The sequence below is a fragment of the Geotrypetes seraphini genome, chromosome 6 (assembly GCF_902459505.1).
Source record: "Geotrypetes seraphini chromosome 6, aGeoSer1.1, whole genome shotgun sequence".
Taxonomy (NCBI): domain Eukaryota; kingdom Metazoa; phylum Chordata; class Amphibia; order Gymnophiona; family Dermophiidae; genus Geotrypetes; species Geotrypetes seraphini.
The window spans coordinates 202,440,496-203,593,928 of record NC_047089.1 but is presented as its reverse complement, the minus strand read 5'-3'; the positions used below and the strand labels follow the sequence as shown (position 1 = coordinate 203,593,928).

Genomic DNA, 1,153,433 nt, shown 5'->3' with positions numbered 1-1,153,433 from the left:
ATATTTGTATATCCTGATGTTTCCAAATGGACACAATTAAGAAGAAAATAATTCTTATATTATCATGATAAAGTGATTTCATTGGGTGCCTCTTTTCAGTTAAGGTTTCCATGCAAGTGTTTTCTATTGTATCAGAATAATAAGTATATATTTTATGATCCTGATCAGCTGCGTTTCTTTTTAGAAGGGAAAGGGATTTCTTTTGCACCCCAGTGAATGATAAAGTAACTCAAGTCTGTAATTAAAGCCGAAGCTAATGCTCTAATTTCCTATAATAATATTGATAAGATGTTTTTCTTTCCTGGAAGAATTTCTTTCTTGCCTCCTTTCTCTTTAATTTGAGGACTATGTACTAAGGCATATTGTTTCATAGCCATTTTGGCTTAACTTTAATTTCTAAATCCATTAGTAAATTGGATGTATTAATTTCTGTTAATTTCCTGTTAAGCACATTTATGTACTTAAATGAAAATCAATAAATAAAAAAGTAAATTAGGTCAAGTAAACATTGGGACCTGGGTTGGCCACTGTTGGAAACAAGATGCTGGGTTTGATGGACCTTCAGTATGTCTCAGTATGACAAGTCTTATGTTCGGTTCATAGTCAGTGGCGCGCAAGATGCCAGCGCCCTGACAATCCAGCGCCGACAATTTGGCACTAGACAGAAGCGTGCGGGGGAAAAAGTAATTTTTAACGAGCTCCAATGGGGTGTTTGGGGTGGCAACCCCCCCCCCCACACACACACTTTATTGGTTAGTGTTCGCGCTGCTGTTGGAGGGGGGTTCGGGGGGGGGGTTGGAAACCTCCATTATAGCGAAAATGAAACTTTTTCTGATTTTTTGGGGGAAAAAGTTCCATTTTCTCTATAATGTGGGGGGTTTCACCCCCACACACACCCCGCAACGGCAGCGCAAACACTAACCAATAAAGTGTGTGGGGGGGGTTGCCACCCCAAACTCCCAGTCAGAGCTCTTTAAAAATTATTTTTTCCCCCGCGCGCTTCTGTCTTGTGCCGAATTGTTGGCGCGCTGGCATCTGGCACGTGATTATCCCGTCATCCTTATGTTCTTATGATCACTGGATGCGAGATGATCACCCACTGTAACATCAAAAGCACTATTCCCATTTGTAAGCACTAAATCCAATATGGCCCCCACCACACATGGGTTCCATTATCAACTGCGGGAACAGTTCTCCTTGCAGAGAATCTAGGATCTTTCTACTTCTAGAAGACCCCACAATAGGGATACCTCAGTCAACACCTGACATGTAATACTTCCCATTTTACAGCTATATTCTGAATATCTACTATTAAATCTCTGTCCACTTCTCCTATCTGTGAACTTGCTGCACTTCTTTGAGGGAGTAAACAGGCAGATAGACAAAGGCGACCCAGTAACATTGTCTATCTGGATTTGTCACAAAATTGCCAATGATCGGGATGGTGTGGAGCTAAAGTAGATGGGGGGACTTTTTTTCTTGATACAGCCTTCGAGCGAAACATGTTGGGATGACAGGTCCCTTCCCGATAATTACTGACGAAGGGAAAACGCAGAAAAAGAAAGAAAAAAGATAAGTTGAAAGATTAATTATTTATTTACTGAAGTATTGAAGCACTAAAGCACTTTATATAAAACACAACGGTCTGATGAGGAGGCTAGTGCCACATCGTATTTGGCCATTCAAATCAATTGGCTAATACTGGCACTTCTGAAAACCAATGAATAAGTAAAAAGCTATAAGTAAACATGCTGTGAAGTACTGTTTTTGGAGAACACGAGTGATAATATAACAGTACAAAGGATTGCTGCTCTTTTTAAACATGCATTGTTTATTTTGCTTGGATTTTTGTTATTGATTTCTAAGAGTTAAGATGATTTATTTAAAATTTTCCTTCCCCTCCCCTATGTCCCATATCCATACGGAGTCCCAGAGGTGAAATTGGTTGGCTGGGCTGGTCTGAGGGAGCTCCTTTCCCCCAAGGTTAATGCAAGTCCTCTCCTTCTCCTTGTATGGTTTTCTTGATGCAAAACGGCATGGTGGTAAGCCACTGATCAAGCCTGGAGACAGAATCATCAAATCGTGCACTCAGCACTTGTTGCTCTACCCCCGAGATCTGTCCTGAAAACAAAGACGATACACAAGCGTTTTCAACTAGTGTGGAATTTAATTTGGCCGCAGCCATAACAGCACTATTACATCACCACTGTCATCAACTGAGCAGAATAACCAATCATGAAATGTGATCAACTGTACATCGAAACTGAACATCTGAAGATGACATAACACTCCATGTATAACACTTATATATATGACTCTCCATCCTCTCCCAATTTGGGGTGCCGTACCAGCTTCCCTTGCTCGCTGGACCTATCCCGTTCAAGGATGTGTCCTCTCATCAGCAGTACGTTGCTATGAAGATCATGGCCTGGCCTCCCTGCCGTCCAAGCAAGGTGACATGCCCCATTTCATAAGCAATGTAAAGGTGTATGTCGTTGACTCATATGCTGTGCTTACCCTCTCCCTCCAGTCTGGCTGCGACAGTAGTAGAGGGTGGGCGGGAGAGAAGCCGCGTCTGCCTCATGTGATGCCGGATCGAGAGGAGCGACCTTCCCTCCGCTCACCCCTAATCTATCCTGCCCCCTCCCCCCTACTCCTAGCCGATTGGCCCCAAGGCTTCGGCCGATTTGTCTTCGCTCCTCCCTATGTGGCTCGGAGCTTGTTTTATTCCTTCACTGCATCTGTATAACTGTCAGATTCTGTTCTTCATGGGCTTCCAGCAGTTTTTTTCACCAACTTGCACTCTCTGGAAACCTAGAAAGCAAGGAACATTTCTTCATGCTTCTGTACCACCAACTTAGCATTCAGCATGTCTACAGAGAAATGACAGAGGGCAGTTTTGAAGAAATACTCTTTGGCACTGTATTTCAGCAGGGGGCTGTCCGTTGCATCGGTGTCCACCTGTTTATATATTTCCATAGTCTTCTGCAGCCTACTGCTCCAGTTGGGCTGCATAAGTGGCTACCTTCAGTAAACACTTGTTAGCTGCGCTGTTGGATTCCTCGCCCTTGTAGTAATCTGCAGCCTGATCATAATGAGCTATGGCTTTCTCGCTATCCACCAGCTCCGTCTCGTAGATCTCTGCTATCGTTATGTGATGCTTTGCTGCAATTGTGAACCAGCCCATGTCTGTGTAGATCTCAATGGCCCGACTCAAGCAGTTAATAGCTTCTTGTGGATCAGCTTTCTTGAAGGCGTTTCCCTCATCCACAAAATTGGTGGCAGCATCATGCTTACTTTGCATCTGCAAGTGGAGCTGGGCTGCTTGGCAGAAGGCATTCCATGCAGCATATTTTACCCTAAATAAAAGATACCGGATGAACAATAAGTGCAATCTTTTAAACAAATATTGATTTTAAAAGTTTTTGTTAGTTTATTTATACAAGTCTAATAAAACATATATATCCATACAGCTTTAGAATAAGTTTCCAAATAAAACCTTTCTCAAAGAATTTAATTCTTTGTAATAAATTTTTTCCTCACAGGGTCCAGGTGTTCTTCATTTTCTTTCTCTTCAGGGCTGTTTGGTACCAGCACTTCTTCTTTCCAGAAGATTCAGCTTCAATGAATGATGTATCTACTCCCTAACTAAAAAAGCCAAAGGAAGCAAAACCCTATATCCCTATTAGATAACAAAATAAATAAATAAACAATGTGATCACTAGCTCCCCCCCAAAAAAAAAAATCAAAAAATCAAAGGATAATAGAAATTTCCCTAAAATCTAACCCCACCTCTTTTTTTATTAAATCAAGGTTTTTCATTAAAAATCAATATAATTCATTTACAATATCCAATAAATATCCAATTTCTAATATCTTTAAAACCCAATTTTCCAGAGACAACATATAACAAACACCTATCTCTGCCACAAACCAACTCAACAGCCCTCAACTGCTTTCCTTGGCAGGTTTAGAACTCTCGAGCGCTGCTCACTTCCTGGAGAGAGCTGTGCTGACCAAAATTCTAAAAGTGACATGTACAGCTCAAAATTCTTAAACCTACAGGAATATCTTTTTAAAAAATTTTGTTTATAACCTTGGTTACAAATAGAAATAAGATAATGAAAAATAAATGCTCAATATACATGTCTATTATATCATCTTGCACACTGGATATATCAAAGAGGACGGAATTAGTTAGGTGCCATTGATTCATGTCCGAGTTCTAGCGATTTGATGAATTACAGGTCTAAAAATAAATTGATTTTGTGCTAGTCCAGTAAGGTCCTCCAGGGAATCCCCGTGTTTGTTTTCAACATGTCCATCCATCTGATTGCAGGTCGCCCTCTTTGCCTAGTTCCTTCAATCTTCCCAAACATAATGTCCTTCTCTAATGATCTTTCTCTACTGACAGTGTGACCAAAATAAGACAGTTGTAACTTCATCATTTGGGCTTTGAGTGACATAGCTGGTTTGATCTCTTCCAGAATTGATTTCTTAGTTTTTTTGGTGGTCCATGGCAAGCATAAAATCCTTCTCCAGCACCAAAGCTCAAATGAGTCATTCTTCTTTCTGTCTTGTTTCTGTAGTGTCCAACTTTCCCATCCATAATTGGCCACTGAGAAAATGACTGCATGGACAAGTATGATCTTCGCTTGGAGTGTTATTTATTTGCCTTTGAATATTTTGTCAAAAGCCTTCATTGAAGAGTGACTCAGTGTTATTCTGCAGAGTATTTCTTCCTTGCTAGTTGCTTGTTTATGAAAGAGCCCAGGAGATTGAAATCCTTTACAACTTCTATCGCCTTCAAGCTCAACATCATCATTTTCTGTGTTCATGATCTTTGTTTTGCTTATGTTCAGTTCTAATACCTTGTTATGACTTTCAGCTTTGACAGAATACAGTACTAAAAGGAAAAAATATATATATTTAGGAAAAGGATAAGTTTAGATGAGGGTTGATTGTTATATACTGGAGCTAAAGAATGACATGGGTACAAATTTATCCCTGTCCCTGCAGGATCTATCTTCATCTCCTTCCCCTCCCTGCAAGTTATGTCCCTTTCTCTGCCTCTCCCTCCAAGCTCTCTCCTCATCTGCACAAGCTTTGAAAACGTATGATTTTAAAGTGCTTGAGACTTATGCATATGAGAACAGAGCTTGCAGGGATGGAACAGGGACAGAACTCAGGGGGATGGGATGGTGATGGAGATAGATCCCATGGGGATGGGGACAAATTTGTCCCCATGTCATTCTCTAGCTGGAGCATCATTGACCTAGGTCAGGGGTAGGCAATTCCGGTCCTCAATAGCCAGAGCCAGGTCAGGTTTTCAGGATATCCACAATGAATATGTTTGAGATGGATTTACACGCACTGCCTCCTTGAGATGCAAATCTATCTCCTGCATGTTTATTGTGGATATCCTGAAAACCTGAACTGGCTCTGGCTCTCAAGGACCGGAATTGCCTACCCCTGACCTAGGTTATTCAGATGGTTGGTTTTAAGAAGGGTTTGGACAATTTCCTGGAGCAAAAGTTCATATTCTGTTATTGAGAAAGACATGGATGAAGCCACTGTTTGCCCTGGATCAGTAGCATGGAATGTTGCTAATCTTTGGGTTTTGTTCAGGTACTAGTGACCTGGATTGGCCACCATGAGAACGGGCTACTGGGCTTGATGGACCATTGGTCTGACCCAGTATGGCTGTTCTTATGTGTGCCAAGTATAGGACAATCAAGCCATTGTAACATCACTGATGAGGTGGGCTCTGAAGCACTGTGGAACGAGGCATTATGACATCACAATCTCAGCTCTGGAATGTTGCTGTCATTGGGATTCCAGAATCTTGCTGTTCTCTAAGATGCTGGAATGTTGCTACTCCTTGGGGTTTTGCCAGGCACTAGTGACCTGGATTGGCCACTGTGAGAATGGGCTACTGGACTTGATGGACCATTGGTCTGACCCAGTAAGGCTATTCTTACGTACTGTCAAACTTCTAAATCTGTAACTACTTTGTGCACTATCCATGCATTGTTAATCTCCTTGTTTAGTTTAAAACATTTATTACTTTGGCAGTTATACCACTTTATGAAAATCTAATTATGCATGTGTGGAGAATTCAATAGATGTAATTTTCAGGAAATGTGATTACATTTTTAACTAATAGGTAAGCACTCTTAACAGTACTATTTGACCTTTCTGATAGGCTGTGCAGGCTGGGTAATAGATGTTTATACCTTAATGGTCTTTGAAAAATGAGCAACACTGACCTTTCAGAGGTATTTCTGCTTAGATTTAAAATATATTTAGGAGAGCAAAATTTTAATTATCATTCAGAGGTCTTTGTTTTAGTGGTCAACTGGCCATTACACAGGTACTATGCACCAGAGATGTGGTGTGACTTAGATTTGTAGCTGACTGTCTGACATTACCTCCTCTCCAGCCTAATACTGTGGCATTTGCAGTACTCATTGGAAGTGGAGGAAATAGGATACAATTGACATTAACATTAAACAGAGCTGAAGTGGGTCAGATTATTATATTACCACAGGCCCCTATCATTATTGTGAGGAAGGTCTGAAATGGTTTGATGCTAGTCTTAAAGGTGTGAATGAAAAATATTAAAAAGGTACTATTTCTGTATACATTCTTAATCTGAAGATGTGTGCATTTTTTCATTTGATGTTTCTTGTAATTTTATTATCTTTTTGCTTATTTTGATTTATATCATTTCTTTTTTAGTAGCTCAAGTATAGTAAGTGTTTCCCTGCCCCTACAGGGCTTATGTTCTAAGCTTGCACCCGAGGCAATGGAGCGTAAAGTGACTCCCCCAAGATCATAAAGAACATCAATAGAATTTGAACCCAAACTTCCTTGGGGTCCTTTACTAAGCTGCAGCAAAACAGTGGTCTCACTGCACCCTAATGTGAGTCTTTCTTGCCTGCTAAGGCCATTTTCACCATAGCCATAAAATGACCAATTTTTATTTTTCATATTCATGGACCGGATTCTGTTAACAGTGCTTACAAAAACGGTGCCAACCGTGTGTCAGTCACGCTGATGTGCCTTTACCAGAATCACAGCTACTGGCACCTAAGAAAAAAAAAACTTAGGCACCGGTCTTGTAGGCCAGGATTTTAAAGGCATACATTATCAGCACCTACATTTTTTTTTTTTTGAGAATCGGCCTAGCAGCACCTAAAGTCATCTCTACCCTTAACCACGCTTACGTTGATCTTAGACATCACTAGCCAACATGCTGTAGCCGCGATTCAGGCGCCTACCCCAGGAGGCACCTAGCGGTACCTAATTTTCAAATGGGTTTTAATTAGTTTTAAATGATGCAGTCAATTACTGTACCAATTAAAGTAATTAAGTTAGGTGCCTACTACCACCTAACTTATGGCACGTTCATAGAATATGGCCATTAGGCTCTTATTCCATTAATGGCACCTAGGCTAGGTGCCGCAAGCCATCTCAAAGGCAAGTGTAAATTATCACCCTTAAAGTTGGCTGTTATATGCATATGTCACTCTTTCATACACAACTGCAAGACATGTCCCTGTCCTGCCATGTGCATGCCCTCTTTGTAGGGAGCTTTTAAATGCCAACTTCATAGACTAGCACGTAAATGGAAATATACGTGTAACCACAAATAAGTGACAATTAGCATAAATTAGTGACACTAAGTCTATAATTGGTACTTAAGACCAACTGGCACCTAATTTAACAATTAACCCCTCCTTTTACAAAACTTCAGAAGAGGTTTTTAGCGCCTAACAGCACGCTGAATGTTCTGCGTTACTCCGACGCTCATAGTGTTCCTATGAGCATCGGAGCAGCGCAGAGCATTCGGCATGCAAGCTGGCGCTAAAAACCTCGTGCGTAGTTTTGTAAAAAGGGAGCGGGTAAGCTGGTCACGCAATTGGCACTATTCTGTAACATGCATGCTCAAATTTGCGTGCTAGCCAGATATTTGGGCATAGAGCTTTATGGAATCTGGGAGATTGCACACAATTTTGAATGAGTGCACCCTCTTTTCAGATAGCACACACTCTTATGAGTGCACACTACAATCTTATTTTCTAAACTATCATTGTCCTATTCTTCAGGGGCTCTCCTCATCCCCTTAATAAGAGGCACTGAGCACATATATATGAAAATAAGGGATATTTAGGTCAGTAGCGTAGCGAGGGTGAGTGGCGCCAGGGGCAGTGGAGCTCCTCCCTCCTCCCTCTTTTCCACCCCCTGCTCCTTCCCACCCTCCTGCGGTGACCCCCCTTCTTTTTTAATTTTCCAGGCACGAGCAACAGCACAAGCTTCTGTCCCTCTGATGTCACTTCCTAGGCGCAAGGCACAGAAGTAATGTCAAAGAAAGGTGACACCGATGCAGGCAGCAAGTTCATAATGCTGCTTGTTTAGGGAAAATTGAAGAGGTATGAGGGAAGGGGCGCATGCATGTGGCAGGGGGGTCAGGAAGGAACAGGGGCAGAGAGGAGGATACCCCTTACAACAGGGATCTCAAAGTCCCTCCTCGAGGGCCACTAGCCAGTCGGGTTTTCAGAATTTCCCCAATGAATATGCATGAGATCTATGTGCATGCACTGCTTTCAATGCATATTCATTGGGGAAATCCTGAAAACCTGACTGGATTGCGGCCCTTGAGGAGGGACTTTGAGATCCCTGCCTTACAAAGACCGCGCCTGGGGCGAACTACCCCTCCCCTTCACCGCACAAACAGGAAGGATATTTCATTCCATTTCCAGGGAGAGTCACACTCCTTTGATATACCACCTTTCAGTTGTACAGCCAAGGCAGCTTACATATATTATACGCAGATATTGTCTCTATCCTTAGAGGGATCATAATCTGTGCTTTTGTGTCTGGGACATTGAAGGGTTAAGTGACTTGCCCAGGGTTAAAGGGAGCTACAGTGGGAAATGAATCCAGTTCCTCAGGTTATCAGCCTACCGTAATAACCATTCAGCTGCTCCCTCCCACAGGAAGATTGTCCTTTTAGATATCGGGGCTAGGGATGTCACCACAGAATGAAGCAGAAACATTGTGATCATAAATCTAATTGTAAATTCCTTTATCATATCCAAATGGATAATTAAAATAAAAATTATTCCTCCAAAGTTTCCAATTTACCCCCCTTTTACAAAACCGTAGCACGGTTTATGGCGTCGGCCATGGCGGTAAAAGCTCCAGTGCTCACGGGAATTCTATGAGCATCAGAGTTGCTACCACTGCGGCCAGCGCTAAAAACTATGCTGTAGTAATGTCAAGACGAAAAGAATTGGATCTCAGAACTTCTCACCTTTGTGAAAGATACTTTATTTATTTAAAATAGTTATAGCCCACATTATCCCATAGCTGTAAGAATTTATTTACCTTGCATACTGTAATTGTGTGTGCTATAGTTGACAAATGAATGGGTAAAATGCATGCACTGTGCATTCCCTCAAGGTTATTTTAAACTGAATTCTTGAAGAAAGTAAAATGTTTATCATTTCTGACACTAGAGCAGAGGCAACAACTAATTCAAGCACTAAATAGGAAAAGTCAAAGGTAGTCAAGAGAACAGGGTTTCATTTAATAATATCCATTAAAAATATGCCTCGTATGTGACCTAAAGAACGACAGGCTGACACATAGCATATGTTCACATTAATAGAACACCACTTTCAGAGTACTGCATTTTTAAATATGTTCACACCCTCCAAATTAAATCTGTGCTGTATGTTTGGGGTCATTCATTCTCCTGTTCAGATTCATATTTTAAGAGTCCTAAGCTGACACGAGAAATCTGTTAACAAGTAAACTGTTTTCCAAGAACAAGAACAGGAACACCAGCCCCCCCCAAGAAAAAGAATAAAGAAAGCTAGAAAGAAAGAAAAAAGTCAAGGGGGGAGTGACACGTCCCCCGCATCCAAGCTGGAACAGCCCCGCACCACCCGCTGCCACAAATCTGGCTGGTGTGGTATGTAGCGTGGGCTTGGGGTTGGCTGGTGTGTGTCTGTTTGGGGTGGGGTATCATCTCAAAATGACAATTGTGATGGGCATTCACCCATGGGGTCCTTGTATTGTATATCTCTTGTTGCCAATCTCTGTTCTGTTGTTACCGACTGTGGTCGATGACTTTGTTCTGGCTGTTTAGCCTGTGGATGTTTGTTCCTTTGCAATAAAGATATTGAAAAAAAAACAAAACAAGTAAACTGTTTTCCGTAAACATGGAGAATGGTATGCTTGACTTTTGAAATATAGGAACCCTTTCACCAAACTGCAGTGAAAAGTGCCCTTGACACGTCCTTACGTGGGTCATTCCATACACTAAGGCCATTTTTCCACAGGGTTAAAAGGTTCAATTTTTTTTTTTTTTTTCCATTTTCAGTATTAATGGCCACAGATTAATTTTCCCATTAGCCCATAGCCATAGACTTGTGAGCCCTTATCACCACCTGTTTTGTCAGTGGTAAGGGCTCACTCACTAACCAAGTGCTAATTGATTAGCACACAGAAATTTAGCTGTGCAGATTAGCAGAGAACACACCCACTCTCTGTCTTCCAATCTGCCCCCAAAGTTAAAAAAATAAATTTTATTTTTTAAAGCATGGGTAGTGCGTCAGCCCCCAAACTACCGCGGGATGCCTAAATGATTCCCAGGGTAAGGCTCTTTTGCTGCAGTAAATATGCGTTAGTGGTTACTGCAACTTAGGGCCTCTTTTACAAAGCTGCGCTAACGGCTGCCCTGCGCTAACGATCCCGAAGCCCATAGAGATTTAAAGGGCTTCGGGGCTGTTGCTGCGCGGCTTTGTAAAAGTGGCAGTTAGTAAAAAGACTCTACAACACTTTTCTATCCCAGCAACGAGCAATGCAAATTAACACCTCCAATTCACAATGGTAGGAACATACTTGAAGTTAAGCCCAGGAGTTTATCAATTTGAAATGATTTCTTCAGGTTTAAATAGGTTTCAGACAAAGCACACACTCATTTAATTTGCATTGTAATTACTTATCATACCTTAAGTCAGCAGAACTCAACCTGTCGTACCATAAGCTTGTTAAATAGGGCATCTAAGACCCAACATTCACCAGTTTATTGTGGCTTCCCTGTGAGAACTGGGGCTCTTCAAATGAAAAGGTGTATCACTCTTTTCATTAATACATTTTAAAGGCACTGTTATTTAGAAGCATCCAACGGCTACCGTTTGAGATATTTTTCTCTATCAAATGACTCTGGATTCCAGGCCTAAATATTGTCTTTGTGTTTCTGTGTTCACTGTTTATTAATTTCTTTCCACAACTGCAACTTCAGAAATATTCTAAACTTTTACCAGAACCGATCAATGTAGTACTACATCATGATGATCAGGTTCATCAGGAAGTGTCATTTCATGGTTCTTTACAGTGAAACACACTGTGTACATACCCAGTTATTGCACAGGCTTAGATTATGCCTCTTGATAATGTCAAGTTTGTACATGGTAAAATGAATAAAGCAGTACTGTAGTCCTTGGTGCCAGTGAGAAAAAACAGCACTTTCATAACCAGGGTTATATTTTTTGATGGTCTCTTGCCTGCCTTTGCAGTTGTCTTACTGTATTGTATGAAGAAAAATTCACCAAAAAAGCACTCACACAGTTAGATGCATTATTCACCATTGGTTCTGCTCTACATTTAAGTCAATGATGAGTGCTATATGCCATTACCAAAGACCTGGACACCGGACACCGGACTTGGGGCCTGGAGAGGGTGGGGGTTGAGGGAGGTGGTCAGTCTGCTCCTGCTGAAGCATCAGAGTATACAGTAACAAAAAAAAATTAGAAAACACACTCCAGCGGACCACAGCTGGGGTCCTCTGCGTGTTTTCTACTCTTGTACTGGGTACTGTACTGTAGAAGAAACCTCTTTCAGCTTATTTTGAATTGCATTTGTTGACACATTTAAGGACTCATCCTCCATGTCTGTCTTGGGTAATCTGGCAGCATTGGCCCAATACTGTATTATGCAATTACTTCAGTAGTGTACTATCCATATTAGTCCCAGCTTCTGGAATGCAGCTTCTTGGTCTTGCCTTCTCTTTCACTTTTGTTTGCAGTACTATACTGTACAAATCTACTGCTTTCACTGTTAGAGGGTTCTTTTTTCTGGGGTCCTATTGTGCAGAAGATTCACCTATAAGCGCACCAATAGTACATGGTTTTCAGGATTTATGCCTCCCTTCTACTGCGTAATATCTACTATGCATTCTGTGGACCGCCAGAAGAACTAACAAATTGATTCTGGAAGAGATTAAACTGGCTATGTCACTAGAAAACTGTCTTATTTTGATCATACTGTCAGAAGTGAAAGATCATTGGATCAGAAGCGTGGAATGCTGCTACTCTTTGGGTTTTGGCCTGGTATTAGTGACCTGGATTGGCCACCATGAGAACAGCCTATTGGGCTAGATGGACCTTTGGTCTGACCCAATAAAGCTATTCATATGTTCTTATGTTTGGAAAGATTGAAGGAACCAGGCAAAGAGGACTACCCGTAATCAGATGGCTGGACACGTTGAAAACAATCATGGGGATGACGCTGGAGGACCTTACTGGACTAGCACAAACCCGATTTCTTTTTAGATCTGTAATTCAACAAGTCGCTAGGACTCAAGCATGATTCGATGGCACCTAAATAACTAACTGTAGTATAAAAGTTTGGTGTAGTTGAGAATACAAAGGGGCCCTTTTATAAAACAACATTAAGCACTAACACATGCTTACCACAGTTTAAAATGGAATACCTAGGGTAAACTGAGGTGTCTCATGCTTACTGCATGCTACAATATTTTTACAACTTTCTCAATAAAGGGGGTGTATATGGATGCATCTGTGCAGATTGGTTAGTGTGTCAGCATTGCCATATGCCATATGCTAACTGACTAATTCAGTTTTAGTGTGTGAGTCTCTACCACATGCAAAGTAGGTAGCATTAGGGGCTCATGTACTGATGGGAAAATTAGTGTGTGGCCATTAATGGGAAAATAGAAAATTTGATCATTTTGCCAAATTTTGCCAAGACTCACCTAAGTGTTCACTAAGGTCACTTTTTACTGCAGTTGGTAAAAGGGTCTCTAAGTATCTGAACAATTAAGCAAAAGGAAAACATCAGGCAGAATAACTACAGTTTGTCATGCAAAAGAACAAACAAGCAAAAGATGCATATTGTAGTATTTCTCGAACAAGCATATTTATTTACAATGTTCCTATTACAGGCTAAACCATTATAAGGTCAGTTCTGATAAAAACGATTGCCTTTCTGTAGTGATAGTAGTAGGATCTGGTAACCCTGATTATTGTGATACATTAGTAATAGAAGGCCCTGGTGAAGCTGAGTCTTCTGGTGCAACACTATAGTGACAGACACTACTGAACTTGATCATTATGGGGGCAATTCTATTACCAGGTGTCAACAATTAGACTCTGAGAGGGCATGTGGTAAGGGCCTGTTCTATAAATGAACCTAGATGTCCAAGTGCCACTATAGAATATAGGTACACAATCCTTTATCCAAAATTCTGAAAAACAAACTTTTCAATGCTGGAAGTTCCCTGACGTGGCACATGCTGAAACCCCATGCAGGTAGGTATGTCTCTCCTTTTCTTTGTGCTCTTCAAGACAGATTTGTCTATGATTATTGAGGACTGGAACAATATCAAAGGTATAGATTCCCCTCAGGGTGGTGGTGAGAAGCTTAAAAGGAAGCGTTTATCACTGTCAATAGCACAGAAAGTTGAGATATTGTAGAAGCTTGATTAGGTGTAACTGTATATCAGCTAACTGAAGATTATGGTGTGGGAACTACAGCCATATAGCACTTAAAGAAACATAAAAATAAGTTCTTGAAGTTTTACAATGATAGTGATGACCAGAAATTAATGAAAAACAGGAATGCATTGCATAGGGGGAAAAATAAAGATTTGGACTGTGTGCTAATTGAGTGAAGAAGTGAACACATGCCATTAACTAGTTTGATGGTAATGAAGCAAGCTAAAAATACCATGAAGAACTGAACATTAAAGGTGAGTGTGAATATTCAGGAGGTTGGCTGCAGAAATTTAAAAAACATCATGGTGTTAAATATCTCAAAATCTGTGGTGAAAGAGCTTCTGCTGATTTTGTGAAGCACCTGAAAGTTATATTGACAAATTTGCCAAGATAATATCTGATGAAAACCTTAATCTTGAACAAATTTACAGCTCTCTACTGGTGCTATATTTCTAGAAAAACACTAACAGCAACTAATGAACAAACACTATCAGGTTTCAAGGACACAAAGGACAGGTCAACTGTTCTTACATGTACCAATGCTGCAGGTACATACAAATTAAAGTTAGTAGTGACTGGGAAAAGCCAGCATCCCAGATATTTCAAGGGTATACATCATATACAGGTAGACTATTATGCTAACAAGAGAGCATGGGTAACCAGAGAAATATTTACTGATTGGCTCAATAAACACTTTGTACCAACAGGAAGAACATACTGTTCAGAAGCTAGACTGGAAGAAAACTGTCATGTTATAGAAAATTGCCCTGCACACCCCCCTCAATAATCTCTTGTGAAAAAATAATGTTTTTGGCATCTATTTATCATCCAATGAGATGTCCTTAGTCTTGTGACCAAGGAATTTTATGTTCCATGAAGACCTAGTATAAAGACTTTCTGAATTGCATGATTGATGCAGTTAACAGAGGCATAAGAATCCAAGACTTCTTTAAAGAATTTAATCTTAAGGACACCATTTATATACTTGCTAATGCTTGTAAAGATGTAACTAAATCATTAAAAAATGCTTGCCATAGACTTTGGCTATCAATAATGTTTGATGAAAATAAACCTACAGACAAAAACTTTGAAGGTTTTCAAGTCAGTAATGAGAAACTGAGGATTTCAAACCTCATTGCTATGCCAAAATTCTATCATCTGAAAATATTAATAAGTTAGAGGCAGCTGGTATTAATGAAGTGCTGGATATTGACAATAATGCACCAATTGTGCATTCCTTGAGTGATGACAAGAATGCTGAAATGATTATAAATAAAGAAAAGCTTGAGGTTAATAGTAATGATCATGCCAACATTGTGAATATTACAGAAAAAAATCCCTATAAACGATATGGTGAAAATGTGTGATCGGTTAATTGCTGGCATGGAACACTGTGCATTTATCAATAAGCATGATATTATGGCTGCCTACTCAATCAAAGAGAGACTGCTTAAACAGAAACCTTTGTTAATTAGATAGATGACACTGGAAGAAGCCTTTAAAAAAGCTGCCTTTCTGTACCATCATCGGATAGCCAACTGCAGACTAAAGATGAGGCATGTTAAGCTTGATTTATGTTTGCAGTTATTGCTGCAGTCCCATCAGTATATGTTTGGCAGACCTGAGTTGACCAGCATTAAGCATTGTTTTGTGTGTGAAGTTTTATTGAATGGTTTACTTTGAAATATAAAAGTTTGGTGGCAATCTTATGACTTAATATACCCATTCCAAAATCTGAAAAAGTCAAAAATTCTGAACTATGCCTGGATTCAAGGATTTCAGATAAAGGATTGTGTACTAGCATAACTGGCTACCAAATTTAGGTGCTCCCACTTAACAAACATATACACAATTCCCACTGGGACTTATCAATGCCTTTGAATAGCTTTACTAATATTATTGATAAATACTTCAAAACACAAAAAGCTAATCACAAAATTTATACAATTTAATATATAATTTATTAATGAATTAAAGACTCTAAAACAATTAGCAGAAATCACTACAATCTTATTATATTACAAACATATATCACACAGACGGAGCCCACTAGTTCATCAAATTCATTTTTAATATATCATGTTGCAGTTCTATAAAATTTTCACCTGTCTAACCATATATTAGCAGCACCCAAATTCAATTGCACTTGATGTTTCTTATTGCAGCTATTCCTCAGTCGATTTGGTTTCCTTATTGCAAGTTGTTCTATATCATTCCATAATTCCACAGATCTTTCAAATATGCCCAATGATCACGCTCGACATGCTTCCGTGTTTCACCACAAGGGCATCTACAGGAGCTTAACTGGTTAAGCTCCCACTTCTTATTCTTCATTACACAAAAATGTCTAAAGGCAGCTCATACGGATAAGATATCCAAACCAGGATCCAACTGCAGTCACCCGCTGAAAAACTAATTGGGCTCTGTCTGTGTGATATATGTTTGTAATATGATGAGATTGTGGTGATTTATACTAATTGTTTTAGAGTCTTTAATTCATTAATATATGATATATTAAATTATATAAATTTTGTGATTAGCTTTTTGTGTTTTGAAGTACAGTACTCCCCCGATATTCGCGGGGGTTCCGTTCCAGGAACCCCGCGAATCTTGAAAAGCCACAAATACGGTTTTTCATGGGGGAGACTGCTTTGAAACGCTCCCTGTACTTTTTTTTTTTGGTCCGTTGGGTCCAGCGCTGTTGGTCGTTTGGCGATCTGCTCTCTGTGCCTGTTCTCTAGCTTCAGTGCTGCCTCGCGCTGCTAGCGGGACACCGTCAGATGCAAAGATACTCTGCTCTGCAGCAAAGTACAGCCGTCACGAGCCACTATCGCCGCCGGATGTAATTTTAAAATGCCCGCTCTTCATTCTTCCTTTTTCTGCCGCCATGGCTCTGCTTGCTCTGTTCTCTGGGACCAGCTCTGCCCGCTCTGCTCCCTGGGAACGAAGGCCGCAGCCGAAGTGAAGCACATACAGAGGCCACTTATTTAAAACTTCCGCCGCTCTTCCCCCACCTATCCCCGACTAGCTCCTTTATCTCCAGTCCTGCCCTGGTCCCCCAGAGTTGGTTTTAAAAGTACTGCTCTCTCCTTGTCAGTAGTTCATGGTCAGAAAATACCGCGAATGACCATGACCGCGAACCACCGACCGTGAACGACCGGGAGAACACTGTACTTAACAAACATAGAGATAGCGTAAGTACAATCACCTAACTAAAGCAGGAATGCATATAACTAACAGTAGTCTGTAAGTTATGTGCTTACTGTTAAGTGGGAGACACATCCATGTTCTGCCCATTCTCGTCTCCTTTGAAAACATATATTATCTTAAGCCAGTATTTGCAGAATAGCTCTCAGGTACTATATAAGCATTGAGGTGCATAATTGTGAACATACATAGGTAAATGTGTATGCTTAGATTACAGACTTGCCCATTATTTTTATGCCCTGGATTTCTAAGCGCAAGCTCATTTACATAGACAGGCAGCACCTTGTGGTTAAATGGCTTTCTCATGGTCATTAAAAGAGCTACAGTAATAAATCAAAGCAGGTATAGTTCTTTTTTTGTCCTGAATTTGCTACATCACAGCCTACAAGATTACAGCAACATCATAGAATGTAAGAAAACTGTGTTTCCGAATCAAAGACTCATGTTTTCATCATTAATCAACATCATTTTTGATCACAAAGGAGCTCATATCTCTTGCCTGAGGTCCTAATTTACACAAAACCCCATTTTGTATAACCAAAAAATTCACCTGCAAAGGTACAATTGTAATACAAAAGGCACATCAAAGACACAGTTGGTTTTGGAGATAAGGCATCAGCTATTATTTGAAATATTTAACCAAAGTGTTCAGGTTAAAAAATATTAAGTTCTCTCTGTACTTTCTCAGCAATAATATGCATAATTATGACCATCTGTATATTAAAAAAAGATTAGTGCAAACTGTTGGGTAAGTAGCTACAGTATATAGAAATACACAGTAAGGTCCAAATTCTATAAATGGCAATGCTAGTTAGGCGCCATTAGGTGTCCTAATGGCTCCATTTTTAATTGGTTTAAATGTCTTTAATTAACACGATAATTGATTGCATCATTTAAAAGCAATGGCACAGTAATCGTGACTATGGAAGCGCCTACTGACATCTAAGGGTAAAATAGGTCTGGTTAATGCCAAAGTACCCTTAGGCATCAGTAGGCGCCTTCTTAGGCGTGATTCTCATCACAGATAGGCACCGGAAATGTAAGTCTTGAAAACCCTGACCTATATTTCCAGCACCTTTCTGTGACATAGCTCTGATTCTATAAATGATGCCAATGTGTGATTGACACATGATTGGTGCCTCTTTTATGGGTGGCTGTCGATCATGTCACCATTTATAGAATCTGGGTCTAAGTGTGCTGATTATGAGGTAGCTGAAAGTTACATTGACAAATTTGCCAAGAGAATATCTGATGGCAATTGTGTTAACAGAAGAAAGTAGTGACATTGGAAATTCAATAGCCCCATGGCCCTGAAGAAGTGGTGGTTAAGCCATGAAACGCGGGTCTTCTTAGGGGGGATTGTTTATGCTTAACTTGTGCTCAGATGGTTGCTTTGAGTTTTTTGAGTGTAGCAGATTGAGCGTTTCAGAGGTTTTTTATGCTTATGATGTCTGCGAATTGAACTAAGTTTTCTGGCTCTCTCTGATCCTGAGGCTTCTTCCTCCATTTAAATTGCAAATTATTTAGCATTGGCGCGATTGAAAGTTTTGAATTATAGTGGAGCCATTTGGGGCAATTGACGATTTTTTTTTTTTTTGTTCCTCCACTCCACATTATTAATTATAGACCTTGTTGTTAAACATAAGTAGGTAGGAGCTATTGGTCACATTCTCTGAAATAATGTGTTCATTAGGAATGTTTTGTTTATAACATAAAATCATAAGGAAAGACATGCTAAGTCCATCATCCTCTTTCCTACATAGGCTAGTCTTTGTTGCAATCAAATTGTCAATGTTCTAGCACAAGTAATTTGGTCCCTTACTTGGTAGAGAGTTCCATAGGTACTAGCAACCATTGCAAGAACATCTGAACTGAATTTCTTCCAATGCAGTTGGTGCTGAGCAGTTGTAATAAAATCATGCATGTGAATATTCTACAGATCCCAAAATGTAAATGTTTCCTGTAGATCATTTTCAAAGGTGAACAGTAGCTCTCCAAAATTTACTCAGCTAATAATTTTTTATTGACGTTTCTTCTAGGAACTTATTCAGTCTTCTTTAATTCCCACTAAGCTGGTTGCCTTGATCATATCCTATAGCAACAGATTCCACAACTTAATTATACATTACTTAAAAAAAATAGTGTACAGGAGTGTATAGGAAGTTACTAGTTCCCTTTACCAACATTCTCTCACAGAGCCATAGGGCTGCAGGATGATTATTATTCAATTATAAAATACTTTTTATTTATTAAATCTGTTCTTTTCACAGGCTTGATAAACTTACTGTAACTTTCTTCTGAATATGTAAAGGGCATCTATAACAACTTTTGCAGAAATTGGTAGAGCTGAAACAGAGTTCTAGCCCAGATGTCCTGAACACTACAAAGACTAATGTCCAAAATGAATCTGCCTGTCCCTATGTTGCCTAAAATAATCATTGAGAATGACCCAGACTATTTATTAGTAATTTCAAGAGAACTGCTCTCATGGCTGGCTGGCCAGAAGCAATTTAGACTACCTATTTAGGAAATCTGTTAACCAAGCCAAGCTACATTCCAGATGCCAACCCAGATGGCTAGGCCACATATTTGCACTCTGGAAGTATGTCAGAAATGGTTCAGAGAAGGGGCCTTTCTACAACAGAAAATCCAAATTTCTTTTAGCTGAATTACAGAAGTTGCCTGAATATGGTTGCAGCTGGAAGTGAAACTACTACTAAAGGACAAGAGAAAAACACACAACACTAATCTAAGAGGCACAGAAACCCAAGATACCAAAAAACTATTCCAAATATTAAAATACCTAACAGACACCAAACCTTACACGAGCACGAACAATACTCCACCCCCCTTAACCACCCTCTTAGCAGAACACTTCAAGAACAAAATTACAAATGCCAGAGCCACCCTCAATTGTACCCCATCCCACCTAAATGAAATCACAGTTCATCCCACAGATAAAGAATCAACTGCAGCAGACAGAACATGGTCTCAATTCCCCAACATACAATGGTCTGAACTCAATAAACTCTACAAAAAGTATAGCCATGCATCCTGTGACCTCAACCACTGCCCACCATATCTCTTTACAACCTCCAGCACAAAATTCCGTACTCTACTTCTGCAATGGATACAAACCATGCTCACAGATGGCCTCTTCCCAACCTACCTCAGCGAAATCATCATCACCCCAATCCAAAAAGATCCAAAAGGACCAACAGACCTACCATCCAACTACAGACCCATTGCCTCAATACCTCTATATGTCAAACTGACAGAAGGACTAGTAGCCAAACTCCTCACCAACTATCTTGAAGACCACAATATACTTCACCCCACGCAATCTGGCTTCAGATCCAACTTCAGCACAGAGACATTTCTAGGCTCCCTCACTGACACTGCCAGACAACACCTCAGCACAGAAAAAAAAATGCTTCTCATACAACTGGACCTGACCACAACATTTGACCTGGTAGACCATAACATCCTACTGCAAATTTTGGATGCAATAGGTATCTCAGATAAAGTATACTCTTGGTTTGAAGGCTTCCTAAAATCCAGAACATACAGAGTAAAATCAGATAAAGAAAAAACTGAACCTTGGTCCAACCCCTGTGGCGTACCCCACTATCCCCTACTCTCTTCAACCTATACACTGCCTCTCTCGGAACTTACCTGGATAACCTAGGCATAACCACCTATAGTTATACAGATGACAAGACCGCCATGACAAACACGCTACACCAAACACTAGAAACAGTAGTGACCTGGATGAAAGATCACAAACTGAAACTCAACACAGACAAAACTAAATTCATACTCCTTGAAAAGTCCCAACCATAACCAACATAGAAATCAACTCAATCATATATCCCATTCAAACCACCATAAAATTACTAGGAATGACTATAGACAGATGCTGCACCATGCAACTGCAAATAAATAAAACAATACAGAAATCCTTCGCAGTAATGAGAAATCTAAGACAAGTCAGGAAATTCTTTGAAATAATACAATTCCAGCTTATAGTACAGTCTCTAATCCTAAATCTACTAGATTACTGCAACATCCTCTAATAAATGGCTCAAGAAAAGGAAAGCCGAAATCCAAACGGTCGATCAAGCATGGTCCCTACCAAAAAACACCATCACCGAAGCACTGAATCTTTACATTCCGCAGATACCCAAAGGAAGGAGAAACAAGAACAAAGGAGAACCACCTTGGCTATCTAAAGAGGTGAAGGTTGCAGTGAGGGAAAAGAGGAACTCATTTAAAAAATGGAAACGTGAAAAAACAACGGAGGCCTGGAATGGTCACAAGGTTGACCAGAAAAAGTGTCATAAGGCGGTAAGAGATGTCAAAAAGGTCTACGAGGAAAAGATAGCGCAAGAAGCCAAAAACTTCAAGCCCTTTTTTAGATATATAAAAGGGAAAAAACCAGCAAGAGAGGCAGTAGGCCCTCTCGACGACCAGGGAAGAAAAGGGTGTATCAAAGAAGACAAACAGATTGCAGATAGGCTAAATTCATTCTTTGCCTCTGTATTTACTAATGAGGACACCACAACAATACCAGAAACAAGGAGGGTATTCGAGGGAGACATAGAGGAAAGCCTTACCACAGTGAATGTGGATTTGGACAAAATATACTATCAGATTGACAAACTAAAAAGTGACAAATCCCCTGGACTGGATGGAATTCACCCAAGAGTATTAAAGGAGCTTAAGGTTGAAATTGGAGAACTATTACAAACCCTAGCTAACATGTCAATTAGAACTGGTCAAATACCGGACGACTGGAAGATAGCGAATGTCATCCCAATCTTCAAAAAAGGATGGAGAGGAGAACCTGGCAACTATAGACCTGTGAGTCTTACATCGGTTCCTAAGAAGATGGTTGAAGCACTAATCAAGGATAGCATAGTGCAAAACCTGGAAAATCATGACCTAATGAGAGCAAGTCAACACGGCTTCAGGAAGGGGAAATCATGCATGACAAATTTACTTCAATTTTTTGAGAAGGTGAACAAACAAATCGATAGCAGAGACCCAGTGGATATAATTTACTTGGACTTCCAGAAAGCGTTCGACAAGGTCCCGCATGCAAGGCTTATGAGGAAACTACAAAGCCACGGAATAGAAGGGGATGTACTCAGATGGATAGGCAAATGGCTAGAGAATAGATTGCAGAGGGTAAGCATTAATGGGAATTTCTCGGACTGGGAGAAGGTGATAAGCGGCGTACCCCAGGGCTCGGTTCTTGGGCCTATCTTATTCAATATCTTCATAAATGACCTGGAAGAGGGAACGACAAGTAATATAATCAAGTTTGCAGATGACACAAAACTATGTCGGGCAGTTGGGTCGCAAAAGGACAGCGAGGATCTCCAGAAAGATTTGAACCAGCTGGAGGATAGGGCGGAAAAGTGGCAGATGAAATTCAACATAGAAAAATGCAAAGTGATGCACCTGGGTAGGAAAAACAAGGAACATGAATATAAAATGTTAGGCGTAATATTGGGCAAAAGCGAACAAGAAAGGGACCTGGGGGTACTGATAGATAGGACCCTTAAGCCGTCGGCTCAATGCGCGGCGGCGGCAAAGAAGGCAAACAGGATGTTGGGCAAGATATAAAGAAGGGAATCACGAGTAGATCAGCAGACGTCATTTTGCCGCTTTACAGAGCAATGGTCAGACCACACTTGGAATACTGTATCCAACACTGGTCTCCATACCTAAAGAAGGATATAACCTTGCTAGAAAGGGTACAGAGGCGAGCCACGAGTAAAAGGAATGGATAATTTGAGCTACAAAGAACGCTTCGGAAAACTGGGACTGTTCTCCCTCGAAAAGAGGAGACTACGAGGGGATATGATAGAGACTTTCAAAATACTAAAAGAATTCGACAAAATAGAGCATGGAGCACCTTTATTCACATTGTCAAATGTGACACGAACAAGAGGTCATGGACTCAAACTGAGGGGCGGCAGGTCCAGGACAAATGTCAGGAAGTTCTGTTTCGCACAGCGAGTGGTGGACGCTTGGAATGCTCTCCCGGAGGAGGTTGTGACGGAGACTACCATTTTGGGATTCAAGGGCAAGTTGGATGCATACCTTCTGGAAAATCACATTGAGGGATACGGGTAATCAAGGTCTCCAACAGGAAGCACCTAGCTTGGCCTCCGCGTGTGCGGGTCGCCGGACTAGATGGACCTAGGGTCTGATCCGGTGAAGGCGTTTCTTATGTTCTATGTTCTTATGTTTATGTTCTTATGAGAAATCTAAGACAAGTCAGGAAATTCTTTGAAATAATACAATTCCAGATTATAGTAAAATCTCTAATCCTAAATCTACTAGATTACTGCAACATCCTCTACCTCCCCTGCCCTGCTACAATGACTAAGCAACGACAAACAATCCAAAATACAGCTCTAAGACTCATCTACTCATTGAGGAAACACAACCATATTACAGAAGCATACATTAACTCACATTGGCTACCAATCCAAAAAAGAATACTATTTAAATTCTAATGTATGTTATTTAAAACCTTAAACGGAGACAGCCCAACCTATCTGAACAACCGCCTCATCCAAACTACCTCAGTCAGACATAGAAAAACACACACCCCATTCACATACACCTCAATCAAAGAAGTAAAATGGAAAAAACTATACAACAGCCTCCTAGCCACTCAAGCAGCTAAACTAGATAACCAAATCTCCAATCTACTGATAACGACTCCAGACTACAAGATGTTCAGAAAAGAAATAAAAACTATACTCCAAGAAATTCCTGAAACACTCGTAACGTCATACTTACTGTCCTCCTCCCTCCATCTACTCTTCACCTCTTTAGAAATGACAAACGATCTTCCATTGTAACCACCTTTTTTAACTTTTTTGTAATCCACCTTCAACCGCAAGGTAATGGCGGAATAAAAATCTCTAATGTAATGTAATGTAATGTAATGTAATTCTCCTTGAAAGGTTTCTAAGATAATGGTTGAGATAACATCCCAGACTTACAATAGAGCAGTTTCTCTCAAACTTTTATAGCTCTGGCACACTAATGACCTTTTTTACAAAGCCACACGGCAATAGCCCCGAAGCCCTTTAAATCTCTATGGGCTTCAGGGCCTTTAGAGCAGCGCAACTGCTAGCACGGCTTTGTACAAGAGGCCATAAATGGAGCAAATGTGTTTTGTGGCACATTATGGCTGAAATTATAAAATTGCAAAACCAACAAAAAATTAAATTTGAGAGTTATTTATTTAAAGTTCTTTAAGCTATATATGGGCACATTGTAACAAAGAATGATGCGTGTCTGGGCAGTTGTATCCTTACACACACAGAAGCTCATAACATTAACAGACTCTATTCTATTCTAGTGCATACTTATGAAGGGAATTTTTAAAATTAAAATTCTGGAATCTCTCGTGGCACACACAGAATCTCTTTGGGGCACTCTACTGTGCCGTGGCACACAGTTTGAGAGACACTGCACTAGAGAGTGCTTTGGAGGTAGCAGAACTAAACTTCCTCACTTGTTTCAGAGGTGGAGAAAAGGGACCTTTTGCAAGAGAAGCTTGAGCTAATGTGTTAGTGGTAAATGGGACACTTATAGGTGACCAAATCTCCACTAAGATTGGTCTCCCCTATTTTAGAATGAAATGTGATTTATCATATTGGATAGACAAGTGTGTCCTAGAAGGTGAAGAGACAGATTAGTACCTCAACCCTATCATAGACAAGTAATTCAACTGGCCCACGGTCATTTGTTAGGGGGCCACTTGGGGGAAGAGAAAACCTGGGAGTGCATCATGGCCCAATTTTTTTTAGCCAAGGTTGTATAAACAGGTACTGCCAATTTTGCCTGACCTGCCAGTTGAACAGCTCTTCAATGGTTCCACCTGCTCCTCTTGTGCTTGTGTCCATTAACAGAGTAAAACTGGAGCAAACCACACAAGCAAAAAGTATATTATCATTGATCCTGGAGTAGTAGTTTTACAGTGTCCATATCAGATTCTTGAAGCCTGGTGACATGTAGTAACTAAGGAAGTTGAAGAGATGCTGAGAAATGGGTGTCAAAGAATCTACAAGCTATCACTCATTCCCCATGGTACTGGTTCCTTAGTCAGAAGGTTATAGTTCCTTCTGCACTGTCTTCCAAAAGATTAACACAGTTTCCAAACTTGAAGCATATCTAATTCCTAGAGTGGATGATTTAACTGAAAGGCTTAAAGGAGGCCTAGTTAATTTCAACACTTGACATGACCAATGGGTAATGACACATGCCCTTTATTCCAGCTACCAAGGAAAAGACTTTTCCTCAGGGGTTGTTCTAGTTTACAGTGCTGCCCTTCTGCCTTTATGAGGTGCCCTCTATGTTTTATTTATTTATTTATATACTACCTAACAACGGTGGTTGTCTAAGCGGTTTACATCCAGGTACTCAAACATTTTCCCTGTCTGTCCTGGCAGATTGGTTGACTACCTACAGTATTGACACCCATGGTGATTAGGCTGCCACATAACTGGATGACATTTGTCATCTACAAGATGACCCATTTGATTCTGAGAACATCAAAGATGACATCAGATCCACAGAAGTATGTCCTAGGAGGAAAGCAAGTGCATTGCCAGGGGTTCCATTGGAAACAGTCAAGAGAGACCCTTGCTCACATAACTTTAGGTGTCTATTCCTTACTCTGAGAAGCAAGTTCATACATTCCTGCACCTAGTGGATTTTTCCAGGTGATCATTCTACATATTGCTAAGAAGGTGGAGCTGTTGATTTGCTTTCTGCAGAAAGCAGCTTCAGATCAGTCTGCTGTTCTTCTGAGTTGGATTCCACCTTCCAAAGTTTCAAAAATGTCCTCTGCCATGAGCCAGTTCTGATCATCCCTGACATCAGTCAACCATTTGTGGAACAAACCGATGCATCTGATTGGATCCTTAGTGTTGCGCTGGTCCAAGACGTTGATGGGGAAGAACACCCGGTGACTCTCATGAGTTGAAAATTGTTTCCTTCTGAGAACTATGCTATAGTTGAGATGGAAGCCCTGGTTGTCAAGCGGACACTGGAAATGTTCTAATACTCTTTTCCAGGGTATCTCTTTACTCTGTTAACGGACTATGTGCCCTTCAAGTGGCTGACCTGCCATAAGGAATCCCAACAACTAATACATAAGATGGTTCCTGGGACTATAGCCCTTCAAGTTTGATATACAATATATCACCATGCTGACTTCCTCTCTCAAGAGATAGACCAGTTAATACAGGTGCTGAATAGGGCTTGGTTGAACTGTGAGGGAGGCTATGTGATGGAATATATATGAAGTTTCTTGCTCCCTTTAACAGTACTTTCTCACATCAAATCTTGTAGTATAGAGCAGACAGGGAATGGCTCAGTCAAGGCAGTTCAGGAAAGGTATGGTTCAGATAAAAACTCTGAGCACAGGCAAACCAGAGAAACCCACAGAAGACAAGAGTAGACCTCTAACATAGGACTCCGCCACAGATGTGCAAGCAGCAGAAGCTTAATATAGGTAGGCCAAATTTTACCTTGGAACCTTGTGAAATTCTAAGCTGGAGGTCAGGCAAGGACAAAGACTAGTGTGCACTAAGACTGAAAATCCTTTCAGGAGCATGGCTGCAGGGAAATTATTTATTGAATTCCAAGAGACTTATTCTTAAGTTTTTCAAGCCTATGAAGAGAACATGACATAACTTTCTTTTGAATACAAATAATGCTTTGTTTACTTTCACTTCTCTGAATAGCTGTGTCTGAAGCTTCCAAGCTCAAAGCCCCACCCTCACTCATGCTGCTACAATGGGTAATTAAATAAAAGTCATCTATATTTAGGCACCAAGAATTAGTCTGCAAAGTACAAAGTCTATAACAACATTTCAAGCCTCTGCTAAGGATGTGCAGACTATTAGCATCCCTGTTCCTTACAACACCATCCTCAACTGAGAAACTGTCATTCAACCAACTTCCTCTGATGCTCTGGCAGAGGGGAGCACTGGAACTCTGGCCCCTATGAAATGTTGTATGTATACATGATTTAGACAATGAGGTTTTGACTGTGTGCTATTGTTTCCTATCTACAGCTAATGCTACAACCTCAGATAGGGATTAGCCAGGGTGATACCAGTTCAGCCGATTACTGATAAGACCTACAAGAGCGATGGAACAAAGTGAGTTATTCAAGCAGCTTAGGAGGTGTTCCATTAGGAGCAAGCTGAATGCATTGTACTATATAGGGGGCTAATGAGAAACATGATGGCAGATAAAGGCCTAGAAGAGGAGCCCATCTCACCATCATCACCCTAGCTTGACCATCTGGCACAGCTGAAGATTACTCAAGAGCAGATACACAGGGTGGACATCAAGTAGATTGAAGCATAGACCAACTATCTCACTTCAGTTTCTGGCATAGAACAGAAGGCTTCTTGCTCAGTAGGATATGAAGCTGGCCCTAGAAGAATGGGAAATGGAACTGAAAGAAAGGTTGCTGACTCAGTTGGATTAACTGTTTTAAGTGGTAAAATGCCTGCAGAAAGGAGTAGGATCCTTACAACAAGTGGGTGGGCCATGGCGTGATCTAGGCCAACTACATACTAGCAATCCCATTACCATAGAATATCTGAGAACACTTGTGCTAAAACTATAACCAGCTTTGGTCATTTTACCAAGGCTCCCTCTGAGGTCACTACCATCCAGGACTGACTTAAAGTATGAGCCAGTGAGACACTCAAGTTGAAGGGAACTAAAAGCCTACTTATGCTGGGACTGAATCAAGAGGGCCTATGCTGAGGCTGGGGCAAAAAAGACTGATGCTGTGTCTGGACGTGAACAAGAGAGCTGCAACTTCCATTTGCTGCCTTCAGCCCCTGTATAAACCAGAAGTTATGTTGTGTGTGTGTATGTATGGGGGGGGGGGGAGGATGTAATAAAGGGATAGCTTCAGGGCCAGCACAAGCAGTGTTATGTGAATCATTATCACTGCCGTCACCTCTAAAGAAGAGAAACATATTTAAAAATAAACAAGGGAGCTGCCAGATCATCCTGTTGGAACTGCTGGAGAGTGAGGAAACTGCTTATGTCCCATCCAGTCTCGTCTGCAGAATTTCTTGTGTCATAGACACAAAGATGGTAGCAGTGCTTACTCACTGTGCCAGAAGATCTGTTGTGCCCATGGTGCTGAGCAAATCCATTGCTCCTAAGTTCTGTGCTCTCCCTTAAGCTCTAGTCAGAATTTCCCTACCACCAGTCTGAATATAGCCAGTTCGCATTGCCGGGGTCTACAATGGGTTATCAAAAGCCTGGTAGCCTCTCTTCCCTATAAGCTTAAGTAATATGAGTCCAAAACAGCAGAAAGCATAACTTGAGAGAGCTTCTCACAATATTATTTACTCAGCAACTATCTTGGATCTTAGATTTTTAATAGATCTCATATTAGCTGCTGCTAATCCAAGGAACCTGGACACATAGGCAAATCTGCTGCAATAAGCCCAGGTGCATTGCAGTTAATAATCTTGAAAATTAATAAAAGAATCATAACAACAGAAAAATGGAAATGAAATCCTGGAAGAGGACATAAAACAAAAATAAGAGGAACTGGTAAGGAATTACAAATCAATCAATATTCAGTCCATAGTGGTCAGTGCTTTTTAAACAAGAATTATGAAAAATGGAAATGATTTGGTTAAAATCAGGCTCTTAGCCTGCCTCAGGGGTCTTTTGAACAATCATACAAATTTTCTTTTTCTTTTGTCCCAAACTTTCATTGAACTATTTTCAGTACTTCACGGGAGCAAATCTTGTCCTCCTCTATTCAAACTTTCGGAAAGACTGTGCAAGCATCCCTCTGGCTAGACTACAAGAAAAAGGTACGGGGGGGGGGAGATCTGGGTGGGCTTGGGGGAGATCAGAGTGGGGGCATGTTTTCAGGGCGGTTTCCGGCAACACATAATGGACATTCCTTCTGATGATGATCTTAGGGGTAAGGGGATTCTGGCAGGAAGGATTGAGCATCCCTCCTGCTGTTGATCTTAGGAGGGAGTTCCAGCAGGAGGGACTGTGCATCTCTCTTGCTGTTGATCTTTAGGGGGTTACGGGAGAAGGGACTTTGCAGCAGGAAGAATTGGGCACTCCTCCTGCCGCAGACATTCGGGAAGGGTTTTTGGGGTTCCGGCAGGAGGGACTAGGCATCCCTTCTGCTGGCCGACTTCACAACTAGAGGGTTTCCTGCCACAGCCACTGAGCTGATCGCAGCAGGGAGATTTCCATGCTGCGATCAGCTCATCAGCAGTGCGATTCTCTAACCGGTACCTGTGACATGGACGCTGGTTAGAGAATTGGGGTGGTTAGACGGGATAGATGCCTGTCTGTCAGAACAGATGCAATTCTATATAGGATGCCTGTATGCGATTCTCAAAATCCATTTAGGCAGCTGCTGAGATCAGGCATCCTATACAGAATCCAGCCCTGAATCCCTCCAACAAACAACTAAAGTCTACACAACATAAAAAGACATGGTCAATGTATGACATTCTGCTGAACAATTAAATTCCAAGACCAGGGGCTCCTTTTACTAAGGTGCGCTAGCGGCTTTAGTGCGCGCTACAATGCCGTGCGCACGAAACGTTAACGCTTCCATAGAGCTTGCATTTTTTGTTTAGCACGTGGTTTGCAAGCGCTAATCTTAAGCGCGTGCTAAAAATGCTAGCGCACCTTAGTAAAATGAGCCCAAGAACATCAAAGCTCTGGTCTGCCTTTAGCCTGATATTTTTGGCCATAACTAATAACATTGACTCTGCGCTGTAATTTGGTCAATAACCAGACCATGCAGGAAGCAGAGGCTGAATTTAGATAAGTTGAAAATTGAATCAACATTAACTTTTCTAAAACCTCATTTGAATATGAAAGGTTGGAGATGGGTCTAAACTCAGTTAATTAGTGAACACATATGGTCCCTTTCATTAAAATGGATATGACAATTGCCTGCTTTAAGACCGCTGGTACAATATCATCAGACTCAGGCAAGCTTATCAAGGGAGCTGCATGCATAGATAATTGATCTACCACTGTCTCTAAACAGTATGCTGGGACAAAATCTAACAATGCAGCTAAAAGAATGAATCTCCTACATTGTATGTTACCTCTCTAAGTGATAAATTGTATAAAAGGAAGCCCGAGAGGACTTCCACATCCTTCCCACATCTTTCTCATTCTCCACTGGATACTGAACTTTGTTGGATTCACTACATCCATACAAAACTCTAAATCTACTTCCTTATTATCAACTAAAAACTCATCTGTGTTAATGTCAGCTTCCATGATTGTCATAACTATGCTATTTTCTGTCTTCGGGCAGAATACTACTAGGCTGCACTTCCACAACTCCCTGCAATGTTAGCCATAATTGATCAACTTGGCCCTGCGAGTATTGAGAAAAGCCATTTCTAAAAATATTCTGCTGTCATCAGAAGAATCGCTTTCACTCTTCCCAACTAAAGTTGAAAGTAGTGCAAAGATCTGCTGTGGCTTGCCAGAAACCTCTAATTTGCTGTCAATGTAACCCTTTTTACTTACTAAAATATGCTATCGCACTAATTAAGTTCTCTACAATATCTCTGTTCAAGGGCTCTTTCAATTTATACCATTTTATCTCTAGATGTCTAAGTTGTTGTCTCATCATTTAGCCCTGCAGGGAGCCCATATACTATTCTGCATGTGAGAAGTACACACTGATTTGTCCACTAAAAACAGCATTAGACAGGCCCTTCATAATTTCAATCCATAAAAATATACCCCTCTTGAAAGGACTCAAATTCAACAGGAGGCTACTTAATGCCAATCTACCAACTTCTTCAAACTTACTTATCCTTATCATTATTAAAAATTTCTATACCACATATTTTAACAAATGTCTTTTCAAGTGGTCTACTAAAATACATTCATAAATTCCAAAGCAATCAAATGTTTATTTTTCAATTTCTTTTCTTGATTGACTTTGTTAAGATATGTAACAATTCTTAAAGCACAATTCACAAAATAATAATCTGACCAGGATATACGGCCTCTTTTACAAAGCCGCGCTAGTGGCTGCGCTGCGCTAATGGCCCTGAAGCCCATAGAGATTTAAAGGGCTTCGGGGCTGTTGCCACGCGGCAGCCGCTAGCACGGCTTTGTAAAAGAGGCCGATAGTCTCTGGCTCCTGTGTCTCAAAAGACAATACAAATGTTTCATGTGAAGATCCTTGACTAAACTACCCTAAGGGAAATTCAAGTTTCCGATTAATTGCATAAAATGTAACTCATTACACTTTTGTAACTTATTAAGAGATATATTACAATCCCCCAGGATCAGTAGATATTCATATTGTAAAGGAAACTGCAAAACAAAATCAGTAAAAGATTCAAAACAGCCATCATTAAACCTAGCTGAATTACAGGCAAATTGAGCATTAATATAGAAGACAATCTGAAATTGAAAATATCATGCATTACTGGAAGCTAATTTTACTACAGGGGACAATTATACAGGGTGTCCACAAAAACACTCCTTGATTTTAAATGGTTACAAAACCAAAATTTATTGGAATATTATTTCACCTTTGAAGCTACAGTTTCATCAACTCATAAAGTTTCATATGGTATCTGTTGATTACTTATACTCGATATGCGCCCCACCTGTTACTCGGCAAACATCGATGCGATAATCGAGCTCGGACCAGACTCTCCAAAGCATATCCAGCGTGATTGTGTTTATAGCTTCAGTGATGCGTTCCTGCAGATCATCCATAGTTGCGGGTTGTGGAGGTACATACCCCCAAAAGAAAAAGTCACAAACAGTAATGTCCGGTGATCTCGGGGGCCACTTGAGGATCACCTGGTCATTTTGTAGTGTTTCATTGTCAGAAGGTTGTACTATGTGGTGTGGCAGTATACAAAAATAAAATAACAATTATTATTATTCTGCACCAGTTGCTGCTTATAAGGGTAAAAATGCAAATGATTGTGTAAGATCTTGCTAACCATGCTTTTTGGGACTTGTATTTGCTGTCATCTTATTTCTAAACATATTCTAATAAGTTTTGATTTTGTAACCATTTGAAATCAAGGAGTGTGTTTGTGGGCACCCTGTATAACTGTGCACCTCCATTTAGGTGCTCCAAGGCCAGATGATAGATCAAATCTAATCTAGTCTTCACAGTTATATTCTTTCAAATCTCTGATGAGTCCAAGGTGGATCACATACAATAACAAGCCAGCACAAGAACAGAGAGAACAAATATGATTCAAAAGTATTTAAAAGGACAAGGGAGGAGAGATGCTGGACCTGTGGAAGAGGGAAGGAAGATGTGTTCTATAATGGAACCTAGGCACCTAGTTTTCTTTGGAGCTCGGACTCAGGAGGACTGCGAAAAATTGCAAAGGGACTTGAACAAACTAGGGGAATGGGCGACGAGATGGCAGATGAAGTTCAACGTTGAGAAATGTAAATATTGCATGTGGGAAGCAGAAACCTGAGGTACAACTATGCGATGGGAGGGATGTTATTGAATGAGAGTACCCAAGAAAAGGACTTGGGGGTAATGGTGGACATGACAATGAAGCCAATGGCACAGTGCGCAGCGGCCGCTAAGAGAGCGAATAGAATGCTAGGTATAATCAAGAAGGGTATTACTACCAGAACGAATGAAGTTATCCTGCCATTGTATCGGGCGATGGTGCGTCCGCATCTGGAGTACTACGTCCAATATTGGTTGCCGTACCTTAAGAAGGATATGGTGATACTCGAGAGGGTTCAGAGGAGAACGACACGTCTGATAAAAGGGATGGAAAATCTTTCATACGCTGAGAGATTGGAGAAACTGGGTCTCTTTTCCCTGGAGAAGAGGAGATTTAGAGGGGATATGATAGAGACTTACAAGATCATGAAGGGCATAGAGAGAGAGTATAGAGGGACAGATTCTTCAAACTTTCAAAACATAAATGAACAAGAGGGCATTCGTAAAAGTTCAAAACATAAATGAACAAGAGGGCATTCGTAAAAGTTGAAAGGGGACAGATTCAAAACAAATGCTAGGAAGTTCTTTACTCAATGTGTGGTGGACACCTAGAATGCGCTTCCAGAGGATGTAACAGGGCAGAGTATGTTACTGGCGTTTAAGAAAGGATTGGACAATTTCCTGCTGGAAAAGGGGATAGAATGGTATAGATAGAGGATTACTGCACAAGTCGCTGCTGGGCGCGATGGACTTCAGGTCTGACCCAGCGGAGGCATTGCTTATGTTCTTATGTTGTAAAATACTAGTGAAATTTGATATCACAGGGCTGGTAACCTGCGACCAATGGGCCTGTGACCGGTAGCCATTGAATTTTGTGCATCCCTCGAGACCACGGGAAACATACTGTACATAGAAAACATCATTAGCCAGAGTTTGGGCTATTTTCAATTCTTTATTTTATAAAAATATTTAGAATAGCCACTCTAGATTTTTAGTTACATTTTTATTATGTTTTAGATATTTTCATTTTTTCGTTAAATTTTTAAAATTTATTTATCACAGGTGATCTATAGATCCCTGTGTATTTCAAGTTTCAAATCGCATGTTGCATGTTGCAATATTGACATTCATATGGCCTCTGTGTATAAACTACTATTACTACTACTATTAATTATTTCTAGAGCACTATGGGATGTATGCAGCACTGTACAGAGTCACAAAGGAGATAGTCCCAGCAGAAATGAACTCACAAGCTAGGCAATCAAAACAGACAAACAGGATGCTAGAGTAGGGGGTTACAGTTAGCAAGGGATGGTTAAACTGTTGGCTAGGGTGATAAGCAGAGGGAAGAGGGTTAGGATTTGAAGGGAATTTTGAAAAAGTGGGATTTCAGCTTACTTAGAACAAGGGAATGGGTGTTATGAACACAGAGGATCTAGAATTGGAAAATAATATTAAAAAATTGAACTAAGGCCAGTACTGGGCAGACTTGCACGGTCTGTGTCTGTATATGACCATTTGGTGGAGGATGAGCTGGGGAGGGCTTCAATGGCTGGGAGGGTGTAGATGGGCTGGAGTAGGTGTTAATGGCAGTAGGAACCCAAGCACAGTACCGAGTAGAGCTTTGGATTCTTGCCCAGAAATAGTTAAGAAGAAGGTTGGGCAGACTGGATGGACCATTCGGGTCTTTATCTGCCGTCATCTACTATGTTACTATGACTCAAGTAGTCTATTCCAGGCATATAAGGCAGTGAGGTGAGATAAAATGAAATCTAGAATTGACAGTGGAGGAGAAGAGTACAGATAAAAGTAACTTATCCGAGGAACATAGTTCTGAGAAAGACTTATGAGAGACAAGAGAAGAGAGATACTGACGGGCTGCAGAATGAACACACTTGTATGTTAATATTAGTTTGAACTGTATCTGAAGGCAAATAGGGAGCAAGGGAAGTGATTTGGGAGAGGGGTAATACGAGTGTAGCAAGGTTGGCAGAAGATAAGTCATGCAGCAGAGTTTTGCACAGATTGCAGGGGGGAAAGGTGGTTCAGTGGGAGACCAGTTAGAAGTAAATTGCAGTAGTCTAAGCATGAGTTTACAAGGGTGTGGATAAAGGTCCGGATAGTTCAGAGAGGAAGAAGCAAATTATGGTGATGTTGTAGAGATAGAAGTGAAAGGTTTTAGCAGCCTGTTGGATGTGCATAGAAAAGAAGAGGTAGGAGTCAAAGACGACTCCAAGATTATGAGTAGAAGAGAGAGAATGATAGTATTATTTACAGAAATGGAGAATGAATGAGTGGAGGGTTTAGGAGGAGAGAGAAGCAGCTCAGTCTTGGACATGTTTAGTTTCATGTGGTGGCAGGATATCCATTACATTACATTAGTGATTTCTATTCTGCCATTACCTTGCGGATTATATAAGAATTGTCATGATATTAAGAAATACATAAGGAATAGTTTGAACATTTTCTAATTTGCTAAGGAGTGTATAGTATTGCAGGTGAAGCTTGGGACAGATCTGGTTGTATTATATTGGTTTAATGTATTTTTTGAAGAGTAGGTTTTTTTGTTTCTTTTTTAAAGGTTTTGTAGTCTATGGTCGAAATCAGCAGATTGGTGAGTTGTCTGTCCAGTTTCGCTGCTCTGGTGGCCAGTAGGTTGTCATTTTTGGTTGGCGGGTGTGTGAATAGTATGTGGGTTCTCCTGTGTTTGGTTGAGGTGAATTGAATTAGTCGGTTGTTTCAGTAGGTTGGGCTTTCTCCGTTTATAGCTTTAAATAGTAGGCAGTAGAATTTGAAGTGTGGCAGCAATGTCAGACAAACAGGTGGAGATGTTTTCTTGGAATATTGGTGAAATCTTGGGTGTAGAGAGGTAGATCTGGGAATCATCAATTTTTAGTTGATACTGGAAGCCTTGAGAAGAAATCAGGGAAGAGGTGTAGAGAAAGAAGAGGTCCTAAGACAGAACCCTGGGATACACTAACTACTAGCTGGATAGCAGCAGAGGAGGATTCACCAATACATACACTAAAAGTGCAAAGTGAGAGGTAGGAGGCAAAAACCAGGAAAGGAGAGATTCATGAAATCAAAATGAGTACAGTGTATCAAGGAGTAGGCAGAGCTTAATATTATCAAAAGCAGCAGATGGGTCAAGAAGGATGGGGATTGAGTAAAGACCCTCGGATCATTGGGGCACCTCAGCCAATCAGCGACTTTCTTAGGGAGGAGTCAAAGGAAGTCCCTGATTGGCCAATGCATTGAACAAACACCATGCAATTTCAGATATTGAATGGCGAATAGTCAATGGGATACAGTGTGGGTGGGAGGGTGGTAATTTTGAAAAGAGATTGAATTACAAAGAACAACGCTGGATTTTTAAATTGGGTACGGTTTCCCAATGGGGCCTTAATGAAGAACTTGATTGGCTATCTTTGATTTGAATATTTCTTTTTTTATATATATTTATCTTTATTTATTTTCATTCTAAAAACAGTGCATACAAAAATTGCATAACATTTCTGATTGGCTATCTGGACTTTAAATAACTGTTGCTTGATGCCACCACCATTTTGAGAGATACAGCAGAGGATGCAGAGGATTAGATAAATGAATGTAGGAGTTTGAGAATGTGGATATAAGAAATATAATGCACATACAAGTTGATTTTGATATTTATGTTTTTAATTGCAGTGGGCTTTCCTAAACCAGCCACAGTGTTATGTCAGAATTATGCTACTGAATTTAAATGGACTCTGCAATATATGTAGATAAGTACACCATTTGATATTACAAAAAAGTATATACACAATAAATATATATATGTACTATAAATACATATATATTGCACCTATGAGGAGGTGTTGATTGAGATATGAATTGATTGGATAATCCATATTATCTGATGTTCCTAAAAAAAAAAATTCTGATTATATTTATATTTCTATATTTTCTATATTTATATTTATCAGACAGTGTGAAGCAATTAGTGGACTGGTGTAGAATTGGTGATAACTCCAATAGCTAGGTGGATCAAATTATTATTGCAGGATTTAAATACCTGAATGCGTATTAACCAATCACCACTCAGGCACTGACAGGAAGGGTGACATTAATCAATAACCTGGTTCTAATTTGCTTATTGATTATAGCATGCTGCAGATTTTTTTTTTGTGCAGTATTTTGTGGTAGAGCTGTAGTTCTACCATGAGGCTTACTGCATCTCCACCTGAGTGAGGACAATTTTCAGGCACTTGATTAACGTGGGTAGAACACATTTTGCTGTACTTAAATAAGTCACTCTGAAAATTGGTTTCTTTTGTTAGGGAACCCCTCCTTTCCTAGTCTTCCCTAGAGATGCACTGTCATTTGCAATGAAATGTCATTTGCTGACAACAGCATGCAGTATTCTTCGGGGATGTTTTACTGAAGATGGGGTCATTATCTGCAGCAGAGCCCATAGCAGTAAAATAGTTCCTGTGGTAGATAACATGAGATAATCTTTAGTAAAAGACCTGCTTAATGCTTCCTCATTCTATAATTTTAGTGCCTTACTGTAAGCACCATTTTTGTGATAAAATTATAGAATGCTAGCATTTTTGCAGGTACTACTACTATTCAGAAAATAATGGATATATATTGAAGGAACAAAGACCAGTACTGGGCAGACATGCACAGTCTGTGTTCAGCATATGACCATTCATTTGAGGATGGGCTGGGGAGGGCTTCGATGGCTGGGATGGTTAAGATGGGCTGGAGTGAGCTTTGATGGAGACTCCAGTAGATAGAACCTAAGCACGCTACCGGGCAGGGCTCTGGGTTTCTAGCCCAGAAATATCTAAGATAAAGGACCATTTAAATTAAATTGGCTAGTTTATGGAGCATGTATGGTTGGGCAGACTGGATGGACCATTCGGGTCTTTATCTGCCGTCATTTACTATGTTACTATATTTCACTATGTTACTACTATTTATTATTTCTATAGCACTACCAGATGCACACAACACTGTCATTCGCACTATTTTATCATAACTCACATCCCATAATAATGACATCAATAACTTAGTGGCAAAAATTGGGCTGCAGCTTTATGAACTTTCTCAACAGTTCCATAAATCCATTATTGATAACAAACATGAAAAAACAGTGTAGCATAACAACAATCACAACCCCTGGAGCTATTCGGTGACAAAATAGGTCCCTTCAATAAATTGTCCCACAATTCCAATTCCCCATCCCAGCAAGGCTCGCGGTGCCGCAGAGCCCTGCCACCACCCATTGCGGTGTCGCACATGAGCAGCTCGAAAAACAAATCCCCCTTCTTTCCATAGCTACACTGTTCCAAATTTGCCCCAAAAACATCATATTTCCACCCAAAAAACTGCAACCACTTGGACTACCCTCCAAACCCAAACCCCCCCCCCCAAAAGACCCCAACCCCAAAAAAGAACGGGAGGGAGGGGCAGGAAACAACTTTTCCCTCAACTCCTCACCCTTCCAACCTCCCTCCCAAACCAAAATTACCCTGATCCCGCCAAATCACCTCTATATCCCCAATCCTCAGAAAAACCTCCACCAATCCCCTCTCTTCTTACCACACACAAAGCCCACCTACCTCCTCACTAACCCACCAATTCCGCTAAGCCCACCACTTCCTTCCTATTCCAGACCTTGTCTCCTCCCTTCCCGACTCCATCACCCTTCCTCACAGAATTAAATTAACCCTTACCTTTCCTACCTTCAACTTACTGGCTCAGCCAGTGTTATGTGCCCCAGACGAAACTGGGAGCATAATTAAACTCGTACGATGGTCCTTGCTTGAAAGAGCTTACAATCTAATTATGACAGACACACAGCACACAGGGTAAATCAATATATGTTGCTTATGAAAGGAAATACCAAGGGATGAAGAGGGAGAGAGGGTAGGGGATACAGAGGGAATGAGAAACAGATATAGTGTATTACAAGTTGGAAGGGTTAGGACCTAAACACAGTGCATGCTTATGCGTGTGAGCTCTCTATGTAGCTCAGCTGTAGTCTATAACTGACACAGACAACTTACTTAGCATCTAAATGCAAGGGGGCATATATGGGGGCATATATAGGCAAGGCTGATTATGCACATAGTCTATATAATACTGTAAATTATGCATTAAAGTGACATGGTCTAACTAGGTACAATTGTACGTGCATAGATCCTGATTTACACTAACATTCCATAATAAAATCTCATTTCCCAGATGCTGTTATAGAATTTGTGCCCACTGTGCTGCATCTAGACAGCAAAATTTGGTGCCCAGTTATAAAATTATTGAAGGTAATTAACTCATTAACTAATTAATACACGTGCACATTTTAAAATAAGCCCAAATTTTGATGCACAAATCTAGGTGCAAAGAGATTGCATTCTTCTTAAAAAGTGTGCTTTCCTGCATGCATGAGAAAATAATGTGTATTTTCTAAGAAGAGTGCATACTTTTTAAGAAAAATGTGCTCTCACACACACACACACACACACAGAGTATATGCCAGTACTTCTATAGCCAGTACATTCATTGACAGTGCTATACATTTCCTGTGGTGGAATCAAATGTTGAAAAACTCCTGTATCAGCAGAGCTGGAAGCTGTCTTCAAAAGGAAATTGCATTCAGTCATTCCTAACTTGATAGCAGAGTGCATGACCGGCATGTCCATGCAGTCATCAGCAATAACCCTGAAAGGAGCACCTCTGGAAAAAAAAGAAATAGGAGGGGAGGCAGGGAATGGCTCAGCGTTAAATTCATGAATTCAGTCAATTCCCGAACAATAAAAGCTAGAATAGATTTCCGACTTATCATGTGTGCTCCTTCTACCACATGGTGTGAGCTACCGTCCTTCAAGCAAACACTGTGGACTCTTAGTCACTTGCTGTAAAAGGCATTGCTAGCCGATGATAAGTGAATCGGTTATGTTTTTACAGTTGCAAAGCTATTTTCCAAGACACCCAGAAAGATTTATTTATTTATATCTACTCATTTGTTATTCTACCTTTTCTTATGATAAGTCAGAAGGCGGATTCTAAGAAAATAATGTTGCAGGATACACAATAGATATGGAAGGCAATTTTCAATTGACATTTAGAAGTGTAAATAGCTATTTACCCCATAAAGGGGCTTTTTAAAAAAAAAAAAAAAAAAAAAAAAACATTGAAAGGCATGTACAGTACTTTTTTTTTTTTTTTTTTTTATATTTTCTTGGCGGCATCTCCTTGGTCAAGAATAGGCCAGAAAGGCAACAATGCACAGAGTTTCTTTTTCAAAAACACACATGCTGTGTTTGCTAGAAAAAGCACACAAAGCAAGCACAAAATCTTGATATTTTATCCATGTACCATTTTCAAAAAGAAAACAAGCTTATATTTTCCTTTTCAGAACTTGCATAAAAGCCATGGGGTTTGCATCTACTTGCACAGTTTTTGAAACTGCTTTCAATATGGCTAATTTTATTAAGCTTGTTCACTGTGCAAACTTATATTCACACATAAAAATAGATACGCTGAAAAATTATAACTGCTTTTAGGGAATCTGCCAACTGGCATTCCTGGGAATGTATATTGGATGAAGCAGAACTGCAGTGTTTATACATATTTTATAATATATGTGTGTCAATGCACACCCCTCCATTATATAACTTAAGTAAAGTTAGGCACCAGTTGGATATGTAAGTTATAGAATACTAACACAAACATGATTTATTATATGCTTAATCGCTAGCTGGCACTCAGTAGTATTCTATGAGGCAACATCCTTAGGGGCACCCAAAATATGGTCCCTAAATACCAATTATGTAATGGCAATTGTGCATGAAATTGTTGCCAAGCTGGTAGAAATACTGGCAGTTCATATAAATGATAGTATTCTGTAACTTAAGTATGCAAATGCAAACCATGAGCACGCCCATGAGCACGCCCATTTGTAGTTGCACTAATGGCCAGATTCTATAAATGGTGCCTAAGTTAAGCACCCGCACCTAGCAACGCCTAATTAAAATTGGTGCACAACCCAATTTGTCTTAATTAGCTTAAATGGCAGGTCGTTGTTTTAAAAAAAACAACGTAATGCCATGTTTTCCTTTGCTCAGAACCAGCAGGAGTATGTTTGCAGCCATAAAGAAGCGTTGCTAGAGATATTTTCCCTGACGCAGCAGGGAGGTACTGTATCCCGCGAAATGCAGGCTGCGTTGGATGTTTAAATGATACCAGCAACAGCCTTGGTTTTCTAGAGCAGGACTTATGCACTTTAAGCTTTATAAGCAGAAATGAATTAAAGAAGTTACAAGTTTACAGCACAAATGCACTTTTCAATACAGCACTTTAAAGCACAAGTGCACTTTTCCAAGATGAGTATTTTTCTGTCGGTTCTGTGTTCCAAAATGAATTGTTAGGTGATTGATTAGTGAATCCAGTATTAATTAGAAGATATATATTAAACGATATACATTAAATGAATTTTAAGAAATTTTTTTTTTAAATAAGAATTAATTAAATGAATGAATTAAAGTAGTATAGTTTAAAAGTAGGGAGGATGAGTTCAAGCCAGTGATGTAAGCAGAAGCAAGAGAACAATTTGGTTTGTCTCCTTGAGAAAACCCGAAATGAGTGTAGTTTCATGATCTGAGGCTTCTTCTCCTTTCAGTATCATTTTGGTTACTGGTGGTTTATATATTCTTGATTTAATTATTAGGTAACCACCTGGGTTTTTCCTGTATACTATGGTAATTGACTATACACAAGAGAAAACACCTCACAGGGAAAGTCAGAACAAACAAGCAGAACAGTGAAGATGATTAATTGTGCTAAAATTGTTTATTTCTTATAGTCGACCCAGCACATATGTGTTTTGGCCACAAGACCTGCATCAGGGGTCTAACAAATATAAAAACATATCATTAGTGTGTATAAGGTTAGCCATACATGAATATAAGCCATACATATAGTAAAAAAATGGAAAGTACATAGAAACATAAAATACTAAATAAAAACATCAAAAATAATTAAAACATGTGTACAAAAGTCATGTTACGGCATAATCACCAACTATTTTTTTATAAACAGCGACCACTTTTGTACAAACATTGATTAGTAGACATATGAAAGAGTTATATTTTAATAAAAAGGTTATGCTTAAATAAAAAGAAATGATCTCTGCACATAATCATATCTAAAATACAGAGTACATGCAGTCATATTCAAATTACATGAGCACATGAATAAAAGCCAACAAATGTGCCTTTATGATTACAGAATCAATATCTATCAAGTCAGGATGATGAATGTTGTATCAAATGAAAACCTTGATAAGCAATGTTCCTTTCTAAGAAATTTCCCTTCATCACACAAGAAAAATTGAAAGCTGGAATTTTTGTTGGTCCTCAAATAAAGAAACTGATGAAGGATGAAGATTTTTATAAAACAATGAATGAGAGAGAAAAAGACACATGGACCGCCTTCCGATCTGTTACTGAAAACTTTCTAAGGAATAACAAAGGGCCACTGTTGAAACATTGTTGGGAAATTTCAAGAAGTTGGATTGTAACAAGAGTGTAAAAGTTCACTTTCTACATTCCTATATCGATTACTTTCCGGAAAATCTGTTACATTATAGTGAAGAGCAAGGTGAACGTTTTCACCAAGATATTAACGAGATGGAGAGGAAGTACCAGGGAAGATGGAATTAAACTTTGATGGCTGACTACTGTTGGATATTGAAGAGGGACAGTCAAGATCTTCAAGGATCTACAAGGAAGTCAAAGAGGAGAAAGTTTGAAAATTAGTGAAACACTGCTTTTTGTTTTGTTACAGGGTAGTCAAGAAATAAATTAGGGCAGTTCTTTACAGTATTTTTGAAATGTGTTTGTAACAAAAATTGACCTCGTGTGAAATGGTGTTCGAATATATTTGTGCTTACAGTAGTTAAAATCGTGAAAACATATCTTCTTATTTTGTGTAAAAACCTGACGTGATAGGCAAAAATGGAAGTCACATCTAGAATCAGCATACCAAATTGATTCAAGAACAACTACTTTTAAGAAATCATCTGAGTACAAGTTTTAAAATGCAGACTGGTGTAATGAAAGCATGATTATAGTAAAGGAAGACCCAGAAAACTAAAAATTCCCCTCGCTTTACCGTGTGCACTTGTTTAACTAAATCTAATGCCATGTGATATCCAGTAATCACATTCAAACGACACTCTACCCAATTTATGAATGTTAGTAGAAGCTTGTGTTTCGATATATGTAAGAAGTTAAACAGATAGCTAAATAGGTATGTTTCTATGTATCTTCCGTTTTTACTACATGTATGGCTTATATTCACTAATGATATATTTTTATATTTCAAAGATCAATTTCACTTGGCTATAATTTTCTAGAAGATTCTAATTCTACATTACAACAATGTCGTCCCTCCTAAATAATTATCTTTTTATACATTCATTAAATATCTAATCAATCCTCAGCTGGCTCTTCAGCAGGTTTTCATGCGTACACCACATGAGCCGCTATCGTCACTGGATCATTCACATCTTTTGATGTTGTTTGTTTATTTATCTTTAAACAATGCCACTTATCTGTGGCATTATCTGTAAAATGATTTAAAACAGATAAGTGGCATTGTTTTAATATAGACTATAAAGTGCAAGATTAAAATATAAAACCATAAATAAAAATAAAAAAACATCATTTAAAAAAAAATTGTTATCCCGCATATTCAACAATTCTATGCAGATAACAAATAAACATACTTAATAAAGCACAAAAAAGTTAGAAAACATAACAAAAAAACAAAACCACCAAAACTTATACATTCTCTTATAACACTACAATAACTAACCAAATATAAAAACAGCAGCAAAACAACCTCTCTTACAAAAATTATAAAACATAAACCTAACCAGCATAAAAATATTCAAAAAGCACTGTTTTCAACATTTTCCTAAATTGCAGAATACTGGATGCTTGTCTCACTTCCAACGGCAATAAATTCCAACTGACCGGCCTCTAAACTGTCAGCACAGTACGATAGCCAAACCATACTAAGTGGTGGTACATGTAAACAAGACTTGTCCGTTGACCACAAGCTGCGTTAGGTGTGTATTAGCACCTAATACAGCTTAGTAAAAGGGCCTTTAAGTTCTCTGGGCATAGAGGGATACCTACACTATGGGCTCCTTTTACTAAGCTGCACTAGCGGTTTTAGCGCGTGCATAGCACGCGCTACAATGCCATGCATGCTATATGCTAACACCTCCATAGAGCTGGCGTTAGTTTTTCTGCATAGTGTGGGGGTTAGCGCACGCTAAAAACACTACCGCAGCTTAGTAAAAGGAGCCCTATGTAAATGTAATTTGTCTTGACCTACCAATGAAAAGATGTGAAGTAAATCAGAAAAAAAAAAGAAAAATCACTAAGGAACTTGCTTTGTTTTGTGTCAATTCTGATATGAAATAACCCAAAATAGCATAAGGGAAGATTAGGTACTTACTTCAATAATCTTTCTGGAATAAGGGCAAATGAATCCTGACAGTAGGTGATATTCCCATACTCATGAGTTGAATACAGAAAGATTGAATTTACATTCCTCAGCTCCTTCTCCTGTGCTGCAGAACCCCCTTCAGTTTGTACCAAATAAATCAAACAGCACTAAAACAGAGAAATAAGGAGGGGGAACGGGCATTTTAGTCATGTGGCTATCACAGGAAAACTTATGCCAGGTCTGGGGCAGTGTATTAGGGTTGGTTAGAGTATATCAGCATCCTTTCTCTCCTCCCATCTCAATACCCTGTCCCAGATATCTGCATCAGCCCCCTCAATCTTCACTATGATAGGGGAAGAAGGAGTTATTTATGCCTAATTGTACATACCCAATCCCCTCTCCCTAACTGCAGAAACCCCCCCATTTTCTGGTATCTAGTGGCATCCTTCCTACCCTGTCCCCAACTGCAGGAAAAAAAATATCTGGCGTCTAACCCCCTCATCTCTCCCAGGACCCCTTTTTCCGATTTAAAAACAAAAACCTCCTTCCCTGGTTTCTAGGTACTGGCACTGTGGTATATAAAAGAACTAATGGGGGGGGGGGGGGTCATGTGATGCCAAGCACCTGGACGTCAGCAGCTAAAACATAGCTGAAAATTATCCTTTCGGGGTAATTCTTCTCTGTATTGGGAGTGTCAGAGCCTCTGAAAAGTATGTGGACAGGAAATTTTGGACTCCTGTGATTTATGCCTGCAAAGATCCTGAAGCCTTCTTCTCCCCCACCAACCTCCATGGTACCTTTCCCGCCCCCTCCTGCCATACCTCCCTGGAACTCTGTAACATTCCTGGGTGGGCAGCAACCCCCAAGCTGCTGTCGCACCAGCTTGGACTCTTCCTCTGACATTACTTACTAGGCACAGGTCTAGGGGGGTGGGTAGGTAAGGAACAGGGGGGACAGAAAGGAGGATGGTGCCTATGCCCTCACCAAGATGGCACCCAGGGTGGACCACCCCCCTCCTTTAGTATGCCACTGGCTGTTGCCTGAATATTACTCCCAGAATCTTCTTAGTACAGTCTAAAAATAAACAAAAAAATAAACAGATGAAATGTAAATCAAAAGTCTGCAGCAAACTGACATGAAACAAATGCTACAAATACTGTATGCAAGCTCCATTTCTATTGTTCCAATTAATTCAGTCTTCTGTTTCTCCCCCCCCTACACACACACTGCCATTACAGATATGAATTGTGGTTATGTTTTCCATAAGAATCATATGTGTGTGGGGGTGGGAGGGGAGGGGTAAAATCAGGACCATATTGGTCTCACCAGCAGAAATCTAGGTTTTTTACATATTGAATAAACATTTGATAAGATTAAATTTGAACAAGTTCTTTTATTATTACCGTGGAAATCTGTGAAATTCCTACAAATGACTTAATACTCCTAGCTCCTTCCCACTTCTCAATACCACTTCCCAATACCTTCCCGATTCCCCAAAGCAACCTCATCTACTCTTTATCTCCTCTAGAAATTACCAGATATCTTTTGTAATCTGCCTTGAACTGCAAGGCAATGGCGGAATATAAATCTTTAATGTAACGTAATCCCAAGATTTTTATTTATCTTTCCATCCATATCTTACATCTACGAGGGGACACTGAAAAGTTCTCAGCCCAACCAAGAAGAGAATGATGTAGAGTCATGAATCTTACAAGGTATTCCACACTTTTCTTTTCATTTCATATAATTGAAACAAAAAGCGTCAAGAGAAATGTGGAACAACTTGTAAGATTCATGCTCTCTATCGTGCTCTTCTTGGGCTGAGAACTTTTCAGCTGTCCCTCGTATATCTATCTATATTTAGCTATTTACAAATCACATGTTTGAATGCCTTGAAACAGCTGAAAACGGAGTTTGAAAGCTAACAAATTAAGCATATTCGGCTCTGTGATTTAATGAAGATTTAAGTGAAAGATTTTGAAACAGGAGTCTGTTCAAACAACCCTCTTTGCCTCTTTGTAAATCTTTCATGAGGAATCTGCTGTTTAATTTATTTGGCATGCATTAGGATACAATTAGTACAAGGAACTTAAAGTGTGGCTAGGAAAAAAAAAACCCACCACTGAATGAATACTGATTCAAATTAGATACTCATCATAGATTTATGGTTACAGAATTAATCTCATTACCAAATGGCAACAGATGCAAATTAACAGTGCTTGTTCTCAGAATTATAGTAAGACCCACAAGGAGCCAAATGAATAGGACCTCAACCTGTTTGCCTTTCTAAAGATGAGACAATGAGTTCCTTAATCAGTAGTATGCCGTAGGAGCAAAGATGTCAGAAAATATGGACCATTTGGTCCATCCAGTCTATCATTTCTGCCTACCTAATGTGTTGCAAATGAATCCGCTGTTTCTGACGATATTCAGGCACCATGCATGGAAATGAAACCTGGCCTGCCAGAGTCTTCCAAAGTGGGCTAAGTAATAAGTATCGATCCTGCTCATGTTAAAGAAAAGAAAATAGATTGGGTTAGAAAATTAACCAGCTGTGAAGGAGAAGCATAGAGTTGACAGGACATGTTGCTCTTGTGGCAAATAAAGAAATCTAGAGAGATGCTAAGCACTGAGGTATATTTAAAAAGTGGGCCAGTCAGGTGTGTGAGGGTTGGAAAGATGTTTGGCTAACAGGAGTCACCAATCCAGTAGGAAGGTGAAGAGGAGGAACTTAGGCAGGTAGACTTAAAAACTGGTGGATAAGATGCAGGAAGGAAACAGTCCTTTATCCTCTGTGTTCTTTGTCCCTACACCAACCAGATCGTTTTCTTTCCTTTTATGGTTGTTGGGTTGTTTTTTTTTTTTAATCTTTTTTTGGCCCCTAGAGACAAATAATAAAACTGTATTCTCTGGGGTTAATATTAGAGAATGACACGGGGAAAAAAAATCTGTCCCCGTCACCAGACCACCATCCCCTTCACCGCCCAGTACCTGCTGTCCCCTACATCGCCCCATCCCCGTCCCGCAGCATCCACCCTTCCCTCTCACTACTTCACTGCCCTTCGACACCCCTCACGCGGTCCATGCATCTCCCTCCCTCCCCCTTACCTTCTCGGCATGTTTTAAGGTTTCAGACTTGTTAAAAGCCGCCCGAGTGTTCGTGCAGTTGCATGCATGTGTAGGCGGAAGCTTCTCCTCTGACACAACCAGAAGCTGCGTCAGAAGAGAAGCTTCTGCCCACACATGCACACGACTGCACGTACGCTCCAGTGGCTTTCAACAAGTCTGAAACCTTAAAACATGCCGTGAAGGTAAGGGGGAGGGAGGGAGATAGATAGATTTGGGTGGGTAGGTAGGAAGGAGAGAGGGGGCCGTGCGCCATCGGTGACCGTGCGTGTTCCCTCCTTTAACTACAGGGACAAGGCCATTCACCGCTCCACGGTGTGTAGACCAAACCATGTCACTATTATGACAGAAGCAAAAATAGTAGCAGCATTCCATGCTATCTATCAAGTACAAGCAGTGGCTTACCCCATGTCTGTCTCAACAGCAGAGCATGGACACCTCCCACTGGAACTCATCGAAACTCTTCTCAAACCCAGCAACGTCAACCGCTTTAACCACATCCCCCAGCATCAAGTTTCAGAGTCCAACTCTTCTTTGAGTAAAAAATATCTCCTCCTATTTGTTTCAAAAGTATTTCCATGTAATTTCATTGAGTGTCTCCTGTTTTTTTCTACTTTTCGAAAGCGTAAAAAAAATCGATTCACTCATACCCGTTCTACATTCCTGAGGATTCTGTAGACCTCAATAATGCATAATTATACCATTGCCTTTCACGCTAATAAAAGCATTAGTTTTTATCCTTGATGCATAAAAGTGAACAGAAACCTGGTAAACTAAGGGGTCCTTTTACTAAGCTGCACTAAGAAATGAGCTTAGCATGGCCTTACGTGAGACTTTCCCATGCACTAAGCCCATTCTTAGCATGGCCAGCATAAAGGACATTTTTGTATTAATTAAATTTCTGGGCATGCATTAATGCTTGTATTGGCACACAACCAGTTAAAAAAGAGCAACAACAAAAAAAAACCACACAGCCAGCAGTGCCTAGTGACGCTGAAGTCTGGCACCACCCCTAAACTTGCTCATTTCTGGACTTTGTCAAAACACAAACAGGGAAATGGAAAAAAAAAAGCTTCTTCAATGAAATGAAGAAGATCAAATCTCAATTGATGCAGTAACAAATAAATCTCTTCCTTAAATAGCAAACAATATAGCCATAGTACTGAAATTCAACTTTTAAATGAGAAAGGTTTATGCTCAGAGACCTGGAGTTAAAAAAGGAGGACTAGCCTCCAAAAACCCTCACCACCCAATCATAGCATTTTCTTCTGTACCCATCCTCCTCTATGCCCCCACTCCTTATACATCCCCCCCACTACTGCGCGCGCATGCCTCTTCCCTTCCCTTCTATCTCTTCAACCTGCTGCTCGCGCCAACGTCAGCTCTTCCTCTGACATCACTTCCTGGACCCGCGCCTAGGAAGTATAGTCAGAGGAAGAGCCAACACTGACGTAAGCAGGCGGTTGGGGTTGCTACTCATGGTGGGAACATTAAAGAGGTATGTGGGAAGGGAAGGGGACATGCGTGGTAGAAGGGGACGTGGAAGGAGCAGATGGGGGTGCAGGTGGAGAAGAGGGTGGGGGCCCCATCACCCCGGGCACCTCTCACTCTCGCTACGCCACTGTATTGGCATGGAATTATATCTATATATGTGTATGGTATAAATTAAATCACACTTCAGAGCCAGTATACAGTACATGTGGATGCCTACTTTTCACAAGATTGTTTTATAAAAGCTGATAATGATATGCTCATATACTACATTTATAAATTAAGTGTAAATTATTTATCATCTTGTTATAAAATTTTCCTCACAAGGTACGCTTCATATGTATCTATAAAAGGAATTTGAGCTTGAACATTATATAATTAAACAGAAAACTAGAAAGAATAACTGTTCATAGTTCCACAGTGACAGCGAAAATCAGTGAAGATGGAAACGTTAAGCTGATTTAATACTGTTTTCCACCATATTTGGCTATTCATCTTTAATGTCTTTGAAACACAGCTAGAAATGAATTTCAACCTCATTTTAGTAGAATTTTAATTATGATTGTATTTTACTGTGGTAAGTCATTTGATTGCTTCATGAAACCTGACATATTAGAAATTGCATTATGGAAAGAGGAGTAATGAGGTCACGTAGCTTCAGGCTACAATTATTGTCTCATAAATATTAAGGATGATAATCCCTGTGGTTAGTTTTTGAATTTGAAATGGATTTGATGTGGGCTAGTTTTACCTAGGAATTGCTGTCAAGAGAGCCAGAGATGCCAAACAAGAAGGATGTTTATACGGCATTCAAGGACAAACCTCCAGGGAACCTGCCACTGGTTCTACGTCCTGCCTATTGAAATAGAAAGCAATTGATATGAACTGAGCTCATTTGGACTGCAAGTCACCTCAGGGCAAGGAGGTAGGTCATTTTATAACTGTGCAATGTGTAAAATGTATACATTCTTTTCCCTGTAGACACGTTGGCAAATTTTCAAAGCAAAACTACATGTATCTTTCCAATTTTTTGAATTACCCCATGGAATTTATGTACTTGCTCTCACACACAGTTTTTCTGGGTTATTTTCAGGGTTAAATTTGTAGACATGGGGGGAAGTCACTGCTTGCCCTGTATTGATAGAATGGAATATTGCTATACCTTGGGTTTTGGCCAGGTACTAGTGACCTGGATTGGCCACCGTGAGAACGGGCTACTGGGCTTGATGGACCATTGGTCTGACCCAGTAAGGCTATTCTTATGGTCTTATAAAATAGAGCTGGGGGTGTGACCAGGACCAGAAGTGAACTTACCCTTACGCACACAATACTTCTTTTGCGGATAAAAGAAAAGCTGACATGTATATATAAAGGAAAAGCCACACTTGTATATTTAATTAAAAAAATTAAAGAAGGATGCCCTCTCCCTCCTGCTGGCACCTCTCCCCAAACACATGAGTTCAGTGCAGATTTCTTTTTGCACTGAATTTTGAGTGCCATTTATAGAATTTTCCTCTGTGTCTGTAAGTTCAATGCCTTTTCCATGATCTGTTCATGCACATGTTCCCTTGCAGCTATATGCTAAGGCATTTTCATGCTCCCTTATAGAATAGACAGTTACACAGTGCTATTGCTTCTAAGTGCCCTGGTGAAACGATGGCCGCCTTCGGCTATGGCAATGTGTAGATTCGTTGCAAGCACTGAGTCTATGGTGACAGCGAGAGAAGATAGATCTTTGGTTGAACCTCATTAAGGACCAGCATTAAGATAAGCATTTTTTATATTTTCTACATTTTTTTCAAATTTCAGTACGTGCAAAGCTTACGCTTAAAATTCTCATTTAAAATCTACACCTAATAAAAAAATGAGGTTTTTCCAGTGGCCAGTGAACAAAGTGTATAGGGGAATCTCTGTGTACACGTAGCTCCTTCCTTCATAGCTCTGGGGCAGTACTTCTCCCCGTGGCTTCTGAGACCTTTTTCCTCCTTTTAGATGAAGTGTTTCATTTAGGCAGAAAACAACAAGGCAGTACACTCAAAATAGACAACTGGGGTTTGAATTGTGTGACCTTATAGAATAGCACATAGTGCAATTCTATGAGTAAGAGACAAGTTTCTCAGCACTTACAGGTGCAAGTCCTGAACCACTGCAGGTGCCCAGTTATAAAACAGCCTGAAAGTTGTGTGCATAATGCAATGAAAAGTAAGATCATACAGGAAATATAACAGAGAAACATAGATGGCAGATACAGGCCAAATGGCCCATCCAGTCTGCCCGTCTGCAACATCAATTATCACCTCCTCTCCCTATTGGTTAAGGATCTTTATGCCTGCATTGTGATGTCATAGAGCTTTATGGTTATAGATACATAGATACCCAACAAAAATCTGGGAAAAGTGATAGTTACCACATGGGTGATATGTAAAATAGTACAAAATACAAAAAACACCCACTCTTTCAGTATATAAATCAATTATTTGACAATATACAAAGTGCTCAGAACCAATCAAATGGTAATAAAAGATCATGCCGGGGTTTTACCCCTGGAGAAAATCTTCACTTGTTCAATCATCGCACTTTAAATATTATATTGATTACTCATTTGGGTGTACTCATCTTGGGTGTCCAATTCTTCCAGATTCTGATGCATTTCGCCAGACCAGGCTTCCTCAGAGAACCCACACATAAGATGTCTCAAAACGATTGTGATCTAAAAAATATAAAACAGTAGTGACCCAACCTGTGTATATATACATAGAAACATGATGGCAGATAAAGGCCACATTGCCCATCCAGTCTGCCCATCTGCAGCATCTACTAACTCTTCCTCTCTCTATTGGTTAAGACTCTTTACGTCTGCATTGTGATATCATAGAGATTTATGGTAATAGATACATAAATAACTACTTTATATCACAATACAAAAAGTTATTATATAAATATATCAGATCCACAACCTTAAGGGACTCATAATCGAAAGAGAAAAACGTCCATAAACTGGCCTAAGTCGGCACTTGGACGAACATTTCTCAAAAACGTCCAAGTGCCGATGATAAAACCGGGTTTTGGACGTATTTCTAAACGACCTAGGCCTTCATAGTGCCGCTCAATGTCCAAAGCTAAACGGGGCATTTCGGGAGGCGTGTTGAGGGCGGGAGTTAGGCGGGACATGGGCCGACTTAGACTTAGTCATACAGCATTTATAACCGAAAGTTTTACAACAGAGCCTAGACGGAACTTGGATGTTGTGACTTAGACATGGTTTAAGTCACAAAAACTCACCTAAAGTCACCAGATAAGCACTGCAAACACATAAAACAGGGCCCCCCACACACTACCCCAGTGATCACCGACCCCCCCCACCCCTATAAAAATATTAATCACATCTTTAAAATTCAGCCTCCAGACCATCATCACCTGGCCGCCTGGCATAGGAAAGCCTAGTCATCCAACACAGAGGCGGCTTAAGTCATCTTGGGGGTGGGTTAGGGACCCATGGAGATGAGGACCCATGCCCATAAGCCCCTGTAATCACTGCATTGATACTTAAACAAGTGCACTCCCCTATACACCACTAAAACCCTTTTTTACTGGCATATAAGTGGCTCCTGCAGCCATAAGGGCTATTGGGGTGGTAGATAAGTGGGTCTAGGGGATTCTGGAGGTGGTTTGGGGGACTTACCATGATCTATAAGGGAGCTGTAGTGAGGAGAAGACATGGCACCCTTTTTGTGAAGTTCACAGCAGTGCCCTGTAAGGTACCCCACTATTTAGATGGCATGTCTGGGTGTGCAGTCCATCACTTTGCAGACCCCTCCCATGTCCAACAGGGCTTGTTCTAGGCATTTTGGACTTGGACGGAAAGTTGGACGGAAATGTGGTATAAAGATAGACGATTTAGTGGCTTGGACGATCAGATCGGCAGGACATATAATTAGACGATTTTCGAAATGAGACAAAAGTTGGATGTATCTTTTGAAAATGTGTCTTAAGCTGTTTTTTACTTTGGACGACTTGCGAGATGGACGTAAACGGACTTAGACGTCCCTTTCGATTATGCCCCTCCACGTGATTAAGTGTATAGAACAAAACACAGGCTGCCATCAGACCATCATAGCACCATCATTGTCTGTACCACCTGATATTTTTATAAATTCACTTGTTTAATAAAAACAAAATGGACTTATCTTTTATGGTGGTAAATTTGCTTTTGAAGGTCAAGTAACAGGCAGCTCCGTGTTATAAAGTTCTCATGCCAATTATAAAAGACTCCTGGAAGCCATAAAATACCCTACTACTTGAGTTTCGCGATGAGTGCTTCCTCAGGAAGGGATATCTTAGTCTAGCCACCAAGGAGGGACTAACCCATACTGCTCCAGCTACACAGGCAACTGACAAACAAGTATATCATCACAATTATAGATTCAGATCTATCCCTATTGGTAGTAATATAGATACATAAAAAACATGATAGCAGATAAAGGCCGAATGGCCCAACCGATCTGCCCATCTGCAGTAACCATTATCTCTTCCTCACTCTAAGAGATCCCTTGTGCTTATCCCATGCTTTCTTGAAGATAAAAGGAAACAGGGGAAATAATAGTACACAAGTTCTGCAGAATTTGTGCTAGTATTTTATAAAGACAGAGAGGCACGGGTGGTAGACACCTGGAACGCGCTTCCCGGAGAGGTGATAAGACAGAGTACAATTCTGGGGTTCAAAAAGGGACTGGATGACTTCCTGGAAGCGAAGGGGATAACAGGGTACAAATAAAGGTTTACCTTACAGGACATTGAGCAAACAGGGTATGGACATTTTAGGTTAGGTAGGGAACACTTACAGGTCATGGACCTGGGGGGCCGCCGCGGGAGCAGACTGCCGGGCACGATGGTCCCCTGGTCTGACCCGGCAGAGGCAGTGCTTATGTTCTTATGTTTTGTAAAATAGGCTACAACAAGGCACCTTTTTGTTCTTTCAATCCAAGAGACCAGTTATAAAATTACCCTCCATATGTCTTTCTAAGGTAGTGTACAAATAGGTGCCTTTTTGCTCTCTGAATCTAGATGACCTGTTATAAAATTACTCTCAAAGGTGTGTATTTTCATGCATATTCAATGTGGATATTCTGCATTTCAGACTGAACAGGCTAAGTTGAGAACTAGAGCAATTGCAGCTTATACATGCCTAGACAGCACAACTGCTGCTTGGCATTGGGCACTCATTCCCAATTAATTATAAAGTAATATGCCCTGGTAGCTTTACCGATTGATATTAGCAAGCATTGACCTGATCAGAGTTAGTAGTCCTACAGCTAATTTCCTCATGAGCAACTGTTCATATTATAGAAACTACTCATAAGAGGTGACAGCAGAGAGGCTAAGAACCGTAGTGGTCTTAAGAACTGGTGGGAAGGTGATTTAAGAGCAATGGTGGGATGGATAGGGATAGCAGATATGGGGTGATGGAATGGTTCATACTAACAATACTTAAATTAGATACCTGCACAGTATTACTATTCATTTTTTCCTAGAGTGCTTCCAGACATACGCAGTGCTGTACAGAATCACAAAGGAGAGAGTCCCTGTTCAAAAGAGCTTATAATCTAAACAGACAATGCCAGGGCGGGAATACAGTTGGATAATCTACTGGCCAGGGTGGTGAGCAGTGGGAAGAAGGGAGTAGGGTTATAGACTGAAGGCTAAATCAAAAAGGTGGGTTTTCAGTCTGCTTTTAAAGAAGGGGAGGAAAGGAACATGATGGACGAAGTCAGGTAGTTTATTCCAGGCATACGAGGCAACTAGATGAAAGAAACAAAGTCTGGAATTGGCAGTGGGGGAGAAGGATAAAGATAAAGGCAACTTATCTGAGGAACGTAGGTCTCAGGGAGCTGCATAATGAGAGATAAGAAAGGAGAGATACTGAGGGGCTGCGGCATGAACACACTTATAGGTCTGTAATAGGAGTTTGAACTGTATACAGAAGTAGGTCCTTGCGTACGATTGTTGCAAAACTTGTTTTGTTGGCATCTTTTTTCTAAATAGCAAAATGTATGTTTTTGTGTTTTGTTGGCTGTCTTGTTACAAAGAACAAAATTATTTTGCCTCCTCACCAGTGGTGTAGTAAGGAGTTTGGGAAGGGGTTTGAAGGGGGCGTTCCGCCCTGGGCGCCATTTTTCTGGAGGCACCGGCACCCCTCCTACTCTCTGACTCCCTTCCCACTCCTCCCCCCTGCCACACACATGCCCCTTCCCTCCCCCCATGCCCTTTAAACTTTGGCGTGAGCAGCCACCAACTTGCTGCCCACGTTGGCTTCAGTGCACTCTCTGATGTCACGTCCGGGACCCGCGCTTAGGAAGTGATGTCAGAGAGAGCCCTGAAGCCGATGCGGGCAGTGAGTTGGTGACTGCTCACGACGAACTTAAAAAGATATGGGGAAGGGTCACGTGCACATGGCAGGAGGGACGGGGAAGAGGTTGTGGGAAGGGCGCCACCGCCCCGGGTGCTGCTCACCCTCACTACGTGACTGCTCCTCACCTACTGAATTGAGTCAGCAAAAACAGAGCGCTCCTTTTATCAAGCCGCGCTAGCGTTTTAATGCACTTAATACCGTGTGCTAAACCGCCGGCCGCGCTAGCCGCTACCGCCTCCCTTGAGCAGGCGGTAGTTTTTAGGCTAGCGCAGGGGTTAACGCGTGATGAAACATCGCGCACGTTAACCCCGCTAGCGTGGCTTGATAAAAGGAGCCCAGAGTTTTTTTAAACCTATGTTTCTGTTCTTTCCTCTTCCTGCTTGTCATTCTTGGCAAGTTATTATTTCATTTATTTAAAGCTTTTTTTTTTTATTTAGTGTTTTCCCTCAAATTATTTCACAAAGAAGCTCCGGGGAAGATTCATACCTTCAGCAATCAATATTTATGGAGTAAACAGGCCCTAGAGCTATAACTATGCATTTGCTTCCCCATAATGGCATCATAAAATATGAGATGTGTATAAATATGGAGCGTATTAATAAAACTGCTTGGTGTTGTGAGAAAATTGGACCTTTTTTTCCATTCTAATGAGACTACACCTGCTGAGAATTAGACAGTTTACACATTTTGCTCAGACATATGACATTTACAGACCACGTGGACATAGCATGATATCTAAAACTCTTGTGAAGGGAAACAGAGTTACAAGCTATAAGCAAAATAAAAGCAACTACCCCTCAACCTAACCCAAAGTTGAAGATAATATTTAATCTAGTGGATGTGTACCTTGCCCTGGCTTAAAAATTCAGTGTAAACCAAAAGAACACTGTGGTATGGCGATGATCTTGAGATGGACTTTAATGAGAGAATCAAAAGTTCCAAATATACAATAAAAATCCAAGTTCCAGATATACAGTAAAATAATCAACATAAAAAATAATCCACATGAGAAGTAAAAATCCACATACAAATCATAAGGACCTAGTCCACTAATAGCGCTGGACCCAACACGGTCCGCGTTTCGACAAGATGTCTTCTTCAGCGGTCCTATGGAAAATGAATTACAATGGAGTGATATGTAAAATTTCAAAAGATTCTATGATAGTGAATGCCAAGGTATGTGTGATGAAACCTCAAAAAACTCAAAAAGGGAAGAAACACCAGCAATAGAAGAAACTAATCTTCCCTAACCCTAGAACACGGGTGAGGGGAAGAGACAACTATACCCATGGAAAAAACTCTCAAAACCAAAGTGAATAATAATAGTGAACGGAGAGCCCTCAGTCACACAGCTCGCCATGGGGTATATACGTAACCCCTAGTGCGCTAGCTGTCACAATATTGTGCCCATATGAGCATAACTGTGAAACATCCTCGGGCTCATCCGAAGTGTGATTCAACTTGTACTAGTGCACCAACAAACTTAGTGCTAAAAGTGCAAATGAAAATACCGAAGATATAATTAATCTCTGCTTCTCGTCCAAGGGTACAGGAGCAACCAAATCAACCATTCAAGCAGAGAGAGAAAAACAAAAGTAGGCGTCTGAATAAGCTACATTATATTGCAACATTCAGCGGTTGTTTTCCTGAGGAAGGGGGTTGTTATGCCTCCGAAACGGAGTTCTGTAGGCTATCCAGAGTTTCGACCCACGGAGAAGCTAAGTACTCTTTTCGGACTTTGCTTTTGTTTTTCTGTCCCTAGGGTTTCTAGGGTTAAGGTATGTGTGAGACATGCAAAAATCTAATATAGATAATCTAGTGTAAACAGAAAATAAATATATAAATAATAACAAGAATCAGTGAAATGAATGAATACAAAACATACAAAAAATGACTAGAAAAAAGAGAGGTCTTCTAAAAGGTCTCCACAACAAAGATAGATTCAAACCTCAGAATCTAGCTCCCTCAAATGCTATATTGATCCTCAGATGCACCACTCCACGTTCAAACTTTATCACGTTAAGCTTGATGTGCAGAATCTTCCCCTGGATCAATCTTAATTCTATTTTTAATATTTTTCTCCTTAATTTTTATACCATTTTTAATTTGTTATATATTAAATATTTTAAATACTTTAAGAAATCATTATAAGATCACTTATCTTTTAATTTGTGGTCAGTATAGGGGCTTCTTGTGCCGACATGTTTCGCAATGAAATGCTTTCTCAAGGCTGGGTCCCTACCAAGAAACACAACCTGTTATTCGGGCACACATCCTAAAATTTATAAAATACCAGCAAATAGAAACAATTATTACTTATCTGGCACAAGAATGTTGTGCAAACCAATGCAGTGCCAGATTTTGTGAGTACTTCTTGAGGAGTGGCATTCATGGTTGGCTCTCTGTCAAAAATGCACAATGGTGTTCACATTCCTAATTCTCAGCTGTGTTTTCCTCAGGGCAGAACTTCAAAGACATCAAAATTCCTGATGATTGGTCAAGTTGGTCGGATTTGGAGTGACTCCTTCTTGTAAGCTGAGGGTTTATAATTCAAGTTTGGATGGAATTTAAAATCTGCACCATAGTCTACATGATTCTGCATAGATTAGCACCTCTTATTTAAGCTCTGTTATACAATATACCTCTATAAAAGCTTCCTGTTGGTCATCTAGAAATTTGCTCACTCTTTTCCCTTCCAAACCAACAATGCTTGTTTTAATCAAAAGAGCCTTTCAGTCTTCTTGGACTTATCAAGCCATGCATATTTGGAATGTGATTTCTTTGGGGTTAAGAAGGATTAACCCTTACCAACTGGTTAGAAATATTTTAAAGGCATTTCTCTTTAAGAAGTATGGTTGGGATGCATAATTTGTAACTGTTAATTCAATTAATTGGCATGTAATTTACCATTGACTGTTTGGACTATCTTATTTTGTAATCCACATTGAACCTTGCAGTATATGTAATTATAAAATCATTTTGTACTGTATTGTATTAAATTGTACATTCCTCCATACAGGTTACAATGAAAGAGCAACCTTATGACATCGCAGTTAAGTCAACAGATTGTCTTCTCCAGATGAATATATGGAACACATGGCTAGAGAAGAATTGATGCCCCAGACTAAGATTGGTAATATGAGGCTGACATGCCATCTTCCTAACCCACAGATTATGGAGGAATTTTAACGAAAGGGAGGAGGTGATTGGTGGATGTAGGGATCCAATGGAAATTCAGGAGCAACTATGGGAAGACAGTTTCTGTTTCTGCTGGTATAGAGATGGTTTCTCACCCTCTTTCACTTAATTTTGGATAGTTTAAAGTTATTAGGATGTGGATTTTAAATATATTGCAATTTGGCAGGTTTGGAAAAGTGAGCCCATAGAGCTGCATCTGAAGGAGTATGGACACTGGAATTTGACCATGAGGAGTTATGTTATCTTGTACTACCACTGAGAATTGGTAAGTGATATGTAACTAAATCGTTGGGGGGTCTTAAATTTAAAAAAAAATACTTCAGGAGTTTCTCAATGACCAATAATGAGAACCTGGTTAGATTAGGAATTGATTTAGGTTGATTTGAATTGATTACTATTTATGACTGGATTAGGTAAGCCAAGTTTGTGCAATGGTATTTCTGATATTTTGTGTTATTATCAAGTAAGTTAATAAACTGTAACCCTGTTATGATATAAAGGGGTTCATTTTCAAAGCATAGGGACACACAAAGTGCCATAAGTTTTTATGTTACTTCTCCACCTGATTTTTGGACATTTTTCTCAAAACATCCAAAGTTAGACTTATGCATCCTATCAAAAATGCACCTCCACGTGTGTCTAAATGCTTTGAAAATGAGACTCAAAATGTTAGTGTATTTTAGCTGTGTTGGGGTGAATGGAAGGTGACTGTGAATTCCACACATTTAGTATTCTATTCAATGGAATTGATTAGGACCCCCCCCCCCCCCCCAGCCCGGTTCAGCCAATGAAAAAAAAATTCCTGAAATCCATGATGTTATTAGTGAATACCACTTAGACATCTTGGGAATAACTGAGACCTGGCTGGATGAAAGTGGAAGAACACCATTGGCTGAACCATGTCCCACAGGATTCATTTTCCTGCACCAACCAAAACAAGGGAAGTGGGGTGGAGGTTGCAGCAATCCTGATCCAAGAGAAAATGAAACAGTGCTGTCTTCATCCCCACCTGTCTCAGTTGGAATGCTTCCTAATCCAACTGGGAGTTAAAGAACCAATGTGGCTGCTCAAGATATATAGAATACAGTAAAATATTGGATTGTTTATAAAGTTCTTTTGTTGCTTTTTAAAGTGATACACTTTCTTATCCCCTGGTATCCGACTCAGAAAACCTGAAGAAGGTTGAATATTAAAAGTTAATGTCAAAGATGGATATAGGGTAGAAAGTGAAGAAGGAGATAAAAACAGCACATTGATAAGAAGGCCCTGGAAACAGAGTTAAGAGCACAGACAGAAGGATATGCAACCAGAGACTGGGAAAAGATGATTAGAAAAATAAAATCACCAGACAACAAAGGTAGGAAAAAATGATTTTATTTTCAATTTAGTGATTGAAATTTGTCAGTCTTGAGAATTTACATCTGCTTTCTATATTTTGCACTGATCAAGAAGAAATGCATTTGTTTCTATTTTTCTGGTATTGTATTGCATACAGAGTCTGGCATCTTAGGCTGTTATCTGAGTGTCTAATTTTGTTTACCTATATCCTAGGGCAATTTTATAAATGTCTACTTGAATATATAAAACACTGCTCTACACACATAAATTATTTATAATATTACACACACACACAATATGATGCCACTGAATTGGGTCATGAGAAAAATGATCTGTAAGCATCTATCCCAGCAATATGTACCAGCTGTTTCTCTGCCATTCACAGCAGACATTCAGAGAACACCAGTCAGTGGAGGTGTTATAAAAATTATTATTAAATGGATGGAACTCCACCAATAAGCTATATCACTCTCAAAGAGAGGAATATAACTTATAAAGAACTATTAATTTGGGGAAAGTTAGCTCGCTTGATTAAAACTTAGTTCATTAAATATCAAGAACTAAGGTGTGCTAGCAATTTTAGCGTGCGCTATAATACCGCACATGCTAAACGCTAACACCTCCATAGAGCTTGCATTAGTATTTTTCATTTAGCGCATGGTTAGCACACGCTAATCTTTAGTGCGTGCTAAAAATGCTATCGCACCTTAGTAAAAGGAGCCCTAAGACTCAGAACAGTCATAAACAAACTGAAAGTTTATTTTCTTTTAAGAGCAAGTATGAAATTACAATCAAGCCAGTAGAAGCAGTAGTTACAGATTGGATCTTTTTGAGCAGAGATAATAGAATTAAATTAGACAAAATTTCTCTAAGATTAAATGATTAAAGTTACTCACAATGCTGGCTGAAAAGTCCTTATAAGGCCGCATAGTAGGCCCGAAAGCACATGTTTGCAGAACAGCATGTGTTTGCATAGGGAGAGTGATGTGGCAGCATGGTGATCCAGCGAAAAAGAGCAAAGAGCCAGAAGCACTGGGATCTTCTGGCTTTATAGATGTGTGTGTGTGTGGTGGTGGGGGGGGGGAGGTCCAGGATGCATCAAAACTCAGGGCAGTCTCTTAGCATCATATCCAATCACAGAGCAGTGCATCACAGAGCAAGGCAGTCTTTATCTCGGTGATGTCATCTGATTAGATTGTCTTGCAGACTGGGGGCAGGGATACTGGTACATCCATGCTTTAGTATATTCGCCAGAGCTGCCTTTGTCTGGCCAGGTCTTTGTCCTTTAAAATGGCTCAGTCCTTTATTGGCACACCCAGTCATGCTTTTGTAATAGGTGCTTTTTAGCACAGCACCTGGATAAGATGGCTGGGGAATCCCAGTTTTTTTAATAATTGGGAATATAAGATAAAAGCACACATTCCACTAAGGATGCAATTACTATAACAAACTATATATAAAATACTTATTAAACCTTGAAAGAAAGGAAGAGAAAGAAAAAAGGGGGAAAAGGAAAAGAGAGACCATTTTGTGTACGGAGTGTGGTCATGCTACAGAGGTATCAGAAGAAACACTGGAAAGCATTCAGATTTGTCTTAGTTTTGACTTTCTCATATACAGCTATGTCAATAAAGCATTTATATCTTTTTGTACTCAGAAAACACTAGGGAACACTTCCATTACCAAAATGGTGGACTCTTGCATCATTTTAAGATGTTCTTCACTTTCCTTTTCCCAAGTGTCATGTCTGTAGCTAGTCAAAACATCTCAGACTAGGGTACTGATAAATCCTGTTCAGGCTTAAATTCATGGAGATTAGCAATACATTTTGAGACCTCCTTACTACAGAACACTAAACATAGCACATCTGTGACACAGAAACATATACTCAAATTTTTACTGGGGATCTAAGAATCTCTTCAGAGATATTGAATACATGAATCAACAAACACGCACAGAAGAAGCTGCAGGTTTGTCAAATGTGTTAGACCAAACTGTTTTATTTTCCTTTATTTTATTTCTTAGGAATTGGTAGTTCTCTCCTGTAATTCGAGCTTAAAGTGGAACTAGAGCTGTGATCTGGTGAAACAATGTTTTACTCACAGCTACCTATGAATAATTTTCCAAGCCTGATTATTGTAGTGAAAATCTTTATTCTTACAAGTGCACCTTCTAGAACCTTACAATCATGGGCCTTTTTCTTTACTAATGTATATAGTATGTTGTTCCTCAAAATTGGGACTCGGCACTTGTTGCCTCCCCCACCCAATTCTCGCTACCTCGCATGAATTGCATAGACTCGCTGCTTGTCGACAGAAATGTGGATTTTATTGGTGGCCGTAGCCGTAAATGCCCTGATACAAACATCTACAAACAGCAAATACCAACATACCAAAACGTTAACCACAAACATCATTCATCATTCATTCACCATGAACAGTTTATATACCATACACATCATAATTACTGTATCTCAGTTCTTATAATCATCAACTTATCCGTGTATTGTGGGCTGCCTTAGTTCTCCTGGGAGAGCCGTTCAAGCTGCCCATCTTCTCCCCATCCCATTCAAGGAAGGGCCATTCACCTGTTGGTTGTTGAAGTCATGCCACATGGCTTCTCCGTCGTCCAAGCAGGGAGATCACCGATGCTCCCATGAACTGAACTGAAAATTCCGCCTCAGCTTGGCTCACCTCCCCTCACTCGCCCTGCCTGCACTCCTGTCCCTAATTGGCCCTCTATTGCTGTCTATTCTCTGCCCCTGTTTTCCCCTTCACTCCCACCCTTTCCCTTCCCTCCCTGGGCAACGGCCTCGGCCATTTTGTCGCTGCTGCCCCCTTATAGGGTGGGGCGCTTATCCTTTCTCTGCTTTTTATTTGAGTAACCCACTTGAATGGACTTGGTGTCCCTAAGTGCTTAAGCAAATTCAATAAACCTGAATCTAAATGCAGCATTAGATATTGCTGTTGTGTAATGAATGTGATGCCCTTTACACCAAATGACCTGGATAATAATCATCTGAGATAGGAATTGAACCCAGGTCCATCAATTTACATAGAAACATGGGAAGATGAAGGCAGATAAAGATCATATGGCCTATCCAGTCTGCTCTTCCATGCAATGGCATAGCAAGGGTGAACGGTAGCGGGGGTGATGGTGCCCGCCCCCTCGCCTGCTCCCCTGCCACATGCGCACACTCTTTTCCCATACCTTTTTAACTTTGGTATGAGCAGCCACAAACTTACTGTCTACGTTGGCTTTGGTGTTCTTTATGACATCACTTCCTAGGTGCGGGTCCCAGAAGTGACATCAGAGAGATCCCTGAAGCCGATGCGGGCAGCACGTTGGGGGATGCTCGTTCCAAAGTTTAAAATGTATGTAGGGGGAAGGGAAGGGGCACACACACAGCTGGGGAGGAGTGGGAAGGGGGGACAAGAAGAGGAGGAGTGCCGGTGCCCAATGTGACCAGTCAGGCTCCATGCCTGCTGTGGTCCCTGTGGTTTACTTATTGTCCACCAGGGGAGCAAGAGAGAAGCAGGACCTGAAAGCCAGCCAAGGTCCTATTATCTAGGTAGATCAGGGCGTGTCCCTCCCCTAGAAAGGCCAACAGTCCTCAACAAACTGGGAGGCAAGATAGGGAGAAAGCTGAGGGCTCTCTCCCATGAGGACCTCTCTGGCTCAAGCAGGAGTAATGACTGTGCACCCATGGAGGTGGAGGAAGCTGGAACACCTCCAGAATTACCAGTAGCAGATGAAGAAACTCCCATGGAACTTCAAGGAGAGCTGCCTGCTGAGTTGCTGTGTGTGTTTCCAGAACCAATGGATGGGGGAGTGGTAATCACCTCAGACTGAGCACAGGACTGTGAGTGTTTGTTCTTATTTTTGTGGCTTGGTTCTTTTTACTGCTCCCAGTCATTTTACAAGGACTTTCAGATCTGTGCAGTTTGAGTAGAACTAAAAGTGAGTGGGGGGAGAAGTTTGCTTACTTCCAGGAGGGAGTTTTGAAAGCTGTTTTTGTGCTTTTGGAAAGGCAAACTTATAGCACTCTCTGTGCCCAGCCCAGATATATTTTAGGTTGGAGGCTTTATGTTTTGATTTTTTTCACTAAGAATGATGGAATAAAAAGGCATATTCTAAAGACACTGTTTTGATTACTGTGGACTGCATTTCCCTTAGCTCTGCTGTGGAGCAGACTTGGGGAGAAAGAAGTTTGGGATATAAGCTCTGTGAGTGGATAGATCACAGGCAGGACTGGATTATTGAGAGAGAAATCCTGAATGCTGTCAGAGTTTTCTTCTGGCCATTTTTTGTTTTGGACATTTGCTTGTTACGGTGAACTTTAAGTCATTCTGACTTTATTTTTGAATAGTAAATTTTCTTTATTGCCATTCTACAAATGTGTTGGTGGTTTCTGATTGAGTTCGTTAAAATCCTGCAGGGTGACTCCAGTCTGAGTCACAAGCCGGTGCACTTTTTGTTGGTGGCCACTGGAGGCACTGCTGAGTCCCGGCCTAGGGCTCTAGTGCTGGCTACACCAGAGAAAGATGGATCCCGTGATGGACCACCCCCCCCTCGTCCCCCTTACTATGTCACTGCTTCCATGCCATCTACTAGCCCTTCCTCTCCCTTATAGATTCTAGATACTTGTTCCAAAATTTCTTGAATTCAGATAGTCTTCATCTCTACTTTCTCCATTGGGAGGCCTGTCCAGGAATAAGCATTTCCTGAGGTTACTTCTGAGTCTATCCCCTCTCACCATCATCCTACACCCCTCATTCCAGAGTTTCCTTTCAATTGAGTCTACACACAGTGCTGCTTTCTTCTTCATAGCCCTAGCCCTTTGGAACAACTTACCACAATATTCCCCCCCTTTCATGAAGCCATGTGGTAAAAGCTCCAGCACTCATAGAATTCCTATGAGCATCAGAATTAGTACCGCCACAGACAGCAATAAAAAAGCCTAAAGTGGCTTCATAACAGAGGGCCTATATTTGTAACAATTATCTTTCTACAAATTCAGATCTTTACTGAAAACCTATTTTTTTCAGCTGGCTTATAATTTTCAACCTCAAATATGAATGCCTCTAATTCTGTGTGGAGCTATGTATGGGAAACCACATCAATAGCTAATTTAATTTATAATAATGACTCCCAACGCCCCTTCTATCTAACAACCCCTCTCCCCTCTACATCCTTCCCTCACCCCCCCTGGCAACTTTGATCAATTTGTTATTGAACCGCTTGTAACCCCGCTCAACTAATATAAACCACTTGTAACCTTGTTTAATTGATGTGAACCACCTAGAACTCTTCCGGGTATGGCGGTATACAAAAATAACGTTATTATTATTATTATTATTTTTTATGTATATTTTTTAAATTTTATCTCCTGGTTGTTAAATTAGGGCTCCTTTTACTAAGGCTCACTAGCATTTTTAGCATGCGCTGCATTGCCGCATGCGCTAACCCCGCGCTATGCGCCAAGAACTAATGCCATCTCGATGCTGATGTTAGCATCTAGCGTGCGTGGCAATGCAGCACGCGCTAAAACCACTAGCGCACCTTAGTAAAAGGAGCCCTAGATCTTTTCTATGACTCATTGTGTTCCTTTTCTTTTTTTTTTGTTTTAGTATTTCACAACTTTATGGCTTAAGTATCACAATCATATTGCCCTTTATCTGTAACTGTTCAGTTACAAACAGAACAATTCTAACCTGTGTTGTTTGTGTGTTTTTAATTTTGTAAGCCGCATTAACTATTGTATGTTGCAGGATATTAAGTTTTAACAAAACATAAACATGCAAAATAATTGAAAGAGCCTCACCCCCTATGCATATATACCATGGGAGTATTTAAATGTCTTTTATCATATCTCCCCCTCTCCTGCCTTTCTTCCAAAGCATACAAGCTGAGATCTTTAATTCTGCCCTTATACACTTTATGACAAAGATCACTGACCATTTTAGTAGCCCGCTCTTTGAACCATCTTGTTTATATTTTTTGAAGGAGGGGTCTCCAGAATTGTACACAGTATTCTAAATGAAATCCTACTGAGCATTTCTCTTCCTATGCACTCAATATAAATCGTGGCCACTGAGGCACCATCCGATCTTGAGACAGACTAGAGTAGCCGAGTACATATCAAAGTTAGATTGTGAGCCCGCTGGGACAGAGAGGGAAAATGCTTAAAGTCCCCGATTACTATTCAGTGCATTGTAATTTGCTTTGATATATGTGGAGGAAAGGTGGTTTATCAAATAAAAATTGCCATAACCATAAAAACAGAAGACTGAAAACCAGGGGAGACAAGTTCAAATCTCTCTGCAGCTCTGCGTGATCTTGGGCAACTCAAATAACTTTCTATTGCCAGGGTTTTAAAGGCCTACATTATAGGCGCCTTAGTCCTTTAGAGAATTAAGCCTAGCAGCGCCTAAGTTTTTCTCCAACCATAAGCACACCTACTTTGGTGTTAGGAACCACTAGGCGCCATGCAATAGGCGCATATCTCCCAATTAATTTTTTTTTTTTTTTCAATTATTCATTTCTTTATTTATTTTTTCTGTAAATCTTTATTGACATTTCAAACTTTTATAATGTATACAATTGAAGAATCAGAAAAACTATATGAAAATATATTCTTATCTTCACAATTATTATATTAAACAATTTTTCCTCCCCTTCTTATCCTAGTTATAAACAATAATATTACACTGCCTAAACCTAGGCCAGGGGTAGGCAATTCTGGTCCTCGAGAGCCGGAGCCAGGTCAGGTTTTCAGGATATCCACAATAAATATGTATGAGATGGATTTGCATGCACTGCCTCCTTGAGATACAAATCTATCTAATGCATATTTATTGTGGATATCCTGTAAACCTGACCTGGCTCCGGCTCTCGAGGACTGGAATTGCCTACCCCTGACCTAGGTGATTTACAAACAACATACATAATATTAAAATACAAGGACAAAACACATTAACTGCTCTTGCAATGTGTGCACAATCTATTAACAGTTCCAATTTAACTAGGGGGAGAATGTGGCACAGTGGTTGAAACTAAAGCCTCAGCACCCTGGGGTTGTTGGTTGAAACCCACGCTGCTCCTTGTGACCCTGGGCAAGTCACTTAATCCCCCCCATTGCCCCAGGTACATTAGATAGAGTGAGTACCTGAATAAATTCATGTAAACTGTTCTGAGCTCTCCTGGGAGAACAGTAAAGAAAATTGAATAAATAAATAGTTAAGTAATAAAAAAGCAGTTGCTCATGATTGAAGCCAACTTACTAGGCACCTAACCTTAGGCAGCTCTTATAGAATTTTCCCCCTATGAGTCCTTCAAGGACAGAAAATAATCTATTTTTTATTAGGATTTTTTTACATGAAGAAGGACACGGTACTACTCGAAAGGGTCCAGAGAAGAGCGATTAAGATAGTTAAAAGGTTGAAGGAGCTGCCATACAGCGAAAGATTAGAGAAATTGGGCCTCTTCTCCCTCGAACAGAGATTGAGAGGGGACATGAACTAAATATTCAAGGTACTGAAGGGGATAAACTTGGTAGATAAGGACAGGTTGTTCACCCTCTCCAAGGTAGGGAGAACGAGAGGGCACTCTCTAAAGTTGAAAGGGGATAGATTGTGTACAAACATAAGGAAGTTCTTCTTCAACCAGAGAGCGGTGGAAAACCGGAACACTCTTCCGGAGTCTGTCATAGGGGAAAACACCCTCCAGGGATTCAAGACAAAGTTAGACGAGTTCCTGCTGAACCGGAACGTGCTCAGGAAGGGCTAGTCTCAGTTAGAGTGCTGGTCTTTGACCAGAGGGCCCCCGTGTGAGCAGATTACTGGGTATGATGGACCACTGGTCTGACCCAGCAGTGGCAATTCTTATGTTCTTATGTTACCACCTTTTTGAAAGAACTCACTCAAGGCGGTGTGCAGCAAAATTAAGTCAGTTATAATATTACTCGTATAAGTTAGATGCATGTCACCGATATTGCTTCTACTAGGACCCAGTTGCAACATTACCCCCAAATGCAGGGATCATATTCCAGTTTTGTTCAGATTTATACAGAACTTAAAAAATCCCCATTGTGTGGTGCCTAAGCATGCATATGTTACACTTTTCAGAATATCTACACACATACCTCCCACCTATATTTGCTGCGCCGACTCTGCCATTCACAAATCTGGCAAACACCATTAGCAATTGAGTGACAGGAGAAAATCTTGGTGGCATCAAGGAGACCTTGCAAGGTAATCAAACAAAGTGCTCTAGCAGTCTCATTCATAAAAGGTGAATGGTTGGATAAGAGTTTTAAAAAAATCCTTTAAACCTGCACTTTAATTACTGGATTAAAAGTTCATTTTGGCTTCTGCTTAAAGAAAGGCCAAAGCCAATTGATTATTCTTGTCTTCAGAAAGAAAGTACCAGCCTTAATTTCTCTGTTTTGGGGGTTTGTGTTTTTTTTAGACTTTTTGGCTGATAATATAACAGAGTAAGTGGATGGTCAGGTGGCTCAGTATGTGTGAAAGATGTAGGTTTAAATGTGCTGGAGCTCTGACAGCATATTATTCCACAAATCTACTGTAAAGGCATCAAATCTACAGGCTTGCTATGGAGATTAATAAAGGTTTTCAATGTACTTTCTGGATATATATACAGAAATATATCCAAATCTTAGATGTGTTGTTTTTAGCCTTTTTGAGATTAGAATATTTACCTCCCCCCCCCCCCCACGACACACACACACACTTTTACTAAATTGTGATAGTGGTTATTAGTACGGGGAGCCGCGCTGAATGCTCCCAAAGCTCAAAGGCAGTGGTCCCCCAACCTTTTTGACACCAAGAACCGCTTTTATAGAAGCAAATTTTTCCAGAGACCGGTAAGGGGGGTTGGATTTGGGGCAGGTTCATAGGGCAGTTTTATACACAATACACATTACATTTCTATTATTATTAAGTTATAATATTGTAATAGAAATTATACAACTTACCATAATGCAGAATCAGTGGGAGCCCTGAGCTTACAGAACCCCGATGATCCCGCCAACCCATCCCCCTGCGCAGTAAATTTCCATCACTCATTCCCATCCCATCCCATCCCGCATAGCAGAACTCCTCCAACCCTCCCACCGCGAGGCTGGCATGCCTCCGTTCGAAACAGCAGTGGTGACAGCTTCACTGCCTTCCCTGCAGGGCCTTCCCTCTGCTACTGCATCACTTACAGTGGCATGTTGGCCTCGCGGTGGGAGGGTCGGCAGGGTTCTGCTGTGTTCGATGGAAAGATGTTGTGGCCCTGATGTCAGACGGCTGTGGCCCGCATGTGGGCCGTGGACTGGGGGCGGGGACTCCTGCTCCTCTATGAGCGTCAGGAGCAGCGCGGAGCATTCAGCACAGCTCCCTAACATAGTAGCATAGTAGATGACGGCAGATAAAGACCCGAATGGTCCATCCAGTCTGCCCAACCTGGTTCAATTTAAATTTTTTAAATTTTTCTTCTTAGCTATTTCTGGGCAAGAATCCAAAGCTTTACCTGGTACTGTGCTTGGGTTCCCTGCGCTAATAACCGCTATTGTGGTTTAGTAAAGGGGGGGGGGATAATTAACCTGCTTAACCCTAAGAGGTTTACATAATACATACATAGGCATTAAATAAGATACAAACATACAAAAAAAAGGCAGCATTCTAAAGATTTATAATAAATATTACTGCAAGGAACTGCTTACATTTTTATTTAGGCTCCTTTTACTAAGGTGCGCTAGGGCTTTAACACGCGGAATAGTGCACGCTACATTGCCACACGCACTAGACCTTAATGCCAGCATTGAGCTGGCGTTAGTACTAGAAGCGTAGCGTGCGGTGTAGCACACGGTAATTTCCTGCGTGCGCTAAAAACGCTAGCGCACCTTAGTAAAAGGAGCCCTTTGTGAAACCCATAACTTTAAATTGTAAATTTAATCTATGGTGTTTTACTTACCTCAGCCCACACAACTAGGTTTCCAATGTTACAGAATTTTGCATAATCCACTCTTTCTGCATATTGCTATTCAAGTCTTTGAGTGTGTTGGCACATCCTGAATAGTATGTATCTGTAGTAGTCAAGGGGCACTTGTATCGCTCTGTGGCTTATTGTCTGCTCATCCCCTCACTACTTGTAATTTGCTTTCATGAAAATTAATCACCAAGGTCATGCAGAATACCATTACTTTTACTATTATAATCATCATTTCTTAGCTAGTGCTCCTTAAAGTAGTTCAATAATTGTCAAAAGGATTGATGATCAATGAAGAATGTTAAAATTCTCTTAGGAAGAATGAAAAAAACTGTAGGGAATGTTGTAACCAAAAAGCATCTTTTTGTGCAAGGAGTCACGATTTTAAAGCTCATGATCGCAGGTTACACCCTGAGGCAGCATTATGTGAAACGCTGGCCACCGTTGGTGTCCCGACCGAGCTTTACAAATTGAAACATTGAAAAAGATAAGTCTGAGTCACTATACTACCTATTTTTTGACCATTCGCTATTTATTTGTATTGCATAACACAGAGCCCTATGAGGCCCCATGGGAGATTTTTTGCCAGAGGCCACCGCCTGAACACCTTATGGCACGGCTTTGGCGGTGGGAGGTCTTCGTCTGAGGCTTTTTCCTACTAGTGGTGGCACATTTGGCTTGTGTTGTAGCTATATTTTTCTTGCATGATCCATGTGAATGTGTTTTTGTATATTGATATTGGATTTTTCACTACTTCTGAGTTATTTATAATAGTAACCAAAAAGCATAACAAAAGGGCAGTTTATTTCCTACAACGATTGAAAGAATTGTATGTTAGTCTATCTTGGGTTTTGACCCAAATGATTCTCATTCAGTATTAGGATTTAATTCATAACTTGCGTTCTAAGGCCCAGGTTCTCAAACCGGCGGCAAAGTTGGTGGCCACCTTAAAAGCGGCCACTAATCGCTTGTTAATCACGCATCAGTGCCAGTTTTGGAATCACACCGATGTGCAGGATAGGTGCCAGAAATGTAGGTCAGGGTTTTCTTGGTCTACATTTCTGGCACCTATCTTTGCATGAATTGCATCTATGTAGGTGCTTTATGTCACTTAATGCCACTTCTGCCATTGGCCATGCCTACTTAGGCATTTGACGGCCTAAAACACCTAGGCCCTTTTTTACTAAGGCGCAATAAGTGTTTTAGCGTGCATTTAGCGCGTGCTAAATCGACACGTGCGCTAATTGCTAATGCATCCATAGGATGAGTACCTGATTGTAAAAACTGCTTAAATAACCTTGATAGGTGGTATATAAAATCCTAATAAAATTTGAAACTTGATAACATGCACGCATTAGCGTTTAGCATGTGTTTAGTATAATTATTAGCAGGTGCTAAAAAGCATAACACACCTTAGTAAAAGAGGGGGCTACTGTACATAGGCACAATTCCAGTGCTGATTTTCTAGGCACTGGTATGTGTCTCAAATCTCAGTTAAAAATGCCATTTGGATGGCATTTTTAATGGAGATATGGCTACTTACCAGTGCCTAGAAAATCATTGCCTCTTCAAGAATGTGGTAAGTACAGTTTGCCTTTCTTGTGTTTTCAAGTGGACTTTCTGGGACACCAGGCTGCTCAGTGGTACAAATTAATATCTGGATTTATGAATAAAAAAACAAAAACTGGTCTACGGGACATTTGGAGCATTGAGATTAAGCATCAAATTAATGCGTCTCAATGGCCACGAATTTGGTCTTGGAGAATGAGATGTACAGTGTCTGCATCTTTGAGGCAAACTTGGTTGTTTCTGTTGCATAAAGCATTTTGGACCCCGATACGTTTACAAAAAATTAGATAGCTCTAAGTTTAATAGATGTTGGCACTGTCATCTTGAAGCTGGTACATTGGATCATTTATTGGTTTTTTTGTCCTCTAATTTATAATTTTTGGAAATCTATTTGGAGTCAAATTAATAAATTACTTGAGAACCCAGTAGCACTTTCATATGATATGATATTTGGTACATTAATGAGGAAAAAGAGCCAAATTTCCTCCAAAAATAATAAACTTTTACTCATTATGACAGGAGTTGCCATTCAACAAATTACAAGAAATTGGAAAAATTATGATAGATTAAGTTATAGTGTTTGGTGGAATTCACTATGTCATATTTTTAAAATGGAGAGGATATTAGCTATTCAGCAGGGACGCTATAAAAAATTCATTGATGTTTGGGAGCCATTAACAAATTATTGTAAGGATTGTTTATAATTAATAATGTATTTCTTCCCCCTTTATTTATTGAAGCATAGGGTGGGGGAGGGTGGGATTAATTTTCAATTATCTGAAATTATAAGAGTATAATGGAGGGAGGGAGGGAGAAATAGTATTATGATTTCAATATATGTAAGATTAATAAATGATCTTAAAGTATATATGATGATATTATTATGTACTTGTTGAAAGTTTAAAAATGAATAAAGATTTTTTTTTTTTTTTTTTTAAGAATGTGGGCCAAAATGTCTTAGTTTAAGGCATCTTATATATTTTGTGTGTGTGTGTGATGGTGGTGGTGTAGCCTCTGCTTTCTTTGTGACTATGCTAAAAAACAAACAAACAACCTAAACATTAGCATTCAGTATTCAGAGGCATATGGGTATGTTTACCAAAGGGCACTAAGCCATCAACATGCACTAACAGGGCTGACAAGTTCTGTGATAATATACATGTTAGCACATGTTAGGGAATCTTTCGGGGAGAAGGCTTGATGTGGGCATGGCATGGGCACAGAACCATCACCCTGTTAGTGCATCCTCGTTAATGCATGCTAATGGGAAAACTGTTCAATTAACACTGGCTCACTCAGCTCCTCCTACATATGAGTTGCTAACTGCTCCCACATTAAATCCTTGCAGTTAATGTGCACTAACTGCATTAGAGCATGACCTGCATAAAACATTTCTCCTCAAATAATAGCTTTAGATTTGTACTGTAGCTAACATGCAGTTAACATACTCAAAAATCTATGTTAACTGTAATTCCTAATGCCCTTTAGTAAACATACCTCATAGTTTGGTCAGAATGTGGACAAAGTTACAAAGGACCAAGGCCTAAATCCACTAAGCTTACCAATCGTGTCCCAACCTTTTTGTGACCCCCCCAACCCAATTCACTAACATTCCTCCCAATCTGATCCGCACATACAAATGAGGGGAAATGGCATGCAAAGTAGGAAGGCAGCGATTCACTAAAGAGAAGAAGGAGCACCGACTGGGCTGGCCGATCAAAAAAAGAAGTCACTCACGTCCTTTCTGACTGTCCTGCTCTCTGCCACCCTGAAATCCCAGTCCTGCAGCCCTGAAATACCAGTATCAAAAATCGCCCTGCTCTCTGTTCTCTGCTGTCTGCAGCCCTGCCTCTGTGTCTCCCTGCCTCTCTGCAAGCCCATGCTTTGAACCCGTGGGTTCAAAGCAGGGCTACAATATGGCTTGTTCTGTTTTGTTCCAGTCTGGATTCTTGTGGGACCAGCGAGTGTAGCCATCCCCTCACTTTTTGATTTGACCTGAAGCGGAGAGCAAGTACTTGTGCAGATCACATCTCCAGGCAGAGAGGATGGTCTGCACATGCACCTAGAACACTCTGCAGTGATCTGTGGGGGGTCGGTAAGGGGCGTGTGTCTGATCACTACATTTGCATGAGTGAATCGGCTGCCCGCCTAGGCTCGGCCATAGATTGCCCAATGATCGCAAAGACAGGTGAGCTTTAATGAATCTTCACCCAAATTCTGCACAGGGTACCTTAAGTTGTGCAAGCAAATTGGTTTGAACAGCCAATTTGCGTGCCCAGCTTAATTGTTTAACAAGCCTAATTAGCATTGACATTTGTTAATTAACACCTGATAATTGATGCTACGTGGCATTAATTAGAAGTTACACACACTACTTGGTAGACACATGTCATTTCCGGTGTGAATGTGTGAATCTGAAAAGAGAGCATGGGTGATGAACATGGGTCGATCATGGGTGTTCCTAAAATTTATGCACACTGTTATAGAATACACCCAATTTGCACGCAACCTAGGTGCAGGTATTTAGGCCTGGTTTTCCTCAACCCAAATGTGTGCGCTTAAAGGCTACGATATGCACTGGCACTAAGCATGATTCTATAACAGTGTGCATGTAATTTTTATAGAATTGCGTTAAAGGCTGTCCTGAATGGCAGCAAGTTTTTAGGCACCATATATAGAACAAGGCCCAGACTGCATATACTGTACATCTTATAAAATATATACCAACAAACATACCGGTACTTCCCATATAGAAGCAGGTGCAAATGTACAAGGGAGCATTTTAGGCATGATTTTGTAGGATGCCGCAGACTATTTTATAAATATACAAGAAAAACATCTAGATGTCTTTATAAAATAGTCTCAAAAAGGTATCTACAGTGGAACCTTGGTTTACGAGCATAATTCTTTCCAGAAGCATAAACCAAATTGCTCGAATATCAAAGCGAGTTTTCCCATATGAAGTAAGGAAGCTCGCTTGATTCATTACCCCCTCCCCCTCGAGGCCACCAGTGCTGCTCCACATACCCCTCCCAGAGAACCGGCATCGCCTCCCCCTCGCCAGCGAACATCCCCCCCCAAAAAAAACCCAGCATTGCCCCCCTGAAACGGAATTGACCCCCCCACACTCGCATCATGCGTGCCCCCCTGTGATCTAGGATCCCCCCATTCACCCACCCACAATCCCTTACCCCGATCTGGCACCGTCACCAGCACCAACGCACAGGACATGTCGATGCCAGTGCCCAAAGATTCTCCCTCTTTCTTGGGCTGGGCCTTGGGCCTTGTTTAGAGTGAGAACTAGAAGGCCCTCAGCATACGCAGATGCTCAAGGCCCAGCCCAAACAAGAGGAAGGATCTTCGGGCACCGGCATGTCCTGTGCATTGGTGCTGGTACCGGTGCCAGATCGGGCTAAGGGATTGTGTTTGGGTGGGTGGGTGAATGGGGGATGCCTGATCGCGGTGGGCGGGATGCTGGATCACTGGGGGGGGGGGGCCTTGCAAATTGAGTCAATGCTCAGTTTGCGAGGCATGATTTGCAGGAATGTTTTGCTCATCTTGCAAAACACTCGCAAACCGCGTTACTCGCAAACCGCGTTACTCGCAAACCGAGGTTTGACTGTACTCGCACTTCTCACCAGGACGACCTCTTTTAAAATTTCAAGCTCGGGTTAAACTTAGTAACAAAATTCAAGCTTTAATGCTACATAAACAGAGTTTACACTTACACTGTTTACTTATAAGCCCATCTGGTGTCATCGGCTTTTATAAGGAAATCAGGAAAAACAACAGTAAAGAACTCCATTAATCACAGAGAAAAAACTGCTCTTCAAAGACACAATTATCCCATTTAGAATCCAAAACTAATGCAAACCAACATAAGCAACAAATTCAAAAGTCTTAACATTAATCTAATTCATTTTTTTTTAAAATCACAAAAAAATTCCCTTCAACCCCAGCAATACAAACTTAGTTCAAAGTCCTGAATCCCAATAGTCTTGACTAATATTTTAACAGGACTAATTGTTTCATGGACTCCTGCTGCTTCAGGAGGAAGAACCAATAAAACGACTACTGGTTTTTGGCTTCAAGATGGTGCATTGTTTTCAAACGCTTAGCATTCAGGTTTCATTTGCAGACAACCTGATCAGTTTTTAAAGATACACTGCTTAGATGCTCAATAGAAAGCATACCACTGTAGAGTTCAAACCAATTGTTTCAACAGTTTGATGCTCGAAAATCCATTGTTTGGGGATCAAGAGGGCGTCATAGAGAGCAGATGCCTAAGAAAAGACCAAGGAAACTTCTCCCTGGATCCCTATACTCAGTGGAAGATTGAGGAGTTTGCTGAACATTTACTAGCTACAAGGGTAGTCCCACTTGAGATGAGTCAGGGCACGTCAGGACCTTCCTCATCTCTGGGAAGCAGCATTTCACTGACCCCCAAAGAGAGGCAGCCTCAGATTAATCCTGCTTTGCAGCGGAGACCTGCTTGGAAGTGTGTATGGATCAGCTTACCGGTAACTTTGTGATTACCCTTCTTCCATTGAAATACATTAGTTTCTTCTGTAAAGTCATACATGGAACATTTGCCACATTTTCTATGTCCACATCCCTCTCCATGTCCTGTAGACCAGTGTTTCTCAACATGAAGTACATGTACTCTTGGGGGTATACGGACCACTTGTTGGGGGTACACGGCCTGGCTGCTGCCGGGGATCCGTCCATGCCTGCCTGTCTACTGGCCCGTTGTACCATTCCCCACCCTCAAATTTGACCCTGTCTCCCTTCTACCCCAGGAGCATTCCGTGAAGAGACGCATGCAGTGACTCACATGCCACGTAGCTGACGCACAACCTTCTCTCCAACATCAAAATAGCTGTCAGAGAGAAGGCTTGTTGGCCAGCCACATGCATCATGAACATTGGACATAGAAGGGAGGTAATAGAAAGGAGAATTCATGGGCATGAGTGTGAGTGAGAGATGTTGCATATGGGGAAAGGAAGAAAGGAAAATTGGGTATAGAGAGAGAGGAGTGAGGGAGAGATGCATGGGGAATAAAAGGATGAGAGGGAGAAATGTTGGATATGGTGATGGAGAGGGCAGATTGAAGGGGATGCAAGGGGGAGGAATGTTGAATATAGAGAGGCAGGAGAGGGCAGCTGGAGTGCCGGCGAGTGAAGGAAATCACTTGCTATATGCTCCGACCGCCTCTTCCTGTAGTAAAGTCGGGTCTCACTAATCAGGAGCTGTTTTGACATGCAGCTCCTGATTAGTAAGGCTCGACTTTAGTACAGGAAGAGGCGGTTGGAGAATACAACGAGTGATTTCCTTCACTCACCGGCACTCCAGCTGCCCTCTCCTGCCCGGTCATTCATATTCAGAAAATACCGCAAATGACCAGGACTGCAAACCGCCGACCGTGAATTTGCGGGGGAGCACTATACACCCCTAACTGCCCCTCTGCTTCAAAGCAGAACAAAGACTCAGCATTCCCGCAGGGAGATCCCTCCGAATGAATACGGCGTATAAACAATCCTACCTCAGCTATGGAACTACCCACACAAATCAGGTTGCTAGACTCACTAATAACCTTCCGCAGAGCAGTATAGACCTTCTTCTTCTGCCAATTGCTGTAGTCCAAACATCAGCTTTGCACAAACGGTCAGCCAAATTGCAATTTCCAGTAAAAGACACCATCCACTGTAAATCAGAAAACACAGGAAACCAGTCTCCAATGATGCTTAATGCTTAATTTATATGTTTGTATAAAAAGGTATAATATGAATAAATATATGATATATTTTATATAAGTATGTACATGTAGGTATATATAAGCAGGTAGACTGATTATAGGTACAAATAAGAAAGTGGATTGATTATGGTTTAAGAGGGCTATATTGAGAACCAACTCAGAAAACACAAACTCTGTATTGTAACATTGTTATAAAGCTCATATAAACCACTCTGAATTGACTTTCTTAGTCAACAGTGGTATAGAAGCTTTTAATAAACAATACCTTAAGCTGGTGTCTCACGAAGATCAAATGACAGATGGGAAAGATGCACAACAACCACCTGTTTCAGATGACTTTGATACACGCATTAGATTCCATCTTAGGTAGAAGGCTCAACTCAATTACAGATTTCAACAAACAGCAGGCAGAAAAAAAAAAAAGAAAATAAATATTCTCTTGTAACACAAAAATGAATGAACATCCTAGAAAGATTCAATATTTTACTGAATATTTTATGGGTACTGAACTCCCTTGAACGTTTTGGGTTCTTTTCGTGACAGTAATGAATGGATGGCACCAATGTGAAGTATATAAGCATGGTTGCACACACTGATGCACCATATGGCCAAATACAGTCTTTGCCAGTCAGGGAATATCAAGTGATTGGCTGTACTCTTTGCATGTCTGTTGAGGCTTTTTATTATGTGAATTAAGATAGAATGCATACTAAAGTTAAAATGTCTTTTTGAAAGAATTTTTAAAAAGCTGCTGTTCTGCAAAACAAACAGTTAAATTGTTCTCTAAAATACCAAAAACATTTTGATTGGCAGATGCCTGGAATGCCCTCCCGAGGGAAGTGGTGGAGAGGAAAACAGTGATGGAATGAAAAAAAGTGTGGAATAAACATAGAGGATCTCTAATTAGAAAATGAAGAATGTAAATTAAATAGCTAAGGCTGGTACTGGACAGACTTGCTCATATGAGATGATTTGGTCTAGGATTGGGCTAGGGAGGGCATCAATGGGGAACTCCACTAACTTGGAACATGAGGATGTTACTGGCCAAACTTTATGGTAGATATCCTGCAAACAGGATGGTTGGATAGGTTGGAGAGAGTTTGGATGGCAACTTCAGCATTTGGAACCTAGGACAATACCAGGTGGACTTTACAGTCTATTTTCCAGTAATAGCAAAGAAGGAACAAGTTAATTTAATTATGTATTTCTATAGGGTATAACTAAAGGGCAGACTGGATGGACCATTCAGGTCTTTATCTGCCATCATTTACTATGTTTCTATGTTACATCATCAGACACAATTACAATTGCTATTAGATTTGTGGTTGAAGGTGTGAAAAACAGTGGGGCCCTTATACAAAGTTGTGGTAAGCATTAATGTGTGCTTACATCAGCAAAAAAGGTATATCGTGGGGCATGCTGAGGCTTCCTTTGGTAATTTTGGGATGTGCACACGTTATCTATGCCCTAAAAATAACATTTATTTTTAGCATAGGGAATAAGTCTGGGGTGGAGAGTGGGAATGTTTTGCTCTAATCAGTTACTGCAACTACATTGCTATGCATTAACCAATTAACATGTGCTTAACGCATAAGCCCTTAGGCCCTGATTCTATAAAAGATACCTATAGTTAGTCATCTATATCGGTACTCCTAGATGATCTTGGCGCCTAACTTAATTTTTTAATTGGTTCAATAGGTGCTTTAATTGAAAAGTGCCATTACAAAACAATTTACAAAATTAATTTTCAGGTAGGCGTCAAACTCAGTAGATGCCATGTAGGCATGTACACCAAGGCGCCTACCCAAAATGTAGGTGTGGTTAGGGGTAGAGCTTGGGCATAGATTGAGTTAGACACTGGTAGTGACCTACCTTAGGTGCCAGTATTTTAGGCCAAGAAAAACCTGGCTTAATATACCAGCACCTAAGTTAGATATGCCTGTCAGCACCTAGCTCAATTTAGACATCTCTAGGTGTGATTCTAGGTGTGATTCTACCCATGGCCTTGCTGTCCTGAGTAGACCCACTCTTGCTGTGGGAAGGATGTGAAGTTTATCATGCAGAGAAATTTTTCAAACTGCTGGTTTCATATTGGGTTTTGGTCTGCTTCAGATCTTTACAAGATCCTCTGGAGAAAAGAAAATTGATTGCTGGGGAAAATTATAAATTTTCATTTATCTCTAAGTAGGCTGAAATCCTGTTCAACTTTCAACTGACATTCCTAATCTCATCTATTTTATTCTAATTGACCCTTTTATATTCTGCCAAATCCCCATAAAGGCTTAAAACAGATTACAAATCAAAAGAATTGGAACAACGTCCAGGGTCAACAGAATTAAAACATTGTTACATAAAAAGAACAAACAAACAAAAAAACACACAACACAGTTCAAGGGAAAAACCTATTAAATAAAAATGTCAATAGAATAAAAATGTCAACAGAATTAAAACATTGTTACATAAAAAGAACAAACAAAAAAAACTACAACAACACAGTTTAAGGAAAAAAACCTATTAAATAAAAATGTCTTCAGAGAATGGTGACAAATCAAATAAGAACTTTGAGTTCTTATTGTAACCAAGGTTATAAAAATATTTCTGTAGCTTTAAGAATTCTGAGCTGTGCATGTCACTTTTGGAATTCTGGACAGCACAGCTCTCTCTCCAGGAAGTCAGCAGTGGGGCTAGTATTCTAAACTGCCAAGGAGAACAGTTGAGTTTGGCTGGGTTTTTCTGTAGACAGCTACGTGTGCTGGAAGTTGTCTTTGTTTTTGAAGGTAAATTTTGAATTTATTGAAGACCGGTAATATTAGTTAATTGTGGGTGGGTATAGTTTAGGGCTATTCAATTATTTATTCTTTTATATAGCTAGTTTAAAGTGGAATCTTGGGGAATAATTAGGGTTTTCCCTTATTGATTTAGTAATAGATAGAGTAGTAGGAATCATCAAGAACTCCAATCAACAGCTAGCCCACGCATGAAAGAAAGAAGAGAAAAAGAAATACCTGTTATATGAAGTGATCTGGCGAGAAACCTTCATCTGTGCTGAAATATTTCTACTAGAAGACCAGGAACTTGGACTAGGCAATTAGAGAAACTCTTTCTGCGCTGCATGGTAACCATATCATATTGTTAATTTGAAATGCAAATTAAGGGCTCTTTTAACGAAGGTGCGCTAGCATTTTTAGTGCATGCACCGGATTAGCCAAAAAACTACTGTCTGCTCAAGAGGAGGCGGTTAGTGCGCTTGGCATTTTAGTGTGCGCTATTCCACGCATTAAGGCCCTTAAGAAGCCCTAAATTTATTTTCTTGGAAATATTTGAGTGAAAGAAATTCTTTATGCAGCTTTGGCTATTTCCTGAGTCACTGGAAATTGCCTGGGCTACATTATATCTATCAGTACTATATTCCAAACTGATACTGCCTGATGGTTAAAACACTTTTCCAGCAGCTTCTTATAATGTACTCCAGCCACAGAAAGGAAGTATAAACTGCTGCTGGTGGTGGTGGCGGTCAAAAATAATCTGGCCACTGGTATTGACCCCATAGTTTTCTAAGGCCTCTGGAAAACAACCAGTGCTTCAGTAATCTTCTAATGAATAAAGTAATCCAATATATTATTTGTGGAGGGGACTCAGCCAACAGAAATTAGGGACAGTTATTTAAAATGTGGAATGAAGACAAAAGTCTTTGTACCAAAAATGAGTAATATAGTAGATGACAGCAGATAAAAACCCGTACAGTCTATCCAGTCTTCCCAAAAAGATAAATTCATTAAGGGCTCCTTTTACAAAGGTGCGAAATGCCGTGCGCTCTAGCTGCTACCGCCTCCTTTTAAGCAGGCGGTAATTTTTCAGTGCATTATAGCGTGCACTAATCCTGTGCTTGCACTAAAAACGCTAGCGTACCTTTGTAAAAGGAGCCCTAAGTTCAATGTGATACTACATATGCACACTTGATTTGTCATTGCTATTTTCAGGACCTCACTTTTGGAGTTGCTAACTCCAGCCCATCCTGATCTGTCTTGCCATATACGGGACACAGACTGTGGAAGTTTGTTCAGTCACAATGAGGGCACTATACTGTAGAGGTCTGATCACTACTGGATTTGCTTCTCAATTACTAGCTTTTACCATCTAATCACTGCTAAGCTTGTTTGGTTCCAAGCCTTCCATATAGGATTTATTATGCTTTCCCCAGAGAAAATTTTCATTCCTTTTTCCGGATTAAGAGACAAATTTTCAATTGATGTTAAAGATCATTATAAATGGCTGCAACTTTATCACTGTTTACATCACAAAAATCTTTTACAAATTTTCCACACCCATTTCCCCTCTATTTCAACTCAAGCCACCATTTTATTACACAATGGACACAGCCTCAAATTTATACAAAATGCTAATGCCTGCAGATACCTCATCTGTTCAGAGTCTTCAACACATTTTAGGAAAAAGATTGTGATTTCTCTATAGGCAAACAGGATTGTTCTTTATTTTGGAAGAAATCTGCACGGCTGCTGGCCTCCGCCAACATGCCTCAGTCCATGTTTTTCCTTTATCATAAAGCTCTGTGGACACCCCACAAACTTTCACTGGCAGGCCTTCTCCAGACCAACAATTGTTGGAACTGCAGACAAGTTGCTGGTTCTTTACTTCATATGATATATGAGTGCACATATGTCCTACAATACTGGAAAGAAGTGTGGGAGATCATTTAGAAAATTTTTAATATTCAACTTGATATTTCTCTCTCCACAATAATATTCAAATCTCATGTTCCATGAGTAGTTATTAGTGAACATCATACTAAACTCCTTGATGCTCTTCTTTCCATAGCCCTCAAAAATATTCTTTCTAACTCTCTCTCCTTACATCATTGGTTGCAATTTGTTCTGCAGTATTATAAATATGAATTGACCCTTTCAACTAAAATCGCAAGCATGATTTCATTCAATAAACATTGGTCTCCATTACAAATATATCTGCAATCACTGCCAAGTGGTGTCTAAAGATATCTAAAGAAAACTTTTCTTTTAACTTATACTAATTCTTTCTGTCTCCTTTGTACAAAATATAAGCATGCATATAGATATTGTACTTATATGCTCTACAATGATATCTGTACTGATGTACTGTGAAGCTCATTGATGTTCTGATATAGTTCTTTGTTCTCATGTAACTTTTTGAAAACTCAATAAAATTTCATGGAAAAAAAGTCTTTTTACATTCTTGACAAATTATGGCTTCCAAAACTGAATCCCTTCCAAAAAAATAAGCTAATGCTAGACCCAAAAGCCCATATACTTAATTTAAATTAAATTGAATTGGTGACTTTGGATCTCAAGTGCCCGCAGAATAGATTGGCACTTCTAGCAAATCAACCCCGGAAGATACGAAAGACACCTTGAAAGAAGCTTTGGGCTAGGATCTCTTCATGATCCTTAGAAAAAGTTGAAATTCCTTACGGGGGCCTGAAATTCGTACTGGTATGGTTAATAAATTATAGTTAAAATCAACGAAAAAAGTTTTCTAGAATGAAAGGTAAGAGTAGTATTTAGAAATAACATGAGTGGTAGTTTATATATAAAATAAGTTCCAATAACATCGGGCAGTCTCATAAATGAATAAACTGGGAGTTAGTAGTCTGTAGTAATAATAAGTAATTTGATAAAATATTTAAATAATTAACATAGGTATAATCTCTAACGTTTGATAATTTTCTTTTTTTTTAAATCTTTATTCGTTTTCATATCTTACAACAAGTGTATAATATTCAATCAAGAATTTTACAAATCACTTGACATTCTTATTTATAATCACCAAAGCATAAAAATAACCCCTCCCCCACCCATCCCATCCATTAGGAATAAACCAATTAAAACAAATATCATATATAATAAAAAGGTGTTTTGATAATTTTAAAATAAAAGAAGTAATCAAACAATTTTAAAAATAGTTAAATTAATGTAAAGGTAAAGAATTTAGATGAATATAATTGTAAATAGCCAAAGAAGGTTCCCCAGTGTCTTCATTAATTGTAAGAGCCAGAAAAACTGAAAAGAATAATCTTATAAATAAAGTATTTATATATAAATGACCATTTTTGTCCCTTATTTTTATTTTGTAATGTTAATAAGCATTAATCACTCTGGTCCTGAAGAAGCTCTCTTACTTTAAATGAGAGCAAAATGGAGATCTTCCGTCATTGTGTTCAGAGGGCCGGGTAAAGAACGTACACCTGAGCTAAGTATTACTATGGTTACATTATAAAGTTAAAATAAGGATAAAAAATGGACTTAAGAAGATGAATTATAAATTAATGGTATATAAGAAATGGTATAAAAAGAAAATGGTACAAAAAGAAAATTTTCATATACATTAAATTGAATAACAGAAAAGAGACTGAAGGACCGATGATAGCTTGCAAGAGAGTAATCAGCCAAGACTAGTTCTACTGGCTAATAACTGCGGGCACTTGAGATTCAAAGTCACCAATTCAATTTAATTTAAATTAAGTATATGGGCTTTTGGGTCTAGCATTAGCCTATTTTTTGGAATGGAGTAGTGTGTTTCACAAGTCTTTTGAAGTGATCTTGTTCCAAAACTGAATGCAATATTCTAAATGAGGCCTCACCAATGATTTCTACAAGAGTATCTACACCTCCTTTCTTTTGTTGGTTATACCCCTCTCTATGCAGCCCTGCTTCTTTCTGGCAGTGGCAACTGCCTTGTTGCATTAAAACCTGATTGAAACTAAATGGTAGAAAATCTTCCCATAATCTATCAGATGCTATTTCTTTTCTAAGAGTCATCATATTGCTTAAGGCTCTGAATATTACCCTTTGTACTGGACAACACAGCCTGTCTGATTTCTCAACCTTATCAGAAAATATAACAGTCTAAATCCTTTGTCAAGGGATATAAAAACTGATTGGCAGAGGTCAAATGAGAAGATGACATCACATTAGAAACTAGACCAAAAAGTCTTTACTGATCCAGTATAGAATGTCCTACAAGACCTGAATAATAAGATTTGTTTTGCCTTAACGAAATAATCTATATATAATTTGATCAAACTTGTCCAAGTTGACTTCAAATCCAATTCACCTGAATATCTACTGGAGTGTTCACATTTTGACAAGCTTCTTTTAAAGTGTATAATTCTGTATTATACAATAGAACAGATTTACTTTTACTGCTGGCTTCAATAAAAGTGAGATAAATTGGTCAAGCGATGAAGACATAACACCTATCTAGTTGGATACCATTTGGGTCCATTCCTTAGGCCTGTAATGACCTTGCTAAATGAGGCTAATTGATTCACAACTTCTTGTCTCCTGAAGACTTCTAAAATCTTTTCTGTTCTACCACACCTCTCTAGCAGAAAAGAACAGTGTGCCTTGCTGACATGTCTAAATGGAACCTGAGTGGCACAGAAGACATAATCATGTTTGCCTATTCGTAAGCTGATCTAATAAAAGTTATCACAAACCAGTCAAAAATCAACTAACAAAACTGAGGGTTCTGTTCTACTATAGATAATAAATGCTGGGTTTTACTAAATGGAAGTAGAGGTTTCTACCAAGGGCCGGCGACTTAAATGCCCTGATGCTCAAATAATTCCTATGAGTGTCGGAGCATTTAACTCACCAGCCTGCAATAGAAACCTCTGTGTAGTTAAAGGAACCCAAAGTAATTTCTCTCTGTGTAGTTAAAGGAACCCAAAGTAATTTAAAAATTTTGAAATGAGAAATTTTAGGTATAAATTAGAATGACACGGGGACAAATTTTTCCCCATCCCAGTGGGAACTCATTTTCCCGTCCTGTCCCTGCCCCATTCCTGCAAGCTCTGTCCTCAACTGCACAAGCCTCAAACACTTTAAATCATAAGTTTTTGAGGCTTGTACGGTTAAGCCAGAACTTTAAAAAATTGGACAGAGACAGTGACAAAACTCACAGGGATGGTGAAAAATTTGTACCCGTGTCATTCTAATTTATACCTAAAAATTGAGTTCCTGTGGGGACAGGGAGAAATTTGACTCCATGTCATTCTCTAGTATAATTTTTTTGTTTAAATTATTTACAATGCATTTGACTTCAGATTAAAGATAGCAACACCAGTGTATGACTAGGATTCTGCTGGGGTGCCTGGAGTCATCAGGAAAAGAGATTCCTCATTCATCACTGAAACGCACTCAGAAAGGCACAACCTTACTCCCCCAAGCTGGAATGATTAGCCTCAGTAATACATTCTGAACTGTGCAGCGGGAGTGGAAGATGATCATAAACTGATGAAATGAAGGAGGTGATTTCAGAAGATATGCATAATAACAATAATAATAAAGCTTTTTTTAAATACTATCTCAAGCTTTAGCTCAGGATGCTTTACAACTTGAACAAATTTAAACACTTAATATTGGCATTAATCATAATATAAATTAAAAACCAAAATACTCTGAATTATATATATATATATATATATATATATATGTATATATATATATATATATATAAGATAATAAAAAGCCAGACTTTCAGTTGTTTATAAAATTTTAAGCAGTTCTCCTCATCTAGCATCAGAGGGAAGAAAATTTAAAAACTCAGAATTGAAGTTCTGAAAAGCTTCTTGAAAGATATGTGTAAATGTATTTGCATGGATCAAACAGCATGAAATGAAAAAGCCATTTACCATATTTCCCCATATATAGGTCACAGCCTTTATATGGGTTTTGTAAGCCTGCCCAATGGGTGCAGCTTGCATAACTGGGATGGCCTATACTGTATTTTAAAATCATCCCCCCCCCTTACCTCCCTCGTTGGATGGTGGACAGCGGACGGCTGCCTCCTGGAATCTGGCCCCACGCTGCTTCCTAAATGGCTTTGCTGTCAGTTCTTTCGGGACTCGAGTCCCGCGAGAACTGATAGTAAAGCCATGCAGGAAGCAGCGTGGGGCCGGGCTAGAGATTGAAAAGATCGCTCCTGCCCTGCATTGCTGGCTGCACGATTCCAGGAGGCAGCCGTCTGCCGTCCAGTGAAGGAGGTAAGGGGGGATAATTTTAAAATACAGTATAGGCCCTCAGTTACTGGTAGATAAGCCGCTGCTAATAAAATGGGGAGGCTTATCTACCAGTTTTAAAACTCGCATAGGCATTTTCTGTGGCCTATACAAGGGGGTGGCCTACATAAGGGGGCGTCCTATATGTTAGGAAATATGGTACATGTATAATTTGGTATATGTGTATAAGTAATGATTTTAGAATAGCTTCTACTTATGCATTTACGACCATGACTCTCAAAGATTTGGGTGGCATATTCTAGGCACAGTTTGAGTTGACATCACAATTTTCCTGAAAGTCCATTTGCTCATTCCCACTTTGTGGTTTCTTCAGCTTTGTAACCCCATCACCACATACATGTTTAAGTGCCAGCATTTCCATATGTAGGTAGCAAAATTTGCCACTTTCGAGTACAAATTCTTAATTAAAGCCATTCTTTTTAGTACATGTTTTTTTGTTACATTGCTGTGCCCTATATATATGCTACAAAATACATGTATTTTTCTGTGGCCTCATAAGTTTTAAAAAAAAATTTGCTCTGTGTTCAGTAAGTCTTTGGAAAATATGTTGCAAATTATGAATGTCTTGACTTAGACATTCCATTTATACCAAGATGACATACAAAATTGGGCTTCAAATATGCTAGGACTAAACACAAGATCCCTCATTCTATAATCTGGTGCCTGAAGTTAGGCTTCAAACCAAAAAGAAAACTAAAAGAGTTCCACAATCAGCAACCAATGCAGCAAAATGCAGCATGAAACGCCAGGCAAATGAAGATGAGATGTGAAGAACAGCTCTTTATTTTAAATTGCAAAGATGGGACCAAATAGAGGCCATGTTTCAGCAAGAGATTTTGTCAAGAGTCCACAAATGATCACAATCTCCCTCCAAAACGAGATTTTGTCATAGTAGTGATTATTTGTGAACTCCTGATGAAGGCTCTTGCTGAAACGTGACCTGTGTTAGGTCCCATCTTTATGATTTAAAATAAAGAGCCCTCATTCATACCCCATATTCTTTTGCCTAGTGTTTCCCACTGCATTTTTCTGCCTATAGTTAGGAACTAACCCTCAAATTCTATATATGGTACCCCTAAATTCACATGATGTTCCAATATACACATGCAACTTAATTAGCTAATGAGCCATTATGAGCTGCTTTCATGACCTTATTTGGCATCAATTAGGATTTGCACTGCACACTATTCTATAATGCATGATGCCCAAATCCTACCATGTGCAACTCAAAAAGGGGCATGGACATGGGCAGAGCACTCAAAAATGTATCATACACTGTTACAGAATATTGGGTCTCCTTGTCCAAATTGGGTACCAGCAATTACACCAGATTTCAGCAATCATAAGTCTGGTGCCCAAAGTTAAGTTATGGAAATTGGCAGCAGGCATGATTCTATATAGGGTAATACAAAATAACCAATTAATGAACTGAAACCTCAAAATTTCAAATTGAAAAATGGCAACCAGGTTTCATAACATAACTTACATTATCATGTCTATAAAGAGAGGAAAATATCTCAGATGCCTGCATAATTAATGTCAATAACAACAATTTATCAGCAGGTCAAGCTTTCTTTCATAGATCAAAAACCTCTCGTGGAGAAAATTCTTAGTGCTAATGTACAAACTTTAACTCATATGTGATTGACAAAATTTTTTAAAAGTGCATTTAAACACTCGCACTTACCTTAAGGTAGCCAGTAGCCCGATGGGGCCCGTGTCACTGAAATTTTTTGGCTTTTTCAGGGGAATTTGAATGCTACAAACCAATACAATTAAAATCTTACTACAAACCAATACAATAAAAATCTTACTTATATCAGACCAAAACTTGTTGAAACATATAGCCAAGACGTACTTACTGCGAGCAGCTTTTCTGCTAATGCTATTCAATTCAAAGATAGCACTGAATCAAAGCAGATGCCGTGCATGCACATTTTAACTCTGTCATTAAGTGATATCACTACTACAGACGTATTAAAAAAAACAAAACTTTTCAAAGCTAATACTTTGCATCAATTGAATGTTCAATCTCATTTACAGAAAAACAGTCCACTCAATGAAGCTATTTGGGTTTTACAGTTTTAAATTTGAAAATCCAGCGGACCTCCTGTTGTAATAACTTTCTCTTTCGATCCCCGCCACAGCAATGCTGTGTCTCCTTGTCAATGCAGATGCATCTAAGTTCTTTAAACGAATGCTGAGATTCTAAGAAATGTTCTACAAGCAGAGCATTTAATTTTTTCCTTTTCAAATTTGATTTATGCTCAATCATTCTGATTTTAAATGGTCGGGTGGACATTCCTACATATCATTTTGGACAGGGACAAGCAACTACATACACAATGTGATCAGATTTACAATTTAGAAAAATGACGAATTTCGTATGTCTTACCATCAACCAGATTAGTGAAATCTTTAGTCTGTAGAGTGACTTGACAGATACTGCATGACTTGCACTTGTAATGACCCAAAGGTAACACATTAACATTCTTTTTAGAATTCACTCTAACCATTGCTGGACTTAATATATCTTGCATGATGGTCCAGTTTTTCCTCAAAATATTTGCAACTGCATTATTATGTGCTGAATATCTCAAGATACATGTTTGAAGATCAGCATCTGTGCTTTGCCTTGGAGATTTAACATCCAGCAGCAAATCCCTGTTTGAATACTTCGCTCTTTTAAATGCCCTTTTAATCATCGATTCAGGATAACTACAAGCTACACTGATTCAGGATAATGTCAAGGTAAGAGAGTGACATTTTGATGTCAATCTCTTAGCTTGAAATTAAAATTTATTTAAGGTTGAACAATTCCTTCTCAGTCTTAAAAATTGAGAAAAAGGTAAATTGTTACAAAAACTGACAGGAAGGCTGCTTCAATAATTAAAAAATGTATTTTTGTCAGTAGGCTTATTATAAATATTGGTCTCAAAATGTTCATCCTTTGGAATGATGTTTAAATTGAAATCATTAATTATTTATTTGGAGTGATTCAGAGTGAATTTAATAGAATCATCATATGAATTTAGCCAATTGAAGAACTTATTTAAATCTGCTTCCACACCTTTCCACAAAACCAGAATATCGTCAATGAAATGAAACCATCTAAAAATGAGAACGCCAAAAGGTGAATGGTGAATCCAAATTTCCTCGAATGTCATATAAACATTGGCCACCGAAGGGGCAAAAGTAGCGCCTATTGTTACTCCTGTTTTTTTGTTTATAGAAGACTCCATCATACATGAAAAAAATTTCTCATTGTAGTGCGTGCCAAAAACATTAAAAAAAAAATCAGTGGGTATATCATGAAGTTGTTGTCTAGCTCTTAGAGTGGCTTCAATTACAGATAAAGAGTCATCTTGAGGGATAGATGTATACAATGAACAAACATCAAATGTAACTAAAATGAATGGAAAATCAGTAGGAGAAATGTCAACACGTTTATTGATCAAATTAGTTGAATCCCTAATATAAGAGCAAGCTTTAACTACTTCTTTTCTCAAGAAAAGATCAACAAAACAGGACAATGGTTCAAGAAGAGAACCTCTAGAGGACATAATAGGTCGTCCTGGAGGTTCATCAAGACATTTAGGCAGCGTGTACAATACTGGAACAATTGGATGTTTATTGTTCAAACATTTTAAATCTTTATATTGTGGTCACCACTTTAACCTAGCATAGGATAGGCAAAGATACAGGTGACTACAAACACAGTTCACTTTTCGTGTGACCCGACATGGAGTCATCCTGCAGGCTGGACTGGAGTTAATATTCCAAATAAAAAAAAAACCTTAACCAAACGGGTGAAACAACATTCAGCTTTACTATGGTTCAATATACAGGTAAGCAGTTCATCAGCAGTGATATCAATGTCAGCAGCCAAAAGAACAGTCCAGGAAAAAGGTCCAAAAAAAAATAAGACAAAATCAAGTTCAACATAAACTCAGGCTGAAAATTCAGCTTCTCTTGGTCAGTCTCAAAATTCACTCAAGTCATTTGGGTAGTAGACCAAAACACAGTCCAATGCACTGTTTAACAATACTACAGTGCTTCAAACAAAAATCAAGCCTCTGGCAGGTTTGTGACAACTGCCAGGAAATAGGGAGAAAGCACTAGGTTTTGCAATTTAAAGCCAAAAAAAACAGCTTTACAAATTTCCCTCCCAGCTGGAAGCAAAACCTCTCCCTGCTTCTCCAAGCTTTTCCACAATAATTCCAACTAGTGATTTAGAGAACAAAACCAAAACACTACCCAAACATTTCACTGGAAATCTCACTCACAGTTTGTGGCAACCGGCTAAGTCCACCTGCATTCTTTCAGGGTAATCAATTCCCAAATCAGCACAGACTTCTTCAAACTCCATAGGCTCTTCACTGAGCCTGGATAAGTCCTCGGCTGTGTCAGTCTCACTCCATTCCATAGGGACAGGACAATTGACCCTGTTTGGCTTGGGAAGAACCCTAGGGAGGCAAGGCTCAAACTTCCTCCCCAACCTGTTGCTTTGTTTGAAAGCCACTGTTGGCTTTTCTACTCTCGGGGAGTGGCCTGACCTAGCAGTGTCAGCTGACGACCAGGGACCTCTAGAGCTCCCCTGGTGGTGTTTCATATTATCTTCCTCACCTTCATCTTTCAAGATCCTGGACTTTCCCTGCCGGGTTTCTAGTTTAACCCTGGAGGTTTTTACTTTCTCTAGAGCTTTGGTCGGGCTTACATCTGCTGGGTCACAATATGTAAGGTAACCTTCTATTATTCCTTTTCTAGTCTTGTTTAATATTATTCTTTGTAATCTCTTAATTGGATTTAATGAGAGCTTCTCATATATCGTGTTATCATTGAGTTACCTACAAATTTCATTATATTTCAATTTGTCTAGTAAAACCATTGCACCCCCCTTTTCAGCCTTTTTGATAAGAATTGAATCATCGCCTGTTAGGTTTTTAAAACCTCAGTCTGTTCTTTGGATAAATCATGGTAATGTTTTAAACCTGAATCATTCCATTCAGCCACCTCCTTGATGACACACTGTTTGAAAACATTAATAATTGGGTCTAATGGACCTGTAGGCAACCATGTTGAAGAAGGATTAATCTTTGTATGATCTGATGTTAGTTCCTTATCTGCAAAAAATACTTTGATCTGAAGTTTCCTCAAAAACTTTCAAAATCAGTCATAAATTGAAAAAAAAAAATCAAACTTAGCGAATGGTACAAAATATAATCCAAGAGACAAAAGGGAAAACTCAGCATCATTTAAAGAATGATTGGATAAATTAATTAACACTAACTCTGTTGAGTTTGTGACTTTGTATTCGGTCTCGATAGTTGGTAACCTCTTCTCCCTCTTGTTATGCCTCTTCTTTGAGTTTGACCTGTCTTTAAAAAATGACCACTGGTGTCACTTTTTGATGTCGAAAAAGAACTGTAATCAAAATGGGAACTATCACCATTAGCCATATGGGATGCTATACTCTTGTTTTTTTGTTCATCTTTTTTATAAATCCATGGATATACTCGGTTGTTTAAATAATCTTGTTCATCGTATTGACATTGAAAATGAAGTTATTCTGAATCAGTGATTAAAAGGGAATTTAAAAGAGTGAAGTATTCAAACAGGGATTTGCTACTGGATGTTAAATCTCCAAGGCAAAGCACAGTTGCTGATCTTCAAACGTGTGTCTTGAGATATTCAGCACATGGTAATGTGATTGTAAATATATTGAGGAAAAACTGGACCTCTTGCAAGTTAATCCATTGTTTAATAAATCCTCTTTATGCATTGCCTTTTCAAGAGAAAGGAATTTAAAAGATATGTTAAGTCCAACAATGGTTAGAGTGAATTCTATAAAGAATGTTAATGTGAGCCTTAGATATCAGATTTGGCAAAGCTGTGCTCTTCCATACTACAATGGGCAGGGAGAGTTCACCCGTGAAGAATGATTAATTGTTGGTACTACCAAGTTTGAGCATGTAATGCCAATTTTATTCCAGTTGCATTGGTTGCTTGTTTTGGCCCAAATTGAATTTAAAGTGCTTTGTTTGATCTACAAGTTGATCCATATGCAATTACCAAAAGCAGTTAGCCTTCTTTTCAATATGTATCAACCAATTAGGGAGTTGTGCTCTGAGGAACAACATTGCTTGGAAGTGCCTTCATTAAGACAGGTGAGATTAGAGATTTGTTGTCATTCCATGACAGCAGTTCAAAGCACATTTTCATGGAATACTTTATCACTTGAAGTAAAGAAAGCATCTACTTTATTAAGAACATAAGCAATGCCTCCGCTGGGTCAGACCTGAGGTCCATTGTGCCCAGCAGTCCGCTCATGGGGCGGCCCAACAGGTCCAGGACTTGTGCTGTAATCCTCTATCTATACCCTTCTATCCCCTTTTCCAGCAGGAAATTGTCCAATCCTTTCTTAAACTCCAGTACCGTACTCTGCCCTATTACATCCTCTGGAAGCGCATTCCAGGTGTCCACCACACGTTGGGTAAAGAAGACCTTCCTAGCATTTGTTTTGAATCTGTCCCTTTTCAACTTTTCCGAATGCCCTCTTGTTCTTTTATTTTTTTGAAAGTTTGAGGTGTTCATTGCATGAGGTTTTTGGTCCAATGAAGTGGGGGGGAGGAGTTTCCTAAAGGGTCTTAACATTCTATACCTCATTATCATACTTCTCCATTGGCCCCCCTTTCACAGTGAATATAGGGGCTCATAATAATAATAATAAAAATCCAAAAAGGGGCCAAAATCGGTACTTGGACGATCAAAAAGACAAATCGTCCAAGTACCGATAATCAAATCTGGTTTTAGACATATCTAACACCAGCTTAGGCCTTTCCCCTGCCTCTAAATGCCTAGAGTGAAAAGAGGCGTTTTTAGAGGAGGGGAAAGGGCGGGAGGTGGGCTGACCTAGACTTAGTCGTACAGCAAGTATAACCAAAAACTTGAGCAGGTTGCCCAGTCAGAACTTATACATTTTGACTTAAACTAAGTCAAAACAGGTATAAGTTCCAAAAAGGGGCCACTGAGCTGATCGCGGCTGCCGCGATCAGCTCAGCAGCTCCGGCAACCTGCCCACCCCCCATCGTAACAATCATGGCAGGAGAGATGCCTCATCTCCTCTGCCACAATCACGATCTTCTCACCCCCGAACTGCCATGACCCGCGGCAGGAGAGATGCCCAATCTCTCCTGCCGCGGTTTGTGGCATTTCTGGGGGAGGGGTGATCATGATCGCAGCAGGAGAGATGCCCAATCTCTCCTGCCGCGATCCACCCCTCACCCCCAAACCAATACGGGCAGGAGGGAGCTCAACCCTTCCTGCCCACGGCGACCCCCTATCCCCCTTAAAATACAGGTTGCGGCAGTTCGGGGCTGACTTCTCCTTCACCTACAAGGTCTTGTTTTGGGCTTTTGGGACTTAGGCTATTTTTTGGTTGATAATGTGTTGTAAGTTTAGACGTAATGGTGGTCTGGGCGTTTAAACTGCTGAACGTTGAGGTAGGCCATTCTAAAAAAAAAAACAACACCTCATTTTGGAGGTTTTTTTTTTGAGAATGGACATTTTCCCTGTTGCTACTTTCAGCATTTAGGGCCTTAGGCCAAAAGGGAACTTAGATATTTTTTTTTATTATGCCCCTCATAGCGTATTGCCAAATATTCTCAGAAAATTTAGACATTTTCTATTCTCATTTCAGACAGTTGAAAACTACAATTTACTTTCTATAACTACAGAAAGGGGGAAATTGCCTGTAACCCTCTGGAGTCATCTGGGACAGCACTACATAGTAACATAGTAAATGACACAGATAAAGATCTGAATGGTCTATCCAGTCTGCCCAATAGTCAGACTCATTATAGTTTATGATTAAATTGGTTTTTTTCTTTAATATTTCTAAGCATATTCCATGGCCTAGCTTCCATTTCTCCACTCAACAGATTTTGGCTTTTTCACATCCTGCAGGATTCCCCCCCCCCCCACCCCCTCCCCTCCCACACACACACACTTGTTCTGGAAGTTCAGGAATTGTGCTTTTCTTTGGACTGATCCAGAAAGAACTTTGAATATTTGGCCAGGGCCACATCATCCCTGTCAATGACAGGTAGGCATAAGATGCCTGCAGCAGCAGATTCACTAGACTATTAACTGCAGCCTCGCTCTCCTATACATTCAGGATTAAATTGTCTTTTTTTCTTTAATATTTCTAGGTTCCTACTGCTGAAGTTGCTATTGAAGCTCAATCCAGCCTATCCTAGCCATCCTGTCACTGCAGCTTTCATCAAAGCCCTTCCCAGCTCATTCTAAACCAAATTACCATATGTGTGTGTGGGACACAGACCATGCAGGATTGCCCCGTACCATTCATTTTTAAGTTAGAAATCCTCTGTATTCATCTCATGCTTTTTTTTTAATTCCATTATCATTTTCACCACCATCTCCCTCAGGAGGGCAACCACCACCCTCTCATAGAAACATAGAAAAAAGCGGCATAAAAGGGCTATAGCCCACCAAGTCTGCCCATTCCAAGTATCCCTCCCCCTGAATTCACTCCCTTAAAGATCCCACGTGAGTATCCCATTTTCTCTTAAAATCCGTCATGCTGCTGGCCTCAATCACCTGCAGTGGGAGTCTGTTCCAATGATCCACCACTCTTTCGGTGAAGAAGTACTTCCTGGAGTCGCCATGAAACTTCCCTCCCCTGATTTTCAGCGGATGCCCTCTGGTGGTCGAGGGTCCCATGAGCCAGAAGATATCATCTGCCGACTCGATACGTCCCGTGATGTACTTATACGTTTCAACCATGTCTCCCCGTTCTCTTCTTTCCTCAAGTGAGTACAGCCGCATTTTTTTTAGTCTTTCTTCATACGTGAGATCCTTGAGCCCTAAGACCATCCTGGTGGCCATTCGCTGAACTGACTCGATCCTCAGCACGTCCTTTCGGTAGTGTGGTCTCCAAAACTGAACACTGTACTCCAAGTGAGGCCTCACCATGGATCTGTATAACGGCATCATGACTTCAGGTCTCCTGCTGATGAATCCTCTGTGGATACATCCCATCATTTGTCTTGCCCTGGAGGAAGCCTTCTCTACTTGATTGGCAGCCTTCATGTCCTCACTAATGATCACCCCTAGATCGCGTTCCGCCGTGGTCCTAACCAAGGTCTCACCATTTAGTACATAAGTTCTACGCGGGTTTCTCTTACCCAGGTGCATTATCTTGCATTTTTTAGCATTGAAGCCTAGCTGCCAAGTAGTTGACCATCGTTCCAGCAGCAGTAGGTCGTCTGTCATATTATCAGGTAATAAGCTTTTGCCTACTATGTTGCAAAGTTTGGCGTCGTCAGCAAACAGTGATACCCTTCCTTTAAGTCCTTGCGTCATATCTCTTATGAATAAGTTAAATAGAATCGGGCCCAGGACTGAGCCCTGCGGCACTCCACTGATCACGTCCGACGCTTCGGATGGGGTACCGTTCACCACCACCCTCTGAAGTCTACCGCTCAACCAATCCCCAACCCATGTAGTTAGAGTGTCTCCTAATCCTATCGATTTCAGCTTGTTCAATAACTTTCGAATGCTTTACTGAAGTCCAAATATTCCACGTCCAGTGACTCTCCGGCATCCAGTTGTCTAGTAACCCAATCAAAAAAGCTAATCAGATTAGATTGGCAGGATCTACCCTTGGTGAACCCGTGTTGGTGTGGATCACGTAGGTTTTCTTCATCTAGGATTGTGTCAAGATTCCATTTGATCAGTGTTTCCATGAGTTTACACACTATAGACGTGAGACTCACTGGTCTGTAGTTTTCTGTCTCTGTCTTGCAGCCCTTTTTGTGGAGTGGGATTACGTTGGCGGTTTTCCAGTCCAAGGGGACCCTTCCTGTGCGTAGGGAAAGATTGAAAAGAACAGATAATGGTTCTGCCAGGACTTCACTTAACTCCCTGAGTACTCTGGGGTGTAGGTTGTCCGGACCCATGGCTTTGTTTACTTTGAGTCTTGATAGTTTGTTGTAGACGCTACTGGGCGTAAATTCGAAATCTTGAAACGGGTCTTTCTGGTTATCTCCCATCTGTAGCTGTGGACCAGCTCCCAGCGCTTCACGGGTGAAGACTGAACAGAAGTATTCGTTTAGTAGTTCTGCCTTGGCCGAATCTGATTCTGCAAAGTTGCCGTCCGATTGCTTCAGGCGTTCTATCCCATCTTTGTTTCTTTTCCTGTCACTAATATAGCTAAAGAAAATGAATTTCCTAATGTTACTCCTAAGTCTGCCACCCCACAACCTCAATTCATGCCCTCTAGTTTTACCATTTTCTTTTCTCTGGAAAAGGTTTGTTTCTATATTAATACCTTTTAAGTAATTAAACGTCTGTATCAAATCTCCCCTGTTCCTCCTCTCCTCTAGAGTATACATAGTCAGGTCTTTCTATCTCTTTTTTTGTACATCTTTTGGCAAAAGCCCCATACCATTTTTGTTGCTTTTCACTGGACCACTTCATGTCTTTTTACATTCTTAGCCAGATACAACCTCCAAAACTGAACACCGTACTCCAGATGAGGCCTCACTAACAACCTGTACAGGGGCATCAATACCTCCTTTTTGCTGGTTACATCTCTCTATATACAGCCTCAGGAGTGTCTACTCTGTTCCAAATCTTGAAATCATCTCAGACATGCAAACCTTACCTTCTAACCCTTCTTCAATGTTGCTCACAAATATATTGAACAGAATCAGCCCCAACACTGATCCTTGTGGCACTCCACTATTCACTTTTCCTTCCTCTGAGTGAATTCCATTAACCACCACCTTCTGGCTTCTGTCTGTCAACCAGTTTCTAATCCAGTTCACCACTTTGGGTCCTAAATTCTGCCTGTCAAGTTTATTCAAAAGCTTCCTATGTATAACCGTGTTGAAGGCTTTGCTGAAATCTAAATAAATTACATCTAGGGCTCCTTTTACGAAGCCGTGTTAGCGTCTTTATCGCACACAACTTTTTAGCGCGCGCTAACCCCTGCGCTAGCCGAAAAACTACCGCCTGCACAAGAGGAGGCGGTAGTGGCTAGCGCGGCCGGCAAATTAGCACGTGCTATTACGCGCATTAAACCGCTAACGCGGCTTCGTAAAAGAAGCCCCTAGTGTATGACCTTGATCCAATTCTCTGGTCGCCCAGTCAGATAATTCAGTCAGATTCATTTGGCACGATTTACATTTACTAAAGCTATGTTGCCTTAGATCTTGTAACCCATTGGATTCTAGGAAGTTCATTATCCTTTCGTTCAGCAATGCTTCCATTATTTTTCCAATAATAAGTGAGGCTTACAGGCCTGGTGTTTCCTGCCTCAACAATGTGACCACTTTTGTGAAGAGGGACCACATCTGCTTTCCAATCCCATAGAACCTCTCCCGTCTCCAAGGAGTTACTGAACAAATCTTTAAGAGGACCTGCCAGAACCTCTCTAAGGGTTTTTTTTTTACTAAGGCACGCTAGCCGATTTAGTGCACGCTAATTGCTAACGCACCCATTATATTCTATGGAGGCGTTAGCATTTAGCACTTATCTTGTGTAGTATACACCACAATGAAACTCCAGCACTGCTTTTCTAGCCTACATGGCCTCTGTTTCACCAGGACAACCCAGGCTTCTTCAGGGAAAGTGCTGCTGTGCTTTGTACTGCTTTTCATTGAGAAAAATGGCCATTTTTCTCAATAAAAAGCAGTACAAAGCACAACAGCACCTGAAGAAGCTTGGGTTATCCTGGTGAAATTACACAAGATAAGTGCTGTTCTTAAAATTTTGCACTATCTTTTTGCATTTAAATTAACTTATAATTGAAAACTTATTCTGCATTATGCACTTCTCATATTAAGAATCACACAGGTAGGGACATTGGATCATTTATTGTTCTATTGACAATTGATACTGAAATTTTGGAGATCCATTTGGGTTCAACTGAATAAATTATTGGAAAATCCAGTGGCATTAACATATGATACCGTGCTATTTGGCACGTTAATGAGGGCCAAAAGCCAAATATCTTCCAATAATAATAAACTTCTATGTATTATGACAGGGGTTGCCATACAGCTTATTTTGAGGAATTGGAAAATCTGGGATCGGTTAAATTATACGTTCTGGTGGGAATCTCTATGCCACATTTTTAAAGTGGAGCGTATGATGGCCATACAACAGGGACATTATAAGAAATTTATGGATGTTTGGGATCCATTGACAGAATTCTGCAAAGAGTGATTGTTGATTTTTCCCTTTGATCATGCACGTCCAGGGCGGGTGCGTGGGAGGGGGTGGGGAGTTATTTTTATTTAGAGTGCAATTGTTGGGTATGTATAAAGGGGGAGGTTGATATATGTATTTGTCATAAATATAATTTGATAGAATTTAAGGGCTCCTTTTACAAAGGTGCATTAGGGCCTTAATGCACGGAATAGCGCGCAAACTGTCGCAAACTCTAGCTACTACCGCCTCCTCTTGAACAGGCGGTAGTTTTTCGGGTAGCACGTGCGCTAAAAACGCTAGCGCACCTTTGTAAAAGGAGCCCTAAGTGTTGTTAAGGTATAAAATGTTTGTAAAATATGTTGCACTTATTTTTGGCTTTAAAATTAATAAAGATATTTTTTTAAAAAAGAATCACACAGGCATACTGTCAAGGGAAAGTAAGAGGTAGCAAGTATTATGTTTTTGGAAACTTAATAAAACATTTTTGAACTAAAAAAAAAAAGAATCACACAGGGTTTTGGCCAGTGGCTGAGACATGACCTGCTTCACTTGCTAACTTAAAAGTAGCATTGTGGCTTTTTAAAGTTCTCTGAGGTCATTTCATCCCCTGTTAGATTGAAGTGGTTTGAATTATCTTATGGGTGTGTATACTTAGGCATCCCAAGGAGGTTTTTGGATATACACATGCTTCCATGTGCTAAGATATACTTTTTATTTTTAGCTCTGTGGGGGGGGGGGGTATTTTGTGGGCGGAGAGTGAGCATATCCAGCACTAAGAGCTGCTTTTACTAAGGTGCACTAGTGGTTTTGCTGCGCGCGCTAGACGCTAACGCTGGCATTGAGCTGGCGTTAGTTCTTGGCATGTAGCGCGGGATTAGCACGTGCGGCAATGCAGCGTACGCTAAAAACGCTAGCGCACCTTTGTAAAAGGAGCCCTAAGTTAATGCAGCTACATCACTGAATGCTAATTGATTAGCACTGGTTACTTACCAATGCTGGTTATCTCAGGATCCCTTACCGCCTAGAAAATAGGTATTGATAAGGGTTCCTGCATTAATAGCCATGTGCATGACCATTAACAGAGAAAATTTAATATGTGGCTATTTTATAATTGCATTAAAAGTGGTCTCAGTGCATGAGAAACCCACATACTAGTCATTGTATAGGCAATTTTTTTGTGCAGTTTAGTAAAAGAGCCTCTAAGTAAGTTAGTGTGCGTTAATTGCTATTCAATCCATGCCTATTCTCCGCCCATGACCTGCTTAGTTCCTGCCCCCTGACACAATCTGCTATTAATACGCAAACTAACTTACACCAACCATAATGCCATTGCGGTAGCTGTTAGCACGCTTCTGCAAAAGCAGTTAATGTGCCATAGTTTACGTATTACCAGCTTTGCACACTTTAATAAAAGGACTTCTAAATTAGGTATTATATATGCATGTTGAAAAAGATGACAATTTCAGCTTTTATTTTTAATCATTTACCTCTTAAATGTGAAATAAAAACTGTGGAGAAAATTTTCAAATCATAATATCTAAGTGGAAGCACAAAATGCATCAAAACTCTATTCAAAATGAATCAGTATTATCCAAAATACAAAATATAAATAACATTTATCTGAAGCAGCATGTTACATGCTACATTCCCGGTGTATAACTGCCTTTTTAAGGAGACTGTGGCTTGCTTAAAAACAAAAATACCTGGAGAGCAAATGTAAAATGTCACATTCAAAAACAGTCTAAATAAAACCAGCATTGCTTACCGGAGGATTCAACCCAGCGGGTTACTCGATGGGCAGCTGACTGCGAGGATCCACTGACTACGCAATTTTAATCAAGTATCAAGTTTATTTAAAATTTGATATACCACTTATCTAGTATCTAAGCGATCTATATTAAAAGTATAAATTATAATTGAAATCCAAAAGACAAAACAGACAAAGACATCTATCCCCTCCCCCCTTTTTTTTTTTTTACTAAACCAAAATAGCGGTTATTAGCGCAGGGAGCCATGCTGAATGCTATGCGCTGCTCCCGTTGCTCATAGAGGCCCCAATATTCACCATGGCTCCTTGGGTTAACGGCCAACAGAAGACTCGGTGGTGGTCATTAGGGGAGTGACCAAGGGAGTGAGTGATAGGACTGTCTTCACAGAGAAGAAGACTGAGGGGCTTGGCGAGCCCTCAGGGCGTGTGTGCAGGATAAGACAACTGAGCAATGGAGCAGCTAAGAATCCTAGGTGCATGTGTCTGTGACAAGATGGCAGAGGGGCTGGAAGAGCCCTCAGTGTATGTGTGCAGGATAAGAAGACTGAGCAACGGAGAAGCTGGGAGAGTCCAAGGACCCTGTGAGCATTGGCCAAAGCACTGAGGAACGGTCTGGTGGAGGGACCGATTGGGATGGTGGCAACCAGCGGAGAGACTGACAAGTGGCATTGGATTCTGCAGAAAACCTAGAGGGCTAATGGAGGGTCAGGAAGAACTCTTGAGAAGACCTGGAGGAGATGAAGTCCAAGGAGGACCCGGGGAATGACCAGAAGGGTTGGGAAGGCCCCTGGTCATGGATTTTAAGAGAATGAATAAATGCTGTGTATTTAACCCTGTTGTGTGTTGTTTTTCCAGTGAACTATGGTGCTGGGGTGTGTGACGGGTATACTGCTTAGCCCGGTCACATGACACAAGGATACAATGAAATAGCTGACTACTACAGATTAATTTCATGAAAGTCTTTAAAAAGAGAAGAGGATACTGCAGATGATTGAGCTGGAATTGATTTCTCTAATTTTAGTTCTCAGTCTTAAGCATTCAAAACCAGGAGTTGTGTCCTGGAGAACTCTAGAGTTTTACTGCTTTGTGAGAAGAGCCTATCATTGAACATTAGCCGAAGGAAGAACGTAGCCTGAGTCCCTCCGTCTCAAGAGTATAAAGGAAATGTTCTTTTAAACTTCTAGACCCAGTAAATTCACAATTTTTCTGCTGTCTACAGTACACTGATGAATTCAATGTTTGCTTCCCCTTTTAGGAACTTTGATATTTTGTGATTCTTTCTCGGATATGACTATTCTAGCACTTTCCTCAACACCATTGCATGACCTCATATGCTTGCACTTACTTTCGGGCTACTGGCATCAATTTATTTCATTTCAGAATTTTATATACCTTTGAGATTTCTCATTGCTTTTGTTTGCTTTGCAGTTGTTTTTTCATCACACAGGTCAACTAATCTTTCCCCATAATCCATGCCCCTGAAGCCCTCAATTATTTTGTAGGTCTGCTATACCATCTTTCAACCCCCAAAGTGTCCTTTCTTTAATACAGTGACCCAATTATCACATAGGTTTTCACATGTGACCTCACAAGAGCTTCTTTATACAGTACAGAATAAATTCAGCTGATTTATCCTTTACAGAGAGCCCACTCTCAAAACAGCTTCCGTTTGTACTGTTGCTATTCACCATGACTTAGAGCAGGTACTAATAAATTAGAAATACAGGATGGAAGTTTCAAAACTGTGGTGAAATATTGAATTTTACTGCAACAAAATGTACTGTGCGAGTCACTATCGTGGTACCTCAATACCACTGGTTAGTAACTCAAACGGTAACGTTCAATTTGCATTGCTGCAGCCAGGAACATCACATGCTCTAGACCAGGGGTGTCCAATGTCGGTCCTCGAGGGCCGCAATCCAGTCGGGTTTTCAGGATTTCCCCAATGAATATGCATGAGATCTATTAGCATACAATGAAAGCAGTGCATGCAAATAGACCTCATGTATATTCATTGGGGAAATCCTGAAAATCCGACTGGACTGCGGCCCTCGAGGACCGACATTGGACACCCCTGCTCTAGACCAATGGTTCTTAAACCTGTCCTGGGGGGACCCCCAGTTAGTCGAATTTTCAAGATATCCCTAATGAATATGCATGGTAAACCAATCACTATACAATTAGAACTTAATATCAATAAAGCTTCTAAAATATCTGAATTTTTAATACATACAAAAAAGAAGAGAAAATGACTCACTATAAATAATGACTTTATTCATTCCTTTCCTTATTTCACAATAAATGTACTTTACCTACTCCTACTACTAATACACATAAAACATTTCATAATAAAACATCACAGTATAACCGAGGCCTATACTCCAACTGTGTGGAAAACCTGGAACATCAGTCCCTTAATGTCCAATCTCTGAAATCCAACAATTCCTGTAGGCTATACTCCTGTGATATTTATAACATCGTGTCAATCTTAATTTGTCTCTGATGAATTCAGACAAAGTAGCACTCAACCAGCCCAACTCAATCTTGCGTTTCGCCACAAAAGCGTCCTCAGGAGCTAAAGCCGCTTCAGGTTTTCAATCCATATACATCTACAATATCAATACAATTTCACCACCTTAACAGTCATAAATTGTCTTTTATTGTGTTTGCAAACTAACTAATAATAATCATCAATAAAATTGTCTTTAATAATTTTGTTTTGTCATAGAGCAACTGCAGCAAAGGCCCAAAACCTCTCCTCCCGTTCTGATTCTGCATTTGACAATGGACAGTTCAGTTCTAACTGAAGTTTTCCAATTCTCATCTGAAACAATGACAAGAGCTTCTGTGCTCATTAGAGAATGACACGGTGACAAAATTCATCACCGTTCCCGTCCCCGCGGAAAACCGCGGGAAATAATCCCATGTCATTTTCTAGTGTCTATTTCAACTTCAGTCCTTCTACACCAGCATTCTTCAGAGCAAAGCATGCGGGTCAGTGGTTGTGGCCATTCATACTCTGATTCTTCCCTCTCTCCTTAAAGAATGACATGAAGATGGTTTCCCGCGGTTATCCGCGGGGACGGGGATGGTGATGAATTTTGTCACCGTGTCATTCTCTAGTGCTCATCTCTTTTAGGTTTCGTAGAAGAGGGGGGGGGGGTTAGTATCTAAATAGTTTTCATCAGCAAACATTCATAAAATTAACCGTACAACATATTAACATAAAAACAACAGTCTCTATTATCCCATTTTATATGGTGACGGTATATCAAGGCAATTGAAGAAGAAATTTCATTCTCATTTCATATAGGCATCAACAAACAATTGTGTCTTTAGTAACTTCTTAAAGTTAGCACAATCCGTACATAATCTTAGCTATCCAGGTAAGTTAATTCCACAAATGTACCCCAGCAATACAAAACATTTTTGCTTTTGAAAGTATATATCGTACACTTCTTTCCTTAAATCGCTGTTAATCTCATGGCTCCCTCGGATCTGAACGTCCTACCAGATCTATAAATCTCCCACAGTGTAGTTGGCAATTCAATCATTAGTAATGAAGACCTCTGGGTGGCTGGTGGGTGAGAGGATCACTTGAGAACTTACTTGCCTGCTGTGAAGGTCGTGAGACGGCAAACATTATCTATATAAGATTTTAGACTGTGCTGGGAGGAGCCAGGTTTCTTGGTACCTGTAATCATTTCACTATTATTATGTTAATAATAAAATTAAAAGTTTTTATGTCAAGTTGTACCCGCTGTACACCTTGGAAAATCCTTTTTATAAAGGCAGCTAATAAATCTCAATAATTAATTAATTATTTAATAGGAGATAGAATAGCTTTAAAATTAGAACCAGAGGGAAAACTGAAAGTTGTACATGAGTGCATGGTTAATAAGGTACTGTACCTTCATAATATACTCACAAAATGCAGAAATTAGAATATCCTAATAGAGATATTCAGTTAAAAGCTGACAAAAGCATGTTAGATCCCAATCTCTACCATGCTTCAACCTAATAGAGATCAGCACGGTAGCTCTTGTTATTGTTTCAGATGAGAATTGGAAAACTTCAGTTGTCCAATGACTCTTAATAGCTTGTGCTCTGGCAGCAGCTCTCCTGTGTATTGGAACATAATACAGATTGGAGGTAGGTGGAAATTCCTGGAACTGCTGCTTTAACTAATATTTTCATTTTTCACCTCTTAAGTCTGATGTATAGTATGTTTATAGTTTCATTTCAACTTTAGAGGTCTAGGTTGAATTTTTTATTTTGCACACAAAATACAAAAGAACAGAGTATTATTTCATCCATTTCCGTGGTGGGAGACAGGGGGGTCATATAGATTTCTCATATGAGAGAACATTTTATTATTTTGTGATTAGTGAAATCAAAGTCAGTGTGAAGGGATGAGCTGAAGATTAACGGACAATTTTAGCCAACTGTGCCACACAAAATTACTTCTAATCTTACTCTTATTTTCAACAACCTTCTAGACTTCAGAGCTTGGGAAGAGAAAAAAATTGGCTCACTGTGTGATTTAAAACATTTCAGTATAATAACAAAGCCAAACTCTAAAAATTGAAAGAAATCATCTATTCTTGCATTTTTTTTAAAGTTGTGGATGTAGCTATCATGTAAGTATAAAAAGCAACTTATTGTGCCGGTGGGAGACTGACATTGGTTCTCTGAGAAAGTCATTGCATTTCATTTACTTCTATTTATTCTTTCTTGTTTTATTTTTGCCTCTACCCACATAAATTTAACACAAGATCAGCACACCGATGGCCAGTGTTTCACAATTCTTGCTGCACTCTTTGAGAGAGACATCAGTTTGATGTTCCCGTACATAGGACTGATTGGCAGCTTAACACCCTGAAGTAGGGTTACCACATGGCTCCAGAAAAAGGAGGACGGATTGAGACATCCGGGTTTTGCTTCCATTGGTTTCAAGAGAAGTAAAGTCCAGATGTCTCTTTCTGTCCTCCTTACTTCCATTGCTTTCAGTAGAAGTAAAACCCGGATGTCTCAATCCATCCTCCTTTTTATGGAGTCATATGGTAACCCTACCCTGAAGCTGCAAGAATTGTGAAATGCTAGCCATTGTTTGTGTGCTGATCTTCTGTTTGAGATAAGTACATTTTGATTTGATCCTGTTGTGATTGTTTGCACTGCACAGAGCTACCATTAACAGTAGAAAAAGTTTTTTTTATGCCGATGAGGTCAGACATACCCTATAAAACAACAAAATCCAAATAGTACCAAAAGGTTCCACAAAGGAAATGAAGCAGCAAAACCACAAAATGATTGTGGAACAAAGGATTGGATGTACAAGTTTGTAGTTTAATAAATGTCCAAAAAACTTAAAAAAAATCATCTTAAAATCATCTTAAAATAAAAAAACTTAAAAATCCACAAAGGGTGTCTACAAGTGACCCACAGAATAGAACCCAAATAATTTATACAATACAAATGGCCCAACATGGGCCATGTTTCAGCAAAATAAAAATGCCTTCCTCAGGGGTCTTATAGGGGCCTCGGTTATCTTAAATATAAAAACATAAGTCACAAAAAAATCCAAGTAGTTAAGAGGCAGCACAGCTCACAAGACTACAATGTAGGCTGGTGTCATGTGACATAACCCACAACCTTTTGCCTGTTCTCTGGGAGGCAAAGGGAGGAGTCTGAGGCTTTTTCCGGCAAAGGAAGGGGTCTGAGGCTTTTTCTTCCTCACTAGTTCTTTTTATAGCATGTGCTGGTTTTAGCGCTGGCAGTGGCGGTAACTGCTCCGACACTCATAGGAATTCTATGAGTGGCACTGCTGGTGCTAAAACCCGTGCTATGTGTTAGTAAAGGAGGGGGGAATGATTGAAAAAAACCCAAAAACAACAGTTTAAAAATCTGTGAAAATTACATAGATACACATTTATTATTCACCGAGTAGAAGGAATTGTAAACATTACATTGCTTTATATAGCATCGTTGGTACCTGGCATGTTTATAGTAGATGAGTTTTTGCACAGTATGCTATAATTGAACATGTTGCTTGATAACAACACCCATGGTCTGCCCTTGCTTTGCTCTTGTGTGTACAATACCTCTTTGCAGTTATGTGAGAAGCAAATTTGATGCATAATTTGATGTGATCATGGAATCACACCTAGATGATTATTGGCACCTATGAAGCTCATATTTATTTATTTAATTCATTTTCTATCTAGTTCTCCCCAAAGAGCTCAGAATGGGTTACAGGTTAAACATGCATAATATGCAGTTAACAGGTTACAGTTTACCATAGTTACAATGCAAGGTTTATCAATATAAGTTTTTATCCTAACTCGACACATTCTAGGGATCCAATATCAATATACAGTATATATTATACAGTTTACAAGTTACAATTTGCCATAGTTGCAGTGCAAGATTTTTCAATACAAGTTTTTATCCTAACGCAACACTTAATTGGGATCTAGTACCAATATATGTTTCTTTGCAATTCATTGGTCATGGGTGGGGAGTTAGGTGAAGAGGTAAGTTTTTATTTCTTTCCATAATCTTTCTAAAAGAACCTGGTGATCCATGGTATCAAAGGCAGACATAACATCAAGGGAGACCAACAGGTAATGTTTACCCTTATTGAATCTGTTGCGAATCTCATCACAGAGGGACAAACAAAAGCAGCTCAGTACTATGATTCTTTCAAAATCCAAATTGAAATTCATCTAGGCACCCTTGATCTACCACATAATTCTCCAACTGTTGTAAAACAATTCTTTCTAAGACTTTTGACATAAATCTCAAATTTGAGATTGAATGAAAATTCTCCTTTTTTAGTAACATCCAAGGCAGAATTTTTCACAAGTGGTGAGATTACCACTTGTTTCAGCTGTTCCAGGACTTCGCCTAACTTCAATGACTGTGCCACTATGTATTGGAGTGAAGGAACAACCTCAGCATTCAGTGCCTTAAGCACCACAGAGGCACATGGGTTCAGGGGACAATTAGATGGACTAACATATTCTATAGCTTCGACTATTTGTTCAAGCTCTACTGACGATAAGTCAGTCCACACCTCTGTCACACCTCTGCAAGCAGAAACTCCCATTGAGTCACTGGGTTTATCACATTTTGTTTAGACAAAAAATCATTAGCAAACTCCTCGCATGTTGGAAATGTGCTCTTATCAACTACTGGTGATGTTAACATGTTCACAATATGAAATAAATCCTTTAGAACCTGAAGGAGCAAACTGTTTATCAAAAAATGCTTTCTTAGCGCTGAGCACTGCTGTCTTATTATTGACCATGGCAATGGTATAAGCTTCTCGATTATTGGGGTCAGGGAATTTCTTCCAACACTCTTCTAATTTGCGAAGCTATCATTTCGCCTGCCTTAAATCTGTTGAGTACCAAGGACAACACTTTCCATATTTACTCTGTACAGTTTTGAGAGGTGCCAACTCATCTAGCGTAGATGCTAAGTTCTAATTCCAAAGCTGTACCACACTCATTAGTGGCATATTTGCAACAATCTGCAATTTAGGTATCCATAATCTCTTTAAATCTGCAAGTTCGTAATGTGAACGTTTCTTAATCATATGTCTAGGCAAATACGTTCTGAAGTTTTTACAGCGAGCAATTGTCATAGAGACAAATTTATGATCTGACCAAGGCAAAGCTACTGCAATTGGTTCTAACAGAATAGTAAATGAATGATTTTCCTGCATGAAAATCAAATCAGGTATATGGCTCATCACATGTGTGAAAATGAAGCAGCAAGTAGATATAGCATTTTTTTTTTTAATTATGACTAATTAAACAACTTAGTCCTTACTTAGAAGAAGAACATTTGAAGCAGGTGGTTCAGGCTGTCATCATTTCTCAATTGGACTACTGCAAACTGGCATATCTGAGTCTGTCAAAATGGAAAAGTGCCAGATTGTGTGTGATACAGAATACAGCTGCTACAATGAGGAAATGGAATATAGCAGCATCATTATTGATTGAGCTCCATTGACTTCCAATAAAATTATATATTGCAGTGAATAAATGTTTTTTTGGGAATTAGAACCAGAACATGTTTGTAATTTGGTGTCAGTATACAGTATATACCAGCAAGACCACTGAGATCTAAAGGTGAAAGGGACAACGGATCTTGAATGGTTGAGCCACATATGAATCGAATGCTTTGCTAAGGGCATGATAGCAGCACAAAACCCTTATTATTTTTAGATGAACTTAGGATCTCTTCTACAAAGGTGCGCTAAGCGTTTTAGCGCAGGTTTAGCGCATGCTAAATCAACACGTGCATTAACCGCTAACTCATCCATAGGATAACATGCACACATTATCATTTAGCACGTGATTAATGTGCACTACAAAGCATAGCGCATCTTAGTAAAAGAGGGGGTTAGACATGGCTATTTGCACAGATCTGTCCTTGACGTTTTCTTGTGGTGATGGACTGGATAGTTCATTTTAAATGTTAGTATGGCAACTTTAATGCTTCTGTAATTTGTATGGGTTGCTTTATTTAATCCTCTTCAAAACATTTATTGCTAGAAGCAAGCTATAAGTTATAAATTAAATTAAAATGTTGACATAGACTCCTGAGGAAATTAAAAAGTCATGGAACAGGAGGCAATGTCCTATTGTGGATTGTTACGGTAACTGATTAAGAGACAAGAAACAGAGGGTAAGATTAAACGGTCAATTTTTAGACAAGTTTTGTTTGCAAAAGTGCCTATTGGGGGAAGCTTTAATAGTCTGTCCACTTGTCCATATACATTTTTTTTACACATACAAAAACAAAAATATATATGGTGTCTCCCCCCTTCACAGAGAAGTGGCTTGAAGAGCCAGTGAGAGTTCCCAGGTGCCACTGGAAGGAAGAGAGGAAAAGAAGTTTAAAAAGTGCTGGCAGGAGACTCCAATTCCCAAAGGCAGAGAAGGTAGAACTGTGCAATGAAGGGAAAGGTTGAGTGAGGCGGTTGGATCATAATGGAAGGGATGGAGGAGCTAGAAGAGGATAGGAGAAGAGGTGCAGAGATTAAATGAAGGGGCAGGCCTAGGAGGAAAGGAGATGAAAGGAGTAGAACACAATGGAAAAGGGGACATCAGTAAGGAGAAAAGTGAGAGATGAGTTATGAAAGAAGTAGGTTTCTGAGAAGCAGAGAAGTGAGGGCAGGAGCATAAGAGAAGAGAGTGTTAGAAAGAAGGAAAGAAGAAAAGGGTAGATAGAGAGCAGGGGAGGAAAGGGAAAAGCTCAGGGAGAAAGTTATAAAGGGGAGGAGAAAAATTGAAAGACTGACTGGAAGACAGATAAAGTAAGGAAAAGTAGATGGATGAGGGGAAGGGAGGGAGGAAGATCATGAAAGGGGCTAGACAAGAAAGTGCAAGGTTGGGTGGCATGGAAAAGAGAAGGACAGTACACCGGAGGATGGTGGGGAAGGATGGTAATTAGAGATAAATAGGGAGAAGGGAGTAATGGAAGAGGATGAGAGAGAGAGAGAGAGAAGGAGTGAGTGCAGAGAAAAGGTGGAAAATGCAAGGTGTGATGATCAGATAGGGGTTTACTCACTTGCAGAGTTAGGATTGTCCTGAAGCCTTGGTGAGGCTCCCATCCTCAACAAAAAACTGCATAAAATAGTTTGATGGCTGCTAAGAAGTACTATAATGCCCAGCAATAGCTGAGGTTAGATCCCTGACAAACAGTGGAAGGGCGGATACAATCCAGATAAATAATTAAAAACAACATTAACAGAGTAGAAGGAGGAAGAGATGACCAGAAGGAAGAGGCAGTCAAGGTAAGTCATTAAAAGCAACAGACCTTAGGAAACTGCAGGTAGTCCAAAATACAGCAGGAAAGCTTATCCTGTGCAAAACCAAATATAAGAGGGCAAGTCCACTACTTAAGGAATTATACTGGCTACCAGTCAAATGCAGAGCTTAGTTCAAAATTGTGTGTATGATTCTTAAAGCCATATATGGAGAAAACTCAGCTGGTCTCACTTCTGCTATCCCGGTCTTACAGTCTTTCAACGACTCGAGGATAATTCAACGCTGGAAACTGCCATTCCCCTCCCCACGCCAGGTCTGGAGAAAAGCTGTCTTCAAGACCACCTTTGAATTCCAAGGACCCAAAGTCTGGAATGAACTCCCAAGCAGCCTATGATGTCTTACCACATACTTCTAATTCAGGAAGGCAATGGAAACACATCTGTTCATTTCACTGCACTGACCTGCTATAACATATTCATGTGTATGAAGTCTATACCTCTGAATCATTTCTAATATTATGTAAGCTGCATTGATTCCTAGTCGACATTTGTGGGATACAAAAATCAGTATGGAATAAGAAACGGAGAAGGAGGTGGCATTTGGTAAGTAGAGGGCTCACCTAGCAGCCATCTCCCCATGATCCGGCTACTCTAACCTGTCATGGATGCCAAAATTGATCAGGATATACCTATCATGGCAGAAGCTTGGGATTCTTTACATGATATTTCTGAAGAGCTTTGTAGACTCACTTGCATGTTGAAGGAGTAAAAGGCCTTTCTGTTGGCGTAGACCTAATGTACTGGCCAGGTGGTAACATGTGTGCAATGAATGACACCCGGCAGAGATGGGAAATGTGTTTTTTTTTTTCCATAAAACTGGTTCATAGTGTAAGCAGAGATGTAGGTGAGAGAGGCCATCAGATATGTGTAATGCAATGATTTTGCAGACTGGTTAAAACCCTCAATGACTGCCAATGCAGACTGAAAGCTATATTGGTAAGAGACAGTAAGAAAGACAAGGGCTATGATGACCTTTGGGTAAACTGGTACGTGCTGTTCCCTCTGTATGGCAGAGAGGAGCAGAGCATAAGAATTGCCATACTGGGACAGACCGGAGCTCCATCAAGCCCAATGTCCTGTTTCCAACAGTGACTTATCCAAGTCAAAAGTACCTGGCAAGATCCCACAGAGTAAAACAGGTCTAGTTACTGTAGAGATAGTAGATGGCAGCCATATCAAAGAAGAATCCGCTGGGGTGCTGTTCATCTGTAAGATTCAGAAACTAGAGGCTCCTTTTACTGAGCTGTGCTAACATTTTTTGTGCGCGCTAAAGATTAGCGTGCGCTAACCCCGCGCTACACAAAAAATACTAACGCAAGCTCTATGGAGGCGTTAGCGTGTAGCATGTGCGTCAATGTAGCATGCAATAAAACCACTAGCACAGCTTAGTAAAAGGAGCCCTAGGTCTTGAGCCTATATATCCTCTAATTCGGGAATTAGGAATCAGTACATATATCTATGCAGATGATATTTTATTGGTCTATGATTTATCCCCTTCAGCATTGGATCTGAGCTCTTTTATGGATGGTTTGGATAGGATAGAAGAATGGTTAGGAGAACATGGACTAATATTGAATATGTCCAAAACAGTAGCATGTTGTATTTCCAGTGACACCACAACTAGATCTTACATTACACCATCAGCATATAGAGATAGTAGATTGTTTTACGTATTTGGGAATTATAATTGACTGTTATTTTAATTTTGAGAAGCAGGTTTCATCTACAGTTGCGAAAGGATTTGGGGCATTAAGACAACTTTGAGCTATTCAAGATTTCCTGGATGAGAAATCATTACATACTTTAATCCATGCTTTTGTTCTATACATCTCCCTTGTTATTTGCAGGGGATAGAGGCAGAGCCAGACCGCGAATAGGGAAATACCGCGAATATCCGGCTCTGACCCACCCTCGCCTCCCTCCCGCCTTTCCCCGGCATCCTGGCCTTACCTGGTGGTCTAGCGGGCTTTCGGGGCAGGAGCGATCTTCCTACGCTTCTGTCCTGTGCAGATCGCCAATAGGAAATGGCTGCTGTGAGTTCCCGTAGTCTTTCGAGACTACGACGGGAACTCCCCACAGCCATTTCCTATTGGCGATCTGCACGGGACAGGAGCGTAGGAAGATCGCTCCTGCCCCGAAAGCCCGCTAGACCACCAAGTAAGGCCAGGATGCCGGGGGGAAGGCAAAAATATGGGTTTGTTTTTTTTTCCCCCACCCCCCCAAAAAAATCACAATAATGTGAAATCGCGAGTGTGGAAACCGTGAATGGGGAAGGGGAAGTGTATCTAAGTTGGATTATGGCAACTTGGTATATGCGGGAATAACAGTTGGGCAACCGAAATGTTTATAAACAATACAAAATGTGGCAATTCAGCTGTTAGGTCACGCACACATCTATGATCATTTAACTCCATGATATTTGAAATTCCATTGAATACCAATGGAATTTAGAATTAAATTTAAAATCCTGATGCTGGCACATAGGGCATTATTTGAGTTAAAACGATTACATCTCTCTAATCTAGTGTTGTTTTACATACCTAGTCGCTCATTGAGTTCTTTAACTGACAATAGAGTTGCTGTTCCCCATATCTCAAAGGCTCACCTTGCCTCAACCAGAAATGGTGCATTTTTCTACTTGGTTCCAATACTGTGGAACAATTTACCAGTAGAGTTAAGGAAGGAAGAATCATTTCAAAATTTTAAGAGACATCTAAAAGCACATTTTTTTTTTTCAAATAGCTCTCTCAAATTGAATAATGGAATGGGGACCACAATCTGCATTAATTTGTACTGATTGTTGATTTGGATTTATTTATTTCATATAACAGTTTTAGTGGATATGTTTTAGAAATGTTAATTTCTTTCCTTTCTCTTCTTTCCTTTCCTATTTTCTAATGAAGTTCTTTTCTTAAATATGATTAAGTTGTGATGTAAACCACTTTGATCCTTTTAGCCTTTATAGGCGGTATAGAAAGATTTTAATAAACATAAAAATTATAAGGTTGTCACCTCTTGGCCCCTATCTGTTCCATACTTCTCCAGCAATACAGCCTGCTGGACACCCCCAGCTCTTGAAATCAGTAACATTAACTCTTCTGTTCTCCATTAGCATCTTGGTGTGCTTCACAATGGCAGCCCACATTCACTGATGCACTCGGTGACATTTTCTGTGAGACAAAGAGATAATCAGGGACACACACACACACACACACATTATAAACACTTGCTCACCAGAGATAGCCACAGACAGAGAAACAGATTGACAGGCAGATCCAGTGGAAAAGTAGCATACATTTGGAGGATGGGGGAAATGCAGGGAGTTTGGATGATGGAGCTGCAAGGCTAAGAAAGACCAGAAACAGGGGAATATGAAATGTTGCCAAAGACACACCTACATGGACACAGACAACAATCCAATATTCTGATTACTGTCAGGTTTCTTCCTGCAACCACCAACACAAGCACCAGGTGTAATAGATAAGTGAAGTCAATATTTGTGCATCATTTATAGTGGGTGTGGGTGCTGATTTTAGGTTTTCTCCGCTTGATGTACATTGACTTTGCAGAATGTGCCATTGAGCTGTATACTTCTGTACTACCTGTGGCATGTTCTCAGTATGCCTCTTTTCTAAACATAGATATCTTGGCATGCCCAACACATCCATGTGTAAATTGCAACCACATGTGGATGCCATTCATGTGTGTAAGTGCTGGCCTATTCAACTGGTAATCATGAATAAGATTTCTAAAATCATGGTGATAGTTATCTGTCTTTGTAAACATATCTTATCATACTTGTGTATCAGTAATTTTAGAACTGTTTTGCAAGGTCAGAGCCGGGACCAGCTAGCTATGAGGCCAAAAGGTATTATAAAATATACTCACTCATCACTCTCTTCTTTAATTAAATAAATCAGTCCCAACCAGAAAGTGTGGTTCTGAACAAAAAAGGTTTGCTCAAAAGAGAATGATAAAAACATGAGACAGTTTCAGGTTGAACAAAATACAGTCATAAGAACATAAGAAGTTGCCTCTGCTGAGTCAGAGCAGAGGTCCATCGTGCCCAGCAGTCCGCACCCGCGGTGGCCCATCAGGCCCATGACCTGTACGGTGATCATTGTCTGAACCCTTAAATCCCCTTGGTCTCTATCTATACTCTCTCTATATCCCATCTCTACCTCTATCTGTATCCCTCAATCCCCCTATCTTTCAGGAATTTATCTAATCCTTCTTTAAAACCCTGTAGTGTACTCTGTCCTATCACAACCTCCGGCAGTGCGTTCCATGTGTCCACCACCCTCTTAGTGAAAAAGAACTCCCTAGCATTGGTTCTAAACCTGTCCCCTTTCAGCTTCTCTGTGTGTCCCCTTGTACTTGTGGTCCCCATTAGTCTGAAGAATCTATCTCTGTCTACCTTCTCGATACCTCTCATGATCTTGAAAGTCACTATCATGTCTCCTCTGAGTCTCTGCTTTTCCAGGGAGAAGAGCCCCAGCCTTTCTAACCTGTCTGCATATGAAAGGTTTTCCATGCCTTTTATCATTTTCGTCGCTCTTCTCTGGACCCTCTCAAGCATCGCCATGTCCTTCTTGAGGTACGGCGACCAATACTGGACACAGTACTCCAGGTGCGGGTGCACCATCGCTCGATACAGCGGCATGATGACTTCCATCGTCCTGGTTGTGATACCCTTCTTAATAATACCCAACATTCTATTTGCTTTCTTTGAGGCTGCTGCACATTGTGCCGTTGATTTCATTGTTGTATCCTCTAGCACACCCAAGTCCTTTTCAAGGTTGCTTTCCCTTAGCACCGATCCCCCCATTTTGTAGCTGAACATCGGGTTCTTTTTCCCTATATGCATGATCTTGCATTTCTCTATATTAAATCGCATATGCCATTTGTTTGCCCACTCTTCCAGTTTGTTTAGGTCCCTTTGTAGGTCTTCGCATTCCTCCGCGGTCCTAACCCTGCTACAGAGTTTGGTGTCATCTGCAAATTTTATAACTTCACACTTCGTTCCCGTTTCCAGGTCGTTTATAAACACATTGAACAGCAGCGGTCCGAGCACTGACCCCTGTGGGTCAGTAGAATAAAGTAGTATCACCAGTAATAGACATTAGTAGTTTTCTTTATAAACTCTTAGCCTTAATAGATGTTCTAGAAATTGGTAGCTCTGTTCTCTTGTAACTCCTTTTACATTACTACTACTACAATTACTACTTATCACTTATATAGTGCTGAAAGGGGTACGTAGCACTGAACTTTTTGAAATTTATAGACGGTACCTGCTCAAAAGAGCTTACAATCTAACTTGGACTGACAGACATGACATATAGAATTAGGGATGCAGAACTCAAGGTGAAAGGTGTTAGGAGTTGAAAGCACGCTCAAAGAGGTGGGCTTTTAACTGGGCCTTGAACACTGCCAGAGACCGAGCCCGACATAAGGATCCAGGCAGCTTGTTCCAAGCATACCGCACAGCAAGGTAGAAAGGACGGAGTCTGGAGTTGGCAATTGAAGAGAAGGGCGCAGATAGAAGGAATTTACCAGCTGAGCGGAGCTCATGGGGGGGGGGGACACAGGAGGAGATAAGTGAAGAGAGATAGTGAGGGGCAGTTGAGTGAGTGCATTTGTAGGTCAGTAAGAGGAGTTTGAATTGTATTCAGAAATGGATGGGAAGCTAATGAAGTGACTTTAGGAGAGGAGTAACATGAGTATAGCAGCTCTCCCAGAATATGGGTCATGCAGACGAATTCTGGATGGATTGGAGGAGGAGTGAGATAGCTAAGTGGAAGGCCTGAGAGTAGCAAGTTCCAGTAGTCTTAAGTGCGAGGTGATAAGGGCGTGGATAAGTGTATTGGTAGTATGCTCAAAGAGGAAGGGTTGGATTTTGGTAATATTATAGAGGAAGAAGTAGCAGGTTTTAGCAATATGTTGTATCTGGGTGGTGAAGGAAAGAGAGGAGTCAAAGATGATCCCGAGATTACTAGCAGACACAACAGGAAGATGAGTGTTGTCCATAGAGAGTGAGAATGAAGGAAGATGAGAGGTGGGTTTTAGATGATGGTGAGACATCCAGGTGGCAATGTCGGACAAGCAGGCTGAGACTCTGGTATGGGTTTCAATACAGATACTTGGCACAGAGAGGTAGATATGGGAGTTGTCAGCAAAGAGGTGTTGCTGGAAGCCGTGAGCAAGTGTAGATTGAGATCTGATCTGTAACTCCTTTTTCTTCTTGTGTTAAGGCTCCAAGAGCTTGTCAGTACAAAGTCCTTGTAGGTGGTCTCTTCCCCAATGGACCTACTGTAAGCTCTTCTCCCATCACAGTCAATTAAAGGAAGGATTAGGCATCACTTGTTCTGAAAGCTGTGAGAACCTTCCAAGTCAGAAGGTTTCTGCTGAGCTTTCTTTTAGCAAGCATAATCTATGTATAAAGATTATAAATAGGCACCTTCTTACCCTCTCAATTTAGGCACCTTTTTATATAATTACCCATTTTGAGTATATGTTAACAGTATCTCAGCAGTCAACTGTCTTGTCAAGGACATAGTTTCAATTGAATTGTGTGTGCACATTTCTGTATGCATTTTCATTGACTGATAATTCTGAATATTTGAAACCTAACCAATGCTTCTTCCCATTTTTTTCTTTTTATTTATAGTGCTGTGTAAAAGTCTTCACAGCCTTGAATATTTTTCACATTCTGCTACCTTAAAACACAATTCAGGATACTTAACAGGTAGAATAAAAGCTAGAATAATTGGAATGTAAGGACAGTGTTGGATGGACCTCTATGATCCACATCTTATGAACATTTTAGAAAATTGTTGAAAACTTTTCTTTTTTCTAAATTTCTGATCAATTAGATTTCTATATATTATATTATTTCTGTATTTTTTTTCCATAGCATAATCTTTTGGTAACTGAATTGAATTTATGGCTATGAGGTCTAGAAATCTGCTATTATGTTATGAACCATAAGTGGCAAAGAAAGACAAGGATCAAACATTTTATACCATATTCATTGTCATGAGTGTGACTGTTGGGCAGACTGGATGGACTGTTCAGTTCTTTTTCTGCCAGCATCTATTGTATTACTATGTTATTTTCAATATGAAAGAGCAACTATAGAAATATTCTAAAAGTTACAATCAAAAAGTTCTGTTTGCTTAGATCTTCAAACTTCTTGACTCAGTATTTGGTGGAAAGGGAAACCCACTTTTGCAAGAATATCCATGAATCATTTAGTATAAGTGTAACTTTGAACAGTGGGCTTGTGCAGTTTGTGTTCATTTTTCTTGGCTTAAGAACATAAGAATTGCCGCTGCTGGGTCAGATCAGTGGTCCATCATGCCCAGCAGTCCGCTCATGTGGCGGCCCTCTGGTCTAAGACCAGCGCCATATCTGAGACTAGCCCTATTAGCATATGTCCTTGTTCAGCAGGAACTTTATCTAACTTTGTCTTGAATCCCTGGAGGGTATTTTCCCCCATGACAGACTCCGGAAGATTGTTCCAGTTTTCTACCACTTGCTGGGTGAAGAAGAACTTCCTTACGTTTGTATGGAATCTATTCCCTTTCAACTTTAGAGAGTGTCCTCTCGTTCTCCCTACCTTGGAGAGGGTGAACAACCTGTCCTTATTTACCAAGTCTATTCCCTTCAGTACTTTGAATGTTTCGATCATATCCCCTCTCAATCTTCTCTGTTCGAGGGAGAATAGGCCCAGTTTCTCTAATCTTTCGCTCTACGGCAGTTCCTCCAGCCCCTTAACCATCCTAGTCGCTCTTCTCTGGACCCTTTCGAGTAGTACCGTATCCTTTTTCATGTATGGCAACCAGTATTAGACTCAGTACTCCAGGTGAGGGCGCACCATGGCCCGGTAAGGTGGCATGATAACCTTCTTCGATCTATTTGTGATTCCCTTCTTTATCATTCCTAGCATTCTGTTCACCCTTCTTGCCACCGCAGCACATTGCGTGGACGGCTTCATCGATTTGTAAATCAGAACTCTCAAGTCCCTTTCCTGGGAGGTCTCTCCAAGTACTACCCCGGACATCCTGTATTCGTGCATGAGATTTTTGTTGCCGACCTTACACTTATCCACGTTAAACCTCATTTGCCATGTCGATGCCCATTCCTCGAGCCTGATTATGTCACGTTGTAGATCTTCGCAGTCCCCCTGCGTCTTCACTACTCTGAATAACTTCGTATTGTCCACAAATTTAATCACCTCGCTCGTCACTCCTATGTCCAGATCATTTATAAAGTTATTGAAGAGCACGGGTCCAAGCACTGAGCCCTGAGGCACTCTACTGGTGATGCTCTTCCAGTCCGAGTATTGTCCATTTACCCCCACTCTCTGTTTAGATGAGCTTCAAGTCTTGCCATATGTTTTCTGTTGGATCAGATCTGAGCTTTGACTGGGTCACTTGAGAATTATACGGTTGTTTTTCTTCTTTGCTTAAGACGATTGTCCTGGTGAAAAGTGGATTTATGCCCAGTTCCAAATCATTGCACCAAATCGTTGCACCATTCAACTTTCCATCAATCTTCAAAATCTTTCTTGTTGTAGCTGCCACAAAGCCTTCCTACAACATAATGCTACCGCTACATGGTTTACTGTACGGATGGTGTTAGCAGGGTGATTTACTATGTTTGTTTTGTAGTTTTCTTTGGGATAAAATCTTCAGTTTGGTCTCATCAGATAGCAAAACCATATATTGCACATGTGCTATGTTCTCAAAATTTCTCCTTACAAATGTTATGCTTTTTTCAGCATTGACTTCTGTCATGCCACCCTCCCATAGATGCTTTGTTGGTAAGTTAATCTTGAAATTATTGAAAAGTGACCATTTTCTTCTGTCTCAGCCAGAGGTATGTGTAGTTCTTTTAGAGCAATCTAGGGCATCATAGTGACTTTCTCAACAGTTTTCTTAATCCAGGGGTTCTCAATGCCGTCATCTGGACATACCTAATTGAGATATATATATAATGAACATGCATGAGATAGATTTGCATACAGTGGAGGTACTGCATGAAAATTTATCTCATGCATATTCACTGTGATTATTCTGAACAAATGACTGGCTAGTGTGTCCTGATGATTGAGCTGAGAACCATTGTGTTAATCCGTGGCTACTGACTTGGAGGAGGCATTGTGTTCATGGTGCCAAACTGTTTTCATTTAAGAATGATGGACTTTGTTTTAATAGCTCTTAGGGCACTAAATTGGCTTTTTCTAATACTGTCCCTCCCAGTCTGTTGTTAGGTGCGATCGACTTGTATTCAAGTCTTAGTGACTTGATGAATTATAAATCTAAAAAGAAAGCAGTGTGATAGTCCGGTAGGATCCTCCAGCATCATCCTTATGGTTGTTTTTAATGTGTCCAGCCATCTGATTGCAGGTCGCCCTCTTCGCCTGGTTCCTTTGATCTTCTCAAATATGATGTCCTTCTCTAGTGATCTTTCTCTTCTGATGGTGTGACCAAAATAAGAAAGTTGCAACTTCATCATTTGGGCTTCAAATGACATAGCCAGTTTGATTTCTTCCAGGATTGATTTGTTAGTTCTTTTGGCAGTCCACGGCACACATAAAATCCTTCTCCAGCAACAAAGCTCAAAGGAGTCAATCTTCTTTCTATCTTGTTTCTGTAGTGTCCAGTTTTTGCATCTGTAATTAACCACTTAGAAAATGAGTGTGTGTTCAAGTCTGATCTTCATGTGGAGTGTTATTTTCTTGCCTTAAAATACTTTGTTGAGAGCTTTCATTGAATAGCAACCAAGCACTATTCTGAAGAGTATTTCTTCCCTGCTAGTTGCTTCTTTGTTTACAAAAGAGCCCAGGAGGTTGAAATCCTTTACAACTATTATTCTATCACCTTCAAGCTCAAATTCTTCATCATTTTTCCATGTTCTGTACCTTTCCCAGTCCGTACCTTTGAATAAGTTTATCCTAGAGTTCTTTCAGTAGCTGTATGCTTTTTGACATGATTAGAGTTTAGCTTTAAACTCACTTCATACAATGGAAGTAGTTTGATCCTTATTTTAAAAGTATTTCAATCAACTCAGTTGCTATGAATGGATACTAATAAGAACATAAGAATTGCCACTGCTGGGTCAGACCAGTGGTCTATCGTGCCCAGCAGTCCGCTCACGCGGTGGCCCTCTGGCCAAAGACCAGCACCCTAACTGAGACTAGCCCTACCAGTGTTCAGCAGGAACTTGTCTAACTTTGTCTTGAATCTCTGGAGGGAGTTTTCCCCAATAACAGCCTTCGGAAGAGCGTTCCAGTTTTCCACCACTCTCTGGGTGAAGAAGAACTTCCTCACATTTGTACGGAATCTATCCCCTTTTAACTTTAGAGAGTGCCCTCTCGTTCTCCCTACCTTGGAGAGGGTGAACAACCTGTCTTTATCTACTAAGTGTATTCTCTTCAGTATCTTGAATGTTTCGATCATGTCCCCTCTCAGTCTCCTCTTTTCAAGGGAGAAGAGGCCCAGTTTCTCTAATTTCTCGCTGTACGGAAACTCCTCCAGCCCCTTAACCATTTTAGATGCTCTTCTCTGGACCCTTTCGAGTAGTACCGTGTCCTTCTTCATGTACGGCGACCAGTGCTGTACATGACGGCACACCATGGCCCGGTACAGTGGCATAATAACCTTCTCTGATATGTTTGTGATCCCCTTCTTTATCATTCCTAGCCTTCTGTTCGCCCTTTTCGCTGCCGCTGCTTCAACGACTTGTCGATCATAACTCCCGAATCTCTTTCCTGGGAGGTCTCTCCAAGTACTGCCCTGGACATCCTGTATTCATGCATGATATTTTTGTTACCTACATGCATCACTTTACACTTATCCACGTTGAACCTCATTTGCCATTTTGATGCCCATTCCTCGAGCCTGATTATGTCACTTTGCAGATCTTCACAATCCCCCTGTGTGTTCACTACTCTGAATAACTTTGCATCGTCCGCAGATTTAATCACCTCACTCGTCGTATCAATGTCCAGATCGTTTAGAAAGATGTTGATGAGCACGGGTCCAAGCACCAAGCCCTGCGGCACCCCACTGGTGACGCTCTTCCAGTCCGAGTATTGTCCATTTACCCTCACTCTTAACTTCTAGGTCTTATTAAAATAATGGAAACAGAGTCAATTTGAGTTTGCTTCAATAAATGGTATGAAAGCTTGTGGCTTAAGGATATAGGGTTCTACGTGTATATAATGCCTTTCTCAATATTTCAGGGGTTTGGGTTTCTTATATTTAAAAAGTAACAATAATTGTTCTTTCATACAAAACATGTGGAATAGCTTGTGTAGAACAATGAAACTCCTACTTCAATGCATTTGAAATTGTATTTTTGTAGCAAAATGTGAAAAATGTGGTATGAAGACATTTTCAAAGCACTACAGAATTTCCTCTCATCAGGTGAAATGCCCAGGTGATTCAACTACCCCTTCTTTCTTCCAACACTAGACCTTCATTATTACTTTTGCACTAGAGAGAATTACTGCAGTACTAGCCAGGTTCACCTACATTACTTTCCATTTAAGAGCCAGAACATAACACCTATGGGAGATGCTGTCTGAGGCCCTTCACAATGACTATAGACTTAGAGTTACAGCAGAGTCATAGGACCTGGTTTAAAGGAAGTATTTCTTACCAAGATTTTTCCTTCTCTATGCTTTTGTCCTTCTTTAGTAAAATGCCTGACTACCAGCTGTTAATTACTTTTCATTTGCCTTCGATCTAGTTTATTATGGTTGATTGTTTGCATTCCTATTTTGTTCATAAAGAACAGTTCTTTTAGAGGTTCATAAAGAACAGTTCTAATACCAGATGGATAGATTCCAAGAAATGTTCTCCTAGAAAGTCAACAACTTATGAAAAATGTATTTAGATTTTTTTTTTTTTTTACTTGCAATCAAATCAATTTGTTTCAGGCAGTTGCAATAGCAGAATATCCTCCTATGATCATCACTGTCATCTGCTATAGTATGGCAATAGTCTAAAGTTGGGTGCCAAGGAAAGGTCACCTTCATGGAGATTTGGAAGAGGGACCTATGGTAAAACATAGCTAAAGCATGGTGGAAAGGGATACCACTTTTGCAAGAATAGCCATGAATCATTTAGTATAAGTGTCTGCTAACTTTGAACAGTGGGATGGTGCAGTTTGTGTTCATTCTTCTTGGCTTAATAGCAAGGAATTTTAAATCCCTCGAATGCCCTGATGATACATTTACACAGTCAGTATTGGGGTACTTGAAATCACCAAGCTTCTCAATTTATGTCCTATTGGAAACACAACAAGGGAACCCACCGAGACACAACCAGGAATACCCACTGCACTCATGCACAAACACACTCACTCAAAAAGAAAAAAAAAAGTGTGAGATCCAGCAATCAGGACCAGGGCAGGAATACTCTCATCTGGGGGTATCTCCTGCGGGTCCCTCCATGACCACTCTCCTCTTGCTGTAACATAGATTCCACTGCTAACAGTACATTCAGTGCGACACATCCCCACATCAACTGAATAAGGAAACTGTGGAAATGTCCAATTGATCAATATATAATGCAAAATAGTGACGTCACAACCTGTATCAAGTGAATTTTTTGCTAGACCTCAAACACCCAAAGCATTACGTTTTAACTCTATTCGTGCCTTTACTGGGGTGGTGTTCTCATCATAAGTCTTAGGAAGTGGCATATGCAAAAAATTATTTTGTGAGAATTCATTTCAAACAGGCTTCTAATAGAAATTAGTGCATGAAGTGCTATGAAGGAAAGGCACTTATCTTTATGCCTCCACACATGTTCTAGACACATGCAGGTGACACAATCAGTACTCACTCTCCAGCATCTGGCACGCAGTGCAGACACACAGAGTCAGCGCAGCAATAGAAAGCATGGGGATTGACTGGGAGCAGAACTGTGGTTGAGACACAAGCAGATAGGAGGGATGGGGGAAGGATGTGGCTGGGGCCTGGCAGGTATGGGTCTGGGGGTGACGGGACTAAATTGCGCGAGACAACGGTGCGCCGACAACTGAGCGCCGACAACTGAGCGCAGACAACTGAGCGCAAGGTTGATGGTGCACCGAAGAAAAGCACTATTTTAAAGGGCTCCGATGGGGTGTGGGAGGGGGGAAACCCCCCCCCACTTTACTTAACAGACATTGTGCTGGCGTTGTGGGGGGGTTGGGGGGGTGGAACCCCCCACATTATACTTAAAACTGAACTTTTTCCCTAAAAAAACAGGCAAAAAGTTTGGTTTCAAGTATAATGAGGGGGGTTACAACCCCCCAAACCCCCCACAACGCCAGCGCGATGTCTGTTAAGTAAAATAGGCGGGTTCCTCACCAACACCCCCCATCGGAACCCTTTAAAATAGTGCTTTTCTTCGGCGCGCCGTCAACCTTGCGCTCAGTTGTCTGAGCGCCGTTGTCTCGCGCGATTTTGTCTATGAACCGGTCTGGGGTAGGAAAAGTGGCAGGCAGAGGAACAGATCTGTTTGTTTCTTGCTCTCCAATATCCAACACAACCAAATCTCAAGTGAGTCAAAAGACAATTTCTTCATTCCTCACCTTATTCGTTTTTAAAGCAGATATAAATTTGGGCATGGGTTGAGATGCCCAAACAAATCATTTTGCTATCCGTTATGGTGGCAGAATGTACAAGGGGGTGCTGAAAAGTTCTCAGCCCAGCCAACAAAGTTCCTAAATTCTGAGTGTTATTTTGCCACTGTAGTTGAAAAGAGTGTTATTCTGTTAAGTGCCAATTTGCAGAAACAACATTCTCTGTTTTGACAGTTTCAGATCATTGATTGAACCATACCAACGTCTTTTCAGCACCCTCCTCATAAATCCCTTAACGCCACCCATGTCATACCTATGGAACGCCCACTTTGCAGACATCTTTATTTCAGTGACAAGTGTTATGTGACGATGTCTTAATTTTTTTTTTTGATTATATGCTCTGGACGTTTTGCCATCTCCCCTTTATGTTGTTTTGGACATCTTTCTTTTTTCAAAATGAGCTCCTTGGTTACTAATTGCCCAGATTAACGGTAAAATAAGTCGACTTAATGGTAGCCCACTTTTGAGAACATTCCCCCTTAAGAAAGGTAGTTTTCAGTCAGGTCTTGAAAATTGATTTCCTTTTTTTAAGTATGAATATGTTTCTCACTGTAGCTCTATAGTATAATTTGCAATATTATATTTATTAGTTTCTCAGGGTGATAACAACTGGGGGAGAAAGGGACAGTCAAAATTGGTCCCACGCATGATCTGTGAGATTTAGAAATAATTAATTTTTTTTTTTCTCTCAGTCCTAAGCTGGGACATGATCAATGATGCAAAATTGCAGCTTTTGATCATGAATCAAGAAAATCGGATCTCACCATATCCAGTCATAATATATTTGATTTTGACTGTGAAGTTTGTGGATTTCTAGTGATATAGGGCTGAATGCAGTTCTGAAGAATATTCACAAAAAATAAGATAGGATTTTGAACCTGACCCAGTAAAACAAGGTTACTTGTAGCTTTAAGCTGCAGTGACCTTCACAATACTCTTAAAGCGATTATGGTGACCTTAGGTCACTAGACACATTTGGTAGATAAGTGTTGACCATTGTGGTTATTCACCAGCTGATCTTTTCTTTACTATCAGATTACAAGGCTTTATTTTCTGTCTCAGGGGGAAATGAGCAGTCTTTGAAAAATACATAAAACCATTCCAGCTCAAGAAATCGCTCTGACAACACGTAATCTCACACTTGATTTTCTGTTCTTAACTATTAGAGCTCTTCAAGATTTTGTCTGCTGTTTAGCAGAATGAGTCAAATTTAGCTACTGATATTAGCATGTAAATTATATCTTGCACCAGCTGTCAGACAAAAGGATATGTTTTTGGGGATCTGACAGAGTTCTGTCATTTGATGGGAGTCATCCTCAATGAAAAGGCTCTGTCATATTGTGGGGAGGGGGGGGAGACTTGAAACTACACAGGCAAAGCTAATGATGATTTCTGCTTGGACATGTCAGGTTACTGATATAGAACCTTTTGTGAAATACCTAGAAGAGTTTTGTACTTCCTTCCTTTTCTGTATTGCAACTGGAGAAGATAGAAGCCGCTGCCAACCCCAATCTGTTACCCTTTTTCCTAAAAAATATTTTTTAAAAGAAAGATCACCATTGGGCCTAGACATCTTCTGCTGCCTCCTCTCCCAGTACGAATCCTGAAGCAAGATGAAATGTTAACAGGGACCATGGGACTGAGCACGTGTAGCATTCCCTGTCCCAGATATCCATTCTTACTTTAAACATAACCTTTTGAAAAAGAAATTCTGAGAGTTTAAGAAATTCTGCACACTTAGCCGCAGTAAAATATTTTGCTATCATATTTAACCAATAATTATTTATCACTGAATATATTAAAGTGTGGTACCTGAGTACTACAGTTTAGTATATCCTACATTGTAAATCACTTTTTGGGTATGTTCTTCTAGCAGTATCAAATGGGACTAAATTATTAGCCCCCACTCTCAGCATTATCATTCCTTCCTCCCCAAAGTAAAAAAGATATAGAAACATAGAAACTTAGAAAGAAACATAGAAAGATGATGGCAGATAAGGGCTACAGCCCATCAAGTCTGCCCACACTATTGACCCACCCTTTTAAGTCTTCTGGCCCCCTTAAGTCTGATCATACTGCCACTCTACTGACCCGCTCTATTAAGTCTATACCCTAGTGACCCTATTCATTGGTATGACCCTCGCAGGGATTCCACATAGGTATCCCATTTATTCTTGAAGTCTGGGATGCTGTGGGCCTCGATCACCTGTACTGGAAGCTTGTTCCAATGCTCTATCACTCTTTCCGTGAAGAAGTACTTCCAGACGTCTCCACGAAACTTCCCTCCCCTGAGTTTGAGCGGATGTCCTCTTGTGTTTGAGGGTCCTTTGAGAAGAAAGATATCATCTTCCACCTCGACCCGTTCCGTGATGTACTTAAATGTCTCAATCATGTCTCCCCTCTCCCTACGCTCTTCGAGAGTGTAGAGCTGCAATTTGTTCAGTCTTTCTTCGTACGAGAGACCCTTTAGCCCAGAGACCATCCTGGTGGCCATCTGCTGAACCGATTCAATTCTGAGCACATCTTTACGGTAATGTGGCCTCCAGAATTGCACACAGTATTCCAGATGAGGTCTCACCATGGCTCTGTACAATGGCACCATGGCTCTGTACAATGGCATCATGACTTCAGGCTTCCTGTTGACGAAACTTCTCTTGATACAACCTATCATCTGCCGTGCCTTAGATGAAGCCTTCTCTACTTGAGTGGCAGTTTTCATGTCTGCACTGATGATTACTCCCAAGTCTCGTTCTGCCGTAGTCCTGGTTAAAGTTTCTCCATTCAAGGTGTAAGTTCTGCATGGATTTCCATTTCCGAGATGCATGACCTTACATTTCTTGGCGTTGAAGCCCAGCTGCCAGATAGAGGACCAACTTTCTAAAGTACGGAGGTCCTGTTCCATAGTATCCTGTAGATTGTAGCCGTTTACTATACTGTGGCCCTACAACCATATAGTATGCCCCTCTCTCATATCTGAATGTAAAACAAAACAAAGGCTGCTCCTCCAAGATTCAACATTGAAGCTGTCTAGCTTTCTCCTCTACTGGTCTTCCTCTAATCTCCTTAAACTACACTTATATGATAGACTTCATGGGGTCTTCTGGACAGAAGTGATACTCATTTGCTCTTACCCTGCTGGCTGACTTGAGGTTGTCTTTTATCCCTCATGTGAAGGACCAGCTAGGACCATTCTCAAACTTGGTGCTGGCAATTTAGGAGTTTGTTAGTATCACTTGTACCCCAGAAGAGTAGGAATCATGTTTAGGGAAAAAGAAGATTTAGGAGATTCTGGGAAATTCCAAGGAGCTCCTATTTTTGAACCTTGGATTGTGAGAAGGCATTATGTTTGCTCTCTGAGGTGTGACTGACTTTCACTAGAAATAAGGCTTTTAAGGGCTTTTTCAAAACACAAAAACATTTTTTAAAAAGCCATCTATAATCGGCACTTGGACATTTTTTTCGACAAAACATCCAAGTGCCAATTTGTGAAACAAAACTTATAGACATTTTGCAGGACATTCACCCTGTAGGATGTCCAACTCAGAAAGGAGCATATTAGAGGTGTGTTTGGGTGGGATTTGGGTGGGCTTTGGACCAGCTTAGACTTGGACGCCTTGTGACAATAATCAAACCTCTTGCCAGACTACCTAGACGGAACTTGGATGTTCTAAGCTAGACCTGTTTTAGAAGAGTCTAAATGCCAAACTGACCATCCCATACTCCCCCTAGTGGTTATTGATCCCCTCCCACCCCCCATATATCTGAATGAAATGGTACATACCTGTGTCTAGAACAGCAGCACCTGGTATAGGAAAGCCTACTAGAGCATCACATAGGTGTTTTAAGTATCCTGGTAGATGGCTACTGATTCATTGAGAAGAGGACCCAGACCCATAAGCCACTCTAACCATTACATTTATGATAGAAAGGTTGAGCCCACTCAAACCTTACTATATTGTTATATAGGTACCACCTGCAGTCATAGTTTATAGTTTATTTAAAATTTGATTACATGTCTATCAAAATTCTAGGCAATAGGTGGGCAGAGTAGATTTTGGAGGAGTTTTGGAAGGCTCACCATAAATTATTAGGTGGTTATAGTAAGTTATACATCTGGCACCCTTTATGTGAAGTTCAAAGCAGTGCCCCCTAAGGCGCCCCACTGCTCTGTTGGCATATCTATGTGGTCAGTCCATTCCAATGCTGGCTTCTCTCATGTCTAAATGGTGCTGATTTGGACATTTCTAACTTCAAAGTTTTTGTGGTCAAAAATGGTGAATAAAGTTAGATGTTGTGGCAGTCTAGACATTTTGGTAGTCAAGACATTCAAGTAGGTGATTTTCAAGATGAAAAATTATTTGAATGTCCCGTTCAAAAATGCTACTGAAAAAATTGGCTAAACTTCCTTAAACCTGAGAGTAAAAAGTCTGACGATATAATTATTCTCTGGAAAGACACCGGGGTTAGAATAAAGGACATCAGTATGAGCCCACCATGAATTATAGGAACCTCTGGCTCAGGCTAAATCCCAAAGGTGACTAGCACCAGACATGCATCTAAATGAGAAATGCCTCATACATCATATAGTCCATAGTCACCCCCCGTGAACCAAATAATTATATTTCCAAATGAACAGTTGCAGACTTAGCACTCAGGAGAAAGGGGGAATGAGGACATAACAAACACATAACCCTTGGAAGACTAAACCAACACAATAAATATAATAAATACAATAAATAATCATGAATGAGTGAAGTGTGTGAATAGCGATTATTAATTTGCACATACATAGATCTAATTTTTGGTAAATACATGCATTGACATTGACGAATTGGTGCAAAACATATGATAAACTTAATAAATAACATCTAAAAAAGATTCCTTACTGAATACATATGTTGGCAATATATAAAGAGAATATATAGAAAAAATGTGCAAATATACAAAAACCCTAAAATGCATAAATAGAATACTATAAATAAATTATGTATTTATAAAAAGTGCCAGTGCAAAAGATTCCTATCACTAAGAGCAGCAAAATCTAACTCAACAAATTCAGACATCAAATCAATATACCCGCACAGTAAAAAACAGATAAGGTAAAGTGCAACTGCTAAAGTGCAAATGCTAAGCTGTCCAAAATGCAAGCACTGAGATGCAAATAATGCCACTCATATAACAAAGCTGCTACAAATAATAAAGCACCAACACTGCAAAATGCTTCCGGGGTTCCAAAACATTACAAACCCCAAATGCATACACACACAACACCACTCAGACTAGTTACAATCACCACCACTCAAACCATATACATATACATATCACCACTCCACAGAGCTCCATTTCGCGTCTTCATCAGGAGCGGGATACAACTGAATAAATTGGTAACCCAGTGGGAAGACCGACACCGGGTTTCTAAGATATACAGTCAAAAGTCAAAAAGAGGAATATGCAGCTTGACAATCCATGCATAGCTTTCACCAGGGGAAAGAACCTCTCTGAACATTTAGTTTCTTCCGTTTTCCCGCCTAGACCTATGGCTGCCCAGGGCATGGGCCATCATGGTCCCTGTGGCAAATATTCTATCTGTGATACGTCTTTCTCTGGGACCCAATGGATTCACCCTATGACAAAGAAAACATACAATTTGAAATCTAGGACTACTTGTGAATCCAAGTTTGTAGTTTACGTCATCTCCTGCCCTTGTGGCCTAATCTATGTGGGCTGCACTACTCGGAGCATACGCACTCGGCTTATTGAACATCGTAGCTGTTTAAAAACTGGCAAGAATTTAGCCCCTATGGTGTCTCACAACATGTCCCTCCAACATAGTTTTTCTCAATTGCGTTGGTGCTTTCTTAAACAGATTTCCATCACATTTGAAGGGGACAGACACACTTACCTGTTAAATCGGGAGAATTTTTGGATATTTCACCTTCGATCATATTTCCCTACAGGCTTGAATGAAAATGTGGATAAATGTTTTACCAGTGAACCTTAGGACCTGGTGGTCAGTTCCTTACATGGTTCATGTGCTTTTACACTTTTTTCAGTTTTCTCAGTTTTTTCTCCTTTATATTTACATAATTACCTCTATTTTTTTTACAGATATCCTTTATTATTATACACAGATTTTTCCTTATTATGTTTGTCCTTTAGCGTGCTGCCATTGTTCTACGTCACCACGCAGCTTTAGGGCGTTGCTACGGTTGATCTCCTCAGGCGTTCTTAAACCCTGCAGACGCCATGTTGCTTTTCTTATTTTCAGCGTTGTTTGACTCGTACACGCTGCATATTCCTCTTTTTGACTTTTGACCGTACATCTTAGAAACCCGGTGTCGGTCTTCCCACTGGGTTACCAATTTATTCAGTTGTATCCCGCTCCTGATGAAGACGCGAAACGGAGCTCTGTGGAGTGGTGATATGTATATGTATATGGTTTGAGTGGTGGTGATTGTAACTGGTCTGAGTGGTGTTGTGTGTGTATGTATTTGGGGTTTGTAATGTTTTGGAACCCCAGAAGCATTTTGCAGTGTTGGTGCTTTATTATTTGTAGCAGCTTTGTTATATGAGTGGCATTATTTGCATCTCAGTGCTTGCATTTTGGACAGCTTAGCATTTGCACTTTAGCAGTTGCACTTTACCTTATCTGTTTTTTACTGTGCGGGTATATTGATTTGATGTCTAAATTTGTTGAGTTAGATTTTGCTGCTCTTAGTGATAGGAATATTTTGCACTGGCACTTTTTAAAAATACATAATTTATTTATAGTATTCTAGTTATGCATTTTAGGGTTTTTGTATATTTGCACATTTTTTCTATATATTCTCTTTATATATTGCCAACATATGTATTCAGTAAGGAATCTTTTTTAGATGTTATTTATTAAGTTTATCATATGTTTTGCACCAATTCGTCAATGTCAATGCATGTATTTACCAAAAATTAGATCTATGTATGTGTAAATTAATAATCGCTATTCACACACTTCACTCATTCATGATTATTTATTGTATTTATTATATTTATTGTGTTGGTTTAGTCTTCCAAGGGTTATGTGTTTGTTATGTCCTCATTCCCCCTTTCTCCTGAGTGCTAAGTCTGCAACTGTTCATTTGGAAATATAATTATTTGGTTCACGGGGGGTGACTATGGACTATATGATGTATGAGGCATTTCTCATTTAGACGCATGTCTGGTGCTAGTCACCTTTGGGATTTAGCCTGAACCAGAGGTTCCTATAATTCATGGTGGGCTCATACTGATGTCCTTTATTCTAACCCCGGTGTCTTTCCAGAGAATAATTATATCGTCAGACTTTTTACTCTCAGGTTTAAGGAGGTTTAGTCAATTTTTTCAGTAGTATTTTGATCAGGTCTATTGGCTAGGGTTTTCTTTGTTGCTGTACCGTTCAAAAATGGCCATTTCTCCACCTCTGATTTCGGACATCTTGCAGGAGACATCCAAAGTCAGACTTAGATGTCCTATCAAAAATGTCCCTCCATAGAACCAAGCTATGGAATGATGGTTTATCTAGAGGAAGAAATGAATTATAAGGTACAACTGTATGTTTAAGCATTTGATGAAAGATCTATTTACTTTTGATATTAATTATTTTGTAAGAGGCATCCTATATTATCCTTGTACCTCGTACATAAATAATTTATTGGTTTAGGACCAGGGCTGGGACTAACCAGTGCCAGGCGGTCATAAGAAGTTAGTTCATATACAATCCACATTCCACACAGTCAATAGCTCAGACTTCTCCTATACTGAAGCTCTGATCCAAGTTTACTTAAGTCTTCCTTAACCAGGGCAATATAAATAGCAGAAGGAAGTCACTTTGGCAGAGGCAGTAAGCAAGCAATATTTACAAAATCTCTTATAACCTTTCTTCCTTAAACCATTATGAAGGTAGACCTGGGGAAAGCAAGCTTAGGGATAAGCAGTGGGAAAAACATAGAATATTACTACTTTTGGGGATTCAGCCAGTTACTTGTAGCCTGAACTAGCCACTGCTGGAAACAAGATACGGGGCTATATGAACCCTTGGTCTGACCCAGTGGAGTAAGTCTTATGTTCTTATTGTCTAAGAATATGTGAATATCCTCTCCATAACTCTCCTAATGACAGTATAACAAAATTAATTATGTTTCAAAGAAGATTGCTACTAAGTCTTTGGTGTTTTAGATGCTGAGATATTCAGTACTCTGAGGCTCTTATACAATGGTAGACATAGCTTGGTCCAGGGCAGAAATGTGATGTTCTCCAGAGAACTTCATGCTGTATGTGGTTCTTGTTTCTTCAGCCCCAAGAACCCATGCAGATGATTGGTAATCCTGGTTGCTCTGCTGGAAATGCAGAACTGAGCCAAGCTTCTCCTTTATTCATTTGTCTTAAATGTGGTTACTGTATAGCACCCCAGTCACAGCATAGAGTTTAAGTGGCTCCAGTCACTGTTAATGCTTCTAAGATTGTCTTTATAAATTGTCCTAATTATAATAGTAGGCATAATTGGGCTTATATGGTTAGGACCTTCAAGGCTGGGTGACTTCCCCTTACATGCAGGTCATTTGCCCATGAGGCAAGGAGCCGAAGACAATAATTTTAACTGAACACAGGGTTTGTTTGTTATTGATTTTTTAACCTCTGGAATGTTTCCTCCAAAAAGTAATCTTCTCTCCCTCATAATACTGAACACTTCTCTCTAGCAACCAATGATGACATAGTTAAGTAAAAATATATGGGTCAATATTCAACTGGTGGAGGTCCACATTTTAAAAATACTGAATGTCTCTGGCTAAATTATCCCCAGATATTCAATGCCAGGCCATGTCTAGACACTGACTGCTGGAGCTTATGTGGGTCCCGGTCGATATTCAGCCAGGGTTGCATATTAGCCAGAACCCACATAACCTTTTATTTTATCCAGTTCTTCCAATCCCCCTTCTCCCATAAAGTTCCACCCTCTGATCTCTCTCTCATTCACCCACTCAAAACAGCCCCCTTCCTTATGTAGCTCTGGCCCTGCCATACGACCACCCCATGGGGACCCACAACCAGGGCTCAAAAAATAATGAATTCAATCACTGCTATGTACTCACAATCTCACTGTTCTTACTAAGCTTGGGCGTAGGCCGGGACTGGATAAATCTGGTAGGCTGGAGGAGATGAAAAATCTCAGGTCAGACTGGGAACTGCTTTCACGCTGAAGGAAATAGCCAAGTCCAAGGTGCAATTGAATAACCTGAACTCTTTATTCAGCATAAACTCAAGTTAAGTGCAAAAGTACTGTATTTATACTTCTTCAGATGTATCGGCAGTCAGTAGGTTCAAAAGGCATTTCATAACACGTCAAGCCACAAACTTGTATATCCTTTTCACCTTGTACGCTGGTTGGAGTAACTGTGTCTCTGTCCTTCCCCCAGGGACCAAAAGGGGGTCTCCCTGAGTGCACTGGGCCTTGGCAGGAGAAACAGGATCACCAAAAGCCTTCAGTTTCTCACTCACTCCCATTACATAATCTCCCCCTCCCCTTGGGAAAAGAGACCTACACCTACCACTATTTCTCTTCTAACCACTTTAAGCTTAATCTGTGACCCTTGAGAAATACCACACCACTTTTATGGCAGAAGCATTTTTTAGGGGATCAGACATGATTTTCTTCCCCTGATCTCAGCTGCCCCCAGGGATCACGCCTACCCCCTTCATCTTCCTAGGCCTGATTGGCCTTCATGGACTTATCTAGAATCCCTGGTAGTTCGGAGGGGGCAGAGGTGCACCTAGTAGTGCTGCTACAAATTAGCTCTTCTGTATAGCTCTGTGTTTAATATACTCTCAGTTTCTTTTAAGGATGAATTGTTTAGTCAGGTGTTAAAGCATTTTATTGTATTTGCATGTCTATTGCAAAAACATATATACATATTTTCTTTAATTGCAAAGCAGAACTACTACTACTACTTATCAGCGCTGTACATTTTGACATCCCTGCTTGGAAGAGCTTACAATCTAACTTGGACAGATTGAAAGAACAATGTTACAAAGCAAATCAATAACTCTAGCATAACGTATGATAGTACAAGTTGAAAAGTGAATGTCATTGGGTTGCAAAACTACTCTGACTTAAAAGAAAAGAATAACGTTTACAAGATGATAAAGGAGATGGAACTCCTCTTCTATGAGGAAAGCCTAAAAGGTTCAGATTGGAAAAGAGACATCTGAGGGGAGATATGATTGAAGTCTACAAAATCCTGAGTGGTGCAGAATGGGTATAAGTGGAATGATTTTTCACTCTGTCAAAAATTACAAAGACTCAATGAAGTTACAGGGAAATATTTTTAAAACCAATAGGAAATATTTTTTCACTCAGAGAATAGTTAAGTTCTGAAACGCGTCACCAGAGATTATGGTAAGAGTGGATAGCGTAGCTCTTTTTAAGAAAGGTTTGGACAATTTCCTGGAGGAAAAGTTCATAGTCTATTATTTAGAAAGACTATGGGGGAAGCCACTGCTTGCCCTGGATTGGTAGCATGGAAGGTTGCTACTCCTTGGGTTTTGGCCAGGTACTAGTGACCTGGATTGGCCGTGAGAACGGGCTACTGGGCTTGATGGATTGTTGGTCTGACCCAGTAACGTTATTCTTATTTTCTTATGCCTCTTTTAGTTCCTTTCAACAGTTCTAGAAAGCCAGACTACCAACTTTAAATCTAGATTATATTAAAGTAATCCTTGTATGGCATGGATCATGAACATTTCTGGGCCATAGAGATGTCACTGCAAAGAACAATCTGCCAGAGGGATTATCCTCAAGGAGAAATAATGATATCTGAGCCAGGGGTGAGAGAAGAAGTATCAATTTATTTGATGTTTGTTTTCATTTGTATAACATTGCATATTTATCTTTGTGAAAAGCAAAAAAAGACTGTGGATAAGATGTTCTGTAAATGATTTATTACTTTCCTCAATAAAAACAACAAAGTCCAAATACAAATGTAATAGTCAAATCGGACCCTACACGGTCCATGTTTCAGAAAACATGCCTTCCTCAGGGGTCCAAATGTTGTTAAAACACAATAAAACAGTTTATCTTGGCTTATTGCTCAAGACAAGTCTTTTGCCTTAAGTCCCTTTTATTATTATTATTATTTTTGTTTTATTGTGTTTTAACATTAATTGGATCCCCTGAGGAAGTCATGTTCACTGAAACACGGACCGTGTAGAGTCCGGTTGGACTATTACATTTGTATTTGAACTTTGTGTTTTTATTGAGCAAAGTAATAAATCAATTACAGAACTTCTTATCCACAGTCTTTTTTTTTTTTTTTTGCTTTTCTCGTTGGATTTAATTCACTATGGATTGCTGGGTCTCTCTTTTGTTTGTTTTTTTGTTATGCTATATTTATCTTTGTAAAATACTTTGATATTTTTGGATGTTTAGCGGTATGTCAAACTGACTAACACCTGACCTGAGGCACACTCCTTCTTGGCAGCCCCACCCCATCCCTACCATTTTATGCCAGTACTAACAACTCAAGAGACGCTTTGCAAGATAAGGGCATCCAACCTTGCAAGTTTTGAAACTCCTTTATATGTCGGCATACAAGAGATTTGCACACTGTGGGGAGTTGCCAACCCACATTGTAAGCCACACAACATTCTTTTTTTCTTTTATATTGTGGCTCTACCCAATATTTCAAAAGGGACTTTTCCCATGTCCTTTTCATTCTCTTCCTCTTAGGTTCAGTGGATAAGGCAGAGCAGATAGCAGGGGTTAATTGTTTCCAACAATGTCTGAAAGATGTATACAGAGGCAGGTGACCAGCTGAGACCTAGCCTTCTGCAGCCTTACATTAATCATTCATTCGAATGTTCTAAATCCTCGAAGTAAACCTTTAAATCGAGGACTGAAAAGAAACTTCACAAGAGCACATACTGTACATTTTCAGAATGTTTTTCAAGAGTCCTGTTACTAAGGAAACCAGTTCTATCCCCTTGGAATGGCTGCCAGACTTGGAACTTGTGTCTCATGCAATGCAGAGCATGTCCTGGTTTATAAGGAAGAATTTTCTTTAAAAAAAAAAACAAAAAACAACACCATAAAAATTTTTTTTGAAAAGGTCACAGTTGTTATCTCATGGAGTAAATCAGTTGACATTTGTAGTCCATTATTATAACACAGAGGTCTTCACAGTTCCTCAACTGAGCAAACAATAGATTATTGAGGGATAAGGAATTTTTCTCATATTAAAAAAAAAAAAGAAAAAAGACATCCTGACAGCCTCAGCATCATAGGAGTCATTGCCTTCTTCCAACAGTTTTAACCTCCATAGGTTCTCCTTCTACTGTGTGATTCTCCCTCTCCCTTTTACCATTTTCCACCCATGTTAAATAACCTCACTTAAGAGATGAGATTAAGGAAATGACCTTGGCGAACTGAAAAAGCACATGGCACTGAAATACAAAAGTCAGAGTCCTATTGTATCTTTGTTTTTTCTCCCTTAGTAATTCCTACGTTCCTCAAACCCAGATATCTCATTGCCACCATCATCCCAAAACATGTTTTTGATTTTATGATTGTGTTAGCTATTCACTATATTATCTGTAATTGGAAGGATAATTCTAAGCTTAATTTTCATGAATGGTGGAATCACCTTTGTGCCATCAGGAAATATGAAGAAATAATAGCGTTCAAACAAAATAATATTGCCAGTTTTACTGGGATTTGGGCACTTCTCAATGAGTTTTGTAAGGATTTAAATGTTAATCTCATATGACTCCATTATATATAACATGAGAATATGCAGCTTATTGCATTGTATTATTGTATTATTTTTGTATTTGAAAAATTTCAATAAAATGTTGATACAAAAAAAAAAAGTAATTCCTGCCCCTTGACATTGTCCTCCTACATAAACACTGTCCCCCTCTTCTATGAAACTGCACTAGCAGTTTCTGGTACGGGGAGCCGCACTGAATGTCCCGCGCTGCTCCCGACACTCATAGGAACTCTATGAGCATCAGGAGCAGCGTGGGACATTCAGCATGGCTCTCTGTGCGCTCTCTGCACAAAAACCCGCTAGTGCGGTTTTGTAGAAGAGGGGGTATGAACAGTGGTACCTCGGAATCCGAATGCCCCAGAACTCAAACAATTTGGAATCTGAACTTTTTTTTAAGTAAATTTTATCTTGGAATCCGAACGTTGCTTTGGAATCCAAACTTGTGAGAGAACCCATAATACAGCAGAGGAGCGAGAACCGGCAGATTTCGGTACTTTCGGCAGATTTCGGTACTTCCTTTCCGCGAAACTCCTCAGCAGCTTCCGATCGCCTGTACACATGGGGAAAAGCCGGCTCCTCTGTGCTGTTTTTCGGGCGGCGAAGGAGAAATTAGGAGTGGTAGATGCTGGTTCGCCAGTAATAGTTGCCCCCCTCCGATCTCCTGTGTAAGCCATGCTGCCGGAGAGGTGGGGACAGTAAAGGTTTTGTGGGGGGAGGGAGACTGGATCTGCTGGGGCCCTCCCTGCATCTGCCATTCGGGCTCCTCCAGCCCCTTCTCACCATGCCTCCTCCTCCTTCTTTCTCCAGAAACACCCCCCTCCCCCAGATGCCCCTGCGATCTCTAACACCCCCCCTCCATTCTCCCTGTTTGTTTTGAAGCACTTCGATGTCCGATCCTTATTTTTTTGGGCTGTACCTTTATTCCACCTCTCAGGCTGAAAATCTCTCAAATTGCTTGGAGGGGAGGGTTTCTTATTTTTCTTTTTCACATTGCAAGGTTTTCCTACTCCATTTCATTTCTGCCCTTCCCCCTTCTGAGAGAGCAAAACACAACAACAAAAAATAGAAGGCACTTGCCTTTAAAGGGCAGCTCTAGAAACTTGTAGCTTTGAGGGAAATGGCTTGCATGTAAAAGTAGCAAAATCTCATGGCTAGGCTGTAAAAAAATAAAAATAAAATAAAAGATCAAAGTGATTTTATTGTGCTGTCAATCTGAATTTATGGGACCAAGGAATGGATTAATCTAATTTCTATTATTTTCAATGGGAAAAATTGTCTTCGAACTGGAACATTTTGGAACTTGAACTGAGTTCGGGAACGGATTAAATTTGGATTCCAAGGTACTACTATACTTGTTCACTAAGCAATGAGAGGATGATTTTTACAAACAATTTAAATCACATTGTAAAATGTATGGAAATACTAAGGGCTCCTTTTATGAAGCTGCATTAGCGGCTTTAGCGTACGCATATTTTTAGCGCACTCTAACCCCTGCGCTAGCCAAAAAACTACCACCTGCTCAAGAGGAGGCGGTAGCAGCTTGTGCGGCCGGCAAATTAGCGCACGCTATTACGCACATTAAACCGCTAACGCGGCTTTGTAAAAGGAGCCCTAAAAGCGCAATTAAATCTAAACCTGTGTTCAGGAAGCATAGAGGGGCATAATAAAAAAAAATGTCTAAGTCCCCTTTTGGCCTAAAAGTCCGATGAGGCCAGGAGGGAGCCCAAGCCCTCCTGGCCTGGCGATCCCCAACCCCCTGCCCCCACTGATTCCAATGGGGCCAGGAGGGAGCTCAAGCCCTCCTAGCCCGGAGGCACCCTCTAACCCCCACCCCCCCACTAAAATACGGGCAGGAGGGATCCCAGGCCATTCTGCCCTCGATGCAACCCCCCCCATGAATGCCCCCCCCGAAGCCCCGATTGACCCCCCGCCGACCTCACGACCTCTCCACCCCTAATCCCCCCCCCCGTACCTTGAAATCATTGGTCGGATGGATGGGTGCCAAGCCCGCCCATCTGGCAGGCCAGCCATCCCAGCAATGGGGACGGATTGGCCCAGGCGGCTCAAACCCCGCCCACAGGTGGGGCCTGAGGCGCCAGGGACAACCAGAATAGGCCCAGGAGCCTTAGCCCCTCCTGTGGACTGGGCTTTAGGCACATGGACCCAACCCAGCCCTATTCTGGTTGGCCCAGGTACCTCAGGCCCCACCTGTGGGCGGGGTTTGAGCCACCTGGGCCAACCCAGCCCCATTGCTGAGATGGCTGGCCTGCCGGATGGGCAGGCTTGGCACCCGTCCATCCAGCCAATGATTTCAATGATTTCAAGGTACGGGGTGGGGGGTTGCGGGTCAGTGGGGGGGGGCGATTGAGGGTTCAGGGGGGCGGTCATGGGGGGGTTGCGTCAAGGGCAGGAGAGCCTGGGATCCCTCCTGCCTGATTTTAGTGGGGGGTAGGGGTTAGAGGGTGCCACCGGGCCAGGAAAGTATGTGATCCCCTCCTGGCCCCATCGGAATCAGCCAGTGGGGGGGTGTGAGGGTGCCGCTGGGCCAGGAGGGCTTGGGCTCCCTCCTGGCCCCATCGGATTTGGCCGGTTTGGGAGTGAGGGTGCTGCCAGGCAGGAAGGCTTGGGTTCCTTCTTGCCTGATTGTTGCAAGGGGGAGGGCTCATCGCTGCAGGAGAGATGGCTCATCTCTCCTGCCGTGATGATGATCGCCTACACCCCTCCGAACCCTGCCCCGATGCTCACCCCGAAGTGCCGTGGTTCGGAGGGGTGTAGGCGATCATCATCGTGGCAGGAGAGATGAGCCATCTCTCCTGCAGCGATAGGTAGGTTGCTGGGGCCGCTGAGCTGCAGCAATCAGCTCAGCGGCCCCTTTTTCGGCACTTATACCTGTTTTGACTTGGTCTAAGTCAAAACATATAGGTGCCGACTAGGCAACCTGTCAAAATATTTGGTTATACCTGTTGTACACCTAGGTGTAGGTCGGCTCACCTCCCGCCCACCCCCCGCCCTTTCCCCGCCTCTAAAAACACCTCTTTTCACTCTATGCGTTTAGAGGCAGGGGAAAGGCCTAAGCTGATTTTAGATATGTCTAAAACCAGCTTTGATTATGGGTACTTGGACGATCAGGCTTTTTGATCGTCCAAGTAGCCATTTAGGCCACTTTTTAGACGTTTTTTTTTTTTTTTAATTATGAGCCCCATAATGTCTGGCTATGTTATTTTTACAGTTATTGGGAGCAATGCAATCAAGCACAAAGACGACAGTGAACCACGGCAACACATTCCATATAAACATGAGAGGAAAGATGTTTGTTGGAAGTGCAGATGTTGCAGTTTTCTTGGCTAGTCTTTTTTTTTTTTTTAATGTTGCTTTTTTTTTTTTTTTTTCTCTCTCTCTCTATAGCCAGGGGTCTCAGGATATCATGGCAACCCATCATCCATTTCCAGCTTTTTTTTTTTTCACTCTCCTTTCAATAAAGCAAACTGTTATTAAAGTTTTTGTCTCTAGTCTCTCTAAAATCCCTGACAGCTCAGTGAAAGCAAATGTGCTGAAATTATGAAATTGGTGCATTTTGATGACCAAATGTGCATGAAGGGTACGTATAAAAGATGCTTGTGGAGGGGAAAATGTGTTGTTTTTTTTTCTGTTGGGTACTGTGTCTCCCTCTTACTCTTGAATGACCTAGCTAAGTTTCTTGACTAATCAACATAATAATTTGGTGTAGGACCTTTAAATAAAATAGGCTCTTGGCGTTGTCATTTCATAAAAGAAGAACTTTTGCAGTACAGCTGGAAACTTTATACTTGATTTATGTAGGTTTATGTGGTTAATAAATAAAAATGGTAAAATCAAAAGCAAAAGTAGAGAAGGATCCTGCCAGGACATACGGGGAAAGATGCTTGAGTACCTGAATAAATTAATGTAAACCATTCTGAATTCCCCTGGGTGAATGGTATATAAAACTGAATAAATAAGTAAATAAATCTACAAATCCTGCATAGAATAGTTCAAACACAGTCATTACAGGCTGTTCTAAAAATGCAGTGTTAGAGCTATGGCCTAGGCCAGTAATCTGGTACCCCACTCCTTGCTTAGGTTCTCTGTTTGTTAAGGCCAGAAATTTATGAACCCCAAAGAAGCAGAGTTTCAAGTTGACACAATTGAAAATATAAGAACAAAAAAAATCCACTAAAACAAGAATTATAGTAAATGGTTATCCAAAAATTAAATTATAGTCTGACACTCTTATTCAATTCAGGCATCTTAGAATAAATTGAAATGGTCCAATATAACAAGAGCATGGATAAAACCATGTTTCTGATTATTAACTTATTCCTGTATCATTAATGGAATCACTCTACCCAGTCCATCACAAATAGATACTTGTTTAACTTGCTTTTAAAACCACCCAATGCTGTACAATTTGCCACCGTCCAAGGTAACTCATCTAGGTGAACCATTCATAATATGTGATGAAAGATACAGACTGCCAGGTCAATCTAGTCTGCTCAGTTTATTTGACTACCCTTACAAAGTTAGAAAATTTTCTCTCATGTCTACAGGGCCCTTTTGCTAAGCTATATTAAGCCTCTACCTCTTCATTCTATAATTTTATATACAAATTTGTGTTCCTTGGATATACATTTGTTCATGCAGGTCTTAGAATAGCATGAGTTATTCACACAATTTAATTGTATAATTAGGTGCAAATTGCTATTAACAACCAATAATCAGCAACTATTGGAACTAATTTTCCCTAATCTGTAGTTACATAAATGGTTATCTTTATTTGATATACCACTTTTCATCTGCAGAATCACAGTGGTTTACAGTACTTTGAATAGTAAGCAGGTACTTTAAATAGTTTCCCTATCTATCTTGGCACCCAGTGTCACAAGGAGCAGCACTGCAACCTCAGGATTGAACCTGCAGCCTCAGGGATTGAACCTGCAACCTCAAGATGCTGAGACAGCAGCTCTAACCACTAGGCTACTCCTCCACATAACTTCACTTAGGAACTATATTATAATATTAGCACCTAAATTCAATAGTGTTTACCTGCGAGAGGGGTGTGGACGTGGGTGAGGCAGAGGACACTGAACACTTGCATACTAGCTCCTTAATTCTATAAAAAGCACAAAAAATTGATTGCACAATTTTGGTCACGTATCCAAATTGTGCGTGCACTTTAATTGAACTACAAGCTCTGCGGAATTGGAAAGAAGTAGGGAGATTGTGGATGCCTTGCTCAGACAAATGGTGACGGAACCCACGAGGGAAAAAGCGATATTGGATCTGGTCCTGACAAATGGAGATAGTATCTCTAATGTTCGAGTGGGTGCTCACCTGGGAAGTAGCGATCATCAAACAGTTTGGTTTGATATAATGGCTAAAGTGGAGAGCGGCCGCATGATACTTAAAGTCCTAGATTTTAAACGTACGGACTTTAATGAAATGGGAGAGTACCTGAAGAAAGAGCTGTTCGGATGAGAGGACATAAAAGAAGTGGAAAGATAGTGGTCTAAGCTGAAAGGAGCGATAAAAATGGCTACGGATCTTTATGTGAAGAAACTAAATAAAAACAAGAGAAAAAGGAAGCCGATATGGCTCTCCAAACTAGTGGCGGAGACAATAAAGGTGAAAGAGTTGGCATTCATGAAATATTAAAAAAACCAAGAAGAGGAGTGCAGAAAGCACTACAGTGTGAAACGGAAAAGCCAAGAAAGATATACGTATGGCGAAAGCACAGGCGGAAGAACAAATGGCTAAAAATGTAAAAAAATGGAGCCAAAAATTTTTTCTGATATATTAGTGAAAGGAGAAAGATGAAAAATGGAATTGCTAAACTAAAATATGCTGGGAATCGATATGTGGAGAGTAATGAGGAAAAAGCAAATATGCTAAACAAATACTTCTGTTCTGTGTTCACAGAAGAAAATCCTGGAGAAGGACCGAGATTGTCTGGCAAAGTTGCATGATAAAATGGAGTAGATTCTTCGCCATTCACGGAAGAGAGTGTTTATGAGCAACTTGAAAAACTGAAGGTGGACAAAGCAATGGGACCATACGGGATCCATCCCAGGATACTGAGGGAGCTCAGAGAGGTTCTGGAGAGTCCTATTAAAGACTTATTCCACAAATCTCTGGAGACAGGAGTACGGTAGTTCCTGGGGATTGGAGGAGAGCGGATGTGGTCCCTATTCACCAAAGTGGTCACAGGGATGAAGTGGGAAACTACAGGCCGGTGAGCCTCACTTTGGTTGTTGGAAAAATAATGAAAGTGCTGCTGAAAGAAAGGATAGTGTACTTCCTTGAATCTAATGGGTTACAGGATCTGAGGCAACATGGCTTTACAAAAGGTAAATCGTGCCAAACAAACCTGATTTAATTTTTTGATTGGGTAACCGGAGAGCTGAATCGAGGATATATGCTAGATGTAATTTACTTAGATTTCAGCAAAGCCTTTGATACGGTTCCTCATAGGAGGCTGTTGAACAAAATTGAAGGGCTGAAGTTAGGACCCAAAGTGGTGAACTGGGTTAGAAACTGGCTGTCGGACAGACGCCAGAGGGTAGTGGTTAATGAAAGTTGCTCAGAGGAAGGAAAGGTGAGTAGTGGAGTCCTTCAGGGTTCGGTGCTGGGGGCCGATCCTGATCAATATGTTTGTGAGTGACATTGCTGAAGGGTTAGAAGGAAAAGTTTGCCTTTTTGCAGACGATACCAAGATTTGTAACAGAATAGACACCGAAGAGGGAGTGGAAAATATGAAAAAGGATCTGCAAAAGTTAGAGGAATGGTCTAATGCCTGGCAATTAAAATTCAATGCAAAGAAATGCAGAGCAATGCATTTGGGGATTAATAATCGGAAGGAACCATATATGCTGGGAGGTGAGAAGCTGATATGCACAGACGGAGAGAGGGACCTTGAGGTGATAGTGTCTGAAGATCTAAAGGCAAAAAAACAGTGTGACAAGGCAGTGGCTGCTGCCAGAAGGATTCTGGGCTGTATAAAGAGAGGCGTAGTCAGTAGAAGGAAAATGCCCCTGTACAGGTCATTGGTGAGGCCCCCACATGGAGTACTGTGTTCAGTTTTGGAGACTGTATCTGGCGAAGGACATAAGAAGTCTTGAAGCGGTCCAGAGGAGGGTGATGAAAATGATAGGTGCCAGAAGATGTATGAGGAGAGACTGGGAGCCCTGAATATGTATACTCTAGAGCAAAGGAGGGACAGGGGAGATATGATTCAGATGTTCAAATACTTGAAGGGTATTAACATAGAACAAAATATTTTCCAGAGAAAGGAAAATGGTAAAACCAGAGGACATAATTTGAGGTTGAGGGGTGGTAGATTGAAGAGCAATGTTAGGATATTCTACTTTACGGAGAGGGTGGTGCCAGGAATGCACTCCCGAGAGAGGTGGTGGAGAGGAAAACGGTGACTGAGTTCAAAGAAGCATGGGATGAACACAGAGGATCTAGAATCAGAAAATAATATTAAATATGGAACTAAGGCCAGTACTGGACAGACATGCATGGTCTGTGTCTGTATATGACCATTTGGCGAAGGATGGGCTGGAGAGGGCTTCAGTGGTTGGGACGGTGTAGATGGGCTGGAGTAGGTTTTGACGGATTTTTCGGCAGTTGGAATCCAAGCACAGTACCAGGTAGAGCTTTGGATTCTTGCTCCGAAATAGCTAAGAAGAAAAAATAAAAAAAAAAATTAAATTGAATCAGGTTGGGCAGACTGGATGGACCATTCGGGTCTTTATCTGCCGTCATCTACTATGTTACTATGTTTAGTGCTAAAAATTTATATCCACATAGCACAACCTCAAGAGTATAGGATAACAAGTCCAAGTGTTACTCTTAAGGGAGAAAAGACCATGTAATAAATTATATGTGGGACAGACCTCGAGAGCCTTTAAGACTCGGCTCATAGAGCACCGGTCATGTCTTTTGAGAGAACGCACTGAAGCTCCGATGGTGCAACATTGCATGGATTATAAGCATTCATTTGAAGAATTATGCTGCTGGGTTTTGGAGTGTGTGTTTCCTTCCATTCGAGGTGGAGATTTTAAACAACTGTTACTTAAGAGAGAACAACGCTGGATATTTGTTCTTCAATCCTGTACTCCCATTGGTTTGAATTGGGGTGTGGAATGGAAATCCTTTTTCTAATGCTTTTGTTTTGAATTTTTTCACTCTGACTTTTGCTTTGGAGTGAATATTGTAACAGGGATCCGGCTAGGCCTAATAAAGCCAAGGGAAAAGCTCCTGTAAGTATCACTAAAGTTCCAGTGACTAAGTGGAAGAAACATCCTGGGTATAGTGGAAATCCTGTGCACAATGTCAAGAGTGAGCCTGCCCCTTTAAAAGTTCACAGAGCTCAGGCAGGAACTAGAAGGACAGGGCTCTTTAAGAGTTTAGCTGACTCTGCTGTTAGGGGGCGTGGTTGCTGGCCGAGTCTCCCTTTTTCTGAGCTTCCCTCGTCAGAAGGAGAGGAGAGGCAGCTGGGACTGGAAGCTGAGGAAAAGCTGAGAAGGAAGTCAGCTAGAGCAGCTAACTTATGGCCAGCACAGGAAGGTTCTCACAAGGATTGGGAAATGGAAAATACTGAAGCACAGTCTGAGGTTTGTGATATGGACTGGCTGGAGAACAATGTTATGCCTCAGGGGGAAGAGCACCCCATGGAATGGGAGTAGGTTTGGAAAGCCTGAATTTTCTTTTCCTTTGTGAAGGGGTTTTTCTTTTTGGAGTTTTGTGTTGTGAAAGTATTTTTATACACTGTTTTGAACCTGTGCTGGAAGCTGCAGAATTTGCCTTGAGTTTAGATGATTGGAAAGAGTGGCAACACCTGTAGGAGAACTGGCCTCTCTGCTCCTGCTATTAGGGGGAGCTGCTGTTCAAGGTTACTCCAAACCAGCTTTAGAGCTTGTACTGGTAAAAGCCTTATATCCTAAACTATTACCAGAGGCATGAACTGTTCTATCTTACCTTGAAGGTGGCATATAAGATGAACTGTATTTTGTGTTATTATTGTTGTTTGAACCTATCTCTGAAAGCACAGCCAGTGCTGGGATTAGAACTGGCGTGTATGAGAAAAGAAGCAGCAGAGAAAACTGGAATGTTTGGGTTTTTTTATTGATGCCAGATTTTGACCTTTTTGTTTGGAACTTTCATTGATGTTCAATAAAAGTGTAATATTTGAACAAACCAGGCCATTTTGGTGTGCAATTTATGGGAGACACCAGGCAAGCTGTGTTCCACCACCTTTACGCTCGCGCCAAGACTAGGATTCTGCAGAGCTACTAGGCCTCGCCAGGATCCCGGTCCCACAATATACATGATGCTGATGTCATCACGTGGGTGTGGTGCCAGGAGGAGTCCTATATCAGTTAGAATGCCGGGGGGCCATTTTCTTGACAGAAATTTAAGCGGGTGAATCGATGCTGTGAGTTGAGCTGCAATGGAATATATGTTTTCCTGTCCTTTTAGAGTTTTTTAAGCTCTGTTTTTGTGGGGGTTTTTCAGCAAATCCCTGAAGAAGCACACCAGCGAAACAGGGAACCCTGTTGGATTATGCTAGTGGTGATATTTAGTAGCTGCTATGCTCTGAGTTTGTCTCCTATGGAGTGATTTTCTCCTGTTTCTAAGCTCCAGGATCACGTTCTTGTGTTTACAATTTGATTGAGAAGACAACAATTTTCAGATAAGTGTTTTTTTGAAAACTTTTTGAGACTTAGAATTAAGAGTGTTGAAATTCACTGTGAAATTGTGTCCTCAACTTTTTGGGAGTTTTTGACCGAGGATGTGTCTGCTGTCTGCAAGTGATATTTGCAACTAGCCTGTCTATATGGGTTGCTTTGATTTTCCCTATTAGACACTGAGGTCTTTTCTCCCTTAAGAGTAACACTTGGACTTGTTATCCTATACTCTTGAGGTTGTGCTATGTGGATATAGATTTATTTAACAGCCTCCCTTGGTTCTATTTATTTTTTAGTGCTAAAAATTGCCATTTTAACAAGCAATTATTGGTGCTAATTAGAATCTGTTACATGCGTGTAAATTTATGCTCGAGTCAAAAAAGGAGGCACAGAAATGGGTGGATAGGAGGAGTTACTTTGTTACATGTGTAATTATAGAATAAGGGCATCCATGTCTAAATTTAGGTGCAGAGATTTACACCTTTTTGTTGCTGCAAATAGCCTGGCAGCACTATAGAAATGATAAGTAGTAGCAGTAGTAGCAGAACGTCCACAGAGAGCAAATAATTTGCTGCTCCTAGATATTAACCTCTTATCCACAACATAATATACATCTCTATAAACCCAGCCTTGGTTTGCAGCTCAAAAACAGTCTTTTTCAAGAAATTAATCAGGTTTTCTAGCAAATTTTATTGCAAAATAATCTTACACATATACCATATATTATTGTGATTAGATCATTAGATCAGTTTCAGCTATGCAGAACATTCTGTGATGATTTTTTTTTTTTTTTTTCACTTTGCCATATGGCAGCAGGCTTACCGTTTTCATTTCACGAAGAAAAGATTTTGCTACAGAAGTAGTTTATCCAACTATGCACTTTTTTTCTCCCAACAAACTGAAACATTTTGCCTGCTGCCTGCTTTAGAGGGGCAGTTAGCTGCGGTAACATTTACAATGTTACTAAAGATCTATTCATTGTGCAAGTCACTAACCTGTGGTTCTTCAGTAAACTGTATTTTCTGATACAGTAACGTGGAATATTTTGCATTCATGACTGTAGCAGCACAAAGATGGATGACCCACTATCTTTTAAAGAGTCTGCTTGTGTCAAGAACAACCTCTTTTCCTCCCTGATCAAATAACTAATTCCCAGATCCAGTCCACACCTCCTATTCCTTTGTACAACCTCACTGATCAGATCAGCAGCTTCTACAATCCAATGTCCAACCTGAATCTTCAATATCCAACTCTCCCCCTCCCCTCCCCACACACACACGCACACAACATGAATGCATCTGATTTACCCCCCCCCCCCCCCCAGCATCCTACTGGTGGTTTCTTTGATGACAAGTGGGGTGAGGAAAGATCAAAACCTGGTTATTCCTGCTCCATCAGTGCCTGGATACCTAAAGGTCCAAAATTTCCATAGCAAAATCCCCGTATTTGACAACTTGAATTTAATCCCAGCAGTACTTCAGTCAGTATTTTTGGGAGCAACCATCATAATGACCGATTGCTCACGTGTTCTGCTTAGAACAGCATCTCGCAAACCTCTGGAAGCCACGGCACACTAAACCCTGTGCCACAGTTGGAAGGCATCCAGAAATGTGTGGATGTCGACGTGATGACATCATGCGTATGTGTGACATCATCACGTCAATATCCGTGCACGAGCAAAGGCCCTCCAGACGGATCCCTGTGCTGCCAGTGGAGGGGCTGGTGGTTGGGTTACAAGAGGAGAGGCGCACAGAGAAGAAGCATTGGCGAGGAGGAGAGGTGCTGGTGCCAGCTGACTGTCTACAGAACGTGCCTCTTACTAGTCAGCAGGCACCGATGCCACTCCTCCTTGCTAGCATCTCGTGGCATGTGATGCACTGCCCTAGACAATCAGGATTCAGAGCCCAGCATAGCACAGAAACTTTGATAACCACCTTCCCGAGGTGTACTCCCATCTTGACAAACATCTTATTGTATTGGCAGTTTCACTCCTTCAATCCGATAGGCAATCATCCACTTCAACGTTTACAACTGTACAGACTGTCAGAAACAGTGTTAGCCTGGCTTGAATCTTTTGCCACTAAAAGGTCTTCAAGCTAAGCACCTTCCTTTCTCAGTCACCTAACCACTCATTAAACTGTGGATAATCATTCTCTCACCTCTCCTGTTAAATGTTTTCTTAAGTTTCCTCGCTTCACTAATCCAAAGAAAAGGAATTTCAGTCCATTTATACATAGACAACATTCTCCTGCTCTTCCCATTGAACCCTGCAACCTCATTGATGGCCCTCTTGCAAAACGGCTTTTGAGAATTGCACATGGGCGTCCTATATATTAAGAGTTTGTTTTTGTTTTTCAGCCTCCCCACTGCCTTGAGAAAGAGAGCGAAACGCGTTGGCTGAGGAGATTCACAGCAATGGCTGAAAAGCTAAGCTAAGCATTTAATTATTGAAAGAAATTATTTATTGAAAGAAAATATTTATGAAATTATTTCTATATAGATTAAAGATAAAAAGTAAGACTAAAGATAAAAAAGAAAAGACACAACAAAAATAGTAAGGAATGTGCCTCCGGGGAAATATGAGGAATTAACCCCTTAGAGCTATGCTGCTTGGAGGGTAATCTGATCCCCCATTGGAACTTTAAACGTTCTTCTGTGCGACTGGACTGTATGTGGTATTGAGTGTTGGAAGAATAAAAGACAACAGAGATAGTATAAAGGATGGCTCAAATGCATGTTAATAAGCATAACTAGGCATTTGAATTATTCACCTGTAAATTAGGCCAAGCAAAAACTAATATACCGCTGCTTGCCTCCAGGTTGCTAGGCAGGATTCTATAAATGACCGAGAGGTTTCATTCTTCTTTTGTTATACTGGAAATAAAATTGACTCCTGTGGTGTATGACAAGAATAAAGAGCAGACCCTTGGCAAGAAACTGGTAGCAGATCGCTGAATCATATTAATTAATTTGAATCTAATATTTATGGAGTTGTATTGAACAAAACAAATGGTGTCGTGACCTAGTAATTGTTTGTAAGCATGTACTGTATACCCATGAATTAATATGCATGCACAAAAAGTTTTAGAACCTATAGAAGACGTGTCGAATGAATGTTTTCAGTAGCATAAAACCATAAGAAAATCAGGAAAATTCAGAAAATATAAATAATTAACTATTTTTTTGGTCATGCATTTCTCAAGTATAGAAAATGCACATCCTCACAACAATCTCTTCCTAAAAACTGTTTACTAATCAGCAACTTAAGGGATCTTCTTTTAAAGTACGTGAAGTTTGGGGCTTAAGTAACACTGGGGTCCTTTTACTAGCCATTTTAGCACCCGCTAAACGCTAATGCATCAATTATAGTCTATGGATGCGCCTTAGTAAAACTGTTAGCGCGCCTTAGTAAAGAGGACCCTATTATGCAGGATTTTTAATATGTGGCGAGCCCAAAACTAACTCTGCATTAAGAAGGGGTGTTCCACTAAGTTTTATTGCAGATCATGTGTTAATCTGAATTATCCTGGGGCATCTGCTCCAGGATAACACGGAAGCATTTACCTCTTCCTATTTAGGAAGTGATAAGCAGTCCCATGTTAGATGCACATCTCCTTATGAGAGGTATAGAGGGATATGGGTGACTAAAATTACGCCGGGTGTACACCTGGCTGGGCGTCCGTGTGTGTGGATCGCTGGACTTGATGGACCGAAGGTCTGATCCGGAGATGGCAGTTCTTATGTTCTTATGTAACTCCGCTTTATCCGAGATCGGAAAAATCCCTCAAAGTCTTCAAGTCTCAGCTGAAAGCCTATTATTTTAGAAAGGCTTAGACTGTGATTCTCTATAGATGCTTCCTCTACTGGATCTTACCCTTTTACCCTTTGTATTTTCCCTGGTTTTTTTTTTTTTTTTTTCCTTTCCCTTTATAAATACTGTAACTTAACCTCTCCCTAAATATCCTTATGTTCCAGTTTATCTAAGGTCTTGGTCTTTTTTTCCCTGTTTGTTTTAGTTTTTATTTTAGTCCCACTGCTTTTCATTTTGTTAACCGCCTTGACTTGACAATAGTTGTAAAAAAAAAAAAGCGGTATATCAAATGAACCAACCGTAACTATAAAGGCAGTATATTTACTGCTAAACTCTTTCCATGCCTGTTCATTACCCATGCACACCCCCTTACAGAAAAATTCACAAAATTAAGTAACAAATGGTTTTATATCTGGTAACAGGCAAACTACTACAAAATTCCTTAATGAAACATGAAACTTTTGCATCTAATAACTGTGCAATTTGGGTGAGTTATTTAACACATATTTATTTATTTATACTTATAAACCACATCCATAAAATGTTCTCTAGGTCAGTGGTTCCCAACCCTGTCCTGGAGGAACACCAGGCCAATTGGGTTTTCAGGCTAGCCCTAATGAATATGCATGAAGCAAATTTGCATGCCTATCACTTCCATCATATGCAAATCTCTCTCATGCATATTCATTAGGGCTAGCCTGAAAACCCGATTGGCCTGGTGTTCCTCCAGGACAGGGTTGGGAATCACTGCTCTAGGTAGTGAACAACAAAACTAAAGCATAATACAATAACACCATAAACATCAAGCTATCATATAGGGGTCCTTTTATCAAGCCGCACTAGCGGGGTTAGCTCGGACATTTCATCGTGCGCTAACCCCCGCGGCCAGCTAAAAAACTAATGCCTGCTCAATGCAGGCGCTAGCGGCAAGTGCGGCAGGCGGTTTAATGCGCGTTAAACCCCTACCGCAGCTTGATAAAAGGACCCCATAGTTTTCTTTTCTTCTGCCCAAACCCCCATGCGATATAAAAAAATAACGAATATATAATTTAAATTCAACACCAATTCCCTATATATTTTTCTAGCCCAAAACATCTTCGGTCCCATCCCTCAAATCTCCCCCTCATACTCCCTTCAACTGTTTACCCTTCTCCAGCCAACCATGCCTGTTGATATGCAAATTTTTAATAAAAATAATAAAAATAGACCTCAAATCCTGCTGTACCTTCATCTGCAGAGGAATCACATTTTGAAGGAGAGGAACCTGAACTGAGAAAGCTTTGACCATGCAGTGAGACTAACCCCCTCTTTTACTAAGGTGTGCTAACCCATTTGCATGCGCTAAATGCTAATGCATTCATAAACTAACATGTACACGTTAACGTTTAGCGTATGCTAATCGGTTCGCGTACCTTAGTAAAAGAGGGCCTAAGTAAAATGCAGCGGTTAGGCTACTTTGTGGACTGAAGAAGTTTGATCACGTGACACCTCCCTACCGACTTCTGCACTGGCTGCCGATGGAGGCACGTGTGAAGTTCAAGTTTGGTTGTTTTTGCTTCAAGGTACTTTACGGCTTAGCCCCTAAATATATAACAGATCTTTTCTCCTTCACAACCAACAGATTCAGGAGAACCTCACATCCGAATTTTGTTTCTCCACCGGTTAGAGGTTGTAAATTTAAAAGTCATCACCAACATCTTCTCTCACATCTCAAGCAGCATGATGGGGTAAAGACCTGGAACAACTGCTCGTGCCTACTACTTATAGGGAATTCAGGAAATGCCTAAAATCACAACTGTTCCTGAAGTACTTAGGTAACTGATCTATACAATCTTAGTCCTCACGAAATGATCTCCGAACTGTTATTCACTAACTCTGAACTTTGTTTATTCCACTCAATCTGTAATACCTTTTAATCATTTAAACCGCATAGAATTTCACGGTCCTGCGGTATATAAACTGTTAATATTATTATTATTATTATTATTAAGTAAATCCTTTGCAATCGTGGTGAACTTGGAAGGTATAATAAGTCAAATCAACAAGTTAATTAATTAATTAATTAATTTAGTTAGTGAGTTAGTTTTATAGCCCACCCACCCAGGAGAGCTCAGAATGGGTTACAAGATTACATACATAATACCGAACGGGTTGCAAAATTACATACCGTATATACTCAAATTTAAGTCAAAATTTTTGGGCCCAAAAATCTTGGCTTATATTTGGGCAGTTGCCTACCCCTCCCAGTCCTATTGCAGGCCTCCCCATGCCTGCCTGCAAGATCCGGTGGGCAAGCGGTAGATTGAGCCATGAGAGATCCCCCCCTCCCCGTCTCCCATCTGAATCCAAAAACCCTGCCTCCGTCGTGCACCCACTGTCTCCTCAGCAGCCTCACGGTGGACGGGACAGGAGAAATCCCTTCTGTCTCTTGTGCCTGCCGAAATTGACCCAAGCCTATCTCCCACCTCCCCCATGTACTTTTAGGGTCCCTGGTAGCCAGCTTGTGCATGGAGAAGGAGCGATCTTCCTGCCCTCTCGATTACAGAAATATTGTTCCCTATTAAGAAAATAAAAAGGAAACTATCCAACTCATACATTGCAACAAATACTCATTACAGAGAACAATAAATCACAATAAAGAGGAATATAAGAAAATTAGAAAAATCCTAGGGGAGTGGAAAAAATGAAATTACATTCCATAAGCAGGAAAATTTGACTGGAGTAAAGAGGTAAATAAAGGCAAATTTCTTATAGAGGTAGTAGACCCAAATTTTTACAAGAGATCATATTGCCAAATTAAGAGATGGAGTAGAATTTGTCACAACTTTAGGAGGTTTCCTCGCCAATAGGAAATTCTTAAATTGTTCTGGATCCAGGAAAACATATGTCTTTGTCTCAATAGCCTGGGGGAGACCCATAAGCCACTCTAACCACTACATTTATAGTGAAACATGTGCACTTGTGGCCATAAGGGTTGTAGACAAGTGGGTATAGTGGTTTTGGGGATGTTTTGTGGGCTCACCATAACCTATAAGGGAGTTCTGGTGAGATGTTTATCACCCTTTTTGTGAAGTTCACAGCTGTGCCCTGTAAGGTGCCCCACTGCTCTGTTGCCCTGTCTGGGTGGATGCCAGTCCATTACAAGATTGGTCCCTCCCACGTCCAAATGGTCTTGTTCTGGGCATTTGGGACTTGACTGAAATTTTGGTCAAAAATGTGGTATATAGACATTTTGGCAGTCTAGATGAACAATAGTCTGGACGTTTAGATAGACAAAAAAAAAAAAAGATGTATTTTTCAGAAATGGGCATTTTTCCACTATCAACTGTGGATGTCTAACACCATATACCCAAATCGGACTTAAATGTTTGTTTTGATTATGCCCCTGTAAGCCGTCAGAGAACTGTGGGTTACAGCTATAAACTAGGTACAATTTTCTCTTCAGATATCTCAGAATTGCTCCAATTTCTATGTAAAACATTAAAAAAAAAAAATATCTGGGAGCAATATGGGATTTTTATGCCATGGTTTCTCATCTCTTATAAAATAAATAGAGGTAGGAAGCAGCAGATTGTTCTGTTGGTGTAAAAATTCCTCTCTTTTTTTGTATATTTGAGGTTAAATAGATTTTTCACTAACTTCTAACATCTGTCATCACTGCCGTTTTTTAATTTATTTACTGGGATTTATTTCACACCTTTGTAAAGAACTCATAAAGCATAGACAAATACAGTAATAAAAACATTCAAATACCAACACATATTGTGCCACATCCTCAAATGGTGCCCAAAGTTAAGCATTGTTAAGATCCATGCTAAACTAGTGTTCTGTAAAAGGTGTTCTGTGCAACTTTGGGTGCAAGGATTTAACCTGGCAAAAGCTTGCACCCAACTGATAGTTCAAATGATCTCATTTGAATATTTGTGCTGGACACACAGGGCCGGATTGTGTAGGACGCCCTGTCTCAGCAGTCACCTAAGCAGCTTTTGAGAATTGCACATGGACGTCCTATATAGAATTATGTCTATCCTGACGGACAGACGCCTAATCCTTATAACCATCCCGATTCTCTAACTGGCATCCATGTCACAGGTGCTGGTTAGAGAATCGTATTGCCGCTTAGCTGATCGCCACGAGGGAATTTCCTTGTGACAATCAGTTTAGCAGCTGTGGTTGGGAACCCAACCTCCCACGAAGATGGCCGGCAGGAAAGATACCCACTCCCTCCTGCCGCCACCCCCAAACCAACCCCCACCCCAAAAAAAACATACACTGTCTGCAGCAGGAGGGATATCCAATCCCTCCTACCGCAAATCCAAAAACAATCTGCGGCAAGAGGGATGCCAAATCCCTTCTGTCGCAAACTCCAAAATAATCCCTGGCATTGGATGCCCAGTCCCTCTTTCCAGAACCCCCACCCCCGAAGATTATCAGCAGCAAGGATACCAACTCCTGCCTGCCGGGAGCCCACAAAGATCCCCCGACCAGAAGGATCCTTCTGGCTCGCAGGCCAACCTCCACAGAATAGTGAGCCTTTCCCTTATTGGTGCATCTTAAGATGCACCAGGGAGGGTCTAAGTTACCGATTGGCCCAGGTGCCTAAGGCCCCTCCCATAGGAAGGGACTTAGGCACCTAGGCCAACTGGAATCTTAGGCCTCTCTCCCAGTCCATTCTGGGATGCACTGTGAGTGGTCCAAGACTCCGATTGGCCAAATCCCTTAGGCTGCCCTCCTTGAGAGTAGCCTAAGGGATATGACCAATTGGAGTCTTAGGGGAGAGAAAGAGACCTAAGATTCTAGTTGGCCCTGGCATCTAAGACCACCTCCTATGGGAGGGGCCTTAGGTGCCTGGGTCAATCAGTAACTTAAGCCCCTCCCCAGCACTGGGTTACATTTCAGGTGCCTATCGTAGCCCTAGAGAGATGCCTAGGGCCACCTAAGCCAACCTATGGCCACTTCTAGGTGAAACCTTGCCCATATCTAGCCTTGGGCGAGTTTAAGCAGCCTTACATGCCTCCTTATGCTACAATGTAAGCAGCTTGCCTCAGGTGTTTTTTTGTTGTTTTTTTTTTAAAGTAGGACGCCTACCTCCGCCTACACTCGGGACATCATTTATAGAATTTGCCCCTCAAGGCATATCATAATTTCAGGGTCATCTTTGACTCCTCTCTCTCCTTCACTGCACTCCTTCAACAGTAATATTACCAAAATCAGACTCTTCCTCTCTGAACACACTACCAAAACACTTATGCACACCCTCATCACCTCACACTTAGACTACTGCAACCTGCTACTTTTAGGTCTTCCGCTTAGTCATCTTGCTCCCCTCCAATCTGTCCAGAATTCAGCTGCACAACTCATATTCCAGGAAAGCCACTATACTCGTGTTACCCCTCTCCTAAAGTCACTTCATTGGCTTCCCATCCATTTCCTAAAAAAAGCTGCCCAAATCCTTACATCGGGCTCCATCTCTGGCAGTGTTCAAGGTCCATTTAAAAGCTCACCTCTTTTAGATCACTTTTGACTCCTAACTCCTCTCAATTTGGGTTCTATATCCCCAACCCTATATGTCATGTATGTCTGTTCAAGTTAAATTGTAAGCTCTTCCGAGCAGGGAAAGTCTATAAATGTCTATAAACAGTCTATAAACAGTTATATTATGATTACTATCATTATTAATGGTTCAAAAAGATAGACAGACTAAGGACAAACACTTGATTTTTAAATTGAATTTAGACATCATATTGATAATGCCCCTCCACATATTTGAACTTGTAACTAAGTTTTATTTATTGTACTACATTTGTTTATTTTCAGATATGAAATATTTTTTAAAAATCTTCTCTCCACCCCATTCTTTCATGGGGGATTTTTTTTTAATATGGTATATGCGTTATAAGATATTGAAGGGATGGGAGGGAAAGGGATAATTCTATCTAATATGAAGAATTGTAGAATTTCAAGTGATGTATTTAAGTCAAAATGATGTTACTTTTTGATGCACTTGATATAAGTTATAAAAATGAATAAAGAATTTAAAAAAAAATATCTTGAATTAGTGGTAGGTTATTGATCTGTGTACAATTTGGAAAGAATGGATTATCATATATAATTTTGCTAAAAGCAGAAATATAACACAAGGTGCAAATAGCATTAAAATAAATAAAGGAATGCTATTATAAGATAAACCTTGTATAAAAGTATGGTAATATTTTGCCTGTTCCTTATAACCTGATTTGGGTTTCACATAACTGCCATGCTGAAGAAAAGCTGGACTGATGTGTTTTGATGCTTTATTTTTCATGTCTTCTGTATTATTTGACATTCACTCTTGGCGATGATTGGATTGCTTTCATCAAATGTCTGTTGCCCACTCTAAATTTTAAAGACAGTGGTATAAATCTAGCTTTGATGCGATCAAACTCTTTTCTATGCCATATCAAAACAATTCAGGCATTGGGAAAACAATCACTTTCTACTCTTCAATCACAGGTTATGGCATAAGGGAAACTAGCTGGAATATTGATTGCTTTTATGTTGTGTTGACATGTTTTGTTCTGATTATAGCTTTTACAGAGGAAAAATACTCTTTCTCTTCCTTAGATTTGCTTCTATTCCAAGTGTCATCATCTTCCTTCTAAGCGTCAACCATCAAAAGACTTGTTTCTTTATCAAATTATAACATAGTAACATTGAAATCAAGCTTCTGTTCTTTAAACTTTCTGATTCCTTCCTGGATTCTGCTGCTTCTGTATTCTCTCCCTCCCTCGTCCACTGAGAATGCAATTTTCAAAGTATTTAATCGGTAAATTGAATGTCTGAAAATTCCCTTATTTGATAAGGGTGAAAGTTCATGCAGGATCCCACAACTTTTATACTTTTAAAGTAGATTTGAGGGGAATATTTTCAGAAATGCTTAAGGGGGAAGGGATATGTATTTATTATATAATTTGATGGAATTAAATGCTGTTTATTTTGTACATTGTTTGATAATGTTGCACTTGATGTTGGGTTTTAAAATGAATAAAGATATGGGAAAAAAAAGAAGAAATGCATAGATTATTTTAGAAGGGTTACATGTATAGTAAAGGTCATTTAAGAGCAAATTGGCATACATGTGTATTGATTTTAGGAGATGCTTCAAAATTGTTTCACTCTGAGTACAGTTCTTTTATTATAACTCATCAATTCTTTTTTATACTGTTTTCCATCTTATCTTCAACCAGAAACCTCAGAACCACCACTCCTCTGCCCCATACATTTAGTCTTTTTGCGTGGAGACTTATGTGTTAAATCCTCTTAGCAAAAAACAAATGGAATTGACCCCAAAATATCCACAAAGAAGAAAATCCAGAGAAAACCATTAAAAAAACTCTTTGGAGTGACGATGTTCCTAAATGGACTTTATTTGAAAGTGTCAAAATTCCAAAGGTACACTGAAATCATCCACATAAAATAATTCCATCCACATAAAAATAAATCATCCACATAAGAGCCTTAGAGGACCTAGTCCGCTAGGGATACAGGACCCAACACGGTCCGCGTTTCGACAAAAAGTCTTCTTCAGGGGTCCCTGGGGGTCCTATAAAGGTGAGTACGTGGAAAACAATTGTGTGGTGAGCCGGAAGTGAGACACTGCTCGCATTTGCAATAGAAAGACTTTTATGTGGATGATTTATTTTTATGTGGATGAAATTATTTTATGTGGATGTTTTCAGTGTACCTTTGGAACTTTGACACTTTCAAATAAAGTCCATTTAGGAACATCGTCACTCCAGAGTTTTTTTTTTATTTTCTCTGGATTAAATCCTCTTAGGTCAGGGTTGAGAATTCTATGAATGTATTCTAACTATTCCCAATTAGAAAAGTTTTTTTAAATTTATATTTCTATATTATTTACTTCTTATTCTTATTACTTATCTTTGTAGTAGTTAGTCTTTACTGTGTGTTGGTAGACTAAGCGGTTGGACCCAGCCGCTTAGGCCCTCTTTTACTAGACTGCGCTAACCGATTAGCGTGCGCTAAATGCTAACATGTGCATGTTAGTCTATGGACGAGTTAGCAGTTAGCGCACCTTAGTAAAAAAGGGGGTTAGTCTACCAACACGATATCCAAGTGACTAAAATACAGGGGATGTGGGGAGAGGAAGAAGCGATATGGATCGCTCTGGAAAGAGAAGATGAAACTTATCTACGTGGGTGTAGTCTACAGACCTCCGCCTCAATCACAGCAAATTGATAAAGATCTGATTGCAGATATCTAAAAGTTCGGAAAGAAAGAAAGAGGAGGTGATGCTGTTGGGTGACTGGATGCTGACTGGAAGGTTCCATCTACGGAATCAGAAAGAAGTAGGGAGATTACGGATGCCTTTCAAGAGGCTCTACTCAGACAAATGGAGACGGAACCCACGAGGGAAAAAGCGATACCAGATCTGGTCCTCACAAATGGGGAGAGTATCTTTAATGTTTGAGTGGGTGCCTACCTGGGAAACAGTGATCATCAAATGGTTTGGTTTGATATATCAGCTAAAGTGGAGGGTGGCCACACAAAACTCAAAGTCCTAGATTTCAAATATACAGTCTTTAGTAAAATGCGTGCATACCTGAAGAAAGAGCTGTTAGAATGGGAGGACATAAGGGAAGTGGAAAAACTGTGGTCTAAGCTGAAAGGAGCTATTGACCTTTATGTGAGGAAAATAGAGAAAAACAAGAGAAAAAGGAAACCAAAATGGTTCTCTAAACTTGTGGCAGAGAAAATAAAGGCAAAAGAGCTGGCATTGGTGAAATATAAAAATACCCAAGAAGGACAGAAAGGACTACAATGTGAAACTGGACAGAAAGGACTACAATGTGAAACTAAAGGACCACAATGCGGAACTACAATGTGAAACTGAAAGAAGCCAAGAGAGAATTACATCTGGCGAAAGCACACGCTGAAGAGCAAATGACTAGAAATATAAAAAAGGGAGACTAATTTTTTTTTCAGATATATTAGTGAAGGAAAGACGATGAAAAATGGAATTGCGAGACTAATCCCAATTGAATCCAAGCAGCCAGTAGATCATGATCCACTAGATCAAAAGCACTGCTTAGGTCCAACTGCAGGATCATAGCACTAGTACCAGTGCTAAACAAAATATTAAACTGATTTAGTAAAGATGTTATTACTGTTTCTGCGCTATATCCAGAGTGAAACATTTAGGGAGTCAAGTGAAATAATTAATTGTTGAGGTGGTGGTAGAGACTAGCACAATGGCTCTCTCAATCACTGGTAGAGACCCTTAACCCAAATGAGCACTTGAACACAGGCTCAAGGAGGGGGGGGGAGGTGCAGCAGGTACATCACTGCAGGGCCTCAAGGCCCAATGAAGCCCAAGAAACATCACGAAAACCAAAACATATCGTTGTCTTGAGAAGGAGATGTCCTTACAAACTAAGACAAAGAACAGCGCGAGACCTTTCACATACAAGATAGCGAAGCGTTGAGTGAGCGCGAAGCAATAGAAAGCCGTGACAATGACAAAATAATTTTGAGTGACATAATACGGAATCAATGTAACCTACGATTGTTAGAAATAAATAATAATATGCACACATACATATGTATAGAATTTTGTATAAGGTTCCACACACCTTTTTTGTACCGGGGCCCATTTTTTTTCTCGGCAGCCCTGCTTGCACATGGCTTGGAGCAGGTGTAAAATCCAGCATGGTCATTTCTTGACATACATATGCAGTGCATTTTTTCCTGCAAAAAAGCTGCCAGTACTCAAATACTAGGCCATTCCCAAGGAGCGGGGTGATCACTGAGGGTCCCACCCCACAGTAGCCCAAGCCCCCTGCAAACAGCCAGAGAATCTATGAAAAGGCAGCACTGAGTGTACAGAACCGTATTTCTTTTATTAATACTTGGGGACCATGGGGCATTTTTATAAAACAATAGAAAAGCTGCCAGTTTTCAGTACACCTGAGTACCCCCCTCAAAAAAACACTTTGGGCCTGATACTCAAAAACATGCATCCCAATGGCAGGTGGTGGTAGGCATCCTACCTCCGTCTGACAGCCAATCGGGATGCAGGTTAAAAAAACAACCCTCCAAAGCTGTCTATGTAGACGCATAGCGACACTCAAGCACATTGAAAAAGGTATGGGCGTGGCTTCCTCCAAAAGTTGATTTGGGTGGGTTTAAGCATCACTGCGTGCCTACAAAGACGCAAGACAGACACCTTAAATGCAGGTCTGCAAAATGCTGGCCTGCATTTCGGGCATCTGACTGGGACTGTAGAAGTGATTCTCTTTTGGACAACATCACGTTGCATGAATTCCTGTTGTAATATTTGGACTACAGTACTCCCCCGAAATTCGCGGGGGTTCCGTTCCAAGAAGAGGCGGTCGGAGCATACCACGAGTGATTTTCTGCTCCCACCAGCACCCCAGCTGCCCTCTCCTGCCTCTTGACAGGCGAAAAACTGTATTCGTGGTTTCTCAAAATTCACGGGGGTTCCTGGAACGGAACCCCCGCAAATTTTTGGGGAGTACTGTAGTCCAAATGTTACAAGAGGAATTCATGCACACAGGGCCTGATTCTATTTTGGATGCTGACTTTGGCGTCCGCCAATCACGTGTAAACCGCAAATTTGTGGTGTTTACTGTACATGCATAATATTCAGTTTGACCAAATCATACCCTTGAAATATCTGTGTTCCATAGCATCTAAACATGTAACTTTAGTTTTTGAAAAGCTGCTGTTTACATTTTCATGCTTTCTATATGTGCAAATAATGCTAAAATGACCTCCACTGAGATCTCCAAGGTCATCATCTTGAGTTGTCATTTATTAACCCCCCCCTCACAGTCTCTTTTACAAAACCGCAGAAGCAGTTTTTAGGGCAGGCCGACACGCTGAATACTCTGCGCTGCTCCCGACACTCATAGGAACTCTATGAGCGTCAGGAGCAGTACAAAGCATTCAGTGCACCAGCCAGCACTAAAAACGCTTTTACGGTTTTGTAAAGGGGGACATAACCGCAGTAATGATATTTTTCTTGAGCAAAATGAATACAAGGAGGAAAAAAAAACAAACAAACTATATGCTTTCAAATTTATACTTTTTTTTACAGAAAGATCTCTTCTGGAACTAGAGTGTTCATACTGTAGAGCACAGTGAACTATTTATATCTAATTATCCCCTTAGCAGATGGCAATACTTTTCTTTTGAATGAAAGAATGGAAAACACAATAGTGTCCAAATAATTGTATAATATAGCAGAAATCGATGGAACACTGATAATGTATATAACGTGATTTAAATCAAGGGAAAAAAGACCTCAAAATACCCCTGAAATGTGAACAATGAAGTCACAAATATCTTGGGGTTGGGTATCATCACTGGTCAAAAACCCTTGAAATATTTTCTAGTGTTTTTGCTTTTAATTAATATTTAATATTTTTAAGTGTTTTTTTTAAAATATTTTTTCTATTAATGTGAATATAGTGTATAACATTTTTATATTCGCATTTTCTTTCTCTGAACAAATGAGCATACAAATAGCTAGCGACTGTTAGTCCTAATCATCATGCTTATATTTGAATGATAATAAGCACTTATCTTTGATAACCCGACGGGGGCCCAGTCCGTTTCGCTCTGATGGGCTTCTTCAGGGGTAATGAAAAGGCTTATTGGATTGCCAGTTAGATTTCAACTTTGCTCAAAGATCGGTGGTGAAACTTTCATGAACTCGGTGAGGAGTTCATGAAAGTTTCACCACCGATCTTTGAGCAAAGTGTTCCATCGAATACTTTTCTTTCTCACATTTGATATTAAATATAATGCATGTATTTAGATACATGGAGTAGCTTCTTGCAGTCCAGTTATTTGAACTGTATTTTGGTAATTACACATGCTGGATAGATGCTTTTTTTGCAGATCTGCTAGTTAAGGACATATAACTATAATTCTAACTAATCCAGCACTATTATATTTATGCAACCCTTTCCTTGAACAAAATTAAACTCAAAGCAGTTTACAGCAAAAGTACTATGACAAATTTAAATCATAATAAAACAATATATTCGTCAGATCTTGAAGGTTTAGCATTGAGTGAAGATTCATTGTCTTTTTTTTTTTTTGACATGAGAAAGTATCTCGGTGAATCCCTTAAATTTTTTTTTTAACCTTTGGAACCGTTTTTACCATATTTGTTTGCTTAAGGGAATTTAATTCTACTTGAGTTGTTGCCAGCTTTCCATGGAAAAGGGGTTGAATTAGCAAGTGACTTTGGATATGTCTATAGTGTAATCAATATATTTGGCTTGCTCTTTTCAGCATCTATCGGTCAATTGTTCCTTACAACCCCTGTGCTGAACAGTTGGTGATTTTCATATGTTCAGAAAGTTCTGGTCAATGGTGTGAGGCGTTTTGAATATACCCTGTTCTACTGCAATAAAACCCCCTTAGGCCCTGTCACAGTTCTTCAAGCCTCCCTATATCTGCTTTCTTCAAAGGACAGTTTCTCCTGCCCTGCTGATGACACTGGCCAGTCCGAGAATGGTACCATTTTGAAATTCTCCTAAGCAGTTTGTAAGCTCTTTTTTTCACCCAGATGCTGGGAAGGAGCCACACAAAGTATATTTTATTTTAGTAGGAACATGATTTGGGACCAGTGCCAAGCTGGCAAGTTGTCGCTCTACACAGTCTCCCTCTCTTTGAAATAAAACAGGCCACTTCAGTAGTTATGAAAAACAAACTCTAACTTTTAATTCTTCTTACAAAGGGAACAAAAAGGCACACTTAAACAATACAGTTCCAACAGAAATAGGCACTATGTACATTCTTTCTCCTGACTCCTTTTCAAAGAAAACAATCTCCTAACAAAAGATCCTCCGTTTTGGCTGAATCATGAAGATATACCCAAAGATCATTCTCCCACCCAAAGCATGAGCTTAAAAGCCTTTCTGATGATGTCACTCATTTGTTTCTTTGAATCCACCATTCAGAGAGATCCAAGCACTCCCTAGATCTCATTCACTGCAGTGGCATACCAAGGGGGGGTTTAGGGTTAGGGTTAGGGTTGGGGGGGGGGCGGTCCACCCCGGGTGCACGCCTTAGGGGGGGTGCACAGCTGGCCAGGTCCGGGTCGTCCAGTGCCGGTCTGCGCAGGACTGGCAAGATCGCATTGGGGCCATTGGCAGCATCTGGGCTGCAACGGCGGCATCGGTGCCCTCTCCCTCCCCCCCCACACGATGCAATTCACGATCGGCAATGGGCCTCCTTCTGCCTCCGGCATCAACAGAACTTCAGATCTGCAACACGATGTCAGTCAAGAGCTTCCCTCTGACTCAGCTTCCTGTTTCCACCCAGGCAGTTCAGTCAGAGGGAAGCTTTTGACGGAGCACCGCATTGCAGATCTGAAGTTCTATTGATGCCGGGGGTAGAAGGAGGCCCATTGCTGATCTTAAGTGTTATTGCAGGGGGGGGGGGTGCTGATCTTGTTGCCAAAATCGGAAAGGTGAGAGGAAGGGAGAGAGATGGGCCTGTGGTGGATGGAGAGATTGAGAGAAGGGGACAGATGATGGAGAGATTGAGAGAAGGGGACAGATGATGGAGAGATTGAGAGAAGGAGAAGAGAGAAAAGGGCAGATGATGGAAGTGGAGAGTAGGAGGAGAGAGAAGAGGGCAGATGATGGAAGTGGGGAGAAGGGGCAGATGATGGAAGTGGGAAGAGAGAAGAGGGCAGATGATGGAAGTGGGGAGAAGGGGCAGATGATGGAAGTGGGGAGAAGGGAGAGCAAATGCTGAATGGAAGTGGAGAAAGAACACATATTGGATGGAAGGAGGGATAAAGAAAAGGACATATGCTGGATGGGGGAAAGAAGATAGAGTTAGTGAGATAGAGGATGGGTGAAGGAAAGGGGTGGCATACTGTGGATATACACAGTGAAAAGAGGGAAACTGAGGACTGCATAGTAAGAAAGAATTTAATTTAGATGGAAGCAGAAAATAAAGAAGGAAGACCAGAGAAGGAAAGGGAGGAGAGAGAGATGCCTGAGAACAGGGAAGGAGACAGAGATATCAGATCTGAGTGGAGGAAATGAGAAGAGAGAGATGCTAAAAATCACAGGGGGGAGGGAAAGAGAGATGAAAGGAGAAAGATGCCAGACCATGAGGGAACAGATGGAAGATGATAGATGCCAGACAAAAGGGGGGGGGGGGGGTCTAGAAGAGAGATGGCAGGGGGAGACAGACAGTTTCTGGAAGGGGCAGACAGTGGATGGAATGGATGGATGCTGGATTGAAGAGACAGGGCAGACACTGGAAGGAAAAGAGTGAAAAGAAGATAAAAGCAGAAACCAGAGATAACAAAAGGTAGAAAAAAATCATTTTATTTCTATTTTGTCATTAGTATATATCAGATTTGAAATATGTATCCTGCTAGAGACAACTGGGGACTGCAAAGCCCAGGCAGTGCTTTTTTAGCTAGATGGAAGGGGTAGAGAAAAAGGGCACATGATGGAAGGAGGAGATAAATAAAAGGAGAGCACATGATGGGGGGGAAAGGATTGAGTTAGGGAAATACTGGAGAGGGTGAGGGAAAGAGGTGGTGAGCTGTAAGTAGACAGTAAAAAAAGGAAATTAATGAGAGGGTAGTAAGAATATAATCTAGATGGATGCAGAAAATAAATTGAAAAGGAAAATGAGGGAAGAAAGGGATTGCCGAAGAGAGGTGTGGGAAAGGGAAGGAGAGGAGAGAAATGCCAGACCAATGGGGGTGAAAGGAGAGATGGAAGGGAGAGGCATACAGTTTCTGGAAGGGGCACAGAAGGAGAGAAGATGCCATATAGGGGCAAAGAGACGGCAGACAGTGGATGGAAGGAAGAGGGTAACAAGAAGATGAGGAAAGCAGAAACCAGAGAAGACAAAGGTAGAACAAAATTTTTCTATTTATTGATTGCTTTAGGCAACATGTGTCACTGTTTCTGTGGTGTTGCATTGCATGCAGAGTCCAGCTTCTTGCTGGTTCAATTTAACTTTTGTCTATGTATTTCTATTTTATCCCCCCTTTTACAAAACTGTGGAGCGTTTTTTAGCGCCAGCCATGGTGGTAGTAGTTCTGGTGCTCAGAATTCTATGAGCGTCAGAGCTGTTACCACCGTGGCTAAAATCCACACTACAGTTTTGTAAAAGGGGGAGCAGTTGGTTTGTGATGACATATTCTATACTAGGCGAAGGTGTTTCTGTGTTCTGTGTGTTCGAAAGACATGGTTTTCTGTTAGGATTGACAGTGTAGGATTGATCTGTACTATCTGGCTTGTTTAGTTTTACAATGGGTGTATTGCTGTTGTACTGCTCACTGCACTATGTAAGATGCTGCCTTTTCCTAGGTACTCATGTGTGAAGTGTGGCTTGTTACTAAAAATCATGTTTTTCGTACAGATGGTGGGGGGTTGTCAAAAAATGATGGGCTCCGGGTGTCACATATGCTAGGTACGCCACTGATTCACTGCATGTTTCCAGAAGTTGCTGGAACACAAAGGCTGGGTTTCCTAACTGCCTTCTGAACTTTGTTTATCCTGCATTAACAATGCAGATCCGATTTCACATACCAACCACTGTTGGCAGCCCTAAGCCTAGAGACTGCTATCAACCATTATAACTTCACAAATTATGGTCAGGGAAGACTCATGCACCAATACTCCTAGCTAATTTTATGATTAGCTTTCGAAGTTAACCCTTCTTCTTCAGATCAGAAATAAGCAAATGTTGATAAATCTCAATATATATAAGGAAAACGTGAAAGCATTTTAGAGATAGTTTCCTGGGAAGAGAGACGGGTGGGTGGGTGGGTGGGTGAGCAGAAGATAAAGAGACATCAAAGCAGTTTTAAATGTCTTTTTTAGTGGGAAAGGAAGCCCAGATCTCTGTTACGTTCTGTCTCATAAGTGTCAAAACATTTTATCATTTTGATTTCAAAGGTTTTACGTTCTTGGATTGTCTTAAAGTTTCCTGTTAGAATTCTTACCATAAAATACTTGGTGTAGTGGTCACTCTTTCCAAAGTGTTGTCAGAGAGAGGTGACATCCTGTTTGGCATTGCAATTTTTATCATGATATCTATGTAGGTTGATTCTGGTCTTTAGCATTTGGCTTGTTTCACCAATGTAACATCCCTCTTTGCACTTTTTGTACTGAATGATGTATACCACATTAGAAGATGAACATGTGAAGGATCCCTTTATGCTGAATGTTTTTCCCATATGAGTGACCGTGGGATCCTTTGAGATGTGCTTGTACAGTTTGCCACACCACAAGGATGTGTGCCATTCTCTTCTTCGTGGGTTTGTGTGGGGAGTTTGCTTTTTACCAATTTTTGTTTCTGATTAGATGTCTGATTGAAGGCCAGCAAAGGTGGAAATGGGAATATTAAAATAGAAATAGAAAGGGAAATCAAGTCCAAGACAGGAAAGATATATCACAAAGGAGACATAATCTAACTCCTGAATCCATCAACACCCTAACCCCCCCCCCCACCCTACCTCCACTATCAATAGTAGGCTCTCTCAGAAACATGTGACTTAATTGCTACTTTAAATCCTCAGACTTCTGGGGAGGTATTATTTCACAGAACTGAGGCAAAAAAGAAAGAAACCGAGTGCCTGATAAGACTTATAATGGACCTTAGAATGCATAGGATGACTGAGTTACAGAGTTGCCAAGAAGGCCAACCCACTCAGTGGAAGATTCACGATCAGCCCTCAACCTGGCCCTTGCCCCAACCAGACCTGCCCATTACTACATTTGTTGCTATGCTTCTTAGGGATGATTGTGTCCAATGATCTCAAGGTGGCACAACAGGTAGAAAAGGTGATGGTCAAAGCCAGGAATATGCCTGGGTGCATAAGGAGAGGGATGGCCAGTAGGAAAAGAGAGGTGATAATGCCATTGTATAAGTCTCTGGTGAGGCTCCATTTGGAATACTGTGTGCAATTTTGAAGACTGTACCTTCAAAAAGATATAAATAGGATGGAGTTGGTCTGGAGGGCTGCTACAAAATTGGTTTGTGGTCCTTGTCATAAAACATATGGGGGACAGACTTAGATAACTTAACATGTATATTCTGGAAGAAAGTTGGGCGAGGGGATATTCAAGTTTTCAAGTTTTATTAGGATTTTATATACCGCCTATCAAGGTTATCTAAGCGGTTTACAATCAGGTACTTTAAATATCTCTGTGGTGGTACTGCACAGGAGGAGAGTCTTTTTCAAATGAAAGAAAACTCTGGAAGGAGAGGGCATAGGATGAAGTTAAAAAAGGTGATAGGCTCAGGAGTAATGTAAGAAAATAATTCTTTACAGAAAGGGTGGTAGATGTGAGGAATAGTCTACCGATGGAGGTGGTAGAGATGAAGACTGCTTCTGAATTTAAGATAGCATGGGACAGGAATGTGGGATCTCTTAGGGAGATGAGGAGATAGTGGATGGTGTGGAAGAGCAGACTGGATAGGCCATTTTACCTTTATCTGCCATCATGTTTCTGTGTTTCCCTGGTGCTTGAAGTCTACCCATGGCTATACAATAAAATGGCATTAGCCGAGGTAAGGGAAAGGGGTAAGGCTTGGATTATATTTTGTTTAGAAAATAATGCATGGTATTTGTCTCTTAAGATATTTTACATAGCAATATTGTTATTTTATCATAACAAAGGTTGGCTTACTATAACATCTGTTACATAACAATAAGATGCAAAGCATGCAAATGCATAGAACACAAATCAAGTAATGAACCTTGCAGTGAACTTCTAAAGTTGTACTGTTCATTAGGCTGGCATTATTTTTAATCCCAGGAGCATTTTGTAACTAAAGAATGGCCTGATGCTCCTGACATTAAATTGGCTAATATATATTTTGTGACCAGCCAGGAATTCTTCCAGCGCAGGTCCCAGTCAAGATAAAGGGAAAAGAGGTGAAACAGAAATCCCGGGTAGGAATTGGTAAAGGACAGGTTGGATCTGAATTAAGTAATTTCATAGACCACCGGGGGAGCCCAAGAGGCCCTTGGAATACTGCCAGGGCTGATACAACAGGGCGTTTCCCCAGAGTATATAAGCCTGCCCCCGACAACAGGGAAGGAAGCCGGTTAAGGAGGAAGCTTAGGCTTTGCCTCCCTAGGGACCCTGACGAGCCAAGCAGGGACAGAGAGCCCCAACCTATGGAGCTGGATGAGGTCGAACAACCAGAGGGTTTGACTCAATCTGAGGAACTTATGGACTTCCAAGAGTCTTGTGCTGGTGAGGATGCTAACCTACCTGAACCAATGCAGGTGAACTGGACTCTGAGCCACAAACAGTGAGTGAGTTTTGGAAACTGTTTGTGTGCTGTTCTTTTGGTTTTTGAATGCTGATTTTTGCTGTGAAAGTTTAGAGAGAGTATTTGGGGGAGAGGTTTTGCTTCCACCTGGGAGGGAATGTGAAAGTCTGTTTGAAAGACTGTATTTTTGCAAAACCTACTACTCTCTCTTCTTCCTGGCAACCCTAATTATTAATTGCCAGAGGCTTTCTTATTTTTTTTTGTTATGGACTGCAATCTAACTAAAACTTGAAGGCTGAACTGTAGCTGTTTTGGAATAAAGAAAAGGACTGCTTGGTAACAGTCAGAGTGAGCTCCTTACTGAGCCCAAGGTCTCAACAATAGGAGAGACTTAAGAAGCAGTGAGAAAAAGGAAAGTTGGAGGTAATTAGTGCTGCTTCAATTACCCTGCCATTTTGACAGTATTGCATGTTTTTTTTTTAATATATTTTCTTTCTTGGACTTCTGTCTGGAATTCTGAATCAATGAAAGTATTACTTACCTGATTGAAAAGATTAAGTAAAGAGAACTATTTATATAAACTGTCCCTGTGTTGGAACTTTATTTGTGGTGTTTTTTTTTTACTTTTGAAAACCCGATCCTGCAGGGTGACTCCAGGCCGGGTCACACGCTTAGGTGCTGTTTAGTGTAGCCATCAGAATTGCAACAAAGCCCTGTTCAGGGTTAAGCTGGTGGCCACAATTTAAAAAACCATCCTATGAAGTTTCCCCTTGTTCCTTCTTAGTCATCCAAGTCATGGTTCACCTCTCCTGAAGCTTCCCCTGGATCTACTGTGGATTTTTCTTGTGTCCAGTGACTGAGGCAGGAGCAAACTCCAGTTGATCATCCCCGTTGGACTTCAGGTGCAAAATGGTACCGGCTCACCTCTAGCAGTAGTGTCAAATAAGGGGTCTGGAGAGGGACTTTGAAGTAGGGGAGTCTTTACTTGATGATGCAGGGGTCTTGACTTTTTGGTTTTTTTTACATATATCAGCCCATTTAAGATGTTCCTTGGAGCATCAGCCTCCATACTAAGGTCGAAACATTCAAGGTACTGAAGGGGATACGTAGTATGCGTAATACCGCGCATTAAACTGCCTGCTGTGCTAGCCACTAACACCTGCACTGAGCAGGCATTAGTTTTTTAGCCAGCCGCAGAGGATAGCGCTTGATGAAATGTCCGACGCGCTAACCCCGCTAGCGCGGCTTGATAAAAGGACCCCTTAGTAGATAAGGACAGGTTGTTCACCCTCTCCAAGATAGGGAGAACGAGAGGGCACTCTTTAAGGTTGAAAGGGGATAGATTCCATACAAACGTAAGGCAGTTCTTCTTCACCCAGAGAGTGGTGGAAAACTGGAACGCTCTCCCGGAGGCTGTCATAGGGGAAAACACCCTCCAGGGATTCAAGACAAAGTTAGACAAGTTCCTACTGAACAAAGACATACGCTGGTAGGGCTAGTCTCAGTTAGGGCACTGGTCTTTGACCAAAAGGGCCGCCGCATGAGCGGACTGCTAGGCATGATGAACCACTGGTATGACCCAGCAGCGGCACTTCTTATGTTCTAGGAGAATGGATTGAGACATCTGGGTTTTACTTCCATTGAAAGCAATGTAAGTAAAATCTGGATGTCTCAATTTGCCCTCCTTTTTCTGGATAGCAGGATAACACAGCTTGTGAGGTTGATTGCAAATTATATTATTGATATATCCTTGGCATTATTGACCCATGGTACTGAGATACCATAGGTTAGTATGTCTCAAATTAAGTTGTGGTAAAATGCAATATTTGCTGCACCTTAGTAACTACCCTCCAAATAATCAGAAATAAATTCAATGAAAATAATATGCCTGTGCCTACCTCTACGAAATAGCCTCTTATTAACCCTCTCTTTTATTAAGCCACAGTAGAGGTTTCTACTGTGGCCTGGTGCGCTAAATGCTCAGACACTGTTCCAACACTCATAGAATTCTATGAGCATCAGAGTAGCTTCAGTGCATTTGCCCCTCTTTTACTAAGGTGCGCTATGCTTTTTAGCGTGTGGTAAATATTAGCACGTGCTAATCACATGCTAAATGCTAATGTGTGTATGTTATCCTAAAGATGCATTAGCGATTAGCGCACATGTTGATTTAGCATGCGCTAAACGTGTACTGAAATGCTTAGCGTACCTTTGTAATAGAGGGCCTTAGTGTCCTGGGCTGTGGTAGAGACCCCTACTATGGCTTAGTAAAAGGGGGAGGGAGTTATATTATGATAACAAAGCATTTCTTGTTGAATGGATCTGAACAAGTGATAGTCCCATTGTTGAGACATTGGCATAACTTCACCCTTCATATCAGTATTATTAGCATGAGGTACACTAGGTACCATGAGAAATGGAATGGTTGCATATCTCACATTCTTCCTAACTTGGATCCTATGAACATCCTTTGCTAATTATACTGTTTGATACACAAAGAGAATAGTATCAAATTTTTTATTTACAAAAATTCATGTTCAAGTGTACGGTATAATGCAATAGCCATACCCTACTGTAAATGAAAAAAAAAAATCACTGAGCCTTTAACACTCAGCCTGTACCACTGCTTAAGATAAAATGAATGAAGTCTACTACTAGGGCATGTTTGGAAGGGGGTGCGTCTAATAACTCATCCCCCTTTCTCTTGATTATTTTGAATTATGCATACTCTCTTCCCTGTTTTCTTTCTGTGAATTCTTCACTTTCCTAAATTCCTCCTTCTCTATTTGGTCTTTGCTTTTCCCTGTTCCTCTCGGGACACAGTTGCTCAGAGTTACCGTATGTTCTTACCTGCCGAAATACCAAGCAGAGAAGAGGCTGGTTACATGGTATTTTCATTTCAATTGGAACAGGAAATTATCTGGTCCTTACCCTGGATTTGTGAATTGAATTTTCTTCAATTCTTTGCCCTAGAGTGTAGCCTAGAGGCATATACACAAATGATTTGTCCAGTTGCCAGCCTGCTAAATATCAGTCCCACAATGCTTAGTGCAGTAAGCTGATTACAGGGTTCAGCTTCTTCTTCATGGATATCAAGTCAATGTATTCTCTATTGCTTGAGGTACAAGGTTAGGCTGTAAGTTCTCTGAAGTACTAAGATACCTCTTGTATATGAAAATAACTTGCCATGTGTATAGCAAGGTAATTAAATACAGATCACGTTCATGACTATTATATTTAAATTATGATCTTAAACAGGAAATATCAACATACTCTGTTGTTGCATGTTATTAACAAAGACAAGCAGAAAAACAGTGTGTGTTCTCATTTGCTGCTAAGTGTGCAGTATTTACAAAGGGTGCACACTCTTTCCCAGTAGTGCATGTGCGCGCGTGCATGCATAGAATGCTTCCAAAAAAGGTATACCTTCTTTGCAAATAGTGCGCACTGTTGACAGTATCACAGGCGTGATCCCGGAGGATTGGAAGATAGCCAACGTTATGCCCATCTTTAAAAAGGGATCAAGAGGTGACCCGGGAAAGTACAGACCGGTAAGTCTGACCTCGGTTCCGGGGCAAATGGCGGAAGCACTAATTAAAGAAAACATCGATGAACATTTTGAAAAAAAACAAACTTCTGATAACCAGTCAACATGGTTTCTGCAGAGGAAGATTGTGCCTGACTAACTTATTACACTTCTTCGAGGGAATTCATAAACAGATGGACAGAGGAGACCCCATAGACATCATATACCTAGATTTCCAGAAAGCCTTTAACAAGGTGCCTCATGAACATCTACTCCAGAAACTGAACAACCATGGGGTGGACGGAGACGTGCTTAGATGGATCAGAAATTAGTTAGAGGGTAGGAAACAGAGGGTAGGGGTGAAGGGCCACTACTCGGACTGGAGGAAGGTCAAGAGTAGTGTTCCGCAGGGCTCAGTGCTCGGGCCGCTGCTATTTAATATATTCATAAATGATCTAGAAACAGGGATGAAGTGTGAGATAATAAAATTTGCAGACGACACCAAACTATTTAGTGGAGCTCGGACAAAGGAGGACTGCGAAGAATTGCAAAGGGACTTGGACAAACTAGGGAAATGGGCAATGAGATGGCAGATGAAGTTCAACGTTGAGAAGTGTAAAGTATTGCATGTGGGAAGCAGAAACCCGAGGTACAATTATATGATGGGAGGGATGTTATTGAATGAGAGTACCCAAGAAAGTGACTTGGAGGTAATGGTGGACATGACAATGAAGCCGACGGCACAGTGCACAGCGGCCGCTAAGAAAGCGAATAGAATGCTAGGTATAATCAAGAAGGGTATTACAACCAGAACAAAATAAGTTATCCTGCCGCTGTATCGGGCGATGGTGCGTCCGCATCTGGAGTACTGCATCCAATACTAGTCGCCGTACCTTAAGAAGGATATGGCGTTACTCGAGAGAGTTCAGAGGAGAGTGACACGTCTGATAAAAGGGATGGAAAACCTTTCATACGCTGAGAGATTGGAGAAACTGGGTCTCTTTACCCTGGAGAAGAGGAGACTTAGAGGGGATATGATAGAGACTTACAAGATCACGAAGGGCATAGAGAGAGTAGAGAGGGACAGACTCTTCAAACTTTCAAATAATAAAAGAACAAGAGGGCATTCGGAAAAGTTGAAAGGGGACAGATTCAAAACAAATGCTAGGAAGTTCTTCTTTACCCAATGTGTGGTGGACACCTGGAATGCGCTTCCAGAGGATGTAATAGGGCAGAGTACGGTACTGGGGTTTAAGAAAGGACTGGACAATTTTCTGCTGGAAAAGGGGATAGAAGGGTATAGATTGGTCCTGGACCTGTTGGGCCGCCGCGTGAGCGGGCTGCTGGGCACGATGGACCCCAGGTCTGACCCAGCGGAGGCAATGGTTATGTTCTTATGTTATGTTCTGAAATGAAACCAAAGACCAAACAAAAACAATCAACAACAAAAACACTTCAAATGACTCAGGGAAATGAAACGAGAGCAAAAATAAATAAATTTGAGGCTGCTCATCCCTAAAGTGGCTTGTAAATTGAAGAATTAAATCTCCTTCTGGCCTGAAAGTTTTTCAGATAAACAAACAAACAAGCTTTAAGCTCCTCTCTAGCTTTCAGTTTCGTGAATAAGCTTACCCCTTTAATTTCATGCCACAAACACTTGAAATGATATTGGAGAGAAAGCTATTAAGCGTGCCCAAAAATTTGGCAAAGCCCCGATTGCGCAATAACGACAGGGTTCATGATTCACAGAGCAGCCATTTCAAAATATGCTTAGAACTATGGACCAAGGGAGTGCAATATTGGTTAGAATAACTAATTGGACTGCAAATTAAGGAACACACAGGATTAAAATCCCACAGCTCCTACCTGGCACTCCTTCTAAGTTTAGGAAAGTCATTTATCTTTTCCTGTCTCGGGCAGCCAATTAGATTACAAGCCTGAATAAAAAGATGCACACTCTCTTGAACTAAAACGGAAACATATTCTATAAGTACAGAAAACTATTCTTGTAGGCTTTGGTGTTTGAGTGGCATTGGAGAGATTCAAATGCCGGCTGCATAAGCATGTTGCTTGACAGGTGTTTTTGATTTGAAAGCTATGTGAGCTGCTTATTAATAGTTAAGAAGAAGAATGACATTCAGATGAGATAAGCAAGCATGTAATGAAGGAAAGCACGGTGCGTGCACTCATGTGAATTCTGTGTGTGTGTGTATGTGTGTGGAGGGGGGAGGCGACGTGCTTAGCAATGTTTGTTGGATAAAGATCTATTTGAAATGGCATTGTTTTCTTTGTGTGGCTGCCATAAGCTGTTTGTGTCATGGTTGCTGTCTACCCCGACTGAGCTGAAAACTAAACAAAAAGGGCTTGGGTGAGGCTTTGCTAATGAGCCTGTGTTCTGTTATTGTGCTTAAAGATTTTAAAGAAACAAAACCTTCTGTGCATAATTCTGGGTTGTTGTTGTTTTTTACATTCTCTCACCAAGTAGTACATCTTCCCATACCAGTTGCATACAGTTCTTATTTGAATTCAGCAAAGAATATGTTTTAATGAGTTAATAAAGAACTCCCAATGGATGTCCTTTGAAGACCTTCACGCTCGTTACCACTTGCCCTCTCATCAACAATACCGTTGGATACAGCCGAGACACTGCTTGACCGCTCTTTATCCGGATGTGAGGAAATTGGGAACTACTCCGACATTGATCTCTCAATCATCATTAATTAATAAAAATAAAAAAGGAGTCGCCTCGAAATGGTATATCCTATTGAGAAAGTCTTCGATTTATTCCCTGTCAAAGGTGATGAATGCATGGCATGGAGACTAGTATTAGAGGATGAAACTTGGCAGGCTGTCTGGAAAAATTTGTTTAAATCCTCTCGATCTGCCAGCATTCTTCAATCTATGTTCTTTCTGTTGCATAGAACTCACTGGACCCCAATTAAGGTAGCGAAAATCTCAACCGGTCTTTCTCCCATGTGTTGGTCTTGTAATTTGCAAGAGGGCACCTTAACGCATATGATCTATGATTGTGCACACTTAGTAGGTCATTTGAATAAAGTATGGGAAACTATTTCTAAAATTTTAAACATGTCAGAACCTCTAAGTTTGCATATTATTGTACTAGGTCATCATGGCCTCCCGCATGCACTGCCTGATCACAATGCGCGACTGCTATTTCTAGCCCTTAAAAATATATTACATTACTGGAAAAACATGTCTAAGGTGAATTACAACACATGGTGGAATACGCTATGCCTTACAGTAAAATATGAAAGTGTTATTGCAGAAAAACATAAGGCCATGAGTTCCTACACTAAAATATGGAGTCCGGTTAACTCCTATTGCAACACAGGCTGACGACATTCAGTTCATGTGCTGAAACATGGATATCATCATCTAAACCTGGCTCTTACTTTATGGCTCACTCCCAGTGTTCCTATAGGTGTATGGCTCCGGTGTCTCTCTGTGCTCTGTGTTTTTGGATATTACATGTACTTTTGGCTGCATGTTGTGCTGCTACTTTCCTCCTTATAGATAGGCATAGGTCTGCCTGCTGTATTACATTATGTAGATAATATTTTGTGAATCTTTGCATTCGTACGGCATGCATGTTTTTTGCCTTGTTAACATTTATTCTACTTCATGTATTAAACTCAATAAAAAATTTTGAACTAAAAAAAAAAGAATATGTTTAAATTGTTGTTGTTTTTTTGTTTTTTTAAATATTTTACATGCATCTCTAGATCAGATAAGTGTGAGATCTGAACAAAGGAACAGGGAAGAAAAGCTTCACAATGCAAAGCAAGCAGAAACAACCGCAGAGATGAACAAAGATAACAGACTAAATGGATTGGGTGCAATAAACAATAATACATTTTTATAGTATAGCAATTCACATAAAAATTTGATTTAAAAGCAGGACTCAATGCAGGCTGTGTTTTGCTCTGTATACCTGCCTGCATCAGGAGTTCACAAATATTCTGAAACAAACATATGGCAATGAGCATAAAGCTATGAGGCATTTTCAATAATGAGTATGAAAGAAAGTAACAAGCGTGTTGAAACAAGTCTGTGCATGTTGTGGCATGTCTCAAGGTTACTCATGCATAGTTGTGGCTCAGTGCAAGTCTAACATTTCAAGAGACAGGATGTCAGGAGAGTCCTCATGCAAATCAAGATTTGGAGTACCATCCAGTAATAAAATTTCTCACAAAAGAAGGGAAAAAGCCAAAGGAGATCAATGAACATATGACTGCAGTTTATGGTGAGATCGCTCCATCATCCTACAAGGAAAAATTTTGGAGCAAGCAATTTAAGTGGAGTCGAGTACTTTGAAGATGACCCTCACCCTGAATGGTCTGTGGAAGCAGCTTTCACAGAAATGTACAAGAAAGTTTAGGATTTAATTTTGTCAGACAAATTAAGGTTTCCTGAATAGCTGAAGAAATGGGCATCGTGGCAGGTACAATTTGTAAAATATTCAAGAAACATTGGGCATGTCCAAGGTTAGTGCAAGATGGGTTCCAAGAATGCTGACACCATGTCAGAAGGCCACGAAGCTCCAGTGCTGTCAGGAGAACTTGGAGATGCTCTGTGAAGACTAAGGGCCTCTTATATTAAACTGCGCTAGCAGTTTCTAGCGCGGAGAGCTGCGTTGAATGGCCCGTGTTGCTCCCGATGCTCATAAAGTTCCTTTGAGCATTGAGAGCAGCATGCACCATTCAGCGTGGCTCTCTGTGCCAAGAACTGCTAGCGCAGTTAAATAGAAGAGGGGGTAAGTGAATTTTTTCATTTTTGGTGACTGGAGATGAAACTTTGGTCTGTCACAGAGATCCTGAGTCCAAAATGGAGTCAATGCAATGGAGAAGGCAAAAACATGGAACTGATGATCTTGTTATTCAATTTATTTGAAAATGGTGCAGAAGTATACACAATAAATTGTACAATAGCACAAAAGGCACAGTAAAATGTGGCATAGACCCAACACGGGCCATGTTTCGGTCGCGGCAACGACCTTCTTCTGGGGTCCTAAAATGAAAAATATATAAAAAAGAGAAATAATAGAGGAGAAAAGGAGAAAGAGAAAGAATATGCAGAGCCTCATGACTCATGAAAGGAGACAGCGACCATCCCCAAATGTGTGAACTGGAAAGGTAGCAACCTTAACATATGAGAAGGTGACCTTGACTCATAAAAAGACTTGAATTGAAATGGTGAATACCACAGGGAAGTGTAGTTATAAAAAAAGAGAGTTATGAAAAAGGGAGATAAGAAAAGGTTTGTATACATACCGGTCTTGCTATGAGCCACAAGCTTAAAAATGCAAAATAATGCAAAAAACTGTGTACTGCAAAGAAAATGAAAGATAAATGGAAAGTAAATAAAAATGATGAAAGGAAATGATGAATAAAAAAAAAAAAAAAAAGATGAATGGAGGGGCACCAAAATGATATTAATAGAAACCGGAACAGAATAAAGAAGACAAAATGTTTAAAAATAAAAAGCAAAAGATTTAAAATAAAAAGGCACTTTATTGCCAATTAAGATAATAATTAACATTTGCTGAAAAAGTACAAAAAATATAAAAACCAAATCATGCATTGAAAGTATGCATTAAAATACATTTGTATAACAACGGTAAGCATTACAGCAGACACTGATTTAAAGGCAAAATGTACTTAAAATGTGTTAGAGGACAAATGCAATGGAAACACAATGATCGCTTTGCGGGGGTCAATCAAGGAGAAAAGATGAGGAAAACACACAGCAGGTGTGCTGTTTGTTCACGACTATGTGCCAGTGCACATGTCACGACAATCAAAGGCTTCTATCTGAGAATGTGGGTTTCAGAAGCTGAACCATCCACCCTACAGTCCTGACCTGGCTTCCTCAGATTATTTCCTGAATTTTGAATAAATCTCTCCATGGACAGCGGTTTTCATGCGATGAAGATGCTAAGGAAGCTGTGACATCCTGGTATGAAGGTAAAACAGAATATTTTTTTTTCAAAGGGGTTAAAGTCATTGCAGGAAAAGTGGATGAAGGGGACTATATTGGGGGGGGGGGGAAATTGAAATTTTTTTTCTACTGAGGTAAATAGCTTATTAAATGCCCGTCATACATCTCTAATTGCAGTGTGACGCCATAGATATGCCATACAACAACAACAACAAACTCTGTGAAGAGCTAATTAGCCCTATACTATACTATGCTGGTTTCTCACCTGTGTTGAAACAGTAATCACAACAAAAATTAACCCTCATAATAATAAAAAAAATTAATACTGAGCACATGGAGGGGCATAATCTAAAGGAACGTCTAAGTCCGTTTTTGTCCAAGTCACAAGTCGTCCAAAGTAAAAAAACAGCTTAGACACATTTTCGAAAAATACGTACTAATTATTTTCCGTTTCGAAAATCGTCTAACTATACGTCCTGCCGATCTGATCGTCCAAGTTGCTAAATCGTCCATCTTTATACCACATTTTCGTCCAACTTTTTGTCTAAGGCAAAAACCGCCTAGAAACAGACCTTTTGAACATGGTAGGGGTCTATAAAGTGATGGACTGGACAACCAGACATGGCAGTTAAATAGTGGGGTACCTTAAAGGGCACTGCTGTGAACTTCACAAAAAGGATGCCATATCTTAATCTCACTACAGCTCCCTTATAGATAATGGCGAGCCCCCCAAACCACCTCCAAAATCCCCTAGACCCACCTATCTACTTCCCCAATAGCCCTTATAGCTGCAGAAGCCACTTATAGGTTTTGGGGTTTTTTTTTTAGGGGAGTGCAAAATGTTTAAATAGCAATGCAGTGATTACAGTGGCTTATGGGCACAGTGGCTTATGGGCTTATGGGTCCTCCTCTCTATGGGTCCCTAACCCACTCTCAAGATGACTTAAGCCACCTCTGTGAGGGTCGAATAGGCTTTCCTATGCCAGGCTGCCAGATGATGATGGTCTGTAGTCTGAATTATAAAAGGTGTGATTACGATTTTTATTGAGTTGGGGGGGTCAGTGATCACTGGGGTAGTGTGTGGGGATCTGTAGTTTGTGTCTGCAGTGCTTATCTGGTGACTTTAACTAGGTTTTTGTGACTTAGACCATGTTTTATATGGTCTAAGTCACAACGTCCAAGTTCCGTTTATGCTGTGCTGTATAAATTTTGGGTATACATGCAGTACGACTAAGTCTAAGCCTGCCCGCATCTCTCCCAAATCCTGCCCTCGACACTCCTCCTGAAATGCCCCGTTTAGCTATGGTCGTTCAGCGGCACTGTGAAGGCACCTTACAGGCACTGCTGTGAACTTCACAAAGAGGGTGCCAGATAAACATCTCACCAGAACTCCCTTATAGGTTATGGTGAGCCCCCCAAAACACCCCAAACCCTGCTATACCCACCTGCCTACAATTCCAATAGCCCTTATGCCCTATCAGATGTAGACTGCATGGTACGAGATGTATACTACTATACTCTTTAATTCATTGTAAGTAAAGTTTCTCTTTATTGTATTGAGATGTACACTGCTAAACTCCTTAATTCATTGTACGTAAAGCTTCTCTTTATTGTATTTACATTTTCTTTTATTGTATTCACAATCTCTTTTACTGTAAACCGCCTAGAAGTCGCAAGATAGCTGGCGGTATATAAAAATAAAGTTATTATTATTATTATTATTATGAAGGTAACACCTATATGGCAGTAGAGTAGGGTGTGGGTGGGCTCACATGTTCCACCATAAATGTAGTGATTAGACTGGCTTATGGGCCTGGATCCTCCTCGTTATGGTTCACTAGCCCACCCCCCAGGCTATTTAAGTCACCTGTGTGCAGCTCTACTAGGCTTTCTTATACCTGGTGCTGATGTTCTGGAGACAGGTATGTACTTATTAATTCTGATTTTGGGGAGGGGGGTGAAGGGGGTCAGTGAACACTGGGGGAATATATGGGAATCTTTACTTTGTCTCTGCAGTGGTTATCTGATTACTTTGGATAACTTTTTAGCACTTGTACTGACTCACAACATTTAAGTTTCATCCAGGATGTCTAGTAAAACATTTGATTATCCCTGTAGGATGACTAAGTCTACGCCATCCCGTCCTCCCCCCCCTCCCCCCATCCTGCCCTAACCACTCCTCCAGATATGCTCCTTTCAGCTCTGGGTGCACAGCGGCATTCAGAGGCATAAAAAGTCCAGAAAGTTGGTTTGATTATCGGCAGTTGGACGACCTGTCTTTTAGGTCATCCAACTTGAGCAGGTTTTTAGATGCGTTTTAGTTTTGATTATGAGCCCCTTAGACTCTGTTGAGGCCTTTCTCTCTGGTGAGCTGCATGAATAAATGTTGAGTACTTCAGGCCTGCTTCTTGGCCATAAATGTCACATAATCACCTACTTAGATATTATATTTTATTATGCTGAGATTTGGTATCTAGTGTTACAACATAAGCTTATTTCTTTTTGTATTTCTTTTTATATTTCTTTGTGTTGTATTGCAAAATTCAATAAAAATTTTGAACTGCAAAAGTGTTTGTCACCTAAGTCCCTCTGTATACTAACCTCATAAAATTCCTTTACATTTCATCTTTTCATTCTTCCCCAAGTGGGCTGCTAATCTTCTTTAATATGAGAATGGGGATGAGGCCAGGGAGACACAGACCCAACCTGTGTGGTTTCTTTTCCAACTGGTTAATCATTGGGTTATTAACAGGCAAAGCATGAAACAGAGATAGTAAGATAGATGCCAAGTAATTTACAGGATAATTGGCATACAGCTGTGACTCTTCTCAGCCTGCTCCCCAGGGGAATCTGTCACTGTATGTTGTGGCCTAACCCTTGATCGTCCTTTCAGAATATGATAAGCTGGGAGAGGGCTAGCTCTGGCTCCAACACAGCATCTTTCTCTATCCCCTGCTCTCTGCTGCCCCTGCTGATCCTTCTCTCTCTCTTTTACTAATTCTGGGTCTTGCTAGCAGCATCCCACTCATTGTCATGCATTTAACTTGCAGTTCCATAAATAGGAAATAAGCTCGAGCCTCTTCCCACTCTATATTGCCTATCTCTACCTACCTAGATTCCTTTGATTGATTGGTCTTTGTAAGAGGCTACCAGGGAAAGAACACACTAGATGACTAATATTCAGAAGACCACAATTAATCATTTATTGTGTGTGTGTGTGTGGGGGGGGGGTTGTATTTAATATACCACTTTTTTGAAAGACTCCAGATAAATTGACAAGTAGCTGCAAATATGACAAAGATGATTTTTCTCTGCTCGAGACAGCAGATTAGTAGAAATGTTAATGCTGAAATTGACATATATCTGACACTTTTGTTGATGCTAGAATATATACTGTGGGGCTCATAATAAAAAAAAAAGTCTAAAAAGTGGCCTAAGTGGTTACTTGGACAATCAAAAAGCCTGATCATCCAAGTACCCTTAATCAAAGCTGATTTTAGATGTATCTAAAACTAGCTTAGGCCTTTCCCCTGCCTCTAAATGCACAGAGAGAAAAGAGGCGTTTTTAGAGGAGGGGAAAGGGCGGGTGGTGGGCGGGAGGTGGGCCGACCTACACCTAGGCGTGCAGCAGGTATAACCAAAACTTTAAGTAGGTTGCCTAGTTGGCACTTATACGTTTTGACTTAGACCAAGTCAAAACAGGTATAAGTGCCGTAAAGGGGCCGCTGAGCTGATCGTGGCTGCTGCGATCAGCTCAGCGGCCCCAGCAACCTGCCTACCCCCTACAGCAATGATCGCGGCAGGAGAGATGGCCCATCTCCCCTGCCATGAACCACCCTTCCTCCCCCTACAACGATCAGGGCAGGAGGGAGCCCAAGTCCTCCTGCCCTTGACACAAATGCCCCCCCGAGCCCCCGATCACCCCCCCCCCGCCTACCTGTAACCCCCCCGCTGACCCCCACAACCCCCCATCCCCCCTCTCCGTACCTTCAAAAATGTTGGTCGGATGGACGGGTGCCAAGCCCGTCCGCCCGACAGACCAGCCATCCATTGAATGGCTGGCCTTAGGACCTGATTGGCCCAGGCGGCTCAAATCCCGCCCACAGATGGGGTTTGAGATGCCTGGGCCAACCGGAATAGGCCCAGTAGGCTTAGGCCCCTCCTGTGGGGGACTTTCAAAGATACAGTCCAAAATGGCCTCCCTTGGGCCATGTCCCTCCTGGTCAATTCAAACTTCTGACATCAGGGACTCCTTACTATTCCCAGTGCTATATTCAGCTGGTTTCAAAAAATGCTTTCATACAGTTTCTTATTCAATTTCTTATTCAAAATTATTACTAGCCGCGTCAGACTGGATCTTGCCTCTGAGCTCTTCGGACTGCAGAGCTCAGGGCTTAAGGGACCTCCTCCCGCAGTGACCGTTGGTTGTGGTCCCTCTCTATAGGGCCCACAATCCAGTATAAAAGAAAAAAAAAAACAAAAAGGAAAAATATCCCAAAAAGACTACTACCAGGGCTGTGCAGTGTAAACTGCCACAGCCTAGAAAAACTCAGGTTCTTTCAAATGAAGCTTGCAAGAACCTTCACAAGGCTTTAAACTTTACAATAAACTTTCCCCAAACTTGAGTTTACTGGGGCAGCCAGCCCCTTTACTTCCCCAACAAATTAGCAAACCATTTTAACTTTTAAGTATGCTATTTGGCAAAGTTCCAGCATGACCTCAATTTAAACACACTCAGTTTCCATGTCCCACAGGTCAGTTTCAGTATTTCCCTCATTAAAGTCCATGACTTCTTCAGGGTCTAAATACTTTTCATTCTCAAAAAGCTTCACTCACAAAATATTCTAACATTTCAGAATCAATATGGTTAGATCTGACCTGTGTATTCTGTTGAGGTATGCTGATTTGTTGAGGTATGCTGAACTGGTCTTCCTTCACTACCATGTTTCCTCTCTAATGTGGGTTGGTTCAGTAGCTGCCTCCCTTCTGACCACTGCTGCTGGCCCTTATAAGCCTCAGGATAATAAGCTGCAGGTGTTGCTTGTTCCTGGCTAAAGTGGAGACTAGAATGTTCTTGGTGTCGTCTTGAACTGTATCCCCCATGAATGTTGTGAGTTGCACTATTAGTTACACCTGTACCTTGTTCCCCCTTCCTTAATTCAGGTGAAAACAAATAGGTAGTTTCCTGCTCCAGACTAAATCTAGTTCTGGGTTGAGGTGCTGCCTGGTTCTAGTTCTGGGTTGAGGTGTTGGTAGGGTTCTTCTACTTTGGGACAGTACTTTCCCCTTGCCTAGCTCTAGTCACCTGCGTTTTTTCACTACCCTTCTCAGTCAAAGGGTCTATCCTGTGACAGTTTACAAACTAAGAACATAATATATTAATGTGCATTAATGTGAGCTATGGGGATCGTAATCATAAAATATAAAAGTCCAAAAAGTATCCTAAATCGGCACTTGGACATCCTAATCACCAGGATGTCCAAGTGCTGATAATCAAAACCACCTTTCTTGACATGTAGTAAGGTGTCACAACCTCTGTGTGTCCAGAGCTCGACATGGGCATGGTGGAGATGTGTCATGGGTAGGATTTGGGTGTGCATAAGGTCAAAATAGTCTTGGGCATCTTGCAACTGTAATTGAGCATTTTATAAGACATCCTGGATGGTACTTAGATGTTTGGAGCTACACCTGTTTTAGAAGGTTCTAAGTGCCACAAAGGTGCCCAAACAGACCAGATGACCACCCACACTCCACCCATTTCCTTGGCACTCTTTCCATCCTTTGTACCCTTTTAGGGCTTCACTCTCCCTTCCTTCAACCCTACTCCCCCATTGGTGCTTCTTTCTCTCTCTCTCTCCTGCCAACCCCCCTCTCCTGTGTTTGTTTCTTTTTCTCTTTCCAACCTCCTCTCCTGCTGCTTCTATCTCTTCCCTGCCATACAGCACTAACCTTCTCCATGCTCTTTTCTCTAGCTCTCTCTCCTTTCCATAATGCTTTGCCAGCCCTCCTCCCTCCTTCCAGGCTGTTTTTCCAACCCTTCCCTCTCTCTTTCCCTCCATTTATGCTGTTTCTCCAGGCCTCTCCCTCCCTTCTTCCCTTCGTGCTTTATCTCCTGCCCCCTCATGCCATTTCTCCAGTCCCCTTCCCCTTCCATGTTATTTCTCCAGCCCCCCTCATTGCTGTGTCTCCCTTCCCTCCCTCCCCTACCACTGCTCTCTAGCTCCCGTATCCCCATCAACCTCTTTCCCAGGCCAACCGCTGTAATTGAATGTTTGGGAAGCCAGTAGCAACAATGAAGTAAGTCTGCTGCTACCAGCTTATCCTGAAAGCTGCCTCTCTCCAATCCCACCTAAGTGAGAACAGGAAGAGGTAGAGAGGTGGCTTCTGGGACAGGCTGGTGGCAGCAGACTTACCTTGTTGCTGCTTCCAGTTGCCCAAAGATTCAATTACAGCAGCTGGCTGGGGAAGAGGTAGATGGGGGAGTCAGGAGAGCCAGATAAATCCGGACATACTTCTCCATTTTTGAAAAACTGTCTGGGCACTTGGGCAGTCCTCAAAAAAGAGGACGTTTCTGGTTTTTCCCAGACATCTGGCAATCCTAGCAATAGATTTACCCAAATGGAAATTTTCTAACTAAATAAGGTTCAGAAATAAATAACAATTCTCCTCAAAGATGACCAAATACTTAAAAGAAAACGTAAAGAAAAAGGTACCCAGAGGCCTCAGATCTAAAAGTGCCTTCCTTTGTAATTGACTTTTTTGAAACAAACACAGTAAAGGATAAAAGGTTCCTTGCAGGTGTGAAACAGCAAGCAAACAAGTGAGAAACAAACAGGTGTTCAAGGAGGACACATAACTCAAATGTCGTATATCATGCCGTTAGGGCCATATTCTCAAAGAATCTCGAAAGTTAGACACCGGCAGGCACCTAGATTTTGCCTACCGGTGATTATGTATTTTAATTGGTTCTAAGTGGCACAATAATTGATTGTACCATTAAAATACAATACAAATTTTTTTAAAAAATTAGTCATCTCCGGGACTGGTGCCTAAGTCCATAGTGCCTAGTGGTACCTAGTGATGCTGAAGACCAGAAGTGGGCATCTTTAGGGGCAGAACCGGACTTCGATGTCACTAGGTACCACTGACCGCGATTCTGCAAGGACCCTGGGTGCCGAAAATGTAGGCCAATAAAACTCTGGCCTACATTTCCAGCACCTAGGGTCCTTGCTCTCCACAATTTTGTAAATGGCACCTGTCCATGATTGACATGTGGGAAGCACTTATTGTGTTGGTGCCTCCCATGGCAGGTGCCACTTACAGAATCAGCCCCTTAGTGTTTGTGAAGAGCTAGCTAAATTAAAAAATAGACAAAGCGATCGGGCCTGATGGGATACAAGGGTACTCAAGGAACTCAGAAAGGTTCTGGTGGCTCCATTGTCCCATCTTTTCAATGCTTCTTTAGAGCATGGAGTAGTCCTGGAAGACTGCAGATATGATCCCTCTGCATAAGAACAGAAGTAAGGAGGAAGTTAGGAATTACAGGCCAGTTTGTATGACCTTGGTAAGAGTAAACTCATAGAAACGCTTCTGTAGCGGAGGATAATAAGATTTCTAGAATCAAATGAACTGCAAGACCAGAGACAGCATGATTTAACAAGAAGCAGGTCTTGTCAGACAAATCTGATTGATTTCTTTAACTGGGTAACCAAACAGTTGGATATTTATTTATTTAAAAGATTTCTCAATTGCCTATTCCTAGGTGGTTTTACAAATAGTAACATACATAAAACAGAACAAATAAGACTTGTACATACATCAAAGATTACAAATCAATGCAAACAGATAGTTTACAGCTCTCCAAAATAAATCCAAAAACCAGAATTAGTCAGAAACATCATTCATTGGAATGCTACTATAAAAAGTCGTGATCATTTTCTTAAACTTCTGAATATCAGACAGAGCTCTTTGCAGTCCAGTTAATTTGTTCCACAGAGTTATTCCTATGATGGAGATAGCCGAGGCTCTCATATTCTCATAATGCACTACGGGAGCTCACGCCAGCCATTTTCTATTGGCGATCTGCACGGGGCAGGAGCATAGGAAGATCGCTCCTGCCCCGAAAGCCTGCTAGACCACCAGGTAAGGCCGGCACAGGCTGCCCAGCCCAGAGAGGAACGATCTTTGCTCTGCCTAGACCGACACCGAAGCGGGGAAAGAGGAGACCGAAGCACCCACACTTGCCCCTGAAAAACAAGCAACACACACGGAAGGAGGCAATCGGAGGCGGAGACCACCAGGTAAGGTCTGGGGGTGGGTCAGAGCCGGCACAAAGTTATTCGCGATTTTTCACACTTCGTGGTGTGGCTCTGCCCCTAACCCCCATGAATACCGAGGGAGAAGTGTACTGCTAATCTGCACTGCTGAAGGACACAGGCATCTCATGATAGTTATGGGATTAGTGCATGCCTTCTACATGCTAAAAATAGATTTTATTTTCAGTGTGCAGGTGTGTTTAGTGGCAGAGAATAAGAGTACTCTGTGCTAATTGATCACAGCTACATTGCTGCACATTAACCATTTGCATGCAGTAATATAGCTATGCTAACCAATTAGCACAGAACACTCTTATTAAACTGCACCCCCAAATGCAATATGAGCTCAAGATCTAACAGCCACACTAACTTGGAAATTAGTGTAAGGCCATTAATTCAGAAAATAATAATGTGGCCATTTTACAATGCAGTAGAATATCCAACCCTCAGTACTACAGGGTAGAATGGAGTCCACATCCCTTACTGATTCATGGGTAGCTAGCCTTTCTATACTATAGACAAGATCTAACCGCTAAAAAAACTGCTCAGAGATAAGTTTGCACTATTAATTCAGTCAGCAGTAATCCCAATTCTTGTAACCTTTACATTCGAGTTTTATTTTATTTTTCTTTCCAGCTTATGATTTATCTTTAATCTTATCTATTGTTTTGCCTTTTGTCTTTGTTTTGTTCTATTTCTATCATTTAAATTTCTCCAGAATTCTACTGTTCAACGGCTCCCCCTTCTGCTTCTATTCCTTTCTCTCCTCTCTTCTACCTTCCAAAGTATTTAGATCAATGCTGTCTTGTTAAAATGTTTATTTTATTTTTATTTTTCCTCTAACTCTACTTTTCACTTCTCTATTACCCTCCAGGTACTTTAGTTAGATTGTGAGCCTTCGGGACAGTAAGGGAATTTTTCAAGTACCTTTCTTATTTCTAATCTTAATGTATATTTTCTGTAAACCGCTTAGAACCTAACGGATGTAGCGGTATATAAGAAATAAATTACATTACATTACATTACATTCGAGGTGAATTCCCAAGATACCTCATTTCTCATGGGATATTTTTGAATAATGTTCCAGCCATTAGTCCTAATTTAGAAAGGTAATCCTGGAGCCTCTTCTATTTTAAACAAACAACCTTAGTTAGAGTTCAGCACATATGCAAATTAGGCTCCTGCCATTAAGCTTTATGCCAGGGGTCTCAAAGTCCCTCCTTGAGGGCCGCAATCCAGTCGGGTTTTCAGGATTTCCCCAATGAATATGCATGAGATCTATGTGCATGCACTGCTTTCAATGCATATTCATTGGGGAAATCCTGAAAACCCGACTGGATTGCAGCCCTCAAGGAGGGACTTTGAGATCCCTGCTTTATGCTGAACTAGTTATGTGGGGGAAAGCTCCCTTCATAACATTTCTTCATAAAGTGACAAAAACCTTACCACTGAGCTCTTTGAAATGAGTATCAAAAAGTCAGTAGAATGACCACTATACTCTGGACAGGACATAACTCAACAAAACCTTTCAGTCCTGTCCTCTACCCTTAGCTGTTAGTCACAGTTCAAAACAAAACCAGCAAAGTCTTAATTTCAAAACAAGGTATTTTCCCACACAGTAACAACTCCAGACAAGTACCTTCACATTTATATAGGGGACCAAATCCCCAAATTCTCAGTCAATCTGTCCACCTGTGGCTCTCTTCTGGCAGGACTCAGAACCTTTCAAGTGGCCCTTCCCTTCCCTGGGGTCTGGAATCTCTTATGTCCTAGCAAGGGTATGTGGGAGTTGTAGTCACCTTCTTATTTAAAGAGAACCAATTTCTCTTACTCTGAGTCATGATCAGAGAAACTGAGCTCCCTCCTGTGTCCTCTGGGGACCAGGCAATCTCTTTTATAGTCTGACAAGACTGCAATCTTTCACAACAGCCACAGTAAAAGTGGCCTCTGTACACAGGAAACCCACACACTAATAAATTGTTTGGGCCACTTTTCAGCACAGCTTAATAAAAGGGCCCCGTATGTATTTATTCTCTTTTGAAAATGGAGCCTGATGACTTTGTGCTACAGATGACAAAGAGGCCGTAAAAAAAAAAAAAGGCAAGACGCATGAGGAGAGATGAAAGGAAGAAGTCAGAAAGCAGACTTAAAAAAAAACCAAACCTCTAAAGGTTTCTGATTTATAGAAAAAAAAAGCAAAGCAACAAATATCTGCCAATGGCAAAGGAATATATGGTACATGATGTGAACGTGTAGGTGTAGCAATAAAATATATTGAAAAACATCTGGTTTCTGGAGGGTTGACAAAATTGCATGTGATATTTATTTGGCAAGTCTAGAAAATGAATGCCAGTTTCTTAAACTGATCTTAATTGAATGCACAGTGCATTAGTATTCTAAACCCTCCCAAAAGTGAGCATAGACTGTTTGGCATGCTAATTACTGTCCCTGGAGGTTTCCTATTGCTATCCACTATGCCAATCCACTTTTATCTGTGATGTATGGGGCTTGTGTCTCCTTAGCTATTATGCTGATGACCCCAAGGGCAGCGCCTGCCACTTTCGATAAACTTTCAGTTTATTTTGAGAAAATCCACATATGCTTTTGTAGTGGTACAATTTAGCGCTATGATAATCTTCTAAATTGCTTTCATACCATGCCAACAGTGCTTTTGTGCTGATCTAAGGGTATTAAATAGGCAAATTACAAGTACGTCCAGTCCTTTCTGTGACTGAATTAACCAATTAACACGCCACTAAAATAAAGACATATGAGCATAGATCTATTTGCAGTATTCTATTTATGCTGTTGTATTTATTTATTTGGGTTTAGCGTGCACTTCTTTCTGTAGCAGATGAAAGTGAGTTACTTTCAGGCACACTAGGTATTTCCCTGTCCCCAGAGGTCTTACAGTCTATGCTTGTGCCTCAGGCAATGGAGGATAAATGATTTGCCCATGATCCAAAGGAGCAGCAGTGGGATTTGAACTGGGTTGCGCTGGTAGTCAGCGCTAAAATGTGTTTATGAAATTACCTTGTACATAAAAGTACGCACGGTAAGCAGAATGTGCCATTTTGCACTATTTTTATTTAATTTTTACTCACTTATTTAAAATCTTTATATACCCTCTTCCTTTTAGAATCCCAGTCATATAAAAGCAATGACAGGGGTGAAAACCATAGGTTAGTCATATAAGTCTTAAATATCACAACCCTGTTGTACTAGATTACACTAGACCAGGGGTAGGCAAATCCGGTCCTCGAGAGCCGGAGCCAGGTCAGGTTTTCAGGATCTCCACCATTTAAATGTATGAGATGGATTTGCATGCACTGCCTCCTTGAGATGTAAATCTATCTCATGCATATTTATTGTGGATATTCTGAAAACCTGACCTGGCTCTGGCATTCGAGGACCAGAATTGCTTACCCCTGCACTAAATTACTCCTCTACACCACTTTAACCCTTTATTTTGCACTGTTGCTCAGAAGCAACATGTGTTTTCTTATGGGAGATCTGCATTTCCAAATGCCTGTTACTTGGCGCTGATGCTCTCATTCAACATCAAGTAACATAAAACAACCATTTCGCCATCTGCCAATTAAAGGGTTAAAAAGAAAAAGAAAATAGAACCATTATTATTATTTTATTTTAGTGTAACATACAAGGTTTGATTTGCCCAGAATTAAAAAAATATTATTCCAATCAAGTATTTTTTAACTCATTGGTATAACTGAATGACAATAAAAACGAATTCTTGGTCGCTCTTCTGTGAATCTTTTCTAGCGCCACTATATCTTTCTTGAAATAAGGAGGCCAGAATTGAACGCAATACTCCAGATGAGGTCGCACCATGGAGCGATACAGGGGCATTATAACATTCTTAGTCTTGTTATCCATCCATTTTTTAATAATTCTTAGCATCCTATTTGCTTTTTGGCCACCGCCACACATTGGGCGGAAGGTTTCATCGTATTGGCTACGATGATACCCAGATCTTTTTCTCGGGCGCTAACCCCCAAGGTGGACCCTAGCATCCAGTAACTGTGCATCACTATGCATTTGTCACATTAAATTTCATCTGCCACTTGGACATCCAGTCTTCCAATTTCCTGTGGCCATTCCACTGTTTACTTTCCTCCATTGAGAAAAATGATCATTTAACCCTACCTTCTGTTTTCTATCTGATAACCAATTCATAATCTACAACTTAACTTTGCCACCTATCCCATGACTCTTTAATTTTTTCAAGACCCTCTCATGAAGAGCTTTATTAAAGATATTGCCTGTGGTTTGTTATCAAATGGGTATGATACTAGTTTTTTTTCAGGGGTCCTTTTATAAAAAATTAAATCGTATTCTTACAAAATTTAATTGGCTGGGTAAAATTCCTAGAATCGCTTTAGTATCTTTACAAAAGCCAATTACAGAGGGTGGGGTAAATTTCCCCAATTTTTATATGTATCATCAAGCCTATATTTTGCGCCAGGGTATGTATTGGGTCCTCCCAGAGCTCATTGACAATACCCCAGACTGGTTGTGATTGGAATGGCGACTCATGTTTCCTCTGCATTTATGTCATGTTCTCAGTATCAAAATGCCTAGATCGTATAAAGAAAACAGAATATTAATGGATACATGGAAAACCTTACAATATGTCAGTAATTTAACATCTATTCCAATATATAAATCGACAAATCAAACTATATAGCTAAACTCCAAGATTCAAATTGGCAGATATAAGGTCATTTAGAAGCATTGAATGACAGCAGGTATATGTGTTCTAGAAGATGTTATTTCTAATGGTAAACTACTTGATTTTTCACAGTTGCAACATAAATATGGTCTTAATAAATCACAAAGTTTCAGATGGTTGCAATTGAAGCAGGCAATTCAGGTAGGGTTCCCTGAATGGAAAAATCTTAACAGTCAGCATAGTTTGGAATTCTTATGCTTTCAGGTAGACTTCCTGGGACACCAGGACGCGCAGTGGTATAAATTGATAAACAGATTTGTAAACAAGAAGCCTAAAACTGGTCTAAGGGATATTTGGAGCATTGAGATTAAGCATCAAATTTCTGCATCTCAATGGCCACGAATTTGGTCTTGGAGGATGAGATGTACAGTGTCCATATCTATGAGACAAACTTGTTTTTTTCTTCTGCATAGAGCATTTTGGATCCCAGTTAGATTACAAAAGTTAAATAGCTCTAGGTCTAATAGATGCTGCCATTGTAATTTTGAAGCAGGGACTTTAGATCACTTATTATTTTATTGTCCATTTATCTTGGCCTTTTGGAAATCAATATGGGGCCAAATAAATTGTTTATTGGAAAATCCTGTGGCATTATCGTATGATACAGTTCTAAATGACATGTCAATGAGAGCAAAGAGCCAAATTTCATCTAAAACTAACAGGCTTCTTTTGATTATGACAGGGGTCGCCATACAACAAATCACAAGTAATTGGAAGAATTGGAGCAGATTCAAATACAGTTTTTGGTGGAATTCGTTGTGTCAAATTTATAAAATGGAAAGAACAATAGCCATACAAAAAGGAAATTATAATAAATTTAAAGAGATTTGGGGGCCATTGACAAATTATTGTAATGAATAGATACCATTTTTCCTTTATTAGTACAATTGCAAAAGAGGGGGTGAGGGTGGGGAAATTTTTGATCTTTTATTAAATGTTTAGATCAGTAGGAAAGGATATTTTGTATGTTATATGTGATTGCATATGATATGGTAGGGATGGGAGGGAGGGGGTTAAATTTTATTAATTAATGTTGAATATGATAGAAAATCAATTGATGTATACAATTTCAAATGTAAAGTATTGCTACACTTGTTGTAAGTTGTAAAAATGAATAAAGATTTATATTTAAAAAAAAAAGAATTCAGTACAAAGCAAAAAAAAAAAAAGCTTTCTGAAAATGTAGATACACTACATCAACCAGCCCACCTTTATCCACATGTTTATTCACACCTTCAAAGCTTTTCCTTTGTCTGTATTTAAAGTTAAAGAAGGAGCAGGACTCTTCCAAGTTGGAAACATATTCCATGTGACATGCCTCTTAAAGCTCCTATTCCACCCACAGCTAAGCAGGGAAGACAATGGATAGGACACAATTTTGGAGCTCCTACCTCCTTTGCGCCCTGTGTAACTGTACTGCCAACACGTTGCTCGCTATGGCCCTGAGAAGGAATAACCAGCTTAATGGGATAGACAATAGGCAACTGAAGGAGACTTCTCTGCTATGGCCTCTTCCTCTCATGACATTATCTCTTTCTTGATTCAGGATCTCAGGACAAGGCTCTTTCTTCCTATTTTTTTTGTCCAGCAACTGTTTCCACAGAGAGCAAGCAAATTGGCCTGTGACTCTGCTCCAAGTTACTACTACCAGAGAAATGACAGGCAACTTCTGGGGCTCACTCCTTCATAACGCTATACCTGAAGGACAGGAACTTATTTTGTTCCTTCTTTCTTTGCAATCTATAACTTCCTTTCTTTTCACATTGATTATATGCGATTAAATATGTTCTTACCTGATAATTTTCTTTCCTTGACTTCTCAATTTGTCTATTCCAAACTCTAGCCAAATCCACTAGAAGTCAAGAACTTTAGGAGCAACAAACTCTGCAATGCATGCCAGCCTCAGGACTGGATGCAGACCTATCTCTAACAGGGAACAAAACTATGGAATTTCACATAGTAAAGTCCCAGACTAATACCCAACAAGGCATCCCAAAAATGTTCACCAGCAAGATATCTATAGTTTATAACCTGGAAATAATCAGAAAATGTTTGTGCTTTGTCTTTACCAGGCTAAAACCTTCTTAAGAGGCACAGGACCTCCCTGAAGTATATAACAGTGCTACTGGGTTGGCCACTGTTTGAAACAGGATACTGGGCTTGATGGACCTTCAGTCTGTCCCAGTATGGCAATTCTTATGTTCTTATGAATTCCACATTGATAGAAAGTAAATACAGCTCAGTGCCCCTAAAGGAACAAAAACCTAAATGATCAACTCCTGCACTTACTTAGAATCCAAGCTGGGCCTTGGGTAATCTATTAGAACTATAAGAGATAAATCTGAAATTAGAAATACTATATATGAGGGAAGTCCCTGGAGGCTATGATGTTGGCCATGTGGGAAACTACCTCTCGCTCTCTTGCTCTCGTCAGCACCTGGATGGGAGACTGCCTGGGATTACCAGGCACTGCAGGCTGAGGGGCCCGATGTTGGGCAGCAGAAACATAGTAGAGGCACATAGGAGGAGGCAATGGCAAACCACTCCTGTACCCTGCCATGAAACATCACAGGGTGGATTCCTCACTGTGCATGTTGCCATGAGTCAGTGGCCAACTTAGTGGCATGATCCATCCATCCATTTCATTTTCAGAATATACTGTATTATTGGCAAATAGTGTACCCAATTTGCAAGTAGCAATACTTTGTTTGCAAGCTGCACATCCTATAGTTAGAATGAAAATAAATAATGCTGCCTTTTTTTGTGTTCCATTTTGAATCAAAATGAAAAAAACAAAATATATTTTGTTGCAGTTTCCATTTATTTTTGGAATGACTGTACTGTATATCCCTAGGGAGCTGGTGTAAATGTGCACATACAGAAAATGCATGACCACATGAGTTATTTATGGATGTTTTTAAAAAAATACATTTGTCACTGTAATACCTACTTGCAAACATGCCTACATCGGACTTGTGTGTAAGTAGGTGTGTGTTTTTCATCATGCATATTTGTCCAATGAGGCAATTTCTTAAAAGGCAATTTTCATGCATATACTGCCATATAAGCCCAGAAAAGCGTTTATAAAATTATGCCAAAGCACCGTTGAACATTGACAATGGACCAAGAAATACATAGATTATAGAGTACAGTGCTGTCTTTCACCTTATAATCATCTTTATATCATGCATTGAAATTTGTACTGTGCTGGCTAAATAATCACCTGTCAAATAAAGAACATTTTGAATTAGGACAACTTTAGAGGTTGAGAACAAGTTTAATAAATGAGGCAATAAAAGTGATTGCAGGCTCCTGCTTGAACTACAGCAACATAATCTTGTAGCAGTCCTAAAATGGACCTGCAGCAGTACATAACAATTAATTTTATGCCATGTGTCATTTTTGGGGTCTACTTTTATGAAAATGTACCACTTTACTGCATGCTCTATAGGCGATGACATATATCTAGACTAACTAGAATTGAGGCTTTGCAAGAGTTATTTTGTTGGAAGATCAGTAAATGGAAACCTTTGATTCTGTAATAAATTGCAGAAGATCACGTTACAGATATAACAACAACTAACTAGGCCAAGCACTGTAAACATACAATAGGATATGAGATGCTAAATAACCTACTAAATCATGTTTTCAATGCATAAAGCTCTTTATATTTACTATAGGAATACCAGAGCGAAAATGAGATATCTTTTCCTTATCTGGGCAGGGCTTAGGATGCTATAGAGAGAACATTCAGAGCCCTTAACCCCCATTCTTCAATAGGGAAGATAGCGTTGCCGTTGTGCAAGAATGACACCTATGGATTTATTCAGGGGTTGCTAAGTTCTGGGGGAAAAAAAGTAGTGTGGTTTCCATGTTACATGAAGGCAGATCAAAACCACAAGGTCTTTCTAATCTGCCTAACCATGCCATCTCCTATCTCTTCCTCTCTCATAGAGATGCAACACACTTGTCCCAAGCTTTCTTGATTTCAGAGGGGTAACTATTAAGGTGTGGTAAAAGTTGGTCTTTTATTACACCTTAATTTATTATGGATGTAACTAACCTGCAGTAAGTCAGTACTGTGCGTTAGTAGCTCCTATGGTTTAAGTATTACATGTGTTGGTGCCCTTTAATATGTATTCAGGGACAGATAACGCACCTTAGAGCAGTAATGTAACTTAATAACCAGCCCCCACCCACTTTTTATTGGACTAGCTTTTGATTGTTAAAATCATCCTGAAGTCAGTACAGTAAGAGAAAAAGATGATAATACTGAAATATATAAGTGAATCATAGAAGCATTCCATCGATTGTCCAAAGGTAAATGTGGGGAAGGGGGAGGGAGGAAGAACAGATGCGAAGATGGATAGGTGATAATTTTATGGAATATAATTTAAAGAAACTCAGATTTTTGTTGTCCTTTCTACTTCTTTTTTTTTTTTTTTTTAAAGCATCTTATCAATGGAACTTCATAAGTCCTTATGTTCCTGAATTGTTTTAACTGGATGACTATAGTGATGTCATCCGCATAAATATAAAACCTAAGATTTAAATTATGCAAAAGGTTTCTCAATGAAGCAAGGTAGATATTAAACAGAGTAGGAGATAGAGGCAAACCTTGCGGAACCCCACATAGATTTTTCCAACGGTATGAAAGACTTTCATCCTTGAACACCTGGTACAATCTGTTACCCAGAAATCATCGAAACCAGTTTAAAACATTTCCCAAAATACCAATAGATTCCAAGCAATCAATAAGAATAGTATGATCCACCAGGTCAAAAGCGCTGCTCAGATCTAACTGTAGAATCAAAGCACTTGTACCTTGGCTAAGCAACGTATGAAGATAATCCATCAGAGAGGCCATGGCAGTTTCAGTACATAAACCAGACCGAAACCCAAACTGGTTGTCCTGTAATATATTAAACTTATCCAAATAAGTAGTTAGTTCTGAGTTAACCAGACCCTCCAACAATTTAGTAAACAAAGGAATACTAGCAATGGGTCTAAAGTTGGATGCCAAGGTAGAAGATTCTTTAGGGTTTTCCATAATCGGTGTGAGCAAAATCTGACCCAATTTCTCTGGGAAGATTCCATTGGATAATAAAAAAATAACCCAATTAAAAAATTTAGTCTTAAAAGTGACAGGGGCAACTTTCATGACATTCGGGGGACAGCTATCAAGCCTACAGTATGAATTGACATATTTAGTATAAAATAGCAACGGCAACTGCCCGGGCTGACCAGAGAAAGGCTGGACTTCACAGGAATAATAAACTGAACTTAGAATAAAATGCTTATGGGTTCCGATAAACCAGGAACCTAGGAAGAGGCTAAAGTAACTGCGTTAAATACAAAGTTTGTTAAAATTAAGCATAACCGATTCCTTCATGGAAAACTAGTCTTTTAAAGATCAAGATTTTATATGTGCATATTTTGTTAGGCTATAACTAAGATACTATTACATACCCTAATAATCCCCCTGTTTCTCTTACTCACCAATATCAATATCAAAAGCTCTTTACTCCATCGGTCCGACAATCTAATGGTGGATCGAAAGGAAAGTGACGTGCTATATACTGCATCCAATGTTATTTCATTGGTTCAACTAAATGGGGCGGGAAATTTTGAATATGTTCAAAACCTGATATGGCTCAACCTCCTGATGACAATCAGAGCTACTTCTCTCACATGATTATACCCATTCTATATCTGTGTTTAAACCTTGTGGTTCTAAAGTGGTATATAGATAATGACATGGTGGCTGTTACCCATGGCTAGCCACAGGTAACCCGCCAAAATGGTGGGGGGGAAGTGCTCACTGTGGACACAGGGACAAGGCCATCTACTGCCCCGTGGAGCGGTGAATGGCCTTGTCCCCGCAGTTAAGGGAGGGAACGCGCGCGGTCATCGATCGCGCATGGCCCCATCCCTCCTTCCTACCTACCAAATCTATCTCCCTCCCTCCCCCTTACCTTTGCGGCGCGTTAGTAAAGTAAGTTGCTCAAGCCGGCCGACCTGCCTGCCTACAGTCACGTGTGTGTGGGCGGAAGCTTCTCGTCTGACGCAACTTCTGGTTGCATCAGAGGAGAAGTTTCCGCTCACACACACGTGACTGCAGGCAGGCAGGCTCGGCCGGCTTGAGCAACTTACTTTAATAATGCACCACGAACGTAAGGGGGATGGGGATTCTCGGGCCATGCGAGGGTTTGCTGAAGGGCGGTGAGGTGGCGAGAGGGAAGGGTGGTGGTGGGGAGAAGGCACTGAAAGGGAAATGGGGAAGACAAGAGTGGGCAGAAGACGCTGGAAGGGAAATGGGGAAGGCAGAGATGCCAGACTAAAGGGGTAGCGGAGGGAAGAAGATGGGTGCCAAACCAATGGGGGGAGGAAGGGAGAGGCATAGTAACAGAGCAAATGGAAGTCGTTTAGAGAGGACAGAGAGTGGATGGAAGGAATTGAATGAGAAGATGAGGAAGGTACAAAGGTAGAAAACATTTCTATTTATTTCCTTTTTTTTTTTTTTTTTTTGCTTTAAGATAAAGTAGTATATTAGTTGTGTTGATAAAAATTTATAAACAAAGCCCTGCCAGCTGAATATCTCTTTCTCTAGTTCAGCAGCCAGAACTTTGATTTATAAGGAAGGAATAAGCTAAATATTGCAGTACTGAGGCTTGTATGGATGCTGCGGGGACAGGGCGGTGAAGGGGACGGCAGAGACGGAGACGGGGTGGTGAAGGGGATGGCTGGGATGGGGCAGTGAAGGGGATGGTGGTCCGGGGACTGGGCAGTGTTGGGGACAGAATTTTTCCCCGTGTCATTCTGTACTGGTATATAAACCTTTGTTCTTTTTGCAACAGATGTTTACTAACATCTCCGCCCTGGGTAGACTGAATCTGCAATAATAGCACAAACTTTAGGTCATCTTCTGTATGTTTCTTTTCTATCCAATGATCCGTCAGTGGTGCCTGCTGTTTCTGGGTTCAAATGCAACTCAAATGTTCCACTATGTGAATTTTGATCTTTTGTTTGGTGTGACCTATATAATATAACCTGCAAAGGCAAATGATGCAGTATGCTACTGCCTCAGTGTTGCAATTTGTGTGGCCAAAATGCATAAACTTTTTACCAGTTTTAGATATGATAAGTTCCTGTGTTCGAAGTACGTTGTTGCAATATTTGCATTGACCACATGCAAAGTGGCCTCTTTCACCGATGTCAGTATCTTGTCTGTATGTATTTCTAGTCTTTAATATTTCTCCCAAGTTATTGCCCTGGTGTATCCAAATTTGGGATATTCATAGAATTGAGGAAATACCGTCAAAACTGGCCAATATTTTTGAATCGTCTTATTGATCTTTCGTGATTCTTTTGAATGAGGGAGTTCCTTGGTGTTTCCTGTAAACAGTCATTCTCGATGGCTGTTAGCTGCTCTTTTATATGCTGTTTTAATCACTTTAGCTGGATATCCTCTTTGAAGGAATCTGTCATTCAAAGCTCTTGCCTGATGTTTAAACTCTTCCTGGGTGGAGCACAACCTAAATCTCATAAATTGACCTATCGAAATACTGTTGTACAATGGTTTTGGATGGTTACTAGATTAATGTAATAATGTGTTACTGTCAGAGGTTTTCTGATGTACTGTTGTTTCAAAGGAGGTCTTATTTTTTATAATATTAATATCCAAAAATGAGATCTTATGAAACTCTATTTTGGTAGTAAATTGGATGTTCGAATCATAGTCATTCATCTCTGAGAGAAATATGTGTAAACCCTCCTCTGAGCCTCTCCAAAAAAAGATGACATCATCTATAAATTGTTTCCACAATACAATGTGATAGTGATGACTAGATTTATAAATGTGTTTTTCTTCAAATTGTGACATAAACAAACAGGCTATTGTTGGAGCTACTGTTGCACCCATGGCGACCCCTTTAGTTTTCAAAAATACTTTGCTATCATAAGTAAAATAATTATTGTAAATTACTTGTTCCGCCATGGAGCTCAGTAGATGTCTTTTGCCCTCATATATGTTCATATCTGTTTCTAAATATTGATTGACTACATCTAAAGCCCTCCTTTGGAGGATGTTGGTATATAAAGACATGATGTCCACTGTCACCATGATTAAATTCCTCAAATGTTCACAATTGGTCCCTTGTAAAAGTTGGATAAAATGCAGAGTCCCTCACGTAAGATTGAGCCTGAGTTACCCTAGATTTTAAATAAAAATATATGTACCGTGAAAGCGGTTCCAATAGTGAGTTTCTACCTGAGATGATAGGATGTCCTGGTGGTCTTTCCAGAGATTTATGTACCTTCAGAACAAAATATATGTGGGACATAACTGGATATTGTTGGTTCAAGTGCTTATATTCAGTATGAGTAATGACACCCTCATATTTTGCTTTAGATACTATTTCATGTTGTAAACTAGTTGTTGGGTCATAATTTATTTCTCTGTAAAATTCTCCATTGGATAATTGTGTCATCGCTTCCTGATGATAATCTGCTTGATTAAGGATCACTATCCCTCCACCTTTGTCAGCTCTTGTTATGACAATATTATGATCTTTTTTTATTTATTTATTTGTTTGTATTTTTCACAAATTGTTTAACAACAATCTAAAGAAATTAACAATTGAAAAAGAAAATAGTTACAATAAATTATATAATAATTCCACATATATGACTAATCAGAGTCCACATAATGAAGAGAGAGTCCATCACCTCCAAGGGATGTTGGATCTAAAAGAAAAAACTCATACGAATTACCATCTGCCTGGGTGAAGGACTCCATGGGAGAGTCTGGAGCTCTAGACGCCGTCTTACCCTCTAGAAAAAAATTTAATTGATCAGGGTCATAAAATATATATCTAACATTCTGATAGGTAAGACAGCATTTATAGGGGAAACGTAACTGAAAGGTTGCTCCCATACTCAGTTAACTGACGATAGGCCAGGAATTTCTTCCGTCTGGCTTGCGTCAATTTGGATACATCAGGAAATATTGATACTTTGGAACCATGAAATTCCGCATTCTCAGTCCTATAGAATAGACGAAGAACTGACAATATTATGATCTTGTCGTAGATTTTGCAGGATCTTACTCTGCCTGTGGGTAAGATTAGGATAAGTGTGAGTCATGTTCTTTTCCTGAATATTCAACTCTTTTAAGACTGCTCTTTCAAAAGCTGTCACCGAAGGATCTGGGGGGCCCAAGGGAATCCACATAGATTTATGTTTGTCATATTTGAACTGAGGTTGTGCATGCTCTGTTTGTTCCTGGAAATATGTTTTTAGTCTCAATGTTCAAAAAAATCAATACAATTTAACTCTAGTATCATAACCATATGGTTTAGTAGAGACAAATGAAAGTCCCAATTGCATAATTTCAATACTCAGGGTCCTATTAGATACATTGAAGATACCTTTCATTTGCGTGTTCCTTTCCTGGTCTGAGTGATTCTGGGTTCCTGCGGTTGTTGCTGCTCTCCCTGTATTAGAGGTAAAGGCAATCTTAAAAAAGAATCTGACAATGTGCTTGGGATATTTCCCATATTGGTATTCCCTATTGTCACTGAATTGCCAATGGAAGCTGCCATAACCTCATCAGCTGATGATTCAATGGATGTTAAATGAAAAGCTACTTTTTACTCTTCATTCTATTTGGTCTAAATTTTCAATTTTTGTCCATCCATGGATATATGTATCCACGTATGTAGTCATGTTCATCCCTCTTGTATTTTTTAATTTTTATACTTCTTTGTTCACTTCAATATGTCTATCTTTTTCTTATGTTCACTATAATTTTGATTATATTCCTCCATTTCCTGTGTTTGTTCAAGTGCTCCCAATTTATCCTGTAGCTTTTTGTTGTTCTTCTATAATTGGACATAAAACGTCTATTGTCAGAAGCAATAGATCAAGTGAACATTGGGATATGATGTCACTCCACTTGGTTACGTAATCCTTATTGTCCAAGAATCGGGGGGGCTCTTCTTACTCTTAACCCCCTGGGAATAATGTGGGTGGGGCCTTAGGCACCTGGCCTATTCAGGCCCTAAGGCCCACCATTTGGAGGATGGCGGGCATGCCGAGCGGACAGACTTGAGACTTGTCTGTCCGGCCAACTTAATGTAAGTGAAGTGGGGATGTCGAGGGTGAGGGGGGAGTCGGGGTGGAGTGGTGGCCGCGGGGTTAGGGTGGAGATCAGGGGGTTGGGGAGCATTCGCAGGGGTACACTGTGGGCAGGAGGGCCTGGGATCGCTCCTGCCCGTATTTTAAGTGGAGTAGGAGAGTCACGGATACATCTCGGCAGGAAGGGTTGGGCTCCCTCCTGCCCATATTTTAGGGGGGTGGGGGGGTCTTGGGTGTATCTTGGCAGGAAGGGTTGGACTCCCTCATGCCGGTATTGTGTCGGGGGGGGGGGGGTCGGGGGTGCATCTCAGCAGGAGGGGATGGGCTCCCTCCTGCCCATATTGTGTCGGGGTTCGGGGATGGGAGGTGGATTGTGATCATGGCAGGATAGATTAGGCATCTCTTCTGGTGCGATCGCAATCCCTCCCCCTCCCTCCCAAATTGCCACGAACCACGGCAGGAAAGATTGGGCATCTCTCCTGTTATGGGTCGCAGCAGTTCAAGGGCTGGGGATAGTGATCGCAACAGGGGAGATGAGACATCTCTCCTGCCGTGATCATTGCGGTTGGGGGTGGGCAGGTTGCCGGGGCTGCTGAGCTGATCACGGCAGCCGTGATCAGCTCAGCAGCCCCTATTCTGAACTTATACCTGTTTTGACTTGGTTTAAGTCAAAACGTATAAGTTTTGACTGGGCAACCTACTCCAGTTTTTGATTATGCTTGCCTTACGACTAAGTCTAGGTCAGCCCATCTCCCGCCCTTTCCCCTCCACTTAAAACACCTCTTTTCACTCCAGGCGTTTAGAGGCAGGAGAAAGGCCTAAGATGGTTTTAGATACATCTAAAACCAGCTTTGATTATCGGTACTTGGACGATCTGTCTTTTTGATTGTCCAAGTACTGATTTAGGCCATTTTTTTTAACATGTGTTTTTTTATTATGAGCCCCATAGGTTTTTGAGTAAATATATAATATTGCAATAATCCAGTCTAGTGACAAAATGAAAAGATCAAAAGAATGGAAAGTGTCATGATCAAAATATTGACAGATGGAGTTGTCAAAGTATGAAGAGCCCTGTTTTACAAATACCTGAAATATGAGGTGTACATGTGAGTTGTTAGAATGATGCCTAGAATGATGCCTAGGTAATGAAAGGAGGAAGCAGGATGGATAGGTGTATCAAAGAGGGTTGGAGGAATAGTTAGAGAAGACAGGCCTCTGGTCAACCAGAAAGCTACTGTCTTTTCTTTGCTAAGAATTAATTTATGGTCAGTTAACCATGTGGAAACTTTTCTCAAACATTCTTGTAAGAATTTGAAGGATGGATTAAAAGGATTAGCACAAAAAAGGAGAATATTGTCGCAATAGAAGTAAAAAAGAGATGCCAGTAGCTTGGATCAGTGTTGTCAGAGAACTGCTAAACAGATTAAACATTAAAGGGAATAGCACTGAGCCTTAGGGGACCCCACAAGTAAGGTAATGTGGTGGGGCTCTAGATGTTTAACTATTGTAAAAGGATGAATAGCAAGAAAGGAGGAAAACCAGGAAATGGCAGTGCCAGAATGACCTATTGCAAACAGATGAGATAATAGAGAATGGTCTACTATCTCAAAGGCAGTGCTGAGATCTAGAGAAACTGCAAGAATGATATTATGTCACCATGGAAGTAGGCCCCTGCGGAGGATCTGGACAGGCAGAGGAGGTGGAGACCCAATAGAACATGGAGGAAGGATTAGAGGCCCGCGCCACTGATACAGACCTGAGACCAGAGAGACAACTGAGGAAGGGGAAATCTGCAATCGTAGTGGGAGACTCAATCCTAAGAGAAATGGACAGTCACATAGCAGGAGGGAGAGAGGACCGACTAGTGACATGCCTCCCGGGGGTATGAACGAAGGACGTCACCGACAGAATTGAGAGAATCCTGGAAGGAGCTGAGACGGAGGAGACAGCAGTAATAATCCACATTGGAACCAACAACGTCAGCAGGAGGAACTACAGCAGGACTACACTAACTGAGCAGTTCAAGATCCTGGGAAGGAAATTGAAGCTGAGGACAAGGAAGATAGCCTTCTCAGAGATCCTGCCAGTACCGAGGGCAGATGCAAGGAGGCAGACCGAGCTGCAAGCAATAAACAGTTGGCTGAGGAGATGGTGCGAAGAGGAGGGCTTCCACTTTGTACAGAACTGGACAACTTTTTGGGGGAAGAACAAGCTCTACAGGAGGGATGGACTGCACCTGAGCACTGCTGGGATGAGGATGCTGGCACGCAACGTCCAGAGCGGCATAGACTTGGCTTTAAACTGAGGAGAAGGGGAAAGCCGATAGTCGATCTGACCTCGACACATCGGACCAAAGTATCAAACAAGGATACTGAACCAGGGAATTGTAAAAAAGGGCTCGGGACTGAGTGGACGCAATGCAGGGGCCCAAAGCACGAATGAACCTAGCAAGCAGGATTAAGATAGAACAACAGGAGCCAGAGGGGCATCCAAACATGGGGAAGCAAGCTGAGGATGACACAGACACACCGCAGGATGAGGATGAATGTAACAAGGCTCGGGGGCTGACAACCCATGAGGGGTTGGCAGGAGCATCAAACCACTTAAATTGCCTATACACTAATGCTAGGAGCCTAAGAGCCAAAATGGGAGAGCTGGAAGTCTTAGCCAGTAAAAAGGACCTGGACATAATTGGAGTCACAGAAACATGGTGGACTGATGACAACAAATGGGATGTGGTCATACCAGGGTACAAACTCTATAGGAGAGACAGGACACACAAGAAGGGTGGAGGAATAGCAATATATATAAAGGACTCCATTCCTTCAACCAGGATGGAAACAACAGTAGGGCGGACGGCTTGGAATCACTATGGGTTAAGCTACAAGGGGGAACTGGAGCAGACATCAAATTGGAACTGTACTATCGCCCACCTGGACAACCGGAAACTATTGACCAGAAACTGGAGGCTGAATTGAGGCAGGTATGCAAAAGCGGAAGTGTGGTGGTGATGGGGGACTTCAACTACCCCGGGATAGACTGGAGTATTGGACACTCAAACTGCATGAGGGAGACCAAATTCCTGGAGGCTACGAGGGACTGTTTCATGGAACAGCTGGTCACGGAACCAACACGGGGAGATGCCACTCTTGACCTAATCCTCAACGGGCTAGGGGGACCCACAAAAGAGGTGGCGGTACTAGCGCCACTAGGAAACAGCGATCACAACATGATACAATGCAAGTTAGAAAGTGGGTCATCAAAGGTGATAAGAACCACAACGACAGCACTCAATTTCAGAAAAGGGAATTACGATGCCATGAGGAAAATGGTGGGAAAGAAACTCAGCGGCAACTCAGGGAAGATGGAGACCGTAGAAAAAGCCTGGTCCCTATTCAAAGGCACGGTGCAAGAGGCACAGAACCTGTACGTCCCCAGGTTCAGGAAAGTGAATCGTGGCTCGTGGTGACTAGCGCTGTTTATGGGACGATATTGAGATGGATGTCAGAAGCATGATAGTGCAGTATTTTTGTAGCGCCAGTTTTTCGTATGATTCTGGGTAATTCTAGTTAGACAAACATCTGTGTTAGTTAAGGACTGCGCCCAAATAGAAGCGTACGGAAAAACAGGTGGATAAAACATTTAAATATAATGTAGCTAAGGCCAGAAGAAAAAACACACTAAAGATTAATATAAGGAAAAGAATGGTGTTTTCTTGTGTACTTTGCTGTTGAGCTAAATCATGGTGGAAATCATGATTACATGATTACATGGAGTCCAGTTTAGGTTCTTTTGTATGTACTATGACTGTCCTGTCTTAGGCCAGCATCTTGTGCCAGTGAATAGTTTCTGTTCTTTGTTCAGCTTCCCGCCTTTAGCCTCGTGGTTCTAATTGTTAACAGATGTGCTCAGGCTAGTTAGGAAAAGCATATTAGATTCCATATTCCAAACTGAGATATAAAATGTATGAAGTATGAATGGCTAAGATATGAATGAAATTATGAATGTTTGGGGCCCCTGAATGTAATATGTGGTGATATGATTGTGGAAATATAAATGGTTTATAAGCAGAAACATTAAGAAAAAATCTTGAGCACAACATCTGGAAGTGATTAGAGTCAGTCTCAAGAATAGGGAGAAGGGGGGCATTGGAAGCCCACGCTTCAGGAAGAGGAGAGGGGGATTTAACCCCCCCCTTTTTTCTCCTGAGTAAGATTTCTGTGTAAGGCTGTGCAATTTGAATCTGTCAGCTTAGGAGTTTTTTTTTTCCTTTAAGGCTCAGAACCTGTCAGTATGGAAGGGCCGAGAATTTATCAGCACCATGTTAATAATTATAGATTCTCTTGAATGTTATAATGTTAATTCAGAAATCAAAAGTAATTTTCTGAAAACTTTGTATAACTTTTAAACATGGAGGAATGTTTCTTTGTCTAAACTTTAAGACCACCCATAGAAATGTTATTGGTCGTCAAACTTGATGATGTCACTAAACCAAAAGTTATATATGGACATGTAACTGCTACAGAACTTTAGAATTGTTAGGAGCAAGGCCAGCGTTTTGGCTTCTGTAATAATTCTCTGATGCAAAAGATACTCAATTGATTTAATTGCGTACTCTTATGACCTAATATTGATATCTAATAAAAAATAAGATTTTGGATTTTATGAAAATATTTTGCATCATTATTTTTTTAATTTCATTTTACAATCCTAGAAAGCTATTAGTACGCATGTGTGCAATCATTCTGCTCAAAAGGGAGCAAAAAGAATCAAACAAAAAACCCAGTATGGATAACAAATGCAGTGAAAAAGGCGATAAGTGACAAGAAAGCATCTTTCAGAAAATGGAAAAAGGACCAAACAAAGGACAACCAGAAGGAACACAAAAGACACCAAAGAGAATGTCACCGAGTGGTTAGAAAAGCAAAAAGAGAATATGAGGAGAGACTGGCGGGGGAAGCAACAAACTTCAAATCGTTCTTCAAGTACATAAAGGGGAAGCAACTGGCAAGGGAAGAAGTGGGACCATTGGATGATGGAGACAAGAAGGGAGTGGTAAAGGAGGAAAAAGAGATAGCTGACAGGTTAAATAAGTTCTTCTCGTTGGTCTTCACATCCAATATTCCAGAACCCGAGGAGATCATAAATGGGGATCAGGATGAAAAGCTGATACAACTAGAGGTAAGACAAGAGGATGTCCTCCAACAGATAGACAGACTAAAGAGCGACAAATCACCGGGTCCAGACGGCATCCACCCAAGGGTACTCAAAGAGCTAAGGAATGAAATAGCGGAACCACTTCGCCAAATATGTAACCTATCCTTAAAAACTGGGGAGATACTGGAGGACTGGAAAATAGCAAATGTCACGCCAATCTTTAAAAAGGGTTCAAGGGGTGACCCAGTAAACTACAGGCCGGTGAGCTTGATCTCGGTTCCGGGAAATATGATGGAAGCACTGATTAAGGACAGCATCTGTGAACATATAGAAAACAATGGACAGCTGAAGGGGAGCCAGCACGGCTTCTGCAAGGGAAGGTCGTGCCTCACAAACTTACTGTACTTCTTTGAGGGAATAAACAGTCAGATGGATAAAGAGGAATCCATAGACATCATTTACCTTGACTTCCAAAAAGCCTTCGACAAGGTACCCCACGAACGGCTGCTTAAGAAGCTGTGGAACCATGGGGTGCAGGGGGATGTCCACCGATGGATCAAAAACTGGCTGGCAGGCAGGAAACAGAGGGTTGGAGTAAAGGGCCACGAGCGGACTGGCTATGGGTCACGAGCGGAGTCCCGCAGGGGTCGGTGCTGGGACCGCTCCTGTTCAATATATTTATTAACGACCTGGAGGCGGGAACAAAATGTGAGGTTATAAAATTTGCGGATGACACCAAACTCTGCAGCAGGGTTAGGATCGCGAATAACTGCGAGGACCTGCAAATGGACCTAACGATACTGGAGGAGTGGGCAAAAAAGTGGCAAATGAGCTTTAACATAGAGAAATGCAAGGTTATGCATGTAGGGAAAAAGAACCCGATGTTCAGCTACAAAATGGGGGGATCACTGCTAGGGGTAAGTAACCTTGAAAGAGACCTGGGGGTGATGGTAGACACAAATTTGAAGGCGTCAGCACAATGTGCGACGGCCTCAAGGAAAGCAAACCAAATGTTGGGTATCATTAAGAAGGGTATCACGGCCAGGACGAAGGAAGTCATCTTGCCACTGTATCATGCAATGGTGCGCCCGCATCTGGAGTACTGTGTCCAGTACTGGTCACCGTACCTCAAGAAAGACATGGCAGTACTTGAGGGAGTCCAGAGAAGAGCGACTAAACTGATAAAGGGTATGGAAAACTTCTCATATGCTGACAGGTTGAAAAAGCTGGGGCTATTCTCCCTGGAAAAGCGGAGACTTAGAGGAGACATGATAGAAACCTTCAAAATCCTGAAGGGCATAGAGAAGGTAGACAGGGACAGATTCTTCACACTGTGGGGAACCACAAGTACAAGGGGGCACTCGAAGAAATTAAAACAAGTTTAGAACAACGCTAGGAAGTTCTTTTTCACCCAGAGGGTGGTGGACACATGGAACGCGCTTCCGGAGGATGTGATAGGCCAGAGCACATTACAGGGCTTCAAAGCAGGTTTGGATAGGTTCCTAGAGGATAAGGGGATTGAGGGGTACAGATAGGAGTTGAGGTAGGATATAGGAATAGTCAGGGACCTTTGCACAGGTGATGGGCCTGGAGGGCCGCCGCAGGAGCGGACCGCTGGGCGGGATGGACCTCTGGTCTGACCCAGCGGAGGCTAATTCTTATGTTCTTATGTCTGTCCAGTTGGGAATAGTGTAGTGATGAGAACAGTTTTGATACTGAAATGTGATCTAAAGTCTGAATGCCTGGGGCGGAACATTAGTGTTTTGTCTGCAAAATAGGTCAATTGCTGAAATACTTTGGAAGGAAAACATAGATTTGAAATGGAGTGATAATGAGCAGGAAGCTGGGGGTCCAGGGTGGGGGTTTTGAGAATGGGTTAGACTATGGCTGATTTCCAAAGCTGTGGTTCCTGAGCAATTGCCAGACTATTGTCGAGCAATGTCAGAATCTGGGGCAAGAGATTTAATTCAGGAATTTTTAACCAGAACGATGGAAAAGGGTAAAAAATACAGAAGGTAGATCTTGTGGAAGAAAGCGTCTTTGTGAAGGAATGTAAAGTCAATAGCTGAAATGAGGACTAGGTAGATATACAGTAGCAGAGATGGATATATCCTCTATGGAGGTGGGTGATGGAGATGAGATGTTTGGGCAGAGTTAACCAGGAGTTGGACCTTATTGGAGACGTATTGAGTGAGATCAATAGCAGATGGCATTGGGGAATATGTTTGCTTATCTAGATTTGAGGTTAGCTCATGTTAGGTGCTAAAGGATTCCATAGTTATGTTTGGTGCTTTCCTCATTCGATTTGAAAAATATTGAGCCTTTGCTTACCACATATGGTAATTGTAATTTCTTAATTTAATTTTATTATGTTGGAGAGAAGAGTATGTTTAGTTGTTCGCCCCCCCCCCCCCCCGATTATTTCACATTTCTGTAACTGCTTCATCAAAAGTTGCAATCTGCTAGGGCTTCCTAGTTTGAGAGTTTAGATACTTAGATCACTTAAGCGGGACAATGTGATCAAGGGCCACGGTAAATATGAGGTTCCAACTTAAAGTACATGCAGTGCAAGTTAGACAAATTCATACTGAAGGCATGAGCAGGGGAGAAGTAGAGTCACTATTTATGAGTGTACAGTAAAACCTTGGATTGAAAGTAACTTGGTTTGCAAGTGTTTTGCAAGACAAGCAAAACATTTTATGACAATTTAACTTGATATACAAGCAATGTCTTGCAATACAAGTACATACAGTATACACACATTACAACTGAGCCGACAATTCTTCTCTCTCTGACACTGCAAGAGTGTAGTGACTGTTCTGAATGAGCAAAGTTTTGCAATACGAGTACATACAAGATATATCCGTCACGTCATCACAACTGAGCCGATGGTTCTTCTCTCTCTGATGCTGCGGGAGTATAGTGACTGTTCTGAATGAGCGAGGTCTTACAATTCAAGTATGTATAGTATTTTGTATTAAAGTTTTTGGGTTGTGGAATGACTTGTCTGAGTTTTCATTATTTCCTATGGGGAAATTTGCTTTGATATTTGAGTGTTTGGACTACAAGCATGCTTCTAGAACGAATTATGCTTGCAAATCAAGGTTTGACTGTATTTTATAATGTACAAGCATTCAAGGGTATATGGCCTGGATGTGTATTGGGCAGGACTAAAGAGAGGCCAAAATATAGACATACAACTCTAATTTCAAAAGGGAAAGAGACATCTATGTTCAAAAAGGCAGACATTGGCATTTATACCTGCTATCCAGCATATTCAGATTACAGAAAGTTGTTCCAATTAATCGGCTCTCCACTGAAGGGATTAAGGGAAGTCACCCCCTTCATACTCCAGAAGTTTCTCTCCTCCTCCCCATCCCCCAAATGTGAAACTGGCAAGAGATACTGGATTTTGTGAAAGCATCAGGAGCTATGGATGTTTATGGTACTTATTTTTTTTAAAATGAATTTCTTATGTATCACCTGCAAGCCTAAAGACTATTGAAGAGCTATACATTCAGATACAGTAGGCATATTTCTGTGAGTCCCTGGATGGCTCATATTAAAAAAAAAAAAAAATCACAAGAGCTCCAAGTGAGATATGAATGGGGTTCCCCCAGTTCCTTTGCCTGTTACTTTAACCATTAAGCTACTCTTTTACTCTACATGGACATTAATATGGCCATTTTATAACATGGACCTTCTTATGATGCTTCAATGATGTTAGCATCCCTTGTTTTACCCCATTCATAGTTTGGACATTTCAGTTTGTATGGGGACAGACTTAAAGATCTCAATCTGTATACCTTGAAGGAAAGGCAGGAGGAGGGAGATATGATAGAGACATTAAATATCTACATAATGTAAATGTATAATGCATGAGTCGAGTCTCTTTCATTTGAAAGGAAACTCTGCAATGAGAGGCCTCTTTCATTTGAAAGGAAACTGCAATGAGAGGCCTGGTTTATTAGCAGGGCATGATAGAGACCTTTATAGTCCTGATCAGAGGGTCTTATATACATGCAAACACATTTAAAACTTTGAGAAAGTTAGGATGATAAACAAAAGACCAGGAAAACGATATATAGCATAGGAAAAGGGGAATTCACTATTTGTGTAAGGTGTTAGGTGGGGCAAGACCATATGGAAATCAGAGAAAACTACATTAAAGCTAAGTAAAATGAAGCTTAATGACATAAAAAATTATAGAAAGTTATAAGCATTTAAATATCTAAAGCTCTTGTAAAAGTGAAAAACTAGAAAAATTAGACCCAGTGACGATTTGCCACGTAAAGCTCAGAACAGTGATATGCTTGAGTTCTGAGTGGTGACGCTGAGGGCCTAACAAGTGACTGAACAGGTTGTTAGCTGAAATAAGGAAGAAGCTCCTATTTCTACTGAACTGATATTAAGAACTCTGAGTGAGGAATCTTTTCTAAAATGCTGTTCCTCATGCATTTATAAAATAGATTTTTTTTTCCTGCCATTAACCCAGGTGTTCTGCTATAAAATTAGCTTTCACAAATCCATGTCTCTGTGCCCTTCAGATGGAGGACTGTGGCTGGGATAATTGCATTAGGTAGATATATTGAAAATAATTGGACTGGAAATGCCATTTGGATAGCTGTGAAGGAAAATCCATGGTATCATAAGCCATTTCTGAATGAACTAGAGGTTTAAACAAGAAGAAAGAGTAAGGGAAAGCTGCTATACATAAAATTGAAAGATTTATGGGTTTCCTTTTCTAAAAAAAAAAAAAAAAAGAAATCTAATGCAAGACAGATACTGTTAGAACTTTTTGAGAGCAGCCATACTTGACCAAGTACCTTGGGCCATCTCAACTCAGGGATTTTGTCAGTCATTGAATGAAGGCAACAATAACAACAAAAGAATAAACATTGACATAATTACAAATAGTTTACAAATTTAGTCCTTTTTTACTATGCCATGGCACCCGAGGTGGTGGCGTCTGGCATCGTCACACTGTGCACCCTCCAATCTTCCCTACTGCTTGGGCACTCCCTTGCCCCCACATACCTCTTGAAATGTTCACCGGCACGATCAGCATCTTCCACCTGTTGCTCGTGCCAGCATTGGTTCCCTTCTGACATCATGTCCTGGTCTGGCGACCAGGAAGTGATGTCATAAAGGAGCTGGTGCTGGCGAGAGCAGCAAGTAGAAGGTGCTGATTGAGCTGGAGAACTTTTAAACAAATGGGGGGGGGGGGGGCAGAGAGGAGGAGAGTTGCTGGTGAGCCGCAAATATGACGCCTCCTGTCCTCACCCCCTTACTACACCACTGCACAGCAGAAGTTTCTACTATGTCCCTGGATGCTAAATGCTCTGATGCTCATAGAATTTAGCACTCTGGACCATGATTTTAAAAAAACCCTCTACCATTGCTTAGCAAATGAGGGGGGGCTTGTTTCCCCAGGTATATTAGCATTCATCAACTTGTTTATAAAAATAAATAAATAAAGATGGCAAGGCTGTATATCTGCTGTATCACAGCTCATTGTAGCTTCTGTATGTTCTCTTTAAGTACCAAGATAGAAGAAATAAATGAGCCAAAAAGTAGCATCAACATTCCAGAGCACATAATGTTAGATCAGCTCATAAAGTCAAGGCTGTCTTTAGTTTTGTGCAAACTGCTTTTGCATGGTGTCTGCATTATCCCAGGCCCTGTGGACATACACCAGATGGACTCCTATTAATCTGTAATTTTCTGAACCAGACACGTGCATGAGCTTAAAGTCTCAAAATTGCACATATTTCCAATCAAAGTTAATACAGTAAATTACAGATATGCATGGCAATTTTTTTTTCCCAGTGTTGTTCATGTTTGATTCAATCGTGATCAGTTTATTTTTCAGATTCAGACATATTTGAATCATTATGATCAGTTGAGTCCTTTAAAGGCAAATGGGGTAAGCAACTTTGGATTCTATCACAGGGAACATCATTCATTTTTTATCAAACTTGCCAAGAACATGCTGGCAAGAATCTTCCACAGAGTCAACAACAGTCCAAAGCATCTAAAGTAGCAGAGCAGCAAAGCAAGGACATATGGCATTAACCACTTGAATTTTGACCTAGATGTTCATATCCCAGATTCAAAAACTTGATCAAGACTGGCTTTTCTAACAGAGTTATGGCTCTGATAATTCCATTCATTCTTCTGGCTTTCCTCTCCAGTCTTCATAACTATACAACCTGCCTTCCTCTCCTCCCCCTCATCTCTTCCCTTGCCTCTTTATTCCCTCTCTTTTCTTTGCTTGTATTATTATAATTCACTTAGCAGCATTAATATTATATTATATTATATGAGGTGGTAATCTGTGGACATTGTTGTCAACTAAACCTCCATTAGATAGGTATAAAAGCAGGCTCTTTATCATTATGACTGGGATAGCCATACAAATGATTACCAAGAACTGGAAAAATTGGGACAGACTTAATTTTCCCTTTTGGTGGGAATCTTTGGGCTCCTTTTACTAAGGTGCACTAGCATTTTTAGCGCACACAGGATTTTAGCGCACGCTAAACCCACGCTATGCTTGTAGAACTAACGCCAGCTCAATGCTAGCATTAAGGCCTAGCGCCTGGGGCAATTCCATGCGTTAAAGCCCTAACGCACCTTTGTAAAAGGAGCCCTTTATGTTTATGTTATAAATATGAAAAAATGAATTCAGAAATAATGTGTCATAATAAACTTTTTAAATTAACATGGGGTCCATTGACAAATTTTATTAACTCTGATTAGTTGGATTATGCATTTATTTCTTATTTGATTGCACATCCAGGGAGGGGGAGGTTAATATATTTTGATGTATTCATTGATTGCAAGTGCTGTTTATGATATTGATTGTATGCATAATTTTTTTTTTTTTTTTTTTTTTTCAAATTTTCTTTCCTCTAGTCTGGTGTTTTACTTTGTTCCTGGTTCTTTGTATTCGGATTGTGATTGTATGCATAATTTAAAGCACTTTGTTTTTGTTCTCAAATTATTGTGGGAGGGGGGGGAAATATTTTGTAGTATTCTTTGATTGGTTGCAAGTGCTGTCTATAAAGTTAATTGTATGTATATTTTAATGCACTGTTCTCGAATTGAAAATTAATAAAGATTTATAATAATATTATATTTTTGTGATTGGTGGTTTATCAAATTTTATTAAACAACAAACAAAATAAACATGAAGACACCAAGCTACGATGCAAAGAAGCACAAATTGTAGAATAAAGATGCTGAGGTATGGGGTAGGAGGGGTAAAGTAATGCCAACATTGACATAGAAATATCATTGTAACTGGAAATTAACAAAACAGCCCCAGCACTGCAGGAAACCCCCAAGGCGCAGGGAGGGGGGAGAAGCGTCAACAATATTCACACGGAGACCCCAAGGTAGGGGGAATGAAACCCAGCAGCATCAATACTAATAGGGATAAAGTGACACCAACATTGGCATGAAGACCCCATTGCACCAAAAGGGCAAAGGAGCATCAACATTGCCAAGAAAACACTGAAGCACTGAGAAAGACATATAGGAGTACCAACCTTAATTATGAAGACCAAAGGGAATGGGAGAGGGATTAAGTGGCACCATAAGTGGCATGAAGAACTCAAGGCACTGGGCAAGGATAAAACCTGCACTAGCACTAGCTCAATGACCCTATATCATGTCCTGAGGCAGATAATCAGAATTTTAAGGGAAAATGAGCTTATTTGGAGGGATATGAAGAGCTATCTGGGTATTTCCACAGATATGTTTGCCAAGGAGAATTTGATGCAGTTCAAAAATGTGTAGTCCCAAAATAGAAACACAGCTGAAATAATAAACACAAAATTTTCTATGTCCCCCAAAATTATATGAACATGGAGTGCTGCTCAAAATTATATACAGAAATGAAATTTATATATATAATATATAAAAGGAGGCTCTCCGTTAACAACAACCAACACTTAATAATAGGTAGACACATTAGGAGTTATTGAATGAATGTGCCTGTCTTCATGGGAACCAACATTTATCACTCATCCTGAGGTAGGGAGTGACATAGTGGCATGTATCCCTTGAAACACTTCCTCACTGATGCAGCAGTTAAGCTACCTTTCAGTAGGAGGTGCTAACTTGAAGAATCAGATGCTGAAACAGAGCCAACATAAGCATAGGAGTGTTAAGTAGTCTAGCCAGAAGGGTGGGACTCAACAGGTAGCAAGAAATAAAGAGAGGTCCTGGGAGGAGGGAAACTGTCCTGCAGTGTGGGTGTCGCCTGCTTATGTGTAAGACACCAGAAGTCAACTAAGATAAGCCAAGCTTTACCTTGTGTATGCAAGAATCCTGTTTAAGAGGTCTGGCTGATGCTAGGTCTAAGTGTGGACAACCCCACAAGTAGCTGTATGTATTGTGAGTCTGAGGGCTGTGCAAAGTTTGCCTCTGAACTTCACATTATTCTTTATTTACTGTGCCTGTGAGATAACACAATTCAGCATTTGTTTAATAAAGGGGCTTAATTTTACTTTTTATTCCTCTGACTTTGTTTTCTGAAGGCCTCACTCCCACACCACATACATTATCACATCCCAAGACCCCTTTGCCCTACCCTGACCCAGTGGCGTACCAAGGGTGGGTGTGGGGGGCGGTCCGCCCCAGGTGCCAAGCCCTGAGGGGGTGCTCCTGGTCCGGTCCGGTTACCCCCCCCCCCCTGCGCAGGGTGTCGCGTCTGGAAACAGCCTGCAGCAAGATCACGATGCCAGCGATCTTTGCCTGCTTCGGCTGTTTCCTCCGCCACGGTCCCGCCCCTCCTAGACGCCAGACATCTGGGGGAGGGAAGGGAAATGGAAGGGGAGGTCAGAGATGGCAGATGGATGGTTAGCACGGAGAAAGAAGAAAGAAGGAGACCCTGGCAAGCAAGTTATCAGAAGACAACCAGAGCCTTGGACCAACAAGATTTGAAAAATAACCAGACAACAAAAGGTAGAAAAACTAATTTTATTTTCTGTTTTGTTATTACAATATGTCAGATTTGAAATGTGTATCCTGCCAGAGCTGGTGTTAGACCGCAAACGTAAGCTAGGATTTAACAGAGAGAGGAAAAGTCCTTTTTGTTTCTTTATTTTATTTACACCACAGCGCCAGTGTGGTTAGGAGAAGCCAAAGGGGGGTGAAAAAGCTATAAAATAAACCCACCAGGCAGTGGCGTACCAAGGGGGGTGGAGTGGGGGGCGGTCCGCCCCGGGTGCCAAGCCCTGAGGGGGTGCTACTGGTCAAGTCCGGTTCCCCCCCCCCCTGCGCCGGGTGTCGCGTCTGGAAACAGCCTGCAGCAAGATCGCGATGCCAGCGATCTTTGCCTGCTTCGGCTGTTTCCTCCGCCATGGTCCCGCCCCTCCTCTGATGTCAGAGGAGGGGCGGAACCGTGGCGGAGGAAACAGCCGAAGCAAGCAAAGATCTCTGGGATCGCGCGATCTTGCTGCAGGCTGTTTCCCCAGGGAAATGAAGTGGGGAGGCCGGGGGAACGAGCAGTGCTTTGTGGTGGTGGTGGAGCCGAGCGGTCCTTCGAGGTAGTGGAGGGGGGGGGGGGCAGCAGGCCTTCAGGGTGGGGCGGGCAGTCAAACCTTGTAGAGGGGAGGGGAGGGGAGACAGGCCTTCCAGGGGGACAGGCAGGCCTTAGGGGGGGTGACAAGCTGTCAGGGGGGAGGTGCAGGCCTTAGGGGGGGACAGGCCTTCCAGGGAGGGCACAGGCCTTCAAGGGGGGGACAGGTAGACCTTCAAGGGGGGGACAGGCCTTTGGGGGGGTGCAGGCCTTCGGGGAGGGGACAGGCCTTCAAGGGGGACAGGCAGGCCTTCGGGGGGGGTGACAGGCCATCGGGAGGGTGCAGGCCTTCAAGGGGGGGACAGGCCTTCCAGGGGGGTGTAGGCCTTCAGGGGGGGGGGTGTAGGCCTTCGGAGGGGGTGCAGGCCTTTGGGGGGGGTGCAGCCCTTCAAGGGGGTGTAGACCTTTGAGGGGGGTGTAGGCCTTTGGGGGGGGCAGGCCTTCAAGGGGAACAGGCAGGCAGGCCTTCAAGGGGGGGACAGGCAGGCAAGCCTTTGAGGGGGGTGTAGGCCTTCGAGGGGGGTGTAGGCCTTCGGGGGGGTGTAGGCCTTCGAGGGGTGCAGGCCTTCAAGGGGGGGCAGGCCTTCAGGGGGGCAGGCCTTCAAAGGGAGCAGGCAGGCAGGCCTTCAAGGGGGGATAGGCCTTCAGGGGTGGGATGCAGACCTTTAAGGGGGGGACAGGCCTTCAGGGGAGGGGGGGTCCTGGTGTAGAAGTACACGGAGGGAAGGGGGAGGGGTTCAAAGAGACGTGCATATGCCGGACTTTGGGTGGGAAGAAATAATGGGTCTGAAAATAGAGGAGAGAGAGAGAGATGATGGACATGGGTTTTAGGGAGGGAAGGAACAGAAAGGGAGAGAAGTTGGACACAAGGGATGGTGTGGGGGGGATAGAGATACTGGTTAGGAGGGTAGTTGGGAAAAAAAAGGGAGAGATGGTGGACTCTGGGGTGGTGGGGAAGGAGGGAGAGCTGCTGGATGAAAGGGTAGTTAAGAAAAGGTGGATCTGTGGAGGGAGACAAAAAAAGGAAAGATGCCAGACATCCGGGGAAGGGAAGGGAAACGGAAGGGGAGGACAGAGATGGCAGATGGATGGTTAGCACGGAGAAAGAAGAAAGAAGGAGACCCTGGCAAGCAAGTTATCAGAAGACAACCAGAGCCTTGGACCAACAAGATTTGAAAAATAACCAGACAACAAAAAGGTAGAAAAACTAATTTTATTTTCTGTTTTGTGATTACAATATGTCAGATTTGAAATGTGTATCCTGCCAGAGCTAGTGTTAGACCGCAAACGTGAGCTAGGATTTAACAGAGAGAGGAAAAGTCCTTTTTGTTTCTTTATTTTATTTACACCACAGCGCTAGTGTGGTTAGGAGAAGCCAAAGGGCGGTGAAAAAGCTATAAAATAAACCCACCAGGATGTTTGAAAAAAAACACCCAATTGGGCAGGAAAATCGAATCGATAAACCAATTCAATAGGCTGAATCGAATCGAAATTTTTTTTCCTGAATCTGGCAGCACTAGTTTGCGCTACTGTCTTAGACTTTAGGACCTGGGATTGGGGAGAGATGGCATCCTCAGTACTTTCTAATGCAAATGAAATGAGGATTTGGTCAGATTTTTGAAGGGTCTGCACTCTGCAGAAGAAAAAAATTGTATAGGCTGGGGACATGAGACAGCAGGAAATGGGAACTTTTCTTCCTTCTATTTTTGTGAATGGAAAGGCTGAGGATGTCAGAGAGTTCAGTTAAAATATGTGCTTTATAAGAAAATGTAATAATGTGGTTTTATAAAGTTTATAGCATTGCTGGCCTACCCGGTGAGGTGTTCCTAGTGGTGGTGGCGGCAGCATGTCAATGTGTTGAGAGGAAGAGGTGATCTGGGAAATTCTGCTGAGCAAACTCTGGGCCCATTTCCACCCCCCAGTTAGTCCATTCCACTCAACTGGTTCACACACTGAGTGGGTCTTTGGGTGTTGTTCCTGGGTAGTTGTTTTGGGATCTCTTCCAGTGGTTTGTCAGTATCTCCTTCTGGTCCAAGGAAGGAAACTTTGTTAACCTTAGCATTGACCTACAGAATATGTTTGTAACAGCGTTGCTTGTGTGGCATTAGTCTATGTAGTGATCGAAAGAAAAAACCAGACCTTTGCACATTTTTGCACTATATGGTGGGTGTATGAGGAGATTCACATTTCCTGCACAGCTAAGTCCGTGTGAAGTTACCTTGTGCTGTATTTGACATCTAGCAAAGTCTCTGTTTGAAAGGAAATATCTCAGCTTAAAAATGAAGTGGCCAGAAGTTATGGTAAAAGCAGATAGCGTAGCTGGTTTTAAGAAAGGTTTGGACAAATTCCTGGAGGAAAACTCCATAGTCTGTTATTAAGACATGGGGGAAACATCTGCTTGCCCTGGATCAGTAGCATGAAATGTTGCTACTCTTTGGGTTTTGACCAGGTACTAGTGACTTGGATTGGCTTCCATGAGAATGAGTTACTGGGCATGATGGACCATTGGTCTGACCCAGTTAGGCTATTCTTATGTTATGTTCTCAACTGTAGGGGCCTTTGTTTTCACTTCTTATTTTAATGTATTTTTTTTCTGAGAACTTATCAGTGTTTTTTATAACGGGAACAAAAATGGAAGAGAATTAATGTGTGTGGAATGGGGAGGGGGCTGTAACTAATTTCTTCAGCTAAATAATTAAATCCACCTCAACCAGACATAGGAGAACTCACGCACCATTCACACACCCTCCAACCAAAAACGTCAAAAGAAAAAAACTGTTCGACAACCTCCTAGCCATTCGAGCTGCAACACTCGATCCCCAACTCTACAACCTATTGACCTCGACCACAAACTACAAAACCTTCAAAAAAGAAATAAAAACCCTTCTATTCAAAAAACACATAAAACCGAACTAACACAATCAGAACTGTCCCAAGCATCACCTGCAACTACTCCATATATACTTCTGATGTCATGACAATTCAGACATAATTTATGTTATGTTATGATATGTTTGGAATAATGGTTACATATATGAGGTTCAATAAAAGAAAATTTTCACTGCCTGTTTCTATTATGACCATTTATTCAGTTTCATGGTTATTACAAAAAATATTTTTTTACATGGGGGGTGTCAAAAAATTATGGGCCCCGGGTGCCACATACCCTAGGTACGCCACTGCCATGACCCCTTCTATCTCACCATATCCTTTACGCAGATTGTCTTGACCTTCTTCCCTGTACCATTTTTTTTGCCCTGCTTGTACCTATCTTCGCTGATTGTACCATTTTTCGCCAATTGTTCCTTTGTTCGCTGATTGTTCCTATTTTCTCTGTTTGTACCATTTTTTCCTGCCACCTATTTTCTCTGATTGTACCATTGTACCATTTTCGCTGATTGTCCATCCCTTCTTCGTTGTAAACCACCTCGAACTACTATGGCTTTGGCGGTATATAAGAAATAAAATTATTATTATTATTATTATTCCTCTTTGACATCTCAGAGCTCTACTTATGTAATAAATCAAAATAACTGGTGAAATGGGTGAACAGTCACTCAACTATACTAAACTCTAAAATATGGGTATCTAAATAACAGGTGCAGAAAAATACTATATGCTATATGAGGGGCTGCTGAAAAGTTCTCAGTCCAACCAACAAAGTTGGGGCAGTCTCCATTGAGGGCTATACTTAATTCAGTGATTTTCCACTTTTTTCGTTCTGTATTTTTCCAAAGGAATGAAAAAAAAGTGGAAAATCACTGGGCTAAGTTTATAATCCTAAATGGATTCTACCCCGGCTTTATTCGTTGGGCTGAGAACTTTTCAGCGGCCCCTCGTATGCACTCTGTTAAAGGTTGTGTGCATAAAAAGCAGCTTATGAAGAAGCATGTTTACAATCTGAATTACATCCTTTCATCAAAAGTTCTTCATCCTATTTACATTATAGAAAATTGTTAAAAGACTTTTTTATTCAAGAAATTTTAAGAGTTGATGTATTTTTGCATGAATTTTCGGTATGTTGTAATTGTGTTCTTATGATATGTTATATTGTAATATGTGCAGTGTTTATTTTCCTTTGTTAACCACAGCAAACTAAAGTTTTTGCGAGACAGAAATAAAATTGTATGTTATCATGTTTTATGTTTTGCTCCAAAACCTAGATCCAAGAACGTGAACGTTTGAAATTAAAGTCCATAAACTGTCCAGGATGACTTCAGATGTTTTAATGAAGAAACTCCTGCCCATTCATTCCTGGAAACACATGCTTCCCCCATGGAGTCAGTATCATTTATGGCCTCTACTGGGACTCTCAGGCCTTCTGAGTCCCTTGGTAAGCTGACTGATCTATAGCCTCACTTAGTGCAGGATCCGTCACTATTGCTGACAGTACTGCTACCAATGCTTGTTGGCTGTGGAGGATGAAGTAGCCATTTGGCAAAGCCAACCACAAGGAGTAGAAGCAAGGGGACTGTTTCTACCTTCAAATGCCCCAATGGACCATAGGAGAGCAAGTGTAGGCCTAGGGGAGTATAGCTAGACTGTAGGGGGAGGTTGAGGGGATGACAATCCATGGGGTTGGTGTTTAGTGTCTTCTCTATGGTGTTGGCTGGGAAATGGGGGAACGCATAACTGCCTCATGCAGGCCCTGGCTTAATATCAGCTGGGACCTGTATAAGCTCCAGGACAGCTAATCTAGCTGATGGATCAGTGCTTAAAAAAAAGACAAAAAAAAAGCTGACCACTGTGGCTAAATATCAGTTGCCCTGTTCTTAACCACCCACAAGGGCTATTATCTATTTACTTTCTTCAGGACAGTGCTGTCTACCTTCCCCATGGTGATTTGTTTAGATGTGCATCAGGGAGGGCCAAACCAAAATGTAGGCATAAACAATGCATACAGCTTCCTAGGGCACCAAATAGAAAGCTTACTTTGGGGCTAGGTGCATATGCTGCTTCATAGGCATGTCACTATGGAACAAAAAGTTTCCTCTTCTAGCTCTTTAATCTATGGGATTTCTGACAACCCTTGACCTCTGACATTTGGTGTTTGATCTTGCTTATTAGCGTCAAAATCTGAATTCTGACCATGGTCAGAGCTGCCTTACGGTGACCTCTATGAAGAAAGAGGTTGAAGACTCCATCTAAGGCAATTGATTTCCTCTTTTCTGTGAATTTCCTGCCACACCACTTGCAGTAGAAAATAAAATCCCCAGCTTAAGTTCAATAGCTTCCCTTGAACGTAACAAGAAAAAGTGGTTGTTGGTTTTTTGGTTGTTTTTTTTTTTTTCTGTAAATGATGTTTCATATACTGTTGTAAAGATGTCTATTAGCTTTTCTGTAGTAATGACCTTCTGACAGAGCATGAATTCTACTTAATGCCTCCACATCTTGGATGTTTTATGAAACTTCCTCTCTGATTCTTTGGAGGTAAGATCTGCTAATGCTGAAGCTGCTGTTGTTAGAGCCTGGGGATAAGTTCAGAGCAGAAGTTGCAAGGCCAGGGTTATCGTTCATACTTTCCAATTCCTGCTTTACCTGAGGGGGACTTCTGGTCCTAAGAGTACCCCTGCCTACCTCCTCTTCCATTAACAAACTACTAATACCATCTTCAAGATTGTCTTTAGAAAGAAAACATTCAATTTCTGAAGATTCTGTTAGAAATCTCTCACCTAAGCATTCATCAGATTTTTTTCCTCCAAAAAAATTACAAAGACTAGGGATACTTGATGTTACAGGGAAATACCTTTAAAACCAATAGGAGGAAATAATTTTTCACTCAAAGAATAGTTAAGCTCTGGAAAGTACTGCCAGAGGTTGTCGTAAGAGCGGTTAATGTAGCTGGTTTTTAAAAAGGTTTGCACAATTTCCTGGAGGAAAAGCTCATAGTCTTCGATGTGGACATCTCTAGTGTGATTGGCATATTTCTGAGTGCCCGAGTGTGTCTACCTCACACCTACATTGTAGGCGATTGAAAAGCAGGTCTACTTTTGAGTGTGACTTGGGCGGTATATAGACGTGAGTTAGGTGGACAGGACTTAGGTGGGCTTTAGATGGCTCCAATGCATTCTACTAAATACATTTTTGGGGCTTTTATTTTTGCTTTATTAAGCCCAAAATACATTTAATAATGCACCACATAAACAGGGCACATGAATACATATATATTGCATTCAAAATATTCTATTTTTGTGGGCAAACAGCTATGGTATTTGCTAATTATAGGAAAAGATCCATTAACAAGCACAGCTCATGAGAAAGATATCTTTATATTGCTTACTTAAAAAGCTTCTTTTTTTCTGAGTAGAGTACTGCAATGAAAAAGCTACATTAAGCAAGCAAGGCTCATGGAAAAAATATATATATTGCATAGATAACTTTATTTACAAAAGGTTAAAAACAGAGAAAAGAGTTACAGACCTCACCATGGCTTCTAGTTCAGAGCAAATGGATGTCTCCAGCTGCACAATGATGACCTCATTAGAATGCTGCTAATAAAATAACAATAAGTGCCGGGGGAGCTGACCATACTTGGGATTTGAACCCTTATCCTTTGCAAGATGCACAGAGAGCGTTTATCCATTGAGCCACAGCAGCTTCCGTTCAGGTGTTTCTTGCTGATATGTGATTATGATACCTTAGGGTAGTAAGTCCTATAAGCCACTCTAACCACTACATTTATTGTGGAACATGTGCGCCCACCAAAACCTCCCAAAACCCTACTCTACTGCCATATAGGTGCTGCCTGCAACCATAAGGGTTATTGGGGTTGTAAACAGGTGAGTATAGTGTTTTTTTTTAGGTATTTTGGGGGCTCACCATAACCTATAAGGGAGGTCTGGTGAGATGTTTATCTGGCACCCTTTTGGTAATGTTCACAGCAGGGCCCTGTAAGGTGCCCCACTGCTCTGTTGCCATGTCTAGGTGGCACCTCCTAAATCCAAATGGTCATGTTCTGGGTATTTGGGACTTGGATGAAATTTTGGTTGAAAATGTGGCATAAAGATAGACATCCTGGCAGTCCAGATGAACAATAGCCTAGACATTCTAATAGACGATTTTCGAAAAAAAAAAAAAAAAAAAAATATATATATATATACTAGCTGATGCCCCGGCGTTGCACGGGTATTTAATTATAGCAATAACACTGTAAATGGATTCAAATAAAGATACTTTATAGTGGTGAATGAAATTATTTTTTTACAGCTTAATAAAAAGTACAATATTCAAATTATAATGTGAAATATTTGACAAAATGAATACAATACAACTAACGCAAAACGTGATTATGAACAACAATTTTAGTTCCACCTCCTGGAGCAAGAACATATAAATTCTTGGGTGAACCCAGCCTTGAGCAAGCAACATAGAGTTGTGGGCCGCGAGACCCCTAGAACATATCACCCCAGGTAGTGAGGGATCTGCATACCAAGTTTTGTTCAAATCGGTCAAGCCGTTTTTGAATTACTGTGAGAATGGCAGCTTTTTACATTTTTTCCATTGACATGAATGGGTGAAATCTGATTTTCTGTTTGTAGCTCCGCCCACGTGTGCAGGTGGGCCACGAGACCCCCAGAACATATCACCCCAGGTAGTGAGGGATCTGCATACCAAGTTTCGTTCAAATCGGTCAAGCCGTTTTTGCGTGATCGCGGCACATACACACACACATACATACCTCTGATTTTATATATATAGATATATATTCTAGACGTATTTTTCAAAAATAGGTATTTTTCCACTGCCAACTTTGGGCATCTAGTACCATACGCCCAAATTGGACTTAGATGTATGTTTTGATTATGTCTCTCCATGTGTTTGCCAGATTAAACAAAACCAATCACCATTGTTCAATGACAAATCATATGAAATGGCTGTGGAAAAATATCATTGCAAGTTTTTAAAAAATACAGTCATTTGAAAAAATGTCAAATCTTTTTTTTTTTTTCATTTATCTCTGGAAAAGAAAATGATGTAATTGCAGGTAAACAACAAAATTTTCCTTGATTTATGCATGAAACAAAAGATATCCACAAAAAATGTGTACTGTATTCTGAGGAATACATTAGGACCCCCCCCCCCCCTCCATATATCCTCCTACTTACACCCGTATGTGATTTGAGCCACTTTAAGTAGGAGGATATTTTGGGGGGGTCCTAATGTATTCCTCAGAATACAGTACACATTTTTGTGGATATCTTTTGTTTCATAAGTAAATCAAGGAAAATTTTTGTTGTTTATCTGCAATTACATCACTTTCTTTTCCAGAGATTTAAAAAAAAAAAAAGATTTGGCATTGATATGTGAGCATTTCTTATGAAAGAACTGAACATTTCATGGGGTGTCCTAATTTTTTTTGCATTACAACCCTAAGGGAGATGAAAGGGTAGTAGTATCCTGACATAGGATTTTCAAATTTTTTTCATATTTATATAACAAAACTAAAAATCATCAAGGAGGGCATTATTTATCAGTTTGGAATAAGAGTTAAAAGTGTTACTCTGCAAACATTGGCATCATGGAGAGAGATAAGCAGGAAGGCGAATGCAGTCTGTTATGTAAAGGAGAACTGCATGAACATAACTGCGCTGGTGGCCTACAGGACCCTATAGTGTTAGCTTCAATATTTAAAAGAAAAACAAAACAGAATTGTCTGCCTGAGAATGCAATGGGCTATGAACTAGGGAAATAAGGGTTGAAATGTCTCATGGACGCTACTTGGGAGGGCACCTTAATTCTTCATTTCCTCAGATACAAAGCTTACAGACCTATTTAGTAAGCTATGGCAAAATAGTACATAAGTATGTGTCTCGTTACTGCACTGAGGTAAATGCGTGATTTCTGGAAGAACAACCTGGAGCATAGTTGCTCCATTTCTTTTTTGTGCTCGAGTCAAAGCAGCAGGTATGTTGTGCAGCAAAAGGGAGGGGATGGGATGAGCCTGGACCAGAGCAGAGAAGAACCACTCTGCTCCCTAATCTAGCCCTTCTTCTCCAGTTGCTCCAACTAGTAGCCTGCCTCCTACTTCCTTTAGGTCAGTGGTTCTCAACCCTGTCCTGGGGGACCTCCAGCCAGTCGGGTTTTCAAGATATCCCTAATGAATATGCATGAGAGAGATTTGCATGCCTGTCACTTCCATCATATGCAAATCTCTTTTGTGCATATTCATTAGAGATATCTTGAAAACCCGACTGGCTAGAGGTCCCCCAGGACAGGGTTGAGAACCAATGCTTTAGGTCTACAAATTAAGTCCTAATGATGAATTCCAAGTTGAACCCACAGTCTTATCCAGATAAGATAATTATAGCTTTTTGGTTTAATCTTTGAGTCTACTTTATCTTCTCATTCATAATATCAAACTGTTATTTCAATGTCTACTGACGATATAATATACATACATGTAATACTTTAGTATGGAATATTTTATATTATACCTTATCGCTCTCGACACTCTTTTACACTTTTGATATTTCTTGATCTCTCACTTTCTTATGATTTGCATACATGGATGATTATTGTAATGTTACTGCTCTGCTCTTCTTGTTACTGCCAATTTTCATTCTGTAAATGGATATACTTGATGGGTGTCATCACCCGGTTTATAACATATGCTTCCTTGGAAGCTCTTGTATTTGTCTTGGTGTTATTCTGTTTTCTAAAAACCAATAAAATTTTATTGAACTGAAAAAAAAAAAAGAGGCTGGTTCAGAAAGACAACAAATTTACCTCTCATACCTGTAATATCTTTTCAACACTTCTCACCTGCAGGACTCCCATCTATCTGATATCCTTTGAAAAACAACCCTTCAGATCCCTTTTCTAAAATAACTCCAACTCTCACCCCTGAGCTCTTATGAATATTACTATTGAACTCCAAACCTTGATCCCCTTTTCAAAGAAACCCTATACCCCTTACAAAATATAACCTTTATACTCTCACATCTACATTTTCTCTCAGTACCTATTGGGGGGGAGGGGTACTTTAGAAAGGGAATTAAAAGGAGTAGGGGGTCTGAGGTATAGATTGGGATTGGGGTATAGACAGGATGTTTTTCTAAAGCACTGGCCAATTTTTGCTACTTCTAAGAAAGTGTTCCAGGAGAGGAAAGATAATAGTGCCTCCTTTTATGGCTAACACAATGCATGAGGTTTAATACAAATGGTGCTATTCATTTTGCATAATGATTTACGCTGGCTTTTACAAAACTGCAGTAGGGGATTTTAGCGTGGGGCAGCGAGGTAAATGCTCTGACGCTCATAGAATTCCTATGAGCATCAGAGCACTTACTTTACCGACCAGGGGTAGAAACCTCTGCTGTGGCTTTGTAAAAGGATCCCTTAGTTTGCATGGATTTGCAAGCTTCATATTTCATTGTTATTTAATGTGCATTGCAGTAAAATGAAATTTAAAAAAGGTCTTGTATTAAGCTGTTTAACTGGCAGGTAATACACATAATTGCAAATTAATATATACTGTAATTAGTAAATAATGCATGTGGTAATACAGTGCAGTTTAGTAAATAAGGCCCTATGATTGTTGACCCTCATAAGCAGGGAGATACCTGTATCTGTATATACGAGGGGGTGCTGAAAAGTTCTCAGCCCATCCAAGAACTGAATGACATGGATATGGTTCAATCAATGATTTGAAACAATGCCAAAACATATAATTATGTTTCTGCAAAGTGGCACTTAAGAAATAAGATAACACTCGTTTCAGCTACAGTGGCAGTAATAAGGGTGAGCAGTGCCCGGGGCAATGGCACCCCTCCCTGCCCTCTTCCCTTCTCCCTTGCCGTGTGCATGTCCCCCCCCCCCCCCTTCCCTTTCCCTGTACCTTTACCTTTTTAACTCTCTGGCATGAGCAGCATGCCCACGTCGGTGTTGGCTCTCCTTTTGATGTCACTTCCTAGGTGCGGATCCCGGAAGTGACATCAGAGAGAGCACTGATGCTGATGTGGGCTGCAACCTCATGTGGGAAAGTAAAAAAGGTACAGGGAAGGCAAGGGTACTAAAAGGAGAGGAGTGGGGAGGGGGGGGATGGAGAGGAGGAGAGGTGCTGCCTCCCTCCCTCCCCCTCTGATTACACCACTGCTCAGAATTTAGGAAGTTGGTTGACCTGGCTGAGAACTTTTCATTACTCTCTTTGTACGGTAATTCCCCTTGTGCTTGAATTTGGAAAGATGAATAATGAAACCATACCTCTCTTATGTTTTGACTCAAAACTATTTACCTTCCAATGAGCATTTCATTTTTTAAAAATCCTACATAGAAACTGGTCTCTCTGTGCCTCTGTAATTGTGAATCTTTCTAATAACTTCTTGAATAGTCCAGATCCTTAAATTAGAGAATGACACAGGGAAAAATGTTTTCCCCATCCCCATGGGATCTCATTTCTCCATCCCAGCCCAGCAAGTTCTTTTTCTGTCCCTGCCCCATCCCTGCAAGCTCTATCCTTCTCTGCACAAGCCTCAAACACTTTAAAATCATAAACAGCAACATTCTAGAGCTCAGATTGTGATGTCATAATGCCTCATTCCACCAATGCCTAAGCTCCGTCCTCATCTGCACAAGCCTCAAACACTTTAAAATCATAAGTAGCAACATTCTAGAGCTCAGATTGTGATGTCATAATGCCTCATTCCACCAATGCCTAAGCTCTGTCCTCATCTGCACAAGCCCCAAATACTTTAAAATCATAAGTGTTTGAGGCTCGTGCAGTTAAAGCAGAGCTTACAGGAATGGGGCAAGGACAGTGACAGCGACAAAACTCGTGGGGAGGGGACGAGGAAATTGAGTTCTTGCGGGAACAGGGAAACAATTGTCCCCGTGTTATTCTCTACTTTGAATGCCAACAGTATCCAGTAGGAATGGCCAGCCAGAACATTTTTTTTTTTCATTTCAGCCCTAATATTCAGAAATCAGACAGCCCAACGTCAGCTGAATATCCCGGTATAACTTTAAATGGCATAGCCAACATATAAAGGAAACGTTAACCACAGAGTTTAAATATTGCCCCAGTCATTTCCACTCTATATAGAAATAAACCCCTAGGGTTATTCAAGTGGACTAATAGGGCAATTGCATTAGTCACTTCCAATTCACCAAATCTGAATCCAACCCTCCATTCTCTGAACCGGGCCATTCTTTCATATAGCATGTCAAGCACAATTTGATCTGCTCATCTTAGAAAAGCAACAGAAGCGAGGGGATCTACAGAATGTATTTCCAAGGATCGTGCTCATACTGGCATTTGCCTTGCTGGACAGATGCTGTACATTCATCAGAGCCCGAGGGGGTTTCATTTAAGTGCCAGAGCCAGCTGTAGTGGAATTAATATTGTTCTCATTATATTGGCTTTCAGAGCATGGCACTTTGCCTTTGCAATGCATACTGATGCAGCATGCAGCACTGAAGACGGGAGAGAGTGAGAAATCAACCTGGTTATATATAAAAGTCTATGTATTTTTTTTTAATGGGTTGAAGTGGAGTGTGTGTGAGGAGAGAGAAAATGATGTAGAAAAGAAACACTACTACTACTACTATTCTTAATTTCTATAGTGCCGAAAGGCATACGCAACGCTGTACATTTAACATACAGTACAATAGACAGTCCCTGCTAACAATCTAATTTGACAGACAGGACATCTCAGGATGGGGGAGATTATGGTAGAGGAAATGATACAGTGGGTAAAGGTATCTGACAGCAGTGAGTGGGAGTTAAAAGTTGAAAGCAGATCCCAAAAAGTGGGCCTTTAGCTTGGATTTGAATAGCACTAGGAATGGAGCATGGCGTAAACTATGGTTGTCCAATGTTGAAGACAAGTTGGAGAAAAAAAGCAACCTGAGAGAGTGTCAAGTGAGCTAGTGTGTACCAATCAAACTGGTATCTTAAAATGTTAGCAGAAGCAGCTGTGATGCAGCCTGCTGTCATTCTGATAATTGTGTATACTTCCCATCATGGTGGACTATTGTATTTAGAGCTTCTGATTTTAGACTTGAACCAATAAATATTGATAAAACACCCCCAATACAGAACATTGCAATTGGTGGTGATGCATCATTAAATAAAATTTTAGGAACTTTATAGGGTGGATTCCATTTTTTACTGGCATCATTACAATATTAAAATTGGTTTACTCCATCATGCCCTATCATCGTATCCAGTAGACACATTCCTCACTCTCTCACACATCTCTTCTCTCTCTCACACACATCCTCCTATACTGTGCTCACTCAGTCTCCGTCACTCTTACTCCCATCCATTACATTACATTAGTGACTTCTATTCCGCCAATACCTTGCAGTTCTAGGCAGATTACAAAAGAGGAGAACTGGTAATTTCCAGGAGAATTACAGGAAAGAGTACTAATTACATGATTGAGTCTTAGCTGGGAAATTTACAAGATTGGGAATAGTTAAGGTGAGGTATTTGTCTTGATAAATTTTCTGAATAGCAGGGTTTTAATTTCCCTTCGGAATGGTTTGTAATCAGTCGTTGTTATCAGTATGTTGTAGAGGTGGTGATCTAGTTTCGTTGCTTGCATTGCTAGTAGGCTGCCGTATATTTTCTTGCGCTGTGTGCCTTTGATTGGGGGGGGATGAATGAATAGGGTCCAAGTCCTCCTTGGTCTGGTTGATTTGTTCCGGTTTAGGCGATCATTCAGGTAGGTGGGGGCATTGCCGTTCATTGCTTTGAATAATAGGCAGTAAAATTTGAATAATATTTGTGCTTGTATAGGGAGCCAGTGTGTGCCTAGGTACTCGGCAGTGATGTGATCATGTTTTCTTAATGAGCAGACCAGTCTGAGGGCTCATCTTCTCTATTGGTAGAATGGAATGTTGCTACTATTTGGGTTTTTATCAGGTATTAGTGACCTAGTTTGGCCAGTAAGGCTATTTTTATGTTCTTACCCCAGTACTCAGTGCTGATTACTCATATGCAGTGTCACAGAGCCAGCAATTTCCTTCTTCATTTCTGTGTGATTGCAGTCAACTCCTATGTTGAAAGTTATGTTGGGATAGGGCTACAAAAAATGTTATTTCTGCCTCTCTCTGCCACCACAGAGATGGAACGAAGCTGGTCCCACTTTGCTGATGTCATCTGGCCATAATAGTAGCAGCATGATGTCATGATAAGGGGTTTATTGATTGCCTTCTTCAAATGCAGTAGGGTTTATGGTTATTATTAAGATCAGAAGCTCTGACTATATACACCATATTCATGCATATGCTATGGCATTTATTTGGAAAATTTTTATTTTTTAACTGTGTGAGTGGGTAAAAAGTTTGCACATTTTGTCTTTGAAAGTTGTCCAAGGAAAGAAGGCCTACTTTATCTGTGGGTACTTTATCTGCATCTACTTTATCTGTGGGTACTTTTACTGAAAATACAAAAATTATGAGAGTATTGCCCTGGGAATGTTTTCATATTATTTTCATAAAAACTTTTCAGCTGGGTAAATATCAATTTCTATGGATAAACATCTTTTCAATATTTCCCTCTATGTAATTGGGAAACAGACATTTGTGTTGAATTATATTGTTGTATTGTATTGTTCTGTTAATAGAGATTTAAGACAGAAGACAGAGAAAGGGAGTGTAAAAGTACAACGAAAAACAACAACACCCATAAAGGTGAAACTGCCTCAAGAACTGGAATAAAAATATACTTTATTACATAATATGTAAGACATATGACCCTGGGTAAACAAGATGTACAGGATGGCCGGGGTGGTACTTGGACAGACCTCCCAGGAAAGAGACTTGAGAGTTATAATCGACAAATCAATGAAGCCATCTGCGCAATGTGTTGTGGCGGCGAAAAGGGCAAACGGAATGGTAGGAATGATAAAGAAGGGGATGAGAAGGTTATCATGCCGATGCACCTGGCCATGGTGCACCCTCACCTGGAGTACTGCGTCCAGCACTGGTCGCCATACAAGAAGAAGGACACGGTACTACTCGAAAGGGTCCAGAGAAGAGCAACTAAGATGGTTAAGGGGCTGGAGGAGTTGCCGTACAGCAAAAGATTAAAGAAACTGGGCCTCTTCTCCCACGAACAGAGGAGATTGAGAGGGTGACATCATTGAAACATTCAAAGTACTGAAGGAAATAGACTTAGTAGGGAGAACGAGAGGGTTCTCTTTAAAATTGAAAGGGGATAGATTCCGTACAAACAGAAGGAAATTTTCCTTCACTCAGAGAGTGGTAGAAAACTGGAACGCTCTTCTGGAGTCTGTCATAGGGGGAAACACCCTCCAGGGATTCAAGACAAAGTTAAACAAGTTCTGCTGACTGGAACGTACGCAGGTAGGGCTAGTCTCAGTTAAGGCAATGGTCTTTAACCAGAGGGCTGCCGCGTGAGCGGAGTGCTGGGCACAATGGACCATTGGTCTGACTCAGCAGCGGCAATTCTTAGGTTCTTACATATTATGTAATAAAGTACATTTTTATTCCAGTTCTGGAGGCAGTTTCACCTTTGTGGGTGTTGTTGTTTTTCATAATAGAGATTTAAGAACATAGATGTCATGCTTTGTTTTAAAATAAGGTCCATTGACTCCAATATCATCTCTATGATAACACCAACCTATGATCCTCTTTTATCAAGCCGCGTAAGGGTTTTTTTTTTAAAAAAAATTATAGACCACTGTGGTAAAAGCTCCAATGCTCATAGGAATTCTATGAGTGTCAGAGCTTTTACCGCAGCAGTCTGCAATAAAAAGACCCTTATGCAGCTTGATAAAATGGGGCCTAGGTCATAAGTATCTGACAGAAGGGTAAATGACTTTTGAATATTGCCCTATAGGTAATTGGGAAACAGAAATTTGTATTGCTGCATTGTACAGTTCTGTTAATGGAAGTAGTGTCAGAGGAGAAGCTTCAGACAGCCGCGTGCAACTAGTGAGAACGGCTTCTGCATCAGGGCCCATCTGTGATAGAGAACTTTGGTTTTGGAAAGCGTCCACAATAGAAACATAGAAACATAGAGAGATGACGGCAGAAAAGGGCTATAGCTCATCAAGTCTGCCCACACTACTGACCCACCCCAATAAGTCTAGATGCTAGTGAATCGTCTTACGTAGGGATCCCACGTACATGTCCCATTTGCTCTTAAAGTCAAGCACGCCGGTGGCCTCGACCACCTGCACCGGAAGCTTATTCCAGTGATCTACCACCCTTTCCGTGAAAAAATACTTCCTGGTGTCACTACTAAATTTCCCCCCTCTGAGTTTAAGCGGATGCCCTCTTGTGGTCGAGGGTCCTTTGGGGAAGAGGATGTCATCTTCCACCTCGACACGTCCTGCATGAGCTTATCACATGCTTGTTATATGGAGTGGGCCAATGTCTAATTGGTGTTTCTACTGAACATATCCCACAGCTTAATTGTGGATCAAATGGGGAAAAAAAATATGTATTTCAATTTCTTTTGAATCTGTTATCCTACTCTTTTATGGAGTGTCCCCCTAGTCACAGTATTAGCTGTTGTACCCTGCTCAATATTTTATAGACCTTTACCATATCTCCTTTCAGTCACCTCAGGGTCAATATTGAGACTGTGGGAGGGAGGCCAGTTAACTCCTGTGGTCAGCGCAGAACCCGGATGAATGCTCAATGTTGAGCTGTGTCCAGTGACTGGCTCAAACTTAGGGCCCCTTTTATCAAGCTGCACTAGAGGTTTTTAGCACAAGCCAGCGTGGTAAATGCACTGACACTCATAGAATTCCTGTGAGCGTCAGAGCAATTACCTCACCAGTATGCTGTCAAAACCTCTAGCGCAGCTTAATAAAAGGGGGCAGGGGCGGTTAGCCAGCTAAGTCGATTTTAAGAGCTGACTAGTTACCCCCTTTTACAAAACTGTAGCATGATTTTTAGCGCTGGCTGTGGAGGTAACAGCTCAGACGCTCATAGGAATTCTATGAGCATTGGAGCTGTTATCGCCACAGCCGGCACTTAAAACCATGCTATAGTTTTGTAAATGGGGGCGGGAAAAGGGGGTAAATTATAAATTCACAATATCTTTTTTGAGATGAAAAGACTAGAGTCAACATGTAGTTGTACCATGGATCAGTACTGAAGCTTTATAATATATTCTTGCTTTTTCAAATTCCTAACTTTGTATTTGATGTTTTGACTGCTACTACTACTATTAATAACACTGTCATTTTCACATCTCTGCTAATGTTTCCCTCAACAATAATAATGACACCAGTCAATTAATGGCAAAATTTGAGCCACAGCTTTATTAGCTCCCAAAGTACAATAAATCCATCAGTGATAGCCATACATCAAAAAACAGTGTAGCATAAAAATCACAACCCCTGGAGCTAGTCGGTGATGAACTACCTCCATACACAAAAATGTCCCCACAATCCCAATGTCCCATCCCAGCAGGGCTTGCGGTGCCACAGAATCCTGCCCCCACCCATGGTGGTGTCGCATATGAGCAGCTCAAAAACAAATCCCCCATAATTTTCCTAGCCACACTGGTCCACATTTTTCCTCAAAACATCAATTTTTCCGCCAATAAAACTGCGACCAACCCAACCACCCACCCCGCCATGAACCCCAACCCCCCAGCCCAAAACCCCTAATGACAAACCAAAAGAGGGGGGAATGGGCAGGAAACTTTTCCCCTACAAAAACCCTCACCCTACCAACCTCCCTCCCAACCAAAAATACCGTGAACCTGCCAAAACTTTCCTGCTAAATCCCCACTCCTTACAGAACCTCCCACCAATCAAACCTCACCTTTCCACAACAGTTCCCTCCCACTTCTCTCCACCCCACCAATCCCGCTAATTCTATACATGAATATCTATCCCACTACCTCCCTATTCACCCCCTCCCGCCTCCTACAGCCCGCTAAAATTTAACCCTTAATTACCCTTTCCCTAACCATCTGGCTCAGCCAGTGTTACGTGCTCACAGTCAAAACTGTGAGCATACTAATTTCTATAGCACTGTCAATCATTGAGCTAAGGATTTCATATAAAAATTTATAGTAATAATTTACCCCCCTTTTTACAAAGTTGCTGGTGCGTGGCAATGGCACTGAAACTTATTAATTCCCTATGGGCTTCAGTATGATTACCATTGGATGCCACGCTAATCAGCTTAGTAAAAAAGGGACTAGTCTGTAATGTAAAAAAAAAAAAAATTCCTTTGGCTTAATTATAATGTCTATATATTTTTGCAACAGCCTTTATTTTTAAGGCTTCCTATTTTAGAATATTTATTCCCCCACCCCCTTTTACTAAGCCTTGGTAGAGGTTTCTACTGCAGCCCGAGGCACTAAATGATCCGATGCTGCTCCGACGCTCATAGGAATTCTATGAGCATTGGAGAATTTAGTGCTCTGGGCCATGGTGGAAACCTCTACAGCGGCTTATTAAAAGTGGGCCAGGGGTTAGTTGTTGAAAGATCTAGAGACCAATACAGTATTAAGCCAGTGTGCTGATGGCTAACCCTTTCAGGACCAAGGGACATATTTGTCCCATAACTTTAAAATCCTATAAATTTTGATTGGGATAGTCTACAGTTCTAAATTTGATATGTACGGATTCCATATGATACTGCCTTTATGTAAACAAACTGGTTCCGACATTCATTCATTAGCGTCGTTGCCAGATTGACGAGAAGATTCTCTTGCCACACTGTCCATAAGCCAGAAGTTTGATTTAAAAAAAAAAAAATAATGATATTTCACACAAAAAATCAATTTTTTGGCATCTGCAAGCCCTTTTTACCATAAAAATGTCGTCAAAACCACAAAAATTGGCCTACGATCCTTATGGTCCTGAAAGGGCTAAGCACAGCTCTGTATTAGGTTGTGATGGAACTGATAAGCATGAGATTGTGAGCCAATATTTGATCAGATTTTTAAAAAATAGAATCAAACAGCTTTTTTTTTTTTTTAAATAAACTGTCCATGAACATTTTTGGGATTGTTTGGCAGTATATTCCATTTTGTATATTTTGGTTTATTGGTTTAATTCATGCAGAGGTTTTTTTGGGTTGTTTTTTTTGCTACATCAATCAGGTTTAATTACATCACACTTACAGATAAAAATATCCCAGTGTCGGCGTTGCACCATCTTTAAAGCTGTTTGTGAACTGATCGTTTTTGTCAGTGAAGGTACCCTCTTTCTGCAGTCTTGAGTGACTTTTAAATTGCTGTGTATGAATTCAATTTGAATTTGGATAGTGTCTCATTACACAGCTTTTCACTCTGAGATCTTTTTATCTTTTTAGAAGCAACGTTTAAATACCTACAGGTCCTGCAGCATTTTCAAATTTTACTTTGGCTTACTTGTGCTCCGGGTTTCCTGAAGAAGCTTCAGCAAAACATGGCTATGTAGAAACCTGGCGATTTGATTTTGGAGCCACTCATGCTGTGGAGCCGGCAGCTATATAAAGAATTTGAAATAAGTACTGAAACTTAAATCAACAATTTTTGACAGTTTACTATAGTAAAAGGTTTATAAGTCACAAAAATTTTTCTCTGTGCTGTGCTATGATTATAATAGTTAAGAGGAACAACGGATGACATCACAGGAGGATCCATCTTGGTCTCATTATATGAGCATAATATACAGTCCAGCCCCTACTTATCTGGCTAATAGTTTTTCCATAGCTATGCACAAATGCAGTAGAAAAACTCATGCTTTGTTTAATTTCCCTTCTGTAAAAGGTTGTAAAAGCAAGAAATTCCTAAATCACTCTAGCATCTCAGGCAGCTTCTCATGTAAAAGAATTTCGATCAATGTTGCTCACAGCTGTTTCTTACAGACATTTTAGAAAACAGCTAAAAAAACTATCTTTTCTCCAAATACCTGACTAGCTGACTCATTCAAATATACAATTATGTTTAACGTTTATAATCTTTTGTAAACTGCGTATAACTGTCGGGTTTTTAAAAGACAAAAATGCCTTTATGTTTTTTTCCTAATAATTTGAGTACTTCATATGACTAGGTTTCTTTTTTAACCAAATATGAGTTTGATGTATATTAAATTTTGTTTGTACACTTATTGAAAATTAATATTAAAATTACATTAACATTTGGGTGGAGGTTTTTTCCAACCTATGATAGATTTCTGGACCAATGAACTATAAGCATTTTAGCTGGGTTCTCAAAGTTTCTGTTTATTTCCTGCATTTTAGAACTTTCTGGGAATCGGATTTTGTTTTGTGATGATAGTTGATTGTAGATCTGATTGCATCTCTTTTGAACAGAGTGTGTGGTACCAATGTGGATTGAATTTAAGGTCTTGTGCATAATTTTCTAATTATTACAGGACAACTGTCCATTGGTTTTATGTTCTGTTATGCAGTTGTACCATCCTATGCATGCGTTACGCTCGTCAGACAGGATGTGTTTGGAAGTGACTCTTTTGAGTTTCAAGCTCTCAGCGAGTCACAAGACTAAGCAATCAGTGCAGGGGCCGGTGTGTTGGAACGCCTTACTGTTAGAATTAAGAAAGGTTTCTACATTTCTGCAATTTAGAAAAGGTCTGAAAAAAGTGTTGTTTGAGCATTGCTTTGTCAAGAGACAAGGGGGATGTGGGGGGGAGGGTTATCATTCTTTCTTTATTCTTAGTCAATAGAGTCAGTGGGCATGATTTTAAAAGATTTTATTTTGATGATCTTATCAAATTTGTCTTTGTTTTCTATATTTAGAGTATGTTTTACTTATTGTTATTATGTATGTCATGTTGTTACCCGCCTAGAATTATTGAATAAGTGGGCTATAAAGATTTTAAATATATATATATATCTATATATATATAAAATCGGAGGTATGTATGTGTGTATGTATGTGTGTGTGTATGTGCCGCGATCACGCAAAAACGGCTTGACCGATTTGAACGAAACTTGGTATGCAGATCCCTCACTACTTGGGTTGATATGTTCTGGGGGTCTCACGGCCCTCCTGCACACGTGGGCGGAGCTACAAATAGAAAATCAGATTTCACCCATTCATGTCAATAGAAAAAATGTAAAAAGCTGCCATTCTCACTATGACCAATTTGGACGAAACTTGGTATGCAGATCCCTCACTACCTGGGTTGATATGTTCTGGGGGTCTCGCGGCCCTCCTGCACACGTGGGCGGAGCTACAAACAGAAAATCAGATTTCACCCATTCATGTCAATGGAAAATATGTAAAAAGCTGCCATTCTCACTGTAATTCAAAAACGGCTTGACCGATTTGGACGAAACTTGGTACGCAGATCCCTCACTACCTGGGGGTGATATGTTCTGGGGGTCTCGCGGCCCACAACTCTATGTTGCTTGCTTAAGGGTGGGTTCACCCAAGAATTTATATGTTCTTGCTCCAGGAGGTGAAACTAAAATTGTTGTTTATAATCACGTTTTGCGTTAGTTGTATTGTATTCATTTTGTCAAATATTTCACTTTATAATTTGAATATTGTACTTTTTATTAAGCTGTAAAAAAATACTTTCATTCACCACTATAAAGTATCTTTATTTGAATCCATTTACAGTGTTATTGCTATAATTAAATACCCGTGCAACGCCGGGGCATCAGCTAGTATATATATATAAAGTAGCAGATATTCAGTGTCAGATACTGATTGGTACTAAATATCTAGATATCAGCACTGACAAGCAGTGCCAAGATTCCTAAAAGAAAAGTCCATAGTCTGTTATTAAGACTTGGGGGAAGCCACTGCTTGCCCTGGATCAGTAGCATGGAATATTGCTACTCCATGAGTTTTGGCCAGGTATTAGTAATCTGGACTGGCCAACTGAGAACGAGCTACTTGACTTGATGAATCATTGGTCTGACCCAGTAAGGCTTTTCTTATGTTCTTAATTGTATCCAGTTAGCTGTCTGGTTAGCAGTCTGAATATTGCCACTAACCAATTAACCTCTGGTTCTACCCAAGCTCCACTCTCAGACCACCCTAGCACTTTCCAGATAGTGCTGAAGTAGTGAAAGGGAATATTCAGAAATGCCATTGTTAATCATCCACTAGGCACCATTTACAGAATCACACCTAGCGGTGCCTATGTGGTCTTAAGCGTACTTCCATTTATGTCAGGGTTTTCTTGGCCTAAATAAGTTTTCCTAAGTCATACCATGCCTCGAATCTTCCCAGAATCTACTGCTAACCACTCCTACTTTCTGGCAGGTGATTTGGAGTAGATGCCTACCAGCTAATTAATTTTTAAATTGTTTTGAATTGCTTTTTAATAGTGCTTTTTGTTTAATGATGCCAATTAAGTCTAATTGAATAATTAAGTTAGGCGCCTAGATCGGTTAGACACACTGAGCTAGGCGCGTAACTTCAGACACCATTTATAGAATTTGGGTCTAAGTGTGGCTGAAAATTCTACTGGCCTGCACTTATCCTGTTAGACACACCCTTGGATGCTGTTCATCTTGTAAAATCTGGATTAGAGAATGACACAGAGACAAATTTAAAACATTTATTTCTATGCATTCTCTGAATAGTTATTATACAGGTTTTGCACTTACTAAAAATTTAGAAAAGATGCCCAACTCAGAATAGATGTCCATGTCAGAACATCACAAATGGACCTCCATCACATATGTATCATAGAAGAAAATATGAGTAAAGTCAGTGTTGGAAACATTTATCACAAACATCCGTCATCCATTTTACAAACTGAAACATTCAAATTATGAATGTGATAAAAAGAGGGACATGATGGTCCCTACAGCAGCATAGGAATGACCATATTTTAATGACCAGCACAGAATCTATGTGAAACAGAAGTGTAGCCTAATGGTTCATACCGTGGTCTGAAAATCAGAAGCCCTAGGTTCAAATCCCACTTAAACTGTCTTTGATTTTTTTTTATTATTATGAGTCCTCCAGGAACAGAAAAATATCTACTGTATCTCAATGTACATCACTTCAATATCCTTATATATTCAGGTATAGTAATTTTTTTTACTATCTTGGAGTGCCCACAAATAAAAGCCGAAGTGGAATTTGAACCTGAATTCCTTGGTTTTCATGCTCCAGCACTAAATAGGCTATTCCTGGGATCTACATGCTGCTCTGATAAGAAAATTGTCATAGATGCTAGTATCCCTTGCTAGTTTCACATTCAGGGAAGAGGAAGGGAGACAACAATCACTGGGCAATTAAGGGAGGTATCATGGCTTAATCCCTTGAGTGAACAGCTGCTCAATCAGAGCACCTTTCTGTAATCTGGACGTGACAAATGCCAGGTCTAAATATGGATATCCATGTTTTTAGATATGGACGCTCCTTCTCTTTCTGTGATTGGAGTTGGACATCCATATTTTGGTCCCAGAACTTACTCCACCCATGCTAACACAATATTGTTCCTTTAACAGCACAGAGCAGGGGCGGGCTGACCATTGGGACAGAAGGACAGCACCTGAGGGAGAACAGCAGTAGGTGAACTACTCTCTCATCTTCAATTCAGTTGAATCATTTGTGACAGGTGGTTAGGTACCTATGATCCTTAGTGCCCTGGGGAACAGATCACTGTCAGGCTACTCTTGATTCAGAGAAATCCCTTCATTAGTTTCTCAGGGCAAATTCTATAAATAGCGTCCCAATTGTAGGCAGCGGTAGGTGTTCTACCTCTGTCTAACCAGCTAATAGGGATGCACGTTTTCTAAAAAAAACCAACGAGGCATACCACCTATACTAAAGGTGTCTGTCGTGGGTGCAGGGAGGTACCTAGGGACGCATAAGCTTGCTCAAAGCTGGGTGTGGGTGTTGTTTCACTCGGAAGTGGCCTTGGGTGAGCTTAAGCAGCCCTAGTCATCTCCCTAGGGCTGAAATGGGAGTGGCCTTTGGTGTCTGGCCAGAGTCTTAGGCCACTCCCAGTCTATCTCAGAATGCACTAAGAAGGAGGTCTAAGATTCCGGTTGGCTCAGATGCCTAAGGGAGGGCCTTAGGCATCTGGGCCAATCGCAGCCTTAGGTCCTCCCCAGTGCATCCCAGAATGCACCAGAAAGAGGAAGGCCTGACATTTTGGAAGAGGTGGGCCTGTTGGCAGGAGGGAATGGGCATCCCTCTTGCCTGTCATCTCTTAAAAGTACAGGGGTTTCAGGAAGTGTCAGGGGGGATGTTGGGGTGTGAGGGAGTATCAGTGGGTGTTGGGGAATGTAATGTAATTTATTTCTTATATACCGCTAAACTCCGTTAGGATTCTAAGCGGTTTACAGAAAATAGACAATAGGGTGCATTAAAATTATAAGTAATATAGGTTACAGAGAAATATACATTAAAGGATACAATAAAAATAAGATAAATAAATAAAAAATAGGTACTATGAAATTCCCTTACTGTCCCGAAGGCTCACAATCTAACTAAAGTACTTAAGAACAAACAAATTAGTAAAATAATAGAGAGGAAAAAAATGAGATATGAAGCATCCTAACAAGAATACATTGAACTCTCAATACCATACTGTTAAAAACAAAACGTACATTCCAAAATAATAATGTAATGGAAAGAAACTAATAATGTAATGGAATAATGTAATGTAATAATGTAATGGAAAGAAATTAAATAGAAAATAATTTTAAGAATTAAATCAAATATAGAAATGTAAAAAAGAAAAATAAACATTAGAAGTGAGGAAAAAAGAAAAGGTATAGGAAGGCATATGAATAGAATGGATAGAGAAACAGTTAAACAATAGAATTCTAAGAAATTTTAAATGAAAACTAAACAAATAGATAAAAAAGAAATAGATATAATATGCATAATAGAACAAAAGTCGGTGAGTGTCAGGTGGGTGTTGGGGAATGTCGGGTGGGTGTTGGGGAATATCAGAGAATGTCAGGTGGGTGTTGGGGAGTGATGGAGGTTTGGGGACAATGGAGCCAATGTCAGGAGGGAGTGGGCAATTGGATGTGTGTGTGTGTGGGGGGGTTGAGAGTGTTAGGGTTTCGGGGGCATCCCTCCTGTTGTGGACAGTGTCAGGTGGAGGTTTGGGGGTGGTGGTGAGAGGGAGTAGGCATCCCTCCTGCTGGCCGACTTCACAGGGAGTAGGTTCCCTGCCGCAGCCGCTCAGCTGATCGTGGCAGGGTGATTCAATTTCCATGATCAGCTAATGGGAAGGGATTGGGCGCGATTCTCTAACTGGTGCCTATGACATTGGTGCCAGTTAGAGAATCAGGTCAGTTAGACAGGGTTGGGCCTTTTTCCCTTAGGGCAGGTATGATTCTGCATAGGATGCAGATGTGCGATTCTCAGCCTCTTCTTAGGGAGCTGCAGAAACTTGCATCCTATACAGAATTTCCCCCTCAGTGTTATGATTCACAGTCAACACATCAGCAGTCAGCAGCAAGGAAGACAGGCATAACAAGGATGGACTGAAGGCAGGCTGAGAATATTCAATTAAGTGACTACCTTGACAGAGCCAGGCAACAGGCCGTGCTCATGTTGGTGGGCAGCCATAGCCTGATTTGCAAGAACCTTTTGCAGTAGCAATTCCATGGCCAGTGGGGAATATAGTGCAGTCTATAGAGAAAAAAAGGGCTTATTTTGCAGTAACTTTGCATGCATTAGGGACCACATACAAAGACTAGTTATGAAATAAGAGGACAGTTCAGTTCATCTTGTAAAGCTTCAGTTTAGGTTCCATCAAAACAGGTCTTCTATGAATAACATAGCAAACCAAACCAACAGGCTAGTTCTATATTAATACTTTCTTTTCCTAGGTAATTTTTCTGGACAAATACAATCTCCTAGGGAACTAATGTCCATACTAGGCAGTGCCTGAAACCTGAAACACTAGAGGCAAGAATGTAAATGGTGCACATCTGGAGACAACATCTGGAGTACTGACTGCTCTCCTCCTGGGGTATGCTTCTTTCAAATGTTCTCTATATTCCAGAGTTAGATGAATCAATTATATTATATATTCATTTCTCTATTCTTGCAAAACGCCTCATCCACTTCAAATCTCATTTCAGCATCTATTGTTCTCTCTTTACTCATTACTTTATTGCTTTAGGATGTATGCTTATAGATCAGAATCCATGTGACGTCAAGAGAAAATGAATGTACATGGAATTTGCACTGGGTAACCCCACATATTAATAGGGAAGAGGGAGAGCAGGACAGCACAAAAATCTTCATTTAGAGGCCTTTTAACTAAGCTGCAGTAAACAGTGACCTTAGCATGTCCTTACAGATGTCATTCCCACATGCTATGGCCATTTTTACTATGTGGGTAAAATAACTGATTTTTTTTATATTTCTAGAATTAATGGCCATGCCCTAATTTTCCCAATTTGTAAAGCCACAGTTTAGGTTCCATCAAAGCAGGTCTTCTACCTATAACAGGGATCTCAAAGTCCCTCCTTGAGGGCCATAATCCAGTCAGGTTTTCAGGATTTCCCCCAATGAATATGCATTGAAAGCAGTGCATGCACATAGATCTCATGCATATTGATTGTGGAAATCCTGAAAACTCGACTGGATTGCGGCCCTCAAGGAGGGACTTTGAGATCCCTGACCTATAACATAGTAAACCAAACTAATAGACCATGGGATAATTTTCCCATTAGCTCATGGCCATTAGCATGTGAGCACTTACTCACATTTATTTTATTTATTTATTTTAAAAATGTCTATTCCGCCTATCAACTAGGCAATTTACAAAGTAAAACATACATAAAATGAAAAACCTACCAAAAATATAAATTCAACTAAAAACAATCCAAAATACAGATTCAGCAAAAAATAAATTCAGCAAGTAACATTGATCCTAGAAAATAATTACATCAAAGCAGTAGTTTCTTATTCATAGAAAATGGGTTTTCAGCAGTTTTTTAAAAGATCCAAAGTTAGAACATAATCTTAATGGTCCATTCAATGCATTCCACAATTTTAGGTCAGCTCCTGAAATTGCTGGCATCCAGGCCTTTTTATAATGCACATCCTGGACACATTCAAGTGACAGTTTCATTGTTGTTTGTGAACGCAACCTGCAATTTGGAACATATTTCTTTCAAGACCTCAATCAAGTACTGTGGTGCCTCCCCGTAATGTACAAGATGTATAACTGTCAAGATTTTATACTCAATATGGTATTTAATAGGCAACTAATGTAGTTGCTTAAGTACTAGAGAAATGTACTCATAATGAAACACCCCTGTAATCATCCTTGCAGTTTTGTAGGCAGTAAAGGCCTGATTCTATAAATCGTGCCTAACTTGGTTGTTGTTGTTAGGTGCCATTGAGTCATGTTCGAGTCCTAGCGACTTGATGAATTGTGGATCTAAAAAGAAATTGGTTTTGTGCAAGTCTAGAAAGGTCCTCCAGCGTCATCTCCATGGTTGTACGGTAGGTGCCTAGAAAAGCAGCACCTTCCACATGTCAATCAAAATTGTTAGCCAAAACACAGCCTGTGTCGGGTCCATTAGTTTTTAATATGGTTAATATAGACATTTTCTTAACATTGATTGAAGAAATAAAGGAAAGTCAAGAACGTTGTGTTTTGTCCACAGTTTGTTTTGTTGTTGAATCAAAATTAGATGCCATTTGCACCTAAATTTACTTAAGTACCGGGAGGCATGTACACTTTAGATCTTGGTATATTAACCTAAGGTTTTCTTGGCTTAAAATACTGGCACCTAACTCAAACCACACATAAACTTTGCCCCAAATCTGCCTCTAACCATGCTTTTTTGCTAGTAAGTTAGGTACCTTGGAGTAGACACGTTATTGCAAAGAGGTAGACGACACCTACCGGCAAATTATTATTTTTAATCATTTTTAATTGTTTTTTTTTATGATGCTTTCAATTGGCAGCACCAATTAAGCCAATTAAAATAAAATTGTTAGGCGCCTAGATCATCTAGGTGCGCCAATCTATGCACCAAACTGTAGGCATCTTTTTTGGAATCAGGGCCTAAGGGTTTATTGGTTATTGGTTATTGAAAACTTCTATACTGCTACCAATGACTGGGTAGTTAATTCAGAGTGGTTTACATGAGCTTCTACAATGGTGTTACTATACATGAAATCTATGAGCTTCTATAATGCTACAATACATGAACTTCAGAGTTTCAATTATAGTGTTACAATACAAGCTACAATTTATGAGATTTTTATAATGATGTTACAATACACGAGCTTCAGTAATGGTGTTACAATACATAATGGTGTTACAATGCATGAGCAACAATATATGAGCTTTAGTACTCTCAGGATTTTTCTGTAATGGTTATCCATAGCTTTGTTTGTGGTGTTATAATACATGAGCTATGATACACAAGCTACAGTAATGGTGTTACAAAACATGAGCTACGATATATGAGCTTTAGTATAGAGTTAGATGTTTCTGTGATGGTTATCTATACATGAGTTTCAGAAGTGTTCTGTTGTTAGTTTTAGTGCTTTGGGTTATCCTTGTATGTTGCATTTACATATCCTTGATGAGTGTACAGTGTTTATATGCTATTTTCACCCTATATGTGCATTCTAGATTACTATATTTACCCTATATCTACATTTATCTTACATATTTGCACCATCCTAAATTCATTTTAAGTATATATGGTATATTATAATTCTATTATCTGTGTTTTTATCATATATTCTATTTTTTTTGTGAAATTTTCCTGTTTGTCCTGTCCTGTTCCAGATGAGGGTTGGATTGTTATTTTTTCCTTGTTGCTACTCCCGCCTGAATGTTTGTTAGTTAAAGTGGTCTGTGAAAAGCATGGTCTTTATTTCTTTCTTGAACTTTCTGGTGCCTTTTTCTAGTTTTAATTACTTTGAAATGGAGTTCCACCATATTGGAGTTATCATTGAGAACACTGTTGTCCTGATGCTTTTGTATTCTATGTCTATGAAGGTGGGTATTTCCAGTAAGTATTCCTGGCTCGATCACAAGGTGCATGTTGGTGTATGGTTGTGTAATCTGATTGCTAGGTATTGCAGTTCTGAAAGATGAATGATGTTGTATGTCAGCAACTTGATTTGGAATTTCACCCTGCTTTCAATCGGGAGTAGGTGTAACTTTTTGAGTAGTGGGGTGACACTCATCTGCTTTGATTTACCCAGCAAAAATCTTGTTGCTGCATTTTGTACTATTTAGACATGCCTGATCATGTACTTTGGAATGCCCAGCCAGATTGCATTGCAGTAGTCAAAGATTGAGAGTACTAGGGAAATTATTACTTTGGATATTGCTTGATTTGTCAGGTAAGATTTTAGTTCTCTAACCCAGCAGAGTTTGCATAGGTGTTTTTTATGATGCGTTGAATTTGTATTGTCATGTCTAGGTTTGGGTTCAGCTATACTTCAAGGTTTCTCACTCCCTCCATGGATGATTTTATGGTGTTGACATTCAGAGTTAGTTGGTATCTTGAGCTATTTTCTCCCCATTTTTTGATTAGAAGTAATTCTGTTTTTTTTCCTTGTTGGCTACTAGGCCATTTGGAACCATCTGAAGATTTTCTCCAGGCCTGTCTTGATTTTATGTTTAGTCTCAAGTCCTATTTCTTCAGTGGGATGATTAGTTGGACATTGTCTGCATAGATGTTGCATTCCTATCCTAATTTTCTGATGAATTTCCCCAGTAGTTAGAGGAAGATGTTGAACAGCATGGTTGACATTGCTGATCCCTGTGGTACTCTTATGTTTGTTTCCTTCCAGTTGTTTGTATTCTCCTGCCATTCTAATCTCATTAGAATTTTTGATAGAAAGGACTCTATCCATGCCAAGACTTTACCTTTGAGACCCAGTTCTTTGCATCTTGATATTAGCAGTGTGTGTTGGACTAGGTCGAAGGCAGCTGAGAGATCCAGGAACCCCAGCAGCACATCTTCTCTATTTGCATGGCATTTGAGGACTGAGTCCAGTACTGCTACTAGTACAGTTTCAGTGCTTAGGTGACATCGGAACCCTGATTGGGCCTGGTCTAGCTTTGATGAACTTTTTAGGAAGTCTGATATCTGTTGGCAGGCCAATTTGACTATTAGTTTAGATATCCATGGTTGGTCTGTAGTTGGAGAGATCTTCTAGGTTCTTTTCTTTATTTTTCAGAATGGACATTATGACTGAGAGTTTCCATTTAAGTGGAATTTCTCTGGTCTGTAGTGATTTGTTTACAAGGTTTGTGAGGTAGATATGCCCTGGGACTTTGAGCTCTCTCATCAGGTGTATCGGGCATGTTTCAATGTATGGTAGGCCAGGTTTTACTCTTTTCAGTATTTTTTTCATCTGGTTCTCTGTGATTGGCTCAAACTCTTCCATTGTGTCTCCTGTTTCCCTCATAAGTTTGTCTATATATATGTTGTTGTTTAGGCTGTTGTCTTTCTGTGTCCTCTTTATTTTCTCTGTGAAGAAGAGCATTTGGTGGTGATTTCTTTCTGTGTTTTTTTTCCAAAGCTTGGTATAGGATTCTTGTGGAGTTTCCAGCTTTGAGGATCTTTTTTGAGAGGAATTATTTCTTCTTTTTTTTTTTCCTTAGTTTCTTGATGTAGAGTCCGTTGACTCTGAGCCAGGTATTTCTAGCTTCCTCATTCTCGGCTGATTTCCTCCATTTCCTTTTGAGTTTTCTTCTCTCTTTTCAGGTTCATGATTTCTTCTGATGGGGTAAGCCCATCTTTCCTTTTGTTTGTTTTTTGTAATTTTAATGGGGTAACCTCTTCTAGACTATAGTTCAGTGCCTTACCTGTTCAGTGAGTTCTTAGTTTTCATTTCTCTGAGGTGTGTCTCCAGTCTGCTTTTGAATTGGGTGCTGTCTATGAATCCTCTTCCTATTTTTGGTTTTGTTCCATTGGTTTTTGAATGCTTCCTACTTTCTGGTTGTTTTATCCCAAATTAGGTGGTGGTATGACTATAACACTTTCATAGTTGTAGGGTTGCAGTCCCCAGTCTTCCTCTCTGCCAAACAGTATATCTAAAGTGTGTATTTTGCATTTTTTTCCTTCACTGTTTGTTGTAGTCCTAGGCCTTCCATTTGTTGGACTATCTGTTGGATTTTTGGGCATACTGGGTCATCTACATGTAGATTAAGGTCACCACATACCCAGAAAAAGGAGAATTTTAGATTGACTTCTGCAATGAGGATATATGTATCCTGTCTTGAACTACTGTGAATGTTTTACTGTTAACTGCTTAGGGATAGGCAGTCTAGAAATTTTAGAAATTAAGAAATAAATAATGACATTTGCCAATCTTCCATGTCTAGTTTGGGAATGACATATAATACCATTTTGCCTATTGTTTTTGAGTTTCCTACTCTAAAAAGTAAACATTCTGCTCCTATTGGTTTGGCTGTTTTCATTTGCTGGAATCCCAGGTTAGATTTGTGTACTACTCCCCTCTTCTATTACCCATTCTATTTTGAAGTATAATGTAATAGTCAGAAGGGCGCGTCTCACTTATGGTGACCCTACTGTTGGCTGTGAGCCAGGATTCTGTTATGGTGAGAACTGACTACAGCCATTCATGGAGCGGAGCGGGACCAGGCAGGAACACGATAAGCTCGCTCCTGCCGTACAGCGCTGGATGCAGGATTTATAAAAAGATACGGGGGTACTCGGGAGTCTGCGGATGGAAGGGCAGCTTTGGTGAAAGCTCCTGCCATACAGTGATGGACATCAGGATTTAAAAAATGGTACAGGGGTACTTGGGAGTCAGCGGATAGAAGGGCAGCTTCAGTGAAAGCTCCTGCCATACAGCGATGGACGGCAGGATTTTAAAAAAAGGTACGGGGGCCTGCCTGCTTGCCTGCCTGCCTCAGGGTGGGGGGCCCTGCCTGCCACTAGGCCTGCCTACCTGCCTGTCACTAGACCACTAGGCCTGCCTGCCTGTCACTAGGCTACTAGGCATGCCTGCCAGCCACTAGACCTGCCTGTCCTGTGCCCTGTCCTTGCCTGCCATGTGCCCTGTCCCTGCTCGCCCTGTGCCCTGTCCCTGCCTACCACTAGACCAGCAGATGGAGAACAGGGTATAGAGCTTGGCAGGGAAGGGAGACAGGGTGCAGAACCTGGCAAGGAGTATGGGGTTGGATGCAGAGCCTGGCAGGGAAAATTTGGTTCAGAATGTTTTTTTTCTTGTTTTCCTCCTCTAAATTTAGGGTGCATCTTATGGTCAGGTACGTCTTATGGAGCAAAAAATACGGTAATAAGAAACCAGGAAACATAGGAACTGATGATCATTCCTGTTTTTCTCTGTAGCTATTTTATTTCTCAAAGAAAAATGACATCCTTTTCTGACTGTGTTTAATAATGTAAATTGCCTTGCTATTTTGGTGTGAAGGGCGGTGCATTAAAATTCAATAAACCATAACCACTCAAGAGCTATGATTTACTACATCATAATATTTGTGTTGCAGTTAATGCACTGTATAAAATTTTTCTCTTCATTAACTGAATGGATACACATTATTAGATGACAAGACCCAGGGTGACCCTTCTTGAACTTGGCTCCTCCTTAAAGAGAATCAGAGAGCCCACCAAGAACTCCATCCCTAATCAGATAGCCCTCCTTAAGCCATTACTGTGAAACTTCTTCACTTGCAAGTTTTATTGTAACTTGCTTGGCTATTGCTTAAGGAAAGGAGGTTTATCAAATAAAGCAAATCATAAAATAAGGTATTAAGAAGGCTAAGAAGATAGGATCATTTAATTATAAGGACTATAAAATGCACATTTTTCCTGACTTAAGTCTAGAAAGCATCCTTAAAAGAAAAGAACTGTTTATGTGTTGTATAAATAAATACTGGAATGAAGGAGGTACAGGGTAGGAATATGGTTTCCAGCTAACCTGGCAGCTACAGTTAATGTAACAAGGAAATTATTACCCAACATAGAGGCAATAGAAAAAAAAAATGTCCTGAAAATAAATCCTCCCTCCCAGGACCAGGTCAAGCACCTAACAAGAACATAAGAAAAGCCCTCACCGGATCAGACCGAGGTCCATCCAGTCCGGTGATCCGCACACGCGGCAGCCCATTTAGGTACTCCTGATTGGAGACCCAGATATACCATAGCCCTCAATACAATTTGCAAGAAGGTGTGCATCCAACTTGCGCTTGAATCCCAGAACAGTAATCTCTGTCACAACATCCTCCGGGAGAGCATTCCAAATTCCCAGCACGCGCTGTGTAAAAAAGAACTTCCTGACATTCGTCCTGAACCTGCTGCCACTTAGTTTCAGTCTGTGACCTCTTGTCCATGTCACATCCAAAAAAGTTAGCAATGCTTCTTCTTGGTCGATTTTATCAAATCCCTTTATTATTTTAAAAGTCTCTATTAAATCCCCTCTCAGTCTTCTCTGCTCGAGGGTAAACAATCCCAATTTCCTAAGGCGCTCTTTGTAGCTCAAATTCTCCAATCCCTTGAAAAGTTTTGTGGCTCTCCTCTGTACCCTTTCCAGCAGAATTATATCTTTCTTGAGGTATGGAGACCAGTGTTGGACACAGTATTCCAATTGCGGTCTGACCATTGCTCTATAAAGTGGCATTATTACATCTTCCAATCTACTCGTGATCCCCTTCTTAATCATGCCCAACATCCTGTTTGCTTTATTCGCCGCCACCGTGCATTGTGCCGAAGGCTTTAGGGTTCTGTCAATCAGTACCCCCAAATCCCTTTCTTGTTCGCATTTTGCTAATGTCACCCCCAGCATCTTATACTTGTGTTCTTTGTTTTTTATTCTTAGATGCATCACCTTGCATTTGTTTATGTTAAAATTAATCTGCCACTTTGTTGCCCATGCTTCTAGCTTGTTCAGATCCTTCTGGAGTTCCTCGCAGTCCCTTTGAGAGTCAACAGCCCGACATAGTTTTGTATCGTCTGCAAACTTTATTATATTGCAAGTTGTTTCCTCCTCCAGGTCGTTTATAAAAATATTGAACAAGATAGGCCCAAGAACCGAGCCCTGGGGTACTCCGCTAGTCACCCTCTCCCAGTCCGAGAATTTCCCATTTATGCTAACCCTCTGCTTTCTGTTCTCCAACCACTTGCCGATCCATCTGTGCACTTCTCCTACTCCATGGCTTAGTAGTTTCTTCATAAGCCTTGCATGCGGAACATTTAAGTACCTCACGGGACGTGTCGAAGTGGAAGATGATATTTTCTTTCTCAAGGGACCTTCGGCCACAAGAGGGCACCCGCCCAAACTCAGGGGCGGAAATTTTCATGGCGACACCAGAAAGTATTTCTTCACAGAGAGAGTGGTTGATCATTGGAACAAGCTTCCAGTGCAGGTGATCGAGGCAGACAGCGTGCCAGACTTTAAGAATAAATGGGATACCCATGTGGGATCCCTACGAGGGTCAAGATAAGGAAATTGGGTCATTAGGGCATAGACAGGGAGTGGGTAAGCAGAGTGGGCAGACTTGATGGGCTGTAGCCCTTTTCTGCCGTCATCTTCTATGTTTCTATGTTTCTTGTCAAACGCTTTCTGGAAGTCCAAGTAAACTATGTCCACTGAATCTCCACTATCCACTTGTTTGTTCACTTTCTCAAAGAATTGTAGTAAATTTGTCAAACATGACTTCCCTTTCCTGAATCCATGTTGACTAGCCCTTATTAGGTTGTGATCCTCCAAATGTTGTACAATGTTGTCTTTAATCAGTGTTTCAATTATCTTCCCAGGAACCAAAGTGAGGCTCACAGGTCGATAGTTCCCTGGATCACCTCTTGATCCTTTTTTGAAAATTGGGATAACATTTGCTATCCTCCAGTCTTCTGGTATTTGCCTGGTTCTAATTGACATATTAGCCACAGATTGTAGCAATTCACCAATTTCGACCTTAAGTTCCTTTAATACCCTCGGGTGAATTCTATCCGGTCCAGGGGATTTGTCGCTTTTCAGTTTGTCAATCTGAAAGTATATCATGTCCAACGTCACATTTAATGTTGTGAGGCTTTCTTCTATGCCTCCGGTGAATATCTTTCCTGTGTCTGGCACTGTTGAAATGTCCTCATTTGTGAAGACAGAGGCAAAGAATGAATTTAACCTATCGGCAACTTGTTTATCCTCCTTAATTGACCCTTTCTTTCCTTGATCGTCGAGAGGGACCACTGCCTCTCTTGCTGGTTTCTTACCTTTTATATATCTAAAAAAGGGCTTGAAGTTTTTGGTTTCCTGTGCTATCTTTTCTTCATAGACATTTTTGGCGTCTCTTACCACTTTATGACACTTTTTCTGATCTCTTTTGTGACAGTTCCAGGCCTCTGGAGAAGGATAGATATGGTCCCTCTCCACAAAAGCAGAAGTAAGGAGGAGGTTGGGAACAAGAGGATGTTTAGTCTGACCTCTGTGGTAAATAAATATATACAAATAGCACAAGTGGCCTGAAGAATGGGGACCAAGATGACTGAAATGACTCGACATGGCACATGTTTTGGCAAAAAGCCTGCATCAGGAATCTGAATAAAATATATAATAAATGACAATATATCAACCTCAACAACAGAAATTAAAAACAAGATAGAAATAATTTATATTCTATTATAAAATACTAGTGTTTAAGCCCGTTACATTAACGGGTGCTAGAATATAAGCCTGTCTGTCTTTCTTTATTTATGTCTCTCTCCCTGTTCCTGTCTCTTTCTTCCTTCCTTTCTGTCTCTCTCCCTCCTGCTATTTTTTTTCTCTCTCCCTGGCACCCTTTGTCTGTCTGTCTGTCTTTATTTCTGTCTGTCTCTCCCTGGCCTCCTTTGTCTGTCTGTCTTTATTTCTGTCTGTCTCTCCCTGGCCTCCTTTGTCTGTCTGTCTTTATTTCTTTCTGTCTATCCCCCCCCCCCCACTTTTCTTTGCAGAAGCAGCAGCGGTATTTCCGTTCCCCTCCAGGTCCCTGTGAAGCCCCCCCCACTTTCCTTTGCAGAAGCAGCAGCGGTATTTCCGTTCACCTCCAGGTCCCTGTGAAGCACCCCCCCCACTTTCCTTTGCAGAAGCAGCAGCGGTATTTCCGTTCCCCTCCAGGTCCCTGTGAAGCCCCCCCCACACACACACACTTTCCTTTGCAGAAGCAGCAGCGGTATTTCCGTTCCCCTCCAGGTCCCTGTGAAGCCCCCCCCCACTTTCCTTTGCAGCAGCAGCAGCGTATTTCCCTTCCCCTCCAGGTCCCTGTGAAGCCCCCTCCCCACTTTCCTTTGCAGAAGCAGCAGCATATTTCCCTTCCCCTCCAGGTCCCTGTGAAGCAATTCCCTTCTCTTACGTGAGCTGTCCTGCTCCGTTCGGCCTCTCCCTTCTCTTAATGCGATTTGGCCTGCTCCGTTCGGCCCCTCCCCCTTCCCTTCCCATGGGCTAGCCTGCTGCGGCCGAAGGTTAGTTTTAAAAGTGCCGGTGGCGGCTCCTCTTACGCTGCTGATCCTCCTGAAGAGCAGCCTGCGATGGTGGCCGGCTTTAGGGAACCTCGCAGGCCGCTCTCCAGCCTCGGTAGCACGTTCCCTCTGACGCACGGGATCGCGTCAGAGGGAATGTGCTACCGAGTTGGAGAGCGGCCTGCGAGTTTCGCTAAAGCCGGCCACCATCGCAGGCTGCTCTTTACAGGAGGATCATCAGCAGCAGCAGTGGAGGCGGCGGTGAATGAGGGCCGAGGTATGTTCCCTGCCGAGGACGCGGGCAGGAAGAGAGCTTGCCTGGCTCCAGGGTGAGTGAGGGCGGGAGGAGGGGAGTGGCCAGAGTGATCATTGGCCGGGTTCTAAAATGGAACACGGCCACGGATCACACACCACGGCGGCAGTAATCACGCTTTTTTAAAAGCGCATGCGCCGCTAACCTTTATTATATAGGATAAAAATACTAAAATAATAAAATCACATGCTTCAAATATTTTGAAATCACGCGGCTTATTTTTTGTTAGCATACTAGCTGTATGTGATAAGATATATTTAAAACAGAATGTTTACCATCCAAACCAGCAATATGAACCAAAAACAATGTCAAATGGAATTATTACTACACAAGCTAGTCACTAGTTAGCTTCAGTTTTGATTTAGTATTTGAAATCTGGGCACCCCAATATTCAAATGTTTTAACAAATAATCTCCCTCTTTTACAAAGCCACGCTAGCCACAGGAAGGGCCTATTCTGATTGGCCCAGGCACCTTAGGCCCCACCTGTGGGCGGGGCTTTGGGACGGCTGGGCCAATCTGGCCCCATTCTGGAGTCGGCTGCCTGCTGGACGGGCGGATTTGGCACCCGGGGGGGTCGGCCGGGGGGTCACGGGTTGGCGGGGGGGCGATCGGGGGTTCTGGGGGGTGATCGTTGGGGGTAGGGGGGTTGTGTCGAGGGCAGGAGGGCCTGGGATCCCTCCTGCCCATATTGTAGTGGGGGGTGGGGGTAGGGGTCACCGGGGCCAGGGGGGCTTGGACTCCCTCCTGGCCCATTCCAGTAGCAGTGGGGGGGGGGGTCGCCGGGGACAGGTGGGTTTGGGCTCCCTCCTGGCCCATTCCAGTAGCGGCAGGGGGGTCACCGCAGGCCAGGAGAGCCTGGGTTCTCTCCTGGCCCACTCGAGTCGGGTGTCGCCGCGGGCCAGGAGAGCTTGGGCTCTCTCCTGGCCCGATGTTAATTGCGAGGGGGGGTGATGGATCGCGGCAGGAGAGATGCCTCATCTCCCCTACCGCGATGCCATCTCTCCTCTACCGGAACTGCCGTGACCTGCAGCAGGAGAGATAGGGTATCTCTCCTGCCACGGGTCGCAGCAGTTCTGGTAGAGGAATGATGGCATCGCGGTAGAGGAGATGAGGCATCTCTCCTGCAACGATGGTTGCGGTGGGTAGGTTGCTGGGCCGCTGAACTGATGGCACCAGCGGCCATCAACTCAGCGGCCCCTTTTTCGGCACTTAGACCTGGTTTGACTACGTCTAAGTCAAAAAGGTCTAAGTGCCAACTAGGCAACCTGTAAATGTTTTGATTATACCTGTTGTACGCCTAGGTGTAGGTCGGCCCACCTCCCGCCCACTGCCCGCCCTTTCCCCTCCTCTAAACACATCTCTTTTCTCTCTGTGTGTCTAGAGGCAGGGGAAAGGCCTAAGCTGTTTTTAGATACGTCTAAAAATCAGCTTTGGTTAAGGGTACTTGGACGATCAGGCTTTTTGATCGTCCAAGTAGCCATTTAGGACACTTTTTAGACGTTTTTTTAAATTATTACCCCCTTAGTGATTAACAGTTCTAGAGATCGTTTGTTGAGGACTAAGATTATATAGGTTGGTTTCCTAAGTATTTCAGGAACAGATGTGTTTTTAGGCGTTTCCTGAATTCCCTATAAGTAGTAGGCACGAGTAATTGTTCTAGATCTTTACCCCATAGTGCTGATGATGTGAGAAAAGATGTTGGTGATGACTTTTAAATTTACAACCACTAGTGGAGAAACAAAGTTCGGGTGTGAGCTTCGCCTATGTCTGTTGGTTGTGAAAGAGAAAAGGTCTGTTATATATTTAGGGGCTAAGCCATAAAGTACCTTGAAGCAAAAACAACCAGACTTGAATTTCACACGTGCCTCCATCGGCAGCCAGTGTAGAAGTCGATAGGAAGGTGTTACATGATCAAACTTCTTCAGTCCACAAAGTAGTCTAACCGCTGCATTTTGTACCAGTTGCAATTGCTGCATATTCTTCTGGGGGAGTGCCAAGTAAGCAATGTTACAATAATCGAGTTGATTCAGTATAAGGGATTGTACCAGAATTTGAAATGATGAGACATTGAAGTAAGCTCTGATGAACCGAAGCTTCCAGAGGGTGAGAAAGATTTTTCTAATCAAGGAGTCTACCTGGTCTTTCATAGTCAGGCTCTAGTCCAGTGTTACTCCCAATACCTTCATAGTGGGTTGAATGGTATTACTAAGGTTGCACAATTACACTCCCTTGAGCGCAAATGGAGACGTAACAAAATGCCCATTAATCTCAATAAGTTTAAGGAACACGCGGCATACTATAAAACTGAAATCAATAGAACTAAAAAAGAATATTACTCCAAACAAATTAAGAAATCTAAAAATACTTCTGCGTTATTCGCAATAGTCAAATCTCTAACTTTGAAGAAAAAAGAAACAAATAAAACTAATCAAGCACCATCAGCACAAGCCCTTGATACTTACTTTATAGACAAAGTACAAAGAATCAGGGAGACTTTTTCACAAACTCTTATCCCTAGCGGTGCTGAAGATTTCACTGAATCCACTACTTCTTCAAACCTATCCTTTTCTAAATGCTCTCGTTTCACCCTCCCAACTTTACAGGAATTACAAAGATGTCTCAACTCACTTAATACAAAAGGGACCAGCTCAGAAGTCATTCCTCCTTTCCTCTTAAAATGATTTTTTTCTATCTTTAGTCCATATATCAAAGACTTGGTCAACTCTAGCTTATCATCGGGTTCCTTCCCCAAAACTTGGAAACAATCAATCATTTATCCAATCATCAAGGATCAAAAATCCAGTATTCAAGACATGTTTAACTATCGTCCCATAGCTAATATACCATTTATAGCTAAACTTACTGGAAAAAATCGTTTTCCACCAAATTTCTGATTTTATTGAGAAAACAAAAGTTCTACATCCCAATCAAACTGGCTTTCGTCACCACCATTCCAATGAACTCTCTTTGCTAGGTTTAACCACAAAAATACTCTACCATCTCGACCATCACCAGTCAGTTCTGCTCTTCTCCTAAGATCTTTCTTCTGCTTTCGATACCATTGATCATAGCTTATTACTATCCCGTCTTCACGAAATTGGCATAACAGGTCAAGTCATTGACTGGTTCACCTCTTACTTCTCAGATAGATTATCCAAGGTTATTTTTAATGATACATCATCTGAGCCTTCTTCCACTAAACATGGAATTCCACAAGGCTCTATCCTGTCACCATTACTTTTAACATCTTTTGTCCCCCCTTTTGACTTTGTGTCAATCCATCGGCTTCACCACATTTGCTTACGCTGTTGATATGCAATTAATCCACCCTATCGACCTTAATAACATAGAGGATGTTGCTTCCATCAACCACAAACTTGAAAAAATCAAATTGTGGTTAGATTCAAATAGGCTGTCCCTCGATATCAATAAATCTAAACTAATGATTTTTCCCTTTAAAGAGGGAATAACTCTTTAGGCCCCCTTGAAATTTGAATCCATCCCCATTAAAGTCGTACTCACTTTAAAGTTACTAGGAGTCACTTTTGACTGTAAATTCTCCTATCACAATCATATTAGTACAGTGGTCCAGAAATGCTTCCACCGCCTTAGAATGATACGTTCCCTTTCCAAACTATTAGACCCAGCATCCCTGAATATACTAATCCATTCTTTGGTAATTTATTGTATAGATTATTGTAATGCCCTTTATAAAGGCATTACAAAAAAGGAAATAAGACGCCTTCAGATAGTGTAAAATACTGCTATCAAGATCATTTATGGCGCAAAGAAAGATGACCATGTTTCTACTCTTCTATTCAACGCACATTGGCTGCCCGTCGAACATAGAATTAGCTACAAAATTCTACTATTAACTTTTACAACTCGCAAAAATAATCAGCCAGAGTTCATTGATAGACTCCTAATTCCTTATTATCATCCCACTAAATCTCTTCGTTCTACATCACAAAATCTCCTCATTATACCGTCATTAAAACTAATTAACACGTTGAGCTCTAACAACTTCGCTGTCACTGCACCCTGTCTTTGGAATTCGCTGCCTAATCATTTACGAATCGAATCCATGATAAAGCAATTTAAAACAAAACTAAAAGCATTCTTATTTGAAGATGCTTTTAGATAAAACTGTCCTTTTCAGGACTAAAACAACCATAGCTTTTACCCTTACCTACTGTTTTATACCTTAAGTGTGCCTTTTTCAAATATTGTAGTTCTACCCTCCTTTCTTAACTGTGTGCAATTAGTATATGTTTTTGTATGTGTCTACAAACCTAACATGGTTTTGTTTAATATTTTAACTCCAACTGTTTTGTTCCTTTTAAGATATTTCTCTTTTTTTATTATTATTGTACACCGCCTAGAAATTTGAATAAGCGGTATAAAAAATATTTTAATAAACTTGAAACTTGACTTGGGTGTGATCATATCTGATGATCGTAACTAAACAGGTTGGAAAAGTGATAGCATAAGCTAGAAGGATGCTTGGATGCATAAAAAGATGAATGTCCAGCAGAAAAAAAAGAAGTTATAATAACTCTGCATAAGCCTCTGGTGAGACTTCATTAGAACACAGTATGCAATTTTTGGAGACCACACCACCAAAAAGATAGGATGGAGTCAGTCCAGAGGGCAACTACCAAAATGGTCAGTGTTCATCATCATTTAGGGCCAGATCCCATATATGTTGCCAAAAAAATTATCACAAGAAAAAATGTACTTTAGGCCCAGTTTGTAGAATATGCATAGCAACCTGTTCCATGACTAAAATTTATGCCTAGTGTTAATGCCCACACTTAAATTTAAAGGCCTTTATGCATAGAAATTACTTGTTTAAAGACAATCTAAGACCACTTTTTACCACAGTTTGGGAAAAGTACCCCTGGGTAAGGTAATTGTATTAAGCTAAAAAGGTAATGTTTAACTATACAACCAGAATGTGCTCTGGATATAGCAGAAATAATATATGAAAGATGCAGGAATAAATAAGATGTCTGAGGCCTTAATAGAAAGAACTATGAAAAAGGAATGTGGCATATATGATTAAAACTTTGTTGAAAAGAAGACCTTTGCAGGAGGTGATGGCTTTCCTGTAGAATATTATAAAGATCTTTGTGAATGTATTTCTCCAACATTAGCAAGTCTATTTAGTGGCAAGGGTAACCATTGTACATGGCAAATATGGCGGTACAATTTAAAAATTTATGAACAAGGAAATCCATTGCCTTCCTGCAAGAAATATAGACCTATAGCATTGCTTAATTGTGAAAAGGTTTGCTAAAATACTCTCTAACAGACTGCAGGGAGTTTTGCTGACAGTTATTCATCATGATCAAATAGGATTTGTTAAAGGAAGACAACTGGGGGATAACATTTAGAGAGCTTTAAATCTTATAGCTGAGATAAACATCAGGGAAGAAAACAATGTCTGTGAACCTTGATGCAGAAAAAAGCCTTTGACAGGGTGGAATGGGATTTTCATTTTACGGTCTTGAAATCAACTGGCTTTATAGCTAATTTATTTTAAAAAAAATGGGTTCAGTTCTTATCTGGCGCCCTTCCAGTGCTAAATTTGTAAGTGCAATATTTTCAGAGGAGTTTCATCTATATAGGGTACTAGACAGAGGTGCCCTCTCTCACCATTATTCTTATATATTTTTTTGTCATTGAATCTTTGGCAGTGTGCAGAAAATCTAATAGGGGGATTAAACCAATTTGTGTCAGGGTTGAAGAATAACAAATCCTTCTTTAGACATATGATATTTTGATTATTTTGAAAAACTTAATTTGTAAAAGATTCTCTTTATCTCTAATAGCAAGAAATTGGACTGTTTGCTAAGTTTTCAGGCGTTAAGATATAAAGGGACAAGAGTGAAGGCTTATTATTACTTGTTCAGTCCAAGAAATCCCAGGTTACTCTTTCAAACATGTTATAAGACTTGTTCAAGAGAAAAGGAAACAGAGAATCTATGCTGTGATAGCTTCCCCAAGACTCACCTAACAATTTAAGGGGGTTATGGTATGATATGTACCTGGGACCTTTATGTGAAATCAACTGTAGACCACCCTAGAATGCCCCACTGTTCTGCTGGGATATCTGTGTGGCCAGCCTACTAAGAAACCAGACCTCATGTGTTACCTTGATAAGATTTTAGACAGTGCTGGGGAGAATCCTGTTGTCTTGGTACATATGGGTACCAATGACATAGGGAAATATGGTAGGGAGGTCCCGGAATCCAATTTTAGGATCTTAGGTAGGAAGCTAAAACCAGAACCTCCAGTGTAGCATTTCAGAAGTCCTCCCCATTCCACATTCAGAACCCAAGAGACAGGCAGAACTCCGGAGACTAAATGCATGGATGAGGCTATGGTGCAGGAAGGAGGGCTTTAGATTTATTAGGATCTGGGCAACATTCTGGGGAATGGGGAAATATTCTGAAAAAGATGGGTTCTATTTTAACCAGCATGGAACCAGATTGCTGGCATCAACATTTAAATAGGAGATAGAACAACTTTTAAACTGTAAACTGGGGGAAGGCCAGCAGTTGCTCAAAAGAGCATGGTTTGGAACAAGGTATTTTTTAAAAAGATATCACCATAATAGGGAAGACAGGACATTCCAATAGCGAGGTTGTAATAAAGGCCACAGTAGACCAGGTTCCTTATATACAAAGCAGAATGATTTTAAAGATTGCCAAATATCCACACTAAATGCTGAACAAATTGTAAATAGGAATGACAAACATTGTTTGAAATATCTATATGCAAATACCAGAAGCCTAAGAAACAAGGTAGGAAAGTTAAAATATATTGCACTAAATGAAAAGATAGATATAATACGCATTTCTGGGACCTAGTGGAAGGAAGATAACCAATGGGACACTATCATACCAGGGTACAAATTATATTGCAGTGATAGAGTGGATCAAATTGGTGGAAGCATAGCATTATATGTTAAGGAGGGCCTTGAATTGAATTTGATAAAAATTCTACAGAAACCAAAGCACAACTTGGAATCCCTATGGATAGAAATTCCATGTGTAAAGAAGAAAAGGATAGTGATAAGAGTTTACTGCTGTCTTCCTGACCAGTACGAACAGACAGATTTGAAATGTTAAATTGGGTAACACAATAATAATGGGTAATTTCAACTACCAAAAACAAACTTAAGGACACAAGTTAGAGTTGAAAATAATTATACAAAAATACCACTACTAAACTCTCTTCCACTCAGGGAGAGGAAGGACAGCCTCACACTCACATCCAATAGTGGAGAAAAAAGTTCTCATACAGTAAAAGGAGCATTGCAAACAGCTACATATATGTTATAGTAGGCTCACTATCATAAAAGGTCACAGAAAAAATCTCCACAGAACACTCAAGGGCTAGACATTCCTCTCACAAGGCAGGTACATGCAGCAATTCTTAAAATAAATAAAGGGACTACAGTTATACAGTTCAACAGTTCAAATTCACTTATCTTAACATGCAGTCATTCTTCAAGCAAATAAATCACCAAAGTCCTAGACAGTCAACTTCCTTCTGACAGGATGTGATAGGGTAAAGTTCCCTGTCACTGGCATTCCACCAGAGTAAGTCTGAGCAGCTAAAAGAAGGAGCCTAGCTGATTTGCATAAGAGCTGCAAGTGCTGCTGGGAGCTGTCAACTAACCCTGAGTAAGCTGTGGTACTGAAAAGGACAGTTCCCAGGCAGTGAGCTAGAGAAAGTAGAAAGCCTGGTTGTAGGAGGGTCTGCAGGGATCTATTCACCAGCAGAGAGATCTGGTCCTGTGTTGCTGATCAGTCTTGACAAGAGGGACTGGTGCAGCAGCAGAATGCCTGGTGGTGGGAGGGCCTGCGGGGACCTGTATACTGGCAGGAAATAACTAACAGTAACCAGAGAGCCTTGTAGAGCCTGGAATCATGGAACTGGCTCAGGCTTGATGACTGGCAGTTGGATTGGTGAAGAAAGATCCAAGTGGTGGGGACCCAAGAGGCCAAGGAGTGAGGGACTGGTGGTGGCTCCATGAGAGGCATCTAAAGAGCTGGAAGAGTCCAAGGCTGATTGGTGTTAGGACCGGCAGGGCCGGTGGCAATCAGTGGAAAGACCGGTATGGCACCGAGAGTCATCAGAAAGGATCCCAGCTGAGGCAGCCTGAGAGACCCTGGGAGCATTGGCCAAGATCTAAGGAACATTAGATGGAGGGACTGGCTGGGACAGTACAACTAGCGGAGTGACCGGTAATGGCACTGGAAGCTGGAGAGGTCCAATGGAGGGTCAGACGAAGGATTCAGAAGATGCCTGGAGAAGACGGAGTCCAAGGAGGACCTGGAAGAACTAGGGAGTCCAGGGAGGACCTGGAGAATGACTAGGAGAGTTGAGAAGATCTCTGGTCATGGATTTTAGAAAGGAATGAATGTATGTGTATTTAAACCTGTATATATGTTGTTGTTTTAATAGAGAATAAAGGTGCCCGAGGGTGAATATGCAATGAAAATACCGCTTGGCCCAGTCACATGATGACACAGGGGAACCCTGTTTTGTAGACAACATCTTCAGGGGAGCAACATACAATTAAGAGATCAGCAAACTGCACACACAACTAGGCTCAAGATGGCTTCTGGACTGAATAAAGCAATGAGCTGACGTCAAACCATGGCATCAACCTACAGAATCATCTTCCATTCAATAGTGGAATTCAAACCTGAAGGCACCATTGATTGAAATTTAAAGATTCAACGCAGTTCTTTTTTCCTTAAATGTCAAGAGAATATTGCTGAGGCGAGGGCTCACTTTCAATTGTTCTAAAACCAGTTCTGCTAAGGGTTCTTTACAGTTGTTTTGCAGTCACACAATGCTGCTGACGTTGCTACTACTATTAATTATTTGTATAGTGCTTCCAGACACATGCAGTGCTGCACAGAGTCACAAAGAACAAGAAAACAGTCCCTGCTCAAAAGAGCTTCAAATCTAAACAGTGACGGGACAAAAGCACACAAGACTTTGGTGCGCTGACATTGCAGCGCAGACAATTTGGCGCAAGACCCCAGAGTGCCGCCTAAAAAGTACTTTTAAAGAGCTCTGATGGGGGTATGGAGGGGGACCCCCCACTTTACTTCATACTCTTTGCGCTTCCGTTGGGGGGGGGGTGGGGGATACAACCCCCCACATTATAGAGAAAACTTAACTTTTTCTAAAAAAATCAGGAAAAAGTTAAGTTTACTCTATAATGGAGAGTTCCAACCCCCCAACACCCCCCCAATGGCAGCACAAAGAGTATGAAGTAAAATGGGGTAGTTCCCCCCCACACCCCGTGTCAGAGTTCTTTAAAAATAACTTTTTAAGCATCGCACTGGGGTCTTGTGCCAAATTGTCTACGCTGCAATGTCGGCATGCCGAAGTCCCGTGCGCGAATGACTATGAACCATTTAAACAGCCAAGACAGACAAACAGGATGCCATGGATACAGTTAAGGGGAATATATAATCAGCAGGCTGGGTTGGAGGGCAGAGGAGTAGGGTTCTATACGATGAGTTTTCAATTGTTGTGATGTTTGCCTGAAGTTTAAAAGATTACAGGGACAAATTAATAGATAGATGACATTGCTAGAAGTACAGGAGGTGTCAATATATAATGAAAATTTATTATTAGATTTTGGGTTCAAAAAAGAAGAAACTTCAAGCATCATAAAGCAAACAGAGCAATGATCGCAATGACACTGATTTTGATACACAGGTCTAGGATTGGAGGTGTGAAACAATGAAGTTTAAAGGTGAACTTAAATTTCTGAAAATTAAAAAAATTAATTGAGATGAACAAAACTATAAAGAGGGTTATGTGTTCCCTTGGATGAAAAAGGGCATTAAGGGGCAGGTTTCCTCTAAACCTGTTCATTTCCCTTATACTTCAGAGAGCTCCAGTAGTGGTGAGGAGACTAAGAGAGATGAATCTGATGACCCTACATGGGAATCGAGGTCAAAGTTGACCAAGGGGAGGTTGGCATTCCTGCAACATGAACTATAGAGAACTTCTGCTCTCAGCAACAGCAGACTCAGCAATGGTGAATTTGTTTTCTAAACGTTTTAACTTCTATGGAAGAGTCTTTGTTATCTTAAGGTCTTTCATTATTTCCTCCTATACTCATGACTCCTTTCAATTTTATGTTGATTTGAACAAATGTATCCACTAGTTACAGTTGAAGATTTTTTTTGGGGGGAGGGGATTCTGTGGAATCTTTGGGGGTCCTCGCTGGATCATTCAGTGGTTAAAGATCCTTCTGCATGAACTCCTCCTGGGGCCCTTGACCTTGTTCTTTCTACCTTTAAAGCTCTTGTTTTATTGGATGTGGATGACTCAATCTAAATTGCCATGGAAGTGGTTTAATCTTTCCAATGGTGAATGTCAAGCTTTGCAGGATTTGCATGATGATACTTCTATTGTGATCCAATGTTCTGATAAGGGAGGTGCCATTGTACTTCAGAATTTTTGTGATTATACTTCAGAAATTTTTCATCAGTTGTCATTCAAATCTGTCTAAATTCATCTTGAAAAAGACCCCTATGATGCCATTTTTCAGAAGCTGTTGGAGACCTCCAAGTTGGGATTAAAATATGTTTGTTCATTTTTTTTAAAACTAAGGCTGAATATCTCAATATGTTTAATTGATAAGATGCATGTCCATTGTCCACATCTATGTGACTGAAGGGCGATCTGTATATCACGTATGTAACCAACATGTTAACTGCATAGTTCTATGTGGTATATAAATTTTAAATAAATAAATCTCACTTTTGCACACTTTAAAGTTCCTGTACTGTACATTTTGCCCAAGATTCATAAGAACTTGACTTATCCTCCTGGGTGTCCCAGCATCTCTACCTGAGATTCTTTATTGGAGTGGACATGCAAGTAGATCAATCAATTTTTGCAACCTTTAGTAAAAACTGTAAAAATCGTATGTGAAAGATAGCACTCATATATTTCAACTGTTGGACAATATCAAGATCACTCCGTGTTGTTGGTTTCATTAGACGTAATTTCTCTTTATACCAACATTTCTCAGGATGAGGCAATATCTGTTGTTAGGCATTTTTTTGTATTTTGCTCCTCAGCCCCATGTAGTACTTATTAATTTTTTGGTCTGTTTGACTACCTTAGCTATGACCCATAATTTCTTTGTTTAATGGCAAATTTTACATACAGGAAAAAGGTGTTGCAGTGGGTGCTTCTTTTGCCCCTTCAATCGCTATCTTATTTATGAATATGTTTGAAATGAAACGGGTTTATGCTTCTTCTTATTTTTAACTTATTTATATTGATGTACCAACAAAAATCACAGTTTAATTGTTATAAATGATTATGAAGTGCTCAGAGATATGAAACTCAAAAAAGGAAGGCTAAGGAGCCACCTTTGCAATAAGAGTTCACCTTCCAGTCATTGCGATATTTATATGTTATATTAGACACATTGTTCCATCAAGTCTCAGAGAGTGATCTAACATATAAATGTCGCAATGACTGGAAGGTGAACTCTTATTGCAAAGGTGGCTCCTCAGCCTTCCTTTTTTGAGTTTCATATCTCTGAGCAGAGTATACATGTATTGATCCTCTCTGAAGACAGAACTTTTCACTGAAGTCAGTCTGTTTACAGACATCCATATGTGACATACAGACTTGGACCTCTATATTCTGAACTGTATAAACTTTCTAAAACATTGCTTAAAAACATAAGAAAGATGGTCTCCCTCTTGCCGCTGTATCTCGTGGATAAATCCCCTAAAAAAAAGGCCCTCTTGTGGTGTACAACATTTAAAATTGTTTTAGTGACTGCAGATTCTGTGAAAAATCATGCATTCTGCATTCCTGGCTTATTTCTGTATTTATCTTTTAAAAATTTGGGCATAGAACCTACTCAGCAAGAACTCATTGCCAGTTCAGGCTTCAACAGCTTTGCCAAGTAGTAAAAATACACTCCCTCATTTTACTGAATCAGGAGAAAATAATAAATATTCATTTTATTTCATAAGCCTGAAAATTAGGAATCATGATTTCAAATCATTTTTGCTATTTTTTTTTTAAACATACATTATACAGTATGATTTAGATAGGAGAACTGGAAACAAAATGGAATTCACTTTGTTTATCCTACCCAAACATTGTAAGATGAATTATAGAAAATAAAAGGTTTGCCATAAAAAAACATGACTAGTTTAACACCCCCTTCCCTCTAATATTTAGCCTATAATGGTCAATGGTTTTAGAGATGCTTACCTCCACAGGGTGAATCTAACACAAATATTTAATGATGGTCCATGTCTCGTCACTGGCATTGAATATCATAGATGCAGAAGTTATGTGCCAATACTTGCTTAGCATACCAGGCAAAGTTAGGACTGCATTTTGTGCTATCCTACTACTCAGTCAACTACTTGGTCAACAGAACTGAATATCACTGGTGCATAACTCCCAAGGACCACCCTGGCACAACCACATAGTGCAACTGTACTGTAGTTGGAGGGGATATTTAGCATCACTGTGCCATTAAGTGCTGCTGAATAATCAAGGAGAGCCTGCTGGTCAGGATTTATCAGGATTTAAGTGGGCAGGGTCCTCTTCTGCCTGCTTAAATCCCTTCAACAATTTATCCCTTCATCTTTTGATAAAGAGATTCTAGGTCTTCAGTTTGGAATCAAACAAGTCAAGGGAGCTATCCAAATGCTGAATGAAAAAGAAAAAAAACCTAATATAATGAGATTCATGATCTGAGTTATCAATAAGCTGCATTTTATATGTAAACGATAACCAGAGCACACTGCACTCAAAATGTTCTGAGTGGTAAGGCTCACTTGGTAATATAAATTCACCGCAATTGTGGCATTAGATTGCATACGAATGGGAGAAGAGTGTGCTCTTATGCAAGATTTCTAAACCTCAGTCTTCTTGAGCAGGCCTGGGTTGTAAAGTAAATAAATGTGGTTGCTAGACCATGTATATACAAACATGTCTTATGGCTATTCAATCTACATGTCCTGAAATGAAGTTGCAAAACCCCAGTATAGGATAAGAAATAGTAAATTATAAAGAGAATCCAGAGGATTCATCAAATGAATCGCCCTATCTTCCTTGTACTAGTCATTTTAAATCTCTGTGGCTCAGGTTTATATAAATACATTTCGATAATCAGTATAGTTCTATGTCTCCCTTATGGCAGCTATTGTGCAGATGAAACACAACTTTCTATGCATGACTATATGCATATCTCTGAGTAATAATTGCAAAGCATCCTGGAATACTCAGAAAAAGAGCTTTACACTAAATGATTTTAAATAATAAAGTATAATGTTACAATTTCAAATTCACAATATGAATAATGAGCTCAGTCATACCTTTCTACATCCCAGCTGCTTAGTAGAACTTGTGTTGAACCTTCAAGCCTCCAATCCAATTCAGGAAAGGGAAATCGCATACTGTAGTGGGTAGCAGGTACAAAAGAACACACCCCAAATTCTTTATAGGTTGCCCAACATTTGGTATGCAAATTTGGGCATGGATCCCAGATCCATGAGTAAATTAATTGGGGTTAACAAGCCATTAACAACCAATAATTGGTGTTAATCAATAGTCAGTTTCCCTGTGCTGTATAAAATGTGAACCTAAATGTTCTTTTTTTAAAAATTCTTTATTCCTTTTCAAGCCAACATAAAGTGCTACAGATAATGAACAAATATTTCAATAAACAGCACTCATTACATTCAAATATAATAAGTCTATATTACCACCCCCTAAATGTTCTAATGTGCAACTAAAGGAGGGTAGGGGCACGGGTTGATCAGGGGTTTCCCAAGAAAATAGGCACAGTGTTATAGAATAAGAATATATATGCACCCAACTGCCATTAGTTTTTCAGTCAGCATTTACACCAGGTTTCAGTACATGCAAGTGCCACGTAAAGAGTTAGACATGAGAAATGGCTCAGCCTTCCCCCCGGAAGATTCCTCCTATTGGAAACAGCATGCAACAGTACTTCCTCCCCAGCATGCAACAGCACTTCCTCCCCAGACTATGAAATTTGTTGCCAACACAGATCAGGTCTCTGGATAACCTGGTGGACTTCAGGAAAGCAGTAAAAACAATCCTCTTCCAATGACCAACCATGGACCTGACATCCCTAATGTGGACTAGAGACCTCTATGCGATCTGACTCATTATGCATGTCTTCCACGTGATCATTTAATATATACTACCTGATTATCTTGCCTGTTTTACTCTGTTCCTATATATTGGCTTCTCCACTGTTCATAGAAACTATATAGGTCCCTGGCTTATAGTTAGGTTCCCCTCTGTTTTTCTTACCATGTATGTTCCCTCTGTTTATTAAAACTATGTAAGTCACTTTGGGTCGTAGATAAGTTCCCTACTGTCTTTGAAACTGTATGTTCTTCTGTAACCCATCTTGAGCTTTCTGGGAGGACGGGATGTAAATCTAAATAAATAAATAATATTCTTCCAAGGATGCTCTGTGCAGAGCACTCTATAGAATACTTTCTTAGTACGGATCTTACTGGCACCTACTACTACTACTACTACTACTACTACTACTACTACTACTACTACTACTACTACTACTACTATTTATTATTTCTACAGCACTGAAAGGCGTACACAGCACTGTACATTTTAACATACAATAGATGGTCTCTTCTCAGAAGAGCTAGTTACAATCTAATTTAGACAGGACATTTTGGGGTTGGGGAGATTATGGTAGAGGAAATGATACAGTGGGTGCCATTTACTAAATTCCACCCACAGAGTTTACAAGGAAGTATATACAAAATGTTAAAAATAAACTTTCCACATCTTCCTTCCAAGACTAGGTCTAGACCAGTGATCTCAAAGTCCCTCCTTGAGGGCCGCAATCCAGTCGGGTTTTCAGGATTTCCCCAATGAATATGCATTGAAAGCAGTGCATGCACACAGATCTCATGCATATTGTGAGCCTGCCGGTGCCGGGATTTGCAAACGGCTCCCGACCAGGGCTCAGCAAAGACCGAGTTCTGCCGTGCCTTCAAAAGAGGTTGAAGGTCCTGCTGGTTCTTATGAGTGAAACCAAAAACATGGCAGGAACAATAAAGCTTTTAACAAAACTGAGTCCAACTTTATTTCCCTCAAATAGCAAATTGTCCCAATTTGGGCTATGAATTCAAAAACAATCATAAACAGAAAATTTGGGCATACAAAAAAATACAGCCCCCACCTTTCGTGCAGGTAAGTTCAAAATTGGTTCTATTGTAGCCTTGCCCTAACAGCCTTAATTGGCCCCAGAAGTGGTTCATTAGCTGGCTCTGAGCCTGACTCTTAGTGGAGCATTTAGTTATTTTGATAGGAAAATGTGGTGTGCATAGGATCCCAAACACAAAGGCGGTCTCATAAATTGTTTGTTTGTTTTTTTTCCCCTTCTTGTAAAGTAGACACGTGGGCTCTGATTCTATAAAGGGTGCCTAAGTCATGCCTAAAGTTAGGCGAGCTTTAGGCATCCAATCTAGTTAATGAGCCAATTAAGGGTACATAGGCATCCAAAGGACATAGATGGCACTTTGTAGATGCAGCCACAATTTTATTGAATGGGCGCGGTTTGGGCAATGACTCAATTTGGGCATCCTTTGATTCATTTATATAACACTGCTGAACTCTGCTGAGCGCGATTCTACAAAGGACGCCTAACGTAGGCACCTAAATGGCGCTTAACTTTAGACACATTTTGCAGAATCAGGTCCAAAAGGTGCATCTATATATCTGAGAGGCATCACAATTCACTCAGCCACTTCAGTCCAACGGAATGATAAGATTAACACGCTTGCAAATGAGAACTTAACATTCCAGCATTCAGATTCACTTAAGCAATGGCTACATCCCTCCATCCTTGGGGAAGTCTATCAATATTCCACACATTAAAACTGCAGATCCATATAATAGAAAGCACTTTGAAAGCAACTTTACTACCTTAATTCATTCAGAATGCACAACCAAGGAAAAAGTGAAATGAAGAGTCAGTATGAAAGAGTGCTCCCATTGTTGTATAGTATGATATCCATTAGCTGGTTTTATGACATTTCTGTGATGTATCAAATTCAATGCTATCTTACTGACTTGCTGAGAAACAGAACAAAAGGGAAGGGGCTGAGCAACTGGAGTCAAAATAAATTGACTCAAAGGAGAATACCTTACTAAATCATTTCCCTTCTCCTAACACAGAATATAAGTAATGTAGTCATGTTTCAGCGCTGCCAGTTCCACATGCTGACAAGCTGAATCATACCTTTTTTTAAAAAAAAGATTCAGGATGTTTTATCCGGTGAGTAAAGCCACTAGCACATTGTCATCCATTATGTGAACGAGGTGTTGCAAACATTGGTCTAATTTCTCATTTTACTCTGGCTGCACAAAAACTGAGGCCCTGCCAGATTATGTTAATAAAGGGCTAGCTTGATGGCTTGGTGGATGTGAACTGCCATTTAGGAGGATTAGTTTTAGGGAGTGATTGGAAGTGTGGGAGGATCTGCTTACTCATAAGGTCTCCAGCGGGGACCCAGAAAGCAAGAGTCTGGCCAGATGTCCATAAAGCTGAAACTAGGCTAAAGTTTGAGAGGAAGGCAGAAGGCCAGAAAGGAGTCTAGGAGCAGGAACTGGGTATCAGGAGCAAGAGGCAGGTATGTCAAGAGTCTAGAAAGCCGGGACAATGTGGGAATCCAGGTGACAGGGACAATACAGGCATATAGGAAACTGAAACTATGCAGGAGCAAGATTCCTAAGGATTTAAGGATCTATTGTGCCAATGAGAGTTAATTTCTCCTCCTACTACTACTACTACTATTTATTATTTCTATAGTGTTACCAGATACATGCAGTGTTGTACATTAAACACATAAGAGACAGTCCCTGCTTAAAAGAGCTTACAATCTAATTATGACAGAGACACAAGACACAGAGTGAATCAATATATACTGTTCATACTAGTCTTTTACACCTGCTAACCAATCAGGGCATGTCTCTTGCTGAACCAATAGGAGCACCAGAGTTAGGTTTACCTTCTTAGCAACTGGAGAATAAAAGTTTTGGTGCCTTCTGTGGTGACTCGAAAGATTTTTAGCCTTTCTTTTCTAAGTACACCAGTGTAAACCTTTTTGACTTGGATTTATAGGTCTTCCATTACCTGGAGGCAGTATTCATAGCTTCAAAAGGGAGCAAGGTAAAGTCTTAGTTGTCACTCAGTGGTGACACTTTGTGGTCAGACTTAAGTTCTTGCTAGCCGTGCTCCAGAGTGAGCTGCACTGTTACTCCAATAGTTGGGCTAAATTGTCTAAAACTAGGGATACATATCTTAGGAAGTTAAAGATGAAGGTTCAAGGTGCTATAATCCAACAGAAGCAGGCTCTCATTGAGACTGAAACCAAAAGGAACAGAAGAAAGATGAAGGCCTAAACATATACCGTATTTTCTCGCATATAACGTGCGCGTTATACGTGGTTTTTACGTACCGCGCATACCCTTGCATGTTATACGAGTGAGCGCGTTGTACAAAAATTTTTTTATATAGTTCCCTCCCCCGACGTCCGATTCACCCCCCCCCCCCCCGCAGGACCGCTCACACCCCCACTCCGAAGGACCGCTCGCACGCACTCCCACCCGCACCCACACCCCCACCCTGAAGGACCGCTCGCACCCCCACAGCCTCCCGACCCCCCCATCATGTAGAAGCTCCTACTGGTGTCCTGCTGCTTCCTCTTGGCGGTCCCGACACCCGACACGATCGGGGCAAGAGGGAGCTTAAGCCCTCTTGCCCCAGCCACATGGGCCCAACCCGACCATGTGCCCAAGGCCCCGCCCCCAGGAGGGACCTAAGGCTCCCGGGCCTATTCTGATTGGCCCAGGCGCCTTAGGCCCCACCAGTAGGCGGAGCTTTGGGACGGATGGGCCAATCCGGCCTCATTCTGTCGTTGGCTGCCTGCCGGACAGGCGGGTTTGGCTCCCGTCTGTCCGGCCAACTACACAAAGGTACAGGGAAGGGGGGTGAGGGTGTCATGGGGGTCAGTCGGGGGGGTCGCGGGTCGGCTGGGGGGGCAGTCGGAGGATCTTGGGGGGGGCGGTCGTTGGGGAGATGGGGGTTTGCGTCGAGGGCAGGAGGGCCTGGGATCCCTCCTGCCCATAATGTAGTGCGGAGTGGGGGTAGGGGGTCGCCGAGGCCAGGAGAGTTTGGGCTCCCTCCTGGCCCGAACAACTAGTGGGGGGGGGGGGGGTCGCCAGGGCCAGGAGGACTTGGGCTCCCTCCTGGCCCAATATTGTCGGGGAGTTGGGGAGTCGGCAGGGCAAGAGGGCTTGGGCTCCCTTTTGCCCCGATCGTGTCGGGGAGTCAGGGGGGCAAGAGGGCTTGAGCTCCCTCTTGCCCCGATCATGTCGGGGAGTTGGGACCACCAAGAGGAAGCAACAGGACACCGGTAGGAACTTCTACATGATGGGGGGGTCGGGAGGCTGTGGGGGTGTGAGCGGTCCTTCAGGGTTGGGGTGCGTGTGGGAGTGTGTGGGAGTGGTCCTTTGGGGTGGGGGTGGGGGTGCGGGTGCGTGCGAGTGGTCCTACGGGGTGGGGGTGCGAGCGGTCCTGCGGGGGGGGTGAATCAGACGTCGAGGGGGGGCATCAGGCTTTCAGGGTGGGGACAGGACTTCAAGGGGGAGAGGAGAGTCAGGGCGGGCGAAAGGAGAGTCTGGATGGCCAGAGGAGAGTTGGGCAGCATGCGCGATATACGGGTGTGCGCGGTATATAAAAATTTCTGTACATAAATTTGTGTTTTTCGCGTGCTATACCCGTGTGCGCGTTTTACACGGGTGCGCGTTATCTACGTGAAAATACGGTAAATAAAATTCTAATTTAGTTATATTTCCCTTTGGGTGATATGAGTCATTTCCCATAGATGTCTGAAGAATAAACACTATTATTTTTAAAGTAGAGATTGAGAGTAAATTGGGACAGAAGTGGCAAGTGGCTTATCAATAAACATTCAACAGTTGCTCTGACAATTTTTAATATTTGTTTTTGTCATATGTCAGAAAATACTTTCCTAACAAATATAAACTGCAAACTACATAGGCACTGGAAACCCAAACTCTGTAGCTTAAAACTTTTTTATGCTGTACCATAACAGTTTTTGAGGGAAAAATATATTCTAAAATTTGAAAATTGCAGCTGAGAGAAACCTAATCATCCCCACCCCTAAAATCCCCCTAGAAGATTCCCCATACCTAATTCCCCTCTATTTCAAGCCCCCATTCAAGCTGCTACCTATTGTTCATGCCCCTTGGTTCAAAACCCCAGTTCAAGATCCCTCAGTATTTATCAGGCTATCCTTGTTGTCTAGACGATGGGTACATAAGATTGATCTCCTTTTGGCCTGCCCACTAGGCTGCCATCATAAAAAGGGTAACAAATGAGCCCTAGAAGCAAAACAATAACACTACCACTAGGAGTCAATTGGCACCATTTTGATGACAGAAACCTAGGTGGGAGAAGACACTGTGGATCACTTATGTGCTTCCTGCAGGACATCAGAGATAGTCCGGTAAGTTCCAGGGGTTTGGGGGGTGGGGGTTTGAATCATAGGAGACTTGAATTGTGGGTGTTCTTTAACCAGGAGAGCTTGAACCAGGAAGGTTGAACTGGGTGGACAGTATTTTGGTAGGGGGATTGGAAAGGGAAGAGGATCTGTCAACAGCTCTACCACTGGGCCACTCCTCGTCTTTAGTGAAATGTCCCCTTTATCACCAAATGCCTCAAATATCCAGTTAGATTGTAAACACTTTGGAATGGAGACTTGTTGCACCTGAATACATCGCTGCTTGTGACCAATAGCACTATAAAAATGGCTGGGTCAATATTCAGCATTTTTTAAACACTCTCTACACTGATAAAAAAATATTCCAATATTCAGAATGACTATTTGGATATTGGCTGGTACTAAATATATGCAGCCTTCTTGATGCCTCGACTCACATGAGTTTTCTTTATGCAACAGTCCTTTCTCATCTAGACTAGGCAAACGTGGTCTGTTTCAGTCTTCCAACTTATCTTCTTAAGCAGTATATTCAGTTATGTGACTTCCAGGTTCATACAAATATTAATCTCCTCAACTGGACATCCTACAATGGAAAGATCATTGCACCGTCAGCTATGCCATCACTCGATTAAGGATTGAGGATTTCTCTAAGAATTTCCACTTGCACTAGCATTGGGCACAGGATTGTTATGTGGACTTGGACTTTCTTATGGGTGTTTGATTGAGTTTTTGAATGAGGATTGGGACATGTTTGACTTTTTTTACTGTCTTTTTTATTTTTGGTAGTAGTTTTTGATTCATTTTTTGTTTTTCTGACTTGCAAGGTACTTTTTTCATTCCCTTATTCTTTTATTGTTTTCCCCTGGTCTTTTTACTTTGGATGGATGCTTGCACCTGATTTTTATCAGCCTAGTTATTAAATATTATGGCATTATGATGTACGGGGCAGAATTTATTGAGATGGTAGTCTTAGTGCTTGTCACTTCATGAATATCTGCCTGAGGCTATTGGTCATCACGAAGGGAGAACTTAGCCTGTACTGATTGCCTTTCTTTATTATTTCCTATTTTGAATGGTTCGTTTATTGGAACATAGATGACGGTGCAATGATCTTTCCATTGTTGGATGTCCAGTTGAGGAGATTAATATTTGTTTACCAATTTTTGTGATTTGGATTTATCGTATTATTGGTAACATATTTTTGGTTTTTTAAGGCCGTTCCAGGTTCATACACCATCATTAACTCAAAATCTCATATTGCATTCAGTTTAAAGTCTGTTAGTTCACAAAACTCTTTATCTTCATTGTCCCCCTCCTTCTCCTCAACTTGGCTACCTTTCTGTTTCTATTGGCTACTTCTAATTTTCTGTGTTCATCTAATGGGTGTTGACTGTTTTTTAGCTCATCTGGAATCTACCAGAAATCAACTGGGTGGGTTCTTTCTTTCTTTCTAGACCATCTTTTCTGGAACTTTTTGCTCCTGTATTATAACTTGAACCTAATTTTAAGTTTGCTCTTAACCTGGCACACAGCACACACTATCCAATCCCTATGTCCCTCTTTTCTGTTTAATCTCTTTTTTCTGTCCTGGCATTCCTTTCAGATTTAGTTATGTTTTTAATCCAAAGAAAGGTGATATATAAAATTTTAATAAACCATAAACTACGGTATTATGCAATAAGTACTGGAACTTATACAGATAGTGGCAATATTCACCAGATTCATTTCTTTAATGTTACAGGACGTACATAGGGCAGATAAGTATTCAGGTATACTATGTCCCCACCCTAAGGAGTTTATGACATTGAATAGCTAGACATAAAGCTGGTGGCAGCTAAAAGCCAATCCGGAGCTGATCTCGAACCATGCATCCCGATTATAGGTGACGGTAGGCATCCTACTGCCATCTGGCAGCCAATCAGGAGGCACATTTATAGAAAATATGTTGCCTTGGAAGGACGCCTGCAAGGAAGGCATCTATGGTGCATCTACATAGATGCACAGGTATGCTTAAGCACACCCAAGGTGGGCATGGATGTGTTTTCATCTGGAAATGGCCTTGGGTGGGCTTAAGTGTCGGTACATGTCTTTGTAGACAGGAGACAGATGCCTTAAATGTAGGCCTGCAAAATGCTGGCCCACATATAAGGCATCTGTCTGGGAGTGCAGATCCGATTCTGAATAGAATGCCGCTGCATGACTGATAGACAATTGGCAACCGCTTCTTAGGTGGCCGCCGATAACAGCATTCTATACAGAATCAGGCCCAATCACTGATTGCCACCAGCTAAATACTATATTTACCACTAGATTTTTCCATATACCTCTGGGGTTTTTTCATATGGTACTCAAAACTGTGCACTCAAATTAGGGCAAACACCCACTTTGCATGCACAATTTAATTGAGTAATGAGCCAATAATTGGGCACTAAAATATAATTATTGGTATTACTTGACAAAAATTTAGATTTACTCACAGATCTTGCTATGCGCAGATCTATAAAAAGGAGCACATACATCTTTAAACACACAATGGAGACGGGGATGTAGCCATGGAAGGAGCATGAGCAGGTCTGCCATCATGTTTCTAAGTTTCTATAATGATTTACACCAGTTTTCGGTGGGTGTAAATTTTTATGCCCAAAGTTGGGCACAAATCTCGGCATTGTGCATCCTCTATAATATAACCCTAAGCGCGCATGTGAACTTATGATGCCATGATCCCTGCTGACGTGATGTGTGCTTCCGTGCTGCATATGCACACTGCCTGACTTCTGTCCTGATCTCCGATGCTGGCTGACTTCTTGCGCTGCTGCTGCCTCTTCTCATCCCTGGACCAACAAATGCAGCAGCACGGTTTCATATTGCAGCCACGGGGCATTTGCTAGGCTGGCCCACTTTAATAATGCAAGGTGGGCCGGCCTAGCAAAAGCCCCAAGGCTGCCCGGGCTAGCAGATGCTAAACAGGGTGAGCAGGGAAAGGAGAAGGGGTACTACTGGACAGGGGGAGGTAAAAGGAAGAGAGAAGGCCTGCTGTTTGATAGGGGGGGAGGTAAAACAAAGGGAGAAGGGCTGCTGCTGGACAGGGGGAGCAGTGAAGGGGTGCTGCTGGACAGGGGGGAGATAAAAGGAAGGTAGAAGGGTTACTGCTGGACAGGGGGAGCAGAGAAGGGGTGCTGCTGGACACAGGGGAGGTGAAAGTAAGGGAGAAGGGCTACTGCTGGACAGGGGGCAGGCAAGGGGTGATGGACAGCCAAGGAAAGAGAGAGACAGAAAGAAAGAGAGAAAGAAAGAAAGACAGACAGCGGCCAAGGAGAGAGAGAAAGAAAGAAAGACAGACACACACCCCTATTCTAGCACCCGTTAATGTAACGGGCTTAAAGACTAGTTATTCTATAAATGGCATCCAACTCAGAGTCCATAACAAAAAAAAAAGCCAATAAAAATCCACAAAATACCAAGGAAAAACCCAAAACAAGGGTTATGGTCCAGATTCTAAATGGATACAAAGTGCATGATGTCAAAGTTTATTAAAACGATTCTTCACAGATGATTCAAATGGTGCAGAAAAAATAATTCCATACAACACATATCAATAAATTGTGGTGCAAAACCATCACAGAATACCTTGTATAGGATAGAGCTCAGTGCTCTTTTTTTTTTGGGGGGGGGGGCACACAAATTTGGGCTTCATTTAGAATCTGGTCCATAACCCTGTTTTGTTTGCTGTACTTTATCCCATTTATTTGCACGCTAGTTGAAGCTTAAGCCTAAAATCAGAAACAAATGTTTATTATATCCACTAGATAGGGCAGTCTGTACATGGTATTCCTGTCTATGAAGTAGGTTTTCCTTAATTGGCAAATGTCTGGTTCACGCAGAGTCATTCCAAGTATTAAACTCCTGATTGTCAGTTTTGTATTAGAAAGGAGTCGCACAATGAGAGACCTACCGAGTGAACAGGCACTGTTGCTCTGCTACAAGCTTCCTCTTTTTGTTTCATCCACCGATCTCATCAATCTTGGTTGTTGAAACAGGTTACACATAATAATTACCAGACAAGCATTAGGGATGGAGTCCTCTGTTTTACCTCAATATTTCTCGAATAATTGCTTCCCAAGAAGAAAATCTGAGATAATCACAAGTATTGATATGCCAGTGTCACTCAGTCTAAGACTTGGGAATTAGTTGTGGCTATTCTTGACCCTCCAGGTGGCCCACATACATCCAAAAATGTCCAAATGAGAGTGCCAGGAATTTTGTCTTGGTTAGATTCATGAAAGAGGTACAGATGACGTGTCATTGCACTATACAATTAAACCAGTCCAAACTTTTGTTATTTTATTTTTATATACTATCTGCAAAATATTGGAGCAGTGTGCATTCAGTTACAATAGGTACTCTTCAGCTCACAATTTGAGTTTGTACCTGAGGCACTGGAGGCTATAGAGACCCTTTTACTAAAATATGGGTTTAGCACATTTTAATGCAGGACTTTCTCATGCATTGAGGCCATATTTAAGGCGCCAGTACTTTAAGGATTTTCTTTTTCTTTTGTTGAAGGTCCCATGCTAATTTTTCCGTTAGCGCACTAGACTTGCAAAAAATTTAAGGAAGGAGCACTTAGGCCCAGATTCACAAAACCAAATGATCGTGTACCAATCGGTTTGCGACCCCTTTGTGACCAGATTTCCCTCCTTCATTATTCACTAACCTCCCCAGCGATCCAGTTCAAATCCATGCATGCAAATGAAGAAAAATGCATGCAAAGTGGACAGGGGCGAGATTCACAACATTTTTTTTGCGATCCAACTGGGCTCGCAAAACGTGACTGCTGGGGACCATTCAAAAACGTCTTTCTGACTCTCCAGCTCCATAAGCCCTGCTCTCTGCAGCCCCGAATTACATAGAAACATAGAAGATGACGGCAGAAAAGGGCTACAGCCTATCAAGTCTGCCCACTCTGCTTACCCACCCCCTGTCTATGCCCTAATGACCCAATTTCCTTATCTTGATCCTCATAGGGATCCCACTGGGTATCCCATTTATTCTTAAAGTCTGGCACGCTGTCTGCCTCGATCACCTGCACTGGAAGCTTGTTCCAATGATCAACCACTCTGTGAAGAAATACTTTCTGGTGTCGCCATGAAATTTTCCACCTCTGAGTTTGAGCGGGTGCCCTCTTGTGGCCGAGGATCCCTTGAGAAAGAAAATATCATCTTCCACTTTGACACGTCCCGTGAAGTACTTAAATGTTTTGTTCATGTCTCCCCTCTCCCTACATTCCTCGAGAGTGTAGAGCTGCAATTTGTTCAGTCTCTCTTCGTACGAGAGACCCTTGAGCCCCGAGATCATCCTGGTGGCCGTCTGCTGAACCGATTCAATTCTGCGCACATTTTTACTGTAATGTGGCCTCCAGAATTGCACACAGTACTCCAGATGAGGTCTCACCATGGCCCTGTACAACGGCATTATGACTTCAGGCTTTCGGTTGACGAAACTTCTATTGATACAACCCAATATCTGCCTTGCCTTAGATGAAGCCTTCTCCACTTGATTGGCAGTTTTCATGTCTGCACTAATGATTACTCCTAAATCTCGTTCTGCTGAAGTCCTAGTTAAAGTTTCTCCATTCAAGAAGTACGTCTTGCATGGATTTCCGCTTCCGAGGTGCATGACCTTACATTTCTTAGCATTGAAGCCTAGCTGCCAGGTTGAGGACCAACTTTCCAATGTAAGCAGGTCCTGCACCATATAATTCTGTAAAATGCATTCATATTACATAGTTTGGCGTCATCAGCGAATAGTGTTATTTTACCTTGAAGCCCTTGAGTCAGATCCCCTATGAATATGTTGAAAAGGAGTGGACCCAGGACCGAGCCCTGCGGCACTCCACTGGTCACCTCCGATGTTTTAGAGAGGGTACCATTAACCACCACCCTCTGAAGTCTGCCACTCAGCCAATCACTGACCCATGCAGTTAGTGTCTCTCCTAACCCCATCGATTCCATCTTGCTTAGCAGCCTGCGGTATGGGACACTGTCAAAAGCTTTACTGAAGTCCAGGTACACAACGTCCAAAAACTCTCCCAAGTCCAACTTTCTTGTTACCCAGTCAAAGAAGCTGATGAGATTGGATTGGCAGGACCTACCCTTGGTGAATCCATGCTGACTGGGATCCCGAAGATTCCCTTCATTCAAGATCGTGTCCAATTTGCTTTTAATTAGTGTTTCCATGAGTTTGCACACTATTGATATGAGACTCACCGGTCTATAATTCGCAGCCTCTGCCCTGCAACCCTTTTTATGCAGAAGAACAACATTAGCTAATTTCCAGTCCAGGGGAACTTTCCCCTTACTTAGGGAGAGATTGAATAGCTCAGCCAACGGTTTCGCCAGGACATCGCCCTACTCTGCCCCAATCTCTCCAGCCTGCTCACCCTGCCTCTATGGCCCCCTTCCCCGCAGTGCGAGCCCGTAGTTTAAAAGTGGGGCTGCACTGCGGGGAACAGTGGCAGAGACTAGAAGAGTCAGGGGAGCCAGAGAGAATAACCCACCCACCCACCCCCTGTCTGTACATACAATTTGGGAGCAGGAGGGGTGCTCAGTCCCTCCTGCTCCATTGGCCTCATCCCCGACCACCCCTCTGCCTCACCCCCGACCGGCCCCACCGCCTCACGACCGGCCCACCCCAGGTCGGGCCCATCCCACCAACCCCGCATACCTTTTAAATTGTTGGGAGCAGGAGGAGTGCCCGGTCCCTCCTGCTCCTAGGCCCCAATCTTCAGGAGCAGAAGGAAGCGCAAAGTCCTCCTGCTCCTGCACCCCCGCCAGCCACTGAGCAATAGCAGCCTTAGGCCATGCCTCAGCGCATCATCTGATGCATGGGGAGGGGATTGGCTGAGGCGCTTCAGGCTCCTCTCTTGGGAGGGGCCTGGGTTGCTTCAGCCAATCAGGGACTTCCTTAGGGAGCGTTCTAAGGAAGTCCCTGATTGGCCATAAACAAACATTCTGTGTCCATTCCCTACCTGTGACATACCACCTCCTGAAAAAAATTACATAAGAAATAAATAAAGCACACTAAGAGGCACATTTCGACAGAATGCTTTAATGTGTTTTGTGGCAAGCCTTTTGTTCCATGTTAAGTAAAAGGGCCTCTAAGGGTCAGATTCTGTATAGGATGCCAGTCTCAGCAGCTGCTTAAGAAGCAGCTGAGAATCACACACCAGCATCCTATATAGAGTCGTGTCTGCCCTAATGAACAGATGCCTAACCATGCCCCTCCCATAGGATGACTACCACTGCCTACAATCGGGATGTCTGTTTAGAGAATCAGCTCCTTAAGTCACTTGCTCAAAATCTAATCTTCTATTTGTGCGGCACTCATATCTATACAGGCTCAATGCAACTGTAAAGAGGGGTAAGAGGAGAGAGGAAGAGGAGGGAGAGAGAGGAGGTGGATAGGTAGAAGGAAAAAGAAGGAGAGAGGAAAAGAGGGGAGAGAGGAGGAAGGGAGGAAGGGGAAGGGAGAGAGGAGAGGGTAAAGGAGATTAAGTATCGAACAGATGGGTTTTCAGTTTTCTTCGAAAGATGATCTGGCAAGGTTCAGTTCTGGTCTTTTCTGTAAGGCCATTCCAAGTTTTGGCTCCTAGAAAGGTAAGCATGGAGTAGAAAACTAATTTATAGTGAAGAACTTTAGTGGATGGGAGATTTAGTAGCATCTGGTTGAGGGTTCTGCAGGAAGTAGACCATGCTATTGAGAAAAACTGGTTGAGTGGGGCCCAGAGTTTCCATAAAGTATGCAGTGAATGATGCAAGATATTTTGAATGTTATTCATGATGGAATGGGTAGCCAGTGCATTTGTTTGATGAAGGTTGTGACTGAGTCATATTTTCTTAGATTGAAGATAAGTCTTACGGAAGTGTTTTGGATGAGTTGCATTTTGTGAATTAGAGCAGTCTTGATTCCCATGTAGATACAATAGTCCAGTTGTGGTATGATCATCAGTAGTACGAATAAGGCAAAGTGATATTGATGAAAGTAAGGTCTGATTAGTCTTAATTGTCTCAGGGGTAGAGGAATTTATTTTGGAGACTAGATATATGGTGTTTCATGGTTAGAGTAGGGTCTAGTATGCAACCTAGGATTTTGGAGGACTCATCTATAGAGAGGGTTTCATCTGATTGAAGGTGATGCTTTTAGGTGCAGTTTGCTGGGCTGTGTGGAAGTGTAGAACTTTGGTTTTAGTTGTGTTTAGTTTCAGTTTGTTGGTTGTTGTAAGCAATGTATTCTAGATCTGGGTGGGCTGCTGAGTCTAGCTCAGTGATGATGTAGGAGCTTTTGTATATTATTGCTAGGCCGCCTCTTCACTTGAGCTTTCTAGGGAATTGCAGTATATTGTACCCTTGAGGGCAGAGGTGGGATAGTTCCGGGCTATCTAGGTCCTTTAGTCAAGTTTCCACTATGAATGAGAGGTCTAGGTTGTTGGATGAGATTAGGTCATTCAAGAGAAATAACTTATTTACTACCAAACTTGCATTGGAATACATACAGTGGATGTGGGTGAGGGTATTTCCGTTTTTTGATTTGGCTGATTGTTTTACTGGATGTGGATTGGTGGGTGGTTTGAAAGGGGGTTGTTTTTTTCTGTCTTTTGTTGTTGGTGTTTTTGTTCCAGAGTATTGGGATGGTTTTGTGGTGGGTTTGAAGGTTCTTTGAATAAATATTGGGGGGATCAAGGGGTTTGGAACTCTGTTGTTTGGGGTGCCATGAGGGGTGGGGTTTTTTGCTGGGGAATGCATTGTGCACAGCTGTCAGGCTGGAAAGGTAAAGAATTGGGAGAATTTGGGCGAATGAGAATTTCATTTTGATGGATTGAGGATCTTAAGTGGTGCTCGTAGGAGATAAGCTCTCTTCATTGGTTTTGTTTTTTATTGTTGTTGTTTTTTGTTTGTTCTTTTTCTGTGTGTGTGGAGAGTGGAGATAGGAAGGTAGGGTAGTGGGATGAAGAGTGTGCAGTTCAAAAGATCCGTGCTGTTAGGGAAGTCAGGAGGCGGAGCTCGTCTCCCACACCAGTCCAATCTGTTCCCTGCGACGATGGTTATGTCGGTGGGGCAACTCCTGTTGGCAATGGAGCTGCCCTGAAGAGGGAGCAGTTTGGAAGAGCCGCGTTGCCCTGAAGATGAAATATTTTAAACAAAGAAGTTGTAGTGGTGCCGTAAGGGCAGATGCAGAGCAGATGCAGTGGTATTTGAGCTGAGCTCCCCTGGTTCTCAGCCTTATGTTCTAACAATTAGGAGCTGGATTCAACACATACACCCAAAGGTAGATACTAGGATGATCCACACTGTTAGTATTCTGTAAAGGCACTCTGAACCATAATCTATATATGACGCCCCCAAAAATTGGTGCCAACTAGAACAGCACTTAGCACACTTCTATAAAAGTATGTGCACCTTATAGAATCACAGTAAGTACCAGTGCATGCCATAACTTTTATCAAATCAGTATCAATATTAAAGGCTATTTTCAGACCGAACTTCAATAGTGCTTACATTAAATCCAATACCAGTCTTCTTAAGTTAAACCATTCCTCAGAGGGCTAAAGAATCCCATTGGTTCATGTGAATATTATCACTGAACCCAATCGTCATAGGATCAGTAGTTTATGTATATTTATATATCTTTTTTATTATTTTTGTCTTTTAATTAATTTTTTTTAGTCATATTTTTCTTATATTTCAAAACTTTTTAAAACTTTTTCAATAATGTTTACTTAGCTTAATATTAGTAGCCACCAATTTGCATGCATAACTTAAGGCAACATATAGATAATTTGGGGGTCTAAGCATAGTACCCTTTAAAGAATATTGCTTAGCATGTATTTCGGAGCAAATTCTATAAACGGCATCCCAATTTTAGGTGGCCTATTGCTGTCTAACCACCAATTAGATGCACGTTTAAAAAAAAAAAATCTTGAGCAGGCCGCCTACATTGTAGATGCCTCTGTGAGCTTAGGGAATCACGTAGGACTGCCTAAGCTTGCCTAAGGCTAGGTGTGGGAGTGGTTTCACCCGGAAGTGGTCTTAGGTGAACTTAGGCAGCCCTAGGCAGCCTGAGGTGCATTCCTAAGCCCGCGATTGGCGCCTAAAATGTAGGCCAGCACAATGTTGGCCTATACTTCAAGCAGACATGGCCACTGAGCTTATCGTGGCAAGGGATCTCCCTGCTGCGATAAGTTTAGCGCCTGCGGCAAATTGTCCCTCCCTCCCCCCGTGAAGACTACCAGTAGGAGGGATGCCCAATCCCTCCTGCTAGAACTCCTCCACCCCCCCCACAAAGATCACTGGAGGAGAGATGCCCAGTCCTGCCTGTCGGAACCACCCATCCTGAAAAGTAGCACACCTAGACCCCCCAAGCCCATCCAGATCCCCCTAAGCCCCCCCCACCCGGATCCCCCCCAATCTTCCTGCCCCACACCTTATTGAGAATGGTGGGCTTGCCCCTTCCCGATGCATCATGGGATGCACTGGGGATGGGCCTAAAACCCTGATTGGCCCAGGTACTTAAGACCCCTCCCATAGGAGGGGTCTCTCACAGCTGTTGAGGCCTCTCTCACAGCTGTTGAGAAATGCACACTAGTGTCCTATAATGAATCGTGGACAGACACCTAACCCTGCCTAACTGGCCCAATTCTCTAATTGGCACCCATGTCATAGGTGTCAGTTAAAGAATCACATTGCCATCAGCTGGTAGTGGGAAGGGAATCTCCCTGCCATGATCAGCTGAGCAGCCGTGTCAGGGAATTCCCCCCATGATGTCGGCCTGCAGGAGGTATGTACACTCCTCCTGCTCCCGAACCCACCCCACAAGAAGTCACCTAGCAGGAGGAATGCCTACTTCCTCCTTCCGCCACCCCCCTGGAACTGCTGAACTCCCTTGGAACTGACAATTCCCTCCCAGAACCCCACGACACACCCCTTAAAGCTAAAACCTTCCTGATATACCTAAGTCTACCCTGACAATCATCCCCACAACCTCCACTCCCATATCTGTACAAAGAAGGCTGGAGGGATGCTCACACCCTCTACCCAGTAGGCCTGCCACTCCAAAATGGTTGCCTTCCCTTCACGGTACATTCTGTGATGGGCCTAAGACTCCAATTGGCTCAATTCTCTAGTCATTTAATCAAAGAAATTGATGAAATTTGTTTGACAAGACCTGACTTTATTGAATCCATGTTGCCTCGGATCCTGTAATCCATTTGATTCAAGAAACTTCACTATTCTCTGCTTTAAAAAACTTTTCCATTCATTTACATACCACAGAAGTAAGATTTATAGGCCTGTAGTTCCCGACCTCTTATTTACTTCCACTTTTGGGAAGAGGGACTATATGCTGTTGGCTTTTCGTGACATCATCATCATAATCAACCAATAACAATCCTAAGGGTGGTCTTAAAGTTGGACAAAGAAACATTCCTCCATGTTTAAAAGTTATACAAAGTTTTCAGAAAATTACTTTTGATTTCTGAATTAACATTATAACATTCAAAAGAATCTATAATTATTAACATGGTGCTATGAAATTCTCAGCCCTAAAGGAAAAAACTCTTCCTAAGCTGACAGGTTCAAACTGCACAGCCTTACACAGAAACCTTACTCTGGAGGAAGGGGGGTTAAGTCCCCCTCTCCTCTCCCTGAAGCGTGGACTTCCAATGCTTCCCTTCTTCCTATTCTTGAGGCTGACTCTAATTACTTCCAGATGCTGCCTTAGGATTTTCCTTAGTGTTTCTTCAGGTTTAAAATATATAAAATATGTTTTTCAAAGCAACACAGTCCTACACTTCAATCCAATCATATTTGTTTCATTCACTCTTTGCTTGGCCAAGCTTTCATTCATTCAATAAATCATAATTTTCATTCAAAACTACATCCAATTCAGTTTGGGGCACATTATCCTTCTTTACCAGTCTAAAGCAAGCACATCTGGTGTTACGAGGCTGGGAGCGGGAAAAACTCAGAGAGGACAAAGAAGGCAGAAAACTAATCACTGGCACAAGATGGTGTCCAAACAGAGAACCCAAACTGGATTCTATGTAATCATGTAATCATGATTTCCACCATGATTTGGCTCAACAGCAAAGTACATACACAGATATTATTATGCTTTCCCTTATATTAATCCTTAGTGTGTTTTTCTCTGGCCTTAGCTACATTATATTCAAATTTTTATTCACCTGTTTTTCCGTACGCTTCTATTTGGGCGTGGTCCTTAACTAACACAGAATTATCTAACTAGAATTACCCAGAATCATACGAAAAACTGGCCTTTTGTAGAAAAACGTCCACAAAAATACTGCACTATCATGCTCCTGATATCTATTCCAATATCGTCCCATAAACAGCACGCTGGCCACGAGCCACGACTCATTGTCCAATTTAGATAGGCGTCTATCTAGTTGGGTGCCTCTGAAATAGGTGCCTAACTTTAGGCACTGGTTACAGAATTTGGGCCTAAATCTTTAGGAAATATCACTTCCTTAGGCAATAATTTTGATACAGGAACAGTTGTCCCTTTTATAGAGTTTTGCTGATCCGGTGTCTCCGGATATAATCATTGAGGTTGAATGGGAGGAATTCTAAGAGGGGGAGACAGTGATATTCCATTTAGAGAAATAGTTATCTGGAAGAGGTTCCGTAAGAGGAGCAACCACTAAGTGTTTGTCCATAGGACCTACCACTTTGGGTGTTGATGTAACAGTCTCAGTTTTTTGGTTTCCTCTTGTGTCCTTCCATATCAAAAAATTAGTCTTAGCAGAAAGAGAACAAAAGTTACCTCTGACCCTTGCTCCACTCGGTATTGCTGGAAATAACATCCCTCAGAATAACACCTTACTCCTCTCAGCTCCAATTGACTCCCCATTGCTCCAAGGGGCTCCCAAGTGGCCTCCCTTTGACTATGCCCTGCGGCCGCGCTGAAGTGGCAGCTCAATTATATGGGAAGATGAGAGAGATGGCACCCAGATGATGTCAGATGCCAAAATCACAGGTTGCAGCCAATGGAGCCTTCAAGCGCTATTCCTGCTTCTCTGGTAGACCCAATCATTACTTTTTTTTTTTCAGCCAAAGGAGGGAGATTGAAAAGTAGCATTGGAAGAAGCTGGAGCATGAAAAGGAAACTGGAAGAAGGGGGAAAAGAAGAGAGGTACCACTAGAGAAAGGTAGTGAGACAAAGAGCACTGGATGAAGGGACTGAGAGAAGTGCCACTGTAGGAAAGAATAAACATTGTGTAAGTGTGAGAAACAGAGGGATAACTAGATCTGAAAGAGGTAATGGGGATGAGTGATTGAGAGGTAGACAGAAGAGAAGATGACGATGGAAATCTGTGAGGCATATTATTTAAGGGAGTGGTAATGGGAAGCCAAGGGTAAGGCATTAGAGAAGCAGGAGAAAATTAAAGGGGAGGTGAAAGAAGGGACAGACTGGAAAGACAAAATGATGGCATGAAGGATAATGGAAGAGGTAGGACAGGTGTCGGACAGATGGAGGGGAGAGAAGATGGAGAAAGCAAATGAGGCCCCCAAAAAAGAAACAAGTTAAAAGCAGAGAAGACAATGATAACAAGCTAAGAACAAAAGAAATCTAGAATAATATTTAAATTTAAACATCTGATTGAGTGATTGTTTCCACTAGTTTAAAGCTACACATTGTTGCGTACCGAAGTGCTTTTAAAAATATTTGATATAACTCATGACAGTTATTCTCATTATGTCTGACGACTGCTCTAGTTATTAAATGCTTCTTTTTTTCTTCTCTATTTCCTCAGTGGGGGGAGGAAAATGGGACACATGAATGCTAACTTTCCTTCTGTGCTCACCCCACTGCCTCGTTCCTCTGCCATCTGTCTATACCTATAATGAACTGGATCAATGCAGGATATCACATGTTTGAACAATCCGTATAAAATAAACTCCCTCTGCTATTAACTGTATGTGCATATAGAATATTGTTGTTGTTGTTATTATTATTACATATTTGATTTCATTTGACATAGGGATGAGAAGCTTGCTTGTTCATGCTTTTAATGTGCAATCTGTTTTCTCCAGTGGAGGGCACTCAGTGTATCACAAACTGGAGCATTAGCAGAGAATAGCTCCAAAGCATCAGCAGTCTCCAGGAAGCCTTCAGCATTAGACAAGGGCTGCCTTTCAGCACAGCTACAAAACATTTTAAACCTGACCAGCTAAACGGATAAAGCTGTCCTAGCTTTAAACTGGGAGCTTTGCAGATTGCTGTAGGCTGACTTCTTCAAGAGCTGGAGAGGCAGTGGACAGGCTGCCTTAGCCAGGGATGGCAAGAGGCAGCATAACAAGGAATGCCAGGTATTATATGACAGAGAAGTTGCCTACCTCTGCGATGTGCTGGAGCCTCCCTGTGCAGACTGCAGATTAAATCTTGATGCTTTTTCTGAGGAATTAAACAAAAGCAGCCCTACGAGCCACGGAAGAGGGGGGGTACCTCCCCTCCCCTGATCCATTCTCCCTTGTTACCCCCCTGCCCAAATTGTGTTGTTTCTCTCGAGGGTGGGGGGGGACAACTTTGTATGGGGTTACTGGCATGCATGCCGGATCAGGATGGCGTGACTGACATGTGCCCTGCCATGAAGGTTATAATATAGAAAAAAAGAAAAGGAATAAACAGGCTGCAAAGGGGGCCAGACTACTGGATTATAAAGAATGGGTAAGTGAACTTTTGATTCTTGCATTTTGCCGGACATAATATATTTTTAAGTCAGGTTAGCAGACAGCAGGCTAACGGCAACTGGGTACTAGTTTGATAAGTGACTCATTGAACTTGCTATTATAATTTGGGGATATTTTATTTTCTGTAGCACTTTTGCCATTAATTAAGGGTAAGAAACCGGAGAGCTGATGTGTTAACACAGACATAGGCACACAGGTGCATACGTTCAGTTCATGCCTTGGAAATAACAGGGGAGATTTCTTGCACATTAATATTGCTGGCATGTCTAGGTAATAGATGCATGATGTCAGGGTGGCAAAGACTTTTCTGCAGGCGAGGAGGGATTTACTGTGCCCTGTCTTTGCTTTCAAAATTTAAAACAAGGACTCATTTTTCACCTGCAATTGGATCCTAACACAGCCGCTCAGTTCCCATCCTTCACCTGCCAATCGTTCTAATTTATTTATTTATTTATTTTTATTGCTTTCAAGTGGCTCCCTTTTGTGCATGGTAACTGGGAAAACACTTCCTGCAGCCAGTCTTCTCCATAAGGAATGTTTGAAAATAATGAGATGCCTTATTAACCAAAATCATTGCAGAAAGGGACCCAGACAGTCTCTGGGCTCTAAGGCTTTTCTTTCTTTTTTTTTTTTTTTATGCTTATCCTATTGCTGCATCCTCCCCCTATTTCTAACATAGCAACTAGATTTGGAGGGCATCTGCCACTTATAATATCCAATTTAATGCCCAGGAAAAGACTGGCTACCAAATTATAAATCACCATGAAATGCAGCTTCTCTTCCAATAAGGTTAACTCTAGCTGTATGGAAATTATTGGATGCCAGAGAAAGTGTATGGGGAAGGGGAAAGAGAAAGATAGAGGCATGCAGAGGGTTAAGAGACACCCTGACCCTCCCTCCTTCTCCTCTTCAGTCCATTCATCCAGAATAACAAACATTCAGTACTGGGCACCTTTGCCAACAATTTCTTCCTGTGAAATCCAACATTGCAAAACTAGCAACAAGGGTTTTTTTTTTTTTTTTAATGTAAGCCTGACTTTTCAACTTTGTGATGGAGATGAGCTTTAACACACAAACACACACACAAACAGTACAGAGCTCGGACAACAAGATAGAAAACTAGCTCCTTATTTCCTGGGAAAACAAAAGTGAAATTAGAATCAAAACAAATTGGAAAAAAAAAAGAAAATAATGTAATTATTGATCTTTCCAAAACAGCATTTCATTTGTTAAACTGAAAACTAGTAGTCAACGCAATGACTCAATTAAAAGAAAAAAGTGATTATCTAAAACATTAGTCATTTTCTGGTGAGCAGGGCCATAAAATATTATTGTGCAAAATTTAATTGCAGAAGCTGCAAATGCTCAGTGTCCTTGAGGAGTGTAAATCACAAAGTCGTAATGAAAATATACTGCAAAACAGTACTCCAGGATTCCTAAAACCTATACTGGAGGACCTATAGCCAGTTGGGATTTAAGGATATTCACAAATAATATGCTTCATGTCAATTTCTATACACTGAAGACTTAAAATATGCAAATCTATCTCATGCATATTAATTATGGATTTCATGAAAACCCAACTGGTTGTGGGGTTGCTATGATAGTATTGGGAAGCCCTGCAGTACTTATGTATACAACAAATATTGCAATTAGAAAGAAGAAAAATGTCATATGAGTTACTTGGAAATGAAGTGCATCCATAATGCATTAAAAGAAGCACCTCTGGCACTCTTAATCTGCTGCTGATTCATTTCAATAGCTTTGCAATGCATATTTTATCTTCTTTTTTAATTTTGTAGGTTTCTATTTAGTTAAGCAGCTAAGGGGCGCGACTGTGGTGCTGGTGATACTTCTCAGTTTGCTGCTTATTTGGGTGGTAGATGCTCAGAGAGCCTGCCCAAAGAACTGCAGATGTGATGGCAAAATTGTGTACTGTGAGTCTCATGCCTTCAGAGACATCCCTCAGAATATTTCTGCTGGGTCTCAAGGTTTATCTTTGCGGTACAACAGCATCCAAAAGCTTAAGCTGAATCAGTTTGCTGGTCTGACCCAGCTCATATGGCTTTATCTTGACCATAATTACATCAGCTCCATAGATGAGGATGCATTCCAAGGGATCCGGAGGCTAAAGGAATTAATTCTGAGCTCCAACAAAATTACAAATCTGCACAATAAGACTTTTCATTCAGTCCCCAATCTCCGCAATCTGGATCTTTCTTACAATAAACTACAAATGTTGCAACACGAGCAGTTTAAAGGCCTTCGCAAACTCTTAATTTTACATCTTCGGTCAAACTCATTAAAAAGTGTGCCAATAAGAGTTTTTCAAGACTGTCGTAACCTTGACTTCTTGGATTTGGGTTACAACCGCCTACGCAGCTTATCACGTAATGCTTTTGCTGGTCTCTTGAAATTAACAGAGCTTCACTTGGAGCACAATCAGTTTTCAAAGGTCAACTTTGCTCATTTCCCACGCCTCTTCAATCTACGGTCACTTTACTTACAATGGAATAGGATTCGCTCTATCAACCAAGGTCTAACATGGACTTGGAGTTCATTACACAATTTGGATTTATCAGGGAATGATATTCAAGGGATTGAACCTCAGACATTTCAATGTCTGCCCAATTTGCAAAAACTCAACATGGATTCCAATAAGCTCACCAACATTTCCCAGGAAACAATCAATGCCTGGATTTCATTAACATCCATAACTTTGTCTGGAAATATGTGGGAATGCAGTCGAATTGTTTGTCCTCTGGTCTTTTGGCTAAAGAATTTCAAAGGAAATAAAGAAAGCACAATGATCTGTGCAGGCCCCAAGCAGATCCAGGGAGAAAAAGTCATTGATGCTGTGGAAACATATAATATCTGTGCTGAAATCCAAATTGTTGTTACTGAAAGAGCGCACTCAGCACCGAAAACTCCTCCAAAACCTCAGTTCATTCCTAAACCCACAGTTTTCAAGCTAGAAAGTAACCCACCAACTGCTTTTTCACAAAGTCCTTCCCCAGGCTTGCAGACCACTGCTTCAGAGCAAGAATATGAGCATGTTTCATTTCATAAAATCATTGCAGGGAGCGTGGCTCTCTTCCTTTCTGTTGCTATGATTTTGTTGGTCATTTATGTATCCTGGAAGCGTTATCCAGCAAGCATGAAACAACTCCAGCAACATTCGCTCATGAAGAAACGTAGGAAAAAGGTCAGAGAATCAGAGAGGCAAATGAACTCCCCTTTACAGGAGTATTATGTGGACTACAAGCCTACAAACTCTGAGACCATGGATGTATTGGTAAATGGATCAGGACCCTGCACGTACACCATCTCTGGCTCCAGGGAATGTGAGGTATGAACCATGATCCTCCTAAAACCATTTCAACTGCTGGGAAGCAGAGGTAAATGTTTGATGATCTTGAGGTATCTAATCACTAGAAAGATTCATAAGACTTGATTTTTGGTTTGGCTGAGTGTGTAAGGTGAAATTAAATTACAAAAAGTGGCCTTTTATTTATTTTTCTTTTTTGTTTACCACTAGTACTTGAAGGAAGCTCATTCAATGATAAAAAGTAAATATATAGCTGTTTTATTTCACTTCCTGTTTCAAGAATGTTGATAGGGTTGACAATTTAGCTTTATTTTAATTAGGAATTTTTGTTGAAAACATTTGTGTGTGTCGAGGGGGGGGGGGAGACCTTTAATGGGATAAAGGCAAATGTTGAATTAAGCATGTTAACAACATTATGGGACCCCCCATGATAGGACCAGCCAAAGATAAGTTTCAAAGTACTGATTTTCCTCTAGAGCAGTGTTCTTCAACCACCAGTCCACGGACCGATGCCGGTCCACAGAATAATTCTTTTATTTCTGCCGGTCCATAGGTGTAAAAAAGTTGAAAAACATTGCTCTAGAGTGCTACATTTTATGAGTGCAAACTTTCATACAAGAATGGATATCGCCCGTTGTTCTGTCATTAAATTTCCTGCTAAGACATAATAGAACAATTCAACTGTTCAAAACCAACATCTTGGATAAAAGAAAATACTTTTTTTTTTTTTAACTGTCTGGCAACTAGGTTTATGATTATTTAAAACTATGTGTGACACAGCAATTAGCAGGATTAGAAGATGATAAGGGTTTTTCATTATCCCTGCTGGTACTTTATTAGAATCAACTCAGTAGGCCAAACCATACATCAAATGTGAAAGATGATGATTTTAAGAGTCCTTCATTGCCTAGTCAGTGGGAAACCAGATTTTCTTTACTGGCTTATTTCCAACTCCAAATCGAATTCAAGCCAGCAATAAATTGGGCCTTGTTATCCAAAGGGATTTCTCCCACCTTCTGTTTCTTCTTTAAAAATTCTCGTTTACCTGCATTGATAAAATGTACAGGAAAGACTTTTGGAAGGGTCTATTTGATTTAGAGATCACACTGAAGTTAAGCCAAATGTAAAATTTAAAGGCAGTGCAACAGTAGCAGCCCTCTGGAATTTGGCCCAAAAACAGAAAATAAGACTCACTAATTAGATTTTGTAAGTATGTATGTACAGTCAATTGCTTAAAAAAAAATATTGTTAAAATGAGATTTTAAAACCAGGTGTTCTTGCTCTCTCATGTCACTTACCAACAAGGAGTTATATGACTTTTGACAGCCAGTTTTGTGTGAACTAAACCTTACCACAGACTTAGAGGTGTATCAAGCCTATCTGGGAATCTTAATGGAGAAGACTGTGAATGATTACTTGGTGGAAAAGCGCAACAAGGGAAAACATAATGAAAAAAAAAATGATAGTATGCCTACACATGCCAGTACCGTATTTTCACGTAGATAACGCGCACCCGTGTAAAACGCGCACACGGGTATAGCGCGTGGAAAACACAAATCTATGTACAGAAATTTTTATATACCGCACACACCCGTATACAGCGCATGCTGCCCGACTCTCCCGTCGCCGCCCGACTCTCCTATCGCCCGCCCCGACTCTCCTCTGGCCACCCAGACTCTCCTTTCGCCCGCCTGTTCCTGGGGGCGGGGCCTGAGGCACATGGGCCCAACCCGACCATGTGCCCAAGGCCCCGCCCCCAGGAGGGACCTAAGGCTCCCAGTCCTATTCTGATTGGCTCAGGCGCCTTAGGCCCCACCAGTAGGCGGAGCTTTGGGACGGATAGGCCAATCCGGCCTCATTCCGTCGTTGGCTGCCTGCCGGAGAGGCGGGTTTGGCTCCCGTCTGTCCGGCCAACTACATAAAGGTACGGGGAAGGGGGTGGGGGTGTCGTGGGGGTCGGCCAGGAGGGTCGTGGGTCGGCTGGGGGGGCGGTCGGAGGTTCTTGGTGGAGGGTGGTCGTTGGGGGGAGGGGGTATGCGTCGAGGGCAGGAGGGCCTGGGATCCCTCCTGCCCATAATGTAGTGCGGGGTGGGGGTAGGGGGTCGCCGTGGCCAGGAGGGTTTGGGCTCCCTCCTGGCCCGATATTGTCGGGGAGTTGGGGAGTCGGTGGGGCAAGAGGGCTTGGGCTCCCTTTTGCCCCGATCGTGTCGGGGGAGGCAAGAGGGCTTGAGCTCCCTCTTGCCCCGATCGTGTCGGGGGTGTCGCGGTTGGCTGGGGCAAGAGGGCTTGAGCTCCCTCTTGCCCCGATCGTGTCGGGGGTGCCGCGGTTGGCTGGGGCAAGAGGACGGGAGTGCGTGCGAGCGGTCCTTCAGGGTGGGGGTGCGGGTGCGGGTGGGAGTGCGTGCGAGCGGTCCTTCAGGGTGGGGATGCGGGTGCGGATGGGAGCGCGTGCGAGCGGTTCTTCGGGGTGGGGGTGCGGGTGCGTGCGAGCGGTCCTTCGGGGTGGGGGTGCGGGTGCGGGTGGGAGCGCGTGCGAGTGGTTCTTCGGGGTGGGGGTGCGGGTGCGTGCAAGCGGTCCTTTGGGGTGGGGGTGAATCGGACATCGGGGGGGAACTATGTAAAAAAAATTTTGTACAATGCGCTCACGCGTATACCGCACAAGGTTATGCACGGTTTGTAAAAACACGTATAACGCGCGCGTTATATGCGTGAAAATACGGTACATTTATAGAACAAAAGAGTGGCTGTCTGGTTAATATCTATAAATCATAGCATCTGTGAATACTAGTGGTTAGAACATCTGCCATGTATTTACTTTTAAATTGATTTTTATTTTTTAATACAAAAACAGAAAAACACCCTCCCACCCTTCTATAAGTGCACAACAACCAAAAAGTATTCAGTTATTTTTCAGCAGAAAAAAATATAAAAGTTGTACTTCCTTTTTTTTTTTTTTTTTTCTAAAAAGAGCACTTATCTCTTTCCTTATGGCCACAGGTAAAACATTCCAGAGGGTTGGAGAAACCTCACTAAAGGTTTGCTGCTTAGTTTAGGCTTCCTCACCTTCCTAAATAAATCAATCTCTGGCAGCCTAGCTTAACTTACCTTTGTTCTTTCTTTGGTACATACCACCACTATGGCACCCCCACACAATAGTCTATATAAGGGTAAGGATTTTACATTTTGACCAGGCTCAGGTAGGCCAGTGCTTCTCAACCCTATCCTGGAGGCACACCACAATGAATATACATCAAATAGATTTGCATGTACTGGAGACCTATTATATGCAAATCTATCTGATACTAGTCATTGTGATAATCCAGAAAATCTGACTGGCTAGATGTCCCTTCAGGATAAGGTTAAGAAGCATAGGAGGCCCACCTCAGAACTGTTGTTTCAGGGTTTCCGCAGCTGGCATTGTGCTTGTTCCAGGTTTCTGGGTCTCGCTGCATCTTGTCAGGTAGAAACTGACATTTCAGCCATTATGCTATGGTTATGTGTGAGGTCTGCAGTTTGTCTTTGTAAATAGTTAGTCCCCTGACCTGATTGGGAACAGGGCAGTCCATTGGTCACCAATTTGAATTTTGGTGGGAAAGTTAGTTGGTCACCAATTTGAATTTTAGTAGGAATATCAGTTGGTCTCTTTTTTTTCTACCTGACATCAAGACCCGGAAACACCCACCTCAGAACTCTTCAACCATCTGATAAGCAGGCGAGCTTCCAGATAGATTTTCCATAATTTTCAAGTATGTGCAATTCACCCTCAAACATACATGATCCAGTTAATTCTCCAAATCTTTTATTATATTATAGAATGGGTCAGCTTTTGGATCGAGAGTGATGTTTAAATGGTGAGCACTATTTGCACCCTGGCAGGAAAAAAAAAAAAGATTTTAAAATGGCCACTAGGATAAGCAGAAATACAAGCCCATGATTCCACATCACCATGTGCTATCATTTTACTTGCTGGAAACAGAGTTAATAAAGCTGAAAATATTTTATTTTTTTATGAGACAAGAGTATATACTGTAATCATTAGTCCATAATCAGAGACCTGGTAGTAGGTTCCTTTCTATTAAAGGCAATACTGTATTTATATTTTGCATTTGTAGGGTATATTGTTGCGTACCCATTTCTCTTCTCTCCATTCCTGGGTATTTAAGGTTTAGTAATTATGGTCTCACCACAATGCCTACGACTAGATAGCAGCCTATAGCACCTATAATACCCTGGTGACCCCTGTTCTGATATTGGCCAGGGCCAACCCTGCTCTATTTGTAAGATCTATTAAGTCAAGTCCTCTTAGGATATTGATTTGGTGGCAATGTAGATGATAAGTGGGGAATTCTTTAAATGGTGCTCAAAATTCAGTGTTTGAAAAAAAAAAAAACAGCACTAGGCACTAGTCTATTAAGCGTGCATGCTCTTTAAAGAATAGCACTTCGAACAATTTTCTGAGGCTAACTCTGAGCCCAGACTTATGCCAGCTGAAACATAGTGTAATTCCTGGTGCACAAGTTGGGTATAGATCCTTTGTTTTCTATAACATCACCCATGCCCCCCTCCCTTGCTCATGTCCCCTTTTTGGTTGCACACTATGGGATTTGGGCACCCAGCATTATACAATAGCCACCAGACAGATGTATGCACAAATCCTAATTAATTCCAATTAACTTCAATAATTGGTTATTGCTCATTAGCCAATTATGTTCTACACGCATCTTGGATCAGCACTCGAATTTGGGCACCATATATAGAATCCAGGGGTAAATGTATTTAACATCTTATCAGCTGTCATTTCACCTGGTTTTGACTCAACCGGTTTTCATTGCTTTCTAAAATTTTTCCCCATGTTTTCTGTGCTAGATGCTCAAGACATGACATTTACTCTCAGATGTCATTAAGATCCAGTCAATAAATCTCCAGAGTTGAAATAAATTCTTTTGTAAGATTTTTACGTTGGTTTCTGCCTAGTACCAAAAGAATTATGGTTGAGTTAATCATGATTTCAGGACAGAGACTATATGGAAAATGAATTTAAAGCCATAAGGGTTTTGGAGATTCTGATGGTTGCAGAAATTGTATTTTAAGCAATTCTCCATAATTTTTTCAATCAAATATATTAACCACTAATAACCCCACATGGCTTCTATGCAATACAAATATCAGTTCTGTTAGAGTCAATGCATTGATAGGATCTGTCTTCTACGGCTCATTGTGACCCACAGTGGATTACAGTGTGGGAAAATAACTGTATACCGTATTTTCGCGGATATAACGCGCACCATTGTAAAACGCGCACAGGGGTATAGCGCGCAGAAATCACGATGATATGTACAAAAACTTTTCTATACCGCGCTCAGGCATATAACGCGCATGCTGCCCGACTCTCCTCTGGCCACCCCGACTCTCCTTTCGCCCTCCCCGACTCTCATCTGGTTGCCCCGACTCACCCTGACTTTCGGTGCACTGCCCCGACTCTCCTCTGGTTGCCCCGACTCACCCTGACTTTCGGTGCACTGCCCCGACTCTCCTCTGGTTGCCCCGACTCACCGTTCACCCGCCCTGACTTTCGGTGCACTGCCCCGCCTCTCCGTGCCTGTCCCCCTTGAAGTCCTGTCCCCCCTTGAAGGTCTGCCTGTCCCCCCTTGAAGGTCTGCCTGTCCCCCTTGAAGATCTGCCTGTCCCCCCTTGAAGTCCTGTCCCCATCCTGAAAGCCTGATGCCCCCCCTCGACGTCCGATTCTTCTCCCCCCTCGGCAGGACCACTCGCACCCCCACCCGGAAGGACCGCCGACTCCCCGACAATATTGGGCCAGGAGGGAGCCCAAATCCTCCTGGCCACGGCGACCCCCTAACCCCACCCCGCACTACATTACGGGCAGGAGGGATCCCAGGCCCTCCTGCCCTCGACGCAAACCCCCTCCCCCCAACGACCGCCCCCCCCCAAGAACCTCCGCCCGTCCCCCAGCCGACCCGCGACCCCCCTGGCCGACCCCCACGACACCCCCACCCGCCTTCCCCGTACTTTGTGTAGTTGGGCCAGAAGGGAGCCCAAACCCTCCTGGCCACGGCGACCCCCTAACCCCACCCCGCACTACATTACGGGCAGGAGGGATCCCAGGCCCTCCTGCCCTCGACGCAAACCCCCCTCCCTCCAACGACCGCCCCCCCCCAAGAACCTCCGACCGACCCGCGACCCCCCTGGCCGACCCCCCACCCCCCTTCCCCGTACCTTTGGAAGTTGGCCGGACAGACGGGAGCCAAACCCGCCTGTCCGGCAGGCAGCCAACGAAGGAATGAGGCCGGATTGGCCCATCCGTCCTAAAGCTCCGCCTACTGGTGGGGCCTAAGGCGCGTGGGCCAATCAGAATAGGCCCTGGAGCCTTAGGTCCCACCTGGGGGCGCGGCCTGAGGCACATGGGCCAAACCCGACCATGTGTCTCAGGCCGCGCCCCAGGTGGGACCTAAGGCTCCAGGGCCTATTCTGATTGGCCCACGCGCCTTAGGCCCCACCAGTAGGCGGAGCTTTAGGACGGATGGGCCAATCCGGCCTCATTCCTTCGTTGGCTGCCTGCCGGACAGGCGGGTTTGGCTCCCGTCTGTCCGGCCAACTTCCAAAGGTACGGGGAAGGGGGGTGGGGGGATCGGCCAGGGGGGTCGCGGGTCGGTCGGAGGTTCTTGGGGGGGGCGGTCGTTGGAGGGAGGGGGTTTGCGTCGAGGGCAGGAGGGCCTGGGATCCCTCCTGCCCGTAATGTAGTGCGGGGTGGGGTTAGGGGGTCGCCGTGGCCAGGAGGGTTTGGGCTCCCTTCTGGCCCAACTACACAAAGTACGGGGAAGGCGGGTGGGGGTGTCGTGGGGGTCGGCCAGGGGGGTCGCGGGTCGGCTGGGGGACGGGCGGAGGTTCTTGGGGGGGGGGCGGTCGTTGGGGGGAGGGGGTTTGCGTCGAGGGCAGGAGGGCCTGGGATCCCTCCTGCCCGTAATGTAGTGCGGGGTGGGGTTAGGGGGTCGCCGTGGCCAGGAGGGTTTGAGCTCCCTCCTGGCCCGATATTGTTGGGGAGTCGGCGGTCCTTCGGGGTGAGGGTGCGAGTGGTCCTGCCGGGGGGGGGGGGGAGGTATCGGACGTCGGGGAGTCGGCCGGGCAAGAGGGCTTGGGCTCCCTCTTGCTCCGATCGTGGATGCGGGTGCGGGTGGGAGCGCGTGCGAGCGGTCGTTCGGGGTGGGGGTGCGAGCGGTCCTGCTGGGGGGGTGAATCGGGCGTCGGGCGGGGTGGGAACTATGTTTAAAAACTTTTGTATACCGCGCTCAGGCATATACCGCGCGAGGGGTATGCGCGGTACGTAAAATCACGTATAACGCGCGCGTTATATCCGCGAAAATACGGTACTTTCCAAAACCAAATTTATACAGTTTATAAGGGAATATGAAATGGTATGAAGAAAGCCTGCTTTGCGATGGCCACTGAAGGATCCAGCCTGTATTGATATCCTAGCAGAGTGGTATGGACAATGGGATCCAGGTCCTGTAAAATTATATATTTTTTAATAAAAGCAAATTTGTATCCATAATAAGAAACTCCAGAACAAGTTAAGTTTTTAAAGCTGTTCTTAAGCCAGATTTGTATGTAACTCAGAACCTGTAGATTTTAAGATTCTTGCTGCTTACCTCTGCTCCCAGCTGACAAAAGGGCCAGCTGTCCCTAGCAGTGTTCCCTCTAAGGTAACTACCCAAACCAAGTACTAATAAATCCACTGCATTCTTATTAAACTATCATACAGCTACATGTACCTGAAAACCATATAGCAGTACAAGAATAGGACATTTTTCAGAAGACATTTTTGTATTGACCTTCAGGTTGCAGGTGGGAATTAGATACTTCAAACTGGTCAAATCTTGGTCGGTCCAAATTTTATTGAAATCATTTATCAATTCATTGTTTCATTATTTCATTATTCATTATTTCATTTGTTTAAAGATTTTTTTTGTATAAATAACACAACTTCAAGTTCTGTTTTCTTTCATTAAATATGACCACCTCTCCCTCATATTTAATGAAAGAAAACAGAACTTGAAGTTAAGTGTTATTTATACAAAAAATCTTTAAACAAATGAAATAATGAATAATGAAACAATTAATTGATAAATGATTTCAATAAAATTTGGGCCAACGAAGATTTGAGCAGTTGAAAATATTTAATTCCCCCTTGCAACCTGAAGGTCCATACAAAAAATTATTCGGAAAAATTTCCTAGTCTTGTACTGCTATATGATTTTCAGGTACATGTAGCTGTATGATAGTTTAATAAAAATGCAGTGGATTTATTAGTACTTGGTTTGGGTAGATATATGATGAAGTACTGATTAAGAGGCACAACACTATAGCCCTCTAAGGTACAGCATGCACAACCACAAACTGTTCTTAATATGGCCATGCATCATTCCTGAATCTGCTCATGAGAAGTGTAGGAGTCTATGCCACTGGAAACAATGTTCAGTGAAATCAAATGAAGCTGCAACCACGTTCTTAATTACGAATCGTATTTAAGTCGGGCGTCTGTAACTCAGGGCCTGCCTGTATATGCAACTGTGAAAATCTGCATTTTTCTTAGGTAACATAAAGCAAAAATATAGATGTTGACTAAAAAGGATCATTTTCTCTTCCTAGTCTGTCTATTATGTTGCCTAAACAGTAGTCCCTTTGATTTTCTTTCTCCCTCTGTCACTAAGATCCCTTTTGGGAGTAATTTTTGAAAGACTTTTGGAGCATATATGTTAGTATATTGCAGTAATTTGTTTTTCAAAAAAATAACCCTATATGTACAAATAAACATAAGACAAGAACGTTCATACTTGTATACAGTTCTGGTATATACAGTATATGGTAGGGGAGAAATTTGGGTGGAGTGTGGGCAGTGTCACTTTTGATGTGCATTCTTAAAATAGGTGCAAATGTGTTTATTGTATACATGTACTATTACACAGCCATGTGATTTCTTCAGCTTTTGTAGGGTCATTTTTTAAAGAGACACGAAGGGACATTTTTGAATGGATGTCCAAGTCAAAATTGGGATGTCTATCTCACAGCAAATTTGAAACAGGAAAAATGTCCATATTTTTAGTTCAGCCCTGAGATGGATGTTTTATGCGAAGAATGTCCAAAATGAATAGCCATTTTCCAAAATGAAATATTAACAAAAAATCAGGGAGAGGGACATCTAACTGGCACCAGATGTCCAAGCAGAGCAAAAGGGTAGCCTAGTGGTTCAAATCCTATTTCAACCCTTTTAATTTGTAATTGTGAGCTCTACAGGAACAGAAAAATGCCTACTGTACCCAAATATACACTGCTTCAATAGCCTTTAGTCTTCCAGGTGGTTTACATATTTCTGTTACTGGATGCCACACATTAAAACAACAACAACAAAAAAGAGTTAAAGTGGGATTTGAACTGGGGACAATTTGTTTAAAGTTCACTGCACAACCTAGTCAATTAAACTACTTAAGTGAACAAAGTAAGAACATAGGCATAGCCTTACTGGGTCAGACCAATGGTCCATCAAGCCCAGTAACCCGTTCTCATGGTGGCCAATCCAGGTCACTAGTACCTGGCCCAAACCCAAGGAGTAGCAATATTCCATGCTACCGATACAGGGCAAGCAGTGGCTTCCCCCATGTCTTTCGCAATAACAGACTATGGACTTTTTCTCCAGGAACTTGGCCAAACCGTTCTTAAAACCAGTTATACTATCTGCTCTTACAGCTACGCTATCCGCTCTTACCACATCCTCTGGCAACACATTCCAGAGCTTAACTATTCCTCCTATTAGTTTTAAAAGTATTTCCCTAGTCTTTGTAATTTTTGATGGAGCGAAAAATTGATCCACTTGTACCCATTCTACTCCACTCAAGATTTTGTAGACTTCAATCAAATTTCCCCTCAGCCATCTCTTTTCCAAGCTGAAAAGCCCTGTTTAGTCTTTCCTCATACGAGATGAGTTACATCCCCTTTACCTTCTTACATATTTTTCTTACATGTCATTACTTGCTAAGATTCAAAAAGTAACTGAAGCATACAAATTATTTCAAGGCCATCTATACCAGTCTGACATACCTAGTACCTTAATAGGATTTAATTAAGTAGCTCAATAATAAGATGCAGTCAGTAGTCCAACAGCAAAAGGGGAGCTATCCAGTCTTTTGCACTGAGTGTCACATGTATGATTATCACCCAGTTGACAAGAAATTACTGTATATGTGTGTGCTCACTGCAAAGAGCTCCTAGCTCTCAGCGAATGAGTCTGTTCCCTTGAGGCTAGAGTTGCAGACTTGGAGGAGCTGAATGGAGACAGAGAGGTATATAGAGGAGACCTCCAGTCTGGCAGCTCCTGTGCTACCTTAGAGGAGGGAAGTCTCCTAAAAGGAGAACATCACCCTTATGATGCAGGGAATGATCCTGTAGCCAGGACCTGCCCTCCAGGAGATGCAAATGTAATATCCTTTTGCACCAAGGATCTATCTCCAGGGGCTTCAGCCCTGAAGGGAAGAGTTAACACAGCCATTGTAGTAGGAGATTCAATCATTAGACATCCAGATAGCTGGGTGGCTGGTAGGTGTGAAGATCACCTGATCACTTGCCTGCTGGTGCAAAGGTAGCAGACCACATGCATCACTTAGATAAGATATTAGATAGTGCTGGGGAGGAGCCAGCTGTTTTGGTACATATAGGTACTAATGACATAGGAAAATATTGGAGGTATGCTCTGGAGGCCAAATTTAGGCTCTTAGGTAGAAAGCTGAAATCCAGATCCTCCAGGGTAGCATTTTCAGAAATGCTCCCCATTCCACACGCAGGACCCAAGAGACAGGCAGAGCTCCAAAGTCTCAAAGTTTGGTAGAAACGATGGTGCAAGGATGAGGGATTTAGATTTGTTAGAAACTGGGCTACTTTCTAGGAAAAGGGGAGCCTTATTCCAAAAGGTTGGACTCTACCTTAACCGGAATGGAATCAGGTTGCTGGCTCTAACATTTAAAAAGGAGATAAAGCAAATTTTAAACTAAGATGGGGGTGGGACCCAACAATCACCTAGGAACAGATAGTTCAGTGTGGAGTATCCTAGAAGGATAATGTTGAAGCAGAACATTTAGGGAATCCCAATAGGTTTCAAAAATGGTAAAAGAAAGCCAAGAGTACTTAAGAAGGAAAACAGAGTAAATATGTCAAGTTATCCCTGTAATCTTCTCAGCAGCGTGTAGACACAAGGAAAAAACACAATTTGTAGTATCTGTATACAAATGCTAGAAGTCTAAAAATATAAAGTAGGAGACTAAGAGTATATAGCACTCAATGGTGTGGTGGATATAATAGGCATCTCAAAGACCTCGTGGAAGGAGGACAATCAATGGGATACTGTATTACCTGGGTACAAATTATATTGCAATAATAGAGTAGATCAAATTAGAAGGGGGTGGGGGGGGGTTGACCTATATGTTAAAGAAGGAATTAAATCAAACAAACAATCTGCACAACACAGATAACAGTGAGGAATCCATATGGATAGAAATTCCACGTATGAAGGGAAGGAATATACAGGTAGGGTTATACTACCACCCCCCAGGACAGAATGAGCAGATAGCTGAAAAAATGTTTTCAGAGATTGGGAAAGTTGGCAAATTGGGCAACAGCACATTAATGGGTGATTTCAACTACTCCAACATTGACTGGATCAATGTTACATCAGGGAATACTAGGGAAGAAAAATTCCTAGACGTCATAAATGACTTCTTCTTGGAGCAACTGGTCCAGGAACCGACAAGATGGGGAGTTATTTTATTATTATAAATTCTTTATTTATTTTTTAAATCAAATACATAGTGCAAAACAGATGAATAATCAAGTAACATAACATAATGCACTCTATTCCAACAAATAATAGGAAATTGGAAGACTGGGCGTCCAAATGGCAGATGGAATTTAATGTGGACAAATGCAAAGTGATTCACATTGGGAAGAATAATCCAAATCATATTTATAGGATGCTAGGGTCCTCAATGATCAAGAAAAATATCTAGGTGTCATCATGAACAATACTCTTAAATCTTCCACCCAATGGGTGGTGGTAGCCAATAAAGCAAGCAAGATGCTAGAAATGATTAGAAATGAACTGGTAAACACGACTAAGAATATCATAATACCTCTGTATTGCTCAATGGTGCAATCTCACCTTGAGTATGGCATTCAGTTCTGGTCTCCTTATCTCAAAAAAGATATAGCAGCACTAGAAAAGGTTCAAAGAAGAGTGACCAAGAAGATAAAAGGGATGGAATTCCTCTCATGAGGAAAGACTAAAAAGGTTAGGGCTCTTCAACTTGGAAAAGAGATGGCTGAGGTGAGATATGATTGAAGTGTACAAAATCCTGAATGGTGTAGAATGGGTGCAAGTGGATCGATATTTTACTGCATCAAGATTTACAAACATTAGGGGACACTCTACAGAGTAATATTTTTAAAACCAATAGGAGGAAATATTTTTTTTTCACTCAGAGAATAGTTAAGCTCTGGAATGCATTGCCAGAGAATGTGGTGAGAGTGGTTAATGTAGCTTGAGGAAAAGTAGCTTGAGGAAAAGTCCATAGTCTGCTGTTGAGACAGACATGGGGAAGCCACTGCTTGCCCTATATAAGTCTTCAAAATATGGCTTTAAGATTCAATGTTAAATTTCAGCCCTAGTCACTCAAGCATAAATAACAGTCCAATAGATTAGACCCAGGCTAAAGACACCTTCACCATTCATTTAAGGTTACTAAAAGGTAGCCTCAGCCCCACCACTCCACCGCTAAATCAATATTTCATTGCGGGAAGAATTATGTGAGAACTCATCATTGGCTGCCTCTAACATATTTTTAATACCAAAAGTTTGTTATATCAAAAAGTCTTCATGTACCTCAATAATAGTAATAAATATTCAATGCTTTAAAGCGTCATTGTACTTAGCTTGTTTTTATCAGCCAACGTCCGGGAGTAGAACCCGGGATAAAAACAAGCTAAGTACAATGACGCTTTAAAGCATTGAATATTTATTACTATTATTGAGGTACATGAAGACTTTTTGATATAACAAACTTTTGGTATTAAAAATATGTTAGAGGCAGCCAATGATGAGTTCTCGCATAATTCTTCCCGCAATGAAATATTGATTTAGCGGTGGAGTGGTGGGGCTGAGGCTACCTTTTAGTAACCTTAAATGAATGGTGAAGGTGTCTTTAGCCTGGGTCTAATCTATTGGACTGCCCTATATAAGTGGCATGGAATGCTGCTACAATTTGAGTTTTTATCAGGTACTTGTGACTTGGATTGGCCTCCATGAAGACGGGATACTGGGCTTGATGGACCATTGGTCTGACCCAGTAAGGCTATTCTTATGTTCATCGGTTAGATATGAAGAAGGACTGTTAAATTTCAGGAAAGCTGCAAAAATTTAACTTCTTAGATAAAAATATTTGTGACTATTTTTTAATCTTCTTAATATCTGAAATGATTCAACATACACTCAATCTGTAGAAGCTATGTCTAATTAGGTTTAAGAATGTCAGTTATATGATGTTGCTGTTGATTTATACTATGTATGTGAATTGTAAACTGTTCTGGGCTCTTTTGGGAGGATGGGGTAAAAAAATGAATAAATAAATAATAATCACTTGGCTACACTTTACACTTGTTTCTGGCTGTTATAGAGACTGGTGTACCTTTCCAGTTTCACTTTCAGGCAAGAGAGAGCGAAACAGTAACTACCGGTATTGGGAAATTACAAAGAGGTCATGCCTTAATCCCTGCAGTGGTCAGCTGCTCAATCAAAGCAACTTCTTTTTTTTTTTTTTTTTAAACTCTGGACATGATTGAAACAGGCTTAACTTAGGATATTTGAAATCTAAAACTTAGACATTTCTTCCTGTTCAATTATCGCTGCTGAATGCCCTTCCCTAGTCCTATCCAAAACATGCCTCCTACCCACGCCCAACACACTTTCTTACTATTTGGACAAACTGCAATGTGTTTTTTGGTTGTTTGTTTTTGTTGTTTTTTTTCAAGAATGCTATTTGGACCTTTTTGGCAGATAGCCTTTTTTGGGACTATTTTGAGACATCTATATGCTTTGAAAATGAGCACTGTAAATGCCAATTTATCTTCACAAAATAGCCTGAAGTACTGTAGGTGCCATCATGACCTTCATATTTAGATGATCTGTTATAAAACTACTCTTCATGGGGGAAATTCATGGAGGGTCTGCTTCAAGTTAGTTAACAGATGTGCGCATAAATGTCAGTATTCTAGTCATTTCTGCACTTATGTAAACTTACATGCATAAACCAAAATTATCTGCCTACGTGCTATTCTTTGCAGGTAAAAATTCACTTAAGTAAAATCTTGGTGGAGCATGGGTGGGGCACACACTTACATATGAGGCCTGACAATTAAGTTCATGAACTTGCCACCGAGCGATTACGTTGGCAGCACTGTGCAAACAGCTCAGTAAGGTTTCATAACCTTTGCATATCAGTGTCTCACAGCTGTGTTCATGTTGACATATGGCAGTGTCTTGATGAGTGGTTCATTATTGTTGTTGCATGTTTTTTGTGTGCCGTCGCGAGAATGTCAGAGCTTGAATTAGAACAACAAACAAAATTAAATTTCTTGTTAAACTTGGCAAGATTGGAAGTTAAATCAGGGACATGTTAGTCCAAGTTTATGGAGATAATGCCATGAAGAAAATGGCAGTGTACAAATGGATTATACGGGGGGGGGGGGGGGGGGGGTTCTGAAGAGAGGTCAGGGCAGCCAGTAATGAGCAGAACTGATGAAAGCATTGCAAAAATGTGCAGCAAAATTGTTAGCTGACTGTGAGAAGCATAGCAGAACAAGTAAACACTGAGAGAGAAATATGAAAATATTAGCCGAAAACCTAGGCATGAGAAAGGTGTGTTCATAAATGGTCCCTCATGGTTCTTGTATCACGACAATGCACCAGCTCACATGGCAATGTCTATGAGAGAGCTTTTAGCCAGTAAACAAATAACTGTATTGGAACACCCTCCCTACTCACCTGATCTGGCCCCCAAAACTTTTTTCATTACCCAAAGATAAAGGAATTATTGAAAGGAAGATATTTTGATGACATTCAGGACATCAAGGGTAATATGATGACAGCTCTGATGGGTATTCCAGAAAAAAGAGTTCCAAAATTGTTTTAAAGGGTGGACTAGGTGCTGGCATTGGTGCATAGCTTCCCAAGGGGAGGACTTTGAAGGTGATCATATTGATATTCAGCAATGAGGTATGTAGCACTTTTTCTAGGATAAGTTCATGAACTTAATTGTCAGTCTTCATACATAGCTTATGGAATAGTATAAGTTATGTGCATATCTTCCAAATCAAGGTATAAATATTTACATCAAGTGTATGGCTGGCATTAAGTGATTGTACCTAAACACTAAGGGCTTCTTTTACTAAGCCACGTTAGGGCTTTAACACGCAGAATAGCATGCACTACATTGCCGTGTGCGCTAGACATTAATGCTAGCATTGAGCTGGTGTTAGTTCTAGAAGCGTAGTGCGTGGTAATTTCCTACGTGCACTAAAAACACTAGCACACCTTAGTAAAAGGAGCCCTAAGATACATATATACGATCAGTTACACTAGTTACTCTTTAAAGGAAAGTAGGTGCCTACTTTTCTTTACAGCATAGGAGGTGCCTTCAATGTATTTAAATATAGGTGCCCCTTTAAGGAATTTTTCTCCATCTGTCTATCTTATAAATACTTGAATTCTGCCACCTATAGTCAAATTATTACACTCAGTGATAAGTGCATAAAGCTTTGTACATGAAATTTTCATTCTATAGAAATATTTTTTCCTAGTAGTTTTTCCAAGCTTAATATATCTTTGAATGGTTGTATATTAGCTTTCCTTTCCCTTATATCTTCTAGATGGTATATCATTAGTTCTTTAAGTACTAATTTTGGTAACATTCCTATAAATTGTCTCTACTTAGTCAAAGTCTTTTTTAGATGTAATCTCCAAAAACTGTACACAGTTCTCAAGGTGGTGTCTCATCAGAGATCTATATAGAGGTGACATTACTTTCTGCTGTCTACTAGGAATATCTCCCATTACCCTTAGAACAGAAGAATAGCTGTACTGAGCCCAATGGTCCATCTAGTCCAGTATCCTGTTTTTACAAATACCTGATAGAAATCCAAATAGTAGCAACATTCCGTGCTACCAATCCTAGTGGCTTCCTCCATGTCTGTCTCAATAGCAGACTATGGACTTTTCCTCCAGGAACTTGGCCATCATGCTTCATAAAAGCATGCTCACGTTTTAAAAATGATGGGGAAAACTAAGGGCTCCTTTTACGAAGGTGCATTAGGGCCTTAATGCGCGGAATAGCACGCGCTAAAATGCCACGTGCGCTAGCCGCTACCGCCTCCTCTTGAGCAGGCGGTAGTTTTTTTGGCTAGCGTGCGCTAATCCGATGCTAGCGCACCTTTGTAAAAGGAGCCCTAAAACACAATTTTATGTTTGAACAGTAAAATGCAATTGAGTTTTGCTCCTATGATTTTGTTCTGGCTATGATATTGATTCCCCCTGTTTCCACGAGGATTGACTGGATACCTGCCCCATTGGGATCCAAGGGGCATGAACATTTATTAGTGGGTTCAGAAGAAGCAGGGTAATTAGCAATGTTCCCTCTAAGCTAAGCAGTCCTCCACCAACAGTCCTGCCACTAGGGGTGCTGTTTCACAATCACATTTTCAATAGTAAGGGACAGACAAATTCTGCAGGACTCCAGGGAACCTGCCTATCCCTAGCAACTGAAAACACAATGTAGAAGCTCTCTGGCCACGCGCACGCACACACACAGGGAACAGTGATAATTGGTGGTATTATTGGCCAGGATATCCTTGGGAAGGGGATCTGATTATGATATGCCAGAGGAAAGAATAGGGGAGAAGGATCAAGGTGGTAAGGAATTTTGGAGGGAGGGGGGATGTCACAACCATGAAATTGCAATAAAATGAGATTTTAGACAAATGAAATGTAGAAAAAAACAAAATTCAGAATATGGTTTTCTGTCAGTTCCAGTTGTCCAAGGAATGTCATCTCATAGCAACATATACCTGGCTGTGCTTTACTTTTTACAAAGAAGCGTAGAAAATGTCAGCATAAAAGATTTATTTTCCCATTTGTGTTTGCCCGCTGTGTCACAGATATTGCTAGTTTTGTTGTCACTCCTCCGGCTCTTCCTCTAGGATGCCTAGTGGTTAGAGCTGCTGCCTCGTCACTCCGATGCTGTGAGTTCAATCCCAGCCTGCCCCCTGTGACTCTGGGAAGTCGCTTAACCCTCGATTGCTCCAGGTTCCAGAATTAGATTGTGAGCCTGCTGGGTCAGATAGGGAAACTACTTAAGGGTATCTGATTGCCATTCAATGCATTGTAAACTGCTTCTGGTGAATCTCTTCATGAAAAGGCAGTTAATAAATAAAATACAAAGTGCACTAAGCTTTTCTGAAAGTAATCCTGGGAATTTGCATGCTTACATTTGTATCTCCTCTCTAGAAAACACATATTTTCTGAGTTATAGCATGCACAAACAAACTTTTTTCTTTTTTTAATAATATGCACATGAATGCAAACCCATGCTAAGTCTATTTCTCAGAACACAACTTCAGGTACGAGGAACTGACCTTTAACAGTACAGTCCATACCCATTACCTGCCTAGTTCCTGCCTCCTAACACTACATACAGTTAATGCGTGAATAAACATGTGTTGTCATGTCACTGTGGGAACAGTTACCATGTTTGTACGGTAACAGCAGCTGCGTGTGCACTGCTTAACACACTTTAGAAAAAGGCCCCCTAAGTATTTGAAGGCATGCTAACAAGCAAAATATATGCTAACAAAAGCACAATCCTACTGCTCAGTCTGGGTAAAGTTACATATATGCAGGGAGTGTGCATATAACTTTATCCGAAGACAAAACAACAAAATCCAAATAGCACCAAAAGGTTCCACAGAGGAAATAAAGCAGCAAAACAACAAAAAGATTGTGGAACAGAAGATTAGATGTACCAGTTTGTAGTTTAATAAGCGCCCAAATAACTTTAAAACAATAATCTTAAAAACAATCCACAAAGGGTGTAACTGGTTACTGCGGATGGGCAGACTAGATGGGCCACTTGGCCTTTATCTGCCATCATGTTTCTATTGTGTTTGAATTCAAAAGGGCCTGGGCTAGGCACGTGGGATCTCTCGGAGAGAGAAAGAGATAATGGTTATTGTGGATGGGCAGACTAGAAGGGCCACTTGGCCTTTATCTGCCATCATGTTTCTATGTTAATTCCCTAGGGCAGTGATTCCCAACCCTGTCCTGGAGGAACACCAGGCCAATCGGGTTTTCAGGCTAGCCCTAATGAATATGCATGAGAGAGATTTGCATATGATGGAAGTGATAGGCATGCAAATTTGCTTCATGCATATTCATTAGGGCTAGCCTGAAAACCCAATTGGCCTGGTGTTCCTCCAGGACAGGGTTGGGAACCACTGCCCTAGGGTACAACTAGGGCACATAAAGAACAAATTTCAAAGGCATTAGTCCAAGTAACAATGAAATTGAGGGTAGCGGCATGGTGTTTTTTTAATGGACAGATAATTTCTGGTGAGACTCCCTATCTATAGTCAAGATCATTCAGTGAGGAGCCCCTTAAGCAGTGATTCCCAACCCTGTCCTGGAGGAACACCAGGCCAATCGGGTTTTCAGGCTAGCCCTAATGAATATGCATGAGAGAGATTTGCATATGATGGAAGTGATAGGCATGCAAATTTGCTTCATGCATATTCATTAGGGCTAGCCTGAAAACCCAATTGGCCTGGTGTTCCTCCAGGACAGGGTTGGGAACCACTGCCTTAGAGGTTGCTGCTATCTCTATTATTATTTAACATATTTATATAGCCCCTTGAGGCTCTTTTTTTTTGTTTGTTTTTTGTATCAGTCCTTTTCAGCAGTAATTCAAGGAAAGTTATTGTCAGTTACTGTAGTTTTTGCTCTTTGCACAGAGGGCTTACAATCTGTCAATATTGAAATTCAATTAGCTAGATAACAGTTGCTGTAATCCAGATCAATATAATCCTATAAATTATGCATGTATTTAGGTGCCCATTCATGCCAGCTATAGACTTGGCATAAATGTACTTACCTACCATGTTTCCCCCAAAATAGGACAGTGTCTTATATTAATTTTGTGTCCAATAAACACATTAGGGCTTATTTTCAGGGGATGTCTTATTTTTTTTCATGTACAACAATCATCTCTCCCTTCCTCTCCTCCATCCCAATTCTTCCTCTTTTCTTTCTGTCCTTCCCCCGCCATGTGCAGCATCTTTCCTCCCTCTCACCTATCCCCCTTGTGCTGCATCTTTCTATCCCTCCTTCCCATTCCCCTATGCAACAGAACCTCACACCATAAGACTGACTTACCTCTGCAAAGGAATCAGGCTGCCAAGTGGTACAAATTAATATCTGAATATTAAAAAAAAAAAAAACCAAAAACAAGCTTAAAAGATATTTGGAGCATTGAGATAAAGCAGCAGATTTCTGCTACTCAATGGCCACAGACTTGGACTTGGAGAATGAGATGTACAGCGTCAGCATCTATGAGACAAACTTGGTTTTTCCTGTTATATAGAATTTTTTGGACCCCAGTTCGTTTGCAAAAGTTGGACAGTTCAAAATCTAATAGATGCTGGCACTGTCATCTTGAAGTAGGGACACTGACCATTTGTTGTTTTATTGTCCCTTGATACTCAATTTTTGGAAATCAATATGGGGGAAAATTAATATGGTATTTGAGGCATCGATACCATTATCTTACACTGTGGTCCTATTTGGGACATTGTTGACTGCTAAGAATCCAATAAACATATACAAAACCAGTCTTCTGATCATAACAGGGGTGGCCATACAGATGATAACCAGAAACTGGAAAAACTGGGATAGGCTAAACTATTCTTTTGGTGGGAAACACTCTGTTTATATTACAGATACGAGATAATGTATGCAGAACAAATGGGAAATAATATTAATTTTTTAAAAATATGGGGTCCATTAGAGACATTTGTTAATTTAATGACTGATTAATTGATGAACATTTAATTCCTTGATGATCTTTATACACATCCAGGGAGGGAGGGAGGGAGGGAGGGAGGGGGGGAGTAAAGTATCTTATTTATTATCTGTTTGAAGATAAGTGCTGTTTATATGTTTTTCTTCTGATTGTATATTTTGTTTGCGCTTTGTATAAGTTTTGAAAATGAATAAAGATTTACAAAAAAAGAATAATATTCACACTGTGGTAGAAACAGCTTGAATGGAAGGGGGTGAGGCAACAAAAAGTTTGTCCCCAATAGCATGGCATATTTGCACACCCTTGAAAAAACTTAGATGAAACATTGCACATCCCCAAAACAAGTTTATTTAATGATCCCTGTGAAAATCCTATGTCTTCTTAAAGTCTGTTAACATTTTATCCTCTACCATTTGCTTCAGAAGGGTGCCCCAGGCATCCACCATCCCATGAGAAATATATATTGCCTGATATTGTTCCAAAGTTTGCCCCCCTTCATATCAAGATCTTTAGCTCATGAATTTTCTTTCTTAAAAAGAGGTTGACTTTTTGTGAATTATGTATGCCATTGATGTATTTAAATATCATTCACTTTTAAAACTTGATTTAAAATGTGAATTCTATGCAGACAAAGGAAGGCAGATTTTACCAGGTGCTCATGTATCCTCATTAGGCAGGCCTTGTAAAGCAAGACTATATCTGGGCACATGAATCATGTAATCAGAGGAATATAGAAAAAAGTCATTAATGATCAGAAGCATATTTTATCATTATATTAGGAACTGAAATGTTGACTGTAATGATTATAGTTTCTAGGTTTATGTCTGGAAATACTTTTTTGCTTTCTTTATACTGTACAGTGCACAAGAAAAATCGGCAGTTCTTTTTTAAGGGTACAGTGTTTATTTTCTTCTGTAGGTTTTTTTAAATTACCCATTTTTAGAACAAGGAGGCTAATTTTCTAACAGGATACCTAAGCAAGAAAGGCATAAAGCTATATGCTGTATGTTTTACCTATTTTTAAAACGCAACATCTTGGGACTAATTCACTAAAGGTCACCAAAATTTATATGCCAGGATGCTGCATAGTCAGTGTGGATTCTGTATCGGTAATTGCACGCTTAATTGCTGTTATAAAATAATAGTGTAAGTGTACAGTTGTGTGTTGAATCTTAGGTGTGAGCATTTAAATTAGCTCAAAGGTTGATGTAAAATTGCACCTTTAACAGGTGTGAACTAAGGCCATAACTGTTGGTATTCTATAAACTGTGCATGTAAGTGGTAGGCATGCCCCAGGTTTATGCCCAGTTGAAGTTTCATGCTATGAATTTTGGCCTGATTCTTTAAATGGCACCTACCGGTAGGCACCTAGATTAGGGTACCTACTGAGATAGGCGCCAAATTTTTTTATTTTTTTTGGTTCAATTGGCGCTGTTAATTGAACAGCACCATTAAAAACCAATTAAAAAATTTCAGGTAGGCATTTAAATTGGTAGGCATCTATATTGAGGCACTTACTTGTGCCTACCCAAAAGGTGGGCGTGGTTAGGGGTAGAGTTTGGCCATAGAATGAGTTAGGCATCGGTATTTTAGGTCAAGAAAATCCTGGCCTAATATACAGGTACCTAAGTTGCAGACATCTACGGCCTTTTTACAAAGCCGCACTAGCAACTGCCGCACTTCAACAGCCCCAAAGCCCTTTAAATCTCTATGGGCTTCGGGGCCGTGAGTGTAGCGCAGCCGCTAGCATGGCTTTGTAAAAGAGGCCGCTAGTGGCACCTAACTTGATTTATAAACAGCTCCTAACTTTGAACGACATGCAGTAGGTACCATTTTCCTATGCACCTATCAATTTAGGCACTGTTTATAGAATCAGGCCCTTTGTACGCTCAGTTTTTAGAATCCTGACTTAGGGCAGTTATTTGCATAGTTTATAGTCTACCTTTCACAAGGTGGATTACAACATCACATACCTAATAATTAAAACATTACAGAGATTGGGCTAAGATGGCGTTGAGAGCAGACATCTGAGGGAGGCTCTGAGCAGTTGGCGTTTCACTCGCACTTGCACCAGCGGCCTTTTCCATTGTAATGGGAAAGAGGAAGGGATCCCCGCGCTCTAACCCTCCAGCGGCAGTGGTGGACCCACAGCGTCTGAGGCAGATGACCTTACCGGCAGCTTTCTCCCTCTCCGGTGAGCCGGTGCGCACTACTTCAGGGGAAAGCCCATCAATTTCAGGCGATCCTGGCTTCCACTCTGATCGGGCATCTCTAAGCCCGGAACAGCAGCTGGTCCCGCCCCAACCAGGAAGCACACCAGTGCTTGCAGAGACTGAATTAGCTGAACCCAGAATGGAGGTTTCAGCTCTCAGCACTGGAGGCTTTCCTGTGTCAACTTCTTTGAGGAAAGGTACAGTAGAAGAATTATCAAGCACTGGAGTAGAGATGAGAGGTGCTTCTGGAGCCTCTTCCATTCATTTTGGGGTGCTTGAAAAGCCACAAAAAATTGACTTGGAAGCATTATGGTCGGCCATATCAGTAATGGATGCTAACCTTAAACTTTCTTTTTCAACTTTAAGTATTGATTGTGGAACTATTTTTTCCAAAGTTGAGCAACAAAGTTTAGCCCTTACAAAGGTAAATGAAAAGTTGGAGAAACAAGAAGAAAAGATTTGAGATATGAAGGTAGTAGAAAATGAATTGGTGAAGGAAATAAATTTTATGGCAAGGAAAATGGAATCTTTTGAAAATCAATTAAGAAAAAATAATTTGAGACTTTTGAGTTTTCCTAAGTGTCCTTTGATTTCTCCATTGGATATGGTAAGAAAGTATTTTACAGAAATTCTTGGTATTCCAACGGATAAATTACCTCCGATTGTGAGAGCTAATTACCTTCAAATGAAGAAACCTGTAAGTGTTTCCACTCCTAATGAGGCTCAAGTTGATAAGGTTGTGGACATGAACTTAACAGCTTTTTTGGAAAGTTCGCTTGAGGTCATAACGGAGAGGAAAACCTTACTGATAACTTTAGCTTTGAAAGTGATAAAGAATATGTATTGTGCCTTTATTTTAGACATATAAATGACCAGTTTTTGGGCTCTACAGTGCAAATATTTCCTGATATGTCTCAGAGATCCCAGAGGCGTAGAAAGGATCTCTTGGCATTAAAGCCAAGAGATCCTAGCCCTGGGGGCAACTTTTCTGTTAAAATTTCCTGCAAAATGTTTTATTACGTATCAGTTAAAGAATTACTTGTTTTTGGAGTCTAAACAACTGTTAGAATTTGTAGAATCTAGGGAGGGTGAAGCATCTGTAACTTAAGATATGTAACCTATCATAATTCGGCTGTTGTGCTAACTGAGTATTGCTGTTTTCCCATTTGATATTGTAATAATTTTTGGTTTATTTCCTGAAGTCTGTTCCCAAAGTATTGTGGTCGATATAATTGAACAGAAACTTTTCTTTCTTGTTTTTTGTTTGTTTTTTTGTGGAAATTACTGATCTAACTCAAGTAGTTATATATTATATTTGATTGTAAATAAGAAAGTGATAAATAATAAATTTTTAAAAAACATTATATAGCATATAAAAATATAAAACACTGCCCATCATAACTGTTAATTAGTGCCATTAGTTCCATCTCATACCTATTTTAATAAATAAGTAGTTGTTATTGGTAATTAAAGAAAAAACTTCAGGAATGGTGTACAAGACGCCAAGTCTTTAATTTAAGAAACCCATAAATATGAACATGAAACAGTTTGTATCCAAAAAGGTTGGAGAACCCGGACCTGACACGGTCCGTGTTTCAAAGAAACACTTCTTCCTCAGGGGTCCAAACAGGTATCATACACTGGGGAACCTTATGGAAACAGTTATCATAATGTGATCAAATTTGAGCTGACATCTAGAGTGACATCACTAAAGAAATCTACTGCAGCAGAACTTAATTTTCAAAAGGGTGACTACAATAAGATGATGAAAATGATTAACAAGAAGCTTAAAGGATCGGTAGCAAAGGTTAGGACTGTAAACCAGGCATGGAAATTATTTAAAAATACCATGGTGGAATCCCAGATTACATATACTGGCGAGTGAGTTAAGAGAAGACAAAAGAAACAGAGACCAACATGATTTGAAGAATAAAATGACGAGACAACAAAAGATAGAAAAAAATATTTCTATTTTGTGATTAGTAATATATCATATTTGAAATATGTATCCTGCTAGAGATGGTGTTAGATGTAACTGGGGATCACAAAACCCAGGCCATACTTTTTTAGCCTCCAGCTGGCTTAGGGCTCTCTATGGCCATGGGGAGAATTGACCTAGTTGCACTTCCCTAACACTATTCCTGCCATGTGTGACTGAAGTATTCTATTAGCTTAAATTTTCTATGTAGCATTCTGTAGTAATTTGACTTCAGTTTTCTCAATAGTGGAGAGGATATTTGTGAGGGAGAGGAGAGAGGAGGCAGGGATGTTGTTGCTCTGTATTATTTGTGATTTACAAAATGTTGTTTCTGGCTCAGTCAAGCCAATCAGGGCCTTAGACTCCTCCCCCTTGTATCCAGGATACAGAGGGAGGTGCCTAAGGAAGGCCCTGATTGGCTTAGATGCCTAACACCCCTCCCAAAGCATCTGAGCCAATCAGGGCCTTAGGCCCCTCCCTGTGTATCACATGATGCACCAGGGAGAGGAAGGCCTTCCATTTTATACTGGTGATCCTTGGAGCAGGAGGGACTGAGCACCCCTCTTGCTCCCAACTTAAAAGGTATGAGGGGATGGATTCAAGGCTGAATCCCTCCTGCCTTTTTTTCAGGGGGTAGAGGGTGGGAGGGGGCGATTGGCATTGGAGATCCTTCATGGCAGGAGGAAGTGGGCATACCTCCTGCCGTTTTGCTGTGGGGAGGTCAATTGGGATGGCAGGAGGGAGTGGGTATCCCTCTAACCATTTTTTTCTCTTGCAGGGGGGGGGGGGCGGAGGATTGACATGACAGGATGGATTAGACATCCTTTCTGCCATTTTCACTGCCACAGGGGGAGGGTTCGTTCTCAGTACCAGGTTTCCTGCTCCAAACAGCTGCTTCAGGGCTGCTTCAGGGCTTCCCCTGCCTCTCAGCTGTTCAGGCTTCCCATGCCTGCTCTGTGAGAGTTGCTCTCACAGTGATCAGTGGGACAGGAGAGACGGGGATTGTGACAAATCTCCAATTGAATCATTTGCATGCTAACTTTTCTTGTACATCACTGGCTCTTTTTGAATCGGCCAGAAATCGAATCAGAGTGGACCTACGTGGTCTTACCGATCCCGCTTAGTGCATCTAGCCCAGGGGTAGGCAACTCCGGTCCTCAAGGGCGGAATCCAGTCAGGTTTTCAGGATTTCCCCAATGAATATGCATTGAAATCAGTGCATGCAAATAGATCTCATTCATATTCATTGAGGAAATCCTGAAAACCCGACTGGATTCCGGTCCGCGAGGACCAGAGTTGCCCACCCCTGATCTAGCCCTAGGTCTTATATAATCAACAAGTGTTACTCTGCTTGCGCTGGTCCTGCCAAATAGCATCTTCGACAACGAGAGCAATTTCCTCTACCAGCACTCCGCAAGCCCGTGATGCAGGCAGAGGCTGTTTCTGCAATTCCCCAGCAGATCCTTTTCTAAAATGATAGCAGCATTTAAGACATCATAACCTAAATGTTTCAATTCCTGTATCAGCATTCTATCTAAAATCCATATTCGCATAAACAGGCTACTTTTTTTATAGCAAAAAGATTTTAAAATGTGTGTGTGCTGTACAAGTTAGGTGGCCTAACAAAAGTAGCTGTCTCTCCTCCTTTTAACTCAATTGCTTTAGCTATATATTGGTAAGTCACTTCCAATCTTCTGTAATAATAACATGTGCATTGGGATAGTTATTAGAATAATTTTGTATTCAGCATGAATTCTAAATGAACGGAATCATTCAATATTCTCATATCTCTGAAATTCATGTTGCATCTCTCGAGGGACATTTGAATGTTACACATTTCATTCCCAGGCAAATAATAATGAATGCCATTATTACAAAATACCAGGAAAAAACCCACTGCTACATGGAATAAATACAATATGTAGTTCAAAATGAATTTTCAGCTTGCTGAATGCTTTCTGACGAAAGGAAAACATGAATAATATCATCAATAAGAAGAAATGCATTTTACCTTTCCTAATACAAACTATAGCTTTTGTCAGTTTGTGTTTGCAAAATCATAATACAGTTGAAGCGTCTTTGAAAGAATACCCTATTGATGCTAAAATAATGTTTTTTCTGACAAGTTGTTTCATACCCAATGAATAATTTCATCCAGTTATCAAACAAAATCAATAGTTTAGTAAGTATACCAAAAATCCAAGTCATGTTGTCATTCCGGCATCTCACTGAAGCAATTTTCACTATAGGTTCATTGATTCTCATTTACTACATTGCATTAATTTCATAACATAACACACATTAATACTATTTAATACAAATCCATTTTTTTAAAGAGGCTCATTTATTAACCATGTATGTAAATTAAAGGTGGTTAATATGTATTTAATGTGTTTAAAACATATCACAAAGCCCTTGGTCTGCAGTACTTAAGGGGGCAGTTTGCTTAGGGGACACGTCTGGAAACTAGCCCTTCAGTGACAAGAAGAGAGTCTTGCTTTTACTAATTATTTTTAAAAAGGATTAGCAAAAACTAACAAATACAGCTTCTTCAGTAACAGTAGTCCTTATTCCTGGTAGCTTGTACTATCAAGGTGAATTCCTCTCCCTTCCTAACCCAGTTACTTCCAGCAGTTGAGTACTATTCCTTATTGAAGTAAAGACAGCAAGGTTATTCAATGGATCCTCCTGGCTATCTTGCATAGGAGAATTTAGAAATAACATTTTGTTAGACTTTAAGTTATACATACAACCTTACTCAGATCTTATGCAAATTAACTTTCAGCCTCTTTTCCTCTAAGTTCCATGGGGGGGGGGGGGGGTTCTTTATCCTAATTCTTCTTGATGTAAATCCCCCTAGTGGTGATGTGATGCAATTACAATTTAATTATTACAATTAAATGTATGAGGTGTTATAATCACAGTCAGATGTTTTAATAGGTTCCCCCCTTCAATTCACACCAACACAGAGGTTAAGCATTTAAATATTTGCATTTATTTGTTACAACTAAAAAGAAAAACAATAACAATTTTGGGTGAAAGAAAACCAAATAAGTATGTCTAACAATTGTTGTTATCAGATGTTGTTTAAACAAGGTAAATTAAATTTAAATATAAATGAATAGCAAAGCTAATTTACCATTCATGTGTGATCAGGTTTACATTGATGACACCATTATAGTTAGTGATAATATTCAAACCTCAAACAAACATGTCATGCCTAGAATATCCAGAACCATGGGTAAGTATTTCACAAGATGACTCTTTCAAAACTAAAGAGTGATACTCAGTCTCATAAACTTTAAATCTAACCTTAAAACATTTCTTTTCAAAGATGCTTATGAGATCTATTCCTAAGGCTTTTCGCTTATGAGATTCAGACAATTGGCTTAACATTAAAGACTCCCTTACCTCTTTTGTTCTTCACTTTCCCCTTTCTTTTAGTTTCATGCAACATATCCTCTTCACTTACCTTTACGTAGCATGTTATGTCTGTATTGTTTATGTAAGTCTGTTTGCTACCATTTTTATATTTTTAAAAATTTCTGTATAACCCTGTTTTTCACCGGTATTGCTCTGCTTTCTTCTGCTGGGTACTGAAGAGTTGTTATCCTGTCACCTGAATGGAACAAGCAGCTCCCCTGAAGATCCAGATGTTTGCTACTATCCTATCTGTAAACAAATGAAAGGAAGCAAAACATAACCTCCCTGGATGAATGTAGGCTAAAGTCAATGTCTTCTTAGGAAAAAGCCATGTATTTCTAACCATATGTGCAAAATAACAGGATAATTATTTTTTCCCTAAGATGATCCTCCTAGGAAACCCCCCTCCCCCTTCAAAAAAAAAATACTGCTGATATGAAATCAGCTCACAGAGTTTAAACACACACATTCACACAATATCTGAACAACCTCAGTTTTATCTGCCTATTCAAGTATTTTTGATTCAGAAATAATGAAACTCCTCAGTAATTATCTCATAGTTTTGTAGCTTACTCATATACAATAGAGCCTGATAGTGCTGTAAATCAAGAATACCGACTGGAAACAGCTCTGCACCACAGAACTTCCTAGAATCCCATGACAATAGATCACTCCCAAGGTTCCATACCTTCAATTTTCAAAAGAACATTCAACCCCTACAAATAGTTTCAGATTCTCCAAACTTCACACAATGGTCTATACTGGCCAATGTCTTAGCAGACCAGCAACCAGAAAAGGCAATCTAAGTTGAATAAGTGACCTTTACAGTGAATGGATTAAAACTCTCTATTTCCCAGTACTTAATACTTCTTTTTAGCAACTGGAGTCACAAAAATTGAGTTTGTTTATTCTAACCTTTTATCTTGCTTCTTGTTAGAACTCCAGCCTTTTCTGCTCCATTTGCTAGTCCTTGGTGCATATTCCCAAGCTGTGCCATTTATATACCTTGGCATATCTATTTACTAGTGATTCTGTGGCTCTTTTGCCTGATCTCTTTCCTCCAGTGTTAGAGGCAGTGCTAGAAGAGGCTGAATTAAATTTAGTGGTGATCAGAGAGACGTGATTTATGGAGAACCATGTCTGGGATATGGTTAATACAGGCTATAATCTGTTCAGGAAAGATAGGGTAGGAAGAAAAGGATGGGGAGTGGTTTTATATGTTAAAGATCATATTAAACAACAACAACTCCCTTATATACTAATGACACACTCTAGAACAGGGGTCTCAAAGTCTCTCCTTGAGGGCCGCAATCCAGTCGGGTTTTCAGGATTTCCCCAATGACTATGCATGAGATCTATGTGCATGCACTGCTTTCAATGCATATTCATTGGGGAAATCCTGAAAATCCGAATGGATTGAGGCCCTCAAGGAGGGACTTTGAGATCCCTGCTCTAGAAGGACAAAATCAACTAGAATGCATTGCTCAGAACATAGAGCAAATTTCAGTGTGTGGCAAATATAAGGCCCAGGTCTTTGTCAGTGCACAGTCATTAGAGAAAAAAAATGTACCAGTACTTGCATTTCCAACTAGAAGTTTATACATTTTACTCGTATATTAAACTTTTTTCATTTATTCTGGCAGCCCCAGCGTTCTTTCTAGAATCATTCAAGTAAGACTCTGTAAAAATACAAGACCATGTTTTCCCCTCTCTACCTTTTCACAACTGAGGACCATTCATGCATCTTGTCTATATATTAAAATACTAGTCAGTTTCTGCCAACAGTCAACAGAGACATGGGAAAAGTTGCTAAATATATAAAAAAAACTAAAACAATCCATCCAGCTCTCGATTGTCCTCTATCCTCACAGACCAGGCCGATCCGAAGCTACTCATTTTGAGAGAAGTGTAGCTTTACAAACCAGAGTGGTGCACCTACACCAGTGGTCTCAAACTCGTGGCCCAGGGGCCACATGCGGCCCGCTAAGTCCTATTTTGAGGCCCTCGGTATGTTTATCATAATCACAAAAGTAAAATAAAACACTTTCTTGATCCTATGTCTCTTTACCTATAAATTACAATATTATTCTTAAGACTTAGCCAAACAGAAAGATTTATAAACTATAAACAGCTTTACCTCATGCAAAATTGTCATTTCTTTAATAAGACATTAACTATTTTTTTCTGCGGCCCTCCAAGTACCTACAAATCCAAAATGCGGCCCTGCAAAGGGTTTGAGTTTGAGACCACTGACCTACACCCTCCCTCTATAATATGGTGTGGGCATATATATTTATTAGCACACATTCAGTCCATTAATACAACTTAAACTTCAGTATGCACAAAATTGATTTACCACAAGCTAACCTTTAAAGTAGTGTGCACACTATTGTTTTCTGCATGTATAAACATTATAGGCTCCTTTTACTAAGGTGCGCTAGCGTTTTTAGCGCACGCAGGATTTTAGCACGCGCTAAACCCACGCTATGCTTTTAGAACTAACACCAGCTCAATGCTGGCATTAAGGTATAGCGCACGTAGCAATTCAGCACGCATTATTCCGTGCGTTAAAGCCCTAACGCACCTTTGTAAAAGGAGCCCTATGTATTAAATATTTTATATTGAAACTGAATGTATAAAAAAAATATAAAAGCCTGAAAATCCAGAAAAAGGCATAGAAATCTGAAAACAGACTGATTTCATTTTTGCCTGTGCACATCCCTAACATGGATTATCATTTCAACTTCAGTTAGCAAAAGCTTAGAAAGTGGGACAGTAGCCCAAGACCAGGTGAGAAAATGAGAAGTGCTTTCTGAATAACACAGCCACTGCATTCATCTTTATTTTACCCCTTGCGTCTGTGACTACAATATCAATTTTGTAGATCTTCTTTTCTACAGAAATGTGTTTATTAACAAGAAAATACAATAGATGGTGCATGTAGGAATGGCATGGCACATTTATCCCTCGCATGAACCTTAAACTCATCACCCTCATTCCCAGTAGCATTTGCAATGTCATGTCTCTGCAAATCACAAATGCGTCATAGCTTCTCTCTTAAGGCCACATCAGGCAAGTTCAACAAAATCTACGAGGGTCTTCAGAGACTAAGCTGTGAGCACAGGTTGAATACTATTGACCCTCTGCCAAACCGAGTATGATTTTAGTTGAAGGGCTGTGCATTATTTTATATTTTTCTACAAATGTCATCATATATTAGACATGAAACCACTTCCTATAGCAGGATAGAATTTCAGAAATGCCTCTACTTTAAAAACCTTTGCCTCATTTATTTGCTGCTTAACCTTCATTTCTCTAAGTCCAAGCAGACTAACATTGTATGAATGGCCACGGATTTGGTCTTAGAAGATGAGATGTACAGCATCAGCATCCGAGACAAACCTGTGTTTTTTTTTGTTGTTGCATTGAAGTTTTTGGATCCCTGTTCATTTGCAGAAATTAGATAGTTTAAAATCTAATAGATGCTGGCACTGTCATCTTGATATAGGGACACTAGATCATTTATTATTCTATTGTCCTTTGATACTTCTGGAGATCTATTTGGGGACATATTAATCTGATTCTGGAGACTGTGATTCCTCTTTCATATGAAGTGATAATATGTGGGATGTTGTTATCTCCTACAACTCCAGTAGACAGACATAAAAATAGGTTATTGGGTATAATGACCGGGGTAGCCATCCAAATGATTTTAAAAAATTGGAAAAATTCTGACCGATTACTATATTTTTCGCTCCATAAGATGCACTTTTTTCCCCAAAAAAGTGGATGGATAAAAGGGTGCGTTCTATGGAGCGAATACCAAACCCCCCACACCCATTACCTTATTTAGAACAGCGCCCGCCCCTCACCCACTTCCACCGCTGCTGCTACTGGTGGTTTCTGCAAGTAGAGGAAGGGATGCTTTCTGCTCCTGCCGCTGCTCCTGGCCGCCATAAATAGATAAAGGTAAAGGCAAGGCGGGTGCAGCGATTTCACGCCGCCGGTCCAGAAGTCTTACCCCCCACATCAGTTCTGACGTCAGACTGAAGGTCTGGGCTGGCCAAGGGCTAGCTCAGACCTTCTCTCTGATGTCAGAATTGACATTGGGGGTAAGACTTCTGGGCCGGCGGCATGCAATCGCATCTGCCTGGCCCTTCCCAGCAATTTGTTTCTTCGTAGGGAGTAAAATTCTGCTGTAGGGAGTGAAGCGCCGCTAGGTCCCTGCTCATCTCTCGCTCTAGGTGCTTTAGACAGGAGTCCCCCCTGCCGCTGCTGCTTTGAGGACATGTTCTCACAGTGGCAGCAGCGGGAAGCAATTAAAACCAGCAGGCGGGCAAGCTTGGGGGGGCGGAAGAAGACAGGCTGGAAGGCAGTGAGGGGAACATAGGAGGGAAGGAAGGAGGAAGGGACAATTGTTGGGCCTGAGTTGGGGGGGGAGAGATGACCAAGGCAGTGAGGGGAACATAGGAGGGAGGGAGGAAGAGACAACTATTGGGCCTGAGGAAAGAAAGAAACAAAGTAGGAAAATGATTTTATTTTCAATTTAGTGATGAAAATGTGCCAGTTTGGAGAATTTATATCTTCTGTCTATATTTTACCCTATATTTGTCTATTTTTCTATAGTTGTTACTGAGGTCACATTGCATATTTTAAAAAGTCATCTGCCTTGACATCTGTGCCCTGTCCCTGCCCACCCTGTGCCCTGCACCAGCCTACTACTAGACCACCAGAGGGGGGGACAGGGTGCAGAACCTGACAGGGAGGGGGGACAGGGTACAGAACCTGGCAATGAATGTGGGGTTGGTTGCAGAGCCTGGCAGGGAAAATTTGGTTCAGAATGGGGTTTTTTCTTGTTTTCCTCCTCTAAATTTAAGGTGCGTCTTATGGTCAGTTGCGTCTTATGGAGCAAAAAATATGGTAAACATTGCATGAATGTGTTTAAAAGCATTTTGTTAGTAAGTGAAAATATGTTCTCTTAACCCCTTGTATGATATCTATGATTGAGCTGTGTATTGGCAAGAAAAAGTAGACAATACCAGACAACCCATAAGGAAATAAGAAAAAAGGATACAATAAATTTTCCCAGGCAAAAAACAAAAAATGTCAAGTAATTGTATATTCTAAAAATACATCCAAATCTTAGAATAGCCATATATTAGAACTTTTAAACCTTACATAGATTAGTGTAAAAGTTCATTGCTAGAGAAAGTGGTGTAATCAGTTAGCTTAGCAGGGTTTAAAATTTTTTTAGATAATATCCTAAAAGTAAAGTCCATAGGCCATTATTGAGAAGGCTTAGGGAAATCCACTGCTTATTCCTAGGACAAACAGCATAGAATCTGTTTTGCTACTTGGGATCTAGCTAGGGGCCTGGAATGGCTACTGTTGGAAGCAGAATACTGGGCTTGATGGACCTTTGATCTTTCCCAGTATGGCAATTCTTAAGTTCTTAACACACAGATTTATAATCACACATTCCTCTTCCCTTTTTGGGGGGAGGTAGGGGGAGGGGGATGTTGTGAGTGTCCTTTCTAAGAGTGCTGCTAGTGTTATTTTTCAAAGTAACAATGCCAAAAGGTAAACACAAGTGATTCAAAAACTGAGTATAATATAAATGTTATAGGCACTTCAGTTAGACATCAATGCAAGCAGTGGAGTAGCCAGACTTATCATTTTGGGTGGGCCCACAGTTAAGATGGGTGAGCCTTCCAACTCCATCCCTAAAGATCTGACATTTGCTCCCCACCTGAAGTTCAGCAACTTATCCACATGCCCCCGGTCTGCTTCAGCATCTTCATGAGTAGCATCAGACTCACAGGCTATCCTCCTGTGTTCCCTCTATGCTGAGCATATATGAACAATCGCTCCTAAATTCTAGGAGCATTGATTACAGATTTTACATGGTCACTCACAAAAATACTTGCAAATCTGGAAACTTGTTGGTTTTAAACTTTTAAACAAACAAAAAAAAAATTAGAAGTCTCTCACATGAGAAATAATTTGCACATACCTGGCCAATCCTTAGAGGGAGAATTGCTCTCCTCTGCTATGTCCTTCCAGAGAAGAAACAGGAAGTGACATCAGTGAGGGCAGGATGCTGCAGAGAATAGCCTGCTGGCTGGCATAGGCAGTGGACATGCATTGCTGCTGTCACCTGTAAATATGCTGAGGTAGATCAGGAAGGGGGAAGCTGCCGGGCCATGGGTGGATCTAGGAGTGGAAGAGAGTAAAGTGAGGTGGCTGCAGCTGAACTATGTTGAGGAGCTAGAGAGTGTGCACCTAAGTCAAGAACAGGTAGACCTCTGTCCACCCAGGTGCACCTATAGCTAAGCCACTGAAATGTAAGATATATATCTTAGGCAACAGAGACTCATAAGGTCAACATCAGGAAGTGCAAGCCTAGAGCACATATTTTGAACCTGCTCAAAGTGAGGAGAAGGTGGAACAGCATTGGTTCCAGGTACTCTGCATGGGAGGCTCTGTCATATGTTCAGTTGGAAGAATCTAGAGACTGTCACCAGTCATATTGCTGCATCCAGCAATTTCATTATCCACCTCTAGGTGGAACCCAAGTGCAGCATTTTTTTTCATCACTCCCTCTCTCAGCCCAAATTCTAGTACTCCAAAGACTTCCACCACTAAGAGGCAGAGGTGCCATTTTGAATTCAGGCACTAACCGAGTGGCAGTAAAAGGGGCTCACTTACACCCATTACTGATGACTCAAGTAAGTTCTGGGGGGCAGGATATGGGGGGGGGGCACCTTTGACTGTTTGGATGGATATGTTGGATGTATTATACAGCAAAGAGCAGATGGGAGTTCTCAGGGAGTCTGATCTTCCAGAGAGATGGACAACAGATGCTGAAGAAAAGATTGGGAAAGAGTGCTGATATTGAAGAATGGATCTAGAAGGTGAGCTGAAGTTTTGGAAAAGACTGGAAGGTCAAGGGGTACACCGCTGAGGCACTTTGTTTTATCAGCTCTAAAGGGCTGATAATGGCGCTGTTGCACTTACTGCCTAGGTTACAGTAAGTTTGGCTATGCTATCGGCAATCCTGGAAGCAGGTGCATGGTAATACCCCTTGTGCTAGCTGTTATAGCCAGCCATGTTATGCCCATGTCATGCCAATGTCATGCCCATATCCCACTTATTCCCATGTTAGGCAACTAACTCTGTTTTTAAAAAAAACAAAGGTTCCCTTTTTAGTGCAGTAGATAATAACGTGGGACTATTCTAACCTACCACATTGAAAACCCTGCATTAACTGCTTAATGTCTTTATGTATGCAAGTCTATTTGTGACACCAGCATACTAAGATGGTAAGAGAAAGGACTGCCCCAGATGCCACTTTGGCAGTGGCACTGACACCTCTCCTCTTCCCCCACCCCACCCCTCTTCAAATCTTTGCTGGCTGTGAGCAGCATCTCTTACCTGCTGCTCATGCCAGCCTCATACTTCCCTCTGTCATCACTTCCTGTTCACAGGGACCAGAAAATGATATCAGAGGAAAGGATGAGACCAGTAGGTAAGATATGCTAATTGAGAGAAAATTTGAAGAGGTATACGAGGAAGGACGACCGCGGGGAAGGGTGAATCGGGGGGGGCGCATAGGGTGGTAATGCCGGGTGCAAGCTATCCTTGCTACGTCACTGACTTGTGAGCAAAGCTAGAGGCATAAACAGCATTGATCAAGTTCACCAAATCCTTTTTCATGTGGGGCCTAAATGATGCCTTGGAGCCAGGATCTCGGAGTGCGTGAGAAATGAATGACCTGACCCAGTGTCCCAGATATTATCTCTCCCTTCCCCCACAGCTGCTATGTTTCAGTCACTGCATTGCTTAATGCAACTACCTCTGTTGTATTATACACAATGGTTAGATTTACAAAACTGAGATGAACCACCCATCTGCTGTCCTCAGTCAATAACATTTGCTATTGCTATAGATTATGCATTGGAGAAAACTTTATATATTTATTTGTTTGCCATTTGAGTCTCATTACCACCTGCAGCAGTTCCATGGTAATTAAATCATCGTTGCTTTAGTTACTTAAGACTGGCAGGTTATAAATAGCGTCTCCTGCGGTAATTGGGCCATAAATGACAAGCAAAACACTATTCTTACAGGAGAGAAGCCATTCACCTGACAGGCATTTCTTATTTCGGAAGCTGTCAGACTTTCTCTGCAGCAAAGCATAATCATCAGGGTACAGTCAATGTGGCTTTAAATGCTTTCACAGCTATCCCATGCATTTTGATGTTATGTGGGAATGAAGCAAATTATAGTTGAGTTTGTTTCATCATCTTTAACATGACAAGGGAAAGAGAGGGAGAGAGTCAAGGGGTCAGGCTTGCATGGCAGGGGAATAATTGACCATGTTTGCAACTTGCAGAAAACGAGCCAAAATATCTCATCCTTAAGTTGACAGAAAGGGTTTTGATCTACAATGTTATTTTCTTCAGAACAAAAATGCAGGCGTAGAAGGTGTGCTTGTTTGATGTTCGGAACGTGAATTAAATCTCATGATGACTCATGCACACACATCTAACTGGACCAGAGGAACTGTGATTTATCATTTATTTTAGCCTGGAGAAAATATTAAGCTTGAGAGGCATAGAGAGGGTGGATGATTGGGTGACCAGAGAGCTGGATCGAGGACATATGCTAGATGTAATTTATTTGGATTTCAGCAAAGCCTTTGATACAGTTCCTCATAGGAGGCTGTTGAACAAACTTGAAGGGCTGAAGTTAGGACCCAAAGTGGTGAACTGGGTCAGAAACTGGCTGTCGGACAGACGCCAGAGGGTGGTGGTTAATGGAAGTCGCTCGAAGGAAGGAAAGGTGACTAGTGGAGTCCCTCAGGGTTCGGTGCTGGGGCCAATCCTGTTCAATATGTATGTAAGTGACATTGCTGAAGGGTTAGAAGGAAAAGTGTGCCTTTTTGCAGATGATACCAAGATTTGTAACAGAGTAGACACCGAAGAGGGAGTGGAAAATATGAAAAAGGATCTGCAAAAGTTAGAGGAATGGTCTAATGCCTGGCAACTAAAATTCAATGCAAAGAAATGCAGAGTAATGCATTTGGGGATTAATAATAGGAAGGAACCGTATATGCTGGGAGGAGAGAAGCTGATATGCACGGACGGGGAGAGGGACCTTGGGGTGATAGTGTCCGAAGATCTAAAGGCGAAAAAAACAGTGTGACAAGGCAGTGGCTGCTGCCAGAAGGATTCTGGGCTGTATAAAGAGAGGCGTAGTCAGTAGAAGAAAGAAGGTGTTGATGCCCCTGTACAGGTCATTGGTGAGGCCCCACTTGGAGTATTGTGTTCAGTTTTGGAGACCGTATCTGGCGAAAGACGTAAGAAGACTTGAGGCGGTCCAGAGGAGGGCGACGAAAATGATAGGAGGCTTGCACCAGAAGACATATGAGGAGAGACTGGAAGCCCTGAATATGTATACCCTAGAGGAAAGGAGAGACAGGGGAGATATGATTCAGACGTTCAAATACTTAAAGGGTATTAACGTAGAACAAAATCTTTTCCAGAGAAAGGAAAATGGTAAAACCAGAGGACATAATTTGAGGTTGAGGGGTGGTAGATTCAGGGGCAATGTTAGGAAATTCTACTTTACGGAGAGGGTGGTGGATGCCTGGAATGCGCTCCCGAGAGAGGTGGTGGAGAGTAAAACTGTGACTGAGTTCAAAGAAGCGTGGGATGAACACAGAAGATTTAGAATCAGAAAATAATATTAAAGATTGAACTAGGCCAGTTACTGGGCAGACTTGTACGGTCTGTGTCTGTGTATGGCCGTTTGGAGGAGGATGGGCAGGGGAGGGCTTCAATGGCTGGGAGGGTGTAGATGGGCTGGAGTAAGTCTTAACAGAGATTTCGGCAGTTGGAACCCAAGCACAGTACCGGGTAAAGCTTTGGATTCTCGCCCAGAAATAGCTAAGAAGAAAAAAAAAAAAAAAAAAATTTTTTAAATTGAATCAGGTTGGGCAGACTGGATGGACCATTCGGGTCTTTATCTGCCGTCATCTACTATGTTACTATGTTAGGTTCTTCAGACTGAGAGGGACAACAGGTATGAGGGGGCACTCGGAGAAACTGAAGGGGGATAGGTTCAAGACAAATGCAAGGAAGTTTTTCTTCACCCAAAGGGTCGTGGACACATGGAATGCGCTCCCGGAGGAAGTGATCAGGCAGAATACAGTACAGGGATTCAAACAGAGATTGGACGGATTCCTGAGGGACAAAGGGATCGTAGGGTACTGAAATCAAGGGGTGATTCAGACAGGTCATGACCTGTTGGGCCGCCGCGGGAGCGGACTGCTGGGCGGGATGGACCTGTGGTCTGACCCAGCGGTGGCACTGCTTATGTTCTTATGTTCTTAAGTGTCATTTGACTTGATAACAAAGCAGGAAATCCTGCCCTTCCTTTTTCCCCGCAAACTGCAGCAATTTTTGGATAGAAACATGACGGCAGATAAAGGCCATATGGCCCATCTGGTCAGCCCATCCTCAGTAACCATTATTGCTTTCTCTCTCTGAGAGATCCCACTTGTCTATCCCAGGTCTTCTTGAATGAACAGATCACTCCATTTTACTATCACTATTAATTTCTAGGTCATTCTTTTTCAGCTGGGCCCGGTAATCCAGAGTTCATTATCACAGGGGAAATATGGTAGAATTTACGGTCACCCCACATTTGACACTTATCGCTCAAAGGACATCTTACCTTAGTGAAATATGCAGCCTTTTAAAAACTTTCACTTATGGAAAAGAGGAAGTTGTGTCAGTACCTGGCGAGTCGAGGCAAAAGAGTGACAGCTGGAGAAACCAGTAGAGCTTGATTGGATGCTCCAGTGCCTATTGCCATCAGGCACTATTGCAGACAGCCCTTTGACATCCTCTGGGCCCTTTCCCAGCACTATTTGGGATTTCTGCCTCTGCGGGAAGAACAAGGAGTATCGAGGTGCTTTGGAAATTTTGGGTGCTATAACAGGGAAGCATAGAGGTGTAGGGAAACTGAAAGTGTTGACTTCAGTTCAGGTCCAATGGAAAAGCATATGGTTCTAGCAACTGTAGTATCTATTAAGAAACTGTTGGATTACAGGGACTGTCATCATTTGAAGCTTCTCTTAGTTCACCAGATAGAACCACGCCCCCTCCACAAAATCTTCCAAGAGCAGGGGTATCCTAGAAGGTTCACCATTTCCACAGGGGCTTGGGATCTCCATGGCATACTCAGTAGTATGTGTGTGTAGGGGAGGGGCTACTTTTCTTATATTGCAGGACTTATTCCTTGTGACACACTGAGCAGAAATTTGGCACTACCAGCATTCAGTTCTTTACACTGCTGCCTACAATGATTTATACACAGGTTTATGTGCAAACCACAGATAAGACAGACACTTCCTAATAGATGCTGCCACTTCAGTGAAACATGCCTAGAAATGAGTCTTAGCAAATTGATTTCATGCATATCAACTTACAAACTAACATACAAGATCAATTTCTACATGTTTTAAAAGGTTGCAAGCCTACGGCCTCGCTACCCTGGTTAGGCCCACTGTTGCTATCAAAAACTAAGCAGCATCAGGCCTGGCTAGTACCTGGATGGAGTACCACTGGGGAATACCAGGTGCAGCAGGGCCCTATGTTGGGCAGCAGCCACATTCTGCACAAGAGAAGGCAACGGCAAACTACTCCTGTACTCTGCCGTGAAACATCACAGAGTGGATTCCTCACTGTGTTTTGCCATCCAAAAGGTTTCAAACTTCAGAAATGCACCCCAAACTGAGGAAAACTTGTAAAAATTAATCAAAATATTTTTCTATTTTCATCTATTTTCATCTATTTTCATAATGGACCCTCATCTGCCTCCATTTTCTAATTTTCTTTGTCTATCCAACGATCAGTTTAAATGGATAGAAATTCTGAAACATACTTCAAAGCACATTAATACTGTGCATTAGCTTTCTTGTTCCTGGCATGGCGTCCTCAAACTCAGCTCCTCTATTTCTAAGCGAGAGCAACATTCTTTTCCTTTTGCTCCCTTTTCATATTCTCCTCAACTTTGGTTTCTTTCTTCCCCTCAAGTTAACTTTTGAACCGTAATCAATTGCAGTGGCCGGTTCAAAAGGTCTTTTAATTCATTAAGTTCTGGAACACACCAACATGGTGCTGTGACATCAGTGCTGAACTGTAGCAGTGCTGCAATCTCTCCTTTATGGCACGGTTACAGCTTGCTCTCTGAAAAACCATCAGCGGCTCTGGCAGTGCATAGAAACAGAGAAAATTCTTCCCTTGCACCAACCTAAATTTCTAACCATGCCATGTTTTGTCAAATAATGTTTTGCCACGTTTTTTCATACTATCACCATTTCTCTCATACTTTATTATACTATACACCATATATTCCGCACTATCACCCACAGGGAGCTGCGCTGAATGCTCTGCATTGCTCCCAACACTCATAGGATAGTGTGTGGGGGGGTGTATATGTGTGTGGGGGGGTGTAGTAAAAGGGGGGTTATATTTGCCCTGACTCCCATGCTACAACTTCTCATGTTATGTCTGCTACACAATGTTTGCTGTTCCATGTCTACCATGCTAGGTTTTGCCATACTATTCTCACATGGTGGGGAAGATCATTCCATCGATCAATCACCCATTTGCTGAAGAAGTATTTCCTGGTGTCACCATGAAATCTTCCTCCCTTAAGTTTTAGTGGATGCCCTCTTGTCGCCGAGGGACCCTTTAGAAAAAAGATTTCCTCCTCCACTTTGATGTGGCCCATGATGTATTTAAATGTTTCTATCATGTCCCCTTTCTCTGTGTTCAAACTGCGCTTATATTCTCTTGAAGAACGCAGAGGAAAGGGGGACATGATAGAAACATTTAAATACATCATGGGCCACATCAAAGTGGAGGAGGAAATCTTTTTTCTAAAGGGTCCCATGGCGACAAGAGGGCATCCACTAAAACTTAAGGGAGGAAGATTTCATGGTGACACCAGGAAATACTTCTTCACCGAACGGGTGATTGATCGATGGAATGATCTTCCCCACCAGGTGGTCGAGGCCAGTAGCGTGCTCGACTTCAAGAGTCGATGGGACAAACAGGTGGGAGTACTACGGAGTTATGCTCAATCGATAGATACTCCAGGGAAGAAGGGTCCTTGAGTAGGCAGACTAGTTGGAGGGAGGGTTCTCGAGTGGGCAGACTTGTTGGGCCATTGGCCCTTTTCTGCCTTCATATTCTATGTTTTTATGTTTCTATGGTATCTCACCATACCATGTTTTGTCATATTATGTTTTACTATGCTTTGTTAATTGCTTTGCCATCTTTGTCAGACAATGTTCTGCCTTGCCATGTTTGCCATCACTTTGTATAAATACGCTTTATTATGTATGTAAACGTGTAACCCGATCTGAGCTCTTCTGGGAGCATGGGATATTTATTTATTTAAAAAATGTCTTACTAGCTTAAACCTAAGTGGTTTACAGGATTCAATCATAATAATAAAAGCATACATGCATACAACTTAAATCAGTCCCAATAAAATATTACTATTCATTCACTTAAAAGCCTCCATAAACAAAGTAGTTTTTAAAAATCTTCGTAAACATCTGGAGATCCAAAAGTACTCTTAATAATATAAAACCAGATATTAAGGGCTCCTTTTACAAAGGCGTGCTAGCGGTTTTAGCACGCACTTAGCGCATACTAAAATGCCCCGTGCGCTAGCCACTACCGCCTCCTTTTAAGCAGGTGGTAATTTTTCAGCTAGCACGTGCTAATCTTGTGCATGCGCTAAAAAAAGCTAGCGCACCTTAGTAAAAGGAACCCTAAATGAATGATTGAATGAATGAATGGATGAAAATGAGGGCAAATAAGGACCATATGGCCTATCCATTCCATTTACGATCCCTTTCTCTCCATTAGAAATCCAATGCAAATTATAATTAGAAGAATTGAGATAGATTGAATTATTGTTTTTGGTTGAACTCTGTTTGCCATATTTATGAAATGGAAAGGACATTAGCTGTCCAAAAAGGAAATTATAACAAATTTAAGGATGTGTGGAGGCCATTAATAGAATATTGTAATGATCCAAAATTATTCTTCCCTGAATAAAAAATTTTAAGATAATAGGGGGATGGGGGGGAGGGAATTCTGTTTTGATTATTTATAAAATAATTCATTTTCATAATTGAATAAGGGAGGGGGATATTATTTTTATTGTGAGGAATATTTGTAAGATTTCAAGTGTATTTGTAAGTTTAATTGATATGTGTTATTATTATACTTTATTTAAGTTTTGAAATGAATAAAGATTTAAAAAAAAAAAAAAAAGAAATCCAACGCACGTGTACTTGTCCCAAGCTTTCTTGAATTCGGATAGTCTTCATCTCCACCACTTCTACCTGAAAGTTGTTCCATGAATTCACCACCCTTTCCGTAAAGTATGTCCTTAGGTTACTCAGGAGTCTGTCCCCTTTCGTGTTTATCCTATCCCCCCTCATTCCAGAGCTTTATATAACAGTCTCTTCTTTCTTATTACAGTATAGTCATGTTTTTCTGTCAACTAATTAATAAGCAAAACAGCTTCTCTTGTGTCTTCTGTGTTTGCCATCTTCATGGTCTGTCATCCGCAGGATTAAAAGAAGGGAAGTGGCACATTTCATGGCTGACTAAAGCCAAATACCGTACTTACTGCTTTACAATACATCGATTAACAGAATATCAAATGTCCTATGATCATAAAAAGAAATGGGTGCTGAAAACTGCTGTATTTGCCAGTGTCAAACTGTGCCCTGGACATATTGCCAAATGTTTGATTATTGAGAGACTGACTGTAATAGTATTAAATACCAGTGGGGAGAGAGCAAATGCCTCCTAAAAACGCTCAGAAAAGTGAAACTCTGAAAGGGAGGTGGATACCTCCCCTTGAGGCAAGAGTTTACCGTCCAATCATTGCATTTGCTTTGTAGAACATCACTTTCTGACCACTGGTAAAAACTAGTATTATTTAAATAAACTTTGTTAAATTGACTAAAAAGTTCAAAACAATTATGCACAACTCTTGCTTGGAACGATGATACCATTCACTTATCTGTACCAACTTTAAAGTTTGTAGATGTAAGGGCTCTTGGGGGTCTCAACGTGGCCCCGTTTTGAAAATTCTGCTTCAGGAGACCCAATGCTACAATGCTACACACTGTTAAACGTATCTGTCCAAGAGATGATCGTTTGTAAAACTTCAAAAATTCCAGACGAATTTTAAAGTTGGTACAGATAAGTGAATGGTATCATCGTTCCAAGCAAGAGTTGTGCATAATTGTTTTGAACTTTTTAGTCAATTTAACAAAGTTTATTTAAACAATACTAGTTTTTACCAGTGGTCAGAAAGTGATGTTCTACAAAGCAAATGCAATGATTGGACGGTAAACTCTTGCCTCAAGGGGAGGTATCCACCTCCCTTTCAGAGTTTCACTTTTCTGAGCGTTTTTAGGAGGCATTTGCTCTCTCCCCACTGGTATTTAATACTATTACAGTCAGTCTCTCATTCATCAACATAACTCCTTTTCTGACTGGTATTTATATTGAGTCCCTGTATGCCTTTCTAACGGAAATGTTTGATTATGGCAGAAAAATGTCCAAGTCCTAAGCCTGTCCTAGTCCCACACACATCATGCCCCCTTGAGATTTAGATGAACTGCGGATGAGCAACATAGATATCCATCTAGAAAATAGATTTCAAAAATAGCAAATTGGAAGGGTTTAGCGAAGAAAAAGGTCCATCTGCCCCTTTTTGTCATTTTCTAGATGTTTTTCTTTTTTGAAAATGAGCCCCTTTACCTCTTCAAGATGTGACTCATTAACCCTCCCCCCTCCTTTTTACAAAACCGTAATGTATTTTATAGCGCCGGCCGCAGTGGTTATAGCTCTGACGCTCATATGGCCATCAGATCTGTTACCAATATGGCTGGCGCTATAAACCGCGCTATGGTTTTGTAAAAAAAAAAAAAAAAAAGGGGGGGGTTAGTTCAGTGCAAATACTCATAGCTCCAACTGCTAAACAATGGGACGTTTAAAAGAAACTGCAAAAGAAAAGTGGGGAGTGCCAAACTTATTGTATCTTGCATGATTTCCAATGATGAATGATAACCATTTTACTAAAACAGATTGCATTTCCTGATGATAAATGTAATATATTAACATTTCTACCATAAATCCACAATTATAGGGCAATAATATAGCAATAAGAATTTTGATATATTTTTAGATGTGAGACTCCAGCTAAGGGACACATAGATAATAATAAGCTTCTCACTTCATATTTGTATAAAAGCTATCTTGATTTATCGACTCAAACTGCACTATTTTCCCATCTAGTTAATGATAATACCTTAGCTGTTAGCAGCGACCATATTATTTCAGGAACATTAGTTTCTATTACTAAAATTGCAACTTGAGGTCTGTGTGAGCTTTTTCTCCCCCTTTTCTCTTTCTAATTTCTTCCCTTTAAAATATTTTTTTCTACTATTGCTATGAACTGTGTAGCATAGTGGTTAAAGCTACAACCTCAGCACCCTGAGGTTATGGGTTCAAATCCCATGCTGCTCCTTGTGACCCTGGGCAAGTCACTTAATCATCCACTAGCCCCAGGTACATTATATAGATTGTGAACCTACTGGAGCAGACGGAGAAAATGCTTGAAGTCTAGTACCTGTATGTAAACCACTTTAAGTGTGGTTGCAAAACTACAAAAAGGGGTATATAACTCCCGATCCCTATAACTATTAAGATTGTTTTTCAAAAACAAGTATCTAAATGATACATTTTACAGCATTTATATTTGAGAATTAGTAAAATATGTAGTGAAATATACATAACACTTTTTTATGTGTACAACAACTTTGTATATGGCTTCAAGATAGGAAAAAGAAGACCAGTGTTCTTCAACCGCCGGTCCACAGAAATTTTCAGCCACCGGTCCACGGTGCGATTGATGCGGTATTGTCTTCGGGCCGGCTCCTTCTTCCTCAGTGCTGCAGTGCACAAAGCTGTGGGCAGAGACTCCTATGCTTGTTCTGCACCTGAACCGGAAGCCTTCTCTCTGATGTCACAATGTCAGAGGAAAGGCTTCCAGATGAGGTGCGCGATGCTGCCCACGGCTTTGTGCACTGCAGCACTGAGGAAGAGGGAGCCGGCCCTAAGATAACACCGGAGGGAAGGCCAGAAGGCAAGTGAGAAGGAGGCTGTAGACTGACCTTGTAACAACCCAATTATTGTATACTAGTCTTATAGCCCGTTACATTAACGGGTTCTAGAATATATGTGTGTGTGTGTCTCTCTTTATTTTTTTCTCTCTCTCTCCTTAGCCGCTTTCTTTCTTTCTGTCTTTCTTTTTCCTTGGCTGTCCATCACCACCCCTTGCCTGCTCCCCCTGTCCATTCTCCCTTCTTTTTACCTCCCCTGTGTCCACCACCACCCCTTCACTGCTCTCCTTATGCAGCAGCAGCCGTTCTCCCTTTGTTTTACCTCCCCCCTGTCCATCAGCACCTCTTTCCTTCTCCCCCTGTCCAGCAGTAGGCGTCCCTTCCTTTTTCTCCCACCCTCCTCCTTCTTATCCCTATGATACACTTACCTTGCTCTGCCCCTGATCAGAGGTTCCCGACAGTTGCCCAGTTGCATCCATTGGAAAAGTTCCTTCTGCCGCATCCCGCACCCCTCCTGACACGACTCTCGCTGTGTTTCTTTCTGTATCTCTGTCCCTGGCCCCTTTTGTCTGTTTGTCTTTCTGTATATCTCCCTGCCCCTGTGTCTTTCTTCTTTTCTTTCTGCCTCCTTTCCTCCCTCTGTCTGTCTGTCTGAAGCAGCATTCCCTCCCCCTCCATTTCCCTTCCCCCACACCAGTTCCCTGTGCACCTGCCCCTGTGTCTTCTTTTCTTTCTCCCTTCCTCCCTCTGTCTGTCTGTCCGAAGCAGCATTCCCTCCCCCTCCATTTCCCTCCCCCCACACCAGTTCCCTGTGCACCTGCCCCTGTGTCTTTCTTCTTTTCTTTCTGTCTCCCTTCCTCCCTCTGTCTGTCCAAAGCAGCATTCCCTCCCCCCTCCATTTTTCTCCCCCACACCAGTTCCCTGTGCACCTGCCCCTGTGTCTTTCTTCTTTTCTTTCTGTCTCCCTTCTTCCTTCTGTCTGTCTGTCCAAAGCAGCATTCCCTCCCCCTTCCATTTCCCTCCCCCCACACCAGTTCCCTGTGCCTGCATTAGCGTTTCCTCTACCCCCTTTCCCTTCCCACAGTCGCGACTACAAACGCGGGCCCGAGTCCTTTGCCGCCCCCCCCTTCCCTTCCCAGTAGAAGGGCCCGAAGCAGCGTGTGAAGACTGCTGGACACGCTGCTTAAATCGCCAGTCGGGCCCGCGGTAAGGGAAGAGGGGGGGCGGCAAATGAGTCAGGTCCCGGGCAGCGGAAAGTTGCTGGGCTCCTCGGTGGGGGCACTGAGTGGCCGTGATCCCTCTCCTCCCAGACACCCCCCCCCTCCGCTGGAGGAATGGATATCGGCGGTTACAGCCGCTGGCTTCGGCGTCTTCTATCCACTGCGGCCAATCCTAGCGGAAAGAGGAAGTAATCAGAGAGGGCGGCCCGCAGTGAACAGAAGACAGCAAAGCCAGCGTTCTCTTCATTTAAAAGCGGGTGAGCCGGCGAGAAGGAGGAGGTGGTGGTTTTGGCAGTGAGTGAGGGCGGGAGGGGGGAGTCACCGGCTGTGCTGTGCTTTCCCGATCGCAGTGGCGCTGCTGTTGGTGTCAGAGCTCGCCGCCTTCTCCGACCTTCACCGGGCCCTTTGAAAGCAGCACTAGGTGGAGAGTAGGGAGGCTGTTGTGAGGTAATACGCGCGCATGCGCACTCGTGTGGCCACATCCCAACAGAAAAGGGATCAGGGAACATGCTTGTCGCGAGTGCGCATGCGCAGGCTAGCATTTTATTATTTAAGATAATTTAGATTTATTAGCAATAGACAAAAGTCAGCTTTTCATGGAACAACAAAGTATAGCACATTGAGCCAATGGATACATATAGAGTGGCCACCCCTGTTTATGGGTCCATCCTAAAATTAAACCAGCTGGTAGCCACTTATATACTTTTAGTCCAGTAGCCTAGCCTAGTTACAGATTACATACTCACTTTCTATTGGGTTGACACATTTATCATATCTATTAATTGTATAATCTGCATTTTTATCTTGGAGCCATATTGAAGCATGGCACCACCCAGTAACAAAATCTGACTCCTCTCTATTTCCCTGACAATGTATTCTTAATACCAAGGTCAATAATTTCTGAGAGCAGGCCCCCCTCCCCTCCTGAGCTTCATTGTCCTTCATTAGTAGTTTAAATAACTTTTGGTAGAACATCTTATCTTGCAAGTAATGCTGCCTGGGCTTATCTTCTTGTTTTTATTTTGGGTTCGTCATCTTCTGGAAAGTCCTAAAACATCCAAGGCTGTTAGTCAGCAGATAACCAATGTTGTAATAGTCAGCAAATGCTTGCCAGCCTTCTGGGGCAAAGATGAATACAGAGCATATTATTTCTTGCTGACAGGGAAATACATAATTGTCCAGAAACTAGAATTCAATAGCACAATGTCTCGCTTCAAAATATAACGTTTGGGGTCTCATAGAAGGCTTCCTATGAGCATTGGAGCAGATACCGATGCTGCCAGCGCTAAAACCCGTGCTATGCGTGTGTATGTGTAAACTCCCCTTTGCAGTTAGGTGTCATGGCACTTAGGGCTCCTTTTATGAAGGCGCGTTATTGGTTTTAGCGTGTGCTACACGCTAACGCCTCCATAGAGCTTGCGTTAGTATTTTTTGTGTAGCGCGGGGGTTAGCGCGTGCTAATCTTCAGCGCATGTTAAAAACACTAGCGCACCTTAGTAAAAGGAGCCCTTAGGCACTACCTTATACAATAGTCCCTAGAGCACATAGATGTTTAACTTTCAATTACTAGACAAAGAACTATAAGCAAAATTTATAGTCATGGAGATCTTCAGATACCGTAACTGTCTTTGGAGTCCACAAGCAGACAATTTTTGATCATCTATGTTATAAACTGACTGTGGGATTTTCTAGGCTGTGAAATGGTTGTTTGCTCAGAGTGAGTGAAGTTTGTAAATTTTAGATAGGAGTGAATGGAAGTTTATAAATTTTTAAGTTTTATGTCTATAATTATGCATGTTCATTTTATGGAAACCGCTTAGATCATAGGTGCTATATACATTTTTTAAATAAATAAATACTCCAGACTAAATTAATATTAGAACTCTGGACTATCAGCGGTGATACTCAGACAATGGTTTTCATCATGATTTATTCATTGGTCTTTCTTTGCAATTTTATTCCAAACTGAATTAGACAAATTTTTAATTTCTAAAATGTAACAATTTTTGAATTTTTCATTTTCAATTTGAAGGGGACACTCCTCGATAAAGCGACATGTGAAATATGATTTCATAATGGATCTGAGTCCTTATGAATAAAGAGGACGTGCACCTGTCTTAAACAGATGTAAATTCATTAGCATACTTTAATAATTTCAGTCCTTGCAAAATTGATTTAATATACTTCAACTTATGAATTAACCAGTGGCATAGCAATGGCGAGGTAGTTCGTGAGGTCTGCCTGGGGTGGATCGGATTCTCTTTAAGGCACTGATAATAGCAGCTGCCGATCATGTGTCAATCATACAAAGGCACCCTATAGAGAATTATGTCTCCACAAATGATAGGCGCCAGGGTTTTCTGGGCCTACATTTCTGGCACCTATCTAGGCCATGAATTGTGTCTACATAGATGCTTTAGGCTGCCTAACACCACTTACAGTGTTAGCCATGCATATAGTGGCATTCAGCGGCCTAAGGTGCCTATGTAGGCGTGATTCTGGTGTGTATTAACGGCGCTTTAACGGTGCTGTTTTTTGCCATTTTAAAAGACATTTGTTACTTACCAGTAAGGCACCATTTCTAGAATTTCCCCCTAAGCGGATACACTGGACAATTGCAAAGCGGACAGGGGTGCACATGCACTCTGTGGTTCTACAACTGCTTAATGCACCTCCCCTAACTGCCTGAAGGGGGTGATATGCCTGAAGGAGGGGGATGTTACCCCCAGATGGCAACCAAGCTAAATATGCCACCGGTATTAACATGCATGCGATCAATTTGCTTGTATGAAAAAAATATATATTCACATTAAAATTTATTAATTCAAATGTGAAGATAACCCCCCCAAAAGTGGAAATTTTCAAAAATTGCCTAAAAACAGACCACCTGATATTTAAAACCATTTAACTTGCCAGGAACGGCTCCTGGCTAGTTAAATAGCACTTAATGGGTTGTCTGGCAATATTCAACAGCAACTTTCCTGCTGAATATTGCCAGTTAGCACTTATCAGGTAGTTAGTTATATTGTGTGATTTAAACAGATATCCGCTGACATTCAGCGCATCGCCAGCTAGGTTTGACAGCCAAGTTAAGCTGCCAAAATAGGTACAGAATCTTTGGCTGTTTTAAACCTAACCAGCCAGTGTTGAATATTGGCTTGGCTGGTTAAATTTAAACGAGCTTTTACCTCAGTGGTCTGCGCTAAAAAACCCTTATGCAGCTTGATAAAAGGGATGGGGGGGGGGGGTCAGTTTGTACAATGATTATATAGGATGGGCATCTCCAGTGTAAGGACGTTCTTCTCACATATTTTCAGACAGGAAATCTGTACATTTTTCCTGTTTGAGAATAATTGTGAGATGGACTTCTTTGGAAATTATGGGCCCCTTTTACAAAGCTGTGGTAGTAATGCTGCCGCGGTAAATGCACTGAAGCCCATAAGAATTGAAAGCTGCATGGCAGCATCGCTATGGCGGTTTTGTAAAAGGGGCCTTATGGGTAGGACATGATAATTCTGACTTTTGAGAATGCCCCTCTGTATGTTTGTGGTTATAGGAAAGTTCTGAGGCAAACATTTGGCATTAATGCAAGTGCATGCACATACATGTCATTATTCTAATCATTCATGTGTGCGATATGCATCTAAATATTAGCATCTATTTTAGAGAATTAACCCACACACTTGCGGCATCAAGCAGCATGGCAGATCTGATTGGGATTCTGGTTTTGAGTGAGTTTTATATTCCACATGTCACTGTGCATAAAGCCCATTTATCTTGAGGGTGATATTTAAATGTCTGAAGTTATTTGATAGTGAATGCAGTCACCTAAAATAGCCTGTTTAAATGATTGAAAAGGCTTCTACTGAGGTTCGGGGAGGGGGGGAAATCATTCTGTGCAAATATGTAAGAGATCAGTATAAGGAACTGTCAGTGAGCTTGTTCAGATGTTGTCAAATGGTTCAGGAAAAGTCATCTGTCAAAACAAAGTAGGAAAAAAAGGTAAAAGTGCTTTTGGTTTCAGGGTATTAAGATGTAGAAATATACCTAAGCAGATGTGGAAAAACAACTACCGGTAGCTTTGGATGGTCAGTCCCTTGTTATTTCTTAAAAAAAAAAAAAAAAAAAAAGAGAGAGAAAGAACAAGATTGGGTCCATCGTTGCCAATGTTTTGAAAAAAAAAACCACAAAAATTAAATTTAAAAAAAGTCTAATTAAGGTCAAATCAATACTGCACCCTATGAAATAGGCTGTCCCTGACACCTGTTCCAGCATTTTAGATTAAGTAAAATTGGATAACGACACAGGCAGTGTCAGAGCTTGAAATAAGAATTGATGAATGCCTCCTAATAATACTAGGGGCCTGATCTTGCAAGGATTTAAGCTCCTAACTGCGGGACCCTTTTATAAAATCTGCAGCAAAAGTGGCCTCAGCATAACCCTTAGGCGGGTCTTTCCATGCACTAAGGCCACTTTTGCTGTGGCCAGAAAATGGCTGATTTTCCCATTTTCTGAATTAATGGCTGTGAACTAGTCATTAGTGTGCGGCCATTAAATAAACCAAACCCCAAATGACTTAACAGGTAAGCCCCTACTGCTACCTATTTTGTAGGTGGTAATGGCCCCTCACCCTTCTGGAACGAATTATGCTTGCAAACCAACGTTTTACTGTAGATATCAGATAGCACCATCTACAATACAATTGAAATAACTAGGCAGTAATAGATTAAAAAAAAAAAACAACAAAAGGAACTTAAGCGATGTACAAATCTGCAAAATACATAGTTAAAATATACATAAAATAAACATACATAACTAACAAGGGATTATGTTTTGCAAACTTAGTCCCTTGTTAGTTATGTATGTTTATTTTATGTATATTTTAACTATATATTTTGCTGATTTGTACATCGCTTAGAATTTGGAATAGGCGATTAATCAAATTGTAAATAAACTTGAAACTTGAAATAAATGCTAAATAATAATGCTGGAAACTACAAGAACAGAGGAATAGGAACCAAATAAGGAAGAACAAAACAGATATAAAAACTTAAAAGAAATAGACAACTTGAAGCAAAAATCAATAAGTCTTAGAAAAAACCGGGACCGCCCTAGTTTACTACATAACTTTCTAATCTGATCTTCATTGACATGTTCAAAATCACTCCATTTAACTACTGGTCTGTCATCTAAGCTACCCTGCAGGATATTAAATCATCATGACTCGTAGTAGTAAAAGGTGCCCTAATGATTTTGATTTTATCATCAAAGAACTTTGCAAGTTCATTTGCAGATGGTCCACTATTCTTGTGAGTGGACTTAGGGCTCCTTTTACAAAGGTGCGCTAGCGGTTTTAGCGTGCGCTTAGCACACACTAAAATGCCGCGTGCGTTAGCCGCTACCACCTCCTTGTAAGCAGGTGGTAATTTTTCAGCTAGCGCGTGCTAATCTTGTGCGTACGCTAAAAACTCTAGCGCACCTTAGTGAAAAGAGCCCTTAGTTGCGCTAGTAAGGGATTTCCAAAGTTAAATAAATCCGTACTCTGATCATTGGAACTATTTATTTTATTTCCATAATACATTTTCCAGGCTCTGTTTAGTTCCTGATTGTACTCTGTGATTTTTCTTCTCCAAATTAATTTATCAGCCTATAATTTGCTTTTTTCTTCCATTTATGTTCTAGTCTTCCACAATCTCGTTTAAGTTCACGGTGGTAGGTAGAATACCAGTGAGCTTTACGGGTGTAGGAAACTGTCTTCGAGGTTAGAGGTGCCATGAAGTCAAATGTTTTTGCTGAGTCCTCCCTCCATGTTTTCAATATCTTGTCAGTGTTATAACCATTGGGGGAGTTTGGGAGAGTTATTAATAATTGCAACCAAAACTCCTCCATATTTATCTTTTCTCCTTACATGTATCATTCTTTCCTGTACAGTTTTATTGATTTATGACATAAAAATAGGTATACAGAAACTTCTGAAGGTCAAAATGTCTAGACAGGTTAAAAAAAAAAACCATATCTTGCCATTTTGAAAATGGGCATGTTCTCTGCTGGATTTCTGGATGTCTTTCCCAAAACATCCAAAGACAGGCTTAGACGTCCAATCGAAAACGCCCCTCCATGGATCCAAGCAGACTAGTATGGTACTATATATGGGTACATTGTTTCACTAGAAAATCAATTTTTGACCTGGAAATTGGTACGACGAGCGAGGTGATTAAATTTGCAGATGATCCAAAGTTATTCAGAGTAGTGAAGACACAGAAGGATTGCGAAGACCTGCAACGTGACATAAACACACTTGCTAAATGGGCCGCAACATGGCAAATGAGGTTTAACGTGGATAAGTGTAAGGTGATGCATGTCGGAAACAAAAATCTTATACATGAATACGGTATGTCCGGTGCAGTACTCGGAGAGATCCCCCAGGAAAGATACTTGGGAGTACTGGTCGACAAGTCAGTGAAACCATCCACGCAATGCACAGTGGCAAAAAGGATGAATAGAATGCTAGGAATGATTAAGAAGGGGATCACAAACAGATTGGAGAAGGTTATCATGCTGCTGTACCAGGCCATGGTACGCCCCCACCTGGAATACTGCATCCAGCACTGGTTGCAATACATGAAAAAGGACACAGTACTACTTGAAAGGGTGCAGAGAAGAGTGACTAAAATGGTTAAGGGGCTGGAGGAATTGCCATATAGTGAGATATTAGAGAAAATGGGCCTCTTCTCCCTTGAAACGAGAGGACTGAGAGGAGACATGATCGAAACATTCAAGATAATGAAGGGAATAGATTTAGTAGATAAAGACAGGTTGTTCACCCTCTCCAAGGTAGGAAGAATGAGAGAGCACTCTCTAAAGTTGAAAGGGGATAGATTCCATACAAACATAAGGAAGCTCTTCTTCACCTAGAGAGTGGTAGAAAACTGGAACGCTCTCCGGAGGCTGTTATAGGGGAAAACACCCTCCAGGGATTCAAGACAAAGTTAGACAAGTTCCTGCTGAACCAGAACGTATGCAGGTAAGGCTAGACTCAGTTAGGGCACTGGTCTTTGACCTAAGGGCCGCCGCGGGAGCGGACTGCTGGGCACGATGGACCTCTGGTCTGACCCGGCAGTGGCAATTCTTATGTTCTTTCTATCAAAATGCCACATAGGGTTGCCTTTTCCCAAAAGAACACTGACAGTGCACACTATTAGGCCAGATCTTGTTTCTGACTAAGACGTTGACAGTGCATTCCACCAAGCACCATTGTTTAAATCGGTATTTTATGGTTACTTATTTGATCAGATGACTCCTGATGCAGGCACTGTATGCTGAAACACGGCTCATGTCAAGTCAATTTAATAAAGATTAGACCCAATTTTTGAAGCCCTTTGTGCTTTTTTTTTCTGTATTTATTTGGTGTGCTTTAACCCTCTCTGTGTTTTTTATTAAACAGGCGAATAAAACAATACATAAATAAAATCTCCGCTTCTCATCCGTCTTGATGACATTTTTTTATATCAAAGATTAAGGGCGCCTTTTACAAAGGCACGCTAGCGGTTTAACGCGCATAATAGCGCGCGCTAAACCACTGGACTTGGTAGCCACTATCACCTCCTCTTGACCAGGTGGTAATTTTTGGCCAGCGCGTGATGAAAAGTCGCGCACGTTAACCCAGCTAGTGCGGCTTTGTACAAGGAGCCCTAAAAGTTGATTTGCAGTCCCTGAATACCACAAATGGATGGATTGTAGGACATTCTAATTTCTGAGCTGGATACTAGAGAATGACACGGTGACAAAATTAATCACCGTTCCCGTCCCCGCGGATAACCGCGGGAAATAATCCCATGTCATTTTCTAGTGTCTATTTCAATCTCAGTCCTTCTACACCAGCATTCTTCAAAGCAAAGCTTGCGGGTCAGTGGCTGAGCCCATTCATACTCTGATTCTTATGTGAGCCAAGGATAATGAAGCCATTGTGACATCACTGATGTGATTGGCTCTTAGGCACTGGTGGAATGAGGCATTATGACATCACAATATCTGCTCTGGATACCAGAGACTGTCATTCTGTAGTGTCTGTTTCAACCTCAGTCCTTCTACACCAGCATTCTTCAAAGCAAAGCTTGTGGGTCGGTGGTTGTCGCCATTCATACTCTGATTCTTCCCTCTCTTTAAAGAATGACATGAAGATGGTTTCCCGCGGTTATCCGCGGGGACGGGAACGGTGATGAATTTTGTCACTGTGTCATTCTCTACTGGATGCAACTATAAAGTCTGAATCAGATTACAGCTAACATACACTGTTCCACCTCAATATCTGTTGCACCAGCATAACATTCATGCTCAAGGAATTTTAAAAATTAGCTAAGGGCTCCTTTTAAGAAGCCGCGTTAGCAGTTTAACGTGCGTAATAGCGCACGCTAATTTACCGGCCACGCTAGCCACTACCGCCTCCTCTTGAGCAGGCGGTGGTTTTTCAGCTAGCGCGGGGGTTAGCGTACGCTAAAACGTTGCGTGCGATAAAGCCGCTAACGCGGCTTCATAAAAGGAGCCCTAAGTAATAGGCTATTGGAAAAAAAAAAAAAAAGCCTTGAATTATGCTAGGTTAGCTTATTTTAAAGTTAGCAGAAGTGTGTTGCATTGTTGCTCACGATAATTCTGCAGGTAACCTACAAGGTGATATAAACAGGCCTCTAGGAGAAGCTAGTGCCAAAAAAAAAACAAAAAAAACCCTTCCAAGATACTTAGAGACTTGGCAACAAAGGTCTGTTTGACCCCTCTGCTCTCAAGTAATTAATTAGATATTTTTAATTAGAGTTCTGTAGTAGCTGTGCTATTTTTGACTCCATGCAATTAAACGTTTGAACCTCTGCTGTATCCATATGCTGCTTCCTGATAAGCTTTCTTCGGGATGCCAACACTGCGGAGAATTACACTAGATTTAATTCTTTTGTTTAGAAGTAATGTATCCTGCAGTTAAAGTCATGTTGCCTTTTTCAAACAATGGCCTTTTGTCATATGAAAAAAAAAAAAAAGATTCATAGCAGCTCAAAGCAAATATGCTAAGTTTTACATTGCATTTTTGGTCTCTATTACACAGAATTTCTCTGCCAAAAAGGTACATTGTATACCATACTTTGATGAAACTGAGAAAATGTCTTGGGGGAAACTGCCTTGCTCCCCAGCATACAATCCTAACCATCATATACGGGCTCTCTTACTAAACTACAGTAAGCACTTAATACTCACTTTATCTTGGAGAAACTGCTTTATGGTATTTTCACAGCACATGCCCTCGTGTCATTCTTTAAGGAGAGAGGGATGAATCAGAGTATGAATGGGCACAGCCACTGACCCTCAAGCCCTGCATTAAAGAATGCTGGTGTAGAAGGACTGAGGTTGAGAGAGATACTAAGGAATGACACAGGATGGTTAGAGCATAAGACCATAAGTGTTACCATACTTGGACAGACCGAAGGCAATTCAAGCCCAGTATCCTGTTTTGAACAGAGGCCAACCCAGGTCATAAGTACCTGGCAGAAACCCATAGAGTAGCAACATTCCAGAGCTGAGATTGTGATGTCATAATGCCTCATTCCATCAGTGCCTAAGAGCCAGTCACATCAGTGATGTCACAATGGCTTCATTATCCTATACTTGGCTTAAATAAGAATCAGAGTATGAATGGGCATAGCCACTGACCCTCGAGCCTTGAACTGAAGAATACTGGTGTCAAAGGACTGAGGTTGAGAAAGACACTAAAGAATGACAGAGGATTGTTTCCCGTGGAGACGGGGACAAATACTGTCCCCCTGTCATTCTCGAGGCAAACCACATGTTCAGGGCTGGATTCAATAATGGCACCCAAAGTTAGGCACCGGGATGATCTGTGCTAAGCTAGTATTCTCTAAATGGTGACCTGAGCAGAGCATCCTTTATAAAATACCGGCTTAGTGTGTACTTCGGGCCAGATTTTATATATAACATCTAAACAAATTGGCGCTGAAATGGATGGCACTTAGTGTGATTCTATAAAACAGCTCAGAAGTTATGCACAGTTTATAGAATCACACTTAGCACTGGTACGCATGACTAACATTTGGGTGCACCCATTTAAGCCAATGAAAATCAGGCCTAAATACCTGAGCCTAAGCTGTGCAAGGATCGGACAAATTCTATAACAGTACAACTAACTTTTAGGAATGCCCACAACCTGCCCATGCTTCTCCCCTAGCTATGCCCCCTTTAAAGTTTTGTGCACTAGATTTTATGCGCACCGCTTTATAGAATACGCTTAGAAAGTTCTACATATAATTTCCAATTAGTGCTAATTATTATTTATCAATTGCCAATTATTGGTGCTGATTAGCTTCTTACTTTTCATGCACGAATTGGCAATGTGCACAGATTTGTGTGCACAACTTTGGTTGCAGAATCTGTCCCTTTGGCCTGGATTCTCATTGGGATGCCGAATGTTAAGCAGCGGTAGGCATCCTACCACCACTTGACTTGTTTTAATTGATGCCAAATGACATGGCAATTGACCACATAATTTAAAACCAATTAAAAAGTAATTACTAAAAAAAAAGACGTCACTATGCGACCTCCAGGATTGGTGCCTAGGACCTGATGGCTAGTGGTGCATAGTGACACTGAAGCCCGGACGTGGGCATGGTGCCAGACTTCGATATTACTATGTGCCACTAGCCATGATTCTGACAAGACCCTAGGAACCAGAAATGTAGGCCTGTGAAATCCTGGTCTACATTTCCGCCGCCTAGGGTCCTGTCAATCCATGATTCTGAAAGCGATGCCTGTCTGTGAGTGACACATGGCAGGTGCCCATTTTGTAGGCACCTGCCACGGCAGGCACCTCTTGCAGAGTCATCCCTTTTGTGCCTAACTTTGGGCGCGAGTATTTATGCATACCAAAGGTTGATAGAAATCCTTGTGCCCAACTAACGCAGCTAGGCGTACAACTGCAGGTATTCTATAGCATTGCAACTAATTTCTGGGAATGCCCCTGATCTGCCCATGCACTTCCCATGGTCACGCCATGCATATTTTAGAACAGGGCATAGGGCAGATCCATGTGTAACTTTTAACTGGGAGATCCGTGCCAATTAAATGTTTGTTGTCTCCAGTAATAGATTAACAGTAAATTGACTAATTTATGTGCCAATCTGGGACCAACACCCAAATTTAGGCATCCAAATCTGGGTGTAAGTGTATATTTGTCTCAGAGGGCATGGCATGTGTGGAGAGTGGTATGTAATATGTTTGGAAGTTATCACGCTATGCTTACTGCACCCTCAAGTCCTGATACTATAAATGACACCTAAAGTTAGGTGATTAAATTGGCACCATTAGTTGAAAGTGCCATTAAAAACAATTTTTTTAAAAATACATTAAAAATTAATTTGGTGGTAGGTGCCTAACTCAGCAGGTAGGGTCTACTTCAAGGTGCCTACTAGCAAGTAGGCATGGTTATGGATGGATTTTGTGAGGATTTGGGGCATGGTTTGAATTAAGCACCAGTAGGTGCCTAACTTAGGCGCACTTGTTTAGGCCAAGAAAATCCTGGCCTAAATGAGACTGTTCCTAAGGTTTCAATGCCTTCCGGCACATAAGACTTCTTAGGCGCCGCTAGATATGATTCTATAAATGGTGTCTAGTGGATGACTGACAATCACGTTCAACGGCGTCTAGGAGTTAGGTGCCATTTATAGAATCAGGGCCTAAGTGCCTAATGCAGCGTTAACGTGGGACCACTTACTGCCTCCTAAACTGGAGGTGACAAGTGCTTCAACAATAACCAGGAGCAGGTGTCACATGTTGATCTGAATGTTAATGCACAACTTGCAATAGAAAAGAGTAGGAATGCCGCCAATGGGTGCTAGGTTAAAAAAGCTACCGCTTAGTAAATCCTCGGTAACTATAAAAGTTACCACAATGTAGTATAGGTCCCCTTAATTCGTTATAGTTTCAATTCAAATCTACACCAAACATTAATAACAATACAAAATGGCTTCCTTGTCTATGGAGAACAATTACTCCCTCTGTGTCCTTAGGAGAGAGAGACATGAGACCTGTTTTAAAAGATGCAATCAAAGTCATTTGTTCTCCCTGCTGGAGGGTTGCAGGAGGGTAATGTCTTTCTTAATCAGAGATCCAGGGGAGATGTGAAAAAGCCCTGGTCTATAAAAAGAAGGAAGATATAACTGTTGCTCAGTATTACATATGATACAGACTGACAGTGGTGAGTTCTTGTTACTTTATTGCAGAGCTTATCAAACTGTGGGTCTGGACCTCAAATGGGGGTCAGTAAACCTGTGTTTGGGAACACAAAACTAGGTATATCATTATTCTGCACCCCCAGGAGGTCATACCGTTTCATTTGGTCATAATTATGGGGGTCACAGTCACAAAAGATTGGGAAACACTGCCACCTTGCTTTGGGAAACATGTAATTCTTTCTAGGTCATGACTCTTTTTCTTGCACCAGTGTGTGAATAGTCCAAAGATTTTACAACGCCTGAGCTGTCTAGACCACAAAGATCTTAGGAGACAGTGTGATTTAGAGAGCTCAGGCACTATATCATACTTGGATTTTCTCACAGCCCAAGAATCAATATAATACGTATATAATGTGCATGCTTGCTTGTCCTGTTAGAGCAGGCATTAAGGGTATTTTCTTTGTTAAAGGAGCACTGCCATGGTCAGGGAAATGGGAATCTGAAAAGCAAGAGAGTTGGCCCTGTGTAGGCATATCCTAAAGGTCAGAGCACCATGCTAGCAATCAGAGAAACCCAGTTCAAACACCATTGCTGCTCCTTGCGATCTTGGTTATGTCACTTAACCTTCTATTGCCTCAGGTACAAAATTAGACTGTAAATCAGTGTGTTGCAAACTATGTGCCTCCTGAGATTTCAGGTATGCTGCAAGACGCTGGGGAGGAGGTGAAGCACCGGTGCCGGCTGACTGCCTATAGGACATGCTTCTCATGGAGAGAGGCACATCCCGTAGGCAATCAGCTGGCGTGAGCGCCTCTCCTCTCCGCACATCTTCCCTTCCGGCATCCCCACTGGCGGCTCAGTGCCCGTCTGGAGGGCCTTCGCACATGAGCGGATGTCGATGTGATGATGTCATGCATGCTTCTGACATCATCATGTTGATGTCCACGCACTTCCGGATGCGTCGAGCCGCGGCCACTATGTTTGGTGTGCCGCGGCTTGACAAAGTTTGCGAGACACTGCCGTAAATCCTTCAGGGACCAGGAAACTCCTAATATGCCTAAATGTAACTCATCTTGAGTTACTACTGAAAAAAAAATGCAGTGATCTAAATTCAAACAGATTAATTTTGATTAGCCGATACACCCCAGTTACAAACGTTGTAGGGTGTCTCATTGGCAAACCAAACAGCTTGAATGTCTGTTAAAAAAATAAAAGGGACAAGCTGAGACTGGACATGGGTGCACATTTACTATAAGAGGTGAGAAGTAACCAGCACTTAGGTACATACACCTATGCCAGATCTGTGGTTGACATAAGAGCACATGACTAATCATATTTGCATGTATACCCAGTTATGAGAATCTTCTAGAAAGCAAAGTTAAGCATAGAAAGAAACTTAGAAATTGACGTCAGATAAAGGTGTCTCCCTTCCATATAATCTACTATCCCTTAGACATCCTGTGTGCCTGTTCCATGGTTTCTTTCTTTTATTTTTATTAAATTTTATTGATTTTAAAATATTAACAGTGCAATAAACAAGTATGTGGACATATAGCACAACAAGATAAGCACTTTTTTAAAAAAAATCATTTTTATTAGGGAGTCAACAAGAGAAACAAGCAGGTTACATGGATGAAATGATCAAACAGAGACATCAATGAAAAAGAATATAATACAAACATATCTAAGCAATAATTTTAACCCACCCACCCATCCACTGATTGATCAATAAAAGCATGAATACATATATTCATTCAGTAACCTTTCTTTCTGTAAAATAATAATGCAATCCCACCCACCTCCCACCCACCCTTTTCCCCCTTCCCATGGTTTCTTGAATTCAGATACAGTCTTCAACTCCATGACCTCCACAAAAAGGTCATAAGGAAGTATTTCCTTAGGTTGCTCTTGTCTGTTCCCTTTCACCATCATATCATGCCCCCATCATTTCAAAGCTTCCTTTCAATAAAAGAGATTCAACTCCTGTGCATTTATGCCATGGAGGTATTTAAGCATCTCTATCATATCTCTCATTTTATGCCTTTCTTTCAAAGTATACATATTCCCACTCATTCTGTGAATGGTACTCAAAGTTTAGGCACACAACTGGGCATGTGGTTATAGAATAGCTTCAGTTATGCACACAAATTAATTGGTGCTATATTGGCATGCTAATTGGCACCAAGTAGCCATTATAGATTTTTTGCGTGGTGTCTAGTACCCACCACATTGGAGTCTTGTGAGCTATGATTCTTGTGCGTAACCTTTTTATGTTTTTATATTTAAGATAGCCAAAGACCCTATAAAACCCCAGAGGAAGGCATTTTTATTTTGCCAAAACACAGTCCGTGTTGGGTCATTTTTATTTTATGCATTATTTGATTTCTATCCTGTGGGTCACTTGTGACTGTATACACTCTTTGTGGATTTTTTTTTTTTTTTTTTAAGTTATTTAGACGCTTATTAAGCTGCAAACTGGTACATCCAATCTTCTGTTCCACAATCTTTTTGTTGTTTTGCTGTATTCAATAATGACATAGGTGTCTCAGTTTTCTTAACTTCCAAAAGGCACTGCAAACTTTTGCATTAATTTGTAAATCCAAATTCAATGAACAATACAGAATAATTCCCAGTATTGTCAAGGAAGCTTCAAGTGTTATAATAGAGTGGTATTGTAGCCTAATGGTTTGAGCAGTAGGCTGGGGAACTGGGTTAGATTCCCACTGCAGCTCTAGGCAAGTCAATTAACCCTCCATTGCCCTAGGTACAAAAATTTAGATTGTGAGCCCACTAGGGATGGAGAGAGTACCTACATATAATAAAATGTAAACCGCTTTGGTTGTACCACAGAAAGATGGCATATGAAGTCCATGTATTGTGCTGTCAATCCCTGAACCTCTACCTGGCCTAGATATTCCAACAGAAGAGCAGGGCTTCTCAAACCAAACCAGCCAGTCAGGTTTACAGGATACCCCCAATGAATATGCCCGAGAGAGATTTGCATACTAAGGGAGACATTGTATGCAAATCGATCTCATGCAAATTCATTGTGGATATCCAGAAAACCTGACTGGCCGGGTGTGCCTAGAGGACTGGTTTGAGAATCACTGATATTGTACGAGAGTATTGAAGGCAGCTATAAAATCAAGTTACCCTCCTAAGAGAAACAAGTAGCCCAGTATGTACAAGGTACATAAGGAAAGGTAGAAGGGATAGCATTAGTTTTTCTGAGACTCAGGAATAAAATAAATGTGATTTACTGTCAGACAGGCTTGCATGTTTCTGATCACCAATGCTAAATAACTTCAACATTGTACACAGGAAGTCGTTGTTGATGCCCTCTATAATGATTATTACTTACTGCAGATATGAAGCTGCCTGTTCCCGTTCAGATCTGTGCTTTCTTGAGGCTGTTCCATGATCAATAGAGCAAGCCGTGGCATGCATATCAAAGATATACTAGCTACATGATCTGTGGGTCTTTGTAGGGGGTACCACCTGTCTTGTTTTCCATCAGCCAGTCCAGATATTCCATCTTCTGAGCTGTAAATCTTTTGAAGAGCCTTACCGCACAGAGCAGACAGGGGCCTCGGCTGCCCACACCTGCTGAGCAGCAGACAGTGTCGTGAAGGAGGGATTCTATTTCTCTCAGAAGAGACCACTGCAGCATATCAAATAGTGCTTGCCTAACACATGTCTCAGCTTTGATGTTGTCAAAGATTTAGACTTAATGAGATTGATTGGCCTTTGATTTAATCCCTTAGGAGCAAGAATCAGAATCTGAGCTATTGATAGGAACTTGGATGTAAAGGTTTGCATTAGCTTTTATGCTGATGCATAGGAATTACAAAGTGATGTATGATGGAAAAAAAACAACAACATTATGATGTCATATCCTGCATATAATTACCATGTGAAAGCACTAGTGTGTAGTATCACAAAATTAATACATTGTCAATAACAAATATAAACAGAATAGTAACCTAATCAAGGACATCTACAACCACTGATTACCAGTATAATGATAAAGTACTGCGGTTGCTATATTGGTCCACTTCAAAGTATAGAAGCAGAGGTGAATAAATAAAAAACAAAATAAAACTAGTTACCTTTCTGACTGTCTTTCAGGGGCTAAAAATCCTCCTTTTTCAGGTCAGTACAGAATGGGCAAACTAGGGCAAAACCATACCCTCCAATATTTAAACACCATAGTCAGAGTTGCTTTAAAATGCCAGCTGAATTAAAAGCTGTACTCGGATATTCAGTTTAGGCTGTACCCAGATATCTATTTCTGACTATCACAAATATTCAGCGCCAGTAGCCAGATTATTATCTGGACAATTACATTCCATTAGTGACTTTTATTCTGCCATTACCTTGTGATTCAAGGCGGAATACATAAGAGGTTATCTGGACAATTTCAGAAGATATTGAAAATCTGGATATGATGCTGGTGAACAGCACTTCTCCAAGTAAGATCCAATTCTACCCATTTGCATGGCTATTCCGGTCATAATAAGAAATAGTCGACATTTATACCTATCCAATGAGGGTTTAAGATGTAATATCATCCCACTTGAAACTTGAAACATATATCAACCTCATGCGTCAATGGAATTGATGACTCCAATATGTTATTGATCTTTCCCATACTGACTTCCAAAAATTAAGTATCAAAGGACAATAGAACAGATGATCCAGTGTCCCAATGTCTAGATGACGGTGCCAGCATCTATTAGATTTGGAACTATCCAATTTCAGTAAACAGGGGTGCAGAAACATCTATGTAACATAGAATTCCGACTGTCAATTTTTATTCCATGATTAGTTGGTATTTATGGAGGATAAAAACAAAACTGAATTTAGTGAGTGGAGGCTGCTCTCTGTGGGTAAGAACCATAAATGCATCCCTTGGCTCTTCCAAATTTGCTGTGTACCCGAACCTGATTGCTAAGTAATGGGAACTGCATAGAACATCTAATTGCAATAATTTTGGACCGTTTGATGAAAGCAGATTCTTAAAATAGATTGTGATTAAGGAAAACTATTCTTCAGTATTTTACAATCTTTGTGATTAACTGTTAAAGGGTTTTTTTTTAACACTTATTTTGACTCACTCCCATTCTATCCTTCTTTTGCTATTGGTGACCAATGGGCAGATCTCTTGGGATGATGAACATGCATTTGGTGGTTCTTTTATTAAGCCTTATACACATGCCTCATGTAGCTTAAAATGACATTCTATGGAATGCACTCATGGCCTGCTGTAAGTGCCAATTTAGCGCATACTATTCTATGCACTTAAAAAAAAAATCTATTTGGGGGGCGAAAGGGGTATGTCAGGGAGCATTCCCGCACTAATCTGTTAGCACAGCTACATTACTGTATATTAACTGGTTAAGTTTTCTTCTGTGTTTTGAGTCATTTTGTGCAATCCCTTAGTGAGGATGAAGAATTTTATGTTTGACGAAGATTCCTCTTGGAGCATTAATGTCGCAGCCCTTGATAAAGCTGGAGGCAAAACAGGGTCACTGTTGGGTTAGGTTTTTTTGTTTTTATTATAACCCCCTTTTATAAATCTTTTGTAAGCCGCCTTAATCTTAACAACCCAAGAAATATCAAAAGATCTGCTCTTTACTACTCTAGTAAACCAATTTTTCTCCCATTGTAACCCCCATTTATAAATCTTTTGTAAGCCGCCTTGAACCGCAAGGTAATGGCGGAATAGAAATCCCTAATGTAATGTAATGTAATATTTTGTGAATGTGGACTTTGCTTTTTTTTCAACTGTTATAGTTGTGAGTTGTGAATGATATGGGATTGTGTCTATGAAAACTGTGCTTAAAGACCCATGTTTGTAATCTTTTTGAAGATTACAATAGAGTGATATACTTAAAATGGAGGGTTTTGACCAATGACTGGAGAAGCTCCAATATATTAAATATATTCAGTCTCATGAAGTTGGGACTTGTTGGAACAAAATATCTGAGGTCTTTTTCTCCACTATTTGAAACTTATGCAGTCTCTATTGATATAATTGCTAATGTGCTGAGCAATTTTCTGGTTATACTTTATATATTTGTTAGGCTTTACTACTAACTGGTTAGTACAGGATTATTATATGAGAATGTAGGGCCAGATTCTATAAATGGTACCTAGAAAAACAGCATCTACCACATGTCAAACAAAGTTAGGTAGAATCACACCTAGTGGCACCTAAATCGACTTAGGTACCATTAGGAGGGAATAACTTAGGGACCAGTATATTAAACTAGGGTTTTCTTGGTCTAATATACCAACGCATAACTCAATCCACACCAAAATAGCCTTAAATCTGCACCTATTTGCCAGTAGGCACTTCAGTGTAGATGCCTACATTGGAGTTGTAGGTGCCTACTGGCAAATTAATTTTTAATGTTTTTTAAATTGATTTTTAATGGTGCTTTCAATTATCAGCACCAATTTAAAAAAAAGTTAGGAACCTAGATCAGCTAGGCGCCCGATCTAGCTGCGTAACTGTAGGTGCCTTTTATATAATAAGGTCTTTACTGTCTACAAAATGGGTGGCAGTGAGTGCTCATGTGAAAATTTTATGTAATGGCCACAGCGTTAGCTGATGGACATTAATAAGAACATTGGAAATTCAGCCATTTTACGGTTGTGGAAAAATTAGCCTTAGCATGCAGAAAGAACCTGAACAAGGGTTACGGTGATGTGCAAAGCGCAGAGGGGAGTAGGGTTATGAGTTGAAGGCAGTCTCATAAAGGTGAGTTTTCAGTCTACTTTTGAATAAGGGAAGGGGCAAGGCGGACGGACTCAGATCATTTATTCCAGGCATAAGGGGTGGTGAGATGAATGGAACAGAGTCTGGAATTAGAAATGGAGGAGAAGGGTACAGATAAAAGCAATTTGTCTGACGAACGGAGTTCTCAGGGAGGTATATAAGAAGAGTGGAGTGTTACTGAGGGGGCTGCAGAATGAACACACTTGTCGGTTAGTTATAGGAGTTTGAACTGTATGCAAAGGTGGATAGGGAGCCAGTGAAGTGATTTGAGGTGAGGGGTGAGGTGAGTGTAGCGAGGTTGACAGAAGATAAGTCATGCGGCAGAGTTTTGTATATATTGCAGGGAGGAGAGGTGGTTTAGCGGGAGACCTGTTAGAAGTAGATTGCATAAGGCTAAGTTACACGCATAAATGTCAGCCATGCCTAAGCCCCTCCCCTGTGAGCACCTCTCTAACAGTTATGGGTTAAGGCAATTTAGCATATAACTATAGAATAGCAGTTAGGAATGCTACTTCCTTTTACACGCAATTGTATACGTAACCTGTGTGATCCATAAACGTAAGCATGCAAGAGGCATTTTAAGTTTAGACCACCTGTTATAAAATGAGGGGTTCATTTGCACAAAAATAATTAGATACACTTTAACCTATGAACTAATGTGTTCAGTTGATCGGGTCAATATTAAACTCTACGATCAATATTTCTTGTGCACAGCAGCCAGGATATTTTAAAATAGTTCTGGATATTCCGTGCTGGTCACTATCCATATACTGTAGTGGTACCGACCCCTCGGTATATCCAGATAATGGCGACAGCCAGCACCATTATCTGGATAATAATCTTCACAACTTAACACTGAATAATTTCCTGCTTCGGCTTCAAATCACGATGCCAATCACGCTGAATGGATCTGTTAGGATTTCCAGTCGCACTGGCCGGAAAATAAAGGCGTGGTTCCAGTCAACAGCAATTAACTGGGTAGCACGTGCTGCTTCTCAGAATAATTAGGCTGAACATCTGTTAAAAAATGAAGGAAGTGGCCTAGTAGTTAGAGTTGCTGCATTCGACGCCTAGCTGCCCTTGTAAGGGCTAAACACATGTTGACAGCAGATGGCAACATCCTTCCCCTCTCTGTCTTTTTTTCCTTAATTGTTCCTCCCCTTTTTCCATTTGTTTCTGTCTGTCATTGTCTGAATTTATTATGTAGATTCTTTTTTTTTTTTTAATCTTTATTGATTTTCAAACTTTGACAGTGCAATACAATTAATAGAACATACACACAGTTTAATTTCCATCCTATAAATTCACATAGAATTTTTCTTTTTTCAACCATCTTTATTTTCTCTTCTTTATTAATTTCCAGGTACTTTAGTTAGATTGTGAGCCTTCGGGACAGTAAGGGAATTTTTTAAGTACCTTCTTACTTCTCATTTATAATCTTAATGTATATTTTCTTCAAACCGCTTAGAACCTAACGGATGTAGCGGTATATAAGAAATAAATTACATTACATTACACTACATAAAACACACTATTAAAGACACAATTAATACCTAAAACAATCATTTCCTCCCCCTCCTCTCAATTATTAATACAAGAAGACATATTATGTGATTACAATATTATAATTAAGTAATTTATTAAAATTACTACCACCTCCCTGGATGTGCAAGGAAATCTAATAAAAAAGAGAGATACATGACATTTATTACGATGCAACAAATGCAAGTCAATGGGCTTCACACCTTATTAAATGTGTTACTAAACCCTAAACATTCTGCATTCATTCTCTCATACTTATATTATGTAGATTCTATTTGTCAAATGTTCACCCCTATTTTATATGATGAAAGCTTTAACCCTCCATTGCCCCAAGTACCACAGTTAGAATATGAGCCTACCAGGAAAGATATTCAATGTATTGTAAACCACTTTAGGTGAATCTCTTCATGAAAAGGCAGTTAATAAATCTAAAATAATAAAAAATGTAAAATAAATTATTAAAGCAAACTGAAAAATATCCAAAAATTGGACAAAAATTCTGAATATCACAAAAAATAATCAACATTTATTTTTTCCTCTATATTCCTATGGCAATAGAAACAAAACTCATCCATGTTATATTTGAAATAAAATAACAATTGCCACATCCTGAAGGTTAGTCATATAAAAAATATATATAGAGAGAGTAAAACCTTGGATTGCAAGTACGGTAACTTGGTTTGCTAGTGTTTTGCAAGATAAGCAAAACATTTAATTAAATTTTAACTTGATATACAAGCAATGTCTTGCAATACAAGTTCATACAGTATACACACATCACAACTGAGCCAATGGTTATTCTCTCTCTGACGCTGCGGGAGTGTAGTGACTGTTCTGAATGAGCGAGGTCTTGCAATACAAGTACATATAGTATTTTATATTAAAGTTTTTGGGTTGTGGAACGAATCGTCTAAGTTTCCATTATTTTTTATAGGGAAATTTGCTTTGATATACGAGTGCTTTGGATTACAAGCATGCTTCTGGAACAAATTATGCTTGCAAACCACTTTACTGTGTATCTGAATAGCAGGCCTCAACTAAATAGGCAGAGTCAATGCAGTCATTATACTATATATACATTGGGTGCTATTGCCTGAATATACACAGGGACCTTTTTTTTTTTTTTTACCAAACTGTGTTCTTATTCGGGTCATTCTCATACTATAAGGTAATTTTTCCAAATGGGTAGAATGTCCTCTACTTCTGGGTTTTTTTTAATTTAAATTAATGGTCATGAGCTAATTTTCCCATTAGTACATAAGTCCCTACCACCACTAGCTTTGTAGGCAGTAAGGACTCGCACGCTAACCATGTGCTAATCAGTTAGCACATGACAAATGTACTCTACATGTACCAACTGATTAGTGCAGAACACACCTGCCCTCCATCCTCTGACTTACGCCCAACATTAAAATTTAAAATCTATTTTTTTTTAGCATTTCAGAAGCGTGCACTGATGCCAAAATTATCACGGGATGTCCATGTTAAGAAACAATGTTTGACTAAGGGCTCCTTTTACTAAACCATGGAAGAGCTTCTTACCACGGGCCTGTGAGGTAAATGCTCCAATGCTCATTCAATTCCTATGAGCGTCAAAGCATTTACCTCACCAGCCTGTGGTAAGAAGCTCTTCTGTGGATTAGTAAAACCCAGCATAAATTTGTATAGCGTACAATGGAGGGTTAAAAGACTTACCCAAGATCACCAGGATTTGAACCAGGGTTCCCTACTATTCAACTGTTCTAACCATTAGGTGACTGTTCCACAGAAGAAAAAGTTGGCTAGTAGTTTCTCCTTTTGGCAGACTGGATGGACCATTTGACCTTTATCTGCCAACATATTTCTATTTCTAAAGGCTGAACTTGGTATTAAGATCCTCCATTCACAGCAACTGCAGGAAATTTCCCCCATTTTATTAGACTCTTCCTAAAACTGTTTCTAGTGCCATGATTTCAATAGCAGTCCTGAGCAGATTTGGGGATTAATTTGAAATGACATTTCCCATGGCATTTCATATCATTTTGAATCTAATATGATGGCAAAAATATCTGAAATTTTATAGTGCTCACTGTTCCTCAAATAGTGCACCCTATTACATAGTAACAATATATGATGGTAGATAAAGACTGCATGATCCATCTAGTCTGCTCAATAAGGTGGCCAGAGCCATATCTGCCACTCCATTATTTATTTATTTCAAACTTTTTTTATATACTGCTTTCAAAAAACTCCCCACTTTACTAAACCACGTTATGGTTTTGTAAAAAAAAAAAAAAAAAAAAAAAGGGGGGGAGGGTTAAATGGTTTACATCAATAAAAACACATAAAATAAGAGACAAACGAAAATCCTCATAATTAAACAATTTATTCTCTTCAAATATCAGCTAATAAATCTCGAGATCCATCCACACCATTTCTTCCATATTGAACATCCATGAACCCTTACGTAAAACATTTTTACTCATCCAAAATTGACTCATCTAATACTAGCTTGAAAGGAATCAATACAAAAGAACTGTTCAACTTGGTTACGAATTTATTTGACACCACACGCCACACTCAACTCATGCATAATATTATGATACATTCAGCAAATGATCTAGCACAGCATTTTGATTCAAAAATTAAAAACTTAAGAATTAACTGTTTGACGAATGACATATACGATCACCAAACAGTTAATACACAAGGAAATGAAATACCAGCAGATATGATCTGGAATTCCTTCCAAAATTTTGAATGGAACAGTTTTATCAAATTATACAACAAGCTAGTGTTTTAGCCCGTTACATTCGTTATAGTAACGGGTGCTAGAATAGCCCCACCTATACCCTGACTCTGACCCCACCCATGCCCCGCCTCTATATTTAAGCAGCATAAATTTATTCTACTCTTTGGGACCTGTGGTCTGTCTCAGTATGGTAACTCTTATGCTTCTCTGGCTTACTTCCTTTTGTTCTCTAGTCACCTCCTGCCTCATCCCATCCCTGTACATCATGTCCTCCCTATCTCTCCTCTTTCCCTCCATCCCTGTGTACTGTCTCCTCCCTCTCTTTACCCCTCCTATGGTGTGGTATCTTTATCCTCTTTCCCAGTCTGGCATCTCTGTCCCCTCTTTCTCTTCCCCCCCTTTTTGTTCTGGCATTTCTGTCTTTCCCTTCCCCTCCCCCTGCCTTAGTCTTGAACCTCTTCCCCCTCCTTCCTTTCCCTGGTCTGACATCTCTCTATTCTCTCTCTGTCCCCCACCCCCACCTCCTTTCCCATCCAGTAGTCTTAATATCCCCTTTCCTTCCTCTTCCTCCCATGGTCTGGCATCTCTATCTGCCCCTTCCCTTTCTTCCCTAGCAGGTCTGGTCCTTTACTTTACTTTTCTCCCCATCCCTGAGGTCCAGCATCTCTTATCCTCACCATGCTATTCCTCCACATCCCTCACTGCGTGATCCAGCCCCATCCCTCACTGCTTGCTCACCGATCTCCTTGCGGTGCTGCTCTAACTCTTTGGTCGTAGGCAGCATGAGTGAAGTAAACACACTGCCTCTGGTGACCTGGAAGCTTTCTCTCTGCTACTGTTTTCTGCCTATGTGGGGGCAGGAAGCAGTAGCAGAGGAAAAGCTCGGGGCAGTTGTAGTCACGCATGCGCACTTCTTCAGGCCACGGACATACTGAACATGCAAATAGAAGTGCGCATGCGCGGCTTAGGGTTTTATATATTAAGATACACTATATCACACTGCATTTTGGACTCCTGTCCTCCAGAAATTATGAAAGCAGTTCCTTTAGAATTTAAACTAACTTTGTTGAATTATTTGAACGATAAGTTAAAAACTAGAAAATTCCTTACTAATAATGGGCATATTATAATAACCTCAATTCCAAAAAATCATAAAGAATCATTAGCATCAGTAACCAACTACAGACCAGTAGCATCCATTCCATTTTTTATAAAAATCATGGAAGGATTGGTTCATACCCAATTGATAGAATATCTTGACCAGTTCTCTTTTTTACATGAAACTCAATCTGGATTTAGACCCATGTTTAGCATTGAGACAGTAATTGCAGCCATCTTGGATAACTTACGTTTCCTTAATGCCCTGATTATGCAAATTAATATGAGCTCTGCCTTTGACTTAGTGGACCATGGGAAATTGTTACAATGCTTAGATGCAATTGGTATCAGAGGAGAGGTGCTAGACTGGTTCCAAGGTTTCCTTATGTCCCGCACCTATCAAGCACGTTTTAATTACAATCTCTCCTATACCAGAAGTAACCCATCTGGTGTTCCGCAGGGCTCACCACTATCCCCATTGCTTTTCAATGTTTACATGTCATCATTAGGCGCGTAACTGTCCCAGCTGGGGATAAAAGTATTCAGCTACGCAGATGACTTTACGATCATCATCCCATTTGCTACCTCTCTCTCTGAAGTTACTCCTATGGCAACATAAATACTAGACTTGATGGAACAATAGATGACTGAATTTAGACTGAAGCTTTAGTCAGGAAAACAAAATTCTTTGTAGCTTTTTCTCACCCACTTGATACAAAAACATCACTGTGCATCAATAAACTTAGTTACCCTATTCAACTTACTATGACGGTTTTGGGTGTAATACTGGAGCAGAGCCTAGCCATGAAAGACCAGGTGGACTCTTTGATTAGAAAGGACTTCTTTACTCTCTGGAAGCTTCAGTCCATTTGAACATATTTTGATGCTTCATCATTCAGAATTTTAGTTCAATCCCTTATACTGAGCCAACTTGACTGTAATATAGCCTATCTGGTAATTTCCCAGAAGACTATGCAGTGATTACAACTGGTGCAAAAAGCAGCGGTAAGACTGATTTTGGGGTTGAAAAAGATTGACCATGTAACTCCTTCCTACCGACTCCTGCATTGGTTGCCGATGGAGGCACGTGTGAAGTTTGGATGTCTCTGCTTTAAGGTACTGTTCGGTTTAGCCCCTAAATATATAACTGACCTTTTCTCCTTCTCAACCAACAGACATAAGAGAAGCTCAACTTGAACTTTGTATCTCCACCGGTTAGAGGATGTAAATTCAAAAGTCATCATCAACATCTTCTCTCATATGAATCAGTATTATGGGGTAAAGACCCGGATCAATTACTTAAGCTTGCCAATACCTATGGGGAATTTAGGAGACACCTAAAAACATACCTGTTCCTGAAGTACTTAGGCAGCTGATTTGTACAATCTTTCCCACAATAACTGATCTCTAGAGCCACTATCCACTAGTTTTAACTTGGCAGTCCTACTCAATTTGTAGCATTTTTAATCATTGTAAATCGCATAGAACTTCATGTTCCTGCAATATATAAACTGTTATTATTATTATTATTATTATACCTCAAAATCATTATTCTAGGACTAAGAGGACTGAAACACTCCCTGAACATAACACACGCTTACTGAACATGTTACTATTCTTGGCCATTAGAAACACTTTGTACTGTTGGAAGGACCTATCAAAAGTGGAATATATGGTATGGTGGAACACAGTTTTCATAACCATCAAATTTGAAAGCGCCATAGCAGAAAAACATAATGCTACCAATTCATTTCTCAAAATATGGAGCCCTGTTCAAACTTACTATACTTTAGACCATTGACATACAGTATTTTTTGATTGCTTAATCTATGTTATGCTGTGATGCTCTCTGAGAATCTCTTCCATGCTTTGCATGCGCAATGTCAATAAAATATGTGTACTGTATTGTTATATTTGTTTGACATGAGATATCTGGTTGTACTGTATTGCCTTGTTTATGTTAATTTTTTTCATATACTTCGCTTGGCTTATACAGCTGGAATGTATCAGGTCCTAATCAATATTTGTATACTTGGTTCTTTCTTTATATGTTACTAGCTGATGCCCCGGCGTTGCACGGGTATTTAATTATAGCAATAACACTGTAAATGGATTCAAATAAAGATACTTTATAGTGGTGAATGAAATTATTTTTTTACAGCTTAATAAAAAGTACAATATTCAAATTATAAAGTGAAATATTTGACAAAATGAATACAATACAACTAACGCAAAACGTGATTATAAACAACAATTTTAGTTTCACCTCCTGGATCAAGAACATATAAATTCTTGGGTGAACCCACCCTTGAGCAAGCAACATAGAGTTGTGGGCCGCGAGACCCCCAGAACATATCACCCCAGGTAGTGAGGGATCTGCATACCAAGTTTCGTTCAAATCGGTCAAGCCGTTTTTGAATTACAGTGAGAATGGCAGCTTTTTACATATTTTCCATTGACATGAATGGGTGAAATCTGATTTTCTGTTTGTAGCTCCGACAAGTGTGCAGGAGGGCCACGAGACCCCCAGAACATATCAACCCAGGTAGTGAGGGATCTGCATACCAAGTTTCGTTCAAATCGGTCAAGCCGGTTTTGAATTACTGTGAGAATGGCAGCTTTTTACATTTTTTCCATTGACATGAATGGGTGAAATCTGATTTTCTGTTTGTAGCTCCGCCCACTTGTGCAGGTGGGCCGCGAGACCCACAGAACATATCACCCCAGGTAGTGAGGGTTCTGCATACCAAGTTTCGTCCAAATTGGTCACAGTGAGAATGGCAGCTTTTTACATTTTTTCCATTGACATGAATGGGTGAAATCTGATTTTCTGTTTGTAGCTCCGCCCACGTGTGCAGGGGGGCCGGGAGACACCCAGAACATATCAACCCAGGTAGTGAGGGATCTGCATACCAAGTTTCGTTCAAATCGGTCAAGCCGTTTTTGAATTACTGTGAGAATGGCAGCGTTTTACATTTTTTTCCATTGACATGAATGGGTGAAATCCAATTTTCTGTTTGTAGCTCCACCCACGTGTGCAGGTGGGCCGCGAGACCCCCAGAACATATCACCACAGGTAGTGAGGGATGTGCATACCAATTTTTGTTCAAATCGGTCAAGCCGTTTTTGAATTACTGTGAGAATGGCAGCTTTTTACATTTTTTCCATTGACATGAATGGGTGAAATATGATTTTATGTTTGTAGCTCCGCCCACGTGTGCAGGTGGGCCGCGAGACCCCCAGAACATATCATCCCAGGTAGTGAGGGATCTGCATACCAAGTTTCGTTCAAATCGGTCAAGCCGTTTTTGCGTGATCGCGGCACATACACACACACATACATACACACATACATACCTCCGATTTTATATATATAGATTATTATAAATTTAAGTTTAAAAAAAAAATTAATCTCAAGAATATAGTAACAGACATAGTTAAACAGTTTCTTTTCAAATGCTGACTAACAATTCACAGAAATGTAGTAACAAGCAACTGAGTTTTTAATTGTTTCTGAAATTGAAACTGGCTTACACATAGGAGCGCGCTTTGGCGCTGCTGTTCGGCACTCAGTGGCTTCCTGATTGGCTCCCAATTCTCGTGTTGAATAAATATGCATACTATGTGAGTAATAGAAAGACTTAGCTAAATTTGAGCACCCTCATTAGCTTACAAAAGCTGCCAAATTATTCCGTTCCAGGGTGATGACTTTTTGTAGTCCCTGATTCTATCAACTGAAATCGCTGTTGAAGGTTTCATAATGCACTGCAATGAAATTGTCAGAAATCTAGCACAGGCCTCAAATCTCCTTCCTGCAACTGGATAATTTGGAAGCTTTGGCTTAAGAGGGGGAAAATCCTAGGTTGTTTGGAGTTGTCTTTTTATTTTACCTCTCCATGTGTGCTTGCAGGGTATATACTAAATTTTCCCTTTCTGGTCTTGAGCTCTATGGGAAACCTTTTCTGGATTTTTTTTTTTTTTTTTTGCCTTTTGAATCTACTGAATCATGGTGCAACAAGACAATTTTGGATAACATTCCTCTTCTTTTGCTGTGAATTGCAGGTTTAAGTTCATTTTTGCAGCAATGTGCAGTAATTTTCACTGTTTGCCCGTGCGCTTGGAAATGTGCCAGAGGAGGCTCCATCATGTCCCAAAAGAATGAGGTCTGGAGAAGACAGATGTCTCCACTCCTTGCTTTGTCTTTTGCTATCTGGGTCGTAATGATGCACCCATGTTTCATCGTTGGTGATAATTCTCTCCAGAATACTCGGATCTTCTTCATACCGTCTCAGAAACAGGGTTGCATCCTTCGCATGCTGTTGCTTGTGCAGATCAATAAGCAGTTTTGGGAAACCATCATGCACAGATTTCCTTGTATCCCAAGTCATCATGCATTATGGAAAATGCAGATCCATACCTAATATCCAAATTTGCAGCCAATTGAGAAACCATTATTCATCGGTCTTCTCTAATCAAGGCATCCACCCTGTCAATGTGCTCTTGTGTGTGCAATGTTGATGGACGACTGAACAACCTTCGTCGGTTATATCTGTTCTTCCCACTGTAAACCTTTTTACCCACTCATAAACCGTTCATTGATTCATGGTGCTATGTCCATATCGAGTCAATATGTGACAATGAACTTCCATAGGTTCTATTCCCTCTGCCCAAAGAAAGCACACTACTGAACGTTCTTCTTTGATGGTGCAACTTTGCAATGGAGTATCTGACTTCTTGGCTGCCATATTACTAAAGGCCAAGCACTGCACTGCGGATGGACAAACTGTTCAACAGACAATGTACAGATACATATGTTGCATTTCGCTAGCTCTGTTCCAGGTATAACATAATTTAACAATCGCCATTAATTTTTGATTTGCCCTCATATTAAGACCAAATATATATATATTTTTTTATGTGTGTGTGTGTGTGTGCTATTTTTCTGGGTACTGTAAGTTCTGTGGAAGGTATTCTGAAAACCTCACTTTTTTTTTTCTTTCTTTAATTTTTAGACTTGTTATTCTAAATCCTTGTGTGAAACTTACAATTACTATTACAGAGAGGCCAAGTTATCCAATTTTGACCGGTCCTTACATCCAAAAGCAGTGTAGGATTTGCAATGCCTGATCCTACTCGTTGAAATCAGTGTTGCAAGTCCCATAATGCTCCAAGAAAGGGTGGTCAGAAATCCAGGGCTGTTACAGAATCTCCAGCCTGGACCTGGGCAACTTTGCATCTCTCTTCATGCTGGCCTCTTTAGCAACTCCCTACAAGTGTCACATAGTGGTATGATTCCCCCGATGAGGAAAAATAACACCAACTCAAATCTGGCATTATTTTTTCAGGAATAACAAGCTTGCAAAGTTAAACATAACCTGAATTATTCAGCTTGTATAATAACAAGGTGCTTTTTGTGCTTTTACATGTTTCTGATTGCATTATTATTTTGTTTTCATTGCACTGTCAAAATATATGTAAGTTAAGGGCAAATATCATATGCTTTTGCCATTTAACTTGCATTAAATGCTAAAATTCATGCATCGTTCCCTTAATGCATTTTAGCAACTACCATTCTCAATCACCTTTGTTTTCCATTGGCATTTTCTGATAATTCCAAGGTTAAAGCCTGAATAAATAATACAGTCCTTCACATTATGATTTTTGGTATTTTGCATATTACTTAAGCTAATGAAAGTGTTTAAATATGAATGCTCCAGAGCTATTTTCTTCTCTAATAAAAACAACTGCACACCATTTTCCCAAGCAACTTCTTTCACTTTATTGTCTATCATTCATGCCATTATCTACAATATGCCAAAGTGGCTCAAAACAAAACTGTTAACATCACTAGTGCTTTACTGCTAATTACACATAGGGGAATCAGCAAATAAAACTTTGTGCTGTTCTCTGAAAAATCTACAGCAGGCTTAGGTAGCCACTTGTTTTTTTATGCTAAAACCTATAATTAGATTCAGTTATCTGATTAGGCAGAATTTTCTTCTTGATTAACATTAAGGCCCCAATATGAGTAGTGCAGGCTGAGTAGGCTGGGAAGGGATATTCAGCAGTATTTAACCAGGCAGAGGCACTGATTATCTCCTCTGATTGTGACGGTAGTGTTCTGGTAGTACCAGGGCAGTCTGCAGGTGGATTCAGCACAGTTTTCTTGTTATGCAGGCACTGGCAATATTCAATACCAGTACCAGTATTACTAACCAGGCAAGTTCTAACTTTGGTTTTGCTCTGGGGGTATTGGCTGTGCCTATGTAACATTGCGGTATCACCGCTTACCTGTTTAGTCAGTGCTGGTGCCTTGACACTGTCTAGCATTGAATATTTGGGCTAAATTTAGTCAGCAGCAATGTTTTAAAAATTGTTCACTGCTGCCAGATAAATATTGACCAGTAAATGTTTATTTTGACAGGACAAAATATCTTAGCCGGATGAACAAGAATGAAAAATAGAAAAATCTATCAAGTGAATTTATGAATACGGGTACTTCAGACCATGCATCCATCTTCAACTACATTGCAAATTTTAAAAATAATCAATTTGCTCTGTCAGCTGCAGGGAAAACAATTATTTCAGAGCCCCAGCATCTCCTTTCTCATAGATATCTGGTAGGGAAGTTATCAATGTGGGCCACCACTCAGACAGGTTATTTCACCACATGTTTTGCTACAAAAGTGGAAGTAAGGAAGAAATAGGGAAATACAGGCCAGTAAGTCTGACTTCTGTGGTAATGGAAATGCTTTTAAAACAGAGAATGGTGAAGTTTCTGGAATCTGGTGGATTACAGGACCAGAGGCAACATGGAATCACAAGAGGTAGGTTTTGTCAGACAAATCTGATCAATTTCTCTGACTGGGTGACCAGAGAATTGGGTAGAGTGAGTGTGCTAAATGTGTTGTATTTAGATTTTAGCAAAGCCTTTGACATTGTTCCACACAGACATCTAATAAATAAACTGAGTGTCCTTGGGATGGGCCCCAAAGTGATGGGCTGAGTCAAGAACTAGTTGAGTGGAAGATGACAGAGGGTAGTGGTTAATGGAGATCGCTCTGAGAACAGGGATGTTACTTGCTGTGTGCCTCAAGTTTCTGTTCTTGGGCCTGTTCTTTCTAACATTTTTATAAGTGATATTGCTACTTGCTGTGTGCCTCAAGTTTCTGTTCTTGGGCCTGTTCTTTCTAACATTTTTATAAGTGATATTGCTGAAGAGCTGTCAGGTAAGATTTGCTCCTTTGCGGATGATACCAAAATCTGCAACAGAGTAGACACCCCGGATGGTGTGAATAACATGAAGAAAGACCTAGCGAAGCTTGATGAATGGTTTGAAATTTGGCAGCTAAACTTTAATGCTAAGAAATGCAAGGTCATGTGTTTGGCTGCAATAACCCAAAGGAACAGTGAATAACAGAAGGCTGGGACTTGGGTGTAATTGTATGTGATTATCTTAAGATGGCCGAACAGGTTGAAAAGGTGACGGTGAAAGCTAGAATGATGAATGGGTGCATAGGAACAGGTATGGCTAGTATGAAAAAGGAGGTATTGATGCCCCTGTATAAGATTCTGGTGAGATCTCTTTTAGAATATTGTGCACCTTCAAAAAGATATAAAAAGAATGGAGTCAGTCCAGAGGAAGGCTACTAAAAGGTGTGTGGTTTTCATCATAAGGTGTATGGGGACAGACTTAAAGATCTCATCATGTATACTTTAGAGGAAAGGTGGGAGAGGTGAGATATGATACAGATGTTTAAATACCTATGTGGCATAAATGTGCATGAGTCGAGTCTTACATTTGAAAGGAAACTCTGGAATGAGAGGGCATGGGATGATATTAAGAGGTGATAGGCTCAGAAGTAATATTTTTTTATTATTATTAAACTTTATTGATTTTCAAATCTAGAACAGTGCTTTCAAATTATACATACAATTATCATCAGAGATAGCACTTACAATCAATCAGAAATTAACACAAAATAATTATCCCCTCCCTCTCACCCTAATTTGAGAACAAAAATAAATGCTTTAAATTATACATGAAATTAAAATCCCAGACAACACTTGTTAAGTATATAAACCCCCCTCCCTCCCACCCATCCTGGATATGCAGTCTAAAAGGGAAAATAAAGGTATAATTCAACTAATCAGAATGAACAACATTTGTCAATGGACCCTATGTTAATTTAAACTGCTTATTATGACATGATGTTTCCAAATTAATTTTCTTTTATTTATAGTATAAACATAAAAATTCTCACCAAAAGGTAAAATGGAGTCTGTCACAATTTTTCCAATTTTTAGTGATCATTTGCTTGGCTATCCCAGTCATAATCATAAAGAGCCTAAGCCTATGCATATCTAATGAAGGTTTAGTCTGTAATGATGTCCCAAATGATGTCCCAAATGATGTCCATAGGTTAATGGAATTGAGGATTCCAGTATCAAGTTGTTTTGCCCCCATATAGATCTCCAAAAGTTGAGCATCAAAGGACAATAGAATAATAAATAATCCAGTGTCCCTACGTCACAATGACAGTGCCAGCATCTATTAGACTTGGAACAGTCCAACTTTTGTAAATGAACAGGGGTCCAAAAACTTCTATGTAACAAATAAAACCATGTTTGTCTCATAGATGCTGGCACCGTCCGTGGCCATTAAATAGCAGAAATCTGCTGCTTAATCTCAATGCTCCAAATGTCTCTCAAGCTTGTTTTTATTTTTTTATTCATATATAGTCAGATATTAATTTCTACAACTTAGCTGCCTGAAGCCCTAGCAAATCAGTCTGGAAACATAGGCCCGGCAAGCTATACGGAGTTTTTAAATTTCGCCATTCAGGGAACCCTTTCTGAATGGCCTGCTTCAACTGCAACCACTTATTTGCTTAAGACTTTGAGATACCAAATGATTGTTGCAGTTGTGAAAAATCAAGCATTATCCCATTTGATAACACATCATCTAAAGTACGTATACCTGCCTGCAGCCACTGCCTCCAGAGAATCTTAGACTCACCAATTTTAATCTTGGAGTTTAACCATAAGGCTCAGGAGTAATTTAAGGAAATACTTTTTTTTATAGAAAGGGTGGTAGATGCATAGAACAGTCTCCAAGAAGAAGTGGTGGAGACAGATACTGTGACATGTGATAGGCATGTGGGATCTCTTAGAGAGAGTAATATAGTAACATAGTAAATGACGGCAGATAAAGACCCAGATGGTCCATGGACAGACAAATGAGCCATTTTGCCTTTATCTACTATCATGTTTATATCTATCCCCCTCCTTTACAAAGCCATGTTAGCATTTTTATCAGCAGCTGTGGTGGTAAGAACTCCTAAGCTCATAGAATTCCTATGAATGTTGGAGCTTTTACCGCAGCAACCGGTGCTAAAAATGTTAGTGCAACTTTGAAAAGGCGGGGGTATCTATCTATCTATCTATCTATCTATCTAACTATCTATCTATCTATCTATCTATTGTCACAGGGAAGTCCCTGTGACATTAAAGGAAGCCCTGCAGTGCCCAGAAACAGTGGTGGAAAATAAAGGGGCAATACAAAAACCTTTACTTTGTCCACCTAAGCCAAGAGTTAGAGCATTGCAGGAAGATAAAACTCCTCTAACTGAACCACCATCAAAATCCTGTTCATCTTTCTCCAAGTAGGCAAGTATAATGAACTACACGTTCCAGCATGCCACAGACAGGAGAAAACAAAGTCCAGGGTGGGAACAGCTACTGCAGCCAGCCCAGCTGACAAAGGTTCTAATCAGCTGAGAAAGCACCAGAATGCTGCTGTGAGCAGGTTTGGAAGCTCAGCTGGAGTTAGAACTAATCATAGCAAGGTAGGAGAAAAGGGAGTGGTTTCCAAGCAGCAGAGGCACACACAAACTCTTCTTTGACTACTGCGGAAGGCAGAATTCTTCAGCTTAAAGCAGGAAAGCAGCAGACATCAGACTCTCTGGATAAACAGGTATAAACTTTCAATGTTGAAGATATTGATATGGATCAGTCTGAGTTGGGAGAGGAATTAAAACCCTTTGACATGGAGTACGAGGTGTCTGAGGTGCCCAGTATAGAATGTATGGAACTCAGCTAAAGGCTCTCCTAAGTTATTGTCTGTTGAAGAAAATGAAAATCCTGAAAGTACTGTTGTTTGCAATTAAGGAAGATGAAACACAGACCTGAAAGGATTGATGTTTTATGTCATGGCAACAGGACTGTAGGCAGCCATGCAGTAACTTATGGGCCAGGAGCCATTTTAGGTTTGAATACTGCTTTTAAGAAATTGTGTGTTTGTTTGTTTTTAAAGACAGTGTTTGCTGGTGCCATTGCCCTTCTGATACAAAGACTCTTTGGTGGTTGTCATCATGTTGGAATCTTTGGGATGGGATCTGAAAAGTGGATCTAAAAGGGTTTAGGAATGTATCCCATGCTCTGGGGAAGTTAAGTTGATATTTTCCCCAGAGAGTTGCCTCAAAAAACAAACTGCTAAACTCATGGAAAGTGACAGTTTTCTTTATCTATTCTGATTTTCTGTGAAGAGCTTAAGATAGCAGTACAAACTGTGATTGCAGGAGTGTATTACCAGTGATTGAATGTTTTAACAATGTCTCCAAATAAGTAAGTTTTGTACATACCTTGTCAGAAATTATCCTTACTTCTAGGCTAGGACATATGGAATATGATCTTAATTTCTTAAAGTCTCTCTATACGTAGTGTTACCGGACATCCGGATTTCCATGGACATTTCCTCCTTTTGAGGACGTCCAGGGATCCAGACGACTTTTCAAAACCCAACACTTTTCCCGGGTTTTGAAAAGCTTTCCTTCGGGCAAGAGGGACATCCGCGCATGTGCGGATGTTCTGCCCAATGAGAGCAGACACCGGGGAGCGGGATTGGAGATGGGTCTGGGGCGATATTGGGGGCATGATTGGGCAGAACCGGGACAGGGATGGGTGGGACTGGGTGTGTGTCTAGGGGTCTGGATTTTCCAGACGGAAAATCTTGTAACCCTATCTATACTGCAAGTTAATTTTCCTATACAATTATATATTTGTACCTTTTTTAAGAAAGGGTGATCAATCATTTAATTCATTGGACAGGTATTCTCTCCACCTCTTTCCTCAGCATCGATGAACAAATCCAATTACTATTCCCCACCTCATGCAGGCAGCTGAGAGTCTTTGATCTCGTTATTAGTAACATGTGGATGTCCTGTTCCCTCTGATTCATACACTGAACTGACTGTTTCTGGACAGCACTGAAAAACATCTCTGTACAGATTACCTCCTGCTGAAAGGTGGTTGTGCATAGAAATGCATTTATAGAGCCACCTGCAGAAAATAAATAACAAAATGCTTGATTTCCAAAAGCCTATTATAAGAACAGTCAAGAACTACCATAAAAAAACCCAAAAATAATCTGCCTTGCTAAGCAAGGCCATTTTACTAAAGGGTTTTAAGCCGTTAATGCAGAGGTTCTCGACTCAGTCCTTGGATCACACCAAGCCAGTCAGGTTTTCAGGATATACACGATGAATGTGTATGAGAGAAATTTTCATGCACTTCTTCCATTGCATGCAAATCTCTGTCATGCATATTCTTTCTGGGCATTCTGAAAGACTGACTGGCTAGGTAAGTCCAAAGGACTGGGTTGAGAACCCCTGCTTTAACACACGGTTAGTGCAAAGTAATAAACTACCACACAATCACATTGAAATATTTTGTAATATTTTGAAATATTTTGTGGTAGTTTGTCTGCTACTGCACATTAATCTATGCTTTTTTTCTTCAGAATTTTTGTCTGAGGGATGTGGCATTGGTAGAGAGGGTGTGTGAAAATTTTTACTCAACTAGCACGCACTAACTGGCTAATGAAGAGCTAATGTGGTAGCACTTAGCATCTCCTTAAATCAGCGGCACTAAGGCCCTGATTCTAAAAAAAAAAGTCCCTATTGTTAGTCACCTAGATTGGCACACCTAGCCGAACTAGGTGCCCAACTTAATTTTTTAATTGGTTCAATTGGTCATTGTTAATTGAATGCTGCCATTAAAAAGCAATTAAAAAATAATTTTTCGATAGGTGCCATGTAGTCGTCTGCACTGAGGCGTCTACCAGTGCTTACTTGCGCCTACCAGAAAAGTAGGCATGGTTAGGGGTGGAGTTTGGGCATGGATTGCCTTAGGCGCCAGTAGGTGTCCATGTTAGGCACTGGTAAATCAAACTCAGTAAAGCCTATTGCTGTCCGATTCAGGAAAAAAAAATTTGATTTGATTCAATTCAGCCTATTGAATCGATTTTTCAATTCAATTCGATTTTCCTGCCCAATTGGGTGGTTTTTTCCAAACATCATGGTGGGTTTATTTTATAGCCTCTTTAACCCCCTTTGCCCTCTCCTACCCACACTGGTTCTGTGGTGTCAACAAAATAAACAAAAAAATACTTTTCTTCTCTCTGTTAAATTCTAGATCACGTTCGTGGTCTAACACCAGCTCTGGAAGGATGCACATTTCAAATCTGACATATTGTAATCACAAAACAGAAAATAAAATTATTTTTCCTACCTTTAGTTGTTTGGTCATTTTTCAAATCATGTTGGTCCCATGTTGGTTTGGTTGTCTTCTGATCAGGCTCTCCTTTCTTCTTCCTCTGTGCTAACCATCCATCTTCCATCTCTGTCCTCCCCTTCTGTTTCCTTTTCCTCCCCCGGAGGTCTAGCATCTTTCCTTTTGTTCATCTCCATCTTCTCGCAGCTGCAGCAATGGATCCCACCATCTACAGACCCATCTCTCCTTTTCTCAACTACCCTTTCATCCAGCATCTCTCTTCTGTGTTCCTGTCCCTATTCTCCTCTCCAGTGCTGTCCCCCTTGTGTCCCTGTTCCTACGCTCCCTCCATGCTGAGCATCTTATCTCTCCCCATATCCAGCTTCTTGTTTCTCTCTTCCGTACCTGCTGTATCCCCTTCCCCAGGTACAGGCTTTCTCCTACGATCTCTCCTGCCATCCTGCACCCTGCCCAGCTACTTTGGAGCAGTGTCTATCCCTCTTGTACCCTTCCCCTTGTGGTCTTGCATTTCTCTCTCCCTCTCTCCATTAGTCCAGCATCTCTCCTCTGTTTTTCTCCCCCTCTTTTTGGTTTGGTCTCTCTCTTCCCTTCACTTCACCCCAGGTCTGGCATCTCCCCTCCCCTTTCTTACTCCTTCCTCCTCCTCCCTCTGCACAGACTCCCCACCATGAAGACCCGCTTCCCCTGCAAAGACCTGCCCCCTCCCATCGAGAAGGCATTCTTCCTCTTCCTCCTCCCCACCACGAAGGCCTCCCCCTCCCCCGCCGCAAAGGCACTCTTTCTCCTCCCTGCCACAAAGGCCTGCTCCCCCCACAAGCCTGCATGTTCCCCCAGCTTTCCCGCTCTTACTTTAAACAGCTATTACAGCAGCCTGTAGGATCACTAGTTCTATAGCAATCCCTGCAGCGGCACGTCCTCTCTGCCGCAATCCTGCCCCTGACGTCAGAGCAAGGGCAGGACCGTAGCAGAGACCAATGATCCTGTAGGCTGCCATATTAGCTGCTTAAGGTAAGAACGGGGAAGCTGGGGGAACATGCAGGCCTTTCTGACTGACCCCCCCCCCCCTCAAGCAGGAGCGGTAGCGGACGACCAGCAAGAGGAAGCGCTGCTGCTCCTGCTTTAGGAAGGCACGGGCGAAGGGTCGGTCATTGAATCAGGAGGCCGATTTTTTTTTTTTTTTTATTGAATCGATTCACCTGATTCGAATTGGTGAATCGATTCGAATCGTGCAGCACTGGTAAAGCCCTCTGCAACAGTGATCTGTAAAATTACATTGCACTTTTATTGAGAGCCAGTCTAAATCTTCTTTATGTGAGAGGCAACATTTTTTTCAAAACATACCTATACAACACAACCATTTTGGTTCTTAAACAACAAATTTCAAGACTCCTGCGGAAGGTACCCTGAGTACTGAATCACATGCAGCGTTGAGTCGCTGAATGCTTTTATGCTACTGACAATAAAGACCCCTACTGGAACATCTCGATCTTCACACCTTGTTTTGTTTATTTGATTACTTCCGTGGAGATTTCTTGCTGCTTCTAGTGGTGCTGAAACCAAAGCAAACTACCATAGCCTCCAGTGCTGATGGTTCCTTTCATTTGGTGGCTGTTGGGACCTATTGTTTACTTTGCTTGTAGCTGCTCTATGCCAGCCTCTGAAGCAATCACTTTAGATGACCACCTGACATAGGAAACAGCAATGAGGTATTGTATGTTGTTGCATGTTGGTAACGAACAAATACAAGCAGAAAAAACACAATTTCAGGTTTTTAGTTTGCCAATAATAGTGCACACTTTGAGCCGTATTCTACAAATTGCACCGTAAGTTAGGCAACAGGCACCTTGTTTGCACCTACCAGCACCTAAATTAGTTGCTTTTATTGGCTTAAATTGGCATGGTAATTGACCACATTGTTTAAAACCAATTAAAAACTCATTATTATAAAAAAAATAGTTACCTGAATCTTGCTTACAGCATGGTGGCTAGCAGCGTCTAAGAAGGGATAGTAAGAGTTGGAGATAGGCACACTAGGCTCGATTCTCAAAAAAAAAAATGTAGATGCCGGTAATGTAGGTCTTTAAAAATGTAGGCCTGCATTACGGGCACCTAAGTTTTTCTTAGGTGCTAGTAGCTGTGATTCTGGTAACGGCGCCTAAGCATGACTGAGATGCGGCCATTGCTGTTTTTGTAGGCGCTGACCAATTTAGACACCATTAAGAAAAGCTAGGCCTTTTTGCACAGACATTACTCTTTTCAATAAGAGACCCGTTTGAGCCTTTCTGCTTGAATGAACCATTTTGCATGTGCAAATAGCAACACACGTGTATGCTTTCTGGAAAAGAATGTGCACACTTTCTGAAAGAGTACACCCCCCCTCTTTGCAAACAGTGCATACTCTTTCAATAAAAAAAAAAACAGACACTCAACAACTCTGCTCTCATGTTGACAAAATAGCCAAACAAAAATGAATATACAAACATTCCCAGAAACATCATGGGAAATGCCACATAAGGCTCCTTTTATCAAGGTGCGGTAGGCGGTTAACGTGCAGAATACCGCGCGTTCAACTGCCTGCCACGCTAGTCTCTAATGCCTCCATTGACGAGGTGTTAGTTTTTTGGCTTGCCACGGGGGTTAGCTAACCCCCGTAGTGCACCTTGATAAAAGGAGCCCATAGTTTCATAGTTTATTTAAGTTTTGATTAAACGCTTATCCAAAAATACAAAGCGTTGTACAAAGTATTTAAAAATAGCTAGGGATAAACAATTTTAAATTATTAGGCATACACAAACTGATTATTAGACATACATGAACCAAACAAACATACTTATGACTTAAGAACAATGGGAAAGGAGGGAAGAACTACAATTTTATAGAAAGAATACATAAAAGTTATAGACATCTTTAAAGAGCAAGCACTTTAGGCTGCTTTTGAATTTCTGCATGTTTCGTTCAGCTCTAAGGTATAGAGCAGTGGTTCCCAAACCCTGTCCTGGGAGACCCCCAGCCAGTCGGGTTTTCAAGATATCCCTAATGAATATGCATGAGAGAGATTTGCATATAATGGAAGTGACAGGTATGCAAATCTCTCATGCATATTCATTAGGGATATTTTGAAAACCCGACTGGCTGGGGGTCCCCAGGACAGGGTTTGGGAACCACTGGTATAGAGGGAGAGAGTTCCAAATTGAATTTGCGGTGACTGAAAAAATAAGGGTATGACAAGTACCAATTATCTTTAAGGATGAGACATTAAGGGAATGCTGTGAGGTTGATCTTAAGATTCTGGGAGGGTCATAGGAGATCAGTAGTCTATCTATGAATGCCGGGGCATTAGTTTGCATAGTTTTAAAGGTCAAGAGGGCAATTTTATATGTAATCCTATGTAGAACAGGCAACCAGTGGGCTTTCTGTAACAAAGAGGTTACGTGATCAAATTTTTTTAAACCTGAAATAATTTTGATAGCTGTGTTTTGTATAAGTTGAAGACGTTTTATATCTTTTAAGCATATCCCTTTTAAAAATGAATTACAGTAATCTATTTTAGATATCCCTAATTAATGCCCCCCTTTTGCAAAGCCTTGCAGCCGAGCGCTGTGAGGCAAATGCTCTGATGCCTATTCAATTCCTATGGGCGTTGGAGCATTTACTGTGCTGGCCCACGCTGCCGGCTTTGGTAAAAGGGGGGGGGTAAAGCCATGTTTATTTATTCTTTATTTATTAGGATTTATTTACTGCCTTTTAAAATGAATTCACTCACGGCAGTGCATAGCAAGACTAAGTCAAACATTAGCAATAGTCTCTAAGATAAATAAGTCCTTTACATTGAAGCGCTTTAAAAATTAAGCAGTTAAACTTAAGCTGATCTAGTGGAATGGGAAGCCAACTTAACTTCTTCAGAAGGGGTATAATATGTTTCTTCTTGCTGCTACCTAAAATAATTCACGCTTCTGTTTTTCTGGAACAATTGCAATAGATTTAACAAGTTAATGTTCTAAAGAGCAAAGGAGAGAGAGAGAAAGAGAGAGAGGGAGGGTTCTTCCATTTTAAGTTCATTTTTGCTACCTTGGTTGTGTATAGCACACATGAGATTTACAAGTTCAAAGATCAATCTCACCTGTCATCCTTCTGAGGTAAATGAAATGATCATCAAAGTGAAACGTGTGGTAATCATATTACTGTAACTCATGTGTACTATACAAAGCTCTGAGAACTTAAGATATAAGGAACTGTGCAAACTCAGTGGAATAAATTTCAATCTAGTCTACATTATTGGCTTCGCTCTGCTAAGAATCCAAGGCAGGGGAGCTGAGCCACATCTGAGGCAACAGTGTGCTCAGAATCATTATTTCACTTCCAACTTGGTCTTTTGATATCTCCTCCCCTCCAGCCTGTAATCCATCTCAGACTGTCCCAAGAAAGATAATTGCTTAGACATAGGTTGTTCCAGATCACTAATCAGTACTGAACTTATAGATTGAGCTTAGCTTCAAAATGACAATCATTGGCCCCGTCTGGACAGCTATTAATTTCTGTTCTTTATTTGCCAGGGAGTTACACGGAAATTAGAAAACTGAAGTGCAGAATTGTTTGTGTTATAGGTGGAAAAGGCAATTTTAAGTGTCTTATGTAAATAGGACTCCTTAGTGCCTTAAAAAGGTAAAATTAGGCCCTGTATAAGTGTTATAGTGGTATCCTACATAAGCTTTTCAGCCTTGTGTCCCTACCCCTAAATATATTTAAGATCTCTATGACATCTCCTGAGGTTTTGTTAATTAAATCAGCAATCATAATTACCTTCAAATTCTCCCAGAATGATCCTATAAAAATGTATAACTGAATATCATCTACTTAGAGATATGTGTGTGTATATATATATATATATATATATATATATAAATATACAGTAAAACCTTGGATTGCAAGTAATTTGATATGCAAGATAAGCAAAATATTTTATTAAATTTTAACTTCATAAACAAGCAAGTTCTTGCAATACAAGTACGTACAGTATTTTATATTAAAGTTTTTGGGTTCTGGACCAAATCATCTGAGCATACATCATTTTTTTATGGGGAAAATTGCTTTGATATATGAGTTTTTGGATTACAAGCATATTTTTGTAACGAATCATGCTTGCAAACCAAGGTTTTACTGTATATACATGGATACACACACGATGAGGGTACGTTTCAAGTCATTTACCTTGAGTAAAGGTATACCCTATGGTTCTTTGAGTTTTTATGGCTGCTAAGAATTGTTGTTTTGTTTGACTACATCTGGTCTTTGCCACCCCTCCAAGAGCTGCAACCCTAGGTGTTCACCTAGGTTGTCCAGTGGTTAAGCTAGCTCCATATACAATAGTGCATATGTACTGTAAATGTGGGAAGGGCGACTCCCGGAGAGCACTGAGTCAAGACATTTTTCAAAATGACTTTTCAGCTTTATTTAAGCAGCAAGAATTCCAACAAGTATACATTTTGATCTCATGGCTCTATGGGGTGATGTTCCAAGCAGGTTGTGTGCAGAAATTGCCCCATAATTCTGTGGAGTTGATTGTTTTGTTTTATCAGCCCTACCTGGTACCTGGAAACAAACTACCACTAGCATTTACAGGTAGACGGCACAAACCTTGAGACTTAAAACAAAAAGAGCTACCGTATTTTCGCTCCATAAGATGCACCCGACCATAAGAAGCACCCTGGATTTAGAGGAAGAAAACAAGAAAAAAAAATTCTGAACCAAATTCTCCCTGCCAGGTTCTGCACCCAACCCCACACTCCTTGCCAGGCTCTGCACCCTGTCCCCCCTCCCTGACAGGCTCTATACCCTGTCCCCTCTGATGGTCTAATGGTACACAGGAACAGGGTACAGGGCAGGCACAGACAGGGCTCCTATGCTAAAAGGACATCAGAAATGGCACAAAACAAGGGTGCAAGTGGACAAAGCATATCTTGGAGCATATTATAGAGCAATTGTCAATAAAATAAATATTACAAGGCAAAGGATTAATCAAAATGCATATCAACAGAACCAAAGCAGAAAAATAAAAGGACAAATTAATAAAACATACCACAAAGCATATCATAGAGCAAAGGATCAATTACATAGTAACATATTAACATAGTAGATGACGGAAGATAAAGACCCGAATGGTCCATCCAGTCTACCCAACCTGATTCAATTTATTTTATTTTTTTTTAATTTTTCTTCTTAGCTATTTCTGGGCAAGAATCCAAAGCTTTACCCGGTACTGTGCTTGGGTTCCAACTTCCAAAATCTCTGTTAAGACTTACTCCAGCCCATCTACACTCTCCCAGCCATTGAAGCCCTCCCCTGCCCATCCTCCACCAAACGGCCATACACAGACACAGACCGTGCAAGTCTGCCCAATAACTGGCCTAGTTCAATATTTAATATTATTTTCTGATTCTAAATCTTCTGTGTTCATCCCACGCTTCTTTGAACTCAGTCACAGTTTTACTCTCCACCACCTCTCTCGGGAGCGCATTCCAGGCATCCACTACCCTCTCCGTAAAGTAGAATTTCCTAACATTGCCCCTGAATCTACCACTCCTCAACCTCAAATTATGTCCTCTGGTTTTACCATTTTCCTTTCTCTGGAAAAGATTTTGTTCTACGTTAATACCCTTCAAGTATTTGAATGTCTGAATCATATCTCCCCTGTCTCTCCTTTCCTCTAGGGTATACATATTCAGGGCTTCCAGTCTCTCCTCATACGTCTTCTAGCGCAAGCCTCCTATTATTTTCGTCGCCCTCCTCTGGACCGCCTCAAGTCTTCTTACGTATTTCTCCAGATACGGTCTCCAAAACTGAACACAATACTCCAAGTGGGGCCTCACCAAAGACCTGTACAGGGGCATCAACACCTTCTTCCTTCTACTGACTACGCCTCTCTTTATACAGCCCAGCATCCTTCTGGCAGCAGCCACTGCCTTGTCACAGTTTTTTCACCTTTAGATCTTCGGACACTATCACCCCAAGGTCCCTCTCCCCGTCCGTGCATATCAGCTTCTCTCCTCCCAGCATATACAGTTCCTTCCTATTATTAATCCCCAAATGCATTACTCTGCATTTCTTTGCATTGAATTTTAGTTGCCAGGCATCAGACCATTCCTCTAACTTTTGCAGATCCTTTTTCATATTTTTCACTCCCTCTTCGGTGTCTACTCTGTTACAAATCTTGGTATCATCTGCAAAAAGGCACACTTTTCCTTCTAACCCTTCAGCAATGTCACTCACAAACATATTGAACAGGATTGGCCCCAGCACCGAACCCTGAGGGACTCCACTAGTCACCTTTCCTTCCTTCGAGCGACTTCCATTAACCACCACCCTCTGGCGTCTGTCCGACAGCCAGTTTCTGACCCAGTTCACCACTTTGGGTCCTAACTTCAGCCCTTCAAGTTTGTTCAACAGCCTTCTATGAGGAACTGTATCAAAGGCTTTGCTGAAATCCAAGTAAATTACATCTAGCATATGTCCTCGATCCAGCTCTCTGGTCACCCAATCAAAAAATTCAATCAGGTTCGTTTGGCACGATTTACCTTTTGTAAAGCCATGTTGCCTCTGATCCTGTAACCCATTAGATTCAAGGAAGTACACTATCCTTTCTTTCAGCAACACTTCCATTATCTTTCCAACAACTGAAGTGAGGCTCACCGGCCTGTAGTTTCCTGCTTCATCCCTGTGACCACTTTTATGAATAGGGACCACATCCGCTCTCCTCCAATCCCCAGGAATCACTCCCGTCTCCAGAGATTTGTTGAACAAGTCTTTAATAGGACTCGCCAGAACCTCTCTGAGCTCCCTTAGTATCCTGGGATGGATCCCGTCTGGTCCCATCGCTTTGTCCACCTTCAGTTTTTCAAGTTGCTCATAAACACCCTCCTCTGTGAACGGCGCAGAATCTACTCCATTTTCTCGTGTAACTTTGCCAGACAATCTCGGTCCTTCTCCAGGATTTTCTTCTGTGAACATAGAACAGAAGTATTTGTTTAGCACATTTGCTTTCTCCTCATCACTCTCCACATATTTGTTCCCAGCATCTTTTAGCCTAGCAATTCCATTTTTTATCTTCCTCCTTTCACTAATATATCTGAAAAAATTTTTATCTCCCTTTTTTACATTTTTAGCCATTTGTTCTTCCGCCTGTGCCTTCGCCAAACGTATCTCTCTCTTGGCTTCTTTCAGTTTCACCCTGTAGTCCTTTCTGCTCTCCTCTTCTTGGGTTTTTTTATATTTCATGAACGCCAACTCTTTCGCCTTTATTTTCTCAGCCACTAGGTTGGAGAACCATATTGGCTTCCTTTTTCTCTTGTTTTTATTGATTTTCTTCACAAAAAGGTTCGTAGCCATTTTTATCGCTCCTTTCAGCTTAGACCACTGTCTTTCCACTTCTCTTATGTCCTCCCATCCTATCAGCTCTTTCTTCAGGTACTTTCCCATTGCATTAAAGTCCGTACGTTTGAAATCTAGGACTTTAAGTATCGTGCGGCCGCTCTCCACTTTAGCTGTTATATCAAACCAAACTGTTTGATGATCTCTACTACCCAGGTGAGCACCCACTCGAACATTAGAGATACTCTCTCCATTTGTGAGGAACAGATCCAATATCGCTTTTTCCCTTGTGGGTTCCGTCACCATTTGTCTGAGCAGAGCCTCTTGAAAGGCATCCACAATCTCCCTACTTCTTTCCGATTCCGCAGACGGAACATTCCAGTCCGCATCCGGCAGGTTGAAATCTCCCAACAGCAGAACCTCCTCTTTCCTTCCAAACTTTTGGATATCCACAATCAGATCCTTATCAATTTGCTGCGATTGAGTCGGAGGTCTGTAGACTACACCCACGTAGATAGAAGTTCCATCTTCTCTTTTCAGAGCAATCCATATCGCTTCTTCCTCTCCCCAGGTCCCTTGCATTTCGGTCGCTTGGATATTGATCTTTACATAGAGAGCTACTCCTCCACCTTTATGACCATCTCTGTCCTTCCTAAAAAGATTATATCCCGGTATGTTTGCATCCCATCCATGTGATTCACTGAACCATGTCTCTGTGATAGCAACAATATCTAGATCTGCCTCTAATATCAGGGCTTGCAGATCATGAACTTTGTTGCTTAGACTGCGAGCATTTGTGGTCATCGCTTTCCAGCTATTTTTCAGCGATAATCTCCTTTTTCGTATGGATTTTTGTGTCGTTTCACTTTCCGTTGCAATACTAAGAAATGAGTTGCTGATATTGCTTATGTTGCAGCCTTTACTACTATCACATCTTTTCTTTTGCCGGGGGTGGTCTGTATAATTGTCCTTCGTACATACACCACCCCCACCTTCTAGTTTAAATGCCTAGAAAAATATTGTCTAAATTTCTCTGCAAGGTTTCTTTTTCCTGCTGTAGAAATATGTAGCCCATCAGTGCAATATAGCTTCTTGTCCTTCCATGTATTTCCCCATCCTCCTATGTACCTGAAGCCTTCTTGATGACACCAGGTTCTGAGCCATCTATTAAAGTCCTCTGTGTTTTTCACTCTTTGCTCTCCCTTTCCATATGCAGGCAGTATTTCAGAAAAAGCTAAAGTCTTTACAAAAGGTTTCACGCCCTCACCAAGCTCCCGAAAAGCTTTCTGTGCTGCAAGTGTGGAGTTGTTGGCCAGGTCATTTGTTCCCAGATGGATAACAACATCAGTGTTAAAATCCTTAGTTTCTTCCTTAATTATAGTCAGTATTTGCCTGGAACTCCTGGTAGCTGAGGATCCTGGAAGACATTTCACTATTTTGGTCTCCTCGCCCTGTGTTCCAAGGTTAATGCCTCTGATGATGGAATCCCCCAACAGTAATAGTTTTCTGTTTTTGGCTTTTTTATTTGTACTTAGAGTGCGCTTGTTCTCTTGAGTTACCTTCATTGGTTCCAGTCCCACCTCCCTTCTGTTTTCCTGAGTATCGCAGTGCACTAGTGGAGCGAAGGAATTCTGTAGAGGTAATATTAGTGAAGGTGGATGTTTCTGTGTTACATGTCGCAGTCTTCATGAGCCTACTGTGACCCATTTATTCCTGGGCTGTTTTATTCTTTGAGGTAGAGGTGGTAAGTTGGTATGATTTTGTGGAGTGATGGAAGCTGCTTTAATTGTATTCAATTCCTGTTTAAGTTTGCAGAGCTCCTCCTTAATACTGGCAAGTTGAAGACAGATGGGGCAAGCCTTAAGCCTCCAAATAGTATGTCTTGGAATTAAAGCACCACAGTGATTGCATAGAATAAAGGTCATCTTGATTGGTTGTGAAGCGACTTGATTTGAGTAGTCCTGATTATATGGGTCTCTATATATGAATAGTGGTCCCTGGGGTTGATGGGACTATAAGTCTTACCCTTATTCCTATGAAGGGAAAGGGAAAGAGGAAATAAGATTTAACAGAGGAAAGAGAAGGGTTTATTTTTTTTTGTGTGTGTGTGTGTGTTTTTATATTTTTTTAGTAAGAAACAATTAGATTGCAATAGTGTAAAGTCAGATCACCAAACGTAGGATTAATGGAACAAACATATCTACTAAGCAATCATATGTGGACTGAAATATAAAATAAGATATATAAATGTATCAGAGTACAAGATAACAGATAAGTTAAAACAGAGTAGAGACCCAGTCAACCATAAGTGAAAAAATGGGCTGTCCCAGGCAGTAAGTTAATTAACAGATGCTGAACCCATCAGAATTCCAGTGAAACATAACATGAACACAGAAGAAAAACACATACAGGATCAAAGACCCGGAGCAATAAAGCAAACTACTACAGCATGGTGCCCAAAGCTAATGAAGAACTAGACGAGACCCGCGCAAGGCCAAAGAAATGCTGTCAACTGCAAATCAAATCGGATTTCTCCATGGTGTGACCCTGGCCCAAAATGCTTTGGTTTTCCTGCAGGGGGATGCCGACTCCAGCTATATCAGCAATCAGTCCCCCTTCAGCATCAACGAAGCCCTGGCCTCTCCCCTGCTCTCTTCCACGCTGGTGGCCTCTACACTCAGATGACAACAGTTATACGCTGCCTCCCTTCGGGTTGAGTTTGCCCTGGGATTGCCAGCGTTGATAAGCTTTCTCCCCTCTCTGTTGCCATCCCCGGTCTGCTGTGCTGTGCCTCCTAGAAGTCTGTGGCAGTCTCTGCTGTGTCAGCTGAGAGCGTCACCAATGCTGATCTCCCACTTCGCCTGATGAAGTGGTGCGGGCCCAGGCATTAGCGCGCTTGTTCTCCACTGGTCCCGAGGCAGCCATCCAGCGACCACCACAATTTTAAGGTACCACTGGGGGGGGGGGGGCGGTTTGTGTCTATTCGCTCCATAAGACACACCCTTATTTCCATCCACTTTTTTTTTTGGGGGGGGGAGGAAGTACGTCTTATGGAGCAAAAAATAGGGTAATCCTTATGCCCTGCATTGTGGTCAATATTTATTAATAATAACAGTTTATATACCGTAGGACCGTGAAGTTCTATGCGGTTTACAATGATTAAAAGATGGTACAAATTGAATGAACTTAACAGAGTTAAAAGCTAGTGATTAACAACTCTAGGGATCAGTTATTGTGGAGAAAGAATTGTACAGGTCACCTGCTTAGATACTTCAGGAACAGATATGTTTTTAGGCGTTTCCTAAATTCCCCATAAGTAGTAGGCATAAGCAATTGTTCTAGATCTTTACCCCATAATGCTGCCTGATGTGAGAAAAGGTATTGATGATGTCTTTTGAGTTTATATCCTCTAACTGGAGGGGAAATAAAGTTCAAATGTGAGCTTCTCTTATGTCTGTTGGCTGAGAAAGAGAAAAGGTCAGTTATATATTTAGGGGCTAGACCGAATAGTACCTAAACTGCATATGGAATCCCTGTTTCCTCTCTACCCTTTTGGTATTGTTTGTGGTGTGAACTGTGCAGGGCCTATAGATCAAACTACAGGAACACCAGAGTAACATCAGACAGGTAGGAGTCGGAGGTTTTAAATGGAGGTTGAAAGGAACATTGCCTCCTTTGTAAGCAAAGGGACCAATTTCCATCTTTCTTTTTTATGATCTGATAGGTTTCATCTGAACGAGTTTAATCAGAAATGGCCTCCCCATATGATAGTTTCCCATCCCCTCACCCCATTTTTAACCCTTTCTTTTAGTCTTTGCTGCATCAGTTTTTGGTCACAGGCTCCCTTTGGAACCCTACATGAGGATGATTCTATAAAGTAGACACTAGGGTTACCAGACACTTGGAAAAACCCAGACAAGTCCTCCTTATAGAGGACTGTCTGGGTGCCCAGATGGACTTTCCAAAACCCAGTAGTTTGTCTGGGTTTTAGAAAGCCTCGACCTCCAAACTGCGTCTTGATGGCCTCTGAGCATGTGCAGATGATGTTGTACGCATCCGAGCATGCTCAGATGCCCTCCAGACGCAGGTTGGAGGTCAGAAAAGAAAGACGAGGCTTGTGGGGGTGAGGATGATAGCAGAATGGGGTGGGGTTAGGGAAAGAATGAGGTGGGGCCATGTGTCCAGGTTTCTTTGTGGAAAAATCTGGTAATCCTAGTTTGCATATCACTTACATGTGAAAATGATTAGAATGCTAGCACAAATGATATGTGTGCATTTGTACAAGTATATGTCACTATTCCGCCTAAGCATTATTTTGTAACTATGCACATAATGTCCTTAGTGTTTAGTTTGTCAGTGTGTGTAAACATGAGCAATGTCTGGGTAGAGCGTGAGTGGGGTTTATAGCTACATATATAAAAGACTACAAACTCTACAAAATGTGGTCATTAGATTGTTTGTGAAGTTGATAAGCATAATAAAGTCTCCGGTCTTCTAAAATCTCACTGTTGGCTCCCAGTTAAACACAAGAACAAGTACGAGGTTCTTCTGCTGACGTTCAAAGCTTATTGGTTTGGAACCCCAGAGTACCTTGCTCGTCTCACCATCCCCCCCCCCCCCACTCCAGTCTGGTTCCTATGCTTCCTGAATGATTCCCGTCTAATCCTACCTGGCTCACAACAAGCACAACTGGAGTGCACATGTCATCAAGCTTTTTACTTTATCAGACCATCTGCCTGGAACACTCAACCCTTCACTATCCACAACATTCCCTCTCTCAAGGAATTTAAAATTGCCCTCAAGACATGACTATTCACTCAAGCCTTTCCACTCATGTAACATAGATATGTGGACACCCATCTAACATAGAAATACAGATTGTCACTGCTGCCAGGTCACCCATACAGAGCCATTGTCCTCTTAATGCTTGTCTCTTGCTCCATGTTATGTGTTGAACAAATTAATTCACTCATTTCCTAACGCCAAACTGGTACCTTTTTTTCTCCTCCAAATTTAATATCTTTCACTCCACTTTAGATACTCTACTTAGAGAATGACACGGGGAAAAAAATCTGTCCGTGTCACTGCCCCTTCACCGGATCACCGTCCCCTTCAGCTCCCCGTCCCTGAACCCGCCATCCCCTTCACCGCCCTGTCCCCGCAGCATCTACCCTTCCCTCTCGCCACCTCACCGCCCTTCAGTGGCCTTAGAATCTCCCACCCTCCCCCTTACCTTCACAGCGTAAAGAAACTTAAGGTAGGGAAGGTGCACGATCACCGACCACGTGCGCGGCCCCTTCCCTCCCTCCCTCCAGCCAAATCTATCTCTCCCTCCCCCTTACCTTTGCGGCGCTTTAGAAAAGAAACTGATGCCGGTGAAGCCTGCCTGTGCCACCCTGCAGTCGCATGTGTGTGGGCGGAAGCTTCTCCTCTGAAGCTTCTCCTCTGATGCGGCTCCTTCCCTCCCTCCCTCCAGCCAAATCTATCTATCTTCCTCCCCCTTACCTTCGCGGCGCTTTAGAAAAGAAACTGATGCCGGCGAAGCCGGAAGTTGCATCAGAGGAGAAGCTTCCGCCTACACACACGCAACTGCAGGGCGGCACCGGCAGGTTTTGCCGCCTTCAGTTTATTTTCTAAAGCACCGCCAAGGTAAAGGGGAGAGAGGGAGATAGATTTGGCTGGAGGTAGGGAGGGGGCCGCGCGCGATCGGTGACTGTGCGCATTCCCTCCCTCAACTGCGGTGACAAGGCCATTCACTGCTTTACAGGACAGTGTATGGCCTTGTCCCCGTGGCCGCAGTGAGCACTTCCCCCCACCACTGTTTCAGCCGGTTACCTACAGCTACCCGTGGCTAGCCGTGGGTAACTACAACCGTGTCATTCTCTAACTCTACTTTCTTATCTACATATTGACTTTCTTTCCCTATTTTATGAAAATAGTTTTTTCCATTAATATTTTATTGAAATTTTAAAGTAAAACAACACAAACAAGAGAAAATATTAACATAATATTAGAAAAAGAAAAATAAGCAATAGGATGTTGTAACATATAATCTGAACTAAATGTAATAACATTTAATCCTTGAAATTAAGTAAGCAATCCCATACTTTCCTATATTTTCTCAGTTTGCCACACTTAATTGTATAATTTTTTTCATATTTACTATACAAATATAACATGTTCTGCCACATATTATATTCCAATTAGATAAAATTGTTTTTATTGTTATCATTATTAAGGGCTAGGTTCACTAAGGACATCGATTGTGTCCCGACCACTTTGCTCCCCGACCCAATTCACTAACCTTGGTGCTGAACAACCTCCGATCCAATCCGCGCATGCAAATGTAGGCAGGCAGCGATTCACTGAACAAATCTGGAACACCGACTGGGCTGGCCAATCAACAAGTGACCGCTGGGGACCAGTCGCCTCACGTGCTTTCCAACTGCATCTCCTGCTCTCTGCCTGGATTCTCCTGCTCTCCTGCCCCGACTCTCCTCTCGCCGCCCTGCTCTCTGCCCCGACTCGCCGCCCTGCTCTCTGTCCCGAATCTCTCTTGCCGCCCCAACTTGCCGCCCTGCTTTTGCCCCGAATCTTCTCCTCTTGCCGCCCCGACTCGCCGCCTTGCTCTCGCCCCCAACTGTCCTCTCGCCGCCTCAACTCTTCTGCCCTTCCCCGCAGTGCGAGCCAGTGGTTTTAAAACCACAGGCTCGCAAAGTATTAAGTTTTTTTAAAAAAAGTTTCCAGCTCTGCTGGGCACGGAGGGTCAGCGCATGCGCAGACCATGTACAGGCAAAGATGGTGGTCTGCGCATGCGTCGGGATCGCTGGAGAGCGATCCGTGCGGTCGGTTGGGGGCATGATTCTGATTGCCCTCATTTGCATGAGGGTGTTTCGTGAATCAGTCCCCCGGTCATGGGTCGGATCAGATCCCTCACGGATCGGATCTGATCTGTGGCCATAGTGAATCTAGCCCTAAGTTCTTCAATAATTGTGTTTTATAAGAATTTAGGGGTCCTTTTACTAAGGTGCGCTAGCCATTTTAGCGCATGCTAAATGCTAACGCACCCATTATATTCTATGGATGAATTAGATTTAGCGTGCACTAAAACGGCTAGCATGCCTTAGTAAAAGGACCCCAAAATGTAGATTTTAACCTGAAGCCCCCCCAATATGAGTATCTGGTAAGTTAATGGTTCTGATATGGAAAGCAAGGTTGAAATTATTGATCAAACTTTACTCCAATAAGATAATAATAATAATAATTTATTTTCTTATATACCGCCCTACCAACAGTTCTAGGCGGTACACAACAGAAGAAAACTGAAACTTTACAGTGAAAAAATACAATTTCATAAAAACAATTCTTCATTTAGTAGTCGGATACAACATTAGTTAAAATACAATTCCCAATATTTCTAAAATAGAAAAAATTTAGAAGAATGAAAAATAGAAAACCACATCGTAAAATTAAAATCAGCATTCTTGTTTACCAAATAAATAAGTTTTTAATGATTTCCTAAATGTAAAGCAAGAGTAGGTTTGAGCAATCAGCAGATTTAACCAGGAGTTCATCTTCCCAGCCTGATACTCCCTCCAATGTCCTATCCAAAAAAACTTTATAACGGCAGGCCCTTGGGACAGGGAAGATGCCACATAAGGACCAGCTAGTTATTTTGTGGGTCATAAGAAAGAGAGAGAAAAAAAAAAAGCAACAGGCCAATAAAGAAGAGCTGGAATTAGTCTGAACGCTCTCAGTGCTTAGGTTGGTACCAACAGCAGAACCCACTTACAGACACCTTATAAAGCCCCCAACAGCAAGAGAAGGAACCAGCTCACCAGAATCTGGATGAACTGCTCTCCAATGTCAGGTGGTCTCTTACCCCCCCCTTTTTTTTTTTACTAAGGTTATTAGTGCAGAAAGCCATGCTGAATACTCCACGCTGCTCCCGATGCTCATAGGTTCCTATGAGCATTGGGAGCAGCGTGGAATATTCAGTGTGGCTCCCTATTTTGGAACTGGAAAAAAAAAGAGACATGAGAAAATCAGGAACTGTCTTTAGAGCATGTGAACACAGCTTGCCTCTCAATACACACCATTCCCTATTAAAGCAATCCCTTCTGTGAGATAAAGAAAAGAAAGTGCAGAATCTTGTACTGATAAGAGTTTAAAGGCAGAGGAATACCACTAACTCCTGTCTAGAGAGAACAGATGGATTCCTTTGAGTAAGCCTGCCAGAAGTGTATCATTAAATCATTGGCCTATGGCCTCATCAGATTCATCCCTTCTCTTTGTCATGATTAAAGCCCTTCAGTGAGAGTTTTGCTGACCACTCAGAGCAAAGGCAGAATACCTTTTGTAGCTGCCCCTGTCTCCAGCTGCTAATTCTTTTCCTCTTATCTTCCATAGCTCTGATGCTCTTTCTTTCTTTTCTCCTACTCCCTTCAAAGCTATTTGTGGATTACATCTCAATCTATTCTTGACCCACTTCAATCAGGCTTTCGCCCACTCCATTCCATGCCCATGCTAAAGTCTCTAATGACTTGTTCCTGGCCAGATCTAAAGGCCTCTACTCTACTCTATCCTCATCCTTATTGATCTCTCTGCTGCTTTCAATACTGTTGATCACCACCTACTCCTCGATACGCTGTCCTCGCTGGGATTCTAGGGTTCTCTCCTGGTTTTCTTTCTATCGCTCGCATGTCACTTTCAATGTATGCAATGGAGGATCCTCCTCCATTGCTATCCCACTGTCAATCAGTGTACCTCAGGGCTCTATCTTGGGATCTCTCCTTTTCTTCATATATGGCTAAGACTGAGCTCCTTATCTTTTCACCTCCCATTCTCTATTTCTGTGGAAAAACTTTTCTCCTCCCTGTCTCATCAGTTCACAATCTCTGTGTCATCTTTGATTCCTCTCTCTCTTTCTCTGCTCAGATCCAGCCTGCCACTCAGCCTGTCACTTCTTCCTCTATAATATTACCAAAATCTGACCTCCCTTTCCGAGTACACTACCAAAACCTTTATCCACATTCTTATCATGTCTCGCTTAGATTACTGCAACTTGCTTCTGTCAGGTATTCCACTCAACCATCTCTCTCCCCTCCAGTCTACGCAAAATGCTGCTGCTATACTCACATTACCCCTCTCCTCAACTCACTTCACTGGCTTCCCATTGATTTCGAAATACAATTAAAACTCCTTTTATTAACCTACAAGTGTACTCATTCTGCAGCCCTTCAATGTCACTTATCTCCCCCTATGCCTCCCCTTTGTGAACTCCGTTCATAGGGTGAGACCCTCCTATCCGTACCCTTTTCTTCCACTGCCAACTCCAGACTCCGTCCCTTCTATCTTGCTGTGCCATATGCATGGAACAGATTATGTCAGGCTCCGTCTCTTGCAGTATTCAAATGCAAGCTAAAAGATCCCATGGGGACGGAACAAATTTGTCCCTATTTCATCCTCAACTGAAATGTGCACTGCAATTTTGCTTGAAAGGAAAACCACTATAAATTATCATTCTTTTTTTTCAGGAACAGGTGCCTTTGTGCTCAATTTTTGTGCTTTCTCTTTGAGGTATTCTAGAAATGGCTTTTCTGAAGCGTTTTCTCTTGGGCATGTGTGGCAATGACTGATGACAAGATCATAAAGTATGAAATATTAACATAATAAATACAGTACCTAGTACATTTGCCTATATAAGCCAGGCAAGTGTAGCATAACATTAAGAAGCAGATAATAGAATGGAATATAATGTATGATGCATTAGAATTTAATTATAGTGCTGGCAAATACTTAGCAGAGTTATGAATTATATATTAAAAAAAAATAGTGCCACAGATATTATACCAATAACCCATAGTATTAGAAGTGTTATATTTACAAGGGCAAACAGTTAATTTCCATGCTTTTATTCTATCTAAGTTGGATTATGGCAACTTGGTATATGCGGGAATAATAGTTGGGCAACCAAAATGTTTATAAACAGTACAAAATGCGGCAATTCAGCTGTTAGGTCGCGCACACATCTATGATCATTTAACTCCATTATTTTTGAAATTCCATTGAATACCAATGGAATTTAGAATTAAATTTAAAATCCTGATGCTGGCACATAGGGCATTATTTGAGTTACAACCATTACATCTCTCTAATCTGGTGTTGTTTTACACACCTAGTCGCTCATTGACTTCTTTAACTGACAATAGAGTAGCTGTTCCCCATATCTCAAAGGCTCACCTTGCCTCAACCATAACATTAGCATTCGCATTCCCGTCACCTGCAACTGAAAACTAATCACCATCAATCAATAATCACACAACTCAATTTTATTGGAAGAAATATTTGGCCGCAGCTTTATTATGTGTCTGAATATTATCTCCACTTACAATACAATCTGTGTCCAAAAACCAACAAACCCCCAATGCATATTTCACACACCCCCAGGGAGCTATTCGGTGTCGAAACTAGCTCCTGTTAAGTCTTTAAATTTATAACATTCCCCCAAACATGACCCACGGTGACGCAAGGCCATGCTTCCCCTCCCCCCAAACATGATCCACAGTGACGCAAGGCCATGCTTCCCCTCGCAGCGGTATCGCCTACGAGTGTTACATTTATTTATTTATTTATTTATTAACAGCTCATCTCCCAGATACAACTGGGCCAAACCCCATTTTCTGCCCCACCCAAAGCTGCAACCACCTCCCCCCCAACCCCATAAGCTCCACCAAACCCACCCAAGTCGATATATAACATGTACACCCCCCACCCCACCCAACACTGACACAAAACATAACACCCTGCCCCCTTTCTTTCTTTCTTTCTCCCTGCCCTCCCCCATGCCACCGCCATTGGGAAACATGCTGCTGCCACCGCTGCCGGGGAAAGGCTGCCATTGCCACCATTGGGAACAGGCTGGCACCGAGTTCTCCCTCCCTGCTTTTTTTCCCCACGGGGCCGACCAACTCTCGCAGCCCAACGTCAATTCTAATGTCAGAGAGGACATTCCGGGCCAGCCAGGCAGTGATTGGCTGGCCCAGAACGTCCTCTCTAACGTCAGAATTGACGTCGGGTGGCGAGAGTTGGTCGGCCCCGTGGGGAAGAAAAGCAGGGAGAACTTGGTGCCGGCTTGTTCCCGATGGCAGCAGTGGCAGCCATTCCCCGGCGGCAGCCTATTCCCCGGTGGGTGGCCAGCTGTGCACCCCCTTGGGGCATGCACCCGGGGCGGACTGCCCCCCCCCCGTCCTCCCCTTGATACACCACTGTCGAATTGAATAATGAAATGGGGACCACATTCTGCCTTAATTTGTGTTAATTTGTAATGATTCGTGTTGATTTGGATTTATTTATTTCATATAAGTTTTAGTGGATATGTTATAGAAATGTTAATTTATTTGATGCTCTCAAGCTCTGCCAGTGGCAGATCTGTGAATTGTGCTGTGCCGGGAGTTGTATTAAGACCTACACTAAAATATGACTGTTTGCTATCAGGTCGCTTCAGAGACTTTTCTATCTCTTAAATTTGTTTTATTTTATTTTTAATTTTTTATCTTCTTTCATTATTTCTATTTCTTTGATTTTTGATCTTGGAAATGTATTATACAATATGGGGCTCATAATCGAAAGAGAAAAACATCCAAAAACCAGCCTAAGTTGGCACTTGGATGATCATAACCGAAAGACGTCCAAGTGCCTGTAATAAAAATGGGTTTGGGATGTATTTCTAAACGACCTAGGCCTTCATAGTGCCGCTGAACAACCATCACTAAATGGGGCATTTCAGGAGGAGTGTCAAGGGCGGGGGTTGGATGGGATGTAGGCCAGCTTAGACTTAGTCCTACTGCATGTATAACCAAAAGTTATACAGCACAGGATCGACGGAACTTGGACGTTGTGATTTAGACCATTTAAAACATGGTCTAAGTCACAAAAAACCACCTAAAGTGACCACACACTACCCCAGTGATCACTGACCCTCCCCCACCCCTATAAAAATATTAATCGCAACTTGAAAATTGCGCCTCCAGAACATCATCATAGGAAAGCCTAGTCGTGTTGCACAGAGGCGTCTTAAGCCATCTTGGGGGTGGGTTAGGTACCCATGGAGAGAATGACCCATGCTCATAAGCCCCTGTAATCACTGTATTGATATTGAAACATGTGCACTCCCCTATACACCCCAAAACCCTTTTTTTACTAGCATATAAGTGACTCCTGCAGCCATAAGGGCTATTGGGATGGTAGATTAGTGGGTATAGTGGATTATTGAGGTGGTTTGGGGGGGCTCACCATGACCTATAAGGGAGCTGTAGTGAGATGAAGACATGGCACCCTTTTAGTGAAGTTCACAGCAGTGCCCAGTAAAGTACCCCACTATTTAGGTACCATGTCTGGGTGTTCAGTCCAAAAGTTAGACAAGTTCCTTCTGAGACAGAACATACGCAGGTAAGGCTAGTCTCATTTAGAGCACTGGTCTTTGACCTAGAGGTCGCCACGTGAGCGGACTGCTGGGCACGATGGACCACTGGTCTGACCCAGCAGTAGCAATTCTTATGTTATATGTGCTAACGCATCCATTATATCCTATGGACGCATTGCCACTCGTTAGCATTTAGCACGCACTAAGACGCACTAGCTCACCTTTATAAAAGGACCACAAATGTTTATTGTACACAAAATTTCATATAATGACAACAAAACCGTATAAGGTAGAGAAAGTCCGTGTCAAAGATGTTATGGTGATTAAACCATGTGCTCAATGCTCACCGTAACATCTTTGACACAGACTTTCTCTATCTTATACGTTTATTGTTGTCATTATATGAAATTTTGTGCACAATAAACATTTAATTAGAAGCTCCCTATATCTGCAGAAATTGGTGTTCCACATTTTGTGTTTTCACTTTTGAGAATGGTGAACTAAAAAGCTATCGTCGGCTTGATTATTCACGTGCATGTGCTCACAAAAGTACAGTACAGCACCTTATAAAAAATCCACGTGTTGTAGAAACCAGCAAGCGGTAAAAAAAGGATATAACATGAATGAAATGAGCAAAATAGATGGAAAAGCCTAATAAAATCAAATAAATGGAAAGCCAAAGAAGATAAAATGAAATGTTGTTTCATGCACTTTCCTAGCAGGCTGTGATTTAGAATTATCTTCCTATAATGCCTGCAAGTGGGTTGTGTTGTCGGTGCATCCTTGCTGGCTAATAAAACAGGTTTTCCACATGGATTCATTTCTGTTAGAGGCTCCACTGTGTTTAATGCCACAGAAATATTGCTGGCCGTTTCTTCTTTTGCTTTTTAAGACATAAGCAAGAAAGAAGCAGGGAGAATTTGTTGGATCACACACAGTGCTGCTGTTTTGCCCTGGAGCTACAGTTACTGCAGAAGAGAAGTTAAAATTAGAATAATAGTAATAGAAATCAACTCAGTGAAGGAGATGTGGGTTGCTATAAACCAACAAGAAGGCATTAAATCTTTGTATAACATAATTATGCTGTTTATCAATGTAGAAGTACATGATGTGTTTATATGATAGGCAATAATATCCCCATCATTCAACCATTGTTTTTCTAGCATTCAAAAGTGATATGGAAGGACAAAATGTGATCAATGAACCTTTGGTAGCACGAGACAGGATCATACTGCCATCATTTCATATGAAGCTAGGCCTGATGAAACAATTTATAAAGGTTTTGAATAAAGATGGTTTATGCATTGAATACATAGAGGAGCATAATAATAATTTAAAAAAAATGTCTAAGTCCCCTTTTGGCCTAAGGCCCTAAACGTGAAAGTACAAGCAGGGAAAATGTCCATTCTCACAAAAATCATCCAAAATGAGGTTTTTTTTGAGAATGGCCAACCTCTACGTTCAGAAGTTTAAATGGCCATACCACCACTACGTCTACACTTGCAACACATTATCAAATTTATAAAGGTTTTGAATAAAGATGGTTTATGCATTGAATACATAGAGGGGCATAATAATAATTTTAAAAAAATGTCTAAGTCCCCTTTTGGCCTAAGGCCCTAAACGTGAAAGTAGAAGCTGGGAAAATGTCCATTCTCACAAAAATCATCCAAAATGAGGGTTTTTTTGAGAATGGCCAACCTCTACGTTCAGAAGTTTAAATGGCCATACCACCACTACGTCTACACTTGCAACACATTATCAAACAAAAAAAAGCCTAATACCCAAACGCCCAGAACCAGACCTTTTAGGCGAAGGAGGGGCCAGTCTTTCGTTTAAAAGCTGGATTCTGTAACCAGTGTCTGTCAAAAAGAACACCGGTTACAGAATCCACCCCTCCAGCAACGATCGCAGCAGGAAAGATGGCTCATTTCCCTGCCGCAATAACGATCCTGGGAAGTGCAGCACTTCCGATCACTTTCGCGGCAGGAGAGATAGCCAACCCCCTGATTGGCCCCTCTAACCCTCCACCCACTGACCCTGCAACCCCCCCTGTACCTTAAAAAAGTTGGCCGGATAGACGGATCCCAAGCCCGTCAGTCCGGTAGGCCCGGCATTGCCCGAATGGCAGGCTTTAGGGCCTGATTGGGCAAAGGACTCTAGATCAAAATACTTCTTAATGGTCCTCAATTTCCACAAAATTGCATAGCTTTTTTAAATTAATGAATCTGTATGCTTCTTAAAAGTTAAACTAAGATCCAGAATTATTCCTAAAATTTTTAAATTTGGCATTATCTCAAAACTTTGACCTTTCAATTGAATAGTTGTTTCCTGAATTTTATCGTTAGGGCTAGTCCAAAAAACACTTAGGGATCCTTTTACAAAGCCGCACTAGGGCCTTAATGCGCGGAATAGCGCGCGCTAAATTACCACATGCGCTAGCTGCTACCGCCTCCTTTTGAGCAGGCGGTAGATTTCCGGCTAGCGTGCACTAATCGCTAGCACAGCTTTGTAAAAGGAGCCCTTAGTTATTTCACAATTAAGCTTTAGTCTAAACTGTAGCATCTACAGTTCTAGCTTTTCCAAAATGTTAGAGATCTGAGTAATCAATTCATTTGAAACAGCCTTACAGGGGAACAAAATAGTAATGTCATCTGCGTGTATATAAAACATCACATTTAAACTTTGAAGTAAATATGCCAAGGAAACTAAATAGATATTAAATAGTGTTGGCGATAAAGGAGAACCCTGCGGAACTCCACATGAGTTCTTCCAGGAAAAAGAATATTTGTCTTCAGTGAAAACTTCATAATGTTCTATGTTTCAGGAACCCACTAAGCCATTTTTTTACTTTACCTCTGATCCCAATTGAGTCCAAGCAGCTTAAGAGTAGATCATGATCCACTAATTCAAAAGCGCTGCTCAGATCCAACTGCAGGATCAGGGCACTAGTGCCAGTGCTAAATAGAATAGTAAGCTGATTTATTAATGATGCTATTACTGTCTCTGTACTAAATCCTGAGCAGAACCTTGATTGATAATCATGTAAGATGTTAAATTTATCCAAGTATTTTACTAATTCAGCATTTACCAAACCCTCCATTATTTTTTCAAATAATGGAATACTAGCTACTGGTCTATAATTATTTTCACACATTAACGATTCCTTAGAATTTTTCACAATAGGCGTAATTATTATTCTTCCTAAATTTTGCTCAAATTGTCCCTTCTGCAACTGAAGAATAATCAATTTATACAGGTGAGCTTTAAAAGTAAACGATGCATTCCTCAAAACATTTCTTGGGCAAATATCTAATCGACAATATTTTTTTGCATACTTTGAATATAATTTACAGAAAAAATCCCAATCTGGGACAACAAATTGTTCCTAGATCATATCTGTCCTGAAGCCCTCTAATTGTCCTGAAAAGTCTATAAAATCATTAACTTGAACATTAAAAACTAGTTGCAGACTACTGATTTTATTTTTTTTTTAATTCTGTCAATTTATCGGCAGATGGGATGTACAAAATGTACAGTGCTTTGTACGCTTATCAGCACTATATAAGGGTGTCAGGTCAAAAGCGCGCCGGGACAAAGGCACGCGCAGACAATTGAGCGCAGCGCGGAGGCGCACACCGCAGAAAATTACAGTTTTTATGGCTCCGACGGGGGGGGTCATGGGGGGAACCCCCCCACTTTACCTAATAGAGATTGTGCCGCATTGTGGGGGCGTTGTGGGGGGTGTGGGGGGTTGTAACCCCCTACATTTTACTGAAAACTTCACTTTTTTCCTGTTTTTAGGGAAAAAGTTAAGTTTACAGTAAAATGTGGAGGGTTACAACCCCCCAAACCCCCACAATGCCGGCGCGATTTCTATTAAGTAAACTGGGGGGGCTCCCCAACAAAATCCCCCGTCGGAGCCCCTAAAAACTGTATTTTTCATCGGCGCGCACCTCCGTATTGCGCTCAGTTGTCGGCACGCGCCTTTGTCTTTCGTGGGGTTGTCTATGAACCCTATATAAGTGATTAGTAGTAGCAAGTGATTTACCAGAGTCACAAGGAGCTACAGTAGGAATCAAACTCCCAACCTCAGGGTGCTGAGACAGCTGTTCTAATCACTAGGCCACTTTTCCACTCTGAGAAGGCTGTGGGTTGCTGAGTGTATATATACGTTGACTGATAGGAAAAGTTTGTTACCAATCCCATATAGTTATTACCCATGATACAACCTGTGGATTAAACATGGACACATCAGGTGTCTGGTTTAATAAACCACACTTCTCTTCAAGATCGGTGATCTGCTTTGGAATTTATAGAAATTAAACAAAACACAAGTTAAATTAGGAGATACCATTTTATTGGATTAATGTAATGTTTTTTGTTTTTTTTTTACTAGCTTTGGGAAAAAAATCTGATCTAAGAAGAACTACTTTCAAAAGCTAATTTAAAAAAATGTATTGTTGGTAGGATTTACAAAAACCGACTGAGACTGAAATTCCCTAGCCCCCAGTGGCATCAAATACAGCACAATACACTCAACAGCCTTTCCATACCAAGCAAAAAAATGGTACTTGGAGAGACCTCCCAGGAAAGGGACTTGGGAGTTCTGATCAACAAGTCGATGAAGCCATCCGCGCAATGTGCGGTGGTGGCAAAAAGGGCAAACAGAATGCTAGGAATGATAAAGAATAGGATCATGAACAGATCAGAGAAGGTTATCATGTTGCTGTACCAGGCGATGGTATGCCCTCACCTGGAGTACTGTGTACAGCACTGGTCGCCGTACATGAAGAAGGACACGGTACTACTCGAAAGGGTCCAGAGAAGAGTGACAAAGATGGTTAAGGGGTTGGAGGAGCTGCCGTACAGCGAAAGATTAGAGAAACTGGGCCTCTTCTCCCTCGAACAGAGGAGATTGAGAGGGGACATGATCGAAACATTCAAGGTACTGAAGAGGATAGACTTATTAGATAAGGACAGGTTGTTCACCCTCTCCAAGGTAAAGAGAAAGAGAGGGCACTCTCTAAAGTTAAAAGGGGATAGATTCCGTTTATAGTTAATAGTTTATTATTTATAGTTCATCTTTAAAAAGGCAGATTACATATTCACATATACAATTAATATAACAATACAACAGAATATATAAAAATCATGAACCATCTTCCATTTGCTGCTCGCGCTGGCATTGTCTCCCTTCTGACATCACTTCCTGGTAATGGGCCCAGGAGGTGATGTCAGAAGGGAACTGATGCCAGCGCGAGCAGCAAATGGAAGATGCTGCTTTCACTGATGAACATTTCAAGAGGTACGCAGGGGGTGGGGGCACTCAAGTGGCAGGGAAGAGTGAGGGGGGTGCCCAAGCAGCGAGGAAGAATTGGAGGTGCACCATGTGGCAAAGGCAAACGCCAGCTTCCCTCACTATGCCACTGTGTAGCTGACTACTATTATGATGTGCCAAAAAACAAAATACGTAAATTTGCAACACAACCAAGAAAAAACAACTGCGATGAAAAATATTTTACTGAGCCAGCTATAACAGCAATGAGGCAGCACATTAATTTATGCTCTTGGTTACCTACTCTGCTCTAATTAAACCCATCTTTGATTATTTGCTAAAAGCAGTTACCTGTATTTTATGTGAAGAAGGGTCACTGTTGAATATGGCAAAATTGTTTTGCAATCAAAACATAAACAGCTCTTTAAAACACCTCTTTAGACCTCATTTTATACCTTCTGTGAAAGGCAAAGTTGAATCTCTTTATGCAATTATTTTCATTCTTAACTGTGAGTAGGATCAAGCACTTATTCAACACAAAATATTCCCTCTAGTATTACACATTTTACTCACTCTGTACAGTTTAGTGAAGGGTCAGCCTTTAATGGTATAGTCTAGATACTATTTATCTTTTTCTATAGACTTCTGAATAATACATCAGCCCTTCCATATCTTGCCTTTCTCCAACGGATTGCACAATTTTTTTAAATATTTTGTCAGGTTCTTGTCAGGTAATAGGCAGTGGAGGCCCTCAGTGAATGAGAAGGCATTGTTGAATAAATAAAGCAGGGTTTCAGCAGGAAACGGTCAGGACAAGGCTGACAATCAAAAAGAGAAGCTCAGGAGTATGCAGGAGCACACACGGAGGAGGGGCTGGAAGGTAGGAAATAGGTACAGGAACCAAGAGCTGGTCGAGACAGGCAGAGAAGTGGGAATAAGGTGAGGACTGTGATAGGTTCGCACAGATCTCGGCACCAGCAAGGAAACAGAATTTCAGGCAAGTTAGAATTATATTCGCTGTGACAAGGGATTAACAGAACCGCAAATACAGAAAAACTACAAATAACTTTTTCATGTGTTATTCGCTGTTTTCTATTAAAAACCATCGTAAATATGGTGAAACTGCGAATAACATGGTAGGAGACCTGACCTGTTCCTGAAGGAGAGGCAAAACACGGTGAAGAAAGTGCTGGGAATCAGCGATTTTCTCTGTAAATGCTTGGAATCAGCGATAAGAACATAAGAACTGCCATCTCCGGATCAAACCTTCGGTCCATCAAGGCCCAGCCAGGTGTACACCTGGTGTAATTTTAGTCACCCATATCCCTCTATGCCTCTCGTAAGGAGATGTGTATCTAGTTTGCTCTTAAATCCTATAAAGGTGGATTCCGCAATAACCTCCTCTGGGAGAGCATTCCAGGTGTCCACCACTCGTTGCGTGAAGCAGAACTTCCTGATATTTGTCCTGGACTTGTCCCCCCCTTAGCTTCAGTCCATGTCCTCTTGTCTGTGTCACATTGGACATTATAAATACATTTTTTTCCTGCTCTATTTTGTCGATTCCTTTCAGTATTTTGAAAGTCTCAATTTCTCTATGCAAGCTGATGTAATTAGGGGGGGAGGAGCCAGCAAGCTAAAAACCGTAAATAATCGAAACCGTGAATGCTGAAACCGTGAATACTGAGGGAGAGGTGTACACAGCTAATCAGAACTGGTATAATTTCTGTGTGTAACTTCAAGTATTCTATAACCTATGTTTGCTAAATCATGCACAGGATTATGGAATGAGGAGGTAGGAGGACATTTCTGTACAGAGGTGCCTAGAATGTGCCACCTAGAAGGTGCCTATTGGGAGTCTAAAGGAAAGTAGGTGTCTATTTTCTTTTATGGTAAACTAGCATAGCTGGGTGTACAAGTGCCTGTGTACTGAGGTACGAGATGTTATGCCAGCTACAGAGCTCATTTAAATATTCATGCTTAGACTGCAGAGATATGCACCTAAGTTAATATTCTATACTTTACCTGCATAAGCTCGTACTCTGTCCCGACTCTGTCAGTGTGAATGCCCACCTGCAAACGACACACTATGGGAGATTTGTATAGTCCAAACTAGATTGTAAGTTCTTCAGAGAAAGTCCTGTCAAATGTACAGAAGGATCCTTAGAGAATTCTAGTTTACTGTGGATCATCCCAGAGTCTAAATGTGTCAACATATACAAACTTCCCCTGAATGTCTTGGGAGCAGATTAGAGGCCTGAAAGTTAATTCAGTGTATTTGTGTTGTGGGTAGAAGGCTGAAAGTTCTCCCAGAGCACCTAATACCGTTGTGCCAGACAGGCAAGTACTCAGAAAGTGAGCATCAGATTGTTTGATCAGCCTGTATATAGCTGTCTCCCTTAAAGTACATCCTTATTTTAATGTCTTTATTCAATATTAATGATATTCTTGAGCATGAGAGAATGATTATGTGTAAGCTTCTATTTTGTAAACATCAACAGAGTAGGCAATAGCATCTTTAATAGAGACAAGATGAGGCTCAACCTGATTAGTCTTAGAATTAGATAATAGCTCTACCAATGAGTGCAGAATGTACCTGCTAACCCCTCAAAGTTGGATGTTAAATTATCTTACACAGTTTTATAAAAAATAAATCATTTACTCCCTCTTTTATGAACGCATAGCGCAGGTTTCAGCCCCGGCAGTGGCGGTAACTGCTCCAACGTTCATAGAATTCCTATAAGCGTCGGAGCAGTTACCGTCGCTGCTGGCGTTAAAACCCGCTCTACGCATTCATAAAAGAGGGGAGTTAATTTGATGAATGCCATTCCACAAGTAAACATCTTAGATCACACTGCAAAGAAAAAATGCTCGGGTTTTCTGTGATATATTCCCTCTGTTGGCGGTGGAATGTGTAATTACAATTAGATCACTATGAAAATACATTTCAAAACAATTTTTGCGGGTAAAATTTTGTTTTAACAGTCTGTCTGAAAATTGCTCTGTCTCATTGTGTCTAACATCTGTGCATTGTTCTTTAATCTGCTTATACGATGCTTTAGTTTGCGGAAGAAATGTATGCATGTTCAACGCCACATACAATGCATACTTTTACAATACATAGACTTCTATACTAGTGGTTTACAGTACAAGAGACCAAAACAGTTTATTGGGATTTACATCATTCAGTATAAAATAACAAGTGCAACCTCAAACATATTTCTTAAACAATATATCTCCTCCCCTTTTACAAAGCTGCGCTAGCAGCTACCGCTGTGGTAACCGCCCCGAAACCCATAGGGACTTAAAGGGCTTTGGGGCTTTGGCCACACTGCTTTGTAAAACAGGTGGGAGGATAGTTTTTCAATCCTTTCTAAAAGAATAGTTGAAAGGACCATCAAAACATAAAGCAAGATTCTTCCAGTTCTTTAGAGTTCTCTTCATACCTGAGTCTGCCCACTCATACTATCGGAAGCTAAGCAGGGTTAGGCCTGGTGATGGGAGACCTCCTGGGAACACCAGGTGCTGTAGGCAGAGGGGCCTATGTTGGGCAGCAGTGACAGAGTGGAGCCACACATTGTGCAGGAGAAGGCAATGGAAAACCACTTCTGTAGTCTGCCGTGAAACATCACAGGGTGGATTGCTCACTGTGCATGTTGCCATGAGGCGGTGACCGATTCAGTGGCATCATCCATCCATCTGTCATACCTTTTACCAATGGATGCATAAAAGAGTAGTTATTAACTACACAGCCTTATATTCTCGATAGAAGTGGTAAACTCCAAACTAGATATTTAGGGCTATTACCAGCTCTGACTTTATAGAGCATGCAAGAAAGTTTAAATACGATTTTTGCCTCCATATGTGACCAATGGAGTTTTACATAAAATTGAGAAATGTTATCATATTTACTTAAGGAAAAAAAAAATTAGTCTTATATATTTTTACAGCAAAAGCCTTCCTGCACAAGAAGGGCAAGTGATTGCATGCACTTTTTCTTGTCAAATTTATGTATTATGTTTTACATTATTGTAAACCGAGTTGAGCTCCTCATGGTTGATGACTCAGTCTATAAAGCTAAGGACTCCTTTTACTATGGTATGCTAGCGGTTTTAGCGCATGCTTAGCGCTTGCTACAATACCACATGCGCTAAACGCTAATGCCTCCATAGAGCTTGCATTAGTATTTTTCGTTTAGCATGTGGTTAGCGCGTGCTAAAAACGCTAACGCACCTTAGTAAAAGGAGACCCCCAAGTTTTAGTTTTAGTTTTTTTTTTTAACTTTACACTTTTCAAAGCAAATGAGCATGTGTACTTTCACTATGATAATTGGTGCAAAGTCTATGGTTTAAAAATACATGTGACCTTGGTCCTAACATGGAGTTTGAAAATCGCCCCTTATGTGAATTCTGATTTTATTCCAGGCACTTGGCAGTTATCCAAATATCTTTAAGGTCTTCTTTTACTAATCCGCAGTGTAGCCCAGAGCAGTTAGTGCTCCTGGCTGCGGTAGAAACCTCTACCACGGCTTAGTAAAAAAGGGGGTTAACGTTTTAGACCAGGGGGGGTCCTCAAAGTCCCTCCTTGAGGGCCAAATCCAGTCGGGTTTTCAGGATTTCCCCCAATGAATATGCATGAGATCTATGTGCATGCAGTGCTTTCAATGCATATTCTTTGGGGAAATCCTGAAAACCCGACTGGATTCGGCCCTCAAGGAGGGACTTTGGGGACCCCTGTTTTAGACCATCAAATCCAGAAGTCCCTGCTGGATGTGAATATGTATTACATACTGGCTACTCATCACTAATGCAGCCATGAGCTTGGAAACCCTCAAGATTTAGAGGAAACGAGGAAACATATTCTAGACAATAGCAAGAAGCAAGAAGCACTAGGGAGGCTCAGAGTTACTTTCTAAGAAAAGAATAAGAATCTCATTATACACAAAAGCTTTTATACAAAGACAAATAAACACTTTTCCAAGCATAAAAGAGCAATGGTAGGATTTAAGAACTAGGAATCTTACTGAACAAAATGAAATGCAATAATTTCCACAATTGGCACCCAATCCAGTTATTTCTGTCCTATTCAGTAACTGGTTTCTCCAGTTTGCATAGCTCTGTGCTTTAACCTACCCGAGTTATTCAAAGAAACATAACCTACATTTATGTCATTTCTTTTGCGATACAAAGCTAACTCTCCTTGAACCTCTGATCCTCTACTAGCTTTCAAGCTTCAACTCCAACGCATTTGAAGAGGTAACAGTAAAAAAAAAAGAAAATAACATCTCTGCACAGTCTACACACAAAAAACAAACAGACAAACAAAAACAGCAGAGGTGACAATCCACCAATGACTAGGAAGAATATATGAATAACCAATCATTGGGTTACCCAAAGTCTTGTTTGGACGTTAGGTCTATATCAGGAGTTAAAATACTTGTATAACTCATATACCGCAATGTGCAAACTAAGTGTAATGTAGATAACAAAGCAACTTCTAAAAATAGTAACACACAGCATTCTTGGAACATGTATGCTTCAATGAAATGGCAGCCAAAATCTTTAAAGTATTCTGACTCTTGGTGCAGGCCTAATGGCTAAAACACACTATCTGCAGGCTGCCCTTAGAGGAGATGGTAATGATTATGATATGGAAGGAGGACAATATAGTGGCCACAGGGGACTCTAGTACATTCCCATCCTGTGTGTATCATGTGTGGGTGGTCTTGGAAGAGATGTTAGACCAGAAGGGAGTGAATGATTACTATCTAAGTAGGGCTGAAATTTTTTAGATCTATATGAGGAGATCAGAGTTGATTTTGATCCACCATAAGTCGCTTATGTGTGCCTATGATAAACCGTTACCTAGAGCATGTGCACATTTATGCCTCCTTTCATGGACTGTTCTGCACATGTGCTAGTCACTTTCTTCAATAACTGATTGGATGGAATTTCTGTGGACCTCCACGGGGCTCATTTGCAAAAGAAGTTTTTGCAGCATCACTTCTTGCTTTTCAAACTGGAAAATTTACCAGCTCTACAATGACCCCCAAGACTTCAGTGATGACTTTAGAGCATCGGGGCCTAAGTTAGGCGCACAACTGGCACTATACTATAACTTGTGCCAGTCTGAAATGTGGGTGTGCAACTTTGTAGAATCTGGGAGGAGGCATGTGTGCATGTAGTTGTGTGCTGTGTCCAAACTCCAACTCTGGCAATGTATCCATCATCTTTTCAAAGCAGGTATGTTGGCACTGCTTGGCACTTTATCAGAGAGCGTATGCATCTAAATGACTAAAATACTATAAAGTGGGCAAATGCTTTACCACTTAACTCACCCCCTTATAAAATTACCTTCTACTTCGGCAGTTGTCTTCAGTGATACCACCCAAATTCCCTGTCTTCTGATTTATTTATTTATTCACTTTTAAGAACATAAAAATTGCCACTTCTGGGTCAGATAAGTGGTCCATCGTGTCCAACAGTCCACTTACGCGGTGGTCACCAGGTCAAAGACCAGTGCTCTAAATGAGTCCAGCCTAACCTGCGTACATTCCAGTTTAGTAGGAAGTTGTCCAACTTTGTCTTGAATCCCTGGAGGGTGTTTTCCCCTATAACGGACTCCGGAAGAGCTTTCCAGTTTTCTACCACTCTCTGGGTGAAGAAGAACTTCCTTACGTTTGTACGGAATCTATCCCCTTTCAACTTTAAAGAGTGCCCTCTCGTTCTCCCTACCTTGGAGAGGGTGAACAATCTGTCTTTATCTGCTAAGTCTATTCCCTTTCTATACTGTTCTCCCAGGGGAGCTCAGAATGGTTTTACATTAATTTATTCAGATATTTAAGCATATTCCCTTGTCTATCCTGGTGGGCTCACAATCTATCTAATGCACCTGAGCAATTGGGGGGTGGGAAGGGGAGATTGAAGGGCAAATTCTAGAAGAAGTGCCCAAAAGTTAGGAGCCGCATTAGGAACCGTTCAGCATGATTCAAGTAAAATTGGGTGCTTTTTACTGAATCACGCTGAGCGGCACCTATTTTGGAGGCGCCCAATAAATAGGCCAGCTCTAGGCACAACTAAAACTTAGGCGCCCATGCGAGCGCTTAGACACGCTTAAGAGCAGTGATTCTATAACAAGGCACCTAACATGAAGCCAAGCCTAACATATGTAGCGCCTATTTTTTGGAAGGTTGTCTAAATTTTTAGAGGCACCTTGTTACCAAATCGTTCTTTCTTGATAGCCGCCTAAGTTTCAATTAGTGCTGATTAAAAAGCTTACTTGAGCTTGTTATTCAATTTAGATAGGCGCCTATCTAGTTGGGCACCTCCAAAATAGGTGCCTAACATTAGACACTGGTTACAGAATTTGGGCCTAAGTGACTTTCCCAGGTTCACATAGAGCAGCATGGGTTTGAACCCACAACCTTAGGGTGGGGAGGCTAGAGCTTTAGCCACCGTGCCACACTCGCCTGTTTTTATGTCTTCCATTTTAATGTTATATCCCCTGTGAAGTGTTATAGAAAGTATAGGAGACCTGCATAAAACAAAACAGAAAAGACCAGGCAATGATATCAGGAGGGACCAAGTCCTGCTGGAAATATTCTATCAAAGAAACAATGACAACATATGTTGAATAATGAGTCTTTTTTGAACCTGCATGATAGCAAGAAGGGAATTGTTATTCACCTGATCTAATATTGACAGAAAGAGAATGAAGGGAAGGATCAAAAAATGTGATGGAATTTCAAATCAGAATTATTTGTTTCATGCCCCACTGCCAAGTAAAGGCTAACTTCATTATGAGCTTCAAAGTATCATATCTGCAGGGCAGATATGACCACCACCTTTTTTTCCCATCTCACACTGACAGGGGAGGAATGGTGGTCTATCTTATTTAAGGCTTTCTGCTGTTGCTTATCAAGATAATACACTCACAAGGGGGAATTCATCAAGGGATGCTAACCGATTTAGCATACGCTAAATTAGTTATTGCTCCTTGATGAATTCCCCTCTCATAGAACACTTATCAGTGTTAGAAAAGGGGAGATGGGAGTTGACACCAAAGAATTGTTCTACTTATTGGAAGTACCTTTGAATTTCCAGAAAGGAGTAATAATTCCTCCACAGAAAGACTATTCTGCTCTCTTTCAAAGATTATATTATTTATTCATTGATGGCCTGTGGCTAAATGTATATGTTTTTACTATTTTTGTGCAAAAAGATTAAATCAAAGAAGGGACTCATGACTTTGTCAAGCTTGAATCAAAACTGTTTTGTTTGCATTATAATAAGAAATCAGATACAATGCAGGGAGAAAGCACAAATGTGCCAGGAATAAATTAAGGGTAAAAAAAACCCACTAATACAAAACTATTGTGCCCATTCTAATCTGGCAATTCTTCTTTTAAGGAACACATACATTTTATCTCAGAACATGAATCAAATCTTTAGTAAACATACAGGAATGTATTGAAATTTATATGACTTTTATGATTAATAACAAACACAGAACAATTCCTGCAAACTAAATGATAATATTAATATTAGTCACAAAATGTGTTTAAAATGTTTTCCCTGAGCAGACACTAAAGCCCTGATTCTGCAAAGTGCTGTCCCGATTTTAGGCAGCTGTAGGCATCCTACAGCTGTCTAATCAACCAATTGGGATGCACGTTTTTTAAAAAAATGCTCCCCAGGCAGGCTGCCTATATTGAAAGTGCCTCCGGGAGCCTAGGGAGGCCCGCAAGACGCCTAAGCTCGCCTAAGGGCCTTAGGCGAACCTAGGCGGACCTAAGTTCGCCTAAGGGCCTTAGGCAGACCTATGTGTCTCCCTAGTAAAGGAAGAGACACTTAAAATGTAGGCCAGCAAAATGCTGGCCTACATTGTAAGTAGACGCGGCCGCTATACTTATCGCGGCAAGGGATCTCCCTGCCGCAATAAGTATAGCGGCCGCGGCCGCCTGTCTGATCACCGGCAGGAGGGTGCTGAACCCCTCCTGCCGGAACACTGGCCCCCAAAACTCCCAATCGCTGGCAGGAGGGTGCCAAACCCCTCCTGCCGGAACACCACCCCCCCCAAACTCACAATCGCTGGCAGGAGGTTGCCCAACCCCTCCTGCCGGAATGCCACCCCCCAAACTCACAATCGCCAGCAAAAGGGTGCACAACCCCTACTGCCGGAAATCCGGACCCCTTTCGGACCCCCCCATGCTAACAACCTCCCACATATGACTCCCCTAACCTCCCCCCAACTAACCTTTAAATGTTGGTTGGCTGGACGGGTCTTGCTGCCGTCCAGCCGACAGGCCCGCCCCTTCCCAGTCCATCCCCGCTGTTTAAGGCCTGATTGGCCCAGGCTCTAGAAGTCTGGACCAATCAGGCCTTAGGCACCATACGTCCAAATTGAACTTAGATGTATGTTTTGAAAATGCCTCTCCATGCATGTTGCAATGCTGATCACGCATAGATCAACTTCTTCTCATGCAGTCACTGCCCTTCTAATGTTCCCTTGTACCAGTTTTGTCAATCTTTTTCAGAAGTTATTTAAGCCCTCCCAGTGTCCAGTTTTTTGTCCGAAATCAGCAATAAATCATTTCCGTAATGTTCATTTTGTCACAAAAACTTGATAACTCAATCTTCTTCAGTAAAAACCATTTTCACAGTTAGTGTAAACAGTGACATCAAAATGATGTCACTTTTTGCATGATAGAAAAAGTAAGTAAACGGCAAGTTCTGGAGATCAATAATGCGAAGTGTTGCTTGATGTTTATCTTAGTACAAATCACTCAAATTTGCTTAAATTATGATATTTATTAGATGAGAAAATCTAGAGGTCCCCTTTTTTTCAAACCACTGTCTGTGTGTGTAAATAGATAGATAGATAGATATGCGTTTGATATCTACATTGGCTGTGAACATAAGGTACGTGGCCATACAATTAAAAATGTTTTCATGTATGGGTGTTTTACTTATGGAATAAACTTCAGGGTCAATTAAGATTATGTTTGGATCATTATAGCTTTAAGAGATTGCCTCTAAAAACTAAACTAAACCTTAAGTTTATCGCATCACCTCCATAAAGATAGAGCTTGGCACAGTTTATAGCTAATTCAACAAATGAGGGAAGGACATAATAAGAAATTAGAGGTTATGAAGAGGATAACTAGCTTTACATTTTAAATAGATAGCTTTACGTTTTGGAGAAAAGCCAGGTTTTCAGATGCTTTCGGAATAATTGGAATGAGCCTAGGTTCAGCGGGGCAGGGAGGTTATTCCAAATCTCAGTGAATTTGAAGAAAAGGGATTTCCCTAATTTACCTGCATACATGACACCTTTAAACGAGGTGAAAGATAGTTTGAGTTTGTGGGCAGATCTGGTAGTGTCAGTCTCGAAGAATTCCAGGATAGTGGAATTAGGGGAGGAAGAATGCCATGTAGGATCTTGAATATTAGGCAGGTACATTTAAAGTGAATCCTAGAAATCACCGGAAGCTAGTGAAGTTTTGACAAATGCAGGGAAACATGGTCAAATTTGCTTTTTGCGAAGATCAGCCTAGCCGCAGTGTTCTGGATCCGCTGAAGTCTTTGAATATTTTTATTGGTCAGACTTAGATAGATGGAATTATAATAGTCCAGTCTGGAAAGAATGATTGATTATACAAGGACAGCAAAATGTTGTTGGCGGAAGCAGGATCTCACTTCCCTCAACATGTGAAGACTAAAAAAACATTTTTTTACCAGAGAGTTGAAATGATCATTAAAGGAAAGTGTAGAGTCAATAATGATGCCCAAAACTTTGCTTGAGAATTCGATCTACAGTGTGGGACCAGAAGGAAGTGGAATGAGCGTGGGTAACTGATCTAATTTTGGGTCAAGCCAGAGTAGTTTTGTTTTGGACTCATTCAGCTTCATTTGTACAGAGAAGGCCCAGGATTGGAGTTTCGTTATGCAAGCTATTATATTTTCGGTGAGGTTAGTGAGGTTTGAATCTATTTCGAAAAGGACAAGGATGTCATCTGCATATGTAAATAGAGTTGTTGATGCTATTTGTTGATGCATATCTGTGAATTGCTCCCTTGGACTTTCATTCTTAGTTTTTCAAAATAAACTCCAAGTATGACACTTGTACAGAAGATAACTTAAATCAGGAAATTAGATGTTTTTTTTTTAATCTATCTCAAGTCTTCAATAAAATAGAGAGATCCAAGTTTCAATCTGAGTGAATTTAAACAAAAGAAAAGAGTAACTATAACTAAGAAATCTGCAGGCTGCTGTTGAATGGGAGACCTGTTCTTCTTTTACTATTGTTGTTGTGGCAGTAATTCTGCTCTCCCAAGGCGTTTAAGGGATGCAAAACTAGACAAATGAGAGGGTTCTAGGAAAACATATTTTAAAGATTGATATCTTATGGCACACTTACAAAGAAATCTTAAGTGGAAAACACCTCCAATTTTGGTTACTGCTGGCCTCAATATCAGGAACTGTTGCCTCCTTTTTTAAGAACATAAGAATAGCCTTACTAGGTTAGACCAATGTTCCATCAAGCCCAGTAGCCCATTCTCAGGAAACATCTGAATTTTATGTCCCCAAAATTATTTAGATCTGTTCTGGAAGTATATTCTCATAATCCACTCCTTATCCAGTAGGAAAGCTACCGTCAACAGGAGTGTAGCTGGAGACGAAAGAGAAGTATCGGAAGTTTCTAATAAATCTGAGATGTCTAGTGGACTTTCCTGTTGATTTTCACTTGCTAACTGTTGATCTTATTTCTTCTTGGGAAGATAGTAAGCTCAAATTAATGGGGAGGATAGACTGTTGCGGTACATTGAAAATCTTAGTGAAGTACCTCTTTATCATTTCTAGAGGAGCTATTATAGGAATTTTTGGGAAGTTCAACAATCGTATATTATTGGCTCTACTTTGGTTTTCCATTATTTCTAATTTCTTCCTCAGAAAAACATTATCCTTGACCAATGCTTCCTGTATTTTCTTTATAGATATAACCTCTGTTGAAGTTTTTTGTGATTCAATTTTAACTGTAGATAGATCTTCTTTCAAGGTAGAAAGTTACTTTGTTTGGTCTTTTAATTTTCCCCCCCAATTCGCTAACTTGAGGCACCAAGGATTTTCCTAGGTTAACAACAAGGTACCACAAGGTGCCTAAGGTAACTTCAGGAGGTTTAGTAATCTTTGAGAAGGTTATAGGTGACACAAGGAGCTTTTCAGGTTCCAGACGTACCTCTTGTCTGCCTTGGGCCGTTTCCTTTGATGCTCCTTCCTTAGGCTGTCTCTTCGGATTTAAATAAACCCCTTCCAAGCTCACCAACAAGCCCTCACTGGCCTCTCACAGTTCAATCTCTGCCACTTCTGACATGTTAAGCTCCCGAGCAGAACTTGTTCTCTGGGGTTGTGGAGGCAGAACTCTGGTGTCAGGGCTGAGATTGGCATCGAGTCCTAGGACATCCACCGAAGCATCACTCCTCGCTGGTGTCTCCAGTGAGAGGTTCCCCAGCATAATTGTCTCCCGTTGCAGGCGCCACATTATTTAATCAGTGGTGCCGATCGAGGGTACCACCGAGCGTCGGGAGGTTCCACTGACACTCTTTCCCCTCCTCTTCGGCATGGCTGCAGTAAATCCAAAAGGATAGAGTTAAATTTTAGCAGCGTCTTTTCAGCAGCAGACTGCTGTGGCCATCTTGCATCCCTGGTAGCATGTTTGCTCTCAAACACACTTTCTTCTTGGACATTTATTCTAAATCTATCTGTACAGACAGTGAAGGATGATACTGAGGTGTCCTCAGGTTGTACTTATTGAAATGTTTTGAATTATTGTAAAATGTTTTGTATGTGTTATTTTATGCATGTTATTTTGGAAACAACTGAGTCTCCAGGCAGTATATACATTTTTAAATAAATAGATAGGTGGGGCCAATATTCAGACTGGGAGTTAGCTCGGCTGACTCTCACGGTCAATGCTGAGCCTGGATATTCAATGCTGGGCCATTTCCAGTGACTGGCATTGGATATATATAGAGATTTTTTTTATTTTTTTTTTGAGGGGGGGTTACTTGGCAAGTTACATATTGGGTCTCCTGATGAAGAAAATGAAACATGGTCCGCATTGGGACCCAGGACCTTGTAATCTTCACAAGATAAGTGCTTTACACTTTGATACAATTAGGCATATAGTAATTTGAATGTGAAATTCATGTTATTTAAAATGTATTATTTTCAACAGTGACTGGGTGGTGGATTCCCCTATAGGGTTACTCCCTGGGGGAGCTACACAATTCTGAGCAAATGTAAGATATTGGAGAGTGTTTATTGTGTAATCTTTATCACACGGAAAAATTAGTGTGGACTTAAAAAATTGGTGCCAAAAGAATGGCACTTAGCACGGTCTTTATAGAATACGCTTAGAAAGTTGTTTGCAAAACTTCTAATTAGTGCTTAAGTGCCAATTATTACTTGTTAATTGCCAACTAACACTGATTAGCTTGTTAAACAATTAATTTCCATCTACAAATTGGCAAAGCCCATATATTTGCAAGCAAAACTTTGATCGCGCTATACAGCATCAGAACCATACTGTATATTATGTATATTGTCCGGATTATCTGCAATAATTAGATTGTATGCTCTTTCGAGCAAGGACTTCCATGGTTTGGTGTAAAGCACTGCGTATGCCTAGTAGTGCTATAAAAATGATAAGTAGCAGTAGTAGTAGGAAGGGCTAAGAAAGTTATCTGAAAGGTGTTCAAGGCTGAGTGCTCATCTATGGTCCCTGATATCTTCATTCCAGCGCCATTAATACATTGCCTTAACTGTTTGCCCTCAAGTTTTGCTTTAAAAGTGGTGTTTATGCAAAGGCAGTGAGGCAAACTGCAATAACCTGAGGTAATTTACGAAGGACAATGTTCGAAATCATTTCACAGAGAAAGCAGTTCTTCACACATGAAAATGTTCTGTCCTATAAGCTGATAAAAACATGAGCATTGTTGTAGTCACAAAATGTACCACATAAAAAGGAGGAAGATATTTTTCTTAGAATAAACATGGAGAGAAGAGTCAGTATCCATAGATGTCAAAGAATGGAGGTGACCAGGAGGTGTCAGGTCAAAAGCGCGCCGGGACAAAGGCGTGCCCAGACCCCCTCCACTTTACTTAATAGAGATCGCAACGCGTTGTGGGGGCATTGTGGGGGGTGTGGGGGGTTGTCACCCCCCACATTTTACTGAAAACTTCACTTTTTCCCTGTTTTTAGGGAAAAAGTTAAGTTTACAGTAAAATGTGGAGGGTTACAACCCTCCAAACCCCCCACAACGCCGGCACGATCTCTATTAAGTAAATTGGGGGGGCTCCCCAACAAAACCCCCCGTCAGAGCCCCTAAAAACTGTAATTTTCTTCGGCGCGCACCTCCATCTTGCGCTCAGTTGTCGGCGCGCGCCTTTGTCTTTCGCGGGGTTGTCTATGAACCGACCAGGAAGATGGGTACCATTTTTGTGTCCATCTCTGCTCTCTGGTATTTCTCTTAGGCAATTTTCAAAGTAAAGAATATGCCCTTTTTACTTGTTTACTTTGAAAATTAATGTAAAGGCTATTAAAAGAATACATTTGAGCATTGAAGCTATACATAATTTGAACATTACTTCCCCCCCAAAAAAAAAATTAGTTAATTGTTGGGGGGGGGGTTTCTTTCATTGAACTCATTTGAATATTTTTTTTTTAATAGGCTGTATTATGTATATTAATGCTAATGCATCAAAGTGCATTAATAGTTCCAAGCAGTAAGTCATGTTGTAGTGCATTTAACACATATTAATACTTACATTCCACTAATGCACTTCAAGGGATTGAATTGAGGGAATTTCACTCACGTGGTTTCATTCTGACTTGGTGAACTGAACCTTTTACATTTTCTGGAATAAAGGCTCTTTTGTTCTGTACCTTCTGCTTTGTGTTGCTTCAGAAAGCTCTATCCTCATCTCTCTCTCTTTAAACTATTCCTAGCAGCTCCAGCAACACTGAGATAGGGGCCATTCCATGTCAAGTAATCTACTAGAGAATGACATGGGGACCAATTTCCACAGGAGGAAGGGCTGTGGCTCACTGGTTGAACTGCTGCCACTGCACCCAGAGGTTGAAATCCCAGTACTACTCCTTGTGACCCTGGGCAAGTCACTTAATCTTTGAGTGCCCACCACTTTGAATGTAAGCTTTGAAATGCCAAACTCACAAAAAGGTGGTATACAAGAACCATCCCTGCAAGTTCTGTCCCTGTTCTGTTTCCATTCCTTCAAGCTCTGCCTTTAACACTTATGATTTTAAAATGTTCAAGACTTGTGCAGATGAGGACAGAGCTTGAAGGAATGGGGACAGGAACAGAGCTCAGAGGGACAGGACAGAGATAGAGATATCCCGTGAGGATGGGGAAAATTTGTCCCCATGTCATCCTCTAGGCCTCCCATTCCTCATCATCAGTGTTGCCTGATGAAGAGTAAATGCTAGACTGAGTGTGAAGTCAGGAGTATTTTAATAGCATAGATATTTACCTCAGTATCTTTAGTGGTGAAAACTGACCTGGATCCCTAAGGAAGGCTTGTTTAAGCCAAAACATGGACAGGGTCAGCAACCTTACACAGTGGATGTATCTATCTTGATATTTGTCATTGCTCTCAAAAACACTTCAAGAACATTGCATTCCATAGTCTTCTTTTTTTCCTTGGTGAGGAAAGAGTAACAATTTCAAAGACAAATCGTGCTTTGCATTCACTTCAAATGCTACTCATCATGCCGCTTGCCCGAGTACAATGCCTTGAATTTGCCTTCCTGTTGAGGTTGTCATTGGAGCTTCAAGAACCATATGTTCCTCTGAAACTCATACAGTATCTTTTTAATGGGCCAATGAAAGGATCAAACAAAGCCTTGTGGATGTTAATTTTGAATTATAAGATTGTTTTGACTATATTAACTTGTAAAGCAAAGCACAATGATATCTAATAAGTTATCCAGTTAGGTTTTAGGCCATGGGCTACTATGTCACTACATTTTATTAAAATTGGAGATGCTATGAACTTTTATTGAACTTTCAATGAATCACCAACAGCTAAATGTCCATTTTGATGGGCCATTTACAAGAGTATGTGAAAGCGGTGGATGTCATAACCTGAGTTATCATGGCAAGCCCAACAAGCTTAGCTGCCCCATACAATTTCACACTTGTAGCTTATTTGCATATCATATTACACAATAGGATGCCAAAGAAGCCCTTTTTTATCACTACATGTACTGTATATGCTTATGAATAATGTATGTATTTAAGATCTAAATTTTGTGCAAAGCAAGGCCGGGTCAAATATGAAACAGAATGACTTTTATAGCAAAAAAGATGCTCTTTCAAATGATATACAAAAATAAAAAATTTGGACAATATGCAGTTGAGATATTTGTGCCCCCAAAATGGGCAACATTTGTATAAAACACTAATATTATTTCTTTGTGTAATTATATCTTTGCGTCCAATTGGCTGCTAAGTTTCATAATGCAAATCCTATGTGCATGTCATGTGCTATGACTTCTGGAACGGTTAAGACGAATCAAAATACATGTCAGGAGTAATAAGGAGTCAAAGTAAGCATTAAATTTATTTTATAACATTTTTTGCCTTCTTTGCTGGCTCATAAAAGGGGAGGTAAATTAATGTTACATTCCAAACTTTGTTATCCCTTCTGCTAAAGCAAAGAGAAACTGGTGAAATGTATACTGTATATAATAATAATGTGTATACAATGAAATACTAAAGAGGTGTACAAGCATGTGTATATTCCTAGGTAGTGGATATTGGGTCCCAAGCAATTAACCAGCTAAACAGAGCAAAACAAACAAACAAAAAAAAAGAGTGAGGAAGGAAAAAGCCTCAGAACCCCACCTACACCTTCCTGAGACTCGATAGTAGTTCATTCATGGGAAAGGGAACCTCATAGTCATTTTAAAAAACCTCCTCAGTCAAGCTAGTACTAAAGCCTTGTGCAATGAAAACAACCCAAGTCCACTCATCTTTGTAGGAAAAAAACTGTACTTATCTTAACAGATAAACCACACTAACGGTGGCCAGAATTTCGCTATCTTAGCTGCTTCAGGGTATAGATATGTTGATCGATTTCTCAAAAGAAGTATGCCTCTCTGAGTGTGATTCATTGATTCTACATTCTTGAGTTTGGAATACATGCCATACTTTGCTCATAAAGTTAGGGCCAGGGGTTATATCAATCTTCAAAATTTCAATTCTCTTGGAGGCTTTGTTGGGCTGTAGTGGCTGGACAAAGTTGCCATTTTGTTTTATGCAGAGCATAGTTCTCTGAGAGTAACCTACATTTGAAAGCCTCAAATCAATAGAGATCCAGCTGAAAAATTTAACGTGGTTTCATTTGAGGCTATAAGGAATATCCACACAAATTTTTATTCAATTTGGAAGAGGATGAGCGAGGATGATTTTCAATATTGGATCACTTGACATGGAATGACCCAGTCTTTTGGCTCATATTCTTTATTTCTGCTTATATTTAACTTCTAATGGCTCTGGATTCAAATTACCCACATGATATGCAGTAAATTACCAGTAACATCAAACCAGTGGCCAAGTAGCTAGACATTGATAACCTTACACTCAGGGCTCCTTTTACTAAGGTGCGTTAGCGTTTTTACCGCGCGCACCATTGCCGTGCGTGCTAACCCTGCACTACATGCCAAGAACTAATGCCAGCTCAATGCTGGTGTTAGCGTCCAGCGCATGGGGCAATGCAGCGCTAAGCGCCCCCTAAAAACGCTAAAAACGCTAGCGCAGCTTAGTAAAAGGAGCCCTTAATATTTCTAAAACTGAAGCAATGCTCTTCCCTAGATGCACACTAGACATAAACTTCCATCACCTCATTTTGCAAGGCAAGGTCAGACCAGGAGGAAGGACTCTAGAATTTTTCCCCTTGTAAAAATAAGGGAAGATTTGAACACCCTGCTATTTCCAAATAGAAAAGATATGTTATACGGTTAATAAATGTATTAAGCACTGAGAACTAAGCACATATTTATTTGATTAATAACATTCTGTTTAACCATAAGCCCTTGCTTTGTAATATTCTCCAGAGAAGCAGGAGATGTTCAGTCAGCATGAAGTACGTTTCACAATAATTTAAGCAAAGCCTTTCATTCCATCTTTATTAATCTTAGTATGCCAGAATTCCCCTCCGTCTAAAGGTTTTACTTTCTAATTACAATCCACTCCTTGAATCAATTTCATAAGTACGTAGGATTATTCAGGATATTTTGCACGGTATTACCAGGACCCAACAGAATCACCTCTTGGGTTCTTCAGATCTTTATTGCACTGAGTTTCTATAATGCTCGCTGCTTTTTAACCAACATGCAAAAAGATAATAGAAATGGGGGTTGGCAAGTCCTAAACAATGCAATTCAGCTCATTAACTAGACAAACAAATTATGCTAAAGAAGGCAGGAAGAGAACCAAGGCATAAGTGAGATTTGAAGGGGAAGTGGGAGGGGAACACGGCACTTGCTCCAAATGAAATGCATAGGGATGGGTGATTGAGAATCAGAGAGCACATAAGACTAAGCAGCTAAGCAGCAAAACATTTTTTTCAGAGAATATAATGTTGTGGGTACTGCAATCCCCAAATTTCCCATTAAGCACAGGGAGGTTATGTTTAGAAATGGCTGCACCTCAGGTTTACAGTACAATTAGGGCTCCTTTTACTAAGCTGCATTAGGGCATTAACACGCGGAATGGCGTGCGCTGAATTGCCATGCATGCTAGACCTTAACGCCAGCATTGAGTTCTAGCCACGTAGCGTGCGGTATAGCATGCAGTAATACCCTGCGTGCGCTAAAAACGCTAGCGCACCTTAGTAAAAGGAGCCCTTAATAAAATATAGTAAAACACATAGGGACACCCTTGGAGAGCTCACGCGTTTTACCATAAGTGTACTAGTTAGAGTGGAATATGGTCCTGGGTCCCCTTTTTTACAGTCATAAATAAGAACATAAGAAGCGCCATCTCTGGATCAGACCTTTGGTCCATTTAGTCCGGCGATACGCACACGCGGAGGCCCTGCCAGGTGTACACCTGGCATAATTTTTAGTCACCCATATCCTTTTATGCCTCTCGTAAGGAGATGTGCATCTAATTTGCTTCTGAATCCTAGGACGGTCGATTCTGCAATAACCTCCTCTGGGAGAGCATTCCAGGTGTCAACCACTCTCTGAGTGAAGCAGAACTTCCTGATATTAGTCCTGAACTTGTCCCCCTTTAGCTTCATTCTGTGTCCGCTTGTCCGTATCAAATTGGACAATGTAAATAGTTTTTTCTGCTCTATTTTGTCGATTCCTTTCAGTATTTTGAAGGTCTCGATCATATCCCCTGGCAGTCTCCTTTTCTCAAGGGAGAACAATCCCAGTCTCTTAAGTCGATCCTCGTATTCCTGTTTCTCCATACCTTTTACTAGTTTTGTTGTTCATCTCTGCACCCTCTCCAGCAGTTTTATATCCTTCTTTAGGTTGGGAGACCAATGTTGGACGCAGTATTCCAAGTGGGGTCTGACCATTGCTCTATTCCAGGGACTTTCTTGTTACTCTAATCTGCAGGTTGGTATGTACTGTTTATTTCATATCTTTAAGGGGATAACATCCTGGGAGGGGGTCAGTGACCACTGGGGGGAGTAATGAGGGGTCATCAGGTCCATTAGTCATCAGGTCAATTTGGACACCTTTTTGGCATTTATTTCTTATTGAAGCAGGTCTATTTTTATTTGTTTGCCCTGGATGTTTTTACAATGTTTCATTATTGCAGAAAAATATCTTAATCATAAGCCCATCTACATTCGAGTTTAGATGTTTTGCGGAACACACACAAAAATACAGTACCAAATATACCTATTTTCAAAACAACAAAACATCTATCCTGCGGTTTTTTAATGGATGTGTTTCTGCTCAGTGTGTCTATCCTTTTCAACCATTTTGTAAAAAAAAAAAAAGTCCCCAAAAAAGATGCACAAAACAATTTATTGGGATATAGGAGGGCTCAGCATTTTTAGTAGATTGGCCATACAGACATCTCAGCAAAGCAGCAGGACACCTTAGGGGGCATTGCAGTAAACTTCACACAAAAAGGTCCAGGTACACATGCTAATGGTGTCTTATAGACTGTTATCTCCAACTGGATTCTAAGAGGTTTACAAAAAATTCCAAAAAGCTTACAAAGTGTACATTAAGAACAAAGAGTGAATAAGGATTAAAAAAACAACAACTAGAAATTAAAGGCAGCATTATAAGGCATCATGGCCCATATTCTCTAAATGGCGCCTTGAGTTACGCAACAGTAGGTGCCCTTCCAGTGCCTAACTTAAATGGCAAAAGCCATTTAAAAACAATTTTAAAATTGTTTAAAAAACAAAAAAAAACCAGGCGCCTCTGGAGGTGCCTTCAAAACCTACAGCTAGATCTCATTTACAGGGGTGCCTTAAAATACCTAAATTCAAATGAGACATGGCTAACACCCGAAACAACCTTTGGCACCTCCATAGGTGCGATTCACGTCAAACGTAGGCACCAGAAATATAGGCCTTGAAAGAAATCCCTGGCCCTACATTTCCGGCACCTATGTTTGAAGTAGCCGTGATTCTACAAACAGCGCTGCTGTATAATTGACATGCGCTCAGCAGCCATTTTTTTAGGCGCCGGTCGATACCAGAATCATTTGTAGAATTTGTCCCCATGGGTTGAACAAGGCCCATTTCTCAAAGAAGAAGGTTTTCAAGAATTTGTGAAAATAGCAGCAAGTAGGTTCAGATCTAATTTCAGCCAGCAGGTCATTTCAGATTTTAGCTCCCAGATAATCAAATATGCGCTCATAATGTCTTTTATATATGTCAATTTTTAAAGTTGGATACAATACGATCTTGCTCTTATTGAGCCTCATGGAGCCTGTGCTGTGAAGTAGATGACAGTGATCATTTATTGAAGACAGACATTGACCAGCCAGTGCCTTCAAATTAATGCAAGCAAATTTGAATCTGGTCCTGTATTGATCCGGAAGCCAACGCATACTTCTGGCGAAATTCTGCGAGAACAGAATTTGTGCAGAATTCTTCACCCCCCCTTTGGACGGTTCACAGTCTAAAGCGCGCGAGGACGAAGGCGCGCCGACAACCGAGCGCCGGCAACTGAGCGCAGGACTTCATTGCGCTGAAGAAAAACCGTATTTTAAAGGGCTCCAACGGGGGGTGTTGGTGGGGAACCCACCCCACTTTACTTAATAGAGATCGTGCTGGTGTTGTGGGGGGTTTGGGGGGTTGTAACCCCCCTCATTATACTGGAAACTTAACTTTTTCCCTGTTTTTTCCCCCCACTAGCGCGACTTGATAAAAGGAGCCCTAAATTTCTATCTAAAGCCACTTGTTATCGCCACTAGGTACGCGCTGAAACTGCTAGCGCAGCTTTGTAAAAGGAGCCCTTAGTTTCTGAAATATTCTCAAGCAAAGGCTTATCCTGAAGAAAAGTTTCCAATTGGAAACACAAACCTATTATTTCCATATGATATTAAACATTTACATGGGAATTTAAGAAAAAAAAAAGTAGCTCCCACAGCCTTTAATTGTGTTTGTTTGGCTACATCTAGAAACACTTTTAATTGCTTTCCACAAAGCAAAGCCTGTTTCTTAAGGAAATATAATTTAAGAATAGCTTGTTTTTCCAATTCTGACCTGAATGTAACTAACAATGTTGCTCTTTTAGCTGTACTGTATAATCCTTGGATGACTCTAAAAATTGAGAAACATTCAAACTAACTGATCTATCCCCCCTTCTTCAGCAATGCATTTGGAGCTCCTGGGGATATAATAGAGATTATCAGGAATAAAAGTAACCACCTGAGTATATTGAAGACTATCTCTCATAAGCTTTCAGGAGCTCCATTGGTGCTAAATAATGGGAGACAGGAAAGTTCAAGAACCGGAGATTCTTTGATCTGGTTATGTTTTCCATTTTCTCAATTTGAAAGTGCAAAAAAAAAAAAGTACTATCTTTAATATTGGATGTTGCTGACAATTGTAATTTAGACACAGAAGTGTCTAATTTATCCACTCTGTTTCCTATTAAAGCTAGTTGAGACTCATGTTCAGTTACTTTTGTAGTAATTTCTGATGAGAACTGACAATGCTTAGAAACAGTAACCTGTAGTGAAGTTTCAGTTTGATTTACCACCATCCAGACATCTTGTCTAGTAATGTCACTGCATGATGTCACTGCATTGCATCCGTGCATGCACAGATGACATCCCGATGTGGTCCCAAGGTGGAAACGTTTCAAAACCCAGACAAAGTACTAAGTTTTGAAAAGCCGTCCAGACGTGTCCTCTAAAAAGAGGACCTGTCTGGGTAAATCCGGAGGTCTGTTAACCCTAAGAAAAAGGAGGATGGATTGATACATCTGGGTTTCACTTCTGTTGCTTTCATTAGAAGTAAAACCTAAATGTCTCTATCTGTACTCTTTATTTCCATTGCTTTCAGTGGAAGTAAAGCCCAAATGTCTCCGTTTTCTGGAGCCATATGGCAGGTCTAACCATGGAGACTGTAAACAGCACAAATTGTTGCACATGTGTAGTGTGTGTGAAAGACACCTACACTGACACCTACACTCTGGCTGCCATAAGTGTGTGCTCCACGTCTTGTGGTAGGTTCATCCTCTCATCATCCATGCGGTCAGGGCTAAGGAACGCAGGTCGTGGTGGAGGGTAAGGTTCCCGCGTTGTGTAATGAAAACTGCACTGATCGGGAGGGAGGAGAGATGCGTGAACTGCTATCCCTTGCCGGAACGGGAAACCATGGTTGCAGGGGCCCGGACAGGGCATCTAAAAACCTGACATCTAAAAACCTGGCTCTTTTCTAACATGTAATTTTTTTCCCTTACTTTTCCACTAGAGAGTTGCGCGGGGACAGAAATCCCACCCGTCCCCACCCGTCCCCGCCAAAGTCCCACCCGTCCCCACCTGTCCCCGTGAGGAATCCCTCCGTCCCCACCCATCCCCGTGAGGAATCCCTCCATCCCCACCCGTCCCCGCGAGGAATCCCCTCCGTCCCCACCCGTCCCCGCGAGGAATCCCCTCTGTCCCCGCCCGTCCATATAAACTTCAGAAATAGTTATTTCATTTAATTATGCTACTGAATTAAAGGCTCTGGTAGAAACCCATTTACAAATAAGCAAAAAGACTTTATTAATTTGAAAATATTAATTGGGAAGAATACATACTTTGCAAATGGGTTTCTACCAGAGCCTCTAATGTTTATAAATTTTTATCAACACAACTAATATACTACTTTATCCTGAAGCAAAATAAAAAAAAAAGAAATATAATTCTTTTCCTACCTTTGTTGCCTGGTTTCTGCTTTCCTCATGTTCTCATTCAATTCCTTCCATCCACTGTCTCTCTTCCTTCTGCATCTTCCATTTGCTCTGTTACTGTGCCTCTCCCTTTCTTCCCCCTTCCAAATTGGTCTGGCACCCATCTTCTTCTCTCCGCTCCCCCATAGTCTGGCATCTGTCTTCTTCCCTGCCAGTGTCTTCTCCCTACTCTCTCTTCCCCATTTCCTTTCAGCGTCCTTCTCCCCCCCATCTTCTCCATGTCCTGTCAGCGTCCTTCTCCCCCCTCTGTCTTCCACATGTGCTTTCAGTGTTCTTCTCCCCCCTCTGCTTCCCCATGTCCTTTCAGCGTCCTTCTCCCTCTCTGTCTTCCCCATGGCCTTTCAGCGTCCTTCTCCACCCACCCCCCGTCTTCCCCATGTCCTTTCAGCGTCCTTCTCCACCCCTTTGTCTTCCCCATGTGCTTTCAGCATCCTTCTCCCCCCTCTGTCTTCCACAAGTGCTTTCAGAGTCCTTCCCCCCCCCCCGCCCTTCCCATGGCCTTTCAGCGTCCTTCTCCACCCCTTTGTCTTCCCCATGTGCTTTCAGCATCCTTCTCCCCCCTCTGTCTTCCACAAGTGCTTTCAGATTCCTTCACACCCCCCCGCCCTTCCCATGGCCTTTCAGCGTCCTTCTCCACCCCTTTGTATTCCCCATGTGCTTTCAGCGTCCTTCTCCCTCCTCTGTCTTCAAGTGCTTTCAGAGTCCTTCCCCCCCTCCTCCCGTCTTCCCCATGGCCTTTCAGCGTTCTTCTCCCCACTCCTTCTCTACCGCCCTGGGTGCAGTACAGCCGGCCAGGTCCCCTTACTTTTGTGGCACTTCCCCGACCGACTGACAACAGCCCCGGTCCGACAAACCTCCCTGCCCTTAACTGCGAATCTAAATTACCTTATTACAGCTGCTGTAAGAAGATAATTTAGATTCGCGGCTACAGGGCAGGGAGGATTGTCGGACCGGGGCTGTTGTCGGTCGGTCGGTCGGGGAAGTGCCACAAAAGTAAGGGGACCTGGCCGGCTGTGCTGCAACCGGGGCGGGGTGTGGCGGGGCGGACCGCCCCCTCCCTTGGTAGCCACTCGAACCGCGAGGCTACTCTCCTCCTTACCTGCACTGCCTGCAGCACAGAGCCAAACGGAAGTCTTCCCGACGTCAGCGCTGACGTCGGAGGGAGGGAGGGCTTTGTTTAAGCCCTCCCTCCCCTCCGACGTCAGCGCTGACGTCGGGAAGACTTCCGTTCGGCTCTGTGCTGCAAGCAGAGAAGGTAGGGAGAAGAGCCGCGCGACTGAGTACATCCAGCTTTGTTTAAGCCCTCCCTCCCCTCCGACGTCAGCGCTGACGTCGGGAAGACTTCCGTTCGGCTCTGTGCTGCAAGCAGAGAAGGTAGGGAGAAGAGCCGCGCGACTGAGTACATCCAGCCCCGCAGGAACCCCGCGACCCTCGGAGGCGTCCCCACGGGATCCCCGTGACCCTAGGGGGCGTCCCCACGGGATCCCCGCGACCCTAGGGGCGTCCCCACGGGATCCCCGTGACCCAAAGGGGGAACCCGCGGGATGCCCGCGGGTCCCGCGGGATTCCCGTCGTCCCCGTTCCCGTGCAGCTCTCTATTTTCCACTCGATTTATAAACTTATGTAAATCTTTTCCTACCCTTTCTCATTTTTAAGTTCTTGTAAACTGTGCCGAGCTCTACTTCCGTGGAGATGATGTGGTATATAAACTTAAGGTTTAGTTTAGTTTTCTAAAAAAAAAAGTTGTAATATCTTTCTTGAAGCTGCTAGAAATTTAAGCAGTCATTGTGTAGGGATGTTGTGAAGCTTCATTTGTGTGTTGTGACTTTAGTTGAGTCAATTTTATTTGCAATATGCTGAAAATTGCTAGTCTCCCATTTTGGGAGTCTAGAAAAATTGAATTTTTACATAATTCAGGTTAGCACAAGCCTGAGACATCATTTAAGAGGTTTAGGAGCAAAAATGGGGTTTAATATATTTATTTTAATTAAAAGTGTGTAATGGAATTTATGAGAGTTTAAATGAAGTTGTAAGCTGAGCTGTGATTGGCTGCTCTGTTCTGAAAAGGAGCCTGACAACAAAAACAGTTGGGGAGAGCAATGGACACAACTGAAGAGAGCAGAAGAGTTGTTGAAGTGCTGCGATGTAAATGTGTGTTTGGTTGGTCTAAGGAAAATATTTGTGTTTGAAGTGTTATAATAAATTCTGAAGTGTTTGAAATCTGTGTGAGAGATTTTTAAGGTCATTTAAAAAAAAATTGCCTGAGGTAGGGAAATTTCAGAGTTTCAAGTTTCAGGTTTTTTAAGATTTATTATTTACGCAATATCATATACTTCAATGAGTATAACAATTAAAAAAAAAATGGGTGGGTAGGGTTGAGCTTTTGGCTCTTTGCTAGTTTCCCCTTATAATATATGGCAAGCCCTCCAAAACTCTCCCAAAACTTACTATACACACCTGTCTACCACCCTAATAGCCCTTATGGCTGCAGGTGATGCCTATGTGGAAGTAGGGTAGGATTTTTGTGGGTTTTGTTGGATTCACACTTTCAACCATAAATGTAGTGGTTAGAGTGTCTTATGTGCCTGAGTCCTTCTCTCTATGGCTCATTAACTCATACACCAGGCTACTTAAGACATTTGTGTGATGTTCTACTAATCTTTTCCATACCAGATGCTGCTGTACTACAGACATATAAGTACTGTTTTATTTATTTATTTATTTTTTTTTTGGGGGGGGGGCAGTGTGAATAATCCAAAACCAACAAAAATCATACTATATTACCATATACAGTAAGTGCAACCTGCAGCCATAAAGTCTATTGAGGTGGGAAACAAGTGGGTATAGCAACTTTGGTGGAGTCTTGAGGGATCATCATAAATAAAAAGGGGGTTATGGTGAGATGCACATCTGGCACCCTTTATGTGAAATTCACAGCAGTGCCCTCTAAGGTGCCCCCACTGTTCTAGTGGGATGTGTATATAGCCCTCCTGTGTCTTAATGGTGCTCATTTGAACATTTCTAACTTGGACATTTTAGTGGTTGAAAATGGCAAATACTCCCCCTCCCCTTTTTAGAAAACCGTAGCATAGTTTTTAAATCCAAATACCTAAATATTTTATACCCTCTTCTTTCCATTATCTCCTTTGCTATTTGATATTGTTCTGGAACCCTTGCTATTGGCTATTCAACAGGCAGAGGAGATTCAGGGTATTTTTTATGCAGGTCGGGAATATAAGGCCTCTGCTTATACAGATGATATCTTGCTTCATTTGAGGCATCCTGAATCTACCATTCCGCATGTTCTGGATCTGATTGACCGATTTGGAAAATTTTCAGGATATAAAATAAACTGGAGTAAATCGGAGGTTCTTCCGCTAAATGTACACTGTCCAAAAGGATTATTCGTAGCATAGTTTTTAGCACTGGCCATGGCAGTAACAGTTTTGATGCTCATAGAATTCCTATGTCTGAGTGTCTGAGCTGTTACTGCCACGGCCAGTGCTAAAAGGGGGGAAGTTAGACCAGTTCCTGCTGAACCGGAATGTACACAGGTAAGGCTAGACTCAGGGCACTGGTCTTTGACCTAAGGGCCGCCGCGTGAACGGACTACTGGGCACGATAGACCACTGGTCTGACCCAGCAGCGGCAGTTCTTATGGTCTTATGTTCTTATACCTCTTTCCACTTTTACTAACAGTTCTTTGCAGAGCTCATTTAGCTTTTTCTGCACTCATTCTGCCTCACAGTTCTTAAATCCCTCCCCCCTTTTACAAAATCGCATTAGAGGTTTTTAGCACCAACCGGTGCGCTGATTGCTCTGTGCTGCTCTGACGCTTATAGAAACTCTATGACTGTCAGAATGGTGCAGAGCATTCAGCTCACCAGCTGGCGCTAAAAATCTCTTGCATGGTTTTATAAAAAGGGGGAGGGGGTTATTTGCTCATTTAACCGCTGCCATTTATTTATTTATTTTCTGTCTACAACCTAGGCAGGTTACAATATAAAACATAAATAAATGTCCACAAAAGCATAGACATCAATAAAATCACAAAAACAAAATAATTAAGTTACAAAAATATACAATGTTTCACTGAAGGGAAAGGAAAAAGAATTGAGGCATGGTAGTGCAGGAGAATCTCTTATATTGCAAACACCTGAGTACCACAGTGCATTTGACAGCACTTATCACCCTTAATCCAGTAATACAGGGCTCCCATCACTTATAACCATTATCCACTCACTCAGCTCCAAGGCACTCAAAACCTCTTATCTACTCATTCTCTCAGATCCTGTGCCATCCATACCCCCTTCCATTCATCACTCAATCACCCCACCACTTATAACCCTACATGAGTCAACTCCCCTGCCATGCAAAATCCCCATCCACTTAGTCACCAATTTATTTTTTCGCACAGTCCACCATACATTCATTACACTTTTCCCTCCGTATTCGTGGTTTCAGCAATCGAGGTTTTGATTATTCACGGTTTTTAGCTTGCTGGCTCCTCCCCCAAATGACATCAGCTTGCATAGAGAAATCGCTAATTCCCAGCACTTTCTTCACCGTGTTTTGCCTCTCCTTCAGGAACAAGCCAGGTCTCCCGCCAGGTTATTCGCGGTTTCACCCTATTCACGATGTTTTTTAATAGAAAACCGCAAATAACATATGAAAAAGTTATTTGCGTTTTTTCTGTATTTGCGGTTCTGTTAATCCCCTATCGCAGCAAATACAGAGGGAGAAGTGTACTCCCATCTATTCTCACTCAGCTCCCACTGCCACTCATAAGTTACTCGTGCACTCACTCATTCATGCCCCCGCTCCTCAAGCATGCACTCTGTCACTAAAGCACACCTTTAAGAGCATGTCCTTTTTTAGCATTTTTATTCTCTCTCTCTTTTTTATGCTTGTCTAATTTTATCTCTTTCCAGTGGCTTCTTTGTCCCTGGACTACATGGTTGTTTTTCTTTCTGGTTTCCTATTGCTCTTGGGTAAGGTGCCTCTTTCACATTGGCTCAGAAATAGTCATTAAATGAACAATCAACTGCAGATTTAATAAAACTCCAAAGTTAATTTAATCAACTCTTCCTTTCATTATTTCATATCCACTGCTACTAACGCTGGAAACTGAGAACATTTTGCCATGGACTGGATTCATTAAAGAAAAAAAGATACTATTTTCATCAGATACAATTACATTTCTGGATTCTTAAGTATCTTTATCATTTTTCCACATTCGTAATTATTTTAATTATCATTTTATACATGTTAATATGGTTTCTTCACACTATAAAAGTGGTCTTATAAGTTTAATGAGAAGAGTCATACATCAGAGGAGAGTGTCCTGAGATGAAAGGAGTTCATACAATAATATTTTCATATTTCTCATTGAATAAGGAGCAATGGAACACTTTTTAACAAATATACCAATCTTTGGACCTGCCCCAAAGATTTTTAGTTGCTGGTGTATAATATTGGTTAGGTCATGGCCCCTCATCCAATTCTACTGCCTCTGCTTTGAATACCATTAATGTGGTATTTATGGTGGGTGATAAAAATTGGCAGCTGCCTTCCTTTCTCAGTTGTTGGTAGAACAGAGTCTTGACTTCACACCCTCTTTTGAAAGCATGATTAAGGTTATAAAAGATCTAAGGGTCTGTTTCTGTATAGGACGCCCGGTCTCAGCAGCCACCTAAGTGGCTTTTGAGAACCGCACATGGGCATCCTATACAGAATCACATCTGTGCTAATGGACAGACGCCTAACCCCACATAACCACCCCGATAATTGTGTTGCCGCTGAACTGATGTTGGCAAAGGAATCTCCCTTCCGCGATTAGCTGGGCAACAGAGGCAGGGAACCTCCGAACCCCACAGCAAATTGGCCGGCAGGAGGGATGCCCACTCCCTCCTGCCACCACCCCAGAACCCTCCCCCCTCACACACACACACAATATCTGCGGCAAGAGGGATGCCTAATCCCTCCTGTCACAAATCCTGAAGCAATGCTGACAGCAGAGTATTGGGGGAGGTTTTTAAAGCTAGTGAAAATCTTGCAACTAAAATGCACTTGCAAGCTTAGTTACCTTTCTGATTTGTGTGCACTTGCAACTCATTGTGGCCTACAATAGTTTTTTCTTTATTTCTATCGTGTAATTTAAAATATTTCTGTAATTTGTTAATTTATCTGTATGTACTATTTAAAAAAAAAATTATGTGTGTTTATTCTGTTCTGTGCATTGGAATAAGGTGGATTATAAATAATAAATCATGAACCATATACAATTTCTCCGTTTTGACATTTCATCTAGCAGAACTTAAAATTTAGATCACATTACTGTAACAATTATATAATCTTATTTTGAGATTCTTATTATGAAAATGCTAGTTGAAAGGAAAGGGAAAGACAATAACATCTTGAACTGGAAAATTCTCACACCCATCTGATTCAGATCCCATCCAATGTCTTTCTTCCCCAACACAATTTGAATTAGATCTAGCTCTGCAACAATTGCTTAGTAAGGTGGAAAGTAAACATTGGACAAATTCTAATGCCTATTTGCAGTGTCCAGAAAACAATGTCAAAATGGAATGATGCTTAATAGCCATCCTGAAGTAAAGGGTAGAATGTCATTTAGTGGGACAGTAAAGAGAAGTAGTGTAGCGTTGAATCATTTTCAAAGAGAACCAGATAATTACCAATCTAGCAAAGAAGATGCAGCTGGAACTCCAGCCAGGTCTCAGCTTTTTAACTAATCTGACTCACTGTAATGAAATCACATGCAATCAGCAGCAAAAGAACAAAAAAATCAGTAGACTAACAGCTCCTGTAGTGGGAGTGATTAATACATTTTCAGAAAAGTCTTATTCTATATATATAAAATCGGAGGTATGTATGTGTGTGTGTATGTGCCGTGATCACGCAAAAACGGCTTGACCGATTTGAACGAAACTTGGTATGCAGATCCCTCACTACCTGGGATGATATGTTCTGGGGGTCTCGCGGCCCACCTGCACACGTGGGCGGAGCTACAAACAGAAAATCAGATTTCACCCATTCATGTCAATGGAAAAAATGTAAAAAGCTGCCATTCTCACAGTAATTCAAAAATGGCTTGACCGATTTGAACAAAACTTGGTATGCACATCCCTCACTACCTGGGGTGATATGTTCTGGGGGTCTCGCGGCCCACCTGCACACGTGGGCGGAGCTACAAACAGAAAATCAGATTTCACCCATTCATGTCAATGGAAAAAATGTAAAAAACTGCCATTCTCACAGTAATAATAATAATAATAACTTTATTCTTGTATCCCGCAATACCATGGAAGTTCAATGCGGTTAACAATAGAAGAGACTGTACATTTACAGCGATGATACATATTACAGTGTTATTACATTTACAAAGATGTTACATAAATAGCAGTAATAAAAAGGCATATACTAAAGAAGAGACTGTACGTATACAGCGATGTTCCATGTTAAAGCGGTGGTACATTTACAGTGATGTTAAATGTGAGGCAATGAAAAGGCAGGGCAATTAGATAAAACAGAGCTTGAGAAAGAGAGGCCATAGTGGCTTGGGAGGGGGGCGTAGTCAGAGGGAATGGAGGCATGTCGAGGTCAGGAGGGTGCAGGGAAGGGGGGAAGGCAGCGTTAGCGGAATTTGTCGAAGAGGTAGGTTTTTAGTGACTTCCTGAACAGGTGGTAGGGCGGGGAGTTGGAGATGAGGGCGGTAAGGCAATTGTTCCATTTGCCCGCTTGGAATGCTAGGGTTCTATCAGTGAATCTCTTGTAGAGGCAGCCTTTTAGGGAGGGAAAGATGAATAGTAATTCAAAAACGGCTTGACCGATTTGACCAAAACTTGGTATGCACATCCCTCACTACCTGGGGTGATATGTTCTGGGGGTCTCGCGGCCCACAACTCTATGTTGCTTGCTCAAGGCTGGGTTCACCCAAGAATTTATATGTTCTTGCTCCAGGAGGTGAAACTAAAAATGTTGTTTATAATCACGTTTTGCGTTAGTTGTATTGTATTCATTTTGTCAAATATTTCACATTATAATTTGAATATTGTACTTTTTATTAAGCTGTAAAAAAATAATTTCATTCACCACTATAAAGTATCTTTATTTGAATCCATTTACAGTGTTATTGCTATAATTAAATACCCGTGCAACGCCGGGGCATCAGCTAGTTGCTTATATAAGTAGCCTCTCCTTTGCTTCCCTACCACTTAATCAAACTGTACAGCTTTTTATTTTTTTTCTACTCCTGTAATCCAATTTTTTTAAAAAAATATACAGTATTGGTGATAAAAGAAGACTCCTTGCACCATCTTGGGAATAGGATGACCTTTAGAGCATCCTCGAAGTGCTTGCTTGAGCGAATGCTTAGATATGGAGGAGAATACAAATATCTATCAGCAAACAATAGATTTCCAGTGGTTTCAGGAAACAAACTAGCACTGTGCTGAATAGGACATGACATAAGTTCTTCAGATAAGAAATCAGTAAAAATGGTCTGTCATTTGCAATGTTGTTCACTAATAGGGAACTAGAAGTGAAGAAATGGCCAATTTTGAACTAGATGTCTAAATATATATATAATTTTTTTTTTTTTTTAGTGGGGTGATAGTCTCTTACTTGTGGACTTCTTGGGTGCCAAAAAGTCTAGGCCAAAACTTCTAGGAGAAATGGTAACAGCTCAGACACTCAGACATAGGAATTCTATGAGCATCAAAACTGTTACTGCCATGGCCAGTGCTAAAAACTATGCTACGAATAATCCTTTTGGACAGTGTACATTTAGCAGAAGAACCTCCGATTTACTCCAATTTATTTTATATCTTGAAAATTTTCCAAATCGGTCAATCAGATCCAGTACATGCAGAATGGTAGATTCAGGATTGCTCAAATGAAGCAAGATATCATCTGCATAAGCAAAGGCCTTATATTCCCGACCTGCATAAGGAATACCCTGAATCTCCTCTGCCTGTTGAATAGCCAATAGCAAGGGTTCCAGAACAATATCAAATAGCAAAGGAGATAATGGAAAGAAGAGGGTATAAAATATTTAGGTATTTGGATTTAAAAACTATGCTACGGTTCTAAAAAGGGGAGGGGAGGGAGGGGGAGTATTTACCATTTTCAACCACTAAAATGTCCAAGTTAGAAATGCTCAAATGAGCACCATTTAGACACAGGAGGGCTGTATATACATCCCACTAGAACAGTGGGGGCACCTTAGAGGGCACTGCTGTGAATTTCACATAAAGGGTGCCAGATGTGCATCTCACCATAACCTCCTTTTTATTTATGATGATCCCTCAAGACTCCCCCAAAGTTGCTATACCCACTTGTTTCCCACCTCAATAGACCTTATGGCTGCAGGTTGCACTTACTGTATATGATAATATAGTAGGACTAGTTGTTTAGCCCGTTACATTAACGGGTGCTAGCAGCCCTTCTCCCTTATTTTTACCTCCTCCCTGTCCAGCAACACCTCTCCCCCTTTCCCTGCTCCCCCCATATAGCAGTAGCCCTTCTCCTTTTATCTCCCCCTGTCCAGCAGCACCCCTCCCATTCCCTCCTCCCCCTGTCCAGCAGTAGCTCTTCTCCTTTATGTCCTGCTCCCCCTCTGTCCAGCAGTAGCCCCAGGAAAAGAGTGAGGATCACAGGACCAAAGCTTTTACTGACATCCAAGTAGGGGAAATCCACTCTCCCCACCTCCTTGCTCCTGCTGCACTTCCTCCTTGGCTATACACACGCGCGCGCACACACTTACATACAGCTCTCCGGCTCCTCGCGCCCCTCCTCCACATTCCACTTCTTCGGCGGGGGCCAACGTTTTCTTTATTTTGTTTTCTTTTCACGTGTTCCTCCTTCATGGAAAAACAGCACTACCGGCCAACTTAGTCCCTTGCCGCCCCCTTCCCGCGCCGCACAACCACCTTTCCTTCCCTCCCTCCATCAGGTGCAGTGAATCCACCAATGTTAAAAGGAGCCACGTCGAAATCGGAGGCCTGCCACTGCCGTAGCACTTTCCCCTCTGCCTTGGCAGAGAGGAACGTGTTACGGTGGCGGCAGGGCTCCAATTTCAAAGCAGCTCCTTTTAACATAGGCGGAGTTGAACTGACCTGATGGAGGAAGGGAAGGAACGGTGGGGCAAATTTCGGCAACAGCAGGAATTGTTTGGCGGGCCAAGCACCGTGAAACTTTGTTTCTTTAGGCAGCCCCGGGGGGGGGGGGGGGGGGGGTTGAATCGTCGATGTGCAGGCCGCTGAGACGGGAGTGAGCAGTTCGGCTTCCCCTATCTGGGGAAACCGGGGAAATCGCCGTGCCGAACTCAGCTGCGCGTCGGGAGTGAGTTTTTCGACTTCCCCTATCTGGGGAAACCGCCGTGCCGAACTGAGCTGCGCATGGGGCCGTAGTAAGCGCGGGGCATGCTGCAGTCTTGGCGGCCACGGACATACGGATCATGGAAGCACGCTGATAAGACTGCGCATGCGCCGCCTACGGTTTTATTATATAGATTTTTGTGGGTTTTGGATTATTCACACTGCCCCCCCCCAAAAAAAAAATAAACAAATAAAACAGTACATACATGTCTATAGTACAGCAGCATCTGATCGAAACATTTAAGTACCTCACGGGACGTGTCGAAGTGGAAGATGATATTTTCTTTCTCAAGGGACCCTCGGCCACAAGAGGGCACCCGCTCAAACTCAGGGGCGGAAAATTTCATGGCGACACCAGAAAGTATTCTTCACAGAGAGAGTGATTGATCATTGGAACAAGCTTCCAGTGCAGGTGATCAAGGCAGACAGCGTGCCAGACTTTAAGAATAAATGGGATACCCATGTGGGATCCCTACGAGGGTCAAGATAAGAAAATTGGGTCATTAAGGCATAGACAGGGGTTGGGTAAGCAGAGTGGGCAGACTTGATGGGCTGTAGCCCTTTTCTGCCATCATCTTCTATGTTTCTATGTAAATGTCTTAAGTAGCCTGGTGGATGAGTTAATGAGCCATAGAGAGGAGAACTCAGGCACATAAGACACTCTAACCACTACATTTATGGTTGAAAGTGTGAATCCACAAAAATCCACAAAACCCACAAAAATCCTACCCTATTTCCATATAGGCACCACCTGCAGCCATAAGGTCTATTAGGGTGGTAGACAGGTATGTATAGTAGGTTTTGGGAGAGTTTTGGAGGGCTTGCCATATATTATAAGGGGGCTATGGTGAGATTTATGGCTTCCTTTATGTGAAGTTCACAGTAGTGCCCTCTAAGGTGCCCCACTGCTCTTTTGGGATGTCTATGTATCCAGTCCATTATAATACTCTCACATCCAAAATATTCCATAACAGATTACTCCATCAGGCAGCCACTTAGGATTCTGTTTTTTGTTGATTATTTTCTACTTCCACTTCTTACGCGAATTTTAGAAAATTGCTCAAAGCTTATTTTAATGATGCATTTTTATAATTGGTAACTTATGAGCTGTCATATAATTCACTGTTTGATGTTCAGCTTATTGTAAAACGTAAGGATCCATATGGTTTTGCGGTATGCAAGTGACATGGCTTACTGGCAAATTCTATACTGTATAGCCCACTGTGCCTAACTTAGGGCTAGATTCATTAAGCAAACCGATCATGTATCGATCGGTTTGTGAGTCCTTTATGACCAGATTTCCCTCCTGCACTATTCACTAACGCCTGTAGCGATCCGATCCCGATCGTCCCATGCAAATTAGTAAAACCCCATGCAAAATAGCCAAGCAATTGATTCACTAACAATTGCTTGGCTATTTTGAGTCAGGTTTTACTACTGACAAACCCGACTGATGTAGACCTGTCGGTAACTGAGTTACCATTGTTTTGGCCAATCAGGGACTTCCTTAGACTCCCCAAAGGGAGGAGCCCGAGGCGCCTCAGCCAATCATGGCCTTAGGCCTCCTTGCATCATATGATGTGCCGGGGCGGGGCCTAAGGCCACTATTGGGTCGCAGCTGGCTGAAGAGTAGGAGCAGGAAGACTTTCCTCCTGCTCTCGAAGATGTTGGGGAGCCTTGTACAAGGAGCAGGAGGGACCGGGCACCCCTCTTGCTCCCAACTATTTTATAGGTACTGGGGTGGGTGGGCCGGGCCCAACCACCTGGGCGGACCAGGGGTGGGCCGGGGCATGGAAGGCCTAGGAGCAGGAGGGACTGAGCACCCCTCCTGCTCCCAACCTTTTGGTGCCGGGGAGTGTGGGCTATGCCGGGAGGAGGGCGAGGGAGGCCCGTGCTGCATGCATGCAGCATTTTTTTTTTTATCGCTGATGGCAGGAGGGAGTTGGTATCCCTCCTGCTTTTTTCTCTGGTGGGGGGGGGGGGGGTGGTGCGGCAGAGCAGAGTAGGCAGGAGAGATTGGGGCCTGGGGGGGTGTTGGGCAGATCTCTCTTGCCTGCTACCAGATTCTCCTGCTCTCTGCTGCCATTCTCCGCAGTGCAGGCCTGCTTTAAAATCACGGGTTTGCACTGCAGGGAACAGTTGTAGAGATCAGGAGAGTCCGGGAGCAGGCAGGAGAGATCGGGGCCTGCGGGGGGTGTCGTGCCAGAGCCCGATCTCTCTACCCTGCTCGCTGGACTCTCCTTCTCTCTGCCGCCGTTCGCCACAGTGGAGGCCCGCTTTAAAACCACGGGCTTGCACTGCAGGGAATGGTGGCAGAGAGCAGGAGAGTCCGGGAGCAGGCAAGAGAGATCTGGGCTGGGCTGAGCCCTGACAGCAGTGACAGGAGGCTGCTTCTCTTGTCACTGCTGTCAGGGTGTGTACATGAGCGGGGATTGCTCTGGCCGTGGATAGGGGGGGCGTGCTAACAATCATCCCCATTTGCATGCAGGCCTTTACTTAATCAGACGGCCAGTATGCAAATGGAAACGGATCGTGCACGTTTTGGAGGTTTAGTGAATCATGGCCTTAATTGGTTGATAGGCTTAGTTGGCACTTAACACTTCATAATTAGAACTCTTCCTTTTCTTTCAACTTTTAGGAAATTTCTAAAAATAGATCTTATCAAGGTTGTGGATCCTGTTAAAAATCATCTTTGTTTAGTTGTTCATTAGATCTGATCTAAATATGTTAAGTATCTTTACGTAAACTGAGTCGAGCTTCCATTTGGAAGAAGACTCGGTATAAAAATCTAAAGATTAGATTAGATTAGGTAATTGCTGTTAATTGGACTTAATTGAAAGTCATGTGCTTAAAAAATAGGTGCCTCATCCAAAGCACCTACCTAAAAGTGTGCATGGTTAGGGGGCAGATTGTGAGCATGTTTTTGAGTTTTTGAGTTAGGTGACATAAATACAGTGTGCTTAAAGATTAGGATGCCTAGTGATGCCTAAAACTGCTTAGGCAGCGCTAAACATGATTCTATACAGTGTGCATAACTTTTATAGAATTATACTTAGCGCCGCCCTAGTTGGTACCAATTCTTTTAGGTAACCTATATAGAATCAGGCCCTTAGGCCTGGATTCTCTAACCGGAGCCATTGTCAGCATCCACCGATTGCATGTCAATCCCGTGGTAGTAGCAGTTAGAGAATCATGTCTCTAGCAAAGGTAAGTGCCTTAAATGAAGACCAGAGTTTTCCAGGCCTCCATAGGTGCTTTACATAAAATAACATAAATCTTTATTTATATATCCTGAAAGCCTTTCAGTTCGAGGTGGTTTATAGGAAAAATGACTGAGGAGAATCAGCGAGCTATAGCAATGGAGAGAGGACTGAAAATTGTATAGATTGAATAGAAGGAGGTTAAGCAGGATTTTATAAGGAGGGAGATAAATAAATAGATAGGAATGTTCATAGTCTTAGAGCAACAACGTGGAATAGAGAGTCAATGGATCAGGAGTCTTTTCATGGAAAGTTTAAGGTGGGTCGTCCTGTTTGGGGAAGAGGAGCTTTTTCAGGAGCTTTCTGAAGTACATGTAAGAGGTTGATGTTCTGACCAGTTGGCTCCATTCGGGATCTTTGGAGGCTGCTTCGTAGGGTAGGAGTCTGTTGATGAATCTCTTATGGGTGCATCCTTTAATTGAGGGGAAGGCACCATAAAGCACCTTTGGAGATATGATTCTGGTGCCGATCTTTTAGACGCAGTAGGCTCCTCAAAAATCTGTGAAAAATGTAATTTAAATGGTGTTTTTCACTGAGCTTGGGTGCCTACTGGCACCTAAAATACTGGTGCCGTTTAGAGGATCTGGGCCTTAGTGGGGGGTATATGGTGCAGTGGTTAGTACAGAGGTGTCCAACCTGCAGCCCAAGGGCCGCATGCAGCCCCTTGAAGTATTTTCCTCTGCTGCACCCGGGTGTTTACTGTCTTGCCGGCTCCCTCCTCTGTCTTGCTGCAGCGTTTGAGCGGCCCCAGAAACATTGTTTATGGCCATTGCGGCCCAGGGAAGCCAAAAGGTTGGACACCCCTGGGTTAGAGCAACAGCCTCAGCCCATGTTGCTCCTTGTGTCCCTGGGCAAAAAGTCATTTACCTCCCTTTTTACAAAAAACACTTTTGCGGTTTTATAAAAAGGGGAAGGGGTTAATCCCCCATTGCCCCAGTACATTAGATAGAGTGTGAGCTCACTAGGACAGACAGAGAAAAATGCTTGAATACCTGAATGTAAACCACTTAGGCTATAAGTGGTATATAAATACTTAAATAAATTGTGGGCACCAAACTTTTTAGTTCCCTTTATAGAATTGCTCCCTTTATGCCAAAAGAACATACTCTTTTCCAATAGTTCATGCATTTGTGTGTTATTGGTAAAGTGTGACCCTCTTTGCACATAGTGCACACTTGTTAAAAAGAGTGCACATTTGTAACAACATTCATTCGAAAACAAAAATATAAAACCTGGAAAAACTGACTTGAACATTTCCTGTCTGTCCATCCCTAGCAACAGTACACAAGTACATTTCAAGTTATAGAGAACACAGCAGATATGCGTGATTGTAATTAAATTGTTGGAATATGATTGAATTGCAATAAAGCTTAAAATGAGAAATATAATTACAAGGAAATGGATCTTGCTATTGCATGATATCTTATACTTACAGACTACTCCTTTTTCAACATTGAAAAACCCTGTACATTTCATCTTAAAAGCCAAATTTAGATTCCCCCATTAATAGTCCACTTTCCAAAATTTGCAGTAACAGGCATTGCTCTCTATCACTCGCCAACCTTGCCCCCCCCCCCCCCCATCCTGCAATGACTGGATCCTTCTTCTTACCTTTCTCATGGGTCTGGCAGTGGGTCAGTGTGGGGCACAAAATGCTCAAGACCCCACACTTGTCAAGCGCTATAACTGTGAGGAGAGGTAATAAGAGAGATCCTGTCATTGTGTGTGTGTGTGGAAGGGGGGAGGGAGGAGGTGAGCAATGCCGGTTACCATGGGGAGCAGGGTGCCTAGACTTTTGAAAACCCATTGTAGGTAATAATAGTCCAGGCAATTATTAGAGAGAATATGGTATATCAATTTCTCTTGATATAGATATATCATTTGGACAACTAATGGAAAGAACAGTCTCTAGGGGCTAGATTCATCAACCTGCCCGATCGGGCCTGATCCGGGCAGGTCCGACAAATTCTGGAACCTAAATTATGCAGATGGGGGCAATTGGAAGAAAGCCCTCATCTGCCTGTTGTGCGATCTGCGTGCTTGCGCAGACCATCTGTAGATGGTCTGTGCATGCACTGGACCTCCAGGCTCAGCACATAATTTTTTCTTTTTTTTTACTTTTTTTCTTTTTTTTAGAGCCCGTGGTTTTAACCCGCTTAAGCCTGCAGGTTAAAACCACGGGCTTATGCCACAGGGAATAGTGGGAGAGTCGGGGCAGGCAGGCGATAGGGGCAGGCAGGAGAGTCGGGGCTGCAGGAGGCTGGGGAAGCAGCAGCCCCTGGAATTGACGCCGGTAACACTGGTGGGTGGAAAGAAAAGCCACAGTTATCTGCAGGGAGCAGGCTGCCAGGAAAGAGAATCTCTCCATTGCAGATCTTGGCTTCTAGGAGGCTGATCGGTCCAAAAAGTGTGTTTGAAGAAGCACAGGCTTCAGAGAGGGCCCCGAGCTCCGATGCCGCTCCCGGGCACTACTACACCTGCCACTTCCAGGGACAGAAGAGTCTTCCGTGTCTGAGGTTGCAGCGCTCATGCTACACAGCCGGGCACTTGGGTCTCTTCAGCAGATCAGGTCTTCTATAGAAATGAAGGGGATTATTGTTTTCTGAACGGCATGTCTCCAGGAGATCAGGGCTGACAGGGCTGAGAGCAGAAGGCAGTTGGAAAAGGCTTCAGCAAATGGTCCTCAGCAGTTGCTTTTTTTTGATTGGCCAGCCCAGTCGGTGTTGCAGGGCTTTGTTTAGTGAATTGCGTCCCTGCCTACTTTGCATGCCGTTGCCCTCATTTGCATGTGCAGATCAGAGGATGGTCGGCAGAGAGGTAAGTAAATCGGGCCGGGGTCGCTAAGGGGTCGCAAACCGATCGGTTTGCTTTGTGAATCTAGCCCTAGGTAAACTAATCTAGCCCTAGGTAAACTAATGTCAGTTATTTGAAGTGAATGGAAAATGAAGGACTAGAATGAAAGACTGGATGAGATAATGCAATCTTTCCAGAGGGCTGGTGTCTATAGTATATCTCTAATGTCTTGAAACTAGCCTCAGAGACACAATTGGCTAATTATCTTGCATTCTCTCTCTCTGTTGTGCAACTTAAATCAGATTGTATTGCAGCTATTTTTGTCTAAACTTCCTAACCACATTTAGATTTCCTCCATATGTTGCAGGAAGTCAAATGATTAGGTGTAATGTAGGTGTTGATGACTGTCTCGTGCTGTTGCTGTACAGAATGATACAGGAATATGCAAAGTGAAGAGCAAATTTTTAAGTATAATAGCATACCACTTAGAGCAGTAGTTCTTAATCCATTCCACGGGATGGATCCAGCCAGTTGTGTTTTCAGAATCTCTCCAGTCAATACACATGAGAAAGATTCACTTGCACTGCTTCCTTGATATACAAATCAGAATCAGCATTGGACATATGAGTTCAGGGCAGAAATAAAGGAGGGGAACCCTAAAGCTTACTAGCAGTCCGTGTCTTCTACAGCTTCAGACATGCTTAGTAGTCACTGCCGAATGGTATACCAGAGCAAATGCTCTCTTTGCAACCTCTTTATGCCAGCCTTATTCAAATTCATTTTGGATATCCTGAAAGCCAGAGCAGCTGAATGCGCCTTGAGGACTGAGTTAAGAATCACTTACTAAAAGATATAGAATACTATAGTCTTGATATACAACAGCCAGTGGTGTCCCTCCCCCACCGTCATCTCAACCCCACCCCTGCTCCTTCTCCAATCCCCCCTGCTGCGCCCGCACCACCTTCCCTTCCCCAGTGCCTTTTGTTTGCTGCGAGCAACAAGAACTTCAGCGTGCTTATCATGACCCCCGTCAGCTCTCCTTCTGATGTCACTTCCTGTGTGTAGCACCCGGAATTAATGTCAGCAGGAGAGACGATGCAGTTGTGAGGAGCACGTTGAAGTTCTTGCGGTTAAAAACTAGAGGTATGCGCATGGCGAGGGGAGGAGTGGGAAGAGACGGGGGCTTAGAGGAAGAGTGGTTCTGGCGCACCCACCAACATGGATCCCGGGGCGTACTGCCTCCTCCCCCTTCCCTTCCCCCTCCCACTTTACTGGGTAAAGAAGAACTTCCTGGCATTTGTTTTGAATCTGTCCCCTTTCAACTTTTCCGAATGCCCTCTTGTTCTTATATTTTTTGAAAGTTTGAAGAATCTGTCCCTTCATGATTTTGTAGGTCTCTATCATATCCCCTCCGAGTCTTCTCTTCTCCAGGGAAAAGAGACCCAGTTTCTCCAATCTCTCAGCATATGAAAGGTTTTCCATCCCTTTTATCAGACGTGTCGCTCTCCTCTGAACCCTCTCGAGTAGCGCCATATCCTTCTTAAGGTATGGCAACCAATATTGGACGCAGTACTCCAAATGTGGACGCTCCATTGCGCGATACAGTGGCAGGATAACTTCTTTCGTTCTGGTAGTAATACCCTTCTTGATTATACCTAGGATTCTATTCACTCTTTTAGCGGCCGCTGCACACTGTGCCGTCGGCTTCATTGTCGTGTCTACCATTACCCCCAAGTCCCTTTCTTGGGTACACTCATTCAATAACATCCCTCCCAGCGTATAGTTGTACCTCAGGTTTCTGCTTCCCACATGCAATACTTTACATTTCTCAACGTTGAACTTCATCTGCCATCTCATCGCCCATTCCCCTAGTTTGTTCGTCTCTTTGAAATTCTTCGCAGTCCTCCTTAGTCTGAGCTTCACTAAATAGTTTGGTGTCGTCCACAAATTTTATTATCTCGCACTTTGTCCCTGTTTCTAGATCATTTATGCATATATTAAATAGCAGCGGCCCGAGCACCGAGCCCTGCGGAATATCACTCATGATCCTCCTCCAGTCCAAGTAGTGGCCCTTCACCCCTACCCTCTGTTTCTTACCCGCCAACCAGTTTCTGATACATCTGTGTATGTCTCTGTACACCCCATGGTTCTTCAGTTTCCGGAGTAGACGTTCATGAGGCACCTTGTCAAAGGCTTTTTTGAAATCTAGGTATATGATGTCTATGGGGTCTCCTTGGTCCATCCGTTTGTTTAATTCCTTTGAAGAAGTGCAATAAGTTAGTTAGGCACGATCTCCCCCTGCAGAAACCATGTTGGCTGGTTATCAGAAGTTTGTTTCTTTCAAAATGTTCGTCGATGTTTTCTTTTATCAGTGCTTCCACCATTTTCCCCGGAACCGAGGTCAGACTTACCGGTCTGTAGTTTCCCGGGTCACCTCTTGATCCCTTTTTAAAGATGGGCGTAACATTGGCTATCTTCCAATCCTCCGGGATCATGCCTGTTTTCAGGGATAGGTTGCAAATTTGCTGCATGAGTTCCGCTATCTCCTTCATTAATTCCTTCAGAACCCTTAGATGAATTCCGTCCGAATCTGGGGATTTGTCAGTTTTTAGTTTTTCTATCTGCCTGCGTACATCTTCAAGGCTGCGTACATCTTCAAGGCTCACTTCCATGAATGTTAATTTTTCTGCTTGATTTCCATTGAAGAATTGTTCAGGTTCCGGTATGTTGGTTGTGTCTTCGTTTGTAAATGCAGATGAAAAGAACATGTTAAGTCTTTCCGCAAACTCTTTCTCCTCCTTCACCCCACTCCCTTACTGTCTCCGTAGTCCAGCGGTCCCACCTCCTCCCTAGCCGGCTGCTTACCAGATTTTCAGAAGTACTATCTGGATAATGCTGTAGAAAATCTTCTTTGACTACCCCGGATGGTACTGAGGCAATCCAGGAGCGGAGCCAAAATGGAGCCAGAAGTACCCGGGTACCACCAATATTCAGTACAAGTGCTCTGGATAACTATCCAGACAAGAAAGGACAGGAAAATAGCAGCCCTAACTCATTCAGATATCTATTCAGGGACCATTACTGAATATCAACAGTACCTGAAAGATTCTGGCAGCTACCTTATTGATGACCTTTCAGTGCTGGTATCTGGGTACCACTGGGTATAGCTTTAAATGCAATGATCATCATTTTTAAGCAACACTGACTACGGTGTTTAAATGTCATGGGGTATATTGTTGATCCAACAAAACACCACTGCAAAGGAAACCAAGTCAATAGGGTAAATTGGGGTGGGCAGCCACATTCCTTGAGGTCCTCAACCCAGTTGGGTTTTCTGGATTTTCCCAATACATATGTGTGAGATCTCTCTGCATGCACTGCTTCCAAGGTATGCCAATAGATCTCAGCTTCTTTGGAATGTTGACATTTAGCTGCCCATTTTGCTGCTTTGAAAATTTGGCCCTCTTTATTCTCAGTCTTGGATGTTCAATTTTGGTTCTCTATACCCTTAAGCAAGGAGTGGGCAACCTCAGCCCTCGAGGGCCACATTCCAGTCAGGAGTTCAGGATTGTCCCCCAATGAATATGCTGGGGATCTACATTATTTGCACACTATGGAGGCAGTACATGCAAATAGATCTCCTGCATATTCATTGGGGAAACCTGAAAATCCAACTACTTTGAATCTCTCAAGGACCGAAATTGCTCACCTCTGCCCAAAAACTGATCATATAGCTCTTCCAATAACAATACTCTGTGCTCCCAAGCAGACACATTCAGATTGGAGAAAGAGATATTGGGCTAGATGCACTAAAGATACCGACTCGATCGTTGTTGGTCGATTGCATGCAAATGATGTGCACGGAAGTGCAAATCATTTTCATCCAAACGTGACCGATCAATTTGCATGCAAACCGATCATTTGCATGCAAACATGACCGATCAATCACTCAGTGAGTAATTGACACATGTGCAGAGCCCTAACAGCAGTGTCAGGGAAAGCAGCTTCCTGTCACTGCTGTTAGGATTTATTTTTAATGGCACGGATGTTGAGTGCATTTCACATGCACAATCTGTCACATAAAAAAAAAGGAAAAAGTTCCCCAGCTGTGCCATTCCCCCTTGTCTTGCACCAACCACCCCCGAGACACTGCCCCAAAAATGGCAGGAGGAATGCCCATTCCCTTCTGCTATCCTGACTGAGCCCCTCCCCCCATGGCAAAACAGCACCACCGAAGGCCCCCCTCAAATACCCCCTCATACCTTTTAAGTTGGGAGCAGGAGGGGGGCTCAGTCCATGCTTAAGGGGGCTTAGTCCAAGCTTAAGGCCATAATTGGCTCAAATACCTCTGGCCCCTCCCCTTGGGAGGGGTCTTAGGCATCTGAGCCAATAAGGGGCTTCCTTAGGCTCCTTCCTCAGTATCCTGGCTACAAGGGGGAGGAGCCTAAGGCCTGATCGTCTCAGTCATTTCAGACACCTAGGTTTTTGGAGAATCATGCTTAGTTGTGCCTATGTCATGCTCTGCCCATAGAAACGCCCACATAGATGTTAGGTACTGCTATGAGCCATGGATAGGCGCCTATTGCCCAATTATGTATTTATTTAATTTTTTTTTTTAGCAATTATTGAGTCTGTTAAGGGTATTTTGCCAGTTAAGTTAGGCACCCTTTATGGAATCAGCCTCCAAATGTCCAAAATCCCTTAATACATCTGCTCATCTAATTCTTTCTAATTTCCTTGCAGAAACATGCAGCAGTCACTCACTTCCATTTCACATGGTCCAAGAAGTTAAAATGTTATATAAATCAATTTACATTGCTTTCCCATGGCACTCCATTTTGATATTTATATTGACTTCTCTGTGCTTACTTGTCTTACTCCTGTCTGCTTCTGCACTTGAATTTGTTCTTAGCTTCTAGAATCATCACTTGTTATTTTCATTATTGATCTTTTGTTGATGGGGGTAAAGCTGTAATTGAATTGTTCACATCTCCTCTTAGATGTCTAAGCCTTTAATAGTCTATATGTAGAATAGTGATTTTGCTTTCCTCTTTTGCTTCAGTCTTTGGTACTCCAGAGTCTCACCCACTACCATTAAAATAATGTTTTAGCATCCACTGGCAGTGTGCTGATTATTGCTCATTCCAGAAAGAATGAGTCTGAGAGAAATGTGCATCCTTAGCAACAGGATACATTATAAATAGGACAGTACTGTGTTCAAGAATATTAGATGTCTGTAGGGCCTGCTTATGAACATTTAGTATGAAATGGTTGTTAATAATGACTTTGAAAGCAAAGTTAGTTCCTCAGTACAGCATGCTAACATCCCTTTACTGATTACTCATCATTTCAGTATCCTAAAGTTATAAAATATCATGGGAGACCTGGAAAAAACAGAGGCCTCATTGCATAAAGCTCACAGAGTTATTAAAATGTATTTCATTGGCATGGATAGTTGTATTAAGTCCCAGATAGGTACACATAAATTTGCTAAGCATCATGAGTGGAGGAGTAGCTTAATGATTGCTGCAGTACCTTAAGAACCAGGGGAACTAGGTTTAATTCCCATTGCAGCTTCTTGTGTCTCTGGGACCATCATTAATCCTCCATTGCCCCAAGTATAAAATAAGCACCTGTGTATATTATATAAACGACTTTGATTGTAACTACAGAAAGGACGGTATATCAGATCCCTGATACAGTATGTCTGCATACATATGGCATATTTTAAATATCTTGAAAATCAGACCTGGTCATGACCACAAGACCAATAACAGGTTTATGACTATCAGATGGCTCTAGTGCAGGGGTAGGGAACTCCAGTCCTCGAGAGCCGTATTCCAGTCGGGTTTTCAGGATTTTCCCAATGAATATGCATGAGATCTATTTGCATGCACTGCTTTCAATGCATATTCATTGGGGAAATCCTGAAAACCTGACTGGAATACGGCTCTCGAAGACTGGAATTCCCTACCCCTGCTCTAGTGCATTGGAGGCAGGTCCAGTCTTTGTAGTATCAGATTAAGGAAGAATCATTTTGATTTCTCTGTGAAGTGTAACTATATATTATACACATGCAAGTGCACTTGTACAGTATGTAGTCAGAGGAAACTTTTGTAAGAGAACTGCATATGTTGTATATTACACGATATTTCACAAACCTACAAAATTAGAAGTAAAGCTCTTCTCCATTTGTACTCGACGACGTCTTTGTAATTTCTTTTCGCTGATTGTCCAGCTCTTCTTGTTGTAAACCGCCTCGAACTACCATGGCTTTGGCAATATATAAGAATAAAATTATTATTATTATACTGTCCAAATAAAAAATGTTACTATTAAATCATTATTGTAAGCTGCCTACAAGGTGCCTTCTTGTTAACTTCCTGCATTCCTGAGCGAAACCAACTTTGGAACAGACTTGGGAGACTGCATCATTACATAGCAACATCTAAAACTTCCTGAGGAGAAACTATGTTATTTTCAAGTAACATATTTAATTTTCTTTTTGATTTGTCAACCATGAAGAGATTCACCCAAAGTGGTATCTGATGCAGAAGCTGGTGTCACCTTGTAGAAGTATCCCAAACTTGTCTTGAGATCCCACAGCCAGTTGGATTTTCAGGATATCCACAATCAATACAAATGAGTTAGATCTATATACAATTAAGACAGTGCATGTAGATTTATTTCATAGAGTATATATTCATTAGGGATATTCTCAAAACCTGGCTGGCAGTGGTTCTTTATAAACTAACATTTTTAATAACTGTTAATATATAAAGTGTCAATAGTCTCAGTGTAGCATCTAATTGGTTACTGCAAATGTGCATGGCATCATGGATGATCCAGTCAAATCTTAGGTATGAACTCTGCTTTAGATTTCTTACTGACCAGGCCACACTCATTTCTAGGGTTAACTTCTAGGGTCCAGGTATAGAATGTACCACACTTCTTGTCCATCAAATAAAAAATGGACTGAATTATGAAGGAACTTAAAACATAATACAATTGGTGCAATAGCAATACAACACGGTATAGGTACAATCCTTTTTACATTTACAATGCCATTTTAGAAAAGACATGGAAGTCAGAACATGGATGTTTTTGCCAAGCCATTAAGCCAAGCCATTAATATGCCTGTGACATATTTTACAAAACAAAACTGAACATTTAAGCCTATTGTAAAATAAACATATCTCCACTCCCCAGAAATTTTGAAGGTCATCAAAAATATAGCACACATCAATGACGATGTCTTAAAATGTGTGAATGTGAAACATATAGAGAGGCATAATCGAAAGGAATGTCTAAGTCCGTTTTCATCCAAGTCGCAAGTCGTCCAAAGTAAAAAAGGGCTTAGGACACATTTTCGAAAAATACGTCCAATTTTTTTTTCGTTTCGAAAATCGTCTAACTATACGTCCTGCTGATCTGATCGTCCAGGCCACTAAATCGTCCATCTTTTTACCACATTTTCGTTCAACTTTTCGTTCAGGTCAAAAACGCCTAAAACAAGCCCTGTTGGACGTGGGAGGTGTCTCCAAAGTGATAGACTGAACATCCAGACATGGCACCTAAATAGTGGGGTACCTTACAGGGCACTGATGTGAACTTCACAAAAAGGGTGCCATGTCTTCATCTCACTACAGCTCCCTTATAGGTCATGGTGAGCCCCCCCAAAAAAACCTCCAGAATCCCCTAGATCCACCTATCTACCACCCTAATAGCCCTTATGGCTGCAGGAACCACTTATATGCCAGTACAAAAGGGTTTGGGGGATGTATAGGGGAGTGCACATGTTTTAGTATCAATACAGGGATTACAGGGGCTTATGGGCATGGGTTCTCCACTCCATGGGTCCCTAACCCACCCACAAGATGGCTTAAGACTCCTCTGTGCAGGACGACTTGGCTTTCCCATGCCAGGCTGCCAGGTGATGATGGTCTGGTGGCTGAATTTTAAAGGTGTGATTACAATTTTTATGGGGTTGGGGGGTCGGTGTTCACTGGGGTAGTGTGTGGGGGTCTGTATTATGTGTTTGCAGTGCTTATCTGGTGGTCTAAGTCACAATGTCCAAGTTCCGTCAATCTTGGGCTGTATAACGTTTGGTTATACATACAGTAGGACTAAGTCTAAGCTGGCCTACATCCCACCCAACCCCCGCCCTTGACACTCCTCCTGAAATGCCCCATTTAGTGATGGTTGTTCAGCGGCACTATGAAGGCCTAGGTCGTTTAGAAATATATCCAAAACCCATTTTTATTATCGGCACTTGAACGTATTTTGACAATGTTCGTCTAAGTGTTTGGACATTTTTCTCTTTCGATTATGAGCCCCCTCAAACACATCACCCGACACCTCTGTACCTTTCAATGCAAAATCATCAGGATGGAAGGCCACTCCCTGCTGCCTAAAGGGCTGCATTCTGCTAATGATGGGCCTTTCCCCTCTCAATGCATCTTGGGATGCAATGGGAGAGGCCTAAGGCCCTGATTGGCTCAAAATCTCCATTTTGAGCTAATCAGGGTGGTGTTGAGTGTCAGATATTGGGTGATGTGGGGGGATGTGACCTGATGTTGGGGGTATCAGGTGATGATTGGGGAATGTTGGGGAGGTCTGGAGATATCAGGGAGGTCTATGGAAATCAGGGGGATGTCGGGGGGGGGGGGGGGTGTATGGCTGCACAACTCAACTGTTCCTGACAGGGGGAATCCATCAGCTGAATCAGCAGGAATCCCTGAAACCAACTCAGCTGATGGAGATTCCTCTGCCATGATTAGCTGATGGCAAGCCCTCAAAGTGCTTTTTAATTCCCCTAATTATCTGGGTAGTGGGAGGGGGTTAGTGACCACTAGGGGAGTAAGGGGGGAATTATGTCTTAATTCCTTCAGTGGCTTTCAGGTCAGTTTGAGCAGCTTTGGGGCACTTAAAGCAAATAAAACAGGTCTAACTGCCGGCATGTAAGTTCCCTCTAGGACATCCTGGGAAAGCTTTGATTATCGCTGCAGGATGTCCAAGTTTAAGCCTGCTTGATTCCTGCCCATAACATACCTCCCAATATGCCCCTTTGATCTCTGGATGCACAGCAATTTAGAAGTGCTGCTGCACATCCAGAAAATTGGTTTTAATTATCGGCATTTGGACATCTTTGTTATTAGGATGTCTAAGGGCTCCTTTTACTAAGCTGCGCTAGCGGTTTTAACGCACACGCTAATGCCTCCATAGAGCTGGTGTTAGCATGGGGGTTAGCATGCGCTAATCTTCAGCGCACGCTAAAAACGCTAGCGCAGCTTAGTAAAAGGAGTCCTAAGTGTCGACTTAGACTGGTTTTTGGACATTACAAAGTTTTGATAATGAGCCTCATAGCATCCGCCTGCTGTGAAAAATTACTACAGATGACCTTGTGAGACTGGGAAACTGGGCATCAAAATGGCAAATGAAGTTTAATGTGAGCAAGTGCAAAGTGAGGCATGTGGGGAAGAGGAGCCCAGACTATAGCCCAGGAAAAGGACCTGGGTATCATCGTTGAGGATATGTTTAAACTATCAGTTCAGTGTGTAGCAGTTGTTAAGAACGCAAATAGAATTTTAGGAATAATCAGGAAAGGAATGGAAAACAAATAAGGAATACAATAAGGAATGCGAAAGAAAGATGAAAATGATGTCTTTGTATCACTTTATGGTGCAATCACACCTCAAATACTGTGCATTTCTGGTCAGTGCATCTGAAATAAGATATAGTGGAATCAGAAAAGGCATAGAGAAAGGTGATGAAAATTATTAAAGGGCCAGGATGACTTCCTACGAGAACAGGCTAAAGCAGCTAGGACTCTTCATCCTGGAGAAGAGAGGTTTCAGGGGAGATATGATAGAGGTCTATAAAATACTGAGTGGAGTACAATGAGTAGATGTGAATCGCTTGTTTACCTTTCCAAAAATATTAGGAGTAAGGGGCATGTGATGAAGCTACTAAACAAACCGGAGAAAATATATCTTCACTCAACATGTAATTAAACTCTGGAACTCATCGGAGAATGTGGTGAAATCAGTTAGCTTAACAGGGTTTAAAAAAGGTTTGGATAATTTCCTAAAACAAAAGTCCGTAAGTCATTATTAAAAAGGCTTGGGGAAATCCACTGCTTATTCCTAGGATAAGCAGCATCAAATCTGTTTTACTTCTTGGGATCTTGCCAGGTACTTGTGGCCTGGGTTGGCCACTGTTGGAAACAGGATACTGGGCTTGATGGACCTTTGGTCTGTCCCAGTACGGCAATTCTTGTGAGTGCTCCGTAAGATCACAGGTGTCTGTGAAGTGTGTGTTTGCTGCAAGTCTAAGGCAGGAATATGTTACATAAAGTCCACCTGATATTCAAAAGGTTTTAGCTGGGCAAGGGAAACTTCTGCCCAGTTAAACTCTGCTGAACAACCCAGGACAAGATAATCGGCAACATGTAACTGGTTAATATCACTGAATATCCCCCAAAACCAATTAAGTTGTGTGTGTATCTCAGAAGCATGCTCAAATCGATGTGACATATTTAGAATTTGAGGGATAGTAGCTGAACAACACCATTATCTGAATAGTTTTTCATTTGACTTTGCTCCACCCTTCCTTTGCCCCCTTATTATTTGAATAGCATATGGCCAATCAGATTGATTTTTGGCTAAACAATATCCATTTGAGGGCCGGATTTCCATGGGTAGCAACATTTATATGTTTACTGGATGCTATATCACACCTTTGAATATCTGGCACTTAGGAAATACAAACCAGAGTTTTTGATCCATAGAGTGTGATCCATGTGTCTCTTTGCTAGTGATCAGGGATTTGTTTTCTTTGCTGTGATCTCACCTTGTAATTTTTAGATTGCGTGCTGCAATTAGGAAAAACTAAGGTGGGGACTGACCCACTTCTAGTGTAAAATGTATTTGCATCAGTGGCAAAGATGCTATTTTTAAATTGTCTTAACAAACTGAGCTGGTTAATTATCTAAAACACATAGTTTGTTCCATTCTAGTTGCCTGCTACAGTAATCACACAGGAACAGACAAAAATATCAGTACGTACAGTGCAAAGCTGATACATCTTCTCGGGCTGAGAGCAAAATAGCAGTTATTATCGCCTGCATAATTGAACAAAGAGAAAAGAGTAGACAGCACCAGAAGCCCTGTTGTGCCTTGTTATCTGTACAGAAAGAACCAAGGGGTCAACTGCATGGCAGTATCATCAGTCAGAGGACCAAGGAATGAAACCTTTGCAGTGGCAGAAGTCATATGTCCTCAAAAATGAAAAACCTTCAGATTTTCCATGACTTACAGCAAAGAAACACAATGTAGGCACAGTACATCTACGGTTTCCAAACACAGCCTTCCACTGATACAGATCTAAGGAGGGAAATGATCAACATGGACTAGGGTTAATGTGTCATTTTCCTGTTAACCCTAGTTATTAGTAACTGGGGCTCATTTCATAAAATGGGACCTTTGCTAACATAGTAGGAAGGTGTCCTCACATGGCAATTATCCTGAGATCTCATAGCACAATAAAGAAAATATTTGTCCAAACTCAACCACTTACAGTGAATCCAATTTAAATCAACATTAATTGTTTACTGTCAAAACCTTTTGAACAAGTGTGTGTTTTTGAAACCCTAAACCCTTCATTGTCCTTATACTTGCCACAATTGTCTCTTTGTTATAAAATTGGAATCAGCTTAGGTCTGTAGGAGAAATATAAACAGAATAAATAAATAAAAGGAAATCCTTAAAAAAAAAACCGCCAAAAAATAACATATTCTGATGGTAGCTCACATTGATAACTACAGCCCTAAATTCTGTTGCAAATCCACTTCTTCCAGGGAAATGTTCACACACATGGAGGGGCATTTTTGATGTGACGTCCAAATCTGAATTTGGACATTTTGTGGACGATGCACAAAAATCCAGTAATGAACATGACCATTTTCAAAACAGCCAAATATATGTTTGTGTCAAAAAATGGCCATTTTTCTGAGTGATTGTCCTCTGCATCATTTTGAACCATTTAAAAAAAAAAAAAAGTCCAAGAGAAAAATAAAAGGTAGTGAAAGCAGTTAGCTTGGCAGGGTTTTAAAATTTTTTGATAATTTCCTAAAAGAGAAGTCCATAAGCCATTATTAAGATGGCTTGGGGAAATCCACTGCGTATTCCTAGCATAAGCAGCATAAAATCTATTTTTCTCCATGGGATCTTACCAGGTACTTCTGACATGGGTTGGCCACTGTTGAAAACAAGAGACTAGGCTTGATGGACCTTTGGTCTGTCCCGGTATGGCAACTCTTATGTTCTTATGGGATGTAGGAGGGGTTAGCATTTTTAGTAGACAGGCCACACAGATATCCCAGCAGAGCAGTAGGGCACCTTAAGAGATATTGCAGTGAACTTCACATAAAAAGGCCCAGGTACACATCTCTTCATAATTCTCTTAGAGTGCATGATGAGCCCTCCAAACCATATTGGACCCAACTGTACATTGCCCCAATAGCCCAAATGCCTGCAAGTATCACCTACATGTAGATACAGTAGGATTTGCTGCTACTATTATTTATTTAATTCATTTTCTATCACGTCCTCCCCAAAGAGCTCAGAATGGCTCATTGACTCCAGTCTATCGATTTCCAACCATATCTCTCAGGTCATATCTTCACTCCGAAAAATATGGAACTACTTTTTCTGAGCTTGACTTCATCCAACTACTCTATGACCTTAGTCCTCTCCAAGGCACTATTCAATGGTCTCATGGCAAAGTACATAAAATGGCTCCAGGATCTACAAAACGCGGCAACCAGACTTCTAAAAAAACCTCTGTGCCTATGACCCTGTTTCCCAGACTCTATCATCAGCTCACTGGCTGCCCATAGCCAAATATTGTATCTTCAAGGGCCTTTAGGGCTAGTGTTCAAATCCTTGCCCAACATGGCACTGGGCTAGGTGATGACCAAGCTTCCTCCATATGCGCCAAACAGGTCTCTCCACTCCTAGGACAAAATATACCTCAAAATGCCCCCTGGTCATGTTCTTCAACTGCAAACCACCAAACGACGTTCCTATACCCACTTTATACCGAGCCACTGGATTCGACTGTCACCACAGATAAGATCCCTCAAAGGACTCCGCAACCTTAGAAAAGCAAATCAAAACATACCTCTTCACTTAACTCCCACGACCAATGAATTACAAAGAAATGTATATTGGTACTAGATCATCGGTATGTATTGTGTTAGGATAAAAACTTGTATTGAAAAACCTTGCTCTATAGCTATGACAAATTGTAACCTGTAAACTGTATATCGTGTATGTTTAACCTGTAACCCATTCTGAGCTCTCTAGGGAGACTGGGATAGAAAATTAATTAAATAAATAAATATACAGTTAACAGGTTACAGTTTGCCATAGTTATAGTACAAGTTTCTTTGTTTTTTTTTCCTGGTACAAGTTTTTATTCTAACTCCAGCACTAAGAGACAATCCCTGTTCCATAGAGCTTACAATATATTAAAAACAGGCAATGGGATAAATAGGGGGTTAGGGAATTTCTCACAGATGGAATGATATAACAGACAAGAGTTGGGAGTTAAAAGCGGCCTCGCAAAAGTGGGTTTTGGAAGGCTCATATATTCTGCCATAAGTGTAGTAATTAGAGAGGAATATAGGCCTTGGTCCCCATCTCTATAGTCTACTGCACACATACGCGCGTGCACTAGGCTACTCCAGGAACCTGCTTGCTGCTCTACCAGGTCTGACCATAACATAACTGAAGCTATCATACAGGTAGGTATGTACTGTTTCATTCACATCTTTGGGGGTGGGTGGGAGGGGGCCAGTGATCATGTGGGGGGGGGGGTGTCAGGGAGTCATTCTTACATCCCTCCAGTGGTCATCTGGTTAGTTTGGTCACTTTTTTGGCACTTATTCATTATTAAAACAGGTCTAGTCCCAAACGTCCATATTGTGCCCTGGATGTATTCTTAAATGTTTGATTATGGCAGAAAAATGTGCAAAATTATAAAATATATTACCCACCACTCATTCAGAGAAGTACATCTAGCACCTTTCAGCTAGTTTTACAGGTATTCTTTTAAAGGCCTCGGAGTTGGAGCCTACACACAGTTGTAATATCACAAACTGGAGTGATCAGCGCAGTGTTGTTGCTCCTTGCTCCAATCATCGGCCAAAGGACCTGATGTTGTTACTCATTTTTTCATTTTTTCTTTATATAAGTTGTTAGGTTTTTAACTTCTCAAATAAAATTTTTTTTTATATTTTTTCAACAATATTTTCTCCACTAAATATCTTCACCAGGGTCCACCGTATTCATAGTTTCATCAATTTGTTAGCATGCACTTATCCAACATGTTGAAAAGAATTGACAAAAAAGCTACTTATCTTAAGCTAACAACTTATATAAAGAAAAAATGAGTAACATCAGGTCCTTTGGCCGATGATTGGAGCAAGGAGTAACAACACTGTACTGATCACTCCAGTTCTCTGAATGAGTGGTGGGTAATATATTTTGCAATTTTGGTTATTTAAACCACTCAGGTTAATTTATTTAGGTTGTATACTAGAAAAATGTCCAAGTCAGAAGCCCACCTTAATCCCATCATACCATGCCTCTAAAATATCCCCTTTAGAAAAAACTGCCAATCAACAGCGTTGAAATCCACCTACAAAAGAGTTTTTGAAACTAGCATAAGAACATAAGAATTGCCACTGCTGGGTCAGACCAGTGGTCCATCGTGCCCAGCAGTCCGCTCATGCGGTGGCCCCTAGGTCAAAGACCTGTGCCCTAACCAAGACCAGCCCCACCTGCATTCATTCTGGTTCAGCAGGAACTTGTCCAACCTAATCTTGAATCCCTGGAGGGTGTTTTCCCTTATAACAGCCTCCGGAAGAGCATTCCAGTTCTCTACCACTCTCTGGGTGAAGAAGAACTTCCTTATGTTTTACAGAATCTATCCCCTTTTAACTTCAGAGAGTGCCCTCTCGTTCTCTCTACCTTGGAGAGGGTGAACAACCTGTCTTTATCTACTAAGTTTATTCCCTTCATTGTCTTGAATGTTTTGATCATGTCTCCTCTCAGTCTCCTCTTTTCAAGGGAGAATAGGTTCAGCTTCCCTAATCTCTCACTGTATGGCAACTCTTCCAACCCCTTAACCATTTTAGTCGCTCTTCTCTGGACCCCTTCGAGTAGTACCCTTTCGAGTAGCGATTTGGAAATGCCTTTCTGCCTCTTTCTGCCACTTTTTGACGGTTTCCTTTTTTGAAATTGAGTCCCATAGGGTACTTGGAGTCTATGATAAAGGCAATTTGATTTCCAAATAAGCTGCTCAGCCTTCTGAATAGTATTTAGTTCCTTGTGATGCTACAGGCACAAAAAGCAACTCCTACAGATGTGTTTTTTTCCTTGCTTCCTTAGGCACAAATGATTCACAGTATTCTCTCAAATCAGTAGCACTGATAAAACATTTTGATACATCAATTGTCAGATAAAATAAACATGTTTATCACATCCCTCTTCTTTATTCCAAGTTACATTTCATTCCTGTGATGATATTACTATTATATGTTCAATAAATTTCCTGCTTAGTCACATAAGGAGGAGGAGTGTGTGGCGCAGTGGTTGGATCTACAGCCTCAGCACCCTGGGGTTGTGGGTTCAAACCCCGCGCTGCTCCTTGTGACCCTGGGCAAGTCATTTAATCCTCCATAGACCCAGGTACGTTAGATAGATTGTGAGCCCACCGGGACAGAGAGGGAAAATGCTTGAGTACCTGATTGTAAAAACCGCTTAGATAACCTTGATAGGCGGTATATAAAATCCTAATAAACTTGAAACTTAAACTACCTAGAAATTAACAGGCCAATATTCAAAGTGATGTAACATCCCAGAAATGGATCGTGACCAGTTACAATACTTGTTTGGGGCTAACTGGTCATTTTCAGTGGCACAACTGGTTAGCTATCAAATTCCAGATATTTTTCAAACTTTGATAGGTCCTTCCCCATATTATCCACACCATCAGGGGTATCTACTCTATTGCAGATTTTGGTACCACCCACAAAGATGCAAATCTTACCTGACAGCCCTTCAACAATATCACTTACAAGATATGTTACAAAGAACAGGCCTAAGAACCAAACCTTGCTGCGTACCACTGGTAACATCCCTTTCCCTAAAGTGGGCTCCATTTATCACTGTCCTCTGTCACCTTTCATTCAACCAGTTCCTGACCCAGGTTGTCACTTCTGAGCCCATATTGAGGGCACTCAGTTTATTTATTAGACCCATGTGTATCAGTGCCAAAGGCTTTGCTAAAATATAAATATGGTTTATGGTTTATAAACCACACTTCCTTATACAATGACAGAGCAGTTCACATGTTAAAAATGTAATAAAATTAAATATAAAATTATAACAGTAGAAAGGAACTATAACATAAGAAGTGAATAGCAACATGGAAAAGAATTGAATAGACAAAGAGAAAAAAAAATCTTCTGTACTCTGCTAGTGCTGCAAAAAAGATTACTAATAAACGTTCAAACCTCCAGAATTATCCAATTGAAAGGGAAAAACTCTCTCAAAAAGGTAGGACTTGAGTAAGGTTCTGAATTTCAAAATATGTACAGTATACACCACATCTAGTGACCTCTCTCCATCTAACCTTCTGGTCATCCAACTGATGTAAATCCTTACACTCCAAATTGGGATTGAATCTCAGCATCAAACATTCAATAAACAGTGTCCAAATGTAAGGGCTCCATATACTATGGTACGCTAGCGTTTTTAGCGCGCACTCAAGATTAGCGTGCGCAAACCACACGCTAAATGAGAAATACTAACGCAAGCTTTATGGAGGCATTAGCGTTTAGCACGCGCGGCATTGTAGCATGTGCTAAGCGTGCACTAAAACCGCTAGTGCACCTTAGTAAAAGGAGCTTTAAGTGATATTTATAGAATAGCGCTTAGAGCTAATTTTATCGACACCAATTATTTGGTACCATATACAGAATTGAGTCCCTACCCCCTTTTTTTTACAAAACTGTAATGCATTTTTTAGCACCAGTCACGGCGGTAACAACTCCGGTGCTCATAAGAGCATTGGAGTTGTTATCGCCATGGCTGGCGCTACAAACCACAATACAATTTTGTAAAAAAAAAAAAAGGGAGGGGGACTGGAGCAATATCTGTCATTTTTCTGAGAATCTTAACATTTGCCAATTTTGTAATGAAGTGCTTTGATAAGAAAACTGCTGAACTAAGAACAAAAGCATTTCTAACTCCTCGCCCTGCATGTTAAGTCAACGGTAAGCAAAAATCTCTGAAAATATACATTTTTAAGTGATAAAGAAGGAAGGGAAAGGAGATAGATCAATACTTTGGCTTCTGTGTAAAATTATCACCCAGAATAAATCAAAAGGTTAGAGAACCCTCAGATCCAAGAGGCACTTAATCAATGACAGATTAGGTGGCATCATTGATTTTTGTAGACATTGCTCATGTTAGACATTCTTTAGAATCTGTTAACATTCTCAAATAGATTGCTTGAAAAAAAATAAAAAAATAAAAAGAGCAGCCTGTTCCTTCAAGTAGACTAGCAACTTATGATTTCACAATCCATACATTTTCATTATCGTGATGGTCTAACCATTAGAAAATGAAACCGCACAGTTACATGGTCTCACATATGCCCAAAAGCCCTTTTGCTCACTAGAACATGGAATAGAGAATTGTTGGTAGCTGGGAGGTACTTGTTGAGTAACCAGCCCATCTTGAGCAATTCAGTGTATATTTTCCAATTCTCTAAATGAAATTTCATAGGAACCAACATTAAAAGTTTATAGTGATTGAAGGTTTGATTTATTGCTAACACGCGGATTTAATTTACTTAACCACAATATCAGCTTACTGCACCTTATTAGCACATTTTACAAGATAGGGCTCATTCGCTACAACCCATGTCATGTAAAAATTTGTTGTTAATAAATGATAATGGATGCCATGATAGTTTTGTTGTTTTTTTTCTTTGAATGACTTAGAAGTTGTTCTGCCACTTATTTCTGTCAAATGGGATGATCAGTGACACTCAGAAAAGCACACAGACAATATAAAGCATAATCAATAACACTTTATTATACATATATTAGAATTAAATATAAAATAGCATCACCTTGCCCCATACAACGACCATCTTCACAATTTGGAATCCTTGCAATTGATAGATGGGTGGGCCAAAGGACTGTCCCTTTAGACATCGTGGCTTCTCCCTCCAGACGTCATGGATTCTCAGGTTAGAGGCAAGTCCCGTGTTTTATATTGGGTGAAAAGCTAGAAAAGCTGCTGGGTTCTTAGTAAAGCATAAACAGCTGGTCTTGCTCTTTTGTTCTCTGTTTTGACAACACCCAGGTCAGGATGTCAGAAGGAGGTGTTGCAGAAAACCGGCTTCTCATCTGGTTTCACTCTTTCTTTGAAGTGATGTGGGCAACATTCAGGTCAAGGAGGTCAGAATGTCAGTTACCCCCCCTGGCCAGTCCCTTTGATGGTTACTGTCCTTTTGAGGTTATTAATGAGGTGTTTGCAGAGACTGGTTTACCATCTGTCTTTACTATTCCTTTGATGTTGTCAAGGTAACACTAAGGTTAAGGAGGTTAGATAAGCAGACTTGAGGAGACATGTATGCTGAGTTTATTTACCCCCGGGCCCTAGGCCTAACAGAAGTCATCCTCATGTTTTAGCTAAACAGTTTCCAGAAAACATTCTTTATGTGTGACCAAGATCATCAAACTGTGTGGCCTAATTTGGTGATAAACACATGAGCACTTGTACATTAGAGACTACATAGGTGCCCAAGTTACTTAACTTGGTCACTATTTTTACGAGTGGCATTAGTACTGGAAGACATTTTGAAAACAAAGTATTATCTTTGAGTTACAATGCATAATATTTATTTATTTATAAGTTTTCTACACCATTTAAAGAACTAAGGGCCTGTTTTACAAAGCCGCGCTAGCAGCTGCAGCGCGGTAACGGCCCCGAAGCCCATAGAGATTTAAAGGGCTTCGGGGCTGTTGCCGTGTGGCAACCGCTAGCGCAGCTTTGTAAAACAGGCCCTAAATGGTTCACATCAGTTAAGAACAAACATAAATAACAAACTAAAATCTTCATATTAATAACACTGGCCAACACTCATTTTGGTGCCTCAAATGTTAGACCTGTTTCTGTTGTATATTTGACCTACTAATTCCAAAAATGGCACCAATTTTCTCCTATCAGCTCTAGTATTCGAGATATAGAACATGTACAATATACCACTCTTCATTCTGCTCGCCCATTAAAAAATCAGAATATTTTAATGTAGTGTTTAAATTACTATATTTTAAGTATGAAGGGAACATATTAAATATTAAAAGAATAAGTGTACAACATGAAAATCTACTTATTTCATAACAAAAGCACAAGTTTATGAAGCTCCTTATGTAAGACTTCTGAGAGTGGGCTCTGCCAGGATAATCCCGCATAAGATTCCAATAATCTATCATCAAGTGTACATCCCATCTTCCTTGGTATCTGGCTTCCATTGTTTTTATGTCTTGGTGAAATCTTTCACCTTGCTCTTCGCTTAAGTCACCAAGGTTCTATGGAAAGCAATCTAAGACCTAGATTCACTAACCTCATTTTTTAGGGCAATCCGAGTGCTATCCGGGCCGAGTCTTGCTGAGCGACCGATCCACAACAGTTCCTGCATTCAAATTTTCTAGTCAGAAGCACGCCCACAAACACGCCCACAGATTGCTGTAGAGCGATCGCGATGCATGCATCTTCCTCTTCTAGTCTTCTCCCCTCACCCTGCATGTCAGCCTTCCCTCCTCTTGCCTCCAGTGTTTTAACCCGTGGGAAAGCGGGGGTGCACTGGACGTGTTGAGGCGGCACTTTTGTCTCTCTTCAGTTCAGCTGTTGTAAGCAACAGATACAACGTGGCTGTATTATTAACTGTGAATTTCAAATACTTAGCCATTTTCCAAGTTGAGCAGAGTTTCTCCTCTCAGTGTGAGAGAGCCCAGATGGCGTTTTAAAGTGTATTTTTCTCCTCCCCTTCCCTGTGCTGACCTCAATGCTGCCTGCTTCTTTCTTTAGACATTTTTCAAGCTGCTAGTGGAAAGCTCAGTTCCAGTAAGGTGAAATGGCCAATGATGGCCGGGCTGGGAGCTTGTACTACCTTACCACTGCTTTTTTTTTCCTCCTAACTGCTTTTGCAGACAAAAGCAGGAGGAGGAAGGGAGAAGCCGCACGCTGGGAGAATGAGGTGAACGGAAAGGCAGGCTTGCTGCTTGAACACAAATGCAGGCAGGGTGGTAGAGAGCAGTTTTTTCAGGGCTACAGGGCTGGGATTTCAGTGAGCGACTGGTCCTCAGCAGTCGCTTGGTTTTCGATCGGCCAGCCCAGTCAGTGTGCCTTAAATTGTTTAGTGAATCAAGGCCCTTCCTACTTTGCATGCCGTTTACCTTCATTTGCATGCGATAATCGGATCAGGTGCAGAGTGGATGGGGAATGAGGTTAGTGAATCGAGTCGGAGGGAAATCGGATGGCAAAGGGCTCGCAAACCGATCAGTGTCACATGATTAGTTTGCTTAGTGAATCTAGCCCTAAGTGACTGTGCAGATAATGGACTTTAACACTCATGTTACAGCCAAGTAACTCTCATGTTACAGCCAATGAAAGAGAATATCCTCTATTAATTGTGTGTAGTTGTCTGCCTTCTTGTTGCCAAGAAAGTTTTTTTCAGCAAGAACAAATGAAGACCAAGCACATGATTTGATTTCATTCATTGATGCTATGAAATGTGGATCATTTATGTCTGACCTGTGACCCATCAAAAATTCCTGCCTTCAGTTTTTCCATAGTAAGTCCAGGTAACATATGTGCTATGTATTCAATGCACAAACCGTCTTTATTCAAAGCCTTTACAAATTGTTTTATCAGGCCTTGCTTTATATGTAGTGGTGTCTCGTGCTACCAAAGGTTCATTGATTACATTTTGTCCTCCAACCACCACATATTCCCTCGGAGGCCAATCTTTTCTTGCCCAGTGTTCATGATTGGCTCTACTATCCCAAAGGCATAAAAAGCAAGGATTCTTTGTGTAGCCACCATATCTAGGCAACTAGAGCTGATGCTGTCTATCCAGTGCAATTTTCTGAATCAGTGTCCCAAAGAACCCCAGGAACAGGTCAAAATACCCAAGGCACCATGAAAAAAAAAAATTGTTGGCCTGTGTAATTGGTAGTAAAATCTGTAAGCATGAAAAGCTGTAACTTTCTGATTGCATGGATTATACTTCTGCAACACAACTGTGAAAAAACCTGCATATCAGACACAGCAAGACATATTATATAATTATTTTGGTTTCAAATTTTCTTCCAGACATGTTTCTAAGGTGGTGTACTGTACCTCTGCATTCAACTAGAAGTTGGAATTCCCGTGTTACTAGATGACAAAATGCCCCTACACTGACTCAGCAACCTAATTAATCTTGATTGTGGAAGTCAGCAGGAGCAAAGCTGATATGCAACAAGAAGAAAAGAAGAAAATTGTCCAGAAACAGACTTGCAGTTACAAACATTAAGTTATGAAGAAAATTTAAATACAAGTTGGTAGAGCTAAAGTATTTTTTTAAGTTTTGTTATAAAACTTGTTCAAATTAGTTGAAGCATGAAATAATCTGGACCAGTGATATCTGATAATGGTTGGTATCTCTTTTTTTTTTTTTTTTTTTAGCAATCATAGTGAGATTACATAAAAACAATCAAGCAAAAAATATAAAATCCTCCAAAATTAAGAACCAAACATAAAGGCTGAAAAACAAGTTATAAGTGGTTCCTTCTTACTGGATTGTGTAAACAGCAGTGTTATCCTACTGTACTTCCAAACATGGCGCCGTTCATATGTCAATCATGCAACAGCACTGCTTACAGAATCACGGCTATGTGAAACAGGCACCAGACATGTAGCCCAAGACTTTACAGGCCTACATTTCCGGCACCTACCTTTCACGAGAATTGTGTCGAAGGAGGTGCCTAATGGAACCTAAGGCCACTTCTGGCATTAACCATATCCATAGTGGCCTAAGGCACTGTAAGGTGCTTCCTTAGACATAAGAACATAAGAATTGCCGCTGCTGGGTCAGACCAGTGGTCCATCGTGCCCAGCAGTCCGCTCACGTGGCGGCCCTTAGGTCAAAGACCAGTGCTCTAACTGAGACTAGGCCTTACCTACGTACGTTCTGTCTCAGCAGGAACTTGTCTAACTTTGTCTTGAATCCTCGAACAGCCCTTAGGCGCCTCCAGTTTTTTACAGTATTTTTAATAGGTTTTTAATTGGTGCAGTCAATTACTATGCCGATTTAACCAATTTAAAAAATTAAGTTAGGCGGTATTAGGACACCTAACACTACCTAACTTACAGCACCATTATTAAAATCTGACCTTTAATGATTAGTTTCTGAGAGCTGCAGTTTTGCACTGACCTGATAAAGAAAGCATACTTCTCTCACAGGTGCTCACAGCTGGTTGACCTTTCTGGCAATGAGACAGTAACAACTGGAAATGTAGTTAATTCTGTATATTTCTAGATGGTATTTTCCACTAATGATAGCCCAAGAATGAGGAGACTGAGCAAGACAGTGTCACAGCTCAGCTTCTGTGAGCACTTGAAGTCTTTTTTCCTCCTTATACAAAAAAATTAAATTAAAAAAAAAAAATCTATAACCAGGCTGGGAATAATCTTTGATTAGGTTTGTAATGGCATCTTGTTTCTCAAGATATTAATATTGCTTAGTGTTCTTTTTTTTTTTTTTTTTTTTTTTAAATATGTTTATTGAATGAACAAAGCACATGAGAAACAGACAGTGGCCAAGCTGAAAACATCACCATAGTAGCAGCAATACAAATAAACAATGCAACTAGGCAATAATCAAACAAGCAAGCAAAGAACTCTCATGCAAAGTCCAATTTTTTGTTATATACAAAACACAGAAATCCCCTCCCACTCTACCCCCCCAAGGCCCGCCCCCCGCCCCCCCTTTGCATCCGAGAAAGCAAACCCAGTTCAGAAAGACCTCCAACACTCCAAATAAGCCACCAACTTCCAACTAGTGGCACCCTTCATTCGCTGCCTCTCCCATGTCACCATCTGAGACATATGGGCCCTCCAGTTCTGGAACGTAGGACGCGCCTCCCCTACCCAGTGTTGCAAAATAAGCTGTTTAGTAAGCCCCAATGCTACTAACACAAAGCGTCGCTGAAGCTATTGGTTAGTGTTCTGATATACAGTGATGGTACTCTCCACAAACTGTATGAGATCAATGGGATATACAGTACATAAGAACATAAGAATTGCCACTGCTGGGTCAGACTAGCGGTCCATCGTGCCCAGCAGTCCGCTCACGCGGCGGCCCTCTGGTCAAGGAATTGTTTGCTGGATGGGAACATGGGATAGAAAAACAGTGAAAGGAACTATTTTAAGGGCAACAAACCTTTTTGATAAAGTAAACAAAAGCAGCAAAATAGATCACTCTGGTTCTCAAAAGTAGTAGCTCAAAAAGGTAAGTTAAAAGATTAGCCTTTATAAACAAGAGATCGAAGAAAGGGGAAGATGGACAATAGTTATCTAGAAAAGTTAAGAGAAGCTGGTAAAGTATCTATTTTACATAGTTAGGTAACACTACCAAATTTTGATGAGTATTCCTATAAAAGCCACCCTAGGCTGATTGATCAAATGTACTGTACTTATTTTACTAACACTTCAAGTAAAAAAAATATATTCAAGAAGTTTACAATAATTGTTAAGAAGAAGGGAGCCAACGGCGCCCAGCCGTTCGGCGCACGGCGAAGGTGAGCAGCAAAGGCGCTCGCCTTAGCGAGAGCGCCTTTGCGAAGGAGCCTTGAGAAGGAGTCCAGACAGCAGCAGCAGCAGCAAAAATCTAACCTCTAAAAAAAAAAAGAGGGACTTTTCTTCTCTCTCATTACTCTCTTCTCTCTCTACCCTTTCAGCTAGCTGCACGCCGGACACCACTCATACACACCGAGGAACCATAGGAGCAGGGAAAAAGAAATGAAGGCTGCAGGAACCCAGCGGAGCTACCCAGTGTACTGCATCGAGTGTCATATGTATGACTACCTCCCCTCCGGGAGGCAGGCGTACATATGTGGTCGATGCCAGGAACTGGATAGCCTGAGGAAGGAGGTCGGGAGACTGCAGGCCAGGGTCCAGGAGCTGGAAGGACTGTGCACCTTAGAGGAACCGTGCTGGACAACGGAGGATACCACCGGAGAGAGTCACGTCACGGAGCAAGTAAGAGAGCTCGAGAAATTCATTGAGGAGGCCTGCAGGATGGTGGCGGCACAGGACAAACAGCACATCGGAAAGGAACCAACAATTGGACGACAGAATCCACCAGACGCCATGGGAGTAGGATCTTGCGGAGGAGCTGGACAGACAGAGGAGATAGTGACCCAACAGAACCCAGAGGAAAAACTAGCGGATCGCAACACGGACCTGAGACCAGAGAGACAACTAAGGAAGGGGAAGTCTGCAATTGTAGTGGGAGACTCAATCCTGAGAGAAGTGGACAGTCACATAGCAGGAGGGAGAGAGGACCGACTAGTGACATGTATTCCGGGGGCGAGAATGAAGGACGTCATTGACAGAATAGAGAGAATCCTGGACGGAACTGAGACAGAGGAGACAGCGGTGATAATCCACGTTGGAACCAACAACATCAGCAGGAGGAGCTACAACAGGACTACACTAACTGAGCAGTTCAGGATCCTGGGGAGGAAACTGAAGCTGAGGACAAGGAGGATAGCCTTCTCAGAGATCCTGCCAGTACCAAGGGCAGATGCTAAGAGACAGACCAAGCTGCAAGCAGTAAACGGTTGGCTGAGGAGATGGTGCGAAGAGGAGGGTTTCCACTTTGTACGGAACTGGACAACTTTTTGGGGGAAGAACAAGCTCTACAGGAGGGACGGACTGCACCTGAGCACGGCTGGGACGAGGTTGCTGGCACGCAACGTCCAGAGCGGCATAGACTTGGCTTTAAACTGAGGAGAAGGGGAAAGCCGACAGTCGACCTGACCTCGACACATCGGACCAAAGTATCGAACAAGGATACTGATCCAGAAATTTGTAAAAGAGGGCTCGGGACTGAGAGGGAACTTTTGGGAAAAGGACACAAGGACGCAATGCAGGGAGCCAATGCACAAACGAACCTAGCAAACAGGATTAAGAGAGAACAACAGGAGCCAGAGGGTCATCCAAACATGGGGAAGCAGGCTGAGGACAACACAGACACACTGCAGGATGGGGATGAACACAACAATGCTCAGGGGCTGGCGACCCATGAGGAGGTTGGCAGGGGCGCCAAACCACGAGGAGAAACAGCGGAAAAGGCAAACAACCAGGACTTAAATTGCCTATACACTAATGCTAGGAGCCTAAGAGCCAAAATGGGAGAACTAGAAGTCATAGCCAGTACAAAGGACCTGGACATAATAGGAGTCACAGAAACGTGGTGGACTGATAACAACAAATGGGATGTAGCCATACCAGGGTACAAACTCTACAGGAGGGACAGGACACACAAGAAAGGTGGAGGAATAGCGCTTTATATAAAGGACTCCATACCTTCAACCAGGATGGAAACAACAGTAAGGGCGGACGACTTGGAATCACTATGGATTAAGCTACCTGGAGGAACTGGAGCAGACATAAAATTGGGCCTGTACTATCGCCCACCTGGACAACCAGAAGCACTCGACAAGGACCTGGAGGCTGAGCTGAGGCAGATATGCAAAAGCGGAAGCGTAATGGTGATGGGAGACTTCAACTACCCTGGGATAGAATGGAGTATTGGACACTCAAACTGCATAAGGGAGACCAAATTCCTGGAAACCACGAGGGACTGTTTCATGGAACAGCTGGTCACGGAACCAACACAGGGGGATGCCACTCTCGACCTAATCCTCAACGGGCTAGGGGGACCTGCAAAGGAGGTGGTGGTGTTAGAACCCCTAGGAAACAGCGATCACAACATGATCCAGTGAAAGCTGGAAATTGGATCATCAAAGGTGAAAAGAACCACAGCAACAGCACTCAACTTCAAAAAAGGGAATTATGATGGCATGAGGAAAATGGTGGGAAAAAAACTCAACGGTAGCGCAAGGAAGATGGAGTCTGTAGAAAAAGCCTGGTCCCTACTCAAGGGCACGGTGCAAGAGGCACAGAACCTGTACATCCCCAGATTCAGGAAGGGGTGCAAAAAAAAACGAACAAAAAACCCAGCATGGATAACAACTGCAGTGAAAAAGGCGATAAGTAACAAGAAAGCATCGTTCAAAAAATAGAAAAAGGACCAAACAAAGGACAACCAAAAGGAGCACATAGAACACCAAAGGGAGTGTCACCGTGTGGTTAGGAAAGCTAAAAGAGAATATGAGGAGAGACTGGCGGGGGAAGCAACAAACTTCAAATCGTTCTTCAGATATGTGAAGGGGAAGCAACCGGCAAGGGAAGAAGTGGGGCCATTGGATGATGGAGACAAAAAAGGAGTGGTAAAAGAGGAAAAAGAGATAGCAGACAGGTTAAATAAGTTCTTCACGTCAGTCTTCACGAGGGAGGACACATCCAATATTCCGGAACATGAGGACATCGTAAATGGGGATCGGGATGAAAAGCTGGTCCAACTAGAGGTAAGCCAAGAGGATGTCCTCAGGCAGATAGACAGACTAAAGAGCGACAAATCGCCAGGTCCGGACGGCATTCAACCAAGGGTACTCAAGGAACTAAGGAACGAAATAGCAGAGCCACTTCGCCAAATATGTAACCTATCCTTAAAAACTGGAGAGATCCCGGAGGATTGGAAAATTGCAAATGTCACGCCCATCTTCAAGAAGGGTTCAAGGGGGACCCGGGAAACTACAGGCCGGTGAGCTTGACCTCGGTCCCAGGAAAGATGATGGAAGCGCTGATTAAGGACAGTATCTGTGAACACATAGAAAACAATGGACAGCTAAAGTCGAGCCAGCACGGCTTCTGCAAGGGTAGGTCATGCCTCACAAACTTATTGTACTTCTTTGAGGGGGTAAACAGACAGGTGGATAAAGGGGAATCCATTGACATCATTTACCTTGACTTTCAAAAAGCCTTTGACAAGGTACCGCACGAAAGACTGCTTAAAAAGCTGTGGAAACACGGGGTGCAAGGGGAGGTCCACCGATGGATCAAAAACTGGCTGGCAGACAGGAAACAGAGGGTTGGAGTAAAGGGCCATTACTCAGACTGGCATTGGGTCACGAGCGGAGTTCCACAGGGGTCGGTGCTGGGACCGCTCCTGTTCAATATATTTATTAATGACCTGGAGGCGGGAACAAATTACGAAGTTATTAAATTTGCGGATGACACCAAACTCTACCGCAGGGTTGAAACCATGGAAGACTGCGAAGATCTCCAAAGGGACCTAACGACGCTAGAAGAATGGGCCAAAAAATGGCAAATGAACTTTAACGTAGGGAAATGCAAGGTCATGCATGTAGGGAAAAAGAACCCGATGTTCAGCTACAAAATGGGAGGATCACTGCTAGGAGTAAGTAACCTTGAAAGAGACCTAGGAGTGATGGTAGACACATCTTTGAAGGCGTCGGCACAGTGCGCCACAGCCTCAAGAAAAGCAAACAAAATGTTGGGTATCATTAAGAAGGGTATCACGACCAGGACAAAGGAGGTCATCCTGCCACTTTATCGTGCAATGGTGCAACCGCATCTGGAGTACTGTGTCCAGTACTGGTCGCCTTACCTCAAGAAGGACATGGCGGTACTTGAGGGAGTCCAGAGAAGAGCAACTAAACTGATAAGGGGTATGGAAAACCTCTCATATACTGACAGACTGAAAAAGCTGGGGCTGTTCTCCCTGGAAAAGCGGAGACTTAGAGGAGACATGATAGAAACCTTCAAGATCCTGAAGGGTATAGAAAAAGTAGACAGGGACAGATTTTTCAGATTATGGGGAACCACAAGTACAAGGGGGCACTCGGAGAAATTAAAAGGGGACAGGTTTAAAACAATTGCCAGAAAGTTCTTTTTCACCCAGAGGGTGGTGGACACATGGAACGCGCTTCCGGAGGCTGTGATAGGCCGGAGCACGTTACAAGGCTTCAAAGAAGGTTTGGATAGGTTCCTAGAGGATAAAGGAATTGAGGGGTACAGATAGGAGTAGCGGTAGGTTATAGGGATAGTCTGGGACCATTGCTCAGGCAATGGGCCTGATGGGCCGCCGCGGAAGCGGACCGCTGGGCAAGATGGACCTCTGGTTTGCCTCAGTGGAGGCAACTTCTTATGTTCTTATGTTAAAATTCAATCAAATATAGTATATAATAACAAAAGCCAACTTAAAATCAGACGTCACCAAATGATAGAACAAAAGCCAGTCCTTATATTTTGATTGCAGATTGCTTCTCAAAAGCCCAATGGGAGCAAGTTCCCAGAGCTGCTTTAGCCATTTGAGAAATTAAGTGGTCAACTAGGGCAACATCATCTGGGTTGTGGCAAAGAGGTTCAACAACAGACAAAATGATCCTGACAGCTGCACAATCTCAGAGAACCACCATCCCTATTTTAAGTTGTTTAATTTTTAAAAGTGTACTTGTTGATATTAAAAATGATTTAACCAGCCAGGAATGGCTATTGTCTGATTAAATTGCTTGTTCGGGACTATCTGCTAATTTTCACCGATAATTAGTTACTTCCACTGAAAATTTCTGATTAGTTCCTAAGTGAAAACCAGCTATTTGGTAGGCATTCCAGGGGCGGAATCAGCACATGGAGTGTTAAGTGCCAATATTCAGCACTTAACTGGCCAGGGTAATCACAGAAATGGACCCACATAAAACAAAGCTCTTTCTTTACATGGTAGCCCATGGCTGGTTACGTTTTAAACATTGACTTAATCAGCTATGTGATAGCTGGCTTTACAAAAACTGAATATTCTATGTCAAAGTCCACCAGCTCACCAGCAACAACTGAATATTGACCCTACAATGGCCAATTATGTGTTTTTATAGGATATCTTTTTGGAGGAGTGATACTGAGGTAATCCTATCAAAATCGTGTGTGTATGTGCGTATGTGGGGTGGAGGGGGGAGGTAAATGCCTAGGAACCTTAAAGGTAATGTGGTGAGAGGTTACAAGACTGAAAGTTTGCCTAGGTTATCCAATATCCTTGTAGAAATGCTGCAGACGAAGTTGGACCTTTGGTTCTTTTGTTGTTTTGCTGATTCCAGAGGGACATATCTATTTAACTAACATTGCTATGCCGTGTATATGAGTATGCATGGGCTGTAACAGTGGTTTCTGCACATATCTCAAGCATTTAGATGGAGAGTAACAGGAAACCCTGCCTACCAGATGCTCTTTCCCACTATCGTCATGTTTCTATGTTTCTCTATGGTTACTGCGAATGGGTAGACTAGATGGGCCATTTGGCCTCTATCTGCTATCAAGTTTCTATGTTTCTATCAAGACCCTGTACATTATAAGTTGTAACTGTTTCATGCTGCCCTGAGTAAGGCCCATGAAACGGAATTACAGTAATCTAAACTATTAATTACAGTAGCTAGAGCTAACATAATCATATTACAGCTCACTAAATAGACTCTGAGCTCTAGAATCAGCCATAGTTGTTGGTAACAGGATCTAGCCACATAACTTGAGGATGCACAGATAACCCCAGTTAGGAGCTAAACCATACACCAAGAATGACCAGTGAAACCTACAGTTTAAGAGGAAAATTACCAAGCCTAGGGTAGAATAAAAATGGAACTCCTTTCTGGAAGTCCAAACAGAATTACACTTTTTCACATTTAAAACAGCACATTTGGGTGAAGCTATTGGTCAATACTCTTAAGAACTCATTCAGTACTTTCATTTGATCTTCCTGGTTATCATCATAAAATGCCAATAGCTAAATACAATGAATATATATGTAAGGTTCTGCACCATATATCTCAATCAGCTGGACCAGAAACCAAATATCAATTGATAGGGATGTGCATTTGGTTTAGTAGTACAAGTAGTGTCGATTTAACAGACACTACTTGTGCTACCAAACAAGGCAAAAACCAAACAACAAGGCAAAAACCTCAATGGAACCATACACATCAACCTGGGATAAAGTAGAGTTTATTAAATACAATCAACTGTTAAAATACCAAACATATCATAATGACAAAGAAATAGTATATTACAACCAATCTATCTTGCAGACCCTTGTAGACCTGACACTGTCTGTGTTTCGGCTTTGTAATGAAAGCCTGCCTCAGGGGTACAGATGGATAGATGGCACTCAAGCACTCCAAAACAGACGTCTTACAGTGCTATGTATCAAATTGTAAAAAAATGTCTTAAAGTAAATATATAATGCATCACTCAAAAGCTCTGTGAGATATTTACAATTTGATACATAGCAATGTAAGACATTGTTTTTGGAGTGCTTGAGCGCCATCTATCAGACTATCATATGTAATCCTGAGGCAGGCTTTCATTGCAAAGTCGAAACATGGACTGTTTAAGGTCTATAAGGGTCTGCCAGATAGATTGGTTGTAATATGCTGTTTCTTTCTCAGATATTACGTGTGGTATTTTAACATTTGATTGCATTTAATTAACTCTACTTTATCCCAGGTTGATTTGTACTGTTCCTTCCCCACTCTGTTGTTAAATCAGTTTAACACATAAACTACAAATTAACACATGAAGAAGACATTCTTGATGTGATGTCTAAGTCCGTATTTGGATGTTTTATGGAAAATGTAAAAAAAAAAAGTGCCCATTTTTAAAACTGCAAAATATCTATTTTTTTTTCTCCAAAAAATGGCCATTTCATTGGTGTGTTTTTGCATAGTGCATCAATCTTTTTGAGCCATTTTTGAAACTAAAACATCCAAAAGAAAACACACAAAACAAGCCATTGGGATGTAGAAGGGGGGTCAACATTTTAGTAGGCTGGCCACACAGACATCCCAGCAGAGAGTGGGGCAAGTTAAGGGGCACCTCAGTGATCTACACATAAAAAGTTCCAGGTACACATCTCACCATAACCCCCTTATATAGTATGGGGAGCCCTCCAAAACCTAGTGGACTCAACTGTATACCACAATAGCCCTTATGCCTGCAGGTGTCTTCTATATGTAGGTTTTGGAAGGCTCAAAACACAAACAAACAGAAATTGACCCTTGATACTCCACAGAATCAAAGAGCAACCAAAAACAAAAATGCTGTGGAGAAGATGTCCAAGATGCAGGCTTTATTGAAAATACAGTCATAAAATCCACATAATAAAATGTCTAGGACTCATAAGATGGGAAATATGGACCCAACACGGTCCTTGTTTTGATGACTCTGTCTTCCTCAGGGGTCCCTTAAGAGTCCTAAGTCAAAGAACGTGGATCAAAGGCCGAGAATAATCCTGCTCAAGAGCTCTATGTTTTGGTCCTTAGTACATCTATTAATTTTGGCCATTCTCAAATATAAAAACATCCACATGAAAAACGCACAAAAGCAAGCTTTTCAAATGTCTGAGCAGCCAGCATTTTTAGCAAACTGCTCACAGATAGTTGAGCACAGCAGAGGGGCACTCTTAAGAGGTACTGTAGTGAATGTCACATAAAAAGTCCACGGTACACATTACTATAACTGGCTTATATTGTATGGTGAGCCCTTCAAAACCCACCCAAAACTTACTGTACCTACCTGTACACCACAACAATAGTCCTTATGCCTGCAGGTATCATCTTTTTGTAGGTGCAATAGGTTGCTGACCCCTGACCTAACAGTATAAAGTATAACACAGTAAGTTACTTCCAATTTCAACACAACAGACACAGGGGGGTGAGTGAAAGTGGAACATATAGACAGATAAGATAGAGTAACAGGAGTTTAAGTGTGACTAACTTAAGGAAAAAAATTACACATGGATTTATAAAAGATGTATATGTCATAAGCAGGCCCTGCTATGCTAACTGTGTGTAACTATCTAGTAAGTTGTTTCTTCATCCAAGAGCTTGAGGAAGAACCAGATGGCTTTTCTGCATGTAAAACAGACTTTACATATGACCATACTACTTTCTGTGAATATTAATTAAAAAAACAACAACATAGTTTTGGAACAGGGTGTGGGCTAAATTGACAAAACCACTATTGGAAACAAAGGTGTACTTTTGTATAGAAAAGTGTCATTTTTTGGAGCTTTGGTCAGTGATTCTAGTATGAGCCTAAAGTCTAAGGCTCAAATGTTCTAAACCAGGGCTGCCCAAGTCCAGTCCTCGAGATCTACAGGATATCCACAATGAATATGCATGAGAGAGATTTGCCTGCACTGCCTTCTCGGTATGCAAATCTCTCTCATGCATGTTCATTGTGAATATCCTGGAAACCTGGCCTGCCAGTAGATCTCGAGGACCGGACTTGGGCAGCCCTGTTCTAAACCTACCATGCATTTAACAATTAACGCTAAACCTATTCTAACTTGTTTAGCGTCAAAGTATTTTCCTACCAATGCTCATAATGACTCATTGCGGTCTTTTCTGCACTTCTTAGTAGCCTCCACCTCTGCTATATAGATGTAGTACAATGGGGTCATTAATAATAAAACTAGCACTCTGAGCGATGCTCTGATATTGTCTGTTAATGCATAAAATGAAGCGCTGACTTTTAATGCTCCAAAATTACCGACTGGTCCGGAGGTGCTGGTAGTGTTAAAAATGCGGCTCAGGCGCGTGTGTTGAAGGCGCACATGAGGTAGAAGTTCATCATATTTGGAGGGGGGGGGGGCTGCTGATTGCATGAAGAGAGCACTTTTCCCGCCAAAACAGTGTAAAAAAAAAGTTTTCAAATTTTGCCCCTCCCCTTCCCTCCCTTTATGACATGCGCCTGTGATGCGCTCCTATAAGGTACGCCTATAATTAATGTACATGCACAAATTCCTGCCTCTTTCTGTGAACTATTCTGCGCATGCGTGAGTCGCTTTCTCCAAGGACTGATCAGTCGGGATTTCCCTGAACCTCTGTAAACCTCATTTGCTTGTGAAGCTGTTTTAGCATCAGTTGTCATTTTCAAACTGAGCAATTTACTGGCACCACGGCGACCCATGGGATTTTAACTGTGATTTTAGAGCATCTGGGCTTTAAAGATCTTGACAACAAATCCTGATCACTTAATTTTGGTTATCAATCAGTGTCCCTAAAACATTAATGTTTGATGTGCTCAGAGGTCCCAGCAGCCTGCAGCTCTGTAAAGTGCATTGTTCCCTGTGACTTTCAGTATTGTTTCCTCAATCAAGTGCAACCATCTACGATGCAGGAGAACAAACACCAGCTAATGGCCCCAATTAAGTACAGAGGATGTCATTTACACCTCTTTCGTGTCTTCCAGGTCAGGCTGAAAAAACAGACACAGCAGCCCAAGGACAAGGCAGATTAAACTGTACCCTGGGAATTTATCTTCTTAATAAATGAGAATACCGCTTACATTGAATTAAAAGATTATGTGACATTTTTACTGCAGGGGTTCAAAAAGGGATGTGGTTTGAGCTAGGGTTGTTTAAATGTCTTACATTATGGATGATCGAAATTTGTGATTAACAAGTTTCATCTGGGCTTTTGCTACACTCTCTCGCACTTTTGGGGATGGAGGAGTAGTGAAAGTTTGGGTCAGGGGCCTGAATTCTAAGGAAACCAGGTTGAGTTCAGACTGCTGCTTCTGATCTTGGGCAAGTCACTTAGTGCTCCATTGATTCAGATTCAAACATAGGGGCCCATGCCAAAAGCCACACCACAGAGCTAGCTCACCATGCAGCTTCTACCACAGAATTAACAAGAAAAAATGCTAGGGCTATGCAGCAATCAATGAGCATGCAAGCTACTATCACATTAAAAATGTGCCAGCTCACTAAAAAATATTACCCTTTTTGTCAGTGTTTTGAGGTGAAGTGACATTAAACAAAATCCAAGAAGCCACGGGCATAGCTTCTGCATTGCCCCTCCTCCACACAATAAAAAAAACAATAGCACCCCCCAACATAACTTCCCTTCCCCAGACTTTTGGCTAGATTCACTAAACAAACCGATTGTGTACCGATCGGTTTGCGACCCCTTTGTGACCCGATTTTATTCCGGCCTGATTCACTTACCTCTGTGCCGATCTGATTCCGATCAGTGCATGCAAATGAAGAGAACAACATGCAAAGTAGGCAGGGACGCGATTCACGAAAGAAATCTTTGAAACCAACTGGGCTGGCCGATCAACATAAGAAGCGACTGCTGGGGACCAGTCACAAACGTCCTTTCCAGCCCTGCAGCCCATCTATGCCGCTCTGCTCTCTGCTCCCTCCAGCTGAGCCCTGTTCTTGCCGCCCTGACTCTTCTGCTCTCTGCCGCCCTTCCCTGCAGTGCGAGCCCATGGTTTTAAAGCGTGGTTCCACTGCGGGGAAGGGCGGCAGAGAGCAGGAAAGTCAATGATTGCCTGCCTTTTGTTAGCTGTGGCTCTTCATGGCAGGGACTCGCCGGAGCAGTGAACTTGGGTCGATGAAGTTTCAAGTTTCAAGTTTATTGATTTTTAATATCCCGATCATAAAACAAATATCTGACCGGTTAACAATAAAAAATTTAAAATAGGAGAGTAAAAACTAGTTATTGGTGTATTAGCAAAATTAGAGAAAACATATTAGACATATACTGACAAACATGACCGTGAGGATGAATGGGAAGGAAGGAAAAAGTTACATAATATTAGAAGAAATGAGATAGAGGGAAGGGATAGGACATGAAGGGGACTCTCCTGGCTCGATCTCTGCTCTGAATCTCCTGCCCCAATCTCTGCCTTCACTCTCCACCGAATCTCCTGCCCCGATGTCTGTCCCAACTCTCCTGCGAATCTCCTGCCCCGATCTCTGCCTCAACTCTCATGCTTCGACTCGAGCCCGTGGTTTTAACCCACTCTAAACCCGCAGGTTAAAATCATGGGCTCCTGAGTAAAAAGTAAAAAAAAAAAAAAAACACGGATATCAAACGCATGCGCAGACCATCTACAGGCAAAGTAGATGGTCTGCGCATGCGTCTGGATTACTGGAGACCAATCCGTGAGCTCGGTGGGGAGCGTTTCTCCATTCGCCCCATTTGAAAACAGACCCGTTGGGAATCAGTTGGCCTGTGTCGGATCGGACATGGATCGGACTGACTCGGCCAGCTTAGTGAATCTAGCCCTAAGTTAAATAAAATCCCTTGCCTTTTTGGTGTTTAGTGCACCTCCCATCCCCAACCTGACATGGCCTCTCCTTCCCTCTGACTTATAAAATAAAATTTCCTTGGTGTCTAGTGAATCCCCTCCCCCAGACCCATTGATGCCCTCATTAGGGAGTATCTGCAAGAGGCAGGAACAACACCCACTCATTCCCGTCCCCTACTCTGACATTTTAGAAAATAGTGATACCTGACTCCATGTGATGCATCCTAGGATGCATTGTGTGGGGTCAGTCAGCCAAATAAGAGAATTGTCCCTTATTTAGTAATCTCCACCCAAGCTACCAAGAGAAAAAAAAAAATCCCTTGTTTGGCAGACTATTCGTGTACCAGCACTGAATATCTGGCCAGTTGAAGACATGCCAGGAGTTACCTGAGTACCACTGATATTCAATAGGCGGTACTTGGATAGCTAACTGATTAACTCCCTCCTTTACAAAGCTGTGCTAGCATTTTTAGTGCTGGCTGCCACGGTAACAGCTCTGACGCTCATAGAATTCCTATGAGTGTCCAAGCTGTTACCGCTGCAGCCGGTGCTAAAAAATGCTAGCACAGCTTTGTAAATCACCCGGTCAGGAGGAGGTATCATCTGATTTGTTGGCGCAATAAAACTTCACAAGATATAGAGATTCCAAAAGAGCCACTGAATAAAATCATAGTTTTTGTGCTATTCCACTTCAACCTGTAGAAGTAAAGTCAACAAAAATAACAGAAGGTGATTTTTTTTATTGGATTAATATAACACTTTTCGTGACTTGCTTTTGAGAGCGCTACTTCCTTCTTAAGGTCAAAATGAAATGTGCCAGTCGAGGCTAAAAGCGATGTTGTCTGAATATACAAGTGGTACATATAATACATTATAAAGATGGTAAGAAGAAAGAAGACATGGAAGGTGATGTGTCAGCTGAGTGATAAGTGTACTGACAGTATCTTTGGGGAAAATAGACAGAAGCCAAATTAAACTGCAAGATAAAAGAAAAAAAAATTGTTGATGTTTAATTGACATTAGAAGGGCAATGCACAAAAATAACATACTGCTAGCATTTCTCAATCCACATTTTAATTTACTCCTTTATATATGCAAAATGCATTCTGAAGTTGTTTTTTTTATTTATTTGTATATAAATTAGTAAAGAAGATTGATCAGATTGACTGGAGAATTGAAAACTAGGAAGTGTGATTCAAAAAGTCATAATAAAGTGTGTTTTTAAAAAAAGATTTATTAAAATTCTATTAAATATTTAAAAAAAAAAGAAAAACAACTTTGTGGGTAAAAATTATTTTAAGCCAGTTTCTCTTAAATCCAGTCTTTGTTAGGTTTAGTTTATATAGTATTCAACAAAAATATATTTGTCTACATTTAAGACAATGACTAGTAAATCCATAAAATGACAGACTTGGTTCTCAATATGCATTAAACATTTTATTGCACAATATCAGTAATGCTCATTTCCATATTTTCAAGTTAGAAGGAAAAATCAGGCATGAAGCATGCCAAAAATGTTTGAGCTTGTTTGCATGCAATATTCAAATGGACTATCAAAAGAAAAGCTGTGATCTATATTAAACACATCAATAATCATTGTATCAATTATTTATTTTTAGTTGTTAGGATTTATTGACCACATTTTCAGGAAGAGATTTACCCAAAGGGGCTTTCAGTACATTGAATAATAATCAAGTGCTCATAAGTATTTTCCCTGTCTGTCCTGGCAGGCTCACAATCTGGGGCAATGTACGGTTAAGGGACTTGCCCAGAGTCCTAAAGGCCGGCATTGGGATTTATTTATTCACTTATTCAATTTTCCATACCATTCTCCCAGGGGAGCTCAGAATGGTTTTACATGAATTTGTTCAAGTACTCAAGCATATTTCCCTGTCTGTCCTGGTGAGCTCACAATCTAATGTACCTAGGGCAATGGGGGGATTAAGGAACTTACACCCAGGGTCACAAGAAGCAGCATGGGTTTGAACCGACAACCTCAGGGGCTGAGGCAGCAGCTCTCACCACTATGTCACTGCTCTACCTTTTCAATAGTTGTTCAGAGTGAGTCACATTTAGGTATTTTCCTATTCCCAGAGGGATTAGCGTCTAAAGTTTGCAGCTGAGCAATGACAAATTATATCTCTAATTCTAGAAACTCGTATGCCCAAAATTAGGCTTAGCAAATAAATTTGTGTGCACAATTATGGAATAAAGGCCCCCTTTTATCAAGTTGTGGTAGAGCATTTTAACACGGGATGGCAAGGTAAATGTTTCACCTTGGCCGCCCGTGCTAAAACGTTCTACTGCAGCTTGATAAAAAGGGCCAGTCAATTGTGGGCACAGCTTTTTACCCCTTCCTCACCCCCCCCACCCCCATTCACAAAACCGCGGAAGCGAATTTTAGTGCAGGCCGGTGTGCTGAATGCTTTGCGCTGCTCCCACCACTCATAGGAACTCGGAAGCAGCACAGAGCAATGAGCACGCTGACCTACACTAAAAACCACTATTTTTAAAAAATTCTTTATTCATTTTTAATCTTACATCAAGTGTACAAATAATAAAACATTTGATATTTTAAATACATCACTTGAATTTCTTTCTAATATAACATCAAATATATAAATTTATTCCCTTCCCAGCCCCCCTTTCCTTTAACATTTAATCAAAAATATACAATATAAATATTCTTTTGATTAAACCCACAGTAAACTATAATCCACCCTCCTCCCCCCATTTGCAAATATACTTTCACCGGAAAATGGTGTCTATTCATTACAATAAGTTGTCAATGGCCCCCAGATCTTTTTAAATTTATTATAATACCCTTTTTGAGTAGCAATTATGCTTTCCATTTTATAAATGTGATACAACAAATTCCACCAGAAGGTATAATTTAATCTACTGCAGTTTTTCCAATTACTTGTGATATTTTACGGTTTGGTAAAAGGGAGGAGGGATTAATAATGTACTAGTAACTGGAGTTAACAGCCAATATTTGGTTTTATTGCTTTCCAATCAGGAACCTATTTTTGATATAAATGTCGATATAGTTGAAAAATGGTAACTATACATTGGTTAAAGTTAAATCTTGATAAAATCAAATTTTTTATATCTTACCCATCAAATCAGAGATTGTTCTTTACAAAAAATATCTTTATTAAATTTTCAAGGCTAATACAAAGTGCATAAAATTATACATACATTAATAATCAGAATCAGCACTTACAATCCATCAGTAACAACACAAAATGAATTACCCCCCACCCTCCCTTCCAGTACATTCAATCAAGGAATAAAACAAAGGAGATAACCCCCCCCCCCACCCCCCCACACACACACACCCTTCTCTGGATGTGTGTATAAATCTAAAGGAAATGAAAGGTAAAAGACAACTATACCAGACTATTCTTTATCAAACTCTCAATATTAATGCAACCAATTTTCTATTGGTTTGTGAGATGACAATCCTAGGCATAGTTTTAGATAGAATTTTGTCTTTAGATAAGCGTGTCACACAGTTTTGAAAGACAAATTTTCTATTTTTATGATGTTTAAGAAAAATTTGAAATTGTTTTGTAAGTATTCAATTTAAACTCTAATAGTTAAGTCAGTTAGATTACTGTAATCTATTGTATGCAGAAATGTTTTTAAATCTTCTTTCAATTATAGGATGGAATAATCTATCTAGGCCCAGATGCACTAATGTCATTGATCGTCGCTAAACCTGTTTTGACAGTATTAGCAATGGTCACATTTGCCGACCCAATGCACAAAATGGCTCACCTTGTGTTTTTCCCCTCACGCACCCATTTTCCGATCCAGCCTTGCAAACTAGCCAAGCGATTGATGCACTAACATCACTTGGCTAAGCACAATAAAAAACAAGAGTTTGAACGATCTGAAAAAACTGACAGGTCTGCCTGTTGTGTTTTTTTTCTTCATTTTTTTTTTTAATGGCACAGATATTTTGCATGTGTTACACACTCAAAATATCTGTTCCATTAAAAAAAAAAGAAGAAAAAAGCCCCCCCCCCCCCCGATGAAGGCCCTCCCTGATGACCGCTAATTAATGCAGCACCGGGAATCCCCCCCCTCCTCAGTGCTAGCAAAAATCAGCAAGAAGGTTGTCCATTCTATCCTGCCATGCTTCTTCCACCCCAGTGTAAGAAAAAAAAAATGCAGGAGGAATGTCCACTCCCTTCTACCATGCCAACTACAGCGGAAAAATGACAGAAGGGATGCCATCGAAAGCCCACCCCTGTGCCAGGCACCCCCCCAAAATTCCCCTATCCTCCACCTTCCCCCTCCCAAAATGAATGAGGGATGCCCACTCCCTCCTGCCACTGGAAATTCCCAAAACCCACATGTCCTACCCCCATACCCACCTCCTTACCTTTCAAGGAGGTTTGGAGCAGGAGGGATGCTTAGTCACTCTTGCTCTGAAGCCTGCCTGTCTAAAATGGCAGGCCATCCCCTCCCCTCCCTAATTGGCTTAGGCTCCTCCCATAGGGAGGGGCCTTAGGCATCTGAACCAATCAGGGCCTTAGGTTCCTCCTTCTATATCCTGGGTTACAAGAGGGAGGAGTCTAAGGCCTTGACTGGCACCAGAGAGGGAAAGGCCTACCATTTTTGACAGGTAGGCCTTGGAGCAGGAGTGATTGAGCATACCTCTTGCTCCCAGTTTGGTTTCCTTTTTGTTTGATGTCTAGGAGTTAGGCATTTAGGTTATAGAATACTAAGAGTTAGGTTAAAGTATTTAAACCAGGCTTTAAAATGGTTCTGCACAGAACTACGCACTGTCATAAAATTTGGGCTTAGCATGCATCATCCCGTCTCTTTAATCTACCTCTCAGTGATTTTCCCATGATCACAAGGAGTATCAGTGAGATTTGTTCCCAGACTTCTTTGTTCTTTGCCTGTTGCTCTAACAACTAGGATAGTCTTCCACTGTATCATTGCCATATGTGTGTTTTTAACATGTATTATTTAAGCATTGTAAATATCAGCGTGAACTCTAAACAAAATAGGCGATAAATTGCATAATTTTACAAATCGATTTTTAATGTGATAAATACATAATATAATATTGTGAAAACGTAGATTTTACCACTGAATGTTTTCAATAAGAAACCTGATTCTTGAGAAGGCATTGCAATTTTTTTGTTTTGTTTACATTAATGTCACTGTTAATACACTAACTTTAACATAAGGAATTCCCCTCAGATTGATTGCTTTTCAGGAGCCAGTTGTTCATGTGAGATAATTAAACTCCATTAGTAACTCAGATTATTTCACTTTAGTTCATTGTTCTCTAAGGGTTCTAGACTGAGTCCGCATACAAAATTAATTGAAGATATTACTGTCCTGTTTCCATCCAATGAATACTTTGCTTCTGTTTACAAATATTTTGCTTCAAAATATTTTTACATTTGAGCAGTGGCGTACCTAGGGTATGTGGCACCCGGGGCCCATCATTTTTTGACACACCCCCCCCCCATGTAAAAATTTTTTTTTTTTTTTTTTTTTTTGCAATAACCATGAAATGGAATAAATGGTCAGAATAGAAACAGGCAGTGAAAATTTTCTTTTATTGAACCTCATATATGTAACCATTATTCCAAACATAACATAACATAAATTATGTCTAAATTGTCATGACATTAGAAGTACATATGGAGTAGTTGCAGGTGATGCTTGGGACAGTTCTGATTGTGTTAGTTCGGTTTTATGTGTTTTTTGAATAGAAGGGTTTTTATTTCTTTTTGAAGGTTTTGCAGTCTGTGGTCGATGTCAATTGGTTGTAGAGTTGGGGGTCGAGTGTTGCAGCTCGAATGGCTAGTAGGTTGTCGAACAGTTTTTTTCTTTTGACGTTTTTGGTTGGAGGGTGTGTGAATGGTGCACAAGTTCTCCTATGTCTGTTTGAAGTGGATTGAATTATTTAGCTGAAGAAATTAGTTACCCCCCATTCCACACACATTAATTCTCTTCCATTTTTGTTCCCATTATAAAAAACACTGATAAGTTCCCAGAAAAAAAATACATTAAAATAAGAAGTGAAAACAAAGGCCCCTACAGATGAGAACATAACATAAGAATAGCCTAACTGGGTCAGACCAATGGTCCATCATGCCCAGTAGTCCATTCTCATGGTAGCCAATCCAGGACACTAATACCTGGTCAAAACCCAAAGAGTAGCAACATTCCATGCTACCGATCCAGGGCAAGCAGACACTTCCCCCATGTCTTAATAACAGATTATGGACTTTTCCTCCAGGAATTTGTCCAAATCTTTCTTAAAATCAGCTACACTATCTGCTTTTACCATAACTTCTGGCCACTTCATTTTTAAGTTTAGATCTTTCCTTTCAAACAGAGACCTTGCTAGATGTCAAATACAGCACAAGGTAACTTCACATGGACTTAGCTGTGCAGGAAATGTGAATCTCCTCATACACCCACCATATAGTGCAAAAATGTGCAAAGGTCTGTTTTTTTCTTTCGATCACTACATAGCCTAATGCCACACAAGCAGCGCTGTTACAAACATATTCTGTAGGTCAATGCTAAGGATAACAAAGTTTCCTTCCTTGGACCAGAAGGAGATAAACCACTGGAAGAGATCCCAAAACAACACCCAAAGACCCACTCAGTGTGTGAATCAGTTGAGTGGAGTGGACTAACTGGGGGGTGGAAATGGGCCCAGAGTTTGCTCAGCAGAATTTCCCAGACCACCTCTTCCTCTCAACACATTGACACGCTGCCACCATCACCACTAGGAACACCTCACTGGGTAGGCCAGCTATGCTATAAACTTTATAAAACACATTATTATATTTTCTTATAAAGCACATATTTTAACTGACCTCTCTGACATCCTCAGCCTTTCCATTCACAAAAATAGAAGGAAGAAAAGTTCCCATTTCCTGCTGTCTCATGTCCCCGGCCTATACAATATTTTTTTTCTGCAGACCCTTCAAAAGTCTGACCAAATCCTCGTTTCACTTGCATTATAAAGTACTGAGGATGCCATCTCTCCCCAATCCCAGGTCCTAAAGTCTAAGACAGTAGCGCAAACTAATGCTGCCAGATACAGGAAAAAAAAATTTTGATTCGATTCAGCCCTATTGAATTGGTTTTTCAATTCGATTTTCCTGCCCAGTTGGGTGATTTTTTTCAAAACTCCTGGTGGGTTTTATAGCTTTTTCACCCCCTTTGGCTTCTCCTAACCACACTGGCGCTGTGGTGTAAATAAAATAAAGAAACAAAAAGGACTTTTCCTCTTTCTGTTAAATCCTAGCTCACGTTTGCAGTCCAACGCCAGCTCTGGCAGGATACACATTTCAAATCTGACATGTTATAATCACAAAACAGAAAATAAAATTAATTTTTCTACCTTTTGTTGTCTGGTTATATTTCAAATCTTGTTAGTCCAAGGCTCTGGTTTTCTTCTGATAACTTGCTTGCCAGGGTCTCCTTCTTTCTGCATGCTAACCATCCATCTGCCAACTCTGTCCTCCCTTTCCATTTCCCTTCCCTTCCCAGGAAGTCTGGTATCTTTCCTTTTTTTTCATCTCCCTCCACAGATCCACCTTTTCTTAAATACCCTTTCATCCGGCATCTCTCCCTCCTTCCCCACCATCCCAGAGTCCACCATCTCTCCGTTTCTTTTCCTAATTACCCTCCTATCCAGTATCTCTATCCCTCCTCCACACCATCCCTTGTGTCCAATTTCTCTCCCTTTCTGTTCCTTCCCTCCCTAAATCCCATGGTCCATCATCTCTCTCCCTCTCCTCTATTTTCAGACCCATTATTTCTTCCCCCCCCCAAAGTTTGGCATATGCATGTCTCTTTGAACACCCCCTTCCCTCCGTGTACTTCTAAATCATGGTCCCCCCCCAAAGGCCTGTCCCCCCTTAAAGGTCTGCCTGTCCCACCTTGAAGGCCTGCACCCCCCTTGAAGGCCTGTCCCTTCCCCTTGTAGGCCTGTCCCCCCCTTGAAGGTCTGCACCCCCCGAAGGCCTGTCCCCCACTTGAAGGCCTGTCCCACCCCCTTGTAGCTTCTCCCCCCCCTTGTAGGCCTGTCCCCCCTTGAAGGCCTGCCTGCCTGCCTTTTCCCCCTTGAAGGCCTGTCCCCCCTTGAAGGTCTGCACCCCCCCCCGAAGGCCTGTCCCCCACTTGAAGGCTTGTACCACCCCCTTGTAGCTTCTCCCCCCCTTGTAGGCCTGTCCCCCCCTTGAAGGCCTGCCTGCCTGCCTTTCCCCCCCTTGAAGGCCTGCACCCCCTTGAAGGACTGCCCCCCCCCCGAAGGCCTGCACTCCCTTGAAGGTCTGCACCCCACCGAAGGCCTGTCCCCCCCTTGAAGGCCTGCCTGCCTGCCTTTCCCCCCCTTGAAGGCCTGCACCCCCTTGAAGGACTGCACCCCCCCCCCGAAAGCCTGCACTCCCTTGAAGGTCTGCACCCCCCCGAAGGCCTGTCCCCCCCTTGAAGGCCTGTCCCACCCCCTTGTAGGCCTGTCCCCCCCTTGTAGGCCTGCCCCCCCCCCTTGTAGGCCTGTCCCCCCCCCCTTGTAGGCCTGTCCCCCCCTTGAAGGCCTGCCTGCCTTTCCCCCCTTGAAGGCCTGTTCCCCCCCTTGAAGGCCTGCACCCCCCTTGAAGGTCTGCACCCCCCCAAAGGCCTACACCCCCCCCGAAGGCCTGCACCCCCCTGAAGGCCTGCCTGCCCCCCTTGAAGGCCTGCACCCCTTGAAGGTCTGCACCCCCCCCCGAAGGCCTGTCCCCCCTTGAAGGCCTGCCTGCCTGCCTGTCACCCCCCTCCCCCTTGAAAGCCTGCTTGCCTGCCCGCCCGCCCCACCCTGAAGGCCTGATGCCCCGACCCACCCCGAAGGACCGCTCGCCCCCCTGGCCTCCCCGCACCACCTATGAACAGCCGCAGCAGGATCGCGAAGTCAGCGTCAGCGATCCCTGCGCTGCTTCCTGCGCCACGGTCCCGCCCCTCCTCTGACGTCAGAGGAGGGGCGGGTTCGCGGCGAAGGAAGCAGCGCAGGGATGCTGACGCTGACTTCGCGATCCTGCTGCGGGCTGCTTCACAGGAGGTGCAGGAAGGTCAGTGGGGCGAGCGGTCCTTCGGGGGTGGCGGGGGACTGAACGGCAAGGCCGGGAACACCCCCTTAGGGCTGGTACCCGGGGCGGCCCGCCCCCCCCGCCCCCCCCTAGGTACGCCACTGCATTTGAGCAACTTCAGATAGAATAGGCTATGCAGATCTGCAATAAAGCAAGTGCAGTCAGGAGCAGATCCAAGTCTAAAATATAGAAGAATATAAGAATTGCTATACTAGGACAGACCGAAGGTCCATCAAGCATGGATAATCCTGTTTCCAACAGGCCAACCCAGGTCCCAAGTACCTAGCTAAATCCCAAGGAGTAAACAGATTTAATGCTACTTATCCTAGGAATAAGTAGTGAATTTCTTTTATTTTAACAATACCCAATGTGGACTATGTTTCATCCTCATAAGGACTGCATCAGGGGTTTCAAAACACCAAAAGGGGAGTATTAGACCTGGAGCTCCCTAATAGTCTTTGCCAAGCAAGTGTTCCTGTTGGAATGTACACTTAAACATGCTTATTTGGCTGTACAATTTTATAAGAGCTCCTTTCAGGGTATAAACCATGTTTTACATGTGGAAAATAGATTACAAAATGATCCCCATAGAGGTCATACTTCTGAGGATTTCTAAGCATTATGTAAGAACTGTCATGGAAGCTCTTGGATCCCCCAGTGGCACTTGCCCTAATGTGCCACCAGTGATTCACAGCATAGACCTTGGGACACACTTAGCCAGACAGACTTTCAGGATACATATGCATGAGATAAATCTGCATGCACACCATCCATTATTTGCAAATCTCACTCATGTAATATCCCAAAAACGTGATTGGCAGGGAATCAGGGAATGTTGCTACTATTTGGATTTTTGCCAGGTACTAATAACCTGGATTGACCACAGTGAAGATGGGCTACTTGGGTCGGTAGCATTGAAATGTTGCTACTTTTTGGGGTTTTGCCAGGTACTAGTGACCATGAGGACGGGCTACTGGGATAGATGGACCATTAGTCTGATTCAGCAAGGCTATTCTTTTTTTTTTTTTTTAACATATTTTTATTGAAAGTGAAAAAGGTCACAACCAAATACAATACAAAGTCTACATGAGAAATATAAAAACGTCCATATATAAGATATAGACATCAAGAACAACAACTTCAACCCCCCAACCAAACCCAGCCAGAGTCTCATATTCCCCAGTGTTGTTTCTTTTTATAACGTTATCCTTCTTGTTAAGAAACTGATCTTGACTTACTGGATGTCAGAAGATTCTCCTCCGGTGCCTCATTGGAGGAGTAGACTTCGGGAGTTGGCCCAGTTTGAGATTCGGTCATATACCGGGTCTTTACATCTGGCTAAGCAGAAGTACGTCAGCTTGTGGGAGTTGGTGTCATCCTGAATGGTTGTGAGGGAGTGGGGAGTGTACTTGCACCTCCGTCCTCTCTTCTCTCTTCTTTTTCTTTCCCTTCTCCTTTTTCTTCTTCTCTTTGGCCAGCCATTAGTTCTACGCTGAACCTCACTTTCATTGGTACCTTAGGGTTGGGGGTGGGGGGGTTGTGGTATGTCTGGGGGTCTGCATGTTCTTTTGCAGGGAGTGGATGTCACTGTGTGTGTGGTGTTGATTGCGGTGGTTGGTCCTTTTTGGAGATATTTAAGTTGAAAACGGTGGAAGGTTGTCGGCACTTGATGTATTGTTATATCGCACCTTCTTGTCCTATTGAGCTTCCCCTGGACGAGACAAGCTTTGCTCCGTTTTGCTCTCTTGTAAGGCTATTCTTATGTTCTTATGTCCTGAGCACTGGGTTGAGAACCCTTACCATAGCCTGTACTTGATCTCTGTCCAAGACCCTCTTTTGCCCTTTGAATCATTCTCACTGTTTTAATCCTGTCTCTGTTTCAATCAAGTCTTCTTTTACTATTAGTAGTCATGCATGTATTATTCTGCTTATTCATTTGTCCCATTTGTGACATCTGGAGTTAATAAATCTTTAACTGAAGGAATTTTTCCAGAACTATGTAAGGAAACTACAGTATCTCCTATATTGAAAAAGAATGGATTAGATATTGAACAGATGACTAGCTGTAGGCCTATTTTAATTGTCCTCTTTTTTGGGAAAGTGATTGAAAAGCTAGTTTTACAACAATTGAAAGAGTGTATGCAAAATTTTGGATGCTTAGATCCTTTCAAGTTGGGCTTTTGTAAAGCACATGGAGGGACATAATCGAAAGGGACGTCTAAGTCCGTTTACGTCCATCTCGCAAGTCGTCCAAAGTTAAAAAGAGCCTAAGACACATTTTCGAAAGAGACGTCCAACTTTTTTTTACTTTCGAAAATCGTCTAATTATACGTCCTGCCGATCTGATCATCCAAGTCGCTAAATCGTCCATCTTTATACCACATTTCCGTCTAACTTTCCATCCAAGTCCAAAACGCCTAAACAAGCCCTGTTGGATGTGGGAGGGGCCTGCAAAGTGATGGATTGAACACCCAGACATGCCACCTAAATAGTGGGGTACCTTACAGGGCACTGATGTAACTTCACAAAAAGGGTGCCATGGCTTCTCCTCCTTATAGGTCATGGTAAGCCCCCCAAACACCTCCAGAATCCCCTAGACCCACTTATCTACCACCCCAATAGCCCTTATGGCTGCAGGAGCCACTTATATGCCAGTAAAAAAGGGTTTGGGAGTGTATAGGGCAGTGCACATGTTTAAGTATCAATGCAGTGATTACAGGGGCTTATGGGCATGGGTCCTCTTCTCTATGGGTTCCTTAACCCACCCCCAAGACTACTTAAGCTGCCTCTGGGCTGGACGACTAGGCTTTCCTATGCCAGGCGGCCAGGTGATGATGGTCTGGAGGCTGAAATTTAAAGTTGTGAATAACATTTTTATGGGGATGGGGGATTGGTGATCACTGGGGTAGTGTGTGGGGGTCTGTGTTATGTGTTTGCAGTGCTTATCTGGTGACTTTAGGTGACTTAGACCATGTTTTACAAGGTCTAAGTCACAACGTCCAAGTTCCGTCGATCCTGGGCTGTATAGTTATACATGCTGTACGACTAAGTCTAAGCCAGCCCACGTCCCGCCCTTGACACGCCTCCCAAAACACCCCGTTTAGCTTTGGACGTTGAGCGGCACTATGAAAGCCTAGGTCGTTTAGAAATAGGTCCAAAACCCGTTTTTATTTTCGGCGCTTGGACGTTTTTGAGAAATGTTCATCCAAGTTCCGACTTAGGCTGGTTTTTGGATGTTTTTCTCTTTTGATTATGAGCCCCATATTGTCAAGTTATTGTTGCTATCAGTGCTAGACATGTTGAAGGAGGGTTTGGATGTTCATCATTTATATTCTATGATTTCCCTTGATGTATCTGGGGCTTTCAATACAGTTAGGGCTTCTTTACTAAGGTGAGCTAGCTGTTTCACCGCACGCTACAATACCACATGCGCTAAATGCTAACGCCTCTATAGTGCTTGCATTAGTATTTTTCATTTAGCACATGGTTAGTGTGTGATTAAAAAGCTAGCACACCTTAGTAAAAGGAGCCCTTAATCTGTCAGTGCAGTGCTGTCAAAATTGGGGATGGTACTTGATTGGTTTACCTCATATTTAATGGGAAGATAATTTTGTGTGAAAGGTGGAAAAAATATCTTGGAGAGAATGATGATTAAGAGAAGAGTACTATAAGTATAATTTCATTGAAACAAAACTAATATACTATATCATCCCCCCATATATAACTATCTAGACTAGGGGTGTCCAACCTGCGGCCCCGTGAAGTATTTTGTGCAGCCCCGGTCGAGGGTGATGCAGTGTTTTCCTCTGATGCCCCCATGTGTTTACCATCTTGCCGGCTCCCTCCTCTGTCTTGCTGCAGCATTTGCGCAGCCCTAGAAACATTTTTTTTGGCCAATGCGGCCCAGGGAAGCCAAAAGGTTGGACACCCCTGATCTAGATTATTCTATCTCTATTTTATACTACAGGTGGAGAAGTAGCCTCAGAATTAGTGTGACTGCATTATTGTGTGATTGAATAGCAGCTCACTCGCAGTTTCAATCATAGGCTATACCACCTCCCCCTCATTTAATACCATTATAAATTTATATATATATATATAGTGACCAGCCAGGCGCTGTGCCTCTCAAGGTCCCGGGGAAAGCTGGAAGAAAGGGTACCGAGAAGCCCAGAAAGGGAATTGCCAGGGCTAGCTCCTAGTACCAAACTGACCCGCTGGAGAATGCCACTGATCCAGAATGGGGGGAAGAGGAAGCCCCGCACATTCACTACCATGCACACAGCGGGGTTAGGGACAGGGGTTTTAAACCTCCTTCCAGGAATAGTCAGGAAGGCTGTTTCCCTAATGTCCACCAGGGGAGCCAGAGAGAAGCCCAAGGGAGAGCAAGCTCAGCTAGAGCAGGTTGTGGCTCCCTTTTTGAAAAGCCAATAGAGGTTAGCAAGCTACTGGGCAGGTTAGGAAGGAAGCTCAGGTCTCTCCCTAAAGAGGAGCTTCCCAGGACCAGCAGGGGTAATACCTGTGACCCCATGGAAGTGGAAGAGGCTGGATCCACTTCAGAGCTGTTGGAAGCAGATGAGGAAATGCAACTGGAGTTGCAAGGAGAGCTGGTCCCTGAGGGCTTGGAAATGGCTCCTGAGCCGATGGAAGTAGGCTTGGCAACCCTTTTCAAGGACTGAACTGCAAGCTGTGAGTTTTTTTTTCTGTTTGCTATTTTTGGGCTGAGTCTTTGATTTATTCAGCCAGTTACAGTGACTGAACTATGAGGTTTTGATACTGCACTGTTCTGATTCTCAGCACAGTTGGTTTAAGAAGCTGGGAGTGTTTTGTGGGGAGAGGTTTGCTAAAAACCGGGAGGGATTTTTGAAAGCTTGTTTAGTGCTTTTGGCAAGGCAAACCTGAGACACTCCCCTGAACCCAGCAGTGCTATAAAATAAGCTGGAGGCTTGTGCTGAGACTGAGCGTTTTGAGACATTAAAGCAGGAGAACTGCATTTTTGAGAAACCTGCTAACAGCAGGCTTTTGGAAGCCTTATTGTAAGGTGCTCTGTTGAGAGTAGATTCACAGAGCTCAATACTGACTTTGATGAGGAGAAAATCCTGAAAGCAACCAGGGTTTTCCTTTTGGATATTTTTGTATTGTGTTCTGCAAGTTGCAGTATTTGTGTTGCACTTTGCCATTCTGATAATTAAATTTTCCTTTGAAGAACCAACCTTGGAGCTATGTGCATTGGTTCTGATTTTTGTTTTTTTGTTTAAATTACTCATTAATACAGTGTCTGCAGGGTGACTCCCTACTGGGTCACATGCTGGTGCGAGTTTTGCTGTAACCACTAGGGGCAGTAAGGAGTCCCATGGCTAGGCTCTACTGCCGGTTACAATATATATAAAGTTAGAATTTTTCTTCTTTTAAAACCCCTTAATAAATATTTTAAAACTTATTAATCTATTTATAGGAGGGCTGATTTCATTACTCTTTGTAGCAGACTCATGGAATTAATGTCCATATTCTATATAAATACACTCGTAAATCTTCTTAATCCTTCTCAGTCTTTTATAAGGAAGCTGATGATGTAAATCTTATGGTAAACTCATAAATGGGTCATGAATATTTTTCTTCTATCATAATTTTCACATTATTAGAAGACATAGGGCTCCTTTTACTAAGCTGCATTATGGCTTTAACGTGCGGAATAGCACAAGCCACATTGTCGTATGTGCTAGACCTTAACGCCAGCATTGAGCTGGCTTTAGTTCTAGAAGCATAGCGCGTGGTGTAGCACGCGGTAATTTCCTACATGTGGTAAAAATGCTAGCGCACCTTAGTAAAAGGAGCCCATAGTATATAACCCTACAGAGAAGGGGCCAGCATTGTCCGCTATTGTTTAACATCTATATGTCGACTTTGGGACAGGCTTTTCAGAAACTGTATATTCAATAAAGAATATATGCTGATGATATTCTATTTTTTTTCCATATAAATGAACAAAAAAAAGGCATTGACATTAGATTGAACCTATGCTTTAGGGAGATGCATGGAAGGATGTTAAACCATGATTTACAATTAAATGTTAATAAGACCGAGATCATGATAATGCAGAGACCAATATGGTAAACTGTCTTGAGGTATTAGTCACTCAGATAGAAGTGAAAAAGGAGATGAACATTTTGGGGATCTGTTTAGATTCATTGGTTAAACTTAAGGGGAGGGTATGCAAGGAGTGTATAGAACACTGCCTCTTCACCTGATGGATACTTCCTCACAAGGTAACCTCTTCCATAGGAAGGAGGAGGAGGAGAAGAGAAGGAGATCAAAAACCAATTCTGAAGAAAATAAAAGGCAGAGCTAGAATTAGAACGAGGGAGGGAGAACATGGGGTTCTGAGGAGGCTGCAACCAGGTTCAGTATTAAGCCTGGCTAAGGTAAGACTTTAAATATTGGATTCATGGATTTTTATTTCTAAGTCTGACTAGAGACTGTCCCAGTTGTACATTGAATTTTACTAACCCTGTGGTTGAAGCGGAAGCAACTGCTAACCCAGGCTCTCTTCACTTGATTTGTAACAGAGAACTTACTTTATTATTTTGTAACAGAAAATTATTTTTTGTTCCTGAAAATTGTGCAGAAACAGATCCAGGCTGCTGTTTAAATAAACTTATTTTGTTATGTGGAAAGTGAGTCCTGGCTATCTTTCTGGACTCTCTCCTGGAAAGTCTGCTCTGCCTTTGCCACAGTCTGCTATTGACACAGACATAGTGAAGCCACTACACACTCTGGGATTGGTAGCATGAAATGTTGCTACTATTTAGGATTTTGGAATCTTATTACACTTTGAGATTGCTACCATTTGGGATTCTGCCAGGTACTTATGTCCTGGATTGGCTACTGTGGAAACAGGATTCTGGGCTAGATGGACCATTGATTTGACTCACTATTGCCATTCTTATTTTCTTATGCTACAATAGCATGACTTGTGATAATAAAATAACTCATCTTAATAGTAGCTCATGCTGATAACTTCCCCCTGAATATCCCAGTAGAGTTGTGGCTAAGTTAAATATCCAGATGACTGTAGCAGTTATCAGGGTATTTCCCTGTAAGTACAGTGTCCTGTGTTTTCACACGCAAACCAGACCTATAGAAATGGCTTTTAAAATTGTCCCCTTATTACTAATATTGAAGCTTTCATGTCATTTCAAAATGACAGCACATCCATATCATCCACTACCTTCCTACGTGAAAAGAGAAGTAATCAGCGAAGGCTATTTACATTTCATTCTGCATGCCAAGTAATTTTGATATGAGAACCAGAGTGTCTGGAGAACATCTGTGTGAGGAACAGATTCTCTGAATTGATACATTTTAGAGGAGGAACTGGAAGCTTTTTTTTCTGGAAATGATATACTGCTTGATATAAATTCTGATAAGGCTAAAGCCCCATCATTTGAGACCTACCAAGAGATGACTCAATCAAATGATTTAGGGGCCTCATTTTCAAAAGATAAAAATATCCAAAAAGTGGCATAAAGGGACAGATGGATGTTTTTCTTGCAAAACTTTTCCAATTCACTATTTTCAAGATCTATTTTCTAGATGGATAGAAACATAGAAATAGACGGCAGATAAGGGCCATGGCCCATCCAGTCTGCCCACCCCAATGACCCTCCCCTACCTATCACTGTGAATAGATCCCACATGTCTATCCCATTTGGCCTTAAAATCAGGCATGCTGCTGGCCTCAATGACCTGAAGTGGAAGAGTATTCCAGCGATCAACCACTCTTTCAGTGAAAAAGAACTTCCTGGTGTCACCGTGCAGTTTCCCGCCCCTGATTTTCCACGGATGCCCCCTTGTTGCTGTGGGACCCTTGAAAAAGAAGATATCTTCCTTGACCTCTATGCGGCCTGTGAGATACTTGAACGTCTCGATCATGTCTTCCCTCTCTCTGCGTTCCTCGAGCGAGTAGACCTGCAACTTCTCCAGCCGCTCCTCATACGTGAGGTCCTTGAGTCCTGAGACCATCCTGATGGCCATTCTCTGAACCGACTCTAGTCTCAGCACATCCTTACGGTAATGCAGCCTCCAGAATTGCATACAGTACTCCAGGTGAGGTCTCACCATGGATCCATGCAATGGCATAATGACTTTAGGTTTACGACTGACGAAACTCCTGCGTATACAACCTATGATTTGCCTTGCCTTGGAGGAAGCTTGCTCCACTTGATTGGCAGTCTTCATGTCTTCACTGACGATCATCCCTAAATCTCGTTCTGCTTCAGTTTTTGTTAGGATCTCGCATTTAGGATATAAGTCTTGCATGGATTTTGACTGCTCAGGTGCATGACTTTACATTTTTTGGCATTGAAGCTGAGTTGCCAGGACCTAGACCAGAATTGTAGGTCGTGCATCATGTTGTCGGGCATTGAATTTCTGTCTAATGTGCTTTTGCCCACTACATTGCTTAGTTTGGCGTCATCGGCGAATAATGTTATTTTACCTCGGAGCCCTTCTGCCAAGTCTCTTATATAGATGTTGAACAGGATCGGGCCCAGGACGGAGCCCTGAGGCACTCCACTGATTACCTCCGTCATTTCGGAGGGGGTGCCGTTTACCACTACCCTCTGAAGCCTACCTCCAAGCCAGTTTCCTATCCATTTCGTCAATGTGTCGCCCAATCCCATAGATCTCATCTTGCTCAGTAACCTGCGGTGTGGTACGCTATTGAATGCTAGTTATGCTGTTGATTAGTAGTTTGTCTAAATCTCAAGGGGGGACATGGTGTGGTGTGGGTGGGACTAGGACAGACTTATGTCCTGGACATTTTTCTTAGCAAGCATTTATGAATATTTCCAAGGCACAATTTGGATATTTGGAGTTAGACTTATTTTAATAATGAATAAGTGCCCAAAAGATAATTAAACTAACCAGATGACCACTGGAAGGATGCAAACATGGCCTACTCATACTCCCCCAGTAGTCACTGATCCCCTTCCACCCTTCAAAGATGTGAATGAAACAGTACATACCTGCTTATATGATAGCTTCAGATGTTATGACCAATCCTGGTACAGCAGGAAGCAGGTTCTTGGAGTAGCTTAATGATAGTATAATCAACCATAGAGATTGGATTCAGGCCCATATCCCATTCTAACTAGTACACTTATGGTGGAATATATAAACCTTCCAAAACCCACACAAATTCCACTGCACTTACAAATAGGTAACATCTGCAGGCATAAGGGATATTGGTGTTATACAGTTGAATCCAGTAGGATTTGGATGCATTTTGAAGGGCTTGCCATGCAGTATAAAGGGGTTATGGTTATGATGAGATATGTATCTGGACCTTTTTATGTGAAGTTCACTACAGTGCTCCTTTATGTGCCCCACTACTCTGCTGGGATGTCTCTGTGGACAATCTACTAAAATGCTGGCCCTTCCTACATTCCAGTGTCTCGTTTTGTATATTTTTCTTCTGAATGTTAATGTTTTGGGGGTTTTTTTGTCATAAAAATAGCCACACATCATGACCAGTTAGCATTTAAAGCAAAATCAGCTATTTGGGAGTTATTCCAGTGGTAGAGTCGGCAGTTACATGTCAATAGTCAGCATTTAACTGGTCAAGGTAGCCACATAAATAAGATCATATAAGTCAGTTCTACCATTATGCTGTGCTTCATAGCTGGTTAAGTGTTTTTACCAGTATCACCGCTTTCTTGCATTGTGTACTGCTGAGTTGTTTTCCTGCCACCTATCTAAACCAACAGCTAATCTGAAGATCCGAATGTTTGCTACTATCCTATCTGTAAACAAATGAAAGGAAACAAAACCATACACTCCCTGGATGAACGTAGGCTAAAGTCAGTGTCTTCTTAGGCTAAGGCCATGTATTTCTAACTACATTTCCAAAAGAACAGATAATTCTTTTATCCCTAAGCTGAGCCTCAAAGAAAACCCCCCCAAATGCTTCTGATATAAAATCAGCTCACAGAGTTTCAACACACACATTCACACAATATCTGAGCAACCTCTCCTTTATCAGCATATCCAAGTATTTTTGATTCAGAAATAATGAAACTCCTCAGTAATTATCTCACAGTCCCACAGAGGCTGCCAGTATATCTGGAATATTAACTGGAAATAGCTCTGCACCACAGAACCTCTCAGAATTCCAAGACAAGAGATTGTTCTTAAAGTTTTAGACCTTCAGTTCTCAGAACATTTAGCTTCCCAAAAATAGTTTCAGATTTTCCAAACTCCATACAATGGTATATATTGGTTAAGGGCTCAGCAGATTATTAATCAGAAAAGACTGCAGGAATGAACTCCAGCAGAAAAACAGCTGAACACCAAATTAAACACAAAACATTTGCCTCAAACACCAATAATATTAAGCAATCTGAGTTGAATCAGTGGTCTTACACCAGTGGTCTCAAACTCGCGGCCCGGGGGCCACATGTGGCCCGCAAGGTACTATTTTGAGGCCCTTGGTATGTTTATCATAATCACAAAAGTAAAATAAAAGTTTCTTGATCATATGTCTCTTTAGCTATAAATGACAATATTATTATTAAGACTTAGGCAAAAGGAAAGATTTATAAACTATAAAGAGATTTACCTCATACAAAATTCATAAGACATTAACTATTTTTTCTGCGGCCCTCCAAGTACCTACAAATCCAAAATGTGGCCCTGCAAAGGGTTTGAGTTTGAGACCACTGTCTTACATAGTGAAGGGATTAAAACTCTCTATGTCCCAGTACTTAATACTTCTTTATACCAGGGGTCATTTGCCAGGGGGGGGAGCATCAGCGGGGGGGGGGGGGGGGAGAAGGGGAGGGGGAAGACCATTATCTGTGGGGAGGGTTCTTTTTTATTTTTTAAAAGGGACAGATATTATGCTTGTGTAACACATGTACAACATCTGTTCCATTTTTTTTTAAAAAAGCCCCCAAAGCTGTGTGGCAGGAGGCAGCTTTGGGGCTTCTCCTGTCATTTAACCGTTCAGGCTTCCCCAAACTGGCTCTTATTATGTGTGGAAGTCACTCTCAGAGCGACTGGTAGGACGGAATTACAGCAAACTTCTATGCAAATTATTTGCATGGAAACTTGTTGGAACATCGATCGCTGCTTCACAATCACCAAAAAATCGGCCAACAGAGACTCGCACGGTCTTAGCGACTGTGTTTAGTGCATCTAGCCCTCTGTCCCTAAGTCCTTTAGAGAATCACACTTAGTGGAGCCTAAGGGGCTCATAATTAAAACAGAAAAAGTCTAAAAACTGGCCCCCCAAACCCTTTTGTACTGCTATATAAGTGACTCCTGCAGCCATAAGGGCTATTGGGGTGGTAGATAGGTGGGGGTAGATAGATTCTAGGGGTCTTTTGGGGGGCTTACCATGACCTATAAGGGAGCTGTTGTGAGATGTTTATGTGGCACCCTTTTTGTGAAGTTCACAGCAGTGCCCTGTAAGGTGCCCCACTACTCTGTTGCCATGTCTGGATGTCCAGTTCCTTACATTTCTGGCCCGTCCCACATCCAAAAGGTCTTTTTCTAGGCGTGTTTGACTTGGACAAATTGTTGGATGAAAATGGGGTATAAAGATGGACAACTTAGCGGTCTGGATGATCAGACGGCTGGACGTACAGTTGGACGATTTAGAAAAAAAAAATAATAATAATGAGCCTTTGGTGGACAGCAATTGCAGAGGTGGTCACAGGCTACGAATGACCCAAATATTCAATGCCAAATCTAATTCAAGCACCTACATTGAATATCCTGGTCTCCAGGAGCCGCTGGAAGTTAGCTGGAACTAGTGTCTGATAAATACTGGGTTAAAGTTAGTATAACTTTTCTGCTGACCTAACTTTATCTGGGTATTTAATCAAATATCAGACTGAAAATCACTGCTAACCAGAAGTTCCAGCTATGCTCTGACTCCGCCCCTGGACAACCTCAACACTAACCAAATAGCGCCACAGCAATCTGTGCTGATATTCAGCCAGCAGTTTCTGGTAAAGCACCATAGAATACCAGTGATAGAGCAAACTAGAGAGATTTAATTGGGCAGGAAGTTAGGAATCTTTCAACCTGGTTAAATCCTTTTAAATATCTACCCTATTATTTTCATATCGCAGAGATAGCTGATTTAATTAATAGAATACCTGTAAAAGCGCACATGAAAACATTCAGATACGTTCTAAAAAATGCAAGTTCCATAAATTCGAAATAGGGCTGGGAAATGGGTGGTGATGGAGTATACCGCCTGGAAATCAAAGAGGCATCTTGAAAAGGGTGACATTGAGGAAGCATCTTTCAAGTCACTAAAAAAGAAAGGTGTTTGCAGAACTAGCCTTCTGACAGGAAAGGAGGCCAAAGGTCACCATTGAATGATCCAGTCATTCCAGGCACCCCTTACATTGCTGATGAAGCAAGTATCAAAGCAATGAATGGTACCTGAAAGTGAATCTGTACTGATCCTGAAAGTTTAAGGTCAAAGGCCAATCCTATGTATTATGCAAAAGTCTTTTAAGTCTAGCTGAATTATAAAGTAAAAGGAAAACTACTTCTAACAGGGTGGGGTAGAGCATGGTGTTAACCTTCACTGCCAAAAACTTCAAGGCACTGTCATTTAATATTTACTTGTACAAAATGTCTCTGTCATGTCAGTGTATAGTACACATAGGCATTAAAAAAAAAAATAAATATATATATATATATATATATATATATATATATATATATATATAACATGCATTTGCATACACAGCTTCAGGATCAGATTTTCTTGCTTTGGCTACACTAAAACAAATATTGTTGATTGGTATTTTGTTCTTACAAGATATAGACTGATGTATCCTTAGAATTTGTTATTAAAAATCACTTGTTTTAATAGCTTGCAACTTAGTACTGAGTCACCCTAATATTAAGCAGAGATTTAACTCATAATGAGAGCTCATAATCATCATAGATAGCTACATAGATAGCTACATAATTGCATAATATATGCTACACATGTAATAATAGCTAGCGCTATTAGAACTGCCTAACAGGAGACATTCTGGCTACCTGAGGATACTCTCTAGAATGGAAGAATATGCAAAACAGAAGGATAAAGACATTTAAACAAAGAACTTCCTAACATTGGACACATATAAGAATACTAGCTGATGCCCCGGCGTTGCACGGGTATTTAATTATAGCAATAACACTGTAAATGGATTCAAATAAAGATACTTTATAGTGGTGAATGAAATTATTTTTTTACAGCTTTATAAAAAGTACAATATTCAAATTATAATGTGAAATATTTGACAAAATGAATACAATACAACTAACACAAAACTTGATTATAAACAACATTTTTAGTTTCACCTCCAGAAGCAAGAACATATAAATTCATGTCAATGGAAAAAATGTAAAAAGCTGCCATTCTCACAGTAATTCCAACTACCTGGGGTGATATGTCCTGGGGGTCTCGCGGCCCACCTGCACACGTGGGCGGAGCTACAAACAGAACATCAGATTTCATCCATTCATGTCAATGGAAAAAATGTAAACAGCTGCCATTCTCACAGTAAATCTAAAACGGCTTGACCGATTTGAACGAAACTTGGTATGCAGATCCCTCACTAACTGGGGTGATATGTTCTTGGGTGAAGAGACCCCCAGAACATATCACCCCAGTTAGTGAGGGATCTGCATACCAAGTTTCGTTCAAATCGGTCAAGCCGTTTTAGATTTACTGTGAGAATGGCAGCTGTTTACATTTTTTCCATTGACATGAATGGATGAAATCTGATGTTCTGTTTGTAGCTCCGCCCACGTGTGCAGGTGGGCCGCGAGACCCCCAGGACATATCACCCCAGGTAGTTGGAATTACTGTGAGAATGGCAGCTTTTTACATTTTTTCCATTGACATGAATGGGTGAAATCTGATTTTCTGTTTGTAGCTCCGCCCACGTGTGCAGGTGGGCTGCGAGACCCCCAGAACATATCACCCCAGGTAGTTGGAATTACTGTGAGAATGGCAGCTTTTTACATTTTTTCCATTGACATGAATGGGTGAAATCTGATTTTCTGTTTGTAGCTCCGCCCACATGTTCAGGTGGGCCGCGAGACCCCCAGAACATATCACCCCAGGTAGTGAGGGATCTGCATATCAAGTTTCGTTCAAATCGGTCCCACAGCTTTTTACATTTTTTCCATTGACTTGAATGGGTGAAATATGATTTTCTGTTTGTAGCTCCGCCCACGTGTGCAGGTGGACCGCGAGACCCCCAGAACATATCATCCCAGGTAGTGAGGGATCTGCATACCAAGTTTCGTTCAAATCGGTCAAGCCGTTTTTGCGTGATCACGGCACTTACACACATACACACACACATACACACATACATACCTCCGATTTTATATATATATAGATAAAGAATAGCCAATGGTCCATCTAGCCCTGTATTCATGGTAGCCAATTCAGATCTCTAGTAACTGTCAAAAACCCAGATAATAGCAATATTCCATGCTACCAATCCAGAACAAGCAGTGGCTTCCCCATGTCTATCTCAATGACTATGGACTATGGACTTTTCCTCCAGGAAATTGTCCAAACCTTTTTTTAAATCAACTATATTAACTGCTCTTACCACAACCTCTGCCAACACATTCCAGAGCTTAACTGTTCTCTGAGTGGAAAAATATTTCCTCTTATTGACTCTAAAAGTATTTCCCTGTAACTTCATTGGGTGTCCCCTAGTCTTTGTAAATTTTGACAGAGTAAAAATTTGATCCATTTGTACCCGTTCCAAACAACACAGGATTTTGTAGACTTCAATCATATCTCCTCTCAGCTATATCTTTTCCAAGTTAAAGAACCTTAACCTCTTTAGTCTTTCCTCATACGAGAGGAATCCCATCCCCTTTTTCATCCTGGCTGTTCATCTTTGAACCTTTTCTAGTTCTGCTATATCTTTTTTGAGATAAGGCAACAAGGATTGAATGCAATACTCAAGGTGAAGTCGTAACAAGGAGCAATACAAGGCATTATAACACTCAGTCTTGTTAACCATCCCTTTTTTAGTACTGCTAACACCTTGTATGCTTGTTTGGCTGTCACCACACATTGGGAGGAAGGTTTCAGTGTATTGTATATAATGACATCCAGATCTTTTTCTTGGGCACCGAACCCTAAGGTGGACCTTAGCATTGGTAACTATGATTTGGGTTATTCTTTCCAATGTGTATCATTTTGCATTTGTCCACATTAAATATCATCTCCAATTTGGACATCTAGTCTTCCAATTTCCTAAGGTCTGCATTTTTTTTACTGTCTGCATGCTTTTTAACAACTTTGAACAATTTAGTGTCATCTGCAAATTTAATCACCTGAGTTGTTGTTCCAATTTCCAGATTATTTATAAATAAATTGAACCAGTCCCAGTACAGATCCCTACAGCACTCTACTAGTTATCCTCCTCCATTGAGAAGCTTTCTGAAAATCTAGATATACTATATCAACCAGCTCACCTTTATCCACATATTTAGTCACACCTTGAAAGAAATCAAACAAATTGGTGACGCAAGATCTCCCTCGGTTGAACCCATGCTGACTCTGTCCCATTAAATCATGTTTGTCTACATGTTTCACAATTTTATTTTTTATCATTTTTTCCACTATTTTGCTGGCACTGAAATTAGACTTACCAGTCTGTAATTTTTCAGATCTCCCCCTAGAACCCTTTTTAAAAATTGGTGTAACATTGGTTACCTCCAATCTTCAGATACTACAGACAATTTTACTGACAGGTCACAGATCACTAACAGCAAGCCATCAATTTCATGTTTGAGTTATTTTAGTACCCTGGGATGTATATCATCCGTTCCAGGTGATTAATCACTTTTTATCTTGTCAGTTTGACTTAGTAAGTCTTCCAAATTCACCTAGATTTCTTTCAATTCCTCCGCATCATCACTTCTGAAAACCATTAATGGTTCAGGTAGATCTCTTACATCTTCTTCCATAAAAATTAAACCAAAGAATTGATTCAGTCTCTCTGCTAAGGCCTTATCCACCCTGAGTGCCCTTTTTGCTCCTTGATCCTCCAACAGTCCCACGGATTCCCTCTCAAGTTTTCTATTCTGATGTACCTAAAAAAAATTGTTACTAAAAGTTTTTGCCTCTTTGGCAAGTTTCTCTTCCAGGGGCTCCTTTTACGAAGGTGCGCTAGGGCCTTAACGCGCGGAATAGCGTGCGCTAAATTGAGCAGGTGGTAGATTTTTGGCCTGCATGCATTAAAATCGCTAGCATACCTTCGTAAAAGGATCCCATAGTCTTCTTAGCTTTCTTTATCAATGCTTTGCATCTAATTTACCAGTGCTTATGGCTCTTCTTATTTCCTTTATTTGGATCCTTTTTCCATTCTTCAAATGATTCTTTTTTTTTTTTTTGGCTCTAATAGACTCTTTTACTTCACTTTTTAACCATGCCAGCTCTCATTTTCTCTTCTTTCCACCTTTGTTAATACAAGGAATATGCACCAATTGAGACAGAATAAGTGTTATTGAGAGTCTTTGTTGTTGAAAAACAATCCTTATTGTATGAATTAATACTGCCTTAAAAATTTGACAGATAGAGCATGCCACCAAGCTAATTTAGAAAAGTGCTTCTTGAGATTTTGCTTTCCCATCACTTAGACACCATATTTAATTCTTACTGTTGTACTGGCTGCCATCTCTTCAATTGGTTTTTCTTGGAGTGCCAGGTTGGGAAAATTTTGCAGAAAATAAAGGAAGTCAGGAGCTCTAACTCTTAGTAGCAGAGTGTCTGATGGCATTGCTTAGTTTGTGAGAGGTTTTATGTTAATATTGTTTAAATAAGAGGCAAGTGTATTTTATACAGAGGTCTCTGGGCTAAACTACATCCATTTTATCTGCTTAGCTCTCAAGAGCTGCCATCTATTAACTTCATGGAATGGAGGAGCTAGACCCAGCTCAGATATTTCTGTAACAAGGCTCCCAGCTTCTACCCTCCATGATCAGCAATGGATTTGTTATCTGTGAGTGGATGCAATGCAATTTGACCTAATATTTAGAGTCCCCAGTGAGAGGTATCTTCTGGGATGCACAGAAGTATCCTCTGATGTCCACAGAGAAAACCTACAAGATAGGCTGGAGACAGAGGGAATGGAGGGGCATGGGCACCTTCACTTTTGGCTCAAACACCTTGCCTGGCAGGTGGTCCCCAAGCTCTGCCGGACAAAAGTATTTCTCTGAAACTGTGAACTTTCTGTAGCAATTCTCTCTTCTGTAGTCTGAGCCATAGCAGCAATTGGAGGAGCTCTCTGCTGCCTATAGCCGTACCATGCTAAAGCCTCTCAGACAGTAAGTTTTATATCTATGATTTGTTGTTTGGGGGTGTTGTGCCAGGTTATTGTAGGAATGGGGTAGTTTGTAGGATGATAACGCAGACACAGGGGGTTAGATTTAGGAAAATTTAAAAGTAATCTAAAAACATTTCTTTTTAACGATGCTTTTAATATTTAATTCAATAATTTTAAGGCCAGTGATTCTATTATTCTACGTTTTAGCGTTATATGTTTCCCTATTGTGCTTTTCCTTGTTTTGCTTTTCTTTAATCAATTGTATTTCACAACCCTATCTTACCTTATGTAATGAGAATATGTATTAATTAATTACCCGATGTTATTATTTAAGTTTGTATTGTTTGTCTCTCATTTAATGTATTTTAAAATGTTCATCGCCTAGAATTTGATTAAGCGATTAATCAAGAGAAATAATAAACTTGAAACTTGAGATAGGGCAGTTTGTTGGTGGCGGTATAGTTCATGGGGTAGATTTATGGACGGGGCTGTTTATGGGGTGATGGAGAGTTAGAGTAATTTATTTGAGTGAGGCAGTTTGGAGGTTGCAGTTTTAGGGTATTGGCCAGTTTGGTGGCAGTGTGGCAGTTGCAGGGAATAATTTAGGAGTGTGGAGGGAGTATGTGGGGTTATGTGGCAGTTGCAAAGGGTAGTTTTAGGGATAGGATAGTTTATGGGTTGTTGGGGCCATTACAAGGTAGTTTTTGTGCTGCAGAGGCAATTGCGAGGGAGGAATTTTTGGGGTGTTATGAGAGAAATGCTGTGCCAGGAATGTTAGTCCATGCTTAAAGATAATATGTAGAAATAAAACAGAACAAACAGAATCCAAGTGATACTTTTTTATTGGACTAAGTAGAGAAGGGGTGTCCAACCTGCGGCCCCGTGAAGGATTTTGTGTGGCCCCAGTCGAGGGCGATGCAGTGCTTTCCTCTGCTGCCCCTAGGTGTTTACCATCTTGTCAGCTCCCTCCTCTGTCTTGCTGCAGCGTTTGCGCGGCCCCAGAAACATTTTTTTTGGCCAATGCGGCCCAGGGAAGCCAAAAGGTTGGACACCCCTAAACTAGAGCATGGTTAGATTAGCTTTTAAAGGTAATCCTTCTTCTTCAGCTCAGCGATAAGTATGGGTAATTTAAGAATAGAAGAGTTGTCATACTGGGACAGAGAAAAAGGTCCATCAAACCCAGTATCCTATTTCAATAGTGGCAAATCTCAGCTCACAAATACCTGGCAAGAGCCCAAGAAGTAAAACAGATTTTATGATGCTTATCCTAGAAATAAGCAATGGATTCCCCCAAGCCATCTTAATAATGGCTTTTGGATTTTTGCTTTAAGAAATTATCCAAGCCTTTTATATACCCTGTTAAGCTAACTGCTTTTACCACATTCTCTGGCAATGAATTGCAAAGTGAAGAAATATGTTCTTCGGTTTGTTTTAAATCTACTATTTATTAGCTTCATCACATGCCCCTTGAGTGTCGGAGCACTTACCTTGATGGCCCGCGCTAAAAACCTATAGCACAGCTTGATAAAAGGGGAGGGGGATAAAGAATGATCTTTTTTCATGAACTATTGCCCCAGAAGTTATGCAGCATCTTTTTTTTTAATGCAATCTCTCCATATTGGAATTGTTACTGCACGGACTTGATATTATTTTTTTTCTCCCCTGAAGCAGCCTGTGATACTGGTGATATGAGGTACTTTTTGGGGATATGGAATTGGGCAATAGTTGTTTGTGAACTGCATCAATGGACGTTGATGGGCATATCTAGGAATTAAGCACTCAGCTATAGAATGCTAGGAATTATGGGCCAGATTCTATAAATGGTGCCTAAGTGTGCCTATATTGTCAATCAACCTCTAGGTGCCTCTTACAGAATCACATCTAGCAGTGCCTAAGCAGACCTAATCGACACTAGGCACTATAGAGGTATGTGCCAGTACATTAGACCAGGTTTTACTGGGCTTTATTTACTGCCACCTAACTCAAATACTTAGTCATGCCTAAGTCAACCATGCCTATTCACCTCTAACCATGACTACTTTTCAGGTAGGCACTGACAGGCATCGGAGGACCATCTCGACTTAGATGTCACTAGATGCCACTCTGAGTTCTGCATGGAACTCTTAATTGGTTATTTCTTTTATTCATTTATCAATTAACTTCAATGGTGCCGTCAATTACCACACCATATAAGCTAATTGAAACAATTTGGTTGTGTGTGTATTTTAGTTAGGTGTATCTAGGCATCTGCAATTAGGACGCCTAGCGGCACCTAACTAGGGCACAATTTATAGAAGCGCGAGCATTCATGCCAGCCTTTGACATGCAATAAGTGCTCACGTCGATGAAACTGCAGAGTGGGTATTCTATGGAATTTGCACTTACACTCGAATTCTATATATTTAGAGCTCAAAATTGCACCCACAGAAATGGGCGCCCCCCCCCTATCGATTGCTAAATGAGACAATTAATGCCAAAATCGGGCACTATAATCATTGGTGCTAATTGGCAATTTCAATTTCCTTACGCATCTTTAGGGGCCAGGATCCACCTGCAAAATTTACACGTGGATCCAAAAAGGGAATGTGGCCAGGTGAGGGGCATGGGTGAATCAAAGAGGTTCCTGGAATTTGCCCGCAGTTTTATTGAATAAGGGAAGTCTGTGCCTAATTTAGGTGTAAGGATTTATATCAGGTTGTAGTTGGTGTAGATCAGGGGTGTCCAACCTTTTAGCTTCCCTGAGCCGCATTGGCTGAAAAAAATGTTTCTGAGGCCGCACAAACGCGCAAACATTGCAGCAAGACAGAGGAGGGAGCCAGCAAGATGGTAAAACACCCAGGGGCAGCAGAGGAAAATACTGCATTGTCCTTGACCGGGGCCACACAAAATACTTCACGGGGCCGCATGCGGATTTTAGCGCCTGCAGTGGCGGCGACTGCTCCGACGTTCATTGGAATTCGATGAGCGTCGGAGCAGTTACCGCCGCTGCTGGCGCTACAACCCACGCTAAGCGTTCATAAAAGACGGGGTGGGTGGGTGGGTGGGGGATTAGTGGCAAAAGGGGGAGACACATGGCAAGTCAAGTGGCAGGCACAGCTCTTCTGTGCATGCCCAGTAGAGTTATGGCTGTAATCTTTGGAACTCTATAAAAGGCAAAAGCACGACAAGAGTAAAAAAATAAATAAAAATGCAGAGTTACAGCTGAAGCCCCTTGCTATGGTAATAATTTGGATTTTTTTTTTTTCTTTGGTTTCAAGACATCTTTTGATACAACTGTTAGGTGCAGGACACACATACATACAGAGCACGCACATGGCATATATTCCACAAACATACATATTTTAAAAAATGCAAGCAGACTGTTCCACCGAGATGTCATCCTCATGCAAGGACAGATCCAGACATGCTGGAAAATTACGAACATTAAGAGGTATGTGCTACTTTCTGTGCATTAAAAGGAAAACTCATTTTAATACTAATGAGCTCATTGCAATACTTTTCCATTGGATTTATCGTTAGTTACTACTGCAAATGATAAAAACTAAGCAGATCCCCTTTGTGCTTTAGATGGCTACAACCAGTCTAAATCAAAAGTTGCTGGTACGGTAAGCTTTAAGCATCGAGACCCGAGTCCTTAGCATGCCTCATCTTGGCACCTATGGGCTCCTTTTACGAAGCCGCGCTAGCGCCTTTATCACACCTGACTTTTTATCACGCGCTAACCCCCGCGCTAGCTGAAAAACTACCGGTAGCGGCTAGTGCGGCCGACAGTTTAGTGCGCGCTATTACGTGCGTTAAACCGCTAATGCGGCTTCATAAAAGGAGCCCTAAATGCTGGTACTCTTTCTTGACTATACTCCTTATTGGAAGCTGGAGGAATTAGGTGGAAATCTGATTAATCTGATTGGTCGAAGCAAAGAACATCAAATCCCAAGGGAAAAAACCCTCATTCCAACTGCTCAGTTACGGGGGAGTAGGACGTGTCTAATGCATTTTTAATGGAAGATATTGCAAATTAAAACCAAAATAAATAATTGAAAATTAAAAATAAAATAAATCAAGTACTTCTTAGAGAAATAAATGCTAGCTTCAGAATAACAATAATCCCTTCTTAAACCTCTGGTAGGATTCTTTAAGGAAAAGAGATTTGGCTGTAATTCACACCTTGGTGAGTTACCTTCAGGTACATTAGGTATTTTTCCATCCCCACAGGTCCTATAATTTAAAATTATACCTGAATCAAAGAAGAGTGAAATGACTTGCCCAAGCTCATAAGAAGATGTAATGTGCCCTGAACCTGGGATTGCAGCTTCTCAGTCCGCTGCACCAGTCGTTACCCCATTACAGCTCTGCAGTTAAGGATAGAGAACTGCAGAATTCAGCGAGGTACAATTTTTTTATTTCTTTGCAGAGCAAGTTAGAGAGGAAAATAACATTTGCTTCACGGTGCCATTTTCATTCAGCGCTTTCAACACAGTGTTTAATATATAGAGGGGGGTATGTGTGATGAAAAAGCAGGGGGAGGATTGAAAGTCAACATAAGAGGCAACATAATCACCTGGTTCAAGTCCTCCCAACATATAGCCATCAGAAATGTGTTGGCCTGCTGGTTGACTCCCTATAGCGAAGAAAAATGGATTAAGGGACACCATGAGGTGAGTAGGAATAGCTCCCAAATACACCTTCTCCAATTTAAGTGAAAATTGTACACAGGTAGGGCAAGACTCACAGGAGGTAAATCACGCAGTAATTGGGGATCTTTACCTCTCAGTTCACATGATTTCTTAGAGAATCTGTCCTAGGGCGTTTAAGGGCAAAGAAGAGACTTTGTCATTTGTGTTCTGTTTGCCAGCACTGTTCAATACAGTGTATAGAACCAAGTGAATCTCTCCAAGGACAGGTGATGTAGATTCTTGGTTTGCAGTAAAATAAAATACCCAATTTGAAATAAAAATAAAGTTTCAAGCTGCCCTTATAGTCTATGGATGCGTTAGCGTTTAACATGTACTAATATTTAGCGCGCTAAAATGGTTAGCACATCTTAGGAAAAGGACCCCCTAGTTACCAGTTGATTGACAGTAGGAATTGTTATCTTAGGCCCACTTTTATCAAGCTGTGTTAGGGTTTTTGTTGTTGTTTAAATATTTTTATTGAATATTTTGTAAGAAAAATTAGTACAAACTTACTATATCAGAATATAACATTCCCTCTCCCCCCCCCCCCAACAAAAAAGAAAATGTTGGACTTGCCAAACTGAAACTGGAACATTTAAACATGTTGTTTGATTGTTCCTTTGTACATCACTTCTGACAGTCACTCTGGAGGAAACTGGAGTCTGTTTTTCAACTTTGTATTTGTCATTTTACATTCAGCGATCCTCCCTAATATTTTGAATAAATATCAAACTAGATTATTTAACACTAGTATTTAAGCCCGTTACATTAACTGTCTGTCTTTCTTTATTTATGTCTCTCTCCCTGCTCCTGTCTCTTTCTTCCTTTCTTTCTGTCTCTCTCCCTCCTGCTATTTTTCTCTCTCTCTCTCCCTGGCACCCTTTGTCTGTCTGTCTTTCTTTCTTTTTTTTAAAGTCAAGCATTTTATTGAAAATAATAACAGAACAAAACAAATCAATGCAAAATACACATACAGGCAACAAAGGAATAACAAAAAAAAAAAAAAAAAAAAAAGACAATCATCAGATCAAAGTATCCAGAATACAATATCAAGGAACAGTAGCAATGCACTCAGTGTCATAAGGTGCCGGAACACAAAGAGAAAATAAAATGAAGTGGTAACGGGACCACAGTACAGTCAAGAAATAATATCACAAAAATGTTGTAATGGGTCCCAGATACTATGAAAGGCCCCCATGGAGCCTTTGCATTCAGCTAGTCTGTATTCATATTTATAACACTTAAGCACCAAATTCCACCACTGAGATGTAGGTATGGTATCCCGCTTCTTCCAATGATAAAGCACAGTTCTAATAGCCAGACCCATAAGTATGTCAAATAAGATTGCTTGATGTTTAGAAAGTGGTGGGTCTAGGCTAGCGGATCGCAGAATAACCAGACAATAAGTCAATGGTGATGAGAGTGGAATGACCTGGTTAATTATGTCTCTCACTTCAGTCCAGAAAGTATAAACAGAGGAACAGTCAAAGAGCATATGTTGGAAGGTACCCAGCTCGGATTCACATCTCCAGCAATTGTTAGAGGAAGACTTGGAAACACGGTGTTGTTTTATCGGAGTCCAGATCGATTTGTGTAGTATGAATAATAATGATTGTCTGAGAGAAGCGGAGTGTAAAGGTCGATTACTGTGGCACCACAACTGATACCATTGCTGATCAGTTATCTCGCAAGTAAGATCAAGAGCCCATGATCTTTGTACAGGGAGTAAATCATCCAGATCTGTAATTTGTAAAACATCATAAATTTTGGACATCACATGTGGTTTTGTGCTCCAAATAGTTAGCTTGTTGGTCAAAGATATAGGTGTTTTAGACAATTGTTCCAAAGTGGGGCCGAAAGCCGCATACAGGCTATGACACAATTGGAGGTAATAGTAAGCCTGATTGGAAGGCAGGTTATACTTTATACGTAGCTGGTCAAAGGTCAATAAAGCATGAGCAAACAAAATATCTTTAACATACCATATACCTCTTGTGATCCATACAGACCAATGTATCATGCGAGAGTCCACCTTAATATTGGGGTTCCCCCAGATGGAGGAGTGAATAGAAGTAAACACAGGATGTTGCAGAGTACGACCCAGTCGGAGTATCGCTCTTTGAGTGGTCTGCAATACCTCCCATTGTCGAAAGCAAGGGACAGTGGCAGAGCAACAGGCAATATCTAAATCATAGGGCAATGCTAATGCACGTTCCAATGAACACCAGTAGGGCAAACAAGGATCGGATAGAGGTAAAAACCATTTGCTTGCACCCCTTAAGGTGGCAGCATAAGAGTAGTAGGAGTACTGCGGAAAGTTAACCCCTCCAAGATGCCACGGTCTTTTGAGGGTAGATAAGGCAATACGAGGGGGCTTCCCCGACCATAGAAATTTAGTTAAGATCTTATCAATTCGTTTGAATAGTGTTTGTGGAAGAGGCAAGGGTAACATTTGGAGTACATAAAGAATCTGGGGTGTAATCATCATACGAATGGTCTCCAATCTGCCCCACCACGTCAGGTACATCGGGGACCATTGGTCACATAAGGATTGGATCTTGGATATGAGTAGTTTAACATTTATATCTACTGTATCTTGCCAGGTGCTGCAAAAATGTATGCCCAAATATTTAAGGGATGTGGAGCACCAAGTAAGACCATATGGAGCAACCATTGCCTGCGTACAATGCACATTTAGGGGTAAAACCTCAGTCTTATCCCAGTTGATGGAATAGCCAGACAGGCGACCAAATCTGGATAGTAGGTCGAGAATGTTCGGGAGGGTGTCCATCGGATCAGAAACATACAGAAGTACGTCATCAGCAAAAGCCGAGAGTCGTACCTCTGTGGGTCCCACCCGTATACCAGTAATGTTGGAATCAGAGTCAAGTTTGCGCAATAGAGGTTCAAGGGCAAGATTGAATAGGAGCGGCGACAGCGGGCACCCCTGTCTAGTACCACGAGAGAGGGAAAAGTAGGGGGACATATAGCCCTCCACATTCAATCTTGCCCTGGGACTCGCATATAAGAGACGAACCATGTCTTGAAAAACATCACCCAATTGGTACCATTGTAAAGTATGGAAAAGATATCTCCACTCCACAAAGTCAAAGGCTTTTTCTGCGTCTAAGGACATTACGCACGCCGGGGTGGAGATATCTCTTGCAGCCTGTAACACATGGCAAAACACTCTAGAGTTATCAGCAGTCAGACGTCCCTTCACAAATCCGCATTGAGTAGGATGAATAAGTAAAGGAAGAGCTTGAGCTAGTCTATCCGCAAGAACCTTTGCGTATATTTTGCAATCATAATTGAGTAAGGATATGGGTCTATAATTTTTAGGGAGCAACGGATCCCGCCCCGGTTTGGGGAAGACCACAATATCTGCCTCCACAAAGGTGCCATCACTAGTTCCTTGCTGTAAGAACGTTGTGTATAATGTATATAAATGAGGAATGAGTGTCTTTTGAAAAGTTTTATAGAAACCCAGAGGAAGTCCATCTCCTCCCGGCGCCTTTCCTGATTTCAAGCCCCCAATGGCCAGTCCTATCTCCAATTCAGAGAGGGGTTTATTGAGATTCTCTATCAAGTGAGGAGGAAGTGTAGGGGGAGACATGTCGATGAAAAATTTATCAAAATCTTCTTGCGAAGGATGAACTCCTGATGTATAGAGTTGTTCATAAAAGGATTTAAAGTGGGCAGCAATAGCATTCGGGTCCGTGATCAGGGAGTCCGCCGATTTAAGGGCTTTGATATGTCCTGCACGTTTCTTATGTTTAAGATAATTTGCCAGCATAGTTCCTGCTCTGTTGCGGTGTTCAAAGTACATCGCCCCTTCATGTATTAATTGGATGCCTGCGCGTTCTGAGAGAATGGAGTTGTATTGGAATTTAAGTTTACGGATCTGCATTAAAACAAGAGATGTGGGAGAAACATGATATGTCAGTTCAAGAGATTTAATTTGGGTTTCAAGGACAGTGAGCTCACGTTTGCGGGTTTTAGACAAATGGGCTGAATATGCTATGATTCTACCTCGTAAATATGCTTTATAAGCGTCCCATATTGTATGAAATTTCAACTCCTGGGTATTGTTGTGTAGGAAGTATTCCTCTGTCCATTCTTCAATCTGATGAAGAAATGTTTCGTCTGTTAATAAAGCCGTATTTAAGCGCCAGGAAGAGATGGAGGAAGATGAAGTAGGAAAAGTAAAGGAAAGCATAACTGCCGAGTGATCTGAGAGAGGACAAGCAATAATAGAAGTTGAGCCTACAAACTGCATGAGGGATTGTGATAGCAAGAAATAATCTAATCTCATAGCAGACGCATGGGGAGCAGACCAAAAAGTAAATTCAAGGTCCTTAGGGTGAAAAAGTCTCCAGGCATCAACCAGGCTGTAGGACTGAGAAATATGTTGTAGTATCGGGAGCGTAGGAGGAGTGCGATACGATGACTGTGATCTGCGATCGAGGTGGGCATCTAGAACCAGATTCCAATCTCCACCCATAATGTAATAATCAGTGGGTGTGGAGGCCAATTCCTTGGCTAGATCTTTGAAAAAATCAGTGGATGGGTTATTGGGTCCATAGACCGTGAAAAAAGTGTATCGGCGAGAATTAATGTCTAGAGTTATTGTTACCCAGCGGCCTTGAGAGTCATGGGATGAATGTAAAATAGTATATTTAAGGCGTTTGGAGAGTAAGATGGCCACCCCTCCCTTAGATGAGACTGCGGGAGAGAAAAAACAATGTGAGACCCAATCTCTCTTCAGTTTAGCTGATTCAGTGAAGTTCAATTTAGTTTCCTGCAAAAAGACAACCTGAGCTGAGTGATGTTTACAATACAGTAATGTCTTCTTTCTTTTAATGGGGTGATTTAAACCTCTAATGTTCAATGATAGCACTTTGCATGAAGCCATCTATGAGCTAATATCTGTGGAAGACATAATGAGAGACAACTGAAGCACATCGCATGGAAAGCACACTGACATGTCATGAATACCAAGATCTGAGTAGACAACCAAAAAGTAAAACACATGCATACACACATTCATACACCCCCCCTCCCTCCCCACATACAATCCAACTCCCTCCCACCCACAAGGCAAGTGCCTTGCAACCAACCCGCCAAAAAGGCGCCCCATGGGCCTATGGAGGGAGAAGAGGCACCACAACATGGAGGCTCGAGGCTCCACACCCCTCCACCGACCCCAAACAAGTCGATTGACTAAAACAGAAAATGTTGAGAAACTACTCCATAATAAGCCCTAAAAAGAGCTAAATCATATTGCGCAATTAACTATAATTAGTAAGTCTGTTCAAACTCAGTAGTAAACCGGTCTTGCAGGCATATACAAAATCAAGTGTCCATTCGCTGCTAACAAACACAGAAGCATATTGGTAAATTACTCCATCAGCAGCTCTGAGAAGAGCTAAATGATATGCATAGTTAGTAATAACTGATATGGCTATCCATACTAAACAAAAAACCATTCGCGCCAATTTGTAAAAAGTCAAGTATCCATCCGATGCAGTTCCTCTTGCTCTTTTAGGAAGCGATCCACGTCCGCTGGGTCAGAATACGTTTTGGTGCGATTATTGTGGGTGATCTTAAATCTCGCCGGCGAAAGGAGACCAAAACGTGCTTCAATGGCACGCAGACGGGGGCGCAAAGCCAGAAATTGGCGGCGCTTTTCAGCGGTAGCTTTGGTGTAGTCAGCTGAAATATATATTATTTGACCCTGCCATTCAATCTTCCGTATGGATCGCATTTTGTCAAGGATCTGGGCCACGTGCTGGAAGCGGAGCAATTTCATGAGCACTGGCCGCGCCTTCTGGGATCCCGTCGGTGATTTAGCTGGCACTCTGTGAGCCCTCTCCACTTCGAGCGGCCGATCAAATTTTAGTGAAAGAACTTTGGGAAGCCAGTCTTCAAAGAATGCACAGGCGGTAGATCCTTCGGCCCCTTCATGGAGACCAGTAATTCTTAGATTATTTCGACGACTGTGGTTACCCAGATCATTAATCTGATCCTCCAGGGCGTGCAGGGCCTTCCGGTCCATGGACTGGTTGGAGGCAAGTTCGTCTATAGCCAGGCATTTACGCTCCAGAATCGCCAGCTTGGAATCCATGGCCGACATTTTTTCAGTAAGTGATTGTATTTCATGTTTGATATCTTTTATATCGTCCTTACTTTCCGATAACATGTTAGAGATAAATTGTAGTTGGTCCGATATCGTGAGTTCCGGGTCTACACGTGGCCGCGGCGCTTCCCCCTTGACTGGAGATGGCGGGTCCGGTTTTTGTCGTTTAGTACCTGACGTGCCTGCAAATGCAGCCTCAATCTTGCCCTGCTTCGGGGCAGGCATCTCCGCTGTAGAAATCAGCGCGAACAAGTGAGCTGGTAGGCGAATGGAGTAGAAATAACGGAGCCGGTGACGGGAGCTCAAGCCCTAAGCCTCCATCTTGTTTGGGCACTCTAGCGCCCCCCCGTCTGTCTTTCTTTCTGTCTGTCTCTCTGGTCCCCTGTCTGTCTTTATTTCTGTCTGTCTCTCTCCCTGGCCTCCTTTGTCTATCTGTATTTCTTTCTGTCTCTCCCCCCCCACACACACACACTTTCCTTTGCAGAAGCAGCAGCGGTATTTCCCTTCCCCTCCAGGTCCCTGTGAAGTAGTAGCAGCATTTTCCCCAACCCCACCATTCCCTTCTCTCTCCCCCCCCCCACTTTCCTTTGCAGAAGCAGCAGTGATATTTCCCTTCCCCTCCAGAACCCTGTGAAGTAGTAGCAACATTTCCCCCCCCATTTTCCTTTGCAGAAGCAGCAGCGGTATTTCCCTTCCCCTCCAGGTCCCTGCTGAAGCAATTCCCTTCTCTTACCTGAGCTGTTCTGCTCCGTTTCGGCCCCTCCCTGCGATCTAGCCTGCTCCATTCGGCCCCTCCCCCTTCCCTTCCCGTGGGCTGGCCTGCTGCGGCCAAAGATTTTTGTTTTAAGTTTTAAAAGTGCCGGCGGCGGCTCCTCTCAGCTGCTGATCCTCCTGTAAAGAGCAGCCTGCGATGGTGGCCGGCTTTAGCGAACCTCTTAGGCCGCTCTCCAGCCTCGGTAGCACGTTCCCTCTGACGCACGGGATCGCGTCAGAGGGAATGTGCTACCGAGTTGGAGAGCGGCCTGCGAGGTTCGCTAAAGCTGGCCACCATCGCAGGCTGCTCTTTACAGGAGGATCAGCAGCAGCGGCGGCGGCAAGTGAGGGCCGAGGTGTGTTCCCTGCCAAGGACACGGGCAGGGAGAGAGCTTGCCTGGCTTCCAGGGTGAGTGAGGGCGGGAAGAGGGGAGTGGCCAGACTGTTCCCTGCCGCTGGATTGGCTGCCACGGAACACACACCACAGCGGCAGGCAACACGAAATCCTAAGTGCACATGTGCGCTTAGTCTTTTATTATATAGGATTTTAATGGGAATGACACGCCAACATGTATTGACCAATTGGAAAAATCGTTCTGAACTTTCAGAATGTACTTGGTGGAATGCTATATGTCTGGTAAGAAAGGTTGCAGCAGTAAAGCGAAGTCAGCTGCAAAATTTTCAAAAACTCTGGAATTTGTTAGACTCTCATTGCTCAGTACACAAATAACTCATAGGGAAACCTAGCTATACATGTTAGGGATTTTTTTCTCACTGACCGCTGCAGTTAAAGGTCCGACGTTCATAAGAATTCTATGAGCATCTGAGCTTCTACTACAGCAGCCGGTGATAAGAATTCCTAACACTGCTTGATAAAAGGGGGCTTTAGTGGTCCCAACAATGAGACATCTTTATTTATAAATGTGGAGAGACATAATAAAAAAACAAACAAACATCTAAGTCCTTCGCCTAAAAGCTAGATTCTGTAACCGGTATATGTCAAAAAGAACACCGGTTACAGAATCCCCCCCCCCCCCCCCCAGCAACGATTGCGGAAGGAGAGATAGCCAATCTCTCCTGCCGTAATCCACCCCCCCCCCGATCAGATTCACCCCGCCCCTGATCGGATCAGGCAGGAGGGAGCCCAGGCCCTCCTTCCCGGCAACTCCCCACCCCTACCGACATGATCGGGGCAGGAAGGAGCCCAAGCCCTCCTGCCCGATCAACCTCCACCCTCCCCGACACGATCAGGGAAGGAGGGAGCCCAAGCCTTCCTGCCTGAACAACCTCCTGCCTCTGCAACCCCCTACTCCCCACAACCACCCCCCTGGACCCCTGATCAGCCCCCTGAACCCCCATCCCACCTGCTGACCCCGTGATACCCCCTGCCAACCCCGCAACACTACCACCCTACCCCCGACACTCCCCTATACCTGAAAGAAGTTGGCCGGATGGATGGGTCCTAAGCCCATCCATCCAACAGGCCAGCCATCTGCAGAATGGCTGACCTTAGGGCCTGATTGGCCCAGGTGCCTCAAGCCCCACCCACAGGAGGGGCTTTAGGCACCTGGGCCAACCGGAATTGGCTTAGTTGCCTTAGGCCCCTCCTATGGGATTGTGGGGGTGTTCAGGGGGCTGATCTGGGGTGCTGCGTCTGGGCAGGAGGGTCTAGGATCCCTCCTGCCAGGTTTTTATTGGGGGTGGGGGTAAGGGGGTCGCAGGGGCAGGAGGGCTTGGGCTCCCTCCTGCTCCGATCATGTCAGGGGGTGAGGGTTGTTCGGATAGGAGGGCTTGGGCTCCCTCCTGCCCTGATCGTGTCAGGGGGTGGGGGTTGTTCAGGCAGGAGGGAGCCCTCCTGCCCTGATCATTGCTGGGGGGTGGATCGCGGCAGGAGAGATGGCTCATCTTTACTGCCACAATGGTGATCGCCCACTCCCCGAACAGCGGTACATCAGGGTGAGGATAGCGGCAGGATATCCTCACCCCGAAGTGCTGCGGTTCGGGGAGGTGGGTGATCGCAATCACGCCAGGAAAGATGAGTCATCTCTCCTGCTGAGATTGTTGCAGTAGGGGGTAGGTTGCTGGCCCCTTTTTTGGCACTTATACCTGTTTTGACTTGGTCTAAGTCAAAACATATAAGTGCCGACTAGGCAACCTGCCTAAACCTTGGTTATATCTGCTGTAGGGCTATATCTAGGTTGGCCCAGCTCCCGCCCTCCTCCCGCCCTTTCCCAGCTCTAAAAACGCCTCTTTTCGCTCTATCTGTTTGAGGTCAGGGAAAGGTCTATGCTGGTTTTAGATACATCTAAAACCAGCTTTGGTTATGGGTACTTGGACGATCAGGCTTTTTGATCGTCCAAGTACCAATTTAGGCCACTTTTTAGATGTTTTTTTGTTTTGATTATGAGCCCCATACTGTATACTTTCATAAGCAAAATAATTTAAGAACATAAGAATAGCCTTACTGGGTCATACCAATGGTCCATCAAGCCCAGTAGCCCATTCTCACGGTGGTCAATCCAGGTCCCTAGTACCTGGCTAAAACCCAAGATGTACAATTCCATGCTACCAATAAGCAGTGGCTTCCCCCGTGTCTTTCTCAAACTATGGATTTTTCCTCCAGGAACTTGTCCAAACCTTTCTTAAAACCAGTTATGCTATCTGCTCTTACCACATCCTCTGGAAACACGTTCCAGAGCTTAACTATTCTCTGAGTGAAAAAAATTTCCTCCTATTGGTTTTAAAAGTATTTCCCTAGTCTTTGTAACCATTCTACTCCACGCTGGATTTTGTAGACTCCAATCATATCTCCCCTCAGCCATCTATTTTCTAAGCTGAAGAGCCCTTTTTCCAAGCTGAATAGCTTATGAAGTATTTATGCCAAATGCCAGCAAGGTAAACCAGGTTTAAATCACACTGCTGCTTTATTGGGCAAGTCACCTACACCTCCATTGTTGCAGGTACAAACAGATTGTAAATCCTCCAGGGACAGAGAAATCCAAAATCCAAAACAATAACAACAACAAGAAAAAAAGAAGATAACATAAGTCTACATTTATATGGGACTTAGCACTATTAATTAATAGCTTCAGTTGTTAATCATATCATATTACGAAGAAGCTATTGTTTTTTTTATATTTCAAAAATGTTTTAATTCACTAGGGTTTTCTGGCCTACATTTCAACCGCCTATCTTTGCAATCAGGCACAATTCTCTAACTGGCACTGTCATGTGACTGACACGTGATCGGCGGCTGTTTTTAAGGCAGCCACCAACATGGGCGCCGGTTAGAGAATAGAGGGGTTAGGAAATTCTACAAACCTTTTTTTTAAAAAAAAATCCTGCTAAACTAACTGCTTTTACCACATTCTCTGGCAACAAATTCTAGAGTTTAATTACATATAGGGCTCCTTTTACTAAGCTGCGCTAGCGGTTTTAGCACGTGCTTAGCACGCACTACAATGTCGCGCGCGCTAGACGTTAACGCCTCCATAGAGCTGGCGTTAGTTTGTCTGCATAGCACGGGGGGTTAGCGTGCACTAATCTTTAGCGCGCGCTAAAAACGCTACCGCAGCTTAGTAAAAGGAGCCCATAGAATGAAGAAATAATAAAACGACAACAACACTCTGAATGAAATGAAAAAATCCTGTAAATAGCACAGTAAACCAAACAGAAAAAGTAAATTGTGCAGGGAATCACTTCTTTGCTGTAAATAAAGACAAGCCAGTTTTCCATGCTGATTTTAAGTCTGACCTTTCAGCTGGCACAACTGATAATGTGTTCAGGTAATAAACCAATTATGAAGTTAGGCATGCTGTGAAAACTGCAAACTATAATAAGGAAGGTAATAAGTGGAGACTTTATGAGGCCCTGGTCTAGTTCGTTCTTACCAACACATTTAGTTTTATAGAAGTGTTGCTTTGAAAAATTTTGCAAAACACCCATTTTAAGGGCTTTGTTTTATAATTCAATGGAATTATTTCATTAAGAATGATGATTTTTACTAGCATGTGTAAAGAATTTAGTGAACTTATAATTAAAGCAGTCTTCTTGTCACACAACTACAATCACTGACAAGGGTTAGAACACAAGTACCAAATTAAATTTGAAATGTTGCTCTTTGTAATAAATTTCCTAATCCAGGTAAACCGCTGTGAGCACAGATAAATCAATACATAGCAGCACTGTGACTCTAGTGCACCAGCTGTGTGCATAGCTGGTGAAGAGACTCAATTACCACCTAAGAAACATTGAAAAAAAATACATCTTTCCCTTACCAAGATTACATTTTTCATTACATTGCTTTAAATTCACTTGTTTTGGCTCATTAAATTCATTTAAATTAGGGGCAATTTTTGGCTCAGCTATTTACTTGCAAATGTAGGCAATTATTTTTGTAGTCATGTACCATTGTGCAATTTTTAAAGGAAAGAATTGTCCTTAAAAATTGTGAGAATGTATAGTACAAAAGTGAGAAAGTGCCTAAATGGGGAGAGTGTGGCACAGTGGTTAAAGCTACAGCCTCAGCACCCTGAGGTTGTGGGTTCAAACCCACGCTGCTCCTTGTGACCCTGGGCAAGTCACTTAATCCCCCCATTGCCCAAGGTACATTAGATAGATTGTGAGCCCACCGGGACAGAAAGGAAAAAAATGCTTGAGTACCTGAATAAGTTCACGTAAACCGTTCTGAGCTCGCCTGGGAGAAAGATATAGAAAATTGAATACATAAATAAATAAATATGCATTTGTTCCTGGTTTTTGTCAGAGTAAGGGATGTGAGATAAACTGTACACACACAATTTTAAAATGTAATTCAGTGCACAACCCCCCACCCCTTTTACAAAACCGTAGCGTGGTTTTTAGTGCCGGCCACAGGGGTAACAGCGCCAACGTTCATAGAATTCCTAGGGGCATCGGAGTTGTTACCGCCGTGACCAGCACTAAAAACCGTGCTACGTATCTGTAAAAGGGGAGGATAATTTGTACTCGCAACATAAGCTCACTTCCACTGAAGGACTTTTCTGATTCCTGCTAAGGTGGAACAGTAATTTAGATTCAGTGAGAGGTGGGCTTTTATTGCAACTAATTTTACCGCAGGACTCACTAACCTACGATTCCAGTAGCATAGATTAGTGACTCCCGTGGTACATGAATAATTCAGCTTGCAATCAGTCTTGCAAGATGCATTGTTCATATTGCCTGGGAGAATTGGAACACTAACCCAGGGACCATCTTAAAGGGGTCTGCCGTTACAAATAATCATTTTCACTTTTTCCCAAACCACTTCCGAACAAAGCTTCCCCTGAAGCTCCACAAACACATCCCTGCTTTAATCGGCATTAACTGCAAATTTTACTGCAGTTTAGTATATCCTAATTTTTGTAAGGCAAGCTTAAAGAATGCATATCCCTAGTGAGCACTGCATTACCACTGGTTGATATAACAGTTATTAACAGAGTTGTTTTGTCCTTTAAATACATAATTATTTTCTTTTGAATCCTTTAAGACAATGCTTTTCAACCCAGTCCTCAGGGCATATCCAGCCAGTCAAGTGTCCTAAATATCCATAATGAATATGCATGCAGTGGAGGGAATGCATGCCATAGGAGCCAACTTTTCAAAATGATTACGGTTAGGATTACCAGACATCTGGATTTCCTCGGACAAGTCCTCCTTTTGAGGACATGTCCGGGGGTTCGGACGGCTTTTCAAAACCCGACACTTTCTCCAGGTTTTGAAAAGCTGGATTGGGCAGAGAGGAAGTCCGTGCATGCAGTGGGGGGGGGATTGGGAAGGGGGGGCTTTACCACTCCAGACGCAACTCACCATCGCTACGCCACTGCTGGTTAGTACCAAAAAAATAAGCAGTGACATCGGAGGCATTCCTGAGGTGTGACTGCTTAAAGTTCCAATATTCAGAACTTAAGCGGAAAGTTTAACCGGGCATAAAAAGCAGGCCTATCTTGTTAAGTTGGCCATGTGCTAATTGGTGTTGAAAAACCCAGATATTCAATGCTGGCCACTGTAAATGGCCTGGCATCGAATATATAGATTTAATACTGGTAGTGAGCAATCAAAGCACTGCCTGCCACCAACTGAATATTGGTCATATAGTATACACTTTCCTTAAGCAGTGCACACACTTTGCATGTAGGGGGGAGTAGCTTAGTGATTAGAGCTCTGGGTTTGACATAAAGAGGTGTCTGGTTCAAATCCTGCTGCAGCTCCTTGTGATCATGTAAGCTTCCCTTGCCTCAGAAGCAAAATTAGATCGTGAGTCCTCCAGTGATAGGGAAGTACTTGAATATAACTCACCTTAAGCTAAGGGATCTAGGAGCTGGGTTCACAGGGCAGAGAGGCACAATTACTTCCACTGTAGCCACACTCCAAAGAGAAGAAAAGAGAAAAAAAAAATACCTCCAACAGAACTCCCCTCCAGGCAACAATCATCAGTGCACCATTTAAAAAAAAACCTGACAAGAATAGCCTTGTTTTGCGGGACATCAGGAGAACAAAAACCAGACCAGAAAATATAAACCCAAATGTCCATGTTCAAAGTATGGGGACCTAAGTTATGGAATGGCCTACCTCTTGCCTTTGAGATCTATGACATCACTGGATCTGTCTAAGCAGGAACCCATGAGTATTATGTTTGTGTTGCATATCACTTTTTTTTTGCAAGGTCCATTGCGCTTGTTTACTTTTGACAATAATGACACAATGGGAATTTTAACAAATATATATGGAAGTGATTTAAACAGTTGTTTTGGGAGAGAAGCCCTGACATAATGGAATAACAAGGTACTCAAACAAAGGAAAACCCGTTGCTCTCCTTAAAAATTAAATTCATTCCTTATGCTCACAGAAACGTTTCTAGCATAGATGTCATGCCATTGGTCCCTAGTCTTATCCTATTGACCCTACAGCCATTATGTTTTTCGTACATCCACAGGAGTATGCATAAGATAAATTTGCTTATATTAGGGGCCTATGCAATAAAACTTCCATGGGCTCATAAAATGTAATAGTCTCATTAAAAAGCCATTTAACAAACAATGTAAAATGATTAGCATGCTTGTGGTTAAAAATTGTCTGACATAGTATTCTCATGGCTGGGAGCCTGAAAATACATTGACTAATAGCTTGAGCATACCAGGGACAAACTAAAGAGTAATCATGCCAAACTAAGCATGGTCAGTTCTGTTTTGCCTTTGTTTCTTCTACTGGCTTCCAAGAGATGCACACTTAATTCTGCACCTGGTGGGTTTCTTCTCAGTATATAAAACACATTCACATGGATCGTGCCAAAATAGCTACGACACGAGTCAAGTGAACCACCACTGGGAGGAAAAGCCTCAGACAAGGCCCTCCCACCGCCACAGCTGTGGCATAAGGTGTTCAGGCGGAAAACCTCATTGGCAAAAAACCTCCCGTGGGGCCTGGTAAAGCTTGATGTTGTGCAATGCAAATAAATAACAAGTGGTCAAAAATGTAGGTACAAGAGTGGCTCAAACTTATCTTTTTCAATGTAATAGTTTGTAAAGCTCGGTCGGAACACCAACGGTGGCCAGCGATTCACATAATGCTGCTTCAGGGTGTAACCTCCGATCATGAGCTTTCCAGACGGGGCATGCTACATCGTGTCTCCTTACACATAAAAAATGACAGTGGCAAAGGCTGTAGAAGAGCTACTATAGTTAGGGGCCGGATTCTCGACGGGACACCCAAAGTTAGATGCGGTAGGCGTCCTACTGCCGCCTAACTTAAGAGTCCCATGTCCCTAGAAGCTCGCTTAAAAAGAAATTAAGAGAGGAAATTTGGCGTCTTACCTTTGCCCCCTGTGGCAGCATTGGAATCATGGCTACAGAGGTGCCTTCTGGCACCTAAGACCGCGGTAGGCATGGTCAACACTGGAAGTAGCCTTAAGCATTGGAACATGCCTCCTTAGTTGTGATTCACATGATAGGTAAGCACCGGAAATGAAGGCCAGTCAAACCCTGGCCTGCATTTCTGGTGCTTATTTTGACATTGACTAGTAGGAGAATCCCCCCTCCCCTTAGAGTCTACTGTAGAGTGGAGAGTCCCAGGAGAAAAACAAACAAACATATAACTGAATGCTTTAATTAATTAATTACAGTGGTACCTTAGTTTACGAGCATAATTTGTTCCAGAAACATGCTCGTAATCCAAAGGGTTTGCATATCAAAGCAACTTTCCTCATAGGAGAACAGTGAACTTTCTCCAGCCTCTAACAGTGATACCGAGGGAAGGAGAAAGAGAGGCAGGATTTACTCGCCACAGGACAGGGTGAAAAGAAAGAGCACAAGCAGTCCGTACTGTCCCGTATCCTCATCTTTTGCCGGCAAGCCTGCATATTCTCGCGGGTTGGCGCGCCTGGTCAGGCTTACTCCCGGGGCCCACAAGATGGCAACAACAGCAGGAAGCCAAGCGTAGTGCCGTAGAGGTGGCTGGCATGGACACCGAAGCAGCAGGAGAAAAATTGGCTCACGGACCCCGAGCCTCCTTGTCACCCACCGGCGCAGCTTATTTTCCCTGCATGCACTGTTTTGTAAATGGTCGCGTCACCCTCCCGCTTAACTTTGAGTGCCACTTGAGCCAACATCCGGGGATGGATGCCGGCTCTTGCTCTCTACTAATTGGAGGCCGCTGAAAAGAAGGGCATGATAATTTGGAAGCGGGCTTCGAAGGGAGGGTGATGGGAAAGCGCGCGTGTGGTTTTTCTTAGAATAGAAAGTCAAATTAAAGCTCAGACTATCCATTTGAACAGTCCTGAGGAAAATACCAAGCTGTTCCTGGTGGTTTGGAGGACTCGTTGATCGGGTTGGCGCTCATCTTGCAATTCAAAGTCTGCTGGAGTGTTTTGCTTGTCTTGCAAAACACTCGCAAACTGCGTTACTCACAAACTGAGGTTTGACTGTAATTTATTTTAAATATTTAAGACTCCACACAATCTGAATAGTTCTTGGTGGCTTACATTTTAAACATTCACAATAACATCTATACAAGACAAACAATACAATATACAAACAAATAAAAATCCTACAACTTATTCATTTTGTCTGCCTGTTATAAAAGATACATACCAAATCAGTCCACAAAGCCTTCAATTGAACATAAATCATTCTCTACATCAGTGTTTCTCAAACTTTTTTAGCTCCAGCACACTAAATAGAGCAAATGTTTCTTGAGGCACATCAAAATTATAAAATTTCAGAAACAACAAAAAATTTAATTTGAAAGTTATTTATTTAAAGTTCTTAAGCTAGGTATGGGTAATTGTAACAATGGTGAAACTAAAGTACATAAAATAGAATTGCTAATCAATGTGATAGATGAGCTTGTTTTTGTGTGCAAATTAAGTCAAAATGTAGCTGGACAGTTGACCAGCAAACACATATGTCATCACCTGCCATCTGCAGTCACTCCCTTTTTTTCCAATTTAATTTCTGTGAGAGCTCAAAATCCAAGTTTGCAAAGATAAGAAGATCCAAATGGTGACAAAGCTTTGATTGCTTTGTTACTCAAGCTAGGATAGTTTCTGTCAGTAAAACGTCTATTATTTGTTAAGTTTGTCTAATCTTAATTGTTTAATATTCCCTATTTATATGTACTTCACTTAGAAAAATTTTTTATAAGTGTTTTAATCAAATTTTAAAATAAACTTGAAACTTGTGCCATGCACAAATTGATGGACGTGACGGTAGATGTTTTCCATACTTAGTCCTGTAGTTCCGCTGAGTCCGCGTATTCAATTTTGTTTCAATAAACCACAATACACATTGTGCCTTTTCTTGAGGAGTAGCCATTTTTTTAGGGGTTTATTCAACAGCCTCTCTTTCATCAACAGGGTACCTGAAATGCCCAAATGCAATGTGATTACAAACTTTGATAACGGCTGTGTACATAGAACAAATTTGATTAACATCTCATCAATTGCCTTATTAGCAATTTTTTGAAATTGTAAAGAGACTTTATGGACAACCCTGTATATTAGCAATGTTTTGGTTGTCAAAGAAAAGTGTGATCATATGTATTCGCTCTTCAATAAATATCATGAAGAAATAACATGCCAGGCTATTCAGCATTAGCTCTGTAACCCTTCAATGGCCTATGATATTATTTGTTTTGCATGTATGGAATGCAAATGTTTGCATATTCACTCTAAAATATTTCTGTATACCTTTAACATTCATTATAAGGTTTTCCATAAAAGGATTTTAATGTGTACACTAAGGATGACTACAAAGGTTACTAGGTCTAAAAAGTATACAAATAAATCTCATGCATATTCAAAGTAGATATACTAGGAACCACTATGCTAAGTGTTATTTAGCTAATCATTCTCATACGAGTCATGGACTGTTGATGCCTATGCAATGTCTTCCAAGAAAGGAAATGCAAATTGAGCCAGGGATAGTTGAATTTCTTCTGATTCAGTCTGAATCCATTTGGATTCTCCAATATTCACATTGTCAAAGTAGATCTCAATTTGGCTCAGATCCTGCTTTAATTAAAAAAAATAAATAAATTTGTAATCCATATTTAATCAGACTGGTTCAGATTGATTTAAGTATTAATAGTTTCCAACTATTTTACTAAACTGAAAATCTACCACCGCTTCAAATATAAATGCAAATATATGCATCCTGGTGGGGTTAATTTTATAATTGCTTCCATTGATGAATAGATTTTTTTCAGGATAAAGGTACATGTGTATCTTTACTATGAAAATACCCCTCCCCCCAAAAAAAGTACCCCCGCACATCTATGCATACAATGTGTGAACATGCATTTTATTTATTTATTCATTCGATTTTCTATACCGTTCTCCCAAGGGAGCGTAGAACTGTTTACATGAATTTATTCAGGCACTCAAGCATTGATCCCTGTCTTTCCTGGTGGGCTTACGATCTGTTTTGGCCAGTTTTCTCCATATGTCACTTTAAAAAAAGGCATTGGCTAGTGTGGTGCTAAGCAAAATTCTATAAAAGTTAGGTGCACAGTATAGAGCAGGGGTGTCCAACCTTTTGGCTTCCCTGGGCCGCATTGGCCAAAAAAAATGTTTTGGGGACCGCACAAACTCGCAAACGCTGCAGCAAGACAGAGGAGGGAGCCAGTAAGACGGTAAACACCCGGGGCCAGCAGAGGAAAACACTGCATCACCCTCAACAGGGGCCGCAAAAAATACTTCACGGGGCCGCATGCGGCCCTTGGGCCGCAGGTTAGACACTCCTGTTATAGAGTCACACTTAGGGCTCCTTTTACTAAGCTGCGGTAGTGTTTTTAGCGCGTGCTGAAGATTTTCACGTGCTAACCCCCCCGTGTTACGTGGAAAAACTAACACCAGCTCTATGGAGGCGTTAGCGTCTAGCGTGCGCTAAAACCGCTAGCGCAGCTTAGTAAAAGGAGTTCTTAGTGCCACCTAAGTAGCATTAGGTGTCACAGCTTTTAGGTGCACCTTATTTATGCCAGGTTTTCTTGGCTTAAATGTCTGCACCTAACTTAGGTGTACAACAAAGCCTAACAGAAACTTGCCCACAATCTACCCGCTAACCATGCCCACTTTTAACTATGAGCTTTGGACCAGGCGCCTACATTTTATAGAATTGTGATTTCAAGTTAGGTGCCTCTCACTTAAGTCCAATTAGCATAAATTGTAACATAGTAACATAGTAGATGACGGCAGATAAAGACCCGAATGGTCCATTCAGTCTGCCCAACCTGATTCAATTTAAATTTTTTTTTTTTTTCTTCTTAGCTATTTCTGGGCAAGAATCCAAAGCTTTACCCGGTACTATGCTTGGGTTCCAACTGCCGAAATCTCTGTTAAGACTTACTCCAGCCCATCTACACCCTCCCAGCCATTGAAGCCCTCCCCTGCCCATTCTCCACCAAACGGCCATACACAGACACAGACCGTGCAAGTCTGCCCAGTAACTGGCCTAGTTCAATATTTAATATTATTTTCTGATTCTAAATCTTCTGTGTTCATCCCATGCTTCTTTGAACTCAGTCACAGTTTTACTCTCCACCACCTCTCTCGGGAGCACATTCCAGGCATCCACCACCCTCTCCGTAAAGTAGAATTTCCTAACATTGCCCCTGAATCTACCACCCCTCAACCTCAAATTATGTCCTCTGGTTTTACCATTTTCCTTTCTCTGGAAAAGATTTTGTTCTACGTTAATACCCTTCAAGTATTTGAACGTCTGAATCATATCTCCCCTGTCTCTCCTTTCCTCTAGGGCAGGGGTCTGCAACCTTTAAGACATAAAGAGCCACTTGGACCCGTTTTCGAAAAGAAAAAAAAACTTGGAGCCGCAAAACCATTATAAAACAAATCTAACACTGCATATATTGTTTCTTATCTTAATGCTATATACAGGATCACTAAATTGAAAATAAAATCATTTTTCCTACCTTTGCTATTTGGTGATTTCATGAGTCTCTGGTTGCACTTTCTTCTTCTGACTGTGCATCCAATCTTTCTTTCTTCCTTTCTTTCAGCCTCCTGTATGTTTCCTCTCCTCCAGACCTCATTCTCTCCCCCAACTTTTTCTTTCTGTCTCCCTGTTCCCCCTTCTTTCTGTCTCCGTGCCGTCCCCCAAGCCACTCGGTTTGCTGCCACCGCAATCGGGGAACAGCCCCCAAGCCACCGCCGTCCCAAGCTTTCCCTGCAGAAGTGTTGCGCTGACCAGCATTCCGCTCCCTGACGTCAATTCTGACGTAGGAGAAGAAGTTCCGGGCCAACAAGGCATTTCTCCTCATTCCATCCAGCCTGAGCCCCATCTCTCCTTGATCCAGCATTTCCCTTCTGTGTCTGTCAGAATTACCATTCCACCTATTTTCCAGCATCACCCTTCTTTGTGTCCATCTCACCTATATCCCTATCTCACCACTTTTTCAGAATCTTCATTTGTCTCTGTCCTTATCTTTACGCCATGTTCACCATTTGCCCTTTCAATGTCTTTATCTCCCCCCACACACTTTTTCAGCATTACTTCTATGTCTCTATTTCACCTCCTCTTCATGTCCCCTCTGTATCTCTATCCTTATTCAGTAGGTCCTGCTTACCCTTTCTCTTCTTTGTGTCACTATCTCCATTTTCAGCTTTCCCCCCTTTTCCTTTGTTACTGCACCCTGTAGCTAGAATCTTTCCACCCTCCCTCCACTCCGGCCCAGCCCAGTATGAAATATTTCCTTTTGTTTCCCTCCCCTCTCTCTTTCTCTCTCTCTTCTCCTCCCTCACCCACGAGTCCTGCATCTGGCCCTCTCCCTTCTACCTGCACCTGGCAACACCCCCCTGCTCCGCAGCTCTCTTCAGCAACTCGTCAGCAGCAGTGATCAAGACAAGCTGCCGACATCGAGGCCTTCCCTCTACGAGTCCCGCCTTTGTGGAAAAAGGAAGTTGAAACAAGCGGGACTCGCAGAGGGTAGGCCCCGACGTCAGAAGCTGCTGCTGAGTTGCCGAAGAGAGCCGCGGAGCAGGGGATGTGGCCGGAAGCAGGTAGAAGGGAGAGGGAGATAGGAAGGCTGTAGATCTCCGGAGCATGACACCGACCCCGGCCAGGATGACTTCTTTTTCAGGCACCTTACAAGTCCGGCGTCGCGGCGGGAAATAGCCATGCTGAGCAGTGAGCTCAGCACTACACAGATGAAAGCCTTGCTTGCTGATTGGTCCGGCGGGGCGGGGCCGCCGGACCAATCAGCAAGCAAGGCTTTCATCTGTGTATGTGCTGAGCTCACTGCTCAGCATGGCTATTTCCCGCCGCGACGCCGGACTTAAGCTGCATGCCTGCGTGACACACTACCGGAGCCGCAGCAAAGGTGGAAAAGAGCCGCATGCGGCTCTGGAGCCGCAGGTTGCCGACCCCCGCTCTAGGGTATACATATTCAGGGCTTCCAGTCTCTCCTCATACATGTTCTGGCGCAAGCCTCTTATCATTTTTGTCGCCTTCCTCTGGACCGCCTCAAGTCTTCTTACGTCTTTCGCCAGATACGGTCTCCAAAACTGAACACAATACTCCAAGTGGGGCCTCACCAATGATCTGTACAGGGGCATCAACACCTTCTTCCTTCTACTGACTACGCCTCTCTTTATACAGTCCAGAATCCTTCTGGCAGCAGCCACTGCCTTGTCACATTGTTTTTTCGCCTTTAGATCTTCGGACACTATCACCCCAAGGTCCCTCTCCCCGTCCGTGCATATCAGCTTCTCTCCTCCCAGCATATACGGTTCCTTCCTATTATTAATCCCCAAATACATTACTCTGCATTTCTTTGCATTGAATTTTAGTTGCCAGGCATTAGACCATTCCTCTAACTTTTGCAGATCCTTTTTCATATTTTCCACTCCCTCTTCGGTGTCTACTCTGTTACAAATCTTGGTATCATCTGCAAAAAGGCACACTTTTCCTTCTAACCCTTCAGCAATGTCACTTACATACATATTGAACAGGATTGGCCCCAGCACCGAACCCTGAGGGACTCCACTAATCACCTTTCCTTCCTTCGAGCCACCACCCTAACCACCACCCTCTGGCGTCTGTCCGACAGCCAGTTTCTGACCCAGTTCACCACTTTGGGTCCTAACTTCAGCCCTTCAAGTTTGTTCAACAGCCTCCTATGAGGAACTGTATCAAAGGCTTTGCTGAAATCCAAGTAAATTACATCTAGCATATGTCCTCGATCCAGCTCGCTGGTCACCCAATCAAAAAATTCAATCAGGTTCGTTTGGCACGATTTACCTTTTGTAAAGCCATGTTGCCTCGGATCCTGTAACCCATTAGATTCAAGGAAATACACTATCCTTTCTTTCAGCAACACTTCCATTATTTTTCCAACAACTGAAGTGAGGCTCACCGGCCTGTAGTTTCCTGCTTCATCCCTGTGACCACTTTTATGAATAGGGACCACATCCGCTCTCCTCCAATCCCCAGGAATCACTCCCGTCTCCAGAGATTTGTTGAACAAGTCTTTAATAGGACTCTCCAGAACCTCTCTGAGCTCCCTTAGTATCCTGGGATGGATCCCGTCTGGTCCCATCGCTTTGTCCACCTTCAGTTTTTCAAGTTGCTCATAAACACCCTCCTCCGTGAACGGCACAGAATCTCCTCCATTTTCTCGTGTAACTTTGCCAGACAATCTCGGTCCTTCTCCAAGATTTTCTTCTGTGAACACAGAACAGAAGTATTTGTTTAGCACATTTGCTTTCTCCTCATCACTCTCCACATATTTGTTCCCAGCATCTTTTAGCCTAGCAATTCCATTTTTTATCTTCCTCCTTTCACTAATATATCTGAAAAAATTTTTATCTCCCTTTTTTACATTTTTAACCATTTGTTCTTCCGCCTGTGCCTTCGCCAAACGTATCTCTCTCTTGGCTTCTTTCAGTTTCACCCTGTAGTCCTTTCTGCTCTCCTCTTCTTGGGTTTTTTTTATATTTCATGAACGCCAACTCTTTCGCCTTTATTTTCTCAGCCACTAGGTTGGAGAACCATATCGGCTTCCTTTTTCTCTTGTTTTTATTGATTTTCTTCACATAAAGGTCCGTAGCCATTTTTATCGCTCCTTTCAGCTTAGACCACTGTCTTTCCACTTCTCTTATGTCCTCCCATCCTAACAGCTCTTCAGGTACTTTCCCATTGCATTAAAGTCCGTACGTTTGAAATCTAGGACTTTAAGTATCGTGCGGCCGCTCTCCACTTTAGCCATTATATCAAACCAAACCGTTTGATGATCGCTACTACCCAGGTGAGCACCCACTCGAACATTAGAGATACTCTCTCCATTTGTGAGGACCAGATCCAATATCGCTTTTTCCCTTGTGGGTTCCGTCACCATTTGTCTGAGCAGAGCCTCTTGAAAGGCATCCACAATCTCCCTACTTCTTTCCGATTCCGCAGACGGAACATTCCAGTCCGCATCCGGCAGGTTGAAATCTCCCAACAGCAGAACCTCCTCTTTCCTTCCAAACTTTTGGATATCCACAATCAGATCCTTATCAATTTGCTGCGATTGAGTCGGAGGTCTGTAGACTACACCCACGTAGATAGAAGTTCCATCTTCTCTTTTCAGAGCAATCCATATCGCTTCTTCCTCTCCCCAGGTCCCTTGCATTTCGGTCGCTTGGATATTGATCTTTACATAGAGAGCTACTCCTCCACCTTTATGACCATCTCTGTCCTTCCTAAAAAGATTATATCCCGGTATGTTTGCATCCCATCCATGTGATTCACTGAACCATGTCTCTGTGATAGCAACAACATCTAGATCTGCCTCTAATATCAGGGCTTGCAGATCATGAACTTTGTTGCTTAGACTGCGAGCATTTGTGGTCATCGCTTTCCAGCTATTTTTCAGCGATAATCTCCTTTTTCGTATGGATTTTTGTGTCGTTTCACTTTCCGTTGCAATACTAAGAAATGAGTTGCTGATATTGCTTATGTTGCAGCCTTTACTACTATCACATCTTTTCTTTTGCCGGGGGTGGGCTCTATAATTGTCCTTCGTACATACACCACCCCCACCTTCTAGTTTAAATGCCTAGAAAAATATTGTCTAAATTTCTCTGCAAGGTTTCTTTTTCCTGCTGTAGTAATATGTAGCCCATCAGTGCTAAATGAGGTTCTAAATGCACTGTATGTATCAACTTTTCCTGTTGTGAACCGCTTTGAACCTTTTTGGTATGGTGGTATATAAAAATATATTATTATTAATCAATTAAGTTAGGTGCATACATCGGCTAGGCGTGTTGATGTCTCTGACTTTAAGGGCTAGTCATCAACCTGCCTGATCGGGCCCAATCTGGGCTGGTCTGACAAATTCTTCAAAGTAGAATATGCAGATGGGGGCGATCGGAGGAACGCCCCCATCTGCCTGCCCGGATTGCTCTACAGCGATCCCAGAGCATGTGTAGACCATCTATAGATGGTCTGCGCATGCGCTAGACCTCCGGGCCCGGCAGAGTGTTGTTTTTTTTTTCTTTTCTTTTTTAAACAGGCTGCTGAGCAGGGAGAGCAGCCAGCAATCTTCCACCTCCCAAATTTGTCACAACTACAGGAAGGAAGAGCAGGCAGGGCAAAAAACAAACAAACAAAAGAAGCTGAACTCACGAAGATCCAGGGGTGCCGGGCTGCGAGCAGTGGGGAGAGCCTTGCTGCAACCTAGAAGCAGGGAGGGGGGGGGCGCGGAAGGAACTGCCAGACTACGGAACCAGAAACCTGCCCCGACTCTCCTGCTCTCTGCTGCCCTTCCCCGCAGTGCGAGCCCGTGGTTTTAAAGCGGGGCTGTACTGCAGGGAAAGGCAGCAGAGAGCAGGAGAGTCGGGGCCGCAATTTTCCCCCACAGTGGAGTTTCGCGTATCCATGGCTGCAAGCAGGGAGTTTCAGGGCTACAGGGCTGGTATTTCAGTGGCGGAGAGAGCAGGAAAGGAGTGAGTGATTGGTCCTCACCAGTCTCTTGGTTTCTGATCGGCCAGCCCAGTCCGTGTGCCTGAAAAGTTAGATTTGCATGCCATTTTCCTAATTTGCATGTGTGGATCGGATCGGGTGCAGACAGAAGGTTAGTGAATCGGGTAGGGTCGTAAAGGGGTCGCAAACTGATCGGTACATGATCGGTTTGCTTAGTGAATCTAGGCCTATGTGGACTAATCTGCCCCTTTATGTATGCAATACTTTCAAAAATTAAAAGATGAGTATGTATGAGTATATATCTTGTGAACCGCTTAGATTTAAACGGGCTAGAAATTTTAAAAATAAATGCATACATACATCTGGTTCTAAACTGGTTGCTCAGGCTTTTCTTCAAAAATAGACATAAGAAATTTATGGGACTTAAAATATTGATTTTTCCAGCTCTGGCTCGAGATACGCAAAGAAGGAGACGTGAATTTCTTCTTTTAAAACCAGGGGTTCTAGCTTTGGGGACGACATCTTTTATCTTCGACATCCTTGTAAATGTGTGATACAATATCGTATGAAAAAATAGTCTTCTTTGATCCAAGCCAGTTGACAACATTCTTGTCTACAGCACCTCAGGTTTAAGGGGAAATAAGAGGATAATTGACTATTGTTAACCTGTCTCAGCCTAAAGGGCCTATTTTCTTTTATATAACAATTTAGCTTGTTAATATTACCTTAATTTTCCGCTATGTATACCTTGGATCCTTATTGTGGACTAGAGCTGAAGTTAAGCTATAATGATTTTCTTTGCAATAAGTTTGGGATGTAGAATGATCATATTAGTGCTTCATTGGCTTATCTTTATTTTTCTGTACAAGTGATACTTGAATTGTAAATTGAAAATTATAAATAAAAAATAAAATTAAATAAAATTAAAAAATTAAAAGATGAGTATGTACGAGTATATATCTTGTGAACTGCTTAAATTTACCGTATTTTCACACATACAACGCGCGCGTTATACACGGTTTTTACAAACCGTGCATAACCTTGCGTGTTATACGTGTGAGCGCGTTTTACACATTTTTTTTTTACATAGTTCCCCCCCGACGTCCGATTCACCCCCCGCAGGACCGCTCACACCCCTACCCCGAAAGGACCGCTCACCCGCACCCGCACCCCCACCCCGAAGGACGGCTCGCACGCACTCCCACCCGCACCCCCACCCTGAAGGACCGCTCGCACCCCCACAGCCTCCCGACCCCCCCCCCCTCATCATGTAGAAGCTCCTACCGGTGTCCTGCTGCTTCCTCTTGGCGGTCCCGGCCCTTCTGTGAGCCCTGCGTCTACGCTGCTTCGTCTTCCGGTGGTCCCGCCCTTTCTGGGTCGGGAGGCTGTGGGGGTGCGAGCGGTCCTTCAGGGTGGGGGTGCGGGTGCGGGTGGGAGTGCGTGCGAGCGGTCCTTCGGGGTGGGGGTGCGGGTGCATGCGAGACATCCTTCGGGGTGGGGGTGCGAGCGGTCCTGCGGGGGGGTGAATCGGACATTGGGAGGGGGCATCAGGCTTTCAGGGTGGGGACAGGATTTCAAGGGGGAGAGTCAGGGCGGGGGAAAGGAGAGTCGGGGTGGCCAGAGGAGAGTCGGGGCGGGCGAAAGGAGAGTCGGGCGGCGACGGGAGAGTCAGGGCAGCATGCGCGGTATACGGGTGTGCGCGGTATATAACATTTTTTTTACATATATGTCGGTTTCCCACGCGCTATACCAGTGTGCGCGTTTTACACGGGTGCGCGTTATCTACGTGAAAATACGGTAAACGGGCTAGAAATTTTAAAAATAAATACATACATACATCTGGTTCTAAACCCCATCCTTGCTCCCGGAAATGCCTTTCCTACAGCAGCAAAGAGCAAATAGAACATAGAACTACTCATCCTTTTACCATCAGACATGCCTGTTTCTATAGACAAAGCATTGTGTTATCCGTGGATATGGTTTGGAAACTTATCCTCACTATGAAGATTTTTCAATTGAACAGCAGAGAGTATTGATAGGATTATATTTAATGGTTTATATTTCCCTGCTCAAATGACAGTGCAAAGTAAATCTATTTTAAATTACATCATGTACCTATGCTCAGCTTCTATTCAATTGTATCTTATAATCCCAGTTGCCATAATTGTTGCTAGTGAACTGCATTTTTCTAAAAGATCTATGAACAGCGACTGTCATGTCTTTCAGTTCTTTGAGGGGGGGATATGGAAGCCAGAGGTTTTGTGCAGAACAGAACCTCAAATATTTGAAAGTGATTATGCTCAGACCACATCCTCACTGGTGTTTTGTACGTGCACTGTGGTTTACTAGAGGTTCTCAACTCAATCCTCAGGATACATCTAGCCAGCTAGGTTCTCAGGATTATCTGCAATGAATACGCTGTGATAGATTTACATAGAATGAAGGTAGTCATTTAAATTTATCCCATGTATATTCATTGTGGATATCCTGAAAATCTGATTGGTTAGGTGTATCCTCAGGAATGGGTTGAGAATCTCTGGTCCACATAACTAGCTCAGAAGGTACTGTAAATGTTAAGGCTAGAGGAATAATTTTATGGGTATTTTTGCATGAATGTGGCAATATATGGGCCCAAACAGCATTAAAATTGTACCAGTGTATAAGTAAGTGCAATGATGGAGAAGTGATGTCACCCAACTTGATGGTAAAAGGAACTGAAGATCTGATCTCACCATTCCAGTTTAAGTATTTCCCCATTGTATACCAATGCTGAGTTTGCGGCTTCCATTTGATGTGGACTGCCCTTTCACCAGAGACCTGTGAGGTGATGTCTCTGCAGAGGAAAACAGCTGGCATCTGTGAGTTTCCGTGAGCGGAATTAAAGATGGTGGAGACCTGAGACCATTTGACAGTGTTGGACAAAGTATTCCAAGTGAGGTCTGACAATTGCTCTATAAAGCGGCATTATGACCCTCTCCGATCTACTCATGATTCCCTTCTTTATCATGCCTAACATTCTATTTGCTTTCTTTGCCGCTGCCAAACATTGTGCTGACGGTTTCAAGGTCCTATCTATCAGTACCCCCAGGTCCTTTTCTTGTTCGCTCTTACCCAGGGTTGCACCTGAAATACTATACTCGTGCTCCTTGTTCTTTCTGCCCAAATGCATTACCTTGCATTTTTCCACATTAAACTTCATCTGCCATTTCTCTGCCCATCTCTCTAACTGACTCAAATCTCTCTGTAGTTCCTCGCTGTCCTTTTGTGATCTGATTGCCCGACATAACTTCATGTCATTTGCAAACTTGATGATTTCACTGGACGTTCCTTCTTCTAGGTCGTTGATAAAAATATTAAATAAGATGCGCCCAAGAACCGAGCCCTGGGGCACACCGCTAGTCACTTTCTCCCAGTCTGAGAGCTTCCCATTCCTGCAATTTAGCAAAAGGGTCCCTTATTTTCCACATATACTGATTTCCTGAAACATATTTAAGCAGGTTATGGAAAATTATTTTATAGCTGCACTGTACAGTCCTGACTACCAGAGCAGAATAATATTTGTGCCATGCATAAAATGTACAGACACTGTACTGTCTGACTGGGAAGGAATCTTCCTGCTATTTTTAAACCTAATTCGCAAAATGAGGAAAACACGAGCTGGATCCTATTTACGATCCTTAATGTGGACAGAATTCAGCAGGAATTCTCTTTCTGTTTTAACTGCAGTCTGCTATAAGACAAGAGGCTTGAAATAGACAAACTGGGGCTCAGTGCATCTGCTGGGTTTTGTCCTATCTATATTATTATTACCTTTTTTGAAAGAAGAAGTAGTGGAGGTTGAGGAGAGGAAGGTTAGGAGCTATTTACAAAACTGTGATCTGTTTCTTCCGTTGCCTTGCTGCCGTCGGCATCGCTTGAAAACGTTGATTGTTTTGTTATGAGTCTCACCAGCCCGCCTACATTCTCTTTCACTTATGGTACATTTAGGATGCATCTGGTACTTTTCTGCAGCAAGTCTGATGTGATCTAAACAGCTATTTCTGTCCAGAAGGTATTTATAACCCAGTTACAAATGCAAAACGGGAATTAAAGCATTGCATATGGATTATTTGTTAAGGATTGTTATGTAGCACAGGTGAATGTGAATATAACAATAAGTAGCTAATGTTTGAAAGCAGAAATCTAGATCTGCATAAGCACTGTGCATGGATATTGTATAAGCAAAGCCTACGTTTTCTGAAATAGAAGACAATTATGACATTTTTAGAAATGTTTTGAGAATTGCTTGTGTGTATAATATACAAGTTTTTATCATTTGCTGTTCATTATGGGCCCTTTTTTACAAAGTCACGGAAGTGATTCGCCCATGGCAAATGCACCCAAAGCCCATTCAGTTCCTAAGGGCTTCGGTGCATTTGCCGCAGGAGAATTGCTACTGCGGCTTTGTAAAACGGGCTTTATATTTTTACTGTATTTCTTCAACGTTCTGCCTTGGTTTTTATTGGGGTAATTTTCAGCCAGAAGAGGTTATTTAAAAAAAAAAAAAAATGCTAACCACTGCTATCAAAATTATGACTGAATGTTCATTGCTGGGTATATCCAGTTACCCAGCATTAACTATCTGGGTATGGGTAGCTGGCCAGTATTTAACCAGATAAGTGCCAGTATTCAGCTCTTAACTGGATAAGTACAAAGACAGGATTGCCCAGTTAAGTTAAACGGTCAAGGGTTGCATATTGGCAGGCACTTCTGAGATTAATTGGCAACTCCATCCTGACTCCGACCCTGGACTGCCCACATAAAAAAACGGGTTATTCAATGACACTGTCCTCCCTTCTGTTGGATGTTTGGTGGTGGCTAGGGAGTCTATTTGACTTTTATATCACTTGGGCGTGTTTAGATCCTGTGAGTAATTTGACTAATATTTTGTCTAAGCAGTGGCGTACCTAGGGTATGTGGCACCCGGGGCCCATCATTTTTTGACACCCCCCCCCCCCCATGGAAAAATTTTTTTTTTTTTTTTTTTGCAATAACCATGAAATGGAATAAATGGTCAGAATAGAAACAGGCAGTGAAAATTTTCTTTTATTGAACCTCATTTATGTAACCATTATTCCAAACATAACATAACATAAATTATGTCGGAATTGTCATGACATCAGAAGTACATATGGAGTAGTTGCAGGTGATGCTTGGGACAGTTCTGATTATGTTAGTTTGGTTTTATGTGTTTTTTGAATAGAAGGGTTTTTATTTCTTTTTTTAAGGTTTTGTAGTTTGTGGTCGAGGTCAATAGGTTGTAGAGTTGGGGGTCAAGTGTTGCAGCTCGAATGGCTAGGAGGTTGTCGAACAGTTTTTTTCTTTTGACATTTTTGGTTGGAGGGTGTGTGAATGGTGCGTGAGTTCTCCTATGTCTGTTTGAAGTGGATTGAATTATTTAGCTGAAGAAATTAGTTACCCCCCCATTCCACACACATTAATTCTCTTCCATTTTTGTTCCCATTATAAAAAAACACTGATAAGTTCCCAGGAAAAAAATACATTAAAATAAGAAGTGAAAACAAAGGCCCCTACAGATGAGAACATAACATAAGAATAGCCTAACTGGGTCACACCAATGGTCCATCATGCCCAGTAGCCCATTCTCATGGTAGCCAATAGTGCTGCCCGATTCAGAGAAAAATATTTCATTCGATTCGATTCACCCTGTTGAATCGATTTTTCGATTAGATTCACTGTTAATGACACCGCTTTTTAAGTTTAAACAAAGTATAACAATAAATTTCACAACAACAATAAATTTCACAAAGTACTTAAAAAAAAAAAAAATCACATTTTTCCATTAAAGCAGTTCTGGAGACATTTGCTTGAACAGTCTTTTTTCCCAGTCCATAAGCAAGCAATATGAAAAAGATTTCCTTAATTATCTACTCAAACATTTTTGCTATTTACTTTCATTGTACCTAGACTATTATTCAGTAGAAACAATTTAGTTTGTTCAATCAAGCAGAACATTCACTCATAGAAGTCCAATGTCCACACAGGATTTGATTGAACAAACCATATTTTTTCTACTGAATAATAGTTTAGGTATACTGAATAGCAAAAATGTTAAAGCCACACAGAAAAGCAGTAAAAGTCAATAGGTTCTCCAAGTGGGAACAACCTGATGTCTCAGCACTTGAGGAAAAGACCACGTAATAATGTTTATAAGATAAATCATATAAATGATTATACTGAAGCAGGGTGTCCTCAGCGTGAGAGGTAAGCGAGAGGAGAGAATTCTCCAGTGCTTTACACAATAAGGCTCCTCTGCCTGCAGTGCACACCATCATAGGACACCTCAGGTGTGCTCAAATTAATCAATGTGATAAATTAAACAGTGATAAACAATTGGTCAATCACAAGAGTGCAAGATCAAACAGGTTGTTCCCACTCAGAGAACCTATTGACTTTACTGCTTTTCTGTGTGAGTAGATAATTAAGCAAATTTCTGATAGCCTACAGAACTGATTCTCACCTTCCATCCCCAGCCCCCAAGACTTACCAGACCCCCCCTGCCGATGCATTTACTTACTGCCTGAACTGGATATTAAATCGTGGGGAAGAGAGGAGAAATGCGGGGAAAGAGCCAGCCAAAACTAGTATTTGTTGCTGCTGAGTGCACCAATCCAGGGCAAGCAGACGCTTCCCCCATGTCTTAATAACAGACAATGGACTTTTCCTCCAGGAATTTGTCCAAACCTTTCTTAAAACCAGCTACGCTATCTACTTTTAACATAACTTCTGGCCACTTCATTTTTAAGCTTAGATCTTTCCTTCCAAACAGAGACCTTGCTAGATGTCAAATACAGCACAAGGTAACTTCACACGGACTTAACTGTGCAGGAAATGAATCTCCTCATACACCCACCATATAGTGCAAAAATGTGCAAAGGTCTGTTTTTTTCTTTCGATCACTACATAGCCTAATGCCACACAAGCAGCGCTGTTACAAACATATTCTGAAGGTCAATGCTAAGGTTGACAAAGTTTCCTTCCTTGGACCAGAAGGAGATACTGACAAACCACTGGAAGAGATTCTAAAACAACTACCCAGAAATAACACCCAAAGACCCACTCAGTGTGTGAACCAGTTGAGTGGAGTGGACTAACTGGGGGTGGAAATGGGCCCAGAGTTTGCTCAGCAGAATTTCCCAGACTACCTCTTCCTCTCAACACACTGACATGCTACCACCACCACCAACAACACTAGGAACACCTCACCGAGTATGCCAGCAATGCTTATAAACTTTATAAAACACATTATTATATTTTCTTATAAAGCATATATTTTAACTGAACTCAGCCTTGCCATTCACAAAAATAGAAAAGTTCCCATTTCAAGCTGTCTCATGTACACTTTTCAAATCTAACATATTGTAATCACAAAACAGAAAATAAAATTATTTTTTCTACCTTTTGTTCTCTGATCAATATTCAAATCTTGTTGGTCCCAGGCTCTTGTTGTCTTGCTTGCCAGGGTCTCCTTTCTCCGTGCTAACCATCCGTCTGCCATCTCTGTTCTCCCCTTCCGTTTCCCTTCCCTCTCCCGGAGATCTGGCATCTTTCCTTTTTTTTGTCTCCATCCACAGATTCACCTTTTCTCAACTCCCCACCACCCCAGGATCCACCATCTCTCCCTTTCTGTTCCCAACTATCCTCCTATCCAGTATCTCTATCCCCCCTCCACACCATCCCCTGTTTCCAAGTTCTCTCCCTTTCTGTTCCTTCCCTCCCTAAATCCCATTATGCACCATCTCTCTCCCACTCCTCTGTTTTTAGACCCATTATTTCTAACCCCCAAAGTCTGGCATATGCACGTATCTTTGAACCCCCCCTTCCCTCTCTCCCTCTGTGTACTTTTACACCAGGACCCCCCTCCCCCGAAGGTCTGTCCCCCCTCAGAAGGGCTACACCCCACCCCTGAAGACCTGCACCCCCCGAAGGACTTTACCTCCCACCCGAAGGTCTGTCCCCCTCTGAACGCCTAAACCCCACCCCCGAAGGCCTGCACCCTCCCCGAAGGATTGTACCCCCCACCCGAAGGTCTGTCCCCCCCTGAAGGCCTGCACCCATCCCGAAGGCCTGCACCCACCCCGAAGGCCTGCACCCACCCCGAAGGCCTGCACCCACCCCGAAGGCCTGCACCCCCGAAGGCCTGTCCCCCCCCCTTGAAGGCCTGACCCCCCCTTGAAGGCCTGCTTGCTTGTCCCCCCTTGAAGGCCTGTCCCCCCTTAAAGGTCTGCCTGTCCCACCCCCTTGTAGGCCTGTCCCCCCCCTTGAAGGCCTGACCCCCCCTTGAAGGCCTGCCTGCTTGTCCCCCCTTGAAGGCCTGTCCCCCCTTGAAGGTTGGCACCCCCCCAAAGGCCTGCACCCCCTTGAAGGCCTGTCCCACCCCCTTGTAGGCCTGTCCCCCCCTTGAAGGCCTGCCTGCTTGTCCCCCCTTGAAGGCCTGTCCCCCCCCTTGAAGGCCTGCACCCCCCCTTGAAGGTTGGCCCCCCCCCAAAGGCCTGCACCCCCTTGAAGGCCTGTCCCACCCCCTTGTAGGCCTGTCCCCCCCTTGAAGGCCTGCCTGCCTGTCCCCCCCCCTTGAAGGCCTGCACCCCCTTGAAGGTCTGCACCCCCCCCGAAGGCCTGCACCCCCCCGAAGGCCTGTCCCCCCACTTGAAGGCCTGCCTGCCTGTCCCCCCCTTGAAGGCCTGCACCCCCTTGAAGGTCGGCACCCCCCCCTGAAGGCATGCACCCCCCCTGAAGGCCTGTCCCCCCTTGAAGGCCTGTCCCCCCCCCTTGTAGGCCTGCACCCCCTTGTAGGCCTGTCCCCCCCCCTTGTAGGCCTGTCCCCCCCTTGAAGGCCTGCACCCCCTTGAAGGTCTGCACCCCCCCCCGAAGACCTGCACCCCCCCCTTGAAGGCCTGCCTGCCTGCCTGTCACCCCCCTCCCCCTTGAAAGTCTGCCTGCCCGCCCGCCCGCCCCACCCTGAAGGCCTGATGCCCCGACCCACCCCGAAGGACCATTCGCCCCCCTGGCCTCCCCGCACTACCTATGAAGCAGCCGCAGCAGGATCGCGACGTCAGCTATCTTTGCGCTGCTTAGGAGCTGCTTCCTGCGCCGGGCTACCTTAAGCTACTGCCCCCCCCACGCCCGAAGGACCGCTCGCCCCACTGACCTTCCAGCACACCTATGAAGCAGCCCGCAGCAGGATCGCGACGTCAGCAATCCCTCAGCTGCTTGGGCGCTGCTTCCTGCGCCGCGGTCCCGCCCCCTCCTCTGACGTCAGAGGAGGGACGGGACCGCGGCGCAGGAAGCAGCGCCCAAGCAGCTGAGGGATTGCTGACGTCGCAATCCTGCTGCGGGCTGCTTCATAGGTGTGCTGGAAGGTCAGTGGGGCGAGCGGTCCTTCGGGCGTGGGGGGGGGACTGAGCGGCAAGGCCGGGAACACCCCCTCAGGGCTGGTACCCGGGGCGGCCCGCCCCCCCCGCCCCCCCCCTAGGTACGCCACTGTGTCTAAGTAGTAGCTCTTTCAAATCCAGCAAACAAAGATCCACCACAAGTCGCAAAGCAAGAGGCGAAAAAGAAAACATTCAACTAGATGTATTTATTAAAAGCATAGAAGGTGACTCAACACGATTGCAATCCTTTTGCTTTGGATCATTATCAACAGAGACAATTTGGTGTTTTCATAAGTTGTTGATGCTTTTGATTAATACTACGGTTTTCATCAACTCTTGATGACTCTTGAGGCTGAATCATGAACCGTGTTGAGTCACCTTCTATGCATTTAATACATCTAGTTGAATGCCATAGACTGCTTTGTTTTTTCGTCTCCTCCGCTGCTGTTTTGCTTTGCCCTTTTGTAAGCCCTTTTTCTTCTCAGCTGCTGGGTAGAAAAAGACCACACAAAGTATTTTTTCCTTATAGTCCGTGAGCTGGGACCAGCGCCAAGGTGGCAGGCCGTAGCAAACATTCTCCACACAGTTTCCCTCTCTTTGATGCAGACCATTCCAGTAGTTATGCAAAAGAAATTGTAACTTTTACTTTTTCTTCCAACAGGAACAAGAGACACTCTTAAACAATACAACAGAAACAGGCACCAGGTACATTCTTTCTCCTGACTACTTAAAAGAAAAAATAAATAAATCTCCTAACAAAAGATCTTCCGTTTTGGCTGGATCATGATCTGTTGGGGAGATCATAGAAACATAGAAAGTGACGGCAGAAAAAGGCCGAGGCCCATCGAGTCTGCCCACACCGCTGACCCACCCCCCCAAAGACCACTCTCCCACCCACAGCATGAGCTTAAGAGCCCCTATGATGATGTCACTCAGTCGTTTCTTTGAATCTACCATTCAGAAAGATCCAAGCATTGCTTGGGACTCATCCACGTCACATTTCCAGAAGTTGCTAGAACCCAAAGACTGGGTTTACAACTGCCTTCTGAAGGTTGTTTACCCTGCATTAACAGTGCAGATTGGATTTCACATATCAACCACTTTTAGCAGCCCTAGTCCTAGGGATAGCTATCAACCATTATAACTCCACAGTCATGGTCAGGGGAGACTTATGCACCAATACACCTTGCTCCCTGGAGCATGAAGTCTACCCCTGTTACACTTTCAAATCCACCAGGCTAAGATTTGACAATTTTACATTGCAACAATCGTGTTGACCTTGCACCAGAGAATGACATAATTTATATTAAGCATTAAGTTGTTAGCACCTGAATTAATGAATGGTAACTGCTAAAGTAGCTCACAGCCTAAATTAAATCATGTGGTCATTTGGGCACTTACCACATGGTAAGTGCAAAATTTTTAATTGTTACCTAGCAAGGCAGTGGAAGAAACCCACAGAACATCTAGCAGTCACAAATATGTGGAAAAAGCCTCAAACCTAAGTAGCAGTATAAACACAGAAACTTCTAGCTGCCTTAAATGTTATTACTGGCAAAATAAAACTCCACAGAGAACTTGTTCCATATCTCAAAAAGGTCCAAACCACTGTCTGTGCACAGAAAAGTTAGAAAAGCACTTATCTTTAATTGGAGAATCAAACACTCAGTTCATAGTCCCCAATTGTTTACAAAAATCTTCAATTCTTTAAATCTTCAAACATTCCAGTGGTTCTAGAAGTTTCACTGCTCCAGCAGAATTCATAATCCCAACAAGGATCCTTGTTTTGCCAGATCGCCTGGCTGCGTGGGGGGAAGTTCTTCAAATCTGTGCACTATTGGTTCTCAACATGGCAAGCCCTAAAAAGAACATCGGGGAAACTATTTCCAGAGCACCATCAAAAGTTCCATGTTTCCGGAGGAATTATTTACAAGGGACTCCCCACAGTCAAAAGTTCCTAAAAAGCATCACACCTTAAGGCAATCCCAAAATGCATTGTACCTTAGAAAAATGCAAACCATTTCACTTTTTAAAATTTAAACCCTGTGGCCATATTGTACTCAAAGAAAAAAAAAAAAAATTTTTGTTCTTTCTAGGTTATGTAATCTCCTCTTAATATTGCCTCGATGGTGAGATGGAACACAATAGTCCAACACAGTACAATAAAATTATTAGAAAGAATTATTTTTATTAACACAGTGTTGTGTAAGAGGATCCAGTGCCCTTCTGGATTTTATAGCGATGTTCAAAAAAGTGTGTTTTCAGCGGTTTCAAAGTATGTCCCACAAAACAAAGTTGACCTAGAGATCACGTGAATCATTTTGCAACAGCATGATGGGCTGGAGTGAGAGGGCATTGCTCCTGTCCATAGCACCTTTCTGGACCACCAGGTATTTATATGTAGGACTGGGGGGGGTCTTATAGAGGTAGGAAATGGATGGGGGCCCCAGTGGCATTTAACTATTTGCAAAATGGGAGGGAGGGGTATTGGGATGACAGGGGAAGGAAGGGCCGGCCAAGTGATTAGTTCTGCAACCTGAAAGCTAGTGAGGCACTTGCCAATATTCAGACCAGTATCCAGTTAGCCTTTTTGCTATTCTAACTTTAGTTGTTTACTTCACTGGTTAGTATTTTATTTATATGCATATTTATTTAAAAATTTATTACTCGCACCATCCTCTAGTTCTGTGCAAGTTATATAATTACATTCATAATTAAAATGCAAACAACATATTTCATATCCTATACAACAAAACTGCAAATCAACTGCTTGCTAATCACGCTTATCATAATATAGAAATCATGAAGAAAGGTAACATCTAAATAACTCTGTGAATATAGCCATTAACCAGGTAGGTCCTGGCTCTGCCCATACTCCACCTAAGCTCTACCCTTGGACTGCCCTGGCAGTATCCATACAATGCAGGAACGGTCTGTGGTGATATTCAGCAGAACTGTCTGGTTAAATGCTGCTGAATATCACCACTTAGGGAGTCAGAAGTGATTTAAATCACTTTGAATATCAGGCGGCATTAGTCTAAATGTGTGTCCCACCCACCACTTCACTGAAATTCCTCATGTGTATGTCCACTTACAAAGTACACATGATTAAACATTGGTGCATACTTAGGCATGGATTCTGTCGGGATGTGGCTCTCACTATTTGCTTGCTGTTTGCTGTTTGCTGACTCACTGCACTCTCCTGAACTACCTTCACAGACGTCTACAGACTGTTTACCAGGAAATAAGCTTTACATTCGATTTTAAGTCTAATTTTTTTTTTATATATTCACTTATTTTAATCAGTTAAGTATTGCTTTGATCTGTTTTTTATATGTTTTTACCTGTTTTATTTGTTAAACCTGTTTAATTCATTTTTTAACTTTCAAACTTATCACTCTTCACTTTTAAATTACAAATTATTGTGATAGATCTAATATCCTCTTAGCTCACCTCCTCGTTTCCAGTAACCTAAGTTTGTTTCTTGTCTTTCTTCATGTTTTTAATGTCTGTCTTCTTTAACTCTTATAGGCCTCTCTGCCTCTCCAAGGATCCGCCGCCGCAAAGCGGCGGCCCCGCCGACGACTCCGCCCACATAGCATTACCGGTAGTCCTCCCTATATATTTCCCTGCTTTGCGGCGCACGCCGCAAAGGCGCGCGCCTGCGGCGCGCGCCAAAGGAGCACACCTAAGGAGCAGGTCCTGCTCCTTTATGCGCTCCTTCATGCAGCTACTTCACTTCTTTACTTCTCTTTTTTCTAACACTTCTTTTACTACAACACTTGCTAACTCTTTCTCTCAGCTCAGACTCTTATTTCTTATACATTACTTCTTTATCTTCTCTCTTCTAATCTCTTCTACTCTTATTCTCAGTCTTTCTCCCCCCGCACTCACTAGTATAGATTCAATGTCTTCCATCCCCACCATTTGGGGCCGCCGACCCCCAAAATACATATCAAACTTTACCCATAACACAAGACAATCCAGACACTTCATCACTATCCCAACACATTCAACTCTTAATCCTCCTCTTAATTTACCTAATCCCCCTCTTAAACTTAACATAGGCCTACTAAATGTACGCTCCATAAAAAACAAATACCATTTAGTTTACGATCTTATTACCCAACATAATCTACAGATCATATGTCTTACGGAAATCTGGCTATCACAGGGCGAAGAAGCATACATTACTCAAGCCTGCCCTCTAAACTATACAGCATTTTTCCAACCTCGCCTGAACAAAAAAGGCGGCGGCACAGCTATTATCTATCATTCTTCTATTTCTCTACAACCTAATACTACTAATTCATTCTCTATTCACCCAATCGAAACTCTTCACTTCACCTTGAAATACTCTTCTTCTCTTAACTTTCTCCTAGTCTATCTTCCTCCGCCTGTATCTATAACTTCACTTTCAACACTTACTTCTATTATATCTGACTTCAATATAGCACATCCTGATTCTATAATTCTTGGAGATTTTAATATTCATTTTAATTCTCCTAATCATCCTATCACCTCTGAACTCCTTACCCTTACTTCTGATCTATCTTTATCACCTCTTATCTCTATGCCTACACACTCCGCTGGTAATACTCTTGACATGATCTTCTGTCCTATCTCAATTAATCACTTTTTTCTCAATATCCAACATCATTCAATTCCGTGGTCAGACCACACTCTCATCACTTGGTTACTTGATCTTCAAGTCCACTCTAGCCATATACCACAGTATAAAAACTCTCAAATCACTCATAATGTTAATAACATATCCCTCTCTACCATACAGTCCACATTTAATCTAAATCTCAAAGAATTCTCATCTCTCTCAATAACAGAACAAACTTCATTATGGGAAACATCCACAAAAACATTATCGGATTCTCTGGCATCCAAACCAGAACAAAAAATAAAAAATCCCACTCCCATCATATCCTCAAAGAGACACCAACCATGGTACAATGACAAACTAATTCTTCTCCGCCGACAACTTCGTTCATCTGAAAATAAATGGCGAAAAACACATCTTAATATTCATCTTATTCAATTCAAAGAAAAAGCTATCCACTACAAAACTACTATTCAACAAACAAAAAAAGAATATTATTCAAAACTTATCTCCTCTACTCGTAACTCTTCTACTCTTTTCAATATCGCCCATTCTCTTTCAAAATATTCCAAAAATAAAAAACAAAACTCTCATACTTTAACTTCTCCTTCTGCAAACGAACTATCTCTATTCTTTGATACAAAAATTAAAGACATTAGATCTCACCTCGGAACATCTATACTTACCCCCCCCCCACTCAAACTATCAACCCTTCTACCCAACTTTCTTTTAGCTCTCTCAGTCATTTCAAGATGCCCTCACTATCACAACTTTTTCTTACAATACAATCTTTAAACTCTCCTAATAATCTCTTAGAGAGCATTCCCCCATTCTTACTTAAAAAATTCTATTCCTTCTTCGGCCCTTTCATCTGGGAAATGATTTCAAAATCTCTCTCAGAAAGCACAGTACCCAACACTTGGAAATCCGCACTCATCTTCCCAAAACTCAAACAATACAACTCAGATCCTTCTCTCCCTACAAACTATCGCCCTATCGCTAATCTTCCCTTACTCTCCAAAATTACAGAAAAAATCATTCACTCCCAATTAACCGACTTTCTCGAAAAAACTCATGCATTACACCCTTGTCAAACAGGCTTTCGCTCTTCACATTCCACTGAACTATCTTTACTCGGCCTTATTTCAACCATACAATACTACCACGAACACCAAAAATCTGTCATTCTAATCTCTCTAGACCTCTCCTCAGCTTTTGACACTATCGATCATTCTCTTCTTATCTCAAGATTAAAAGACTGCCGCATTTCAGGTTCAGCACTTTCCTGGTTCTTATCTTACTTTCAGAAACGCAGCTCTAAAGTCTGGGTAAAAAACGAAATTTCATCAACTATATTTCAAACTTTCGGAGTGCCACAAGGTTCAATATTATCACCATTATTATTCAATGTATTCCTCTCCCCTCTCCTTACATTAGCCCAATCGATAGGATTCACCATTTTTGCCTATGCAGACGATATTCAACTTCTTCACCCTATTAATATCACTAACACCTCTGATATAAAAGACATAAATAATAAACTGGATAACATAAATGAATGGCTATACACAAATAAACTTTCACTTAACATTGACAAATCTTGTGGGCTACTACTCCCGATCAAAAAATCTGAATCACTACCAGGAACTATCTCTATCAAATCTGTCCCACTACACATGGAAACTAAAATTAAAATACTTGGCGTTATCATTGACAGAGATCTCTCTTTCCACGAACATATTAGCTCCGTAGTAAAAGTCTGCTTCTATAAACTTCGCATCATCAGATCATTAATATCCATTCTGAATACTGACTCTATTACTATATTAACTCACTCTTTAGTAATTTCTCACTTAGACTACTGCAACTCGCTCCTCAATGGTCTTCCACAAAAAGAATTACGACGCCTTCAACTCATACAAAATACCGCAATAAAACTTATCTACAAAAAAACCAAATATGATCATGTCACTCCTCTCTTAAAGGAAGCCCACTGGCTTCCAATTTCTTATCGTATCACTTACAAAATTATTCTACTCACTTTCAAAATCAAACTCTTACATCAACCTACATTCCTCGATAAACTTCTTATTCCTCAAAGTTCCACTCGTACATTAAGATCATCTGACCAAAAACTCCTTTATATTCCATCTCTTAAAGATTTTTATTATACACGCAAAACAAACTTCGCTATAACAGCCCCTACCTTATGGAACTCACTTCCACAATACCTCCGCGACGAACAACAACTAGTCAAATTCAAGATCAATCTAAAGACTTTCTTATTTCGAGATGCTTTTAATTAAATCTAAAAGCATCTTCTCTCTCTTCCTTCGGTCAGCAAACTTCCATTATCTTAAGGTTCCCCTCCCTTTTGTTCAATCCTCCCCCCCACTCTTTCCTTTTCATCTATACAATGTAACTTTTTCCCCTTCCGCTGTTACTGCCCTCACACTCCAGTCCGTCAAGTCTTTGTCATTTATGTTTAACTTAAGACATCTTTTTACACATACTGCTACTTTTAATACTTTTTTATTATAATTTTATTGTAAACCGGCCAGACAATTGTTTGATGGTCGGGATATTAAAAACCAATAAACTTGGAAACTTGGAAACAAGTGCGCATGCGCGCTTATTACGTCACTGACAGAGAGCAGCGAATGCAGGAAGCGGAGTGGCCAGGTAAACAAAAAAAAAAACAAACGAGCCAGCCGGGCCGCTGAGAAAGCGTGGGAGGCCTGACCCGGGCTGCGGACGGGTAAGGAGCTGGTGCAGTAAGCCTTCCCTGCGGCTGAAATGGAGCCTGGCCACCCTCTGCGACAAACCACAGCAGTCCGAGTCCTTTTCCGCTCACCCCCCTTCCCGCGGACCCGACACCTTGGCGATTCAAGCAGCGTGTGCACCAGTCTTCACACGCTGCTTCGGGCCCTTCTACTTCCCTGATTTGCTCTGCCGCGTCTCTGATGATGTCATCAGGGACGTGCCAGAGTAAATCGGGGCAGTAGAAGGACCCAAAGCAGCGTGTGAAGACTGCTGCACACGCTGCTTGAATCGCCGGTAGGTAGTAAGGTCCGTGGGAAGGGAAGGGGGGGCGCAAGGACTCTGGGGAGAATGGCAGACACTGGCCCTGTACTAACTCCTGTGGACAGGGGGAGCAGGAATGGGTGCTGATGGACAGGGGGGGGAATTAAGGGAGGCCTATTGCTGGACAGAGGGAGCAGGAAGAGGTGATGATGGACAGGGGGAGAAAAAAGGAAGGGAGGCTTATTGCTTGACAGGGGGAACAGGAAGAGGTGCAGATGGACAGGGGGGGGGAAATGAAGGGAGGCCTACTGCTGGACAGGGGGAGCAGGAAGAGGTGCTGATGGACAGGGGGGGAAATGAAGGGAGGCCTACTGCTGGACAGGGGGAGCAGGAAGAGGTGCTGATGGACAGGGGGGGGGGGAATGAAGGAAGGCCTACTGCTGGACAGAGGGAGCAGGAAGAGGTGATGATGGACGGGGGAAAGGAATGGAGGCCTATTGTTGGACAGGGGGAGCAGGAAGAGGTGCTGATGGACACGGGGAGGGAATGAAGGGAGGCCTACTGCTGGACATGGGGAGCAGGAAGAGGTGCTGATGGACAGGGGGGAAATTAAGGGAGGCCTACTGCTGCACAGAGGGAGCAGGAAGAGGTGATGATGGACATGGGGGAAAAATGAAGGGAGGCTTACTGCTGGACAGGGGGAGCAGGAAGTGGTGCTGATGACAGGGGGGGAGGTAAAACAAAGGGAGAAGGGCTGCTGCTGGATAAGGGGAGCAGTGAAGGGGTGGTGGTGGACACAGGGGAGGTAAAAATAAGGGAGAATGGACAGGAAAAAGCGGCTAAGGAGACAGAGAGAGAAAGAAATAAAGACAGACAGACAGACATATATTCTAGCACTCGTTAATGTAACGGGCTATAAAGCTAGTTACATTATATTGGTGTCTTCTATCCCGCCAATACCTTTCAGTTCTAGGCGGTTTACAACAAGAGCTGGCCTGGGCATTTCCAGGGAGAATACATAGTTAATAGATGTTGTATGTGTCAGGATCTGTGGAGGGTCGATCAGGTTTAGTTAGATCATTTGACAAATTTCTTGAATAGAAAAGTTTTAAGTTATTTCCTGAATGTTTTGTAGTTGGGCGTCGTAGTCAGTAGATTGGAGAGGTGGCAGTCTAGTTTTGCTGCTCTGTTGGCTAATAGTCTGTCGTATATTTTTTTGCTTTGTATACCTTTGATTGGGGGGTGGGTAAAGTGTGCATGAGTTCTCCTTGGTCTGGGTGTGTTTTTCCTGATTAGGCAGTTACTCAGATAGCTTGGTCCGTTTCCATTTAGGGCTTTGAATAGGGTGCAGTAGAATTTGTATTGTATGTGTGCTTGTACTGGGAGCCAGTGTGAATCTCAGAAAGCGGTGGTAATGTGGTCATATTTTTTCAGCGAGTAAATCAGTCTAAGAGCTGTTTGTAATTGTTTTAGCATATTGGTTGGGCATTTTTTTGATCCCCTGTCCCCACACATAGCTTTGGGATGACAAAATGCCCCGTTTTCAGGTTCAGCATCCCAAAGCTGTGTGCGGGGACAATGGGAAAGGCAATTGCTTCCTGTCTCTCCCTGCCGCACAAAAAAAAAGCCTCTTTTTCTGGCCTCATGCAGCGCTGGAGGGAGGAAGAGAAGGGCAGAGATAAGGGCTGAGTGACGCATGGTCTTCAATCCCTTTCAGTGCTGATTGGTCAGAACGGTTCCTGGGGTGGGGAGAGTCATAGAAGGTTCTGCTCTCTAGCTCTGATTGGGGGAGAAGAGAAAAGAAGGCGTCACTCTCAGCTCCTTCTGCTACTCATAGCTAGGGCGGGAGGAGGAGTCAGGGCTGGACATGCAGCTGGAAAGATGAGCGCCCGATTTAACCCCCCTCTCCCGTCCGCCGCCGCCGCTGTTCTCCTTCTTATCTCCCTGCTGCTACTGGTAATCGCGGCCCAGAAGCCTTCTTCCCGACGTTAGTTCTGACGTCGGAGAGGATGTTCCAGGCCAGCCAGGCAGCGATTGGCGTCAGAAAGAAGGCTTCTGGGCGGTGATTGCCAGCAGCAGCAGCAGCAGGGAGGTAAGAAGGAGAACAGCAGCGGGGCGATGGACGTTAAAAGTTAAAATTTGTTGTGCAGTGTAATAAGTCCTGAGAGCCATACAAGCTTAAAGAACCACCAGCACACTTTAACCTGCATTGTAATAGCACTTTTGTGTAATGATCATGATTACTAAGTTTAATTATGAAAATCTTGTTGGAAGAAAACAGGTTCAAGGCAGATTGCAAAACAACCAAATAAGACAGAAAAAGACTGAAATTAACCTAATAAAAATTCTTAAATAAACAAGTTTTCAGCTCCTTTTGAAAAGGTATGTAGGAAGTAACTTTTTCAATACTGGTGACAATGCACACCAAATTTGAACTGCCTGCCAGATAAAAGATTTTTCCCAAAATTTCTTATATTGTATACCGGAAGAAGAAGAATAAAAACTAGTAGTCTAGATAATCCTGCTGAAGAAGTACTAGGATGCAGAGGAAAAGAAAACAAACATCAAATAGCTTGAAAATCAGACAGGCTAATGTAAAAGAAATACACGCCTAAAAAGACAATCAAAGCAAAGAGGGCATCACCCTATCAAACTTCTTAAGGCAATTAATAGATGTCCCCGCCTACGCCTCCCAGAGTCAGGCTTACCATATGGGTTGTATTGATACTCAGTTATGTATCCGCTGTTCGGTGGAGGTGAATTCTTACTTTCATGGTTTCTGGAGTTGTGAGGGGATTCAGACCTTCTGGACGGAGATGGCCTCCTTTTTACAGGGCTTGTTGCGGACCCCTGTGCCAGTCTCCGTGCAGTCTATGCTGTTTGCCCAATTTTCCTTCTTGTATATGTACAATTCTTATGAAAAATTATTTCTTAGTAAATGTTTTATTTTGGGGAAGAAATGTATCTTGTGTTGCTGGCTGTCTTCCAATACCTTCATTCTGGTATTGGAGGAATCGCCTCCATGAACTTATGGGTTGGGAAGCCCGTTTGGCTCGTTCTTCCCGACGCCGGAGCAGAGACTTTGTTCACACTTGGACGCCCTATTTGAACATTTTGCCTCCTGAGAGTCGTAGCCGGGTCTTGAATAGACTCCATCTCTGACACTGTGCTTCTAGATGTCTCTGCTGTTCCCTGCATGATGGGGAGGGGTGGGTGGGGGGTAGGGTTGTTTTTGTTGGGGGGTGGGGGTATGGTGGGTCCGGGGAGGACATAAGAGTCCAGTCCTCCGCGGGTGTTTGATGAAAATGCATTCCATTGTTATTATTGCTGTTGTACTTACTGTTGCTTAATAAAATATATTTAAACATAATAGATGTCCCCTTTTGATGAAAAAAATAAACGGTGACCTTAGGTATAGGATGTTACAGTAGTCCAGGAGTCCTAGGATTAGCGCTTGTACCAAGAGTTTGAATTGTTCGTTGTTGAAGTATTTTTGTATTCTCTATAAGGCACTGATATTGGCGGCTGCTTAAAAAGTGGTCACTGATCAAATATCAATCATGCAATAACATTTCATAGAGAATTGCATCTCTGGGAAAGATAGGCACCAGAAATGTAGGCCAGGGTTTTGCAGGCCTACATCTCTGGCACCTATCTTTGCCATGAATCGTGCCTAAGTAGGCACTTTAGGATGCCTAATGCCACTTATGGTGTTAGCCATATCCACAGTGGCATTAGGTGGCCTAAAGCGCCTACTTAGGCATGATTCATGACATAGATTCCAGCACCAAATTTTTAGGTGTCAATAGGCGCCTTAAAGCTCAGTTTAAAACATTGTTTAAACAGCATTTTTTACTGAGCTTGGGTGCCTAAAAAAATCAGCCCTAGTTAATCTGGGTCTTAGTGAATAGCAGGTAGCCAGAAACTAATATCACTAATGCACTAATATCAATAACTTAATCTTTTTATTAAAAACTTATCTTAAGTATTTCCTTCTGACTGTTTCTCTTATCATGTCGGGAAGAGACCTGTCACATCGACATGTTTCGCTATTAGGCTGTTTCAAGAAAAGTCCCCCCCTTCCCCAACTTATCTGCACCAGTTATGTGGATCGGGATGGTGCAGATAAGTTGGAGAAGGGGGGACTTTTCTTGAAGCAGCCAAATAGCGAAACATGTCGATGTGACACGTCTCTTCCCGATATGATAAGAGAAACATTCAGAAGGAAATACTTAAGATAAGTTTTTAATAAAAAGATTAAGTTATTGATATTAGTGCATACCACTTCAAGGGTTGATGAAACTGCAGTTTCGGGGAGCCCTGCAGGCTCAGCTGATTGGGGATTCTTCTGCCATGATCAGCTGATGGCAAGCTGTGGACCATTGTCAAGATCCCCCAACAAAAATAACCGTCTGTCTTTGCATGAATCACATCTATGTAGGCGCTTGAGGTAGGATTCTCTAATCAATGCTGTCACGTGATTGACACGCGGTCGGTCGCTGATTTTTAAGGTGGCCGCCGACATGGGCGCCGGTTAGAGAATCCAGGCTATGCTGTTGGCCATGATATCTCCTGGATGGCACCAAACCATTTTGCGGTTGTAGAGATCAGTAAAGCTGCTCATTTACTCTAAAGTCTACCTGCATGATTTGCTGCAAATATGCTAGATGGAATAATAATATGCTGTTTTCCACTCTCTTATGTAAAACTACCAAGCAAAATATAAATATTTGAAATGAAAGTTATAATATTTACAGGCTGGCAGTCCAACAATATTTTATTTCTTCTCATTTGCTGAAGTCAAATATATTTAAAAATTTAGCATTCCTTCCAGTAAAGTTAACATTCCTGAAAGAACAGCAATAAATAAAAGCCACAAAATAACTTCTGGTGAGTCATTTGTTCTTCAGTTTACAGCCATTTAATATTCTTCCCAGTCCTCCCTGCTTCTCAGATGCATTTCTGCAATGCTAATAACTTTTTATTTTACTTTAGAGCAGGTGTGCTGATGAGGATCTAATGGCCTGTCATTGCAAAGAAGCTTTCACTAGCAGAGCAGCCGACTGCAGTAAAATGTCAATAATGATATCAAGAATAGATTTTTTTTTTTTTTTTTTTTAGCAAACCTGGTTTTGCATTTTTGTTCAGAAGGTTCAAAAAGTCATTTTACTATGTAAAACATGATGCAGGACCAGGTGTGCCAAATGCAGGATAATGTCAAAGGTAAGAAGTTTTCAACCTTTGAACCTCATAAGCACAACGGTACATACAAATTTCCATACAGCGACAGCTCAAAGGTCCATGAAGTCCAGTATCTTATTTCGAACAGTGGCCAACCTAGGTCACAAGTAAACTAGAGGGATTCCAAAAGAGGAAATAGATTCCATGCTGCTTAATCCAGGAATAAGCAGTCAATATTCCCTTAGTCCACCTTAATAACATTTTATGGACTTTACTTCCAGGAACGTGTCCAAACCTTTGTAAAATGGCTCCTTATTCATAACTACCCAAATGTTGCTGATAAAATAAAATACCTTTGTGCTAATATCTTCTATATTATGCAACTATTATTTTTTAACTAACAGAAGTATCTGGGACTGTCCCCACCTCCTCTACTGAGCTTTGGAATAATTTTCCTGTCCAGTTGCGTGATCTGGGCTCTCTTCAACTATTCTGTAAACATCTGAAAAATTGGCTTTTTTGTCAAATTATGATCTTAGTTTCCTTCTATATTATCTATATTCTTATTGTATTTTTTTTCTTTAATTTTCTGTAAACCATGTCAAGCTCTATTCTTATAGAGAAGATGCGGTATACAGTATAAGTTTAAGCTTAAGGTTTAGCTTAGTTTAAAAGAATGTAAAATTAACAGAACACATCTCCCCAATTGCCCAGAACAACATCAACACCTGTCAGGCTTCTAAATGAATAACTCTTCAATATCCCTCTTCCTCCCCTGGCAGAACCTTGGCAGAATTCCAAACCATGCTGCCCTTCCTTGTCTCCCACCATGTCACCAGCCAGGGACCCATCAAACAAGTCTGGTACCCTGCTATCATGAACAAACAAACCACAGTGGGAAATTAAGTGATGTTGATGTGCAACTTTATTCCTTAATGATTGACATCTGTACGATGGCTCGACGCGCATGTGTTTCGGTCAAAATGGCCTGCCTCAAGAGCCTTGTTATTAATGTAATATCTTTTGCATGGTGTAGCTAAAAATAAATTGGAAGCCTCATCTGAGCTCTAAGTTAGCGTATGAAGAATCCATATAGTACATTCTACACACACAAGGAGAAAAATCTGGAATTGTCCTCTCTAATTGCAAGAGTGAACAAAAGAAAGGTTTGAGCTAAATCCAAAAATAGCACCAAATTCTCTTCCTGTGCACATTATACTATTTATTATTTCTATAATGTAACCAGATGCATACAGTGCTGTACATTAAACACACAGGAAATGGTTCATGCTTAAAAGAGCTTACAATCTACTTTTGCATTAATATAAGTTAGAAAATAGGCACATCTATCTTTCAAGAAAATCCATGGTCCAAAATGTGGAAGAAAACAGTCTCCACGACTACTATAAAACCACTAAATTCAACTTCGAATAGGAACTCTTCATAGGGATTCCTGACAAGGGCCCCTGTTTCGCTCTTGCTGCTTCAGGGGAACCATAAAAAATGTGTCATCTGTACAAGCATTTAAATGTTATATAGATGGCACATTTTTATTTGAAGTTAGACTTAGGCCCTCTTTTACAAAGGTGCGCTAAGCGTTTTAGTGTGGATTTAGCACACGCTAAATCAACGCTTGCACTATCCGCTAACACATCCATAGGATAACATGCACCTGTTAGCACCTGTTTAGCACGCAGTAATATTTATTGTGCACTAAAAAGCATAGCGCACCATAGTAAAAGAGGGGGATTAGTGGCTGTATAGTAGCAGCGAAGACTGTTTTCTGCCACATTTTGGACCATGGATTTTCTTGAAAGATAAGTTCATGTATTTTCTACTGTCATTTTTGTATATTTAGAGATGACCTTTGAATGAAATTGAATTTTAAGTGCATGTGTGGAGTATTTCTTTTAACCTGTGATGTGTTCTCCTCTTGGACTTGGGTGCTAAGGAGGCTACTGAGTAGTGAAGGGTTTGTGAATCCTATCACTACATTTATGAGCAACACTGAGGAGGGGGGGGGGGGTTCTTTCTACTATCTTTGTGAAAATCCTATTTTCCTGTAGCTTTTTTCTTTGAATAATGTGAGTGGAGTGTTAGGCTGTTTTTTTAATATTTAGATCCTTGTTTGCTCTATAATTTTGGGGGATTATTCCATTTCAAGCCATGGTGGCTACTCACATCTTTCTGGAAGATATGAGTAGCCATCACTGGAAGATATATTGTTTCATATCTTGAAATGCATTGCAAACCTGTTTTTTTCTGTTATATCAAATATTTTGGACCCTTGTTCGTTTGCAAAAGTTAGACAGTTCAAAATCTAATAGATGCTGGCACTGTCATCTTGAAGTAGGGACACTGGATCACTTGTTGTTCTATTGTCCCTTGATATTCAACTTCTGGAAGTCTATCTGGGGAAAAATTAATAGAATACTGGAAACTTCTATCCCATTGTCATATGACACTGTTTTATTCGGGTCCTTGTTACAAACTAAGAGTCCAATTAGTGCAAGCCAGAACAAATTACTTCTAATTATGACAGGGATTGTGATGCAGTTAATTACAAAAAAATTGGAAAAACTGGGATAGACTGAATTTTAATTTCTGGTGGGAATCCCTGTGCCAATTTTATAGATTTGAGCGAATGAATTCGGAACAACTGGGACATTACAAAAAATTTAATGAGGCTTGGGGGCCATTGGCAACATTTGTAAAAACTGATCACTAGTATAAGCCTTTAATTTCTAAAAGGAAGTTCACACACATCCAGGGAAGGTGGGGGAAATATACTTATATCATTTTTTGTGAGATAAAAGTGCTGTTTTATTGTAACATTTGTTTGTATATTCTATTGCACTTTGTATTTATTTCAAAATTAATAAAGAATTACAAAAAAGAAATGCATTGCTCAACATTCATGACTTACAAAGATGTTTTGTATCTGCTGGCAAGTATGAATTTCAGATTCAAAGCTGATGCAGCACCAAACACCATTAGAATTTTTAAAACATGCATATTTATAATAATTCTCATGAATGTCAGTTCATATCTGCAGCATATCAGCCACTTTGAATGTTTGAATTGGTAGCAATGGTATGCAGCATGAATGCAAATTTTTCATTCCATTTTAGCATATGCTGTTTCATTTAGGGCATTTTAGAGCTCAATAACACAAAGTAGTGTTGAGCACTATAAACACATCAGATAACTGGAAGATTTTCATAACATATTTACCTGCTATGAATTATAGATATAAACAAATGTTCCAACTAAAAGCTAGGTGAGAAATGGAGAAGGATAAATCCGTCTCACTTGAGAAATCACAGGAACCGCAAGAGGCAAGGCAAAAAGCACAGCGATTGTAGAACCAAGGGTAATGTTTTGGTGCTTTGCGCTCTACTGTTCTGGTTGCCTCTGCCGCCTCAGAGATTGTAAAGGGTTATATTTAGACCCCTCCAATCATATTCATCTACGGTTATACATTTTGATGTCATTAGTTCTGTTATATTTTGATGATCATTAGTTCTGTTTGGGACTAATTGGGTCTGAGAGACTTAACCATGATGCAAGCATTTCTATGTTGAAACACAGCTGTGTTGGGCCCTCTTATTTGTGCCACTAGACACTGGGCATAACAAAACTTACCCTTGGTTCTACAACTACAGTGCTATTTACTTTGTTTCTCATAGTCCCCTAATCTTTGGAAATCTTGATGCAGTAAAAAATCAATACACTTGTACCCATTCTACACCACTCAGAATTTTATAGACCGATCATATCTCCCCTCAGTCACCTCTTTTCCAAGATGAAGAGCCTTAACCTCTTTAGTCTTTCCTCATACAACTGGAGTTCCATCCTCTTTATCATCATGGTTGAACTTTTTGAACCTTTTCTAGTGCCGCTATATCTTTTTTGAGATAAGTAAACCAGAACTGAATGCAATACTCAAAGTAAGGTCGCACCATTGAGCGATACAGAGGTATTATAACTTTCTTAGTTTTGTTTACCATCCCTTTCCTAATAATTTCTAGCATCTTGTTTGCTTTCTTGGCCACTGCCACACATTGGGCGAAAGGTTTCAGCGTATAGTCCACAATAACACCCAGATCTTTTTCCTGAGCGTTGACCCCCAAGGTGGACCCTAGCATCCAGTAACTATGATTTGGATTATTCTTTCCAGTGTGCATCATTTTACATTTATTCACATTAAATTTCATCTGCCACTTAGATACCAAGTCTTCCAATTTTCTAAGGTCTTCCTGCAGTTTTTCACAGCCCGCATGCATTTTAACAACGTTGAACAGTATAGTGTCATCTGCAAATTTAATCACCTCACTAGTGTTTCCAATTTCCAGATCATTTATAAATAAGTTAAATAGCACTGGTTCCAGGGGTTAAAGGGCCTGGGTGATACCACCTTGAGTAAATGCAAGGTCTTGGCATCACCGCAAGGCTCACAGTATTTCTATGTATGTATGGAATTGATGTGGACATAAAGTTTGGGAAGACAGGGGGGCTAGTTCGTAACCAACTAGCCATTTGAGTGTAAAAGATTGAGTTATTATAGCCATCTGGGTTGGGTTAAAGTTGTATTGTAAGTAGTAGTTGAAATTGTTAATAAATGGAGCTGCAGAAAATTTCTGTCAATTTGGAGTCTGGAATAGTTACTTAAGGTTGTTTGGTTAGGTGATGGTGTGCAAGTGCCAGGGTTAATAAGCATTTTATATAGCATTTACAAGGAAATCTAAGCATAAATGTAGCTCTGAGTGTCAAAGCTTGTTGCCACATTGCTAGAAACTTTTTTTTCTCCAATCTTGCATAGCTTTGGTCAAATCAGGATAGATCCAGATTTTTTGACCCATAAATAACTTTTGTCTAAATCTCAAAATATGTTCACGATCCTATGGACAAACAAAGGTCGCTAGCAAAGTCTCATGTTTCACAGTTTCTATATCTGATTTCTCCAGAAAAGCTGTAAGATCCAGACACTCTTGTGAAATATCTTCCATACCATCTCCTTCAACCACACCCTGAGATTTTCCAACTTCTGGGGCAGTTTTTAATTTAGAAGAGATATAAAAGGGGGGGGGGGAGCTTGATATGACAAAGGGGGCTGATAACCTTATCAGAGCTGCACTCAGGAGGGGATATGGGTGTGTCAGGAAACATTTCTAGGAGTGGGTATAAAGGGGTGAGCATGTATGAGTGGGTCAATAGGGAAGGAAAGGGTTAATTGGAGTGATGAGGTGGTTAAGTATCTGGGTAGAGTGGAAATGGGAGGTCATAGTTGGGAGGTGTTGATTGGTATATGGAAAAGGGGTGGGAAGTTCTGGAAGGGTCGGAGGTTTTGGCGGGCTGCGCTTATTGTAGGGTTTGGGAGAAGTGGGAAGCAGTTTGATGAGGAAGGGTGGGTAGTTTTAAAAATATTGTGTGCCCACCCATGGCCCACCTCTGTATGAGGTTGGGGTAAGGTTGGGGTGGGGGATATGGGGATTGGAGATGTGTTGGACAAGGGGGGTAGGTTCAGGCCACAGCTTGGTCGGGAATAGCAGGACATAGAGAAGGGAGGGATACTTGTTATGAAATAAAATGTAGTTGGATGTAATTGGTCTGGGAAGATTAAAAGCTCAGGTGTGACACTGCACTGACCTGAGGTAAGTGCTTGGCATCACTGCAAAGCTTACCTTAATTGAGGTTATGGATTAATTACATATTGATTGTGGTTTGGGGTAAAGAAAGGGGATGGGATGTAGATAGGTCGATACAAATAGTCTTCAACAATGAAGGGTTAGGGTATAAGTTAAGGATATTTTAAGAAGAGATGAGTTTGTATTCTGATGTGATTGTTATTAAATTGTTAAAAAACAAGCTTCAGCCAATTTCCACCAAAGCAGATAGTGTATTTTGTTAATGATGTTAAAGGTTGGATTACGAAGCGAGTGCCAAGGTTTAGAAATTGGTTGAACAGTATTGAAAATTGACAATTCCATATCTTTCACTTATGAAACTTTGATGCTGAGTTCTTCACATCCTAATATTATCATTCCTGCTCAAAATAAACTTTTTAACATCCTCCTCACTACTGCCACTCATCTTATAATTTGTAATTGGAAGGATACCACTAAACTCAACTTTAGTGAATGGTGGAGCTATGTGTATTCTATACGTAAATATGAAAGTATTATCACTGTAAAATCTTGTACAATAGCACACTTTTGTAAAACTTGGGCATCACTAGATAAATATTGTAACCATTTATGAGAACTTATATTTATGTATCAGCTTATATTTATGTATCAGTATACGTTATTATAGGTTTGTAATTGTGAAATATTGCTTTGTCTATTTTTTAAAAAAATGTATCTTTATGGGAGGATGGGAGGAGGGGTAGCACTATATACGAAAGAGGACATCAAAGTTACCAAAATCGCAGATGTCAAGTACACCGGGGAATCCCTCTGAGTGAATTTGGCTACGGGGAAGGACAAATGGCTGTATCTTGGTGTAGTATACAGACCTCCAAGACAACAGGAGGATATGGATATAGAATTAGTCGAAGACATTGATAATATCACTTTGTGCGGAGACACAGTATTGTTAGGAGACTTCAATATGCCTGATGTGGATTGGAACAATCTTTCCGCTACGACCAGTGGCAGCAGGAAGCTATTAACCTCTATAAAGGGAGTGAGACTCAGACAAATGGACTAGGGATCGGGTGATACTAGACCTAATACTCACCAACGGAGAAAGTGTCACAGAGGTCTCGGTAGGCGATATGTTGGCCTCCAGTGACCACAACATGATATGGTTCAACCTCAGGAAAGGTTTCACTAAGTCAAGCACATCAACCAAGGTCCTCAACTTTAAGGGCACAAACTTCGAAAGCATGGAAGATTTCGTCCATTGGGCACTGCAAAACCATGCCGAAACAGATAATGTAGAGGTAATGTGGTCAACTCTGAAATCAACTTTACATGAAGCAACCAACCGCTACGTCAAATCAGTAAGTAAACAGCGAAGAAACAATAGACCACAGTGGTTCTCTGTGGAGATCTCAGACCTCATAAAAAAGAAGAAAAGAGCGTTCATCCTCTACAAACAATCAGGGAAGTGAAAATCCAAGGAAGACTATCTGGCCAAGTCAAAAGCGGTCAAAACGGCAGTCAGGGAGGCCAAACTTCGAATGGAGGAGAACCTTGCGAAGAACATCAAGAAGGGCGATAAATCCTTCTTTTGGTATATTAGTGACAGAAAAAGAAACACAGATGGGATAGTACGCCTTAGGAAACCTGATGGGAACTATGTAGAATCGGACTCCGACAAAGCCAAACTTTTAAATGAATACTTCTGCTCGGTCTTCACTTGCGAGGCGCCGGGATCCGGCCCTCAGCTGCCAACGAAGGAAAACTCGGAAGACCCGTTTTGAAATTTTGAGTTTACGCCCAGCAGTGTCTATGAGGAGCTATCAAGACTCAAGGTGAACAAAGCTATGGGACCGGACAAACTACACCCCAGGGTGCTCAGGGAGTTGAGTGACATCCTGGCGGAACCATTATGCGCGCTCTTCAATCTTTCCCTAAGTACAGGAAGAGTTCCGTTGGATTGGAAAATGGCTAACGTCATTCCACTCCACAAAAAAGGGATGCAGGACCAGTGAGTCTCACATCGATAGTGAGTAAACTTATGGAAACACTAATCAAACGCCAATTGGATACGATCCTGAATGAGGAGAATCTACGAGATACCCATCAACATGGTTTTACGAAGGGAAGGTTCTGCCAATCAAATCTGATCAGCTTCTTTGACTGGGTAACAAGAAAGCTGGATATAGGGGAGTCCCTGGACATCGTGTACTTGGACTTCAGCAAAGCGTTTGATAGCGTCCCACACCGCAGGTTATTGAGCAAGATGGGTTCGATGGGACTGGATGAAACATTAACCGCATGGGTTAGGGACTGGCTTAGAGGTAGACTTCAGAGGGTAGTGGTAAACGGTACCCTCTCCGATACGACAGAGGTGATCAGCGGAGTGCCGCAGGGCTCGGTCTTGGGCCCGATCCTATTTAACATCTTCGTAAGAGACTTGGCTGAGGGGCTTCGAGGTAAAATTACATTATTCGCCGATGACGCCAAACTATGCAACATGGTAGGCAACTGCACAACAGATGAAAGCACAGTGCCCAACAAAAGCTCAATGCCCGACAGTATGACGCAGGACTTACTCCTGCTGGAGCATTGGTCTAAGACTTGGCAACTAAGTTTCAATGCCAAAAAATGCAAGGTCATGCACCTTGGCGGCAAAAATCCATGCAGGACTTACACCCTAAATGGTGAGATCCTAGCAAGGACTGTAGCAGAACGTGACTCGGGTGTGATCATTAGCGAAGACATGAAGACTGCCAATCAAGTGGAGAAAGCTTCATCCAGGGCTAGACAAATCATGGGTTGTATCCGTAGAAGTTTCATCAGCCGCAAGTCCGAGGTCATAATGCCGTTGTACAGATCAATGGTGAGACCCCATCTGGAATACTGTGTACAATTCTGGAGGCCGCATTATCAAAAAGATGTGTGGAGAGTTGAGTCAGTTCAGCGAATGGCCACCAGGATGGTCTCAGGACTCAAGGATCTCCCGTATGAGGAACGACTGGGTAAGTTGCAGCTGTACTCACTCGAGGAACGCAGAGAGAGGGGAGACATGATCGAGATGTTCAAATATGTCACAGGCCGTATCGAGGTGAAAGAGGATCTCTTTTTCCTTAAAGGACCCACGGCAACAAGAGGGCATCCGTTGAAAATCAGGGGTGGGAAATTTCATGGCGACACCAGAAAATATTTCTTCACTGAAAGGGTGGTTGATCGCTGGAATAATCTTCCACAACAGGTAATTGAGGCAAGCAGCGTGCCAGATTTTAAGAAGAGATGGGATTGGCATGTGGGATCTCTTCATGGAGGTAGTTAGTGGGGTGGGCCATTAGTGTGGGCAGACTAGATGGGTCGTGGCCCTTTTCTGCTGTCATGTTCTATGTTTCTATGTTTCTATTTTAAAGCCCAAAATAAGTGCAACATATATATACAGTCATTTTACACTATAAGAGCACTTACATTTTTTAATGTACTTTAGTTATTAACTTTTTAAATACAATAAAATTTATAAAAAAAAATAAATAAATGCATCCAGCATGTGGCAATACTGATGCGCTAACTGATCAGCACAGAAAGTTCAAGTTTATTATGCTTGATATACCACATTTCATATGACATTAATGTGTTTTACATTACAATATTTAGAAATAGCACTAGTAGAGGGAGGTAGAGTAGGGAAGAGAGAGAAAAAGGAACTGCAATCTTTGACAGGATAGGAATAGAGAAAGTAGACTAGATCACTCTGCAGATATGCAGGGCCCCCCTCCCAGATTCGGAACCTTTTGGGGGAAGAAAGTGATGAGTACGTGTGGGCTAAGTGAAAGCATTCTTGGAAAGAAATGTCTTCAGCATAGTCTTAAAGAGATCTGGGGTAAAGGTTCCTGTCTGAGTTCATTGGGAAGTGAGTTCCACAGGGTGGTCCAACCACTGAGAAGGTAGTTTTGCGAGCCAAGTCATGTTATTTGGCCCTCTTTTACAAAGGTGCGCTAAGCGTTTTAGCATGGATTTAGCGCACGCTAAATCAACGTGTGCGCTAACCGCTAATGCGTCCATAGGATAACATTAACGTGTTAGCATTTAGCGTATGTTTAGTGTGCACTAATATTTATCACATGCTAAAAAGCATAGCGCACCTTAGTAAAAGAGGGGGTTTGTTGTTGTGAGTAAGTGAGAAGATTTTGGTATGAGTGGAGGGTATAAAGGGGATTAAAAGGCAGTCAAAGTATGGAGGGACTCAAGCTTGGTGAGTTTTGTATACCAAGATAAATATTTTATGAGGATTCTTCAGTTTCCACGCTTTCATATTTTTGCACGAAATGATTGGGGCAGGAGAAGTGGTAAGAGGGCATGTTACTAGGACACTGGGAAAAATGAATCATACAACACAGCGATTCCAGTTTGTGGAAAAGTGATATACCCCCCTTTTACAAAACCATAGCATGGTTTTAGCACCAGCCGAGATAGTAACAGCTCCGACTCTCATAGAATTCCTATGAGCATCAGAGCTGTTACCGCCATGGCCAGTGCTAAAAACCATGCTATGGTTTTGTATAAGGTGGGGGGGGGGGGAGAATTTGCTTTTGAGATATTTAATAAATAGTGATTTAAAAAATAAAAGTGTGGAAACTTTGTGAAGATCCCTCGTACATGTAAGTCAGTGAAATGCCCACTCACTGCTGCCAGAAATGCCTCTTCAGACAAAAAAATTAAAATATTTTTTTAGCGTGTGTGTAGCACATGCATATTTGAAACTTACCATTGGATGCCTCAGTTTGACCCGAAGTAAGCCCTTTTAAGCTGCAGAGGGTATGTGTTAGAGCAGGGCTGCCCAAGTCTGGTCCTTGAGATCTACTGGCAGGCCAGGTTTTCAGGATATCCACAATGAACATGCATGAGAGAGATTTGCATACCAAGAAGGCAGTGCAGGCAAATCTCTCTTATGCATATTTATTGTGGATATCCTGAAAACCTGGCCTGCCAATAGATCTCGAGGACCGAACTTGGGCAGCCCTGTGTTAGAGCTTACTACAGCTTAGGAAAAAGATCCTTTAATATGCTTATAATACACAATATACAGTATCTAGGACGCCAACATAAAAAAAAATACAGCTGACAAGAAAGAGATTGCAGCATCCTAATGGTGTTAATTTTATTAGTGAAAGCAAGTGACCAAATTGAAATTGAAAGATATTGACCTGGGTTTAATTTATGTGATTTCCCCATTAATAACATTATCTATTTAAGGCATCCATTACATGTCCACTATGTTAATTTAAAGGGAAAATCTAATAAGTTCTGAAGGAAATCTTCCATTAAATTAAGTATGTTGACTTTAATGGATGTCTTAAATAGAGAGAGCTATTAGCAGAAAAGAATACAGAAAGTAAATGTGAGTCCATTATGAACAAAAGATAGAATATGAAGGGAAGGAATAGACCACTAGGGCCATGTTCAACTGCCCTTTCTGGTATCCACTGCAGTACTGTTTTAATCTGCGGTTTAACTTTAAATTTCCTATTGAAACTTTGTCTGAGGTGCTTTGGTTAGAGGCCCAATTAATAGTACCTTTAAAATATTCATGCTAGAATTTTCTCCAAGTATGGATTATGACAAAGTGGCTCAAGATTGGAATGCTGAATTGAAGATCAATTTACATGGTGCTCATCTCAAAAGATTTTTATCTTTATTACATGGACTTATACCTGACATTTCTTATTTTGAGATGGGTTATAAATTTCTTTGTCGTATGCATATGGCTCCTTGGAGAGCCTATAGAGCGACAATTGTCTCTGTAGGTTCATGCTTAAAATGTAATCATCCTAAAGCAACATTATCACATGTTTTGGGAATGCCCTTTGATTTGTAATTTTTGGACAGAGATTTTTGGACAGAGATTTAAGGTTAGTAATATGTGGCATGTCAATGGCATTATAATAGCTATAGCCTATTTTGGCTTTTTGATATACAACATCCAGTGTCTAAAGGGTTTAAAGATTTTTTGAAAAGGGTGATTTTATCGGGGTTGAAAGCAATTCTTTCTACATGGATAGGGTCTGCAGGACCAAATTATGGTCATTGGAGAGCACAAATGTTATTTTTAATGCTAATGGAGGCTATGTCTGTTTCTGACTGGGATACGAAGAAAGGTAGAATTTTGCTTGATATTTGGAAGCCATTTTTAGAAACATTGACTCCACCTGCTCGCAGTCATATTCTTTTAGGAAAGCCTTAATTTGTTTGTTTTTTTTATTATTATTATTATGCAGTTCTGGAAGGGGATAACCTTACCTGGAATAACCTTACCTCCCTGTTCCGATCCTCAAGCTCCCTCCAACTTTTCCGTAAACACCTAAAAACCTGGCTATTCTCAAAACTGTAGCATTTCCCCCCTCTCAGGCCTCTCCGCCTTCCCCACCCTTTTACATCTAACTCTTAAACTCACCACTGGAGTTCCTCCTTCATTCTAATTCCTGTAAACCGTGCCGAGCTCTGCATTTGTTGAGATGGTGCGGTATATAAACCCAAGGTTTAGTTTAGTTTAGTTTAGGATATAGATAGATATATTTATTTATTTACTTATTTGTGCATTTATTTTTCAGTTATTATATTTACATATTTATTACTTTGGAAATTGGTTGGGTAGGAATGTGACATGGGATGGTTGGATAGAGATTGGTAGTTGAAATTGCAATTGTTTAAATCTGATATTTTATGTTTGTATAAATGATTTTCTTTTATTTCTGCTTTTTATTGTATTTCCTTATATTCAATAAAAATAATTATAAATTAAATTTCCTATCACTAGGGATAAGGGTCTGTGAAAGTCCCATGCCTTATTGAAAAAACATACAAGTACATAAACTAGCATACAATTGTAAAATAAACTTTATAACTTCTGAAACATTACAGTCTCAATCTTATGGTTAATGAAATTATTGCTTTCAAAGGGGATAATTTTAAAAGGCACTTGAATGTGTAAAACAGTAGGTGCTTATAATATTACCCTAGCACAGGGTAGGTCCACAACCCAGCCTGGTTTTCAGGATTTCTACAATGGATATGTATGAGATCTATTTGCTCTCCTTATATGCCTCCCTGAGAACTCCGTTCCTCATATAAGCATTGGTTGCAGCATAGCAGCAATGGACTTATAGGAAAGATGCTGATGGAAGAACAACTTAAGATAAGTAGTTTGGCTAATATAGCCAGCTAAGAAAGTACTGTCGGATTGCTGGTTTTGAGAACAATTGTGATCTCTTGGGGCTACATAAAGAATATATTTTGAATCTATGAACACTGTTATAAGTATATGAAGCACGTAAAACTGAAGAGCATGAACTAAGGGATCCTTTTACAAAGCTGCGCTAGTGGTTTAAACGCACGCACCGGATTAGCACGCACTATAGCATGCACTAGCCGAAAATCTACCGCCTGCTCAAAAGGAGGCAGTAGCGGCTAGTGAGCGCGACAATTTAGCGCACGCTATTCTGCACATTAAGGCCCTAGTGCGGCTTTGTAAAAGGAGCCCTAAGTTTAGATAGTTATACAAAAAGAATAACTCATTATAAAAAGATAAACACAAGGACAAAAAGTAGGATAGGTTGTTGGGGTTTTTTTTGCCTATGATTTGATTGGTTCAAGTGAATCTATCACGTTTGAAACCCGGTTTGGGTTAATAGCTCCAAACTCTGAGGCTTTTTTTACCCCTTAAACAACTAAATTCTATCCTTTCTGATATAATAAAGAAATATCCTCCCCTTTTACAAAACCACGATAGCGGTTTTTAGCACAGGTCAGCATGCAGAGCATTCAGCATGCTGGCCTGTGCTAAAAAACCCTATTGTAGTTTTGTAAAAAGGAGGGGGGGTGTTATATGAGAGATGTAACAAAGTAACTGATGTAGACCCCAGGAGTCCATGATTCCATAGTGGGGTTCTCTATACTATGTTTATATATTTTTTTGGACCAGTTGGTCATATATATATATATTTTTGGCCATTTGGACCATATATATATATATATATATATTTGGACTATGTAATTATATATTTATTGGTTATACAAACATTAGTGCATGGCCATTAATTAAGAAAATTTAAAATTGACTATTTTCTAGCTTTTGGAAAATGGCCTTAGTATGTAAATTTTTGCAATAACACAAATCACACACTCCACAAGGGTCTTCAATCAATACCGTAACTCCAAAGGTAGTGCACACTCAACTACCCTGATATGCCCTCATGTGCTGATACTTTTTTCAGGATCCTCAGCGGCACCACTTGGAGCTCAATACCATCTCATTGCTCCAAGCTTTACGTGTCAACTCTTCATCGGGTTCTATCTTATACTTATAATATTCTATTCCTTTTTATTACTTTTGCATTTTAGTTCGTTTAAATTAACCTATTACTTAAAAAGCTGTACTTAGCTTTTATCATGTGGTCTCTGGCCAAGGGATTGTCATACCGACATGTTTCGCTATACAATAGCTTTATCAAGGATAACCCCTAGGAAAACAGCAAAAGTTAACATTAATATGCATGAATTATTATTACTCTCCAATTAACCCCTATCTGTTACTAGTAAGTCAAAAAGACAGCACTTCGTTTCTCACCCATACAGTGAACCGCCAGCACATACAACCACTCTGTCTTCAGAGATGGCGGCGGCGTCCTTTACTGAAATTAAATAGAGCCGAACCCGAGATCACTGTACTCACGTGATTAGGTGGTAACAGCCGGTTTTAAAGTGATAGCAGTACTTTACTTTTAACTGGAGCTCCCCACCCAGGATACAGCAAGGCTAAATAAGAGAACCCCACTCCAATTCGCCATTTAAACCAAAAGGTATTACTGTATTTAAAGAATAGATCCATCGCTGTTCCTTATAATTTAACAGTTCTTCACTATTACCCATCTCCCTTCCCACCTCAACACTCTCAATTATGCGCCATTGAGCCTGGTCAAAAAGGAATAGAATATTATAAGTATAAGATAGGACCCGATGAAGAGTTGACACGTAAAGCTTGGAGCAATGAAATGGTATTGAGCTCCAAGTGCAGTTTGATAAAAGGGCCCTTAAATTTGGCATTTAATAATTTATGGGCTCCTTTTACTAATCTGCGTTAGAGCATTAACACATGAGCTGGCGTTAGTTTTAGCCGCATAGCGTGGGGTTAGCGCACGCTAATCTGCTGTATGTGCTAAAAACGCTAGCACATTTTAGTAAAAGGAGCCCTATATGTCCAGTGTAAACCACTGCCAACCACAAAAATACTTTTCAATATCAACTTCATTGTTTCCAATTGGGAGACTAAAATAAGAGGAGAATAAGGAAGAGGAGTAATCTTCTATATTTCGTTTGCTTCAAAGACTGTACATAAGCAAGCTTTTTTTTTTTTTAATAAAACCAAATCACCATTTATTGATGTTTTTATTTCCTTTTTCAAGGATTTCATTCCTTTGGGCTTATTATTCCTGTCTTCTGATAGTTCAAAATCTACTCACATACAGTAAATAAATTCAAAAGGTCCTTCTCAGGCACTCCACTAAAACAAATTAGGTTTATTCTTGAGAGTTCAATAAACAACATTTCATAACGAGGGCCATAATGGGTTTTTTAATTAAGTGAAGATGGGCATTTCAGAGAAGCAATTCTCATCAGTAAAATGTCATTGCAGTGGCCAGCTCATCCTAATTGTTTTGTTTTCTTCTAAATTTTGAAGGGCAGTAAGTGATCCTAATTTACATTCAGTTTTGATTTGAATGCACAAGTATTTCTACATTTCACCTGAATCTTTTGTAGGTTGTGATATATTATATAGGTATAAAATGAGGGTTATTCATAGATACTGCTCTATGAGGGCCCACTGAAAAGTTTTCAGTCCCACCAACAAAGTTGGGGCAGTCTCCATCCAGGAGACTACACTTAGGCCCCTTTCTATCAAATTGCGGTAGTAGTTTATAGCGTGGGGAGCCGCAATGAATGGCCTGCGCTGCTCCTGACACACATTGAGTTCCTATGAGCGTTGGGAGCAGCACAGGCCATTCAGCGTGGCTCCCTGCGCTATAAACTGCTGTCACAGTTGCTAGAAGAGGGCCTTAGTCCAGAAATTTTATACTTTTTCATTCCGTTGGAAAAATATGGAACAAAAAATTGAATAATCGTTGGAATAAGTGTACAGCTTTCGATGGAGACTGCCCAACTTTGTTGGTTGGGCTGACAATTTTTCAGCGGCCCCTCATACCTAACCACTCAAAACAGTTTATTTTTAGGAATTGTTATGATTGTTTTATATCTACCTTTCATTTAGATTCTGATTGGCCAGATACCAAAGGCCTCTCCAATGGGTCAATTGAAATCTTAGGCCACTCCCAGTGCATCCCAGCCTGGGCCAATCTGAGTCTTAGGCACTTCCCTGGTGCATTCCAGAATGCACTGGGAAGGTGAAAGCTCACCATTTTGGAAGAGGCGGATCTGCCGGCAGGAGGGAGTGGGCCGGCCGGCTGTTCCCTCTAAGCTGAGCAGGTGTCCTCCAGCTGCATTGCTACCACTAGGGGGTGGAATATTTTCAGTCGCTAAGGACAGGTATGTTCCCTGGAGTCCTGCAGAACTTGCCTGTCCCTCACAATTGAAAAATGTGACAGTAAAACAGCACCCTCTATTGGTGAGACTGTGGGTGGAGGACTCCTGCTCAGCTTAGAGGGAACAGTGGTCACTGGGCACCCCTCTTACCGTCATCTCCTAAATGTACCAGGGAAGGGAATTTGTCAGGGGGATTGTTGGGGTGTGAGGGAGTATCAGGGTGTATTGGGGAATATCAGGTGAGTGTTGGGGGGTGTCATGGTGTATTTGGAAATGTTGGAGAATGTCAGGTGGGTGTTGGAGAGTGTCAAGGATTCAGAGGTGGATAGGGCCGGTAGCAGGATGGAATGGGCATCACTCCTGCCAATTGGATGGAGGGGGGTGTTGAGAGTGTCAGGGGTACAGGGGGATCGACAATGTCAGCGTCAGGAGGAAGTTGGAATCCCTCTTGCTATGGACAGTGTTGGGTGGGGATTCGTGGGTAGCAGCAGGAGGGAGTGGCATCCTTCCTGCCAGCAGACTTCATGGGGAGCAAGTTCCCTGCCACAGTTGCTCAGCTGATTGTGGCAGTATGATTTCTTTGCCACGACTAGCGTCTATTTGAAATGTAGACCAGCTTTTTGTTGGCCTACATTTCAGGTGCCTATCATGACCCTAGGGAGATGCCTAGGGCCACTTAAGATCACCCAAGGCCATTTCTGGGCAAAACCACACCCATGCCTATCCTTGGGTGAGCTTAAGCATCCCTACGCATCTCCCTCAATCGTGACAGATGATGATAGTGTAGGCTGCCTCCCTCGGGGTGATGCTTTTTTTTAAATTGTGCATCCCAATTGGCTAGTTAGACAGGAGTAGGATACCTACCACTGCCTACAATCGGGACTCCATTTATAGAATTTGGCCCTAAGGGTCTGTTTCTATAAACATATCCTAACCGCGGTATCAGGACTAAAGTGCGCAAGACAATCACACATGGACAAATGAGCTGATACAAATGCATGCAGGATGGTAGCACGTCAGATTAAAAGTTAAATTTAAAGTGCTCTGAGAGTGTGGGGGGGAATCCCTCTCCCACTATTTTACTTAGAAGTGTTGGTGCTGTAATGGGGTGGGAGTTCACCCCAAACCCCCTTCGGAGTACTTTAAATTTAACTTTTAATCTGGCGCGCTGACGTCCTGCGTGCATTTGTCTCAGCTCGTATGTCCACGCGCGATTGTGCTGTGCACTTTCATCTATGAATCCCTAACCGCACCTAACTTTTAGGTGCTGGTTCATGCAATTGTCAATCAACCACTAGGCGTCCTTTATACAATCACTCCTAGCAGCACCTAGGCATCCATAAGGGTCACTAGGCATCATTAAATTAGACACCGGTATATTAAGTCAGGTTTTACCTGCCTAATTTACCATTGCATATCTCGCACACCTAGCAATGCCTAAGTTTACCACTCCTGTTCTCCGCCATTAACTATGCCTACTTTATAGCAATGTGTACAGTTGGCAAAAGTAACTCAGGGTTCTTTAGTGTTTCCTACATTATACCATGTTTCCCTCATCAGGCAACTCTTAGTGCGTAACACAGCTTAATAAAAGAGAACTATTGAGGCTCTGTGTACCAACATTCCCAAAATGTCAGCTGTGAATATCCTGAGTGAAGTGTTACAACAATGTAGATACAATGCTATTTTATCTACAAGCTTGTTTGTGGCATTTGGCAACTTTGGCCTTAACCATAATTTGATTTTATGTTTTGAAAGATTGTTAGCTTCAAATAAAAGGGACTGCCATGGGTGCCACCATAAACCTTCCTGTGGTCAAGTTATGTACTGGAAACAAAAAGGGACTGCAGAACAGATGTACTTGATGCAGGCACTTTATTCAGTCAATAAAATGTTGTGCGGTAACAATCGACCATTCAAATCCACATTTGCTTTAGAAAATGGGGGCCCGACACGGTCCATTTCTCAATTAAAACATCTTCCTCAGGGGTCCTGAGTTTTCTGTATTCAAATAGAAAAAAAAACCAAAGTGGATACACAACAAGCGTACAGAAGAGTCTGGTGCCTGTGTTAAGGAAAGAAAAATGGGCAGCCGCCGTGGTGAGAGTCGTCTCGAGGCAGAGCTGTAGACGAAATGCAAGTTATATACAAGACATTTTCAGAAGTTGTTTTTGACTAACCTCGCAGAAGAGATTTATTGATGACATTTTCATTATTTGGGCAAGTACTGAACTTCAAATATAGCAATTCATTGTATGGTTTAATAACTGTGATCTAAATCTGAACTTTGTTTATATTTATCATCATCATCGGATTACTTTTTTGGCTCTTAAGTTAACAATACTGGAGAGTGGGTTTCAATTTTCCATTTTTCATAAGGAAACTGGCAGGAATTCTTTATTTTGTGTGGAGAAGTGCTTCCCAATCAGTGGTGTAGTAACGGGGTGGTGGCAAGGGGGGGGTAGTCTGCCCCGGGCGCCATCTTGCTCGGGGCACCGACACTCCTCCTCCTCTCCACCCCCTTCCCACTGCACCCCCTGCCACGTGTTTGCATGGTCCGTCCCTTCCCCCGTATTTTTTTCACTTTGGTGTAAGCAGCTACCAACTTGTTGCCTGCGTCGGCTTCTGTGATCTCTCTGACATCACTTCCTGGACCCGCACCTAGGAAGTGATGTCAGAGAACGCTAAAACCGACGCGGATAGTATGTTGGTGGCTCCTCATGCTGAAGTTAAAAAAGGTACGGAGATGGGGCACACACGTGTGGCAGGGGGGTGGTAAATGGGGCAGGGGAGGGGCACCATCTTCCCGGGTGCCGCTCACCCTCGCTACACCATTGTTTCTAATCTCTTTGTTCTTCACGATCACCACTATATAAAATTGTATGACCCCATTGGAGGTGCAGAATAATGAAGTAAATAAGGAGAGTCCACCTAGGTCATGACCCCAAAAGCATGATCTTATTTGGAGTTGTGACTTTCAGTTTGGGAAGCTCTTGAATACATAGTTGTTATCTGAGGAAGTTGAGAGAAAATATTCCACGAAGGCAATTCCTCGTTGTTGAGGATTTGGTCTACCATCTAAAAATTTTAACGATCACATTTTATGAATCAGTGATTTCAGGAAAGGGGTTATCCAAATGTCCTAATTAAGAAAGCCTAAACATAGCTAGATGGGCTGACTGGATTTGTTTATTGTTACTTGTTAGAAGACAGCATGTGAAGAGGATTGTTTGTGCATTTACCATACTCATCTGTGGTTCATCTAGTAAAGAAAAGCAATATATCTCACTGGCATGACTTCCAATGTTTTTGAAACATTTGCAGTATTTTCTTTGCTGTGAGTCAAGAACATTAGAGACCTCTTCAGGACCCTGTATCATTTTCACAGAGTGAGACTCATCAATTTGGACATTTCCCTTGTGGGCACTACTCAGTTTGTTTACCGTTATATCAGGGGATGAGTTTAATATTCCTTGGATATCCAACAATCACATTAAAACATTTGTCCTCCTGCCAGACTAAATCTGAAGTGTGTCTGATCTGGTATCCCTGCTGTTATTATTATATTCAAAACATTGCACGCCTTAACTGTATGTATGCCTTACAGAACCCTGGAGTCACCTGAACTGTCATGGCTAGGATTCATTAGCACCGCTAGAAGCTACAGGAGATCCCCCAAGGAAACAATCAAATACACAAAACAAAGTGGGAAGGTTGAGATGTTCCAGTCAGGGTCCTTATTGTCAGTAAAATAAGAAAAAATATATATATATACATTTAGCGACTTAACGCTGCATGCGTTTCAGTACTCAGGGTACCTTCCACAGGAGTCTTGAAATTTGTTATTTAAAAAAAATAAACGGTTGTGTTTTAAAGGTACGTTCTGAAAAAAAAATGTTGCCTCTCTTATAAAGAAGATTTAGATTGGCTCTCAATAAAACAGTGTACTGAAATTTTCTGGTTCACTGTTGCAGAAGGTATCCTGAGTACCGAAATGCATGCAGCGTTGAGTGGCTGAATGTTTCTATATTACTAACAATAAAGACCCCTACTGGAACAACTCAACCTTCCCACTTTGTTTCGTTTATAGGATTCATTAGCACTATTTTGTACCTGGTGCAGGAAGGGGCAGGACTGAATATAGATTGTTCCTGTTCCAGACACACTAGACACCAGGAATTATGAAAGGAGCTGGGGAGGGGGTGAGCCTTTGGGAGGGAGATAGACATGCTTTGGGGGTGTTTGAGGGGGTCTTGGGGGTGGGGCAATGTCATTCAAGAGGTCTTTGGGGTAGGGATATACATGATGGGCTTCAGGGGAGAAGGATGTAATTAGAGGGGTTTGTGAGCTGGTGGGTGATGACATTGCAGGGGAAGGAGGAGGGCTAAGCTCTTGATTATGAGCTTTTGGTCTGTTTAAGAAGCACCTGAGTACATCAGGCCATGGCTTTTTAGCCCAATATGCCCACGAAAAAAATACCAGCAAGCACAAAGAGCCACAAAAAGGACCAGTAGTCTACAACAAAATCGAGAATATCAAAAGCCACACAAAGTGGAACACAAGTTCCTGGACTTGCAGGTAGTTTAAAATGAAATATTTATATCTCAAAAGACTGTATAATAAAAGTTAAATATACATAAAGATATAAAGCCTGAGTCAAGGAATTACAGTCATAAGTCATGACAAATGCTACGACTACTCTGAAAGGTATTTTCCATTTGTGTCAACAAAAACAGGATTGTACAGCCATCGATGCCCATATTTCTCTCTTTTTTTGTCTCACAATTGAAGAAGGCAACATATTGCCGAAACACAGCCCATGTAGGGTCCGTATTCTTTTCATGAGCATCAAAGCTACGCTGTTATGACTATAATTCCTCAACACAGACTTTATGGGGCTCATAACAATTTTTTAAAAAAACTGTCAAAAAAGTGGCCTAAATTAGTACTTGGATGATCAAAAAGACATATTGTCCAAGTACCGATAATCAAAGCTGGTTTTAGATGTATCTAGAACCAGCTTAGGCCTTTCCCCTGCCTCTGAATGCCTAGAATGAAAAGAGGCATTTTTGGAAGAGGGGAAAGGGTGGGAGGTGGGATAACCTAGACTTAGTTGTACAGCAAGTATAACCAAAAACTTGGGCAGGTTACCCAGTCGGAACTTATACATTTTGACTTAGACCATGTCAAACAGGTATAAGTTCCAAATAGGTACCTGCAACCTGACCACCCTCTGCCGCGATCGTGATCCCCATGAACTGCTGTGAATATAGGCAGGAGAGATTCCCAATCTCTCCTTCCGAGGCACACCTCCGACACCCCCTCAAATACGAGAAGGAGGGATCCCAGGCCCTTCTGTCAAGGTGCACCCCCAGAACCTCCACCCCCTCGAATACTGGCTGGAAGGATCCTAGGCCCTCCTGCCGAGGCGCACCCCCAGAACCCCCCAACAACACTGTCAGGAGCGATCCCACGCCCTCCTGCTGAAGATGGCCCCCACACCCCCGCGAACAACCACCACCACCCCAGACCCATCTCCCCACCACCCTGGACTCCCCACACTAACTTTAATGTTGGCCGGATGAGCAGGTCCCCAGTCTGGCTGGCCAGTAGGCCTGCCATCCTCGGCCTGCCCCATCCTGCTGCATTGTGGGATGCACTGGGGAGGGGCCTAGGGCCTGATTGGCCCAGTAACCTAAGGCCTACCCAAAGGAGGGGCCATAGGCAACTGGGCCAACCGTAATTTGCCAAATTGCATTAGGCCCCACCTATGGGCAGGGCTTTAAGCACATAGGATGGGTTGGCCAATGTGCCTTAGGTCCGGCCCATAGATGGGAGCATAAGGCAACTGGGCCAATTCCGGTTTTCCCAGTTGCCTTAGGCCCCTCCTATGGGCCAGGCCTTAGGCACATGGGATGGCGGGCCTGCCGTCCGACCGGACCAGAGACCCGGCCAGACGGCCAATGTTAAAGGTTAGTGTGTGGGGGGCAGTGTTCAGCAGAAGGGCCTGGGATCCCTCCTGGCGGTGTTGTCGGGGGAGGGGGGTGTCAGAGGTGCACCTCAGCAGGAGAGATTGGGCATCTCTCCTGCCGGTATTCTCGGGGAGGGGGGGTGTCAGGTGGACCACTGGTCTGACTCAGCAGCGACAATTCTTATGTTCTTATGTGTTGTGACACACTTATCCCTTGCTCTAACCAGCAGAGGGATTAGGTGTGTTGAGTTCTGGTCTGTCAGGCGTGGCTTCCTCAGATAGGAGGAAGGCTTTCCAGGTTACCACAGACCTAGGCTCCAGCCTAGTCTGCCAGGCCACACTGAGAGTAGTTTGTAAAAGAGGAGACAACGCAGGTTAGTCTGTTCAAAAGAATGTTCTTAGACTTTATTAAACGCGGGGGTCTGAATATCATCAGCCACCCGCATGGAGTGAAAAAAACATAAACACAAAAATGGCTTGTAGTTGTCAGAATGGCTTGAGCTACAAATGTAACATACAGTCTCAATTCCCTGGACTTTGCTAGTCCAAATACAGTCCTCTTCACCAGGGTTTAAAGTAAATTAAATACCATGAAAATAAACTTTCAAAACTTTGCAAATATATTGTGGAAACAGGCAGAGCAATTGCAGTTACAAACTTGGCAATGGATTCCACAAACGTTTCAGCTCACCTAGCTGAGACATGGGTATGCTTTGCAGAGCAGGCTTCAAAACTTAATATCAGCTGGGCTTCCTAGCCGACAGAACACAGCAGGGCATTAGATAAGCTGTAAACTTTACTTAGTCTTTCACAGGGAGCTTTCACACCAGCATAGATAAAGTTCATTGAACAAACACTGCCCTCCGGGCAGTCCCACAGTGAAATGGAGAGATTCTCCTGCACTCTCTAATCAAGAGTAGCTGGTCTCAGGTTACAGAGAGCCAGCATGTAATCACAGCCTTGCTTTACTCTCCTTGGGAACTAACCTCCATGTCAATAGGAAAGTAGCCAGCTTCCAGCAGTGGTTCAGAGACATCCATCGCCTCTCCTTGCTCAGCAGTAACTGGGGTTAAGCTGAGGCAGTCCTCGGTCATCTCTACGTCCTCACTGCTATGGGTTGGAGGAGAGAGACTTCTCCCCTCATCTGCATCCAAGCATTGCTCTTCTCCTGCCGCTGCCTGAGCTCGTTAGCTCTAGCTCCGTCCCTACTCTCCTTATTGTGATCCCAAGCTCTGTTTTTATGTGAGTTAAAGCCCCACCCCTCTCTCCTAGGAACAGCTGCGGTGGACAGGAAATCCCTAGGGAAATAATTCAGGTTTCTCCTAGGCTGGTAATGAGCATACCTTCCAGCACTGGGACTCCACTTCTCAACAAAAGTCCCCCTAGGCTTTCTGATGTACCTGCCCTGAACTGGTGCTCTCTGCGGGGTACTTCTATGCTCATACCTCTCCTGACCTACCTCACTGTCTGAGGGGTAGTCAGCCAATTCTAAACCTTTACTTTTAACCTGGTCAGCCCTTCTGACCAGGGACCGTGTTCTGCTTTTATCCCTTACAGGGACAAAGCTGACCACAGGTTTGTCACAGTGTGCACCTCGGCAGGAGAGATTAGACATCTCTCCTGCTGCAATCGTTGCGAGGGATGGGGGGATTCCATAACCAGTGTTGTTTTTGACAGGTGCCGGTTACAGAATCCAGCTTTTAGGCGAAGGACTAGCCCCTTCTTCGCCTAAAAGGTCTTGTTTTGGGCCTTTGGGACTTGTGCGATTTTTTGGTTGGGAATGTGTTTTAATGTTAGACGTTGTGGTGGTCTGGGCGATTAAACTGCTGAATGTAGAGATAGGCCATTCTCAAAGAAAACTTCATTTTAGACGTTTTTTTTATTTTTGAGAATGGACATTTCCCTGCTGCTACTTTCAGCGTTTAGGCCAGGGCTTAGGCCAAAAGGGGACTTAGAAGGGTTTTTTTTTATTATGCCCCTCCACATCTTTATATATATTTGACTTTTATTATACAGTCTTTCAAGATATAAATATTTCACTTTAGACTACTTTCAAGTCCAGGAATTTGTGTTCCACTTTGTGTAGCTCAGGAAAAAAATACCACCAGCCTTTTGCTGGCAATATTTTTCCAGGCATAACACAACTTGTGGAATTCATGGCAAATTATGTTATTCAGTTTACATAGTAATGAGCTGTTTTGTATGCATTTGCATGTTTTATATTTCATTACTATGTAACCTGCAGAACCTCATATTAAATTGCATTACAGTAATATAATATGTTAGCTCTCTTTAACGTGCTAAAGGGCAAATAACCTACACTAGACTGTAAAGCACTTTAATAAATACACCTAAATGCACATTAAAAACTACCCCACTTAATGTCTGAACTTAAGATCCTTGGGCTGAAGGGAGAGCCAATGATTGACACTATAGTGGGTGGTGGAAACTTCTGAGGCCAGGCCCCAACTCGAAAGGAAACAGCTATGACAGGATGCCAAAAATTGAATATCAAACTTAAATAAACAGAAAAACAAATTGCTAGATCTACTCCTTTCACCACATAAGGTAAGTATGATGTCCATATTTCTTCAAGATCAACATGACTAGTAAAATGCTGTACCTTGATGGCTTTATCCCCTCTGTGTCTGAAAACAGCTCTCCAGCATTTCAAATCTCTGACAGTGACTCAAGAAGCATCTGAGAGAGGTATGAGGGAATTTCCAAAGAAAGGTGACATCAAATATATTCCTGTGGCCAGCAAATATCCAGAAATCAGATCCAGATCAATCACAGACCAAAATGTTGTCATGACTGAAAGGTTACCATTGATGAGACAGAGGATAAAAGCAGTAATAGGGAGTGACAAAAAAGACGAGGTCGGAGAAAATGGAAACTGGAGAGATTGCAAACATCGCTTGAGGATCACGAAAGACTGCTATTCCGAGCAGTGACAACTGTCCAAAGACCACACGTCTATCAAGCCAGCCACCTACAAGGTCATAAAATTACTTTGCTAAAAGACTGGAAATAACCTAGGGTGTAGGAACCTGGTTTTGTAGAAAGCGTGTTTGTGATCCAATTGAGATTGTGTTTATCTTTGTCAATTATTTTGTGAATAGGAACAGGAACAGGAATTTTCTTTTCTGCTTATCTTTTCTTCTGTTGCATTTCATATTTTGTTTGCCTTTGTAAATAAAATTTTCCATATTTTTTTTCCTTACGATGTTAAAGAGGTGCATTATTAACATACAAAGTGAATAATTTAGGGCTCCTTTTACGAAGCTGCGTTAGGGCATTAATGCATGGAATAGCGCGAGCTACATTGCCGCGCGCACTAGATGCTAACGCCAGCATTGAGCTGGCATTAGTTGCTAGCCATGTAGCATGTGGTAATATCCTGCGTGCGCTAGAAACGCTAGTGCACCTTAGTAAAAAGGAGCCTTTAGTTTTTACTCTTCTTCAATGTCCAGAGGTCAGTGTGATTACTGGCTCACTCCTGTAAAGTGCTAAGGCTATTTTTTTCCCCACAGCCATAACAATGGCCTTTTTCTATTTTCTGTATTAATGGCCATGAATTAATGGTACTATAAGGGCATGGCTATTAAAAATTTTACCACATGAGCACTTATTGTCACCTACTTTGTATGCAGCAAAGCCCTGATTCTATAAAATAATGCCCTTTAACAAAGCCGCGATAGCGGCTACCAAGTGGCAAATGCTTCAACACCCATTAAATCCCTATGGACATCAGAGCGATTACCGCAGCAGCAGCCACTACCATGGCTTCCAATACTGCTACTTATCACTTATCTAATACTGCTACTTATCACTTATATAGTGCTGAAGGGCATACGCAGCGCTGTACATTTTGACATTTACAGACGGTCCCTTCTCGGAAGGGCTTCGTAAAAATTGGCACTGATAATTGAAAGCACCATTAAAAACTAATTAAAAACGATTTCAAAAATTAATTTGCTGGTAGGCATCTAACATGGTTAGGGTCATTTTGGGGACAGACATTGGCCATGGATTGACGTAGGTACCAGTATTTTAGGTCAAGAAAAGCCTGACTTAATATAGCAGTGTCTAAAGTGTATGGTATATGCCTATTAGCACCTATGTCAATTTAGGCGCCACCGGACGGTGGTATAGTAAGGAGGGTGGGGGCGGTCCACCCCAGGCGCAAACACCCATCCTCCTTTCCGCCCTTTGCTCCTTCCCCCAACACCACTACCACGCACGCACTTAGGAAGTGACAGAGGAAGAGCCAACGCTGGCGCGATCAGCAGGTTGTGGTTGCTACTTGCACAGGGAGCGTTAAATAGGTACAGGAGATGGAAAGGGGTGCGTGTGTTTGCAGGTGGGGGCATGGAAGGAGCGGATGGGGTGGGGATGGAGAAAAGGGGGAGGGAAAGGGAAGGAAGGGTAGGGCGCCCCCCAGGCACCTTTCACCCTTGTACCAGTTAGCATGTGGTAATGTCGCTTTGCTGACTAGCACAGAATGTCCATTCTCCACCCCTTAGCTAAGAAAAAATGACACCCCCCTTCACACACACACACACACACACACACACACACACAAACAAACACAAGTTAAAAACCAACCACAAGAGTGGGGAAACAATCAATAACAAGAATGGTGCTGACTCCAAAAATCTATCCACAATCGCAAATTCAATAATACATGCCTATTGAGTAGGATGACAGTAATCACTGGACACAAAAAAAAAAAACCCAAAAAACCCTCCTTACAATCTTAAATATAAATAAAGAACAACACACACCCCATTCACACACCCCTCGATCAAAGAATAAAATGGAAAAAACTACAATGGCCTCCTAGCCACTCAAGCATCTAAACTAAATAACCAGATCTCCAATCTACTGATAACGACCCCAGACTACAAGATGTTCAGAAAAGAAATAAAAACTATACTCTTCAAGAAATTCCTGAGACAGTCCTAACATCAAACTTACCGTCCTTCCTCCCTCTCTCTTCCCGCCACACAGAAACTACATGACCTACTCTTTACCTCTGTAGAAATGACAAATGATCTTCCATTGTAACCCACCATTTAGAACTCTTTTGTAATCCACCTTGAACCGCAAAGTAATGGCGGAATAGAAATCTCTAATGTAATGTAACAACACATCTTAACTGAAAAATCTTGAAAGGAACATGAGAACATAAGTAATGCCTCTGCTGGGTCAGACCTGAGGTCCATGATGCCCAGCAGTCTGCTCACGCGGCAGCCCATCAGGTCCAGGACCTGTAAGGTAGCCCTCTATCTATATCCATCTATCCTCTTTTCCTTCAGAAAATTATCCAATCCCTTCTTGAACTCCAATACCGGACCCTGTCATATCACTCCCTCTGGAAGCGCATTCCAGGTGTCTACCACCCATTGGGTAAAGAAGAACTTCCTAGCATTGGTTCTGAATCTGTCCCCTTTTAATTTTTCCAAATGCCCTCTCGTTCTTGTAGTTGTCGAAAGTTTGAAGAATCTGTCCCTCTCCACTTTCTCTATGCCCTTCGTTATCTTGTAAGTCTCTATCATATCCCCTCTAAATCTCCGCTTCTCCAGCGAAAAAAGCCCCAGTCTCTCTAATCTTTCAGTATGAAAGGTTTTCCATACCTTTTACAAAACATGTCGCTCTCTTCTGAACCCTCTCGAGTATCACCATATCCTTCTTTAGGTATGGTGACCAATATTGGATGCAGTACTCCAGATGCGGGCGCACCATCGCCCGATACAATGGCAGGATAACTTTTTTTGTTCTGTTTGTAATACCCTTCTTGATTATTCCTAGCATTCTATTCGCTTTCTTAGCGGCTGCTGCACACTGTGCCGACGGCTTCATTGTCATGTCCACTATTACCCCCAAGTCCCTTTCTTGGGAACTCTCATTCAATAACAGCCCTCCCATCACGTTGCTATACTTCAGGTTTCTGTTTCCTACATGTAAGACTTTACATTTCTACATTGAACTTCATCTGCCATCTCGTCGCCCACTCCCCTAGTTTGTTCAGGTCCCTTTGTAAATCTTTGCAGTCTTCTTTAGTCCTAGCCACATTAAATAGCTTGGTGTCATCTGCGAATTTTATTACTTCGCTTCATCCCTGTTTCTAGATCATTTATAAATACATTGAATAGTAACGGTCCAAGCACCGATCCCTGCGGAACACCACTCATGACCTTCCTCCAGATTTTTTTTTCCCTGTATGTCACTGTAATGTAACTACAGTGGTACCTTGGTTTACGAGTGCACCGGTTTGCGAGTGTTTTGCAAGACGAGCAAAACATTCACAAAATCGGCGCTTCGGAAACCGAGCGCGCCTCGATTTGCGAGAGCTCCCCCCGATAACCAGCACCCTCCCCCCCCCCGCAATCCGGCACCCCCCCGCCACCGCCATCGGGCACCCCCCTGATGCAACCTGAGGTCCCCCAACCCACCCGAACCCTCTTCTTACTTCAGTGTAGCCTCCGCACCGGCACCAGCACCAGCATGTCCTGCCGGTGCCCGAAGATCTGCCTCCTTTGCTGGGCCTTGAGCATGTGCACATGCTCAAGGCCCAGCACAGGGAGCAGATCTTCGGGCACCGGCAGGACATGCTGGTGCTGGTGCCGGTGCGGAGGCTACACTGAAGTAAGAAGAGGGTTCCGGTGGGTTGGGGGACTTCAGGTCGTGGTAGGGGGGTGCCCGATGGCGGCGGGGGGTGCCGGATCGCGGGGGGGGGGGGTGCCGGTTTGCGGGGGGGCCTTCGGGGGGAGCAATGCCGGTTCTCGTGGAGGGGGAGCAGTGCTGCTGGCCTCGGGGGGTGGAGGGTGAGAACCTATCAAAGCGAGTTTCCATTATTTTGGATTACGAGAATGCTCCTGGAACGGATTATACTCGTAATCCAAGGTACCACTGTATACTACAAAGCAGGGTACAATTAACCAAATTACCTATCTGAAAAAATATTTAATACATATAATATAACTAGACAGGTTTTTTTATTTAAATATACTGTATTTTTATTAAATAACACAAATCCATATTGCACTTCCAGTTACTAAAATCTGTATTATCCCACAATACAGTGGAAGAAAACCTGGAGCGTGTACTCAGTCCATTCACAAGCCTTGTCTGTGTGCATTATTTCATTTCTTCAGTATTCCCCAATGTTCCAACAAGTATATATTGATTCTTAGACAAAACTGTTATAATGCCTTCTCACTCCAATTCAGACTGTAGCACCACATTTTGCTATTACAGTGTCTTTAGGGCATGTTTTCAACTTGTCTCCCGGTAGTGGTGATGGAGACAAACACTGTGTTTGATTTCAAGAAAACCTGGGATAGTCACGTAGGATCTCTTAGAGGAAGAGATAATGGTTACTGCGGATGGGCAGACTGGATGGGCCATTTGGTTTTTATCTGCCGTCATGTTTCTATGTTTCAGACTCCTCCTTGTCTTTTAGGACTCAGATTCATCAAGTGATTAAGAATACCTACTTTAAAATATATCTATCGAGTACATTGATTATTTTGATACTTAAGCATGATTTTCAGAAACATTTGCAAGCCAGAGTATTGAGTAATTTAGACTACCATACCATGCAATTTCTTATGTCCCACATATTTCAGCTAGGATTCATTGTGGTTTACAAGATTGTGTACATAGTCCATTTAGGTTACAGTAAGATTTATAGGATGAGAGATGAATAGACATCAAGTGAATTATAAAGAATTGCAACATGGTATACTTGGGCCTGCCAGCCTCATGTTTGCAAGCATTGCAAGTACAGTGCTCCCCCAAGAATTTGTGGTCGGCGGTTCACGGTCCCAGTCATTCACGGTATTTTCCGACTGCGAACCGCCGACCAGGAGAGGACAGCTGGAGAGGCAGGAGAGGGCAGCCAGAGTGCCGGCGAGTGAAGGAAATCACTCGCTGTATGCTCCGACCGCCTCTTCCTGTACTAAAGTCGGGCCTCACCAATCAGGAGCTGCTCTGACACACTGCTCCTGATTGGTAAGGCCTGACTTTAGTACGGGAAGAGGCGATCGGAACATACAGCGAGTGATTTCCTTCACTCGCCGGCGCTCCGGCTGCCCTCTCCTGCCTCTCCCGCTGCCCCCCCCCCAGTCTCCCCCACGGAAAACCGTATTTGTGGTTTTTCAAGATTCGCGGGGGGTTCCTGGAACGGAACCCCCGCAAATATTGGGGGCGTACTGTACTGCAAAACTCAGCGGTTCAAGCTGTTATGCAAACTACCTACTTTAGAATAGGTTACTCTGTTTTTGAAGAAGTTGCGTTGGCTACCTGTTGTGCAGCAAGTTAAATTTAAACTGCTTTTGTTTTGTTATCACAGCTCATCTTTTGATCTGCACCATATAACTCCAGGCTCCTCCTTAACATCACCTCCAGTACTTTTTTGGTAGCGGTCAGAGGCAATATTCAGCAGCATTGTCCAATTTAGTACCACTGAATATCAGGGGGGGAGGAGGGTTGGCAGTGACATGTGATTTAGGCTTAAGGGCTTTAACGCGCAGAATAGTTCTAGAAGCGTAGCATAAGAACATAACATAAGAACTGCCATCTCCGGATCAGACCCTGGGTCCATCAAGTCCGGTGATCCACTCCCGCGGAGGCCCGGCCAGGTGTAACCTGGTGAAAACTTAGTCACCCGTATCCCTCTATGTGCCTTTCTAGCATAGCGTGGGATAATTTCCTGCGTGCGCTAAAAACCCTAGCGCACCTTAGAAAAAGGAGCCCTAAATCACTTGGAATATGGGTTGATTTCAGAGTCCTAGAGTTGACTGAACCCTCCCCTGTCCTACACAAGCCTAAAGGTAAGAAGAGAGTCCACTAGACACAAATTAAAGTTGGTACCAGAAGGTGCTAAGCACCCCATCACTAAATAAGCTTCTTCACTGTGTACAGAGAAGGGTAATTTGTATTATGTTTGGACTCCCAATTATTTTGAAATGTTGGATCCTGTACTTTCATCCCCAGCCAAATACTGTATACTTATAGCAATGCTACCTCCAAATGTTTTTCTTCTTTATTTCAATTATTGCCACTAACATAGATTAGAATTTTTTTTTTCCCAGCTGTCATCCCTCTGACTCCATAATAACACAGCTTTTTTTTTTTTTTTTTTTTTTTTTACAAAGCCACAACTTAATATGCGCTTGCTTGGCTCTCTTTTAAAGAAGGCAAGCACTAACAAGACTTGAACGGGTGCACGCAAGCTTTCAAGCTGTCAGATGAATTATCGTAAGCAATTTTGGGGAACATTGTGCTAGGTAAAAATAGTGTGTCATTTGACAAGCTTCTATTATTTGTCTAATCATAAATTTATTTGTAAAGGTATGAAGGATTGAGAATGAATCCTTTACACCAATTATCTCAACCATTTTAATAAAAAAAAAAAAACTAGAAAGTTTTAAAAAATGTTGTAGCAGTCCTTTTAGGAAGGGGTGACGTTAGCCCCAGAGGATATATGTAAGGACAAACAGGAAGCAGGATGCTGCAAGGACTTCATTGATTAATTCAGAAAACTTCCAAAGAATTTCTACAAAAACTCACTCCACATAAGAGCTACAATAAGCTTACTACTGGGTAAAAGGCACTACCACAGATCACACCCAGGTGTCCTGTGGTAGTTTTGTATTACGTATGCACGTCTCAAGTGCTAAAAAATAGAAAATATATTTTAGCACTGAGGGCAGAGGGTAGGCATGCCCAGCACAAATCACAGCTATATTGCCATGCACTAACCTAGTGTTCTTCAACCTTTTTACACCTCTGGACCGGCAGAAATAAAAGAATTATTTTGTGGACCGGCATTGGTCCGCAGACCGGCGGTTGAAGAACACTGGGCTAAGTTGTGGGCCACACCCTGCCCAGCTCTACCCAATCTCCACCCCAGACCCCGCCCCCAATAATAGTACTAATTGTAACACTATTTTTTTCCATTCATTATTCATAGATACACACAATATAATCTTATTAACAATACATAATGGTTAACCACAAAATTAAACTACACAAAGCACACTGACAGCAGATGTAAATTCTCAAAATTGACATAATTCAATCACAAAATTCTAAAATAAAATCATTCCCCTTACCTTTGTTGTCTCCCTCCCTCCATGCTATGCCTTACCTTCCAGCCTGCTCCTGCCTGGCCATTTTATGCCGCTCCCGGTGTTATATTCAGGCCAGCTCCCTCTTCCTCACTGATGCAGTGCTTAAAGCTGTGGACAGTAGATCCTTGTGCATCCCGCGCCTCATCTGGAAGTCTTCCCTCTAATGTTGCAACGTCAAAAAGAAGGCTTCCGGTTCAGGCGCAGGACGCGTGTAGGAGCCACTGCCCGTTGCTTTGTGCACTGAATCAGTGAGGAAGAGGGAGCTGGCTCAAAGATAATGCCACATCGATCGCACCATGGACCAGCGGTTGAAGAACACTGTTTTGGGCCTGATGCATGTGCCGGCTCTATGGACTGGCAGGAAATTTCTGTGGACCGGCACCGGTCATTGGACCGGTGGTTGAAGAACACTGCACTAACCGATTATCATGTGGTTAGTATGGGAGTCCTTATGGCTTAGAACAGGAGTAGGCAATTCCGGTCCTCGAGAGCCGGAACCAGGTCAGGTTTTCAGGATACCCACAATAAATATGCATGAGATAGATTTGCATCTCAAGGAGGTAGTCCATACAAATTTATCTCATACTTATTCATTGTGGATATCCTGAAAACCTGACCTGGCTCCGGCTCTCGAGGACCGGAATTGCCAACCCATGGCTTAGAAAATAGGTGTCAGCACCTGCTTATGTGATAAATAAGAGGCCCGGGACAACTAGCGAGGGCCACCACAAGATGGGGGGGCTCCGGGGGACCCAGAGCAGGTCGGGAGATAAGTAGGGCCAATAAGGGGAGGAGGGGAGGAGCCTCGGTAATTTTTAAGTTAGTAGCCTCTCTCGGCGCAGCCATTTTAATTGGCGCACCGGGGAGTTAAACATAAGTGTTAATTGGCAAGTTATTGTTAGATGAACATTGTTATTCATAGTCATAATTATTGTATATCAAATTTAAAGTATATTAAAATCTTATACTGCCAAATCAGACTTCAAGGCGGTGTACATATATTAAAATACAAGTATTTAAAAATACAGGATACAACAAAGGGTTATCATACAAAGACTTAACAATACAAGACTGACAGACAAATTGGTAGAGAAGGGAGGCAGTAGAGAAGGTGGTTGATAATTTGGATTGTGTTGTAACCATGCTGCGTCCAAATAAAACTTCCTTAGCGGAATTCAACCATGATGTCAGACTCTATTTATGGAGTAGGGGTTGTGGTTGGGTGGAGGTGGGGGGGAAGAAAAGTAGGTAGCGGGAACCTCAGTGAGGCCTCCCCATTCTTGTGGCCATGCGCTAATGGGGGAAATTAGCACATGACCATTAATAGAGTAAATGGAAAATTGGCCATTTTAGAGTTGTGCTAAAAATGGCCTCAGTGTGTGGGAAAGTTCTGCGGTAGTGAAAGTACTGGTCACTTTTTGCCACAGCTTAGTAAAAGGGCCCACATTTTTCTTTAATAATCACCCCTGAATAAAGAAAATATATACCAAAAAAGACTCAATAAAAAGATAAGTCACTCAAAATCCTAAATCCTTACTGGTCAGGTCTCACTATCCTATATACAGTATTAATCTTCTTTGAGATAAGTAGACAGGGGTTCCAAGGTAGAACACTTTATGGGCTAGGATAAAGATGTTATGCTTAGTATGGAATGCTATTGGGAGCCAATTATGTTATGCAAGAAAAAGAGTGGCATGGTCTTGGCAGGGAAACAGACACGTAATGGCAGATAAAGGCTAATGGCCCATCCAGTCTGCCCATCTACTATCTCCTCCTCTCCCTAAGAGATCCCAAGTGCCTGTCCTATGCTTTCTTGAATTCAGACATAATCTTTATCTACTGGGAGACTATTCCATACATCTACCACCCTTTCTATAAAAAGTATTTCCTTAGTTTACTCCTGAGCCTATCCCCTCTTAATTTCATCCTATGCCCTCTCATTCTGAAGGCATCCAGGTGTGTAGGCTGCATTAAGGAATCACCAATGGCAGCTTTGAGAAGACCAGTGGATTGTGTGCAGAAGCCATCGCTCTTGGCTTTGCCAATAGAAGTGCGGCTGGGAGGAGGGAGCCGGCCAGAGGAGGCATGAATTTAGGACGTGGAATGGAGGGGCGAATTAGAACACAGAAGGGAGGAGGAGGGTCATATTAGGACAGGAAGGGAGGAAGATGGACTGCATTGGCATAGGAAGGGAAAAGCTGGGTCGCACTGGGACACAGAAAGAAGGGAGGGGCAAAAACTTTGAATAAAGGATGGAAGAAAGGAGGGAGGAGCATGAACATGGGACATAGAATGGAGTGAGGAAGGGGAGCATGAACTTGAGTTAATCAGGGATACTATCAAATCTAAAATTCCCAACTCATTCACAACTGGTAAATCCAATCTCAGATTTTCTAAAGTAGATAACAGTTACTCTCTTACTGCTACTTATTCCAATTTCTTCCTACCATCTTTAAAGGACATTCAACATCTTATTAATTCCATAAATATCAAAGGATCCACTTTAGAACCTATTCCTCCATTCATCTTAAAACAGCACTTTCCATCTTCGGCCCCTACATTCTACAAATTATACATAATAGTCTTACTACGGCCAGTTTACCTACATACTGGAAACATTCCATCCTTCATCCGGTTATCAAAAACCCAAAACAAAATACTAAAGATTGTGCAAACTACCGCCCAATTGATCATTTACCATTCTTAGTGAAATTAACAGAGAAAATTGTTTTCAATCAATTTTCTGACTTTGTTGACAGAACCCAAGTTCTACATCCTAATCAAATTGGTTTTCGCAGAAATCATTCCACTGAATACTCCCTCTTAGGACTAACCACTACTATTCACTACTACTTAGATCATCACAAATCTGTACTTCTCATTTCCTTGGATCTTGTAGCGGCATTCGACACTATTGATCATCAGCTTCTACTTCAAAGATTAGCTTCTATCAGCATTACCAACCAGGTTCTAGACTGGTTTGAATCATATTTTTTGAACAGATTCAATGGCTCTAATTCTAAATAATTTCATACTGAACATGGAATTCCTCAAGGCTCAATACTATCCCCTCTGCTTTTCAACATTTATCTTGCTCCACTACTAGCGCTCTGCCAATCCATTAGATTTACAGTATATGCCTATGCTGATGATCTTCAACTTCTTCACAGTATCGACCCCTCTGACTCCACTGATATCATTTCTATCAACCATAAATTAACTAAAGTACACGACTGGATAACTTGAAACATGCTATCTCTAAGTATCACAAAAACTAGTACCATTCTTTTTCCTTGGAAAGAAAGCCAGCATTTAGTTCACCAATTTCTATTGATCAAATCCCACTACGATCCATTTTGACAGTAAAAATCTTACTTATCATTCTCAAATTAGTGCTCTGGTTAAAACCTGTTTCTGTAAGTTAAGGATGATAAGATCCTTAGCTCCTCTCCTTGACCTTAATTCCCTCGATATTCTAATTCATTCTCTTATAATATCCAAAAATGACTACTGTAATTCGTTATATAAAGGTTTATACCAAAAGGACATCAGACGTCTTCAACTTATACAAAACACAGCAATAAAAATTATCACTAACTAAAAACAAATTTGATCATGTTACTCCCCTGCTGAAAAACGCTCATTGGTTACCCATTCATCATCAGATCATTTATAAAATCGCCCTTCTTACTTTTAAGACCCAACAGACCAATGCCCAACAGACCAATTCATCGACAGAATTCTTATCCCATGTGATCCTCCCAGAACTTTAAGGTCCTCATCCCAATATACTCTTAATATTCCGTCACTAAAAATAATTGGCACTCGTGCATACATTTTTTTCAGTAATGGCACCCTCTATTTGGAACTCGCTTCCATTACATTTAAGAGCAGAACAAAATTTGGCAAAATTCAAGAGCAGTTTGAAATGCCTTCTTTTTAAAGATGCATATGATTGATGTATTCCTTGCTCTTTTAACTTATCTTTATCTTTTATCAACTTTTAAAACATTTCCCAACCATTCCCTTTGGTTTTTTTCCTTTGTTCTTATTTTTTTAAGAATTGTAATTTTTTCCCCTTCTATCCTTTTCTTCTACCCTCCCCCTAAGTAAGTCTGTTTTTGTACTATTTTTGTCTTCTGTTTATTTTGATTTTAACTGTACAATGCTTTGAAATGTTATGTTAAGCGTTTTATCAAATTTTTAATAAACTATGAAACTATGAGACATAGGATGGAAGAATGAAAGAAGTGAGGGAAAGAAATGCTGAAGTGGGTGAGGAAAAAAGGAGAATTGTTGGGCATGGGTGTCTGAGTGAGAGGAAAAGAGAGATGGTGCACATGGAGAAAAGAAGAAAGAGGAGAATTGCTGGGCTTAGGGAGGGAGAAAAAAATATTGGACATGGTGGTGAGAGAGGCATGAGGTACAGATGCATGGGGAAGAGAGAAATGGGAGGGAGAAATGATGGATATTTAAACTATAGGACTTTATTTAATTTTTAATGTTTTTATAGACTGTGTACTATACAGGATCATAGTTACATACAAATTCAACTTAAGAACGATATGAAAAATGGAACTCATTTTTAACCCAGTGACCGCCTATATATATATATATATATATATATATAATTTATTTATTTATTTATTTATTGAGGTTGTAGCTCTGACTACTAGACCAAATTCTCCTCTCCAAGGGAGGTATATGGGCAGACTAGGGGTGCTCCTTTAAAATGCATGCAACTTTATAGAATTCAGAAAATCCACGCCCAACTAGCATGCCAGGATTTACACCTGGTTTCGGTTGGTATAAACTTTCATTCCCAATGTTGAGCATGACTTCCAGCATGTTATTCTATAAAGGGCGCTGATCTCAGAACACCCATTACAGAATACTATTTGGTGTCAATTTTCTCAGCATCAAATTTTGAGGCTCCCCCCTCTTTACTGATTTTTCCTCATAACTTATAGAATACTATGTTAAGCATGCATCACTGGAACTTAGGCACATATGCACCAGCTCCATGGCTTCTATAAGTCATGCCTAAACACATTTGAGTTAGTTGTAAGAAAGGTTTAGACAAGTTCCTGGAGGAAAAATCCATAGTCTGTTATTGAGAAAGACAAGGGTGAAGCCACTGCTTGCCCTGTATTGGTAGCATGGAATATTGCTACACCTTGGGTTTTGTCCAGGTACATGTGACCTGGATTGGTCACCGTGACAACGGGCTTGATGGACCATTGGTCTGACCCAGTAAGGCTAATCATATGTTCTTATATATACAAAGCTATTCTTTTATTCTATAAAGTAGGTACGTGCCTTCCTATCAGGTGCTTTCTGAGTACCAATACTATTACAGAATTACTCCCTCATGTGTTAAAGGTCCTCTGAACATGCACAATCTAATTTACACTTATAAAGGGCACTTTTATAATTTTATAAAGTCATTTTCATGCATATGCAGCCTCTTATAAAATACTGACCAGCATAAAAGTGTGCACCATGACATGATGACAAGTAGGCATAAACATGAAGTTTGGTGAAGTGAAGGCAGCTGCAAGCTCACACATAGATTATAAAATAAACTTCTCTACAAGGATACTTGAATAATCTTGGCATGTAAATCTGCACATTTAAATCTACTCAAAAACAGGTACAAGTGTCTGCACCTGCAAGATAAATGTGATTTCTGCCACTTTTGTAGCATGTTTGGCACTTACCACACATTTAAAGGTGCCGTAAGTGCAAAGCCATTGTGTTAAATGCAAGGGGTGTGCCAAGCATCCGCCCTGCAATTACCACACTGGGCACTGAGTTGCCACATAGGCATCGTGGTTATAAGCAGTGCCAGATAGTACAGAAGCAACCACACTATCAAACACTACATGTAATATGGTGCAGGTACCACAGCTCCATTCCCCTCTCTTGCATATCAATCCCTCCAAATGTCAAGGCCCTCCAACCCCAAGTAGAGGCCCTCTAATTTTTCTCCCATCCCCCAACAGTCAAAGTCCTCCTATTCTTCTAACTGCCAAGGCCCTATGACTCCCTCCCCCCAAAAAACAGAGTCAAGACCTCCAATCCCTCCTTCCTGCTTTCAAAGTCTTCTGATCCCCTCTCCATTACAAATTTCCTGCACTGAAAAAAAACCCTCTCTATGATTACATCCTGTCCATCAGATTCTGAGCCTTTCCCATTTCCAGTCCCATGTAGGACTTACTAGAGTGCTTTTGTGGTGGTGGGGGCAACTAGGTCCTCTGTTGCAATCCAGTACTGCCCCCCCTGCACCGCCTTACTACGCCACTGGGGTTCACTAAGACCATGTTTTACCACTGCTAGATAAGTTTAAAAGTTTTTTTTTAACATTTCTTTTTAAAGATACCTTCAGAAATTAGAATTTGTCAATCAAACTTATTTTATAGTTTTGTTTTTGGTTTTTTTTAACAAATATGCTTCTGCTTTTATCCCCTCCACATTGTTTGACCCTTCAATGTTATCTTTCTCAAAAATTTTGGAGTTCCAGCCCCTTTTCCCATTGTTTTCTATGTCTGTCTATTTTTTTGTTAATATATGTGTGAAATGTTCTTCTTGCCCCTTTTTATATTTGTAATTCGCTTTGAAACTATGTTATAAGTGTTTGCATCAAATTTTAATAAACATACAACATAAAAACATGACATGATGTTGCATACTTTGCCAATAGGCATGTACAAGGGAAGAGTCTGGGCAAGGACTGAGTGGAACATGCATGCACACATATGAATTACAAAATCCACTAATCTACAAGCATCTTTGAAAATTATAGGCATCATCATTTATACCTGCGGTATGGATGATTTCTGCCTCTTAATGCTAGTATTTTATAAAGACAAGTAGGCACCTACTTGTCTTTACAAAATTGTTTTAAAATAGGTGCCTGGATAAACACTTACACCAGGTGCCCCTTTAATAAAACTGTTCCCTAATTGCATCAGCATGAACTTACATGGTGGCACATTTTGGTAAATCTACTCCTAAATAACCCCTCCCCCCCTTTAAAAAAGTCATGGTAGGCTTTTTTATTGCCGGCCATGGTGGTATTAGCTCTGCCGCTCACCGGTGATAAAAAAAGCCTAAAGCGGCTTTGTAAAAGGTGGGAGAGGTAAAAGAAAAAGGAAATTAAAAAATGAAATGATATCCACAGCATAAATATTAAATACAATTAAATAAATAATAAATAAAAAGGAGCTTTTATCCATGCACACAGGAAGTGTAGGAAAAGTAGTTGGGATCTTATAGTCATACTAGCTGATGCCCCGGCGTTGCACGGGTATTTAATTATAGCAATAACACTGTAAATGGATTCAAATAAAGATACTTTATAGTGGTGAATGAAATTATTTTTTTACAGCTTAATAAAAAGTACAATATTCAAATTATAATGCGAAATATTTGACAAAATGAATACAATACAACTAACGCAAAACGTTATAAACAACATTTTTAGTTTCACCTCCTGGAGCAAGAACATATAAATTCTTGGGTGAACCCACCCTTGAGCAAGCAACATAGAGTTGTGGGCCGCGAGACCCCCAGAACATATCACCCCAGGTAGTGAGGGATCTGCATACCAAGTTTCGTTCAAATCAGTCAAGCCGTTTTTGAATTACAGTGAGAATGGCAGCTTTTTACATTTTTTCCATTGACATGAATGGGTGAAATCTGATTTTCTGTTTGTAGCTCTGCCCACGTGTGCAGGTGGGCCGCGAGACCCCCAGAACATATCACCCCAGGTAGTGAGGGATCTGCATACCAAGTTTCGTTCAAATCGGTCAAGCCGTTTTTGCGTGATCGCGGCACATACACACACACATACATACATACACACGTACATACCTCCGATTTTATATATATAGATGGAGGTCCTGTCAAAATTTAATTGAATATCATTTTGCTGAAAAGTTGTGAAATTGGTATTGGTAGCATGGAATATTGCTACACCTTGGGTTCTGGCTAGGTACTAGTGACATGGATTGGTCACCTTGAGAACGGGCTACTGGGCTTGATGGACCATTGGTCTGACCCAGTATGGCTGTTCTTATGCTCTTATGTGTGCCAAGTATAGAACAATCAAGCCATTGTAACATCACTGATGAGGTGGGCTCTGAAGCACTGTGGAATGAGGCATTATGACATCACAATCTCAGCTCTGGAATGTTGCTCTCATTGGGGTTCCGGAATCTTGCTGTTCTCTAAGATGCTGGAATGTTGCTACTCCTTGGGGTTTTGCCAGGTACTAGTGACCTGGATTGGCCACTGTGAGAACGGGCTACTGGGCTTCATGGATCATTGTTCTGACCCAGTAAGTCTATCCTTATGTTCTTATGACATTTCTAGAACATTTTGGCTGGATAAAGTATGAGAACAAGTTTACTTTCTCACTGGTTTTTTCCAGGAGTTTCTTAATATAATGCTTCAACACTGCTAGCTTACCTTCCTCCATGCATCTCAGATCCAAAAGCATTTGTTAGAAAACTGTTCTGATTTTATAGCTTCATCACTGTAATTAACTTCAATTTTAAAATAAGCACTGCAATTTATTATAATTTATACCACTTACTGTATATTAATTGCATACCTTCTACATGACACTGGGATAATTTTGTGTATGTTCTTTATTTAGCATTCTCCATTGACTTACAACCCAATGAACAATATCTATACTTGCATTCTTCATTAACTTCTAAAATGTATTTTTCTTTGCAAACATTTTTTTGAAGATTCCCCTTTCTTTATGCTATATGGTTTATAAGGCACCCAAAAGTTATTTTCCCCACAAGTTTCTGACAAGTTTGAATTCCACAGCAAGTACCTGATGGCAGTGAAGGGTTCATAAAATCTGACTATGAGAAGTACTGTACATTACCAACATAAAGAGAAAGCTACTTAAAGCTTTTTTCTATTATTTGAAATGATATACTATTCAAGATTTCAGCATTTTAAATTCCCTTCTACTTAATAACAATAAAGTCAATTGCCATAGCAACCAATCCATAAATGAAACTCACATTCTTAAGGAACCACGACTGGCAAATATAATTTAGATCTACAATACTTCCTCATAATAATATTCTCAGGTTCCTGTACTAATGCAGTCCCTGTTTTGAGAAGTCTGGAAATTTTAAAACCTTATTTTCATTTGAAAATAAATGACATTTTCGTGGTGGTACCCAGCTATGGAATCATCCGTCTCACAAAATTCTTTATGCATTTTCATCTTTTTATAATTTTTCTGAGAAATAGTTGATGTGGAGGGGCATTTTCAATTCGACATCCATATCTGATTTTGGACATTTTCTGGAAGACGTACAAAAATCCAGTAGCAGTCATGAATTCTCAAAACTGCAAATGCCTATTTGGGGTTTTTTAATGGCCATTTTCAGAAGCGTGTCTATCTTTTTGAACTATTTTTGGAAAAAAAACCCCAACAAAAACTGCAACCAAAAGAAAAAAAAAAAAGCATAAAATAAGCAATTAGGATATAGGAAGGGCCAGCATTTCTAGTAGACTGGCCACACAGACATCCTAGCATAGCAGTGGGACAATTTAGAGGGGAGGTGCACTGTAGTGAACTTCACATAAAATGCCCAGGTACAAATCTCACTGTAATCCCCTTATAGTATATGGTGAGCTCTCCAAAACTCACCCAAAACCTACTCGACCCAACTGTACATCACACTAATAGTCTTTATGCCTGCAGGTGTCACCTATTCCTAATCTAATCTAGTATTTCTGAATCATACTATGCTTAAAAAGGTTCATGATGACTTACGATATAAGGAACTACTGTTTAAGCCTGTTACATTAACGGGTGCTAGAATATATGTCTGTCTTTCTTTCTGTCTCTCTCCCTGCCCCTGGCTCCTTCTTTCTTCCTGTCTCTCTCCCTCCCGCAGTCTATCTTTCTTTCTTTTTTTTTCTTTTTTTCTTTCTTTCCCTGCCCCCTCTATCTTTTTTCTTTATTTTTCTCTCTCTCCCTTCCCCGTCTATCTTTTTTCTTTCTTTTTTTCTGTCTCTCTCCCTGCCCCTGTCTTTCTGTGTCTGTCTTTCTTTTTTTCTGTCTTTCTCCCTGCCCCCTGTTTTTCTGTGTGTCTGTCTTTCTTTCTCATGCGCTGAGATGCTTCAGCTCCAGCCTCCTTCTCCCACCTACCCTTAAATCATTCCTTTTGACTCCTGCTAGTCGTTTCCACTGTCCCCAGCCTGAACAACCACCAACCACAGTCTGGATGCTGACATTTGTATACCTGCTTCCCTGTTATTTTTGTGCTCTCCTTGGTCCTGTTAGACGGGAGTGAGGGCGGGAGGGGGAGAGTCGCCGCTGTGGTGGCTGACTCCGTGCGTCCGTGCTTCCTTATGTACAATAGAAGAAGCCACCGTTGCTGAGGGAGGGCAATGGGGAAACCGCTGCTGGCTCCTTCTACTGCGCATGTGCAGGCACGGAAGCACGGAGATATGAAGTGTGCATGCGCACTAAGGGTTTATTATAGCGGATTACAGAATATATATGCTACATTATAGCAGTTTGAGGATGGCAGAGTTATGAACAGAGTAATAGGGAAAAAAGAATAAAGGTTTCTATCGCTGGACTGGTATAATACTTGAGTAGAGTGTGGGATTTAGTGACATTAGGTATTTCAAGTTAGTTGTCTTTTCAAGTTAGATCTCTTAGAGAGAGGAAGAGATAATGATTGCTATGGATGGCCTTTATCTGCCATCATGTTTCTATCTGATCAGTTAGGGCACTTTTTGGCTTGTATTTTAGTCCCCAAACATCTAAATTGTGCCCTGGACATTTTCTAAAATGTTTGATTATTACAGAACTAAATAACACTTTCACATAGACAGTGCACTGTAGATGCCATCTTTATGTGCAGGGAGACGCGTTTTACGAGTCCCACTTTAAAACTCACGATCGGATTGGTTACACCCTGAGGCAGCAGAATTGTGACATGCTGGCCACCATCGTCATTTCAGATGTCCAAAAGATTACTCTACTTTGACCATTAATTTGGAACATGAGGATGTTACTGGCCAGACTTTATGGTAGATATCCTGCAAACAGGATGTTTGGATAGGCTGGAGTGAGCTTTGACGGCAAATTCAGCATTTGGAACCTAGAACAATACCAGGTGGACTTTACTGTCTATGACCCAGAAATATCAAAGAAGAGACAAGTTAATTTAATCACGTCTTTTTAATTGGTATAACTAATAGGCAGACTGGATGGACCGTTCAGGTCTTTATCTGCTCTCATTTACTATGTTACCATGTCATTTACTATGAAGAGCATTTCAGTCTTATTACCCCTTTATATATTTGTAATTCGCTTTGAAACTATGTTATAAGTGTTTGCATCAAATTTTAATAAACATACAACATAAAAACATGACATGATGTGCATACTTTGCCAATAGGCATGCACAAGGGAAGAGGCTGGGCAAGGCCTGAGTGGAACATGCACGCACGCATATGAATTACAAAATCCACTAATCTACAAGCATCTTTGAAAATGATAGTCATCATCATTTATACCTGCGGTATGGATGATTTCTGCCACATAATGCTAGTATTTTATAAAGACAAGTAGGCACCTACTTGTCTTTACAAAATTGTTTTAAAATAGGTGCCTGGATAAACACTTACACCAGGTGCCCCTTTAATAAAACTGTTCCCTAATTGCATCAGCATGAACTTACATGGTGGCACATTTTGGTAAATGTAGTCCTAAATAACCCCTCCCCCCCTTTAAAAAAGTCATGTTAGGTTTTTTTATTGCCGGCCATGGTGGTATTAGCTCTGCCGCTCACCGGTGATAAAAAAGCCTTTGGGGGCTGCACGTTGGAGACCACTGACTTAACCCTTTCAGGACCATAAGGATCGTAGGCCAATTTTTGTGGTTTTGACAACATTTTTATGGTAAAAAGGGCTTGCAGATGCCAAAAAATTGATTTTTTTTGTGAAATATCATTATTTTTTTTTTTTTAAATCAAACTTCTGGCTTATGGACAGTGTGGCAAGTGAATCTTCTCGTCAATCTGGCAACGACGCTAATGAATGAATGTGGGAACCAGTTTGTTTACATAAAGGCAGTATCATATGGAATCCGTACATATCAAATTTAAGAACTGTAGACTATCCCAATCAAAATGTATAGGATTTTAAAGTTATGGGACAAATATGTCCCTTGGTCCTGAAAGGGTTAAACCATGTATTTGTTTACAGCTGCAAAGAGCAGAAGCATTCATAGCGAAACAACAGATCCTGAATGCCAATCGACTCAAAGAAGCATCAGTGCTTTTAGGAGGTAATTCTATAAATGGTGCTTAAAGTTAAGTTGCCAGGAAGATCTGTTCTAAACTAGTTTTATAACAAAGGGTACTCTGCGCAGAATGCCCTTTACAGAATACTAGCTTAATGCAAATCTTGCACCTTACTTTGGACATTGCATTTATATCTGCTGAAACCCTGGGGTAAATGCTCCTTCAGTGGTCATGGAAAGGAATGGAAAACAAAGATGCAAATGTTATCATGCCTTTGTATCACTTTATGGTGCAGCTGCACCTCAAATACTGTGTGTATTTCTGGTCACCACATCTCAAAAAAAAACCAACAACAACCGAGAATTAGAAAAGGTACAGGAAAGGGTTACAGAAATGACAAAAGGGATGGGATGATTTCCCTATGAAGAAAAGCTTAAGTGGCTAGTGCTCTTCAGCTTGTAGAAGAGACAACTCTTGGGAGATACAGTAGAATACTAAGTGGAGTGGAATGAACAGATGTGAATCACTTGTTTTGCTCCTTTCAAAAATACTAGGACTAGAGGGCATGCGATAAAGCTATTAAGTAGCAGATTTAAAACAAACTGGATAAAATATTTCTTCACTCAATATGTAATTAAATTGTGGAATTTGTTGTCGGAGAATGTGGTAAAAGTGATTAGCTTAGCAGAGTTTTAAAAAAAGGTTTTAATAATTTCCTAAAACAAAAAATCCATAAGACAGACTTAGGGAAATTCACTGCTTATTCCTAGGATAAACAGCATAAAATCTATTTTTCTCCTTGGGATCTTGCCAGGTACTTGTGATCTGGGTTGGCCACTGTTGGAAACAGGATACTGGGCCTGAAGGACCTTCTTTCTGTCCCAGTATGGTAACTCTTATGTTCATATGTTGGTGCACCTGATTTCTGGGAATGCCACTGATCTGCCCATACCCTTTCAATGCCCACTTTTGAGTTGCACTCTATAAAATGTAGCCATGCATTTATAGAATAGGGTGCAAGAGATTCTGAAATACCACCGATTATTGACTGTTAATGGCTCATTAACTAATTAGTTTACATGTGGATCCAGGATCCATGTCTGTCTTTCAATGACCTAAGTATAATCCGGGGGGAGGTTAATTACTTTGTTGTTGCGTATCTGCAGTAAATAATTCTTTTCACAATGGCTTGTTTATGTTTGTATTTTAGTCTTTATGCTTTGTTTGTTGTAGGCTTCTTAAATAGTTTAAATGCTTTCTGTATTAGATTTTCTAGCTTCCTACATTATTCCGATTTAGGTTATATTCCACTAGAAAAGAAAAGTAAAGAAAAATTACAGCTGCTTATTCATGTCTTCTCCTTTGTCGTCTCCCTTTTTGTTACTCGCAGTCATTGAAGAGGGAAGTGTATAACTATCTGTAGCACCTCTCATAATAGATATCTTCTTTTTCCTTAAATACTCTCAAAACCTTTTTAGTTGCATTGTTCTGTAACTGCAAGATTTTTAGAGGCTTTCTAGAAGACCTAGTATACTATGTTAGAAAATCCTTGAAAAACACCCAAAATAGTATTTGCTGCTGTTGACAAATTTGGCAAACCGGGAGAGAGAGAGAAAGAATGTTATATATGGGGGGGAAGGGAGAGAATGGAAGTTATAAGCAAAAAGGAGAAAGGAATGAACCTCCACGGTAGCATTTTCAGAAATGTTCCCTGTTCCACGTGCAAGACCCAAGCGACTGACAGAGCTCTGGAGCTTCAATGCCTGCATGAAGAGATGGTGCAGGGAAGAGGGTTTTAGATTTGTTGGGGACTGAGTAATATTCTGGGGGAAGGGGTAGCCTATTCTGCAAAGATGGGCTCCACCTTAACCAGAGTGGAACTGGGCTGCTGGGGTCAACATTTAAAAAAGGAGATACAGCAGCTTTTAAACTAGAAACTGGGGGGAAGGCTGACAGTCTCTCAAAATAGCATGGTTTAGAGCGGTGGTTCCCAAACCCTGTCCTGGGGGACCCCCAGCCAGTCGGGTTTTCAAGATATCCCTAATGAATATGCATGAGAGAGATTTGCATATAATGGAAGCGACAGGTATGCAAATCTCTCTCATGCATATTCATTAGGGATATCTTGAAAACCCGACTGGCTGGGGGTCCTCCAGGACAGGGTTTGGAATCACTAGTTTAGAGCAAGGTATCTTTAAAAGATATCACCACAATAGAGAAGATGGGGCATTCCTATAGCAAGGTTGGAAAAGAGACCATAGTAGACCAGGTGTCCTTAGATACAGAGTAGGCTGATTTGAGAAGCCCACTGAGGTAACCAGTGGATGGACAACTTTGACCGAGCCACTGTACGAGTAAAGTTATTGAGGGTAGCAGGATAGGGGGAATATGTGGGTATTGTCTGGGTAGGTAGGGTTAGGGAGTGTGTGTACTGGTTTGTGACTGGGAATGAGGTTGCTGGGGATGGATATGCAAGAAAGCTGGATTAGATGGTTCGGGAGGAGCTCTGATTGGTGGATTTGGGTGGGATTTTTGTGAGGAGGTTTGAGTTTGTGTTGGCTGAGAGATGGGAGGGTAAGAGCTGAGTTGAGAGTTGGGATTTCTGACTGTATGAGGGTATGTATTTGTCAGGTTTTAATTTGTCCTCCCTTAACACTCTTTGTTTTGCTTTTGTGTGGGATGGTACTTTGGATTAGTGTTGAGGTTTGTTGCTTTCTGGGGTTTGGTGGTGGTGCAGCGGTGTAGAAAATGGGGGTCCTTCCAGGTGGCCACTAGTTATGGAAGGGGTGGAAGAAGTTTTCTGAAGTGGTATACTGTGTGGTACACAGTTAACTCGCAACACCGCAGGTCTTGCAAATGGGTTACTGTAACGTGAACATGATTTACTGGAATTTGGTGGTAGAATAGCTAAGTCATGACTGACTAGCTGATGGGGAAAAGAGAGTTGTGGGGGGGGGGGGCGGAACACCTAGGAAGAAGGTGATATTGAAGTATATTGTTATTGAATTTTTATTGAAATAAAATAAAGCTACGGCGAAGTTATTACCAATAATTTTGTTGGCTGATTATTTAATCCATGGATTTGGTTGTTTGATTTGTAGCTGGAGTGCAGTGGTGCGAGTGTCAAAAGTTACGAAGATTGCAACTTATCCATGTCAACTGCTGAGTTAGTTGTAAATAGGAATGACAAAAATACAGTATATTTTTTTAAAAAATGTCTGTATGCAAATGATTGAAGCCTAAGAAATAAGATGAGAAAGAAAATATTAGCTTCGGAAAACTTACCTCACCGGCCTGCGTAAAACACCTCTAGCGCAGCTTGATAAAAGAAGGGGGAATACTTGCCTATGTTTACCTAGAAAATTATATTTTTACATTCATTAAGTAACCAGATAGAGTGGACATAGACACTTTTGAGGAGTGCAGACACATAGAAGTGATGGACATGGGAACCCTGGCTTGAATGTCCACTGACATAAGCCTTTGAAGAGAAATCTCCTCACCTTTCAGTACGCAGTAATAATTGAATTGCCTGATATCCTACTCTACCAAGGGACCTATTACATGAGACCATCATCTCTAGAGATTATTACAGCCTATTCTCTACTGAGGGATGTGCACTTTCCCCCAAATTCTATATATGGCACCATAAATTGTGGGCTCAAATCAGTGTGCACAACTTAATTGTTTGACAGACCAATTGGTGCTGATAATTGACTATTAACACCTCATAATAGTTGCTAATTGTCACTAAAATTAGAAGTCACGCACTGATAGAAGAGATTCTATAAAAAGGTATGCACCAGTTCTAGTGTGCAAATCTGAAAAGGGATGTGACCAGTAGAGGAGCATGGTTGGATCAAGGGCATTTGTAAAAGGCAGACGCATTGTCACGGAATATACCCAAGTTAGGTGCAGGTAGTTAGGCCTGGCACTTAGGGCTAGACTCAGAAAGCCCACGGATCTGATCTGATCCATGGCCGGGGGACCGATTCACGATGCGTCTTCATGCAAATTATTGCAATCAGAGGCACGCCCCAAACCGACCACACGGATCACTGAAGAGCGATCCTGACGCATGCGCAGATCATCTTCTTTGCCTGTAGATAGTCTGCGCATGCTCTCCGCACAAGGAACAGCTGGAAGAAACTTTTTATTTTTCTGAAATTGAAGTCGAACAAATGATACAGTGGCTGTCTGTTCTCTGTTTCTGTAGCTGGGTACTGGTAAAACACCTGGCATTAAAAGTTTGAAGAAACCTGTTCCAGTGGATATTTGTAATAATAATAATAACTTTATTCTTCTATACCGCCACAATCGTGTGACTTCTAGGCGGTTTACAACTGAAAAGAGCTGGACAATCAGCGAGTTACAATATGCAGATAATTAATGAAATTACAGTATACAGAATCATGGAAAAGCAGCAATTACAATATACAGCTTGTTTAGAAATTCAGAGGGGTCCTTTTAGATAAAGTGGTGAAATACATAGTACAGTTTGTTTAGAATTTTTTTTCAGGGGGGACATATTAGGAAAAAGAAAAGGAAATAGTGATTGGTGTAGTTGAAGTTTAGGTGATATTTAGGTGATATTAGTATTATTCTCACCGATTTTCTGACTAGCAGCGCAAGTTAAGGTGAAGAGTAAAACTTGTGCTGAAGCCATTAATCAGAGCCTGCACATTTAGGATATGCAGGGTTTTTTTTTTTTCTTTCATTTTATTTTATATCTCGCTCCCTAAAGTGAGAACCAGTATCGTATTTGAGACATGTCGAAAACACACCGGCTTCTTGGCAAACAAATGTTATAAATGAAATTATGCAAAGAATACAAAACTGTCTGTGGTTCGTCGGGGAGACCGAAATGAAGAAGTCCATGCCACCCCTACTCTCCTGCTCTCTGCCGCCCTTCCCTGCAGTACTGCCCCGCTTTAACCCCTAATGTTAAAACCACGGGCTCGCACTGCGGGGAAGGGCGGCAGAGAGCAGGAGAGTCGGGGCGCTGATTCCTTTCGGGGCAGAGCAGGAGAGTCGGTTGCTGATTCCTTGCAGGCCAGAGAGCAGGGCGGCAGAGAGCAGGGTTTTTGCTGCAAGGATTTTAAGGCGGCAGAGAGCAGAAAAAGACGTGAGCGTCAGGCCCTCAGCAGTCGCTTCTTTTTTGATCGGCCAGCCCAGTCGTTGTTCCTTAAATTGTTTAGTGAATCGCTGTATTCCTACATTTGCATGAATTTCCCTCATTTGCATGTGCAGATCGGCTCGGGAGGAAGGTTAGTGAAGCGGGTCGGGATCGCAAGTGGTCGCAAACTGGACGGGACACAGTCGATGTCCTTAGTGAATCTAGCCCTTTGTGTGATTCTATAAAATGTGTACACAACTTTTATAGAATTGAGCTAAGTGTCGTTCTAGTTGGAGCTGATTTTTTTTTATACAATATATAGAATATAGCTCTATTGTATGTACATATAAATATTGACCAAATTATCTGATAAAAATGTTAATAAGGGTACACAGTAGATTGTTTTTGTTAACTGAATTTTGATTGCTACTTGATTGTTTCATCTTCTACATGATTTAGCAATCTGCAGCTTCCCGACCTGTGTGTATTGTTTTAACCCAGGCGTTTGTTTTTTTTACTGCTTTATCAATGGTGTGAAATTTTGTTGTTCTGTGTGCCGAGGTTTTGAGTATAATAGAACTGTATTTATATAATTTGTCTCCTGGGTATGATTTGGATCTGTAGAGTACCCATTTATATGAAATCTTGTGGATAGGTTACATTTCCCTTAAGTACTTTTAGCCAAAGAAATGTGTCCTTTTTTGAGAAATGTATCATTAAGGTACTATCACTGCATGTTGGAATTTGTGTTTTCCTAATGTACCCAGTGGCAGAGAAGGAGACGTGATTTAAAGTGCATCAGAATTGAGTGTCTTTGTCTTTCTGAGCCTGCTATGGATTTGATAAATAATGCATGGTGTTGAAATCAGGTTCCTGAAGAAAAAGCCAATAAATATGAAATTAAAGTGCTGCTATGGAGCAGTTCAATGATCATAGTTAACAACTAGAAAACAGAAAGAATTTATAGTATCTCATACGGAAATGACAGAGAACAAGTGAAAGATGCAGTTTGCAGCTTTGAAGAAAGCAGTGGCTAAGGTCTATTATGATTATTCTTAATATCTGGGGAATGCTATTTGGCCTTTCTACTGTCGTATCTATGCTGATTATATGTTGTATCTATTACATATGTTTACAGTATATCTAGACCCCCCCCCCTTTGAAATGGATACTCAAGATGGGTTTGATAAATACTCTTGATAGTTGTATCTGTCAAGAATATCAATCAATATGTCACAACCTAGAGCAGGGGTAGGGAACTCCGGTCCTCGAGAGCCATATTCCAGTCGGGTTTTCAGGATTTCCCCAATGAATATGCATGAGATCTATTTGCATGCACTGCTTTAAATGCATATTCATTGGGGAAATCCTGAAAACCCGACTGGAATACGGCTCTCGAGGACCGGAGTTCCCTACCCCTGACCTAGAGTATTTATCACAAGAGTATTCATCTATGATGGCCAACTCTGGCCCTTACAGGTTATGTGTAGAACTAGTTTTCATGATATCTGTAGTGCAACATTATTCATTTTTTGTGTAATTTGTTTTAGTTGTTTGTATGTTAAACATGTATAAATAAAATAAATATGTGAACTAAAAAGATAGCTACAATGACCATTTATCATACATATTTGTATGTGTGTGAGGAGGGGAAGGTGTAATTTAATAACTGGCAACCTATAAAAGATTTCAATATGTGTGTGAGGCAATGAGTGGTTTAGCAGCAGGAGGTGGTGTAGTATGGGGGGACGGGGCAGTCTGCCCCGGGCACCATCATGGTGTGGGCGCCAACACCCCTCCACCTCTCTACCCCCTGCCTCTTCCCACTCTTCCCCCCACTGCGTGCATGCCCCCTTCCCTTTCCTCGTACTGCCATGAGAAACAACATGCTCCTCGCAACCACGTCGGCTCCCACTGACGTCACTTCCGGGTGCTTGCATGGGTGTGGCCTTAGGGATCTGGCCAATCAGAGTCTTAGGCCACTTCCTAATTGCACTGGGAAGGAGGCCTAAGACTCCGGTTGGCCCAGGTGCCTAAAGCCCCTCCTATGTGGTCAACATTTGAGTCCTACTGGCCTTAATATAAGTCACCTCTAAATTAATTCTCAGCAATAACAGAGCTGATATAAAACCTGACTGGGGGAAAGTCTCTTCATGAGTAGGCAAAAGTTGTAGGTCCTGATCAGCCAAGATGAGCAGGCACATGGGAAGGCTCTGATGTCCAGGCAGTGTAGAGAGCTCATTTTCAAAAAAAGAAAAATGTTCAACAGTGGCATAAAGGGGCTTAGAGACATTTCTCTTGGCCAATCTTTCCAGTTTGCTAGTTTTGAAAACTATTTTCTAGATGGATATCTATGCTGTTCATATGCAGTTTGTCTAAATCTCAAGGGGGTGCGTTTGAGGTGTGATGTGGGCAGTACTGGGGTAGGCTTATGACTTAAACATATTTCTACCAGAATTGAATATTTAAGAATACATCCAGAGCACAATTTGGGTATCTAGGGCTAGACCTGTTTTAACATTGAATAATAATAACTTTATTTTTATATACCGCAATACCACAAACAGTTCAGAGCAGTTTACAGAGGAAGAGACTGTATACAGAGAGTGATATTACAAAAAACTTTCAAAATTACATTAACATAGTAAGATTAATCAATTTTTCCTGGAAGTGTTTTAGAACATAAGAACTGCCATCTCCGGATCAGAACCATGGTCCATCGAGTCCGGCGATCCGCACACGCGGAGGCCCAGTCAGGTATACACCTGATGTAGTTTTAGTCACCCATATCCCTCTATGCCTCTCGTAAGGAGATGTGCATCTAATTTGCCTTTGAATCCTAGCACAGTGGATTCCTTAATAACCTCCTTTGGGAGAGCATTCCAGGTGTCTACCACTTGCTGCGTGAAGCAGAACTTCCTGACATTTGTCCTGGACTTGTCCCCCCCTTAGCTTTAAACCATGTCCTCTTGTCCGTGTCGCGTTGGACAATGTAAATAATTTATTTTCCTGCTCTGTTTTATCGATGCCTTCCAGCATTCTGAACGTCTCGATCATGTCCCCTCGCAGCCTCCTCTTCTCAAGGGAGAACAGTCCCAGTTTCTTGAGTCGTTCCTCATATTCCAAGTTCTCCATACCTCTTATTAGCTTCGTTGCTCGTCTCTGCACCCTCTCCAGCAGTTTTATATCCTTCTTTAGGTTGGGAAACCAATGTTGGACACAGTATTCCAAGTGTGGTCTGACCATTGCTCTATAAAGTGGCATTATGACTTTCTCCGATCTACTCGTGATTTCTTTCTTTATCATGCCTAACATTCTGTTTGCTTTCTTTGCCGCTGCCGCACATTGTGCCGATGGCTTCAGGGTCCTATCTATCAGTACACCCAGGTCCTTTTCTTGTTCGCTCTTACCCAGAGTTGCGCCTGACATTCTATACTCGTGTTCCTTATTCTTACTACCTAAATGCATTACTTTGCATTTCTCCACATTGAACTTCATCTGCCATTGCTCTGCCCATTTCTCTAACTGATACAAGTCGCTCTGGAGTTCCTCGCTATCCTCCAGCGATCTGATTGCCCGGCATAGCTTTGTGTCATCTGCAAACTTAATGATCTCACTGGATATTCCGTCTTCCAGGTCATTGATATAAATATTAAATAGGATCGGCCCAAGTACTGAGCCCTGGGGCACACCACTAATCACTTTCTCCCAGTCTGAGAACTTCCCATTTATGCCCACTCTCTGCTTTCTGTTTTCCAGCCATTTGCCTATCCACCTTTGTATATCTCCCTCTATTCCATGGCTTTGTAGTTTCCTGAGAAGTCTTTCATGTGGAACTTTGTTGAATGCTTTCTGGAAGTCCAAATATATTATGTCCACCGGCATTCCACTATCAATTTGATTGTTCACGGTCTCAAAAAATTGAAGTAAATTTGTTAAACATGATTTCCCTTTCCTGAACCCATGTTGATTGGGTTTCAGCAAGTCGTGTGTATCTAGGTGCCGGACTATGCTATCCTTGATCAGTGGTTCAACCATCTTTCCAGGGACAGATGTAAGGCTCACAGGTCTGTAGTTGCCCGGTTCCCCTCTCGATCCTTTTTTGAAAATTGGCATGACATTCGCTATCTTCCAGTCATCTGGTATCTGTCCAGTTCTGATTGTCAGATTGGCAAGTTTTTGCAATAGCTCTCCGATTTCAGCCTTCAATTCCTTTAAAACTCTCGAGTGTACATCATGGTAGAAATGGAGTCAGAAAAAGTTGTCAAAGAGATAAGTTTTGATTGACTTCCTAAAAGTTTGGTAAGACAGATCATTTGAGATAAAGTTGGTTCAACATTTATTCCATTTGACCACTGTATGGATGAAGGCATGACCCCACTCAAACTCTTCCAGTGGTCACTGACCCCTCCCCATACCCCGAGTATTTGAATGAAATGGTACATACCTGCCTGTATGACAACTTAAGATGTTATGGCCAGTCCTAGTACAGTAGCAAACAGGTTCCTGGAGTAGCCTGGTTGGTGGGTCGTGAACCACAGAAATGGAGACTCAGGCTATTACTCCACTGTAACCATTACACTTATGGTGGAATTTATGAACCTTCCAAACCCCATCCTAATCCCACTATACTCATACGTAGATGTCACCTATAGGCATAAGGGCTATTGGTGTGGTATAGCTGGGTACTGTGGGTTTTGGGTCAGTTTTGAAGGGCTCACCATGTAAAATCTCTGAGCATCGCTCCTAGAATATATGAACAATTGCTCCAATGCTCAGCTTAGAGGGAACAAAAAATATTTGGTAGTGTTTCTGGATATCTTGGCAGCATTCGATACCGTCAACCATGTGATGTTGTTAACAAGATTGAAGGGATGTCAGATTTGTGGGTCGGCATTGGCTTGGCTTTTCTGAGTAGGAGGCAGCAAGAAGTTTTGATAGGAGGAAATCTGTCACGGTGTAGAGAGGTTAAGATAGGGCTTCCCCAGGGGTCTGCACAGTCTGCTGCATTATTTAATCTGTACCTCGCACCACTCTGTAAACTGCTTTTAGATCTCAGTGTATCTTACCATCTTTACGCCAATAATATCCAATTCTTTTTCCCAATAGAAGGAGATTTTAATGTGGCATCATCACACTTGCAGTCAGTTGTAGCAGCTATAAAAAAAACCTGCATGGACCGCAATTGGCTTAGATTAAGCATTCAGAAGATGAAGGTGTTGTGTGTCACGAGGTCACTAGATCCTGATGTCCCAGAAGCATTTGAGTTACTGGGAGAAATTGTGCCGGTTGTGCGTGAGGTGAAATATTTAGGTGTTCTTGTAGATTCAGGGCTTACATTTAAAAGGCAGGTGCTGGCAGTAGTTTGGAAGGCGTACTTTTTTATCTCCGTTTGGTGAATGGACTCAGGCCCTATTTGGCAGGGCATCTGTTTAAGACAGTGTTTCAGACAATTGTTCTCTCAGTCCTCGATTGTTGTAGTTTGGTGCTTCTGGGAGTGCCGGGGTCGGCTTTGTGTGTGCTCCAGGTTGCTTAAAATTTGGTGGTCAGATCTGTTTAGATTGGGAAGATGAGAAACGTGATAGAATATTATGCAAGTTTGTATTGGTTGAAGTTGAAGGTTAGGATACGTTATAAGTTATTGTTAATCGTTTACATGTGCCTGCACAATTTGGCTCCCAAACCTCTCCTCCAGAGTATCCTGCCATGTGCTCCGTCTCGCTTGCTTCAGTCCGCAGAACACTTAGATCTGCAAATTCTATCTGTAAGAGATCTGAGGTTAGCATCATCCAGAGATAGTATTTTCCATTGCATTGGGCCCAGGAAATGGAATAACCTCCCCAAGATTACTCAAAAGGCATCTGTTTTGTCAGGTGAAATACAGGGTCTGAGACTGAATGAATGAGGAAGAGTAGAGATTGATGATAGTAGGGTGCTGGTCACTTATGTATTTTATTTTCTGGAATGTTTTTCCTGTTTGTAGATATGTTTGTCATTGATTCAACTTGTCTGTTATATGTAATTTTACATTTTTGTATGTGAGTGTGTAACTCGCCCTGGATAAGGGTGGGATATAAATAAATATAAAGGGCTATAGTTTGATGTGTACCCGGGACCTTTTATGTTAGGTTCACTGCAGTGTTCCATAGGGTTTCCCACTGCTCTCCTGGAATGTCTGTGTGATCACTCTACTAAAAATGTTGGCCCCTTCTACATCTCAATGGATTGTTCTGTGTGTTTTTCTTTTGGATGTGGTTTTTTTTTTTTCAAAAAATGGCTCAAAAAGATAAATGCACTGAGCACAAAAACATCCATTTTTGAGAAAAACTAGATAGATGTTTTGTAGTTTTTAAAATGAGCATTTTTGGTACTGGATATTTTGTGTGTGCTCGACAAAACATCTAAATTCAGATTTAGATGTCATATTAAAAATGCCCCTCCATGTAATATATTACTGGTAAAAAAAAATTTTAATATTTATTTAAAAATTTCTTACTCGCTACCACCTATAGTTCTGTGTGAGTTACACAATTACATTCACAAATAAAATTTCAACATTAAAAACAAGACTTATAATACAAAAAATACATAGACATCAAATCAGCTTCCTTATTACATAGTTGCAATGCAAAAAACCAAATAATTCTGAGAAATATCACAAAAAACAATGAGCAACCGTAATGATTACTTTCATGACAAATATATGAGAATCTCGTATTAAACAATTGTGGATTCACATCCATAATTGATGCAACATTTTTAGATTTGTGATTTACCTGTAATAATACCAGTATTTACAAATGTAGAAACCCCACTTTTAGAAAGCCAATATTAATGTTTAAATGTGTACTGCATACTTATAACAATGGGACATGGTTTAGGCAGGGCTTGGGCTGATCCAAAATCTATATAGGTATTCCTTGTTTCCAAAAGGGAATGCACATATACATTGAAATATATCAACGTTAGGATTTACAGCTGCTCTCAGGCCCTTATAGGTTTTTAAAATGCGCTAGTTTTGGGTGGCTCTTTAAAGGACAGGTTGAGGTCTCCTCCTTACTCCTCCATTGTTTCTCACCCACAAACATGCAAAATTGAAAGTACAGAATAATCATGGCCTTTGTCCTTAATGAGGAGTATGTACACATGTAGATTTCTAAAAATGGTAGACATACCCATGACAATGTTGTCGTTACGCATATAGGTTCTTCATTGAGGTTTTCTATATTCACAATTGTAAAATAGATGTTCCCACAGTACGTTGCTGTCATGTACACATGTATTTCTGAACGTATTTTGGAAGATCCTTTTCTAAAATACAACCAGAGCTGAGAACATCCCCATCTGAATGTATCAATTCCGATAAAGTTCCATCTAAAATGGGCTTTCATGTCTCTAAACGTGGAAAAAACATGAATTTTCTTCACTATGGCAACCCCCCCTTAAATATTAAACTTGATTGACTCCTTAGATTGTCTTATTGAGAAATGTCTGCAAGGTGTGACATTTTACTATAGTTAACACGATTCACGTACTGTATATGCCTCTGCTGAGAAAACATTGCTGAATGACTGGTGGCATCAACAAGAGTCTCCTATAAGAGTCGTGGCATTAATATTTGCCTAAAAGTCTGTCATTAGAAGAAGGGAAGGAAATGTAGACATTTATAGCTTTCTTCTAGTGGCAGTTGTAATAGGAAATGACAGCGAATAGGGCAATGCATATTAAATAAAAGGTTCATCATGTCAGTTTAAGTGGAAGGGACTGGCAGGTGGCCTTTTAAGAAGAATGAAGATGAGTTTGAGAATGATACCTTTATTGTCTCAGCTGCCATGTAGTCTTTAGTCTTTCTGCCAGAGTTCCTTCAGGCTACTACAAGGGTACGGTCTTTCATTCAGACAATAAAAGGTGGATTTTCAAACCTACATAGACTAGGTCTATCTGAAAAAATGAGACATGATAGACAGAGATATGGCACAAACAAATAAAACATGTATGGCCCCTATATGCCACTAAAACTAATGTTAATAATACTGTACATTACTATGTGCGAGGAAAAATAACATAGATGCTTATTGTAAATAGATGTATGATGAGATACAATATAGTTCATAAACACCTCTTATTCCAAGTGATAAATATCCGTTGTGATATATGATTTAACCACTCAATAGCTATAAATTTCATAACTTTACTGAAGCTTTGGACCTGAGAAACACCACTCATCGTTTAAATGTTTATCATAGTGATAAGCTTGACGTGTTGTCTCCTCACTGGCTCACTTTTTTTTATCCTAATTAGAGTTCAATATTTAAAGTGCAGTTTTTAAAGTGCAACAGTTTCAAAGTGCTTAAAAAGTGCCTTAAAATGCTACTAGTCAAATGCTTTTACATATGTATTAAAGGTTTATGACTTATCTCAGTTTTTATGATCGGGGAAGCTTGGATCCGACATGTTTCATGTATTCAACGCTTTATCAAGGATTGTTTCCCTAGAAAAGTAAAAATCATATTTGATTAAATGTTTAAATCTATAGATATATGTTAAAAAATTATTTTATTATCCTAGCACTTACCACAATTACTCCGTCGTCACCCGACCATTCATTTTCAATGTGTCAAGATGGCGGTGGCTTTCTTCTCTGCCTCTTTATACTCCCTTCAGATTAGCTGACCCTTGATATCATCATTACCAGACATCCAGATCAAAATAGAGAATCCCATTCTAAAGCTAAATTTAAACCCCCGGGCACTACAGAATTAATTTTATAAATCCATTTTTGCTCAAGATAATTTAAAAAACGTTCATCATTACCACCTTCCCTCCCTTCAATTTGATCTATAATATCCCACTGTAAGTCCCCCAATGTATGATTCTTACTTGTTCAATGCTGGACCAACGAAGCTTGTAAAGACTCTGTAGCAATCCGAGACTTGTGCTCTGTCAGCCTAAGTTTCATGGATCTATGTGTCCTGCCAATATATATTAAGGCACAGGGGCAAACAATAGTGTAGATGACATTCTTGCTATTACAATCTGTGCATTTGTTAGAGAAGAGAGTAAAATCTCTACCAAGGACTTTCCATGATTCAGCCTCTATAGTGAGAGAGCACCATTGGCATCTATAACACCAAACTTAGTCTTATTCTTTCTGGTTTTTATTTGATAACTTAACTATTGTAAACCGAGTTGAGCTTTCCTTGAATGATGACTCGGTATATAAAGTCAAGCATAGCATTAGATTAGATTAGGTTTATGAGAACCTTTACCATGGGTTTGTCTCCTTACCCCAAATTTTTGAAAATCAAACATTTGGCCTTTCGTTCTCCCTCTAGTATAAGCTATTCTAGGGAAACTCCCCAGAGTCTGGTGAAGTTGTAAGACTGGCCAGTGGGTTTGCATCATTTGCATCATTGGTCGGGTTGGGCCCATGTGCCTCAGGCCCCGCCCCCAGGTGGGCCCAACCTGACAATGTGCCCAAGGCCCCGCCCCCAGGAGGGACCTAAGGCTCCCGGGCTTATTCTGATTGGCCCAGGCGCCTTAGGCCCCACCAGTAGGCGGAGCTTTGGGACGGATGGGCCAATCCGGCCTCATTCTGTCATTGGCTGCCTGCCGGACAGGAGGGTTTGGCTCCCGTCTGTCCGGCCAACTACACGAAGGTACGGGGAAGGGGGTGGGGGTGTCGTGGGAGTCGGCAGGGGGGTCGCGGGTCGGCTGGGGGGGCGGTCGGAGGTTCTTGGGGGGGCGGTCGTTGGGGGGAGGCGGGTTTGCGTCGAGGGCAGGAGGGCCTGGGATCCCTCCTGCCCATAATGTAGTGCGGGGTGGGGGTAGGGGGTCGCCGTGGCCAGGAGGGTTTGGGCTCCCTCCTGGCCCGAACAACTAGCGGGGGGGTGGTCGCCATCACAAGCTGCCATATTCAGACCTGGATAGTAGCATAAGCATGTCCTGAGGGCGATAATATCTTGAGAGAAATGGTGTGGCAGCCATATTAGTCCATTTTTAAAGATAATATGTAGAAATAAAACCAAACAAAAAGAATCTAAGTTCAAGTTCAAGTTTCATTAAGATTTGTTATCTACGCAATGTCATATTTCAATGCGTATAACATTTTTTAAAAAGGGGAGGACAAAACTAAACATTGAATACAAATTAAATACGTTCTAATACAAATTATATATGTTCTAATACATAACTGGTACAGAAGGCAAGGGGGATGAACTACAATCTTTAGAGAAAGAAAAGAAACATTTTGGGAAGAACACATTTGGTGGGAACACATAAGAAAAAAAAAAGAAAAGAAATAAAAAGGATAATTTTGCGACCTACTTGTAGGATTGATTAAAGTCTAAAAGATTTAGTGATTGATAAATTATGCTGTCTATGTTTCAAATGCATCCTTATAAAGAAAACTTTTAAGGAACGCTTGAATTTTTCTAAGGAAGGTTCATTACGTAAGTATAATGGTAAATTATTCCAAAGCTGGGGTGCTATAACTGAGAAAATGGTAGATCTCCTGGTCCCTATTATTTTTAAAGAAGGAATAGTTAATAAATGCTGTTCTGTTGATCTAAGTGCCCTGAATGGAGAATACGGTATCAAGAGGCGATCCAGAAATGTCGGAGCATGTGATTGTTGAATTTTAAAAGTTAACAGTATAATTTTAAAAGTTATTCTATGTGTGATTGGCAACCAATGTGCAGCCTGCAGAAGTGGTGTAACATATTTTTTTGAATTAGTAATAATTTTTATTGCTGTATTTTGTATTATTTGTAGCCTTCTTACTGATACTTTTTTAAATAGTTGTTGCTTGTGCTTAAGATTACCAGATTTCCTCTGCCCTGCCACGTTCTGCCCCAGCCCTGCCCTGCTCGCCCCAGCCCCACCCTATTTTGCTTCCAGCCCCACATGGACCTAATATCTCCTTCCCTAAGCTCCAGGATGCATCTAGATGGCCTCTGGGCTTGTGTGGATGTCAATGCAATGACATCATGCTCATTCATGTGATGTTCTCACATCAACATCTACGCATTCGCAGAGGGCTTCTAGACACAACCCCAAGCTCGGGGCCTTCCAAAATCCAAACTGCCAATAAATATCTTCCTACTTAGAGCCATGATACCAATGACGCTTTACAACATTCATTCCTACCAGAACACCTGGTCTTGGTCACACGTGCAGAGCACAGATAAACTTTGTGCAAATACAGGACCACAAACTAAATGCACAAACAAAATCCTAAGATACCAGGCTCTGCATGCAACACAATACCAAATAAATATATTTCTCCCTGAACAGTGCAGAATGTAGACAGCAGATATAAATTCTGAAAACTGACACATTTGAATCACTAAATTGAAAATAAAATCACTTTTCCTACCTTTGTTGTCTAGTGATTTTATTTTTCTACTCATCTTTTCCCAGTCTTCTTTCTGTCTGAGTTCTTAATTCTATTTCTAGAGCCTTCTTATCCATTTGCTATTTTTCTTTCCTTCACTTTCTGCCCTACATCCATCTTTGGCATTAACTTTTAACATTCAACTTTCTTCCATTTTTCTGCTTCTTCAGATCTAGTTTCCCATCTATCCATGCCATAATCTCTGCTTCCTCTCTCTGCCCTTCCCCGCCATCCATGTATATCATCTTCTCCATTTTTCTTCTCCCCTATTCCCATCTATCCATAAACAGAATTTCTTCCATCTTTTTTCCCTTCCCCATCCCTCCCATCCCTGTGCACCATATCCTCCCTCTCTATCCCCTTCCCCTCCATTCCTGTGTACTATCTCCTTCCTCTCTTTCCCTCTCCTGTAGTCTGACATCTGTCTTCCCCCTTTCCTCTTCCTATGGTCTGGGATCTTCCCCTTCCCATCCCTGTGGTCCAGCATCTCTCTTACCCTCCCTATGCTATCCTCCCACCCCCACACAGGATCCGACACTTGCTCACCCGGCGTTGCTGTAACTTTTGGCCATCGGCAGCATGAGTGAAGTAAACACATTGCCTTCGGTGACATAGAAGCTTTCTCTCTGCTACTGCTTCCCACCTATGCAAGAACAGGAAGCAATAGCAGAAAGAAAGCTTCCGGGTCGCCAAAAGCAGCGTGTTTCCTTCTCTTATGCCACCAATGGCCATAAGTTACAGTAGCACTGGGTGAGCAAGCACTAGATCCCATGAGGGGGTGGGGAGGGAGCACTCCGGATAGGTGGGAGGAGGGGAGAGAAGATGATTCTGGATACGAGCAGGGAGCGGGAGAGGAGGAGTTCGGATAGGTATGCGAGATGCTACAGCAGATAGTTACTAGATGTCTGGTTCCCCGGACAAAAGTTGCAAAATAAAAAAAACTGCCTGGACTCCCAGCACAGTCCTCAAAAAGACTACTTATGCTAGTCTCCTCCTTATTGCACAACACTTTGAATCTTATGTCTTAGTTACAGGGCAATGTAAACCATAGGGCCATTGGATTTCTAGACAAACTCAGGTTAAATATGAATGTTGATGTTCAGTGCATGAAATCATTTTTTAAATTATAGGTAGTAGATATCTATACCAAACATTAGGTAACTAATATGTCTCGGAAAGTGTATTCTGCTGGATGTCTCCACTAGATACTTCAAGCCTACTCTAACATTCCCCGTCCTGTCCCCAAACCTTCCTTCATATTTACCCTATGTCAGACATTTTAGATCAGTTTCCTCATATTTTTGGCCACCCTTGACAGTAGAATTAAATAATTTATACCTTCCCATTTCATTTTAATGACGTCTGCCGTTATAAAAATTGCAAGCTCTAGTCTGACAGCTTTCTCACAGTCTGATGACTTTAAACTTATAATGGGCTTTGAGAAAACTCAGAGTTTGCAGTACAAGCTGTCAACTATATGCAATGAAGTTCCATCACATGTTCCTGGTGGAATAAGGGCAGACTTGATGATTATATCTGACAGATCTGAAATGAAACCATTGATACCTTCTGACAATGATACCTCTGGAAAAATCTGCAATGAAAATAATTTTTCTAAAAGGAGAAATATGGTAAGCATGTGACACATTAGGAGAGGCGGAAAGCTGGTAGTTCACTATAATTCATATCAATCAGTGTGAATCAAATAGACAACCAAGATCAGTAATGTAGCATTGTCAAAGGCAGTCAGCCATATGTCTTTGAAGGAGCTTTCTCACACGCTCCCTATACTTTATAGCAAAAGTTTTCCATTAGTTCACACTGCCCACTTTGTGTCAAAGAACGTCTAGTAATGCTATCTAGCTAGCTGCTCATAGTTTGAGAAAAGTCTGAAGATCAGGAATAACTTTTAGATTAAAAAAAACAAAACAAAAAACAGAAGGTTCCCCTATTGACAGGGAAAATATATGGAATGGAGCAGAAAAGCACTCACCTGAAATCTGCATACTCTTGCTCCTGGGATGTGCCAAATAACATGAGCTGAATGAAAAGGAAACTGACTTTATGAAGCAAAAGCAAATGACTCAAGAGAAGTGACCTAAGTCCAAAAAATCGCTCAGAGAGCTGAAACTCTGAAGAGGGGGAGGTAACCCCCTCTTGGGGCAAGAGTTTACCATCCAGTCATAGCGTGTTTGATGTAAAAATAGGTCACTCTCCGAGACTCGCTTGTAAGTTTGTATTTTGTATCTTAAATATAATATAATAAAATCTTTCAATTACACCACTTGAATTTGTATATAAATATAACTGTATATTGTAGCATTCAGTTGTCACTGGAATATAACTTATACCTCACTTAGCTTTTAAAAGGAGTTCAATAGGGTCTCAACGTGGCCCCGTTTCGGTGTCTGCTTCAGGAGACCCCACCGGGATATATGCAATGCTTGTTTAACAATTAGAATCCATTGTAGCTTTAAATATCCGTGAACATTGATCGTTTGAAGAAGTAACACTGTAATGCCGCGTTGAGACCCTATTGAACTCCTTTTAAAAGCTAAGTGAGGTTTAACTTATATTCCAGTGACAACTGAATGCTACAATATACAGTTATATTTATATACAAATTCAAGTGGTGTAATTGAAGGATTTTATTATATTATATTTAAGAAGATACAAAATACAAACTTACAAGCGAGTCTCGGAGAGTGACCTATTTTTACATCAAACACGCTATGACTGGATGGTAAACTCTTGCCCCAAGAGGGGGTTATCTCCCCCTCTGAGCTATTTTTTGGACTTAGGTCACTTCTCTTGAGTCATTTGCTTTTGCTTCATAAAGTCAGTTTCCTTTTCATTCAGCAAAACTTTACTGACTTTCAATATAGGAAACATTGTCCCTGTTCTGTGTTAGTAACAAAATAAGATGAGCTGGCAGAAGTAAGGGGAGGACAAGTGGAATCAGAACACAAAAGGCTGGGCAGCCCACAGGAACTTTGGGAAGTGTAGTGTAACTGCCTGGTTTAACACAGGTGGCTGGCAGAGTAAATTGTAGTATCCAGCCATTGCAGGAAAGGGGCTGAATGCCTTCCTAAGCAATGTTGCCTGTACCTGAATATCAGAAGGCTGTTGACAGAGAGAGAGAGATCAAGGGAGAGAAAAGACACCATCAGTGAGAGGAATGTAAAAGGCAGGTGCAAATCCTTGGGCTAAGGTCACAGAAGTTAAAGGAAGCACTTCAAAGAAAGGCTTGCAGGGATAGAGCTGAGCTGCTCCTACACTAGTTGGGGTTGAGAGGAGAAACCTAGTGAATCAGCTGAGAGGGAGTATGCTGAGGGGCTTCCTAAATAAGAGCCAGGTTGTTAGATTTTCTTTCTTAAAGAAACAGAAGCTGAGTCTCTTGGTGAGGTGGGCCAGTTACAGGGAGGAAGAGAGACCTAGAGGTAGGGTTATCAGATGTCTGGATTTTCCTGGCCATGCCCTCTTTTTAGAGGACTGTCTGGTTTCTGAACTGCTTTCTGCATTGTTCGGGGTATTCTCCCCTGTCCCCCACCTACCTCCTCTGGCTCCACTGAAATTTAATCTTCAAGCCAGCTAACAGCATCAGCGAGGTGAACCTGCTGCCATCGGCCTGCTCTAGAAGTCTATCTGGAGCGACTTCCTGTTCCTGCATAGTTGGGACACTCTAGAAAGAAAGCTTCTGGGTCAGGCTGATGGCAGCAGGTTCACATTGCTGCTGATGCCGGCTGGCCCAAAGATTAGGTGAGGAGGTAGGTGAGAGACAGGAGAGAGCCATAGGGAGAGAGAGAAGCACTGTCCTGCAAGGGAGGGGGGGGGGAAAGGAGAGAGAAGGAGAGAGAGAGAGAAAAAAGTACCCATGGGAGGGATATTAGAGGATCCGGTAGAAAGAAGCACTGTGGGGGAGGGGTGTTGTAGAGAGAGAGACAGACATAGAGCTTTGTATACTACTACTACTACTACTATTTATAATTTCCATAGCACTGAAATGTGTACACAGTGCTGTACGTATAATAAATGGTCCCTTCTAAGAAGAGCTTACAATCTAATTTGGACAAACAGACAGGACATATAGGGTTGGGGAGTTTCATGCATAGGGAGGAGGAAATATGCTGAGATAAAAAGACTTCCATCACAGAATATTTAGAACTAAATGATAATGGAGACGTGAGGATAGACATGCTATAGGATGTTCTCAAAGTTGTGGTCAGGTGGAGGTTTATTAAATGGAAGCGCAATAGAAGAAAACTTGATCAAATCAAATATTTGTTTGTCAGGATACCACAGCAAAACAGGAGATTAAAAAAAAATATCTCCTTTAATTTTTTTAAAAGCTTTTTTAAATAAAATAAAAAAAATATTCTTCTATGACAGTAATGGCAGAACTTGATCAAGCTAGGCCTCGGTTGTGGGAACAAATTCTAGACATTAATTTTAAATTATTAAGATTGAAATAGAGATGTGGGAACAAATTCTAGACAACATTAATTTCAAATTATTGAGACTGAAATAGAGATGCTTTGAATCTGGCAACAAACCTAATATATTTCTGTAAATAGCATAAAATTGACCTTTCATGGCTAGCTTAAAATATGGAAAGTGTTCATGGTATGCGCACTTTTAGCCATATTAAAAAAAAAAAAAAAATCCTGTGTTAATGTATTTAGGTTATAAAATGTAACCTGTGCAGGTATTTGGTCCTTTCAAAGGTACATGTTTCATTTTACCCTCATACTTAAGTTCCTCAGAAAAACTACCCAAAGCTTCCAATCACTGATACAGATCGCTTTCATTCATCTTGGCAATTAGATGCACATAAAATGTGTCCAACTTTATATATGTGTTAATGAGTGGAAACCTTATTCTGAGCAATGAAGTGTCTTCTAGTGCTATATTTAGTCTTGCAGTGATATGATAGGATGAATCATAAATGCAATTTGAACACATGATATACCTTGGATATAAAAATAACACTGAAAACGGTCCTAATTTTTTTCCCCCGTAGGAAACAACATTTAAGTAGTGAAGTTGAAGCTCTGAGATGGAAAAAGTGAACTACGGTTGCCTTTGGTCATGTGGGAGGGATCTGGCTCGGATTCCTGGCTCAGATCTAGAGATGTGCATTTATTTGAAATGACATTAGAAATGTCAGTGGCGTTTCTTATGTCGTTGGCAAATGAAAACGACCAGAAAAACATGACCTTTTGACCTGGATTCTATTTACAATGCCTACATTGGCTGGCTTCTCCAGAAACGGCACTGGCCGTGTGTCAATCATGCGTGGGCACCATTAATAGGTGTTGCTAATGATGCCAGGGTTTTGCAGGCCTACATTACTGGAGCCTATGCTTGACAGGAATCAGATGCGCCTAGCGATGTCTAAGGTCATTTCCAGCATAAGCCACCCTACTTTGACCTTAGGCGCAGTTAGGTGCCTCTGTAGACGTGATTACAGCATCCTTTTTTGGAGGCTACTACACCTTTTTAAAGACATTTTAATTGGTTTTAAATGACATGGTCAATTACCGCGTCAATTAACACCAATCACAGCACCGTTTAGAGCAAGGATGTCAAAGTCCCTCCTCGAGGGCCGCAATCCAGTCGGGTTTTCAGGATTTCCCCAATGAATATGCATGAGATCTATTTGCAAGCACTGCTTTCATTGTATGCTAATAGATCTCATGCATATTCATTGGGGAAATCCTGAAAACCCGACTGGATTGCGGCCCTCGAGGACCGACTTTGACACCTGTGGTTTAGAGAATTTGGCCCTTTATGTTTTTGTTGTTAACCTGAATAATGCCCACTGTACCAAAAGTGTATATATTCTTTGCAAAGAGTGCACTATTCACAACGGAGGTGTATTATTCATGCGCACACCATCAGGAATGAGTATACATTTTGGGATTCTTTTACAAACGTGCGCTAATAGATTTAGCACGCACTAATGGAAGATGACGGGTAGAGGTGGAAGATGATATCTTTCTTCTCAGGGGACCCTCGACCACAAGAGGACATCCGCTCAAGCTCAGGGGAGGGAAGTTTCGTGGAGACACCAGGAAATACTTCTTCACGGAGAGAGTGATTGAGCATTGGAACGAGCTTCCAGTGCAGGTGGTCGAGGCACGCCCATGTGCCTCAGGCCGCGCCCCCAGGTGGGACCTAAGGCTCCAGGGCCTATTCTGATTGGCCCACGCGCCTTAGGCCCCACCAGTAGGCGGAGCTTTAGGATGGATGGGCCAATCCGGCCTCATTCCTTCGTTGGCTGCCTGCCGGACAGGCGGGTTTGGCTCCCGTCTGTCCGGCCAACTACCAAAGGTACGGGGAAGGGGGGTGGGGGGGGTCGTGGGGGTCGCCAGGGGGATCGCGGGTCGGCTGGGGGGGCGGTCGGAGGTTCTTGGGGGGGGCGGTCGTTGGGGGGGAGGGGGGTTTGCGTCGAGGGCAGGAGGGCCTGGGATCCCTCCTGCCCGTAATGTAGTGCGGGGTGGGGTTAGGGGGTCGCCGTGGCCAGGAGGGTTTGGGCTCCCTTCTGGCCCGATATTGTCGGGAAGTCGGCGGTCCTTCGGGGTGGGGGTGTGAGTGGTCCTGCCGGGGGGGGGGGATGTATCGGACGTCGGGGAGTCGGCCGGGCAAGAGGGCTTGGGCTCCCTCTTGCTCCGATCGTGGATGCGGGTGCGGGTGGGAGCGCGTGCGAGCGGTCGTTCGGGGTGGGGATGCGAGCGGTCCTGCTGGGGGGGGTGAATCGGGCGTCGGGCGGGGTGGGAACTATGTTTTAAAACTTTTGTATACCGCGCTCACGCATATAACGCGCGAGGGGTATGCGCGGTAGGTAAAAACGCGTATAACGCGCGCGTTATATGCGTGAAAATACGGTAAGTGGTTTGCAGACAGAGGCCACGGAGATCAACTTGTGCACTGCCGGCAAGTAGCCATTTGTGGCATGTTTTTTTATTTCTATCCAAAAGCCCTGCAGTGTTTAGGAATTGCTTATGCTGTGCCATCCGGGTGGGATATTTTTTGAGGGACTCTTTTTCTCTTATATTATATAAAGAAAAAGTGATTAAAGCTACACAGCAGCCTTAACCCCCCACAATCAGCTCTGAGGAGCTAAACACCTGCCAAAGCTGGTAATAGGCAGGCTTTGAGAACATGAACTGTTTACTTGGTTAAGAATTGGTTTGGTTAAGAATTGAATGCAAGGGCCTGGTGAAGAGGACTTTGTTTGGACTACTGAAGTCTAGGCACCTTGCTGGGCTGTGGTCTTTTGGCCAGCCCTAAACAATCCTAGTGTTTGTATTTTTTTTTTTTCTCTTCCTCTTGTGCATTAGTTTGCTTTACTGATAGCTTTTGTTGCTGGGCCTGTTTGGGACTGTGAATGTAGCCCAGAATGAACAAGCCAGAGTTTTGAGGGTTTTTTTTTTTTTTTCATTTTATTGGCTCTTTTGGCAGAATAATAAGGCCTGCTTGATAAACTTACCTTTCAAAGCTCTCCTGTTTGAGAATTGTTTTCTTTTACTGTTTGAATTTTGGATTGAAACTAACTTGGGCAGTTTTCACCCTGAAGGGTCATTCTCTCTATAGAGTAGCGCACAGAAATCAGCCTGGTCACCCTTTCCTGCACTTGCGCTACCCAGCGGAGGCCAGGTGGGTGACACCCTGCAGGAACTCAATTTCCCCATCTCGTCTCCGTGAGTTTTGTCACTGTCCTTGTCCCATTCCTGTAAGCTCTGCCTTAACCACACAAGCCTCAAACACTTATGATTTTAAAGTGTTTGAGGCATGTGCAGATGAGGACGGAGCTTAGGCATTGGTGGAATGAGGCATTATGACATTACAGTGTGAGCTCTAGAATGTTGCTACTTGTGATTTTAAAGTATTTGAGGCATGTGCAGATGAGGACGGAGCTTAGGCATTGGTGGAATGAGGCATTATGACATCACAGTGTGAGCTCTAGAATGTTGCTACTTGTGATTTTAAAGTGTTTGAGGCTTGTGCAGATGAGGACAGAGATTAGGCATTGGTGGAATGAGGCATTATGACATCATAGTCTGAGCTCTACAATGTTGCTACTTATGACTAAAGTGTTTGAGGCTTGTGCAGATGAGGACAGAGCTTGCAGGAATGGGGCAGGGACAGGAAAATGTGTTCCCACGGGGACGGGGAACAATTTGTCCTCGTGTCATTCTCTAGTAACCATATGCCTTAGAACGGTGCCGCCTTCAGTTTTGTTTTGTTTTTTAAATGTGGCCTCCAATTGGTCAATTAGGCGACAGTAGGGCGCCTACCGCTGCCTAACTGCAGCATGTTGTTTATAGATTTTGGGCCAAAATAAAATTTTTCTAGCTACATATCCCCAGTCAGGTATTTCACTGCCTCCATCCCCAAGGTCAAGCGAGATTCTGTGGAGGCAGCATTCACAGCCCCTGAGGGGAGTGATTCAGAGTTTATAGTCATTATTCAATGGTGACATCAACCACCAATATTGAGCTCTATTTAACCAGCTAGGGATGACCCCTGGCCAGTTAAATCACATTAAATGTTAATATTCAGGGTGAGATGGCCGCTGAATATTAGCATTTAACAGCCAGTGGATAATTGGCTAGGTTGCGTGACTTAGATGACTATCCATGAAATTTAAAGCACTAGCCAGCTATGTTTAGTGTCCGTATTGGACTACTTAAATAACTAGTCTGTCTTCAATCACTATAAACTTAGCTAGTTACATTTTTAATGGTAAAAAAATTAACTGGATATTCAATGCCAGTCACTGGAAACAGCCTTTAGGCTCAACGCCAACCTTGAAAGTCAGCCTGGATAACTCCTGCTTTCTGAACATTGACCATGAGTGACCAGATTTATGGCCTGTTATTGTAGAGGTCTGGAGGGAACACTGGTGTGTGGCTTCCAGTTGAGGTCTATCGGTAAATGAGATATATTTAATGTAAAAAGAGAGCAAAGAAAATAAAATTTGACTATGAAAATAAATTGATAAATTAAAAAATAAATTTTGAATCTCTTCTTGTGAAAATTTGAGACCAATGAAGAGGCTGGCTACTATGATCTCAGCATTATTAGGAAGTTGTGGATAGTCTGAGGGTAGCCCCTGAGGTCTTTTAAGAAGATAAGGTGAAGGATTTTGATACAATGTTCAGTTATACTTGCTATACATGCCTTAGGTGAATTTCTTCAAAACAGTGCTAATTAAACCCTAATAAATAAACATAATGATATACATATTAATTTAAACAGAAACCAAGAGCAATGAAAAACTTCCTGAACAAACTTTAAGGAAGAAAAAAAAAAACCCCCACTGCTCCCAAAATATTAATTGGGGAAATCCTGAAAACCCAACTGGATTGCAGCCCAATGGTTACAACTGCCATTGACTTGGCATAATTGTTGGTTCCTAAATTTAGGCACACCAATGCCAATATGCTAGTGTTCTATAATGGAATTGTGAGGGAATATATAGAGCATTGCCCCTCGTCCTTAAGAATAGTCCCTCAGGTAGTCCAGCTCACTTTAAAACTCCTAGTCCGGCCTAGAGAGGAAGTGAGATAGGAAGGGTGGAGCCCAAAAGACAGAAACTAGAAACTGTATAAGTGAGTGTCAGAGTGGGGTTAAGGAGGTCTAGGGAAGGAAAAAGTGATCCTTGGTATGCCTTGACTATGTGTGTCTCGCTACTCTGTTTGGCTAAGTTAGGTCAATATTTTCTGTTGAATACCTGTGAACCCTGTCCTGAGGTTTGGCTGGAGTCAGACCTTGCAACCTAGAGAGAGACTTTACAGACTGTGTTTGGAGCATAGCAGTTATAGAACACAGACTGTGTCTTGGGACTCTTTTAGCCAGTGGATCATCTCAAGACTTTTTTTGTCTGAATTAAGAGACTGTCGCCTTTTGTTCCTGACCCTGTGAAATAACAGGCCTCAGGTTTTTGAGTTAATACAGTGTTTAGTTTAACCTTTTACAACCTTGTCTGGCTGGGTCATTGAAGGCCTACCCTCAACCCTTGTGCATGGTGCCACAGGAATTTTGGCACCAAGAAGCTGATATAGAAGTGGCACTAAGTATATGGCATTGGGGCCCTTAACTCTGCAGCTCCTCAGTATCCCTCTATTATCGCTCCCTATACTTCTCCCCAGGAACTCCATTCATTGGATACGTGTCTCTTACTTGTACCCTTCTCCTCTACTGCCAGCTCCAGACTCTGTCCTTTCTATCTTGTTGCACCATGTGCCTGGAACAGACTACCTGAGTCAGTACATCAAGCTCCATCTCTGGCAGTGTTCAAATCTAGGCTAAAAGCCCACTTTTTCATGGCTGCTTTTAACTCCTAACTCTTACCAATGTTTTTTTTTTATCATTCCATCTGTGAGAAATTCCCTAACTCCTATTTGTCCCGTTTGTCTGTTGTGATTGGATTCTAAGCTCTATTGAGCAGGGATTGTCTCTTACATGTTTAATGTATAGTACTGTGTACATCTGGACATGCTATAGAAATGATAACTAGTTGTAGTAACTCTTGGTGCCTATTTATAGAATTGCTGCCATGGATTTTAGGGGACAGGTTCTAGAGACGGTTTGAGTAGTAGAAAAAAAGTAAGGAGTACACATTCATTTTCCAAATGTTTCCCTATTTGCTTTTTTCTTCTTCCTCCAAATGTCAGCAAATTGCTTATTACTGCCAGAGATTTTTAGGACTGATTGAGGTGGCAATAATGCTTAGCCCTGTTGTCTTTAAAAGTACCCAAAATTAAGATAAAAAAGATTACTTTCGGAGCTTGGCTCCTTAATTGGGACCTGCTATATATGCAGTTTTGTGAAACATGGCATGTAACTCGAGTAGACTGCTGAACTGGCACTTTCATGGACAAGAAACAAAAAATGGAAGACCCAATATTCCATAGTGAAAACAATCCAAACGATAAAAATAGATGATTTATTTATAACTTCTTCCAAAAAAACACAAATAAATACATGTGTAGTCCTTCCGGACCCTACACGGTCTGTGTTTTGGCAAACACGCCTTCCTCAGGAGTCCAGTTGGATGCTATGTTCTCAGAAAACAATTGTGGCCTAAAAACAATGAACGACTCTTCAAAAGACTGAGTATGAGCAGATTGACCTTTTTTGGTGGAAAATGTGAGGTCACCAAAACCTTACTATACTGCTATGTAGATGCCACCTGCAGCCATAATTACTTTTGGGGTGGTAGACAGGTGGATATAGTAGGTTAGGGGGGAGTTTTGGAGGACTCACCATAAATTATAAGAGTATTATGGTGAGATGCACTTCTGGCATCCTTTATGTGAAGTTCACAGCAGTGCCATATAATGTATCCCACTGCTCTGTTGGCATCTCTGTGTGACCAGTTCATCGCAATGATGGCCATTCCCACATCCAAATGGTCAGCTTTGACTTTTCAATGGTTGAAAATGGGCTATAAAGTTAGGCTTCCTAAGGGTTGGATGTTCTGTTGGCCTAGACATCCAAGTAGGTGATTTTTTATTTTTTATTTTTTTTGGGGGGAGGGGGGTTGGCTTTCAAAAATGTACATTTCTGTGCTTCCAGCTTTTGATGTTTAGCAGGAAGTGTCCAAGTTGGACTTAGATGTCCTTTCGAAAATGGCCCTCTCTGTTCGGCAGCCATTCTGTAAAATAGTCACAACTTGGATATTTCATTTCTGACCTAGTCATCCTATGCAAAATTGAGCTTTAAATCTATAACTTCATACTCTGCATTTGAAGTCCTTTAATCAATCTTGGAGTGATATGACCTATCATTCTGTTTTGATCTGCACCTTTCTTATGCCAGTGTCTTCTTTCACTAACATAAGTCAATAATATTGCCAAAAGGTAGGAGGAGTGACAGAGACCAAAAGAGAAAGAGAACAAGAATGACCGACTGTGGCATTTTCAGAAGGAATTGTAGTTGGGGTTTTTTTCATGCAAGCATATCTGTATCAAAGACATACTGTGAGATATAACCTGACTTTCATCCATCAATGTAATAGATAAATAATGTCAGCATAAAATGAGAATAGCAACTTTTAAGCTCTGTTTTACAACAGGTGATAGCACCCATTATCAAGGGTTCATCCATCTATCTGTCCAACTATCCTTATGCATAAGTTTTCTTTCATATGCCGAAACCAACATATCATACATAGGGCAGTTCTTTAAACTAGGTGCTAATAATTACATGCACATTATGCATTCCACCTAAAGCATTATTCCTGTCCATTTTGCAAAGTATGTATTTGTAAAGGGGCATACGCATTGGCAGGTTATGGGAGAGACATAGGTAGAGCTCCCATTTATGTGCATAACTAACATAATATTGTAAGTTATATGGGTATTGCCACATTTAGGTGTACATAAGAACATAAGAATTGCCGCTGCTGGGTCAGACCAGTGGTCCATCGTGCCCAGAAGTCTGCTCACCCGGCAGCCCCCAGGTCAAAGACCAGTGCTCTAAATGAGTCAAGCCTCACCTGCGTATGTTCCAGTTTAGCAGGAACTTGTCCAACTTTGGCTGGAGCAAGTGCAAAAATCCAGTTTTGTTTTTTTTTAATTTAAAAATATTATATTTCACTCTATCAATATTTCTAGGCAGATTCCAACAAACATACATAATTCATACAGACATGACATAATAAACTTTAAAACACTTAAGAAAAAAAAAGAAAAGGAAAAATCTGGAAAATCAGCATTGATATACCTCCCTAAACAAAAATGTTTTCAACAGAATCTTGAAACAGTCAACACCGCCAAGCACTCGCAATTGATCAGGCAATTGGATCCATAACTGTGGCCCATGCATGTAGAATATAGATTTCCTGCTTGTAACTCTGATAAATTTCTGCTAAAATGTTCCAACATTTCCTTCCTCGTTGCTTGTAACTCCGACAAAATATTGTAAATCCGTGTTCAGATCGGATCTTAATTAATTGACGTGAACCGCCTAGAACTCATTGGGTATGGCGGTATACAAGAACATAATAATAATAATATATTCCTCATGGTGAATTTCACAAACAGATGGGACCACCGGGGCATTACGCTTCAAGGAATGCAAGTTTCATGTTGATCAATAAATATAAAGGGAGTCTAACAAAACTGGAGATTTCCAGCCAGCCAATGTTTTAAAATCAAGTAGCAACAATTCATAACGAATATGATACTCAATTAGCAACCAGTGCAATTCTTTAAGAACAGGGGTGATGTGTTCAAATCTAGAAGTTCCAGAAATTAACTTTGCCACAGAGTTCTGAGCAACCTGTAAAGATCTCAGATATTTTTTTAGGAAAACCCATTAGCTAGGAATTAGTCAAGATGTTAAGTACTATATTCCTTTGTTCTGTTATAGAACAGGATCCTACCATGTAGTCTCAGGAAACTTAAATAGAAGGGATACAGTTACAGAATACAGTCAACACCGCCATAAGTTATATATACATACACACATTCCTATTCTTTCACCACATGTATACACAACATATAACTCACCTATACCACCACTAGGCACAAATACATTTCATGTACATCTCCCCCTCCCACCCATGTGCCCCCTGCAACCTTACTGAGGTGTACTTCACAACGCCCATTCCTTACAAGTCTACCACAGGTATGCTTGAGTCTGCCAAGAGAGGAAAAGGACACATGTTATAATATCACAGTAGATGTGTGCTTTCCCAACTTGTTGAAAAATGTTATTCATTGTCTTTTAAGAATCTTTACTGTGCTTACAGCAGTACGACTCTTTAGAACGATTGAGTCAAGTTAGGTGCATTTCATTTGAAGCCATGTGCACACAAGATAGTTGCAAGCTGGTCTGTCTTTCAGGACTTGAACAATCTTTTCAGTACCGCACATCAGGAAGTATAAGTCACCTCTATCAACTCAAACAGTGTAAATGGAGTTCATTATTCCATACCAAGTGAGTTACTGTGAAGTCCTGAGTGATCTTGAAAGAAGCACAGCATCCAGCGACTTTTGCTCCAGATCTCCATTTTGGCTCTTTTTAACCACACTGTGCAATAGATTTCACTGAGCAGCAGGTGCACGGCAACGTGTATAAGCATCCAGCCGGTTCCGTTTAGAAACAAGAGCTCATTGCAAGGCTCAAATTCCGGCCTTCCTTTGAGGTGTGAAGACTCACACCAGCATCCTGGCGTGGAGAGGACTCAATCAATCAAGCCGTGTTAAAGAGCTGCAATTTCTCCGTGGGCACACTACTTTCCTTGTACCACTGCAGTGTCTTAGGTATGATGTCCTGTGGTAGCAACAGGCTAGTTGAAACAAACAACAAAATGTTGTGGATTTATAAAGACATGTTATCAGGTGGAATAGCAGCACGCATTAATTGCAAGCCATTGCAGATACTATAAAGCAGTGGGTTTCAACTCAGTCTTCGGGGCATACCCAGCCATAGGGCTTCAGGATATCTACCATGAATATGAATGCGACAGACTGTATACCAAGGAAGCAGTGTATGAAAATCTTACTCATGCATATTCATTGTGGATATCCTGAAAATCTGACTAGATGAGTATAGCCCATGAACTGGGTTGAAAACTACCATTACAGATAGTCTCATTTTAAAATCTGTTAATTATATAGTAATTTTCTACTATAGATTTTGCTGTTCACTCTTTCTCTGTATATAATGTGCTGTGTTTGTGCATGTGTTCCTGCGCCTTGCTTGGAAAACCATATTTGCACCACATTCGCAGAGATTTTACTATTAATTTATTTGGTATCCCAACTGAAATTGCCCTTTAGGAATCAAAGTAAAAGCCTAAGATGTATTTCATTTTCTATGCAAATGTCTGTATGGAAATGAATTGTTCTGTGGAGCATTACATGGTCTTTATCTGAGTAAAAGTATGCATATATTCCATCTATGTCTTAGATACAGTGGATTCTTGGTGATAGAGGGTAGCTGGTGAATTCAATTGACACACATAGATGCAATGCAGGAGACTATGCGCAGTTGTTAGAGCCGCAGTCTCAGCACCCTGAGGTTATGGATTCAAACCCTGTGCTGCTTCTTGTGACCCTGGGCAAGTCACGTAGGGGTCCTTTTATTAAGATCTGCTAACCGATTTAGCGTGCGTTAAAGATTAGCAAGCGCTAAATGCTTGGGCGCCCATAGAATATAATGCCTTAGTATTTAGTGCACGCTAATCTTTAGTGCGTGTTAAATCGGTTAGCGTACCTTAATATAAGGACCCCTTAATTTTCCATTGCCCCAGGTACATTACATAGGGTATGAATCTGCTGGGACAGATAGGGAAAATGCTTGAGTACTTGATTTTTAACCTGTTCTGTGAAACTCTCTACCTCAGTGGTTCAGTTAGCTGCACCCCCCACCCCAATTAAAAAGTGATGCACACCTGACTACCTTAACCTGTGAGTAAAGCTAATCCCTCTCAATCCCCCTAACCCAACAGTGAAACAGTCCCATCCTGATCCTCTTAACTTGAGAGTAAATTACACCCCTCCTGCTCTCCCTTAATCCAACATTGAAGTGGTTTCCTCCTGTTCCTCTTAAACTGACAGTGAAGTAGACCCCTCCTAATCCCTACCTGACTCTACCTCCACCCCTCATCCCAAGTTCTCCCAAGTCTTACTCAGTGGTCATTCATGGTGGGCTAGTGGGAGCAGTTCTCTTCTGCTCTCCCCTGGTCTGGCTCCAGGTTCAAAGTGGCAGCCACTGACTTGTAATAGTAGTTTTTCAGTGCTACCATTAGAAGCCAACCTTCCAAAAAAAGCATTAGTACCGTGAGACCTCTGTTAGAAGTCAGCAGCTGCCATTTTGAGCCAGGAACCAGACCAAGTGGGAACAAAAAGGGACTGTTCCCGCCTTGGCACAGTAGCCCACTATGAATGTCAATTGAGTGACTCATGGAGGTAGTTAGAGGGAGTCTCAGGGGGAGAATCTGGTAGGGATTGGGAAGGGTTTACTTCACTGTTGGGTTGGGTAGGGACTGGGAGAGGAATGCTTCACTGTCAAGTTCAGGACATGAGGAGGAGGAATCTTGACTGGGGTTCAAATCTCAGTGGGAGGAATGATCGGGACTGACAGAAAGAAAGTGTTAATGGACTGCTTATAGCTCTCTGCACCCATCACCTCCTCTTGAGGTGGCAGTATTTGCAACAGCACTGTGGGCAGTTATGACAGCTGGTGCACAGTCATGACCAGTACGTTGTCATTGATAACCCCTCCTCTACTTTACCCCATCATGCTTACTCTCCATCCATGTAGGTGTTTAAAAAAAAAAACTAGAGTGGGATTTTTAATGCATAGACTGTTTTAATATGAGTTAGCCATTTGCGCAGGTTTGTGCTAACATTAACATGTGGTAAAACTCATGCTAGCTGCATAACATTGCTTGATAAACATGCCCCTTAGATAGTAAACTATCCAAGCACAAGGAAATACCTATTATTCGCACCTTGAGCTACAGCTAAAGAAAAGCATGACCTAAATCCAGAATAGTTCAATCACCATCTTCTGTTAAAGAAATGCATTTTAATAAACATTCAAGGTTTATTGATCAGTCTTGTGTTTTTTTTTTTATTTACTATATTTAGCCACTAACCTGTTGATTAACTCTTCAGGTCTAATATTAGGATTTTAAAAGAATAAAACATACATACACACACAAAATAGACCCCAATGTATTTCTCTGTTCCTGAGTGCTAGCATATGAAGCTTTCCCTTAAGCATCCAGCAGTTTAAATACGGCTTTTACTAAAGATTAATCTCCTTTACGATCTTTCCTAATGGCTATGCTACTGAGTTACTGATGATCTTGGCCCCTTTAGGATTTCAGGGGACGGATCAATCATTCCAAAGTGTTCCCATCCAAATGAGTTTTCAGTTACTTTAGCTTTCTTTGGATTAATTTTGAAGTGGCAGAATTGATTGACTTGGACTTTGAGAAAATGACTTTTTTTTACAGTCAACAATTTACATTTTTTTTAAGCTTAACTGTCAACTCCTGTGTGGGAACCATCCTGCTTCATAATGGCAACCACTGACCTCTAGCTGCTAGAGGTCTGCAGCTGCCATTATGAACCTGGAGTCAAACTGGGAAAAGCAAAGGGGAAACACTCCCATCAAGACCCACTAGGATACCATGGATAGCTCTTGGGTAAGTCCCTGGGGCACCTGGGTGCATCTAGGGCAGGGGTATCAAATTCCCTCCTCGAGGGCCGCAATCCAGTTGGGTTTTCAGTATTTCCCCAATGAATATGCATGAGATCTATTTGCATGCACTGCTTTCATTGTATGCTAATAGATCTCATGCATATTCATTGGGGAAATCCTGAAAACTCGACTGGATTGTGGCCCTGGATTGTGGACAGCCAATAGCTCTGCTCCATCCATTGCCTGCTTTTGAGATAGCAGTATTTGTAGCAGTGTTATAGGCAGTCATGACAGTTAGCGTACAACTATGGCCCATGCAATAATTGTTACTTAGGGCCTATCCTCTGTCCAATCCCTAACATGCCTATTCTCTTTCTATTTAGGAAATTACTCTGGAATTCTGTAAAAGGCCAAACCAAGCACTAATTACCTGTCATTAGTAATTATGCACATATCTGACCCATGCTCTATTCTATAATCAACATGCCCAATTTGTATAGCACACAGTTCCAAAGGGGGTGCGGCTAAGGGAAGGGCATGGATGCATCAGGAGCATGCCCAGCATTTTAGGTGTTATAGGTGTTATAGAATACTTGCATTTCCATGCCTATCAATATTTAGGTATGAATAATTATACCAGCCTTTGGCTGGCATAAATGCTTGCACCATCAATTAGGTGTGAAAATATGGTCTTAACAGTAATACAGTATTTCAAATGCAGTGAATACCTTAAAAAAAAAACAAGACAAAACTGCAGGGGAATGTACAGGGTGCCGGAATTTATTCAATAAAATCAACAGAAATCATAAAAACATATATGACTACGATGGAAGCTCACAGGTAGCCATTTCCTATTGGCGATCTACACGGGGTAGGAGGTTAGGAAGATCGCTCCTTCCCCAAAAGCCTGCTAGACCACCAGGTAAGGAGTAATCTATAGTCTATTAGACATTTTAAGTTCTGTAGGGAGGCGGGAAGGCCCTAAACTATGCTTTCCCCCCCCAAAAAAAAAAAAATTGCAGATAATCATAACCATAAACCCCAAAACCGCGAATAGGGAGGGAGAAGTGTACTGTCTTTTTGTAGTTTTACAACCACATTCAAAGTGGTTTATTTACAGGTACTTCAAGCATTTTCCCTCTCTGTCCCAGTGGGCTCACAGTCTATCTAATGTACCTGGGGCAGTGGAGGATTAAGTGACTTGCCCAGGGTCAGAAAGAGCAGCACAGAGTTTGAACCCACAATCTCAAGGTGCTGAGGTTGTAGCTCTAACCAATGCGCCATGCTCTCCTCCATTTAAGATGAAGCCTGGGAGTTTTGGGCCATACTTTGAAGCCTTATGCTCCCGAGCTATTAAAAATTCCCCAGCTTTTGACTGCAATTATTTTTCCAGCTATAACATGACTGACATGTTAGAGAATTACATAGTAATGAGCTGGTTTATATGCATTTGCATGTTTTGCAACTTATTACTTTGTACCCCTCGGTGACTTACCCCCCTCTTCTATAAAGCCGCGCGGCAACAGCCCTGAAGCCCTTTAAATCTCTATGGGCTTCAGGGCCATTACCGTGCCGCTTTGTAGAAGAGGGGGTTAGTTATCACTGTACACTTCCCCCTCCCCATTTGTGGTTTCGGCAATCATGATTTCACATATTTGCGATTTTGGAGGGAGGGGGAAAAAAAAGGAAAAAAACCCATAGTTTAGCCTTCCCCCCGGCGTCCCAGCCTTATCTGGTGATCTAGCAGGCTTTCGGGGCAGGAGTGATCTTCCTACACTCCTGCCCCTTGTAGATTGCCAATAGGAAATGGCTGTGGGGAGTTCCCGTCGTAGTCTCGGGAACTCATGGCAGCCATTCCCTATTGGTGATCTGCACGGGGCAGGAGTGTAGGAAGATCACTCCTGCCCCGAAAGCCCGCTAGACCACCAGGTAAGGCCGGGATGCCGGGGGGAAAGCGGGAGGGAGGCGGGGCTGGGTCAGAGGCGGACCAGAAGATATTTGCGGTATTTCACCATTCGTGCTCCAGCTCTGCCCCTATCCCCTGCGAATCCAGAGGGAGAAGTGTATTAGGTAATTTAGGTCACGTTAGACCCCTGAGAACGAAAGTTAGAGCTATACCTTCAGCACCCTGAGGTTGTGGGTTCAAGCCCTGTGCTGTGCCATCTTGTGACCGTGGGCAAGTCATTTAATCCTCCACTGCCCCAGGTACATTAGATAGATTGTGAGGCCACCAGGACAGACAAGGAAAATGTTTGAAATACCTGTATGTAAACTGCTTTGAGCGCGGTTGTAAAAAACTGCAAAAGGGCAGTATAGAAGTTCCAAACCCTAAATGATACTGGATCCATATTTACCTAAAGAGCACACATGCACACACACACGGCAGCAATTTAAGCTCCACCATATACTATGCTGCCTTGTCTTGAAAGAATTACCTCTAAAAGTACAGTATCCCCCCAAATTTGCAGGCCCGCGAATTTCAAAAAAACCCGCAACTATGGGTTTTCAGCTGATCAAAGGCAAGAGAGGGCAGCTCAGGCGCCAGCGGGTGCTTGAATGGTACTTACGAAGCTGAGCACACTTTCCAACCGCCTCTTCCTGGTGCTAAAGTCATGGTTACACCAATCAGGAGTTGCTTTGACATGATATCTGGCGTTATCAAAGCAACTCCTGATTGGTGTAACCATGACTTTAGTACTAGGAAGAGGCGGTGGGAAAATGCCGCAAATTATTGAGTCCATGATTTGCGAACCATGATTTGTGAATTATTTATTTAATTCATTTTCTATCCCGTCCTCCCCAAAGAGCTCAGAACAGGTTACAGGTTAACGTACATAATATACAGTTAACAGGTTACAATTTGCCACAGTTACAGTACACGTTTTTTTTCAATACAAGTGTTATCCTAATTCAATACATACTATAGGTCCATGCCTCCACAGTTCTTACTTTATCTTTTTTTTTTTTTTAATTCTTTATTCATTTTCAAACTTACAATAAGTGTGACATATGTTTAAACAAATTAACAATAAAAACATCACTTAATAATCATCATTGGTACAAAACATAAACTCTTATAGAAACATAGAAAGATGACGGCAGAAAAGGGCTACAGCCCATCAAGTCTGCCCACTCTTCTGACCCACCCCATCAAGTCTGAGTGCTAATGACCCAGATCCTTAGCTCGACCCCCATAGGGATCCCACGTGGATGTCCCATTTATTCTTAAAGTCGAGCACGCTGGTGGCCTTGACCACCTGCACCGGAAGTTTGTTCCAGTGATCTACAACCCTTTCTGTGAAGAAATACTTCCTGGTGTCACCATTAAATTTCCCTCCTCTGAGTTTGAGCGGGTGCCCCCTTGTGACCGAGGGTCCCCTGGGGAAGAATATATCACTTTCCGCCTCGACACGACCTGTGATGTACTTAAATGTCTCAATCATGTCTCCCCTTTCTCTACGCTCCTCAAGAGTGTATAGCTGTAGTTTGCCCACCCTTTCCTACCATATAATCAAATATCTTATAGAATATGTAATAGTAAAATAACCCCCCCTCTCCCTCACTATTGAACTTGTAAATTTAAGGGAAACAATTTCATCTAAACAGTACAATATTTTGTTAATGGCTCCCACACATCTTGAAATTTCCTGAAACATCCCCGCTGTATTGCAAGAAATCTCTCCATTTTATAAACATGGCATAAAGAATTCTACCAGAAATTATAATTTAACCTACTCCAATCTTTCCAATTATACGTAATTTGTTCAATGGCTCTTACTTTATCTATTGAGTCTGATAATGCTGGTGCCAAATTGTGAATTTTGGGTGACATTAAATAACTTTTCAACAATTATCAATGGTAAACCATTGCAGCATCCAATTGACAGGAAATCCTATTATAAAATAAAGCTTGTGCTATATCAGAGCTGCAGTCTTTGCAGGCTGTGAGACCTAATGTGTGGTTGCAGTGCCTGAGCTTTCAAAATCTCATGGACTTCCTCTTAAGAGGTGAGATCTCAAAAGCTCTTGTACTACAACCATTTTGAGTAAGTGCTTTAAAAAGTACAAAGATGTTGTGACAGGGATCTGGCTAGTCCTAACAAAGCCCAGGGAAAAGCCCAGGGAAAAGCTCAGGGAAGCATTAATAATGTTCCAGGGACTAAGGAGAAGAAATATCCTGAGTATAGGGAAAATCCTGAGCACAAGGTTAAGAGAGAGCCTGTCCCTTTAAAAGCTCACAGAGCTCAGGCTGGAACGGGAAGGACAGGGCTCTTTAAGGAATTAGCTAAAGCTGCTGTAAGGGGGCGTGGTTATGGGCCGAGTCTCCCTTTTTTTGAGGTTCCCTCCTCAGAGAGAGGAGAGGGACAGCTGGGACTGGAAGCTCAGGGGAAGCTGAGAAGGAAACCAGCTACAGCAGCTAACTTTTGGCCAGCCTTCAGAAGTTCTCACCAGGATAGGGAAATGCAAAACCTTGAAACACAATCTGAGGTTTGTGACATGGACTGGTTAGAGAGTAATGCTATGTCTTCTGGGGAAGAACACCCTATGGAATGGGAATAGGTTTAGGAAAGCCTGAATGTCCTTTTTCCTTGGTGAAAGGGTTTTGTTTTTGTTTCTTCCTTTTTGAGTTTTATGTTTTGTGAAGGATTTTGTATCCTGTTTTCAACCTGGGCTGGAAGCTGCTGAATTTACTTTTGTGTTAGATGAGTGGAACAGTGGCCACACCTGTGGGAGCACAAGTCCCTCTGCTCCTAGTAAAAGGGAACTGCCACTCAAATCTACCGGAAGCCTAATTAGTGCCTAGAACCAGGTAGCCTAACTATTACCAAGGCAGGTACGGTTCTAGCACTGCTTGAGGAAATAACACCTAACATGAACTGTATTTTATGTTCTTAATATTGTGAACTTGAATTGGCCAGCACTGAGGGTGCAGTGAAAAGAACTGGCACATGAAAGAAAGAAAGCAGAACAAGAGAAAATTGGAATGTTTTTGGGTTTTTACTTTGAATGCCAAATTTTGACCTTTTTTGTTTGAAACTTCCCTTGTGAATAAATAAAAGTAATATATTTGGACAAAACCCGGCCAGTGTGGTGTGCAGTTTATGGGAGGCACCAGGCCGCTGTGGTCCACCACGGTTACGCTCGCGCCAAGACTGGGATTCTGGGAAGTTACTAGGCCTCGCCAGGATCCCGGTCCCACAATGTATGAAGACTTTAGTTTTGTCCAAGCTCAAGAAGAGAACTTGAACTCTGCACAGCTATAGTGTAATTTAAAAAAAAAAGCAACTGCAATTATTTAAAAAGGGAAAAATATATTCTTTTTCAGGTACAACACTGTTAGCAAAAATATAGGAAGTTATTTGAGGAACACTGTGAATGATTTGCTTTTGGTCCATGGACAGAAAAAAGACATAGAGGGTCTATTAATGAAGAATGTTATATGGTAACGCTTAAGGAATTTTAAAATGTATCCCAAAGGGCTGTACCTTCAAGCCTAGCCAACAGTATGGGTTGAGTTGAATATCAAGTGCTGGCCACTATGTACAGCTCTTAATAATTAAATGCTGTCTTTGTCACTGGGGACAAGAGGCACTCTTTGAATCAAGAGGGTAATTAATTTTCCTGACAAGCCTTCAAAGTGCTCAGTTGAGATTTCAGACCTCATATATATGCCTTGACAGTTTGCATTTGCTATATTTCCCCCCGGTGAAGCTGGAAAGTCTTCCCAAGTCATAGCTAATATATTACATATCCCATTAATTCAAAAACAAGGCTTATGTTAAGCAACATTCCTTTCAGTCACTGAGATATTGCTTCTGCCTTGAGGATGGTCTATTTATAGAAACAAAAACAACACAAAAGACTGTACCATCTGCTTGGTCCCAACCATTATGTTTCAGTTCCCATTCCAGGAATCTAAACTCTGATATATAAAATCATCCTTTTTTTGGTATATGATGTGGATCCCTGTCCAAGAGACATAAATGGAGGCTACCAGTTGAGGTCAAAGGATCACAAAGCACCTTTTAGTAAGTGACAATTTGAATAGGATGTGAACCAGTGTCTGGTGATATGATCATTTCAGCCTCCTGTTAATGAGAGTATTTGTGAAGTCATCATTGCCATCATCTAGAAGAAACCCAGACAGAAAAGTGAGTGAAGCTGCCTTAGCTGAAAGTCCTGTTATAAGAGGGCAATATTATTAAAAGCCATCTAAAAGGACACATGAGTAGGCTTTTCTTTTAAAGTTTATCAAGCAGTTAAAAAAGTGAATTAGTGTGCATTTTTATTGCATGAGTATAGTAATTTGCCTGTTAACAGCATGCTGCATCAGTGGGCAGAAACCTGGCAGGTTAGGAGTAGCCAGTGTAATACTGAGTTTTAAAAAAATTCCAGGAGTGATCCAGGAAACTACAAAAGGGTTAGCCTAACTTCAGTTCCGGGCAAGTTAATGGAAAATATTATAAAGAATAAAATTACAGAAAACATAGACAAACACGATTTAATGGGACAGGTTCAGCCAAGGGAAGTCTTGTCTCACCAAATTGGTTCATTTTTTTTAAAGGTATAAATAAACATTGGATAAAGATAAGCCAGTTGACGTAGTATATCCAGATTGTCACAAAGCTTTCAACAAAGGTCCTCATGAAAGACTCCTATGAAAATTAAAGCGTCATGGAATAGGAGGCAATGTTCTGCTGTGGATTAAGAATTGGTTATTTGACCCTCCCAAACATAATGTCCTCCAATGATCTTTTCCTTCTGACAGTGTGATCAAAATACGACAGTCGTAACTTCATCATGTGGGCTGTGCCACTTGAAGCTCAAATGATGAAGTTATGACTGTCTTATTTTGGTCACACTGTCAGAAGAGAAGGATCATTGGAGAAGAACATTATGTTTGGGGAAGATCAAAGAAACCAGGCGAAGAGGGCAACCTGCAATCAGATGGCTGGACATGTTGAAAACAACCATGGGGATGACCCTGGAGGATCTTAACAGACTATCACAAAACTGATCTCAAACACGAGTCGATGGCACCTAAATATAGGACAGAAAATTGAAGGTAGGGTTAAACAGCCACTTTTCTCAATGGAGGAGGGTGAATAGTGTAGTGTCGTAGGGATTTGTACTGGGACCAGTGCTATTTAACTTATTTATAAATGATCTGGAAATTGGAATGACAAGTGATGTGATTAAATTTGCAGATGACACTATGTCTTCTCTCATATGAGGAAAGGCTAAAGTAGTTAGGGCTCTTCAGCTTGGAAAAGAGATGGCTGAGGGGAGATATTATTGAGGTCTACAAAATCCTGAGTAGTGTAAAATGGTAAATGTGAATCAATTTTTTTTTACTTTTTCAAAGTTACAAAGACTAAGAGACACTCAATGAAATTACATGGAAATATCTTTAAAACAAATAGAAGAAATATACTTTTTCACTCAAAGAATAGTTAAGCTCTGGAGCTCATTGCCGGAGGATGTGGCAACAGTGGTTCGTGCAGCTGAGTATAACAAAAGATTTGGACAAGTTCCTGGAGGAAAAGTCCATAGTCTACTATTGAGACAGATATTTAGGGCTAGATTCACTAAGGGCATGGATCGGATCTGAACCGTGAGGGATCTGATCTGATCCGTGTCCGGGGGGGCTGATTCACGAATCGCTCCCGTGCAAATGAGGGTGATTGGAATCACGCCCCCAACTGCCTGCTCGGATTGCTCTGTAGATGATCTGTGCATGCGCTGGACCTCCAAGCCCAGCAGATAATTTTTTTTTTTTTTTAAGTTTTTTGGAGCCCGTGGTTTTAACCCGCTTTAAGCCTGTGGGTTAAAACCACGGGCTTGCACTGCGGATAATGGTGGGAGAGTCGGGTGAGGCAGGCGATTGGGGCAGATTGGAGATCAGGGCAGCAGGAGAGTCGGGGCTGCAAGAGTTCGGGTCAGGCAGGAGATCAGGGCAGCAGGAGATTGGGGCAGGTGGGAGAGTCTGAAAGCAGGAAGCAGGGCTGAAAGCAGGAGTTCGGGGCAGAGAGCAGAAGAGCAGGGCGGCAGAAGGCGGGGCAGTCAGAAAGGGCTTGAACGACTGGTCCTCAGCAGTCGCTTGTTTGTCATTGGCCAGCCCAGTCGGTGTTTCAGGGTTTTAGTTAATGAATCGCATCCCTGCATAGCTTGCATGCCATTCCCCTCATTTGCATGCGCGGATCGGAGGATGGTTGGCAGAGAGGTAAGTGAATCGGGCCGGGGTAAAATCAGGTCACAAATCGATCTGAACACGATCGGTTTGCTTAGTGAATCTAGTCCTTAATTCTGTATGTAACACCATTACCAAGCTCTTTTGTCATAACTCCAGCAGTGCAGTGTTACTCTTTGCCTATAGTTCACATATTGCAACTCATGTACTGTACTATCATTACTGAAGTTAATGTTCATATATCCATCAAATGTGCTCGTGTAAACCGCTCTGAATTGACTTCATAGTCATTAGATAGCAGTATAAATGCTTTAAATAAATAATATTGGGGAAGCCACTTCTTGTCATGGGATCGCCAGCTTGGAATGTTACTACTATTTGGTTTTCTGCCAGGACCTGGCTAGATGGACCGTTGGTTTGACCCAGTATGGCTATTCTTATGAAAACTGGTGGTATAGGCTGCACATTGCAATTAATGTGCTTACTGCAGATTGTCACTTACGGATTTTGTGTGGATGCACTTAATGCTGTTTAAGAGGTTAACAGAATGTCTTTGGCAGCTGCCAAGTGCGTGATAGCGGCTTCCTGGAAACAATCCACTAGACCTCATATGTCTGACTGGGTTTTGCAACTAAAAGAGATTCGGGCTATGGAACAGTTGACGGATCGCAATCGAGAATGTTTTGATCTGGCACAAGAAGAATGGATCAGCTGAAGATAAGTTGAATAGTTTTTCATCTATCTTTTTGAGTTTTTTCACAGCACAGCGCAGAGCTTTTTCAGCTTTGATGAAGGTTTTTTGCCGATGAGGTGACTGCTCAACCACCTTTAGTAAAACCACTCTTGTGGAGGTGGGAGGGCCGTTTTCTGAGGCTTTTTCCTTCTATTTAACTTGTTGTGGAGCCTGTGTTGTTCTGGTATTACACAATCTGACGTCGTGCATTAATCCATGTGAAAGTGTCACTATTTATTATCATTGATTTTTCACTATATCTGAGTCATTTTGACAAGAAGAATGGATACAGTTATCTATTAGGATGTCCAAAGTTTGACTGAAAGGCATTATTTCAGATCCAGTGGCATAGCAAGGGTGAGTGGCACCCCCCCCCCCCAGCCACATGCGCACCCCCTTCACTTTCCCCGTACCTTTTTTAATTTCTCCAGCATGAGCAGCATTCCCATGTTGGTGTCAGCTCACCCTTTGTTGTCACTTCCTAGGCGTGGGTCCTGGAAGTGACATCAGAGGGAGTGCCAATGCTGCAACCTCACACTGGGGAAATAAAAAAAGGTACAGGGAAAGGCAAGGGGCGTGCGCGCACAGCAAGGAGGTGGGCAGAGAGGAGGAGGGGTAACACACCCTTAGCAAGATGGTGCCCGGAATGGACCGCCCACCCCCTGACTACACCACTGTTCAGATCCACTTTTTATCTCTAGGCCAGGTTGGGGGGGGGGGGTTGTATGCCTTTATTTGGGGAGCTGCATGTTGAAGGACTTATAATGGGTAATAGTTCTGTATTGGAAGAGAAGCTTTCTGAGAGGAAGGAGGGGAGGGGATGAAAGGGGGAGAGGAGACTTGGGGATTATTTATTCTACAATATTATTGTCCAGTATATCACTATTGCCGTTCTTTTGTTGTGGTGCTTTAAAAATAAATAAAGTAAAATAAAAGGCATTATAGGCCTGATTCTATAAATGGCACCTAGACACTGCTAGGTGCTCTTATTACAGGCGCCTAGCGTTGTTTAACTTCAATCTACATGCAACTTAATTGTTTGCTAATGGGTTAAATGGCATTGGAAATTAAGTTGCTACTTAAATCATTAGTGGAGATTTTCAGTCCACTAATCAGCTAAATAACCACATACAGTTTGTACAGCAAAAAGTGGTGTCAACTTTATGTGCTAAAGGTAACTGGGCACCAGTCTGAATATCGATCAATGCCTGAATAACTTCCAGATGACCACCGACACCCAGACATTCCATGCCATGTGTTGTGCATGCCTTGGCATGGAATATCTGGGGTTATTTCAGCCCATGGCTCTGAGCAGCTCAGACCCTGCTTACCACCAAAGGCTGAATATCGGACGGTAAGGCCCAGATTCTCTAAACGGCGCTGGTAGGTTCCTAAGCTGGGTGAAAAACACTGTTCAAGTTTTCAAGTTTATTAAAAGTTTGTTACACCGCCAAATCAGGTTTCAAGACAGAGTACATCTAATAAATACGTAACATCATTCATAGTATAACAAAAAAAACCTTAAAAATCCAAGCATTAATTTATACATATTAATACAGAGACAAACAACAAGGAAGGAAAACATGGAAAACAAAAGGAACAGGGGGGAGAACTACAATGTATTAAAGTACAGAAAGGAGAAGGGAAGTTACGAGAGGGAGATTGAAGGGAGAAAAAAAAACCTTAAGAGGACGGTTATGGCCCAAAGGCATCTTGAAACAGAAAGGTTTTCAACTTTGATTTGAAGTGATTAAGGGTTGTTTCCTCTCTTAAGTGGGCTGGGGCAGCATTCCAAAGCGAAGGAGCAATAACTGAAAAGTTATTATTGCGCATGGTGTTGATGTATCTTAAGGAGGGTATGGAAAGTAGGTTTTGTGAAACAGAACGGAGACATTTTTCACAGATTTTCAAGGTGCCTATTGGCGCCTAAAAATTGGTGCCAGAATTGCACCTTTGTAGGCGCTTTACAGTGCATAATACTACTATCGGCAACGCTAACACTGGAAGAGGCTTTAGGCGCATTAAAGAACCTATGGAGATGCAATTCACATCAAAGGTAGGTGACAGAAACGTAGGCCTGGAAAACCCTAGCCTACATTTCCAGGGCCTACCTTTGCCAGAGACATGATTTTCTAACTGGTGCTGTCTCGTGATTGACATGCAATCGGTGGCCGCTTTTAAAAAAGCCGCAGACTGTGATGGTTAGAAAATCTGGACCTAAATGTTTAAAAAGGACATGCTTAAAAGAAAAGTAACTGGCAACAAGCAATTTAGGAACTGATTTGTCCAGGTTGTTTCTCTCCCAACACAAAATCGGAGAAAAGCTTTAGTGAATCAGAGCCTTAGTAAGTCAATGTCTTCATTAAATTTATGTGCAACTTGTAGACAGGATTGAAGTTTCCTTGAAAATTAACAGAGACTTGAGGTTGTGTCTAATTATATTGTTACTCTCAAGAGCCATGAGTTGATTCCAAATGATGTACTGAGGTGGAAATTAAAACAGATGGTGTTGTTTTAATAAGTTGGAACATTATAGTTGTGAGTCAAGGTATAGTATTAGCCATACTATACAAAACAGTCTAATAAAAGTGAGTTATTATAAGGGTAAATAGTAATTAGGTCATGCAAATTAAAGGAAAAACCCTCTTTCTGTTGAACAAATTGCAGTTTTTATGTTTCATTATTCATTAAATAGGTTACAACTATTTTTCATGGTGCAGAAACAGAACGCACAACATAGGGTTTTTGTACATGAAGCAAGCAAGCACTTCAGGGCTGAAATAACATTCTAGTTGCATGAAAAATCAAAGACACATGATCATTTGAGTACATCTGACTTACATACATGATTCATTTTAAAGCCATCTGGTCTTTCACCTATTAAACTAGAGGCATTCTGACTTGAAATTCAGTAACGCAATATTCAGAGAGGTTTCATATACACAACTGGTGTGGAAAAAGGAGAGGAAAAGGACCTCAGATGCCTGTGCTATTGAAATACAAATACAAAATAGCATATGCAGGAACAAGTTCTCTTTCATAGGTCCAAAAACTTCTCAAGCTGATCGACAACAAAATATATATTTTTTATTATTTTTCTTTTTTTTTTCTTTGTAATTCTTTGATTTTCAAACAAGAACAATCATTATAAACGATCTAATCCTGTGCTAGGCAGGATTAGATTCGGTCCGATGGGACCCGTTTCACTAATTGTCTTGGCTTCTTCAGGGGTCTGAATTAAGTACTGCAAAAAGATAAAGGGCTCCTTTTACGAAGCCGCATTAGCAACTTTATCGCACGTATATTTTTAGTGCGCGCTAACCCCTACGCTAGCCGAAAAACTACCGTCTGCTCAAGAGGAGGCGGTAGTGGCTAGCGCGGCCGGCAAATTAGCGCGTGCTATTACATAGAACATAGAATATGATGGCAGAAAAGGGCCATCGGCCCAAGTCTGCCCACTCAAAGAACCCTCCCTCTAAAAGAACCCTCCCCCTAAGCATTTCCCCGGAGCAAACCCACAGGTTTATCCCATCGTCCCTTGAAGTTGAGCACGTTACTGGCCTCAACTACCTGACGTAGAAGACCATTCCAACGATCAACCACCCTTTCGGTGAAGAAGTATTTCCTGATGTCACCATGAAGTCTCCCACCCTTGAGTTTGAACGGATGCCCTCTTGTTGCCCTGGGATCCGTAGGGAAAAAGATATCTTCTTCAACCTAAGTACGGCCTGTAAGATATTTGAATGTCTCTATCATGTCTCCCCTCTCTCTGCGTTCTTCAAGAGAATATAACTGCAGCCTGCTTAGACGTTCTTTATATGGGAGATCCTTGAGTCCTGAGACTATCTTAGTGGCCGTTCGCTGAACCGATTCCATTCTCTTCACATCCTTTTGATAATGTGGCCTCCAAAACTGAACACAGTACTCCAGATGAGGTCTCACCATGGACCTGTACAACGGCATTATAACAGCATTACTCGTGTTAAACCGCTGACATGGCTTCGTAAAAGGAGCCCAAAGTGCATACATATCAATATCTACACTAGTTGTTAAAAGTAGATTCAAACGAAATAGTACTTACTGCATTAAGCTTGACCAGATCGCATATCAAAAAATGGCGCCGGTGAACAACAGCGCCAAAGCATGCACAGTTATACTCATAGATTGTGATGTCATGAACAGCTGATGGCCACCTCACTAAATATTAGTGCACTCTAAATGCTAACGCGTTCATAGACTATAATGGACGTGTTAGCGTTTAGCGTGCGCTATAACGGCTAGCTCTCCTTAGTAAAAGGACCCCATACTCATAGATAGATAATGTGACGTGCACAGACCCAAAACAATGCCTGTATAAGAACCACAGGAATTACATCATTAATGTTCCCTCAAGACCACCACAAGCAAATTGAAATCACAAACTTAGCAAAAACAAATAAAATAAGTAACGCTTATCTTGAGTGTAAAGTATAATCTTAGCGGTTGATGGGCCCAGTTAATTCAGTGGCTCTAATGTGCGCTTCCATGATGGTGGATTAAAATGCTCCAGATCATCCAACGCTTTCCATTCCTCAATTCAAGCTGAATTTTGCCAACGCTTTTTCAGGACGAGTGACAGCCGATCGGGTGTTGCTATATTCTCCAGACCAGCCTGCTAAAATAGTGCACCAATATACTATTTTGCTACAGATTAGTATGCAGGCACCTTAATTTGCACGCAAATTGTATGAGGACTTTCAGTAAAACTGTCATAAAGAGAAGAAAGAATATGATTTCGATACTAGAATGCATAATACCCAGTGTCATTCGCATGCAGGACTGCAGACAGCAAAAAATATGGAGATCAAAAATATTGAACTAATGTAACTTCTTACTTCATAGGAAAATGCTTCTATAAAAGACTTTCCTTCATCTGCATCCAACAGATCAAGGAAATGGCAGCATAATTTTATTCACAGACCCTAGGTGTTATGAAGGATCAAAGAACACGGGCTGGTTTTATATCTTTTCTACACAAAAATGCAAATCTCTTAGTTTTGCTCTTTGCAGAAAGGATTTCTGCTGTTTATTGCTTTGCAACAAAGGCCCTCAAAGTTTTCTTCACATAAATGCCCTTTAAAAGTAAACACAGATAAATTACAAACTTCTCAAGTCCAAGATCATTTTTCAACTGCCAGGCTTTAGGTCTGCCATATCCATGACCTGAAGTCGATTACGAGTTTGCATTAATATAAGCATTTGCACTTTTTCCTTCCCCTCCAAAACCTTCTTATAGTCCCATTTCAGCCTTAAATTAAATTCATCACAAAACAAGGTAGAGTCGAACAGGCAGCAGCTTTATTCACTCCATCAGTAACATTAATACAATTTCAGAACTTAAACCTTTCTTTTAGCTTGCTTCAAATCAGGACTAGATGGTGACATCCTGGCCCAATTTCTCCAAACAGCCTAACCTGAGATGTGTTAAGGTGGTCACAAATTTGGGGAGGCAAAATTCTCATGCTTTTATTCCCAGCTAGAGAATGACACGGGGACAAATTTTTCGCCCTCCTCACAGGAACTCAATTTCCCCATCCCGTCCCTGTAAGTTTTGTCGCTCTCCCTGTCCCATTCCTGTAAGCTCTGCCTTAACTGCAAAAGCCTTGAACACTTATGGTTTTAAAGTGTTTGAGGCTTGTGCAGATGAGGCCAGAGCTTAGGCATTGGTGGAATGAGGCATTATGACATCACAGTCTGAGCTCTAGAATGTTGCTACTTATGATTTTAAAGTGTTTGAGGCTTGTGCAGTTGAGAACAGAGCTTAGGCATTGGTGGAATGAGGCATTATGACATCACAGTCTGAGCTCTAGAATGTTGCTACTTATGATTTTAAAGTGTTTGAGGCTTGTGCAGATGAGGACAGAGCTTAGGCATTGGTGGAATGAGGCATTATGACATCACAGTCTGAGCTCTAGAATGCTGCTACTTATGATTTTAAAGTGTTTGAGGCTTGTGCAGTTGAGAACAGAGCTTAGGCATTGGTGGAATGAGGCATTATGACATCACAGTCTGAGCTCTAGAATGCTGCTACTTATGATTTTAAAGTGTTTGAGGCTTGTGCAGATGAGGACGGAGCTTAGGCATTGGTGGAATGAGGCATTATGACATCACAGTCTGAGCTCTAGAATGCTGCTACTTATGATTTTAAAGTGTTTGAGGCTTGTGCAGATGAGGACGGAGCTTGCAGGAATGGGCCAGGGCCAGGAAAAGAACTCATGGGGGGTGGGACGGGAAAATGAGTTCCTGCAGGGAAGGGAAAAAATTTGTCCCCGGGTCATTCTCTATTCCCAGGAGCTACACGCATCAGTTTCAACTGCGCTTGCCTTTCACACTCAGGCCTGCCAATCTGGAAGCCAGAAAGATACAATGAAGGGCCTGATTCTATAAACGGTGCCTAAATTGGCCAGCACCTAAAAAAATAGGTGCCAGCCGCGTATCAATCACACTTTTGTGCTATTCATAGAATTGCGGCTAGCAGCGCCTATGTATAAACTTAGGCACCTGAAATGTAGTTGAGGATTTTAAAGGCCTACATTTCAGGTGCCTAAATTTTTGGAGAATCATGCTTAGCGCCGCCTGTCATGTGCCACCCATAAAAACACCACCTATCTTTTATAGAATTGGATAGGTGCCTCTCGCGCAATTATTTTTTTTTCCAATTATTGAGCCTATTAAGGGTATTTTGCCAACTAACCCTCCTCCCCCCTCTTTACAAAGACACGCTAGTAGCTACCGCATGTCAAAAGTCCCAAAGCTCTATAAATCCATATGGGCTTCGAGGCAGTTACCACAGCGGCAGTGGGTAGTGCAGCTTTGTAAAAGGGGGTTTAATTTAGGCCCTAAAAGGTGCCTAAATTAGGCGCCCTTTATAGAATCAGCCCCTGGCATAGTAAGAGGGTGGAGGGGGCAGTCTGCCCTGGGTGCCATGTCGGTGAGATTGCTGGCACCTCTCCTCCTCTCTGCCCTCCCAGCTCTTCCCATTCTTCCCCTCCATGCATGCGCCCCCTTCCGTTTCTCCATACCTCTAGTTGAAGTTGTTGTTCATGGCAGTCAACAACATGCTCTTCATGACCACATTGTTTCTCCCGCTGACATCACTTATAGGTGCCGCACATAGGAAGTGACATCAGAGGGAGAGCTGATAGGGTTGCGAGGATCACATTGACCGAGCAACAACTTCAACTAGAGGTACAAGGGAAGGGGGACACATGGCAGGTGGAATAAGGGAAGGAGCTGGGGGGGGCAGAGACGAGGTTGATCTTGGGTGCCTCTCGCTATGCTACTGCTGCCAGCTGTGACAAACCATTCTCTACTTACAAAACATCTGCCTACTCATTAACCGAATAGGAAAATGGAGTAAAATTTATCCAAAATGGGGAGAGAAAAGAGTGGTTGCTGTGGGTACCCGTGCAGCAGTGAATGGCCTTGTCTCCGCATTGAAGTGAATCAACATGCGCAGTCACCAATTGCAAGGTCCAACAGCTACCCTCCCTCCTTCCTCCCCATCACCACTCCCGGGCATCCTTCGTGGTTCAGCAGCCCCATTACTCTCTCCCGATCGCCACCGTCCGGGCATTCCACTCCCTTCCTTCCCCTCACCTTCATGGCGATTTTCATTTTTATTCTCTCCCAGCAGTGTGAACCTTTCAACAAGCTGCACGCAGCTGCTTGAATCGTCTCCTCTGATGCAACTTCCTATTTCCGGTTGCATCAGAGGAGAAGATTCAAGTAGCCACACGCAACTTGTTGAAAGGCTTGTGCTGCTGAAAGAGAATAAAAATGAAAATTGCCATGAAGGTGAGGGGAAGGGAGGGAGTGGGATACCCGGACGGTGGCGATCGGGAGGGAGGGATGGGACTGCTGGACCACGAAGGATGCTGAAGGAAAGTGGAGAGAGAGGGGGAGGGGAGAGAGGAACAGATGCTGCATGGAAATGGGTAGAGGAGATAGAGGGGAACACACTGGAAGAAAGTGGAGAGAGAGGGGGAGGGGAGGGAGGCGCAGACACTGCATGTTAGTGAGTAGGTGAGAGAGGGGAGAAGACTCTGAAGGAGATGAGTGCCATACCAATGGGAGGTGGAGGGAGAGATGGAAGGGAGAGTCACAGTAACAGAGCAGATGCCATATGGAAGAGGGAAAGAGAAGGCAGACAGTGGATGGAAGGAATAGAATGAGAAGATGAGGAAAGCAGAATCCAGAAAACAAAGATAGAAAAAAAAAATTATATTTCTTTTCTTACTTTTTTTTTTTTGCTTTATATTATTTATGTATATTAGTTATGTGAATAAACATTTATAAAAAAGCCCTGCCAGCTGAATTTATAAAATAAAAAGTGTACAAAATATTGTTTCTTTTTATACTTTAATAAAATAAGTTCAGTATAAAACTATTTAAGGCTTGTGCGGATGGGATCAGATGGTTTGCGAGGATGAGGCGGGGATGGGGACCGAGTTCGTGGGGTTGGGACAAATTTTTTTCCCCATGTCATTCTCTACTTCAGGCCCTATGGAGGGCCAGAGCAGATATAGATTTTTGAACAGCCACAATAAATACTGATGAATGTTTAATTTGCTGACTCAATAGAAAACCTCTTATGAGCATAGACAGAATATACTTTTAGAGGACAATGATAGCTCTCACTTTGGAAAATATTATGCTTTGTGAATTTTAACTAGCATCCCACCCACTCTTTCACTATTCATAGGTATTTGAACTTTTGTCTCTTTCGGAGTGACTTGATGTCAAGGTAGATAGATGGCATGCCTGTATAGATGTGCATTCAACCTTCTCCTGTGAATACCTATTTTAGCATTGCACATCAATTTTTTTTTTTTTTTTTTTACAAATGTTGACATACCATTAAATGTCACCCTGACTCTTTTGACAGGTCCTTGAAGAAAGTGTGCTTGATGCTTTAAGCTAAACAGCCTACTGAAATGCTTCCGGACTAAAATACTGTGCACTTTCTATTTCAGCAAAAAAATCTGTGCTTATTTAAATATACTGAAAAAAGATTAATTTATAGCTGATAAATATTGCTTGGAGCTCCTAGTTTACCCTATGTTCTGAAGAACAATTCTTGCATTTTGACTTCATCCTTAAATCTGTATGGAATTTTTTTCATTGTACACCGCCTATAAATTTGATTAAGCGGTATAAAAAATTCTAATAAACTTGAAACTTGAAAAATTTAGCAATTTCCATACACTCTTTCTTTTTTCTCTCTCTCTCTCTTTTTTCGCTTAGTGCCTAAATCCATCCTCTTTACCTTTATTTATTTTCTGGCTATCTCCTCTCTTTTGACCTCGTGACCCCTTTTACTAAAACATCACTTCCATTAAAAAAAACAAAACACTTGAGTGCTATGTATCCAATGAACTATCTGAAAATATTTGCATTTTCCTCCAGATTCTGTATGAAAAGCCCATTAATTTAAGCAGTAGGCCTTGGGCTGAGCTGCATTACAGGTTGGAGTAGGGGGGGAGGGGGGTATTTCCTTGCAAAGAGGGTAAAGGGGGGAGAAGAAGAAATGCTGGAGGGCAATTAATAATGTAGGCTGAAGTAAAGGTGGAGGTTGGGTTAAGATAATTTGCTGGGATTGTATAGAGATAATTTGAATTATCGGGCTTGGTGGAAAACCCTGGCCTACATTTCTGGCACCTATCTTTTGTGGAGGCACAATTCTCTATAGGGCGCTTTTTAGGAAACTGCCAATATCGGTGCCCTATAGAGAATCCAGGCCAAAAATGCTCACTTAGTATTCTCTAATGGCCATTCTGCGCTGACTGCACTTTAGAGAATACTAGCTAAGTGCTGATCATCTCAGTGCCTAACTTTGTGAGCCTTTTATTGAATGTCCTCATGTATTCAAGGTATACATATTTAGGTCCTTCAGTTTTACTTTCTGGACCTTAGGGACACAATCTACATAATTTAATATCAACAACTAGCTGATCACCCGGCGTTGCCCGGATATAAATTCCCTTCAGGAACATTCACTTGAGGAATAACATCACACAAATTTTCAGTTTCGGCTTCACCACACCACACCACAGCGGCACTTCCTTATATACTGTTGACTGTGACATCATTCTGACTGTGTGACATCATTCCCCAAGCTTCACACCATTGGTCAAAGCAATATCTGTCTTTTTCGATGAGTCTTTACATGTCATCCCCTTCCCACCCCCACAGTATTTTTTTCCCAGATAGCAATTGATATGTATACCAAGTTTGGTTGAAATCTGTCCATGCGTTTCGGAGTTATGCTGGAACATACATACATACATCCGATTTTATATATATATAGCTGATGCCCCGGCGTTGCACGGGTATTTAATTATAGCAATAACACTGTAAATGGATTCAAATAAAGATACTTTATAGTGGTGAATGAAATTATTTTTTTACAGCTTAATAAAAAGTACAATATTCAAATTATAATGTGAAATATTTGACAAAATGAATACAATACAACTAACACAAAACGTGATTATAAACAACATTTTTAGTTTCACCTCCTGGAGCAAGAACATATAAATTATTGGGTGAACCCATCCTTGAGCAAGCAACATAGAGTTGTGGGCCGCGAGACCCCCAGAACATATCACCCCAGGTAGTGAGGGATCTGCATACCAAGTTTTGTTCAAATCGGTCAAGCCGTTTTTGAATTACTGTGAGAATGGCAGCTTTTTACATTTTTTCCATTGACATGAATGGGTGAAATCTAATTTTATGTTTGTAGCTCCGCCCACATGTGCAGGTGGGCCGTGAGACCCCCAGAACATATCATCCCAGGTAGTGAGGGATCTGCATACCAAGTTTCGTTCAAATCGGTCAAGCCGTTTTTGCGTGATCGCGGCACATACACACATACATACACACATACATACCTCCGATTTTATATATATAGATTGGACAGGTTCCTGGAGGAAAAGTCTATAAGTGAGGAGTGGCCTAGCGGTAGAGCTGCTGACTCTACACCCAGAGATTGTGGGATCAAATCCTAGTTGATTAATTCTCCATTGCCCCAGGTACAAAATAAGTACCTGAATGTGGTTGTATATCCACTGGAATAGCCCAATTCTCCTTGCCGTATCCCATTACTTAAACTATACTACACCATTCTTCTTGTATCTCCTCTGGAAATGTTCTTCTTCTCGTAGAAGTCTCTTTGTAATCATCCTGGAAATGTCCAGATGTCTCTTTTGTAATCCGCCCAGAACTGCAAGGTTGAGGCGGAATAGAAATCAGTAATGTAATGTAACTACAAAAAGGTGGTATTCAAATCCCTTTTCCTTGAGATAGACATTGAGGAAGCCACTGCTTGCTCTTGGATTGGTAGCATGGAATGTTGCTATTTGGGTTTATGTCAGGTATTTGTAACCTGGATTGACTACTGTTGGAAACATGCTTTTGAGCTGACTTAGTATAGCTGTCATTATGTAACAATTATATTATTAAGATTGAATTCCTTTAGAATTGTTGTTAGGTGTCATCGACTCGTGTTAAGTCCTAGTGACTTGATGAATTGCTGATCTAAGGAGAAATCAGTTTTTGTGCTAGTTCAGAAATGTCCTCCAGCGTCATCCCCGTGGTTGTTTTCAACGTGTCCAGCCATCTGATTGCAGGTTGACCTCCTCGCTTGGTTCCTTTGATCTTCTCAAACATGATGTCCTTCTCCAGTGATCTCTCTCTTCTGAAGGTGTGACCAAAATAAGACAGTCGTAGCTTCATTATTTGGGCTTCAAGTGACATAGCCGGTTTGATCTCTTCCAGTTCTTCTGGCGGTACACAGCACACCTAAAATACTTCTCCAGCACCAAAGCTCAAATGAGTCAATCTTCTTTCTGTCTTGTTTCTGTAGTGCCCAGCTTTCACATCTTTAACTGACCATTGAGAAAATGAGTGTGTGCACAAGTCGGATCTTCCTTTAGAATGCTCACCAGTTATATAGGAGACAAGTAACTTTCAAAGATATTTACCCAGTGAAGTTGGCCTGATTGAAAATTGCCCTACTTAAATTTATTTAAAAGTATGCATATATTATGAAGTCACAAGATGAAAATTTATCCTCATGTACATTCAACTTTCATCCTACATGTACATTCCCCACACCCCCATCAATACACATACAGTACTTCCCCAAAATTCAGGGGGGTTCCGTTCCCATAACCCCCTCGAATTTTGAAAAACCGCAAATGCAGTTTTTCACCTGTCAAAAGGCAGGAGAAGCAAGAGAGGGCAGCTGGAGAGGCAGGAGAGGGCAGCTGGAGCCTAGGGTATGTGGCACCTGGGGCCCATCATTTTTTGACACCCCCCCCCATGTAAAAAAATATTTTTTGTAATAATCATGAAATGGAATAAATGGTCAGAACAGAAACATGCAGTGAAAATTTTCTTTTATTGAACCTCATATATGTAACCATTATTCCAAACATAACATAAATTATGTCTGAATTGTCATGACATCAGAAGTACATATGGAGTAGTTGCAGGTGATGCTTGGGACAGTTCTGTGTTTCCAAGTTTCCAAGTTTATTAATATATTTGATAAATCGCTTATTAGAATTACTAAGCGGTGTAAAAAGTCAAAATATAATATAGTAAAAAGAAACAAAGAATTTAACAATACATTTTCATATAAAACAAACATGAGGGTTCCAGCTACTCTCTTGTTGTCTGTGGCTTTGGCTCCAGACAAGGATTGGATATTGAAACTTTTCTTTAAAAATAGGTCTAAAGACTTCCTGGGGCAACATATTCAGATTTTCCCTGATGTCTCCAGAGAGACTCAAAAAAGAAGGAAAGAATTTTTAATTTTAAAACCTGGAGTGACTCAAATAGGGGGTAGTTTTTTCTTGAGATATCCATGTAAATGTGTAGTGAGATATTTATCATTGAAATATATATTTACAGAGCCATCTCAATTGATTAGTTTTCTCTCAATGAAACGTCTTGAAAAAGGAATAACAACGTAATAACGCCTATGTGAAATTAGCTCCCTGCACTTCAGTTAGACAAGGATTTTTCTTGCTTAATTAATTTGAAGTATATAAGTTCTGCTCTTAATAATGGATTCAATAATATTGAGGACTAGTGTGAGAACAGCTAGTTTGGTATTTCCTTGTAGCAATATTAAGTTTGGAATTATAGTTTAATATGTAGTTTGATCTCACTTTTCTGTACAAGATGTATATGCTTGGTAATATTGTAAAATGTTATAAATAAAATAATAAAAAATAAAAAATAAAACAAACATGAGTCGGGAGGGAAAGAGTAAAAGTTACAATTTTCAATTTATGGTAGAAAGTGGAAAAAACAAGAGGGTAGGGGTAGTTAAACCACAGCATGATTTAAAATCTCACTGGAAATTAAATGTTAAAAGCATCTTTAAATAGGTAAGATTTTAAAAGTTTTTTAAAAAATTATGACGTTTTTTTCCGTTTCTAATATATTGCGGTAGGGCATTCCACCTTTGTGGTCCCATCACGGAGAATATGTCAGATCTTCTTGTTCCAATAATTTTTAGAGAGGGGACTGTAAGGAGATTATGGCCAGTTGAACGGAGTGAGCGTTGAGTATTGTAAGGTATTAATAGTCTAGATATAAATTGAGGTTCGTTAAAGGCTAAAGTTTTAAAGATAAGCAGCATTACTTTGAAGGTGATTCTGTGACCAATTGGAAGCCAGTGGGCGTCTATTAACAATGGTGAAACATGATCGTATTTCCTAGCATTATATATTAATTTAATAGCAGTGTTTTGTATCAGCTGAAGTCGCCTTTTTTCTTTCTGTGTAATGTTAAGGAAAAGTGCGTTACAATAGTCGAGTCTTGCTATGATTAAAGAATGAATTAGTATCTTGATAGAGTTTGGAGTCAGAAATTTGGCAATTGACCGGATCAAACGTAGTTTAAAAAAACAATTTTTGACAGTGAGCGAAATATGTTCGTGGTAAAGCAGTTTATTGTCAATTATTACACCAAGAATTTTAATAGAGGAAACTAGATTGAGTGGAGTATTGTTGAGAATGAATGAATTTATCAAGGTTATATCTTTTTTCCAGGTAAATAACATTGATTGAGTTTTATTTATATTAAGTGCCAATTTGTTTGTATTAAGCCAGTTTTGTATTATATTCAGTTTGTGATTGATGGATGTAATATCGTTATTATTTTCTGGGTCCAAGGGGTGAATGAGCTGAATATCATCGGCATAAGAGAAAGGAGTGAAGCCTATAGACTGGCAGATACTTAAAAGTGGAGAGAGAAATATATTAAACAGAAGAGGGGACAAAATAGATCCTTGAGGGATTCCAAAGGTAGAAGAGTGAGTTGTGGACATTTCGTTATTAAACCTAACAGAAGAAGTGCGATTAGCGAGATATGAAGTAAACCAAGAAAGAACTTTCTCAGTTAGTTCGGTTTTATGTGTTTTTTGAATAGAAGGGTTTTTATTTCTTTTTTGAAGGTTTTGTAGTCTGTGGTCGAGGTCAATAGGTTGTAGAGTTGGGGGGGGGTCGAGTGTTGCAGCTCGAATGGCTAGGAGGTTGTCGAACAGTTTTGTTCTTTTGCCGTTTTTGGTTGGAGGGTGTGTGAATGGTGCGTGAGTTCTCCTATGTCTGGTTGAGGTGGATTGAATTATTTAGCTGAAGAAATTAGTTACCCCCCCACCCATTCCACACACATTAATTATCTTCCATTTTTGTTCCCATTATAAAAAACACTGATAAGTTCCCAGAAAAAAATACATTAAAATAAGAAGTGAAAACAAAGGCCTCTACAGATGAGAACATAACATAAGAATAGCCAAACTGGGTCAGACCAATGGTCCATCATGCCCAGTAGCCCATTCTCATGGTAACCAATCCAGGTCACTAGTACCTGGTCAAAACCCAAATAGTAGCAACATTCCATGCTACCGATCCAAGTCAAGCAGACACTTTCCCCATGTCTTAATAACAGACTATGGACTTTTCCTCCAGGAATTTGTCCAAACCTTCCTTAAAATCAGCAATGCTATCTGCTTTTACCATAATTTCTGGCCACTTCATTTTTAAGCTTAGATCTTTCCTTCCAAACAGAGACCTTGCTAGATGTCAAATACAGAAAGAACAAGGTAACTTCACAAGGACTTAGCTGTGCAGGAAATGTGAATCCCCTAACACACCTACCATGTAGTGCAAAAATGTGTAAAGGTCTGTTTTTTTCTTTCGATCACTACATAGCCCAATGCCACATAAGCAGCGCTGTTACAAACATATTCTGAAGGTCAATGCTAAGGTTAACAAAGTTTCCTTCCTTGGACCACAAGGAGATACTGACAAACCACTGGAAGAGATTCCAAAACAATTATCCAGGCTCAACACCCAAAGAACCACTGGTGTGAACCAATTGAGTGGAGTGGACTAACTGGGGGGTAGAAATGGGCCCGGAATTTGCTCAGCAGAATTTCCCAGACCAGCTCTTCCTTTCAACACATTGACACGCTGCCACCACCACCACCATTAGGAACACTTCACCGGGTAGGCCAGCAATACTTATAAACTTTATAAAACACATTATTATATTTTCTTATAAAGCACATATTTTAACTGAACTCTCTGATATCCTCAGCCTTGCCATTCACAAAAATAGAAGGAAGAAAAGTTCCCGTTTCCTGCTGTCTCATGTCCCCGGCCTATACAATATTTTTCTTCTGCAAACCCTTCAAAAGTCTGACCAAATCCTCATTTCACTTGCATTATAAAGTACTGAGGATGCCATCTCTCCCCAATCCCAGGTCCTAAAGTCTAAGTCAGTAGCGCAAACTAGTGCTGCCCGATTCAGGAAAAAAAAATAAAAAATTTCGATTCGATTCAGCCTATTGAATTGGGTTTTCGATTCAATTTTCCTGCCCAATTGGGTGTTTGTTTTTTTTTCAAACATCCTGGTGGGTTTATTTTATAGCTTTTTCACCCCCCTTTGGCTTCTCATAACCACACTGGCGCTGTGGTGTAAAAAAAATAAAGAAACAAAAAGGACTTTTCCTCTGTTAAATCCTAGCTCACGTTTGCGGTCTAACACCAGCTCTGGCAGGATACACATTTCAAATCTGACATATTGTAATCACAAAACTGAAAATAAAATTAGTTTTTCTACCTTTTGTTGTCTGGTTATTTTTCAAATCTTGTTGGTCCAAGGCTCTGGTTGTCTTCTGATAACTTGCTTGCCAGGGTCTCCTTTCTTCTTTCTCCATGCTAACCATCCATCTGCCATCTCTGTCCTCCCCTTCCGTTTCCCTTCCCTCCCCCAGATGTCTGGCATCTTTCCTTTTTTCGTCTCCCTCCACAGATCCACCTTTTCTTAACTACCCTTTCATCCAGCATCTCTCCCTCCTTCCACACCACCCCAGGGTCCACCATTTCTCCCTTTCTTTTCCCAACTACCCTCCTATCCATTATCTCTATCCCCCCTCCACACCATCCCTTGTGTCCAACTTCTCTCCCTTTCTGTTCCTTCCCTTCCTAAAAACCATGGTCCATCATCTCTCTCCCTCTCCTCTATTTCAGACCCATTATTTCTTCCCACCCAAAGTCCGGCATATGCGCATCTCTTTGAAACCCCCTTTCCCTCCGTTTACTTCTACGCCAGGGCCCCCCTGAAGGCCTGTCCCCCCCCTTGAAAGCCTGCCTATCTGTCCCCCTTAAAGACCTGCCCCCCTTTGAAGGCCTGCCTGCCTGCCTGTCTCCCCCTTGAAGGCCTGCCTGCCTGTCTCCCTGGCCTGCCTGCCTGTCCCCCCCCTTGAAGGCCTGACTGCCTGTCCTCCCCCCTTGAAGGCCGGCCTGCCTGCCTGTCCCCCCCCTTGAAGGCCTGCCTGCCTGTCCCCCCCTTGAAGGCCTGCCTGCCTGTCCTCCCCCCTTGAAGGCGTGCTTGCCTGTCCCCCTGGCCTGCCTGCCCGTCCCCCCCCCTTTGAAGGCCTGCCTGCCTGACCCCCTGGCCTGCCTTCCTGTCCACCCCCCCTTGAAGGCCTGCCTGCCTGTCCCCTTGGCCTGCCTGCCTGCCTGGCCCCCTTGAAGGCCTGCCTGCCTGTCCCGTCCCCCCCTTGAAGGCCTGCCTGCCTGTCCCCCCCTTGAAGGCCTGCCTGCCTGTCCTCCCCCCTTGAAGGCGTGCTTGCCTGTCCCCCTGGCCTGCCTGCCCGTCCCCCCCCCCTTTGAAGGCCTGCCTGCCTGACCCCCTGGCCTGCCTTCCTGTCCACCCCCCCTTGAAGGCCTGCCTGCCTGTCCCCTTGGCCTGCCTGCCTGCCTGGCCCCCTTGAAGGCCTGCCTGCCTGTCCCGTCCCCCCCTTGAAGGCCTGCCTGCCTGACCCCCTGGCCTGCCTGCCTGTCCACCCCCCTTGAATGCCTGCCTGTCCCCCCCCTTGAAGGCCTGCCTGCTTGCCTGTCCCCCCCCCCTGAAGGCCGGCCTGCCTGTCCCCCTGGCCTGCTTGCCAGCCTGCCTGCCTGTTCCCCCCCTTGAAGGCCTGCCTGCCCGACCCACCCCAAAGGACCGCTCGCCCCCCTGACCTCCCCGTACCACCTATGGTATTGAAGCAGTCCGCAGCAGGATCGCGATGCCAGCGATCCCTGCGCTGCTTCAGCGCTGCTTCCTCTGCGTGGTCCCGCCCGCCTCCTCTGACGTCAGAGGAGGGGTGGGACTGTGGCGGAGGAAGCAGCGCCGAAGCAGCGCAGGGATCGCTGGCATCGCGATCCCACTGTGGGCTGCTTCTCTGCCTCAAACGGTTGGGGGGGCCGGGGGAAAATCCGGACATCGGGGGGGGGGGCGGAATTGGACGCCAAGGCTGGAAGCACCCCCTCAGGGTTTGCACCCGGGGCAGACTTCCCCCCACCCCCCTATTGGTACGCCACTGGTTGGTATGATCCCAAAAAGTCATAGCTCAGTAACAATGAGGCAGGAAAACCTCCAACCTTTTACTTTGCTGCATGCTGGAGTTGTGGAAAACTGATGAATTCATTATGCTCCAAATATGGAATCACAAAAATAGTTTTGAGGCATTTCTATGTGTGAAACAGATTATAATATGCAGAAAAGGCCATATGAAAAAGTGTCCACAATATAGGTGGCTGAACTTATATGCTTCTTCTTTGTGTATGAATGAATGTCTACCCCAGTCAGAGGTATTTCTGGGAGCGAGGATGGGTCAGGATGCATATTTTATAAATATGCATGTTTGCATGTAAAATAAATTGAAACATTTATATGTGCTTCAGAGCAGGTGTAAATGTGTTGCGTATTTTCCCTCTTAGAAATTGGTATATCTTATATGCATGCTTGTCTCAGAAATTATAAAAATTACCATCCTGTTTAAAAATTGCCCACCCTGCATACTGGTAAAAATACATACTGTATGGTGCCAACAATAGGTTCACTTTAACATATGGGAGAAGTAGAACACTCAGATAAGGTTAGGATGTAGCTTGTTTTTGTTTTGATTTTTTCCAAAACTACAAATATGTATTGGACTTAATTCTATAAATGGCACCCAAAAAAAATCTGTTCAATTCTATTCTATAAACAGTTTATAGAATAGGGCTTATACCAAGTGTATGGAATACCAGTTTATACCAGTTATACCAGCTTATAGAATAAGCACAGGTACTGGGTATAAGCCCTAGCTTTAGGCATAGCCATTTGCACCAACTGAAGTGTGATATAAATCCCTGTGTTTAAATAAGGCAGAGATCGCCCCTTATACTATAACTGCACACATACATTGCATGAACACCCCTGATCCACCAAGACCCTCTTATTGCCGTGCCCCCTTTTTGGACTGCACATAAAATTTAGGCACAAACCTCCACATCTAAATTTACATGCAAACATTTTAATTAAATCCAATTAGCACATATGATTGCTTATTAAGGTCCTAATCAGTGCTAATGGGCTTGTTATTCAAATAAAGTGTGAGTGCAAATTGGGCAAAATCCAAAACTTGTGCATGAAATTTTTAGTACTTTATTATAGAATTCAGACAATTGTTTTTCAAGAATAAAGTATCCACAGAAAAAAAAAATCAAGTGCAAATCAATGTGTGTGTGGGGGAGAGAGAGATCCCCACCCCCTAGGCAATTTTCAAAGACAGAGTACTCGAGCATTTTTCCTCTGCGAACAAGTACAAAGGGTTAGATTCACTAAGCCCACCGATCAAGTTCTGACCACTTAGCAAACCCTTTGCGACCCGATTTCCCTCTGACCTGCTTCACTATTTATTTTATTTTTATTTATTCAATTTTCTATACCGTTCTCCCAGGGGAGCTCAGTATTCAGGTACTCAAGTAGATTTCCCTCTCGGTCCCGGCGGGCTCACAATCTATCTAATGTACCTGGGGCAATGAGGGGATTAAGTGACTTGCCCAGGGTCACAAGGAGCAGCATGGTTTTGAACCCACAACCTCAGGGTGCTGAGGCTGTAGCTTTAACCACTGCGCCACACTCTGTCCAGATCATCCTCCCATCCACGCATGCAAATAATAAGGAACAGCATTCAAATGTAGGCAGGCAGCAATTCACTAAAATAAAATTGCAACACTAACTGGGCTGGCTGATCAACAAACAAGCGACTGCTAGGGACCTGTCGCTCACGTCGTTTCCGACTGCATCTCCTGCTCTCTGCCACGATTCTCCAGCTCACTTGCCGCCCTGCTCTCTTCTGCCCCAACTCTCTGCTGCGATTCTCCTGCCGCCCTGCTCTGCCCCGAATCTCCTGCTCTCTGCCCCGACTCTCTGCTGTGATTCGCCTGCCACCCTGCTCTGCCCCGAATCTCCTGCACTCTCTGCCCCCGACTCTCCTGCTGTCTGCCCCAAGCGCTGCCCTGCTTCTGCTCCAGACTTTCTCTGTAGTGCAAGCCCGTGGTTTTAACCTGCAGGTTTAAAGTGGGTTAAAACCACGGGCTCGCTGGGCTAAAGCTAAAAGTAAAAAAATAAAAATAAAAAAGTTGCTGCTCTTTAAGTATGCGCAGACCTGCACAAATGTCAGGATCACTACAGAGTGATCCAGGCGGTCTGTTGGGGGCGTGATTCTGATTGTCCTCATTTGCATGAGGGCGATTTGTGAATCAGCCCGCCGGACACGGATCGGAACGGATCCCTCACGGATCGGATCCGATCTGTGCCCTTAGTGAATCTGGGCCAAAGCAGGGCCAGACACCTATGGACACTGCATTGTACTCTTAGGAGGCAATCCTATCACTGGGTGATGCTATTTGATGCCTTAAGAATAAGTTGTATTAACTTTATAACCTGGGCACTCAAGCTCAGTTATACAGAATAATAGCATAACCCAGTTACACTGACTACTGGTCTAGTATAATTCTAGGTGCCTAAATGCAGCAGGGATGCATGGAACTCATAATATTCTGTAAATTGCAAGCATTACATTACATTACATTAGTGATTTCTATTCCGCCTGTGCCTTACGGTTCTAAGCGGATTACAAATTAGAAGAGATCTGGACATTACCGAGAGAATTACGTAACAATGATTATCGAGAGAATTACATAACAGTGGTTCATGTACTTTACATGGTATGGTAGAGAATTACAAATTATAAGGTATCTGGATTTTTTTCGAAAGAATTACATAGCAAAGAATCAAGTGATTACAGAATATCAGTATAAACGGGTTACAGAAGAAAAGTTACCTAACAATGAAGGAAGAAGTTTATTGGATACTGAAGGTAGATGCTTATTTAGGAATCAGAATATTTTTGGAAGGTATGGTTCTAGGAGTTGACTAATGTGTTATTCACGGGGGGAGAGCATGTGCGAAAGGGGAGGAGATTAGTAAGTAGGGACGTGTTTTTTGAATAGAAATGTTTTGATTTCTTTTCGAAACACTTTGATGTCTGTTGTTTTGATCATCAGTTTGGTGATGGTGGGGGTCAATTTTCGCTGCCTGTGTCGCTAGAAGGCTGTCGTAAAGTTTCTTACGTTGGGTACCATTATGAGGGGGGAAGGTGAATAGGTTCTGAGTTCTCCTTGATCTGGGTGAGTGGTAGCGGTATAGGCGGTTGTTTAGGTAACAGGGGGCAGTACCATGGGTTACTTTAAATAGTAGACAATAGAACTTGAATTGAGTTCTTGCTTTTATCGGAAGCCAGTAAGAGTCTACATAGGCGGGGGTGATGTGGTCAAATTTGCTAAGAGAGTAGATGAGTCTGATGTCTGTGTTCTGAACGGTCTGTAGTTGTTTTATCATGTTGTTTGGGCATGGTAGGTAGAGGCTGTTGCAGTAATCTAAGGTACTAAGTGTGAGGGATACAATGATCTTGTAGTGTTCTTTGGTAAAGAATTTTCTTATTTTTCTTAGGTTTCGCATGGTGAAGAAAGCTTTTTGTATGATTTTGTGTATTTGTGTCTGCATTGTGCAGCGTCTGTCTAATTGTATTCCCAGAATTTTGAGAGTGCTTTGTATTGGATATTTGATTGCGTTTACTTCCAGTTCTGTTAGTGATGGTTTTTGTTCCTTCTCTAATAGTAGGAATTTGGTTTTCTCCGCATAACTGGGAGTTACACCCATGCACCATGTAAGTATATGCCGCTCTCATGCAAATACACACATGAAAGTGCTAGAAGGATACAAAGCTGAATATGTCTAGTAGCACTATAGAAATGTTCAGTAGTAGTACTAAGGATACATTAAGTGCCAGATTCTATAAACGGCGCCTCTGCATCTCTTATGTTGTAGGCACCACTTGGCACAGTTGTCAATCAACTGCTAGGCACCATTGATAGAATCCCGCCTAGTGGCTTCAAGGCGTGCTTAGACATTGCTAGCATTCTGGAGGTAGGCGTCAATATCTGGATCTTTTACTAAGGTGCGGTAGTCAACTTAGCGTGCACTAAATCGGTTACCGCACCTTAGTAAAAGACCCCTAATATTAGGCTAGGTTTAACTTGGCCTAATTTACTGGCACCTAACTATAATGCCTAGTGACGCCTAAGTCAATAACACTTATTCTCCACTCCTAGCCACGTCTACTTTTCAGGTAGGCATCAAATGTGTCCTAAGAGTTTGGTGCCAAACTCTTAATTGCTCATTAGAAGTTTTTTTGTTTTTTTTTTAATTATTGGCTGAAAACTGGTATGGTCAGTAACCACACAATTTTTAAAAAAGTTGATCACGGATTCTGAAATTAGGCATCAGTAGGCATTCTTGATTAGGTTGCCTAGTGGTCTCTAATATAGGCGCCCTAAACAGAATCTGGCCCTAAGCCCATATTTACTCATTGTAAATATTTACACTGCCTCCATTCCACTCTCCCTATTATCTTCTAAGTCGAGCGATAATGCCACCACCTAGGCTCCCTTTTATCAAGCCACGTTGGGGTTTTTGTTTTTTTTATCACCAGCCGCAGGAGTAAAAGCTCCAATGCTCATAGGAATTCTGTGAGCGTTGGAGCTTTTACTGCAGTGGCCAGTGATTAAAAAAACCCTAAGGCGGCTTGATAAAAGGGGGCCATAGTTAGGTTTAGTCTCCCACAGCAATCAGGGAGTCCTTTTACTAGACTGCCTTTTTTTGAGGGGAAGGACTGAATTCTGTAGGACATTTTCCTATTTAGATAAATCGTTATCAGCAGAGGGCTATGTTAAGATGTGTTATTTTACCACTAATTTGTGCTGTTTTATGACAGGCCCCATTTTATGCAATGAGGGGATTAACAGTAAAATAACATATCTTAATTGATAACGCCTCCCTTTGTTTTATTTTTTCCCCCTCCTTTTTTCCCCTTATTGAATACAGGAATTATGTGGCCTTGATTTCCGTGCAGATTTATTCTTGAAACTTGTAATTGAAATGGTATATAAGCAATTGTTTGGTATAACATTGCTTTTTACTGTTTATATTGCTTCATTGCATCCGGTCTTCCGTATCTGCAGAGATAATCCTCTTGGGTGCCACAGGAAAATGCAGTGGACCATTGATAGAGGGTTGCACTTACCAGGCTTCTCGGTACGCTTCTACAATAGAATTTTCTAAGTCTAAAGAAAGAAGACAGAAAAGCAAAAACTTAACACTGAATTCTTTATTAATGTGTCTAATTTTTTCAGAAAATGTGCCTTATATTGGTCAGTTAGGCAGCAGTAATGCACGAACTGCCGCCTAACTTTAGCATGCCCTATACAGAATCAGGGCCTTTATGTTTCTTGATTGGAAGATAAATATGTAGGGGGTCAGTATTCAAAAGGGTTTATTCAGGCAGGAAAGGCTCCTGCCCAATAAAACCCTACTGAGCTGGCTGATCACTGATCTTTAGCAATACATAACCTGTTAATGTTGTTGAATAACACCGCTAGCCAATCATCCCCTAACAGGTAGGTTAGAGGTGGGCCTGGGGCAAACACAGGGCGGAGTAGCAACTTAGGACTAGATTCACTAAAGCCCCCTTACCTGTCCGATCCGGTTCCGGTCCGTGGCTGAGTCTTGCTGGGCGAACCATTCACTAAAGGCTCCCCATGCAAATGACCTAATCGGAAACACGCCCACAAGCGATCTCACGGATTGCTGAAGACTGATCGCAACGCATGCGCAGACTATCATTGATGGCTGTACATGCAAACAGCACGTGCGCTGCTCTCCTGCTCCAGCAAGGTCAAAACAAAGGAGTAGGGGTGGCAAAGTAATGGCAGGCAAAGGCAGACATGGTCGAGGGCTGAGCTGGGCCCAATCTCGTCTCCCGACGGGACTCACTGCAGCCTCTTTTAAAAAAAGCTAAGGGGGGGAACTGTCCAGCTTACCTGTGGGGCAGTTAGACTACAGAACAGAACATGAAAACCGCCCCAACTCTCCTGCTCTCTTCTGCCCTTCCCCGCAGTGCGAGCCCATGGTTTTAACCCATGGGTTTAAAGCGGGGCTGCACTGCAGGGAAGGGCGGCAGAGAGCAGGAGAGTCAGGGTGGCACTTTTCCCCACAGATGCAAAGGTTTAGCGGACAGAGAGGCAGGCTTGCTGCAGGCAGGGCGGCAGAGAGCAGGGTTTTTTTCAGGGCTGGTATTTCAAGGCGGGAGAGAGCAGGAAAGGAGTGAGCAACTGGTCCTCATCAGTCGCTTGGTTTTGGATCGGCCAGCCCAATCGGTGTGCCTGAAAAATGTTAGTGAATCGCTGCCTTCCTTGATTTGCATGCCATTTCCCTCATTTGCATGCGCGGAACGGATCGGGTGCGGACAGGATTGGCCAGAAGGTTAGTGAATTGGGTCGCAAACCGATTGGTACACAATCGGTTTGCTTAGTGAATCTAGCCCTTACACCTTAGCTGTAATATTCATTGCACTAACTGGCTTAGTAAGCACGCCAAGTTAACTAGGCTCCAGTCTGAATATTGGTTGGTGCTTGGCTAACATGGGTTGGCAGACATACAGTACTTGGATATTCAGTGCTATAAGTTGCACATGCCCCAACATTGAATATCTGGGGTCAGTTCAGCTATTTGCAAAGAGGGAGCACGCTTTTCTAATAAGGTATGCATGAATGAGCCATCACTTATGCATGAACCATTGTGCATGTATGAATTAGGGCATTCATGACAAAATATCAGGGTAGAGCACACACTCTTTCAGAAATATTGTGCTGTTTTTGCAGAGTATGTCATCTTTGCAAAGAAAAACAAGGAGAACTGCAGAGACACGTATAATGATGCAGGCTAAGTTTATTTATATAAAATAGTTGAGTCCGGTTGATAATACCACCTTAAAAACAAACCCAGGGACCCGACACGGTCTGTGTTTTGGTTAACACGCCTTCATCAGGGGTCCCAAGTCAAAAAAGGTCAAATAAAACCGCAAACAAAAAAGCTGTAAAAATAACCCATAGCCTGTAGAGTAGCAAAAAACGGAGAGCAATCCGTGGAGATTAGAAAACAAGACCATAGACGATAAACTAGCGAACATCAGGAAACTATCCAAATGGAGACTCCTACGTAGCTGCGTAGCTCCTTGCTACGTAGGAGTCTCCATTTGGATCATTTCCTGGTGTTTGCTAATATGGTTTTTCTGCGAATACCGCGAATACGGTTTTTCAATGGGGGAGACTGAAGAGGGCAGCGGGAGAGGCAGGAGAGAGCAGCCGGAGCACCGGCGAGTGCAGGAAATCACTAGCTGTATGCTCCGACCGACTCTTCCTGCACTAAGTCTGGCCTTACCAATCAGGAGCTGCGTGTCAAAGCAGCTCCTGATTGGATAATGCCCGACTTAGTGCAGGAAGAGGCAGTTGGAACATACAGTGAGTGATTTCCTGCACTCGCCGGCACTCCGGCTGCTCTCTCCTGCCTCTCCCACTGCCCTCTCCTTGTCGGCGGTTTGTGGTTGGAAAATACCGCAAATGACTGGGACCGCGAACCGCCGATCGCGAACGACCGGGGGAACACTGTACAGAGGTAGCATTTTGCTGCAACTCAGACAATGCAAAAGGCATTTGTATGCTGTTATAGATCTATTAAATTATATTTGCCAATAAAGCCAAAGTCTGCATACTTCTAAGGAATGGTGGAGCCAAGTGTGTGTTTGGGGAAAAAAAAGGGAGGTGTCCAGCCCCGATCATGATATAGGAGACTTCATTTGTGTGTGCTATAGTTGATGAATTACAACTGCTTTTCATAACTCCCTCTGCAATTTATCTTCAGTTCTCAAATGGCAGGTGGAAATGAAATGTTCTGATTTTTAGATGCTCAAGTGGTATTTAATAAATTACCGACTCTAATTTAATTAGCAATAGTCTATTAATTGAGTTCTATTTACCAATCTATTGCTATTCCATTAGCCTGAAATGGCCACAATTAAGCAACTCAAATAGGTTTTTACTGATTATTTGTTGTTAGCTATTTGCAGTTAATTGAACAACAATAGATTGTTAATATACAGCTCAGTCATATTGATCTATTGGCTTCTACATTGTCCAGAAGTGACTAAATAGTGGTGCCGGGGTTAATGACATTCTCTGAATATGCAGGAGATGATAGCCAACCATGGACTGAATTTGTTCATCCAAGGCTTTGGAATTTGCTTTGAAATTAAAAATTCAAGTCAAGAAATAAATCATGCTGGCATCTGAATTATCATTTGTTTAGGCTTACTTTTCTTGACAAAGACATGACTTTAAACATTTTTCAAACATCCTGGTGCAATCACTAGAAACAAAAAAACAAACAAATCCCAAACAGCATGTATATGTGGTAGAACTATCAAACCTTTAACAGCAAAATTCAGAAACATTATTGAATCTGGCAAAAATATACTAACAATCAGAAATAAATTAAGGGCCTCAAACTAGTTCTTGGCATCACAAATTATTTGTATGATGGTGCTTTGAAAAATATGGTTAAAGGTCAAGTTAAACAACGCAATCTTCATCGGTGCTATACACTTAGGCCCAACTTCTATAAACAGCACCAGTTTTAATTAGTTTAATTGCCACGGTCAAATATTTGACTCGGTTACTACGATGTAGGATTCCTTTGTCGGCAGAGGGTTTGCTGCTGGTTAGATATGAGGCTTTCCAACTAGCTAACACAGGACACTGCCTTTTGTTGCGTAGATGCACCTTAGTGGACAAAAAAAGTTATTTTGACAGTTTGATTGAGTAGTGATGCCCCCTCTTTTTGGGCATGGAGATAACGGCTTCATGCCTTGACGTTATTGAAACTCAAATATGCTAAATTCACTTTGAAACATAAGAACCATTTCTTCAGATTTGGGAGGTCTTCTCAGCCAACAAACACAAGAGAAGCTCACATTCCAACTTCATTTCCCCCCCAGTGAGAGGTTGTAAACTGAAAAAAACACCATGAACATCTTCTCTCGCACCAAGCATCATCACGGGGAAAGACCTAGAACAATTGCTTTCGCCCACTACTTATGAGGAATTTAGGAAACGTCTGAAAACACACCTGTTCCTAAAGTATCTAGACAACTGATCCTCTCCTCTCTCCCCTCTATAGTGATTAACTTGTTCTATTGATCACTCTCTCCTCAAAAATGGATTTCCTGTCCTATTAACCCTCTTTCTTCCTCCCCTCTTAAAGTCAATCAATTTGTACCTTTGCTTAATCTTTGTAAACCGCATAGAACTTCACGGTATTGCGGTATATAAGCTGTTATTATTATTATTATTATTATATTTGGGAGGTCTATATTTTTTCCCTTTCTCCTAAAGATTGCAGTGTAGTCATGAACTCCCTTTCCCCTTGAGGGGTGGGGGAGAGTAGAGGGCTCCAGCATCTCAGGTATGGGGAGGGGGTAGATGGGAGGGGGGGTCCAGGGGGACAGGACTTGAGGGCAGTATTTCACTAGCTGGGCAGTCTGTAAGAGTTGGATCCTAGTTAGTTAAGTTTCTGTTGTAGGTCTTTGTTCTTGAGCACGTAGTGTAACTGGTTTATTTCGAGTTGGTCTTGTCGAGACTGACTACTTGTTTAATCACGATGGTTTGGGGGAGGACGGGGAATTAGGGTTGAAGTTCTGAACTGGTGAACTGGATATACTTGTTATGATATTCTGACATTACACTGGTTGAGGTCTGTTCTTTTGCATTTGTCAGGTATGTCTTTGTTTACCAATAAAAACTGTTTTGAAAGTTAATTGGTTTAATTACTTTTAATTAATGTTACAATTGTGTCATTTAAAAGCAATTAAAATGTCATTATAAAAAAACCAAGATAGTGCCTCCACAAATGGCGCCAGAACTGCAACTATGGAGGTGCCTACCAGCGCCTATGGATAAAATAGGCATGGATGATGCCAGAAGTACCCTTAGGCGTTGGTATGCACTTCTGTAGTCACAATTCTCATCACAGATAGGTGTCAGAAATGTAGGCCTTGAAAATCTGGGTCTACCTTTCCGGTTCATATCTATGATGTAGCCACAATTCTATAAACGGTATATCACATGATTGACACACAACTGGCACCGCTTTTGTGAGTGGTTGCCATTCACGGTACCATTACTAGAATATGAGCCTTAGTCTAGTGAGTTTCCAGGTTTTTTTGTATCACAGGAAAAATAGGTTACAAAAAAACTGGAAACTCGCTGGATGAAGTGTATAGCCCTCAATGGAGACTACTTTGTTTAACTTGCTTTTTTACCAAACTTTACAACCCACCTCCATAGACGCTGACAGTTAAGTCAATAATGGAAAATACTAAACTAGAATATGTATGTTTTATAGATATGTTTATTAAAAAATATATATAACCCAACTATCTAACATTCAGGTGCTATTACAAATCAATAAATATAAGAAAGAAAGCATAAATCATATACAAAAAACCCACACACACTTTCTTTTTTTTTAAATACTTTATTCATTTTCAAAATTACATTAAGTGTTACATATATTCAATCACATTAACAATAAAAATATCACTTACAGGCTATCATTTGTACATTACATAAATTCTTATCCCTCCCCTTCCCACCCCTCCCTACCATATAATCCATTATAATATAAATATGTATTAATAAAATATCCCCACCCTACCCAATTTAACTGATAAATTTAAGGGAAACAATTTCACTAATCTGTACGATATTTCATTAATGGTTTCTACACATCCTGAAATTTCTTGAAATATCCCTTTTGTAATGCAATAAATCTTTCCATTTTATAGATATGGCATAGAGAGTTCCATCAAAAGTTGTAATTTAATCTCCTCCAATCCTTCCAATTATATGTGATTTGCTGAATGGCAACACCAGTCATTATAAGTAATAATTTATTGTTATTTGCAGAAATCTGACTTTTTGCTCTCATTTCGATACCAAAAACCCACACACACTTTCCATCCATAAAACCACAAATAAACATGTCAGGCACAGTAAAGTTCTTACAGTAAATCCTATAAAATATACATTTTGAGGCCCTTTTACTAACATGCAATAAGCCGGTAACACATGAATTAGCTCGTTAACTGCTTCCACACAAATACACCAACTGTTATTGCAATGGCATGGTGATTTGCACATTGTGGCAGGGACCCTGCGCTGTGCCCCCCTGACAGTGAAATGTTTGACCCAGATTTCCCTAGTCCTACCCCTGTGTCCAGATTTAGAGCCAGAACAGTGCAGTACAGAAAACAAAAACAAAAAAAAAACTTGTGCTGTGCCTTTTAAGTCTGGCCCTATAAGAGATCTGGGGAGAGATCCCTGGCTAGAAAGTGAGGAACCCTTTAAGAGAACACCTGCTCTAATCAAGAGGGAGGAGTGTGCACATTCAGAGCCCTTTTGCTCACACAGAAAGCTCAGAGAGAGGAGGGAGGAGCCGAGAGAGAACACAGCCAGTTTGAACAGCTGTGAGGATGTGGAGCCATTGGAGGAGGTTCCCATGGAGGAGGAAAGTTATGAAGAAAGCCTTGAGAGTCAGTAATGGAATGGGAGGATACAAGTTCCTCAGAGCTGTGCACAGAGGACATTATGAATTTAAGCTGAAAGCCACCTGCCGGTCAGAACTTTCACTTTGAACAATTTTTGCTACAGTGTTTTGTTTTGTTTTTTTTCTCTCTGCTGTAAGGTGAGCCTGAGGAACAGTTTGCTTGTCTGTTTGGAAGGGATTCTTAAGACTGAGGGCAAAATTCTCAGAAGTTTAATGCCATCACTAAGCTGTTTTCCAGCGGTTTAGCCTGTACGCAGTTTAGCAGCGGTTTATCAAAAGGGATTATCTCTGTCTTTAGCGAGGTTTCTAGCAGTCTTCAACACTGACATGCAAATAGGCTCTTCAACTTTGAAACGAGCCCTACGGTGGAAATCAAACGTGGCCACGGAGGCACAAATCACGGAGGCAGGGATCATACCGTTGTAAGTGCGCATGCGTGCTTAGGGTTTTATTATAGAGGATGTATGCTATGTTTACACAAGATTACAGTTAACCATTCTAGGTATGCTAAATTTATAACCTCCTAAATAGGTTAACCTTTACAACTAAGTAATCCATATTTACATGCATCCTAAACAGTTCTAGCAAGGTGTACTATATTCATCCTATTTACTCTCATCCTAGATAATTCTAGTTACACTCATTCTAATTAATTTTAGTTCTGTGTACTATAATCATCATATCTTAAACATTTCTGGAAAGATCTACTATATGCATACATGTCATGTCCTGCCCTGTTGTTTTAGGGGGATAATGTGAGTTTTCACATAACACCCTTCTGATCTAGACTCAGCCCTACCATGATAAGCCTCACACAAAGAAACTTTGAATATAAGATGTTCTGCTGTACTGCCTTCTAGATTATTGTCTTTTAAGAGAATAAATCCTCATTTACTATTGCAAGAATGACAGGTCATATTTACTTTTTAATAACTTTCATACAGGCACAGGGAAAGAAGAATCTGAAGATATGAATTATTTTTTTTAGAAATGGAAAATTAAAGTAGGAGTCTGACACCAACTGGTGCCTTCTTTGACAATCTCAAAAGTGATGACAAAGAAAGTATGGATATGTAGACAGGTTAAGCTTTAGAGGCAGGCACGTCCAGGTTTGGAAGAGCGCACATCTGTACACCTAGATGCCTCTGACACTGCCATGATGCAGTTGCTACAATGGCTAACTAAAAAATCCCTGTTTCCATTGCAGTCAAATTAGCACTTTCCAGAACTCGGTGGAAAAAAAAAATCAGGCTTGTAACATAGCTTAAAGATGAGGTTAAGATGGAAGTTAGCTAGAGGTCCATCCTACTGCCTTCAGAGTGCATTTATTAACTCTTTCTAAATGCTTGCCCTAGGAAAAGAAGGAGCAAAATCAATGCAGCAAATTCTGTAGCAAGTATAATTTCCTTTCCCATTTTTCCTAGTGCAGTAATACGAGTGTACAATTACTCTAACTAGTAATTTTGCAATCTGATTATTTCTGCAAATTATAGATTTTAGTAGCATGACATTCTGAAATGCAATCTAAACAAGTGATATGATTATTTTTAAGGGGTATAGGTACTGTGCATTGCCTCAAATAAACTCTAGAACTTATTACAATTCAATCACAGCCTTTAATTTGATGCTTTAAGATGTTTAAAATATACCTGCGGTCACTGTCACAATTTAATTTCTGCTCTTCTGTGATTTGCTTAAATTTAAGTACTACATTGTCACACAAATAGGAACTCTTCAGGGATGCAGCCTCTCAGCTAGAGAGACAATGTATAGGATATAAATGTTGTAATCAGCAAGGGGCTACCATTAAAAATAGCTTTCATAGATGGTAACTATGAAAAACCACAGAAAAATAACAGCAATTCAAGCAAACAAGTGGTGTATGTGCGCACACGCGAGCATACACACACACACACACTATCCCCTCTTCTACAAAGCCGCGCTATCGGCTGCCTCGTGGTAACGACCCCGAAGCCCATAGAGATTTAAAGGGCTTCGGGGCTGTGGCTGTGCGGCTTTGTAGAAGGGGGGTATACAGTATATATATATATATATATATATATATAGGCTCTTTAGAAATGTTATTTGCAAAATGGAAATTAATATACCAGCATATTCATCTTCTTAACACATCCACATTGAAAATGCTACAGTATTTTAGAAATAATAGGCTGTGAAAAGGACAATATCTAGGAAAGAGATGTGTTTGGGGCAAGGCTTGGGCAGGTCCGCATTATGCTTATCTAAGGAAAAGAATCTAGGTGACATTATTGAGGATACATTGAAACCTTGAGCTCAATGTGCGGTGGCGGTGGCTAAGTAAGCAAATAGAATGTTAGGAATTATCAGGAAAGGAATGGAAAACAATGAAACTATTTGCTGATTGTCCAGCCCTTCTTTTTTGTGAACCGCCTCGAACTTCTACGGCTTTGGCGGTATATAAGAAATAAAATAATAATAATAATAATAATAATGCCTTTGTATTGCTCTATAGTACAATCACAACTTGAATACGTTCTGCGGTTCTGGTCACAATATCTCAAAAAAAGATATAGCAGAATTAGAAAAGGTATAGAAAAGGGCAACAAAAATGATAAAAGGCTTGGGACGACTTCCCTATGAGGAAAGGCTAAAGCGGCTAGGGTTGTTCAACTTGGAGAAGAGACGGCTCGGGGTGATATGATAGACGTCTCTAAAATACTGAGTGGAGTAGAAAGGGTAAATATGAATCTGTTGCTCACTCTTTCCAGAAATACTAGGACTAAGGGTATACAATGAAGCTACTAAGTAGTTGATTTAAAACAAACTGGAGAAAATATTTCTTCACACAATGTGCAATTAAACTCTGGAATTTGTTGCTGGAGAATGTGGTAAAATCAATTAGCTTAGCGGGGTTTATAAAAGGCTTGGATAATTTTCTAAAAGAGATAGCTTGGACATATCCAGTACATATTCCTAGGATAAGCAACATGAAATCTCTTTTACTACTTGGAACCTAGGTTGGCCACTTTTGGAAACAGGATACTAGGCTTGATGGACCTTCATTCTGTCCCAGGGTGGCAATTCTTATGTTCTTAATTATGTTTGTTGACTTGTACAAATCGAGAGATGTGAAGCTCACAATACCCCCTGAGAAGCCCCACTGCTCTGCAGGGATGTTTGTGTGGCCAGTCTACTACAAATGCTGGCCTTCTAGTTCCTACACCCCAATGGCTTATTTCATGTGTTGTTCTTTTGGAACTTTTTTTTTCCAAAATTACAGATGCACGTCTGAAAAATGACCATTTTTGAAAAAAATAAAAACCAAGATAGACTTTTTGCAGTTTTGAAAATGGTCATGTTTGGCACTGGATTTTTGTGTGTCTTCCACAACATGTCCAAACTCGTATTTGCACATATATATATATATATATATATATATCACACTAACTATCTCCTATAGTCTTCTCATATCACTGTTATAAAGCCATACAATGTCCGTTCACATATTGCGGCATCATATACAAAGATAAGAGAATACTTCTGTATATGTAATTATGCATTGCCTTTCTCTTTAATTATATTCAATTTCATTGCATTTTTTTTTACTTCATTTCAATTTTTAGTCCATATTTAATTAGCTACTTTGCTTTGAAGTTAGCTCTCAAAATTAATCAATGCCACCTCTCCCGACATGCATGTTTCAAACATAAATTTTCTTCAGGTTCGAGGGGAACAATTGAGGGAGCGGTTGTCAGTTTCAAACATATGTGAGCGGACATTGTATGGCTTTATAACAACAGTGATATGAGAAGACTATAGGAGATAGTTAGTGTGAGATATATATATATATATATATATATATATATATATATATATATATATATGCTGAGAGCATCAACACTAACAGTTGGGTAATATTTTTAAGCGACTGCAAACTTGTATTTGGACGTAATATCGAAAATGGCCCTCCACGTGTACATTCAAGGATTTAAAATTAAATATAAAGCCTTTATTTGCCATCATGTTTCTGAATGAAGTCAGCATGAAATGAAGTCAGCATTTAGGCAGCATGCTGGAACTGGTCCAGTTCATGATATCTGTGGGATCAATTTGTGGTGGATATTACCATAGGTTATTGAAAGGACCCCATAATGAATAGGTTGGTTTCTCAAAATAGTGGCATCAGGTTAGGAAATCCTTCCAGTATATTTCAAACATAGGGATTATCATGTGATTGCAGATTTTCCTCCCTATAGGTAATCATTAAAGGTTCTGTGTTTTTTAAATGCTCTTTGGTTTTTGTACTGCTGGTATGATGTTGGCATTAGAGTGAAGTCTTGTGACATTTATGGAATATTCACAATGACAAAACAAAATTATGATATTCTGATTTGAAGTTCACAAGGTAGAATCACTATACAATATCTCATTCTGGCCACAACACATTCATAGATAACTGAAAACATACTAACCACGTCTCCATTCCCAAACCTGAAAAGAACAAAAGCAAGTTAATATATTAGTACTGTTTTTTTTTCAAAATGTAATTCATATTAGAACATTAGAATAGCCATTCTAGGTCAGACGAATGGTCCATCTAGCCCAGTCTCCTGATTCCACAGTGGCAAATCCAGGTTACTGATTCCAGGGCAAGCAGTGGCTTCCCCTATGTCTGTCTCAATAGCAGACGATGGACTTTTCCTTCTGTAACTTGTCCAAACCTTTTGTTTTAAACCCAGCTATGCTAATCACTGTTACCACATCCTCTGGCAACAAGTTCCAGAGCTTAACTGTTCTTTGAGTGAAAAATTATTTCCTCCTATTGGTTTTAAAGATATTTCCATGTATCTTCATTGTGTGTCCCCTAGTCTTTGTAATTTTTGATGGAGTAAAAAAATCAATATCACTTTTACCTGTTCTATACCACGTAGGATTTTAGACTTCAGAACATACCTCATATCTTCCCTCAACGGTCTCTTTTTTAACCCGAAGAGCCCTAACCTCTTTAGCCTTTCCTCATAGGACATGAGTTCATCCCCTTTATTATTTAGGTTGCTCTTCTTTGAACTTTTTCTTATTCTGTTATATCTTTTTTGAGATACAGAGACCAGAATTGAATGGAGCAATAGAGGCATTATAATATTCTTGGTCTTATTTACCATCCATTTCCTAATAACTCCTAACATCCTTTTTAACCTTTTTGGCCACTGCCATACATTGGGTGGCAGGTTTCAGCATATTGTCTATGATGCCACCTAGATCTTTTTGTGGATATAGACCCTTAAGATGGATCCCAGTATCTGGTTGCTACGATTTGAATATTAGGTAACAGCTTAAATAATCTTTAGCTTTAACTATGATTTCTTAACTGTTATAGCATTACATCACATTAGCCATTATGAAGGTAATTAAGATCCACCCAAAATGTGAGCATATGCCAGTATTTTATGAGGTATTTATGCATATTTATGAAGACATAGTCATGTAAATGACAATAATCTAACTACATGATGGTTTGCAAGTACACATATATCTTGGAAAGTGTGCACTTTGCAGGTGGGCATTCACACAAGTGGAGTCTGGGACGAGCATAGGCATGGCACACATACACATAGGGCCAAATATTCATCTGGCAGTGGTCAGCGTTTTGCTGACTTCCTCAAGCTTTATTCCTGCAATATCCAATGCCAGGCCATGTCTGGGCATCGGCATTAAATATCTGGGCATACACGACCAGCAAAAACACAGCTGGTTAAGTTCAATATTTGACACTTAACTGGTTATGATGAACCACTGGCCTTCCGCTATACCATCTCTCTCCCCTTCTAGATTTTAAGAACTCTTCTGCACCCCTCATATTCCGACAATGTTGCTATGCCCACATTATCCCTCTACTCAAGTCACTTCATTGGCTCCCTCTCTGTTTCCGCATACAGTTCAAACTCCTCTTAATGACCAACAAGTGTATTCGCTCCACAGCTCCTCAGTATCTCTCCTCTCTCATCGTTTCCAACTCTCCCCCCCCCCCCGATCCCCGGCACTCCGCTCATCGGGTAAGTCTCTCTTATCTATACTCTTCTTCTCCGTGGCCAACTCCAGACTCTGTCCCTTCTACTTTGCTGCACCATATAACTGGAAGAAACTGCCTGACTCAGTATTTCAAGCTCTGTCTCTGGCAGTATTCAAATCCAGAAACAAAGCCCACTTCTATGAAGCTGCTTTCAATTCCAATCACCAACCCATCTTCTAAGCAGCAATGTATGTCTTATCAATCCCTCTGTAATTCCTCCACCTGAGCACCTGAGCATCTTCATGTCCAGTTTGTCTGTCTGTTTTTGACTAGATTATAAGCTCTTTTGATTAACCATATAGAAATGATATATAGTAGTAGCAGTAGTAGATAAAGTTAGAGCTGCGTTTTATGTGGTCCATCATAGCTAAGTAAATAAAATTAGCTGGTGAAGGCCTGAATATTGGCACTTAACGAGCTAAGTGCCAACTCTGTTGCATAAGGCCAACCAAGCAGATGGCATCTACTTAGGTGTTAACTGGACATTTTTAGCAGCACTGTCTGGTTAAGTGCAAATGAATATATTCAATTAGACCCCAGAAGCCATCTCCTGAATCTAGGCAAGGTTTAAGTGATCCTCATACCAATATAAACACTGGCATTCTGTACAATAATGTTGATGCCTACTTTCCTTTATGCAATAGGCTCCAAATAGGCAACTCTTTCTAGAATCACCTTGTACCTGTCCAAAGAAAAGTAGGAGATGATAGGACAGAGAAAGTATGAGTTAATATTTTTTGTACTACTTTATTCTATAAAATTTAATGTTTGTAACTTGTTTTGCCATAGTTGATTCATGACCATTCTGAAATGAAATAACGGTAGAGTACATAAGAATTTGTCCCTGCTGGTTCTGCATTATCCTAATCAGCTTCATGGGGATAGTAATATTCACAATAGCAGGAAATCTTTAAATGATTTAAGAAGCCAACCCATTCTAAATTCAGCTCTGCCCTGTATATTTCACATCAGCTAATCAGTTTGTTATAGAAAGCAATATTTTAACTAACAGAAAATCATTAACTGGTTTATAAAATGCTGAAAACACACAAGAAGAATATGAATGTCCACTTGAAATAGAGAATGATTTAATTGTTTATAAGGTGGCTAGCATTTGTCTAAAAGGTATTGTGTCAGAGGCAAAATAGTCTTTTAGGTTAATAATTGCTGAGAATGAGTGGACGACAAATTGCCGATTGGTTTTCTTCTGGAATGGAGGAGGATAAAAATAATTTAGTTTTACATACTTTTTGGAAAAGGAGGAGAAACTCATTAAAGACATTCTAATCAATGAGGAAGACCAATACAATTTTCAGTGTGATTTTATTTTTGTGCACAGTATGTTATTTCTAGCAATTGCAATTAAATCCCACACATCATGGGGGAAATGTTCTTCACAATATTTTTCCACTTGACATAAATCCACATTGTGCATGTCCTGTTGAGGTAGGAATTAGAGTATCCTTGTCAGTACGTTCACACCCGGACTAGGTGCCCAAATTTCCAAGTACCGTAGTGTGCAAATTTGAGTGAGCAAGTAATAGAATAGTGCTACTTACAAGCTTAAATTAATTGTTTAATTAGGTGCCGAGTGGCATGAGGTACCAATAATATCCCTTGAATGTTGTTAATTGGTGCTTATTGGAAGAAATGTGTGTTTATGCGCATAACTGCACTTACATGTTATTCTAGAAACAGGGCCCTATATTCAGCTGGCAACAATCAGAGTTTTGCTGACGACCACCAGTGTTAAACTCAGACATTCAATGCTTAGTCATGTCTAGGTATTGGCACTGAATTTTCAAGTTTCCGGAGCTGGCTAACATATAGACAGTTAAGTACAATATTTATTATTTATTCAGTTTTCTATACCATTTTCCCATGGGAGTTCAGAACAGTTTACATGAATTTATTCAGGTTCTCAAGCATTTTTCCCAGTGAGCTCATAATCTATCTAATGTACCTGTGTCAATGGGGGACCAAGTGGCCTACTCAGGGTCACAGGGAACAACATGGGCATGAACCCACAACAACAGGGTACCGAGGTTGTAGTTATAACCCCCGCTTCATACTTTCAGACATGGTAGAAAATAGTAAGACAACAATTGTCTAATAGAGATGCAAAACATAGTTAACAAAGCATGGCAAAACAAGATGACAAAATATGGTATGGTGAGACATGGCATGGAATGGAAGAACATAGAATGACAGACAGTGTTACAAGCATGGCTGACAAAGTGAGACATGACTTGCAAGGAAGACATGGTACAGTCAACATTGAGTGGCAAACTTGGTTTGAGAGATTGTAGCATGGTATACATAGTATGGCAAATTTAATATGGTAAATATGGTGGGACATTTTTTTTTTAAAAATGTCTAAGTCCAACTTAGATGTTTCCAGCTGGATGTTCAAAGTTGGAGGCACACAATTGTCCATATTCGAATGGCAAACTGCTGACTGTCCAAATATATATATATTTTTGAAAATTTAGACATTTTGGCTACCAGCATGTCTAGGCCACCAGAATGTCTAACTTTAAACCCCATTTTTGATCAGAAAAGCATCCATGGGAGGGGCCAACATAGTAATGGACTAGCCACATAGACATTCCAACAGAGCAATGGAACATCTTAGAGGGCACTGCTGTGAACTTCACATAATGTATATCTCACCATAGCCCCCTAATAATTTATGGTGAGCCCTCCAAAACCCCACCAAAACCTACTATACACACCTGTATACCAACCCAATAGCACTTATGGCTACAGGTGGCACCTATATGGCAGTATAGTAGGGTTTGGGTGGGCTCACACATTCTACCATAAATGTAGTAGGAGTGGTTTATGGGTCTAGGGCCTAGGTCCTCCTCTCTATGGTTCACTAGCCCACCCACCAGGCTACTTAGGACACTTGTGTGCAGCTCTACTAGGCTTCCCCATACTAGATGCTTCTGTTTTAGAGACAGGTATGTACCTTTTTGTTCTAATTTTTGTGTAGTTGAAGGGGGTCAGTGAGCACTGGGGGAGTGTAGGGGTGGGCAAAATATTGCAAAATAAGCACCAATTAACACCATTCAAGGGATATTACTTTGAAGCATGCAGTGATCATCTGGTCCGTCCAGGATGTCTTGCAAAATGTTTATTGCTGCAAAACATCCAAGTCTAGCCTACCCTTGGGCATGCCCAAAGCCCACCGATAACATGCTTCCATCATGCCCATCTTGTGCACTGGATGCATAGAGGCTGGGGCACCTCACTAGATTCCAGAAAGGTGCTTTTGATTATCGTCACTTGGACATCCTGGCGATTAGGACATCCAAGTGCCAATATAGGATGCTTTTTGGATGTCTATGTTTCTTGATTATGAGCCCAATGGTGTATAGTCTAGTGCAGTGGTTCCCAACCCTGTCCTGGAGGACCACCAGGCCAGTCGGGTTTTCAGGATAACCCTAATGAATATGCATGGAGCAGATTTGCATGCCTGGCACCTCCATTATATGCAGATCTCTCTCGTGCATATTCATTAGGGCTATCTTGAAAACCCGACTGGCCTGGTGGTCCTTCAGGACAGGGTTGGGAACCACTGGTCTAGTGTATTAGGACAAAGATGGTGAACAAAATGACACGGTGTGGAAGAACATTGTATGAGAAAATATGGGAAAAGCACATAGCGTTTAAGCCTCGAGGGTCAAGGTACTTCGTCAGAAAGGGGAATTTGGATCGTCACAATCTCATGAGTTGGGGGAGAGGTGAGTTTTTATTGCCTTCCTGAAGCTCAGTGGACCTTCTAATAATCTAATGATCATTCTAACGATTTTCTAATGATAAATAGTTTATTCCAGAGGTGCAGTAGGTAGTGTGAGTAAGATCTTTTCTGGGCATTCTCAAGATGAAGGGCGTAACCTGAGGGCATGTGTAATTGCTTTTCATCATTTAATCTTATCTGGATTACTGCTTAAAGACTCGTAGGACTCTTAGGAGTTTTATGTGGACCCATTTATGTTGTTAACCTGGTCAGTTAAGTGATAAATATTGGGATTTAACTGGCCAAGTGTTGATATATTCCCTGGAATTCACTAAAAAATAGCTGGTTTTCAGTTTGCTGCTAATCGGTTAGCCTTAAACAGGCAATTTAACTGGCCAGGAGCCATTAATGTGATGTCATTAACAGTAAGCTGATACCCTTTTTTTTTTTTTCAAAACATGATAGTTTTACAGTGCAAACATTTTTGAACATGCAGAAATTACTGGATTGTCACACTAACTTCACCATGTTTAAAAATATTCTCATTCCACTCAGCATATAAACATAGATAGTAATAGCAAAGCTGTACAATTTCACATTGAAATTCCAAGCGGTTGCTTATTCATGAGACAGATTTGCATGCATATTCATTCAGGCTATCCTGAAAACCTGATTGGCTGGAAGCCCCCTAGACCAGGTTAGGTAAGCACTGCATTGCTGGGTTGAGGAATTCACCTCCACTTGACTCTATAAAGGGAGGGCAATTTTCAGTCAGATAATCTAAAAGGATTTTTCTATTTACTGCATAAATGGTTCTAATAAATATCTATCACATCATTCTAGTTTGAGGAATAATATTGATATATAAAATGTTAAAATACATAATCTACAACTAGACAGTTTACATACAGTAAATACAAACATAAAAACAAAAATAAACATCACAAAGCAATTCTGCAGTTCATTACACTTAAAACAAACCCACCTCTATGTTATATGTGATAATCGGAGGGAAACAAGATTCTATGTATGTGATATGGAAACCGCATAGTTGTATACGGTATATAAATTTTTAAATAAATAAATAAAATACCTGACAAATATGCTGTACAAACAGCTGTGTCTTTAATAATTAAAAAAAAAAATGAATTCTAATCTGAACAAATGGGTAATAAGTTGTTTAAATTGACGTGGGGTCCATTGACCAGTTTTATCAATTGTAATTAAATGGTTTATTTCCCTATTTCTGGTTTGAATTGCACATTCAGGGGAGGGAGAGGGATATTAAATTAGGATTTGCTTATTAATTACATGTATGTATGTATGTATTGTTGTAGGGTTTTATTGAATACATTGGAATCAGGGTAGGTGGGAGGGGGTGAAAATGGTTTCTCATGTATTTATGGATGGATGTAAGTGATGTTTTTCAAATTATTTGAATGCACTGTTTTTAGATTGAAAAATTAATAAAGATACAGTACTCCCCCGATATTCATGGAGGTTGCATTCCAGGAACCCCCGCAAATCTTGAAAAACCGCGAATACGTTTTTTAGCAGGGGAGACATGCAGCTCCTGATTGGTGAGGCCCGACTTTAGCGCAGGAAGAGGCGGTCAGAGCATACCGTGAGTGATTTCCTTCACTCGCCGGCGCTCCGTCTGCCCACTCCTGCCTCTCCAGCTGCCCTCTCCTGCCCTGTCATTCACGGTCGGAAAATACCATGAATGACTGGGACTGCATATCGCTGACCGCGAATGACCGGTGGAGTACTGTATATATAAAAAAATAATAATAATTTTTTAAAATCTTAACCGGTCATAACATAACCCACACAAACACATGAGAGTCAGCATTCTATAAAAATGTGATGAACCCACACACATGCATAAGAAGACAGGATAATGCACAGATGCGATGACTCATGAACAAGGAAAGAAGAAAGCAGACGAACTAAACAACTAAAACTTGAAAAACATTACTGTATGTGATTTTTAAACATAAATGCAACCTCTGCTGCTTAGCTATGTAGTTGGAAGAAGCTCTGTGTTTTCAAGACAGAACACCGGGTGGCAGCGTCTGGATTCAGTCTAACAACAGTACTGAAGGAACTGAACAAATCGATCATGTTATTAAATTGTATTGTTCACACGTACTTTTTTGTTGTTCGTTTGCTTGCCTCTGTCCACTTCATGCTTTAAAACATATGACAAGACTTTTTCCAGACCCATAGTTCAGCTCAGCAGTAGATTCAATGTTTCTTTCTGGAGTCAATATGCATTAATTTTGGCTGATGTAAAAAAAAAAAATGTTTTAAATCTACAACCACCACAGCCTTGTTTGGTATTGCACTCCTGGCCACTAATGTGTGTCGCTGCATTGCTACCTCGACGGACTGATCTATTGACTTTCCTTTAATTTGTCTCTGTGGGATGTTAAAATGATGGTGCTGAAGCTATTTTGTCAAACATTTTTGTTATACTACACGGATAAGCATTGGTATGCTTTTTAAAATCTTTGGGCTCCTTTCACTAAGGTGCGCTAGCGTTTTTAGCGCATGCAGGAAATTACCGCGCGCTACGCTTCTAGAACTAATGCCAGCTCAATGCTGGCGTTAAGTTCTAGCGCGCGCAGCAATGTAGCGCGTGTGATTCTGCGCATTAAAGCCCTAACGCGGCGTAGTAAAGGGAGCCCTTTGTGCTTGATAGCTTCTTCCTGCTTCTGTACATTTTCCAGCTCAATCAGAGCTACTGTGCTATGGCACCTCTCCTCCCCCTAAATCTAACCTTACTCTAACTTTCCTATCGAGAAGCGATGTCAGAGGGCGAGCTGAGGCCAGTGCGAGCAGCGGCAGGTAAGAGATGCTGAGTGCTGCTGGTGATCAATTGAAGAGGTAGACGGGTGAGCGGAAAGGAGGAGATGTGCCAGCACCCCCGTCGAGATGATGCCCAGGGTGGCCTGCCCCTCCCCCCTCGCAACACCACTGCCTGCTGGTGTTTCTATGCCCAACATTCAGATGTAAATAGGCCTAACATTCGGCACTCGCGCTACTGCACTCCTGCTAAAACTTAGCACTCATTAAACTTTACGCTCAAATAATTAATCGTCCTACAAATGTGTGTTGGTAAAAAACTTGGCTTTTATTAACTTATGTAATTCTTTTTTATCACCCCTCTTCCTAGGCGATCCTCCCCCAAATCTCCTTTTCCCAACAGCTAGTCGGTCATGACCTAGCTGCTCTGCCACCACATCCCAGTACATCATATTCAGTTCCAAGTATCCCATTTGCAAGATCTGGCCTCACAGCTATCTGTGGCGGTGTCACACACAGTATACCACAGCATAATACCTCTTGTACCTTTCACAAAACAAGTGGCCACCTGGAAGGAACCCCCTCCCATTTACACAAAGCTGTGACCTCTCCCCATCCCCATAACCCCCCCCCCCTTCACCCTCCCTGGGAACAAACAATCACAAATACAAATATGCCAAATGCCCTCACTTCCCCCTCCCCCCCCCCCCCGCCACCGAACACCACCAGGGTGGGAAGGGAAGGCAAATTAAAAATAACCCGAAAACACCCTCTCATCCCCATCTTTCCCTGCTCTCCCTCCTGATCTCTTACCCTCCCCAAACTGGAACCTACTACCAGTTTTGGTAAGAGACGAAAGAACCCTCAAAAAGTTTAAATCAAAATTAAAAAGTTACCTATATAGGGACGCCTTTAATTAATTTGCCTTTGAAGGTCGGTTAACATTCCACTCGAAGCAGGCATGTGCTGATCTAATAAATCTCCTATTGTTTCACCCCTTCTCTGTTCTTTTTCCTATACCAAATTGTAATTCTTCCCTCTTATCAAATGTACATCTGTGATTCCCCAAAAATTGTTTGTCTCCCCTATTTTAATTTTTATTGTTCATTGCTTTGTAATCTGTGAAAATAGCAATTTTATCAAATATTAATTAAACTTGAAACTCCCATATACCACTCAACTCTCAAACACGTTCCGCACAAACTCCAGCCCAAATCCTCCAATCATTGCCTCTTCTACTCTGTACAATCACTGACCTCCTATCCCATCCTATCCATCTAGTACTCACTCTTCCAACCAATTGCATACCTCACAACTTGCACACACTACCCAACCCCACCTAGCCTTATTTCCATCCCCCCACCCCAATAGTCTCACACAGTGGGCTCAGCCCATGTTATTAGCCCACTGATTACCTCAGTGGGCTTTCCTATACCTATAATGCTGTTACATATACAGGTATGTATATGCCAGTGGCATGCAGTAATTTCAAGGACATATATTGTGGGTATGGTTTCTATAGATTATCCAAGATTATCCAAAGAGAGGATTATCGACCAGTGAACAATGAGCAATGCAAACAACACAAAGGCCTGAAGAACATTTAAGTCCCAGTTCTTCAGGCCTTTATGCTGTTTGTTTTGTCATTGCATAAATTATCAAAATATATGTCTATTTTGAATTTTAGAATGGTAATACCAGTATATCCTGGAGAACTTCTCCATCTTAATTTGTACCCTGCTTCCAATCACGTGCAACTGTGGGATAACTTCTCTTTTGAACATGTCTACTCTTTGCCTCCACCCAGCCCCCAGCAATTAATAATAATAATAATAATATATATACTTTTAAACAAATATGAAGAGCACTGACCATATAATTACTGCAGGATGCCTGAGCATGCCCTGCTGTAAGGCCCTTTATGCTGCGATAAGCACACATTAGTGCCTACCTCAGCTTAGAAAAAGGGCCCCACAATAAATGATGCTAGGTAAGTCCAAAATCAGCAATCTGATCTATCTGACTGAGATCTATACACATTAGGTAGATGCACCTGAGTTTCTTAACACAACCAATCAGTTCCCTAGTCTTTCATAGTTTATCTGATAAACAGTAGTGTACCAAGGTGGGGGGGAGGGGGTGGTCCGCCCCGGGTGCATGCTTCAAGGGGTGCACAGCCGGCTGGGTCCGGAACCTCCCGCGCTGCTCAAAATGGCACCTCAGCACAGCTGCCGACTCTGCTTTGGAATAAGTGCAGCAGCCGCACTGAAGTGCAGGAAGGTCCCGCGATGACTACTTCTGTTACCTCTGCTCCGGAAGAGGTAAGTGACATCGGGGGGGAGGGGGGGGTGGACCGGCAGCCACAGTCATCGCGGGACCTTGCCGCAACTCCCTGCGTCTGCCGGCCCAGCCCCCCTCCAATGTCACTTACCTCTTCCGGAGCAGAGGCAGAAGAAGTAGTCATCGCGAGACCTTGCTGATTTGGATGGAGAGAGAAAGGAGCATAGCAGGGTGGTGGAAGGAGAAAAAAGGGGTCAGGATGGTATGGAAGGGTGTGGAGGGTGAGAAAGGTGGTCAGGGTGGTATGGAAGTGTGGTGAAGGGTGAGAAAGGGGGTCAGAGTGGTATGGAAGGGTGTGGAGGGTGAGAAAGGGGGTCAGGATGGTATGGAAGCATGGTGAAGGGTGAGAAAGGGGGTCAGGGTGGTAAAGAAGGGTGTGGAGGGTGAGAAATGGAGTTAGGGTGATATGGAAGGGTGTTGAGGGTGAGAAAGGGGGTCAGGGTGGTATGGAAGCACAGTGAAGGGTGAGAAAGGGGGTCAGGGGGTTATGGAAGGGTGGTGGAGGGAAAGAAAGGGTGCAGATGCTGATGGAAGTGGGGAGAAGGGAGAGGAGAGAGTGAAATGCCAGACTATGGGGGTGTGGGAGAGATGGAAGGGGGAGGCATAAAATTTCTGGAAGGGGAATAGAAGGAAAGAAGATGCCATATAGAAAGGGCAGAGAGAGGGTAGACAATGGATGAAAGGAAGAGAGTGACAAGAAGATGAGGAAAGCAGAAACCAGAGAAGACAAGGTAGAAAAAAATTATATTTATTTATTTATTTAGCCTTAGGGGAGATGCATCGCTGTTTCTTTGGTGTTGCATTGTATGCAGAGTCCAGCTTCTTGGTGCTCCAGTTTAACCTTTGTCTATGTATTTTTATTCTATCTCCCCATTTACAAAACTGTAGAGCATTTTTTAGCGTTGGCATCTGAGCTGTTACCACCATGGCTAAAAACCACACTACAGTTTTGTAAAACGGGGAGGAGTTAGTTTGTGATTACATACTAGGCGAAGGTGTTTTTCTGTGTTCTGTGTGTTCGAAAAGACATGGTTTTCTGTTAGGATTGACTGTGTAGGATTGATCTGTACTAGTCTGGCTTGTCTAGTTTTACAATGGGTGTATTGATGTTGTACTGCTCACTGCAGTAAATAAGATGCTGCCTTTTCCTAGGTACACTCTTGTGTGACGTGTGGATTGTTACTAAAAATCATGTTTTTCATATAGATGGGGGGGGTGTCAAAAAATGATGAGCCCCGGGTATCACATATGCTAGGTACGCCACTGCTGATAAATCAACCTTTTTCTTACTACTGCCCTCAGTGTTCATCACCAGCATACCCAAAATCTGTTACAGTAATGGTCTTCACCTCTACTGATAGAACATTTCATCTTGTGCCATCTTTAACTCTCATTTTTCACAAGATTGGTGCCTATTTAAACAGCTGGGCCCCCTATCATGTTAAAATTTTGCTTGCCTGTGCTCAATGATTTTTACCATAGTTCCTCCATGTAGATCCTCCAGTTTATATGGAGGCCTAATACATTTTCATCAATTCTGTTTAGGACTGTAATCATCTTTAATTTAAAAAAAAAAATCATAATAATCAGGTTATTTATCAATTTGATTTTGTCCCTAGGAATACAATCCCAGACTGGCTATCCATGTGTCAAATATACTCCCTCATAGTAATGCAAATTTAAATATTTTATTTATTTACCACTTATATCCTAAGTAGTTTATATTCAGGTACTTTATCATTCAGGTACATTATCTTATTTCGCTATCTGTCCTGGTGGGCTCAAACTCTATCTAGTGTACTTAGGGAAATGGGGAGGGGGAATAAGTGACTTGCCCAGGGTCACAAGGAGCAATGAGGGATTTGAGCCTACAACCTCAGGGTGCTGAGGCTATAGCTCTAACCACTGCACCACACACTCCCTGTGATTATTAAATGCAAAACTCGCTCCAAAAGTGTCTCAGCAAGTAGCAAGAATTTTTAAAGTATGCTCTACTGGCATATGCGTCTGCAATGAATTTGACAAATCTGAATTTAATGTGATGTGCTACAGCCTATGTAGCTGTAAAGTTAGAATTCATTGCCTCCATAGCACAGTAGAATGGCAGAGTGGATTCCTGCCCACATATTTAGCACATTTAATTGCATATGCAACCATTTTAATCCTTTTTACTGGCCTATCCACAGTCATGACTATTGAAGTCCATTAGCTATCGTTAATTAATACCTCTGGTATTAAGAGTATGAAAGTTATTTAATGGCCCATGTAATGACTTTGTTTTCTCATTAACTCCAATTTTTTGTCTGATTTAGATTGTCAATTAATGGAAAAAAAAGTGTGTGTGGGGAGGGGCAACAACAAGTTACATTAATGTCATGAATATGGTCAAATAGGGCTAAGTAATACCTTTTGAGATGCACTCTTCTGATTGGTCAACAAGCTTTCCAACTGCCAATAGATACTTCATATCCCCCATATACAGCCTAATGCATAATAATGTAGCAGATGAAACAGAGGGAGCCCACCCAATATGGCCAATGCCCCTGTCCACTTTGTCACAACCAGTGTCTCTCAAACTTTCTCAAGCCAGGGCACACTAAAGGAAGTGACCATGACTCGAGGCACCCGGAAGTGCGTGTACATCGTCATGATGATATCATGCGCATGTGTGACATCATAGAAACATAGAGTATGATGGCAGAAAAGGGCCGTTGGCCCAACAAGTCTGCCCACTTGAAGAACCCTCCCTCAACAAGAACCCTCCCTCTAAGAATTTCTTGGAGCGAACCCACTTCAAGAACCCTTCCTCAACAAGAACCCTCTTTTTAAGCATTTCCCCGGAGCGAACCTACATGTTTATCCCATCATCCCTTCAAGTTGAGTGCGTTACTGGCCTCAACTACCTGATGTGGAAGACCATTCCATCGATCAATCACTCTTTCGGTGAAGAAGTATTTCCTAATGTCACCATGAAATCTCCCACCCTTGAGTTTGAGTGTCTAGTCCATCACTTTTCTGGCTCCTCTCATGCCCAAAAGGTCTTTTTCTAGGCGTTTGTGACTTGGATGAATTTTTGGATGAAAATGGAGTATAAAGATGGATGACTTAGCAGTCTGGGCGATCAGATGGCTGGACGTATAGTTGGGACAATTTTTTTGGGAAAAAAATATGTTGGACGTATTTTTCGAAAATAGACCTTTTCCCGAGTCCGACTTTAGGCGACTTGTGACTTAGCCCCAAAATGGACTTAGACGTTTCTTTTGATTATGTCCCAACCCTTGATTAGCGCAAGGGCCCTTAGGGCCTGATTCTAGTAACAGTGCCTACATCGGCTGGCACTTCTAAAAACAGCACTGGCCATATTGTCAGTCACACATAGGCACCAGTAATGTAGGCCAGAGTTTCGCAGGCCGACATTACTGGTGGCTATGTTTAATGAGAATCATGTCTACAGAGGCGCCTAGTGACACCTAAGGTCATTTCTGGTGTAAACCACGCCTACCTTGACCTTAGGCGCCATTAGGTGCCTCTGTAGATGCGATTACGGCATCCTTTATTGAGGAGAGGAAAATCTGTTGTTCAAAGCTCTTAAGTATATGGAAATTTTTTTTTTTTAAATAAATCTTTATTGATTTTTCAAAACTTAGACAATGCAATACAATTATCTGAACATAAATAAATAAATATTTCATAAAACGCATTATTAAACATACAATTTATACTTATAACAATCATTTTCTCCCCCCCTCTTCCCAGATTTTATACAAGAAGTCAAATTATGTAATTATAATATTATAATCAAGTAATTTTAATAATCAAAATACCTTTCCCACCCCCCACCCTCCCCTGGATGTGTAAGGAAGTCCACCAACCACAAAAAAATAAATAGATAAATACATTACAATTATTATGATGTTACAAATATAGTCAATGGGCTCCACACTTTATTAAATGTACTGCTAAACCCCAAACACTCTGTATTCATTTTCTCATATTTATATGTGGTACAAACATTTGTCCACTAAAACGTATAATTTAGCCTGTCATACCTTTTCCAATTGTGTGTAATCAATTGGATAGCTATTCCCATCATTATCATAAAAAGATGACATGTAAAAGCGTACCCCAAATTATGGCTTCATATGTTAGGGGAATTACTGAATCAAGAATAAGATTAATTTGTCTCCAAATTGATTTCCAGAAATTAAGTATATGTTAAACAATTGATAGCAGAGAGCCCTGTGGTATGCCACAGAAAGCGTTCCAAGTTTGGGACTTTTTGTTCCCCTTTCTTACTTCGTATGTTCTGCTTCCTAGTAATTCCAGGGATCAATTTAATACCACACCATGTATATCTAATTCACTCAATTTTAGTAATAATAGAGAGTGATCAACTGTGTTGAATGCAGCGGATATATCAAACTGCAGCAGGACAGTCTGTTTACCTTTGCTTAGGTAGGTTTTAACTTTTGAGGTTAGTTCTTATATTAAGGATTCCGTGCTATGCACCACTCTGAAACGTATGGTGAACTGTCAAATCTATTTGTCAGGTTTAAAAAGTCTGATCATTGCATATTAACACAGAATTCTAACAGTTTGGCTGGCTAGGGTATTCCAAGGTATAGTTTTCGATGATAGTTAAATCCAGACCCAGTGCTTTAGGTATAGGAGTTAAAATGGTTGATATTGGTTTTGGATATATATTTTTGTCTAAGCATATGTTAACAAAGGATGTCAACCATAACATAAACCCAACTCCCAATAATAGGTTCTTTGTACAATTGGTTTTACATGTGTCTCGAGGGAAAGACCTCAGAAACCTGCATCCAACACAGAACAGTCAATTCTTGTGGTGGTATAACTTAGCAGGACAGATTTTCTATCATTGGTCGCAAAACCCTCCACACACCAATACCAAGTGCTTTCTGCTATAACAGTCAACATTAATTTCAATAGCACTAGGTGTGTGAAAATATGATGCACTTATCTGGTTGCAGAATAAGGCCCGACGGGACCCGTTTCGCCAGCTTATGGCTTCGTCAGGGATCCTATTTTTGTGACAGCTGCAAGACAACAATAAGACAAGTGCTAAGCCATCACTACGATAGCAAAACATCCAATTGTCTCTGCAAGTTTATACGAAATCGTACTCACTGTGTTCAGTCCTGAAAACACTTTGAAAAATGGCGCCGGAGGCGAACAGACGCCGCGCATGCGTATTTAAGAACATGCGATCATGACGTCATCAAAAGGATAGTAAAACGTCAGAGAAAAGAAACATTAGAAAAAAGAGTGCCAGCCGATGTTCCCATTCAAACCGGTAGGTTTTAAAGCACTGAGTTGGAAAGTCCATCTGGCTTCTCTTTGTAGTAATCTAGTGTGTCGATCACCCCCCCCGATCGTTATAAGGTTCATGGTCAATACACATACAGGATAAGTGATGAAAATCATGCTTGAATTCCAGACAGTGTTCTACGATGGGGGCACTGATTCTTTTGAGCTTAAGGTTAGAACGATGCTCATACATCCTGGTTTTAAACGGACGTATAGTTTTCCCTATGTACACTTTCTTGCAAGGGCAAAAAATAGCGTACACTACGAAAGCGGAGTTACAGGTCATATGATGTTTCAAATAGTACATTCTTTTATCGACAGGGTTTATGAAGCTGGATCCCTGTATCGTCATCTGGCATATACTACAAGTGCCACACTTCACAAAGTGAAGTGAAGTGAAGTGAAGTGAAGTGTGGCACTTGTAGTATATGCCAGATGACGATACAGGGATCCAGCTTCATAAACCCTGTCGATAAAAGAATGTACTATTTGAAACATCATATGACCTGTAACTCCGCTTTCGTAGTGTACGCTATTTTTTGCCCTTGCAAGAAAGTGTACATAGGGAAAACTATACGTCCGTTTAAAACCAGGATGTATGAGCATCGTTCTAACCTTAAGCTCAAAAGAATCAGTGCCCCCATCGTAGAACACTGTCTGGAATTCAAGCATGATTTTCATCACTTATCCTGTATGTGTATTGACCATGAACCTTATAACGATCGGGGGGGTGATCGACACACTAGATTACTACAAAGAGAAGCCAGATGGACTTTCCAACTCAGTGCTTTAAAACCTACCGGTTTGAATGGGAACATCGGCTGGCACTCTTTTTTCTAATGTTTCTTTTCTCTGACGTTTTACTATCCTTTTGATGACGTCATGATCGCATGTTCTTAAATACGCATGCGCGGCGTCTGTTCGCCTCCGGCGCCATTTTTCAAAGTGTTTTCAGGACTGAACACAGTGAGTACGATTTCGTATAAACTTGCAGAGACAATTGGATGTTTTGCTATCGTAGTGATGGCTTAGCACTTGTCTTATTGTTGTCTTGCAGCTGTCACAAAAATAGGATCCCTGACGAAGCCATAAGCTGGCGAAACGGGTCCCGTCGGGCCTTATTCTGCAACCAGATAAGTGCATCATATTTTCACACACCTAGTGCTATTGAAATTAATGTTGACTGTTATAGCAGAAAGCACTTGGTATTGGTGTGTGGAGGGTTTTGCGACCAATGATAGAAAATCTGTCCTGCTAAGTTATACCACCACAAGAATTGACTGTTCTGTGTTGGATGCAGGTTTCTGAGGTCTTTCCCTCGAGACACATGTAAAACCAATTGTACAAAGAACCTATTATTGGGAGTTGTGTATCACATACAAGAGGTTCTTTACCATTGTTTGTTGAAGTAGTGAGTAACCATAACATAAAATCAGGAGGAATGTGCTCTAGCATATTAGCTGGATAGATCTGTAAGCTACAAACTTTTTGGGAGAGATTTATTGTAGGTGTAATATCAGAGAACTCCATCCTGCATCTGTCAGCTGGTATTTCTCCCTTCTTACTGTCATTTACAAAATCTATTTCACTGCAGTCTTCCAAGATATGTGTGAAGGACTCCTTCACCCTCTTTATCTTCATTTCAAAAATAACTTGCCATGCTAGTTTCATCAGGTTGTTGTAAGATGGAGTTGGCTGTTATATCTTTGGTGGACATTAATGAATTAAAGATCTTAGACCCTTGGAGGAGTTTCTTGACTGATTCATCAAGTTGTCATAGTATAGCTTCTTAGCTTCTGTCACAGCCAATTTATATTGTGTTATTTTTCTTCTTCAACTAATATACTACTCCTGTTTCTGATGTTTTCTCCGAATTCTTTTCAGCCTTCTTATTTTTGTTCTTTAGGTTAATAATGCATTTCGGAACCATGGGTTATTCTTCTGTTTATGATTTTAGTTGGAGCAATCTTATCTAGGGTTGATGCTGCAAGTTTCTGCCAGGAGATTAAAGCAGTATCTACATCTTCATTTATAGGTTCTAACTTATCCATAATTCCATTCCAAAGATCCTCTGTTGGTATCTTACTATGCCTTTCCATAGATGCTTCTCCTATGATTGTTGATATATATGTTATTGGTAATTTTAGGTAAATGTTTAGGAGGTAGTGATCGGACCAGATAACTGGTTCCTATTTAACATGATTATCAAGGGAAAATTCAGTCCTTTAGATATGCCAGAAATGAAGTCTAGACAATGTCTGCCTTTATGAGTTAGCTCTTATGGAATGGCAACAAAATTTAATTGTTCCATTTGGGCCTCCTTTTATTAAACTGTGCTAGCAGTTTTTAGCGCCGGGAGCCACGCTGGTTGCCTCTCGCTGCTCCTGATGCTCATAGGAACTCTATGAGCGTCAATAGCAGTGTGGAGCATTCGGTGTGTCTCCTGGCGCTAAAAACTGCTATCACTTAATGGTGGATAATGAAGAGGTAGCACCTCAAAGTCTCTGGAAGCTGATTCCAGAGAGGTCCAACAACTGGTCACAAAGTTTCCCAAAACGTTATAATGGGGACCTGGGGAAAAGACAGGACTAGCAAAAGATGCTGCTGTAAGGAATAAAGTTTTAGGAGGGAGTGGGTATCTCTCCTGCCATTTTGGGGGGATTCAGGGGGGCAGTGGCTCCAGGGTACCTGGTTTAGGGGGGCATGGCATGGGGGTGCTATGCATAGCAAAAGGGTTTGGGCATCCCTCCTGTCATTTGTTTTGGGTTTGGGCCGGGCTGCATTTGTCGGGGGTCATTGGGGAGGGCCGTCATCGGCAATGGGAAACTATTTTTTCATTTGTTTTAATGGGACATATATTTTGCATGTATTGTATGTATGGGACATATATTTTACATGCAAGATATCTGTGCCATTGAAAAAAAAATGAAAAAACAGGCTAAAACCCCATATGGAATAGCCAAGCGATGTTAGTGCATCAATCGCTTGGCTATTTTGCATGGGGTTTTAACTAATTTGCATGGCCGGATTGGAAAATGGGTGAGCGAGGGGAAAAACATGTGGTTGGCTGTTTTGTGCATCAGATCAGCAACAATGATCATCGTTAAAGCTGTGAAAACAGGTTTAGCGACAATCACTGACTTTAGTGCATCTAGCCCTATATACATAGAGAAGACAATTTTACATTTCCTGGTGAATGATGTTGGTCTATTGACTGGGAGCTCATTTTGGTAGGAAAACTCTGTAGGATATCGTGGCTATAAAAGTTGCCGTTTGCGCTCTGGGTGGGGGTTGGATGGAACCCTACTACACTGAGAAATATTCGTGCTCATGTTGAGGGGGGGTGTATGGGGGGGGTTCCCCCTTCACCGCCTCTCAGATCGGAAGAGCCTGTGTTCGGGAGGCGAGTGGGACTTTTTGATGTATTGAGGGGGTTCACCCCCCATATCCCCCCTCAACATGAGCACAAGGATTTGTCAGTGTAGTGGGGAGATTCCCACCCCCATCCCTCAGAGCGCAAACGGGAACAGTCAGAGCAGTTTCAGGCAGTGCGCATTCATCCCTGTGTGCAATTGTCGGTGCGTGTTTGTCAGAGTGCCAATGGCCTGTGCGCTTTTGACAGGTCACCTTTATGACAGTAACTAAGCATAACTGCAACTATATTTAGATGCATAAATATGGACTTACACTAGTATTCTATAATGACAGTAGGCTGCACAATTGCTGTTATATAATTTGAGCTTAGCATGCATCATCCCAGTGTATATATAAGGCTTGGATTGAAGGCTCTGCATTTGGAAGATCAAGGGCCAGGAGATGTAAAATCCAAGACATAGCTTTACCACTTCACTTTACCACTTCACTCTTCCTGGAGTATGATGCAGGCGATCAGCTTCTCGAACGTGTGGCAGGCTTACCAATTTCCTAAAACTATTCTTACTAACGCTCTTGCCCCAATATTCTAGAAACTTGTGCACCCAAATTTAGGTTTAGCACCCAAATTTGCAGACACAATTTATAGAATAAGATCAGTTGTGTGTACAACTGAATTTATTAATTTGCTTTTAATTAACAGCCATTATTGGTGTAACTCTTTGTTAATTGGTGCAAAATAGCAATTAACAGTTGCATGCAAAAATGCCCTTATTCACTATTCTAGAAGCTGTGTGCATAAATTCTATCATGCACAACTTCTAGGTGTTAGGCATGCAGATTATAGAATACTAAGGATTTCACACCTAATTACGGCCAGGATTCACTACCGATCCAGGCCCGATCCAGGCAGGTCCAACAAATTCAGCAAACGCCAACATGCAGATGAGGGCGATCAGAAGAAAGCCCCCATCTGCAGGCACGGATCGCTCTACAGGGATCCCCGCGCATGCGCAGACCATCTGTAGATGGTCTGAGCATGCGCTGGACCTCTGGGCCATCGGAGGGGTTGTTGTTTTTTTTTTTTTTCCTTCTATTTTTTTAATGAATGAGGATCTGTTTTTTAAACCACTGAGTGCAGCCAGGGAACCTGAAAAGTGCTGGACCTCAGGACCGGCATAGATTTTTTAAAATAGGCGATCGAGGAACTTTTTGGAGCCCGTGGTTTTAACCCGCTTAAGCCTGTGGGTTAAAACCATGGGCTTGCAGTACAGGGAAGGGTGGGAGAGTTGGGGCAGGCAGGCAGGGTGTTCGGGTTCGGGGCTGGAAGGCACGTGTGTTCGGGGCAGGTAGGCAGGCATGTTTGGGGCTGCAGGAGGCATTCGGGGCAGCAGGAGATTGGGGTTGACAGGGCAGAGAGCAGGGCTGCAGAAGGCAGGGCAGTCGCAAAGGGCTTCAGCGACTGGTCCTCAGAAGTCGCTTTTTTTTGATCGGCCAGCCCAGCCGGTGTTGCAGGGTTTTGTTTAGTGAATCGCTTCCCTGCCTACTTTACATGCTGTTGCATTCATTTACATGTGCGGATCGGAGGATGGTCGGAAGACAGGTAAGTGAATCGGGCCGGGGTCGCTAAGGGGTCGTAAACCGATCGGTACATGATCAGTTTGCTTAGTGAATTTGGGCCTACCAGCAGTTAGGTACAAGCACTTATATTAGGCTTTGATATGGTGTAAGTGCTCATACCTAAACTTAGGAGCAAAAGTGTGGTCAGGGGTGAGGGGTTCAGGGTGGCTGATGCAGGAGGGAGTGGGCTTTCCTTCTCCTGATTTTTTTTTTTTTTTTAAGATCGGGGGCCATCATTGGGAGGGGAGGCCATTGTCGGGGAAGGAGCTGGCACAACTTTAAAAAAAAAATTAATGGGAACAGATATTTTGCATGTGTAACACATGCACAACATCTATGTCAGTGGTCTCAAACTCAAAGCCTTTGCAGGGCCACATTTTGGATTTGTAGGTACTTGGAGGGCCTCAGAAAAAATAGTTAATGTTTTATTAAAGAAATAACAATTTTGCATAAGGTAAAACTCTTTATAGTTTATAAATCTTTCCTTTTGGCTAAGTCTTAATAATAATATTGTCATTTATAGCTAAAGAGACATATGATCAAGAAACTGTTTTATTTTACTTTTGTGATTATGATAAACATACTGAGGGCCTCAAAATAGAGCCCGACGGGCCGCACGTGGCCCCTGGGCCGCCAGTTTGAGACCACTGATCTATGTCTATTAAAAAAAAAAAAGCTGATGATCAGTGCTTTGTTAACACGACCAGAACCTCCAGACCTGTCGGAGATTTTGGAGCATTAAAAACCGGCGCTTCATTTTGTGCATCATGTGGGCATTGATCAGGGGTGCTCATTTTAATATTGATGAGATCTTTGTAATGCATTTACAGACAATTATTGGAGGCTGCTAGAAACCATGGACAAGACCGTGATTTACTGTTTTGGGCATCGCTAGATGCAATACTTTGTCACTAAACTGGTTAAAACTGGTTTAGCGATGATCGTTAAACACACAGTGAGTTTTGTGCATATGGATCTTAGTCTTTTCCAAAGGTTATTTATAATTGCAACAGAGGCAAAAACAAGTAGAATATATCAAAAATAACTTTAAATGTAGCAAAAAAAAAATTAAAAAAAAGCCATTCCAGTAATCCAGTCTTGTTTCTCAGTAGTGCTACGCTACATTAACACCTTGTCCTATTTACCAAGAATGGCTGTGGTTGAATTTAGTTCTCCTTGATCTTTCTCCTACTGCAATTCTCTTTACCACAATTGTTCAGTTCTCTTAACAGTTGTTATACTTGCAGTTAGCTGACAACCATGCTGAAACTCGGAGAGTTGGGATCCAATTAGCTCTACTGGGACCCACTAATAATCCTTTAGAGGTGATAAATACTCTACCTAGGCTCAAAACCAAACGTGACCGCATGCAAATTATGTGTGCTTTTAAGTCCTAGAGCATTGGGAAGTTAAGGGGAGGACTGTGCCTGGAGCATGTGCAGAAGAGTTTTGTGATAAGCACAGTTCTTGTGTGCATACCCAGGCAAATCAGGAAGTAAGACACACAAAGGTACCATTCTTCTATCTTAAATATATAAGCTTTTCAATGTTTTTTTTTCACTTGAAAGGCTTATATTTAAGCAGCAATAATAGGCCAAAGTATGCTTTCACTTTCAGATTTGATCTGACACACACATTTGTCTCTCATTGCAAGCACTTAAGGGTTTACCCAGGCTTCCACATAAAATAAAAACTGGCAGATTTTAAAGGAAGAAATCCTCTCTTCACACTCCCTAACACCAGCTCCAAGCTGGTGGTATTTTTTTAGTGGTAAGGTGGTCTTGTTTTCTGCATTGTTTTCTAAGCAATAGGAAATTACCTCATTAACATCTGTTTGACTGTATTTGCAGATTATTTGCATTAAGCTTTAACGTGCACACTGTCTCCTATGTTAGAACTAGGGTTACCAGATGTCCTGGAAAACCCCGCTACATCCTCTAAAAAACTGGTCTGGGTGCCCGAAGGGATTTCGAAAACCCGGCAGTTTGTCCGGGTTTTGGAAGTCCTTAGCTTGGAGGTCGCATCTGGAAGCCTTTGCGCATGTGCAACCATCACCGTGATGACATCTTATGCACGTGCACATTTGTGTGATGTCATTGTGTCAGTGCTCAAAGGCTTCCAAATGCAGCCTTCGAGCTCGGGGAGGTTCGTGCAGGGGTGGTGCTGGGGGAGAAACGGAGCGGAGCTGGAGGTGGACCGGCAACCCTAGAGTGCTCCTGAGCATTTTATGTTCACTAATGCGAGTGCTAGTATAGTGCTAATGGCTTCTAGTATCTGCATTTGGATTTGAGCTTCAGCCCATTCAGCCTTGAATTCCTGAACCACAAGGGTCATGACCAGGGTGCCTTGATAGTACTGCATTCAAAAAGTACTTCAGATTCCCTTCTTCTTGTGATTAGAAGTGCCAAAGAAGAGCCCCTACCTTCTATCAATATGGACAAGCCAGTGGATATAACACTTGCCTTCTTCTGTCTCACTCCTATAGCCAAATAGTCTCTGTCTCATTTCTACAGGCAAATAGTTTACTTGTCTGAACCCAACAAATGGCTGTGCAGTTCTGAGCTCCATCCCCCTAATTCTAGAAAATTGTGTGCCCAAATTTCTGACTAGTGTGCAAATTTGCATGCACAACTTATAGAATAAGATGAATTGTGCATGAACTTGTAAGTCAATTAAGTTAGTTGATATTTGGCCTTAACAAACAATTATCAGCTATAATTGGCAGTTACATGCATAGCTGCCTTTGGTCGGTATTTTGCTGTATAAGTTGTGCACTCGAGTTCCAGAATGCAAAACTCCAAGGAGGGTGTGGACCTAGGTGGAGCATGGGTGGGTCAGGGGCATGTCAGGCAGACACATGTGCAGGTTATAGAAGGTATGAGCATTTATGACAGTACACCGACGTTGGAGCGCAGGATAAAAGCGCTCTGACAAAGTTGCGCCGACAATTGCGCTCAGGGATGAATGAGTGCCGCTGCCTGAAGCCCATCTGACCGTTACCATTTGCACTCTGGGAGGGGGGAACCCCCACCCCTACACTGAGAAATCTTTGTGCTGATGTTGAGGGTGTGTGTGTGGGGGGGGGGGGTTCCCCCTTCACCGCCTACTCAGAGCGGAAGAGCCGGTGTTCGGGAGGAGAGTGGGACTTTTAGATGTATGGGGGGGTTTCACCCCCCACACACACCCTCAACGTGAGCGGAAAGATTTGGGATTCCCACCCCACCCCCACCCCTCAGAGCGCAAATGGGAACAGTCAGAGCAGCTTCAGGCAGTGCGCATTCATCCCTGTGCGCAATTGCCGGTGCGTGTTTGTCAGAGCGCCAATGGCCTGCACACTTTTGACAGGTCACCTTTATGACAGTAACTAAGCATAACTGTATTTAGATGCATAAATACAGACTAGTATTCTATAATGACAGTTGGCTGCACAATTGCTGTTATATAATTTGTGCTTAGCACACATCATCCCAGTGTTTAACTCCCTATACAGTATATGTAAGGCTTGGATTGAAGGCTCTGCATTTGGAAGATCAAGGGCCAGGAGATGTAAAACCCAAGACATAACTTCAAGGAGTCGTCTCTAGTTTATAGTCAGGACTCTGCTGCCACCATAGGCTCCTCCCACTTATTACATTGGACAACCCTTTTGTTCTGGCACTTATTTGCATTTTCCAGCTTCTTCTGGAAAATGAAAAGGTTCACCTGAAACCAGATTTCAAGAAGTAAAAACCCGGATATGTGGCCCTGCCCCCAGGAACTCCCCATTCTGCCCCACCCCCACACAGACCTCCTCTTAAGCTTGCGGCTGGGTTTGGGAAGGCCTTTGAATAGAATATCGTGTAAAATTCTGGAGACCGCACCTTCAAAAAGATATAAACAGGATGGAGTCTGTTCAGAAGAAGGCTATTAAAATGGTCGGCATAGAGAGAGTAGAGAGGGACAGATTCTTCAAACTTTCAAAAAATAAAAGAACAAGAGGGCATTCAGAAAAGCTGAAAGGGGACAGATTCAAAACAAATGCTAGGAAGTTCTTCTTTACCCAGCGTGTGTGGTGGACACCTGGAATGCGCTTCCAGAGGACGTAATAGGGCAGAGTTCGGTATTGGGGTTTAAGAAAGGATTGGACAATTTCCTGCTGGAAAGGGGGATAGAAGGGTATAAATAGAGGATCACTGCACAGGTCCTGGACCTGTTGGGCCGCCACGTGAGCGGGCTGCTGGGCAAGATGGACCTCAGGCCTGACCCAGCAGAGGCATTGCTTATGTTCTTATAAGGTGTATGGAGACAGACTTAAAGATCTCAATATGCATACTTTGGAGGAAAGGCAGGAGTGAGAAGTTACGATAGAAACATTTAAATACCTGAGTGGCATAAATGTGGAGTTTTATGAGCATCGGAGCTGTTACTGCCGCGGTAGGTGCTAAAAACTTTGCTATGGTTTTGTTACAAAAAAAGGGGGGGGGGGGAAGACTTTCAGCATGCACTAATTTTGAAAGGTTACTCATTCTACCCTTTCAGATTTATATAATTTACAACATTAGCTCCAAAGGCAATTAACAACAGGGACTTTGGTTTCTTCACTCATTACCAGACAGCATCATCCTGCAGCTATAAATTCTACGGTTTTTCTCCCTCTCCTTGCAAACACATCTCTGACCTCTGCCTGTTTACTTTTTCAAGTTTGGACAACAAAATGCCACCGTGGTAATTAAACCTGTAAATGATTTTGTCTATTCATGCAATATAATCCTTACCTCATTCCTCAAAGAACAGATGAAGGGAGAGTAATTCTCCAAAAGTCATCACCAGTGTATTGATTCCACTGAAAAAGGTATCACTTGTAACTCATTTGTTGACCTTTATTTCTACATATCGATCAACATTATTATAAATCATGAAGTCATGTCTAAGCGGAGAGCAAACAATCCAGAGTATAGCTGTGCAAGCGCCATTTTTTGATGTCTTTCATTTTCATATAATGAAAAAGCAGGAGCTTTTCTGAATTAGAAATAAATTGCATGAAATAAACTGGCCCAAATAGGGAATATTTTAGAGAAACTGTGGAAACGGGCCATAAATGATTTAGATTACATGACATGAAACAGTATGTTGGCAATTCACAGTCATCCATTTGTACCATTTCTTGAGAAGTGGCCCATTTCGTTATCATCCCTTGTTACTGATTTGAAATGTTAAATTGGGATTGGTATTTACTGTATGCTTCCATTAAATTTGAATAAATAAAATTAATAGGTTTTAGTGATCACTAAACTTATTTAGATCAATATTCAAAATCCACATTAAGCATAAAAAAAAAAAAAATAGCCACAGCATTAAAATCTACTCTGTATATTCAGCTCTATTCTCTGGATAGCAAGCAGTGCTGAATATACATGGAAAAATGTTACCACCACTGTCTCTGTGTAATGCTGATATTCAGCCTCTGTCCGTAGAGCTATGCAGTTTAAGACAGCCCATTTGTGGCCTAAATTAATCCAAGTATGCAGATAAACTGATAAAGGACAATTCTATAACTGATACTAACTGATGCTGTTCCCTCTAAGTCGTGCAGAAGAACACAAACAGCATTTGTTAAGGGAAGGGGGGGGGGGTAGTTAAGGTTAAAAAAAAAAAAAAAAAAAAAAAAATTCCTGCATTGGATTTTGGGTTCCACTGATTTGGTGTGTTGGACGGTGATTTAGAAGGGAATTCATCAATATGTGATACTGTTAAGATGGATTATTTTACCATAAGTATCATTGGATAAAATGGGACCCTATGCTAAAATAGCATGGCATGTGGTAAAATAACCCGTCTGAACAATAGCACACATTGATGAATTCCCCCTCTTAGCCTTTCTTTCCCCACAAAATCAAAACAAAACACATATAAGTGTAGGCAGTTAATTCTGAATACTTAAATCATTAGAACCTCTGTAATGCAAACAATAGCTAACGTCCTTCTGTCGCACACGGGGATGTGGTGGGGATGTCAGGCATATGTTTATGTTTATTCAGAATTTGATATTCCGCTCCAGCATTTTCATGTAACAGTTAAAAACAGAAAGGAACTCCATTGAACATATTCAGATAGAAAAGGTAGAGATAGAGAAAGATACCAGTTCTATACGTATCCTAACAAGATATGTACAGATGAAAACAAAATCCAAAATTACTTTAAAAATAAAGTACATCGAAGCAAATTTGAAATTTTTAAATAGAGAGAATTAAACTAAAGTGAAATAAAGGCCCAATTAAATAAAGGCAGGAAGGTCCCACAAATTCAGTATAAAAATTCAGTATAAATTAGCAAGATAATAAAATAAAAAAAAACCTCAGAAAAAAAAAATCAAAATAAAATATAATTCTAGTGAGTAAAAAATGATATGCTGATCTAAAACATTAAATAAGTGCTAGTTATATATGGACCCATGGGTGGACCTTCTGCTCATTATTTTCTCTTCTTTGTCAAGATTCTCTGACATAAGTTACCATGAAAAATGATCATATAGCCTGTTCAACAAATCCAACTGCATCAAGCAAAAAGTGAACCAAAACAAGCAGAGTTGTAGAGCTGGGGATTCACTGAATCCCTTGAAAGCCCTGACCGCACACCATTGCTTTCCTATCGCATCTCTCCCTATACTTTGCCCCTGGAACTACATTTGTCAGGTAAGTCTTTCTTGTCGGTAACCTTCTATTGCCAACTCTATCCCTTCTGCCTTGCTGTGCCATATGCCTGGAACAATCTGCCTGACTAAGTATATTGCTCTCCATCTTTGCCGGTATTCAAAGCAAGGCTGAAAGCCCACTTTTTTGAAGGTACATTTAAGTCATAACCCTATCAAATTGTAAAATATCCATATCTGTTTGCCATTCCCTCTATAGACCCCTACTCTATCTGCCTCATCAGTCCCTACCTGAGCAGCATGAATAGATTTGCATTTTCTGTCCTGTGTGTCTACCATAATTAGATTGTAAGCTCTTTTGAGCAGGGGCTATCTCTTCAGTGTTTAATATACAGTGCTACGTGCATCTGGTAACACTATAAAAATAATAAATAGTAGCAGTAATAATAACAACTGTTAAATACAGCTTGGGGATGGTGATGGGAAACAAAACTATGGGGATGGTATGGGGACAGCAGCAATATGACGTGGCCAGAGTTTAGACAGAAAATAATTGACTAGGGACTGGTGGGGATGGGAACCAGAATATATTAACTAATCAAAGAAACCACTCTCTTCCAGATAGGTTCAAAGAGCTGCTGCCAACATATACCCCTAGGACCAGAATATCTCCCCATTCACACCTCTAGTTCCAAGTCAATCATGGCCGACCTGACTGTAGTGGTGCAGTTCCTACCTAGGTAGAGGAGGCATATGCAGTGGGGCATCTCAGCTTCCCTCTTGGCCTCCTTAATATAGCTGTGCTCTGGATTTTTATACTTCCTGGACCATGCTCGCCTGACTGCACTCCTTCTATGTTACTCCCCCCTTGGACAGGACTATGGGTTTTAAGGTGGCCCTGTGAGAGTATCCTTAACAGAAAGTGACAGTGCCCTATGGACTCCCTCATAGTTATATTTGTGGCTTTCAGAGTATGTTACTTGTATTTTTAAATTTTGTATGTATGTATGGGTGTATTTTGGTTAAAGTGAGGGTTGTGTTGATGTGATTTGTATGTTAAATGTAATGTATTATTTTGTATGTAAAATTGTTACTCGCCCTGGATAAGGGTGGGAGATAAACAAACAAACAAACTATAGATAGAAATTATGTAGCTCGTGGGCAGCTTGGACCCCAGTAGACTTTTGCAGGGAACATTTCTTCTTTATTTGATATACTGCAAATAGTTAAAAAAAATCTAAGTGGTTTACAATATTAAAACATAATAAATTAAAATTAAAAATGAATAAATAAGACAAAAGATAAATTTAATGATATGAATTATTATAAGTAAGGTAGGAGGCTAATTAAACATAAGTTTACTTCAGAACATATGTGAGAAATGAAGAGACAAAAGTGAAAGCCTGTGAAGCCACAATGAGAGACCTTCCTAGGACCAGCCTGAAAAAACAAACTAATTTTTTAAAATTAGATTGTCTTAATCCCTCCTATGGGCACCTTTTCGATCCTTGTTCATTTTAAAAACAGGTCTAGCCCCAAATGTCTAAATGGTACCCTGGACATTTCGTTAAAAGTTTGATTATCCCTGCAGAACGTCCAAGTCCTAAGTCTGCCGAAAACACACCTCTAATACACCTTTTTAAGATTTAGACTCACTAGAGATAGTGACCAGAAAAATGCTTAGAAAGTCTGTTTTGAGAATGCCCACATGGATATTTTGACTAGTAAGACATCCAAGTGCTGGTTTATGCTGTCATTTGGACATCCATCTTTTTAAAAAAATGAGCTTCAGTGTATAGTGGGTAAATAGGGAAGTGTTGGAAGTCTGCAATAAGGAAAAAAGACTGCAGTAATCTTTGAGTCCATTGTCAGAAAGCCAAGAGGCAATATGGTTGAGTTAGAGATAAATATCTCCAATAGATTGTACAGAACGTATTTGTAAAGGAAAAGAAGTTGGATATCATCCATGTAAATGAAAAAGATGACTCCTAGTATTTGAATCAATAATGCTAGAGGCACTAGAAAAGTATTAAAAAGGATAGATTAGAGCACTGAACCCTGTGAGACTCCACATGCCAGGGCATATTTCTTGGAGTAGAATTTTCACCATTGTACTTGAATTGATCTATCCCTCAAGTTAGACTGAAACCAAGCCAGCACTGAGCCCCAGACTCCCAAATTAACCAGGCTACTCAGAAGAATAGAATGATTAACAAGATCAAGGGTGCAGTAAGAGCTAAAGATACAAACAGGGCCTTGTCGCTACAATCTAATGTTGTACATACATAATTTACTAGAGCTAAGAGGGAATGTTCTGTAGAATAGCCTTGCCTAAAGCCAGTTTGATGTGGTTGTAAGGCATTTGTTCAGTCTCGGAATGATTGTAGCTGTTGACCCATACTGTATGTAAATTGTACTTTTTTTTTTTTTAATAATCTTTATTTATTTTAAAATAATTTCAATAAATGAAGAATAATAAATAACACATTTACACTATAGACATCACTTAAACTATTACAAGATTCTTACAGACCAATAACCCAAATTCAATTGTACTGTTGTATTTTGTATGTAAATGTGTAACTCGCCCTGGATAAGGGCGGGGGATAAACAAACAAACTTAGCTGAATGTGTGACTGATGATGCCACAAACTCTATGAGCAAGGCTTTCCATAGCACAGGGCCCAGCGATGTCAGTCTTCATCCACCGCTCCTGGATAATCCTCCCTGCAGGACTGGAAATTGCAACTGGTTCCAGTAGCACTACAGCCAAGCCTCTGCTAATTCATTATTTTTATATATATATTTATTCCACTGTTCTGTTTAATTTTCATATTATAGGGCAGACAGCTGAATCGCTAGGCGTCAATAGTAATAGATTCACCAAAAGAAAGCAGAAGGAAAATAACTACTGTAGTCAAATTGTTTCTGTTACATTCATAAATAGGATGCTTTATGAAGAAAGACAAGTGGACCCTGTAGAGCTAATATTTCACAACATACAAAATAAAATGCATGCCTCTTGCAATAAGTCATGCAGGAATGAGGAACAAAAGGTATTTCCCCCTAGAACTCTCATGCTTTCTTCCTTAAAATATACGCCTGGCTGGCTGCATCTTTAATATCCGATTTGATCATTGAAAACCAGTGGGCTTCGTTTCACATCCAATTCCAGAGTTTGGCATCTTAATGACATTGAATATACCAAGAAAGAAAAATGAATACTGTCAGAACTTATACTGTATGACAGAAGTGCAGTCGTCAGGCATTAACTTGTCCTACTATTTTTCTTATTTTCAGCTGCATATGTAAGTGTCGAGAAGAATTGGATGATTGGGTCCTGGTGTTAGATTATGGAATGTATACTGTTGTGGCTTTGATTTTCATAAGGAAAGCAAAAGCCTTGACCAGAAAGACTATTCCTTTTAACTAAGATCTATTAAGACAATTCTATACATCTCTATTACCTTTAAGTGCACTAGCAGCTATTCTATAACATAACACATAAATTCTACAGTGCATAAGGGGGCTTATATTTTGGCAGAGCATGGTAGAGGCATGGTGTGTCTCCAACTTATGTGCACGACTTGTAGAAAAATGTTATGTGCGTTACATGGTGCACTTAACCAGCTCAATATACTCTTGCCATTCACCTGGTGTAAAAAATTGCACTTAAATTTGAGCTCGCCAATGCAGGTTTTTGCTAGTATTCTACAATGTATTGGGGGCATCCAGATGCCATTATAAGATAGGTGCTCCATGAGCAGCATTGGGATGCCTATATGGAAGTGCCCTGTCATAGTATTGTCCCCTACTATTTATTTATTTATTTGAATTTCTATCCCATTCTCCCAGAAGCTCAGAATGGGTTACAAGTAGACATTCACAACCGTTTGACAACAAATTGTTGACAACAAATCGTTTGACAACAAATAGGTTACAGTAGACAATAACAGAGCTTATTCTAGAGACCAGACTGGTCATAGCGAAGAGTACTAGGAGAAGTGTATTGAGGAGGCAGTTTTTAATGGCCCGATTGGCGGAAGAGGAAGGTCTTTACTGCTCTGCAGAAGGTCATTAGTGAGTCTAGTGACCTGATCTGTGTGGGTAGTCGGTTCCATAGCTGAGGTAGGAAATGGCTGTAGGATCTTTTGTACACCGTACTCATTTGGAGGGATCTCCCTGTGGGAATGCTGAGTCTTTGTTCTGCTTTGGAGCGGAGGGGGCAGTTAAGGGTGTATAGGCGTAGCTTGGATGCTATGTAGGCTGTGGTTTTTTGGTGGAATTTCTTGTGTGTCATGACCAGGGCTTTGAAGATGCATCGCTTTTTGACTGGTAACCAGTGAGCTGCATGGAGTAATGGGGTCATGGTAGCTGAGATTGTATAGGAGTCGAATTGCTGAGTTCTGGACTTTTGTACATGCATATGCCAGCAATCTTGTCGCTCATAGTTCAGCAGTCTGAATCTTTATTGGTCAAACCGGCTAAAATTCCACAGTGGACCACTGAACAGAAACCCAAGCCTGGAGAGGACAACAGCAATAGAATTCAGGAAACTTGGGATAAGCATAGACAATCCTTAATTAGGAAGTAGAGCAGAAAACAAAAATTGAGGGCAGATGGAGTCTGTGATAAATAAAGTCTGCTGTATTGTTGCAGGAAAGAAAATTGGGATTATAGAATGCATTATTTTACAGTCTTTTTTATAGATACTATGCATTGAACTTAGCCCAACTGAAGTATCTTTTGGTTTACATCATTGTTTTGCTTCTTTAGATATTATGAACATTGGCCAACAAATCCACTAAAATGAGCATTACCTATACCCATTGTTTATTCTATGTAGGGGTTACCCCATTTTGGGGCAGTCTAGCTGGTGGCTTCTATACCAAAGGGCAATCAGAATATTTATTTATATCTGGTTAAATAGGGCTGACATTAACCAGACAACTATCCAGTTAATTTTAGGACAGTTATTCACGCAGCCCAACTTAACCCGATAAGTGGTAGCACTGAGTATTGACATTATCTGGTTAAATATAACCATGCTCCTTGGTACACCCCGGCACACACACACCCCAGCACACACACACCCCGGCACACACACACCCCGGCAGTGTGAGAGGTGCCCACACCATTCTGCTGCCACACAACCCCCACCCCATGATACCCCACCAGCAGTCGGAGAGATGCCCACTCCCTTCTGCCACCAAGCAATGCCTCCCATGATGCCCCCCCCCCATCAACAAGAGAGATATCCACTCCCTCTTGCCACCACACGGATTTTAGTTTTGAGAATCTGACCCTAAGCCAGTGAAATAACAGAACTACAATCCCTTTTATGTACATGAAGTACTTTTGAGTTTTACCTGCAACCCATGTGTGAGTCTGCCCTTTTTGTGAAAGGTCCTACAGGCAGCCGTTAGCCACACTGCCACAGCATCTTAACAATATATATTTTGACAGGATATACTCGGTCACACTGAGGTGCAATCTGTGATTCTATATTTCATGTTGTGTAGCCATAACAGTAGAATTAGAGGTTAATCGGGTTGGAAGGCACCAATGTGTTGGTTGCATTCTAACATGTCTTCAGCATAAATGATTTTATTTAACATTTAATATCCCACTGTCAAACAGATATATGCTTTATCTTTTTCAATAAAGAAGATTTGGTCTAAAGAAGCTCTGGCAGGCTGCAAGATCCTTGGGCTGCCAACACTTTGTCACTGTTAAATAATGTTTTACTGTAATCTGGCACTTGTAGCCTGCTCAGCTCTATTTTAGTTATGCTCGAGATGCCCCAAACAGGATTCCCAAAATATCATAGGATCATATAGAGGCACTGCACATTCAGCACTTTTTTCCCTCAAAGAGCCAATATGTGTTTTATCTCCATTTTAGAAATATATGCTTCATTTATGCCAAACTGTAAATTAAGTAAAATGCATAACCAGGTTTTGTTGTATGCTCAATAAAGCAAAGTTGGCAAACGAAGAAGGAGTAGATATTCTTTTAAAAGATGTTCACAAACGTTGATCTAAAACATGGAAACCACGAGGGTTTTTCAAACTTTGATGTTTTTTTTTATCATGCCCAAAGGCACACAACAAGTATTAGCATGATCTGTGAAAACTGGTCAAAGGGGATCTACAGTAACACAATGACAATTTCCTTAAACTTACATAATATTTGTCTACGAGTTAAATACCGTACTTCATAGATATTTCCCTTGAAATAAAAAAAAAAAAGACATTAACCAGACTGTAATATATCTGGCTCAAGTATGAACCCAGATGTTTCACACATCCCTAACCAGAGCATTATAACTCTTTCAAAAGTATACTCAACCCTAGATGATAAACAACCTACTGACATTATACTCTGCAGCAGGACTGAAGAGATTCTTTCTACTCTGATTTACACTATCATCTGTTCTAATTACTTGTTTCCCAGAAACAGTTTTGCTGCAGTATATTTTCTTTTGCTCGTTACAGCTTTCACTGTCAATTAGCCTCTCAGTATTTCATACAAGATGCTTTAATATAGAATGCAGCCCCTGATACAACTATAGTATGCTACCAAAGCAGTGGCAACTTTTAAGAATGTGAGCTTAGGCTGTTCTTCATTGTGAAAATGCTTCTACGGTATACTTATAGATCAGTGGTCTCAAACTCATGGCCAGGGCCACTTGTGGTCCGCAAGGTGCTATTTTGAGGCCCTCGGTATGTTTATCATAATCACAAAAGTAAAATAAAACAGTTTCTTGATCATATTAATTACAATATTATTATTAAGACTTAGCCAAAAGGAAAGATTTATAAACTATAAAGAGTTTTACCTCATGCAGAATTGTCATTTCTTTAATAAGACATTACCTATTTTTTTCTGAGGCCCTCCAAGTACCTACAAATCCAAAATGTGGCCCTGCAAAGGGTTTGAGTTTGAGACCACTGTTATAGATGCATAAAACCAACTATATTTTATGAGATTAGTGAGAAAAATTTCTACTGTTGTCACAGAGGTGCTGCGTGAAGAATCTAGATACCAACCATCAACATGGATTTACAAAGGGAAGGTCCTGCCAATCCAATCTAATCAGCTTCTTTGACTGGGTAACAAGAAAGCTGGACGTCATGTACTTGTACTTCAGTAAAGCTTTTGATAGCGTCCCACACCGCAGGTTATTGAGCAAGATGAGTTCGATGGGATTAGGAGAAACATTAATTGCATGGGTCAAAGACTGGCTAAGTGGTCGACTTCAGATGGTGATGGTTAATGGTACCCTCTCCGAAATGTCGGAGGTGATCAGTGGAGTGCCGCAGGGCTCGGTCTTGGGCCCGATCCTATTTAACATATTCGTTAGAGACTTGACTCAGGGGCTTCAAGGTAAAATAACATTATTCGCCGATGATGCCAAACTATGCAACATAGTAGGCAAAAGCACATTGCCCAACAGTATGACGCGGGACCTACTCTTACTGGAACATTGGTCCTCGACTTTGCAACTAAGCTTCAATGCCAAAAAGTGTAAGGTCATGCACCTTGGCAGCAGAAATCCGTGCAGAACTTACATCCTAAATGGTGAGACCTTAGCTAGGACTTCAGCAGAACGTAACTTAGGAGTGATCATTAGTGAAGACATGTAAACTGCCAATCAAGTGGAGAAAGCTTCATCCAAGGCTAGACAAATGATGGGTTGTATCCGTAGAAATTTTGTCAGCCGGTAACCCGAAGTCATAATGCCGTTATACAAATCCATGGAGAGACCTCATCTGGAATATTGTGTACAATTCTGGAGGCCACATTACCAAAAAGATATGCTGAGAGCTGAATAGGTTCAGCGAATGGCCATCAGGATGGTCTCAGGACTCAAGGTATGAGGAAAGGCTGAGTAAATTGCAGCTATACTCACTCGAGGAACGTAGAGAGGGAAGAAATGATTGAGATGTTCAAATATATCATGGGCCGTATCAAAATGGAAGATGATAACTTTTTTCTTAAAGGACCCACGGCCACAAGAGGGCATCCGCTGAAAATCAGGGGCAGGAAATTTCATGGCGACACCAGGAAGTATTTCTTCACCAAAAGGGTGGTTGATCATTGGAATGAACTTCCACTGCAAGTAATTGAGGCCAGCAGCGTGCCAGATTTTAAGAAAAAATGGGATAGGCATGTGGGATCTCTTAGGGGAAGAAGTTAGGGGGGTGGGTGATTAGAGTGGGCAGACTTGATGGGCCGTGGCCCTTTTCTGCCATCATTTTCTATGTTTCTATGTTTCTACTCTGTTAAAAGAGTCTCTTGGCCTAGCCTGTCTATCCAGTTGCACCTGCTTACTGGGTCATCACCATCTTCCTCACTTGCCCCATCTTCACCCTCCCTTCTATCTCTGGCCGGTACAAACTGTCACTTAAGAATGGGCATCCAGAAAATGTTTGTGTTTTTGTTTGGACTCTATTTTGTGTTTGGTTTAGAATCTATCGTCAGTAGTGCATGCTCTGCTTAACAAATGTGATTATCCCCCAGATTCAATATATTTACTTTGGTCCCATTTTATCAAGCCACATTAGGGTTTTTTATCACCATCTGCTAACTTGCAAAATACTTCAAAATGCTTTAATTCATTTCTGAGAGAGCCTATTGATACTCATTAACTACACAATAAGGGCTTAAGAACATAAGAATAGCCTTACTGGATCAGACTAATGGTCCATCAAGCCCAGTAGCCCGTTCGCATGGTGGCAAATCCAGGTCCCTGGTACCTGGCCAAAACACAAGGAGTAGCAACATTCCATGCTACCGATCTAGGGCAAGCAGTGGCTTCCCCCATGTCTTTCTCAATAACAGACTATGGACTTTTCTTCCAGGAAATTGCTCAAACCTTTCTTAAAACAAGCTACACTATCCACTCTTATCACAACCTCTGGCAATGCGTTCCAGAGCTTAACTATTCTCTGAGTGAAAAAATATTTCCTCCTATTGGTTTTAAAAGTATTTCTCTGTAACTTCATCGAGTGTTCCCTAGTCTTTGTAATTTTTGATGGAGTGAAAAATCAGTACACTTGTACTCATTCTACTCCACTCAGGATTTTGTAGACTTCAGTCATATCTCCACTCAGCCATCTCTTTTCCAAGCTGAAGAGCCCTAACCTTTTTAGTCTTTCCTAGAGGAGTTCTATCCCCTTTATCATCTTGGTCATTCTTCTTTGAACCTTTTCTAGCACCATTATATCTTTCTTGAAATAAGGAGACTGGAATTGAACACAATATTCCCGATGTGATTGCACCATGGAGCGATACAGGGGCATTAAAACATTCTTAGTCTTGTTAACTATCCCTTTTAAAATAATTGCTAGCATCCTGTTTGCTTTTTTGGCCGCACATTGGGTGGAAGGTTTCATCGTATCATCTACGATGACACCCAGATCCTTTTTGTGGGCGCTAACACCCAAGGTGGACCCTAGCATCCAGTAACTGTGATTTCGGTTATTCTTCCTAATGTGCATCACTTTGCATTTGCTTAAGCATCCCTAGGCACCTCCCTGCACCCGCAACAAACGCCTGCTGTGTAGGCGGCCTGCCTCGGATTGTTTTTTTTTTAAGAAAATTGTCTGGTTAGACAGTAGTAGGATGCCTGCCACTGCCTACAATCGGGACGCCGTTTATAGAATTTGGTCCTCCAGGCCTAAATGCATGCATTAGGGTTTATTTTTACATATTTTTTTACTAAGCTATGGAAACCAATTTGCAAAGTGCACACTTTTCTCTCTGCCCCTAAACACACCCTCATCACTAAAAAAAATAAAATGTATTTTTAGTGCATGTGCGCCACTTGCTAAGCCTGCAGTTAGCTAATGGCTTCTGAGTGTGGACCTCTGGTGCCTTTTTTAAGCAGCGGTAAGAACCACCACTTAGTAAAAGGGCGCCTTAATTTGTTATAATGGCTAGAAATTCAACAATTAGATAAAGAGCTCTTCTATAGTCATGGTAGAAATTGGCATGGTGGAAAGACCCACATAAGGACGTACTAAGCCTGTTTACTAGTATTACTGACCTACAAGTGTGTTCATTCTGGTGCCCCTCAATTATCTCTCCTCGCTTCTCTTCCAGAGAACTCTGTTCCTCAGATAAGTCACTCTTAGCGTTACCCTTCTCCTCCACTGCCAATTCCAGACTTCGTTCCTTTCATCTAGTCGCCTCCTATGCTTGGAATAAATTACCCAAGTTTGTCTGTCAAGCCCCTTCCCTTCCCCTGTTTAAAAGCAGACTGAAAAACCACCCTTTTTATATAGCTTTCAATCCTTAACCCTACTCCTCTGCCCTCCAACCCAGCCTCTGATTAACCGTTTCCCTTAACTATATCCATGGCATCCTGTTTGTCTGTCTTGCCTGTTTAGATTGTAAGCTCTTTCGAGCAGGGACTGTTTTCTTACTTTTTGTGACTCTGTGCAGCGCTGCGTGCGTATGGTAGCACTATAGAAATAATTAATAGTAGTAGCACAGTGTTAGTAAAGAGCTGCTAGCATAGACTTAGAAAATAACAATGTTAATTTCCAGTAGACATTTGGTATATGATGCTGTCAGAGCCTGATAAATATAAAATTCAGAAATAGGGGAAAACACCCTCCAGTGTTTCAAGACAAAGTTACAAGCAAAAAAACAAAAGGAATTGACATCAAAATATCCACAAAGGAGAAAGCCAAAAAAACTCTGTGGAGTGACAATGTTCCTAAATGGACTTTATTTGAAAGTGTCAAAGTTCCAAAGGTACACTGAAATCATCCACATAAAATAATTTCATCCACATAAAAATAAATCATATACATAAAAGCCTTAAAGCCACTTCCGGCTCACCACATAATTGTTTCCCACGTATTCACTTTTATAGGACCCCCAGAGACCCCTGAAGAAGACTTTTTGTCGAAACGCGGACTGTGTTGGGTCCTGTATCCCTAGCGGACTAGGTCCTTTAAGGCTTTTATGTAGATGATTTATTTTTATGTGGATGAAATTATTTTATGTGGATGATTTCAGTGTACCTTTGGAACTTTGACACTTTCAAATAAAGTCCATTTAGGAACATGGTCACTCCACAGAGTTTTTTTGGTTTTCTCAAGACAAAGTTAGACAAGTTCCTGCTGAACCAGAACGTACGCAGGTAAGGCTAGTCTCAGTTAGGGCACTGATCTTTGACCTAAGGGCTGCCACGTGAGCGGCCTGCTGGGCACGATGGACCACTAGTCTGACCCAGCAGCAGCAATTCTTATGTTATTATGTTCTGCATTGTTGTAAGATTAAACTGTCTTTATGATACAATAAGAAAATTATTTTTTAATCAATGAGTCATTGTTGCTTTTGAGAGAGATCATGAAGAATCTACTAAAGGAAGAAGTAAATGTGTTGATTTTTTTCTGCACGAAGTGTATAATTAAGTAGGACTGGATAATTTCCTGGCACCAGGTCACTCATGTACCTTAAAGTTTGCATCTGGTGCCTGTTGCTGGCTTAAAGCAAAAACTGGCAATCACTATTGTTACACCAAACCATGTGGCACTTGCTCTAATTGAAATATGGCTAACATTACTAGTTTTATTGATCATAACACAAGGTTCCGTAACTAAAGCATGCCAAACATTGGCGCGCCGACAAAAACACACTGGCAATTGAGCACAAGACGTATGCACGCCGCCTATCCCGCCACTTTAAACCTATAATGTTAGCACTGTAAACGGGGGTATTGGAAGAATCCTTCCAGTACATGTCGAAGTCCTTGCGTTCCCGTTGGGGGGGGGGGTTTGGAGGGGGGAACCCCCAAGTACTCTTAAAACTTCTGTTTTCCATTCAGTTTTCGGTGGTCGGGAGCACGAGGACTTGTACATGTACAGTAGTGGGGGTTTCCCCATATACCCCCTTACAGCGTTAACATTACGGTTTTAAAGCAGCAGGACCGTTGGCGCACATATGTCCTATGTGCAATTGTCAGCCCATTTTTGGCGGAGCGCATTTGTCCTGTGCTCAATTGATGGGTCACCTAACACAGGCATAGAGTATATATTGAGATATAACATGTCTTGTCAATCTAAAAAGGTGCTATATATTTTTAAATGTATCTGTACCTTATAGTGTGTGGGGTAGACATCTAGGCCCTGATTCTACAAAGTGCGTCCCGATTTTAGGCAGCTGTAGGCGTCCTACAGCTGTCTAATCAGCCAATCAAGATGCACGTTTTTTAAAAAAATGCTCCCCAGGCAGGCCACCTATATTGAAGGCGCCTCCGGGAGCCTAGGGAGGCCCGCAAGATGCCTAAGCTCGCCTAAGGGCCTTAGGCGAACCTAGGCAGCCCTACGCATCTCCCTAGTAGAGGAAGAGACGCTTACAATGTAGGCCAGCAAAATGCTGGTCTACATTGTAAGTAGACGCGGCCGCTATACTTATTGCGGCAGGATCTCTCTGCCGCTATAAGTATAGCGGCCACGGCCGCCTATCCGATTGCCGGCAGGAAGGTGCCCAAACCCTCCTGCCGGAAGATGCCCCCCCCCCCGACACTACCGATCACCGGCAGGAGGGTGCCCAATCCCTCCTGCCGGAAGATGCCCCCCCCCGCGCTAACAGCCCCCAAACCTCCCCCCCACCAAACTAACCTTTAATTGTTGGCCAGACGGGTCTTGCCCGTCCAGCCGGCAGGCCCGCCTCCTCGAAATGAGGCAGGCTCGCCCCTTCCCGGCCCATCCCACCAAGTCTAAGGCCTGATTGGCCCAGGCTTTAGAAGCTGGACCAATCAGGTCTTAGGCATAGCGGGTCTGCCCATCCCCACTAAGCCTAAGGCCTGATTGGCCCAGGCGCCTAGAGCCTGGGCCAATCAGGCCTTAGGCTTAGTGGGGATGGGCGGACCCGCTATGCCTAAGGCCTGATTGGTCCAGGCTTCTAGAGCCTGGGCCAATCAGGCCTTAAGCTTCGTGGGATGTGCCAGGAACGGGCGGACCCGCCTCATTTCGACGAGGCAGGCCTGCCGGCTGGACGGGCAAGACCCGTCTGGCCAACAATTAAAGGTTAGTTTGGTGGGGGGGAGGTTTGGGGGCTGTTAGCGCGGGGAGGGGTATGGAGGGGGGGCATCTTCCGGCAGGAGGGTTTGGGCACCCTCCTGCCGGCAATCGGACAGGTGGCCACGGCCGCTATACTTATAGCGGCAGAGAGATCCCTTGCCGTGAAAAGTATAGCGGCCGCGTCTACTCTAACCCGATTCTGTAACCGGCGTCTGTAACATGGACGCCGGTTACAGAATCGGGGTTTAGTGTAGGCCTGATTCTGTATAGGACGCTTCTCCTGGGCCGTCCTATACAGAATCCAGCCCTAGAGCCTTTACCACTTAAGACTTATGGAAAATAAAAGCTGCCTAAACACCAAGAAAATGACCACACGGTATTGAGAAACAACACCAGTTTATACAACTGGAATGTTGGGTCATTGACAGAATTATTGAATCATTGTGACGGGGTTATGTGAAGAAGAAATTATGGCAAACAGAGCAGAGAACTTTTGAAACGGGGCAATACTTTCATAAAGGCATCTTTCAAAAGCAAACAGAATTCAGAAGCACTTCACAATGAGCAGAAGCTTTGCCAAGATATTTTATGAGAACCCAGTTTGCTCAGTATATATCTTGTTCTGTGAATTTCCCCCCCATCTTTTTAATCGTTGCTTTCACAAATCTGACAAGTAATTTTCCCATATAGCTATTACCGTTTTTATACATTTATTCGTCATGTTCTTCTCTATTGTTCTCTGTAACTACGTGAAATGTAATCTAATAGGCCTCACCTTTGCCAGAGTCTGACTTAACACAAGAGGTTCTCTTTGCCAAGTTGTATTAAATTATAAAGCATCTATGCATTTTAAACTTTCTGATGGTTCATAAAATGCCAATTATTTTATACGTAATATATCAAATGTTGTAAATATGAAGTTAAACTCAAAACTACTGTATATGGAGTGTGGCCATCTTTGGTGTCCCAGCTGACCACTTAACTTGCCTGATGATTGTGCTGAACCTATGTGCTTTGGACTAAGTTCTTGATATTTTTTCATTTGATTCATGCATTCAGTTTAATTAAAAATTGATGTACATTAGAACTTTTTAATGTACAGATATTACACATTAATTTATAGGATAGTGTACATTAAATTGATTTTACTAAGGTACGTTAGGGCCTTAACGTGCGTAATAGCACACGCTAGACCTTAATGCCAGCATTGAGCTGGCATTATTCTAGAAGCGTACCGCGTGGTGTAGTGCACAGTAATTTTGTGTGTGCACTAAAAACGCTAGCACACCTTAGTAAAAGGAGCCCTAAGGGCCTTTTTTTTTACGAAGCCTGATAGTATTGACAGATGTGGTGAATGCTCCAACGCCCATAGGGATTGAATGGGCCTCGGAGCATTTGCTGCATGACACTCACTAGCACTGCTTTGTAAAAGAGGACCTAAATTTTGCAAAACGAGCAAACATACTGAATGCATGCTAATGAATATGCAACCCATCTAGAGACTGTGGGGCTCATAATAAAAAAAAAAAAGTCTAAAAAATGGCCTAAATGGCTACTTGGACGATCAAAAAGCCTGATCGTCCAAGTACCCATAATCAAAGCTGGTTTTAGACGTATCTAAAACCAGCTTAGGCCTTTCCCCTGCCTCTAAACGCACAGAGAGAAAAGAGGCGTTTTTAGAGGAGGGGAAAGGGAGGGCAGTAGACGGGAGGTGGGCCGACCTACACCTAGGCGTACAATACGTATAAGCTCAGTGGCCCGGCAAACTACCCATCCCCCACTGCAACCATTGGGGCAGGAGAGATAGGTCATCTCCCCTGCCACAATAGCAATACCACCAATTGCCACCAAATTAGTAATCCCTTCTTTGAAAATTATAGGCACCCGTAGATTGGAAATGTTTTCGGTCGTTGGCCCCCAATGGTGGAACTCTTTGCCCGAATATATAAAAAATGAAAAAGATGTTCCTTCTTTTAAGAAATCTCTTAAAACTTATCTTTTTAAAAAAATTTTTAATACATAAATAATAAAATACAAATTCGCCTATTTTTTTTTAATTTTTCGTTTCAAGTATTTTAATACCTCCCTGATGTTCTTTCCTTAAATGTATTTCTTTTTTTACGATATGTAACTTTAACCTCCCTTTCCTCCCAATTGATGTTGGTCCTGTCTAAAATCTATCGTTTTTATTGTATGTTATTATTATTATTTTATTGAACTGTATGTTTTTATTATCTTATCTGATTGTATTTTAATGTACATCGCTTTGTATAACGATATAGCGATCCATCAAATATTTAATAAACCTTGAAACCTTGAAATGCGGCACTTGAGCTCGCTAAAGCGGCAGGAGAGATGACCCATCTCTCCTGCAGCGATCCACCCCTCCAGTCGGGCCAGGAGAGAGCCCAAGCCCTCCTGGCCCCGCCGAGTACAATTGGGGCAAGAGGGAGCCCAAGCCCTCTTGTCCTGAGAACCCTAAACTCCCCCCCGGGCCAAATCCGTTGGGGCCAAGAGGGAGCCCAAGCCCTCCTGGCCCGCAACCTCCTCTAACCCCCACCCCCCACTAAAATACAGGCAGGAGGGATCCCAGGCTCTCCTGTCCTCGATGCAACCCCCCCAATGACCGCCCCCAAAATCTTGACCCCCCTGCCAACCCCATGACCCCCCAACTCCCCAACCCCCACCCCCCTTCCCCATACCTCAAAAAATGTTGGCCAGATGGATGGGTGCCAAGCCCGCCTGTCCGGCAGGCCACCCAGCGCAGGAATGGGGCCGGATTGGCCCAGGTGGCTCAAACCCCGCCCACAGGTTGGGCCTGAGGTGCCTGGGCCAACCAGAATAGGCCAGGGAGCCTTAGGCTCCTCCTGTGGGTGGGGCCAGGCAGGGGTTTGGGGGGCAATCGTTGGGGGGTGTTGCGTCAAGGGCAGGAAGGCCTGCCCGTATTTTAGTTGGGGGTGGGGGTTAGAGGGGGTCGCGGGCCAGGAGGGCTTGGGCTCCCTCCTGGCCGGATCATGTGGTGGGGGGAGGGGGGAGATCGTCGGGCCAGGAGGGCTTGGGCTCCTTCCTGGCCCCAACGGATTCGGCCTGAGGGGGGTTTGGGGATCGTGGGGCAAGAGGGCTTGGGCTCCCTCTTGCCCCGATGTCATGGGGGGAGGGGTGGATTCTGTAACCGGTGTTGTTTTTGACAGACACCGGTTACAGAATCTAGCTTTTAGGTGAAGGACTGGCTCCTCCTTCGCCTAAAAGCCCTTGTTTTGGATGTTTGGGGCTTAGGCTTTTTTTAGGTTGATTATATGGTATAAGTTTAGACGTAGTGATGGTCTGGGCATTTAAACAGCTGAACGTAGAGGCAGGCCATTATAAAAAAAAAACATCCCTTTGAATGTTTTTTTTGATAATGGACATTTTCCCTGCTTCTACTTTCAAAGTTTAAGGCCTTAGGCCAAAAGGGGACTTTTTTTTAATTATGCCCCTCCACATGTATGCTCTTACTTTTCCCATCTTTCAAAGCCCTCCATCCTTCACTACTGAATCCCATTCTCCTGTATAGCTCTTTCTCCAGGCCTGCTGCATTGGCTTTTTTTACCTCATAGATAAAATATAAGGTTCTGTCTTTTTTTTCTCTTTTTTTTCTATATCCCATATGGACAAAGTAATATGGTTGCTGTGTTTGGTCAAATAAATGTGCAGAAACAAAGGTCAATAAATAATAAGGTGATATTTTTTTTTTGCTGTTGAAAAGAAGAAATGGATTGAATACCGGCAGATGCCTCCTAGCAGAGTTCTCTGGCGCCAGAGCTAAGTAGTTTGCTTCTGCTTTTTCAGCTTTTTATAGTTTGAAGCTTGCTAATGTATAAACTATTTATAAAAACGATTAAAAAGTATTAAAACGTTTTGAAAACTTTAAAAAAATTATTACTGTGCACAGTAGTCGGTTGTTCCCTCTTTAGATCTTTCAACATTGTCTGACGGGTGTGCGTTTTTTGCCAATGACAATAAGAACGTCAGTTGAAAATCATCAAAGATTGCTGTGTGATATAAGCTTTTGAGGCTTTTTCTCCGCCTGTTTTATATCTTAATGTTAGATCTTATTGTGGTAACCCACTGCTGGTGAGTAACATTTAATTGTCTCTACGATAGTGTTCTTGAGAGATGTTTAAATATCTACGTGGAGTAACATAGAAACATAGAAATAGACGGCAGATAAGGGCCAAGGCCCATCCAGTCTGCCCACCTTAATGACCCTCCCCTACCTTTACCCTGTGAATAGATCCCACGTGTCGATCCCATTTGGCCTTAAGTGGAAGACCATTCCAGCGATCAACCACCCTTTCAGTGAAAAATAATTTCCTGGTGTCACCGCGCAGTTTCCCGCCTGATTTTCTACAGATGCCCTCTTGCTGCCGTGGGACCCTTGAAAAAGAAGATATCCTCCTCCGCCACGATGCGGCCCGTGAGATACTTGAACGTCTCGATCATGTCTCCCCTCTCTCTGCGCTCCTCGAGCGAGTATAGCTGTAATTTATCTAACTGTTCTTCGTACGGGAGATCATTGAGTCCCGAGACATAAATACGCATGAGTTGAGTCTCTTTCATTTGAAAGGAAGCTCTGGAATGAGAGGGCATAGGATGAAGTTAGGTGATAAGCTCAGGAGTAATCTAAGGAAATACATTTTTTTTACAGAATGGGTGGTAGAGAATGGGCAATTTGGCCTTTATCTGCCATCATGTTTCTATGTTTTTATTATACAGAGGCATCATTACCTCCTTTTTTCCTACTGGCCATTTCTCTCCCTATGCACCCAAGCATCCTTATAGCTTTTGCTGTTGCCTTTTCAACCAATTTGGCCACTTTAAGGTCATCTTTGAAGGAATGCATTAAAATGTGATTAGAAAGTAAATTCAAATTCAGTCTCAGACTATTAAATTAAGACTGAATTGTACAATGCTATTATTTATGAGTTCTGTTATTCGATGGCTACTTAATGCTTTTTGTCCTAAGGTCTTTGAACCCTTGGGGGGTCCATTAAATCATTATGGGTGTGATAGTCATCCCACTGCATTAAGTGGCTTTAAGCCATTTCCAACCATAGTCTGACCTAACTCTAGACAGGGCAGGATTAACCAATAGGCCAAGTAGGCACGTGCCTAGGGCCCGAAATGGTCAGGGGGCCCGATGAAGGAGGGCATCAACATTGTTTTTTTCCAAACGGTGATGGACCCCTCCAGCATCGATTGGCAACGCAGGCCCCCCCAATCAGCAATGCGGGCCACACCCTGATCGGCAACACAGCCCCCCCCCCCCCATCAACAGAAAGTAAGACAAGCAAGCAATGTGGGTAAGAAAGGCAACGGGAACTGTAATTGTGCAAGCGGTGCTGCTTGCCCAAAGCTTCCCTCTGATGCAGCTTCCTGTTTCCACCTGGGTGCATGGTGGGGCGGAACGGGGCAGGGGGGCCCAGTGTACTTGTGTGCCTAGGGGCCCTCGATGAATTAATCCTGCTCTGACTCTAGATCAGTGGTTTTCGACCTTGTCCTGGAGGACCACCAGCCAATCAAGTTTTTGGGATAGCCCTAATGAATATACATGAGAGAGATTTGCATATAATGGAGGTGACAAGCATACAAATCTGATCCAAGCATATTCATTATCATATTCTGAAAACCTGACTTGCTAATGGTCCTCCAGGACAGGGTTAAGAACCACTACTCTAGATATTCAATGCCAGGTTATGTGGGTCTCCTGGCACTGAATATCTGGGTATGTTTGCTTACCTGGAAGTTAACCAGGCATCATCAACATTCAGATTAATGTCTGGATAACGCAGCATAAAGCTGTTTTGTCATAACTTTATGCACTTACTTAGCTGGTTATTGCTACTAATCATTTTTTATGGTGCTACTAGACATTGTATGCAGGAACCTTTCCCTATTAGGCTCACAATCAATGCTTTGTACTTAGGGTAATGAAGGGTTAAGTGGCTTACCCAAGGTCACTAGGAGCTGCAGTGGGAACCAAACCCAGTTGACTAGGATCAAAGCCCACTGCACTAACCATTAGGCTACTGCTCTGGACTGAAAATCGCTGCTAACTGGCTAAGGTGCTGATCTGTCATAATTCCATCCACACCTTGCCCCTAACCTAGTCAGTTAGGGAATGACTAGTTAGCAATGATGTTCAGCAGCATTAACTGGCAGAATATATCTTAATTGCAACAGGTAGGGATCCCTATTCGCCAGCTAAAGGCATTCTCTGCCACATGTCCTGGGTCTTGTCAACAGTAGAGAACTCAACAGCTCGCTTCCATTTGCCAACAAGTAAGTCCCCCCAACCCCCATGCACATGAACTGAGCATTTATTAGAGTGCAGGTGTCGGTGAATGGAAACGTACCATCTACTTCCCTAGTGTTCAAATGAACTGGCAGGTTCTGTTGAAGGATGTCTTTGGCTGATGGGACTTTGGGATTACCACTAACCAAGGCATTTTTAATGCTGTGGGTGAGAGGTTAAGAGGGGTTGAGGGAATGCATAGGCTCACCGAGTCTACTCCTGGGCATATAATGCTACTAGTGGTATCTATGCACTAGCAACATTTTTGAACAATGAGTATATAGAGGGTTTTGGGTTGTTGTTTTTTTAAATTGCTGTGGCTGGCATTTAAAAAAAAAAACACATGACACTATAGCTAAATATTGGCTCAAATTTTTATTGATAGATGATTCATAATGAAGATGATGAAACAAAAGAAATACTGCAACTTAAATATATATATATATATTTTTTTTTTCAGCAAAGCAGGAAATCGTTTGATATTGCTAGTATGCTATTACATATATCGTATCCCATAGAAGGAGTGAAAAAAGCAATGACAGAAGTCAGATAGAGCAATAAAATAGCATACACAGTGAATGGATAACATATAATCTGATTAATGTAGACAACATGTTCAACCCTCACGTGGAATAGTCTGGAAGAATGTGCAGATTGTTAATACAAAATGTTTACCAACTGGATCTTGGGTTAAACAGCTCTGTTTACCATGCTGAAAACCTGCCAGGATTGGTAAGTCGGAACAAGGATGCTTTTGCTCAGCACAGAGCTTGCTAAGGGGCAAGTTGTAAGCAAAATGGAATAAATCGAGAGGGAGCCAAACAAACATTGTAAATAATTAAGCAGAGTCCAACTCTGCAAATTAACCTGCCAGCAAATTTTGATCTTGGTTTTCTTTTTGTTCTAAATCTTAAATAAATAAAACATGGCAAAAAGTCAAATGATCCTGTTAGGAGAGGAACAAAAGGATGTAAAGCTGTGTTAGTGGGGAAATGATAATAAAGATTCAAAAAGAGAGAGAGAGAAAAAGAGAGCAAGGGAAAACAAACAAACAAAAAATCGGAGAAAATAAGAATAAGCAAATAGAATTGGTGACCTGTCACTTAAAGGATCCACACACAAAAAAGTCAAAATTGACCTAAAAATATACCCCAAAACAAGGCAAACTTGATAGGTGTGACTATCATCAAATTTTCAAAAGATCAGCGAATGGGGATAGAGAACGGACCTTAAGTGCCCACAGGTGTCAGATATAGACAAATCTTGTCTGATCACCAAAAACGTAGGCTATCATTGGACCCTTATCCTCAACTGGGCATCGCTAAACTTATATCAGCTAGAAAACAATAAAAGTTACTTAGCTTTTATTTACTGGTGGGTGAACAGCCGGGATCATAAAGATACTTAAAGGAACATTTTACCGTTTTCTTTACTATATTTTAGCTTCCTTGTATCTTATTTTCATTTATTTAAATAATAAATATCCTAACTCAGTTCAACAAAGAGTGAAAATTGATTTCACACTTTCAGTTTGTTTTCCTTTAAATAAGATGAATGTCTACTGATTACAAATGTGTAAATAATTATTCATTTCCACTCATTCGGACTTAGGGCTCCTTTTACTAAGCTGCGATAGCGGTTTTAGCGCGCGCGCTAGATGCTAACGCCAGCATTGAGCTGGTGTTAGTTCTAGCTGCGTAGTGTGGGTTTAGCACATGCTAAAATTCTGTGCACGCTAAAAATGTTATCTCAGCTTAGTAAAAGGAGCCCTTAGTAGATAAAGACAGGTTGTTCACCCTCTCCAAGGTAGGGAGAACGAGAGGGCACTCTTTAAAGTTGAAAGGGGATAGATTCCGTACAAACGTAAAGAAGTTCTTCTTCACCCAGAGAGTGGTAGAAAACTGGAACGCTCTTCCGGAGTCTGTTATAGGGGAAAACACCCTCCAGGGTTTCAAGACAAAGTTAGACAAGTTCCTGCTGAACCAGAACGTATGCAGGTAAGTCTAGACTCAGGGCACTGGTATTTGACCTAAGAGCCACTGCAGGAGTGTCCTACTGGGAACGATGGACCACTGGTCTGACCCCTATGACAGTGGGCTTTTTTTAAAAGAGGGGTAACGTGTTCATATTTTCCAATGTCTGTAATCACTTTGATGGCAGTATTTTGTATTAACTGAAGGTGCTTTCATGGTTCCGATGTAACACATGGAGGGTAGGTCTATACACATTAACAGTTACACATATAATCAGTGTATAACACATTACAACAATAGAACATATTCATATAATTGCTATTCTGTAAAAATGCAGATATTTTACAGATAGACTGGGTAGAATACAAATGGGAATCAAGCACATAACTTGCAGAATACAGTAATAGAGTTTGTCACCATTTAGCAAGGCTAATTTAAAAGCACAACTTATATGTTCATTATAGAGATCTCAATGTGTATATTTTGGAGGAAAGGTGAGGGAGAACCTAAGAACATAAGAAATGCTGCTGCTGGGTCACGCGGCAGCCCTTTGGTCTCAGACCAGCGCCCTAACTGAGACTAGCCCTATTAGTGTAAGTCCTTGTTCAGCAGGAACTTGTCTAACTTTGTCTTGAATCCCTGGAGGGTGTTTTCCCCTATGACAGACTCCGGGAGAGCGTTACAGTTTTCCACCATTCTCTCGGTGAAGAAGAACTTCCTTACGTTTGTACAGAATCTATCCCCTTTCAACTTTAAAGAGTGCCCTCTCGTTCTCCCTACCTTGGAGAGGGTGAAAAACCTGTCCTTATCTACTAAGTCTATCTCCTTCAGTACCTTGAATGTTTCGTTCATGTCCCCTCTCAATCTCCTCTGTTCAAGGGAGAAGAGGCCCAGTTTCTCCGATCTTTCGCTGTACGGCAGCTCCTCCAACCCCTTAACCATCTTAGTCATTCTTCTCTGGACCCTTTCAAGTAGTACCGTGTCCTTCTTCATGTACGACGACCAGTGCTGTACGCAGTACTCCAGGTGAGGGCACACTATGGCCCAGTACAGCGGCATGATAACCTTCTCCGATCTGTTCATGATCCCCTTCTTTATCATGATTGAGATGTTTCAATATCTATGTGGCATAAATACAGATGAGGTGAGTTTCTCATTTGAAAGGAAGCTCTGCAATGAGAGGGCATAGGATGAAGTTAAGAAGTGATAGGCTCAGGAGTAATTTAAGGAAATACTTTTTTACAGAAAGCTTGGTAGAGGTAGTGAAGACAAACACTATCTGAATTCAAGAAAGTGTGGGGCAGACACATGGTGCCTCTTAGGGAAAGGAGGAGGATGTTGCGGATTGGCAGACTGCATGAGACATTTGGCCTTTATCTGCCATCATGTTTCTATGGGGGTCTTTTACTAAATCGGCTAGTGCGCCTTAGTAAAAGACCCCCTATGTTTCTACCTGCTTTTAAACACAAAACTCGCTTTAAATACCTGCCTCCAAACCTTATAAACAATTAAACTTGATAAATGCAAGTTAGTACAGGTTTTCATCACAATGAAACTTGTCCATTTCTTGAGTGTACAACCAAAGGAAATGTATTTTCATAGTATATTTGAATCTTATTTGCTCTCATAGTATTATCTCCATTGTGATACTGGCCTATATTTTTCCTAAATAATGTTCAGTGAGGCTCAAATGCAGCATTGTGTTTTGATATAATTAACCTTTTTTTTTTTTTAACATTGTTTTTTTTATATCTTAACTCTCCAGTTATTTGTATATCATAAGGCATGCTGGGCAGTGTGCCATCCACAGGCTGAAATTTCTATTAATATTAAATAAACGGTAGTGCTTGTTCTAATCACATTGGTGTAACTAAAATACATGGATGCATTAAAATCACTCGTTATAAATATTCGGCATTTACAGTTTACATTTTTTCTAACACTGAGGTTTCAAAAATTGAGGTTTCTTAAGTGAACAGATATGAACATAATTTTCCTATGCAGATTTTGACACCAAACTTAATTTCATTCATCTGCGGTATCTGTAAAACACTTAGGGGTCCTTTTTCAAAGCTGCAGTAAAAAAAACGTAGCCTTGGTGTTCTCTTATGTGAGTCTTTCCCGCATACTTAAGCCATTTTTACCACTGCCAGGCAATGGTCAATTTTCCATTTTTTTAATTAATTGCTACATGCTAATGTTGCCATTAGTACATGACCATTACCACCACCTATTTTGTATTAAGTAAGGGGCTGATTCTACAAACTGGCGCCCTGATTGTAGGTGGCAGCAGGCATCCTACTGTCATCTAGCAGCCAATTGGGTCTCACATTTTTTTGAAAAAGCTCCACGAGGCAGTACACCTACATTGTAGGCATTTGTCACAGGTCTAGGGAAATGCGTAAGGACACCTAAGCTTGCCCAAGGCTAGATGTACGTGTGGTTTTGCCAGGAAGTGGCCTTGAACAAGTTTAAGCGGCCCTAGGCATCTCACTAGAGCCTTGACAGATGCCTGAAATATAAGCCCTCAAAATGCTGGTCTACATTTAAGACCTTTAAAACTAGACGTGGTCGGCTGAGCTGATCGTGGCAAGAGATCCCCGATCAGCTAAGCTGGCAAGACTCCCTGAAGTTGCAGCTTCAGAGAGTCCTGCTGGCAGAGTTGATTGGGGAGAAAATACCCCTGCCACCATCTGCTAAACCGACTGCGGAAAGGACCATTCGACACCTCCCCCCCTCTGAAATCAGTAGGAGGAATGTCCACTCCTTCCTCTGCTGACCCCTCTCCCCCAAGCACCGATAACCCCCCTCAGAGGGATGTCCACTCCATCCTGCCACCAGCCATCCAGAATTCCCAACAACCCCCCAATTGTAGACCAGCGTTAGAGATGCCCACCCTCCTGCCGCTGGCCCTACATAACCCCAAACAACCTCTCCTACCTCTGACACCTCATGAACCCCAACATCCCACCTCAACAACCCAAAGCTCACCCAGACACCCCCATCCTCTCCCCGTACCTTGTTGAAGTAAGGCCAGATGGTGGGATGCCTACTCCCTCAAAATAGTGGCCTTCTCCTTCTCAGTACATCCTGGGATTCACTGGGAAGGTCCCTAAGGCCCTGGTTGGCCAAGATGCTTAAGGTCCCTGCCATAGGAGGGGCCTTAGGCACCTAAGCCATTCAGGTTCTTCTTCCCGAGGCATCCTGGGATTCACTGGGGAGGGGCCTAAGGTCCTGATTGGCCCAGATGCTTAAGGCCCTTGCCATAGTATCTGGCCAATCGGGGTTTTGGGCTACTCTCAGTGCATCCCAGGATGCACCGGGAAGTAGGCCTAAGACCCTGATTGCTTCAGGTGCCTAAGGGCCCTCCTAGTGGCGTGTAACTCCTTGGCACTGCTCAGTGCAGTTTTTAATCAACCAGTAGGTGCCATTTACAGAATTGTACCTACTAGCACCTAACTTGACTTAGGCACTGGTAGGTGTCATAATGTTAGTCACTGGTGTATTAGGTCAGGGTTTTTCTGGCCTAATTTACCAGTGCCTAAGTCATACTATGCCTATTCTCCGTCCCTAACCATGCCCGCTTATCAGGTAGGTGTCGATAGGCGTTGGAAGGCACCAGTGGCGTAGCAAGGGTGAGTGGCTCCAGGGGCAGTAGTGCCCCTCCCCTGCTCTCTTCTCCACTCCATTGTGTCGGCTTTCCCTCTGATGTTACTTCCTAGGCGTGAGAGCTGGAAGTTACATCAGAGAGAGAGCCAACACGGGCAGCAAGTTCATGATCCTGCTCATGCCAGGAAAATTAAAGAGGTACGAGGAAAATGAAGGGGCACATGGCAGGGGTGTCAAGAAGGAGCAGGGGGCGGAGAGGACAGATGCTGATGCCCCCACCAAGACAGCACCTGGGGCAGACTGCCCCCCCACCCCACCCCCCTTGCTATGCCACTGGAAGGCACCTCAATTTAGACGTCAGTGAGCGCAACTCCGAGTTCTGCATGGAACTCTTAATTGTTTTCAATTTTTTAATGAGCTTTTAATAGTGTCAGTTGCAATGCCAATTAACTCATTAATCAATTTTAAGTTCTGTATGGGACTCGACTAGGTGTTCTCAATTTAGGTGCCACTTATACAGCAGAATCGGGGCCCTTCTGTATTGCATATGCAGGATCATAACTGCTAGGGACTGTTATGGAATGAGAATTTTCTTTACTCTCAGTTCTTACCTTATTAATTCTCACAATAGTCATAACTAACCTTCCCATGGGTATTTTGAATATACTGCTTCCCTATGCAAAAGCTATTGATCTGTATAATATATCGCTTGATATATGATCCTATAGCAAACACTGTGACGTGCATTTTAAATATGAAATGCAGGAACAATAATAAGACTGTGGAAGGCATGACAGGAGCTAGCATAATTACATCATTTGGTCTGAGAGCTGCGGATCTCATTACACTCCCCAAACAGTTATACTAGAACAGTTAAAAGTAATGGGGAGTTTCCATTTGATACCCTTCTGATCATTTAACGGGTGTGTTCCTTACAAAATAAAGCATGGGGCTTTTAGTACATAATCCTGTGCCTAAGAATGCTACTGTACACTGTTCCCTCTAAACTGAACAGGCGTCTTCCACCTACAGTCCTGCCAGTGGGGGGTGCTGTTTAACGATCACATCTTCAATAGAAAGGGACAGATAAGTTCTGCAGGATTCCTGGGTATCTGCCTGTCCCCAGATATTGTAAACACGATATTGACACATCACTCTCCATTGTAGATGGAGTATTCCTGCTCAGCTTAGAGGGAAAGGGGTCTGTGCTGGGACCGCTGCTTTTTTAACATATTTATCAATGATCTAGAGATGGGAATAACTAGTGTTATAATTAAATTTGCTGATGACACAAAGTTGTTCAAAGTTGTTAAATCACAAGAGGATTGTGAAAAATTGCAAGAGGACCTTGGGAGACTGGAAGATTGGGCATCAAAATAGCAGATGATGTTTAATGTGAGCAAGTGTAAAGTGATGCATATGGGAAAGAGGAACCCAAACTATAACTATGCTGGGTTCTGTGTTAGGAGTCGCTGCGCAGGAAAAGGATCTAGGTGTCATTGTTGAGGATACGTTGAAATCCTCAGCTCAATGTGCGGCAATTACTAAGAAAGCAAATAGAATGTTAGGAATTATCAGGAAAGGAATGGAAAACAAAGATGAAAATGTTATAATGCCCTTGTATCACTTTATGGTATGATTGCATCTCGAATACTGTGTGCAATTCTGGTCACTATATCTAAAAAAAAACGGAATAAGAAAAGGTATACAGAAGAGCAACAAAAACGATAAAATGTATGGGACGACTTCCCTTTGAGGAAAGGCTAAAGCAGTTAGGGCTCTTCATCTTGGAAAAGAGATGGCTCAGGGGTGATATGATAGAGGTCTATAAAATAATGAGTGGAGTGGAAAGGGTAGATATGAATCGCTTGTTCACTCCAAAAATATTAGTACTAGGGGACATGCGATGAAGCTTCTAAGTAGTAGAATTTAAACAAACTGGAGAAAATATTTCTTCACTTGTAATTAAACTCTGGAATTTGTTGCTGGAGAATATGGTGAAATCAGTTAGCTTAGCAGGGTTTAAAAAATGTTTGGATAATTTCCTAAAAGAGAAATCCATTGGCCATTATTGAATTGGCTTGGGGAAATCCACTGCTTATTCCTAGGATAAGCAACACAGAATCTGTTTTGCTACTTGGGATCTAGCTAGGTGATTGGGACCTGGGTTGGCCACTGTTGGGCTTGATAGACCTTCGCACTGTCCCAGTATGGCAATTCTTATGTTCTTATGTTATGAATTAATTTATTTATTTATGTAATTTTCTAGTCTGTCCTCCCAAGAGAGCTCAGAACATGCATAAAGCTTGATATTCATATAAGGGATAGCGGAAAACTTTTGGTTACAGATAGATTTGGATACAGATACTTACCCCCTCTTCTACGAAACTGTGCTAGCAGTTTTTAGCGCGGTGAGCCATGCTGAATGACCCACACTGCTCTCGATGCTCTTAGAGTTCCTATGAGCATCGGGAGCAGCGCGGGCCATTCAGCGCGGCTCTTTGCACTACAAACTGCTAGCGTAGATTAATAGAAGAGAAGGTTAGTCATATGATAGGGATAGGGTAGTTTGTGTGTTGTTGTTTTTTGTTTTGTTATAAACATCCTTTGTAGTCTTTTATAAGAGCAAGTAATTTATCTCTATACATTTCTTTTTTTTCACATGTGCTACAACTCCAGTATCTAGTACTATAAAGCCAAAACATCATATGTCTTAGCTCTATAACATTACTGGGTATTATCTTATTATTTAGGATTTTATGGATTGTAATCTGATGTTCTGGTTGGCTGTATTCATTAGAGTTCAATAGTAATGCTAACACATTTAGATAAGGTCTGATCCTATTACTGCTAAGAGATTCTGCTGTGGGTTTCTTGTAAGACAGAGATCAAATCATAAATGTATCTTCCTCCAAAATGAATTTTACTGCCCATTTCTTTACAAATGATGGCTGAGGGTTATCCTGGGACATATCACATTTAATGTCAATGAATGGAATAAAAAATGACTTTGGGGAGACAAAACCTTGCAATGAGAAAGATATACTGCTTTGCATTTTTTTTAAGTAAAGAGTGACTGTTATTAATTTAGACTTTTGTAATGTAATGTAATGTAATTTATTTCTTATATACCGCTACATCCGTTAGGTTCTAAGCGGTTTGAAGAAAATATACATTAAGATTATAAATGAGAAGTAAGAAGGTACTTAAAAAATTCCCTTACTGTCCCGAAGGCTCACAATCTAACTAAAGTACCTGGAAATTAATAAAGAAGAGAAAATAAAGATGGTTGAAAAAAGAAAAATTCTATGTGAACTTATAGGATGGAAATTAAACTGACAGTGAAGAACTGTATGAAAAATACATATGGAATGCAGTTAGAGAGGGTAGGTTACCATCTATTTATGGTATTTGTTTAATTGGAAGGTGTTAAGGTGGGTAATTTGGGGGAAGGTTATCTGAAGGTAGGTGAATCTTCTGGAGGTAAAAGAGGAGGGGTTAAGATATTTGGATGAATTTTTTGAAAAGCAGGGTTTTGATTTCTTTTCTGAATGTTTTGAAGTTGTCTGATATTGTCATAAGATTGGAGATGGAATGGTTGATTTTTGCTGCTTGTGTTGCCAGAAGGTTGTCAAACATTTTCTTGCGTTGTGTGCCTTTGAGTGGGGGGAAGGCGAAAGGGTTCGAGGTTCTTCTGTGTCTTGAGGTGGAGATTTGGTTTAAGCGGTTGTTTAGATAGGAGGGGGAAGAGCCGTGTAATGCTTTGAATATCAGGCAGTGGAATTTGAATTGGATTCGTGCTTGTATGGGTAGCCAGTGAGAGTCTAAGAAGGCAGTTGTTATGTGATCATATTTTTTGAGTGAGTAGATCAATCTGAGGGCAGTGTTTTGTATGGTCTGGAGTTGTTTTATCATAGTGGCTGGACAAGGAAGATATAGGGAGTTGCAATAATCCAGCAGACCTAAGACTAGGGATTGGACGATTAGTCTAAATTGTGCTTGGTCAAAGAATTTTCTGATTTTACGGAGATTTCTCATGGTTAGAAAAGCTTTCTGGGTTGTTTTGTTGATCTGGGGCTGCATTGTGCAACATCTGTCTATCGTAACTCCTAGGAGTTTTAGTTCGGGTTGTATTGGGTATTTGGTATTTTTGATTTTCAGTTCAGTGATGGTAGGAGTTTGGGCTTTTTCGAGCAAAAGGAATTTTGTTTTTTCAGAATTTAGTTTTAGTTTGTAATCCATCATCCATTTTTCTACTGTGTCTAAGGTTGTTTCTAGCTTTGTTGTGGTGGTGGTCTCTGATGGGTCGAAGGGGAGGATTATGGTGATGTCATCAGCATAGCTGAAAGATGTGACATCTAGGGTATCTAAAGTGGCTCCTAGGGAGGAGATAAAGAGGTTGAAGAGCGTAGGTGAGAGAGGTGATCTTTGTGGAACTCCGCAGGGATTTGTCCATGGTTCTGATTTGATATCATTGTATTTTACCCTGTAGGTTCTAGATTTGAGGAAACCCTGAAACCATTTGTAGACCTTGCCTGAGATTCCTATGGCGTCGAGAATTTGTAGTAATAAGGTGTGGTCAACTAGGTCAAATGCTGCGGAGAGGTCTAATTGTATTAATATCATTTTTTTTCCTTTACTGATGTGTTGTCGGGCTGTATCTAGTAATGTGACAAGTAGTGTTTCTGTACCATGGTTAGTTCGGAATCCTGATTGTGAGGGGTGGAGTAGGTTATGTTTTTCCAGATATTCGGTGAGGTATTGTGCCACTAGGCCTTCTATTATTTTAACGTACAATGGTATTGAAGCGATAGGTCTGTAGTTGGAGGGGCTATCTATTGGGCCTTTGTGATCCTTTATGATTGGAGTGATTAAGATCTCTCCTAGGTCCTGTGGGAATTGGCCTTCTGTCAATGTGGTTTGAATCCATAGCATGAAGTTGGTTTTGAATGTGGTGGAGGCGTTTGATAATATGTAGGTGGGGCAATTATTTAGGTCACTGGAAGCATAGCTGTATTTATTGTAGTCGGTTCATATCCGACCAGACTAGAATTGGAAAATCGGACCAGCTTCTGTCTGCTACGATGGCTTCGCTAGTTGATGGGTTTGTTGTTATCTTTTCTAGATGGGTGTGTGTGTTGATGAATGTAGATCTGATATTGGTGATCTTGTTTTTGAAATGGTCTGCTAGGTGGATGGCTGTTGGTGGTTGGATACTTTGGGTGGAGAGGTAAGGTTTGGTATCTGTGAGGTTCTTTACTAGATTAAATAGCTTTTTTGTGTCTGGGGTTTTTTTGCCTATCATATTGGAGTAGTAGGCTTTTCGTTTTTCCTTGAGTTTGGTTTTGTATTGATTTTGGGGCCTGATTCTATAAATGGCACTTAGGATAGATGCCACTAGGCACCCTAAACACAGATGCCTAGTGATGCCTTAGTTCTGTACGCAACTTAATTGTTTCTAATTGGCTTAAATGGCATGATAATTGACCACGGTGAAAAAAATAAGAGAAACCACCTTCTCAAGATGAAATACCGTCAAAAAGAAAACAGTGAAGGCAACCAAATGTGTAGAAATGCTTTATTCTTCAATTCAAAGACTCAACACAAACGTGTTTTGGCCCTATGGTCTGCATCAGGAGTCTCCTTCCCTTTTGATAGCAATGTATCTGGAAAAAACAAACAAACCAGTTATCAAGAGAGAACAGATTTGTCTTTTTTTCAGATCTTGATACTATTGACTGCATTTCAGTTTTAAGATACCATTGATATCTCTCGATGTAGGCCATTGGGCCGAAACACATTTGTGTTGAATCTCTGAATTGAAGAGTAAAGTATTTCTACACATTTGGTCACCTTCATTGTTTTCTTTACATGGTAATTGACCACACTACTAAAAACCGATTAAAAATGAAACATTATTTAAATTACCAATTTAGGTTGCAAGCGGTTATCTGCGCAACACCCAACAACTCTTAAGTCAAGGTGTCCTCTGATGCTTATTGACACCTTCCTGAAAAGTAGATTTGGTTAGGAGCGGAGAATAGGCATGGTTGGCTTAGGTATTGTAGTTAGGCGTCAGTAAATTAAGCCAGGAAAACCCTGGCTTAATATACTGATACCTGCCACAAAGATGGCTAGTGATGCCTAAGCATGCCTAGAAACTGCTAGGCATGATTCCTTAAAGGACTCCTAGCCTCTAAGTGCTGTGTATAGAATCTGGCCTTCTATGAATAAATTATATCATTTTTTTGTCCTTTTTAGAAGGTAGTAAGTACACTCGCACTAGCTGCACAACTGTAAAGTACCACACAGTAACTGCAATGCCCGATCTTTACCTCTATGCTGCCCATTTCCTACATGGCATACATTTAGCATGTAATTTAGCACACACTATCATGCACTTAAGTGCTACAGAATATTGGTGGCCGGCCCACTCAGCATGGTTTAAGCAGGCAGAAGATTTTCCTTAACCAGCTATAGTGAACTGCATGAAGATAGGACTACATTTTTATGTGGTTCTATTTATGCAGTTACCTTGGCTGGTTAAGTACTGAATATTGGCATTTAATCAGCTCAGTGCTAACTCCACCCTGGAATGCCCCCCAAATAGCCAGTTGTTTTTTTTTATATATATATATAACTTTATTGATTTTCCAAACTATCCACAGTGCATTAACAATTAGATGTACAAAGTCGGCGGTGTCCAAAGTCCATTCTCTAAAAATGCATCCAAAATATATATTTTTTTGAGAATCATCTACTTCTACTCCAGCCATTTGATCATCCAGACAGCTACGTTGTCTATCTTTATAACCCATTCTCATCCAAAAAAAATCCTCCAAGCCCAAAACACCTAGAATAAGACCTTTTGGATGATAAACTGGCCACCCAGAAATGGCAACAGAGCAGTGGGGCACCTTACAGGGCACTGCTGTCAACTTCACAAAAGGGGTGCCACATAGACATCTCACCACAACTCCCTTTTAGGTCATGGTGAGCCCCCCCAATCACCCCCCAAAACCTACTATACCCACCTGTCTAACACCCCAATAGCCCTTATGGCTGTAGGTGGCACCTATATGACAGTATAGTAGGGTTTTAGGTGGGTTTGGTGGGTGCACATTTATCACCATGAATGCAGTAGTTAGAGTGGCTTATGGGCCTGGGTCCTACTCTCTATGGTTCATTAGCACCTCCCCCCCAACTACTTAAAGCCACCTCTGTGCATCTCTACTAGACTTTCCTATGCTAAGTGCTGATGTTCTGGAGGCAGGTCTATACTTTTTTATTCCAAATTTTATGGAGGTGGGGGGTGGGTCTGTACTTTGTCCCTACAGTGGTTATCTGGTCATTCTGGATACCTTCTGGGCACTTAGACCTGTTTTTAGATCACCTAAGTCACAACATTTAAGTTCCATCTAGGCAGTCTTGTTAAACTTTTGATTATCCCTTCAGGATGACTACCGTATTTTCACGCATATAACGCGCGCGTTATACACAATTTTACAAACCGAGTATAACCATGTGCGTTATATGTGTGAGCGCGTTATACAAATTTTTTTTTCAGTGCGATCCGGCATTCCCCCTGCGAACCGGCATCCTCTCCCTCGCTGGCATCACCCCCCCTCCCCCGCGATCCTACATCCCACCCAGCACCGCAAAGACATCGGTCGCTTACCCGATTGGGCACCGGCACCAGCACCAATGCACAGGACGTGCCAGTGCCCGAAGATCCTCCCTCGTTCTCGGAGAGAGCGAGACCAGAAGGCTTTGAGCATGCGCAAATGTTCAAAGCCCAGTCCAGCCCGGCACAGGGAAGAGGGAGGATCTCCCTCGCACCGCCCAGCCCAGCCCAGCCCAGCCCAACGAGGGAGGATCTTCAGGCACTGGCACTGGCACTTCCTGTGCATTGGTGCTGGTGCCGGTGCCCAATCGGGTAAGCGACCGATGTCTTTGCGGTGCTGGGGGGGATGTAGGATCGCGGGGGAGGGGGGTGACGCGAGAGGGGGGAGGATGCCGGTTTGCAGGCCAGAAGAGGGAGTAAGCGGGAGTGGCGGGAGGAGGTTATAGCAGCATGCGCGGTATACGCGTGTGCGTGCTATATAAAATTTTTTTTACACAAATGGTTTGGACCCGCGAGCTATACACGTATGCGTGTTATACATGTATGCGCGTTATATGCGTGAAAATACGGTAACCCCCTCTTTTACTAAGGTGCACTAATCGATTAATGCATGCTAATCAAATTAGCTTGCACTAAACGCTAACGCATCCATAGACTAACGCGCACATGTTAGTGTTTAGTGCACGCTAATTGGTTAGCGCACCTTAGTAAAAGAGAGCCTAAGTCCAGGTTGGCCCACATCCCGCCTATCTCCCGACTTACCCACTCCTTCAAAAATGCCTCTTTTCACTCTGGGCATATAGTGGCAGTGAAAAGGCCTAAGCTGCTTTTAGATACGTCTAAAACCCGTTTTGATTATCGGCACTTGGATGACCTGTCTTTTTGATCCACCAAGTGCCGATTTAGGTGGGTTTTTTAGACGTATTTCTGTTTTGATTATGAACCTCCTGGGATCTTTCTCATAAGTTTCCATTTCAATATGTGCAGATGCCATTTAATTATTTCATTGTCATATCATTTTAGCATTTTATTTCTTCATTTGAATTGACGCATCTTATGAGTTATGATTTAGATTTTTTTTTTTTTTTCCAATTCTTCAATTGATTATCACTATTTTCCAACATAATATTTTTTGGTCATAGATTCTAAGACTTCTGAGGCAGGCTTTTCAGCTGAAACACGGCCCGAGTCAAGTCATGTCTTTGCCTTGTATGATTGTCAATAAAATCCCATTGGTTTGAAGACCTGGACTGCTCTGCTTCTTTCAGATTGTCCGCTATATGCAGAAAAACATAGAAATCATAAATCTACCCTAAACCCACCCAGAATACCCCCTCCCAACAAGCCTCCTCAATATTTAGATGCACTGCAGATAAACAGCAAAGAAAATCATCTAAAACATGTGCTTTGAAAATGGCAATTTGGAACATTTTAGCAAATAAAATATCCAAATGCCACTTTATACCATTTTTTGGATGTTTTTCTTTTTTGAAAATTAGCCCCTTGGTGCACAGGTTAACTAACATCATAACGTACACTGCACATGCCTTGTATTATAAGTCCACCAGTTCATTTAAATACAATATTATCCAATATATTTAGTACTATCCAAACACTAGGGAGACATAAGAAACTATTTGCTCTTCCTGTAATGTATGTCATGTCCCCAGTGTTCCTTGATGAATTTGCTGTTGGAATTTACAATTATGAAACAAGCCTGAAAGCAGAAGAAGCCTCTGTAGGTAAGTTAACATTACTTTGCTGAGAAATGTGGTGACTTAAAGCTTGGAAGAGAAGCAAAAATTAAAAAGGAAAAATTAGTAATGAGCTTGTTTAGAGTCTAAAATTTGTTACAACCCTAGAATGAAAAAAGATATTTATAAAATTAGTAAAAGCATATAAAATGCATTTGCCCTTAATTAACATAGAATCATAGAAACATGATGGCAGATAAAGGCCGAATGACCCATCCAGTCTGTCCATCCACAGCATCCACTATCTCCTCCTCTCCACAAAAGATCCTTTGTACCTGTCCCAAATTTTCTTGAATTCAGACACAGTCTTTGTCTCTACCACCTCTGCCAGGAGACTATTCTATACATCTACCACCCTTTCTGTAAAAAAAGGTATTTCCTTAGATTACATCTGAGTCTATCACCTCTTAACTTCACCCAATGCCCTCTTACCCTGAAGTTTCTAGCAAAGAGCTGTTTTCATTGCCAGGTCTAGGTATCATAAAGTTGTCTCTCACAAGAAACAGATGTTTTTCTTATGTAGGTCCTCCGTTATGGAATTCTTTGTTTGACAGATTCTTTGATGGTTTTGTCATATTTGTCATTTTGTAAACTGTTGAAAACAGAGAATTATTTCAGCAATTTTATGGAAGTAATCTGTTACTATAGGATTTAGTAATGATTGACTTGATTCTGCTAATTTGAACTACTGTTTGTATTTTATTGTATTTTATAGATTTTGTGAAGGGATTGTATTGTATACTTATGTCAATAGCTGTAAATCAGATAAATAATCCAATCCAATCAATTGAAAGAGACCTTCCTCATGCCTATCTATGCCACAAAGGTATTTAAACATCTTTATCATATCTCCCCTCTCCCGTCTTCTAAGGTTACCATATGGCTCCAGAAAAAAAGAGGATGGATTGAGACATTTGGGGGTTTGCTTCCAATGCTTTCAAAAGTATACTGTACATATTGAGATCTTTGTCTGTCCCTATGCACCTTTTGATGAAGACCACCAACAATTTTAGTAGCCTTCTTCTGTTCCAACTCCATCTTCATATCTTTTTGAAGGTGCAATTTCCAGAATTGGACACAATATTCTAAATGAGGATATTTAACAGGGAAGCTACTAAGGTGTAGTAAAATTTGGCCTTTTACAACACCAAAGTTTATCGCCGGAGTCGCTAACCTCTCAAAACCCAGTTTAGTGGCTTTCATAGTACAAACATAATGGAGCTAGTAATCGGCCTCACAAACTTCATATTGCCCAGAAACATCGTCCTGTTATCTTATGCTTGATATACTTGGCAATATCTTAAAAAGGTTGAATATACACTGTTTCCCCCTCCACTCAAAGACATCTCACCAAGATACCCCCAAATCATAAAGCACACTGATGATATCCCATGGAAGTATACCTCTTCCTGAAGTACCCCTTTCCCTCAATGACTCCTTTCAAAGACCCTCATGCTCCTATATGCATCCCTTGGTCTACCTTTTCTAATCCCAGGTAACCAGTGGGTTTCAGGACAGGACAGATCTCCAGTCACTGTTACCTCTGTCAGCACCAGCTTCAAAATGGCCTTAGCAAACCCTGGAGCACTAGTAACCACTAAAGCTCAATCTGCCATAACAGAACTTTTTGCTACTGCTTGGAGTAGTCAGTATCATTTTGAATCTGTGCTGGCATGGCTGGCAGGAGCAGGAGTGACTAAGGAGTACTGCTGCCAGGAACCCACTAGGCACCTGGGATTAGGAAAGGTAGGCCCACAGAGGTTATAGGAGGGTGTGGGCCTTGGTGAAGGTGGTCTCTTCAGGAAGGGGTTGTGTTTGGGAGATATCTTCAGGGGTATGTTCAGGAGGTAACTTCATGGGGGAAGAAACTTTTCTCCTGCTCCTTTAAGATGGCTCCCAGGAAATAAATATAAAGTCATCTTTGAGCTGGTACTGTTTTTCTTGCGATAATGCAGCTTGCAGTGTTCACAGCACGCTGTGTTATTCAATTTACATAATCATGAGGTGTTTTACATGCATTTTAATATTTTGCAACTCATTATTACTTATCCTGCAGTAAATTAAATATACATTGTGATAATATAAGGACGCTATTGCTCTTTAATATATATTAAGGGGTAAATAACATGGATGATTGTCTAACACATCTTAAGAACCAGGTTTGTTAGAGATCAAGAGAAAATAAAGTAGGATTTAAATTTGAGAAATAATCTAAAATCCATTTTCCACAGCTATATTTATTTTTTACAGAATAAATAAGGTAATAATTAAATTGCTAAACCCTCTAAAGTGCTTTTGGCCTAGCTTTATTTAGGAGCCCTTTTACGGCATTGCAGTAAAATCTAGGTTTAATATGTTTTTAACATCAGAATTTCCTGCTCAGTAAGGGGGAAATTCTAGAACTGGCGCTGAAACTTAGGTGTCGGTTGCTGCTCTACCAGTGCCTAAGTTAATTAACAAATGCCATTAGAAACAGCAAAAAAAAAAAAACCCCTATGTTCAAGCGTCTACTGGTACCTAGATGAAAGGCACTGGAATTGCACCTACATAGACACTTTCCTAATACCACTTTGGACATGGCTAACATCAGGAAGTGGCATAAGGTGCCGAAAAATGCCTATGTAGGTGTGATTCACAGCAAAGATAGGTGCCATCAATGTATTATTATTATTTTTATTTATATGCCGCCATACCAGGGAGGTTCTAAGCAGCTCAAAGCATAAGAAAAACAATTATTATTATATGTTCTTATGATTATGGAATTATATGGGTGGGAGGGATGGGAAGGGGAAGGGATAAGAATTTAGGAAATGTACCAAATGATTGTTTGTAAGTGATGTATTTATTGTGAATGTGAATGAATATATTTAACACTTATTGTAATTTTGAAAATGAATAAAGAATTAAAAAAAAAGAAAAACAATGCATACATACATTTCCAGTAGAAATCTCAGTACAATACAATAAAAGGCAGTGCATACTTTATAATAAAATTGATCAGAATAAAAGGTACAGCCATTCCAATAAAACTGATCAAGATAAAAAATGTAAGCCATGTGGATAAGAAACATAAAGAATAAATGAACGTGGTTAAAATGAGAGCAAATATAAACATTACGATGTCAGCCTATTAAATAATTGAGTCTTTAATAGTTTCCTAAAATCTAAAGAAGAAGCTTCTAACATCATTTTTCCAAGCCATGTATTCATTTTTGCGGCCTGAAAGGAGAAAATTTTCTCCAGGAACCTCTTAGTGGCAAGATTTTATGGAAGGATAAGTAAATAGCTGCACTTTCCATGTATTCTTATTAAAATGGCTCCAAGAAAAAAATGAGAAAGGAAATAACCTGGTGACAGACCAAATGTAGGCCCAGAAATCACCCGTTACGGATTACTTCCATATTCATTTTTCCATCAGTAAGAGGATGCATTTAGAAGAAGTTTTTACAACGATTGATCTCTTTTCAGGCCGCTAGTTTAGACGTTGAGTTTTGTAAGTTGCTATCGTTGTCATCTTCATATTTGCAATTTAGAAAACTATCGAAATCATCTTTGTTTGCTAAATTTATTGTTAATTGAAAATCTAGTAATTTTTACTTATTATAACTTATTATTATTACTTATTATAACTTATTATAACTCTTACTATTTTAACTAAGGGCTTCTTTTACTAAGCCACGTTAGGGCTTTAATGCGCCGAATAGCTCGCGCTATATTGCCGCGTGTGCTAGACCTTAATGCCAGCATTGAGCTGGTGCAGCGCGCAGTAATTTCCTGCGTGTACTAAAAACGTTAGCGCACCTTAGTAAAAGGAGCCCTAAAAATTGTTTTCTGTAAATTTTGTAAGTCACTGTTGTACAATCTCTTCATCTCTTTGTACACCGCAATGAACTGAAAGGTATTTGCAGTCTAGAAATGCAAATGGAAATGGAAATACATTAGATGCATTCACTACATTAACTGTAACGGTCGTAGTTCAGCCAGCAACCGACATGGATCCACATTTCGATACAGTGGGTCAGGGTTAAATAGCCACCTGAAACAAAAAGCAAAATATCTGCAACACAAATGAAGAAAAAAAAAAAAATTCACAATTGGTCCTGAAACAAAAATATCTTAATAAACCCATCTCTACTTTTACATCACTCTTGTTCTTATCAGTTTGTGTGGATAAACCTGGCAGTGTCATTTACAACAGTTCAAAATGATCATGTGACATCCAAGCCACCAATAGCTATCCTCAGACCAGGATCATCCATTTTACTTCTGCATTCATCTCCGAAGGAGCTGAGGAATTTGAAGTGTGGATCCAATATTGTTCTTTGAAATTGCAATAATAATCAAATTACCACCTTCTCACCCTTTCTTAAAAACTTCAAGGACTCTTCACCATTGACAGTATGATTATTTTCTATCTAATGTTGTACTAATGGAGCCATCTAATATAATAAAACGCTAGGCTGCGCATGCGCACTTCCTCTGTGTGCGCCGGTTTTCCGTGAGCTGTAGCGACCCGCAGATAGGAGTGCGCATGCGCTGCTTAGGGTTCCGTTTTTCCGTCTGGCCGCCGCGTCTTTCAACTAAAAAAAAAAAATACGGCAAGGCGAGCAGGAAGCAGACAAGACCAGACCGAAGCTCCCAATTGAACTGCCAGTTGGCTGGCTCCCTTGCCAGAGTTATTTTTTCAGTTTAAAGGTGCCGCCGCGGCTCTTGTCACTAGCCGCACCTGCTTCAGAAAACACTTCTAATGCAGGCGGGGATCGTTAGAGGAGCTGCCGTGGCACCTTTAAACTGAAAAATAACTCCGGCAAGGGAGTCGGCAAGATCACCATGACAGCCGCTCCCCCCCCCCCGCCCTCTCGGGCTACTCTCCGGGAGCAGGTGAGTGAAGCCCGGTACTTCCGGGTAGCTAAGGGGCGGAGTGCGGTGCGTGCCCAGGGTCCGGGTGGAGCAGCCGGTGCTGGAGCCGCTCACCCACATTACTGCAGGTTAAAGCGCCCCGGGAAAGGCCTGAAAGCGACAGGGAGCAGCCACCCCCAACACAAAGATGCCAGCAGAAATGGAACAGGGCTGGATTTTCAAGGTCTGCTTGACTTGAAGCATTTATTTCTCATTAACAATGTTCCCAGCTTTTTTGAAGTTCACAAATGTAACTATTGCAGACTGCTTGGTGGGGGGGGGAAGGAAGGGAGGCCTACTGCTGGACAGGGGGAACAGGAAAATGTGCTGATGGACAGGGGAGAGGTAAAACAAAGGGATAAGGGGAGCAGTGAAGGGGTGGTGGTGGACACAGGGGAGATAAAAGGAAGGGAGAATGGACAGGGGGGAGCATGCAAGGGGTGGTGGTGGACAGCTAAAAAAAGACAAAAAGAAAGAAAGACAGAAATACAGAAAGCGGCTAAGGAGACAGAGAGAGAAATAAATAAAGACAGACACACATATATATTCTAGCACCCGTTAATGTAACAGCCTATTCAGTGAGGGTCTGGGCAGGAAGAGCGACAGAAAGAAAAAAAGATAGAAAGAAAGAAATAAAGCGGGAGGGAGAAAGAAAGATAGAAGGAGAGAGATAGAAAGAAAAAAGATAAACGAGGCAGGGAGAGAGACAGAAAGAAAGGAAGAAAGAGACAGGGGGGCAGGAGAAAGACAGACAGACATCTATTCTAGCACCCGTTAATGTAACGGGCTTAAACACTAGTAAGTATATAAAATATGCACAATAGTGCTTATTGTATGTTTGTTCTTTATGCAAGCTCCTCGGCTAGTGTAAATGTATGTAAGTTTATTTTTTCCACAATTTCTGCAACTTTTGTGGGGCAGTATTATAAAACCACATAAGTGCCTATGTATCTCTTTAAAATATGTCCCAAATTGATGCTCATACTTAGGTGACCTGTTATAAAATTACTCTCCGCACATACAAATAGCACCTTTTCTAAATGGTTCCTAAGGCTTATAAAATTCACTACTAAATCTTAATAAGTTTACTGTCATGGAACCAACTTATAATATTAAAATAAATTTAGCTGAATTGTCATTGTCATTATTATTACACTGAAAATCACTTGCTCTTCTGTGTTATCGTCCCTCTTTCCTCACTCTGGGCATTATTTAAAGTCTGAGCTGGATATAGAGTAAGAAGAGATTAATATCAGTTTTATAAATCAAGGTCATGATTACTAGATGAGATTCTGAAATATAGAGAGCTATTATTTTTCAAGACACTTTGGCAGTATATGGCTGGCATTAAATCTATGTGCTTACAGGGCCTTTCCCCAAAGAACCAATATTTTCAGAGACAAAGAATGAAGGAACTTCCTATAACCATACATGTAAATACAGAAATGCAGTTTAGGAGTATCAGTGGCCTACATATAATAATAATTTCCGGGGCCAAATAGAGCAGCCTCTCCACAAGGGACTTGCCCTTTTGAGCTCATAACCTCACACTGAGGATTCACAAAATAATAATTTATAATTGTACCAAGTCCTAAGAGTCAGTCTTCTGGTTTTTATTTTTATTATATGTATTTTTTTGGTTTTAGGGCATTTTTCCGACTAAATATAATAGCATAGGGGTCTTTTTACTAAGACGCACTAACCGATTTAGCGAGCACTAACGCATCCATAGAATATAATGGGTGCATTAGCATTGAGTGTGCGCTAATCATTAGCGTGCGCTAAATCAGCTAGCGCGAGGAGGATATTGATTTATCAGCTGCCATTTTGTAAGAAGGTCATACTGCAGTAATGCAAATAAGACAGCGCTTTTCAATTCAGTCCTCAAGAAACATCCTGCCATCCGGAGTTTCATGATATCCACAATGAATAAGTATGAATATAGACTTTGCATACAAAGGAGGCAGTGTGTGCAAATCTATCTCTTCTTTGAGGATAACCTGAAAACCTGACTGGGACTGGGTTGAGAACTAGTGCAATAAAGGGGCAATTCTATAAGTGGGGCACCTCCATTTAGGCACCTCGTGAATGTGTGGTGATGGTCTATTCTATAACAGCATCTGGGTGCCCAGATCATTATAGAATGATAGTGTAACCCAGTATCGGTATTCCTTATTTTTACACACCTGCAATGTGTGTAATTTAAAGTATTTTGTAGGTTGCATGCGTATCTGGGAGCTTGGCCCATTGTTTGCCCATATATACACCCCTCTTGCATTTACAGTGTGGTACAATGTTTAAAGCTACCCATGTTGCTCCTTGTGACCCTAGGCATGTCACTTAATCCTCCACTGCACTACATTAGATAGATTGTGAGACCACCAGGACAGACAGGAAAAATGCTTGAGTACCTGAATGAATTCATATAAACCATTCTGAGTTTCCTTGGGAGAACAGTATAGCAAATTGAATGAATAAATAAATACATTCTATTTCTGCCCACCCTTATGGAATAGTCCTCAGCACCCTGGTAGCACTTAGTAAAGTGTATTTACATATTAGAAGGTGCTAGTATTCTGTAAATTTACATATCCAAAAGACACATAAATAAATGCAGATGCCCAGTTAGACATGCCCTTTGTATATTAAAATATCAATACCAACATTTGAAGTGGCCCTTTTACCATACTGTGGTAAAAACTGGCCTTAGCGCATCATTACATGAGGCTTCTCCACATACTGAGGTCATCTGGATGTTTTTCTGCAAGACTGGAATATTATAGAAAATGTCCAGGGCAAAAATTGGACATTTGATTCTAGAAAACTGTTTCAATAATGAATAAGTGTCTATTTCCCACAAAAATATAAAAGTGTGTAAACGTTTTGAAGAGCCCTTGTATATACTGGGTTTTTTCCCCCACATCTTTGGGGGGTGGGAGTCTTTGAAAACAGGGAGAGTATGGTAGGGTCAGGCCTTAATCCCTCCAGTGGAGATGACCACTGGAGGGATTAAGGCCTGACCCTACCATACTCTCCCTGTTTTCAAAGACTCCCACCCCCCAAAGATGTGGGGAAAAAAACCCAGTATATACAAGGGTTCTTCAAAACATTTACACACTTTCATATTTTTGTGGCAAATGGTTGGGCAGGAGAAGTGTTAAGAGGCACAAAATATATTTCGGTGCTAATATCGCAGATTCTGACAAAGTCCGCTCATGGCAAGAAATGCTAGCTGCAATATCAGCATTGAAAGGTATTTTCTGCCTTGGAATTGTGTCATTCATCTATAGCTATTTCACCTTATCTCAGGTCATGAATAATCATCAGGACCCCTGAGGAAGGCAAAATTCTGCCTAAATATGGCCCATGTAGGGTCCGGTTTACCTGTGAGCATTGAGCATATGGTGAAATTATTATAACAATCTTGACACAAACTTGATGTACCCAAGTTGTTTTGATTTTTTTGTTGTTAAATGACATTTTGAGAACAATAAACATTTGTACCAGACATTTCCTAAACATCCATGAACTTTTTGAGATGTGTACCTGGAACATTTTATGTGAAGTTCACTGCCGTGCCCTCTAGGGCACCCCACTGCTCTGCTGGAATGTCTGGTGACCTGGATTGGCTACCATGAGGATGGCCTAATGGACTTGATGGACCATTGGTCTGACCCAGTAAGACTATTCTTATGTTCTTATATGTAACCAGTATACTAAAAATGGTGCCCCCCCCCCCCCCCCCCTATGTCCTATGGTCAATTTTTGTAGGTTTTTCATTTGGACAGGCTTTTTTTTTTCCAGAAATGGTTCAAAAAGATAGATGCGCTGAGAACAAACACATCTAAGAAATGACCATTTTCAAAACCAAAATAAAGACATTTTCCTGTTTTGAAAATATTAATTTTCGCTACTAGACTTTTGGACATTTTCTGTAAAATATCTAAACTCTGATTTAGACGTCCTATCAAAAATGCCCCTCCACATATTTTTTTGAGATGGGGTGATCAGGACTGAATACAATATTCAAAGTGCCATCACAGCATGGATCAATACAGAGGAATCATTATTTTCTGTTTTATTTTCATTTTCTTTTGTAATGGTACATACAGTATTTGCTTTTTTAACCACCACAGCACATTGAATCAAGGATTTCAACATATTGTCCAAAAAGGACACCAAGATTCTTCTCCTGACTTGGGATTCCAAACAAAGAATCCAGCATTGTGTGCCTATAGTTTTGATTATGAGGTCCTTTTATTAAGGCATGCTAACCAATTTAGCGCGTGCTAAAAGCTAACGTGCCCATTATATTCTATGGGTGCGTTAGCATTTAGCATATGCTGATTTTTACTAAAAAGACCCCTATATATACCATTGACTACATTAAATTGCATTGGCAACTTAAGACAGCCTGTCTCCCAGTCTTGTAAGATCTTCCTGCAATTCCTCAAATTCCAATAGTGATCGAAATACTTTGAATAATTTGGTGTCATCTAGAAATTTGATTTAATATATGATAATGTATTCACTTGATATAATGCTCCTCGCTAAGCATTAAGCCTGTCATTTCTTTTCCAGATAATTTTTGAAAATGCAAAAATGAAGCAGTCCCAGTGCAGGTCCCCGGGGCACTCCATTATCTACATTTCTCTTCCAAGAAACATAACCATTTATTTCTGCAGATTTTTTTTCCTATCTTTTAACCAGTTTAGAATCCAGATTAAGACATTAATGGGGGAATTCATGAAAGGGTGTAAAGTGCATTAGCGCGTGCTAATGCATTAGCATTGTCACAACCCCAGTCTTAAGGCTAAGCTTGTGCCAGGTAAATCTCCTCAAAACCCAGGCCTTACCCTTAATAGGGCTGATCAGTGTAACAGGTTCTACTCAGACAAACAAGGAGGTTCTGAGTTCAAATTGATCCAGCATGATCCAGAACCCTAGGGAGGGGAGGAATATTGGGACAACAGCCAGGAGCAACAGGAGGTGCCTTACAAAAAGGGACAGCCTAGGAGGCAGGCTCCTAGCTCAGAGAATTCACAGCTGTTGAGCCTAATTAAGGCTAAACAGAAAACTCAGCAGAAACAGCAGGTTGCCCTTCCCCCGCACAGGTTAGGGCGTGGCCAGCTCAGTGCTTTAGAGGCTGAGCTGAGAAAGACCAAATCAGTCTACCCTGGGTCAGCCCAGGAAGGAGACTCGAGGGACTGGGCTCCTGAACCCAACAGAACCAGGACATTGAAATGGCAGATGTAACTACTGTCCCTGAGGCAAACCAGACAGCCAGCCAGCCAGGATGCCATAGAACTTATGAATACTTCCATGGAACCGGAAGAAATATACATGGATGAGAGCTAAGTGAATTTCCTGACTGTTTGTGTGCTTTTGAATTTTTGAAGTTTTCTTTTGGACTGTCTGGAAGCACAAGTGTGAGCAGTGCTAGGCTCACGGCTGGATTTGGAGTCGAGAATGACACGGGGAGCGATCCCCGCGGGGAACCACGGCGTGGCTGCAGTTTGGCTGCAGGCTATGGAGACTCCATAGCCAAATCACTGCAGACACGGGGACAAAAGTTTTCACCGCCCGCAAAAACGGTGAAAAGATTTGTCCCCGCAGGCAAATGTATCCTCTTCTACATACCGCGATTTACCGGGTCTTCACCGTGTGTTTGGTTCACTTCGGGACAGGTGTCTGATTTTTTTCCTGCGGCCATGCTTGTCGGCCATGTGGTCTCCTCCAACTCGTCTCTCTCCACCCGACTTGCACGTTGCCTGACTCCACCCCCTTCAATATTCTGGCTCCTCATTAGTCAGTTCTTTCCTGCTCAAGAAGGGGACCAATCGCTACTGCCATACATGATATTTAATGGATTGCAGTAGCGATTGGAAATCAGGGGATTTTGGAGCTGAGAGGCAAGCTCAGGATTTTTTTTGGAGTCACTGCTTCAGACTTGGAGGAGCTGAAATTTCATTGAAAACTTTGGCGCTACAAGTAGAGGTAAGGTGCACACTTTCCTACTACTTGCCTGCCCAGGGTTGGCGGCGGCAGCAGGGGTGGGGGGGGATTCTTTGACCGGTTGGAGACGGGAGTCTGGCTGAGCTGGGAGCTGGTTCTTTTTTTTTTTTAATCTGAGTACTAGTGTAGTAGTGTGCTGTGTCCATTCCCATGGGTTATTGAATCCTATTCCTGAACATGTGCTGCAAGAATGGAGGAATCCAGCACATGTTCAGTATGTAACCCATGGGAATACGTTAATAAAGATAAGTACCTGTATATAAAATCATATTTGTTTGAGGCTTTTATGCATGCTGCGGTGACGGTGACGGGGCGGTGAATGGGATGGCGGTGACGGGGCGGTGAAGGGAACGGCGGTGACGGGGCGGTGCAGAGGATGGTGGGATGGGGACGGGGCGGGGACGGGGACAGATTTTTTTCCCCGTGTCATTCTCTAATTTGGAGCCTTATTTGTGGGACATTGAAGGAAGTGTGTTTTGTGCCTTTTTGCTGCTTGTTTGGGACTGGATTGCTGATTGCGTGAAGGGGTAGTAGCGGGGAGAATCCACACAAGATCCTTGGGTGGGATTGTGGGGCCAATTTTTGGCAAGTTAAAAAGTATAGTGGATTCAGCTGCTCCCCTCCCCCACCAGCTGCTTGTTAAGTTGGCTGGGGAAGGCCTGTTAAAAACCAGGCCTGAGCAACACGTTCCAAAAGTGTGTAAAAACAGAATGAAGAACCAGTATAAAGGCTGGGTAGTTTCTGTAGCCTTATTTTGCCCTTTTGACTGTGGGACTGTCAGGGCAAGGCTACACTAGAACCATTTGGACTCTTACCTGCAAGAAAGGTGTGGGCTGTGTTTTTGTAAGCCCGAATTTTATGTTCATGTTTTGAGGGTGAAGCCTAAACTGTAGCAGCTTGCTACCTAGGAAATAAAGTTGGACTCAAGTTGGAGAAAACACTTTATTGTCCCTGACATTTTTCTTTATTTTATTTATAAGTACCAGCAGGACCTTCAACATCTTTTGAAGGCATGTCAAGATCGGTCGTTGCTGAGCCCTGGTCGGTGGCCATTTGCAAAACCCGGCACCGGCAGGCTCACAGCATTGACAATTGTGTTATTGCATGCTAACCGCTAAAGACACACATAAGAATGTTAACGTGCTTAACATCCTTTCATTAATTCCTCCTTAGGGGAATTCTACAACAAAGCACCTTCCAAACTTTGAATGCATACTTTAAAAAGATAAACCAGTCCAAAAAGGCTTACTGAGAGGGGCCTTGAGAGCCTGGGTCAATCAGCGCCATAGGCCTCTCCCCAGTACATCCCACGATGCATCAGGAAGATGAAGGCCTGCAGTTTTTAGAGAGGCAGGCCTGCTAGCCAGAGGGAGTAGGCATCCCTCTGGTTGGCCATCATCTGAAAGGTACGGGGAGTGTCGGGGGGGGGGGTGGGGTGGAAGACTTTGCAGTAGGAGGCAGAGGGCATCCCTCCTGCTGGGAGTGTCATGGGGGCTGTTGGGGCCCAGTGGCAGTGGTAGGAAGGAATGAGCATCTCTACAGCTGGGGGTGCTGGAGGGGGTTGGGGATCACTGATGGGAGGGAATGAGAATCCCTCCTGTCTTTCAATTTGGGGGCCTTTTTTAATAAAATAAATTACAGGGGGGATGGTCCTTAGCTGTCAAACCTTACTTTCCTGTCAGTACTTGAGCCAATCAATGCTCAGTCACTGACCGGAAAGTAAGCCTATAACAGCTCAGACCCTGTCAGAAACTTCTGGCCACAAATGTGGCCCAACGAGTTTAGGAATCATCCAGCAATGATAGAGAATCGGCCAGAGTGCTCCTTTTATTATCATTTTAATATTAATGACCTCATTGTACTGCATTTACATGGCAGAGTCAGAGACTGTTAGGAAGCTCGGAAAAGGCCATTCTGTTAATCAGCCAGTATAATTGCTGGCATGCTAAACCGGCTGAAATTGGTTCAGTGACTATGTTAAGGTTACGGTAATTTTTGAGAATCCTCCCCTGGGACAGCAGAATGGCATGGCTTGCTTTAAAGGATCAGTAGTAAGCCATGGGAGCCACTATACGTTTATACAACACAACTTATGACTCACAGTACAGAAGTATTCAGATAACTTTCATTACCATTCTGTGGACTTGAGCAGCTAGATTCAGATCGCAGTAAGCAAAACTGAAAATTCTTTAGCCAAATATCTTCAGTCCTTTTAAATTCTTATTTTAAACTTTTAAAACTTTTTTGTTTAAACATATACTTTTAATTTAATAACTCATATTAAATAGCTGCTTCACAAGGGAACTCCTGACATGACATGTTTCGCCGGAAGGCTGTTTCCAGCTTCATTCCTTGATACAAGTGCAAAGATAGTACGTTAGTTTAATATATGTACTAATGTGCTTCTTACAGGAAACAAACCTTGAAACAGCCTTCGGTGAAACATGATGTCATGTTGGAAGTTCCCTTTAGAAGCAGCTATTTAAGATGGCAATTTTGAGTCAATCATGGCCTTAGATCCCTCCCATTGCATCCCAAGATGCATTGGAAGGGGAAGGCCCATCATTCTCAGCATGCGGCCCTGTAGGCAGGAGGGAGTGGGATTCCCTCCTGCCGATTTTGCATCGGAAAGTACATGGGTGTCGGGTGATGGTGGTGGGGATGTTGCCTCATGTCGTATGGTGTATGTTGATGTGGGGGATGTTGCCTGATGTTGGGTATTGTTGGGTGATGGGGGTGTTGCCTGATGTCGGGGTGTCAGGTGATGTGGGGGTCCAAGTATGTTGGGGAATATGTATGGATTGTTGGGGGGAGTCCGGGGATGTCAAGGGAGGTCAGGGGATGTCGAAGGAGGCTCAGCTGATCCTGGCAGGGGGAATCCCCATCAGCTGAGCTGTCAGGAATCCCCGAAACTGGCTCACCTGATGGGGATTCCTCTGCCGCGATCAGCTAATGGCAAGCCGTCAATGTGCTGTATTTTTCCCCATCTCTGGGTGGTGGGAAGGGATCAGTAACCACTGGGTGGGTAAGGGAGGGGGATCATACTTTAATCCCTCCAGTGATCATCTGGTTTGGGCAGCTTTGGGGTACTTAGACGCAAACAGGTCTAACTGCCAGCGTCTAAGTTCCCTCTACGACATCCTGAGAAAGCTTTGATTATCGTTGCAGGACGCCCAATTCCCACCCATAACACACCTCCCAACACGTACCTTTGACCTCTGGACGCACAACAGCTTAGAAGTGCTGCTGCATGTCCAGAAAGTTGTTTTTGATTATCGACATTTGGACGTTCCTGCTATTAGGATGTCCAAGTGCCGACTTAGGCTGGTTTTTGGATATTTCAGAGTTTTGATTTTGAGCCTCTATGCTCTCGTCTCACAGCATCAAGGTGCCTAAAAGAAGGTACAGATTTAGGGATTTATTTTCTAAAGGGCATTAAACCCTAACCCATTAACATGATTTGTGATTTTTAACAAACTCTAAATACTGACACATTAACACCCTCTTTTATAAAGGTGCGCTAAGCTTTTTAGCGCATGCTAAACACACGCTAAACGCTAACGCCTGCATGATATCCTATGGATGCATTGGCAGTTAGCACACGCGTTGATTTAGCGTGCACTAAATCCACGCTAAAACGCTTAGCACACCTTTGTAAAAGAGGGTTTAAATGTGGGCTTAACATGGAAAACTCCTATTTAAAATATGTTAAGCCGAGATTTTAATGTGATTTAGAGAAAATGCCTCCTTAAAGAACTATTCCCATGAGCGTATAAGGGGCCGCTGAAAAGTTCTCAGCCCATCCAAGAAGAGAATGATGTGGAGTTGTTCCACTCTTTTCTTGACACTTTTTGTTTTATTTCCTAGCACTGAAATGAAAAGTGTCAAGAAAAATGCGGAATAACTTTTAAGTTTTATGGCTCCACGTCATTCTCTTTTCGGTTGGGTTGAGAACTTTTCAGCAGCCCCTCGTATATGCATATTTTAAACAGTGAATTGAATGTAGGATGCTTGAGCCAGATATCATTATACTAAACAGAAAGGTCTTTCATACTTATTGCACATTAACTGGTTCACTGCTTTGTAGACCCTAACTCCTCTGATCTTTACAGGGATTTATTTTATATATATGTGGCTCACACATTTTCATTGATAGCTCAAGGCATATTACATTCAGTAAAGAGTTCAAGTTCTATATAATAAAGAATACATTTTGCATTAACAGCTTTTATGTTTTAAAGAATATAAGAACATAAAAACTGCAAATACTGGAGCAGGACAAAGGTCCATCAAGCCCAATTTCCAAAAACCGGCCGATCCAGTTCACAAATATCAAACTTTTTTTTAAACCTAGCTATGCTAACTGCTTATACCACATCCTCTAGCAATGAATTTCAATGCTTAATTAAGCATTACCCCCCCCCCATTTTACAAAAGTGTAGTGCGGTTTTTAGCGCCGGCTGTGGCAGTAACAGTTCCAATGCTAAAACATGTACTACACTTTTGTAAAAAAAGGGGGGGGGGGGTTACATGACAACATATGCTATCTGATGGACTTCATTCTGTATCCCATAGTTTTTATGTTTATGAAAAAGTAAATAGCCAATTTCCATCTGTTCCACTCCACTCATAGGCCCACGGTAATCGCACCGAAGCCCACTGGGAATTCATGGGCTTCAGTGCTGTCGCCAAGCAGCAACCACTAGTGTGGCTTTGTAAAAGTGGGGGATAATTTTATAGACCTCTCTAAACTGCCCTCAACATTTTTTTTCTCAGAATTATAGATCCCATTTCATAGAGGAGTTGTTAGGGCTCTTCAGCTTGGAAAAGAGACGGCTGAGGGGAGATACGATCGAAGACTAAAAAAAAATCCCTGAGTGGAGTAGAACAGGTACAAGTGGATCGATTTTTCACTTGATCAAAAATTATAAAGACTAGAGGGACACTCGATGAAGTTACAGGGAAATGCTTTTAGGCCCTCTTGCTTATCATGTCTTTAGTGTGGCCCTGGACAACATATCATTGTTTTTTCTCGTAGAATAGAATAGAATAGAATAGACACGAAAGAATAGAAAGATGACGGCAGAAAAAGGGCCAAGGCCCATCAAGTCTGCCCACTCTATAGACCCTCCCTTTAAGATTAGCCAATGTTTTGCCCTGACCCACGTAGGGATCCCACATGGGCGTCCCATTTATTCTTAAAATCTGGCACGCTGCTGGCCTCGATCACCTGCACTGGAAGCTTGTTCCATTGATCAATCACTCGCTCCGTGAAGAAATACTTCCTGGTGTCGCCGTGAAATTTCCCGCCCTTGAGTTTGAGCGGGTGCCCCCTTGTGGTTGAGGGGCCTCTGAGAAGGAAAATGTTATCTTCCACTTCTGTACGTCCGGTGACGTATTTAAACGTCTCAATCATGTCTCCCCTCTCCCTGCTTTCCTCGAGAGTGTAGAGCTGCAAATTGTTTAGTCTTGCTTCGTATGAGAGACCTTTAAGCCCTGAGACCATTCTGGTGGCCATCCTTTGGACCAACTCGACCCTCTGCACATCTTTGCGGTAATGTGGCTTCCAGAATTGCACGCAGTATTCCAGATGAGGTCTCACCATGGTCCTGTACAATGGCATTATGACAGCAGGCTTTCTGCTGACGAAACTTCTACGGATGCAACCCAGCATCTGCCTTGCCCTTGAGGAAGCCTTCTCCACCTGATTGGCAGATTTCATGTCTGCACTAATGATTACTCCTAAATCTCGTTCCGCTGAAGTCCTGGTCAAGGTCTCCCCGTTCAAGGTATAAGTTCTGCACAGGTTTCTGCTACCTAGGTGCATGACCTTACACTTTCCAGCATTGAAGCCCAGCTGCCAGGTTGAGGACCAGCATTCCAATGTACGCAGGTCCTGGCCATACTATCTTGTAAATTGCCCTCGCTTACCATATTACATAGTTTGGCGTCGTCGGCGAATAATGTTACTTTACCTTGAAGCCCTTGAGTCAGATCTCCTATGAATATGTTGAAGAGGAGCGGACCCAAGACCGAGCCCTGCGGCACCCCGCTGGTCACCTCCGATGTCTCAGAGAAAGTACCGTTAACCATCACCCTCTGAAGTCTGCCACTCAGCCAATCATTGACCCATGCCGTCAGAGTTTCTCCTAACCCCATCGATTTCATCTTGTTTAACAGTCTGCGGTGTGGGACGCTGTCAAAAGCTTTACTGAAGTCTAGGTACACTATGTCCAGTGAATCTCCTTCGTCCAGTCTTTTTGTTACCCAGTCAAAGAAGCTGATGAGGTTTGATTGGCAGGACCTACCCTTGGTGAATCCATGTTGATTGGGATCCCGTAGATTCCCTTCATCCAAGACCGTGTCCAATTGGCATTTGATCAGTGTTTCCATGAGTTTGCATACTATCGATGTCAGACTCACCGGTCTGTAATTTGCAGCCTCTGTCCTGCAACCCTTTTTGTGTAGAGGAACGACGTTAGCTGTTTTCCAGTCCAAGGGGACTGTCCCTGTACTCAGTGAGAGATTGAAGAGCACGGCTAACGGTTCTGCCAGGACATCACCTAACTCCCTGAGCACTCTGGGGTGCAGATTGTCCGGTCCCATGGCTTTGTCCACCTTGAGTTTTGTTAGCTCAAAATAAACCTCGCTGGGTGTGAATTTCAAATTTTGTGTTTGACTGTGGCTTCAATTGAGGGCCGGACCCTGGCGCCTCGCAGGTGAAGACCGAGCAGAAGTATTCATTTAGTAGTTCGGCCTTTTCGGGATCCGATTCTGCGTAATTCCCGTCCGTTTTTTTCAGGCATACTATCCCATCTGTGTTTTTTTTCCTGTCACTGATATACCAGAAGAAGGATTTGTCCCCTTTCTTAATGTTGTTTGCTAGAGTTTCTTCCACTCGAAGTTTGGCCTCCCTGACTGCCGTTTTGACCTCTGTGGACTTGATCCTGTGTAGCAGTTGATCTTCGCTTTTCCCCGTACGTTTGAAGGAAGCAAATGCGTTTTTCTTCTCCTTAACGAGACGTGAGATCTCTGCGGTGAACCACTGGGGTTTGTCTTTTCTTCGCCGTTTATGTGATGATTTTATGTAACGGCCGGTTACCTCGTGTATGACAGATTTCAGGGATGAGCACATATCCTCCACATTTCCTGTCTCAGTTTGGTCCTGGAGCGCCTGATGGACGAAAACTCCCATGCGTGCAAAGTCTGTTCCTCGGAAGTTGAGTACCTTTGTTTTAGTGTTTGATCTATGGAAACCTTTTCTCAGGTGGAACCATACCATGTTATGATCGCTGGAGGCTAGCTTATCTCCCACGAAGACTTCTGAGACGCTTCCCCCATTGGTGAGTACTAGGTCAAGGATCGTTTGGGCCCTAGTGGGCTCCATTACCATTTGATTGAGGCGTGCTCCTCTTATGGAGGCTAATAGCCTCTTGCTGCCTCTGGTTGTTGCTGAAGGTGTGCTCCAGTCTACATCCGGCATATTGAAGTCTCCTATTAGTACAACGTCCCCCCGTAGATCGATATTTTCTATGTCTTCGATTAGTTCCGTGTCCTTGTCTTCCGGTTGTCTTGGAGGTCTATATACCACACCAATATACAGGCATTTTTCTCTCCCTCTGGCCAGGTTCACCCAGAGGGATTCCCCGGTGTACTTAACGTCCGTGATTCTGGTGGTTTTGATGCCTTCTTTAATGTATAGCGCTACCCCTCCGCCTAACCTGCCCTCTCTGTCTCGACGAAGTAAACTGTAACCCGGTATAGCCATATCCCACCCATGAGAGTCCATGAACCAGGTCTCGGATATCGCCACCACATCTAGGTCGGCATTCACTATCTCGGTCTCCAATTGCAGAATTTTATTACCTAAACTGTGTGCATTGACATATATGGCCCTCCATCCCTTGTGTTTGCTAGGGCTGTCATGCGTATTATGGGTGCTTACCTTGGGCTCAGAAGGGCGGTTGTGTCTCGCCTCCACAAGATGATTCCTTACTGCTCTGGAATGTGAGTGAATACTCTCCCCCAACTTACCTAGTTTAAAGCCCTGCGAAGTAGGCAGGCTAGACGGTGTCCAAGTACGTTTTTACCTCTTCTGGTCAGGTGAAGTCCGTCCGGTTCCTGCATTCCCTGGAGTGCCTTTCCATGGTCCAGGAATCCAAAGTTCATCTCTATGCACCAGTTGCGAAGCCACTTGTTGGTACGTTGGATGCGTTCTTCCCTGGCTCTTCCTCTGTCTCTAATTGGGAGGATGGATGAGAAGACCACCTGTGCACCTGTTTGCTTCAGCTTCCTACCCAGGGCTCTGAAGTCATCGGGTATGTTCTCTGAGGTGTTCCTTGCAGTGTCGTTTGTACCTACATGGATAAGAAGCATAGGGAAATGGTCATTAGGTTTTAGTAGTTTATCGAGACAGGTGGTGACGTCACGAATCCTGGCTCCAGGGAGACAGCAGACCTCCCTTGACTGCAAATCTGGTCTGCAAATTGGACCCTCGGTTCCTCGCAGCATGGAGTCCCCAATGACTACCACTCTGCGCTCCTTCCGGGGGGGCTGATCAGCGTGCTTTGGAGTCCAAGTTGTGCGCTGGGTGTCTTCCCGAGCCTCTTCCGCTACCTCCTCGGTAGTAATATCCTGCAAGACGTGGTATCTGTTTTTCAGGCTGAGTTGTGGTGAAGAAGTATAGCTACCCTGTTTGGGACAAAAAGAAGAAAAAGGAAGTGAGAAAGGGGGGGGGGGGGGTTCCTGCGTTTTCCCGTGGAGGAGGTTACCAGCTGCCAGGGACCGGCATCCCCTATCATTTCTTGCATCCCGATCGTGGAATTTATAACTGGAGACTTGGGTGTCTCGAGGATGGATCTGTCATGGGTCAGCTCTGCCAAATGGGAAACCTCCTTGATGGCTCCGTCGATGAAGGCCTCGTCCTCCCTGATGCTCCTTAAGCGCTGCACCTCCTCCCTAAGGCTCCATAGTTCCTGTAGGATGTCCTTGTTCAGCTGCTCCATCTCCTCTGTCTGAGTAGAAACTGTAGCGTGGTTTGGGGGGGCGGTCTCGGTCTGCACAGCAACCTCTGCCCTCCGTCCAGTGCCACCCTCTTCCTTCTGCACCATCCCCTGGATCCCGCCGGACATTGGCGTGATGAACTGGATGGTAGTCTTGGTACTCCGCGTCCTCCCTGCCATATCCAAAGGTAGAGAGATTAGGTGTAAAATAGAAAAGTAATGAGAATAGGGAGTTGGAGAGAGAATAGAGAGTGTCAGGAGAAGACTATCTGCCTGGATGAGAGTGTGTAAGAAAAGCGTATGTGGAGAGAGTGAGTGTGTATAAGAGTTTAGAGTGTGGAGGAAATGTGTTTAAAAAATTTTTTTTTTTTTTTATAAAGAGTTTAGAGTATGGATTCGGCCTATTAGAGGCCCTTCTCAAGGCCCTTCGCAAAGGCGCTCTCTCGCCTTCGCCGCGCGCAAAACGGCTGCGTGCCGTTGGCTCGCCTCCTTTTAAGGAGGGGGGCCCGGGCGCCTACTGCTGACGCGGTGGGGGTGGGCGGAGCTACTCTCGCCTACCCCGACTCGATGTAAAGTTTGCCGTTCGCCATCGCTGGTTCCCTGAGTCTCAGCACGCTGCTACTGAGACTCCCAGCGCCTCCTCTCTGTCTCCTGCTCTGCCCTCACTGCCTGTAAGGGCTTAATTATTTTCCCATCCCTCTAGCTCCTCTCTTTATTATGTGAACATTTGTAATTTAGCTCTTTTATGTGGTTTTCCTTTTCCTTCTTTACTAATTTTACATTATTTGAACTACTTAGTTATCACTGATTTGCAGTATATTAAATAAAGTTGAAACTGAACATTCCCCAGGGGTATCTGATGTAGATAAGGGCAGGCAGACCCTTTGCAGCCATCCTAGAAGGGGGGTGTTATAACCAAAAGGTATATGCTTCCCCTCTACTCTAACTTGGTATGGTCCTGAAACTTGACTCTTACGTTAAAAATTATTACTAGACAGTTTGATTGATTGATCTCAGCTTTAAAGACCATATAGCTTCCTTACTCAGTTTTTTTTTTTTTAAATGTTAAATCCTCATGGTTTTCACTGGCCATTTGGTCTGAAAACTAAAACTGTTAATCTATAATACAATGTGCATTCTGTACAGTTATTTTACTGCAAGGTCATCTCAGGAAGATTGGTCATGCCTCGTAAAGATTCCAATTAATCATGTCACCACAGTTCAGAAAGCCAAACATCAATATGATTCTCATTATTTCATGATTAAATTAGAGTATCACAGTTATAAAACTTGTGTAGCTGACACTCCAGATTTTATGCTTGTAGCCCAGTAGAGTTTTCTTCCCCATGATTTTGAAGATATGGCAAAATTTGGGAGGAATTTATTGACAGACCAAGTATTTCTACTTCTCTACGTATTTTCAATCTGTCTGACTTCCTTGCATTTTTCTTATCCCACATGTGAAATGTTTGACTATGGCACAGGCACAGTAACTTGTATCATTTGTTTTATTTATAACCCGCTTTTCCCAAAGCGGCTCACAATGTAAACATACATAATAAAAATACATAAAATACATGTAAAAACACTCACAAAATATGCGACCAGCGCTTACATCAAAACAGATGCCTTAATGCCCATATTTCATATTGCAAAATAAATGTCTCTTCTTTTTTTTTTTTTTAAATTCTTTATTCATTTTAAATTTCTTACATCAAGTGATAAATATATAATACATATAATTTTCAATATACACTTGAATATCCAACAATATATATTTTAATACAAACATATATAAAGACCCCTTTTGCAATAAATTATAAATCATCTGTTCTTATAATATTGTACCCACCCTAACCCCTATTATATGTTCTATCCTTGTGCTATGATATCTGATCTTTAGAAAAAATAGCCAATGGTCCCCAGATTTTATTAAATTTTTTAATATACCCATGTTGTAACGCTATTGCTTTTTCCATCTTATATATATGGCAAATAGAATTCCACCAAAAAGTGAAATTTAATTTTGTATGATCTTTCCAGTTTTGAGTACCGTAATTTGTTGTATGGCGACCCCTGTTAATATCAATAAAAGTTTATTATTGTTTGCTGATATTGGACTCTGTGTTCTCATTGCTGTTCCAAATAAAATTGTGTCATATGTAAGTCCAACATGATTTTCTAATAATATATTAATTTGGGGCCAAATTTTTTTCCAAAAGGCATTTATACAGGGACATTTATAAATGTCTCTTCAATAACTTCTTAAACCTATTGTTTTTTTGATATACAAGGGTCGAAGATTCCATTCCTGGGGTCTCCTACAGGAAAAGAGTCGCACGTGAAGAATTCAGTCTCAATTCCCTTACAGATGGCACTGACAAATCGCCCTGATGGACAGAGCACAATTTTGATAAAGGGACATGAGCCTGAATAGTACCTACCAAACTTGCAGGAGCCAAACCATTCAAACACAAATATACCATCACAAGCAGCCTGAAATATATAAGATCTAACTTCAACCAGTATAACTTCACATAGTATTCTGTGATTTGCTCAGTCCTCTCCAATCGGAAGAGAGCTCTAACTATCAAATTTTGGGCAATCTGTAATGCACTCAACAGGGTTATTGGTAAACCCAAGAACACAAGATTACAATAGTCCAGACATGATAAAGCCATTGACTGCAAAATGACCCTAAATATGGAAGGAGACAAATTTGGTTGAAGTCTATTGCAAAGGCGCAAATGAAAAAAAATTTTTTTTTATCAATTCCTAAACATGACTTTTAAAAGTCAAATTCAAATCCACCACAACACCTTTTATCTCTAATGGCATCAAAATATAATAGGTGGTTGCAGATAAAGAAGATCTGTCCATTTGGTCTGCTCAGTTATCTCTGTCCATGTTGACTGATTAAGAAGTGGGTTAATTAAAAAAACACTTAAGGGTATAGTTATCAATGTGAGCTACTGGTAAGATTCATCAGCAGACTTTCTTACCATGCAGCCACCTAAGACCCAGAACCGAGTCAACTGGTCAATGCATCAACCTCCTACATGCACTTTACGAAGCTCCCAAAAACACACCTTTTCCCGAAATTCAGCAGTCCATCGTAGATACTCTCGGAAGCTACCTCAAATGCTAACCTCGTTCATTACTTATGACATAGCTCACTGATACTGGTCTACTATGCCTCCTTTGTAAACCTCAACTGCCTACTTCTAAATCTTACAGTTTACCACTTTTTCTACCACTTTGTAAATATACTGTATTCTCTTAAGTACCTTTGTAATTCCACTGCTAACCCCCTTCTCGAGTCTTATTGTAGCTCGCTGACACTGGTCAGATTTGCCTCTTTTGTAAACTGCCTAGACCGCAAGGCTTATTTGATATATAAATAAAAACTTATGTTAAGATGCTAAATTACCACTAACTCATGTTAGTTTAGCACAGGTCCCATTTTATGCCATGAAACCTAATTATAAGAACTTTGGTTAACAGTAAAAGAATATGCCTTAATGGTTGTCCACACTGATAAGTTCCCCCTCCCCCCAGCCATTTTGTCCAGAGTTTTTATTTCAAAACTCAACTACAGATTTACCATGTAATCTTGTCAGAAAATTATAGTTTGTTCAAATGTGGTCACTTATCTTTTTATTGGGGTAAAATATGGGAAATATGTTATGCCAATATTACAAGAGGGTGCTGAAAAGTTCTCAGCCCAGCCAACCGACTTCCTAAATTCTGAGCAGAGGCGTACCTAGGGTATGTGACACCCGTGGCCCATTGTTTTTTTTGACACCCCCTGCCATCATTTTTGACACCCCAAAATATTTTTAGTAATGTTTCCTCCAGGTGCCAGCCATGAGGGGGTGTTACCGGCCTAGGAGTCATAGTCCGGGAACTTCCCTTCTCATGGCCCGGTGCCAAGGCTCTGGATAGTCCCCGTAGCCCAGCAAGTTCCCAGACTTCTCTCCCTTTACCTTCCATGAAGCTGAAAAAACTGCCAGCCTCGGCAGTGATTCAGCTACGTCGCCCGCGGCTCCCCTTCCTGCTTTCCGTGTCTGCCTCTGCAATCCACCTGGGCGGAAACAGGAAGTTGCATCATTGGCAGACGCAGGAAGGGGAGCCACGGGCAACGTAGCTAAATCACTACCGAGGCCGGCAGTTTTTTCAGCTTCACGGAAGGTAAAGGGAGAGAAGTCTGGTAATATGCTGGGCCACGGGGACTATCCAGAGTCTTGGCACCGGGCCGTGAGAAGGGAAGTTCCCAGACCATGACTCCCAGGCCAGGAACCCTAACCCTAACCCTAACCCTTATGGCTAGCACCCAGGACGGACTGCCACCCTCCCCTTGGTATGCCACTGATTCTGAGCATTATTTTGCCACTGTAGTTGAAAAGAGTGCTATATTATTTTGTTAAGTGCCAATATGCAGAAACAAAATTCTGTGTTTTGACATTGTTTCAGATCATTGATTGAGCCATATCCATGTCATTCTCTTCTTGGTTGGGCTGAGAAATTTTCAGCACCCCCTTGTATAACCAATACACTCAGGGCCAGATTCAATAAATGCCAGTCACCATTATGATAGCCACTAAGCTAGTATTCAGTAAAGTGTGCTCTGTGAGAATATTACGCCTGCTTGCCCTCAGATATAATAGCACCTAGCCAGAATATGGTCATTATCACATGCAGACTTCTTTTTACACAGAAAAATGACTGAAATACTGGTATTTATGCACATTCTTCCTGTCTGAAACTGGACAGCTCCTTACAGAATTACCCCCCTCAGTGTCATACCAGATCAATTAACTTCTAAAAGCATAGAATGTGGTTACCTCATCTGTATAAGAGCTTCTGAAGTCTAATAGTGCAACCCGCTGTCATTCAACAATTCCTAATAGAGGGATGAGGATGAAACATTAATAGAACACTTGTCTAGCAATATTTGCTAACAGAATTGTGGTATATATTTCTTCTACTACCATTCAGATCTCATTTACTCTTCCTTCCCTTCACGTTCTCCAAATTAAACCCAGGTCTCTCTGAAAATGATGGATATTGTCTGCCTATTAATACTTAATGAGATGCCCAGGAGCACAAAACTAACCAGGGCTGCAGCTATTTATCACAATAGTAAATCAAGCTAGATTTCTTATGTTACGGCTTTAGGAGGTGGCTTCTTATTTATACCATTTTTTAGGCTGGAAAATGAATAGATTTTTTTTTTCCATGACCATTTTTGAAGATGCTTAGGAAGACTAGGTATGCTTTCTTTCCAATTAGCTCACAGATTCAGGGAAGCCCATGAAAGAGCCAAAGAGAGAAAGTTAGATCTAACTCAAATGTCTTTATGTAATATTTCCAGCAGCTCCTTGTGGATTAATTAATTCTAAATTGTCTTTCACCTTGTTATGTGTATTAATGATGACCTCAGTGACCCACTTCTGAATATATAGATCGATCACATGCTTTTTCTTCTTTTCTTTGCTCTCTCCATTACTATCACTCCCTTTACTACTTATCATTTCTATAATGCTACTAGATGTACACAGCACTATATAGCTCTCTTTCTTTATATCTACCTTCCTATCTGTCTCTTTATCTATATCTAAAGATAGATAAAATATATCTATATACAACCAACAAATTTGGGACAGTCTCCATCAAAGGCTACATACTTAGTCCAGTGATTTTTCCACTTTTTTTCATTCTGTCAGAAAAATAGCCCTTGACGGAGACTGCCCCAATTTTGTTGGTTGAACTAACTTTTCAGCGGCCCCTCATAGCTCTTCAAGATAAACCATATTAGGTCAATGCTATTCAAAAAGCACCTATAGATTTGGCATCTTGCCGAATGTCTAAGTGGTTTATTTTAAATCAAGTGGTGGCTTTATGAAAGGTGTGCTGAAAAATTCTCAGCCCAACCAAAAAGATAATGACGTGGCTGGGAGATTTTCTTGATGTGATCAGTTTAGCAGCCATGTTTATTTGAAATGTAGGCCAGAGTTTTGCTGGGTTGGGCCCATGTGCCTAAGGCCCCATCCACATGATGGGCCTAAGGCTACTGGGCCAATTCCAGTTGGCCCAGGCGCCTCAGGTCCTACCTGTGGGCGGGGTTGGAGCTGCCTGGGCCAATCAGGCCCTAAGGTTCGCCATTCTAGGGATGGCTGGCCTTCCAGATGGATGGGCTTGGGACCTGTCTGTTCGGCCAACTTGTACAGGTACAGGGAGAGGGATTGGGGTGGGGGTTGAGGAGTCAGTGGGGGGTCTCGTGGGTCGGTAGGGGGCCGATCGGGGGTTCAGGGGGGGTGATCGTGGGATGGGTGTGTGTCGAGGGCAGGAGGGCCTGTGATCCCTCCTGCCTGTATCTTAGTGGAGGTGGGAGGTAGGGGGTTGCCTGGCCAGGAGGGCTTGGGCTCCCTCCTGGTCTAATTGTAATCGGCGGGGGATCATGCCTTGCCAGGGCAGGAGGGCTTGGGCTCCATCTTGCCCTGATCATTGTGGGGGGTCGCGGTTCGCCGGGGCAGGAGGGCTCGGGCTCCCTCCTACCCGGATCATTGTAGGGGAGGGTGATGCATCGCGGCAGGAGAGATTGACTATCTCCCCTGCCGGGATGTGATCACCCCTCTACCCGAACTGCCACAAATCACGGCAGGAGAGATTGGGCATCTCTCCTGCCACAGGTCGCGGCAGTTCGGGTAGAGGGGTGATCGCATTGCGGCAGGGGAGATGAGCCATCTCTCCTGCCGTGATGGTTGCGTAGGTTAGGTAGGTTAGGGGTTAGGTAGGTTGCCGGGCTGCTGAGCTGATCGCTTTAGCCGCCATCAGTTCAGCGGGCCCTTTTTCAGCAACTATACCTGTTTTGACTTGGCAACCTGTCAAAAGGTTTGGTTATACCTGCTGTACGCCTAGGTGTAGGTTGGCCCACCTCCCGCCCTTTCCCCTCCTCTAAAAATGCCTCTTTTCGCTCTATGTGTTTAGAGGCAGGGGAAAGGCCTAAGCTGGTTTTAGATACGTCTAAAACCAGCTTTGGTTATGGGTACTTAGATGATCAGGCTTTTTGATCGTCCAAGTACCCATTTAGGCCACTTTTTAGACATAGTATGCTAATACTTCTTTGAGTCTGTGTGACGGTCAGGACTTATTATTTTGATTTTACTGCCATTGTTCTTTGTCACTCCCCAGAAGCTGCTGCCCTAGATCAGTCTTCTTCAACCTTTTTACACCTATGGACCGGCAGAAATAAAATAATTATTTTGTGGACCAGCAAACTACTCAGACTGAAATAAAAACCACTACGTTCTGTTTCCTTGTCCCTTTGTACCTCTGTGATCAGTATTGCCCTTCTGTGTCCCCATCTCTTCTTCATCCAGCATTCCCCTTTGTGTCTGTCCCTATTCTCCATGCACAGTATCTCTTCTCTGGGCATCATCTCTCTATTCTTTTCTGCCTGGAGCCCAGCCTCCCCCCCCCCCATGGCTTGTATGCCTTCCTTGCTCTCCCCCTGTTGTTAGCATCTCTCCCTCCTTGAGTCCACTGTCCCCCATCCACCAATTCATTCTCTCTGCCCCCTTCTCCACTGTCCTCCCCACAGTCCAGCAGCATCTCTCCTTCTTCTCCCTCCAGGTCCAGTATCAGCCCTCCCTTTCTTTTCCTCTGTCTAGCAGCAGCTCCCTCTTCACTATTCTCCATTTCCAGTCCAGTGTGGCAACTCCCCTGACCAGCAGAAGCAGTTCCCCCTTCCCCCCAACCAACTCTAGCTCCCCCTTCTTCTTTCACCCCTAACATCAGCAGCTCCCCCTTCATCATCCTCCATTTCCAGTCCAGTGTGGCATCTCTCATTTTTTTTGAAACGTATCTTTATTAGTGCAACAGTATAATCACAACAAGAACAATATAGGAAAACAGCCAACTATACAGGCTTCCACTCAGATGCCAGACCCAAAAGAAATAAAACAGGACTAGCAAATAAGCAAAAATATAATCATGAAAAACTAATGTGAAGTCGTGACATACAGGTTGAAGTTTTCCTTACTTTTATACAAAAAGCAAACCTTCCAATCAACCAATGTCTGATCTCCAGTATCATATGAAAAGAAAAACACCCCCTCAACACTCACACTACAGGCATCCAACAACCACTCCCCCCCCCCCCCCATGCTGTTGAGAAAAGAAAAGTGGTGACACCGTAAGAAACAGAAATGACTTCCAGTTGAGGCAAGGCCAACCCTATAACATGCCCAAGAGCATTCATATAAGCAAGCATTGCTGCCAGGCACTTCTCTATCCCACCAGCACCTTCCCTTACCTGGACTAGCAGCAGCTCAGTGTTTTAATTTGTTAATAGCCTCAGCACAATGATTAGGCAGCCTTGGGTCCTTTGATGGGTCACGCCTGCCTATGAGGAAAGAGGAAGTTGCATCATCAAAGGCAGGCTGCGACTCAGCAAAAGCCCCAAGGCTGCCCGCTGATGCTACTGACACTGCTTGAGGCAAGTTAGAATACTGAGAGCTGCTGGGAGGGGAGGAAGCCACTGTCTGAAGACTGAGAAGAGAGCCACTGCTATTCCAGTGGGGCGAGGAAAGCAAAACATTGGCTGCTTCACAGGAGGGAGGGAGACATGTGGGTACCCAGCTCATTGGGCCATGGACCGACAGGAAATTTTTGCGGACTGGCACCAGTCCATAGACCGGCGGTTGAAGAACAGTGCCCTAGATCAGTGTTTTTCAACCTTTTTTGGGCAAAGGCACACTTGTTTCATGAAAAAAATCACGAGGCACACCACCATAAGAAAATGTTAAAAAATTTAACTCTCTGCCTATATTGACTATATATAAAGTAATTCTCTTGAATAGGAATCAAATAAACACAAAGAAAGTATTTTATAATTACTTTATTATGAAATAAAAATTATAAAATACTTTATTCAGTGCGAAACCTGGGCCTTTTTGGCTGAACACAAAGCTGATATTCTGGCTGGAATCGAAGAAAGACACACACGTAGCTCTTCGTCAACAGCTCTCAGTCTCTCTTTGTATTTGGTTTTTATAGCATACAAAAATAGACAAATATACCCTCCATCCTTTTTATTAAACCACAATAGCAGTTTTTAGCGCAGGGAGCTGCGCTGAATGTCCAGCGCTGCTCTTGACGCTCATAGGCTCCCTGCGCTAAAAACCACTATTGCGGTTTAGTAAAAGGTGACCATATTGTAAAATATAGACAGCAGATATAAATTCAGAACTGTGCATAGTAAGTGAAGGGAAGTTTTCATCTCTGGGAATTTACCCAGTTAACTATTAAGTTATTTGGGCAAATTCCTTTGAAAACTGTGGTAATACTGCCTCCACTTTGCTAAATTTAAAATAAAATCATTTTTCCTACCTTGTCTGGTGATTTCTGGTTGCACTTTCTTCTTCTGACTGTGCATCCAATCTTTCTTCCCTTCTATCAGCCTGTATGCTTTCTCTCCTCCACACCTCATTCCCTCCCCCAACTTTTTCTTCCTCTCTTCCTGACCTTTCTTTCTTTTTCTCTTCTTTCCTTCTGTTTCCCTGCCTGCCCCCTTTCTTTCTTTCTCCCTGCCGTTCCCCAAGCCACTGCCACTGCCGCTGCCATCGGGGAACAGGACCCACCAATGGATAACAGGCCCCAAAGCCGACGCCGACGCATGCTCTCCCTGACGTCAATTCTACAATCGGAGAGGAAGTTCCGCCCAGCCAGGCAGCGATTGGCTGGCCCGAACCAGGCAGCGATTGGCTGGCCCGAACTTCCTCTCCGACTGTAGAATTGACGTCGGGGAGAAGAAGACTTATCGGCTCCATAGATTAGATCGCCAAGACAAAGTGAGTCCTGGGTGATCGACTCACTTTGCCTTGGCGAGCTACTGGCGCCCCTGCCTCGGGCCCCCTGTCAGCTCCGGGCCCGGCGGCCCTGCGGCACACCAGGCAACATCTCGCGGCACACTAGTGTGCCGCGGAACAGCGGTTGAAAAACACTGCCCTAGATGACTGCTTACTTGGCCTAATGGTTAAGCCAGACCTAGCTAGCAGTTGCTCTGAAAGCAGTTTATCCTTTGGAAAGCACCGCCAAGCTTGGCAGGAGTTATTTCTTCTATTCCATTAATTGGCATCATAAGTGCCCCCCCCCCCCCCACAATTCCGATGAGCTACATAGATTAGATACTTTGAGCACTTCCTTGAAGGCATACTTATTGAAGAGGATGAAAAATGTACTTTTCTCGTACATTACTCTGTTCATTTATGATATCTATGATGATTTCGTTCGATATCATATGATGCCACATCTGCATAATATAAAGCAATATCAATTAAGCATTTTTCAATGGGAATTAATATCATATATTTTTACATCAACAGAACAAATTGCTTCTGAATCTACAGATGCATAAAGTGACCACACTCAACAACTTAGCTCATATCTGCAATTTCACTGATGCTGATTCAGAAAATAAAATAATAATAATAAAAATCCACTCTTCACACTGAGATGACTCTAGGGGAAATGATTAAATATGCTAGATGCATTGAAAATCCCAAAGCACGTATATAGAAACTAATATAAGCCAAATATAGATATGCTATAATAGTGCTGACTTTGCTTCATGTGACATGCAGTTTTGTTGGGCTAGTTTTACCTTACAGCTCTAAAATCATCACCTTACAGAAATGACCAGAACTGAGCTTAACCACATCATCTTCCGAAGAAAACTGAAAACCCATCTGTTCAACATTCAGGCCCTCTTTTACTAAGTTGCGCTAAACGATTAGCGCATGCTAAACACTAACACGTGCATGTTAGTCTATGAACACGTTAGCATTTAACGCATGCTAATTCGATTACCGTACGCTAATCAGTTAGTGCACCTTAGTAAAAGAGGGGGGTTTAATCTCCTGTCTCCTCTCCTCCTACCACTTCCTCTCCCCCTCTTACCTATCCCCTTTCCCTCCCACTTCCTCTCTCCCCCTTTTACCTATCCACCTCTTTACTCTCTCCACTCTCCTCCTGCCCCTCTCCATCCTCTCCCCTCTCTCCTCTCTTTAAGTCGCCTTGAGCCTGTATAGGTATGAGCGACGCATAAATAGAAGATTAGATTAGACTATGGTTAAGGGGCTGGAGGAGCTGCCGTACAGCGAAAGATTAGAGAAACTGGGCCTCTTCTCCCTTGAACAGAGGAGATTGAGAGGGGACATGATCGAAACATTCAAGGTACTGAAGGGGATAGACTTAGTAGATAAGGACAGGTTTTTCACCCTCTCCAAGGTAGGGAGAACGAAAGGGCACTCTCTAAAGTTGAAAGGGGATAGATTCCGTACGAACGTAAGGAAGTTCTTCTTCACCCATAGAGTGGTAGAAAACTGGAACGCTCTTCCAGAGGCTGTTATAGGGGAAAACACCCTCCAGGGATTCTAGACAAAGTTAGACAAGTTCCTGCTGAACAAGAATGTGCGCTGGTAGGGCTAGTCTCAGTTAGGGTGCTGGTCTTAGACCAGAGGGCTGCCGCGTGAGTGGACTGCTGGGCATGATGGACCACTGGTTTGACCCAGCAGTGGCATTTATTATGTTCTTATGTTCAGTGTCGTTAGTTCTGAAAGAGCATCTACCCGTCAGGTAGATGCTCTTTCAGATCCAAAAGAAATCTGCAGCCTCACCATTAATTCTTTCAAGGAAGTCTGTAATAGTTGTAGAAAATCTTATTCTTCTACTGACATGTCCTTATAAAAGAATTTCACTCTCAAAATCACAGCTCTAAAAGAGTTAAAATTTTTTATATCAAACTATGTTTGTAAAGTGCTCAGACTCATAACCGTTTAATCTGTGGTAACAACAGACTATGGTTATTGTGGGACCATCATCGGCCTTTACGGTCCCAAAACTACTCGCTGTCAACAAACTGTGAAAGATATAATAAATTCACTTATCTCATATGGCGGGTGGTTGATAAAAGATATTAGCAATAACCATAGTTGAATAAAGTGCCAGTGCTTAAACGTGCTCTAGTGAGAAACTAATAGCCATAATAAATGATTTAGTGCATACTAAAGGTTAGTGCACGCTAAATGCTAAGGCGCCCATCGATTTTATTATGGCTATTAGTTTCCCACTAGAGAACGTTTAAACACTGGCCCGGTACAGCGGCATGATAACCTTCTCCGATCTGTTCGTGATCCCCTTCTTTATCATTCCTAGCATTCTGTTCACCCTTTTCACTGCCGCTGCACATTGCGCGGATGGCTTCATCGACTTGTCGATCAGAACTCCCAAGTCTCTTTCCTGGGAACCATTGCAGCCATTGCAGCCATCCCAATAGAGGATGCTGTAGAAGGATAGTGTACACTTCTTCTCTAAGTTGGTATCCTGAATCCTGGTGCTCACTGGGTTTGTAAAAGTCCTGAAAGGATCCTTACATTTCTGGTTTGTGGACTGTATCAGTACCAGGTTGTTTATTCAATATTCTGATTCCAAGACTTTTTTCCATTCCATGCTCGTGGCAAAGCCCTTTCAAAGAAATAAAATGAGTCTTGGTATTTGTCACAAACCTTGCCACATCTCATGAAAAATTAAGTATTCAATTAAAGTTTCAAACAACTGCAGACTATTAATCTCATTACTGACCTTCAATTAGTTTCTAAGAAAGCCAAAGTGACCCTAAATCTACTTCTGGTCATTTCATTTAAGAGCTAGTCATTATTCAGTCAACCAATTGTGCATTACTTAATGATCTCATTATTTACAGAATATTGTCTTCTGACTTTCAGTTAAGATTATCAATTATCTTACTCAGGAACAGAGTCAAGAGAGCATCTGTGTTTTCCCAAAGAGTATTTAGAAAAAGATGTTATATTTATGCTTTGTCTTAGTTCTGGTCTCAAATTTATCTTATCTTTTAAAAAATAGTGGAAAAATCTTTATTAAATCCATAGAATTGGGCCTAGTCTGACAGCTCTACAGCCTGGCACATCCTGGCTATGTATATATATATATATATATATATATATGTATATATATATATATATATATATATATTTCTGTAATCTTGAAAGGCAGTAGACCTTTTGTCGCTAAAGATATTGGGGTCCTTAAGGTGCACTAACTGATTTAATGCATGCTAAATGCTAAGACATCCATTATATTCTATGGGCACCTTAGCATTTAGCGTGCACTAATCTTTAGTACGCGCTAAATCAGTTAGCACACCTTAATAAAAGGACCCCATAAAAAATAAATCCAATAAAGAATTGCTATGACAGTGCTCCCCCATACAATCCCCCCCCTGATATCCTAATCCCCCCCTCCCCGAAACTCCTGATCAGAAATTGACAGAACTTGACAGCTTCTCAACACTTCCAATTAGGACTCAACAGCCCCCTGACCCCTAGGATCAGAACCTGACTTCCAATATTTCTGCTCAGAATCTGACAGCCCCCCCTTCTCACCCCCAATCAGAATCTCTCAGCTCCTTCTCAACATTACTCATAAGCACCTCCCTCAAACACTAGCCCTGACCACATGTGCCAATTGAATCCCTTCCCCAACACCTTCTCATCTTATCCAGAGATGCTACCTTGCGATCCAGTGATCCCAAGTAGGAGCAGTCCCTCCTGTTCCCACCTGAACCTCAGCTGCAATATATAATGGCTGCCATACCCCTTAGTGGTAGTCGTGTGTAACTACTTTTTAAATTGGCCTGTATTTGTTATAAAACATTATATGGTTTCATACCAAGTTACCTTTTAGATCATTTTGAACTAGTAGAAAACAGACGTTCTTCACAAAACACAACCTTATTTTTATCCCCTCAATAAAAGATTGTGCATACAAAAGATTTCTTAATAGAACCCTATCCTTTCAGGCAGGATTTTTGAACAAAAGTTTTAGTGGTTTGATCTTAAATTCTTCTTTTTATCAGGCTTTTAGAAGACCATTAAACACTTATCTGTTCGCTATATGTGTATAATCTAGATAAGTTAATAATTTCTTAATGTTATATATATAATGTACTATGTTTCGAGGTGTAACTTTGCTGTGTTTTTACAGTCCTTACCTCTTATTGTAAGCTACACTGAACCATGAGGTATTGCGGTATATAAATAAATTTATTATTATTATTATTACTGGGGACATCCTTCCATATAAGGACATTTAAGACTGACTGCAGGTGAGTTGACGTTCTTGGTTGATTATGTTTCTGTAATGAAACCTGAGGCTCAGTCTTTAAGCAGCCTGCGATCAGAAAAGAAGATGCTTATTACCAACTTGCTTAACTATTACCAAGCTTCATGAGACTCTCACCGACAAGAAAGCATCAACAATAGCAAATACAAGCAGTGTCTCACTTCCGGTTCACCACACAATTGTTTCCCACGTACACACCTTTATAGGACCCCCAGGGACCCCTGAAGAAGACTTTTTGTCGAAACGCGGACCGTGTTGGGTCCTGTATCCCTAGCGGACTAGATCCTTTTAAGGCTCTTATGTGGATGATTTACTTTTATGTGGATGATTTTAATGTACCTTTGGAACTTTGATACTTTCAAATAAAGTCCATTTAGGAACATCGTCACTCCACAGAGTTTTTTTGGTTTTCCCTCATAAATGCAATTAATCAAAGCTTTTGGTTCTATTTGATTACTCTCAAACAATTGCAGCAGCAGATTTGCACCCCAAGTTTTACAAAGGGTGAATGATACAGTATTCTTTTCTATAAGCAGTGACATACCTGACTTAACCCCTCCTTTACTAATGCGTAACGCAGGTTTTAGCGCCACCAGCAGCAGTAACTGCTCCGACGTTGATAGGAATTCTATGAGCGTTGGAGGAGTTACCGCTGCTGCCGGCCCTAAAACCCACGCTACACATTAGTAAAGGAGGGGGTTAGCGGCCACCTGGGGTGGAGCACTCCCCTTCTCCAGGCAGTAGGGGGGGAGGCGTGGAGCGGTTGTGATATGTCAGCTCTACCGGTCCACTTCCCTGGAACTGATGCCATAGGGGTTGGGGAACAGTGGAGCTGCCTACCATGCACATATGGACCGTAGCCCCATGACTGCTCCATGCATCCCAAATTCCCTATACCTAAGGCAGACCACCTCGACCACTCTACCCTTTGTACACCTATAGTCTATAAGGATGACAAGTGTTTCAAAAGATATTAGTAGTATTGCTGCTTTGCCTGATTTTAAGGAACTCTATCAGATTGAAATTTTCACTTCCTGCCAGTGCAACTGTTAAACCTCTTTTTAACTGTGCTGGTTTAATAATAATAACTCCTAAGGGCACCCATATAAGTGACAGTCATTTATATAATTTAGTTTTACTAAAAGCGAACAAGTAGATTGAATTTTAGAGCAATAAATTTGTTGGGATGAAAACGTTAACAGCAGTTGCCTTCATTGTAATCTCGGTACTTTTACTCAAAAGTAGTATAATAAAGAATTACTATTTCATTTTTGCTAAATGTTTTTTTTAATGTGTACTTCCCTGTACTTTTATTACAGCTTAAGTATTAAAGCATGCATTTACTTTTACTTAAATACTTAGTCCTAGAACTTTGAACAACATTGTATGTAGCACTCATCTTCACTTTCACCATTGTTTCCATTTCTTTCTCCTCTGCCTCTCCACTCAGAGGGCTAGATTCACTAAGCAACTGATTGTGCACTGATTGGTTTGCAACCCCTTTGCGACCCCGACCCGATTCACTAACCTTCTGGACATTCCTGTCTGCACCCGATCCGATCCGTGCATGCAAATAAGGGAAATGGCATGCAAATTTAGGGAGGCAATGATTTGCCAACATTTTTCAGGCACACCGACTGGGCTGGCTGATCTGAAACCAAGCGACTGAGGATCAGTCGCTCACTCCTTTCCTGCTCTCTCCCACGCTGAAATACCATCCCTGCAGCCCTGAAAAAACCCTACTCTCTGCCGCCCTGCCTGCCTCATGTGTTTCAGCAGCAAACCTGCTTCTCTGTCCCCTAAACCATCCCTGTGGAGAAAAAGTGCCGCCCCGACTCTTCTGCTCTCTGCCACTCTTCCCTGCAGTGCAGATCCGCTTTAAAACCACGGGCTAGCACTGCGGGGAAGGGCAACAGAGAGCAGGAGAGTTGGGGTGGGTTTCGTATTCTGCCTAGGGCATCTGCATGGGTCTGCTCATTGCTGGCCCAGCCTTGCATCCAAGTTGCCCTGCCCTATCTTCTTCCCTTTTGTCCCCCAATCCAGCAGCCTCGGTGATACAGTAGCTCTTCTGACCTAATTTGAATCAATGGCCTTTGCCTGCCATTACTTCTCCAACCCTTCCCACTTTGTTTTGACCTCGCTAGTGCAGGAGAGCGGCGTATGCGTGGATTGCAGGTACAGCCATCAATGATGGTCTGTGCATGTGTCGCAATCAGTCTTAAGCGATCCATGGGATCGCTTGTGGGTGTGTTTCCGATTAGGTCATTTGCATGGAGAGCCTTTAGTGAATGGATCACCCAGCAAGACTCAGAACCGGATCGGAACAAGTAAGTGCAAGTAAGGGGGCTTTAGTGAGTCTAGCCCATAGTTAGCTTTAATTCCTCATTTTCCACCTCTTTCATCCCTGACCATACAAACCAATGGAATCCCATTCTCACCCCTTTCTTAACCCTTCCATTTTCCCAATTGTTCACTTTCCCAGTTTCCTATTACCTCTATGTCTTTCATTTTTTCTCGTTTCTCTCATTATCTCATCTGTATTCACACCCTCCTAAATGTTCAGTTAGCTTCCTCAGACTTATCTCCTCAAGAGCCCTAGTTCTTCCCCTGTAATGCAACCCCCCTCCTAGCATTCAACTCTTTCTTCTTTCTCTTACCACCTACTCATTGAAATTTCCCATTCCATTTGTTTCAACTCCTTTCCCGTCCCATTTCAACATTTTTTTGCCCTCTCCATGGTTTCTTGCTTCTGTCCACTCTCTGATAGAGAATGACACAGTGGCTGATACCCATGGCTAGCCGCGGGTAAACGCTGAAACGGTGGGGGGGGGGAGGAGGGGGGGAAGTGCTCAATGTGGGCAAGGGGATAAGGCCATGTACTGCCCCGTGGAGCGGTGAATGGCCTTGTCCTCGCAGTTAAGCGAGGGAAGGCGCACGGTCACCGATTGCGCGCAGCCCCCTCCCTATCTCTCCCCCTCCCCCATACCTTCGTGGCGCTTTGGTAAAGAAACTTACTGACGCCAGTGAAGCCTGCCTGCCTGCAGTCACGTGTGTATGGGCGAAAGCTTCTCCTCTGACGCAATTTCCGGTTGCGTCAGAGGAGAAGCTTCCGACCACACACACGTGACTACAGGCACAGGCAGGCAGTCTCTGCTGGCTTCAGTAAGTTTCTTTATTAATGCGCCGCAAAGGTAAGGGAAGGGATATTCTCGGGCCGCTGAAGGGCAGTGAGGTGGCGAGAGGGAAGGGTGGATGCTGCGGGGATGGGGACGGGGTGGTAAGGGGACGGCAGGGACAGGGTGGTGAAGGGGCAGCGGGGACAGGGTGGTGAAGGGGACGGTGGTCTGGTGATGGGGCAGTGACGAGGACAGATTTTTTTTCCCCGTGTCATTCTCTACTCTCTGACTCTTTTCTAGCCCCCCAGGTCTTTATTCATCCTTCCTTCAAAAACTATTCCCTTCATCTCTAGAGACTCCTTTCCACACTCACTCAATCCAGGCACTGCTGTATAATTTCCCAGTAGATATTCTTTCCCATTCACTTTTTTTCCTTGACACCCGCTCCCTTGTTCCCTCCAGATACTCTTCCCCTTTCAAATACCCTTCTTCTAAAGTTTCTTCCTTCCTTTTCATCATGTTTAATTCTGTTCTTTTATGTACACCTCTTTCCTCCTTACCATGCATTCAACAGGCCAGTAGCAAGATAAGCATTACATCAAACATAATCTCCTACTGTTCCAGAGCCAGTTTCACTGTAAAAGCTGAGGGCTCAATATTCAAAGAAAGCTGAGCTCATAAATTTATGCTCCTAAATTTTTGCCCTATTTCTAGTCAAATTTATAAGTTGAAAATTATTAAGTTAAGAGCTAAAACATACACACTTATACATTTAGGTCTGTCATTCATTTGCTTAGATTTATGAGACTAGTGCTAGATATCAGTGCTAAACTGTTTGTTTTTTCTTTTTTAACCTGCCTTAAAACCACCCCTGTTGTCATCCACTCCCAAATTTAGGAGTTTAGTGAAATTTTAAGTATGAAGTTATGCACTGAGCCCCAGTGCATTGTCAAAGAGGCCAATTTAAGAGCATAACTCAGCCAGAAATATCAATCCTTTGCTCATTTACCCCATACATCGCTAACACTTTCCAAAATGAGACCCTTAAAGCAAGTGATAACCTCTGAAGAAATTATTCAAATAATTAAAGTGTTGTCTTTCAAAAAAATCACCAGGTCCAGAAGGTTTTACCCCCTCTTCTACAAAGCCATGCTAGCGGCTGCCGCGTGGCAACAGCCCTGAAGCCCTTTAAATCTCTATGGGCTTCGGGGCCATTACCGCACGGCAGCCGCTAGCGCAGCTTTGTAGAAGAGGGGGTTAGTATAGGATTCTATTGAGCCTTTTCCAATATTATCCTTACCTACTGTACATAACAGAGTATATGAAAAGCTTACTTTGGAGGGTGGTCCTTGCTTTTTTTTTTTTTTTTTTTACCAAAGCCACATTATCCTCTTTCCTAAGTCACACAAAGACCCCAGCCTGGTAGCTAATTGCAGGCCCATTTCACTCATAAATAATTTTTGCAAAATATATGCTAAACTACTAGCTATCTGGGGAAGATGTAAAATAGTTTTATGATGTTTATGGTTATGACAAATAATGCTTGATTTCTTTGTCATTTTCTTGTGGAAGTTTTCCACCATATAGTTGTCTGTCATGCCTGTCGTTAGATGCTGAAAAAGCATTTGACAGGATAGAATTATGTGAAATTGTGACCTTTTAACTATATAATACACATGTTTAACCTATAAGCTGTTCTGAGCCCTTTGAGGACAATGGGATAGAAAATGAATTAAATAAATAGAATGGGATTTTCTTTTGTGGGTGCTAGAAGGGTTTGGTTTTCATTTTAATTTTATTGCTATGATAAAATAAAAATACTTTATACATCCCATTGACTAGTTAACAGCAAGGAAATCTCAAACCCTACAGTTATTATTGGGAGTGATACAAGATCAGGAACTTTCTTATCATGATCAGATCAGTTCAGTGGTTAAAAACTGTTTTTACAAGTTGCATCTCATTAGATCCTTATCAAAAGTTCTAAAACCAGAAGCTCTTAATTTTCTCATTCACTCATTAATTATTTCTAAACTTGACTATTGCGACACATTATATCATGGTATAACCCAAAAAGAAATAAGAAGATTACAGATAATACAAAATACATCAATAAAAATTATTGCTAATTCAAAAAAATATGACCACGTCACACCACTTCTACAAGCAGCACACTGGTTACCAATTACACATAGAATAACTTTTAAAATTATACTGTTAACATTTAAAATTCAACAATCTAATGCTCTGATATTTTTGGATTGTCTCTCAATACTGTATTCTCCATTCAGGGCACTTAGATCAACAAAACAGCATTTACTGACTATCCCTTCTTTAAAAGTAATAGGGACCAGGAGATCTACTATTTTCTCGGTTATAGCACCCTCAGCTCTGGAACAATTTACTTACGCAATGAATCCTCTAGAAAAATGTAAAAGTTCTTTAAAAAGTTTCCTGTATAAGGATGCATTTGAGATATAGATAGCATAACTTACCAATCATTAAATCTCATGATCTAAAACTTAGATTTTAATTAGACCTACGCATACGTCATAAACTTCCTTCTTTTCTATGCTTATTTTTGCTTTTTTATCTTTTTTTTTGTGTTACCCACCAGATGTTTTCCCCTAAATGTTTCTTCTCTTTCTTTAAAGATTGTAGTTCATCCACCTCACCTTCTGTACCAGTTATTTATTTGTACGCATATATTTTGTATTTAATTGTATAAAATTGTTTTGTTATGTCCCCTATTTTTAAAATGTTTTACGCATTGAAGTATTTGATATTGCGTGTACGACAAACTTTAATAAAACTTGAAACTTGAAAACTTATTTAGAGGAAATAGGCAGTAGTGACCCTATTCCCCTTACTGTTCAATTTACAGCCATTTGCTATTGCTGTCCACCAAGATCCTTGCATTTCAAGCTGGCACAGTGGAATTTAACCATCCCCTTAACTGTTTCCCCCACCCTAGCATCCTGTTTGTCTGCTTTGTTCATTTACGTCCTCTTTTACAAAGCCGCACGGCAATAGCCCCGAAGCCCTTTAAATCTCTATGGGCTTTGGGGCCATTAGCGCAGCGCAGCCGCTAGCACGGCTTTGTAAAAGAGGCCGTTAGTTTATAAGCTCTTTTACATTGGCTACTGATGGAAGCACGCATAAAGTTTAAATTCACCTGCTTCTGCTTTAAAGCGCTAAACGGACTTGCCCCTAAATACATAATTGACCTTTTCTCCTTCTCTGCCAACAGACACAAGAGTAGCTGTCATTCCTACTTCTTCCCCCTACTTATGAGGAATTCAGAAAACGTCTAAAAACTCAGTTGAAAAGAATACTGCAGTAATGCTTGAAATGATGAAGGCTCTAATTCTATATCTAATGGATATATGATGGGGAAGCTTGGGCACTCACATGATGGGGTTGGTTGGCCACTACAAAAATTGTCGTTATACTCACGTTCCTCTGCACTCCCTCAGTCCTTTTTTAGGCATACAGTGCCATAGAAATGATAAAGAGTAGTAGTAATGGTAGGCAACTAGAGTGAATTCTCATCTATTCTCTTCCTAGAATCACAATGTGGATGTTGAAGACCTCTAAGCCACACAGCAGAGCCCACTTTTCAGATTTTTAGCTCTACTCTTCTGCTTTTCTGCTTCTACACAGTTTAAATGGCTTTCTGGGGATGGAGTGAGTAAACCTTCCTGGATTTTGCCTGAAGGAATCCTTATTAACTTCCCCCTCTTGAGTGGCTGCTATGAAAAATTTTTGGGAGGTGGAAGGCAACAAAGTTTTGCATATGGCACAAGAAACAGTTTGCACCATGGAAAATCAGAAAATGAATGTAAATTAGTCCACGAGTATGCCCTTATGGTATAATGGCTTATTCCAGATACAGAAGAAAACCTTTCATTGGCCTTCCTGTTTATCGAGAGGAACATGGAACTTGGGGCAAATCTCTCAGAGCAGAGTTAGAACTTTTCTTTCCCCCCTTTATGAAGCCACATTAGGCCTTTTTATCACTGGCCATTCAGGTATTAGCTCCGACTCTCAGGAATTCTATGAGTGTCGGAACTAATGTCGCCGCAGCCGGTGATGAAAAGGGGGATGAATATGGTGTGCCACCCACCTGTTACTTTCAATGGCTGCAAATTAGACATTGTTGTCAGTTTGAACATTGAAAAGAAATGAGACGGAGAAGCCGTTTTTGAAGATTCGCCCTGATGCAGCGGTAATAAAAGTACTACCGCAAAACGCTGGCTGTGTCAGCGGCGAACTAGTTAGAGCTGTGAAAAATGCTATAGAAAGAAGATAATTGTTGTAAGAAAAGGAAGCACAAGACTAAGAACTGACTTAAGATACGTGAAAATAGTTGATAAGGATACTCTTTGTTTTCATGATCAAGGGCTGCTGAATTCTATGCATGTTGTTAAGAAGAATAGATTGCATGGCTTGTCCATGAAGGTCTATAAGCTGCATGATTAATTCCACTTTCAAAAATGTTTCATAACTTTTTAGAAATAGAAAAAAGAATAAGGAAACAAAGTAGTTTTAGGAATTATAAGAAAAGTAGGTGGGGTTTTTTTGCCAATGATTATATCAGGAGCGTTATGATGTATCACATGCTGACACCAGAGGGTGCAAAGCTCCTTATCTGAGGCTTTTTTCCCCCACCTAGTTAGGTTAATAATAAGAACTAAGAATTCAAAAATCAAAAGTGCATGCATGGGATATTGATAACATTGATCTATGCTCAGTGGATTTTTTTTTAGATTGTTGTGATTTAGACAATTAACCTCTGATTGTGACTATAGATAGGTTGCTTATTGCAAATTAGACATATCATATAAGCTAGTAAATTAGATTTCACTGCTTAAGGATGACTGGTTAATGGAAGTGCTCCATTAAAAAAAAATATTAGCCATAAGGGGAGGATTATTCTGTCATATCATATTCTAATGTATCAGCACATTGTCTCTTGCTGTGCATTGGCCAAATATAGGAGACTGGTTTAGACCTTTCATTAACATCAGTTCAATGGAATTCATTTTGGAATGAAAATGGAATACAGGCAGTTCCTGAGTTACAGATGTCCAACTTAAGTACAACTCATACTTAAGAACGCAATTGTGGCTTCATTTGATTTCACTGAGCAGTATTTCCAGTGGCATAGACTCCTACACTTCTCCAGTAGCAGATTCAGGAATGATGCATGGCCACATTAAGAACAGTGTGTGGTTTGTACATTCTGTATCTTAGAGGGAACATTGGAAGGGGCAGTTGGCCCTTTTGTCAGTTGGGAGCAAAGGTAAGCAGCAAGAATATTAAAATCTACAAGTTCTGAGTTGCATACAAATCCGACTTAAGAACAGGGGGCATCTATCACTCAAATTGTTTTTCTTGATCCATAAAGCATACTAGACACTGGTTAAGCTTTCCAAGTTAGGAAAAGGCATGACCATCAACATTGGTCTTGTATAAACCAGACTGGTACACTGTCAGTATTGTTTCACTGCTCATATTTGACAACTTACTGGAGGAATAGATATGGGCAAAGATATGTAATATTATAGCATTTAATGAGATATTAACATACAGAATTATCATTTGGAAACAGTTAGGACTATGCACGTCTCTGCTGCAGGGTAGAGCACATCAATTAAATTTCCTGTTGTCCTTGGCAATTAATTTAATCATGCAACTTTGGAAAGATAATTCTGAAGTGTGATTTAATGAATGATGTAATTTAGTCTTTGTACTTTCTAAATAGTAAAGGGTCACTGATGAGCAATGCAATTGCTTTCCAGTGTGGCATACACAATGGAAATCCTCGGCTACTTATGAGGATGTTATATTTGTGTAGCCTACCATTGTTTCAGGATGCTATGAAGCTCTGTTCTTTTATTTGTTGTAGATTGAGTTTGTTGGGTTATATGCACTTAAAGGAAATACAGCTATTATAATAAAATACTATTACAAAAAGACATGCCCAGACAAGATGTATTTCACGTATCAGCAAAGGTGGAAACAAGAGCTGGCGTGGTTAAAAAGTGAAGTGAAAGAGGCTATTAGAGCCAAAAAAACATCATTTAAAGAATGAAAAAAGGATCCAAATGAAGAAAATAAGAAGAAACAGAAGCAACGGCAAGTTGGATGCAAAGCATTGATAAAGACTGCTAAGAAAGAATATGAAGAGAAACTTGCAAAGGAGGCAAAAACTCATAACAATTTTTTTAGGTACATCAGAAGCAAAAAACCTTTGAGGGAATCTGTGGGACCGTTGGATGATCAAGGAGCAAAAGGGGTGCTCAGGTAGGATAAGGCCATAGCGAAGAGACTGAATGAATTATTTGCTTCGGTCTTTATGGAAGAGATCTACCTGAACCAGAAATGGTTTTCAAAGGTGATGATGTGGAGGAATTGAAATAAATATCGGTGAATCTGGAAGATGTTCTAATTCAAATCGACAAGTTAAAAAGTGATAAATTACCTGGACCGGATGGTATACATCCTAGGGGACTAAAAGAACTCAGGCATGAAATTGCTGACCTGCTGTTAGTGATCTGTAACCTGTCACTAAAATTGTCTGTAGTACCTGAAGATTGGAGGGTGGCCAATGTTACTCCAATTTTTTAAAAGGGCTCCAGGGGAGATCTGGGAAATTACAGACCTGTAAGCCTCACTTCAGTGCTGGGAAAAATGATGGAAATGATTATAAAAATAAAATTATGGAACATGTACACAAACATGATTTAATGAGATGGAGTCAGCATGGGTTCAGCAGAGGGAGATCTTGCCTCACCAATTTGCTTCACTTTTTTGAAGATGTGAATCAACATGTGGCTAAAGGTGAGCCAGTTGATGTAGTATATCTAGATTTTCAGAAAGCTTTTGATAAACTTCCTCATCAGAGGTTCCTGAGAAAATTAGTGTGTCATGGGATAGGTGGCAAAGTTCAGTTGTGGATTAGGAATTGGTTATTCGATAGAAAACAAAGGACAGGGTTAAATGGTCATTTTTCTCAGTGGAGGAGAGTAAACAGTGGAGTGCCACAAGGGTCTGTACTGGGACCGATGCTATTTAACTTATTTATAAATGATCTGGAAACTGGAACGATGAGTGAGGTGATTAAATTTGCAGATGGCACAAAACTGTTAAATTGCATGCAGATTGTGAAAAATTGCAGGCAGACCTTAGGAAATTGGAAACTGGGCGTCCAAATGGCAGATGAAATTTAAAGTGAATCACAGTTACCAGATGCTAGGATCCACCTTGGGGGTTAACGCCCAAGTAAAAGATCTGGGTGTCATTCTAAACAATACGATGGAAACTTCCACCCAAAGTGTGGTGGCAGCCAAAAAGCAAACAGGCTGCTGGGAATTATTAAAAAAGGGATGGTTAACAAGACTAAGAATGTTATATTGCCCCTGCATCGCTCCATGGTGCAACCTCATCTGGAGTATTGCGTTCAATTCTGGTCTCCATATCTCAAGAAAGATATAGTGGCGCTAGTAAAGGTTCAAAGAAGAGCGACCAAGATGGTAAAGGGATGGAACTCCTCTCATATGAGGAAATGCTAAAAAGGTTAGGGTTCTTCAGCTTGGAAAAGAGACGGCTGAGGGGAGATATGATTGAAGTCTACAAAATCCTGAGTGGAGTAGAACTGATACAAGCAGATCGATTTTTCACTCCATCAAAATTACAAAGACTAGGGGGACACTCGATGAAGTTACAGGGAAATACTTTTGAAACCAATAGGAGGAAATCTTTTTTTCACTCAGAGAATAGTTAAGCTATGGAACGCGCTGCCGGAGGATGTGGTAAGAGCAGATAGCATAGCTGGTTTTAAGAAAGGTTTGGACAATTTCCTGGAGGAAAAGTCTGTTATTAACTGTTATTAAGAAAGACATGGGGGAAGCCACTGCTTGCCCTTGATCAGTAGCATGGAATTTTGCTACTCCTTGGATTTTGACCAGGTACTAGTGACCTGGATTAGCCACCATGAGAACGGGCTACTGGGCTTGATGGATCATTAGTCTGACCCAGTAAGGCTTTAGTCCATAGCCCCTGGAGTAACTGCCCTGAAGACCATAGGGATTTAAATACTATGGGGCTTTTGCAGTACGGCAGCTGCTAGTGTGGCTTTGTAAAAGAGGGGATAAATCCCGTTTGGATGGCTATCTGCTGATATTCAGCAGGAGATATTCAACTATCTGACTCACCGATTACCTGGTAACCAGCTATGTCGCACAACATACCCAGTTATCGCCAGTTTTCATGGGCTGGCCAGCTATGGCACATAGCCAGATAGACCCATCTAAATAGCAGGCCCATCTTTGACCATTAACCTTAGCCAGCAAGGTGATGAAAAACAGCTTTGCTGGCTAAGTGTGAGCTGCCAACCTTCGATTGAATAATCGGTGCTTGTGACTCCAGCATTGAATATCTGGCATCTTCGCCAACCACGGGAGGCAGCCAGACTGCCTCCTGTGGTTTCAATATCAAGGCTGTGTACATTAAAGCAATCTGCAAGTAGATGTATTCATATGTGCAGTTTGGGCACAGCAAGAATAAAATCACAATACGAGAGAGAGTGCTGAAAAGTTCTCGGCCCAAACAAGAAGGGAATGATGTGAAGCCATGAAACTTACAAGTTATTCCATATATTCACCCCTAAGTTCAACACACTTGGCACATCGTGTCTGAAGTTTCTGTAACCTTTCCCAAAAATACTCTGGTCATTGAAATACTGTTCTGCTGCTGCAATCACCTCCAAATCACTCAAAAATTGTTCCCTTTCAAGATCTGGTGAGTAGGGTAGATGGTCTATGCACTGAAACCAAGAACGTCAACACATGCATCGTTTTGCCAGCCTTGTGAGCAGGTACATTGGCTTGCAAAAAGAGAATTCCTTTCCACAGTTTCCCTCTCCTTTTTTCTTTCAATGCCTCCATTAATCAGAGAACAAGTTATAGTAGTATTCTGCATTGATTGTTTGGGCTGTTGGAAGATAGTCATTACAACCCCTTCCTGATCCTTTAACACTGTGGCCATGACCTTTCTTGCTGACTTTTGGATCTTGAATTTCCTCATCCTTGGAGACACTTAGTGCCACCATTACATGGACTGTTTTGTTTCAGGATCATAGTGGTGTAACAATGTTTCATCAACAATGACTTGTCATTCCAAAAAAAAATGGCACCAGCTTGCTGAAAATACTGCAAAATCAACTTGGAAGTGTCCACTGAACGTTGTTTCTTGTCAGCATTCAAACATTTGGGCATCCACTTCGCTGACAGCTTCTGCATACCCATACAAACCACCCTAAAACTGCTAGGAATAACTATCGACATATGCTGCACCATGCAACCGCAAATCAATAAAACAATACAAAAGTCATTCTTAGTCATGAGAAACTTAAGACAAGTTCGGAAATTCTTCGAGAAAACTCAATTCCAGCTCATAGTTCAGTCCTTAATACTAGGCCTACTTGACTACTGTAATATCCTCTACCTCCCATGCCCTACAACCATAACAAAACAACTACAAACTATCCAAAACACAGCACTAAGACTCATCTACTCATTAAAGAAACATAATCACATTACATAAGCATATCTCCAATCGCACTGGCTTCCGATCCCAGCAAGAATACAATTTAAATTCTACTGCCTACTATTTAAGACTTTATACGGAGACAGTCCAAACTACCTGAATAATCACCTCATCCACAACACCGCAACCAGACATAGGAAAACTCACACCCCATTCTCATACCCCCCAATTAAGGAGGTCAAACGGAAAAAACTATATGATGGCCTCCTGGCTACTCAAGCAGCCAAACTAGACAACCAAATCGCCAATCTGCTGACGGCATCCCTCGACTACAAGACTTTTAGAAAAGAAATAAAGACCATACTCTTCAAGAAAACTCTGAAAAAAGAAATAATACTGCAAGTCTCAAACTCCACCTCTCACTAAAGCCAACTACCCCAAACAAATAACCTTACCCATTTCTTACTCTTTTTGAAAATGACCAATTTTTTTTTTTTTTTTTGTAAGTTCTTGTTGTAATACATCTTGGATAATTCTTTTGTAATCCGCCTTGAACTGCAAGGTAATGGCGGAATAGAAATCCCTAATGTAATGTAATGTAATTATACACCCAACACATTCCCTGGATATCTGTAGCAACTCAGTAATTGTTTTAGCTGATATTTGCTGATCTGCCAAAATCAGGTCATGGACATGGTCAACAATTTCAGGAGTTGACATCATTTGAGGCCTTCCAGACCTTGCTGCATATTTGGTCTCAAATCTCTATGCTGAAAGTTTGCACACTACTTCTTCACGGTGGAGTATGATGGGCATTTGTCACTCAATATTTGCATCATACATTCATGGATTTCCTTTGGAGTTTTCTTCTACAGGAATAGGAGCTTCATGACAGCTCAGAGTTTTACACTTGATAATTCCACACTTTTCGTTGACATGGCTCAAGCAATGATCTGAGACAATGTCAAAATGTAGCAATACGATTCTGCAAGCTGACTGCAAAATAAAATAACACTATTTTCAGCAACAGTGGCAAAATAAGACTCATAATTTAGGAAGCTAGTTGGGCTGAGAACTTATCAATACTCCTTTGTATGTACACTGTTCATGAAATAATTTTGCTTTAAATAAAGTTGTTCACAAGCAGTGCTATTCATATACCATGGGAGTTACTAATTTGTGATACATTAAAGTATGATAAAAGTCCAGCTTATGCTACACCTTAATAATTACTTCCCAGAACTGCCACATCAGGATGCTAAATTGACCCCAAATTATGTGCACAACCAGTATCAAAATGTTTCTTGTGCCTACAGTGGAAAAGTCCAATTAACATTCCATTAGTTCTCCAACACTCTGCATTAAAGATGAAAGTTGTCTACTCATTGAACATTTTCATATTTTGTTCTTTTAAACAATAGGTTTATTGTAACAGAAGGTGTTTTGATTCTCAAGGGTGATATACTTTATGGGGCTCATAATAATAAAAAAAAAAATCTAAAAAATGGCTTAAATGGGTACTTGGACGATCAAAAAGCCTGATCGTCCAAGTACCCATAATCAAAGCTGGTTTTAGACATATCTAAAACCAGCTTAGGCCTTTCCCCTGCCTCTAAACACATAGAGCGAAAAGAGGCATTTTTAGAGGAGGGGAAAGAGCGGGTGGTGGGTGGGAGGTGGGTCGACCTAGACCTTGGCATACAGCAGGTATAACCAAAACTTTAGGCAGGTTGCCTAATCGGCACTTATACGTTTTGACTTAGACCAAGTCAAAACAGGTATAAGTGCTGAAAAAAGGGCCTCTGAGCTATCGCTGCAGCTCAGCAGCCCCAGCAACCTGCCTATCGCTGCAGGAGAGGTGGCTCATCTCTCCTGCTAGTGATAGTGATCACCTACCCCCCTCCAAACCGCGGCACTTTGGGGTGAGCATTGTGGCAGGGCATCTCCCCTGCTGGCGATCCTCACCCCAAAGTGCCGTGGTTCGTAGGGGGGGGGGTGATCACCATCACTGGCAGGAGAGGTGAGCCATCTCTCCTGCAGCGATCAGCCCTCTCTGGCTATTACGATTGGCTAGGAGGGGGCCCAAGCCCTCCTGGCCCGGCAATCTCCATACCCCCTCCCCCCACGATCCAGCCAGAAGGGAGCCCAAGCCCACCTGGCTCGGCGACACCCCCTAACCCCCACCCCCCACTAAAATACAGGCAGGAGGGATCCCAGGCCCTCCTGCCCGCGACACAACCCCCCCATGACTGCCCCCCCCGAATTCCTGATTGTCCCCCCACCCGACGACCTGCGACCCCCATGACCCCCACCCTCCTCCCCGTACCTTAAAAATAATTGGTCGGACGGACGGGTGCCAAGCCCATCGGTCCAACAGGCCAGCCCATCTCCGGAATGGCTGGCCTTAGGGCCTGATTGGCTCAGGCAGCTCAAACCCCACCCACAGGTGGGGCTTGAAGCGCCTGGGCCAACCGGAATCGGCCCATTTGTCTTAGGCCCCTCCTGTGGCGTTTAAACAGCTGAACGTAGAGGCAGGCCATTATAAAAAAAAAACCCTCCTTTTGGATGTTTTTTTTTTATAATGGACATTTTTCCTGCTTCTACTTTCAACGTTTAAGACCTTAGTCCAAAAGGGGACTTGGACTTTTTTTTTATTATGCCCTTCCAGGGCTTCTACTTTGTTTCCATGGATTGCATGTTCACTAATTTTTCCAATAAGTTTTGTTAATCGTTTTTTATATAATCAATACATTTGATTCTCTACAGGTGACATTTGTTGCCATAGCCAGTTTACTTATTTTGACTGTGCTCTGCTTATTTAGAGTGGGGCTATATTTGTTTAAGTAGACGATGCACCTGTTTCATGGGTTATCGTGGTTCTTCCCCTCCCCGCCAGGTAATGAGTCTGTTTTGATTGATATGCATCTGTTCTTGTGGGCAATGAATTTGTTTTAATAAATGGTTTGTTTTCAGGGGCAGGTGTGTTTCTTTCTATACTTGTTTCAGTAAGAGGTATATTTAGTCAGGAAGCATGCTTACTTTGACATTCAAGACAGCTTTGAAAAGGAATAAGCTTGCTTTTTATTTGTAATATGCTCATAAGATTTTAGAATTTTGAATGTCATCTTCTCTTTCATCTCATTCTCCTTTATTGGAAATGTTAGTAAATTGGAATTACATGTTGATTAATTTTTATTTTTGCAAAATAATGTGCTTCAGAAAGAATTACAAATTATCAACAGATGCTACCCACATGAATTAAAGATTCAGAAGCATATATGCACAATACCCAATTGAAGTTTTGTTGATAGAATGTTAAATTTGGATGAGTATGGATAGATGTAAAATTTGCATAAAAATAATAGTAATATAACCCTCCCTCCTTTATTTATTTTATTATTTATATACCACTTATAATCTAAGTGGTTTTCATTCAGGTACTCAAGCATTTTTTTCTATCTGTCCTGGTGAGCTCATATTCCATCTAATGTACCTGGGGCAATGGGGAAATAAATGACTTCTATCACCAAAATTATATACAGGAATGAGAAAGAACAAATAATTCTTTAAAAAAAATACCCTTCTCAAAAACTTTCAAAAAATCTTAAATCAGAGGCATTGTTCTACTGTGAGAAGCTCATAACCACTTTAATTATTTTCAAAATTAAATATTGAAGGTTGAATTTTGCAGTGCAGACAGTTGTCAAGCTATCACTCCTGCTGTCTCTGCTAGTCCCGTCACCAACGTTAAGCAAGCTGTCATTTCACCCTGAGGCTGCGTCCGGGCTGTGGACCAATGTCTGAAAAAATAAAGAGATTTAGCAGGAAAAACTTTGCACAGCAAACTTAACACTTCTCTAAACAATGCTGTAACTTACTGCGGTGTTTAATTTTAACGCTCACCGCAGCAGAGATGGCTCCAGAGAGAACTGCGTCTGTTTAATAGCGTCTGACGTCACTCCCAGCTGGCGGTGCTTACTCCCTATTTCAAAATCATAGTAATCAAGATAGAAGTATTGCAATCTCTTGAAAAATTGATCCGCTTGTATCAGTTCTACTCCACTCAGGATTTTGTAGACTTCAATCATATCTCCCCTCAGACTTTAGCTCTAACCACTGCACCATGCTTTTTTTTTTTTTTTTTTGGCTGGCCGCAGCGGTATTAGCTCCGACACTCATAGGAATTCTGTGAGTGCCGGAGATAATACTGCTGCAGCCAGTGATAAAAAGCCTTCATAAAAGGGAAGATAATAAATGGCAGCAGATAAAAGACCTGAATTGTCCATCCAGCCTGCCAAGTAGTCACACTCATTATACATTCATGGTTAAATTGTATTTTCTTTAATATTTCTGGGCTTACACCAAAGAAGTCCACCCAGTACTGTCTTTAGGTTTCCACTACTGGAGTTGCCATTGAAGCCCACTCTAGTCTATCCAAGCCATCCTGTCACTGGAGCTTCTATCAAAGCCCTCCCCAGCTCATCATAAACCAGATCATCATACATGGGATACAGACCGTGCAGAATTGCCCAGTACTGACTTAGTTTGTTTTATACCATTCATTTTATAATTAGTGATCCTCTGTGTTCATCCCATGTTGTTTTTTTTTAATTCTGTCACCATTTTCATCTCCACCAACTCCCTTGGGAGGGTATTCCAGTTCTCAACACCCTCTCCATGAAAAATAATTTCCTAACATTGCTTCTAAGTCTGCCATCCTGCAACCTCAATTCATACCCTTTAGTTTTTACATTTTCCTTTCTCTGGAAAAGATAAACATGGAGGAGCAACTTAATAGTTAATATAGTGGGTTAAGAACCAAAAGAACTGGGTTTGACTCCTTGTTACCCTGGACAAGTCATTTAACCCTCTATTACTAAACTAAACTAAAGTTTAACTTTGTATACCGAGTCATCATTCTGAGAAGGCTCGACAGTTTACAGCAATTAAATAAACAGGGAATGATTTACAAATGATAAATAGAAGATAATAGCAAAATTTCAAACAAATTAATTTTCAAAATGTTTGGCAAATAGAGTAGTTTTTAAAGATTTATGGAAAAATTGAAACAAACTGGAACTCCTTAAAAAAAGGGGGAGATCATTCCAGAGCTGAGAGCATTTAAAGACCAAAGATTGACTGAAGATCTTGACTCCTTTAATCCTTTTTTAGAAGGAAGGGAGAGTTTAAATTGTTGGATACCTCTTGCAAAGGAGAATCGGTAAATGTTTCAAAATAAAGGAATAAGAGGATTAAAGATACCATGTAGAATTTTAAAAGAAATACAAGCGCATTTAAATTGAATTCTAAAATAAACCGGGAGCCATTAAAGACTCTGAAGCAAAGGGGTCACATGGTCAAATTTAAGTTTTCCAAAGGTCAGCTTCGCAGCAGTATTACCCCATATACAAAAAAGAGGTCCTTTTTACTAAACTGTGTTAGATGCTAATTTGTGCCTAACACATTCAAAAATTGAGATCTGGATACTATGGAAATCAGACGATACTTCTTGTACCCGGTCTTCTCTCGATTACTCTATGCCTTCATCCTTTCCCATATGGACTACTGCAATGCACTCCTAAATGGGCTCATTACAAAAAAAAACCCTCCATTGACTGCAATAAGTACAAAATACTGTCATCTGACTCCTGAAGAATCTCCACATATGAGACCCCAATCACTCCAGTGTTGCGCATTGCCCACAGGCTGCCGACTGACAAACTATGTATATTCAAAGGTCTAGTAATGGCCTACAAACTTTTCCATGACATGGAACCAGCCTATATTGCCTCCAAATTTTTGCCCTATGCCCCAAATTGACTGCTTCACTCGTAAGAAGAAAAGTGACTACACGTGCCCTCAGAACGCGCCCTCCACCTTGAGAACGCCCCAGAAAAGATGTTACTCACATTCCCTACCATGCCTCTGGAACCAACTACCTACACACATAAGATCATTAGAAGGTCTACTGAACTTCAGGAAAGCTATAAAAACTCACCTCTTCCCCTGACCCTCTATGACACAGATGTCAAAGTTGGTTCTCGAAGGCCGCAATCCAGTCGGGTTTTCAGGATTTCCCCAATGAATATGCATGAGATCTCAAGTTTCAAGTTCAAGTTTTATTTAAAACTAGCTGATGCCCCAGCGTTGCATGGGTATTTAATTATAGCAATAACACTGTAAATGGATTCAAATAAAGATACTTTATAGTGGTGAATGAAATTATTTTTTTACAGCTTAATAAAAAGTGCAATATTCAAATTATAATGTGAAATATTTGACAAAATGAATACAATACAACTAACGCAAAACGTGATTATAAACAACATTTTTAGTTTCACCTCCTGGAGCAAGAACATATAAATTCTTGGGTGAACCCAGCCCTGAGCAAGCAACATAGAGTTGTGGGCCGCGAGACCCCCAGAACATATCACCCCAGGTAGTGAGGGATCTGCATACCAAGTTTCGTTCAAATCGGTCAAGCCGTTTTTGAATTACTGTGAGAATGGCAGCTTTTTACATTTTTTTCCATTGACATGAATGGATGAAATCTGATTTTATGTTTGTAGCTCCGCCCACGTGTGCAGGTGGGCCATGAGACCCCCAGAACATATCATCCCAGGTAGTGAGGGATCTGCATACCAAGTTTCGTTCAAATCGGTCAAGCCGTTTTTGCGTGATCGCGGCACATACACACATACATACACACATACATACCTCCGATTTTATATATATAGATTTGATATACCGCTTAAAAAACTGTCTATTAGCATATAATGAAAGCAGTGCATGCAAATAGATCTCATGCATATTCATTGGAGAAATCTTGAAAACCTGACTGGATTGTGGCCTTCGAGGATTGACTTTGACACCCCTGCTCTATGAGAATGCAGCAATGCAAATTCCCCATACCTCCACTGTCTTGAGTCTCAAACATAGAAACATAAATAGAAATATGATGGTAGATAAAGGCCAAATGGCACATATATTCGGCTCATCCGCAGTAACTATTATCTCTTTCTCTCTCTGAGAGATCCCACGTGCCTATCCCAGGCCCTCTGGGATGTGCTTCATCCTAAGTCTGACCATGTTGTGTTTTGTCATGAAATGTTCTACCACACTATGTCATACTATTTGCCATCCTTGTCCTACTACACTATACACCATATTTACCATACTATGTATGTCACACTATGTCTGCCATGGAACAATTTCTCATGCCATGTTTGCCGCACGTGCGCTGTTCCATGTCTTCCATGCTATGTTTTGTCATGTAGGCTTGCCTACCATTTTTGACAAGTGTGTCATACTATATTAACCATGCTTTGCAATACTATGTTTTCTGTGAAGAGAATGAGAGGGCACTCACTAAAGTTAAAAAGGAAAAGATTCCGTACAAACGTAAGGAAGTTCTTCTTCACCCAGAGAATGGTAGAAATCTGGAACGCTCTTCCGGAGGCTGTTATAGGGGAAAGCACCCTTCAGGGATTCAAGACAAGGTTGGATAAGTTCCTACTGGAACAGAACATATGCAGGTAAGGCTAGACTCAAATAGGGTTATCCCTCCTGCTGGGATGTTCACGGGGTGAGGTTTCCCTGCCTTAGTTGATTAGTTGATCACGGCAGCAGAACAGTGGGAGCACTGCTGTGAACTTCACATTAGGGATATCAGGTAGACATCTCACCATAACCCCCGTACATTATATCGTGAGCCCTCCAAAGCACCTACTGTATCCACCTATCTAGCACCCCAATAGTCCTTATGCCTGTAGGTGTCACCTACATGACAGTACAGCGGGTTTTGGTGGGTTCACACTTTCCACCACAAGTGTATTAGTTAGGGTGGCATATGGGCCTGGGTCCCCTTCTCTGTGATCCACTGTGCTCCCCACCAGGGTACTCTAGAGACCTGCTTGCAGGACTGGACATAGTATCTGCACCTGTTATACAGACAGATATGTACTATTTCATGCAAATATTTGGGAGATGGGAGAGGGTCAATGGCCACTGGGGAAGTGTGTGGATGCCATATTTTCATCCCTCCAATGATCTTTGGTCATTTTTGGTATCTTTTTGCCCCTTATTCATTTTAAAAATAAATCTAGCCCAAAATGTCCAAATTGTGCCCGATAAATTTACTAGTAGGGAGAAGATCACTAGAATTCTGTGATGAAAGTAATAATATTCTTTATTGAATCACAGCTCTTTTTTAAGCTATCAAGCTTACACATTAAAAGCAAACGCTTATTATTCACAGCAATATCACATTAAAAGCAAACGCTTATTATTCACAGCAATATATGTTTATTAACTTTATATCGATAGAAGAGGAGTTTGACATTTGATATAAGATTGGCGAGATTCAGTTACAGGATTGAGCATGTATTTGTTTTATCTTTGAAATGTTTTTAATGTTAAGTTTGCTTTAACCTAGACCCCTCCTGACGAAGAACACGAAACCTGGGTCGGGGGGGCCAGGCATTGTAGTCAAAAGCACATGGCACTTTAAACAGCACTTTAATAGCACTTCAGCACATTATGCAATTCTTTGCACTATTTGCACTAGTTGCACAATCCATTAACGCTGCTATTGACTTTTACATTTGTTCCGCCATTTTGTATTAGATGGCTAGAACTTGAAGAAGATAATGTGTTTTATCATCTAATCACATGAATTGTTTCAGCGTTATTGGAAACTGAATCAATATATTGCTGTGAATAATAAGCGTTTGCTTTTAATGTGTAAGCTTGATAGCTTAAAAAAGAGCTGTAAGCAAATTGTGCCCTAGACATTTTGCAAAATGTTTATCGCCGTAAAACATCCAAATGCTAATCCTGCCCAAAACACACCTCTAATATGCCCCCTTAAGATGTAGATGCACTTGAGACAAAACAACCAGCAAGCCATCTAAAAAGTCAGCTTTGAAAATACATACTTGGATATTTTGACTAGTAAGTGCTGGTTTAGGCTATCTTTTGGATATCTATCTTTTTTGGAAAATGAAGCCCACAGACTATTAGAAAATGACATTTGTTTATTAGCTATTCAGATATTGGAGATAACTTATCCCCTCCTTTACAAAGCTGCACTTGCGATTTTAGCGCTGGCCGTCGTGGTAATAGCTCTGACGATTAGATTAATCCTATGAGTGTCGGAACTGTCACCGTTGCAAACGGCACTAAAAATGCTGTGGTTTTGCAAAGGAGGGGGTAATCTAATACTGGACTGTACTTGGAACGTGCATTTGTCATTGGACCTTAACATTTTTGTGCATGCAAAATCAATTTTACTTACAACTTAATGCTAATATATTCAATTTGTAATAATTAAAGTGCTAATATATTCAATTTGTAATAAAAAATGGTTAAAGTACTCAAATTTGCATTAAACATGAGTTGAAAGCAAATGTGTGAAATAAACCAAATATCGCAAAATTAGGAAAACAAAGCACAGATTTTTTTGGGGACTGCAGATTCTTAGAAGGCATAATATAGGGTAAAAGAAGGAAAGTAAGGCAGAGAGAGCCATCTTAACCATAAGGAAGATTGGGGTGTTGTTTTGGGTGGCAGCTTCTCAGAGGCTGCAAAGAATGTCTGTGGTCAAAATTGATTGTCACACTAACTCAAAGCACAATAACCAGGTATTTTTAAATGCAGGGAGGGCAGCTTTAAAATACCAAGGGTGGGGAGGTGGGGGGTGAACTACCCTGGGTGCAGGGAGTTCAGGGGTATGCTGGAGAGTTTGCAGGGCTGTCATCTCAGCCAGCCCTACCCTCTTTGCTGGTGCCTTTCTGTTCCTGGACCGGCAGAGCTGATGCCCTGAGACTGTTCCATGTACTCCTACTGCCTGGAGGAGGGAGTACTCCACCCTGAGTACATAAGAACATAAGAATTGCTGCTGCTCGGTCAGACTAGTGGTCCTTCGTGCCCAGCAGTCCGCTCCCATGATGGCCCCTAGGTCAAAGACCAGCACCCTAACTGAGACCAGCCCTACCTGCGCATGTTCCAGTTCCACAGAAACTCATCTAACTTTGTCTTGAATCCCTGGAGGGTGTTTTCCTCTATGATAGCCTCCGGAAGAGCATTCCAGTTTTCCACTACTCTCTGGGTGAAAAAGAACTTCCTTACGTTTGTACGGAATCTATCCCCTTTCAACTTTAGAGAGTGCCCTCTTGTTCTCCCTACCTTGGAGAGGGTGAACAATCTGTATTTATCTGCTAAGCCTTTTCCCTTCAATATTTTGAATGTTTCAATCAAGTCCCCTCTCAGTCTCCTCTTTTCAAGGGAGAAGAGGCCCAGTTTCTCTAATCTCTCACTGTACGACAACTCCTCCAGCCCCTTAACCATTTTAGTTGCTCTTCTCTGGACCCTTTCGAGTAGTACTGTGTCCTTCTTCAAGTACGGCGACCAGTGCTGGATGCAATATTCCAGGTGAGGGCGTACCATGGCCTGATAAAGCAGCATGATAACCTTCTCCGATCTGTTTGTGATCCCCTTCTTAATCATTCCAAGCATTCTGTTTGACCTTTTCGCCACCGCTTCACATTGCACGGATGGCTTCATGAACTTGTCGACCAGTACTCTCAAGTCTCTTTCTTGGGGGGTCTCTCTGAGTTCTGCACCAGACATCCTGTATTCGTGTACAAGATTTCTGTTACCGACATGCATCACCTTACACTTGTCCAGCAAGTCAGTATACCACTGGAGAGTGTTCAGGTTTCAAACAGTCTGTTAATTTTAAAAGTGTGTTGTCCAACTATGCATTTTATATGGTTATTTGGGGAGGAGTGGTGTTAGGGGTGATTATATGTATTGAGTTTATTTTATTTGAGAAGCAGGATAAAATTGTTGCATGAAATTGCCCACAAATTTTTCACTCGCACACAATTTTGCAAACTTTTACCCAAAAGCCTATAAGAGTACAAAAATTCTGAAATAGAAAAGCGAGATGAATACTTCCTTCTTTGACAGCCAAGGAGAAGAACAGTGTATCTCTGAAAGAATCATTAAATAAACCCATGGTTAAAATACGAAAATGAACCTCTATGACGTCTCCCTTCCATGACTCTACCACATTAAAAAAAAAAGGCACAAGTAGATAGGCTGATCCTACTATTGAGCGACTGTCAGATATAAATATCAGGGGGGTAGGCAGTCACAGGTGATTTAAGTGAGCTTGCTTAAGTTGCTTTACAAATTGGCTCATAAGTTTATAGAATAGGGCATAAATAAGTTATATGTATAGCTCCAAATTAGTGCCAGTTAGTGTTTATTAATGCCAATTATTGTGCTTATCATAAGAACATAAGAGTTGCTGCTGCTGGGTCAGACCGGTGGTCCTTCCTGCCCAGCAGTCCACTCATGCGGTGGCTCCTAGGTCAAGACCAAATGAATCCAGTCTCACCAGTTTAGCATGAACTTATCCAACTTTGTCTTGAAACCATGGAGGGTGTTTTCCCCTATAACAGACTCTGGAAGAGCGTTCCAGTTTTCCACCACTCTCTGGGTGAAGAAGAATTTCCTTATGTTTGTACGGAATCTATCCCCTTTCAACGTTAGAGAGTGCCCTCTCGTTCTCCCTACCTTGGAGAGGGTGAACAGTCTGTCTTTCTCTACTAAGTCTATTCCCTTCAGTATTTTGAATGGTTCGATCATGTCCCCTCGCAGTCTCCTCTTTTCAAGGGAGAAGAGGCCCAGCTTCTTCAATCTCTCATTGTACGGCAACTCCTCCACCTCCTTAACCATTTTAGTCGCTCTTCTCTGGACCCTGTCGAGTAGTACCATGTCCTTCTTCATGTACGGTGACCAGTGCTGGACGCAGTACTCCAGGTAAGGGCGTACCATGGCCCGGTACAGTGGCATGATAACCTTCTCTGATCTATTCATGATCCCCTTCTTGATCATTCCTAGCATTCTGTTCGCCCTTTTCGCCGCCGCAGCGCATTGTGCAGATGACTTCATGAACTTGTCGATCAGAAATCCCAAGTCCCTTTCCTGGGACTCCAAGGTCTCTCCAAGTACCGCCCCAGACATCCTGTATTCCTGCTTGAGATTTTTGTTCCCGACATACATCACTTTGCAGTTATCCACATTGAATCTCATTTGCCGTGTCGATGCCCATTTCTCGAGCCTGATTATGTCACTTTGCAGATCTTCACAATCCACCTTTGTCATCACTACTCTGAATAACTTTGTATCGTCTGCAAATTTAATCTCCTCACTCGTCGTTCCTATGTCCAGATCGTTTCTAAAGATGTTGAAGAGCAGGGGTCCAAGCACCGAGCCCTGCGGCATCCCGCTGGTGATGTTCTTCCAGTCTGAGTATTGTCCATTTATCCCCACTCTGTTTCCTATGCTCCAGCCAGTTTTTAATTCACGTGAGTATTTCACCCTCGATTGCATGGCTCGCAATTTTCCGAAGTAGTCGTTCCTGCGGAACCTTGTCAAACGCTTTTTGAAAATCCAGATATACAATGTCGACCGGGTCGCCCTTGTCTATCTGCTTGTTTACTCCATTGAAGAAGTGCAGCAAATTTGTCAAAGAAGATCTGCCTTTGCTGAAACCATGCTGGCTGATCCTCATCAGACTTATCATAGTGAAAGTAAGAATCAGACTTATCATAGTGAAAGTAAGAATTTTTGACAAGATTGTTCAGATTAGTACTTCGGAAACCAGTAGCAGAAATTAATAAGAAGACTACTCCTGCTCTCCAACTAAATTGGAAGACTATGTTAGGAAACTGCCTTCTTCCGTTAGATGACATCTGGAAATCCCAGGATTGCAAACAGTCTGACTCTATCAATAAACACATGTTTACTGGTGTGCGTCAAACATCCTTTTTTTTTTTTTCAATTAAGCCTGAATAACCTAAAGGCATATCTTCCTATTTTGCTAGGCAAACCTAATTTCATACAATGACAGCCTAATTAATCTTCTTTTATTTCAATAACAGGCAGACTCTCTTCACTCTCCTGTGCAATGTATCACAATGCCATGGAGACCACGTCTGTCAAGATGTAAAACGAAACGGGTATAAATTTCAGCAGTTAGCCACAGGTTACTTGTTTCACTACAAAGAATGTGGTAGGTAAGAGACAGAACACACAGGACTCATAGACCAACAACAGATTTTTTTTTTTCTGCTCTCTTGACAGCGTATTTAAAAAGATATTGGAATAAGTAAGTGCTGCTGTTATATCCAAATAACTTTCTCCAGATATCTTCTGCTGACTTCCCTGGAAAATTTTAACTGAATGGCGACTAAATAGCACAAAATATATACTTTGGAGGAAAAGCGGGAGAAGGGAGATATAGAGACGTTTAAATACCTACAGTACATGGTGCAAATGTACCTGAATCTAGTCTCTTTCATTTGAAAGGAATCTCTGAAATGAGAGGGCATAGGATGAAGTCAGAGGTGGCAGGCTCCAGTGTAATTTAAGGAAATACTTTTCTACAGAAAGGGTAGTAAATGCGTGGAACAGTCTCCTGGTAGAGGTGGTGGAGACAGAGACTATGTCTGATTTCAAGAAAGCCTGGGATAGGCACATGGGATCTCTTAGAGAGAGATAGAAATATAGAAACATGATGGCAGATAAAGACCAAATGGCTCTTCTAGTCTGCCCATCCTCAGTAACCAGATGGGCAGAGTGGATAGGCCATTTGGCCTTTATCTGCCATCATGTTTCACTATTTCACCAGATTTTCACTAGCCTAATATACCGGTACCACTTTTGGATGCCTAGCCACACCTAACTAAGCCATGCCTTTTCCATGCCTATTTTTCAGGTAGGCGTTATTAGGCTTTGAAAGTTGTCTTCACTTAGATGTCGCTAGGTGCCAAGTGGAACTCCACGCCTAACTTTAAATTTTAATTTGTTTTACTAATTATTCCATTAACTTCAATGGTGTGGTCAATTACCATGCCATTTAAGCTACTGTAATTGATTTAATTTAGGTTAGACATGGATTTTAGGTAGGTGTCGCTAGGTGGCCTCAATTGCTGTTTAGGGCTGGCACTCATCATTAAACTAGTGCTATGGAAGGAATAAGATTCTAAAGAATTTCTGTTTAAGATGGTATAGTTACCCTTCATATTAATCTGTTCCTTCAAAGACTGACCAATTATGTTGCTTTCTTACATGACCTGGTGAACTCTTAAGAGTCACCTACCTCTATTTGCAAAGGGAAGGTTCCTCAACTACCACAATCGTAAACTGAATGGAGAAGAGCCACCATAAATCTCACTCAAAATCCCTAGATGGCTATCGGAGCTCAGTGGAAGCAGTTTGAGATCTCCCTCCCAACTGAAGACAAACACAAGGCTTGCAAGGCCCCTTTTGTCACAGTCATCTAGTTGGTCCCCTGTCTCTCTCAAAATTCACTTCCTCCTAAACATCCATTTTCCTGTTTAAATGACCTATATATGACCTTAGAAAGATATTAATATGCAAAGCTTTGTGCCAGCTTTTTTTGGACAACACTTTTACAGGGTTTGTCCCCAGTACACACATGCATCTGTTAAATAACAGAATCTATGCAACAGAATCAAAATGAAAAACATTGTTTTACCATGAACATAACCTGATTTGATAAAAGTACAGTGGTGCCTCGGAATCCGAACGCCCCAGAACTCGAACAACTTGGAATCTGAACTTTTTTTTAGTAAATTGGAACAACTTGGAATCCAAACTTGTGAGAGAACCCTGAATACAGCAGAGGAGCAAGAACTGGCAGATTTCGGTACTTCCTTTCTGCGAAACTCCTCAGCTGCTCCTGATCGCCTGTACACATGGGGAAAAGCCAGCTCCTCTGTGCTGTTTTGTGGGCGGCGAAGGAAAAATTTAAAGTGGCAGATGCTAGTTTGCCGGTAATAGTCGCCCCCTCCGATCTCCTGTATAAGCCAGAGGGTTAGGTAAAAGATGTGGGGGGTGGGGTGGAGAGGGAGACTGGATTTGCTGGGGCTGGGGCCCTCCCTGCAGCTGCCCATTGGGCTCCTCCAGCCCTTTCAAGCCATGCCCCCTACTCCTGTCTCCAGAAAACCTCCCAGACGCCCCAGCGATCTCTAACAAACCCCCCACCCCCCGTTCTCCCTGTTTGTTTTGAAGCACTTCTGATGTCCGATCCTTATTTTTTGGGCTGTACCTTTATTCCACCTCTCGGGCTGAAAATCTGTCAAATTGCTTGGAGGGGAGGGCTTCTTATTTTTCTTTTTCACATTGCAAGGTTTTCCTACTCCATTTCATTTCTTCCCTTCCCCCATCTGAGAGAGCAAAACACAACAACAAAAAATAGAAGGCGCTTGCCTTTAAAGGGCTGCTTTAGAAACTTGTAGCTGCGTGGGGGATGCCTTGCATGTAAAAGTAGCAAAATCTCAAGGCTAGACTGTAAAAAAAAATGAAATAAAAGATCAAAGTGATTCTATTATACTGTCAATCTGATTTTGTGGGACCAAGGAACCGATTAATCCAGTTTCTGTTATTTTCAATGGAAAAATTGTCTTTGAACTCGAACTGAGTTCGGGAACGGATTAAGTTCGGATTCCAAGGTACCACTGTATTTCTTTTCTTTTTTAAAAAAAATTCTTGTGTTCAGTATATGGGCATTACTAGAAAAGTGAGATGAATACTTCCTTTGACTGCCAAAGAGAAGAACAGAGTATCTCTGAAAGAATATTTAAATAAACCAGTGGTTGAAAACCTACAACTAACCTCTATTGGCAGCATTGAATAGGTCATGAGAACTCTTAATTTGATATTTGAAATTCATAAGTCTCACCTATGGTGTAAGATTAGACATGATTGGCCTGATGCCATTTTATCTTCTTTTTTTTTCTTGGCACCCACTGTAATAACCTTTTACCCTTTGATTCGGGATCACACATGAATATGCAATAGAAACAGATTGCAATCCACTTTCATTCACTGCTGTCAAATCAAACTTCTGGCTAATTGAGAACCCTCGGATGATAAAGAATGGAAGCTCTGGCACGAGGAAATGCTAAGGTCTGCATTCTTGTTCATGGTTTCTAATTAATAAAATGATTGCAAGGCTGACCACTCATTTGTACTTAACTTGATCTGAAAATTGAAAGTGTAGCTGTAAGAACTGTCTCCCATTCCTTTATAGATGTTTTGTATTTGACAGGGTGCAGCAAGGGTTGGCTCATAAAATGGAAATTTGAAAATTGCTGATGTTTATTTATATTTTATTCATGTTGGTAGTTCAAGGTGGATTATATTCAATACAAACAAAACCTATCCTTTTTCTTTTTTCTTGCCTTGCATATATGTATTCAGAAATAATTTTCAGTCTCATGGAATTGGTGCATAGTAATTATTTCCTCCTGGGTGTGACATAGAACTTTGTTCTTTTGGAGGCCTATTGCTCTAGTATGTTATATTTCTTTATTTTTCATTGATATGCCAACAAAATGATATGAAAACAAGAAAGAATTTTCATAATAGAAGATAAAAGGACTATGACCCTTCTGCAATATTTCCATGGGGATTACTTCATCCAACTTTTACAATTTAAAGCAGGGGTGTCAAACCTTTTGGCTTCCCTGGGCCGCATTTGCTGAAAAAAAAAAAATTTATGGGGCCGCACAAACGCTGCAGCAAGACAGAGGAGGGAGCCGGCAAGACGGTAAACACCCGGGGGCAGCAGAGGAAAACACTGCATTGCCCTCGAACGGGGCCGCACAAAATACTTCACGGGGCCGCATGCAGCCCTCGGGCCTCAGGTTGGACATCCCTGATTTAAAGTCTGTGCTCCATGAGGTAACTGGCACAGAATGCAATGCAGCCAATAGAAAGGCTGAAGTGACTGTCTCAGAACCACATGGTTACAACACTAGAATTAGAGGTTGACCAAAGCTGCTTTATCAGTTTCAGCTGAAATCCAAAATGCAACCAAAAACTCAAGTTTGATTGTTCGAATTTGAACCAATGAGGGCTGCCAGGGATTGTCAGATCTGGCAGTCTGCCTCCCTTTGTAAAATCCACAGTGCGAAAGCCAGAATATAATGAAAATAATGAAAGACTGTATTTTACCTCCAAGCAAGTCCACATATGCAGGTAATGAAACTGAAACCAAAAGCCACAATTTATTTATTTTATTTTATTTTTTAAGCGGCTGACTTTGCACCACATTTGGAGTGACAGCCGATAAGATAACTCGATAGAGAGGCTAATACCTAAGGAGCTTATCATCCCAAATTTACAGACTTACATTTCTGTAAAAATGTTGTATCAAAAAGCATTTCTTTTGGAATATTCTATTCAGTGGTTTAACCAGAGAGCCAATTTTGGGCAGGCCTAAACCCAAAGTGGGCGGGCCTGAGCTCAATGTGGCAGAGCCTCTCTCTTTCCCCCTCAGCCTGTGCAGCAGCCTTTCTTTTCCTCCCACCTTCCCCCAGCCCGAGTAGCATTTCTGTTTCTTTCCAGAAGTGATCCCTACACGTTACCGGCGGCTGACTTGGAAATCTTCCCTCTGATGCAAAATGCAAATGTGTCAGAGGGAAGGTGTCCAAGTCAGCCTCTGGCAGCATATAGGAACTGCTGCCGGTGGCCTGTGGCTGCTGGTTGGATGGGTCTGAGCCCAAACTTGGCAGGCCAGGCCTGTCCTGTAGCTATGCCCCAGATTCTATTTGCCATATAAGCTATTGTGGAAAATCGTAACAGCATTACTTGCAATTGCAGTAAAAAAAAAAAAAAAAAAAAAAAAGGATGCAAAGAGAAGCCCCTCTACCAACTTTACCATCCCTGGTGGTCTAGTGGTAAACAAGGTAGGCATTATTCACCAGTCATAGCAGCCATTTTGAGAGCAGACCACTAGGGAGTGTAAGATAGGTCTAGGCTGGCTAACAAGTATTGGAGGGGCACTCAATGGAGTCCAGGAAGAGGGGCAACTCCTGTAGGAAGTAGGGGGGGCAAGTGTGACAAAGTGCAAATTTTAGGATTTCACTGAAAACACATAATTTTCAGCCAAAACCATGGCCGAAAATTAAAAATGACTTTTTGGCCGAAACCGGGCAGAAGAAGGATTTGGGGCCAGTTTCATTGCTGTAACTGAAACCAACATTCTAGAATTTGGCCCCACAATAATCCTAACAGCAGATTTATTTCCTGAACTTCCAGTCTTCCTGTGGCCTTCTCATATGATGCTGCACTATTGCCACCTACCACACTGATCCAGTTAACATACAGAATATGTAGTGGGCTTCTTTTTATTAAGCAGATTAAAATGTCTTATTGTGGGATGTGCTTAGGTGTCTTGCAGTATGCTTGAGATCTGCGCATGCAAGCTGAGAACTAAAATTGTGTTTATTTTTATTACAAAGGACACATCTCAGGGCATTAATCAGTTAGCACAGCTGTATAACTGCACACAAACGGATTAGCCCAGGATTAGTCATGAGACTTTAAGGCCATAAGATCACCCATTTTCCAATTCCAGTAAAAATGGCCTTAGAAGATGGGAAAGACCTGCATAAGGGCACATAAGACCACTTTTTTCCATTAAGGCCAGCTATGTCTCCTTGCTTTGTCTTTAAATATTATGGTCCCATCACTGCTCTTCTCATTGTCCCTATTGTTTAAGTGTAGCCTTAACATTAAAAAAGGGATCTAGTAATCACCTTCTAAACTAGCAAATCAAACAAACTGAGATTTTCGCTGTTATGTTTTCCATTGTGTATTTTTAAGGTGTTGGGAAATACATGACGTACAGAGAAAATGGGGATATTCCCTGAGAAACTGGCATAGTTTGAAACATATGAGTTTGTCTTTTATCTAATTCATCGCTTTATGATCTTACTCTCTTATATCTTCAATATCATTGGCTTCTGATTCAGTTTCATATTAAATTTAAAATTATTATTCTGACTTTTAAATCAATACATTGCAATGGTCCTTCATATCTTTCATTCCTTATTTGTCTTTATTGTCCAAGAGCTTTATGCTCTGTGAATGACCGTCTTTATATTCCTTCTCCATGTTCAATTCATTATGAACTTAGCAGACAGAGAGTGTTTTCTTGTCTCACACTGTCTCTTTGAAATTCTCTTCCATCCTCTGTGCATCTTGAATTTACATATTTAAGATTTAGAAGTCTATTAAAAACACATCTTTTTGAACAGGCTTTCTCTGTTCAGTTGGATATCTCTGATATGGTTAGGATTTACTAGCAATGTAGCCTGCAATTTTATTTTATTTTTTTATTTTAATTTTTAATAATTTTTAATTTTATTTAAAAAAGGAGGGGGGGAAGAAAAAAAGGGATTTTTTTTTTCCTTTTTGGAATATAGTTATTTTTATTATACGTTTTATAAATTGTGAACCGCTCTGTTGCATAAAGAAGGGTGGTCTATTAAATAAAATACACCATAAACAAGGCATATAAGGGCACTGAAAAGGACATAAGTGCTCTGTAATTCTCCACAAATAGACCTGAGCCACCAAAGCTATAACCCTGAATTTCTGAGTCGCACATCTAGCCACCAGGCAAGCTGATGAAGTGAACATTCTAGAGATTATAACCCAAGCAATCTGACTGGTTGAAATCCAGGGCATACAGAAGCGCATGTGTCATGGAATGCAATCTTATTCCTTTCTTTATAAAGAAAGTACTTTGCTTGATGGGCTGAATAATGAAACTGCAGTCACATCAGTCTGAAAGCTTTAGAAAAACCAGGATGAGTTTTATACATTTTCATGTAGTGCGACAAAGATAGAACTGACGCAGTGTGTGGGTAGGTACAATACAGATTCTGCTAAGCAGTCTGTGGATATGCAGAGGCAAATGCAATAAGATTCCTGCAGAATGACACAAAATCTTTTAGCTTTACAGCAGTCTGCACTCTGGGTATGAATTTCAGAACTGATTTATATACAATAATGCTATTTCCAGTCTCTTCCTTATTTAACACGGTAAACATCCATGTTGCAAAGTATTAGAGCTGTGAAGAGGAAGGGAAATTTTAGGCCATGCCTGAATTTTTGGATGCATTATTGAACTTGCAGAACTGATTTCAGTAGATACAAAGAAAGACAACACATATCACCATGCATTGGGATTTAAGTTGTCCAGAAAGCCTTCCTCCTGCAACTGGGTAGTTTGGCCACATTGCGGTATGTGATCCATTTTTAAATGTTTAGCCGGTTAATCTTGGGAGTTAGTTAAACTTTTCTTCTAAAAATTACCCCCTCATATAGATTTACTAAATTTGCTTCCCTAAATTTACAAGGGGAGGTAAATTTAACTCATCAGAAAAGAAGTACCCAGGAAACAAAAACTGTTCCTTTGCAATTGTTAATAAAGATAATTGAAAAAAAAAAAGAAAAGAAGTAGCTTCAGTCAGGGAACTTGGGCCATCAAAATGGCAGCCCTCAATGTAGCTGATCAAATTTTGTCCACCTAGATTTAAGAGAACTTTCAGTCAAAGACCTAACTGATTAAAATTAGTTGAAAGTCTGAGGGTGGTTTGAAAAGTTTGGTAAAAAAGCTAGTTAAATGATGTGAAAGGGCTTAATCAAAAGATATGTCTAAGTTCGATTTGGACGTAGGGTGCTAGTCGCCCAAAGTCGGCAGCAGCAAAATGTCCATTCTCGAAAAAGTACATCCAAAATATTCTTTTTGAAAATCGTGTATCTGTACGTCCAGACATTTGATTGTCCAGACTGCCACTATGTCTAGCTTTATACCACATTCTTGACCAAAAATTTGGCCAAGTCACAAACGCCCAGAACAAGACCTTATGGTCTTAGGAGGGGCCAGCATTGTGATGGACTAGCCACCTAAACATGGCAAAAGAGCAGTGAGGTCTTACAGGACACTGCTGTGAACTTCACATAAAGGGTGCCACGTAAACATCTCACCAGAACTCCCTTAAAAGATATGGTGAAAGGACACTATACCCACCTGTCTACAACCCCAGTAGCCCTTATGGCTGCAGGTGCCACCTATATGGCAGTACAGTAGGGTTTGGGGGCTCACATTTTCCACCATGAATGTAGTGGTTAGAGTGGCTTATGGGCCTGGGTCCTCCTCTCTATGGTTCAGTAGCCCATCCCCCAGACTACTTAAGCCACCTCTGTGCAGCTCTACTAGGTTTTCCTATAGCAGGTGCTGATGTTCTGAAGGCAGGTATGTTGAATAAACACTTTCACAAAAAATATAAGAAAGACGTCTATTAGATGTCTGTGGTTCCTTGCAAACTCAATCCATAATGTTGTAAATAGATAAAAGCATTGCTTGGTGCTATTTCATCATTCATAAGTTATATGCATTAAAGGATAGAGGAACATCTTCCAATTATCTGTTGTTGATCGGTACACCGACGGTGGCAAGCGTTTCACAACTTTGCTGCCTCAGGGTGTAACAGATCCGATCAAACTAGAGCCAAAATAAAACACACAAAATTTTGCGGTTAGAATAGACTCATGCATATCATAGAAAAAGCAAACTCCTAATTCATAAGACGTACCTTAACGAGGGACGCTGAACAGCATCTCAATCTCAAAAAGATGGTTCCCCACCGCCAGGGTCGGGTTTAAAGCTCCCGGTATGCTTTCGTCATAACCGGAAGTGACAGCATTATTCTAGCGCTGCTAAATGCTATCAGTTGCTGTCAAAAATTGGCATTCAATAGAAGAAAACAAAAATGTGATGAAGGGTAAAAAGCATATCTTACATTATATTCCTAAGGGTTTTTTGTGTTATTTTTAATGTTTTGTGTTGTTTATTTATTTATTTAGAGTTTTTAGTTATTTAGAGTTTTTTTGTTTCATTTTCTATTTTTCATCCTTTCCTTTTCTTTTGTAATATATTTTGTTAATGTAAATAGTGAAGAACCAGAGGGGTTGAATTCAAGACTTGAATGGAGTGCCTTTTATTGAGAGATTTACGTTAACAAAATATACTACAAAAGAAAAGGAAAGGATGAAAAATAGAAAATGAAACATAACACACAAAAAAACCTTAGGAATATAATGTAAGATATGCTTTTTACCCTTCATCACATTTTTGTTTTCTTTTGGGAGACCGTTCTATCATCCGTTTTCATCTTCAGCTAATTCGGCTTTTTGATTCTTGTGGGAGTTTTCTGGGGGAGGTTCTCTGAGAGACTGTTTGATTGACCTCACTTGTGTTTTCTTTGTGCTTCATTTTGCACTTTTTGCACTTCTTTTGATTTACATGACACACCATGGAAGTACCCCATGATGGTGTGGGGGCAGGGACTGGCTGGTCCTTGTCTCATGAGGTGAAGCGCTGGAGTATTGCTCCTTTCGCTGCTTTATCACACTGAGGGTACTCCATTACTAAATTATAACAATTAATATATTGATTTTACACTATCTTCTTGTGTGTTCACAGTTGTTTGGTCAGCAAGCAGCCTCTCCGAGAACCGTGTGATCTTTACTGCCTCCTTTCTGGTATCTTGTTAAGTTTATCTATTTACAATATTACGGATTGAGCTTGCAAGGAACCACAGACATCTAATAGACGTCTTTCTTATATTTTTTGTGAAAGTGTTTATTTGACATATCAGTTATTCACAGTACTTGAGTCTTTGTGCTGAAGGCAGGTATGTACATTTTTACTCTGAACTTTGTGGAGGTGCAATGGGGTCAGTGAACATGGGGGGAGTATGGGTGGGGGTCTTTACTTTGTCTTTGCAATGGTTATCTGGTCACTTTGGATACCTTTTTGGCACTTATACCTGCTTTTAATTAGTCTAACTCACAAAGTATACGTTTTGCCTAGGAAGTCTTGTCAAACATTCGATTATCCCTGCAGGACGACTAAGTCGGCCCACATCCTGCCCACATCCAGCCCTAGCCACTCCTCCAGAGATGCCCCTTTCAGCTCTGGGCACACAACAGGATTCAGAGGCATAAAAGTCCCTGGATACGTCCAAAAAGCTGTTTCGATTATCGGCACTTGGATGACCTATCTTTTAGGACGACCAAGTGCTGACTTAGGCAGGTTTTTAGACGTATTTAAGTTTCTATTGTGAGTCCCATAGTCTCTATTGAGGGCTATACACTTAGTTCAGTGAGTTTCCAGATTAAACTGGAAACTCACTGGACTGAGTGTATAGCCTTCAACGGAGACTACGTTATTTAACTAGCTTTTTTTATTTTTTTTTACCAATCTTTTCAAACCACCCTCATATTACTGAAGAAAAAAAAAGAAAGGAAAATAGCCAGATAACTTTAGAACTCTGTTGTCTTTTTGGGAAATTTACTCTTGTATGTTGACAAGAAGCTAAAAGAAATGGAGCTAGCAGTCTACCCTAATGAGTGCATATTAGTTTATAGACTCCTCACGTATTTTAATGGATGAATGAAGAGTGATAGAGCAGATGAGTCCTGACTTCAAGTGTCCAACTTTGCCATTGACTCTTTTGTGACTTATTTAGCATTTGTACAAGGAAAAGTGATAACACAACTGTGCAAAATATTGAGACCTCGTGATTTCTTTCCAGGCAAATTTAAGCAAGTTAAATATAATACATTCCTTCTCCCTTTTGATATGTAGAGAGCACAGATATATTGGCAGACATGGAAATAATGTGGAGAATGCTTTCTGATAAATACCCATTTTATGTACATACAGAATATACACATAGGGAGAATTCTATAAAAGGTGCCAAACATTAGAAGCCAATGATTATTAAGTGATGTATTTATTGCTAATTTGTTTGAACATATTGTCACACTTATTGTAAGTCTGAAAATGAATAAATAATTTTTTAAAAAAATTTTAGAAGCCAAGATGCATCACTCTGAGCACTAATTCTGAAACAGTATCTGGGCACCTAAATTGTGTTATAGAGGTGCACACATGTACAACCATGCTGACAGCAAGAATATTGTTGGCATGGTGTAAGTGGGCACACCTAAATGTTGGCACATACCGTAAATGCCGAGTTATGCAAGTCCTTTATAACAGAATTTAGAAGCCCTGATACTGTTATAGAAATAGAGCTCAGAATGATGCATCTTGGCTTCTAATATTACATAAGAACATGAGAATAGCCATACTAGGTCAGAGCATTGGTCCATATAGCCCAATAATCCATCCTCATGATGGCCAATCCAGGTCACTAGTACCTGGCCAAAACCCAAGGAGTAGCAACATTCCATGCTACCGATCCAGGGCAAGCAGTGGCTTCCCCCATGTATTTCTCAATAATAGACTATGGATTTTTCTTCCCGGAAATTGTCCAAACTTTTCTTAAAACGAGCTATGCTATCCGCTCTTACCACAACCTCTGGCAACTCATTCCAGAGCTTACCTATTCTCTGAGTGAAAAAAAATATTACCTCCTATTCTTTTTAAAAGTATTTCCTTGTAACTTCATCAAGTGTCTACTAGTCTTTGTAGGCTTCAATCATTTCTCCCTTCAGCTGTCTCTTTTCCAAGCTGAAGAGCCCTAACCTTTTTAGCTTTTCCTCATATGAGGGGAATTTCATCCCCTTTATCATATTGATCATTGTCTTTGTTTCTCTGATCTGAAGAATTACCTTTGAAAGCTAAGCTAACCATGCTCTAGTTAGTCCCAAAAAAAAGATATCACTTGGATTATTTTTGTTTTATATCTTTTTATTTCTACATATTATGAGAAATACCCAGAAATGTTGAAGTGAGCCATTTCATATTCCTTTATGGGTATCTTGGTAAATGATGCATCACTAGCCAGTTTGTATTTTTACGAAAGTTCTTGAATTATTATCCTCATAAATCACACTGAAATTCCATCTACATGGGAAGTAAAATTTAAAAACAAATGATTAATTATTTTTTATTACTGTTAATATTGGCACTACAGCATTAAAGTGCCTGCCCCAGAGGAAGTGGGGCTAGAGAAGTGATTATTTATGGAGTAACTCCAAAATTCTTCCGCTCATGTGTGCTGGGGTACACTAACTCATAATAACTCTAGCTTACCATAGAAATATCACCCAGCTCTTTTCTATGGTTTTTTTTTCCAGGCAAGAGAAAAATGCAATTATATTAATTGTGATGTAATGACACTCTCTTGCCCTTTTAGTTTTGAATTGCATTCTGATCTTCTCTTGTTCAAGGTAATAATCGTGCTTCTTGGGGCCCTGCTCATCAATCAAGATAAACAGGCATTCCATGGTTTGCTTGGTTTATTTTATTTTATTCATGAAAGAAGTATTTTTTTTTTGCTTAATGTTAAAAATGCATAAAGGGACTTTTCTAGCTTGAACTAGGCAGCAAGTGCAATAATATTTCAATTAGTGTAATTAACACAATTAAATTAGTTCACTTGCTGCATAGAACCATATCCAAAGATGCAGTTTGCTTTGTTTTTCTTTAGTTCAGCTACTGAAAGCATTCTTAAGAGAGAATGTCCTATAATAGGCCGAGAAAAATCTGGATTTTATATAGGCTGCAACAAATCGCCATCAGCAATAATGGGCATGAACTTGTAAAACCAAATTGCATCCTTTAGATGAATAAGAGGCTAATGTAGTCTTGAATGTTTGTGTACATCTCTGTCTTTGGATGCATCCAATGACTGCTTTTTTCCTGTAGTACGGGCCCTTAATGCAATAACTAAAAAAGTTCAGTTGTAAATGCAATATTCATCAAGCTTTGTCAACAACTGATATGTTCAAATCTACATTAACAGCATTCAAACACACGGTGGTATATATAATATGGAAACACTCAATCTTGCAGCGACACCTCTTCCAGATAAGGCAAACTATTATTTTATTGATTAAGAAAGCACTACATTAGAATTATAAGCTATAAAGAAAATGAATGATAATTTAAAAAAGAAAAAAAAACCCAAAACCACTTATGAGGATCGATGCCGACTGCAGCCATTACAGGGTTAAGCTACCCTGATGGCAATCTGAAAATCCTCTAAAGAAAACAAAAGTAAGAGTGAGATCGAGTGTTTCCATATTGTATACACCACCATGTCTTTGAAGATTCTGAATGCTGTTCATTGATTTTTCAAGGAGCTAAGATATTATTTATGGGCTGACAGCAAAGGTTTTGTTGTCAATTGTTTATGTGCATTTCTAAAGCTAATCTAATCTACGTAATCTACAATTTGTGAGTCGCTTTATGCCTAAGTAGGTTCAAGGTGACGTACAATTCAAGTGAAGGAAGAAGAAAGAGAGAGGGGAGTGGAGAAGAAGTAGGAGTACAGAGGAGTAAAAGTCTTCTAATTGGGTGGTAATAAGGAGAAATACACAGTACAATTTACATTGCAAGAAATTAAAATCTCTGAGTCAGAACAAGCTACTGATTGTCAATGGAGTATATTGCCTCGAAGAGAAGAGTCTTCAGTTTTTACCAAAAAGTGAGATAGCATTTGGTGTGGAACATTTTGGGCCTGATTCTCGAAACGCATGTCCCAATTGCAGGCAGCAGTAGGCGTCCTACCGCCATTTGACAGCCAATTGGGATGCATGTTTTTATAAAAGATCGAGTGAGTACGGACACCTACATTGTCTGTAGCACATCTATGGAGATGGTTCCGCATGAATGACTATTTTGAAAAATTGTGAGCCATGGAATCGAGGGTGAAATACTCACATGGATTAAAAACTGGCTTGCAGATAGGAAACAGAGTGGGGGTAAATGGACAAAACTCGGATTGGAAAAGTGTCACCAGTTGAATGCCGTAGGGTTCCGTGCTTGGACTCATGCTTTTCAACATATTTTTAAACGATCTGGAAATTGGTACGACGAGTGAGGTGATTAAATTTGCAGACGATACTAAGTTATTCAGAATAGTGATGACACAGGAGGATTGCGAAGATCTGCAATGTGACATAAACACGCTTGAGAAATGGGCCGCAAAATGGCAAATGAGATTCAATGTGGATAAGTGTAAAGTGATGCATGTCAGTAACAAATCTTATACACGAATACAGGATGTCCAGGGCGTTACTTGGAGAGACCCCTCAGGAAAGAGACTTGGGAATGCTGATCAACAGGTCGATAAAGTCATCTGCACAATGCGCGCCAGCGGCGAAAATGGTGAATAGGATGTTAGGAATGATTAAGAAGGGGATCACGAACAGATCGAAGAAGGTTATCATACCGCTGTACCAGGCCATGGTACGCCCTCACCTGGAATACTGCGTCCAGCACTGGTCACCGTACATGAAGAAGGACACGGTACTACTCGAAAGGATCCAGAGACGAGCTACTAAAATGGTTAAGGGGCTGGAGGAGTTGCTGTACAGCGAGAGATTAGAGAAACTGGGCCTCTTCTCCCTTGAAAAAAGGAGACTGAGAGGGGACATGATCAAAACATTCAAGATATTGAAGGGAATAGACTTAGTAGATAAAGACAGTTGTTCACCCTCTCCAAGATAGGGAGAATGAGAGGACACTCTCTAAAGTTAAAAGGAGATAGATTCCGTACAAATGTAAGAAAGTTCTTCATCCAGAGAGTGGTGGAAAACTGGAACGCTCTTCCGGAGGCTGTTATAAGAGAAAACCCCCTCCAGGGATTCAAGACAATGTTGGGAATGTACGCAGATAGGGCTGGTCTCAGTTAGGGCACTGGTCATAAGAACATAAGAAGTGCCATCTCCGGATCAGACCGTCGGTCCATCAAGTCCGGCGATCCAAACACCCATATCCTTCTATGCCTCTCATAAGGAGATGTGCATCTAGTTTGCTTTTGAATCCTAGGACAGTCGATTCCGCAATTTCCTCCTCTGGGAGAGCATTCCAGGTGTCAACCACTCTCTGCGTGAAGCAGAACTTCCTGATATTTGTCCTAAACTTGTCCCCCCTTAGCTTCATTCCGTGTCCTCTTGTCCGTGTCAAATTGGACAATGTAAATAATTTTTTCTGCTCTATTTTGTCGATTCCTTTCAGTATTTTGAAGGTCTCGATCATATCCCCTCGCAGTCTCCTTTTCTCAAGGGAGAAAAATCACAGTCTCTTAAGTCGATCCTCGTATTCCATTTTCTCCATACCTTTTACTAGTGTCGTTGCTCTTCTCTGCACTCTCTCCAGCAGTTTTATATCCTTCTTTAGGTTGGGAGACCAATGTTGGATGCAGTGTTCCAAGTGTGGTCTGACCATTGCTCTATAAAGCAGCATTATGACCCTCTCCAATCTACTCGTGATTCACTTCTTTATCATGCCCAACATTCTATTTGCTTTCTTTGCCGCCTTGGGAGCGGACTGCTGGGCACGATGAACCACTGGTCTGACCCAGCAGCGGCAATTCTTATGTTCTTATGCATAGGGACACTTAAGCTCATCAAAGGTGGGGCATGGGCAAGGTTTCGCCCAGAAGTTGCCTTGGGCGTGATTAAGCATCACTACACATCTCCGTAGGCATGAAATAGATGCTTAAATGTAGGCCGGCAAAATGGTAGCGTACATTTAAGGCGTCTGTTCAGCGATGTCTTTAGGATTCTGATGCATGATTGACATGTGATCAGCGGCCACTTTTAAGGAGGCCACTGATAATGGTACCATTTATAGAATCTGGGCCTAAGTGCCAATGTGCATCATAACTGGCACTAAGCACTATGGCGCATATCCTTTACAGAGTAACGTTTAATGCCAATCTTTCCCGGCAATAACAATAACAAACAATCCTTCAAGCTGCCAATGATACTTGAAAGCAATACAAAAAAGCAGCACTTGCCAACACAAACAATATCATTGGCATAGCCCCACATTTAGCTGTAATAAATAATCATAAATATTTTGTGAAATATAGTGCACCCTCAGTGTGAGGAAATAAGCTTCCAGGGCAGGCTAGAAGAGCCAAACCTCTGATACTTAGCTGAACTGGCTTTTCCAAAGGGAGCGCTAGCTCACCAATTTGCCACATACCATTATGGGGTACAATGAGTGTGCTAGTGTTAATTTAATTTAAATTAATTGTGTCTTCAAAATAAAGTGTGTAAACCAACAAAATGTTACACTCCCATACCTCCCCACAGCAAATTCTCAGTATTAAAAGTGGCAGTTTACTTAGCTTTACTTCCACACTGTTGTCAGGACTAGCGCTTTCAAAGAATGGGAGCCGCCGCTTTCAAAGAGGCCCCCGAGTTGAAGGTTCAACCAGGCTTGGTTTCAGGGACAGAGCCCCTTCCTCAAGAACCCATTGTAAGTCTGAGTTGAAAAACCGCTAAAATTATTTGCGGCGGCTACTGCTGTGAGAGTTCACAAAGGAGGCAAAGGAGGAATCTTTTCTGGCAGCCATTTTTGATCATAATTCATACTATTCTCCCCTATATTACATGTGGCATCTTAGCTCATAGCTTATAGTGTTTTATAAGTCAAAAGTTGCATTCTGCAGGAAACTGCAATCTATCTATGCCAACAAGGGAATTTTTTTTTTTTACATAAGTTTTTAATGCCAACAAAAAGTGCAATACAATTTATATACAAATAATGATAATCAACTAAGCACTTATAATCAATCAGTATCTATACAAAAGATAAAAATTCCCTCCCCCATCCATCATTACCATCAGGAATAATACCAAAACAAAAGATTTACCCCCCCCTCCCGCTCCCATCCCCCCGGATGTGTGGGTGAAAGAACAACAAGGACAAAAATTAAGATTACAAACAACTAGAGCAGGCATCTTCTCATGCACAGGCCCAGCAGAATGGAATAAGCTTCCAGCCTATGTAAGGCGGCAAAGGGATATGTGTACCTTTAAAAGACTGTTGAAACAACACTTATTTTGTAAAATGAAGTATGGGTGTTAAAAAATTTATATAGTAGAAGGAATGTTATGGTCCAAGGATAAAGTGCTTTACTGTTTGATTTTATATGTGTGTTTGTTTTACTTATTATGTATGTGATTTTGTGATCTGCCTTGTTAATGGCGGACTATTGATAAAAACAAACTATAAATTATAAGCAGGTAAATATGGGGCACACCCAATGCCCTATCCATCTGCCTCCCTCTATGTATGCCCCTTTGCATTTACATGCTAGTTGAGTTGAATGTTAACGTTATTGAGGCCGTTATTCAGCCAGCCAAGTCTAGATTGCTTTTGGGGTTCTGCCAAGCACAGGAGCACTATTTGTCTAACAACCTATCTCTTCTCCCACCCCGCACCCCCCCACACACACACCTATGCTATCAATCATTGTAGTTCTAACCTCTTATCCCTCCTCTCTCACTTTGCTCTTATCCACAATCTACTAATTTGTATTTAGTTTTATTGTAAACCACATCAGTGCTCCAGAAAATGAAGTATATTAACTAGAGTAGAAGGGTTACAAGTGGATCGATTTTTCATGCCATCAAAAATTGTAAAGACTAGGGGACACTCGATGAAGTTACAGGGAAATGCTTTTAAAACTAATAGAAGGAAATATTTTTTTCACTCAGAGAATAGTTAAGCTCTGGAACGCGTTGCCAGAGGTTGTGGTAAGAGCACATAGCGTAGCTGGTTTTAAGAAAAGTTTGGACAATTTCCTGGAGGAAAAGTACATAATCTGTTATTGAAAAAGACATTGGGGGAAGCCACTGCTTGCCCTGGATTGGTAGCATGGATTTTGCTACTCCTTGGGTTTTGGCCTGGATTGGCCACTGTGAGAACAGGCTATAGGGCTTGATAGATCATTGGGCTGACCCAGTAAAACTTTTCTTATGTTCTTAACTTACATAGAAACATAGAAGATGACGGCAGAAAAGGGCTAAAGCCCATCAAGTCTGCCCACCCTACTGACCCATCCTCTTAAGTCTATACCTACCTTGAACCTGCATAATGGCCATGGTCAGCGCTGACTCTGGATATTCATTGCTGGGACTATCTGGGTTTTTGGAGGGCCAGTGCTAACTTAACTAGCTACAGCTGGCCTGCTATTAACTTAACTGACCAGTGCTAGCTGGATAAGCACTGGTCAGTTAAGTTAATAGTTTATAGTTATAGTTTATTAAAATTTGATTAAATGCTTAACATAAAATTTCAAAACATTTTACAATAAATCTAAAATTGGAACAAACAACGTAAAATAAGCATATACCATATAGGATAGACTAACATGGGGGGGGGGGGGGTTAGAGAGAAATGACAAAAGGAAAGAAGGGAAAAATTACAATTCTTAAAAAAATAAAAGCATAAGGATATTTAAAAAAAAGGATAAGATGGGGAAATGTTTTAATTTTAGAAATAATAAATAAAAGGATAAAAGTAAATTAAAATGCATGTAGGCATCTTTAAAAAGAAAGCATTTTAAACTACTCTTAAATTTATCCAGACTTTGTTCTGCTCTTAAGTATAAAGGAAGTGAGTTCCAAACTGAAGGTGCCATTACCGAAAAGATGTATGAGCAACGAGTGCCAATTATTTTTAGTGAAGAGACAATATGAGTGTGTTGAGATGCAGACCTTAGGATTCTGGGGGGATCGTATGGGATAAGGATTCTATCTATAAATGCTGGAGCATTAGTCTGTTGGGTTTTGAAAGTAAGAAGGGTGATTTTAAAAATGATCCGATGATGGATGGGCAACCAATGAGCATTCTTCAACAAGGGAGTGACATAATCAAATTTTTTCGAGTTTGTGATCATTTTTATTGCTGCATTTTGGATAAGTTGGAGACATCTGATAGCCTTCTAATACAATCCTTTATATAATGAATTACAGTAGTCGATTTTGGATATTAAAAGAGAATGAATTAGGATATTGAGAGAATTGGAGTCCAATTTGCTTGCCAAACTTAGCCAGTCAGCATTGAATATTGCCAGTTATCGCACAATACAGTATAGCCGGTTAACTTTTCAGCGCTAACTGTAAATATTCACAGAGATAACTGGTGATATTCCACTGAATATTCATGGTTAGGCGCTGAAATGCTATTTAACCGGTCAGGTGCTGTATCTGGCAGGTTAAATATCTTTGAATATTAGGGAGATAGCATACTGCTTAGCACCTAACTGTCACTTAAGCATGCAAGTGCTAGTAATCTATAATTTTAATGAGATAAGGTTATAGAATAAGAGGGTTAGGGGCAACTCTATAACTGTGTGCATCATTTTAGGTGCTCCATGGATGAGCACTAATGACCAATTGAAATCTAGGTGCCTAGCTTCTGTTATAGAATACTTTCATCCCCTCAGTGGTCTCCTACCAACTCTTCAGCCCCCTCTAATTCCCTTCTCGAGCACTAAGTTCAGACTCCCCTTTGGCCTATGTGATTCCACCTCAACATACCTTGTGAGTAACAAACTTTTCTAAGATTATTACGACCAATATCTATTGTATTCTTTAGTTCTTATTCTTGCATTACTTTTTTCAATATTATGTTTTTTGTACATAATTATATCTTCATATTTTATCACCTTCGTATTTTTATGCTTTCTTAGATATAATTTTGTTGGGATTTATTTCAATGTTTTTTTCATTTGTAACATGGCTTCGAACTATGCTTACTTGCTGTACAAGTCTTTGAAAAAATAATTGTTTTGTATTGTGCTCACTTGTACCAAATTTCCACTTTCTTTATAATCACTGTTTTGGACTTCAAAATTATTGTGTCTGTTCGTTTGGACAATTTTGCAAGATTTATCTCAAGGCTCATTAATAAAAATATTACCATCCATAACTTGTGATTGGTAACATCTATCATCTCTGTTCTAGTTTTTTCAATATGTCAGTATCAGCTTATTCCATCATTGGTGGTGGTCAAAGAGTTAAGTACATATTATGATTCACCCTAATATATTCTTTCCTGGCTATTTTTCTTTAGTATCATCAAAGATCTGGTATTCCTTTGAGTACTGTTCATTATGTGGTTTGTTAATCACAAAGTATGCTTGTTAATTTTATTTTATTAAGTCTTATTATAATTAATGTATTTATTTATTTCCTTTTAATTATTGTTTTTACCATTTATGTCATATAGTACTTTCTAATATTATATGGAAGTCCTAGGCCCCTCTCCTTGAATGCCAGAATGCATCAGGAAGGGGAAGGACCTCCATTATGAAGAGGCAGGCCTGCCAGCCAGGGGGAGTAGTCATCTCTCCGGCTAGCCTTACTAGAAAAGGTATGAGAAGGGGGTCACGGTGGTCTTAGGGCTTCCAGGGTGAGGATTTGGGGTTTGGTGAGGGTTCAGGGGTATTGGTTGTTGGGGGGATCATAGGTTTGATGGGGATTTACAGGCATGATGGAATGGTCATCCTTCCTGCTGCAGGACTTTGAGTAAAAGGTTCAAGGGTTCCGGCAGAAGGGAGTGGGCTTTCCTTCTTCCAATGTTGGGGGGTCCCATGCTTCAGTCATCAGCTGATTGCAGCAGGGGTATTTTACTCCGATCAGCTAAGCTGACAACACTCCCTTAAGCCATAGCTTCAGGGAACCCTGTCAGCTCAGCTGATCGGGGATAACTTCCCCTGCTACAATCAGCTTAAGGCTGCTGTGAGCTGGCTTTAGGATCCCACAGTGGTATAAATAGGCAGCTGAAATGTAGGCCAGGGTTTTATGGGCCTATATTTCAACTGCTTATCTTGCCATGAGTCATGGCTAGATAGTCGCTTTAACCCGCCTAATGCCACTTCTGGTGTTAGTCATGCCTACTTTGGCGTTCCGTGGCCTAAAGCGGCTACCTAGTCACAATTCCTGCTGCCTTTTATTTAGGCATCATTAGGCACTTCAACACTGCTGTTTTTTTTGCCATTTCTGATGGTGTTTTTCAATTAATTTAGACATCGGCAGGGTGACAGTAAGAGCTAGTGTCTGTAATTCAACACCTAAAAAGATAGGCACTTAAAGTTAGGCACCTATTTCATGTCCATCACTCTTAGCCGTCCATTACAGAATCGTGTTTGGTGGCGCCTAACTCAAATCTTAAGTGCCTGTAATATAAGCCAGGATTTTCAAGGCCTATATTATAGGCACCTAAGTCCTTTAAAGAATTGTGCTTAACGGCGTCTAAGTATTACTCCACCCCTAAACACGCCTACTTTGTTGTTAGGTACCGTTAGGCGCCATACAATATTTTATAGAGTTGTGCCTCAGAGGATAGGTACCTATCTCCTAATTCATTTTTATTTTTCGTTAAAGCTCATAATTGAAGCCAATGTATTTACATTACATTACATTAGTGATTTCTATTCCGCCAATACCATGCGGTTCAAGGCGGATTACAAAAGAAGTTATCTGACCATTTCCAGAGGAATTGAAGAGAAGAGCGAGTTGTTTCAGAGAATTGGGAAGAGTCTTGCGGTGTTAGTTTGTCTTTAAGGATTTCTAGAATAGCATGCTTTATATTTCTTTTCTGAACGATTTGTAGTATGGGGTCGTTATGAGTAAATTGGAGAGTTGGTGGTCCAGTTTTGCTGCTTGTGTGGCTAGAAGGCTATCGTACAGATTTTTTTTTTATTTGACGTCTCTGATTGGGGGATGCGTGAACAGTTTGTGGGTTCTCCTATGTCTGGTTAAGGTAGATTGGATTAAGCGGTTGTTAAGATAGGCTGGGCTATCTCCATTTATGGTTTTAAATAGTAGACAATAGAATTTGAATTGTATTCTTGCTTGCATTGGGAACCAGTGTGAGTTGAGGTATGCTGCCGTGATGTGGTCGTGCTTTTCCAGTGAATAAATAAGTCTTAGCGTTGTGTTTTGAACTGTTTGTAGTTGTTTTATCATGTTTGCCGGGCAGGGGAGATAAAGTATGTATTAATTAAGTTAGGTGCCTAATGTTAGATGTCTATTTATTTAGGCATCTATGTTTAAGTGGTGTTTATAGACTCTGAGCCTACATGCTCATGTGTTAATTTGTTTCAATGGCTGTGTACTAATGGCAATATTAGTGCATGGCTGTTAATAGAAAATTGGCCATTTTATGGCTGCATAAAAACTGAGGCCACTTTTTTTGCCACAGCTTAGTAAAAGGGCCCCTTATATAGCAACATGGATGATCCATGGGCAGGGTTCCCAATTCCTCATGTAACTTAAGCCCGTTACATTAACGGGTGCTAGAGTAGATGTCTGTCTGTCTGGGTATTTTTTTTTTCTTTGTCTCTCTCTCCTTGCACGCTGCCTGTCTGTCATTTTTTCTGTCTGTGAATCTCCCTGTGTCCTTAGTGCCCTCAGTGCCTCCTTCCTATGTCCTTAGTGCCCCTTCCTATGTCCATAGTGCCCCCAATGCCCATTTCTATGTCCTTAGTGCCCCCAGTGCCTCCTACCTCCACTCACCACCCCCCTCTGATGCCTGCCTGCCTGCCTGCCTCCCATCCCCCTTCCATTGAAACCCCCCCGATGCCAGCCTGCCTGCCTCCCATCCCCCTGAGCAGCATGTTTCCATGGAAATCACCTCACCCCCCGATGCCAGCCTGCCTGACTGCCATTGAAACCCCCCACCCCCCTCCGATGCCAGCCTGCCTGCCTGCCTCCCATCCCCTTGAGCAGCATGTTTCCATGGAAATCCCCCCGATGCCATCCTGCCTTCCTTCCATTGAACCCCCCATCCCCCCTCTGATACCAGCCTCCCTGCCTCCCTTCCCCTTCCACTGAAACCCCCCACCCACCGATGCCAGCCTGCCTGCTTGCCTTCCATTGAAACCCCCCCACCCCCTCTGTTGCCTACATCCCCCTTCCATTGAAACCCCCCATGCTAGCCTGCCTGCCTGCCTCCCATTACATTACATTACATTAGAGATTTCTATTCTGCCATTACCTTGCGGTTCAAGCCGGATTACAAAAGATATAAAAAATGGGGGTTACAAAAGATATAAAAAATGGGGGTTACAATGGAAGAACAATTGTCATTTCTAGAGTTGTAAAGAGTAAGTGTTGTTAAGAGTAAGAGTTGTTAAGAGTAAATGAGGTTAGGACTGTTTCAGGAATTTCTTGAAGAGTAGTTTTTATTTCTTTTCTGAAAATCTTATAGTCTGGGGTGGTTAACGGTAGGTTGGAGATTTGCTTATCTAGTTTTGTGGCTCGAGTGGCTAGGAGGCCATTGTATTGTTTTGTCCGTTTTACTTCCTTGATGGGGGCAGGTGTGAATGGAGAGTGCGTTTTTCTATGTCTGGTTGAGGTTGCTTGGATGAGGCGGTTGTTTAGGTAGGCTGGGCTGTTTCCGTTTAGGGTTTTGAATATCATGCAGTAGAATTTAAATAGTATTCTTTCTTGGATTGGTAGCCAGTGTGAGTTGATGTAAGCCTCTGTGATATAATCATGTTTCCTCAATGAGTAGATGAGTCTCAGAGCAGTATTTTGGATTGTTTGTAGTTGCTTGGTCATCGTGGCAGGGCAGGGGAGGTAGAGGATGTTGCAGTAGTTTAGCAATCCTAGGATTAGGGATTGCACTATAAACTGGAATTGTGTTCTTTCAAAGAATTTCCGGACTTGTCTCAGATTTCTCATTATTGCGAAGGATTTCTGTATGGTTTTATTTATTTGTGGTTGCATAGTACAGCATCTGTCTATTGTCATTCCTAGTAGTTTTATGGTGGTTTGTATTGGATAGTTGATTGAGTTAAGTTCTAAATTGGTTATGGTTGGGACTTTGTCATTTTCGAGGAGGATGAATTTAGTTTTATCTGGGTTGAGTTTCAGTTTGTGTTCTTTCATCCAGGTCGTAACTGTTTCTAGTGTTCGATGTAGCGTGTTTGTCATGGTGGTCTTTGGCTGATCATATGGAATGAGGATGGTGATATCATCCGCATAACTATAGGTCCCCCTGAGCAGCATGTTTCCATGGAAACCACCCCCCGATGCCATCCTACCTGCCTGCCTTTCATTGAACCCCCCCACCCTCCTCCGATGCCAGCCTGCCTGCCTCCCATACCCCTTCCACTGAAACCCCCCCCACCCCACCCCACCCCCGATGCCAGTCTGCCTGCCTGCCTCCCATCCCCCTGAGCAGCATGTTTCCATGGAAACCCCTCGATGCCATCGTGCCTGCCTGACTTCCATTGAACCCCCTTCCCCCCTCCGATGCCAGCCCCTTCCACTGAAACCCCCCCACCCCATCCCCGATGCCAGTCTGATTGCCTGCCTTCCATCCCCTGAGCAGCATGTTTATAACCCCCCCCTGCGCTGACCCTAGGCACTCCACTAACACGCCTCGACTCCCCCCTCCCCCTCTGATCTTAGGCACACTACTAACACACTGTGACTCATCAGGAATGCGGCAGAGGAAATTAGGCCAGTAGAAGACCCGAAGCAGCATGTTTACGGTGCCTGGGACGCTGCTGGAGCTGCGAGGTTTGTCGGCCGTCTAGTGGTGGGAGGGTCAGCTGGGAGGGTCAATGGGGGTTTCTGTTGTGCCGGGTAGGGTCGTCGGGGGGGAGGGGGGGTGTCACGACGTGTTAGTGGTGTGCCTAGGGTGGGGGAGGGGCGATTTGCGGCGTGTTAGTGGTGTGCCTAGGATCGGCGGCGGGGTGGGAGGGGGGAGTCGCAGCTGTTACCTGGCCGATCCTAACACACGCGCATAAGCACTCCTGCGGCCACAGACCTACAGATCATGGAAGCACACAGTTAAGAGTGCTAGGGTTTTATTATATAGGATGTAATATATACCCCCTGCCACATTTAGGTCCCCATAATTATGCAAGCTTTATAGCTAGAGTAAGTGTGGCACCTAAATGTTAGGTGCAGTGGCATAGTGAGGGTGAGAGGTGCCTGGGGCAGTGGCACCTGTCCCCCATCCTCTTCTGCCCCCACCTCGATACGCTCCTTCCCCACACCCAGTGGTGTACCAAGGGGGGGGGGCAGTCCACCCCGGGTGCCAGCCCTGAGGGGGTGCTCCCGGCCTTGCCGTTCAGCCCCCCCCACCCCCGAAGGACCGCTCGCCCTACTGACCTTCTTGCACCACCCCAGGGTGCTTAGGGAGCTGAGTGATGTCTTGGCGGAGCCACTGTCCGCGCTCTTCAACCTCTCCCTTAGTACAGGCAGCGTCCCGTTGGACTGGAGGACGGCTTACGTCATTCCACTGCACAAGAAAGGCTCAAAGATGGAGACAGCAAACTACAGACCAGTGAGTCTAACATCGATAGTGAGCAAACTAATGGAAACTCTAATCAAACACCAATTAGATAAGATCCTGGAGGAGGAGAATCTACGGGATCCCCGACAACATGGATTTACTAAGGGGAGATCCTGCCAATCCAACCTGATCAGCTTCTTTGATTGGGTGACAGGGAAGCTGGATATTGGGGAGTCCCTGGACATCGTGTACCTGGACTTTAGCAAAGCATTCGATAGCGTACCACACCGCAGGTTACTGAGCAAGATGAGTTCTATAGGATTAGGTAACACATTGACGAAATGGGTTGGGAGCTGGCTTGGAGGTAGGCTCCAAAGGGTGGTGGTGAACGGCACCCCCTCCGAAATGACGGAGGTGATTAGTGGAGTACCACAGGACTCAGTCTTGGGCCCAATCCTATTCAACATCTTTATAAGAGACTTGGCAGAAGGGCTTCGAGGTAAAATAACATTATTCGCCGATGACGCCAAACTGAGTAATGTAGTGGGCAAATGCACAACAGACGAAGATTCAATGCCTGACAACATGATGCACGACCTACTCCTACTGGAGCGATGGTCTAGGATATGGCAACTCAACTTCAATGCCAAAAAATGCAAAGTTATGCACCTGGGCAGCCAGAATCCATGCAAGTCTTATACCCTTAATGGCGAGATCCTAGCAAAAACGGTAGCAGAACGAGACTTGGGGGTAATCGTCAGTAAGGACATGAAGTCTGCCAATCAAGTGGAGCAGGCTTCGTCCAAGGCAAGACAAATCATGGGCTGCATACGAAGGGGTTTCGTCAGTCGTAAGGCGGAAGTCATTATGCCATTGTATAGATCCATGGTGAGGCCCCACCTGGAATACTGTGTGCAATTCTGGAGGCCGCATTATCGCAAGGATGTGCTGAGACTGGAGTCGGTGCAAAGAATGGCCACCCGGATGGTCTCGGGACTCAAGGATCTACCATACGAAAAACGGCTTGACAAATTACAGCTATACTCGCTCGAGGAGCGCAGAGAGAGGGGAGACATGATTGAGACGTTCAAGTATCTTACGGGCCGCATCGAGGCGGAGGAAGATATCTTCTTTTTCAAGGGTCCCACGACAACAAGAGGGCATCCGTTGAAAATCAGGGGCGGGAAACTACGAGGTGACACCAGGAAATTCTTTTTCACTGAAAGAGTGGTTGATCGTTGGAATAGTCTTCCACTGCAGGTGATTGAGGCCAGCAGCGTGCCTGATTTTAAGGCCAAATGGGATCGGCACATGGGATCTATTCACAGGGCAAAGGTAGGGGAGGGACATTAAGGTGGGCAGACTAGATGGGCCGTGGGCCCTTATCTGCCGTCTATTTCTATGTTTCTATGTTTCTATGTTTCTATGAAGCAGCCCGCAGCAGGATCGCGATGTCAGCGATCCCTGAGCTGCTTCGGCACTGCTTCCTGCGCCGTGGTCCCGCCCCTCCTCTGACATCAGAGGAGGGGCGGGACCGCGGCGCAGGAAGCAGCGCCGAAGCAGCGCAGGGATCGCTGATGTCACGAACCTGCTGCGGCTGCTTCATAGGTGGTGCGGGGAGGCCAGGGGGGCAAGCGGTCCTTCGGGCTGGGGCGGGGCATCAGGCCTTCAGGGTGGGGCGGGCGGGCAGGCAGGCAGGCATGCTTTCAAGGGGGAGGGGGGTGACAGTCAGGCAGGCAGGCCTTCAAGGGGGGGACAGGCAGGCCTTCAAGGGGGGAGGCAGGCCTTCAAGGGGGGGGAAAGGCTTCGGGGAGTGCAGACCTTCAAGGGGTGCAGGCCTTCAAGGGGGAGGGACAGGCCTTCAAAGAGGGGACAGGCAGGCCTTCAAGGGGGGACAGGCCTACAAGGGGAAGGGACAGGCCTTCGGGGGGGTGCAGGCCTTCGGGGGGCTGCAGGCCTTTGGGGGGGTGCAGACCTTCAAGGGGGTGCAGGCCTACAAGGGGGGGCAGGCCTACAAGGGGGTGGGACAGGCCTACAAGGGGGTGGGACAGGCCTTCAAGGGGGACAGGCCTTCGGGGGGTGCAGGCCTTCGGGGGGTGCAGATATTCAAGGGGGTGCAGGCCTTCAAGGGGGGAACAGACAAGCAGGCCTTCAAGGGGGGGACAGGCCTACAAGGGGGGGACAGGCCTACAAGGGGGTGGGACAGGCCTTCAAGGGGGGTGCAGGCCTTCAAGGGGGGACAGGCAGACCTTTAAGGGGGACAGGCCTTTGGGGGGGACCCTGGTTTAGAAGTACACGGAGGGAATGGGGTGTTCAAAAAGACGTGCATATGCCAAACTTTGGGGGGGAAAGAAATAATGGGTCTGAAAATAGAGGAGAGGGAGAGAGATGATGGACCATGGGATTTAGGGAGGGAAGGAACAGAAAGGGAGAGAAATTGGACACAAGGGATGGTGTGGAGGAGGGATAGAGATACTGGATAGGAGGGTAATTGGGAAAAGAAAGGGAGAGATGGTGGACTCTGGGGTGGTGGGGAAGGAGGGAGAGATGCCGGATGAAAGGGTAGTTAAGAAAAGGTGGATCTGTGGAGGGAGATGAAAAAAAGGAAAGATACCAGACTTCCTGGGGAGGGAAGGGAAATGAAAAGGGAGGGCAGAGTTGGCAGATGGATGGTTAGAATGCAGAAAGAAGAAAGAAGGAGACCCTGGCAAGCAAGTTATCAGAAGAAAACCAGAGCCTTGGACCAACAAGATTTGAAATATAACCAGACAACAAAAGGTAGAAAAATTAATTTTATTTTCTGTTTTGTGATTACAATATGTCAGATTTGAAATGTGTATCCTGCCAGAGCTGGTGTTGGACTGCAAACGTGAGCTAGGATTTAACAGAGAGAGGAAAAGTCCTTTTTGTTTCTTTATTTTATTTACACCACAGCGCCAGTGTGGTTAGGAGAAGCCAAAGGGGGTGAAAAAGCTATAAAACCCACCAGGAGTTTTGAAAAAAAATCACCCAACTGAGCAGGAAAATCGAATTGAAAAACCAATTCAAAAGGCTGAATCGAATCGAAATTTTTTTTCCTGAATCTGGCAGCATTAGTTTGCGCTACTGTCTTAGACTTTAGGACCTGGGATTGGGGAGAGATGGCATCCTCAGTACTTTATAATGCAAGTGAAACGAGGATTTGGTCAGACTTTTGAATGGTCTGCAGAAAAAATATATTGTATAGGCCGGGGACATGAGACAGCAGGAAATGGGAACTTTTCTTCCTTCTATTTTTGTGAATGGAAAGGCTGAGGATGTCAGAGAGTTCAGTTAAAATATGTGCTTTATAAGAAAATATAATAATGTGTTTTATAAAGTTTATAGCATAGCTGGCCTACCCAGTGAGGTGTTCCTAGTGGTGGTGGTAGCAGTGTGTCAATGTGTTGAGAGGAAGAGGTGGTCTGGGAAATTCTGCTAAGCAAACTCCGGGCCCATTTCCACCCCCCAGTTAGTCCACTCCACTCAACTGGTTCACACACTGAGTGGGTCTTTGGGTTTTGTTTTGGGATCTCTTCCAGTGGTTTATCAGTATCTCCTTCTGGTCCAAGGAAGGAAACTTTGTTATCCTTAGCATTGACCTACAGAATATGTTTGTAACAGCGCTGCTTGTGTGGCATTAGGCTATGTAGTGATCGAAAGAAAAAAAACAGACCTTTGCACATTTTTGCACTATATGGTGGGTGTATGAGGAGATTCACATTTCCTGCACAGTTAAGTCCATGTGAAGTTACCTTGTGCTGTATTTGACATCTAGCAAGGTCTCTGTTTGAAAGGAAAGATCTAAACTTAAAAATGAAGTGGCCAGAAGTTATGGTAAAAGCAGATAGTGTCGCTGGTTTTAAGAAAGATTTGGACAAATTCCTGGAGGAAAAGTCCATAATCTGTTATTAAGACATGGGGGAAGTGTCTGCTTGCCCTGGATTGGTAGCATGGAATGTTGCTACTCTTTGGGTTTTGACCAGGTATTAGTGTCCTGGATTGCCTACCATGAGAATGGGCTACTGGGCATGATGGACCATTGGTCTGACCCAGTTAGGCTATTCTTATGTTATGTTCTCATCTGTAGGGGCCTTTGTTTTCACTTCTTATTTTAATGTATTTTTTTTCTGGGAACTTATCAGTGTTTTTTATAATGGGAACAAAAATGGAAGAGAATTAATGTGTGTGGGATGAGGGGGTAACTAATTTCTTCAGCTAAATAATTCAATCCACCTCAAACAGACATAGGAGAACTCACGCACCATTCACACACCCTCCAACCAAAAACGTCAAAAGAAAAAAACTGTTCGACTACCTCCTAGCCCGGGGGTTGTCAACCCGCGGCTCCAGAGCCGCATGCGGCTCTTTTCCACCTTTGCCGCGGCTCCGGTAGTGTGTCACGCAGGCATGCAGCTTACAAGTTCGGCGTCGCGGCGGGAAATAGCCATGCTGAGCAGTGAGCTCAGCACGTACACAGATGAAAGCCTTGCTTGCTGATTGGTCTGGTGGCCCCGCCCCACCGTGCCGCCGGACCAATCAGCAAGCAAGGCTTTCATCTGTGTACGTGCTGAGCTCACTGCTCAGCATGGCTATTTCCCGCCGCGACGCCAGACTTGTAAGCTGCATGCCTGCAACGCCAGAATTTAGGTAGGCTATTTTCATCCCCGTGGGAGTCCCGTGGGCCAGGGGGCGTCCCCTTGGGAGTCCCGTGGGTCAGGGGGGCATCCCCGTGGGAGTCCCGTGGGCCAGGGAGACAGAAAGAAAAAGTTTGGGGAAAGAATGAGGTCTGGAGGAGAGGAAACATACAAGAGGCTGAAAGAAAGGAAGATATAGTGAGATGGACACAAAGAAGGGTGATGCTGGAAAATAGGTGGAATGGTAATTCTGACAAACACAGAAGGGAAATGCTGGATCAAGGAGAGATGGGGCTCAGGCTGGATGGAATGAGGAGAACTGCCTTGTTGGCCCGGAACTTCCTCTCCTACGTCAGAATTGACGTCAGGGAGCGGAATGCTGGTCAGCGCGACACTTTTGCAGGGAAAGCTTGGGACGGCGGTGGCTGGGGGCTATTCCCCGATGGCGGTGGCAGCAAACCGAGTGGCTTGGGGGAGGGCACGGAGAAAGAAAGAAAGGGGGCAGACAGAGACAGAAAGAAGGGGGAACAGGGAGACAGAAAGAAAAAGTTGGGGGAGAGAATGAGGTCTGGAGGAGAGGAAACATACAGGAGGCTGAAAGAAAGGAAGAAAGATTGGATGCACAGTCAGAAGAAGAAAGTGCAACCAGAGACTCATGAAATCACCAAACAGCAAAGGTAGGAAAAATGATTTTATTTTCAATTTAGTGATCAAAATGTGTCTGTTTTGAAAATTTATATCTGCTGTCTATATTTTGCACTATGGCTCCCTTTTACTAAACCGCAATATCGTTTTTTAGCGCAGGGAGCCTATGAGCATTGAGAACAGTTAACTGCATGATCCTGTATATAGCATTAAGATAAGAAACAATATATGCAGTGTTAGATTTGTTTTATAATGGTTTTGCGGCTCCAAGTTTTTTTTTCTTTTCGAAAACGGGTCCAAGTGGCTCTTTATATCTTAAAGGTTGCAGACCCCTGTCCTAGCCATTCGAGCTGCAACACTCGACCCCCAACTCTACAACCAATTGACATCGACCACAGACTGCAAAACCTTCAAAAAGAAATAAAAACCCTTCTATTCAAAAAACACATAAAACCGACTAACACAATCAGAACTGTCCCAAGCATCACCTGCAACTACTCCATATGTACTTCTAATGTCATGACAATTCAGACATAATTTATGTTATGTTATGTTTGGAATATAAGAAAATTTTCACTGCCTATTTCTATTCTGACCATTTATTCCGTTTCATGGTCATTACAAAAAAATGTTTTTTACATGGGGGTGGGGGGTGTCAAAAAATGTTGGGCCCGGGGTGCCACATACCCTAGGTACGCCACTGCCCACACCCACTCATGTGCTGCTTCCCTTCCTCCATACCTCTGTAACATTCCTGGCAAGAGCAGCAACCCCTAAGCTGCTGTTGTACCAGTTTTGGCTTTTCCTCTGATATCACTTCCTAGGAGCAGGTCCAGGAAGTGACATCAGAGGAAGAGCTGATGCTGGCGCAACAGCAGCTTGGGCTTGCTGCTTGCGCCAGTAACGTTACAGAGGTACGGAAGTAGGGAAGTGGCGTGGCAGTAGGGAGGAGGAGCAGGGCAGAGAGTAGGATGGGTACCTGCCCCCTCACCAAGATGACACCCAGGGTGGACTGCCCCCGACCTCCCCTCCTTACTATGTCACTGGTTACATGTGCCAATACCTGGCTCACTAGTCTTCTTTAATGGAACCTAAGTGCTTAGGTACTGATATAGAATAAGTCTGAAATATTGCATGCCTTTAGGCAGTGGCGTACCTAGGGTATGTGGCACCCGGGGCCCATCATTTTTTGACACCCCCCCCCCCCATGTAAAAATTTTTTTTTTTTTGCAATAACCATGAAATGGAATAAATGGTCAGAATAGAAACAGGCAGTGAAAATTTTCTTTTATTGAACCTCATATATGTAACCATTATTCCAAACATAACATAACATAAATTATGTCTAAATTGTCATGACATTAGAAGTACATATGGAGTAGTTGCAGGTGATGCTTGGGACAGTTCTGATTGTGTTAGTTCGGTTTTATGTGTTTTTTGAATAGAAGGGTTTTTATTTCTTTTTGAAGGTTTTGCAGTCTGTGGTTGATATCAATTGGTTGTAGAGTTGGGGGTCGAGTGTTGCAGCTCGAATGGCTAGGAGGTTGTCGAACAGTTTTTTTCTTTTGACGTTTTTGGTTGGAGGGTGTGTGAATGGTGCACAAGTTCTCCTATGTCTGTTTGAAGTGGATTGAATTATTTAGCTGAAGAAATTAGTTACCCCCCATTCCACACACATTAATTCTCTTCCATTTTTGTTCCCATTATAAAAAACACTGATAAGTTCCCAGAAAAAAAATACATTAAAATAAGAAGTGAAAACAAAGGCCCCTACAGATGAGAACATAACATAAGAATAGCCTAACTGGGTCAGACCAATGGTCCATCATGCCCAGTAGCCCATTCTCATGGTAGCCAATCCAGGACACTAATACCTGGTCAAAACCCAAAGAGTAGCAACATTCCATGCTACCGATCCAGGGCAAGCAGACACTTCCCCCATGTCTTAATAACAGATTATGGACTTTTCCTCCAGGAATTTGTCCAAATCTTTCTTAAAACCAGCTACACTATCTGCTTTTACCATAACTTCTGGCCACTTCATTTTTAAGTTTAGATCTTTCCTTTCAAACAGAGACCTTGCTAGATGTCAAATACAGCACAAGGTAACTTCACATGGACTTAGCTGTGCAGGAAATGTGAATCTCCTCATACACCCACCATATAGTGCAAAAATGTGCAAAGGTCTGTTTTTTTCTTTCGATCACTACATAGCCTAATGCCACACAAGCAGCGCTGTTACAAACATATTCTGTAGGTCAATGCTAAGGATAACAAAGTTTCCTTCCTTGGACCAGAAGGAGATAAACCACTGGAAGAGATCCCAAAACAACACCCAAAGACCCACTCAGTGTGTGAATCAGTTGAGTGGAGTGGACTAACTGGGGGGTGGAAATGGGCCCGGAGTTTGCTCAGCAGAATTTCCCAGACCACCTCTTCCTCTCAACACATTGACACGCTGCCACCATCACCACTAGGAACACCTCACTGGGTAGGCCAGCTATGCTATAAACTTTATAAAACACATTATTATATTTTCTTATAAAGCACATATTTTAACTGACCTCTCTGACATCCTCAGCCTTTCCATTCACAAAAATAGAAGGAAGAAAAGTTCCCATTTCCTGCTGTCTCATGTCCCCGGCCTATACAATATTTTTTTTCTGCAGACCCTTCAAAAGTCTGACCAAATCCTCGTTTCACTTGCATTATAAAGTACTGAGGATGCCATCTCTCCCCAATCCCAGGTCCTAAAGTCTAAGACAGTAGCGCAAACTAATGCTGCCAGATACAGGAAAAAAAAATTTTGATTCGATTCAGCCCTATTGAATTGGTTTTTCAATTCGATTTTCCTGCCCAGTTGGGTGATTTTTTTCAAAACTCCTGGTGGGTTTTATAGCTTTTTCACCCCCTTTGGCTTCTCCTAACCACACTGGCGCTGTGGTGTAAATAAAATAAAGAAACAAAAAGGACTTTTCCTCTTTCTGTTAAATCCTAGCTCACGTTTGCAGTCCAACACCAGCTCTGGCAGGATACACATTTCAAATCTGACATGTTATAATCACAAAACAGAAAATAAAATTAATTTTTCTACCTTTTGTTGTCTGGTTATATTTCAAATCTTGTTGGTCCAAGGCTCTGGTTTTCTTCTGATAACTTGCTTGCCAGGGTCTCCTTCTTTCTGCATGCTAACCATCCATCTGCCAACTCTGTCCTCCCTTTCCATTTCCCTTCCCTTCCCAGGAAGTCTGGTATCTTTCCTTTTTTTCATCTCCCTCCACAGATCCACCTTTTCTTAAATACCCTTTCATCCGGCATCTCTCCCTCCTTCCCCACCATCCCAGAGTCCACCATCTCTCCGTTTCTTTTCCTAATTACTCTCTTATCCAGTATCTCTATCCCTCCTCCACACCATCCCTTGTGTCCAATTTCTCTCCCTTTCTGTTCCTTCCCTCCCTAAATCCCATGGTCCATCATCTCTCTCCCTCTCCTCTATTTTCAGACCCATTATTTCTTCCCCCCCCCCAAAGTTTGGCATATGCATGTCTCTTTGAACACCCCCTTCCCTCCGTGTACTTCTAAATCATGGTCCCCCCCCAAAGGCCTGTCCCCCCTTAAAGGTCTGCCTGTCCCACCTTGAAGGCCTGCACCCCCCTTGAAGGCCTGTCCCTTCCCCTTGTAGGCCTGTCCCCCCCCTGAAGGCCTGCCTGCCCCCCTTGAAGGCCTGCACCCCTTGAAGGTCTGCACCCCCCCCCCCGAAGGCCTGTCCCCCCTTGAAGGCCTGCCTGCCTGCCTGTCACCCCCTCCCCCTTGAAAGCCTGCTTGCCTGCCCGCCCGCCCCACCCTGAAGGCCTGATGCCCCGACCCACCCCGAAGGACCGCTCACCCCCCTGGCCTCCCCGCACCACCTATGAACAGCCGCAACAGGATCGCGAAGTCAGCGTCAGCGATCCCTGCGCTGCTTCCTGCGCCACGGTCCCGCCCCTCCTCTGACGTCAGAGGAGGGGCGGGATCGCGGCGCAGGAAGCAGCGCAGGGATGCTGACGCTGACTTCGCGATCCTGCTGCGGGCTGCTTCACAGGTGGTGCAGGAAGGTCAGTGGGGCGAGTGGTCCTTCGGGGGTGGCGGGGGACTGAACGGCAAGGCCGGGAACACCCCCTTAGGGCTGGTACCCGGGGCGGCCCGCCCCCCCCGCCCCCCCCTAGGTACGCCACTGCCTTTAGGGCACCTAAACGGAGGCACCCTGTTACACACTTGCCTTCCTAGTGTGTAGGGAGTGAAGGAGTAGCGTAATATGAAGTGGGCTAAGAACCAGAGGAGCTGGTATTGATTCCTCGTTTGTACCACGTACAAAAAAACTTAGATTTTGAGTCCAGTAATGACAAAATAAGTTATAGTATCTAAACCACTTTGGTTGTACCACAGAAAGGTGGTATATCAAACGCATTACTCCTAGTTCCTGTGCAGGGATCAATAGCAGTTCAGCTCATCTTGTTTCTCAATCTACAGCTCCCCCTACAAAGTGATTGCTGTTCTAGTGTTTGCTGAATTATTTGCAGAACTCAGGCTTTAACCTTGGTTGACCGACTCTGGAAAGCAGCCTTTTATTACCAGCTTTTAGAAGGGGGCAGGGTGGAAAGGCGGGGCAGTAGGCAGATAAGAACCACAGAGATTTGCAATGATATACAAGGGTATGAGTGGGCCGCAGTTAGTTGGCACATTCCTTCACTCTTTCCACATTCAAATCATGTCTCTCCTTAGCTACATTAGCCAGGGAAATAAGTCTGTAAGGACAGCCTTGGAAACATATTTTTTAGACCCTGCGAGAATGCTTGTAACTGAAACTCGTCGTCGGCTCCTCTGAGAATGAAAAATACCCTGCTTACTTTCCATTTCTCTCTCTTCACACTGCTTAATATTAATATCTTTGTATTTTAATTTTAGTCTATTTCATAAAATTAAAAAAAAAAAATGCTGCTAGCTTTCAGCCTGTCATGTTTATCTACGGCTGTAGCAGCATTCTTCTTAAACAAAGCCTTCTGGAAATTGAATGGGCCCTATACATATCATTTTTGAAGACCTAGTAAGAGAAAAATCCAGTTTGGACCTGTTAAATGTGTGAGTTACAGCCAGTAGTATCAAATCCAGGAGTATATTTTAGAGCTAGTGGTCATCAATCTTGTGTTTCTAATAGGCTTTTCCTGTAATGAGAAAACACATTTGCTGTCTTTCGAAAGGAAGGTATAAACTTCAAAGCCAATTCAGCAGTAATATGGGTATTAAGCATCCATACTGTACATACCATACAGTGCAAAACCGTTCATATATCCTGAATTATGTTATGTGGGGGGCCAATTTTATAGATGGGGCATATCTCAAAGTTAGAAACAGGTATGTCAGGGGTGTCCAACCTTTTGGCTTCCCTGGGCCACATTGGCTGAAAAAAATGTTTCTGGGGCCGCACCAATGCGCAAACGCTGCAGCAAGACAGAGGAGGGAGCCGGCAAGATGATAAACACCCGGGGGCAGTAGAGGAAAACACTGCATCGCCCTCAACCGGGGCCACACAAAGTACTTCACGGGGCCGCAGGTTGGACACCCCTGAAGTATGTTAAGTCATTTATGGAGGCTATTTGGGATTCTGACCTTCTCCGGCTATTTTCCATTTCTACATCTTACATACATTTCAGGAAATTGTTGGAAACATCTATATGCAAAGTTTATGTAAGATCTTTTATATGCAAAAATTCCATGACCAAAATATCAAATATGTAACAAAAGATTAATTTATTAATTTGTCAATTCAATTGAACTGATAGATAGTTAATGAAAGAAGGCAAACCTCAGACCGTACTGCTGTGTCTCATAACATCCTATGGCTATTTGACAAATGCAATATAATGGTTTCATATACAAGTTTGATTGTGAGGGGGGGAGTGGAGGGTAAATTTATTGTTACATATTGTATAAGGTATTGATTATATGATAAGAAAGGGTGGGAAGGGAGGGAGATAAGAGCATATTATTTGTACCATTGATGATTATTAAGTGTTATATTTATTGTTAATTTGTTTGGATATATTGTTACACTTATTGTAAATTTGAAAATGAATAAAGAATTAAAAAAAAAATAAATATATATATATATATATATGTATATATAATGGTTTCAGTCATTGGTCCGCCTCCTTCCTTTTGATATAAATACAATAATTTGTTAAGTGTGACAATTAATATAATACTGTGAAAAATTTTTTTTAGTAGTAGTGCCATTATTCAGGTCTGATGCAGGCCATTTTCGCTCTCTGGAAAGCCACTTTTATGAGTATTATTTAGTCAGTATCATGGCTCTTTTCAATTGATTCTCTGAAGAAGTATCAACGAAACGGATCTGTCAGAGTCAGTTATTGTGGCCATTAAGATAAGTGGTTTTTCTATGAACTTTCTATGAATTCAGTTTTATGTGACTAAATTATTATTTTGCACAGAATTGCCATTTTGCACAGATGCTTTAGCCATTAATTTCATTTTTTGACAATCATATTAACTAATTTATAAAAACTACTACTAAAATTTTTTTTAATAGTATTATATTAATTGTCACACTTAACAAATTATTGTATTTATATCAAAAGGAAGGAGGCGGACTGAAACCATTATATTGCATTTGTCAAATAGCCATAGGCTGTTATGAGACACAGCAGTATGGTTTGAGGTTTGCCTTCTTTCATTAACTATCTATCAGTTCAATTGAATTGACAAGTTAATAAATTAATCTTTTTTATTCCATTTTTGTTATATATTTGAGATCCTTTATATGCAACATTTTTTTGCGAAGATTAATTTTTATAGCTAGTTGTCGATGTTCAGCTTTATCTTATCTTTGTTAAACTGCATAGACTGCAAGGTGTTGTGGTATACAAATATTATGTTATGTTATGGGTGCCTTATAAAACAGGCATCCAGAATTTTCCCTATATGCTTACACATTCTCACGCACCTGCTGCAAAGAAGATGCAAATGTATTCATTCATTCTACACATGTACTTTGCATATTTTACCAATTACATAGCAAAGCAGATTGTAGTCTAGTGCAGTGGTTCCCAACCCTGGCCTGGAGGACCACCAGGCCAATCGGGCTTTCAGGCTAGCCCTAATGAATATGCATGAGAGAGATTTGCATATAATGGAAGTGACAGGCATGCAAATCTGCTCCATGCATATTCATTAGGGCTATCCTGAAAACCCGATTGGCCTGGTGGTCCTCCAGGACAGGGTTGGGAACCCCACTGGTCTAATGGACAGAGTGCTGAGCAACTTCAATGAACCTACTGTATGTGCCATCTTTTCAGTTTGTGAGATTAAAGGAATGCAGACCGTCCATTTTTCTTACAGTAGGACCAAAGTTATAGAATTTGTTACCATCTTTACTTAGAGCAGAAAGAGAATCTTCAATTATTTAAAAAGAAATTCAAGATATTTTTTTGTTGTTCTTACAAGCCTTTGGGTATAATAATAATAATAATAACTTTATTTTTCTATACCGCCATAGTCAAACTGACTTCTAGGCGGTTCACATAGAAAAAAGGCTGGACAATCAGCGAATTACAAAATGCAAGAAGAAGGAAGTTACATCATGAATTGGAGAAGCATGGGGAAAGAATACATGAGAGAAGAAAGATGTTACATAATACAATGGGGTTATAAGGGGAAGAAAAAAAAAAATACCTGAGAGAGGTGATCTGATTAAGCAAGGAATTTGCCAAATAGAACGGTTTTAATTGATTTTCGGAATGTGTTGTAGATCTGTCTGGCTTTATTTATGTGGTTTCTCAGCCAGGATTGCTGTCTGTTTGCTTGGAACATGAAGATTCTGTCTAGGAAGGATTTGTATTTGCAGCCTGTGATCTTTGGGTATGCAAAGATGTTTTTGTTTCTGGTTGTACATGTGTAATGGGTAGTCTTTAATTTTAAAGATGTGTTTGACTTTATTGCTTCTTTTAGCTGATTTTTTATATGTTTTAGTCCTTTGATTTTTATGTCATTTTTATTTATTTTAGTTCTTTGCTCATGTCATTATTATTTTTGATGCTATAATGTGTATGTTTGGTTATAACTCTCTGAGAATGCTAGATTGAGTGTGTTACAAATAAAAAAAAATATAGGAACTGGAGTAAAAATAAACAAACTTCTCCTATACACTCCAATTATATATTCGCTGGGTACAATGCCAACTATGGCCCAACCCCTAGTGCCAGAAAATCAAGTAATGAACTCTTCTGCTATGGCAAAAGGGGAAAAGGCCTCAGAAGCCACGAGGCAAATCTTTGCATCGGAGCTATGATGGGGGCAAAGTATTCTCAATAGCTCCCCCCTCCACACTTCTATCATTGGCCGAAACCCTCCCCCCCTAGATAGCTTATATCTCTTTAAAGTTCAAAAGTACTGGCTAGTATCTTAAGCAGTATAATGCTGACTTAAATATCTATGAAAAAGTGAAAAAGCAAACATATCTTATCTTTAGAAGTATAAGGCTTCACTAAACGCTGCTTGCTTCTCCATGTCTTTTCACTCCATTATGTCTCTGTCTCTGTGCAGACTGTGTTTACAGGGGCCTAAGGCAACTGGGCCAATGCTGGTTAGCCCAGGCACCTAAGGCCCTTCTTGTGGGTGAGGTTTGAGGTGCCCTGGCCAATTAGGCCCTAATGCCCGCCATTCTGAGGATGGCGGGCCAGCCAGCCGGCCGGGCTTGGGACCCGTCCGTCCAACCAATTTTTTTAAGTTCAAGGGGGGGTCTCGGGAGTGGAGGTGGGGTGTTGTGGGGTCATTGGTGGTGTCGCGGGATCGGCGGGTAGGGGGTTTTTGGGGGGCCAATCAGGAGTTCGGGGGGACGTTCATGGGGGGGGGCGTCATAGGCAGGAGGGCCTGGGATCCCTCCTGCCCGTATCTTAGTGGAGATGGGGGGTAGGAGGGGTCACCTGGGTAGGAGGGGTTGGGCTCCCTCCTGCCCAGATCGGATCAGCTGGGAGGGGTGGTCGCCGGGGCAGGAGGGCCTGGGATCCCTCCTTCCCTGATTGTATCGGGGGGGGCTAAGGTTGCCGGGACAGGAGGGGTTGAGCTCCCTCCTGCCCGATCTTGGGGGGGGGTGATGAATCGTGGCAGGAGAGATTGGTTATCTTTCCTGCCATGATAGCGATCCGAAGTGCCGCAGTCGACGGCACTTCAGGATCATTATCGCGGCAGGGGAGATGAGCTATCTCTCCAGCCATGATCGTTGCTGGTGTGTGTGTGTGTGTGTGTTGGGGGGGGGGTATGGATTCTGTAGCCGGTGGTTTTTTTTGACAGACACCGGTTACAGAATCCAGCTTTTAGGCTTGTATTGGGCGTTTGGGGCTTAGGCTTGTTTTTGGTTGATTATATGTTGTTAGTGTAGATGTAGTGGTAGTCTGGGCATTTAAACAGCTGAACGTAGAGGCAGGCCATTATATATTTTTTTTTTAAAACTCCTTTTGGATGTTTTTTTTGAGAATGGACATTTTCCCTGCTTCTACTTTCAGTGTTTAGGGCATAGGCCAAAAGGGGACTTAGACTTTTTTTTAAATTATGCCTCTCCACATGGTTTACATTCAGGTATTTAAGCATTTTCCCTATCTGTCCCAGCAGGCTCACAAACTATCTAATGTACCTGGGGCAGTGGAGGATTAAGTGATTTGCCCAGGGTCACAAAGAGTAGTGCAGAGTTTGAACCCACAACCTCAGTGTGCCAAGACTGTAGCTCTAAATAAATGCACCTAAGTCCAAAACAGGTACCAACATGATCTGCCCCCTAGCCACACTTACTTTCTGGTAGGCACCTTTGGACTAGGCGCCTACCTCAAAGTGATAGGCGTCTACCAACTTAGGCACCTAACCTCTTATTAAGTGCAATATATGCCAATTTTAAGGTGCTGATTATCAATTACTAGTACCAATTAAGCCAATTAAACACTTAAGTTAGGTACCTAAATCAGATAAACATAGAAACATAGAAATAGACGGCAGATAAGGGCCCACGGCCCATCTAGTCTGCCCACCTTAATGTCCCTCCCCTACCTTTGCCCTGTGAATAGATCCCATGTGCCGATCCCATTTGGCCTTAAAATCAGGCACGCTGCTGGCCTCAATCACCTGTAGTGGAAGACTATTCCAGCGATCAACCACTCTTTCAGTGAAAAAGAATTTCCTGGTGTCACCTCGTAGTTTCCCGCCCCTGATTTTCAACGGATGCCCTCTTGTTGTCGTGGGACCTTTGAAAAAGAAGATATCTTCCTCCGCCTCGATGCGGCCCGTAAGATACTTGAACGTCTCGATCATGTCCCCCCTCTCTCTGCGCTCCTCGAGCGAGTATAGCTGTAATTTGTCAAGCCGTTTTTCGTATGGTAGATCCTTGAGTCCCGAGACCATCCGGGTGGCCATTCTTTGCACCGACTCCAGTCTCAGCACATCCTTGCGATAATGCGGCCTCCAGAATTGCACACAGTATTCCAGGTGGGGCCTCACCATGGATCTATACAATGGCATAATGACTTCCGCCTTACGACTGACGAAACCCCTTCGTATGCAGCCCATGATTTGTCTTGCCTTGGACGAAGCCTGCTCCACTTGATTGGCAGACTTCATGTCCTCACTGACGATTACCCCCAAGTCTCGTTCTGCTACCGTTTTTGCTAGGATCTCGCCATTAAGGGTATAAGACTTGCATGGATTCTGGCTGCCCAGGTGCATAACTTTGCATTTTTTGGCATTGAAGTTGAGTTGCCATGTCCTAGACCATCGCTCCAGTAGGAGTAGGTCGTGCATCATGTTGTCGGGCACTGAATCTTCGTCTGTTGTGCATTTGCCCACAACATTACTCAGTTTGGCGTCATCGGCGAATAATGTTATTTTACCTCGAAGCCCTTTTGCCAAGTCTCTTATAAAGATGTTGAATAGGATTGGGCCCAAGACTGAGCCCTGTGGTACTCCACTAATCACCTCCGTCATTTCGGAGGGGGTGCCGTTCACCACCACCCTTTGGAGCCTACCTCCAAGCCAGCTCCCAACCCATTTCGTCAATGTGTCACCTAATCCTATAGAACTCATCTTGCTCAGTAACCTGCGGTGTGGTACGCTATCGAATGCTTTGCTAAAGTCCAGGTACACGATGTCCAGGGACTCCCCAATATCCAGCTTCCCCGTTACCCAGTCAAAGAAGCTGATCAGGTTGGATTGGCAGGATCTCCCCTTAGTAAATCCATGTTGTCGGGGATCCCGTAGATTCTCCTCATCCAGGATCTTATCTAATTGGTGTTTGATTAGAGTTTCCATTAGTTTGCTCACTATCGATGTTAGACTCACTGGTCTGTAGTTTGCTGTCTCCATCTTTGAGCCTTTCTTGTGGAGTGGAATGACGTTAGCCGTCCTCCAGTCCAACGGGACGCTGCCTGTACTAAGGGAGAGGTTGAAGAGCGCGGACAGTGGCTCCGCCAAGACATCACTCAGCTCCCTAAGCACCCTGGGGTGCAGGTTGTCCGGCCCCATTGTCTTGCTAACCTTGAGCCTTGACAGCTCACCGTAGACACTGCTGGGCGTAAACTCAAAGTTACTAAACGGGTCAACTGAGCCAACCCTTGTCTGTAGCTGAGGGCCGAGCCCTGGCGCTTCTCGGGTGAAGACTGAGCAGAAGTATTCATTTAATAGTTGGGCTTTTTCCGAATCCTTTTCCACATAGTCTCCGTCTGGTTTCCTAAGACGTACAATCCCGCCTGAGTTTTTTCTTCTATCATTGATATACCTGAAGAAGGATTTATCTCCCTTCTGGATGTTCTTTGCTAGAGACTCCTCCATGAGGAATTTAGCCTCCCTGACTGCTGTTTTGACGGCTTTTGATTTGGCCAGGTAGTCTGCTCTAGAGTCCTGCTTCCCTGATTGTTTGTAAGAGATGAATGCTTTTTTCTTCTCCTTGATCAGGTCTGAGATCTCCGCAGTAAACCACTGTGGCTTATTGTTCCTTCGCCGTTTACTTACTGATTTTACATAGCGGTTTGTTGCTTCTTGTATGGTTGCTTTCAAAGTCGACCACATGTCTTCCACGTTATCGGTTTCTTCTTGGCTTTGTAGCGCCTGGTGAACGAAGTCTCCCATTTCTTTGAAATTTGTGTCCTTGAATTTGAGGACTTTGGTTAGTGTAGTAAATTTAGTGAAACCTTTCCTGATATTGAACCATACCATGTTGTGGTCACTGGAGGCCAATGTGTCGCCCACCGAGACCTCTGTGACACTTTCTCCATTGGTAAGTATCAGGTCCAGTATTGCCTGATCCCTTGTCGGTTCCAACACCAGTTGCCTGAGGCTTGCTCCTTTCATAGAGTTTAATAGCCTCCTGCTGCTGCCGGAAGCAGAGGTAAGTGTAACCCAATCCACATCAGGCATGTTGAAGTCACCTAGCAATACTGTGTCCCCACGCAAAGTGATATTTTCTATATCTTCGATTATTTCCATATCCAGGTCATCCTGTTGTCTTGTGGGTCTGTAAATTACGCCAAGATACAAGCATTTGTCCTTCCCTCTGGCCAAATTAACCCAAAGGGATTCCCCAGTATACTGGACATCTGAGATTCTCGTGACCTTAATGTCATCTTTAGTATATAATGCTACACCCCCTCCCTTCCTACCCTCTCTGTCCCGGTGAAGCAAGTTGTAACCCGGTATGACCATGTCCCACCCGTGGGAGTCTGTGAGCCAGGTTTCGGATATCGCCACCACATCCAGGTCGGCATTCCTTATTTCTGTTTCCAATTCCAGGATCTTGTGCCAATGTTTCCAATTCCAGATAGATGTGCCAATGTACGCACCTAATTTTAGGTACCGTTTATGGAATCAGGACCTTTGGTCGATTCTTATAATAGGATCCTACCTCACGGCCTACATGGAGGCACCCTATAATTGCCCTTTTTCTGCCACCTAAATAGAAAATGAAAATAACATACCAGTTGTTCTTCATATACCAAATTCCCGTTTTAAGCGATAGATAAAGCATCCACCTATTGAGGGTGGGAGAAAGAGTGAACACTAAAGATCCATGTCCAGGTGGACGAGTTAAGTAAGTCCTGTTTTCGTCTATAGTTCTAGTGAATGACCCAGGGACAAATTTGTCCCCGTCCCCAAAGGAACTCAATTTCCCCCTACCATTCCCGCAAATTTGTCACTGTCCCTGTTCCATTCCTGTTCGCTCTGCCTTAACTGCACAAGCCTCGATTTTAAAGCCTTATGATTTTAAAACGTTTGAGGCTTGTACAGATGAGGACAGAGCTTGCAGGAATGGGGCAGGGACAAGAAAAGAACTCGCTGGGACAGGAAAACGAGTTCCCGCAGGGACGGGGAAAAATTTGTCCCCTGTATCATACTCTATCTAGTTCCCTCATGTAGACCAGTGTCTCGCAAACTTTCCAGCCAGCGGCACACTAAATCTAGTGCCCCGGCCAGAAGGCAGCCGGAAATGCACAGATGTCGACGCAATGACATCATGTGCATGCGTGATATCATTGCATTGACGTCCGCGCATGCGCGGAGGCCCATCTGTCCGTGATCCGCTTCGGAGGAGGGATCTGGAAGGTGTGGGGAGAGGAGGAGAGACAGCGGTCAGGAGGACAGTCATCTGTGCCGGCTGACTTCCTACAGGACATGCCTCTCGCAGCGAGTCAGCGAGCGTCAGCCAGCATGGATGACTCTCCTCCTCGCCAGTGCATCACGGCACACCTGAAATCTCAGGAGGCACACAGTTTACAATACACTAATGTAGGCTGTGGGCTCCTTTTATCAAGCCATGCTTGCAGTTTAACGCACGTAATGGCATGCGTTAAACCATGGGACGCACTAGCCACTACCGCCTCCTCTTGAGCAGGCGGTAATTTTTAGCCAGCGCGAGGGTTAACGCGTGATGAAAAGTCACCCGCGTTAACCCCGCTAGCGCAGCTTGATAGAAGGAGTCCTGTGTCTTTATGCATGGAAAAGTAAAACAGCAGGACTGGTTCAGCCTGTCCTACTCTTGACATGGAAATACGTATGTGTTCATCTCAACCTCCAGGGGATTTAAGAACATAAGCAGTGCCTCTGCTGGGTCAGACCAGAGGTCCATCATGCCCAGCAGTCCGTTCACGCGGCGGCCCATCAGGTCCAGGACCTGTATAGTAGCCCTCTATCTATACCCTTCTATCCCCTTTTCCTTCTCCTTCTTTCTTCTTTCTCCATACTAACCATCCATCTTCTATCTCTGTCCTCCCCTTCTGTTTCCCTTCCCTCCCCTGGAAGTCTGGAATCTTTCCTTTTTTTCGTCTCCATCCACAGATCCACCTTTTCTCAACTACCCTTTCATCCAGCATCTCTCCCTCCTTTCCCACCACCCCAGGGTCCACCATCTCTCCCTTTCTTTTCCCAACTACCCTCCTATCCAGTATCTCTATCTCCCCTCCACACCATCCCTTGTGTCCAACTTGTCTCTCTTTTTGTTCCTTTCCTCCCTATATCCCATTGTCCACCATCTCTCTCCCACTCCTCTGTTTTTAGACCCATTATTTCTTCCTCCCAGTCCAGCATTTGATTAAATAATAACAACAACACACCCTCGGTTTGCTCTTCTGCAAATACAAGTTTCCGAATCTAAGTTGCTTACAAGCCTACATCCATATTCAGCCCCTTAGCTTATTTTCAGCTCAAGTCACAGTTATGCATGTGAGCTGGCATTTCCACCTGCTTTTGCAATGCAATTTACTGAAACTTAGAGCAGCTTCCACGACAATCAAAGAAGAGGCTGTTTAGTACACCACTCTTGTAATAATCTGCTCTGTACCTCCTATCCGTGCCACTTATACAGCAGATAACAATAAACATGCAGCACCTGGTCACAGAGAAAGTTTTCTTATTACAAAAGCAATCATTTTGCCTACATGACACTTTTCAATTTGCCAGATCGACTCATGTGGACAGACAGATTCCAGCTAATGTATATTTACCAGCCTTATGTTGTTGTTAGTTTTTTTTTCTGTAGCGCAATACTTGTAAAAGGCAAGACGGTATGACATTTGTCATGCTTAGTCCCCGCAAGATTAGAAATGGCCTTGTAAGACGTGGACAATATCTGGTTAAAAACAAATAATAATAATAAAAAACAGCAAGAAGTTACCTGCTGTGTAAAATGGGCAGTGTGATTGGTAAAGAATGACAGTGATTTATAGTGCCGTATTAAAGTGTCATATCGTCTTGTCACTGGCAGTATTTCTGTGAACAAGAAAACATTTTATTCAGAGACAGACCGAGTACATAAAGGTGCCTAGTGTGATAGCTTTGCAATATGACATTTTTGCTATCCATATTAGTACAACTCAAAATGAGATTTTTTTTTTTTTTTTCTGGGAAAAGGAAGACTTTTCTGTCAAATGAATGCAGAGTAGCCCATTGCAAGTTCAGAAGCAAATCCCACAACAAAACCATTCAGTAGGAAAATATTTAATCTTACCAAGAAACCCAGAGGATGTCAGGACAAGATCCAAACAGAATAAAGGCGACTAAAGCTCGTGGGCGTTAACACAATACTAGCTTAGGGCCATTTTACTTAAGGGCATTAAGCCTTAATGCACATTTAGGTAGGGTTACCATTCGTCCGTATTTCTCCTTTTGAGGACATGTCCGGAGGTCTGGACGGCTTTTCCAAACCCAGCACTTTGTCCAGGGTTTAAAAAGCCTCCTCTAAATTGTGTTGGGCAGCAGGAAATCCACGCATGTATGTATTTCTTCCTGCCTGATGAAAGCAGGCAGCCGCGAGGGGTTGGGGGGGATGGTAATATGGTGGGGCTGGGTGGAACTGGGCGGGGCTGTGGGTGGGTCTAGGGGGTCCATAATTTACTTTAGTAAAATCTGGCAACCCTACATTTAGGGCCTGATTCTATATTTGCTGCCTAAAAAATTGACACCAATTTGCACAGCTTTAAGCGCTATTTTGTAAAAGTAATGAGTTATATTGTTTAAGTTCACTCTTTGGATTTGTTTATATTTGTGAGACATTTTTGAGTGAACTCTAGTTTTCATTTTTGTATTTTGAATTTAGTTAGGGTTACCATATGGTTCCAGAAAAAGGAGGATGGATTGATACATCCAGGTTTTACTTCCACTGAAAGCAATGGAAATAGAACCCGGATGTCTCAATCCGTCCTCCTTTTTTCTGGAGTCATATGGTAACCCTAAATTTAGGCCAGCTAAAACCAGGCCTAAATGCCTGAGCTTAACATTTAGGAATGCTCATGATCCGCTCAAGATCCTCCCCTAGCCAGACTCTCTTTTAGATTCTTTCACTAGACATGGCACATAACACTTTGGGCTCGATTCACTAACCATCCAATCCGTGTCCGATCCATGGGCGATTGGAGGCAGGCCAACTGATTCGCCAACCATCTGCATGCAAATTGGAGTGATCAGAGGCACGCCTCCAACTGACTGAACGGATCAGATTGAGCCTTGACAGTAGTGACAGGAGAAGCAGCCTCCTGTCACTGCTGTCAGGTCTCTGCCAGCTTTTTTTTTTTTTTTTTTAATAGACCGCAAAATATCAGGCCTAATTTTAAAAAAAGAAAAAAAAGTCTCCCCTGTGCCGAACACTACCCCCCGACACACACACACCTCCCTGACCGGCATGGCCCACCCACACAGCCCACCCCTTCCCCATACCAAATCATTGGGATCAGGAGGGGTGCTCAGCCCCTCCTGCTCCAGGCTTCCTCCGAGGCCGGCCAGCCACATGGCTGGGCCCAGCCCATCCCCGCTTAAAATTATGGCAAGAAGATTCCCACTCCCTCTTGCCATCTGTCCCACCCACCCAAAAACTAACAGCAGGAGGAATGCCAACTTCCCCCTGCCCCCCCCCCCCCCGGATTCCCCCTCCCCATTCCCGGTCCCTTCCCTTCAAGCGATGCACGGGGTGGGGCCTAAGGTCCTGATTGGCTGAGGCACATCGGGCTTCTCAGCCAATCAGAGACTTCCTTAGGGGAGGTGCAGGAGGTAGTTGTCATTCCTCCTGCCATTAGTTTTTGGGTGGGTGGGACTGATGGCAGGAGAGAGTGGGAACCTTCCTGCCATATTTTTTTAAAAGCGGCTGTGGGGCAAATTTTTTTGGGGGTTAGGGGCACTTGTTGGGAGGGGGGTTATTAGTAGTAGTAGATATGGCAGGAGGGAGTAGGAACCCTCCTGCCATAATTTTAAGAGCCCAGAGTAAGGTACGGGGAGGGGGGTGGGCCGATGGTGGTTTTGCGATGGCAGGAGGGAGTTGGCATCCCTTCTGCCATATTTGTAGGGATGGGGTGGGCAGTGTCAGGCAATGGTGGCGGTGGATTTTGGCTAAAAAGCATTGCGAGCCCGTGGTTTTAAAGGGCAGAAGAGGGCAGGAGAGAAGCGACTGGTCTTCAGCAGTCGCTTCTTTTCTGATCGGCAAGCCCAACCGGTGTTCGCTAAAGTATTTAGTGAATCTCTGCCCTCCCAAATTTGCGTGCCATTTCCTTCATTTGCATGCGCAGATCGTGAGGGGATCGCTAAACACTTTAGTGAATGGGGTCGGAGGGAAATCAGGTCGCAAAAGGCTCGCAAACCGATCGGTACATGATCAGTTTGCTTTGTGAATCTAGCCCTTTGTCCAATGTGCCTTCCAAGTTATGTGCAAGACTTCTAATTGGTACCAATTAACATAAATTAACAGGTGTTAAATGGCAATTACTTGTATGAGCATCAATTGTGCCAACCTTAGGCGCTGTATCCTGTACAGAATTTGGGCAGGTAGTGCAAGAAAAAAGGCATACTGTAAAATGTGTTACTGCATTTTTCCCCATTTGATCCCCAGATGCCTGTGCAACATAATTGGCTAACAAGCTGTTAATGAGCAATTGGCTGCTGACAACCAACCAATCAGGGAAGGATTAATCTTTCAATGGGCCCTAGGCATACAAATACACTAGACCCTTGGATCCATCTATGGCCTTGACTCCCATCCCTGCCCCAACCCCTGTCTGGTTATGCCACTGAACAACACAAAACTAACATATTCCAGCTAATCAATTCCAAAATAAAATATATTTGGTGTCTGGACGTTTTGGTCCCAGTTTCTCTTCTGCCTTTCTCTGTCTTCCACTAATTCTCTTTCCACTGTCTGCTATCCATTTGGCTTTTCTCATCTCTCCTGTCTTGTTGCATTCACTACACCTGACTCTGATATACTGATTGGTCCCTTTTAGTTTGTCCCTCCTTTTTTTTTTTCTTTTCTTTACTGCCCCTGTCCACTCAAATGTCATCTTCTTTCTTCCCTTTCTTTTTATTTTTCAACTTTCATCTCCTTCCCTCATGCTGTAGCACTGCCATTTCTCATTTCACTCCTTACCCAGCCTCCTATCCTCTGCAACCTTTCATCTATGCTTCATTATCATATTTCTACCTTTGTACTCACACACTTCCTCTCACTATCTTCATCTCCTTGCCACCCCTCCCCTTAATCTTTCCCACATGATTCTACCATTTCCAGTATCTCATCCCTCCATTTTTGTAGCCCATCAACTCCTTTTCCTCTCCACCATCTTCCTGGCCCATCCCTCTTCCCTCTCCCCCCCCCCCCCGCCCATGGTCCATCTCTCCTCTTTCTCCCCCATCCAGTTCTTCTCCCTCTTTCCTGCTGTTCTCCCCCAGCTATTCATCCCCATTATCCAACATCTCCCCTCCCTCACCTAAATCCAACATTTCTATCTCTCTCTTACCTCTTTGTCCATTTCTCCCTTCCTTCCTTCCGCCCATCCCCCAATCCAGTGTCTGCCTCCTCCCATGCCATCTAGCATCTGTCTCCATCTTCCTCCTTTCTATCCTGTGTTTGTTTACTCTCCCCCACTATTTGGTGTCTGTACCCTCTCCCCATCTTCATCCAGCATCTACCTTCTCTCCTCCATCTGGAGTCTGTCCCTTCTCTGTACCCTCATCCTGCATCTGCCTTCTCTCTCCCCATGTCATCCGGTATCTGCTTCCTCTTCCGCCTTTCTATCCAGTATTTGTTCCCTCCCCCCTCCATCTGGTGTCTACCCCCTCTCCTCACCCTCATGCTGCATCTGCCTTCTCTCTCCCCTCATGTCAACCAGAATCTGCTCCCCGCTTCCCCTTTCTATCCAGCATTTGTACCTTCTTTCCCCCAATCCAGAATCTGCCCCATCCTCCCCCTTTCTATCCAATGTCTTCCCCTTATCTTCTCCCTTTTATCCAGCATGTTACCTCTCCCTTCCCAATCTGGCATCTGTCCCTCTCTCTCCCTCATCCAGAGTCTGTCCCCTTCTCCCCCCTCCATCCGGTTTCTCCTCCTGACACATCCACCCACAAGACTGCTGCTGCAAAAAAAAAAAAAAAAAAAGAAAAAGACTTTGCAGGGCAACACTGTTCAAGTTCACGGCTGCTGGCCCTGCTCAAAAATAGGAAATAATGTCAGAGGGGGGCAGGGCTGGCAGCTGCAAACTTGAATAGTGCGGCTCTGCAAAGCCTTTTTCTTTGTTTTTTTTGCAGCAGCAGTCTTGTGGGTGGTGTGTCGGGAGGAGAGAGGGAGGAGAAACTGGATAGAGGTGGGAGAGGGGTACAGACTCTGGATGAGGGACAGATGCCAGATGGGGAAGGGAGAGGTAACATGCTGGATAAAAGGGAGAAAATAAAGGGAAGACATTGGATAGAAAGGGGGAGGAAGGGGCAGATTCTGGATTGGGGGAAAGAAGGTACAAACGCTGGAGCAGCGTGTTGGGAATGGGGAGATATTGGTGGTCTTCTCCCCCTATGAGGACACTGAGTACAAGTTTATTAAAATTTCCAAGTTTATTAAAATTTGATATACCACCTTAAAATTGTCAAAGTGGTGTACATTACATTAATAAAATATAAAATAAAATTTGGTGACAAATCGAGACATAAGGGAAGAAGGATGGAACTACAATCATTTATAGAAAAGAAGGAGATAGGGTAGCATGATGGGAAAGGGAAACAATATTCTTCCGTAATGTTTAATTTGGAGAGGTCTGTGAATTTTGCTCAGATGAAAGATCATAAATTATAAGCATCCATAAAAATGAAAGTTTTTTAATTTGTTTTAAATTTATCGATATTGTCCTCTTCTCTTAAATATGCTGGTAACGAGTTCCAACGTTTTGGGGCGTTAACAGAGAAAATGTGTTTGCCGGTAGTATCATAAAAAAGATGTCTAACAGAAGGGATATGTAAAAAGATTTTGAGTATTGGATCTCAATGAGAGCAATAAGGGATAATCAATCTCTCTAAGAAATTTGGTATGTGAAGACATTTTGTGCAGGTAGCAGTACATCGGAACCCATTGACCTCCTCAGGCCAGAGGCATGTGCCTACTGGGCCTACCCTTTAATCTGGCCTAGCAACCAATTATTGATGGTTACGTGCGCATCTGGCTGTGTGCTATTCTAGAACATAAGGTGCCCAAATTCCATCGCATGTCACTAAAAGAGGGGTGTGTCAATGGGAGGGTTAGGGACATGTCAAAGGCAATCCAAAAAGTTGCATGCATTTTTACAGAAAACTGGGTCTCCATGTTCAACTTAGATGCCAGCATTTATACCAGGTTTAAACAGGTATAAGTCTTGTGCCCAAAGTTTTCAGCATCCATTGTTGAGCGCCGTTCATTTTGATGCTTGTGATTCTCTTTGAATTTGGAGGTAAAGGGCAGAATACAAAAAACTTAAATGATATTGTCATAAATACTGCACTTTACATTTTGTATTTAAAAATATATCTATATATATATTTTATGTCAATAAGAGTTTTGGCCTTCACTTTACAAGCCTTATTTGGGTTTAATACATGGGTAAACTGACAGTTAAATGTTTAATATGCATATATTAGACACAAGTGGAAGTATACGGCAAGGGGGTGAAGTCTGGGCCTGTTTTTAGGTAGGATAAGGAAGCGGCAAGTTCAAAGATGTTTAATCCCTATTTCAGAAGGGGAATAAGGGCCCAATTTTCAGCTGGCAGCAGGCAGCACGGCTAGCTACCACCACTGGTGCTGACTCCAGATCTTCAGTGCTAGGCCATATCTGGCAATTGGGCATTGAATATATGATTTTAGTTTTCTCAGCAACTTAACTGGTTAAGGTGATATTCAGCACTAACTAGTTAAGTGCTTAGCAGTTAAACATAGGCCTACTATTTATGTGGCCTATCTTAACTGCTAAATTTAGCAGATTTAGCATTGAATACTCATGCTTAACCAGCTAAGTTACACAACATAGCCACTCTGTGCTAATACTCAGGAGAGTTAACCAGCTAACTCGCGCTGAATATTAGTGATTACATTACATTAGAGATTTCTATTCCGCCATTGCCTTGCGGTTCAAGGCGGATTACAAAAGAATTACAATAAAGGTATTACATGAAGAAGATATCTGATAATTTCTAGAGGAGATATGGAGTAGATGAGGTTGCTTTGGGTAATCGGGAAGGTATTAGGGAGTGGTATTGGGAAGTGGGAAGGAGCCAGCTAAGCACTATTTAACCAGCCAAGACCATTCCTGGATAATTAAATAGCACTGAATGACAGGGGGGGGGGGGAGAATAATGTCTATGTTCAAAAAGATCAACATCAGTATTTATACCTACTTCTAAGTACTTCTAGGATTTAGGCCCAGATTCTTTAAACGGTGGCTGAGTGTGGCACCTAGATCAGCATGTCTAGCTGATCTAGGCGTCTAGCTTAATTTTCTTAATTGCCTTAATTAGTGCCATTAAAAACAATTTAAAAAACTTAATAATTAGCTAGTAGGCACCTAACTTGTTAGGTGCCTACTACTTTGAGATTGGTGTCTACTCCAAGGCGCCAAGGCATGGTTAGGGGCAGATTCTGGGCATGGTATGACTTAGGTACACTTTTTCAGGCCAAGAAAATCCTGGCCTTTATTGGGAGTTCGCCTAAGGTTTCAATGCCTATCAGCACCTTAGGCACCGCTTTCTGCAATTCTATAAATGGCGCCTAGCTGATGATTGACAATTATGTTCAACAACGCCTAGAAATTAAGCACCGTGTATTGAATCAGGGCCTTACTGACCAGCTGCTACTGAGCAGAACTCTGTTTAGGTTGGGGAGATGAGAGCACGTGACAGAATGCTATGTGACTTTGTATTTGTTGAGGCTGACTGATCGGATTCGCTTCAAGCTAATACTAAGCATTCACATGTGCTTGCACAACCTGGCTCCTAAACATCTCGCTGAGAGCATTCTGCCACATATTCCGCCTCGCCTACTTTGATCTTCAGAATTAGAGCCGCAAATTCCATCTGTGAAAGAGCTGTGGCTGACAATGTCTAGGGATAGTATATTCTATTGTATAGGACCTATGGAATGGCACAATCTCCCTGAGTATATTTGATGGCAGCAGAATATACAGAACTTTAAAAAAATTGCTGAAATGGCATCTTTTTTTTTTGCCAGACGAAATATAGAGCTTGAGACTATGTTACTAACGAAGATGAGATGATGATAGTAAAGTGCTGATCGCCTATGTATTTTATTGCTTGCATTTTTTTTTTGCTTTGTTTTGTGGGAGTATTTATTGTTGATTGTGTATGTATTTTTGATGTAATTTTATTGTTTCGTATGTAAGTTTGTAACCTGCCTTGGGTAAGGGTGAATGAGCGAGTCTGCGATTCATGAACCACAAATTTGTGGGGGAACACTGTACTTTTCTTAAAAATTGAACATTTATGTTGCATGCAGCTGGTGCACAAATATCCATTTCCCTGAATTTTAGAAAATGCTCTACATCAGCAGATTCTGTTCTAAAATACAGGTGAAAACAGAGTTGCACTGATCTGCACGTCTCAATTCCTACTTCTCCAACCTATTTAAAATGGCACCGAACATGAAGGACCTATAACGTAGAACATTATCCACATTGTAATTTAGGGATCTCCACGTCCTTAAAATCATGGTGACACAACTGGCACTTATCCCGGAGCTCAAAAGAATGGGCCCTATAAGGCCTGCCATGTTAATAAAACAATCAAAAGAGACACAGGAAAAAAAAGCACAAAACAATATGAACGAAATAGAGTGCTTCGATTGAATTGCTTTGGGATTTGAGTACACTAATTTGATTTAAAGTTGGAAAATAAGCACACAGTAAATCTGTCTCCCTGAAAGCTCCTCTGAAATATTCAATGAGGACAGCACAGAGCAGATGATTTAGGGACAGCTTTAGCATAAACCTGATAGAAAGGGTCCAACATGAAAATGAATTGAGAACCGTCATTCAGAGAATAATGTATTTTTAAAATTTATTTGTGGGCAATGCACATAAATTGTTCTGAGCTTAAAATGGTGCCTGCTATATTTACTAAAACTTTTATTAAAACTTGTTCAAACAGCAAGGTGCAGTTCTGACCTCAGCCTTATATTTAGGCTGTTTTGTAAAGCCATTGTCAGATTATTTAAGAAGGTTTCCATCAACACAATTTGAAGTGTGTATCACTTTATTATGTGCTCATTTGTAATAATGTTGTTTGTATTATTGTGCCTTACCTGGAATCATATATGGGTCCAAATTCACTTAGCAAACCGATCATGTACCGATCGGTTTGCGAACCCTTAGCGACCAGATTTCCCTCCAAACCGATTCACTAACGCCTGTAGCGATCCGATTCCGATCGTCCCATGCAAATTAGTAAAAACCCCTGCAAAATAGCCAAGCGATTGATTCAGTTACCGTCAGGTCTGTAGGCTTTTTGACAGGCCTGCCTGTCTTTTTTATTCATTTTTTTCCATGGCACAGATATTTTGCGTGTGTTACAAACAAAAAAATATTTGCCCCATAAAAAAAATGAATAAAAAAGACAGGCAGGCCTGTCAAGAAAGAAAAAGTTTTTTTAAAAAGTTGCGATGCCCGCCCTCCCGCGTAGATGCCTCCTCACGATGCCCCCCCCTGCGCCGATGCCCAACAAAAGGCAGGAGGCTCCTACCTTGGGAGGGGTCAGGGGCGCCTAAGCCAATCAGGGACTTCCTTAAGGCTGAGCCTAAGGAAGTCCCTGATTGGTCAAAGCAATAGCCAATCAGGGACTTCCTAAGGCTGAGCCCTAAGGAAGTCCATGATTGGCTCAGGCGTCCTAGGCCCCTCACAAGGTGGGAGCCTGAGCTAATCAGGGCTTTATGCTCCTCCCCGTGCATCACATGATGCAACGGGTCGGAGCCTAAGGCTTCCGAGTTGTCACTGGAGTCATGGGAGCAGGAGGGGTTGAGCCTCCTTCCTGCTCCTTTAAAGATATGGGGAGGGGGGTAGAAAGGGGGTTTGGAATGGGTAGGGGGTGTCGGGGGGTGGCAGGAGGGAGTTGGCATCCCTCCTACAGTTTTTAGGGTGGAGGTGGGCCCCCGGCACGGCGGCCTGACTTTTGATTTTGAAACAGGGATGGGCCGGGCCCGGCCCGGCCAGACCAGACCAGAGGAGTAACATGGCAGGAGGGAGTTAGCAACCCTCCTGCCTTTTGTGGGGCATTGGTGCATGGGGGGGGGGATCAGCATGTGGGGGGGCATCGTGACTTTAAAAAAAAAAAATCTTTTTTTTTACTTTTTTGTCGGGCAGGGAAGGGCAGGAGAGATTCAGGGCAAGAGCAGGAGAGTTGGGGCAGGCAGAATCGGGGCACAGCTTCAAGGCAGCAGAGAGCAGGCTGCGGTGCCCGATCTCTCTTCCCTGCTACCAGACTCTCCTGCTCTCTGCCGCCGTTCTCAGCAGTGCAGGCCCACTTTAAAACCACGGGCTTGCACTGCAGGGAACGGCGGCAGAGAGCAGGAAAGTCCGGGATCAGGGAAGAGAGGTCTGGGCCGGGCTGAGCCCTGACAGCAGTGACAGGAGGCTGCTTCTCCTGTCACTACTGTCAGGGTGTGCACATGAGCGGGGGTTGCTCTGGCCGTGGGTATGGGGGCATGTTAACGATCGTCCCCATTTGCATGCAGGCCTTTACTGAATTGGTCGGCCGGCATGCAAACGGAAACAGATCGTGCACGCTTTGGAAGTTTAGTGAATCCTACCCATAGTAAGAGAAATGATGGAACACTGGACATCAGAATGGCAGATATTTAATGTAAGCAAGTGCAGATTGATGCATTTGGGAAAGAGGAGCCCGGACTATAGCTATGTGATGCTGTGATCCGCGTTAGGAGGCACTGCCCAGAAAAAGGATCAAGGTGTGATCGTTGATGATATAAAAATGTTAGGAATTATCAGGAAAGAAATGGAAAACAAAAATGAAAATGCCTTTGTATCTCTCCATGGTGCGACCACACCTCAAATATTGTGTTAAATTCTGATTACCGCATCTCAAAAAAGATATAATGGAATTAGAAAAGGTATAGAGAAGGGGGAGAAAAATAATGGATGAGATGAGGAAAGGCTAAAGTGGCAAGGGACAACTCATAGAAGATATAATAGAGGTCTATAAAATACTGACTGGAGTGGAATGAGTTTGACGTGAATACTTGTTTACTCTTTCTAAAAACACTAGGACCAAGGGGAATGCAATTAATTTTTTTTATAATTTATATTCTGCATATCCTACAATTCTATGTGGATTACAAATTATTCAGGTACTCAAGCATTTTTCCCTAATTGTCCTGGCAGGCTCCCACTCTATCTAATATACCTGGGTGTGGAGTGGCACTCACTCATGGGCTGTATGGGGCACTAATGGAATGGATAGTGTGCAGGACATGGTGCAGTATTTTGTGGAATTTTTTCTACAAAAATGCTTTTCGTATGGTTCTGGGTAATTCTAGTTAAATATAAGCATATGTGTTAGTTAAGGCCATGCCCTATAGAAGCGTACAAAAAGTTGGTGAATAAAAACCTGATTATGGATGTAGCCAAGGCCAGAAAAACACACTACAGATTAATATTAAGGAAAAGCATAATAATATTCTCTGTATATTACATTACATTACATTAGAGATTTCTATTCCGCCATTACCTTGCGGTTCAAGGCGGATTACAAAAGATATAAAATGGGGGTTACAAAAGATATAAAGAATGGGGGTTACAATGGAAGAATAATAGTCATTTCTAGCATTGTACGGAGTAGATCATTTGTTGAGAGTTGTAAAGGGTCGATCCATTGTCATTTCTTGAGTTGTTAAGAGTAAGTGTTGTTAGGAGTAAGAAATTTTAAGAGTAGGTGTGGTTAGGACTTACTTTGCTATTAAGCCAGACTATAGAGGAAATCAGGTAATGCGTAACATACTTCTAGAGGGATTAAGAACTCCATCTTGAGTTAGTGACTCCATGTTGTGTCAGTGACTTTCTGTCTCTGCTTTTCTTTGTTCTCACTGCGCTTCCCCCTTTGAGCCTCGTGGTTCTAATTAATACCAGACCTCTCAGTCTGGCTTGTAGAAGATATAGGGTTTCATATTTTTGAATACAGATAGTTATATGTATCTTATGAATGCAATATGTGTGTTGGTATGTGTGGGTGGGATATAAGAAACTAAAAGGGAGCCTAAGAGGCAACATCTGGAAATAGTTAGAGACAGAAACACTCTACCAGTCTTTGAGAGACTCAGAGCAGGAAGGGTCAGCGGGTTTGACCTCCAGCATAAGAGGGAGGGGGAGTAGGCCTCCTCCTTCTTCTGGTGCTGACAGGGACACAAATTTATCAGCAGATGCTGAAGAGAAATGCAGGCAGACTTTAACACAGACAAGCTGTTTGATTTCACCTTTTTGAGAATGACAAAAAGAGTATTGGATATGTAATAATGGGTTTCTGCATATTTAGAAAGTTAAGATAAAAAAAATATGATTTGTGAAACTTTATTTTGATGTCAAAAATAATTTATTTGTTTAAACCTAAGGACAGCCTCTTTTAGCTGATTGGATGACAAGTAATGATGTTAGACTTGACAGAAAATATATATTGGTGAGCAATGAATTATCAGGTGGGGATTCTTTGTCAGAAATGCCAGCGTTTGGCGCCTGTAAAAGACTCCCACCGATGACGCAATAATCTTTTGATAGATGTTATGGAAATAAATAAAATTCATACTTTTTAAAATACATTTTGCATCATGTGCCATCATTCATGCACACTTTACCCACCTATGAGCAAACCTGGCTGCTCACTGTGGCAATGGAGATTAAGTGACTTGCCTAGGACCACAAGGAGAAGAGCAGGATTTGAGCCCACAACTTCAGGGTGCTGAGGCTGTAGCTCTAACCACTGTGCCACACACTTCCACAAAACAGTAGATTTAAAACAAACCAGAGACAAAATATGGGGGAAGCCACTGCTTGCCCTGAATCAGTAGCATGGAATATTGCTACTCCTTGGGTTTTGGCCAGGTATTAGTGATCTGGATTGGCCACCGTGAGAACGGGCTACTGGACTTGATGGACCATTGGTCTGACCCAGTAAGGCTGTTCTTATGTTCTTACTCAACATGTAATTAAGCTCTGGAACTCATTTCCAGAGAATGTGGTGAAAGCAGTAAGCTTAGCAAGGTTTAAAAAAAAAAGGTTGGATAATTTCCTAAGAGAAAAGTCCATAAGCCAATTTTAACATGGACTTGGGAAAATCCATGTTAAAATTTTAACATGGACTTGGGAAAATAAGCATATGCTTATTTCCAGTGGTTAACACAGTGGCCTGAGAACCTGGGGAAGTGGGTTAAATTCGCAGCTCATATTTTAATTGTGGAGATATGACAGAAACACTTATATAACTACATGGCATAAATGCACACATGGCGAGTCTCTCATTTGAAATAATGTGTAGCATAATCCATCTGCAACTTTAATTGTTGAATAACCAATTCCAAACAATAATTGAAAGTGCCATCTCTTTATATGGGCCAGAATAACCACAATAACACTCCACTGGTCAGTCATGACCTAGCTAATGATGGTGGAGCTGTATGCCCCTTAGTAATAAGCCAGTTTCAGCATGGCTTGTGGTAATGCCAGACCAAGCTTCCCTTCCCTTGAATTCATGACTGTATTGTACATGGGCTCCAATTAACCCCATTAAAAAGTTAACATCTCTTCCTTGTTCCCCTTCACAGGCCCCTTTACAAAGATGACTTCTCCACCTTTCTGCTGCAACTTAACCTCCCTCATAATATGATCCCACATCTTCCCTATGCCCCATCAGACAAAGGACCGGGTGGGTGGGCAGGTGCATGCATCCCACAAGTCCAGACTCCTCACATAATAACAGAGAGCCTCAATTCTTGTTCCCACAATAGCCTTTCTTACTGGTCTGATTGACTGCAAGGGAGAGCTCATACATCCAATCAGATAGCCAGCTGACCCATTGCTATCCTTACCCAGGTAATGTACTTCATGTTCCATTTTATCCTGGGGCCATGTTAGATCTCTCCAAACAAAGCAAGTCCTCACTCAACAGGGAAATATTACAAAATAGAAGAACAGACCAACTTGTATCGTTCTTCTTATTTCCTGCCCCGGAACTAAGAGGAAGCCACTGTTGGCGAAACGGGTCCCGTCGGGCAGTATAGTTTGGAGCAAGATGTTTGGAATAAAGAAATATGAAGAAATGTCAATAAAGAAATAAGAAGAACGATACAAGTTGGTCTGTTCTTATATTTTGTAATATTTCCCTGTTGAGTGAGGACTTGCTTTGTTTGGAGTGATCCAGTTACCTCACTTTTCTATCTTCAAGAACCTGTATCTTAGTGTCGACATTACAATGATTTCTATTATGTTCTGACTGTTGACAGAACAGCAATCAATTTTTCTAAAGGATTAGTTTATTTATTGTTATTTAATGATCATTTCTCACCCCCAAAAAATCTCAAGGTTATTCAAAACAAAACACAAGTAAACTTCCATAGCATTGTTATTACATACCACAGCACCACATCATGGAGAAAGTACAAATAAGAATATCAAAGTATAGAGTACTAACCATACAGAAATCAAAGCCTACACCACCCCCAAACGTCAATGGCAATAACTAGGATTTTACAAGTTTCCAAAAGTGAAGACAATTGGCCTCACCCAGCAACGTATTCTACCACATTGATGCTACAACTTATTTCTCTTGTAAAAATACAAATTGCCCCTCCTTAGGCACAGTGAACGAGTTTGCTTATCCACAGAGCTGAGTATGTGGACTTTATCTACCCCCAAAGTCATACACTTGTAACTCAATTTCCTATTTGTTTGAATACAGTAAAATGTTTTGCCTTCAGCTACAAAGTGACATCCTGCCACCTTCCCCCTTGCTTTCCTCCCCATCTCCCACAATTATGCATGTCTGATCTATGTATTAAATGCATCCTTTGATGGAAAAAAAAAACCCCACACACTGAACATTTTAAAAAGTTGCTAGGAAACATGCTCATGCTCAGCAGCAAAAACAATTACTAATAAGTAGGCCATTCCTTTCTCATTGTTCACTGTTGGAAACTGGAGTGAGATGGTGTATTGTATGTTCCAGCAATAAAGGACAGTGATATGCATGCCTGGGTGATACATCAAAGACTTATCACTGACTTATGTCAATAGCTAGCATCCTTATCTTGATATTAGTTTTTCATGTAGCTTTCCTACAGCCTGTTTTAGTGACATGAAGTGAAATTATAATCCTGTTTTCTAGATAAATAACATGCTAGCTACATAGCTAAACAGTTTGAGTTGTAATTATAAGCCAAAGCTGTCCACTTGCTCTGAGCTACAGCTACTGGGACAAGTTATATTCTCAAGTCAGGCTGTTCCACTCATGTTTTATGACCATTTTATCGCATCCGCATTTGCATTTCGAGATTGAAATCATTATTCAGGACCGCTGAGGAAGGCGGGTCCATCGAAACATGGCCCGTGTTGAGTTCTTCTCTTGAAGACACATGTGGTTTGTTATTGACTGAATTATCTTGTGCAGTTAATGCATCTGCATTAATTGCAACCAAGATTAACATGGGCTAATGAATATTCCATGATGTCACTGCAGAGGGCTTGTCCCTAACAATTAGCATGTGGCCATTGCACTTACCACACATTAGTTGTTGCTGTTAATGCAAGGCAAGTGCAAAACTTAGGGGCCCCTTTTACTAAGGTGCACTAAATTGGTTAGCCTGCCTTAGAAAAAGGACCCCTTAGTGTACTTTAGTAAAAGGGCCCCTTAGTCCAGTGGCTTTTCACGATATTTCTAATGAACATGCAAACAGAATGCTAGGAATGATTAACAAGAGATCACGAACAGATCGGAGAAGGTTATCATACCGCTGTACCGGGCCATGGTACTCCCTCACCTGAAATACTGCATCCAGCATTGGTCGCCGTACATAGAAACATAGAGTATGATGGCAGAAGAGGGTCGGCAGCCCAACAATCTGCCCACTTAAGAACCCTCCCTCCCTGGTGCCCTTCTTTCATGCATAACTTTGTAGCACTCCCACCTGAAGAAAGACACAGTACTACTCAAAAGGGTCCAGAGAAGAGTGATTAAAATGGTTAAGGGCTGGAGGAGTTGCCATACAATGAGAGATTAGAGAAACTGGGCTTCTTCTCCCTTGAAAAGAGGAGATTGAGAAGGGACATGATCAAGACACTCAAGATAATGAAGGGAATAGACTCAGTAGATAAGGAGAGGTTGTTTACCCTCTCCAATGAGAGGGCACTCTCTAAAGTTAATAGGGGATAGATTCCGTACAAACATAAGGAAGTTCTTCTTCACCCAGAGAGTGGTGGAGAACTGGAATGCTCTTCTGGAGTCTGTTATAGGGGAAAATATCCTCCAGACAAGGCTAGACAAGTTTCTGCTGAACCGGAATGTATGTAGGTGAGGTTAGTCTCGGTTAGGGCACTGGTCTTTGACCTGGGGGCCGCCGCGTGAACGGACTGTTGGGCGCAATGGACCACTGGTATGACCCAGAAGTAGCAATTCTTATGTTCTTATGAGATAGATTTGCATATCTATCAATTCCATTATATGCAAATTTCTCTTATGCATATTCATTAGGGATATCCTGAAAACCTAACTGACTAGAGGTCCCACACAACATGTTTGAAAACCATTTCCTTATACTACATCAGTATTTGCTTTATGCTTTTTGTTTTATAGGGTGGTAAGGATAGTGAAGAATGGGCACTGCCAGAGATTTATAAAGTCAGCATTCTCTCACATTGATGATATGTGGTTGAAAGCAAAATACCTGTGTGCTTAGAAAATAACAATAATACAAAAAAATCTTACTAAATGCATGGAATATACTTTTCATGAAGGAAGAGTTTGCACAAGCATTCATGATCTATTTGCTTTATCAACCAGGACATAATGCAAGTGGCTGCATGTTCTTACACCAATAAGACAGCCAAGGACCCCATAAAACCCCCTGAGGAAGACATTTTTATTTTGCCAAAACACGACCCGTATACATTATTTGGTTGTTTGTTTGTTGTTTTTTTTGTGAGACACTTGTGACTGTACAAACCTTTGTGGATTGTTCTTAAGATTATAGCTTTTAAGTTCAAGTTTTCAAGTTTCAAGTTTATTAGGAGACTTGATCAATCGCTTAATCAAATATTCTAAGCGATATACACTTTAAAATTTACAATTATTAAATATATTAAAAAAATAAAACAAACAATACAGTACATACAATTACTTAAAAAATGGGTAAGAACTCTTGATATTAACATTGATAAACATGGGAAAGGAGGGATGAAATACAATTCATAAGGTAAAGAAGAAACATTAAGGGAAAATACAAAGGGAAATAGTTAATACAGGTATAATATAGGAAAACATGATATTGAAACTGTAAAATTATATTGTAAAAGCATCTTTAAAAAGGAAGTTATATGGACACTTATTAAACTACAAACTGGTTTATCTGATCATCTGTTCCAATCATTTTGTTGTTCTGCTACCAATATGATCTCTCCATATAATGCACGATGCACTGTGGCAGTACTATTTTAATAAAAGTCAGATTTAACACTGGAGCTTATTAAATGAACGAAAGAAGATATGAATATTGGCTAGATCGGCTTGTAATTAAATAGCTTTACCTCTCTGAAACATTTCCTTTCTCTTTTTTGTATGAGAACAGCCAGATGAAGTGTATGATTGAAAGCCAGGAATAGCCAGGTTTTGATACGTGCTCGGATTATTACAAGAAAAAGACAATTGTCAACATGTGAGAAACATTTCCAGTTTTCTGATGGTTAGAAATCTTGTGAATCAATAACAGTTCCATTATTACATTCTAGGAAAATCAACAATACTGAAATCCAGATGAATTTTAACCATTTAGATTTGAATAAGCAATTCACATTGCTAGGTCAATAACTATTTCATCAGAAGTCATGATGTTTTTTTGTTTGTTTGCATTAGATGATTCTGGTAGACCCCTGAGAGATTATTAATGTACTATAGCAGTACGGTACTAACAAACAATACTAAGGGTTCCTTTTACTAAGGTGCGCTAGCTTTTTTAGCGCACGCACAAAATTATTGCACGCTGCACCGCGCACTATGCTTCTAGAATAACACCAGCTCAATGCTGGCGTTAAGGTTTAGCACGCATGGCAATTTAGTAAAAGGAGCCCAAAGACTGTTTTCACTCAAATATTAAACATGAATGAGATTTGTGATGTAGATAGGGTGAGGGGGGGTGAGGGGGTGGTCCGCCCTAGGGCGCCATCTTGCTTGGGATGCCAGCACCCCTCCTCCTCTCTGCCCCCTTCCCACTCCTCCCCCTGACACGCGCGCATCCCCTCCCACGTACCTTTTTAAATTCTGCGCAAGCAGCCACCAACTTGCTGTCCCGCGTTGGCTTTGGCGCTCTCTCTGATGTCACTTCCGGGACCCGCAGCTAGGAAGTGACATCAGAGAGAATACCAAAGCCAGCGCGAGTGGAGAAGAGGGTGGGAAAGAGGCACTACCACCCCAGGCACCACTCACCCTGGCTAGCGTATTTAGCGCCGGCCACGGCGGTAACAGCTCGGACGCTCATAGGAATTCTGTTACCTTGGCAGTCGGCACTAAAAATGCTAGTGCAGCTTTGTAAAGGAGGGGGTATAAGAAGAAAGAAAAAGCCTAAGGTCATTGGTGAGCCTTGGAAAATAAGGACCATGAATGACTTAACAGCATGAGTCAGCTATAAATTGATTCCAGCGTTATTTTTGTAGATAATCTGGGTTCTATTTAAGATATTTTTCTTTTTTTTAAAATAATCTTTATTCATTTTAAAATAATTTCAATAAGTAAAGAACAATAAATAAAACATTTGCACTACAGACATCACAGTTTTGAGCGAATAGTCACTTTTGATGAAAGTTTTTTATGCTGATGATGTGGGTGGTGGTTGAGCATGTCAGTGACGGGACAAAAGCACGCGAGACTTCAGCGCGCCGACATTGCAGTACAGACAATTTGGTGCAAGACCCCAGTGTGCCACTGAAAAAATTACTTTTAAAGAGCTCCAATGGGGGGTATGGGGGAACCCCCCCACACACACACTTTACTTCATATTCTTTGTGCTGCTGTTGGGGGGGGGTATGGGGTGCAACCCCTCACATTATAGAAAAAACTTAACTTTTCCCTAAAAAATCGGGAAAAAGTTAAGTTTACTCTATAATGGAGGGTTCCAACCCCCAAACCCCCCCCCCCAACGGCAGCGCGAAGAGTATGAAGTAAATTGGGGGGTTCCCCACTCACACCCCGCGTCGGAGCTCTTTAAAAGTAATTTTTTCAGTGGCGCACTGGGGTCTTGCACCAAATTGTCTGTACTGCAATGTCGGCGCGCTGAAGTCTACATATTTAAATGTATATATATTTAAATGTTCGCCGGCCTGAGCAGCATCTTCCATTTGCTGCTCGCACTGGCCTTGTATCCTTTCTGACATCACTTCCTGGTTGTGGGATCAGGATGTGATGTCAGATGAGAGCTGAGGCCAGCACAAAAATCAGGTATAAGATGCTGCTTGTGCCAGTGAAGATAAATAAAGTTTAAATTAGCCACCAAATAGTAAAGATATAAAGAAAACTAACCACTAGTTCCTCAGTTTGCCACACTATGATAACGTATGGTAGCTGTCCTCATAGGAACTTTATAGCGTGTATAGTTTTCATTATTTTTATACTTTTCTTTTCCTTTGTTTTATATTTTATTTACTTATAAGATACTTGTGCCTAGTATAATAGCATTTATAGCAGAAGTGATGATAATAACAGTCACTTAGCTTTTATCTAGCTCTGGGTCTAGCTCAATCCCCACCGACGCGTTTCACGATTTCATCAGGGTCGGGGAAGGAGAACGCAGAGCAGAATCTTTTCCTAGCAAAACGCTAGATCCATAGTTAGAAAGCCGGAAGTGACTGTTATTATCATCACTTCTGCTATAAATGCTATTATACTAGGCACAAGTATCTTATAAGTAAATAAAATATAAAACAAAGGAAAAGAAAAGTATAAAAATAATGAAAACTATACACGCTATAAAGTTCCTATGAGGACAGCTACCATACGTTATCATAGTGTGGCAAACTGAGGAACTAGTGGTTAGTTTTCTTTATATCTTTACTATTTGGTGGCTAATTTAAACTTTATTTATCTTTATTGATTAGTCTTTGAACCTTGGTGCACTATTTTTCTGAGCTTGTGCCAGTGAGCATTTCAAGAGGTATGTGGGGGCAGGGGGTGCCCAAGCGACTGGAATAGTAGGGGGGCACCCAAGCGGCAGAGAAGAGTGTGAGGGTCGCACAGCACAGTGATTCTGGCCACCATCACCCCAGGCACCACTCTCCCTTGCTATGCCACTGTTTCCTAGCCAAGATTAGCACTTAACTAGTATTACATAAATAGCTAGTCAGTGCTGAATATTGGCTAAGCAGTTATTGGCTACTCACCTTTAAAAAACAAAACAAAAAAAACAGATATGTTGGTCATCAGAAACAACCAATTGACCAATCAGAAATAAATTTTATGCATCAGGATCCAAGGCCATAAGCACATACTGTATCTAGCTCTTTTGCAGACAAGAATAACTTATGTTCACACTTGACTTTCATGAGATGCAGTGCTATATATCTTTCTTTCTTCCAATGCAGAACACATTTGACAGGACAGAATGTATATGAGCAGAGACTGGAAAGAAGGGACAGTTCTGAGTGAGTGAAAGTCAAAATTAGGGCCCCTTTTAAAAAGCCATAGTAATGAGTCCTGGGGTGACTAGAAATCGAATGACCTGCGTCATATTTGCCATGAGAGAATTCATAAAAGGGGCTCTTAATATCTTATTCATTTGTTGTCTTCATCTAATCATTTAATTCTATTCTGTTGCCAAAAGTTTACTGTTCAGTGACAAGATACATTTGCTTGCTGAGACCTTCCAGACTCCTGGAGTGTATAAAAATTGAGCAATCGTTACTATGTTTTATACGAAATGTGACTTATTTTCCCTTTTGTGTCATTAGATTAATTAAGGAAGCTGGCGCAGGCTTCTCTTTTGGGTATTTACGGTAGTTCATAGGAAATTAAATCTCTGAAGTTTCCAAATTTCATCAAGCGCAAGCTCCACCTATCAGCTACTAATATATTAGAAACAGAGATACCACATATAGAAAGAAGGAGCATCAAGAAAATGAATTTTTGGAGTTTGTAATTTGATTGTAGACAACTAGTAACCCCCCAACCCCCAACCCCCCCCCCAAAAAAAAACCAAAAAAAAAACAACAACACCCTAAGGTCCCTTTTAGAAAGCCACAGTAGTGATCCTGCCATGATAAACGCATCGAAGCTTATTCAGTTCCTATGGGCTTTGGTGCATTTACCATGCCAGGCAGCATCACTACCGCAGCTTCCTAAAAGGGGCCCCTATTATAAAAGAAAAGAAAGCTCCACTTGAATTGCTTAGTTATGACTGTGAGATTTTTTTTTAAACTATATAATCCTAATTAAATAATTTGTATTATTATTTTCCTAATTTGAGGGAAATAAATAGGAAAGCTGGGATCTAGCTAGGTACCTGGGACCTGGGTTGGCCATTGTTGGAAACAGGATACAGGACTACGAGATGGACCACTGGTCTGACTCGGTATGCCTATTTTTATGTCCTGCCCCTGTCTCCCCGACATCAATAATCTAAATTTGGCCTTTTTGAATGTGCAGACTTTCTTCTCAGGCTTTTTATTATGAAGGCAGCAAGTTACTAGGGGCAGTAAAATGGTCTCCCTCCCGACTCCTTTTGTTGCACTCCCCAGTGCCTCACTACTGCTCACCTTTGGTCACTTACTGCAAATTTTCTCAGTCATCTGCGGTCTGTAGCAGCCTCATAATCTCTATGATGCTGCCATCACCTTTTGGGGACCAACCGAAAGGATGAAAAGACTCATAACATTTTCTTGGGACTGTTCCTTATTCACTATCAGCACCCTATTAATGAACTAGTATTGCTCTGTTTGTGAAGTATTTCTTTAAGTATAAGTTTTATTTTTTTAATGATTTTCCCCTTTTACAAAGGTGCGCTAAGCTTTTTAGCACATGCTAAAACATACGCTAAAAGCCAATGCATGCATGCTGTCCTATGGCGCATGCATTGATTTAGCCATAGGCGCCATGCATTGATTTAGCATACGCTAAATCTGCCCTAAAACGCTTGGCGCGCCTTTGTAAAAGAGGGCCTTTGTGTGATGATTAAACTGAAACCGTTGCCTACCATAACCTGAATGTTTGGGCTAGTGCCACTGTATAATATGGGCATAACAAAATTTCATTAAAAACGTTTTGAAGATTCTCTTAAAGGGTTTGTATACAACTCTATATTGGAGGGTTTTGTTGTTGTTTATTGTGTTTCTTCCTTTGTGTTTTTGTTTCCCCTTTATTGGTGTGTCACCCCCTTTTCTAATCTAATCTAATATTTGGGTTCATAGACAACTCGGCGAAAGACAAAGGCACGCGCCGACAACTGAGTGCAAGACGGAGGGGCGCGCCGAAGAAAATTACAGTTTTTAGGGGCTCCGACGGGGGTTTTTGTTGGGGAGCCCCCCCAGTTTACTTAATAGATATCGCGCCGGCGTTGTGGGGGGTTTGGGGGGTTGTAACCCTCCACATTTTACTGTAAACTTAACTTTTTCCCTAAAAACAGGGAAAAAGTTAAGTTTTCAGTAAAATGTGGCGGGTTACAACCCCCCACACCCTCCACAACGCCCCCACAACGCGGCGCAATCTCTATTAAGTAAAGTAGGGGGGTTCCCCCCCACGCCCTCCCCATCGGAGCCCTAAAAACAGTAATTTTCAGCGGTGCGCGCCTCCGCGCTGCACTCAATTGTCTGCGCGCGCCTTTGTCCCGGCGCGCTTTTGACCTGACACCAATATTTGTGAGTCACACAAACCTCAACAGGCTCTAGGCGACTTGAAAAGGAGAAGGGTAGTTAGGACAGAGGGGAAGTAAGGAGGAGGGGAGAGGAGGAAGACACCTAATAGTACTAAGCAAAAGAAACCAGAGCGTATGGCGATGTTATAAAACAGGGGTGTCCAACCTGCGGCCCGAGGGCCACATGCGGCCCAGTGAAGTATTTTGTGCAGCCCCGGTCGAGGGCGATGCAGTGTTTTCCTTTGCTGCCCCTGGGTGTTTATTGCCTTGCCGGCTTCCTCCTCTGTCTTGCTGCAGCGTTTGCACGTTTGTGCGGCCCCAGAAACATTTTTTTCGGCCAATGCGGCCCAGGGAAGCCAAAAGGTTGGACACCCCTGTTATAAAATGAATTGTCAAAGAAAATAATTTCAGTTTTTTCTGGAATTGGGCGTGGTCGGTTTCTGTTCTTGTTGCTGCAAGATCATTCCAGATTTTGACTCTCAGGAAGGTGAACATGGATGGGAAAATTCTTCTGTACTTGAGCTTTATCATTGAGGGGAGGTTCAGTTGGATCCTGTTAAGTAGTCTGCATGAAGCGGCCCATCGAATAGGAGTTTGATGAGAGGGGCAGCTGAGTTTCCCCGTCAAAGGGACCATGAGCATGTTTGTGACTGTCAAATGTACATTTGGAGAGCTGAAAAGGAGTGGAAGCACTGATACAAGAGGGTGCTGAAAAGTACTCAGCCCAACCAGCCAAATTCCTAAATTTTGAGTGTTATTTTGCTACTGTAGCTGAAAAGTGTTACAGTATCTTATTTTGTTAAGTTCCAATTTTCAGAAACAAAATTCTATGTTTTGACACTGTTTCTGATCATTGATTGAACCATTTCCATGTCATTCTCTTCTTGGTTGGGATGAAAACTTTTCAGCATCCCTTTGAAAAGACATGAAGAGAGGAATTAGCTCAGAAGAGAGGCTAGGGAAAGGTGGTTTATGAGGTTGGATTGAAAAGTTGGGTAAAAACGCTAGTTAAACAATGTAGTATCGAGGGCTATACACTTGGAGGGGCATAATCAAAAAAACCTCTAAGTTCCCTTTGGCCTAAGGCCTTAAACGTTGAAAGTAGAAGCAGGGAAAATGTCCATAATCAAAAAAAACATCCAAAAGGAGTTTTTTTTTTTTATAATGGCCTGCCTCTACGTTCAGCTGTTTAAACGCCCAGACAACCACTACGTCTAAACTTATACCCTATAATCAACCTAAAAAAAGCCTAAGCCCCAAACGTTCAAAACAAGGGCTTTTAGACAAAGGAGGAGCCAGTCCTTCGCCTAAAAGCTGGATTCTGTAACCGGTGTCTGTCAAAAACAACACTGGTTACAGAATCCACCCCCCCCCCACACACACACACACAATATCGAGGCAAGAGGGAGCCCAAGCCCTCCTGCCCCGGGCACCCCTGAACTCCCCGACGACATCGGGGCAGGAGGGAGCCCAAGCCCTCCTACCCTGTGATCCCCAACCCCCCCCCCCCGATTACGTTTGGAGCAGGAAGGAGCCCAAGCCCTCCTGCTGTGGGCACCCCCAAACTCCCCGACGACATCGGGGCAGGAGGGAGCCCAAGCACTCCTGCCCTGCGATCTCCATCCCCCCGATTACGATTGGGGCAGGAGGGAGCCCAAGCCTCCTGCCCCGCGGCCCCCCTCGATTACAATCGGGCCAGGAGGGAGCCCAAGCCCTCCTGGCTTCTCGCCCCCCACCCCCTACAAGATCGGGCAGGAGGGAGCCCAACCCCTCCTGCCCAGGCGGACCCCCCACCCCCACTACAATACGGGCAGGAGGGATCCCAGGCCCCACTTCCCTCGACACAACCCCCCCCAACGACCGCCTCCCGAGCCCCTGATCGCCCCCCTCCCCCGCTGAACCGGCCCATGTGCTTAGGGCCCCACCCACAGGAGGAGCCTAAGGCACCTGGTTGGCCCAGGCACCTCAGGCCCCACCTGTGGGTGGAGTTTCAGCCGCCTGGAGTCGGTTTTGACGGAGATTTCAGCAGTTGGAACCCAAGCACAGTACCGGGTAGAGGTTTGGATTCTTGCCCAGAAATAGCTAAGGAGAAAAAACTAAAAAAATGTAAATTGAATCAGGTTGGGCAGACTGGATGGACCATTCGGGTCTTTATCAGCTGGCATCTACTATGTTACTATATTACTATGTATAATGTCACCAGTTCATCCGTGTCATCACTTTAAAAATGGCTGGTTCAAAAAAACTCATAACGGCATACAGCAAGTGTCTCATATTGAAAAGCAATGTTTTTATTTTCTTGCAAAACTAATTTCTTAGTATTAGGTGAGAACAGTTTCCTCCTTTTCAGTCCGCACTTCAAACACTGGATAAGCTTAACAGGTACATATTGTACAATAACAAACAAACCCATTCAAACTACTTGCAGCCTACTCTCTTATTACGAGGACATTAAAGTGAATATAAAGATACACAGTCAAGACCACTTCAGCATAAAAATATTTAATTTGGACACAGCTTGATTGTTTACAGCCTGTAGAATAGAATCAAAACTGATAATTGTAATTAACTTTCCAAGTAGCCTTAAGAAAAAAAAAAGTCTTCAATTTATACTCTAAAAGGCGACTAAAGCTGTGGAGAGATTATCCTTAGAAACATATGAGTACTCAAAGCTACCCCAACAGAAAAGGAGCCACTGACATTTATACTTGCACGGAAGGAAATGCAAATATTTGCACATAAAGAAGGGAATTCTACGAGGTGCTGTGGGAAAAATTCTCAGTCCAACCAACAAAGCTGGGCCATCTCCATCGAGGAGTATACACTTAATTCAGTGATTTTCTATTTTTTTGTTTCCGACAGTAAAATATGGAACAAAAAAAAAGTGGAAAATCGCTGGACTAAGGTGCCTCAATAAATGGCTCCGGCAGCATTTCAATTTACAGAATTGTGGCTAGCGATGCCTATGTAAAAACTTAAGCACCTGAAATATAGGTGAAGTTTTTAAAGACCTACATTTCAAGCACCTAAGTTTTTGGAGAATTACGCATTAACGTTTAGTGCACATTAAATCAATTAGCATGCGCTAATCGGTTAGCACAACTTAATAAAAGAGAGCCTTAGTGACGCCTAAGTCATGCTCCACCCATACAAATGGCTACTTAGGCATTAGGTATCGCTATGTGCCATGCAATAGGCACCTATCTTTTATAGAATCAAATAGGCGTCTATCATCCAATAACATTTTTTTTTTTTAGTCTATTAAGGGTATTTTGCCAATTAAGGGCTCCATTTAAAAAGTCGAGGTAGGCTTTTTCATTGTCGGCCATGGTGGTATTAGCTACAATGTTCATAGAATTCCTATGACCATCAGAGTTAATACCACTATGGCCAATGATAATAAAGACTAACACAGCTTTGTAAAAGGTGGGGGGGAGTAAGTTAGATGCCTAATTTTAGGCGCCCTTCATAGAATCAGCCCCTACAAAACACAGCAACCAGAATTCTAAAGAACCTCCATCCCTACGACCCTACATTGTATCTTCAAGGGCATGATGGTAGCATTCAAGTCCTTATACAACAGGACGCCAGGCTACGTGATGGCCAAGCTTCCTCTGTACGTGCCGAACAGGATGAAATAAGCCTCAAAACGACTCCTCAACTTTAGGAAAACAATAACAACATACCTGTTCACCTAACCCCCACAGCTGATAGATTACTAAAAAATGTATATTGATACAGGATCCTCCATATGTGTCACGTTAGGATAAAAAATTGTATTGCTAAATCTTGTACTGTAACTGTGACAATAGTAACCTGTAAACTGTTTATTACAGATATGGGTATTCGATCCCTAGTATGTGTCACGTTAGAACAAAATCTTGTACCAGAAAAAAAAATATCAAAAACTTGTACTATAACTATGGCAAATTGCAATCCTGTTAACTGTATATTACGTATGTTAACCTGTAACCTGTCCTGAATTCTTTGGGGGACGACGAGATAGAAAACTAATTAAATAAATAAGTGTATAACCCTTGAAGGAACTTTTCAATGGCCCCTCGTACAAATGGCACTCAAAAATCAGCCCACAGCCATTTTGAGAGGACCCAGCTCTACTAGGTTGTTATGTGGGAGCGCTTGAAAAAACTTTTTCTCATATGATTATAGAATCTTTTCCCCCTGAAGTAGCCTTTTGAAGCGAAACAGAAGTGCTTTCTGTCAGGAAGTGGAATATTAGATGAAAAATGATTGCTGCTGCAATTTGAGATAAGTTTTCCAAGTTTCACTTTCTTCGGTCTTCACGATATTAAGAATTACTTATATTTATACCAGACAGATTGGATTTCTACTTATATATTTATACTAGACAGATTGGATTTCTACTTATATATTTTGATGCACGAGACAAAATGGATTTTGAAAAATACGTTTTTGAAGTGAATGAAAGGATATTTATATATTTATGTATGGAGATTTTTTCAAACCAGTGATGATACAAGTGACTTAGGGCCAGTGGCGTACCTAGGGTATGTGGCACCCGGGGCCCATCATTTTTTGAAACCCCCCCCCAGGTAAAAAAATATTTTTTGTAATGACCATGAAACGGAATAAATGGTCAGAATAGAAACAGGCAGTGAAAATTTTCTTATATTCCAAACATAACATAACATAAATTATGTCTGAATTGTCATGACATCAGAAGTACATATGGAGTAGTTGCAGGTGATACTTGGGACAGTTCTGATTGTGTTAGTTTGGTTTTATGTGTTTTTTGAATAGAAGGGTTTTTATTTCTGTTTTGAAGGTTTTGTAGTTTGTGGTCGAGGTCAATAGGTTGTAGAGTTGGGGGTCGAGTGTTGCAGCTCGAATGGCTAGGAGGTTGTCAAACTGTTTTTTTCTTTTGACGTTTTTGGTTGGAGGGTGTGTGAATGGTGCGTGAGTTCTCCTATGTCTGTTTGAAGTGGATTGAATTATTTAGCTGCAGAAATTAGTTACCCCCTCATCCCACACACATTAATTCTCTTCCATTTTTGTTCCCATTATAAAAAAACACTGATAAGTTCCCAGAAAAAAAAATACATTAAAATAAGAAGTGAAAACAAAGGCCCCTACAGATGAGAACATAACATAAGAATAGCCTAACTGGGTCAGACCAATGGTCCATCATGCCCAGTAGCCCATTCTCATGGTAGCCAATCCAGGACACTAATACCTGGTCAAAACCCAAAGAGTAGCAACATTCCATGCAACCGATCCAGGGCAAGCAGACACTTCCCCCATGTCTTAATAACAGATTATGGACTTTTCCTCCAGGAATTTGTCCAAATCTTTCTTAAAACCAGCTACACTATCTGCTTTTACCATAACTTCTGGCCACTTCATTTTTAAGTTTAGATCTTTCCTTTCAAACAGAGACCTTGCTAGATGTCAAATACAGCACAAGGTAACTTCACATGGACTTAACTGTGCAGGAAATGTGAATCTCCTCATACACCCACCATATAGGGCAAAAATGTGCAAAGGTCTGTTTTTTTTCTTTCGATCACTACATAGCCTAATGCCACACAAGCAGCGCTGTTACAAACATATTCTGTAGGTCAATGCTAAGGATAACAAAGTTTCCTTCCTTGGACCAGAAGGAGATACTGATAAACCACTGGAAGAGATCCCAAAACAACACCCAAAGACCCACTCAGTGTGTGAACCAGTTGAGTGGAGTGGACTAACTGGGGGGTGGAAATGGGCCCGGAGTTTGCTTAGCAGAATTTCCCAGACCACCTCTTCCTCTCAACACATTGACACGCTGCCACCACCACCACTAGGAACACCTCACTGGGTAGGCCAGCTATGCTATAAACTTTATAAAACACATTATTATATTTTCTTATAAAGCACATATTTTAACTGAACTCTCTGACATCTTCAGCCTTTCCATTCACAAAAATAGAAGGAAGAAAAGTTCCCATTTCCTGTTGTCTCATGTCCCCGGCCTATACAATATTTTTTTTCTGCAGACCCTTCAAAAGTCTGACCAAATCCTCGTTTCACTTGCATTATAAAGTACTGAGGATGCCATCTCTCCCCAATCCCAGGTCCTAAAGTCTAAGACAGTAGCGCAAACTAATGCTGCCAGATTCAGGAAAAAAATTTTTGATTCGATTCAGCCTATTGAATTGGTTTTTCAATTCAATTTTCCTGCCCAGTTGGGTGATTTTTTTCAAAACTCCTGGTGTGTTTTATAGCTTTTTCACCCTCTTTGGCTTCTCCTAACCACACTGGCGCTGTGATGTAAATAAAATAAAGAAACAAAAAGGGCTTTTCCTCTCTCTGTTAAATCCTAGCTCACATTTGCAGTCCAACACCAGCTCTGGCAGGATACACATTTCAAATCTGACATATTATAATCACAAAACAGAAAATACAATTAATTTTTCTACCTTTTGTTGTCTGGTTATATTTCAAATCTGGTTTTCTTCTGATAACTTGCTTGCCAGGGTCTCCTTCTTTCTTCTTTCTGCATGCTAACCATCCATCTGCCAACTCTGTCCGCCCTTTCCATTTCCCTTCCTTCCCCAGGAAGTCTGGTATCTTTCCTTTTTTTTCATCTCCCTCCACAGATCCACCTTTTCTTAACTACCCTTTCATCCGGCATCTTTCCCTCCTTCCCCACCACCCCAGAGTCCACCATCTCTCCCTTTCTTTTCCCAATTACCCTCCTATTCAGTATCTCTATCCCTCCTCCACACCATCCCTTGTGTCCAATTTCTCTCCCTTTCTGTTCCTTCCCTCCCTAAATCCCATGGTCCATCATCTCTCTCCCTCTCCTCTATTTTCAGACCCATTATTTCTTCCCCCCCCAAAAAAAGTTTGGCATATGCACGTCTCTTTGAACACCCCCTTCCCTCCGTGTACTTCTAAACCAGGGTCCCCCCAAAAGGCCTCTCCCCCCTTAAAGGTCTGCCTGCCCCCCCTTGAAGGCCTGTCCCCCCTTGAAGGCCTGCACCCCCTTGAAGGTCTGCACACCCCCAAAGGCCTGCACCCCCCCTGAAGGCCTGCACCCCCCCTGAAGGCCTGTCCCCCCCTTTGAAGGCCTGTCCCACCCCCTTGTAGGCCTGTCCCCCCTTGAAGGCCTGCCTGCACCCCTTGAAGGTCTGCACACCCCCCCGAAGGCCTGTCCCCCCCCTTGAAGGCCTGCCTGTCACCCCTTGAAAGCCTGCCTGCCTGCCTGTCACCCCCCTCCCCCTTGAAAGCCTGCCTGCCTGCCCGCCCACCCCACCCTGAAAGCCTGATGCCCCGACCCACCCCGAAGGACCGCTCGCCCCCCTGGCCTCCATGCACCACCTATGAAGCAGCCGCAGCAGGCGCTGACATCAGAGGAGGGGCGGGACCGCGGCGCAGTCAGCAGCGCCTAAGCAGCTCAGGGATCGCTGACGTCGCTATCCTGCTGCGGGCTGCTTCACAGGTGGTGCAGGAAGGTCAGTGGGGCGAGCGGTCCTTCGGGGGTGGGGGGGGACTGAACGGCAAGGCCCGGAGCACCCCCTCAGGGCTGGCACCCGGGGCGGACCGCCTCTCCCGCCCCCCCTTGGTACGCCACTGCTTAGGGCACTTGTTTAGTCCTGGGTGCCTGTGTATGAGGTTTGTATTTCTCCATCTTTTTATTTATCATTTTTTTGTCCATTGTGTCTTCAATGTGATATGAATGAAACCCTTCTGCTAAACTAATTATACAGTACGTGTCTTTGACATATTTTTGGGATATATGCAACTGTACCCTTATATATATTACTCAAAAATTATTGGCAGAAAAAAATAGACACTAAGCACTATTCTATATAGGGCATGTGCACTTTTACGAGTATAGAATCACACTTAGAGATGATTTCCATGCCTAACTTTAGGCACCAGACATATGCTTGGTGGCACCCAAGTTAGATGTGCTGAGGCTGTATTCTATCACTACAAGCATGATTTTTTGGAATGCCCCTGACAAACCCATGGCCATGCTCCCTTTTGAGTTACATGTTAGTAGACCTAAGCACCAAGCCTTACAGAACCTGCAACAAGATGCATGTGCAAATTTTAATGACTGTAATTAACATCAATAATTGGTTGTTAGCACTCAATTATTGATAAATAATGACTCATTAATCAATTAAAATTGCACATGCATTTTGTGCTTGTGTACAAATTTAGGTGCACAAATGTAAAATCTGGTAGAAAATACATATACAAGGGTTTAACTAAAAAAAAAATACAGTAAAATAGATACTACCATTAATCCCCCTCAAAACACTCCCCCTCGCTTCCAACACACTTATCCCATCATTCTTGCCACTTTCTAAAGTAGTTCTGAAAGTCCTCTTTCATGAGTGTTTTTCATTACACTGTTGTGGCTGCCTCGATGTCCTGAATCGATTCAAAATATTTACCTTTTGTGGTCATTTTGACTTTGGGGAAGAGCCAGAAGTCGCACGGTGCCAGATCCAGTGAATAAGATGGATGAGGATACACCATAATGTTTTTACTGTATTTGACAGAAATTGCCGTACCAGAAGCAATGTGTAACATGTAGCATTGTCATCATAGAGCAGGGGTCTCAAAGTCCCTCTTCGAGGGCCGCAATCCAGTCGGGTTTTCAGGATTTCCCCAATGAATATGCATGAGATCTATTAGCATACAATGAAAGCAGTGCATGCAAATAGATCTTAAGAACATAAGAACATAAGTATTGCCACTGCTGGATCAGACCAGTGGTCCATCATGCCCAGCAGTCCGCTCACGTGGCGGCCCTCTGGTCAAAGACCAGTGCCCTAACTGAGACTAGCCCTACCTCATTTATATTCATTGGGGAAATCCTGAAAACCCAACTGGATTGCGGCCCTCAAGGAGGGACTTTGACACCCCTGTCAGAGGATGAAACCCATTTCCCAGGTTGTTTTCATGTTGAAGTCTGTTGTTAAAATGTTTGGAATGGAACCATAAGAGATGTTCAGGTCCTCAGAAATTTTCCAAATAGTCAATCACCTGTTTGATCAAATCATTTTGTTTACTCTTTCAACATTCTCTTGGGTTTTTGATGTTGAAGGACATCTCAATCTCTCTTTGTCTTCAACCAATTCACAACCATTACAAAATCACTCAGACCACTTGTAAACCATCTTCATGGTCACTGAAACATCACAATAAACTAGTTTAAGCATTTTGGGGAAAACTCTGTATAGGACACTGATTTCTGCAGCTGCCTAAAAAGGGGCTGAGAATCACACATCGTCGTCCTATACAGAATAACATCTGCCCTAAGGGACAGACATCAAACCCTGCCTAACCAGCCCAATTCTCTAACCAGTGACCATGTCACAGGTGCTGATTAGAGAATCGTGCCAGATCCCTTGCCATCAGCTGATCACAGCAAGGAAATCCTCCTGCCACAATCAGCTGAGCGGTTGCAGCAGGGAACCCTCAAACCCTCACGCAAACTTGGCCAGCAGGAGGGATGTCCACTCCCTCCTACCCCGGAGCCCCCTGAAGCAAGACGGGCAGGAGGGATGCCTACTCCCTCCTGTCCTGGAGCCACCATTCCCTCCTGAGGCAAGCTGGGCAGGAGGGATGCCCACTACCTCCTGCTGCCACCCCCCCTCCAACTCAAATCCCTCCAAACCTGAACCTCCCAACACTCCCCAAGGCTCAGGCCCCCCAACCCATACCCCTAACTCTACCCCCAACTCTCCAACTACCTTTCAGTTGACTATAGGCCGGAAGGATGCTCACACCGGCTGGCCAGCCCGCTACTCCAAAATGTCCCCTTCAGAGTAGTGCTGATCAATACCTTAAAGTGATTCAAAGAATCTCCTAAAGGTGTGCTAGTTTTTCTTCAAGCAATCTGATTGGTTGAGAGGCAGCAGGGTAGCAGTAGGAATATATATTTTTAGTAACATCATCGTGAGCCCCCTAGTCTTTGTTCTTTTTGAAAGTGTAAACCATCAATTAACATTTACTCAGAAGTTTATGGTTACAGACAGTCAAAAAGAGATTGAAATTAGGCTGCCTTAGAAGTTCAAGAAGTTTTAATCACTCGACTACAAATTCTCTGTAACAGTATGCACAGCTCTTAGCTGGCAGTGAAAACTCCGAATAAAATAGCATTCACTAATCAACTTAACAAGGACTGAAAAACAACTGTCTTGAAAGTAAAACTGAATTTCACACACTATTGTACTTTTCATTTGGTAAATTGCATAATTTTCTTCTCCAAATGGGCCGGAACGCACAATAATGTCAAACTAGAACAGCATGTCAGAAGGATTTATTCCTGCAGGATTAGAATCTGATCAAGAAGCACATCCACACACAGAAATCCAAACAGAGTGCATTGCATTTGAACCATATTGTTTCAAAAACTGAAATATTATGCCACCTTTCTTTGCAAAGGAATGGAATATATAATTGATGAACAGACTGATTATATACTGAATTCACAATGCTTTTTATAAGATGTGAAGGGGTATTTTCAATGTGATGTCTAAATCCAAGTTCAGAAATTTTGTGGAATATGCAAAAAAATCCTGTACCAAACATGTCTATTTTCATAACTGCAAAACACCTATCTTGGGTTTTGGAGGGTTTTTAATGAATGTATTTGTGTTCAGTGCATCTGTATTTTTGGAAAAAAAAAAAAGTCCAAAAGAAAAATGCACAAAGCAAGACATTGGTATGTAGGAGGAGTCAACATTTTTAGTAATTTCAAGTTTCATTTTATTTGATACTAGCTGATGGCCCGGCGTTGCACGGGTATTTAATTATAGCAATAACACTGTAAATGGATTCAAATAAAGATACTTTATAGTGGTGAATGAAAATATTTTTTTACTTTATAAAAAGTACAATATTCAAATTATAATGTGAAATATTTGACAAAATGAATACAATACAACTAACACAAAACTTGATTATAAACAACATTTTTAGTTTCACCTCCAGGAGCAAGAACATATACATTATTGGGTGAACCCACCCTTCCCACGTGTGCAGGTGGGCCGCGAGACCCCCAGAACATATCACCCCAGGTAGTGAGGGATCTGCATACCAAGTTTCGTTCAAATCGGTCACAGTGAGAATGGCATCTTTTACATTTTTTCCATTGACATGAATGGGTGAAATCTGATTTTCTGTTTGTAGCTCCGCCCACGTGTGCAGGTGGGCCGCGAGACCCCCAGAACATAACAACCCAGGTAGTGAGGGATCTGCATACCAAGTTTTGTTCAAATCGGTCCCATAGCTTTTTACATTTTTTCCATTGACTTGAATGGGTGAAATCTGATTTTCTGTTTGTAGCTCCGCCCACGTATGCAGGTGGGCCGCGAGACCCCCAGAACATAACAACCCAGGTAGTGAGGGATATGCATACCAAGTTTCGTCCAAATTGGTCACAGTGAGAATGGCAGCTTTTTACATTTTTTCCATTGACATGAATGGGTGAAATCTGATGTTCTGTTTGTAGCTCTGCCCACGTGTGCAGGTGGGCCGCGAGACCCCCAGAACATATCACCCCAGGTAGTTGGAATTACTGTGAGAATGGCAGTTTTTTACATTTTTTCCATTGACATGAATGGGTGAAATCTGATTTTCTGTTTGTAGCTCTGCCCATGTGTGCAGGTGGGCCGCGAGACCCCCAGAACATATCACCCCAGGTAGTGAGGGATCAGCATATCAAGTTTAGTTCAAATCGGTCCCACAGCTTTTTATATTTTTCCCATTGACTTGAATGGGTGAAATCTGAAGTTATGTTTGTAGCTCCGCCCATGTGTGCAGTTGGGCCGCGAGACCCCCAGAACATATCATCCCGGGTAGTGAGGGATCCGCATACCAAGTTTCGTTCAAATCGGGCAAGCCGGTTTTGCGGAGGCAGCTGTTTTACATTTTTTCCATTGACATGAATGGGTGAAATCTGATTTTATGTTTGTAGCTCCGCCCACATGTGCAGGGGGGCCGTGAGACCCCCAGAACATATCACCCCAGGTAGTGAGGGATCGGCATACCAAGTTTCGTTCAAATCGGGCAAGCCGTTTTTGCGTTGGCAGCTCTTTACATTTTTTCCATTGACATGAATGGGTGAAATCCGATTATCTGTTTGTAGCTCCGCCCACGTGTGCAGGTGGGCCGCGAGACCCCCAGAACATATCATCCCGGGTAGTGAGGGATCTGCATACCAAGTTTCGTTCAAATCGGTCAAGCTGTTTTTGCGTGATCGCGGCACATACATACATACATCCGATTTTATATATATAGATAAAGTGGCTAACTAGAAATAGGAGATTTTTATTACTTAAACCATTTAGTATTAAAGATCAATATCCTAATAAAGAGATATATTAATACATAGGCATTGTAGTGCTTTAGAAGTATTATGAAATATAATAACTATTAAGCTGAGGTGAAATCAAAGATAAATATGAATAGGATTCTAATGTAATAAAGTGAACAGATGTATGCTTAAAGAAAAACTGTAATTGTGTTTGGTTCAAAAAAAGGAAGTATCAAATGGCTTCTGTATTTCAATAGTTTATTCTTGCCTAAGATAGACCATGTGATTAGCTTATTGCTGTGATACCAAAAATATGTTAATTAGCAAAGATGATGTCAGAGAAAGTATAAATGCAATTGCTTGGAAGCTTTGCGTCGAGGTACAGGGACAGGATGCTGAAGGGCACCTGGACCCTCAAAGATACAAATACTGTTAAATTACCATCTTTTGTTAAATAAATCTGATATGGAATTGCTTATATCACAGTCTTTGCGTCTTTACTCTGCAGGCTGTAAATCTTCTCCCTTTGGAGGGGACATATAGCCTGGATTTATCCCATCCTGTCACAGATGATCAAGTTTAGAAGCACTTGGACAGTAGATAAAAGCTTTTTTTTTACCTTAAACACATGGAGAATGGTTTGTGTTGCCAGAAAAGCTCAAGCACTACAACATCTATTCTTGTTAGGCTATAAAATGATATTTCAACCTACAAAGACACTAGGAGCTGCCTATCGATACACTGAAAAATATTTTTATTTTTCTCTCCCCTCCCCCAGTAAGAACATAAGAAGTTGCCCCTGCTGGGTCAGACCAGAGGTCCATCGCGCCCAGTAGTCCGCACCTGTGGCGGCCCATCAGGCCCATGACCTGTACGGTGATCTTTGTCTGAACCCTTAAATCCCCCTTGGTCTCTATCTATACTCTCTCTATAGCCCATCTCTACCTCTATCTTTATCCCTCAATCCCCCTATCTTTCAGGAATTTAACCAATTTTTCTTTAAAACCCCGTAGTGTACTCTGTCCTATCACAACCTCCGGCAGCGCGTTTCAGGTGTCCACCACCCTCTGAGTGAAAAATAATTTCCTAGCATTGGTTCTAAACCTGTCCCCTTTCAGCTTCTCCGAGTGCCCCCTTGTACTTGTGGTCCCCAATAGTCTGAAGAATCTGTCCCTGTCTACCTTCTCGATGCCTTTCATGATCTTGAAAGTCATCGAGACTCCTCTGAGTCTCTGATTTTCCAGGGAGAAGAGCCCCAGCCTTTCTAACCTGTCTTCGTATGGAAGGTTTTCCATACCTTTTATCATTTTCGTCACTCTTCTCTGGACACTCTCAAGCATCGCCATGTCCTTCTTGAGGTACAGCGACCAATACTGGACACAGTACTCCAGGTGCAGGCGCATCATCACCCGATACAGCAGTGATTGACATAATGCCATCTTAACCTGTCTTTGGGCCTTGGGATCCAAAGTTTTTGAAAGGACTCCCTCCAATGCCCAGGGAGCAGGAAGGTGCTGTGGGAATGGCTTTACTAGGCTAACCATCCTGACAGTTCTGCTGAAATCAGTAAATATCCACCTTACAAACTCTTGTCAAGCTGTATATCGCAGAAGTTGAAACATACAGCTATGTCCTACTTTATTAAGATATGTTCAAACTAGTACAGTGTTGGTTAAATGGCAGTTCACAGTGGCCAATTTTTAACCTACATTGGCACATTTCAACAGCAGGTTGGGGTGCCTGTTTGTGTAAAAGTATTTGGTAAGAGTAGAAATGATCATGTCACTCCATTACTGAGGGCACTGCATTGGCTTCCGGTATACTGGAGGGTTCAATTTAAATGGTGCCAGTGTTGTATTTAAACGTTTATATGAGATCTTTTCCCAATTATTTACTCTTTCTTTTAATTCTCAACAGCCCATTTCATCTAGAGGAATACACAAATTCAAATTAGTATTCCCTCCCACTAGGGGTATACAAACCTTAGGTAGGCTTTCTCAAACTATGGCATTTGCTTTGGTAAAAATCTGGAATGATCTTCCTTCAGAAATTAGACTTCTCTCTTCTTTGATACTCTTTAGAAAAACCTTGAAGACATATCTTTTTAAGAAATTCTTAACTGATAAATAAGGGACTGTAACAGGTGAATCTTTGTCCTATTATTGTCTCCTACGGCTCTTTGGTTAATTCTGTTAACCGGATCAAAGATGAATCTTTGTCCTATTATTGTCTCCTTTGGCTCTTTGGTTAATTCTGTTAACCGGATCGAGTCCCTTTCTGGGAATGACCCGGTATATTATATAAGACTAAGGATTGGATTGGATTGATTTCTACAAGGATTGGATCTGATCCTCATGAAACTAAGGGCCAAGAACTGCTTAGTTATAGGTGGTTTAGAAATTTTAGAAATAAAAAATAAATAGTCAGCCAATGGAGGTTAGCATTTCTTTAAATGCTGGCCAAAGTCAGATAAATTGGACCTTAATATTTGATGTTATCTCTAGCTGGGTACCAGCACTGAATATCATGGCGGGCATCAGGAGTTACCCAGGTGCCACCAGTATTTAGTAGTGGTACCTAAATAGCTATCTGGTTAACTTAGACACACTCGTGGCCCACCCTTGCAGTTATATGCTATAACCCTAAAGGTGCTTATAGAATAACTGCTAGTACCGTATTTTCACGCAAATAACACGCACCCGTATAAAACGCGCACACGTGTATAGCGCGCAGAAATCACGATGATAAGCACAAAAACTTTGGTATAACGCGCTCACGATTATACCGCGCATGCTGCCCGACTCTCCGTTCACCCCCCTGACTTCCGTGCACTGCCCCGCCTCTCCGTGCGCTGTCCCGACTCTCCGTTCACCCCCCCCTGACTTCCGTGCACTGCCCCGACTTTCCGTGCGCTGTCCCGACTCTCCGTTCACCCCCCCTGACTTCCGTGCACTGTCCCCCCTTGAAGGTCTGTCCCCATCCTGAAAGCCTGATGCCCCCCCCCCGACGTCCGATACATCCCTCCCCCCGAAGGACCGCCGATTCCCCAACAATATCGGGCCAGGAGGGAGCCCAAATCCTCCTGGCCACGGCGACCCCCTAACCCCACCCCGCACTACATTACGGGCAGGAGGGATCCCAGGCCCTCCTGCCCTCGACGCAAACCCCCCTCCCCCCAACGACCGCCCCCCCAGCCGACCCGCGACCACCCTGGCGACCCCCACGACCCCCCCACCCCCCTTCCCCGTACCTTTGGTAGTTGGGCCAGAAGGGAGCCCAAACCCTCCTGGCCACGGCGACCCCCTAACCCCACCCCGCACTACATTACGGGCAGGAGGGATCCCAGGCCCTCCTGCCCTCGACGCAAACCCCCCTCCCCCCCAACGACCGCCCCCCCCAAGAACCTCCGACCGTCCCCCCAGCCGACCCGCGACCCCCCTGGCGACCCCCACGACCCCCCCACCCCCCTTCCCCGTACCTTTGGTAGTTGGCCGGACAGACGGGAGCCAAACCCGCCTGTCCGGCAGGCAGCCAACGAAGGAATGAGGCCGGATTGGCCCATCCATCCTAAAGCTCCGCCTACTGGTGGGGCCTAAGGCGCGTGGGCCAATCAGAATAGGCCCTGGAGCCTTAGGTCCCACCTGGGGGCGCGGCCTGAGGCACATGGTCGGGTTGGGCCCATGTGCCTCAGGCCGCGCCCCCAGGTGGGACCTAAGGCTCCAGGGCCTATTCTGATTGGCCCACGCGCCTTAGGCCCCACCAGTAGGCGGAGCTTTAGGATGGATGGGCCAATCCGGCCTCATTCCTTCGTTGGCTGCCTGCCGGACAGGCGGGTTTGGCTCCCGTCTGTCCGGCCAACTACCAAAGGTACGGGGAAGGGGGGTGGGGGGGTCGTGGGGGTCGCCAGGGGGATCGCGGGTCGGCTGGGGGGCGGTCGGAGGTTCTTGGGGGGGGACGGTCGTTGGGGGGGAGGGGGGTTTGCGTCGAGGGCAGGAGGGCCTGGGATCCCTCCTGCCCGTAATGTAGTGCGGGGTGGGGTTAGGGGGTCGCCGTGGCCAGGAGGGTTTGGGCTCCCTTCTGGCCCGATATTGTCGGGAAGTCGGCGGTCGTTCGGGGTGGGGGTGCGAGTGGTCCTGCCGGGGGGGGGGGATGTATCGGACGTCGGGGAGTCGGCCGGGCAAGAGGGCTTGGGCTCCCTCTTGCTCCGATCGTGGATGCGGGTGCGGGTGGGAGCGCGTGCGAGTGGTCGTTCGGGGTGGGGGTGCGAGTGGTCCTGCTGGGAGGGTGAATCGGGCGTCGGGCGGGGTGGGAACTATGTTTTAAAACTTTTGTATACCGCGCTCACGCATATAACGCGCGAGGGGTATGCGCGGTAGGTAAAAACGCGTATAACGCGCGCGTTATATGCGTGAAAATACGGTAATTGGCTCCTCTGGACAAATGTAAGTGGTGTATAAATCTAGGACAGGAGTGTCCAACCTGCGGCCCCCGTGAAGTATTTTGTGCGGCCCCGATCGAGGGCGATGCAGTGTTTTCCTCTGCTGCCCCCAGGTGTTTACCATCTTGCCGGCTCCCTCCTCTGTCTTGCTGCAGCGTTTGCACATTTGTGCGGCCCCAGAAACATTTTTTTCGGCCGATGCAGCCCAGGGAAGCCAAAAGGTTGGACACCCCTGATCTAGGATATTCTGGTCTTACTTAAGAATCGCTGAAATCAAACAATGGACTCGAGCTGGTTTTGCAGAGAGGGTGAAAGATTTATGCTATAAGAAGAGGTTGTGAGCCTGCAATTGCCCCTGATGAAGGAAACAAAATGGGGTACTCTGGGCAACCAGTTCTCATGCTTTTAAGATAAGCTTCCCTCCATTTCTTTATTATTAAATATTACATAGATATATGATCATTGGAATAGATATGTGATCATTGGAAACTGATAAACATATATCATTAGTGATTCACACTCCTTACTTTTTGATTTTCTTCACATTGGTTGGATTTTTTATATATATTTGTGTTTATGTCCTGGAAAAATATATGATGTAAAGGGTATACCTACAATGCGCCTGTTGGAAGTGAACTTGCTCTAGGGGCTCCTTTTACGAAGGTGCGCTAGCATTTTTAGCGTACATACCGGATTAGCGCATGCTATAGTGCGCACTAGCTGAAAAACTACCACCTTAGCCCGCACTGTTCCACGCGTTAGGGCCCTAACGTGCCTTCATAAAAGGAGCCCTAGGTTATGACCCCGGTGGACTTAAACTTGAACAACTTATAAGGTCCGCAAATTACTGAATTTCTTCCACGCAATCAATGGGAAATATATAAAATAATTAATCTATGACAAAATATAAAGAATTATCTTGTTAGTTATACACGTATCGAAGAAACACAGGGCAGGTGTTTTCTTTCATGTATAAATCTAGGCACCATTTACAGAATTGCCCTTCATGATTGAAGCAGGAAAATTGTCTCAGGGGTAGGGTTACCATATGGCTCCAGAAAAAGGAGGATGGAATGAGACATCCAGTATTTACTTCCATTGCTATCAATAGAAGTAAAACCCAGATGTCTCAATCTGTCCTCCTTTTTCTGGACTCACCTCAAACCAATGTCACAGATTGTCTTCACAAAAATCAATAAATTATCTTATATATTTTTTTTTATAAATTACTTATTAAATGTCAGTGATGTGCTCAGACCCACAACCTCAGAAAAAAAATGTGAAATATAAAGTTCACCAGCACGGGTTGTCACGGGACCATCATAGCACCATCGGGTCCCTCCGCCTCAATCTTACTTCTTAAATTGTTTTACTTATCACATAAAATGTGCTACTTATCTTGTTGTTTACTGATACTATGAGTTGGTCTCTGGTGTTGTTGCTTTAAATCAGTGTATTCCTACTTGCTATTATCTTCAAGCCGGCCAAACTCCTTTTTCTGGAGACATATGGTAACCCTGCTCAGGGGTATATTTAGTAAATTGCGCTAAGCAGTTATTATGGAATTTAGCCATTATCACAGATCTGCAGTAATAGCTACTGCAAGGTAAAATCAGCAGTGTGCTAAAACAAAAAATTATTATTAAGGCCCAGATTCTCTAGATGACGCCGTTGTTGATAGCCGCTGATCATGTGTCAATCACGCGACAATACATATTAGAGAATCACGTCTCTGGCAAAGAGGAACAATTTTGCCCTTTTATTTCACTGACTGTTTGCCTTTCACTTGGAGACTTTTCATCCAGGCTCAGCTACGTTGGTTTTGGCGTCACTAGCAGTACTGCCCTAAATTGAATATAAACCTGCTATCAATCAGTCATCTGCATTGAGATAAGGTTTTTTCCTATTATTTTTGGCTGGTGTTTGCCAGGTTATGATACTCATGCAATATGGTAGATTAGGGAGGGCAGGTGCTGTGATGTTTTCCCTATACTGCTGCTGCCTGGCAAGTATAGCGTACTGAGCACTTCACGTAATATTTTATTGTTCTATGTTCATGTTTAGTGAGATTTTTATTTATTTTCGCAAAGGTAGGCGTCAGAAATGTAGGCCGGGGTTTTCAAGGCCTACATTTCTGGTGCCTACTGTTGACTTGAATCGTGCTTCTGGAGGCACCTACTGGCACCAAATGCCACTTCTGGAATTAGCCACACCTATAGTGGCATTAGGTACCAGTAGGCACCTCCATAGGCATGATTCTGGCACTGTTTGTTTAGCTGCCGGTAGGTGTCTTGAAATTTTATTTAAGTACAGTTTGAAACAGCGTTTCCCTCTTAACTTAGGCGCCAGTAGGGTGCCTACTGGCCCATAAGTTAAGGCGCTGTGTACAGAATTTTCCCCTTAGAGGATAATTCTATGACTGGATACCTACAGTAGGTTAAGAGGCTTAGCAGTGTCTATTTTAAGTCTGTTCTATAAGGGAAATTAGGCACCTACTTTTCTTTATAGAATACTAGCACAAGTGGCACAAAACACATTTAGATTGAAGGCACCATCATTCACACCAGCCTATAGCTGGTATATATGCCTGTGTCTAAATGTTAGTAGAACATATGTATAATTTACATGCATGTTTGCATGCCCCACAAATGTTCCATGTAACTCTGGCCATGTATGTTACTGTCAGCAAAGTATTTTGTAATCAAAGTGATAGAGCAAAGAAGAAACTAAATAGATATCCAAACCAACACACTTCTTGTGTATAATAATACAGTTCCCTCAGGAACTAAAACAAGCTCATGCATATGTATTTCATTCAATTCTCATAAAAGAAGGATTTTTACAAATGGGAGGAAAAAGCCTCAGAGCTCCGCAGACTTCAATATAATGAAAATTCATGGCTTTGCGCGTAATCAGGTCATGGGCATAAAAAAAACCTCCCATAAGTAAAAGTTCAAATAGTTCACTGTCAAGTAATACAGCCATTAAATCACACTTTAGTTGAAGATTGCAAAATTTAACATGTGGCCCCACTGACAGTGACCAGCATTTTGCTTCAGTGCTATATCAGGGTATGGAAACAATGTTTAATCAAAATGCAGTCATTAAACAAATAGAAGTTTCGTCAGCCGAAAGCCTGAAGTCATAACGCCGTTGTACAGGGCCATGGTGAGACCTCATCTGGAGTACTGTGTGCAATTCTGGAGGCCACATTACAGTAAAGATATGCGCAGAATTGAATCGGTTCAGCGGACGGCCACCAGGATGATCTCGGGGCTCAAGGGTCTCTCGTACGAAGAGAGACTGAACAAATTGCAGCTCTACACTCCCGAGGAACGTAGGGAGAGGGGAGACATGATCGAAACATTTAAGTACCTCACGGGACGTGTCGAAGTGGAAGATGATATTTTCTTTCTCAAGGGACCCTCTGCCACAAGAGGGCACTCGTTCAAACTCAGGGGCGGAAAATTTCATGGCAACACCAGAAAGTATTTCTTCACAGAGAGAGTGGTTGATCATTGGAACAAGCTTCCAGTGCAGGTGATCGAGGCAGACAGCGTGCCAGACTTTAAGAATAAATGGGATACCCATGTGGGATTCCTTTGAGGGTCAAGATAAGAAAAATGGGTCATTAGGGCATAGACAGGGGGTGGGTAAGCAGAGTGGGCAGACTTGATGGGCTGTAGCCCTTTTCTGCCGTCATCTTCTATGTTTCTATGATGGGTCATTTGGCCTTTATCTGCCATCATGTTTCTATGTTTCTATAATCAGAAAGTTCTATGACATCACAATGCAGGTGTAAAGAGTCTTAGCCTATAGGAAGAGGAGATGCAAATGTTAAGAACCTTAGCCAATAGGGAGAGGAGGAGAGAGTGGCTCCTGCAGACACCAGAAAGTATTTCTTCACAGAGAGAGTGGTTGATCATTGGAACAAGCTTCCAGTGCAGGTGATCGAGGCAGACAGCGTGCCAGACTTTAAGAATAAATGGGATACCCATGTGGGATCCCTACGAGGGTCAAGATAAGGAAATTGGGTCATTAGGGCATAGACAGGGGGTGGGTAAGCAGAGTGGGCAGACTTGATGGGCTGTAGCCCTTTTCTGCCGTCATCTTCTATGTTTCTATGACATCATACTACTGGTTAGCATACTGACACCTACTCTCTGCCACCTAGAGAATGATAAGGGGGCAAATTTGTCCCCGTCCTCACAGGATCTATCCCCCCATCTCCGTCCCGTTCCTATGAGTTCTGTCCCTGTCCCTGCAAGCTCTGTCGTCATCTGTACAAGCCTCAAACACAGGATTTTAAAGTGTTCAAAGCTTGTGCAGAAAAAAAGTCCCATGCGCTTAAGGCCTGATTCTCAAAACAGCGTCCCGATTGTACGTGGCGGTAGGCATCCTACCACCATCTAACGGAGCAATTACAACACACAATTTTAAAAAAAAAATTGATGTGGCAACGACACCTACAATGGAGGTATCTGACTTGCACCTATGGAAGTGCCTATACATTCCTATAAAAGCCTAAGGCCAGCGTAGATGGGGCTTATATCAGAAGTGACCTTAGGCATCCATAGGTATGCATAGGTGCTTCTGTAGGCACAAGTCAGACACCTTAAATATAGGCCTCTAAAATGCTGGTCTGCATTTAAGGCGTCTGTACAAAAAATAGACATGATTCTGGATACAGCACCTGGGATTGCCAGATGGTAGGTGCCCATTTTGCAGGCGCCTACCGTGAAAGGTGCCGTTTCCAGAATCAGGCCCTTAGAGCATGCAAATAGCAAAACAAATGCAGAATGCTTTAACGTGTCCTGCATTAGTTCATTTTTGGAATGCTGGGTACAGATCAGTGCCTAATGCAATAAAATGGCCCCTTTGCTTGGGAAATCATGGATACCATTACATTTCAGTTGGCAAAGGATGATGAACTTAAGATATATATCTATGACATACTTAAAGAAGCACAGATAAGAATATAAAATACCCCCCCACCACACACACACACACACAGACTTTGTGCTTCCTGTGAAAAATCAGACTTCATCCCTTAATGTGCAGATCATAGGCTAGAAATTTCACACCAAACAGCCTCCTATGTGCTAGCTTCTACTTTGTGGAACTCCCTTTCACCTAACCCATACCATGAACCAGCCTTAAGACATGGATGTTGAAAAGTGTTTTCACTATAGACTCCGCAGCCTATATCTAGCAATTCTAGGTACTATGTTAGCTTGTTCCTCTTGCTTTCATTTCTCCCAGGCAAGGAAGTGACCAGGGGTATTTTGAAGTATGAAGTGTAAATGCATGGAGCTTAACAAACAGTATAAGCATTCTTATTTTTCATTTTTTTGACATCCAGTTTCTTACACATGCACTAAGGCCCTGGCAAGCTGACACACCAATGAGCAAACAGAAGGAGAAAGGGTTAATCCCAAGGGAGTTGGATGGAAATTTTCACAGAAATTGTGCACAAGAATATTTGCTAGCTAGACAAGGCCTCATTCTCCTTCAACTGTCCTATATTTTTTCTTGTGACTGTTTTAATCTGACTTCTGTTCTACCTTTCTTCAATCAACATGTTCTTTTAGTATAGGCCATTCTGTTTGATCAGGTCCTGGAGTTGTAGGCCTAAGGTTATTTAATTAGATTGCTTTGTCCCCTCAGATAAGGTATAATTGTACTGAACAGGGTGTTTTGGGCATGTGGCCTAGTCTGTTAACAGAGCAAGACAGGCAAACAGAAGAATACCTCGCTTTGGGATATATGCAGAGAAACAGAAAGGCAAGGGAGGTGTCTTTTCAACCAATGATCAAGTCTTTATTGTAAACAAATGGCTCCAACCAGGATCCCAGTTTTGGCGTGTAAAAAACGTCTTCCTCAAGGGACACTGTTGCTTAGATCATTTTTTATTATTAAGCTACAGTAAAAAAATGGCCTTAGCTTATGTTAAAAGTGTCACTTCCATGTGGGGAATATGAGCTTAATAAAAAAAAGTCTCTAAGCAAGAGTGTCCCCTGAGGAAGGAATTTTGTTACATGCCGAAACTGGGATCCTGGTTGGGATCACTTGTTTTCAATAAAAACTCAATAAAAATCAACCTCCTTTGCCTTTCTGTTTGTCTAGTCTGTTAACAATGAATGTATTGGCACCTTTCTGCATCCATCTTGGGCACTGGGATTTGCCTCATGCATTGCTAAATCCGATTAGTGGTACCATTGAAACTTATTTTTGGGCAAGGAACAAACAAACTCCTGTGCGTGAACTCATAACAAGAAAGTGTTATCTTTAGCTCATTATTTTGCAAGAGTATAGTTATGATTCATATTGGAATACTGACGCTGCAAAAATTGGGAAAACTTTATTTATCTGACCCTGAAGTTCAGAAAGGGCTGATTGGCATTTTCCACTTTAGGCTATTGAAGCAAATATATATAAAAGGTGTGCTATTTCTCATGTTGCTTGGAATTTTGGTCAGTGTCAATGGGAGCTCCTGCTGGCCTGACTGAAATCCCCATCTTTCTGTGTGTATGCAATTCTGGATGCTTGTGAATGATGAAACGTCTCTCTTTTCCTTCTGTGGGTATACAGTATGGCCTACTGAGAACAAGCCAGCACGGATTCTGTAAGGGAAGGTCGTGCCTAACGAACCTTCTGTACTTCTTTGAGGGGATAAGCAGTCGGGTGGACAATGGGGAGCCCATAGACATCATTTACCTCGACTTTCAAAAGGCTTTTGACAAGGTGCCACATAAAAGGCTACTTAAGAAGCTGTGGAACCACGGGGTGGGAGGGGATGTGCACAGATGGATCAAGCACTGGCTGTCGGGTAGACAGCAGAGGGTTGGAGTAAAGGGTCAGTATTCTGACTGGCGGGGAGTCACGAGCGGTGTGCCACAGGGATCGGTACTGGGGCCTTTACTCTTTAACATATTCATCAATGACCTGGAAAAGGAGGCAAAGTATGAGGTTATAAAATTCGCAGACGATACCAAAATGTGTGGCAGAGTTAGGACCAGGGAGGAGTGTGAGGACCTACAAAGGGACCTGGACAAGCTGGAAGACTGGGCAAACAAATGGCAAATGCGCTTCAACGTGGACAAATGCAAGGTCATGCATATAGGGAAAAAGAACCCGTTGTTCAGTTACAAATTAGGGGGGGTATTGTTGGGAGACAGCAGACTCGAGAGAGACTTGGGTGTGCTGGTGGATGCATCACTGAAGCCATCTGCACAGTGCGCAGCAGCCTCGAAAAAAGCCAACAGGATGCTGGGCATCATAAAGAAGGGCATAGCAACCAGAACACGGGAAGTCATCATGCCATTGTATCGAGCGATGGTGCGTCCACATCTGGAATACTGCGTTCAGTATTGGTCGCCGCACCTCAAGAAGGACATGGCGGTACTTGAGAGAGTCCAAAGGAGAGCAACGAAAATGGTAAGAGGGCTGGAACACTGCTCATACGCTGAGAGGCTGGATAGGCTGGGGCTCTTCTCTCTGGAGAAAAGGAGGCTCAGGGGAGATATGATAGAGACCTTCAAGATCATGAGGGGCATAGAGAGGGTGGATAGGGACAGATTCTTCAGACTGAAGGGGACAGCAAATACGAGGGGGCATTCTGAGAAACTGAAGGGAGACAGGTTCAAAACAAATGCAAGGAAGTTTTTTTTCACCCAAAGGGTCGTGGACACTTGGAATGCGCTACAGGAGGAAGTGATCAGGCAGAGTACGGTACAAGGATTCAAACAGGGATTGGATGGATTCCTGAGGGATAAAGGGATCGTGGGATACTGAGGGAGGAGCTGGGATGTAACACAAGTATAGGAAGTTAACCAGGTAATGAGTATAAACCAACCTGGTCGTGCATGTGCAAGACCGGAGGGCTAGGACTTTGATAGGAAGGCAGGACTTAAATGAGAAACCAAGGTGGCAAGGGAGCCCCTTCTGATGATTCAGACAAGTCTTGACCTGTTTTTGGGCCACCGCGAGAGCGGACTGCTGGGCAGGATGGACCTGTGGTCTGACCCGGCAGAGGCACTGCTTATGTTCTTATGTTCTTATGTTCTTGCTGACAACTATCATGCTATACTTCACGGAACTGTCTTTAGGTAATGTGCATCTACCTTTATCCAATTATTTCTTAGCTCTGTACTTTCTATCTCTCTCATTCATACTGTAAGGTTCATCTCTGCCTGGCTCTCGGGCTGAGACACCAAGGGCTCCTTTTACTAAGCTGCGCTAGCGGTTTTAGCGTGCGCTTTGCGTGAGCTGCATTACCGCGTGCACTAGACGCTAGCGCCACCTTTGAGCTGGCGTTATTTTTTGGCACGTAGCGCGGGGTTAGCGCACGCTAAAAACACTGGCGCACCTTAGTAAAGGAGCCCTAAAAGAGACCTTCTCTTCTTGACAATCCTGGTTTCTTGGTTTCAACGTGCACACGTTTCGTGCTCCTGCTTCAGGAAACCAAACAGCTTAGAATTTGGCGTTCTCCTGTTAAGAAACCTGTGGGAGCCTCTTTTTGAACATTCAAGCTGCATTGAAGGTAACCAGCATTTTGAAATGCCTTTTTAATTGAAGTGTTTACAACATAAGCATTATTATGTAAGGTTTTTGCTTATATTGGCTTAGAAGTAATATATTGTTGTTTCACATTTTGATTTAAAGTACCCATTGCCGCCCAGCACATTCTGATGAGTGCGGCTGAATTCTAAGCTGTTTGGTTTTCTGAAGCAGGAGCACGAAACGTGTGCACGTTGAAACCAAGAAACCAAGCTTTAAGTTAAAAAACTTTAATTTTTTTGATTTGTTCATACTGATTTGATATTAATTTGGCACGAACTGGCACTATTTATGCTTCAAAGTATGGAAGATATAGCAATGATTGGGTGGTGAGGTGGTATAAGGGAGGGGGGTTTGCCTTCTGTAAAAGCCTCTCCTTATCTCTGAGCTGATCTTTACATATGTATAGCATTGTCAAATCATTACTATTGCATATCCAGGGAAGTGTTTTTTAATATTAGGTAAAGGCAGTCTTTTCTCCAGCAATATTCCTGAGACGTATCAGATTTCTGTCCTTTGCTAGTGTGTGTTACAGCATACTGTAAATTAGGGACAGCCATTAGAAAGCTATTGGAGTGCTAGAGAAGTATCTTGCTTTATTTTTATTTGTATAAGTATCTCTCACCCTCTTTTCCTGTAATTGGTGCTTGCACTGCAGTGATAATACATAAATTGGGTTATAAGATGTTTGGCTTGCTTGTGTATTTTTCATATATAAAATCTTCTTTCTTTGGGTGTAATGTGTGTTTCTCTTCTGGAAAAGGATATATTCAGGGAGAAAAAGGTATTGGGCTCCGACGTGAGACAGAGGAGTGTGAGAGATGTAATGATAGGGGCTTAGGGGACCTATGTGTGGCCCTTGTGGCCCCCTTACAAAAGTCATATTGCAATACCTTGCCTTCAGGTTTTATCATGATCCTGAGAATGTGTCATTAAGCTTATCCTGAAGTGCTCACATATTTTGTTTTACAAACTGTATTTTATGTAATCCTGTGTCTTCAATGTGATATCATTTCATTAACTGCTCAAACATATATGCTTATTTGTGGTATATCAAATCAATAAACCATAAACCATGAAGGCAATCAATTGTGAGGACTGCTGTCAGAGAACACCTGTTAAAGGTAAGCAATTGCTTTTTAGTAGAGCACTGTTTATCTAAAGATCCATTAATTACCATAGACAGTCTCATTATCGGAAAGAAATCACAGTGCTTGGATTGTGATATATTTCTTGAAAAATGTATTGTTTTGTAAATGTAATATACAAGTCTGTAGAGTTGGGATATTTTGCTTGGTTTTAAACTGCATTTGGTGGTCCTTAGATGAATCAGAAAGGCAGTGCATAAACTCTAGATTAAATTAGATATGAAAAAAAAAATCTTCCATCTTGCAAAAACATGTTGGCATTGTATGAGTACAGTGGTACCTTGGATTACGAGCATAATCCGTTCCAGGAGCATGCTCGTAATCCAAAATGCTCGTTTATCAAAGCGAGTTTCCCCATAGGAAATAATGGAAACTCGCTTTGATGCGTCACCCCCCCCCCCCCCGAGAACCAGCATTGCTCCCCTCGAAGGCCCCTCCCCCGCGATCCGGCACCCCCCCTGCCTCGAACCGGCACCCCCCGCCACGATCCAACCCCCCGCGACACGATTGGGCACCCCCCCGCCACGATCCGACCCCCCCTGACACAATTGGGCACCCCTCCGCCACTTCTTACCCTCATCTGGGCACTCTTGAAAATCGGTCTCCTCCTTTGCTGGGCCTTGAGCATCTGAGCATGCTCAAGGCCTGCAAGTTCACGTTCACGTTTAGAACGTGAACTCGCAGGCCTTGAGCATGCTCAGATGCTCAAGGCCCAGCAGAGGAGGAGACCGATTTTCAAGAGTGCCCAGATGAGGGTAAGAAGCGGCGGGGGGGGGTGCCCAATCGTGTCAGGGGGGTCGGATCGTGCCGGGGAGGGTGCCGGTTCGAGGCAGGGGGGGTGTCGGATCGCAGGGGGGTGCCGGATTGCGGGGGGGGGGGTGCTCGTAAATCGAGCCATGCTCGGTTTCCGAGGCACCAATTTTGTAAATGTTTTGCTTGTCTTGCAAAACACTCGCAAACCGGTGCACTCGTAAACCGAGGTACCACTGTATATTGTAACACAGTAACATAGTAAATGATTGCAGATAATGACCTAAACAGTCCATCCAGTCTGCCCATTGCATTATTTGGCAAAACTCTTATTATCTGAACTTCTTTGGTCTCAAAACTTCCATTATATGGAACTTCCATTAAATGGAAGAATTCATTATTCAAAAAGGCCTTGATCCCACCATTATGGATAAGCAGTTATACAATATTTAGGGGTACGCTGAGTTAGTTATTTTTTTTTGCCAAATGCTTATCTGTTTTTAATGATGAAATATATTCCCATTTTATTGTGCATCACCTAGGAATCACAATAGGTGACTCATCAAAATTGTAATAAAACCCGAAAACTTGAAACTTGTACAAATGGTTAAAGGGTGAAATTACCGTATTTTCTCGCATATAATGCGCGCGTTATACGTGGTTTTTACGTACCGCGCACACCCTTGCGCGTTATACGTGTGAGCGCGTTGTACAAAATTTTTTTTACATAGTTCCCCCCCACGTCTGATTCACACCCCCCCCCCCCCGCAGGACCGCTCGCACCCCCACCCCGAAGGACCGCTCGCACGCACCCGCACCCCCACCCCGAAGGACCGCTCGCACGCACTCCCACCCGCACCCACACCCCCACCCTGAAGGACCGCTCGCACCCCCACAGCCTCCCGACCCCCCCCCATCATGTAGAAGCTCCTACCGGTGTCCTGCTGCTTCCTCTTGGCGGTCCCGACATGATCGGGGCAAGAGGGAGCTCAAGCCCTCTTGCCCCAGCCAACCGCGGCACCCCCGACACGATCGGGGCAAGAGGGAGCTCAAGCCCTCTTGCCCCCCTGACTCCCCGACACGATCGGGGCAAAAGGGAGCCCAAGCCCTCTTTCCCCGCCGACTCCCCAACTCCCCGACAATATCGGGCCAGGAGGGAGCCCAAGTCCTCCTGGCCCTGGTGACCCCCCCCCCGCTAGTTGTTCGGACCAGGAGGGAGCCCAAACCCTCCTGGCCACGGTGACACCCCTACCCCCACCCCGCACTACATTACGGGCAGGAGGGATCCCAGGCCCTCCTGCCCTCGACGCAAACCCCCCTCCCCCCAACGACCGCCCCCAAGAACCTCCGACCGCCCCCCCAGCCGACCCGCGACCCTCCTGGCCGACCCCCATGACACCCCCACCCCCCTTCCCCGTACCTTTGTATAGTTGGCCGGACAGACGGGAGCCAAACCCGCCTGTCCGGCAGGCAGCCAACGACGGAATGAGGGCGGATTGGCCCATCCGTCCCAAAGCTCCACCTACTGGTGGGGCCTAAGGCACCTGGGCCAATCAGAATAGGCCCGGGAGCCTTAGGTCCCACCTGGGGGCGGGGCCTGAGGCACATGGGCTCAACCCGACCATGTGCCCAAGGCCCCGCCCCCAGGAGGGACCTAAGGCTCCCGGGCCTATTCTGATTGGCCCAGGCACCTTAGGCCCCACCAGTAGGCGGAGCTTTGGGATGGATGGGCCAATCCGGCCTCATTCCGTCGTTGGCTGCCTGCCGGACAGGCGGGTTTGGCTCCCGTCTGTCCGGCCAACTATACAAAGGTACGGGGAAGGGGGGTGGGGGGGTCGTGGGGGTCGCGGGTCGGCTGGGGGGGCGGTCGGAGGTTCTTGGGGGGGGCGGTCATTGGGGGGAGGGGGGTTTGCATCGAGGGCAGGAGGGCCTGGGATCCCTCCTGCCCGTAATGTAGTGGGGGTAGGGGGTCGCCGTGGCCAGGAGGGTTTGGGCTCCCTCCTGGCCCGAACAACTAGCGGGGGGGGTTCGCAAGAGCCAGGAGGACTTGGGCTCCCTCCTGGCCCGATATTGTCGAGGAGTTGGGGAGTCGGCGGGGCAAGAGGGCTTGGGCTCCCTTTTGCCCCGATCGTGTCGGGGAGTCGGGGGGGCAAGAGGGCTTGAGCTCCCTCTTGCCCCGATCGTGTCGGGGGTGCCGCGGTTGGCTGGGGCAAGAGGGCTTGAGCTCCCTCTTGCCCCGATCGTGCCAGGGGTGCCGCGGTTGGCTGGGGCAAGAGGGCTTGAGCTCCCTCTTGCCCCGATCGTGTCGGGGAGTCGGGACCGCTAAGAGGAAGCAGCAGGACACCGGTAGGAGCTTCTACATGATGGGGGGGTCGGGAGGCTGTGGGGGTGCGAGCGGTCCTTCAGGGTGGGGGTGCGGGTGCGGGTGGGAGTGCGTGCGAGCGATCCTTCGGGGTGGGGGTGCGGGTGCCTGCGAGCGGTCCTTCGGGGTGGGGGTGCAAGCGGTCCTGGGGGGGTGAATCGGACGTCGGGGGGGGCATCAGGCTTTCAGGGTGGGGACAGGACTTCAAGGGGGAGAGGAGAGTCGGGCGGGCGAAAGGAGAGTCGGGGTGGCCAGAGGAGAGTCGGGGTGGGCGAAAGGAGAGTCAGGCGGCGACGGGAGAGTCGGGCAGCATGCGCGGTATACGGGTGTGCGCGGTATATAAAAATTTCTGTACATAAATGTGTGTTTTTTTGCGCGCTATACCCGTGTGCGCGTTTTACACGGGTGCGCGTTATCTATGTGAAAATACGGTAGTATCTTTGGCCTACAACAGCAAATTATATAATTAGCATCTGTGGCCCACAGTGGCATTTATCTGGTTAGTAGCATCTGCTCTCTGGATATTCAGCTGCACTACCGATAGTGCCATTGAATATCCTTACAGACTACAGTGGAACCTTGGTTTATGAGCATAATTCGTTCCAGAAGCATGCTCGTAAACCAAATTGCTCATATATCAAAGTAAGTTTCCCCATAGGAAGTAAGGGAAACTGCTTTGATTGGTTCCACCTCCTCCCCCACCCCCCGAGGCTACCGGCGCTGCTCCATTCTCCCACCTTGAGGAATCCGACGCTGTTCCAAACCCCCCCCCCCGCGATCCGGCATCCCCCCCCCCCCACTCGCGTTCCCCCCTCCACCGCGATCCTACTTTCCCCCTCCCTAAGCAGTCAATGACACCCTTTACCCGACTTGGCACCAGTGCCGGTGCCCGAAGATCCTCCCTCTTCTGGCACGGCTGGGCGGTGCGTCAGAGATCCTCCTTCTTCTGGTCTGGGCTGGGCTGGACTGGCTTTGAGCATTTGCGCATGCTCAAAGCCTTCTGGTCTCGCTCTCAATCTCGGAGAGTTGACTATCTGGATAGTGGGCTTAATATCACTGCTATCAGATAGGGCTGGCACTGACCACCCTATCTAGATATTCAGTACTGGCCACTGTCCAGATACCAGCACTATACAGTAAATCCTGAGTTTTCTCAGCCAGAGCAGCTAGAATTTTAAAAAGATGGCACATATTTTGCAGTGGCAGAGACTTAAGAGCACAGCTCCGCCTCTCCCCCGATCCAGCAGGGTTCTATACTATACTAGATATCGGATTTGAGAATGGTGGCAGTTGACCGTTTAATGCAGCTGATGCACCGAGATGATAGTGGCGGTTGTCTGGCTATTGCAGAGGTCATCTGATCCAAATGACATGCCTGCATTTTAGAATTGCATTGACTCTGATCTAAATGACTAGCCTGTATTTTGGCACTCATTACTACTTCCTGGGAAACCTCGTGGCTGAAATTTTGTGTGTTGGCTTGGCTGCATACGTCAGGGCTCAAGGAGCATACCAGCTTTCGCTCCTTGGCATATCGTCTTTATGAACTTCTAACATCAGATCCAATTGTCTGACTGGAATTTACTTTATTTCATTTCATTTATTTTTATTTATTGTTTTCTCAGGTACTTTAGCTAGATTGTGAGCCTTCGGGACAGCTAGGGAAATCCAAAGTATCATTTTTATTTATTTTATTTTAATGTATCTTTAATCTATCTTCATTGTAAACCGCTTTGAACCTCAAGGTATAGTGGTATATAAGAAATCAAATCAAATCAAACATTGCCAGAGCATGTATATATGCATATCAGTTATAAATATTAGAATTTAAGTATATTCTTGCATACAATTAGGTACAGGCATTTGTATCTGCTATAGGACAAATCACCCTTAGGATGACCTGTAGTGGTAGTATTACAAGACTTCTGTTAGGTATCATTAGTGTCATTTTGGAAATGGACTCTAACCTAGGTGTGAGAGTGGAGGAGTATTGGTGCCATCTAGTTTACCAGGCTACCAATGCAACACCCCAGTAAGTCCTTGGGGGATCAGAGGTGGGGGTAGGGGTGGGGTTTTCAGCTTAGATGAATGAGGTTTAGGAAAGTGTGTGGGGTGGTTTTGCTAAGGCCTAGTTTCTAAAAGGGGTTTTGAGTCTGTCACTGGGAGAATTCTTGGGTTGTCAGAGTGTTGATAAGAGGGATTCAGGGTTTATCTCGGGGTTGGGTCTCTGGTGGAGGAGTTGGAATTGGTGATCAAGGGTAGGATCTCTGTCTGGGAGGTTAGGATTTGTGATGGAGGGGTTGGTTTCAATTGGTAATTGAAGGGTTAGGTCTCTGTCAGGGTATAATTGGTGATCGTGGGACAGATCTTTGTCGGGGTAGTCAGGGTATGTTGGGGGAGCTAACATCAGGGGAGGGGATTTGGAGTGTGCACTTAACATTTGGCAGCCACGCTAATGGACTGCCAATAACGGAGCTACACTTAGTGCAAAATTCTATAAATGGCATCCCATTTGTAGGTGGAGATAAGTGTCCTATCGCTGTCTAACCAGCCAATTGGGACGCACGTTTTCTAAAAAAAACAACCTGAGGCAGTTACTGTAGGTATCAGTCACGTGTGCAGGGAGGCACCTAGTGCTGCTTAAGCTCACCTAAGACTAGGCATGGGCATGGTTTCACCCAGAAGTGGCCTTGGTGAGCTTAAGTGGTCCTAGGCATCTCCCTAGGGCAGGGGTGAGCAATTCTGGTCCTCTAGGGCCGGAATCCAGTCGGGTTTTCAGGATTTCCCCAATGAATATGCATTGAAAGCAGTGCTTGCAAATAGATCTCATGCATATTCATTGGGAAAATCCTGATAACCCGACTGGATTTCAGCCCTCGAGGACTGGAGTTGCCCACCCCTGCCCTAGGGCCATGATAGGCACCTGAAATGTAGGCTTTTGATATCCTGGACTACATTTCAAATAGACATGGACGCTAAACTGATGGTGGAAAGGAAATCTCCTTGCTGTGATCAGCTCAGTGGTCATGGCAGAGAACCCCTGACCCTCACCGCAAATCGGCCGGCAGAGGGAATGCCCACTCCTTACTGCTGCTACCCCAAACCTCCCCCACACTGTCCATGGTAGGAGGGATGGCTTGGGAGTGGCTTTAGGTATATGGCCAATCAGAATCTTAGGCCACTCCCAGTGCATCCCAGAAAGCACTAGGAAGGAGGCCTAAGACTCTGGTTGGCCCAGGTGCCTAAAACCCCTCCTAGGGGAGGGGCCTTAGATGCCTGGGCCAATTAGGGCCTTACGCCCCTCAGCTTTCATGTGATGTAGTTGTGAATCTAAAGAGCTGCAAATGTGTACCTCTGCAAACAGCTGAGAGCTGTCCTTTTTATTATTTGTAGTATATTTGCGCCATCTAATACTACAAGTATACCCCTGAGGGAGGCTTTTTTTCCATAAGCCAAAACATGGACTATGTTGGGTTCCTGTACAAAAGAATTAGAGACTCTCTGATAGGCTTATATAATTTTTGTAGATGTTTTAATAGTTCATAGGCTTATATAATTTTTTATATAATGTTTTAATGGTTTTTAATAAATTGATTGTTCTCGAGGCAGACGTGCATTGTCCCTTCCCCACTGTGTCTACTCTCTTGTACTTTCCCACCCCTTCTAGCCTCTCAGATCCTATAATTCCACCCTCTTCTCTTCACTATTAGCTGTCTTTATTACATGTGCCTGACCCCTTATCAATAGTATGTAAGCTATATTGATAGGCAGGATAATAAATTCTTTAATAAACTTAGAAGGTTTGGCAATTGATTTGGTCTGTGGTACTGCATAGAGCCAGAAGCTGGATACTGAGAGTCTGCTATTGTCAAAACATGAGACCTGGACATGCCAGAGGGGATGTAAGGCCAAACATGGTCTTTTTATATAGAATTTGGTCATACTTATGGACTACAGGGATGGCTAAGGAGAAGAATACAAGGGATATTATTTTCAGCATTTCTTTGTTTTCATTATTGATGACAATTCTCATATATACAGTGTGAAAAGGTCTACAGTAAACCCGCTTAACAAAATCTGGCCCTATGGTCACGAAACTGCAAGACATTTTTTGTTCACTTGAAATGCATCTCCCAGATGTCGCATGTTAGAAAGGACCAGGAACATTAAATATGTTAATTGATTTCTTTTCTGACAAAGCTCTGTACATTAAGGACTGCAGGGTCAATCTATTTACTTAGTAAAAATCCCCCCCCCCCTCCATTTAGGTAAGCAGCTAGCATTCTATGTTAATCCAATTGTTGAGGTATGAATAGATACCCTCAATGAAACCAAAATTACATTTGCTGAAACCCCCCTGCTATTTCAGTATGTTAAGCATAGATTCAATAAAACTAAAGTGGTTGTTAAGCTTTTTGGCTTGAACAGAATAATTTTTTTTATTGCTTCGCAGAAAAAGTCATATTGGCACATTTCCAGAATCAAGAAACTGGAATTCACTGAGAGGCAATATTTGCTCATACTTTTATTATCTTTCAATAAGACTATTCCTCATCCAACTAGAGCAGAGTTGGGACCATTTAGTATGTCACTAAAGGTCTCCTATATATACTTTTGTGCGACCCTCATTTTTTTTCAGGTCTACTTCTCTGACCTCCAGAGACTGTACTCATTCTCTTACCAGCTGGTGGATAGCCAAACACATGTCACTCATTGCAAAAGACTGAATAGTTCCCTTTCTGGCTGTATCATGGAAAGAGGGAGTTTAAAACAGTTTACATGAATTTATTCAGGTACGCAAACATTTTTCCCTGCCTGTCCCAGAGGGCTCACAATCTATTTAATGTACCTGGGGCAATGGGGGGGGGGGGATTAAGTGACTTGCCCAGGGTCACAAGAAGCAGTGTGGGTTTGAACCCACTAACTCAAGGGGCTGAGGTAGAGGTGTATGTGGAGTGTGTGGCGCAGTGGTTAGAGCTACAACCTCAGCACCCTGGGGTTGTGGGTTCAAACCCCGCGCTGCTCCTTGTGACCCTGGGAAAAGTCACTCAGTCATCCATAGCCCCAGGTACGTTAGATAGATTTTGAGCCCGCCAGGACAGATAGGGAAATTGCTTGAGTACCTGATTGTAAAAACCGCTTAGATACCCTTGATAGGCGGTATATAAAAACCTAATAAAAAGAAAAAAAAAGAATATACCAAGGCCTAGGCTGCTAAATGCTGTGACGCTGTTCTGACCTGCAGTAGAAACTAAACTAAACTAAACCTTAGGCTTATATACTGCATCTTCTCTATAACAGTAGAACTCGGCACGGTTCATAAGAAGTTAGAAAGGAGAACAGATGCAATATGGGTTTGGAATAGTATGGAGAGGAGTGGAATTTACAACTTTGAAAATAGCCAAGTTTTCAGATGTTTTCAAAATGGTTGGAAAGAGCCCAGATCGCGCAGTTCAATAGAAAAATTATTCCACATCTCAGTAATTTTGAAAAGTAGAGACTTCCCTAATTTGCCAATGTAGGTAATGTCTTTCAAAGTAGGAAAGGACAATTTAGATTTTTGAGTAGATCTGGTAAAGTCAGATCTTACAGAATTCCAAGACAGAAGAATTAAAGGAGGAAAGTATTCCATGCAAGATCTTAAATGTTAAGCAGGTACATTTAAAATAAACCCTGGAAATTATTGGAAGCCAATGAAGTTTTTGCAGGAGTGGAGGGACGTGATCAAATTTACTTTTGGCAAAGATCAGCCTAGCAGCAGTATTCTGGATCAGTTGAAGTCTTTGAAAGCTTTTCTTGGTCAAGCTTAAATAGACCAAATTACAATAACCCAGCCTCGAAAGGATGATTGATTGAACAAGGACAGCAAAATGTTGATGGAAACAGGATCTCGCTTTCCTCAACATATGGAGACTATAAAACCATTTTTTTAACCAGAGAATTAAGATGGTCGTTGAATGAAAGTGTTGAATCTATAATGACACCCAGAACTTTACTTGAGAATTCAATTTGCAGTGAGGATCCTAAAGGCAACAGAATGGACAAAGGTAGCTGCTCTAATTTTGTTTTAGACTCGTTCAGTTTCATTTGTACAGTAAGGGCCCAAGACTGAAGTTTTGTTATACATTCTATTATATTACCAATGAGGTTGGTGAGGTTTGAATCTATCTCAAGGAGAACAAAGATGTTGTCTGCATACGTAAATAGTGTTTCGTAGGGGGATAAACAGAAAAGCTTGAAAGTAGTCATGTAGATGTTGAAAAGAATAGGTGATAAAGGTGATCCCTGCAGGACTCCGCATAAAGGCTTCTAAGAGAATGACATGGTGCCATTCATATTAACAGTATACTGTATGAGCGAGATCGTAAGAATTTTGAAAACCAGTCTAAGACTGTGGAATCAATACCTATCTCAGAAAGATGTTGAAGACAACCGATAGATCGAATTGTAGCAAAATTGCAAACTTATTGCGCGCATGCAATTCCTGAACCTTAGAGATTAATGAGATCAGTAGAGATTTGGTACTGAGATTAGGTCTGAATCCATTTTGGCAAGATAAAATAATGGAAAATCTTTCTAAATATGATGAAAGCTCAGCAGATATAATGACCTCTAACATTTTGGTCAGTAGAGGAATATTCGCTATAGGTCAATAGCTAGACGATGAGGATGGATCAAAGTCAGCTTTCTTCAATAGTGGTGACAGAACAATATGACTCATCTCTGCAGAAAAAAGACCTGATGATAAGGCAGAATTAATAAGTTTGGTAAGAGATGAAATGGGCTGAGCAGGAATTTTCTCATATAGATATGAAGGGAATGGATCCAGAGCACATTTGCAGGATCTTAATTTATGACACAGGTTTGTGACCTGGGCCTCAAATACAAACGCAAAGGCTGTCCAGATTCTATCTGCTGGAATTGCAATTGGATTAGTATCACCCAACACCAGAGAATTATAAGAAACTAATGATGGAAAAGAGTCTCTTATAACAGCAACCTTCACTAAGTCATCCGCTACTGGGGAGGAAGGGTGTATTGATGAGTACCAGATTTGATAGTTTTATCACCGCAGAAATTTTTTCTAGCTTTTTAAATGTTGCATTATAAGACCTGATACCGTCTATCAGCAGGAGATCTTGATTTTTTCCATTTACGCTCCAGTGCTTGGCATTTCTGTTTCAGTTCTCTGTGATAAGGAAGGTACTAGGGAGCCTTATGAGATTAAGAAACAGTCTTAGTCGATAGAGGAGCCGGTGGACTCAGAAAGGTTTACCCAATTGTGCTAGTTGACTTTTGAGGCATCGAGCCTGAGGGAGAAAGCAAATTGTTTGAGAAATTGGGACCCAAATTGTTCACTCGCAATTTTCTTCCAGAAGGTAATAAGTTTTGGAGTACAAGATTGATCCCCAAGAAGGGACATAAAAACAGGAAGACATGAGGCACCCAGAAAGTGATCAGACCATGGAACTTTTTCCCAATGAACATCCTCAAGTAAAGTTTTATGATCTGTAAGATCAAGAAAGCTAATGATATCGAGAGAGTGTCCTTTTTCAAGAGTTGGAGCAGACTTAAGAGGAGGAAATCCCAGAGAGGTGAGAAAACTGCTGAGTTCGATAACATCCTTATTAATGTAATCATCTAAGTGAAGATTCCTGTCACCAATAATCAATAGTCTCTGGAATTTTAGGAAAGCACTTGTTATGGTCTTGAATACTAGTTCAGAAGATTTATTCCAAGGAATCGGGGGACGATAAAATAACAGAATACCTAATGGGTGGCATGAGAGCTCATCGTTAACAGTAGGTAGCATATATTCTAGCAATGCTGTACATCGAAAAATGATTTATAGAGAAGTTCCAAACCACCTCCTTTCTGGCAGTTTCTGGAAGAGAAAAGACCTCGATAGCCATGGGAACAGAGCTCATTTTGAGTAAATAAATCATATTTTGCAATCCACGACTCAATAATGCACAAGAAACCAGGATCAAAATCCCCTAGTAGGTCATTTAGTATTTGAACCTTGTTGCATACTAATCTGGCATTGTAATATATTATTGGGAAAGGAGTTAGAGAGTCAGAGGCAAGACTAGGTAAGTTAGTATTTGCTTTAGAGAGGCATAATTGACATCCCAGAAAGGTTTTTTAGAAGAATAATTTCTAGTACGCACCAATACAGAAATTTTAAGGCCAGGGCAGATCACACTGTTACTGTTGAAGCCAAGTACCTTGGGGGAGAGAGAATTTGCACAATGAGTGGGATTAAAACATAGAGAGAGTAAGAGAGAGAGAAGCCAGAGAAGTAGCTTCATGGTGAAAACTAACAGAAATCACATTAGTCTAATGGCTAATGGGTGGAGAGAATTATAGAACTAACTGAGCTAAAAAAAAGCTTGGCGCTGCACGTAAGAGACAGGGTGGAGCAAGCTCTCACGCTGAAGTAAGATAAGATGTCAGCAAGTGTGGGGTCAGCTGAAAAGTATGGCACCGAGCTTTAAAAAAGCTTGACGCTGCATGTAAAGGACAGGGCGGCACAAGCTCCCATGCCAAAGTAAGATGAAATGCCAACTGGTGTGGGGACAGCTGGAAGGCTTAGCGCTGAGTTTTTAACACTTGAGCAGCGTAGAGCATTCACACCGGCCTGCCCTTAACACCGCTAATGCAGGTTTGTAAAAAGGGGGATGGGGGAGGGTTATGATGAGTATTTCTCATGAAATCAAATATTTACAGGAATTATTATTTCAAAAATATTCACTCTTTCCATACACACACACAAACTCCAGAGCTGACATATAAATTTTAACACAGCGGTCGCACACCGCATTCTCACCAACTCCTTGTGCTACCTGAAGCTCTCTGCTCTTCTCCCACTCACAATAACAGTCATGGGGCTCTTAATGAGACAGCTGCCATGAAGTGTAGCTTTTCCCAAGCTTCCTGCCTCAGACTTTCTATCTTTTAGCTCTCTGATCTCTCTGCAGCAACCAGGCTGTTTGTGCATGAGCCCAGCCTCTGAGCAACTCTCAGCATTTCCCTCCTGCCTCTCCCCTGAGAGCGTTTTAAATTTATGATGTTTTTTCTTCCCATTACTAAAGGATTCTGAGAAGCGAAAGGATCAGTTTGGAGGGATGGAAGTGGCAGGAAACTAGGAAGAAGAAGAAATCAAGAACAAGCAAAGAAAATATAATGTTCAGATTTGGGGGGGAGAGGCATGGTTTGAATTTATCTGCTGCTCCCCACAACTGAGTGAGTCTAGGAATCACTGGGTAGGAATATATTATATTGCTAATTGAGCTAGGTCAGTTTTGGATATCTACTCTGTTCTTCTAACCTTGCAGTTACAGGGATAAATGAGGTATTTCATTAGAAGGATAGGGAAAGGGAACAAGGTGGTGGAAGCATGGAATTCCGTGAACTGGAAATCTTCCTTCTCAAACTTAGTTTCTCTTGACAGCTCTGGTATAGAGAGGGGCTATGGTCAGAACTTGAACTGAGGGAGAACAGAGAGTAGCAATGTTTCAGTTTCTCACAAAATTTAGAAATATCATTCCTCATTATATCCCACAGGAGGTAGAAATGGGCACTGGACTATGTAAGCCTAAAAATATAGCACAGCAACAGGAAGAGGTGGCAGGAGATCATTGACAAAGTTGGAGGGAAGGATGGAACGGACATATAGAGACTCATTTTCGAAGTACTTAGACACACAAAGTACTGTATGCTTTGCAAATGAACCCCGTTGACTCACAAATTCTGTGTGTTTCATGACTTTGACTCCCTGGTTTTCCTTGTGTTTAATTGCTAAATCCTTATTCCTTTCTTGGCTCTGTAGCCATCTCCCAGATCTCAAATTGGCTACCAGAGCTGGCTGCTTGTTCCTTGGCCACTGGAACAATATCGTGCAGGCAGTTCAAACAAAAGGGTCCTTTTATTAAGGCGCCCTAGTCATTTTAGTGCACGCTAAATATCAGTGCGCGCTAAATGCTAACGCATCCATAGACTATAATGAATGCGCACCTTAGTAAAAGGACCCCTTTGTGTCTTAATATGAGCGAATGCTTCTATGCCCCGGGCTACAGGAATAAGGTTTCCCACTCAACATGCAATTTCTAAGGTTTCAAACTGTGATACTTGCTGGGTTTCCAGAGTTCGGGGTGAGCATGTGGCAAATAATCTCATGTAGACTCTACAGGCAAATGGTGGTCATTGGCCCGGAATTTGTGAATACAGGGAAAGTGCAACAGTGCAAAAGGGGATGAGGAAGCAGTCCCAGAAAACAGGAATGTGCCTAGTGCCAGGGAGAGCAGATCATTGGAAATAATCCATGCCTGTGGTCAGCACAGACTCAACTGTAGAGGAGTGGGAAGCAGTAAAGGGATGTGTGAGCTAAATCTGCATCGAACAGCAACTAGTTACTACATGCCCCTCAGGCCCTATTCACACCCCTCTACTCAACCCCATCTCACATACTGTTATCCCTCCCATATGCCATATTCTCAATCTATCTCTTTCCACTGTAACTGTCCCTACTGCTTTCAAACATGTTGTGGTTAAGCTGCTTCTCAAAAAACCCTCGCTGGATCCCTCCTGCCTGTACAACTATCGCCCTGTCTCACTTCTTCCATTCCTATCCAAGATACTCAAGAGTGCTATTCTCCATCGCTGCCTGGACTTCCTCTCAACTTGACAGGTTCTCGATCCTCTACAATACGGTTTTCACCCCCAACACTCCACAGAGACTGCCCTCTTATGCTTTCAGGTGGACTTCCTGGGACATCAGGCCGCTCAGTGGTATAAATTAATATCTGGACTTTTAAATAAGAAACCAAAGACTAGTCTTCTAGACATTTGGAGCATTGAGATCAAGCATCTCAATGGCCACATATTTGAGCTTGGAGGATGAGATGTACAATGTCGACATCTATGAGACAAACTTGTTATCTTCTGTTACATAGAGCATTTTGGACCCTGGTTTGTTTACAAAAATTAGATTGCTATAAATCTAATAGATGTTGGCACTGTCATCTTGAAGCTGGGACATTGGATCATTTATTGTTTTATTGTCCTCTGATACATAGCTTTTGGAAATCTATTTGGTGTCAAGTTAATAATTTACTTGAGAATCCGGTAGCGCTTTCATATGATACAATATTATTTGGTACATCAATGAGGGCAAAGAGCCAAATATCCTCTAAAGACAATAAACTTTTACTCATAATGACAGGAGTTGCCATTCAACATATTACGAAAAATTGGAAAAACTATGATAGACTAAGTTATAGTTTTTGGTGGAATTCATTATGCCATATTTTCAAAATGGAAAGAGTAATAGCCATTCAGCAAGGGCGTTTTAAAAAGTTTAATGATATTTGGAAGCCATTAACAAAATATTGTATGGATTGATTATAATTAATAATTTATTTTTCCCCTTTTGTTTATTAACATACAGGGTGGGGGGGAGGGTGGGTTTATTTTAATGATATCTTGGGCTAAAGTGTTATCGATGATTAGAAAGGAGCGAAGGAGGGTATTTGTTATGAATTAGTCTTCGCCGGATTAGTAAGTGATAGTAAAGTGTACATGATTGTATTTTTGTTACACTTATTGAAAGTTTAAAAATGAATAAAGAATTAAAAAAAAAGAAAAAGAAAACTTGTCCTCTAGAGCCCAAAAGGTTTACTACAACTCAAAAGGGATAGTTCACTTTTTCTGAGGATAATGTGCCTGTACTATTATGTCAGCTCTTACTCACCTCCCTCCTCAGATGAAGAAATGACCTGCAGTGGTCCCATAACCCTTCCTAAAACTTCTCCCCTCCTCCAAAATCTATTCCATCAAGATGGCCACACAAGGGTAATAATGACAGAACCAAACCCCATGTGCTCTTATCTTACTTTTTCTGAGGATCACAGCAGAATTGGTCATAGGCAGTGGAACGTTGCTTTGTTGGGGGGGGGGGGGGAGGCAGGAGCTCCACCCTGCCACATGACCTCAATAGCTCCCGAGTCCCCCACCCACCTCCTCTCGGCGCTTTAGTTTTAGATCTTCAGTGTCCAGAAGCAGGCCTGCCCCCCAGCGGCTGCGCAGTGGATGCCTGAAGATTTAAGTACAACACTGGGAGAATGGTGGGTGGGAGGGTTAAAATAGTTACTGAGAATTTTTAGGGAGGCCATGGCCCCTGTGGCCTCCCCTATTCCGACGCCTATGGGATAACTTGATGCTCTCCTTTGGCCTACAAATATTAAAGCATTTTTTGACAAACTCTAATACATAAACCCTTAAAATGGTTTAGAGCAGGGGTGCCCACACTTTTTGGGCTTGCGAGCTACTTTTTAAATGACCAAGTCAAAATGATCTACCAACAATAAAATAAAAAAAAAACACAAAGCACACTGTACGCAGAGAAAATGTTAATCATCATTCCTATTCCAGGGTTTTTCAAAGAGGTCAAAGCAGATGACTCTAAGCACTATCACCTCAGTAACAACCATAAAAAATAGACAAATATACCCCCTCCCTTTTTACTAAACCACGATAGCAGTTTTTAGCGCAGGGAGTTGCGCTGAATGCCCAGCGCTGCTCTCGACACTCATAGGCTCCCTGCGCTAAAAACCTCTATTGCGGTTTAGTAAAAGGGGACCTTAGTGTAAAATATAGACAGCAGATATAAATTCAGACACATTTTGATCACTAAATTTAAAATAAAATCATTTTCCCTACCTTGTCTGGTGATTTCATGAGTCTCTGGTTGCACTTTCTTCTTCTGACTGTGCATACAATCTTTCTTCCCTTCTTTTAGCCTGTATGCTTCCTCTCCTCCAGACCTCATTCCTTCCCCCAACTTTTCCTTCCTCTTCCCTGCCCTTTCTTTCTCTCTGCCTCCCTTTCTTTTTTTTCTGTTTCTCTTCTTTCCTTCTGTCTCCCTGCCTGCCCTTTTTCTTTCTTTCTCCCTGCCCTCCCCCAAGCCACTGCCACTGCCATTACCATCGGGGACCAGGACCCAAACGCCACCAATAACAGGCCCCGAGCTCTCCCTGCTTCGGCCAACCAGCATTCCTCTCCCCGACGTCAATTCTGCCGTCGGGAAGAGGAAGGCTGATCAGCCCAAGATCGTGATCAACCTATTGGGGGAAATGCTGCCGGGTCCTGCCTTTGCGGAAACAGAAAGTAGGCAGGACCCGGCAGGAACAAGAACAAATGCTTCACTAACCTGTCTCCCGCATTAGCCCGTAGCGAACGCTTGCTTCAGGGCTCTCAACATGTGCGTGCCGGCTTCCCTTCTCCCCTCCCCCCCGGACATAACTTCCGGTTTCGGAGGGAAGAGAAGAGAAGCCTGCACGCACACGTTAGAGCCCGGAGCATAAGTTCGCTAGGGACTGAAATCTCCAAGCCAGTTTTTTGGTTGTTTTTTTTTAATGTTCAGCAGCAGCAGATGACAGCTGGGCGGACCGCCCAGCTAAAAGGCCCTAGGGAGAACACTGGAGAGGAAGGCTGATCGGCCCGTAGATCAGGACGGCAACACGAGTGCGATCGACTCGAGTTGCCTTCCTGAGCTACTGGTCGATCGTGATCGATGCGTTGGGCACCCCTGGTTTAGAGAATTCAAAGTTTATTTCTTTCCATTTACTTTCACTACCACCACCAGCAGAATCTGCTGACCTAGAAGTATACATTATTACTCTTAAACCACGCTGAACTCATAATGACCTTTCCTGTTAAAAACTGTAAAAAGCCATATCTATTTGTCTTCTGTTCTCATTCATCATGTCTGCAAAGAACCACAGTGCTTAAATACCCATATCTAATCATCTTTGCTTCCACCGCTATCAAACACAGAAACTGTGAGAAGGTTTCTAAATGCCAAGGGATTTAAAGGTTTAAAGGAGAAACAATTTTTATTTTATTTTGCACTAAACTTAGATTTTTATTGTCTCTGTTGAACTGTTTGGCCAGTCATTAAAATTTGAAGAATGATTAATAAACTTTTGTAAGTACAAAGCATATGTTTTAATTATGATATTCTTATCTTGAAGACAAGAACATAAAAATTGTCATATTGGGACAGACCAAAGGTCAATCAAGCCCAGCATCCCATACCCAACAGTGGCCAACCCAGGTCCCAAGTACCTAGGTTGATCCCAAGATTTTATGCGAGAGATAAAGTGGAAGGGAAGGGAGCATGGGCAGTAGGCGGGATCGGGGAAGGAGTGGGGGGAGCGGAGGTGGTGGAGGGGCACCACCATCCCGGGCACCTCTTACCCTCGCTATGCCACTGCATAAATGACCTCTTATAGAATACTGAGTACCAGAAAAGTATGTGCCACACATGCATCTAATCATAGACGTTTACCCCAGCTTAAGAATGATGTAAGGGGATGGGATTTCATACACTGCTTTCAGTGGTTACAGTCAAAGCAGTTTACTTCTTTTATGCAGGTACTTAATTTGTACCTGGGGCAATGAAAGGTTAACTGTAGTGGGAATCAAACCCATGCACATATCTTTCTGCTAGGGCAGTGGTTCCCAAGCTGGGTCCCTCAAATTTACTTAGGGTATTTTGTATTGGGGTGAAAACCCAACTGGCTGGGGTGCCTCCAAGACCAGGTTTGGGAACCACCGTGTAGGGTGGTTACAAACAGAGCAGTTTAAATATTATATATAGGTATTTAGGTTGTTTCTAGGGCAATGGAAGGTAAAGCGACTTGCCTGGAGTCACAAGGATCTGTGGTGGGAATTGAACCCCCAGATTTTCAGGCCCCTGCACTAACCATTAGGCTACTCCTCCACTGGAATAAGTAGCCATGCGGAGCTATATATGTGTTCCCTGTCACTTGTACACCTTTTTTTTTTTTTAAGGTTTTTATTTTTTTCTTTATTTTGTTCTCTCTCTCTTGTATGGACCACAACATTTTGTAATGAGATTTTTATGAATGTTATATTATCCCAAATTGAAATGTAAACAGTTGCTTTATGTAACAAAATTGAAAATAATCAATAAAAATAAAGTTAAAATAATAGGTCTAAAAAAAAGACATTGTCACAGCGAATCTGTTCTTACTGAAATCTGAAGAACTAAACATTTATTTTAACTGTACTATCTGCGGTACTGCAGCAAAAAGGGAAAATGAACAAACTAGAAGGGTCTTGCACTCTTTATCTGCATTGTATTCTACATTTCTATGGTTTCTGGTCATAAATCTCCCTCCTGGCCTGCACATATTGATTTATCCAGTCACTGAACCTTCCAGCCAGTAGATAAAATTCAAACCTAGATTAGAAAATGTTTTAATGGAACCCATCCCAGCTTTTCTCTCATCACACCAAGCTAGTTCGCTCACCCATAGCCGAGGACATTCTGCAAAATCAATGGGCACAGAATAATATTACATTATTTTAAAAGCATCACAAACTTGATTTGATTACATCTGCTATTAGCAACTTTATAAAATATGGGCATTGCAAAATATGAGAGCAATACAAATAGGAATGCACACCTCTACTTGAAAATGATAAGAAATTAATTCAGCTGAATATCTTCAAAGCAATCAACACTAAATAGATTAGAACAGTGTTTCTCAACCCGGTCCTGGAATACACCCTTGCCAGTCAGGTTTTCAGGATATCCACAATGAATATGCATGAAAGAAATTTACATATAATGGAGGCAGTGTATGCAAATTAAATTTATGCATATTCATTGTGGCTATCCTGAAAACCTGACTGGCAAGAGGGTACTCCAGGACCGAGTTGAGGGCTTATTGTGGGGTTAACTCAAGTGCCCTCTGTTAATTTTTCCATGTACACATTCTACCATGTACAAAAAAAACCCAACTTATTTTTTTGCGCTGGGGCAGATTGAAGGGTGGGGAGTAGGTACGGTCTATGCCAGTGTGTCACAAACTTTTTTCTCTGTGGAACACGGGTCACGTCTAGAGGGTCACCAGGCATGCGAGGACATCAACTGATGATGTCACACACATGTGTGACATCATCACGTCAATGTCCATGCATGCTCAATGGCCCTCCAGACGTGGCCTTGAGCTTGGGGGCCTTGCAAAACCCAGACAAACTGCCGGGTTTTGGAAATCCATTGATCACCGAGGGGGGCAGAGAGGAGGAGAGGCACTGGTACCTCTGCTGGCAGTGACATTCTCAAATCTCGCATGGCACACCCATATTTTCGCTGCCGGACACTATTATGCCACCGCACACAGTTTGCAATTCACTGTTCTATGCTAATCAATTAGCATAGCTACATTGTTCTGTGCAAATTAGTTAACTAAGGGCTCACAGGCTAATAGTCAAGTGTGACCATTAATGCTGGCAGTAGAAAAAATGATCTTAGTGCGCATGAATGACCCCTGTAAGCATGCACTAAGGCCATATTTTACTGCATCGTAGTAAAAGGGTGCCATAATTACTTGCTGAATCATAGCAGGTAGGTGTGCCCTGCATGCTCTTTGTGGGCGTTCAGCAGCATTTAACCAGTCAGTATTATGTTATATTCTCAGACACCGCTGATGTGAAGCCTAGACAGAGTGCGGTCGGTGCGAGAGTCAAGTCAGCAAAGATTAGGGTTACCATATGGCTCCAGAAAAATGAGGACAGATTTCAAAGGAAGTAAAACCTGGATGTCGCAATACACCCTCCTTTTTCTGGAGCCATATGGTAACCCTAATCTTTGCTGACCTGGCTCCCGCACCAGCCAACCTCTGTCTATGCTTCACATCAGTGGGCTCTGAGAATATAACAGAACAGTGACTGGTAACCCTAGCAAAGAGCCAGCAGTTATGTTGATATTCGGTAACATATCCAGTGCCAGTACTCACGAAGCTAAGTAGCAAAATGGTATTACATTAAAAGCAAGCCTAACTGTCCATGGATAATTATGTGGGCACCAGGAGTGAATATTGGCCCCCTCCCATATAACTTCCAGGTTAATGATCAGGTATCCTCCCCCTTTATTTACCCCAATCCCTCCAATCTGATCACCAACCCTCCCCCATATTTATTTATTTATTTTTTTCATTTAGAGCATATGTTATAAAATTTTAATCAAAATGCAGCTCTAGTTCACGCAGTAATCCTGGGGTAACCAGTTAGCACATGGTAAAGTGGATGCATTAACTGATTAGTGCAGGCACACCTACTGTCTGTTCCAGACTTCACCTCCAATAAAATTTAAAAATTATATTGTAGTATGTGGGTAGCAGATTTGAAGTTTATTACAGGACCATAGTCATTAATAATTGCTAATTACACAATAATTTACATTAGGCACATTCAAAATATGCCAGCTTAAGTTGAGGGAAGTACACACTAGCACTTACTGCAGCTTAGTAAAAGTACCCCATCTATGAGTAGCTACTAATAATTGGTGTTCACAGTAAAATAAGTCTTAAAAGTAGCCCAAGCTGATAACTTCCCTCCTATATAAGAACATAAGAATCGCCGCTGCTGAGTCAGACCAGTGGTACATCGTGCCCAGCAGTCCGCTCACGCGGTGATGCTTAGGTCAAGACCAGTGCCCTGAGTCTAGTCTTACCTGCATATGTTCTGGTCCAGCAGGAACTTATCTAACCTTTTCTTGAATCCCTGAACGGTGCTTTCCCCTATAACAGCCTCTGGAAGAGCGTTCCAGATTTTTACCACTCTCTGGGTGAAAAAGAACTTCCTTACGTTTGTATGGAATTTACCCCCTTTTAACTTTAGCGAGTGCCTTCTTGTTCTCGTCCCTTCCCCCTTTCACAAATATGCGGTAGCGGCTGCTGAACGGCAAAAACTTTGACGCCCACTGAATCCCTACAGGCGTCGAAGTGATCACTGCGGCTCACCGTGATAATCGCCTTAGTAAAGGAAGCCAGATTTAGGATAGCCAATGTGATATGTTAGCCTTAAACCTTTTATATGTTTGGCTTTTATTTCCAAGGCTCTCTTCCTTATGAAGCTATAATTTTTCATGAAATGTGATGAGTTTGTTCAACCAGCAGGTGAATTCTCTCCCATTCTGGTGTCCTTTCTCTTCTAGTAATAAACTGGAATTTATGATGATGACTTCTGGTTAACTTCTTTTTTTTGTACTCCTCAGGACTTCAGCACCATTCAGAATATTTATACTGTTGCCCATGACAGTCTGACCTATACTTTCACACTTGTAGCTATAATATAAAACACTGGTTTATATGGTAGACAGATATGTAGTTGTTCATCACTTATGTCGAGCATCTTTGGGACAAGAATAATATTAGGAGCAGTGAGCCAGTGCTGGCTATTGATGGCAGGCATATAAGATAGAAGATAAAAGTTTGGACACGTTTTATATTTAGAAAAAATATTTTTTTTGAAAAATCATGCCCCCCCCAAAAAAAAAATAAAAAAATCAATACTTATTTAGATTACGATTAGCTACTCTTAACTGAATACTACGTTCCATTTCAGATTAAGTGGGGAAACTCAATGTGGGCTACCGTTAAGACGTATCATATTACTGTTAGTCCCAGTTATAAGTCAAGCACACTAATGGGTGATGTACCCATATATTGCAGATATGAAACGGCTCTCTCAGAGCTCAGAACTTAATGTCAAGCTCTGACTACCATATATACTTTAATATAAACTGAGATTTTGGGGTTCCCTTGCCCCTACCCAGACCCGCTGCAGGCCTCCCGGGGGCCTGTCTTGAGCCCTGGTGGTCCAGTGGTGAGCTGGGACAGAAGCGACCCTTCCTGCATCCTGTTGTGGCCATCTGTTAACCACCCCGCTTCACTCTTACCTCCCAGACCCTTCTCCAGTATACCTTTTGAACCCTGGTGTTCTAGTAGTGAAGTAGTCAGGAGCAATTTGTCTTTACTCCTGCCCTGGGTGGAGCCACAATCAGAAATGGCTGTGTAACTTCCCAGTGCAATCTCGTGAGACAGTGAGAACTCGTGAGGCCGCCCCGGGAGAAAATCGCTCCTGCTCCACTTCACTACTAGATCACCAGGGTTTAAAAGGTATGTTGGAGAGTGGTTCAGGAGGCGGGAGGGAAGCAGGGTGCTTAAAAGTTGGCTGGGACAAGTCACAGGAAGGATCGCTCTTGTCCCGGCTCTCCACTGGACCACCAGGACTTAAGGCAGGCCCACATGAGGCCTGCAACGGGTCCAGGAGGTGGGAGGATGGTGGGGTGGTTAACAGTTGGCCAGGATAGAATGTGGATCGCTCCTGTCCCGGCTCATTGCTGGACCACCAGGATTTAAGGGAGGCCAGCAGTGGGCATCAGAAGCTGAGTACAGAGCTGGACAAGAAGGGAAGGAGGGCAGAAAGGAGATCTGGTTGCAAGGCAGGATGATTGAATATATTACCCCCTTTCCTTGGTTTATATTTGAGTGAACCCTTTTCCCCCTTTTTGGGAGGGAAAAAGGTTACCTTGGTTTATAATTGGATCGGTTTATATTCGAGTATATATGGTATATGCAGTCTTGCCAAATGTATGTATATGAAAGTAAAGCTCTCCTGTCTAGTTGAGAGGTTTTTGCCTTTGTGTTTCTTCATCATTGTTCCTCTTCCAGTATGTTTGCATACTATGCCTATTTATTTACAGGGATTCAGACTGCTGTGCCTTGTGTGCCTCCATGTCCCTTTGCAATCATAGGAGCCATTTTCTTTGGCTCCCAAGGTATTAATATGAACTTAGAGAGGTGCTTGAAGATTGTTGACATCAGGAAAGAAGTATTACTACACACAGATTGGCTGACCTCCATTTTCATAGACTGTCCATTTGCTTCCCTGTACAATAGATCTGACTGCAAAGGCCCTTGGAGAAAGAGTTCCAATCTCACTATCATTAATTTCACAGAACAAGAGCTGCTTTCTTCATTCCAGATGCAAAACACTTGCCCTTACAACTTGGAAACTGAGCAGCACTTTTTTTTTTTGGGGGGGGGAGGGTCAATGATCAAGTGTCATTATGGCACTAACCCACATTAGTTGGTTTGCAGACAACATTATACTTTTACCACTGGAGTCAACAACCTTTGATACAGTGTCTAGTGCAGGGGTGTCAAACTGAAATCACGTAAGGGGCCAAAATCAAAAACGCAGGCTAAGTCGTGGGCCGGATTTTTATTAAGATACTTGCCCCATCCTTTGCTGATGCGCAGTAAGGTCCCCAGCGCTGGTGGTGGCTCCAATGCTCACAGGACTTCTGTGAGCGTCGGATCAATCGCCTGCGCCAAAACCCACGCTGTGCGCCAGAAAAGGAGGGGGTTAGTCTTAGTAGAAGTATAGGGATGCAACCTCTCCAACCCCACGCTGGCTACAAAAGACTTTTCCTCTCTTTTAGGTCCTAGTTCATGCTTGCTGTCTAACATCAGCTCTGGTAGGATGCATATTTCAAATCTGACATATTGTAATCACAAAATAGAAAATAAAATTATTTTTTTCTACCTTTTGTTGTCTGCTCATTTTGCTTTTGGTGAAAACCAAAAAAAAACTCTGTGGAGTGACGATGTTCCTAAATGGACTTTATTTGAAAGTATCAAAGTTCCAAAGGTACACTAAAATCATCCACATAAAATAATTCCATCCACACAATTGGACCCCTGAAAAAGACTTTTTGTCGAAACGCGGACCGTGTTGGGTCCTGTATCCCTAGCGGACTAGGTCCTTTAAGGCTTTTATGTGGATGATTTACTTTTATGTGGATGGAATTATTTTATGTGGATGATTTCAGTGTTCCTTTGGAACTTTGATACTTTCAAATAAAGTCCATTTAGGAACATCGTCACTCCACAGAGTTTTTTTGGTTTTCTCTGGATTTTCTTCTTTGTGGATATTTTGGGGTCAATTCCTTTTGTTTTTTGCATTTTGCTTTTGGTCCCAGTTTCTCTTTCTGATTTTGTCTATCTTCTAATTCTCTTTTCAGTGTCTGCTGTCCATTTTTTTCCTCCTCTTCTCTCTTGCTCCAGTCCCTGTCTCCAACATATTGATTTTTCCCTTTCAACTTTTCTCTTTTTTCCTTTTCTGCTTCTGTCCACTAAAATCTTGCCTTCTTTCTCATCCTTCTCCTTTTTAAATTTTCAGCTACCTATCAGTTTTCCATCTTCTCTTATTCTGTAGCTCTCGCATTTCACATCTCACTCCTTTCTCAGCCTCCTATTTCCTTCTATCTCTCCTCCTCTCTCCTCTTGGTCCAACATTTTGCTCCATCTCTTTTCTGTTGATCTTCTTCCATCCCCCCCCCCACCTTGATGCTGAACAATGAGATGGAAGGAAAAAGAAAGAGATGCTGCATCTCTCTCTCCCTTCCACCCCCAGGCCTAACATTTCTTCATCCCCTTCCATCTCTAGATTCAACTTCTCTCCCTTTCTCTTCCCAACTTCCCCCATCCCATCTCTCCCCCTGTCTGCCTGCCTCCATCCCTCCAGGTCCACTATTTCTCCTCCACCATTTCTCCCTTGCTCTTCCCAATGGTTCTTCCTTCAAGGAACTTTTTCCTTCTTTCTCCACACTACCCCAGGTCCAGCCTCTCTCCCTTCATCTCACTCTCTTCACAGCCCATTGTGCCTTTCCCTCCAGCACCGGTCCGATGTCGCTGCTGGGCCAGGGAATCTGCTGGCCTTGATGATTTGGGAGTGCTGTGCTTGGCTCCTCTTCCTGCTTTTTGCCTGCCACGGTCTGTCTCCAATGACGCACAACTTCCTGTTTCCGCCCGGGTGGACCACGGTGGACGGAGAGCAGGAGGGGGAGTCATGAACAGCACTGCCATGTTGCTGCCAAGGCCGCAGACTTTCCAGCGTGGTGGTGGCGGACCTGCGCGGAGGGGAGGACACGCTGGGCTCAGAAGAGGAAGATCGGGAACATTGCCATGGGCCACATAAAAAGGCCAGGCAGGCCGGATTCAGACCCTGGGCCTTGTGTTTGACACATGTGGTCTAGTGGTAAATGATATTGCAAGTTGATGACTTACATGATAAAAAAAGGTGAGGTAAAAGCCTTCCTTTGACCATTTCTTGATATCTTTCCCCAATAGTCTCTGCATTGGATTTTCAGTATGTATTCTGCTGCAAGAAAACCATTTACTTCTGTCTTCATGGAACACATTTTCTATCTAATGATTCACAAATAGCTTTAATTCTATTAAAGGTCCCCTCGATATTATCCTAAATTACTTATACAATCTCTAGCCAAACATCTTTCATCAGAATGTTCTCAGTGGTTTTTCAGTCTATCATATTCATATTGATAGCCTACCAGTTTTTTGGTGTCCAGTCATTTCTGAATTCATGAAGGGCTTCGTTCATGTCAAACCAGTATTGCAGAAACCTCTGGAGCCATAGGATCTTCATATCATCCTTACATTCCTTATGAGGATGAACCAATGGAATCTACCTTTTCTAAGTATCTCACTTGGAAAGTCTAGTTTCTAGTGACAGTTACCTTGGGAAGAATAACCCAGCTGTAGTTTCCTATGAACCTTATGCTTAGTTTCATCATAGCAAGGGAGTCATTCCAAGACTTTACTGAACGTGGCACTATCTTTTCATGTTAAATAGTACTTCCTACTTTCTATCTGAAAACTCAAAGGAATGTACATGAGAAAGCGCTTCATGCTCTGAACTCACTCACTACCTAAAAAAAAAAAAAAAAATCCATCAGAAAGTCTATACAGCTTTTTATCTCCTTCAGTCCCAACAGAATTAGCACTCCGCTTGCCAAAAGAACTTTAGCTAATTGGCTGGCATCATAAATCAAATTCTGTTATAAACAAGCTGGTGCTCTGCTCACCTCTAAATTCTCGTCATATCAGAGCCACTGCACTTACTATCGCTCTTTTGAAATCTGCTTCACAAGATACCATTTGTAAAAGGAATTATCTGGTCCTCTCTTTATACATACATATATCACATTACTGTTTGGACCAGTCCACAATAAAATGACAGTGCATTTGGTAAATTGTGAGATGTTCATTTTATATTGTAACTCTTGTAACTTTTTTTCCTTAAGGGTGGGATGCTACTGGATAATGGACATATAATTTTTTTTCTAATATTTCAAATTTACAATCATTTCAAAATATCCATGATAGTGAAATTACTGAAATGAAAAAAAGGAATAAAGACTTCAAGAAAATGCGATAATATTACAGACCACATGTTATAGGTAATAGGATCCAAGATATCAGAAATTAATACAAAAGGAAATATAAATTTTTTTAAAAAAATCAGTCCTGGAGGCTTCCCCACGTCATTATCTCAGCCCGAGTTTAACGGCAAGATTTTCCCCTTCCCTGTAGGAATATCACACAGTCACTCTAATCTCCTCTTTAGCTATCAGAAAATCTAGTAACTGTTTAGGGTCAAAGAAAGTATAATCTAATCTAATCTAATCCTTAGGTTTGTACCGCATCATCTCCACGTTCGTAGAGCTCGACGCGGTTTACAGTAGGAGAAATAGGAAGGGACTACAAGTTATACCCTCCAGTAAAATAAGTCAAATACAAGAAAATTTTAATACAAAATTGGCTCCCAGAGCAATCACTCAATCGGTAGGTCAAGAATGATTGATGCCTCTTTTGTACATCTCGCGATAAATCAGGAAATATACGTATGTTTGAACCCATAAACTGTAAATATAAATGCAAACATTATTGCGGTCCAGTTCCAAGGCAAAAAATCACTGTTCCCTCTAAGCTGAGCAGGAGTCCTCCACCCACAGTCTCACCAATAGAGGGTGCTGTTTTACTGTCACATTTTTCAATTGTGAGGGACAGGCAAGTTCTGCAGGACTCCAGGGAACATACCTGTCCTTAGCGACTGAAAATATTCCACCCCCTAGTGGTAGCAATGCAGCTGGAGGACACCTGCTCAGCTTAGAGGGAACACTTTTTTCTCTGAGTACTTTTTTTGAGAGATGATTTCAGAAAGTCAGTTAAGTTCATAACCGGATTTGATCTTCCCGAGGTCCCGACACCTCCTGTTCCTTTTCCAGAAATGGACCTATAATGAAAAGCTGAGCGGTCCTTAGTGTGGGAGTCTCTCGCTTATGTGACTGACTCAGCACTGGCTGTTGAAGAAATTATAAAATAAGCATGGTTGCTCACCTGCAACATGTGTTTTCTGTAAATAGCAGGATTAATCATGTGCAGAATCCCACCTATCTCCCTAATAGTTAACTTTATTATTGATCTCTGCAGATCAACTAAGGAATGGAGGAGGATACACAGTAGCATGCAGGAAGGGCCTTCACACTGGGAGAGCTGGTCCGTCCCAGTGACGTACGATGATGACACCCACTTGTCTCCATGGAACACATCTGTTACAGATGAGCAACAATATTTTAGAAGTGGAATAAAACAGACAAAACCCCTTCAGATATTGCCAGGACAAGAGGATGATAATTCCGGTGGCAAATCTAAAATAACTTGGAGACAGTATTTTTGGAATATAAATCCTTGTGGTTTATCTGTTCTCATTCCTGTTGTACCTAGATTCCAGGTTATCCAAAACATTCTATATTAGGTCTAGTATCTGTCCTAGTCCTTGGTACATTCAGAAATATAAATAAGAAAGAAAGTATTATTCATATGCATGAATTTTAAAATGTGCTTCATTAGGCACTTTTCATTATAGTATAGCCAGATCCCAAATTTGGACCCATTCAATTTATGTTGGCTTCAGCCATATCATGGCTCTGGAGGGAGGATTGGATTGAAACACTGCCTCGGTGCTTTTTGCTTACACTTGGAAAAGCAATTGCCAAGGTGATTTCTAGGAGTATGCATACAAGCATTTGGAGTGTAATTTTATAAAGGAGCATCAGGAGTCTATTCTATAAAGGAAAGTAGGCCACTGGGCTCTGATTCTATAAGTGGTGTCTAATTCCTACGCACCATTTGGCATGGTTGTAAATCGACTATTAGGTACTGTTTATAGAATCATAACTAGCAGCACCTAAGTGTTTTAAAGTGTCGGTGGGCATTAAGGGTCGGATTCTGTAACCGACGCCCAAGTCAGTGGCTGCCTTAAAAGCGGCCAATCACCTGTCATTCATTCTAGGTTACAGAATTGTGCCTATTAAATCAAGATAGGTGGCTGAAATGTAGGCCCAGAAAACTCAGGCCTATATTTCAGCCGCTTATCTTTGCAGCTAGAATGCAGCAGCTGATTGCAGCAGGGAAATTCCTACCCTCCCCTATCAGCTGAGTAGCAGGTACTCCTCAAAGCTATGATCCTGTAACCAGCGCCCAAGTCAGATTACCTGTCAATCATTCTAGGCTGCCAGTTACAGAATTGTGACTTTGGAGCATCCCTGCTGCTCAGCTAATGGGGGATAGGGGAATTCCCCTGCTGTGATAGGCTGAGCGACCATGGAAGGGAACCTCCAAACCCCACCGCAAGTCAGCAGACAGGAGGGAAGCCCCCTTCCTCTCACTGCCACCTCTGAACCCCCACACACATTGTCTGTGGCAGGAGGGATGCCCAATCCCTTCTGCCACTACCACCCCTAATATCCCCTACCCACAAAACCCTCCCAGACCCCCTCCTTGTAATTTTTTATGGAAGGCCAGCCTGAGGGATGTCTACTTCTTCTGGCCGGCAGGCCTGCCTCTTCAGAATGTTAGGACTTCCCCTTCCCGGTGCATCCTGGGATACATCAGGGAGGGGCCTAAGCCATGATTGGTCCAAGCACCTAAGGACCTTCCCATAGGAGGAGCTTTAGACACCTGGGCCAATCAGAGTCTTAGGCCTTGGGATGCACTGGGAGTGGCCTAAGACTTTGACTGGCCAGATCCCTAAGGATCCTGCCATGGGATAGGCCTTAGGGATCTGGACAATCAGTCTTAGCCGGGGATGTTAGCGGGGGTGGTAGCAGGAGGGCTTGGGCATCCCTCTAGTCAGGGATGTTGCAGGGGGTAATGACAGGAGGGAGTGGGCATCCCTCCTGCTGTGGACAGTGTGGTGGTGGGGGGGTTCAGGAGTTTTGGCAGGAGGGAGTGGTCATCTCTCCCGCCGGCCAAATTGCAGTGGGGTTCAGGGGTTCCTGCAGCGGCCGCTCAACCGATCTCAATCAGCTGAGCAGCAGGGATTCCTCAAAGCCATGATTCTGTAACTGGCACCCTAGAATGAGAACTTATGAAGATGACTTTGACAATCAATGACTGTTTATTATGTTATCCTAGAATGATTCCCAATCAAACTATTGGGTAAAGAGTTTTAACACTATGTTCACAAAATGCAGAATCACTCAACTAACAAAAAGGAGAACTGTGGAAAATAAAAAACCTTAGAACCAAGGTGGTGCTCAGAACCATAAAATGGTAGGAAAATCACGGTACGGGGACACTCCCCTGTAGTGTTTTTAGTCATCTATCATTGCACCATCTTTATTCGGTAGAAAGGTAATACGTTTTTTGAGACACAGCTTATTACCGAATGAAGATGGTGCAATGATAGATGACTGAAAACACTACAGGGGAGTGTCCCTGTACCGCGATTTTCTTACCATTTTATGGTTCTGAGCATCACCTTGGTTCTAAGGTTTTTTATTTTCCACAGTTCCCCTTTTTGTTAGTTGAGTGACCCTAGAATGATTGACATCCAATCCAACTTGGGTGCCAGTTACAGAATCGTGGCTTTGGGGAGTTCCTGCCGCTTAGATGATGGTGTGGGAGTGGGGAATTCCCCTGCTGAAATTAGCTGCTGAGGTTAAGCGGCAAAGATAGGCAGCTGAAATGTCAGCCAGGGTTATCCAGGCCTACATTTCTGCCATCTATCTTGGCATGATATGCAGTTGGGTAGCCACTTTAGCCCGCCTAACACCACTTCCGGGGTTGGCCATGCCTCCTTTGGCGTTTCACAGTCTAAAGCGGCTACCTAGTCGCCATTCCAAATCCCGAAAAAAACATGACTGAAATCCAGCTCAATTGGGATTTCAGTCAAGTTTTTGGATTTGATTTGCAGCTGGTCATAGAAATGCTACCGCCTCAGCGTTTACTAAGATAAGTTTTACTTTGTTATACTCACAAAACTAGTATTAACGTTTGAATACATTTTGGCGGTGTGGGACTGCGGGTGCCATGATGGTCCCTCCTGTGACCCTTGCTGTGTTTTATTACACTTTGCACTGGGTTTGGGTCTGAGCATTCGCATATTATTTTATTGCGCTTACGTTTTATGTTTTTAAGATTATGACTCTGTGATTATTTGGAATTTTGAAAGTTATTATCACAGATCAGTACATTGTGTTCCTCATTATTTAGTGTGTGTGCTACAACTATCTGATCAACAAAAGTATAGGGGCAGCAATTTTTGTTTTTATTACTATTATTTTCATCAACCTTTTCCCTGCAACAGACACAAATATATGCTCTGGATGCTGAAAGCAACATTGCCTCTGGGTAAAATTTGTCATTTGATGGAGCTTTCCTCCTGACCTTGAATGAAGAGCTCTCAGGACGATAACATGCTAACATGAAAAAATACAATATATTTTATCTGAAATTTTAAAACATCTGTTCAAACCTAAAATATAACTTCAACTCACAATTACTCCCAACAACATTCAGCAATTTCTTGCAGTTGCCCAATATTGGTTTTTCTTTTCCAATTTGAACTTCATTCTTGACTCATTTATAGCATGAGATGTGGCTGATATAAAGGCATTAGGTCTCTCAATGGTGTGATTTAGCATGAAAAATAAAGGTAAGAAATCACATTTCTGCAGCCATCGTGGAATTATTGCAGGTTTAGTGAGCTTGCAAAAAGTCGAGGACCACGGTAAAGCTTAAACAACACGGCTGGATTCAGTAAATAACGCTCAAAATTCAGGGCCCAATAAAGGCCCCTTTTTATGAAGCCATGTTTGCATTTTTTATCGCCAGCTGCGGGGGAAAAAAGTTCCGACGCTCATTAGAATTCTATGAGCACGGGAGCTTTTACCGCCACGACCGGCGATAAAAAAAACCTTAATGCGGCTTCATAAAAGGGGGGAAAATCAGCACTGAATAGTATTTTATTATGGGTGATCTTTGATCGTCAACCTTTATAGTATAGCACTGGGACCTGTGCCCAACATCAATTGAAACCAGATGTAAATTTCAGCATGTAATTTTTGCGTGGCTCTGCACTATTCTATAGCATTGCACACATTTTAAGGGAACTCTTCTGAACCTCCCATGGTCATGCCCCCTTTGTAAATCCACATGGCAACACTTACGCACAGATGTTTTTGCACGGATCTGTTGTTACGCAAGGTGTTTTTGCACGGATATGTTGTTTTGGTTCTGATTTGGCATCCATTAGAACATTTTTCCATGCTGAAGTAGTGCCTAATGTTCAGCTCCATATGTAGAATTCTCCTACTTATTTATGAAATTATCTCTTGTTCTTACAACACAGGACTGCCTAATTTAGATCCAGATTTTCCATGCCAGGCCATATTTAGGCACGGTCCTTGAAAACCTGGATATGACTGGACATAAGCCAGGACCCGCTTATGGAGGTCCCAGCTGAATATTGGCCAGAGCCCTCATAAGGGGATCTTTCAAGCTCCCTAACTACTCTCCCTATCTACCCTATGAGCAGTCTGCCACCCAGATTCCCTCAACCTATATCCACCTCCTATGACTAAGCCAGGCGGGATTGAGGGAGTCAGAAACAGGGGTGTTAGGAAGGGAGACCAGGGAGGAATTAGGCTATTATCCAGAAGTTATGTGGGTGCCGGGCAATATTCAGCATAGGTAAAGCACCAAAGTAGGGAGCCTAGGTAGTTTTCTACCTACAACTGCACTGAATATCATACCTCCCAATTCCTCCTCAACTCTGCCCTAGAATGCCTCTCCATTGCCTGGATTTGCTTTGTGGGGTCTTAGCTGATATTCAGTGGTACTGTCTGGTTAAATGCTGCAGAATATCGGCCCACTGAATGCAATTTAACTGAGCAGAAGTCTCTTCTCTCTGGTTAGATCACTTTGAATATTGACCCCCTTTGTTTTATATTAAAAAAAAATAATCCCTCCCTTATAATAAGCCATGGTAGAGGTTTCTACTGTGACCCAGAGAGCTAAATGCTCTGATGTTGCTCTGACGCTTATTGAGATATAAGTGTTGGAGCATTTAGCGCTCCAAGCCATGGTAGAATCCTCTACCACGGCTTAGTAAAGGGGGGGGGGGTAGTATTAATCTGACCAAGATCATTGCAATTACTTAGTAAGATTTGTATTTAAAAAAACCAATTGGAAGAAAGATATATGGAAATTAGAGTAAGTGTTTTGATCTGTCAGCCCCCTAATAACTACCTATAAAGACTTAAAGTTGAAAGCACAGTAATTAATAGCAAAGGATGGTATTTATATTACAGTACTGCAAACCTGCATAGTGTTTTGTTGTCAGTGCTTTCTATATTTTGATGTGATAATTATTATTTGGTTCTAGATGCTGATAGATGGCAAAGATAATATGAGCGACTGATGCAGCTACTATATGATTTCAATCATTCATTGATCTACATAAGAACATAAGCATTGCCTCTGCCGGGTCAGACCTAGGGTCCATCGTGCCCAGCAGTCTACTCCCACGGCGGCCCCCCAGGTCCATGACCTGCAAGTGATCCTTTACCTAAATCGTGTATTCCCTATTCATTTAGTGTCCTGTATAGTTACCCTCTATCTGTATCCTTCAATCCCCTGCACCTTCAGGAAGTCATCCAATACCTTTTTGAAGCCCAATATTGTACTCTGTCCTATCACCTCCTCTGGGAGCGCATTCCAGGTGTCCACCACCCTTTGAGTGAAGAAGAACTTCCTAGCATTCGTTTTGAAACTGTCTCCTTTCAACTTTTCTGAATGCCCTCTTGTTTTTGTTGTCCCCACTAGTCTGAAGAATCTGTCCCTTTCCACCTTCTCTATGCCTTTCATGATTTTATAAGTCTCTATCATGTCCCCTCTAAGTCTCCGCTTTTCCAGGGTAAAGAGCCCCAGCTTCTCCAGCCTTTCAGCATACGAAAGGTTTTCCATGCCCTTTATCATCCTAGTCGCTCTTCTCTGGACCCTCTCGAGTATCGCCATATCCTTCTTAAGGTACGGTGACCAGTATTGGACGCAGTACTCCAGATGCGGGCGCACCATCGCGCAATACAGTGTATCGTGCCTATGCTAATGTGATGTTATTTTGTACATAGTTTTCTATTGTGACCCGCTTTAAACATTTTTTTGTGTGTATGTGTGCGGGGGGAGGGGGGGAATTGACAAATTATGAGATAGGTGAAATAACAAACAAAATTTATCCTTATAATGCTAATGAAATACCTTACATCGGGGTCCTTATACTAAGGCGCACTAGCTGTTTTAGCACATGGTAAATATTAGCGCACACTAAACGCTAACACGTCCATTATAGTCAAGGACGCTTTAGCTTTAGCATGCACTAATATTTAGCCCGCTAAAACGGCTAGGGCACCTCAGTAAAAGGACCCCATTGTGCACCTCAAGAACAATGGTATTTCTCAGGTAGTAAAGTCATTCAAGAGTCCTTTTACAAAGCTGCACTAAAAACTAGGCTTAGTACATCCTTACACGAGCCATTCCCTCCTACTGATTAACTCCCATTGGCTCCCAATTAGTTACCGCATTACTTTCAAAATATTACTTCTTGTATTCAAAACCTTAATTTCTAAAGAACCACAATTTATTAATAGAATGCTCATCCCCCACAATACTTCGATCGACGGCCCAAAAACTCCTATTGGTCCCATTATTGAAAATCATAGGCACTAGAAGACATGACATGTTCTCAGTAATGGCCCCCCAACTGTGGAACGCTCTTCCCCAGTATATTAGAGAAGAAAAAGACCTTAGCCAATTCAAAAAACTTCTAAAAAGTTATCTCTTTAAAGATGCGTTCAATCCTTAACTTTCTTTCTTCTAGAGATGAAGATATGGTTCAGTTTTATTTACCCATCTCATTGTTTATTCCTTGTTTTTTGTCTATTTTCTTAAGCTATGAAGATGTAATTTTACCCCTCTATCCTTCACGTTTCGTGTATGTCTCAAAACTGTTAGTTTTAAGTTATTTTGCTTACTTATATAAACCTGTTTTACCAAGTTGTAAATTGCTTAGTAACTTGAAAAGCGATTCATCAAATACAAATAAAAACTTGAAACTTGAAACTTTAAGCTCATTTCTAGTGTGGCCATACAAAGGGCTTTTTTTTTTTCAATTTGTTTCATTAATGGCCATGTACAAATGTGTGGTCATTTAAAATGACTGCTGGGGTACTTACCACTTCCTATTTAGACAGTGTTACACATGCAAATAGTAGATTAATGATTCCCTAACCTGTCCTGAAAGACCCCCCCCCCACCCCAGCTGGCCGGATTTAGTTTATCCTCAATGAATTTGCCCGAGATAGATTTGCATGTGATAGTTCCACTGAATGCAAATGTATCTCACATGGGGAGGGGGAGAAGTAAAGAAGGAAAGAGGAGATGTTGGTAATTAAGGTATGTGGAGAAGTGAAAGGGGTGATGTGCTGGCAATGAGGGGAATAGAGAGGGTAAGAAAAGATGCTGGATACCTTGGGAATAGATAGAGGAAGGGGTAATACTGGCCACCTTAGTGGGTAGAGATGAGAAGGTGTGATGCTAGCCACCTGGAGAGATATAGAAGGGGAAAGGGAGATGCTGGTCAGTTGAGGAATAGAGAGAGGGGAAGGAAAAATGCTGGCTACCTTGAAAAGGGGGGGGGGCAGAGAGGGGAAGAAAAGGTGCTGGCCATTTGCTGGAGGGAGAAAGAGGAAGGGAGATGCTGAATAATAGGGAGATAGGGTCTTGAGCAATTCCTGGGACTACATATAGTTGAAGTTGTTCCTAGAAGTTCTTCACCTTGGCCTAGCCACATTTGTCTTGCTATACTATGATAGGCAGAAGCATAATGATATAACAATGCTTTATAAGATTATTGATGAATGTACAGTACATTATATTATCTAATTGCCTGAGGTGGGCAGTTACCATTGCATTGTCTTCTTTTTTTCTCAGATAAAAATAAATTTGAATGCTGCCTTTATGGTATGATTAGATATAAGCCTTGGTGATATAGATATGAAACACAGCACAGTGTTGAGATTACAGAACTGAAACTGGATATACAATAATTGGGCCACATTTTTAGACACTTGCTCCCTGTCCATTGCTGGCAGGAGGGATGTCCAGTTCCTCCACCGGAACCCCTCCAACCACCCCCCATACATCGCTGGCAGGAGGAATGCCCAGTCAATGCACACAATGAATTATCACAGAGAATAAATGTGCATCATTGTACCTGGACGTGGGACTCTTCATTCATGAAGATATGAAGTTCAGATTTTTTTGTGTTGCAGTCTTTTTTGCTGTGATCCCAATCATTCTTAGATGTTGAAACTAAGTGAAATTTCTAAGTGATATTTCCTTGATGGCATAGTGTTAGGTCCTTTTTCCTTTTCTTTAATTTGAGTGAGTACTACTCAGTGGTGTCCTAAATGGGGGGGCAGGGGGGAGGCGATCCGCCCCGGGTGCACGCCCCAAGGGGGTGCACAGCCAGCCACCCTCCCTATTCTGCCACTGCTGTTTTCCTTAACCAGCAGCAGCGGCAGTAAACTATAAAGAGGGGTGTCCGCGGCCCATCTTGTGCTCCCTCCGGCAGTTCTTCAGCATCTGGCCAGCTCCCCTGCTCAAAGCTGCGGCTGTCAGCTCCTCGCACGATCCACGGCTGCATCGGAAACGTTCCCTCTGATGTCACGATGTCAGAGAAAAGGCTTCCTACGCAGCCGCAGATCACATGAGGTGTAGATGCCCGCGGCTTTGAGCAGGGGAACCGGCCAGAAATGCTGGGCAGGGAAGAGAAATGTTGCTGCTGCACAGGGAAGGGGGAGGGTAGAAATGCTGCACAGGCAAGCGGGGGAAGAAATTTTGCACAGGCAAGGGGGGGAGAAATGCTGCAGCAGCACAGGGATGGGAGGGGGTTAGAAATGCTGCATAGGCAAGGGGGGAGAGAAATGCTGCACAGGCAAGGAGGAGAGAAATTCTGCTGCTACTGCACAGGGAAGGGAGGGAGGGAGAAAAATGCTGCTGCTGCTGCAGCCCCAATTGGGGAGAGAGAGGGAAGGAGGGAGAAGGAAGACAAGGGAGAGGAACCAGAGATGCCAAGTCCATGGGAAGGAGAAAAAGGAAAGGAGATAACAGACCATGGAGGGGGAGGAAGAGATGCCATGGCATGGGGGAGACAAGGGAAGGAGATAGAGATACCAGTCCATGGTGTGGAATGGAGAGAGAGAAGGAAGGAAGGAAAGGAAAGGAGAAAAAGAGAGATGCCAAAGCATAGGGAAGGGGTGGAGACAGAAAAATGGAGAGGAGGTGACGCTGAAATGAATAAAGTGCAAAGGAGAGAAGGGACACAAACAGTTTATTGAAGGGACATAGAAAGATGGAAGATGGCATATGGAAGAGAGAGAGAATGGACAGTAGATGGAAGGGGCAGAGAGAGTGTGGGCAGTAGATGGAAGGGGCAGAGAGAGTGTGGGCAGTAGATGGAAGGGGTAGAGAGAGAGGGCAGAAGCTAGATGGAAGGGGCAAAGAGAAGGATGTCCCCTTTTTGAAAGTAGTCTGATCGGTTGGGATCACCCTGAGGCAACATGCATTTGTGAAATGCTGGCCACCGTTGGTGTACCGATCAGTGAAGATAAGTTGAAAAAATTTTCCTCTTTCATTTAACTTTCATTAGCGAAGCACGGCACAGCATAAGGCTTTAACACATAAGCCTATGCTGTTCTTATTTTACATCATTGGACATTATCATAATCAATATTGAAAATGTTTATCTTTTTACATATGCTAGGTACGCCACTGGTACTACAGTAATCCTTAATTGTTTTACTAAGGGACCTCAGAATTGGAATGAGCTTTACTGATGTGAGATAACACATTTTTATATGTAATAAGCATCCACAATTGATCTCTTCCATTGGTGAGCATTGTGATGGTGTCAGGAGTACCAGTGTGGCCTACATATAAATATCAAAGCATCTTCTAGATTTCAATATCCAGTCTATTGGGAATAAATGCATATTATATTCAATAAGACAGATGCAGCTCAAGGAAGACACGTAAAACAGTCAAAACATAAAGGCCTTTATCTACCAACTTTCAGTTCATTGCCAAACTTGCCGTCAATGCCCAGGGGGGCATCACTGTTTGAAAAAAAAAAAAAACCTCACAAAAATCTCAGAAAACAAGGTGACCGTGAAGGTGAGGGGAAGGGAGAGAGATGGGCCAAGAGGTTAAGTGGTCAGTGTCAGGAGCATGTGGGAAAGCAGCAGCGGTGAGGAGGTGATGGGCAGGATAACACAATGGAATTGCCTGGGGTGGAGGAAGAGAGAGAGAGAGAAGGGAGCAGATGATAAAAGTGGGAAGAAGGGGGAGAAAGAGAGAGAAAAGGGGGCAGATTATGGAAGTGGGGCAAAGTGAGAGAGAAGGGGCAGATGATGAAAGTGAGGAGAAGGGAGAGAGAAGGGGGCAGATGATGGAAGTAGGGAGAAAGGGGGAGAGAGAGATGGGGCAGATGATGGAAGTGAGGAGCAGGAAGAGAGAGAGAAGGGGCTGATAATGGAGGTAGGGAAAAGGGAGAGAGAGAAGAGGGCAGACAGATGTCAGTTGAGAGGGGAGAGCAGATGCTGAATGGAAGTGGAGAAAGAGAACATATACTGGAGGGGATAAAGTGTGGGACAGGACCAAGGGGCCCAGTGTACTTGTGTGCCTAGGGGCCCTCGAAGAATTAATTCTGCCCTGCTAGTGCCCACAAAACTGGCTCTGCCCAAAATTAGCCCCTAAATCTCCTTGGTGTTGTCTAGGCAGTATCACTGCAATCAGTGGCAATATTCAACAGCTCTGCCCAGTTAAATGCTGCTGAATATGCCCTTCTGACTTGCTTAATGTGATTTTAACCAGGCAGGAGCTCTCCGTGTTAAATTGTTTGGAATCTTGGGCCTAAAGTATTTTCTGAAGCTACAGTACTTAAATTAATCCTGTTGTCCTCTTCTATTTTTACTGTATCATCAGAATTAGTAATCCTCATATTAAGACCTTGCACTCGATGCATAAATCCCCTTTGAAATGTACAGATGAGTCTCCTTCTAAAAGGCATTGAGGATGGCTTCACTCCCAGCCCTCCCCCTCCTTCTGTGTATCGATCATCAGCATGTTTAGAATCATAATCTGGCATCATTTACTAATATGCTTTCCAAATGTCTATTTTAGTGAACTTCTGATCACCTAACGCTTCATAAATCCTGCAGTTTCTGGATTGGATATTGATCCAAGTCTTAAAATGTGTTTATGGTAACCATATAGTCTAAAAATTCCCAGTGCATCATCACATTCAAGCGCACACACAATAATGGCTGCTTAGTCACTCTATTCTGCTGGGAATAGGGTGTCAGACATTCTTAATTTATCTTCTCCTATTCTCCAGTTTCTTTCATGGTATGACAAATTGGACTTTGAGAAACACAAAGCTGTTTCTTTTCTTCACATCTTTGGTATCTTTTGTTTTATTTTTCAACGCTAGAAAGCTCAATGTTATATATCTGTAGTTCAACCCATTCATGACTATACAGGTCATAATCAAATTTTTTTGAACGAGTAAATGTGTAGTGTTTACTATTTACCTGTAGACAATATGATGAAACCTTCCGCCCAATGTGTGGCGGCAGCCAAAAATGCAAACAAGATGCTAGGAATTATTTAAAAAGGGATGGTTAACAAGACTAAAGATATTATAATACCTTTGTATCATTCCATGGTATGACCTCACCTGGCGTATTGCATTAAATTCTGGTCTCCTTATCTCAAGAAAGATATAGCGGGACTAGAAAAGGTTCAAAGAAGAATGACCAAGATGATAAAGGGGATGGAACTTCTCTCGTATGAGGAAAGACTAAAAAGGTTAGGGCTCTTCAGCTTGGAAAACAGATGGCTGAGGGGAGATATGATTGAAGTCTACAAAATCCTGAGTGGAGTAGAATGGGTACAAGTGGATCAATTTTTCACGCCATCAAAAATTACATATACTAGGGGACACTCGATGAAATTGTAGGGAAATACTTTTAAAACCAATAGGAGGAAATGTTTTTTCACTCAGAGAATAGTTAAGCTCTGGAATGCTTTGCCAGAGGTTGTAGTAAAAGTGGATAGCATAGCTGGTTTTAAGAAATGTTTGGACAAATTCCTGGAGGAAAAGTCCATAGTCTGTTATTAAGACTTGGGGGAAGCCTCTGCTTGCCCTGGATCGGTAGCATGGATTGTTGCTATTCTTTAGGTTTTGTCCAGGTAATAGTAACCTGGATTGGCCACTGTGAGAACAGGCTACTGAACCTGATAGACCAGGGGTGTCCAATGTCGGTCCTCGAGGGCCGCAATCCAGTTGGGTTTTCAGGATTTCCTCAATGAATATGCATGAGATCTATTAGCATACAATGAAAGCAGTGCATGCAAATAGACCTCATGTATATTCATTGGGGAAATCCTGAAAATCCGACTGGACTGCGGCCCTCGAGGACCGACATTGGACACCCCTGTGATAGACTATTGGGATGACCCAGTAAGGCTATTATGTTCTTTAAAAAAAAAAACCCTTTTGATCAGGGCTACTGGGCTTGATAGACTAATGGGCTGACCCAGTTAGGCTATTCTTATGTTCTTAAAAAATAAAAAAAAGCATTTTGATTATTGCTCTTCTCCATCTGTAAGTTAAAGTAGATGTGCTGTCCATGCATGCATTTACTTTCAAGAACCAGGGTAGGGTTAAGTCAATGAAATAAATCTCTGCACATACTTTCCAGCACATGGTTTGCAAATGGGCATCAGGTCAAACACAAAAAGGGGCACGTCCCGCAATTTGGTGCCTTCAATTAGGCTCCAGGAGTTCATATTGTAGAAGCCTCTTCAATAAGGGAAAGTATATGAAACATGGCACCATATCGGGATTCCAGATCAAAAATGGATATACAATAATTAGGCTGGATGCCAGTGCTGATCATGTAACTGTGCTTCCAACCACTGGAGTGCTCCAGATAACGGCGGTTTTCAGCATCACTATCCAGAAAACTATCTATACATTTTAGGACCCCCTTTTTTTCTGTCCTAAATTGTCCAGCCATATATGGATAGCAATGCTCTATATATGGAGAGTGTGGTGCAGTGGTTAAAGCTTCAGACGCAGCACCCTGACATTGTAGGTTTAAACTCACGCTGCTCCTTGTGACCCTGGGCAAGCCACTTAATCCTCCCATTGCCCCAGGTACATTAGATAAATTGTGAGCCCACCGGGACAGTCAGGTAAAAATGCTTGAGTACTGGAATAAATTCATTGGAAACTATTCTGAACTCCATGGGGAGAATGGTATAGAAAACTGAATTAATAAATAAATAAAATTTCAATCAGTATATATTTCTGTTCTGCCCTCATTGCACCCTAGAACTATCTCAGTGCTCTTCAATGATTTTTGGTGCCATAATCTGGACTATACCACTGGAAAGTGACGACTGACCCTGGTCAGTGGAACTTATCCAAGAAGGACTTGCTGCTCCATGTAAAAGTGCTGTTGAATATCAGGCTGTTAGTCAATGGCGTAGCGAGGGTGAGAGGCGCCCTCACCTCCGCTCCCCCCCCCTGCTCCTTCCCAGATCCCACATGCTGCATTCACCCCTCCATTCCCTTCTTCCTTACCTCTAGTTGAAGTTGTTGCTCACGGAGGTCAACAATGTGCTTCTCGTGACCCCTTCGGCTTTACCTCTGATATCACTTTCTATGCGCAGCACTGGGAAGTGACGTCAGCGGGAGATACAACAGGGTTGTGAAGAGCATTTGTTGACCATCACGAACAACAACTTCAGTTATGGAGGAAGGGAGGGATGGGGAAGGTGGGGGCAGAGGGGCAGAGAGCAGGAGGGGTGTCGGCGCTCGCACCAACATGGCGCCCGGGGCATCCCTTATTATGTCACTGCTGCTAGTATTTCAGTTCAGTGATGTTTGTTCCATTACTGAAGACCCTTGGTGATATCACTCAGAACAAATCACAGTAAAAAGGGAATAAGAAATACAAATTTAATTAACAAAGTCACTTAGCTTCAACACTCATGGACAAGGTCCAAATGTAGACTCGCATAGCCTGAATGATTGGAGTACAGTTCCAAGCATGCAACGCTGTGTTCTATAACTACTACATAAGCGGCTATATCTAATCATAATGTAATATGACAAAAATAAACTTCCCAAAAATGAAAACATTTAGAGGATATTTAATATGACCACTGCCAATCTCATCCAAACACGATAAATCCAATCCATAATCATCTCTTAAAGTACTGTCATATCATGATGCTTCTGCCAATCACAGTTGGCATTAAAAAAAAAAAAACACAAAACATACTTTCAATTTTTTTTTCTCAAAAGCTATTTCAAGATTGATGTAATTTGGTGTTTTACTAAAAGGGAAAAAAAAAAAAAAAAATCCCAAATGCTTCCCTGTGATTTATTTTTCCCTCTATTTCTTCCCCTCCATGGAGGAGTAACCCAGTCTATAACTCACCATCTTAAACCTAAAGACAAATCCTTGCTTGATCATAGGTGCTTGCAATTTCATTGTGTGCAAACAACTTTTTTATTAGTATAAGTTATAAATGATTATGTTGTCCTATTTCCTTACAATGGGGACCGGAACACACAGTAATATAAATTACATATAATAATATGTGGAGGACAATTTTGTAACAGGTTACCTATGTAGGAAGTCTAAGTACTGTAGGTGATTATTTTAGGACTATTATATAAAACACTAAAAGATTCACCATCACTTAGACAAAATTAACTAATGTATGTAAATAAGTGATATAGTGTATAAAAACGAGGATGAAAACATAGGGGTCCTTTTATCAAGCTGCGCTAGCGGGGTTAGCGCGTCGGACATTTCATCACGCGCTAACCTCCGCGGCCGGCTAAAAAACTAACGCCTGCTCAATGCAGGCGTTAGTGGCTAGCGTGACAGGCGATTTAATGCGCAGTATTATGCGCGTTAAATCCCTACCGCAGCTTGATAAAAGGACCCCATAGAAACATGATGGCCCATCTAGTCTGTCCATTCGCAGTAACCATTATCTCTTCCTCTCTCCAAGAGATCCCACATGCCTATCTCAGGCCCTTTTGAATTCAGACACAGTCTCTGTCTCTCTCGCCTCTTCTGGGAGACTGTTCCACACATCTAACACCCTTTCTGTAAAAAAGTATTTCCTTAGATTACTCCGGAGCCTATCACCTCTTAACTTCATCATTGCAGAGTTTCCTCAACTTTAAGGTATAAAGGTGAAATTAAGGGCTTTATTATACAAATGGTGCCTACATTAGTGGTCTGCTAAAAAAATACCGCCAATTGTGTGTCAAGCAAGCTGCGGCGCCGTTTTCAGATTTACGCCTACCGTTAAACATAGGTGCAGGTAATAACGCACCTAAGGTAATTTCCAGCATAAATCACACCTACTTTGACCTTAGGCGCCCTTAGGTGCTTCTGTTGATGTGATTATGACATCCTTTTTCATAGGCATCTACAGGTGCCTACATTTTTTATGACATTTTAATTGGTTTTAAATGACAGTCAATTATCATGCCAATTAATACCAATTACAACAATCAAGTTAGATGGTGTTAGAGCGCCTAACTTACAGCACCGCTTAGATAATTTGGGCCTAATGGTGTAATTCCATAGCAGAGTGCCAACATTTAGATACATTGTGACCTCGGGAGGTAGCTCACCTAAGTCTCATAGTCAGCGGCAAGCCTGGATATTCAATGCCAGGCCATTTCTAGTGATCGGCATTTGAATATCTGGGTTGTTGTTTTTTTGACTGTATATAACTTAACTAGTTAGGGTCCCCTTTTATCAAGCTGAATTAAGTTTTTTTTAATCACAGGTTGCTATGGTAAAAGCTCCAACACTCATAGGAATTCTGAGTGACAGAACTTTTATCGCAGCGGCCAGTGATTTTTTTAAAAAAAACCCTAACACGGCTTGAGACTGGATGGACCATTCGGGTCTTTATCTGCCATCATCTACTATGTTACTATGATAAAAGTGGGCCTTGGTCAATGTTTAGCACTGACTGGATAAAGTTATAAGAGGAAAAAATAGGAGTGCTATTTAGGCAGTCCAATTTGTCTGCTAAAATTAACTATTTAGCACTAAATATGGCCAGTTATTGAGCAATATAACTGATTAACTTTTAGTCGCTAATCAAGAATATTCAGCAGAGACAACTGATAGCTGACTATTTGCACTATTTGCACTTAGCCAGTTAAACGCTGTTTCTGGCCGATTAAATAGCTTTGAATATTAAGGGGGTATGTTCCCTAAGGCTTCTATAGCTGGCATGATCTTGCCATATCTGTGTAAGTAGAACTGATGTTTCGGCCATTGTGCTGTGGCTTTCTTTCTGTTTTTATGTTTTTATTGAATTGGAGGTCTTTTTAGTAAGTTGCAGTAAGTGCGGCATGTGGGATTGTCTAGGTCAGGGGTAGGCAATTCCGTTCCTCGAAAGCCGGAGCCAGGTCAGGTTTTCAGGATATCCACAATAAATATGCACGAGATAGATTTGCATCTCAAGGAAGCAGTGCATGCACATCCATCTCATACATATTCATTGTGGATATCCTGAAAACCTGACCTGGCTCCGGCTCTTGAGGACCGGAATTACCTACCCCTGGTCTAAGGGACAGAGAGTGGGCATTCCAGCGTTAATCAGTCTTCATTGCTTGTAGATCTTATAGATCAGTGGTTCCCAAACCTGTCCTGAGGGACCCCCAGCCAGTCAGGTTTTCAAGATATCCCTAATGAATATGCATGAGAGAGATTTGCATACCTGTCATTTCCATTATATGCAAATCTCTCTCATGCATATTCATTAGGGATATCTTGAAAACCTGACTGGCTGGGGGGGTCCCCCAGGACAGGTTTGGGAACCACTGTTATAGATCATCAAATGTCAATCAGTTGTATGTGTCATTTTCATCCAAGGATAAAAACATCTCATTGTCCATAATAATTTTTATCCCTGGCAAACTTCTTAAGGGATCAACATGAGCTACCATTAAGACATACTATTACTTTTAACACCAGTTTTCAGTAACTATTGCATAAAATGAGGTCTAAAATAGCATGTTAGAAGTAAAATAACATGTCTTAACAGTAGCCCACATTGATAACATCCCCCTTAATCTTATGATGATGTAGATCAATATGCCATTTTTCCAATTTCTTATGCAAATCAGTACAACTTTTATCAAATGGCCTATTGTTCAGAATTTTGTTAACTCTCCAGTAAAAGGTTGTTTTTCAAACTTTAAAATTGTTTTCTAACAAAACATAACACTTAATGAAAGTGTTAAAAATGAATAAAGATATATACAATTTTTCAAGTACCTTTCTTATTTCTAATCTTAATGTATATTTTCTGTAAACCGCTTAGAACCTAACGGATGTAGCGGTATATAAGAAATAAATTACATTACATAAATTACATTACATATTTTTTAAAACATAACAATTCAAATATAGACTATTATAAGTCTTTTGCTATCTTTATAGAAAGAATAATCTTGCTGCTATTAGTGTACACACAGTGAGAAGAACCATAACAAAATCATCAATTCAGGCTTAGTGTTTTAAACACAATGGGGGCATTACAATTTGGCATCTCTACGAGGGGCCGCTGAAAAGTTCTCAGCCCCATCAAGAAGAGAATAATGTGGAGCCATGAAACTTACAAGTTATTCCACACCTGTCTTGATGCTTTTCGTTTCAATGGGGCAAATGCATCTAGCAAATGGGCACAAGTATAGGGAAACCAAGCCACTATGACATCACCAATGAAGCTGGAGCTTAGGCACTAATGGAATGAGGCATTATGACATCACAATATGAAGAGCTGATGAAAAGTTCTCAGCCTGAGAAGAGAATGATGTAGAGCCATGAAACTTACAAGTTATTACATACTTTTCATGATACTTTTCGTTTCAATGATATGAAATTAAATGAAAAGTGTCAAAAAAAAGTAAAATAACTTGTAAATTTCATGGCTCCACGCCATTCTCTTCTTGGTTGGACTGAGAACTTTTTAGTGGCCCATCATATTTAAGCTTACCAGACACATGAGGCTTTTCTTTTGTTATTATAGAGTACTAGCTGATGCCCCGGCATTGCACGGGTATTTAATTATAGCAATAACACTGTAAATGGATTCAAATAAAGATACTTTATAGTGGTGAATGAAATTATTTTTTTACAGCTTTATAAAAAGTACAATATTCAAATTATAATTTGAAATATTTGACAAAATGAATACAATACAACTAACACAAAACTTGATTATAAACAACATTTTTAGTTTCAACTCCAGGAGCAAGAACATATAAATTCTTGGGTGAACCCACCCTTGAGCAAGCAACATAGAGTTGACCATGGGAAAAACAGGGGGATCTTAAATCCACTCCACAGTATGTAATAGTCTGTCCCTGTGATTTGTTGATTGTGATAGAGAATGCAAGTCTCACTGGAATTTGCAAGCTCTTAAACTGAAAAAGAAGATGTGTTGCAAGTTTAGTTCAAATCGGGCAAGCCGTTTTTGCGTTGGCAGCTTTTTACATTTTTTCCATTGACATGAATGGGTGAAATCTGATTTTCTGTTTGTAGCTCCGCCCACATGTGCAGGAGGGCCCCGAGACCCCCAGAACATATCACCCCAGGTAGTGAGGGATCTGCATACCAAGTTTCGTTCAAATTGGGCAAGCCGTTTTTGCGTTGGCAGCTTTTTACATTTTTGCCATTGACATGAATGGGTGAAATCTGATTTTCAGTTTGTAGCTCCGCCCACGTGTGCAGGTGGGCAGCGAGACCCCCAGAACATATCACCCCAGGTATTGAGGGATCTGCATACCAAGTTTCGTTCAAATCGAGCAAGCCGTTTTTTCGTTGGCAGCTTTTTACATTTTTGCCATTGACATGAATGGGTGAAATCAGATTTTCAGGTTGTAACTCCGCCCATGTGTGCAGGTGGGCCGCGAGACCCCCAGAACATATCACCCCAGGTAGTGAGGGATCTGCATACCAAGTTTCGTTCAAATCGGGCAAGCCGTTTTTGCGTTGGCAGCTTTTTACATTTTTTCCATTGACATGAATGGGTGAAATCTGATTTTCTGTTTGTAGCTCCGCCCACATGTGCAGGTGGGCCGCGAGACCCCCAGAACATATCACCCCAGGTAGTGAGGGATCAGCATACCAAGTTTCGTTCAAATCGGGCAAGCCGTTTTTGCGTAGGCAGATTTTTACATTTTTGCCATTGACATGAATGGGTGAAATCTGATTTTCTGTTTGTAGCTCCGCCCACGTGTGCAGGTGGGCCGCGAGACCCCCAGAACATATCACCCCAGGTAGTGAGGGATCAACATACCAAGTTTCGTTCAAATCGGGCAAGACGTTTTTGCGTTGGCAGCTTTTAACATTTTTGCCATTGACATGAATGGGTGAAATCTGATTTTCTGTTTGTAGCTCCGCCCACGTGTGCAGGAGGGCCGCGAGACCCCCAGAACATATCATCCCAGGTAGTGAGGGATCTGCATACCAAGTTTTGTTCAAATCGGTCAAGCCGTTTTTGCGTGATCGCGGCACATACACACATACACACACACATACACACATACATACCTCCGATTTTATATATATAGATGTGGCACTCAGTGATTTGATTATTTTTTGTGGAGAGAGTTTTTTTGCTAGTTTTGTCTTGATAGCCCTCATATTTAAATACACTAAGGGCATACGATAAGAACCTCACCCATGTCTTGCCCTGTATACACACCCTTGAAAATACAAACTACCCCCCAAATTATGTCTAGGTCACCTAAAGTTAAGTGTGCAATTTTGGGCATGGATCGTAGATGTAGATGTAGATTAATTAGCTAAATTGGTCAAAAATTGGCCTTAACAAGCACTGATTGGCACTAATTACTGATTACTTGTGTATCTGCAGATAAAATTCATTTTCAAGCAACTCTAATGGGGGTGTGACAAGGGAAAGGCATTAGTCGGTCATAGTCATTCCCAAGATTTAGGCACACAATTATAGAATACTTCCATTTCTGCTTCTAACTGACAATACTTGGTTGCAAGCATTTACAGCAGCCTTTGGTAGGCAAAAAATAGTCATGCCTAACAATAAGAGAATCAAAACAAAAGAAAGGCAAAGCCGATGTCACAATACAACACAAGGGATTTTATTGAAGTTCAGCGAAGTTACTTACCTATAAAGGGAGTTCTCCGTGGACAACAGGATAAGTCAGCCACACTTTTGGTGACGTCATCTACATTCCCAATTCGGAATTGCTCTCCCAGAGCTCAGATGAGGCTTTTGGGAGCCTCATCTGAGTATGTGCAGGTAACCCTGTATATACCTCTGCTTGCTCTCCCTAATCCAGTTTAGTTTATCCGCCCTTCCCAAACGGACGGATCACAGCTCTCCATTCAAAAAAAAAAGAAAGAAAAGGATGGCAGAAAGAACAAAAAAACCTGCAACAAAACCGGGTTTCAAGAAATGCCCGGACTGCAAAAGGAAAATGAGCTCCATGAACCCCCATGAGGTGTGTGTCCGTTGCCTTGGGGAAGCTCACCTCATGACTGCCTGCCCTCAATGCCTAAAAATGTCTCCAAGGGCTCAAAGAAACCGGCTCCAATCCCTGCAGAACCCGGGAGAAAACCAACGGAGGAAGGAAAAATCACAGCCAAAAAATTGCCAAAGAACCCCTTCGGCACACCCGACTCCAACAAGAGCTTCCCCGACTTACCTGCAGCTTGAAGATGCCCAACAACAGCAAGGCAAACTGCTCCTGAAGCTGTCCAGCCTGCTAAAAGCCTCCCCGACGGCTGCCCTGAGGATTGGGCCACTGTCCGGCCCGCCAAAAGTCTCCTCGACTGCTGCCCCAAGGATCGGGCCACTGTCGGGCCTGACGAAAGTCTCCCCAATGGCAGCCCCGAGGATCAGGCCACCCGCGGGAGCTCTGCCTGCTTCCTCCAGTGGGCCGACATTGGAAGGCGCCGACATAGCATGGCGCCATGCTGCTTGCAGCCTGAAACCAACGGCTGCTCCGACTCCAGCTCCAGATGACGTCAGCACGCTGGGATACGCCAGGATCCTGGTTTTTGGCAGAACACTACCTTCCGCCGGGGACATACCAAACTGATAACAGGATATTATAGTGGTATCTCTATTTCAGGCAGTCTTGAAAAAGACCTTTAGGAACAAACTGAAAGAAGTACTGACAGCCAAACTTCTAAAGAAACTTATCAAGGAACTCTCAGTGAGAACCAAATAAAATCCCTTGTGTTGAACTGTGACATCGACTTTGCCTTTCTTTTGTTTTGCTTCTCGCTGTGCTGAGCAAAGAAGGACTCCTCTTTTTCTCTAAAGTTAAGAGAATCACACAAAGTGGAGTTCTCATCGTACCAACCATGGTAATCAAGAGTAATAGTCGGAGAGTCTATATTTAAATGACTCAAACTCTTTATTCTTGAAAATCAAGGCTTTATTGATAAGATCCAACATGGTCCATGTTTTGGCTATGCAGAGCCTTCTTCAGGGGTCGTGTGGTCAATAAACCCAATGATAGTAAAAAGTTGACGTTGTAGCAGTTTTGGACCAACTAAGGGAAATATCTCTCTTGTATTCGTGATTATGCAGTGCCGATAAGTGAATGGTTACTGGACTCCGTTGTTAGTGAACGCTTGTATCAAAAAGCCTAAAGTTAGCCACAAAAATGACAAGCTAGTATTTTATAAAGACCTACTACTATCGTACAGGTATGTTAATGCCACAGCCCCTCAGTATCTCTCCTCTCTTATCTCTCCTTATACAATACAGCTTCCCGAGTCCTCCATTCCTCAGATAAGCTGCTTTTATCTGTACCCTTCTCCTCCACTGCCAATTCCAGACTTTGTTCCTTTCATCTAGCTGCCCCGTATGCATGGAATAAACTACCTGAGTTTGTCCATCATGCCCCTTTCCTTCCCTTGTTTAAAAGCAGTCTGAAAACCCACCTTTTTAATATAGCCTTCAATTCATAATCCTACTCCCTCTGCCCACTGCTCACCTCCCTAGCCAGCAGATTAACCATCCCCCCTCACTATACCCCATGCCCTGGCATCCTGTTTGTCTGTCTGATTATAAGCTCTTTCAAGCAGAGACTGTCTCCTTCATGACTCTGTACAGCGCTGCATATGTCTGATAGTGATCTAGAAATTAATAATAGTAGTAGTGCTGTTTATTTAATGAATTTATTCCTATATTATGCCCTGCTGGCATTTACGTAGTAAATGTACATATGCCCGTATAAATTCTAGAACTCTAGATATGTACACGTACATTTGATACATAAATGCTGGTGCCTAGTTTACTGAATTGCCCTTAATATGTTCTATCCCACATAGCATATTAAACTCATCTTTCATATCCTGAGGAGAATGGAAAGTAATATATAATCATACTTCTTTCCTAATTTTCATTCTGTCCTTTTCTCTTCCATTAATTATATTGCTGAAACTGAATTTCTCCTACTTTTCAAGCTTCAATAGGCCCACAAATCTTGCCGGTGCTTCCCAAGACATATTTTCGTAAGGCTTTATGATTCTCCTGCTTGCATAGGACCAATTTCAAGACACATTCTTCAGTTTCACTTCCCCGTATATTCTCGGCAAAAGGTGTTCAGATTTTAACTCTACAATGTTTGGATCAAGTTCAGATTTGTCTGGTCCTACTTTGGTTTGCATATATGGACCCAGTTTCTGCATGTTTGGCACGCTTTGGGATTTGTACAAGTTTACAAGTTTATTAAAATTTTATATTCTGCCTTATCTGGATTCAAAGTGCTTTCACATAAAATTTAAGTAAAACAGGAGAACAACCAAAAACTTTAAAATAATATGAGAAAAACATCAACAAAAGTGAAATAACAATACTCACATATACCATGTCAGTATTTTGTGAGATTCATGTTTATCTTCTATGTTATTCTCACTTTATAGACATCTTGGGTGGAGGGGCAGAGATATACAAACATGTACAGCCCTGGTCTTGAGAAATATGTCACAGGTTTAAATATATGAAATTTGATCTAAAAAAATAAATATACTGTACCTACTGCTAGGGTCATGTGGAGAATTCAGCCTCCGTCTCAGGAGGAAATGGTAATCATTCATGTTTCCATTAACTAGGGTTAGCATATGGCTCCAGAAACAGGAGGATGGATTGAGACATCCGGGTTTTACTTCCATTGAAAGCAATGGAGATAAAACCTGGATGTATCAATCCATCTTCCTTTTGCTGGAGCCATATGGTTACCCTACATTAACCCTGGACACTTTTAGGGTGAAAGAGAGAAGGAGAGACAGTAAGGTGGCAAGATGGTTCCAACACTCAGACTATTTTATTTAAAGGGCAAGACTTTAGACTTTTATGCCCTGAATAGGGATGGGGAATTCAGGTCTACGAGATACAAGGGACTAGAGGCCCCCTGATAAAAAAGAGTCTAAGAGGACCCTTCGTAATTCATTTATGCCTAATGTGACCATACGTCCCGTTTTGAATGGGACCATCCCGTTCTTAGGCAGTCTGTCCCATTGTCCCGAAGCACAGCTTTGGGATGCCAAAATGTCCCATTTTTTAGTGCAGGGGTGCTGAACAACACTTGAAAGAGAGCAGTGCAGGACGGGATAGTCTGACTGTGGCGGCTGGGTGTTGCTCAAGCGCCAATAGCAGTGTTGCAAGATCGCTGAGCACCGGATTCACTCGGTGGGGCGCTTTACTGAAGGTGTCTGGAAGGAGGACTGAGATACGCGCACGGGAAGACCCAGTGGCATGGTGCAGTGCCTGAAGTCGGTGCAGGAGTTTCTGCAGCATGCCTTCGTGCCCTTGGTGGCTGTGTTGTGCAGCGACGAGGCAGAGAAGCTTGCCCGCAAGAACCACCTCAGCTTCGCCGAATTGATGAGACCTTTCTGCAGGCTGGAAAGGGAGAGGGCGTATGTATGTTGAAAGGGAGGGGGAGAAGCATGGGGATACAGAGATACATGGGCAGGCATGGCTCTTGCTCTGCCCCATCACAAATGTGCTGTGGATCGGTCTTCTCTATATAATTTTTCCATGTCTCCTTCTTTTCCATTCCTCTTCGTTTCTTCCTGCCAGTGTCATGAGATTTCTTCCGCCCTTACGAAATCGGCGGCTCCGCCTTCGGAATCTCCTGTGAGTAGGGTCAAGAGCTGCTGTTCTTGAGGGTGACCCGTCATTTGCGTGCTGGACAAAAACACGTGCGAATGTTACAGTACCGTTTCAGTCCTGGGTAGGCTCTGGGGCACTGCCCCCCCCTCGCAGAAAAAGTACAGGGTTCTCCCCTTTCACTCCCAAGTGATCCCTGAGTAGCTGTGGTCCACTTCAGATTTGAAAATAACTTAGTAGTAAATTGAGAAGTAGAGGGAGCACTGGAAAGAAGTGTTTTGTAGGGTTTTTTTATTTTATGGTTGCCATTATGAATTAATAAGATATTGTGTATAGTGCTGCGTACATCTGGTGGTGCTATATAAATATTTAATAATAGAAGTAGTACATGAAAAATGAATGGAAGAAATTGGGGGCGGGGCTATGGTGAGATTGGGGGCAGGGCTAGGATGGAATTGGGGTGGGACTAAAAATTAGCAGATGTCCCGTTTTTAGGAAAAAAATAAATGGTCACGTTATTTATGCCTCATGTTAGGGCTCGGGGGAGGGAATACTGGTACAAGGCAGGGTTTCCTTAAGAACACTCCCTCACTGAAGTTGGGACTGAACTAATTTAAGGCAGGGAATAGCTTAGGTAGCATACTGAGTTGGGAGGAAGTGGTTCAAGAGTAGGAGGTTAAAAACCCTCTGGCAGAACAGAACAGGGAGAAGTCTTCTACCCTATGCCTCCACCACAGAAATGTAAGCTACAGAAGCTCCACTAAGGTAGGCCAAGTCTATCTTGGTATCCCACAGGAAAATGTAACTTTGGAATTTAGGACTAAGTTAGGCCCGACTGTGTTGAATACTGAAGTGCAGAACTTTGGGACTCATAAGAACATAAGTAATGCCTCTGCTGGGTCAGACCAGAGGTCCATCATGCCCAGCAGTCCACTCACACGGCAGCCCATCAGGTCCAGGACCTGTATAGTAATCCTCTATCTATACCCTTCTATTCCCTTTTCCTTCAGGAAATCATCCAATCTCTTCTTGAACCCCAAAACCTTACTCTGTCCTATCACATCCTCTGGAAGCGCATTCCAGGTGTCCATTACCCTCTGGGTTAAGAAGAACTTCCTAGCTTTGGTTCTGAATCTGTCCCCTTTTAATTTTTCCGAATGCCCTCTCGTTCTTATAGTTTTTGAAAGTTTGACAAATCTGTCTCTCTCCACTTCCTTTATGCCCTTTATGATCTTGTATGTCTCTATCATATCCCCTCTAAGTCTCCGCTTCTCCAGGGAAAAGAGCCCCAGTTTCTCCAATTTCCATACCTTTTAAAAAGCGTGTCGTTCTCTTCTGAACCCTCTCAAGTATCGCCATATCCTTCTTTAGGTAAGACGTCCAATATTGGACACAGTACTCCAGATGCGGGTGCACCATCGTTCGATACAACGGCAGGATAACTTCTTTCATTCTGGTTGTAATACCCTTCTTAATTATACCTAGAATTCTATTCACTTTCTTAGCGGCCACTGGGCACTGTGCCGACGGCTTCATTGTCTTGTCCACTATTACCCCCAAGTCCCTTTCTTGGGTACTCTCACTCAATGACAGCCCTCCCATTGTGTAGCTGTACCTCGGGTTTCTGTTTCCTACGTGCAAGAATTTACATTTCTCTACATTAAACTGCCATCTCGTCATCCACTCCCTTAGTTTGTTCAGGTCCCTTTGTAAATCTTCGCAGTCTTCTATAGTCCTAGCTCCATTAAATAGTTTGGTGTCGTCTGCAAATTTTATTACTTCGCACTTCGTCCCTGTTTCTAGATCATTTATAAATACATTGAATAGCAGCGGTCTAAGCACCGACCCCTGCGGAACACCACTCGTGACCCTCCTCCAGTTCGAGTAGTGGCCCTTCACTCCTACCCTCTGCTTCTAACCTGCCAACCAATTCTTGATCCATCTGTGTATGTCTCCTTCCACCCCATGGTTATTCAGTTTCCGAAGTAGGCGTTCATGGGGTACCTTGTCAAAGGCTTTTTGGAAATCTAAATATACCAGGGGTGCCCACACTTTTTGGGCTTGCGAGCTACTTTTAAAATGACCAAGTCAAAATGATCTACCAACAATAAAATAATTTAAAAAAAACACAAAGCACACTGTACACTGAGAAAATGTTAATTATCATTCCTATTCCGGGGTTTTTTCAAAGAGGTCAAGGCACTGTCACCTCAGTAACAACCATACAAAAATAAAATATACCCCCCTCCCTTTTTACTAAACCACAATAGGAGTTTTTAGTGCAGGGAGCTGCGCTGAATGCCCAGCGATGCTCTAGATGCTCATAGGCTCCCTACGTTAAAAACCGCTGTTGTGGTTTAGTAAAAGGGGGACCATAGTGCAAAATATAGACAGCAGATATAAATTCAGACACATTTTGATCACTAAATTTAAAATAAAATAATTTTGTCTACCTTTGTTGTCTGGTGATTTCATGAGTCTATGGTTGCACTTTCTTCTGACTGTGCATCTAATCTTTCTTCCCTTCTTTCAGCCTGTATGCTTCCTCTCCTCCAGACCTCATTCCCTCCCCAAACTTTTTCTTCCTCTCTCCCTGCCCTTTCTTTCTCCCTGCCTCCCTTTCTTTTTTTCTCTCTTCATGCCCCCTTTCTTTTTTTCTATTTCCCTTCTTTCCTTCTGTCTCCCTGCCTTCCCCACTTTCTTTCTTTCTCCCTGCCCTCCACCAAGCCACTGCTGCCACCATTGGAGAACAGGCCCCCAAGCCACCGCTGCCATCGAGTAAGAGGCCCCATAGCTGCCGGCGCTGCCCCAAGCTCTTCCTGCTTCCCTGCGTTGAGCCGACCAGCATTCCTCTCCCCCGACATCAATTCTGCCATTGGAGAGGAAGTTCCGGCCCAGCTAGGCAGCGATTGGCTGGCCCGAACTTCCTCTCCGATGGCAGAATTGACGTCGGGGAGAGGAAGGCTGATCGGCCCGGTAGATTGCCAAGGCAAAGTGAGTCTATCACGGATCCCGGGATGGGCTCCGCAATCGACTCACTTTGCCTTGGTGGTCTACCGGTCGATCGCGATCGACCTATTGGGCACCCCTGAAGTATACGATGTCTATGGGGTCCTCTTTGTCCATCTGTTTGTTAATTCTTTCGAAGAAGTGAAATAAGTTCATCATGCACGATGTACCCTTGCAGAAGCCATGTTGGCTTGTTATCATAAGTTTATTACTTTCTAGATGCTCCTCGATGCTATCTTTTATCAGTGCTTCAGCCATTTTCCCCGGATCCGAGGTCAGACTTACCGGTCTGTAGTTCCCCGGGTCACCTCTCGATCCCTTCTTAAAGATGGGCGTAACATTGGCTATCTTCCAATCCTCCGGGATCACGCCTGTTTTCAGGGATAGATTACAGACTTGCTGTAGTAGTTCCGCTATTTCCTCCTTTAGTTCTTTCAGTACCCTAGGGTGGATTCTGTCCGGGCCTGGTGATTTGTCAGTTTTTAATTTTTCTATCTGCCTGTGTACGTCTTCGAGGCTTACTTCCATGGATGTTAATTTTTCTGCTTGGTCTCCTTTGAAGATTTGTTCAGGTTCCGGTATATTAGATGTGTCCTCTTTTGTAAATACTGATGAAAAGAACATGTTTAGTCTTTCCGCCACTTCTTTCTCCTCCTTCACCACTCCCCTCCTATCTCCGTCATCCAGCGGTCCCACCTCCTCCCTAGCCGGCTGCTTCCCTTTAACATATCTGAAGAACGATTTGAAATTTTGTGCTTCCCTGTCTAGCCTCTCTTGATATTCTCCAGGCCAGAGACAAACTGTTTATGCAGTTTGTTTTAGCACTAGATTGGTGCATGTTATAGCCCAGGCCATACGGCGAGCTCTTGAGAACAAAGACTGACTTTTTGTATGTTTAGAATTTCCTCACCTATGAAAGGAACAGATTACCATCTCCCTGTACAACAGTAAACAGCTTTGTTTTACTTTTAACCATCTCTGTGGCCAAAGCCTGGTCTGTAAGCCAAGCTGCCACAGAGGGCAAAAGGTTCTTAAAACAAGGCCCTTACTAGCTGACTATACACGTGCAGCTGTTAATCAATGAGCCAAGCCGAATGATAGTTGACTAGGCCAGCCCCACTTGGTGTCTGTTAAAAGGAAAAAAAGAGGATTTTCTAATGTTTGCCTCTGTGAATTTCTCTTCATTTTATTTTTTTTTTGCCAGAATTAAATATTTTTGCATGTAATGCTTTGCATCTGATTTCTATTATTTTTGCTCTGATATTTTTTTAACCTATCTCTGCTGTTCCCTTATACAGAATTACTGTACTATCACTACATAATTTATTTATTCAATTTTTTATACTGTTCTCTCAGGGGAGCTCAGAACAGTTTATGTGAATTTATTCAGGTACATGTGAATGAATTTTTCCCTTTCTGTCCTGGTGAACTCACAATGAGGCAATGGGGTGATTAGTGACTTGCATAGGTTCACAAGGAGCAGTGCGAGTTTGAACTCACAACAACTTCAGGGTACTGAGGCTATAGCTTTAACCATTGCACCACATTCTCCCCATTTTAAGAGTCTATGTAAAATTTTTAAAAAACCCACATAAAATTCACATGCATTGGAAGGAAATACAAGGTATGTTAACAGTACAGATAACCATGGAACAGCAAGTGATCATCCTCTTCAAGCTGAATAAGTTCTATCTGCTGCTGAAAGCAAGCAGTAAGTGTTTATTGAGTCATAATGAGTGTATGTTTGATGAATATTTATGTTCAGAAAGGGCAAGAGGGTGGCAACACAGGGGAATGAGCTTTTTTGCTGTGTGCCATAGGTTAGGCCTCATGCTTGCAGCCTTAACAGAAGGCACTGGCCTGATACAACAATCCCAATTCCTGTCATTAAAGGGCTCACCTTCTATGAAGATAAGGAAAAGTAATTCAGTTTTCAGGCAGGCTTATTCATCAGCCTGTTCTGAATTCTAAATTGGCAATTACACCAAATCATTGGTTATCCAGACTGTACCAATCAAAGAAATCTATTTGAAATCATTAAAGACTTCATCCAGCTTAGAGTAGAGTTAAAATGGTGACAGCTATTGCAGAAAGTCAGAGCACACCCCGTCAGATTCTACAGTTTTCTGGTGGTACATGTACGGTAATCATTTTTGGAGTATCAGTCCCTTCTTAATATCACATAAAATAAGGACAGATTCTTCAAACTGTGGGGAACCACAAGCACTAGGGGTCACTCGGAGAAATTGAAAGGGGACAGGTTTAGAACAAATGCTAGGAAGTACTTTTTTACCCAGAGGATGGTAGACACATGGAATGCTCTTCCAGAAGTTGTGATAGGCCAGAGCACAGTACAGGGGTTCAAGGAAGGTTTGGATAGGTTCCTAAAAGATAAAGGGATTGAGGGGTACAGATAGAACCAGAGGCAGATTATAAGAATGATCAGGAACCACTTCACAGGTCATGGACCTGATGGGCTGCCGCGGGAGCAGACCGCTGGGCACGATGGACCTCTGGTCTGACCCAGTGGAGGCAACTTCAAAATTCCAGAGTGCTTAATTAAGTCTTTTTTTTTCATTAATGGTGGTATTTAGCTTATTAATGATAGTATTTAGTTCATTTGCCAGGTTTGAAAGTAATCAAACTATCTCCAACAAGGGACAGGGCTTTTTCATTTGCTGGTCCTACACTTTGGAATTAGTCATTTGATAACTTTCACAGTGATCTCTCGAATCCAGTTTTTCGGAAAATGATTGCATCTATTCTGTTTAGTCTGTTCTGTTTCAACAGCATTTTGGGGTGAATCATTGACCATTAAGTCATTTTGTCAATCACAGTGGACTTTGCGGGAAGTGCTTGTTTAATGTACTGCAAGCAGGGCAGGATTAACCAATAGGCCCAGTAGGCACGTGCCTAGGGCCCAAAATGGTTAAGGGGGGGCCCAATGAATGAGGACATCAACATTGTTTTTTCCAAACGGTGATGGGCCCCTCCAGCATCGATCAGCAACGCGGCCCCCCCTCCCCCCTCGATCGGCAACGTGGCCACCTCCCCCCATCAACGGAAAATAAGACAAGCAAGTAACGCGGGTAAGAAAGGCAACGGGAACTGTAATTTTTCAAGCGGTGCTGCTTGCCCAAAGCTTCCCTCTGACGCAGCTTCCTGTTTGCACCTGGGCACATGGTGGGGTGGGGCAGGGCAGGGGGCCCAGTGTACTTGAGTGCCTAGGGGCCCTCGATGAATTAATCCTGCCCTGACTACAAGTTATTCCATTTTTAAAAAAAATCTTGATTAAGGTATACGAGGGGCCACTGAAAAGTTTTCAATCTCTGTTGAGGGCTATACACTTAATCCAATGAGCTTCCTTTTTTTTTCATTCTTTTGGACAAAGAGAGAATGAAAAAAGTGGAAAATTGCTGGACCAACCCCCTCTTTTACTCAGGTACGCTAACCGATTAGCATGCACTAATTGAATTAGTGCACGGTAAATGCTAACGCGTCCATAGACTAACATACACATGTTAGCATTTAGCATGAAAAAAATTGATTAGCGCATGCTAATCAGTTAGTTCACCTTAGTAAAAGAGGGCCTAAGTGTATAGCCCTTGACGGAGACTGCCCCATCTATGCTGCTTGAGCTGAGAACTTTTTCAGTGGCCACTCATATTATGCCATTAATTGTTTGATATTAATATGATTTTTTTTATAATATGTTGTAATATGTAATGCAATTGTCTAACCCCTCCCCCCACTTTTACAAACCACAGAAGTGTTTTTTTTAGCGCAGGCCAGCGTGCTGTATGATCTACACTGCTCTCAACGCTCATAGGAACTTTATGAGTATCAAGAGCAGCGTAGAGCATTCAGCACGCCGGCCTGTGCTAAAAATGCTTTTACATTTTTGTATTGGGGGGGGGAATTAAATTATGTGTGGTGTTTTTTTTTTTTGTCAAGAGCAGTATATCAAAAGAATAAATCCAATTCAAGAATAATTTTAACTCACAGTTGTCTAAAGAGGTTAACTTAGTAAAAGTGACCTGAGGAGATCAGACTCCTGGGATAGGCTGGAAAGGGATGGGGATACCTCAGAGGCTGCAAATAGATCCTTCTGGTCAAATGGAGTCCCCATTATTGAACAAAGGTGAGTGACTGGCTTTAGTCTCTGTGATTGCTGTATTCTAGAGGAAGCCTAATGCATGTCCCACAGTTACTTCATAGACTGAGCTAAGTGATTTTGGAGTGTGTGTGTGGTAGTGGTTGTGGTGGTGGTGGTGGGGGAATTCCATGGTACAAGAGGCTTATATCACCAAATCCAAAGAGCAGGAGAAAATGGTTAGGCTCCAATATAAAATGAATTGCATAGAAAAAATACTTTTAAAAGAGGGTGCTTCCAAATTTTAAAAGACACTAGGGGGCATATTCTATAAATGGCATCCTAAATGTAGGCAGTGGTAGGGGGCCTACCACTGTATAACCAGCTAATCAGGATGCACATTTAAAAAAAAAAAACCTCGAGGCAGGCCGCCTACACCGTAGGTGTCTGTCACGTTTGATGGAGATGTGTAAGGACGCGTAAGTTCACCCAAGGCTAGGACTGGGTGTGGTTTCACCTGGAAGTGATCTTGGGCAAACTTAGGCGGCACTACACATCTCCCTAGGGCCACAGTAGTTGGTCTATATTTCAAATAAACGTGGCCACTATGCTGATCACGGCAAAGAAGTCTCACTGCCTTGACCAGCTGAGCGGCCACAGCAGGAAACTCGCCCCATCCCCCGTGAAGTCTGGTAGTCGGAGGGATGCCCACTCCTTCCTGCCAACCCCCAAATCATTCTCTCCCAAAGCATCCCCCAGCAGCAATTCCTCCTGATGGAACCCCCCAGCAATCCCCCAGCAGTTGGAGTGCCCAATTCCTTCTGCCAGAACCCCCAAAACACCCCCCCAACCAACTTTGATAGGCAGGAGGAATGCCCACTCCCTCTTGCCAGAACAACCCCCTGAAACACCCGCGAACCCCCACCCACCCAGCGACCCCTTCACCCGCTGATCCCCCCACCCACCCAGCAATCCCCCTAAAGGAGAGACCACCCCAACTTCCCCCCCCCGGTACCTTGTAAACAGAAGGTCTAGCCAGAGGGAGGCCTATACCTTCTGGTCATCAGGCCCACTACTGGAAAATGGTGGGCCTTTCCCTTCCTGATACATTATAGGATAAACCGGGGAGGAGCCTAAGGCCCTGATGCCCATAGGAGGGACCTTAGGCATCTGAGTCAATCAAGGCCTTAGGCTCCTCCCCAGTTTATACCAGAATACAACAGGAAGGGGAAGGCCTGCCATTTTCCAATGACTGGCCTGCCATCCAGAGGGTGTAAGCCTCCCTCCAGCTGGATCTTCTGTTTACAAGGTATGGGGGGGAGGGAGTTGGGGGGATGATCTCCACTTTAGGAGGATGGTCGGGTTGGTGGGTGGTTGGCGGATGGAGGGGTGGTTGCCAGGTGGGTGTTCACTGGGTGGGTGGGTGTTTTGGGGTGTGTTCTACTAGGAGGGAATGGGTATCCTTCCTGCCTATCATGGTTGGGGGGGTCCATCAGGAGGAATTGGGCACTCCTTCTGCAAGAGGTTGCTCAGGGAGTTCCTGCATGAGAAACTGGGCATTCCTCCTGCCTGGGGATGCTTCCGGGGGAGGGGCAAGTTGCCTCCCACTGCCGCTCAGCTGGTCACGACAGGGAGATTCTATTGCCGCAATCAGCTCAGTGGCAATACAATTCTCTAAATGGCATCTGTGACATGGGTGCCAGTTAGAGAATCGTGGTGGCGATTCTGAATAGGACGCCCTTCTGCCATTTTCAAAGCTGCTTAGGTGGCTGCTGAGACTGGGTGTCCTATATAGAATCAGGCCCTAGATTCCTACAAATCAGGCCCTAGATTCCTACAAAGCAGCTCTACAATAAGCCTCTGAGAAATCTCATTCTGTATACGGTAAGTGACTTTCTTGCAATTAAGTCAGACACAACCAGTTAATAATGGTTGCAGGGGAAGTTAAGGAGACCTGTGTCATCTGAAATTCAAGCACTAAAGGATATCTGGATAACTCATTAATTAAGCATTCAGCTGTTTCATTCCAGGAAACGGCTGCTGAAGGATGTTGGTGGTGTTTGCAGCTTGGACCCTGTGCCTCCAAAAGATACCCTGCAAAAAATCTAGACAAAGTTAAGAAAAACTGTTGGACTAAAATTTGCATTGGCAAGCATTATCTAAATGGAAGGAACATTTGGGTCTGACTTTTGTGTTTTCATTCTAGCACAATAGTTAGATGCAATAGGGCTCTTCTATTCAAAAGCACTAAGTTTTGGACTTTAACGTGTTATAACTCAGAATTTTAGTAGGCAGCAAGCCCTAAACTAACACTGCATCAAGATGGGGCATTCCCACTATTTTGAATTGTAGGTCACACCTTAACATTTGGATTCAGGTGCAATATCCAACAACCCACCTTAAATCCCCAGAAAAACTCTGCCGACTCCATTGATCCGACTCCCATGTTGCTACTCTCAGACAATGAACTCCCTTATTTATTAACCTCCCTTCTAGGTTAGGTCCTCTTAATTCCCTCTCTGCAATCCTCCAGTCTCTCAGTTCTCTTCTCCTTTAATATAGTTTGCTGACTCTTCTCTAAGCCATTTTTCTGTAAACCGCCTTAAACCTGTCTTACCAGGTGTGCAGTTCTTCATATAAACCATAAGAGCAATCCAAAGACTGCAAGGTTTGTCTGTCCTCTAGTGCATTTCTTGCTTGGCCCCCTATATGTTGGGAGTGGCCTCCATTTTTCTTTGTGGACAGAGATATCCTATAAGTAGTTGAGGGTGAATTTGAAGACCTTTTTTGTTTTCCAAGGCTTTAGGGCCTGTAAGATATCCATTAAGAGCAGTGAGTTATTTGAGAAGCAGGGGGTGTTTTCTCTGTTCTCTTGGGGTGGTGTTTTGTGAGTTTTTATTCTGCTTTATAGGTTTTTTTTAAAAAATGTTTCATGTTGCTTGACCTTTACTGGTTGGGCAGGATATCAAGTCTCAATAAATGATGCTAATAACTGGGATAATGGTAAAAAAAAAACCCAAACAAACACACATCTTAACAGGAGCCTCTGTTGATAACTTTACCCCTAAATATTGCTGCAAACAAAATAACTCCTGGTTCTATTCATACTCTACCCTTGGACCAGCCCAGTACTGCCTTCATTGTGCTAAAGTGATCTGGCAGGATTTTCAGTGACAGTATCTGAATAAGTGCTGCTGAAAATCCAGGAATGACTAAGGTTACCAGACGCCCGGATTTCCCCTTTCAAAACCTGCTGCTTCCAAAGCAGGCAGCTGGGGGGGGGGGGTCAGAGCTAGGGTGGGACTGGGGTGGAGATGGGCTGGCCTGGGGGCGGGTCTAGGGTGTCCAGATTTTACAATCCTAAAATCTGACAACCCTAGGCATGACCAAGATGTCATGTGACCCTGGCCAAGTCTCTCAGTCCTCCATAGCCCCAGGTACATTGGATAGAGTGTGAGTCCTATGGGACAGATAGGGAAAATGCTTGAGTACCTGATTGTAAAACCGCTTAGATAATCTTCATAGGCAGTATATAAAAACCTAATAAACTTGGATAAGTCTGGCCCCTAGGGGAAAAAAAAAATCCTTCCCCCAATATTGAGCACTGAATATCTTGGACTTTTGCTGCTGCCACAAGCTATCTGTGCCAACCTATTTGCCCGGGATAGTTTTCTGGGCACCTGAAGTGAACATCAGCGGTGCCAGATAACTGTTCACCCTGACTTTGCCCCCAGACGAGGGTTGCCAGATTTCCTCTTTATAAAATGAGAACACTTATCCCTGCCCAGTTCTGCCTCCAGCTCTGCCCCAGGCCCACCTCCACATGAACCTCCCTGAGCTCGGGGAAACATCTGGAAGGCCTCTGTGCATGCGCGAACGTCACTGTGATGATGTCACACATGTGTGCATGTGACATCATTGTCCCTTGGATATCTGCTCCTGACCTTCACAGTACTATTTAACTGGCTACAGCCTCTTTTGCCCAGTTCAAAACTGCTACTACTTATCATTTCTATAGTGTTAACAGGCATACACAGCACTATACGCCAAACATGGAAGAGACAGTCCCTGCTCGAAAGAGCTTACAATCTAGTTGGACAAAAAGGTGCATCTATTACACAGTGTTCAGGTGGAGAATTCAATAGCTCTGAATATCTATCCCACAATTAATACAATTATTTTTTACAAGAGCATAGTAGGTCCTCTAAATTAATAATTATCATAGATTATGCCCCCCCCCCCAAATAAAAATGAAGTGTTTTCAAATAGATTCAAAATTGCCCCTGCTCAATGAATGCTGTCATGACTGGTGGCCAGTACTGGGTTAGGAATCCAAAAAGCCAAGTGCAGAAAGAGTGCTGTTGGTATTGATTGCAGGCTAGAGTTCATGCTCAGACTTTTTATCCTCTCCCTCCACAATTTATAAGGTTCTATTTTTTTCCGTTCATCCCACACATTCGCTTCAATGAAAAGCTTTTGGTTAGTTTTAAATCTTTTTAACATGTACAAAATTGACTGTATATGCCTAATTCTCTCAGGTGAGCTAAACTCTTCCAATCTATGGGACAGAATATCACCTGAGCCTGTTTGCTGTTCCCTAATGTATACGAGGGGCTGCTGAAAAGTTCTCCGCCCAACCAAGAAGACAATGATGTGGAGCCATGAAACTTACAAGTTGTTCCATCCTTTTCTTGACACTTTTCATTTCAATGAGGCAAATGCATCTAGCAAATGGGAAATCAAAGCAATTGTGACATCACCAATGAAGCTGGCTCTTAGGCATTGGTGGAATGAGGCATTATGACATCACAATAGGAGGAGCTGCTGAAAAATTCTCAGCCCAGCCAGGAAGAGAATGATGTGGAGCCATGAAACTTGCACGTTTTTCAACACTTTTCGTCTCAATGATATGAAATGAAACGAAAAGTATCAAGAAAATGGTGGAATAACTTGTAAGTTTCATGGCTGCACGTCATTCCCTTTTTGGTTGGGCTGAGAACTTTTCAGCGGCACCTTGTACATTCTATATGGTGGTGCACCATACATATTTGGAATATAAAAGCAGTCACTGGTAACTCTAATGTCAAATGGAAGAAAAGCTCATTTTGTTGTACCCTAATTTCTCTGCTCCCCTCCTAATATGTTCTACCTCACTTTGCCTTGCTGACTAAGGGATATCTCAGCTTCCCTGTTCTGCTGGCCCTCTTAACTTTGCTTTTGGGCTGGCAAAGGGTCATGAGCAGACAGATTCATGTTCTTTCCCAGCCTTAGCCAAGAGCCTGCCATCCCCCAGATCTTTCAACTTATTGCTGAATACAGCAAACCAAATAAAACACAGAAATAAAAATTAAATCCAACTGCAGATAAAACAGTTTATGACCCAGCTCAAGCGCAGGGACATGAGTGGGCGTTAGTGATACTGAAGTGTTTTTGTATGGCAGTTCTTTTCTTTCCTTTAGGAATACTTTCAAATTCATGCCTGTTTCCCATCTGAAAGCAGAACTCACTTTGATCTGATTTGGTTTGAAAGTTTGCTCGTTACAAATGTCTTCAGAAAATGTAATCATCTCAGTCCTTGGAGCACAGGAAAAAGTACTAAATCTTAGCACAGTTTTCCTTTTCTCAGGTCCTTTTGTGATTCCTACTCTGTAATTATTAACTAATAAAAAAATATTTACATTTTCTGAATGAGAATGTTCAGTTTAATTAATATGCCATTCCTTCTCCTGGCCTCTAAAAACACAGGCAGACGAAGGGCCAATAAATTATGCTGTATCAAAACCTAGGGTTTCATTTAGGAATTCTTTTATTAAACTGGTAAACCTGCCACCTTCTCCTTGAGGAGGAAGGGCTATAACATTGCTGAGCCTATCCCTCCCCCCTTTCCCCTTTTTGGGAGTATTGCTGAATGGTTGTGAGGGTTGGGGGAGGGAAGTGATCACATAAGTTAGGGATTGGTGGGCAGAAAGAAGAACAGTAACAGGTGATAGCTTACCAATCAGGGTAAGGCAATACTTTTGTGGGAAAGAGTTTTTGGCCGGCTGGGAGTCTAATTTGGGGAGCTAAGCAGGCGAGGCACTCTCAACCCTCCCTCTTATCAGTAAGTTCTGACAGCTTAAAAGAGTTAGGGGAGGTTAGGGTTGGGATGGAATAAGGTGTAACAGCAGAAATGTTCCATATAGTGGCATAGCAAGGGTAGGGGGCGCCCAGGGCAGAGGCACACTTCTACACCCCCCTGCCGCACGTGCCTTCCTCCCCCTGCCGTGTACATGCCCCCTTCTTCCCAAGCCCCCAGAACCCTCTGCAAATACATCACTAGGAACTCATTAGTATTTAACTGAGCTCTCCTAGCGATGCACAAAAGGGAATCCCCCTTGACACCCCCTAACACTAAGCCCCCCCTTATGATTTTGCCGACCACTCCCACCACCCCAAAACAAAATCCTAATGGTGATCTAGTGGGCTGAGGGGGTCAGGTCAGACCCTTCCCAGTTCGTGGACCCTCCACCAATGACAACACCCCCCCAACCTTTTGTTAAAAATCAGTCAGGAACGATGCCCACTCCCTCCTGCTTTGAAAGGCCACCTCTTCAAAATGGCAGCCCTTCCCCTCCTTGTGCATCTTGTGATGCACTGGGGAGGGGGGGGGTCTAAGGTCCTGATTGGATCAGGTGTCTAAGGCCTCTCCCAGAGACCTTAAGTAGGTATGAGGGAGGGAAGGGAAGGCGTGTGTATAGCAGCGGGTCGGAGAGAAGCTGGCACAGATGGCTCAGGTGTTTAAGGCCTCTCCCAGAGACTTTAAGTAGGTATGAGGGAGGGGAGGGAAGGGAAGGCGTATGCATAGCAGGGGGTTGGAGAGAAGCTGGCACCCCTACCACGATGGCGCCTGTGCCCCCCCCCCTTCTTACTATGCCACTGGTTCCGTATATTCCACATTGGATGGAACTCAATTGGGACATCTTGTGTAGATTTTGAAGTGGTTGAGTTTTGGGGAATGAAGTAATAGGGTCATGTGCAGTACCACCGAGGATATTCATGGCCAAAGGCAGGATTTGGTGTTACCACAAACTCTGCCATTTTGAATTTACAACACCTGTTAAGTTCAGTTAATTCATTACTGCCTAACGTAAAATTTTAACTATTAAATATTTATTATGTGATAATGTTTAAAAGTCGAATATGATTCTTTGGCTGGGACTTTGGGAAGATTAAGAAAATGGTTTTAATTAAAAGTAAATAAAGCTGTGGCTAGATGTTTGCCACAAGGCTGTTTTGATTCTTCATTTCAAAGGTATTCAATTATTCTACCAAGGTGATGGGAGACCACGAATGCACTTAGGGGCAATTCAAGAACTGGACAGAGCATGTTCTGTAAAGGAATGCAAGTGCCTACTTTCCTTTATAGCAGTGGTCTCAAACGTGCATCCCAGGGGCAACATGCGGCCCGCCAGGTACTATTTTGAGGCCCTTGGTATGTTTATCATAATCACAAAAGTAAAATAAAACAGTTTCTTGATCATAGCTATAAATGACAATATTATTATTAAGACTTAGCCAAAAGGAAAGATTTATAAACTATAATGAGTTTTACCTCATGCAAAATTGTCATTTCTTTAATAAGATATTATTTAATAAGATATATATTTTTTTTTTGAGGCCCTCCAAGTACCTACAAATCTAAAATGTGGCCCTACTTAGGGTTTGAGTTTGAGACCACTGCTTTATAGAATACTCTATGACTGGGTATGGATAATTCCATGTCAAGTGGTCCAATTTCAAAGAGGGTCCACACTTGACGTCTTCCACGGATACAAAAAAGTGACCCAGATATAGGGGCCTCTAACTCTAGACTTGGTTGAGACCATGCCCGAAAACTGTGGCTATCTTTACTACAGGTCCCAACGCATCCCTGCAAAAATTTCAGCAATTTCTGAGATGGTTGAGTGGGGAGTTCTGCACCACTTGATATGGAATGACCCATATGTAAGTATCTATATGTTAGTAGTAAGCGTTTATGCCCGCCATAGATCTGACATGTGTGTGCCTAAGTTCTGGTGATATCCACGTAGGGCCAGATTCAGTAAATGGCATCAAAAAGTAGGCACCGGGAAAATCAGCACTATTCTATTCTGTGATGAGTGTCCCTTATTGAATAGCCCCATGCTCAACGTTGGTCATGAGGACTTACACCAAAATAAATCTAGTGTAAATCCTGATGTGCAAGTTGGGTGCTGATCCCCAGAATTCTATAACACTGTGCAAATCTTTTCACAATACTCCTGACCAATGCTCCGTTTAAGGATTAACCAGGGGTGTGCAAATATATTTTCTCATAGGAGTGACAAATTCTAAAAAAAAAAAATTGTGTGTGAGCAATAAGTTCTACAAACCAACAGTTTTCCAGATTTGCAAGTATTTTTGTGAGTGACCATATAAAATCAGTGAGCAACACTCCTAAAATGTATGAACGATTGCCCATGTCTTCAGGTTAGAGGGCAAAAAATAAACCCTGCAAATGGAGGTGGGAAAATCACAAAATAGAAAAAAACCTCCCAAACCCCAAGACTAGAAAATGATTAGGGGAAAGAGACAAAGACCAACTGAAACTTGAACAATAACCAAGATTAATAAATATTAATTAAAGCAGGAGAGCCCTCAGTCACACAGCTGGAAAATCCAGAGTGTAGCTGTCGCGGGGTTACACCCAAAAGAGTGTTAACTGTGGAACATCCCTGGGCTCTCTCCACGTGAAAAGTAATTAACTAGTGCAACAAAAAAGTGCAATGTGTGTGAAAAATAATCATAAAAAACACACACCTTCTTAAAGTTAAGTTGAAATTTGTCTCTGTCCCCCAAGCATGGGGCCAAAGGAAAAAAGAGTGTCCAAATCACACCAAGCCAAACACAAACTGGAAGAACTTAGCTTCTCCGTGTGTGAGCAGTCCGCGAATGGTAACTTCGTCCTTCGTCCTACGGGACTCCGTTTTGGGGGTGCATACCCCCTTCTTCAGGAACTTGACCGCGCTGGGTTTCTCAGATTGTCCGACACAGCTTGAAAAGCGAGGTAGAAAATGGCTTCTGCTCATCAGTCACTAGTACACATTTGACAACATTTCAAAATGATTGTGAATGCCAAACACAATACAAATTGTCCCTTCCTGGGCAAGAGCGTACTTAATACTGGACATGTTCAGCACCCACCTAGCTAGTCAAGCCTTATTAATACTTCTCTAAAACTATACAACTTCAGTCAGTGACGAGGTGATAAATCAGCCCTCAGAGTCCTGTAGCTGTACTAGTCTTTGTTTCCATGGCAACCAGAACAAGATTGGCACATTTCTAAGATGTTGCAATATTGTAATCTGGCACAGAGGCATTTATTGCTTGCATTTGTAAAAGTGTTACATGATTTAAAAAAAAAAAAATTGTTATTCTTTGTAGCCAAAAGCAGATATTAAAAAACAACTTCTTCAATGGCTGGAAAAAAAAGAGAGAGATTAATACAGTATATATCATAGGATGTTAGAGAGAAACCTATCACAACAATTGCATGATTGCTTGCGAGTCTATCATAATATCCAACTCTGTTTACTGCAAAAACTAAAATCATAGTTGGTAGCCTAAGGTGGGTAGTGACTAAGAAACATTAAGGCAATAATGCTCATTGTTTGCCCCTTAATTAATGTATATTATATTACCATAACACGTTGGTTTAGATTACCACACTAAACAAAATAATAAGATGCAAAGCATGCAAATACAATGCATGTAAAACACCTCATTATTAATGTAAATTGAATAACATAGCTTGTAGTGAACACCACAAGCTGAATTATTCTACGAAAAATAACACCAGTTCAGACTGCATTATGCAGCGCCTTGACCAAGTTATTGCTAGGTTACCTGTGCCATTCTGAATCTGATGCCAGCAGAGATAGGAATGACTGAGGATCATTCCTGCTCTGGAACACCCTAGACCACCAGGAATTGTGAAAAGTAGACTCAGGGGACTTACAAAAGGATTGTGGTTTTCAGGGGGGGCTTTACAAGAAGGGAGATCTATGGAGGTGTAGGTTCAGGGGGTTTTGCTTAGGGAGATGTTCAGATGGTCTATTTGAGGGAGCCGCTGAACACTACAGACAGGAGCATTTAATGATCTAGACCCCATGCCTTGACAAAGATAGGCGAAACGCGTCGGCAGGGGAGCGATAATTGCTGACCGCTAGAGAAAGCAATGCAGTGTATTTAATAGAACAAGAAAAAAATGAAAAAAAGAAGTTAAAAAGAAATAAAAGGAAAAAGCTAAGTGATTATCATACATATATAATAATCAATCTAAATGACAATTCATTAAGTCATAGGGGATGAATGAAGATTTTAAGAATCTTTTGAAGTTTGTCTTCAAAGGTCTTACTGACACCCCACGAAACAGTACATTTGCTTACCACTGAAAAATAGTGTATGTAAATCTATTTGAGGGAGGCCACGTGTGTGTGGGGGGTGTCTTTTGGGGGAGGGGAGAGGAAAACGTCAGCTCTAGCCTCTTCAGAAATATACCTTGGGAGCATACGGCCATAGGTTAATGGGAAGGATGAATAATGCAGCATGAGAGGTTGATTTCAAATTGCTTCATTCATGGGAGTGTGTGGCACATTGGTTAGAGCTATAGCCTCAGCACCCTCAGTTTGTGGGTTCAAATCCCATGCTGCTTCTCGTGACCCTGTACAAGTCACTTAATCCCCCATTGCCCCAGGTGCATTAGGAAGAGTGTGAGCCCACTAGGACAGATAGGGAAAATGTTTGAGTACCTGAATGTAAACCACTTAGGTTATAAGTGGTGTATAAATACATTTTTTTAAAAATGTACCACAGAAGTCACTAACCTGCAGTGCAGACACCATAGGTTGGTGGTGCTGGTTGCAAACTAAGGGGCGGTATAAAGCCAACTTTAAATGCACCTTAGTAATTATCCTCTATAAATGTTAACTGTCTGTTCATTCCCCCTCATGGCTTTAAACCTCCTTTCCCTTGATTCTGATGGCGATCTCTTGTGCAATCATTGCTATCACTATCAAACTATGCACTGCAGTAGAGGTGTGCATGGAAACATAATCTGGTCCTCATCCCCAGTCAGTTCCTTTCTATCCCCGCCCCATCACCATCATATTGCTACTGTCCTCTCACCATCCCCGTGGATTTCCCCATTATCTATATCCCCATGCACACCTCTATACTGCAGACTCCTAGTAATGTCATATTTATAGTTTATAGTTTATTCAATTTTTGATTAAACGCCTTTTCATTACTACAAAGTGTTGTACAAAATAAAAAGTATTTACATTTAACAAAAATGACAATTAAACATACTTTCTTATAGTAAAACTACAAGACAACAGACCGTACAAACTGGGTAAATGTTGACCCTTAGGCCATTTAAACATAAGGAAAAGGGGGAAGAAATACACTTGTAATAGAAAAGTGAGGAACATATAAGGGAAGAACACTTAGGAACTGGGGAGCAGTATAAAATTAATAGTTAAGGGAAAGAAGTTCAGTTAAAAGCATCATTAAAAAGAAAGCACTTTAAATTGCTTTTAAAATTTTTTAGGTTTTTTTCCATTTTTATATACAAAGGGAGAGCGTTCCAGATTGTAGGGGCTGTAATAGAAAACGTAGAGGTGCGACGCGTGCCAATGATTTTTAAAGAGGGAATATTAAGGTTGTATTGAGAGATGGATCTTAAAGTTCTTGGGGGGTCATATGGAATCAGAAGTCTATCTATGAAAGCTGGTGTGTTGGTCTGTGTTGTTTTAAATGCCAGAAGAGCGATTTTATAAGTTACCCTGTGTGAGACTGGCAACCAGTGGGCCTTTTGAAGCAGAGGGGTAACATTTTTTTGCTCCCGAGATTATTTTAATGGCCGTATTTTGAATAAGCTGCAAGCGTTTTAAATCTTTGTGAAAGATACCATTTAGTAGAGAGTTACAATAATCCATTTTTGAAATTACTAGTGAATGAATCAGAATGTTAAGGGAATTAGTATCTAAAAGAGGGACCAGTGATCTAATCATTCTTAGTTTATAATAACAACTTTTTACTATTGCACTTATTTGAGGACGGAATGTTAGCTTATTGTCGATTAAAACACCTAAAATTTTTGTAGTTGAAATTAATGGAAGTGGAATGTTTTCGATTATGATTGGAGATATTAATTGATCTCCCTCTTTTCCGGAGAAAAGAAGAGTATTTGTTTTTAGAATGTTTAAAGAAAGCTTGTTTGTATTTAACCATTCGTGGACTTTACTTAATTTTTGGTTAATTGACTGAATCTCGGTTTGATTGTTCGGGTTAAGGGGGTGCAGTAATTGTAGGTCGTCGGCGTAAGCGTACACCGTAAATCCTATTGATTGGCAGAGGGTCAAAAGCGGGACTAAATAGATATTAAATAATAGGGGAGATAAAATAGAGCCTTGTGGTTTGCCAAATTTTGAATGATAGGATTTAGATTCTAAATTCTTGTAATATACTGATGAAGTTCTATCAGAAAAGTAAGAACGAAACCACTCAAGAGCTTGATCTGCTACTCCGATAGAAAAAAGACGTTGCAATAAGAGATGATGATCAATGGTGTCGAATGCTGCAGCAAGATCTAAAGAAATTAATAAAACGGATTTGTGATGATCCAAATAGTAATTTATAGATGTTGTGAGACCGAGTAGTGAGTACTCTGTGGAATGATTTGTACGGAACCCTGTTTCTCAATCATAAAAAAATAGAGAAATAAATTCCTTTATTTTATCAATAATTCTCTCCTCCACTAGATCTTCTTATCAGGATAGTCATCGACATAAATTCAAAAAGTATTCATTCATAGCTCAATTAACATTTAGTTGGAAAAAGACCTGAACATATTTCATTCCAGTTCAGGTATCCTGTAGGTAGCCACCTCACTCGTTTATTTATTTGAATATAGTTGTTTTTTATGTCCTCATAGGTTAATTCAAAACAAATTACAGAAAATATCAATATATATAGCAAAACAATTGTTTGCAAATGCCTTTTTTAGGCATTAATTCTTCCTGATTGCTGATTTTCTGTGGACCTGATAATTTATGTTTATTTTGTTTTAAAATGTATGTTTGTAATATTTTGTAAACCGTTTAGGCTTTAGATAGTATAGAAATTTTTTAAATAAATAAATATATTTCTTACATCATAATTGCCACAAAGAAAATAAAAGCTTGGAGGGGCATAATAAAAAAAAACGTCTAAGTCCCCTTTTGGCCTAAAGTCTTAAACGTTGAAAGTAGAAGTAGGGAAAATGTCCATTATAAAAAAAAACATCGAAAAGGAGGGTTTTTTTAAAAATAAGGCCTGCCTCTACATTCAGCTGTTTAAATGCCCAGACCACCACTATGTCTACACTAACACCATATAATCAACCTAAAAAAAGCCTAACTCCCAAACGCCCAAAACAAGAGCTCTTAGGCGAAGGAGGAGCCAGTCCTTCGCCTAAAAGCTTGATTCTGTAACCAGTGTCTGTCAAAAACAATACCGGTTACAGAATTCCCCCCCCCCTCAACGATCTGGGCAGGAGGGAACCCAACCCTCCTGGCCCACAGCACACCGACTTCTCGACTACATTCGGAGCAAGAGGGAGCCCAAGCCCTCTTGCCCCTGCGGTACCCCGAACCCCCGATTACATTTGGACAAGAGGGAGCCCAAGCCCTCTTGCACCATGATCCCCAACCCCCCCTGCCGAGTCCGATGGGGCCAGGAGGGAGCCCAAGCCCTCCTGACCCAGTGATTTCCCCCCTCCCCCCACATGATCTGGCCTTGAGGGAGCCCAAGCCGTCTTGGCCCGTAACATCCTCTAACTCCCATTCCCCACTAAAATACGGGCAGGAGGGATCCTAGGCCCTCCTGCCCTCGACGCAACCCCACCATGACTGCCCCCCCCCCGAACCCCCGATCGGCCCTCCTGCCAATCTGCGACACCCCCCCCCCCGCCGACCCCACAACCTCTCCATTCCCACCCCCTTCCCCGTACCTTAAAAAATGTTGGTCGGACGGACGGGGGCCAAGCCCGCTGTCTGACAGTCCAGCCATCTCCAAATGGATGGCCTTAGGGCCTGATTGACCCGGCCAGCTCAAACCACACCCACAGGTGGGGCTTGAGGCACCTGGGCCAACCAGAATAGGCCCAGTTGTCTTAGGCCCCTCCTGTGGGCGGGGCCTTAGGCACATGGGCTTGGGCTCCCTCTTGCCCCGAACATAATCGGGGGTTCGGGGTGCCACAGGGACAAGAGGGCTTGGGCTCCCTCCTGCCCTGATCGTTGGGGGGGGGAAGGGTAGATCGCAGCAGGGGAGATGAGCCATCTCTCCTGCTGCGATCATTGCTATAGGAGGTAAGCAGGTTGCTGGGGCCACTGAGCTGATCGCAGCAGCCACGATCAGCTCAGCGGCCCCTTTTCGGCACTTATACCTGTTTTGACTTGGTCTAAGTCAAAACGTATAAGTGCCAACTAGGCAACCTGCCTAAAGTTTTGGTTATACCTGCTGCACGCCTTGGTCTAGGTCGACCCACCTCCCGCCCACTGCCCGCCCTTTCCCCTCCTCTAAAAATGCCTCTTTTCTCTCTATGCGTTTAGAGGCAGGGGAAAGGCCTAAGCTGGTTTTAGATACGTCTAAAACCAGCTTTGATTATGGGTACTTGGACAATCAGGCTTTTTGATCGTCCAATTACCCATTTAGGCCATTTTTTAGATGGTTTTTTTTTTTTTATTATGAGCCCCTTGATATTCAAAGTGATTTAACTGGACAGGGGAGACTTCATTAGATAGTGCTACAGAATAAGCACTCTAGCCTCTGTGGACAGTGAAGTTGGGAGTTATGTGGCCATCAGCGATATCACTATGTAACAACATATTCATTTTTGTTCCTGAGTAATAAGTGTTCTTTCTGAATTGCCTATGCCACAAATATATATTAAAAAAATGGCTATCATTCCCCTCAGACTTTTCTTTTGTGACCAATACATTAATATTTTGAAATTTATCTTGTTTATCTTGGGTACCTCACTTCATGTGTGAGCACTGCCAAACAACTCTGGAAGGTAAGTCAATTTTGTTTCTCACTAGGATGGTGGAATTTTCTGTTATAAAATTTCTTAGAATGTTTAATTTAAAAAAATATTTACATTTTAAAATGTTCAATGTTATTTGATAATATATCTTATATGAAATATGTTGCAAAAACATCATACATATTAGTCATAGGTGAAATAAATGTATTGTTTTCATTACCACAATTTTATTTTGTTCTTCTACAGAATGCTACAGAAGGGAAAAGAGAGCCATGAAGTTTGCTATCTCAAGAATTTTGTGGGAACCCACTGACCACTTAAGCAATTGCTACTTCTGCATTGTGGGCACTTCCAAATGTTGAACTGGCAAGCATTCATCTGCAATCACATAACCGGACATTCCTTCATCAATCGTCCCAGTGCACATTGTCTTAAGCTCCCCATACCTACTCCCCCAGAGAATGAGCAGATGTATTCAGAAGAGAACAGCAGGTCAGAAAGTGAGGGAGACATTGTATATTCAATTTACAATACCAGTGGTGCAACTGATGAGAGATACCCATACCATCCAAACCAAAAAGACCTCAATGACTTGATCAGAGATTTTTGTCTCACCAGGTCCAATGCTGAGCTTTTGATTTCTAGATTCAAGCAGTGAAACTTGTTGAATGAAAATGTGCAAGTCACAAATCAGAAGAAGTGTCACCAAGCTTTTTCCACCTTCACCCATCAAGATGGGCTCTGTTTCTGCCACAATGTGAACAGTCTGTTTGAGGCAATTGGAATTACATGAGTGGTATCTCTTCATTGACAGTTCATCCAGGAACATCAAAGCCATGCTGCTCCATAATGGAAACAAGTACCCATCTCTTCTACTGGCTCACTCAGTGCACCTCAAAGAGGATTACAACAGCATCAAGACCTTACTAGGAACCTTGAAGTATGATGAGTATAGCTGGAAGGTCTTCAGAGACTTCAAAATGGAAGCATTCCTAATGGATTTCCAGGGCAGATTTGCCAAGTTTCCCTGCTATCTCTACCTTTGTAACATCAGGGACACAAAGGCACACTACCAAAGGTGAGACTGGCCACATTGAACTGAGTTCTCTGTAGAGAGAATTAATGTCTAATGGGAACCACTGATGGACCCCTGGAAGGTGCTGATGCCACCACTGTACATTAAATTGGATCTAATGAAACAATTTGACAGATCTTTAGATAAGGAGCCAGCACCCTTCAAGTACCTTTAATATATCCTCCCTAATCTATCTCAGCCAAAGGTCAAAGCTGGTGTCTTTGTCGGATCATGATAGAGAAGAGTTCAAGGAATTTCCCAAGAAGCTAACTAGGAAAGAAAAAGTGGTTTGGTATATCTTTGTCGCAGTGGTTCAGGGCTTCCTGGGCAATCATAAGGCTGAAAACTATGTGGAGTTTGATAATCTGGTGAAGAATTATTGCAAAATGGGCTGTAGGATTTCTCTCAGTCCATGTGTTTGATGCTCATCTTGAGACACTCAGAGAGAACATGGGAGCATACTCAGAGGAGCAAGGTGAGCACTTCTACCAGGATATACAGGACTTTGAACACCAATGCCAAGGACAATATAATGAGAACATGATGGAAGACTAAATCTGGGGACTAATTTGTGAAAGTGACTTACAATATGATCACAAATCTTGAAAAACTATTCACTTTTAAATCTTCTGTGGTCATCTTTATATAACTTCAATATAAATATATTAATTTTGAATCATATGTTGCCTTTTATGACTTTATAAGAATGAAAATATTAAGGGCTCCTTTTACGAAGGTGCGCTAGCGTTTTTAGTGCACGCACCGGATTAGCGCGTTCTATAGCGCACGCTAGCTGAAAATCTACCGCCTGCTCAAGAGGAGGCGTTAGTGGCTAGCGCACATGGCATTTTAGCGTGCGCTATTCTGTGCATTAAGGCCCTAGCGCGCCTTCATAAAAGGAGCCCTAAAATTCAGTGTTTTCACATTTTAAAGAGGTAAATTGCAAAATTTAACTATCCAAGTCACAAAACTAAGTTTTATGGCAATAACAGAGATTTTCTATACTTTTTAAGCATGAGCAATTAGGAAATTACACTTTGACTGACCAAGAACAAAAATAATGTTACATAGTGTATTCAGTGATGGTGCCCACATAGCTAACTGGGCATGTTGGATCACCCAAAAATCAGTCCTAGTTATGCCCAATTATGTATGCGGGTACAGCATTGGGTTTATGTGGTGTGGAGTGGAGCTCGCTGGCTGGTAGGGGTGCTGTAATGCGGTAATGGATTGGATAGTGTGCAAGACATGTTTGTGGAGTAAAAACACCTGCTTTTCGTGTGGTTCTGTGTAAAACTAGTTAGAAACATATGTGAAAGTTAAGGCCACGCCCAATAGAAGCGTACGAAAAGCTGATACATAAAAATATGAATATGGATTGCAGCAAAGGCCAGAAAAACACTACAGATTATTATTAAGGAAAAGCATAATAGTATTCTCTATATGTAATTTGCTGAATTAAGCCAGATCATAGAGGAAACCAGATAGAGTTATAGAGATATTAATAACTCCATGTTGTATTAATCTGACGCCATCTTTCTTTCTGTGGGTCTTTGTGTCTCTTCTTTGTCTAAAACATACTGCAGTTTCCTGCCTTGGCTTCATGGTTTAATTAATGCCATACCTCTCAGTCTGACTTGTGGCAGTTGGAGGGAAGATATAGGTAATAAGTTGGAATAAAATGTACTTCATTGGAAAAGAGAACATAAGAATAGCTTTACTGGGTCAGACCAATGGTCCATCAAGCCCAGTAGCCTGTTCTCAAGGTGGCCAATCCAGGTCACTAGTACCTGGCCAAAACCCAAGGTGTAGCAATATTACTGATACCGATACAGGGTAAGCAGTGGATAGTACAGATAGAGAGTGAAAAAATTACTGAATAACAATCTGCTCTGAAGAAGGATAATGTATTGCTTCATCGTAAGATCGAGAAATTGGATAATGTGAAGCGATCTCACATGCTTCGTTTTATAAATTTTTCATCTGTTGCCCTGGCATTGACATGTAAGCACTTATTTATTGGAAGTGCTATAAATTCAAGAAAAACTATTGAACAAATTTAAAAGTCTCCTAAAGAGTTGGCTATTTAAAGACGCTTTTTAATAGACCAGTCTTACTATACTTTAGGTTAGGAAGAGGAGGTCATAGAAATATGTGGGTATTTGTTTCCCAACCCATGTGTCCTATACCTATACCCGATTTTATTTCTGGTTTTATTTTGTTATTATTGTAATTAAGCTACCTCCCTTCCTAATGTTCTATTGTCAATTAGCAGTGTATGTCATGTATGTGGATTTTATTATTCGATTTGATTTCTAACTGATGCAAATCGCATTGAAATTGGATTATGCGAACAAATCAAAGAAACTATTCAACTTGAGAAACTTGAGAAGAGTCATATTCTCCTCTATCAAAAGTATATTATTCACCATCCTTTGTTTAAAAGAGAACTCCTTTTACCTTGGATTTGGCATCCCCTATTTGTTATGTCTGTCTGTCAAAGTTAGACTGATAGGCTGCCACGGGAGCGGACTGCTGGGCGCGATGGACCTATGGTCTGACTCAGCGGAGGCAACTTCTTATGTTCTTATGTAAGCTCTTCCAGAAGGGACCGTCTATTAAATGTCAAAATGTACAGAATCTCCAACCTAATATGTCAAGCCTGTCTGTCCAAGTTAGACTGTAAGCTCTTCCGAGAAGGGACCGTTTATTCAATGTCAAATATACAGTGCTGCGTATGCCATTCAGTGCTACAGAAAGTGATAAATAGTAGTAGTGGTAGTAGTAGTAGTAGTAACAGTGGATATTGGTAATGTTTCTTCTGATGTTAGTCTAACACATATTTTGGAAGATGAAGATATTCAAATTCTAATGGTTAATTTTGTTCTAAATCAGAATCACAAATGGATTTTGAAACTCTCATTGTCATCAACTCAATTTATTTTTGAATTCCAAAGTGAGGAATTGCTCAAAGGTTGCTAGAACCACTCAGAAAAGATGTCAGTGGTACTTGTTATTGAGACCATGTCTATTACAATTGAGATGCCATTTTTGGTTAAACTATCCTTGTAAATGTGTAATTAAATTACAGTCCACTCAATATATTTTATGACCTTGAACATTTCATTACCTTTTTGAATTCTAAGTCAGTAGCTCCTTCTGATATACTCGTGGATTTAATAATAACTTCCACACCATTATAGCTAGTTAGCTGCAGACTTCTCTCTGAACTGTATGGTATATTAAAAATAAAGATGATACAGTATATTCCTGGAACAGAGCCTTGTCTCTCACCCTTTAATGGTGGACTGGTATAGCGGAACATGTGATGTGGTGATTTGGGGGTTTATTTGGATATACCTTTTTTGGGCCTGATTCTGTATAGGACCCTAGTACTGGCGGCCACCTAAGAAGCAGCCGCCGATCGCATGTCAGTCACGCACCGGTGTCCTATGCAGAATCGTGCCAACACTCCCAGACAGATGTCTGAAATGTAGGCCAGCATTTTGCAGGCCTACCTTTCAGGCATCTGTCTCCTATCTACAGAGATGCATACCGACACTTAAGTCACTTTTGTGCGAAGCTACGCCCATGCCCCACCTTGGGCATGCTTAAGCGTCGTTAAGAGTTTCCAGTGTTTTCGAGAATCAGGCTCTATAGGGCAAATTCTATAAACGGTGATCCAATTATAGGCATTGGTAGGCATCCTAACCCTGTCTAACCAGCTAATCGGCTGATTACCATTCCCTTGTTTTTTTGTCTTTTCCTCTATTTTGGTCTGATTTGTTCCTTATGACATGCAAGGTTGTCTGATTGGTTTCTTATGACATCAGTTCATATAGATCGTTATTTCATGTGCAGGCAGTTTTTACTATATGTGGATTATGTTTATGTGTTTTAATTTTGTTACATGATTTTAATGCTCTTTTTATGTGTCAAAATTTTCAATTGTGTCCCCTGAGGAAGACGTTTTCCACACGCCGAAATTTGGATCCTTGTTGGGACCACTAGTTTAAATAAAGTCTTGATCAATGGTTGAAAAGACGCCCCCTCCCCTTGCCTTTCATTAGACTGTCTATAGCCAAAGGCTGTAAATTTTTTAAAATCATCTTTAATTGTTTTTAATGGCACTTTCAATTAACAGCGCTTATTGAACCAATTAAGAAAATTAAGTTAGTCATCTAGATCAGCTATGTGCACTAATCTAGGCAGCTTCAGGCTCCATTTATAGAATCTGGGCCTTAATGTTTAATGCACACTAGTTTTCCTAACACATGTTAAGGTAAAATGATGGATTCCTCCTAAAGTATGTAAAATTAATACATTCAATCCATGTCCTGCTGAATATCAGACTCATTGTTAACATGTCCCATGTTTCAAATAGATGAACAAGCATAACTTTTACTGCTCCATAAAGCTGAGAAAGTCACACTTTAGAGTGCTATTATATATATATATATATATATATATATATATATTTATTTTTTTTTCTTTTTTCTTTTTGAATCAAACAGACTTAGAGGGGACATGATAGAGACTTACAAGATCATGAAGGGCATAGAGAAAGTGGAGAGGGACAGATTCGTCAAACTTTCAGAAACTACAAGAACGAGAGGGCATATGGAAAAATTAAGAGGGGACAGATTCAGAACCAATGTTAGGACGTTCTTCTTTACCCGAAGGGTGGTGGACGCCTGGAATGCGCTTCCAGAGGGTGTGATAAGACAGGGTATGGCATCAGGGTTCAAGAAGGGATTGGATGAATTCCTGAAGAAAAAAAAGGGATAGAAGGGTATAGATAGAGATCACTATACAGGTCCTGGACCTGATGGGCTGCCACGTGAGCGGTCTGCTGGGCAGGATGGACCCCTGGTCTGACCCAGCAGAGGCACTGCTTATGTTCTTAAGTTCTTACATGATTCAATTTAGTTCTCTGTTCAACAGGGAGGACTAGCGCTTACCTAGGGCTAAAAAAAGGGGCATCTCCCTTAGGCATATTGCAAGCTATATTCTAAACTGTAATATTTGGAACTGATCAGAAACACTTAAATCTGTGTGGATCTGTCAAAAAGCCCAGAATGCATATTCCATCAAGCACTTGTTAGATTAAAGTGATTGCTATCAAATTTGATACCAACATCTCTTCTGTTCTTTTCTTCTAGGCAACAGGCTCATTATAGCTATTTCTGTAGAATCAATGTACAATACTGCCAAATGATTCAAAGATCATAGGAGTTACAGTAACGACATTTGCTATTGTCAATCTGGTTATCCTAATCACTCTCTTTGATTCTTCTTGATTTTGTACAAACTAGCTTGTGAGGGAGCTGAGAGTTCCTCTAAAATTGATGTCATGTTTATGGGCAATTTAAAAATAGCTGAAATTAGATGTGAGAACCAGATGCCATCATCATTCACCATTGTTCTGGTCATTATGGACAAAATAAATACCCACTGTTATATGTCTCAATGGAAAAGCTGGAGATACGGTACATACAACCATTGAATATCATGTATAGAGGCAAGAAATATAAATAAATATTTCTAGAATCAGCTTTTGTACTTAACAAATGCTATATATAAACTATTTCATCTATATAGAGGTTGTTACCAAAAAGTGGATCTTGTGTGCATATCCACCTAAAAGTAATAATGAAAATGAGAAAACCTGTCCTACATAGGGAATGACAACTCAGAAATGGTTAAAGTCTGTGGAAGGCAGCTGGAACTTAACTTTAACAGTGAGCACAGAAATAAATGGGCAAAGTGGTTAAGCTGAGTGGGCTTTTCCTGTCATGTTCATAGAAAGAGAAACATTGAAATATGATGGCAGAAAAAGGCAAAATTGCCCATCCAGTCTGCCCATCTGCAGCATTCACTATCTCCTCCACCCCCTGTAAGATTCCACATCCTGTCCCACACTTTCTTGAATTCAGGCAGTCTTTCCTTCCACCACCTCTATAGGTAGACTATTCCATGCATCTACCATACTTTCTGTAAAAAAAAGTATTTCCTTAGATTACCCCTGAGCCTATCACATAATTTCATCCCTCTCATTCTGGAGTTTCCTTTCAAATGAAAGACTCACCCCATGCACAATTATGCAACATAGTTATTTAAATGTCTCTATCATATCTCCTCCTGTCTTTCCTCCAAAGTATACATATTGAGATCTTTAAGTCTGTCCCCATTCATCTTATGATGAAGACCATCAACCATTTTAGGAGCCTTCTTCTTGACCGACTCCATCCTGTTTATATCTTTTTGAAAGTGTGGTTTCCAGAATTGTACACAATATTCTAAATGAGGTCTCACCTGAGTCTTATACAAGGGCATCAATACCTCATTTTTCCTACTAGCCGTACCACTCCTTATGCACCCTAGCATCTTTCTAGCTTTCACCGTTGCTTTTTCAACATATTTGCCACTTAAGATCATCACATACTATCACACCCAAATCCCACTCCTTTTTCATGCACAAAAAATTTTTCACCCCCCTAAACTGTATCGTTCCTTCAGGTTTTTGTAGCCCAAATGCATGATCTTACATTTCTTAGTATTAAATCTTAGCTGTCAAATTTCAGACAATTCTTCAATCTTCGCTAGGTCCTTCCTCAAGTTATTTATACCATCAGGTGTGTCTACTCTATTGCAGGTTTTGGTATCATAAGCAAAGAGGCAAATCTTACTTGACAGCTCTTCAGTAATATTGCTTACAAAAATGTTAAAATGAACAAGCCCAAAAACTGAACTTTGAGGCACACCACTGGTAACATCCCTTTCCTCAGAACGATCTGCATTGACCATTACCCTCTGTTACCTACCACACAACAAGTTCCTGACCTATTTTGTTACTTTGGGGCCCATACCAAGGGCACTCAGTTTATTTATTAGATGCCTGTGTGGAACACTGTCAAATGCTTTGCTACAATCTAAATATATCACATCTAGTGTACTCCCTCGATCCAATTATCTGGTCACCCAGTCAATGAAATTGATCAGATTTGTCTGACAAGATATGCCTCTACTGAATCAGTGTTTCCTCAGGTCCTTTCATCCACAGACTTCCAGAAATGTCACTATTCTCTATTTTAAAAGTGTTTCCATTAATTTACTTACCACAGAAGTCAGACTTACTGGACTGCAGTTCCCTATTTCTTCTTTACTTCTACTTTTGTGGAGACTGACCACATCTGCCCTTCCCCAGTCCTCAGGTAACACTCCCAACTCTAGAGAAGCATTGAAAAGGTCAGCCAGCATAGCTGCCAGAACGTCCCTAAGTTATTTAAACAGGCCCTGAATACCACTGTTCTGCCCTCATATACAGGAAGGCAAGTTACTTGTTGTTTGTATATATTTAGTATTGTCTGTGCCTTTAAAAATGAAATTGTGCCCTTGAACTACAAATTTATGGAATCCTGCTTCAACTAATAGCCAATCTGTCGATCAAATCAGGAAAGATTCCGGAAGACTGGAAGGTGGCGAATGTTACACCGATCTTCAAAAAAGGTTCAAGGGGAGATCTGGGAAACTACAGACCGGTGAGTTTGACCTCGGTACTGGGAAAGATGGTAGAGGCGCTGATAAAGGACCACATCATTGATCACCTTGACGGACATGGTCTGATGAGAACCATCCAGCACGGTTTCAGCAAAGGCAGATCTTGTTTGACGACCTTGCTGCACTTCTTCGAGGGAGTAAACAGGCAGATAGACAAGGGTGACCCAATAAACATTCTATATCTAGATTTTTAGAAGGTATTCAACAAGGTTCCACATGAATGACTACTTCAGAAAATTGCGAGCCATGGAATCGAGGGTGAAATACTCATGTGGATTAAAAACTGGCTGGAACATAGGAAACAGAGAGTGGGGGGTGAATGGACAATACTCGGACTGGAAGAGCATCACCAGTGGGGTGCCACAGGGCTCGGTGCTTGGACCCGTGCTCTTCAATATCTTTATAAATGATCTGGACATTGGTATGACGAGTGAGGTGATTAAATTTGTGGACGATATGAAGTTATTCAGAGTAGTGAAGACACAGGAGGACTGCGAAGATCTACAGCGTGACATAATCAAGCTCGAGAAATGAGCATCGACATGGCAAATGAGGTTCAACGTGGATAAGTGTAAAGTGATGCATGTCGGTAACAGAAATCTCAAGCACGAATACAGGATGTCCAGAGCAGTACTTGGAGAGATCTCCCAGAAAAGAGACTTGGGAGTTCTGATCAACAAGTTGATGAAGCTGTTCGCGCAATGTGCGGCGGTGGTGAAAAGGGCAAACAGAATGCTAGGAATGATAAAGAAGGGGATCACGAACAGATCGGAGAAGGTTATCATGCTGCTGTACTGGGCCATGGTGCGCCCTCACCTGGAGTATTGCATCCAGCACTGGTCGCCGTACATGAAGAAGGACACGGTACTACTCGAAAGGGTCCAGAGAAGAGTGACTAAAATGGTTAAGGGGCTGGAGGAGTTGCTGTACAGTGAGAGATTGGAGAAACTGGGCTTCTTCTCCCTTGAAAAGAGGAGACTGAGAGGGGACATGATCGAAACATTCAAAATACTGAAGGGAATAGACTTAGCAGATAAAGACAGATTGTTCACCCTCTCCCAAGGTAGGGAGAACGAGAGGGCACTCTCTAAAGTTGAAAGGGGATAGATTCTGTACAAACGTAAGGAAGTTCTTCTTCACCCAGAGAGTGGTAGAAAACTGGAACGCTCTTCCGGAGGCTGCTATAGGGTAAAACACCCTCCAGGGATTCAAGACAAAGTTGGACAAGTTCCTGTAAAACTGGAATGTACGCAGGTGAGGCTGACCTCATTTAGAGCACTGGTCTTTGACCTGGGGGCCACCGTGTGAGCGGACTGCTGGGCACAATGGACCACTGGTCTGACCCAGCAGCGGCAATTCTTATGTTTGTAATAGGCTCCGTCAGTGCACATGTTAGATCTCTCTGTAGTTAATGGGATTCTTCCTATTGGTTGTTTGCTTTCTAAGCAGTTCATTCCTTCAAGACCGTTGTAATTCTATCAAGTCTTTTTACCAAACCAGTTGTAAACCACAACATTAACATTCAGCATGTGCTGAAATATTGTCCCAATCCTCTGAGTCTAGGGAACACTGGTTGAGATCAGACTCTGGTTACTACTTGTTTGAGTTGATACATTAAAGAAGAATTGATTAAGAATTGAGAGTTTATTCTGGTGATGTTACAATATATACTTACTGTACTGGATTTAAACTACTTGCTCTTCACTCAGAGTGAGGTACCAGAACAACCCCTTCTCCCTCCAGTCTAAGTTTTAGGATGCCCAAAACAACTATGCAGAAGATACTGTATATCTGTAAGTATTGTTTCCAATGTACACTCATCTACATTATACACGCAAATAACTATGGTGAATTTAGGAAACGCCTAAAAACACCTAAAAACATACCTGTTCTTGAAGTACCTAGGCAACGGATCTGCACAATCTCTCCCATAACAACTGATCCCTTAAACTGTTAGCCACTAATCTCCAACTATATAAGTTCCACTCAATCTGTAGCATCTTTCTAATCATTGTAAACCGCATAGAACTTCATGGTCCTGCGGTATATAAACTGTTGGTATTATTAAGCATATTTATTGTGGATATTATGAAAAGCAACCTGACTTGGGAGAGAAAGGGATGTAGCATGATTGCTCAAGATACAATGATTTACTGTGTTAGTCTTAAAGACTTTGCTGGCCCTAGATCAGTGTAACTTCAGAGTTATGGTTTGATTTTCACTGAGATCTCATACTTATGTTGGCTCTTTTAATAAAATTCTGCTATCCCTAACCTGCAGGTCCTTGGTGATTTTTTGTGGAATTTTTTGCTGCTAGGTAAAAAAAAAAAAAAAAGTGAATTAGAAACAAATTTTCATATGTATTCCTTCTGCTCTTATCTATTGAATTACAAAAAAACCCAAGTCATTAATCCTATGGGTTCAATTAAAAAAAGACAAGAATGATCAATAAACCTAGAGTTTTAATGAAGTAGGCTTCATCGCTGTTCTGCCGAGACAGAAGATTAAGGGGCATAATTATCAATGCGGTCTACTGTTAAGACATGTTATTTTACCACTAATTTGTGTTATTTTATCAGAGGTCCATTTTATGCAATAAGACCTAGATACTAATGACGGGGATTAACATGGCCGCCCAAGAGTTTCCTTAGGCTTTCACTGCCAAATAAATATACTAAAACAATTCAATAATAAATGCATGCATATTAAATCACAAAGGATTACAGCAATCTTATGGAACCAGGAGGGTGAAATGGGGCCCTGTTGATTAACTGTTACTTTCAAATCTCCTTGAGTTGCAACAAATAGTTTGAACTTTTTATTCACTCATTGTTATTGGTCTGCTTATTGTTTTCTACAATTGGATTGTTGCATATCTTACTCCCATGTTTTTTAGCGCTGGCTGCAGCAGTAACAGCTCCAACTCTCATAGAATTCCTATGAGCATCGGACCTGTTACCGCCACAGCTGGCTTTAAAAACCACGCTACGGTTTTGTAAAAGGTATGTGTATGTGTGTGTGTGTATGGGTGTGTTAGTCTCTTTTTTGGTTTTTTTTTTTTTTTTTCCCCAAAACTAAAGTAGACATCCCTACAGAAAATAACCCACCTTTAATTATTTTAAAAGTTAGATAGTGCCCTCCTCTAGTTCTCAGGGGGGCTTAGAACCTTGGCAGAGTATGAGCAAGGGTTAAGAAAGGGAGTTGGAGAAGGCAAGTTGCAGGGAGGGAAGCACGGTATAGGGATAAAGTAAGTAGCAAAAGAGGAAGGAAGGAGGTTAGGACCAGCAGTCTTCGACTTAAGTAATGACTTTTAGTGCATCCCTGTATTGTAATGTCTCCTTAGATTTCAGTAATGTTCAAACAATAATGTCTAATGTAATGTCTTAATAATAATAATAGTTTATTCTTATATACCGCCATACCCAGCGAGTTCAAGGCGGTTTATATCAAATTAGATTAGGATCTGCATAGACAGGCAGATTTACAATTATTTATCAGAATTACAGTTTTAATCGAACAAGACAGAGGATGTGGAAAGTAGGGAAAAAGGGGAAGGCCTCATGAGGGAGGCGGAGTGGGGAGGCGGGGAGTTATTGTCGGGGGGGGGGGACAATTCAGGTCTTGTTTGCTGAATAGGTAGGTTTTAAGTAATTTTCTAAAGCCGAGGTAAGTGGGGGCCTCGAGTATCATTTGTGCTAGCCATGGGTTCAGCTTAGCTGCTTGGAAGGCGAAAGTTTTGTCCAGGAATCTTTTGAGGTGACAAAGTTTGAGCGAAGGGAAGGCGAACAACTGAATACAACGGGATTTCTTGTTGGTGCGATAGAGGTTGAAGTGGGGGTTGATGTAACTTGGAGAGGAACCATTTACAGCCTTGTAGCAGAAGCATGCGAATTTAAAAAGGACTCTAGACTCGAATGGCAGCCAGTGAAGTTGGTGGTAGAAAGGGGTGACGTGTTCCCATTTCTTTAGGCCAAAGATGAGGCGCACAGCGGTATTTTGGATTATTTTTAGTCTCCTGGTTGTTTTCTTCGTGGCGTTAAGGTATATGATGTTGCAATAATCTAGAATACTGAGGATGGAGGATTGTACAAGAAGGCGGAAAGAAGTGTCATTGAAGTATTTTTTTATGGTGCGAAGTTTCCAAAGTACAGAGAAGCTTTTCCTGACGATGAGGTCGGTGTGATTTTCTAAGGAAAGATTTTTGTCCAGCGTGACTCCCAGGATTTTTAAGGTTGGTTCAAGGGGGAAGGTCATTCCTTTCAGTCGAATTGTAGCTTCCTTGATTTTGTCATTGGGGGTGGCTAGGAAGAATTTTGATTTGTCGGGGTTTAGTTTCAGTCTGAATGATAGCATCCAGAGTTCAATCTAGTTGAGAATGTTTGTAATGTGGTCGAGTATTTCTTGTGAGAAATTGGTTAGTGGGATGGATATTGTGATGTCGTCTGCATAAATGAAGAATTTGATCTTGAGGTTATGAAGAAGGTTACCTAGGGAGGCCAGGTAGATATTGAATAGGGTGGGGGATAGGGACCCCGCAGGTGTTGTCCCAGCTATAAGAGAAAGAGTTGTTCTTGCATACCTTGTAGGATCTATTTCTTAGGAACCCCTGAAACCAGTTAAGGACCTGGTCTGAGATGCCAATGCAAGCCAGGCATTCAAGGAGAATGGTGTGGTCTACCAGGTCAAAAGCGCTGCTCAGGTCAAGTTGTATGATCAAGGCACTTGAGCCCTGACTAAAGAGCATGTGGAGGTGGTCGAGAAGGGAGGCTAATATGGTTTCAGTGCTGTGGTCCATGCGAAAGCCTGATTGATAGTCGCTTAGAATGTTAAATTTATCTAGGTATGCAGAGAGTTCCGCCTTTACCAGCCCCTACGCTATTTTGGTGAATAAGGGGATACTGGCGATCGGTCTATAATTAGATGGGGAATTAGGTGGTTCTTTCGCATTTTTTATAATAGGGGTGATCATAATATGACCTTGCTCAGACGGGAAGTTTCCTGAGGATAATAGGTAATTAACCCATGTCATCATTTTTGCTTTGAAGTGTGTGTGTGTGTGTGTGGGGGGGGGGTGCAGTTTTCATGATATTTGGTGGGCATGTGTCCAATTTGCAATGGGAGTGTGTGTATTTGTTGTAGTATGAATTGAAGGTTTGCCAGTCGATTACTTAAAAGTAATGTCCTGCAAAGTTCTTTTGCAACACCCTCCTTAGATTTCTGCATTGATCTAAAGTGTTCTCCATTTCTTGCTGTAAGTCACCTTGAGCCTTTATAGGTATAGAGCGACACACAAATAACAGATTAGATTAGATTATGAAAGGGTTAAGATAGAGCAGAGGGAAAACATAAAACAGGGAAGGGAAGTGCTGATTGGTGGGAGATGTGGGGGTTAGGAAGAGGGCTGCGGGTTTTGAGATTTTGGTGGGTTGTGGGAATTTATTGTGTGGGTAAATTTAAGAAAGGGTAGAAGGTTTTGGGTGGCAGGAAAATGATTTTGTGCCCTCCCAGCCCATCCCTACAGTTGAGGTGGGAGTTTTATTGGGAGGGGGGGGCTTGTGGTATTCGGGCAGAGAATATGATCATGGGTTCTTTGGTGGGGTCATAGCTTTGTAGGAGGTAGGAGAGTACAGTATACTCAAAGTGGGTAAGATATTTAGTCAAAGAATGTGAAAAAAGTTAAAGATTAAAGGCTTGGGTGCAACACCGCATCAAGCTGAGGCAAAGTCTTTGCATTACTGCAAGACTCGCTCTAATGGAAGTTTAAGTTTAAGTTAAAACTATTGGGGGTTTTGGACAAGTGAAGTTTTCACCGACTAGTCTTCAATAAGATGGATTGATGATGGATTGCGAATTGTTAATCTTGATGTTAAGAAGTTTGAATAAAGGGCATGACTTGAGCTGAGTCCAAGATGGCTGCATAGTCTTTGTGCTCCACAGTCAATTGTGATTATATAAGATCATACAGTGTCAACTTGCTGAATTTAAACCCTCTACTATCATTTGCCATGATGGCGACTACATCCTCTGCTAAAGGGGTAAAAATGATCTGAGTTTTAGTATAACTATTGTGATGAAGTGACACAAAATAGAACCTCAGTTGCCTGACAAAGGAATCTCATCAAAAGAACATGGCACAGCTACAAAGAATATTGTAGAAGAACTGTGTTCCATAAAAACAATGCTGCTGCTGCTGCTGCAGCAGCAGCAACTTAATACATATGAAGCAATCAAGAAAGATTTAGAATCTCTTACTGTGCAATTACAAGCATCTGAAGATCAGACTGAAAAACTAGATGATCAAGTTTTTCAAATCAAAGGGCATGAGCATCAGATTCAACAAATTTCGAATGAAATTGCCTTGATACAACATGACCTGGAAGATTTAAACAACTGTAGCAGGAGAAACAATGTTATATATCATGGGCCTAGCAGTAGGCACTGAAGGAACAAACATAAGAACATAAGAACATAAGAACTGCCTTCTCCGGATCAGACCTTCGGTCCATCAAGTCCGGCGATCCGCACACGCGGAGGCCCTGCCAGGTGTACACCTGGCGTAATTTATATTCCACCATATCCTTATATGCCTCTCTTAAGGAGATATGCATCTAGTTTGCTCTTGAAGCCTAGGACGGTAGATTCCGCAATAATCTCCTCTGGGAGAGCATTCCAGGTGTCAACCACTCTCTGAGTGAAGCAGAACTTCCTGACATTAGTCCTGAACCTGTCCCCCCTTAGCTTCATTACATGTTCTCTAGTCCGTGTCAAATTGGACAATGTAAATAATCTTCTCTGCTCTATTTTGTCGATTCCTTTCAGTATTTTGAAGGTCTCGATCATATCCCCACGCAGTCTCCTTTTCTCAAGGGAGAACAATCCTAGTGTTATAAGTCTGTCCTCGTATTCCAGTTTCTCCATACCCTTCACCAGTTTTGTTGCTCGTCTCTGCACCCTCTCCAGCAGTTTTATATCCTTCTTTAGGTAGGGAGACCAATGTTGGACGCAGTATTCCAAGTGTGGTCTGACCATTGCCCTATATAGCGGCATTATAACTTTCTCCGATCTACTCGAGATTCCTTTCTTTATCATGCCCAACATTCTATTTGCCTTCTTTGCCGCTGCCGCGCATTGTGCCGACGGCTTCAGGGTCCTATCTATCAGCACACCCAGGTCCTTTTCTTGTTCACTCTTCCCCAGAGTTGCACCTGACATTGTATACTCGTATTCCTTATTTTTATTGCCTAAATGCATTACCTTGCATTTCTCCACATTGAATTTCATCTGCCATTTCTCCGCCCATGTTTCTAACTGACACAAGTCGCTCTGGAGTTTCTCTCTATCATCCTGCGATCTGATTGCCCGGCATAGTTTTGTATCGTCTGCAAACTTGATGATCTCACTGGATGTTCCTTCCTCTAGGTCATTGATATAAATATTAAAAAGGATCGGCCCAAGTACCGAGCCCTGGGGCACACCACTAGTCACTTTCTCCCAGTCGGAGAACTTCCCATTTATGCCCACTCTCTGCTTTCGGTTTTCCAGCCATTTGCCTATCCATCTTTGTATATCCCCCTCTATGCCATGGCTATGTAGTTTCCTGAGAAGTCTTTCGTGTGGAACTTTGTCAAACGCTTTCTGGAAGTCCAAATATATTATGTCCACCGGCTTCCCACTATCGATTTGCTCGTTCACGGTCTCAAAAAATTGGAGTAAATTAGTCAAACATGATTTCCCTTTCCTGAATCCATGTTGACTGGGTTTCATTAAGTCATATGCGTCCAAGTGCCGGACTATGCTATCCTTGATCAGTGCTTCAACCATCTTGCCAGGGACAGACGTAAGACTCACAGGTCTATAGTTGCCCGGTTCCCCTCTCGATCCTTTTTTGAAAATTGGGGTGACGTTCGCTATCCTCCAGTCGTCCGGTATCTGTCCAGTTCTGATTGTCAGGTTTGCAAGTTTTTGCAATAACTCTCCGATTTCAACCTTCAATTCCTTTAAGACTCTCGGATGAATCCCATCCGGTCCAGGGGATTTGTCGCTTTTAAGTTTGTCGATCTGATAGTATATCTGGTCTAAGTCCACTTCAACTGTGGTGAGGCTGTCTTCTATTTCTCCTGCAAACACTTTCTCCGCTTCAGGTATTGTTGAGGTGTCCTCCTTCGTAAAGACGGACGCAAAGAAGGAATGGCTGAAATTGTCATTTACCAAACACTTGAGGTGGAAAGGACCCAGAGAGTCCCTGCAATTATGCAGCCTGGGAAGACTAGGCCTCGTCCAATTGTGGCTAAACTGCTGAGATTTGTACATTTGCAGGCTGCTCAAAAAATGCCTTTTGCATTGTCAAAAGTTGATAATTAGACCAGATTTCTCAAGCGCCACCAGACAGAAGTACAAAGCCTTGCTAGCATTGTGGCCACAACTCAAAGAGTTAGATGAATGGTATGGCTTATTGTATCTTTCATGGATGCTAGATACCATAAATAACCAGACCTGCTCCTTCAACATTTACACAGGATTTAAGTAGTTTTTTTGGAAATTGAGAGAAACACTTCACAAATGGATGAATAGTTATAGTATTGGATTGCTTTTCTATATTATTTCTTCATTTGAATATTTTGATACTTTTCTTTCAATATTTGCTAATGCAGTCATAGATGGAGTGCCAGGTTGCCGCTTTGTTGGATTAATTCTGAACTGAGTATGTGTTGGTTTTGCATACTCTTATAATTTACTTGTGTTCAGGTTATACTTTTAATTTTGTCATTTGGGCATATTTGAATAACATACCTCTAATTTTCCACAGCAGTGTGTCTTCTATACATGTATATCCAATGACTGTGTGTCTCTTTCTCTTTATTATTTGTATTATGGTATGCATCATATCCTTGAATGTAAATGGTGTTAACCACCCTTTTAAATGCACAAAAAAATGTTTAGTATCTTAAAAAATAATGTATTGATGTTGCTTTAATTCAAGAATCTCATTTATCTACTCCCATCTCAATCTCTCCCATAACAACTGATCCCTTAAACTGTTAACCACTAATCTTCAACTATGTAAGTTCCAATCAATTTGTAGCATATTTCTAATCATTGTAAACCGCATAGAACTTCACGGTCCTGCGGTATATAAACTGTTATTATTATTAAATTTATTAATGCCTGGGAAGGGCAGGGTTGTTTTTCTCCTGCCACTCAAAAATAAATGGAGTGGTTACACTGTTTCATCCTTCCCTTAAGGTATCAGTCTGCTCTCAGCCCTTGGATTCAGAAGGCAGGTGGATTATATGTGATTTATCAATCTCTGGAATAAGGTATGCTATTTGTAATGAATATGCACCTACAGTGAACTCACCTTCATTTTTTTCAAGATGTATTTCAAGCATTGACCCCCTTTTTGGATGCTTCTCTTATCTTGGGAGGAAATTTTAATTTACCACAAGATGTGATATTAGAATTGCATCAGTTGGGCTGCCTCCTCCTAAACAAGACCAGTGCTTTAAAAAACTTGGTGGCTGATTTTGCTTTGGTGGATACATGGAGATTGTTTATTACTGACACCAGGAATTATTCTTTTTACTCTGCATCTCATATTTCATATATCAAAATAGATTATTTTTTTATTTCTAAATCTTTGATGCAGTTTTTATTAAACCAGTTGTTGTCTCTGACCATTCTGCAGTTGGTTTTGATGTGGATTTGACTGTTTTGAATTGCAAATCTCCTTGCTAGTGACTTAATTCTGATTTGTTGTCGCAGGAAGACTTTTTCAACAAAAAGTACATAATGTTATTCAAGATTTCTTTGCTCATACCTCCTCCACAGATGCTACCCCTGTCAGTGTCTGGGAGGCTCTTAACTCTCTTTGAAGGGAGAAATCATTAGTTATGTAGCTTAGATGAACAAGACCAGATCCCAGGAACTGTTGGAGAGTGAACAGTCTATTCAGATGCTAGAGTAGCATGCTAAATATGCTTACCCAGAGAGCAAGTGTATTGTTTTTACAGTGTGTCTTGTATCATGCTAATGACAATAAGGATGGCAGGCCTCTAATTTAAAGCCAAGCAACAATGAACTACTATATCTGGAATAAGGGATTCCAAAGGCTATTTGTGTTCTACAGACTCAGGCATTGCTCAACAATTTGTACACTTTTATTCTTCATTGTATTCATCAGAGGCAGTTGATGCTTTTCTGTATAGTTGGCAACATCCAATACAGTTGGATTAATCTATGTTGATGTTGGAAAGCTCCAGGCCCAGATGGATTTTCAGTAGAATTTTTATAAAGCTTTCTCTCTGCAGCTAGCCCCTAAATTGATGGATTACTATTCTCATTGTGTATCTCAGACATCTGAAGCCCATCATTTCACAAAAGCGGTCATTGCTGTTGGAAAAACCATGCAAAGATCCAGCATTAGTTAACAGCTATACACCCATTTCTTTGTTCAATATGAACTATAAAATCTATGCTAAGATCCTTGCAGATTGGTTGTCCATTGTTATGTCCAGTCTTATATATCCAGGGCAAGTGATCTTCAAACGGCAAAGAAACATTACTGATAAAGTACATGTCATTCACAATGTTCTGTTAATTGCTCTGAAATTGCCTATTTCAGCAGCAGCCCTGTCCATTGACACTTAAAAAACTTTGATAGAATTGAATGGAAAAGTATTTTTCAAGTACTTCAGTGGTTTGGTTTGGGACCCATAAAGTATGGGGCTCATAATCAATATGGAAATATGTCTAAAAACCGGCTTAAATCGGTACTTAGACAATCAGTGAGACAAGTCCTCTAACTGTCGATAATCATACCGGGTTTTAGACGTATCTAAAAATGACTTAGGCCAACACAGTGCTGCAGTATGCCCAGAACTAAAAGGGATGTTTTAGGAGGAGTGGTGAGGGAAGGATTTGGGCGGGACATGGGCCGTCCTAGACTCAGTTGTACTGCATGTATAATCAAAAGTTTTACAACACTGTCTAGATCAGTGGTCTCAAACACGCGGGCCGGGGGCCACATGCGGCCCGCCAGGTACTATTTTGAGGCCTCAGAATGCTTATCATAATCACAAAAGTAAAATAAAACAGTTTCTTGGTCATATGTCTCTTTAGCTATAAATTACAATATTATTATTAAGATTTAGCCAAAAGGAAAGATTTATAAACTTTAAAGAGTTGCCGGACTTGATGGGCCTAAGGTCTGATTCAGTGAAGGCATTTCTTATGTTCTTATGGAAAATTGTTATTTCTTTAATAAAACATTAACTATTTTTTTCAGAGGCCCTCCCAAGTACCTACAAATCCAAAATGTGGCCCTGCAAAGGGTTTGAGTTTGAGACCACTGGTCTAGATGGTCTAAGTCACAAGAAGTTATCCAAAGTGACCAGATAACCACTGTAGGGATAAAGTGCATAACCCCCACACACTGCCACAGTGATCACTGACCACTCCCCACCCCCATAAAAATCATAACAACTTTACATATCTGCCTCCAGAACATCAGCACCTGGCAACCAGGAAAGCATGGTAGAGCTGTACAGAGGTAGCTTAGGTCTTGGGGGGTGAGTTAGTGAACCATGGAGAGGAGGACCCAGGCCCATAAGCCACTCTAATCACTGCATTCATGGTAAAACAGGTGCACCCCCCAAAAAACTCCTTTTGTCTAGTCAGTTCTGGGGGGGGGGGGTTTATGGGGCTCACTATGACCTATAAGGTTGTTGTGGTGAGATGTGTATGTGGCACCCTTTATGTGTAGTTTACAGCAGTGCCCTATAAGATACCCCACTACTCTGGTGCAATGTTTGGGTGTCCAGTCCATCACTTTTCTGACCCTGCCCACATCCAAAAGATCTTTTTCTAGGTGTTTTTGACTTGGATGAATTTTTGGACGAAAATGGTATATAAAGATGGACGACTTAAGCGGTCTGGACAATCAGACGGCTGGACGTACAGTTAGACGATTTAAAAACCAAAACTGGACCTTTTCCCATGTCCGACTTTGGCGACTTGCAACTTAGGTCCAAAATGGATTTAGATGTTTCTTTTGATTATGCCCCTCCACGTGTTTTATCATTCACTACATTCTTGGATTAAAATCAACTCCATTCTCTTAGATTATTTTTTGCTCACTTATAGGACCAGACAAGGCTGTTCGCTCTCTCCATTACTGTTTGATCTAGCTTTGGAAACTCTACTCCTGGTGATATGGCAGGACCGTAATATAAAAGGAATCTGTCCACTTGCCTCAGAATCTAAACTGATTGCCTATGTAGATGATGTGTTATTAATTCTATCCTATGTAAATCAATCACATCTTGCTGTAGTCGAGTTAATTCATTCATTTTCAGAATTGTCAGGATACAAGATAAACTGCTCCAAATCTGAGCTCCTTCCATTAAATACTTTGCGTACTTTTGCAAATGAGATCACTTTTTAATTTAAATGAGTTACTGGTGGTATGAAATATCTTGAAATAGAATTATCATCTGACATTACTGACATAAAAGCTCAGGCCACTAACAAAACTGAATTGTATATATTGACTGAGTTTGTATTTTGGGTTGTGTGTTACTTTGTTTTGCTTTTTTTTTTGTTACAATAAATAAAGATATTGAACTAAAAAAAAAAAAAGTTTGAATAAAGAAAGCTGCGGCCGATTTGCACCCATAGACATTGGTGTCCTTGGAATTATTTATGTGTATAACTTTGTAGGGAAGTATGAGCAAATATACGAATGTCAAGGTTATGCACTGCAGTGATCTGTAGATTGAACACTTTTAGACAGATATGATTGTGCTCCGAGAGGTGTGTTTAGTTTAGGGGAAGAAAATAATTTGTGTAGATTTTATTTCCAAATCTATGCATAAGAACATAAGAATTGCCGCTGCTGGGTCAGATTAATGGTCCATTGTGCCCAGCAGTCCGCTCCTGCGGTGGCCTCTAAGTCAAAGACCAGCACTCTAACTGAGACCAACCCTACCTGAGTACGTTCCACTTCCGCAGGAACTTGTCTAACTTTGTCTTGAATCCCTGGAGTGTATTTTCCCCTACGACAGCCTCCGGAAGAGCGTTCCAGTTTTCCACCACTCTCTGGGTGAAAAAGAACCTCCTTACGTTTGTACGGAATCTATCCCCTTTTAACTTTAGAGAGTGCCCTGTCGTTCTCCATACCTTGGAGAGGGTGAACAACCTGTCTTTATCTACTAAGTCTATTCCCTTCATTATCTTGAAGGTTTCAATCATGTTCCCTCTCAGTCTCTTCTTTTCAAGGGAGAAGAGGCCCAGTTTCTCTAATCTCTCACTGTACGACAACTCCTCCAGCCCCTTAACCATTTTAGTTGCTCTTCTCTGGACCCTTTTGAGTAGTACTGTGTCCTTCTTCAAGTACGGCGACCAGTGCTGGATGCAGTATTCCAGGTGAGGTCATACCATGGCCTGGTACAGCAGCATGATAATCTTCTCTGATCTGTTTGTGATCCCCTTCTTAATCATTCCAAGCATTCTGTTTGCCCTTTTCACTGCCGCCGCGCATTGCACGGATGGCTTCATCGACTTATCGACCAGTACTCCCAAGTCTCTTTCCTGGGGTGTCTCTACAAGTACTGCACCAGACATCCTGTATTCGTGTACAAGATTTCTGTTACCAACATGCATCACCTTACACTTGTCCATGTTAAACTTCATTTGCCATGTCGCAGCCCATTTCTTGAGCGTGTTTATGTCCTGTTGCAGGTCTTCGCAATCCTCCTGCATCTTCACTTCTCTGAATAACTTTGTATCATCTGCAAATTTAATCACCTCTCTCGTCGTTCCAGTTTCAAGGTCATTTATAAATATGTTGAAGAGCACAGGCCTAAGCACCGAACCCTGCGACACTCCACTGGTGACGCTTTTCCAGTCCGAGTATTGTCCATTTACCCCCACTCTTTATTTTCTATCTGCCAACCAGTTTTGATCCACGTGTGTATTTCACCCTCAATCCCATGGCTCGACTGGGTCACCTTTGTGAATCTGCCTGTTAACTCCCTCAAAAAAGTGCAGCAAGTTTGTCAAGCAAGATCTTCCTTTGCTGAAGCCGTGCTGGCTGGTTCTCATCAGATTGTGTCCATCAAGGTGGTCAACGATGCGATCCTTTATCAGCGCCTCTACTATCTTTCCCGGTACCAAGGTCAGACTCACTGGCCTGTAGTTTCCCGGATCTCCCCTCAAACCTTTCTTGAAAATTGTTGTAATATTCGCCACTTTCCAGTCTTCGGGAATCCTTCCCGATATGATCGACAGAACGTGCAGTACGATACCTACAATGTAGGTGCACTTAAGTGCCATTTATAGAATCTAGTCCATAGTGTACATTTTTGCCGCCCAAATTTGGTACCATTCACAGAATGAATGGTGCCCAGTTATAGAATTGACCCGGATTCTCTAACCGGAGCTGCTTTTTAGGCGCTGGTAGATGCCCAAGTTTAATAAAAAAACAAAAACATTTAGGGCTCCTTTTACTAAGCTGCAATAGTGTTTTTAGCACGCGCAGAATTGCTGCACACTAGAACTAATGCCAGCTCAATGCTGGCATTAGCGTCTAGTGTGCGTGGCAATTTAGTGCACGCTAAGCGCTCGCTAAAATCACTATCGCAGCTTAGTAAAAGGAGCCCTTAGTGTCACTTGTATTTGAATCTGATAAGGACTGGGTGATGAGGCTGTATTTCCGTAACTCTGATAAATTGTTCTTGGGAGGAAAAGTATCGGTATTTCCTGATGTCTGTGTTGATACACATGAAAAAAGGAAGTAGGTTTTGATGTTATGTCTCCAGGTTTTATCCCTGCATGCTCATTTCTTTTTACGTTTTCCCTGTAAATGCTTAATTCAATATGAGTCTAATGGGTATCTTTTCTTTGACCCCAAGCAATTAAAGGCTTTTCTGGAAAATAAGCGTAAAATACAGGTCCAGATTATGGGTCCTAGGGAAGAAATTGGAAATTAGTCCAATTAATAGGAAGAATGGAAAGAAATAGCAATTGAGACGCCCTTATATTTGTGCCTATTTTCTAATTTTGTTGTGCCTCTTTTTCTTTTAAATGTTCTCCCTCTCAAATTGAGGACTTATAGAGGAATTAGCTATTTAATTTTTCCTTAAGGCATGTTTAGTATAAGTATGCATATTGATTATTTCTTGTTATAGTTATTTTCTGTTTCTTATGGCATGTAATGTGTTGCAAGTTCAATTAAAATTGAATAAACAATAATAATAATTTTTAAAAACCCCACCATTTAAACATTGTTTTTAGCTGAGTTTCAAAGCACCTACTGGTGCCTAAAAAAATCAGCACTGGAATCATGCCTCCATAGGCACTATAGGTTGCCTAATGCCACTGTGGGCATGGCTAATGCCGGAAGTGGTGTTAGGTAACCTGAAGAGCCTACGGAGGCATGATTCACATTAGAGGTAGGTGCCGGAAATGTAGGCCTGCAATTCTGTACCCGGCACCATCGCATTATAGACATGGTGCCGGGTACAGAATCCGCCGCCGACCGCAGTGCCGGTTACAGAATCCAGGCCTATGTTCCTGCATGAGATTGCAGAGGATGAAATGAACTGCCCAAAATCACAATGATCAGCTGCGGGATTTGAATCAGGCTTCCCGACTGTCAGCACAGTACTAGGCTATTCCTCTGCTCTGCATGCATTTGGCCTCACAATTTAATAAAAGCCCATTCCCTGCATTTGAAACAGGCTTTATGCTCAGGATAACCTTTATAAAATTACCTCCTACGAGTATATGAAATTAAGGTTTCACTTGCGAGACAATGATATCAGAAAATGAAAATTACATTGTACATGAACACATTAAAAATAACCACAACTGCATGGATAGCCAAAAACCACTTTAGAATCAATTGTAAAATGAAACTGTTTTCACTTGTAGAAGAACAGAAGGATACTTAACCTTCAATATCACAATAAACTATATAAGCACTTTAAAATTAGTAATCTGAAGATATACCCATTAGAGTACTTCATTTGATGAGATAAAATTATTAAAAGCAAGACAGAGATTATCATAAATAAATATGCTTTATCATGTTTTTTTTTACATCCAGAACATTGAACAGGCATCTAATTTTTATCTTCAAAAGCAAAACCAGGAATTTATGGGCCCTTTTACTTCGCTGTTCTAAAGTGGCCTTCACCATCACTGGCGTGGGGCTTTCCTGCACGTTGAGGCCACTGTGATGGGGTGTACATCCCATCACGTGAGAGAGGACCATCCCGAGGGCCGGCTCCCTCAGAAAGACCCCTACCTAGAGTGCCCATGAGAAATAAACAACCCAGAGGATAAAGAGGGGGTAACTGGCTTCAGCTAGTTCCTAATTGAGGTGGTTCTAGTCATATTGGAAGACTAGGTGGGTGGTGTTAGGAACCAGCTACCCCTATTACTCCGGAGTATACTGTTGTCCAATAGTAAAGACTGAATGACCTTGTCATTGAACTTGAATAATTAATTTGCATCCTAATTTGCATAAGAACCGAGTAGCAGACTGAAAGTGATGATTAGCGAAGAAAAGAGACTCCTATAACCTAAAACTGGACTCCTGATGGGGAAGGGAGCTTTAGGTTGGGCCCTCAATCCTTAGAGGGACATTTTGAGGGGGGGTCAAGAGGGACCTCACCCTGAACTGACAGGGGGATTCATTAATGGACTCCCAGCAGGAAGGAGCATAGGGAGTGTTCTTGGAAGCAAGAGCTCCTGGGCGATCCTTGAGGGGCGGAATGTAGGCCTAGTGCATAATCCTCGGTAAGCCCAAACGCTCTTGGAGCATAAGAGCTTTGGTGGAACAGACACTCGGCCTAACCCTTTGGGTAGGTGGTGCAGGGATCGTGACAGTGTTCCGGTGGAATGGACAATTGGTCTATTCCCCGATAGGTGGTGAACGGACACTCGGCCTAACCCTCTGGGTGGGCGGTGCAAGGATTGTGACAACCACTTTTAGCATGGCTGTAAAATGGCCACATTTCAATTTTCTCTATTAATGGCCACCAGCTAACTCCACCATTAGCATGTGGCCATTAGTGTGAGAGCACTTACCGGCATCAATTTTCTAGGCAGGAGGGCTCCCGTGTTAATCACACATTAATTGGTTGTCATGCAGCAATGTTAGGGTTACCAGATTTTATGTCAGACCAGCCCTCCAGGCCCACCCAGTTCCACCTATCCCTGCCCTGTTATGTCCCAGCTCCGCCCCTAGCCCTACCCTCGCTGTCTGTTTGTCAGGCAGGAAGGCATGCGTGCATGCAGCTGCCCATCCCAACACGATTTCTTTTCAAAACCTGGACAAAGTGCTGGGTTTTGAAAAGCCGTCCAGATCCCCAGTCATGTCCTCAAAAGGAGGACATGTCCAGGGAAATCTGGATGTCTCGTAAACCTAAGCAATGTAGCTGCGCTGATTACCACAGAATGTGCCTACTCTCTGTCCCCAAACATACCCCAGTGCTAAAAAATTTTTAAAAAGTATTTTTCAGTGTATGGGAACCGCATGTCAATCCAAAAAATGCCACAAGATGCCTGAGCAAGGCCCACGGTAGAGGTTTTCAACCTGCAGTATGCGCATGTTACTGTTTACCACAGCTTAGTAAAAGAACACCTTAATTTGTAGTTTTAATAATAATAATTTATTTTTGTATACCAAAAAAGGTTCAAAGCGGATCACAACAAAAAATGAATACATATAGTGTGAATAAAATAACATAAAATTAAACAATCAAATAATTACTATAATTTTAAAATACATCAGTTGGGAAGCCTAAAAAAGTAAAATAGGAACACCGTTAAGATGAAAACCTGTCAAACAGACGTGTCTTAAGTAATTTTCTAAAATCAGAGTAGGAAGAAGCCTCTATCATTAATTTTCCAAGCCACGTATTCAATTTAGCGGTCATGTTTAGAACTGGATAGTACAAGTTATACTTTCTTGGACTTTAATACCTGGAGGTAAATAGCATTTTAAGTAGGAATAAATAGAGTTGTATTGCAGAATTTAAAAAAAAAAAAAAAAAGTATGGTAAATTCAGTTTATTTACCTTTCCTGTACAAGTAAATAAGAAAAATGGGGGATAATATTCAGTCCATGGCCGTAAGTGATTTCCAGCCGCAGGATGACTTAAACCTTGATATTCAATGCTGGGGGCATACGTGAAGCATGGCATTGAATATCCAGATATGTGTGCTGATCTGGAAGTTAACTGGTGCCCAGCTAATTTGCACGTAAAGTTAGGGCAGCCTTTTTACTGTCCTAATTTTGTGCACGCACTTAGCCAGTTAATGGATGAGTATCACCACCAACTTGCTAAGCGCTAGCTCTGCCCAAGTTCAACCCCCAGGCTGCCGCCTAACCTAGCCAGAGGGTGCACGATAGGAGCCTATGTTATAAAGGGAAAGCAGAGTAGTTTCCTTTTTAGAACACTGGTGTAACCAGGTTTATATGTGCCTAACATTCAGGCATTCACATATATGCTAGCCATAGAGCTGGTGTAAGTGTGAGTACACAACTTATCCATATAACTTAAGTTTAAATTTTATTGAGTTTAATATACTGACCATCAACAAGTATCTGGCTGATTTACAATGCTAAAAAAAAAAAAAGATAAAAAGTAAAATAATAATTATATATATATGGGGAGGAGTGAACATTAAAGGACAATAGACAAAGACTTACATGAATTTGAGGGTATTAAGGTGAGGAAAGGTCAATAAATACATTATTAAAATGAAAGTGAAAAGAAGGGAAGATATGACATGAAGGATAGGGTCGCTTCGTAAAAGCGGTTGAGATGATTTTGCTAGATTTGAGGAAGGAAGTATTTAGAGATTATGAAATGCATCTTGAAACAGAAATGTTTTTAGTTTGGTCTTGAATTTATCAAGAAGATTTTCATGACGAAGTTGAGGTGGTATGGCGTTCCATAAGGTTGGAGCAGCTACAGAGAAGTTAATTTTCCTAGTGTAATAGAATTCTTTGATGGAAGGAACGGCCAGTAAGTTTTGATCTGCTGATCTTAGGGTCCGAGAAGAAAAGAGAGGGATAAGTTTGTCAAGAAAAGATGGAAGACGTGAGAGTTTGATTTTGAAAGCCAGCATTAAGATTTTATGGGTGATACGGTGCGTGATGGATAACCAATGGTCTTCTTTCAGGAGAGGAGTTACATGATCATATTTCCCTGCTTTATGTATAAGTTTGAGTGCTGTATTTTGTATGAGCTGCAAGCGACGTAATTCTTTTTGTGGAAGTCCATTATATAGAGAGTTACAGTAATCTAGATGGGAGTGAGTGCACTAGGGTTGTGATTGCTTTAGTTTCAAGGATTGAGGTTATAGAGCGAATGAGCCTTAGTTTCAGGGGCAGAAACAATCTCCAGTTGCTCTGTCCTTGCCAGCATTGAGTTCAAAATGGTACCAGTGACCCCTGGTTGGGACCAGATAAGGCAACATTAAAAAGCTAAATAAAACAAGCTTGTAAGAAATCCACAGAATTGATAAATAAGTAGGAGGAATGTAGCCGTCCAGTACAAATCAAATATACCTGTATAGTAACATAGTAAATTATTAGAATTTTATAATCTGCCTATCAAGGTTATCTAAGCAGTTTTACAATCAGGTACGCAAGCATTTTCCCTATCTGTCCCGGTGGGCTCACAATCTATCTAACGTAGCTGGGGCTACGGAGGATTAAGTGAATTGCTCAGGGTCATAAGGAGCAGCGTGGGATTTGAACCCACAACCCTAGTGTGCTGAGGTTGTAGCTTCAACCACTGCACCACACACTCCTCAGATAAAGACCTGAACGATCAATCCAGTCTACCCATTAGTTATTCTCATTAAAAATACATGATTAAATTAACTTGTCTCTTCTTTGATATTTCTGGGCCATAGATGTGCATGTCATAATTATTTTGTCTTTCATACTTTATTGATCCCCAGTACATAAGAACATAATAATTGCCTTAACAGGTCAGACCAATGGTCCATCAAGCCCAGTAGCCTGTTCTCACAGTGGCCAATCAAGATATAGGCCATCTCTTTGTATGTATATGTATTGTTAGAAAAGTCATCCACATAAAATAATTCCATCCACATAAAAGTAAATCATCCACATAAGAGCCTTAAATGACCTAGTCCGCTAGGGATACATGGGTCCTGTATCCCTAGCGGACTAGGTCCTGATCTGAGGAGTGTGTGGCGCAGTGGTTGAAGCTACAACCTCAGCACACTAGGGTTGTGGGTTCAAATCCCACGCTGCTCCTTATGACCCTGAGCAATTCACTTAATCCTCCATAGCACCAGCTACGTTAGATAGATTGTGAGCCCACCGGGACAGATAGGGAAAATGCTTGCGTACCTGATTGTAAAACTGCTTAGATAACCTTGATAGGCAGATTATAAAATTCTAATAATTTACTATATTACTATACAGGTATATTTGATTTGTACTGGACGGCTACATTCCTCCTACTTATTTATCAATTCTGTGGATTAGTGTACCTTTGGAACTTTGATACTTTCAAATAAAGTCCATTTAGGAACATCGTCACTCCACAGAGTTTTTTTGGTTTTCTCTGGATTTTCTTCTTTGTGGAAATTTTGGGGACAATTCCTTTTGTTTTTTGTATATGTATTGTTTACATGTGCATGTCACATTGTTGATATATTTTTATATACCCTATGATTTTTACTTTGTTACTTTTTTATACTCTATATCAGGGGTGCCCACACTTTTTGGGCTTGCGAGCTACTTTTAAAATGACCAAGTCAAAATGATCTACCAACAATAAAATAAAAAAAAAAACACAACGCACACTGTAAGCATAGAAAATGTTAATTATCATTCCTATTCCAGGGTTTTCCAAAGAGGTCAAAGCAGATGACTCTATGCACTATCACCTCAGTAACAACCATACAAAAATAGACAAATATACCCCCCTCCCTTTTTACTAAACCACGATATCAGTTTTTAGAGCGCAGGGAGCTGCGCTGAATACCCAGCGCTGCTCTCGACGTTCATAGGCTCCCTGCACTAAAAAACTCTATTGCGGTTTAGTAAAAGGGGACCTTAGTGTAAAATATAGACAGCAGATATAAATTCAGACACATTTTGATCACTAAATTTAAAATAAAATAATTTTTCCTACCTTGTCTGGTGATTTCATGAGTCTCTGGTTGCACTTTCTTCTTCTGACTGTGCATCCAATCTTTCTTCCCTTCTTTTAGCCTGTATGCTTCCTCTCCTCCAGACCTCATTCCCTCCCCCAACTTTTCCTTCCTCTCTCCCTGCCTTCTTTCTCTCTGCCTCCCTTTCTTTTTTTTTCTGTTTCTCTTCTTTCCTTCTGTCTCCCTGCCTGCCCTTTTTCTTTCTTTCTCCCTGCCCTCCCCCAAGCCACTGCCATCGGGGAACAGGACCCAAATCGCCACCAATAACAGGCCCGAAAACCGACGCTGCCCCAGGCTCTCCCTGCTTCGGTCGACCAGCATTCCTCTCCCCGACGTCAATTCTGCCGTCGGGGAGAGGAAGGCTGATTGGCCCAAGATCGCGATCGACCTATTGGGGGAAATGCTGTCGGGTCCTGCCTTCGTGGAAACAGAAAGTAGGCAGGACCCGGCAGCAAGAAGATCAAATGCTTCACTAACCTGTCTCCCGCCTTAGCCCATAGCGAACGCTTGCTTCAGGGCTCTCAACATGTGCGTGCCGGCTTCCCTTCTCCCCCCCCCCCGGACATAACTTCCGGTTTCGGAGGGAAGCCGGCACGCACACGTTAGAACCACGGAGCATAAGTTCGCTACGGGCTGAAATCTCCAAGCCTGTTTTTTTTTTGTTTTTTTTTTAATGTTCAGCAGCGGCGGCAGCAGATGACAGCTGGGCGGACCGCCCAGCTAAAAGGCCCTAGAGAGAACACTGGAGAGGAAGGCTGATTGGCCTGGTTGATCAGGACGGCAACACGAGTCTATCACGGAGCCCGGGATGGGCTCCGCGATCGACTTGCGTTGCCTTCCTGAGCTACTGGTCGATCGCGATCGACATGTTGGGCACCCCTGCTCTATATGTTTGTTTAGTGTCCCCTGAGGAAGGCGTTGTTCACACGCCAAAACTTGGATCCTTGTCGGGACCATTGGTTTGAATAAAGACTGTTTTATTGCCCAATAGGATGCTTCCCTTGCCTCTTTTGTTGAACTGCCATACCTTATTGATCCCCAGTACAAAAGAACATAAGAATAGCCTTAATGGATCAGACTAATGGTCCATCAAGCCCAGTAGCCCGTTCTCACGGTGGCCAATCCAGGTCACTAGTACCTGGCAAAAAACTTACTGTATGATGTGGGCAAGGTCATTGGATAAGTGGGAGGAGCTAACATTGCAATATGAGTAAACTGTAAGCTTCATTCAGGAAGTATGAGATTTACAAGGACAAGTATATGCACTGCTCTATTTACACATAATATAAGATTTTTTAGATACATTTTGCAAACATTACTAGTCTTTTTTCTAGCTTTCCATTACCCAAATTGGCAGAATTCAGCACAGATATGGTCATGGAGAGACAGGCAGATGGACAAACTCAGAAACCTATGGACTATTTCACACATGTCTAAAAATGTTATTTTCAACTTTTCTATTGATTGATCTGAAAGGAGCTTAGTATTACATGCATTGATTTAAGAACCACTAGCTAAGCCCCGCTATGAGAACGAGTGGAGAGAAATCATTCTCGTTGGGGCAGGAGATCTCACTCTCGCTGGCACCGGTTGTCCCGCCCAGGGCAGGATTAATTCATTGAGGATCCCTAGGCACACAAGTACACTGGGCCCCCTACCCCACCCCACAATGTGCCCAGTGCGGAAACAGGAAGCTGTGTCAGAGGGAAGCTTTGGGCAAGCAGCACTGCTTGCAAAATTACAGTTCCTGTTGCCTTTCTTACCCACGTTGCTTGCTTGTCTTACTTTCCATCGATGGGGGGGGAGCCACATTGCTGATCGGGGGCCCGCATTGCCGATCGGGGGGGGGGATCGCATTACCGATCGATGCTGGAGGGGCCCATCACCGTTTGGAAAAAATAGTGTTGATGCCCTCCTTCATCAGGCCCCCCTGATCATTTCGGACCCTAGGCACGTGCTGGGCCTATTGGTTAATCCTGCCCTGGTCCCACCTCCTTGTCCAGCCGACGCTGCTGCCCAGGAAGTGGAAGAAAGGGAGGCCGAAGTTGCTCCAACGCTCCCGCAGAGAGAGGTTCCATGGCAGATAAGGTTCTGCCGATATAGAGTCATTCTCCTCCATTGACGACACTCTGTCAGCTATCTTCAAGACGCTCCAGAAACTGGATGTTGCCACAACAAAGACGGCAGAGGAGGTAAAGGCTCTTGGAGCCAGGTTGGACAATATTACTAAAACTATTGAGCAGATGAATGTTGAGACTAAAAGCTGACTTAAGAGGTTGCAAAATGATGTACAATCATTAAATGATTATAAGAATACTGCAATAAAAGACAGTACCTTTTTGCAAAGGAGATTAGAAAATATAGAAAATTATAACCGCAAACTGAATGTGAGAATTTTGAATTTTCCTAAACCCCCTGGAATTCTACCATATGATATGTTTAAAAAAAATGTGTGATGGAAATCCTTGGCTACTCTTCAAAATTTACTCCCCCTTTGAATAAAATATATTATCTTCCATCAATTATTAAAAAATCCCAGGAGGCTATGGAAGAGGACTATTTTCAATCTGCTCAGCTTGATTTAAAAAACATTTCTGCTATACTTGAAGAATCTATCTCCGAGTCAACATTGAGAGCAACATTGTTGATATCTTTTGTTTTTCAACAGGACATGGATGCATTTATGAAGCTATATTTTAAATTTTCTGAAAAATTGTTTTATGGTAAAAGAATGTGGGCGTACCCAGATGTGACAAAAATCACCCAAGAAAGAAAGAAACAGTTTTTGTCTTTAAGACAAGATGTAATATCTTTGGGCGCATCTTTCCTTCTGGCATACCCTTGTAAATGCATTATAAAGTACACCCAAATTAAATATGTGTTTTTTTCACCAGACCAGTTAAAATCCTTTCTGGAGCTGAAAAAGATAGCTTGATGAAGCATGCACAGGTGCAATGAATAAGTAATAGATTTGTGAATTGGTGTTAAGCCTTACTTATTATTATTATTTTTTTATGCTAGTTGAATTTATTCTCTCATATTTTATAGGCTGCATTCCCCTGTTAACTGTGGTCTAAGGAAGGCTGTAAAATTATTCCACTTTTATATTTTTAGATTTATATTAATATTATTTTGCTGTATTATCTGTAACAAGAAGTTATTTTTCTTGTAAAATATTTGATGAAAATATAAATAAATAAAGAACCACTAGCTTCCCTGATGATAATTTTTCCATCAAATTGAAGCTTTGCATCCCTATATAATAATAATAATAACTTTATTCTTCTATACCGCCATAATCTTGCGACTTCTAGATGGTTTACAACTGAAGAGAGGTGGACAATCAGCGATTTACAGTATGCAGATAGAGAAATTACAGTATACAGAATCTTAGAAATGCAGCAATTATAGTATACAGTTTGTTTAGAAATTCAGAGAGGTCCTTTTTGATAAAGTGGTGAATTACATAATACTGTACTGTTTGTTTAGAATTTTTTCAGGGGGGACATATTAGGTAAAAGAAAAAGGAAAAAGAGAGAAGTATAGTTGAAGTTTAGTTGATATATTTGTTGAATAAGGCAGTTTGCATATGCCATTTGCCATTTGCTAATGCTAATCCCCAGTATTCAGTTTCATGCAAATTGCACTTGTAAGTCGATGTTTATTTCAAGTGTACTTGGCACTCTGACTGTAATGTTTCTTGCCATTTAGTGTTTAGATCTAGAGAGGTAAAGACTTGAAAAGTTAATACAGGCTAATTAATCCAGTCCATTAGTCCAAAAACACACTGAATGCTTGAAAGGGCTCTGGTGAAGTAAGCTTTTTTTCAGTTAATGAACTTGAAGACTTAATTTGAGGAATGGGTACAGCGCCCTTCTTCATTAACTTAATCAACTGTGTACTGCAGATCTTATGCTGTATACATCCTCACACACTATGGCAGATGAGATTAAATAGTGTTCCCTTGTTTCTACATTTTTTCGCACTTAATCGTCCAGCATGTCATCTAAATTCCCAGTGCTAGAAGTAACTTTTACCCTGGGAGAAAATGCTTAAGGTCTGATCCAAACTATGCATGGGTAGTAGAAATTCATTTAATGGAAAATCCAGAAACAGACAATCAACTTGGTGAAGCCTAAAAATAAATCCCAGTAGACAAGTCACAAAACAACAAGAGATGCGCATGGGAAAAGCTTTTGTTTCATTTCATGTATCATTTTCTGTTGTTTGTCATTTCACCAAGTGCACAAGGGGGGGAAATTCTGTAACTGGGCGCCTCAATGTTGGTGCCTCAAGGGTACACACTAAGAACCTTTCTATGAAAGCTAGATTTTGTGATAGAATACCAACATAATGAGGAATGTATGCATCTGACATTTAGTATCCTGCATTTATGTCAGCCATAGAGTTGGCATGAGCACAAGTACCTAAATGCAGCATGTATCAGTGTAAATTGTACTGCCCGATATTCAGCGCTATTTAGCTGGCCAGAAATGGCTCCTAAGTACTAATATTAATTGTGAGATGGTCACTGAATATTAGTGGTTTGTGGCTAACGGATAGCCAGCTATGTCGTGTGACTTTTCAGCTATCTGCAAAATTCAGGTTGTTGGTAAGTTGAGTGGTCAGTCTGGGCCACTTAAATAGCTGGTCGATCTTGGTCCACTATAAACTTAGCCCAACAGTGCTGAATATTGACATGGCCGACTAAGTTTTTAGGGGTCAAAATTAGATTGGATATTCAGTGTCCTTAACCGGAAGTGGAAGTTTTTGTCTGGAGTGGAGGCACCTGGCATCATCGCCTCGTACACTCCCAATGCGATCTTCCATGCAATGTTCTTGCTCTTCCTTGTCTTCACATCTTTGCCAGCAGCAAGCAGGCTGGAATACCCCCTGCTCACACTGGCTGAGCTTTCCTTTTGATGTCACTTCCTGGTCCCACAAACAGGAAGTGATGCCAGAGTGAAGAATGAGGCCATCACGAGTAGCATGTAGGACAGCCTGCTTGCTACTAGTGAATATTTGAAGGGGCAGCACAGTGGTGGAGGCAGGAGTGCCCTTCAGAGACTCATCCCATCATTGGGTGGGGGAGGGAAGAGGAGAGGTCATAGTGCTTCCTCCAAGTTGATGCCCGGGCTGGTTCACGCCCCACCCCCCACCCCAACCATTGCTATGTCACTGGTTAGGTGCATTGCATGGTTCACTTAGGCTTGACATCTTACGCTAGTCATTGATCTGGCAAAAGTAGTCACACCTAAAGTTTTTGATGAAACAATGTGACATTACGCTAATATTCTATAAAGGCTTGGGTGTGTTCAACTACTGTTATAGAGTTGGCACTCATCACAAACCACTGTGTCACCTACATTGATGCTATATACTAGAAATTCTTTCAGAACTCAGACTAAAAAAGACACTTGATAATGACTCTGAAGTGAACACACTAAGACAAAAATAAAATCATTAAATAATATTAAGTGAGTGTTGAGGGTTCTCAGTTAACAGAACTCAAACAGGACAATGCCTGAAATCAAGAGTTGTAGATTTTCATTAACCCAAACGGGTAACTTCTTTGTGCAACATCCCAGGACCTCATGATATAAGTGAAGTGAGTAGAAAAGTGTGTCACTGTGAAAAATCAAAAAAGTGTTCTAATAGTCTCAAGCCACTTTACGTATCAAATAAATCCAATCTCTTTACAATTAATATCCAATTCAAAAGAAGTCATTGTGCATCACTCTAGTGTATTCTATCTGTATTATAAATCATCTCAGAAAGTATTTATCTTTCAACACCATCTATATCGATGCAGTCTTCTTATGGCGTGTCGTATTCATAGTCACTCGACAGAGTTCCATGGACAGCAGCAGACGCCGTTCATTTGAGCTGCAGTTTACTCAAGCATGTGTTGAAAAGTTTATGAGAATTGAACAAATTGATTTATAACAAGACTCATGAGGCATGCCCTTAAGGGCCGAAACACGATCTTATCGAGTCCATTACAATAAAAGAGACGCAACACCAATTGGTCACCTTTGTTGTTGTGTTTGCTGTTCACTGGTGTGAAGGCAGTTTCTCCTGTTTGTTTCCAAGATTTATTAAATACTCATTTCATAAAGAAAATGTGCATTTATGAAGAAAATTTTGTATGCTGATGTTACACTAACTCAACGATGCATAGGTTTTTAAAAATGCTTGTTTTGGCCAGGACTTTACATTAGGGATTGTGCATAATCCCAAGTAGTTCATTTCTTTCTCCAAAGGGGAACCAGTGCAAGTACTGACTAGAGAGTTGCACGGGGACAGAAATCCCACCCATCCCCGCCTGTCCCCGCCAGGATCCTCTCCGTCCCCACCCGTCCCCGCCAGGATCCTCTCCGTCCCCTGTCCCCGTCAGGATCCTTTCCGTCCCCACCCATCCCTGCAAGGAATTATCTCCATCCCTGCCCGTCACCATAAAAAGCAGCAATTACTTCTGACAGGATCATCAATTCCACAGTTTCTTTTGTGTTTGGTCTGCTGTTTTCCTTGTGGAATCTCTTTGGTGAAACCCTTTTTTTGTTTTCTGTTCAGGTAATTAACTTATAAACCCCCTCTTTTACTAAGGCTGATGTGTCCATTATATTATATGGACGAACCCTGCTTCTAAAGCCTTCCAACCCCGTGGGAGTCCCGTTGGCTAGAGGGGGGTCCCCGTGGGAGTCCTGTGGGCCAGAGGGGGATCCCGTGGGAGTCCCATGAGTTAGGGGGGATTCCCGCAGGACCCCCGTTCCCGTGCAGACCTCTAGTACTGACTCCTCCATGTGGAAGCTGCTGAGTTGGTGCCATTTCTTTTTAGTGTGTATATTTGTAAAATGGATGCTCTTGCTGCACATGCCAGCAAATAACACTTGGAACCTTGCAGAAATTGTAGAAACAGTGAAATGGTTCTGCATCAGCTGATGCTTTTCTAAAATACCACTTGGAACTGAGTATATCCTGACCTGGATATCTGAAATTCCAATCTCGACGTGCTATGTGAAATAAGGCTCCACATCCACTGGTGCACCTTTATTTATGCTAGTTTACACTTGCAAAAACAGTTTATATGTGGGCAAGGCAAGACTCCTCAAATCTAAACATCGGCTTGACAATTGTATATGTGTTGCCAAAGTAATATATTTACTGTTACATAAAGACAAAAAAAGACAAAAAGACATAAGATAATGTACAAAGCAATAGTGACAATGATAAAATTATGCACGGAGAGATCAATAGCAAGAAGCATTCCCAGGTTCCTGTCCCCTGTAAGCAATTGCCAAACCCCTATTGGTCCTGTTTGACTGTTTTGATTAGATTGAAATCTCTGTTGAACAGGGATTGTCTCTTGCGTGTTTAATGTACAGTGCTGTGTAAGTTTGTCTAGTAGTGTTGCAGTAGCAGTAGTCTACAATGTCCTTGGTCACGTCATATACATATATATATATTTATTTATTTTTTTTGTCTTAGATTTTTCTCTGCTAATTTTGTACAGTGTGATAGCAAATGCATCTCTATTTCAATTTATCCAATACGAGGGGGTGTGTGTGTGCTAAAAGTTCTCAGCCCAACCAAGACGAGAATGGTGTGGATATGGTTGAATCACTGATCCGACGCAATGTCAAAAAAACACAGTATTTCGTTTTTGCAAATTGGCACTTAAGGAAACAAGAAAACACTCTTTTCAGCTACAGTGGCAAAATAACGCTCAGAATTTAGGAAGTTGAGGGTTTGGGCTGATAACTTTTCAGCATCCCCCCCCCCCCCCCTTCGTAGTACACTGCAGGCAGAATCTGGTTTCTTGGGGGTTTCTAGTTCAGTTTTTGTCTGCATCTTTCTACTTCCAATGTAGGCATCTGTAGCAGTCCATAATGTTTTGTTTTTTGAATCTTTGCCTCATGATAGGAAGTATCTTAGTACTATAGTACAGCAGTATTGGGATTGTCTGTTTTTCACTCATTCCTGTTGAACTCGTCTATTTGCTCAGTACTTTTGTTTTTTTTTTCTAGTACAGCTTATACCATTTTGCCTTGCACTGGCAGACTCGCTGGTCTGTTGTTTCCCAGATCAGTTTTACCTTGGCGACTTTCCAGTGCTTGGGTACTGTGGCCATTTAAAATGATAGGTTACAGATTACGAGTAATAGGCTAGCAATTTAATGTCTGAGCTCCTTCCAAACTCTTGTTACTTCCCTGTTGTTTTAAAATGGCTGCACCAACATCATGAGAAGCTGGTGCAAGCTCAGCAGAATGTGATTAAACATGGATCAGCTGAGACACCCACTGCAGAAAGGAATTTTTTTTTCTGTGTTCACTATGCAGAGAAAAAAATAGATTGCAGATTAACAAATAAGACCAGCACAAATTTGTCCACATTAAGTGCTAGCTACTTGTTTTTCTTACCCTGAGTCTAGAATTCAGAGCAAGCTACCTTGCAATATTTGTTTAAAGGGGCGGAATTCTGTCAGTGAGTTCTTATAGTTGTGTTTCGGAGGGCTGCACTCAAACAATGTGGAGATATACTCATAGTTTCTATAAATAGATATGTGAATTGCACAGGAAAAATATATATATCTCAGTGATATTGTAGTCTCTGGGATCCTTTTATAGTAAGCTGTGGTAAAAAGTGAACTTAGCATGCTCTTTCACATTTTTTTCCCATGCACTGAGGCTATTTTTACTTCAGCTGTAAACTTGCTTTTTTTTTTTCTTCTATTTTCTGCATTAATAATAATAATAATAATAATTTATTTCTTATATACCGCTATACCGTGAAGTTCAAAGCGGTTTTGACTATATGCTAATGTTGCCATTAGCACGTGGTCATTATATATAAAATTAAGAACAGAAATGGAGACAAACTCCTCTGCTCGATAGCAACAGAATCCAATAGAAGAGAGAGCAGAACCAGCCTGGTCTTCAAAACCAACTTTAATGGCAACCAATAGTGCAAATCATGCATAAAACACTCGATGAATCATAAAAACATCTGGTGGGTCGTGGACTCGACACACAATATATTTCGGCTGTGTCGCCTGCATCAGGAGTCTCTGATTATTACAAACCAAATACGAGTAAGCCAGATTCATAACGACAATAGAGTAGAAGGAGCAAAAGACGCTGTGATTCTTCTGGATAGTGTTTGATGCATGGTTTGCATTATATAAAATTACCACTTACTGTCCTCCATTTTGTACATGGTAGGGGTTCCTGCATTATCCATGTACTAACCAGTTAGTACATGATACTGTAGATATGCTAACTGGTTAGAACAGGAACACCCACTGTCTGCCTCCTGTTTCCACATTATGATCAAAATCCTAGGTATGGCGCTGAAAAATTGGCGATGATAAAATTTCACACTAAGCACTAGTCTATTATAAATAATGCTCAGATTAGGGTGCCGTTTATAAAACAGGGTTTGATGCAGGGATCCACACCTAATTTTAGCCATAAGGATTTACACCAAGGCCCTCTTTTACTAAGGTGCGCTAACCGATTAGTGGTGCTAATAAATTTAGCGTGCGCTAATGCGTGCATGTTAGTCTATTGGCACATTAGTGTTTAGTGCATGTTAATTTGATTAGCGCACGCTAATTGGTTAGCACACTTTAATAAAAGAGGGGGTAATTAATATTCGATGCAAATTCTCACACCTAAATTATGTGCGGATCTCCCCAGTGGCGCAGTAGGGGAGGGGTGGCTAAGAGGTGGGGAGGTGCACCACCACCCCAGGCACCTCTCTCCCTCGCTATGCCACTGGATCACCCTTATTCTATTAAACTGCGCTTAAATTCTAGGAATGCTCTCAATCTCCTCACACCCCTCCCATTACTCCACCCCCTTTTAGGATCCACATGTAAAAGTTTTACGTGTATGCCAGCACCTAAAAATATGTATTAAAGGATGACCTCCTTCTGGACACCCTTAAAACACCTTCTATCAAGAAATGTTCTTGTACAGACCCTCAGAAATGCCACCACGTGTTCAATATCTTTTCATAACACCTGGATTTACACATTGAATCCTCACCGGGTGTTATGAAAAGATATTGAACACGTGGTGGCATTTCTGAGGGTCTGTACAAGAACATTTCTTGATAGAAGGTGTTTTAAGGGTGTCCAGAAGGAGGTCATCCTTTAATACATGTTTAGACTTATACCTTCTATATCAACATCGATCTTTAAACCAAGTCATCAATTTATTATTCTGATATAGCTCCTAAAAATAGGCATATCAATTGTAATTAATATCAATTAGTGCTGATAATTTGTTATTATGGCTCAATTATTAGCACTAATTGACTTGTTCGATTAAATTCCACACAGAAATTGAGTGCATGCCCAAATTTCCACATGCAGTTTTTAGCGCTATATTTAGAATTAAGTCATATAACTTTTGTTCACTTCTATATAAGCACGATATGTTAGCTAATTATATTGGCCTAACTCCAACTTTGGTAGTTTCTCATCTGTTAAGAAATATGTATTGATGGGGGGGGGGAGGAAGAGAGATGATTAAACAAAATAAACAATTCTGAAATGAGAATTTAAAAAAATATATTTATTGCATTTATTTACAGCATTCAATTATATGCTATATTTGAAGTTCAGAACATGAAAGAATATAAACAACCCTTCCTTCCCCCTTACCTCCCAATACAATAAGATTCCAAGTAGCCTCTACCCTGACAACAGATAACCTATAATATGATAAACTTCAGTTGAGCTACATATTCATACATTTTACATCTTTTGCTTTTCTCTGTCTCTTCTAGGTCCCTCATCAAATCAAGACTCTACCATACTACAGCTATGATCAGCCAGTGATTGGATACTGCCAGACTCACAAACCACTTCATATAAATAAAGGATTTGATTCTATTTCTCGGGAGCAGATCGATACAACCAACCTGGAAGTTGGTCGGGACCATGGCTTTATAGCTACAATTGCACGCTCTGCTGCTCCAACCATCTACATTGAAAGAATACCAAACCAGTAATGGAAACTCTTTGCAAAAGGGAAACACTAGTGCAAAAGGGAATCCACTAGTACAAAACAGAACAAGGCAAAGGACAGAGACTACCATTCCAGTAACACTCGTTAAAAGATCCAAGAGCAAAGAAAAGAAGAGTAAACCACACAACAGTAGCTCAATCCAGTTTAACGAATGCTTGTTGAGAACTTCAGGATATTCTTTGCTTTAAAAGGCTAAAGGGGGAGGGGGAAGAACTCATACATGTAAATAATATACAAAATATCAAGTTCTTATAAAGTAGAATTCACTCTAGCTATGTGAAAGGATGGACTGAAATAGTTATGTTTGTATATTTGATTTTTTCTACATTGCACGGTTCTGGAGAAGGAGAACCACTGGAGAAGTAATGGGGTGGGTTGGGGATAGCTTCTTGGGGGGAATATGGCTTCCTGTTATGTGTTTACTACTCTAATGGCTTTCTTTAAGCAGAGATTTTTGTTTTTCCCTTTTTAAAGGGTCACTTTTTATCAAGCACTAGAATGTTTCAGACTCCAGACATGAGCACTGAAAAGAACTCATGTTGAACCAAAAGGACATTTTTCAGAAACAAAACTATAAAAATAAACAGATAGCTGCATGTCCCTTTAAGACACGTGCTGTACACCACAGAAAGTGCTCCTGTTCATTGTGCTTTGTTGTCAATACTAACTATGACACAGATGGAAGGGACAATGGAAAATAATGCTTCATCCACATAGCGTATAAAAAAGGACCGCATAAATTTGTATGAAATAAGGGTTAGAGCTTGAATAGGAAATGCTGTGGGAGTTATAAATTTCTAAACACAAGAGAATGTGTAACATTGTTTTTTTAATTATGATAATTATTATTATTATTATTCTCAGTTAGATTTTGTGTAGTTTTTATCAATAAAAAGAAAAAAAAAGTGGTGAAAAATAAACATATTATTTTGTGGTTGGGACGCCACAGCCAACCTATTTTTGAGTGATTTGTATGGGTGTGGTAAGTTCAGAGATCCTAGTTCTGATTGGCTGCTGGAGTTCACCCTCTTAAGTTAAAGAAGCACTAGCAAGATGGGAAACCTGACATAACATAGTAGATATTGGATTTTTGTATTTTTATTTTTTGCACTTTATCCCTTTGAAAACAAAAATTCCTGACTAGTGTGCTTCCCATAATTTATTATTCCTCTTCAGAGTGTCCTGAAGAAGAGAAGTATCATTCTTACCAGGAAATCTGCAAAAAAATCCTAAACAGCTGAGGAGCATAAGGCCCGACATGTTGGATTTGTCATAATGTCCATTTTGACCAGTATGCAGTCTCCCAACAGTTTGTACGTACTGGTGAGTGCTTCCACAAGAAGCTTGTAAGAACTGGTTTGGTTAATGCATAGAATGATCTAACATATGAATTTCCAGTATGAAGATGTTCTGAAACCAGATTTACAACCCTATCATTTGTGCACAGACAACCTCTGATTTATCTGTTATTCTTAGACTTCATGAATCCTTTTTCTTGAATCGGTTAATGGTGATGTTAAGGCAAATCATCAACCTGGAAGTTCTTATTTATTTAAAATGTCTGATCGCTTCCTGAAATGGTCCTCAAGCAAAGGTACAGTAAAAGAAAGAAACAGTCCATTATTTACCCATTATGGTTGGTATGTCTTAAAAAATACACAAGCTAAAATGTTTAACTAAAAACTGGATATTCAGCATTACAGTATAAACAAGATATAAATACACACTAAATGATACAGATAGCAGACAATTTATTGGAAGAACAGATCAATTCTGACATGGCCATGTTTCACCTAAAAATAGGCTGTGTCAGGGGCGAATAACTAGAGAGAACCAATGAAAGACACCTCCTTCTAGAATTAACAAAGCTTGACAAAATAGCCACAGTAACTTGAACAGTAAGGGGCTAATAATCAAAACTTTAAAACGTCTAAAAACCCACCTAAGTCAGCACTTTGACATCCTAATAGACAGGACATCCAAGTGTCGATAACCAAACCGACTTTCTGGACATATAGCGGGATTTCTTATGCCTCTGAATGCCCCTGTGTGCCCAGAGCTGAAAGGGGTGTATCTGGAGGAGTGGTCAGGGAAATATTTGGGCGGGATGTGAGCCAATTTAGCCTTAGACATCCTGCAGGGATAATCAAATGTTTTACAAGACATCCTGGACGAAACTTAGACGTTGTGAGTTAGATGATGTAAAAACAGGTATAAGTACCAAAAAGGTATCTAAAGTGACCAGATAAACATTGCAGAGACAAAGTAAAGACCCTCACACACTCCCCCAGTGTTCACTGACCCCCTCACCCCCCCCCCCAAAGATAAGAATAAAAAAGTACATACCTGTCTCCAGAACATCAGCACCTGGTATAGGAAAACCTAGTAGAGCTGCACACAGGTGACTTAAATAGCCTGGGAGGTGGGTTAGTGAAACAAAGAGAGGAGTAGGAAGTCCCATATGCCACTCTAACCACTACATTCATGGTAGAAAATGTGAGCCCACCAAAAAACAAACAAACCCTACTCTGCTGCCATACAGGTGCCAGCTGCAGCCATAAGGGCTATTGGGGTTGTAGACAGGTGGGTATAGTGGGTTTGGGGGGCTCACCATAACCTATAAGGGAGTTCTGGTGAGATGTTCATGTGGCATCCTTTATGTGACGTTCACAGCAGTTCCCTTTAAGGTGCCCCACTGCTCTGCCATGTCTAGGTGGCAGTCCATTACAAGACTTGCCCCTCCTACATCCAAATAATCTTGTTCTGGGCATATGGGACTTGTATGAAATTTTGGTTGAAAATGTGGTATAAAGATAGAAGTCCTGGTGGTCTGGGTGACCCGCAGAGGTTTTGTCAGCCGGAAGCCGGAAGTCATTATGCCATTGTATAGATCCATGGTGAGGTCCCACCTGGAATACTGTGTGCAATTCTGGAGGCCACATTATCGCAAAGATGTGCTAAGATTGGAGTCGGTTCAGAGAATGGCCACCCGGATGGTCTCGGGACTCAAAGATCTCCGTACGAAGAACGGTTAGACAAACTGCAGCTATACTCGCTCAAGGAGCGCAGAGAGAGGGGGGACATGATCGAGACGTTCAAGTATCTCACGGGCCGCATCGAAGCGGAAGAAGATATCTTCTTTTTCAAGGGACCCACGGCAACAAGAGGACATCCGTGGAAAATCAGAGGCGAGAAACTACGAGGTGACACCAGGAAATTATTTTTCACTGAAAGGGTGGTTGATCGTTGGAATAGTCTTCCACTGCAGGTGATTGAGGCCAGCAGCGTGCCTGATTTTAAGGCCAAATGGGATCGACACGTGGGTTCTATTCACTAAGCAAAGGTAGGGGAGGGTCATTAGGGTGGGCAGACTAGATGGGCCGTGGCCCTTATCTGCCGTCTATTTCTATGTTTCTATGACATCCAGATAGATGATTTTTAAAAAAAATAATAATTTAGATGTATTTTCCGAAAATAGGCATTTTTCCACTGCCAGCTTTGGGTATCTAGTGCAATACATCCAAATTGGACTTAGACATATGTTTTTGGTTTTTTTTAAATTCTTTATTCATTTTTAATCTTACATCAAGTGTACAAATAATAAAACATTTGAAATTAAATACATGTTTTGATCATGCCCCTCCATGTGTACACTTCTCCCTCCTTATTCGCAGGGGATACGAGCAGAGCCAGACCACGAATAGCGAAAAACCACGAATATCCGGCTCTGACCCACCCCGCCTCCCTTCTGCCTTCCCCTGGCATCCCGGCCTTACCTGGTGGTCTAGCTGGTTTTCGGGACAGTAGCGATCTTCCTATGCTCCTGCCCCATGCAGATAGCCATTAGGAAATGGCTGTGGGGAGTTCCCGTAGTCTCTCGATGAAGTAATACTTTTAAAAACTAATAGAAGGAAATATTTTTTTCACTCAGAGAACAGTTAAGCATTGGAATGCATTGCCAGAGGATGTGGTAATAGTGGTTAATATAGCTGTTTTTAAAAAAGGTTTGGACAAGTTCCTGGAGGATAAGTCCATAGTCTGCTATTGAGACAGACATGGGGGAAGCCGCTGCATGCCCTGGATCAGTAGCATGGACTGCTGCTACTATTTGGGTTTTTGCCACGTTCTTGTGACTTGGATTGGCCAACCATGAAGATGGGATACTGATCTAGATGGACCATTGGTCTGACCCAGTAAGGCTATTCTTATGTTCTTATGTCTACCTACAATTCCTCTCTGAAAAATTACCTTCTAGACGAAAACTATTATTTGTTATGCAATTTTTTCTGCTATTATTGTCTATGCATCCATTTCCTTCTAATTCAAAGCAAACTGGCTGTGCTTTCTACTGACCTGCCACACTCATAATTTGCTTCCATGGCCTGACTGACCCTCTGGCTCGTAAAGAAGATAAAATGCAAACTGTGTTCCAAAATACTCCATGTCTCATTGGTCTCTCATGAAGTATGGGGGAAAATGATCTAAAGTCTTTTATGATCTTCAGAGCTATTTGGTTTAATTAAATCTCTCCAATAAAAACAGCTATTACCCTATGGTACGACTCAGTCGGTTAAACAACCACTTTATTGATTGCAAGAACACAACCCAAGAAATTCAAGTGTGCAAAATATCCCCGCACAGAAAGGTCAAATGTACATCCAAGATGGCATAAATACCATTTTAATAGAAACATGGGAAAATATTGATGCGACTTACAAATCTGGCAGAACAGAGGCAGAAGTCTTTATGGTTTATAAAAAAAAAAATGAAATCAGAAATGCAAGGAGTGAAGAAGCCACAAATAACCAGGATTAGAAGCAGGAGTACTAAATAAAGCTACATTATTATTTTTTTTAAAACAACTATATAAAAACATGAGGCAACAAAATCCAGATGAATGGATGTACTAAGGACCAACACAGACCGTGTTTCAGCAGCCTATACCTTCATCAAGAGTCCGCATCTCTCGTGCTGCGTCATATAAAATCATGGAAATTTGGATTTAAACCAGGTTGATACGCACAATCGTACATTCGTCTCCTGCTGCAAAGCTTTGTAGCAGGAAACGAATGTACAATTTTGCTGTTTCATTTTTTTTACATAGTATTTTTAATAAAAAGTGATTTTATTTTGGACTCCTGCTCTCATCCTGGTTATTTGTGGCTTTTTCAGTCCTTGCATTTTTGTTTTATTTATTTAGACACTAAATTTGTAACCTCCTCACCCCCCCCTTCTTTTACAAAACCATGATAGCAGTTTTTAGCGCAGACCGCTGCGCTGAATGCTATTTTCTGCTCCCAATGCTCATAGGAACTCTATCAGTGTTGGGAACAGCACAGAGCATTCAGCGCACCGGCCTGTTATCGGGTTTTGGAAAATGGGGGGGGGGTATTTATTTTTAAAATTTATTTTCTGCCTACAATCTAAGCAGATTACAATAAAAGAAAATGAATATTTGACATAATCTCCACTACAAAACAAACTGCAACAAGTAACCCTGCTCCATCATTCCCTCTTCTAAAATTTAAAATTTAAAATTTAAAATCTTTTAGTTTATAAAATCGCAATGCATACTTTAATAATATATGTGTGTTGGGTGACACATTAGAAAGGACATACAAACGAATACAGACATCTAGGTCAGGATCGGCCTATTTTAAAATACATGGAGAAAAGGACATTTATGTAGTTTCAAGTTTCAAGTTTTTATTAGTATTTGATGAATCGCTTATTCGGGTTGCTAAGCTATTTACAATTACATAAAATAATGTTATATATTCAAATATATTTATTGAGCTCAACAATAGTAAGTAACAAGCAAAACAAACAAGCTCAGTATTTTAAATAACAAAATCTATACCTATGAATAACCCAACACAACCCACTCCCCAAAATAAATAAATAACCCCCCTCCCTCCCAGGGTCCTCCTTCCAAATACATTGCAACCCAGAAAAGTTCAACCAGGTAACTACATAAAATAAAGGAAAACAAAATAAAGGAATTCAATAATTTAGCAAGCGGCTTCGGGCCAATGGAGTCATTGTCCAGAAAGGTTCCCAAGTCCGTTGAAAAATCCGGCCTGGAAGAGTAGAAAAATCCAACACATCTCTCCTTTCCCACATCAATAGGGTAATCATCCAACATCTCCAAAAAGAATAATCAGGAGCTGTATCTTCAAGCCAATGAATCAAAATACATTTTAGGGCCACCACGACAGTCCATTTCAGAAAAACAGTAGCACCCCTCAGTCGAGGAAAATAATGAGGAACAATCCCAAATAATAGCAAAGGAGAACGATGAATGGATATTTTCCAAATGCACACCACAAAGACAAAAACAGCGTTCCAAAAAACTTGAATAACAGGGCAAGTCCAAAACATGTGTCTCAAACTCGCTTCAGAAGCCTGGCATCTCAAACAGGCTGCATTTTCATGAAAGTGAGATAGATATGCCCTCTTCGGAGAAATATACAATCGGAAAACTAACTTATATTGTTGTTCCCAAAAATTAGTATATAACCGAAAGGCTGACAATCGACGAACAGCCTGTGAGAGAACATCTTCCGGCAAATTTACAGCAAGATCACGAACCCAGGCTTCCCGTAAATGGGAATGGTCAAACAAGGGGGACTCATCTCTCAAATGGCGATGATGAAATTTAAGGGGAACTGGAAGTTGAGAACCAATAGTAAAAGCTGTGGAAAGCAGCTCTTGACAAGAGGCAGTCAAAGAACTAGAGGGCAAAGAAAAAACATAGTGATGAATTTGCATATAAGCAAAATAATCAATGAAGGAGAAACCAAACTCCTCTTGCAACTGTGTAAAAGATTTAATTTTTCCATCATAATCAACCAACTGAAAAATATATTGAATCCCCCTTGTCTCCCACCGAGCAAAACTCGGGCTATCTATCCCCGGCAAGAAGGAGCTATTAAAACGAATAGGCAAAAAGGGAGTCACAGATGCAGAAATAGAATGAAATTTACAGACCCAGTGCCAAACCTTCCGCAAGGGATGGTGAAGCACTTTCATAGTGAGAGACTCAGGCACAAGAGAAGGAAGAGAATGAAAATAAGCACTAAAATGAGTAGAGCGAAAACAAAAATATTCTAAAGCAGTGTTAGTGAACATTGAAGTACCCCTAAAAAAATCATTAATATGTCGCATGCCACAACCCACAGTCAAATAACGAAGATTCAATAAACCTAATCCACCCCGTGAACACGGAGTTGCGGCCCTAGTATAAGGTAAACGAGGACGCTTCCCAGACCAAAGAAACCTCTGAACCAAACATGTCAGTATTCTCTCATCCCTAAAGGACAGATAAAGAGGACGGACCTGAAAAATATATAACCAACAGGGAACAAAAAGCATGTTGTAAAGATGTACCCGACCTAAAAGAGAAAAGGGAAGACTTCCCCAAAGATGTAATTTGTTCTGAAGGGCCTGAAACAGCGGTTCCACATTCAAGCGATACAAAAGAGATAAATCCTGTGGAATAAAACCCCCCAAGTATTTCAAGGTAGAGTCCGCCCAACGAAGAGGAAATTCACCCCTCCACTTGGAACGCAACTCAGAGGGAATTGACATGACCAAAGACTTATCCAAATTAAGAGACAGACCAGAATAAAAACCAAATTCGGAAATAAGATCTAATGCTATCGGTAAAGATTCTTCAGGCCTAGTAAGAACCAAAAACATATCATCCGCAAATGCCAACGTTTTCAACTCAATTCCATCAATATTAAGACCCTGTAAATTCGCAAAACCACGAAGAGTACACAGCAAAGGTTCTAAAAAAAGAAGAAACAGTAAAGGGGAGAGAGGGCAACCCTGCCTGGTGCCACGAAGAATAGGAAAAGAATCCGTACGAGTCCCATTGACAAGAAGCGAAGCCCGTGGATTAGAATAAAGAGAACGAATAGCATCAAGATAAAACCCTTTCAACCCAATATATTCAAGAGTACGAAACAAGAAGGACCAATATACATTATCAAACGCCTTAGAAGCGTCAAGACTAACAAACAAAGCCAGAATCCGATATGAATGACAATGGGCAAGTGCAAAGATAACCTTACGAACATTACGGAGAGATTGACGCCCCCGAACAAACCCAACTTGATCTTCATGAATAAGCTCAGAGAGATGAGGAGCAAGACGATTAGCGAGCATACGAGCAAAAAGCTTAAGATCTACATTAATCAAGGATATAGGACGATAGGATTCCGGGGAATCAGTCTCCTTACCAGGTTTCAACAACAATGTAATGTAATGTAATGTAATTTATTTCTTATATACTGCTACATCCGTTAGGTTCTAAGCGGTTTACAGAAAATATACATTAAGATTAGAAATAAGAAAGGTACTTGAAAAATTCCCTTACTGTCCCGAAGGCTCACAATCTAACTAAAGTACCTGGAGGGTAATAGAGAAGTGAAAAGTAGAGTTAGAGGAAAAATAAAAATAAAATAAACATTTTAACAAGACAGCATTGATCTAAATACTTTGGAAGGTAGAAGAGAGGAGAGAAAGGAATAGAAGCAGAAGGGGGAGCCGTTGAACAGTAGAATTCTGGAGAAATTTAAATGATAGAAATAGAACAAAACAAAGACAAAAGGCAAAACAATAGATAAGATTAAAGATAAATCATAAGCTGGAAAGAAAAATAAAATAAAACTTTGTCAATAAAATAAAAAAATAAAACAAGGAAATAAGAGCCTCATTAGCATAACACGGAAAGGAGCCCTGAGCAACAGCTGCATTAAAATAAGCCAACAAAGGACCACATAAATGAGGGGAAAGAAGACGATAAAAGTCCCCTGAAAATCCATCTGGGCCTGGGTCTCTATCAGAATGGAGAGCTTTAATAGCAGATTCTAATTCAGCTGCACGAAAAGAGTTATTAAGAGAAAACACAATATCATCTGACAAACGAGGAAGACCAGAAGACTGAAGATAATCCGTCAATAAGTCCGGGGAAGCATCCACAGGAGCGGCATACAACCGACCAAAAAAATCAAAAAGCTCTTTAGAAATATCAGCCATTTTAGTCGCCACTCCCCCATTCGAGGTCCGGAGAGACAAAATCGGTTTCCTTGTAGTCTCAGCTTTAACTAAGCGTACCATGAGACGTCCTGGCTTATTGCCAAATCATTGAAAGCGGTGCTTAAAATAATGTTATTTACTTTAAACAAGGTAGCTTCGGACTTACAAATCAAAGACAGTCACGAAACAAGAGGGATAGAGGGGCAAAGTTACATGTTCATGGTTTAAGAAAAAAAGGTTAAAGCTAGGAAAAAACAATAGGATGGGTAGAAGACTGAGCCAAAAAATCTTCGTCTAAAATTAGATATTAAATGCGTCTTTAAAAAGATAACTTTTAAGTAGTTTTTTTAAATGGTTAAGGTCTTTTTCCTCTCTACTATACTGGGGAAGGGAGTTCCACAGCTGGGGGGCCTTGACTGAGAACATATCCTGTCTTCTAATACCTATGATTTTCAATAAAGGGACCGTTAGGAGATTTTGAGATGATGAACGAAGGGACCGGGAGGTATTGTGGGGAATGAGCATTCTAATCTAATCTAATCCTTAGGTTTGTATACCGCATCATCTCCACGTTTGTAGAGCTCGACGCGGTTTACAGTAGGAGAAATAGGAAGGAACTACAACAGAGGGTTAGAGGTAGAAGTGTGAAGAAAATTTAGAGGACTTGGGATGCCAAGATATAAGAGTTTCCTTGATTCCTAAGTTGGAGGGAGACTTACATTTTTTGAGAAAAGCCAGGTTTTCAGATGTCTGCGGAAAACTTGGAGAGAGCTCAAGTTCCGAAGAGGGGAGGTAAGGTTGTTCCAGAGCTTAGTGATTTTGAAGTGGAGGGAGGTCCCTAGCTTTCCTGTGTGGGAAATGCCTTTTAGTGAGGGGAAGGAAAGTTTTAATTCTGACAATTAATTGCTGTTCTTTAAAGATTAAAGATTTAAATACCAAAAGTAATATTTTAAAAGTAATGCAGTGACTAATTGGGAGCCAATGGGAGTTGATTAATAGAGGGGTGACATGATCATATTTTTTTCCATTGTGGATGAGTTTAACGGCTGTGTTTTGTATTATTTGGAGGCGTCTGTTTTCTTTTTGTGTAATATTGATTAAAAGAGAATTACAATAGTCGAGTCTAGCTATGATAAGAGAGCGAATTAATATATTAATAGATTTGGGCTCGAGAAATTTGGAGATAAAGCGTATCATATGTAGTTTGTAAAAGCATATTTTAACTGTGTTACTAATATGGACGTGAAATGAGAGTTTATTATCAACGATGACACCTAAGCTTTTTAGAGAAGACACTAACTCTAAAGGGATATTGTTAAGAACAAAAGGAGTGCTCTGGAAGAGATCCTTTTTCCAAGAGAAAAGCATCAATTTAGTTTTCTGAATGTTCAAGGCTAGTTTGTTAGAATTAAGCCAATTTTTTATGATCTCGAGTTTCTTATTGATTGCATTTATTTCTTCAATGTTTTCTGGATTTAACAGGTGTAGAAGTTGTATATCATCCGCGTAGGTGTATGTGGTGAAGCCTATTGATTGACAGATGCTCAGTAATGGAGAAAGGAAAATATTGAACAATAAAGGAGAGAGAATGGAACCTTGGGGGATGCCATAGGTTAAAGAATAGGCTTTGGAATTTGTTTCGTTGTATCTAACCGTGGATGAGCGGTTGGAGAGAAATGAAATAAATCACTTTAAGACTTGGTCAACGATACCTATGGATTCTAGTCTTTTGAGTAGTAAATCGTGATCAATTGTATCGAAAGCTGTGGTTAGGTCTAATGAGAAAAGATCACAGATATATGATGGTCTAAGTAGTAGTGAATGTTCGTTATCAGTCCTAACATTGAGTATTCTGTATTATGAAATTTCCGAAATCCCGTCTGATTCGGATGGAGTACATTTGTGGATTCAACAAAGTCAGAGAGCTGGTCAAATACCAGTCTTTCTGTTAGTTTGGCAAGAAATGGTATATTGGCAATGGGGCGATAGTTTGATACTTCATCCAGACTGATTTTATAGTCTTTTAGTATTGGGGTAATAGTGGCAGTTTTCCAGGAAAGAGGGACCGTACTTATGAGTAGGCTTTATTGAACAAGAGAGTGAATGAAGGGGCCAAAGCAAGAAAATAATTTTTTGAGAAAGAACAGGGGGATAATTTCAAGTTAAATGTAGTAGAGCATCCATTTTAGAAACAGAGGGAGGGGGGGATTATCTTTTCTTTTTTTTTTTCTTTATTTAGTTTTTAATGCCAACAAAAAGTGCAATACAATTTACATACAAATAATAATTTGGTTAAATAGGTTCAACAGCGTTCACCTGGTCCCAGTGGCATAGTCACGGGTGTGCCCAGGTAGGCGCAGATCCACCCACTTTGGCATCAGGTCTACCTAGAAGTAGTACATCTCCTTGCAGCTGTTGGGGAAGCCCACAGCCTTCCTTCTGATGTACTCTTCCTAAGAAGAAACAGGAAGTTGCATCAGAAGGAAGGCTGTATCAGTCATGCTGCCAGCGAAGATCAGCTCTCTAAAAGGTATGCAGCAGCGGTCTTCAGACACCTAATTGCTGGGATGGGCGGCGGATCGCCAGGGCGAGTGGGGAAGTTTGAGACACCGGAGTGCTGGGGGTAGGGAATGGAGTGGCCTGGGACATCAGAACACTGGGGCCAAGACCTGGTTCATCCAGGAGGAGAGGGAGAAATCTGCCCACCAGCCCACCCAAAAGTGTCTGGCTATGTCTCTGCCTGCTCCACCTAAATGGTCTTGATTTTTATGCGTTGTCATTCCAATCTGAGTTACTGCATTAACTGCAACAGTGCTTGTAGGGTATTTTTTTCCAGAGTTGCCGTGAACTGTAAATTCAGACTCTAAGAATTCATACAGTTAGAACTTAAGTTGCCATTTCCTGAAATAACCTACAGGGTTGGCTTTGTTATTACCCACTGTAAAACCTGATGGACTGTAATGTATAAACCATGAAGGTTCTATAGAGCAAATGACCTGAAAAGCCTCCCACTCCTTTTTACTTTTTGTTCTGTACAAAAAGTGTGTTATTTAGAAATTTTATTTCACCGTTACTTTTATGTTGTATTTTGGCCACAGGATAGCTGCAACTGCCCAGCAATCCTAAAAGAAAACATATTAATCCATATTTTCAGATTTATCTTAAAAGATGTAAAAGTGATGCCTCTGATTTCTTGCAGCTTTCAGCATTATGGTTATGCAAACTATCAAAGGTGCAATCTATAGACACATTAAAGATTCTGAAGGCATTAATTGTGATGAAACAAATGCTGGATATCCAGTGATGAAATCTGGCCAATTACATTTGAATAAAGATATTGCACATAGGGGCCCTTTTACTGAATTAGATTTGAATGTACAAATTGGCTAATGCAGGACATGCTTTTCTGCATTACTATCACCATTCTTGAATTACTACCCAACACCTGTGAAACTTGTAAATTCTTCAAACACAAATGTTACCAACAATGATACAGTATAATGGATTGTTTAAATATATGCTCAGAGACCTGGAGACTCTATGAGATATTTATCTCAAATTGTGGTCGCATCAACCAATCATTGCATATTTGTTTGCATATTTTTTTTGCAAAGGTTTGTGCAGTCAAAAAACTCACAAAATGTAAAGAAACTTTCAATTTTGTAGGGTCCCGACATGGACCATGTTTCATTTTCTGCTTCAGGGAACCCAAAATAGAGTTCATATACAGAAACCGGGTCCCTATGAATCACAACAAATAGAACATTCAAAATCCTTCATAAAAACAGTCAAAAGTATCTATTCATTAAAACTACATTTGTGAACTCAGCAAACTTATTTCTGACGAACAGCTTTGATTAATTTCACGGGGGTTAACTGTGAACTTCAGATTAATTCTTCAATCTTCATGCGCACAAAGAATGCACCTTTCTTCCCCGCAAAAGCGGTGACTCTGCTCTTATAAGCCATTTGAAAAGCATCACCACGTGGCAATGTAGTGATGTCACACTGAGCACCAAACTGCTTTCCTTTTCTCTGCATTTCTTATTTTCGCTCTTCCACACCTCTCTCTCTCTCTCACTGGTCATCATCTCTCTCTCTCTCATTCCCTCCCTTACTGCAAAAGGATTGGGAAAAGAGAGAGAGATTGGGGAACCAGGGCACATCTCTCCAAGTCCCTCCACTGCCAAGTCAAACATTTCATACTCTTTCATCCCCTGGTCCCTGTATAGCATTTTTTGCCCCTTCCCATCAGCCCCATGCCCAACATTTCTCCTTCTATCAACCCTCTCTAACACCATGCCTCATCTCAACCTCCCTTCCCTCCACCACCATGTCCAGCATTCTTCCCTCTTGCATCCCTGTCCATATGTTCCACCCATCTTTTACTACCATATCAAATATTTCTCCCTCTCTTCTCTCCACCACCATCATGTCCAACAATTCTCCCTCTTTCATCCTTTCCCCACATGTACATCTTCCTTTCCCTCCTGCTCCATGCACCCGTGTCCAACCATTCTCCCTTTCTCTTCCCTCCCCCGCCTATAGCATCTCTTTTTTCCTCCCTTTCCACTCCCTACCACGTATAGCATATTTTTCCCTCTCTTCCTACCCCCACCGCATGCAACATATGTCCTTCCCTGCCTTCCTAACCCCCAGCCCATACATCATCTCTCTTTCCCTCCCTTCCCATCCCACCTCATATAGCATCCTCCTTTCCACACCCCACCCTATACAGCATCTCTTTTCCTCTCTCCCCACCCCCACCCTATGCATCATCTGTCCTTCTTTGCCTCCCCAACCCCCCAGACAATGCAACATTTTTTTCCTTCTCTTCGCTCCCTTGTATCACTAGTCACACTTCTCTTCTTCACAGGCTGCTGGCAACTGTTCCTACATACTGCCGGCAGCTGATTTGGAAGCTTTCCCTCTAACACGTTTGCATTTTGCATCAGTGGGAAGCTTCCGGAAGTGTGTAAGAACTGCTGCCAGCAGCTTGTAAAGAAGATAAGTGCATTGACCCCCCAGTCTCCCCTTTAACACAGAAAAAATATGGGAATGGATCCTGTTCCCACAGCACTACCACAGAACGTTCTACCATTCTGGCGGCATTTCCGGGAGATTTGAAATAGTGCCTCCTATTTACCACAGTAATTACCACGGTAATGGTTCCTGCAGCACTCTTTAGTTAGTAGGTCATAAGAAAAAAACAAAAAAATGTAAGCAATCAAACTGACTTCTCTTAACCTTGTATTTTACAATGACTGTTAATTGATACTGATATTAAACAAAGGACAATGCCTAGCTCTGTCATCTACAAGAAACATTTATCCTCTATTAAGAACCCAGCTTTGAATGACCTTATGTGTATGACATCCTTTTTTTGAATAGAGAAATAAATGATTTTTTTTTTTTACCAGGGAAGTTATCTGAAGCAGAAAATCAATCTGACAGATTTTATTTAGTGAAACAATAGTATCAATTGGAGCTAAGGGCGATAGTTTTTAGTTGTAAATTTGGCAGGTCCTTCATTTACTCCCACAAGACCAACCTCGCAGGCACGTAACTGTCTCTCTCACCAGCCTCTCCAGAATATTCTAATAAGTAGATGAGTTATAAACAAAAAGTGCAAACTGAATATCATTTCATGGACAGATAAAGAACGCCTAAATGTAGGCCCCAGTTGTGCACACTAATTTATAGAAAAGATATACTTATGAATGTGAATGGTGTTACGTAAATGCTAGACCTCAGTCTATAAAATTTCACCTCATCTTGTGACCTAATTATGTAAGAGTATTTGGGGGGGGTGGAGGCCCTTCTGCTAAAATGAGTTAAGTTTGGGGCTTAATGTGCTATAACAGAATTTCATTACAAGGCAAATCAAAACTAATACTGCATCAAGAAGAGGTATAAGTAAATGGTCTGGACCAGTGAACAGAACATGGGCCTTCCACCGAGCAATGTGTGTGTTGTACAGAATAGTATCAATTGTGTGCATTGCAAGGCACACTTAGGCATGCCAGTTGATGCCTGCCTTTTGACTTGATATATGCTGCTATGTCTCAGCTTTAGCATGCCAAAGCAGCTTTGTACACCTATTCTATAACATAGAAACATGATGGCAGATAAAGACCAAATGGCCCAACTAGTCTGCCCATCCACTATCTCCTCTCTCTATTGGCTAAGGCTCTTAACACTTGAATCTCCTCTTCCTATAGGCTAAGGCTCTTTACACCTGCATTGTGATGTCATAGAACTTTATAGTTATAGAAACATTGTAACATGATGGCAGATAAAGGCCAAATGCTGCCCATCCGCAGTAAAAATTATCTCTTTCTCTCTCTGAGAAATCCCTTGTGCCTATCCCAGGCCTTTTTGAATTCAGACATAGTCTCTGTCTCCACCGTCTCTTCCGGGAGACTGTTCCACGCATCTATCACCTTTTCCGTAAAAAAGTGTTTCCTCAGATTACTTCGGAGCCTGTCACCTCTTAACTTTATCCTATGCCCTCTCATTGCAGAGTTTCCTTTCTAATGAAAGAAACTAGACTCATGTGCATTTACATTACGTAGGGCGCACATTAACACGTAATAGCATTGGTGCCAAGAATGCTTCTTTGTTATGTAAGCAAGAGGTCACAACAGCCATTTCCTGGAACTCACCACTAGGGGCAGCAGCAAGTGGGCTTTGCTCTTGCTCCCAATGCCCTCACTGGATCACCCAACATTCTAGGTAGGCCTATAATGATGGTGGTCATGGGATTTGAGGAGGGGAAGGGGGATTGGAAAGAGCCTGCTAATTTGGGGAGGGGATCAGAAGGGGTCTGCTCACTAAGGGATTCAGAAGGGGATCGTAAGTTCTGGGGTTATTTTTAAGTTATGCGAGTACAGGCCTGATAATCAGCTGAGGTCCACATAACTATCTTATGTAAGCCTGACTGAATATTGACTGAGACCAGCATAAGGTGTCTGGTGACTAGCCTCACCAAAACCAGTCTACAATATTCAGTGCAGGTGCTCAGACATGACCCAGCACTGAATTTCTGGGGCTAATCTAGCCAGCGACAGCAAGTGTTTAAAAAACTCTGCCATTGGCTGACTAGCAGTCATTTATATGACCTTTCTTTAAAGGCAGTCTATATCTTCTTCTTTGAGCAATAATCAAACCTCTAATCCTTAGGAATTCCCAGCAATCCCAGTGCTTTCATTCTGAGTGGAGGCACAAGATAAAATACAAGTTGCTAGGCCAGTATGCAAATTAGTTTTCCAGAGTTCCTCCCAGGCTGTGACACATCTCAGTATTTCTCCTAAAATGCAAAAAAAATAACAACCCCCCCCCCCCTCAAAAGCTTCTCTTTAACTAGCATGAAGAACAGTAATTTACCAGCCTCATCCCCTAGATCAGGGATGTCAAAGTCAGGCCTCGAGGGCTGCAATCCTGTCGGGTTTTCAGGATTTTCCCAATGAATATGCATGAGATCTATTTGTATGCACAGTGTGCGGCAGCCGCTAAGAGAGCGAATAGAATGCTAGGTATAATCAAGAGGGGTATTACAACCAGAACGAAAGAAGTTATCCTGCCGTTGTATCGGGCGATGGTGCGTCTGCATCTGTAGTACTGCGTCCAATATTGGTCGCCTTACCTTAAGAAGGATATGGTGATACTCGAGAGGGTTCAGAGGAGAGCGACACATTTGATAAAAGGTATGGAAAACCTTTCATACACTGAGAGATTGGAGAAACTGGGGCTCTTTTCTCTGGAGAAGAGGAGACTTAGAGGGGATATGATAGAGACTTACAAAATCGTGAAGGGCTTAGAGAAAGTGGAGAGGGACAGATTCTTCAAACCTTCGAAAACTACAAGAACGAGAGGGAATTCGGAAGTTCTTCTTCACCCAATGTTTGATGGACACCTGGAATGAGCTTCAGGAGGGCGTGATAGGACAGAGTACGGTATTGGGGTTCAAGAAGGGATTGGACAATTTTCTGCTAGAAAAGGGGATAGAAGGGTATAGATAAAGGATTATTTTCTGCTAGAAAAGGGGATAGAGGGGTATAGATAGAGGATTATTACACAGGTCCTAGACCTGTTGGGCCACCGCATGAGTGGACTGCTGGGCACGATGGACCTCGGGTCTGATCCAGCGGAGGCACTGCTTATGTTATGTTCTTAATACTATCCTCCCCCCTCAGATGCCATATTAGTTCAATGAAAAATAACCAAAACCACTGGTCCAATTTACAGTTCAGTTCCAGACGTTTGTTTAATCCTCCTGAACATGAATGGTAAGTATTATGTTCTATCTGTAGACCATTTTCCAGATTAGAACTTCCTAGGCCATTTATTCTCTCCCATCTCCAAGCTATGGGTTCTTCCTTCTTCTAATCCTACCTTCTGCCTTCACTGATGACACCTGCTATCCAGACCTAGGTTGTATGCACAGCAGATGCCACAGAGAGACATAATCTGTGACCATAGGTCAATGGCTAAACTGGATAGAAGGGTGAAAATGTAGAAAAGAGAGAGACACCCCCCAAAAAAAAGAACAAAAAAAAGGTACAAATGAAAGCACCCAAGCCACAGCTGTGGCAGGAACTGCAATTGAGCTGGAAGTCCTAAAGAGCAGGAAGAACTGCCAGGCCCCTCTCCAAAATTAATAAAAATTCTACTTCATAAACATACAGAGAAAATAGATCTAATATGTATTCTGAGAATGAACAATGGTTACCTTCAGTTCTCCTATAAAGCACTGGTTAATTGTAAGTGCTCCTTTTGTAAGACAAAATGTTTATGTCTGGACTGCTATTGATTTTTGGGGAATTCATAAGCTAACACTGTTGCTGCCTATAATATAAGACTTTGCTAATCTGACAGAATCTGTCACTTCAACTACAAGGAAAAAGAAAGGAAAAACTTATTAAATGTGTTGATAAATGGGAAGAGATAAGTTTTTGTCCATTTGGGATCTATTCAATAAAGCTCAGCAGATACTGTACACTAAGGGCCCTTTTATTAATGGATGTTAAGCCTTTAATGCATGGTTAATGCCTAGAAAGATGCTATCACATGACCATGTTAAGGGGCTTTGTGGCTGTTTTCCTGTTTCTACGTGTTCAACCACGTGTTACTGTACTTTTCAGATTTTTTCTCAGAGGGCACAGCTTGATTGGAAAGTGGGTATAGAAGTGTTAGCTAGCTAGTAGGTTATACTTTACTGTGCTCTATAGATGGTGTTCAAAATTGGATGCTGCTATTTAGGTGCCGATCTAGCCAAATCGAACTGGCCAATTAGCACCCAGTCCTAATGATGGGCCAATTAGCACCAGGCCAATTAGCACCCAGTCCTAAATGATGGGACTCCCCCTCCCCCATGCATCATGAGATGCACAGGGAGGGGCCAAATGCTCTGATTGGTTCAGTGCCTAAGGTCCCTTCCAAGGGGATGGGCTTTAGACATATAAGTCAATCAGTTTCATAGTTTATTAAAATTTGATTAAAAGCTAAACATAAGATTCAAAGTGTTGTACAATTAAAATAATACATGAAAATTAAAAGAAAAGGGGAATTAATATAAAAAAACAGACAAGATTTATCACGGACCAAACTAACACATAGAGTAGGATAGTAAACAAAAGGAAAGAAGGGGAGAACTACATTTTTGAAGATAAAGAAGACAAAAAAGGGAAAAAAAACCATCAAGGAAGGGAGGTACCTTCCTCTGTATCCCTCCTGCCATTTTTTTTTTTTATTCAAGGGGGGACAGTGGCTAGGGGGTGCCAGGGGTGGGAGAGGGGGATTGGTTTGGGGGAGTCAGTGGCACAGGGAGGGGTCAACGTGGAGGAGGCTTTTTTTTTTAATGGGGCAGATTGTGCCTGTGTATCTGTGCCATTCATAAAAAGAAGCCCTAACAGCAGTGACAAGAGGCTATTTCCCCTGTCACTGCTGTTAGGGCTCTGCGCATGCAAATGATTGCCTTTGCATGCAAATGATTTGCACCTCCATGCAAATCATTTGCATGCAAACTTGATAGTGCATCGATCGCTGCTCGAGAATCGGCCAACAGCAATCCAGTTGGTATCTTTAGTGCATCTAGCCCAGAATAGCATAGGGGGGTCAGTTACAGAGTGAGGATTTAAAAAGTGTGAGAAAATGAAATAAATATTTGCTACCCCTTCCCCCCAACACACATGCAACCCTACCCAAATAGACAAATAGATTACAGCCAAAGCTGGTGATAAAGCAGGGATTTGCTATCACATTATTAAGCAGTTTTCTTAACTTCTAGATATTATGCTCTAACCACTGACCCACCCTTGTCCTCCTTCAGATGTAATCATATCTGTTCACTCCACAGATCAGCCTGCTTTAAAGTATGTCAGTACTAAGTCTTCTTTAGAACTGCAAAGCCTAAAAAAGTACCTTATTTGTTACCCATTGATTAAGGGATCAGTGCTAGGATTCAGTATCCTAACGCTTGCACAGCTGTAGATTAAATTCGTTTTTCATGGCTTAGCACCTCTAACGTGATGCATTGGTCAATTCATGAAATTCAGCTGGTATAGATATAAAAAGGCTCAGGTCTGGGTTTTAGATCCTCAGAAGAAGATACTGTCTGACAGATCTGTAATTGAAAACAATTAAGCAGCACACTTGCTGGACTGGGGCTGGTAAGAAAGGAAGACCGTATGTGCAGAATAAAAAAAATGCATATAAATCACTGCACTGCAATAGTAACAAGACCATTCCTGAATGGATTTCACCAACCTTTACCCCCTTCTGCTTCAGTCATGCATGGGAATAATGACACTTTTTCAACTTTAACTGAGGTTTTGAGAACAAAGGTGGACAAGGAGGAAGGGAAGCAAAACTGATTGTTACAAAATTGAAAGCTTACAGAGAGCGGCATGATAGCAGATTTGAAGGCAAAAATTTGCAAAGGAAATACAACAAAAACCATTGCAAAACAATTTCAGATATGCAGATGGTAACTGCCTACAGAAAGCTCTGTAGAACTATGAATTCCATTGCTTTTAAAGCATTCAGTGCTGCTAATATTAGAGCATCTATTAATACCTGTATGAAAATTGTTAGAAAATACAGTTTTGGAGATTTTCTAAATGCTGAAATTGTTATTAATAACAACATTGAAGAATGTTAAGTACTGCCTGTCAAAACTGCTGCCTCACTGAGACAGATTTTTATGCTGACCCTGAATGCACTTACGTATATTCCATTAGAATTCTGTGCTGTGTTATATAGAAGCTGTTTTGAAAGAGAAATTTACATTTTCGAAGTAATTCTCAAACTTCCCACCTACATGCAAAGTCCACAAGCCTTGCATCTGGTATAGGGCATTGCAAATAGTGCAAAATGCAGCTGCCAGATTGATTACAGGAGCACCTAAATATGCCACATTACACCTTGGCTTCAGAAATTGCACTGGTTGCCAGTAGCATTTCAAGTACAGTATAAGGCTGCAATGATTTGCCATCAATTTTTGTATGGTACAATCCCAGAGTACTTTAAAAGTAAAATGACTACTTATCAGTCTAAAAGATTGCTACATTCTGAAAATCCTGCTTTGTTAAATGCTAATGATAATCCAAAATATGTTGAAACTTGTGCAATGACCTATTTGTTGTGCTGGAGTGACATTATGGAATTCACTGGTAGGGCTGTTGAGAAAATGCACTGATAGAGGAAGCTTGCAAATGCTTTTTTTTTTATAGGGTCTAATTTGTCCTGTTTAAGGAATTGCTGTGCATTTAAATTTTAGATGAATTGTTCCCTTATTGTGCATATTTGTAAACTGCCTAGGAATTAGACGGTGTAGACATTTTTAAAATACATAAAATAAATATATTTTCAAAAGGAAAGCATGTGCATGCTTTGCCCTTGAAAACTGCCCACCATTTTCCTGAGTAAATGGCTTATAGAATTGTTCTTTTATTCCTTACTAGGCCACATTTGGGAGTGATTTTCTTCAATTCTGTAACCATAAATAAATCCATGGGTGAATCATGTCACTGCCTTCCTCTCATGTGTTCCTGGATGCCTTTCATTCACTTCTTTTTCCATTTAAATTTCTTTCTCTCAATCTTGTGTAAAGTCGCTATAGCAAAAATGAAAGAGTATTTGCATAGGCATGAAATCCATGATTTTGTGAAGCCACTTTCTGCTGTGCCACTCACAAAGCAGACAAAACAAATTACACAATTGAGGATAGAACTAAAGAGCAGTAGCATAGAATCTGGTTAGGTGATAAAACATGAAAGGTTTGGTGGCTTGGATCATTACGATATAATAAATACTCTGCCATATATTCACCTCATAAGCCCTTTAATTAGCTCAGTTTTCACCACTTTTGAGAGTATCTGTAAGTCACACTGTTTTCATGCAGCTGTTTGCCATGTTTTTCACTTAATCTCTCATGTCCACAGTGTACTCTGCACAGTTTAGCTACGGGTTTCAAAGTCATAACACCTCACAGCACTATGATCACATCTTGACAGCACTCTCATTCTCTCACCAGTTCTCCCTCAAAGATTTACACATACTTATTATTTGTCACACTTTTTAGAACCTCTGAGGAAGGCTTGTGTAAGCCGAAACATGGACCATGTTGAGTCCGCTGTTACCAAATTGGGTCAGCTACTCCTTTTAGTGGATAGTCGATGGACTTGTTTTTATTGTTTAAATAAAGATTGTTCCAAGAACATTGCATTCCACATTTGGAACTCCTTTCATTCCTGTGGTACTACTGGGCTTTTGTTGTTTTGTTGTTTGTCCAGTGGTCAAACACGCGGCCCGGGGGCCACATGCGGCCCGCCAGGTACTATTTTGAGGCCCTCAGCATGTTTATCATAATCACAAAAGTAAAGTAAAATAAAAAACAGTTTCTTGATCATATGCCTCTTTAGCTATAAATGACAATATTATTATTAAGACTTAGCCAAAAGGAAAGATTTATAAACTATAAAGAGTTTTACCTCATGCAAATCGTCATTTCTTTAATAAGACATGAACTATTTTTTCTGAGGCCCTCCAAATACCTCCAAATCCAAAATGTGGCCCTGCAAAGGGTTTGAGTTTGAGACCACTGTCCTAGACTAACCCACCCCAAAGCCCATCCAAAACCTACCCAGAACATGCATTTTAGATTTAGATGTTTTGGTTGGTGAACTACCTGCCAAATGTCCAAATTTCAAGTTTTGGTAATGGGCACTTGGATGTTTTGGTGAGCAAAACGTCCAACTTAGGTGGGGTTTTTTGGGATGTTGTGTTTTGATTGTGTTCTTAAAAATATAATAACTATTAAAACACTATAAACAAACATTTGTGTTCCTGTTAAATGTTCTGTTAAATACTGGGAGTGTGTGTGTGGTGCAGTGCTTGGAGCTACAGCCTCAGCACCCTGAAGGGGTGGGTTCAAATCCCACACTGCTCCTTGTGACCCTGGGCAAGTCACTTAGGCCCAAATTCTGTAACCAGCGCCTAAAGTTAGGGGCCTATTTCGGAGGTGCCCAACTAGATAAGCGCCTGTCTAAATCGAATAACAAGCTGAATTAAGCTTTTTAATCAGCCCTGATTGAAACCTAGGCGCCTATCAAAAAAGCGCGATTCTGCAACAAGGCGCCTCTAAAAATCTAGGCGGCCTTAAAAAAAATAGGCGCTATGCATGTTAGGCGTGGGCGTGGTTACGTGTTAGGCGCCTTCTTACAGAATCCCTGCTCTTAAGCGTGCTTAAGCGCTCGCATGGGCGCCTAACTTTTAGTTGTGCCTAGAGCTGGCCTATTTAATGGGCCCCTCCAAACTAGGTGCCGCTCAGCATGATTCACTAAACAGCACCCAATTTTACTTGAATCGCGTCGAACAGTGCCTATATAGGCGCCTAACTTTTGAGCGCTTCTTATAGAATTTGCCCTTTAATCACCCATTGCCCCAGGTACATTAGATAGAGTGTAAGCTCACTGGGACAGATATAAAAAAATGTTTGAGTATCTGAATGCAAACCAGTTAGGCTATAAGTGATATATAAATACTAAAATAAATACATGGTATGCTTCAATAAAAATGTTTTTTCAATAAATAAGAATTTCTTCCATAATCTTACACCTCTCTGTATATTAAAGAAATTGAGATTCTAGATGCCAACTCTGTAAGTGCAGAGGGCATTTGTGTATCCAAAGAAAAAGTTATGTTAAATTCCCTGCCCTCCCCTCCCCTCCCCCCCCCCCCCCCCGGCAATCATTTTGAAATGTTGGATCCTAAGATGGAAAAGGCAATAAACAAAGATATATCATGTATAAAACAGCATGCCTACAAAAATAAGATTGTGATTTTTACTCAACCATGATGTGGACTTAATTAGCTCCATTGTTCAACCAACAGGGCATAGGGCATAGACGGGGGTGGGTAAGCAGAGTGGGCAGACTTGATGGGCTGTAGCCCTTTTCTGCCGTCATCTTCTATGTTTCTATGTAACAGTGTTCCAGGGCTAATTTTTTGATGAAGCCCCAGGTTAACTTGGGAGGGCAATAGGCAGTGAGGATGTTGACAGTGCCAATAGGTCCATTTTATTGGTATAGGCATTCATGTTCACCCGTAGCTTTATCCTTGTCTTTTGGTTTAGGGGTTGGGGGTCAATTTCTCCATATGGGTTAGTATTATGCCATGACAGGAATAAACCTCAGTCCTAAGCCAGGGTATATGGAATATGATCTCAGCCTCTCAAATTAAAATTATTGCTAACCGCCACCATAGTACTTGTAATGTGCCAAAGAGAGATTCTTTCTGGAGTTCATAAAATGTAACATATACAGGCAACTTACCCCACCTCTTTTACAAAAGCGTAGCATGGTGTTTAGCATCAACAGTGGCGGTAACAGCTTGGACGCTCATAGGAATTCTATGAGAGTCGGAGCGGTTACCGCCATGGCCGGTGCTAAAAACCATGCTGCGCTTTTGGAAAAAAAAAAAAAAGGAGGGGTATTCAGGTGTGCTTAGTTCTTTTTGATCAAGCCAATGGCACCCAAAATGATGGGAAATATTTATGTCACATTTTCTTCGTCTCAGACTACATTTCCTGGTAACTGAGGATCATCAGTCTCTCAACATGATTTACTGAATAATTGCTTTAGATTGACACCTTCAATCTGGTGTTTTTCTCTTTCACAAGTTTTATTAGGATTTTATATACCACCTATCAAGGTTATCTAAGCAATTTTTTTACAATCAGGAACTAAGCATTTTCCCTATCTGTCCCAGTGGGCTCACAATCTATCTAATGTACCTGGGGCTATAGAGGACTTAGTGACTTGCCCAGGATCACAAGGAGCAGTGCGGGGTTTGAACCCACAACCCCAGGGTGCTGAGGCTGTAGCTTCAACCACTGCACCACACACTATATCTTGTTGTTTAGCTTCAAGATTTTTAACAGTTGGGATGGGGATGTCCAGTTGATCCTTTGCAATGTAGGTAATTTTGTATCCATCATTAAGGAGGAATTGCTGGAGGGAGGAAGGAAGAGAGCAGAAAATAGAATATTGACTGTAGCTTTCTATAACAAATACTTTACACTGTTTCTGGTAATTCCTTATCATTAATTTTTAAGGGAGCAATACTGAAAGCAAACATGTATACTGTACATATCCCATAGATAAATTATTGTCCTGCAAATATATAATCTACCAATTCATTAATTTGGATTGGTGGATTACTGTATATCACTATAATCCTTAAGATTAGGCTGTCATACAAGTCTATAAATACAATAATGCATAGTCTAGAGACGAACCAGGAGTCTCAAGCGCTCACAATCAAGAGCCTGATGTTATTCTCAAGGCTGGTGATTTATTCGGTGAGCTATCATCGACCCAGTTATGTTCTCTATACTTTTTTAATATAATTATTAATTTATTATTTTCTAATTATTTTTAAATATTTTTTCTCAGTTTTTTCTTTTTTATTTAAAACAACTGATAAAGTAGTCTAGTGTTCTAAATATCTATTCCTCTCCCATATTTTACTTAAAGTTACTTAGCTTTCATATTCTTTAGCTGAAAGTGCTTATTTCAATTTTTTCTGGATGCTTAACTTCAATTTCTTCTCTCGACAGAAGATCTCCGTTTCGCTCTTATTAATTGAACAAGAGCTTCATCAGGGCAAACGCCAAAGGTAGCACTGATAACATAACCGGCGCCACAACGATAAATCATTGACTTTTGAAATTGTTCGGGTCACTGCAAGGAGCAGTCTCTTCATAACTCCCGTTAATTTATCGTTGTGGCGCCGGTTATGTTATCAGTGCTACCTTTGGCGTTTGCCCTGATGAAGCTCTTGTTTAATTAATAAGAGCGAAACGGAGATCTTCCGTCGAGAGAAGAAATTGAAGTTAAGCATTCAGAAAAAATTGAAATAAGCACTTTCAGCTAAAGAATATGAAAGCTAAGTAACTTTAAGTAAAATATGGGAGAGGAATAGATATTTAGAACACTAGACTACTTTATCAGTTGTTTTAAATAAAAAAGAAAAAACTGAGAAAAAATATTTAAAAATAATTAGAAAATAATAAATTAATAATTATATTAAAAAAGTATAGAGAACATAACTGGGTCGATGATAGCTCACCGAATAAATCACCAGCCTTGAGAATAACATCAGGCTCTTGATTGTGAGCGCTTGAGACTCCTGGTTCGTCTCTAGACTATGCATTATTGTATTTATAGACTTGTATGACAGCCTAATCTTAAGGATTATAGTGAGATTCACAAAAATTTGGAAAGTGGGATTACTGTATATGCCAATAATAAGACAGGCTATAACAGTGTGGTTACTATCTGTCTTGCTGTAGCCTGAAACAGTGTGGTTGTTCAATCTATAGTATTTTAGTCTTGTTATAATCTAAATTTCCTTTTTATTTTATTTCTTTGCAGATCTGGTCATTGCACACTGGAGATAACAACATAAAAACCCAAGAATAGCATAAATTGCCTCAACATCAGCAAAGCTTTTCAAAAATAAAAACTTAGAAGCATTTATAGATAGGAAAATTAATAACAAAACCAATTATGAATTACAGTACAATCAGAACTATTCTGTAAATCTTCAGAATTGATACACTGATAATAATTAATCTAATAAAAGACCTCAAAAAGACATAACTAAAATATCTTTCCTGCAAAAGCCTGTGTTAAAATCAAATATTTTTTTAAATCTTGCTGGCAGGCATCTTTAATAGACAGAAGACATTACGAGTATCATGGAGATTCTACATCACCCCAAAAAGTGGATAGGGCACCAGCAGTGGCTTGAGGACTCTAACCCTCGGATTCTATATATAGCACTCAGATTTGTCTACCCAAATTTGCACACTCCTGAGATGTGCATGGAAATTAATTGAATAACCAGTTCTGAACCATCAATAATTAAGTGCTAACAATCAATTATTGAGGCTGATTGGTACCCATCGGAATTTATACACACATCTGGCTACACAGTATTCTATAATGCAGGGTGATTAGCACCCTTAGCACATATCTGAAAATGTGGTGTGGGCATGGGCATGTTAGGGGTGTACATACTTTTAGAATACAGGGTTAGTGTGCTTAATGTGGGCACCAACATTTTCACCAGGTTTCAGCAGATGTAAATCTAGTGCATAATGTTTGAGTGCCGAAATTGGCACTAAGCATTATTTTATGAATGATATGTGCTCTTTATAGAATCATGCATAGCGTTAATCTTTTTTGATGCCCATGTTTGAGTGTGATTTATAGAATTTCTCCCTACAAGAATGTGAGAAGGGCAAAATGGCACAGAGAGTGGAATGAAGACACTAAGGGCTAGATTCACAGAGCAAACCGATTGTGTACCGATCGGTTTGCGACCCCTTTGCGACCAGATTTCCCTCGGGCCTCATTCACTAACCTCTCCTGCAATCCGCTTCGAATCCATGCATGCAGGGACGCGATTCACAACACAAAATTCTCGATCCAACTAGGCTGACCGATCAACTGCTGGGGACCAGTTGAAAACGTCTTTTCGATTTTGGAAGCCCTGCTCTCTGCCCTGCTCGCAGCCCTCTCCTGCCTGCTCACCTCATCGCCTCCCTGGTTCTCCTGCCCTGACTTCCCCAAATCTCTCCTGCCCTTCTTCGCCCTGCGAGCCCATGGTTTTAACCCACGGGTTTAAAGCGGGTTAAAACCACAGGCTCACAGGGCTAAAAACGAATTAAAAAGTTTAAAGTTTTTTTTAAAAAAAGATTGCAGCTCTGACGGGCATGCGCAGACCATCTACAGATGGTCTACGCATGCGTGGGGATCGCAGAAAAGCGATCTGTGCCGGCAGATGGGGGCGTTCCTCCAATCGCCCCCATATGCATATTTTAGCTTACAAAATTTGTCAGACCTGCCCAGATCGGGCCCAAATCGTACCTGATCGGGCAGGTTGATGAATCTAGCCTTATGAGGTCATTTTGCTAAGCTATGGTAAAAAGTGGCCTTAGTGTGCCCTTAAGTAGGTCTTTCCCACATGCTAAAGACCATTTTTACTGCGGCCATAAAAATGGCCTCTTTTCTATTGTTGTTTTGTTTTTTTGTTTTTTGGGGGGGAGGTTGCAATAATGGTCATACACTAATGTTGACATAGACATAAAAAAAAAATACTGTGAAAGCACTTACCACTCTCCATTTTGTTGATGATAAGGGCTCCTGTGTTATCCATGCATTAACAGCACATGGTATGGTAGATGTGCTACTTGGTTAGTGCAGGAATATCATTTGTGGTATGCCCTCTGGAAAAAAAAAATAGACATATTCTTTAGTGCACTGATAGCGCACACAGATTTCAAAGTTACAGCAAGATATTTGAGCGCGTCCTATGGTATTCTATTTTTTTATTGCATTACAAGGGACCGCTGAAAACCTCTTAGCTCAACTATGAAAAGAATGAAACTTACAAGTTATTCCACATTTTTTTTGACACTTTCCATTTAATTTCATATCATTGAAACAAAAAGTGTCAAGAAAAATATAGAATAACTTGTAAATTTCATGGCTTTACATCATTCTCTTCTTGGTTGGGCTGAGAAATTTTCAGCGGCCTATAAGTGCACATTAGCTAAGGTACCAGAAGATGAAAAAAAGTACCACAAACATTAGCAGGAAGACCACAGAGCACAAGATGGGATAAAGTGAAACCAATATTGGAAGTACTCTTTTTGGTTTATTTTCTATCAATTTGTTACCTTTTTCTGACATACAAACTCGATCCGTCAGTCCTAGCTGCTCTATATTTAACTTTATTTCAGTCTCTAAGTTTGATCATTTCTACCTCCTATTTCCTTTGAAACCTACACCTTCTTAACATAAGTTTTTCTCTTCCCAAAAGCCGAGAAATGTTAAGGCATTGAAGCTGGTCTCAGACTCATGATGGAGAAGTAAAAGATGAAGATAACCAAAAGGAAAAAAGGATGTCACAAGAGCCACACTATTGGAACCAATTTATTGATATAACTCAACACATTTCAGCATGTACCTGCATCAGAGGTACAGTACTTCTAGTTTAAAGCCCTCTTCAGTAGATTAGCCAGCCTGCTGCCAAAGACACTCTTCCCTTCCTTGATAGATGCACATCATCCCTGCTCAGCAGTCCTTGAAAAATCATCCCATGGTCAGGTAGCCAAAACGCTCTCGATGACACCATCCAGGTAGCCACACATTCATTTCCAGGATGTGAGCTTCTCTGCTCTGGCCTTTGCCCTCGACAAGGAGGATGGATGAGAATACCACCTGCGCATTTGACTGCTTCACCTTCTCTCTCAGAGCCACAAAGTCGCTTCTGATACATTCGCAGGGGTACCTGGCAGTATCGTTAGTGCCAACGTAGATGAGCAGATCGAATAATAGCCATCAGGCTTGATGAATCTCGGCATGGATGGATTTTGGCACCAGGCAGACAGCATACTTCTCATGACATCATGTCTGGTCTGCAGATGGATGCTTCTGTACCCCTAAGAAGGGAATTGCCAACTACCACTGCCTTACGCCACTTAGTGGTCATAGATCCAGTAATTTTGGGGATTTCAAGCTTTAAACTAAACTGAATTAAACTAAACCTTGGGTTTGTATACCGCACCATCTCCATAGTTGTGGAGCTCGGCACGGTTTACAGGAATTGTAATAAGAAAGGAACTCCAAGGAAGGCTAGATGAAGATCAGAGGAGAGGAGAATGTTAGAGGGCTAGGATGTCAGAAGAGGGGGGAGTGTTAGGTTTTAGAGAAAAGCCAGCTTTAGTCCTTCTTCTCCTTTGGATGCTCTTATCTCCTGCACTTCCAGGACAGCATACTAGTTCAAAGAGAGGGTGGGGGGGTGGGGGGGTGGAGTTACAGTGTTTCGGAATGACAAGGTTGGAACTAGTAACACTGGTTAGAACAGATAATGAATTGTAGATTGTAGTTCTCTCCTCTCTTCTCTACTGTTTGAAATTTGTCCATACATCTTATTATGTGTCTTTTGATATTGTTTAGTATCCTTAACTTTTAAATTTGTTTTTATGTAATTTTTACATTGTACACCACTTAGAAACCTGATTAAGCGGTTTGAAACTTGAATTTACAGCTGTATAACAAGGCTGGGTACCATAAAACTGCACATCACATAGAGTGATGTCAGCCATTTTATGGCATATCTGCATTAAATTTATTCTAGTTTCTATATCATATTCTTGAACCTCAGCATTTTCAGTGCATCTAACATATTTAATCATTTAATTCACATCATCTCTGAGTACAGCCTAGTATACTTACATTTCTAATTTGTCAGTGACATCACTGGTATCACCTATTGTGTAGTCTGGTCAGAAAGAGTGTACGTAAGGATGAAATGAGTTTTTATAGAGTAAATCTGGGCCGGGATTGGGTAAATCCTTTCAAATGTACAGTACTTTAGCCATTCCCCCTTTGCTACCTCCCCCCCCCCTTCCCCAGCCACAACTCAAACCAAGTAAACAGTTGTCGTAATTTTCACAAATGCTCATTATAGTCCACTGAAGGAGTTGGCCCAAAAAATGTATATATCGACAAGGTCACGGTTGGGTAAAATTCATTCTGAGCAGAAATTTTCCAGGCTCATGATGAGGTTCAATGAACAAAGTAATTTTGCTGACTAATGTAGCAACAATTGTGTTTTAACTCTGGAAAAACAAAATTGGAATAGTTGTTACAAGCCATGGAGCCTGAAGTAATACTTTTATTGGTAAAATTCCATATTAACATTCTTCTACAGCTTTTCAGTTAACAGAAGTAAACCAAGGAAAGAACATTCTCCCCCTAAGCAACTGTTAGTGTTAAATGCATCTGTAATGCCAGAATAGACTCTCAAGGGTTATAACAATTTTGATGTGTTATCTTAACTGTTTTCCCCTTTGGAACAGTATTCTGTCATACTGTATAACTGCCTGAGGAAGAGACCTCAGCAATTCTGAAACTTTCATCTTCAAACATTTCTTAGCCTTGCAAAAGGTATCATCTCTACCCAGCTACTTTGTTGGTTTTCTTTTAATTTGTTATGCTCTTGGCAGGCTCAAGCTCTCTGTTTTTACCCTACTACATCATTGCAAACACGTCTTTCCTAGTAATCTCACTTATCTCTCTGAGATTCGGGGCAATTCAGAACAAGATGGCAAACCCTAAGGCCCATCTCATGTTTTTCATTCTCCCTCCCAACTTCAATTAGCATTTGTTGCTATCCCTCTTACACGTTCGCTAAGGTATTTGGTCTTTCTTTCTTTTCTTTTTCTTCACATCTGAAACCCTCTCTGTGTCTACGCATGTAAAAAAATTCATGCTATGTAAAAATTACATTTCCCTTCGTGAACCTTCCATCGTTCTCCAAATACTGACTGATATTAAAAAAAATAGGCTATTGGTACACTTCAAAAATGGATGTTCATGCTGTTTCTTACTGTGGAGGGGCATAATAAAAAAAATGTCTAAGTCCCCTTTTGGCATAGGCCCTAAACGCTGAAAGTAGAAGCAGGGAAAATGTTCATTCTCAAAAAAAAAAAAAAAAAAAAAAAACGTCCAAAAGGAGGTTTTTTTGATAATGGCCTGCCTCTACATTCAGCTGTTTAAACGTCCAGACCACTTTTACGTCTATACTTACAACAGAATAAAGAACCCCAAAAAAGCCTAAGTCCCAAACACCCAAAACCAGACCTTTTAGGTGAAGGAGGAGCCAGTCCATCGCATAAAAGCCCTCCTGCCCCAGTGAAACCGCGACCTCCCCCAAGCAATGATCGGGGCAGGAAGGAGCCCAAGCCCTCCTGCCCCAGCGAAACCCCCTACCCCCCGAAACCCACTAAGATACAGGCAGGAGGGACCTAAGGCAACTGGTCCAATTCCAGTTGGCCCAGGCACCTAAGGCCTCACCTGTGGTCAGGGCTTGAGGCAACTGGGCCAATCAGGCCCTAAGGCCCACAATTCTGAGGATGGCGGGCCTGCCGGACGGACGGGCTTGGGACCTGTCCGTCTGGCTAATGTCGGCTGTGGGGTTGGCAGATGGGGGAGTCCTGGGCTTCAGGGGGGCAGAGTGGAGATTTGGGGGGGGCGTGTAGAGGGCAGGAGGGCCTGGGATCCCTCTTGCCCGTATCTTAGTGGGTGTCGGGGGGTAGGGGGTTTCATCGGGGCAGGAGAGTTTGGGCTCCCTCCTGCCCCGATCGTTGCTGGGGGGGATGTATCACGGCAGGAGAGATAGCTTATATCTCCTGCCGCGATGGTGATCGCCCACTCTCCCCAACCATGACACTTTGTGCATGTACATGTCTCCTGGTTATATAAATGTACATAGGACCTGATTATATAAGTAGTGCTTAGGTTAGGTGCTGCTAGCTGCCCTAATCACGGAATCCTAGCGACACCTTTGCTTCGTACACAACTTGTTTTTAATTTAATTTATTTCTCGCCCACCCTTATCCAGGGCGAGTTACGTGTTAACATACAAAATAAAACATAACATTTATCATTCAAATCATATCAAGAAAACACTATAACAAACAAACTAAATACATATAAAAACTGATTAAAAAAGTATTATTTTTATTGGCATAATAGGTTATTTTATTTATTTAAAAATTTTTATACCGACAAAAACTCAGTGGTGTACAGAATTAACATGCATAAAATATAGAACACAAATACAGTAAACAAAAACTCAAGATCAACATGCATATAGCTGCAACATCAGATGTCGCCCAAGGCGATATTATCAATAAAACTCTGTGGCAATAGGCAATAAAAATAAAACAGTTTCAGAATAATAGCTATCAAACCATTTCAGAAATAAGCGTCAACAAATAACTTTGGCCCTCTTTTACAAAGCCACTCTAAGCGTTTTAGTGCGTACCTGTTGTACGCCTAGGTGTAGGTCGGCCCATTTCCTTTCCCCTCCTCTAAACACGCCTCTTTTCTCTCTGTGCGTTTAGAGGCAGGGGAAAGGCCTAAGCTGTTTTTAGATATGTCTAAAAACCAGCTTTGGTTATGGGTACTTGGACGATCAAGCTTTTTGATCATTCAAGTAGCCATTTAGGACACTTTTTAGACGATTTTTTTTTAAAATTATGAACCCCATAGTAGCCAGCTGATATTCAATGACAATTATGCAGTAGCAATGCTACATAAGAACATAAGAATTGCCGCTGCTGGGTCAGACCAGTGGTCCATTGTGCCTAGCAATCCGCTCCCGCGCCAGCCCTTAGGTCAAAAACCAGTGTCCTAACTGAGTCTAGCCTTACCTGCGTATATTCTGGTATAGCAAGAACTTGTCTAACTTTGTCTTGAATCCCTGGAGGGTGTTTTCCCTTATAACGGCCTACGGAAGAGCGTTCCAGATTTCTCCCACTCTCTGAGTGAAGAAGAACTTCCTTACGTTTGTACGGAATCTATCCCCTTTTAACTTTAGAGAGTGCCCTCTCATTCTTTCCACCTTGGAGAGGGTGAACAACCTGTCTTTATCTACTAAGTCTATTCCCTTCATTATCTTGAATGTTTCAATCATGTCCCCTTGCAGTTTCCTCTTTTCAAGGGAGAAGAGGCCCGGTTTCTCTAATCTCTCCTCTTAACCATTTTAGTCACTCTTCTCTGGACCCTTTCAAGTAGTACTGTGTCTTTCTTCATGCATGGCGACCAGTGCTGGACGCAGTATTCCAGGTGGGGGGCGTACCATAACCCAGTATAGCAGCATGATAACCTTCTCTAATCTGTTTGTGATCCCCTTCTTAATCATTCCTAGCAATCTGTTCGTCCTTTTCGCCGCCACTGTGCATTGCGTGGATGGCTTCATTGACTTGTTGACCAGTACGCCCAAGTTTCTTTTCTGGGGGTTCTCTCCAAATACTGAACCAGCCAACCTGTATTTGTGTATAAGATTGCTGTTACCGACATGCATCACCTTACACTTATCTATGCTACCCCTCAAGTGCCATGTCGCGGCCCATTTCTCGAGCGTGTTTATGTCACATTGCAGGACTTCACAGTCCTTCTGAATAACTTCATATCATCTGAAAATTTAATCACCTCGCTCGTCTTACCAATTTCCAGTTCGTTTATAAATATGTTGAAGAGCACGGGTCCAAGCACCGAATCCTGCGGCAATCCACTCATGATGCTTTTCCAGTCTGAGTATTGTCCATTTACCCCCACTCTCTGTTTCCTATCTCCCAACCAGTTTTTAATCCACGTGAGTATTTCACCCTCGTTTCCATGGCTTGCAATTTTTCGAAGTAATCGTTCATGCGGGACCTTGTCGAACGCCTTCTGAAAATGCAGATATACAATGTCAACAAGGTCACCCTTGTCTATCTGCCTGTTTACTCCCTCCAGGAACCTGCCTACCTGCCTGCATGCCTGCCTCCCTCCTGGAACCTGCCTACCTGTTTACTCCCTCCAGGAACCATTCCTAGCTGGCTAAATAGTGCTGAATATCTGGTAGTAAACGTTTAAGCATGTAAAGTTTAGCACCTAGGTTATAGAATTGGACCCCCCCATAATGAACATTTTGGCCCAGATTCTATAAAAGACGCCTAAAGCTAGGTGCTAGATCAGCATGCCTAGGCGATGTAGGTGCCTAATTATTTCCACTGGGTCACAGAGCAGGTGCAAGTATGATTATTATTAATGACATATAAGTGTGATTCAGCTGAGTAAACTCTGAATTGGCAAATTCTAGGCGGGACCAGAACTAGAATCAAGTGATTTAAGTGCCTTGTTCCACAGGGCACTTCCACAGGTCCTGATTAAGGAGGAGGGCTGCTGTGCTTCTCGTGGTGATGCACCATGCGGCTGTAATAGCTTCTGCTCTGACTTTAGGTGAAGAACATACTCTATTTTTGGGACTGTCTACTAGGGCATATTACCTTTCAAACAGTGTGCTACAATTTATAGTTTAGCATGCAAATCTTTTTATCTGACAGACTTATCTTTTTAATAGTCAATGTACCATTATACTTCTTAAAAATAGCACAGGGTTCTCCTGCCTGCTGGGATTTCTTGCCCACTTGTGCACATGGTTATTAAACACTTTCCAGTTAATTCTCATTCTCTAAATTAATAAAAGAGCTTCCCTATAGCTCACATTCACCTTGATCTCCATCACACCTTGTGACAAAGAGCCGGATTATATGAAAGCATTAAACAGTTTGTTTGTTTAATTAATATACTGTGCCAGGTTTTAATGTAAACCATATTGAGCCATCTTTTGCAGGGATGATGTGGTATATAAAACAATGGATTACATTAGATTAGATTTACTTTTTCAAAAGGGTGCTATTTCAATTTTAAGCAAGATCAGTATATTGGGAGTCCTTTCTGTAGCAATTCAAGCTCCCATCCTCCATTATCCTTTAAAATCTGAATGCCAGACTAATTAATAAACTGCAGAAAGTGTAGAAGAAAGAAAATCCAATCCGCTAAGAATAAAATAAAGAGAGATCTAATTCTAACTACTGTCTGGTTCAAAGCAAGACAAAGAAAAGGAAGAAGCATCATTCTCCAGAAAGATGAAATTCTGATTACTGAGGTATAGTGTGAATAAGAAAATAGATTTTGCTGTGTAAAACTGTCTTTTCCAATTTTTCTGTTTGGAATTTCATTTGTAAATAGAAGCGCCAAGGGTAATTTGGCATGTGAACCATGCAAGTTTTCCAGTCTGTTGTTTAACAATTGAAGGGCCTAAACCTCATGCCACATTGTCTTAAACTAATTTCTAAAAACTGATTTAAAACTTCAACTGGTCTTAAGTAATGCGGGCAAACTGCAAGGACCTTCAAATGCACAGTCCATTTAGAATCCTAAGTACTAAGTCAGGGATTCCCAAACTTTTTGGTTCACAGTGCTCTTAGGTCCTGAATTTATAAATGACGCCTACATGATAGCCACTATGGAACACGGCGCATGGCACATGCCAATCATGAGTTAGGTGCAATTTATAGAATTATGCCTAGTGGCATTTAATTAGACTTAGGTTCTGGTAGGTGTGAAAATGTTAGGTGCCCCCTAATAAGCCAGGGTTTTCTTGGCCTAAATACGGTTCATAGACAATGGCGCGAAAGACAAAAGCGCGCGCCGACAATTGAGCGCAGCGCAGAGGTGCGCACCGCACAAAATTACAGTTTTTAGGGGCTCCGACAGGGGGTTTTGTTGGGGAACCCCCCCAGTTTACTTAATAGACATCGCGCCGGCGTTATGGGGGGTTTGGGGGGTTGTAACCCTCCACATTTTACTGTAAACAACTTTTTCCCTAAAAACAGGGAAAAAGTTAAGTTTTCAGTAAAATGTGGGGGGTTACAACCCCCCACACCCCCCACAACGGCCCCACAATGCGGCGCAATGTCTATTAAGTAAAGTGGGGGGTTCCTCCCACGCCCCCCCGTCGGAGCCCTAAAAACAGTAATTTAGAGCGGTGCACGTCTCCGCGCTGCGCTCAATTGTCTGGGCGCGCCTTTGTCCCGGCGCGCTTTTGACCTGACACCCCTAAATACCAGTGCCTAAATCCAATCTAGGCACCTGCATGCAAAACATGCCCCTAACCACAGCCACTTTTTGGTTTGAGCCTTGGGATAGGCGCCTACCCAAAAGCGGTAGGTGCCTACTGAGTTAGGCACCTACCAGCCAATTAATTTTAATGTTTTCAAATTATGAGCTCATTATTATTCATTATTGGTGCCAATTAGGACTATTAAATGATTCATATAGGCACATAGATTTGCTAGGCGCATTAATCTAGGCAAATAACTTCAGGTTCCAATTATAGAATCTGAGCCTTGGTGTCTATTTTTTTTTCACAGTGCCCTTAGGCCACACATTTCCTCTCAGATATTCTCCTTTCATGCCCCCTCCCCTGAAGTAACACAAAGTCCTAGATTTGCTGGTAGGGATGCCAAAGTTCTGCCAGCTGAAGAGGCTTGCTGCCTGAGCCCCAAACTCCATCTTGCCTGAACAGCACAGAAACTGGCGGCATGCGCAAGAGTGGCAGAGTCAGTGGGTGAAGCATGCCAATGACTTCTTTGCTGCTCAGGCAGCGTATAGCTCGGGGCTCGAGTAGTGGATGGCTTCAGTTGGTGGGATTTGGGTGTCCTCCTCAGCCATACATGGGTACCACAATTTTGGGCCATGTTATGTTAATCAGGTTTTCTATTCAGGCTGGATTACCTTACAAGAGGTTGGGTCAGTTACCCAAGAAGTTACAATGGCCAGTTTGACATGGACATTCAATAAGATTGGCACCCGTCCGTCCGACCAACAATTTTTAAGATACAGGGAGGGGGTGGAGTCAGCGGGGGGGGGGCGATCGGGGGCTTGGGGAGGGCGGTCATGGGGGGGGGTTGTGTCGATGGAAGGAGGGCCTGGGATCCCTCCTGCCCGTATTTTAGTGGGGGGTGGGGGTTAGGGGGTGTTGCCAGGCCAGGAGGGATTGGGCTCCCTCCTGGCTGGATCATGGGAGGGGAGGGGGGTTGGAGATCGCTAGGCCAGGAGGGCTTGGGCTCCCTCCTGGCCCCATCGTACTCAGCGGGGGGGGGGGGGGGTTGGGGATCGCAGGGCAAGAGGGCTTGGGCTCCCTCTTGCCCCGATGCTGTCGGGGAGTCGGCGGGGCAAGAGGGCTTGGGTTCCCTCTTGCCCCGAAAGTAGTCAGGGGTTCGGGGTGCTCCCTCCTGCCCGGATCATTGTTAGGGGGGGAATTCTGTAACTGGTGTTGTTTTTGACAGACACCGGTTACAGAATCCAGCTTTTAGGCGAAGGATTGGCTCCTCCTTCGCCTAAAAGCCCTTATTTTGGGCGTTTGGACTTAGGCTTTTTGTAGGTTGATTATATGGTGTAATTTTAGACGTAGTGGTGGTCTGGGCATTTAAAAAGCTGAACGTAGAGGCAGGCCATTATAAAAAAAAAAAAACCTCCTTTTGGACGTTTTTTTTAATGGACATTTTCCTTGCTTCTACTTTCAACGTTTAAGACCTTAGGCCAAAAGGGGACTTAGACGTGTTTTTTGATTATGCCCCTCCACACGTTTTAGCGTGGATTTAGCGTGTGCTAAATCAACGTGTGCGCTAACCGCTATCACATTCATAGGATAACATGCATGTGTTAGAGTTTAGCATGTGTTTAGCGTGCTAAAAAGCTTAGCGCACCTTTGTAAAAGAGGGGGTAGGTCTCGGTGCATAAAATTGAACCATGTGCTAAAATAGCATGATTTAGTAGTAAAATAATCTATTTTAATGGTAACTTTACCCTTAGTGTGAAGAGTTTCAGTCTTTTATAACCAGAGCTGCTCTTATGATGTCAAAATGTCTCATTCCACCAGTGCCTAAGAGCCAATCTCATCAGTGATGTTACAATGTTTTGATTGTCCAATACTTGGCTCAGTTTTATTACACAGAACAGTGATTTTGATTTTTACTAACAGTACTTTTTTTTTCTTTAATTGAGGAAGGAAGCTAAGGTGTGTTATTTTATTATTAACCCCAGAAACTAGGGGCTAGATTCACAAAGCACACCGATCATATCCCGACCACTTTGCAACCCAATTGTTCCCCGACCCGATCCACTAACCTTCCTCCCAATCTGATCCGCACCCGATATTATCCATGTATGCAAATGAGGGAAATGGCATGCAAATTTTGGAAGACAGCGATTCACTAAACAATTTCTGGAACACCGATTGGGCTTGCCAATCAGAAAAGAAGCGAATACTGAAGACTAGTCGCTTCTATCCTTGCCGACTCTCCTGCCCTTTAAAACCACAGGCTCGCAATGCTTTTAGCAGAATATGTAAAAAAGAAATTTGTCCTTTTTTATATATTCTGCAAAACACATTGGAAGCCTGTGGTTTTAACCTGACAGTGCCCCCATCCCCAAACCAAAAAAAATGGCCCCCTGCACTGAAATGCCCCCCCACACACACACACCGATGTCCACCGCCGCAATTGCCGCTGCCATCGGGCCCACTGTTGCCCACCCACCCCCCTCCCCGCATGCAAATGAATATGGTAGGAGGGATGTCAACTCCCTCCTGCCATCGCAAACCCCTCACCGCACCAAAATGCCCCCCCCCCGCAACGATGCCTGTCGCTGCTGCCTTTGGGCCCGATATTGTCCACCCCCTCCCCGCAAGCGCACACACGAATAAATATGGAAGGAGGGATGCCAATTCCATCCTACCATTACAAACTAGGCCTGGCTGGGCCCGGCCCACCTCCCTTCCCATGCTTTTATCTGGCTGGGCCTGGCCTGACCCGTCCCACCCCCTCTTTGTACCTTTAAAAAGTTGGGAGCAGGAGGGGAGCTCAATCCTTCCTGCTCCAGGTCTCTGACGACGATGAACTGCAGCCTTAGGCCATGCCCCGGTGCATCATGTGATGTATGGGGAGGGGTCTAAGGCCTTGATTGGCTGAGACACCTCAAACTCCTCCCTAGGGAGGAACCTGGGGCACCTCAGCCAATTAGCCTGGGGCACCTCAGCCAATTAGGGACTTCCTAAGGGAGGAATCTAAGGAAGTCTCTGATTGGCCAAAAACAATGCCCAATAAGGGACTTCCTTAGACTCCTCTGTATTACTATTTAAAAAGGCTTACCAAAGACCTTTAGTCACTTTCCGCACTGGACAGAATGCCAGGAAATCAAAATAGTATACAAATTAAGTTTTATTACATATATACAATATTTCTAGCCATAATCATTGATTAAGTACAGAGTTTGAATTAATACGTTACCGGTTATTACATCATTATTCTGTCGGGGGACCACGATCAGGAGGCTTACTCACAAAATGTCATCACACGGCTTATTAGCGATGGAAATGTCCCTTCCTTTACAGGTAACTTTCCCCCCTTAAATTGTACTTTTTCCCCACCCCCTTTTTCCAGATTGGATATACAAACGCGTGCTTATCTCATGTTGAGAATGTAATCCCCAATCAGTATGTCTTGAAAACATCTAGCTTAGCTCGTGGGGTAGCTCGTGGGTTGTATACCCAGCCCCTCTTTATGGATTGGATACTTTTTCCCCTACCTCCTTTAGCCAGATTGGATATACAAACGCGTGCTTATCTCATGCGGTGAGAGTGTGTTTCTGTCAAGCACCTATCATCAGGTGCTGAAAATTCCTGGCTTTGCTCGTGTGCTGACAATGACCTGCTCTCATAATAGGCAGTTTATCAGCAGGTGCTGAAAACTCCTGGCCTTGCTCTTTCTCATAGTACTTGTGTTTCCCTGTAACAGCTATCATGGATCCTAGGCAGTGTCACTCAATATTAATAATTCTTTCATACCATACGTTTCACATTCGTGTCACATTCGGTCCTTATTGAGTGATACTGCCATAGGATACCATCGTGGGCCGTGTTGATTTACAGCATAGTCCATAAACCACATAACAATTCCACAAGGACAGAACAAGTACTATTATGGTTCCTAGTATTATAGCTTTTAACTTTCCCAACTTTAAATCCCAATTTGGAACGGAAAAGTTGTTCTCCCAGAATACATTTGTTCTAAATCCTATATCAGATGTTCAAACATAAGTTTGATTCGGCCAAAGAAGTGTTGACATATTGTGTAAGCATCCTGCAAAGGGTACTATCATTTTTGGTATTATTGACTCATTAGTCACCACACATATTACGCGTGGTGCTATTTCAATAATATAGTCCATTCACACACATCATATATTATTGATTGTAATTTACAAATTCGCCCTTGCAATGTGGAGTCACAAAATGTTAAAATTAAATTTAGGTGCCCAGAAAAATTGCTTCCTATGCAGTGAGTATACATTGTACTTCTGGTGCTTGAAATTGTTTATTAAACACGGTCCTCCATATCTGCTCATTTCTAGTGTGGTCATTGCTTTTAATCTGTAATCCATGTATGGTCTTTTATTGTCACATTTGCAATGATACATCTGGAGTTAGCACTGTAAGGGAAGTTATCTTGCTTCCGATTCATTGAAGAATGCTTCCATCTCCATGACGTAACGACCCCTTCTTTAATTGTAATACGTCGCCCGGGGGCAGCGCCTCTTACCCCATACCATATTCCAAGAATTCCAAGGCACACGCATATCTGCAAGTTTCAGAAAACATTATTACTCTCTCAAATAACATTTCTCCTGAGGGACATATTCCCATTTTTCCACTCCCGGTTTCATTACAAGGAGAGCCTTATCTTTCCCGATTGCAATCACCTCCGCTGGTTCCGGAGGTCATTTAGGATTGCTAATCCAGATTTTGGCTCCTACGTTTACGGTATTTGTAGCTCCAAACCCCCTTCCCCTCTTACAGTCAACTGAGAAGGAGGGGTTATTTCTCTAATTGGCACGATATAGATTGGTATCAATAACAATTGAGCTACTCGTTCTCCCTTCGCAATTATTACATCATTTTCTCCTAAATTTATCAATATGACTTTAACCTCCCCTTGATAATCAGCATCAATTACTCCCCCTAAAGTGATAATTCCTTAGTATATCAGTTTGTATTTGTAAGGACATACCATAATACTGAATAATCATGTCTAAAGTCCTTAGAGTGCTCCATTGTGACGCAGAAGCACAAGGGAATGCTAGTTATAATCTACAGCAGTACACATATATTTACATTTACAACTTTCGGGTAACGGTCCTATGAAATCCATTTGCCAAATCTGGGCTGGCAAATCGCCCCATGCCTATGTGCCCCATTACCTTATGTGGTACTTCCCGTTCTTGATATGTTGACACACCGAACATTTTCCGATCACATGTTTGATCACATCTATTGTCAAAGGAATCCCTCGTTCCTGAGCCCACCTGTAAGTAGCTTTTTCTCCAAGATGTCCACTTTTCTGATGTGTCCAAATGGCTGTACCTTCCAACCATTCTTCCACCTTAGGAATTTCATTAGTAGTTATTACAGAAATGGTAGCTGCAGCATCTGCTTGGGAATTAAACAATCGTTCCATTGAATCAACAGGCATATGTGCATCTACATGAAATACTGATACTATTGTCTCTTGTATAATTTTTTCCACAATTCTTTACCCCACAGTTCTACAGCTGTCTGTATGGCTAGTTTAGCATTTCCAAAAGCAACCTGCTGTTCTTCTCCCCACATAAACTCATATTTTTTACAAGTTACCTTGTACTTTGTTTGGAGTGGGAAAATCTAATATTTTTCGTTTTGCTTTCTCAATGATTTCCCCATATCCTCTATTCCACTGAATTCCTAAAAATTTTACCGACGTTGCCGGTCCTTGTATTTTTGTTGGATTTATTTCCCATCCCTTCTTTTTCATATGGTCAATTAATAAATCCAATTGCCCTTTCTTAGTTTGTATGTCAATATGTCAAACTCATGTAATTTACTATCTTGCTCTATCTGTACCTCAAGCTGAATTTAGAGTCTGACTTCTTTCCCTTATCCTGCATCTCCAAAATTGAGTCCACAGGAAAGTGATAGGAGTCCGGCAGGGCTGCTTCTCTCCTTCTTTTTCATTATAATTTGTTTTGTTTCTTAAATATATGCCTTTCTGACTGTCTGTTTTAATAATTACACAAATGTCAAACGAACTGCTGAAAAGTCCGCGACTAGTCTACAAGCAGTGCTGACAATTAGTCCCTGCTTGTCATTACAACAAAAGGCATATCCTTCCTTAACACGTCTCACAAAGCTTTCTTCCACATTCTTGTACGTTCATTCTACAGACTATCTCCCTGTTTTTAACCATCTCTTTTAAATATCACTTTCCAATCCCTTCTGATCTTAAAAATATAAAGAAACAAGGAGAAGAAAAAAAAATTCAGGCTACATCAGGCAAACAGCTCCTAAATTACCTCCATTGTTCTTAACAGCATAGATCTACCCTGCAGAAACTTTTTCAAACTTAAATCAACATACGCAACTTTGTTTCCTGAACAGCAAAACAACTTTCAATTAACTTCAAGTACCTTATATTGGCTGATCGGAACTCCAATTAGCATAAGGCTGGTAAAGTTTTATCCATAAACCCTTTGGTTCCTTGCTTACATTATTAATTTCATTACAAGTTCCTACATTTAAATCCATAATTTGTTAATATTTAAGCATATTTTAAATATCGATACCTGTTTTTGCAACATTCGTAGAATTGCAGACAGACCCCATGCTGTCTCTCTTCTTTTTTCCTCCCCCTTCCCCCTCCCCTCTGCCTAGTAGTGAACAAAGGAGAAACTCAAAAAGCCAGGCGTCAAGCTCACATGATAGCATCGAAGGAGGAAAAAGGTGGGGGTGAAAATCCCTCCCTTTGCAATTCGCTCTTTCAAACAAAGGAACTTTTACTTCAACATCCTATTTACTCGACCGCGCCTTTTCTTATATTTTGTGGCAGCAATATGAACTGCTAATACCCAGCTCCTTCGAGCCAAAGCAACTACATCACCCAATTTACCGGGCATTTTTTCTAAATTACATCACCCGATTTATCGGGGCATTTTTTTTTTTTCTAAACTACATCACCCGATTTATCGGGGCATATTTTTAAAGCTTGTACAAGATCAAGTGGTTCTGCCCTTCCCAGAACCCAGAGCAACTACATCACCCGATTTATCGGGGCATTTTTCTAAACTACATCACCCGATTTATCGGGGCATTTTTTCTAAACTACATCACCCGATTTATCGGGGCATATTTCTAAACTTGTACAAGATCAATTGGTTCTGCACTTCCCAGAACCCAGAGCAACTACATCACCCGATTTATCGGGGCATTTTTATTTCTCTAAACTACATCACCCGATTTATCGGGGTATTTTTTTTTTCTAAACTACATCACCCGATTTATCGGGGCAAATTTTTTTTTTAAACTACATCACCCGATTTATCGGGGCATTTTTCCTAAACTTGTACAAGATCAAGTGGTTCTGCCCTTCCCAGAACCCAGAGCAACTACATCACCCGATTTATCGGGGCATTTTTATTTCTCTAAACTACATCACCCGATTTATCGGGGCATTTTTCTAAACTACATCACCCGATTTATCGGGGCATTTTTCTAAACTTGTACAAGATCAATCGGTTCTGCCCTTCCCAGAACCCAGAGCAACTACATCACCCGATTTATCGGGGCATTTTTATTTCTCTAAACTACATCACCCGATTTATCGGGGCATTTTTATTTCTCTAAACTACATCACCCGATTTATCGGGGCATTTTTTTTTCTAAACTTGTACAAGATCAATTGGTTCTGCACTTCCCAGAACCTTTTCCCATGACTCTGCTAATCCATGATTATTGGCTAGTTCTTGTGCTATTAAATTATACGGTGCCTCGGTCCAGCTGGGCACCTCTAGGTTCTTTTGAGGATTTCTCTCTCTTCCTGAACATTCCTGTATCACAAGAGCGCTCAGGTTTTCTTTAGAGAAATCCTGCCGACTACGCCAATTAATGTATTACTATTTAAAAAGGCTTACCAAAGACCTTTAGTCACTTTCCGCACTGGACAGAATGCCAGGAAATCAAAATAGTATACAAATTAAGTTTTATTACATATATACAATATTTCTAGCCATAATCATTGATTAAGTACAGAGTTTGAATTAATACGTTACCGGTTATTACATCATTATTCTGTCGGGGGACCACGATCAGGAGGCTTACTCACAAAATGTCATCACACGGCTTATTAGCGATGGAAATGTCCCTTCCTTTACAGGTAACTTTCCCCCCTTAAATTGTACTTTTTCCCCACCCCCTTTTTCCAGATTGGATATACAAACGCATGCTTATCTCATGTTGAGAATGTAATCCCCAATCAGTATGTCTTGAAAACATCTAGCTTAGCTCGTGGGGTAGCTCGTGGGTTGTATACCCAGCCCCTCTTTATGGATTGGATACTTTTTCCCCTACCTCCTTTAGCCAGATTGGATAAACAAACGCGTGCTTATCTCTTGCGGTGAGAGTGTGTTTCTGTCAAGCACCTATCATCAGGTGCTGAAAATTCCTGGCTTTGCTCGTGTGCTGACAATGACCTGCTCTCATAATAGGCAGTTTATCAGCAGGTGCTGAGAACTCCTGGCTTTGCTCTTTCTCATAGTACTTGTGTTTCCCTGTAACAGCTATCATGGATCCTAGGCAGTGTCACTCAATATTAATAATTCTTTCATACCATACGTTTCACATTCGTGTCACATCCTCCCTAAGGTATTCAGATATTTTTACCTATCTGTCCTGGTGGGCTCACACTCTATCTAATGTACTTGGGGCAATAGGGGATTAAGTGACTTGCCCAGGGTCACAAAGAGCAGCATAGGATTTGAGCCCACAACCTCAGGGTGCTGAGGCTGTAACTTTAACCACTGCACTACACACTACTATTAATTATTGCTTATTAGTACCCAATTATTGATGGTTCAGAGTTTATTAATTTATTTGCATGCACATCTCAGAAGTGCACCTGTTGAGCATGTAACTTTGGGCGCCACATATAGAATGCATCAGTTAGTGCATGGCTATTTAAATTATTTGCTAACTGGGTATTTTCAGCAGTATTTAATGAGATAGTGCTACTGGAAATAAACCTGGTTAGTGCCCATGCAGCAGCTGGCTATTTTGGGGGGCACTCTGGGGGTAGAGTCAGAAGTTAGCTGATCTGATGCTAATTTTTTTAGCATAAGTCTCCAATACTTCATCCAACCTCCACAATATTCAATATCCCTCTCCACAAAATTACAAGTTGTTCCACATGCTCTCATATATTTCAAATCTGGCAAAATGTGGCCTCAGGTACACCTCCTCCACCCTTAGTAATGTTCAATTACGGTAGGGATACTGGTGTTTTTATTCCTCATTGGCCCACATTCTTTTGTTGCAGTTATTTAGGTAAACTTTTTTTTAAACTTTTAAACTTTTTTATCCACCATAATCTTTTTAGAAGTTTTAGAAGTTTCCTTTAGATTATTCTATTTAAACATATTCAAATAAATTGTATACTTAGCTTAGTATGCTACTGGGTTTCAAGTTTCAAGTTTATTCAATCTTTTGACGGATCGCCTATAACAGTTTCTAAGCGATGTACATAATATAATACAAAGAAATAAGAAACTTAACAAAATAGCTATATTAACATAACATAAAAACATTTAAAACTTACTTGAGGGGAAAGGGAAAAAATAAAAGTTACAATTTCGGGTTTCGTAAGAATAAGGGGAAAGAACAAAAGGTAGGGTAAAAGAGGTAGTACAAGGTGGCTCAAGCACACTTCATAAGCAATAAAACCAAAACATAAGAAATTTAAAAGAACTGTTAAAAATCAAAGGCATCTTTAAATAATCCGACATGTTTCACAACAATTTGCTTTATCAAGGATCCCCCAGAGCCATCATGTCCACCATCTTACTCAGAGTTTTTTGCAAAAAACATAATGGCTCTGGGGGATCCTTGATAAAGCAAATTGTTGCGAAACATGTCGGATCATGTAACATTTCCCGCCGTTCCTTTCCCAGCCGCCGCATTTAAATTCAAAGAAAAGCGCTGCACCGCGCTATCACTGGCTTCAGCGTCTTCTATCCACTGCGGCCAACCCTAGCGGAAACAGGAAGTAGTCAAAGAGGGCGGGCCGCAGTGGACAGAAAACGGCGAGGCCAGCAGTAGCGCGGTGCAGCGCTTTTCTCTGAATTTTAAATGCAGGTGAGCCGGCGAGAAGGAGGAGGCTTTAAAGTACAGTAGCTGATTTTGACGGTGAGTGAGGGCGGGAGGGGGGAGTCGCTGGCTGTGCTGTGTCTCTCTGTGTTCAAATTCGGCACGGAGGGACACAGCACTTGTCAGTGGCCACCGAGGTCAGCAATCATAGGGGGGGGGGCGAGGATGCAGCTCAGGAGACTGGGAAGGTGTTGGCGGACGGCGGCGGCGGGGGCCTCCTCCTGCAGGCGCTCGTGTCTCAGGGGTCCGGCTCATCCCGGCAGGGAGAGAGCTTGCCTGCGCTTCCTCCCAGCAGCAGTTGGTGAGTGAGGGCGGGAGGAGGGGAGTGGCCAGAATGTTCCCTGCCGCCGGGTTCTAAAATGGAACACGGCCACGGATCACACACCACAGCGGCAGGGAACACGCTGTTTTAACAGCGCATGCGCTGGTAACTTTTTATTATATAGGATAGAATAATCTCAAGGAAACTTCTAAAACTTCAAAAAAGATTATGGTGGATAAAAAAGTTAAAAAAAAAGTTTACCTAAATAACTGCAATTAAAGAATGTGGGCCAATGAGGAATAAAATCACCGGTATCCCTACCGCTATTAAACATTACTAAGGGTGGAGGAGGTGTACCTGAGGCCACATTTTTCCAGATTTGAAATATATGAGAGCATGTGGAACAATTTGTAATTTTGTGGAAAGGGATCGTGGAGGTTGGGTGAAGTATTGGAGACTTGTGTTGTATAACTCCCAACTATTAATGAAACTGAGTTAAATAGTGCCATCTTTAGTGTGAATGCACAGTGATTTTTTTAGCATATCATTTAACCAGCTAAGATAACCTCATAAAAGGCATTCCTATTTTTATGTGGCTCTTCATAGCTGGTTAAGTGTTGAATATCACACTTAATTAGCCATGTTTTCACAGCTCAATTCTGGAGCCTGGCATTGAATTTCCAAATATAAAATCAAAAGCAGTGAACAAAACACTGATCGCTGACAGTTAAATATTGGTCCCTTTATATTTATGAGTATTTCACTACCAGGGGGACCAGTTTCAATTCCCATTGCAGTTCCTGATGACTCTGGGCAAGTCACCTAACCATCTACTGGCTGACTCAGGTCCAAAATAAGTACCTTTATATAATATGTGAACTGCTTTGATTGTAACAACAAAATGGTGGTATATCAAATGCCATCCCCTTTCCTTTCTGTACCAACCAACAGTTATAGCTAAAACGTTTTGTTAATTTTTAAAGGTCCCAGAATATTTTAATGATCTTCTATGCAGCACTTGGAATGGAAGATGACCTTTAACATTAAGTCATAGCACGGCATCAGAAGCAGATGATTTCACCTTTGAACACTGCCAGGATTGTGATTCCCTTTGTGTGCTATCCAGAGTATTACTGTTTTACAGGAAGCAACCAGAGTGTGAGCACCACCTTGACCTTTCCAAAAATACTAGGACTAGAGGGCATGTGATGAAGCTACTAAGTAGTAGATTTGAAACAACCCATAGAAAATATTTCTTCACAGAATGTGTAATTAAACTCTGGAATTCGTTGCCGGAGAATGCGGTGACATCAGTTAGCTTAGCAGGGTTTAAAAAAGGTTTGGATAATTTGCTAAAAGAGAAGTTCATAGGCCATTATTGAGATGGCTTGGGAAAATCCACTTCTTATTCCTAGGATAAACAACATAAAATCTATGTTATTATATCCTCTTATACTTGCGTGTTTACCTCAGACCTGTACACACGGCTGATAAGCTTGTTCATTAGGTTATGTTATTATTCTTTGTTCTGTTTTTGATGACATGTCATGGACTGCCTGTACTTACAATCTGTGAAAATTTCTTATGTATATGAGGTCTATGCTTGTATTTCTATGTCAAAATGCTAATAAAACTGATTGAACTTAAAAAAAAAATCTGTTTTACATTACTTTACATTACATTACTGGCTTATATTCCGCCTGTACCTTTCAGTTCTAAGCGGATTACATCAGAACGATAACTGGACATTTCCAGGAAGAGAAATACAAATTACAATTAAGGCGTAAGATCTAAAGCAATTTTGATGAGTAGATTCTAAGAGGGGGAGAGAGGGGAAAAGGAAGGGATTAGGACGTTTGGGTGAATTTCTTGAATAGTAGGGTCTTGATTTCTTTGCGGAAAGCCTTGAGGTCAGTTGATGCTGTCAGTAGGTTGGTGATGGAGGGGTCCAATTTAGCTGCATGTGTTGCAAGTAAGTTGTCATACATCTTTTTGCGTTTAGTTCCTTTAAAAGGGGGGAGTTCCTTTAAAAGGGGGGGATCTGGGGATCTAGCTAGGTACTTGAGACCTGTGTTAGCCACTGTTGGAAACAGGATACTGGGCTTGATGGACCTTTGATCTGTCCCAGTATGTCAATTCTTATGTTCTTATAAAATGATAAATAGCTTTTTCAATGCATTCTCAAAATCTGAAAACTTTAAATTAGTAATTCAAAGTATAATAATGCCATTTTTTGATTATTGTAACACATTATATCTATGATTACTGATTTATTATTATTATTTATTTATTTATTTATCATTTTTCAATAACATATCAAGTATCCACTTGTACAGAAAGATAATGTTAAACAAGAAATAAATTATAAATCAAATTATAATCTAATAATCAACATGTCTCTCGGAGTTACTGCTGCAACTCTAGGAAAGTTAATTAGTCTGAGGTTATTGCTACGGGAAAAATTTTCTAAGGACTCCAATTTTCTTCCTAAATTGATATTGTCTCTCACCAGTGTTTCTGAAATTTGTTTGGAAACTTTCATTTCTTGGGAAGAATTTAATGTTGAATTTTTCAAATCCTATAAATCAACTTTTATATTCTTAATTTTACTTTCTTGAGTATTAATTTTATGTTCTAACTGAGAGAGCTGATTTTAGCCAAATCCGCCCACAAGATCCCAAATAGCTTCAAGAGTTACCTCTTTGGGTTTCTTTAATATAAAGGAAAATTTTTTAGAAGAAAAATCAATGTTCTCCCCAACTGTAATTCCCTCTTAGCTGCAGCTCTCCTGCTCACAGACAAGCTGTGGTGTTGGTAAGTCCCCCGAAGGTAAAGGAATACCCTGTGAATACAGGGATTCCGACTCTATGCTCCCCTCCAAGTTCCCATTAGCCTCCAGGAAGAGTCGAACACTGACATCCAATGGCTTCTCCACCCGCAGGGAGCTGGTAATCTGGGGAGGAGGGGGAGGCACTCCAGCGTCGGGGCTCAGTCTTTAGAAAATTTTTCCCGTAGCAATAACCTCAGACTAATTAACTTTCCTAGAGTTGCGCAGTAACTCCGAGAGACATGTTGAAACGTTACATGATAGAGGTATTGGAAATTACTGAAGAACTATTACCGCCATTCACCCAAGTGTATTATTTACCCTTGATTACTGATTTAAGCTTTACAGGCTTTTCTAGTTGCACAGAACTCAGCATCCTGAGATGTTCAAAGGATGAACATATCACACCTGTTTTGTCAGAGCTTCAATGACTCCCAACCATAACCAACTTAGAAATCAACTCTATCAACTACCCTTTGCAAACCACCCTAAAACTTCTAGGTATGACTATTGACAGAGGCTGCACCATGCAACCACAAATTAACAAAACAATACAGAAATCTTTTGCAGTTATGAGAAACCTTAGACAAGTCCGAAAATTCTTCGAAAAAACACAATTTCAGCTCCTAGTACAATCTCTAATCCTAAGTATCCTAGACTATTGCAACATCCTCTACCTCCCCTGCCCTGCAATAATGATTAAACAACTACAGACAATTCAGAATACAGCTCTGAGTCTTGTTTATTCATTGATAAAATATGATCACATTACTGAGGCATTCATCAATTCTCATTGGCTTCCAATCCAGGAAAAAATACAATTTAAATTCTACTGAATACTATTTAAAACTATAAATGGAGACAGCCCAACCTACCTAAACGACCGCCTCATCTAAACCACCTCTACCAGGCATAGAAAAACACACACCCCATTCCCAAGAAGTAAAACGGAAAAAACTATACAACGGACTACTGGCCACACAGGCAGCGAAGATAGACAACCAAGTCTCCAACCTATTGACAACAACCCCAGACTACAAGATGTTCAGAAAGGAAATAAAAACTATACTCTTCAAGAAATCCCTTAATAAAGCTTAATACCATGATAAAGCTTAACCCCCCCTCTTACCATCCCCTCCCTAACCCCAGATCCTACTTTTCCCTCTCTTGGAAACCTTCTCTGATCTAACGTTGTAACCCTTCTTCCATAACTCTTTTTGTAATCCGCTTTGAGCCGAAAGGTAATGGCGGAATAGAAATCTGTAATGTAATGTAATGTCACTTTTCATTGTAATAATTCTTCACAAATAATTTAGATGGTGCAAATGAAACAATATCAATCTATATAATACACATCAATGAATCGCAGTGTGGACCCATCATGGCCCGTGTTTTGGCTTTGAACACCTACTTCAGGAGTCCGAATGCCGATTACCACAAAACTTACCCCTCCCCCTTTTACTAAACCGTGATAGCAGTTATTAGCGCAGGGAGCCCCACTGAATTTTCCCTGCTGCTCCCGACACTCATAGAGTTCCTATGGGTGTCAGGAGCAGCGTGGAGCATTAACTAATAACCGCTTCGCTAATAACCGCTATCGCGGTTTAGTAAAAGGGTGGGGGTGGGGTGTTAGTTTTGCTCTAAGGCAGGGATGTCCAACCTGTGGCCCGAGGGCTGCATGCTGCCCTGTGAAGTATTTTGTGCAGCCCCAGTCAAGGGCGATGCAGTGTTATCCTCTGCTGCCCCTGGGTGTTTACCGTCTTGCTGGCTCCCTCCTCTGTCTTGCTGCAGCGTTTGCATGTTTGTTCGGCCCCAGAAACATTTTATGTGGTCAATGCGGCCCAGGAAAGCCAAAAAGTTGGACACTCTTGCTCTAAGGCATACAATAGTGTGTGAATAATCTGTCAGCCTGCATACCCAGCAGTTCAGCTTTCGCCCACTCTCCAACCCTCCTGCTTTAGCTCATGACAGCTGAACTGAAAAGTGGTTCTGTCACGAGTCACAGTAGGAGAGCTGGAGAGTGTGCGAAAGCTGAACTGCTGGGGATATAGGCTGACAGATTTTTATGGTCATCGGCATTCCGATTTGCACCATCTTAATTATTTGTGAAGAATTATTTTAATAAACAGTGACATCAAGTACCTCAACTCCACAGTTTGTGGTTTTTGCTTTTGCTTTCTCTTCGTATTCTATGGAACTTATTGGCTGTTGTTGTTGTGGATTTCTTTCTCTATTGTCAGTTTATATCAATTGTGATCCAGCATTTTTCTGATTGCAGGTCTTTACCAACTGAATTATACAACTAGGAGCAAATATTGGCATATCATAAACCACTGAAGACATATTTGTTTAGAAAGGCATTTTTACTAAACTAGGCAAGTGATATTTTTTTCTTATAACTAAATGGTACTTGTTTGATTAAGAAGAAGGAGCAATGTCTGATTATGACATAGCTTTTATTATGTTGTCTTTGTATTGGTATACTCAGTCTTGTTTTATTTTGTAATTTAATTGCGTCTTGTTTCTAAATAGTACCAGCTAAAAGGTGGTGCCATTTTGAGTAATTGCTTTACTGCATTTGTATGGCAGTTATTTAAAATGGATTTTGCATCAGGTCAGCTAACATCATTTTGAAAAACAATACTGGTAGATAGGAATTGTCGATGGGCTCAGGGCGCTCAGAGGGGCTGAATATAAGCATTTAGGGGGCTTTGCTTCTAGTTTAGGCTATCAGTGCCTGGACATGCCTTTTTTATTTTGTGTTTTTTCTCCTCCCATCCTATTATGTACATTTGTTTTGAATAAATAAAGCAAAATAAAATTAAACCGGATTAATTTATTTATTTTTTTTAAAGGAAAAACAAAACATAATGACACAAAATATCAAACAATCAAACCCTCATCCTACCCTAGACCTGAAACCAACCTAAAACAAGAAAAGAGAAAGAAGAAGGACAAAATCACACCACACACTCTCCAGGCATCCCACACTCACGCCCCCTCTCCACCATGTTATATATTGTAAAATGAGCCTTCATTCGGCCCAGCCTGGGCTGAAGTAATCATTCATGCTTGCACTGTTCTCATTGGTTTGCTCTGTTCTCTCTGTATATATTTTGTTGAAGATGTGCTGATGTTATTTCATACCCTGTATTTTGTGCTGTGCCTGTGCTGAAGAGCTAATAAAGATACTATATATAAAAATATATATATATATATATATAAGTTCTGCCTGATGCATTATTGTTGTACACTATAATGTATTTGCTCTTATTGTTTCAGTAAGTTTAACTGTCCTGCTAATCTTCTTACATAACAAATCAATAGGCATCAGAAATAATAATAGAAAATGAAACTTGTCTACTGACCAAAATACCAGATACAGTCTCTCTGTGCTCAATGTTTACAGAATATGCTGAGAAAAACTGTTAGGGAATTCAGTGTTTCACTACAGTGAATGGCGTATTACTGCAAATGGAAAAGACAAAGTCGATTCTGCAGTAGTACATTAGGGAGCATAATGATGGGATGTGAAGAGATCAATGGTTAAATGAACAAAGGACCACAAGGGAGACAGAGAAGAAATTCAAACTTATGCAAGCAGGGCCAGATTAACACAATATTGGGGTCTAGTCAAACATATATTTGTGCTGCCTTCCCCCTACCAGAGTCCTCCTCATGTCTCCAGGGGTACCTGGAGAAAGTAGAATAATAGTTTGTGAATAAGCATGGGGACAATGCAAGCACATGATTTGAATGGAGAGACCTAAAGGGTCTGCCAAGTTACCCAGTTTCAGGGGGGAAATTCTGAGCCTGATCCGGATTTCTGCTACCCTATCTTGGTACATAATGAGACCTGATGTGCAGATTTCAATTGGTGATTTCAGGAATTACATACGGAAATGGCAAATGTTCTCCCTCATGGAGATGGATAACTTGGCAGCTCTCCAGTACTTACCATTCTGGGCTAAAAAACCCAGGTAGCAGGGCAAGTCATTTTCACGCTCCATTATTTCTGATACAAACCACAGATTACAAAGGTGAACTGCGTGCAAGAGTGAGATTTAAGAGTTATGGGGCTCATAGTTTAAAAAAAAAAAAAAATTCAAAAGTGGAATAAATCGATATTTGCACCAGCTTAGGCCTTTACCCTGCTCTAAACGTCTAGATCGAAAAGAGGCATTTTTAGAGAAGGGGAAAGGGCGGGAGGTTGGCTGGAGGTGGGCCGACCTAGACTTAGTGGTACTGCAAGCATAACAAAAAGTCTAGGGAGATGGTCAAGTTGGACCTTATACATTTTGACTTAGACCAAGTCAAAACAGGTATAAGTTCTGAATAGGGGCTGCTGAGCTGATCGCAACTGCCGTGATCAGCTCAGCAGCCCCGGCAACCTGCCCACCCCCCACCACAAAGATTGTGACAGGAGAGATGCCTAATATCTCCTGCCGCGATTGCAATCCCCCCAAAACTGCCGTGAACTGGCAGAGATGCAACTGGCAGGAGGACACCCCCCCCTTCGACAAACCCAAATACTGGCATGAGGGAGTACAGGTCCTCCTGCCGAAGGCACACCCCCAAACACTCCCAACAATACCGTCAGCCCGAAGACAGCCCCCACCCCTGTGAAACTCCCTGAACACCCCCCCCCCCCCCACTACCCCAGAACCTCCCTCCCCACTAACATTTTAGTTGGCTGGCCAGGTCCCCGGTACGGCCCACCGGCAGTCCGACCACCGGTGCACCAGGGAGGGGCCTAGGGTCTGACTGGCCAGGCACCTAAGGCTCGCCCATAGGAGAGGCAACTGGGCCAACCCATCCCAAAAGGGTCTTAGAGTTAGACATTTTTTTTTTCATTATGCCCCTCCACGTGACCAAGACATAAATATATAAAGTTTTACATTTGAAAAAAGGTTCACAAAAGTAAAAAGCAAAATGAGATATTTAGCTTTCTTTTGATGCTTTTAAAAGGATATAGACAGAATGGAGGCAGTATAAGGAGAGTGTTCAAAGGCATGTGCCCAATTAATGGGGAGAGAGTGTGGCACAGTGGCTAAAGCTACAACCTTAGCACCCTGAAGTTGTGGGTTCAAACCCATACTGCTTCCTATGACTAGGGTTATCAAACGTCCAGATTTCCCTGGACATGTCCTCCTTTTTGATATGTCTGGGGTCCGGACAGCTTTTCCCAAAACCCAGCACTTTGTCTGGGTTTTGAAAAGCTTCCGACATCAGGACGGAATCTGCAAACATGCACGACGTCATTGCGTCGCATCTACACTACACAGATGCCATCCCAATGCACGATCAGGTAAAGGGGTGGGGTTGGGGGCATGACAGCGTGAAGAACTGGGCAGGTCTGGGGGCGTGGCCATGGGTCCGGATTTTCCTTTGGGAAAATCTGGTAACCCTATCTATGACCCTGAGTAAGTTACCCAGGTATATTAGATCAGTGGTTCCCAACCCTATCCTATCCTGGAGGACCACCATTTTTTAAAAAAATTCAATTTTCTATACTGTTCTCCCAGGAGAGCTCAGAAGGGTTTACATGAATTTATTCAGGTACTCAAGCATTTTTCCCTATCTGTCCCGGTGGGCTCACAATCTATCTAATGTACCTGGGGCAATGAGAGGATTAAGTGACTAGCCCAGGGTCACAAGGAGCAGCGTGGGTTTGAACCCACAACCCCAGGGTGCTGAGGCTGTAGCTTTAACCACTGCACCACACTCTCCCCCTGCCAATCGGGATTTCAGGCTAGTCCTAATAAATATGCATGAGAGAGATTTGCATATAATGGAAGTGAGAGGCATGCAAATCTGCTCCATGCATATTCATTAGGGCTAGCCTGAAAACCCGATTGGCCTGGTGGTCCTCCAGGACAGGGTTGGGAACCACTGTATTAGATAATTTGTGAGCCCACCAAGACAGGAAAAAATGTTTGAGCACCTGAATAAATTCACATAAACCATTCTAAGCTCCTCTGGGAGAATAGTATAGAAAATTGAATGAATAAACAAATGCATGTAACAGTAAACAAGGTAAATCCCATGGACTGAAAACTTTCTTTTACTTAGTGTGTGAATAGGGACATTTATACCAGTGAACTTCTCCATTCCAGCCCAGATTTCGAAAGGGAAACTTTATTTACAGGTGTGAACCTGCCCTTATAGAAACATACACAAGCTCATGCACTCTAGCTAGCTTCCTTTTTCAGTTCTGTCCTGCTGCTTATGTACCACCAGGCAGTGCCCCCCCCCCCCCCCCATCAAGTCTACCAACCTAATAACTGGGGCCAAAACAAAGCAACTTATAAAAATCCTAAAATAAGTGGTTCTTAAACCTGTCCTGGCCAGGCAGTCAGGTTTTCAAAATAACCCTAATGAATATACATGAAGCAGATTTGCATATAATAGAGGTGTCAGACATGCAAATCTGCCGCATGCATATTCATTAGGGATATCTTGAAAACCTGACTGGCTGGGGGGGGGGGGCAGGACAGGTTTAAGAACCACTGATTTAAAATGTTATTTAATCAGACAGAAAAGCTGATAAAATAGAGGGGGAAGGAAGCAGAGATTAGCGTGAGAGTGATCCAGAAGTTGCAGTCCTACCAAGCTCCCCCCTGGCACCTACTTATGGCCAAAATTCTCATTAAAGAAATAAGTCTTCTGAGCCAGCTTGAATTTTATTAATGATGTTTCAAGTTGGATGACAGGTAAGAGAAGGTTCCATATGAGTGGAGTTGGAAGAGGAAAGCTGAATGCCATGTAGATATGTGACAGAAAAAAATCAGGGAGCTCAGTTTTTATCAGTTCCATCCAACCCATCATTAAATCATTTGTTCAACACCTGCTCTGGAAGGTTTCTTCTTCTTTTTTTCCCCTAAGTACAGAATCCCAGTTGTCTGAGAATTTAATTCATTGCTAGTTTATAGGGGCAATGATAGTACTTAAAAAGAATCTTTCATCCTTTTTAATCTTTTGTGTTTTCTCTGCTAGCCACACAATTATCATTTTGAAACAAGATATTCAGACGTAGGGGGCCTGATATTCAGCCAGTGATGATCACTGTTTTGCTGACCTCCACCCAGAAATTCAATGTCAGGCCATATCTGGGCATTAGCATTGAATTTCCGTGGTTCTGGAGCTCGCTAATACATAGAGGAGCATAATAAGAAACAAAAAAATCTGTTCCATTTAGACATAGGGCACTAGTCGTCCAAAGTTGGCAGCAGCAAAATGTCCATTCTCAAAATGTACGTCTAATATATATATATTTTTTTTAAATCGTCTGTCTGTACGTCCAGGCATTTGATCGTCTCTAGACCACCACTACCTCTACCTTTATACCACATTCTCGCCCAGAACAAGACCATTAGGACGTGGGAGAGGGCCAGCATTGTGATGGACTGACCACCCAGACATGGCAACAGAGCAGAGGGGTACCTTACAGGGCACTGCTGTGAACTTCACAAAAAGGGTGCCACATAAACATCTTTTCAAAACTCCCTTATAGGTGAGCCCCCAAAACACCCCCAAACCCACTATACCCACCTGTCTATAACCCCAATAGTTCTTATGGTTGCAATTGACACCTAAATGGCAGTGCACTATGGTTTGTTTGTATTTTGGGTGGGCTCACATTTTCCAAGTGGTTAAAGTGGCTTATGGGCCTGGATTCTCCTCTTTATGGTTCACTTCTCCCACTGCCCAGACTACTTAAGCCACTTCTGTGCAACTCTACTAGGCTTCCCTGTGCCAGGTGCTGCTGTTTCGGAGACAGGTATTACATTTTTATTCTGAACTTTGTAGGGGTACAACGGGGTCAATGAACATGGGGGGGGGGGGAGTGTGTGTGGATATTTGCTTTATCTCTGCTGTGGTTATCTGGTCACTTTCAATACCTTTTGGGCACTTATACCTGTCTTTACAGCATCTAACTCACAACATATAAGTTTTGCCTAGGCAGTCTCGTCAAACATTTGATTATCTCTGCAGGATGACTAAATTTAGGTTGGCCCAAATCCTGCCCTAAACACTCCTCCAAAAACGCCCCTTTCAGCTCTGAGTGCACAGCGGGTTTCAGAGGCCTAAAATGTCCCTGGATACGTCCAAACTCTCTTTTAGATTGTCCAAGTGCCGACTTCGGTGGGTTTTTAGATATATTTAAGGCCCTCTTTTATAAAGGTGTGCTAAGAGTTTTAGCGCATGTTTAGCGCATGAAAAATCAAAGCATGCACTAACCGCTAACGCATCCATAGGATAACATGCACGTGTTAGCATTGAGCACATGACTAGCACGCACTAATATTTACCGCCAGGGCAGGATTAATTCGTCGGGGGCCCCTAGGCACCCAAGTACACTGGGCCCCCCTACCCCACCCCACCCCACCATGCGCCCAGGCGGAAACAGGAAGCTGCGTCAGAGGGAAGCTTTGGGCAAGCAGCACCGCTTGCACAATTGCAGTTCCCATTGCCTTTCTTACCCACGTTACTTGCTTGTCTTACATTCCGTCGATGAGGAGGGGATCGCGTTGCCAATCGATGCTAGAGGGGCCCATCGCCATTTGGAAAAAACAATGTTGATGCCCTCCTTCATTGGGCCCCCCTGACCATTTCGGGCCCTAGGCACGTGCCTACTTGGCCTATTGGTTAATCCTGCCCTGTTTACCGCACGCTAAAAAGCATAGCGTACCTTAGCAAAAGAGGGGGTAAGTTTTGATTATGAGCTCATAGTCAATTGTGTGAAGTTCAACACTTAGGCCCCCTTTTATCAAGCCACATTAGGAGTTTTTTTTATTGCCCACGGCTGTGGTAAAAGCTCTGACACTCATAGAATTCCCTAACGTGGCCTGAATTGGTTATGGGGTACCTCAGAGACAGGACTAATTTTTATATGGTTTATCTGGTTGGCTATGGGCTCCTTTTACTAAGCTGCGCTAGCAGTTTTAGCGCTCATTTAGCGCCCGCTAAATTGCCATGTACACTAGACGCTAATGCCTCCATTGAGCTGGCGTTAGTTTCTCCGCGTAGAGCGGGGGTTAGCGCACGCCAATCTGCAGCGTGTGCTAAAAATGCTACCGCAGCTTAGTAAAAGGAGCCCTAAGTGCTGAATATCTGTAATTCACTGGCCAAATGCTGACTCTGCCCCTGGAATGTCCCCCAAATAGCTGCTTTGCAGTTCAGCATTAGTCGGTTATTTTCAGCAGCACTATCCAGTTAAGTGCTGCTGGAAATTAGCAGTTAACCCCAATTAGGTGATTTAACCAGCCAGGAGACATTTCTGTCTGGTTAAATTGCTTTGAATATTGACCCCAGGGAGAAAAATTTAATAACAACCCATCGACCATGTTTATTTTTTATATACTTAAAAAAAACTATTTATATACTGCAGAGCTATAATCCTTGGTAGTTACAACACACAAGAAAAACAACATCAGTTGATAACATAATCTAAATTACACAAAAATTAAGGGGTCCTTTTATTAAGGTGCATTAAATGCTAAGGTGCCCATAGAATATAATGGATACCTTAGCATTTAGCGCGCACTAATCTTTAGCATGCGCTAAATAGGTTAGCACGCCTTAATAAAAGTCCCCCTAAAAGTCTGCAATCACAATAAAACTGAAAAAAATAATAAAACATAACTGGCAGATTTGTACTTACACTAGATTTAAAAAAAAAAAAAGAATGCATTTGCTTGCTTGACCTTCTAAAATTTTATATCAGATAAAATTATGCATACATAGGGTAACCATTCTGGGATGTACTGGGAGTGGCCTAAGATTCTGATTGGTCAGATCCCTTAGGTCACTCCCATGGCTTGCTGGCCAGAGGTAGGAAGCATCCCTCTGGCCAGCCAACTAAAAAGGGTATTGGTGGGGTCCAGGTGGGATGTCTTGCAAAGTGGCAGCAGGAGGAATTTGTCATTCCTCCTGCTGTGGACATTCGGGGGTGGGGGTGGGCGGCTTCATAAGTTCTGGCAGGAGGGACTAAGCATCTTTCCTGCCGGTAGTCTTCACGAGGGGAGGACAGGTTCCCTGCCGCGTCCACCAAACTGATCACAGCAGGGATCACGATCAGTTCAGCGGCAACCCAACCTATATAGAATCTGGCCCTTAGACCTGGTTTTACATCATCTAAGTCACAATGTATAAGTTTTGTCAAGGCAGCTTCGTAAAACTTTCAATTATCCCTGCAGTACAACTAACTCTAGTTCGTCCCACGTACCACACAAATCCTGCCCTCACCATTCCTTCAAAAACACCTCTTTCAACTCTGGGCACGTCTAAAAACCCGTTTTGATTATTGGCACTTGGACAACCTGTCTTTTAGGTCATCCAAGTGCTGACTTGGGTGGGTTTTTAAATGTATTTTTGTTTTGATCATGAGCCCCATAGGGAGCAAGTCTATAACTGGACATTGCAACGTAGATGCTCAAATTACACAGAATGTGAGTCTATTCTATAAGAACACTTACATGCATTAATGTTCTAAAAAAATTCTAGTATAAGCTGACATCTATATTTAGGCACATCCACTTACAACATGTCAACAGCATGCATGAATGTGTGCACCTAAAAGTAGCACTTTAGCATGTAACTGACAGTACTCAATGTTTATTTTAAAAATGTGATATATTTGTCATATTTGGAAAATACCAAGTTGAAGCAAAATGACAGATGGGAAAAGAAATCCATAATAATATAGGACAGCATATAATCAGACAAGTAAATGTTGGACACACCCAAGACCCACTTATGTTTCTCCACTGTGAACACTCCCTTACTTTTAATGCATCTTGATTTACCACAGGATTCAACAACCTGCTCAGGTTGCTAACTCCCATGGTAAATGAATAACTTTTTCCAAACCACCTCTTAAGTTGTGTTATTACGATGACCCCTAAAAGTAGAGACCTAATGCTCTTAGGCCAGAGCTAAAAGGTACTATGGTGTTAATCTAGGACCCTCCATACCCCTATCCAATCAAACTACAAACTCCTGATCCAGGACCCTCATCCTTCTAAAGCCTCTCTCCATCTTTGCCTTATTGACCATCTGGTGGTCCATTGGTCCTAGGGTTATCAGATTTCCTTTTTTTAAAAAGAGGACACCTGGCTCTGCCCCATTGCTTTTGCTCCTGAGATGGTAAAATAATCCCAGCCTTTGGCTGGGGTTGTATTGCCATCACATTTAATGCTCAGGGTTCACTGCAAATCATGTTATATATTTTTTACTTAGTAATGAGCTTCTTTACATAATTTGCATGCTGTGTGTCTTATTACTATTTAATCTACAACAACTTAAATATTGGCACATAATGGCAAGTCAAGCTGCATTAGCACCTTTTCAGTCATGTTAAGGTGCGATTAACATGACTTAAAGCCCTAATGCAGCTTACTAACTTTTCCCCTTAGAGATCTAAATGCATATACCCTATAGGAAAGGCAGTATAGGGGAGATATGATAGATATATAAAAAATTATCTAAGACAAGAGGACAAATCAAAAATTAAAGGCAATTGTTAAATTAGTGTGATAACCGGAACAGAGCTAGTGAAATGCAACATATGTACTCATACAATACCTGTTGAACAGTTTGTCCACGCACAGAACAGCGCTTGACCTTCAGTCATGTGGCAGCCACAAGATCAGAAATATGGACACTCCATTGCAAGATGCGTAGTGTGCTTTCCTTGGGCAGAAGGAGTGAAACCTGTTGAAATTCACCATCGGATATTGACTCATTATGGACATAGTACCATGAATCAATGAAAGGTTTATGAGTGGGTAAAAAAGTTTAAAGCGGGAAGAACAGGTGTAACCGATGAAGGTTGTTCTGGTCACCCATCAACATTGTGCACACAAGAGCATATTGACAGGGCAGGTGCCTTAATTAGAGAAGATCAACGGATAACGGTATCTCATTTGGCTGAAAATGTGGATATAAGCTGTAGATCTGCATTTGCCATAATGACTTGGGATACAGGATACATAAGGTGACCATACGTCAAGTTTTAAACAGGACAGTCCCGTTTTCGGATCCCCTGTCCTGTTGTCTCCACACACAGCTTGAGGATGCCAAAATGTCCCGTTTTCAGGGACAGCGTCCCGAAGCTGTGCGCAGGGACAACGGGACAGGCGATCGCTTCATGTCCCTCCCCTGCTGCACCCAAAAAAAAATAAAGCCTCCCTCAAGGCCCGATTTAAACTCTCTCTCCCCCCCCCCCCGGTCCACCGCCGCTGCTCCTCTGCTGCCACTACTCGCACCCAGAAGCCTTCTTCCCAACGTCAATTCTGACATCGGAGAGGATGTTCCGGGCCAGCCAATCGCTGTCCTCTCCCACGTCAGAATTGACGTCGGGAAGAAGGCTTCCAGGTGCGAGTAGTGGCAGCAGAGGAGCAACGGTGGTGGACTGGGGGGGGGAGTTTAAATCGGGCCTAGAGGGAGGCTTTTGTTTTCCGCGGTAAGGGGGGGAAGGAGGTAGGCAGGCAGGCTGGCTGGATCTGGGGGAGGGAGGTAGGCAGGCAGGCTTTGGGGGAGGAAGGCAGGCTCTGGGGGAGGTAGGCAGACAGGCTAGCTGGCTCTGGGGGAGGGAGGTAGGCAGGCAGTTTTTGGGGGAGGCAGGCAGGCAGGCAGGCTCTGGGGGAGATAGGCAGGCGGGCTGGCTAGCTGGCTCTGGGGGAGGTAGGCAGGCAGACTTTGGGGGAGACAGGCAGGCTGGCTCTGGGTGAGGCAGGCAGGCTGTCTCTGAGGGAGGTAGGCAGGCAGGCTGGCTCTGGGGTAGGTAGACAGGCAGACTGGCTTTGGAGGAGGCTGGCTTTGGGGGAGGTAGGCCGGCAGGCTTTTTGGGAGGGGGTGGGACAAAGGCTGGAACGCAGTGAGGGGACATAGGAAGGAGGGATGAAGGAAGGAGAGAAAACGGCAGAGAAGGGGGGGTTGTAAGTAGAAGAAAGACTAGAGAGATAAAGGCCTGGACCAAAGGGGAAAGACAGGAGGCAGAAGCAGGACTTTAGGAGGTGCAGACGCGGGGGGGGGGGGGAGAGCTCCTGAGGAAGAGCAGAGAGAGAGCCAAGATCATAACAGAGGAGGGAGAGAGAGGGAGACCTGGAACAAAGGTACAAAGGAGAACTGACACTGGATCTGGGGGCACTAAGGACATAGGAAGGAGGCACTGGGGGCACTAAGGACATAGGAAGGTACTGGGGGCACTAAGAACATAGGAAGGAAGGAGGGAGGGAATAGAAAGGGACAATTATTGGGCCTGAGTGCAGAAAGAAATGAAAGATAGGATGCACAGTCAGAGACTCATGAAATCACCAGACAGCAAAGGTAGGAAAAATGATTTTATTTTCAATTTAGTGATAAAAATGTGTCAGTTTTGAGAATTTATATCTGCTGTCTATATTTTGCACTATATTTATCTATTTTTCTATAGTTACTGAGGTGACATCATTGAAACCCCCCAAATATAAATAATTAACATTTTCTCTGCGTACAGGGTGCTTTGTGGTTTTTTAAAAATTTTATGGTTACCATTATGAAATAGTAAGATATTGTGTGTACATGAAAAACAAATAGAAGAAATTGGGGGCGGGGCTAGAGCGTGATTGGGGGATGTCTAGGGTGGGATTGGGTGGGGCTAGGGTGGGATTGGGGGCGGGACTGAATATTAATAGATGTCCCGTTTTGATGTAAAAAATAAATGGTCACGTTAAGGATACATGATGGGCTCCCAAACAGCTTACTGATCTGCACAAGCAATGGTGGGTGAAGGTTGTGATCCAGTTCCTGAGATGGTATAAAGAGCCAAGTATTCTAGAGAGAATTATCACTGGTGACGACACATGGGTGCATCACTGTGACCCGGAGAGCAAAAGACAAAGCATGACGAAGTAAAGGAAACGGTGTTCACTTGGCTTTAGGAGCAGCCAAAAAACATCTTCTCTGCAGGAGTATAGCAGCAAGTTGAACGATATAACAAATGCATTGTCTTTCATGTGGACTATATGGAAAAGTGATATGTTCAATTGCTCATCGTTACTTCTATTAAAGTCACTAAATGTCTTTTGCCTTTACTTTTGATTTCCTGTTGTATAAATTCACAAGGGGCAGGCCTCGCCCAATGAAAGAAAGCTATGGAATGAGAGTTTGTAAGATAAGAGTAAAACGATAATAGATTCAAGAGTAAGGAAATATTTCTTTCCTGGAAGGGTGGAAGATGTAAGAAACAGCTTCACAGTGGAGGTGGCAGAGATGAGGGTAGTATTTGAATTCTGAAAAATATGGCACAAGCACCAATGATCTCTGAGGGAGAGGTCAACATTGTAGAAGTAAGCAGTTGCTATGGATGGGCAGACTAGGTAGGTCATATGGTTTTATCTGCTGTCATTTTCTGTGTTTCTATATTCCCATGTTTTTCACATGGTTACTTAACCAAGATGCTGTATTGTTCATTCCCAAGACTTATAGCAGGATCAGTAAGTGTCTCATAGCTCTGATGTTCTTTCACTACTGGTAACAAGCTCAATCACCTTTGCCTTTTCATTAAGATAAAAGGCCAACATCAGGGTTTGTATAGAAAACTAATCCATTAAGGGCCTCAAACTGTGTTATTTTAAACTAGTACCACACACGGAGAGACAGACTTGACCTGAAAATCCACAAGCATCGGCAACTACTATCAGTAGTAGAGACCCTACTACTGTTCAGCTGTTCCTCAGGTTGCATTTCCTCACATATCTCCTTTTGTCTCAGTGTGTTTTCACTCTGGTATACAGTACTTACCAGGAGCAGCCCGTGGGGCCCGTTTGTATAAGCCAGTAAGGACAGGAAAACAGGGCTGTAAAGCAGCTCCATACGCAAAAAGAACAGACATTCAATGGCAAGATTGACATTGAAAATGATTTCTTTAATGAGGAAAAGATAGAATCACAACTTATCTTTCTGACTATCCTTGAGAGATATGATGTGGTGGCCATGTTAACTCACTTTTCAAGGTAATATATAGAAATAAAACAAAAACATAAAGGAAATAAAGTAATACCCTTTTTATTGGAATAACAATGAATTTTATGATTAGCTTCTGAAAGTAACACCTTCTTTTGAGAAAGAAGAGACTCTCAAACAATTTTTCTATTACTACTATTGTTAATTATTTCTATAGTGCTACAAGCGCTGCACAGAGTCACAAAAAAGAAGGAAACAGTCCCTACTCGAAAGAGTACCCTTCTCTTTCCTCTGTTAAATCTTATTTCCTCTTCCTCTTCATAGGAAAAAGGGTAAGACTTTGTTAACTCTAATTAAATCCTGGTGCCTGTGGCTCAGGGTGACTAAAGTAGGGAAAATCCTGTTATAAATCCTGTGTTTTAAGGTAGCACTGATAGAACCTGCATTTTTGTTTAAAATACTGTGTTTTAGGTGGTTTAGAGCCTATATTTCTGTCTTACTAGTATTCAGCCATTGTTTTCTGCTGATTAGGTGGAGAAGGGAGAGGCTCTGGTTTACTTCTAAGGTTAATTGCATTATCTTTGGGACATTGCTGTGAACAAGGCTGCCCTGTGAACTTCTGAAAGCTAAGTTACTCAGCATTTCATATTCTGCTCTTTTCACTGGTTTTCAGCATTATATCTGCTTAATTTCTCTTCTCATCCCTATTTCTTACTAAAAAAAAAAAAAAGCACAAAAAAATAAACCCTTCTCTTTCCTCTGTTAAATCTTATTTCCTCTTTCTCTTTCCCTTCATAGGAATAAGGGTAAGACTTATAGTCCCACCAACCCCAGGGACCACTATTCATATATAGAGACCCATATAATCAGGACTTCACAACCAATCAAGATGACCTTTATTCTATGCAATCACTGTGGTGCTTTAATTCCAAGACATATTATTTGGTGGCTTAAGGCTTGCCCCACCTGTCTTCAACTTGTCAGTAGGAGGAGCTCTGCAAACTTAAACAGGAATTGAATACAATTAAAGCAGCTTCCATCACTCCACAAAATCATACCAACTTACCACCTCTACCTCAAAGAATAAAACAGCCCAGGAATAAATGGATCACAGTAGGCTCAGGAAGACTGCGACATGTAACACAGAAACATCCACCTTCACTAATATTACCTCTACAGAATTCCTTCGCTCCACTAGTGCACTGCGATACTCAGGAAAACAGAAGGGAGGTGGTACTGGAACCAATGAAGGTAACTCAAGAGAACAAGCGCACCCTAAGTACAAATAAAAAAGCCAAAAACAGAAAACTATTACTGTTGGGGGATTCCATCATCAGAGGCATTAACCTTGGAACACAGGGCGAGGAGACCAAAATAGTGAAATGTCTTCCAGGATCCTCAGCTACCAGGAGTTCCAGGCAAATACTGACTATAATTAAGGAAGAAACTAAGGATTTTAACACTGATGTTGTTATCCATCTGGGAACAAATGACCTGGCCAACAACTCCACACTTGCAGCACAGAAAGCTTTTCGGGAGCTTGGTGAGGGCGTGAAACCTTTTGTAAAGACTTTAGCTTTTTCTGAAATACTGCCTGCATATGGAAAGGGAGAGCAAAGAGTGAAAAACACAGAGGACTTTAATAGATGGCTCAGAGCCTGGTGTCATCAAGAAGGCTTCAGGTACATAGGAGGATGGGGAAATACATGGAAGGACAAGAAGCTATATTGCACTGATGGGCTACATATTACTACAGCAGGAAAAAGAAACCTTGCAGAGAAATTTAGACAATATTTTTCTAGGCATTTAAACTAGAAGGTGGGGGTGGTGTATGTACGAAGGACAATTATAGAGACCACCCCCGGCAAAAGAAAAGATGTGATAGTAGTAAAGGCTGCAACATAAGCAATATCAGCAACTCATTTCTTAGTATTGCAACGGAAAGTGAAACGACACAAAAATCCATACGAAAAAGGAGATTATCGCTGAAAAATAGCTGGAAAGCGATGACCACAAATGCTCACAGTCTAAGCAACAAAGTTCATGATCTGCAAGCCCTGATATTTGAGGCAGATCTAGATATTGTTGCTATCACAGAGACATGGTTCAGTGAATCACATGGATGGGATGCAAACATATCGGGATATAATCTTTTTAGGAAGGACAGAGATGGTCATAAAGGTGGAGGAGTAGCTCTCTATGTAAAGATCAATATCCAAGTGACCGAAATGCAAGGGACCTGGGGAGAGGAAGAAGCGATATGGATTGCTCTGAAAAGAGAAGATGGAACTTCTATCTACGTGGGTGTAGTCTACAGACCTCCGACTCAATCGCAGCAAATTGATAAGAATCTGATAGTGGATATCCAAAAGTTTGGAAGGAAAGAGGAGGTTCTGCTGTTGGGAGATTTCAACCTGCCGGATGCGGACTGGAATGTTCTGTCTGCGGAATCGGAAAGAAGTAGGGAGATTGTGGATGCCTTTCAAGAGGCTCTGCTCAGACAAATGGTGACGGAACCCACAAGAGAAAAAGCGATATTGGATCTGGTCCTCACAAATGGAGAGAGTATCTCTAATGTTCGAGTGGGTGCTCACCTGGGTAGTAGAGATCATCAAACGGTTTGGTTTGATATAACGGCTAAAGTGGAGAGCGGCCGCATGATACTTAAAGTCCTAGATTTCAAACGTACGGACTTTAATGCAATGGGAAAGTACCTGAAGAAAGAGCTGTTAGGAAGGGAGGACATAAGAGAAGTGGAAAGACAGTGGTCTAAGCTGAAAGGAGCGATAAAAATGGCTACGGACCTTTATGTGAAGAAAATCAATAAAAACAAGAGAAAAAGGAAGCCGATATGGTTCTCCAACCTAGTGGCTGAGAAAATAAAGGCGAAAGAGTTGGCGTTCATGAAATATAAAAAAAACCCAAGAAGAGGAGAGCAGAAAGGACTACAGGGTGAAACTGAAAGAAGCCAAGAGAGAGATACGTTTGGCGAAGGCACAGGCGGAAGAACAAATGGCTAAAAATGTAAAAAAGGGAGATAAAAATTTTTTCAGATATATTAGTGAAAGGAGGAAGATAAAAAATGGAATTGCTAGGCTAAAAGATGCTGGGAACAAATATGTGGAGAGTGATGAGGAGAAAGCAAATGTGCTAAACAAATACTTCTGTTCTGTGTTCACAGAAGAAAATCCTGGAGAAGGACCGAGATTGTCTGGAAAAGTTACACGAGAAAATGGAGTAGATTCTGCGCCATTCACGGAGGAGGGTGTTTATGAGCAACTTGAAAAACTGAAGGTGGACAAAGCGATGGGACCAGACGGGATCCATCCCAGGATACTAAGGGAGCTCAGAGAGGTTCTGGCGAGTCCTATTAAAGACTTGTTCAACAAATCTCTGGAGACGGGAGTGATTCCTGGGGATTGGAGGAGAGCGGATGTGGTCCCTATTCATAAAAGTGGTCACAGGGATGAAGCAGGAAACTACGGACCGGTGAGCCTCACTTCAGTTGTTGGAAAAATAATGGAAGTGTTGCTGAAAGAAAGGATAGTGTACTTCCTTGAATCTAATGGGTTACAGGATCCGAAGCAACATGGCTTTACAAAAGGTAAATCATGCCAAACGAACCTGATTGAATTTTTTGATTGGGTGACCAGAGAGCTGGATCGAGAACAGCTAGATGTAATTTACTTGGATTTCACCAAAACCTTTGATACAGTTCCTCATAGGAGGCTGTTGAACAAACTTGAAGGGCTGAAATTAGGATCCAAAGTGGTGAACTGGGTCAGAAACTGGCTGTCAGACAGATGCCAGAGGGTGGTGGTTAATGGAAGTCGCTCGAAGGAAGGAAAGGTGACTAGTGGAGTCCCTCAGGGTTCGGTGCCGGGGCCAATCCTGTTCAATATGTATGTGAGTGACATTGCTGAAGGGTTAGAAGGAAAAGTGTGCCTTTTTGCAGATGATACCAAGATTTGTAACAGAGTAGACACTGAAGAGGGAGTGGAAAATATGAAAAAGGATCTGCAAAAGTTAGAGGAATGGTCTAATGCCTGGCAACTAAAATTCAATGCAAAGAAATGCAGAGTAATGCATTTGGGGATTAATAATAGGAAGGAACCGTATATGCTGGGAGGAGAGAAGCTGATATGCACGGACGGGGAGAAGGACCTTGGGGTGATAGTGTCCGAAGATCTAAAGGCGAAAAAACAGTGTGACAAGGCAGTGGCGGCTGCCAGAAGGATGCTGGGCTGTATAAAGAAAGGCGTAGTCAGTAGAAGGAAGAAGGTGTTGATGCCCCTGTACAGGTCATTGGTGAGGCCCCACTTGGAGTATTGTGTTCAGTTTTGGAGACCGTATCTGGCGAAAGACGTAAGAAGACTTGAGGCGGTCCAGAGGAGGGCGACGAAAATGATAGGAGGCTTGCACCAGAAGACGTATGAGGAGAGACTGGAAGCCCTGAATATGTATACCCTAGAGGAAAGGAGAGACAGGGGAGATATGATTAAGATGTTCAAATACTTGAAGGGTATTAACGTAGAACAAAATCTTTTCCAGAGAAAGGAAGATGGTAAAACCAGAGGATATAATTTGAGGTTGAGGGATGGTAGATTCAGGGGCAATGTTAGGAAATTCTACTTTACGGAGAGGGTAGTGGATGCCTGGAATGCGCTCCCGAGAGAGGTGGTGGAGAGTAAAACTGTGACTGAGTTCAAAGAAGCATGGGATGAACACAGAAGATTTAGAATCAGAAAATAATATTAAATATTGAACTAGGCCAGTTACTGGGCAGACTTGCACGGTCTGTGTCTGTGTATGGCCGTTTGGTGGAGGATGGGCAGGGGAGGGCTTCAATGGCTGGGAGGGTGTAGATGGTCTGGAGTAAGTCTTAACAGAGATTTTGGCAGTTGGAACCCAAGCACAGTACCGGGTAAAGCTTTGGATTCTTGCCAGAAATAGCTAAGAAGAAAAATTACAAAAAAATAAAAATAAAAAATTTAAATTGAATCAGGTTGTGCAGACTGGATGGACCATTCGGGTCTTTATCTGCCATCATCTACTATGTTACTATGTTACTATGTATGTTATCTTACAATCTAAACAGCCAAGACAGACAAACAGGATGCCATGGATACAGTTAAGGAGAACAGTTAACCAGATGGCTAGGTTGGAGGGCAGAGAAGAGTACTGGACAATCAAGCCATTGTGACATCACTGATGAGGTTGTCTCTTATTGGTGGAATGAGGCATTATCACATCACATTCTCAGCTCTGCTTCCCAAAGACTGAAACTCTTCACACTACTACTACTACTATTAATTATTTCTATAACGCTACCAGACCATACACAGCCCTGTAGTCACAAAGAAGAAAACAGTCCCTGCTCGAAAGAGCTTACAATCTAAACAGCCAAGACAGACAAACAGGATGTCATGGATACAGTTAAGGGGGACGGTTAACCAGCTGGCTAGGTTGGAGGGCAGAGGAGTAGGATTAAGGATTGAAGGCTATATCAAAAAGGTGGATTTTCAGTCTGCTTTTAAACACGAGAAGGGAATGGGATTGATGGACAAACTCTGGTAATTTATTGCAGGCATAGGGAGCAGCTAGATGAAAGGAACAAAGTCTGGAATTGGCAGTGGAGGAGAAGGGTACAGCTAAGAGCGGCTTATCTGAGGAACAGAGTTCTCTCGGAGATGTATAAGGAGAGAGAAGCGAAGAGAGATATTGAGGGGCAGCAGAATGAGCACACTTCTAGGTCAGCAATAAGATCTTAAACTATTACAGTACAGTACAGTATGCAATGGCAGATAGGGAGCCAGGGAAGTGACGTAAGGAGAGGGGTGACATGAGTGTAGTGAGGTTAGTAAAAGATGAGTCGTTCAGCAGAGTTTTGCACAGATTGCAAGGGGGAGAGGCAACACTACGAGAGACCAGTTAGAAGTAGATTGCAGTAATCTAAGCGTGAGGTTACGAGAGCTTGGACAAGGGTCCGGGTAGTGTGCTCAGAGAGGAAGGGGTGAATTTTGGTGATATTGAAGAGATAGAAGCTTGTTGGATATGCGTAGAAAATGAGAGGTCAGAATCAAAGACCACTCCAAGGTTGCGAGCAGAGGAGACTGGAACAATCATAGTATTATTAACCGAGATGGAGAAAGGAGGAGGAGGAGCAGAGGGTTTAGGAGGAAAGAGGAGCAGCTTAGTCTTGGACGTTTTTTTCATTTATTTCCAATATATACTATGCTACAATAAAATTCAAAATTGACTATTCCCCAGAAAAAAAAAGTTAATTTTCTAGACACCACAGTCTCTATCAACAATGGTTACATACAAAATCTATATGCAAGAAACCTACAGAAAGATGCAGCTACCTCTACAACTCTAGCTTCCACCTCTCACATATAAAAAAATTCCATTATACACAGTCAAGCCACACAATGCCACTGTATCTACTCTTACCTAGGAGACAGAGATAAACTTCTAAACATCCTGACTAAATCCCGCAAGAGCTGACATCGGCCATTTAGTAAGCAGTGCAGGGGCAAGCCAGATGCTGAAGTGATCGCAGCTGCCTGCCCTGTACAGGGCCAAATTAATCAATAGGCCCAGTAGGCACGTGCCTAGGGCCAGAAACTGTGAGGGGGGCCCGCTGAAGGAGGAGGACTCACCTTGCCATTTTTTTAAACAGCAATGGCCCCCTCCCAGCATCAATGGTAACGGGCCACCCCAGTCGACCGTAATGCGTCTGGCTCTGTTACAGGAACTATCCCCCTCCAAAATCACTTACTTGTTCTGGAAGAAGTGACGTCAGAGGGGGATGGACCCGCAGAAGCAGTCATTGCGGGACCTTCCTGTAACAGATTTCCGCGTTGCCATTGATGTGAGGGGGAGGCCCGTTGCCGTTGATGCGGGGGGGAGGCCTGTTGCTGTTGATGCAGGGGGGATCCATTGCCGTTGATGTGTGGGGGGAACCCGTTGCCATCAGCTGTTCTAATTCTGCTTTTGGGCTGCCTTTTGCAAAGGACCTCAGAGGGCAGAGCCAGCAGCTGCAATGTTTGGAGGGGGAGAGAGAAATGAGCATGGAAGGGTGGTGGAGGGAGAGAAAGGGGGCAGATGCTGATTGAAAGGGGGGGAAGGGAGAAGAGAGGGTGAAATGCCAGACCACGGGAGTGTGGGAGAGGGAATGGAAGGAAAGGGGAGAGATGCCAGACCATTGGAGAAGGGAAGAAGATGGATTGCACACCAATGGGGGTGGGGAGGGAGAAAGAGATGGAAGGGAAAGGCAGACAATTTCTGGAAGAGGCATAGAAAGGAGGCAGAAAGAGGGCAGACAGTGGATGGAAGGAAGAAAATGATGAGAAGATGAGGAAAGCAGAAATCAGACAACAAAGGTAGACAAAATTTATATTTGTTTTATTTATTTACTTTTGCTTTAGGATAAGGTATTATTGTAGCTGTATTGATAATCATTTATTAATAGAAAATGGAAATAAGATGCTACTGTTTATTGAACTAATTTTAATACATTTTTTACTAATTCAGAGACCATAACTCCTTTCCTCAGGTCAGGATAGGGATACTGTAACAGCAGTATAGTTTATTGATCTGTAGAAAGAGGTATTAACCTCTGAAAGTTAAGTGAGAAATGTATTAGTCCAATAAAATGATGGGCACTAAGTTTTCTTCCCGCCATGCCCCATGCCTTCTACCCATATGCAAAATATAAATTGGTGGGCTTCCCAAAGCCCTGCCAGCTGAAGATCTCTTCATCTAGGAAAGAAAGGGGGATTTGTTCAGAGATGTTTGGAGGTTGCATAGAAGAAAAACTGTACACTGGCACTGGTATGGTAATCTTTGTTGTTTGTTTTGAATTTTAAAATAAAAGAAATAAATAAGAAAATGGGTAAATACATGGGGGAGGGGCAGGGGGCAGGGCATGGTGGGTGGAGGCGGGGCATGGCAGGGGCCCCAATGCACTTGTGTGCTTAGGAGCCCTCAACAAATTAATCCTGCCCTGGCCCTGTACCGCCGGAGACCCGAGCTGCACGCCATTCAGTGTGGAGGCTCCGACAAAGGTACGGGGGAAGGGGGATGATTGAAAAAGGCCGGGGAGATAAACCGCGGCTAATACCATGGGGCGGCTTATTTTACGGTTTTTAAACATAGGCCGCCCTTTTCTGTGGCCTATACATGGGGGCGGCCTATATGTGGGGAAATACGGTACTTGTGCCCATTTGCTAGATTCATTTGCTTCATTTAAGCAAAAAGTGTCAAGAAAAGTGTGGAATAACTTGTAAGTTTCAGGCTCCACATCATTCCCTTCCCTCGTATTACTTTATTTCTTTTATGTTTTTGTTGCATGACTGTCCTTGGAAACTACATTGGATTGCAGCTTAATTAACACAGGTAAAGAAAAAAGTGACATCATATCCCTTTCATTTTCATCTAATGGGCTTGTAATTTGCCATTTTCTCTTGAACACCAAGATGAATGTGACCCTTGCTTTTGCTTATTATTTCTTTTCATGACAAAGATTTTATTAAGTTGGCATTTAGTAATGGTTCAGTTGACAATGTGGGTTATTCTTTCTACATGAATTCCTCGGATCATAGTATCAGGATGCTTAGATACAATACCTTGACTAGCAATAGAATTAAATTTGCACGTTCCATGTGACTTATTTTGCAAGAGGAATAATTGCAGCGGTATCAGGCTTCTTCTCTATTTTACAGACTGTTTTGCTGTAACATTTTCTTCATGTTTGTGAATTGTGCAGTGAGTCATTCTCAGACTAATTCTATAAAGTATGCACAATAACTTACATAGTAATGTGGATAATATGTTAGAAAAGATATATAACACAGAATAAGGATGTCCAAGTCAGACTGACGCAAATGGATGTCCATCTCACATGTATTTTAGAATGGGATACATCCGGTTCCAAAATACATGTGAGATGGACATCCATGTGCTGGATATGTCAAAATCATGAACAGGGAAAACAAGGGACATGAAAGTCCGGGTGGCAGCAAAGGAACATCAAACTTATACAAGGGGCTGCTGAATAGTTCTCAGCCCAACCAACAAAGGGATTCACTAACCTCCGATCCTTGTCCGTTTGCATGCAGGCCGATAAATTCACTAAAGGCCTGCATGCAAATGGGGACGATTGTTGGCACGGATCGCTAGAGCCCTAATAGTAGTGACAGGAGAAGTAGCCTCCTGTCACTGCTGTCAGGGCTTCTGCCGGCTTTATTTATTTATTTTTTTTAATTCTTTATTCGTTTTTGACATCAAATACAAAGTGCATACACATAAACAATCAAGTAATATAATCTATTGCACTCTTTTCCAACAAATAATCTAAAACTGTTTTAGCCCCCTTCCAACCCTCCACCTCCCCTCATGGATATGTATAACAATATTTCATGACTCAAAGGGAAATAATAATAATATTGATAATTCATATTTATAACTTACAATATTTTGTTAACGGGCCCATAATTTCCTTAAATTTGCTATGGTGCCCTAACTGCAAAGAAAACATGTTTTCAAACTTATAAATCTGACATAGGGATTCCCACCAGAAACTATAATTTACGTTATCCCAACTTTTCTAATTTTTCATTACTCGTTGCGTGGCTACTCCTGTCATCATGAGGAGCAATTTATTCTGATTTGCACTAATTGGGGGCGTGGCTTGATGCCGATTCAGAAGGTCGGGTGAATGTGCAGCTCCTCCTTCCATAGCAGTAATATCACCTATTTAGGATTTTATTTTTAAAATTTTACTGAAAGGGAACTACAGATGGCAGCTGGAAGGCAAATCAGACTGGAAACTTCTCTTTTGGCAGTCGGTACAGCAAAGCGGCAGAAACAGGACCCTATCACACCATTGAAGGTCCCTCTTCCCAGGGAAGCTAATGAAAGTTCTGATATAATGGCAGAGCTGAGAGGAATAAAAGATATTGTGCTGTCTACAGATGGGAAATTAGGAACGCTGACTGAAGAAGTGGCATCCCTGACAAAAAAATTACAAATCTCTAATAAGAGAGTCGAAGATATAGAAAATAGAGTTACTGCCACGGAGGAAAAGCTAGCGCAGAGACAGAGAGACCACATTGTACTGCTTCGTTTAACTAAAGAACTGGAGGACAGTAGCAACCGGTCCCATAGAAATAATTTAAGGATCCTTGGGATACCGGAGGGGACTGAGGGTACTAACCCAATTAAGTTTTTGGTGGATGATCCCCAAATTGCTGGGTTTAACATTTCAGCACCCATTTGAGATTGAAAGAGCACATAGGTTTCCTGCACAAGGAACCAACCACCATTCTCCAAGACTGTTGATTATAAAAATCCTGAGGTACCAACATGCTCTGGTTGTGCTGCAAGCGGCAAAATATCAGCCAGATTTTTTTTTTAAATTAACCCCCCTCCCTCTCCTGACAAGTGCCACGTCCCCCCTCCCTCCATGAACCCCCCACAAAATGTGCCCCGCTGCCGCCGCAGCCTTTTAAAATTATGGCAGGAGGGTTCCTACTCCCTCCTACCATCGGCCCCACTCCCGACTTCCCCAACCACCCACCAACCAAAAAAACAGCAGGAGGGATGCCAACTCCCTCCTGCCACCCACCAGATGTCCCCTCTCCATTCCTGTTCCTGGTTTCCTCCTCACCCACTCCCCGTACCTTTAACGGAGCAGGAGGGGTACTCAATCCTTCCTGCTTCAATGCCTCCCGCAATGAGTCTGAGGCCTTAGGCCCTGCCCCAGTGCATCATGTGATGCATGGGGCAGGGCCTAAGGCCCTGATTGTCTCAGGCACCTTGGGCTTCTCCCTTGGGAGGGGCCTGAGGTACCTCAGCCAATCAGGGACTTCCTTAGTAAGTACTCATTAAGGAAGTCCCTGATTGGCTGAGGTGCCTCAGGCCCCTCCCAAGGGAGGAGCCCGAGGTACCTGAGCCAATCAAGGCCTTATGCCCTGCCCCATGCATCACATGATACATCGGGGTGGGGCATAATGCCTCAGACTTATCTCGGGAGGCATTGGAGCAGGAGGGATTGAGTACCCCTCCTGCTTTGTTAAAGGTATGGGGAGGGAAGGGGAACGGTGAGGGGGCATCCGATGGGTGGAAGTAGGGAGTTGGCATCCCTCCTGCCATTTGTTTTTTGGTTGGTGTGTGGGTGGGGAGGCATTGGAGCAAGAGGGATTGAGCACCCCTCCTGCTCCATTAAAGGTATGGGGAGGGGACTGGGAACGGGGAGGGGGCATTCGGTCAGTGGCAGGAGGAAGTTGGCATCCCTCCTGCCATTTGTTTTTTGGTTGATGGGTGGGTGGGGAGTCGGGAAGCATTGGATTAGGAATGATTGAGCACCCTTCCTGCTCCGCAGGGAAGGGCAGGAGAGTCGGGGCAGAGAGGAGGAGATCGGGGCTGAGAGCAGGAGATGGGGCAGAGAGCAGGAAATCGAGGCTGAGAGCAAGGTTTTTGCACAAGCGACTGGTCCTCTCCAGTCATTTGTTTTTGGATTGGCCAGCCAGTCGGTCTGTCAGGAAAAAATTAGTGAATCGCGTCTTTCCTGCTTTGCATGTCGTTTCTCCTCATTTGCATGTATGGATCGAAATCGGATCGGAGGAGAGGTTAGTGAATCTGGTCGGAGGGAAATCAGGTCACAATGGGCTCGCAAACCGATTGGTACATGATCGGTTTACTTAGTGAATCTAGCCCAAAGTTGGGATAGTCTCTTTTTTTCATTCTGTCAGAAAAATACAGAACAAAAAATGTAGAAAATCACTGGACTAAGTGTAAAGCTCTTGATGGAGACTGCCCCAATTATGTTGGTTGGGTTGAGGACTTTTCAGCAGCTCCTCGTAAGATACAAATAGTCACACAGTTTCATAATGAGCAAAGAGGTAGCCTAATTATTTGGACATCCATGCAATATGGATGTCTAAATGCCAGTATTCAGACATCTAAAACAAGACTAGAGCTTCTAAAATAACCACCATGGTAGCATAGATTACTTAAAGTACCTACATCTAATAAGTGTAAATTGGAATGTTAGACCATCTTATATTTTACTGTCCTTTAATATTCGGATTCTGGAAGTCCATATGGAATAAAATCATTTCGATTCTTGAAGTCCCAATTCCATTATCATATGAAATTATAATGTTTGGTGCCTCAGTTATGAAAAAGAGTCCGCTAAATAGTTCCAAAGATAAACTTCTTCTCATCATGACTGGTGTGATTTTGGCAAATGATTACTATGAATTGGAAACAATGAGATAGGTTGAATATGCCGTTTTGGTTTGTATTACAGATATGAGAAAATGCTTGCAGAAAAAATAAATGAATCACAAAGATTTATAAGAATTTGGAGTCCATTAGATTCTTACATCAAACAACTTTAATAGTAATGTATATCTACCATATTAAAAATTTCATATTCTATATACAAATCCAGAAAGGGGGGAGGGAAGGGGGAGGAGATTGTTTTATTGGTATTCATGTATAGTACATAAGTGCTTTTCAAGAATGTTATTGATTAATAAACTGTTACAATTTTTGTAAAAAAAAGTTTAAATACATAATAAGTGCAAATTGCTTTGATTGCACTACACAAAGCTGATATAACAAATCCCATTATCCTTACCCTTATCTGCACAGTCCATTCTGTTTGCCCAACAAGATTAACTCATAGTAAATGATATGATAACATATGCATACTTGATCTTGATCTATACATGCAGATCACACAAGTAGATCATTAAAATAATGCAACGTACACACATATATGCCAAAATGTCACCTAAACACTTTTGTGTAAATACATATACGAGGGTGTGCTGAAAAGTTCTCAGCCCACCCAACCACTTCCTACATTCTGAGCATTATTTTTCCACTGTAGCTGAAAAGAGTATTACCTTATTTTGTTAAGTGCCAGTTTGCAGAAATGAAATTCTCTTTCACATTGTTTTAGATCATTCAGATAGGATGTGTTTGGAAGTGCCTTCGCTGACTGCTGTTAAGCTCTCAGTCGCAAGACTATGCTATCGGTACAGGGTCCGGTGTGTTGAAAGTCTTTACCGTTGAAATTAAGACAGGTTCCTACATTTCTGCGGTTCAGAAAAGGTCTGAAAACGGCCTTGTTTGGGCGCTGCTTTGTTCAGTGACAGGAATGAGTGTGTGTATGCTTTTAATTTTTCCAACGCGTTTGGTGGGTATGCTTTTAAGGTTTTATCTCGTTGATTTTAAATTTGTTTAGTTTTGAATATTTGTACTTATGTTTTATTTACTGTTATTATGCATGCTATTCTGTTACCCGCCTATAATTGTTGAATAAGCAGGCTATAAATATTTTAAATAAATGAATACGAACATAAGAATTTCCACTGCTGAGTCAGACCAGTGGTCCATCATGACCAGCAGTCCGCTCACGCGGCGGCCCTCTGGTCTAAGATCAGCACCCTAACTGAGACTAGCCCTACCAGCGCACGTTCTTGTTCAGCAGAAACTTGTCTAACTTTGTCTTGAATCCTTGGAGGGTGTTTTCCCCTATAACAGCCTCTGGAAGAGCGTTCTAGCTCTCTACCACTCTCTGGGTGAAGAAGAACTTCCTTACGTTTGTACGGAATCTATCCCCTTTCAACTTTAGAGAATGCCCTCTTGTTCTCCCTACCTTGGAGAGGGTGAACAACCTGTCCTTATCTATTAAGTCTATCCCCTTCAGTACCTTGAATGTTTCGATCATGTCCCCTCTCAATCTCCTCTGTTCGAGAGAGAAGAGGCCCAGTTTCTCTAATCTTTCGCTGTACGCCAGCTCCTCCAGCCCCTTAACCATCTTAGTCGCTCTTCTTTGGACCCTTTCGAGTAGTATCGTGTCTTTTTCATGTCTTCTTTTGTAGGTCGGGCTGAGAACTTTTCAGCACCCCTTCATACATCTTACAAAGTATGAATTTTGCAGATGGGTATAAACAAGGGCAGAGCATGAATGGGACACATAATTATGTATGGAACTTACTGTATACATTGCTGTAAATCACTTGTATATCTGCAATACCTAGGTGCCCACAGTTAGAAACATAGAAAATGAGGGCAGAAAAGAGCCACAGCCCATCTAGTCAGCCCACTAATAACCCACCCCCTAACTACCTCCATGAAGAGATCCCACATGCCAATCCCATCTTTTCTTAAAATTTGGCACGCTGCTGGCCTCAATTACCTGTTGTGAAAGATTATTCCAGCGATCAACCACCTTTTCAGTGAAGAAATATTTTCTGGTGTCGCCATGAAATTTCCCACCCCTGATTTTTAACGGATACCCTCTTGTTGCCGTGGGTCCTTTAAAAAAAAAAGAGATCTTCTTCCACCTCGATACGGCCCGTGACATATTTGAAAGTCTCGATCATGTCTCCCCTCTCTCTGCATTCCTCGAGTGAGTATAGCTGCAACTTACCCAGCCGTTCCAGTTATGCCAACTCTATGGCTGTTTTAAGTGCATTTGTCGAAATAGGTACACAGGTATTCAATTACAGGACTGCTCCTTCTGTGCTTCATTGCTTGGTCTGGAGATCCTTAAATTCTCCATCAAGTATCTGATTCTCCATAGTTCGTACAGATACAGTTGTAAGTTGCTAATACACAGTGCAGAGCCTCAAAGCCAGGGTCCTTCTACATTTGGTCTTTGGGATGTCTTACGAATGCCATTTGGTTTTCCAAGCTTCATTAAGGTTAAATGTGCACTGTTGAGGGTCAAGCACATAAAATCATTATTGAGGGCCTGTTGCATGGGGACATATTTAATCATAGACTTCTCTTTTTTAATCATCACATGCTGTATTTTTAAACAGTACTGGAAATTATAAGGGAATGGAAAACCAGTGATAGGGAACTTGGGGGATACGGCTTAATTGAAAGAAGGCCTTAATTGTAAGGAACAGAGTCTTGTTTTAATTTTCATCTATTAATTCTCTGTATAGCTTGTTTTATTGCACATATGAGTACACAGTGAAACAATTTAGTGGTATTCTAGGTGGAAAGATCAGCTTTAAATTAAATAACTTTAAGAAGCATTTAACTGACTTCAAACTATTTAGTCACAGAAAGTTAATTAGATTGAAGTAAACTCTTAAAGTTTAGGTAGAATGGTACTAACAGTCTATTGCCATTTAATTAACTTATAATAGCTAATTTGCAAAATGCCAGTCAAATGCTAATTAGAGAAAGTGCAATTGATCTGCATTATGCAGCAAACAATGCCTGTTTTCGGTTGTTTAGAGGAAAGTAACCAGAAGTATGCAATAGGTGTTCTTCAGCAGGTGAAATAGCAAAACCATCTTGCCTTTAATGCAGGGTTTCTCAACTCATTCTTTGGGACACACCTAGCCAGTCAGGTTTTCTGGCTATCCACAATGAATATGCATGAGATAGATTTGCATACAGTGAATGCAGTGCATGTAAATCTCTCTCATATACTGTATATTCATTATGGATATCAAGAAAGCCAAGCTGGCTTGATGTGTCCCAAGGATTGGATTGAAACCCCCTGCTTTAATGCAATGGGAAGCTATGCTAGCCTTGGTTGAATAGCAGTCTCCCACTAGAGCAGTGGTTCCCAGCCCTGTCCTGGAGGACCACCAGCCAGTCAGGTTTTCAGGATAGCCCTAATAAATATGCATAAGAGAGATTTGCATATCATGGAGGTGGCAGGCATGCAAATCTGTCCCATGCATATTCATTAGGGCTATCCTGAAAACCTGACTGGCTGGTGGTCCTCCAGGACAGGGTTGGGAACCACTGCACTAGATAACTTAACAACCTGCATTTAATTTTCCTTCCAGTGAAATTGCAAGTTAGCAGAAGATTTAAGTATCACTGTTCCGTGTGCAGTTTCTTTCAATATCATGTGCAAACATGCATGTATAGTTGGGTCAAGCTATACCCCTTCTAGAAGAGTCATAGCTGCAGGCATTGATTTTATTTTATTTTGTTTTGTTAAAAATGGTCTAATATTCAAAAGCTGTGCTGATTTATTAAGATAGCAGCATTAAATATCACTTTTGGCTGGATAACAATGGTGATAGCCAATATACATGGGATATTCAGTGCTGATATCTGGGTGGTGGTTGGCACTGAATATCTGGGAATATGGTTAAACACTACTAACCTGTGGTAAGCACTAATGCATGCTTACCGCAGGATAAAAAGGTACCACCATGGGATGTGTTAAGGCATACTGATTTTAAAATAGAAGGTAAGTGGGATCAATATGGAAAAGTTCCAACCATACAGTAAGAAGCCTACTCTCTAATCTAATCTTCTATTTGTGTGTCGCACATACCTATACAGGCTCAAGGTGACTTTAAAGAGAAAAAAGGGAAGAGTATGGGGAGGGAGGGAGGAAAGGAGGGAGATAGGGGAGTTGGATAGATAGGAGAGAGAGGGAGGGGAGGGGAGAAAAAAGAGGGGGAGTGGAGGTGAGAGGAGAAGCGGAAGGGGAGGATAAGAGGAGAGGAGAGGGAGATGGAACGAGGAAGAGGATCTCAGAAACCAGCTTGGCAATTGGTAAATGAACCTAAGCCAAGACTTATAAGGTTCCACATTTCAGTCATCGATCCTTGTATCCTCCTTCTTCCTATTATAAATCTTAGTTATTCACTCTTTAAAACGATCTATTTAAATTATTCCTATAATTTATATAAAGAGCTTTAGTCACTTATTTTCTGTTTGATGATACAGGCACATGCTGGTTTGTCTAATACAGGGGTGCCCAACAGGTCGATCGCGATCGACTGGTAGCTCACCAAGGCAAAGTGAGTCGATCATCCAGGACTCCCTTTGCCTTGGCGATCTATCGGACCGATCAATCTTCCGCTCCCCGACGTCAATTCTGCCGTCGGAGAGGAAGTTCGGGCCAGCCAATCGCTGCCTGGCTGGGCGGAACTTCCTCTCTGACGGTAGAATTGACGTCGGGGAGAGGAAGATTGATCGGCCCAAAGCAGAGAGAGCATGGGGCAGCGTCGGCGTCGGCTTTGGGGCCTGTTATCCGTTGGTGGCGTTTGGGTCCTGTTTCCCTCCATGTACTTCTATACCAGGGACCCCCCTCCCATGAAGGCCTGTCCCCCCCTTGAAGGCCTGCCTGCCTGCTCCCCTTGAAGGCCTACACCCCCCGAAGGCCTGCACCCCCCGAAGGCCTACACCCCCTTCAAAGGCCTGTCCCCCCCTTGAAGGCCTGCCTGCCTGTTCCCCTTGAAGGCCTGCCCCCCCCATGAAGGCCTGTCCCCCCCTTGAAGGCCTACACCCCCCCAAAGGCCTGCACCCCCCGAAGGCCTACACCCCCCTCGAAGGCCTGTCCCCCCCTTGAAGGCCTGCCTGCCTGTCCCCCCTGAAGGCCTGCCCCCCCTGGAAAGTCTGCACTCCCCTGAAGGCCTACACCCCTCCCGAAGGCCTACATCCCCCCGAAGACCTGTCCCCCCCCTTGAAGGCCTGCCTGCCTGTTCCCCTTGAAGGCCTGTCCCCCTTGAAGGCCTGTGCCCTCCCTTGAAGGCCTGTCCCCCCCCGAAGGCCTGCACCCCCCCTGACGGCCTGTCACCCCCCCCCCCGAAGGCCTGCCTGTCCCCCTTGAAGTCATGTCCACTCCCCTGAAGGCCTGCACCCCCCTGAAGGCTTGTCCCCCCTTTGAAGGCTTGCCTGCCTGTTCTTCATGAAGGCCTGAAGGCCTGTCTCCCCCCCTCCACAAGGTCTGCCTGCCTGCCCCACCTTGAAGGACTGCTGCCCCCCCACTACCTCGAAGGACCGCTCGGCACCATCACCACCACCACCACGAAGCACTGCTCATTCCCCCGGCCTCCCCGCTTCATTTCCCTGGGGAAACAGCCTGCAGCAAGATTGCGCGATGCCAGCGATCTTTGCTTGCTTCGGCTGTTTCCTCTGCTGTGGTCCCGCCCCTCCTCTGACGTCAGAGGAGGGGCGGGACCGTGGCAGAGGAAACAGCCAAAGCAGGCAAAAATCGCTGGCATCGCGATCTTGCTGCAGGCTGTTTCCAGACGCGACACCCAGCGCAGGGGGGGGGAACTGGACCGGAACGGGAGAACCCCCTTAGGGCTTGGCACCCGGGGCAGACCGCCCCCCAGGCCCCCCCCTTGGTACGCCACTGCTGTGAAACAACCAAAGCAGTTTACATTTTTAAAAAATTATATGCAGGTACTTTCTCAGTCCCTAGTGGGCTCACAACCTAAGCTTTTGTCCCTGGCCCCGTCCCGTTCTGCCCTCAGTCCTGCCTCCAGCTCTGCTCCATTGCTCCCCCAGCCCCACCCCCACATAAATCTCCTCACGCTTGAAGGCCACATTTGGAAGCCTTCGTGCGCGATCAGCTCAGTGGCCTGATTCAGAACTTATACCTGTTTTGACTTTGTCTAAGTCAAAACATATAAGTTCCATCAGGCAACCTGTCAAACTTTTTTGATTATGGCTGCCAGACAACTAGGGGCTCCTTTTACAAAGCCGCGTTAGCGGTTTAACACACATAATACTGTGCGCTAAACTGCCGGCCATGCTAGCCGCTACCGCCTCCTCTTGAGCAAGCGGTAGTTTTTCTGCTAGCGTGGGGGTTAGCGCGTGATAAAAAGTCACGCGTGCTAAAGCCGCTAATGCGGCTTCGTAAAAGGAGCCCTAAGTCTAGGTGGGCCCACCTCCTGCCCTATCCGCTCTTCCCAAAATGCCCCTTTTCGCTCTGGACATACAGAGGTAATGTAAAGGCTTAAGCTGGTTTTAGATACGTCTAAAACCAGTTTTGATTATTGGTACTTGAACGACCTGTCTTTTTGATCGTCCAAGTACCGACTTAGGCCAGTTTTTGGATTTTTATTATTATTATAAGCCCCATAGTCTTCTGCTTCCAATGCAGTAGATGCTCAGAAGTCATAGTAAAATAAGTCCATTATATTATGTTTGCAAATAAATCTCAATATCATATATGTCCTAACTTCCAAGGCACAATCCAACTATTTCACCTTCTTCTCCTCCTCCTCTATTCCTGCAGTCATACATATAGTTGACTTATTTTAAAGACCTCAGAACCACCACTCCTCCGTCCCACTCAAGGTGTATTTTACGGGGAGATATTTGTGGTGCACTCCTCACCGGTCTAGTTTAGATAGTGCTTAAAGCAACTTACAACATAACCTTGAGTGGGACGGAGGAGTGGTGGTTCTGAGGTCTTTAAAATAAGTCAATTATATGTATGAATGCAGGAATAGAGGAAGAGAAGGTGAAATAGTTGGATTGTGCCTTGAAAGTTAGGACATATATGATAATGTGAATGTTCTGAAGCTACACTTTTGCCAAATTGTGAATTTGAACTGCAAATAAATCTCAGGCATATTCATCGTGAGCCTTTGAACAATATTGTGAAATACATTATTATGCAACAGGTACCCCTACTGTATTCACAGCAACAATAGCAGTGTTGAACCATTTCTTGATGTGATCATAAATCTTGGTCAAGTATTCCTTCTGGGCATGCTTTTGATAATGAAACAATTATTGTCAAATCATCAATATTTCATTTTGAGAAAACATTTTTATTGATTGTTTCTTCTTGAGATTGTTTTGTTTGTCAATGCTAGCTAGTTTAGCTTCTTTTCATCTGCAGAGAAATCAGATTGCAGTTATAGCCTCGGACTTTCTTGTTTGCATGAGTGCTTTGTGATGGCCCTATATGAATATTTTCATTTGAATGTTGATTTTAACCTCTTCTAAGAAGTTCTTCAGTTAAGACATAGCAGGATTTGTTGGAGGCATAGAGTACCATTTGTTCAATTTCAGCATGTTAATAACCAACACCCCACTCACCACCCGCCCCCCCCCCCTTTTACAATGCCACGATAGTGGTTTTTAGTGCAGGCTGGTACGCTGAATGCGTCGGAAGCAATGCAGAACATTCAGATCTCCTGCCTGTGCTAAAAAATGTTATTGCGATATTGTAAAAAGGGGGGGGGGGGAATCTAAAAGCACATTATTTTCAGTTGGCCTTTTCAAATTGAAGAAACAAGTTTGGGATTGCAATCTGTCTTATGTAGTTATTGATTTTTTTTTTTTTAATAAGAATATTTTCAGTCGTATTACTTAATTTTTATCATTGATATTTGATTGTTATAGAATTTTAAGTATTTATATATAAAAAAAATTTTGCTTTTTTTTTTTTTTACTTTCTTTCCTTTTCTATTTTTGAATGGAGTTCTTTTCTAAATTGTTTTCAATTATAAATTGTAAACCGCTTGGATCCTTTTCGGGCTATTATGCGGTATATAAAGTTTTTAATAAACATAACCAATTTCCTTCTCTGTGCTCTCCGTGGTAATATTCTGAGACTTTAATTCTTAACAGATAGCAAAAAGTTAGAAATGACTTTCATGGTGTTGGGATACCTTTTAAGCACCTGCCTTGGAAATATAGGTGATGATGATCATTATGAAAAATGTAAAGCCAATTTTTTTTTATCAGCTCTAATTACCGTATTTTCACGTAGATAACGTGCACCAGTGTAAAACGCGCACATGGTATAGCGCGCAGAAAACACAAATTTATGTACAGAAATTTTTGTATACTGCGCACACCCGTATACCGCGCATGCTGCCCGACTCTCCAGTCGCCCCGCCCCGACTCTCCTCTGGCCACCCTGACTCTTCTTTCGCCCGCCCCGACTCTCCTCTCCCCCTTGAAGTCCTGTCCCCACCCTGAAAGCCTGATGCCCCCCCCGACGTCCGATTCATCCCCCCCCGAAGGACCGCTCGCACGCACCCCCACTCTGAAGGACCGCTCGCACCCCCACAGTCTCCCAACCCCTCCCATCATGTAGAAGCTCCTACCGGTGTCCTGCTGCTTCCCCTCTTGCCCCGCCGACTCCCCGACACGATCGGGGCAAGAGGGAGCTCAAGCCCTCTTGCCCCAGCCAACCGCGGCACCCCCGACACAATCGGGGCAAGAGGGAGCTGAAGCCCTCTTGCCCCCCCCCCCGACTCCCCGACACGATCGGGGCAAAAGGGAGCCCAAGCCCTCTTGCCCCGCCGACTCCCCAACTCCCCGACAATATTGGGCCAGGAGGGAGCCCAAGTCCTCCTGGCCCTGGCGACCCCCCCCCGTAGTTGTTCGGGCCAGGAGGGAGCCCAAATCCTCCTGGCCACGGCGACCCCCTACCCCCATCCCGCACTACATTACGGGCAGGAGGGATCCCAGGCCCTCCTGCCCTCGACGCAAACCCCCCTCCCCCCAACGACCGCCCCCCCCAAGAACCTCCGACCGCCCCCCCAGCCGACCCGCGACCCCCTGGCCAACCCCCTGGTCGGGTTGGGCCCATGTGCCTCAGGCCCCGCCCCCAGGTGGGACCTAAGGCTCCCGGGCCTATTCTGATTGGCCCAGGCACCTTAGGCCCCACCAGTAGGCAGAGCTTTGGGACGGATGGGCCAATCCGGCCTCATTCCGTCGTTGGCTGCCTGCCGGACAGGTGGGTTTGGCTCCCGTCTGTCCGGCCAACTACAGAAAGGTACGGGGAAGGGGGGTGGGGGTGTCGTGGGGGGTCGGCCAGGGGGGTCGCGGGTTGACTGGGTGGGGCGGTCGGAGGTTCTTGGGGGGCGGTCGTTGGGGGGAGGGGGGTTTGCGTCGAGGGCAGGAGGGCCTGGGATCCCTCCTGCCCGTAATGTAGTGCGGGGTGGGGTTAGGGGTCTCCGTGGCCAGGAGGGTTTGGGCTCCCACCTGGTCCGAAAAACTAGCGGGGGGGGGTCGCCAGGGCCAGGAGGACTTGGGCTTCCTCCTGGCCCGATATTGTCGGGGAGTTGGGAAATCGGCGGGGCAAGAGGGCTTGGGATCCTTTTTGCCCCGATCGTGTCGGGGAGTTGGGGTGGCAAGAGGGCTTGAGCTCCCTCTTGCCCCGATCGTGTCGGGGAGTCAGCGGTCCTTCGGGGTGGGGGTGCGGGTGCGTGCGAGTGGTCCTGCGGGGGGTGAATCGGACGTCGGGGGGGGGAACTATGTAAAAAAAATTTTGTACAACGCGCTCATGCGTATACCGCGCAAGGGTATGCACGGTTTGTAAAAACACATATAACGCGCGCGTTATATGCGTGAAAATATGGTAATACATATTTCAAGATAGAATCTTCAATGGAAAAATATAAAAATTGTACATGTTTTATTGCAACACTTTTTCATGATAATAACTTTGGAGGTAATTCTATAAGCCTTGTTCTGTTGCAAAATCAGCATTTGGGGGTACTTTTATAAAGCTTTTACGAGGTATAAGGCCTGTTTTACATGCAGATAAGAGCTTTTTATAAAATTGCATGACCACATATGGGCATAAAAAGTAGGTACATGGAAAGAATGCCTATTTTTTATGTGATCTACAGGTCGGCATTCTGGGGAGCATACTTTGGATGGAGCAAAGGCTGAATTGGTGTATACCTGTACAATTTATAAAATACATGGGTGCGTGTGAAGGACAATTCTATAAATACGTACCTGCATTTTTGTGGACAGAGGAAAAGGTGAGGAGCAACCTAGTGGTAGAGCTTCTGCCTCAGCACCCTGGGGCTGTGAGGTTGAATCCCAGCACTGCCCCTTGTGACGCTGGACAAGTCACTTAATCCTCTATTACCCGGGTACAAAATAAGTACCTGCATATATGTAAACTGCTTTGAATGTGTAACTATAAAAGGTGCTATACAAGTCCCATTCTCTTCCCATACTGAAAGGAATCGACAAAATAGAGCAGGAAAAAAAAATATTTACAATGTCCAATGTGACACGGGCAAGAGCACATGGACTGAAGCTAAGGGGGGACAAGTCCAGGACAAATATCAGGAAGTTCTGCTTCACGCAACAAGTGGTGGACACCTGGAATGCTCTCCCAGAGGAGGTTATTGCGCAATCCACTATTCTAGGATTTAAAAGCAAACTAGATGCACATCTCCTTACGAGAGGCATAGAGGGATATGGGTGACTAAAATTACGCCAGGTGTACACCTGGCTGGGCCTCTGCTTGTGCGGATCGCTGTACTTGATGGACCAAAGGTCTGATCTAGAGATGGAAGTTCTTATGTTCTTATGTCTCCCGCAAATGCCCTAAGCTCTATTCTGTTAGTGGCATGGGGTAAATTCTATATATGGTATTGAAAAAAAAATGGTGCAGAAAAAAGCATACTTAGCATTATTCTATAAAGATACATCTTTTCTTTTGTTTGTTTTTTGTAATGTTAATGGGGCTACCTCCTCTAGACTACGGCCCAGTGCCTCATCTTATAGTCTCACCCATTCTGTAAGGTCTCTGATCTCAGGTTTTACTTCTCTGAGGTGTGACTCCAGTCTGTTTGTAAAATTGATGCTGTCTATGAAACCTCTCCCTATTTTTTTGTGAAAAATTGCAGGCAGACCTTAGGAAATTGGGAGTCCAGGCATCCAAATGGCAGATGAAATTTAATGTGGACAAATACAAAGTGATGCACAATGTGAAGAATAGCCCAAATCATAGTTACCTTGGAGGTTAGTACCTATGAAAAAGATCTGGGTGTCAATGTAGACAATACAATGGAACCTTCCGCCCAATGTGCAGTGGCGGCCCAAAAAGCAAAGAAGATGCTAGGAATTATTTAAAATTGGATGGTTAATGACTAAGAATATTATAATGCCTTTTTATTGCTTCATGGTGCAATCTCACCTGGAGTATTGCATTCAATTCTGGTCGCCTTAGCTCAAGAAAGATATAGCGGAACTAGAAAAGGTTCAAAGAAGAGGAACCAAGATGATTAAGGGGGTGGAATTCCTCTCATATTAGCAAATACTAAAAAGTTTAGGGCTCTTCAACTTGGAAAAGAGACGGCTGAAGGGAGATATGATTGACGTCTACAGAATCCTGAGTGGTGTAGAACGGGTACAAGTGGATCAAATTTTTTGCTCCATCAAAAATTACAAAGATTAGGGGACACTCAATGAAGTTACAGGGAAATACTTTTAAAACCAATAGGAGGAAACATTTTTTTTTTTTTTTACTTAGAGAATAATTAAGCTCTGGAACGCTTTGCCAGAGGCTGTGGTAAGATTGGTTAACTTAGCTGGTTTTAAGAAAGGTTTGCACAATTTCCTGGAGGAAAATCCTTAGTCCTTTATTGAGACAAACATGGGGGAGGGGTTAGGGTTAGGGTGGGGTGGGGGGAAGCCATTACTTGTCCTGGATTGGTAGCATGGAGCATGTGTTCAGTTTTATTCCAGGTACTAGTGACCTGAATGGGCCACTACTGGGCTTTTACGTTCAATCTCTACATTCTTGGATACTAAATCCCTCAATATTTTAATTCACTCTCTTATTATTTCCAAACTGGACTACTGCAACTCTCTTCTAATTAATATAACTCAAAAAGAAAATAGACGTCTCCAAATTATCCAAAATACAGCAATCAAACTAATTCATAACGCAAAGAAATTTGACCATGTCACCCCCTTATTAATCAAATCACACTGGCTTCCTATAACCCATAGAATTACGTTTAAAATTTTATTCCTGGTTTACAAAACTTTAACCTTCAATGAACCTCAATATATTGCAAAAATGATTGTCCCACACAAAACTTTACGTTCTCTTAGATCTTCTTCTTCACAATTGCTCTCGGTCCCTTCATTAAAAGTCATAGGCACTAGGCGAAATGATATATTTTCTGTAAAAGCCCCCACACTGTGGAACTCCCTTCCAAATTTCATTAAAAACGAAACTGACCTTGTTATGTTTAAGAAAATTTTAAAAACTTATCTATTTCAAGACGCGTTTGACATATGAAATACCACCTTTTAGGTCCTATATTCTTCCTAACCCTTTATTACCCAATGTGCTTCCCCTTCGATGTCAATTTCTAACAAAGAACAAGATTGTAACTTTTCCCCTTCCTTCCCACCCCCTCCTGTTCGTCTAATTTTGTCTGTCTTATGAATAACTACTGTAAACTAATTGTATTACCACATTCTGATGGTTTGTCCTGGATTGGTAGCATGGAGCATGTGTTCAGTTTTATTCCAGGTACTAGTGACCTGAATGGGCCACTACTGGGCTTTTACGTTCAATCTCTACATTCTTGGATACTAAATCCCTCAATATTTTAATTCACTCTCTTATTATTTCCAAACTGGACTACTGCAACTCTCTTCTAATTAATATAACTCAAAAAGAAAATAGACGTCTCCAAATTATCCAAAATACAGCAATCAAACTAATTCATAACGCAAAGAAATTTGACCATGTCACCCCCTTATTAATCAAATCACACTGACTTCCTATAACCCATAGAATTACGTTTAAAATTTTATTCCTGGTTTACAAAACTTTAACCTTCAATGAACCTCAATATATTGCAAAAATGATTGTCCCACACAAAACTTTACGTTCTCTTAGATCTTCTTCTTCACAATTGCTCTCGGTCCCTTCATTAAAAGTCATAGGCACTAGGCGAAATGATATATTTTCTGTAAAAGCCCCCACACTGTGGAACTCCCTTCCAAATTTCATTAAAAACGAAACTGACCTTGTTATGTTTAAGAAAATTTTAAAAACTTATCTATTTCAAGACGCGTTTGACATATGAAATACCACCTTTTAGGTCCTATATTCTTCCTAACCCTTTATTACCCAATGTGCTTCCCCTTCGATGTCAATTTCTAACAAAGAACAAGATTGTAACTTTTCCCCTTCCTTCCCACCCCCTCCTGTTCGTCTAATTTTGTCTGTCTTATGAATAACTACTGTAAACTAATTGTATTACCACATTCTGATGGTTTTTAATTCTGTACATCGCTTAGATATTATTATAAGCGATTCATCAAATAAAGGTCAAACTTGAAACTTGAAACTTTATGGACAGTTGGTCTGACCCAGTTAGGCTATTCTTATGTTCTTAAGTTCTTATCTTTTGTACCTGAAGCAATGGAGGGTTAAATGACTTGTCCAAGGCCAGAAGTGTCAATGGGTTTGAACCCTGATCTCACTGGCTTTCAGTCTGCCTTTTTAAGTTTGTATATTCAAGACTTACTCCCCTCCCCCTCTTTTTATTAAGGTGCACTAACCAATTATCATGTGCTAATCAAATTTGCACACGCTAAACGCTAATGCGTCCAAAGACTAACATGAACCCGTTAGTGTTTAGCGCACACTAAATCGATTAGTGCACGCTAATTGGTTAGTGCACCTTAATAAAAGAGGGCCTTATAGTGTATCATTTTGGAGAAAACTCATTTAAGAAGTTTAGAGCAAATAATATCAGGCAAAAGAAAGGAATTACAATAAAATATAGGGAAAAAAAAGCAAACAGAAATACCAAAGAGAGAAATCTAATCACATCATATCAAATTGAAACAAAATGGCTATTGTTATAAAATGCTGGCAGTGGGCTTTAAATATTGATCCCCCATATACTTTTTCAATGTGAATCACTTGCAGAAACTGATCAGGTTTTCCAGCTTACTGCCTCCTTTTATTTCACAAAATGAATCAAATTAGCATAGGAAGATGAGGCCTGCTCACAGATGGAGCGGGTAATCCTTGGCACTGGCAAGGGGAACAGTGTTGAAAAGGGCTTGAAACCTCATGTGCCACATCTTTTGATTTTATGCATTGATCCAATAACAGATAAATATAGACTGCAAAGGGTCCAGTGATTTAGATAATGATGTCTGACTTTTTTTTCCGTGTAGAAGAAAAAATGAATATCTAAATCCCTAAATCTCAATGAACCATTCACACATGAGCATAAGCAAGGTCAGTATCCCACCGCGTTCTGTGCTACCATTGTGTGAATTTCAAACCATTCGCTAATTAATATTTTACTATGCAACAAGAGACAGAGTACAAATAATGTTCCTTTTATAATTTCCAGGACAAGCGTGATGCAGGAGCCTCTACCAGAATTAAGACTGACTTCTGGACATCAGAGCAAGCCCTGGAATGATTATTTCTCTTTAACTTCCCCGACAAAGAAGTTAACTGTGGCTTCGGGCCAGAACATTAAACAGATGAACTCTTTCTGTATCTGTTTCTTCTCATTAGACTAACATGAGAATTTACCTATACAAGATATTCACTTGCTTTTCGCCTTCCTCTGCCGCTCAGACTTTTTTTTTTTTTTGTAATGAGAATAGCAAGAATTGGGTTAAAATTCAGCTGGTAGTTGCCATTGAGTTTTATGACAAGGGATGTGTTTGATTTAGAGAAATTGAAACAGATTTGGATTCAACAGCTGGAAAATTTGAGCACTATGGAACTAACAAATACAGTTGAGGTTTGGTATCGTACTTTGGCAACCTGTCTTGATTCTTTGACACCCCTGAAGAGAGTTAATATGAGGAGAAGTCATGTTGATCACTGGTTTTCCAATTAACATAGAGTTTTAAAACAGGAACCGCAGCACAAGGAATGCTCATTGCATGAATACTCTGATGCGTTGTCATAGGGAAGATCCTGAGAGCAGTGAGAAAATCCTGCAGAAGCTAGGGACAGACACAAAACCCAGTAGATATGCCCAGATCCCTGCACAGCCTAAACCTAGTGTTTCACTCAGGCTAGAACACAGGGAGAACAGCTTGCTAAGAGTACTGCACACAGTCAGGCATTAAGCAACCATCTACCTGTTTATCCTTTCCTAGAACTAAAGTTAATCCCCTTACAGCAGGGACGAGATCTCTAGATAAAACAGGTAAGGAAGGGTTAAATCCTAAAGCTGAGGCAGTTATAGAGAATGACACAGGGGACACATTTTTCTCTGTCCCCGCAGAAACTCATTTTCCCATCCCGTCCCCACAAGTTCTTTTCCTGTCCCTGCCCCATTCCTGCAAGCTTCATCCTCATCTGCACAAGCTTCAAACACTTTAAAATTATAAGTGTTCAAGGCTTGTGCGGTTAAGGCAGAGCTTACAGGAATGGGACAGGGACAAAACTTGCGGGGACGGGACGAGGAAATTGAGTTCTTGTGGGGATGGGAAAAAATTTGTCCCCATGTCATTCTTTAGGCAGTTACCCTCAATGGTAGGCAAAGATCTGGTTCAAACTAGTTTAGAGCCTTGAGTAGTATACAGCCAACCAGGGGGAGAGTCACACCTGGGGCTAGCCTATATTATCACACTGCAGGGAAAGAAAAGGGAGGTTCCTGTGACAGTAGTGGAAAGAAGTCTCAGAAGCAGCCTGTAGCCAAATCCAGTGGAAGCAGAAGTACAAACACAGCTGCAAAGAAGCAGCAGGACCTTACTGAACCAGAAGCCCAGGTAGAGCCTTTTCAGGGAGAAATGCAATGGGAGGTGTTGTCTAGAGGTTCTGAATGTGAGGAAGCCATGGAAATAGAAGAAGGCTTGTATGAGAATGGACTGAATGAAAAGAGGGCTGAATTGAAACAGGTCTGACTTAGAACAGGCCAATACCTGCATGGATGCAGGTGAATGAACTGGCCTATAACATAAGAATGAACTGCTGATGTTTTCTTTTGATTTTTGAATGAATGAACTCTTAAAGCTGATTTAAGGCAAAGTTTAGGCCAATTTACGTACGAAAGAAGTTCCTGTGTTTTGACTTGATTTGCACTGATATTTTTTGAGGAACTGTTTGGGTGCAAAAGAAATGGACAACACAGAATAAAAGTAACTGGGTTCATCAGACTTTGGGTGTTACCTCATTTTTGCAGTTACCCCCAGTTCTACCAACTCCTTAGAAAATCGCTCAGACTAAGTTAGTGGTCTGGCTAACCATTCATTAGCTACAAGCAACAGAACAGTGCCCAGCCACATAGTAAATGTTTGGTGTCAGGAGTGCGATATAGCACCACATGCAGGTAGAACTTGAAACTGCAATTAGATTTTAGATTTTTTTTTTTTTAATTTATTTTGATTAATTATTGGACTTATTTAAAACATTTATATCCCGCATATCCCAAAATCTATGTGGGTTACAATCAACATGCATAAGCATAAATAGACAAACAACCAAACATGTACACATTAACAAAAAAAATTCCAAAACATTATTTTATAATACCCTAAAAAGAAAAAAAAATATATAAAACAGTAGTATCTCCCCTATACTCTACTAAAGGCCTACTGAAAATAATAAGTCTTCAAGCACTTACAAAAAGATAGCAAAAACACTCAAATCTCTAAACACTGAGACCATGACCTTCCCTGCTGACTTTTGGATCTTGAATTTTCTTGACCTTGGAGAAACTGAGTGGCGCCATTGGATGGACTTTTGTTTTGTCTCAGGGTCACAGTTGCGTAATCATGTTTCATCAACAGTAACTAGTCATTCCAAAAAGTTGGCATCAGTTCACTGAAAATACTACAAAATCATCTTGGAAATATCCACGCAATGCCATTATTTATTTTATAGTACATGAAACGAAAATAGCAAGGTTGATATAATTAGAATACAAAGATCTTAACCGTAATACCTCAGCCCCACCACTCCACCGCTATGTAAAATTTCTAAAGCAGGAAGTTATTGTGGTGCTTCATCATTGGTAATTCGGTATAAATCGCCGTAAGTGTATTCATATAGAAATATTTTTATGTTTTTATTGTGTTTTTTTCAATAAATAAACCATATAAAAGTGTATAGGTGTATATACTTAACTTCTACACACAGCCGAACCTGGGAGCCTGACCCGACATGTTTCGCACAATTCGTGCTGTTTCAAGGGTCTCCCGAGGTCGCCGCAGTCATCCGACTCACAAGTGTCAGGCTCCCAGGTTCGGCTGTGTGTAGAAGTTAAGTATATACACCTATACACTTTTATATGGTTTATTTATTGAAAAAACACAATAAAAACATAAAAATATTTCTATATGAATACACTTACGGCGATTTATACCGAATTACCAATGATGAAGCACCACAATAACTTCCTGCTTTAGAAATTTTACATAGCGGTGGAGTGGTGGCGCTGAGGTATTACGGTTAAGATCTTTGTATTCTAATTATATCAACCTTGCTATTTTCGTTTCATGTACTCTATTTTGAGAAGGTTGATAATACGCTTTTGATATATACTGGTATTTGGACTAAAGATTATTTATTTTATGCCATTAAAACATTTGGGCATCCACTTGGCTGACAACTTCTGCATACCCAGCTGCTTGTGGATTACATACCCACCAAACAATGGTCTGAGAGACATTTGGAGCATAGAGATTAAATATCAAATTTCTGTGTCTAAATGGACAGAAATTTGGACTTGGAGGATGAGATGCACAATAATAATAATAATAATAATAATAATAATTTTATTCTTATATACCGCCATACCCAGCGAGTTCTAGGCGGTTTACATCAGTTAGATTAAGATCCGCGTTGACAGCAGATTTACAGCAATGTATCAGCTATATGACAATTTTAACCGAACTTGATAGAGGAGGGAGGGAGATTGGGGAGGTCGGGAAAGGAGCAGCTATCGTGGAGGAGGGTAAGAGCAAGGGGAAAATTGGGGGGGCGAAGAGTATTGAAGATTGGGGGTTCCTTAGGGGTCATGTTCACTAAAAAGGTAAGTTTTAAGTGATTTTCTGAAGCCAAGGTAAGTGGGGACCTCGAGAATCATTTGGGCAAGCCATGAGTTCAGCTTGGCTGCTTGGAAGGCGAAGGTTTTGTCTAGGAATCTTTTAGGTGACAAAGTTTTAGCGAGGGGAAGGCAAACAGCTGAATTCTACGGGATTTCTTATTTGTGTAGTACCGGTTAAAATGAGGATTGATGTAACTTGGAGAAGAACCATTTACCGATTTGTAGCAGAAGCAAGCGAATTTAAAAATAACTCTAGATTCAAATGGCAGCCAGTGAAGTTGGTGGTAAAAGGGGGTGACGTGTTCCCATTTCTTTAGGCCGAAGATGAGACGCACAGCGGTATTTTGGATTATTTTTAGATGTCAGCATCTATGAGACAAAATGTTTTTTTCTGTTACAAAAATTTTTCGGTTACAAAAATTGGATAGTTCTAAATCTAATAGATGTTGGCACTGTCATCTCGAAGCAGGGACTTTAGATAATTTATTATTCTATTGTCCATTTATAATAACCTTTTGGAAATCAATTTGGGACCAAATTAATTGTTTATTAGACAACCCAGTGGCATTGTCATATGATACCGTGCTATTTGGTATGGCAATGAGAGCAAAAAGTCAGATTTCTTCAAATAATAATACATTATTACTCATAATGACTGGGGTTGCCATTCAACAAATTACATATAATTGGGAAAACTGGAGTAGATTAAATTATAATTTTTGGTGGAATTCCTTATGTCATATATATAAAATGGAAAGATTTATTGCAATACAGAGAGGGTGTTTTAGGAAATTTCAAGATGTGTGAGAGCCATTAACAAAATATTGTAATGATTAGATGACATTTTTTCCCTTAATTTACAGGTTCAATTATGAGGGGGGAGGGGGGATAATTTTAATATTATATATTGTATAATGTATTTGATTATATAATAAGAAGGATGGGAAGGGTGGGGGATAACAGCATTTTATGTATACTATTGATGATTGTTAAGTGATGTATTTATGATCTATTTGTTTTAATATATTGATACACGTTATTGTATGTTTGAAAATGAATAAAGAATTAAAAAAAAAAAATTAACACATGTTAATTCATAGGTTAGCATATGTTTAATCACTTAAGGATGTACTAGAATTGTTAAGATACACTACCTACCATACCATACAATTTCTTATATCCTGCAATTTTCTACTAGGATTCATTGCAGTTTACAATATAATTACAGGGCAGTCGGTTTGTTACAGTAGGATTTCTCAGATTATAAATGAGTAGGCTTCTAGTGGACTACAAATAGAAGAGAGATGTCTTTAACATCTTCCTGAAATTGTAGTCAGTAGGGAGCCAATGCAAACTTAAAGGTAAGCTATTCTAGATTTTGATTCCATGGGATTCAAAGGTAGACTGGAATAACTTTTTCCGTTGAACCTGTTGCGGAGAAGGGAAGGACAATTTGAAGTGTTGTGTTGTCCTTGAGTTATGGAAAGAGTACGTGACCTTGATATCTGATACTAGTCCATTAGAGTTCTCGCCAAAGATTGCCTTGTAAACCATGCAAGTGACCATAAATGGAGCTTTTATATTCATAGGCAGCTAGTGTAGATCTAATAGCAGACTGGCCTTCTAAAATCAGCTTACTTGAAAAATAAGTCTTCTAGCCACTGTATTATGCAACAAATGTAATCTCTTATATTCCTTTTCAGTAATACTATAATATAAAGAATTACAATAATCTAAATATGGACATAGCACAGCCTGCACAATTCTAAAACTGGCCTGGGTTAAGATGGATCTGCGTTGTCTTAGCCTGAAAATTTATTTTTTTATTTTTTTACCTAATTGATATTCAAAGCAAGTTCAGCTTTTGTTGACAGGTGGTGAATGCATGACCCGCTTATTCTTTATTTGGCAGCATATCCCTTAACCCTTAGAAGACTCCTCTGGCAACTCATAAAAACATAAGAATAGCCTTACTGGGTCAGACCAACAATCCATCAAGCCCAGTAGCCCGGTTAGCTGGTAAACCCTATTTAACCAGCCAGGAGTCAGTTAAATAACACTCGGTATCAAGGGGTATATGTTTAGCACAATATTAATTTGCTAAATGAATACATTATTAGGGTAATACAGTATTTGGCTCATGGTGGTAAGCAGCTGCAAGCCACCATGATCATGAGCATGTGTGGCTTCCAGCACTGAATATCTGAGTATCTTTGCTGAACCAGAAGTTTTATTTTTTTTTTATATTTGATTGTATTTGTAAACTGCTTGGACCAGTAAAATGAATGAACGGTATAATGAGATTAATAAATTATAAAGCATAATAAACCATAACTGAGCATTATCTGATGCCTGGTTAATTTGATATATAAAGTTAGGACAAGTGTTTAGCTGCCTTAATTTTATGCATTTACTTAGATGGTTAGTGGACAAAATATTGCTCCTAATGGGCTAAGTTGACACTGCACCCTACTCTGCCCCTGGTCTACCACTATTTATTTTAAAAATACATTTACAAAAGTTTTGTGCTGTTCACTTATTAGGCGACATAGAACGGGTTTTTCTGCAGAAGTTATTATTATAACCTCCTCTAACATTTGAGGCTTATGGTTTTTGGACTACCACTAATCCAGCCAGTTAGGGGATAGCCAGTTAGCAGTGATATTCAGTGGCACTACCCAGAAGGATGATTGGGACAGCTGGCATTTGTGACTGAAGTGTCAGGAGGGTGATTGGGGTAGCTGACATTTGGTTTAGGGGTGTCAGAATGGGAATCACGTTCTTGATAATTGTGTTTGGGTGTAGGGAGGAAGGAACTGGCAGGCACTCTCTTTGACTGCACAGCTACATTTATTGCCTTCTCTTCAGATAGCAACAGGCCATATGGTCTTTATTTGACTTCATATTTTTCTATATAACTTATCTATTCTGTCTATCCATGCCATCTACTATCCCTTCCTCTCCATAGAGGTCCAATGTACTAGTCCCATACTTTCTTGATTTAAATAAGTTTTCATCTTCACCACCTCCAACAAGAAGTTGCTCCACACATTCATCATCTTTTCCCTAAAAAAGTATTTTCTGAGGTTACTTCAGAGTCTATCCCCTTTCACCTTCATCCTATGCCCCCTTATTCCAGAGTTTCTTTTCAATTACATTATCAGTAGTCATGACAACTAGCATGCAGTGTAGGCCCAGCACTAGCTGTCAGTCGGCCAAACCTCTGCCAGCCCATGTCACAATCAGATCATACCCAGCTAACCTGGGATTTTTCAGTCTCCCTTTTTAGCGTGGTTGACAGTAGCATGGGCCTGTGCTGAAAACTCCATGCTAGTTGCTTAATGCAGCTCAGTAAAAGGGCCCCTTAATAAATATTATGATTATGATTATTGAGAGCTTCTATACCACTACTAATTCAGAGCGGTCTATATGAACTTGTGTAAAGGTGATATGATACATTAGCTTCTGTAGAGATGTTACCATAAGGAGTTGTGAGGTGTTACAATGCAAGGGCTCTATACTGAAATACACAGAGCTCGGTGATGTTACAGAGTTATTAATACTGGCATGGTTATGCCCATAATTCATCATCCTACTTATATGCATATGTTACTTATCTTACTTATATGCACATTATAACTTGCTCTTATTGTCAAAGACCTTCAGGACTGTTTTACACATGGTACCAATAACTGATTCCACCCATTTACCCCATTCTATCATTAACCTTTTTTTTTTTTTTACATTTTCTCAGGTGTGTTTTGTTCTCATTTTCTTTAAAAAGCTAAAAACAAACAAAACACAAAAATAAAAACAGAACTTATATATCCTTTTATGCCATAAAGATTGGATTAATGTGTTGCTAAATTAAAAACAAAGAAGCCTTTTGGCAGCCTGACCAAAAATCAAACCAAAGTTCATTCATCCAAATCCAGATGCAAATCCATTTTTGCAGCTTGAATCTGCATTCTACTCAACTTAATATCATGCCGATTGCTGTGAACATGCAAACTGTTAATTTACATTATGAAGTACTAATGTCTGTTCTGATTAAGAATAACACTCTCTTTTTCTGTTTCCATGAATATTTATATTAATTAAAATCCAGCAAAGAGTTTACTTCAGACAACCCTATGAATTATAAATCTGACTTCTCCCTTCTCTGTTCATACAAATGAAATAAAGTAGTACTTCATACACCTAATTAAACCAAGATGCACTGCAATAGACCAGACGAGTATCACTCATCACACCAAGGTTGTGTCTCTGTATCTTAGTGCATGCGTTCTTCATAATTAAGGATACAGCATTGTCAGGGGTATCATAACTGTTGTCCTATTCTAAAATTAGATTAAATCAGTAACTTATCCTGCTTAACCTGTTCCACTATATTCACAATTTCATAAACTGCTACTGTCAGCTACCTCTTCTCCAAACTGAGAATAGACAACTGAGAGTGGATCCAATACAGGGAGGCACAACTCCGGCCCTCGAGGGCCATAATCCAGTCGAGTTTTCAGGATTTCCCCAGTGAATTTGCATGAGATCTATTTGCCTGCACTGCTTCCATTGTATGCATATTGATCCCATGCATATTCATTTGGGGAATTCAGCCTGGTGAGGGCTGAAGTTGTGCACCCCTGCAATAGAACATAATAATAATAATAATAATAACTTTATTTTTGTATACCGCAATACAAAAAGCAGTTCAGAGCGGTTTAGAGAGGAAGAGACTGTACACAGAGAGCAATGTTACAGAAAGAGACTTTCAAATTACATTAGCAGCCAAGAGTAGTCAGGTACATCCGGAAGTATTTCAGAGATACAACAAGACAGGAAAGGAGTCAGAGAAATTTATCAAAGAGATAGGCTTTAATCGATTTCCTGAAGGTTTAGTAGGAGGGTGAATTTGAGATGAGGGTGGTTAGACATTTATTCCATTTGCCTGCTTGGAATGACAGTAAAATTAGCCTTACAAGGTCAGACCAATGGTCCATCAAGCCCAGTAGCCCATTCACACTGTGGCCAATCCAGGTTCCTAGTACCTGGCCAAAACTCAAGGAGTAGCAACATTCCATGCTACCAATCCAAGGCAAGCAGTAGCTTCCCAAGTCTTTCTTAATAACAGACTACGGACTTTTCCTCTAGGAAATTGTCCAAATCTTTCTTAAAACCAGCTACGCTATCTGCTCTTACCACAACCTATGGCAATGCGTTCCACAGCTTAACTATTCTCTGAGTGAAAAAATATTTCCTCCTATTGGTTTTAAAAATATTTCCCTGTAACTTCGGGGATCGCTATTGCGGCAGGGGAGATGAGGCATCTTTCCTGCCACGATCGTTGTGTGTGTGTGTGTGTCCGGGGGTGGGGGGGTGGGGGAGGTTGGATTCTGTAACCAGTGTTGTTTTTGACAGGCACTGGTTACAGAATCCAGCTTTTAGAATGGACATTTTCCCTGCTGCTACTTTCAACATTTAGGGCCTTAGGCCAAAAGGGGACGTAGACGTTTTTTTTTAATTATGCGCCTCGTAGTGTATAACCATTGGGATTGCACATTTAAGCCACTTCTTCTTTTTGTGTGGTAAACATATGGTTACATCAAACAATTGTACCATTCTAAGTAAAAGGCTAAAAAACATTAAATAAAATTGGGAGAAAGTGCTGAATCTTCAGGTTCCACTCTCTCCGAAGTGGCTTAACCACAGAAATCTACTGCTCCTCAATTACTAAAAAAGTCTGATCTGATCAAAAATTAGTAAACCATGCAAGAACCATATTATGTATCCCATTAGCTCGTAACTGTACATTTAGCAGCAATATTCAGCCTGCCTAGATCAGAGGGTAGGGAACTCCAATCCTCGAGAGCCGTATTCCAGTCGGGTTTTCAGGATTTCCCCAATGAATATGCATGAGATCTATTTGCATGCAGTGCTTTCAATGCATATTTATTGAGGAAATCCTGAAAACCCGACTGGAATATGGCTCTCGAGGACTGGAGTTCCCTACCCCTAGCCTAGATAATGCTAGGACAATAAAAAGATAATCCCCCCCCCCCTTTTAGAAAACCGTAGCATGGTTCATAGGTAACAACTCTGACACTCATAGAACTCCTATGCCATCCAAACACTTTATAATAGCTGCCTTTCATTCAAAAAAAACTTTCTATTTGTAATTGCGCAAACGTATCTGACTCAGGACTTTAATCTGTAATCGTGCTGTCTCTGCCCAGTCCCTTCTTGCCGGCGGAAGCTAGCTGGCGTTTTGCTGTTATAGCTGCGTCAGGACAATGGACATGATCCTTCGAAAAAAGCATAGATGGCTGTAATGCAAATGGAATGGAAAGTTTACACTATCATTTATAAGGTCTTGACTGGAGATTTTTGAGCCAGTGAGGTTTCTACCCTTTCTAGTATTTCTGCTTAACATCAGCAGCATACGGGGTTCTGAGGCTCTTTTCCTCCTTAACAGTAAAATTGTAAGCAGATCACAATAGAGAACATTCTCCACTTTTCAGGAATATAAGTACTGTATTATGAAAAATATTCCAGGGAGGTATTGACAGAGGGAAGCCTCTGCTTCCCCTGAATTGGTAGCATGGAATGTTGCTACTCTGGGTTTTGGCCAGGTACTAGTGACCTGGATTGGCCACCATGAGAACAGGCTACTGGACTTGATGGACCATTGGTCTGACCCAGTATGGCTGTTCTTATGCTCTTATGTGTGCCAAGTATAGGACAATCAAGCCATTGTAACATCACGGATGAGGTTGGCTTTGAGGCACTGTGAAATGAGGCATTATGACATCACAATCTCAGCTCTGGAATGTTGCTCTCATTGGAGTTCCAGAATCTTGCTATTCTTTGAGATGCTGGAATGTTGCTACTCCTTGGGTTTTTGCCAGGTACTAGTGACCTGGATTGGCCACCATGAGAACGGGCTACTGGTCTGACCCAGTAAGGCTATTCTTATGATCTTATGTTCTTACATTATTGTGCACTGATTTTCATTTGCGATTCAAGAAGCAGTTAATAAACATTACACATTTTTAACCTAGTTTGCAGTTCTTTTGACTCCATTCTATTGCCTTTTCCAAATTCTCGTATGTGAATAACCATTCTACTGCTTAGTTATGCTCTTTGGGATCCTCATTTACATATCTCTCAAACATTTCTGTTTAGGCTTTTGTTTTGTTTTTTTTCAACTCAAATAATGATCTTTCCCAGTTCTAAGTAGAATTGCTTTGCATTCTCTCAAAATATTTATTTTGATTCCCTATTTTCTGCTTTCTTCATGTCTCTGTATTTAGTGCTTCTGCTACTACTTTCAATTTATTTTTGGAGCATAATAATTTAAGATCATCTTCTGTTAGCTCAGCATATTGTAGTTTGATGCATTGGATCTTTCTTGTTATCTTAAATGATCTTAATATTTTCAAGTATTCATCTATCAGCGACATTTCTGCATACAGCGGGCCCAATATTCAGAGCAAGTTATGCATCTGCCAGAAGTCAGCAAGTGCAAAGCATCCTTATCCATTTATATTTAAAACTTATTATGATTAATATTAGGTTATGTAGTTCACTAAATTGCAAGATGTTAGCCACAAACTGGATGGGGATTAGAGGAGGAGCAAAGGAAGCTTTCCTTCTGATGTAATATTCACGTTACCTAACATAACATCATAGCAAATAATAAATGATGGTATGTAAAGTCTTGCACAGTACATCCAGTTTGCCCAACCGTAAGGTTACTTCCCTACCCCCTCTGAGTTACATTCCTAGCATATAATATAAATGCCCCATCCAGATCTGTCTTTCCGTAATCATGACACAAACTTTAGAAATCTGCTCAGCATTGGTTTTACTTTCCAACTACTGCCTTCTAGTCACTGCTACGTTTTGTTTGAGGGCTTTCCATATAGGAATCGTTCATGTTTATTCCATGCATTTTTTAAAAAATTTTGCCACCGTTTTTGTCTCACCACCTCACCTGGGAGAATATTCCAGGCATCCATCACCTTCTCCAAGGAAATACTTCCTAACATTACTTCTAAATCTACCACCCTGTAACCTCAGTTTATGTCTTCTATTCCTGTCTCTGAAAAATGATGTTTGTATATTAATATAGTTCAAAAATGTAATCATCTGTATCATATCCCCATATCCCTTCTTTCCTCTAAGGGTATACATATGCAATTTATCAAATCTTCTCATACATCTTTGGTGTAATACTATACCATTTTTATTGCTTTTCTCTGGACCATTTCAAATCTTTTTTTTTTTTTATGTCCTTAGATACAGCCTTCAAAACTAAACACCATATTCCAAGTGAGGTCTCACCAACAATTTATAAGTGGGCATCAAAACCACCATTCTTCTGCTAGTTATATCATACCATACCAACTCTTCTATCCTGCAAATGTCAGCTAGGAATCATTGTGGCTTACACAATTTTAGAACTGCTACAGAGACATCGATATTATATAGAAATTGCATGGAAGATATCATGCAGCGGACTGGATGGGAATGGGTCAATGCATTGAGGGAAAAAAAAGGTGAGTTTTCAGTGCTTTCCTGACTTGCAAGTATGTGGGTGTTTGTTGAAGGCTGCCCAGGAGATTGTTCTAGATTCTGGGCCCCTGAAACTCAAATGTGGTCTCAAACTGATCACTTTGTCAAGACTACAGACAGGAACGCTTTTTTGGATTATGATAGTTGAAACCCGAGGAGATTGAAGGATAGCTTGCCTTACTCCCAGGTCATTAGAATCAGACATAACTGTTCAGAACTGCGTGATTTTAAATATCAGTCTAAGGTTTTTGGAAAGTAAATTGCTGTCAAAAAAGGACATTCTACCAAGGACAATGTTGCCCGTGCGCTCTCAGATACAATGGACAAGACAGCACTGCAGTAAGAAATTTGAAGAGACATTGGGATATTATTAGATTGCATCCAGCATTTGCACAGATATATTTGAGAATAGTCTTTTCATGCGAAACATATTTAAAAAGATTTTTTTAAGTCCAGCGGAAAAGAAGAATGTGAAAAAGAGCATTGCCTTGCCCCATGGTTTTTTTTTTTTTCAAATGCTTAAGAACATACATAAGAATAGCCTTACTGGGTCAGACCAATGGTCCATCAAGCCCAGTAGCCCGTTCTCACGGTGGCTAATCCAGGTCTTGCAGTGTTTGGATGGTGGGATGGCAAGTGAATGAATTTAAAAACCCAGTGGATCACAGACTATATAAAATCAGACATCATCTAAATTGCAGTTCTGATTACATCATTTTATGTCCTTGCAAGAAATTGTATATAGGAATGTCCACCAGATTATTTAGGAAACATATGCTTGAACACAGATCAAGTCTAAAATGTAAGAAAATAAAAGAGCCTTTAGTAGAACATTGTTTGGATAGACAACATTCCTTTAAAGATCTGAAATGTTTTGCAATAGATCATAAAGCCGGATCAATAAGGGGATGGGATAGGAAAGAGACAGCTACAAAAGGAGACCTGGTGGACGCATAAATTACAATCTGTAGTCTTGCTTGGTTTGAATGCGTACATTGATTAGAAATCTTTTCTCTAATTCATGTATTCCTTATTCTTTATAATGTCTACAGCAGAATAGTCATGTGGTGATAGGTATTCTCTGTGAAAGTTTACATTTAAAAATGACACGTGGAGGGGCATAATAAAAAAAAATTGTCTAAGTCCCCTTTTGGCCTAAGGCCTTAAACGTTGAAAGTAGAAGCAGGGAAAATGTTCATAATCAAAAAAACGTCCAAAAGGAGGGTTATTTTTTATAATGGCCTGCATCTACATTCAGCTGTTTAAACGCCCAGACCACCACTACGTCTAAACTTATACCCTATAATCAACCAAAAAAAGCCTAAGCCCCAAACGTCCAAAACAAGAGCTTTTAGGCAAAGGAGGAACCAGTCCTTCGCCTAAAAGCTGGATTCTGTAACCGGTGTCTGCCAAAAACAACACCGGTTACAGAATCCCCCCCATGACATCGGGGCAAGAGGGAGTCCAAGCCCTCTTGCCACGCGGCACCCGCGAACCCACAATGAAGATCGGGGCAAGAGGGAGCCCAAGCCCTCTTGCCCCGCGATCCCCCCCCTGCCGAGTCCGATGGGGCCAGGAGGGAGCCCAAGCCCTCCTGCCCCACGGCCCCCCTGAACCCCCGATTACGTTTGGGGCAGGAGGGAGCCCAAGCCCTCCTGGCCGCGCGACCCCCACCCTCTACATGATCGAGCAGGAGGGAGCCCAAACCCTCCTGCCCAGGTGGACCCCCTACCCCCCACTCCCGCTAAAATACGGGCAGGAAGGATCCCAGGCCCTTCTGCCCTCGAATCACCCCCAATGACCGCACCCCTCTGAACCCCCGATCGGCCCCCCCACTGACCCGTGACCCCCCCCTACCCCCAATCCAACCCTCCATACCTTGTCAATGTTGGCTGGACGGACGGGTGCCAAGCCCGCCCGTCCAGCAGGTCAGCTGGCTCCGGATGGGGCCGGATTGGCCCAGGCAGCTTAAACCCCACCCACAGTTGGGACCTGAGGCACCTGGACCAACCAGAATATGCCCGGGAGCCTTAGGCTCCTTCTGTGGGAGGGGCCTTAGGCACATGGGCCGGGTTGGCTCCCGGGCTTATTCTGGTTGGCCCAGGTGCCTCAGGCCCCACCTGTGGGCGGGGTTTAAGCCCACTGGGCCAAACCAGCCCCATTCCAGAGTCGGCTGGCCTGCCAGACGGGTGGGCTTGGCCAACGTTGACAAGGTATGGAGGGTGGAATTGGGGGTGGGGGAGATGTGAGGTCGGCGGGGGGGGTCGCGGGTCAGCGGGTGGGCCGATCAGGGATTCAGGGAGGTGCGGTCGTGGTGGGGCAATTCGAGGGCAGGAGGGCCTTGGATCCCTCCTGCCCATATTTTAGTGGAGGCAGAGGGTAGGGGGGTCCACCTGGGCAGGAGGGCTTGGGCTCCCTCCTGGCCCCATCGGACTCGGGGGGATTAAGATCGCATGGCAGGAGGGCTTGGGCTCCCTCCTGCCCCAAAAGTAATCGGGGGGGCCGGGGGCAGGAGGGCTTGGGCTCCCTCCTGCCCCGAATGTAATCGGAGGTTCGGGCAGGCCACGGGGCAGGAGGGCTTGGGCTCCCTCCTGCCCCGATAGTGTGTGTGTGTGTGTTTGGGGGGGGGGGTGATGTATCACGGCAGGAGAGATTGACCATCTTCCCTGCCGCGATGCTATCACTTCTCAACCCGAACTGCCACAACCCGCGGCAGGAGAAATTGGGCATCTCTCCTGCCACGGGTCGCGGCAGTTCAGGTAGAGGGGTGATCGCATCGCGGTATGGGAGATGGGCGGTATGGGCATCTCTCCTGCCACCATGGTTGCGGTGGGGGGGGGTAGGTTGCCGGGCCGCTGAACTGATCGCAGCAGCCATGATCAGCTCAGTGGCCCCTTTTCAGCCCTTATACCTGTTTTGACTTGGTCTACGTCAAAACCTATAAGTGCCGACTAGGCAACCTGCCTAAAGTTTTGGTTATACCTGCTGCATGCCTAAGTCTAGGTCGGCCCACCTCCCGCCCTTTCTCCTCCTCTAAAAACGCCTCTTTTCTCTCTGTGCATTTAGAGGCAGGGGAAAGGCCTAAGCTAGTTTTAGATACATCTAAAACCAGCTTTGATTATGGGTACTTGGATGATCAGGCTTTTTGATCTTCCAAGTAGTCATTTAGGCCACTTTTTAGACGTTTTTTTCTTTTGATTATGAGCCCCTTAGAGTCTAGTAGCCTTTGGACACTATCATTTATTAGAACATCTTACAGTTGTACATTGTATGTGTATTGTATGTTTGACCTTTTAAAAAAAGAAGGCACTATTGCTTCAACTTGGATAAGCACCAATTTGGACACATTTAATTCTGATGAAGCTTTTCCAGCATGAATTTATGCAGAAGGGGTGGAGGAGCATAATAAAAAAAATGTCTAAGTTCTCTTTTGGCCTAGGCCTTAAACGCTGAAAGTAGAAGCCTGCAGGGAAAATGTCCATTTTCAAAAAAAACATCCAAAAGGAGGTTTTTTTAAATAATGGCCTGCCTCTACGTTCAGCTGTATAACCAGAGTTTTAGGCCTCCTTCCCAGTGCATTCCGGGATGCACTGAGAGTGGCCTAAGAGTCCGATTGGCCAGATCCCTAAGGCCCCTCCTATGAGAGGCCTAAGACTCTGGTTGGCCCCGTTGCCTTATCTCCCTCCCCAGCTTTGGAGGGTGGGGGTTTAGAGGGCTGCTGGCAGGAGGGAGTGGGTATCCCTCCAGCCAGTGCTATTTGGAGGTGCCGGTGGGAGTGAATGAGCGTTTCTCCTACCAGGGATTGTTTAGGGGTTGTGGTGGAGGGAGTGGGCATCCCTTCTGCCATGGATGTTGGGGGGTTGCTGGTAGGAGGGAGTGGGCATCCCTTATGCCACAGACAGTGTAGGGGAGTTCATGGGTGGCAGTGGGAATGGGTATCCCTCCTGTCGACTAACTTGCGCTGGGGTTCATCATGGGCATGGATGGCCAGAATGGGGTGGACCTGGTGGTAGGGCCTTTAGTCCAGATTTTTATTTGGGCCATTTAAATGAGCCCCACACTCCAAAAACAACACAATGACAGACAATATCACATCATGGCAAATTCTTGATAGCTTTAGTGAAAAGGTGTGCTGGCTGTATTAGTCCACTCTTCAAGGTAATATGTAGAAATAAAACAAAAACATAAAGTGGAGGAAGAAAAGATTACCTTTGAAAGCTAATCATAAACTATATTAGCTTAATCCAATTAAAAAAATGTGGGGGTTTTCCCATTATGTTTTTGTTTTATTTCTACATATAACCTGATAGCTTTAAGAATTACTAGCTAAGTCCTAATATCTGTACAAGTAATGTTAACTGAAGTGCTGGGAACAGAAAGATTGGGATCCCAAAGTTCTAGGGAGAGGGGGTAGCTGAGAGACACAGAGGGGGGTGAAAGGAATACAAGGATACAAGTGAGGGAGACCAGATGAAACTGAGATAAGGGAGGGAGGAGGATTGTGGCTTTTGAAAGTTATTTGAAAGTTATTATCTCCCTATTTACTTAAGGGAAGAACGTAATCTGGAGAAATTTAAGAGTAATCTAAAAACTTTTCTTTTTAAGGATGCTTTTGATAATTAGTTAACAATCTGCTGGTTAAAAATTCTTATTTTATTGTGTTTTTTTTGTTCTCCCTGCCTTTTGTTTTTACCCTGATTGTCTTACTTTTCTTTAAGGAATTTGTATTTCATCCTCTGTTTTCCTTGTGTTTACTGTTTGTTAAGTATGTCTTTTAGTCTGTTTGGATGTAAAATTGTTAACGTACTATATTGTTTCCCAAAGATTGTAATTTTTAAAAAATGTTCATCGCTTAGAAATGTGTTTAGTGTAAAGCAATTTTTTATTGAAGCAAAAAGAACACTGTAAAAATACAATCATGTGAAAAGAGTAACAAATCCCCCCCCATCCCCCACCCCAAACCCTACTCCTCCCCAACCCACCCCCAACCAACACCATCCAAGCGGGAGAAAGAAGAAGCACGAAAATGCCAGCCCAGAACCAGCAGCATCCCAACCCCGTGCTACTAGGGAGGCTCAAGCAGCAAAGGCCACAACATCATGCAAACAGAGCTCTGTACTCTGATGAGCCCTGAGAGGAACCCTAGCCCCCCTACCTCCACTCCCATTAAAACACGGAAAAACAAAAATTAAAGAAATAAAACTAAAAATAAAAAATAATAAATAAAGAAATTGAAAAGAACAACCATGGCCGGGGAGGGGCATCCACGGGTCCACACACCCACCGCCTAGAATAGCTCAAATCTGCAACCTATTAAGAATTAAGCTCCGACTTCTTGGGGACAGGGCTCTTCCTCCCTCGTTGCGTTCTAGTTTTTTGCTGTGCTCTTTGCGGGATACTTGGAAGATGTTTGTGCAGCGCCTGGGAGACAAACCGGGGGTGTCTGATCAGTTGCCTTTGCAAGGGAACCTTCAATTCCTGCCCGGCCGCTCTTCAGCTTCCTTTCGACGCTGGGCTCTGCTTGGTTTGACTTCTTTGGAACATGTACTGACCGGGGATGGGACTTTCATTTCTTGGCCGGCATTGCTGCTTCGACACGGGATTTGTGACTCGGATTATTTTGCCTATATGCAATTGGACCATTATATTCGTTCCTTGAGGCCGGAGGGCTTGCGGCTTGGTTTGGGTGCTAGGCTTCGCTCCTTTTTTGCTGGTTTTGAGGAAGGCGGGCTTTCTGTGTCGGCGCTCCATAAGGCGCTTTGCTTGTTGTCCCAGCCTCGCTCTTGGGCCCTCTTGTGCGCTCGTTGGGCCGCGGACTTAGGCCTTCCCCTGAACGATTTGGATGTGGGCGTCCTTATTCGTCGGATCCCGACTCTTTCTGTTTCCGCTGACCTTAGGGAGTGCCAGTTTCGGGTGCTCCATAGGGCGTATTTCACAAGGGTCCAACTGTTTCATTCTGGTTTGGCTGACTCGGACCTTTGTGAGAAATGTGCCGCCTCCCCGAAGTCCTTTTTTCACGCCTTTTGGGGATGTCCGGTTAAGCGATTAATCAAAGATTTTATTAAACTTGAAACTTGATTTTTCCATTCAATGGTAAGCCCTGAGTCCATTTTGCTAATACCAGTTGATGGTTAGCAAAAAAAATGTAAGGATTCAGAAAAAAAAAAAAGTCAATGCTTCAGAGAATCCCAGCAGGTGATTTAATTTCCATAACTTGCCTGCCGAGGTCTAGCGCTGACGTCTTTTTGAATGATTTTCTTAAATTATTAAACAAAGACGAGACCAATGATATGGATCCCCGAAGATCTGAATGAAAGGCTCACGGGAAATAAGGCCAGTGTCTTTAGCGCATGAACTCTCAATTTCAGATAATTAAAAAAACACTCTGCAACAGGCAAAGGAAATGCCATCGTAGACTGTATTAAAGGAGGTGACTTTTTTTTTTTTTTATTAACCTTGGCACGGAGCACTGATGCTTCAAGAAGGATTTAGGCAAAAGAGAAGCATTCACCACATGGAGCAGGTTAATTTAATGATCTCCCTACAGCGTCGAAATGTGGACTCAGAATAGAATTGGCAAAATTGGAGGAGGGAGCATACTTTCTTTATCTTTCTGTGTGGTCCTTTCAGCGCAGAGCTTTCCTGCTGCTCCTAACAAGAGTTATTATTTATTAAGAAAACTATAGTAAAAAAAAAAAAAAAAAAAATGACCCCCAGATAGTCACGAACAGCTAATTTCAGCAAGGACACCAGACCTTTATTTCAAAGTAACTGCCCACACATTCCCTTATTCTTATTCAAAAATGTGTTTTGTTGATAGAACAAGGCCTGCCCATGGGCTTGTTGCTTAATCTCCTAGGGGTCCTTTTACAAAGCTGTGGTGGCAACTTAAAAGGGCTTACCACGGGATACACTCAGGCATCCTGTGGTGAGTTCCAAATGTGGGCTTGCTACTCAAGTGCTAAAAATATTTATTTCTATTTTGATTCATTTTGGAGTCCTTTTACTAAGGCGCGCTAACCGACTTAGTGCGCTCTAATCGATTTAATGCACGCTAAATGCTAAGGCACCCTTTATATTCTATGGACGCCTTAGCATTTAGTGCACACTAATATTTAGCACACACTAAATTAATTAGCGTGCGTTAAATCAGCACGCCTTAGTAAAACGACCCCTTATTTTTGTTGTTGAGTGAGCTTATCTGTGCAAATCAGTTAGCATGTCTACATTACTGCAAGCTGATTAACACAATATTATTATGCGAGAACTTACAAAATGGCTGGTGGTTAGTACTCACCCAGTCATTGTTTTTAATTGGCACGTGCTAATGGCAACATTAGCACATGGTCATTAATTCGGAATGTGACCCTCCTGGAAAATGCCTTTGCAGTAAGAAGCAGAGGGCTGCGCATTTTCCAGTGGGTCTCTGAGGTTTGTCAGTTTGTGGCTAGCACAGACTGAGAGGGAGGAGCAGGAGGTCCCTTTGCCCAAGGGGAAGGGGAGTCATATAAAAGGAATGTGAAGAAGGAATTCTTGGTCTTTATTCCTTCCAAAGTCCTATATACTGAAGGAGACTCCTGTCATACCCAGCAGGGAGATAGACAATATTGGATCAGACAAGAAAAGGAAAAAGTAACTGGAAAGAAGACTAAGCCACTAAGACTTGGTTGATCGTTATTTCCCCTGCCAAGTCTAAGTAATAGAAGGGAACTTTCTATTGGTTGTGGAGTTAGAATAGAGAGGAAATTAAATATTTGATGTCTACTATCTTCATTCAAGTTAATAAACCATTCAATTGGTTCCAGTTTACTTATTGGTTCCTGCCTCTTCATCATCCCAAGGGACAGGGGAAACTGGGTGAGTGATTGGAGCATATCCTCCGGCCTACCAAACTTGTCCAGCCCCGGCCTACGCCCAAGCTCTGGAGAAACTGTGAGTGTCTGTGAAAGTGATTGAGACTGAATTTAAAATTTAACTTTTTATGGGTCTTGGTGCAGGATGGATGAACCCCAAAACCCAAAGAGCTGTCCAGAGCCTAATGCATGGCACAGATGGGTGGGACGCCAGGGTTACACGAACATAGAAAATTGGTCATTTTACTGCTCTATTACAAATGACATTAGCATGTGGGAAAAACCCATGTAAGGGTGCACAAAAGCCACTTACAGCTTTATGAAAGGATTCCTTCATCATTTGGAGGTGCTTTTATTAAAGCGAGCTAAAAGCCATGCTGCCTATTGTATATCTATGGACTACATGGCACTTAACACATAGAAATTTGCTAGCGGGACTTAGTAAAAGGACCCCTTCATGATTTAGGGCCTCTTTTACGAAGCCATTTAGCACGGGCCGCTGCAGTAACTGCCACAAAGCCCATAGAGATTTAAAGTGCTTGGGGGGCCATTGTTGTGTGGCTTTGGAAAAGGGAGGGGTAAAGAGAGAGCCCCATAATTTAGGCCTCCGGTTCCTTCAGGCATTCACAACTGGGCAACTTTCTGATCCCAGAAAACATGTGACTATTTTGTGCATACCCTATGACTACAGATCTTTGATAATGTATTTTATTTGGTTTTATAGCAACAAAACAGCTATATAGAAATGGTTCAAAAATTAATATAATGAAAAAGTCTTATTATTTGCCAAAAAATATTAAATATATTGGCTCTTTTACTAAATTGCAGTACATTATTGCACTTACAGGGATAAATTCCATATATAAGACTGAAATTGGAGCTGCAAAAATTGCACTCTAATCACTATTCTATAAATGGTGTTCCAAGATAGGCATTGTTTATAGAATACACTTAGTGGTGGGATCCACAGCAAAGATTTTGTCATGGGGATTTACACCAACTAAAACCTGGTGGAATTCCTCACACCTAACTTTATCCTCCTTTTATCAAGCTGTGTTAGTATTTTTTTATCACCGGCTGCTGTGGTAAAAGCTTCAGTGCTCTTAGAATTCCTATGAGCGTCGGAGCTTTTACCACAAAGGCTGGTGAGAAATGGGTCGCGACATGGCAAATGAGGTTTAACGTGGATAAGTGTAAGGTTATACATGAATACAGGATGTCCAGTGCAGTACTTGGAGAGATCCCCCAGGAAAGAGACTTGGGAGTGAGTACTGGTTGACAAGTCAATGAAGCCATCTGCGCAATGCACGGCGGCGGCGAAAAGGGCAAACAGAATGCTAGGAATGATTAAGAAAGGGATCACAAACAGATCGGAGGTTATCATGCCGCTGTACTGGGCCATGGTACGCCCTCACCTGGAATACTGCGTCCAGCACTGGTCGCCGTACATGAAGAAGGACACAGTAGTACTCGAAAGGGTCCAGAGAAGAGTGACTAAAATGGTTAAGGGGATGGAGGAGTTGCCATACAGTGAGAGATTAGAGAAACTGGGCCTCTTCTCCCTTGAAAAGAAGAGACTGAGAGAGGACATGATCGAAACATTCAAGATAATGAAGAGAATAGACTTATAGATAAAGACAGGTTGTGCACCTTGTCCAAGGTAGAGAGAACGAGAGGGCACTCCCTAAAGTTAAAAGGGGATAGATTTTGTACAAACTTAAGGAAGTTCTTCACCCAGAGAGTGGCAGAAAACTGGAACACTCTTCCAGAGGCTGTTATAGGGGAAAATACCCTCCAGGGATTCAAGACAAAGTTAGACAAGTTCCTGCTGAACCAGAACGTATGCAGGTAAGGCTAGTCTCAATTTGGGCACTTGTCTTTGACCTAAGGACCGCCGTGTGAGCGGACTACTGGGCATGATGGACTACTGGTCTGACCCAGCAGCGGCAATTATTATGTTCTAAAAAAAACTCTAATGTAGCTTGATAAAATGGGGCCTTAGGCATGGATCCGGTGTATTCTGTAATAGTGCACACAAATTGTTAGAATGCTCATCACCTGCCCATGCCCCTCCCATGGCCACACCCCCTTTATTGATAGAATTTGCCTAAAAAAGATGTACGCGTAAATTTTAATTATTGCCAATTGGGAATGATAATTGATTGCTGCTGCCCAATTATCATTGCTGATTTGTTCCCATACAGTTACCGCAGAAAAAAGTTTTTTTTGCTACAAATTAACAAGATATAAGCAGGATGGAGTCGGTCCAGAAGAAGGCTACTAAAATGGTCAGTGGTCTTCGGCATAAGGCATATGGGTACAGATTTAAAGATCGCAATATGTATACTTTGGAGGAAAGGTGGGAGAGGGGAGATTTGATAAAGACGTTTAAATACCTATGTGGCATAAATACGCATGAGTTGAGTCTCATTTGAAAGGAAGTTCCAGAATGAGAGGGCATAGGATAAAGTTAAAAGGTGATAGGCTCAGAAGTAAGAGCCTAAGAAAATATTTTCATACGGAAAGGGTGGTAGATGCATGGAATAGACTCCCGATAAAGGAGGTAGAGTCAAATTCAAGAAAGTGTGGGTCAGGCATGTGGGATCTCTTAGGGAGAGGAAGAGATAGTGGATGCTGTGAATGGGCAAACTGGATGGGCCAATTAGCCTTTTATCTGCCATCATATTTCTATGTTTCTATGTAACTCTGTAACTGGATGTGTACAGAGAAGGGCACCTTCCACACATTCATGGCAGTTTAATTGTGATCAAGCACACCGCATGTGCTCTATAAGGGTGTGAATAAGTGCCACAGCACGTAACCGGAAAGAATCAACAAAGCAAAAACAGCAGAGATGATAGTCCACTGATGCCTAAGACGTCTTTTATTAACCTGAGTATGATGACTCAACAAGAGCCATGTTTCAGCCATTAGGCCTGTATCAAGAGTCAGAATACTTGTATAGTTCATATACCACAATGTGCAAAATAAGCACAATGTAGATAACACAACAACTTCTAAAGATATACAGTGACTTTAGAATGTGTCTGCATCAATGAAATTGTGGCCTCAAACTTGTGGCCATTTTGTTTATGCAGACACATTCTAAGGCTGCTGTTCGTTCTATGAGCTCCATTTACTAAAGAGTAGTAGATGTTTGTACCGCAGGCCGGTAAGGTAAATGTTTCGATGATCATAGGAATTATATGAGCATCGGAGCACTTAACTCGCTGGTCTGCAGTAGTAACCTCTACTGCCGTTTAGTAAAACCCAGTGCATATCTTTTTTTTTTTTTTTTTTTTTTGGTGGGGGGGGAAGTTGCGGTGACCAGAATTATACACAGTATTTGAGGTGGCTTGCCATAATTACCACAAATGTACTTATTGACTCCTAAATAGGTAGCACAGCCTTGAAGAACAGCACCATGAGAACCTGGCTGGTGAAGCAACTCCTGCCAAACCCAAATCATGTTATAATGAATGCATAGCATTGATCTTTTGTGTTTGCTTGTGAACAACTTTAAACCATTCAGCTACTTGCTATGGGAAGATAGATACATACACTTGAGGTACAAATGAAAATTTAAAAAAACAGTTTCCAATGTGTGATTTGTGAACATTCAGATCAGTCCTTGGAACATAAGGAGAGGGCAAATATCTGGGGTTACCACATTTTAAATTGTAAAATCCTGGATGCAAGGTCCCCATCCCGTCCCGTTCCACCTACAGTCCCATCCTGTTCCACCCCTTGAACCCGTCCCCATATAGCCTCATCTCTTCTTTCCTGCCAAGTCTGGAGGGCCTCCGAGCATATGCGGATGCAAGTGACATCATCCATTCATGCTCAGAGGCCCTCCAGACACGGCGAGGCTTTCCAAAAACCAGACAAACTGCCAGGTTTGGAAAGTCTGTCCAGACACCCGAACATGTGCTCTAAAAAGAGGACATGACTGGATTTTCCCGGACATCTGGTAACCCTACAAATAGATGGTGGTCTTTTTCTATTGATGGTAAGATTAAGAATGCCTTATACAATTTTTCTGGAACAGTACCAGAAAAGCAAAATTCCTCCTTTCTTCAGATGCTCTGACACAGAGGTTTCGTACCGACGATTTGTCCCAGTAGGGATTTTACTTTTTTGGCACTGCTCCTGAAAAATTGTATAAGGTATTCTTGCACCCCTGAGGCAGGTTTCAATGCCAAAACATGGACTGTGTCCGGTCTGCGACAAAGATTGGACTCAGTACCTGATAAAAGGCTGTTTTATTTACTCTTCAATTAATAAATACTTGTTTAATCGTTTTATCTCTGGTTGATGTGAACAGTTCCATCCTCACTCTTATACCATTTGTTAGTTCTATGTGGGGGGGTTTCCTTGTTTTTTGCTGTGTATTTTGTCAATTTAAACTATTGCAAAATATATTTATGTGTTTTGCAGCAGGTCTTTTATACATATTAACAGGGCAGGATTAACCAATAGGCCAAGTAGGCACGTGCCTAAGACCCAAAATGGTCATGGGGGTCCGATGAAGGAGGGCATCAACATTGTTTTTTCCAAATGGCGATGGGCCCCTCCAGCATCGATCGGCAATGCGGGCCCCACCCCGATCGGCAACGCGGCCCCCCCCCCATCGACGGAAAGTAAAACAAGCAAGCAACGTGGATAAGAAAGGCAATGGGAACTGTAATTGTGCAAGCGGTGCTGCTTGCCCAAAGCTTCCCCCTGACGCAGCTTCCTGTTTCTGCCTGGGCGCATGGTAGGGTGGGGCGGGGCAGGGGGGCCTAGTGTTCTTGTGTGCCTCGAGGCCCTCGATGAATTAATCCTGCCCTGCATATTAACTATACATTACCACTCAAATCAATTTAGTAAAATGGCCCCAATGTCCTTAATGTGAAAAGATCACTTGAACCTTTCACTTGTGAAGGCAGCCAAAAAATCCCCAGTGGAGGCAATTTTCTTACCTTCTTTCCTCCTGTTTTTTTGTTTGTTTGTCTGTGGTCTTTTTTGTTACTAATTGCCCCTATGATGACATGTAAAGTTATGTTTTAACCCTCTTTTACGATTGTTGTATGTTGTATAATTTTTTTTTTATTTTTGTTCACCGCTTAGAAATCGCAAGGTCCACAGAATTTACACGTAAGTTTCAAGTTTATTTAAAATTTCTTATTCCGCTTGAAATCTGATCAAGCGGAATAAGAAATTTTAAATAAACTTGAAACTTACGTGTAAATTCTGTGGACCTTGCACCTGCTCTGCAAGATTTTGATTGGTTTTCAGACTTAACTCACCTCCTATTTGTGATTAATATAACCAACGGCATCCTTCTCAGCTCTAGCTATGAAATCTGACTTCTCAGCTTTCAGAGGGGCATTGAAATTTCCATTAACATACTCACTATTTAAACATATTTATCAGTATTGAAAGCCCACAAATTCAGTTGCCTTTAGAAAAGTGTTCACACAGGGGGCACTCAGGCCGGAGCTGTTAATGACTTCTGTTTGTTACTTAGCACTGTCAAATGACAAGGGTGAGTGGGTTGGTATAATTACTGCATAGTTCTGGACTAGTGAAGTGGATAATGAGGAGTGCTACTGACATGTTTCTATATCCGATTTCTTATAATGATGATTCAACATTCCTATGGTTTTTTTTTTTCTGTACAGGCAGCATTCATTTTAAACCTTCGCAGTTTGTAGGGTGCATTTCAGTTCCAGAAAGTTAATGAATTCAGATAATTCAAATTTCCAAATAGAGATTAGTAGTAGAAAGGGATTTTTTTAAAAGTGTGATGTGGCTTCCTTGACTTGGTAGAGCTGCATTAGAGTATAAGCAACCTCTCTTGACTTGCAGAGGATCATAGCTGGCAGAATTGATATTGATTTTTGTGGATCTGATTTGGTTTAGTTACTTGATGTGCCATAATTATATAAGGACATCAGGCAACTTACAAAAATGCTCACAATTTAATCCCCTTCCCTCTTACCCCCTCACAATAACCTCAATTAGGATACCATACCTCATCTCCACATCATCCTTCCTTCTCCATTATATTATTACCAAAAAAAAATTGGCAACTGAGCTCTAAGCTCTAACAAGAGGGAATTTATTTATTTATTCAATTTTCTATACCATTTTCCCAAGGGAGTTCAGAACAGTTTTACATGAATTTATTTAGATACTCAAGCATTTGCCCTGTCTGTCCTGGTAGGCTCACTATCTAATGTACCTGGGATAGTGAGGGGATTGAGTAATTTGCCCAGGGTCACAAGCAGCAGTGTGGTGCTGAGGCTGTAGCTTTAACCACTGTGCCACACAGTTTCATCAACATGGCCTCTTGTAGCTAACGGTACTTCATCTGCATAAGATCTGACCCATTTTCCCCCCTAGGTTTACTAGAAAGGTAGGTTTAAGGGCATTGAAGGAGAGGGGATAGGAAATCTGATTTGATTCAACAGATTGGTAAAATTTGCATTAAATGAATCCTGGAAGGCCCATATAGCTGGAAGCATAACTCCAAAACAGGCTATACCTCTTCATGAGGCCCACTGTGTTTGGTTTTGATGTGGAAATTTTGACAGGTGGATAAACATTCTTTTTCCACCATCCTTTTGTCAAATTCCATGGCTGATCATCAGTATCGGACTAAAAAAAAAGTGAAAGAATGCACAACAGGCACTATTTTCTATCTTGTATAAAGTCAGAGATGATTTGAGAGAAAAGTACTAAGCAAAAGATGTATGCTTGAGCCTAGAAGTCAAAAGGGCCCCTAAGTTTACTCAGTTTGGAATCATCAATCTGGAATGTTTAGCAAAAAAGGTAAATTTCAAATTATCAGTATCCTAGTCATGCAAGAAAAGTTTGAGGGGATGCAAGTCGGTAACAAAAATCTTATACACAAATACAAGATATCCGGTGAGGTACTTGGAGAGACCCCCCAGGAAAGAAACTTGGGAGTACTGGTTGACAAGTCGATGAAGCTGTCTGCGCAATGAGTGGCGGCAGTGAATAGGGCAAACAGAATGCTAGGAATGATTAAGAAAGGGATCACAAACAGATCGGAGAAGGTTATCAAGCCACTGTACCGGGCCATGGTACGCCCTCACCTGGAATACTGCGTCCAGCACTGGTCACCGTACATGAAGAAGGACATAGTACTACTCGAAAGGGTCCAGAGAAGAGCAACATAATGGTTAAGGAGCCAGAGGAGTTGCTGTACAGCGAGAGATTAGAGAAACTGGGCCTCTTCTCCCTTGAAAAGAGGAGACTGAGAGGGGACATGATCGAAACATTCAAGATACTGAGGGAATAGACTTAGTAGATAAAGACAGGTTGTTCACCCTCTCCAAGGTAGAGAGAACGAGAGGGCACTCTCTAAAGTTAAAAGGAGATAGATTCTGTACAAACGTAAGAAAGTTCTTCTTTACCCAGAGCGTGGTGGAAAACTGGAATGCTCTTCCGTAGGCTGTTATAGGGGAAAACACACTCTAGGGATTCAAGACAAAGGTGGACAAGTTCTTGCTGAACCGGAACATATGCAGGTAGGGTTGGTCTCAGTTAGGGCACTGGTCTTTCACCTAGAGGCCTCCAAAGAAGCGGACTGCTGGGCACGATGGACCATTGATCTCATCCAGGAGTGGCAATTCTTATGTTCTTATGTACCTAAGAACAAAAAAAATATTTTGTTACATAGTGCAATTATTAGATTTTCTTGTTGATATCCTGTTGGTTTCTTCTCTGTTTGAGGACTATAGTAGAATATGATTTACTTTGTTTCCTTGTATTTTGACAATTGATTGTTCTAGCCAGATTTTTATTTTATTTTTTCAAGATTTCCCTAATGAATATGCATGAAAGAGGTTTGTATGCTCACCCCTTCAACAATATGCAAATATTTCTCATGCATATTCATTTGTAAAATACTGAAAATCTGGCCAGCTTGCAGCCCTCAAGAGCTGAACGTGGCAATCCTGTCCTATATTCTAAGACAGGTAAGATAAAGATGATATAGAAGCTAAAGTAAATGAAGTGTTTCTTTATTCTTCCTTTATTCCTCACAAAGTCTTTTGAGGCTGCCACATGAAGTCTCAGTAGCCATCTTGAAAATCTTTTGGTGCAGTGGTGGCGGCGGTTCAACAGCAATAGGGCAGGAAAGTGTTACATTCTTCCCTGCCCCCAAAGAGGCCACTAGACCACAAGGTAGGGTGGCACTGGGAATGAGGGAGGTGGAAGGGTTGTGATATTGGGAGGGGTAAGGGAGGAAGAGATTGTGGTGTAGAGGGGAGGGGATAGGAGAGGATAAAGAGAAAGTGAGAGGGAGGGAGGGAGTGGCTGGAAAGAGTGCATGGAGGGAGGGAGGGGCTGGCAATCAAGCCAGCCTTCCAGCCAGAGGTTAAAGGGAGGGAGGGAAGCCAACCAGAGGGAGAGAATTCCTATTAGCATTGGTGCATTTACCTCTGGCCTGTGGTAGAAAGAAACCTCTACCACAGCTTTGTAGAAGGAGCCCTAAGTTATTTGTGTACGATATTCTGAGGGCTGTACTTGAATTTTTATTTTCTTTATTTGGTGGCTTTTTTTGTTGCTTGGAAATGGACATTGTCTATTTATGGTGTTTGGTTTGGCTTCACACTGAGGAAAGCACTAAGCCATGTACTATTGGTTTGCTTTTACACTGAAAAAAAAACCACAAAACCTCCCTTTTACAAAGCTGCACTGCCGAGCAGCACAAGCTAAATGCCGAGCCACTCATTCTATTCCTTTGGGCAGCTTGACATTTAGCTCACGCTGCTCGGCAATCCAGCTTTGTAAAAAAATAAAAATAAAAAGGGGATGAGTAAGTTACTTGTATGTGATATTCTGAAGGCTGTTCTTGATATGTTTGCAATTGGGTCTGTTTTTCTCACAATAATAAAAAAATATATATATATACTTCTTGCTTTATTTGTTGTGATTTTATGAACTGAATAAGAACTAAAATTTTTGGGAGAACTAAAATTATTTGTCATGAGTTTGTGAACTGAATAAGAACCACACGTTTTGGGACAGGACTGAATAAAAACTAAAAATTTTCACCATTGACAAAACAAGAATTAAATAAGAATTAAAATTCCATGTTTTGCAGATGAATAATTAGAACTAGAATTATTGTATGGAATAAATATCACAAGATTTGAGCTGATGTTTGATTTTCTGTGAAAAATGAAGAATCCAGAATATCTCACAAGTTATACTTTTATTGTTCTTTCAATCAAAATATAAGATAGAAAAAAAAACACACTATAGACTTAAAATGATTATTTGCAATGCCTTAGACCCATAAAATTGCATAAAATCATCTTTCTGATGTGAGGGGAGAGATGAGGGGAAGAAAATTAAGGCTGCGGGGACGGTGAGGGAACTGGGATGGAAAATGTGCTTCTCTGCAGGGACAGTGAGGGGACGGGGATAAATCTTTGTCTATGTGTCACTCTCTAATGTTAAAACGTGAAGATGAAACTGTAGGAATGCCCTGTTTCAAGGATTATATTTATTTATTTATGTTATTCTTTTTCTAGCCTGTTGTTCCCAAAGAGCTCAGAACAGGTTACAGGTTTAACATACATAATTTCTGTACAAGTTTTTATCCTAACTTGATACATTCTAGGGGCTAATGATAATACAGTCAAACCTCGTTTTGCGAGTGTTTTGCAAGACGAGCAAAACATGTCTCGCAAACCGAGTGTTGATTCGATTTGCGAGCACCCCCCCCCGATAACCAGCATCGCTCCCCCCGCTCGCAAAGGCCCCCCGCTCGAACCGGCACCCCCCCCCCCACGTGAACTGGCTCCCCCGCCCAAACAACTTGAACTTACCCCCCCCCCCCGTCTGACACCAGCACGCAGCCCACAGGACGTGCCGGTGCTGCTAGAAGATCTTCCTGCCTCTGCCGGGCCTTGAGCTTGCATCTGTGCATGCTCAAGGCCTTCTAATTCTCCTTCTCGCCGAGATTCTCAGAGATCTCCGAGAATCTCGGCGAGAGGGAGAATTAGAAGGTCTTGAGCATGCGCAGATGCATGCTCAAGGCCCGGCAGAGGCAGGAAGATCTTCTAGTGGCACCGGCACGTCCTGTGGGCTGCGTGCCAGTGCCAGATGGGTGGGGGGGTAAGTTCAAGTTGTTCGGGCGGGGGGTGACGGTTTGCGCGGAGGGCAGGTGGAGTGCCGGTTCGTGCGGGGAGTGCCTTTGCGAGTGGGGGGGGAGCAGCACTGCTGGCCTCGGGGGGGGGGGGAAACATATCAAAGCAAGTTTCCATTATTTCCTATGGGGAAACTCGCTTTGATATACGAGTATTTTGGTTTACGAGCATGCTTCTGGAACGAATTATGCTCGTAAACCAAGGTTCCACTTTATACAGTTTCTGGTTACAATTTGCTATGGTTGTCCTTACAATGCAAGGTTTCCAGTACAAGTTATACCTAATTCGACACACAGAAAGTTACAGTGTTTGATATAAGTTATCCTTATGTGGTACCAAGGGTAAGGGTTAATATCTTCCTTGATTTGAATATACTGGGTGTGCCTAGATAAATAAATAAATAAAAGAGAAACCAGGAAAAGGATCAAAACATCAATTCCAACTTCTCTCAGACGAGTAGGAAGTGAGGGTGGAATGACAGTACTGAATGATGCCATAATGTCAATAACAGTAAATAAGCAATACTTTTACTAAGGCTCTCTTTTACAAAGGCGTGCTAAGCGTTTTAGCGTGGATTTAGCGCACACTAAATCAACACATGCACTAACCGCTAACACGTCCATAGGACAACATGCACGTGTTAGTGTTTAGCGCGTGCTAAAAAGCTTTGTAAAAGAGGGGGTAAAGCGTGCTAGTGCATCTTAGCGTGCACTAAGTGCTAACACTTGCTAACGCATCCATTATATCCTATGGATGCATTGCCACGTGGGAGCATTTAGCGCGCGCTAAGATGCACTAGTGCGCCTTAGTAAAAGGACCCCTTAGTAAAAGGATCCTCAAGGCTTTTTAAAAGTGAGGCAAGCAATGAAAACAGTAGAGTTTCAGAGCCATGATTCTTCCTAGAACCATGCTGAAAATGATCTAATATATTATACGGCAACAAATAATAATTTGATGCCTTATTACCTGCTCAATTAATTTTGCTAAAAAAAGGCTGATTTTAAATAGGCTAATAATTAGAAAAATCAGATGATGAAATATTTAGCTTCTTTCTTAAAGGATGAGCTGAAGCGTGTTTGAAAATATTTGGCACATGGCCATTCCTTAAGGAAGAAGTTACCAGTTTATTCAATACAGAAAGTACCTACTTCTCGACTAACTTAGTATTAGGGACTATAATATGATCTAAAGGACAGCTTGCCAATGACTTTCTTTGTAGGATGTTAACTGTTTTATCTAGATGGGTCATGCTAAAATTCTCCCACACCAATGGAAGATTTGCTGCCTCATCTTCACGAATACAGGATACAGGATGTCCGGGGCAGTATTGGAGAGACCTCCCAGGAAAGAGACTTGGGAGTACTGGTCGACAAGTCGATGAAGCCGTCCGCGCAATGCGTAGAGGCAGCAAAAAGGGCAAACAGAATGCTAGAAATGATTAAGAAGGGGATCACAAACAGATTGAAGAAGGTTATCATGCCGCTGTACTGGGCCATAGTATGCCTTCACTTGGAATACTGTGTCTAGAACTGGTTGCTGTACATGAAGAAGGACACGGTACTACTTGAAAGGGTCCAGAGTAGAGCGAGTAAAGTGGTAAAGGGGCTGGAGGAGTTGCCTTGAAAAGAGGAAACTGAAAGGGGACATGATAGAAACATTCAAGATACTGAAGGGAATAGACTTAGTTGATAAAGACATTTTGTTCAGCCTCTCCAAGGTAGGGAGAACGAGAGGGCACTCTTTAAAGTTAAAAGGGGATAGATTCCATATAAACGTAAGGAAGTTCTTCATCCAGAGAGTGGTGGAAAACTGGAACGCTCTTCAGGAGGCAGTTATAGGCGAAAACACCCTCCAAGGATTTAAGACAAAATTGGAAGGGTTCCTGTTGAAACGGAACGTATGCAGGTAGGGCTGGTCTCAGGGCAATGGTCTTTGACTTGGGGGCTGCCACAGGAGCGGACTGTTGGGCACGTTGGACCACTGGTCTGACCCAGCAGCGGCAAATTCTTATGTTCTTAAGTCCCACAAAATGAGATGGAGAGCTTTGTTTTCCATCTTTCAACTGCCTTTTGATCCAATCTCACTGCAGAGACTCAACTTTGCTTTCAAAAATTTTGCAAACTCACTGGCTTATGGTAAATATCATTCTATTACCTGTCTGGGCTCCTGTGTTTACTGGTACACAATAATAAATAACTTGGTTGTTTGGGTTAGCACATTATTATGTGCAAAAGAGTAATATTGTTTTGTATCACATAGCATTTGTTTATAAACTCTAACTCAGGGGTGTCCACACTTTTTGGACTCGGGAGCTACTTTTAAAATGACCAAGTCAAAATGATCTACCAACAATAAAATTTAAAAAAAACACAACGCACACTGTATGCATAGAATTGTTAATTATCATTTCTATTCCAGGGTTTTTTCAAAGAGGTCAAAGCAGATGACTCTATGCACTGTCACCTCAGTAACAACCATACAAAAATAGACAAATACCCACCTCCCTCCCTTTTTATTAAACCACAATAGCAGTTTTTAGCGCAGGGAGCTGCACTGAATGCCCAACGCTGCTCTCGATGCTCATAGGCTCCCTGCGCTAAAAACCACTATTGCGGTTTAGTAAAAGGGGACCATATTGTAAAATATAGACAGCAGATATAAATTCAGACACATTTTGATCACTAAATTTAAAATAAAATCATTTTTCCTACCTTGTCTGGTGATTTCTTGAGTCTCTGGTTGCACTTTCTTCTGACTGTGCATCCAATCTTTCTTTCAGCCTGTATGCTTCCTCTCCTCCACACCTCATTCCCTCCCCCAACTTTTTCTTTCTCTCTCCCTGACCTTTCTTTCTCTCTTCATGCCCCCTTTCTTTTTTTCTGTTTCTCTTCTTTCCTTCTGTCTCCCTGCCTGCCCCTTTCTTTCTTTCTCCCTGCCCTTCCCCAAGCCACTGCCACTGCTGCTGCCATCGGGGAACAGGACCCAAACCGCCACCAATGGATAACAGGCCCCAAAGCCGACGCCGACGCTGCCCCATGCTCTCCCTGCTTTGGGCCGACCAGCATTCCTCTCCCCGACGTCAATTCTGCCGTCGGAGAGAAAGTTCCGCCCAGCCAGGCAGCGATTGGCTGGCCCAAACTTCCTCTCCGACGGCAGAATTGACGTCAGGGAGAGGAAGACTGATCGGCCCGATAGATTGCCAAGGCAAAGTGAGTCCTGGGTGATCGACTCACTTTGCCTTGGCGAGCTACTCATCGATCGTGATCGACCTATTGGGCACTCCTACTCTAACTACTTCCAGGGAGGAAAGAAACAGAGAAGATAACTGGACCCAGGGGCTTAAGGGAACAGACCAGAAATGACTATGGACTTGATGATTGAATGGTTGATTGTTGTGGAGCTGACCAAGGAATTATGGATGAGAGAGATGGGATGGGAATCACCACTGCCTGGATAAACTGAAAGAAGATGTGAAGTACTGAAAAGGGATAAGGGTACTGGGGGAGAGATATGAGAGGAAGAAGATGCATTTCTGGAGGAATTGAGCAAAGGCGGTAATGGGATTTAAAAGACAGTGAAACAGAGGCTGTAAATGATGGCCCAAGGAAGTGGGTGAATAGCAAACTGGGGAAGAAGAGAAACAGAGGGGGTAATGGGAATGCAGAAGAAAGGATGAAAAGAAAAGGAGGAAAGGAGGAGGCTAAGGATTAGAGGTTGAGAGAAAAGGAGAATGAGAATAAAATGAAATAGGCAGACATAAACACAGAGAAAAGTATAAAAAAATCTTTAAAAAACAAAGTCAGTGCCAGACAGATGTAGAGAAGAAAGGAAAGAAAGACGAGAGGAGAGAGAAGAAATGGAATGGCAGACCAGGACAAGAATTTAGGAGAAGACTTGACACAAATTAAATGGCAGAGATACTGAGGCCCTCTTTTAATAAGGTGTGCTAACTGATTAGCGCACGCTAAATGTTAATGTGTGTAGGGTAGTCTATGGACGCGTTAGCGTTTAGTGCGCGCTAATCGGTTAGCACACCTTAGTAAAAGAGGGGGTGAGACTAGAACCTGACTAACCCCAGAATCTTCCGTTTCTGCCAAAACAAATTTGTGGCTGAAATTTATGCAGAAATCAAAGCTGTACATTAAACTCCCCTCACTCCCTCTCCAACACTAGACAAAAAGTCCCCCTCCTGAGTCAATCCTTCCCCCAACAGCACCTCCTCTCTCTCCACCATCTCCAAGAACACTTCCCTCTCTATCCTACCCATAGACCATTCTTGAGCCTATACTAGAAAGGACTGGAGATCTAGTGACACCAATGAATCTCACTCATTCCTATCCTGTGCCGCTGCTCCATCACAAGTGCTGCCAAGACCGCCCAAAGCAGCCTCATGAGAATGCTATGGGATACACAATTAAATGAATAAAAATTATAGAATATATGATTCACATACTGCACCTACTGTCCTTTATAGTATGGTCTCCAAATACATGCTCTATTAGTACCTAAAAATCAGAAGCTCACCAAATTTTGGTTCAGTTTCAAATTCGGCAATGAATCTGATCCAAAAGTCGGGTTCAAGTTTTTGCAAAATATGCCTCTACATTTTCAGTAGAAACCCGCGACTTTGGTTCCTCCTCTCCAATACCACCACTGCAAGCCAGTCTTTCCCACTTCCTTGATAGAAAGCATAGGAGGGTCCTTAGGCACCTGGGCCAATCAGGCCCTAGGATCCTGTGGGTTGGGCAGGGGAGGGGCAGTCCCACCTCAATTGAACAGAGGCGGGCTTGCTGGCTGGACGGTGCGAGGACCCGTCCAGCCAACTTGCGGGTAAGCCCGAGGCGGATGGGTTCTGGGGTGGGGGGGGGTATCATTGGGGGGTAGGGATCTGGGTAGGGGGGTTGGAGCATTTTGATGGGGGGGTCATTGGGGATCCAGTAGGAGGGGTTGGGTACCCTCCTGCTGGCGATCTTCAGGGGCGGGAGCTACCGGCAGGAAGGGTTGAGCACCTTCCTGACGGCGATCATGGGTTCTTTGGGCAGGAGGGGTTGGGCACCCTCTTGCCATGATCAGCAGGGATGGGGGAGAGGGGATACTGCCAGCCATAGCTGTGGCCACTATACTAATCGCAGCAGGGAGATCCCTTGCCGCAATTTATAGCAGCCGCATCTAAACAAACCCAATTCTGTAACCGGCATCTGCAACATGGTTACAGAATCGGGTTTAGTTTGGGCGGGTGTAGGCCTGATTCTGTATAGGATGCCTGTGACGGGTGTCCTTTACAGAATCCGGGCCTAAGTGTCCCTAAATGCCTCCCTGTACCCGCAACAGAAGCCTATATTATAGGTAGCCTGCCTCGGGGTTTTATTTTAGAAAACGTATGTCCCGATTGGCTGGTTAGACAGCTGTAGGATGCCTACCACTGCCTACAATCAGGACATTATAGAATTTGCCCCAATATGTAGTAAATTTCAGAAAATAGCTGGGAGTGCAATCGGCTTAGCTTATTTTTATAGTATGTCTGCTGTCCATCATCTTGACATTGTATATCCTGGACATACGGATTATTCAACTGGATTCTACAGACCTATATTTTCACTTATGTATGCTGGACACTATGCTGGAAACTACAGACTTATATTTTCCCATAAGCCTGCCTGTACCTTGCTGTCTGTCATCATCTACAGCCTTTTGCAATGCTAACAATGATGTTTTTGTTACCATTCCCTGCTGGGAGGATTTCCCTCCAAGGTTCTAATGAACTGTTATCAGTGCTGTATGACTTCATAGGCACCCGAAAGAGCCATAAAACTTTTAATGAGCAAGGAGCTCTGCTCATGTGGGTGTAACGAGATGAAAGAACTTGGTACCAAACCATGGACTTCCTGCCTCCAGACCTAGCTATGGGAACTAAACAGCTACTTTCATCTTACAAGGACACCAGCTCGAATATGCACAGAATTGTACAACCGCTAATTAAAAGATGCATGTCTCCGTGCTGAGGGAGGACAGTTCACCAGAAGTTCTCTTTTTTTTCCCAAGGCACCTGGTGGAAGTGAGAGAGGCGTGGACTGAGGAAAAGAGGAGTTAGATTTACATTATGTTATGTACCAATAGGGAAGTACATAAGTAGAATTCGGGGATGGCCTTTCTTGGAACAAAGGAAGAATTTCTCTGTATAAAAAACACGTGCATTCTAAGTAAAGCCAGAGAAAGATTCACTTACTTATGCTACGGGGAACTGCTAGCCCCCTGCTAAGCATATGAGAGCAAATTCTTCTCTCCATTGCATATTCTGAACTGACAATATATATTTTTCTGATATGCCTGTGCTGCTGTACAATTGTAAGTTCTTATACTACCAATAAACAAATATTGTCTGTTTTGGAAGATACAATGCCGTCTTGTAGTTATTCCAATGAGGTCAGCAAAGCAGCCTTTTTATCTCAATCTCTAAAATGTAACCCTATTATGAAATTTCAAGTTATAAAACATTTATTTTGAATTCATAAAATCTAAGGAAATGGTCACTGAAGGGTGGTAACTAATGATATAGTGTATTTTAAGGAATAATTTGTGCAGTGTAGTAATTAGGAAGTTTGTGATGCAGTGGTTAGAGCTACAGCCTTAGCACCCTGGGGTTGTGGGTTGAAATCCCATGCTGCTGCTTGTGACCCTTGGTAAATCACTTAATCCCCCATTGCCCAGGTATATTAGATAGAATGTGAATCCACTGGGACAGATAGGGAAAAATACTTGAGTATAAACCATTTAGGTATAAGTGGTATATAAATAAAAAAAAAATATATATATATATATATATATATATATATATATATAAATTATATTTCCTCTAGACCCTCCTGACAAGGCTTGAAACCAAGCATGGCATGCATTTCTAGGAGATGGACATTTCTTGAAATGATTAAGCTACTATCCTTTTACCTATTTGACTTCTATAGGGGTCCTTTTACTAAGGTGTGTTAGCTAAATATATGCGCACTAAACGCTAACACGCCCTTTATAAGTCTATGGACGCGTTAGCATTTAGCGTGCGCTAAAATGGCTAACGCACCTTAGTAAAAGGACCTGATAGTGATTAAATAATATGTACACTGGTATATGGCAAATAAAATTGTTAATAAAATGGTTCATATTTTCTATTACTGTCTCCCCCTCTTCACTCCCTATCGTTCTTTCTCGCTCCAAAGCAAAGCTTGTTTTCCCACGTGGTTGTGCTAGTGGATTCCACTTAAGAGATGGAAGATAAATATAATCAGAAGAATTGCAGAGACCTATTATGTTTTTCCTCTACTATGTAATTTTCTCAATCTGGGTTTGTAACTATAGCAACAGCAGAACACATTGCAATAAACAAACATTTCTATACCTGGATTGCTAAAACAATTCTAAAGATCTAAACAAAGCATTTAGATTCAGGTTTTGCACTACAAAATTAACTTGATCAAACTTTATCTGGCACCCCCAAACTCCCTTGATGCTGTTCCTAGTGATTGGATATTGTAATACATTGTGGCATGAGGATCCTAATTATTTGCTCCTTTCTTCTACCCCATGTAACATATTTGTGGTTTTCTCATTATTATTAAGAGGTTGAGGATGATTGGAATCTTTTTAGGCTGTGATTACCTTATATTAAATTAACACCAAAACCATGCACTTTTGAGATCATATTTGCCTTCTTTGCATTCAAATACGGTAGACTCTCTGTTAACTAGAACTCAAGCAACCAGCAAAAAAATAAATAAGGAAATACTGTAATACTTTACATAAAAATGAATATAAAATAAATTTCTGGTGGAAATTTAAGTGTAAACTTGGCACGCCACACCTGAGTATACCCATGCTTTTCCTACCACATATCCAGTAGTTTGTTTGGAACAGCTTATAGTATGGCATATTATGGGGTATAATTAGGGTTACAGATTTTAGTTTAGTAAAATCTGGACCCCCTATACCTGCCTCCAGGCCCGCTCAGCCCACCCCCGCTGCCTGCTCCTGTGCGAATGCCCTCCTGTCCAATGTGATTTCGGGGAAGCTTTTCAAAACCCGGACAAAGCGGTTACTGACCCCCAGATGTGTCCTTGAAAAAGAGGACATGTCTGGGGGAATTCCAGACATCTGGTAACCCTAGATATAATATTAGTTAGGCCTATTTTTAATAGTAACTCTCAATGAACAACAAACTACATTTATCTGGCATCTATCAATCCCCATTGGTGCCGGTTAACTGAGAGTCTACTGAATATGACTGCTACGTTGATGGAAGAGTTTGTAGAGTACAGATTTTCAGGGAGTATCTTGTGGATAACATGGATATTTTATTAGCATCAATTAATATCAGTTAGCAGAAGTTTAGCCACTCATGGGGGGAATTCTATAATGGGTGCTGGAAAAGATTGTGCTAAATGCCATTTTATAAAGGGCACATGTCTGGGTGTCCGACTTATGTCTTCAGAAACCTGGTGTAAATCCTGGTGCCATAGTTGGACACAGCGACCCATTATTCTATAACACTACATGCAGCTTTATGGAATGTCCCTGACCCACCAATGCCACTCCCATGGCCTTAATGTCTTTAGCCTTTCTTCATATGAAAGTTGTTCTATCCCCTTGATCATTTTGGTTGTCCTTTTCAAATTCTGTTATATCTTTTTTGTGATGTGGGAACCAGAATTGCACTGGGAGAATATTTCACACTACTCAAGGTGCATTAGCCCCCCCTTTACTAAGCCACGATAGAAGTTTTTACCGTGGCCCAAAGCACTAAATGCTCCGACGCTCCTCCAGCACTCAGATTTCTTATGAGCGTCGAAGCATTTAGGGCCAGATTCTGTGAAGGACGTCTAACTTTGGGTGGCCACAATGTGGACATCCATTGACAGGTGTCCAAATAAAGTGGATAATAAGCCCAATTAACTACTTTAACAAGCAATAATTGACACTTGGATGGCCAAAGGCATCCATAGTTTTGTGGATGCCTATCAGAAAAAAGTTTCACCTAACGGGATAGGTGTGGGCATGGTGTAGGCGTGGCTTTGATATAGACATCCATTTGCAAAATCATAAACCGCCCAGCATCTTAATGCCTAGAATTTAGACATTGCAAAACTAAGGACCTCTTTTACTAAGGTGTGCTAACCGATTAGCGCACACTAAATGCTAATGCATGCATTTTAGTCTATGGATACGTTAGCGTTTAGCTAGCACATGCTAATCAGTTAGCACATCTTAGTAAAAGAGAGGGTGTCTACTTTTGGGCATTAGGTGGACATGAGTTAGGTGAACATGACTTAGGCGTCACTTAGGCGTTCCAGAGGTGTTAACATATAGGTGAATGGGGCTTTATTTTTGGAGGTAAAGAGGACTCCAGTTTGATATAAAGGTCAAAATATAAAATGCATATAAAATGCATTATTTTAGCAAAGCACATGCAAAAAATATATATATTGCATAGTAAACCTTCTATTTGGGGGGGGGTTGTAAAGAGGACTCCTCTTTGATAATAATAATAAGCAAAGCACATGAAATATATATAGCATACTAAACCTCATTCCCAAAAGATTAAGAAAATAAGAAGAAAATCCCTACTCATAATGGCTGTGCAAATGGACGTGTCTGATGCACGATCTTGACATCATTGTGACATCATCAATATACATCTAGATGTCTGGAGGCCCTTTGCACATGCACGGATATCAATGCAATGACATCACATGTGCGCATGGACATCAGTGCGATGACATATGTGTGATAGTGCGCTGACATCCGCGCATGTGCAGAGGCCCTCCAGACCTTGGTGAAGGAGACAAGAGGTTCAGCTGGGGGGCAGGGCTTGGGGCAGAACAAGGTGGAGATGGAAGTGGAATGGGGCGGACTGGGGTGGAATGGGGCAGGCCTCTTTTTAAAAGAGGAAATCTGGCAACCCTACCTCAATGAGTCTAGTGAAGTCACCTGAACAAGTAATTGTATATGCCTCACTTCAGTGAGGAAAAAAAAATATATACACCAAATTTTTACTGTTTTGTCACTCTATAATCACCCATCCATCTCTTGCTGTTTCTCACCCCAACCCCCATTCCCATTTTGCCCCTTGAGGCTGTCATTGGAATGCTTTCATGTTTCATACATAATGTACAGTAAATTCTATTTGTCATATTTTGCTCATTTCTAATCCAAATCAGCCTTAAAAAGCTAAACAAAATATGTATTATGTTAATCCAATAAAAAGGTGCCATTTTATCTTCCTTATTTTCTTTTGTTGTATGTCTATTCATTACTAATAAGTATGAAATTTAAAGGGGCCCAGTAATTGATGTCAAATTATTCCATGCAAAAACTGTTGTAAAGACTCCTCCATTTTCTCATGGGCCCATGGCCCATGACTGCATGCTGAACACTGCTGGTAAATTTGGGTTCAAATTCTTGAGCCCTTCAAGCAATTGATGGTTTCGACAAAACTCAAGCTGGCCACAGGGCAGCATGAATTTTGAATGTTGGTTTCTCACAGAAGATTAAAGATAATGAAAGCTACAATCCATTCAAATAAAATTTTTTTTTTACATATTGAGTGATAGTTAACGGACTAAGGACCCATTAAGGAATGGAAAAGTCTTTACAGCACTGTTTACGCAGAATAATTAATTTCATACTAACATACTAACTAACAAGATTCCGGAACTTGGAGGCAAGGAAGATGGCAGTTTGAGTGCAGAGCTCCTCTCCCTGGACAATCTGCCTGCTTTTAAATATCAGCAGCAGTGGGAGATCAATTGCTTTTACACCTAAGCAGCAACGGGACCAACCCACCAAAAACCCACAGTCCCGGTCCTGCAAAAATATGAGCTCCACCCTCCCTGCAGTTCGCTAGGAAAATCAACTGCTTTTACACCTAAGCAGCAGCAGGACCGATCCAGCCAGGCATGTGAGCTCCTCCCTCTGCAGTCCATTGGAGAGATCAATCTACCTGCTTTTAAATATCAGCAACAGTGGGAAATCAACTGCTTTTACACCTCAGCAGCAGCGGAACTATCCGCAACTACCAAGAGCACACAGACCCGATCCAGCCAAGAGTGTGAGCTCCACCTCCCCCTGCAGTCTACTAGGAAGATCAACTGTTTTTTACACCTAAGCAGCAACAGGACCAGCCACCACTACCGAGAGCCCTTTGCCCTGATCCAGCCAAACAAGTAAGCTCTTCCCCCAGCATTCCGTTGGAAAAATCAATATGCTTGCTTTTAAATATTATCAGAAGTAGGAGATCAACTGCTTTTACACCTAAGCAGCCTATAATAGGAGCCCTTGCCCCGATCCAACCAGGCATGTGAGCTCCTCCCCCTATATCCCGTTTAAGAGATCAATCTACCTGCTTTAAATATCAGCAGCAGTAGAAAAACAACTGCTTTTACATACAAGCAGCAGCGAGACCTACCGCAACCACCAAGAGCCCACAGACCCGATCCTGCCAGGAGTGTGAACTCCTCCCCCTGCAGTCCATTGGAGAGATCAATCTGCCTGCTTTTAAATATCAGCAGCAGTGGAGATCAACTGCTTTTACACCTAAGCAGCAACGAGACCAGCCACAACCACCGAGAGCACACAGACCCGATCCTACCAAGAGTGTGAACTCTTCCCCCCATGCAATCCGCTAAGAAGATCGACTGTCGGCTCCGGGCGGCTTTACCGCAGAGGAGAGAATCCTGCATTCACCATGGGCCTCATCTGGGGCAGCCTCCTTGGAGCGGCTGGGGCACGGGCAGTGTGTCTGGGAGGGAATGCATGGATGGGAGAACATCGCAGGGGAGGAGACATAGGCATCCTGGGACTGTCTGCCAAGTCTCTTCCCTGAAGAAGCCCTTTCTGGAAACGTCAATCGCTCCTCCTAAACTTACTTGCTCCACTTCATCACTGACGCTGAAACCGTGGATTGAAGACAAAGTTTTATTTTATTTTTCTTTCCAGCTTATGATTTATCTTTAATCTTATCTATTGTTTTGCCTTTTGTCTTTGTTTTGTTCTATTTCTATCATTTAAATTTCTCCAGAATTCTACTGTTCAACGGCTCCCCCTTCTGCTTCTATTCCTTTCTCTCCTCTCTTCTACCTTCCAAAGTATTTAGATCAATGCTGTCTTGTTAAAATGTTTATTTTATTTTTATTTTTCCTCTAACTCTACTTTTCACTTCTCTATTACCCTCCAGGTACTTTAGTTAGATTGTGAGCCTTCGGGACAGTAAGGGAATTTTTCAAGTACCTTTCTTATTTCTAATCTTAATGTATAATTTCTGTAAACCGCTTAGAACCTAACGGATGTAGCGGTATATAAGAAATAAATTACATTACATTACATTTGGTCTATGATTATTTTTTTTCCCACTGAAAGTGGGAAGCATACCATTACTTGACACAAATAATATTCATCAGAAACTGCTGCATATATTTGGTCCAAGAATCAGGTCAATTTGCATATTGCAGATACTCAGAAACTAGATCTGTCTGGTGCTGTCAAGGACTGGAGATAACAACCCTCTGCCACAGAGAAATGAACATAACAAAAACTTAAAAACCAGCAAAACAGGAGGTTATAGTTACTCAGTTTTAAAGACTTACTCGCACACCATGCAAAGGATTTCGTCATTGAAAACTGTCTATAAATGCTGACATATACCCCCTTCTTTTACTAAGATGCGCTATGCTTTTTAGCGTGCAATAAATATCACACTAAAACGCTTAGCTCACCTTTGTAAAAGAGGGCCTTAATTTTCATTTTAAGTGGATGGAGTGTATCTGTAATACTGTGCAGTGTTATGTTTGCGTTTTACAAATATGTCATCCAAACATTTTAACCTTGATCATCAATAACAGTTGTAGAGAGATTTTTTTCTCTCTCATGTGTTAAAACAGAATAAAAGATTAATGGAGAAAAGCAATCTGTTAGGGAAAAAAAAGAGGTTACATCGGCCTGGATTGATGGAACAACAGCAGTATAGTCCTCTATTCAAGCCAATGATTTAAGCAACTCAACTCCCCTTTCCTTTGCATTCAGTGATGAAATAAGTTACTGTACTGTATTTCAGTATTCATGAAAGGCAATGTTGATTTCTGAAGGCAGCCGGTTTGATAAATGTTGGTAATGTCATCCGATAGTGCCAGGATGGACCTGTTCAGAAACTAGAGTTCAAGTTTGAGCATGCATGGTCCTTCAATGCAATCTTTCCTTGGCTTCTCAACTGGTCACAAAGTTATGGATGGTAAAACAATTCTCTGTCTGGGTGCTTTATCAATCCTACTGAAAACAGGTATATTCATGTGATATTAATTTAGGGGTTGATATTCAAAGCAATTTAACTGGAAAGAAGTGGTTACAGCTAAACCAGCTATTTTGGAGATGTTCCAAGGATGAATCGGCACTAGGGTCAGTTAAGTGCTGATATATAACACTTAACCAATAATGATAACCACATAAATAGGACCCCCCCTCCCCCCAGGGCAGGATTAATCAAGGGCCCCTAGGCACACAAGTACACTGGGCCCCCTGCCCCACCCCACCCCACCATGCGCCCAGGCGGAAACAGAAGCTGCGTCAGAGGGAAGCTTTGGGCAAACAGCACCGTTTGCACAATTACAGTTCCCATTGCCTTTCTTACCCGCATTGCTTGCTTGTCTTACTTTCTGTCGATGGGGGAGGGCTGCGTTGCCAATTGGGGTGGTTCCCACATTGCCGATCGATGCTGGAGGGGCCCATCGCCATTTGGAAAAAACAATGTTGATGCCCTCCTTCATCGGGCCTCCATGACCATTTCAGGCTCTAGGCACGTGCTTACTTGGTCTATTGGTTAATCCTGCCCTGCCCCTTCCAAAAAGTCTACCCTATCTTTTTGTGGTGCTCCATAGCCGGCTATGATGTAGTTTGCTGCAGAATCTCAAAAATTCAATGTAAAGCCCAGACATGGCCCAGCCTTGAATTTGCAGTCATAACGCCGGCAGCGGTCAGAAAAATGCTGAGCACTACTTGTCGATTGGCGCCTTAATAAATGGAGTAGCATGCATTGTGAATGGCAAAATTTCATAGCACTTAGGGACAAATAGACTGGCATTGTTTGATCAACGACAGTCAAATGCAGAAAGTGTAAAGGCTACTAAAATGGTCAGTTGTCTTTATTATAAGGAGTATGGGGGACAGACATAAAGATCCTAATATGTACGATAAGTACTACTTATCATTTGTTTTACCACATTTGGATTATTGCAATGCTCTTTTACGCAGGTTGCTCCAGAAGATCTTAAGGGCCTTGCGAATGGTCCCTAATGCTAGATAACAAAACAGTATTGCAAGTGTGATCCTGCTCACACTAACCCCCTCTTTTACTAAGGTGCGCTAATCGAATTAGCATACGCTAAATGCTAATGCGTTCATAGACTAACATGCACGTGTTAGCATTTGGTGCGTGCTAATTCGATTAGTGCACGCTAATCGGTTAGCACACCTTAGTAAAAGAGGCCCTAAATCATATCACTAAAAAGTTCCTAAGAGCAGGATGTAGCCAAACAGCTGATAATCGTGCATTCACAAATTCGAATGAAACTTAACTCCAGACTCAAATTGCATCAAAGACATATATAGCAGCTCACAGATCTAACTTATTAATCAAAGCAGGTAAGTGCTGTATATCATAGTGCATTTATTACTCAGATCATAGGATCTCTTATAATATAAGATTATTCCAGATCCACATCCTGGGATCATAGCTCTAATCATGTATACCTCCTGTCGGCTTTTCCTTATTATGACTGGGAGAGCCATGCAAACGGTTACTCGCAATTGGAAAAACTGTGATCGCCTTAATTTTACATTTTGGTGGGCAAATCTATTCTTATGTTATAAGTATGAAAAGATGAATGTTGATATGCTGGGGCACAATAAGTTATTAAAATTAGTTTGGGGTCCATTGATGTCTTTTGTGGCTTCGTTATAATTGTTTTTATTTTTTATTTTTATTTTTCATTGAGCTCACACACATCCAGGGGAGGGAGGGTTTGTTTTTGTTCCCTAGTGGAAGAATTGGATTGGAATGGGGGTTCATTTTTCTGTATTATTATTATTGATTGATTACAAGTGCTTATTATGATTATTATCATATGTATGTATATTGTTTTGCACTTTTCTTGGCTTTGGAAAATTAATAAAGATTATTTTTTAAAAAATGTACGCCTCCTGCCATCCCTAATTTTAAAAAAAAATCTCAAAAAAGTCCCCTTAATGTGTTAACATCAGTTCCAAAATACTTTTTGTGTATTCCTTACTTCCTCCAAATAATAATAAATGGCAACAATAAATTGCAAAATTTTCATAGGAATCTCAACTAGTTTTCACAATTGTCAACACTTATCTTGAATGGACTAAACCAGTTCCAGCGCTGGCAGGGCTTTAGACTCTCAAAATGGCCCAAAATGTAGCAGTACAAAAAAGTGAAAACGATTAACCACAACCAATCAGATCCTCAAAAGGTTAATCTACCAGGAGATGAATTAATTAATTAAATGAAGGAAAGAATCTCAGAATTGCCACTCCAAGGATCATAGTGATATTATCCATATAAGGAATTGTGCAAGGGTATCTTTCATTGATCCAAAACCTTCATATTTTAAAGGTGACTATATATGACACTTAATCCAAAATTTTAATAGTTACTGCTTAAAATTTTATTCAAATTATGTCATTCAATTTTGTATTTATAAACTATTTCTTATATTAGAGAAAACCTTTTTTGAGAACACTTTAAGTATTTCAACAGTTAGATTTGTGCAAATAGCAAAATTCAGAACGATCTTATTCTTTCTGGTGCAAATAGCTTTGTGCAAATGCCTTATTTTTTTATATTCTTAAATCACAGCCAACTATTATGAACAAAAGCACTTATCTTTCAGCTTGAGTTCATGTAGAATGGCATTGGTCAAACTGCCGATACAGCCCCATATACTGTATCCAACGGTGACCCACTTCGCCCCTAACAAGCGGCTTCCTCAGGGTTTTTTATTACGGGCTACAGCTAGAAACACAAAAAAGAGTATTATAAATTTAATTTCAAGTTCTAGCCATCCAAACAAAAAGACAAAGTACCTACTTTTAGCATTAACATTAGCTATATTGTAACATAAAACCACAATAAAAAAAAATGGCACTTATATTAGTAGAACGCTGACACATGCGCACTTCTTCAACCACCGGTCCATGGACCAGTGCCGGTCCACAGAAATTTCCTGCCGGTCCACAGGACCAGCACGTGCATCAGGCCCAAAACAGTGTTCTTCAACCGCCGGCCCACGTTGCGATCGATGCGGCGTTATCTTCGAGCCAGCTCCCTCTTCCTAACTGATTCAGTGCACAAAGCCACGGGCAGCGGCTCCTACGGGCATCCTGCGCCTGAACCGGAAGCCTTCTCTCTGATGTTCCAACGTCAGAGGGAAGGCTTCCAGATGAGGCATGGGACGTACAAGGTGCAATTAGTACTATTATGGGGGCGGGGTCTGGAGTGGAGATGGGCGGGGTCTGGCCCATGACTTAGCCCAGTGTTCTTCAACTGCCGGTCTACGGACCGATGCCGGTCCACAGAATAATTCTTTTATTTCTGCCGGTCCATAGGTGTAAAAAGGTTGAAAAACACTGCACTAGACTGTATGACGTGCTTATGTTCTCATAGGTTAAAATATTCCCTACAATCATTTGGAAACAGAACCATATCATCCTGGTAAAATGTTCTTTTAAATGAAAACTGACCAATTCAGTATTGTGTTAAGACCAAAGGGGTGCGTGCTTTTTAGACGGTGAATCCATCACCCTATCTCCTCCTCTTACAAATTTTAATTCATGATCAATAACAAGACACCGGAGATCTTGGAATGAATGCTGATGGGAGGCAAAGTGCTCTACTATAACTTCCGAACTTCTCTCACGCTTCAAATTGGATTTGTGTTCACACATTCTTGTCTTTAGGTCCCTTGTCGTCATGCCTACATACAACAATTTGCAAGGGCAAATGATGACATATATTATAAATGTAGACCTACAGTTTGTAAAGAAGTTAAGATCACATTGTACATTATCAGATGGATTCACGAAAAGTACATTCATAGTATGGATAGGACAAACTTTAGTGAGAAATACAGACTTTACAGCATTTACAATTTACAGTAGACAAAGGGGGTTTAGATTACAGCTTTTACAGTGTAGACATAATATACAGATTTACTCCCTCTTTTACTAAGGTGCGCTAACCGATTAGCGCACGCTAATTGAATTAGCGTGTGCTAAATGCTAACACGTCCATAGACTAATATGCACGCATTAGCGTTTAGCGCACGCTAATCGGTTAGCGCACCTTAGTAAAAGAGGGCCTTAGTGGTAAAATAGCTGGTACTAATTATGGTTATATTTGCGGTGGCATGCGAGTTTTAGTTGAGATTCCGTTTGGTATATTAGGTGGTGTCTTTGAGATCCATCCGTCAGGGGTGTAGATGCGGGTCGTTAAGGAACTGGGTTTGTAAAGAGGAAGGTTTTCACGGCAAATGGTCCTTTCTTGTGTGTTTTGTGTGGCAGGTCCACAAATGTGGAATATTCTCCCAGATTCAGTTCTCAGTATAATCTCTTTTATCTTTTCATAAACATTTGAAGGCACATTTTTTCTTTGAAGCCTTTTTTTAAAAAATTATTTATTTATCATATTTTCCATAAAAAATATCAAGTATCCACTTGTACAGAAAGATAGAGTTATCTAAAGAACACAAAATGCAAAATTTTGTAATATTTAACCACTATCAAAAAGAAATGTAGCTTAACTCCAGCTCAAGTCCACAAATCATAGATCCAAGAAGTAATAACAGCGAGCATTAAAATATAAAGAAAGAAAAACAGGAAATTCAATCAGCTGAAAAGTATCCAAATTAATTCAATGAGCTCTCATGATGTCCCTGCATTCAGGCGCGCAGCCAACAAGAAGGTAGTCAGTTGAGTAGGATCAAAGAAAACATATTTTTGCTTTTGATATAATATCACACATTTACATGGGTGTGTTAGAAAGAAAGAAGCTCCAAGTGCAATAACTCCTGGTTTTAAGATCAAAAATTCTCGACGTCGTTTTTGGGTTTCTCGTGCCAGATCAGGAAACATTTGTATTTTATGTCCCAAGAATTCTTTTAATTTATTTTTAAAGTAAAGTCTTAATAACCATTGTTTATCTGGTGCCAAGGCGACTGTAAGAAGTAGAGTTGCTGGTGTCACGGTTTCCCTGTCTGACTGTTCCAAGATTGTCGAAATGTCTAATAACTTTTGGTCTTTTGGTAATTCCTGTGATTTTGAATGTTGTCCTTCTTCCCTTCGTATAGGCAAATAGTAGACCTGGGTAAACGGCGGCAGCAGTTCTTCTGAAATTCCCAATATCTCTACCATATATTGTTTCAACATGTCACGCGGAGGTATTGTTGCCACTCTGGGAAAGTTAATTAGTCTGAGATTGTTATTGCGAGAAATGTTGTCCAATGCTTCCAATTTCCTTCTCAAATTTGTGTTATCTCGCATTAATGTTTCTGTAAGCTGTTTGGTGACCGTATTTGAATTTTTTAGTTCTTGCATATCAGTCTGTATATTTGTAATATATATATCATGGGTATTTAATTTTTGTTCAACTTGGCACAAATGAGGCTTAATAGATTTTGCCAGATCTGCCATTAGATCCCAAATTGCTTCCAGGGTTATTTCTTGGGGCTTATCTATTGTGGTATATTTTTCAGACACAATTTTACTCAATTCAACTGACCTCTCCTCTTGTAGGTGACCCTTCTGAATGCTGTAATCCCTCTTGTTGGTAACAGCCTCAGACACCTCAGGGCTCTCCAAACGGGAATCCTGCTCCAACTCCAAGCTCCCCTCTCTGATATTCAAAGCCTGACAAGAGGGGAGCTCACCGCCTTCCAGTAGCTCCTCCTCTCGTGGGGAGCTGGCAGTCCGAGGTAGAGGGGGAGGTGCTCTAGCGTCGGGGCTAAGGGAGATCTCTAGTCCCGGGGAGACCACCTGCAGCTCGCCACCAAGTGCCTCCATCGGGTAAGCCGCCGCCACCACAGATACTGCCTGCATCCAGCGGAGAAGTTCGTCGATACTGCCGACTCTGACAGGGTCAGGGCGCCGCGAGGCTGCAGCGGCGCTTCGACCCCTTCTTTTTGGCATTCTGACACGAAGAAAAATTTGTTGAAGAAACAGGTAAATTACTTATTCGCCCGAAAGTCTGAGCCAGGACACTCAGCTAACCGTCCCTGCGGCCATCTTGGATCTAAGCCGAAGCCTTTTTAAATATGTGATGTAACTATATTGCTTTAAGTGAATTTTGGAAACAGATGAATGTAGAATATGTTTTACAGTATATGTTATTTATTTATTTATTTAATCTCTTAATCACTTTCTTTTTTTAAAAAAAATTTATTTAGTTTTTAATGCCAACATAAAGTGCAATACAATTTACATACAAATAATAATAATCATCAAATAAGCACTTATAAACAATCAGAATCTAAACATAAAATAAAATTCCCTCCCCATCCAACATTACCATCAGGAAAAATGGCAAAACAAAAGATATACCTCCCCCCCCCCCACCCGTTCCCCTCCCCCGGATGTGTGGGTACAAAACAACAGAAAATAAAGATAAAGGGCAACTATAACAAATCTACAAAAGATATCAATGGACCCCAAACCAATTTGAATATCTTATTATGCCCCAGCAAGTCAGCATTCATTTTCTCATACTTATAAGTTAAGCATAAGCTATGTTATTTATAGAGATTTGACTTAGACGTTTCTTTCGATTATGGCCCTCCACTGGTTTTCTCCTATGACTGACCATGCCATGTTTTCTGTGTTCTTCCACATTGTCATACTGTTCGCCATCTTTGTGCCATATTTACCATACTATGTGCCATATTTACCAAATATGTGCCATATTTACCATACTATGTTCTGTCATACTATGTCTGCCTTGCTACAATCTCTCATGCCATGTTGGCCACACAGTTTGCTGCTCTATGTCTTCCATACTATGTTGTTTCATGCACACTTGCCTTACCATTTTTGCTAAATCGTGTCATACTATGTTGTTAACTATGCTTTGTAATACTATGCTTGCCCTGCTATGTTTAGCCATACTATTCTCGCCATGCTATGTCTCACCATACCATGTTTTGTCATATTATATTTTACCATGCTTTGTAAACTATGTTTTATCATCTCTATCAGACAATGTTTGTCATGCTATCTTCTACCATACCTTGTTGGAGTATGACACAGGGTTTAGAGCAGGGGTGTCCAACCTTTTGGCTTCCCTGGGCCGCATTGGCAAAAAAAAAATGTTTATGGAGCCGCGCAAACGCTGCAGCAAGACAGAGGAGGGAGCCGACAAGATAGTAAATACCCGGGGGCAGCAGAGAAAAACACTGCATCGCCCTTGACCAGGGCCTCATAAAATACTTCATGGGGCCGCATGCAGCCCTAGGGCCATAGGTTGGACACCCCTGGTTTAGAGCTACAGCCTCAGCACCCTGAGGTTGGGGGTTCAAACCCACACTTTTCCTTATGACCCTGGGCAAATCACTTGCGGCCTCTTTTACAAAGCCGCGCTAGCGGCTGCCCTGCGCTAACGGCCCCAAAGCCCATAGAGATTTAAAGGGCTTCGGGGCTGTTTCCAAGTGGCAGCCGCTAGCGCAGCTTTGTAAAAGAGGCAGTTGGTCCCCCGTGGCCCCAGGTATATTAGATAGATTGTGAGCCCGCTGGGACAGGGAAAAATGCTTAAGTACCTGAATAATTCCATGTAAATCGTTCTGAGCTCCCCTGGAAGAACTGTATAGAAAACTGAATAAATAAATAAAATTGCCTGATTCCTCTTTAAGTTGGCTGATGGAAAAAGTCATGGTTTGAGGCAGTTGTCCTTGGTAGCATAATCTTCTCTCTTAATAACTGCAGTCATACTAATGGTGATCAAAACATGGCTCATAGAAGAGTAGGTAGAAGTTAAAGTAGCTGATTTTAATTGAGATGAGGAATTGTGATTCTTTGCCCTATGTACAGATGTTTTGGCTTAAATAATGTTAATTACTTCTTTAACTCTTTTTAAAAATCTTTGTGCCTAGTTGGAATGGATATTGTCATGGTAGACAAGAGCATCTACAATAGGGGTGGCAAATTCCCTCCTCGAGGGCCGCAGTCCAGTCGGGTTTTCAGGATTTCTCCAATGAATATGCATGAGTTCTATTTGCATGCAGTGCTTTCATTGTATGCTAATAGATCTCATGCATATTCATTAGGGAAATCCTGAAAACCCGACTGGATTGCGGCCCTCGAGGACGGACTTTGACATCCCTGATCTACAATGCTCAGTTGGGTTTGTGAGATTGTAAAGAAATCCAACCCCCATCCCATATTCAATCTAGACTCAATGTCTTGGAATGAATGAGAGAAAAAGAAGCAGTGGAGTGGAGGAGTAGCCTTGTGATTAAAGCAGTATACAGAGTGCAACTAAACAAAAAATGCGTTGAATTGACCAACTGTGACTAATTCTAGTGCTGTTAAAGATCTTCAGACTGCCACCCGAGTAGTATAACCCACCGCGGTGCAAATCCTCATCAATCCCAGTCTAGCGTTTTTAGCATCTCTTAATATTGTAATTTTAATATTTTATATTAATGTTATGCAGATATAGAATAAATATAGTTTTATAACTAACTTAGTTTGTGCATAGTTCATCCCCTTGTCGACGCATTTCGCTATTCTTTATCAAGGTCGGGGCGATACTAAAGAAAGAAAAAAGCTTTTGTCATTATACATTTTCATCTATCACAAATGCCTAGTAGCAAATAAAATTTCAATGACAAAACTCTTACCATAATATATGTCTACCTTTACAAACTCTGCCGCTGACAATACAAAATGGCTGCGGTGTTCTTACAATGCTCTAAAATAGGGAAACCCCTCTGATGACATATCTACCAGCATAATGCTAGGCAACAGCTAACATATAGGAGTAGAGGTAGGTTATAGGGATAGGAGCAAGAGGTAGTTATAGAAATAGTCAGGGACCACTGCTCAGGCAATAGGCCTGATGGGCCACCGCGGGAGCGGACCGCTGGGCGAGATGGACCTCTGGTCTTCCTCAGTGGAGGCAACTTCTTATGTTCTTCTTATGTTCTTATGTTTAGTTTAAAGGGACAAGCGCATTCCAATTAAAGAAGGAGTTAGATTAAGGGTTCCTTTTACGAAGCCGCGTTAGCGCCTTCAGCATGTGCGACTTTTCATCACAAGCTAACCCCCGCGCCAGCCTAAAAACTACCGCCTACTCAAGATGAGGCAGTAGCGGCTAGCGCGGCAGGAGGTTTAGTGCGCAATATTATGTGCATTAAACCACTACCGCGCCTCCTTAAAAGGAGCCCTAAATGTTATTTAACTATAATCCACCTGCGTCATCCAGTCAGTAGTTTCATTTAACCCATTCAGCGTCATAGAATTTAATTCAAACATTCATCTTAATTCTCTTATGTTCAATGTACGCTCGATATTTCCTCCCTCCCACCCTACAGTATATCTCAATTTCTGGAATCCTCTAAGGACTATATTGCAGGCTGTTTTGAAACTATATTTTGCTAAGAAATAGGCTTTGTTTTGTGGTCAGCAATTGCAAGTGTTTCCTGATGTAGCCAAACAGACATAATCCCGGAGAAAACAGCTCCTCCAGCTCAAACCTAAGCTTTTTGGCTGTGGGAGCTAATTTTTTTCCTTAGATTTCCCTGCAAGTGTTTAATTTCCTATGGGAATAATAGATACATATTTGTGGATCCATCTCATTTGGAGTTATTTGTGAAAGATAAACCTGTGTTAGAGAAAGAAATAGAAACTAATGGGTTGGTTGAAGATAAAGTGATTTAAATGTTTATCGCCTGACCTGAATGAATACCTTGAGACTGTTTACCTTAGATATATTTTCTTAGTCCTCTTAGGAATCGGACAGCCTCATTAAAGTGGACTATATAATGATTTAAGAATTTATAATTATTTCCTTTGTTTTCTTCTTTTTTTGTTGTTGTTTCTTAAATTTATTTTCTTGTAATTTGTTATTAACGTAACGAATGTAAATCAATAAATAATTTAAAAAAAAAATGCTATTCCATGTAATTTCACTAAAGCAAAAAGGACATTCATTGAGATTTCCTTTCTGGTATGTCTAGGCCTTTAAGCACTTTTCAACAAATTGCCCTGTAAAGAAATTAATGCCAGTGCAGATGCTAATTTGTGCTGGCTTTTACAAAGTCACAGTAGAGGTTTCTACCATGGACTGGTGAGGTAAATGCCCTAACGTTCATCAAATTCTTATGAGCGTCAGAGCATATACCTCACTGTCCTGTGGTAGAAACCTCTACCCTGGCTTTGTAAAAGGCGCTCTTACATGCTCCTTCAACCTAACCCCCAACTTTAATCTCTTGAGAATTATTCTCAAGGTTTAGGGCTACATCTTTTAAAACAGAAAGAGAAACAAGATTAAATATAAATAAATAAATATACAGTATATATATCTTTTCAACCTGTTTTGCGGTTCTCAAGAACTGGTTATTCACAACCCCACCAGGGTGCTTGTAACTTTTTTTTAACACTGTAGAAATTTGCTATTGCCTTCTAAAGCCAGAAGCGTTTAGTTTTCCTTTGTGGTCTCCCATTCAGGTACTAGCTAGGCCTTAGCTGTCAAAAGATAATAAAATCAGACTCCCCCGGGCTAGCATTGCTGGGGCAAAACAAGAATGATTGGTCAATAAGGAAAAGATAAAATGAAAGAAATGTGTTACAAGTCGTAAAATGACACAAAGGTTGATGGCGTCTTATAGACTAACAGATTTATTGAGGAATAAGCTTTCAAAGACAAGAGTTCACTTCATCAAATGTATCTTGCCCTTGAAAGCTCAGCAAATCTGTTTGTCTATAAGAGAGATGCCACCAACTACCTTGTCTTTTTATTACTCACACTAACATGACTTACTCCTCTGGAATATGTGAGGGTCATTTATTTCATTAAAAAAACAAAAAAAACCCAACAACAATATTATCCACATGTAAAGCATATTTCACTTGTCGAAATGAATATTACAACATTATGTGAGTGAATACAGACATACAGGTACATAGCCAAAAAGAACACCTACCTTATGTGATCCATGGCACATGTTTCCAAAAGTGGCACTGGGTGGAGTTTTGGCAGAGTTGTGAGCTACATGCATGCATTATAAAAATATGCCTATACCAGAGCTGCCAAGGGGGCCAAACCACTCAGTGGAAGATTTAGGGTCCGCCACCAGTTTGACTTACTTAGCCTACTACTCTGCCCATCCCCACTCATTGCTCCACCCCTGGCATAGCTGATTGGTAGTCAGAGGCAGCAACAGGAAATGTCTTCATAAAATGTAATTTCCTGTTGCCATGGGATTAGCAAGCACTAAAAATTTTAAAGCACATTGATGAATCATGCATGCGCTAATAAATGCACATCTCTAATAAATGTCCTTTTGAGCTGAAAGATTTTTATTTTTTAAATAAGAAGGCAAAATAAAAATGATGAAAGTGAAGAAAAAAAAGAGATAACTGAAAAGAAAGGTAACATTCAGGTGTCTAGTGGTTGGATGGCTGAATCGTTAATTTGAAAAATGATAGTGCTGATATTAAAAGTCAGTAACTTAGGGCTCCTTTTACAAAGCCGCGCTAGTGGGTTTAACGCACGAAACTTTTCATCATGCTCTAACCCCCATGCTGGCCGAAAAACTACCGCCTGCTCAAGAGGAGGCGGTAGCAGCTAGCGCAGCCGGCAGTTTAGCGCGCGCTATTACACGCTTTAAACCGCTAGCGCGGCTTTGTAAAAGGAGCCCTGAGGAACTCACATGCACTCATCTTCATTCTCAATACCCACTTCCTTAACATACTCCATTATCACCCAATATGATTTATGGTGGAAGAACATGGCCACAGCTTTATTAACATTTTAACCTACAAACAGAATACGTCAATATGTCAAAATCACCTCAATTAACATATCATAAACAATGGCGTATCCCTTTTGCAATTCCCCAGCTAGATGGTGTCATACTTGCTGTTATGGCCCATAGTATCGCAGAGTCCGAAAAATCACTCGAGGTAGGGATGTGCTCAAGCAAACCATAGACTTTCATTATCCAATTAAATGACCCTCAAAAACCTCAACCCCCCTCCCATTTCCACCAAAGCTGCGACTCTATAGTGAAACTCATCCCCAACCTTTTCTCTTACCACCTTTCCCCACAAAACGCCTTTCCTCCCACCAGTTTTCCCTCAGAAAACAAAAGCCCACCTAAAATCTTCCTTCCTTGAGCCATTTTGCCATATTGCAAGCCAGAGGAAAGGTTTCTTAATTATCCTCACCTGGAGAGGTTTGGGGTTTTTTGTTTTGTTTTCCTTTTGTGAATCTGATTTGGAATGAGTGGGACAGAACTGTGAAGCCATTGCTGCCAATAATAAGGAACTCTTTAAGGCTGCTGGAGTAGAGCAAGGACTGTTTTTCCTTTATTTTTGATGATATTTTGAAACCTGGGATTTGTCTTTCCTACTCTTTGGGAAATTGACTAAGGACAATCAAGACTGCACTGCTAGTGAGTAGAACTGGTGTATGGGATTGTATAATTGTGCCTTTATTGAAAAGCTGATTCTTTACTTTTTTTTCTTTCTGGGGTTTTTGTGGTAACAACCTGCTGACCTGAGACAAGCCACAGGCAGGAGAGCAGGGCGTGAAGCTATGCTGAAGAAACCTAAGGAGTCAAATGTATGGAAACTGCTGCCATTATTCACTCTTGCCACATTGGACTATGCTGAAGTGCTGTATTGTTTTTTTCCCCCCATTTCTCTGCATTTCTGTTTTTGAATTGGTTTCATTTTGCAAACCTGTTTTTGAAACTTGGAAGAATTAAATAATAAAAGATTGGTTTTCTTTTTGATAACTAAAGCCCTCTTTTACTAAGGTGCGCTAATCGATTTAATGCACGCTAAATGCTAATATGTGCATGTTAGTCTATGGACGCGTTAGTGTTTAGTGTGTGCTAATTTGATTAGCGCACGCTAATCAGTTACCCCTTCTTTTACTAAGGTGCGCTAAGTTATTTGCCTTTGTGTTTCTTGTGTGTTATACTGGGTTGCCTTGGTAGTGCTGTTTCTATTACCTAAAGCCAGAAACCCCTGTAGGGCTTTCTCCATTTTCAGAAGCAGGCCTAGTGCTATTCAGTGCCACCTAGTGGTGGTTGACAATATTGTCGCCTCCCAGAGCCTGCTAGAGTCCACGTGAACAGTTTAACAGTTTGTTCTTGTAGTTTGTTGTTCACGTTGTATATTGTGTGCCATAATAAAACAATGATTTCAAATGTCATGTTTTTTTGTTTTTCCCCTACCAGAGATTGCAGCTCTCATCTGCTCTAGAAGCCTGGACCAATCAGGCCTTAGGCATAGCGGGTCCGCCCATCCCCACTAAGTCTAAGGCCTGATTGGCCCAGGCGCCTTAGAGCCTGGGCCAATCAGACCTTAGATTAAGTGGGGATGGGCGGATCCTCTATGCCTAAGGCCTGATTGGTCCAGGCTTCTAGAGCCTGGGCCAATCAGGCCTTAGGCTTCGGAAGGATGGGCCGGGAAGGGGCGGGCCCGCCTCATTTCGACGAGACGGGCCTGCCGGCTGCACGGGCAAGTCCCGTCTGGCCAACAAGGAAAGGTTAGTTTGGTTGGGGGGAGGTTTGAGGGCTGTTAGCGCGGGGGGGGGGGTGCGGAGGGGGTGCGTCTTCCGGCAGGAGGGATTGGGCTCCCTCCTGCCAGCGATTGGTAGTGTTGGGGGGGGCGGTCGGTAGTGTCGGGGGGGGGCATCTTCTGGCAGGAGGGATTGGGCACCCTCCTGCCAGCGATCGGTAGTGTCGGGGGGGGGGGGGCGGTCGGTATGCTTATAGCAGCAGAGAGATCCCTTGCCGCAATAAGTATAGCGGCCGCGTCTACTTACAATGTAGACCAGCATTTTGTTGGCCTACATTGTAAGCGTCTCTTCCTCTACTAGGGAGACGCGTAGGGCCACCTAGGTTTGCCTAAGGCCCTTAGGCGAGCTTAGGTGTCTTGCGGGCCTCGCCTTCAATATAGAAAACCTGCCGGGGGAGCATTTTTTTAAAAAAACGTGCATCCCGATTGGCTGATTAGACAGATGTAGGACGCCTACAGCTGCCTAAAATCGGGACGCACTATGTAGAATCAGGGCCTAGATATCCAGTGTTGGTGCATATTCAAGAGAAAAAAAATAGTGGCCAAGACTTATGAATCAACCCTCGTATATAACTGGGATCCTAGGAAAATGGACTTTCAAAAAATCATATTCTCTAGTGGTGAGGTAACCTATTTCTTTGTCAGTGTCTAAAAGACAATCAATGTGTTTTGTCTTTAAGTGCTGGTATGGGGGTCAGTCTTCAAAGGTCTATAAAAAGTGTCTTGGACCTAACAGTGAAATCCCTCTCACACAGACTGTTAGGGGTCCTTTTACTAAGGCATACTAGCGCATACTAAAATGGCTAGCAAGCCTTAGTAAAAGAACCCCTCAAATTATTTGCTAACCAAGCTGCATGATAAAGTTATAGAATACTGCAGGAGTGCTTGGTGTCAGTCCTTGACAGCTGCAGCCCAGTCGGGGTTTTAGAATTTCCACAATGGAAGCAGTGCATACATGCATATTCTTTTGGGAAACTCTGAAAACTCAACTGGGTTGGGACCCTAAAAGACCAATGTTGAGCATTTATCCTCTGTTCTAGATATCACAATTATCTTTAATTATAATTTAATTTCCATATTTGTAATCCCGCTTAACCTCAAAGTTCCAAGCGGGTTACAATAAAATACAATATCAAACAAATTCACAAACCATTAAATACATCTTAAAATATAATCATAATATTCGTCCTACTTAAGCAAAAATATTTCTGAAATAACTACGGGGTCCTTTTGCTAGGACATGCTAAATAATAGCACATGCTAAATTGGCTAACGTGCCTTTGTAAAAGGACCCCTATATTTTTATTGCTTTCCTAAAAAGCCTGATATTAGACAAGATTCTTATTTCACTGGGCAGAGAATTCCTAAACTTTGCAGCTCTTTCCAATAATGTTCTCTCATAGTATTACCAATAACGATTCTCAGGATGAGTGTAAATACCTAGTTGAGTGATATACGGTTATCAAATCCATCAAATAACCTGGACTCAAATCAGTGTGCACTGTCAATTTGCACACATGACTTATTTAGTTAATAAGCCAATCTGTGCTGATAATTGCCAATTCACAAATAATCATTGGCAAGAGTTAGAATTTACTCACACAACTATCTAAGCATATTCTATAAAGTGGTGTGCATAAATTCTACTGCGTGGATTTCATAAGGGAGCATGCCATGGGAGGGGCATGAATGGGTCATGGGCATTTCTAAAAGTTAGGTTGCCCGTTATAGAATATGTCT

General features: G+C 41.8%; 1 protein-coding gene, 1 long non-coding RNA gene and 1 pseudogene across 4 annotated transcripts; 1 reads left to right on the top strand and 2 right to left on the bottom strand.

The window, feature by feature from the left end:
- Window positions 1-1,984: 1,984 nt before the first annotated feature.
- On the bottom strand, window positions 1,985-90,427 carry LOC117362941 (annotated as a pseudogene).
- A 195,493-nt stretch (window positions 90,428-285,920) lies between these two features.
- Window positions 285,921-1,004,337, top strand: LRRTM4 (leucine rich repeat transmembrane neuronal 4). 3 transcript variants are annotated; one of them, XM_033948894.1, is made up of 3 exons: window positions 285,921-286,478; window positions 288,304-289,850; window positions 1,003,160-1,004,337. In XM_033948894.1, exons 1-3 carry the CDS (start codon window positions 286,475-286,477, stop codon window positions 1,003,382-1,003,384), a joined length of 1,776 nt encoding a protein of 591 aa, XP_033804785.1. In that variant the 5' UTR covers window positions 285,921-286,474; the 3' UTR covers window positions 1,003,385-1,004,337. The 3 variants fall into 3 exon arrangements, with proteins under 3 accessions (XP_033804785.1, XP_033804788.1, XP_033804786.1); XM_033948897.1 differs by having other exon boundaries at window positions 288,304-289,899; window positions 1,003,160-1,003,277; XM_033948895.1 differs by lacking the exon at window positions 1,003,160-1,004,337 and adding an exon at window positions 460,472-460,692.
- LOC117362475 lies at window positions 734,164-758,993 on the bottom strand. The gene is made up of 3 exons (XR_004539895.1): window positions 758,935-758,993; window positions 735,465-735,624; window positions 734,164-734,554 (listed from the first exon to the last, which is right to left on the bottom strand). It is a non-coding gene; the product is annotated as an uncharacterized LOC117362475 (long non-coding RNA).
- Window positions 1,004,338-1,153,433: the final 149,096 nt, after the last annotated feature.

Coding starts and splice junctions, on each gene's coding strand:
- LRRTM4 (XM_033948894.1), top strand. Junction 289,851..1,003,159: donor CTGGCTCCAGGGAATGTGAG/GTATGAACCATG, acceptor TGTCTCTTCTAG/GTCCCTCATCAAATCAAGAC.